This window comes from Lepeophtheirus salmonis, chromosome 5, assembly GCF_016086655.4.
Source record: "Lepeophtheirus salmonis chromosome 5, UVic_Lsal_1.4, whole genome shotgun sequence".
Classification (NCBI taxonomy): domain Eukaryota; kingdom Metazoa; phylum Arthropoda; class Copepoda; order Siphonostomatoida; family Caligidae; genus Lepeophtheirus; species Lepeophtheirus salmonis.
In genome coordinates this window covers 23,028,301-23,999,120 of record NC_052135.2, presented here as the reverse complement: position 1 = coordinate 23,999,120, position 970,820 = coordinate 23,028,301, and the positions used below count along the sequence as shown (strand labels likewise).

Below are 970,820 nucleotides of genomic sequence, written 5' to 3'. Positions count from 1 at the left end.
GTATTATATTATTTACAACTTTTTCTTTAATATTGCTCAATCTACAGAAGGAGGTTGTTTTCATTAATAACATTTGTTATACATACTTTAAAGTCTCATTATCAAAATGGGTCATATTTGCAAGATCATTAGGCTAATTGTTTTTAGTGATCTATTTCTTCTCCAGAAATACAAATAAAATATTATATATATATATAGTACATAAATTCTTCGGATCAATTTTTTACAAAAATAAATATATCTTATTTAATGATGATCTTTATAGAGATCTATGAAATGACAAAGTCAAAAATTAAATTTGAATGTACCTATATATGTTCATTAGAGTGTTTCATAGAGACATACAATCACAAACGTTTCTCATACATTTTCGATTTCTTCTTAACAAAATATCCCCCTTCTCCGAAATGAATCCTCTTTCAATCAAAGATAAAGAGTTTTGAGAAATACAGGCGTTCTATACTAAGGATTTTCTTAATTACTGGTTTATTTTCTTATTACGGAAGAGTAATTGGACGGAGAACACACGAAAAGTTCAAAAAGACAATATTTATTCTTATTTATTAGGTTGGGTGGCGGGGTGAGTGAGACGGATTAGGCTACAACCATTTCATAAATATGATGTATGACTGCTAGATACACTTTGAAAAATAAATTATCATCAAATATATTTGATGAGAATTTATGCTTAAAAACGTCCAACGGGTAACACAAAATAAGACACTAAAAAGAAAGAGGAAAGTGCACCCCTGTTGTGTCTTCCCTTTTCTATTTTTTTCAACTTCTGTCGTAAGAGGGAGAAAAAAAGTAAAGCAAAGCCACAGCAGGGATGGACCTAATCTTTTTGTAGTCCTGTTTTGTGTTCCTCGTTGGAAGTTCTTATTCATGATCAATATGACTACTATTCATGTAGCTCCAATTTTAAAACATTTAATTATTTGCCAAGAATTCCTGACATTAAGTTTTCATTAATTTGCAATTGAATCAATTCATTATGAGGATGCTTCAGCAGTTAGCTCGAACCACTATTTGGCCATTGGCAAAGTGTCCACAGAAAGTAAAGAAGGTACATATATATCTCGGGATCCCAAAATATGTTCAATTTAAGCTGAAACTTGTTTAGATTGGTTTTTTGAGAACATTGCGGTTAATCAATGAGGACAAAAATTCCCTACACCTCGTATTGGTGTCTTGTATACGAGTATATATATATAGGCCTACTAAGGGATACTATATAATAGAAAATGCAACATTATAAGTAAGGATGTGAATATTGGCTAAATTGGTATGAGTTTAAATTTAAGATTTTTTAATTTTACATGTTGGACATAGTAAAATATGAATGCTCTTCTACAATATCAATATATTCCTTCCTATTTTGAAAGTTATAAATAGGAATAAGAGGAAGTAGCGCTATAGTTTATAGTAATCGCTGTCAGCAGATATGTTGTTTCTCAAAATTACCATATTTTTTAAGGCCACTGCAATTGAGCCAATGTTCACAACCGTAGTACTATTTTATTATGTTATTATATATACAGAGAAGGAAATCATATCTCACTTTCATTTGCAAAATCCTCTTCCATTGTCCTTTTACCCATGCCCCCAGCATATCCAGAGTTCCATGCCCGTTTACCCATACCACCAGCATAGCCAGAGTTCCATGCACGCTTACCCATACCTCCAGTAAATCCATTATTCCAGCCTCGTTTTCCCATGCCACCCACAAATCCAGAATTCCATGCGCGTTTACCCATTCCACCTGCAAAGCCAGAGTTCCAGGCACGCTTATCCATGTTTTGATCTACCTCAGATGGCTCCTATAAATACATAGTATAAATTATAATAAGATACTTATGCATGTTCCCGATACAGCATATGTAGATCAGGGATAAACCAGTTATGTCAAATTTTGCTAATTTATGGGGTAAATGTACTTGATGTACTTAGAATAGTTAATCAATCAATCAATAAAACTTTAAATAATCAAGTTGTTGATTTTTTTATCTACCAGTCTTGTCACGACGCCAATTTTTTCGAAACGATACCAAAATTTGTAAAACGATATTTTCAAAACTCTACACTTTTTTTTCTTTTAAGCTTGGCAAGTATTTATAGAAGCCTATAAATACTTGTTGATAGCTTTTACCATTATAAATAAAAAAAGGACCACATATATACTTACAGAGGAATCCCCTGGTCATTTAATAAATTTGAAGACTTTTTTTAATTTTAATCAAGAGAAACATACTATTTTCATTCTTGTTTTTCTCTATAAATGACATTTTTTTAGGACAAGAGAAGGACTCAAATATGTGAACGAAATAGAGGGCTGTATATATGTATACAGCAAGTAAAAAAGTTAACTATGATTTTTGTTCAAAATTCTATACAATACAATTCTATGTTAGAAAAGAAGTAAATCTGAAATTAAAATTTAACAAAGAAACTTAAACGCCACTGATCTAAAATAATCTTTATAAGATTTCCTCGTCCATTTCAGGCTTTAATTTTCGATTTATATCAAATATATATTTGAACATAAGTAGTTTGCATGAATTAAGCATGCACACTACTTTCTTTAAAAAAATGATCAAATTAATTAGCTGTGCAAACTGAATTTTTGTTTTATAACCTATTTTTCTTTAAAAAAATCAAGTATGTAGCTATAAAAGAGTAAATTAATTAATCGTAACAAAATACAGGGGTAGTACATACTACATATTAAAATTTATTTATTTCTATTTTTCTTTTATATAAAAAAGAAATATTCTTCAATGACTGCATAATTCATTAAAAAACAATTATATGACTTATTCTCTCTATCAATTCCCTTATAGTTATATATCAATCAAATATCTTATCAATTAACAAATAGATAAAATATTAATGAATGAACAAATAAGGAAGGAACCCGCAGATTTTTTTCATGTATGTCTGTCTATAATAACAAAAATAAACCATTAAAAAAATATTTCATTTGAAAAACCATGTCAGAGTCAATATAAGTTTTTTTTAACACAAAAGATTCTATCTAAACTATTTAAAATTATTGGTTACTTTAGCTCATCCAAAAAATGGAAGTATCATACCCATAATTGACACAAATATGTCTACGAAATATTGAGTTGTATAATACTTTATATTATTTTTTTCTTTTCTTGATTTTTGTTCAAGTTTCCTTTATATTGACATACAATAAAAATCATCCAATAAAAATGAAGGGTTAAAAAATAATGGCTTCATATGTTCACTCAAATTTAATAACATCAAGCTGCATAATCAATTACATTTTCCTCTTTTGTTCAAACAACCTTATAGCAATAGGTTGACACACACATTGAGCAAACATTTCTCGAAAGAACAAACTTACTTGATAATTACTTAAATATACCTATATGACGTATATGAACAATATAGATAAATATTCATGCTTAAAATGATCATTGACGGCAATTTTATAGTATTTACCTTCTTTAGTTTACTATCTATATATGTGGCTAATTTTCAAATTAAATAAAAAATGCATATGGGTCCAAATTCATTAAGTACTAATCATGAGTTAGATGGGGAGAAGCGCAGAAATAGTAAATGAGTTATTATTTCAGTGACACAGAAAGTAATTGTCATAAAAATAGAAATGCTTTAGTCAAAGGGTTAAAAAAATAGTTTAATGAATAACATTTTTGGAACAATAAGAAAGTACTAAATTTATTACTATGATTATATTCATTTTGTTTCAAGTTAAATTTTACATGAAAGTCATATGACTTTTTAAATATTCAAAAAGAGAACAATATTGCAAGATTGAAATTTATGTGAAAGTTAGTTATAAATACATAACTAACCAGAACTCAATACCTATAAGCCATGGTGATTTTAGCTAAATTTATTTTACTAAATCTGTCTTGAATATTTCTATTCATATAGAGAGAGGGAATTATATAACTTTTCGTCTTCGCCCGAATTAAAGAACTACTCCATTCTAAATTGGTAAAATCAACTATGACGGGTTAAAGTGCTAAATTTTAACGAATGAATTATCAAAATGGCATACAATTATCAAAAGTGGTGATAATAAATTATAATAATATGGTTGATAGTATAACCAATCACCGTAATTCATATTAATACATTTAAAAAATAGATTAATCAGGAAAAAAAATCACTGAATAAATGTCATCAAATTTCTGACCCATTTTGGTACTGAATCACTACTTTGTACAAATTTGACCTCGTTATATTTTTTTACTACATGGTTAATAGCTAATTTGATTTATACACATTCCAACATTAGCTTTATTGTATCCTCCAACCTTTCCTCCAAAATGTAACGGAAAAAAGGACCAAAATCAATTGGTAGTCAGCCAATTTTTTCCAACTATGAATAATTATTCAAAAAATGGTATGAATTGTTTACAGCTTAATAAAAAATAACTATAATTCAACCAATCAACGTTCAGAACATTGATATGGGGAAAAGAAACTAAAAAATCGATAGTTGGCTACAAAATATAGTGTACACTTTTGTGTTAGTGATGAAATACCACTGCCAACTGCTATGATTCTTCAAAGATTAATTATTATATACATTGAATTGATCATTTGATCAAATATAATAATAATTAATCAATGATTGAGCATGAAATGTTTTGAAATTAATAAAAATCAAAATTTTATGTGATAGTCTTTTTGAAATAATAATACGTAGAGGCATCTGCTTTAAATCATACAAGATTAAACTCATGAAAACAGCTGAAAGGAAAATACATTGGCTCTTTGTTTGTTTCAAAAAGTTGATCGTAATATTTTAAAAAGACATTGTTTCTTAATTTATTGATATGTATGTTGGGTATGCATTTATATATATAGAGAGAGGGGATTAAATAACTTTTCGTCTACTAATATGTTAATAACATGATGTCGGATGTATTATTTAAAAAAATACATAGTCCATACATATATAAAAATCCTTTTTTTGAGTTACTTACATTATCCGAGTTAAATCTTTTTCCATAACCTCCTCCAAAGCTATTCCATGCTCTTTTCCCATAGCCTCCTTGAAAGTTGTTCCAGCTTCTTTTAACCTCTAAATCCTCACCACCTTCACCTGAAATGAAATTAAGTGACTATATGAGTAGGCATGTTCATTTTATGTATGTATAATCAAGGGCGTCTCCTCCCACCCCTGTATCAAGGAATTTTCATTTATACTATTATATTTCTTTAAAAAAAAAGAAGGTATTCGACCAAATTATTTAGCGGAGGGAAAATTAACTTTTGAAATTTTTACAAAAAACAAAATATATATATATTATCGTGTGGACTCCTCCGTTAATATGTCAAAAAGTGAAAACCAAGAGTTTCTTTGAAAATGCTCATCACTTTGTGATGGGACAATGGGTAAATTTTACTGCCTCTACGCAACATATTGACAAAAGTTGGTGCATCCCCACTTTAATTAAAAAAAAACAAAAAAACCAGTATTTTATTTAATCAAGATTGTTTATGTGTTGACATCCATATATAAAAAATCCTAAGATACATTTTTTGACTTACAATGACTCGAATTGTATAAATACTGGTCATTTTTAATTTACCCTTTTTTATTTATTCACTCCAGGGAATTTTCTACATGTACATAAATTATAGAAAAAAGAGGATAAAATAACTAAAGCAACGGATAATAGGTACTTTTTCTGCTTCACCTATCGTGTACAACGTACATATTATACATTTTGTGAAAATTATGTTTATATTTTTATACTTACTGACCTTTTTAATACATCTAATAATAAGATTAAATTTGTTACATGGAGGGATAAAGCTAATTTCTTGTTTCATTGATTCATAATTAATTTATGTATTTATATTGTTAGTTCATCTTAATATATTATATCTAAATACGTAATTAACACAATTACTTCTAGGAAGAAAATTTGACACTATTAAGAGGAATCGACACAAACTCTTTCATGTTTAAGTAATTAGATTCACGAGTTATAGGCAAATCAGTTTATTTTTATCATCATCGTTAGAGAAATGATTTGTTATTTGATATCCGCGATCTGAGGCATTGGTAATTACCAACTTAATATGAGATCATTAAAAGTGCTTACAAAGGAGAATGTCATTGAAAGTCTATGATCAAATAACCACCACGAAAGAAATGTATATTTATTTTCTACAGATTTTAAAGGGTATACAACATTTGGAAAAATCTTATGTCCTAAACTAGCTATGAGTAAATAACAAATCATCCAAAATGCACTTACGATTTAAAAAGTAGGTGCATAATAGGGGGCAGTGAACCCTTGTCTAGGGTTCACACTTGAGACATTGTTCCTACAAATATTACATTGCAAGTTTGATACTAATAGATTGAGCCATTGGTATGGATAACATTCCATAGTTTCGAGGAAAACTTTTTGAAGAGATGCTTTTACTTATAAAAAAAAATCATCCATATAAAAGATATGGAACATTCTTAGAGTTATATTTTCTTGTCAAGCTATAATAGTTGATAAAAAGTTGATCAATTTACAGGAGGGTAAATAGCAAGGAAATTTGGGACAGATGTTTGTTGTTCAAAATCAAACCAATAATACCATAAAAGTGCAGCCTGACGTTAATAAATTCATGCTTTTTTCACTCTTTCACTAATTTAGAAAGTGTTTAAAAAAATAACTGTATATTTTAAGCACAAGCATTCAACTTGGTAGGAATGCTTCTCCCAAGCTTGAAATCCCCAAGCCAATAATAATCCATAATTACTATTATTTAAATGCAAAAAGGGAAACTGTTCCTTCTTCTAGAATTTCATTTATTTCGTCTTCTAAGGATGATGAGGAAAGACAATGATTGGATGCACCACAAATAATTTCAAATCTTCCTTTTTATAGGAACTCTTATTTGAACCCCTAAAACACCACCAATAATCACACATCAGAACCAAGTGGACCTACCTATGATCAATAAACACAATTAAGATTAATTTTTTAATGCATTATGTCATTATTAACCTAAAGCTGGGATATATCCGAAGACCTATACAACCAGTGACGCACCTTCAAAATATTTCACAGGCTAAATCTTTTTTTAAAGAATTTAAAAAAAACCTTTCAATAAACTTTACTAAATTTATTATAATTGTAACAAAATAAAATGAATCCAGCTTCTAACATATTTTAAAACCTATTGTAAAAAATGTTTTAATTACTTAAATAAAGCCATAAGTTTCGATATGTACCCAAAACATCAGGTGCTTATCTAACTCAAACTAAGATTTAAAGGATTAAAATATTAAATGAAGGAAATGGCTTAAATACGTAATTGGTAAAACTTTATAAAGTTGATACAAACCCATCAACCATAAACTACGTTCATACTTTGAATACATATATTTTTTTTTATCTAAAAAAAAAATCAAATGATCTTCCTCTAGGCAAAATTAGTACCAGAAAAAATGACTTAAGGTTATTTAATGGAGATTAAAAAGGTTTTGAAATTTGTCATGTCGAATAGTTCTGAGTTTTATCATTAAGCCTTTTTATAGTAAAATGTGCCAAAACTAGAAGGCTTGTTTGAAAAGTCCATGCCAAATTTGAGAAATGGCACTACTCCCACGCATCAAGGTTATGTTAAACAAATATTTACTAAAATAAAATAATAATTTATTGTCAACTTTTATTAAATTAAAATGGTGCTTGTAGGGAAATTTTATTCCCTAAAAATTTACAGAGCAGATTTTTACGGTTAACATTCTGTAATTATCAAATAAAACCACCCGTAATTTTGACAAGTTCCTTAATACATTATTTATACTTTCTTATATTTAGATGAAATATTTTAGCTAAAAACAGTCAAGAATAAGGGGGAAAAAAAGTCTAAATAGTTTGGTAAGAATTTTATTTATGGAACCTGGCTTTCCTAATTTTCTTAATTAAAAAAAAGGAATATATACATTTTCATGTACATAGTTGAAGGAATTAAACGCGATGTAGTTCATGCAACATAGAGACATGTGTCGATACCTACACCATACTCATTCCACAGCTTAATTTACGATCATTTCTATAAAGAAAGTAAAGAAAAAACAAGAATATTTATTTTCAATACTTGATTTATAATTGTTTTTGAAATTTACACTAGTAATAAGAATTGCAATTAATTATTCTTTTAAATAGAAGAAAACAGGATTTACGAGTACTTTATATGGCAACTGACAGTTATTTTTAAAATGGATATTACGTACTACTAAATAATCCCCGATTGTATTTCTATATTTTATTAGAAAATCATGATTATTTGAAAAAAAATTATTGTGGATTACATTTGTATTCTTTCACAAATTATCCTCAATTTTTAAATACAAATTATTCATATCAACACATTGCAACTTGTACTTAAAGTAGCCCAAATAGATCGTCTCAATAAAAGGATAATTAATTCACCAATTTTATGGTTGAACGGCTATATAGGGTCATTTATCTTAGACTAAATAATGATTATAAACTAATTATTGGGTATCTTAACTCATCCCACAAATTTGAATGTAAATAATCAATAATGGCTATGAATTTTTGGGCTTTATATATATATGAGTATTTGAAATAAATAAAAAATATTACGATTTTCTCTCTTTCTTGATTTTTGCACCCTATTTTTTAGTTCAGTTATTAAAACTTGTTCAATCACAAGGATTTATGGAGTAGGATTTTTATTTAGTAGTATTTATCGGTCTATTAATGGTTATTCATTCCCTTCAGTAACAAAAACTTGATTACCACACTATAAATGACATGAAGCATCTATGAAGCTTTGAAAAATCTCGTATAACTAGGCTTGTACCCGTTCACCCTTTTTCTGTTCGTTCGTTCTATCGTTCATTTAATAAAAGAAGTCCGTTCACGGTTCATTCGTTCATATTTTTCCACATAATTCGTTTATTTTCCCGTTAGATCTTTCATCTTTGAATTATATATTTATTCATTTAATATTTATGTAGAATTACAAGTCCAACCTCCAAAATACACATTAATATATGAAGCGTTTTTTGTTTCTCAATACACAAAAATGAGCTTCAAGGTCGTAGATAATCAAATACAAAACAAGCAATCTCAGGGGTTCTGAAATGTACAGAGCTCCATTAAACTGGTAAAAATGATGATTGCAATTTTTATAGAATACTCGTAGTGTCCAATTTATTCCAATTGTTTTTTGAACAGCCTTTAAAATAGCCTCCAGGCAGCTTTTTTGGGCAGCATTGAAAAATGTTTACATGCATTTCTTTTATTCAAGGCAACCTCGGATGAACCTACATATTTTTTTGGAGTAATCTTATTTACTAACAAGTCCAATCCGTGTCATAGACAATATAGGCAAAAACTAAGGAGCCGTTGATTCAGGGTGTTCCATTATGCGTGTGAAGTAAAAAAAAAAGGTGAGCCCGAACCTAACCCGACTTTCTATTTAAGTTCAATTTTTCCAATATGATAGTTGGGCAATGTTGGACCCATAACACTTGGCCAGATGGGGCTTTAATTATTAATTGTCAGGCCCAGTTGGATTTCATTTTTTTTCTGGCGAAGTTTTTTTGGTTTTTGATGGCTTTGTTAATTTTTTCAAACCCCTGTAAGTTCTTCCTGTTAGCACATCTTTCATGTACCCACAGTTTTCTTAGTTTGTCTATAATGTTAACCTCTTCAGACAAGTACGTTCAATTTTTTTATATAGGGATATTAATGCTTGCTTTTTGAAAGGAAAAATTAGTCCCGAATCCCTTGTCTATATTTTCGGCTACAACCCCACCTGAATTCACCGCCCGACCAGTTAAGAACTGCATTTCTTTGTATAAAAATAATAAGTACATATCAACGTTACAGATATTCGTGCAGATGTAATATTTATAATTTATTTTGTAATACTTGTCTACAGTTTTCGTTTTGTAAATAATTCAACTTTATATTTTGCATCAGCTATTGATGTTACATTTTTCAATTATTTATTATATTATTAGAGCTTTTATTGTTTCTCAGAATATTAAAAATTTCTAGGGCAAATAATACATTCTGCTTTGTATGAGAGTATAATATTGATTATATATATTATTGGCCAATATGTTCCATAGTGCACCAAATTGATTCGGATTAACCCTGTTCGATTTTATAATTGATCAGAATACCACACAAATACAATTTTTAAATACAAGAATCAAGAGTAGGTAGAAGTGTCAAACGTCATCCACTTCCTTTTATTTTAACTGGGTTTCCCTGATGCCCACAAATTGAGTAACAAAAAAAAAGAAGAAGATAACGTTTTGACTAAAATTATTTCCAATTTGGACAATAACAATGATTCCACTATGATGACTGGTCAATTATTACAAATTGTGTGGCAAGACTTTTCATGGAAAGTAATCAATGTGCATACAAAGTAATTGAAAATTGTACACACAAAATTAGATCTATAATTTTTGAATATATATATAAAACTATATTTTAGCCGCCATCAAAGATAATAATTATACTCATAATCAATTCGGAAAACATAGCGAAAAAGCGGCACCTAATCGAAAATAAGAAAATGAACATAAAAATAACGCCTTGTTTATTTTTTCCCGTTCATTTTTTTTTCGTTTGTCGTTCATTTGTTCAAAAAATGAACGGAAAACGTGAACAACGCTCGTTTTTCCGTTCAATGTACAAGCTTGTGTATAACAGAGTAGAAATGATTTCATTGTATTAATTTTGATCAACTTATTTAATTTAGAGTATAATTCTTGTCATAGAAGTGCTTAAAATACTCTAAAAAAACATTGTTAAGTTGCATAAGTTTACGACAACTCCATGGTTCTCTAATAAATTCATATGATTTTGGAAGACTTGACTTTCATATAAATGCGACAAAAGAAGGAAACTAGTTGTTCATAGATAAAAAAATACTACATGTTATGTGGATAAATTGAAAAAGGACAGACACTTGATGTCCAAAGCAACAAGTTACTCCATTGTACTTACTTTCAATAGGAGTAATAAATTATTTCCAAATAATTTTCATAGTCAAACTTTAATAAAAAACAATGCTTTTTAAATAAAATGTGTAATATATTAGTATTTTCGTCTAGAAGAATATTAAATGGATTTAAAATCCTTTTCATTATGAAATTAAGTGCTCAAAAAGTGCTTTTATTTACACTAAAAAAAATCTAATAAATTTAAAAATTGATATGTGTGTCTTTTAGTATCATTTCATTTGGTTTGAATGATAAAAAGTTCTGTATAATACTTATTTTACACTTTGACAAGTTATAATTTACTTATGGATTATTTTTGAGATGTTTTAACATAATTCATGAATAATATTTATACGAATTTATGTGTTATAATTTATATAATTTTTATGGAATAAAGTCTGCTAAATAAAAATATTTATTGGTTTTAAAATTATTTTTATTGCGAAATTTTAGCTCAAAAACCAATTGATTAATTTATATATGATATATTTGGGTCTTTTCAATTAGGCTTCAATGAAAAACATAACTGTATGAAGACTTATACCAAACTTTAGAAATAATTATTTATATGCAATGAATAATAGGGTGAGCTTCCCTAATTCTGCTCTTAAATAATAAGTGTTTTTTTTTCATTCTTTCACCCTTTTAATCGGTTTTAATATTTAAAATATATTATTATGCCAAGAAATATAATAATTGAGCGACATTTAGAGGTTGACTTTTAAACTTTTATTCCTTAACATTTACTGACGCTTTTATTTTTCAACACAAATGAAACGTAGAATAAATTAAAAGTCATTCACTACCGAGAAGAGAAGAGTGCTCTAAATAATGGTTTGTTTTATAGATAAAAAACTTTTTAATACTATAAATATTAATTAGTCTAATTCATGTTAAAAAGGATTGAATATCAAAACCACAAATACTACTTAAACAGTAAAAAAGCAAACTAGGTAATGTAATTTTATATTATTTTAAAAATAGGAGACATTATTTTTTTATTGGCTAATTTTTCAATTTAATTAGTTTTCACTGGTGCATAAGTTGCATTATAATTTAAAAAGACGCCATTTAGGGTGCTCCAAGTTGATATTTTTACTACGAATGATGGACAAATTTTTAATAAATCTTAGTGAAAATTCAGATGGCTTCATGAAAATAAAACAGACTTAATATTTCCATTGAATATTTCTTGATATCTATGATAAAAAGTGATCTCTCAATTAAATCATTGTTATATTTACTGAAAATCTCTATGAAATGTCTCAATATGTACATTTTTTTTTTGTCGATTATGAAGAAAAGTAGGAAAAAAAGAAATGAAATTCATTGTAACAGTTAGTTTTTATCTACACTATGGAGATAAAATTGTATAACGATGCAACAACATATTTTTAATACATTTAAGGGTCATTTATATAATAAAATTTGGGAAAAGAGGGATCTTTTTATAGGGAGTAAAGTTTAAGTTCTTATATTTGTTGGTCCCATCTTGACATCCAAAAGTACACTATTTTCTTAAATATTAAGGAAGAAGGGGATTTTACTGGCCTATAAAACGTGGTTATTAGGCCCTGAGAAATAGCTTAAATCAACAGGCTGATATCACGTGAAAACACCCATAAATTAGAAAAAACCTTAGGAAGTGATTGAAACATTTCCATTAATATTAATTAAAGTTAAAAACACTTTGCCCATCAAGTAAAACATTGATTTTGAAGGGGTACACTAACCAATAACTACATATATGGGATAACTATTAAAAATGAATATAATAATCGCATAAAATAATGTAAAGAACATACCAGGATACAAATACTGCGCTTGAATCATGGAGAGTAAAGTTGTTGCTAATAGAAATAGCGTGTAAATCATGAGTGAGGATGAAATAGCAGTGTGCATGATAGATGAGAGGTTTTGACCTTTAAAAATACATAAATTGTAAACTTAAAAAAAATACAGAACATCTGGTTAAGGCAGTGACTCTTTGGGGGGGGATGTTTTAATAAATCTTTGAATATTTTGACATCATATTTTTTATTTTTATAAATGGCAAATTTGATAAATATAACTTTAGAAACTTTTTTGAGCAATTTTTTCGGCATCGTCAAAATTTTATTTTTTTTACAAATTATGAAATAAAAAGATTTTTTTTTTTAAATTTTGACGGTGAAAAGTGTTTAAATATGAATTTAGATTTTTTCGAGACAAAAAAAAAAAAAGAAAGTCATTTTAAAGTGATAAATTTTGGGCAATTAATTATGAAGCCAATGTTTAAAAATTAAAATTTGGTAAAATTTTAAATTGTCTTTGCACAAGATAGGAAGGAATCAGAAATTACTCACCCTAGATGGGGAAATGTGTTGAGAGAAAAATGTGAAATTGGATGAATCAAAGACTTGTAAAATATGTAAAGTGCTACTGATGATGACAAAAAAACCCGAAATGAGGCGTTCACTTACTGAAACAATTTCGAAGATTGTTTCTTCAGAAGTCTGATAGGGCCTTTATATATATTATGAATTGGATAAATCCCCCCCCTCCCCGTTCTCTTCTCTGTTCCTGTTTTCTTCTGGCGTTCAAGAAAGGGAACAACAGGGCGGGGAATACATACATATATCTTTATTTATCTATGTTCATATTTGTAAAATGTCTCCCCCTTCCCCCCTTTTTCTCTCTTTTCCTCTTACTCCTTCCTCATTTTCCTCCGCTTTCGATTTTGCGAGAATGTCTATTCACGCAATCCGGGAAAATTCGTAGTAACGTATGCACATGACATGTAGAGAAAAGCAAATAACATAGTCCACGTTGAATTAATGCCGTATTTGTATTAATAGGGCAAGAGCGCTGTTTACTTATATTAGTTTGTAATCAAGGCTTTCGAGTGTTTTTGAATGTCATTCAATAATTTACTAATAAGCCTCCATGAATTCCCCCTTTTAACTAAATTAACAACACGAGGGCATGAGCTTTGTTTACTTAATTTTTATTATTATAATATAAAATTAAATTTGAAGGAGAAAAATCCCTTATGATTTGGGAACACAAATCTCGAGATTCTTATTTGTTATACGTACTATCTACTCCGCCTTGTGAAGGAATGGATTGCATTCTGTGTTATGGTAGTATACCAATCCCTATAATTTCATCAATATTATCATCTATGGTTTAATTCTTCCCAGGATGAAGTTGGTAGTACGAATAAAGTGTGTAAGAATGCCGAGATTTGACTTCCCTGCTTATGACGGAGGTTTCTCTTTCTAATTTCTATTTTATGTTGGTGAATTTCAAATTATAACTAAATTCAATTTCTATTATAATATTGAAGAGCTCATTTTTAACCCTGCTCCTATGAAGTAAATCTTGTTAGAGTTAAATCTTTTTTACAATCAATGTTATTGACAAATATATGTCGTTTATCAATCAAACTAATTCCTAATATATAAAAGTAGACCTTATTAAAGGGTTCATAAGCTTGATCTATGTACAAATATGTCTAAACCGATAGTACTCTATGCCAAATCTATAATAAACATAGTGGCGTAGGAAATCACGTGATCAATATTTGTACAAGGTAGTGGCGATAGCTATACCTTTTTTTTTTGTCTCCTAGGAGTGTTCTTGAATATATTACTCCATAATTTACTAATAAGCCTCCATGAATTCACCCTTTTAACTAAATTAACAATTTAAATTATGTGCAGGGAAGAAAAATCAACTGTGGTATAATCAATAGTGGGAGGAAATATATCATCACGGCCATGTACCTCCTGAAGCTACTCTGCTTCACTACTTTGTTTCAAAAAATTTACTCTGTAATGGTATACCGATACTATTAGGGACCTCATAAAAGGGTGGGGGCGGGGAGGGGGCACTCCACATTTATCATATTTTTCTTTTTTTCTTTTCTTATTTATAATTTGGTTGTAAAATTTAAGTCGGATAAACATCAACTTATCTCACACAAAATTGAACATATTTATGAATTTATTGAAATTCCCGGACGCTCTGGGTAGTGGACATGTGATTTGTCTATACAAAAGCAAGTTATAATGATTTTTCTAAAAATTGAGCGTTTTATGTTCTTAGACAATTATCGTCAATTTCTATATACAAATGGTTCTTATTAACCTTTGGGGGAGATACAATAAATTACACTTAAAGTAGCCAAAAAGGATATAGAGTGACGTAGCTCAATAGCAAACGCGCTCTTATTCTCTTGAACTCAATGTTCGTAGGTTCAATACTCGCTCACTCTTAGCGAAGTACAATATGTATATGCACTTAAAAGACATTTCCTTTGTCAGGTGGAATAACTGCTATACTTATAAATTATTGTATACTTAATCAGTGCAACTCCATTTCACCAATTAAAGGAAAACTGAAAAATAAAAATATATCGTCACACTAAAAGATAAATTTTATTTGAAGGCCCATATTGGTGGAAATAGGAATAAGAACTGATAATAAATTCTAATTATTTTATAATTAGTCCATTTTCTTGGAGTTGGCAACCTGAAGTGTGTTTTTTTATTTTCCTATAAGCTTTACCGCAACCGGTACAAAATATTGGTATCGTGACAACTCTACCATGTTTTTGTTCTTTCTTAATTATCTTATGCATTAATTATAATATTCATGGTTGGCAAATTATAAAAATTTAAATATAAATTCATCATCATTGCTAGGGAGCGCTCATGATTTTCCAAGACAATCAGACATGCATGCTAATAACGTTATTTACCAAGTGGGAGTATCCGGTATTGCGAGAAGTTATTTGTTAAACCATAACACAAAGTTTTTTAATGCCTTTGTTACATTCATTCTAAGGTCAATTGGACAAATTTCACTTCTTTATATCTATGAACAATTATGCCCAAGCTTTATTTTAGCTTGTATTTTAAAACTATAATTATTCTAAGGAATATTAAAAAAAAAAAATTTAATGTACATATAATTCGTAAAAATTATTCAAAATTATAATCTCGGATACTAAAGGAATGCTTTATAAACAATATTTTTAATACTTCCGTCTGGCATTAAGATTTAAAATAAACCCTTTTTACTACTAATTGTATAGAATCCAACGTATTTTTTAATATGACTTTCTGAGTTTTAGTTACGTACGCTCGTTGCTGCGTTGTTATTTCTTAGATGAATGCAGTGCTCTTTTTTCTTTTTTTCTCATTATTTAATAAGTCGTGGGTTTGTTAACATCTCCCTCTAAAAGTAGAATTCTCGTCTACCTATGGTGTAAATTGATTTAAAAATGCATAGTAAAAAATATATAGAACATGTATTTAAATATAATTGTAATATTTTCTATACCTTAATGCTATTTTAAACGTAGAGAAGATTTTCCTCTACAAAGCACTCATTTATTTCCCCCCTCCAAAATCATGTAACAGAGAGCTGAAATTAATAATGGTCTTAATTGAGTAATGCAATATACCCCTTCCCGCTTTCTCTTCGCACTCTTACAAAAATTTATAAGATATTAATTGCATACTCAAAAATGAGTCCTTCATAGACAAACATACATAATAATTTTCCTTGATTAATATAAATAGTACAACAAAACAAAAATATTACTTTTCAAAAGTGCAATATTTGATGTTCGATACCCAATTCAATTAGTACAATGGAATGAATGAAGATAAATCATAATTCTTCACACGTAATCCCACAAACATCTATTTGGATTTGAGTACAGAAAAAATTAACATAAGAAGCTACTAAAGTCAATCCTCAGAAGTTTTAGAATTTCTAATCGGGACTCTTGATTGCTAGTGTTTATTTTGGTTTTAATCATTTTTATAGAGTAAAAATTATGGATGTGTTTTAGTAAAGGTGTTTTTTATATGTTATTATTATTGATGTGCTTCGACATTTAACTTTCCCTAACCAGAATACACTGCTTGTATGAAATAGTTTTTTTTGGGGGATTTTTATTTAGAAAATTTTGAAAGTTCTTATAAGAAGCAATAACTTTAAACCATAATGCTTATTTATGTATATTTATTTACTTAATTGCTTTGTACATATAATAGGAACGGTGAGTTAAAAAAAAGAAAAGAAAAAAAAGCTGTTTTGATTGTCATCGTGTCTTGGCAATAAAATATATATAGTGGAATGACATTATACTTATATATTACCTTTATAAAACATTTCACAAATTTCAAGTACGTCTGCCGGATTTTTGGGACGGGGGGGGGGGGAGTGAGGCTTTGTTTTTAGGAGAGAGAAAAAAAAATTTAGATTTACAATTTTTTGGAATATGTATTTAGATCCTTGTATTTATTTTGCAAAATGTATTCAAGTTTTCATTAAAATACAATATAATCAGATCATAGCCATTATATTAATTTAGTTACATTAGGAATAATTAAAAATATCCTCAATTACGTAGCAAGGACTTATTTAAGGAAAAACAAGTGGAATTGGATGAGGCAGGTTTGGACTGGACTGTGGTTCTTAGTTCTAAATAAAAACTGATACAAGGCTAATTAGTCCTCGTTTATCCACTCTCGCTCGTTCTCCTTTAGTGTTATTACTACTAATATTTTTAGTTTATATCATTTAGCGGAACAAAAAAATTCAGAACAAGTTGATCTTGTTTCTCTTTTTGTAAAAACAAAACAAATATTTATAATGTTTCTTAATTTACAACGCATATTTCGAGCTTGCTATAATCAGAAGACAAAAATTCTCAAATGTGCTTGTGATGAGCATAATTATACAGAAGAAATACATAGAGGTGACAAGATGCGCGAATTAGTTTATTCTGTGGAGAATTTAATGTTATTTCCAATATGTGTTTATACTTATATGGATCCTTCAAGCTTGAAAAAAATCAGTTGAAAGCTACAAAAGCCACCATTTTTTTTTAAGAATCTCTAGTTTTTGATTGGATTTATATGAAAAGGAACTATTTGTATTATTAAATACTTAGGGTTTCATTTACAAAAGAGTGATTTATAGTAGAAGGTAAAGCTCAGCTGCAATAATGATTTTTTTTTCAATTTTATTGAGTATTAATCAATAAAAAGTTTATCTAATAATATATAAAAATCTAATTATTTTCTTATTTTATTTGAATATGTGTATTTTCTTTTTTATACAATATATGAATTTGCAAGGAAAATGTTAAAAATTTCAGCACTTCCATCAATTTTTTCTTTAAAAAAAGGAAAGACGAAATTATTCACGCTTTAAATAAATTCTTTTGGCGTAAAACAATTAAAAACTAATGTGTTTTCAAACTAACCCCTTAAATATGGTGCTTTCTTAACCTTTAAATTGTATTAACTCAGAATTGGATAATTATAAATCAAATCTAACAAATTGGGTAAAAATTCAAATTAAAAATTCTAGAAAACCAGATTTTATACAAAAAACTAATCAAAGATTTCTGATTAGCTGGTCAAGTACCGATAGAATTTATTATGGAATTGAAAATATTTTAGAAAAAGTCAAATTTATTTGACCTGTGTAATAATTTATATATATATAAGATCAAGTTTGAAGTGGATCTCGCGTTCGTTCTCCAACTCTCAACCAGCTTGTATCTTAATAAAAATTCGTATTTAGTAGAACACTTACCTCAAGATATTAATATATATCCTTGTTTCTAATCTTGCTTCAGAATAAATTTTTTAATGTAGTGTAGCTTGATTATGCTAAACTGCTAATTGAAATCCTTTTGTAGTCTCCATGTATATATTTCTTTCTCTATAGGCACACCATCTAACTTTTTTTTTAAATAATGTTTGTTTAAAAACAAAAACAAAAACCAGTTCCTTAGTAGTTAATTTTTTATTATCCAACCTTCACGAGACAAAAAAAATAATTACTTGCTAAGGCTTTTTATTTCATTCTTTAAATATATCTTTTTATGTGTAATCAAAGTATTTCCTGATAGAATACTTGCCATATACTGAGCTTTTCGCAAAATCCTGCAGTTGACGGCATTTCTATAATTTCCCTTATTATGTATTTGTGTCAGCTGTTGATTTATCAATCTGTTCTCAGATTGTGTCTAGAATGTTACTCTTCTGAAATCAAACTTTATTCAGAATATAATTTTATACAATTTGGGTTGACCTAAATGTCTGCGATATTTTATTTATTTTTACATACAGTTTTATACAACTCTATAAACTCCTTTTATTTTATTCCTTAATATGAACTGCACGCTCGATTTCATTGGTATTTCTTAGATAAAGTAATTTTTTAGTCCTAAGATACACACACATAAACCAAAAAAGACTGAAACAATTGTATACAAACAGTCAAACTTTTATTTTATTAATGTAGATGAGTTTGAAGCGTAGTACAACTATTTGTGTTCTATTGAAACCATATTAAGAACTTGATGATAAGAAGCTAACAACTATAAGGGATGTCCTTAAATTTAATTTATTTGTCAAGAACGACTTGGAAATAAATTATAATGGAAAAAATCCTTCCAATTAAGATATATTTGTGATTGTTTATGAAAAAATTAACATTATTTGGAGCAAAGGTTTGATTCCAACTTTGATGAAGTAACAAGTTATTTAACTTCTGAAATCAAAATTTTAAAAAGTACCTCATTTTGAAATTGGTACTAGGAAAATTGCCCTGGGGAAAAATGCCAGTGGAAAATCGCCCTAGAGAAAATTGGTCATAGAGGAAAATTGCCCTTATTTTGTTCCAACTTCATGATGAATAATAAGACATTATAAATTCGTTTAATATTATTTATGAAAAATATATTATGTGGGTTTGTTAAAAATCATCTATAATTCATCCAAGGTACCCCTCTAACCTCACAAACTATTTCAAAGCCGTTAGGTTGGCTGCAGGTTCCGGGGATACTGTTAAAAAAACACCGACAAAGCATCACATAGATCAAAATTTATACAAAAATTGTCAATCTTTGCTATAAACAGCGTTATCACAGAGGACTTCAGTTTACAATTGAGGCAATTTTCTTCACTCGCATTTCTATCACCAAATAATGTGATCGATATATTTGAAGAACTAACTGAAGACGAAACAGTCCCCATTGAATTTATTGCGTATTTTGTTAGAAAATTAAGAGGAAGAAGAAACAACATACGAAGAGATGCACCCAAATACCCCATCAAATTATGAAATATGTTTGATCGAACAAAAAATGGTGAGCCCAGGACGGATAATGGGTTGGAGGGATTCCATAAAACAATTAATCAGTGTGTTACATCTTTGTATCCTATTCTTTGGCATCTAATTGAAGCATTTAAAAAAAAAAGAATTTATGTCTAGATCGAACCGTATTCAACACGATCAAGGTAATATTTTTCAACAAAATAAAAAATATAAAGAAATTAATAGCCTTATTCTCAATATTGTTAGAATCTATGACGAATATGATGATAAAATTTTATTCTTAAAAGATTTATCATATAATTTGCATCTATTTTAGGTCTTTAAAACTATTGAATTATTGTATTTAAGAATTCATAAAATATAGATATTAAATTTGAACAAAAATTTTAATTATTAAAATTTTAATTTATTTATTCACAGGATTGGTCAATTATTTCTAACAGAAATCAGTAAGATACTCTAACCTTTCCAAAAAGAAAAACAAAAAATAAATTTAATATTGAGTGCACCAATTACAAAATGAAGGAAAAAACAATGATTGATATGACTATTGAAATATAAATAATGTTATTTGCATGTAACGTAGCATCCATAAGTTAAATGGCGTCAAACCACAGAAAAAATACAGCTTTCAATTTGCAAGCCGAGGGATTTAATTATTTTTCGGTATTAAAGGGGTTCTTAGAATGTATTGGTGGGTTTTTTAGCAATCCCAAAGGCAGAGTGTATTCAACCATATTTTAAAAGGCCCTAAGCTATTTATTCCCCCTTCCTGCTCCAATATTGTAATAATATTACTCACACTTGAAGATACTCCCTTTGGGGATGGAACAAACAAATATGTTTATAATATGTTATAAATAACATTAACCGAATTTATAATTTGTTATTATTCATCTTGAAGTTTAAACAAAATTCAGGCAATTTTCTTCCCTGCAACTTTCCTAACTAGGAATTTTCTCAAGGCAATCGTCCACGGGCAATTTTCACTAGTGCAGTTTTCTGCGTACGTTTGAAAATATATCCCAAAAGCAAACGAAATGATGGTTTTCAAAACAAACCAAATATATTTTTTTGAGTCATTCGAGAAGCTTTTTGACGTTGCTGCATGTAAATGAACTTCATTTGAATCTTTTTCTGCCATCTGTCCCTATTTTCACGTGTTGACCAATATGAAACCCTTCATATGACGTCATTGTAATGTATATCAACAATTCAACCTAAAAAAGTTAATCTAGGCCGAATATTAAATGAGGTCGAGCATGACCAATTTATTTTTTGTATGAATGATCTAGACTGAATTGTTCTAAATGGCCGATATTAGTCTGCTCCAACAAAAATCTCAGATCTTTTGAGGATTTCCAACCCCAAGCCGAACCCTAGTATCCACCTTCATATATAGGAATTACCAAGTGCAAAAAGCTCCAACTTTGACACATTTTTAATACAAATAATATGAGAATTCCTTTAAGGGACTTGATTATTCATTTCTTCTTCTCAAAGTCACGCTTTGATAATATTTTTTATAGTGCAGTAAATGAAGTTTAAAATACATCCATCCATTGACGGAAAAAGTTTCTTCTTTAGAGATGTTTCTTCATAATTGCGTATAAATACAAAGGATGATCATATTAATGAAATATAAATACATCATGGAATATGCCACAGCTGCTTGCTCTAACTCTCAATGTTGTGATGCCTAACTGAGTGTAACACCATATTATGGACATAGTTGACGTCTAAAGAGCATTTATTCAAATGAATGCTTTTTCCGATTGAGTAATGTAACAATTCGTAAGTAATAAAGCAAATAGCAAACATTGGCGTGACTTATTTTTGCTCTCTTTATACAAAGGTATGAGCAATATTGACTCCAGAAGGGAACTAATTAGTAATAATCTTCATCTTAATAGTTTTAATATGTTGCAATTTATGTATGAAAATGGATATTCAACTCTAATATTTGCAGATTATATGGTTATAGGTACGTATAAAGGTTTAAAATGTAGTCTTGTTATCTTGTTATTGGTGTATATTTACTCAATACGTCACCAGTACATGACAACCCCTTCCTATATCTCCTTTTTATTCAAATATATCTTAGGGATATGCAGTTATTATTTAATGAATAATTTTGTGTGAATATGTCAAATAATAATCTAGATTACATTTATCAACCTTTCCTAAAAAAATTCGAAGAAAAAATGATCTACAGGCAGTTGTTTGTAGTATCGGGGTTTGGTCATAAAACCCTAGACCGGTCTGAGACCTTTATGATTTTTAGGGGATCAAACTAATTTGGTCCTTAAAAGAAGTTCAGTCTGGATTGGTCTCATTTAAAATTTGGTTCTGACAAATTCCATAAATGAATTGTTTTTCGTGTCAGTTGTGAACAATGACGTGATATAAAGTTAAATATGTTGCATAAATCATGTTTCTACAACTCATGAAGGAGGCGGATAGGGAAGAAAATCAGTTCATATACTGAGGGGGAAAGAAGTGGGGATATTAATAGATATGAGGACATACCTGTAGGTAGATTGAGAACACCAAGATATTTGAAGAAAAAGAGAAAAAACACCCACAAATCTCCAATTATTGTAATTATTTTTTTGCAAATATTTAGCTCAGTTAATTATATGGAAAAAATAAATATTAATTAAAAAACACAACCCTTCATTTAAAAGTTAAATTTGTAACAGGTGCATTTTTGCATTTGAACCATTCACAGATAAAACACCCTGAAAAAAATATGTACATATGATTTATGAATGCTTTAAAAAAGTGGTTGCATCTTGTTTGTTTCAAAAAGAGTCTAAAGAGAATCAATTCATATTAAGTGCAAAGGATCTCAATTTATTTACCAACATATTATATCCTTCAAAAATGATTCGTTAGGATAATATCAAAAAGACAGCTTCAATACATACAGTCATATCTCGTGATTCATCATTGTATGTCATTATTAGGATACATTAAATTGACATAGCCCACATATGGTAAGACAAAAAAAGGTATAACCGCCTCAAGTAAATGTATGCGAAGGAGTCATTCATAAGCCACGTGGATTTATTTCAGAGTCCACCTCCCCCTATCCGGTTCTTTACCCCCTCCCTCTAGATCCACGTGTTTTTTTGTATCTATTGTCATAATGGAAAACAGATATAAGTGTATGTCTTTATGACAATATTTACTCAAAAGTTATATACTCAAAACTATAATATTCAATAAGTAGTGATGACTATTGAATGTATTATGAGCTTGTTAAAAAAAGAAACTGAAAATCAACATGGTATCCCTGACAATTTGAAGAATGTCTTGGAGGAGATCAGTGACTATCAGCTGTGAAAATTGAGGATGGAGAAAAGAAAATAAGAAAGATCATAGGAAAGAATTACTCTATTGTCGATCCCCAATTCTACTGTGAGTTCAAAAAGGACATACGATTATAACTCCGCAACAAATCCTCAAGATTACTCTCCCCGTCTTCTATGAGCATCCACGAATGTTCGATAAGGTTTTGAATATAATTGAATCTATTTAGGAAAGGAAGTTCAATACTCAGGAATTAAATAATAATAACTGCTAAAAGAAAGAAAATTCCTTATTCAAATTACGGAATTCAAAAACAACAAGCCAGCCATAAATTCACGCGATTGTCATTCCTATCAATAATCGTCAGTGAGTGCGAACTCCTTGTGAAAATTTTTATTTCAGGATGACTCACTCTTTGTTTTCTGATAACACTGATGTAAACAAAGTTCAAGCAAAGACTAATGTAAATAGATCAATCGATGTATTTCTATTGATTCTAGTCCTTTCAGCATTCTTTTTAGCGTATATATTAGCATATGTGATACGTCAGCAAAAAAACAATTTGGAACAAATATTAAGGAACGGAGAAAATGCCTATGTATTTTTTCACTTTATATATACATACAGGTTAGATAGCATATATTGTATTATAGCTAGATATATTTTAGTGAATTATAGGCTTATTATTATTTAAATTTGTGCCATTAGTTAAGATATTTAAGAATTTCAGCAATAATAGTTTAGAGCCTTTATTTGATACAAGAGACTTATATTGACCCCGATGTAGCTTTTCAAATTTATATAAATATGAGCTTCTTCCTATTTATTGTAACAATCAATTATGGTTACTTTCTGTACAATTTTTGGAGTACACAAAGGGCTAATAAGAATAACTTCTTGATCAAAGTTGAATATAATTTGTCGAATAATATAAATGTAATCCACACTCAATTTTGAAAAAATCGTTATATCCGTCTTTTGTGATCACGGGCCAAATATAATAATTCATTCCTCATAAATGACTCAAGGCTGTTAGGAAGTATTGATGTACTCATGTGAGGCTATAGAGACCATTTTTGACACCGGAAAGGAAAGAAACCCTTTTTCTCCGTTAAAAGAATCTTTTGGAATATTTTTTGATACTTTCGCTCCCCTAAAGCCCTGATGCCAGCCAGCCTTCTCGAGTACATCTTTTGGGTGCATGTATAGAAGAAGGCATGCATCGTCCGTCATCCATACACCGAGGCCCTCAAAGCCCCTGTAACCAAACACTGTGACGCCATGAACAAATGACTACATTTTCAGTGGATGCCAGGCCTTCCCACCTTCTCCTGAAAGCCATAACTGTCGCTAAGGACGGCTGCATCAATGATTAAAATTTATCACCTATTTATAGTATTATTAATTTTGTTGAAATTCTATTTTTAATTAATAAATAATATCTTTTTGAAGTTTACATTCAAGGTCTTCAGATTTTAATGAACCACTCGGTATAATTATATATTGATTGAAAAACGGAGAGCAAGACAAAGAGCAAGATAAGTTGGGGAGTTATATCCTATATCATTAAAGCAAAGTGTATCTGCAATTTAATACAACTCGGCAACGTATAATAACCCTGCGCTACCCTACTAGGTACTACCATTGGTATTCAAAAAGGAACAGTTTTTTTATGTCCCCTAATTTGGTGGACACCCTTAGAATTTGCCCATACAGCCTGTACCTGAAGGCCTAGAAAGAGTAGACTAATCCATTGTTGATAAAATACAATTTGTATTTTTTTTTTAAATTCAGAAATGTTAATTTATTGCTTGTTTTTTTGTTTTTGTTCTCTTTCAAAAGTAATTTCGTTTTAAAATACATTGAAGTATAACTTTTTTTAATTATTTATTTTTATAGCTATGATTTTTTTTGTAAGTTGATTTTATTTGCAATACTACAATATAAATACATTGGTACATACACGATTGAATAGTTAATAAATATTGCAAGAATACATAAAGTTTGATGCAGTTGTAACTAAAACACAAGGCCTAAAATCTATTTTTTATCATTTAAATATTTCAATTTGAATAATAGAATTTTTTTTGTTTAGTGGAATTATGTTCCTGAGGAACAATCGACCTATACATATTTTTTTAACTATTTCTTATTTACTAAATTGAACATCATGGAACTAACACAATGATATTAAAAGACCTTTTTTTTCTTTTGAATACCACAAATTCATAGTCTAATTAAATCTCTCCTTGTATCAATATTTTATCAGATATGTTTAACATCTGTAGAAGTGAAATAAAACAATTATTATCCCAGCAATCAATATTTATTAGATTATGTATCTAATCGTATCAATATTTCATAAAATATTTTTCAAGAAAATTATTATTGAAGCAATCAATATTTATTAAATTATGTATTTAATTGTTGGATAAATATTTATTTATTCATTTATTCTAAATAAATCTTCAAGAATGAAATTAACCTTTTCCAAAAAATAATACTAGCAAGAATAACAAACAAATATCAGCATGCCATAACATTTTATCACATGACGTCATCATTGTTGATCTCGACAATATTAGGAGCTAAAGTTTCATAACAATAAAAATCCTTTTTTCATTAATATTAAGTAAAATAATGAAGTATTGGATGTCAAAATGGAACCAACATATCAATCGACTTCCACCAAAATGTTCTCATACTATTGCCTAATTATATTATCAATCTGACTCTAAAATTAATTTAGAAATATGTTAAAATATCGTTATACAATCTTATTTCCATATTGTAGATAAAAATAAACTATAATACAATGTAAATAATGAGGAATATCTCACTTTTCTTGTTCATAAATTATACAAAAAAGGTACAAGTTTAGCTAATTTTAGGGATTTTTAGACCATATTACTTTAATTTGAATCAAATATCAGTGCTTGTCATTGATATAAAATAGTATTCAATACAGAAGTTAAGTATTTTTTATTCTTAAAGCCATTTGATGTCCATTTGACGTAGTAAAAATATCAACCTTGAGTCCCAAAGATGGCGTCTCCCATCTTTATGGTGCAATATATGCTATTATGGTATATACCACTGCTTTATTTGTTGTGATTGAATACAATTATCCTCTACTGTGTAGGAATACATACCATTTTGACACATACTGTCTGAAGGTTAGTAGTACTAACCAAAAATTACGTGAGTCTGTCAACAATGTTGCCATATATGTGTCAGAACTTATTGTTTTATGTGTTACATATGTAATAATAAGAAGTTGAATTAATTAAGTAGAACATTATTTGCTATGAAATTTCAATCAACATTTGCTTTTTCCGTGATTTCCTTCCAACTAAAATAATATAAGTATTGTAGATTCTTAAAAAATACAACCTACCGTTTAAAAAAAGGACTAAAATATATAATTTATATTTATTACGAAATACATATATACTTATTCATTTTCCAATATTTTACTATTCAACATTAAAAAATAAAGAATAATTTTGATGGTCAAATGGTTGTAGCAGTATTTCAATTAAATGGAAATGTCAAATTTTTCATTTGATGAGTATCTTATGAAAAATTTATACCTTACGAGATCTAGCAATTATATCCTTATCTCTCCTGTAGAAATTCATTTTACAAACATTACTTTCGCAATTGATTTAGAAAAACAGATTGCTTCTTAAATTCATAGCATTCCTGCCTATCTACCGTCGGTACCTGGTTTGTATCTCACAACATTTCTTTCAAAGAAAAAGGCCCTAGATCTAATTAGTAAATTTCTTCACAATTCTGGAATAATTAATATCGAATAATTGCTTAAAATTGAAAAAACAGCTTCTAAATTAAAGATAATTCGAATTCAACCAATCAAGGTTAATATCGAACTAGATGTAGTTAGCCTGCTTTAAACTATTCAATGATTCAATAATAATTCCATGATTTGGAAATATTGGAATACAACTAACAACTGATTTTGGGTACTTTTTCTGTTTCTTTTGTGAGGAAAGGTTGGGGTAATACAATCTAGGTTACGGCTTGTCAATTAAAAGATTAATTAAAGTTTGAAGGGTTTTCAGATTTTTATTATTTTTCCAGTGTGTTTAAAAGATCCTTTTGCATCAGGAAAGTTTGGTTAAAATTGTATTTGATTTCAACACCATTCTAATCGTATCTATACATAGACATTGGAGGTAGTCTAATGTACCGAAAATAGGATATTATTATAATTTTTTTATTATCAAAGAAGTATAACTCTTAATAGTCAACATAAAGAAGAAGGAATACTTTGATTTAATCCTATGACAAGACTAGCTAAAAGGAATCCATTTTAAGATACAATGGCCAATTACGCATTCCTTCCAAATGACAATGGAATATGAATTTTGCTTTAACAGATTGAAAATAGTTTCCTTAGTATCAATTATGTTGTGGATCAAATTTTTAGTGAGTTTCTTTTTATTGAAAGGACTCAACGCATGTCATTCAGTTAAATATCACAATGATATTCAACAAAAAGTTAATTTGAGTCCTAATGTCCAGTTATTTTACCAAATAAAAAGACATCCTTTCCATCCTGTCTCAAATGAAAAACAGGGATGTTCTTGCAAGTTAATGAATGGCTCATCTTACCGACCATGGATTGGAATATTAAGTGGATCAAAGGATCGTAAATTTTCGGGACATTCATGCTCTGGGTCCTTGATCAATCATAAATATTTAATATCATCTGCTTCATGTATTTGTCAGCTCCTTCAAAAAAAGTGTACTAATACAAATTCCTCAAAATATATTTTCTTTGCACCACCGAACATGACGATCTACGCCCGATTCCCATTTGCTACTCATTTATCTAAAAATAAAAATATTTTCAATATTAAGGGTTGCTATATCCATGGATTATACAACAGCAGCAATGGATCTGACGATATTGCTGTACTTAGTTTAAGTACCCCAATTAATAATTTTAAACAAGGATACTTACAACCCATTTGTCTCCCAGTTCAAAAATATCAATTTAGTGACTTGGACTGTCAAATAGACCCACAACTGCTTGACTTTCATGATAAAAACATTCATAGAGTTAAGTGTGGAATAAATGTAAGTTTACTCTTTTATATTGAGGCTAGTGGCTAATAAATCAATTTTAATATTATGTAAAATAGGCCATTCAAGGGAATCACTCTATTATGACAGCCTTCAAATCTTCTCGAGACTCAGAAAATTCATATACATGTCTCACAAACTCTATAGGTCCTATAAAATATGAGCCTTGTGTTTCAAATTTTAAGAATTTCTCTGCTTGTCAGCAGTTCCGCTCTCCATTTTCTGTACCACTTAGTCCAAAATGTGAAGATGCTCTCAAATATTTAAATGAATCAAATGCTTTCAATTCATCAGCCATGTTTGTGAACATCAAAATGGGAAGTAACTATATGCTTTCTTGTCCCAATAAGGGATTTAATGAGACTCAACTCAAGTTTCCGCAATGGCCAAATCGAGAATCACTCAATCAAATCAGACATGGCTGGTGCTACACATGTAAAAAACATTTAAGCCAATGTCGAAATTGGGGGTAAATTCTTTTATAAATATAAAATCTTAGAATTCAATCATTCAAGATGGCTCTTTACAAATTAGATATTGTATCAAGGAATGCTCTCGAAAGGATAAGGGCCCAGGGCCATTTCTACTTGAGAAACTCGTCTATACCTTCACTTCAAAAAAATTGAGTCTTTGTGGAGATTATCTTAAGCAATTTTGTCTTACAGGTCAACTAATTCAAGCACCAGGTGTTCACTATGATATTCAAAATTCTTTTAAATACATGTGGGGTGATTCAAATGTAGAAATTCGTGAAAAAAATGAGGACTATACGGTGAAAGTCCTTGAGGACAATAATGCTTATGCTATTCGAAAGGAATCTCCGGTCGGAATGATGGAGGATTTGGATGAATTCATTTCATATAGTCGAAAGGATTTTTCAATGATTTGCGACGAACATTCCGGAGGATCCATTTGGAAAAAGTTGAATGTGTCCTTTCTTAATGAAAATATGGAGTTAGCTGTTCTGACGGGGATTATTTCGAGGTAAGTATGTACACCCATAAATATCATTTCGTAATTAACGTAGTAAAAGTTTTACGATCATATAATGATCCAAGAGAGCATTTGGACCTACTCCTTCAATATTAACATGCATATACCTATGCAGAAATTTGAATTTCAACATGATCTTTCTTACACATTATACTACTTGAGGGAATATTCTGCATTGATCGTAGTTATTTGTTAAACTATAACACAAAGTTGTTTTTACATCTTGGCTACCCATCTTTGTTGTATAGTTAATTCAAAAAACTTCATATTTTTTATTTCTTGAAATAATTCTGCCCAAGGTTATATTTAAATATTTATATAAAAGTTATAATTATTTTATATAAAGTTCTAAAAATTATATATATTTGGAAGCACATTTACTGAAGTACTTCTTTTTAAACAATATTTTTCGTACTTCCGTCTTGTGTTAATACATATGTATAAATCCTTTTTGTTATCAACTTTTCAGCATCCAACCTATAACAAAACAGGATTTTTATCTTTTATTTTTGATTATTACACGTTTAGCGTCACACAAGCTAGTTGCTCCATTGGTTTTTTTAAATGAAGTAGTCATGTATTTCTAAAATATAAAGCGCACATTCCAAAATTAGCACAATAAAAACAGGAGATAAACTTTCTTTTTATTCGTTAATTTCTCTTATATGAATTATATGTAACTAATTTGTATTAACACAATTTTTAATTTATACATTCTTTGTATTACGCAGAACAGGAAATCTTTGTAATACCACGATTAGAAACCTGGAAAAAGGAATTCCTATTCACACTCGACTCATGAATTATTTACCATGGATCCTTTCAATCACGGATGACGGTAAATGTGAGGCACATAAAAATGATTTATATATAAACAAATTAAATGCAGAACATTTTGAAGAGAGTCTGGGCCTGAGTAGGTAATAACATTCTTGGAAAACAGTTTTTGTAACATATCTAAATTACATTTCAGCTCCTCAATTTTACTGCAATTTGAAATTGAATAAGAGGGGATGGGATCCAGATTTCCTAAATCCCGACTCTGAAACGTACAAGGAATGGAGCAGTATCTTTCATAATATAACACAACCTTTGAAAAATATTGAAAATGTAGAAAGAATCGTATTTTTTGAGTTTTTGTAAGTGTTGCTACAGTAGTATGTGTGGGGTTTGGTTTTAAATAACTCTGAAATCACTATTTTCATTTGAATTTTCCTCAAATTGTAATTTAGACTAGGACCACCATCAACAAACATATCTGCATCTTTCGCAATCATAACAACAAATAAAACCAATGTTTTCCAACTCAAAAAAGAAATTCAATCTACTGAATTTACAGAATTGCCATTTCTTTACATTCAAAATATGATAAGTACAGTAATAAACATGTACATGTATTAATTAAATACTAATGACCTTCTCTTATTTGTAAATAGATGAAGTTTCCTTCGGAGTCACATCAGATCATTTAGACATCAATTGGAAGTGGGCTGGACCGGAATTAAACATTACTGTCAAGGAACGCTCGAAAACTCCCTTGATGAAGTTAAGCTTAGGCTTGTCACATGACTATGGTCATTTGGCGAATATGAAAAGAAGTTTTTACCAAATTTATCGAGCTCATATCAACAAAAAGATCAAAAAAGGAGTGGTTGTCAACATACGGGAAAAAGGAAGTATAAGCTCTCTCGATTCTGAAATAGTTGTTCAGGATCTTTCCCTGGTAAAGAAAAATGATCATTGGATCACAACGTTTTCTTTTCAAACAAAGAACGTTCAAAACATAGGGGTAAAATAATTTACTATGTAACAATGGTTTTGCTTTAATGAATGTTGGATCATTTATCTTTTAATAGGTTGTAAGAATGAGCTGTAATTAACGATTAGTAATATGAAATATATAGATATAACATATCTTTCATATTACTAATCATTATAGCATCGATTTTTTTTAAAATACAAAAATTTATTATATTCACACAGAAAAATTTATGCTTGAACATTTTTGAAACTATACAACAACATCAAAATATTTAAAGATCTACTAATCAAAAATAAATGATTACATACGACATATTTGATATGATTGTGTATTTAAAACACAGTTTCTCAAAGTAAATCGCAGATGTAGTTATCCATAATACACTCATTGTAATGGCGCTGATATTGTACAATAACATCTTGGGGGTAGCGACCATCATGCTCCTCCAGATAGTTTTCCAACTTGGATTTCAAGATATCCCAATGGATATGCATCATATTCAATTTCAGGGGCATTCTTTAACTTTATAGATTTGATAAGACCTTAGACCAGTTCATGATTGCTGGGTGTCTCGATTTTTTATCCATGTAATACTAAATAACACTAAGAGATCTATGTCAAACATGTTTCTCGAGTGTCAACAACTTTGCAGAGAACTCTGGGTCCTTCATTACATGTCCCTTGGCTTTCCAAAACTTCGGAAATACATCCTTTCATTGTTGGGAGGCAACTGACTTATGACTTAGCGTTTCCATAAATTTATTAAGACTCATGTTTGATATTTGATGTGGCATCAATATCTTATTCTGTTTAACCAGCGGCGGTTATTGGATATTATTTTCGCCAACAAGAATTTTTTTTCCTCATTAACAGCCCTTCATCTCTTATTGACTCGAAGGTAACGGTATTTTCAAGTGGGGGTGGGGCAAATTTAAAGAATGGTGATATATCAAAGAGTGGCCTAGTTGAGTTTTTTTTTGAGGTCGTGGGGGCCTGGGCTGTACGTCTGTTCTGGCAATTTTGACTGAAAAGTTATTGTCTTTTTTGTAAATGACATATAATTTTTTCAGCAGAGATTTAAAAAAAAGGGAATTGATTGTTTTCCTCTCAAATAATGACATTTAAATTTTTTTTAATGTGACGACTATAAAAATACTGCAAAAGTGGGTTGGGGCCAATGTCTTCTTGACCTCTATGGTTCTGGCCCAGCATTGGTCACATTATTTAATTGAGTAGTGCGTTACTTTCTAGATATTCTTTCCTGGAAAAGTGATTTATTAATATTACTTAGAATCAAAAGTCATAATATGACTTCACATCACATGTCTTATTTTTTGATATCCCCTTTGAAAAAATTATTGCTACAATCAATTTGAGGAGTTTATTACATTGAATAATAATTAGATGAATATTTGTAAATTTATATTCAGTCTTATTCTTCAAAAACTAATTTGTACTACATTTATGTTGTCTATGATGTATGTATATCTATAAACTGCTTTAACTAATTTTTGCTCGGAGTAAGAAGTTAGTATTTAAAACTTAATTAAAGACAGTTTCAATGGTAAAATTAAAATAGAATAAGTTATTACATACTACTCCATTATAAAGTAATTTCCTTATATTATTAGTAATTAGGTAAGTAATATTACAAAATACGCGCTACTACCCAAGACTGGTTGCAAGGAATATATTAATGCCATTTTTTCAAATTTTCTTATATAAATATATTATTTTTTAATGAATCAGTTTCATTTCCTTAAAATCGTTTAGATATTTCATATTACTCATTCTTATGCCTTAATAAAAGTTGAAATGACTCTGTTATTCAACCTTATAATATTTCATCTCCATTATACACAACAATTCCATCAACACTATTTTAGATCAATAAGAATGGTACTTTTTGTTTTCTAATGGAAGTGCATCAAGATATAGGATCCGTTTTGACCAATGAAAAGTTTCCAATAACATCTCAACATTGCTTTTTAGATATTGAATAGGCGTCTTGGGTCATAAATATAAAATATAATCTCATACAAATGTATAAAATATATATAAACGTACATTTTCTATGTATTCCATTATGTGCTTTGAAAAATACAAACATAAAGTAACCCAGATTGACATTTTTATTGAAAGCATACAAATAATGTTGAATCTGCTTTAAATATTGACATTACTACTTCAAAGATGAGTTCTGTTTATTTAATTCATTTTTATACAGATTTCATTAGGTACCATAGGGCAGAGGGAATTTAACCATTAGTTTATATTTTATAAGTAAATTTAAACTTTTTTTTTTTTTTTTTTTTAATATTTGATGAATCTTCAAGAACAAAAGTATTTATTGCAGAAATGGGGCCATCTACATTTAAATGTAGTCTGGTTAAGTACAGATACTTTTTTGAAATTTTAAATACAAGTATAAGGCTTATTTTTTGAGGTATTTAAGGAATTTACAAGTACCTGCAACGTATTAAAGCACAAATCCAAGAACTATGAAGAATAAATTTCTTATTGTTTTATCTCAATCCCATTTTATGAGTTAGTCTACTTTTATAGTAAGTAAATTAATTGAATTTAGCTGAAGAACTCCTGTAAAGAATAAGTCTGAAATGGAGAGGACACATGGGTGTTGCTAGCTTTCATCATTCGGCCTAGGGCATAGCTCCAAAAATTATCAACACTGTTTTATAATTACTTATATAAATAGGTTTATTTTCTATATATATACTAGCAAAGGGTTAGCCGGCATTGCTCAGGCTAGGAAAAGAGCGGGAAATCACATAGTCAATGTTCAAAATAATTGAAAAAGTTGAATTATTATTTAGAAAATACTTCTATTTACTAATAATCATAATATGGATGTTTCGTTGTTTTCAAGAAAGATCCTGAAAATTCTGATGTTTATCCTCTTACTATGATATTATTATCATATTGAGCAAGAAATTGACAATACAATATACTAAGCACACTTATGCTAATGAGGAGGGAGCGGGGAGATATTTCTTCTGTATTGTTATGAATGAAAAAAAAAAATGTGTTATAAACTTCAAATAACATATAAAAAAAAAACTTCTATATGAAAATTTCCTATTTATTTTTGTGAAAATTGCCTAATCGAAATTTGCTAAGAAAACTACAAAAAACTTTTTGCATCATTATTGCAAAAAATAGTAAATATCATTAATTGGCATTGTAAATAGAAACACAAACTTATCAATATTTTTTGGTACTAAAAAAAAGTTATGGAGAATAATGTTATCGAAAAAATAAATATCAAATGACTCGTAAATATCCCAAAAATTATCCGATAAAATGTTCGGAAAAAGTATATAATTTATGTAGAAAAAGCATCGTTTTGTGGTACTTTTCTTAAAATTGACGTTTAATGAAAGAAAAAAAAATTGAAAAATTATTCAGATATTTCATTTAAACATCAATTTTTATGTGTTAAATTTATATGTAAACAAATCTTTACAAAAATTTCTACAAACTTCATTTGATTTACAAATCCAATAGTTCAATGGAAGTTCATTTTTTTACATCTGAAAAAATCGAAATTGTAATTTTCACCGGTTTTTTTTTTTTTTGCACATAACTTTTTCAATTTTGCATTCATTTAGAAAATGTAGTTATTCGAATAGTTATATTTTGAGACGTCAGCCACTTTTTGATTTATAACAAAACCCCCTATACTCCTTGGGGTCCAAAAAACGTTTTTTATGTTTGGGGTATAGAATAAGTATCCATTTTATGAATTCTCCCACTCCCCTCTTTAAAGAAAAATAAACACCCCATGGCACCCCTATCTTAGCCTGAACAGGTTCAAAAGATGCATAAAGACCTCAATACAAAAATTCAGCATCCTTGGTACAACAGACGCAAAGTCTATTTTATATATATATATATATACAGACTAGCAGAGGCTACCTGTTATGCAGGACTGAATAGAGTGGAATATAAACAAAAAATGAAGGTAGAAGAAAAATGATAGGGATGTAGAAAGACATTAGACCGTACCGTAATGACGAAAGTTATGATTTTGGTATCGCCGGATATTTTCTATTTTCCGTTTTATTCCTTTAGCAATAAAATAACCTTTAAACGTCCTAAAAAATGGTCATTAATGGACGTGTATTGATTTTAAAATCTGTAAAATGAAATTTTGATGTTTTTCTTTAAATTTATCGATTTAAATCCTGTTACAGGATTTTTATTTTATTAATTATCATAGATTAAACATATAGTTTGAAACAATAATCTAATAGTCTTTCTTTAGCATGCCTCATACTGACAATAAATAAATATTATCTTTTGGTATCGTGTATTACACACAGTTATTTGACGTTTCTCTTAATTTTAAATAATCCAATCTGTTTTTTTATACCAAGTGTCTAGTATATTAGTATCAAGTATACTTTCGTTGTTCGTTTATGCCAAATAATACACTCTATTATACGAATTTATAATTTTAGACTACAAAAACTGTCTATTAAACTATAAAAAATACTACCTTTTATTTATTATTCCTTAATTTCTAGTGTTGATTTGTTTTTATTTGAGCATATTTTTATTATTATATCAAGTAAGTTTGATATGTTTCAATTATAGGGAAATTTAATAGCCTTTTTCTATAACCTTTAAAAAAAATAAAAAACTATGAACGAATATTTGCTTCTAATTATTTATTTTTTGAAATACTGTTACTTCGTTTTTATGTATGACATGTAGTATGAAATTGAACAATCTTATCTCTGACTTGAACACAATGTTCTTTGGTTTTGGCCATACTAAACTATACTGAGGTAGTTTATCACATCTAAAAAGCTTCTCAAGGAAGGATTGTAAGTACTCAGATTAAAGAAGCTCTTGATTCTCCTGATATTCTTATTTGATTAAAAGCATATTAAAAGTGATATTGTAGACTCGGATGAAAAAAGTACAACAAATATCAAGAACTGACCATAAAAATTGCCGAAACTTTTGAGGGTGCCAATATTTATGCACATACTAGTATCTAAATAAGCTAATAAATCTTGATATAAAAATTATTATTACTTTTTTTTTACTTTAATCTCTGCATATTAATTTCATATATCCATACATTCCAAAAGAACACATACCACTCATTTTTTATTCATAGTTCCAACAAAGAAATAAAAATTAGGAGGGGTAAAGGAATAAAGATAATAACATCTTAACGAAAATCTGCTAAACAATTAAATTAAAAAACAAAACTAAAATAAATAAATAGCATCTTTGCTATCAAGTATTAATTTTGAAGTGAAATCTAGGTTCAAGTGGTGACATTACCAGCCAATCCCCAATCTTTATTTCTGAATTGTATTATTTCCTCAAAAGCTCAGTGGTCATGTGCACAATGTTAACCACACTTGTGCAATCCCAAACACACATGTCTTAAAGTATCTAAACTGGACTTATAGAATGTGCAGTCTCTCTCTGCTTCTTTGACTCTTGATTTATTAGTAAAAAGGGTGGAAGTAGCCATCCTGTAGCGGAACCACTTTTCATTTGAGGCCAAGAAAGAGTTGCAAAATATTTTTATTGAGTTTTTCTGTACATCTTCCGACAGTTTACAACCTAATCGAAGGAAGCGTTTACGTACCAAATCACCTGGAGAACCCACAATTTCGCTTTCTTGCAAACACTTGAAATTCTAACGCCTTGTAGGAAGAGATTGGGGCTATAAAAATTTGTATACTACGGCTTATTCATTTTTCTTTATTCTTTAATATGCAAGAAGCTTGTAAAATAAATATCATTTAGTATTTTTTAATAAGTAATCATTCTTTCGACCCAATATATAACTTAGAATATTAAAATATTATAGGAAAAACAAAAATATATATGGGGTGACGCTAATACATATGGCCATGACTGTATAAAATGTTTTTTTTTTTTTTTTTTTTTTGGGGGGCTGGGCTTCAAAAACTTGTAAGAAGGGTCACCCCCTCTAAAAAAAAATCTAATAATCTTAAGCTGTGAAAAACATTTTGTTATATTGTCAGATTGAAGCCGCTGTTCATTTTTTAAGTGTCAGTCAGTAATTGTAAATTTCCTAACTAACGTAACTTGATAATACATTCAGAGTCTAAGAATCCATATCAAAAACATTTATTTCCTAGAAGTATTTAGTGCAATTGAAAAACATATTTATTGTATTTAAAACATCGAAAATTATTAGAAATACTTAATTATTTATAAGTATTACTTTTTAAATCCAGTATTAAGTAAAATTACTAAATTATAGGACTCAACTACAAGTATCAATGTACTTGGGCCCTTCCCTCCTCATTACTAACAATTTGTTTTTTGATCACTTTCATTTGATTTGATTTGAAATTTTTTAGTAAGAGTTATGCAGCATTGATTTTGATATAACAAAGTATCAAACTTTTCTACCGCAATGTACTTTGATGTTCACTGCAGGTATTCACTCATGCCCCTTAGGGTGGCTCTTATTTAATACTTAAAAATCAATGTTTTTATTTTCTTTCTCTCACTCATCATCTCAATAACTTAAAATATATTCCTGCCCCAAAAGTTGTAACATTTGATCGAAATACAGAGGTGGTGGCCTAGATTTCCTTTTCAACTTTCAACTAAAACATTGTCAGAGTGTTTTTGCTTCAAAACAAAAATGAAACGTAGAATAAATTAAAAATTTTAATATGAAGGGAACAAAATGGAAAAATAAGACAAGTAAAAGTATACCAATGATTTTTAAGGGCCACCCTAATGCTAATTAATCTTGCTCTAAAGGTACTTGTCAAATTATCCATCCTTCATTTGTGGTCTCGTTTTGAGTGTATAGGTAAATAAATTGCTGTCGTATTGTACTTAATGGTTTAATCGCTAATTATATAAAATAAAATGTGCCACAAATAATATAATTGTATTTTATTTTAAATATGTTAATGACACCCTTTTTAATATTGATATTTTAAAAATCTCTAACATAGTTTTTTTATATTATATTTATGTATTCCACCAAATAACTCCATGTGATAACCATGTGATCCAGGATTCCATGATTGTACATTTGTAGTGAATACTGAAAAAGGCTCTTCTGTGCCGTAATCACAGTTTTGTTGTTGGGGGTGTTTTGTTAAACTTGACTTGTTTGAATGAAACTATCTACAATAAATTGCACCAAAAACAGCAGTTTCTTCTCTATACAATTACAAAGTTTGTATACATCTACGACCGTAGATCTAAATATAGTAATTTCCATACCGTGGACTAATTTTTTCAGTCTGAATCGATGGACCAATTTTTTCCCTTATCCTGATTTATGAGTGGTACAGATCGGATTTATGCATTACTTTAAACTTCAAATGACTTTATTGATCACAATTTCGGAACAGATGTGACGTCACCAATAATTCATCTTAATTTTACGTTCGCAATCCGGTGATTTCTAGAGAAAGAAATATACTATATGTATATAGATTTTAATGTTGTGTCTTGACGAGGTGGAGGAGACACAAACTGTTTATAACGATGAATCCAGGATGACCGAGAAGGATGAGGTGAAGGAAAGGCGTGGAGTAATAATACAATAATTATTTAGAGGAACATGTGTATTATTTTATTATACAAAACCTACTCTAATAAATACAAGACTATTTATACTGGGTATAACACTGTACTTTAATACATATATATATATACAAGAAAATAAGAGACGAGAAGAAGAAGAACAAGGGGGAAGGAAATACGAATACATTACATTTACCAAAAGATTTGTAGGTTAGATGGAGTAATTGTAATACTATAATGTTTACTTATACTTAATCAGTGCAGCTCCATCTATCCAATTAAAGGAACTCAATGTTAAATTAAGTAATTTAGAGCTACAGAAGGTTCTATTTTAAGATTGTTCAACTAATTGTATATACATGATTTGAGTTGTGATCGATGATAGTCATATTGGTTTCTATCTCAAGAATTCAATTTAGATATTAGCCAATTTTTAATGAGACCAATCCAGAATTGATTTTTCTTAGTACCCATCTAGTCCATTTTTTTTGGGCCACCCTAGAACAAACTTATTTACTATCTTTTTTCTAAGTGTAAGGAAAATCAATAGAGATTTTCCTCCAGTGTCTAATTAAATTTATTGATAAGTTTGTCATAAAGTTTTCCCATTTTTAAATAAAGAAAATGTCGCGTTCAGATAACTCGATATAGATTTGACGTTTATATTTCTTGTTCACACTATGTATGGTAAAGTTAATTATACTAACACATAATATCAAGTATAGAGTACATATATTTTATGGGTGTAAATTTATTTATGAGTGATACTAAGGTTTTTCCTTTCAAGGAAACACACTATACTGCACTTTGTCTTTCAAAAATTAAGATGTTTAAAATGTTTTAAATGCAAACAGTTTCCCACTATGGTAGCTTATACAAGGTATACATGCAAGTTATTTGACATTTTTTACTCCCCCCTTTCCCCATGTTCACATCCTTATAAAGTACGTACATTATAGCTTATATTTGGAATTTCAAATCCTCTCATACCAGTCTTCGTCTTTGTACATTTACAAGATCAAGTAAAACAACCCATTAATTTAATGGAATTAAGTGTCAATACCAATGCTTTAAAACAAAATGTCTCCTTTTACTACCTTTAACACAGTACTCTCTGTTCCACTACTTATTTTTAAAGCTTTAGTCAATACCATTACAAAAAAGGCATCAGGGATATTAAATTTTGCAAAAATATTTTTCCAATGCATTTTAGTCGAGCATACCATAGTATTATTTAAAAAAATTATAAGACAACAACAGTATAGGAGATGATATTTTCCGCCGATTTTTTTGTACGTCTAGTTTAAAAAAATTAAAGGGGGTTGAAATGTGTTCAACGTAATCAGTTTTTTTTTTTTTTTTTTTACAGAATGGTTCTAAAGATAGTTTTTTTAGAACTTTTATGTTGAAAATTTTACAAATTAATGAACAAAATATATTTCTTACCTAACAAAACAGTAGACATAAGTCGAAATATTGTTATTTATTCTAAATAACTATATAATATTTTAAGAAACATTTTTCAAATTGTGAAAAAAATGACATAAAATATCACTGTATCGATTAAAGTGTGCACTTTGTTTTTGTTCATTATGTATAACATAAATTTTTTTTTTTGAAAAGTGTTTTTCAAAGTGAAAAGTACATATACTTGTATATGTACTTTATGACATCTGCATAGCAAAATAAATTGCTCTATCTTGGTGGTGTACTTCCGTAGAAAATCAAATAATTATATTGAAAAATCTATATTCCCCACATATATGTACTTGTATGCCATCAATAATTAATTATATTATATGATACATGCATAATGACAAATATAAGTACTACTATTAATTAGACTCAAAATATGATCTTTTTTTATGAAAATATTCACCATTTTCTTTTCACATTGACAACAATTTTTGTAAATCAAAATTTTTGGACTATGTCTCCTCAACATAAAAAAATAAACACATTTATTGGGACTTAGGTATAAAACCAAATTGCGCTAAATGACATTTTGAAAAAGTTGAGGTAGGAATGGTTTCATTCTTGTCTCTAAATATCAAATCCCATGTAGCTCTTGATTGGATGAAAGTTGCAGATTGAAATAAAAGCTAGGATGATGATCAAAGTATTTTTAGGCATATTAGGGATACTTCCATACTGATTATTTTTTGTTTTGTTTTGTTTGAGCTCTTTGCATTTAGTTAAGTATTTAAAGCAAGTCATTTTATAGCTCTGTTTTGTTAAAAAAGAAGGTGCTATATAGTCATATATGGTTCTTTAATATCATGATTTTTTTAGGGATACTTAGTATTTCTTTGTTTTACATCACAATTCGAAGGGATCACATTGTAAAAACTTATGCTCAACTCTCTTAATATTCTCAGAGTATTTCAGATATGAAACTATAACTGGGATAACTATTATATTTATATTCTGTCTACCACACTTATTGGAATAAAAATATTACTTGAGACTCCAGAATCCTCAAATTCCAAAAAGTAGTGTATTATACAAGTTGCTATCTCATTAGAACCTTTTCATGCATCATGTTGTACAAAACACTTTTGATACTATTATTCATCTTCGTGAATGTTCAGTTAGGTAAATACAATCACAGGGATATTTTACACCGAAAATTATCCAAAACAAAACAAAAAAACTTCTTATTACTTTTGAATCTACATTTTATCGCCAATAGATATGTTTCTGAAAGGATAGATCTAATTTTATAACAATCGTTTTTTATCTTTATAATGCCTTCTTGAGGGTGATTCATGTATTTAATCATTTTAAATCGAGGTTTAGTTAATTTAATTAATTGTTTTGCTTACATATCGTACCTTTGTTTTCTTTTTTTATTTTCTTCAGTTTAATGTTTTTACTATAACAATAACGAATCATAATTGTCTAAATTCATTGTGTTAAGATTAATTTAAAATAAGAATTTCTTTTTTCTCGATGTCTTTATATATGCCACAAGGCCTTTTAGCATTTTAATTGATATTTACGACGGCAAAATGGATGAAATATTAAAAAATCGACATAAAATTTTAAAAAGTTATTATTATAATTTTCAACTGCCCAAGGGCGTCCGCAAGTAGTGGACTGGAAAGATTGTAGGCCCCTTCCCAATAATGGATTTTTTTTTAGACTAAAAAATATTATATTTGATGCTTTTTTTACAAAAACCTAAAAAAAATTTTCAAAAACTTTTATATTTAAATTTTTTTTTTTAAATTTGTTTTTCAAATTTTATTTCTGAAAAATATAATTTTCTCTGAATATCAATGGATTTTTAAAATTTTTCTCAAAAAAAAGTAATTTTAAATTTAATCTATTGTGAACAGCTGTGGATTTTTTAATTTTTTTGAGAATAGTTTTAAAAAAATTTAATTTGTTGTGAATGGCTATGGATTTTTCAAATTTTTTTCAAAAAAATTTAATAATTGAAATTTAATTTTGAAATGTTTTTTTTTTTAAAAAAAACTATTTTTTTTAGCAGCTGTATATTTTTTCCTAAGAAATTAATAATTAGCGAACAGTCAATATAGCCCCCAAAAAAAAAAAAAAAAAAAAAATAGCAGACACCCTTGCTGTCTATCATGTAACTCAACACGTTTTATTTTTGGGTTTTCTTTTTTTCAAGCCCCCTAATTGCGTTACAAAAAGGGTTTTTACGAACAGAGAGATACATTTTTTGAGCGTAATATAATTTTCCAAAAGATAATTTAGGAGCTGAAATAACCTGCATACATTAGATCAAAGCACATAGCATAGCAAATACCTTTGAATCCAGTTTATCCGTAATAATATATTAAAATCTTAAATCTTATGACATATTATTAGTTTTAATAATAGAATTGTTAGATAAAACAATTTGAATTTAACTTCTTTGCAAATTTAAAATTCAAAAAGTGACTAAGACATAAAATATGAAAAAAAAGCAACAAAAAAAAAACAAATACACATTGGATATAAAGTTACTAACGAATTACAACCGCAAGGTAGTAATTCTTTCATCATTGAAAGAACCAACGATTTTAAGTTATATAACAAGTCATTTAATGTCATTCTATTAATTTTATATTATATTAGAATGTGAATCCTGCTCAATGAATGGAAGAATTGATTCAAAGACAATAAAATTTTGTTGTCATTACTTTGACTCAAGATATATGTACATTAATGTTTCTTAAATCTAAAAGAAGTATCTGTACCGGAAACAAAATGACTCCAAGGAAACAACTTTGCTAAATGACGTAATTACAGATAGCTACTCGTGACGTCAGCATCAATCAATCAATCTCGACAATTTGGAATCCAATTAAGAATAATCACAAAGTGCTATCATGCATGAAAGATACTTAAAGGTTTCAAAAACTAATTCTGTTGGTAAAATAAAATACTTTTATTATAATATTAGTAAAAATGAAGTTTTTTAGAAGGCGCTGGTACTTTTTCAAGGGCCAATTATGTTACTTATACTGGACAGGACATGAGACAAGGCCGATTTTAAGGCCTATATTAAGGTCAAACACAACACTAGGATGAAACAAATAAATAAACAATTTGAAAAAATTGATACTAAACAATTTTGTACGTACATATGTAGTGTCGAAAATCTTGAGCTTTTTGGGCATTCAAAAAACAATAACTAGAAACCAACATTTTAAGCCTGACAATTCGAAGAATGATTTGGAGGAGGGCAGCTAGGCTGTCATGACATTTCACTAAATCAGCTACAATCCGTTGTAACGAGAAAGGAGGAGAAAATAAATAAGGGCATTGGCAAGAATCACTCAGATGTCAATCCTCGATTCTACTCTGAGTCCAAGAAGGACTTGGAATTATGTATAACTCTACAGCAAATCCTCAAGGTAACAACATTCCGTCTTTTATGAATACACATGAATTTTATATCAGGTTTTGAATATAATTGAATCTATTTATGAAAGGAACTAGAAACTAAATAATAACGACAACTGCTAAGGAAAAGAAATTTCATTCTTCAGATTACCAATTACAAAAGAGCAAGCCAACTAAAAAATACCACGATTTACATCACTATACACCAATGTAAGTAGATACGGACTGTTACATATTTTCATAAAGGCTAAATATTTCATAGACATCTCAGAGTCAATTATGTTATACTTTTTATTCAAATATGTAGGATGTGTTAAAATACCCAAGAATTTGAGATATAATGGAAAACCTTCATTAGATTAAAGAGATTTTTATTGACCTCGAAATGGCTTTTCCAATAAAATCCATCAATTTCTCATTCTTATATTCTGAGAATCAATTTTGACCAAGTTAAGTCCAATTTATGAGTTCTTCAAGGGGTTAGTAAGAATAATTTATTGCTAGAAATTGAGGATTATTTGTTGAAGGATACAAATGTAATCCATACTTTATATTGAGGAAAATCATTCAAGCTTGTTTTTGTGTTGACAGAACACATTTATTTGTTTTTTACAAACAAATAAACAACATATAAAAAAGTCTTTAAATGACACACCTCATTCTAAGTAATTTTCTAATAATTATTACTTCAATTCCTAGCCAAATATTTTTTCAATTTAAGGAATCAACATATGAACAGAAGATGAATTCAAAGAAATCATTTGAATTCTTTGAAGGCTGGGAGAAAAGCAGCACCCTTATGATTTGATTTTTGAAATATACAAAATCATCAGTTTACGAAGAAGCTATCCCCTGATTTGAATTGCTGATCATACAAGTAGTTTTTTCTTTCTTTCCATCTTATTCCTTCTTACACACATTAGTTATGTTTGTTGAATCTATATATGTATTTATAATAATAATATCCTATAAAGCAATGTTTCAAGAAGATAAACAGCTGAGCACTGTTAAGTCATGGTAACTTTAACTTGATTGTTCAGCTCTTTTTTTTTATAAAAAAATAAAAGTTTTTGATGTTTTGTCATTTAGAATTATCCTTTTTAAAAAAAGAAGGCGGCAATTTGCGTATATGTGACCATTCAACACAAAAACAAGCTAGAATGATTATTCTCTAAATAAAATGGGATTACATTTGTATTCTTTTACATAATCAATGCCTATCAACAAATTATTGGTATTAGCTTTTTGAGTGTGACTTAAATTAAATAAAGTTTATAAGCTATAGTGCAAGTTTTTAGATATAACTTATCCAACACAGTTTTGAAATCAAAGCTTGTATTTGACTAAAATATGCCTATGAAATATTTGGCTGTATATAAAAAGGAAAAAAATATATATTGGGATTTTCTCCTTCTCTTGATTTTTGTTCAAGATTATTTTTATGTTGATCCACCACATATAAAATATATCCAGCGTAAATTTAATTATAGTACACTCTTTTAACTTACTTTTTTAGAATAATGAATAAAGATCCATAAGTTTCTTAAATAATGATGATTTAGCTCTAAAAGTGTTATCAAATATCTGAACGCCTTTTAGAGATAGATGCAAACGAAAAATACCATCGGATCTTTAGACAAGCTGTGTGTCAACGCCAACGTGTGCAAAATTTATAAGGAATTAACAGGAATATCTGTTAGAGCATTTCTAGGTGTTATTAAGTGTCGATAACCTTTGCCGTAATAATATAGATGTTATTACCGTTTTCTTTTCTTTCTTAATATGACGCACTGAGCTTTAGCTACACACGCTCGTTGCTACATTTTTATTTATTAAATTTGTCACACAGCTTTATTATATTAAGTACATATACAATAATGAGTCCTCCAGGGAACAATAAATAAACTATGTTTTATTAATAAGAAATTAAACATATCTAATGTACATCGAATAAAACAATGTCTTTTGTGAGGAGATAATCTGAACGATGGTCATACATAAAATCACCCATAATTCTGTTTTTAAGAAGAAATATTTAATCAGCAATGTACTATTGACCTCCATTCTTCCCTGACTACAATCCCCTTGATTAAAGAAAATGGGCATATATTGAGACCAAAGCCTATTCTAAACGTGTACAAAATTTGAGTATCCTCAAGAAACAAATAACTGAGGAATGGAAAAACCTTGAGACATGCTCGTCACTTTAAGACTGATTGATGGGTGTTATATGAGGCCAGGGGCTTCAAATTGAATTAAATATGAGTTTTATGTCTTGTGTACGATATGTCAAAATATCAAATGCTGTCTGGTAATAAATGTTTAATAGATAAGTAGAAAACCGTTAAATCATTTAAGTCTTTCGAAATACAGGAGGGTATGTTTCAGTTAGGTCCTTTTAATTATGGAACATGAAAGGGTTTTTTCTTCATTCATTCCCAATGCTCACTTGATACTATGATACAATTCACAGACAGCTGCTGCTTCGATGACCATAATGGAAATTGATTGTAAAAAAGTTTTTATCTTTGTGTTTCAAGAAACAAAAGTTTTTATTTGTGAAGTTTTATCAATACACACAAGTAAGTTGTTGTCCACTTTTAAGGACAGTTGTTTCTTTCTTCTTCTTCTTTTTGTCTGTAAAGCCTCTGAACAATTAATTATACCGATGAGAATAATATGTCTAAAGTAAGTATGCATACATTGATCTTTAGTTTTATGGACATGTAATGTAACATTGTTTTTGAATGGACGTATACCTACATAATAAAAAGGTATGGTATTGCCTCTAAAATAATAGTATGTGTGTCTTTGAAAGGGATGTTATATACATTTTTAAATATTCTGCAAAGCTTTTATTCCATTTTATCTCTTTAAGTACCTAGTACATATATACTTTTTGAAGGGGGTGTGGGTTGCGAGAGAAAAAGAATAGAACAGGGCGCCTTTCAAATGATCATGAAACAATATTATGACAAATTACATTATAGATTGGTTTGTCTGAGTCTTAATTCCCTTTTGCTTAAGTCAGCTATTTTTTCCCTTCCCTTTTTTTCACATACAAAGGAAGAAAATTGAGGAATAGGAATAAAACAAAAAAAAATCTAACCATTATTTCATTTTGGTTCTTCGTTCTGTTTAATGAAATACAATACAATTTACATAAATTTTCAAAATAATTTATTTAATATCTATAATTAAATTATTAGTTAGAATTAAGTTTTTTATTCTTTTTTGAAGAACTACACATTTTAGATAAATTATTTCTTTTTCTGTTTGAGTGAATTTTACAATTGGAATCAGAGGCAAAGTTTTTGGAAAATATATTGAAAAAAATGGTACATATGTTAATATAATTTGAACTCAAAAACGTGGCTGGGTAACATGAATCACCAAATCAAGTCAAGTAAGAAGAAAGAAATAGTTCTTTATCAGCTCTCACAAAAACTGATCTCGGATGAGACATATCAATTAAAGAACTAAATATTTCTTCATTATTAAAGCTGTAATCGTATAATTATAAATATGGGCACATAATACAAAAATAGTGTCACGTAGGTCTTTCAGGCACCTCTATAAATTTTTATTCAAAAAGTAATCTTCTTATCGGAATCAGATTCCATAAAGTCAATGTTTCCTGGCGAAGTTCGATATTTCTAAAAGCAGAGATATTTTTTCTTTAATATGGCAAAAGTTGCATATTCACTGAGGTAATAAACGATACCATTGCGGCGTGATGGTAGATTTAAAACCAAAAAACAATTTGACGGAAAGAAGTTAATATTTTTTAACATTGTAATCAATTTCCTCAATTTTTTCATTAGTTTTTCTGACGAGATTGCGATGATTGATTTCCCATGAAAAGAAGTCCAACAAACATAGACGCAATCCCAGAACCTTTTTAATATCTGTAAGACTTTTTAAGTTGCTCTGAAGCGCTGATATTCTTCTGCTTGTTTAGTATAATATTCCAGGGCATTAATAGTTGATTCGGGGGAAAATGTGTCACCCAAATTAATTTTACATTTTTCAATAGTGTGGGGATCAATAACTTTATGAAATAGTTTATGCACGTATTTTAAGCTAATGTCAGTCTCCATCTTATACATTTTCTTGAGATGGTTAAAGTCTGCATGAATGACGTCGTCATAGGTCGGACATGAAAATAGTTTCTTGTTAACAAAGTTATTGTAAAAGTTTTTGAGAATGTAAACTGGATCAAAGAGTAGAAATATTTTTGTTCAGCTGCTGAGTATGGATTCCAGATTAAGTGTCTTTTCTGAGCTCTTTATGGTAAATTTTTTCTGTTAGCTGAATGAGTGTCCACAATGACAGTGGCTGTTTTAAATCCAATTTTTGTAACACGTATTAAAACGTCAATGAAATAGTCCTTTATAATTGTGGAACTGATTTTAGTAGTTGGGATCATGACAGCCATATCACTATATCGACCAAGAACACTCTTGATCATGAGACATAATAATGTTCTTGATAATGATCCGCTATTTGGATAACCATACATTTTCCCTCCAACGAGTTCTAACCTCTGAGTAAGAATAAACTTCATCTATGGCAATGGTATTGATTTTATCAATACCGAAAAAGTTGTTATCCTTCTTTGTAGGTATTCACCTTAGTGCTACCATCAACATTGAAGGCACTAGAAAGTTTCTTTAAATATTTGATAGAAAGCAAAATTATTACTCTTAACTCACAAAGTTGATTGTAGAGCGCAGGGGTTGTGTGTTGCCATAAAGGAGCTATTTCCAGAAGTGACGGATATCTTCATCCTTTTAGTAGACTTAAGTGAAGCTGGAGTTGTTCAATACTTAAGCTTATGTATTCGTTATACTCCGATCCTTCATCTTCAGTGATAGACTCCAATAGTTCCTTTGCCATAAATATGTGTTAATGGTAAGATATGACGGATTTGTTTTTCAGGAAAGCAAAGATATTGCTGACATCAGATAATCTTTGAATAGTTTCTGAACTCCAAATATGACACATTTCACTCTGTAAAGCTCACTTGTCGTGGAAAAACACATTAAAGAACAAATCACTACGAATTTGAAGACCGTAGAGGAGTTCAGATAGAACACCGACAGTAAAAATCGCAATAAATATAGAATAATCCTCTGGTATATGGGTATTATTAAAGATTCACTCTGTTATGATACATGGGGCAGTGTAGTTGAAAAGAATATAAGTGAAGAGGAAATAAAAAAAATGGCGACCAAGATGCAAGTGAAAAAGTGAAGGATAATTTGTTAGAATAATTTGAGCAATGGCTCATATAATGGAACATGTTGTAGACAAAGAGTGGTGTAGCGAAAGTCAGTGAAACACTGCATATTCAACACTTGTTCATGACGCTCGAGCCGGACATGCTGGAAATTTCCCAAAATTAAGTGAATATCGAATTGAAAACGGGGAAGAAGATTACGGAGATATTGGATCTGGTCTGGATACATTTCTGGAAGAAGCGACATATTATCGTCGATAAATTAGATTTTATTATATGGAGACAGAAGAAGGGGTGAACCCTTTGATAGTTTCTACAATGCTTTAAGATCTTTATTTCGAAGTGCAAGGCTAGAATAGGAGACTCTGGATCAACGTCTAGCATCTAAAATTGTGCACAGATTGAGTGATTTGGAGCTACGGGAGAGACTACTATGCATATACCCTATACCTTTATTGAAGGGAGTAGTCGCAAAATGTATTCGTTCGAGTCATCAAAAAAAGGACATCGCTCTACTTGAAAACAGGAAAATCAGTAGGGCAGTTTATGGGAATCAAACCCGTATATACAAGAGGAATGATGGAAGTGGGGTGTGAAAGTGTTTCTAATGTGAATATAAACGGTATCACGGAAAAGAAAGGTCGAAATATCTAGCTTATAACTACGAGAGCAGGAAGTCCAAAGGAAGAGGATATTTTGCTATGTATATGCTGCAAATCTAAAAAGAACATTAATGCGATCGAGTTGAAGGCATCCAGAACCGGGATGGTTCCGACTATTTATACTATATTGAGGGCCGGAGATAAGAAAATAAATCGAAGAATACTTCCAGATTCTTGAGCTGATTGTACAGTTGCCATTTCTATAGTTATAAAGGAGTAAGAACTGTTCAAAGACGTAAGAAAATATAATGGACCAGATGTAGGCCAAATTGGATGCAGTACATTGAATATAATTGGGGAAGTAATGGTTATATTTGAACTTTAAGGGGAAAAGTTTCAAGGAGAGAGTTCTCTCCTCGCCAGATGTAGATGGGATGACACTTTTGTGGTTCAAATCAAAAGAGTTGGGGACCATACCCCCTGTGGTATCCAAGAATAAGAAAAGTAACAGAATGTAAGCCGGAATATAAAATTCCATTGGAACCAACGTTAGAATTAATCGAACAATTTTGGGGGAAATTGATAAATAAATATAAGGACGTTTTTTCTACAGAAGAAGAAATGAAAGAGTGAACCTAGGAAAATGTATGTAAAAGAAGGCTATGAAGAATTTGCTATATTTACTCCAAGGGCAATTTTATTTGCGATGAGAGACAAAGTGAAAAAGAACTGGAACAAATGGGGAAGAAGAAGATATTTAAAAGGGTTGATGAGCCAGCTGAATGATGCCATCCAATGGTGGTTGTTCCTAAAATTAATGGGGAGTTCGAATTTGTTTAAACTTAAGAAAAGTAAACAAAGAGTTTATCCAAATAAGACTCCAAGAGAAGCATGGAGGAATGTCAGTCCAGGAAATAAATACTCTACAAAAATGGAGGCAAGGCATAGGTATTGGCAAGTATTATTGGACGATCATAGTAAAAAATTAACAACATTTGGGCTATTTTATATACTTACGAGCTCCAATGGAATTTGAAGCGGCTGGAGAGGATTATTGTAGATGTGGAAATGATGCTCTTATTGGAGTGGGAACATGCTAAAAGTGGTCGATGACTTCACCAGTTACGACGAAAAAATTATTCGAGACAGAATAGGGGCAGAGGATGGTTTAGCAATATATGAAGACAAACTTATTATACCTATGAAAGCATGAAAGGAAATTTTAGATGCGTCTCACTATGCACATCAAGGAATTGATGCAACAAAGCGACGATGTCGACAAGCAGTTTATTGGCTCGGAATACATTCTGATATAAAATATTTAATTGAAAAATGTGAGCAATGTCAGAAAAGATTCCCTAGCCCATACAAGAAGACGTTTGACCAACGAGAATTTTTGAAGAGGTCGCATGTGATCTTTTTGAAAATGCTGGGGGAAAAAAATGTATATAACATATGTTGATAGACATAGTGGATGGAAGGAAATTAGAATGTGGAGATCAGATCCTAGAACATCAAATTTATAACTGCACTCAAAAGTATCTTTGTTAGCACTGGGATTCCTAATAAGATTGCAAGGGATGGTGGACCGCAATTTAGCTCAAGTAAGTTCTAGTCGTTTTTATTGACATGGAATATTGAACACCGAATGTCATTACCCCATTATCCACTATCGAATGGGTTAGCTGAAGCTGCAGTGAAATTGTTCAAGGTTTTAGTGGGTAAAACATCGAAGTCAGGGGATATAACATCGGATGAATTTGGTAAAGGGTTGTTGGAATTACGGAATACACCAAGCAATCATGGATTATTCCTTTAATGAGAACTTTTCTACCTACAAGACGGGAAAAGTATACAAGAGATTGGAATGATAAAACTGATTTTTTTGAGGGAGAGGGGAAGAAATGGTATATATTGACTGGAAGATTACAAGTCAATAAAAGTCAAAATATCTTCTACTTTTTGAAGTTGGAAAATAAGTTAAGAATCATGTGACAAAAGATGGGATAGACTTGGATTGATTATAGAGAAGAAACCCCACAGAAAAAATCTAATCAGAGTGGCGAATGGAAGAGTTCTAGTTCGTAATCGACGACATTTAAGACTGGTCAGAAGATATATTTACTATTATTTATTAGTTTTATTGCAGTATATATATATGTATTAAGTTATATTGAATCATAATCTTATCCCCGTAAGGGAGGTGTGTAGTATTTGTATTATATGTATGGTTATATCGTATCATCATATGTATATTTATCTAATGTAATAGTGACGTCACTATTGATGTCATTTCCTTTACAACGTGTGAGTATTGATAAAGATTCACTCGGTTATGATATAGTAACTTTGAACAGTATACCGGTGCCTCAGGAAATATTGTTGGCACTGCATCCAGTTTGACCCATGGAATTTTAAAGATGTGCTTTTTTAGCTCTTATAGAGTTGGAGTCCTTTTGCTCCTTACTGAAGGTTGACTCGTAGAAATGTCTACTACAGACACAAGAATGCTTCGAGAGAACATAATCCACTCTTGTTATAAATCAAAGCCATTTATTTTTCAATCAGAGTCGTTCAGAAATAGATGGAGGGATACTTTGGGCTGGGAAGTCAAAGGAACAGTATTCGTATCTATTTAAAAAAAAAAAGGATAATCTGAACAATTGCACGTAAGCAACACTGGACAAATTTACAAAACTTTGGGACTAAATAGACTGCGAACGATTAAAACTAAGTTGAATCTCTCATTTGCCTTTATTTATAGTTTAATGAATGTTTGTTGGACAATGGAAGAGTAATTTTTTTATTGCTCGCCTAATATTTTAGAACTGTGTGACCACTTAATCTAAGAAACAACAATGTAGTAACGAGTATGTGTAGCTAAAGCTCAGCGCTTCATATTAAAAAAAAAAAAAAGGTAGCCTTATCAAGCAAGCAGTAATTCAGGAATTTTGCGTTGTCGATATTCAATTCTACTCTAAGTCCAAGAGGGGCTTACACATATAGGTTCCCAACTAATCATATGCTAGCTTATACTTCTTATTTAAGCAAGTGGAATTTCGATCAAGTCCTTCAATTCGGCAGTATAGACTATACAAGTGGGTTATAGAACAAAAAGACTCTATAAAAAACCCTCAAACACATACTTTATGTGCTTTTTGGCCCCCTTCAACAAAAAAAAACCGGTTGATTTGTCGTCTTATAAAAAATATTAAAATTACTTCTGATCTGTTTAGTAGGACAAAAATGAGAGACTCGATACTGTTCGACAAAAGTGTTGAACAGATAATAGAGAAGGGCTCTGTATTTCATAGTTTTTTTGACAATGTGTATAGAATATCTGATATGGCAGAGGAAGAGATAGAGAGATAGTGTAAGAAAGAGAGCAAGTTCAATATTCGAAGAAGAATCCTACATTTCAAAAACGTAGATTCGAAAGCTAATGTTAAGAAAATCATTTTGGAAGATCTTAGACAAAACCAAGGATTTTTTGAAGTATTTCTACTCTCAATTTTGGAATATTCTTGGAGGACAACGTAGCGATTTTCCTAGAAAACGGAAATCATATGACATTATTCCTGTTTTCACATCAAAAAATATCTTGTGTTAAAAATGATGCAAAAGTACGGTGAAACTTACACAATTTGGACAACACTGTGCAATTTGGTAAGATAATTAAGGAAATACTGATAAGAATTGAATTGTATGTTGCTGAAATAGTTCCCCTGTTTTTATGTACGGCGCATTCTCTGCCTCTTTTAGCTGAAAGACAATTAAATGAAGAAAATTTGTTACCCGTTTTATTCAAAGTATCTCCCTTCACTCAAAAAGCCAAAAAAAAAAAAATTATAGAAAGTAAACTCTACTATATTTTATTATCCTCCAGAACCAGAAGATTTTTATTGACATAACGAAAAATCCTCTCTTGGAATGGAGAGTTTCTGTATTTGATACTCCTCTATACATGCTTCTGATGATAGTTACTATTTTGTCAAACGGTTAATTCGAGAAAATCTCATTTTCATGAGGTGGTGCTCATCGTGTTTTGTGGTATAGAACGCCAACTTATGAGCCGAACACTACCATAGATATAATTCATCAAGAAGTAGCAAATAAACATTTTCCCAACAATTCAGAGAATCTGAGCTGCATATAATATATGTAAATCTATTTTGACTATTCATGACCTTCCAAAGCACCCTGATTCGATATTTGTGCAGGGTAAATTTTGTTTTCCACTTTTTGCTTTTGAAAATATTATACTCGAGAGATTTTAAGAGTAATGTTATGATGATATGTGAAAATTTAATAAAAATTTTAGATCTCCCGAAATCTTTGGATAAAAAAAAATGAAGAGATCTTTACAAAAAATTTACTGTGTAGTTTTATTATTTATAATGCTCCATGTAAAGACTGTGGAAAAACTTTTAATTCCTCCATACAAGCTTTCGTAGATTGTCCCAGTGTTGGAAATCTAAAAGTATTTACTTCCTTAAATGTAAAGGGACTACATGACCAAGAATCAAAATTGACAAAAACACTGGTTTTGTTTGGGCTTTGAAAAGAATCCGTGGGAAAGACAAAGGCGTTGGAATTAGTGTTATTGAAATCCAAAGGTCGTAAATTACAAATTATGAACCTTTAGCTGCTGAAGAAATAAGAACTGTTATCATCTCAACTATTGCAAAGTATGTTGCCTTCTCTTTCATGGTTCCAGACACCTCTGGATCTGGATGGAAATATGGAGGTGATGTTATTGGGTATTACCTCTCGTTATCTGCAAAATATTTAGATCTTTAAAGTAGATTGTAAGATCTTGCAAAGCTTTTAAAAAGAAATAGTCTTACTATGGAGACTGTTTGTACTTTTAAAGGTAGACTTATATTATTCTTATTTGCTCCTTTGTTGGTTTTAATTATATGCCTATATGTGTGGTCTAAATTCTGTATTTTGAGGAATTTTATTTAGTTGTTTTTCATCAGTAATATGTGTATAGTGTGAACAGGACTATATGACTACACAATAATAGCCGTTGTTTTTCAATGTGCAAAATATGACAGGGCTGACTTATATATTTTAATTGTATCTGCATCAACTACTCGTCGAAACAGTATGATCTCAAGACATATAATTGATTAAAATACGTGTCATTATTCATTGGAGATCCTCCTTCACATACTGCATGATAAACCACGGGGATATTAAAATGTTGAGAGATTTACATGGATCCAACTTCTCCAAGAGCTGATAATCAAAAAATGGCAGAACTCACTATAATTTCACTTCTCATCTAGGTACTCACTGGAAAAATTTAGGAGCCATTCATCAAGCACGATGGATGGCCATGAATATGTGCTCCTAAAAGATGTTTTTATTCATTAAGGAAATGAAATAGGATAAAGTTACAATGAAAAAGTTAGATTGGATGAACAAATTCCTAGTTTTTTTTATACACCAATGTGGATGACCTCAGTATTTGCAGTAGATGCTCCTATAAATGTCATGAATTTTCCCAGACGTGTTATTGTTCAGAAGAATTGAAACTATTTTGCAGAGGTCAAGAAAAAGCTTCATAATCACATGTGGTATTCGACACAGGAGTTGGTTCTGTTCGTTCTCCTCAGCAATGTTTTAGATGATGATCAAAAGAGGAATATAGCCCTAAAATTATATTCGATTAAAACACCTGAGAGGTTTAGAAGAGGCAAACCTAAATTTTAGATTATAACTGAAAAAGCTAAATTAGATAATCTTATTGCCCCAGAATCGCATGTTTTTTATAGCCATACTTAATATAGGCTCAGATTGGCTTCAAGAGCATGTTGCATCATGCCCAGGAAATGAAAAGCAAAAAATTATATATATAATATTCGGGTATCGCAGCGAGAAGAATAAAAATGATGACTGACTATCCAAAAATAATAACTAAAAATCCCAAGCCGTAGAATATAATAGGCAATAACTTGACTGTTTGAAAAATACTGTATTTAATAAATAAAGTGATAATAAAAATAATCACTTTTTGTGATTTTTAAGTTTTTATTTATAGAACTCTAGGAACTTGTATACCATTCTGCTTTTCAAATTGGTATTAAAAAAATTAATAAAATTAAGAAATGGAGGTAAGTGATTAATCTTTCGAAAAAATTAACATTATTTTCTTAAAAAAGGGGAGTATACAATGTTAGTACTGTTTCTTTTAACCTTAATTGTACTGGGCAATTTTGATACTTATAATATATTAAAAGCACTATTCAAAAATAGCCGTATTTTAGTTTAATGTCTTTTTTGGCATTCAATTTTTTGTATTTTATCAATATTTTTTGTCCAAAAACTACGCAAGATCATCAAAAAAAGCATTTTAAAAAGCTATAAGGGGGATGAGGTAGGATATAAGACATACTTAGATGCATAAATAAATACTTTTCAAGCTTCACACATCTTAAAGCATGGGAAAAATGTGAAAATATATCAAAATTCAGAAAAGATTATTTTTGAATAGGTCTAATCTATTATATAATAAGTGGTAGTACCAGGCATTGCCTAGAGTAATTAGGTGTAGGCTAAAAGATGAATCTTGATTTCATAATATAGAAAATAACTCCCCCCAAAACCCTGATCGTTACTCTCTGTTTTTAATAAGCACATTCACGGGTAACTACTCAGTACTTATGCCAATTAATATTTGTTTTGTCTTCAAAAAATGGAAGAATAATAAGAGTTTAAGAAAAATAGTGAAATAATATGTTGGGGGGAAAAGGGCTCTATCATAAAGCCAAACTGCACATGGAGGACTTAAATAAAACAATCGCCAATCGCCTCTCCATGAGGGCCCATGCAAGAGATCTCGTGGTGGATAGAGCCTTGTGAGGGTGATGAGGCCATTTTTGATACTGGCAATGAAAGAAACCCTTCTACTCCGTTGAAAGACTCTTCTGAAATAGTTTTTGACACTGTTGCTCTTCTTCAACCCTAATGACCACCCCCTTGACTATACCTTTTGGGTGTATGGCAAGGGGAAGGCATGCAGCGTCCCCCTTCCATACAGCGAAGCCCTGAAAGCCACTGACAACCAGCACTAGGACGCCATGACAGAAAACTACATCCGCAGTAGGTGCAATGCATTCTGCCGCCACCTGGAACCCATCATTGCCGCTAAGGGCAACTAAATTAATGATTAAGAGAGCTCATCTATTTATAGTATTAATTTGATAAAATTTATAATTAATTAATAAATTATATCTTGTTGAAGTTTAAATTTCAAAGTGTTCATATTTTAATGTACCACTCGGTAAATTGGAATTTTTTTTTATCGTTTTCGTTGTGTTTTTCCTTTTCAAGAAGTAAAAATGTAAAGTACGGTGAATTTCTTCCTTTGAGATGTGCATTGTAATTTCCATGGTCCATGTATATAACATTACATATTATATAGACGTTAGTTATTTCTTGGATAAAGTAGTCACGTAGTTCACAGATATTCTTACGCATTCATTTTGACTGGATATATATTTTTTTGTTAATATTATTATTATTTCCCAAAAATGTCCTATGGAACTAAGTTTAATAATAATAACAAAAAAAAAAATGGGGAAGACTTTGCATGTGCAATAAATCTAGTGAACCAACCTTTAGATATTAAGTGCACATTCAAAAATGAATTTTGCTCGATTAATATTTATACAAGGTTGATAAATAAAAATAATCATGAAATGATCTCAGTTTCCGGAGCAAAAGTAAGATCCTATTTCTTTTTTCTTTTTCTAACACGTACAACGGTTATAAATAAAGTGGTGGAGAAAATACTATAAATAGAAACATGCCCATTTTGATAAGATTGTAAATTGAATTAATACAACCTATAATTAATTACTCAAAAGTGTCTACATTAAGCCTGTAATACTTCTGCGTCATTATTCATATTTTTACTATATATTAAAAGGCATAAAATGAGTACAAATTCAAAATCAGTTTGAAATTATGATAAATACTATTGTGCAATACAATTGGCCTTGTCTTTGCATTGATACAACAAAAAAAATAAAAAATGAATATTTCGAAAGATTCATTTAGTGTGACAAAAGAAAAATAGAAATCAGACAATTGATGGACAGTACATAATCGAGAAGTCCTTGACTTGAGTCGCTAATTTTTTTGACTCAAGTTTAATTGTGAGTCGATTTTTAATATAAAAATACTCCAAGTCAATTCGATTTTTAATCGCTCAACCTTAACAAATTATCATATTCCGGATTTTGTATAAAAAATTAATGTTGCAAAATGTATCTTCAATTTCCAATTAATATTGTATATTCTTATCCCTCATAAATCATTCATAATTACGATCCGCCTCATTTCTTTAGTTAGGTTTTATTGTGAATCTTGAATTGTTAATAATTCCCCATAATTTTTTTATTACATGTAACACATCGTTCAACTTAGGAAAAATATCTACCTTGAGCGTCGCAAAAACATGGAGACGTCCAAGGTTGACAAGGGATAGGATGATATTCAGAGTCGACTAGACGGAGAAGTGGACAGCATTATATATTTATAAGTCATTACTAGAGATAAAAGTTTTACATATAAACATATCATATCCGAATTTGAATTATAATTAAGTAAATAAAATTGATGTATTTTTACAAGCTCTTTGGACTTCGTATGCTAGGAATGTGAGAAATGATACATCAAGCTATCATATTGACTTTGGTGTTAATCAAAATCACGGAAATAAATTTGTACCTGGGTGCATTATAACTCCCCATCCGGGAGATCCCGAACAAGACATACTGATGTGATTCAAAAGAGGCAGAAATTCCCCCAATAAGAAGACTACATACCTCATTTTATGATAGTTTCGAAGTTACAACAGAATTTTTTATTTGCAATATATTTTTAAGAAAAACAAATTGCTGTCCTATAAAAAATCTGGCATTTATTTTTCTATTGTTTATTGCCTCTAAAATAATATAATATTCTAAATTTTAAGAATAAAAGTAATATTGAATGTACAATAAAAAAAGAAAGATGTATAACGTGACAAATGATAATATGCATTGTCAATACTGCAATAAATTTTTTAGAGTAATGGAGAAAGATTCCTTACTAACACAACTTATACAGTCACGCAGTGCTCAAGGCTCGCTTTTTGAAATAAACCAAATGTAGGTTTTTTTTTTTTTTTTGAGCTGTTTTGATTCATTTTTATAAATTGACTCTTGTATGATTTAGCGCAGCTGACTCTACGTATTATGAACTCAAAAAAGGTGTAATATAGTATTTGATTTTTTATCAATTCAGGGGTTTCGCTTAGAATTTGTGTCATTTCACACTCTGTCATTTATACTTATTTCGATAAAATTATTAATTCAATGGATGTATATAATAATTAATAAGTATTAGCGAAATATGAATTAACAGATTACAAAAAGAAAAATATAAAAGGCTAGGTAACCCTAGAATATAATATCAATAGATACTGCACTACTATGTGTAATTCTTTGATACCATAACCTAAGCAAGTTAAATTTAGTTGACAACACTTCCGAAACTACATATTGGACTATTATAATTTACAATCCTTTTCCAACTCCTCGAAAAATTTAAACATCCCTTACTAATAAACAATACAATACAGAGGTAACGATTTCAAAATTTTGAGACCCTGTTCGAATCGGATATAAGTTGTCCCTTTGAATAATCGTTGCTAAATAATATCATCATGTATATTTGTATTAGTCAGGTACATTGGTATGCTGAGGTACGAATACATGATTATAATACTAGCTCGGTAGTAACCCCCATTGCCCGGAGCTATTAGGGGTCGACCCAGCAGACAACCACCACTTTATTAACATGGAAGATCCTCAGTGTTACTTTACATTTTTATGAGCACATAATGTAATGTAATTATGTCAATGCCATGAAGAAATCTCCTCAACACTAAAAGAATAATTGTATCAGCTTGAAAATACAAAAACATTGTTTAGGTTACCAACAGAGGCATCATAATTTTTTATTCAGCTTTTTTTTAATGTGAGCTTTAGCTACACTCACTCATTGTTAAAAATGAGGCATTGCTCAATTCATATTTTCTACAAATCTAAACAGACATGAGCTGTATAAAATATGAGCTGATCTTAACACTTGCAAGATGTCATTGATTTTTAGTTACAGTTTTTATACCACTATAAATATTAGCTCTATTTTTTTTTCTTCTAAATATGATGGGCAAGCTAGATTGCATTATTATTATATAGATTAATTATCTACAAAGTTCTAAGATACACTCAAAAATGACTGTACGGAGTATATACTTACACACATTCAGATATACTTTACTTTAGCAATACAGACTTTTCAAAATGATGTCTTGTAGATGTAGATCCCTTGGATAAAATTAGGGATTATCTTTAAAGAGGGTACAGATTTTATGTCCCGTATTAAGGACTTTTAAAACCTACAATACCAGCATCAATTTCCTTTGGAACCAAAGTACTCCCTAAATATTTATATTGTTTTCAAATTATTAAATTGGAAGTGGGCATATATCCGTGGTTCGCTAAATATTTCCATTCTTTTTCTTCTTTTTTTTCATTTCTAATTTAAGGACTCGATTCAATCTTTAAGAACTAGACACAACACTAATTTTATGTATTTTACTAAATTGTGCTGTCAGTTAATTGATTCATTATTTCACAAAGGTACATTCTTATTTTTAAACAAATGAAGTGACGATAAAAGAAAAATCAACTCAAATAAGAAGTATGTCAATAATGAAGTATTTTTTTAGTTACAACACTCTTTATAAATAACGTACCTTTATGACCCCTAATTAAATAAACAAAAATAGAGATAACAATAGGTGTGAAAGCTACCTAATTTAAAAAAAGGTTAAGTAAGAATTGTTAAATTTGTTTCTTAGTAAATTTAAGGACATAGATGATCATATCACTATGTTTAAAAATGAAATAGTCAGACATTAAGAGTTAACTTTGATGACAAATTAATTTATTCTAAGGATCATAAAGGTTGATTTATAAATTTTTAGTTTTATGACCTGCTGATATGTTAAAGAAAAAGAAACAAAAAATCAACATCGATATCTTGACTATTTAACGAATGTTTTAGAGTAGAGCAGCTTAGTTGTCATGGCGTTTTATTAGATAAGATTAGAAAGCAAATAAACACAAATCCTACTTTGTAACTTTCAAGGACATATGTAATAATTACCTCAATTCTTCTTGACTTTGTCAAGGACTTTCTGTTATAATTCTGCAACAAATCATCAGTGTTACTCTTCATCTTTCACGGGCACTAGTAGTTACTTTGTGCTTAGATGTTCTCTCTTCAAGAATAATGATAACAGCTTGTAAAAAACACAATCCAGGTAGTACAATAAAAAAATTATTGTGCTCGTCAATCTCATATTTTCTAGAACTATATTTATTTTTATAAGCCTTCTTGAATGAAAATGAGTATAGTTGTAAAAAATATAAATATAACTGTAAAGGGTGAAGGTAGGAAATACTAAAATTTAAATGCTTATATGAATTAACATTATAACTCCGGAACGCATCTTCAGTGTTACTATTTGTCTTTCATGCAAAAGTGACTACTTTGTAATTAATAATTAGATTTTTATAAATCATGACCATAACCCTTCCGATATTTGTTTCTGGTTGGCAATCTAAAGAGTTTTTTTTATTTTCCAAAGAGGCTATAGGTAACACGCATCATAAAAAGTGCCTTGAATTCACAATCCTAATCATGTAGCTGATTTATAATTATACAATTTTAAATTTAAGTATTCGTTGCAGAAATAATAGATAATAGAATGAGATATAAATATTTCGAAGATTCTTTTAAATTTACAATTCTTTGTTTTTTCTTCTATTTTATGATCAGCAATATCGATGAGGAATTGTCCTAAGAAAATAAAAAGTATACATATATTATAATATTGCTTAAATTGTTTATGCATTTAAATTACCGATCTAATAGTTCACCATTTATATTTTACAGCACTAAAAGAACATATTTCTGCCATGTATGTAAAATAAATACTGATATTACCCTCATTCCACAAATGTAGTTCCAAATCTAAATATGAATGACTGCATCATAGAAAAAGAAATACACTCAAAAGGAATTTGAATGTTAGTTCGGCGTAGTAATGTTGTTGTTGAATCAATTTTCAGTCAGTTGCCATTATTATCAGCTATGAGCACATGGCGTGACAAAGTGCCCAATTTTAATTTAAGAAGGCCCGCTCTTCTAAGTAATTACTTAGTTCGCATGAATATATATTTATATATATATTGAATTTAACACTCAAGGCAGCAATATCTATCGATTAAGGCTAACTTGCCTGAGCATACGAGTATTTCTGTAAACCATACTGTAAGCATTTTAAGATCAATAAAAGTTCAAGTACCTGAAGATGGTTCGGATCCTGGATAATAAAAGTTTACTTGTACCGTATCCAGATACTTCGGATCTGGATATAAGCACTGCCATATCTTTAGTGGCCATCCCCCTGGCTCCCATTGAGCAGTACTTGTTATAATAAGATTTATACAATAGATCAGAGATCAATAGGTATTATACATTGATTGGAAAATTTACTCTTCAGGACAAACGAGTATTCATGAAATAACAAAGAATCAACAATATGAGTAAAACTTCAACAGTTGTAGCACTGAGCCTTACAACATCTCAAATTCCTACTCAATGAGTAAGTTTTAAACTTTGATAAAATTAAATAAACTGATAGCATAATATGTAATAATTCAAATGATGTAAGTTATGCTCAAAATATTGCCAAACTGACTGCATTATTATAAAAAAAATATTGCTCTTATAGAATATTTTGTAATAACGCCTAAAAATTAGTTTTAATCGAATATTCAGAAGAAAAGGGTACATATATCATTTTTTTTAATTTTTTAATTTTTGCAAAATTAATCTGTATTATATTAAACAATTGTTATGTTATTTGAGCTTTGAGCTAGCTTAGCTAAAATTATGTTGCAATTGTCCCTGGTCTGCCCTACTAAGTAAAATCACTTTTCAGTAAAAATAAATTTCATATTTCAAGCCACCTTCAACATTATTTCATAGAATAAATCAAATAAATATGTAGTTAATGACTCATGTTTCTATATCTGGCTAATTAAAATTAATATACAGTATGTTAGAAACATAAATTATTGGAGAAACCTTTTTAATACTACGAGACAACTCTATATTTTTCAGAAAAGAAATATATCATCTCAATTAAATACATTTGACACAATTTTGGAGGAGAAGATAGGCTGAGCAAGTGTAAGTTCACAGAATAGGAAGATGGACAAAAAAAATATACAGCTGTTCATGTATAAATTTTGATCAAATAGTTAGATATTTTTTAAAATAAGTATAACATTGTTATGCTATGGCAGCCACTCTTTCAAAAGATCTACAAACCATTCATACACGTATTTAGTTTGTTTTTGGACAAGCAAGTATGGTTTTTGTTTATTTTGTATGTATATATTGATACCACAGAGAAAGAAATACATAGATGCAACAAGATGCACGTATGATTGAGCAAAGCTTACAGCTGACAAAAGGTATATAATATGACGATAAATAAATAATTTACAAATTTGTCCAATTTATATAGTAAAAATATCAACTTTGAGCCTATCCTTGAATTAGGATACACTTATGACGTCAGTCAAAACAATCTATAGGGTCACTCTTTCTAATTTCCTTCCTCCAATGAATACATATATCTCTCTCTCCCTTATCGGATTTACATCTTCCTTCCGATTAAATACTGCATTTTTCAAAGATACAAAATAAAAAATGAGAAATTCTTCAGATTATATATATATTTTTTAAATGAACATCTACACAAAAAGGTAAACTGAAATGTAATTAACTTTTGTATCAAAGTGAAGCTAATAGTCTTTAAATAAAAATAAGCAGTGTTTTAAAATTATAAATTGTTGAAGCTGTGAAACAAAAAACGGATATACTCATTTCAAAACATATGTGACTTCGAATGGGTATATATTTTTAGACTTTTTTATTAAATCCAAATTTTTCTAGATTATTTACAATTACAAATCAATGCTGCTTACTGGAAATTGATGACTAAGATAAGTAATGCCAACATGAAAACATCAAATATTTGAAAAGTTCACCCAATTAAAAAAAAAAAAAAACCCCAAACGCAAAAATAAACCCATTAGACCCCATTCAATCCATCTAGAAAACATATAGGCAGGAATTACAACATTATCCATTTTCTATGATACTCTAAGTCTTAAAAGAATTTAAGCTCACAACTCTCCAACAAATACTCTTTATTATGGAGAGTCTTTCGTGAGCACAATTTCTAGTGATTACTTTATAGGTGAAAAAGAAGTTAACCAATTAAAAAAAAAAGTGACCAAAACATAGAAGGTGATGAAAAAATATTTCATTTTTTGCTATTGTGTATTTATTACCATAATTATATAAATTTAGAGATTTCATTAGGTTAATGAAGTATTTTTAAGAAGATCATTTTATAAAGTATATTAATATTTTATTCCAATTTTTAAATTTATACATAACTTTATTTAGCCTTCCAATATATTAATGATGGTTTTGGGGAATTATTCTGACTATAACTCAATTAAAGAATAAATAATTATTGATTCTTTAGTATTCTCCAAACTGTGTCCTTTTAAATCCTCTCCTATTCAAGTTTTCTCAAATGATAAAATTTTATGCCTGCATAAAATTTTGAAGTAGATTGAAAATATCGTTTGATTTAGGAGAGCAATCAAAGACATGAACATTAATAAATTGAAAGGCCTAATTATTTTTCAAAAAACAATTATATTTTAGACAGATAACTAATACTAAATAAATTGTTGGAGCTTAATTATAGTCGGAAATACTATGTTTTCTACTGTTTTAGTCAAAAATCATTTTTCTCTTGTCTGTTGTCGTGACGTCACAGAATTTGCTATTGTTTAGTATCATCACTCTATGTATTTGATCTATACGGGGTCAAATAAATTCATAGAGGCGACAAGGTGCGTCAAAGCTTTCAAAGGAAGGAAGTCAAAGTTGATTTTTAATAGTATACATTTATTTTAATGGACTTATATTGGATTCGACGACGTCTTAGGTTACAGGTACCATGAATTGGATTAATCTCGGAGCATCAGGAATTGGAATCAGAAGCATGGCAACTTCGACTAAGAAAAATTATTTACAATGTACATTTAAGGATCTCTACGTACGACTCGGATGAAAAAATGATGTACATGAAGAAGCCAACTTACATGTAAATATATATTTATATTAATTAAATAAGGAGATAATTATGGCCTCAAAGTTTATAACAGACATTTCACCAGTTTTTGTAATTTGAAGCGGAGAAAGGAAAGTGGACTTCCCAATCGAAAACCATAAAATTACTCTGTTCCCATAGAATAAATATTTGAAATACTGGCATCACTGAAATCACCAGAAAAAGCTGCATCAAATAAATTTAATTATCTCCTTCAAATCTAATTTTTTTGAAATCCTTTAACATACCTACATATATTAATTTACAAATTAAATTATATAAACAATTCAGGTGTCGCAAGTTAGACGTTATAAACCTGTCCAAAACTCTGAAGGCTTATTTTGACATGTGTCAACGATATTTAATTCATTGTTTGTATAGTTTCATTCAACAACGCACTTTTTTAGCTCGTAAAAATGATTAATTTTGTGCCTATAAACATCTTTGATTTTCTGTTACCAATTGAAGAAAAACCCTTCTCAAGCCCCTCAAATGCTTGTGGAAGCTTACGGTGCACATTTTCTAAGCAGATCACAGTGCTTTAGGCGCAAGAAAGTCTAACCCACGGCAAGGCAAGATCGCTTTGGAAAGAGGACAATGCTGTATGTGTTCTGGGACCAGTGTGGTGTCACATAGTATGACCTTCTACAACCCAGTCAAACCGTTAATGGTGATCGCTACCAACAACAATTGACCGATTTGAACCATGCTATACGCCAAAACGCCCAAAATATGAAGCCAGACAACACACGGTAATTTTCCTTCATGACAATACACTACCGCATCGATCTATAGCCACGCGCCAGCTTGTTGAATCGTACAACTGGAAACTTCTTGCTCACGCAGCTTAATCACCATACCTGGTACCTTCCAACTATCCCTTGTTTGCATCGATGGGACACACACTCAATTATTTACGCTTCGATTCTCACACTGAAGCCAAAAAATGGATCGATATTTGATTGGCAACCAAAGACGAACAATTTTTATGGAAAACCATCCATAAATTGCCTGAAAGATGCGGAAAGTATATGCCATGCGAAGGTTCATACTTTGAAAATTAAATTTGTAACTTTTTTTTACAATAAACGTTTAAAATTTTAAAAAAAGTCTCATTTCATAGGTGCATACCTGGTATAAGACCATATGATGTCACTCCAGTACCTGTTGAATTGGCATAAGAGTGTTCAAGGATTATACAACTTCCCAGTTCTGTGTCATTTCCAGATGAAGTATCTCCAACTTTTCCGACTTGAGAAATTTTTTTGGTGGATACCGAGTCTTTATCTGAGCTAAACAGTGATTGATCATATAACTTCATGGAGTTAAGTGGTTTTTTTGGTTTTGCTTCTTTAGAATAAGAAAATTTGCTGGGGATTACAGCAATTTTTGATTTATTGAATATAAAATATCTTTGGAGTAAGCAGAATATAAAACAGACGAGCCTTTCCGTTCATAGTTTTCCGCCTCAGAACACGTAACCTAGCCTTATTTTGGTGTAAATCTTTTGGAAAACAAAAAAAAATAATATGGTTAAATCGGTATCCAAAAGCAGCATAAACAGGGATTTTCACACGGGAAATTATTCTTATTAATAAGTAATGACTTCTATTCTTTTAAACGCGGTTTTTAGAGATATGTTTTCTGAGTCAACTGACATTTCAGCTGTACAATGTCCAGACTCTCCTATTCTCAGGCACTGGGTTAACCCATTGATATAACGATACATCTTAATTTCCTTTTTTTATTGGTAAGTATACTCTTGCCTTTTTAACAGCTTACATAGAGTAAACAACAATTTACTCTAATCGCCTATGTACGAGTACAGCTGCTAAATATATATTTATAAATTTAAATTATAGTATGAAATGTACATGCTGTTTCGCAAATGTTGTTGATTCCTACAAAAGACTCACAATATACATATGTATGAACATACATGGCTGAAATATTATTGTAGACTGTACACACTTCTATACGTATCAATAAGTTAGTAAGAAACACACTATGTAGCCGCTCCTGTAGTGTATGTATGTACATTGGAAAAGAAACAGCATTGTAATGTAGACTTGTGGAATATTTTTTTTACTCAGTTAACTTTGAAACGGACAACTGTTAATTATTCTTATGAAGTAAACTTATCACTATTGCTTTGTGAATCTGACGTTTCAATACTTCTATTTGTTGCTTGTTCTTATTTGACAGTTTTGATAAGAGTGTGTTGTGTATGAGTTAGAGTGCGCAGTCATTCTGTTCCCCCTTCAAATTTGATCACACGACTAATAAATAAAGGTAAATCATTCCCTGGAACATTATAATCATTATATATAATTATGTGAGAACAAGAAATACTTGAGCAAGTCAGGTACAGTTTGAATGTACTCGTATTGCAAGTTACTTTATCTTATCAGTTTGCTACTTGTTCATTCCCTGTCTCTGTAACGAGACAAAGAAGCTCCCGAGGTCAGTTTTTAATGACATTATAAATAAACTTAATTACCTTGTGAGACTAACACAATTTCTCCTCACTATGTAAATGTTTGATAGGTTCCCTTCTCTTATATGTACGTATAACATGTAAGGTGGGATTTTTGGAGAGCGCAAGAAGAAAGCGGAAGTGAGACTTATGTTAGTACTGTATCAAGTCCCTTATTAACTTCAGCTGCTTGTTGCATGATTTTTTGAGGTAGGGGGGCAACATGAACTAATACTATTACTACATTTAAAAAATAAATGTTGTTAGAAAAATGTTATAGTTATACTTAAATATATTTATATGTTTTATCATCAATTATGCATTTTAAAAAAAGTATACAAAAGATAAGAGGACATTCTTCCTTTAAAGATGGATGATAACACCAGGACAACACTATTGAATAAATAATGAACAAAAAGGAGAACACGCACCAACCGTTTTTTCTTTTCCAATCTCTAAAATGTGGTTTTTTTCTCTATACAAATCAAATCTCTAATAATAAGTTGAGTGGGCTTGTTACGATAGAGAGATAAGTAGGACATGGATATAAATTAATATGACAATAACAAAACATATTGAGATTTGATTCCCTGACTCTCAAAGTATAAGGAATTGAAAGATTCTGCCTAGGATATTTCTTTGTTTCATTTGCTTGTGATTTCAATATGTTGTTGATCAACACAAAATCAAGCCACAATGATATTTTCTTCAAAATAGAGTGCGGATTGCATTGGTATTCGTCAAATTCTACAAATTGTTATCAAATTTTATCAAAAATATTCTTATTAACCCCTTTGTGTGTGTCGCAAATTGCACTTGAAATAGCCAAAATTTATCCTCATGAAAAAAAATGGGAAATTGATAGATTTGATTTAAAAGTGGCTATTATGGATAAAATTTCGAAAATATAAATAAATAAAATCTTGGTTATCTGCAAATTTCTCACAAATTTGATTGCAAAGTAAGTAATTAACTCAGATATGTTTTTGAAATATTTGGCTCTATGAACATATGAATAAAAAAACAACGTATTTATTTTTGTTTGTGATTTTTTATGTTAGCGCACCAAAATAGTAAAAATAAAAACACATATTATCTAAATAAATTTTATTTAAATGCTTTTTTAAAGCCAAAATGTATTCCCAAAGTCAACTGTCGATTTTTTACTTTTCCCCTTATTAGACCTATAAAATTTGTTATATTAAAATTTAATCAAATATTGAACTCTAAGGGACAATGTACAAATTACGTACACAGATAGGAGGAGTTGATACAAGTTATAATGTGCGGAAGGCGAGGAGGTGGTTAAAGAAATATGTACCACATACGAATATTTGCGAGGGGATCATAAATACCAAAAACTTATGTTCATACTTTGTACATGGCCACTAATATTAAATGGAGAATAGTTCCACAGTTGGGGATAAGTGGGTAGCACCCAATTGATTTTAGGCCTTTTTTCCCCTTTATGAAAATAAGTTGAGAAAGTCAATAAAGATAGATGTCTTGTACAATATTTTACTTGTACAGACAACAATACTATGAGTAAGGCTGTAAATCCTAAACACTTCCACGGATGGGAGCATTGTTTTTCATTTTCTAAAACTGTTGAGGAGAGAACAAATAACAAGACGTTACCTTTATAGTATAATACAACCTTTCTTCCGAAAAGAAACTTAAAAAAAACCTTAATAGTTATTTCCAGCTATGGAATTATTTTTGTTTTAGCAAGGTAACACAATTACTTAATAAAGTATAACCACGAGAACACAAGATGTGTACTCATGAATGACGAAGACTTATAAATATAAGTCCCTCTTGGAGTCAGAGTTGAATTGAGGATCGACATCGGACTAATTCCTAGCTAAATATGGAGTGAAAAATGTGTTTTTTTTTCCTTCCCCTCGTAGTGCCTTGGAGCTAATCTAAAAATGAAACTTCATGACAACTTAGCTACTCTCTTCCAAAAATCTTCAAATTCTAAGGGTGACTTCCTTAATTTTCGATTTTTATTTTTTTTACATACTAGAAATGCTTGCGATTTACAACTCTATCTATGAATGAGTTGTTTCTCAGCGATGACACATGTATTAACATGACACATAATAATGTCAAAGGTAAATCTACTTTTCGATTATGTGTATTTTGTCCTTGAATAGCGTTCATCATCAACTATTTTATGATGACGTTTGTTTGCTTCAAAAAGTTTATTTTATTTACCTTTTTCCCACGTTTCAGTTTTTTTTTCACATTTACTTGCTTTAATATGTTTTATATATTTTAGTCTATAAAACGAACAACACTTTTTAATATTGAATATCCATTAACTACTCACAGATATGTTGCTCGTGGGATCAATCAAATTAATATAATCGTAATAATCCAAGATCCTGAGAGACAAATCAATATTTATTTGACTATCACTGCAAAGTGACCACAATCGTAGGACGAGTTGGTAGTTATCTTAATAATAAATGTGGGAAATATAATTATTAATTTAGTTTTTCCTTGTGGTTCTTGTGACATTAAGATGTTCCCTAAGAAAAGCCGTTTAAGTCATCAATTCACTAGGAATATTTTTTGATAAAAAGAGCCTTGATCTCTTTTTGAAGTTATTGAAGTATTTTAAACACATTATAAATTGTCAATAAAGACCATAATTAGTGTAGTAATTTTACAAGAAAAGCTTTTGTGTCTGTTTTTTGTATTTATGAACGACTCATTTATAAAAACGAGCGTGGTCAGTTAAAGCTTAGCACGTCATATTAAAGAATAAAGAAGAGGTTGATACATAGATATGATAAAAATGAATATAACTTTAGATTAGGTTTAGCAACGGCGTGTGTAGTCAAAGCTCGGTGCGTCATATAAAAAAGAAAAGGGCCCCTTTTGCTCACTCAGAATATTTGGGGAAAAAAGAATGGCTGAGATGTCATGCAGAAAAAATGCTACCCTAGCCAGAAAATTTGGGGGAAAAATATCCTCCCCTAGAGATAATTCCAAGCTATGGCCCTGTGTATTAGTACCTACTATTATGTTCATATCTATCTCTCTGAAAGTATAACTTTGTTTATTCAAATTGCTGAGTCTGCTCTTGACAAGGAAGTATGAGATAGAACGTTACTTTTGAATATGATTTTTTTTTCTTCTCAAATGATGTATCGGTATTATTTTGATACAGTTTTGTGAAATATACAAGTAAAATATTGTACATATTATATGGAGTTTCTAAATAAGAAGAAATTATGATAATAGCTGGAATATGCATATTTCAAGAATAAAGAAGCGATACCTGTATAAAGCTTTACAAAATCATCAAAAACACATTAACAATCTATCATAAATCAATCCTGGGTGGAAATCCTTTGAACAGAGTGTCTAGGTCCTAGGATTGTTTAGATCTTTAATATGTTACTTAGGCCCCTTCCACATTGAAACGTTTTATGAGTCAAACACAATATATTTATCCGTTTTGTACTTGCACCCAAACGAAGACGGTGTTTCATTTCACAAACGAATGATATTTTTTAAAAAACATCATCTAGAGTGGAAAAATCTGACAACGCCGTTTTCCCATAAAATAGATTGTACAAGTAAATTTTATAAACTAGGATGAGAAGTTAATTTTTACACACCGAACGCGCTCATTTTCGCTTCTCTAAATATAACATTCTCATTGTATATATCCTTCATCTACACTTTTAGCCGGCTTGATTAAGTAGATTTCGTTTGAATACAAAACTATTAAATTTGAATAAAAAATATACAGATTTGTTTTAAAAACGTTCCTGTGTGGACGAGCCTTAAAATCAGTATCGTTCTACATATGTCCTTGCTAGATACGGAGTGGGATTTGTATTTATTTCCTTCCTCTCAGTGCTGATCTAATAAAACGTCATGACAGCTGAGCAGTTCTCTTCCCAAACATTGCTCAGAGTGATCACGTTCATTTTCGGATTCGTTTATTTGTAAATACTGCCAGGTCATATTTTATACAACTTTTGCTATATCCATACATTCAATTTACGCTTTTCTGTTACTCAAATTTCCTAACCTAGGACAATGTGAGACTCACACAAATGTCAAAAAAGGAATGTTATATTTATTTTGTTGAATTAGGTCGTGATAGTGTGGACTCATGAATTATGATGAAGATCCCTAATAAAAAGCTCCATACGTCACTTTAACAATGGCTATACTCTGTGTATGTACAACATACATTTGTAGAGTCTTTTTGTTGTAATTATGAATGTTTTTTTAATGTTCTATATGCTGCCATCTACAAGTGTATTGTCAATTAAGAGTCCCTCCCACTACCTAAATGGGAGTTTCTCTCTCAAAATGAAGCAAACATTTTACATGCATTAACAGATATGTTGGTATGAACGTGCGTGCTGTCTTCGCCTTGTTAATAATGCTGAACACTTACTAGTCATTGAGTCACTGTTTCTCATATATTTTAATGGCACAATTGGCCCAATTATATTGAGTGTTTTTTATTATTTGGGCTATTGTTTTAATCATCGCTATACGAATACATATTAATACAATATCAGCTGTATTTTCATTTGTAATACTTAAACTTATATTGCAAAGGAATTAAGAATCATGAATACAAACATACAATGCATGGAATTGCTTACAAGATGACAGAAATCGTGGGTGCCTCATATTTTTATGTCTTCCTCGTAAAACACGGAACTTTCAACTCATTACTCCTCATTTGTTAACTAACTTTCCTAACTAACACAAATTCATTTTTTTTTTTCTGAACAGACAATTATAATTTTTAGGATCTCGATTCTTTTAAATCTGTTTCTGCTATATCTGTCGAGATTTTTACTTTATTTCAAGCAAGATTAATAAAATATTACTTAAATAATAAAGGAATCATATGAGGATGGTCTCAACAAAGCCATTACCATTATTTTTTCTTGGAAAGGGGGGTCGACTCTTAGACAAATCTTTGACATTTATAATTGCATAATTGATTTTACTAAATAACCCTATTTGTAAAGATAAATAAAAAAATTGGGAGTTAACGTTTTTTGAAACAATACTTTTTTTTTACTACGGTTCAATTTTTATATGGTACTAGGAAAACTGCCCTGGTGAAAATTGGCAGTGGAAGATTCACCAGGAGTAAAATTGTCAGTTATGAAAATTGTCTTTATGTCGTTCAAACTTCATAATGAATAATAATATATCACAAATATCTAAACATATTTGTTTGTTCCATCCTCAAGGGAGTACCTTTAATTGTGAGTAAAATTTTAACAATATAATTTCCTTACAATTTTTTAAATTAATTCAATCTTTTAAGATGGATAGAGCGGATTAATAAGGAATGGGTTAAATAGCTTAAGGCCTCTTAAAACATGGTTGAATACCCTCTACCTCGGATTGATCCGAGGGTTGTAAGAGGGGTTCCTTGGATGTATTTGATGCATTGGCGGTGTTTTTTAAGGATAAGGGGGTGCCCTCAAGTACCCAGCGCAATTCGAGGGCTTGGAACTACTTTTTTCATAATAGAAGGGGATCCATGGATATATGTGATGCCTTGGCGGTGGTTTTTAACTATCCCACATTATCCCCGATACCCTTGCTAACCCAAAGGCTCTGAAGTAGTTTCCGGTGTAAGAAGGGTTCCTTGGATGTATAGGAAACTAAGTCCGGGACACTGGCTAATGCGAGGGTGGAGAGTATTTAACAATATTTTAAGAGACCCTAGAGGCTTCACTTAACACAATCATATATTTTATTCTATTTAGAAATAACAAAAAAAAAAAAAAAACACTCCTAACTAGCTGAGTAACTACTGGATTACCCCTGAGTAGAAGGGGTAGAACAATATGACAAATTTACACCCTATCTATTCTTACATTGAAACATTACTCTGAAAAAGTGCACTTCATTTTCTTATTCCGAATTCAATAGAAAGATAATGTAATCTCTAAAATAGTCATTTTTTTAATAAATACTAAATTTTGAAGAATGTACAATCTCACAACAGCCTTTAAAGAATTTTTAAGATAAATTGATTTTATCTTTCCATTTTTTTTTTTTTTTTTTCAATAGTAGAAATTGCAGAGCACAAAAAAAGATATGTAATCTTTTTATCCGTCAAAAACCAACTATCAATCCAAATGTTGTGAACATGTTTACCCACATAATACAAAAATAAATTTAATCAAGAGATCAAGTTAAAAAATTTGTTTATGACCTTTTTACAAATTGCCAAAGGATATAAAAGAAGGTTATGTTTTTACCGCTCTTAATCAATTGGTCATCAGGATTACGGTAAAATTTACAGTTCAATTTTGATCTAACTCTGTACGAAGATTATATATGGTAACAGAAAGGTGCGGTAAATTTTGAGAGGTCAAAGTCAAGGGAGCACAAAACGTTCAAAATATATCATGGACCATACTTTGGAACAGATTGAGCTGCAGGACTCAAATTTGTGTACTTATCAAGTTTTAGAAAGATGTTTCGTATAGCAAAAAATCAAATGTAGGAAAACAACCATAGGGGCAAGGTTAATAGAAATACAAGTTAATACGACTGATGTTTTACTTTCATGACGCTATTTAATATTGACGTCACAGTGTGTGGGTGGTTGCATGTTTTGTCTACATCTGTCTTTCTTACCCAGAAGTCGGTACGACACATCAAATTGAAAGTTCTAGCAAACCCGATTACATGATGGTCTAACCAAGTATTTCTATTAACCTTGCATAGGAGTAGGTTTGCGCTCTACGGAGTATCCATTCTAGTTCTATTTATGTATTACTTTTCTATATATCTAATATGCAATAATTAAGTCAGTCAAAATGTGTTTATTGTATCTTTCATTAATTCTAAGTAAATTCATTAAACATGAATATTTTTAAGAATTAGCCTTTGCTAAAAAAACTTTTATGGCTATTTTTTTATATTATAAAGTGAAGTCAATATTTGTATTATCATCTTTGGAACCTTTCAAAGTACCCATATATACTTTCTACCGATTGATTTGATGATGCATTTTATATATACATATAATAGAGATATTTAATGTATATAAGGGAGGATCTCTCAACTAAAACAACAACATTTTTAAAATCAATGATCCTATCAGAGATAATTTATGAATATCACATTATCTATATTAAAAAAGCCAGAATATTGTAGGCAGTTCCATTATCCATGAACACACCTAGCATATGTCAACAATTACATACATAGTATATTAGGGTGGCCCTTAAAAATCAAAGTCAACTTATAATTGTCTCACTACCATTTTATTCTCTTTATAATAAAACTTCGCTGTACTAAACATTTTTTACTTTCATTTTTATTTAATGGTGGCCTCGCTTCTTAATGTTTTGCTCTATTTTTAAAAATTAGGGGGAAAAGTTAGATTTCTCCAATTTTTTCTAATGACATAAATACATTTGTGTCAATATTCGTGTTTTTTCTTAACTATACCTTTAGTAATTATAGTAGTTCAATATTTTATACTTTAGGTTGTTAAATATTTTATATTATGTGTTATGTAACGGAATTACAAATGTTTACCTACGCTTTTAATAAAATATGACATTAATACAGATGACTTAGTTAATGCCTACTATTTATTGTATTACAAAAGTACTTTACATTACAACACAAACCATTCTTCTCTTCTCGGTACAGATAAAATTATACGATTCACTCTATGTTTCATTTGTACTTAAAAATAAAAAGGTCAGTAATGTTGATAAATTTTAAAATATTAATCAAGGTTTACCATGAAGATTCCTATAATATAACAATTTTTGGCACAGGAATATACTTTCACTATTACGACCGATTCCAAGGGTGAGAAAATGAAAATTAAAACATTATTTTTTTGAGTGCGCAATAAGAGTCACCTTACTATATATCTATATATCCTTGGGTTAGTTCAAAAGTTACATGACTAACAAAACTATGTTTTCTTATTTTATAGCTTTATCTGGCTTTGTATGCAAAACAGAACATACACTGGCAAGAAAAAGTTTGGGGAAAAACGGAATTTAACTAATTTTTCTAACTATCAATGACTTTATCATGAGATAAGACAGTAATTAGGATATTAAAATGAAGAAAAATTAAGGTTCAATATAGCTATAAACATTTATTTTATTTTTGTTTAAATTTTAGATTCATCAAAAAATCCTCCCTTTGCCGCTATAACTGCTTTTGGTATTCTTGCTGTTAGTTTTTCAAGATAAGCGGGTTTAATATCGTTCCAGGCATTTTTCAAATGTTCCACAACTCATTCTTACTTGTGGGCACTTTTCCGTAACTTTTTCGTCTTGTTGTTCCCACAATAGCTCTATTGGGTTCAAATCAGGAGATTGTGCTTTCCATTGCATAACAGATAGGATGTAAGAGGGGTCTTTCTTTTTTAAGAAGTTTTTGCAGAGTTTGGATGTATGATTTGGGTTGTTGTCTTGTTAAAAAATAAACTTGCTTCCAATTCATCTCTGTCCAGAGGGAAGGGCTTACGTCTTCAGTATAGAATGATAACCATTCTACTTCAATTTTCCTTTGATCTGAAATAAGTTTCTAACTCCGCCATTCCCAAAACAACCCCAATTCATCACATTTCTACAAATAAAACAACTGGATTTTTACAGAAAAATAATTAAAAAACATTTTATGGATCTATTTTTTCACAATAATTTTCATCGCGTTAAATTAAAAATTCTGTTGAAGTCATAGACATTTATGAAAATGACGAAAAAGTAATTTTTCCAAACTTTTCTCAAAAATCTACACTACAAAATTGACGTAAATGACTGTTACGTTAATTTTGGACTAGCTGAATGACACTGCCCGAAAATATAAAAGTTGGTGCAAAATTAATGCAACTGAATGCACAGAATAAAATTTTCGTTGCAAAAACGTCTAAGTGACTTTTTTCCATAAATAATTAGCATTTTGACTATATGTGTGGTCAATATTATTCATTGACTATTATGACTTATGTGGAGAAAAAACGACAACTATCAAAACCAATTCAATATAGATTGAAAATCTTTTAATGAACATGTCTCAGTTTGAGAACATCGTCAGCCAGTTCTGAAATTGTCAGGGTTACTATGTTAATTTTCGGTTTCTTTTTTTTACATGCCAAAAATGCTTAAGATTTTCAACCCTATAGCTAGGGATGTAAAAATGGCCAAGTCTTCGTAAGCATGCTTTTAAAAAAAGTACATTTTGGTAACCTGCAAGAGCAATAGTGCTCTTTTTAATTCTTTTACCATATTTAAAAAAACAAACAAGGTTTTATAAGTGATCTTTGTCAGCATATATGTAGTTTATCAAACTTGGCTTTTTGATTTATACTCACGAGGCCTTCGACAATTTTCACATTTCTACCAATTGATTATACAAATTTGCAAAAACAAAAGCCCCCTATACATTTTCTTTTCAGTTTTTGATTCCCTCGTCTCCCTTTATACGTCATTTCTATTTCATAATTTATTCTTTTTGATAAATAAACGAAGAAGAAAGTTATTCTTTACTTATGCTCCGTTTCCAAAAGAACAGGAATACAATTTCTTGTTGATCCCTAGTCGTATCTAAGTGTGTGTCTAGTAATTTAGCCTCGAACCATATAGCTAGGAGAAGAAGAGAAAAGGAAATTAGGATAAAATAAATTATCATTTTTGATGATAAATTGATATTGGTCAAATCATATGAACTTTGTACAATTATAAAGTTATAATATTTGTCGTAGTTGTAATTTAATATCATCATCATGGGGTATTACAAGTACTCTCCCATTTTGGTATAATATTTGAAATCCCCGAAAATGATGGATTTTGTGAATGTATACAATTCAAAATCAAAGAAGAACAGGGCTGACTATAAAATACATTAATCAATGGTTGATTAATGTCCATCATATTGATAACTTTTTTCCTTTTTTTTCTTCTTCTATTAGCTATATAACTAATCTGATTGAGATTAAAGTTCGAACCCATGATATAAAAGCAGAAAAAGACAGCGTCATGCGGCAAAATTTGGCCATTTCATTATTTATTTGAAGAAATTTTGGCTATCATAAACAAATATTAATTTATAGGTACCCTTTTCATAAAATATTACTTAAAAAATTTGTAATATAGTATCAAATAAAATACTAAGTAGGATTTCAATATTATGAAATATGTATTCGTAATTCATGGTAAAAATTGTGAAGAAATAATAGTACAATGATATTCCAGGATTAGTTATAATATAAATATCAGTTATTATGATTTACTTATTTGACTAACTACCAGATGATTTTGGAGTTTTTTTCTATTTATTTTTGGAGGAAAGGTTGCGCAATATAGTACGTGTTAGAGGAGGTCATTTTCCCTTCTCTATCATTAAGTTACGTAGAAAAAGGGAATCTTATAGAATTAATTGTTATACGATGATTAAATACTGAGCTTTTATCCCTACGCAATCCTCTTACTTGTGTATGTGGACGATAGTCAAATAAAGTAAGGTTAGAAAATATATAACTTATATTTATACCTTTAAAAATAATACTTTTTTTTTTTTTTAAATATCTGAGATGTAGCTTTTCTAAGAAAAAAAAATCATTATTGTATTTTTGAAAATTTCATAAAAAAGGATTTTATAATAGATATATATACGACTATATATTGGTCCTAAAAACTCGGTCCTTGATTTGAAAACGATTAAATTTCGGTCAATGGTCTTTGATCGCTGTCTATTTAGTAAAAATGACTTAATTCCAAACTAGAAAAAATTCTTTCTTAGACTGAGTCTCAACACTAATGTAAGTATATATAAACTCTATCAACCAACCTAATTGAAATGTCCATGTATCTAATGAAGTCTCTTGCATCACTTCATACTTAAACATATATGATATGTATTTCAAAAGAAATAATCTTGCGTAATCCCCAATGTTTGCCAACTATTTAGTGGAACATATTTTTTGATATATTTGACTGAGCTCTTGTTGCGCTCAATTAAGTTGTGTTTTCACTTCAACTTATATACATTACATGGCACTAGGAAAAGTGCCCGTGGAAGATTGCCCTGGAGGAAAATTGTCCGTATTTTGATCAAACTTCATGATGAATAATAACATATTATAAATTCGCTTAATATTATTTATGACAAATATCTAAGCATATTTGTTTGTTCTATTCCCCAAGGGAGTACCTTCAAGTGAGAGTAATATTGTTGCAACTCAATTTACTTGTAATGTTTTAAATTCAATACAATCTTCTAAGAAATGGATCGAGATGATTTGTAAGGAGGGGGGGAGTGAATAAGTAGCTAACAGGCCTCTTAAAATATGGTTGAACACCTTTCCGCCCTCGGATTGGTTCGGGGGTAGTAGGTCAAACGTCGACCGACAAAATCTCGAATGGACAAAACGTCGACCGTAAAAAAGTCGATCGACAGAACGTCGACCGAAAAATGTTAGATTTCAAATATGAAAAACTGTTTTTACGACATTTAATTCAAGACATATCCCGCCCTAGATATTTACCCCGCCGTCTCTACATAAACTAATAATAAGGAACCCTTACAAACTCCCATTTATACTTCGAAATTTGGGGGTATTTCGGGTACCGCCAGGGCTCAAAATGAGATGAAACCGACCGCTGGTAATTAAATTACTTTTCAGGGCCCCTCTCAACAACCCAATTTATTTTCCAAAATTAATATTTATATCATTAATACATATTGAATAGGAAATGTAAAATTATAAATCTGACTATTGCAACATATTCTATAGTATCCATATTTTCATATTCATGAAAGACATTAGATAATTTTTTATTAACATTTTCATATTTTTTGGATTTTCTGTTCAAGTCCTATCCATTTTGAATTGTTGTAGATACATTTCTGTTGAAGCTTGCTCAAGGATTAATTTCTTTAACAGTTTTTCTTTGGTAGGATGATTAACTTGCAAACGCATATGAAAACATTTTGCCAGCCCTCATCTGTATTATTTGTTCTTGATAAATCATTTTTCATTTGTTCGAATAAATTCCACAGATCGATTTCAAGTGCAGGTTTTCGTCTTTTTCCCCTTTGAATGATGCCAATCCATGTGGATTCAAAATATCGTACGAAGAAACCGAGCAATTCATCAGTTTCTTCGTCGAGTGTGCTCATGTATTTCGTAAACGTGTTGTGCACTTCGCCAGAAGGAAGAAAAACTGCCCTACCTTGATAATCAAATGACTGTCTTCATTCATATACCATTCCTGTCGACAAAGGCTTTGAATTTTTTGCCATAAACAGTTACCCAGATGGAAAAAACACCCAAAAATTTTAGTTTCAGGGAAAACTCTTTTAATTTGGTAAATCACAGCTGTTTCAAAATCGACCGTTATTGAAGGAGGACTAAGGTGTTTATTTTTTTAAGAAATTCAATATGATTGAGTAAGTTTATTCCTTTCAATTCTTAGTTAGACAATATACTAAGGGAAGAGTTTTGTTACTTCCAATAATTGCGTGAATTGTGTACAGCTGATATCCATGTGGTGCTGAATCAAAAGTACCTTTGCTAAACCATCTCTTATATTATTTTGAAATTTTTATGTTGCTCTCGATTGAATAAATTTTTATATTCTCATTATCAATCAAAAAAATCCTCACCCCGGGTGGTCTTATTGTAATCTTCTTCGAATAACATGGATGTGCTAACTCTTTTAACAGTTCTTTGCAAGATTCTTGGTTAAAAAGTTTTGCAACCACATCTAAAGTTAACCTACAGGGTGCGGTTTTACAATGATGATTTTTTTTAAACCAGGTTCTTTTGGGAACCCTTAGTCGTACAGCTTTAAAAATCAGTTTATCATATTCAGCCGACAATTCTGTATAAGTTCTGTTTACAAAGTGTTGAAAATGTTCTCCAAGTTCGACCGTCGAGCAGCGATCATTGTCGCCCTCCGTGCAGGCCGTGAGCCCAAAGATATAGTCGATGTTCTCAAGTTGTCCTCTGCCAGCGTGTATTAAGGCCCAAACAAGTTTTGAAGGTTGTAACCGGAATACCCTATCTCTACCACTAAGACAGCGCACCCGCTCATACTGTTACAAAATTGGCTTTCGGACAATTTGAAGATGTTCTGGTCTAAGGAAATGTGGCACCCTAGCTCCCAAGACTGAATTCCTTTGCACTATTTTGTGTGGGTTGTCTTGGAGAGGGAGTCCAACAAACGTGCTCACAACAATTTGGCTTCCCTGAGAGCTTCCCTTATTGAGGCTGTGAACAATATGAATAAAGATCACCTGGTCAAGGCGTGCAGCAAGTTCTGCGCCAGGTTGGAGGCTGTGGTTGAGGCTGAGGGTGGTTGGATTGAATGATTAAGTTCATGGAGGGTCCCTACGTTTGTGTATAAATGGGTTTAACAATATCTCTATTAATTTAAGAAATAAAAAGGTTTATGTCCTGGTCTCAAAAATTTTTAATTGTAAAACTATAGCCTGTACATGTGCATTGATTCACGATATTTGAAGAGACGGATAATGAAGATGTCTCTATTTCTTCTTTTACTTTTTTATCATGATTTTATATGTGATCTGAAGGATGAGAGTGACTTTGTGTTATTTTGATAACTACGTTGATCTTCCTTTACACGTTTGTCGCTTCTCGCATTTCCAATACAAACTGTCGTTTTTTGATTTCTTAAGTAGATATGAATATCGTTCGTGTAGAAGTTTTTGGCTTCTTTGTGAGTTTTGATAATTTCCATCATTCTCTAAAATAATTTCACTTAGAAATCAGATAATCGAACTTAAAAAGTCAATAGCCAGATAGTTCTTTTGATCAAACTTCGAACAAATTTGTAGGCGTTTTTTATATCATTTGAATAAATAAAAATTTAAATTACCAAACAAAGGAAATTGTAATGCAGTAAACAAGTGGTCACCTTTGTTTTAGGCATATCAAAGAATGCAAAGAGGTATACAGACTGCATAAATATGGGAAAAATAAATGCGTTAATAGTGAAACAAAGAAAAAATGTCAATAAGTACATTGAATATAAGAATGTACGCAGCTTACAAAGAAAAAAAAAGGAAAACGAATACCGTATATCTGTACAATGCGAAGCAAGGGTTCGTTTTGATGTATTTGGAAGAGTCCCTTGTGCTTTTTGACGGTGTTTTCATGTATCGCCGAGCCCCAAAAAGGGGTGAACCCCATCACTATCAGATAAGTTACCTTCAAAGGCAACTCCCAACACTTCAATTTAAACCTAGGAAGTTGCTTTCGGGTACCCCTGGTTCCCAAAATGAGATGAAACACGAAAAAGTCTCAAATTTTGGGTGCCCTTTCGGCGTGTAAATGAAAGTGGGGTAAATTTAAATAGTGGCAGTGTGTTTCATCCCATTTTGTGGTCAGGTGGTACCAAACAAACACCCCAAAAATTTGGGGTTAAATACGGGTGATGAGGGACTAGTAGTAGTTCCTTAAATAGTGCCGATACTTTCATTCCATTTTGGTACACAACGGTGACTGAAAACAGTCCCAACATGTATAAGGGGGATTGGGATGGGCACTTACTGGTAGTTTATATAGGAATGTTGCTGCTGGGATATATTTCAGGTGGGAATTGTCTCAATGGGATATATAGCAACACCATTTGGAGTACCTCTTTATTTTATATTCTACGGGCGACTTTCTGTCAGTCGACATTTTGTCTATTCGACATTTAATCTATTCGGCGTTTGTCCAATCGACGTTTTGTCGGTCGACGTTTTGTCCAAGCACCAGCTCGGCATGACCTAAAAATCTTTGTCATCAGCTCTCGAATATTATAATTTATAAATGTTCTGAACTTTGATTAATTGAATTCAAATTAACTCCAGTTAAGTTCCGATTCCAACAACTAGATTTAATTAAATAATAATTTTCCATAGCTAGGAAGAAGTTTTTGGAACCTTTTCTGTTTCTTTTTGGAGGAAAAGTTGAAAGATACTGTAAAGATAACGACGTGATAGTTGAAGATAATTACAAAAAATAGCCAGTAATCTAACATACATATAATTTTTGACTGTTTTCTTTCTCTTTTTGGAAGGAAGGCTGAGAGATATTGTGAAGATTATTGTAGTAATAAAAATATTAGAATATCAGATCTTTATATAAGCACACACCCTTGCCTGATTCATTTCCAGGAAAGACAAACCAATTAGTTGTTCAAACATATGTACATACACATATTCATAAAATAAACACTGACGTCTACATATGCCTTCTTTTCTACCTCATAAGTGTCATATTAGGCTAATTAGTTGTTCCCCATATCTTTATTGATTCAGAGATTGATCCAATATTGAATAGTTGTAAAAATTGCTAATATGTGATTTCACTGAAACGTTTAATGATCTTGGACAGGAAGGATGTCACAATATGATTAATGAATATGTATTACATCAGTATGTGTAATACTTTTAAGAGGATTTTCCTTTTATAAGGAATTAACAATTTTGTCTTTTACGTCTACTTTTTATAAATCATATAGCTTAGGTTACCAGATGTACTCATTTACGACAAGAAGTCCTACTTTTCAATGCCCTATCTTACACATTAATTAGTCAGACGCTCCACTGTTTTTCTATTTGACACATTGGGCTTAAAACACATAGATTTTTTTATCAGATTTAATCATTTCTTTTTTAATAAGATTTAATACTTTCTTCTTTAAGAATCATATGAATTATTTCCTTAAAAAATATTCCAAAAAGATTCAAATAATTAAATTGGATATTTAAAGTTTTAAAATTTTCAATGTGTACTTTTTGGTGTTGTCAATGGTCAGCCTTACTATAGCTATTGATGTGTTGATTTCAATGTATTCGATCCAGTTCAGTCTTCATACTGTTCCTATTGGTTCTTGGCTACAACTATCGCTTGTGTCGGATTCGTCTAAAAATCCGTCTTTTTAGTCTGGCCTTAATAAAATTCCTCAATCCTAGAACTAGTCCTTATCGGTATTTTATGTAAACTACAACAGCTCAAATTATGTAGTTATTACTAACTATGTCATTTGTGCCGCTAAAGTTTCATCATAATTCATAACCTTTTTCATGGGACAAGATACCTGAAATTAAATGTACGAGGTGGGCTACTAGAACATATTATATATTCTAGCTATCATTCATTATTTTCTTAGTTTTTATATTCTTCAATCTTAGCTGGGAGTGAAAAATTGAAAAGATAGGTAGGAATGAAAGGCAGAGGTATCGGTCATTAGGAACGTTGAGACTTAAAAAAGATCGGATTGATATAAAAAGACTGGAAAGGGGGAAAATACTGATTAGACAATCAGTTCTAGGAGTAATCCAACACTAACTGTCGGTCCATCAATGTTTTTTGAAAATGTCGATAGATGGAGTGTATTCAGCCAAAGGAAATATATCAGATATATAGTAAAAATATCACAAAAATCTTGTAAAAATATTCCTATTTTCATTATATTCGTAATAATTTTATTATTAGATTATTATAATATTAATTCCATAAAATATTCCACGTAATAAATAAAATACCTTCGATCACGTCACAAGGGATCGAAGTTACCTTTTTTAAGGACGGTCAATTGGCAAAGGATTGGCTTGGACTACATTGCAGTCCTCGATGCTAGATAAGAAACAACACAAGACTAACTATAGCCCTTACGATTGTAAGTTAGTATTGAGCACATTTCCTTGGATTGGTATTAAAAAAAACAAGATTTTTAAACTTACAAAAGTCATACACCGATACTCTTCTATCACAAGGCAAGGACTCTTTTGTATATCTCATAAAAAAAGGCCTCCTCTAATTCTATCAGATGAATATATTTATTTATCATTTCAAGTCTCTTTATCAGGAGTATATTGAATAATTCTTAGAAAAACGTGGATATAGATGCTCCTACAGTACAAAAGATCACAAAAATATGAATCTAGGTCGGCTCTCCATATGTACAATATCCAACAGACAAAGAAAATAATAGTGGGTCGGGCTTTCTCTCTTTTACCTCCACTTCTGTTTTTTTTTTCTTCATTGATAGGAAGAAATGTACCCTGTGTAACTTTAATAATATTTATATACGTCATCACTTATTTTTTTCTTTTGCTTTATACCAGAGAGTGGAATGACAAAAAGTGACTCGAAATCCATTCAAAACGGATCCAGTAAGGAACAAGCAGCGACAGAACTATGTGATATTCCCAATAAGCAAAATGGCGGAGAGTTTTCCGTGCCTGGCATCATTTTGGACAATATAAATGGAATTAAATCCAAAATGGAGGAGAACATAAATGATTTTGACTCTGAGCGTGATTCAAGGGAATTTGATAACGGTAAGAGGATCTTTATTTTGGATAGTTGATATTTACAGTACTTGTACTCAAGAAACTTGTGTAATTGAGTATTGCACCATCATATGAATTTAATATAAACAAGGAAAGGTGATCTTGGAAAAAATATCGATAGATGGCGTTCTTTTTGGCGGGAAAAATATATTTTTCTATATTAGTGCTCAGGGGAGTAACGAAATACTTTGAAATTGAAAGTAAATATACATTTTGATCCTTTTTTTTAACGAAGATATTCTTTAAAACTTCTGACTCATTAATCAGAAAATTTATAAATAACATATTTTTTAAGAGCTGTTCATATCTCTTCCCTTATGATTATATGAGGATGATTCATTAGCGTTCTAAATGTTTATTTATTTCTAGGTCAACTGAAATATTTCTAAAAGTTTGGAGTAATGAGCTAAATATTTAATTTTTATTGAATGTTATAACTTTTTTTTCCGAAAATAAAAACCAACTAATTTTATGCCTCTTTTAGTTTAAAATTAGTTGGTTTTAAGATCTGATATCTTATAAAACTTGACGTTAGAGATATTTTGGATAGACGGTAATTGTTTAAGTTCTTTTATTTTTGATTCCGCTACGGTATATATGCTTAGTGTCAGGAAAAAATGGCAGAGAAAAAAAGGACAAGGAAAAAAATGGTAGTGGAAAAATTTGCAAGGAAAATATTATTAGTGGAAAAATGGCACGATTCTTTTAAACTTAATACACATCACCAATATATTATGTATTCAGATAAAAGTAAAATAAACAAACTCGACAGCGGTTCGAATGAAAGAAGTACTAATTACTTAATTCTCTGCTATCAATTATAATATCATTTTACATAATGAATTATTTATATTGGACAAGACTCATGGATTGACGAACAATCCTTCCTATAATATATTGAGAAACATAAGGCACTTGAAATTTTCGGGGGGGGACCTGAAATCTTCTCATAGAGTTGGGTCCAACGATAAGTACTGCAATTAACCAAATGATATAGTCACATGAGTGTCGAATATATTTTTTATGGCACGTTTCTGTCGTCATTAAATATGTATTTACATTTATTTAACAAATAAATTAATCGACGGAATTAAACATTGAAAAATGAATTTAAACTAATAATTGTTTTACATGTTAATAAAGTTGGAGCCAGATTCTTATTCGATATTGAAATGAATGGATGGGATATAGTTGTAATATTAATATTCATTGATAAATATGAATGAAAATCATTATTACAAACGTAGTTATATACTCAAATGTCATTGTATCATACTAGAAAAGTACACAGAAAAAATCGTTCAAAAACCCTTTAAGTCACTTGTTATAGTTTTCATACCTTGGTTTTATATCCATTGGAAGTATGAATAAACAAGTTTGAGTCTTTTAAGTAATACAAAATACAGCCCGTTTCGCTCTTTGGAGAATATATCAGGCTTACGAAGAGACAAAGCCCATCGTTCTATTGCAATTTCAGATTGCTCCAACTCTACTGAGCTTTACAGTTTTCCTCGCACTCTCCAACTACCTGACCTTTGACTGCCTCTCCGAACTTTCTTTGGCTTGTCTCGCCACAGCCAACCATCTCTTCTTCTGACACATCTCGGATCATAGCAAAGTGGAAATCGCTTCTCTTGTCTAATATATGCTAATGCTAGTTCGTTAATCCAAGAGGCATGTCCAATATGAATAATCCATTATGTATAATGATATTATAATTGATAACGGAGAATTAAGTGATTAGCAATTCTTCTATTCGAACCGCTATCGTGTTTGTCTATATTTCTTTTATCTTAATATATTAGTTTGGTGATAGGTATTATATCGCTTTAAAAGAATCAATTAAATCTTTTTTTCCTTGACAAAGAGAGATATTTTTTCCTCTGCAGTTTTTTTTCTAAAATTGTATACTTATTTTTATACAAAACGTATTTAAATATAGGAAATTATTCCTATTCTTGATTTTGATACTTAACTGTACTTTTTTTTTTTTTTTTTTTTAATATATTGATATTTTTTTTTAATAAAGAGAATGTTTCCTTGGGATTTCAACATGTAATGGTCAAATTAATAAGAGAAATACATTACAATACATGCAATTGACTACTCCTCAGGGACATTGATTAAAATAATTATAATTTTTATTTTGTTCCCTTTATTTAAAAAAAACCTAAATGCGGTTGAGATAAAAAGATGGAATGATGTCCTATAATCATTTTTTATGGTCATTACAATAATCTTGAATGTCCAAGACCATGCTGTTATTGACCATTACATATTGTACTATGTATCATATTTGAAGCGGACATTCATTTTTATACCAACGTCAATGTATGTTCGTATCTATTAGTGTTCAGTTTCCGCTAGACCGCTCTGAGACTGGTATAATTTCTGTTGGATCAAATTAGTTTGGCCTGAACCGGTTCTATGGAAAAATTCAATTTGATAAGCTCCAAATGAAAAATCGATATTGTTTAATCGCATTTAAAATATGATATAGACCGATTCTAACGATGAGTTGTTGATTACGTCATATGTTTTTGCAAATTGTGAACATTGCCACAATGTTGTCATTTGAATTTTAATGTGGTGTATATGTATACAACTCGTAGAACTAGATACACTACGTTACTTAACTAACACAAAATAAAACCAACCTGTATTTTTTTGTCACCTATCGATATTTCTTTTTTTCCTATTCAGTGTTCTGAAAATGGATTAGTTGTATTAGAATTAGCTCCTTTTAAGCTGTGAATAATTTATAATAATTATTCTATTGTTGGGAAGAATTAACTAACAGCTGCCAACTACTTTTTTAGTTTATTTTCGGAGGAAGTTACGTAATACAATAAAAGTAACGATGTGAATTAGGTAGAAAATTGGTCTACGATATGAAAACGACAAAAATTCGACCCATTGTCTGAGCCTGCAGTCTCGACTAAAATATCCGTCTAAATCGGCTTATAAAAATTCACTTGAGACAGAACCGGGTAAAAACGTTCTCAAACCCAAGTCTCAAGGCTTATACCTATACAAAATTTTCAGTAGTCTCATAGAAGTGATATGTTGATTACTCGGATGTAACATAATCCTTCATCATCCTAACCTATCATTTCGTTATTTGAAATTTATTTAATGAATCAAATGATACTTCAAAGTTTTGATTGTTCATTTTATGAATATGTTGCATTTTGACTATCGCGAAACATAATGTCATTATTCTGCTACCATGTTTAAAAATTTAGTAAATTTATATTCTTTCATGATATGTACTTAATATAACCATATGTTTGTAATTCGATCATCTACAAATTAAAAACATTATGAATAATTTTTTTTTACACCTTAAGTATTGAATAGCTAAATCCTTTTTCTCTAAGATAATGGGTAATTTTATGGGGCAGATTTAATCGCAAAAATGTTTTAAGTTGCCAAAAATAAGAGATGACACTAAAATGACGGTGGAATGAACTCCCTTTCACAAACAGCTGTTCTCAAAAATGATTCCATGTGTTGTTAAATTGTGCAAATTTGTTAAAAAAAACGAAAATATTGAATGAACATTTTAAATTTCTTTTTAAGAAATAATATATATGACTAGGATAGTTACCATACAACTATTAGCTCGATGACATACACACTTAGAATTAATTTCGGTATGTCTGAGTACTTGTTTGAACAAGTCAAAATCGGTGGGTACAAAGATATCACCTGTTTTAGTATAAATAAAAAGACTATGCCCCTGAAACACGACTAGATAAAGCATTTAAGACTTAATATAATAAGAAATCTAGTGTTTGAGCATTAAATAAAACTTTACAAAATTGTATTAAAAATGATAGCATCGTTGTTAGGGTGTTAAGTTCAAAATATTTGTCTAGCATAGACATTTATAGTATATTAATTAGTAAATTGATTATAATAGCTAATTGTACATTATATGAGGATATATTGAAATCATAGTAATTTTTATAACCTTATGATAAAGTAAAACACTAGAAATGGGCTTCCACCTAACAAAAAACTTATTGATCCATTCAAAAATTTCTTTTTTTAAATGGTGATTGTCAATCTAGTAATGAGACAATACCAGATTTTCAAACAAGTACCGATTCAAACACGAGTATCACGGATTTTTTTAAACTCCAAGTACCTACTTTTTTAAGTTATAATGAACAATTTTTGGTATAGGTTTACTGTATATTGTCTATATAGTTATATGTTTAAATACTTATGAAGACTTTATTAATACATGAGGAATAATATAATACTTTGTTTACTTATTTAAAAAGTTTTTGGATAAAAAAAATGGGGGAATAGTTTCTTTACGAATACCAATACCATAAAAATTATTCTATATCGATAATTCACTCTATATTTTGCGCAATTATGGATTACATAATTATAATTATATTTTACCAAAAACTCAGAATTGTGACCAAATTATAAATTATTGTACTAATCTATTTTTTAAATGGGCCACCTAACTTTGACTACAGAGGGCTAACATAATAATATGAATGTTAATACAAATGTTACTTTGGGTTTTTATAACAAAAAAGTAATTAAACAATTTCTCAAATAAATACGCTAGTCAACCCCAAATATATATCTTAGTCGTAACTTTGCCCTATCCTAGAATTAGTAGTGCCTATTCTTGATATATTAGTGTGGTTACGAGACTGGATGGTCGTTTTTATAGATCAAAAGAGCAAAAAAAAAAAAAAAAAAAAGAGCTTCAGATTACTTCTACCAATTCCTTGTTTCTTAAAAAATTGACAAAATATAAAATATTTCAAGGTTATTTAATTGATAATGAATTAATAGTTGTGTCGTTCTGTTGCTATATACATAGATTATAGACACATAAATATTCTTATCATGGAATATATATAAATTAATAAATATTATGACGCAATTTATTTAAAATAATAATAATTGGCAAATTATACAAAATATGTAGAATGGACATTCTATCTGTTGTAAAGAAATAAACCATTAATTCAGACCTTTAACTACTTATGGTATATTTATATATTAATGTTTTTACATACATTCAAAACTTTGATAAATTGAGACAAAGAATAGTTTTTTGACTCAAATTCGGTATAAAATATCATTAATAGTAATCCTACTCAGAAATGAAATATTGGATCCCCCCGAACTCTTAGTTCTAAAGTGTGAAAGATGAAGAAATTTCAATTTGATGAACTTTTGATTTGTGATAAATTAATTCATTGAAGAAACTGAACTCCTTGTTTCAGTTCACCACTAGGCATTGTCTCTTACACCGACGTTATCACCTTATGCACCATGAAGTTAGGCCACTATGGGTTAAGAGATGATGAACCACTTCTTCTGGCTTAGTTATGAATGCGAGTGCACCACAAATTAAAGTTATTTCTACATGTGACGTACTGGTTGAATTCTTTTATATGATGTTTAGCAATGGGTAAATGTTTTAATTAGTTAAGTCAAATTGACTTTTTGAAGAAAATAAAAAAAACTTTAGTAGAACTATACATAATCTCCCATCTATATTATTTTTGATATTTCTACAAAAATGGTCCTTCCTATTCAAAAAGGATAATAACTATGCATCGATCTGAAGGCTCCCTTAATATGACAGTACTTTTTTTATCAACAAGAAATGAAGAAAATAATGATTGTTCTAGTATCAAATATAAACTCATTTGTCTATAAATATTAATATTTTTAAATTCATTTTTAAAACTTTTTTTTTCTTTCCATTCTTAGGAATGGATTAATTGATTTCAAACGAGTTTTTTTTTTTTCATAATTCCGACTAAAAATATTCGTATCAGACCCCTTTTTTATGTATATGTATTGTATAAAGAATGTAAATATATATATTCGCCATGTCACAATTAATTGTCTTCCCATTTATTTTTTTCCTTTTTAGACTATTAATTATGATAAGCTCGATAAGTTTTTAACTTATAACTAAAAAAACTCATTTTACATATAAAATATAGACAAAATTCTTTAAAATGTTTAAATTTCTAAATATTTTTCGTAAAAACTTAACTATCATTTAGAAATAATGCAGTAATAAGACCGGTTTTAAGGGGGCAATTGATTATTTATAAAACATGCTCCAAAAAGAGTAGGTTTATAATAAAGTAGTAAATATTTTCTTAAAAAAAGGTCACTTGATAAAGAATCAACATAAAAATGGGTGAGTAATTAAATTAAAAAAAAAAAAAAAATAGAAGATTATAAACTACCATCTTAAAAAAGATTTGAAATCTTTTTTTCTAAAAAAATACACAATTTAAAATTAAATTCAAATTTATCATAAAGAACGAAAATGACTTTTATTTTTATTTTTGCTCTAGACCAGTTTGCAATAAATTATTTCTGCGTACATGTGTGGTAAATATACTAATGTGTTTTTTCTTTTGAGGATCCATATATTTCCTTGATTATTATCATCTCAACTATCTATTTCTTTGAGCAGGTTTCATGCCTGGAGTGCCCATCGAAGTCAAAATCACCGAAGTAGATCGACGTCTTACTCGACGCCTAAACCCATACCTCTATTCCATTCAAATAAAACACGGAATCTACGTATGGACTGTGAGACGACGCTATCATCACTTTTGGCATTTACACCGTGCACTCCTCCTTTACAGAACAGGTCTTCAAATTAACCGAAAATTTCATAGAGACCTGGTTGAACATGTGGGTTTGCATGCAATAATATTTTAAACAAGTAATGATGCACAAGTTTACGTATATAAATACACGCCCATAGGATAAGGCGAATACCAAGCAACTAGATTGTCAAAGTAGTAACGAGAGCTTATCTGAAACGAGTGATGATGGTTCCAACCCTCTCAAGCTTCCACGATTTCCTCGAAGACCAGATACCCTCTTTACTGGGGATAAGATTGGACTTAGAATGAGGCAATTAGAGAATTATCTTCGAAGTATTGTGAACAATGATAATTTCAAGAATCATCTCGAGACGGCAAGTAGTTTATTTACTTCATTTCTGAGTTAGGTTTTTATATTTATTTAGATGTCATTTTTATTTTATAGCATTTCTTTTTGGAGGTCAGTGAGTATTCCTTCCATCCCTGGTTGATCAAGGGGAAGGAGGGAGTCGTAAGTAAAAGAGTGGGGGAGGATACGACGGTCGAAGATAATATTCTTGATCCACGCTGTTGTCATTATACCAAGTGGATGTCCTTTTTCAGGTAGGGGCTTGTATCTTTCAAACAGTTGCATATATTGTATTGGTTTACCATTAACAAATTAATCAATATGAAAAGTATTTTAATGTTGGAACTGTCAGCGTTTGAGGGGAGGGGTTTTATATAAATATCAATAAGACTTGCATATTCGTATGTGAGATGCCATTGATTGATCATAAATTATATTTTATATATTTATTTTCAATAAATAGATTTTGAAATATTATTAATGAAATAAAAGAGGAACAGGGTGTAATAACGGAATATTTAGATTCATGTTATTTTTCAACAGTTTGAACAATCTGGCATGGAAAAATTACATTTTGTCCTATTTGTTGCGATTTAAAATGTTCAAGTTCACCGAATTCATCTTAATCAACCCTTTCCTTATCCCTCATAAACACTGAATAATAATCGTCAAATAATGAAATTACACAAACAATGTTTCATAGCGTATATTTGGTTAAAAATTCCGTATTAAATGATTATCTACTCCCATTTCTCTTTATAAATAAAGTAAGAGCTTCTTTATGTGTAGGTATGTAGCATTCACTACAAAATAATGTTTGATTTATAGAGATTAAGAAAAAAACTATGTAACTTGTACATGAATATTTAATTTGATGAAATATGTAGCAATACTTTTATGTAGTATTGTATCTGTCCATAATGTGGTACTTGAAATCGGTCCTGTTCCATGTCTTTTCTTTAGCACAGCACTGTCTAGTCCAGGGGTGGGCAACCTTTTCAAGAGCAGATACATTTTTCAGAATGCAAAAATTGTCGGGGGCCGCACCACAAAACCCAGATATAGTATTTTTGCCCTTATTTAAAATTTAAAATAATAGCATATACAACTTGGATATGGAACAATAAACATGCATGTATTTTATTTATGAATGACGGGAGATATTAAATGCATATTTTTATAATATTCATAGTTAGTCAGAAGCTTGATGTTTTGGTCAACTTTTGTCTTTTCTTTTCTATGTTGTACTTGAAATACTTTTCACCATGATTTGTGTCAAAATGTCTCTTAATGTTGTATTTTTTAGTTTGAGCTACTGAATTCTGACAGATTAAACATATAGTTTTTTTATTTACTGATGTAAAAAAGTATTTATCCTTCCTTTCAGTATTGAATTTCTAGTTATCTTCAGCCACAGTTCTTTTTCTTTTTGTAGGCATGATAACTAGACTGCACTTAATTATTATAGCTTTCGGGACCGACGAGACGTGAGAGTCCCAACACCTTAACATTTATATGATATTGATATCTAGTACACGATGAGTCGATAAATATGTAAATAACTCTTGTGGATTAAATCCATAAGTCTCTACTGGTTCCAAAAAGAAGGAAAAAATATCTTTCCACGTGTATTTTTGTGTGTTCTTTGCATTGCCGCTGTAATCATCATCCTTGACTCAAAATTTAGTTGTAACAGTAATTGCATTTCAAAGGGGTAAAATAGCTTTATTTTTCCCCCGAGTAAATATCCATCAATAAATGACCTGTAGAGGAGGAAGGGCTGCAAAATAAATGGCAAAGCTCCACGTGTACCCCGCGGGCCACCCCTGTTCTAGTCTCTTTAATTGGTCCTTGAATGACGTCCCAAATTTTAAGGTGCTCTCTAAAAGGCATCATTTAATTTTTCCCGAATCTGATATGGCGTGATTTAAAAATAAATATGATTGCAATTTTCTCCAAAAACCCTTGTTGATAAATAATTTGCTTCATTTTCAATCGAATAGTTTGTTTTAAAAGTAATGTTTTTTTAGAACTTTTTGGATCTCTTCTTTCTAGATTGTGTCGATATTTAGGTATATAACGTTTATTTTTCTAATTACCTACGGAAACAATCTGAAATTCTGAGTGACATCCTTTTTTTCCGACTCTCAAATATGTTTTTGGTGCCCCCCCCACCCAAAAAAAAAAAAAATCCCGTCATATCGGATTTGACCCTAACCTAAAATTTCTTAAGTAAACTTATTTTTTATTTTGACAATGAATAAATTATAGATTTCCTGAAGGATACGTATCAAGATAAATCAATTTAATACTTCTTTGTTGCCGAATAAAACATTTGGTGGTTAATACAAGCGGTAAAAGTTTCATCTCTTGGGAGATATAGAGTAAAAATATTTAGCAAATGTAGGCAGGTACATTTTAGATGATTGTTGAATGTCATGCATTATTTGGACATTGAATCCATTAGTTATTTCATGTCTAAAGTAGTTAGGTTATTAAGTTATCATTAGGTGTGAAATTAATGACCACCTTAATTATTTGATAGCATTTACTTATTTTATACTATAAATGAGCATGACTGCTTCTTAATTCCCTATCCTATTGAAACTTATCTACAAGGAAGTTATTAGATACCTATATTATTAAAACTCGATGCTTAATCATTCATTTTACGTATTCAACAGATGGAGAAAATGGAAAAAAATATGGTTAATTGTTCAAGAGTCCTTTGTAATGGGAATAAATCCCAAAAACAGTGAGGTTAGACTTGTCCTTCTCTTTGACAAAGGTTAGGAAATTGATATAATATGTAAATTAGTAAACCATAATATGTCTTCATTCAAAAATCCATTAGACTTTACAGTCACTTCCGGGCTGAAACAAACTGGCTCACGAAAAGGCGTAAGACTTACAAACCTGACAAGAGGCCTAAATCTAAAAACATGGACGAACCGCAAAAGACTGGAATGGACTCAAGCCTTAGATGCTGCTATTCGAAATGAATATGGTAATTATGAAGATTTATATTACATTTTTTTAATAATTATTCAAGGTTGACTCCAGGCATAGGAGCTTGAGACTGTGACTTGACTTGGACTTACAATCAGGGCTGTTACTAAGATTATTATTATTATTTTTTTTTTTTTTTTTTTGGGGGGGTTGACAAGAATATTTATGACTTGGTCCATGTCTCCATAGGGATTATTATTCAAAAATCATCGATATATATACGTACTTAAATGTGTATATATAGAATAATTTCATCTTGACATAATTGTCTTTATTTTTTTGACACATTTATTTACAAAGATTTAATATTGCAAACATTCATCAAAATAAATAAATTTTTTTAAATCTAAAATGATAAATGGACCACATTATTATTTCATAATATGTTATTTTTTCTCTACATACATTTGAATTTTAAAGAACAAAACGAGTTTATAATATGTATAATGAGTTTTGATCGTACTCCTTAATGTGAGACGTTCAATTTCAGTTATTATTATTCACATAAAATATAGTCATTGGGTAGAGCATACACATAATGTTTAATACAAGTAGGGATAATAAATACCCAGGGAATTTGGAGTTTTGTGGGTTGGTTAAACTATTAAGTAATGAGTACATTTTTCTTAAAATAAATCACAAACAAAAAAATTTTTCATCTTAGGACAAGCGTTTATTCGTGAAACTCGTTTTGGATCTTTTAGCCCAGTCAGAAATAATCAAGGAGTAGCTTGGTTTGTGGACGGTAAAAACTATATGACAGCTGTGGCAGATGTGATAGAGTCAGCAAAGGAAGAAATTTTCATTGCGGATTGGTGGTTAAGTCCAGAGATCTATTTAAAGCGAGGTGTTTTAGAGCAAAAGAAGTATCGCCTAGACACTCTATTAAAACGAAAAGCGGCAAGTAAAATCTTATAATAGTCATTAGATTTAAGGTACTTACTTCCTTCAATTAATCTTTAACCCAACCTTAAATATGTATAGTTTAACAAAACTATGTATAAATGAGTAATTAAGCTATCCCATCAATTAGTTTCATATTACTCGCTCTATTTTTTTTTTTTTTTTGGTCTTATTAGCATAATTGATCTTATTCATTGTTGGTAAATATCAGACTTTTATGACATCTCTACAAGTGTTGGGTTTTAGTCTGAAAATCCTAGACCGGGCTGATACCTTTATGGTTTTTAGTGAACCGAACTAATTCGGTCTGTACTGGTCTCAAAGAAAAAATCGGTGGATTGGTTCACGATTTGAAAATGCTTAAACTTTGGTGAACAGTCTTAAGAGAGCAGCTTAGACCGAAATATCGGACTAAATCAGACTAGAAAAAATAATTTAAAACTTTCCAGAAAAAATAGAAGTTTTGGACCAAGTTTCAACACTAATACATACACTACATGACTTAGTGACAAAAAGTGTATCAAATGGTTGAACTGTAGAACTTTTTGAGTTTCACGCTTAACATTAATTGTAATGATGAATCTCTTTTATTATGAAACTAATTATCATTTAGTAACATATATCATCCTCATCTCGCACTTGGGGCCATAAACAACTCGTGTGTGAAAATGAATGCGTTCTTAAGCATGCGAGGATATAACTGGACTATCTGCATATACAAGTTACAACTAAGACATAGTAACTTGTATACTCATACGCTTAAGAATTCGTGCATTTTCAAATATATATTCATGTTGTGGAACACAGCTGTAAATAACGTGTAGTGCCGGTCCCAATTTCTTCGACTCAGTTCAGTCTTAAAATAGGTCCTTAAATTTTTCTAAAAAAGTTAATATATTATTTTCAGCTAATGAAGTGATATTAGAATTGAACAAGCTGCACATAACTAGTAAAAAGTATTTATATTTTCAATATTATGCTTTATACAAACATATTATAAAATACTAAACTATATTTTATATTCAATTAAATATTAGTACAAATTAAAATTAAAATTAATAGTAAGTATTAAGTAAAAAGGGGGAACCCTTGAATGACGTCACGGGGATAATTTTACCTTTTTTAAGGATAGTCAAGTGGGATTGACTACGTGTACTCAAGTCAGCTGTCACTAGTAGTATTATATATGATAAAAGCAAAAAAAATTATATCAAACTCATTAGAAAATTTCTCAAGTTAAAAGAAACTTTTAACTCTTTTAAGTAAATATTATAAAAACCCAACAGCTATTTTAGTTCTATATGTGAAATTATACGTGCAAGAAAAACCCCTCTATCAGTCTATGTAGAAGCTATCTATAAGCGACTCCCATGAAACGTGGTTAGTTTTATTGTATCTCACAAAACATTCTGCAGAAAACAAAAAAGGCTCAAAATTATGTTTGTCGTTCGCCAATTCTTTTAACTATATATTATTATGCAATAACTGTTGATAATTGTTCACAGCTAAGCAAGAGCTAATTCAAATTCAATCAATCAACGTTCAGAACACTGATAAGTGAGAAAGAAGCAAAGAAGTCGACATCTCAAAATGAAATACATTGTAATTTTTTTTTGGTGTTAGTTAGGTAAGCCCGTGATGAAATTAAATAAATTTGCTTGCTTCAAATATTTTTTTACATAGTATACCTATTTTTTCGTTAGGTATAATTAGTCGAGGAATAGGTTATTTATATGGAGGGAACGTTATTTTTCCCCTCTTGCATGTTTCGGCCAAAATCATATGTAGTAGGTCATATTATACTTTATTGAACAATTTTCTCCAAATCATTTAAATAATTCTATAATAATAATTATCATTTTAATTGAATTTTGTTATTTTTTGTGTTGAACTATTCTTGTTTAAGGCATATGGTTTTCTTTTTTTAGTTTTAGGAATTACGCTATTATATTCATTTTTTAAATTTTTCCATAAAAATATTAAACATAGTGCCATAAATTTTGTAAATATAATAGTCTAAATTATTGTTGCAAATATTACATATAAATTTAATATTATCAAAAAACTAACAGTTTTCATGATAAATAATTTCCATCATAGATACAAAGATATCTTTTTGATTAGCAGAGTTTAAAAATATTGCTCTGGCGTCTATATTTTGTGTAATTGCTTTATATAGATTCCAGGAAACGATACAAATGAAATAAAATAGAATCTGAAGAATATACTAGGCCTCCTCGATTTATCATATTGATGAAATCATCTTTGACTGTTTGGGACTCATCCCCCATAAATCAATCTTCAAAATTAATATTGGGAAATTCTTTAAGTGAACAAAATTTGGAATAACAATAGCTGCATGACAGATATTTCTTGAGGTGTAGAGCTACATACCCATTTATAATAAATAATATATTTGAATCAAGTTCATGACAATCACATTCCATTAAACTATCAGAATCTAACATTGACAGAAGCTTTACTGAATTTTTCTTATTATGGGTTGGATCTTCTTTAACCAACACTTCCTTAATATCACTTATTTTCATTTTAGAGAATTTGGTAAGTGACTTCCCTCGAAATTTGTTTTCCTCTTCCGAGTAGCTCTTCACAGATTGTCTATATCTTCTAAATCTTGCTTCATGAAGTCACTTTAAATTGCACCTAAAATGACAAAGTGAAAACCATAGGTTTGAAGAATTTACTGCGTAAACCCTATATAAGCGGAAGTTGAGTGTTTCACAAGAATGAAAGTTTCCCTCGAAAGTCCTGGTGGTTTACTCAACTCCCACCTCTTTATATTATCTTCAAAATCTTTCAAAAATTGATTTGTTTATCGTATGGGATTTTGAAGGTTATCCCTTTTCCTACAGTCAGTGAAGGTCGATCTCACATTCAATATGTTCCAATAATTACGAGCTAGCTTTAGAAAATGGATTGTTTCAAGAAAAGGGTGATGGATTTTAGAGTACAGCTCCATGGCATCAATATTGCTGTGATGAAAGAGAGAATCAGCTAACTTGACATTAGTTTTTTCGATTGCTCTTGAATAGAGCACTTTATCAGTCAATTCATGAGCATATTTAATTGACTTTCCGACTTCAATGTTGTATAGAGACTCAAGATGTTCAAACTTTGGAGATCCAATCAGGCAAATAGGAGTCCATTTTCAATATCTGCGATTGATATATTAGCAGGACGATTATCTACAGAGAGATATTGAACCTTAATTTCTTCGATGGAAATAACGTTATACGTTTCAAGAAACTGTTGGCCCATATTTTCCGTTGGACTAGAAGATAAAGTGCATAACTATTAATCTATATATATATTAATAAATAATATATATCTAAAAATCATCTACCTCAATTGGGAATATAAATTTTGAAAAATAGAAAAAAAAGACACTTAAAATATTACCAATACTCATCTTGGAAACGTGCTTGAGTAGTTGCTCTACCACTCCTTCTATCTGGTTGATGTCTTGATAAATAAGAAGGACAGTTTTTGAACTAACAAGGAATGGCTTCATATTTTAATCTTCTATTCGTCAATTTTGAACATTTTCGCTTCTTCATTCGGAAACTATCAGAATCTATCGATTCTCTCAAGAAATCTTGTTCTTGAAAGTGTAAGGAGCAAATTTTAATTGTATTAAATGATTGGGAGAAATTTGTCTTATCTCTTGGAACAGATATTGATGGAACGTTATTTTGCCCTCTGTTTCATCCAGGACTTTGGACTCTCTTTTTTAAGGCGATACCCAGACCAACACCCAGGAACTGAGCACCTACTCGGACTTTTCGCTAGCTCCACCAAAGAATCTTCTTTAAAACTCAAAAGATAAAAACACGTTGCAATTTGCAGCTGTTGTTACCAAAATTTATATTAGTGGTCTTCTTTTATAACTATTTTTTTTTGGCACAAACATGCAAGTGAAAAGAATAAAATCTCATTTTCTCTCCCTCCATATAAATAATGTACTCCTTGAAATAGTATATGATGAGTAGGAATGGAAATATTGTCTAAATTGAGGTGAGCGTAAAAACCTCACCTGAGAGTACGTCATAAAAATTGTATAGTAACTTAGAAAGAGGACATATCTGCGTACAGAAATCACTATACGTAGAGCGTTTTCACTGACGTCATAAATTGCATCCTAATTGAAGCCGACACAATCTTGGGGGCACATAGCAGATATTTTTACTTCATAAAATGGACAAATTTCCAATAAATATTAATGAAACTTCATTAAATGTGTGTCTGAATAAAAAAGAATTTAACACGTACATATGATAATACTTAATGTTTTTTTAAACAGTGATAATCAATATAATCAAAGTAATATGTACTGAAAAACCTAAAAAACACTTTGAATGAAAAAAGTATTATAAACTTTGGTTGTTTAGCCCCCAAAATCGTATACGTACATTAAAAGATTCTGTATACAGTATTTTTTAACATGCGAGTTTATTTATTATTTGCAACCTGAACAATCCTCTTTATTTTATTAGCTGTTATATTTATTATTTCATTTGTGAGAAGAGAACACATACGGATAAAGTAACTACGAGTGTTTGTACTCATGAATGAGGGAGAGTAACTCTGAGGAGCTGTTAGGGAGGTATAAGTGTAAGTTTTTGTTGGTCTCGGAGTAGAATTGAAGAAGAATATGGAGAATTCCTTGCTAAATATGGAGTGAAATTTCCTTCTTCTCACAGCTACCCTCATTTAATCTAATGGAATGTCTTGACAACTAACCTGCTCTTCTGCAAAACATTCTTCAAATTGTCAGGGTGATCAGATCATATACTTTTTTTCAAATTTACGTTCAGATAATATCCCTATTCCTATATATGTTAAATAAGGTGTACCTATTACAAATCATGAATGATTAGCAAAACTAGACAAATATTATTTGATACTAAATTTTTACCCCGTCTACATATATAATTCGTAATCAACTTGCATTATTAAAGTAGTATTTACTCTCATGAACCTTTTATAAATAAACAAGTTGTACTTGTACTTAACTCAATTTCTCGAGTTTCATTTGCGAATAAAATTAATATATAAATATAAATATGGGCTTAGTTATACTTACTTATAGGTTGGTCTTATTATTTCCTTCCTTCTTCCACCCATTGCATTTATACATCTTCTTATATGATAAGAGATGCATTTAATCAAACAACAAAATAAATTAAGCCTTTTTCCCTTTTTATTTCATGTTTGTCTTCCATGTTTTAAACTATGAATAATAATTATTATATACATATTTAAGTTTAGTTATGCTTGTATATATGTATTAGTATTTAAATCCATGAATGTATGTATTTAATCATTTATGATCATAATTAGAGCAATTGCAGTTTAATTGTGCAAAAAAAAAAGGAAACAAAAAAAAAAAAAAAAATAAGCCCCTCCCCTACTTCTCATGAAATCTCATCAAACATAGGAAAGACAAAAATATGAAGATAAAAAAAAGTGCATCAAGTTTTCAATAAAACTACATATAAACCTTTTAATTGCTTTCTACTATTTCTAAGTTATGCAAAACTTAGGAACGTTTGATTTTTTTAGTGAGCTCATAAATGTCAAGTAGTGTTTTTATTTATCACTACATATGTACATACTTAATTTTATAATACGAGTACATGTATGTCTAATGCAGTCCTTGACTATTTTGAGCCCAAAATCTTTTGAATCATTTAACCCGCCCGATCCAATCTACAACATTTTTTCTAATTGGATCACTATTAATTTCCATCTACAAATCCTAGACTGGTTTGGGGCTGCTATGATTTTTAGTAGACCGAACTCATTTAGTCCTTTAAAGAAGTTCGGTATGGATCAGTCTCATTGAAAATTCAGTCTAAATTGATTTTATAGGGTTCTACAACACATTAACCAAAACCTTATTCCTGAAAGCCACTTTGCCGGAAAAAATAATTTATATATTGGATGATGATTCATGACGGAAGATACAGTTATTTAATAGAACCAAAAATTTCATTAAGCTAAAATTTTATTCTGTATTTTATGGCAGTTGTAGATTTTTATACTTATCTAACTCTTATTAGTGTTATCATTGATAAGTTGAACTATAATTAGCCTTTTTAAGTTGTATAAAATTTTCAACTATGAAGAATAATTCTACAAATGGAAAGAAATGGCTAATTACTATCTGAATTTGGAAATTATTCTTGCCTTTTCTTTTCAGTAAAACAATTGCAAAATATAGAAATATTTAAAAAAAAAAAAAAAAAAGGATTATTCAGGGAAACATTTTCTTAGATCTATGCTAATGTTAGATTTTTTATCATATGTTACCTTACAGACATTCTATTTTATCGTCAGCTGTTGATTTTTATGCTTATTTCCTTTTTCTCAGTGATTGATTGAATTAGTTGTAAGCAATTCTCATAATGATTAATGAATGAATTTGGGCCTTTTGTGTGTTTTTTTTGTAAGAGAGGTTGTGATATACAATACAAATAACGACGTGGGGTATTTAAATAAGGTTATTTAAATTTAAATAAAAGTTATCAAGAAACACATTCAGACAATTTTGTCATTGACCAATATATTTTTTAATTTAAATAATTTATAATTACAGGATGATGGCGTAAAAATATATATACTTTTATACAAAGAGCTTCAACTGGCGTTGTCACTGAATAGTCTCTATACTAAAAGAACTCTGAGTGGTTCCAACATTAAGGTATGAAGTAAGGTATTAATATACATATGTATATGTGTAAATTAAAATTCTTAAAATGTGTTGTTCTTATAAAGTGACTATATTATTATTGCTTAAAAGTTTAAAAATTGATGATATCCATCATTGGACCGAATATTCCTTATGTCGTGGGATTTAACATACTTTTAGTGTTTTTTACTTACTATTTTTATCCATTATTTTTAAGAAATATGCATATTTTTATTTCTCTAAAAAATATACTTATAGCTTATTTCCTTTTAGAAAAATAGATATATACATACGTAAATCTTGGTTGATTCTCCATTTTCTTTTTACATTAGCTAACCTATTTATTTTTTTTACCTTACTACTTTGATCAACTTGAAATGCTTCATATGTATGATCCACAAATTATTCCCATAGAAAGGTTTTGAATATGAATATAGAAAATATTATAAAGGATTATGCATTATGGGATTAAGATCTTCATCACAAGTCGTTATAATTTTTTGAGAAAAAATATGCCACTTTTCATTCTAATGTATATACGTAACTAAAATTTACATTATCAAATATACATAATATGTCGTGTTGGACATAAATTAAATTCATTTTCATTTTCTTGATCTCCTTTTTGAATTCTTTTTTTATTATTATTGCAATATGTTTTTAACGGTGGAAAAAACTGTGGTAAAAACTGAAGGTTGATTTGAGACCCAAAAACTTTTGAGTTACATCTTAAATTTTATGTTCCGTGCAGGGCAACTATTTTTAAGGTATAGTTTTTGGGAAACTCGGGTTTTTTTTTTTTTTTTTTGCAAACGCAAAGAAAACGTTCAAATAACTTTATAATTTTTTAAATAAAATAAATATGGTTGATATAGATCCCAACAATGTGGCTATAAAGTTTCATGAGGAAAAATTTAAAAAAAACTAGACATTACTCTTGAAAAAAAATTAAATTGTCCAAGAAGTAGATTTTTAATCAAAAATATAAAAAATAACCATCATTGAACGTAAAATATTATGTATCAGGAGTATAAAACTAGTTTCAAAAGTTTTTAGATCTCAAATCATACTTGAATGTTGATTTTACGCCCGAGATATAGTATGAAATATTTTGTGTACAAATTATAAATCTTACATTTATATTTTACGAGTAAGAATGTTTACTTCTCAATACGGTTTATTTAATTGCATTATTTTTATTACAACTATTAGTTGATAATTAACATTTCATTTTGATTAAAAGGGTCTACCATTTTACACCAAATTTACCACCATAAATATATCGACCACCCAAGAAATATTCAATTTTTGCATTATCTTCGTCACAAGTATTGTAAATTCTTCATCTTATTTTTTTTTCCAACTTAAACAATCTTCTTATTCAAATTCCAACCTGTTTCCGACATACATATATGTATAAAAACAAATAAAGCTTTTCATTTCTGAGGGTAATTAAAAAAAAAATGTAGGTAGGTATAATTTAAATTTATGAAATAAGAGATGACAAAGATGGATTTGGTATCAATGATTCCTCTCAATGGATTCATTAGCAACTATAACCAATAGTAACTTGATTATTCTATTATAGATTTTACGTCATCCTGATCATTCATCCGCGTATTTGAACGATCATCTCTGGGCTCATCATGAAAAATTGGTAATTGTAGATCAAACCTATGCTTTCATTGGAGGCATTGATCTCTGTTATGGTAGATGGGACAAAAATTCCCATCCACTTGTTGATCTTGATGAGTCGACGACGCAGAAAACTCCTAAAACAATTCCTAGTTCTATGAGTACAAGTAGTCGACTTAATAATAACGGTGTTGGAGCCTTTGGTCACATAGCATATGTCCTTAAAACAGCTCATGAGGTAACAGTTTCACCTATTAGAGCCATAAGTGAAGATTACATCGTAGTGCCTCCCAAGACGAACGTTGAAGAGAAGTCAGATGATGGCTCTATTTATTCTTCTAACTCTAATATATCCGACGAGGAGGGCACTACAGATGACTGGGATGGTGGAATTGAATCAAGGAAAAGAAGAAAAAAGTATAGGAAGCGTAAAGAGAGCTCAGCAATTCGAATGAAACGAAAAATTCGAAGTGCTGTTGTTAAAGCAAAAAAGAAATTAGGAAAAGATTCTGACTCCAACTCGGAAGACGGGCTTTCAAATACATTGCATGGGTAAGTTTCACAATTTATTTCAGTACAAAGAGCATATTGATAAATATATATCTTATATAGGAAGGAACATGATGTTTCCTTAGAGGACGAAATACCGATTGGAGTACCTTTTGTAAAGAGTCCTAGTTTACACTCTCTCAATGAAAACCCCGAAAATGAGGATTCAAAAACATTGCTTTGGACAGGTATTCTATAAGAGTAAAATCCTTGACGTCATTATGAGTCAATTTGATTTCTCATTTAGGTAAAGACTATGTCAACTTCATTGTTAAAGATGTTATTCGTCCAGATCAACCTGAAAAAAGATAATGTTGATAGAACAAAGACCCCTCGTATGCCCTGGCACGATGTGTCCGTCATGGTTCAGGGTTCTAGTGCTCGTGATGCTGCTCGACATTTCATACAACGCTGGAACGCTATCAAAGCTGAGAAGGCAAAACACAACATTAACTATCCTTTTCTCATACCAAAGTCATATGAGTCCATGGAAAGAGATATTCCTCCTCCACATCCGAGCTTAGAGCATCTATGTAATGCTAATTGTCAAGTATTAAGGAGTTCCTCTAATTGGAGTGCAGGGATTGATGAAGTAGAAAATTCAATTGAGACAGCCATGATCTCATGTATTCAAGATGCAGAGCGGTTTATTTATATTGAGAACCAATTTTTCATTACATCTTCCTCTCCTGATTATGGAGAAGTGAAGAATGGTATTGGAAATGCCATTTTTCAACGAATTCAACAGGCTTATAGGTTCGTATATACTGGTTTTTATTCATGTTAGAAGGTTTTCTTAGACCATTTCAGAAGGGCAGTGTCCAATTTGCTAGATAAAGTTGCGTTAATATTTTTAATTGGTTTGAATATAGAACCATATTGACAAACATATTGGAAATTACAAGTAAAGTGTGTTATTAACCAACAACTTATGTGTTATAATTGTATAACTTTTAGCGTATATCTCAAGCTTACTGTGGAAATAACATTAGTAAAGTTTCAGGTCTACGGGATTAATGGAACACGTTTTATTGACTCTGGATTTTTGCAAAAGATCATCTCGTTTCAAATTTTTTTGAATATATTTCTCCTCTCCTTCATTTTCAATTTTCAAAATTTTTGCATTAATGTGTCAAAGAATATTCTACTTTAAAATTTCATACTAATGTTAAGATTTCAGAATATTTTGGTTGGATTTATTCATGATCTTAACCATAGACTTTACTTTCACTAGACGATTCACATCTCCCTTTCCATCCTTGATCGCTTGAAAATACAGGAATCATGTGAATTTCTGCGATCTATCAAGTACATAAAAATATTATTTATATATATTATTATACTTAAATGTGATAATATTGAGATTGTACGCTCATTTTCTATCCATATTTTTAGTCAGTCATGCTTGGACTTTGAATAAGATACCAACGCTAAAAGTACATAAGCTAAAAATTTGGAGGATTGTTAAATTATTTATTCATTATAATTGATAAGAAAAAAAAAATAGAGTAAGACTATGCGTGAATTACTATACCATATGGGCTATGATGGGAACAGATAAACACGATCTAAAATATACCTAAATATCGTACAAATTTACTTTTAAGTATCTAAATCTTACATCATTAAATTGATTGATATTATAATTTAGACGTATTAATGAAGAATGTTTTAGAAGCCTAAAAGTAAAATGTTCGTTTATTTCACTTTTCGGTAGTTTTTATTTGTTCCCATAAAACGCATCCCGGAAATTTCATAGACTTAAAGCTTTACTGTTAATATTTTCAAAGTAATTTGTACATGTCGAATTCTTAGATATGAGTGGCAGATTCATTTTTATAGCACACTTGACATGGAATTGCTTCATTGAAAGTTATTCAAGGGAGCTAGAGAATTAAAATGTCGTAAGATTTATATTATATTAATCACGCAACTTTTTCTTTTTATTATTGAAGAAATCATGAAATGTTTCGCATTTATGTTTTGGTACCCTTACTTCCTGCATTTGAGGGACATCTTGGATCTTCCTACTCGGGCAATGCGATCCGAGCTATTCTCCACTACAACTATTCATCCATTTGTCGAGGAGAGAGATCGTTGTTCAAAAGGCTGGAAAGAGCCGGAATTAATCCAATCAATTATATTTCTTTTTGCTCTCTTCGTACGACAGAAGAACTCCTTGGAACCCCTGTAACAGAGCTTGTGTACATCCATTCTAAACTATTGATAGTAGATGACCGAGTAGTTATTTGTGGATCTGCGAATATCAATGATAGAAGTTTGTTAGGAAATCGGGATTCAGAGGTATTTTTGAAAAGATTCTAAATCATTGGGTATTATTAAATATATATATGTGTTCTTAAGGTTTGTCTCATGATTGAAGATTTGGAATTCTGTGAATTAAACACAGAGAGAGGTACAAGCTTCAAATCGGGGAAATATGCGGGTTCTTTACGAAGAGCTCTAATGGGAGAACATCTTGGACTATCTCCCTCATCTAGGGAACTTCTTCTAGATCCAGTATCGAATGAATTCTACAAGGATATTTGGCTTAAAACAGCTTCAATTAACTCGAAAATATTTGATGAAATATTTATGGTTGTCCCCAATGACCAGGTTCTTACAACGGAAGAGTGTAGAAAGTTTGAAGAAAAACTTCCAATAGCAGAATTGGATAGATTTGCTGCTAGGAAAGCCATTGCAAATCTAAGAGTAAGTCTTTCCCTGTCTAAATTAAATGTTAAGAAATATTATTGATTTGATTTGGTTCCTCTTTCAGGGTAATGTTGTGATGCTGCCTCTTCAGTTTTTGGAGCATGAGGATCTTCGTCCGCCTGCTCTTACAAAAGAAGGACTCGTTCCTTCAGTCACATGGACATAATAATCTCTAATGATATTTTACGGGTTCCTTAGATCTTTTTTTATAATTTTTGTTAATGGATTTTTGTTACAAAAATTAATATATTTTTTATAATATTCAGTTGTTGATGCTTTAAATAATTAAATAAAGAGAAAACGCAGTCTTCTAATATTATGTATTACTAATGAACATTTATTCGGTTGTTATTTAATAATGAGAAATAACACAGCCTTTGTCAATGACATAAACACAGCCTTTACACAATGAAAAAAATCTAAAAACAAAAAAAATACTAACATAAATAATAATTATAATATAATAATAAAGTGTGAAATAATATAAGAGTAATAAAAAAAAATTGATAAATAGAAGAAAATTCACAGCCATTTGTATCGAATACAATCACCAATTCATTAAATATTATACATGTGCTTAAATACCCAGAGTGAAGCCAGAGAGGGAGAATATGAAGGGTAAAGTTAAGGCTATTTGCAAAAACAAAAAAAGAAAAGCATAAAAAACTAACTTTGTATATTCATAGTGGGATCAATATATATGATTATGAAAGGCAATTGAAAAAGCACATTTGGTCAAGAGTAGACAGACATGTTATGTGGGTGGCAACACTTAGGTGGTATATGCGTTGTGTCAACATAAAAACAATCTCGAACACAACAAGAAAATAAAAAATCATTTTTTTTACTTCATAAAAACATACAATCCAATATTTCATAGACATATTTTGAGCCAATTACAGGGGGCTCTATATTCAAAGTTATGGAATGAGTTGAGATACCCAGGAATTTTAACTATAGTTTGAAATTTTTATTTGATTTAAGATTTTAGCCCCCAACTGGCCTTTCAAATACGAGAAATCCATTAATTATTTTATTATTGTGGCAATCAATTTTGGCTACTTTAAGTGTAATTTGTGGATAATCCTAGGGGTTAATAAGAATAATTAGTTGATATAAATTGATGATAATTCATTAATGAATGCACATGCAATCCACACTTAATTTTGAGAAAAAACATTCTAGCTTGCTTTTGTGTTTGACAGCCACATACGTATAAGTCCACACATGATATAATATTAGAAAAGTGATGTATAATCATAGCAAGAAAACAAAAAAAGGAACATGGGCAATATATGTATTACAACAAACCCATTCATTGAAAATGCTATTCTACAAAAAATAAGTCATGAGAGAGAGAAACAGAAATCATTATGGAAATGAAAATAACTTATGCCATTTGTTCATAATTTTAATGTATTTTTTTTTAAATATCATAATTTATTATTGATTGATATGTCACTATCAAATTCTGTTTTGGAAAGAAAAAAAAAGCCTACTTTTTTTTTAAAATTTTATAGTTCATGGGATGTATTTTTACAAAATATTTTTTCTTTCAAAAAAATGGAAAGAAAAGAAGAGGAAAAAGACTAGTTTTAATTTTTGTTTTTTGTAAAAATGAAGTTACAAGTTATATGTATAATAAATAAGAAAAATATGAATAATTCTTTGAATAATTTGTTGTTGTTTATGGCACAAATGCGTACGTCAAAAGAGGCAAATTCTAAGATACTTATTACTTAATGTATATAGTTCTTGTAAGAAACGCTGAAAGAGGAGAAACATGTAAGTTTTTTCAAACAGATTCTAATGGAAATAATAATTTGCGTTTGTGCTCTTACAAAATAGAAATTGAATTAGGGTAAAATCTAATAATATTGTTTATGATTGCTGCTAATACATGTGTAGTAATGGTAATAATGGAGGATCAATGTTTGTGTTTGTTTTTTTTTAAATAAAAAAGCTTACAAAAATTAAGGTTAGGGTGATAATTCCTACATACTTATACAAAGATTAATTGTAATGGTAATGGGGATAAGGGAGTACATGATTGGATCGGAAGGATCAACCTTCAGAGACGATAAATACCCTCTTCTTCCATTTCTTCTTCAATTTTTCATATTCTTCCCTTTTGTTTCTTGGCCATGAAGTCTGTAGACGTATGTATGTATATATATATATAAATATATATATTAGATAGGTATAAAGTGTTTTTTTTTTTTGAAAATGATCACAGATAAGATTGTTTAAACAAACAAGTCTTTTAGAAATCTCTAAAAAAAGAAGTTTTTGAAGGAAACACTACTCAATGATTTAATATTTCCTTCGCCTTGCTCTCCATATTTGGGCATCAGCCTCTTTTAAAAAAATGACATTAGAACTTTGGCCTATGAGTTGAGGGTATTTATGAACATTGAAAATATCCACGGATTGGTATCCTCGGACCTCTCCCTTAGAGACTATTTCATTTCTCTCTGCGGGACTCCACGTGGATGTGCCAGAGACGCCACCGATGAAGCCTGACTTTACTCGATTGATTTCACGTATCCATGCTCTTTGTACGGCAATTTTACGAGCAGATCTCAATACATGTCGAATGGCCTGTCTCTCATCTGCTCCGTAAATTAAACACACTAGAGAATCACTGTTCCGAGCACAAATTTGTTTCCCAACTGGGCGAACAGGTTCATTTGTCACGTTATAAGAGCCAGAAAGTCTTTGGAGCTCTTGAAGATCATCATTAAAGCTTCGGTCGTCATCTTTAAGGAAATAAAACATTTCCTTCCCGGCTATACTAATATCTAGTACAGAAGATGCATTCAAAATAGACCCAAAAACACTTTGAACGACATCACCCCTCACTCCATCTACTAGAGTCACTCGGGCTCTGCCTTCAACATCGCTAAGAAGTAGTCCCTCTCCAAATGATGAAGATTTGGTAGTAATGCGAGGACTAAAATTTGGCAAATTCAAATTCATTTGTGTGAGGAATGAGCGAGGAAGCAAATCCGGAGTTAAGAGACTATGAATAGCCTCTTCTAGTTTTCTCATCATTCCTATTGATATGGAAAATTGAGATTTAGAGTCATCAATAGTATCATGGGCGAGTGTAGGTTGGTGAATTGTGGAAATTGCGTATTTTGAACCTAAAATTTTCCCAAGATCAACATCAAATATTTTTAGCCAATCCGTAATTTCTGCAATTGAGAAAATATAAACAATCAAAATTAATTAAGTATGTTTAATAAATTAAATAATCAAAATAATAACTAACCTGTCATTAAAGGAAGATTTTGATCCCCATTAATTGGATCATTATTCCTGAAACGATATACAAAAATCTGAAAGGGTGAATGCATATTTTGTCCAATTTTTTCCCAATTAGGAGTCATCCACTGTCCTAATAAAGGATCATACACTCTCGAACCAAAGTGTACAAGTTTAGTGTATTGATCTACGAGGCCCCCAGAGAAATCGACGTGTAGATCTAAAGTGATGTCTGAATCATGTTGTATCTTTCCAAATGGAGATCGACTGATTTCTTTGACTAATTTTCCAGAGGAGTCAAAGACATAGATGGGGGAGCCTCGGCTATCTGACCCAATGTAGTAAGTGATATCAGGTGTTTCCATCGATACTAATAAATTATTTTCGTCGTAAATTAGAAGATAGGTCCTTGATGCCTTGGGGTAATGGACGTGAGTTACTAAATTAACACGATGTGGATCTGAATAAATATATTGTACAATATTGTTTCTGTGATCCCTCTTGGATATTAAACGCCCAGCATCATCATACACAAATTGAACAGAAAATCTACCAGGCTCGATAGCCATCATCATTTGTCCAAGACCATTGTATGTGAAACGTTGTTCTCCACGTCTTACAATGTAGCCTCTTTCATCATAACTTACAAATTCGAGATCACCGAATTGTACAGCACGATCTCCGGAATCATAGGCCATAGATACTTTCTTACTGTTTTCATCAAATGATACCAAATTTCCATTGATATCATGGGTGTATATCCATGAGTCGACTCCGATAGCTTTAGACAATTGACCATTAAAGTTATAAACAAAGGTTTTGACTTCCTCTTTTCGATTTTTAGGAAGGCTGACGGTTTCAGATATGATTTGAGAAGCAGTATCATACTCTGCATTATAGATGAACCTTTCGTAGCCTTTAATAATGACAGATATTCCAGTTAGACGTTTATGCTCATCGTAGCTCTTTATACGAACAAAGTTTTTATTCAAATCCGTCATTTCCACCTTACGGAACGAATCATGACGAATTCTATAATTTCCAATCCCTAACAATATACCAATTTTTAGGTCGTATTTGAAGTTTTGTAATTTCTCTTCGTCCTTGTTTCCCTCTGATGACCCGATCTCCGTAAAAATGGTTGAAACCCTTCCACTTCCATCATACTGATACTTAAGATAAATATCGTCAAACATGGCAGTATGTCCACTGTAACGAGTATGAATCTCTTTTAAAAGTCCCAAATGATATTTCAATTCTGTTTTACTCTGGTATTCGAGTGCCTCATCAAGGACCTCAACACTTTTGACAAGAGCAGAACCAGCGTAGTAGTGATAGTTGACTGAAGTTGTTCCCGCCAATATAGATCTGAGCTGTCGAGCTTCATCATAAGCATAAACAATTTTTATGCTTTCCTTAGGATACACTCTTGCAATTAATCTACCACTTTGATCATATTGCGACTCATAAGCTTCTCTACTCCAAGGTGCTTGATACAAAAACCTTCTGTATCCTAGAGAATGTTGACGACTGAAACCATGGATGTGACCTCGAGGAGTAGTGATAGACTTAAGTGCACCATGATCATCCCGATTCAAGAGAAATCCTCCTCCTGTGGGAATGGTTATTTTTGAAGGCTCATTGGTTTTATCATCAGGATAAAAGTATTCAGAGTAGCTCGTTATTCCATTCAAAGAAGAGGGATGTTTAATTTTTGAAAGTCGGTTCATATGGTCATATTCATATTCTATTGAAATATCACCCCATTTCCATAACTTGGGTAGTCCTAATCTATGAGTCTCTAAAGTCAAAGGTGCAAAACCACCACTAGGAGAGGGATCTATTTTTATAGAGCCCCAAGGACCTTTAGAAATATTTAAAATGGAAGAGGCTGTTGACTCCACGCTAATAGTTTGGCTTGAGGTTCCATCTTTAGTCATTTCAATAGAGAGTAACCGACGTCCGTTCACATCAAGACTTTTGCCCATTTTAGAGCCTTTATTGAAGTAATTCCATTCCAATTTATTAATGGTATCACGTCCAATGTCTGTTTTTTCCAAATAAGGAATAGGGAAGCTCTCTGCAAGGCCATTGTCGTCATTCAAAAGAGCATATGGTGCCGTTTTAATGGAAAATCTATGACCCCATTTAGAGTCAATGGACAAGCTATTATCAGAGTCCATTTTAATTCTTTCTTTTTCATGTCCAATGGATTTATCAAGGATAGAATTGGGTTGCATCAGAACTCTAGTGACTTCTTTTCCACGAGATATATTCACCAATGCTCCTTGAATGTTCAAATCAGCAGATAATCTGAGAACTTCTCCAGTTGGGGTTACAACAGTTGTTAATCGGCCATCTGAGTTATACTCGTATACAAAACTATTTCCATCCGTATCCCTTCTAGAATAAATCAGTTCTTTAGATCGATAATATGAAAAGCTAACTGAGTAACTATCTGGGTACTCAAGGGAAGTCATCATTTGTTTTCTATCGAGTCGAACATTTAATTTTTGTCTCATGGGATTTTCAATAGCATTAACTTTTCCCGAGTAATCTCTAAGAATCGTGATCTTCCCTCCATTTGCATCTGTAATCCCAACTAATTTGCCATTACTTGTGCTTACGGAGTAAGAAAATTTAAAAAGTGTCTCCTTAGTTGGTATGTACTTTGTGGCCGTGTGAAGACCGAATCGGTTGAATATATAAAGCTCTTGTGTTGTCGGAGAATATACTTCATATTCTTTTGCCAGAGTCATTGAAGGTATTGATGTTTGAATTTTGCGAAGTCTCTCATTACTTTGATCAGCTACATAAAGAGTATCATCCGGCCCAGCAGCAATAGAACTAATTGAACCAAATATAGTCTCAAGAGCTAAATGATTGTCTTCACTGAAACAGTCGCATGTTTTTTCTAGACAATTACATTTAGAGTCCTTTCCAGCAAATGAATTAATTCTACCATCCGTTCCAACAACAGAGATTCTATTTGTTCTTCGAGAATCGCTCTCAGCTACATACATTTCTCCTTGAGGTCCAAATGTAATGCTCTGAGGAGAAACTAGTGTTGTGTGAGATGCAAAATTATTGAGAATTTCCCCTTGTGGTCTGTGACAATGTAATGGCCTTCCGGCCACAATTTGGAGCCGACCGTCTGAAGTTATCTTCATAACCATGTTATCATCTATGAAATACAGAGTGTTATCCAATGGATTTATTGCCAAGGCAGTTGGCCATCTCAAAACTACATCTTCCATTGATATTGTTCCTTCACAGGGAAGAGGCTTCCAATGTGTACGATGTTTATGAGATCCAATTACCGTCGAAATATTGCCTTTCTCATCCACAACTCTTATATTGGAGCCATCAGCAAAGTAAATTTTTCCCTCGGCAGATATTGCTAAACCTTTTGGATAAGATAACCTTGCATTTTTAGCAGTATCATAATCTCCACAATTACTTCTATCTCCAGGTAAACACCGGTTTCCAGAACCAATCACTGAGACCCATTCTGAATTATCTTCATTAGATATATGAATAATTTGGTAAGATTCAGGGTCAGACAGATACAAGGAACCATCTCTTGGATGAACAGCCATATGATAACGATATTCAACTCGAGTATAATTTAATTTCAATAAAACAGAGGCTGTTCCATCAGGCTTAATTCTTCGAATATAATCAAAATCCCCGACAAAAATAGATCCATCATGTCCAGTAACAATGCTTACAGGGGAAAGTAAATTTTGTTTAGAGGCAGGAGTGTAATCACAACCACTGCTGCAATCTACGCCTCTCCTGTTATTACTTCCCATTACAGTAAAAATAAGTCTGGGCCGTCCCTTCAGATATACATTTGATCCATCTCCACGATATAAAATTCCTTCTTCAGGATTGTAACGATGATGAATATCTAAATCCCAGCCACCAATGTCAGATACAGTCAAATCCTGTCCAGATATTTTTGTGGTTTGTGTGTTCCAAATAACTTGATCACAATCAATATAGGAATATCCAACCTTAACTACTGCTGTTGTCGTGCCAAAAACTCTTTGGCGATATACATTTAGCCTTTGCCACGAATATGTATATTTTAAATTAGGATCTGCCTCGAATATTTTTTCAAAAAGAACTCCTTCAATTGTGATTCTCAGAAATATTTGTTTCAGACTTTTTGTAATGGAAGTTGAAGGCGTTAGTTGAAGCTGAATGGTGCTCAAATAACCACGAGCACGGGATGAACGATGTATAAGCCGCACTTGTGTATTAGTTATTAGTAGGGATTCTTGAAGAACCCGAGATTCCGCAATGAGAGAAGATTGAGTAGATGATCCGGACTGAGAAGACAATTTCCATGAAGTCATAACAATGGGCTTCATTGTTTCATAGTCATGACTGGGACAAGTTGAGCTGAATGCAGAGGATGCTGCCATCTGTGGTTTTGGATACAACAAAATACTGTTTTGAAGACTATTTTTTTCCTTTAAACCAAGACTCATAACGACATCCTCAATAACTATGACCTGTGAGAATTTTTTTTTTGTGAGAATTAAAAATAAGAAGAACAAAGATATTACCTCATTCCATGGAGCAAACAATGTACGCGTTTGGGGTGGAAATGGGGGTTTTCCGAATTTGAGTTTTACAGCTCCTCCGCCATTCACCATGAAATCGAACCATCCATCCTTTTGTGTCATCGTATATCCTTCTGTATGCAAATCATCATGCGTAACACGAACTCCTACTAATCCTCGGCCTGAGGGCGCCACGACTCTTCCTCTTAGAACAGCAGCTCGGCTATAGAATAATAAATCATTTATAAATAAGCAAATAAAATAGAAATATAATGTTTTATTTATAAATAGGAAAATACCTTTGATTGAAATATTTCCAAAATGAGCTAAAAGCAGCAGCATGAAATTAAATAATTATGGGAGAAAATGAGTAACATTTTTTGAAAGACCATAAAGTAATACACATACTTTAGAGATAACAACACCTTTAAGGAGTTTTTAGGTCTGTATTATGTATATATATATCATCCTAGTGTATTTCTTTTTTTTTTTTACAAAAAAAGAAATTCCATTAATAAAAGTGATGTTGGGAGTGTTTGTTATATAGTTATTTTAAAGGAAAAATCTTACAAAAAAACAACAACAACAACGAAACTGGGTTAAGCAATAATGCATCACCATACAATAAAAGGGGCGGGATAATGAAATATGTAGGATACTATGACACATTCAGCCCCCATTTTGTGTATTATTATCTCGATATCATCGTTCTGATATAACATACGACTTACGAGGTGTGCTCAGAAAGTAAGGTGTCTGTATTTTTTAGGAAAAAAATATTTATTTATTCATTAATATTTAGGTTCTCCCTTCAAAGTAATCCCCCTCAGATACAATGCACTTACGCCAACGCTTTTTCTAACCCTCAAAGCACTTTTTTGTATAGCCTTGAGCTCTTCTAGCGATGCAGTTTTTATCTTCTCAATCAACAAATCACCGTCCTTCCATGGGTCTCTTCAGTTTTGGGAACAAGAAAAAGTCAAATGAGGCCAAATCCGGTGAATATGGTGGCTGAGGCATGATTGTGTTTCTTTTTTTGGCCAAAAATGAAATGATTCTTTTGGTGAAATATAAGCAGTTTCGGAACAAACTTCGCCAAAACGTTCAAAAACACAATATGTCAATATCCTCAACAACTTCGTGATTCGTCATCATCATTGGCATCTTCCCACCCATCTTGGAAGAGTTTGTACCACTTGTAAATATTTTGATTTACCCAGAGTAGTTTCACCGTATACCACTGTCAGCATTATAAATGTTTCGGAGCACTAAATTTCATTTTTTATACCTAATTTGATGCAAGTTCTTTGATTCATGCTCTTCAATAGCAAAAATCGCCGAACACACAAAATAGTAACAACCGTTATGCCTCTCAAAAACCAACTAAGCATATTATATAGCTGAAACAGTAAATATATGTTCGTGGGGAGTGTACTAAAAGAAAAAAATCGAGCATACCATATTTACGTTGCCAGCGAATTTTGGAAAGTCACGTTACTTTTTGAACACACCTCGTACATTATCTAACATAGATTAAGAAAAATTTATTTCACCTTGAATTTGTTAATGAAGAAGGTACCTAATAGTTTTAAGTTTCAGTATGAAAATCTTAGACTGATCTGAGAGCACGTTATGACTTTTAGTGGGTCGAACAAATATATTCCTTTAAAAAACTTCAGTTTGGATCATTCTCAATTAAAGATTTGGTCTAGATCGGTCCAAAGAAAAAATCAGTCTGGATCGGTCTCAGTCAAAATTAAATCGATAACATTTCTATAGATGAATAATTGATGACGTCAGAAGTGTTTCAAAATAGTGAACATCGGCACGATAACTTCATACTACGTGAAATATGTTGCCTAAATCATATTTATACAACTCATAGATCGGGATAGGGGAGAAAATTGGTTTGTCTATTAAGACCTAAAAAATCAGTAGACTATTTGGAAACAATTAAATTTCGGTCAAAAGTCTAATATTACGGACTGGGCCAAAATATATAATAAGACCATCTGGAGAAAAAATTAGTCATGGACTGAGTCTCAATACTAGTTGATAGATATTTCCTTTACCTTTCATTAAAAGCCGAATTCTTGACATAGCGCTGTAAGGATCCTTCCTCAATGATGAACTTCATCTTTTGAAAGAAGGAAGCCGTTGCTGCTGGAGGCTGTCTTTGAAGCAAAATATCAATGGGTCTTGAAACAGTTGCACAAAGCGTAGACTCAAAACACTCTCGACTCTCACAACACTCTGGATCCTGACAATCCAGAAGTCCATCTTGATCATTATCCAGTCCATCATTGCATCGTCTTTCCAGTTGAATACCACAATTTTTTCCGTCCCAAGCCTCTTCACAATCACATGACCATTCCCCTTTCAAATTCGCTTTGCAGTTTCCATGACTGGAACATTCGTCAGGACAGCCCTGAAGTGTGCAATGCACGCCATTCCATCCCGTCACACAAAGGCAGGTTCCGTTTTTACATTGACCGTGGAGTGAGCAACGGGGATCACAGTCCTTATCTTGACAACGAAGCCCTTTCCATCCAGAATCACAAACACATTTTGTGTCCTCACATCTACGTATAAATGTTGTACAATTAGAATGTATGTAACTGTTAGAGAAAATGCGATCCATAAATACAAAAACAATCGAGAATATTTTTTCTCAAACAAGAGTCTGGATTACATTTACAGTAAACAACTAATTATCTTCCATTTCTATATATTGAACATTCTGATTCATCCTTCAGATACGCTGTAAATTGCACTTGAACTTGTAAAGAAAAATTCGTATACACTTTAAAAAAAATAATCATAGTTTATATTTAAAATCCCATATTTGAGTTAAAGTCTTATGAATCTAACTAAGGGTTTAAGCTATAGTTATCATTCTTGAATATCTCAACTCATCCCATGAATTTGAATATAAAGCTTATAATTGATCGAAATAATATGTCAATAAAATATGGGGTCGTTTATAATTTTGAAGTAAAAAATGAATTTGATATTTCTTATTTTCATAACTTTGTTCAAGATTGTTTTTGAGTTGACAAATGAAAGGTTTATGGATATTTACCGTCCATGTGTCCCACAGTCGAGCCCACAAACACGTAGTGAGCAATCCTCTCCTGTCCATCCAGAAGCACAAACACATTTCTGTGAATCAATATCAAATCTACCATGTGAGGAACAATCAGGGAGACATTGCCGAGCATCATCGTCCAACTCATTGCAGCCTCCTCCTCGCCATCCCTTTTTACAAATGCAGGTTCCACTCACACAAAAACCATGGCCTCCGCAATTTGGATCCGGACAATCCACTGAAAATTAATATTGGCAATAATAATAAATATTCAGATATTGAGAAAATGAATTAACATAAAAGTCTAAAGTGCCTTGTAAAATTAACATGAACAGCAAATAAAAAAAAAGTTAACTAAAAAAAGTTTTCTGTTTAAGAAAAGTGGAGGCTCCCTGCTACCTTTCCAAGACTGTGTCGATATTTAGTTTAATGTCGGTTTTTTAGAAATATTTTTATCCTTTTCTAAAAAGTATTTTTTTAAATAAAATGAATAATTTTATTTATTCAAACGGCCTTTATTCAATCTTTTTAAAGTCATTGTGTGGATAATCCAAAATTCCCAACTTTTTTCGACTTTAATACTCTTAGAGTAGAAGAAGGACTTAATTTTATGACTCTCCAACAAATCCTTCCTTGGAATGAAACTTTGTATCATCTATGAGATTATGGAAGAATGAAAGAATAATGATAACAGCTTTGGAATATAAAAGACTCTGTATAGGTTGCAACTACATAAGTTCTCGGGTTTGTCTAGATTCATATTTTTAGAAGTGATTTACATTCTTAGGGGATGGGAAAATTATCTAAATTCACGTGATTGTAAATCAAAAAGAAAAGTGTTTGTTGGAAACTTTGATAGACGACATATCTGATGAGAGAGAGAAATCACTATAAAAACTACCTTCCTCCTTACTGCTGACTATATTTGAGTTTTCAAAATAGGGATAAATAGTTAATTAGAGAACCAATATCCTGCAGGTAACCAACTAATATATTTATTCAAATGATTACTCAACAGGAGTTAGAAAATTTTCACATCACTATACTATCAACTATCCCTATGTACATTGTACATAAAAGACAAATTTGGTAAATAGTGAAACAACCCCTTATGTGTGTCAGTGTGTTTATAAATTTTTAATACATACATGCCATATCTTATGCGTGTACGGTATTAAAAAAGTTTTTATATTACAATTTTAAATACATATTTGATCTTTTATTCTTCTTTCTGCGGCTATTATTCTATTTACTCCCTTAAGAAAACTTTAAAAAGACATTTTCGATCTTCATAAATATTATGTATGTACATTGTATATGTATATTATACAAAAGATAGTGATGTAGATACATTACATATAACAACGTGATGAGTTAGGACAGTGGTTCTCAAACTGTGGTAAGTGGAGGGTTGAGTTTATTTAAAAAAATGGTCTTTAAATTTTTAAAAAAGTCAACAAATACAGGCGTCTCCTTCTGAGGCCGGGGTCTCATCAGTTTTTGGGCGTTGGCCAATATGAGATTAAGAGGCCACACTAATGAAACATTGCCTTTAAAATTAAATTTAAAGCTATTTTCGAATATCCTTCTATATACCAAAATATAAGTAATGATAACCTCCGCATTCTGGAACCTGTGTGAGACATTAAAAGAACAAAGCATGGCAGAAGAAGGAAAACTCTGCTAGAGGAGTCGCCATTCATTCATATTAAGGCCCAGCTAATGAAGTTTTAAAGAACTCAATAATTATGTCAATGGATTAAATTTTATAACACTCGCATTCTTCATAAATATAGGAGAAGCCCAGGGAACAGTAAAATTTGTCTTTTGATCAACTTAACTAGAGAATCATTTAGCGTGGATGTAATGTTGATGTTAAGGCGTGTGACGAAAAAAAGGAGGATAGGCATGTTAAAAAAATAAATTAAAAATCAATATTGTAACCCTGACAATTTAAGGAATGTTTTGGAGGAGAGAAAGAATAATGGCGATGACGCTTCATTATATCAGTTACAATCAGCTGGGTGTAATAAGGCATGAAGGATATAAACAAGGACATTTGCTATAATTACTCCGATGTTGATCCATACTCGGCAACCCCCCCCCAATGACTTACTAAACTTACTTAACTCCAAAATAAAACCTAAATGTTAAGCTCCGTCTTTTATGAGCACACACGAATGTTCAATCAGGTTTTGAATATAATTGTATCTATTTAGGATAGGATGTTCACTACTCCGGAATTAAATAATAATCACAATTGCTAGGAAAAAGAAATTTCATTCTTCAGGTAACCAAATCCAAAAAAAGCGTGCTAGTTAAAAAATACACCAGATTTTCATGAGAGGATATTACCTAGCACCAGTAGAAACAATTGGTGGCAATTGATTCAACCTCTCCCAAGATTATTGGGTAATACATGTCAGTTTTACTATAAACTCACAATTTAGGCATCAAATGCATAAATTCAAGCAAATGACGCATATTTTTGTAAATGTTTTTTTTACTTTTTTATCTTAGTTTTATAACTGCGATTAATAATTATCGCAGACCGTATAAAATGTGCTCCCATGCCACCTGTTAAGAATCCCTGGTCTAAGGCGAGACAGATTAATATTTGCTGTTTTTTTCTTTCATGTTCCTTTGATTGATGTGTATCTCAGGCAGTGCCAAAATAAGGAACTTAAAAGTCATCTGCAGAAATTTTACTACATTTTGCCCACTTTACGATAGTAGCAATATAAGCTTTGAATCCTATCCGTGTGCAATATCTTCTGATCTGAACTGTTCTAGAGTAAAAATTTATTGGACAATCATACATGGGACATTTAGGAATCCAAAAAAATTAGGGCAAAATGTTATAGGAGAAGGTGACCGGAGTCGAATATACTATAAAAGAGGATAAGGCTACTGCCAAAGGGTTAAATAGGGAGTTTTTTTAAACTGGAAAATCATTAACCGTCTCATGAAAAAAGATCCTGAAATAAATGTGTACAAAATGACTCTAAGGATAGGACATGAAGGGCATTGATTGTAGAAAGAACTGAAAGGTTCAAATTGCTAATTAACAAGCTTAGTAAAAAGCCAAAGATGCCCTATACATCCCAGAACTGTCATTTATTTCTTTGGCTTTTGAAAGGTATTATTTCTGAAGTCCAATCATCGGCGCTTGATCCAACTTGGATTATAACTTCATTAAAAGTGGCTGCAAGAAGTTCACTTACAAGGTAGAGCCCATGACAATTGCTTTATTGTTTAAAACCCTATTCCACACGGTATAAATATTTTTTCAGATAAAAGTACACTAAAAAAAAACAGAAGAATATTCCTATGTGTATAGACTTAGACAGACATGCTTGTAATTTTTTTTAAAGATGTCTACATATTATAAAAAAAGGTAATCCAAAATTTTGCATAATATCAAGTGTAAAATTGACAAATTCCATATGTTTTAAATAATGATGGTATATGATGAGCTTTTTATTTTTTTCATGTGGTACGCAATGTGAAAAGTTTAAAACCACTGAGTTAGGATATATGTATAACATGTATAGATACTGTATTACTCCCGTATAGTGATACCATTGTTACATGGATAAAAATGTTACTCCTAACATTATATATTATACAAATATGCAGTTTGTACTAGAATAATTCACGAAATTAAAGCATCATCATTTTCCAACTCGGTTAAAAACCTTGCTAAAAAGATCAATTGGCTAGTTGCCCTTTATCTCATCAAATATGCTTGAAAAGACATGAAGGATATTATAAGTATTATCCAATGCCGGAAAAATAACAATTTCTTGGATGAAAATAAGAGAGTTTTAATTATGGAGATAGGGAAGATATTAAATGGATAAAATAGTAATCATACCCGAGTTTGAGGTCACTTTAACAGGGACAACTTTTGTGATAAAAAAAAAATTGGGCATATAATTTTTAACAATATGTATATCCAAGTGTAAGAGGATTATACTAAATATCGATATGGAGATGCTTTCCTACCTTTTTCACAAAACTCTCCAGTATAGCCAATCATACAGATACAGGAACCATCTTTACATTGTCCATGTCCACTACAATCCGGCACAAGACATTCTTCATGACGGAGTGAACATTCCTTTCCTTTCCATCCCGGATGACACACACATTCACCGTTTATGTAGTCTCCTTGTCCACTACAAAGCATGGGGCAAACGCCTAGAAAATAAACAAAACAAAAATGAAAGCATTATACATTCTAATGATTTTGTTGTTATATATCAAATAGTGGAATTGAATGGAAGAGAGGGTAGGAGGAAGAAATTATAAATGAAAGAACGTATGAATATAAAATATAATTCCGTTCTAAAAATATCATTTTCTTAATTCAATTTGTATGAATAGAAAAAAAATGAAACATGCCAAAAAATTAAATTTAATTAAGAACCCTTCTTTATGTCACTTCTTTTCTGCCTTTCATTTTTTTTGTTGAATAAAAACTCCTTGAAAGCTCACCCATATATTGATTATAATATATAAAATATGCATAAATACATAAAAAGTTAATGGTTATATCTAACTAAATTATAATTGGCATACGCTGCTCCTTTTTTTATAGAACATATTGATGATTTTCCCACCATTGTCTATAAAACAATAGACTACTTACTTTGACTACAATCCATTCCATCAAATCCAGCCTCACATTGACATCGCCCAAGAACACACTCGCCATGGCCATTACAACCCAGAGGACAACCATCCGTCATTTCTTTGGAAGGAGAATTAATAAAGTCCACCGTTTGTTCGTCTCCATCATCATTGTAAATGGAAACAAACCAATGACCTTCCACTAAGTAGAAGCTTAATTTCTTCACAATAGATCTCTAGAAATGAAAGTGTGGATGTGTAATGTCATTATTTGAGACCTAAAAATGTGGGACTACCTTGACGGCACGCGTGTTTCGTCTATTATCTTCTGTAAAACCAGTTACAACCTCCATAATATCGTAATGTGTATGAGTTGGAAGAGCGTTTCTTCGAGCATAGAGTCCAAGTGAGGACCCTCGAGGGATAGAGAGCTCAAAACTAACATAACCATCATTTTTTCGATAAAATTGCAGATTCAAGTATCCATAAGGCGATATAGAATGTGAGTATCTTTCATTGACATTGATTTGCTTGAAAGTGGTTCCGTCAGGAGGCAAATTCCGAGGTCGAGACTGATCTGAGGATAAACCTATATAGAATGTGCAAGATAAAGAGTTAGACGATGGTAGACGATGGACCATGAGTAACTTACTTTCAGAGAGTATTGATGACTTTTCTGCCTTCATTGCTCCCACCATCTTGGGATTTGACACTTGAAGCTCATTCCCACGATTACTCTCATCTCCTTCAACGACAACGGCACATGCTTTGGCATTTTCATATGAAATTGGTAAAAAGCTCGAGGCTGAAAAGACAACAAGTTAAAATAAGTACACCTTATTATAGGATTAAAAGATCATAGTTACCAGTAATATAAATTAACGCCGCAGTTAAGGCAAGTGTAAGGATAATGAAGAACACTGCGGTGCATCTCCAAGAACAGTACCCCCGAATCCTTTTATGAAGTCTCCCATTCGGACTCAGAGAGCCATTTAAGGGCCTACGCATGTTGTTTCGGCAAGGAAGAACAGGAACACCCGTTCCGTAGTGTAAAGTGTCCCGATCGGAAGATGAATTTTTGAGGCTATCCTTTGTCGGACTAGGAGAGGAGGTGTATCGATAATCATTCTTTGGTTTATCTAGAAATGATGAAAAATAATGTGTGAACAAGGAATGAAAAAGGGGCCAATTGGACATAAACCAGAGACTCACTTGACGAAGGAGGAATGAAAATATTTCCAGAGGGTGTTTTCATTAGACAAGAAGTAACTTGTTGATCAGGATCCTCCTCTGAGTAGCCAGAATCTAAATAATTCACCCTCTGACCCGTCAGAGATCCTTCGCGTAACTGCGTAGAGTTTGATGCCATGAGAGAGGCATGACGTCCACTCGTGTAGGAGTTTCCGGTATCAAGGACACTGCCTGAAAAGGGATAGAAAATAAAAAAAACTTATTAAAAAATGAACTAAGGAGCTTTTTTTTTTTTTTTTTTTTTTTTTTTTTTTTTTGTTAACAGATGAATATGACGTGCTAAAGAAGAAAAAGTTTATTTTTGTCGTTTCCCCTGCCCTACATATTATCTCTTCATCTATCTGCAAGATTATTTACTTTTTCCTTACATATGAACAACAAATATGTTATTCCTATTGTTTCCAAGATGTCTCCTCTTTTTTTTTCTTACACTTATGCTAAAATAAAAGGATGACATCCCTTGTCTGTCATCACTGCATAAGAAAAGAGCAGTTGGTTCTTTTGATTAAAGAAAAACGAAAGAAAACGAAATAGGGATCCTCTGAGCCAAATGAGGGACGCCTGATGGTATCATGTGGACTATTTACTATGTAAGTAAAGTTTTTCTTTGTTTTCTATACTATATATATCTACTACTCATCATGTGTATAACTAAGTATCAGACTGTCTAATTTTCATCCTAATATTTTTTCCCCTGCACATATACCTTTTCAACCATTACGTTGCAAAATTTAAGCCTAGTTGAAGTGTTAATTGTTCAACAAAAATGAGAAAAATTATGTTTGACAAACAGGGAAACTGTATATCATTGATTAAATTATCAAAGAGATTGTACGCAACATTTTTAACCGAATGAAGAAAAAAAAGAGAAAAAAAGTACAATTTTTTACTCATAGCATAAAATTTGAGACTGTACATGAGGCATAAAAATGGCTTATTTTGCATTTAAAATACCTTTATTTTTGTTTCTTTAAAATTGTCTGTACCACGCCATAAATGACCTGAAAGCCTTCAAAGTTTAGTGTATGCATACATATAAAAGCTGCTAAGCGTAAGCGTTTAAAAAAGAAGTAGTAACCGAAAATTAAAAAGGAAACATTTGAATAATGTTTGGAGGAAAGGACTTTAGCAGTCATGATGTTTCATTTATTAGATTATCTGCATTCAGCTATTAGAGAAGAAGGGAATCAACAATAGTATCACTCTGTATCAAGTGAGGACAAAGGCAAGAATTACTAAGTCTTTGATCATCTGAGTCCAATAGGGACTTACACTTCTTACTCTCAAATAAACAAATTATGACCATTATATTCCATAATTCATGATCACACACACTCATGATTACAATTTATCCTTAAATTTTCTCACTTCTAAAATTAAATAATAATGATAACAGCTTCATAAAATTAACAATTACAGTTCATATTGCCAACAAATAAATAACTTGCGTGTTAAAAAATGCTTAAGATTTACGAGCCTATATATATAAATATTACAAGTGATGAATTCCTTCATCAGGAACTGAAGCTCTCTTTAGAAGACGGGGAGGTACTCCCCTTATTGCTCCACAGACCCCTGTCATATCTGTATACTATATATGTATATTATAACATATCTAATATCATGGTTAAATGAGCATTTATGGTGCTACTACAAAATATATAGCATATATTATATGTATTTGTAGATTCTCTCAAACGTTTGCAGAATATTTATTATAGTCAACTACTGCACTACAAGAATAAATGAAACAATTTTATTTTATTTTTTAAAAAATGTGAAGAGAGTATGTCAATTTCTACATTACACATATAGGCCCGAAAAACTACTAAATATATACATATATACATTGGACTGTCCCGTTTTTGCGTTAGTATTTTATGCCTCTGCAAAAATACTTTTCCTGCTAGGAACAATCAAAAACTGATATAGTCAAAGTTTAGGATCTCTTAATCCCCTTTTTTAACGTGATACATACCACTTTAATTTTCCTTAAATTATATTTTTTGTCGAAACCGGCCATTTCCAAGCCTTTTATGCCGGTTCCAAATATGATGATATGACTAAAAACTTATAGTTTTTATTATTTTAATTTATCAGTTGAAAATATTGTGCTGCTTGATTTGAAAAATTTAAGGGATCTAAGATGTGCTCAATGTTTTGGGGGTTACCTGCTTTATCAAACATAACACATCCACTATCAAAATTTAAGCTGAATTTGAAGTGATAGTTATCGAAGAAAACTGATAAAAAATTATGAATGATAGAACAGGGAAACCGCTTATTATTGATCACATCTTATACTATTTAAATTATCAAAAACAAGGTGCAGAATACTTTTACCTGATAAACCGAATACTACAAAATATAAAAAGTACAACTTTTTACTCACATCATCATATTTGAAACGCTATAAAAGCCCTAAAAATAGTCAATTTTGTTCTAATCAAAATGACTTGAGAGGCCTTAAGTCAGTTTTTTGATTGTCAACACCAAAAAAATTCTTTGTCCAGAGGAAGAAAATATATTAACCCGAAAACGGAACAGTCTAGTGTATACGTATATCCAAGGAGAAAAATATATACAAATACACACTACAAGCATGACTAACAAGAGCTATAAATATCAATACGAACCAATCACACACAAGGATCCATAAATAAATAAAATTAGCAATCCCGAATAAATAAATAAAGAAGAAAAAATCCTTAAAAATTATGCCAAAAACGTGCAGTGACTACAAATATTAATAAATCAAAAAAGTAAAGAGAAAAGGGAAACTGTCGAAATGTACTATTGTATTGTACAATGTATATCTTTCTTTCTTTCGTGTACCTCGTCCTCAACTCGTGGCTGAGTGACAGACGTCCTTATGAATATTATGACGAAAAGAACAAACTTTATTTAAAATAATGAATATGTGCTGCGTCAACATAAATACAATCTTGAACAAAAATCAAGAAAAGGAGCAAATCCCAATATAATTATTTAGATTTCATATAAAATACATGTAGCCCATATTATTTAGACCTGTTTGAATCAATTACAGGCTTTTTATAGAAAATACTGGAACTATAAATTAAAGATATTTTAGAACCTTTCAAAATAAGTTTATTATTTTTCATTTTTGGCTAATTTAAGAGAAAAACACAAAGAGTTGATAAGAATAATTTGTATATGGAAATTGAGGATAATTCGTCGAAGAATACAAATAATGGATCTAATCCAGACTCAATTTTGAGAATAAAACATTCTAGGTTGTTTTTTGTATTCACGGGGCACATATGTAAAAATCAGAAACACATTCATTGATCCTAATAAATATGTACAGCTTTCACAAAGCTGTAATCTAAAAATCAAACAACCAACTATTTGAATAAATAATCGACTTTAACTTTTTATAACAACTTTATGTTTAGTTTTTTCGTTCCTTCACCATTTTTATGAGGCTAGCATTCATATGCTGACATACTCGTATCACTACTCTACATATGTATGAATTGTGTAGGTATAAGAGTTATTTACAAAGTATTTTAATAAAAAAATACTTTTCTAAATTTGTAAAGTTATGCACATAATCACTCTAAGTGGAGAGTTAGTTGTTTTTTGTTCTTTTTTTATGCAGATATGTGTGTGGTTTTACATCATCGTCCTGGGATACATACTTTATACAATGACTTATTCAATATAAAAAGCACACACACACACAACTTACTCCGTATCAAGTAAGGACATAGGTATGAGTTCTCCCATTTTGAATCCTCAATTCTACTCTGAGTCCCAAGAGGACTTACACTTATAACTACCCAACTAATCCTCAGTGTTAATCACATGCACTTTATACTTGTATATCCCCTCCTGGATAATTTAACAATAAGGATGACAGGTTTAGAAAATAAAAATAAAAACAGACCCCAAACATGCAAGCCTAACAATCCTTGGGATTTACAACCCCATTTATACATCATACTGCTAGATCCATACATTAACTATCTTGATAATACATATATAATATGTATTCGCGCAACCTTTCAACTATTTATTAAATAAACTCCACCGTAAAAATGTAGACAGTAAATTTGTAGTAATAACTTTGTAAATAAGAGTTTATTAAGTTGAAATGTCCTAAGGCGAAGCGCTATGTAAGTAATTACTGGACTAAATACTATTATGTTAAAATTGATGTCTCAAAAAGATAAGGAACATTGTTTTTTTTATATATAAAATAATAAATATATTTCAATTAAAACAGAAACAATATTCTTCAAGAATATTAAACTGTGATATAGAAGCTCAAATAATATGTCTATACAAGTTGTAACTTTTAGGAGCAAATTGTACGAGTTATAAGGATAAAATAAGATGAAGAATTTCGAGTGATAAGGATAATGCAAAAACGGAATATTCCTTGGATGCTCGATATATGGTGTAATTTTTGTCTTTGAAAAAAAGAGTAAATGATAAATATTATGTTGGACATTATAAATTTCAAATGAGTTTGCTTGTGATAATCAATTTTGGCTACTCGTAGGCAAGTCTCTGGTACACCAAAACGCTTAATAAGAATAGCCTGTTGATAGAAATTGACGATAATTTTTCGAAGAATTCAAATATAATTCACACCATTAAAGAAATATGAAAAAAAAACCATTATAGCTTGTTTTTGAGTTGACGAGCTATATATATACACCACCACTTGAGGTACTTTTAACTCAACAGGTATTTAGAACAAAAACATAATTTGAGTAATAATGATGAAGAAAGAGGTAAGACCCAATATGTAACATCTGTAACATACTCAATAATGGAAAAGGCACTATACCATACTCGGAATTCTAATTAATAAATATGAAACTAAAGTGAAACAAAAAATAAACCACCCGACCACAGCTTTGTCATATGCATATTTTTAGAATAATTTCTCCATTATAGACATATTTTGCATATCCATTTTTCCCCCTCAGAAGAGATCATCACATGTAACGTTGATGATTGTACATTGTACAAACATTCTTGGATGGATACATACTTGTAGTTACAATTAATCAAAGTGTAGAACGTATTGAATATGATATATGCGCTACATCAACACAAAAACAATATTAAACAAAAATAAGAGAAAAGGAGAAATGTCCAATAATTTTTTTACATTATATCCAGTGGATGAAATAAGTATTTGATCTCTTCACGATTTTGTAAGTTTGTTGATATGGAATTGAGTTCCGAAAAAGGTCTAGGCCACTCCATGACCTTTATATGCTTGTTCTAGAGCAAATTCTTTGTTGTTTTTGATGTAAATACAGGGGCGTCTGCAGGATTATATACTTTAATATCATTATTTTTTTTTTGGGGGACCTTAGTTTTTGGAATTTTTCCGAAAAAAAAATCTAAAAAAATAAATTTCAAAAAAAAAAATTTCAAAAATCTAAAGCTAGTTTCAAAAAATTTAAAAATCCAGAGCTGCTGAAAAAAAATTGAAATTTTTTCGAAATAAATTTCTAAAATTAAATTTCAAACGTAATTTTCTTAGAAAATTACATTAAATTTTGTAAAACAAAAATTCAAAAACCTAGTGCTATTGACAGACAATTACATTTTTTGGAAAAAAATTTAAAATATAAAATGTTCTAGTAAGAATAAAAAGATCCTTAATTTTTTGGGAGACTACAGTCCCTCCTCCTGCGGACGCTCCCGATGAATTGGGTCATTGTCGTGCTAGAATAACCAATACACGACCCATTTTCAGTGCCCTCCCCTGAATGAAGGAGGTTGTCGCCCAAGATTTATCGGTTCATACTCCTTTTGATGCTGTGAAATCGTCCTTTCTCCTTAGCAGAGAAACACCTCCAAAGCATAATCTTTTCACTTCCATGTTTGAAGTTGGTAATCTTGGTGTTATATTCAGCATTCTTTTTCCTCTACAAACTTTTTTTTGTTCATATAATATATCTTACTTTTAAAATAAATCTACCATTAAAATTATAGACCTTTCTACTCTTTGTCGGTGGGCGAACAATTACAATCGGCAAGGAATCAAATACTTGCATATTTCCTTTAATGTATAGATAAATACAGCCTAACATTTCATGAACATTTTTGGTTATTTAAAGACATTGTACTCAAATTTATGGGATGAACTGAGATGCTCAAATATAATTTAGAGCCTTCATTTGAATTATGTAAATTAATTTAGCCCCATTGGATCCTTTCATTCTGTTATTGCAACAATGATTTTTGGATACTTAAAGTACAATTTGCGGCAGATTCCTATGTATAATTTGTATTAAAAATAACATATAGGTAACTTGTCTAAAAATACGTTCAATTTTGACAAAAATAATTCTAGTTTGCTTTTGTGCCGACGAGTCACATATCTAAGAAATGATAAGTGGATAATTCGATCATGGAAAGTATGTTGAAATCTTAAGAAATCTTTATTTCAATTTGATCTACTGAGTCATTCATTGAGTAGTCTTCGAACTTAAAGCTATATTTATTTGTTGATTAGGCATATATCCGAATCAAGTATTACACAAGCGTATTATTTATCTAAGTAAATACAGAAATGTAGCCTTCAGTCACACTTTGAAAATAAACAAGACATATTCAATGGGGAATCAATAAATCCCTCAATTAAAATCAACACACCACTTCCGATGAATAGAACAACATCCATATAATACATATGTATTGTATATACATTACAGAGTTAGTTAGTCACATTTAGAAAATCATTTTTTCTAAAGTGTAAATGGGGATATTAAATTCATAACTTGTCTATTAATGGATATCTTTGCAACTTTTTTTGTAACAAGAATTCATTTTGTATATTCTAAATATAAATATAATACAATATTAAATGTTGTTTATAAGCATGCCTGTGATTACGGGCGGAAATTTTTGAGAAATATATAAAACACAAAAAAATTATGTCAAAATGCCTAACACTCTTTAAAGAACAATCCTAGTTTATTACGTGTCCAATTTACATATAAGTTTATGTTAGGGTGAACATATTTTCCAAAAGAACATTTCGGATGGGGCGGGAGGGGTGACAAAAAGCTTGTTTTCAGATTTGTCGAAATGGTTAAAATATTATAGCCGTGTCTAAAAAAATTTAACTGTAATTTCTTCAATTTTTCTAAGAAAAAAAAGTTTATTCGGTCAAATTTTACATTTTCCTTTTCAATCTAAATTTTTCAAAAAGGCTTTTGGTCTTTACTGATTAAAAAAGTATTTTGATAAATTATGCCCCTTTTCTAAAATTGTACCCGTAAAATTTGGAATTTTTAGAAGAAAAAGCATTCGGTCAAAAGTATGAGAAAAAAATTTCCTCTCCCCTATGAAAAATCCAAGTCACAGCACCTTTTACAAATTTTAAATTCTACAATGTACAGATTGTATAAGTTAGGGTAACCATACTTTGATTTTTTAAAGAAAAGACTCATTGGCATTGATTTAAAGGGGTATAATATTGAGAAGTTATTAAGTTTAAGAATACAAATTGGTACATTTAAATTTATTTTCGATAAATATTCGATCTTTGGTTATTTTTGTATTTAAATTTCTTCATTTTTAATTTCATTTATATTTTTAACTTTAGTCCCCGTATGAAATTGGAAAATTTTCTGAATTTACATAAAAAAAGTATCTGGATGCTAAAATGTAAAAAATATATAAAAAATGAGGGTCAGTCGGCCATCTTAGTATATTTGTACGTCCAATTAAAGGTTTTATTTAATCATACTATCCGCCATTAATTAATTATCTACTATTAATTCATGATAACATTAAATTTTAATCTATTAATTTATGACAACTAACACTCTTAACCTTTCTAATATCAAACGTGTCACAGAGTATCACAGCTATTATCAATTATTAATTTTCATTTTGAAAAAAAAAGTCCGAAACTACACCATTAATATATTATTTCGAACAACACATTGAATTTTAATTATTATATTATCAAAAGTAGTCTGCTGTTAATTCCTCATCTCACTGTTTGCTTGTAAGTTGTAATATATGCTAGTACTGGTTACTAACAGTCCTGTAACCAGGCTTATAGCCAAGGAGGGACTAGCAGGGCCAGTTTTAGGTTTTTTTTGGGGGTTTTTTAATTTTTTTGTTTCTGACTGACATTTCATTTTTCCCGATATTAATATGAAGTGACTTAAAAAAAAAGATATGACCCCTTAATGTTTTCTAAAAATAATGATTGCTGATTATTTTTAATCGAATGACTTTTTTTTTTTTGAAAATAATGTTCCATTTTATTTTCTTAATAACTTTTTTTTAGAAAAAATTCAAGCCTTTTTTGGGTCCTTCTCTTAGAATATGAGTAATATTTTTATCTATTTCTAAAATGTAACTACATAAATAACCCAAAAAATCCGACTGACATAACATTTTTCCGGTTAACACGCCATGAGTTACTTTCCTTTCTGTATCACCGATCCTGGGGACGAGGATTTCGACTAAGACTTTTCTTCTACTTAAAACGACCTTTTTATTTAATTATTTTTGAAATCCTTGTATGAGTTTCTTCTATAAAAGCCAAAATTTGAAATATTTATATACAACTTGTATGGAACTACAATTTTTTTAACATTTAGGTTATTATTAGACCCCTCAATAGTCACAGGTCTAAAAGGCACATTTAAAAATAAACGAATATCAAGTATAATAATAATTTAGACTGTGGTCCCAATTCAGCAGTTTGTTTAGGATAAGATTTGAATTATATTTATGTTTGGGGATGGAGATGTACAAGCATCGTTTGGGAAGGGACCTGGTCCTTTATTGCCCCCTTGTAATTACGAAACTAGTTAAATACTAGTAGAAGAAACAGAGACAAACTCTTGGGATTATTTATTTTTGTTCTCTCCTTGTAATGATTTCTTGTCGCGCGTGAAATGAAGTCCATCATGTATTTAACTTTTTAATTAAAGAATGAATACTACTACTCATATATATTACATAATTAATGATGGAAAACTAATTGACTTCATCAATTATAAGGACACATTTCAATGTTTTATTTTTCTCTTTTACAGCAATTACAAGTACTACTAACATAGATTATTGCAACTTCAGCACTTGATTACTCTTACTCTTATTAGTATAAAACGAAAATAATTTGCTGAGACATCAGTTAAATAATAATAATGATAAAGGGATTTAAAAAGGTAATGGATTAAGGTAATAAAATATTTAATGACCCTATCCCCCCCCCGCCTTTTAAGATTCCTACTTGCTTCATTATCTCCCCCCCCCCTCGTAGAGTCTACTTATATATACATATCCTTTCCACGTAATAAAATCTTACCAAACAAGTGATTCCGACTCCGCGAATAATTCATAATGATTGACGAACAAGGAGACGAAAAGTATCGCTTTTTACTATTTCGTATCTTCACCATTTATAGGTAGAACATGACGAAGGTCCACACACAGATAGACACTAACACTGAATAGGATACTTTACATCATACAAAAAGTAATGATATTAATGAGTAAGGAGGCTCTAGTTGTGATGTACTTATACATAGAGGAATATTTTTCTTTTGTACAGTGAAAACAATTAATTTTTTGTCAAAGTAAGTCACTCAATCTATCACACATCAACAACTATTTTAAGTATTATATGTATATGTATGTCATATAAAGAATGGTGGATGAAAACCGTGAAGAAACAAAAATATTTAGCTTATAACCTTTTCAATGACAAATAGCAACTAGAGGGATATTTTGTAGATTTTTATGAAAACCCGGTAAGAAAAGAAGAAGAAGAAGAAACAAAAGGAGAGCAGTGAGGACGATGCGGGTACGCCATTTTTTCCTCTTTTTTTTTTTTTTGATTTTCTTTAAAAATAGTTATTTCTAACTCTACAGAAGTAGTTTCAACTTTCAGTTAATAATAAGTAGTAGAGGTAGCTATGTGTCCGTATTATATTAATATAATGTATGCAGTAGAATAAAACTTTATTTTATTTCACAAGTTTTATATAGGTTCCATGTACATATTTATTTCTAAATTATTCAACTCACGTAAAAATAAAGAGAATCTTTTAACCCTTGATTTTTACAACAAAAATAAATAAGTATTTCGTCAAATAGTTAGAAGTACTATTATTTACTCTCTGTCTAAAAAGTTCTCACTTTAAAACAAAATAAAATAAAAAGTTTTGATGATTCCTTTGCTTGGCAAATATTCATACATAGACAGAGCAAACATAGGCAATAATTGTTCATAGTACTACGATATTTAATAATAATAACTGTTCCGAGCTCGATGGAGGGTAAAATGATGTTTAAGTCAATAATACTATGTACAAATCTAAACTGTCTATGAATTTATTAAACAGAAGAGGGAGAATGGTTATTAAATATTTAAAGGCATATTTAATAATGTATATGATATACCAATTTAAAATATGATAAATTAGTAATATAATTTTTTCGTGATTTAGAGCGTAAAATCTTGAATAAATAACAATCATTAAAAAAAAATAACTCTATTACAATATATGTTGTGCGTTCACATAAAAAAATCCTTAATCCTTTTTTATATCATATATACTAGTGTTGAGACTCGGTCCAATACTTATTTTTTTGGTTCGGTCTTAAGTGATTTTTGCTTACCCAATTTAAACTAATATTTCTGTCCAGACTACAATCTCAGACAGTAGACCGAAATTTTATCATTTTCAAATCGTAGACTGATATTTTCGGTCTGAATCTATGGATCAATTTTTTTCCACTCTCCTGATTTTTTGAGTTGTACAAATATGATTTATGGAACACATTTCACATCATGGGACGTTACTGTAGGTCGATGGTCACCATTTTGTAACACACCGGACATCATCAACAGTTCATCTATAGAATTGTTCTAAAACTAATTTTAAAGGAGACCGATCCAGACGGTTTTTTTGTAAGATCAATCCAAGCCAAACTTTTTAGGGATCGATCAATAGATAATTTTTCTTTGGGATCGATATAACCCGAATTTCTTTAAAGAACCAAATTAGTTGGGTACACTAAAAATCATAACGATCTCAGACGAGTCTTGGGTTTTTAAACCGAACCCCAACACACATATATATATACGTACAGCCCAATATTTCATGGATATATTTAGGTCAATTGTTGGTTTTATTTTCAAATTTCTGGACTAATCTGACACATTATTGCAACCAAGCCTTCATATAATGCAAAAAGAAGGCTGAGGTCGTGACTTTAATTTTTTTTTTTTTTTGAATAACCTTTTTTATAAAGCCCAAAATTTAGAAATATATTTTTTCTATGGCAAAGATAATTTTTTTGACATTTATAGTAATTTAGAATGTGGTTATAATTCTGGAGTCTTAGTGGTCTTGCTGCATTTATATTTCAGTTGAGGGATACAAACATTGATTCGGAAGGCAAGGGCCCCCCACATACCCCTTCCTCTCATGGCCACGACACAGAGTTTAGATACCCAAGAATGTTAACAATAGCTTAGATCTTTCATTTGATTTTTGATACTTTATATGGTTCCCATATGGCCCAAGGTTAAAAGAAATACAAGGTTATGCTATAATACGAGTACGACTAATTTTTGACTTCCACCATGCTTTTAATATTGACGTCATATTAGATGAGTCGTGGCTTGTTTTGTTAAAATCTGTTTTTCTTCCCCAGTAGTCGGTACAATACAACAGAATGAAAATTCTAGCAAGCCCGATTACGGGATGGTTGAACCTTGTAGTTCTATTAACCTGCAAATAAAATCGATCAATTTATAATTTTTTAAAGGATTTTCTAATTTAAGTGTAATTTGGGGTGTCTCCAAAGGGTTAATCAGAACCGTTTGTCCATGGATACAAATAGAATCCAAAATCCATTCCAAGAAAAATAATTTTAGCTTGTACATTTTATGATAACGTTCTTTAAACATAAATGCTTAATTCCGTGATGAATGTTTCTCCTCCACTTCTCATTAATCCTCAACATCTGACCCAATGAAGAAAAATATAGACTCTTCCTAAGTGATAGGTAACTAACTCTGCCAAGAAGGGCATAATATGTAATAACTTATAATATATTTTATGTATTTTAGACACGTTTTATTTAATAATAGATTCACGAATTTATTGATAAAAAATTATTCTCTCTACGAGGGAGTGAGGCACTTGGATGAAGGAAAAAATATATAATTATGAGTTAAGCATTCTGGTGAAGAAACTTACTTCTTATCGTGATGAGGAGGAATAATGAAACAATAGGGGAAAGTGTGAAAGAAAGAAGATGATGATTTCATCTTGTGTGTATTGTTGTTTATGACACATCATGATAAGGCAGAGGGCCATGGAGAGGTAAGGGGGGAGGACACAAATTAAATATATAAATTATTTTATTCAATTCATATATTTTGCTTTCTTGTTATTTTTTACGCATTTATTAGTACACAATCTCTGTTAAATCCGTAGTACCTACACTGGATCTCTTCATAATTATCAAGATATGCTAAGATAATTAATGACTCTTTGTATTTTTACGTCCAAACTAAACATTCTACACAGACTAGCTCAAACAAGAAAAAGGCATTTTTTGAAATGTTTTTATTCTACAAAAGATATTTTTTGAAATTTGTTTTTATTTTTTTTAAATATTTTTTTTTTAAGTTTGCAGCCTCAAAAATATGCAACCTTTTGAATTTGTTAATCACAGGTGACCTTTGGCTTCATACCAGGTAGCCAGTATATATTTATTGTACAGTTTAAATTACGAGCCTAATCCTTGAATTACAAATTTTCATTTGTGGCATCATTTGATCAATGGTAGCCTTAGGTCGATTTCTTAGAATATTTCGGGTCTTACATTTCTTTTTTAAATTTGCTCCTCATTTTAGCATTTAAACAAAAAACTAATCTTACTTATTTTAGAATAGCAACTTTTTTGTTTAAGAAAAAACAAATATTATCGAATTGAATTATTAAGGCTGTGTACTAACTATTGAAAAATACAATTCTTGTCATTTAAATTTTAAAGGACGGGAGATGTCAGAAACAAAAAGTTTTTTTTAGAATGATATAATTATTTGATCACGATTATTTTATCAAGAAATGAAAATACGAATTAAAAACCCATTAATTTGTTTGTGAGTCTTCCAAAAAAATTAGGGTAAATATGAAGTAAAACTTGAACTTATAAAACAAAAAAATGGAAATATCACGAATTTTTGGAACTAAATAAACTTTTGAAGCAAACTTCACGAACGAGGCCAAATATTTTGGTCTTATTACTTCATAAGTATATAATATCTACAAAAATGGAATGTAGTATACAATATTATACTTTTTGTAATGTCTCAAGTTACAAAAAAAAAAAAAAAAAAATCCAAAACACTAGTAATCCGAGGTATTGCTGTATTTATCATGCACAAAGGAAAATTGAATGCAACTTTACTAAATTTATAGTAATTCATCTACCGATATATCCCATTGATCTGACCTTTTGAAGGGTCCGTTAATAGTTTTCCCATCTGCAGATGTGTGGCACTAGAATCATTCTCGTAACCTCCCAAATTACACCCACATTTTGCCAAATAACCGCAAGACCTATAAAAAGGTTAAAAACTACCACCACCACTTCAAAAAACCTTTTTAGAAACGCCTATCCTCCAGGTCAACGGGTTGCACAGTATAAACTTAGGTCATCGAGAAAGATTAAAAACAAACACTGCCGCTTTAATTAAAATCCTGATTTTTTAATATTTGTCATACAATACGACGTACGACGGCTGTTTTCTATGGCCAACACTTACTTCAAATTGGAAAACTATCTACGTATCTTTTGATGGCATAGATCAGTAAATGACAATTTTCCTGAGGGCAATTTCCTGATGACAATATTCTAGAGGGCAATCTTCTTAGATCCTCTATGGATATTTGGTATAAAAAGGGAGTCAACCCATTATTAACCTTTGAAATAATTATTATCCGTCGTGTTACCCGAAATTAAATTTAATTTACAATTCAATTTATTATAAATGTCTCACATAAAAGTATTACCCCAGATTTCCTCTTAGCTCATTGGTGGCGACTCCGAGGTAGTACAGGTACTAAAAACAATAAAAATAATGATTAAATTTATTATAATCACGGGAGCCTAGAAATCACGTACGCAAAATATAACTATAAACGCTTAATAACCTCTCTTTGATAGTCATCACCTTTATGGCAATGACACCTCAATAATTATTTTCCAATAGGCAAGTACGTTATACAACTGGTACTGAGGCACTACCCAAAAATAGAACTGAGCATGAAAGAAAGAAAAACAAAAAATAAAGGAAGGATTATAAAAAAATCACGTTCTTCTAATAAAATTCAGAGTAAAAAAAGATTATTTTTTATATGACTTTTGACGATTTTTATTCTTTTTTTTTTTACACACATTAAAAGAATCGTTCCCCTCTCCATATTCTTTGACCTTAACGCTAGCAAGAAGGCAAAAAATACTTATTAAGTACATATATAGCTAATCCCACATATTTTAACAACCTTCCTTTATGGTATTCAATTAGGATATATATTTTTAGCCGTTTTTATGCGTAGCGAAATTGGTAGAAGACTGGAAGTATAATCATTAAAAGAGTCATGCAACCCAGGGTATTTATAATTTGCTTATGGTATTTTTATTATTTTTGATTACATTTGATATTGTTCCGAATTAGCATCATTGTTCATGGGTAGTTCTTAGATCCAACCGAGGAAAAAATCCATCTCATTATGAAAACAAAGCAAACAACATGTTTGCGCAAAAAGCTCTAATGAAACTCAATTTGATCAAATATAGGTTATGCTAATTGGGTGTTATGAACCATTGAATAATAAAAATCATTTGTAAGGGAACATGGGGATTTGTATATTGAGCTTATTTTTTATAAAGAGGAGGGAGGGGGTGCGGGAAATCTTAAAATAATATAAAAAGGAGCTCTACATACTCTATATTGTATGTTTTGAAATTGAGACTGAATCCATTAAAAATATCTGACTCAGAAAAAAAGATTTTTCAAGTTTATGAACCTTGAAATTAGCTTCTTTATAAATAAAAAAAGAAGTATGAATTTCTAAGGGTATAAATAATTATATGTCTAGATATGTGGCCCGTAAACACAAAACAATATAGAATGATTTTTCTCAAATTTAAATATAGATTACATTTGAACTCTTTAACAAATTATCCTAAATTTTTATCAATAAATTCTTCTTCATACTCCTTTGGGTGCATCGCAAATTGCACTTAAAGTAGTTTAAATTGATCGTCATAATGAAAAATATGAAATGGATAGATTTTATTTGGAATGGACAATATAGGGGGTTGTTTAAGCCAAATAAAGATTTTAAACTAAATCTAAAACAATTGGGTATCTTAGCTCATTTCACCAATTTGAATACATTGCTTATTATTGACTTAAATATGTCTATGAAATATTGGCCTTTATGTATATTATATATGAAGTAAAAAAAAATATATTTGGGATTTTCTCTTTTCATTAATTTTTGTTAAAGATTGTTTTTATGTTGAAACATCAACACCTGAATGAAGGAAATTTACTTATTTTCTGTTGTTTACCTATTTAATAGTGTAATACTGCTGAATAAAGTTATGTGGGATGCTGTTGACATAATTTTGTGGGAGAATGTGATGACATTTATTGCACATTAAGTTCTATAAATTTGTCACAAGAAATATTTTGTTGCTATATTGGAAAATGTTGAATCTCTGTCATTATTTGGAGTTGTTTATTTTGAAGTTTTAGATTTTTTAAATACAGCATGATGAAAAGCCTCTAATAATGGGGCACTTAAAAAAAACCTTGTCACCTTTTTGCAAAATAAAAATGGCGCTCAAAAAAACCTTTTTTAAAAAAATATTTTACAGTATGGCGACTAAATACTTATTTAACACGCTATTAATTATACATTTGTGTCTAGATATGAGTACAAATCACATCTAATAAAAGTCTATGAATTACTTTTTACTATGAATATGAACATTTACAGAATATTTTTTGGTCAGCTCTCAGTTTGTCTCCTACTACCTAATATTTGTTTCCTTAACCCTATAACACCATTTGTATCATATTTGATGTATGAATTTTAGAATACTTAATTTGATCAGTTCGTCAATTTTCTGGCTTTTTTATTCTTTAAGGAAATTGGCATAATCTATGAATTTACAAACATTTCTAAAAATAATATTTCGTAATAAGAATTGAAAAAATCAAAAGAAAACAGATTGCAAATTTCTAATTAAATTACTGAATAGTATAATAATACTATTAGATAATTAGTTAAGAGAAAACTGGGAAGCCTCGTTCCTCGCTTTTCAGAATATTATTTTATTTATTGATTCTAATGGTAAATAATAACATTAATCTTTGTCCTTTTTTTTGTCTCTTCGTTTTTTTCAAGAAATATAAAAATGCAATCGTCAAGGCAATTAAGAACTCTTTAATTGAACAATAAATCTTTCTATAGAAAATATAGTTCTTTTAACAAAAAAAAACAAAAACCAGAGCATTAAAGCACTTTTTTAGGTCTTTAAGAGACATGATCCATCACTTTGCGAGGAAACGATCATCCTTAGATATATCTGTTAAGCTTCATTCCTTTAACAACAAAAATCTTGTTTTATATTTTTCTTATTTAAGGAATAAGATTCTAACCAGTATATTCCTATTTTATCTTAAGAACTTTGGGAGTATATTATAGATAGGTTTGTAAATTCTACAAATTTAATAGGGTTCTATTTTTGTTGTTGTTGTTGGCCGCCTGAACATTGTTTTTTATTTTCTATGGTTTTTATTTTTATTCTTTCCATCTTGAAGAGATAACGTCTCTTACGTAAAGCATAAAGTGTAATTACGAGTTTGTATACTCATGACCAATTATGTAAATCCGGTGTTTTTTTTTAGCTGTCCCGTTAATTTGTAATTTTAATTATAAAGAATGAATTATCTTTCCCTTACCAGTTGTCATTATTATTTCATTCTTGAGTAATGAAATAAACTTACTTAAATAGATTCAAAACCTGATTGAACATTCGGAACTGCTCATAAAAGATCCTGATGATTTGTTTTGGATTTGTAATTGTAAGTCCTTGTTAGATTCAGAGTAGAATAGGGGATCGACATAGACATAGAGTCATTCTTGCAAATGTCCTTGTTTATTTCCTTTTTCCTTAGTCACAGCTGATTCTAGATAATCTAATGCAATGTCATGAACATTATTCTTTCTCTCCTTCTAAACATTCTTGAATGATTTTAGGTTTCTCTTTTTAACATGCCCATTCTACACTATATTTTCATCATTGCCGATGGATGACAAGGAGTAACCCCAAGACTTGTTGGAGAGTTATAAGTGTAAGTCATTGTAGGACTCAGAGTATTATTGAAGATCGAAAAAGCCTATATGTCCTTGCTATATGTGGAGTGGTATTCATCTTTATTTTCTTCATCCCACAGCTGCGTATACCGAATTTAATCAAACGTTGGACCTTACTGGACTCAAAGTAGAGTTGAGAAAGGACATTCTTGTTATTTCTGTCTATACCCTTTCTAGATATGGAGTGGGATTTGCAGCTAGTCTAATAAAACGTCCTGACACCACAACTACTCTTCCCCATAATATTCTTAAAATCATCAGTGTGGCTGAAAAAATACAATATAAATGAGTATGTAAAAAATACTTCAAAATTTACATGTAATCTGTCTTTGAATAATTATTATGGCTGTTATGACATTTTATTAGACGTGCTACAACAAGCTATGTGAGGAAAGAAATACACACAACCCCACTCTGTATCTAGTATGGAGATTATTAGTGCTGATCCTCAACTCTTCTCAGAACCCTACTAGAATTTTCGCTATTAAATCGCAAGAAATCCTTTGTGTTACTTTCTAACTTTCTTTGGCAATCACAACCGAGATAACCTTATACTCAGGGAATCTCTTCCTTCAACAAATATACTAATCAATACATTTCACAGGAGGGGGGAGGGGAATTAGTTATATATGAAATGACATCACTTACCACAATAACCAACCTATGCTAAAATTCTACTCTTAATATGATCCTCATTCCAAAAGGGAATAAATCTACATTATTTATTTTAATAAAACAAAGTTGATAGAGGCCTAATAGCTCCGAGCAATCTCGGATACTCCCGCTCGTAATTAATAAAGTATAGACCTTGAAAATCAACCCTTGTCTTTCTCTCTCTCTCTTCAAAGAAGGATTCAATCGAAGTACAGAGAGAAGTGCAATGTGCAAATGAAAAGCTTTTCATTAAAAATAAAACAAATAATAATAAGTACAGCAGCAATAATAAAAATAATTATAAATAGGTAATTTATCAAATCAATTACATAAAAGTATTTTATATACAACACTTATAACCAAAATTAATCAAATCCTAATAAATGTAATTTTTTTTTTCTTTAATTTTTCTTTTCACCCATTCATTTATTATAGGAAAATCTAAATTTGGAATGATTACCTTCTAATGCTATTGCAAAGTACATATATTGCTAAACCTACCTACCTACATATACCTATGAGAAAGGTGAATCATTATTAATTAAATATATTGACCCTTTCTTATAGATAGATTGATTAATGAGAAGGTCATTGAGGCGTGAAATGGTGATGATGATGCATGCCTTAGAGCACAGAAGTCTGACCCTTTATGATTTTTTTCTCCCATTAAATGTACTTTCCCGCATAGAAAATTGAAAAATTAAAAAAAGAGAAAATTGATAAATTACAATAAGTCAAATTCTCATTCTTTTTTCGGGAAAAATTGTTATATGTACTCTTTTATTTTATATTTATTTTTACCTGAATGAAAAATGTATGGTTCTGTAAATATGTTGGTTTTAATCGTTTGACATTTTTATTTATTATTAATCGATCTTCTTTTATTATTCACTTCTTTATGAAGGGTTTAAAAAAAAATGTACATATGTTCTTACAAAATATGCAAATGAGAATTTAAGTGTCCTTGGGAAAAGGGTATTTTGCTTCTCATACCTCTAAAAGGGCATTTTGTCTTTATTTATTAAGGTAGAGTCTCATAATTCTACGTCACATGGGGAATACTTCATTCCAGACCATAAATAATATACGGGGGCGAAAACAGTTGGAAAAGGTCCTTTTTCTTGATCCTCCAAAAAGCCACAAAATTTACGTTACAACTGTATTAGTTTGAGAAATTTATTCTGTCAAAAAATCAATAATTTGATATTGGATAAAATTGAATTTAGGGTTTAAAGTTTTTTTTTACGTTCCCTTATTTGGTCAGATGGAGTTGTACTGATTAATTATGAGTAAACATTATAGTATTTCGTTTATTTTTGTAAATTTTGTGTCGAAGGTCTCATCGTTAATACAAATAATTGATATTATTATTAAGTAACACACTTTTAGATGTACAAATTGTAACTTGTGTACAACTACTAGACCAGTATGACTATAAATATTTTTCAACTAAAGTTGTTCTTTACGTGATCACTTGTAGTAATGACGTCATTCCCATCGATTTATCTTATAATGTATATATGTATGTATTTGCGAAAAATATATACAAAATACAGTACATAAACAAATGACGATACTACTAATTATTTTTACAGCTGAGCCTTGAAACTACAAAAAAACTTGCTTAGGTACTTCCAGAGTAGTTAGCGTAACTCAAACTCTTAAACATAACCTATTTTTCATTCGTCTTTTTTGACACATATATACATAAATTTGTATGTAACAACAAATACCCCCCTCCCCTTTACCCCCTCATGTTCGTTATGTATCTACCATGTAGTATATATGCATGTATGTCTATGTACTATATTTGAAAACCTTTTTTTTCTTAAAAGATAAATCAATTTAAAATCTGTCAAAATAAGGTATGTATATAAATAAATAAATAATGTTAACCACACACATATATGTATATAAGAAATAGGAAGATCATCTTCAAAATGGCGTTCCCTTCTTTTTTGGTTCATTTATATAATACTATATTTAATATCTGTATATGTGGCCCGTCAACACAAAAGTAACAGAATGATTTGTCTCAAAATTAAGAACGGAGTTCAACTATTTTCTTTCACGAATTATTGTTAGTTTATATGAAAAAAATATTCTTATTACTCGCTTTAGACAATTTGCAATTAAAGTAGTCAAAATGGATAGATTTCTTTTTGAAAGAGGCCATATCAGAGCCAAAATAAGTCTCTAAAGTCAAAAAAAGGTTATTAACTGTAGTTAACATTGTTGGTTATCTTAACTCATCCCACAAATTTGAATACAAAGCCGATAATTGAATCAAATATGTCTATGAAACATTGGATGCTATACATGTATGTAATAAAAAGATGAATTAAGATTTTCTCTTTTACTTGATTTTTGTTCCAGACTTTATTTATGTTGAGGCATAAATATTATACAGTCATCATGTCTCCATTATGAAAAGCATTCGTCATTCGATGACGATTATACTAAACATTAGGCGTAGGATAGGTTTACATTTTATACTTTAATAGAAAGAGATATGCTTGTACGTATATTGTACACGTTTAAGTATAAGGTCACATCCTGGGTGGTTCTGTCTCTTTAGGAGTAGATAACAGCTGAAGGATCCCTCTTCTAAGCTAGTAAATGCAAGAATAACTCAATTCAACTATAATGTAGAATCTATAAAAACAAAAATGTTCATAAGCCACTCACTTGGCATATGAACAGAATCATCCCTTCTGCATTGTTTTCAATAATCATCCCAATCTCTAAAAAGAAGTCTATAAATAAATACCTGAGAATTTTCTGTTTTTTCTTTAAAGGATCACGATTTGAATGGAAAGGAAAAAATGAAAAACTGGCAAAAAAAGTCAATTTCCATATAAATATAAAGAGTCTACATTAAGGTGGCTTTCATTGTGTACTTAAATAGTCAATGTATTATTTATATTCTTCTACTCTCTCAATCGGTTTAATTCTTATGTCGAAATTTGAACATTTGAGCGAGATTTAGGGATGATGATAGCCTAGGTTGGATCTTAAACTTTTAATTAAAATTGTAAATTTCTCAGCATTTGTGATTTTTTTAATTTAAACACAAATGAAACGTAGAAATCTTACCACTACCAAAACGAGAAGAGTGCACCAAATATTGGCCCTTTGTTGTGGATTATATAATTTCTAATACATTAGTAAAAAAAATGACTTACTTGATCACATAAAAAAGGAATGAGTATTGAAACTTCAAAAACTACTCAAACAGTAGGTATTGGCATAAAATTTATTTATGCTTACAGATAAAGTAGTTATTATGTTATTTAAAAAAATGGGAGACATCGATTTATTTCCCCTCAAATTTTTCAATATATGCATTGAGAAGCAAGGGTCACCGTTTAATATTAATTAAGACAAAAATATTTTGCACAGAAAAGTATTATACTGTAGGGAACAAAATGGATGGGTTAGATAAGTACAAGTAAAAAAATGTATTTTTAAGGGCCACTCTAGTCTAGGTGGATTTGAATATAATATTGTAAAGATCTTTTGTTTTAAAGGAGGATTCTGCATGCATTTTGGATAATTTTTGGAAAATGCTTATGTATTGTTTTGTTTAATTCTATTAGATCAAATCTTTCTGGCTCTCTCATTTAAGTAACTAGAGAGACAAAGAAAAAACCTATTGAATGCGAGAAGCAAAGCCCACTACTAATAGGACGGGTTTACAACATACATAGACTTGTATGTAATTAAAAGCATAGGGCATTACATATTATAATATGTAATTAACAGTATTAGACTTATGTATGTATGTACATATATGGATTGAAATATTTCTCTTTTAAGGAGATTGGCCGAAAATAGCAAGCAATAATGATTGTATTGGTTAGGTAGACCCACCATTGAAACATAATTAAAAACTAAAATACATTTTACATAATATATAATTAATTAAATTCCTAATATATGCTTGATATGCCCATGTACAAATTATAATGGGTTTATTTAAAGGTACAAATATTTATATATACAAAATAGTGTTGGGAATCGGACTGAGACCAATTTTCTTTCGGTTCGGCCTTAGTCATTTTTTTCTAGATTTTTTTGGCCTCACTGAATTGACCAACTTTCTTTCTATCCCTGTCATACGAGATGTACACGTATGAATAGAGCAGAGTAAAATATGACAGTCCTAATTTTAAATTAAATTAATATAAGGCGATTTGGAAACAATTTAGACTGACTTTTAGTTTGGGACCGATCTTGAACAACTTCTTCAGAGAACCAAGTTACAGTTTTAGACTGGTCTAGGATTTCCAGACCGAATCCAAACACTAGTTTATAATAGTAATAAATATGTAGAAGGCCTTGTCTTTTGCAATTTGTAGCTACTCCTTATACAAAAACAATATTTTTTAAGAAATACATTTGAATTAATTTCCATGTATATACTTCAACTTTTTAAATGAATATGATTAGCAAAAAAAAAAAAAAAAAGGGGGGAAGTTGAATATTTCATAGAGGATTTCTGAGAGTCTATGATTATAGTTTATATTATATAGATACTACTAATTCCAAATTGAAGAAATTTTATCAGCCATTAATCCAAGTAGGATATTTTAACTGATTATAGTCTATAAATATCTGCATAACTTAGTAGAATGAAAAAAAGAAGGTTTGTGCAAACTTTATTGAGTTCATTAGTCAAGTCATGTTTGAAAAGTAAGGAAGGATTGTGTTGTCTACTCCAAACTTCAACCATAATCCGATTAATGCTCGTTCCTCCCCATCATCTTAAATAATTCCTATGTTGAGTTCGATACTTACATATATACTATGCAAAATCAACTACCTGGGTAAATTATCATTTTTAAAAGAATGTAGTCTTAACATAAATAACTTTATACAATTAATATATCTTTGATTGTTAATAAGATAATTATTTATTAAGATATTATATAAACTATACCCATATACAAAGAGGTATTTAAGTAGCGTTTGCCTACGACATGAAAGTGATTGTATAATAATGATACTATGTAACAGGCTATTATTTAATATGATAGCTCATTTTATCAAAATATCTATATAATATATACATTGTACAAGTAACCGTTTTCCTTAAAAAGTCAATTCAGACATGAGTTGATTCATATTTGTACTATTAGTTTTTATATGTTCTGCACTCAATTGTTAGCATATATTATGCAGTTAATAGTTTTTACACAGCGTTTTAACACTAGCAAGTTGCAAAGATATAAACCAAGTGGCGAAATAAAGAGCACATAAACCGTATTTGGCAGAATATAGTTTGTTACACAACAACTCTTTGAACCAAAAGGGACGTTGAGTACAGTTTAATATTACTCTATAACTTACAATGAATTACATCTACATTAATTCACCTTGTTAATTAAATTAACAAGGTAAATTCTGCGAAGGGAAGAAAAAGTTGCATACGACATAAGGAAAAATAATAACAAACGTGACGTCATCTGTACTATCATAAATAGCTTGGGGAAAAGTATTTCACATAGTCAATGGATCTACACAATCTAATAGGTGTGTTTTGCTACTTGATTTATGACTTTGCCTAGTAAATATCAACAAACTATCTTTTAACAGCTTTGTAGAGTTTAACTTACTATATGTTAGACTTGATCATTCAAATTTTTGAATAGAAAATATTAAAAGTTTTAGTCAAGAAGTCAATCGGCAAATTGAAGTAGTTTATTATAAAATTATTAAACATGAAGGTTTGCTGTAGAGGGTGTTCAAATTTGCTACGTTTTATGATAACTGATGAGGGGGACGGTACCAATTTTAGATCCATATTAAGGGCAGATACAATCTTTATAAAAAAAGCTTTTAAATAACTCTTTATTTATTTTCCTGACTTTTCATTCTTTCTTAAGGGACAAATAACAATTTATATCCAGTTCACTGCATATCCCCCTGCAATCAACTATTTTTGGCATTTTCTATTAAGATGTACAAGTCCCTTACGTAGATAGGTTGTGGATATGCATATCGACTTGAAGATTAACGTAGAGAACAAACAAAGAAAAAGAAACATCTTTTTTTTCTTTCATCTAAACGTGCCTTGAGTAAATTAAAGAAGCGAAATAATAATAATAAAATAGAATTGATGAATGGGGAAAAAAAAAAAAATTGGAAGAGGAGTTTAATTGAATTATAAATATGTATGTATATATGTGGAAGAAAAATGGTCTAACAAAGTGAGTGAGCGGAAATTTATTATCTAATTAAACAATTAAAGTTGTATGTATATAAAAAAAAAAAAAAAAAAAAAAAAAAATCTCCGAAATTTGAAGAAACTATATATTATGTATATACAAAAATTGAAAGAATTTTTCCCTTCCCTCAATACTATGTATGCAGTAGATATGTAGTGGTGAGGTGTTTACTAATTGGAGTGGTATTGACCGGATATCCTTTCGTTGACCACACAGACATGCACTTATTTCCTGGGAGGGGTGGCGTATTTTTTGCAGTCTTCCCCTTTACTTCTAAATAAGAAAATATATTGTGGGTCATTTTTTTGCATATTGGATCAGCTTGTACATAGAAGGGATATTGAGTTATATTTTGCAAAATTCAAAACAATATGCACAACTTTTGTCTTTAATTTTATACCATAACTAATATTGTAGTATTAATTTTATGTGAGCAATTTTGTGTGTTAAATTGTTCCATTTGTGGGGCAAATTGAGAGAGTTCTGGGCACGCTGGACGATAGTCATTATAGATCAATAATAATATTATTTATTGGCATAATTTGCGCACAAATAAATATAATTCAAAGTATATCATTTAATTCATGATACTCTCATAGGTTCTTACAGTGTCAACATTGAATGTTCAGATGCTCTTGTTCTTTACTCACAACAAGTTGGAATATATTCTTCCTTTTTTATATGGTATATGCGGGTATGTCTCACGTTGTCCCGTCTTCATTTTGTCTTCCAATAGGATTATCTCACGAAATACAAACATTTAAATCTTGAATTAATCACAAATATTTTTTTTTTAAAGAATGTAAGCAAATAATTGAATTTCAAAAGTGAATTAATGGACATCAAACAAAATAATGTCAGATTGTAAATTCAGAAAATGAGTCACAGCTCTGGATTAGGTGTACTCACTATCCTCAAATCATGGATAGTTATTCCACTAAAGTGCTAATGCACATCTCGTGGAATATCAAATAATTTTCTGCTTAAATAAGAAATATTTAAAATGTGTTGGGTTGTTTTTATTTTTACAAAGTCTCAATTGATACAAAATTTTGAGGATTTTTTAGAGTTTTTTTAACAACTTCTTTAGACTGTATAATATATTATAATAATTATCGGTTTCCCTTATTTGGTAACCTTGTTATCAGAGCCCCTATAATATAATAAGGGCTCAGATCGTTGATGAATATAAAAAAGTGTTCGTCCAAAACGGTTTTTTTTTTTTTTCAAATATGGCATGTTTTATTATTTTATTTATTATTATTATTCCTTTCCCACCCCCAGCTATAATTTTATGCTTTGAACCAAAAATAGGTGTAAGAAATAGGGATGACACGTTTTCAAATTTGGACCTTTTTTTTTTACTTTTAAATATTAAAAGTACCATTTGATATTTTTACTTTTTCTATTTCTGATACAAATTATCAAATGCACAATAATTTTTTTATTATAAAAAGTGCCAAAAGAGTCGAGCCTCCTCATAAATATATTAGCTTCACACACACTCACAGTTCGTGATTCAAGCATTATCACGAATAAATTGTCGGAAAATAACATAGATACATCCATATGCATATCGCGTTTTTTTTCTTATTCTCTCCCTTCAAACCCTTCAATTACCCTTAAGTTTTTTTTATTTTTATTTTTTGTGTTTTTTTTCTTAACGCCTTTTGAGTGTCTATTTAAAAACTTCATAAGAATATTATAATAATCTTTGAGGTCATCAATTTCCTTTATATATCTACGTATAAGTGTACTTAAATGTATTTAGATTTTTAGAAGAAAAAAGGGAAAAGGCATAGTTTGGATATGTTGAAATCAGTGTTAAATTTGTCAGCTATGACTAGACGAAATATATTGGTGAACGAGTACTTTTGACATCATGATCTCGAGACGAAGCGAAAAAATTATTTTGAATCTTTCATCTCACTTGAGCAATTTTTTTCTTTTCTTGACGAAATAAAGACAAGACTAAAGCAATTTTTTTCTTTTCTTGACGAAATAAAGACAAAACTAAATGCAGTGAAGATTGGACGAAATGTGACGAACTAAGAAGACATTGACACTGGTTGAAATATATATTTAAACTACTCTGATAAAGGAGTAACCGTTATATTCTAATTTAAAATTCAATTTTAAAATTATTATTTTATTATATTGGTACACATGGCCACAACATATTTTGACCAAATGAGTCATTTTGCATTTTGTCTCTGGTTTCCCCTACTTTAATTTTTAGTAAAAAATCATACCCTATGACTAAAAATAAAAATTAAATCACTTTTATTATTTCTCCCTTAATGTCCATTATTTAAAGGGTATCGTAAAATCAAGTTGTACCCAATTCCATCTCTTGTGTAATATAAATAAATTTCTAACCCACGCAAAGTCATAAAACCATGTTTTGGTTCATGTTAAGTAGCAATGAGGACCAAAAATACACAAACAAAAGTGTGTTTTTTTGTTATTATTATTCCTAATACTTTCATGATAACCAAACCAAACGAAACACATGTTTCAATAAATAATGTAGTTTAACCTGTGTATGTGTAGGACCAACAAGAAGTTGTCATTGAACAATAAAATCTGACATTTTCCTGGGGATCCATATAACCAAAAATGAGTATCAACACTTACCTATAACAATTAAAATAAAAGAAATGATTAATAACATGACCAAAACATAATATATCAGACCAAGAAACCAACCCACCACCCAAAAAATACCAACCATAAAACACAATCATAAATAATCATCCTGCATATAACCCAATTTATATTGGTAAATGTTATTTAACTTTCCATTTATGAAGGCAAAAAGAAAAGACCATTAAAAATATTTTTATATAAAACATAATATAAACAAAACTTTAATATAATGAAGAAATTAAACTGCCAACATGGTTAGACAAATTTATACACATATTTAGTAGTGTTGAGATCTTTTTCTTCTGCTTGGTCTTATGTGATTATTTTTAAGCCAATATTTCGGTCCCGACTGGAATCTCAGACCGAAATTAATCGTATTCAAATCGTGAAACGATTTTTGTACGGTCTCAATGTATGAACTGATTTTATCCCCTATTCCGATCTATGAGTTGTACAAATATGGCTTATGCTACACATGACGTTATTGTAGGTCAATGTTTAGAACTTTGAAGAACAGCTGACATCCTCAACAACTCACCTTCAGTTGGTTCGTTCCACTAAAAATAATAACGGTCTATGATTTTCAAACAGATTCTTATCACTAATATGTCTAACACCCTTATTATTTTTAGTGGACCGAGCTGATTGAGTCTTTTAAAAAAGTTCGTTTTGGACCAAACTGAAAGAAAATTTTGGTCATACAAAAATCGAACTGATTTGAAACTCGGTCAATACAGATTCTATAGATTAATTGTTGGTGATGCCAACATAATACCTATAAATTTATATAAAGTTAAATGTGTAGCATATATCATATTTCTACATTTTATAAATTAGGAGGATAGACTAGAATATCAGTCCATAGATTGAAACCTGAAAAATAGGTCAACGATTTGGAAACGATTACATTTCTGCTACAGTTTGAGATCCCGGTTTGGACCCAAATATCGTTTTAAATATGTCTAAAAAATATCGTTAAAAGGACGAGATGAAAAAAAACCCCCAGATTTTGGACCTTGTCTTAACACTAATATGCCTGTTAGCAAAAAGAAAGAATACAAAATAAATAAGGAAATGTTTAGGAACTAAAGAATAAAGTATAGCACAGTTTATTTGTATTATTCCTATTATGTGTACGTATGTATGTGAAATTTTGCAAATAACATATTATAGAACAATGCTAACTTTTCTCAGAATTTGCACTAATTTTTTCGCTGTAAAATAAACAAATAAAGAAATATCATGTTTTGCACCTATATATGTAGACAAGACAAATGAAGAAAAAAACAAAACAAACAATATTCATAAGAATTGTCAACTAAGTTTCATGCTTACCCCTCAAATAATATGTACATAATAATTGAGAGAAGAAATTCAGATTTATAAAGGTAAATTATAGGTCTATATAGGCCAATAATCCCTGTTTGTCAGCATATCACAGCCAAATAATTTGACTGATGTATATCAAAATTTGCAATTACATTTACTTTTTACTTAGTTTAATAAAAAAATCTTCTTTTTGATTACTTTAACCTTTATGACTTTCTTACGACTTTTTTTTTGTTTGAACAAATACGTATAAAGGCATATTTAAAAAAAATAATTAAAAAAATTTGTGAAAAATAATAAAAAAGCCTTAAAAATTCAATTGGACCTAATTTAATACAAAATTGACATCTTAGGTCGTATGAGGCAACGACAATTTAAATACAAATATATATTTTTACTATTAATAATACTATTATAATTTAACAACATTTTTTTGGACCTAATAATAAATCGAAAGTACAAAAATCGTTTAGCTGTGATATAAGTAAAGAGTTATAAAATTGATGGAACACTTCTTATAGTAATTTTATTATATCGTATTTGTTAATTTGCCTATGAAGCTATAATAATGAAATATTAAAACCAAGTCTTTAAAAGGAAATTCATAACTTTAGGGCCATTGAACTACCTCTAAATTTAATCATAAAAATGATTAAAACTTTTTTGATCATATTATTTTATCATTAGGGAAATTTTATATCGCCGTATCTTTTCCTTATTTACAAACAATGAAATAGTTGAGAGCGTAATATGTATGTGTGTATTATGTCTATTATATATAAATAAATTGCAATATTTGGCTGTGTGTGTCTGAAGAGAGAGAGAGAGGCATTGAGCATGTCAAGTTGATTTATATATAAAATTTAAAAAAATTAAAAACAATATATATATTTATACAAATCCATGCATAAATGTCTTTCAAAGAAAATAGTACAATAAAAATCGTTGAATATATTTTTATGTAAGTAAATACATCTTTGCAAACATGGAAGATGGTTTGCTAATTTCATTGCTTTTAATGTTGCAATACTTTTTGATATGTCTTAAATTTCAGCCACTTTATTTTCGTTCATTTCTAAGTCATTTTTCAACACAAGAACTATCCAGTCCCAGATTTATTTTAGAAATCGAAACGACCTTTTTTGAGGAGGAGTTTGAGATCTCAAAAGAAAGGGAGTAGAATAGTTACTTTATTTATTAATGCCGGTTTCATATTTATGGATTCACCTTCCAAAAAGGGAGGTCAATTTTCAAATATTGTGTATCTACCTGTTTGGTTGGAGGCTAGAAAGAATTTGGATTGCCGCAGAATAAATTTAAATGATTTTTGGACATTGTTTAATTGGTATTAGCTAGTAAAAATTTTCTTAATGCTTATCTTCCTCAAAACTAGAGATTTCATAACTTGGCCTTTTATTGAACTTTTATAGTTTTAATATGGTAATTATATATTATTGCGCAATGAACTTCATTTTTATGTTGGAAGGACTATGCATTTCGATTATGTACTTTTGTTTAATTACTATAATAACATATTGATAGTATGGAGTTCTTGAATGGTTGAAAAAGATGAGTCAACCTCATCTTTCTTGATGAAAAAATAACACAAGCTAAGCTGTATGAGTGATTATTCTAAGTGCCTATAATGCCATGATTAAAGAAAAGAGCTGTGAAAAATTATAACCTTTTGACCCATCCTAAAATCTTTGAGGTCCTTCCAATTATACTTAACGGGAGAAGTGTAGTTGCTAATACATCAAAGTGGAAATTGTTCAATCTGGGTCTCTCTAAATCTAGCTTTATCTAGCTTTACTCTAATTTAGGATCTTTCTAAAATTCCAAACCCTCTGTTGAGTTAAGGTCTCACAGCTATTTTACACAAATCTCATGTGTCTGGTGTGCAATTTGGGAAGTTAGGAGATTTACTTTATTGTCGTCTATCTGCAAATGGCAAAACTATCAACGATTCCTTAAAGGAGTCAAATTCATCTGTGAGTGGGAAATATCGGTACATTAATCACAATAAATATAGTATAATTGCAGATAATTTTCTCATGGCAATATTCCAGAGTGAAATTTCACTCCAAGCAATCCTTCTCAAACAGTAAGAAAGAATATACAGGCCCCACTACGTATAGGAAACACTTTGTCTTTTAACTTCATTCTAATAATATCTTTTTTTTTTTTTTTTAATTTTCATTGATGATATTCAAAACTCTGCCACCGTTCTTTATCTTATGTACTTTAAGGATTAGGAGTATAGGATTGTTATTAAATATTAATAAAAAAGTGAAATTAAAAATAATCAAGAAAACATCAAAAATCTTCAACTAGATGTTAGATATTATTACAAAATGGTTATTAGTAAATTTTGAAAATTGTCAAAATGAAAAGAAACAATTGAAGTTTGAACAATAATGCATTTATATATTAAAAATTAATGTATGTATATTGTATAATGATGAAATGATAAAAAAATTTCTTTCTCTCTCGCTTTTCATTCTTCAAGTTTTCTGCACCATGTCTTAATATGGACACATCTTTTGTTCATGTGTATCATCACGTGAATGATAATAAATATTATTTATGATAAGATTTTTTCTTTGAAATTCTTTTTTTCCCAACTTTTTTTTAAAACGATTTCAAACGTCACCATAGACACACAAATAAGGTACACTCAAAATTAATTTATGCTTGAGGTACTGAACTACAATCCCATATATCTTGTTAGGTTATTACATCCTTTATTTTCCGTCATAGAAAGTGGGAAATAATATTTTTACAACAATTATTAAACTCATTTTTTTATTGTCATAAATGGACAGTTTCCTAGGGGGGTGTTAGTCTATGTACGTACCTACAAACATAACCTTATACGAACCATGTTGCCACGTATGTAAGTTTGTATCCTATGGTTTTTGGTATTTTTTGTTTCTTTTTTCGTTCTCTCTTTCATAAGAATTATTAGTTTTTATGGTCTTAAAATTTTTTCTTTTAATTTACTTTTTTTTGTTAAAGAGAATTCGTTTAAAATTAAAAAAGCTACATCAAGAGAGAGATAATATCAGTAATATGGGGATGGAAGAATAGAGGGGAATGTTTCATTATATTATGTAGACTTTGTTAAGGTGTTTACATTATTTGAAAAAATAAATAAAAATGTCTGTAAACCCTACTTCAAAATCGTTATTTTGTTAGTAACTAAAGAATAGCTGCCCATGAAGAGTTGCAAGTTCACAGTACTTTTGGTATGGAATAAATAAAATTTACATTGTTGGAACTCTGACAATTTGAAGATAAAGTATTTGAGCTGTAATGGAGTTTCATTAGTGAAGCTACAATCAACAGCTATGAGAGGAAGGAAATAAATAAATCCCAGTCATATTTGGCAATGTCTTGGGCCGGAAGTACTTTGATTTCGATTCTCAATTATACTCTGACTCAAAAAAGTACTTTCACCTATAACTTCCACAAGTATTCTTCAGATTTCCTCTCCATCTTTCATGATCCCATTCGGTTATGTATTTAATATTTCCTTACATGTTCTTAACTTCTTGTATATTCGTCTATGTATTAAAGTACTGTGTTTTACGTATTATAAATAGTCTTGTATTGTGTAAATAAATTAGAGTATAGTTAGAATACACATGATCTTATAAACAGTGTTACATTATTCCTCCACGTGAATTCTTCTCCTCGTGTCTCTCGGTCATCCTGGATCTCTCCACCTTATAAATGAGATTGTGTCTCTCCCTCGTCAAGACACAACACATTCACCCCTTAGTTAGTTTATACTTAGATGTTCTCTCCTCAAGAATGGAAGAATAATTCCATTGGATAGTAGGATTGGAAAAGAAAAAAACTGTTCAGATTTCAACTAAAACATCACACCTACAAGAAAATGAATGAATAGGTTGAACAATTTACGTATTGAAACATTATTTCAACAGTTCTCTGATTCCTTTTGGTGGTAGACACTACGAAATCTCCCTTAAAAAAAATTAAAGTATATTTTGTTGTCAACTTTTGATGTTTCTGCCCCCCCCCCCTCCCCCTAATCAGTGTTATAAACGCTCATTAGGTTGAATTATAATTAGCTCTTGTTATTAAACGGGGAACAATTCCCAACAATCATTGTGCAATAATTCCAAAGGAGAGGGGAAGAATGGACTAAATACCAACTCATTTTGAGCCTTTTTTCTGTTTCTTTTTGAAGGAAAGGTTGCATGATGTAATAAAGATGACGACATGACAATGTACATATTTCACCTACTCCTCTTTATAAGTAGCCTCCAATTTGACAAATATTTTGTATATATCATGAATTAATTTTGTATTTATTATACATAGTATATAGATAAAGTGACGTATTTTTTATCTTTAAAAAATCAAGTTTAGACAACTCCCATTTGACCCCAAAATGGACAGATTTACAGTGTATGGAGGCGTTATGAGTCTATGTAGGCGTTGTCTCTTTTAATTATCACGTAGTATGTAGTGTGTAAGTGATACAAATAGTGGCATAAATTGTGTCAATACAACAAATGTAGAATTTATGTTTAATTAAATTTATTTTTCTTAAAGCTACAGTGAATCATTTATCAAAAATTGGTAAATCCTTGGCTAAAATAGATTAATTATAATACCCTTACTTTTATAATCATGAATTGATTATTATTCAACCATCATATTGAACCTTATGTATATTCGTATATTCGCTTTTGGCAAACCAGAGTTTCCTTCATTTTAAGTTCATGCTTTTCCCTCAAAATCGTCATATTAATTATTCATGATACTTTATACTTATGAGACCGTCTATTTATCAATAAATTGCCTCTAAGAAGCTACCTGTCCCTAACAGAGCTGTATACGAATCCATGTCAAGTTTTGAGAAAAATAAATATTGAATACATACATAATTATTTCCTCTCAATAGTTAATTGACTTATTTTTTATGATTTACAAGTATATGACTTTAAATACAAAGGTACCAACTATATATAAAGCAGTCAACACAAGTTGACTTTCCACTTATTTCTTACAGCTCTAGCCCCTAGTACTCATGTAAATTTCAAGATTTATTTTGTTCTTGTTGACCAGGATGCAACTAGAATAAAAACAATATTAATAAGTTTTCTCTCTTACAATCCTCAAAATCTTGATTTCAACCATAACATTAGCATCTACTGCCAAAAGCGCTACTCTTCTAACTCATATATACAAACATTTAAAATTCCAATCTAATGATGTTTAGAGAATGCACATGAATGAAGAATCCTCACGGAAATGAACATCGTCATTCAGAACTCCCTTCTTATTTGTCATTACTTTGAATAATTGATAAATAATAATAGTAATTATATTAAGAGAAAAAATCAATTAATGGGTCGTAATAGATGGATGAATAGTGTTTGTGCTTTTGTCATAATAGAAAAAAAGGAAGAGAATTTTAACGAGGATCAAATGTTTCATTGGTATTCAGTTCCTTTTTGGATTTTTTTTGTTGTTGTTTCGTGGGTGTTTGTAAATTACTGATACATTTGTAAAAAAAGTTATCATTTCTTTAAATATATGTAAATATATGAGTGTAACTAAATTACGTATACGAAATAGAAATACTTCCATAAAAATATGTATGATTAAAAAATCAAATATATATTAGATATATGAGTAGGGTCAACACAAAAAAATCTTGAGCGAAAATCAAGAAAACGAAAAAATCCCAATATATTTTTTACTTTATATATATATACAGCCCAACATTTAATAGACATATTTGTGTGAATTACAGGCTTTGTATTCAAATTTGTGGAATGAGTTATGATACCCAAGAATTTCATTATAAAGGTGACAGTTGTAGCAAGTGCCACAATTTTCATTGTTTGTTATTTTATGTACTGCAGTGCAGGTCCCTCAAGAGTTTTTTTGCGAGTGAATTTTTCCTATTTAGAATACTTATCAGTAATCTATAATTAACATAAATCTTAATCTACTATAAGACATTGAAATGTAATAATTCAACATCATGAAAAGTCCGGATCTTTGTTTGAAAAAGTTAGTCTAATTTTTTAAATATCTGACTCAAATCATAATTTTAATGTATTGCAAATGCCCCTGGCTACATTCAAATGTAATTTCTGGACAAGTGGTATAATCTTAAAATATATTTAAACAATAGATCATATATGTTAGGCTGAAATTGAGCGGGTCTAAGTCAAATCAACTCCAAGTAATTGAGTCAAAAAGGGTATGTATTTACTTTGACAAAATATATTATATTTTGTCAAAAATATAATATATAACTAAAAACGAAAGAAAGGAACAAACAAATGGATTGACCACGTTATTTCCCCGAAATATGAATTAACATTTACTCTACTTTTTTGAGGTTGGAATAGGAAACTCTACATATTTTCAACTTTTAATATCATAAAAAGTGATTCCATGTTCCCTTCCAACAGCTATAATTATTGTCTATCAATAGTCAATTCCTACTACTAATTTAATAATAATAGGTATACATATTCGGGGGTTACAAGTTCTCCTCAAACTTTGTATATGTTTACGTTGTCAGCAAAATATAAATGTATGTATCTATGTACTAGGTATATGTATGTACATAGAGGTATATATTTATATAATATAATATGTACATATAAATTCAATTATCCTTTGACATATTTTTCATACATATTTTTTATTTTCAAAGAGCTTATTTATATATTTTATTTTATATAGGTACATGCAAAATAAATACATTGAAATACGTTTGATAGAATTGTAAATAAAAGAGATTTCCTTGCATTATGATTATTAAATAATGATTAGATCTTATGGAGAGGAAAAAAAAAAAGAATAAGTACACAGTATTATGGATGTAGAAGAAAATGGTTACTGCTTCTTGGAAAATACAAAAAAAAAAAAAAAAAAAAAAAATTGATGAGTGGAATATTTTTTTATTGCTGAGTTCTATTTTTTTGTATATATACTTATACATGTATTTTTTTTCATTATTCGAAGAATTAATGAGTAAGGTTGTAAATCATAAGTATTTCCGAATTGTAAAAAAAAAAGGATAAAGAAACCAAAAATGGTAACCCAGAGAATTGGAAGAATATTTGAGAGAAGAGAAGCTTAGCTATCAAGACGTTTCATTAAATTAACTGAAATTTAGGAAATAATCACAAGCCCCACTTGGTATCAATCAATGATGTAGATAGGGATTACTCCGTTTTCGATCCTCAATTCTACTCTGAGTTCAACAAGTATTTGCACTAAAACTCTCCCACAAATCCTCAGTGTTATTACTATTCGTTATTGACACTCGTAGATATATATTATTCTTAGATGTTTCCTTTGCAATAATGAAAGCAGCTTTAGAAAATAAAATAACTACGACATCGAAAAAGACTAGCAAGTTAAAAAAAGCTTTGGATTTATAACCCTGCTAATTAGTATAGCTCAAGTTGATAAAATATCAATAAAACGAGTGTGATACTTTTTATAGGGTTAACCTTAACATTTTATTATTATTTTTTAATTCTGGAGAAGGAAACATCGGAGTATAAAGTAATCACTAGTGTATGTGCTGTTGAAGAACATTGACTAATATTGAGGATTTCTTGAGGAGTGTTAAGTGTAAGTTCATAGCTGCTTTCCTGTCAAAAACCAAATCCTCATTTATACATTATTAAGTTGTGGTTATGTTTTTTTTTTGTTGACAACTTTTAATTGAAATTATAACTTTTATAGATTTGCATACCTACACAGGATATTAATGTATGTATTTAATATCTGTAGAAGGAATATTTTGAATTTTCTATAAATACATAAATACGTCCTACATTTATTAAACATTTTTCAAAAGAAATAGACAAACAAATAAAGTTATAAATAAATACACAAACTAGAAACAAAAGAATTCAAAAATAAAACTAAACAAATAAAACTTTTTGTGTCTTTCAGCACCTTCCTTGTTAAGGCATTGTACAAATATCATAACATACTATACATACACATATGTAGTATGTACATATTATGTATATGTCGTGTACAACTTGGTTACGCAGATTGTACAAGTTGCAACCAAAAAATGAATTGAGGCATTTGAAATAAAGATTTTTTAGTCTTCCTTAGGAGCTTTGTTGATATATGTATGTATGTATGTATGTATTAACCTCCATTTGTTGCATGTGATTAGTTATTATTATAGTGCTGGATCAGCATCCATGTCACAAATGAGTGAAAGTGGGGCAGTTGTCTTTGCCAAAAGCATTAACTTTTGGTAAATCTAGTCAGTATAATGGTAATTATAAATTATAATAATTTTTTAGTAAATTCTAATTTGTAAAAACAAATTGCAATAGCTGTAATTTTTTCGCCTGAAAATGCACTATTTACTTACAAAGTTAATCATTCAATTTGTCGAATATATAACACATTTTGTTGTAATATGATTACATGGTTAATATATATTTATGAATTTTTTAGCTCTAGGTATTTCATCTTTATAATGTGGCAGAGAATCTTATATTTAAGTCGTTTTTTTTTAAATATCCAAAAATTACCTCATCCATGGAATATTCCATTTTTGCATTATCCTCATCCCAAGTACTGTAAAACTTTCCTTTCAAATTAGTTATCTCATTTTCTGGTTGCAACTTGTATTATTTGATTATACAAGTTACCACCTGCACAACCTCTCATTTTCTTGGAAAAGTACCGAGATCCCAGGTAAATACCGGGGTTTTCTCCCAAATCTTCAAAATTAGAAAAATAGTCTCGAGTGACATAACTAATTATTGATATCAATCAAAACAAAGTGGTCGTTGAAATTTAATCCACGTAGCACTTTTTCCCTTTAAACTAGAGCAATGTATATGTTGTGTACAGGTTGTACCTTCTACATTTAACCAAGTTGTACTAATTTTACCAAAAAATGGAGTTGTGACGTGAGTAATGCTATGTTTGTATATAAAATAATGATTTAAATTTTGATATTTGGAAGAAAATTGTTTATTGACAAATATTAACTAAATGGCACAATATATAGTTCCAATTCCAACCGCATTATTACTCGCAAGCCTCATAATAAAGTAATTTTTAATAGATCAAAATGAAATGAAAGCATCAATTCATGAAAAATAAAATTAATAATGTTAAATTAAATATTTTTAAATCGTAACTTGTAAGAATTTTAAGTACTTGTGACAAAGATAAGACAAGAATGGGACCTTCAAGAGATGATTGATGTAATAAATAAGTGATATCATACTTTTCTAATGTGATATTAAAAATTGCTAATTGATAAGCACATAATCCGTTCAAAAGCTCACAGCTATTTTATTCTTTGTAAATACGTAATAAATAAATAAGATTTATTTATAAAACTGAAATGAAAGCAATATAAAATAGCTAGTAAATAAAATTATTGATACTGTTTCATATAATTCAAAAACATTGAAGACGAAAATTTTTGCAACTTGCACATAACAAGTTATATATGGACATATAACAAAATAAATAAATGTTTACCTAAATTTTGACGTCATAGTTTTGTACATACATAAAATTAAAGTAGATTAGCCAAACAAAAAGGAAACTTTTTTTCACCTTTACTTCATTAAATCTCTTGTTTTGAAATTGGACTCTTTCAGAGGGGTTTAATCCACTCAGAAGCCTCTCAATACATATCTACAAAAACAAATGTTAAGCCCCAACAATGAAATATTGAGTCCGTAAAAGCGTGGTTACGTTTCGAGTTTCACAGATAAAAAGAGTGAGACTCAATCATTTCATGTTATATTATGGTATAATTATATTCAAAATATGTGGTGCGTCAATAGAAAAACAATATAGAAAAAATAAAAGAGAATAAATGAGAAAATCCCAATTTTGTTTTCACTATATATTATACATACAGCAAAATATTTCATAGACATATATTACCCAATAATAGGCATTGTATTCAAATTAATATCATCAGTTCATGGGATACTTATGAATTTTAGCTATAGTTTAGAACCTTTATTTGAGTTATATGACTTATATTATAGTCACAAAGGCCTTTAAAATACAGTCTATCAATTTCTCATTCTTTTATTGTGATGAACAATTTTGGGAATCTGAAGTGCAATGTGCGACACATCCAAAGGGTAAAAAAATAATTTGTCTGTAGAAATAGACAATATATGTATCCCTGTAGTAGAAAAATAAATTGGGATTTTCTCTTTTTCATTGTTTTTGTTCGAGATTGTTTTTATGGTAACAAACATCATGTCTGATTCTTTGCCTTAATAAGCTATCGACATTTTTAGGATACATTCAAGGAAAGGTAGACGGGACTGAATCGAAGAAATAGGGATCGACACAACACAATATGCAAGTTAGTTGATTTTGATAAGGAGGGATATCTTTTCTGGTCAGGACCACCCATAAAAAATCAATGATAATGGTGTTTATTATATTTTGTGACTATATTTATATCTCCATTAGAAACAATGAATATATATGACTCCCATACGAATTGCTTCCTACGCTTCCACTGATTGCTAGAAGATACCATATATTAATCTAAGCGAAGAAAGTTCTCACTCCTTCCAGTTTTGTAATTTATGCTTAGATACCTTATCTGAGACAGATTTTGTATTGCAACTAAGGCATTATTACAAATTTGATGAAATTATGCCATTATTATATTGAATGAAGAGCCACTTGCTCTTTTGTAACTTGTCTTTTGTAGTCCCCTAAGGTAGTAAGTAGTCATATAATTATTTTTTTCAATCTCATTTTCTACCCTAAATTCTGGAACACTGTGATTCTAATTTTTTTGTTTAGAATAAACATATTGTGTTTGGTCTATGTTTTTCTCATTGAATTTACCCCTCCTCATTTTTCATTGTTAAGCTTACTTAATTATTAATGGGAAAGTAGAAAATCAGCCAGTTCACATTTTTTATAGGGCTTCCCCCCATACGTACATATAACGTCTTCACAAAGTTTCCCCTTTGTATTTATGTAGAAATCCCACCTCCGAATTTCATTAATTTCCATCATGTAACCCAACACCCTTTCAAGAACAGAAGTAGGGCCATAAGTATGTACGTACCTATGTGGCCAATTAAAAAGGACAAAAAAAATGCAGAGTTTGCAAAGTTATACAATGCTGTGAGGAATTATTTTAAGAGCCATCATAAATCATGCTCATATTACGTATATATAATAATATGGTATAAGTAGTATTGTTTATTAATAGCTCTTCATAGGAAAAAAAGAGAAAGTGCTAAAAAATCACTAACTCGAGGTTTTCCTGAATTCTTTATCTTCCCAACATGTTTCCATGAATTGAAAATTAATAAAGAGCTGTTCTCTCTCGCTTATTTTAAGCTACTCATTCTATTTTTTGGGGAAATGCAAGGAATGTGGAATATGCTCAATTGGACAAGATGTGTAATTTATTGACCCAGCCCCTTCTCCTCTCCCTATTCACATCCTCAGATATCTTATTCTCTATTAGTCTTGTTGATGTATTTATGTATTCAAATAAATTTCAGATGATCAAAAAGATTGTAGTGCATATTTGAGTGATAAATTGAACATTCCGTAAGAGATGTTGCGTGACTTCCACCCACAAAAAACAAAAATAACCATGTACAGTGCGTTTGAAGAAAATGGTGAAAATTTACCTGTTCACAAAAATTGGGCATTTATTGAATACCCTAAGGTCTACAAGTCCAATTTATACTTTACTTAAAAGAAACTAAGTACCGAGTCGTGCAAAATGGATGCACCACTAATTAACTTGAGTAAACTTTTGAGCAATTTAAAGAATTCAGATCGGGGCTCTCTTGGAGGCCAGAAGTTCTTAGGGCAAAACTCCATGTTCTCTTCCATCCAGGCTTGCACAATATTGGTTGTGTGGGCGGATGCCTCATCCTGCTGGAAGACGTAGGACGCCTTGCCCGACTTCTTGGTGATCTTGAGGAACTACTGGAGTACCTTGGTCTTCAAGATCTCCAGGTAGTCGGGAAGGTGTCCTAAGTCTTACAGCAGGATGGGGCACCCGCCCACCCGTCTTGAATAGGTGGCAGAGGTCTTTGGAAGTGTTTTCAATCAAAACAACACGATTGTTTTCAAGTGTGCTGTGGCAGGTGCAAATTAAAGTTGCAATCTGATTTTTTTTGCTTCCATTTTTGTTTACAGACATGATAAAGGCGATTGCAGTAGCACATTCGAAAGCTGAAAAAGTCAGCTGTCGCGTGAAATATACAAATTATAATCACTACAATTCAAAAATGAGTCTATAGCATTGTTACATCCATTTCGCGCGAACCGGTAGATTTTTCAAAAGATGACACATTAGTTTGTATCAGCCTTATAGTTGGTGCTTCATATCATAATGACGTTGATTTTGGATTATTATCGGTTTCAAAATTCAATTGCACGTTTTAAACATATTAGAAAAAAACACTTACGAGAGCCAAAAATGGTGTAATTACATGTATCTGACAGCTTTACCTCTCCACTAAAGTTTTGACTCGGATATATCCTTGTGTATAATTACATCATCAAATGGAGTTTTATATCTGTTAATATTAGAAAATCAACTTTATCCTTATCTCAAGAGGCAACCAGAAGCTTGATACCAACTAATCAACCAGAAGTCTGATCCTAAGTAATGTGGCATCATTTAAAAGAGTTATTTAATTTATTTTAAATACAGTATGAATTGGCCTTGTAAGTTTTAGGGTTCTTAAGGAATGACCAAATTTCTTTTGGACAAATAAATTTAAAACACATTCTACATAAAGCCATTATGAGATATTCATAGTGATTTATACTCCATAAGACTAAATGGTTCGCTTAACGGTTAAGAGATAGAGAGAGGTGGTGGGGTGTGTGTGGGGGGGGGCTGAGTGTATGCGACAAAAAGACACAAGAATCTTTACGATCTAAAAATGCTTTTTATCTGATGACTATATACATATAATTGTTCAATCCTTTAAAACATCACCTTAGAGTAAGTACTATGCAGAGAAATCACACGAAATCTCATGAAAAAAAGAGAAAATAATAAACAACAAGAATAAAAGGTTTGGAATGTCAAAAATCTTAATGTTTTTTGGTGTGTTTTTTGTTTCTGTTTTTACCTATTTTAAAAATTATTATTTATGTAAAACAAAACAAATACAAACGGAAGAACACGTACATTGAAATACGTCAATGGATATACTTAAATAGCTAAACATTAGCCTACTATCCTTGAGAGCAGAAGAGAGAGGAGGAACCATCAAGGAGATAATATTATCGATAGAAAATACCCCATTATTTTCTTAAAAATAATTATTTAGGTCAAATAAACTAAAAATTGTTGTGTGTCAACCACATCAAGAACAGGAGAAAATTATATATTTTTTTTAATACAAGTATATATTTACTGGCCAATATTTCAAAGACATATTTGAGTCAATTATAGGCTTTGTATTCATTTTACTGGAATGAGATAAGATAGCTTATAATTTTAGCTTTGGTTTAAAACCTTTTATTTATTTATTTTTATTTACATATATCACATCAGTCAAAAATCATAAAAGTTTGTTATCCAATATAGAAAACAAACAATGTCCAAATAATAATTATAAAAATAAAAACAATTTAATATAATAATTTGAAATATCATATGTTTAATTAATGAAGGAGGAAAAGACAAAAGAAAAACCGGTAGATAAGTAATCAGATCAAGAAGTGAAGTTCCCATGCGAGCTCTTTATAGACACCTCGCTCTCTCTTTTCCTTTTCTCGAATATCCCTGAGTATATTATGTATATGACGTAGTATCGATCATTCTATGTTTACGTCATTACGCAGGATTTTGTTCATTTGTTTAATTGTATAATAAGTAATAACTAATAACACAGAAGAGCATCCCGAATCCCTCTGGTCTAGATAATTCCCTGGTCCGTCGGGGAGCTTTATACGCGGTAGTAATTCATCATTTCCCTGTTATCTCTAACTAGGCAAAGACGGCTTCTAGGATCTCCATTGAGTGGAGTACATACACTTCCAGCCTTGGTGGAATTGGCAAGATTTGATTTTTAACACCATTATTATCTCTTGGACTTTAGAGATAATATATTCAATTTTCAGATTCTTTTTTGTATTTTGAAGACGTTGCCACAAGCCAAGGGCAGAGTTCTTGGCCGTACTTTTAAGGAATAATACAATCCAGTATTCTAACAACGGGCGCCACTTTTGAGCAAAAATAAAAGAAATAGAATGAGGTCTCTATGTTTTCTTTGCAAAAAGAGCACATTCTAGACTCAACCATTTGGTTTGACTTATTTGTAAATAAAGAAGAGGGGCCATTCGATATCTTAACCATTTTTAATGGGAATTTGTTAGGTAGTTTTCAATATTATTTTTGGGTATAATACCTTTACCCTTTATTTCAGGTCAAGTCTCTCCAATCTTCTCTTGACGACACTCCGTTGTTATCACAGTTTATTAAATATATTATTCTACTATTACAGAGTACTTTCACTGCAATGAAGAAGGATGTTGAAGGCTCGACGTTACTGGTTTCGGAACTGTAGCATAAGACTAATCTCTTGGTTCTACTTAATTGAAAGTAATTGCCTAGCTCTGTATCTCCACGAGATAGGTATTCACCAACAGAAGTTAGTCCTCCTTCCCTTAAAAACTTGTCCCGACTTCTCAACCTTTTATTTGATTTAAGAGTTATATTTATCACATTCTCATTTTTTTATTGTGACTATCAATTTTGGCTACTTTAAATTTTATTTGTGGGTCATAAAAAGGGATAATAATAATAATTAATAATAATTAAAAACAAGCAGGGACACTTTTTTTCAATATTGCGACTTTATGATAAACATATCCGTTGATATGAGTACTATAATTTATATTAATTTAAAAAAGTGAGTCTTTAGGAACTGCAGTTTTTAAGGTTAACTGGACCTGATAAAAATCGGTTATTTGGTGACACTGATCATAAAAGATACCAGGACGTCATGACGTGAAAATTATATTTAAAGAAGAGTGTATACAGTAAAAGTATTCACGTGGCAAGAATAACGGAAAGAAAAAAGGGATTAGATGGTTAATTACTAGCCTCACCAACTGAAATTTATTATATTGATGATATCAAAATTTGATTTAAAGTTCAAATACTATACGATCAAATTGACTGAACTTATATATAATATGTTAATGTAAAAATTGAAACAAATATCGATAACTTGTTGGGCAGCTTTTCAGTAGTTTGATATTATATTTGACTTATTAAAAAATCCTCTTAGGGGTTATTATTGAATCCCAGCTTGTTTTTGTGTTGACGGGCACATATGTAGATATTAAATATAGTATTTTATTTATGAACCGAAGAAGAAAACGCCATTTTGAAGATGATCTGCCTATACTATAAAAAAATTAAGATGAAACAAAGCAAAAAACTAGAAAAGTGGGTATACAGAAAAATAAATTTTGCGATCATTTCGAATAAAAAAAAGAAAAACTGTTAAGATGATGACTTTTTTGTTGATTTCAATACTTACATACTTATAGTAAGAAAATATGTATTCTAAATTTTAATATATATTATTAATATTATTTGGTTTTCTTATTCTAAAATTAATTTTCAGTATACTATTATAATATTTAATTTATTTATTCCTTGAACCATCAATTTTATTTACAGATTTTAGAATCTTTTTGTAGGAATGTTTTATTAAATCCAATATTAATATTACAAATTGTTGAGGGAGAGTCAGTGTCTTGTACTTAGAAGGTCTTTAAGGGAGGGTTAATTGTATAGCAACCACATTGCTTATTTATTTAGAAATAAAAAATCCCAACAAAACAAACTACAAAATGTGGTAGGAATAGAAGTTGGAGGGTAGGTAATTCAATTAAGGTTTCATCCAAATACCATACATTGTACATGATTATTCCATTTAATCCTCCTTTCTATGTTAGATTGTCCCTTTTCCCAACCAAACAACCAATGAATGTACATAATATGTAATTACGTTTTTAGATAATAATAAAAGAATAAAATACAAATACGATAAAAGCCAAGTCCTTGTGCTATTGTGTCCTGTATTAAAAGTCATTGTGTGGTTGTCTATCTTTAACCCAAACTAAGCAATTTAAGAAACTATTGTGCTCACTTCTCTTGGATTGATTAATGAATGATAAACACATATGTACATATACAAGGTAAGTACGTTCCTACTAAATGGAAGTGTTTTTCTCTCCCTTCAATCCATCTAACTATTTCCTTTTTCATTCATCTCAACGGATAAATAAATGCATGGGGGAAAATACATTGGTTACTACTACATATTATTTATTGCCTTTCGAATTGAATTGACTTATATATTTAAAGTGTACCCATCTACGTCCTATATACGTAAGAGGGTGGTCTGAAAAGTTTCCAACCTAAAAAAGATACAATACATTTTTATGTTTTTTTTAATTTTATTTACCAACATAGTTTCCATGTTACTCTACAGACTTCTCCCAGCGATGCTCCCATCTCTGAAACCCGTGGTATATCCAAGTATCAACTACAATAACTAATCCGGGCCAAAACTCGGATTAATTGCAGCTGAATTGCGCAAACAGAGTGATACTCGATTTTGTCAATTTCCATAAAAAACATTAACTCACTCAAAGGACTGATACATAACAACAGCGCGTCCAAAACGGCTGAAGCTTTGCTGAGTAACTGTCAACAGATGCTAGATAGATGTGACTATCTATTATTTATAAGTGCTGCTATCTTCACGTTTAAGTTGGAAACTTTCCTGACCACCCTTGTAAATACTAGAGTCCGGGTTGTGTCTGAAAATCCTGGACAGGCCGTAGACCCTTATGATATGTAGTTGACCGAACTTTAAAGAAGTTCAGTCTATGACATGTCTCAAAGGAAAATTTCTAACACTTCGATTTGATTTAAAATCAGCCCTAGACGGATTATATTGATGAACTGTTGATGAAGTTATAGAAATAAGCCCTCGATTTGATAACGATTAAATTTCAGTCTACAGTATAATTTTTCGGTTTGTACCGGAATATCGGTCCCAATCTTTATAGAAAAATCACTCAAGACTAAAACGAGGAAAAAATTCGATTTTGGACCGAGTCTCAACACTAGTCACAGGGATTTTATTCAAGTTTCTGGGATGAGTTAAGATACCTAAGAAGGCCAACTATACTTATGAGCCCTCCTTTGATTTGAAAAGATTAAATTTGGCCCCGATATATTTTAAACAAAATATATAAATTCCTGATTTATTTAATTGTGCTGATGATTTTGCTACTTTAAGCGCAATTTTTAGCGACTCCAAAGAATTATTCATAATAATTTGTTGATTGAAATTGTCAATAATTTGTCGAAGAATAAAAAAACTTAGAATCAATTTCGAGAAAAGTCATTCTAACTTGTATTTGTGTTGATGGGATATATATACATTAAATATTGAAATGCAGAGTTAAACTTCAAACGGACATATATGTCAGGCCTGAAAGTATATAAATACTTTGCCTATAAATTTTTTAAATGATGGAACAAAAAGTATATAGAGATTATCCAAGAGTTCTTTTGTGAGCAAAAAACAAATCTCGTAATCTTAACAATCCTCTTAAAAATTATCTGTGAAAAAAATATAAAAAATTGATTGCTAGCCATTAAGACTCATTCTTCATGTATGTAGTTACACACATAAAAGCCCTCAACCTTTTGACGGAAAATAATTAATCAATGGGCCAAAGGACAAAAAAAAAAAAGAATCAGACAAAGTTAATTTATCAATTTAATAGAATATCAAATGGTGGTGATGATGGTATGAGCGGCTTTGCCCTTTTTCGATTAAGGAATATTGAAGAAGAGAAATCCAGTATAATATACGAGTAATCCTAACTCTGAGGGAACATTATCATTATTGATAAATACCCGAAAAACGAGAAACTCTAATACCCATATGTATGTCTGTTGGTTATTTGTAAAGAGACTTGAAAAAGGTGAGAGACTGAACATGGAAAAAATATATCACCTTGAATACTAATGATAGGTAAAAAATTGTCTACTTGCGCTATGAGCATCTTTTGAGTCGCACTATTGTTAGGGATGGGATTTTTGTAGAAATAATACTCCTCGCATTCTACAAATATGTCCCACCTCTAGGCCTTTTTTGATCGAGGGTTTGTGAATGAGTAAACATAGTTGAGGTAGATATTGTTCATCCATTATTATTTTAACCAGTATCTTACTCAAGAGTCTTTTCAGTTCTAGGTATAAATATTTATATATACCATGTACAATTTAAAAATGAGGTAAAAAATTTGAAATTTAATTTCTTAGAAACATCAAATTTCACACAAAAAAATGGTCTCAATCATAATTAGGTGTAGACATATTCTGTAGATGAATTGTTTATGACGTTATATTTGTTTTAAAGTTGTAAAAATTGATCTTCAATAACATCACATGACGTGTAATGTGTTGGACAAGTATTATTTGTAGAACTCATAAATGAGGATAAGGGAGAAAATTGGTGAAAAATTATTTGTGGAAAAATTGGTCAACTATTTAATTTTGGTCCATGTTAAATGATGGCCCTCTGGAATAAAATGGGCTTTAAAAAAATCCCCAGAACCAAAAAAAAGTTCGGCCTTGATTGTGCCTAAAAAGATATCAAAATGATATGATAAAATCACATAATAGTTCCTAATAATAAGAGCTGGTGGTATCATTAAATAAAGTGTTACACTTGTAAAGCGTCTACATGTTGCACCTTGTACTACACCCTTTTCATACAAGTTACAACTTGTACACCACATGTACAATATATATGTAAGCTGAATATTTGTGTTCCTAGAATATGTAACTTCTGTTTCATTTTTCGTTTTGTGTATACAATAAATATATTACTGGATACACAATTGAAAGTATATTCATAAACAAAACATGTGCCGTAAGTATGTTTATACATGCTAAGGATACAAAACAGGTACAGAGTCCATGTCTGTTTACAAATGAGTTTGAGCTCATTATCTTGGCAGTATACAAATGGTCAACGAAGTCCAGATGAGGTTAAACACTCTCTGCTCGACTACATTGCAATCATTTCGGGATACACAAAGTTATGCCATTTTATTCTCATGTTATTTTTTTATGTGCAAAAAAGAAAACACAATTTGCCCAAAAAATACACGTACAAAAACACTTCTCACAACTTCCTTTCAAATGTCATTATAAAAACGTGCAATAATTATTATTGGAAAATTAAAACAATATACATTATAAATTTGTTTAGTCAAAGCTATTAAACTAGAAAAATACTTATATACTAGCTAATGTTGAGACTTGATCCTAGATCTTCTTTTTTTTCGGTTTGGATTTTTTTCTAGACCAATCTGGACTGATATTCATACCCTTAACCATGAGAGGATGTGTGTGGCGAGGAGGGGGGAGGGGAGGTCTATACCCACCTGACTGAAAGGTTGTTTTCAAATTATTTTTAGTTGTTGTCACAATTTTAATTGTAACATTTCCAAAATGTGGCTTTGCCAAATTGTAAAAAAGCCATTCTCCGTATCAAAAAGTTTACTTGTCAATTATTTTCAACATTTTTTCAACAAATCTGCCTTTTCTATAATAAAAAAAAAATTAGCCTTTTGCAAATTTTCTTATATTTTATAAGTCAAATTTGCCATTCATAAAAAAAACCAAAAATATTCTGTCAAATATTTCTCAAAAAGCCGAATACTCCCCAAAAAAATTGTAGCACACCCCTGCAGTTTGAATCCCAGTTTGAAACCTTGGACTGAAACATAAGTTATAGAACGACATTTTTCTTTGCTAAAAAATTGGTGTTAGACTGATTCTTTTGTTGAACAGATTTTTAGTATGAAACCCTTCCAGACCGAAATTGTACTGAATTAGTTAAAACTATAACAGCCTCAGAACGGTCTGTGATTTTCAAACCGAAACAAAACCCTAATACTTACATATATGAACACATACATAGTCATAACAAGACCTTCAAAATAATAATAATATCATAATCCACCCTTATGAGTAGTACTAAATCATTGCACCCTCGGCAATGATTATAAATTCATAATTTATGCTTCAACACGTCATTACTTGGATTAATAACGATAACAACTCGTAAAAAAGCTGTAAAAGTCATAACAGATTATGTATTTATGCTATCTTTGTAATTTTACAACAAGTATCACGTATGTACAAAATACATTTACCAATTTCAAAATCTATTTGAATTCATTTAGTTTGTAATAGTTAACTTGTTCACCAACGAATCATAATGATACTTATCTTTTTCTTTTGATAACAATTTAATATTTATTTTTAGAAATGTTCGCATATTCTTAAATTAAAATGAGAAAAAAAAAAAAAAAAACACTCTACTCCCATCATTTTTTTTTTAATTTCAACAATAAATATTGTGGAAATGAATTTGATTAAAAATTTAATTATTATCTTTCTTTAAGTAAATATTATTAGTATTAGAATAGTCCAAGGGTTTCCAAAATGAGTTTCTACGGAACCCAAGACATTTTTAATAGACCTTCCGGGTTCTGCAAAAAAAAAATCCCCATCGATGTTTATTCCATAAATTTTTATAATTATTGGGGATGTAATTTCCCATTTATTAACAGATCCCATTGGGATTGATATGGCTTCCAATTTGAATATAAATATTATCTCCTGGCCATATAACCGATTTTAAAAGCCTGATTTAAGGATAGTATTATATTTAGATATTAGTTAGTCTGAAAGATCAACTTCTCTTTGTTACGATTCCACACCTGTACACATCAAACATATTTATTTACTTTGGGTCAGAAGATAAAGGTATGAAATGATTTATCAGTATCATTCCACAGATTCGTCTCGAGATTTATTTGTATGATTACTGCGGGATCCTTTTGAAGATTGTTGGTATTGAAGGCAAGCCTCCCTTTTCTTTTCCTCACCACGTTAGTATGAATCAGGTTTTTCTTTATTGCTCTCCCAATATTTATGAATTCATAAGGATACCTCTGATAAAATAAATGAGACACATCTTTTAAACATTCCAACTTTTTTTCTCCAACATTGGACTCAAAATAAATAACTCTTTGCCTTATGGGTTCGTAAACACACCGCCTTGGGTGGTTGTTGCTACTTTCCTTGGTCACTATTTGAAATGACAAATATACAAAGGGTTCATAGAGTTAAAACACCCATCAGGTCATTAACAAGAGGAGCCATCCTCCTAAGTGAAGGACCACCTTAAAATCAACCTTTAAAAGGCTTTTGTTTCTTATCAATGCTCTTACGTAAATAAAAAAAGAAGATAAAGATTTCATTCCTAACTGTGAGCTCCTTGAGTGCCCGCATGAGTAAGAAAGATTTAAGGAATTACCCCAATATTCTATGTATGTTATTTTTATTTGTATTGTCAAGAAATGAAAGGATTGCAAAATTCAGACAAATTTATTATCGTTAATAAAGACTTTAATTTCATTTGATGTTGGAAATTAGGGAAATGACTTCTTTTATCAGGGAGTCATACAGAGGTTGGGGGGTAAGTTGTTGCATTTGAAGCATCAATGTCATCTTCCCTTTAGTATAACACTAAAGAAAACACCATTTTATTTTTATTTCAAAAACCCTTTTCAAACTGTCACAATTGCAAATGCGTTACAGTTATTCTGAAAAAAAAAAAGTAGGGAAAGAAGAAGAAGATAAAAACTCCAAAAGACCAAGTCCAATATATGCTCCAAGTCCTGCTTCTTCATCATCAAACCTCCCCTCCCCCCTTCCTTTTATATAGGTATATATGTAATTTGAACAAAACATTTTTGTCTTCTTTAATTATTTGAATGGATAAAAAGAGAATTAGCGGTACGTCAAAATCAAGACAATATTGTACTAAATCATAAAAAAGAGGAAATCCATATTTATTTTTTTCTTCATATACATCCCAATATTTTATAAACATAATTGAGTCAACAGGATTAGTATTTAAATATGTCAGATGAGATAAGATAGCCAAGAATATTAGCTATAGCTTAGAATCCTTACTTGATTTGAATACTTATATTGGCTCCGATATGGCTCTTCAAATAAAATTTCTGATTATTTCCCTGTGATGACCAATTTTGGGAACTTTAAGTGAGATTTCTAACACGCCCATTAGGTTAATAAGAATAATTTCATGATAGAAATGAACAATAATACGTCAAAGAATATAAATCCAATCCGAACTTAATTTTGTGATACATTTTGTTAGTTTGCTTTTGTGTTGATGACCAATATTTGAGAATATTTATCTCGAATGGGAGTGCGAGAGAGCTCCAAAATTCCTCTTTTCTCTATACATATCTACTTCATTTTGTAGAACATAACAAATCCATCGTGTAAAGATAAAATAACAGATAGAAAAAAAAAAAAACTAATTATAAAAATTCCGTGAGTATTTAAATGGAACCCCTTAGTGAGCCAAAAAAATCATTAATACAAGAGTCCTCTACAAATCCAAAAATAAATTTGTCAAAATTTCCTTACCGCCTATCAATACAAATATTTACATACACATAAAGAAAAAAACCCTCGCATAAATTGTATTTACTTGTATAAACAAACAAAGATAAGGTTGTGGTGTGAGATATGTGTGTGGGACCACCCCATCCTCTCCCTCCAAAGTCCAACCCTGTTTCTTTCTCTTCAACCATTTATTTTTGTTTTTTTGGGTTGACATCTGAGAAATCCTTGGCAATTCATAGGTTTCAAATCCCTACTCTGAAGATCTTATCTGATTTTGAAATATTTCAGAGAAAAATGCTCATTCTCACACTAGGAACCCAAGGTCAGTTGTTCATAGAAAGAAACAAATATGCATGTTATTGTTCGGTACGCTAATTAGAGAGGAATGCATAAAAAAGACGCTAAAAACCATTTTCATATTTTTGTCAAATGTGTTGACATAATATATACATATATGGTCCGTAGACCCAAAAGTAAGCTAGAATGATTTCTCCTCAAATTGAATGTGTATTGTAATTATGCTCAACCGTCACCATCCTCCTTTAACATCTTCTCCGGGCGACTAAGGACTTTTTTTATTAAATATTTTGTAACTTTATGTCTGGCTTTATAAAGAACAAATTCTTTTCCTGATAATTGACTTAAATATAAAATAAATTAAATTAAGACAACAGCCAAAATATTTTTAAAAATCCAAAAATATATTTTGCTAAAAAACAAACAAGAATTATCAATACTCTTTTGACACTTATTAATGAAAAAACTTTAACCACCTTCCACACCCAAAATCGATATTGATTAGAACAAATGCCCACTTTTTTTGGAAATCAAAATATGTTGGTCATCCATATATTATTTGTGGGATGTATCGTGTTTTTTGACATTCCGTCCAATATTTTAAGGAATGGCGCAAAAAGGCGTCAAATGATGTAACAGTCTTTGCTAAATAACATCATCAAAGATATGAGCCAGTGGCGTAATCTACTTTATCTATCTTGGAGTAATTAATATTCAATGCTTATATGAATGATATATATGACTTTAATTTAGCCTTAATTAGTAATCGTGGCTATGTATGACGATCAGTACCATAACCTGAGTTTTGAAATAGATGAGTTCCTCAACACCTACGCTCCGATTAGCCAGGTTTTAAGGTTGATCCATTCATGCTCATGCTAACCAAAATTTGCAAAATACGTTAAATTGTTTATTTTGATGTTTTAAGATTCTATATTTGATTCGATTGGGCATATATGACGTTATAAAACCTCGGAAAAATGACAAAAGCCATTTTCCGCAAAGTGATGATAATGACATATAGACGACACGCTCGTCACTGCTTGTAGCTGTAGCTTGTTGTCAAATTTGTTGAAAATAAAGCGTTTTCGGTCAGTTATTTCCTTGTTCATAATTGTTAAATTGAGAGAATACTGTATTCTAAACTTTGTCTTCCTTAAAAAAAATCATTTTTCCAATATTGCTGGAAATAAAATTTCTTCCAATTTGTGCTAAAAAATAATAAGTGGTAATTTTTTTAAATAAAAATATTATTTGTCAATATCTTGGCTAGTCCAAAAAATTTTACTGACATTTTTTTTACCAAATTTGGCTTTCTTAAAAAATAAGTTAATGTTCAATTTTTTCATTTCTTACTTTTTAAAATTTTGATTTGGCATCCATAAAAAAAAAATATATATATAACCCCTTGCAACAGCTCTGGTAGAGAGTATTCTAAAATATAAAAATTTATTCAAGTCTTGTTTGCAGGAAAAGTTCAAGAATATAGGATTGCATTGTAAATGAAGCGAAGGAAAGAGAGTCAGACTAAATGAGAAGAACATAAATAACGATAATATATGGACAGTAATGATTCCTTCTCAATCCCATAAATCTCCGTGATAATAAGAATATGAAAACATATGTTGGTGTTTTTTTTAAAAGAAAAAACACATATCATAAAAAAAGATAATGAAAATATTTTATGGATAGAATAAATAAAAATTTAATTCCGTCAAAATGTTTTTGTATATCTATATAAAATTCTAATTAAATTTATACATCGTTAAATAAATGTATTTTTGGGGGAGAAAAAACATCTATATATGTATAAATACATATATAAATTGGAAAAATTTAATAATAAAATTGAGTTTTTTTCCTCGTCTTGAGAACCCTTGGAAACTTTTAGATTTCCTCGTCTTGTTCTTTTTGTTATCATACTTCTTTTTGCAATTCTTTTATTATTGCAAATATACATATATTTTCATACATTTGCATTTGGGTAGTTTGGAAGAAAAACGTTTTCATTGACGTCACATATTGCATTCAAAACAGAAGCAATACTAAGTTAGGGTAAACAAAAAGTGTATTTATTGGCGTATGGGTTACTCTACGAGGAAATAGATTGGACTCAAATTTGGTATATGTCATGTGATCAATAAAGATAGTTATACTTAGAAATGAAATGTTGGATCCGTAGTTCAATCCAATTATGAGTTCCGAGGTCTTAAAGATGAAGAAATTATACTTTGGAAGATGTTTGGAGTAGTGATTTATCGTTAACCAAAGCAATGATATGCAAGTATAATACCTCATTAAAAAGCCAATAGTAAGGTAAACAAAAATTTTATGATAAATTATGAAAAAAAAATGTGAAAAAAAAAGGTTAGCCATGATCTTAAATATTTAAAAGTTGGTAGTTTTGTATTTTTTTGAAATTTTAGACATCTATAGATAAAGTGATCACTTTAAACTTTTTTTTTTTAAAGATTTATGAATAATAAATTTTAACTTTTTTTAATATTCCTTTAACTGGTTGGATAGAGTTGCACTGATTAAGTATAAGTCAACATTATAGTATTACATTTACTCTGTCTAACCTAGGAATCTTGTGCGAAGTCCAGATTTAATAAGAAAAAGCTAAGTACTAATTCTTAATTTGTGTGTGAAGTACTACTAGAATCGAATAAAGAATTCAAATGTTTTGACAAAGTAAAATCTTGTTGACTTGTCTTATTTTTATTTATGTTTCGACATGGATTTAAAAAAAAAAGATGTGATTTCACTCAAAGTAGTTCTTAGAAATAATAATACAGTGTGCTTCAATGGAACACACTGAACAAAAGGTTTTTTTTTAAATAAGCAAATGAAATATTCAGTTATACATACATTTTGGTAAAAAATAATCAACTGTCAATCAGGTGCATATATAATATGCTTGTTGGTATATTTTACTTTCAATATATATATGTATGTATATTGTATACCTACCTAAGAATATTAGTTTTTTTCATTATTTTAATTTACTCTTAGAAAAGGAAAAAATAATGTAAATAAAAGTTTTACTTTGAACTGAAAGAATTAAAAAAAAGAAAGCGTGTATTATTACTATGGGTACATACAAGTATTATATCAATAGTTGATGTACTTATTTTCAATTTCTATGTAGGCAGATATAATATTTTTCAGTACACAAAAAAACAACAACAAAGAATATTAACTTTGTAATCCTAAAAATACAAAGATTGTTTGAAAGGAGAACAGCTTCTCTGTCCTGACTTTTCATTAAATTAGCTGCAATCAAGTATGATAGGAAGGAAATAAACACAAATTCAATTTATTATTAAGCTAGGAAATAGGCAAGAATACCTCCGTTTTCGAAGCTGAGTACTACTATCAGTCCAAGAGCGACATACACTATTAACTTCCTAAGAAATACTTAAAGTTAATCTTCGTCAGTTATTAGCACACATACTCGTAATTACACTTTAAACTTTGATCATCTCTCCTCAAGAATGGAAAATAAATAAAACAGCTTTATAAAATAAAAAGTTCAGGTTGTCAAAAACAATAGAACTTGCACGGTAAAAAATGCTTAAGATGTACAACCCTAGTCATCACACTTGTCAATAAATTTATATCTAATGAATAGCTGTTTTTTCTTTCAACATTCTTCAAATTGGGAGGACCACCATGACATTTTTCAGTTACTATTGCCCAAAATGCCAACGATTTACAACTCTAGTTACAACCCTACCTTTGAAAAAAAAAATAAAAATATGTAGCACTATCAAGATAGGATGCACTGACTCAGTGAATGAAATATATCAAGTACAATATTTTTAAAGGTAACTTAAGAATGGGTTAAGAATAGGGTTGTTTAGATAATTGAAGCCAGAATAAGAAACTACCGGGATTAAAGATAACCTAGTCTTAAGTTAATAACCTAGACATAAGCCCCCTATATTATGTAGAGTAGTAAAAGATAAGAAACTCGAACAGTTTTTTATCATTTAATATCTAAATCCAATAATATTGACCTTGTACTACCTATATGGCTTTAAAAAAATTGGTTAGACAAATAAATATTTGACAATCAGTAACAAATATCTATGTATTGTAACCGAGTCTCTTTTTCGTTTATTGAGACTAAGGTGTTCATTTATTCTTTTATATCGTTTATATCAAATAGTCCTCGTACATAGATATTTGTGTTGGGTTATGGTCTAATAATCTTAGACAGGTCTGAGACCGTTATGACTTTTAGAATACCAAACTAAATAAGTCCTTTAAAGAAGTTCAGTATGAACCATTCTAACAAAAAATAGACACCAAAAATTCGGTTCACAAATTTGAAAACAATTAAATTTTGGTATTTTGTCTGAGATCCCTGTCTAGACCAACATATCAGTCAATAAAAATAATATAGGACCAAAGGAAAAAAACAACAACAGAAACGGTTTTGTACGGAGTCTCAACCCCACTTCGTATGTACCGAGTGTTTTTTAGAAATGAAAGTGTTTTTGTTTTGATTTACCCTCTATAAATGGTAAAACAGAGAGTAAGACAGGAGTGAATATCATTCAAACACGTTTAATTCCCGAGTAAAATATGGTGATTTGCTCTTTTTTATGATGTTTTTATCAGTTCATGGATTTTTTTCTTCTTCGTTAAACCTAAATCATAAAGAGAGAAACCTCATTAAGAAAAGTAGTACCAGAAGCCCTAAAGGGGAAAAAATGGGTGGACCATTTCAAATCAGAGCCATTAGGAAAATACAAAATGAAATATTTGGTGTAATAAATGGCACATTAGTAGTAAGACTCTAACAAAGGGAAAATTGATCCTCAAGTCATGAAAGGAGTTTCACCTTGTAAATTCCTATATAATAATGAATAAGTCAACAATATTATGTACAAATATATAGTTTACAAATTAAATCTGTAAAAAATCGTATTCCTCAAGTAATGACAATAATAAAGAAGAAGGGAAGACCATTTTGGTTTTTATGATGTAATAGTAGATGCTTCTTTTTTGAAGATGCACATTAGAAATTTCCGTTTTGGGCTTGATATTTTTTTCACAACGGCCTTTTCTGCTGGGGAAAATAAAACAAATGGACTTTGGCACAGTTCAAGGTCTCTCAAGCACTTTTTGTCATAGTGCAAACCATTTTAGTTGACAAAAAAAAAGTATTTTTGGGTCAAAATATGATCCTATGAATAAAAATATTCCTTTATATATTTTTTTAGTATTTTGTTTATCAATTAAAAGTATTGTGCACCTGACATCAAATTTTTATAAGTTATGAACCTTTTTCACAAAAAATATCCCTTTTTCTAAAATTAAAATAGCCTGTATTACTTCAAATGTGGCATTAGAGGCCTTACACTTTTTTGATTGTCCCCAGTAGAAAAACTGTTTGTAGAAGGTGAAAAATATTAACCTGAAAACGGGGTAGTTTAATGTACATACATAGTTTTTATGTGTTATAGAACCCTTCCATTAAATCCACTAATCCACTTTCATTAAGGAGACACTATCATAACTACATGGAGTAGACAAAAAAAAACTAATGATAAAGTGGATATATAAAAAAATTATAATATGTATTAAAAACACAGAAAAAAACCCGCCCCCTATGAATCAAATTACAAAGAATTCGAATAAAATGTTGAAACAAAGCATAGACACACAAAATTATTCCCTCTTTTTTTTTTTTTGGTGTTGAATTTTTATTGTCAAATTGGATTTAAAAACACACAGACACACACACACGAGGGAGTAACTATGAATCATCATTTCTACTAGTTCTACCCCAACTACCCCTCCTCCTCCTACCCCTCCCCATTCTCAAATGGGACGGATATTCTTTACATATATGAATATATTTTAAGCCTTCTTTTAATGGTACCTTCTAAAACAATTCTCTGTTCCTTAAGCCACCCAATTATCTAATATTAACAAGTTACCCCAAATCCCGAAACAAATGGACGGGATTTGAACAAAGGGAAGTTGTTAATCTAGTAGTGAGTGAGCAAGAGAGAAAGAGAGAGAATAGACGTAGAAACAGCAATAAAGACAATCTTTTTTTTACATACCAAAATTCTTATAATCTAACCATTTTGACGAAAATATATTCATCAAGAAAATTATGATTTTAATGGAATGTTTATGTACATACATTGTACCAATATTTGCTAAAAACTAAATACATAAATACACTGTTTGGTTCTAATTCGATTCATTTATTATGGGAGTATATATTTTTTTTTTTCATTTCAAGAGTCTTTTAATCAAATTCACATTGACATGGACAAAGAAGAAAATGTTTAAAGATATTAAAATTGCTCGAATCTCAGTTTTTGTGAAAATGACAACCACAATATCAATTTTGAGTAAGTGTAGGGGCTATCTTGCAATTTTGGGGTTGCTTGAGACGCTAATAGTACTAATAGTACTCTCCAACTAGCTAAGCAACCTACGTAAATTTCCCATTTTAATTGAATATAAGAGAATTCTACAACGAGAATACGTATACGTGACGGTCAAAAACGCAGAATAAAAACTATCGGTAGTATCTCAAAGGCAGCATATTTCACGGAGAACATTTTTCACCTAGTCAAGGACATATAATACTGGAAACATGTAAGCGAAGGCTCAAGTGCGCCCTCTACAAAGGGGATAGAAAAACAAGAAATTACTACAGTGACATAATATAAGATTAAAATACCATTTGTCATATTTTTATAAAAAAAAAGAAGTAATTATGAGCTTTAATTAGTGAAATCTACCTATAACTACATAAAAAAATCAGGTCTGTGAAATTCATGGATCACATTTTTTTATAAAATCCTTTAATTATAGTTTAAAGCTTAGAACAGACTTTTATCTTTAAGTATAGGTTACTCAAAAAAAAAAAAAAAAAAAAAAAAAAAAAAAAATCCTGTAGACCTTCCTGGTATGGTAGAACAGGGGCATGGCTTTCATCGTAAATAGGCTGTTATTGCTTGTGAAGGAAGACATACTGGATAAAAAATAAAGCTTGTTTCATTGTTCAAAGAAATAAAAACTGCCAATTATTTGAATATAATATATGGTTGTTTTTTCATAAAAATATGACAAATGACCTTTTCAACTTCTGTTATTATAGTAATTTCTCAGGTCTTCTACCCATTTTGTAGCAGATGCACTAGAGCCTTCGCTTACAGGGTTCTGGTATTATATGGTCAAGAAAACCTCCTAGAGCTAACAGGTATTTTTTGTCACCTTGTTTAATCGATTTTGGAATAATTAATAAGCGTACAAATGTTTGGTAGGTTAACAACATTTTATTTTAAATGAAATACACTTGCCGGGATTCTAACAATTCTAATTTTTTTTTGTTTCGTAGCACTGACAGTCTCAAACAGTCATGAACATAAATAAACTTATACTGTACATATTAAGTAATATTTGAAAGGTATTTAAGGAAATGCCATTTTGGCCCACGGTAGGAACCACTGGATAGTAATAATGATAACTTTTTTAACCTTCATTTGTATACATATATTAGTATATTACAAAATGCCTTAGGCATTTGGAATGACTCATTTTAAAACAAGGTTTTTCTTTTTCTATTTTTAAAAAGATTGTAGCCGTCATTTTGGTGATTATTATTGAACAATTCATTTATTTAGTGAGCAGAATAATAATGACCTTAGACTTTATGTCTAAAACTACAATAAAAACAACATTACAATAAAGCAAAAACGAATAGAAACGAGTTACACACGTAGAAATTTATAAACAATAGGCTCTAATTTCGACTCTCAATACAAGATATATGTGCAAGGTTTTTTTGTTTTGTTTTTCTTAAAGAAAGAAATGCCAATAAAGGAGCAGTAGACATCCAACAGGGCATGACAATGAAATTTTCCTCCTCCTTCTTCTTGCAGACCAAGAAACAAAATTTACATACAATACGCACATATGTATATATAAAGTATCGAATAATAATAAAAAAAGCATAGTGGATGGATGTTTGTATGTGAACAAGCATCGTTTGTTCTGTCTCTTAAAACAATAAATTATATGTATACAAACTTGGTTCCTTTCTGCATTGGAAGAAATTGATGCAAAAAAACAAAAGAGTATAACATGCACAGTAAGTACTCGGAATGCGAGACACTTGCTGGACCTTGAGTGCTCCAAACGTGGAGTCTGTGTTTTTAATTTGCTTGATAAAAATACATATGTGGGGTAAAAAAAAAGAGATGATTAAATTCTTATGTATTTTTTCACACTATATACATAGAGATAGATACAAATGTCTTTAAATGTGGACACTAACATTTGAATCACATTTATAACTATTCATATTATTATATTTTGGAGGGCTTAAAAAAAGGGATTGGCAGACCGCATATGACCAGTGGGTCGTAGTTTTTCCACTATTGTATTAACTAGGTATAAGTTTCCGTGCTGAAATTATTCTTTTAAATATCCCACGTATTACTAGTGATACGAAAATCATTTAGTTTATTGCCTCTAAATAGATATAGAAACCAACAAATAATATTGTTTAATTATTTTTCGATAAAAAAGTTCTAAAAGATTTTTGATTTACGAGGATTCTTTCTTTCTACATTGCTCGTAAACCAAAGTATTACAGAATATTTCTTTTTGCATGGATATATAGGTAATATTGATACGTCGACAGTACGTCGATATTACCTATGGCACATGCTCCAATGTTTTCAATAATACATTTATTCAATATGTGGTTCATATGTAGATATGAAACGAACCCTGTGTGACTAATCGATTGCTGATTATTTAGTAGGATACATGTATACCCTATATTTATTATAACGTGGGTTTATAGAGTACGGACATTACACATTCAGTATGTGTCCAAACAAATCTGGTCTGGGATTATTTTATACATACATAGTTGTAATATTAATAACTACCCTCCAATAGGGTGAACCTTACAAATCAATGTTTTTCCTTACTACTCTCACCCTTCCATTCTTTTTCCTTTATAATAAAAATCTGCTGTGCAAAATATTTTTGACATTAATAAATATTTATTCTTTTGCCCTATATTAAAAAATTAGGCGGGAAAAAATTGAATATCTCCAATGTTTTCCTACAACATACAATTACAATACCAACTTTGTGTGTAGCATAAATATAACCCTTTTTGCCTTTGTTGTTTTAAGATTCAATCTTTTAAACATCAATTATTACATTATTAAATATATATTGTATTACAGGTTACTTTATCTGCAAAAGGAACCATTAGCTGATTCACTCTTCTGTTCTCCGCAGAAGTCCAATTTTAATTCCATTTGTGTTTAAAAATAAACATGTACGCAAAAATTTAGAATTTTACTCAAAAGTTTCAGAGCCAATGTCCACCGCTCAAATGTTACAATTTTTGAAATGGAATATATTTTCATTATTTAAACCGAACGAGAGTGTGAGAGAATAAAATTTAAAACAGTGATTTTTTAATTTATTCAATACCTTCCATAGGCAAAAGGAGCAGGGATTCGAAAGCCCATATACATACTAATGTTTCTAATTAAATAATACACTTCTCTTATTCGGTTCCATCGTTGAATTTATCATTTTCTTGACGAGTTATTCAAAGTTGTGTTCTTCTTTGCTGGTCGATGTAACATCTGGGAATGCTAAGGGGTTCTCATTTGCTCTCTGAAGGATGATTCATAACTCCCCCTTCCTCCCTCCAATACCATGAAGAAAGGATTAGTCTTTATTTTTATTCTTTTAGTAAATTCAAATTAAATTTTATAAGCATCCCTATATATACATATTATGTAGATATTAAATCCGCAACAGAATGAATTGACATAACATCTTTTGATTTTTTTCACAAAATTTAATAAACGAATATTTTAATTAATCCATCAATCCTTGCATCATGATTTTCATAAAAGAGTCCATGTATATATTTGAGTCCTCATAGATTAATAATAGTTTATTAATAAAAATTATTTAGCTCTTTGTTATGGACATACTGGCTTATGTATTTCTTTTGATAAATAAATTTTAGATCTTTTTTCGATTTGGTAACCCCTTCAAAAAAAAAAAAAAAAAATGTTCCGAATTATTTTCTTTTTATAAATTATAATTTAATTTTGAGATTTCTTCTCAAATCACCTTTCTTTAAGGATAGAAATTTCCACTATTTTAAATCATAACCTTGTTATCGTTAATTTCTTCATTTTCCCCTAATTTTGTGACCGTCAAAATTATTTAGTCATATAAAATATTTATTGCTGGGGCATCTGCACCTGATTATATTTGCAATTGGAGAGGGAAGGGGGGTAAATTTTATAATGGTAATGCCATAATCACAAAACTTTACAATTATATTATAGATCTATTACACTTGGACCCCGTCCACAAGGCAACGCCATTAAACGCTGTTATACATATTTATTTTATTCGGGATCAGAAAATTTCACGTCCACACACCAAATAACATATAATAATAGGGTTGGGAAAAAATAATTACGTATTTTGAGCTTTATTGCAATGCTTTATAAGAAGTGTAACAGTTATCTGATTTAAGCCAAATATTCTCCGTTCTGTTCGATAACTAGTTACCAACGAGAATTCAACTTCATAATGCCCTTTTCGTTGAAGCTAAAAACTCGCACGACCCATTTTCACAGGCCTCGATTTAGGCCGAATTTCTTCCCCCGAGCATATTGTCAATATACAGAAACAGGTGGTAGTCACTTGGTGCAAGGCCCATACTGTAGGGTGGATGCATAAGGATTTTCCATCCGAGCTCCTGGAGCTTTTTTCGCGTCGTCAAATGTATGTTTTGCCTGACGTTGTTTCCTATTCACCAATGCTGGCCCCTTCTGTTTGATCGCCATCATCAAAAGTCGAGTTGTTCATAGTAAAGGACATAATTGAGCTGGGGGAAAAAATCATACTTGATGCACGATAATTAACGACTGAACTGGCAAAACGCACCACTGTCGGAAAATCGTTTGTAGTATATACTCACACCTTTACAAAACGATATCATATCCTCCGATGATATTTATAATGAACTAATTCTCCAACCTAATATAAATATAACTAGAATGAGAGCAGTTCGGATGAAAATGCAGCTTTTTTTTTGTAGTGCATTACACAGCTGAAACTTCGGTCAACATCTGAATATATGTTACTAAAATATCTTTTTTTTAAGAAATTTTTTTCTTCTTCTCTGTTGACCGATCCTTTCATTCAGCTGAGGCGTTGTTGCTCTTTTAGTTCTTTATATGTTTTCTTTGATACACACGAATTTGAAATCTTCCTAATCTGTGATGGTTAAGAGTCTTGATGTACCTAATGGGAACTAACAACTTGTAGAAATAGATTTTTCAAATTATTTTACGATTAAGCGGCGTTTTCAGATTCCTCCACTCTAGTAGCAATTTTTCAAAAAACGTTTCCTTGTGGACGGGGTGTTAGTGTAAAAAAATGACCATTTTAACCCTATAGTTCCTGCACTGGCTGGGGGCAAAGGTCGATGTCATCAGCTACTGCTTGTAACTTATCTCATGGTTGATTTAGAGAAAAACAATGTTTTAGGATAGACATCACCCAATTTTTATATAGATAATAATTACATACCTGTAAGGAAAAAATAAAGATTATTGTAAAAAAAAGCAAGCAAAGTAGGATTTGATCTACATTTAGATTTTTTAATATACTGATGTAAAAATAGGTCTCTTCTTCTAAATATATAAATACAGTATACATATATGTGAGGATGGATACTCACTGTAGAAACATAGGAACGTACGTACGGTTGTAGAAAGATAATCATAATATGAACAGTGTGAAAGAGAATGATTATGTTAATCTAAGCGGAAAATTGAATCTCATTTTTTTTTTGTGAAAAAAAAATCTTATATCGTATGTAGTCTACTTTTTTTCTCCATTATTCAACGTCTAATATACGAATAGATATAGTTGATGCATATGAAAAATAATAAAAGTAAATACAAGACTTATGTAAGTTTAAATAGCAAAATATTTTTGTCAAATCATTGTATGTGGTGCGTCAATAATACAAGATTATTAAATAAAAATTTAAGATAATGAAAAAAAATCGATTTTATTTTTTTACTTCATATTTACATACTGGTCAATTATTCACAAACATATTTTAGTCAATTAGAGGCTTATTATTCAATTTTTTTGGATGAGTTAAATACCCAAGGAATACATATATTTATAGTTTTGATCCTGTAATTGAATTAAATGTTTGTTAAAATTTGTACTCTTCCACGCATTATCGTTAATTTATATATACAAATTATTCATATTAATTATGGGAGTCCCACAAATTGCATTGAAAGTAAACAAAATTGATCGTCAGAATGGGAAATGATAAATTTTATTTATGAGGTCATATAAGTCCTAATATAAGTCTTTAAAATCAAATAAATGTTTTAAAATATAGTTCATTTTCTTGAGTATCTTAGCTCATCTCACAACTGTGAATACAAACTTACTTATACTTATACTTGACTTAAATATGTTTAAAAAATTATTTGAAGTAAAAAAATATATTGAGATTTTCTTCTTTTCTTGATTTTTGATCAAAATTGTATTCATGTTGAGCCACCACATAAATAAAATATTTATACAATATACAATTTACCTACCAAATGCTTTGCCATTCTGATTATCCAGGAAATATATTGATCATGAGTGCATCAAAGGATTGAGATGAATGACAATGATACGAAGAGTTGAATATCATGCCCCGCCCTCCCTCCCTTCCCATAAAACTCTATCAGATTATCATTTTTAATTAGAACTAATAAATGATTTTTTTTCTCTTTTTTCATTTCTAATCCTCATGAAATCTTCTTATATATACAAAACATAATCATTTTACCTACCACATAACAACCACTCATGCCATCAGAGAGGATAACTCTTTTTAAGTATATCTTTAAATACACTCTGTGGGTTTATTACTAGGATTTATATTTATTTTTCTAACGATTCATTTTCCAGTATTGTATATTTCTCATATGAATATGAATATATATATATTTTTAATTCAGTTGCTCTTGACTTGTATTCCACTTGTAGGGCAGCCAACTAAGCAACTAATTCACTTAAATCAAACTCAATCCGACATAATTAACGATCTTTCACGTTAGATATTCTTTCATATGTATGTATGGTTTTCAGTCTGAAATACTCAACCTGTCTGAGATCGTTATGATTTTTGGTAAGCCGATTAAATTTGGTAACTTATGGAAGTTCGGTCTGGAGTGGTCTCAATCAAGATCGGTCCGAAAGAAAAATTTATTCTGGATCAGACTCATTTAAAATTCGGTCTAGACTGATTCTATAGAATTTCATTACCTCTAATTTATCACACAACCTTTCCTCCGAAAGAAGAAGTTTTAAAGCTTAAAATCAGTAGGTAGTGTGGACCGAAATATTGGTACAAATCGCCCTATAAAAATCACTTAAGAAGAACCAAGACCTTGGATCGAGTACATCAGAGAAGACTGAAATTTTGCTTAGAACTGCACTCTTCACGTGTTAGGTTCATTTTTACACCTTTCAGACCCCTTCTCAAATTTGAAGATGATTTACCGTCTAAATTAGGCTTTAATGCGTTTATCACTTGCTTTCTAAAATTTAACTACCAAATTAAGAGGTTATTTTATGATTTTTGGTACAGATAGAACAAGAACGTGTGGCAAATTTTAAACTAATTGTACTGTCCCAAATATCAAAATTTAACAATTGTTAAACAAAAAGGAGGATCTTGTGTTATGTTCGATAAAACAAGGAAATGGCAAATCATTCAGCACGCCTTAGACACCTACAATTATTAAAAAACAAGGTGCTCATATTTTTAACTGATAAAACAAATGCTAAAAAAAATAAATAGTATACTTTTAAACTTACATTTGGTAGAATTGTACAAAAGGCCTAAAAATGGCAAATTTTGACCCTAAGATTACTTTTTTCACTTCAAAATAAAATTGCTTGGGAGGCTCAAACTTTGCAAGATTAAGTTTTTTTTGTCCTCTGCAGAAAAAGTATTTCTGCTGGAGGTGAAAAATATAACCCTGACAATGGGACAGTCTATATTTGTATACTAGTAGCATATATATGTTCTCCGCCTTTTCTGATGTTGTTACGCTTAGTACATATTATGCGTACAAAATCTTTCAATTTTCCCTCCTAAATAAATATAATATGTCGTAAATCAATAGCTATTGCTTCTCCATCCTATCTAAATATGCTGTACATATAGTCAGAAATCCCAAATTTTCATATTTATCTTTATATTCCTTTATATATATATATTAAATATCGTCTTGTCGTTTTTTTATATAATTTTTTTTATTTTATAAATGTATATTTTGAAACATACGACTTTCTATCTTTCTATATGGATAAACATATATGTAGTTATATATAAATTAAATCCCATGGAGATTTGAATGCCATTCTAAGATATGAACAATTTTCCAATAAATGAACAATATATATATAAAGTATACGAATTCATATTAATAATCATAAAAATGATAGACTAAAAGATATGAAGCCTCTTAAAAAATATAGTCAAAAAATCTTGAGTCATGCAGATAGTCCTTACATTTTTATATGCATAATGTAATAAAGTAGGCAGGCAGATTGGAGAAAGCGATTCTTATTAAATGAATGGTATTACCTATAGTTGTAAAAAATATGACCTCAGACAATTCTAAGAATTTTTGTAGTTGCAACCTGAACAGGGTTTTTATTTTCTAAAGTTGTTATGATTAATTTTAAATTATTAAGGATATAAATTCTAAGTATCAAGTGTGTGAACTCAAGTATTATGGAGATTAAATCTGATGATTGGATGGAGAGTTATAAGAGTTAGCCTATGTTGGACTAATTGATAGTAGAATTGAGGATCGACATCGTAGTGACTTTTGTCTATATCCTTGTTAGTTATGGAGTGGGATTTATGTTTATTTCCTTCCTCTTACGGACAATTGCAGTTAATATTATAAACATAATGATAGCCAATCTGTTTTCCTCTCAAACATGCTTCAAATTGCCTGGATAAACTATGGTAAATTTCGGTTTCTTTTAGTTTAACATACCGCCAGGTCTTCTTGGTATTGCTTTACGCCTAGTGTATTGAGAAATTCCCTTAAAAGCTTGAGCAACACTGCTCTACAAAAAGAGTTATAATAATTATATAATGTCATTCACTTTTTCTTATAAAAATCCCTGGGTTTTCATCAATAGGGGGAATTTTGTATGGTTCGTGGAGGAAATATTATGTAATAAATTAAAATAAGTAAGATAAAGTCTGGATTACATTTGTATCATTCAAATAATGAATATCTCTATTTCTGTTTATAAAATGTTCCGATTAATCCTTTTGATGCACTTTTAATTAATAAAACTATTGGTTAACATTATTGGTTACTTCAACTTATCACATAAATTTGAAAATAAAGCCAATAAATGAAAGAAATATGTAATTATTTTATTGGAAATTTCTCCTTTTTTTGATATTTATTCAAGAAGGCTTTTGTTTTGACGCATACCATTTAAAATAATAAAAAAGGACATTAAATTTATGAACGAAATATAAGAAGGAGATGGATGGATCTATTGAGATTGTAATACATGTAAAAATGTTAAGAAACACTTTTAAAATGAAAGAGCGTTCCGATTTTTTATAAGTAACGAGAGTCCCAGTTGACCCATTTGATAACTGTATGTTATGATCTACTCATTTATCCACTTTGCTATAAAAAATAAAAATATATTTTACTCATATACATATATATATATATGAATAAAGACTCAATAAAACTAATTTTTATGTAGGTACTTCAAGAAGTATAAAAAATACAACACTTCATTTGGAAAGACTCCAACGCTTATTCATATATATACTCTTTTACATTAGAGTGTACCGAAATAACAAAAATTAGGAATTTGGTTTCCATTCTGGACTCTATGAATCCAAACAAGAAAATAACTTTCAATACTACGAAAGAAGGTGCTTAATGGACGTGTTTTAATTAGAAAATCTGCAAAATAAAAAGAAAAATGATTTTTCCATGTTTTTCTTTCTAAGTCTTAAAGTTGAATTGAGAGATAGGACTTTTATATATTTAAACATTCTAGACCATCAATAGTAAAGTTATAACTTTGCTTAGATTTGCGTAACATTATGAGATTTTAGTTCTAAAGATGTCACAAGTAAATGAATATACTCATTTCGTACCGTGTATTACACACAACTATTTTGATTTTTTTCTTCACTTTTACAAATCAAATTTCATTTACTTAAATATTCAATGACATACATCTCCTGTATCTTGATTCAATTTTATAATTTTAAAGAAATAGCATCACAAAAAACATGTTTTTGGATATTTTACAAATTCTCAAATCAAAACGCGTTCATGAAGGACCTACTTTTCAGACGATTTAAAGTTTTTTTCTATTTAAAATGAAGAAAATAAAAAAATATTATGAACTTGCGTTATTATGGTACAGTCTAATATATGTATATAAAAAACTTATTTTTTCCATAAAAAAAAATAGAGAAAAAAAAGAGTTAAAATATCATAATTGAGTCATATTTTTCATATTAATGCATTTACTACTTAAAAGCTTTAACTTAAAGTAATGGAAGAAATATATAAATTTATATATTATATAGGAACGTAACATACATAGTTATTAACTCAAGTTGTTTTTTGTTTTTTGCTTCATTTCTGTTGTGTATTATTAGAAATATAATATATAGTTAGGGGGAAGATTCAAAAATCAAAATAAATCAAATGTTCAAGTGGAGTTTGTTTTATTCTTTATATAAATATTATATATATTACAAATACATAATATATTATGTATAAATGGTCAAAGGGGAGAAGAAGAAGAGTAGGGAGAGTAGAGGATAGGAGATACTTAGAGTTTATATACATACATAAGATATGGGTCAACTCTTTGTGGACATTAAACAATAACAAACTTGAACCTTTTATAAAAGGGGAGTATTTCAATTTTCCAATATTTCATTCATATTTCTTGTTTGCTGAATATACATATGTAGGGGTGAAGAAAAATAGCCTTTCACTAGTTTTTTTTTCCCCACTCCAAGCTTAGATATATGGCCCCGTCAATAGAAAAGTAAGATATAAAATATTTTTCTAAAGACAGAGTCTGGATTATATTTGTATTTTTCCGTGACTCAATTTCCTCAATTTCTATCTACAAATTATTCTTATTAACTATTCAGATAATCTGCAAATTGCACATAAAATAATGATAAATTGACAGATTTGATTTTAAAGGGCTATATTGGGCAAATATAAGTCTTAAATCAAATAGCAGTTATAAAATATAAATAAAGCTCTTCTGTATTTCAAGTCATCCTGCAAATTTCAATAATAAGGCTATAATTGACTCAAATATACGTATGAAATATTCAGCTGAATGGCTATATGATGTAAAATAATAAATTCGGATGATTTTTGTTCAAGATTGTTTTTGTGTTAACGCATACATATAAAAGAGTGGCTAGAAATAGAATACCATTAATTTTAACCAAATTAAATTAAGATTATTGGGTGAAAAATATAACACATCAATTTGTAGGTTAAAATACTTGCAATTGAGAGGCCTAGCTCAATGAACAATGCCAGTGGGAGAAATTATATAAAGGTATATTTGATATATATATATTGAGGTCAGTTTCCTAAGTGAAATGGATTAACTATAGTATACAATAGACTCCTCAATGACGGCTCCCAAAACGGAGTGGGCAACAATTCCGAAAGATATTGTCCGTACCACAGCAAATCAACATTGGAAAGTACAGTATATATTGCTCAATTAATGGAGTGATGTATGTTTGTCAAAAACTGGCTCAGGCGAAGTAATTCTCTTAAACTCAATATGCGTAGGCTCGATACTCGGTCGTGCCTTGAGAAAGAAATATAGATGACTTCAAAGACAATCCCTGTGTCGGATGGAGTAATTTTAATACTATAATATTTACTTATACTTAATCAATGCCATTGTATCTGACTAATTTATGGAACAATAAAAGTATAAGTAAAAGATATGGGTCAATTGTAAGATAATACAAAACTTGTGAAAATTTATTAATACTTATTATTTTTCAAACGATAAACCGGAATTAAAAAAATATGATTTTTTTTATTAGACTCTAATTGAGGACCACCCTATATGTAAAAATATCTTTTACATCCGTCAAAGGAGTTTGGTCACTCAAATCCTCTCAGTGAAACATATTGAAGTGGAGTTTTATCCCTCTTAAGAAGGATTAAAATGGCGCAATCTCAGCAAATCATTAGCTTCAATACATACATAGATGATGGGCTAAGATGAGGGGGGGACAGACGTTTCTATCATCTATGTTATAAGATGTTTATGTATTCTCACTCCCCCCTTTAAAATATTCATTTTTCCTTCTTCCACTTCAAGGTACTCCTGTACCCACTTTATATGCATATTAAAAAAAAGAAGATATATATATATACTTATATGTGTATAAAATCCATATACCTCTGGCCGAATTTACGCATTCAAGCGTAAAATTAATAACGTAAATTTCATATATGTATATTTTACCATTGAAGTGAATATAAGAATTTTTTTTCTTTCTTCTTATTTTTTTTTTTTTTTTTTGCTGTATATAGTGAAAAATATTATACATGATAAAAATATATTCAATTCAAAGTTCCCTTTATATATGTATGTATGTATAAAAAGGAAATAAAAATAATTTATAGCCAACTAGCTATGTAGCTAAAATAAGAAAACTTTTTTTATTCCTAAGTGTCAAGATAAGAAAAAGTATTATTGAAATATTAAATATCATAATAATAATATATTGCTATATTGGAAGGGAAAGAGACGATATTGGATTGAAAATAATTTCACTATAGGTCGTAAAAGCCAGAGGAATAAAAATAATTATTTGTCATTAGGAAGCATTGGGTTTAGTCCACAACATGGTTGGTAAGGCCATTGACCATATGTCACTCAAAAGATCCTCCCTTCTCCCTCCCTTGTCTGAATCTCAAGAGCACTTTTGTGGGCTGTCACATTGTTGGAGAGAATGACTCATTAGATCATTCCTTGATTGTTTCCCCCCTCCTTCTCAAGTGATTCTTCAAATAAAATCTACTGACAATTTAATATTTCTTTCAATATCCTCCTTCAACTCACTCAACCCTTCATTCATTGTTCTTTAAGCACGGTTAGCTTTTTGTAGTACTTCTCCGTTATCAATTAAATATCATTTCATATGAAGTATAAATCAGTGGTATTCGATAGTACTACCGTAGTTTGTGAATCCATGAGTCTTTTTCAATCCAATATTGTCCATTTTGTCAATGATAATTAATTGATAACGAAGAATCACTTCTTCCCTTCGAATGGCTATCGTGTTTGTTTAGAATTTAATTTATTTAGAGTGCTACAACAGTAAATATTTGAACTACATTCGAACCACATACCACTATGTTGAGTTTTTGTAATAATCATTAACGAAAATAATTAATCAAAACACATTTTTCTTAAAAAAAACTAATTAATTTACATATATAGTATATGAACAATAACTATTTATAATACTCCTTTTAATGTATATTATAATATGCAATTGTAGGTATGAAATATGATTTTTCGTCCTTATAACTTTTGGCGAAATGTCATTCGGCAAATTTGTTTTTGGCCAATAGTTATAGAGCCTTTTTATGATTAACCATGATAATCTGAATAATTTTTGAGAGCAGAGGAACTTAACTGTTATGACGTATTATTAGATTAGCTGCAAGCTCTATTCATTCGCTGGTAAAGACATCAACATAAATTACTCCGATGTTAATCTTCACTTATAATCCAAGTCCACCAAGGGCATACTCTTATTCCTCCCCAAACAAATAATCCATTTTTCATAAGCACACGTTTTTTATAGCTCAATCATGAAGTACTAGCCTTTTATTTATACCTCACCATGCCCGTAATGTCCCAGGATTACCCCCCAGTATTAAATTCATCAGACAAGAACTAAACTTAATATATCAATTAGTATACTGAGTTTCCTTCCCCAGAAGTTAGGAATGGTATTAACAACTTTGGAAAAAAACAACATTGTTCAGGTTGTAACCACAATAAGTTCATGGTCATTCATATTTTTTTAATTTCATGTATTAAATACGACTTTTGATTTATTTATTAATTTATGTAAATCAAGGACCTTCGTTTAGAATTTGTGTCATTTCATACTCAGTCATAAAATGATCAATTCACTGGATATCATATCTAAATATTAACTAACAGTTGGCAACATGAAAAATACATAGGACTATATTTTTTTAAACTTTAAAGTTTTTCAAATTTTTACTTTCCCTTTAGATGGTCGATGTTTCGAGTAGAAAAAAAAATGGATCTGAAATTATATAAACAGTCATATTGTGAGGATACATATTTCATATTAGTAACTGGAGTGGTCAAATGATGGGTGGAGAAATACTTCAAATAGAGGGATTGCCCTTAATTTTCTCTTTTTTATAGATATATACTTAATAAATCTCCCTTATTAAATAAATACAAGTCGTCATCAATCGAGTGATATTCTTGTTATAGGATCATGCCCATTGAATCCAATATTTGTATTAATAATTAAGTAACAATTCAAATCACTCCACCCATTGAGGTTTGGATCCCAAACTAGGTACACGACACACGATACATTTTATTTATTTCATTCAGGGATCATTTATTTTTAAAACATAATATGCATTGCGTATTGTTATATGGATTCCTCCTTCTGATAAGTTTTTAATATAATCTTCAACAACTTTTTGACAAATAATAATTAAGCTAATGATACTTTTATTTTTTCCAACTTTAAGTATAAGAAAGAAAGAACGATTTATCTAATCAATTAGCTCTAACTAATAAGATTTGATGCTAATCTTCTTCCAACATAATAATATCTTAGTCTATTCAAATGTTACTTTCTGGATTCTTCGACATTTCTTTTTCTAAGAATGTATAATGAAAAATGGTTAGTAGGATTTCTTTCTGCCTATTCCAGCTCTTTTGAAAAATGGGAAAAAATGAACATAAAATAAATAATTATACATACCCAGTAGCAAAAGAAACATCAGCCTCCCAACCAAAAATATACTCCCATAAACAAATGTCGACTCAGTATTTTCCTATATATTTATGTATGTACATATAGTCATATATAACCAGAATATTGTATTGAAACCATAATTAAGGCTTATAACCATCATATATATAAATGAAAAGTGCTGTATCTAACCAGAGTATCATATTATTAATTAATATATGTTTGTATATTAATGCTAATTTATAATATAATCAAGGGTCGATATTATTAAGAACCATGATAAGACTTTGAAGGGATTTTAAATATAATTATTAATTAAAAACCAAAGCAAAACCAAAACAAAACTCTTTAAATATTAATACTAGGATCTATATAAATTTGCAGAACACATTTTTGCCTCTGGTAATTTTGCAGTGTGACATTCTCGTTTTCTTTTTATATTCTTTTATTATATATTCGAAGTTTACCTATAGTTTTAATGTAGTATCTCACCAAAAAAGAAGAAAATGCAAAATAGGGTGGAAATAAAAGATAATATTGATGGTCATGACGAAAGAGTCACTGACCCTGGATCATGAGTCAACTTCGAAAGTACTAATTGACTAGTGTCATCTTACTTTTAGTCATGATCTTAGTTGAAGCTAGAAGAAACGTAAAAAACTCCATCTAAAGATAGAAAGGAATGTTTCAACTTTAAAAAATAAAGGTAAAGTTGGAACCGATCATATAAAAAGGAGGCAATTATGTTATGCGGCAAAATCTCCAAAATTCCTTTTTTTCCGCAAATTACCAACTGCGAATTTTTTCGCGCTAAAATTACCAGTAGCGTTGATTTTCTTTGTCTACAAAATAATTAACTGCATATGTTTATATGTAATTGGGAGTGTCGTATTTTTAAGAAAAAAATTAATTTGTATCGATTTTTGTATTTTCTGCTAGAATACATAAGAAAACGTATTTGAAAAAAGATATGTACCTCAAAAAATTCACTTTTTTAATGAATAGGTAGTAGTTTTAATATTAAGGTGATACCAGGGGCTTGAGTATGGCCAATTTTGATCCCAAAATTCCCATTTTATCGTTAAAGTGCCGGTTTCACGCCAAAAAGGACATGCACGACCTGAAATGTAAAATTTTATTTCTTCCGTCTCTAGTAAAAAGTAGTATAGTGCAGTCGAAACAAAATTTTACTACGAAAACGGGACACGTAAAAAATAATATATATATCGATTACAAGATGTAACTTGTAAAATCATTTTGTACAAGTTATGACCACATATGAAGTGAATGATTTTTACATAGAATACCAATTATGAAGATAATTCAATATTTGATGGATGATTGATATAATATTAATGGTTTTATTTTTGACTTTTTTAATGAAAATTACGGATTGATAAGGCATAATAAACATTATAAAGTTCAAATGCAACATATTACTCGTAAATATATGATAAATAAGTAATTTTAATAGATCAAAATAAGATGAGAATATCAATTAATAGTGATTAGTTAAATTGAGTAATGCTGTAAAAAATAGACACTATGAGACGTATAAATGACGTATAAATGATAACATGTACAGAAATCATAAATCGTATATAACGTATGTAGTATAAATACAATTATTTTATTTATATGTCTTGCAATTTTGTCGTGTGTAGCTAGGTATGTAGGTAGATACCTTTAGTCTTTCAGAATCTTTCCATTTCACTTTGTACGTGCTACCCTCTTTGTGATCCGAATAACAATGTGGTTATTTGAGAGCCGTTCCGTTCCATTTCATAAATCCATCATCTCTTATATAAAGGGATAATTCATTATTATTCAGACACCGTACTATTGACAGCTCATTTAATAACTATGTATCTACATTGATATCCAGTGCTCTAGGAATGGACTGCGTCTCAGGTATCACTGAGCAAATGATAATTAATTACACTTCTGCATTAGAAGCGATGACGCATGCATGTAAACATATTTAGTAGTGTTTTAGTTCGGTCTGAGACTCTTATGATTTTTAGTGGATGCAAGTGATTATCTAATTTAAAGAAGTTTGGTCTAGACCAGTCTCTAAAAAAATTGTATTTTGATCGGTTCCAAAGAAGAACTTGGTATGGACTGGAGTGGTCAAATTTAAAATTTGCTCTAGACCGATTTTATGGATGTATTATTGATGACGTCATTTGTAATTGCGAACATCAACATACATTGACGTCATATCAAGGTTAATTTTTTGAACAAATTGCATTCGTACAGGGCAGAGCCCTATAAGGATATAGTTCTTACAGGGCTCTGGCATAGGGGAGAAAATTGGAAAATAGATTGAGTCCGTAAAAAATAGGCCCATACACCGCAACCAAAAAAAAAAAAAAAAAAATGGTATACGATTTGAAGAAGATTAAATGTCAGTCTACGATTTGAATACGTTTAAATTTTGTTCTACGGTATAAGAATCGGTCTACAAAAATATTTTATGACCAAACCGTTGAAGAAAAATCTATCTTGGACCGAGTCTGAAGACTAATACTCTATGTGCGTGACAAATTCATGAATCAAACAATTAAAAAGGTAATTTTTATACCTATACCTATTTGTAAATAGATTTATACCTAATATATGTACTAAGAATCTTGAAATGAGGAGACTTTATATATTATAAGATATATAGATAGATACAAGGACTCCTTCACAGTCGTCATAAGAAATAAATAAATAGATTGTTGTATAGCACGGAATGTCTTAATATGGATTTAAATCAATAATTACATATATACTCGTGTTTATGATATGAAAAATTAATATAAATCGATAAAATTATTTGCTTATGTATTCATCAGCATGGAAACAAACCATTACTAAGACACATGATGCTTCAAATATCTTCATGTAAAACCATTATTCCAAAACATTTTGTACAGGCAGATAATTAATTCATTATTAAATATATGTATGTACTTATTATATATATATATACATATATGCCTGACAACATAAAATAAAGGTAGAAAAGTCGTAATGAAATCTTATTATTACCAAATAAATACCAATTTAAATAAATAAAAAAATATTTTGATTAATCGTTTGGAAGCTCTGTAAATTGAACATAAAGTAGTCAAAATTGATTGTCATTATAAAGGAATGAAAAATGGGTAAATTTTATTTGTAAGGACATATTGGGCAAAATTAGGTGGCATGAATCAAATGAAGGATTTAAAATATAGTTAATAATCTGGAGTATCTTAACTCATCCCAGAAATGAGAATACATATCGACATTTTACTTAAATTAGAATGTATGAATATATTTTTTTGTTTTCTCTTTGTGTTTAAGATTGATTTTTTGTTGACCGGACATTGTTACGTACTTCAATCACTTAATGATTTAAAAAAAATACTAATTGGTAAACGGTCTCAAAAAGTTGTTTTTGAAATAAAATATTTGTCAAAGATTACTTCTCTATTTTAAAACTTTTAGAGTCTCCAACTGTGTAGATCTAAAATTTGTAATACTACTTTGTCAACATCAGGTTAACTATCTATGTATTTGATGAAGTATTTCCAAGGAGAAACAAACATTTTAGAGTTTGTAAAAATTCCTAACAATCTTCTCATATGCTTCCCTAGGAATAGAGTAATTCCACTGATCTTATTCCATTGTTTTTTTTTTTCATAGTTATGAATGATATATAAATACTATTTATATTAATACTTGATACGTATTCAGTTCAATAATAATGACATATTTTTTCTCATAGCGTGACATTTACTCCGTGATTACATTCATACTAAACGGACTATCAGTGAGTGAATAGGACATGAAGTGAACAAAAATAGACGTCAATTAACAACATGATACTATGTATGATGATGTCCTTAAATATAAAAGGACCCAGAATGAAAGATGTGAGATGAAAACATAATATGTTCATATAAATGTAGTTATTCATAAATGTGTGTCCAGTTGACGATTTAAGTAGCGTGAATTCAAGGGTGTGTGCGTGCGTAGGCAGGAGGAGGACTATTCATGTCAAGACAATGTTTACCCAACATGTTAAATATATATTTAATAACTTTATTTAACGAGTCTAAAATAAATATCTTAGATATCCATCCTTTTAGTCATATTTATGTACATATTTTATCAATAACTCATAATTGAAAGTCATTGGAAGTAGATTTGAGGTATAATTATCGTGTTTAAGTTTGATTCTGAATGTCTTTCCATTCATGAAGCATTTTTATACATATTTAATTTAATATTTATTCAATATAAACAGAACATATATTGTACAAAGAACATAAACCTCATATTTTATTATTAAGAAGCTCTTTTACTTCAATAACGCGCTTCAACCGACCTGAAAGTGATAAACATACCTTAATGATAAGATCTAGCTCAAGTTTTGTCCATTCCTTAGTTATTCGTTCCTGAAGAGCACTTAAATTTGATGGACGTTTAGCACAAATCCTGGACTCAATACACATCCATATTCCGTAAATAAGGGATTAAGGAGAAGCTTCTTGAATAAAAAACATTTTTATCCACAAATAATAATGAAGCGACGTAGCTGGGTTAATAAAACGCTCAGAATAAATGATTCAATTGAACTCAATGGTCTTTGGTTCGATCACGGTCGCTCTTAGAGAAGGAAATATATATTATATGGATATGGACTTCAAAAAAAATTCTTAGCTTAAATGGATTTATTGAAATACTATAATATTTACTTATATAGATCATGGCAAAATGAAGAGAAAAATAATATATTTATTAAGGTTGTCTCCTCCCATAAGATATCCATGTACGGAATTCGTTTAATTCCTTACGAATTTAAAACACTTTTGCATTGGCGCGCAACATGTCTAAAATCTGATTTCGTTGGGCATCTATCTCAAAAATCCGTGGATATATTTTTTTTGTTAACATGCAACAATAACGACTTAATAGGTTTTATTGAAAGAAAATTATTACGACTCATCATACCTTCTTAAAAAATCATTCACAAAAGAGTGTCATAGTTAAATGTACACCCAATATATGTATGTAGATTACTGTGTTTGTCATAAAGTATTAATCACAGTCCATTGGATAGAAGTGGATCTCCAAAAAATCAAATATGTATCAACTTTATCATTTGCACACTTTTTATTTTTCTTCATTTTTATTTGTTTTTCAATATATGAGTTCTAATTAAAAATATATCAAATATTATATTTGCTTTAAAATATTGTAGCGTTCTAAGGAAATAAAAAATAGATTTTTCTGTCCATAGTAAATTTTATTAATGTGAAGCATTTGGCTTGTTTTAGGCATCATATAACCCTCATTAATCATAGTTTTTCTTAGTAAAAATGCTATATAAAAACCTTCAATTTAACTTATAGGTAGTTTAGTAATAGCTTCCTCAAAACAAAACTTTCATATTTGAATGCTATATTTTGATAGATATGCACATTTGTGGTCATTCAACACAAAAGCAAGCTAGAATGAACTTCCTCAAAATTGAGTGTTGATTTGTATTCTTCAACGAATGATCTTCAACAAACCAGACAATTGATAGATTTTATTTAAAAGGCCGTATCAGGCCAACACAAATCTCTTAAATCAAATAAAGATTCAAAAGGTAGCTTAAAGTCATCATCACATCCCAAAAAATTGAATTCAATGCATACATTTTGGGATTTTCTTGATTTCTGTTCAAAACTGTTCTTATATTGACGCACTAAATAAGTATTATTTTATGAACTCAAAAAGGACTGAGTGAGTCTAGACTTGGTGATTTATTTCATTTTATGTTTTATATAAGAGATGATGATGGTTGTTGCCAAAAAAGGAATACAGAAAATGCTAGAAGAACAACATATGAATCTGTTGTTGTCCACCATTTAGGAATGAGCTCTTTTTTGAAACGTAAACAGACTGTGATATTAGTTTATATATATTATATATGGATACATACATCCCATTTATAGTAAAATGTGTATTTTTATGGGATTGTAAAAAGAGGAATGGGGCTCGCTCTGGGAGGGGTGAAGAGGGGAAGGGATAGGAAAAGGCAGGGAATAGAGATGTATTATAAATTATATTCTGATGAACATGATTAGTGAAGAAGTAAATAGGTATGTTTTGTCATTTGTCCGTTACGTGAAACAAATGATTTTTTTAGTACATGTAAATACGTAAATGATAGCTGATCAGAGTTGTATACAGAGTTAATATATTTACTAGACATACTTCATACTTTTATGTGCTTGATTTGATAGACCAATTGACTCATCTAAACTATTGAGTTGTTCGATCAAGTTGATTAAAATAAAATAAGGTCAAGTTTAGTTTTAGCCCATATTTTTGACAGCTAGAGCATCTTATAATTTAGAAAAGTCGGGCTAAAACTGATATTCCTAATTTTCGTAAATTAACACCCCTTAATTATAAAGACAAAAATTGTAAAATATTTGTATATTATCCTTAAGGTTTAGAAAGGAATCATCCAGGACGTCAAGATTCAGGAGCAACTACAACCCTAATAGCTTTATTCTAACACAAACATAATTGATAAGGGGATCTATATACATATAATTTAGATGTAAATCTTTATCAGAAGTTACAAAATGCATAAATTAATGGATCAACATGTGCATACCATGTGGAAAGAGATCCTTTCAAAGCTTTTAGAAAGGATAGAAAAAAAGAAGAAGAAGAGTTTCTAACTTCTTCTTTTTCTTAACGAACTCATTTTTCTCTGTATATGGCTGTTACTATTTATATTTATTTATAAATATACAAATACTATATAGTATAAGCAGAAGAACAGATCTAAAATAAACAATCACGTTATTTGTTGGGTCATTTGGAAAAATATATTAATCTTTATTTTTTGGCAATGAGAGCATTTTCTATTTAAAGACAAGGCTAAACAAAACCGTTTGACATTAATTTTAAAATGTATTTTATCAATATACACATGTATACAACTTTTGAAGTTTTAATTGCCTCACGAATACTGGTTGATAATTATTATTCCCATTTATTTATAAATATTCATAATCCATTTGAACTAGGGCAGACAGAACTAATCTCATTTGCATAATTTTTGACAAAAATAAATGGACAAATATCTACCTATGTAAATTTATTAGACTGTTCCATTTTTGAATTACTATTTTTCGTACTTTGGCAAAGTTTGATGCCTCTAAAGCCATTTGTGGTAATACTGATGATTTAAGTAATTGGTTTATCAAATAAAATATTTAGTGATGTTGTTTTTAATCATTTAAGAGATATAAGATATGCTCAATGATTTACCGTTTCCCTGTTTTATCAAACATGACACAAGTTAGCGTTTCTCCTTTTTGTTTAACAACTATTAATTCAACTAGGTGTACATTTTGATGTGTTATGTTCAATAAAACAGGGAAACCACAAATCATTCAGAACATAGTTATCCCCTTAAATTATTATAGAAAAAGGTGCACAATAATTTTAACTAATAAACGGAATTCTAAAAGTATAACAAATATGAAATTCAGCTCTCACATATACAATATTGTTCGAAAAAGCAAACACAGCGCTTGGGCTTGTTAAAAGGAGTTTTAAAACCAGAAATATGAAGCTGATGAAGAAGCCTTATGAAGCATATGTTATGCTTATTTTAAACTACGCTACTCAGTTATGGAATCCAAGGTATAGGAAGGAAATCAGAGCTCTTGATCAAAATGTACAGAAACTCTTTATTAAGATGGGATGCGGCGATATACCCTATGGGGTTGGCTTACATCGAGCCGGGCTGTTGTCGCTTGAAAAGAGGAGGAAAATTCAGGATGTGGTTATGATGTTTAAAGTTATTAATGAACTGACTCATTGTAATATCAAGCCAAAGTATGTAGTAAGGTGTACAACACTAGGTTGTGTTCCAACTTTTACTTAGTTCAGCCATCGGTAAATACTAATTACTTCTATCATAGCTTTTTTAATCGTCTTCACATTGCGGGTTTAAGAGACTTTTAAAAAATAATCCACATCTACTTTAATTTCACACCACATTATATCATTTCATTTTCCCATATTATTTCATTAGATTTTATCGTATTGTTTTATTATATTTTATCATAAGTTTATCATATTGGGCTTTTTTTTAGCCACAAGTCGAAACCAACCAAATAAGTAAATACAATTTTTTACTCAGTCTATAATATTTGGAACAGTAAAAGTTGCATTAATATGGCCAATTTTTACCCAAAAACAATTTAAAAAAAATAAAATGAACTGTACCACTCTGAAATACCTCATAATTTGCCAAAGTCAGTTTATCAGCAAACGGAAGTTGTATTGGTATTCAAAAATACCGGAAGGGGTCATTCACATCTTCTAAGCTCACTAGTCAGTGGTCAGAATATTCTTTTTTTTTTTTTTAATAATTTTTCTCCAATTTTCGAAGAAACTTTTTTAGTTTCTTGAAAATTGGTCAAAATCGACGATTTTTGATATTTTTAAGTGTTTGGTTAAAAATAGGGATTTTTTTTGTTATTAAAGTTTACTGAATGACTGTTGTTACTGATATTTAATTATCAATATGAATAATTTTCTTTTCAAAACATTTTTAAAATTATATTATAAAATACGGACTTTTATGAAATGTTTGCATCAGTTGAAGGTCATTTTTCTCGAAAAAAATTAATTTTTTATTAATAGCTGCGGATTTTTGAATTTTTTTTAAATTATGAAATTTAATTTTTGAATTTTTTTTATACAGTTTTTTTTAAATTCCAAAAACCAAGCCCCCTAAAAAATATAAATAATCTTACAACGATCTATGTTTCTTTTTCTTTCCCTTAATCAGTGTTTTTGAATATTAATTTGTTGAACTAGGGTTATCCCTTGTTAAGCTGAGATATATTACGAAAAATTATTGAATAATAATTTTCCCGTATAATTTGGTGAAGACGTATCAAGTAAACATGGGTTCATATTAAAATATTTTCCGATTCGATGTTTTACAAATGATTTCACTCAAAATATATATATCCTTTTTTTTTTTTTTTGTCACGATTGGTTCGTTTCATTTGCCAACAGATTCAATGATACATATTTAAAAAAAATTACAATTGAATATTTTTTTAAAGGTTTGTATTAGGCTCTGGAATCTGACTGGTCATTTTGGAGTTGTAATCATTTCAGAATATGTTGCTCATTTATCTTGTTTTAGCCTTTGTTGTTAAATGTTTTAGTTGATCAAAAAGGCTGACTTATAAAATACCGATTTCGTAATGTTAGCAAGATAACAAATTAAAAGAAGTATGCAGGTGCGTCGACAGGATTATATTTTATTTATAGTTTTTGGATTTTTTAGGAACAAAAAATCCAAAAATTAAATTTTTTTGAATAAAAATTTAACATGTAAATTTGTAAAATACAATTTTAAAAATATTTGAAAAAGTCTATTTTTGTAAAAAAATATTTTAAATATAAAATTTTGAAAAAAAAATCTAAAAATCCAGAAAAAAAAAGTATTTCATTTTTTGGAAATAATTTCAAAAATCTATAGCTATTCTCAAAAAATTGATTTTTGTATTTTCTATTAAAAATAAAAAGATCCTTTATTATTATTATTATTTTTTTTTTTTTGGGGGGGGTTGCAGCACCTCCAGCCCTCCCCTTGACCAGGCACGCCAACTTTGTATCGTATACTCAGTTCAGATGAATGATGATTCATTCATTTAAGTGTGTATTCAGCATTCCCCGGTTACACAAACGGAACCATATTTGTTTTTTTCTGTTCCTTTCTTTTTTATCTGATTGCACAGGGGCGTCAGCAGGGGAGGGCTGTTGCTCCCCCCAGGTATTTTTGATTATTACTAGAAAATTTAACATTTGAAATTTAATTACATTTTTCAAATTTTTATCCTTAAAAATTAAATTGTTCGTCAATAGCTAAGGATTCTTGAAATGTTTCTCAGAATTTTTTTATTTAAAATTTAATTTAAGAAATGTTTTAAAATTTTTTTTCAAAAAATTTCAGTTTTGTCTGAGCATCTCTAGATTTTTTAAATTTTTTTCCACAAAATTTAATTGTCTGTGAATAAATATGGATTATTAAATTTTTTTTTCTAAAAATTTAATAATTTAAATTTTTTCCAAAAATTTATTTTTCAATTTTTTGGGGAAAAATTTATTTTTCATTTTTTTTTCAAAAAAAAAAATACATATATATATATATAATCCTGCGGACGCCCCTGTTGCATCATATAAAATATCGTAACAAATAAAGAAACTTCCAAGAATTTTCTCGGATATTATGTAAATATTGGATATTTTGACCGATACATCGGTTTTCCGATTTGGATCCGATACATGAGGGACGCCTAGGCCTAATTATCAGTTTTTATAGGTATGGCGTAATAAAGGAAAAAATAAATATTTTAAACCAGGAATTTAACTCAAAAAAAGAAGAAAAAAAAGAATTAAATCATTCAAAGTACATACTATCCTTGATGACTGTCCCTTATCAACTTAAAAAAAACCTTTTCAAAACACAACATTTATAAAGTTAAAGTTCAGAGTTCCGCAAGTTGTGTGTATGTGTGTCTGAGTATTTGTTGTTGTTGTTCTTCTTCTTATTATTGTTTTTATTTCCCCTGAGTCTTGAGGGGAAAACAAGTCTTTACTTTCAACTTATTTATTTTTACAAGTTTAAAATTTATGTATGTGTGTATACTTCTATATGTATATGCTCACCCCACTAAGGCTACCCAAAAATAACTTAACTTTTTTCATATTGGCTTTTTAAATATTAAAAAGTTTTTTTTAATGTTTTCGTTGTTGACTCTTTATTTCATTTCATTTATTTTTGCAAGAAAGTTATAAAAACTTTTGTTTAACAGAGCTACTACTACCATTTATTTGCTCCCTTTAACAAATTATAATGCTTATTTTTTCAAAGTGGAGTATTTGTTTTACATTTATAGTATTTTTATAAGTTAATACATACTTACAAACATAAAATAGTTTAACATCTGATCAAGAGAATCTTAAGAGTGTAGTTGACTATTTCAAAAATCTACTTACAAAATCCATATGTAACACAATACATGTAATGTAATGTAATGAATGATTTTGTTTTCACTCCTACAAACAAGACATATTTTACATAATAAAATTGTTTATTTTGTCAGGGAAATTTGTTGAGGTTTAAAGATAATCTTATGCAAAGTTTTTAGAAATAAGTTGACTATAAATATTTATGTGTACTCACGTAATAGATGTGGCAACCCACTTTTACTGATCTTCAATTAAAAACCAATATCATATTTGTCAAAACTCATTAATTCAAAATATAAAAGACCTTAAACAGATTGGTGTTAATCTCAGTTTAAGCTATAAGCTTCTAAGCTCTGAAATTTCATTTCTGCCTATTATAGGGTCCAATTCAATGTTGTATCTTTTTATAAAATATGAAGTTTTATTTTTATTTATAGCAATATGTTTTTAATTTCAAAATAACTGACACAAACACTTATATTAGCAACTTGAGTAGCCACTTTAGTATTTTCTTGCTACTACCACGCAGTTGAGAGGGGTCAAAATCAACAATAGAGTTCTTTGACCTTCAAAATCCCTTGTTTATATACTGTACAACCATATTCAAGAGAATTTTCCTGTTTTTTTAAACCCTTTTGAGACACTCTCCTACGTTTATATATATTTTAAAGATTTGTCAAAAGAATGTTCCTTTATGTTATGTACGTAACTAAAGGCTCCATTTATGATGTAGGCAATGATCTTCAACTCATTTTTTAAAGTGTTATAGGGAAATACTTTAAATAATAATTAAAAATATATATAATTATTTTAATAATATACAAGTTTACAATATAGAGATTTATGCAAAAAAAAAAAAAAAAACCTTGCAAAAATGAAGAAGGGAATGTGTTGTTTGCAACTTATGAGGACATAACTATTTTCTAATTATATATTGCTATTTTTGTTGTTGCTTAGTAAAAAAAAGAAATTTAATTTAAATTTATGTAGGAGGTAATAGTGTTCTGACTCGATCTGAAAATCCTAGAACAACTCACACCATAATGATTTATAGTTGACTCAACAAATTCCCTCCTTTAAAGAAGTTAACTTTCAAAGAAAAATTGTAGTTGATTGGTCTAACTTAAAATTATGTCTTGAACTATTCTATAGATTAATGGTTGATGACATCAGTTACTTGTTTCAAAATTCTGAACAACGACCTACAATGATGTCAAATTTGTTGATTATATAATATATTTGTACTGCTCAATAATAAGGATGGATGAGAAAATCGGTGCATATACTGAGACCCAAAAATCGATTATAATAGGTTGGGAAAAATGTAATTTCGTATATTTCACTTTATTTCAATGCCTTATAAGAAGTGTTACAATCATCCGATTTAAGACAAGTATACCCTGTTCTGTTCGATAACTTCTCCTAGAAGACCCTATCTCTAATGACAAAATACTCGACAAACAAATTTTCAAAGGGATCTAATGAAGCCAAATTTTTACCCCATGCGCTTGGGCCATAGGCAGGAACAGGTAGTAACTCCTTGGTGTCAGGTTCGGACTGTAGGGTGGATGCTTCCCATCTGAGCTCCAAAGCTTCTGGCGCGTCATCAAAGATGTGTGCGGCCTGGTTTTGTCTCTTTTCACCAATGCTTCTGTTCGATCACAACTTCAAATGGTCAAATAGTTCACAGTAAAAGGTAGAATTGAGCAGGAAAAAATCAGTTGAAACTCTGTTTTGCATCACGAACCAAAAGAGTATCAGCCCGTAGTCGTTCAAAATTTTCTTGGTCGCTTTCGACGCGTTTTTTTTCTTTCATTTAGAAAAATGTACAATATGGCAAATTTCTTCCTTTGAGACATCAATACTCAACGCACTATAATTCGCGACTGAGCTTGCCATGCACAATACTGCCCGAAAAGAATTTGTAGTATACACTCACACCTTTACAACACATTACTGTATGATCCGATGTGACCAATAATGAACTAGATTTACTTAGTTAAAGTATGACAGCAAATACAAAATTACTTTTCACCAACATAATATTTCGTTTTACGGTTTGAGATTAGGGTCCGGACGGAAATATCAGTTCAAATCCGTTTGGGGAAAATCCCTCAAGACCGATCTGAAAAAAAATTAACCTGGGTTTAAGTCTCAACACTAGTAGGTACGTGCATACCTTATAAACAAATCAAGATTTTTGAAGTTTTTTTCTTTTTATTAGGAAAAGGAATGTGTCACAAAAAAAAAATTACTTGGATTCGACCTAAATTTGTAGTTGTTTTTTTCTCTCTACCTTTTTGAAGGACCAAGAAAAAGGGGGGGGGGGGCATATAAAAAGAGAAAGAAAGAAAATGAGGTCATGAGTAAGTTTAAAAAAAAATAAAGTTTTACTATTTTGTATAAATTTAAATTGGATATCCCCGAATTTTATTTTATTATTATTTTTTTCAGAGAGGATTTAAATCTAATAAAGTTTATCTATATGCATTATTTAAAAAGGTATTTCAAAGTCCAACTTCTTTTTACATTATGTACCACATTTACTATCTATTTTTTGATGATGTTTCATATGGCTTTTGTGCCTACCAAAAGCTTTTTTTATATTTAGGAGGAGAGGGGAGATGATATACAAAGTGTCCTCATATATTTTCCAGAGGCTGTCCATGTTACTTATAGCATAAAATAAGTATGAAAAAATATGAAAAAGAAGATGACTACATCTGGAGTCTCAATTTGAGAATGAAAAAAATGAAAAAAAAAAAAAAAACTTTTGGAAACACATGTTTAGTCAATTTATACACGTACATACATAGTCCTAGTTGTTACAGTATGAGTGCTATACCTACATAGAGGAGCGCACTAACATTTTAATGCCAAACATTCAGAACAAAAAAATATGTATTTCTATTTTTACCTTTCCTGGGTCATTTAACAAAATATAGGATTTCTTTTTTTATGCTTACAGACAAAAAATAAATAAATATATATATATCCATACTTATGTACTATAGAGTGAGTGTATCATATTGTATACTTCAAAAATTAATGTGTTTATTATCGTTCTCTCACTCACCCTATCAATCAGCTCTAATATTCAAAGTCTTTTTCCTTGCAAAAAATTGTAAAATTTGACTGGGATTCTGAGGTGTCCCTAGTTTGGCTTTTAAACTTTATATAAAATTGTAAATGTAACAACATTTGAGTATGTTTTTATTTTAAGCACAAATGAAACGTAGAATAAATTAAAAATTTGCCACTACTGAGAATAGAAAAATGCACCAAAAAATGGTTCGTTACGTAAATAAAGTACTTTGTAATATAATAAATATTAAATAATCTAATTCATGTTAAAAAAGATGGAATGTTCAAACTACAAAACCAGTAAAGGTATTAATATTTGAATACAATGAATGCTGATAGACAAACTTGGTATTGTAGTTTTATGTTATTAGAAAAAAAATGGAGATATTCTACTTATTTTGGCTTAATTTTCATTATACATCAAAATATTAAAAAGCAAGTTCCACCATTATATATTAATCAAGGGCAAAAATATTTTCCAGAGTGAAGGTATAATATTTAGATAGAAAAATGGAAGGAGGAGACAAGTAATAGTAAAACACGTAATTTTAAGGGCCACCTTAGTATATGTATAGGTATCTATGAAATAGAAGAATCCTTGCAGTCAACTGCAACACATATGTCTTGATAAAAGTTCAAGTTTTTAGTCAGGTTAAAGGATGTACCGGTACTCGTGTGGTATAGCGATGCATTAAAAATGGAACTATAATAAATTGGTGTTAACATCGAGAATTGCAGTGCCATTACGTCATAAAAATATTAGACTGCCGCTCACAAAAACCTCAATTTTTTAGAGTAGACCTTTTCTAAAATACAGATATTGCATATGAAGATCCTTTCCACTCCTCAAAACAAAATTCTGTGGATGCCACTGTAGCTGCACGGGAACTGCCATTTTTTTAATGTATTATTTATAAGTATCCAAATATCTATACTAATTTGGTACAGGAACCGGTACGAAAATATTAGTATCTTAACAAAGTTAGTAAGGTAAAATAATTCCTAGACAAATAAGATAAAGTACGTACATAGTTCCGTTACTTATTATACATGTAATATGTTATATTTATTTACTTATCCCCGATAAAGACCTGAAAAATACTTTGTTTAAAAATAAAAAATACATATAAAAAAACATCACATATTTTTCAATTTCTGTTTTCCATGAATAATGAGACTCCTACCTATGTATTTTGATAAATGTTGGCTCTCTTCTAATAAAATATTATCTAGCAGCAACCTAAAACCACAATGGTCCTGTTGACAATGTCATATATCACGAACAACCAAAAATAAAAAGAATAATAAAATGAATACCAAACATACCTGTAACATCACCTCCCCGCTATTTCAAAAGTGATGACATGTTTATCAAGTCATATCTATCTCGAATGTGGAGAGAAAGAGAGATTAGATGATATAATCAGGATACGAAACACAAACCACGTGTTTCAATCCTTATCACAGTCTAAAATGATAATAATTTAAATAAAGATTTTATAGATTTTTTTGACTAATCATAATTATTTTAAAACAAAGATACGAATGAAATGTGTCAAAAGTATAATCCAGGCCATATGATTTTGAAGTAACTTGACCCTAAACTGATTATCCTTTCTTCTGATCGTCCATTCCCTGATGATTGAAGTTATTTCGATTCAATCACCCTTCATTGGAATTAAACTCTCCGTAAAAACTAGTAAGCTTATTTTTCACTGTCATCTCCAGACATCCAAAGGAAACACGATCTAAAATGCAAGACAACATGCAATTGTCACTCAAGTACATAAAAATATGCTTATACCACTTTGTTGAAGGTGTACAATCCAAGTGGAACTCTTGCGAGAGCCCTTTACTCATATTTGATCATATCACTTCACAAGGGAAGCAATAAGCAGTTCTCAAATATTACACACAAAAAATACATTAAAGGACAAAAGCAACAACACTTTGAATCAAAATCCTAGTTTCATTCCATTCATTAGTTAATATCAACAATGGTCAAATTGGAATATTTTTGATTTTTTTTTTTAAATCAAGTTTTGTTTTCGAAATTGACCATTGTTTTATTCAAATGAATTAACTGAAAGTCTTGAAAAATTCTTTTCAGACACTGTATCGATGAGCCAAACATCCATGAGTTTTCTTGCAATAAATATCCACCGCTATTATTCCATTTGATAATTATCAAAAACCCTTTGAAAATTTGTTAAAATTGCTCCATGTTCTGTATAAACAAAAATAACGTAAAGAGCTATAATTTACCTATTATCATAAATATATAAGTACCTATGTAGTATGTAATATATATAACATACAATTGAAAATAACTCTTATTATATGTATTTACGTAAAAGGTTACGAAAGGAGTTCATGACTGACTATGTTCATGTATGTACATATATATGTGCCTATGTCAGGAAGTACATGGGGGAGTGAGTGAGTGACTTTGAATCGGTATGCCACACAAGAAGAAGCTCAAGGTATAGCGAACATAGCATATAAATACGTAAACTATGAAATCTTTCTTTAAAAAGATCAAATAAAAATTTGTCAAAAAAGAAGGTCGTAAAGTTAATGAATCCTGGGTGTTCACTGTACGTAGATAGATGTTGTTATTAAGGAACAAAAACAAATGGTAAACAAACTTATAAAACTTTTATGATCTTCAAGAACAAAGTGGTTTGCTCCCTTGCTCACTCACAAGAGAGCATGGCCACCACCACCACCATAAATAGTCCATTTCTCTCTTGAAACAAACAAACAATCTTTTTGGACTGGGAGTGATGATAAATCGATTAAATCTCTCTCGCTCTGTTTGTATTTTGTTATAACAGCAGCAGCAGTACCAAATGAAAAACAGATTATTATGATTATGAGACTTATTTGTTTTTGTTAAAGACTGTTCGTGAGAAATAAACATAAAAGTTAATAGAATGTATAATTTTTCATGTGTCAAAATGTTTATATATTGTTGTTTCATTAAGATGTTCACCTTTAAGGCAATCCTCCTGCCAAACCTATAAATCACTTCATTTAATATATTTTTTTATTTCAAGAGCAAGAGCAGATCTATACATGAACAAAAGTACCTATTATGTTAAGGGCATCAAAGTAAATCAATAGGTTTAATTGAAACATTATACCATGATTACCCCCGAAGAAGAAAAAACAAACACAAAACGTCGACTTAAGCTCCTATTTCCTGGATATGACGTAATCCTTGTAACAGGCTTATATTATATGTTTTTTATTTCTGCAAAGAGGATTAAAGTTTGACTTTGAAGAAGGACAGACAGCAGGATACAGGGATCTAATTGACTTTTCTTTTATATATTTTGCCCGTCAACACAAAAAAAACAATCTAGGGTGATTTTTCCAAAAAAATAATAATTCCGAATTATTGATAAATTAATCTCTATAATAAATTTTAAGCTCCATTAATTGTATATTTAAGCAGGGCCTGTGCTAGGTTAAATTTTTGGCCGACATTTCATTTCTTATAGCTAAAATATGAGTTGACATTAAAAAAATAATAATAATTTTTACTAAAATATATAAAGCCTTTTTAGTAGTTTGGGTATAATTTTTTTGCGCATTTTTGGACCTCGACTTCATATTTAGTTTCATTACTTTTTTCGTAGAAAAAATATTTCTATCTATTTGTAAAAAGTCCTTTTCTGAAAAAAGGTAAATTGTATTTTTTCATGTGTTCTTCATTTTTTAAAAGTTACGACAAAGATAATCAAAAAGATTTGACGGATATTGCAAAATTAATGGTGTCAATTAAATATATCTATATATATTATGATTATTATCGAATCTATATAAATTCTCACAATTTGAATGAAAATTCTAAATTATACCTATTATTCCTTGAAATATAATTTTATCACATAAATTTGAATATAAATTAAGTAACTAGGAAAACTATGTCAAAGAAATATGTTGCGTAAAAATTATTTATTAAGTAAATAAATAAATTGTAAATTTTTCATTTCCTTAACTTTTTGTTAAATATTGTTCTTGTGAAGACACACCATATATGTATATATATAATATGGTTTTATATGCAGTACCATGACTCTTTTGTAGTACGTTACGCGTCTCCTTGATTTATTTTGGATTTGAGTGTGACTCATTTTATGGACTCAAAAACAGGGTCGTAAAAAGATATGTAGGACCTATTTATCTACATACATAGATAACGTTATTCACTTTTTAAAATAGGGAAGAGAAGTATTTTCCAAAAAGAAAAAAAATGATTCATTTGTACAAAATGTAAATATTTTTTGTCAAATGTTTTGTGTCATTGAAATAAAAGATATCTTGACAAGTATGAAATAAGGAGTCATATTTCCCCTTATTAATAATATTCTTATTTTCTATTTTTTTAAACTGCCATCATTGAATGTGGGTGGCAGGAGATAGCTATGTATTTATACATTATTCGTATTCATATGTTTGTAGAAATTCCATCGTTAATATGGTGTGCATAAATTCTTCATCAATACAAATCAAATACTACAATCAAAACATATCTTTCAAAAATAGAAAAACTAAATTATTAATTTTGCACTTAAATTGACTAGAATGTCATGGTACACATACATTAACATAAGGAAATATTATATGAACATGGTATACATATTTATATTAGGATTGCGCCATATAAGGCCCATAAACTGCATACTTCTTTGTTACCCACTAAAAATCATATGTGAAGCGTTACAACAAAGTAAATAAAATAAAGATTCTACATTAAAATATATAGAATATAATTTAACAAAAACAGAACAACTTTTAATTACTCACACTACCTCTCATTTTTAGTAAATAGCAAAAAGACCAGAAAATAACTGGTAGTTAGTAGACAATTGTTCACATCTTATTAGCAACAGTTTATTCGAGTTCAACTCATCAGTAGCGTTCATAACACTAATAAAGGGTAAGAAACATAGAAAGTTAATAGCTGACAAAAAAAAATATATTTGAATTATTGATTATTTGTGGATAGGACAATTATGAAATATTTATTGTTTTTCAGTTAAGTATTCCATTTTGGCTTTTTTTTACCTGAATATTTTGATTCTTATAACTTACGAAAATTAGTTTTTCATATTTTGGCCCCTAAATCAAATAAATTTCGATTTGCAGATTAATCATATTTTAAAATTTTTTGATCAGTTTTTATAGAATTAGCTCCTATTAAATTTTCATTTTACTAAAATTTTTGTTTCACATAAAAAGATATATGCTTTATAAAACTTGACTATATAGGTATTCTGTATCAAAAAAGATCATCCAAGTTAATTAAATCAAGATGATCACTTTCTTGTTTATTTAAGTAAATAATAAACGTACTTACAAATTTTGAAATATATATGTCAAATCATTTGGCTCTAATATACTAACGAACAAGCAGATGGCTAAATTTAGTTTAAATACTATTATGGGTCTATACACAGATAAATACTAGGTACTAACAAACATTTTTATGTCATTCAGATTAATTTGTTGATTTTACTTCTGTAATGCGTAATATAAAGATGCTATTAAAAACAAATCAGGGTATTTCCTTTAAAAAATGTAAAATTTCAAAACTTTAGGGTCATAAAGCTACTTCCAAATATTCATAAAAATGATTCAAACTTTGTGAATTGGATTTTTATTTTATTTAAAGACGTATTTTTATATCTCCATATCTTTACTTTTTCACCAACAATGAAATAATTGACAGCCTAATGCCCATGTTTTAAAAGTATTGGGTGTCGCTGTTTTTTTTTGTGTATATCACGTCACATTTAATACTGAATCTCTGTATTTATTTATTTAAATAATCGGTCTTTAAGGAAGAATGAAGGAATTAGATTAAAAACAGACTGCATTATAATAATCTGATAATAATATATAATGATATAACATCTGGCTTATTTAAAAAAGAAGTATGCTTAATGATATACGAAGCAATCTTATCTCTCTCTTTACTACCACTTCCCCCAGAGTCTTTACGTAGTATGTAATACTCATTTATCTCCTTCTTGAAGAGTCATATCCTTCAAGCAATCACTTTATATGATAATCATAAACAATATATATTCGTATTCCCCCAAATTCCCTCCCTCCCTCCCCCTCCTCCTAAGGGATACATAACTACTTATAATTTCTGATTATCAACCTTCTCAAAGAGCAAAAAAGGTAAACAAACAAACTTGTTTACAATTTTTTACCTTTTTTTTTTTTTTATAAAAAAGAATGTTTTAATGCACCTAGTTAAGGAATAACACATATTGTTATTATAACTACTTTTTAATTAAATTTTTGATTAAAAAAAATTATAATGATGAGAACCTGGTTGCTGGGCTGATGGGTTGTCTTAGATGAGTGAGTCAAATACCTAACATAGTCCTCTCCTTTCTTAATATAAAAGAAAAGAAAGAAATCAATTCCCTTATACTTACTTAAATAAAAATAAAAGTCAAATAATTGAATAATTGTAGGTGCTACCTATAAAATAAAATGAAGGAAAATTATATTTTAAATGTCAAACGAAATGAGACTCATAAAGTACATAAGTAGTTATATGATTTTTTAAATGTCGTATTATTTAACAATTTGAGTCATACATATCGTTTGACTGTCTTAGGAATATATCCCTACCACAAATTTGACGTCCTATCCTAAATCTGGAGAAAGTGATTCCTTCATGGTTCGTCTTTTGCAACTGATTCACTCTTTGTAACATGTTTTTTCCTAGATATCAACGTCATCATTGGTGTATTTGGGAGTTATTTGTTACATTCAATGCTTATTGGAATGGTAAACACTACTTTAATTAGGTATTAAAATTAAAAATAATACTAACTGTTATTGTGTGTGAAGGATGCTTGAAGTTCAATTGGAAAACGGATATTCTTAAGTATAATTTTAGTGAAAAAAGATGCATGCAGAGGCTGTTTTAAAGTATAAAACGTTTTTCTAGGACTAACAACAGTGACAGGTCCGATTTTAAGTCCAATACTAATACTAGACTGACCACAGTTGTCGATGTGATATCATTTTGATATCACTCCTACAAAATCCATAAGGTATGTAATGTCAAAATAACATCACCGGCCATTTTAAATATTAAAGTGTATTGTTTTGCTATTTATAAAGCTATACATTTCATATTTGGTAAAATTAAAGTAATTGGTGAAATAAAAATTACAAAGCCAAAGAAAAAATGGTTTATTTATTTGGTCCTTTAAACATTCCCAACCGTTCTAGTTTTGAAACAAAAAACAAGCTTTATTTTCCGACGAATTATTGTCAGTTTCTATCAACAAATTATTCTTATTAATCCTTTGAAGGCATTGCAAATTGCATTTAATGTAATTAAAATTGATCCTTTCAATAAAAGAATGAGAAATTGACAGATTTTATTCGAATGGGGTCATATCAGCCTAATATACGCCTCTGAAATCAATTCAAGGTTTAAAACTGTACTTAAAATTATTAAGTATTTTATCTCATACCAGAAATTTAAGTACAAAGCCTATAATTGACTTAACTTTTTTATTATTGGGACTATCTCTTTTTCTTGATTTTTGTTCAATATTGTTTTTGTGTTGACGCACTCTATATATAAATTGTGTTTAAAGGTAGCATCATTGAAATTGTATTTGAACAACTTATCCAAGGAGATACTCCTTTTTTTTGGCACCCCTGAATTTTATAATTATACACATATATTATACAGTGTACTGCTATTTCTAAAAGTATGTAAGTAGAAATGTATCTAGAGAAATAATTATAACGATAAACACAACTCCAGCTGAGATCAACTAATGAAAAAAATAACAATATAAAAACTAATCATTTTTTGCTATAGTTAATTATGTGATATTCAGTTCCTTAGTCCCAGTCTGATGCTTAAAATACAAACAGGACAGAGGAAGGAACAAAAGGTAGTAAGTAGTAGGATTGTCAGATGTGTTCAGATATTAAAAATATATAGAGAGGAGGTGTTTAATCCAGTAATCCGATCAATTGAATGTATGTATATATGAAGTAAGGGCCATAATAAATCCACGTCATGATTTGATAAAGAACCAATCTCATTCATAAGGGATCAAAGATAAATTTATAAATACGTACATATAAACGACAATAGAATTATATCTTAATAATATAACTTACCCCGGTCAGCTTGGATTGATCTTTTTTTATTTGATTCAATTCTACAAATTTTATAAGCATATACTTCCATATGGGGATTTCTAAAGTTGTGTCGTTAAATCCAAATAACTTTGCTTGTATTGGTCCGATTTAGATTTTCGGAAATCTCAAAACTTCTTCATTGTGATGTCTTGTAATTTTTATTGGAATATTTGTTATATATCTTGATTCAAGAGCTTCAAGTTTGCAATTTGCTACACTTTTACCTTCTAAATATTGACTATCTGGAGATCATCAAGGACAAACTCATCCTTAAGCTATGGAGATCTCTCGACATTCAGAGCTCGTGTTCCATTAGGATGACAGATCAGGACATACGGCTAAAATTATCTCAGCTTATTAATAATAATCTTTTCTGCGACAAAAATTCGTTGCAATCGCAATCTCTACCATCTAGACTTTAGTGTTTTGAGAGTAAGATCTATAGAAAGTATCACTCTAATGTGGAACTCCTGAAGTCTAAAGTTGAAGAATATGACATTCATCAAGAGGTCATATGCTACTTTCAACCCTCGCATAGAAGCTGTTATGCTTGCCAAATGAGGTAATATTCAAGATAAAGCCATATTATTATAACGAAATTATTCACTGCAATTCAAATTTTATAAAAAGTTATCAGATTTTTCTAATCGGTTTTTGCTTCGACGACAAAACTTTTGCGACTCCCAGTAAATAAAATATTATATACTACTTTTTATTATAACAGTGACTCCCGAGATTTCAAAGCTGATTTCTTCAGCCAATTAACCTTTCACATGAGAATACTCATTTTTGGCTCCGTTTTTTTTTTTTTTACATGAAGGAAAGTAATTGGAATTGGATTAAGTTGACGTGCTCAATCCTTCCCGAATCCCCACTGTGCTAATAATATGTACATGTATATAATTCAATCATAATCATCAGTATTCGTATTATCATTACCATCGACAACAGGGGAAGAAGGGCTGATTGAGGGACTGCAGGTGGTGAGTTTCAGGATACCCTGCGTTCTATTTATCTGTGTACTTTTATTCTTTATTATCATTATATATTTTCTACCTTTTTATTCCATAACCCCTTCCTTCCCTCTCCCTCCCTACTCCTTGTTAGTATTGTTATTTCAATGGCCATAGAGTTTAATAGCCATTGTTATTCCCTTTTATTGGGTGTTTTTTGAATGTTTATTTTTGAATTTTTCACCCCTTTATTTGTACAAAAATTTGTACAACATTCCACACGCCCTTCCTCCTCCGTTCATTTTTTAGTAGAATTTTGTATAAGAAATAAGGGTTAACATATTAGAGGTAGGTATACTCATTTATTAAGCCAACACAAAAACAATATTGAACAAAAATCAAGAAAAGGAGAAATACACAATTTATTTCTTATCATTATAATATTCAATGTATTCACGAATTGAGATACCCAAGGGTGTTGAATATAGTTTAGAAATTGAAATTTGAGAATTAATTAGGGCCCGACATTGACGATTATAATTCGTCGAAGAATTTATGTAATTCAGACTCAATTATGAGAAAAATCATTTCAGTTAGCTTTTGTGTTGACGAGCCACATATGTCTCATATATATATGTATATTATACATCATTGTTATTAAGGATCATAAAATAATTACCGATGAGGACGCCGTCATGGGAAACTTTTACAGCTTTTTATGACGATGTTTCTCACTTGAACTCATTATAATTTAAAAAAAAAAACTTTTAATGGACTCTTGTTCAAAGACGTTTTTCCAACGTTTGTTGATGTTGCTTCTGTGGAGGAACATTACCAATTACACAAATGTTTTATACCTAGATAGTATATGTATGCTCTTATCATTATATGTATTTTGAGTCTATGTATGTATAACTCCAAGACACTTGTTTATTGTCTTCTTTTTTGTACTTTTCTGACAGTTGAAATCCTTGACAGGTAAGTACAGAATGACATCTTGTTTTTATTTTTCAAGTGAGTACATACATGGGTATATATATTCATACCTATGTATACGGTGTTTATGTCTTTGTTACGACATCATTCATAAGATGAGCTACCGAAAAGAAACGAATATAAAAGAAGAAATTTGAATAAAGAAGGGTTAATTAAGTTGTCACTCCAATGACAAAGCCACCCTGTAAACTACTCAACAGACCCACATACATATGGCTGTAAATCTTAGGCAATTTTAACGTGTTATTTTTGTTTTTGTGGTTGACTAAAGAGTGTTTTTTTTGTATTTTTTGAAGCTGTTATCATTATTCTTTCAATCTTGAGGAGATAAAATCTTAGTATAGAGTATAACCAGGAGTGTATGTGCTCATGAATGAAATAGCGTAACGCGGAGGAGTTACAAGAATTGTAGGTTCTTGTTAGATTCAGAGTGGAATTGAGGAATGAAAATGGAGAAATTCCTGCTTACCAGCTATCCCTCTAACGTTCTACAAATTGTCAGGTTACCATGCAAATTTTTGGTACCTTAAATTATTTATATAGCGAAAATTCTTACGATTTACAAACTTTCACATACATAATATCAACATTAAATAGAATAGAGTTGTGTCGACACGAACAATTATCGAATGAACATAAAGCAACTTAAATGGTGAGTCTATTTCCAAATTAGAAAAAAAACCTGAGTTGATTTCATTTTTTGATATTTAATCGGCTTAGGGATTTTTATCACTAAATTTTATGAAATGTCCCTGAGTAACTTTCTAATCAATCACAATTTCTAGTGAGATTCTTCTAATCTCTGAAGAGAGAAACACGTCATATATCAGAGTTTTTTGACAGATTGCACAATCAACCAGTTACTAAAAAAATATTAGTTTGAAAAAATCACCGTAATAGCTCATGAAAAGTTGGTTATTTATATACAAAGTTAATAAAAGGGTAGTGGGCATGTGACGCTGCTTAATGTTTTACTTTTTTCCCTTTGTAATTGGAAATTTTTTTGTTGATTCTTAAAGACTCGACTAGACTAGACTGTACTCAAGTCCACAAAACACAATATGATACTTTTTTAAACAGGTGAGATATGTTAGTACTGGCATAATTTTTTTGTACCATTATCTGGTGTTTTTGTTGAAATACACCTGAATGGTGCCCATCTTTGAGTTATTTTATAGCTAGTATATTTGTTAAAAAAATCTTTTTTTCCTACCTAGTTTGTATAAGCAGTTGATGAATATATTATATTGGTACAAACTGCGTTCATGTAACGTCAATAATGTTTTTGATAATGTCCATCTTAGAGGAGACATAAATATTCCATTTTTAACATATTCAAAAAATCATTTTTCAGGAACTATGGAAAATGGTGAGTTCTGCCATGTATTTGGATATAAGAATGGGAGTGACAAATTAAAAGACTAAAACCTTTTCTGACTATCAAAAATCTACTATGTGTCTACCGTCCAGCTTTATTATTAATATGTTATACTTCATAATAAATTATAATTTACATAATTTAGGCAATAAAGTAAATATTCGTCCAGGATAAGATATTTCTCTTTAATAATCCTACTTATCGATCCAATACAAAATAAATTTAAAAAAATGGAACCTTTTCATAGGTATTTTCAAACCTGTTAATTACATTTATATCAAATACTTATGTTTATCATTGGGATGAAGTTGTATTCAATAGAAGCATAAAGTCTTTATTAAACTTTTTCAAGCATTTGGTAAAGTTTTTTTTTAATGTCACTGTTTGGACCATTTGTTTTCTTTTTGGGAATCAAAATATGATCACTCTAAATACGTCATCTCTAGGCCTTATGATGTAACTTGTTTTGTCAGTGAAAGCACTCTATATCCATTTATAGAGTTGTATATACCGGCCTGTATGTAAAAAATAAAAGCAAAGAATGACTTAGTGATACTGGCAATTTGAAGACTATTTTTGAGGCGATCATTATAGCTGCAAGCAGCAATGGGAAGGAGGAAATTAAGACAAGTCTCACTCTTTATTAAGCCTTGGCAGAAACGATTCTGTTTTCCATCCTCAATTCCACTTTGCGTCCAATAACGTCTTACACCTACAAATCCTCAACAAATTATTGTTATTCATCTATGTCCTTCATGAACACACACACTCCATGATATTTTATATTTAAATAAATATATTGCTTACTATTAAAAAATATTGCACATATAAACGTCATATTTCGTACAACTCTATCTATTTGTACCTCCATTCATGGACATCTACTGAAGCACAAGGTATAAGCGATATTTATACATCTAATTAATGTGTGAAAGAGAAAAGTGATATATGAGCTTTTAAGTTATTGCATTTGTGTATCAAGGACATGATACACAAAACATGTATAATGTAAAATAAAATGTATTAACTCACAACTTAAATGAATTGCTGAAAAATTGCAGACACACGCAAAAAAACAAAAAACAGTTATGAAATGTCCGTCTACATCTATTGAAAATATCAAATTATAAGTATATATTATGTTACATACAATATATAGTATTGAAAACCCTCAAAAACAACAGCAACAACATTAAATAAAATTTATCGCTTTTTGTTCAATGTAAAATATATTAAAATTATCTTTTCCCTTTTTTTCACCTTCTTTGCTAAGGTGTTTATGATGTGGGTGTTGTTTGCAAAACACTAAATTTGTAATAAATATTTGTTAAAAAAATGGCCTTTTACAATGCCATAAAAGCCCTTATTTTCAAGACATATATACTAGTGTTGGGACCAAGTTCAAGATTGATTTTTTTTCAATTAAGTCGTAATTGATTTTTTTCTAGACCGATATTTCTGCAGTCTCAGAACATGGAACGAAATTTAATTAAAAGAAATCGAACACCAATTTTTTTTTTCTCAATCTATGAACCCATTTACTCACAACCCTATGCAATTTTGTACAAATATGAATTATAACACACATGTAACTTCATATGACATTTTTGTGATGAAGTTCACTATTTTGTAACACACAAAACTTAATCAACGCAATTGGTATATAATTTTAAAAAAATGACTCTAAATTTCTTTAACACGTCGTTAGAGTTATTGCATATAGCTACCTTTCCTTCCAAAAAGTAACAGATTCCCTACTATGTACTTATTATTCAAGAGCTCTTGGCAATTGTTCACAGCTTTAAAAGAGCTAATTCTTATTCAATCAATCAACGTTCAGAACGCTGATTAGGAGAAAGGAAGCACACAACAAAACACATATTAAATTAATTTAGTCCACTAAAAAAACCATAACGGTCTAGGATTTCCACACCTGAACCCAACACTAATATCTACAAACAGATGCACACACACACAAAGGATCATTAATTCTTAAATTACACTCATCAAAGTTGAAATCAAATTCCATCCACTCGGTTAGATCTGATAATATATGTTGATAAAAAACACCTAAAGAAAGATTTAACAAATTTTAAATTAAATTGAGGGTAAAATAAAGTGTTTTTTTTTTTTTCGTTTAATTTTTATTTATACATTTTACTTATTATGTACGGAGATTGGGAGTTTTATTGCATGTACTCGGAGCATAAAGCGACACACACTTCGTTTCACACATACCACAGGATTTTATGGTGCTTTTTTTATTATTATTGTTTTGCTTTACTTAACTTTAGAGGAGGAGTACATACAGAACTACATACACATTAGGTAGGTACTCGTAATAGTCATATTGTGGTGATCATAAAATTCTCGACATAATAATATCATCATGTTCCTTATACCTTTTGAGGAAGGGAGAAAGTGTCTTTTGTATTTCAAATATTGCCGTTCAAAGTCGAAATTAATTTTTGACCTTGAAAACTTTTTAAAATTATTAATTTCAATTTGGATAGTGAATCAATTTTCCTATAGTTTACTCCTTGGCGCCTACACATAAATATATTTCTAATTAATTATTGAATGTTTTTATGTGACGTCAGCCTGTTGGGCAGCTTGGAGGCTTATACAATCAAGTTTTCTAAGAATAAAGGATTTCTTTTCATTACGATACACTAAAATGGTAAACTAGTGCCGTGAATTTGGAGGTCAAAATGGGATTAACAAATATAGGACTTACACTTTTACTGTTAATCAGAAATCTATTTTTTTAACGTTTAACATTCTTATATATAAATCAAAGCCTAATTTGTATTAAAAATATATTATTATAGCATAATTCATATTTTATAATGTAGACAATAAACAAACAATTACATTTGTGAGTATAGGAGGATATTTATAAACAAATGTATTATTTTCTTCTGCCTAAGTGATCAAAAAAAAAAAAAAAAAATATTTCAGAGGTATTTTCAGTATCTAATTATTTGATAGAATTACTTGTTTCTTTTGGAATTAAGTTGTATTTAATAGAAGTACTTAGTCTTTTTTTTCATTTCAAAACCATATGATGAAGTTTCGTCAAATAGAATAGAGCCTCAAAATTAATATTTTTACTACATAAAATAGACAAACTTCCAATAAATCTTGATTATACTCTATCTATGAGCTTTATTAGTAACAAGACTTAACACTTGTGTTGAACAATACTTGATGCCAAAGATAAACAGTGAGATATCAATTAAATCAGAGTAACATGTTTTGACATTCACTCCTAAATGTCCATAATTGTATCAATTTTCTATATATTAGCGATGAGTAAATTAGAATAATTAGGGAAATATATTTTATTCCTTTCATTGTAATTGTTAATTTTTACCTACAATATGAAAATAAGATGGATAAAGATGTAATAACATATTTTGATTGACAGTAAGGTATCATGTTGACATTCAATCGTTCAATATTTTTAGCAATATTAATATAAGCTGGAGTTTTCATGTTATAAAACCTGGTTGAACAACTGACATCAACAATGCTCACGGCACATGAAAAAGCTTTATAAGGCATGGAAGTATCATTTTAATAATTAATACTGGAATATAGAGTGCAAATTGTGGTTAAGCTCAAAACTTTGTTACTTTTGTGTATGACTCATTGAACAAATCATGGGTGAAGTCCACCATTGATAATGAGGAATGACAATGCAGATTTATAGGTTGGTATAATATGTACTTCTGAGATGACTTCACCTGATATTTCTCAGTTCAACTAGTCAGGATAATAAAATTCTCATAAAGAGGAAAAAGAACGAAAAAAACTGGTTACTGTCATATCTTTAAAAAATAATTTTCTCATCAAGTACACAACAACAAAAGAGTCTCAGGCGATGATGAGAATTGAATGGCGAGCGGGATATTGTGTGTGTGAGAGAGAAAAGAATAAGATAAAATAATCCCTCTCTGCTTCAATTTAAAGCATCAATGAATTTGAACAATTGACCGCTTTTGATTCTTTAATATTACGTTTGTCATTTTTACAAGTAGCTCATGACTCGTCAAAAATTCATTCCTCCTTAAGTCGACGTCTATATTTTGTAGCCGTGGGTCTAAGATTTTAGAAATAATTGTATGTACAAAACTTATCTTCAACATACCAAATAACAGTTTTCTTGGCATCTCAAAACATTTTTATCAAAAAATAGAGAGAAAAAAGTCTGTAAAGCTAGCCAATTGCGTCACTCACTCAGGTCTGTGATTACAAGGAGGGGTGTTATATATCACAATATCGGATAAATGTTGAGAAAATTTTGCCCATTGTCCGTAACAAATATATATTGTACAAAATATATTTAAATAAAAAATGATTCATTCATCCTGATAATGGAATAGAAAAATAAATGATTTTCAAGTAACCCATCTTCAATATTTAATTATTAAGTAAAATTCAAAAATGAAAGTTCAACTTGGATATCCATTATATATACATTAGTAGTGTATTGGATATCTAAAAAAAATATTACTTAGGTGCAGGTATCAGAATTAGAAATTCACAAATCCAGATGCAAATATCAAAGTTTAGAAATATTTTAATGCGGATTACTCACAAATTCTAATGTTCTTTAGTTCATCCTTTTTTTTTAAAGAGATTATCCCATTTATTAATATATCAAATATTTAATAGTGTTAATATTGCTTAAATACAGATTATTGGCAGATGAAAATGCATAGATGATTTTTTTTTTCACTTTTGTACCGTCTTTACTTTTTATACACGCCTCTTACCTTACAGGTTAAAATGATCTATTCTTAAATATTTATTATAAAACACTGTATTTATTTTAAATTCAAGATAAATTATATTTTATAAAATGAATGAACAGTGTAATAACTAATTTTAAACTCAGATACTAATTAATTCTAAACGTGGACTAAATGACGGATTTTAGAAAAATGTCAATAATGTTATTTCTTGATAAATAATTTTGAAATTTTTCTTACAAAACTTTGAGACACGACATGTTCACTCAATATGGGCGCCCTCAGTAGCAATCACAGCCTCCTCACGGTGGCGGAAATCCCTGTAGGAGTTGATGAGGAACTTCTCGGACAAGTTGTTCCACTCCTTCACAATGACGGCCTTCAGGGAGTTCACGTTCGGGTGAAATGTAAGGTTATTCGCCCTCTCTAAAGTGCCCTACACAGCAAATTCCAACAGTTTCAAATCCGGCGAAGATGATGGTCACATGTCCTTGGCCCAACAATCAGCTATGTTGTCGAATGCATAACATCTGGCATTTGGCCAATGTGTGTGAGGGTACACAATCTTGGGTACACACATAGTTTTCCTCTGGGTAGGTTGCCTTGAGCCATGGCAGTATGGTGAACCTCAGCACCTTGTAGTAGGCTTCCTAGCCGATTTTCTAACTAGCCTTAAAAAAGAAGGGAGGTATGTTCTTACCGTCGGACACTAGGAACATTTTTTGAGCCAGATATTTTGTATGGAACACCCCCTTAACCTCCTCTGGTGATCCCTCAAGCCATCGGTCGTTCAGACAGTTGTAAAACCTTCTCGTAAGAGTTTTTACTGTGGATACATTTGTCTTGATTCATGCACGAACTTTCTTGCACCTCTGCAGTCTCCTTTCTTTCAGAGTGTCGGTCAACAGTTGGTGTGGGGTCCTTGTGTAAGAGGACAATCCCAATTCCTCCTGATTGTCATGCAGGAAAAAATCACAAAACCTATATATTTTAATTACATATTTTCATAATTTTCTTCCGAACCCTTTACATATTGTGCTTCAAATATATTTTCTTATTTTTATAGACAATGATGAAAATCCAGTGTAGAATGGGCATGTGTAAATTAAGGAAACTGAAAATCAACATAATAATACTGACAATTTGGAAAATGTCTTAGAGGAGAGAAAGTATAATGACGTTTTATTAGATCAGCTACAATCAGCTGTGACAAGAGAGAAAGGAGAAAAGGATATAAAAAAGGACACTTGCTAGAAATTCTCCGATGTCGATTTCAAATTCTACTCTGAGTCCAACAAGGATTTACAATTATAACTCAGGGTTACGCTCCGTCGTTTATGAGCACATACAAACATTCAAACAGGTTTTGAATATAATTTAATCTATTTAGGAAAGGATGTTCACTACTCACGAATTAAATAATAATGATAATGACTACGGAAAATGCCAATTATAAATTAACGGGCTTGCTAAAAACACACCGGATTTATATCATTACGAAGATAACTTGCCGAAAAATCAACCATGATACTTTACGTTTTTCATCAGCACGAACACTATTGATTAATTTTTACATAGTTGTTCTCTCCCCAAGAATAATAGTAACAGCTTGAAAAAAATAAAAAAAAACATGTTCAGGCTGCTAACAAAAAAATCTTGCACACACAAAAACGCCTAGGAATTATGACCCTAAATATCTGTACTCCATTTTTTTTGAAAATATGTTGTATCAGCTGTAGATACCCACACTCGTTGTTATACCTCATCAAAGTATCATTCATTATTTTATGTATATGGCACGCTAAGCTGTAGCTACACAGGATTGTTATTAAAAATGAGTAATTTTTAAGCAAACAGACAGACAAACTTGACTTTTTTTCGATAGAGAAAACTCAATTCATTTATAATTCTTCGTAGAATGAAATATTTGCATTTGTAAATTCGGCTTACATGCGTGTAATTTATTAACTACTGTAATTAAAATCCACATTGTTGGTTATGTCTTCTTTTCTTCGACAATAAGAGCCATTTTTGCCCCAAGATGATGCTTTGCTTCTTGATCCAAGTATTTATAGAAGTATATAAAAACCACTGACGTACATATACATAAATGCTTAAAGTTTATGAGATTCCAGCTTTTGCGTGATAAAATATGGTTACACACACACATGAGAATGCATGGCTCATGATTATCATATATGAAAGCAGCATTTCTTTCTTCTTTATTATTTTAAAGTCTAAAAGAGTAATTAAAATATGAAGCAAAACCTCTTATATAAACGAATTGATTAGTTCTCTTTTCTGCAATTTTCATTATGTGTTATTTTAAATATATTATGTACATTGTACACCCATATGTATGTGTGTAGATATTCTTAAGAGGCATGCAATGCATCTAATACTGAGAAGGAGAGCTGGCTTAAGTGGGGTCACAACTAGCAATTATAGGATTTTGCTTTAACCATATTTTATTTTTTACATGCGTATAACTCAAAAAGAGATCATGGGATAATTTTACATTGATGTACATATTTGACAGACATTTGAAGTGGACATGGTAATAGATAAGGACTATTGGCTATTAAACTAAAGTTGTAGTAGTAAAACCGTTAGTTTAAAGCATAGTTAAAGTCTCATAAGATCACTTTTTTTATCTATAGTGTTTGTTTACAAAAATTAATAAGTCCTTGTTCACTTAATAAGGACGTCATACCTGCTATATTCTGTAAATACTCAGCCAATAACTATTGCTTTAATTACGTACAACATTAAGGAAGTTGTCTCACTTTATTATTATTGAACGAAATTTTTAGGGATCAAAATTATTTATTCATTAGTTCATAAGTTATAAATGTTATTTAATATGTTTCTGGTAACACCAAAGCAGCCTGTAAGGATTTTTCTCAAAATTAAAAGTGAATAAACATTTGTATTTTTTGACAAGTTATCGTCAATTTCAATAAAAGTTATATTTTTATGAACCCTTTGGGTGTATCGTAAATTGCATTTCAAGAAACCAAATTGAAATTAATAGATTAGATATAAAAGTCCATATCCAAGCCAATTTAAGTATTTTTAATCAAACAAAAGTTATAAACTGTAGTTAAAACTGTTGGATAGCTTAAATAATTCTACTAATTTGAATACATAGCCTGTATTGACTCAAATGTGTGTATTCAAAATGAACTAAAATAATATATTGGGATTTTCTCCTTCCTTAATTTTTGATCAAGTTTGCTTTTATGTTGACGCACCACATATGTATTGATTATGCAATAAATCAAGTTATTTATTATATTAAATACAACTAGGACGTACCTGTATTATATATATTTTATTTCGAATTATTTTATTAATACATACTAAGACAAACTCACAAATCCTTAATTCCTTTTTAAAGCCCTCTCTTTCTTTGACATGTCAAACTATTCATTTTTCAAATGAAAATATTATCAAAATGCCTCTCTTTAAGTAAAGAGAAGAAAAAATCTCTTTCATATCTATATTATTATCATCATATACGACCTAACTTTTGTATCAGGGAAGCAAGAGTGATGATTTATGAATAGAGATGGAAAGAAAATAGAAGAAGCAGTGGATTTGACAAAAACCTTTTCTTTGGAGGGGCCCTTGATAAGGAGATTCAAAATAATAATAATAATATGTCTAGAGTACCCACAAACTAAATAAATATTATGTACATACGTAGGAATACATGAAATAATCTTCTTATAAAAAACAACAACTCAAAGATTATTTAAGTAAGAAGTGAAATGTAGACATGACACATTCCAGCGCATCTCCTACCCATTAATTCAGAGATATATATACAATGTACAATATTATAGAGAATGCGGGTAACTTCTCATTTGCTCTCTCTTTTGGGCAACATGAAGCTATATAACCAAGTAGAAAAACAAACTGCACATGATCTATTTAGGTTTCAAATTAGGGGGCAACTAGAATGTTTTTTTCTGCGCAAGGGGTGCTGAGTTGTATTTGGTTTGGTTGGGACCCCCCCCTTCACCGCTCTGAGACCGTTATGATTTTTGTTGGACTAATTTCATATCCCTAAGAATCCCTCTTTTCCTCAGACATGTCCTCTTTTCCTCTTTTTAGATATTGTCCCATTACTTTTTTATCAATTCATTAAATGACGTTTTTATGAGAGACAAATGGCGTATTTTAAAAATCGACTTCAATCGAAAATATAATTTATATTAAAGAAGGACAAATATCCAAAAAAAATTCTGTAAAAAACAAAAATATAAAATCCAAAATATTTTATGTAAAAATGAAAGATCCATAAATAAAAGTGACATCTTGTGGAAAAAAGTTTCCTCGTAGTGAAGTTTAACAGGTTTGTTTTCTCGCTTTATTTTTTACATTAGGACACCAAAGTTTTGTATATTTTATTGAAGAATAAATGGATTAATACATAGGGAAAGGTGTCAAAATCGAAATGATTTATTAAAAAAACATATATTGTTTAGGCTAATTAATTATGTAAATGCATCCTTCAAAATGTTCACTTCTTTTTGTGAAGGATTCATCAATGTCCTTCTTTAATTGTGTTTAAACGACATTATCTTTGCATGTTAGCTGAGAAAGAGTGAGAGGGAGACGCACATAATTATTCAAAATGAATAGATACATACACTGTACTTACATTAGACTCACTTCCCCCCCTAAGACAAATGATCATGAAGAAAGGCGTTGAAGGGACTTTATTGATATGTTGAGTTGTTAATCATGATCCTCGTTCTTTTCAGTGATACATACATATGTATGTTTGTACATTTTAAGTAAGTAAATTATATCGACCTTGTAATTTCCATGTTAGCTCTAAATACATACATTTTTATAAATTATGATAAGATAATTTGACAACTGTTTTTTCCTTTTAATTTTTATAACATGAAAATTACTCCTTATACATGTTTGAGGAACATTAAGTCATATGTACAGGGGTTTGTCGGTACCATCATTTATGAACCATTTGGAAATGTAGGTATATAAATATGTGGTGTGTCAACATAAAATAATCCTGAACAAAAATCAAGATACCGAGAAAATTCCAATTTATTTTTTTACTGAATATATATTATGTATATAGTAGTGGGCTCTGTCTCTCTCTATACATATTTTATATATATATATAGAGAGAGAGAGCCCACTACGTCATAATCATATTTGCTTCAATTATAGGCTATAGTTTTATCTATAGCTGAGAACCTTTATTTGATTTATGAGAATTTTATTCACCTCAATATGACCTTTCAAATAAAATCTATGAATTTCTCATTCTTTAATTGTGACGCTCCATATTGGCTAATTTAAGTGCAATATGTGGGGTTTTCAGAATAATTTGTTGATAGAAGTTGATCATGTCTCGTTGAAGAACACAAATGTACTCCACACTCAATCTTAAGAAAAATGAGTATAATTTGTTTTTGTGTTGACGAGCTACATCATGATAATTCGTTTGTGTAGTGGAGAGCAGATCGAGTAGGTTGGTACACTTCCATTTTCTTGCAAGTTTCTAAGAGCTTTTTTTCAGCAATTATGTTTAACAATCTCATAGTATTACTGCATGAGTTGCAGCTCTTTCGGGGTGGTAAGTACATTCATTTCTGAGCTATGCCCTATTTTCTAAATTTATAATCTCAGATTTTTTTTTCATGTTTCTTAAATGTCGTTTGAATTTCAAGTATTAACTTAAATTCTGAAACCCTTTCCATTTTATGAAAATATAATTATTTGTAGTTAACGAAAGAGTTCAGCGGAGTTAATTTTTTGATATATTAGTGTTTGAAGTCGTGGTATAGTTGAGAAAAAAGTGGGGCAACTTGAGACATATATAAAATGTAAGAATATTTTCTTTTTCTAATTTACTGTGAGAAGAGTACAACACCTAAACCTTAAATGTTTCAATGATTCGAAATTATAAGAGGATCACGAATGAAATAGATTATTAGCTATTGACAATTATTACTAAATTGACATAAAAGAAAATCCAACATTAAAATTGATATTAGAGTTAAAGTACCTAGAACTAAGGTATGAAATTTTTGCCAAATGTTGCCTATTCCTTTGAACTTTTCATAAAATAATTTTTTTTTCAATATCACTTCTACAATCTGAGTAATGTACAAAAAGTTTATTTCGTGCCAACTAGCCTTGTTCTCCTCTTCTTACTATGTATGTATATTGTATACTCCAAAGGCAAATAGTCAAATGTTAAAAACAGAGATCCAAATAGTTATATATGCGAGTAAAACAACTGTTTATAGCACATATAAAACTTTTCTTCATCTAATTTCACTTCATTTATTTACCTGACTAATTTCCTAGAGAGTTGTGAAATGTTTTTTTTTTCTCTTCTGTTTTTTCATTAAGAGTTGCTATTTAATAATTCAAGAATCAAAGCGATTCCATGTGTTTGTGTGTGTCTTTGAAGCAAGAAACAAAATCTAATCAAAAAAGTTATTTATTTCTAAACTTTTATTAGTAAATACATATATATAAGAACAACAGTAGCAAGGGATCAAAAGAATGAGTCTACTCCTACTCGCCGGGGCCTTCTTCTTCCTGCAAAGTTTTCCATGAAATATATATTTATATTAACTTTTACATGTAGGTATTAAAAAACCAAAAAAGTTACGATACAAAGAAATAATGATACAAAGTTCCATAAAAAGTAGAAAATGTATAATACGTATTTCCCAAAAAAATGAACTCACCAAGGATTCTGATTGAAAAAATAAGTATGGGATACAGTGTCCAGAGGACTTTTATTCCATCGTATAAATCACATTCTACGTCCTAGGCAAATTCAATGCTACACCAATTTTTTTTGGGGAGGGGGTGAATATTTTTTTCTAATTTTCGATTTTTCCAATTCTAATATTAGATGACTTTTTTCAAAAATAAAATATGATCCTTTTCATTTTTACGGAAACTTATTTTGTCTATTTGTACAAAGTTATTTTCATATAAAAGGGTATATTTCCTTTTTCAAAAGCCCCTCATCTCAATTTTTAAAGTCACTGCGTAAATTATCTCTGAAATTTCTTACTTACATCCAATTTTCTCGAATCTAACACTCCATGGGAAAGAAATGGGCCCCTGTGATACTGACCCTGGTTATAGGAAGTTACGTTTGGCAAGAGGAAGGAGAGAGATTGAAGTTTTTTTTTCTTCGAAAATCAAATGCTAATGTGTCGTTTCTTGATGCAAAATACATTTCCACTACCAAAATCACAAAGGATAGTTAACGTTTCTACTACACAAAAATATATAATCATTTGCAAATTTTATAAGTTAACCCTATATTGGGCCATACTACCTTATATATGATAAATATTACATAAAATCTTATTTGTTGATTCTAAATGACAGTTTTGTCAAATTATTTTTGTGGTTTCTTATAAGCATTTTATACTCAAATTGCGAACAGATAATAAAAAGAAAATATTAAAAGTATTTAGAAAAGGAGATGTTTGTTTATTTATTTGAATAAGTGCATAGAGACTAATTTATAAATTTTAAAGGTGATATTTATGACGAAATGTTGAATTTATTTATTTTTACCTATGTTTAGCAAATTTGATATATTTGAACTCTCCATTTTTTATTCATACATACGTGTTTATATTTTTCCACATATGAAAATTTCTTTCTAAAATATAATGTCTTGGACTAAATAACTATAACATGTAGACCAATTATGAGCTAAACATCACAATTACTTTGCTTCTTAAAATGTGTCGTGTTAATGTAAGTACAGCTAACAAGAAGCACCCTGGCACGAGTATATGTAATCATAACTTTTCAGAATTGAAGTAATATTAAGTAATGATGCGGATACTCGTGGCTATCAATTCATTAATCACCTCTAAAAAACCTGTTTTTATTCACTTTTTCTATTTATCATAGATACTAAATATTTTATTTCACTATTAAAAGATATGCTGCTGTTGAAGAAAGGGAGGAGGCCAAACATGATAACGAAAAATTAAATCCACGAAATTGCAAACAGGAGACCCTTGATGAATGCTGGAGTCAATGCTTAAACTTGCTCAATCATGGAATTCTAGATATATGTATACTAGATGGCTCAATAAAGTAACATGCCATTTGTATAAAATATTAATGAAAAGTTGCATTAAATGAACATATAAAAGTCAGTTAGGTAGGTATACATAAAATTATTGTTTCAAAATATTTTCAGGCAGTAACTCTGGATTGCTTTTTGACTAAATAGGTATTAGTCATTATTTTATGGTTCATATAAGTAAAAAAAAAAAAAGATTTATTTTCCTCCGATATCTATCCAATAGCTTAAAAGCTACTACGGTAATCTCAATAATAAAACCATATAATCAAAAGATATTAAATGATTAAAAAACCAAAATTAACAACCGTACTTGTTGACGTCATTCATCAATATATCTAAGAAGGATTTTATTATTATTAAAACAAAAATAACTCTGTTTATATTTTTTGGCATGACCTATCAAATATGGTGATGACGGTGATAAGTTTGTACAAAAACAGGGGATCCCCAATTATCGCAGTTTTTGGGAAGAAGAAAAATCTTCGTGATATGAAATCCGGGCTGTACGGGGGAGGGGGTTCTTTTTAGTAGTAAAACCCATAAATCAGGAGACATTACTTTCCAAGTCAACTTTCTGCTATTTTTGCTTTTTTTTTTTAAATATGGTTAGGACAATAAATTATTTAAAATAATGTATTCCAGAAAAAAATAATTGTAAAACGCAATCTTAATAGGATATTTACTTGATTTTTAATCTGGTCATTTCAATACTTTAATATTTAAGGAACCGGAACTTAACCAATATTTATTTCGAAACCTTATTTCATTCCAAGTTTGTATAAGGTGTAATAACAAAAACATTTAAGTCTAGGTATCAAATCAAATATTAAGAGGACACTCCCCCTCTCCTATGCAAAATTATACGCTACTATTACATAGGCATAATATGAACGAACTCATAAACAACTACAAAAATTCTTGTTTGCCTCAATATATAGTTTTTTATGATTTATTATTAAATATAAAAAAACGCAATATAAGGAGAATATACCGGACTATACGGGGAGTCAAACACCGCGTTATGCAAAATCTGCAGTGTTTCAAAACTGGATTATGCGGGGACCTCCTGTACATACATAAATGTTACAACCTGCTATGGTTTCATTGGCTGTATCTTAACTAAATTATATGTTTAAAAGGTTGCGTGAGAATGTCAAAATGGATATAGGAATTCGTGGAAGTACAATGATTGGAAATACATACATAAATGTATAACTAAACACGTAGCTAGTACCTACAAACATAGGTAACACCACCTTTTCTTTCCAAAAAAATAACGAATGAATAACTACTAACAGTATGTATTTACATGCTATCAAACGCCTCATTGACTTCAAAACAAATCCCCCCGCCCCCCACCCTTCTTCTTCTTGTAAATCTCACTCTCCTCCTATTTGATGAAAAATTCAATTAAATGAACATCAATAATACATATCACTGAAGCCATGAACCCATGGAACTTGAAAGTGGGGAGTATTGAAGTTGATGGAGCAGCTTTTTTCGTGTTTTCTCTCTTCTTTTTCAACGGAAACATTTTTGAACTAACAAACAAACAGACAAACAAGGCAACATACATACAGTATTATTGGAAACCCTCTTCAATCTTAACTTTAAATACATTTGTTATGTATTTATTGACCCTCTCAAATATAATTGAAACATTTTTTCGTTCTTTGGAGAATGATGATGGATGGAACCATACCCCTTTTGTAAATCCATTTCATTTCATTCCAATCCATAATCATATAAAGCCATTCAAGAAAAACAAAATCGTGATTTTTTTATTTCCATTGATGTGAGTATCTTTTGAAATACTTTTGTTTGGTAGAATAATAATATTGTAGCTCATGAGATTCATATGGTTTTAATATCCCCTTCAAAAAACTGCTCTTATCAGGGATCAATTAATTTATTGAAAGATATCTTTACTTAAGGTCAGAGGAAAAGGTTATCAAAAATCCATTTCAAAAATAAACTAAAAAATATATATACAAAACACTTGCTCTTATCTGATTTTGGGACTTTTATTTAAAAATATCAAATGTGTTCATTACATTTACAAAAGACGTGCAATAGGTGACAATGGAGAATATAAGACCAGGTCTTGAGTCACGTTTTATGTACATTGATGTTCATAATATACAAATAAGTTTCTATGTAAATGAACTTCTGAAAGAGTTCTTTGGGAAACGTAGCAGAAAATAACAAGAATAAATTGTTTGTTATTTATGGCCGGAATACAGTTAGGAGTTGTGATCCAACATCTTCCCACAATACATTTATAGGGATGTAGTGTACTTATAAACACTTTTTCAAGTCTGCATTTGTTGATGTTATTTCTTATTCAAATGGATTCTGACTCTATATTTAATGATATTTCACGTTGAAACTAAAGTTTGGCCCATAAAAAACTTTTATATTGCTCAAGTTGTGTGAACGTGAGTTTAAAAATGCCCTTATAATTAAGCTTTTGCTGATGGTATTACATATGACAAAAACACAAAAATTATATCAGGATTTGCTAGCAAATAGTTGAATCTATATACAATGTTCATTATCAATTTCTCAAATCAAAACAAATTCCTAATTTTTTTAAATTAAATATTCACCTAGTTGTTATTTTTATTTAAGGGTATCAAAACTTGCTCAAATTTTAAAGTATATTTGAAGTTTACAACAAAATAAACCCTTAAATAAAAACTTTTTGCCATATTTTGAGGGAATAAAATACCTTCAGTTCAAAATTGGAAGAAAGAAATGTTGCTTGAAAACTTTACAACTGGTTTTTATGAACTTTTCAATATAAAGTATTTTGGCCTTAAACAACATCTCTTAGGATATTTGAATCTATAAAGGGTGTTCAATAAATGCATAATTATTCACTCTTTCATTCTTAACTTCAAAATTTTTTTGCTTCATTTGTAATAAAAAATTGTATAAAAAAGAAATTTGTTTTTGTATTTTGTGAGGTAGCAATAATAAGATAATTAAAAAAAGATTTTGACATACTCTTTAGGAAAAGCTCTATGTATCGTGATAACTAAATTTTTGAAATTTGACAAGATACAATATTTTATATTAAAAAAGAGACATGTGTAAAAACTTATGACAAAACCCGTTTATCCTAGCCATCGAATTATAAGAAATATATTTATATTGAAACAGGAATTTGTTTATCTGTATTAAATGATGGCTACTTTTCTTTAACTGATACTTATTTCTCTCGTGGTTCAATGAAGTACTGTATTTTATCACTCCTCTCAAAACGAAAAGACGAGACAAAATAAAACTTATTTATCAAGCGGACAATAACACAAAATATATGTACATATAACACCAAGTACCTTGAAATCTAGAACTATGTTTTAAGATTCAAATCAAGATTTTATAATGAGGGCTTTTAATAGTCAATAAATAAATCTAAAAACGAGAGAGAGAGAGTAAAAAAGCTCATAAAAGTAGTTCCAGAAATTCATTTAAAAAAAAATAAAAAAACAAGAATTTGCAAAAATATATATTATATATTTTCGAAACATCATTTTACTAAGAATTCCTTGAGGAAAAAATAATGATGTTAAAGAAGGAATCAGAAAAAGGAATACATAATATTATTATGAGTAACAACCTTAGTTCAGCATGACTAATCAATGGTTAAACGCTATTATAAAATAATAAACAAGGTATTATTATTTATTTAATGTTTTTTTTTAAGTGGAGGAAAGAGAGAGAGAGGGGGGATATCCCCCATTGCAAATGAACCAAGCTCATAAAATAAACCACTCATATTGAATTGAATTTTCGTCATGGATAGTTGTTTGGCTGATGACTTTTTGTTCTTTGAGGAAGAGTCAAAGAAAAGGCACCACAGAATGTTAGAGTCGTCATGGTTAAATAACACATGAAGTAACTACAAAAGGTAGTAAACAATTACAAAGGATCCGATCCGTGCAACATATTAGTGGTTTCCCCCCCTGTATGTACATATCTGATCTGGACCAATATTGCATTTTGCGACAGTGAACCGGAAATTCACCACTTTTAAACAGTGAAACGATTTTTTCTCTCATTCTACAGATCAATTGTCTGTGAAATACATTCAACTTTATATGGCGCCATTGTACCGATGTTCAAAATTTGAAAAACAAATGAAATCATCAATAATTGGTGTAGTAACTCGTGGACTCCTCGTATGAAAAATGATCCCATCGAAGGTTAAAAACTATTCTGGCCAACAAAAAGTGATGTTTGAGTCTGTTTTAATATATATACCTAGTTAAAATACAACTATTAATTTGCTGCAGAACACCAAAAGAATGAATACTGATATGTCTGAGTATATGTTTCAACAAGTCAAAATCGGTGATTGCAAAAATGATTCTGAGGTAGAATAAGATATTCTAGGATAATTTAAAATATACATTTTTTTGCAAGACTAAGGATAGAACATTAGATGATATTTTATTGGAAATTCAAAATGGTATCAAAAATGATAGCATCGTCGTTCTAGTGTTAAGAGATAACCTGCACTAAGCGGTTGTTTTTTCCGTTTTTCATGTCTGATCGCTTAATACAGGTTTGACTGTATTTCAAAATGTATTATTAATTATTTGATGGATGTAAATGAATTAGCAATTGAATTGCATTTAGATTAAAGTATTCCATGTATATTTAATATGAAAGAAAAGAACAAAACAGCACGAGAAAAAGATGGATTCACCCTTTCACTTCTCCATTTTGCTATTATGTGTTGTATCTTTTCTTCTTCTTATTTCACACACCCATAATAACAGCAAATGCTCATAAATATGCCTCATTAATCACAATAACTCTTTCCTTTTATAACTCTCTCCTTCTAATCGATGCAGCCAAATTTGGTTATTTTTCGTACTTATCATTATCATGCAGTTTTTTCTTCTGTTTTCATTCTTACCATCTCTTATGTATGTAGACTCAATCCCTCCTCCTGGTGTGAAGATGATATTTGTTGTCTACAGCAATTACCCATTTCCCGAAATTTGATTGTTTATATTTATACTAGGTGGTCCAGAATTATAGTCCCATTAAATTTAGCTTCATAAAATTAAGAGCAATGGGTCTAGAGATTTCATTGTCCATATGGTAAATATCAGCAAGACTGGCCCCAGCTCACACTGTAAATCAAGTGCAAAAATAGTGTAAAGATCATGTTGAGCCTTTTTGTCTCCCTCCTCATCTGATCTTATAATGATCTTTACAATGAAAGGTATCGTCAAGGAGAAGGTAAATACAGTTTTCAGGTTCAACGAAGACTCCCAAATAAAATCCGTGTCGAGGAAATATTCCGTGTTTCGTCGTATATACTAGCTGTAGAGAGTAGGCGTGTACAAAAAGTTTTTTGAAGAACAAGGGCGAAGTAAATCATATTTAATAAGGCAGGGCAGAACTTAGGGAAAATTAACAGTTTTTAGAATAGAAAAGGAAAAACGCTTGGTGCGTGTGCTCTTTTTTCTTCAGTCCACCAGAAATTGATCATTGAGGTGTTATCATTTTTCTTTGAATATATGAATTCTTGCTTACTTTTGGTGGGATTTTTTTAAATGCAAAATAAAATAAAAATGTGTTTAAATATAAATTTACTATATTAATCTTGCACTAATAATACAAAAAAATAGTGAAAGTTATCTTTGCTATACATTTTATCTCCCCAAAATCATATAATATGTAGCAAATGTAAAAAAGGCTTTTTAAGTCAGTAGTACCATATTCCTCGTTCCTTCCTTCTTCTCACACTCTTATATGGACAATATTAAACCTATAAAAAGTATTAATACATATCTAATACAAAGATATATATAACTTTGTGGATATAACTTTAACCCTGGACCACCTTGTAAAACTACTAGGTGCGAGTATGATGAAGAAACATGAAAAATGTTTCTATTGTTTTAAGAGGTCTTGCTGAAAAAAATAAACAATGAAGATAAATTGGTTATCTACCTATTTTAAGGCTACCTCATAAATAAGTAGGTATATAAATTCAAGCGTCATCTTTAAATAGTAATTAGGCTACTAAATGAGTTTTCACTAAAAATATATTTTTTACTTTTGTGAAAGCGAAAGAACATATATTATTATATTATGTATATTGTAATAATTTAAAAAATAATAATTTTTTGTCAAATAAGCAAACTTTATTTATTTCACCGTAATAGCACATCTTGTTTTGTGCTGAGAAGAGATGATCGGAGATCATCGAACCGTATAATGATATCATCTATATGTAATATGTGATATTATCTATGTATGTAGAAAAGAAGAAATAAATGATTTTATTTTTCATTTTTTGACTCGTGACAGCCCACACACGAATTGGCAATTTCTCAAACAGAAAAAGAAAAAAAATGTATAGTTTATTAAACGACGACCTCCTTCTTTAAGGGGCTATACACTACAGAGTACATATCTACATAACAGATGGATCACGGATTCTTTCATAAGTATTGTACCAAATAATATATAATTATGTCTTTAAAATAGTCTCACGAAACTTCCTTTTAAGTGGTTGTATGCTTAATATGTAGGTAAGAAGGGCATGTGAAAAGTTCACGATTCTGCCTATAAACTACGTACACCTTAGTTCAAGTTATCATTTGGGCTAGAATTGCATGTAATGATTTATGATAATCCTATGTTAACAGCCTTCACCTTTTTAAAAATGCCTTATACAACTTAAAATGAACCAATATATATATATTTGGCCAAATTAATTTCCATGTATGTATATAAATTCTAAATATACTATGATAGACAGTTTTAATTTTCCTAAAATATCAAATAATATATATTCTTTCAAATTTGCTTTCATATTGTATTAAAGTTTCATTTTGAATAGAAAAGAAAGGAGTAACTTGTATGATATTTAAACAATAAAATAATTTAGTAATGCTCATTTATATCTGCCACTTATGATTCTGGGTGTGTGCATAGAAAATTGCCATCAATTGATAATTAACCTCTGGAAAATTTCATTCAGTAGAAAATGGCACGCAATTATACTACATTTATAATATTTTTTCTGCCGATCTGTCTCATCTAAAAATCCGTTGATATTAAAAGGATTGTAAAGTATAAGCTTGAGGCCTCGAGGCAGATTCAAAACCACTACCGTCACAACAGTTTGAAGAATACTAAAGGACCCTCCTAATTTATGTTATATTTTTTACAATGGCTACTACCATAGTTACTATCTATGTTCAACGGTTTGTCTGAAGATGAAAAAAAAATCTACGGATCCGTTGATGGGACTGATTGGTAGTTGAATACTACATATTTAGTATAATTGTGTGTAATTTTTATTTCTGACAATTTTTTATTAATTGTAACTTTGTTAAAGCCAATTTTACGGAGGCCCCATGCAATAGATCCTTCTATGTTTCATTTGAAAAGAAAACTATTTTTTTTGTGTGTGTTTGTACGTAGTCGAGTTTTTTTATGGTAATTGTAGTCCATTCATGTTTTTATGCGTACAAAATAATGGGATGCGTCATATCTACATATATTTAGATATAGGGTGTATAAATTAAATGGGAAGGAAATGAGTGTTATTAGGGGTGATGGGTCTTTTGGGCACCAATGGAGCCACCATAATTTCTTCAGAATCATTAATTCAACAAATAGTATAAGTTTTTTGAACTTTATATATGGTGTATCAACATACAAAAAACCTTGAACCAGAGAAGGAGAAAAATTTCGAATTATATGTGTATTAATACCCGATATTTCGTAGACATGTTTAAGATAAAATACACAATTTTTTTAGCTTCAATTTAAAACTTTTTTTTGGTTTAATATACTTATATTGCTCTTTTTTTTTAAAACAAAACCTATCAATTTCTCGTTAGTTTTTCATCAATTTTGTCAAATGTAAGTGCAGTTTACACCGTACCCAAACGATTAAAAATAATTTTTTTATAGAAATTGACGAGAATTAGTCAAAAATACGAATGTAATTCACACTGAATGTGGGGAAACCCCCTTTTATGTTGCCTTTGCGTTGATATACAAACATATACATGGGTTTTATTGAGATATTATAATGTGATTTAAGCAAAAACTCAACTGTTGGAATAGGAACACCTCTCAAAATATAAGACTTATTAAGCATCTGTTCTTTATGAAGAAATATCTTCCCATACTCAATTGTGCAATAAAAGAGACTGCAACACTTTAATTTGAATTATTTTTTTAGATTTCAAGGATTTGAATATTAATATACATACAGGGGTCGGAAGCAAAACGTGGACTGAATGACTGATTTTAGAGAAATGTCAATAATTTTATTTTTTGATAAATAATTTTGAAATTTTTATGGACAAAACTTTTGTGAACAAGTTCACTCAATATGGCCGCCCTCAGCAGCAATCACAGCTTCCACACGGTGGTGGAAATCCTTGCAGGAGTTGATGAGGAACTTCTCCGACAAGTTGTTCCACTCCTTCATAATGTCAGCCTTAAGGGAGTCCACGTTCGGGCGAGATGTCCGGCTAGTGTCCCTCTCCAAAGTGCCTCACACAGCGAAGTCCAACAGATTCAAATCCGGCAAAGATGATGGTTACATTTCCTTGCGCCAAAAAACAGCCATGTTTTCGGCGCAGAACTTCTGGCATTAGGCCGATGTATGTGAGGCTGCACCATCTTGGGTCCACACATAGTTATCCTCTGGATAGGTGGTCTTGAGCCGTGGTAGTATGGCGAACTTCAGTACCTTGTAGTAGGTATCCTGGCCGGTTTTCTCCCTAGCCTTGAAAAAGAGGTGAGGCATCTTCTTGCCGTCGGACGCCACGACCCCCACGACAATTGTTTGGATCGGATGTTTTGTACAGAACACCCCCTTGACCTCCTCTGGTGATCCTCCGAGCCAACGGTCGTTCCAACGGTTATAGACCTGGTCCACGGTGAAAATTTTCTCGTCAGAGTAAATTTTTACTGTGGATACATTTATCTTGATCCATGCACGAACTTTCTTGCATCTCTGCAGTCTCCTTTCCTTCAGAGTGTCCGTAAACAGGTGGTGTGGGGTCCTTGTGTAAGAGGACAACCCCAAGTCCTCCTTCACATCCCTCCTGATTGTCCCCTCGTCCACGTCAAACTCGTTAGAGAGGTGATTCATGGATTTTATGGGGTCTTCCTAGATTCCTAGCCCCACAGACACTCAGAGTCCTTTTTCAATTTGTGTCCCCCACTTCCTTCTTTCCTTGAGTAGTCTTTTTCATCCTTTTTCATCTTGGCCACCTTGGAAATGAGGCCCCTGGAATACTTCACCTTTTTGCCTTTTTGCTTCTTACTCACTCATGATGAAAGATTTGAGAAATATTTATTATTGTTTACTTAGGCAGAAAGGATGGGAGATTCAGAAAATGTAGACAAAATACAGAAAACCTCTTTATTTTAATTGTATAATTAGCATTTATCAATAGTCCACGTTTTGCTTCCGAGCCTATGTATACATAATCGACCATTGTACATAAATGTTAATTTATTGAAAAAAAAAAACAAATATAATAACTCAAACGCGAGCTATTATTATAGAACTTACAATTGGCCTCATTATTTGTGTCTCATACGTCATTTTTACACCAATAATAGGTCTACAAACATAGAGACTATAATTTTTTAGAGGGATAACTTTTGTCCAAACATTATTTACTATTTGAATATAAATTTGGAATTTATTTATTGAAGACATCTTTTGATGATTTAAAAAAATAAATCAAAGGCATTGGATTACTGTTTTTTTTCAAAAACTTTCCCTATCTTGTAAACCTATGTTGATAAGCAATAAGCAACACATTATTAAATAATTAATGAAATATTAAACTTATTTGTCTTATATTTACACAAATAAATTTTGACGATCCGTAATGCTTTAAGAGGTTAACATACCTGAAATATAAAAATAAAATCTAAAGTATGCATATATATATATTTATAAATATCTAAAAAAATACATAATAAAAAAGTTTGAAATCAGGGGGGGGGAATCTAATCTTATGGAATGATACTAAATTCATGGCCCGAGAACACACAGTAAACTAGAATAATATTCCACAAAATTGAGTGTGGATAATATTTGTATTCTTCGACGTATTATTGTCAATTTCTATTTCCAAACTATTCTTATTAACCCATTGTGTGTGTGTGTGTGTTGTAAATCGCACTTAAAGTAGTCAAAATTGATCGTCCTGATAAAAGAAGGAAACATTGACCGATTTTATTTGAATGGGGTCATAACGGATTAATATTAGTCTATCAAATTCATTAAAGCTTCTAAACTATAAATAAAATTCATGGGGATGTTAACTCAACCCAAAAATCTTTTTATCCTTTTCTTGATTTTTGTGAAATATTGTTTTTATGTTGATGTACCACATTTAATAACATTAACAAAACCATTCAATATTTTAATCTCATTAAATAAACACAACGTCTTTTAACATAATAAAACCATTAGGTTATTAAGGCATCATACTTCTAATTAAAATACCAGGAAATTTTTCATTTAAGAGAATATATAATTCATCATAAGATGTGTCTATATAGTACATACACTCTTCGAAAAAAAAGGACTAATGGTTAGGAGGCCTTTAGATATAAAAACAGTTTGACCTTGAGTTAAGAGAGAGAGAGAAATACTTTGTATATGGGATATTTTTGTTGATTAGTATACATAAATAAGGGTTTTTTACTTTGTGAATGTTTTCTTGTTCTGAGATTGTTTTTTCTTCTTCTTCTCTTTTTTTCTTCAATTTCATTTTCAACAACTTTTTATCAAAGCTTCTCTTATTTCATTATTATTGAATCATGAGAGTAGATATTATATTTATATATGATAGCTATTAATCCAGCTACATATATCCATCACAAAAATTCGTTTATAAATCTACATTTAGATAGATATATCAAATAATAAATAATGAAGAAAAATAATAATTCTCACTAACAGGATGATTGAAGATCTTTCGGACGTACCCCTTGTACAATGTACATACTATATGAGTGATGAATATTAGATTTGTTGGATTAATTGAATGAATTTTCATTTAAGGATTGGGAGTTGTTGTATATATACAAGGCCCTGAAATTAGGGGCGCAAATATAATTTTTTAAAACATTAAGGGGGGATTGTGTCTGTTTTTTTTTTAAATATATAAAATATTTTGGGTACTCTTACTGGTCTTTTTAAATTATTTTTACCTTGCTTTTAATTTTTTACTCCACAAAAATGAAAGAAAAATTATTATTACAGCTTGAGAAAATATTCAAAAATTGTTCAGGTTGCCAACAACAACAAAACTCTCAGACAAACAAATGTTTAGGATTTGTAACCCTAAATATATGTACTACCCTGTTATTTTCTTTTTCAATACTACACGCTAAGCTCGTTACTAAACTCCAGCTAAAGACACATTCATTATTATATATATTTAGTGTTCTTTGCTTTGCTTTTTTAATATCCCGAGCTGATTTAACACTAGATGGAGAAGAGGTAATTTTGACCCATTTTCATTTTAGATTTTTGAATAAAGTCTATAAATTTGGTTAAAATTCATTGAAACTTCTTGACGTTTGTTTTAAAGTGCTTAAAGTTATAGGACAATATTTTGAAAGTACTAACCTCATTAATTAATTAAACATTCACTGTTCTACCTCGAAAGACTGAAAGGTCAAATTGACACATAATAAAGGAAACGTATTGCATGCTTTAATATACCTCACAAACAAGTAAAAGAAGATTAGCTATTGTTCTTAACAAGTTAATACTGAGTAAAGTACTTTTATGTTAATTTAAAAAAAAAAGAAGTATGTAAGATGTTTCAGTAGTATTCAAAATAATCTGTTGACAAGATATCATGACGGAAAATTAAAACTTTTTTCACTCCCGAACAAATTGAAAATTTCCTTGCTTCTACACTAGATGATGATTCTGATGGGGATCTTTTCGACATGGAGGATGGAAAATATTCAAGGTCCAGCCTTGAAGATGAAGATTTATATAAAAACGATTATAAAGAGCGTAAGCCATCACTTTTTTATTTGTATACTTGAATGTACTGGTATTTACTTGATGTCTATTGAAGTATTTTATTTATTATTTTGAACGTTTGATTTACATGGATTTCACACATTATATTTGTCTTATAGAAAATGACGAAATGCCAGAACTAATCTCTACTAATGTTGAAGAAGATGATATTACTAACTCAAATGAAGAAAATTTGAAAGCTCCAGATAGGACTCAATGATTTGAAATTTCCTTAAAAGTATCTGATACTGTAGGACGATTTCGAACGCAAAATGTTCTTGCTGAATCCCAAAGGTCCTACTTCCTATGCCGAAAGAAATGTCGATTATGGAACAATGATGAGGACATTTTCATTATTTATAGATAACTTAATCATTCAAGAGATAATAAAATGTACGGAGGCTGAAGCAAGGATCAAATTGAATAATCCAACTTGAACTGTAAAGAAGGAGGAAATATACCATATGTTTGCAATAATGTATGCTCGAGGCATTATAGGAAAAGGACAACCACTTTACAGTCTTTGGTCAAAATTTGGGATCCCCCTTTTTTAAAAAAAAAAAGACAATGTCAAGAGATAGATACAAAGAATCTCTTCTGTTTTTACTTTTCGATTTAAAATCGTATCGAAGTCAACGAATTCAAACAGATAAGTTTGCCCTTTTTTCTAAAATATTGTATAGATAATTGTCAAGCCTGTTATGGTCCCGGAGAGGGTATCACTGTCGATGAACAACTATATCCCACTAAAAGTAGATCTCCCTTTACCTAATACATGGCAAACAAGCCAAATAAGTTTGGTATTAAATTTTGCCTTGCTGTTGACTCAAAATCCTTAAATATTTTTATATTATTATATATGTATTTTGTTATGAAATTAGTTGATCCGCTCTTGAATAAGGGACGAAATATCATATGTGATAACTTTGTCACATCAGTAAAACTCACTGAGTCATTATTGTCAAAGAAGACAAGTATAGTTGGTACCATGAATCGAATTCACCAAGAAGTACCTAAAAGTATAAAAACGAAAAAAGTACCACTGTATTCTACAATTTTATTAAAAAAGACAACATGACCCTTACAGTGTATCAAAGAAAACCCTCTAAAAATATAATAATGTTGATCAAATATCAAGACTATACACAAAAAAAACTTAGTTCCAGACGTTGGCTTTTACAAATATTTTATAACTTGCTTGATTTTGCAGTTATAAATAGTCTGATTTTGTACTCTGAAGTAATTGGGTCAAACATAAGCAGAAGGGAATTTTTACTGGCTTTAATAGAGGAATTGAGCTCCTATAATAGAAGTCAAGAAGAACATTTAGAACAGCCTATTGAGGAAAATCTTTTGCCAGATCCAAAGAGTTGTCTGGAAATCGGAAAAGAAAAGTGTGCCAAATCAGACAATGTAATTTAAATAAAACAAATAATATATGTAAAAAGTATGTATGTGGTAAATGTATTAATAATGTACAAAAGCTCGGTGTATGTAAAAATTGTTAAATTGGGGACAATATAAAATTGAAATGAATAAATAAATATACTAGTTATCATTAAAAAATTATCATAAAACACAAAAACAAATTTATAGGTTAAAATGACCTCTCCGTAGTTGAAGGGAGTATAAATTCGCCAGTCTACGTAGTGATGTAGGTACACATAATTGTTGTTGAAAATAAGTCTCATGTTTGCCTTTATTAATGACTTAATTCATACTTACAAAAGTAACTCTAAACTTCCTCAATTTTCAATAGCATTCATTATTATTTAAATTGTTCTGAGCCATAAAATTGTCTTTTATCATTTCATTAGTTATTTTCATTATTTGTCGAAAAAAAATGGTCATTGTCACATGAAACGCCAGTAAATATCTTTCACGGATGCGAACCTGATCACGGATCATATATAGATCTTGACTTAAAAGGCAAATATGGTAAGGGTCGCGAACCCGAACCTTCTTAGGACTTTTAGAGTAAAAGTATTATTAGATATACTATACCAGATGTGACAGGAAACCCATTCCAATAAACTTTAAATATATCATCGATAAATAACTCTCCATGATAGTACATTTGTCTGACAACGTTTGTTAGCTCTGTATCTAAAACAAAAAGGTTCATAATTGACAATATAAATCATCAATTTGATGAAATATTCTATTACAACTCAAATGGAGATTTCAACGCATTTGAATATGGAACAGTGTAGCCAATTTTTTGTTAGAATGTTGAGAGCAGCTTTAATTATCGTCTTATTAGGTAGGTAAAAATACCTTTAAGTCATTTTATTTAGACTCTTGTGCGTAAACAGTACTACTTCATTACTAAATTTTTCAAAGCCGTGACTCATCCTCCCGCGTGTGATCTATTCCTCATGGATTAAACAGAGTCCTTTAACTAATTAATTATTAGTAAATAAAGAGCTGAGCAGCATAATAAATTATCTTGTTATATGTACAATGTACATGGAGAGATAGGAAGTTGTGTGTTTGCATGTTGTGGAGGCTATCAATGTACACTTCAAAAGTATTTAGAATAGAAAAAAACAAAAACAAAAAAAACCACTATGTACACTATTAACATAAGTAAAATATAGAGAGCTCCTCCTGATGAAATATATAAATAAAAGGTATTTGAATAATAATTCTAGTACAAATCGCGTGTCAAAGTATCATATAGGTGGATACAGAGTCAAAATACATATAAAACATACATTGTACATATATACCAATGCAGACAATGTATAAAGACGTGTACATGATTCAAACACAGTCCTCATCATTTGTATCTTAATCACATGTTTTGAAGCAAGAACATTTGTATGTACAATATATCGATATGTATGTATGCAAATCTCTAAATATTTAAAAAGGGTTTTGTATGGATTATCAAGAGGAAATTTAATGGGAGTAAATTGGAGCTGAACACGTAGAATAATACCCTCCTTATATTATACTCGTAATCGACATTAGATTTTATTGTGTATGTAGCATTTTCATGTGACATCAGCATTGTTGCTGATGTCGGACATCTTAGAGGGGGCATACACAACCAAATTCTATGTGAATGTAAAGCTATTTATATTAAGATGATGGAAAATAATGAACTATTGTCGTATATTTGGATGTTAAAATGAAACTGACGATTAAAATAGGAGATTTTTTTCAAAATTTTAAAAGTTGATATTATGTAAGGTTTTTAGATGACCTTTTTCTTTAACAAAACACATTTATTTTTTTCTGTTATTAAATATTATACATTTTGACAACAATCCCCGAATATGACAAATTTGGTTACTATAAATCTAATTTTCCAACTGAATTTAAGAAAATTTATGCGGGGCACGTTCATAAAATCAGAGTTAGATAAGCTAATCTCATCTCTAATCCGTGGTAGTTAAGATATCAAAATTTTTAATTAAAAAATCCACAAACAATATTTCATATGTATAATAGAGTTTACTCCATCTTAATCAAATTCCAAATCCTAGTCTAACCCCACTCTATTACATCAATTTTGACAACCATGGAAGGATGGATGGATCTCTTCTGCCCTCTACTTCACTCCTTCCATTATTGTTATGAATATTAATCCAACCACAAAAGGAGTGAGTGAAGAAACAGAATATGAAGTAGAATAGAAAGAAAAACCGATATAGAAGCGTGGAGAATGAATGAGGAGATATTGGTTATTGATAGCAAGTACGAAATAAAGAAAAAATAACGCTTTCCTAATCTTCACAACGGATGCATGTACATGTTTCTCGAGTACGTACTTCAAAGGGGGGAGAAGGACTTCTTGGAGGGGAATAAGACTAAAAATACTTCCTTTGCTGACAAATTTATTTAAATATTCGTTCTCTACGGTGACGAAGTTATAAAATATCAGACTTGGACCCCTTCATACCTCTTCTATTGAGTAGTATTTTTTTTCCATCCGGGAAATCATTCTTTTAATTTCTTTCCGTTAATTTGCTCAAAAAAAAAAAAAAAATCGGATTAATTCTTTATAGTTTTGCGATTTGCAATTAAATTAGGAAAAATTCATCGTCACAATCCAATAATTATAAATTAATATAGATTTGATTTGAATGGACATCTTGGGACCAAATAAGAGATCATAAATCAAATGAAGGTTTTAAATTATAGTAAAAGTATCATAATGCATATATTTTTACTTGTAAAACATTTTTGAGTATATTAACAAAGCCTAAAATTTTCAAAACAAAACCTAAAATGGACTGAAATATGTCAATGAAATTACCGCATTACTTAAAGGAACTAAATAAATAAATAGAATCATTCTCCTTTTCTTGATTTCTCTTCAACATTGTTTTTGTATTTACAAACAGGATATTTGTATAATCTTTCTATTATATAATGCCACTCCTGGTAAGAAAAAAGGAACTTTATACTTAAAATAATGTAAAATTATTTTATATAAAATACATGTTCAATGCAAAACCAATCCATTATTAGCCAAAAAATAATCAATACAAGTAGTAATGGAATGGATATATTATATGTAAATCAACTCAAAGGCTGTCCTTGAAGTCTGTTCGTCCGTCCATACCCCTTGTATATACATTTTCAAAGTCATGCTCGAACAGACAAAGAGATTGAAAAGTAAAGAGATTTGAAATTGAAATATTAAATTTATTTAGAAAGCAATTGAGTTTAAAAAATATATATAAGACAAGAATAAGTTATATTACCCGTACAGAGTGTTTATTTGTAATTGAAATATTCAAATAAGGTATTCATAGAAAAACATATTTAATGCTTGAGTGTTAAAAAAAAGAAAATAGGTAATTAATTAGCAAATGTAGAGATTAATTAATAATTCATTACAAATAAGGGAACTTTGCAGATTTCCTTTGCCTTATGTTGGATATAAATTGGATGTAGTAAGTGAAGCAAGAAATAGGATAAAAAATAGACAGAAAAACAAAAACAAAAGCCAGTGAATTATTTATATTCTATGAGAAAGGGACACAGAAGAATGAGTGACTAAGTTGGAGAAGAGTAGTGTTGAGACTCGATTCAAGATCGATTTTTTTCCAGTTTGCTCTTAATTGTTTTTATGACCGATTTGACCTATATTTTGATTCACATCAAGATCTGAGACTGTAAACCGATATACGATCGTATTCAAACAGTGAACCGTTTTTTATGGTCTCAATCTATGATCATTTTTTTTTTTTTTGCGTAGCCCTATTTATGAGTTGTACAAATAAGATTTATATAACACATTTAACTTTATATGACGTTATTGGGCCGGCATTCACTGTTTTGAAACGCACATGACATCATCTTTAGAATCACTATACACCGAATTTTAAATGAGAGCAATATAGATCGATTTTTTCTTTGGGGTCGTCCTAACTTCTTTAATAGACCGAATTAACTCAGTCCACTCAAAACAATAACGATCTTAAACCGGTCTAGGATTTCAGATCGAAACCCAACACAAGTAAAAAGAAGGATACCCTACGAGTTTGAACATGTTGGATTAATTTGAAGAAGAAGAAAATACGGAAGGGAGATAAATGGAAGTCTACATAAATAAATATCTTGTACTAATGAAGTTTCTCATTATTATAGTCTACGTCACTTAGAAAAGAAGTAATGAGATACATTACATTTCTATGACAATAAAATTTTATTAATATATAATTGTACATTATTACTATTATTACATATAGGACTTTTTGATAAATTTTTATGAGATATTATTTTTCAGGAGTACTTTAAGTAAATATATTTATGAAATATTATATAAAACTATACATATATTTCATTAGTAACTCTTTGATATCAAATTACGCGTGTTTTTACAGTACTATGTAATATATAAATGTAGAAAGGTATTATTAATACGATCCAAAGTAGGTAATGTAAGGGTTAAAAAGGTGTATTTTACTATAATATACATTTCATTTGAATTATAGATACACACTCATTGATGTAATGGAATTCTTTGATTACGTAAATATTTCATTGATTGAGCTTTCAAAGGCTTTTTATTTCAGATAAAGAGTCTGTATAATGCAAATAATAGGAGGATGTATTTTGAAAAATGATGATTGAAAATATATGTATGTGATGAATAAGAGGGTAGAAAGATGGAGGGGAAAGCTTGGTGAGGGATGGCTCACAAAAAAAGAAAAGTAGGAATCATGTCATAAATTACACGTGTCGAAATTTTTTAAGATACATATATATAATATAGTTGTTTAAAATATGAACTTAATGTGTGTGATATTTTTTCTACTTTGTAAATCTGAAGATAGTTTTTTATTTTCCAAAGCTATTATAATTATTCTGTCATTTAATATTTAAGAACATTGAAGTATGGTGTAATCAATATTGCATCTGTTCATAAATTATAACTCTATGTCCTTGTTGAATTGAGGATTATCATCGCTGCAATTCATGCATATATTCTAGCTAGATATGGAGAGGGATTTCTGTTTATTTCATCCATATCACAGTTGCTTCCAGCTAATTTTATGAAACGTCATGACACCTAAGCTGTTCTCCTTTTAAATGTTTTTTAAATGATTAGGAAGGCCACATTCATTTTTGGTTTCTTACTTTATTACATACCAGTAGCTCATATGTATTACAACTATAGGAATCATGTCATAAATTACACGAGTCTAAATTTTGATGTGAATTTTTAAAGATACAATATATATGTACTCACTAAGAACAAATTCGCTTAACAATGCCCTGACTATTTGGGGTGGACAGTGTTGATAGTACAGGAAGCATTTACCCCAGCCCCTATACTTTAATGTGAAAAACGCACATTTTACATACTTTTAATAAAACAAACGCCCCAAAATGGAATAAAATATAATAACATGTACAGACGTCATAAATAAAAATATTTTCAAACAGAAATAATATCGTATTAAATACCCTGGCTCGCGAGTTGTCTTAAAATATAGAGTGTTTTTAATTGTTTATAATAAGTATTATAAAATCATAAGTGTGACCACTCATTCATTCAAGGTCTGAATATTTTCACTTTTAAGCCTCTTTATATTTATATATTTTTTGTTTTGCTAGGTCACTTGCCTTAATCTACATCTATGTACGTACAAAAGAAAATACCTTCCAAGATGAATAAATACTCTTGGCTTGAGATCTAAAGCCTCTTGTGTGGTCTCCTCTAAATATATCTACATATTATATTTATATAAATACAATATACACTCGGCTCAATCTTGTATAAAAAATATCTTTTTAATCAAAAGTTAAATTCATTTGACAAAAAAAATTAGTAGAAAAATATGATTATCAAAATAAGTTTTATTTATATATTTGGATTTTGAAGTTCTTACCTTGGTAGACTTAGGTAAGAGATTGATTGCATGACTATTATTATTATTTGACTTGATGCATATAGGCTATTTTTATAATTATAGATGATTGAAATGATAGTGATGGGGTTATTTGTGTTTATAAGAGTAATGCTCGTATCATACAATTCAATTTAGCAAACTCTACACATTCCTAGTTGTTAGTCATTTGATTAAATAGATCTTTCTTCTTCTGTACATGCTGGGTACGTAATCTTTTAAATATCTTAATTAAGAAGGGGCTAGGGGGGGGGAGGAAGAGAGAATCCACATTATGTATATAGGTATTTGATTTTGTGCATAAATTTAACGATAAATTTAGCTCTACATTATGTTCTAATAAACAAAACGCAAAAAAAAACAAATACACGATCATATCTTTTGTTATTTATTTTGATCCCATCAAGAAAAAGTAGGCAGGAGAATTAATTATCAAATATAACCATGGCAGCTTCTGAAATCTTTTTTCCCCTTTGACCACAAGAAAAAGTTGATTATTATACAACGTAGGGGAGACTGTGAGAGTTGTATGTAATCCTACAAAATACCTATTTAAATTTGACTGTTTACGTCAAACTTATGCCAATTGATAGAATTCTTAATCCCTAAAGTCTAAATTAGCTAAGTATACCAGTTTTTTTTTAAATTTTATGACATTAACTATACTTACCTCAAAAGCCATCTTGCTTTATTTTTGATGTATTTCACTTAAGTCAATAGAAGAAACTGGTAAATTTAATTGGAAAATCGCAATAATATCAAATTTTAAAAATGTTTGATGAAAAGTGTCCATTTTGAAGAGGTCTACACTACATATTTACTTTTGATTTGTCCAATGTTGCTACTGTCCCAGTAACCAAAGATAGTTGTAACAGTTTACAAAAATTGATTTGGAAATTAAGAAAATTTGAATGGAGAACCACTTTTGAGGAATAAATAACTAGACTTTTGAATCCATTGAACTATTAATTTTAACCTAACACATTAAGATGCAAAGTCTCAGATATAATAATGATTATATTATATAAATAGATTAGTATTTTAATATAATTTCAGTTCAGTACTCATTTACTATCACAATAGCCAGGACAATTTTCTTGCATTTATACATTCTAAAGAAAAGGGAAGTAACTGTAGCATTTGTTGCAAACAACTTTTTTGTACTGAGTGTCACAATATTTGAAATTTCTTTTCACTCAGAGAGTTTTGAACTTTGATAAAGTTATATCAACTGACAGCAAAAGAATCAGTAGCTATTTAAAGAATATAAATAAATAAAACTATCAAAAATAGAGTATTATATTTGAAAAAAAAAAAATATTCCATCCTCAAAAAATTACTTTTACACTTTATAATCAGTTTTTATCCATTATTTCAAAGTGAAAATTAATATTGATTCTTTTCCACAATAAATTGCATTATATTATAGGATTGTAGTGTAATTTTTGGTGTTAGGGTAAATTATCAATTTACATTTAACCATTAAAGAACCGTTAACATAAAGATAATGCATTTGTAATGTTTCTATATTCACTCCGAACAGATCATCTGTTGTCATAGTAAGAATCCCTGAGCGTTGCTTAAGACTCGTGTGTATCTTAATTCCACAAAAGTTTATTTTATTCATGCACATTATGTTTTAGTTGAGACAACTATGTTGGATAACGGTAATCGAGTATTTGCCTTTTAGCTTTTTTGATGTTATTTAAAAGGGCTTTTACAGCTGTCCCCGTCTCCCCTACATAATACAATTGGAGTACCTATATACTTATGAATATGCAGTACTCACAAAATGTAAATATTTATAGTATATAGCTACACCCCTTATAAAGCAGAATAAGAATACAGATTACCATGGAAAGTGCTTCATTTTAATTTAAATGTATAGATCTAAGTAATCTAATTATGAATGTATTCTGTTGAGGGGAAGAGATTAGGGAAAAAAAAAAGAAGGAACAAATACCTTTATATGTACATTGTACATAATATATATAAATGTAAGTATATAAAATACTAATTTGACAAGGTGGAGTGTATCAAAACATACATATATAAGCTATGCAAATTAAGTTTGTGTAATTAGGTCATATATCAAGGCTCTCTCTCTCTCTTCATCTTGATGTACAAGCTAGAATATGAGTATGTAGGAGGAAATCCACACCCTTGGAAATGTCTTAAGGAAGGGTGCTAATGAGGAAGTGTTGAAATCAATTAATATTTTTGTAGGAGGGGTGTGCAAGATGAATAATGAGTTGTTGTTTTTTTTTGTTAAACATTTCAAAATTAATCATTAAATAAAGAAGTAACAAAAACACGTTTATTTTTCTGTTAAAAACAACGTTTGAAAGAATTAAATAGTTAATGTGTTTAGAAAAATTCCTTCTTCGTCTCTCATTTTCCCTCTTTCTATTTTTTTAAGCCAATCGATCTATGTATGTACGAGTATGTTCATTAGATTGTCCCGTTTTATGAAAGATCTCTTATTTCTTTAGCACCAAAGAATTTTCTGATGCATATGTTATTTTATAAAAAAAGGGAATCAGATAAGTACTTATTAGCCTAAAAGGGCCATAAAACTCAAAAATGATATGAGAAAAAAACAAAAAAACTGTTTGAACTTTATAATGCATTTTGATTATCCAAGCCAGAGAAAGGTATAATAAATATCTAAAAGAATAAGTTTTGTTAATTACTTACTAATAATTGGCAAATTTACTGTATATTTTGTTTCTATCATGAACCATGTCACTTTATGGGTTTGTTTTTATAGTTAATATCATGACTTGACTAAGAAGTTTTGTTATTTTGATGCACTCTAATCTACGTTAAACTGCTTCTAAAATAACATTACAATAAAGTCATGAAATAAAACCATTTTCTTGTTCATTATGCTTAAAATAAGAGCTTTTAATTGTAAATCTTTTTAATCAACTGTATTTCTTCAATTACGATTCATGTTATTCTATTTAACATTTAATATATTTAAATGCTCCAAAAATTCAGTTGTCCCACGGATATATTAATGTGTGAAAATACTTTTCTTGTGAAAGTTTATTTATAAAATAACGATTCTAACTATAACTCCATTTTAATCTTTGACAATCTATCAATAAATTAAGGAAATATGATTTGTATCTCGCACCAGATAACCCTTGTATTTACAGTATTTAAAATGTATGAAAATATTTTCTTTTCCTGATGTTATTTCAAACATGCATTTTGGGAAAAAGTCAAATGCATAGAGTTGTGAATCTTAATCACCTTCGGTATTAAAAGACAACAACTAAATATTAACATGAGCAGCTTAGTTTTCATGACGTTTCATTAAGTTACCTGTCAGATGATGGAAATAAACAAATATCCCACCCCATTAGGAATAATACATTTTTCAACTCTGAGTCCAACAAGTTCTAACACTTGACTCTCAAAATATGCATCGTTTATGAGCACATGCAACCGTGATTATACTTCATACATAGAGTTTTTCTTCTCAAGAATGAAATAATAATGATAACGGCTTAAGAAGATAAAAAAAAAAACACTCTTCATGTTGCCAATCAGAATAAAAAATTATCACCCTAACAGCGTACATACTATATACATAAAAACTATAAAAGAAAATGGATCTATAGATCATGGTAATCAGTGATCACAAACACTGCAATTCAAACATTTATGTATGTATATTTACATATTATGTACATCCATACATCCCATCAGACAGAAGAGATGATGTAATTTAACACAGTCTATGAAATTCAAGTCTTCTTGCAGATGTTCTACCCTTCACAAAAATATATATGTATATAAATACGTCAAACAAAACCTTCAGAGTGACAGGAGCTCACCTCAGCTGAGATTTTTTTACTTCCCTTCTTCGTGTTCACTTGTGCTCTTGATTGGGCAATAAATGGGTAAAATATAGCTTTTTGATAAAAATAAAATGCTTCAATTCGATCAATTAAAGTTTTATATATATATATAAAAAGTGATTGTCCGCACGTTGCAGCATGCAACTGTCTAATCCATGCATCAAAAGAGGCATTAAAGGGTTATTTTAAACAAAAGCAGGAAAACAAAAGAAATGAATCTTTCTTTTTAATATGCATATAGAGCAATTCTAATTTTTGAAATCATTCCAATTCATCAATATAGTATCTATTAGGGCTCCTTTCCCGGGATTTCCCGGTGTTTTATACATACACCAAAATTCCCGGGAAATATGTATTTTCATGTGTAATTATTTGGAAATAAAAGTTTCATAAAGACTCTAGTTATGCTCAAGTATGCTCATTTAGAATGCGACCGAATTGTATATTTCATAATTTTGTCATTCACAGCTCCCTGAACAATTACCTTGTTCATCAATTAGTATTTAGTTATTATTTGGATCGGGTTACAGAGTACAAAAAAGCTGGACCCACGGGTTCTAAAAAGCCAACCTGCAGATTGATAATAATAGGTCATGAAGAACATAAGATTTGAGAATATATAGTAGCTGTAAACTGACCGTTTATTCTTAAAATAATAAATAAATACTTAAATTTCACAGTATTTTGAAGGGGGAGGGAAGTAATATGTAGGATATTTTGAAAGTCTTCAAATCTTTTTCTCTTTTATAATTTTGATAAAAAAATTCCTTGCTAAAGAAATAAGCCATTTTGAATACATAATTTTTTAATTTCACAATTGGGACAGTGACAAAAAATAATGTAGAAATCACTTTTTCATTCCGACAAGGTGATTTCTCAACAAGGTTTTAGTTATGGATTTCCGCCTGTCCCATAATTTAAATTTTTTCCCCCTTGTATCCCGCTCTAAGATAATTTCCCGGGAAATGAGAAACACTGGTATATATGTGTGTACACATCTAGGGGCTGCAAAAATAAAAGACCTAGTTATGAAGGGACAAAATCCTCTCGACCTATTTCTCCCTTTTTTATATATTCACTCATGGAATGAGCAAATAGAGAAAGAGAGAAAGAACCAGTTATTTATATACATAGAGAAAGAAATCCTATAAATTACAATTTGACTCACTTAATGGATATTACCCATGTCTTAGACTTTTTTTTACTCCTTCAATTGACCTTATTTTATAGCTTCTATATGTACATACATATATATGTATAGTTGCTGCTATCTTGACTCCTTAACTTGATTTCCCCTACATCCAACCTACAATTCCTCATTATTAAATAAATTAATTCAAGATATATAAACCTCATTTCTAATCGTTTTTTCCCCCCATTTATTTATTTTTTGCAAAAAGTACCAAGAATATGACTTTTAAATAAAGAAAAGGAAATATTAATACATTTGTGCCTCTAGGTGAAAAAGTTACAAATGAAGATGGGCCCTTATAAAACGTGGGAATCCGCACAATGATACTTTTATTATTGGGATTAAAAAAGTAAGTGATTTTAAGGTGGTTTTATATTAATATCATATGAAGATATTGACGGACAATTCAATACTTGATGGTTTCTCAAATTTTGTATAAAAAATAGTTTCCAACAATAGACTTTTGTTTTTTGAAACTATATTTGACTATAAATATTGGTTTTTATAAACGTGCAAGGATATATCAGTTATCCCCTAAAATGCTCCTTGGATTCTCCGTTTTTCCAAGTGTTGTGCCTTGACGATGTTGAGGAGACACAAACTATTTAAAGGTAGAGAGATCCAGGACGACCGAGAGAAGTGAGGAGAAGGAAAGGCGTGGAGGAATAATACAACACTTATTTAAAGGAACATTTGTATTCTTTAATAAAAAAACCTACTCTGCTACATACATAAAATACACGACTATTTATACTTAAAACGAGGTAAAAAACTGTACTTTACACACACATATATATATATATACAAGAAAATAAGAGAAGAGAACAAGGGGGAAGAAAACACTTATATATTACACCAAGTCAGTCAGAGGGTTATGTTCATACTAAAGTTATACTTCCATATATTCAATTAAATTGGCTGATTAACTGTTAGAGCCGAAAATCGTCATGGAAAAAGTAGAACTCTTGGTGGTTAAAGTTAGGCGCCTTAGAAACGATTAAATCAAAAAAATATTCTAAATATTTATAGTAATAATTTTGGTTAATAATGAAAAAAATAATAATTTTTTGACTCATAACATATTTCACAAATAAGAATATATATATATGATTATGACAAAAAAGTAATTCATAAAATCAGTCATCAAATTATGTATAATGATCGTCCTTTTTTAGAGCACGAAGAGAAGGCAGGAGTTCGACTAGACTTTAATAAATGAATAATAATTATTATAGATTACCTTTGTTAAAATATGCTTACTGTAGCATTTTTTTTTTTTTCAGGGAGGGGAGAAAATAATCAAATATATAAGCCTATGCATAGACTACAATTTTTATAAATGACTTTAAGGTGACTTTATTTAAGAATGGAAACTGTTGGGCCCTCAGTAGTATTAATTATGGACCATCTGATAATTAATCAGTATTTGCATAAATTTGCCAATCCTAACAGATATTTTAATATATCTGTAGAATCATCAAAATTGCTATTAAAAAATCAAAAAAATTAGGATAATTATATATTTTTTTAAATTGTAGCATATTTTAAACATGAAAAGCAAACATCCAAAAATTGTAAATTCATTTTTTAAAATAAAATGTACTATAGATTATGCATTTTTTTAACAGCTATATGAGTTACCCCTAGTTTATATATGTCCTTACACAGCCGCAGGCTTTGTGTCTGAATGAGTGGATAAATAAATTACTAATGGGATGCAGATGATGCGACAAGAGAGGAGGGGGAGGTAATGGTCTCTGACATGAAGTAATTACAACAACGATTCCCGTCATTACAATCATTAAGTAAATGAATGGTTGAATAGAAAATAATTTCAAGAAAAGAGAACAAAAATCTTTATTATTATTATTTTTTTCAAAGAATACCTCATTAAATAAAGATGAACTTGGAGTAAAAGAAAATCTTGAACACAAAAAAAAAAAAAAAAAAAAACTAATACAAAAAGAAAATAACGAAGATAATTACTATCATTATTACATTTATTTTTTCCCCACACTTCCTCAGACATTCCCCCCCCTCCACTCTGAGAATATGTATGGGACTCCAATTATCCGTAATGGGGCATTTATCACTCATAACTTGTTTTTTATAAGTACCATTAATGATTCAAACTTCTTTTTAAGACACAGATCCTTTCTTAATCCATATCACCTCATAAAATAAGTATATAAACCTTGAATAGTTTGTTGGTGTCATTTTTATTTTCCTATAAATATGTTTATCAGTGTTTCTCAATGGCAAACTCTCAAGAAAAACGTGAAGGGCATAAGCGTTGTTTATTTATAATAATTTGCTTGCAAAATAATAAGGAGTGTGGTACCCTCTTGCAGCAAATTTCATTTAACCTGAATGATAGTTTATTTTAATATATTTATAATTTTTATTTCAAATTTTTATTTGGGGACAAGAAAAATAAAGTTAAATTATTTTACTCTTTTTAATTTATTGATCTTGTGTCCCCAAACAACATACTGTCACACCTCCTTCCGAACAATAACAATTTGTTTTTAAATTTCTCATGCCCATTAGATTAATTTCTATTTTTTTAAATAAGTCAAATTATTTATCATAGTTTTCATTTTTTATTGCCAACTTTTCAAGCAAAAGTTGGGGGTTCAACAATTTTCTGCATTTTTTATTCAATATTTTCCCCTCCATTCTGAATGATGACTTCCATAGGGGGACGATCAGAAGCAAAGCTGGCCTTGATGAAGTCCAAGAACAAATTTTTCCGCTCTTCCGTGATCACGGCCTTCTGGGCATCTACATTTGGGTGAGGAATCTTGTTTGTCTTGCCCATCAAGACACACTAAGCAGGATAGTCCAGGGGTTCGCGTTGGGTGAGTACGAAGGCCAGAATCAAATAGTTGTCCCTGGGGAACGTACTCTTCAACCATGCCAAGACATGATAACTGAGGACCTAGTAGTAGACGTCCATGGTCACTTTCTCGTTAGCCTTGAAGAAGTAGGGAGGCATCTTTCTGCCGTCGGACGCCACGACACCGAGGAACATGGACTGAGCCGGATGTTTGATTGTGAAGGTTACCTGGACCTGAGCTCCTGATTCAGTCAAGAAACGATAATTTATCCTGTTCAGAACAGCGTACACTTGTGTACGGAGGGCATCGCACCTGCTCTGCCGTTTTGATTGTTACTCGGACATTTTTGATTGTACAAAAATTAAACAAACATCAAATTGTATCTGTTTGATAGTTCTTTCGAATGATCCCAAGTAAAAAATTGTCAGACTTTTAGAACTGAGGCTAAACGGCCTGGAAGATGATTCTAATTTTTGAATCCTTATCCTGCATAATCTTAAATTAGTCAACCCTAAACCTCTCTAAAGAAAAATCCTAGTCACAAACCTCTTCATATTTTGAAAAGTACTGTGGTATATTATTAAATATTTTGTCAATAATGTACCTTAGACTTATTCTAATTTGACTTTTACGTTAAGGTTATACAAACTCATAGTATTCTCTTTTTCTAAAGCCTAAATTAAGTGAATATACCAGTTACTTTTATATCGAACATTGGATGTGCCTCCGTCAAAAAAAAATGTAGCTTTATAACTGACGTTTTTCAAAAACCTCAAAAATTCAGGATATAAGGTAGAATATATTGATAATACTTGTGAAAATTTTACCTTTTTTGCACTGTTTTTGAAAAATGCACACAATAAAGCTACATGGCTTTAAAGGCAGAATTAACCAAAGTAAAAATCAAAATAACTACTATACAAGTTAGTTTAAGCTTTGTAAAATGTGAATGATTAACATATGTTTGATAAAAAATGTTTTTTTGAAAAATTTTATGTACTCATATTAGAGATACATAGTTCATATGCAAATAAGTTAGATTGTATTATAATCAATATATTTCACCCATTATCAAAGGGCTATGAAAGAAGGTCTTTTTAAGATCATGGACTCATTTTTGCTTCCTTGATCTCTCTTTTACTTTCTTTGAAACCAAATACTAATTTATATGCTATAACAAGATGAAAGTATATGTATTAAAAAGTCAGGAAAGAAAGAATTACAATGAATAATATATCATATGATTGTATAATATGCCAAAAATAGCTGTTTTTCCAAAAACATATATATGCATTTCTATGAATAACTATAAATAAATTCATTTATTTATTTGCATTCGAGGTAATATAAGAAATACATATTACACAAAGAATATAGTTAACCTCTTCTATATGCAGGTACATTTATTGTAAACAGTACCTGCTTTAATATTAATAATATCAAAATAGATTAGAAAACCAAGGGAATTTGACACTTTTCAAAGACATATCGCATAGTTCATTTTACATTGTACCACAAGTCTCGCAACAATTCCTGTATGGATTACAATTACAACACATCAAATTTTCTCTTTTTATCTCGAAATTGGAGGCATTGTATAAACTCGCTTTAAGAATGAATCTCAATATAATTCAATTATATTTTTTACGCCTATAACAATGTCTCTTGCTCAAACTTATTACCATTTTTTGGATAAGTTTTTAGATAGGAATTGATAATAATTGTCAGCTTGTTCTTCTTAAAGTAAGTATAGTGTCATCAAAGATGCAAGAAAGAGACTTGATACATTACAAGATGAGTAGAAGTGATCCATTTCATCTCTGGACTCATCCCTCAGTCAAAGATTTGATTCTAAGACCCCCTCCTAATGCTTCAAAAGTTTTCCTCAACATAATGAGACACTTCATCTATTTTCAAGATCCTTCCAAATGCTAATCTAGATTCCTTTTGACATACTCTAATAAACTATTCTTCGCTTTGCTTCAATCCTTATTATTAAAAGGTTGTAATCATTGAATTTTAGCTTACACTGTTTTCAATTTTGAGATAGAATGAGAAGATTTGATGTCCGTGCAAAGTTGGCTACCCCCTTTCCTATTGAAAAAAAATGTAAGAATAAGCACACAATTTACTGATAGTTAACAAATTCTTCTTCCAAACTATGGAGATAATTTTTAAATATTAGGAAATTGTTTACAACTTAACAACAACCAATTAGAGTTGAGCTAATCAATGTAATAAACACAAATTTGGAAAATAATAATTAAAAAGTAAACAACAGATTAAAAAAAAATTACTACAAAGGTACATTTTTATTTTAATGGTATAATTGCGTGATAGATTACATTTTAACTTGAAGGGGCTTTAGTATAAAAAACCTTAGTGGAAATACCCTCTAGATAAAATACGTGTAAGTTTAGCAAACTCCACTTATATATCGTCATTCTTTTGAGATAATGAGTCAATCATTTTAAAACTTTTGTAGAGTATACTAGTTGAACTTTGTGTTTTTCTCCCTACGACAAGTGTACTGAAAAAATGATTCATAGAGGATAAAAACGCCTGACAACGTTGCAAAGCTTGAATTTTTATGTGAATATTTAATGAAGAATGACCAAATCGTAGTATTATGGTTATCTCTATATCAAAAAAGTTAAAGTTTGTTTGTATGTGAAACAACAACCGTGTATAGCCATAGCTTAGCTTATCATACTAAAAAGAAAAGGAAAGAACAGGGGAGTACATATTTAAGACAAGAATGCATGTAACTTTAGAGGAGGTTTAACAACGAACTTGTGCAGCTAAAGCTCAATGTGTCATATTAAATTAGAATAGAAAAGACGAATACATATTATTAAAGCAAAGTTTGTCTGTCCACATACAGGGGGCCACATCTTCTGGATTTCTGGCTATGTATTTGGTACTCCTGGAATTGCCCACACAGCCGACATAAAAAATTATATACATGAAATAAACAGTGAATAATCTGTGCGTACACTTTCTTCTCTAACTCAGGCATTTTAAAATAACTTTGACGTTTACTGACATAGAATAACAATTAAATCTAATGTGTCAAAGAAACACCTTCAAATGTTTTATTGTAAATAAAAGAAAGAGTAAAGGAGCTATTGCTTCAAAAAGAGTCCGAATGATATTGAAACATTCTGTGATCTGAAGCCATTTTAGTGGAAGGATAATAATTAATGATACAAAGGCCTTTTCTCCTCATTAATACAAATCATTATCCAAATTGTTTATGTGATAAATAAGATGTGGAAATGTAGTTTTTTGAAGTATGTGTAAGTTTCATTATTATTATTATTTTACCTGTTTCATCTCCTCTAAAAACCTACAATTAAATTTAATTATCTTTCATTACTTTAGTAATTGTATTCACTCTTAAGTAAATGTGGTGGGCTCTTGCAAGGGCCTCTCTCAGAGTACGTTACATGCATATTCATATAATTATTATAAAGCTCCATAATTTATCTTTAGAATTGAGGTTTTTTTTCTTTTCTTTCTTCGTTCCTTGTTGTGTTTTTTTGTTTTGTTTCAATGTCTACTCACAACATTTTTATTTGTCATGGGTCTAATGGAGCAAAATAATAGTAATAACAATAAATGATTGATGGATCCAAGCCTTTCAAGTCACTACATGTTTCATTTGTATAATTGAATTGTATTTCTTTATATCTAATGTCTGCCAATTTTAATTCATATATATTCAATAAAATAGAGTGACGTCATCAATAATATAAGGCAGCCTTGTAAATTCTAAGTATAAAAAGAAAAACCCAAAATTAACATCGTCACCCTCACCATTTAATGAATGTTTGGGAGAAGAGTTCCTTCGCTGTTATACGTTTTATTAGGTTGGATACAAGCCTCTATCTAGTTACGAACAATGCAAATAGTAGTGCTCTATGGTGTATGACATCAACATATTTTGATCTAAAAAATAACAAGGTAGTCATATTGATGAAATATTACGGGCGTGTGTATATAGGATTGATGTAAATAATATAAATGTTTATAATATAAGAAATAATAATGTAATAGTATTAATGAAATATTTCAGGCGTGTGCATTAATTCTGCTTGTTTGGTCATAGCTCTCTAATGTATATCATAATTCATTTACATTTACAGTATATATTAAAATTTGAATAAAATATAAATGCTGGTATGTTGAAATTAATTTTGGTTGTTTCAGGCACTATACAGATTTAGGTACTCATTCGTCATCCCAAATACATTTCTTTCTTAATTTATATTTATTACTAAATCATTTTCGATGATAGAAAACATATGAATTGATTGAAGTATTATGTAGTTTTGTGTAAGTCTGCTCAATCAAAACAGAGAGTAAAGTAGATGATTTAAGGGATTTATCTTTTATACTATTAAAGTAAAGTTTGTCTCTTAGCCGACGCCTAATTACTCTAAACAATGCCGGTTACAACCGCTACTAATACATAAGAGTAAGTGAGGGCTAAATATACTGGGGTTAACATTTCTGAAATGTCAATACACAAATATAAGCAAAATGGATTTTCCTCACATTTGGCTATTTCACATTTGAATATCAATAATTATTTCTTACAATAAGTTTAATTTTTTAAACAAAACTAAAAACTAATTACTTACCACTGATATCGTTCAATGTATTTAATTCCAAAAAATTACGAGCAAAAAAAAATGTAAATGTAAATTATGCACTAAGCACTGCCAGTGTATAAAGTTTATAAAAGATTTATGGTGTAAAAAATGACATCTAAAGACCTCAATGTATCTATAATTCTATGCATGAGTACATGCACTTTATAGATGAATGTCCTCTTCTCAAGAGTTAAATAATACTGATAGATCTTATAGAAAATGAGAATACTGCTCCAAATGCCAACTACAAAAATCTTGCTTGGTAAAAAATGCTTCGAATTTCTAATCTTAAGTATACATAATAGAGAATATAGACATGCCTTAAAGATATTTTAGATCTATTAATAAGTGATTCATCTTTTAATCTCGATATGTAAAGTTAGGACGTTTCTATGACAATAGTTTGGTTCTTCTGATGACTTTTTTCTTATTTCCCTCCCCCCTTTTTTTACCTTGTCCTCAATTTCTTCTTAAAAAAAACAGACTTATTTTACAAACAAAACAATCACAAGTTAAATTAATGACAGTAATTAAAAGATTTACTCCTTTTTTTAAACATGAGATTGTTCGTGTCACTCGATTTTCGTGGTACACAATTTTATATTTGTAGTTACCAATAAAGTAAAAAAAAACAAAAACAACCTGGTAAAAATTAGTGTTGATACTCGCTCCAAGAACGATTCTTCCTTGGTTTGGTCTTAAGTACTTTGTTTTTTACTTGACCGATTCTCACTAATATTTCGTAACAGAAAACAATCTTAGACGAAAATTTAATCGTTCTTAAATCGTGAACTAACTTTTTCATTTTCAATATTTAGCCCAATTATTTGGTCACGATCTATGGACCGATAATCTTCCCTAGTCTGATTTGTGCGCTCTATACATTTGATTTATGCCACAATCATTTAAATTCATATGAGGTTACTGTGCTATAGTTCACAATTTTGAAACACAACTGACGTCAAAATCAAGTCATCTATAGAATCTGTCTGGACAGAATTTTATATGAGACTGATTGAGACCAAATTTTTCATTGGTATTGGTCCTAAACTAACTTCTTTAGTGGACCAAATTAGTTTGGTCCATTACAAACCATATTGGTTTCAGATCAATAGATAATTTTCATACCGGAGCCCAACACTAGTAAAAATTATGACAGAACTTTGGTGTTTCCTTCCCTCACTCCCAGCTCCTCCCACCTTTCTAATCTATTCTTTCAAATAACAATTATAAATCGTTTTTATACATACATATGTCATAAATATTTTTTTTTTTGCTAAATTTATGTTCGACTATAAAATGATTTTTTTAGAACCCACTGCACCCATATTTAACTCAAAAAAAAAAAAAAAAGTGCTCGTACATTGTACATACGTATATATTAAGAACATAATATGTACAAATTGCATATATCTGACATGAGTAGAAGAACCATTATCATAAGAATCTTTTATTTTTCGAAGAATATGCAATGCCTCTATGTACAGCTGATGATCTCGTATATACCTATATAACGTATGTAGAAAATATTACTTATCAGCAAAGTTGTTTCTCCTCCATGACAAACGAATTATTTTAAAACACATAACTCATGCACCAAATTATAGAGTAAACGTATTTTGTTTTAATATACATTAAAATGCCATTAACAGGGTGTTTCATACTGCCAATTTGAAGAAAAAAAAATCATCTTATGTGGGGAAAAAATGCACAGATTGTCTTTCAATCCATTATATATACACAGTTATCAAAACTATACTCCATTTCTTTGCAAAATATAGAACCTGAATAAAGATCGATTTGCGTGTCTAAAGGTTCTTTTTTTCAAGAACACCAAATGTTTTTCTTAAATCAGAAGAAAAAAAAATCTATCTCGACACAATAAAGAATGAAAATTTATTGACAGGATCTATTTTAATATATTTTTCATGTCAAATTTATTGCAAATTTGGTATAGGCCTACAATACACACACATAAATATCGATAATGAGGAGCCAAATATCTATATTGAAGAATAAAACTCTTTTAATTGGTGGCACAATTACCATTTTTACTATTTGTCATTTAAATTGACAGTCGTAAACAATGACAAACCCCAATACCAGGATATTTATATTTAAAAAAATTGAAACTCTTATACAAGAACATTTTCTAACAAAAAGGAATTCATCATTAAAAAATGTAGAACAGTTTTATAAAAGTCTGTTTTAAAAAGTGTTTTTTGATCAAGACTGTCTTACACAAATTCAAGGAAAGAGCAAGACATTTTTTTCTTCCATCTAGTTGATTTGGTCTTTATTTTTGAGATAAAAATATTCAAGAATCCAGAACAAGACTTTGAGAATATTATATTAATATTAATCTCGAGATTTCAAAAACCATATTAATATACTAGTATTGAGATTCTGTCCCACATTTAATTTTTCTTTTGGGTTCTGTTTTTTTTTATACACAGATATGGAACGGTAGTGAACACATAAATTTTTACTATATAATGATTTTAGGCTGTACTTGAACAGAGTTAATTATATCTCACAGAAATGATAACGGTCTCTGGCCAGTCTTGTATTTTCAGACCAAACCCTACGACTAATTACATTTATCTGAAACACATCTAAAACCCCATGTCTAAAAAAATTATATGAGTATGTAGTATACTAATAATGTAATTATTTTTATGCATATGAAATTTAAATATTAAGTTAGTTTGATGTATTTTTAGTCTGTAAAATCTTTGGTTTTTTTTCTAACCAATTTTGATTTTTTTTAAATCTATGAACTGTTGGTATCTTTAACAGTATCTATTTGATATGTAGATATCTCTTGAATATATGTGTTTTAATTTGATAAGTTGCTCTTATACAGACAATTTAGTAATAAAGTTTGCACTTATACAAAGTCATTCGAAAAATAAAAAAAGTTATTCTGAAAATTACTTTATTTCTATATGGATTTGATTATTATTGGACGCCACATTCCGAATCTGAAAATGGTTTTTTACAAAAAATATTGAGATTAAATTGATATTTAAGCAACCCAAATATTTGCTAGAGTATAGTGGGTTATAATATAATTCCGAATTCGCTAAAGTTTATCGAGTATTGCAGATACTTAGTTTTCAGAAAAAAATCAACAGTTTTACTATAAACTAAAACATATGCTAAAACATTGCTGTACTTCAAAAAAAAAAAAAAAAAAAGATTCCATTTGTCGAATATTTATTTTTCTCTCCAAATAATTTATGAGTTCCAAAAAATTCAAATGGTTCATGTTTTTTTTTCTTCAAAGATATACATTTGGCCCGTCAACACAAAAGTAAGCCATAATAATTTTTCTCAAAATTAAGTGTAGATTAAATTTGTGTTTTTTCAACGAATTATCTCCATTTCTATCAATAAATTATTCTAATTTATCGTTTGGAAAACCTGTAAATGGCACCCAAAATAGAAAAAATATTTGACAGAAGATAATAATGAGAAATTGACAGATTTTATTTGAAGGCCTCTTAAATCAAATAAAAGTTCTAAGCTATAGCTAATATTTTTGCATATTTTGACTCATCTTGCGAATTTAAATACAAATCCTATAATAGACTCAAATAATTTGTCAATGGAATGTTGGATAGTATATATATGATGAACAAAAAATTGAATTTTTACTTTATTTGATTTTTGTACAAAATTGTTTTTATCTTGACGCACCATACATAAATTGATGACTTGAAATCAGTATTTATTCATGGTGTATTTAGAGTTTTTTCATGGTTCAAAAACAACAACCTAAACTAAAATTCAAATATTTCTTATGCCAGATATGTTATAAAAGTAGTTTTAGACTCAAACACAAAACTTAACAGATAACCAAATTAAATATGAGACAGTGTAATTAAATACTTGATGTATGTATTGTATATACATATTAAGTAGTTTAGAGGCAGAGTCCCAAAATGATTTAACTTTTAGTTTGGTCTTAAGTAATTTTTTCTACACCGATTTGGACAGACATTTTGGTAGACATAACGCTCAGAGAAATTTAATCGAAATTTGTTCGTTTTCAAATCGTAGAATCGTTATGTCATTTTTATTCAATGTACCGATTATCACCCAAATCCTAAATATACAAGTTTTAAATCTATGAAGCACTTTAAACTTCATGTGACGTCATAGTACAGATGTTAACAATATGGAAAGACACATGTTGTCATCAAAAAATCTAAAAGATGCAAAGTGACTTTTTTAAAAAGGCCAATTGAGATCAAACTTCTTAAGAGGAAAAAATTTGTTCGTTTCATAAAAAATCATGGATCAAAATTTAATCATTTCAATTCGTGAATCTATTTTTAAAATTAATCTATCGAATTGTCATAGACATAATTTTTTGTTGGATCGATAAGGATTGAGTATTTTTATGTGACCGACCCTCACGATCTTTACTTATTTTGTTACGACAAAAATTATAACTGTCTTAGACCAGTCTAGAACTTTCAAACAGAACCCCAACATTAGTATTAATGTATACTCAGCATAATAAAAAAGCTTTATGCTATAGATATCTACAAAAATATTTATTTTAATGAAATTGTTAAATAACAATTGTAATAGTAAAAAAATGTAATTTCTTCGAACACACCTACTCAAGACTTTTTAATTATAACACAACGACTTTAACAAAAAAGAAACTGCAACTTTTTTAATACAACTCAATAGAAAAATTAATTAAATCAGTTATATTTTTACCTACATATATTAAATAAGATTGCAAATAATTTTTTTTTATCAAAGTCTTATAAATTTAATCAATTATAATTGATTTTTTCAATAAATATTAAATGATGAAGGATAGAAACGAAGAGAATCCTATCAAATAAGTTATTTAAGAAAAAAAAACTAATTTATAAATGGTTTTAAAGAAAGTAATAATAATATAATCATTATTATCGTTTCATAGTAAAAAGTTTTTACCAATAAAATAATAATAATTAATTAATTAATTTTTTTTTCTATTCAAGGTATATTTATTGCTGTTAATGCGATTGTTTTAAGTAAGAGAAAAAAAACCAAATATTTCATCAATAATAACATACATATGTATATATTAGAGTGTCCCTTCTTAGAATAATATTTTTTTCCCCCTGCAAGAATATCTTTTCTGATGGGACACTCAAAAAACTACCTTGGACAGAGTTTAACACCTATCAAGCCATTTTTGAATTGGAACAGGAGACTTTAGTGATTTTATGGGTATTTGTATTTTTAAGTCTCTGGTATCTTTCTCAATATGTTTTCATGAAAAATTGTATCTCTATATTTTCTTAGTATTCAGCTTATCAGTTAAAAATATTTTGCACCTTGTTTTTATAATTTCAAAACTCTAATATAACATAGCAAAATTTAACCCTAGTTAAAGTGATAGATGTTTAGAAAAAAGAAAGGAACGTTATTTTGTGTTATGTTTTATAAAACAGGGAAATTACAAGCATGAAAAACGTCATAGACCCCTTAACTTATTGAAAACAAGGTGTATAAACAATATTTTTTAGTTAACAAACTTTTTAACATTTTTCCCCCAAGCTAAAATGATTTGTATTCTGCTAAACTTTGTTAAAGTCTGCTGTATCATTGTCACAACAAAAAAACTCTTATTGATGGAGGAGAATAATATGAACGTGAAAACGGACAATCTAATATTATATCAATCGGCATGTATGTATACCTATTCATCGTTCAATATGTACCTATTTATATAGTGTGTATGTAGATGGTCAAAGTGGATTAATAGATGAAGAAAAGTTACAAAAACTTATTCTGTTTTTTCCCCTGACTCGAACAAAGTAATTTAATATTGGTAGGTATGATATAAAATGTAATATCTATAAAAATGTAACGGGTTTTAATGAATTTCTACTTAAGATCCCTGGTTATCAAACGCTCAAGGCAAACAAATAATCAGGCAGTGATATACATATACCAACTAAAGTCTCTAAGATATGACCCTACTGAATAAAAAAGAATCTATTACTCAAATATAACAATAAAGTAGAAGGTTTCAAAATAATATTATAATATTTCCGGAGCTGTAGAAATATTACAAAACAATTTGACGAAACATGCCTGTTAACTTCAAAAGATTTCCTTGGCTACAAACAAGCCTTTTTGATGTAAGATTCCAAGATGCAAAAATAAAGTGTAGAAAATTTATCTATTAAACTTTTTATAATTTTCGCTATATTTTTTTAAATAGTCTATAATTATTGTCTATTTTTATTAAAATAAAAACTATTACTTTAGTCTAAATAGTTAGTTATTATACAACAAAGTATTTCGAAGCTCTATTCTATATTATTCTATAAAACTATATTAAACACAAGATTTAACTAGATATTTTTGATTATTTAAATTCAGTTGTTGAATTGGATTTTAAATGGTTAACACAATACATAGGAAGGCTGTCAATTTATCTGGACTGCCTGCATTTCTTTTCAGCATGGTAAGCTACATTTTCTTTGGTTGGTAGTCTGCTTATTCTAAAAATATTATTGTATACTTTTTCTGATTTTCTGTGTCTGTCATATCATTGCTCAACTAACAAACATTAAGAAAACGACAATATTTCATAGACAAATCACAGAGGTCTAAGTTACTCCTTTTTATGGTTGATAAAAAATGCGTTGCCGTTATGTAAAATAAAACAAATAAAATCGATGGAAAATGACGTCATAAATACAAATATTATATCACATAGTCATTACGTTTGTCCACTTTTTTATTTTTATAGCTATCGAGACAGTAAATGTCTAATAGTTTAAAATTCTTGTATGAAGGAGTAATGCAGATTGCACATCTTGGTGTTTTAGGGAAATATTATATCCTTAATTGTTGAAACTTTGACGAATCACATAAAGTCTTACTGATAAATGCGTCTAGTCCTAGTCCACACTTTAACAGTGTCAAAATATTGTTATCAATAAATGATTTTTCTAGCAACTATAAATTTCAATAGATTTGTGGTAAAAAACATACTTAAAGACAAAAAATGCAATTTAGATAAAAATTACATTTGTAGTATGAATATATCATTTAGCTGAATAAGTACTTGAATAGTTCTTCTATTCAAAACACTAAAAACTTAATTTGCTAATTTGCAAAATAATTACTTAATAACCTTCTTCTAATTATAATTCAATTCAAGTACTAACTAATTAAAAGAAGGGAGAAAGGGAAAAAATAGTTTTCAAAAGGCATATATGACCTTTTTCACCTTATAGGTCAAACACTATCCATATACTTATAAGGCCATATATAATATAAATATTGATTATGCTTCATACATGGACTCTGACTAGGGGTTATGGCGTTTATTATTATAGCTTCATTAACCCCCTACTGTAAGATCAATTATGATCATAATTGAATAGTCTCGCTCTACATACATATGTATACATAACCCTTGCTCCAACTTGAAAGAAAAAAAAGACTAAAATTGTTGAGTTCTAGATTGACCTCAGAGTTCAAACCTCGAAAACCATAAATAATTTTTTGAGGGATAAACGTAAAATAAATGAATTTATGGATTATGTCTGCACATTAGGGTGGCTCATATTGTGTAACTTAAAAATCAATTTTTTTACCATCATTCTTTCACCCATCCTCTCAATTGGTTAACATAGTCAAAATATATTCATGTGTCAAAAAATCTAAGAACGGAACGCCATTCAGAGGTGGCTCTTACATTTTTGACCCAGAATAAATGGTTTGTATTATGGATGAAGTAATTTGTAATACAATAATGTAATAAATAGTCCAATTGAACAATGTTCAAAAGGATTGATTATAGACACTTTTAACATTACGTAACTAGAAGGTAGTTGCATACAATTTTTTAATGCTTAAGATAAAGTTGAGACATTGATTTTTTTTCAGGCTAATTGTTCAATAAAGGGTCAAATATTAAAAAGTAAGGGCTATTTTTAACATTAATTGAAGTAAAAAATATTTTGCAAGGGAAGTTTTATAATGAGGGGAGCAAAATGGAAGGGTGAGACAAGTGAAAGTAAAATATTTATTTTTTAGGCCCATCATAATGTAGACTCAATATGTAATTTAAAATTAAATAAATTTATTCCATTACTCATTTCCCGTGCGTAGTTTGTATCCTTCAAAACCTTTGTTGAATTCGAATTATATTTGTTAATAAATGAGCAATACTTTAAGGGAAGATTGTATTATTTACATATTGAGAGGGGTAACTCAAAAAATATGCAGTCAAAACTTTATATATATTAGTTAATGTCTTAAGTAGAACAAATTACGACTTAAAGAGCCTAATTTAAGGAAGAGAACAAAAATAAAATCTATTGTAACTTTCTTTCTACAGCAACCTTGAGGCAAATCTAGATAAAAATAAGACGAATGTTTATAACAGAGTAAAGTATGTGTATTTATCTTTAGTTGAGTAATTAATAGTCGGGTTAGTTCTTTCCTCTTTGAAATAAAGGAATATTGAATCAAAAAGAATAGAAAAAGGCTGATGGAAACAAAAATCAAAAAATTAATAGCTTACAGAAATATTAGCCTTCAAAATCGATATCATAAAGTAGAACTGTCAAGATTTGTATTTTGATATACCTAATTTGCATTTTAGAAAAAAAAAATACAAAACACTCAAAAATCCGAAATTAAATGTTATGAAATTTGCACTCAAATGCTGCTCAATATACAAACTATGTATTATTTGTATATATATTATATATGGTGCGTCAACATAGAAAATATATTGCAGGAAAATTAAGAAAAATAAAAAAATCCAATTTTTTTTCTTACTTCATACAGGCTAATGTTTCAATCACATATTTGAGTCAATTATAGACTCTGTATTTAAATTTGTAGAAAAATAATCAGGGAGGTTAAGTTTAGTTGGGAGTATTTATTTGATTAATTCAAGAGACTTATATTGGGCCTAAAATGGTATTTCAAGTAAAATCTATACATTTTTAATTCTTTTGAATGAGCAAACAATTTTTTTTCTTTAAATACAATTTAAGAGTCATTTTTAATGGGTTAAATAGAGCATTTTTATGTAAAAAATTGATGATTGTTGAAGAATTCAAATGAAATTCACACCCAATTTTGAGAAAAAAACATATTGCTTTTGTCTTGATGGACCACATTTATAAAAGTATCTACGATCTCTTAAACATGTAAGTATGAGGGAAGCAAAAAATCAAAACTGGTTCTTATGATAGACATTCATAACTGAAGGGACTTTTGTCAAATAATGATTGTAAAAAATAAAAACACCCACAGTTTTTGACTTATAAAAAAACAACAACGTAAAGGTACTTGAAAATATGCTTAGCATTTGGCATAAATCCATGGATGTGTTTAATTTTGGAGGAGTAAACAAAAGAAAATCTGTAGGCGATAGAGAGAGATCAGTGAAATATACATACATAGTTAAACAAAAAAAGAAATGCTAATATATTCAAAATAAGATATCTGCATCTCATCATGGAAGATAGTCCAAGTACCAACTATATGGGTTGGTTGATCCCAAAGAAGACAACAAAAGAAAGGTTGGCAAGATAACAAAAAAGATAATTACTATGGACTTGTACCTATGAGTTAAAATCTGAAACTCTTTTTAGTTTACATTTTTACATATACCCCTCTGATCAATAAGGAGCCTTATTCCGAATTTAATTCTCAAATTATTTTTCCATTATGTTGCTATAAATTCCTACAACGTATTTCAACAATATCAGCCATTTCGCATTGTTATTTTGGTTAGACAAATAAAAAGGTTAGACATCCTTTGGTGTGCTCTGTGACCTTCAACTATAAAAAAAAATATGAAAATAATGGATGGAAAGAAAAATAGTAATTTTTTTACAAAATGCTAAATTGATTTTATTAAAACTTATTTTCAATAGTAGAAGATTGCGAAGAACACGAAAAAACGTCTAATCATAATGTCTGTCAAAAGAAATAATAACAATAGAAATGCTGTGGACCATACATGGTCGTATGAAAAAAGTGAGAAATTCATAGATTATACTTTATACTTGAAAGTCCATATCTGGTCCAATGTAATTTTCATAAATCAAATAAATGTTCTAAGCTCAAGCTAAACTCCCTGAGTATCTTAAATCATCCCACAAATTTGAATAAAGAGTTTATAGTTTATTAAAATATTAGTGTCTATGAATTAAGAAATTAAATTTTTGTACCAGTATAATTAAAAAATAACTTTGAGGATCGAATGATAATTGAACTCGTAATTAGAAAATAGAAAATAACAATTACTTTTAGATCAGACACCGTATATAAAATATTTTTGACTTCAACTTGTACAATCTATTAATAAAAATAAAACTTGTACAAGACATATACATAAGCATATATTTACTTGTTTTGGTGGAAAACATGGTTTTACATATTATATAGAGTAGGAAATATAGTTTTATGTGGTTCAAATCCTATACTATATATTGTGTGTACATATAATGTATATATTAGGTATTTATTTGTGTTGGGGTTAGGTCTGAAAGTCCTAGACCGGTCTGAGACCTGTATGGTAGTTTGTGAAACAAACTAATTTGCTTCTAAAAATAAGTTCAGTCTTGATCGGCCTCAAAAAAAAAAAAAAAATAGAATGAAATAAAATAAAATGAATTTTAAATTACGTCACTTGTGTTTCAAAATTGTGAACGTCGACTTACAATAACGTCATATGAAGTTAAATGGGTTTTTATAAATCAAAGTTGTACAGCTCATAAGTCAGAATAGGTGAGAAAATTGGCCCGTAAATTAAGACCGAAGGAAATTGTTCTTTATATTGGGACCGAAAAAATAGATCCACAATTTGAAAACAATCACATTATGGTTTACGATCTGGTCTAAATTGACCTATTTAGAAGAAATCCCATAATACCAAATCGAAAAAATAATTCGGTCATGGACCAAGTCTCAACCCTAGTATTTATATTTCCAAAGTAGAGTTGATATTTTATAACCATTCATGTATAAATGTATGTTCATACTCTTCTTCTAAATACTAAGAGAAAACCATTTTTCTTTTCAGACTATCGTGTTACTCTTGTAAAAATGGTATGTATGTGTTACACATGTATTTTTGTTTTGTTTTGAAGTTAATAGATTGAAAATGTTTGGTATACACATTATTTTTGCCCCTTATATATTGCTACAAATATATATAAATATTAGGGTGGCCTTTATTGTGTAATTAAAAAATCAATCTCATTATTTTCATTCCCTCACTCTCTAAATCGATTTAATAGCGAAAATATATTCATGTGCCAAAAATTGTAACATTTGAGTTCTGGCTTTTAAGCTTTTGACCAAAATTGTGAATTTCTCAACATTTGCTGAACTTGTTTATTTTTAAATACAAATGAAACGTTAAATAAATTAAGATTTAATCACGTTTGAGAAGAGAGGAGTGCACCAGCTAATGGTGGGTTCTATAGACAAATTTCTTTGTAGTACAGTCAATTTTAAATAATCTAATTTGTCAAGTTAATAAGGATTTAATATTTTTTAAACCGGGATACATAAATTTTTCAGATTCTTTTGCCCTAAATTGAAAAATTTAGGGCAAAACATTAAGAACGAGGGCAACTATTAAATATTAATTAAATTAAAAAAGGTTTTGTACAGTGAAGTTTTACTATGAACGAAACAAAATAGAAGGATGGGACAAATCGAAGTTACATATTATTTTTTAAGGGTCATTCTAACTTCCATATTGCGATTTGTTACAACTACTATCCTTTACTTGTAGCGCATGGCTACTTTTGAAAAATAAAGTCATAGAAAGAAGGATAAACAACAAGTAAATATGAATTTATATAAGTCGTATGTTAAAAATCTAAGGAATAATTGAAGCTTTAAATAAAAAGGTTACTAAGCTATACCTACCCTTCATGAATTTGTAGAGGATTTATAAGAAGAAGTCACTTCTTTTGATATGGCCCAAAAACCTTTTTGGACAGTTTTTCAAAATATCTGGATAACTAACTTCCCGATGATGTATTTTTTTTTTTAAATAGAAGAGTTTTTGACCGTAACAATACCTTTTTTTTCATACCCAAGGGTACATTTATAAACCACGTGGTTACTTTCAAGGGAGTTGTACGGCCCAAAATTAAATATATTCTAGTTCGGAGGAAGTATTATACTTAAAACTACCACATGGACCGGAGTAATATCCAAGGATGGCATAAATGATGTCATAGGAAACAGGGGATAAAAATGTGAAAAAAATATATTTGGATTGAATTTTTTTAAATAAGAAAAGGATGGAAGAAATTATGTAAACAAAAAAATCACTTGGTTTATGAATTACACCTAACAGCGAACTTTGAAGGAAATAAATAGATTTTTAACTAAAGTTATACTGAATTTGAGTTAAAAACTACAATAATCTTGCAATTTTTTTCTTTTAATGTATTATTGTACAATAATACATATTAATATTTATACAACTTATTGAAATAAGATAAGTCATCAGTATCATAGATAGGCAATATTCAATTACTCAGCAATCTTCAAGTTTCAGCAAAAAAAAAAAAAAAAAAAAAAAATCATTCAAATGATATTATTGTAACAAAAAACAATGAATACTGATTACATTATTTCAAAAGTCATTCAAAAAATTAATTTTATGGCTTAAAATCCAGTTTTTATTCAATATCTTGAGAAAGCGTAAATATAAAACCATTTTTGTGTGCAATAACTAACAGCACATTATACAATTCTAATTGTAATTTTGAAGCTATTTCTTATTCGATAATCGACAAAAGTTAAATTTTGTAACCGTCCTGTTTTTCAACTTTCCACGATATCCTTATAGGAAATAAAAACATTTTAAATATTGTTTTATTAATCAAAAGTTATTTCAAGCTTACTGAAAGTGTAACAACAGCGAGCAAATTCAAATCCCAGAGCCTTATCTTAACCCAAAAATATTCATTTGTCGATTCGTGATCAAGGAATCAAATATAACTAAGACTCAAATAATTAAATATTGAAACATTTTCGAAGAGGTAAACATTTATTATTGACATATGTACATGAAGATAGTTATTCATTATCTAATCAATTATCTTATTATTTGGTCTGTAGCAGTAGTCCCTTTTTGTATGTAGGCAAGACAGACACGTACCTTTGTAGGTGTTGCTATCATTATATTTATGACTTTTATTATTAGGTGCTGGCTGTTTTACTGAAAGCAAGGGCTCATTAATCAACTCCTTTACTTGCCTACATATAAGGAAAGGTCGTCATTCTTTATTTTATTTTTATGGATAGATATCCCTAATATAAACGATTATGACGTATTGTTCTAGTTTCTTGCTTGGTTAGGAGTAGGATTAATGCAAGTCAGATCGCGTTTAAAGAATGGTTCAATCTTACCTTTATTTTGTAATGATGGGCGTTGACTCATTTATTTATATATATATATATGTATGTATCTAGGGCTGTATATTTATATTGAAAGGGGAAAATAGAAACAATTAAACACCCTCTTAATTTGATATTGAATGACGATGATGATAGCCCAGATATTGTTATTAATAATAATAATTAGTAGATTTCTACGTCATCCAATCCAAAATATTATTTTATAGGCAGGGTTTAAAGTATAGCAACCATCCTATTATTCTTTCTTGTAAAACTTTAGTCCTAGTCTAGACAAGAAAAAAAATATGATATTATCTGAATTGATATCTCAGTTTGTTTTAGTTTATATCATCAATACTATAATAAATTACAGGGTCTTAATTTTGAGAATTTTTTATAGATTCACATGGGAAATATGTTATTTTTAAGTATGCTTACAATTAATTTTACAAGAATTTTAAAAACACTTATTCACTGGCATTTAAAAAAAAATTCAAGTAAGCTCCATAAGGAAATTAAAGGTCAATGATGTCAATAATTTTAGATTGACACAATAATAACCAATGAAATTTGGTATGAAATGAACTCAAGTTAACTAATATTTTTTGGTTTTTATGTTCGCCTTTACTTATCAGAAGATAAGTAAGTTTTTTGTTTGCATTTTCTCGTTTAGGTTTGAGGCATAAGTTCATTAAAAGTAGTAGAGGTTTCAATACTTTAGGGAACGACTGACTTTTAAATTAAGTCAAAAATAAATACTGAGAGCTTGATAACAATGTTTCAGTCCTTTTCAGTTCAACTCTAACAAAATTAATTACATAATGCTACATCAACAAGAAAAAACAATATAGCATTAAAAATTATCAAGATAAAGTATAATTAAAAATTTACAAATGAAAATTTGTTTTTAGAGCAGAAGAAATAAAACTATTAAAATGGGCGAATGATGGAAACACCAGAAAAATCCTTATTTAATCCGTATCTTAGATGTAAAAAATAAAAAATAAATTATTGTAAATATTACTTGATTAGACACATCATTGTTAGAGATAATTATACATCTATATTCTTAGATTCGAATTTCTTCCTGTTAGTTGTGGTTGGTACTACTAACGGCTGCTAGATAGTATCAAGATAATAATAGGCATTACACATTGAGCTTTTAATAAATGATCACTAGGTATTACACACCTTCATAATTTGATATTATTTACACATAACATGAAGTTAATTTTTTTTAATATTCATATATTTATATTACAATTATTTACACAGGCTGCAAAAATATGATATTTTCAACGTACTTTATCTTTAGTAAAGACTGAGATAATGCTTGAAATTATATTTCTAGCCAAATATCATAAAGATTATTAATTATTGATTCATATTGAGTGAGGTCGTCTCATTCAAACAAAAGCTTATGGTCAAATTCAATAATAATTAGTTGGTCAGCAGGGCTAACCAATTCTACTGAAAAGGTTAAACTGTCTTAAGCCAATGAAATTCAATATAATACTTACTTCACTATTCTTATTCTGACTATGTTTTTACAAGTATTATGACGCGATCATGCCAAAATCACTTAAAAAATTAATATAAATGTTATTACCACATTTGAAAATATACATACGTATAACTAAATTTAAATAACATTATGTTGATGACTTAATTCTAATTTTTTAACTGCCTAAAGAATGTTAAGCAAAGGATTGAATAAGTATATGTAGATGACTACATATAAGATTATTATATAGATGTCTCTGCTGCTGTAGTAGTAATAAGACGACGACTACTAACGTACTTATACCTATATAATCATTACCTATTAAAAATCTAATGAATAAATTTCTCATAAATTTTTTTATGTGTAAAAAGACTCATAAAAAAGTATAGAGTGTAAAAAAGGGCTATTTTTTGGTTATTGTCAGAATAGGTATTTTTGAGCTTATGCTTTAAAACATTATGTATACAAGTCTTAGAAAATAAGATTTTGATTCATTTTTCCCGCCATTAACCTTTTGTTATTCGTATTCTGTATGAAAAAAAATATAAAAAAGAAGAAGAAAAACGAAGAAGTTAAAAAAGCTATATTTTAAAGGGTTTTTGTATTTTTACTTCTTATAAAAATTTATTGTGTAAAGTCATGAATTATACGATGGAAAGAGTTATTTTTATAGTTGGCTTATAATAGGTAAAGGATTATGTGGCTAATATTCGATAGTGTTGAGACTTGGTCCGAGACCAATTTTTTTTATCTGTTCGGTCTTAAGTCATTTGATTCAAGACCCTTTTGGACTGATATTTTGGCCTAGATCAAGATCTTAGACCGTAGACCGAAATTGAATCGTTTTCGAATTGTAGGTCTATTTTCTCCGGTCTCAATATATATAGACCAATTTATTTCCGTCTCAATCTATGGACTGATTTTCTTCTCTATCCCGATGTATGAATTGTAGGAATACGACCAATAAAAATCAGTTCCATAATTCCGTAACAGTGCAACTGATTTTTATTTTCACTTCGATTAAAGTGGTTTCACGCTATCGAATACTTAATTTAAACCAAGAGTCCTTCCTATGTGGAGTCAATGTATAATCATACTAGATATTTGTGGCTGCTTTATCTCAAGTTTTTATGTCAAGTCGACACAATACTATTTTATAAATCTATATTGCACTCTGATTTTACTCCGTGGACCACGAAAATAATATAGTAATAGGTAGTCTAAGCCTAAAGCTTTAAAACAAAGTGGTGAAATGAGAACCACATGATGAATCTTTATACAAAGTTGTGGTCGTAGATAACCTTTTTTGGCCCGCAAGGGGTGTCTAGTAAACATGAATATTACTTTATAACTAACTATGCTACCTCCAACAATGCACCATTTTAACTGAATTAAAAAAATGAATTCTTTGAAGGAAAAAAAAACTTGGATACAGTATAAGGGAAAACGATAAAGTGAAGTCATCAATGATATTATAAAAAGCAACATCTTGAGTGAGCGAAAAAATAACACCCCAACCATATATCTCCTCAAGCTAACATGTGCGTTGGGCTACTTTGTTTTAAAGCGTTACCCTTGCCTAACGACTGTTAACTCTCGTGTGTAAGTAACAATGGAACCTTTGTACAATTGGAGCATTTCTCTCCATATTCAGAAGTCCAATCTTAGACTTCATAGTGTAAGTTTATTGAAGATTGGGATTAATTTATGTTACATAAATGAAAATGCCGGACTGGACAATACGAATATATTTAATAAAAAAAGAAAAAGTGTAAAAGGATTGAACCTTTACTATGAAGTTCAGTCTATATATATATAAATTAGTTAACTTTGTAGTTACTTATGCATGTAGATATGTACGCATGTACACACAAGGAGGAGCAGCAGCCTATACACATGTATATGAAATCTGAATAAGAAGAAGTCACGTTTTCGCATAATTTAATCCTAATTATGCAGTTTCATGGCCTGCATATTGATTGTATCTTAATAAGAGAGGAAACATAATTATAAGTATACATGTTATATAGTTTATGTATATACATATTCGACAACAAGCGCAGTCGAAAGAAAGACACTCAAGCAAAGTGCTCATTGTATAATGTATGATGATAATTGCTGAGCTTGTTAGTGCGCCTTGGAATAGACCACAAAACTTTCTCTATTTCAATTTACCAGTGTCTATGAAGTGACCAGGTGATTACTCCCTAGGTCACTGAATATATAATTCTGCAAATAAAGACGTCATGAAAGAGGGTAGATAGATGGAGAGAAATCAATTATCTTTAACATATATTCACACATACGAGTACATATATGAAACACCATAAAAATAACCATAATTTTTTATTTGGTTTTGAGGTAATATCTACATAGCTATGACGGCTAAGGGGTCAAGTCAACATTTTATGCTATGGTTATTGTTGAAACTGTATTTCATTTAGACCTGAGATAGTGAATTCCATGGAATGTACGTGGTACATATATGATTATCTACAAACCTACATAGTTAAGAATATCCATGGAAATTTAAATTCATTTCCACGCTAGTCGTAGGAACATGACTAGTTTCATCTTTATATAAATGATAATTATGGTTTTTGAAGTTGTTGAAATGGAATTTATTTAAACTTTTCACTACATAAAGGATTGTTTTAAAATATTCCAGTGTATGGCGCGTATTTGTCTTTTAATATTCAATTATAATTAATTAAGTTTTTTTAAACACATATTAAATTAAATATATTTTTATGTAAAAAAAAAACAACAATCAAATATATTAAAGATTAGATTTAGGAGGGTTGGATCGATTATAGTAATTAAAATTACCCCTGTCCTTGTTATAAGTCCTATAAATATATCATTGACTTCTACAGGGCATAATTTTTAATTGAATTACTCTTAAGCACTTAGCATATCAATTTAATTGGTTCTGTAAAGTTTTAAGTGTATTTAATTGATATAGTTGTTAAAACTAGTTTTGTTGAAATACCAATATTTTTGTTATTGGTATCCGTATTTCAATACTTTTGCGACTAAAAAAATAAACAATACTGTTGGCAAGGGGAATTTGAATGCCAAGATAGCAGGATTTTTGTTTTATGTAGGAGGCTAAATGAGGATGACTTTCAAAAAAAATTATCTTCCCTTTTTTAAAAGAATGTGCAATTTTGGTGGTTACTTAATCAATGGGCCAATATTTTGTAACGTAATTTCGTAAGAAGCTCTAGTTTCAATAGCAATTTAGTATAGTACTTTTTTAAATATGTCAGTACCTGGTACTGCTACATAAAGGATCGGAATACCAAAATATACTAATTGGAACAGTCCACAACCACAAAAATAGTTTTGCATTAATCTTTCTTTAGGCTTGATTAAAGTATTTATTTTTATAAATATTATAATATAGAATTATGATGACGTCCCTTTCTCATAGTAGTATAACGTCATCAAGCAAAATGTATTTCATGAGATGGTATTTGCACCCCTGGGATTTATGACCAGACAATACAATTTTGAAACGAATACATCTCTAATATTGAGTATAAATGGATCAATTAAAACCTACTAAAGAAGAAAATAGCGTTATTCAAAAATATATAATGAGCATGTTTTTTCCCTCCAATCATGTTTAAACTTATGATTAAATCGAGTAACCTAACAAACTACTACATATGTATGTCAAAAAAAAAGAGTACCCAATTTATGGCACGGCATAGGGCATTTAATATAATAACGATTATGCCCATACTACAATTGAATCATATGTACACTATATATATAATTTAGTGCTGAAACTTGGTCCAAGATGTAACAATTTTTTTTATTCGGTCTCAATTAACTTTTTCTAGACCGATTTGGACCGATATTTTGGTTCAGACCGTGATCTAGACCAAATTTGATCCAGACAAAACTTTTTTAATGAATCCAATTAGTTCAGTCCACTGAAAGTTCGAACAGTCTCAGACCCAATACTAGTACCTGAATACTTATATTCAAATGTATTATAGGTATTATATACACCTCCGCAGTTCAATATCTACATATATATAAATATTTATGTACATACAATGAAGTCGTTCTATAATTATAGATGGCCTCTAAATTACATTTTGCTAATTTTATACATTTTTAGCAAATAATTATCATATTAGTACAACATTCATTTATTTTTTATTAGTTTACTAGTAAATTACAGTTTTTAATGCTTACTGCATTGGAAAATTGCGTTTGAGAGTTTGGTAAACGAGCTACAAAAACGATAATAAGTATCCTTTTTTTTTTTTTTTTTGACTTTGCAGAAAATGGCTCTGAATGTAATCTATTTTAAGTTTATCCACGATTTCAAATTAATCAAGTTCGTTTCTTTTGACAAATAAGAATATCTTCATAATACTATGTAGTTTGAGTCATATATTAAAAATTTATAAACATTTCAAGTAATTGGTAATAATCAAGAAATAGTGTTACAAAATAGGCAAAGCTATAAACTCTAATTACGTGGGAGTATGTAAAACCATTATTTTAACCATAAGTAACCAAATGTTTGTGCCTTATTAACAACACCTTCAGATTTCTTTGAAAGTAATATGTATGTTTAAAAAATATAAAAAAATACTTTCAAGGCTGTTAGAGTAAAATAAAAAAACCATTAATGTAATAAATTGAAGCCATAAAGAATTAACAGATTTATTTTTTACTTTTTATTGCATGAAACAATTTTTATTCCTGTTAAATAAGTAACAAACTACTTTTATTCATCATTAGATACATCTAAGTAACTCCTCAAAAGAGTTTCACATATATTCCATTCGTATGTTGTCAAATTTCTTAATTGTACATTTAGTTAAATTATCCTTTTATTACATATAGCAGGGTCAGAAACAAAACGTAGACAATGGCAAGCTTATTAATAATAGAAAATTGCTTATGAAGTTTTGATTAGACTTAATGGATATATATTTTTCTCTTCAAGTCTAGTTTCAGATCAACTGAAACTTTCTAAATCAACATTTGAAGAAAATTCTATGTTGCTGTGTAAACTACTATAGGAGGTATTTTGAGTGCTACAAAATATTGGTATAATAATTCATATTTAAAGGTACTTCTTAAATTTAAAAGAATAAGTAATAGTACTAGCAAGCATGCAGTTGAAATAATCCAATGATTGTCAAAGACGGAAAAATCCATCTAAAAGTTAATAGAATTAATGTTTAGATAATACTATACATGTAAAGAAACATAAAGTCCTGCATAAATTTCAGAGGTGAATTGTCGTAAGTCACTCCTATTACAATGTTTTGTTGAGAAAAAGAATGGATTGAGAGGATAGTTTTCCACTTTATGCATTTCCACATCTATTTTAAATTTCGTCTTTTTACAATAAGTTATATTGGCTGTATGTTTTATATTTATTCAATAAAATCTATTATTTGGTTTTTGCCACTTACGCCATTTTGGTTCTGACCCCATCATTGTATTCTAAATGTACAATGAATAGTTTCTTCCAGCGTCGCACACCACTTGTTTTCATAACATTATAAATGAATGTCTATAAATAAGTGGTACTAGGAGTGGACTTCTCTTAAAAAGACGTACATACAAGCCCCTAGTGCCAAGAAATTCTTGGCAATCTGTTAGACTATTTATTATGAGGTTTCATTATATGGTATTACATCTTATAATTTCAATAAAAGGTATTGGGAAAATTGCTATGTATAGCTTGCTAGGAATGAAAATCGAATAGATTCAAGTCAAAAGGTCATAGTATCGATATACATACATACATATTTATGTGCAAATATATACATAATATATAAAACTTCTATATTAATTAAATCTATCGCGCATTGTAACTTAATGGTCTTTTAAATGAAAATTCTTTTGGTAATTTATATTCACCAAAAATGGAAAAAGAAATATAACACTGCTCTTAATGGGTCTTTTTATGGAAGAAGTTTCTAATAGCAATAAGTTATTAAGAAAGAATAAGAGAGAAACCCTTATTCGTATAATAATATGATTTTAATTGAAAAAATAAAACGGAAAAGGAAATGATGGAACTTCCCTTCAGTTATATAATATCATATAAAAAATACATATATAATCAGCCAAAAAAAGCTCTACAAAAAAAAAAAAAAGAAGATATACAACAATTTAATAATTAATTCCTCAGATTCTTTTCACTACAAATTACCAAAACAGATTTTTTTTTTAAATCTAATACGTTTATAAAGAGAAACAAACGAGTTCTTAGTAGGTATCTTTTGGAGGTTGTTACGCCTCCACAAAAAGGCTGTTTGTTAATGGTCTTCCGCCTCTTTCTTCCCACATATACTTTAAGATCCTTGTCACTTGTGGATGAATCTTAATTACTCAATGTTGTTTAACATAAATGAGTTATTTAAGCACTACTTTATATACTAAAGAAGTACATATTATGTAGGAAAGTGCTGTTTTGATAGTGATCATCAAAGGTAGTGTCTGTGACAAAATTTATGTACATATATTAATAAACTAAGGCTTTGATTGCTTCACAAAAAAATATATATTAGCTTGGGTGACAATGTACATTAAACTGTCCTATTTTCGAGTTGATATTTACTTGTCTCTGCACATACACCATTTCTGCTGAGCAAAGTAAAAAAATGGACTGTTTTTAAAGTTTGTAGACTGTTAGGCCAGTTTTGGTGTTGTACAAACTATTTTTTAGATGGGATCTTTTGGTCGAAATAGGCAATTTAAGGTCTCTGTTAACACTCTAAATATGATACTGTGATTCAAAAATTATATTCTTTGTATTAATTAGAATCTGGTATATCAATTAAAAATAATGCACATCCTACCTAAGATGTGCTTGACGACTTACAGCTTCGCTGAATTATCAAAGATAATTTCCTCCCTTTGTCTTCAACAACTATTACTTCAAATAGGGTTAAATTTTGCAATCTTATATTTAATATAACAGGAAAACCAAAAAACCTTTAAGCACATTGTACCACACCTACAATGGCTTGAGAGGACTAAAACTATGAAACAGTCTGTTTTTTGAATGCCCACTCCAGAGAAGGTGTATGTGCTGAAAAAAAAATATTAACATGTAAACAGAGACAGTCTAATACACATCGTATAAGTCTATTTATTATTTAAATAAACTCATTCTACAAAGCGTTTAATAATGATATGTGGGATATTATTACGAGCACATTCATATTTTTCTTGATTTTCCATTTCTGATAAGAAAGTTCTTGTTTTCTTCTTTGAATAATAATAAGAAGATCTCATTTTATATAAATCATACATATATTTATTCATATGTACATATATGTAAATACATACAATTTGATAAAGTCCCATTACAAAAAGAACTGAAGAAGAAAAAGTTGTGTCTCTTATACATATCAATTGTTAAAGAACCTTGATCAAATTTAATATTAAAATATTTTTCCTTTATTTTTGTTAAGAAGTGCATGATTTTTAACAATATAGCATATACAATATTTTGTATTTATTTGCCAGTTATAAGGAACAAAGTTGATCGAAGACGTGATAAGAGAACGAGTGTCTTTTTTAATTTTTTTGCAGAAGGCACTTACTTGAACAAAGAAAGACATTAAGTATACAGAAAATATCATGTGCTAAGTATTCGCCGCCAGAAAATTGCTTGCAATTACATTTATAATGATTCACCTACTGATCCGTTGCATCTATAGAAAGGCTTGCCCATTTACGAATCCGCGGATAGTTTGCCTATTTGCAGATGGGTAACAATATAAAAACCTCTTAATTTCCCAGATTGTACGCCAGACACACGGGATTTGTGTAGGATAACTCTGGGACCTCGAAACACGGGAAATATCAACTACACAATTTAAATAGCCCAATAGAATCGCCTATGCTCTAAGTCAAGGAGTTCTATAGTATAAGCTTGTGTCCTCGAGGCATATTAAAAATCAACACCCACATTTCAAGAACCACAAATGACTCTTCCTAATTTTGAAATACTTTTTTACGTTGCCTGCTTCTACAGTCCCATAAATGAGTGTATTTTCCGCAGATGGTAATTTTCCGATAACAATATTCCTAGAAGCACAAAATATTTATCAAAAAAATGAATCCAATGGGAAACAAAAGGTTATTATTGTAATTTAATAGTACTACTACTGTGTGGTAAAACAGTCATTATGATTTGCAACTCTTACAAGGGCAACTATGGATCTATATTGTTTCCCACATTTCACCTTTGAAATGTCAGAGATTAAGTTTATTTGTGACATCTTTCTTGAGATAGGTACATATAATTTTTTTCCCCTTGTTATATTATTATTTTATCTTATTTTGGTCTCTGATGATCACAAAATAAAAACAAGCAAATATTTTCAAAATAAGGCCATATATGGCTACATCTCCTTTCATGAAGGTAAAAACAAAGCAAAAAAACAAAAAAAATAGATGCAAAAATATGTATGTACATAATTTTGACAGAGAGATTATTTTACCAGTGTCATAACTCATGTTTTACAAAGCTATCTTCAAACTAAATCATCAACATCATGAATTGTATGAATGTAGGTATATTGTTCAACAAAGGTCACAAAAAAATTATTTTCTTTTTTAGGAGGGCTCCTACTTCTTAGCCTTAACGTAAAAGAGAGTGTCATATTAAATATGAAAATTACTGTATATAATTATATCTAGTGGAGGAAATAAGTATTTGATCCCTTGCCGATTTTGCAAGTTTACTCATGGATGAGGATGTATACGGAATTGAGGGACAAAAAATGTGTAAACCACTCCATGACCTTAATGAGCTTCTTCTTGAGTTACTCTTTTGTTGCCTTGGTTGCATCTTTTGGGTCATTATCATCCCAGACGACCAATTCACTACAAATTTTCACTACCCTGCCCTGAGGGAAGGAGGTTTTTCTGGCAATATATCCAGACTAATAGATAATCGTCCCTTGGATTCAGGGTATAAGCATTTTCCCCGTAGTATATAAACACCAACAAACCAAAATGTTTCCACCCAATTATTGACTGTGGTGTTGTATTCTTTTATTGCTGAAATAAACCTAACATTAAAATGATAGACAATTCTTTAATTTGTCAAAGGGTAAACTTACAAAATTGTCAATTTTCTCCACTTTATAAAGGTGTAAAAAAATGTGATCTTGCAATACTTTTTGTAGTTGTAAGCAATTATGAAACAAAATAAAGAGGTGATATGGTTTGATAAATCCTCTTCCATTACTTTCAGGTGCTAACTTTAGTATGCTTATGAGATAGGTTTTTGCCGAAAACTCCATTCATTGAATAGGCTGATTTTTTTCTTCTTCTGGATTTTCACTTAATATTTACTAGTAGACCAAACACAACAGCTGCATTAATCGTCCAAAAATCTGTCAAACTTAGCCAAGTGGCCATGTAAAATCCGTATCACCTTTTTATATTTCTCTCAATATGTGTGCAACCTGAATAGGACTAGTATTATTAAAGATTTAATAACGAATTATTATTTAATTTATGAGGAGAAAAAATCTAATTATAATATAAAATATAATATACTTATGGATAATGGAGAGTGACACTGAGGATTTGTTTGGTAATTTCTTGTTTGACTAACTAATAGTAAAGTTGTGTATCGATATTGGAATAATTTCTGCCTATATACTTGCTAGATATAGAATGCAATTTGTGTTTTTTTCCTTCCTTCCATAGATACTAATCTAATGAAACGTTATGACAACTAATGTACTCTTCTCCAAAACATTCTTCAAATAGTCAGGGTTACCACATTCATGTTATGTTTCTTTTTTTTTAGCATATCGAAAGTCATATCTTTTAGAATCGTATTAATATATCACCTATTACCTAGGTATGTATTGAAAAAATTATTGAGAGGAACGTTAAAAAATGAACCTATCAGGTTTCAAGGAGTTTCACATCATCATAAAAGTATCATGATTATATTTTAATAGCCCGAACATTATTGTTTTTTAAATATGCATGTATTATGTATAGAACTTTACTCAAATTTCCAACACATACTATATATATATATATAAAACAGTATAAATTGAAGTTTATGACTTACAGGAATATTCGCGTCTCTGGTTACATTATTCTCATTTTATATACATTATGCATATGTGCTATTATGCAAAATGCTAATTGAGTGTTTGTAAACTCGTTTTATTTATTCAAAAAGTCTTAAAAGTTTTTCACATTAACTGATGTTGACGAAAAAAGGGGAATAATTAAGGATTAGCTATGCTTATAACTTCATGTTATGCCTAAACATATTATTACAGAACTTCCTATGCCCAGTGGTCTATATCGTGTTTTTAATAAACATTGATCCTTATTCTTTCAAGATCATATATTTACCAATAACGTTAGATGTGGAGAAAAACCAAAATATTTAGGTGAAAGATGGAAAATTTCACACTATTTAATTTTAATTTAAGTTTATACTAGTTGTGCTTCAGAATTTTTGTTAAAAACTAACTATTAGGGGCTTATAACCTATAACAAATGAAGGGTGATAGATATACATCCCCCCCCCCCTCCTCTGAGCAGTGCTACATTTTCTGAATTTAAACTTTTCAATAATTTTTGAAATGTTGATTAATTTCCATTGAGATTCAAGTATTAGCTTACACTCTTCAACCCTTCTTACTTTATGAAAATATGTATTTATTCAAATATAAGTGTTTGAATTCAACGTATTGACAGACGATAAAAAGTGAAAAATGTTCTGTGAAAATGTATATAATGATAGTTTTTACCAGATAACAATTTATTACTATTAACTTTTGCTCTGTTTTATAACTAGATAACTTTAATTTTGAAATGGGTGGATATTATAAGAGGATCAAGAATCAAATAGTATATATTTTTATGAAGTTAAAGAGAATTTTGTTTCAATAATACTTACATCAACAATTATTAGTTATTGATGACCGCTAGTATCAACATGTCCCCATTATTTAAATTTAAGATAGAACTGGAACTTAAATTCAAAATAGATAATTGTTATTTTACAAAATACTTTATATTTATATTGTACGGACAACTGAATTTTATGGACATTTTAAGAAAATATTATAGCAAATAAAAAAATATAAAATACATATTGTTCTTATTTCAATCAAAATTCTGATAAAAATCGCCCAAGATTGTACATACATAAAAAGCTTTCAAAGAAGTTACTCATAACTAAACCTACATATCTGTTAGATCTGTAAATTGCCTGAAATCAAAGAAGTTTTGTCTTAAAGACAATTAAGCTTCTAATTTCAATATTTTTTTCCTCTTTTGAGTATCATTTGACTGAAAATAAAGGAGAATGTTTTAAGTTAATATTAATCGTTGAGCTTAGACAAAAACAATCTCGTCTTTATATTCATTCATAAATTCCAAGAGGAGATAAGTTTCAACATTGCATTTTGGATTCTTACAAAGATTGAATAATAAGAATAAAATCATCTGAATATACTAGTGTCTCAATTGTTCTTTTGTTCCAAAGATAAATTAATTAAAAATTTTCTGCATTCCAAATAGTTTGTGAAATTATTTATATTTTTCTTCAAAAATATAGTATATATAATTAATAAAAAATATATAAAAAAAAGTCATTTTTGAATGATTTGGAGATTATATAAAACTTTAAAATACCTTATTATATTTAAAAGCTTTTTATTTCATTTAAAAAAGAGGCTTTGTATATAAGTAATACATAAAAATTACGTAACATTTCAAATCGATTCCCATGTTGAAGTAAAATTCAAAGGGGCAAAAAAGTTAATGCAATTAAAAGCTCAATATTTTAGATTAAGGTGGTTAAATAATGAAAATAAATGAAGCAAACACATTTTCTGCAAAATTAATTATCTTTAAACCCACATTTCGTTAAATTAAGTTAATTTGAAGGGTCTAGTTATAAGTAATTTTAAATGTTTAAAACTAATTATAAATAATTCTTCTTTTAGCAATTATCCTAATACAAATTTTATGACAATAAGGTATTTTGTAAAAAAGTCTAATATAGTAGTTTCAAATGTATGACGTTAGAATAATTTCACAAATGTACAACACATGTCTGAAAATGGTACGAACGAATTTTATGTACATATATACAATTACAGGGAAGACTACTAAGGATTAATTGGTAGGCTAAATTTTCACACGACGTTTTTTGGGACCGAAAGTTTTTAATTACGCTATTTTTAATTAATTGAATGCAATATGCTTAGAAAATAACTTTGAATTAAAATTTTTACTTTTTCGAAGAGATTAAAATAAAAGTTTTTTCCAAAAAATAATGATACAAGTGAAGTTAAAGCACACTTCAATTGGTTAAAAATGAAAAATAAATAAATATATAAATTATGGATATGCACAATATAGGTAAATATAAATTAGTGTTCAGACTCGGTCCAAGACCGATTTTTGTTTCAGTTTGGTGTTACAAGATTTTTTAGAGCGATTTGGACCGATCAACTCAGACAATATCCGAAATTTAATCGTTTTCGAATCACATACCGATTTTTCTTCCTTATCATGATTTATGTGTTGTACAGATATGATTTATGCCACACATTTAGCTTCATTTCACGTCATTGTAAGACGATGTTCACCATTTTGAAACCTATCTCATCTGCAATTTATCTATAAAATTGGTCTATACCTTATTTTACATTTGGCTGATTTGGACTGATTGTTTGTAAGGCCAATTTAGACTGTAATTTTTTTATTTTTTTTGGGGGAGTTTAGGCCGAATTTTTCATTAAACCCGTTCCAGCCCGAAGTTCTTTAAAGGACCAATTTAGTTCGGTTGATTAAATATAAGAGCTGTCACAGAGCAGTCCAGGATTTTAGACTGAAGCCTAACACTAATAGGTCTATAAATTTAAAAAATTCAAACATGATAATAATATTTATATAGGTTTGAAAATGGTGTACCTTTATTTTTAATAATACTTAAATATATAAATACAATATGTATATCAAGGGGCCATATTATAGATATATATATTTAAAGTTGAGAAGGTATGAATACCTATATATAATATATTTGTATTTGTGCAAAGCAACAAAAATAAATGCAACTATTTAAAAAAAAACATACAAAATGTATATTAATAAACAAATGTTCGTTTATATAAATGTATTTTCACATACAATATTTTTTTAATACAAAGGAGGTATGCGTTGTATTACACAACTCTCCCCCCTTTTCCCCATTAACTATGTATTCTTATTAACTTTTGAAGCTACATTTCTATACCTACTTACCTAGATATGAATAACTAAAAAATTAAGCCCATATTGCACCTATGTTGGCTTGATTTTCTCTTATTCAACGAAGTTGAATAGATAATTTTTTTGGTTTTGTTTGTTTGTTAGTAAGTCGCCAGAATTACACTAAAGGTTACAAATTGGTTTTTTCAAACTTGATACAAAGATTACATGTACAAGAAGTCAAGGTAACACAAAACGTCACAAAATCGAACATAACTTTGGGGAAAATTGATATTAATAACTCCATTTGACTTAAGGAGGAGATTTTGGGCTCTACCGAGTGCTCATGTTAGTTTAATATATTAATAGCGAGAGAATACAGTATTGTTTGTACTTATGAGTAGTCTACAAACAGACTTACAAACTTCGGTTTAATAATATTATATAGATATTAGTATTGATGCTCGGTTCAAAAAACAAATTTTATTACCTTTTGGTCTTAAGTGATTTTTCCAGACCGATTTGGACCGATACTTCTGTCCAGACATTAGACTAAAATTTAATCGTTTTCCAATAGTGTACCAATTTTTTTTGGTCTCAATCTATGATCAATTTTTGAGCCTATTATGATTTACGTAGTACATTTCACATCATATGACATTATTGTAGGTCGACGGCCACAATTTTGAAACATACATGACGTCATCAACAATTCAACTATGAAATCGGTCAAGAATTTTAAATGAGACCGAATTTTTCTTTGAGACCAATCCAGAATGAATTTAAATCCTTTTTTCACCCAGGGGCACTAAAGTATCATTAGTTTAATTTTGGCTACTGTACTTGTTTATAATCCAAATTTTTATTTTTGTTATTTTGTTTGATAGCTAAGATTTCAAGCTACAAATAATATTTTATAGTAATTTATCAAAAATAGTTTGAATATTTTTCATTTTTTCCACATTTGAAAATGAAACCAATTTTAAACTTTCTTAACTTTTTTTTTTCTTCAACGAAATGATCTTTTAATCAAATATATGTATTATTTATAGTGAGACATTTATATTTGAGATATTGTTTAGTTCTAATGTGTATATCAAAAGTTATTCATGTTTGAAATTTTTATAACATTGGTATTTAAAATATAAAGCACACATTAAAAAATGAGGCGTTGAAAAATTATCTTTCAATGTATTGTAGCACATTAATACACATATTATAAGATTGACATTATTAATCACTGATCATTATTATAGATTGGATAAATTCACTCTAATAATCCCCTATGGAATAAACCTGCTTGTTGTGAAGCCAAAATAAAAAGTATGAGAATAATTAATAATTTATATTGAGCATTAAAATATCTCAAATTTCTATTGAAAGAATGAATAGAAATTGAATTATATTAACTAATGAAAAAGTAATTCAAAAGTATAAGTTGCAGCAAAAACAATGAAAAACAGACTGTATTATTAGTTTCATTCTTCACAATCAGTTTTATTGAATATTTTGAAGAAAAGCACAAAAAATTAATCATTTGTTGCAACCATAATCTGTATTGTATTAATATAAATTTTTTGAATGTAGCATTTTTATGCCTTTTGTAACGTTCTCCGGTCTCCCTTATATAAAAAAAAAATCTTTAAGATCCTTTTCATAATAATTTGAATCGCCAAAGGGGGAGATCAACTCTTTATCTGTGTGTGTGTATAACGATGTATAGCCTATAGGATACAGTGTAAAGATCAGAGATTGAAACATAAATATACATTTATAAATTAATTTCGTCAAAAAGTTTTTTTTTCTTATCCAAAATATATTAAGCAAATACGTATAAACATAACAAGAAAATCATCAGGTATCTAAGAGAAAGAAAATAATTGTATTATTATTTTCATTTGCCTCCAGGAGATATTTTTCATCTTTTTATGCTCTTTTCTTTAAATTTATATACTCCACAAAGGTATGTACATATAATATCTTAACAAGTCTATTTACTTTATATTAAGTATGTTTTTTTATCGCATTCGTTAACAGAAATGGACTCTGCTAACAACAAATAACTCTTAAAAGATCAATAAATGCAATGGTTTTAAGAAAGTTATTGAAATGATAATTTGTTATAGCAGCTATAAGTAGGCTTGTTAATCCTAAGTATTTATTAGCGTGCAGTTTTTGTTGTTGTTGTTGGCAACTTCAAAGTTGTTTTTCTTTTTAAAGCTGTTATCATTATTTCTTCATTCTTGAAAAAAGAAAATCTAAGTATAATGTGCAAACCCTAGTGGATGTCCTCATGAATGAGGGAGACTAACAGTCAGTAAGTCCATGTTGAGCTCCAATTAGAATTGAGAACCGACAATGGAGTAATTCCTGCCTATGTCCTTGCTTTGTAGGAGAATATTATTGGCTTTGTTACGTACTGAAAATGCTTACGATTTACAATCCTAGGTATGTGTATATAGGTCTGAAAAAGGAAGAGTCAGCAATAAAATACCGTATTTTCAGTATCATATGCCGCACTTTTTATTAATGTTATATGAAGCTATAATTGCAAACTAAAGATAAAACCATTCTCAGAAGGTTTATTATCAATTTATAATTCAATGCTTTTAAATAATTTTAATTAGTTGAATGTTTTTACCAGAACTTAAAGAAAAAAGTAACTAGTACCACTTGTGTCTATCCGATTAATCATTTGAATTTGAAAAATTTCCATATGGAGTAGCTTTTTTTAAAAAGGCAACCTATTACTAACTATAAATATATTTGCTGTAAAAAAGTTTGCTAAGTCACTTGATATAATAAAAAATATTTTTTGATTAAAAAATTTACTTTATTTACATTTTTGCAAATAAGGATGTAAAGAGCAGTATGGAAGCTAAAAGATGGTTAAACTAAACCAGTATATTTCTAAAATATAGCAACACCTAAAATTTAAATGAATTGTACATTTTTTATACAGAGATAACTAAGTCTGAGATTGAAATCATGTAATGAAAAATCCTCTTGAATATTTTCCTTCTCAAATCATTTCCTCTTGGAGGTAAGACTATCTCAAAACCAAACAAATGCAAGGTTGTTTTTACCTGGAGCAAATGCTTGGAATAAATACAGACTTCTTTCAAAGCCGTAACTACTACAGAATTATTTTTATAGAAAAGAAATACACATTTTTTTACTAAATGATTCCTAAAAAAATTGGATAAAGATTTTTTTCTTTGACCATGATGGTGTTTCTTAATTAATTAAAACATTTTTTTATGCTTATTTCTCTATGTACGACTCATTTTTTACCATTGAGCGTGTAACTAAAGCATAGTGTGAAAAAAAGGGGATTAGATATCTATATTATTGAAATAAAGTTTGTCGTCTTTGTTTCTGTTCATTGACGCCTAATAACTCTAAAGTAATGCAAGGTACTCCTGCTAGTAGAAGTATACAGAAATAGACTATGTCAAAAGGGAAAGAAGAAGAAGAAATAGAAAATAAAAAGATGACTTTTTACTCTATTTTGACTTTTCTATAAATAATAAAAAATAAATAAATCTTTGCAACTTTCCTTTGCTTTGCTTGATATTTTCTATACAATATATGATTGTTTGTTTATTTATTTATTTTGAATGACGCTTTCACAACTCCATAAACGAGGCAACTACATATTTTATGCTTTACAACTTATATATGTATGTATATTCTATAGGTATACTTCTCCTCTCCCATATAAATGGGTAAAAGAGAATATTATATTACAAATATATATATGTATACGGGTATACCTTGGGGGCTCTTCTTTTGATGATGGTTTCTTCGGTTGAGTATATATATATAACAGTTCTACGAGGAATGACGACAAATTCTTTTCTTTTAAAAAGTCTGTATTATGCCTACAAAAATACTGTAGGTAACGTTTCTACAGAGAAACAATTTCAATAACTTAAGTTAGTTTGCATTGTATAAAAATATTTGATTCGTCATTTTCCTTATTTTTTTGATAAAATATGTACGAGAGTCCGGGGACAGCTCCAACAGGTTATTTTTCTCGAACATCTTAAAGCTACGGCCACAACATTTATATTATAACATACAAATTATTGTGACAAAATATAATATTGTAATCAATTATTCATCGAGATATAGGGAAAAAACGATTTAGAGAGGTAAAGTACATTTTATGATGATGTTCTCATTGTTTTTTGCTTTAACTTATATCACTCAAATTATGAATTATTTTACTATCAGTTTATATAAAGTCATCAAAATTGAAAACTCATGCATTTAGGAGAAATTTCAGATATTGTAATACTCACTTTTATGAGGTAGTTGCAAATTTCCTTGCATTGTTTATTTCATATAATAATACGTATTTATGCTTCTCAACGGGACTGCATGTTAGACATATTTAGAAGGATATGAAGAGGGTAGTGAGAGTTAATTTTTCATATGTATAATGCTGATCATTAATCTACAATACAAGCAAAGTTGATAATTTAACATTTTGAAAGGTATAGTTATTTATTTCTCAAAAAATATTATATATTCTATTTTTCTTAATTTACGAGTTAATTTCATATTTTTTTAAACTGGTGCAACCTTCTACAGGTTCACTTCAAATACAATTAGTGCGGAAAACTGACTGGGAGAATCTCTAAGTATATTCAAATAAGAGTAAGCATATGTAGGCATGTTTTCTTAAATTTTAGCATGGTTTAATGATAATTATATATATTGTACCTATAATGTATTCCATTTTTTTAAGTTAACAAAAATGGACAGGGTTCCAATTTTACGTTCTACTAATAGTTAGTCTATGGACTTGCACTCACTTGAATGTTGGGGCTTTGTAAAGAAGATGGATGACTACGAATTAATATAATTGATGTTTGCACTATTTTCTGCCCTACTCTACTCTACAGATAAGCAATTACTCAAATATATTTCTCTATAAATGTTGTATTTTAATACATACATACGAGTACAAAGAGGGAAAGAGCGCGAATAATGATGATGATAATGTAACGATCAGAGCCTCAATTCTGTCATAAGATCCATCATTTATTGACTTTATGTTATTGCTATATTTGTATCTATATATACGATATATTATATCTGGATAATTCATATAGGGTGATTCAACATACAAACAATTTTGAACAAAAATAAAGAAAATGAGTAAATCTGAACTTATTTTTTAACTTTATACATTTAACCTATGGGCCAATATTTCATAGAGATCTTTGAGTCCCAGGAAGGCATTGTATTCAAATTTGTGGGATCAGATAAGATACCCAAGGATGTTAGCTATTTTATAAAACTTTATATATTCAATAGACTTATTTCGGCTCCGAGATATAGCCCCTTTCAAATAAAATCTATCAATTTCTCATTCTTTTACAGCGACAATCAATTTTGGCTAGTTAAAGTGTAATTTGATGTGCCTGCAAATGGTTAAAAATAATTAGTTGTTAATCGAAAATGACGATAATTCGTAGAAAAGTGCAAAATTACACTCAATCTTAAAAAAAAAACACCTTGTTTTTGTGTTTAGAGGCCGCAAATGTATTTTATATGTAAGTATTAAGAAAGTCGGCAAAAACTAATAATATATGTATGTATATGTCCGTATGTTTCATCATAAATGAAATGCTCTCTAGTACAAAAATATTAAATATACCTTTATTTAATAAATTAATATATATGGGCCGTCAAAAAAAATCAAGGTAGAATGTTTTTTTCTCAAAATTTAGTATAGGTTACATTTGCATGAAACGAACCACTGTTACAAAAGTTTAACGAATTGTTTTTTTAAATATTTTACTCTTCAAAAATGCTATGTTTTTGAAATTGAATAACAGGTTGCGAAAATTGCAAACACTATAATATCTCAGGAACCAATCATTTGATTTAAAAAAAGAATAAATTTTATGCTTAAATTCTAAATGTGGTCTAAATTTAATCAAGTTTTGAGCTATTGAACTTTGATCCATTTTTTTTACAAACTGAAATCTATTAAAACTTACCTAAAAATGAATAGAAAAAGAAAAACATATTAATGATGGAAATATACAATACAAATAGGAACATTAAAAAATACTTTTTGTACATGGATGGTCATTATTCTACTTATTCAATTTATGCCAAATTGTAGTAAAACAAACGAAAATTTCATTATGAGAAGGACTAATAAGAAAAAAGTCCAATGACTTGTCAAGCTACAATGAATATAAAATTGTTTTTTAAATGGTATTGTAAGGCTTGAAATGAATTTCTTTTCGGGGAAGTTGTACGTTTTTTGATCTTCTTTTTTTTCTTTTCTTTTTTAAATGTTAGGGTGAGGCAGTTGCCCAACAAAATCTTAAATTCTGAAGAATGCTGTTTAAACTTCTTTGGCAATATTAACAGATTTAATTGAACGAAGCATATATTTTTCCCCTTATGAACCAATTTTATTGCACATGTATAATAATAAAATGGGAGAATTGATATTCATTAAAATTTCTAAATATCATTAATAAAATTTGGCCCAAAAATTGGTCTTGTTCACATTTTTTTTATGAAAGATTTTAATCCTGTACTATCTAGGATATAGTAGAATGTGTTTATTTCAAAATAGTTAGGAACAAAAAAACACTGTAAATGTTAAGGAATGAAGAAGGATCTATGACCAGTGATGATAATCTTTAATATTTGTTAATAACTTATTGAATAAATTATATTTCCTAAGCTGTTATAATTATTAGTTAATTTTCGAGGAGTGAATTCCATTTTCTACTACATACTAAATACAAGCTATAGTACAAACATACAAAACCGGATTTAACATTTGGGTGTGCTAATAAAAGAGGGAGAGTAATTTTTGGAAAAAATATTTAAAAGTTAAATTTTTTGTAAATAAATTTTCAAAAATTTTATTTGAAGTATTTAATTTTTTCAAAACAAATTTAAAAAATCCATAGCTATTCCCAAAAAATTAATTTTTTTCGGAGAAAAATTAAAAAAATCTACAGCTGTTCACAAAAAAATTAATTTTTGGGAAAAAATTTGAAAAAATAAATTAAATTTCGAATATAAAATTTTCTAGTAAAAAGCAAAAGTTCATTAATTTGAGGGGTGGGGTTATATCGCCTCTAATCCACCCCCTGCTGACGCCATTGTGATAGCTCAACTTATCTCCTCTCACACATTATTCAAAATATCAGTTAATAAAACGTTAATTTTTTTTTTTTTTTTTCCTTTTTTTTCGGTATGCCACTGATTAACATCACTATTTATGACTCAAGTGAATAAAAAAGGACGTCAATAAACTTTTATGTATGAAGTAAAGTAAATATTGACATTTTCGAAACTCTCTTCCATTTTTTTGTAATAAATGGTAATCTTCGAAAAAATAGTATTTATATTTTCTGACCATTGTTTATTAATAAAAAATAAATCGAATGATTAATTAAATTTAGAAATTGTTGGACACTGGACCTCACCCTAATGTAGATTTGCATTTTACTCATCCTAAGTACCATTAAGTATAACCAATAAAAGAGACGTTGGATTACGTATTCAGTTTCTACACATTATATATATATATTTTAGCTTCATGTGTTGGACACGTCATCCTCTCAGAGTAAAATATGGCCTTTAAATACTTAATACTCATGTAAACGACTTGGAAAAGTCTATGTATGCAGTACTAAATATGAATGTTCCTTTGAGAATAAGGTAGGTAGTAACTAGTAGTGCCTACATATGTGCAGATCCAGTGATATAGAAGGGTTAATTTATAACCCTCTTCAGAGTTATTTTTTCCACACAATAATCTTCAAATCATAATAAACAATTTTTCTATATTCATAACTCTTACAGGAAGGGAGGGGGGAGAATAAATATTGTAGCTTTAATAAACGGCTCCATACACATACCTACCTACTTTTATAATTTTGTGAAGTTAATGTATAGTGTTTTTGATTTTAGTTTATGTGTAATGAAATTCCCCCTCCCATCTCCTTCTCTTTAGCTATAAAAGCTATTTTTGCTCATGCAAAAATATCTCTTAAAATCCGTGTGATTTAACATATATATAATATTTATGTATGTATTTTCATAGTATAAAAAAATACAAAATTGACATCTCTATGTTGACTCACAACATCTGTAATTGCGTGAGAGAAAATCCTACGGTTATGCAATTAAAATTAACCAAGTGTTCCTGAAAACATAACATTATTTTATGCATTCAATCATTGAAATATTTACTTTTCATTTGAATTGATCACTTTATATGGGATTCTTTGTAAATTGTACACGTTATTGAACACCTCTACAAAGATAAAATAAATACTTGAGATGATATTTTTCATTGTAAGACTGATAATATTCTAAATTAGGACTAAAACTGAATTTCATAACTCCCTCTGTGTATTGCAAGAATACTGTTTCATGCCATTATTTGAATTGCTAACAAATATATTGGAATTTGGATCCAGTGGCATTTGAATCATGTCTTTTCACTAGAACTAATTGTTATACTTTTTATCAGTTATAACTATCATGATTTTTTGACAATTAATAATCATTTATTGTCAAGAACATGAATACAATTCTATTGGGCGGCACACCCGCTAATATCAAATTAAAACTGAATTCACAATTAAATTATTTTGTATTTTCGAAATGCAAAAACATGATATGCTCGAAAGCTTAGTGGTACTCTTCTTTAATATTCCAAGAAGCAAACTCCTCCACATCAAATAATAAAACAATGATGTGGGCCTTGTCTTTAAATATCAATTACAAAGTTATTAAAAGAAAAATTATAATTTTTAATTTCTCCAAACCTGGGTAGAGAATCCGTATTGCTATGATAATAAGAAAATTATGTAGTTCCCAACATAGCATATATATAACTTTTGCTCTATTATTTCTCATAGATTAATTTCAAGAAGATGATCATCAATTTTAGAAATCCCAAATCTTTAATCTCAGCCTCACATATTGTTCGGCCCTAATTAATATATCAAGATGAAATGACAGCATCAATTAATAGTTGGTAAGGGCTGATTTTATTTGACATGTTTTTGGATTTCAAATTGCAACTTGCAGAATTTGTTAGTATAAAGTACAACTCTTAAATGATCAGTACCTAGTGAGTATGTATAGTGACTTAAAATAGCAGTAATATCAAAGAACTCCCTGTTGAAAAATTAAAGTTTTTAAATATTTAGATCGGCAGACTTCTTACAAAAGTCACCCCCTCCGGCCCATAACCTATGTACCTAGATATGAACCAAATACATAGTTAGAGAGATATTTATAGCAAAGTTCTTATGTATCGACATCCATTAAAAAAACCTTTAATAATTAAAATATTTATAACCTAATAATAAAAAGGAAATTCCATAGCTTTTAAAAAGATTCCAAGACATTTTTGGATAAATAAATAAATATTCCTTTTCACTTCCCCTTTTAATTTAATATCACTGTATCTAGGTACACATACATATAAACAAGAACATTTAGTAGGAATGTTTTGAATGCAGCAATGAACTCTTTCTTTTTATTCTTCTTTAAATGGGCGGTAATTTTCTACGCACGTGGATGAATTTCTGAAAAATGGTTGTTGGCATTTAAATATACATATGTATGTTGTATGTACATTTAAACTATATTAATGTTTGAATGTAGTCAGGAAGGGTGGAAGAAGTATTGTATGTATGTTAAATGAATGTACTTTTGCTGCTCCTACTAGTAAAATATATTCGTACTTATGTAAGTACATCGAACCATGTATATATTAAGGAATGGTGACTGACAGTCTCAAGAAGAAAGGACAGCAGTAGTTGAAATGAATGCTAATTTCTGTTTAGCATTTATTTTAGCCATTTTGAAATATTTACATATATAAATTTATTTGTCGCTATAAGACATTAAATCCTCTCCAATCCTTAATGAATTAATTTTTGACTTGTGTTTGTGTTTTGTAGAAGTTGTAACTTGTACACAGCACTTTGTACATGTTAAATATTTTACGTCTTAAAATGTTTTTTTTAAATTTTAACACCATATCATCAAAAAATATAGAAAGAGAGACGACAAATTATTTGGCATGGTAGTTTTCCATTATGAGGGGGACTTTTTTTTAAATCTAGGTCCATTAGAAATAATTCAGCATTATAAAGGAGATGGGGTAGATATTTTTTATGTTGGAATGACAAGTTTGGGCTATTCAACTTCAATTGGTTTTTTTATTAATAAAATGCTTGGCCAAAACAGTATCAAAAAAAGAAGAAGAAAATGTACTCCCTATTAAAATGACTAACTTATTCATCTTCTCTTTCTCTGTATTTTTTAAATACGGAGAAAACACTAAGAAGAATTTTATTTTTTTTAAATTTCAAAATGCTCCGAGATATCATTTTCTTGTAATATAAACAATATTTTGAGCTTACATTTTTCACATTTCATAATGTTTTCAGTCATACTTAACCAATTAAAATCCTATCGAGTTTTGTTGCGATACCAGTCCCATGTATCTGTACACAAGTCGTGCCGTACGTTAAATAGTCCCTATTTTCCAACTTGTCATCTCTTTGAATTTATTTCACTTAACCTACATTATCCCATTAATTTCTATATATTTACTAATGTAATCATTTCATTTTTGTACGTTAAATTTACTTATTTAGTATATATTTAATAGTTTTGAGACCAATTTCTCCCATTTTGGTCTAAAGTGATTCTTCTAAGCATATATTTAGGTAAAAAGCATAAAATAAGAAAACTATGGACCTGAATTAAAATTATAAACTGCAAAATTTTACAACATATTGCACTTGAAACGAATTAATTTGGTTCTATAAATATAATAACATTCTCAAACTGGTTTAATATTTTGAGTTCAAAATCCAATCATTTAAGAGTAATCTGCTGAATCTCTAGGCGTTTAATTATTTTCATTACAAAGTATAATATAACATTTTTAATATATCGACCATTGCTTAAAAATATATACTCAATTATTTTTGTCACAAATAATACCAAAAAATATTTGTTTAAAATTTTTTGATCTCATATTTTTGTTGCAATTTGTACAATCAGCTTATCCAAATTACAACTTGTACAAAATTACAGATAGTAAATCTTATTTGAACAAAATAAGTCTATTTTTTGGGATGATTAAAGTGACAATACTGACCAAATATATTAGTGCAATTCCAATTTGTTATTTAGTAAAATAATAATTAATACACCACATTATTATTAATAAGGGTGAAACTTTCAAAAGCATTTCTGTACAGTGTACGTACATACATGTATATTGTATGTGCTTGTCTTGGTCTCATCACGTAATCCTCCAACCCCTCCCTTCTCTTTGCATTTATGTCTATCAAACTACTACGCATATAACTGTAATTAGAAACTTTGCCCTGCATTGTCAATACTATTTAAAAGTTCCGACTCGAAAAGAATCTCTTTATCACGATCCAAAGAGCTTTGTAATTTGATTTATGAGAGATCTAACATTGACTAATGTGCATAATCTTTGTACAATGTACCTTTCATGAATGGTAGTTGGTTATTATTATAGGTACAAATCTCATTATCTTTAACATTTATCGCACATTCTCGCACTTTTCTATGTTATATTTCCTGATATGATTGTTGTAAGCTTATGGTTCAAAGAAGTCAATAAAGAACAAAAGAGACTTTCCTTCCATATACTATTTTTTATTTTTACAACGTCTAATTTATGACTCTGATAATATTTTTTCTATGTTCTTAATCCATAATAAAGATTTATAAAACAGAATTAGAAAGTAGTAAAGTGTTGTCAAACTAAACATTGGATGTATGGACATATAATGAAGTAGCTCCCTTTAATGCTACTTTAAAAAATACGAAGGCAATTTGTTATTTGCAAAATATATACATCCATAAATGACCAATATAAATATAATTTGGCTTTGAGAAATAGACAGCATCGATATACATATACTTTAAAAAATAAAAACCAATTAATATGGTAATTAGAAAAAAATTCTCAATTAACCAGATTTTTAATTATGCTCCTTATAAATTCGTAATTTAAAAATTGTTTCAAGTCCATAGGTAGGTAGATAGTGTCTATTCGTTTATATTTCATTTTTGGTCTAGCCCAATCCTCTTTTTCTTTAGCAAAGAAACTTTTACTGGGAGTATTAGCAATATTTTTTGTTGCATCTCTTACCTTTTCAGGTTACATATAACCCATACGTTTTATTATATTTGGCTGAGTACAAAAAACGTAATTAAAATATTATGATTCGAAAGAATTTTAATTCTTTATTATTCCATTCCAAGGTGTGTTTTTTTTTTCTTGAGGAACATTAAGCAAAAACAAAAGCAAGGAATAAATGAATAAAAGGTTCATTCATTGTATGTACATATGATTATTCAAATGAAACATTCAAGAAGTAATGGGCATTTTGATGGTAAGTGCATTGAAGAATCAAAGAAATAAATGGGTAGGTAAATATCAATTTAAACACTAAAGAAATAATAACACAAGACAATTTCAAGCAATTATTTTAGACTCCTATATAACCTTTAGAAAAGAGGAAGTGCACGGAAAGTTAGTGTCCAATCAACTTTTGTAATTTTTGTACAAGAAAATTGTTCAATCGTATCCTTGTACACTGAAAAATGCGCGGATTTTCACTTCCCTAATAATTAGGAGCGTTGGGTAAATTACCAAACAAAATATTTTGTTAAGAGCAAATTATGAATACTCTTTTTAATTTGTATATCCTATTTTAAAAACTCTTATGTATGAGCAAGTCGGGAGTACTTTAGTTTATAGCGATCTCTTTCATCAGATATGTCGTTTCTCAAAGATTCCATATATTTATGTCAATTTCGCAGACGTTGATTTAATGCTCACCACAATTTAGTCCATTATCATATCCTTACTAATAATTTCTTGTCACATAGGTCACAATGCATCTTCAAAATCATCTTTTAAAAAACATTTGTTTAAAGAGGGTATAATAACGTTTGAATTCCCTTTTTGACACAAAGTTACTTAAATTTGAATTATCTTAAGGGTACATATTTTTTTGTATGTGAGACATTTTTTAATTAAGAAAATTGAAAAAAAAAAAAAAAAAAGCCACATAATGATTAACTTATTCTCTACAAAATTATTTGTTATTTGGATTTTTGTATTTATTGTGAAATCATTCAATCCTGACAAAATAAAATATTAATGCCAAAAATTACCATTTCAAGGTTCTTATTTGCCACTTTTTATTTATTTCTTTTTAAACAAAGGGAGTTTATTTTACACGGCAAAATAATTTGAATTTCATTTACGAAATAATTTCCCCCCCTGAAAGATTATAAATATTGATTTGATTTCAATATTATTAATTAAGAAATTATTTTTGTTAAGTGTTGAATTTTTTAAAACTTCGGGATAATAAAGATATAGTAATTATAAATGAAAATAAATAAATTCAAAAAATAAATACGATCAAGTAAACAATTGATTTTACAATTAATATTAGATTCATCAACCTTTAGTAATTTTGGGTCTCCAAAGAAAACCTAAAATATTTTATTAATTTTATATTGATTAAAAAAAACATTCTTTGACATTTCTCAGGGGTTCATTATTCCAATTGAATAACTATATATCCATAAAAAGTTTGTAAGGACAAGCTATATTTTTTTTGTAGATTACTGCTTTTTCTTACTGTAAAGTTGATTAAACTTATAGTCCTAAAAAAAACAATGTTTTAACGAATTTTGATATATTTTTAAGCAAACAAATATAAATAAAGGAATATATATGTATACCACACCTAATATAAGAATTTTGACCGACAAAGCCTTGACATACAAAAACCCTTCGACCATAAAAAAGAATCAAATTTCATTTTCAATTTTGTTCTATAATTTTTTATAGTTCTATTTATGCAAAAAAAAAAAAAAAAACCCCCATTTATAGATAAGAAAAAGGTTATCGATCTCAGATCATCACGAAGCAACTAACACTTTCACTCCTTGTTTTTTTTCTGTGTTTTTTATAACTCCTATCTGTATTGTATAATAGAGTTGAGACTCGGCCTAACACTGAATTGTTTTTCGGTCTTAAGAAATATCTTCTTGGCCGATTTGGACCAATTGTTAATTGTTTTAAATTGTTGATGATTTTTTGGAATCAAAATATAGAACAATTTTTTTTGGATCTTAATATATCGACAAATTTTCTCATCTTTCCTTATTTATGAGTTGTACAAATATGATTTATGCAACACATTATACTTCATATCACATCATTGTAGATTAATACTCACAATTTTAAAAACACAACTGATGTAATCAACAATTCATCTATAGAATAGGTCTACACCAAATTTTAAATGAGACCTATTCAGAGATAAAAATTTAGACGGTATACATAAATTCAAATCATAGACCGATATTTTACGTAGACCAAAACTTCATTTTCTACAATTAAAGTCATTTTTTTATCAAATGAGGAAGGTCTGAAATAAAGCTTATATATATGTATTTTACAAGAAGTCCAGTACAGACCAAATTTGACTGAGAAAGTCAAAGTTACAAAGTTATTTGACCGGTCTACGATTTTCAAACCGAAACCTAACACTAATATAGAAGGAGAAATGAGCACTATCGATGGATCAAATAGAGAAACCCGTAGAAAATTGCACATTTCTCCCTGTATCTATTTTGATATTAAAAAAACACACTCATACGTGTGATGTATATCATAGAAAGTACCAAGTTTAATTATGATGATTTCAACCTCTTTCCGTCTCATACATCAGCAAAGGACAACCATGGAATAATGAGTGATTGAGAACACTCTACAGATGTGTATTTACATATGAATTCATCCATCACATTGGAAGAGAGTGAGAGAGAGGGGTTGAATAAAAGAGCAAGTAAGGGAAGGATGACTCATACGTCTGGAACGTATCTAAGAATTGACATTTCTAAATCCAGTAACGTTTTCATTGATTATACAATGTACTTGATATGTATATAAAATTAATGAAAAAATTACTTTTTGCTGTCAATCATGACAATGGTCGATGCAAAAGCTTTGGTGTGATTGGCAAAATGATTTTATTTGCAAGTGACCAATTCTTTATTATTATTTCTATTTTTTTCCTTCACCATAAAGTGTTGTGTATAAGGGGAAAAAATATAATTAAACTGTCCTCGCTTCCAATTTGAGTGACGCTTTATAAAGTCAATTTATTTTTTATAAGAAGAATATTTTAGAAAATAAAAAAATCCAAGATAATTCATTATTTGGTAAATTGCTTGTCGTGGGTTGAGAGGCAATGACGTAAAATTATTGTTATCAGCTCGTTTCCAATCACATTGTCCTAAAAATGTACGTATATTAGTATTGTTGATTTTAACCCCACTTAAACTCTCTGTTACTTTCTATTCAAATCATAGCATAAATATTTTCCTTAGCTATCTCCACAAAAACCATATTATGATAAAAAAAAAAATTAAATCATACCAAGATGTTTCACATCAATTTATCACAATTGATGAAAAATTTTAGTATTGAATCTCATCTATTTGTCATTTAAATGCACGTATTTTAAAATTGTAATACCGAGCAAAAATCAACACAATATTTGTATTAGTCTTGAATTTAATATTTTAGTGTATCAATGGTGTTATATATATATAAATATTGTTTGAACTAGAGTTTAATAAGGAACTTAAGAGATTATTTGTTGTTGATTTGTGTAATTGATAGTATTTAAATTTGAGAATATTCGAGAAGAAGTTGAGAAAAACTAAATTATTAATAATGAAGATCAATATATATCAAAAAAGTGTAAAAATAGATCAGTTTAAAAGAAGTAAAAAAAGAACTGTGGATTTCAAAGACCAAAAGTAACAAACCAAGTAACAAAGTGTTAAAATACATGAAGTTGCTTCCTAATTTATTGATTTTTTTTCCTGCATCTTTATTCCAATTGTATTTATGTACTTGTATTATTTAGTATTCTATTTTGAAGCATCCTTGTAAAGAGTTGAAACAATAAATGACCTCATAAATTGAACAATATAATATCAGTCCGGTTATACATCTATGTACTCGTCATCATCATTTGAAAACAAATGAGACACAGAAAATAGTTAAACATCTCCATAAACTCCATGTAAGGCTTCTGACAAAAAAAAATTATGTGAAGTATAAAAATAAATAAAAAAGTATGGACATAAATGAGCAAGACCTTTATTATTTTGATATCTCTTTGAATTTATACGTTTATTAGTATGTTAACTTTTTGAAGGATTTTTTTGTAGTTACATTTTACATATGTACATTTTAAAGCCTACGTGACCAGGGAACCAACTCTTGATTCTGGGGATTCTCTCATTTAATACCTACAAACATTAATATGTATTTTCGTTGTACATCTTTTCAACAGGAATTTATGTCAGAAATCCTTTAATTAAGAAATATTTCTGATTCCATTTTGACGTATATTTTATAAACATGTATGCACATAGAAAATAGACATGAAAGAAGGGGTTCGATTTTTCTCTGTCTTCAAAAACGTGGTGGTGATCTGGATTAATACATATGCTTCAAACTGAAGATAAAGGGACCTGTCTTTCTCTCCTATGGAGAAGTGGACTTCATGATTAATTAATGCGTTGGGATAAACTTGAATGGTTAATCAAACTTTCCTCCTGAAAATAAATCATAGGTAGGGGAGACTGGGAACAGTTTCAACAGCCCTTTTTATTCCAACATAGAAATTTACAAATGATATTTCTTTATTATTTTTTATTTTTACTCTTCACAGCATGTATGTTTATTAGTCAGAATGGGTCCTAAAGAGGTTTGTGAGAGTAAATTAATATAATCTATGATACTGATTACTTATCTGTACCTTATATAAATCTAATTAATCTTAACCTACTCTAATTAATTGAAAGTTAATAATTCAACAGTATAAAATTTGTAATTTTATTATTCTTCAAAAAATATTATTAAATCTAATTTTATTGATTTATAACTCCAATTTGATATTTTTAAGCCTTTACAACTGTCCTTAGCTACAAGGACAGTTCAACATTTGATGGGTTACAGTCAAATTCAATTTGTGGAAAAATAACTCACTTGTATTATTTCTAAATGAATATAAAAATAAATAAACTGGGATTTCGCATTAAATTTTGACATACGTGAAAATTAACAATCTTGAACAAAAATCAAGAAAATGAGAAAATCTTAATAATTTGAGTAAAATCATTCTAGCTAGCTTTTGTTTTGACGGCCAACATATCCAAATCTGAATAATTGAGACCATAGTAAAAAGTGTGGCAACTGTCACCCGTCTTCTCTACATATATAGATACATTGTAATCAATTAATCCTTCTGCTACTCCTTTTCTTCTTCTTCATTATTATGTGAAACCTTTAGTTTTTATTTCATTTCTCTTTCTTATCTTGGATCACGTATTAACATTCAATAATAGACAGTAATGGAGCATTAGTTTTATGTCCAATCTTAAAAGGTTGAAAAACGTGATTTTAACTTCTATCAAAAGGACGTAGAACCATATGTATATATGTGTACAATTGTATCTCATTTATATTTTTTACAATGTGGTTGGTTTTCTATTCAATGTATTTGAAAGTGTTATTACTTTTTGTACCCACATACATGTGTATATGTGTCTCCTTGAAGGAAGGGATAATGACTCTTAATTAGAAACACCTTTATCACGAGTATACTTATAAATTTAAAAATACATGAATGTTCTCTGCATTTTATGACTTAAATAAATGTATTTATGTAATCTACGATCTGTTTTTGTTTGGTGTACGAGAAGAAAGGCTCTCCTTTCAAAAGTCTTTTCAAAGCCTTCAAAAAGGAGATAGGTATATGACAAGGCACTTTTTATCGTTATATAAGCGATAATCAATTATCAACTCACTATATTTGAATTGATATGTACGATCAGTATCTTCTTGTGAACAAGTGAAAACTCTTAGATAGAGCAAAGTAAATCTTTAAAACAATGTATATTTTCCCCTGCAATATGTTATTCTTTTTATAATATCACTGAAGACGTCACTTTATCATTTTTGTGATTTTTCTTTATCTCATGTGCAACATTTTTTCCCCCTTGTAGAATTTACCTTGCTAATTCAATAAGAGGGTGAATTCATGGACACTGTATAAATAGTTATTTATGGAATAATATTCAACACTCCTAGGAGACTAAAAAAGTGTCACTACTACAAATATTGATCATCTGATACTTGTTTTGCCACTTAATTTATAGTTTCGAAAGGAATCAGCTCTACCTTCCTGATATTCCCTGGGGGGTTTATTCATCCAAGATAGCGAAATATCCTTTGAATATCTTGAGTGATAATTCTTTTTTTATCATATTCTTCCTGTATCCCATTTTTGAGGATGATACTTCTATTAGTTTCATAGTTATTAAATCTTTTTTGAAATCAATTATCAATGTTTCAATGAATGCTTTTTATATTTTCTTATTATTTATCTATCCTAACAAGAAATAAAGGAAAATGTCATATTTTGTATATCACATATCTTTTTTAATTATTAATTAAAAATACATTCGATTTGTTCATTAATGCTAATTCAGTATTATGTGTAACAACTATTAAGTGTAAATAAATATGTATATAGCTAAAATACCCATTTTAACATTGGGGTGGAATGATACACCGGAAAATATTCGTGTTAGAATTCTAATAAAGTAATGTAGAGTTAAATGTATTAAATAGAAATAAATAAAGCAAATAAAATAGACAGTGCAAAAAAGCCTTGTGTTTCAAATAGAGTCCCATTATTTAAATAACTAATTAGTAGCGAAGAAGGAACAAATGAATACTCCTTTGCAGCACAAATTCCGCACACACATACCACGCATCATTCCAATTAACCTTTGTGATGACCCCTCTTTTGAATTTTCTACGCATTCCTGGTACTCTATGTAAATACATACATATGTGTATATATAATTTAATTGAATTTTCAGATCACTGTTTCAGAAATCAACACCAAGAACATCTTTGATGATGAGTGTGTACCTTTACATATACCTATGTATATACGTTCGTACGTTTAATTTAATTTAACCCTTATCAAAATGTGAGCAGCTCAAAGAATATTTAATATTGTCTACCTATATTTTTAATTGAATTTATATTCTCTCAGATGAGAAGATATTAAGTTCCAAAATAAAGACCCCTTGTTATATATATTAAGAATATAAAGATCTATAAATAAATAAAAAAGACTCAAGCACCTTCCTACTTTCGAAAAGGTGATAAGTCAAAAAAAATAATTTCCTTCAAATCGGTCCGGTGGTGTGTGAAGAAGAATCTAAAAAGTATAATTCCTCATCTTTGGAACCGTATCCATCATTATGCAAATGGGTCTTTTGTATTTATATATATTTGTTTCTATTAAGCTAAAATTAATCATTCCATTAGGATGATATGAAAGGAAGTTATTCCTCAATCCAGTGATTATTGTGTACCACTTGAGAAAATGTCAATATCTCCAAGTACTCCATTATTTAAAAATTGAACGATAGTTTGCTGATCACTATTATTTGTAATAGTGAGCTACATACCAGAAGAGAACCAAACAATATCCACCTTATTTGAACAGTGTTTTTACAACTACATGCCAGCGTTATTTAGCTATTGATGAATATTACTTGTACTAATATTCTTTATATGGTCGTCATTTATTTTTTAGTATATAATGGGGGATGAGCGTTGTTTACAATGTGCCGCCGCTCTTTATCGTCTTGTAGCAAAATAACACAACTCCCAGAATGATAATATTATTAAATATATATTTATTTTTTGTCAATTCAAAATTTTATGTTGGCTCAAGAAAAAGAATGACTTTTAAACATATTTGTGATGTACCGCCAAACTACATACTGTCATGCCACCTTGTAGATAATACTTTTTTTTTAGTTTGCTTATGCCATATTAACTGGTTTTCTTTTTTCTTGTTTTTTTGCTGAGAAGGTAATAGTTAGTATATATTTAATAGTTTTTAACTCGGCGTTTTAAAATAAGGGAGTTTACGTATTGCCATTGTTAAACTTAGCACAGTTTGAGAGCCACTGCCTTAGACAAATAAATAATTTCTGCTTCATTCCTCAAATAAAGCTTGAACAAACACTTACATTAAAAATCAAAACAACAATAACAATTAACCTCCTGATCAAACAGTAAACAAAAAATTCTTCGAAACCAGCAAATCTAATTTAAATCTCATTAAAAACCACAAAACATTTATCCGAAACAATTTCTCCTTACTTACTCTGATAAACAATTAGAACTCACATTTTCAAATAGAGAGAAAAAGGTCATGGCTCTTGAAATATAATTATTTTGTTTGCTACATATAACAAATCCTAGTAAATACAAATATTTGACTTTAAATCGACGTAGTATGTACAATACATACAAAGAACTTAACATATCGACTATTCTATAGCTCTACTTATTAGCATGATTAACAATCAAATAAGTGAGAAATGGTTGTTTTTTTCTTATCCATTGTTTACAACTGTAAAATTGTTTTTTTTTGTGTTACTTCGTTTTATTATTCCAATGGTTTGTAATAAACAATTATTCTTAGATATATTTTGTTATAGAACCATAATTTGTTGTGTTTAATATTTTTTTAATTGATTTATTCTCTCTCCTTCCTTCTCTCTTCAGGTAAAACTGCAAACAAAATAAGCTATAAATAACATATTTTATAAGTACTCTGTAGAAGCAAGCAAAGTCTCTTTTGAGAGAGAGAAAGAAAAGAGGCTTAACCATGTATCATTGCAAACATTGTTTATATTTTTTTTTTTTTTCAAAAATAAAGGGTATAAAATGTATACATAAAGTTTTTAATGGCCAAAATTGCCAGTTATTTATTTATTTTACATAACAACTAAAAAGTTTTTTTTGTTAAGCTTAAAAACTTTTCACATAAGCTTATTACAGAAAAAAAAAATTTAAAAGACACATGGACTAATACAACCAACATACCAAAAGAAGAAACAAAACATACGACTTACCATTTATATAGAAGCACTATGTACAAAGACTTTATTTCACTTAAAAAAACAATTAAAACAGGATGATAGGTTGATTTTGCATCATATTCAACAATGATGTAAAAATAGGTCATGGAGCAAAACTTTCGACCTTTTTCCATGGTAAAGTTTTTTTTTTCTTATTTTTGGTTCATTAAAGACTATTGATCAATTAGAAAATTGGTAATTTGTGATTGTAACGTCATGGAAGTGATGAAATAAGTCTAATTTTGTATGTAGACATTATATTTGAAGTCAATTACTCATGTACTTATAGAGTATAAATACAGGGTGCACGAGTTAATTTTTCAGATCTGGCTTATTTTGACTTGGGTTTTATCTGGTGGGCAAAATTTTAAGAAATCACCAACAATGGATACTTTATCTTTTCCTTTTACCCTTGAAATTGTATTTTTTGGAATAAAAGAACAAATGAGTGCGCAGCATGTAAAAAGACAACCAATGTTTGATCTTGAGAACACTGAAATAAATTCGGAGTCGAATATATTCAAAGTCAACAATTTATAAGCCACCGAGCTAGTCATTACATAGTTGAACTTTTTTTTCACAGCAAAGTACTATTATATTTATATATTTTACTATCTTAATAAAATTATTAAATTTTGTCACCCCCAAACACTCTGTACTCTTTGTACTAAATAAAAACAGCATTTTTTTTAATGAAAATACTTATATCGATCATACAATAATTATTTTGGATCATTTAAACATATAATTAAGAATAACTTGAATATTAAACTGACACTATTCTACGTTTATTAAAAATATACATTACATCTTATTTTTCTTAAATGAACTAATACAGAAATAAAAATCAGATTCTCCATATTTTGTAAGGAAATGTATGATAAATTGAGAGTCTAATTAGATAGAAACATTAAATATTCCAGTTATTTATTAAAAAGAACAATCAATAAAAATTGCTCAAAATTAAATGCATCAAATATCAAAATCTGATGGACTGATGTTGCTCAGTGGACAATGAGTTCGACATAAATTATTCGCTTAAACTTAATGTACGTAACTTTGATTCAAGGTCGGAAATATATAATATCACATCGAGACATTATAATACTATAGGTAGATATGTGAATATTGGTTAAATTGAGGTGAGCGCATTTTTTTAAATTTTTGCATTTAAATATGCGTTGTTTTCATATTGATATAACAATTTGATAAAATATATCAAACAAAAAAAAAAATCCTGCTTGGATGTAAACGATTGTTCTAGAAAAGTTTAAACTAGTTAAGATATTTTTGAGCGTTCTACGACTGCACAACGATTTTTTTCGTTTTCAATAGAAAATTTATAATTATACCTTTTTTTTTTTTTTTTTTTTGAATATATAACAAATTTAGGTGATAAGTCAGGCTCAGTCATGAAAATCCAGTGTATTATGGGCATATTAAAAAAAAACGAAAAATCAAGATGGACAATTTGAAGAATGTTTTGAAGGAGAGAAATAATAATGCTCCCAACGTTTCATTAGATATTCTACTCTGAGTCCAACAAGGACTTACAATTATAAGTCTGTAACAAAGTTTCAAGGTTACACTCCATCTTTTAAGAGCACACACAAACGTTCAAACAGGTTTTGCATAAATTGAATCTATTTAGGAAAGGATGTTCACTACTCAGAAGCTGTCATTGTTATTTAATTCCTATGGAAAAAAAATCATTCTTTAGATTAATAATCCCCAAAAACGGGCCAGCTAAAAAATTGACCGGATTTTCATCACTGCTAAGGCTTAATTAAAAATAAATATATGTTGGTATGTGCAAAATATGAATGCTATTTATCTCTCTATTTTGAAAATTACAACGGTTCAGCGAGCATGAAGCAGGTTAGTTATTATTGTAAACAGACCGGGGTTTTAAGCTCATCGCAATCTAGCCAATTTTCACATCTCTTATTATATTATTTACATATACTTAATCATTTTTTGTGTTTTGTACCAAACAATACCATAAATAAAACTCCCCAAGGTTTTTTTTTTTTTATTTAAAAAAAACATCATAATTACTCCCCCATTTTTATGTTTGTTTGTATTTTTTGGTCATGTAGAGAAAAACTGCCTTTGTTAGTGTGTTAAAAAGCAAGTAAGCAAATAACAAAACAGAAGCTATAAAATAAATTAACTACAATTTATGTATTCAATTGTATGGGATGACTTTGGACTAATAAGGACTAAATTGGTTCTTTTGTAGTCTGGTAAACATTGTTTTGTTTTTTGACATAAATATATAGTATTACATACAGGGTTTACCAGATTTAGTGAAACATTGAGTTGAACTTAAAATTACTACCTGATTTGAAATTGGAAGTTTTTTGTATGAGCTTGAAATGACTTTTAGATATACTTTCACATCTTTTACCTCATTATCACTCTCTGAAACTGCAACAAACAAAAAAATGGATCGTGCAAACAAGTAAGGATATCCTTAAAGAGTAGGTGGACTCCTACCGTACTTTGATTTCCGGCATATTTGGATCTTATATTGATTGATTTTTTAGTATGTAATTGGTTAACCATATTTGCCGTATGTCAACATAAAAACAATTTTGAACAAAGATGAAGAAAAGGAGCTAATTCCAAATTTTATTTTTGCTTTATATATACATAAAAACACTATTTCAATGCCATATTTGAGTCAACTATGAGCATTGTGTTCAAATTTGTTGGATAAGTCAGAAAAATTAGGTATAGTTTAGAACCTTTATTAGATTTTTGAGTCTTATATTGGACTAAGTTTGGGCTTTCAAATAAAATTTATCAATTTATTATTCTTTTATTGTGACGATAAATTTTGGTTACTGCAAGTGCTATTTGCGACGTAAACAAAGGGTTAATAAGAATAATTTGTTGATATAAATAGACGATAATTCGTCAAAGAATACAAATGTAATTCACACTAAATTTTGAGAAAAATCATTCTAGCTTGTTTTTGTCTTGACAGGCCACATAAATATTTCTTATGAACAAGTTACAACTTGTGCAAAACAACGCTTAATACTAATATTCGTTTATTGTGGATGAAAGATCCATATTAGTCATAATTATTATAATAATTAATTCGTTACAATGATCTTTTTTAGAGTCAACAGATTATGCCAGTACCTTGAGATCCCCTGTATAACTATTATTAATTACCACTTTAACAGATAACATATTATTTCTATTCTGCAAATGGATAGGAATAGATATATATTCATGACTCTAATAACAATATTGCACTCAAACATCATTTATAAAAACAACATGCGAAATATATACATATAGTGAAAAAACACAGCAAGACATTTTATGATAATTTTTGCACACAATATTTTGATGATTTCAAGTTTTTTTTCCTTCTTTTCTTTTCTTTTTGAGTCATCATCATCATTGTAGCACCATCGTTTGAGTGATTTAATCCCCTGACTAATATTACCTATTAAAAATAAAAATATTAAGAAGAAATCCGAAATAAATTTTCTCTCTTCCCTACCTCAATAGGTACTTATATATGTTTCGTTTACCGTATGACACCAAATTGCAAATTCTATGGATGTATTCCCACTTCTTAAAAGCATTGTTATTTTATTATGTTTATTTTCCTTATTACCTATTGAAAGCTTTTAAAATATCTTATTTCCAAAATTGTATTTATAGGAAACAAATATATTTATATTACGTTGGTACATTTATGTATCAATATCTTTAAATTGAGTCAAATAGAATATGGGAGCTCGAATATCATTTATGTACAATGCTTGGAACGTTGTACGTATTAATAAAAACATGAGACTTTATTTTTCCTTTTTCTACATAACATGGGTGTATTAATATTAGGGTTGTACTAGAGCTTCAAAACAAGTTGGCGAAACTATACAACCACCATTAATTCACCCTTATATCGGTATTAACAAGCTAAATTCGTGAAAATGAAGAAAAAGTTGAACTCTTATTAGTCATTGAAAAACGTACCCAATTCTAGAGTGCCCTCCAGCAGAGCAATACCTCACCAACATAAACATATCCGCTGTATTTTGTCGATTTTTTTTGCTTCTTTATACGTAATCAATATTTTGAACCATGATTGGTTCAATTGGAATTGACTCATATTTTATAAGCTGTAAACAATTCCATAGTTTGAAAGTATTGGTTTACAACTAAGAAATGATTTTATAACTATTCTTATTTCCTTTCAGAAGAAAGGTTGCCAGGTACAATAAACATAAAAATGAGCTAGCAGGCATATTTTTATAAGTATTACAATTAATTACTTTCATCTAATTACTGAATTAATTGAGTAAAACTTTAAGAATTTCCTAAGTACGAAAATTTTCTATTGTTATTTTTAATTTAGACCTAATTAGAATATTTATAATTTTCATAAAAGTTACTTCAAGAGGGTTGAAATGGATTGATGTTGACGTGATTGGATAATATTTATTATGACATCATTTAGAAAATTTTATTCCATCAACCTCTTTTCATTTTTACGCTCAATTCTGGATGGGACAGAATGAAACATCAAAATTTTGGGACTCCTACATCTCTAATATTCATGATTCATTGTTGACATCCCAGTATTAAAAGCCACCTAATTGTATTTATCTTTAATAGTTCGAAGAAGACCATCAATCTTTACTTTGCATATCAATGTATTTTTGCATGTTTGTACATACATTAATAAATCTTATGCATACAAGAGTTGAAAAGTTATTTGGTCTTTTTTTAGAATATGTAGGGTTAGAGCATGCAACTATTTATATGAATAACTAGTATCAAGATTCCTTTCAAAATCTATTTTATTTACAAAAAATTTTGTAATCAAAGGTTTACAATCATGACACTCATTTATAATCGTCCCCACTTGTATTTACATGGCTATATATATGTAACATAATGTAACATTGACACGTCTCAGATTAAACAGCATCATATTTTGTTTCATACTCATTTTATAAGAGAGATAATCAAAAGATTTTAACCTTATACACATTCAAACATACGCAGAGGTCAAATGGTTATCAAAATACTCATAGTTCCGAAATACTCTAATTAATGCCGATTCAAATACATAACCCTTTATGTCTATGTATGTAGATACCTAGATTATAATATATGTTAGAATCATTTGGTTTATGAGAAGTTTTTTACTTTGAATATTTAATTTTATGAAATTACTGAATTTGATAATTAATACAGTTTTACGATATGGGAATTAATTTAGTAAAAGCATGTTTATATTTTTAGTACTTGGTGAAGTACAAAGAAATATCAGTAATTGTAACCATTCATTTATATTGATTTAGTTTCAATTTTATGGAGGGAAAACTCACACGAGGTTGATAGAATAATATATGAAAACTCCATTGTTTACAAATAGAAATGTATATATATCTATACATTAATTTCATTTTCTAATACAATATTTAATACATTATTAAGGATTTTTTTTTAAATTACGTTGCAAAAAAATCAATTCAATATTTCTGCTATTACCTATGAAACCCAAATACTCATTTGTAAAAAAAGAAAAAAACAATTATTTACACTTCAAATGCATTCCTTTAGCTTAAAGAAATATGAAAATCAAAACGGAATTGTTTTAAAAGCATATCATTAAGAACATAGTTTTTATTTATTTTTAAATTGCATTTGGATGCTCCTCCCCCCATATTAAATATAAACCCACATTTAGAATTAGCATAAAAGTAGGCAATGAATGGGTATATGATGCGAAGTATTGATTTTTTTCTTTCTCAAACCTATAAAAAAGAGAAAAAAACTCTAAAAACTAAATCCAAAATGATCTAAAACCAGACTTGATGTGGACAAACTAAATAATGCGTATCAAATGCTACTACAATCGGATATGGAACATAAAATATTTTTTCCAGAGTAAAATTTTATTGACTTATGTTATTCAAAATAGAAAGTAAGTGATCATTTCACACTAGGTGCATACATCAGTAGATTTGTAGATCTTAAGCATTTTTTGGTGTACAAGTATTTTTGTTGTTTCCAACTTGCAGAGGTCTTTTATTTTATTCTCTCTTTTGTATTATTCACTAATTCTTGAGAGGAGAACATCTAAATATTAAGTATAACCAAGGATGTGTGGAGAGATAGACTGAGGATTTATTGTGTAGTAGCAAGTGTGAGTCCTTGTAGCCTAAAAGGGGAATAGAGGATTGACAACAAAGTAACTCCTGTCTATGTGCTTGCTTTACACAGAATAAGATTTGTGCTTTTTTATTTCTTCTGATGCCTGCTTGCAGCTAATCTAATGAAATGTCATGACAGCTAAACTGCTAAACTCTCATACATTCTTCAATAGTCCGAGTTACCATATTAATTTCTCGATTTCTATTTTCTTTAAACACCGAAAATGCTTACAAATTTATAATACATGGGCTGAAAAGTCCCGGGCTTCACACATAAATGGCCTTGTTTAAAAAAAAATCAAGTTCACTCTCAGTAATTACTAACTTTCAAAAGACAGTTTTCAAAATTTTATGACAATAGTTTTTGAGTTCTTGTGGTAATTCTGACCGTACTTTTTTTATTTCTAAAACAATGGATCAAAAACAATTTTTAGTATTAATTTTACATCGTTTTTTTATTAGAAAAAATAACGTTGAAGCCAAGAAATGGCGTGATTACTTTTATTGGAACTCAATTCCATAAAGCAAATAAATAATAATAACTTAAAAAAATAAACAACAAAGTTTAACGAAAACAAAGAAAAGACGTGTTTTCTTTGTTAAGCCAGGGATTTTTCAGCCCATGTGTAGAATATTTAGTTATGCATGGTAAAGGGTGCAAAATGAATCTCAAATAAAAAGTTCATAATATGAAGTATTCATCTATGTTTTTATGTAGCTTCTAGAAGTTAGGAAGATGAGTATTGTTCATACTTTTATTATTTTGTATATTTTTTAAATGTTTTATGAGAATACATATTTTATTATCTGGCATTTCAACTAATAAATATAAAAAGTAGTACAAAGATAGTTGTCGATTTGAGCAGTACCCTTACAGGAGGACTCCACGTGATTGCTTTCATTAGTAGATGAAGCTCCAAAAAAGGAAAAAAAGTGTCCTAGCTTAACACATCGTCCTAGTTTTATAGAATTGTATGTTCATACATATAAATGTATAGATATTCAAACAAAGTTCTGAGATTTCGTATTCTTTGAGAATAAGAAACGAGAGAAATGAATAAAGGGAAGGGGGGAAAGGAGAGCTAATGAAATCCCTTTAAGTGAAGAAATAGGGGAATGCGACAATACAATGGTTTTTGGTTTATTATTATTATAAAACTCTTTTTTCATATTCTTCTTATTATATTATTAATAAAGCCCTACTCTATCGCAAATATTCAGGCATGGAAAGAAAGGGACACATACATACAAAAAAAAGTTGTTTTAAACATACATACATACATATGTTTAGATTATATTCAAGAGACCACAAAGAATCACTGAAATGAAACGTGGACCCTTTTGATACATACTTTCAAAAAGAAGAAAATATATATTCTAGCTTTGTGTGTGTAATTCAAATATTTATAAATGAAGATATCAGATGGAGGGAGGGTTGGACTTTGTGTTCTAGGAGAAGTTATTTTTCCCAAAATTTATTAAAAAATTCCACCAATTTTAGAATATATACATCTATATACAATAGATCATTGATACTCAAACTGTACGCTATAGATGATTGAGAAGGTGGATTGGTTTCTTAAAGGTCTTGCAATTTATAAAAGAAGATAATTAAAAATATGTAGACCCTTTTGTATAACATTATGTTTAAGATTGTTAAATTATGGTGGTATTTGGAGATCATGGTATTTTCTTTCTCAGATTGTACTACACACTGTAACAAGTTTGAGAACCACTAATTTAAGTATTATGTACAAAAACCCGACACAAGGAGAAGGGGTTGAAATGGCTATTTTATTAGTTAAGAGAGTTAAGAAAATATGAATCATATGCAAACATTGGTGTGGAGAGGAGCAAAAAATACCAAAAATTTATGTCTTTTGAATGTATCATTTTTACAGATTGTTGTCTTCATTGTAACATGAAACTTTTCAAACAAAATGAAACAAAAAAAAAACTTTAAATCTTTTAGTATTTAGTCAAATTTTCTGAACTATGGAATTATTATTAACAATTGTGGAGAATTGTTCACTGATTAAAAAGAGCTAATTCTATTTCAACCAATCAATGTCTAGATTTGTAGATATTTGCGTTAGTGAGATAACGGTAAGTTAACAAAAAATATAACGAAACAGATAGTCAAGTATGGAGGTGAAAAGGGAGGCAACTTATTCTTTTACCTGGAACGATAGGATCGAAAAGACTATTCCCTCCAAAGGGTCTAGGTGGTCTTGGTATAATCTATATTGGGACACAATGGAGCATCTTACTGCTATCATGGCAAAACTATCTGCTATCTGGCTTATATTTCCACGGTAAAGAATAATGCACTTGAGGGAAAAAGGAATTTTAAATTAACCATGGAGGGAGATTTAATGCATACCCAAAGAGAAAAGGAAGACGTATTGGCTCGAGGTAGGAAGGTCGGCTCTGCTCTATGAGAGTGAGCTTCTCCAAATACGAATACTTGCATATGTGAGGATATCTCTTGGATTGAAAACGGTGGACAATACCTTAAAAACTCAGACTACTTACCACCTGATAATTATGGTCTTAAATCAGCTTGAAGTATTCACACTCAAACCAATTACGAGGCAAGGGAGTCCATTAACATCTCCAATCGATAGATGAGGATCTACTTGGCAAAGGATGATTTCAGAGATAGGCTTGCTAGGGTAACATTGAAGATAGATCAATATCTCAAGACAATTTGGAATCCAGTCGTCAATCCAAAGTAAAGACAACCTCTCACACTTTCGAGGACTGTTAGTGGCATCATAGAGAACGTTGGGAAGGGTGTAAGAGAGAAAATAGGGAGAAACCCTGATCCAAATTTGCTTCTGTATGGCTTCGAAGGAGCCAACAAGGGAATATGTTTGGCATCGAAGGTGATATGCAGGCTCAGACTCTTATCTCTGCACCGTGCTTCAGTAGTGTCCTCCCTTCACCAAGAATAGTGGAGTTGGCTCTCGAAGCATTTAAATTAACGGGAATAAGCCGAACTTTTTATTCATTAAATGTGACGAGAATGTGCTGATCGGGATTGTTTAATGTTTTTATTGTTGATTTCTTTTGATTGCTTTTTACCATTATATAGTGTTTTTAGCTATTGGAGCAACTCGCTAACCTGTCTCACTAGATTCACAAATGCTATCAAAGAAAGAGACGAAAAAAAATAATAAAAAAAAGACCTTGTGCTCTTTTTTGTTTGTTTTTTGTCTCTTCTTTTATATATTTTGTAATAATGTGGGAATGAGTACTTTTAAAAAATATATGTCAATGGCCAATGAGGTAAATCCGGTGTGTTGTAGTTGGCAAAATAAATTCGTAATTGGTAGGATAAAGAAGGAATTTTATTTCCGTTGGCAATTGTCATTATTATTTAATTCCTTAGTAGTGAACATACTTTCTTATTTAGATTCAAGTGTATTCAAAACTTTTTTGAACGTTTGTGTGGGCTCATAGCAGACGGAGATTTGTTGAAGATTTATAATTGTAAGTTCTTGTTGAGTATAATTGGGGATCGACATCGGAGTAATTCTAGCAAATGTCCTTATTTTAATCATTTTTTCCTTTCTCTCTTGTCACAGCTGATTGTAGCTGATCTAATTAAATGTCATGAGCATAATTATTTCTCTCCTTCAAAACATTCTTCAAATTGTAAGGGTAGCATTTGGATTTTCGGTTTTTTCCTCTGAACATGTCCATCCGACACTGGAGTTTCACCTTTGTTAATGCCCACAATTGAAGAAAAAAAATAAGAATATCTGACTAATCTTATGTTATTTATGTTACACACGCGTGTTAGATTTGTGGTGCTTTACTTGTTGTTTCTTTATTGTTTATTTTCTTTTAATATTTCAGAAAGGAGTCTTTCAAGTTTAAAATGTAATGATACAATAAATTAATAAAGTGTTTTTCCACTTTTAACTTAATTGTTTATTTTAATAAAATTATTCTGTATCAAGTTAAAATTGTGTCTAAATAATGAAAAAAAAGGACATTTCTTCACAAAAAAATTAATTTTGCAAACATAAATTATTAACAAATTTAAAAAAAAACCTTTGTTAGGGCACATAAAAAACTCAATCTGCTAAATTTGAGATCAGATATGTCATTTTTATAACATACTGACACTTCCATCATAAAAAAGATAACAATGTTTGGATCAAAATTGGCCATTTTCAGATGCTTTGTAGCATAATAAAGTAATGTGTCAAATATTCTGATTTTATTATTTTATGGTTCTTAAACTAATCTGCACGTATATTTTTAACTTAAGATGCCCTAAAATGCATCAAAAATACTTACTCCTACAAATGATAGCAAATTTGATATTTTCACTACAGTTTTTTACTTAAAGACATATATGAAACAATATGAAACCCTATGAAACAATAATATATTTTAATTTTTGAATCATACAAGACGTCTAATAACTGCCATCATCGACTAAAAAAGGGTTAATTTTATATTTTAAAGTATCAATTATATGTATTCCAAAAATAGCATAAAAGATTTGAAGTTGTGCTAATAGTATTTATTAGAAGCTCTAGCAGAAAAAGACAAAAAAATTATCCACAAAGTTGTAATATTCTCTAATACACATTTACAAATTCAAAAACAGGTATGGATATCGAGAAGTAGTAATATTGAGTATAATTCACTTGCTGTCCAAATAAAGTTACTAAGCACAAAATGTTTAACACTTTTTAGACTTCTTTTACCAAGCACCAGAACATAGATGTTATACGTGCTTTGTACTTATTTAAATGGATATATATTACGTATTTACATATTGTATATACCAAATACATATAATTTACCTGTCAATAAGATTAGAAACCTTATTATTAATCTTTTCTATAGGGAATGCACATGAAGGGGGTAGGAACAATAATAAAAACTATTGGTCATTGACAGATTAAGAATGATATGGACATCAGTCTAATCAATGTTTTGTACTCTCATTGTAATTATCATGTCAACTCGTACCTTAACAATGAAACAATTACTCTTTGTATATGCTTGATGTAACCTCATCTACCAAATTTTTATGTCTAATTAACCATATTCATATATTAACTTAAGAATAATTAAACTAGACTTCATTTTTGATCCTGTCATTGTATTAATATATGTCATGTACTTATAACCTGACATATCAAAAGGGTAAAGTCATCATAGGCACAGGTACACAAAAAGCATGGGTTTGAAAAAAAAAGAACAGGGAATGAGAGGCCTATACCTAAATACATATGTTATGTATGTACAATTTAAAGTATTGAAAAGATGACTTTCTAAATAAGTGAATTTTAATTATCCATCGTGACTCATCATGTAATTAATTGTCCTACTCTCACAAAATGAACCAGATTGGATGTTGAAAATAATTTATTAATACTGGAGCCACCTTCAAAAAAAACTCATGCATATGGATATAATTAATGACGCTATATGTATGTTTATAGAAGAAAAAGTCTCATGAAAAAAAAATGTAGCAGTGGGAGGTCGTGTAACATAATAATTCATACTGAGCAAAAATAAATTTGCAAAAATCATAATAATCATGTTTTAGATTTTATAATTAAGATTTATTTGGTCACAAACGTGTTGTATGAAGTTTTAGCAAGATTATTAACGACTAATCCTTTGATTTATATATACGCTACATTAAAGGATTCAATTTAAAACCCTTGACTGAATTTGATGATAACCCTAACTTTTAAAAATAGGCTTTCTTTTTTATTGTGTGTTCAAAATTCAAGACAATTTTCACAACTAATAAATGAAATTTAAGTTAATCCCTTCTTAAACTTTGAAAAAAATGTTCAAAGGCTTTTAATTTTAATCCTACTTTTGAAAATGTCTGTATTTAAATTACAAATATGTATTTTCTTACCAAAGACACCTGCCAATTAATGAAGAGTTTATTTAAAATTCAAAAGGTATTCATCGAGTTTATTTTAATATGCTTATAAATATATATATATACTTAATTGATTTAAAATGAACTTGACGTCTTTAGAAAAAAATAAGCAACTTCATAGATATGAAACAGAGCAAAGAAACGGGTTTTCTGTTTGTATTTTCATCTATTTTTTCTTCTTCTTTTAATAATAAATATATAGCTTGTCTGCTTGTAAGTATACACTTGAAGATAATGGAAATCTTTCAGCACTCTGCCTGCTTTATATATTTTCATAGCTTCCTAATTGAATTTTATAATATAAACTCACACATACATATATAAATGCAATGATATTTGTTATAAATTGCGCTGACATAACAAATTTAATGATTTGATTCTATTTTAACACCCCCCTCTCGCTCATAATTACATACGTGCCTGTTTTTTTTTTTTTTGCTCTCTCACGTAAAAGTAATCTTGTTAAAAAATAAGTTATGTATAAGTATGAAAAATATTCATTAAAGCGTCCTTGAACATCAAAAACAGACCGCAAAAATTAAAAGTAAAGACCCCTATTGAGAAAAGACGGAATTACTTGCTATATTGATATTAGTTTAAATGTAGGAGATGTCGCTCTTTCTGATACTACAAATGACGTCACTTTACCATTTTTTCTTATGCCGTATGAAACTGTTTCTTGCCATCGCAGAATTTACTTTGTTAATTTAGTCAAAAGGGTGACTTCATGGAGGCTGCGTAGTTAGTTATGGATTGATATTCAAAGCTTATAACAGACCAAAAAAAGGGTCACTACTATAAATATAACATAGATCACGTGGTTTTCGTTTTGCGACTTGGTTTTTACCCATGGTATAGACCAACTAATGCCTTTCATAAGTACAAACTGAATTATAGATCTAGTAGTGATGTGTGGCTTGACTATTAGCTCGTAGGCCGGGCAATGCAGATATTTCACTGTTAGTCAACCCCCACTTCCAACAAATATCTGTTTGGCAAACTAATTAAGTTATATTATAATATTTATTAATTTACTAAAACATTTTAATAATGAGTTATTATTATTTATTCAATTGGGAGGTTTATAATCTGGTCTGAAGAATAGGGGCAACAGTGGGTACCATATCTATCATATGTGTACACACAATTACTTTCCAAAGACTTTGTATAATATAATCTTCCAATCTCAACAATTTTCCATTCCAAAATATAGATGTTTTGTGATATAAACTGATTGTTGTTTGTGGGAGAGAAAATGACACCCTAGTAATTTTCGTACTTCTAAAATTTAATTTAAGTTTGTACTTTCCCTTCCATAAAGTCACATTTTAAATCAAAAAATATCTTCAATTTGGAATGGAGATTGTTGAAGTTTAAAGATTGGCTAAATCGTGGTGAGTGTAGATAAAAAAAGGTATATAATGGGAAGATATATTAATGATAATAGTTATTCATCCTTATTTTGGAAATTATAACATATAAGAGAGCCGGAAACACTATAGTTTATGGTTATTTCCATCTATAAATATCCCGTCTTTCAAGGTGACTTTATTTTCAGAGCATTTACTTAGACGTGGCTTTTACGTATTATGTGTACACTCATCATAAATGTAGTTAACTTATCTTTATTGATTAATATTGTTCAAAACTCCAGTTTATCTAATTATTTTTAAGTGGATATAATATGAATTGTAAAAAAATCTAAATTTATGTTTCATATACTCGTCTGAATTAGTAAAGGGTTGGATTTGTTTAGAGTGTTCAAAAGAAATGAGACCCTAGAATCTAAAAAATTAAAAAACTCATAAAAATAACATGTAGGAACATTCAACGTATTTTGAGTAAAAATTGGAATTGGTTACAAATTGTAACTTATACCAAAAACAAAATTACATATACAAGTTGCAATCAAAAAATGAGATGAATCATTTTCAGTATTACTTATTGCATAATCTACGTATACAATATGTTATCATTGGAATTTCATAAGATATTCAGTAGCTAATGGACAAATATATGAATTTTCATCATGAAAATTTCTAAGAGATATTATAAATTTAAGTAATTATTATTATCACTCGTATTTACATATATAAAATATACATAATTGTAATTGATCAAAATGAAATGATGGCATCAATGTATAGTTGGTAATTAAAATGACAGGTGTTATAATGAAATACAATGTGTTAGGATACACAAAGTGAAGCATGTACACCGTAAAACTTATAAAATATTCCAACATACACAGAACACACCGGTTGTAAACTTGAAATTTGCACATTAAAATTATTCAAAATTCTTGAAATTTTATTTATTTACTTTAAAAGTTCCAATATTTATTGTTTTTATGATATATCAGCTTTATAAAGATATACATTTTTTACATTAATGTAAAAAAATATTAATTAGTGCGGGCCACTCCTCAATTGAAATTTAAAAGCTTATTTTAGCCTCTAGGAAGACTTTATACAACGTGAAAAAGATGTTGACATTTGATAGAAACTTTGAAAGAAGGGATGGCTCTGGTAAGACACCTATTATTATTAAGACAAAATCCTAAATAACCGTGTTAAGGAAAACCCAACCAACTCAATCCTAGGTAGTATTGACCCCCAAAAGTAATCAGTTAACACAGTGTCAGCATGTGCAAAACATTCTGGGGTCGTGTGGAGCGAAGGTCCTCAAATTCATAAATAATGTTCTCTAATGAGCAATCAACAAGTTCGAATTTTAAAAAAATCTTAAGAATTTGAATTCAAACCGCTAGTTCTAATTAATTAGTCAAGTTCATTATATTCCAAGACTTTTTGACGTCCCATTTCATAACTCATCAATAGTAAACATGGAACAAAGAGTGTTCATAACAGAGCTCGAACGATAATTAATCGGATTTTCCCCTAAATAATTGGTATTAGCATCCATTTCGTTTGAGGGTTAGTTCATACTTTAAGTAAGTAAATAGAATATATAACTATGTACCTAAATATATATCAAGGTTTCCACTAAACAAAAATTAGTATTTTATAATGTGACTAATACATTTTCCATTTAATGCACGAATGTTTAAAGTTCCGGTGACTTTACTATTTGCTTTGTACATTGACAAAATTATTATTAAAACTGTTTATAAAAAGGGAAAAGTCAACAATGGAAACCCTGTTAAGAAAGCTTTTAAAATTCAATATCTTGAAATTCTCTTTTTCATAGATTTTTAAAAGACTTCTTCCATCATCGCTTGAATGTTTTAAAAGCATTTAAATCAACATGGATTAGAGTATGGGAGGATTCACACTGAGGAGCAAATGTAAATATAATATGCAAAGGCAAATTGTATAGTTTGTTTTTCAGCTTTAGAAGGAGTGAATCTTGTGAATAAGATAAAACCTATAAATAATAACATAAAGTGTAAAAAAATATAATAACCAAATTTTACGCATTCCCCCTCCCTCCCTTTACTTTCTAGTTGTTCATTTTCACTCTAATATGAATATATGTATAAAAAACTAATGTATATATTAGGGTGGCTCATATTGTGTACTCAATAATCCAATGTTTTTATTTTCACTTACCCTCTCAATTGGTTCACATTGTGAAAATATATTCTAGCTTCCAAAATTGTAACATCTTAGCAGATTTTCAAGATGGTCCTTGACTCATGACTAAAATTACATACTTCTCAACAACGGAAGAGTGCACCAACTAAATGGTTCGCTTTGTAAGTAAAGTACTTGAATACAATAAATATTAAAGTATCTGAGTAATTGATACAGGAAGGCTTAAAATATGAAACTACAAAAACTATTAAACAAGGAAAAGTATTGTCATTCAATTTATGCACGGACAATGTTGTTATTGTAACTAGATTTTACTAGAAAAATTTGGAGATTTGAATTTATTTCCCTCTCTAATTTTTCCATATTAGTCAAAAAATTTAGAAGGGAGGGTCACCATTAAATATTTAATCAAGTAAGAAATATTTTACTCAGAAATGGGCCACCTTAATGTATGTATGACAGCAGCAAACTAAGAAAACAACTTAAAGTCCTGTGTCCTGCTTTTTTGTTTTGCTTTTGTTTTAAAGGCTTCATACATATACATATAATATGTATTATTTCAAAAATATGTTAATACTGACTTATCTAAAAAACATGATGTATACTCTTGTATTTCTCTTTATGTGTAATGTGTAGAATTCTACGGCTTTAAAAAGATAGAAGATAAGGCCATTCGAAACAAAAAAGGCAAAAAACTTAATACATAAACATTTATGTATATCTGTATATCATTATTTTATGTTACAATCATTTCTATGTAGAGCCATCTATGAATACATATGTCTTTTTCAGAGACATTGGGAGGACAGACTCAGATTCGTAAATGAGAAATATATTTTGACATTAAATGGAAACGCATGTCTTATTTGTGCGCATCAAAGGAAAGTTGATAGGTCTTATTTTATTCATGATTTGATTGTAATTTACAATAATTTTTATCATAGTCTAGGCACAAGGCTATGATAAAAATAGTTGTATCAAATATGACCACCCGGTATGTAAAAATAAAAGAAACACAAAAATACCAATGTTAATCTTTGAAGAATGTTTTGGAGGTCAAATGCTTAGCTGTAATGATGTCAAATTAGATTAACTGCAAGAGAAGAATGAAATAAACACAAATCCCACTCTGTATATATATAGCAATGACGTAGAAAAGAATTATCCCGATGTATATCCTAAATTATACTCTTGAGTCCAGCAAGGACTCACAATTATAACTCCCAAACCAATCTTCCGCCTTTTATGACCACATATACTAGTAATTACTTTATATTTATGTAAATGTTCTCACTTCAAAAATTAATTAATAATTATATTAGCTTTGGAAAATAAAAACACCTCAGATTGCGAATATCATATTTTTTACAACTCTACGCCTAGAATATTATACAAAATAAATAACATCTAGTTAATTATTCTTTTTATTTCAATGCCTCTGTATGTCAAGACTTTGCGAAACTCAAGTATTACATTGTGCTTGATAGAAATGGTTATTTCGATCCTTCTTTTGATATGCTATGTCATTAAAGTTTTGTCAATGCAGGTATTTAAATACTGTGTTTCCTTAAACTTCACTTGAAATTAAATTAAAGGTGTGATAATGCTGGCGGATTCATTTTTTTCTTTAAGTAAATGCGCGCTTTAAAGTATTGACTGCTAATTTTTGATCCTCCGTTTTTTAGATTCATTGGTTGTTAATTAATATTAGATTTTAGCAGCAAAAGCAGGCTTTCTCCTACTAAAGGATCTTGTAAAAGATTAACCAAAAAAAGATTTGTATTGTTTTCCCCTGCTCTTTTTTCATCAACTAAGGGCTATTTTTAAAGATTAGAATTGTCATAAAATCAGAAAGAGAATTGAATAACAACTTACGTATTCTGAATGTCTTTAGGAATTAAAAGAATATAACTTTTTATATCATAACTTTTTTAGTCATAGTCAGATAGATAAAATAGTCTTTAGTTGGTCAAAAGAAAGAGGGAGAAAACAGAGAGTGTATTCCATTCATAAAGTATTCCTTGGATACATAAACGAACTTTGTGGATAAAGGCCATTGTACAAAGAGATTAAATACTAGCTTATTTAAAATTTGGTCAAAAAGAGGGCTATGTTTCCGTTTCTTTTTCAAATTCAAGTACATTGTTACATATCCTTAAATAATTCAAGATTATTTACATATGAAATGGATGATTATTTTACAAAAGTGTATTTCTTTTCCATTTAAAAAAAAGGATTATAGTATTTTAATACGTAAGTGGTGTTTAAATCAGTTATTCAAATTACACCTCTTTTTTATGAATAATATACATAGATTCAAAATAAAACAATCAAACAGCTCTCTATAGCAGAAACCACATAGACATGACAATTAATACCTCCAAGTCATTGAAAGAGAACATGGTATTATGTATGTTACATAAGTCGTATTCACAAAACCACTCATGAATCCTTGCCAAAAGCATTGTTCCACAAGACTCTCCTGTTCTTCATTCTCCTTCTCCCGCATTTTTTTTTTTTTTTGTTCTTTCTTTCTTCAAGAAAAAAAATAATGATATATATCATATAGTTAGAGCTATATACATATATCCATTAAAAACGGCAATTTACAATGTTATATATTTAGGGAAAAAATTGAAATTTTATTATTATTATTTTATATCCGTATACCTTGAAGGTATAAGTGTATACATTACTGATATAAGTATATAAATACATACCTCTTCAACTGTATAATGATCGATAAGCACATCATATGTATGAATTTATAAATATGCATGATACAAGGTAAACCTTGCACAACGTCCAGATTATCTCTTGCATATCGATAGTTTTTTTAAGTAGGTACATAGAAAAAGATTCAATGTGAGGTATTTGGATATAAATACATAGATATTCATCAAAGGGATGTAATATAAACAAGAGGCTTTTTTTGGTTATTTTACTACCAAAATATTTTTGAGTAAATTTAGTTCCATGGTAAAATGTATCTTAAAAAAAGGGGATATCAATTTAGTTTAACAATATTTATGTACACATAACATTATTTTATTAACTATATTCCAATTAAGTTTGTATTGGTTCTAAATGAGAGACTTAAAATCGGTCACATATCTTATAACGCTCTCTACATTGCATCATCATCATCACAAATATAAAATTAAAGCACCCAGATACATCATTTTACCAATTCAATTCCTTTTGTAAAATCCAAGTATCTTTTATGCACAATAATAGTTGACCACTAATTCTATTTAAAGTTGTATAAATTATTCTTATAAGCATTGGATATTATTAGCTACTAAATAATCAAAGTATGTTGGTGATGATGTCATTGGTTAATATCTAAGTCAACAACATTTAATAAATAGATATTTATCGGAAAATCATGAATTGACCTACAAATAGTTATTTTCCACATCTGTAAGACCCATGAAACAGGTCTACCAAACACTTTAATACTATTCACATCCAAAAACATGAGAAAAATATCGTAAGCAAAACAATATCAACAAGTATAATATTTTTTTTGAACATGTCTAAATGCTGTATAGCTGATAGGGAATGGATAGCATATACATATTTTAATAGCATCATCAAATGATGGATTGGAAATATGGTTTTTAGATTGTTCATACCTTTACAATATAATGTAAGTTTAAAAATACATTGATAGACCAACCCTGACGATGGTTTAATACAAAAACCATATGGTCTAGTCCTATATATAATATATATGGATGTATTTATACACTATTATACTACCAAATAAATAATAATTGTGGGAAATCCTATTAGTTAAGTTCTCATAAGTGTTGATACATATCTATGTATACTCATCAAGAAGTGCCCAGAAAGTCAGTTGTACGGATATAAATACATATTTTTCATTAAGATACCATCATTCACTAATTAACTTGTAACTATAATATATGGTATTCCTCCTGGCAAGATCATCCTTAATGGTACTTGTGGGATATTCCCCACTCTTGAGTTCTATTATGTTTCTTTTTCATGGGCCTATGACACGTGAATACACATTTGTAAAAAGATTAGAGAAGACCAGGGACATTTGAAGAACATTTTTGTTTTTGGTTCATTCTTTCTACTATTGTAAGAATTTATTTAGAGATTATATCAGTCCGTAGTTTACCTGTAAATTGTACATGAATGAGGTACGTTAAATGTTCGTCCTTGTAGTTGGCCAAGTTTATAACAGCTAGAAAAATCGAATATAAGTTATAAATTTAAAAAATTAGACTATATAAGTTTGCAAAGTGTTTTTAAAATTAAAAGTGTGGTAATGTATAGATACTAAATAATCTTCAACTTTTATGATAACATATCTAAATATGTTATATTTACTACAATTCTAGCTATAAAAGTGATTAATAAAGTAAGGAGATCAATATTTAACCATTACTGAGAAGGGAGAAAATATTTAAAAAATGTCCATAGTTTATATTTTAGGTCCAATTTTAATAATGAACAAATTCAAATTTATTAAATATTGACGAATTATTTTTTTTTAAACTAGAGTACCTTGATTTTCAAGTCTTTTTTTCTCAATGTTATACAAAATGGACAAAACTTCACCGTTTTAACGTCTTAAGAGTATGCTTTACATGATTAAACAGAAAAGAAAACAGGTTCTGAATAAGTATTCACATATATAACATACAAATTCATAACGATGTTAAAATTTTTGCATAACATACATAATACATAAATTAATGATGGGAAAATACCTATAAATCAAGTTTTAATGTGTTTTTTCTACTCTAAAATTGAAATAAGGGGCCGGTCAACGAAGAAGTCATACTTAAAGTTACTTAGACTAAAAGCTATATTATGCAATACATATTATGTACCCATTCTAATGTGAATATTTAACTATAATAGTATATCCTAAGTATGTAGTAGGTTTTATATACGTTTATGCATCTACTTTAATTGAATAAACGAGGAGATAAAATTAAATACTCATGACTTCGCAGGATTTCAATTGAGTTTTTCACTTTCTATTAGCCTTATTTTTATGTATTATTGGGGTTGCAATAGAAGAGCGTTGCGATCCCAAATGTTGGAGTTGAAAAAAATATGACCTGCCGTTACGCTAAATAAATAAACAGAAAATCAACATGGCAATCTTGACAACTTATATATTTTTATTTTTTGGAGAAGAGCAGTTTTGCTGTCATGAAATTTCATTAGATTAACTGCAACCAGCTACAATAGGAAGGTAATAAAAACAAAGCCAACTTCATATCTTATTATGACATAGTCAGGAATTATCCCGATATCAATTATAAATAAAGTTGAAGAAGGACTTAAACTCCAAAGCAAATACAAAGTGTTACTCTTTGTCTTTCACTCAGTAGTGATTACTTTATACCCAGATATTATTTCTTCAAGAATAATGATAAAAGCTTTAGGAAAAAAAAAAAAAAACAATGTTCAGGTTGCATGAAAAAAAAAAAAAAATCCCTCGTACCAATCATATTTCTTACAACTATACCTATAATTATATAAAATATCACCTTAACGATATTTTGTATATTTTCCCAAGCTGTTAGCATTATTCTTTTATTCTTGAAGGGTAAATTAAAAGTATAAAGAAATAACTAGTTCTTGTGCTCATGAAAGACGGAGAATGATGAGGATGATTAGTTGTGGAGTTATAATTAAGAGTCCTTGAGAACTCATAGTAGAATTGAGGATTGACAACGGAGTAACTCCTTCCTTGCTAGATACAGAGTGGGGCTTGTGTTTATTTCCTTGCTCTCATAGCTGCTTGCCGCTGATAATATAAAAAGTGATGGTACCAAAATTGCTCATCCTCAAAATATTCTTCCAATTGTCAGGGTTACCATGTCATTTTTCGGTTTCCTTTATTTTTACATATCTGCAGGTCATATTTTGTACTACTCTAACCATATCTTTGGCTGTAAACAAACAAATAGAGTATTTTATAGAGGGGGACTATAGGGGGGAATGATGAATAGGCGTACTTAAATGAATGACCCTATCGATTCTTCAATATCCCATAGTTCATATAAATGTAATTTACCATTTCAAATCAATAGGAGGAGAAAGGAAAAGAGAGGGGAAAGAAAGGTCACGTAGGATTAAATAAATGAATAAAGTCTGTAACTGGCCTTTATTTTGATATTGGAAACCCATATTAATATTATTATTATTTTATATAACTTTTTATACCAATTTATATATGTTTTTGTTCTATTTCTTGCTACTTTTGAACTTACAATTTTTAAAAAGAATAAAATAATAGTTTTTCCAATTTTCCAATTTTATTTTAACTTACCTTTTCCTATATGTATATAAATAGGTAATGAGTAAAACTTTAAACAAGTATTTTCGACTTTTCTTTGCCGTGTTTCACATTTAATTAGGTTTTTATTAGCATGCATATTAGATGCATCAATTAAAAACCAAGAAAGTCTTCGTTTCATTCAGTGAACTCAATTCCCCTATTAATGAAACAACATATTTGATGCATCTTAATGCATATGTGGCCCAGCACCAATAAGCTAAATAGAATGATTTTTCTGGAAATTGAGTTTGAGTTATATTTGTGATCTTGTACGAATTACCTTCAATTTATATTAACAAATTATTATTTCCCCTTAAAGTAGCCAACATTGATAGTCACAATATAAAAATAGGAAATTAATTGATTTTATTAAAAAGGCCATATTGGGGCCAATATAAGTATCAATAATGGTTATAAATTATAGCTAAAAAAATTGTATATCTTACTTATCCCCCAAATTGAATAATAAACCTATTATAGACTCAAATATGGTTCGAAATGTTGGGCTGTATGGTTATATAAAGTAAAAAAATAAATGGTGATTTTCACCTTGTCTTGATTTTTGTTTAAGATTATTTTATGTTGATGCACAACATATATCGTCAAGTATACTTCTTCTTTTAAAAAAAAGTATAATTAACTTATAATTATTCAAATCTTTCTTTTTTATGAATCCTTTCAACCTATTTTTTCATATAGTCCAAACTATTTATATCATTGTATTTAGTTACTTTTTTTTTATTTGCATCATATTTGAATTCCTTCCCATTCTGGATGTCCTGAAGGATACAAGTATTTATTATTAATTAATTGGATTAAAATTTATTTTGTGTGAGAGGCAAACAGGTTTGACCCACTTTGGGTAGTTACACATTTACATCGTATCTAATATAGGTTTCACTTATAGATAACCATAATTAACTCGCCTAATTTGTCAATATATTTTTAAAGTCTCGATCCTGATCAATGTAATAATCATGATAACTCTAAATGAAAATAAGGTATGGGCTAATGATGAAATGGGACTGAGATCACTTATCCACTCAAAATAAAAATCAACTCCAAAAATGGTTACTCCTCTAAAAATAATGGTATTTCAATTCTTAGATACCTACCTATCTATGTTAACTATATAACAAATAGGCGTTTACGTCTTCAATAAAACAAACACATATAGAGAAAGCTGTTATTATTGGACAAGTTGTAGATATCAGGAAGGATGCCATAAAATGATATCTAAAAAAATAATACAACTACTCAATATTTAGTTAATTTTACGTCAAGTTATCGTTCAAGAGTTTTACAGTAATAAAATTTCAATACAGCGTTTCACATTTAGCATAAAAATTTACATAATCTTTTGATGTTTACTATTGATTTTTTTACTCATTTCACCCGATTCAGTGTAATGAATAATGATTGGTTGAATTTGAATTAGCTTATATTAACTGTTTAAATAACCTTAATGTAAACACTGAAGAAATTTAATGTTGTTATTTTAGTAAATATTGCTATATACATCTATGTTAAATAGAGTTTGACAACCTATGTTGTTTGATTTAGATTATTTCTTAATAGTGGACTATACTGCTAACTGTTGCTTCTTTTGGTATAATAGGCTTGAGATTTTAATAAATTATCCATAAAATAAACATAAATAAATCACTCGAATTTGAATTTTTTTTGAGCAAACCATTTCAATTATAAACCCAAGATGTAACAAATATGAAATCTTCAACGTATGCTATCTCTCTAATTTAAATAACATTTAATTTATTCCTAACTTATTAATCAAATGAATATTAAGTGAGATCTTCTCATTCAAGCACTAACTTTTGGTAAAATTCAATATGAACTATGTGGTCAGCTCTGTTTATCATCAATACGGAAAGGGTAATCTGAGAGCAATTCCCAACTGATTTCAATTATTTTCTACCCTGTTAGTTTTTGGAAGAAAGATTCCAATTAATATATACTAAAAGTATTTAAGGAGAGGAATATAACGTAAAGGAATATTAAGAGAAAATTATTGAAATTTAAAAAAAGTAGAGTATTTCTCCATATTAAAGCATCACCAATTTTTACATATTCACATTATATTATTATTTAAATAATCCTTTTGTATTTAAAAAAAATCATTTGTAATTTATGCAAATACTATTTTGGATAAAAATAAAATAGAAATGTAGCTCTGATATGTTTATACATACATACAATTATTCCAATATATGTAAAATGTCTATGTTGCCATATATATCTATAAGCGTCTCAAATCCTAAAAAAATTAACATTCAATAATAATTTATTTAGAAATATGTCTGTATCTTTAAATATAACACAAAAATAAACTATTTTTCTGTTTTTGGCAGCCTCTTCATTCAATGCCAATGAATATTTTGATTTGGAGATATGAGAACTGTAAGTAACAGAAATAAAAATACTTAGGTGGAAAGGTCGAGTATTTTTGTGGTGCATTATACATTGAAGGTACATATCTAATAGTTTGGTGCCCTTATTGGTTATTTAAAAAAAGTATTGTCTTGATTTTAATTCTTTCACTCACCATTTCTATCAGTTGACAAGTGAAACTTATTCCTGTGCCAAAGATTATAACATTTGAACAACATTCAAAGATAGTGGCCCAAGTTGGCTCTTGAATTAAAATTGTAAATTTATCAATATTTGCTGACGTTTTATGTTTAAAAACAAATGAAATGTAGAATAAATTAAAATTTAACTACTACCGATAAGAGCCGAGTGCGCTAAATAATAGTTCGTTTTGTAAATAAAGTACTTTGTAATACCTACAATAAGTAGTAAAATTATCTAATAGATTTTAAAGAGGATTAAATATAAAACTAAAAAACGACAAAACCAGTAAATGTATTGGAATACAATTTACTTATATTTACAGACAAACTTGGTATTGTAAATATTAGCCATTTTTTTCTAGCTAATTTTTTAATAGAGGGCAAAAGAGTAAAAAGCAAGGGCTACGAATAAAATTAATTAAAGTTAAAAAAATTTGGAGAGGAAGATTTCATGATGAAGGGAACAAAATTAAAGGGTGAGTTTAGTAAAAATAAAACATTGATTTTTAAGGGCCACAGTAATCTAATGGCTATGTAACAGATTAAACAGATATAAATGGTGAAAGTGTTTTTTTTTTTTTGGTTTTTTTTTTAAATACTGGCATATGAATATGTTAATGAACGATTTGATAGACAAAACACTATTTTGAACGATTTTTTTTTAAAGTTATAAAATTTGAATAAATATCTTTTTTTTATAAAAGAAAAGCTAAATGTCTGTTTTTTTTGTTTTTTTTTTTGATATTTTTCATTTTTTATTGATGACCACCATGATTCTGGCGACACTGAGTAACATATAAATAAGAGTTTTGAGTTTTGTTATGAAAATCCTACAAGATGATCGGTCTAGAAGACCAGTTTTAATTTTTGTTTGACCAAAATTTATAATTTTATGATATAACAAAGTTAGATCTTGATTGGAAATATTTAAATATAAATTCGGTATAGCTTGGTCTTATTTAATTATGTTATCTACCCAATTTGTATATAAATCAATTGTTGATGACCTGATATTTGTTTTCAACTTGTGTACAAAATAAATATTATATAAAGTTTAAACTGTTTCATATGTATGTGTATTTGGTGCTTACAATAAAACCATACTAATACGAAAATTTACAATGTATTTCTTTAAGCTGTCGACTTTTCTTCTTTTTTTCCAGTTATCATTGTTTTGAAAAATGATTGGTTAAATTTGAATTAGCTTTTGTTATATATGCTGAGAACAATTCCTAACAGTTATACAAGAAGACAGGTGCGGTCTGAAAAGTTTCTGATCTAAATGTGAAGATGGCAGCACTCGTTAATAAAAGATAATCCCATCTATCTAGCATCTATGGACAGTTTCTCACCAAATATCCAGGCATTTTGGAGGGACATTTGTTATGCAATAGTCCTTTGATTGAATTGATGTGAGTGTTTTTGTGAAAATGACAAAATAGAGTATCGCTCTATTGGCATAGTTTAGGTGCAATAAATTGGAGCTTTGCCCCCCACTACTTAAGATGAAATTTTTATACACCATTATACTTCTAAGAAAAAAACATTCCAAACAGTGTACTTCAAAGATTTTCGTCAAATCATCGTCGTGAACAATTATTTTGCAGAGAAAAAAGCCAAGTACTATTTCGACGGGTTACAGAGATGGGAGCATCACCGGGAGAAGTGTGTAGAGTTATTCAAAAAAAAATGCCCTGTATCTTTGTAACTTATAGCTCCGTAGGAGTTGGAAATAATTGGCTAACTGCTACCAATTAATTTTGGGCCTTCCCTTCTGTTTCTTTTCAAATGAAAGGTTGCAAGATACATCCAAGGTAATGGGGAGGTAAACCTTGAATAACTGGTTTGGTAAAGAATCGATCCACAATTTGAAAACGATTTACTTTCAGTCCACAGTTTCGACCAAAATATTGGTTCCAATCTGTCAATACTAATAATTGTATTCACTCATTGAACAAGAATACGTATGTATGTATTATGAAGATAATAAGTAATGCATTATGAGGATATCAGTTAGCCTCCTCTTCAGTTCAGAGTTGGCAAAAGCAGCAGTATGAACTGTTTGTTGTAGCATTAATATAACTATTAAGGGGTCTACAAAATTGACTCATGAAGCAATTCCTTATTTGAAACATTCACTGATGGCTATCAACGAATTTTGATTATTTATTTCCTTCCTTTAAAAAGTGAATAACCATGTTTACTCCATAAATAAAATCTAAACTTTCCACAAAATCTATATATTCCAGGGCTTGGAAACACTTTCATCCCATAAGTATAATGAATAAATCAATCATCTAGCTAAACATGAAGCAAACGAGCCCTTATCAACCTTCATCATCATTAGGTCATCATACATTTAGAAAAAAAAATGTCAAAGTCACGTTTTATTTAAAGTCTTTTTATTTTTTGTTAAAAGTTTGTTATCAGCTCACATTTCTACAAAAAAAGGCAATGGTTTTTTTTGTTTTTTTTATATTTTAATATAAACAAAAACATATTAAATATTTTCTTTGAATGGATTTCTCTTACATACATATATTTATAGGAGAAGAAATACGGATGAATCTTATCTCATAAAAAACAGAAAGGAGAGAAAAAGTATAGGGAAAAAAAGTAGCAACTGATGTTGGTAACATTTTTAGTGCTACTGATTATGTGAGCTATTTTTTATTTGTTTGTATATGTTGTTACATATTATACAATGTGTAGATGCCTTGTCTCTCCAGCATTAAAAAAATTCTCTACTTTTGTGCAAGTTTGTGAATGTGGAGAGAATAATAAGGATAAGTCAAATTTAGCATAAAAAAAGGCAAGGAAAAACACATAATCTAAAAAGAATATTAAAATGGGCTCAAAATAAATTTAAATACAAGAACAACCGTCAAACTAAGGTCTAATAATCTTTATATCTGTGCACATGGAAATATAAAACATTTTACAAATACTCTACATCTTTGCATCACATGTTTAAATTGTAACTACGATAATTGGCTTAAAATAAATTTCTTGTAGGGATTTTATTTTTTTGGTACAACTATTTTTAGAGGTGTAAATCAAACAATTAAATTTTCTATCTTCAATACTACTCTGAGTTTATGAGAGATTTACACTTCAAACATCCCAAGAAATCCTCAGCTTTACTTTCCAAAATTTATGAGAAAACACTCGTGGTTACACTTTATAATGTACTTAGATGTTCTCTCCTCAAGAAACTCTATAATAATGATAACAGGTTTATATTTAAAAAAAAATACTGTTCAGGTTGCCAACTACAAATAACCTTGTACTTTTAAAAATGATGTGGATTTACAACCTTAACTATTTCTTTATATATTATTAAATATTTTATTCAGTCATGCTGAAAAAAATTATTCTTTCTCTCTATATATACAGAACAAACCCCTACACTACTATTTACATAAAGAGGGAGTTGAAAAAATATTATGAATGTTGAGTTAAAAGTCACTAAATTATTATATATTTTCTTGATTTTAGATCCAATTCTATATTCCCATTAAAATTGACTTGAGGAAAATGACCAACTACATATACTGAGTGTTTATCAAATCATTTTCGGATACATGAAATAATCCTTGGCAACTTTTCGAGGCAACGACATGATCGATTCCCTTAACTTTTTCATTTATAAGGCAATAAATGTAATTGGAAAGATCACATCCCATTTTGACAATGCATTGAATTACATGCTAAATCAATCTTAAAGAGCTTTATACATTCATATTTATATAATATATACCTATAAAGAACGTGCATGTTCAACCTTCAACTTTGATCTCTGATTGAATGAGTTGAAAGGGTGAGGGGGTGCATAGAAATGAAAAGAAATAACACAATAATAAATATTCATTATGGATTCGGAAACAGCTCGAGTATGAGCTCTGCTCAGTAGATTAAAGAGGAAAGAAACAATAAGAATCCGGAAAAGGAAATATATAATTGCTTTTTTAGTCGTATGGCAAGGACTCCGGTAAATAAGGGAACATGATTACTATTATTATTATTATCATTGTTGTTGTTTAACTGAATCTTTTTTATCTCTCTCAATGACATTCCATGACTAATTTTATTCCCAGAGAGTGTGTTATTCTTAGATAGAGGGAAGATTGGGCGATTATAACTTTCATCTAGGGTGAACGCATGGTCCAATACATATTTTCAAATGAGTTATACAATAACCATAAAGGAATATACATACATATTCATATTTATACAGGAAAAAGTACTTTACTAATTCCCATCATCCCTCCCTCTTAATGGGCACTTCGCCCCCCCCCCCTTCTTCAACTTTAAGAGAGATAGAAAAAATGGAAAGAAACCATTTTTCGTTGTTTCATTTTATGAATGATAATCTTAACTATAATTTCATATATTTATATTTATGTATACATACTTTTTTTTTTTGAATAATGGGGGAAGGATCTTAATACTTCCAATGAAAGATATCCTTGTTGAAATGCAAGTCTGTAAGGATATTATAGAGTACATCTCATGATGATGGGGGATAAGCACCATTAGGACTATCAAAATACTGGGTGTAGTATCATTGAATGTTTGTTTTTATATGATAAAATTCTTCAAAATAGGTAAAGTGCTTAATATACAAATATATGACGTCATTAATCGATCAAGATTATTCAAAAAAAATTATATTCTATTTAGAGTGGGGGGGGGGGGCTATGCACTTTTTTATAAATCGAATATTGTTTGAAAAATCGAATTGAAGTCAAATTAATATAAAAATCAATTTTTTTGGGAATATAGCTAAACAATATATATATAAAAATATCTTAAACTAATTAATTTCAAAATATTAGGTGGTATATTACACCATAAAACCAATAAGCGATAAGGCCAGGAGTTGTGGTGTGCCAACATAAAAGCAATTTTGAACAAAAATAAGGAAAATCCCAATTTATTTTTTGCTTCATACCGGCCAATAATTTGTAAACGTATTTTAGTAAATTAGGCCTTGTATTCAAATTTGTAAAATGAGTTAGGGTACCTAATAATTTTAGCTATAGTTAAAAAAGTTAATTTAATTTTTAAAAATAAGGTCCCGATATGGCTTTCAAATTAAAATCTGCCAATTTCTCATTATTTTATTTTTAACGATCGATTTTGACTGTTTTAAGTGTAATTAGCAGCAACTTCAAAGGTTTGATAAAACGATTATGTTGATTTAAATTGCTCATTGTTCGTCGAAAACTACATATGAAATCTACATTCAATTTTGAGAAAAATTATTCATGCCTGCTTTAGAATTGACAGGTCATAGCTCTTTTTTGAAAATAAATATATAGTCACTTTGTGTACACGGTCTAATTGTAGCTAGCCAAGCAAAAAAATTGTATGATTTTTTAATATATACTTTGTATTATTAGAAAAATACTTAAATTCTTGTTCACAAATTTTTTTTAGAATAAAATATTTTTTTTAATAATGCAGATTTATCCTTTGATTGAATTTCATAATAAGTTCTTGAACCCGAAGACCTCTATGTTTCCGGTGCCACTGATAATACATGTAAAGCTATTGTTTATGCACTAATCAATTATTTTAACAAATTTATATTAAAATTTTCTTATTTTTTTCACAAAAAATAATTTGACAAAACAAAAAAGAATCTATTAGCCAAGAAAGCAATCATTACTTTTCTTTTATATGAGTATATATAAAATATATTAAAATAAAATGCAGATCACATATCATTTCCTCAAACAAAACAAAAACGTTAATTATGCGTCGTTTGTTCCAATGGATTTTTCGTGATCAATAAATCAATTTTCAAGTTCTAAATTACGTGTATATATTTATATATTACATATAATGTTTACGTATCTACATAATAGTTTACAGCTTCAACGTACCTAATTGATCAAGAATTAGTGAACATACAAACAAAAAGGCTGTTTAACATACAATGGTTGTTCCTTATTTTCAATATTCATTCAGTTGAGGGAATAATAAAACATTTTAGTTCCTGTATCCGTTTTCTTGTGACTTTATATCGATGAAGAAATCAAGAAACAAAAATAGCTCGTTAATTAGCTTGCCTAACACAAAAAAAAAAAAAAACACGAATAAAATAGAGGAAAATGTTTGTAGGGGAGACCAGAGATATTTGTGACAATATTTACTTTCTGTTCAATTATACAGAGATGGATTGACTTTAATACGTCATTATATAACACAATGTTGACTGAATCTACCTATTTTGTGATGATTTTTCCACAAATTGCATTTGATGTCATAAATCTCATCATAATTGAAGGAGGCACCATCTTGTGCTGTATAAAATGGACAAATTACAATAAATATTGATGAACCTTCATCAAATTACTTTAAGAAAAAAAAAAAGAACTAACACCAGCATTGAGTACTACTTTATGGTAATGATAAACAGTCATAAATTAAAGTAATACGTACTGAAAATCCCTATGAAATGCCTATTTGTGTACATTTCATTTTTTGGGGAATCAATTGAATAGTTAATTAAATAATTTTGTTTTATTATTTCCATTATAATTATTAACTTTTTGTCTACAATATGGAAATAAAACTGTGTAACAATGTAATACCATAATTTTTATACATTTTAGGGTCTTATTTATAATAAAATTAAGTATTAGATGAATATTTTTTTCATATTTTTTTTAATTTGTTGGTCCCATTTTAACATCCAGTTGTTCAATATTATCCTTAATATTAATAAAAAAACGTTTTCATTTTTGTAAAACTTAGTAGTTGAAACCCCAAATGGTCCACTAACAATGCTGATATGACATATAAACACTCTATTGATCCAACAAATGATACAACTTTTTATCTTTTGCTAAGATAAGAGGATCTGATTTGACATTGCCACACATATGTACATAAGTCTGCAATTGTTTCAATAAGTTTAAAATGATATCAATTGGTATTTTCCAGATATAACATTTGTGTACGATGTGTCGACATATGCTGCAAGTTAACTCTCAATGTGTTGAATAATTAACTTTCAATATATTATAGCAGATCAAGATGTTACTAGATTTATATTATAGTTCACTGATCCGTAATATAGATTGAAAAACCTCATTATCACACCCCTCTTCAGGGCCCTATCACGGTTTACAAATATTCTTGCTGTGAAACATAAATATTGTGTAATGATACAATACGAGGATAATTGCAACACCTACTGCAACTGAATACTAACACTGAGCGTTACAGCATATCAAAATTCTTCTAAAGGAGTGAGTTTATATCATGTGATGGCAAAAGGAACACTTCATTATATAAGTTATAGCGAAAACAATAAAAAACTGACAGCATTATTACAAAAATATTGCTTCTCTCAAAAATGAGTTTTACCCTATAAATCCATTTATAGAAATGTGAAATAAATTTTGTAGTGATCGCTTTTTCGATATTCGATGAAAAAGTCCTGCGATGCAACTGTCTCCCATCTACCCTACATAGGTATACTATAGATAGTTAAAGAATCATTGTAATTATTTGAATAATTCTTCGTTACCTGTCAATTAACTCTTCATTCACTGTTGTTTTTTTTAGTAATGTTCTATGCATGAATGCCTTACTAAATGATCTGTATATTTTTCTGTGGTTGGTTATCAATGTAACATTTGGATGTATAAATTATCTTTATAAATGTATACTGTATATAGGTAATATCTATAAATCATTCACCTTGTCTTACATACCTAAGTACATAGTAATATAAGAATGTTGAATCATGACGTAACACAGTTCATTCAAGTGTGTGTCAATAGTTGATTAATATTATCTGTTATTAATACATGCTAAGAAAACCTTCATTTGAATTCAAAAATAAACGGCTTGCTAAAAAAAATCTTCCCCTTAATTATGTAACATCAATGATTAATTTGTGTATTATCAATCTATATATGTATATGGAATCCTCAAGGTAAAGATAGAAATCTCCTCTTCTGTTTAAAGATAAGGTCTTGTACCTCCCTACAAAGTACGTATTGATAATATAATATCAAATTTATTTGATATTACTATATCATTATGTATCGGGATCCGTGGATTATTATAGATAATCATCCACTTCAAATAAGATGAATTTGTGGAAAAAATATCAGTCTCTCAATAAATAAAATATTGGACGTTAAAAAGAGTAAAATCTTCTGACCAGAGTTATATACATAATATATAGACGGTTTATAAATTATGGGTCTTCTATAAATGAATGAAAATAAATGGGTGCACCCACTGGAAATTGTTGAAAGGTTTTAGCTGTATTTGTGTATCTCTCTCGAACAGGTAAAATATTTTTATAATTAAAGTTATGACTTGTAGATACGGAATATTTTTTATAGTTTTTAATTACTTTGAGCCAACCCTTCTTAAAAAATATCTGGGTCTGAAGAAGAAAAACAAAGTATTGAACCAAAGGAACCTGATAATATATTTTGTGGATAAATACTATTGTATACAAGTGTTGGGTTAGGTCAAGAAATTCTAGATTGGTCTATAACTGTTTTAACTTTTGCTGGGCAAAAAAATATGAGTACTTTAAAGGAGTTCGCCTGGACCGATATTAGCAAAAATTCTCCTGATTGGTTTCATATAAAATTAATTCTAGATCAAAAAAAAAAAAAAATAGTCTGCATCAGACTCATAAAAATAAAATCTAATCCGATACGGTAGATGATTGATCGATGACGCCGTGAGTTTTCAAAATTTTGCACACCAGTACAATAATGTCATATGAAAAATAAAGTATTCTTTAAATGTACCAACTTATATAATTGAGAGAAAAACAGTTCACGGAGGGAGATCAAATAAATCTACTGGGCCGTGCAAAATTATTTATTGATGATGTAAATATACTTTTTAAGAAGTTTTGTGGCAAACAATCTGATTGTTTCGTATTTTTACTGTTAAAATAAACAAAAATCCTTCCTGTGAGAGCGTAACAACTTCCACACGTGAGACTATGTCCAATCAGGAAACAAAGAGGATCGAAATTGCAGCCCTCCTCCGAGCGGGAGTGCCTCATAACAACATTAAGGAACAGGTTGGGGCCTCGTTGAAGACAATTTACGACGTTTCCAAGCGCTTGGAGGCTGGGGGTTATCTCAAGCATTCCCCTGGGGCTGGCAGGAAGCCCACTGTCTCAACAAGGCAAGTAAAGGCAGTGTTCAAGAGGACTCCCAACAGGTCCATTGCCAACATAGCCAGAAAGATGGGAACTTCGACATCAACTGTTTCAAGGGCATTGAAAAGGGCTGGAGGAAAATCCCTGAGGCGTACTGAACTCCCTCTGCTAACTGAACGTCAGCGAGAAGTCAGACTTGAGCATGCCAAGAAAATCTTGTATGATATCAAGAGCTCATCTGGACGCATCATCATTTTTTCAGATGAGAAAACTTTTGCGGTCGATCCTGTTTTCAACAGGCAAAATGAGCGTGTTGTGAGCTTTGGAGATGTTTGGAGATCCAACCGGAAGGCCATGAAGCCGGTATGGTTCCCCACTGGCTCAGATTAACAGCGGAGGATTATGTGAAGATTCTGGCGTCCAAGGTCCTTCCGTGGATCAAATCCATAGTCGGCAACTCTCCTTGGATTTTTCAACAAGATGGAGCACCCGCCCACGCTTTCAAAAAGCTCAGGAGTGGCTCAAGGACCAAATGAACTTTTAGCCAAGGACTACTGGCCCCCTAAGAGCCCAGATCTGAACCCACTAGACTTCCCTATCTAGGCGCACGTGGAGACCAAGGCATGCAAAAAACAACACAAGAACATAAATGCCTTAAAGGCTGCTGTCAAAAAGGCATGGGCCTCCATGGACGCCGATTACATCCAGCAAGTCTGTGACAGCTTCAGATGTCGCCTGACCAGTGTCATTGAGTCAAATGGTGGATACATTGATTAAATTTGATCACAAACTATTTTATTATTCTAAAAATGTATGAATAAATTGTTTCTCAAGTCATTCAAATGTCATTACTGTCCACGATATGTTCTGAACAAAAATCGGTAAATAATTCTGCACGGCCCGGTATATACGATTTTAAAACAATTAAATTTGGGTCCACGATCAGAATTGATCAGGGGTCGGTAACCAATGGCACGCGTGCCATTGCTGCTATGTTGAGTTATATCCACTGGAACGCGCAAATTAAGCATATTCCCGTTATTTGTGTGTGTTTTTTTCCAATATTGTTGATACTCACACTCATTGATTAAAAATGTTGAAGTTGGCACTCCATGTCTCGAAGGTTGCCCACCCTTATTCTATATATTCGTCATTTTTAGTCTAAGAAAAAACCATTTAAGACGAAATTAGTTTACCAAGTCTCAGCACTAACTAACTATGTTTATCAAGTCATGTTGAAAACACTCATTACCAAATAAATATTAATCTCATTAAATGACCTTATTCAGCAACTACATATTTTGTCAAGGACATCTTTACAACCATTTTCATAATCTAGATTTTGACTCTTTTCTAATTATCCTAATTATATGATACTCATTATAAAAGATGATTATATGTACATTTGTAAATATATAGTAATATATAATTTAAATTAAAATACCATCAAAGTTAACGCGTCCTTGAAGTAATTAATCATGTCTAATCATCAAATACGTGTATATGTATATGAGGAATAGATAAGTACATACTTTTATGCAACATATTTACTTTCTAAATATTTTATTATACATATAAATCATGTAAAAAAAAATCATTTTTATGTAAGTTAATTGCATTGTGAGATATACTACACATCTATGTTGATTTCAATACAAATGTATTTTACCTAATACCTTCAGTTTTAATGCTTTTTTGCACTAAAAAAATAAATTTTAAAAACATTTTGATTTTTTTAATTATCGATTTCGACAATTAAAATGGAATCTTAGCTTTTTGCTACAGTTGTATCAGTAATTCATATGGGCCTTAAAATCGGTCTCATCCTGTCCCTGTTATCAGTACTGGAAAAAGTCCAGAATTAAAAAACACACTCTATAAGCCAATATTTGTTCTAATATTACAGTAAAAAGTCGCATTATCTCTCTGGCACGAGAAAAGTTTAATTTATACTTGTTTAAAGTATTCCTTATTTTCATAAAAATTAGTGATGATTGTTTAATGTTGATGGATCTGGCTGAAAGCCATGATGGTATATTTCAGCAAATATCATTATATAAGGTTTTAGTGTCTAAATCGCCCCATAGTTAACAGGAAGGTGTGTGGGTCCCAATATTTTTTTTACCAGTTTTAATTATCGACTTGGTAGTGGTAAGTTATCCATAGCCATTCTTGCCTCTTATACCAAACTGCGATTGAAAGTCCAAATTTTGGAGCAAATCATTACTTTTCATCTTAGAAATAAATTATAAAATCAATTACCGTTACATTTCTTTACTCTAAAAAAATCAAAGACTATAGATTTTATATTTTAGTATAGACAAAATCTGTATTTTTACATAAAAAATTTGTCATCGGGCTTCCACTTGATTAATGAACCTTAAAAGTGTAATCTCTCTCTACTCAATAAACCATGGGGCCTGATACGCATCAAAACTATGTCGTCTCAACTTATCTGATGAATAACACTGACAAATTTTTTATTTTTTTCTCCTTCTTTCTGGACAAATTAAGGATTTCAGTTAATTAAGTATGTCTGTATGAAGGATCAGAAGAAATTTCTGTACATAATCTTGATAGGAAGATGTAAAGGAAAAAAATAAAATAATACATAATAATATCAAGAGAAAAAATCGTTTTTAATCAATATAGTATTTGATTTTTTCCCTCGGTATTTATACTCTATGTATGTCCGTTAAAAAAGTTTAAGAATCATCAATCAGGGGAAGAAAAAAGGAAAAAAGAAAAAAAAACAGCGATTAACTTTGAAGATATGTGAGTTAAATTTTTTTTTTTAAACATGAATCCTAAGCTATGCCTTCAAAAATATAGATACATAAAGTAAAGGAAATCTTTGGACAAAAAATAAATACATCATATAAATTAAAAAACAATCCTGAAAAAAAATCAATAAAAGGTAAAAATCCATTTTTTTGGGTTACTTCATATGGACCCAATAATTAGCATATTTGAGTCAATGATTGGCTTTGCATTCAAATTGGTGGGATGATTAAATATTCAAGAATTTTAGCCGTACTTTAAAAGCTTTATTTGGCTTAAGAGACTTATTTTGGGCCGGATTTGACCTTAGAAAATAAAATCTGTTTTTTCTCATTTTTCGTTCTAACCCCCGTTGGAGTTGGTGTTGACGGACTACTTAATTGTTCTTAAGAAGTTAAAAAAGAAAAAAAAACGGAATGAAATTGAAAAAAATGCAAAGAGACACAATTGTAAAATTAGTCTACACCGATTAACGTCTTAGTGCAATCAAGAACTTGCTTAGTTACTCTAAGTGTCCCAATTCATGATGACTACAATCGTTTGAAGAAGGATGACAATAAAAGTAGTCCCATTATCGTTGATCACCTAAAATGGTCAATCCGGTCAAATCCTCCTGGAGTCCTTTTAGAACATAGAAAAAAAAAACCCACGCAAATAGAGTAATTTAAAGTATCTCCAAAGCTATCAATACAGATTTAAAGATGAAGTGAAGCAAATCCCACATCCTAACAAGAAAGTATAAAAGCCTGAAATGGTTAAAAATAGAGATTGAACGTTGTTTACTTACATTTGTTTGTTTACAAAACGATTGATAATGATACTGTCCGGTAGCTAAATAATACAACTTCCTGAATAAATATATTTTTTAATATACCATTTATTATTTGTAAATTCAAATTTGTATTTGAGGAGCAAGAAATATAATTACAAAATAATTATTCATGCTGCGTTCCCAAACTACATACTGTCACACTGCCTATCATATTTATTATCTATATATTTTTAGGTCTATATATATTTATTGTTAGTTATTGCACTTTTTTTTTTGACCTATATGTTTTTCGAAATGCGTACTTAAAATTGTCTGAATATGTCTAATTGACAATAAAGTAAAAGATTTCGTACCTAAAAAGGTGATTTATCATAAGTTAAAGTACATACATATGTATACACATTAAAATATGCATACATGTAAAAATAATAAAAAATGAAGTCATTAGCATCTTTGAAATAATGAAGAAGAGTTAAATCTGTGAGAAAAGTGAGAAAAAATAAAATATTATAAAAATAGACACTCATTTATTTCTGTTTTCTTCTTCTAAAGTGCAAGAAAATAGGTATTAATGATCATATACTTTAGTAATGTAAGTAATATTTTTTTACTTTTTTCAGGAACAACAAAAAAATTAACGATGAAAAATGATTGTGAAATATCCAAGTGTGAGAAAAAAGGCAGACTTTCCTCTGCCTAAGCATTAAACTTAAAAATAGCCTCAAATATCTTAAGTCATTGTTTTTTTGCTCATTTTTAACAAGGTTAATATTAGGATATTAATGGTTACTTTAAGTGGGGTACGTATTATCCCTCAAAAGAATACAACTATAATTGACACTGCGTTATTTGCCTGAAAACCATTTAATTTACTGATTAAAATGGATTTAAATTAATGAAGTACCATCCCTCAAAAATTAAATACAGGAAGTATATGATATATTAGAAAATTTATATAGTAATGGAGCAAGGGCATGATTATAAAAAAGATATTATAAGGATATGTCAGTCTCTGGGGTACATAAATCCCTCAGGGAAGTAACTAAAGTTTATCACAACTAATTTAAACTCTTTTATCTTAAAGTTGTAAGGAATCAATAAACCGACTTTATGATTAGTTATATTTATTGGTAATTGTGCTCGGCCCAGAAATCTTAGACCCAATTAATACTATTATAATTTTTGTTGAGTCAAATTAATTCAGTATTTTAAAAAAAAGGTTACATGTTGAAATATTATGAAAAAAGATCTCATTTAAAACTCGGTCTAGACCAATTATATATATATATGACATTATATGAATTTGCAAAAGGTGAGCATAGCAACAATGACGTCACTTGAATTTTTAGGTGCTTCATATGTGTACAACTCGTGTAGTTTGGCTAGGGAATAAAATACATCGAAAAAATGTGTCAAAAATTTGAAAATATGTCTATCACTTAAGACCGAACGGTAAAAAAATCAATCTTGGACCGTGTCTCAACACTTATATTTATGTATATTATATTTTTAACTTATCGTCATGCTACAAAATACATTCATGCATTGCGTATGTAAAAGTGCATTAGAGTAATAAGAAGAAAAAAAATTAAAAATTCCAGGTTTGTGGCTTACTATTAATTAAATATGCTAATCACTAATACCTTAACCATCACCTCTCATAAACACCTTGATGGAAAAAATACATACAGGCCCTCAAGATCAAACACAATAAATTTAGTAATTATTTTGTATTAAAGTTTGGCACTGAATAAATCCCCATAAATTGCCTTCAAAAAACAAGTATGTAAATCAAGAAGATGACCATTAATATTTGATAAACAGAAAAGGTTTTCTTCCCCTCCTTGTTACTATGAAAAACGGTCATATCTAATCATCAAAATCCGATCGAATGAATTATATTCAAATTTACTTATTTTTCATTTTATTTTGAAAAGAAGCGTTGTTTCTCATATTATTTATTTTATTACTTCTCATTTTTTCACTTGTTATTTTACAATGGTCAATAATTAATTACCTCATTTTCCAAATTATTTGGTTCTTTTTAGATGGATATAAAGGGATCTTAGATATTGATTGCTCAATTACATACAGAAACCATTTACATAATATGTACTTTTCATTATTATCAAAGTTCTTTTCAATACTTTTATTTTCTTCATTCGTTCATTCATTACAAATTGTTGGAGTGGATATAATACAAAATTAAAAAAAAGAAGATAGTTTTTCTACCTCAAAAAAAAAAAATAATAATAATTGTAAAAGCTAATTGAACAAATTGTAAGAATATTTTTTGAACTATCAGGCATGAATAAGTTGATATTGAGTACTTATTGTATGTAGACATATTAGGAGGATTTTCCTTGTGCTCCTTGTAACAGAAGTTTATTTTTCAACTTACCTATAAAAGAAAAAAAAAACAAATTATGAATAATTTTTATACACATATGTAGTGAGTGAAAATACCAACATTTTGAAAGATAATTTCAACCAATTCTGACTTTTTAAAAAAAAAAAAAGGATTTCAAATTTTTATAAATCATGATACCTTAAATCATTTTTAAAATATTTTATGTTTCAAAACTAGCAGATTTTGTATGTAAATTTTACTCAACACTTATATAAAATGATAACTTAAAACCTATTTTTATTTAATCGACTCTCAGGCACCTTACTGTATAGCAGTAGTAGTTACCTATTTAGTTAGTGTGAAATACATACATTAAAGCAAATGTTACAAAGTCACAAGGCAAAAAAAAAATAAAACAATATAGTCTGGATGTCAAATTTAATCATAGCGAAAATGTAATAATTTTTTTTGTCTGTCATTTTATGAATATAGTTTAATAAATTTAAATATCTATGTATGTATTTATATATCATATAGCAGACATCACTTTTTACAGCACCATTATTTATCTTGTGACTTGGGAATGATATGTACAATAATATCTAATAATATATTTATGTAGATATAAATAAAAATTATATGAGGACATAACATAAAATAAAGGTAATTTACCAAAAGAATAGAAAAATAATGAGTCTACTTCTTTGAATACAATTGTGTTATTAATTATCAACAATTTTTAATTCTTTGTATTAGCATCTTAATATCAATGTTTTTTGTTTTTTTTCAAGATGCAAAGTATTCCATTTGAGTATCTGATCATTACACTAATATGTTGCATGAAATTTTGGTGTGTCCAAGTCAAACCGGCTCTGGGTAATTGAATCAAAATCAAAAAACTGTTGTAACTGTCCCCAATCTCCTTTACTGATGGATTAAATCTATGACTCAAAATTGTAAAGTAAATAAATCTAAAAATAATTTCATATATTCTTATACCTACTCACTCATATAGGATATTTTCATAAAACTCACTTCATCAATAAAATTATACATACATATGTACATAGCTCCATTGCCGTGTTTTCTTGCCAAAAATAATTACGCTTTACCTACGTATGTTTTAGGGTGGCTCTTATAAACCAATGCTTCACTTTTACTTGTCTCACCCTTTCATCTTGTTCTCCTCATAATTAAACTTCACTGAGTAAAATATTTTTAAACTTTAATTCATATTTAATGGTGGGCCTCGCTTCTTAATGTTTCAATTGAGAAATTAGCCTTGAAAAAATTGAGCATCACCAATATTATCTAATAACATTAAGTTATTATGTATACCATCTTTGTATGTGAGCAAAGTAAGTTTGATGCAAATACCAAATCTTTACTGGTTAAGTAGCTTTGTACTTTCAATCTTCCTTTCTTTTTTGAACTTATTGATGAATTCGATAATTTAATACATATTTATTGTGCTTACAAAGTACTTTGTCCATAAAAGAAACCATTATTTGTTGCACTCTTCTTTTCTTGATAGTAGAGACATTTAGAATTAACCTACGTTTTATAAGCTAATAATAGTTGGTATTAGCAAACTTGGGCCACCTCTGAGTAACGCTCAAAGGTTACAACTTTTGGCTCAGGCATATATTCTTACTATACAAACCTATTGAAAGGGTAAATGAGAGATTGAAGAAAAAAATCTTGATTTTTTATAAATTGACTTTATGAACCCCCCTACTAAATACATTTTTGTGTTCAAATATAATTTACATATTGGCAGAATATTCTTATGAATATTTTAATTTTTTTCCTTCTTTTTTACTTAGGTATGTATTATGTAGAAGACTTCTTTTATAAGGAATAGAAAACCCATTCCGCTAGGACTTTTATTAAAGCTATTATTGTGACTATTCCCCTCATGGTTATAAATCACATTCCCTAACGAGATGAGTTGTATACCAACCTCTCTCACGATGATTGTTGGTAAATTATAGTAATTTTCCAGAGAGTTATTTATTAACAAGTCAATGATAAATGAGGAGAACATGCGAATATTTGACGGACACGATTTTCTATGTACCTATCTACGTGTGTACCTAAGTAATTATCTCCTATTAAGTCTATTTTACATATGTATCATTGAACATATAAATATTTAGCTAAAGAAATGGAAACTTTTTTTTTAGAAAAAATATTATATATATTTGAATATTCCTTTAATATATTTGAGTTCATTAGTAGTGGAAGTGCAGTTTGCCTTTTTTTTCTCCCTTTACTTCATACATCTACCTAAGCAAATAGGCTTATTATACTAGCAACATACCCTCATATATAAAAAATATCTGGACAAAATAGCAGAATACCTCAATATTTAAGGTTATTTTTAACCTTTGCTTATAGCCTTTCTTACATTTCTCTTATTTATATTAGAGAGTAATAGGAAATAAATTCCTTGATTGAAGATTAAAATAATTAATAAAATAAGAAAAAACAACTACTAATCATTTCTTAACGTAATTAAGTATTTATTTCTGATCTATTGGACTGAAGCTTAAGTGAAGATTTAAAGCTGTGAAATGTTACTAATTGCACCATTATTGGCTCCTCGGATGTAACCTCGATGGCACTATAACCCAAAAAGTATTTCTTACTTAATATGTTTATTACACAATAGGGTTTTCAAGAAACGGCCAAAATTCCTGGATTGACAAATTTTATATGTTTTAACCAACACACAGTATAACAATAAGTGATTATCAAAAAAGCATGTTGTACACCGAATAAAAAGGTTTTTTTTTAAATAACAAGACAGCATAAAAAATTCATTTAAACCTTGATAATTAATTATAGAATTGGTTAATAAATAAGAAATGAATGAATTACTACCCCAAAAAAATTGGATACATAAAGCATATGATAAACTAAGAATTGACATATAATAGTTTACACAAAAATATGATAATAGAAACAAAATATTAGTACATTATTTCAGTTTGTAGTGTCAATAGCACACTAGGATAAGTAATAGAGGGTATGCACAAAACTAATAAATCAGTATTTTTATGTTATTTCAAATTGTCAGATGACTATTGCACTGATTAAGTCAACAACAATGAATAAATATGACAATTTCCATCTAACCTAGGAATTATCTTTCAAGTCCATATACATAACGTACATTCTTTCCCTTGGAGGGACCAAGTATATAACCTAAATACATTGAGTTCAAGAGTATAAATCCCTCGAGCACGTTGTACATTGAGCTACTTCGCCATATGAGTTTTATTGCCTAATGTAAGAATATAAGAGAAAGGGGCCACAAGGAATGGAAAGGTTAATTATGTGTGAAAAAAATTGACCTTTTTTTGCAACCATTTTACCAATACTTGCATTAATTTTAATGGACAATCAATAATATAATAAATTCAATAAAAATACTCTGCCATAACAAATAAAAATAAACCTGTCATGGAAGTAATACCAACTCATTTTAAAGAAATGACAGGAGTTGATATGTGTCATTGTGTGAAAAAAGAAAAAGCTAAGAACAAGCATGTAGCTTTGAATGTATGTAGTCATAATTAATCCCTTTTTAAATCATCAAAGTTTTCTTTTGAAAAAGTTGAAGACAAAAAATATTCTTGACAAGTTTCTTCCTAACAAATAAGACGTTGTTTTATTCTAGTGCCATGCATTTATGGGAGATTAATTAAATGGAGAGAAGAGCTGAAAGAGAAAATATTAACTAAAAGTAAACAAAATCCTGTTCGTAAAATAACCATTGAAACTCAAATCTTATTTACCTCTGGAGAACGACAGTTGAAACTCGGTCCGATATAGATTTTATTTCCAGTTCGGTCTTACGTAATTTTTCTAAACAAATTTGGGCCGATATTTTGGACTCAGACCAAAATTTAATCGTTTCCAAATCGTGAATCGACTTTTTTTGGTTTACATAGTTAGACATTTTTTTTTCTGCCTGAATCTTTGGACCGATTTCTACCCTAGGTATACTGCCGATGTTAGCAATTTAGAAACAAAAATGACGTCAAACAATTCACTTATAGAATAAGCATGGACCAAATTTCAAATAATACGGTCTCAGACTGTTCTATAATTTTGAGACCCAAACCTAAAACTAGTAGATACTTTCTGATCAAACATATACTATAAAAACTCATATTTATGACTTCATTATAACTCAAGCATTCATACAAAAAAGTCCTTTTTTAATATAGGCACATATGTCGTGTGTATGTATGAAACAAGGGGGAAACTATATCAGCTCGACATGAGGTCCATATTGGTATTGTTTTTGCTTAGGTTATTGAAAAGTTTGCACAATTTTTAACACTGATTCTACATATATATATATATATGGCTCACCTCAAATCTTTAGTCATAAATTATTCAAAACCCAGATTTTTATATTTTGCATTCTTAATTTATACTTGTATTGATGTTATTTGTGCTTTGAATTTGTTTTCTTTTCTTTCATTTTTTAAGAAGCTGAGTATTACTTTGCCATAATAAATTAAAGGTATACATATTTTGTGTTCTTCTTTCCTATTTTTCTTATCGATGAGAAATATTATAGTCATACCTATGTACAAGCATACAAATACATATTACTAATCTTCATTGCTATCCAGTAAATAAGAGGGTTTCCGTGAGAAAAAAACAGTAAAGGAAAAAATCATCTACATTATCAAAGTGCTCCTGAATTAATTTTTTGATTAGATATGCTGATATATATTGTACTCAGTGCAAAATAAGAAGGTCTATGCTTGCAAAGTGACGCAGGGAGTCCAAACAACATGATCAACCATACAAAAAAAAAAAAAAATTGAGAGTGCGTTTAAAAAAAAAATTGAGGAAAATTTACCTGTAAACTAACATTGGCATCTTTTTGAAAATCCAAAGACCTACAAGGGCAACTACACTTTATTTAAAAGAACATAAATATATCTTTCAAATAATGCCGCATTAATTGGGATCATAATATAGGTTAACCTTTGAGATCAGGATGAAGTTGATTTTGTATAATTAACGAATTTAAAATTCAAATGCATGCATTGACCGTATACTATGATCCGCAAGCCTAAAACTTCAGTTGAGAATGAAAACTGCGTCTAATTGTACTATTCTTGGCCTCTGTGTCTGATCTCGATTATAATAGAATCCAAAATGTATTTTTCACTTATACATATAAAACGTAGAGGAGGTGTTAGATATAACTCTTGAAATCCTGGTTGATAAAATTGAATAACAACAAGGCTTTCAAACTAAAATCGATTTTCTTTAGCTAAGTTATGAGCAAAGTGAGCAGCTCCCCTGACCAATGGTCACAAAGTCAAGGACATTCGCAAGGGAAAGACGTGAGTAGGTCCCTTGAGTACAAGGTGAAGGAACTTGTCAATCTATTAGAATGACTCAGTACCAAGCTTTGGTCTAGCTGAAAAACATCATCATAACAATGTAATAATTAGAAATTGATCAAGATTATATTTGAAGGTCATATCTGGGTCATAAATCAAATGAAGTATATAGCTTACATTTTAGGTAACTTAATCCAACCCCGAAATTGGGACATAAAGCTCATAATTTACCGAAATGTGTCTATGAAATATTTAGCAGTAGGAACATTGTACATACAACTCCGATCAAAGATAAATCGTTATTTTATGATTCCAACTTGATTTGCTAAATTATTTATTTGTTATGTTGGTACACGTATTCACAAGGAACGTTGAGCAAGCTTTGCATTGTTAGAATGCAAATTTTTGAAGATAAAAAGCTTAGTGGTGTACTCTGTGATTTTTTACAATAAAAAAAGAAAAGAAAAATAATTTGGAGGAAAATTCTTCAAAAACTTTTGAAAGATTATTGTATGTTTATTCATCTAAAATAATAATTTTACACCAATATCATCCAGGAGCCTGGATGATTCCTATCAATTGTACAAACTTTTATGTAGTAATAGACTTTATTAAACCTGCCTAGATACATAACTACTCTCCCCATCACTACAAAAAAAACGAAAAAACAATACAACGAACAATTAATATTCAAGCAATTTATTTTATCAGAAAGATTTTTACATTACATTACAAGAATGATTAATGATGAATTTTCGTAAAAATAAATAAAATAATAGAGGGGAAAACTCTAATGATACGAGAGCCCCTTTGATGCCGAATGACAAATTACCTTTATAAATATTTTACTTTGATAGAGATGATGAAGATGAATATAACGGAAAATAAAAGAAGAAATATCAATACATAGGTACCTTTACATTAGCATATTATTTGAAATGATTGGAAAATGATAATAAAATCCGTAAAAACATGATTTCAAAAAGAAATCAAGAGATAGAAGGAAAGAAGTAGCAAATAGAGACCCATGAACGAGTATTTACTAGTGTTGGGTTTCGACTTGAAGATCCCAGACCGATTTGATAAGTTATAGTAGTCCGAAATAATTCGATCCTTGAAAAAAGTTTGGTCTACATGGAAAAAAGAAAAAAAGAAGACCCAAAGAAAAATTTGTTCTGGTTCAATCTTAAAAAATCTTTAAAAAAAAAAAAATCAGTTTGTATTGGTATCATTTAAAATTTGGTCCAGAGCGATTCTATAGATAAATTGTTGATGACGTCATGCGTATTTCACATCTTGAACATTGGTTCAATAACTTGATATGAAGTCAAATGTGGTGGATAAATTGTATGTATACCACCATTCATCAGAACGGATGGAAGGAAAACGATCTATGATTTAAAAACGATTACATTTTGGTCTACAGTCTGGAGCGAAATATCCGCCTAAATCAGTCCGGAAAAAAAATTACCTAAGACCGAACCTAAAAAAAAAAAGTCAGACTTGGACCGTATCTCAACACTAGAATAAATCTACTTTTCAATGTATATATTATTATATTTATGAGGTGTTTAATACCACTAATGAATTATTAATGAGACAAAGGAAGAATAAATGTTCATATAAACATAAAGATCTACTACATAGGTAGAGTTAATAATTATTCATTGATGGTCATAAATTATGGTCTTCTAAGCTAGAAGTTATATGATTTAATTGCATAGATTTCATTGATTGTAATGGGATCTGATTACATATTTTGTAAGTTTAAAAATACCTGTATTTATTAAGGGCATGCAGTATTTGATGAATGAGTTTAATTAACACCGATTTCATTAACAATCAAATAACCGTATATGTATATATCAAGTAAGAAAGATTTACAAAGTCGAAATCTTCGAGTCCATTTTATATAGTCCAGTTCAGACAACACACACTAATCAGTTACGGTTGGGTTAATTTAAAGTTTGTTGTATCTTCTGTCCTGCTCAAACAAACAGAATAATCCAACAATGTACACAATCATGATTAGTGATGGATGTGATGCTTTTTCCTGAAGCGACATTTGTAAAACAATGTTTAATTTGCGATTCCGATTTTTATGTATTCTTATTTGATTAATGGTATTTAACTCATTATTATTTTTCTAAGTTATGAAATATATCCGGCAAGATACAATGAACAACCATGGGAATTTATGACTTGAGTATTAAAATTTTATAAAATAATATTATGTTAAAAAATGCTTCAAAATTGAAAAGAAAGAAATTGAACAAAAACTGAACATGAACGAAAGTGTTCTAAAAAACATGCAGTCTCACTGGATTTTGTTATTTTAGGGAATTAAGTATATGTAATTGTAATGAATGTTGTCTCATTGGTAGAGAGTTTTTTTTGTAAGAATTCAAGGAGAAGGCGGGAGCGAGACATATACTACACCTGAATTAATACCTTTGTAAATATTAGCTGTCTGTTTTACAATTTTGGAGGGAGGTATCTAGAAAAGCTCGAATTTGTAAAAAGAAAAAGTTTGACATGGGATTACTAGCCCTGGAAAAATTTGCTTTGAAAAAAGCTCGCTGCTTTGAGGAACCGTTTTCCTTTATTTAATATTGATATTGTTTACATTAAATAAAGGAAGGCAATTTCTTTTATCAATTGTCATTTTAAGAAATTTACAGCAAAATTGTATTTTAAAAAAATAATGAAAGTATTAAAAAATCGGAATCGACATCAGGAATTTTTTCTAGAATTGCATTGGAATCCACAAACAGAAATTTCATTTATTCTTATAGGACGTTTGAGCAAGGCAAACAGGGTGTATTATGACGTCACATTTGTTTATTTCATACATTAATAATCGTAGGTATAGTTGTAAAAAAATGAACATTCGGTATGCTAGAAAAAATAAATCGACAATTAACGTGATCATACTGACAATTTTAAGAATGATTGGAGAGCTTAGCTGTCATGATATTTTGTTAGACTAGAGAATAATGAAGTAAGCACAAATCTAATTATCCTATCGAATCAAGACAATGATCAGGAACCTACTCTAATGCCGATCCTCCATTATACACTTTGTTAGTCCAACAAAAGACTTGCCCTTATAACTCCCCAACAAATTAAAACTCCATTGGCCCGACAAGAGCAGTATAGTATTATACTAATAAATAAGCGCGCAGAGTGACGCAACTATCAGAGGTTACGCAAGCCAACTACTATTTAATCAATATCGTTTATGCCCCATTTACCTATAATGATGAGCTATAAATTCAACATTAATGTACTAATGTTGCATTAATTGGTTTTACCATCATAAAACCTTGCATAATACGATGGTAATGTATCGGCAAATTTTATATTTGTATTGTGTCAACATAAAATCAGTCTTAAACAAAAGTTATGAAAAGTAGAAATTCTCTCATCAATATTCTACTTCCTAAATATATATGTATCATTACTTAATTGACTTTCTTTCTGTCAATTTTGGATTTCATATTATCATTTTGGAATGGGTCGAAATATCAAAGAATATTGTTCATATTCTGGAGCATGTATTTGATTAGTTCTGATATGGCCTTTCAAATATACATAATATTTTTACTCTTTTTTAGTAGCTGATCCAGAATTTTATCAATATTTAGGTACAATTTGAAGCGTCTCAGAATGGTTTATCAAAATATTTTATAAATAGAAATTGTAGATAATTAGAATCAAGTACAAATGTAATCTAGTCTCACTTTCAATAAAAATCATTCTAGCTTGTTTTGTTTTGACTGGCCACATTTGTATGTATCTAGTTTTGCAAATAGGTAAAAATGTATACCAAGGCAAAAGATTATGTGATAATATATTGTAATTTTCATAGCAACATGAGTTGTAAGAGTTTTCTTGTTAAATTTAAAGTGATTTGCACTAACTGAATTGTGTATATACAGTGCAAATATTACATATATTCCCTTACTCAAATATGTACTTGTATTAATGTCCGTAGACATCATCCATTCATTGAAATGGATACTGACATAAACTAAATAAAGTCTTTTAATGATACTGATGATGATAGTAGTGATAAGAAGAGCTGGGTTATCAATAAGGAATTTATTTCGTTTATCGTGACATCATCAACAATAATATTAAATCGAGGAAGAAGAGATCCATTAAAGAGATTAATCGTGATCTAATAAACTTTTTTTCTTATTAAAAGGGTTTAAACTTGCTGAGTATGCATCTTATGCTCGATATTTTCTTTCTTTTTCTTTATTACTCTTGTTATTATTATTATAAACTTTTTTGTCTTGATTGAAGAGTTAACAACTTTTCAATCATATTGTATATATATATATAATTTTATTTTATCTATCGTCAATCATTTGTTGTAAAAGTATTATAGATCGATCTTGTACATAATAGTAGAAGAACCAATGGAAGGAACTAATGAAATGATGAGAAGAAGAATGTTAGTAGTACAAAAAAAAACTTATGTAATTTAGTCAGATAACTTTGGTTAAGTGTTTTTGATCCATCATCATAACATATGATTGGAACTAAAATGTACTTTTGACAAATAATAATAACCATTCCAAAAATAAAGACTTATTTCGTTATATGTTGGTAATAGATTGTTTTCAGTTGACGTCTGCTTTGTTGTTGATATCGGTCATCTTTTAAGGAGCTTCAACAATATAATTTTATAAAGGGAAAAAAGCATTATTTCGTTATGATTAAAATAACTTGATGAACTATAATTGCTGTGTATGCATTTGGATGTCAAAATGGGACTGACAAATAAAATTAAATAAACCTTTACTGTCTATCAAAAATATATCTCTCTAACACCATGATTTCCAACCAGTGATGAAAATTCTATGTATTTTGGGCATGTTGAAAAAATAAACCGAAAATCAACTTGGTAACAATTACAATTTGAAGAATGTTTTGGAGGAAAGAAGCTTAGTTGCCATAAGGAGTGGTGGTGGGGGAGAAATAAACAAGGAGATGACAATAGTTTAGCTTAAGAAAATTTACTCTTCTGTTTACTAATTCAAAAAGAAAAAAAAACAAAAACGGGTGAGGTGAAAAATTTCATTATTGTTATACTCTTAAGCGTATTTCTTTTTTTTTTCCAGAAAATATCTAACTTTTGCCAAATATTTGAATCTTGAATTATGATTTTGTTTTGATTACTTTATTTAGTCTATATTTTTTTCTGATTAACTAAATGACCTCATGGGCCCGTTGGATATCACTACCCTAACGCCTTGCTTTATTATTTATATATCAAACATAAATATGTATTTAAAATGTGTTATTACATAATTAGACACTCAAATTTACGTAGTGCACTATGTTAATAACGATTCCCTTGTTGTCCTACATCCCTTGTCCCTCATCTAAAATAACCTGCAATTTATTAAAATGATATAGTTGTTTAATTGAGATTTTTAGCATCTATTATTTATATTTAATTCAAATATCACATTTATTCTGTGACATAAAGTTGTATTAAATACAAGTATTTAATGTTTTGATGAAGTATATTTGATATTTTTTGGGATTTTGTGAATTTTTATTTGTAACTCTAGGCCCCTCAAAATACCGTTCTTTTAGCTTATGATGTAATATATAACAATAAAGAAAATGTGTATTGCTACAAAAAATATATGTGAAATCATTAAAAATGTTCTTGTCCTGTTGGTAACGAAAAAGGTAAACACAACAATCAGCTTCAATGCAATTACTGTTCTTCCTACCAATAAAACCTCTTTTTATCCTACATATACATTTATATTGGTAAAGTAAAGAGATTGGGTTAAATTCAATTTGTAAAGTTTTTCCCTTTCTCTCTCTTTCTTCATATCAAAATTTATATCTAAAAGCAAATAACTTGAATTGATTGAATAAATTATTTGATTATCGGATTTTTTCACAAAATGGAGAAAGTTTATTTATTTATATTTGTTATAAAAACTTTATCGATCTTATATCATTGTTATTTCCATTGGAATAGCTTCATGTAATTATTTTTATTGAATAATTATCTCTTATGTGCTTTCATAACAATGAATACTTACTAAAAGTTAGTATAACTTTTTTATCAATCAAAGAATAAGAGATTGCGTGATTATATCTTCCTCATTCATTTGTGCAATTTATTCCTTTCCATGGTTCTTTGCTGCATTTGGACTTACAACATGGAGTTCTAAACATCGAAGGTTATTATAGGTTTAAATCTTCATATATTATTAAAGAAGAATATATGGACTGAAGTTTACTATAGGTAGGAAACGGAAATCACTAATTTGACAAACAAATGAATAAATGGATTTAAATGCTCATTAGCATACGACACATACATATTTTCAACGTGTTTTGAGGAGTTGATGGAATGAAGGGGCTTACGTATGTATATTTCCAATCCATCCGGCCCCCCCCCCTCCCTCCTCTCTTCTCATTCAAAAAGAACAAATTTGGGTCAAGATGTTTATGGGACCACCCAGCCAGGACTTTTCTTTTGATAAAACACAGACTGCGTGTTTTAGGGGGAAGGGGGAGGTATTTATGAGCAAGTGGACTGAAAACATTAAAAGATTCAATTCTATTTACATGAAGTTTCTATAACTATAAATATCTATCTAGTAGACATAAAATTATGAAGATGATCGTTACAAATCATTGAGTGTCTTACTTGGATAGCAAAATAGGTACATTATATATACGTTTAAAAGTGACCGTCAACATAAAAGCAATCAAACATTCAAAATTGAGTTTGGATTACATTTGTATTTTTCAACTTATTATCGTTAATTTTTATTAATAAATTCTTATTAAACCTTTCGGTTTGTTTCAAATTACACTTAAAGTAGTCAAAATTGATTTTTACAATAAAATAATGACAAATTGATGGATTACATTGAAAAGGTCATATTGGGAGCAATATACTTTTTTTAGAACAAATAAAAGTTTTCAACTATAGCTGAAAATCTTGAATATCTTAACTTTTGCCAAAAGTTTGAAAACAGAGCCTTTAATTGACTTAAATATGTCTACGAAATACTGGTCTGTATGTATAAGGGAAATAAAAAATTAATTTGGATTTACTACTTTTTTGGTTGTTCTAGATTTTTTTATGTTGACGCACCACATACTTGTATATAATACAATATACAAATTGGGAACAGTGGTAGTGGCAAAGTAAGTAAATACTTCAGTGTGAAATTAAACCTCCTAACAACCATGACATTATGATTATATTCGCTTTTATTATAATATTATTTTTAATTAATCTAAAGAAGACATCATTAATGTCAAAAAAAAAAAAAAAGTAAAATATAGTGATGGATTAAATAAGGTAAATTACATCTTAGAAATATGTATAAAAAAAGTTTAATAATTACAAGACAGGTATGAATTACTAGCAGATGCCATTCCCGGAGAGAAGTGCACGTAAAACAAAAAAAAACCTTTGTGATTAGAACTGTGATGTGTCAATTTCAAAACAGTACTGAACAAAAATCGAGGAAATGAAAAAATCTCAATTTATTTTTTTAGTTTATATATACATACAGCCCAATATTTCACAGACATATTTGAACCGATTATAGATTCTGTATATTAATAATTGTGAGATGAAATAAGATACTATAGTTCATAATCTTTTTTTCGATTTAAGATACTCATATTGACCGTATAATATAAATATAATCGATCAATTTATCACTCTTTTATAGTGACGATGAATTTGTGTTACTTTAAGTACAATTTGCAGTGCATTCAAAGGGTTTATAAGAATATTTTGATGAACTTAATTGAAGGTAATTCGCCTAAGACCACAAATGCAATCCATACTCAATTTTCAGAAAAATAATTCTAACAAGCTTTTGTTTCGACAGCCAACAATTGTAAGTTGTAGCAATTTATTTGTAATTTTTCAATTGGTTGGCAATCTAAACGATATTTTTGATCGTTATCCTTACTGATTAATTTTTGAAGAACCAACAACTAAGTATGGGTCAGGGAAGATGACAAAGATGATTTATTGGGGAAGTTATATGTGTTAATCCTTAATGGAAACAGAGTAGAATTGAGAATCGACATCCGTGTCATTCTTGCCTATGTTTTTGCTGGATACAAAATGGGATGGGTGTTTATTTTCCTCTCCTTCTAAGCTGCTTGCAGCTAATAAATCTGATAAAATGTAATGTCTCCTCTACTCCCAATCATTGTTTAAGTAATCAAGGTGAACATGTGATTTGTATTCTTTTACATACTAAATGACAAGGACAGTTACTAGTTTCAAGCAATTACTAATGAAATGTCTTGCAATTCGATGACTTACTGCACATACCTATATAACCAAAAAAAGATAAAAGTATATGACGTAATTAAGTCACTCAAAAAATATTGTTCAGTTTTTGTGAAGAAAGGTTCCATTCCTTAGAAAAACATTTAAAACAATAGTACAAAAACAATTTTTCTTATGCTTTAAAATCCCTTAAAAACAGTGAATATTTTCCTTGATAAGGAAACATATGTGTTATAAAAATTGGCTTCAAAATGATATGGTTTTTTTGAATGCCCAAATATAAATAATATCATGTTTTTTTCATTTCTTCAAATTGTTGATAGAATATTGAGGACTGAAAACAATTGCAGAATGGCTCTTTTCTCTAATATCAAAAAAGTACCAGTCTCAATATTTATATTACAATTGTATAATACAATGCAGGAAATAATCAATAATTTTTTTTTGACTTTTCTAAGAGATAAATGGATAAAAACTGTTTTTAGAGGGTAAAAGTATTATTTTTAGGAACAATATTTTTGTAATAATGGAGTCAGTTTTTCATTGCTTTGGCCATAACGTATATTATTTGCACCCTTGATTCTTTTGCCATCAGCTGATTGAATTTTATCAAAATTAAAAACTCACTCATTGAGGATAAATTAAAATTTTTGTAATGCCCGGTAGAAATGGGTCAGTTGCATAAAGCAACATCTTATTCATCATTGTTTTATATACGCTTAACAACAAGCCTGTTTGTTAGGGAGAAAAAGATCCTGTAGAGGTTTGTGATATAATGAGTTTATCCGATCTAAATATTGATACTCATCGATGGTTATAATACAAAATCTTATAAAACCTTACTAGTAATCTGTTATGATAGCTTGAAAGTTAAAAATTCTACCCATTCAAAGTTCTAGTTAGTTATTCCTTAAAAATATTTTGTTTATCTAATTTTCTTCAATTCGAACTAAAATTCGACTTTTACCTACGGTAACCATCCCCTGCTACTAAAACAGTTTCCTCATTTGGCGCCAATAAATAACTGACAGATTTAGGTATATTTTGTTAAATTTTGACGTATCCAAGTTAAAGCGTGTAATTGACTTAAAAAATGTAATAAAAATATTTTGATCTTCCTACGCAAAAACTAAGAGATATATAACATATATGTAGTGCGTCATTATAAAATAATTTAGAACAAAAATCAAGAAAATAAGAAAATCCAAATTAATTTTTTACTTCATTTATACATACATATATAACCCCATATTTCATGGACATATTTGTGTCCATTTGAGGTCTTCTAATCAAACATAGGAAATGAATTTGGATATCCCAGAATTGGAAGTACAGTTAAGACCCTTTTTATCATTTAATATACTATGACTGATCCCAATAAGAATATATCCATTTATTATTGTTTTATTGTGACAATCAATTTAGGCCTATTTAATTGCAATTTGCACCGCACCCAAAGGGTTAATAAAAATGATTTGTTGATAGAAATTATAAATATAATCCACTCTTAATTCCAAGAAAATTAGTTTTATCTTGAATTTGTGTTGACGGTGAACATATTTGCATTTCAATAAATGAAAAAGAATCTTGATAAAAGACTCCTTCTTCACGGACCATAAATATTCTCATATCTCTTCCTTTCATATCTATGTAAGTAAAATCTACCTACTTCATCTGAATGAGTAAATCCTAAATATCTATTTTACATACACAAACATATCTCAATGGAAAATCAAGGATTTCTCACCTTACAATGCAATAAATCAATGGGGATTATTACCCTCATTGAAGGGATCAATATTCACACATTCCAACAATTTGGGTGGACTTCTTAAAAAAAGGATTTGAACAAAATATTGTATTAATTTCTATGAGATTCATTTTACTATTTTATTCAATCGTTTGCATACACCCTCTTGCTCTTATAGAGAGAGAGAAAGAAAATGATAAGCTGAAGAATTTTCAAAGGAATTTTTACGAGGATTTTTGTTTTTAGTGTGTAAAAAGGTGGAGTTTTTAAGAAGAAAAAATATAATAATAATAATTTTGTCATTTTGTACATTTTATAAATTAAAGTTTCAAATATCAAAGAAAGTATATTTATGTATAGTCAGATCTACTTGTTACTATATAAAGTACAAAGAAAAATTTAAGCGTCGTATTTTTTGAATATTGTTATCTCGTATTTGTTATTGATTATATATTTTGAGCCTGATATATTTTAATAATAAAATAAAAAATACCCTTTAAAATGAGTTATATTTTGATATTTTCTTTCATCACTTCTCTTAGATCACTCCTCCTATAGATGTATGTTCATATAACACGCGACGTTGATGCAAAGGGTAGATAATAATGTACATGTAAAAGGTATTCTTGCATCTGTCGTCTACTTGAAGACTGACAATGAGTGGATTTTGTTCAGAGTAATATTTGTTAAAATGAATATTATGAGCAATATCTTTATAGAATACACCAAAAAATGGGAAAGAGCAAAATATACTTAGAGATGGGTATTTTGTAGAGCTTAAGCAGAAGGCAGGAGCGATACTTATAGTATTACTAAAGTAAAACCCTTGTGTGCCAGATGCTTATTACATGATTTTTGGAAAAAAATATTACTAACGTATAGAGGAGAACTTTTAACATTAAAAATAGTATTAGGGAGAGGGGGGGGGGGTGTCCATAATACAGAGATGTTAAAATTAGTGTTGTGACATTCCTTATTTAGATTTAGGACTGAAGATTTCAGTTCCGCCAATTTCAGTCTCGGTACAGTTCAGTTCAGTCCTTCATATAAGTCCTAAAACTTATAAAGTCTGGTCCTTGATTACGTCACTCAACTTTATTACTTCTTGTTTTAATCAGTTCTAGTTCTGACAGTCAGCAGGATGGAGTGCCTTTTGAACTGGTCCTAAGGACTGATAGGACCTGTCCTCCGACTGGAGTGGACTGAATAAGTAAGGAATGATACGCCACTAGGTAAAACGGAAAAGTGGATGGTGCTACCGTTCAATAAAAAAGAACGATTCACCAAAACGTTTTCTCTATATTACCGTCAACCTGTTATTTTTATCTACGTTATATTAATTCCTAGCTATCCTACAAAGTAATGGTACAAGCCTGTTAGCTCAATGAGCTTTTCTTTGTTTCCTTAGGGTATAAAAAGTATTCTTGTATACAATTAAATTTGGCAAAGATTGTTGACTTGATTATCATTTCACCACTTGATTAAAGGTTTGCCCAGAGCTTTTATAACTTAAACTACTTTTGATTGACGGTGTATCATTTATGCTTATTCAAGTGATTATTAAATGACGTCATGGTTGATAGGGGGTTCTTTCATATGTATGTACTTAGGGATACGTCACGTAGGAGTCTATTCTTTTCCAGAATCATCAATAGTCCTGTGTACCAAATATTCCTTTTTGGCTAAGGAACAATGAAAATGGGGGAAAATAGTGAATGAAGAAGAGTTAGTTTGGTGTAAAGACATAAAAGATTTTTTTTTTTGTGACAAGTTCATTAATCATCATCCTCTACCTTCACCAAACCTCATTCAATGACTTTGATATTTCCATTCTTTTTCATCATCATTAACAAAAAATATTATTCTAATACAAATTGCCTTTTGTAGTGTTTATAATGAGTCCTGTTTCAGTTAGTAAAGTGTCCAAGAATGACTCACCTCTTTGTATTTATTATACAACCTGCAAAATAAATCGCTTATCTGATGGTTCATGTTACTGGAAGTACGTACTGTGTTTTTATATGTATGTTTTCAAAGAAATACCGTATGAATTGAAGATGATATCTTGATCAGAAATTTTTTAAACTCTTTTATATATAGACAGTCATAAGTTCATCATACAAAAAGGGATAAATTGCAAAAAAGGTTGATTTTCTTTTCTTTACATATTTTAAAAGTATTTATTTGAAAGATAAGAGTTCAGTGGAGACTTTTATGTGCTCCTTATTTGTATGGGAATTTTCTATAGAATGCTATGAGTATATAATATTAGGTTGTATCACAAAATATTCTTATGAAATAAAATCATGAGAGGACACCGTTTTATGATTATTCATGGTCCATATAAAAACGTTTACCTCTGTAACTTTTTGTCTAGTTGCATTTTCTTAAAGTGATTTACTAAAACATTTTAGAATATGGAATGAGCAAATTAAAAAAACAAACATTAATATCTGGAAGATGGCAGGGATGTACTAAGTTTTTGTTGTTAAAAGAAGTACACAAACTACTAATGAGCAAATAATTCACGTAAGGTGGCGCCACTAACCTTGGAAATGTAAACAAGTTACTAATACGTGAACAACAGGTATACTCCATTATGTAGTAAACGTATGACAGTTGTCCAGAAATACAAAATTATTTATATTTTTCTTATATGTTGACCAAATATAAAAAAATAAAATTCAATTGAAAGGGGTTAATTGGTGTTTTCTAAAATAAATTAATTATACAAGTATTTTCATAACCAAAGGCCCATAAAATTAAGCTTTTTGTACATTATTTGAATATGTGGATTTACTTTTCTGATTAAATTAATGATAAATTATTGATTATCAGGTTAGAACATTACTTTTAACTCGATTTTGGATTTTAATTATCGGTCAACAAATAAATTGTTGTAGTCAATTACTTAATTCCTTTTTTAATTTGTATTCAATATCCGTTCTCCCTATTTCTGTTTCTACAATAATTTGGATTTGTACTTTTTGTGTGTATTTTCGAATCGGCAACTTAAACCTTAAAAAACTTTGGGACGTGGGAAATTCATCTTGATATATGAAAAAAAATCAATTATAAGGAAAAAAAAAAAAAAACTTAACCTCCTTAGCCCAGGAATCTAATCTAACCAAAATTAAACATAGTTTAAGGTAAAGTAATCCGAATTTTGAACAACTTTTATTTTATGTCTATATATTTCTTTGTTTTTGAAGTTAAAGACTTTCAAATTTAATGCAAGAATTTTCCTTATAGAGGAGATTTCTTATACAAAAATGACATATAAAGTGTCATTGTACTGTATATGGCTTGCACTTTTTCCCCTTGATATTTGACATAAGATCTAAAAAAATTAAAACATTTTTCAAACTGGAACGTCCGTATTATGATTGAATATTTCTTTAAGGCATCCACCTAGCATAGTGCATTAATCTGGAATGGCTAAATTGTATTCGTTGTTGCAGAGTACCTCCAAGAAAATCGGGGATTATACTAAAAAAAAACGATAGTAACTTCATATCTTCCATGTCTTAAGGTTAATCATATTATTTGGTATTCGTATAATGATGAGAAATAATACAAATATTACTAAAAATATGTATATTTTTTTTTTTTGAAAAATATTCATTTTTTCCATTGTCATATACAATGAACAAAAATTGAGTTTCATAAGCCATACAACTATATTTTATTTCTCATTTTTTTATTTTAAGTTATCATTTTAGAGACAAACTATATAAAAACTTGAGTAAGATTGTTTATTCATCTAAAGAAATCATTATTTTATATCAGCTTATGTTAACTATTTTGAGGTAGGATTTTTACTTTTTACATAAAATTGTGCATAAGTTCTAAACGTTGATCAATAGGGCTTTATTTTTTTAACAAAAGGAACATTTTCGGATTATTAATCCCCCATTTTTGGGATTTTTTTGTAGAGCTATTCTCGTATTTATGTGTATAAGAAGTGGGTACATTTGAATGATAATCATTAACCATCAACAAAGAAGACATCCCAGTAGGACATTGGAGACTCCCTCGAACACTGGTTTCGAATCCTAATTTATCTTATAAGTACTTCAATACATCAATCCATAATAACAAATGAGCTTTTTGTAATATAAAAACCACATGGTATTGGATTTTTGGAGACTTTTTTCCACTTCTCTCTCTCTCTCTCAATAAAAAGGATTTTTGTGTTTTTGTATGTTCCTGAGAGATGTAAAAAACATTTGAAAAGGGGGAGAAAAAAGAATCAAAGAACCCTTTTTTTTTTACATGTGCTTAATTGATTGTAAAAAAAGCACCCTCTTTTTATGCCTTTCTAATTTTTGTTCGTTTTTCTTTTTCTTTTTTGAACTATGTACATTGTACATACATACACGTCCTCCTCCCTTTTTGGAGCCTCTCTTTTAAATGTTCAAGGGACTCAATTTATTGAGGGATTACTTCAAGATCATATTCTTTTTCATATCTTAATAAATATAAAATGCTTTTTGAATGTTTGTATAGATCCATACATATGTATGTACACATCAAACACGTCTCATCCATCAATGGAAACAACCCCTCGGTTTACGGGTTGATGTTTTCACTCCCTCCTTTACTTTTCCACAACAACATTTCCGCCTATTTTCCATTCCATTAATGGATTAAACCAAATATTATGTATCTACATAGTATGTACAAAACAAACTGATCCGATTGTTGGACCACTCTGAGGCACACATAGCTCACGTTTTCTCTTCCTTCTCGTTTAACTCTTTAAATATTGTAACTATAAACATATCTGGGCTCCATTGAACTCCACGGTTCATTAAATATCTATAAGTATATTTCAAAGATTCCCCCTTTTGCTCCATCTCTCTCTCACTCACACAGTAAGGTAATTTTATCATGTCGTGAAAGATCTTTAAAACGACCACACACACCCAGATGGTTTTTCCTCTTTCTCAGCATTGATTTCCAAATAATATGTTCATGTGAGGATATAAAGACTAGAATCCTTTGATGTTAATGGGCTATTATAGGTACCTATAGGCATGGTGGTGCCATTCCTAGATATAGTACTTACTAGTGTTGGGGCTCCGTATAAAAACATATATCAATGTGAGAATGTTGTTATTTTTAGTAGACCGAACTAATTCGTTTTTCTTAAAGAAGTTTGCTCTAGATTGATCTTACAAATAAGAAATGTTCCACGATTTGAAAACAATTACATTTCGGTTTACGGTCTAAGATCACTGTCTTGACCGGAAAAAATCAATTAATACCGAACCGGAAAAATTGGGTATTGGACCTATTCTCAATGGTGGTACCTACCTATAAAAGTACCTTGAGACCATGGATATAATATTCCCTTCAACGAAACATAAGAGGTTTGAGACAACTCTGTAGTAAAAATCGAGAGTCAACATTATATTAAAAATTATAGTTAGATTCCAGTTTAGTTGCGTCCGAGATTTTGAGCTCTTTGTCGAGCCGATTTCGTGTAAGAGCATTTTACCAATTTTTGAATTCCTTCGAGTTAGAGTTTTTTGATAGTTTCCATATATTATGTCATTTGGAGTTTCCTTTTTAGTACAAAATCAACTCTTCTTTTAATAAGAAAGGAGCATCCGAAGATTTTAGTGCCTTTTTGAGTGATGCTAAGAATTCGACTAATTTTTACTCGAATGAGTTTTGATTATTTGAGTTGATGTAGGGTCCAAGCAATATTTTAGACGAGTTCAAATAAGAAATTGTCAACTTTTGTGAAGTATATAGAGTTTTTTTCGAGTTTGAGTAAAGATGGGTTAACATAACTACGATGTTTGGTAAATTTCTAAGTTGTGACTCCCTGCCACTTTAACAACCCCCCTCCCCTAAAAATACTTGAATCAATACAGGAAGATACAAAGAAAGAGAAGAGTTGGAAAAGAGAAGACGGTCACACAGTATTAACGAGTGATCATCTCAATAAAATCTTAATTTTAATCTTCCTATTGTGATATTGATTTGGGCAATCATTTCATCAATTCAATTGACTCAGCTGATGTAAAAAATAGAGTGGGATTAACGTCGAAAAGTCTGAACTTGTTTTTCAAACCAAGAACATTCTTACTCAATCTGTTTTTATAGCAGCTGAATTTTTCTACTCGAGGTTTGTATTCAAGAATACGTTTGCCTCACAATGCCCTCAAAAATTACTAGATGCCTCTATATATTTATTTCTCCATGCTCAAATTCAACTATATCAACAACATCAAAAACAGTGACTCACTTTTAAGACAACCCAAAACTTATTTGACTAAAAACAATTCCGTCGTCTCTGGGGAGAGTGTTTTCAAAAAATAAAATAATGTAATAAATAGACGTAAATTCATTTTATAATCCTTTATTTTGTAGTCTCTGTCAAATGGAAATAAAAAACTCCCTCTGAAATCTCTGTTTCTTATACGTTTGACAAAAAAGAAAATAAATTAACATAATCACTGGACCATAGCACTTCAAAATTTACTAGGACTGCTATGTATGTACACAATGCTTTGTTTTGGAACTCTAAATTTATGCAAATTTGGATTAATTTGTTTCATGGGGAACCTTTTACACAGAATAGTTATATTTTGAATAAATAAAATAAAAAAACTGCCATCTGCAATGTTTTGATGTCAATTGATTTAGTTGTTGGGGCTTTGTTTTCTGTTCTTTACTCATGGCACACTCTTTATCGATAAATAGATTGTGAGTCATATGATGTGTAGGTTACTTTTAGTATGTACAGATTATGTAGAATAAATCAGAAAATCCATCAAATCACTCTTTGATGAAGTTGAAATCAATCAACTACGTAGATGTATGTATTTATTATACATAAGCAGTGACGTCTCAATAAACTGGATTAACATCCAACATAAATAGAGATTTAGATATCCATCAGTAAAGAATATATTGTACATAAACATTCAGCAGATTCCCCATTTCACGAGTTAATTTATTCATTAAAACTCTATATATATAAACTAAACATAATACATATGATCATGAAGGAACGATCAGAAGTCTTGCATAATGGAAAAAATAATTACACATTTATTCGATCTTGTCAAATCCTTGATAACTTAAGAAAATCTACGTACCTGGTTCTATATTCATAGTCACATTTCTGAATACTTTTGGGATTAAAGACGGATTTCTTTTTGCCTTTGTTACAAAAAAGAAAAAAAGAATCTTTAAATCTTGATAAAAACTCTTCTTTTTCAAAAATAAAAAGAAAGAATGCTTACAACAACCGCCGCCCACTTCAACACACATTGATTTGTTTGTTTTGTGTTATCTTGAAGGCTTACTTTTAATGTATGTAGTATTTATTCATACCTTTAAATATTACATTTTCTTTTCTGCTCATATAAAGTAGCTACAAGTTCAGAAATTTGTACAGCACGTCAACATTATACTAAGCAGATTTTTTTTTTTGTGGAAATCGATCAGTAAGCTAAAATCATCGATTAATTTTTTTTTTTTAATTTATATTTAACTAAAAAAAAGTTCCATAGGTTGTAAAATGGCTAGAAAAAGTAATATTTATTTTTTCTCTTTTGTATCTTAGTAAGTTTTATGTTGACAGGTCACATATATAATATATTAAAAAAGAAAACTTTGTACATTATAAAACAACAAACGGTTGCATATTTTCTTAAGTTTATTTTAGGCGACGACTCAATTATAATTTATTTATTATCACTTCAGAGTATAATTGATGTAGCTAAGTACATATTATCTACATCTGTTTATAGATAAAATCCTCATTAAAAAAAAGAGTAGAATCAACCATGATTATTTCAACCCACAGACTGTTCGTTCAGGTATGCACTGTACTATAAGTATGTGATACTTCCACCAAAACACGTGTTGAAAAGGATTTAATAAAAGTACACCCTCTCCACAGCATACAATGAACGTAATTAATACATAACCTTTGATTTAAAAAAAATCAGTGGGCAATCTGCATAAATCATCACTCACTCACTCTGAGGATGTCTTAGTTTTTACAGCTCTTTGTATAACACTTCATTTATCAAAAAATCTTAATTTTTTTATTGGTTATAAGTAGAGCAATGACAATTATCCAACAAAAACATCGAATAAGAAATATAAAATAATAACTAAAGCTCTAAATTGTATGCTCTGCTTCCCTGCTCTAAGTATATGGTAACCCTGAAAATCTGAATAATTTTTTGGGAGAAGAGCAGCTTAGCTACCATGAAGTTTGATTAGATTATCTAGTAATAAGAAAGGTAGAAAATATACACAAATTTCACTCCGTATCTAGAATGATATTGGCAGGAATGACTCCGATGGTGATCCTCAATTCCACTCCAACAAGTACTTACATATACTTATAACTCTCCAACAAATCCTCAAAATTACTCTCTGCTTCTACATGCACATTATAATTACATGTTCTCTACTCAAGAATCGAAAAATAATGATAACAACATGGATTTTACAAATCTAATATTCATATTCCTCTGGATTAAGCAGTTTGCTAAACAATAGTTTTTTATTATTATCCAGGAGAAATTATTATGTATCTTTTTTAAACAGCTCTATCAAAAATAGAAGCTTCGATACGAAATCCAAAAGATGATATTTCATAAAAGTATAAACAAGTCTCAATGTCTTTTACCGTAAAACATTTTCATTATTACAGATTTTGAATAGGTTTAATAACTTAATTCTACCATTTTCTCAACACATAAATCAGAATTCATCAAATATGGAAACACAAATAGATCAAGAGGTAAAAGATCAAAGAGTAACAGACTCCTGTTGTCTTTACTTCTCTAATCATCTCTTTTTCTCTTAAAATCGAGACCTTTTTTTCCTTATTGTGCAAATAAGAGGGGGATTTTCTAGAGTTAGGAAGACGAAGAGAAACGAAAAAAAAAAGTCACTTGAGGGTAAGTAAATATTTAGTATAAGAAAATAAGTAAAATATATTTTTTTTATAGTCAAATGAGCATTTTACCTATATATAACTACATATATCAAGAAAAATAAATCTTTGTTTACTTAAATATATTCCTTCTGCTTTTCTTTAACCTTTTTATTACTTTCAAAATCTGGAAAATATAAAGAATATTATTATTATTATTTTTTTTTTTTCATAAAAAAGAAAACATTTCCCCCCATTTCGACTAATATATATATATATAATGTAAATAACATAGATATTACCTTTTAAGACTTTAGTAAGTTACATACATATTTTTGAAGAAAAAAAAAGATAAAAGTTTTTCTGCCAAAGGTTGATGGTGATTACAGTTAAATATAAAAGCATCAATATATCAAATATCCCCCAAGACGGCTCCTACACACATATGTTTTTTTTTAAAGTTTCTAGTTGGAGGAATGTGGTTATTTCTATATTAGGGCCTACATTACATACCTAAATGTCATAGTTCATTCAGAACGCTCTAGATGGCGGTTTTCTAAGGTTTTATTATATTATGTAACATATAGTTCATGTGTTAGTAGACATACAAATTTGATTCGTTTCAGGACAAAGTCGATACAATTCATCCGATAAGAAATGACTCAAAAAGTGTATAATTTTTTAAATTGAGACGTAAAAAATTAAAAAAAATAAGGCGTGAATTGGACTATTCCTTGAGGTCTAATTTTAAACTAAAATGTTTAGCAATATTGTTTTGTTGCTTTTCCTGTAGGTATTTTATTTAATTATTAATTGTATTAAAAATGTAATAGTTAAAAAAAAAGAAATATGTAGTGGCTCTTGTGTCCTGTCTTATACTCGCTACAGGCTCGTATCTTAAAAAAGCTTGTTGGTAAATGCAAACTTTTTCACAGAATCCATCTGAAAAATAAAAATGTTGGAATACTTGTATCTCAAGATATTACTGTATTGATATTCTTTTTGGTCAATAATTGAATTGATGTCCAGATAGGTGTATATTTTTGTGTAGGAGGCCTCATTGGAAATGGAGATCACACTTTTACTGTTTCAGATTTCAAACTCTCAAATAAATACGCCTTTAATTATTTTTGGAGGTGTGTAAGTGAGTGAGGAAACCGTTAAACAAATCGTTTTTTTTTTTTTTTTTTTTTTGAGGATATGCACATTTATTAATTTATTAAAGTAATCCAACGGAAAACGAAAAAACATTTTTATAGTTCTCAGATTATTCAGAAAACACTTGTGTTCCTACAAAGATCGTCAGTAGAAATTCACTACTTAATAATACATATATGAGGTGTGAATATGTACATATGTAATCACCAGTATACTACATGTCCAGGTAACAACAAATATAATCTTGTTTTCTAAATGGTCTTAAATCTAATCTATCATCGAGCCTTTTATTGTGAGATCTAGTCAAGTTGGAAGTCATCAATAGGTATATGAACTCCAGTCCAAGTGAAGTCACAAGTCTCGAGTCCAACTCCCCACCTTTGGTACAATGCACGACATTGTTTGCTTTTAAATCAACTTGTAATTCATTCACTTAGATATACATATCATCTAGTTATCTAAAGAACGGGTTTCAATAACATTGAAGTAGTAATAAATAAAAAGTGAAAATATCTCCTTGATTAAATTAAGAGATTACCTACTAACCAAGCAACCAGGAAAGGAATATTATATTATTTATGATAATAATAGGAGTCCTAATGGTGAACCTGCCTTCCAACCTACGTGATCTCATTCATAGTTTATTTTTGAGGGCGTATTTTATCATTAACATTACATAATTTAAGTGGAATTCTACTATGCATAGATTGAAGAAATTATATACACATTTTTGACCGGATTATATATATATATATATGTATGTACAGTATGCAACCTCTAGCCCTAATCCAAATTCAAATATGAAGTGTCATCAAAATAATTCCAAAAGATAGATAAATACAATAAAATCATCGAGTAAAAATAGACAAATGCCCTTTACTTATAACTCACCTACAAGACATTTTCCCGTCATTCATGAGCACATACACTCGTCATTATACTGAGTAGTTACATGTCCTCTCCTCAAGAAAAAAAAGTAATGATATCAGCTTTAGAAGAAAAAAAACATCGTTCAAGTTGCCAACAACAAAAAAACTCACATCTTAAAAAAATGCATGATATTTACATCTCTATAAATATATATCTATGTACCTAGGAGGTTGTGGTGCTAGTTGGCACGCATGCAAGTTGTAATATTTCTATTTTTTATGAAGTTTCATCGAATTGTGCTTCGACATTTTCGGGGAATAATTACTATTAATATAGCTTTAGGAAAATACGGAGTACAGGCGATTCTAAGTTGTATTAAACACTCTAAAATTATAATCTTAGAGTAATTTCTTTCTATGCACGTTAATTGTCTTCTGAAATTCAATTATTTTTTTTTACATATTTAAACCCTATTTATTTTTAAAAAAATGATCATTTGTTTTTAATATAATAGTTAAATCTTATTAATCACATAATTACTGAGTGAGGTATTAGTCTTTGAAGTCAAAAAGTAGCTTGAAATGGTAGGTGAGACAACTAATAAGGTCTACTTGAAATATATTTTTTTAAAGAGGAATGCCTTGTTATTCTAATTTATTGGTAGTATAGAGTTGCAGCTGAACCTTAAATGTTGTAATGATTCTAAGTTACTAGAGGATCACAAATCAAATAATTTACGTATTAATTTGTGTTTTAATTATACCAATGATTAATATTTATTGATAAAATCGATAGAATTAGTTGAGATAAAAATATTTTTAGCACTAAAATAGATATTATAGGTAAATTCTCCTTGGCTATGGCATAATAAATCGATGAAAAAGGTGCATGTAGCTTTGCCTAAACTAAAGATGTATCAATATCACTTTTACAGGAGTAATAAGTGAATTCCGTCTCAATTATCTCCTCTCTACCCTATTTGTGCTTTTATGAGCTTACCACAGGAATGGTTACTACAGGATTTTCATCCAAAAAGACAATAAAACAAAATTATTTTAATACTATATAATATATGAGCATAAGTTGTGTTTTGGTTAGTATACATATAAGTGCATATATGTATCCTACATAATATATTAAATGTACTTTTGAAACAAACGACTAAATCATCTTTGGTTAATCATTTGAAAATCTACAGAAATTATGCAAATCCACTTGTGTTTATGCATATAATAATGCATATATGTATAACGGTTCTAGCAAATTTTTTTGCAGGAATATTACTCTCCGTAAAATATCACTATATAGTATATATATATATATATATAGTGATTCATGTACCTATCCGTCTCATCTAAAGATTGGACTGTCCAATCAAAGGATCCGTAGATAGGTTTCACATCTGCAGAAAACCCGTCTAAGTCGAGACACCAAGTTAATACTGAACAACCCGTTGACTTGGAGCATAAACAATTATACATGTGGTTTTTGTAGTAGCAGCGGCAGGTTTTAAACTGTTTCGAGATTGCTGGATTATATTACACAAACTTCTGACCCTGAAGTGTAATATGAAAATTAGGAGGGGTATTTTAGTATTTCCTATTAGCAAATGGGAAAACTACCAACATATCGGACTCAGGACCATCTGTAGATGGGATGGATCTGTAGATAAGGTACAACAAATGTAATATAATTGCAGGTAATTTTCTGCAACTGGCCTTATTTCGGAGGGCAATTTTTCCGCAAGTAACCCTCTGCGCATGCTATAGGTTAAAAATTACTTATTTTGGAAAACGATTTTGTCAAATGCGACACAATTAGCTTTAACGTAAAATGTTTATATTTTGCAGGTATATGTAATGCATACATAAGAGGATTTTTTACCCAGTGCCAGTATATTTAAAAAAAGAAGAAGATAGATAAAGCACTTAATAAATAGGTAGAAGATCAAAAATTTGCAAATCCTTCCACACAATTCACATTTTACCCTAGGGTTAAATCCCTTACACAAAAAAGAAAGATCAGTATATAAGTGTCTTGAATTTTGAAGTAGTTGAAACCGTATTCGAGAAGAAAATGGACGTAGTACATAGTACTCGTATAATAAACACAGAATTCAATTTATAAATAAATGAAACGTGACGAATACTTTTTTATTTATTATTATTTTATTGGATGTAATTCAATTTCTTGGGCAATCTGGAAAATTAAGGAAGAAACAACAAGAATAATAATTTATATGTTTTTCATGAGTAATAAGAACGACACCCTACCTCTGAAATACAAGGGGGAAAAAAATGAAAATATTTGGTGTGAAATGAAGCATTAAAACTAATAATTCTTTTCCTTATATTCTACCCTATTTTTTTTTTTTTTTTTTTTTGTTCATTTTTTACTTTCTTTACTTATTTCATTATCTCACCCCTGGGTAAAGGAGATGATCAAAAAGAGACCTCCGCCCGGATACAGTAGGTTTAATAACTGAAATATATATGTTCATGTGATTATGTATATACTATGAACTAAATATTTAATAAGAAATGGAATTATGCATGCAAGAAGTTGATTAAAAGCACTTCTGTAATTTTTATTTTATTTTTGTGGGAGAGAGTAAAATATTAATTGTCTACATTTTTTTTGAATTTGCATATATTTAGTAAGGTGAATTGAGTAATTGAAGTGTTTGATTTCTACTTTAGTGTGTATTTTTTCTTCAATTTTTTATAAAATTTGATTTTAAGGTTCATTGGCATTATTATGATCCACCATTTTTCTTTTTTGCTTTACGATCAAAAAAACTTCCTTAAATGGATGTTTTTGTCCTCTTATCTTTTCGTGCATTTTGATGATCAAATGTCTTTGAGTCTCATGGGTCATTAAGTGGTCTTTTTGTTTTAAAATAATGTATTAAATTGGATCTTTTGCATTCCATTCCTAATCTGTGGTGCATCAACATTAGAACAATCTTGAACAAAAATCACAAATGGAGAAAATCCCATTATATTTTTTATTTCACTTATACATAAAACCCAATATTTCATATAGGCTTTATCTTCGAATGTGTAGGGTAAGTTAAGATAGCCATAACTGTTTACTATAGTTTAAGATCTTATTTTGGTTAGTTGGATATTTATATAGACCCCAATATGGGCTTTCAAATAAAATCTATCAGTCTATTTTTTTCCCTGCTTAAATTGAAATTAGCGACGTACCAAAAGGGTAAAAAAAACATTTCCGAAGAAATTGACGATAATTCTTGTAATGTAATCCACACTCAATTTTGAGAAAAAAAAATATTATTTTACTTTTGTGTTGACAGACCACATCTGTTTGTTTTTTAAATATATTAGATACAACCATGGGAATGAAGTGTTGTTCTATCAAAACATGTTATATTTTTATGTTAATTTTTATATTTTATCTCTCTCTCAAAAAAGTGATCATCCTTATCCAAGTTTTTATGCATAAATACCTAGTTACTATATAACATAGATTAACAAGTTTATTCTTCCCTACTGCTTAATGGTACTTTATCCAACAATATGTTTCTGAATATGTTACATTTCCCCCCTTATCTCCTATCATTCTTCTTTCTTTTTTCATTTTCAAGTCAATATGATGGAAATAATATTTAAAGAAGTATTTCTTTTAGCAGATTGACAACATATTTTTAGATATTTTTGTAAACCCTCTGATGTGTTGTTTCTTTTAAAACTTTCAATGTGTAGGTTTTACAACAGAGTTACTTAAACTTTATTCGCCGTGAAACCTCTTCTTTAGAACAAAAATGTTATTATGGAACCCCAAATTTTTATAAAATGAATATTACACGAAAATATTTTTTGTGGAACCCCCAAGAAGAATTTTAAGGAACTTTTGAGTTCTTCAGAGCATGCTTATAGATCCACTAGATTATAGATTAAATTCACAATCTGAGCCAAGTCTTATCAGGTCAGGTCTTACTTGACCCCTAAAATTTTGCTGAGTCGGGCTTATCATCTTTATGTTATGTAAAGCTTTTAGACTTTTCTTAGAAAGATTACAATACTTGATTTGAAATAAACTTTTTACACCGATCAAGCTTATTTGTTCAATAAGTCGGATTCAATCAGGCTCATGGGTCGAATCATGTCTGATGGTATTAGAAAAAAAGTATGCATTGAGTGGAGTTTGACATAAATATTTTTAGATTGGTGTTGGTCTTAATATTTTAGGACCTATTTAAACTCTAGGCCACTAAAAGTTCACATTATTCATGAAAGAAAGGATCTAACTTATTATCAAATATTTTTTATACTCAAATACTACATATATTGATAGATTTATGTTTTTAACACCTAATGATTTAATTCAAATCTACTAAATAGATAAATATATAAATTTTTCCATGCAAGTCCTTTAGAGACTGATTTGGCATAAATTAATTAATTTTCAGCCCCAAACCTCAGGAACACCGTTAACCTAACTTTTTTTTCATTTTGTTAGATAAAATATAATTTAATTATCGAACATATGACAGTCTGTGATATCAATCTACGTTTAGGTAATTAATAATGAACAAAACCATTAAAGGAAAAACTCAGTAACTTAAAAAAAATCCCTTAACATAACCTCAACACTGTACCTTATCGGACGTTTATTCTATTTTATGTGTAGAGTAAACTCAATTCCCCTTACAACCTTTCGACACAATAAAAAGGAATATAAATTTCACTAAAACACGTCCAAGAAAAAAATATCAATTAAGTTATGTTGGAAAATAACGAATGTACTCGTACAAATATTGTACATAGTAGGTAATAAAACGAAACTGCCATTATGAGTACCATTGTTTTAATAATTATTATACATCAGAGACGTGGCTGAAGCGAGAGAGAGACTAAAGTCATTTATACGGAAGGCATTGCAAATGAAGAAAGGGGAAAAAAAGCTTACTTAAATTAAGTTTCATATGAGTTTAAAAACTTGTATAGTTGTATGTACGTTCTATATAATTGCATCACGCGTTTGGTTCATTCAATTATAGTTATATTAAAATTCCAGAGCTTTCTTAAAAATACAAATAATATATTTTGTATACATATGTATATATTTAGGGTTGTAAATCCTAAGCATTTTTAGCACATGCGTTTTATTGTTGTTGGGAACCTGAAGAGTGATTTTTATTTTATATTCTTGAAGAGATAACATCTGTGTATAAAGTTTATCCATGAGTGATTGTGCTCATGAAAACAGACAGTAACGCTCAAGATTTGTTTGGAGTTACATGTAGCGGTGTAAAATGTTAGCATTTTCAGTAAGTAAAAGAAAGATACCTTAACATGGTAATCATACCGGTTTGAAAAATGAGCTTTGCTGTCAGGATATTTCATTGAATTGGTTGAAAACAGTTGTGAAATAAAGGAAATAAAGACAAATCCCACTCCGTATCAAATTTGGAAATAGACAGGAATGACTCCTTTTTCGATTCACAATACTTAGTTATACTTATATATTAACTCCTCAAGAATAATAGAATCATAATAACAGCTTTAGAAGAAAAATACACTCTTCAGGTTGCCCACAAAAAAAATAGTTTCATGCTAAAGAATGCTTCATATTTACGACCGTAGTTATAAGTTTCAATCCTGTTGATTTTATGTAGAATTGAGAATCGACAATGGAGTAATTCAAGCCTTTGTTCTTGGTCGATACGGATTAAGTTTTGCATTTGTTTTCCATCTCAGAACTGATTAAAACGAATCTAATGTAACGTCATGACAGCTAAGCTGCTCTCTTTTAGAACATTATTCAAATTTTCCAAACTACCATGCTTATTTTCGTTTTTTTTTTTAAACCGAAAATGCTTAGGATTCACACCCCTATAGATGTATACATATGTTTGTGTTTTTATATTTAAAAAAAATAACAATAAGAGTAGTCTATTAGGAAAAAAAAAAAAAAAAAAAACGAGGAGGAGTTTCCTTCTAATCCTTAATAAACATAAAATTCACATTAGGTGATTTAATTTAGAAAGAAAATATCATCATTATTTATAATTTTGTCATTTAACGACTCTCCTTGATTCTTCAACAAACGAATCCAACATTCATGTTGTTGTTATTTGCTCTGTTGTTCTCCCTCACCCTTCTTTGTATTGTTATTATTACTACTGTTATGTATGTATACATAGACACATACATCGTGTTATGTGTCTATGCATCTATGACAGCTGTTTAGAATTATTGAGTCTTTTTTGAAATAAAAATGAAGAGGAAGGGGTGAGAGAGGAAAAAAAAGAAGAGAATTCCCTCTACATTCATTTTTTATTTTAAAAACTCAATTATATCTTTATTTAATAGTCTCAAAATTTGGGGTGTGAGTTTGGGGATGCTTGATTCTTTTATATATAAGAGATATGAGTCAAAATGTTGCTAACACAAAGCTTTAAATGTAGTCTTACATACTTTTAAAGAATGTTTCCTTCAAAGAATGTACATTGCCAAAGGAAAAAAAGGATCATTATTTCGGTACCTGTATTGCTTTTTGCAACCTTTCAATAAAAAAGGGCAAGGAAAAAATAGCTAAACTTAGTTTGTTCATAGTCAGCCAATTCTTCCTATATAATTAGTTTTTGCTTATAATTATTAGGAGTAGTTCACATTTTATTAACAAGAGTTAATTCAACCAACCAACGTTGATAAAAATGTATGGAGGAGAGAAGTAGAAAAAACAACAGCGGACAGCAAAATAATTTGTAAATTTTTATTCTAATGAGGTGAAGCTGTACATGAGGTAGGTATATTACAAAAGGGATTATTTTTCAAAAATATATAATTGTTTTATCACGACGTTACCTGTACTGTATCTTGCAGCCTTTCATCCAAAAAGGAACTAAAAATTTCACAAAGTTTTACTGGTACGTACTACAATACAGCGTGATTAGCAAACGCTTCCCAACAATATAATAATTATTTTAAAAATGTCCGGAATTGCTCACTGCTGCTGAAGATCAGCTAATTCAAATTCAACCAATCATCCCTCCAATCACTAATAAGGCGAATAGAAGAAGAAAAATTGACAGCTCACTAAAAAGTACATTTTTTATGCAAGTGCCACGTTATATGGAAATTATTATTAATTAAAACAACAAAAATCACGCAACCTTTTCTTTATCGAGATTCTCCCTTAACACCAAACAAAAAAATAGAGAAAGGGATTTTAATTTTTATGATGAATCTCTATTATTAAGTAGAACATATTATGTATATTATACGAACATATTTTATTTTAAATCAATTATGCTTGACTGCAAGACTATAACTTAAGTCATTAGTACATTATGCAACTTAGAGTTTTTTATATGATTTTAAAATTGCAAAAAAATTAATAGTTTACTTAAAGCATCGAGCTTATTCAATTTTGATAGTAACTTTTGACAAGGGGATCTGTGATGATCAAAGGAAATCCTTTCTTTTTGTATTTGTATGATGAGTCTTTTGGATAAATATATAATAGTTAATAATTACTATTATGCTAATTTAGAAATAATTTCCCATGAGAGTTAACTAAAGGCTCTATATCTCCCTTCATATCAGCCTTTTTTTATATAGAAAGAAGAACATTTTATCAATAATAATCCGTATCACACCTAAATGGCTCCCATTTGAGCAGTCAAAACTTTTTTGCTTTTATATGAAAAGGTGTGTGTACATACGTTCTACAATTCTATGTATCTGAATAGGGTGATAAGAAAATGTATTCATCCAGGATTGTCAACAGGGAAAAGGGTTTGCGAGTGATCGACGAAGCGTATAATTAAAAACCCTTATATATAGTCTGACTCATTCAATAGCTTAATAATGAAGGTTTGTTATAGGAACAGTTGGATCTCAAAATCCAAATAACTAAATTAATCACTCTCCATGAAATTATTGCAATTTGATAACTTATATATATCAACACAAAAGGACGCTAGAATTTTTTTTCTTAAAATGGAGTGTGAATCATATTTGTATTCTTATACAAATTTTCACCAATTTTTATGAAAGCAATATTTTACCAGACCTTTGGAATTGGACGCACCGCTAATTGCACTTAAAGTAGCCAAAAATAAAGGAATGAGAAATTGCCAGATTTTATTTGAAAGGGGCCAAATTATGTTCTTCAATCAAATAAAGATTCTAAATTAAAGTTGAAATTCTTCTATATCTTACATCCCAAAAATTTGAAAAAAATGCCTAAATTTATATTAACTATTACTATAAATCGTTGGGCTTTGTGTACTATTTATGTATGAAGTAAAAAATAAATTGGGGTTTTCTTCCTTTTCTAGATTTTTGTTGAACACTATTTTATGTTGACTAACACACATATATATATTACTTGTAATTTATTTATGAATCTAGAGGGTGTAAGGGAGTTTAGTTTTATTTGTAATATAATTACTCATTAAATAAGAAAAACACAATTTGTAGAGCATCAAATGAGAAGTATCATTATTGCACCTGATCAGATGTCTGATTTTTCCTTCTGAAAATAATTATCAATTATTATTTTTCCTGTAATAAATTCTCTTTCGTCTAACAGCAGCAGATACTGAAGGGTTGCTCCCTTCTTTCTTTCTTCCTTATTTCTAACAAGTCCCATCCATCCCTCTTGCTATCTAATAATCATCATGTTCTCTCCTGAGGCTACTTTATCATCACAAATCCTTATCAAAATACATATGTATACGTACGCAGAGGACAGCATCAAATGTGTCAGCAAAAAAAAAAAAATAAGATATCAAAGATCCAACTCTTTTCTCCCCCGACTGACAGTGAGTGATTTCCTGAGTCATTAGCATACTACTGAGAGAATGAAGCATAATGTGAATTTGATCTATGGGTGTCTATGGTTGCTGTAATTAAAAAATGATTAGAGGCAGATGACAGAATTTGTTATTGTGTGTGTGTACCTTATTTTATGTAATAAAATGATATTTGAACCCATTGATTGAATGTTTTTCTTCAATGAACAGATCGTTAAGTAGATATTAATGAGGGCTTTTACTTATTTAAATGTTCCTTTAATTCGTTAGATGGAGTTACTTTCAATAAGTGTAAGTAAACATTATAGTATTACAATGACTCCATCTGACCCAGGAATGGTTTTTGAAGCCATATACGAGTACGTTATACATATTTCCTTCTCTCGGAGTGGCCAAAAGCCTTTTCAACTGAGCTACGTCATTCCAGCCAAACATTTCATACTAGGGTTGTTTCATTCCTTAAAAAGTTAGAGCCAAAGGTCGTAATACCTAAAAATTCGATTCAACGTTTATATATATTTCCCTTAATTAACCATATTTATTTAAATCATTTTTTTGAATGACACGTTATATCTGAGATAACTAAAGCGTATTTTAATATGTGTTTGACGTTATGGAAAAAACAAAGTCATATTTTGAAAAAAAGGACAAGACGAAAGAATAGTTTTTCTTTTAGAAATAGTTATATTTTACTTTGTATATCTAATATTTTGAAAAATCTTTCAAATCATTTAAAATTCAGTTTAAACTATGCCATTATTTTGAAAGCATTTTGGATGTAAGCCTATATCACATTAAGGACAAAAAAACTTAGTTTTAATCTTACAAGCTACACTCCTTGTTCCACTATTTTTACCATAATGTATGAGATAATCTTTCCCGTCCAATCTTTTAAAAGTCGAGGGATTGTCAATTTATACGACTTAAATCAACTATATACAAGCATTCATTTTACTTTATTATGAGAATATCTACAGTTGATTTACTTTACATTTTAATTATAGTTTGTATTTTCAGTATAACATCATCAGATTTACGTATGGAAGTACTTTGCACTAAATGAAAATAAAACAAGGCTATATTGAAAAGACTCTCGATTTTTCCAATTTATTATCTATATTGTTTGGAAATGTATCATTTTTTAATCATGGATATTTAAACACTCTTGCCGATCTAACGTGTTCAGTAACTAAAAATCTATCTCGTATCTATTATTGGTCCTTGAGAACTGTTTCAAATTTTAAATCATCATCTAACAGGCAGTATTTTCACTAATATCATAGTAAAATATCTCCATTTACTATTTTAATTAGATTTGTAAAACTTTAAGTATCATAAAAACAAACGAATATTTTGCCATTATTCTTAATTTAGTTTTAAGTAAAGTATAAATTAGGGGTATTAAAATTTTAGAAGATTGATTTATCATGACAAAGATAATATATGGGATCGCTTTAGCTTTCAATTCGGCCGCGTCTTTAAAATTTAAGACGGGATCATACGTCAAAACTACTGTCTAAATTTACCTTAAACTCTTTTGTGAATCAGATTGGATCCAACAAAAAAAACTTTCTTGGAATTTAAAAATATATAAAATAGGAGTCAAGGAAATTATTTTACTTTTTTTTCAGTTAATGTCTTTACTCAAAAAATGAAAAGAGAAACAAGAATGGTTCTATATTTTCAATGAATCAAAATAAGTCATTTAAAATAACTACCAATATATATATATATATGTACGTTGTACATTATTTCTCTTACTTAGTTATATTTCCTTTTCTTTACTCAAGCTTTAACAATTGAAATGTATAATTGAAAAAATAAGGAAGAGGAACACTGGAAAGATTGGACTTTTGTAAAAATAAAATCTATTATAATACGAACAAACTTTTCATATTGGGGGAATGATTAGTCGTAGTAATAATAAAATAAAGTAGTATAGAAACTCTTTCTGCTTTCCTCTCTCCCCTCTTCTGTCTCTTGATTCTTAAAGTTTATTAAAATGATTTTTCCATTTTTTGATCTAAAAATATCTCCCTCACATGTAGCAACAAGAAAATTTGTGTGAACTTGCTTATAATATATTATATGTAATTCCAAGATATATTTATGGTCTTTCTCAGTCGGTTTTTCTTTGTTTTTGTTATAACAGATATCATTGAAATCATAGATTACTTTACTATCAACTAATAAAATGTTATCAAAATTCAAAACTAACTCGTGTGAAGAAAATTTAGATATTGTAATGCTCAGTACAAAATATGAAATTTCCTATAAGTTTTATAATTTTCCTCGTATTTCTTTATTCTTCCTTATTATTTTATATAATTACATTTCACATTTAAAACATTTTATAGCAAGGGTAGGTTTCTGAATAGTATTTTGAGAGTGAATTTATCTAATCTACAATTCTAATGAGATGTGGATATAAAATATCTACATCTCATTATCTACTGAAATACATTTAAATTTAATTACTCGTCTACATAAAAAATATATATATTTATTTATCAAAATATATTATTTAATCGATTTATTCTATTTGTAACTCAAATTCGTTCATTTTTAACTGTTGCAAGCGTCTATGGATATAAGGACAGTTGTAGTATTTGACGAGTTGAATTTAAATGCAATTAAAAAAAAATATTGAAAGATATCATCTTTGAATATATTAGATACTATAGCAGACATACATAGCTAAGTTTTGTTAAAATTTGGCAGGATTAAGTCCAACCAGCTACAATTTATTTAGCCAAAAACCGAAAAAAATGCAATTGCTCCTGATTTCCCCCATAATTATGAACAAAATCTTATCTATTACACAACACGTATTATATATATATTATTAACAACACACAAATAATACTCTGAAAAATCAAATGAAATAAAAACATGTCATGACAAGTAGTCAAGTAATTTGATATTTCAATACACACTTCATTAAATATATATTTTTTAACAGTTTTTGAAAAAAAATAAAAGCAAACAAATATTTTCCCATGGATATATATTTGGATTACAAATAATAACTACGACAGTGAGAATCCTTCCTATTTAGAGTTAATTATGACTATTCTATATGAATGTAATACATGCAATTGGAATGTATATAATTGACAATATAAGAAATTCAAATAGTAATTAAATTAAATTGAAATTCAGAGCATTTATTTAATCCAATGGCATTTTAATAGATTATATACGTGTTCAACGTTCATGTCAACACGTGTATTTACTTCAATATATATTCACTATTATTCGAAAGGCTCACCCTTTTTTCAAGAGTAGTGAATAATATACATAATGTAAAATGATGGTTATCAGTTTAAAAAAAAATCATTTTCATGTGTACTATCTAAAAAAAAGAGGTGAATAAAAAAGTTCCATTCCTTGATAGAGCTTATCAGAGAAAGAGAGAGGGATTGAGACAGCTACATACAGAGTCACTCATCGTCATTTTTTAGGAAGGAACTAACTAATGATAACTACAGGAGTTGGTTATACAATATAAATAGTAGAAGTAACTTTTAGCTAAAGGGCATTTATGGGGAGAGGAGACAAAAAAGTTTCCCAGATTGTGAATCTCTGACAAAATCACACAGTGAACAGAAATATAGAAGAGGAACAATAGATGTAGACAAAGTATCTTCTCTCCCCCTTTTCTGTCCATAGATTAAAAAAACAGTATTCTTTTTTATTGAAGCAATTTGAGTAAAAATATAACCCCAAAAAATTTTGGAGAAACTTTTTTGTAGAAATAACAAATTGAATATTATGTGAGTACATACATTAGGCTGTCCCATTTACGGCTCCATATTTATTTTCACTCCACAAAAAAAAATTCTGTTAGATCCAAACAAAAAACTAACTTAGCAAAGTTTGAGGCCTCTCGGACCACTTTTGGCGTATCACTGTGTCAGTCCCTTTTTTTAAGTCAAACTGTTCGGTCCTTAAAGAAGGTAAAATAGATCCTTCGTGATGTCATTGAGGATATTTTCCCTTATATGTATATCATCCCGTTATATTATAGACTATATTATTTAGCTAAATAAAGTATAATATGACAATATTATGAAAAAGGGTAATTTTTTGCAAGACATGTGTAATGCTCTTAACCCATACCCAATATATCTTATTTAGACTAATAAACAATAAATAAATTTTTAAAAATAATTCCTGGACCCATAGTCCTACAGACTGAAAGAACTAGTCTTACGACTAGACTGAATAAATAAAGACAAGTACGACACTTTACAGACCAATTTGGTTCTGAAAAAAATACATTTTTGGGATCTAAAATTTCCTTTTTTAGTCGTCTTTGTACTGTGCACAATATGATGCAATGAGTCAAAAACTGTATTTTTGTCTGTGTTTCGTAAAGTATTTGATTTATTATGCATTATTTTTAAATAATTTAAGTAATCTAAAATGTGCTCAATGGCTACCAGTCTCCCTATTTATAAAACAGATATTTTGACCCGTGCACGGGATAGTTTACTGTACATTGTATTTATTCCTTGATAAAAACACAACAAAATTCAGATCCTTTTGGAATCCCTGTAGGGAATAAAAGGGATCTTATTTTGTAATACATACATACTACATGGGGATCGAAGTAAAAAAGTACAATGAAGAGGAATAAAATCAAAAGTTTTATCTGATGGAATGTAAATATCATAAAGAAATTTGAAAGTTGTGTTATAGCAAATGTTTTTATATACAGACATATATTTTGAAAATGACATATCCCTTATAAAATATACGAATGTACATATCCTACATAAATGTGATCAATCGATTTCAACTTTTTTTAATATACATTAAGGAAGGCTAACATGCATAGATAGACGACAACTACGTATCGTTTAACCTATAAATGTTAAAAAATACATAAAAATATTATATATATAATAAATCAAAAAAGTCATATTTAAACCATTTCATAAAATTTAATATCCTTTTTTATATAAAAGATATCAATTCACATTATGTATAATATATATTTTACATATATTTATGTTTATGTAATGTAAATAGACTGTTCTTCAATGGGATACATGTCCAATTACTAATCAATTGACTGATCGTGAGTGGATAGCAAAAAAAAAAAAAAACTTAAAATTAAACGTGGATTACAGTTGTGTTCTTCGACGAACTATCCTCGACCTCTATCAACTAATTATTTTTATTAACTCTGTAAAATTGATCGTTTTAATAATAAAATGGGCCAATATAAATTTCTTAAATAATCATTTAAGCTTGAATACAAAGCTAATAATTGATTTAAGTATCTCTATAAAATATTTACTTTAAGTATATATAATGCCAATAAATATATTGGGATTTTCTCCTTATCTTTATTTTTGATCCAGATTATTTTTATCTACACGTCCCACATATGTATTATGTGATAAGGATACAGTAGGTACATGTCGAATTACTTAATTAAAAGATTTATCATGAGTGGTTATGATGTATTCCTCAAAAAATCTATTTTTACAAAAGAGAAAGCATCCAATTTTCTTTAAAATTACCAATAAAATCGATTTTTCTAAATGAAAGTGTCCCTAATAAAGTCTCTATAGATACAATAAGGGGTTAATTGATACGCAGGTAAGTTGATACACATCCATTTTCTTACAGTTTTTACGAGTTGTGTTTGAGTAATACAAATTGGAAACCTTCTTCAGTGCTATCAAAAGAATAGAAACCCTACTCCAAAACATGAACTTTTTTAGGGTTGCTACCAAATTACTTTTATATCCCTTATTTTTTTAAATCATACAAGAAGTTACAATAATTGAATTTCAATAACAAAATTGAGCATGGATGACATTTGTATTTTTTGACAAATTATCGTCAATAAGAAATTCTTTTTAATAGTCAAATTGTACTTAAAAGAGCCAAAATTGATTCTTATAATAACTAAATTAAAAATTGACAGAGTTTATGGTTAAAAAGTCATATCTCATATATTATATATACATCATATATTGTATTCTCAAATTCTGAACTCATCCAACAAATTTGAACGTACGGCCAATAATTTACTCAAATAAGTCCATAAAGTATTAGGTTATATGTTAACTATGAAGTTAGCAAATAATTTGGTTTTTCTCCCTTTCTAGATTTTTCCTTAAAATTGTTGTTATGTTGTCAGGTCTCATATGAAGTTTTATTTACATATATAACTTCATAATATTTTATATTATCTAATTAATTTTCAAATAAATAAGGTGGAAAATTTTTGTAAAAAGTTATATACAAAAATGTTTTAGAGCATTTGCAGTTATACTTACAATTGGATTTAATTGTTAATGATTTTATATTTCCGTTAGGCATAAAAATATATGAATAAAAAGCTATATGCCTATTTACAACCGGTATGCTATTATGTCACTGGTGCATATTTATGAATGTGTTTGATAGTGATGTCTTTACTTTGAAAAAGAATTAGAAATCTTTATGAATGAGTGTGTCAATATTATGCACTATTGTTTTTTAAGTGTTATATGGATCAGCAACTGATTCTGTTGTTTGTTTTTGTTCGCCCTATTTATATAAATACATGTTATACAAATGTATGCACGTTTGTATAATGACTAAAGCTAAAACTACAATTATTACGAGTACGTACACTACAACAATCATATTAAGAAAACTTCCCATTTTACATAGTTATGTAACTACAAGAAAAATCAAAAGTATTTTATCTTGAACTGAAAGGGTGTACCTCTGATCACTTTTGCACAATAAAGATGGAAGGACTTTATTTGCATGAATTTCTTTTTTTGTGTGTAATCTATAGAGTGCAAAGTTTCATCTAGCTATCAATAAACCTTGATAGTTAATAAATCTACAAAAATATTTTTAATGCAACAAATCTTCGATAACTTTTAACGTATCTATTTTTTTTTATGTGTTCTTACTTTTTCTTGTGAAGTTGTATGTCACCCAACTATGATTTTTATCATTGTGATCCAAGATTCAAAAATACTTTAAAGATTTAAAAAAAAAACTCTATTTATGAATATTTTTTGTACTTACAGGGGCATTTTCTCCAATTCAAAAAAAGATAAATAAATCATTTTTTAAAAATGAGTAGTTGTTGTAAGAAAATAATTTTTTCAAAAAGACTTTGTACTTACATGTCATTGCTATGGTTACAAAATCATGAACACACCATCTTAATCCAAGAGGGAAAACAAAGTTTTGTCGAGTAGTGTAAATATTAGCTAAATTTTATAATTTTGGGTTTCAGTCTAAAATTTCTAGTCTAATCTAAAACTGCTGCAAATTTTACTGAACCAAACTAATTTGGTCTCTGAAAGAAAAATATCGATTTTAGACCTATAATTTTACAGTAAGAATTGGTTTCATTTAAAATTTGGTCTTGAACGATTCTATAGATAAACTGTTTGCGTCTTATGTGGTTAAAAATTGTAAAATTCGTGAAAAAGACGTTATGTAAAGCTAAAATTGTTGCATAAATCATATTTGTATTATAACTCATAAGTAAGGATAAGGAAATTGCTCTATATATTGAACAGGAAAAATATCGGTTAGAAAACTAAAAAAAAATAGAAACTGAAATAAAACCGGTCGATATATTGAGACAGAAAATATATGTTTACGATTTGAAAATGATATAAATTTGGTTACTGTCTAAAATCGAGGTATGTACCAAAATATGGATCCAAATTGGTTAAAAAAAAGTAAATTACGACCAAACGAAAAAAAATCGATTTGAGACTAACCCCCAACACTAATAATTTACTTTATTGCAGAAAAACATGATTTAGAAATAGCGCGCTAAATTGACATGGAAAAGCTCGCTTATCGCAATAAATTTCATCATTTTAATTACTTAATGGATATAGTTTTATGTATTGTATAGTATATGGATATTATACATTTGTTAGTTCTATAAATATATTGCTCTATTAATGACGATTATTTTTTTGATGAACTATTCTCTATGTTAACAGAATGAATAAATTTTGTATGATAATTTGATTCATTTATGGATTATTGGGTACAAAATATTTTAATATGTGCATAAGTAATTTAACTAATTATGTTAAGTATATTTTTACTAACCAATCAGGCAGTTTAATTGCTTTTTTATAGGTAATTTCCAAATGTATGTAAATAGATAGATAGATAACTCAATTTTTATTTTTCATTTTATTCATTCCTTTATGGATGACTAACTTGCAAAGACATATAAAAAACCATTAAAATATGAAAAGAAAGCCTCGAACCTCTTATGTTATGTAGGTTTTTGAAATGAATAAAAAAAGTATTAGCTTATAATTTTTGAATTGAAATTAATCCTTAAAAGGTTTTTAATGGAAGGGAAGGTCGTTTTACTAAAAATGATAACGGTTTCACACCGGTCTAAGAGTTTCAGACCAAAACTCTAGTGTTGAGTTTTGATCTAAAAATCCTAGACCGATCAGAGACCGTTATGATTTTTAGTGTAACGAATTAATTATGTCATAAAAATTTGACTTGGATCTGTCATACAAAGAACTCGGCATTGACGTGTTCTGTAGATACATTGTTGATGACGTCGGTTGTGTTCCAAAATTGTGAACATCGACGTCTAAAGAAGTTAAATTTGTTGGATAAATCATATTTGTACAACTCAGAATCAGGTTATGAAAGAAAATTAGTCCATAGATTTATACGAAAAATCGGGCTATGAATATAAACCGAAAAATCTTTCTACTATTTCAAAACGATTAAAATTGAACCGAGAGTCTGACATAGTGCATTGAACGGAAGTGTCGGTCCAAATTGTTCTAGAAAAAATTCCTTAAGACCAAATCGAAAAAGTTCTTCGGTCTTGTCCTTACATTAGCACAACTAACGTCCCATGTACTTATTCAAATGTGTAATAAAAAAAGAATCCACAAAATGTCTCAAAAGATCCCGCCATGAATGTCCTACGTAGTTTATGCATGTCTCTAATCATTTGATTTTGAAAAGGGAAGCACACGTGACATTTAATGGGAACCCATCACGAACTGACAGGTTTCTGCACGAGTAAGTTCCCTTTATTTTTCCACTCTCTTGAATGTATTTCCTACCATTTGAAACTTGGGAAATGAGAAAGAAACAATGAAGAATTATAAAAGAAGGATCAATAGAGCTGATTAATTATTGCTAAAAGACAACAACAAAAGTTTTCCCAATTATTGTACTATATAATTATAGAAATGTCTTTATTTAATATTACCCAAAAAGAATCCTGCTTTCTAAAAAGAATATGAAAAGAAATTTCATATGTATCTGCAAAAAAAGACATATTTTATTCGTTATCATGGACTTTAAAAAAAGTTATACGGTCACTTGATAAGGTATAATAAAATCATTTTATCCCCCTCCCATTCTGTTTTTCTCTCTTAAATTGGATATTTTGAAGAAAAGAAGAAGAAGTGATATATAAAAGTCAGTAATCCTCCTTCAAATAAAAATCTCTCTCTCTCTCTATTTCACTTTCTGTATATACGTATTTTATCCATAAAAGTATGGATATAGACATAGAATCATATTTGTACCATTTTAATGAGGATATTAATTTTTTGCAGAAACGATTATCATTAAAACGTCTCTTTTTTATGTATGTACATATTATATATATCCCTTGCCTTCAAAAAGTAAAATCAACGGTCAATAAAGTGTACATATATATACATAAGTTTGCTGCAGTTCCACATTAGCTAGATCTTATACACAAAAGCCCCTAAGCCACCCCCGTCACCTTCTGCATCAAATTGTTTTATAAGTTTTTATTGTTATTTATTGCTCTGATATTGGTGTATTAATATTGCAAATGAATTATTTTTTTATGTGAAAGCAGTTTTTAATAGGTTTGTTTATGTCCATAATTAATGTTAGAAAATAACAGTCTCATAATAAATATGTATATATGGTCATATCCATATTTAAACGAGGGGATAATAAATAAATATGAATTTATTTACTAGTAACGTTCCTTTGGTCCAAAATCAAGTATATATATATGTGGTGCATTAACTTAAAAACAATTCTGAACAAAAATTGAGAAAATGAATTTTTGGGATTTATTAAGATTATAAGACAGACACAGCCCCATACTTCATGAATTCTCGAGCTTTTATTCAAATTCTGGGATAAGGACATATAGATAGTCAAAAATGTTAAATAAGATGTACAATACTGATTCCCCACCGGGGCTCTGCAATGTTGTCAAGGTCATTGCGATATTTATTTTATAAAAAAAGTCATCAAAAATTTAAATGAAATTGTCGCTTAAATAAAATAAAAACGTAACCCAAATGTTCAGCCAAAATTACACACTCCATAAAAAAGATATTGAAAAAGTTAGCAATCTTTGGTTGAGACCCTATGGTTAATTTATGGAGCTTTACTTAGATCCAATATATAGCTTTTTATAGAGAATTTATACATTTTAATTATTTTATTAAATGAGTATAAGTGCAATTTAAGACGCCTCCAAAGGATTAATCCAAAGAGTTTGTTCATTGAAATGAACAAAAATTATTCGTCAAAGAATAAAAATGTAATTCAAACTCAACTTTGAGACAAAAAAAACAACAACACATTCTAGCTTTTTTTTGTGTTGACTGGCAACATATCTAATCGATAAATATCTTGTAAATATATACCCCTCTTAGTTTTGAACAAAAGTTATTACCTGCTTTTATCTCACCCATATATTTATTATAAAACATAAGAGTAAAACTTTCAACCCCCTTTCCTTTTTCACTTTTTCATACATTTTCATCAATGATCTATCGATTCCCTAATACCCATGACTAACCTTTTATTCTCTTCGATTGACTCCGATAAGAATGATTCTCTTTTTCTCATTCTCCTTATCAAGAGCTATCTTAATCCGTGAAACCAAATATACGTACGCACTTATTTATATCAGCCAATTATTTGAAAGGAAGGAATCAATCGAGCAGAAAGGAGTTAAAAGGAATGAGGGAACTGAAAATGTACTTGGCTCATTTGTAAATAAAAAAATCATTTTGGGATTTATTCATTTGATACATACATCAACATTTTTTTAATCAATCCTTGCCAATTCCACATTCTTTCTTTCATTTTCAAAGAATCACCAAATATATTATAATTAGAAATTTGAAATATTTCCTTTGTTGGCATATTATATGTTTGAATATCATTAAATATCTTTCATCAAAAACCAAAGTTGGATACATCCAGGATATGTAATGGGTCATGTGCATTGTTCACTTATTTGTAGTTTGTTAAATACCCAAAGATAGTGACGCAACCTTGTGTTTATTATTGTCTATTAGTAATTAGTATACTTACTTAAATGTTTATTACGACAGCTTAGTATACTTACACCGTCTTGAAAGTTTTGATGGTGGTTTTTTTTAGTTTGATACTGCTCTTTTGACTAAGCAATGTATTTTCTTCAATACTATAAGGTGAAACCATTGTTTGGGTACACATATGTATGTTGTGAGTTAAAATAAAAACAATCTTGAACAGATATAAAAAAGGGATAGGTTTCCAAATTTTTCTTTTACATCATACCACCATTCAGACAAATATTTTATGGATGTACATATAGAGGTCAATTGTATCGTGTATTTTTTTTCCAATTTATTGAATGAGCAGAGAATATTAACTAAAATTAAGAAACTTCCTTAATTTATTAGAACTAACTTGTTCCGGATATGGCTTTTCAACTAAAATTCATAAATTTATAATTATTTGAATGTATAATTAAAGTTTTGCTACTTTCAATGCCATGTGCAAAAGACAAATGAGAAATATTTATTTGTTTTTTTAAACTTAGTTTTGGGTTGAACGGTCATATATTATGCACATAATATAAAAAACTAAATAATAATATATACAAACTTATCCGTAGATAACTGGGGTTGTAAATCCTTAAAATTTTTACGAATACTAGTTATTTGTTGTTGTTGTTGGTAACCGGTACTGTATTTTTTTATTTATAAAGCTGTTATCATTATTTTCTCATTCTGAGGATATAACACATATGTATGAAACGCAATAATACTTGATTATGCTCATGAATGACACAAACACTGAGGATGAATTGGGGAGTTGTTATAAGGGTAAGACAATATTGGAATCGGTGAAGAATTGGAGAAGAATAAGGAGTAACTACTCCGTATGTCCTTGCCTGATACGGCGTGGGACATGTATTTGTTCCATCTTTTCATAACTGCTCGAAGCTGATGTAATGAAACGTCATGACATTTAAGCTGCTCTCCTCCAAAAATTCTTTAAATTGTCATTGTTACCATTTAAATTTATGTTTTTTATTTTACTATATTTACAGCACGATAGATAATCTAAACATCTGGTGAGGTTTTTAAACTTTTGAAAACTTTACTTTTCTCTTAGTTCATAAACGCTTTTAGACAGTCATAAATAATGAAAAAAGAAAAGAAAGAGACACGAGAGGGAAAGAAAACTATCCTTTATCCATCTGCTCGTACTTGTCAAATACATATGTACAAATATATACATATCTACAGAATCGAAACAAAATATTTATTTAAGAAGTGATAATCTTGTTAAATGGAAAATAAATTGAATAAATTCAAAAAATGATTATATTAATTCTGTGTAAAATTGGAATAATCCTTAACCAAAACACATCGAAACAATAACAAAATATTAAGTGTAGAGTCTAAATATGTGTGTCTGTAATACGCACACACGTAAATGTAGGTTGTTGGTACACGTATTTCGAGGATTTATTCTATCGAATTGTGTACATTATAAATGCAAAAAGGGGGGGGGGGAGAGAAATGCTTTTAAAGGATTTTGATTTACCTATGAGAAAAAAATATAAAAAACATTTTCGTAGAGTTTTCATCATTTCAATGCTTTATAATAGTAATTTTATAGTAGATAGATTATGGATAAGAGCTTCATTGATAATAATTTCATAAAATAAATCTTTATATAGACACAACACAATGTAAAATAATAAATATCATCTTTGAGTTTCGGAATCCTTAGTTTAAGTCATTAATCAAGCCTTTTAGCTCAATTATTTTTTCAATTTAATTAATCATATATATTAATTGAAAAAAAAATCAAATTCTTTACTTGTGACTTTCCAACGTTTACCTAAGGTTCTTAAATAATAGGTTTTTTGAAATATAATTTTTTGTAATTTTTTTTATAAACATCAGCAATAATTGTAAGTCTGTTATCTTGTACTTAAAAAAATCTTCGATTAAAAACTAAAAAGTAATTCAAAAAAACTCTGAAAAAAGCTAATAAAATATAAAATTATTTCAAAATACAATTGAATACGTTTTCTGGTTTTCATTCCAATAATTTTATTACAACAAACCAAATCTTTGTAATGAGACCAATGAGAACAGCAGAAACTATTTGGGTCTACATACCCCTTTGCTATATCGCACTAAAGGCTCTCAAGGTGAAATTGATTAGGAGAAAAAATGTTCATTCTGTAAGGAGCACATCAAACTCTCCCTTGATTGGATTAGTTTTATGAATTTGGTAGAATTAAAGATATGAAGAAGAATATGTTGCATAAATTCAGGAGAAAGATGGGTTTGTGACCATGCTCCCTACATCTTTGACCCGCCTAAGACGGACTTTGCAATAACAAAAATTTGTTCAGCAACAGGTTCATTCATAAAAAACGTCTGGCATTGATTACTTTATAAATATAATATTTATAATTTTACAGTCGTTTTAAATCTTATATTCTTAATTGTACTTAATGCGTAGGAACAAGGATCTGCATTTTGTTGATTAATTATTATTATTATTTCTTTAATATTACTGATTACCTTGGGACCAGAGAGTTTTTTGTATTTGAATTTTACGTTCCTCCAAAAATTTGTCAGAATTGATTATTAATATATATATATTAATTTATTTTGGTGTATATTTGTATAATTACGCATATATTACTGTATTTTTAGAAAATTTAGCTTTAATTCCACCATATAAAATATTATGTAATTAAAATTATGTTGAAATAAACAAAAACTCAAAAAACTTTTGTTCTTAGTTATTGTCAAGGATTTCTATAAATTTAAAACAGAAAATTCGGACCAGCCATTAATATAATAGTCTTAAAATGGTTCATGATCACAATATTAGACTCTTGCTTAGAAAGAAAGAATTTATAACTCAATCATAAATATTAAAAAAACATATTTTAAGGTTTGAATTTTTTTCTTTTAATGCTAATAAAAAGAAAGGTTTTCCTTTTTCTTTCATCTTTAAAAAAATGAAAAGTATATTATACATGGGTAAGAAGGCATACATACATATAATATTTTAAGATGCAGGGTTATGAAGAAATAAAAAACATACTTAGATATTAAACTTTGATATGAGATTATATAATTTCAATCAAAATCCACAAAAGATTATTTAAGTCATTCCCAGAAGCTATATAGGTATATTTTATGCAATAAGTCAACAAAAGGCAGTAAACCAAGAGTAATTACTTTATTGTAGTGTTGGATTCGAGTATAGCTCGAACTAAAAAAATAAAGGCTTTCTTAGAGCTGACCATTTTCTCAAAATAATCAAACTTGCATAAAATATTATTTGGAAAATTCCACTTAATATGAAACTGGAATAATAAAACTCCAAACACACGTATAATTGTTAGGCAAATTTAATACACCACTCAAAAGAAGAGTATAAAGACTACAAACATCCTTTTCTTACTAAAAAAAAAACTTCAATGGTTTAAAGCCAAACTGTGCTAAATGGTAGTAGGAAAAGATTTTCAGAGAATAAGCTACTGGAAACAAAAGCACACATCAAGGCTTAGCAGATATATTAGACAAACTTCCAAGAAAAAATGTTGAATATCACCAAAAAAATATTTAATTTGATATTTAGATTTAAGAATACAACTGCTCATATTTTCATTTTTTCAAAATGTCATTTATGATAATTCAACTTTAAGCTTCTATTTCTATAAACTAATTATTCAGATTAACCCTTTTCAGGCACAAAAAATTATTGTATGATCAATATAAGTCTCTAAAATCAAATTAAGGTTTTAAACTATACATCCAATTCTTTAGTATCTTAACTTATCCCTCAAATTTCAATACAAAACCTATAAAATATATCAATAAATTATGGACATATATTTTATATATTAAGTAAACAAATAAGTTGGGATACTCTGTTTCTTGAATTAGATTGATGATTTTGTCCATGGTGAATATATGTACATATTCAAACTGTGGAGATACTGAAGAAACTATCAAAAGAGTTTTAATAATATTTGTTTTCTTAGGAAAAACAAAGGGAAGAGTTAGGATAAATTGAGTGATGAATGGTTCATGTAATCATCTCCTTTCTTCATACATCTTTCCATTAAATCCTAATTATATGAAAATCCTGCAGTTTTTTCTAATAAGCATTATCAAACTATAATTATATGTGTACATTACTTATTTTACCCAAACTTTTTTCCATTTTTCCTTATAAAAAGAAAGGAAAAATGAAGCAACTTAAATATTTGTTTTAACTTAATTTTTTTACTAATAAATTATACGTATATACATACCTATATCTTCCCTAAACTTTAAAAAAAACTTTATACGAAAAACTTTACTTTCACAAAAATTATAAAGCTATTATATGAAGTACAGTACTTATAAGTAGTAAATTGAAGGGTTAGCAGAATAAAATGAAAAAAAGAGGAGAGAAACCTACATAAGTAGTATTTAGGTTGTCATCACACTAAAAAAATTCCAACTGTCATCCAACATGTATAAAAAAAAGTAAACAAAGCAAAATTATTTTTATTAGATTATTTGAAGTATAATAAAGTAGTAGTATTATGCTTGAGGGAATGAAAACTGCAATGCAAAAGGTTTACAAATTAAAGCAGTCTCTAAAAAAATAAAGCAAATGAAATCACCCTTCTTTAATTGTTATAATAATTATATTGTAGTTAGAGGTTGCGTAATTTGAAGGGAAGGAATTTTTTTAAATCTGAAGTCTACAATGTATGCAGAATAATTTTTTAAGTCGCGTTACAATTTTTCGATCAACATCTGAATTTCATTTTTATAATTACCAGTCTGTTAGCTGATTCCGCAAGACTGTACCACACACTAATATTATTCTCTTTCACATGTAAATGGAGAATTTAAAAATCAATAGAATTTTAAAATGGAAAAATGTACTACAACAAACCCAATATTTATATGTAAAAAAACTTCGAAACGGAGTATTCCTACAACTAATTAGTCATTTTACATTAATGATAGCTTTTATACGGCTCACCCGCCTTAGTTGTATAGTCATAATACTTGATTAAGTGTTATTCTCTTTAAAAAAATGGCATAACCTCTTCATAATTTTTATTTTTGTTATTTAATGTCAATTTTTTACAATGGGTCTACCGATACTTCAGAATTGATAAACATCCGATTCCACGGATACCTATTCAAAATTATTTATATGGACAATATGATTTATTTGAGCTCATTTTTGTCGACAAAATAACGATTAAAAATAAAAAAAGTAGCTGGACTAGACGATGTCATGCAGACAAATTTAAAAAAGGATAGGAAGGGAGTGTTCCAAGTTTAATATCAGTGAAACAGTCGAAATTAGATCAGAGGCTGAGGGGCGATGAGGCTGATTTTAAATATCTTACACAGTCAAATTCCTTAATATGGGCCTACCAGAAATTAATTGACTCCTGAGAGTAATTAACTTTTTAAAATTAAAATTTATTAACAACTAATTATGATGGATAATAAATATATGTATTTTTTTCCTATCAGTTATTAGTAAAAAATTAAACATTAAAAAAAGTGAATATTTTGTTTTTTTTAATGATATTCCTTTATACATAGTAAGGAATCGAATCTGCAAAAAATTTGGTATTGGTACATCCCAATAATTTCCTTTATTGTATCTTGCAAACTTTCCACATACAAAAAAACAGAAAAAAAGGCCCAAAAATAGTTGGTTATTGGACTATAGCAGCTTAACCGGGGAACAAATTCAGTGACAATTTTCTTCACATACAAGAAGAGGGGAGGATAGATCCAAATTGGCCACATTTATATTTATTAGTATAGAGCAATAATACCTTTATTTCTTTTAGATTGTAGGACATGTAAGAAATTATTATCTCTCATGGATATATGTAGATGAAATAATCAGTGAAAAAAATGTTTAATGGAGGCTTCTTTATATCTACCTTCAAGAAAAAATAAATAATTCAAATGATATAAGTTACAGTAAAAATTAAATGAAAAACTGCCAGTATTATAACAAAAATATTCCTCCTCCAAAATTTTATTCATAATTACCGAGATTTCCAATAAAAATTGAGAAAAAGATTGATTTTTTGCCAAAATATTTCGTACAATTGTAATATAAGTTTTGTGACTATTCCTTTTGTCATAATTGAGAAAAAAGACTCCTCTGTACATATTTAAAAGCTTAATAAGGAAATGGGCTCAAAATGATGTTGAATAGTTTTCAGGAATTCGATTTGTTAAGCAAATAATGCATTTATTTGCTGCAATCTATAATATATACAATGTTATAGATGAATTAGCAGAATCCATAGTACATTCGAAAAGGTAAATACGAGCCAAGTCTATACCGACTTATACCAATATTTTATAACATATCTTTATCTTAGAGAGCAGACCAAAATTTAATCGTTTTGAAAACGTATACCAATTTTTTGGCTCTTAATAACTCCAGGGAGTTCAAAGTCAGCAGAAGGACCATGGACCGGTTAGTTAAGAAAGATCTTGGCCTGAAGTTCTACAAGAGAACCCCTCGTCAAGCCCTCAAGCCTGAAGACAAGGAAAAACGCCTAAAATTTAAAGGAGTGTTCGGTTTTAGACGCGCACATCTGTATATGGAGTTGCCAATACCAAGTAGATAGATAATATAAGGAGGTGCACATTATTTGAAATTGTAAGAGTTCCATGGAGTCAAAACAAGACATGAAAAAAAAAGGAATTCAAAACTGCATATGAATTTATGACTTATGTACATTTTTTGTTTCCTTTTGGGTGAGGAATCCTTGGAGAAATGGGACGACAACTAATTTATATTTTGACTTCATTTACCATTTCTAATCCTCTCAAGGCGATTTCGCTAATCTGTTGTTGTTGTTGTTGGAAAAGTGTCAAATATCCTTAAATTTTTATTTTTTTATGGCTCTGAAGTCGAGGATTATTACAATGAATGGAAAAATAACTTATTAGACTTTTTTTTTGTTCATAGGATGAAACATATGGGGTAGGTATATATGTGCTTCATACATCCATTCTGATCCAGCGATTTCCTTCTCATCAAGAAATATAATAAGGTAATTGTATTACACACTAATGTTGTTTATTGATAGTTCGTTAAGGTAACCTTGTATTTTGACGTGTATACGAGTATATCCACGTAGTTAAACTTAAAGCGTACATATATGTACATAGTATAAGTATTATTGAAGCATATTAATACTTAATCATACTGGGTGAGTCAAATTTTATGATAATAATGGATGCAATAGGTATTGTGTTAGATGAAAATAAAACAACTCATCCTCAATTATATATACAACATCATTACTTTATGAATTATCTCGATTTAATATTAAAATAATAAAGAGACTACAGAGATTACCCATTTATATCTCTTTGCAAATATAAACTGCTATTAAATATTAATATTTGTTAGAACTTTAGTCAGTTGATGATTATTTCAATGCTAGGAGTCTTAGTAGCTCCGAGTCACACATTCACGACAACTTTTGAAGAAAGTATGACATTATAAAAACAGGTAAGGAATTTAGAGATCATTATGAGAAATGATGCAGCATATTTAAACTAAATCAACTCTTTATTACATTATTATAAATATTTATATAATGTTTTTTGAATAAAGAGCTTTTTCCAAGTGAAACATTTATAAAAAATTATTCTATAAAAAAATCTTTACTTTTGCTTCACCTGGTATATGTACTCGTATGTACATATATATATAAAAGGTTCCACACCACCCTGCCTCTTTTATACCCACCCCCTGGAATATGATATTCATTTTTTAGGACTAAGAAGATGAAGCTTTGCTCCATCGCATAATAATTTAGGAATTACACAACAAGCTATACAAATGAAGAATACCGGGCTTACAATAATAATAATAAAAATAATCTATCAGTGTCTCTTTTCAGTTTTCACCCTCACTCATGTTGTATTATTCTAAATATTCTCGTTGAGTGACATATTCTAAATTACCGGAAGAAGTAAGAGTGCTGTAATTTGATATTTATTATTATCAGCGCCTAGCTTTTCTCCCCGATTATTTTCACATTGCACGAAAATTACGCTTTCCTAAGGGGGATACAAGGGTGTGTGTTTTTTAAACGAAGCTCACAAAGCATTTACATCAAGTCATGCAACCATTGTTTTTATGTTACTTTTTATAGCAAATAATACGTATTTAGGTACGTCGCTATCTTTATTTTATCTCGCAACCTTTATGCAAATTTTTTTTTTTTAAATAGACAAAATCAGTTGTTTGTTTGCCAATTCTTCCCGACTATTGAAGCAATGCTAGAATGGTTCAAAACGTTCAGAACATTGATAAGGGGGAAATAAACAGAAAAATTGGCATTTGTCATTTGTATGACAGTATGTTATGCTGTGGTATTCTCATTTTGCCTGTTTTAGTCGAAATACTCTTACTGAATAATGGACATGGACTCTAGCCGTTTTAAGAATTCAAAAAGCTAGAATTACAACTTGACTTGCATGAAGTACCTGAGCATGTCGAAACTTAACATTTATAACATAATTCTTTTTGAAAGTCGGTTTTGAATCTATAAAAAAGGGTCGGTTTTTATTTTAATTCGCTACCTATATTTCTAAAATAAACCAAAATGACCCAAAATCAGTTTGTAGTACTTAACCAATTCTTCCGAACTGCGTAACTATGATTTAATCCTTGTTAGGAATTTTTCCACGAATACTATTTGCTAATTCAAATGAAACAAGGGGAGTAGTAATGAAAATTCGACAGCTGATAACAAACTACATTGTAAATGTTTATATAAATGGAGCTAACAACCTGAATAGTAATCTTCATTTTGTAAAATAAATTATAATCTAGCTAATTCTACTACAGAAATAGATAAACAAGTCGTAAAACGAAACGAAGTTATAAATACATAGTTGCTTTAGTAGGAAAGCTCATAATGCATAATAATAGTAATAAGTATTCATGTTTTACTAGCAAAGGCAGTACATAGAGGCAATATGCTATAAAAAATAAACAAACAAAGTAAAAACGTTAATAAATAGCTTGAATGGTAGGTGCGTCTTTGAAAAATGAGCTGTCTATTAAATTTATATTTTTCAGTACATACTGACGAACAAAACATTTTTTGGGTACTTCTTAAAATAATATTTGTGTTTGAAAAGATTTCAACACCCTTTAAAATATTATTCCAATGATCAATATCCAATAGATCTAAACTCTGAATTATGAAGGAAAAAGGTTTTAAAATTTTCTGAGTAAATACATTTCAGTGGAATTGAAATAAAGCTATACACCAAGTGGTGAAACGATGTAACGTAATCAATTTTTGTCAAAATTAAGTTGCCTCTGATAATACCTCCTTCCCTTATGACTGTCAAGAATACAATGAATTAATTAAAAAGAACTAATTATGTAACCTCTCTGAGCATCATTTTAATTTAAATAACATTATAAAATTCTGGGAAGGGATGAAAAAATTCCACACATTACAAGGAAAATCATTCTATTCCAAGCAATATACGTTCACAACACAGATTAGGAGAAAAGAAGCAGAAAAATTGACAATCAATTTTAAAATATCGAAATAAATTATTTACATATTTAAAATTATTTTATCATTCAAGATAGACCATTCACAGTCAAAAAAAACTTCCATTCAGAGCTGTTGGTTTCTTTTCACTCGATAATAGCAATAAAATTTTAGACACAAATTTCTTTCTCCTTACATAGCCTACAAATACTCGTGCCGTTCTTTTTCATCCGTTTATTTGTAAGCAGCGAATTTTGAATGACCCTATAATTTACCTACCATGTATAATAGGAAATCAGAGAGCATTGAATGATTTTTAAAATTACCTTGATAAGTCTCAAATCAGATGGTTTCTTGATCCCCTCCTTCAAAATATATTTTATGAATGGAAAAATGCATTCACAAGTCTTTCAGGACAAACTAACGGAGCATTTTTTTTTTAAATGCGTATATATTTATCAAAATGAGATCATCAACTTGTAGCAAATTTCTTCACTTTTTTTCAAGCTTTTATGGGACCTAGCTAAGAAAACCTATTCAGGAACCGATAGTAAAAAATTGGGGGGAGGGGAGATGCAATTCCTTTCACACCCCAACAATGTAAAGCAAATACTAATGCTAGTATAAATAGGAGGTATACATTTGAAATCGAATCATTGAACATCAATGCATAAACATTTTCAAGTTTGACTTTTTTAATTCTATACTATCTTTTTTTCTTGTAGATAAATTATATAATCCTAATATGTGTGTTCTTAATATCATTTCATATCCACTTAAATAAGTGGTAGGTTGCTCCCAGTCACGATGGGAAATACTATTTATAATTATAATTTTTGAAAAATATTTTGAGCACGTTTATTAAATATTCATTCGTAAAATAATATGTATAATATTGTTTAACAATATACATTTGTGTAGAATTTATCTATTAAAATATTTTGAAAATCTAAAATAATAGTTCAAATACAGAATATTGAACACTGGGTGTGAGAGAGCCCCAAAAGTGTTTTGCATCTTAAATCTACACAAAATTGAGTTTTTGTAACATGTTGAGAATAATAACAATTAAATAAAAGTAATCTTGTAATATAAAAAAAAAGATTTACAACTCTCCTTTTAATAAATAATAATACAATTATAATAAATGACTTGATCAATTAATCAATTGATATAAACGTGTACGAATTCATAATTTAACCAATTTTTCTTATTCCCAACAATTTTGCAAATATAACAAATAAAGAAACTTTTTTTCAACACAAAAGCAATGTTGATGATAAATAAGGACAATGACCATTTTGTATCTACTTCATAAGTATAGATGATTTCATGAACTTAAATCACGCAATTATGGGTCTATTATTTTAATTTTTGGAATAAATTGAAATACCTATGAATATTAATTATAGTTTCAAGCCTTCAAGAGATATATAAAACTTTGTTATGTACCCATATGGGGAATTCCACAACATAACATAATTTTTTTTTTTTGGGCTAATATATTTGATTTATATAACTTTATTTCCTTATATCAATGAAACTAATGGACACATTTATTTTAAATTTGTAGGTTTTTTATAGTTAATTAATTAATACATCTTGTAGTAACATCAGCTCATTCTGAGATATATGGTTAACTGTTTTGGCGTGTCATAACCCATATGGCATTCAAATATATATAATTATATATATATATATTTTTTTTTTTCATAAATAATTGGTACTTTAAAAATTTTTTAAATACAATTTGCAGCTTCTCCAAATGATTTATAAAAATCATTTATTCAAATATAAAATGCTGTTAAGTCGTTAAAGAATCCCAATATAATCAAGAATCAATTTTGAGAAAAATCATTTCAGCTTGTTTTTGAGTTGACAGGGCACAGATATAAAATCAATATATGTTGTTCATCAACATAAAAACAATATTTGAGTCAACTATACGCGAAGTATTCAAATTTGTGGGATGATTTAAGATACCCAAGATGTTTAGCTATAGTTAAAAACCTTTACTTAATTTAGAGACTTACATATAACTGCTTTCATATGCTTTTCAAATAAAATCCATCAATTTGTCTTTTTTTTTACTTTGGTTAGTGTAAGTGTAGTTTGCGACGCCTCTAAAGGCTTAATAATAATAATTTGTTGCTAGAAATCGACTATAATTAATTCGTCTAAGAATAAAAATGTAATCCACCCTCAATTTTGAGAAAAATTATCCTAGCTTGCTTTTTTGTTGACGGGCCTCTTTTTTTTTTTTTTTTTTTTTTACTTATCCATTATAAATTGATATTTGCTTACTCCTTGAGCCATACTCGTGCTACTTTTTTAGTATTTGAAAGGAGAAAATGTATATTTATTTATTTATTTTTAGGAGGAATGAGTTATTTCTAAAGACTGGGGTGGGATATTTAGACAACCATTTATCAACTATAAATAAACCCCTAATAAGAAGAAATTACGTTAAAAGACATAAATTTTGCAGACCCTATTTTCATTACTAGGCTATAGTCAAGAAGAAAAAATACACACACACAAAAAGAAGAAGAAGATTCATTACCTCTAATAATTGTTGTTCTGATCAAAGGGTAACTTTAGTGCTATACATAAATATAAAACAGATTCTCACTTAGAAACATTAATAAAGGTTAATTAAAGATTAATTTAGTTTGAACGAAAATCTTTTTTTTCGCTCATCCTTTTCCTCCTTAACACATTTTATAATATTATAATTTATAAAATTAGATAATAAATCTCTTATTTTTGCTAATTCGAAAACATGGATATAAAAATATATCTCATTAAATATAAATTTAATAATGATTTTTTTTTGTATTTACCAAGAAAATAAAGATAATATTTTCCATCAAACAAAAATCATACGGAACTTTATTTCATAACAACGCAACCTTGATTTAACTTTTTTAATCTGGCCCTTCAACACAAAACAGGCTAAAAGATTGTTTGTTTTTTTTCAAATTGAATGTGGAATTTGCTTGTATTCTTTGACAAATTATTGTCAATTTCTATCAACAAACTATTCTGATTAACCCATTTGATGTACCACAAACTGTCCTTCCAGTAGCCAAAATTGTCACAAAAATATAATGATAAATTGATAGATTTTGTTTGAAATGGCATATCAGGTGGTATTTTAAAATTCATAAATCAATTGAGTTTTTAATTTGATGCAAAAATTCGTATGTATCCTAAATTATCTCTCAAAATTAAATGAAGTCACATCATTGACTCAAATATGTCCTTCAAATATATTCTATATAAATATATTAAACATTCTTTCTCCTTTTCTTCATTTTTGTTAAATATTGTTGTTATGTTGATGTACCACAAATATATGGAGAAAAGAAGACAATTGTTAATTCTATTAATTATCATAACATATTATGAATTTATGAACAATGTAATCTAAATTGCATCTTGCAACCTTTCCTCCAATCAGAGAAAGAAAGATGAGTACAGCATTAACTGGTAGATATCCAAATATGTCCTTATCGAAACCTGTTTGAACATTTTCTTTTTAAAAATAGCGAATATATTCAAAGATTAATTAAAATTTCTAAATTTTAGCAAAAAATCAACGTTCCAATATTAATAAGTATGTAGGGGGATTAGTTTATAAATCAACAGGTCACAAAAAATATATAGACATTTAAAATTAGAAATATAGGTCAGTATTATTGAGATATGTAGAAAATCTATCCATAGTCAGACCGAAAAGTCAATCAACGATTTGAAAATGTTAAAATTTCGGTCCATGTTCTTTGACCCCCGATGTCAAGCAAAATATCTATCTAATCGGTTTAGAAAAATTCTTTAAGATCGAACTGCAAAAGAAAATTGTTCTTGTATAGAGTCACAATACTAATACTCTATATATATTTTATAAACTTTATAGCCAGGTTTGGGTCAAGGAGGGAGCAGGAAATCACATTGATAATGGTCAAAATAATTGAACAAAATTGGAAAATTATTCGGAAAATACTTCTATTTACTACATATACTAATAAATGTAATATGAATGTTTCGTTGTGTAGAGAAAGAACCTGAAAATTCTAATTCTAATTATCTTACTATGATAATAACGACGGAGCAGGAAATTGTATATAGTTTATACTAAATATACTAATCACACAATATCAATCTGGTTAAGTAATGTAATACACCAAGCAGGGCTCACACTAAAAATCCCTACATTTCCCTTTGCATACACTACGTGTCATAAATGTGTCTGTTTATTGATGACGTAGATAACAAATTGCCCGCAAATATATAAACAGAAACTGTAATATTCTAATGTCCGAATATATAAATTATATTGTTAAAAACTACAGAATTCTAAGTGAATGGAAGACGGAAGACTTAATTCCCAGAAAAAATAAAAAAAGTCCTTAAAGAGGGTTAGTGCTAAATTTTTGTTAGGAAACTGATTCCACAAATATCTCCAGATCACTTCATTCTTTCCTCCAGGACGAATATTCACAAAGTTCCTGGCTAAGAGTTATTCTTAGACGACGAAGTACCTTCTGATTATTCAAGGGTTTGCCCACTATTTTTTCAGCATGGTGATTTGTCTGTGAGAGTATTAACAAATGAAGGGATATTGAAAAAACAAGAACCAGACACAGGAATTAGGGAACAAACTTAAGATAGATACGCTTCTAAAGCCACTAAATCTGCTGGGATATCAAGTGAAAATGAAGCCATCATTCAAATAGAGTAGACTTTTGTCCTATCGAACTTTTTCATTGATTTCAATACTGTTGTTCAAAATTGTCAATTAAACACTTCCAAGTAACATCCATTCAATAATAAAACTGAAAACTTACATTAATTTTACTATCTGTTAGAATTATCTCTAGAATTCATTCTAATCTTCTTCTTTTTTTGTCATTGTTAAAAAGGATCTGTTTTTTGTATCAATAGAACTTCAAAGTAAGCTTAATGCTTTATCCATGAAATTATATCAGAAAACAAAAGCCGAAAATGTACCGAGAAGATATTTTCACTGCTAATAAAATTATATATATCATCGAAGAGGAAGAGTAGCATTTGAAGAAGTTACTTTTACTGAAATTTCCATTGTGTTCGTCGTTGCTGGCTATGTTACAAATCACTGTTCTCGATACCAAAATGTAAATTCCGATGAATAAAGCTCATGGCTTCACAAATTTTCACCTCAACTAGTAAAAAAAAAAAAAAACATTCCAAAAACAAACTACATAACAAAAATTAATGGTAGCGTTAGTTGGAGTTACTTACTCTACTTTTTATAGAGTTGTGAAAATATACCTTGTGTATAACTTCACAATGAGGTTATAAAATTATTAATTTATAACTTGTGGTCTACTTCCACAAGTCATCAAGTAGTAATGTTTAAAACACTAAGGTAAATTTGAAATTAAATTAATTAATATATTGATTTAAAGGATTTAGATGTAATTTTATTAATTATTTCGCTAATTTGATTTAAACAATACAATATACAAATACATTTTGTTTATATAAACATTTAAATATGATTAAGAAATTTCAAAAACAAAATAAAGATATTTGAAACACAAAATAAAGAAATTTAAAATATATTTTAAATAATATCTATAATTTAGACTTGAAAAGATAGAAAATTTAAAGGAATCAAGAGTATTTACCATAGTAATATACCTAGGATGAATATTATAAGTACGCTGTGTGAGTTAATTAAATTTCAAGATTAAGAATTATAGATCCTTTTATTATAAACAGATACGCTAATTAATTAGAAAGAACGAATCAAAAGGGATAGAGAGGGGGGTATTATGGTGATCTTTGAGAATTAATGTCTCAGGAGTCAATAGGACGACGGAGGATGGACGTCCTGGGAGTGGAATGTTGGAGAAGCTTTTCCAAACTAAGATATAGTTGTCATATAATAACTTTAATTATTATTATCAAAAATAGCATAGGTAGAAGATAGTTCCGATATTGGAAATACAAATAGCTCTGGAATGGGGGATGTATTCATTCTTGAGACAGGTTAGAAGTTACGATCACGATCCTTGATGTTAATTTGTATCTTGATAAAAAATGAATGATGATTCAATTAAAGAAGATGATATTCATAGTTTGAGCCATGATACCTTCTACCAAAATTTGTACATCAAATTTAAGGTAGGAAGCGAGTGTCTAGAATATACAATTGAAAGGTAATGAATTCATTAGAACAATAAGTGGCTGCAGATACCTATATTCTAATTTACCCAAGAAAAATCCATCTACATCAGGGATAAACTATAAATACCGAGTAACTCAATACGAACTCTTTCCTGTAATATGACTTATATATACATTAATCGTTCCGCCATCTAAATGAAATTGATACCACTTATCATTGTGTTAGGGAAGAGTAATTTGTTTGTTATGTTTATTAAGGATAAATTATGGCTCCTTTAAAAGAGTAAAATACAAAATAGGGTTAAATTTAGGATTAATATATTCAGGATTTTCAATGAAGTAGCTTTAAATAGAGGAAGATCACTCCCTGGGTTCCTCATCGGGTCTATTATGTATAGATGTATTTTTGAAGTGATGATCTACGAGATTGGAAGTCACTATATCTATAAGTAGATAAATGTTAAAATGTATCTCCCAATGAATTATCCGACCATTAAAGGAGATGAGAGCCAATGAATAAGACAAAGATCTTGCTTCGAAGGTTCGAGATCCTTTAATATCACAGCGTATTCTTAGGATACTAAAATGAGAAGATATGGATTCAATGTAACAATGGGTTGATAAAGATCCATTATAGGAATGTTCTGTAGAACATATCCATTTAAATCACTGATAAACCAAAACGACCGAGCCACTTAGTTCAAGCTCTTCCGTCTCATAGTTATCTTATGATTTATAAAGTATGTTTACCCTTCCAGGTTGCGTGGGGATTCACATTCGTAGTTACTAAAGAAAAAGTAGGTATAAAATATATCTACGTAGGATTAAGCGTAGTGAAATATTTTTTTTCAATAAAATAACTTATCGCTACGACAGATTAAATTCCCTACGAGTGGCAGCACTGCCACCAAGTCTCATCACAGCAACCCCCCCCCACCCCAATAATCTTAGTTATAACCTTTTATAACCTTACTATTATTAAAATAAAAAGAAAAAATCCAATATAAACTTCAAATAACTTACTAGATGATAAGTTCATTTTTTATTTTTGTCAAAAAATTGCAAAATCGAAATTTGCAAAGAAAATAAAAAAAACCTTTTTAAATTAGAGATTGAAGAGCAAAACCAGTTGGTATTTAAGTAGCAACTTAAATATGAGGGTTGGTGTGGCTATTGGTTGTTATGGGCTATCTTTTGGAACCAACTAAAGGAGGAGACCGAAAATTTTCATTGTTAAGATATCACAGAGTAATATAAATATATATGATATATCCAACATAAAGTAATCCTAGTTATCAAACAGAATCCCTATTTCAATTTCCGTTCTTCTGCCTCCCTTTTCAGTGCAAAAATGGACAAAGATAAATAGTAATACCATTATTATTAACTAAAATAAATTACCAACCCCAAAAAAAAAACCTAAAGACGACAAAAAAACCAATAAATAATATTCATACATACACAAGATTCAGGCCCTAAATATTACATACATCTTATTATTATTTGTAAGTAAAATTATTTCTTTATTTATTTCTCTTTTTTATCATTATCATCTTCTCAAACACGAAATGGTTTTCTAGAGGTGTGTTTGTCCCCAATATTATTTAATAATAAATTGATATATTTTAGGAATATAAATAAATTATAAATATTATTATTAATAACGGAAAATGTAATAATAGCATTATTGCATTTGAAATATTATGTTCTATTATTATTTATTATAATAAATTATTAGTTTTTGCTTTGATTTATTTCTACATCCTAAAAGACGCTTTTCAAGTTACATGGTTAGAAGAGATTTTTCTCTGGTTGGTGTATCAATAGGAATAAAAACCCAACGGAACATTTGACATATATCAACTCAACCTCACTCCTATTGTGGAAGGGGATTTTGTCGATAGAGCGTTTTCATGTGTTGTTGAAGTTGGCCATTTTGGAGGCCTAAACAACCAAGTTTTACAAGAATGATAAAATGTTTCCATGAACATAAAGGAAAAAAGTGAACTACTAGATGTCAAAATATGACCAACAAATAAAAGGAGTTAAACATTACAATCTATCAAAAATATACATCTAATACCTAGTTTTATTATATACATCCGGAACTAATATGCATTTAAAATATGTTATTACCTCATTATGCATTCTTATTTCTATAGTATAGACAATAAATGAATTGTTAAAATGAAAGTGATATTAAATTTTTTTAAATTATTTCAACTTTTTCTAGGGTTTCGAATAAAACATTAAACCAAGTAACACATCGAAGGATAACGTCATTATTTGCTGGAAAAAATATCTCGGTCGAAATTTACTTTTTTTGCCCGCAAGAGGTATTATTATTTCACGTATTTTGGAGAATCATTTCTTGTTCTCTCGTGAATAAGTACTGTTCTATTTCTACTTTTATTTACTTAATTAATTCATTACTCATATACTTTTTGCTGGAACAATTATGGAGAAGGAATTATGATTCAAAATGATTTTCCCATACAAAATGCTCAGAAGGTTTCCAATTAGGAAGAGATTTAAGATTTGATATCCATATTTTTCTTCTTACGACTTCTTTTGAATTTTTGAACCCTACTATTTTGTCAATATAACGGTACTCGATGTACTACATGGTTTAATGCTTTAGTTTTGACGCCACTGATGCTGTGATATAGCAAAGAGAAATATATCACGAAAGGAGTGTGATTTTTTTCTGGATAGAAAGAAATATACAAAAGATATACATCAGCAACTTTTGGCCGTACAGATTATATTTATTGGCAGAAAAGGATTGAAATAACCACTAAATATTATTTTGTTGGAAAAATTATTTTTAGTTATAAACAACAGCAAAAATATATTTAAACAATCCAATATAAAAAAAAATCCCATATAAATCGAAAATCCTAGATTTTTTTTTGCATTGATCTATCCTGCAAACTGTTGACTCAGCACGAAAATGAGGATTCTCAACAAGAATGTCATTTTGCGTATTCATTATTATAAAAGATTTGTTATGTATCAATACAAAGCTCAATGTTTAAGTAATAAGCTGTATAATTGATACAAGGCATAAAATGCTTACTGAAAGTATTACATCAAGTTATGTCTCTTAAATAATGATGTTAAACTCTATGTTAGGATTGCATTTAAAATAAGTGTTATAAAAATTGAATGATTATAATTTGAGTTTATAGATTCTTGCCTTGTTTTTTCATGTTTATTACGTAATTCGCACTTTTTATTGTTCAATATTTTATTTAGTTAGTTAATTATTTTTAGAACAGAATGTATTTTTCAAAGAAGGTATTCATTAATACTAACAGAGGATATAAACATCTATCCTCTTATTTAAACAAAATATTGAAAATTTTAATTAATTTTTAGGTAATTTAAGTTAAAAGTTTACTACATACATAGTTTTAATAAAGTAAAATTATTCTTTCTAGTGGGTAAAAAAAACTTACGGGTGCACCTGTATATTGTTTATCCTTCTTTACTATAATTTATATCTTAGGACTATGAAAATCATGTGTATAATGAACATGTTAAAAAATAAAGTGAAAATCAACGTGGTAACCCTGACAATTTTAATATAGTTTCGGAGGGTATCAGCTACAAACAGCTGTGGCAAGGGAGGAGAGGGTTAAAGAAATAAAAAAGGATATTGGCAACTCAGATGTCGATCCTCAATTCTCCTCTGAGTCCAACCAATTATCAGGGGGGCTTATTAGCAAACACAAGTGTTAAATCAGGGTTTGAATATATTTAGGAAAGGAAGTTCACTTCTCAGGAATTAAATAATCTTGACAACTACTAGGGAAAAGATAACTTTACATCACTAACCAAGAATGTAGATAGATATTATTCACTCAATCAGCGTATAATGAATACTTCTATATACTTTTCTAACAATAAAAAGAATAACTAAACTAGTTACATATGAAAGTATATATAAATTAGATTAAATAAATGAGTAATAGTTGAATAATATAATATATATAAATGTATGTAGAATAACACTCTATTACAATAATGGAAGGTTTTCAATCAAGTGCTTGACATCTGTAAAACTCACATATTATTGTTATAGTATGTATATTGTACACACTACAACACATACTAACATAACATAGTAGAGAAAGAGTGTAAGAAAACCTCATTTAATAAATAGAATATAAAAAAGACTCTTACAATATTTCTATGAATACTTACATACATACAATGGGATGATGAAAGAAGAAGGAGAGAGAAAAATGTAATCAAAGAAAATAGTTTACTTCTTTTTTTCAAACAAAGTTCTTCAATCAGTCTTTTATCCTTCATCCATCTAAAATACATTTATACTCTACAATAACTATGGTAACTATGTAGATATACCTAATATGTATATATAGTATAATCATTTCTCAATGGATGATTGAGGACAAATAGATACGTATTTGGCATATGCTGAGCAACGCAGAATAATTACAAGTATTATAATCATTTTCTAAAATAATCATAATTACCAACATTTGTTTTATTGGAGTTCAGTGTCATTCATGAACGATGTGGTTCTTTTTCACATTTTTATATTAGTGATGTTTTTGTAAAAGTTAGTATATTCGAGAGCGTTTTCGTGTGACGTTATCATTGTTGTTGATGTCTAACATCTTAGAGCCTAAAGAACTCACATTTAGTATAATATATATCTTTTTTTTTATTAAAATTAAGAAAAAAGGAGAATCGTTTCTTTGGATGTTAATATGGGAGTGACAAATAAAAGCACTTAAACCTATATATCTTTTTCCAATTTTCCTATTATTCTCGTCCTTAATCGATCAAAAACAAATTTATTGCTTGGGATTTAGATATTTCATTTGGAAATTTAGTATCTTTTAACTTTGGTTTAATTTAAGTGTCACTGTTTTTCCTTGGGATCAAGTACCTGGTAGTGAATAAGTCTTGCATTACTTAGCTTGCTATACTTCATTTAAATCTCAATGAAGTCAAATGGACTCGGACATGGTATACATTAAATATATATAATTTGTGAATTTGGGCATAATTAACGGCAATGACAGTTCCATGCAGGGCTAGAAGGACGTGCACATATGATAGATGTAGTTGTGGCTCATCTTCTTCCACTCCTTATTCACTGAGGACTTGAAGTCGGCAATGTACATCTGGTGGATTGGGGAGGTTTTGGACTTCCTTTGCAACCTTGTGCTGTGGTGTAACGGCTTGAGGTCTTGACTCTGTGGTAGGCAAAAGTTAATTAATAAGTAGGGGTGTCCTGTTACATTGGAATTTGTATTAGAATCGGCAAGAATGGGCCTTTTTGAAGTATCGGAATTGGCTAAATAATGCCGATTCCACCGATACCTATGCATAATTATTTTTATAAATAACATGACTTATTTAAGCCCTTTTTTGGAGACAAAATTGCGATTACAAATCAATAAAATAGCTAAACCCAGACGACGTTGTTCAGACAAATAAATTCAAAAAAAAAAAGAAGGGGGGAAGTAAATCGAAAGGTTATAAAAATTTGAAGATTTGTACAGGAAATTTACTTGAAATATCAACATTTTTAGTGCCTCATAAATTTAAATTGTATCATGAGTTGTTTGAAAAATCTGTAATAGTAGGAGTTGGGTTGAGCGGGTTATTCCGAAGCCATTAAGTAACTTTTTTATTAAATATTTCTTTTTTTGTATCTTTGTTGAATAATAATATTGTTTATAACAGAACTGAAGTTGAGTCCATATTTTTTGAGTCCAGTTCGAGTCATCATTATCCATTCCGTGTCGATAAAAAAAGATAAGAGTCCGTACTCGAGCACTAGTTTATACATATTTCAATTCCTAGAGATAGCATGTAAAACTCAGTTAGGAACTGGAGGCAGTTCAAGACCATTTAATTTCATGTGGGGGAACTAGTAAAATAATGAAAAATAGTATTTTGTTAGTATCGCACAGTATTTTTATTTAGCAATGAGGTAGTCAAAATTAGATGAGAGGCCGAGGGGCAAGGAGGCTGATTTTAAATTTGAGCCAAACAAAAGTTAATTGACTCCTGAGGATGGAGAGTAATTAACTTTTTTTTTTACTAAAATTGATGAACAACTAGTTATGATTAATAAACTTATGCTTTTTTTTTCATCCGTAATTACTAAAAAGTTAAACATTAAAAAAAGTAAACAAATTTCTTATTTGTTTATGAAATTCATTTCTACATAATAAGAAATCAGAATCGGAATCGTTCATAAAGATGGTATCAAAATCGGAACCGGCCAAAAATTTGGTACCGGTACATCCCGAATAGTAAGTAGACCACTTTAGGGACTTCTTTTTTTTGCAATTTCAGCCTGAGACATGGCCAGCTTTTGGGGTTAGCTTCTAACAAGTACCACTTAAAGGATTTTTTTAAAGTACAAGCCCATTTTCTAGATGTTTGAAAACTTGGGAGAGGATGTTGCGGTTGACTGGCGCGGATTAAAGTTCTAATCACCAACTTTTTTGCTTCCACCTTTGTCCCAAATTTCTTTAATATTTTCGTAAATGTGCCCAGCTTTAGGATTAAAGCATTCTACACCTCTTAAAAATACAGTTAAGTAGATGGTACAATACTTATTCACTACCTGGTAAAATTCAATGCAAGTATTAAGCTTTTTTCTTAAAAGTAATTTGATGAAGATCCATAAAAATTTATTAGAAAGTTGTCGATTTTATACCTTATAAGTATCATCTATGAGGCTCCAAGATGCTTGAGTTATGATACAATTTGTTATGTCAGTAAAAACTTATTTAAACCTAACTATAATATATACCTGAAAGATTATATTGTTATCAGATATAAAATATTGTATATAAATAGTGTAATATGCATGCATACATGTATATGCACTATACAAAAATAATTAACATAATAAAGAAATAAGAGTTAATATAGTATGCTAATTAGTATTGAGATCATTTCATTAAATTCCTAATTTCAATGCCATCTTTTGAATACATTATGAACTAAAATTATAATAAGATAAACTTTATTTTGAAAATATTTTTTCTCCTCTTTTTAAATTTTATTTATTTATGCATACATATAACTAACTATATTCGTATAATTTCAAAAGTTGAGGTTCTAAACTAAAAAGACACTGAAGAAAAACTTCATTTGTTTATGTATGTAGGATAACCTTAGAAAAACTAAGTAAAAGCAAAATAGTAATTATGTTTTTTCAAACATGAAAAAAAGCTTATTTTATAAATTTTAATGAGGTTTCATCCTGAACCATATGAGGACAAATCCTTGCCATGTACTAAGCACAATGAGAGTTACAAACATTTTTTATGTAAAATAAATCTATGGATTGTTGCTTGACGTCATTGGATATATTTTGCAATGAATTAATTTGATTTCATACATATCTTTGCGATGAGTCAACATAAAACAATCTGGAAGACAAATGAAGCAAAGAAATAATCCCAATTTTTTTTTCTATTGTCAAATATTTCGCAGACATTTTTGAGTCACTTAAAGGCTTAATACTCAAATTTGTGGGATGTGTTAAGATATTTAATAATTTTTACAATAAATTATAACCTCTATTTGATTATAGAGAAGTATACTGCCCTTAATAAATCCTTTCATTTATTTTCTATCAATTTCTCTCTCTTTTATTGTGACGATCAATTTTGACTACTTCGGAGTGAAAATTCTCAAGGATTAATTAAAATAATTTTTGATAGAAATTGACAATAATTAGTTGAAGAATGCAAATGCAATATAAACTCCCCTATGAGTAAAATTATTCCAGCTTATTTTGTGTTGTTCAAAAACCCATCCCCTTTTAGATTCGATTTTTAGCTGAGAAATTTATTGACTTTCGTATATAAAATAGAGTTTTACATTCGTTTATTTATATGTTGTGTACAAGTTTTTACTGGAATGTTAAAAAGTAGCAACTAAAAATGAGGTGAACAATTGTAAGCACTTATGATTACTTAAGTCCTTTATTCCTACGGTCCTAGCTATATTTATATCTATTCTTTAATCATAGCTACGATTGAGCAATATTAAAACGAAGATTATTATCGATAATAGTAAGAACAAATAATAATAAGTTCTAGCCAAACAACATTCCTTTATTAAAATTCAGCTATTTTGTTTCTTGAAAGACGTGATGTTGAACAGTTGAAAGAACATAATTCAGTCATTTCAGCTGTTGTAGTTACCATAAAAGACCAATAAGGACCGGTCCTAGGACTGACGAATTTTATTAGGAACGGACGGATAGGACAGCAGTGTTTTTTTTAAGTTTTATTAGACCAATCCAACACTAACTGGTAGTAATTAAAATGACGCTTTATTTAATAACTAAATAAAGCGTCATGTGAGCGACGAAAATAGTCGCTTGAATCTGTGAGAAACCTTGCAGTAATTTTATTTTGCAGCCAAGAAAAAAACTCAAGAAGTGGATAACAACCAAAAAGTGTTAAATATTTAACATTTTAAAAACAACACACGATAAAATTAAAAAAGAAAGAAAGCATATAATTATTTTACAATTTTACATATTGGATTAGTTATGTGTCTCACTAACACAAAAGTATGCTAGAATGAGTAATATTGAATGGTGATTACACTTGAATTCTCCGACAAATAGCCGCCATTTTATATCCCGAGTTATTCTTTTTAACCCTTTAGAAGTGTCACAAATTGCATTTCAAGTAGTCAAAATTTGTCATCCCATTAAAAGTAGGGTAAATTAACATATTTTATTTAAAAGACCATATTCGGGATAATATAAGTCTTTTAAATCAATTAAAGGTTCTAAACTTTAGCTAAACTTCTTGAGTAACTTAACACATCTCACAATCTTGAATAATAAACCTATATTTGACACATAAATCTCAATGAAATATTGAGATGTATTTTATATCAAATAAAAAAATTAATGGAAATGCTCTCCTTTTCTTAACTTGTCTTCAAGATTCTTCTATGTTGACGCACCAAATCTACATACATATAGAGAATACACAATAGATAAAAAGGAGATAAACATAAAAAGAAGATGATTTGTAGTCACTATTTACTTTTCATTCGTATGTATTTGCAAATAATAATAATATTACAAAGACACATTTGTCGCAAAATAAATACTATTATAAAGTATTGTGTTTTAAATAAATTTTGTAGACTTTTTTTTAGTTTGTATCCACTGTGTGTGAATAAATGTACATTTTATATAATATACAAATTTTGCTTATAGTTTTATTCGACATAGATATACATTGATGATAATCATTACTACAACAAAAAATAAAGCCTACCCCTCTCCCTCCCTCCTTCTAACCCAAAGGAAAACAACCCGAAAAGTACAAAAGTGGTTTTTTTAATACTGAAAGCATTTTACTTCTTGTCCATACTCATTATTATAAAAAATTTCTTATCAAATGAAACATAAAAGTGTTTTTATGAAGCTATAAAAAATAGATTCTCCACAGTAAAAAGGAGAGACAGTAAATTAGGCTTATAATGAAGTCTTTATATGCTTAATCCAAAAATAAATAATGCAAATACATAGATATATACATATAAAATAGACACATTAATAATGAGTCATATTAAATCTCTAAATGTTGTTATTACTTCATGCACTTTCGAAATAGCTCGTAATTATCAACAGTGTGCCAAATACCCAAAGAGCTTCAAACATTTCCTTTTGAAAAAGGATTTAACAAAATATCTACAAAATATATCCTAAAAAAAGGTGGGACTTGAACCTTAACTTAATCTCACAATCAAAAACTTGAAACTTATATTAGACTCGAAAGCTTTCATAGAAATTACGTTTTGGATTTCAGACCAATTTTTACAAATTTTCTGACAGTCGTTTTATATCTTTTGAAAGATTGTATACAAATTAATTTTCAATTTTCAATGTAATTTATAAATTGGAATTGTAAATACTTAAAATATACTTTCCACAGGAAAATGTCTCTTCACAGTCTTATCATTTTTTTTACTAGATAGAACTTGCCGGCTCAAATAGGACACTATAAAAATATTTAATTAATTATACTTGACTTGAACTTGTGTGCAAAGAATTGCGAAATCCACTTGGACTTGCGTTATAAAGACTTTTTCCCGCCTTTTATATCTTATATATAGTAGAAGAGGCTATTAACTAGATTTAATAAAGATCCTTAAAAAAGAGAGTTAAAGGTCTCTTTCACTTCAAAATAACAGTGTAATAATCATAAAAGTTTTAGCAAACAATGTCTTCAACATATCTTTTTCCCTTTATGACCCGGCATTGATTAAGTTTTTTTAAAGGAAGTGGTAGCCCAAAGATTTAACTCTCCTAATTTGCTTTTCATCGTCTTTGGATGGTTTCTTATGTGCAAAAAATCAAGTCTATGGACAAAAGGAAGGTGTATATGTATAAATCTATAAATACCAGGAGTGACACAGGATACAATGTCAACTTAAAGTGCAAATGATAATTATATAGTAAAATACAGAGTTCATCTGATTTAATATATCTTTTAAAAAAAATTTCAGGAGTAAAATTTAAATGGGAGGTATAGGGAGAAACTTTTATTCAATATGTGAGTCATCAGCTTTTTCTTTTTTTTTTGTGTACATTTCTTTAGCAGGTCTCCTTTAGGTGATTTTTTTAGACGCAGTATCATCTCATTTCTAATGTTGGCAATTCTGGTCATTTTAAAATATCAAAAGTAACAGAGCTATAGTTTAGGCATAAGACTTTACTCACTCCAACTTTGTCTATTTATTTTTCTATTAAAGTAAAAATACAACGAAAATTTTATTAAATTCAAGCGGAACATATTAACTAACTCTAAAATCAATTCAAAATAAAAAATATTTTGACTAGATTTTGGAAATTATGAATCCTGAAATAGTAAAAACTATAGTGTAGGTTTGTCAATATAGTATTCATTTATCCATGAAAATAAAAAATTGATTGCCCTAAAATGAGTCACATGGAAAAGAAGCTGTCCTGAAAAAACTGCGCCGAAAAGAATTTCGGTGGCAATGAACGACCGCCAAGTTAAAAAACTCAAACCTTTCGCCCAATAAAATATTTTACAGAAATGCATATTACATGAATGAGCTATGTACTTTTATTGACTAAGTGCATATATGTAGGATACATGCGTAATGTGCAGTGTATGTTACATACATAAATAAATACAGCTATTAATCATAAAAAAACACAATATAATATTTTGTGTATTAAACCAATCTAATAACAACATCATATATATAGCTAAAGATAGATAAAAGATATAAAATTAAAGTAATAAACGAAATAAACTATACTATGTATGTATGTACATTATTGCATTATATGTAGGATACTGCAGATGTAGGCGTATGCTTGTACAAAAACAAACTAGCACACACACGACGAGAACCATTTATCTCCTATTAGATGGTTGTTTGTTTATGTATCAGATATATATAATGCATGAATAGAGTTGTAAATCATATGACTTTAAACTGCTATATTAAAAAAAAGAACTAAAAAGTTGTCATGAAACTCTGATAATTTATAATATTTAAGAAGAAAGCAGCATAGCTGAAATGACGTTGTATTAGATTCGCTGCAAGAAGTTATACGTGGGAGTGGAACGAAATGAATATTAAACACAAATCCCACTGATGTCGCTAATTTTATTCTGTCACGCAATCTCTCATCGGACAGAATCAGTCATTGGCCCAAAATTAATTAGTAATTGGCTTAGTATTCCTAACTATGTTAGGAATTTTTCCCTGCTTAAAATTTAAAAAATAAAATTCAACCAATCAAAGGTAAGAAAACTGATAAGAAGAAAAGAAGCAGAAACATTGATAGCTGACCACACAATACACTGTAAAAAAAATATATATTTGTGAGGTATCTAGAAAGAACGTAGATAAGAATTACTCTGTTGTCTATCTTCAATTTTATTTTCAGTCCAATGATTCAGTGATCAATGATCAGTAATTACTTTATACTTATATATTTTTTATTCCAGAACTGTACCTTTGCAAAGAAAATCCCACCCACTGAGTGATAACTACAAAAAATTTAGGACTCGAGTTTTGTAATATTTTTTACAGCTCTATATATGAACATAGTTTTTTAACCAAATCCAAATATCTTACTCATGGATTTTAAGTAAGACTATTATGGTTTGCATCTAGGCCACAGGCACCTTTTTGTGATCACTGGAAATTAACACCCATTAAATATCATGGGAAAATGTTTATTTGAAATTTTTTGCACATCTACGACTTTTTCAATGGAGAAACCCCTGATATAAATGATTTTTATTAACACACATTTTTGTGGAACATTAAATTATTCACACAAAATTCTTATATGAACTGAATAAGTTTTCTTGTTACAAGTGTAAAATAAAATAATAAACTAATTTAATCAATCAGTCGCAAGAACTTATATTTTCCCATCTCCCAAAACTTCCCTAGCACTACCCATATATTGATCTATAATTAAGATTTGTACGAATGGCAGGACAATGTTGATCCTATTTCAAAATAATGTCAAAAAACACTTCAACTCTAAGAGGCTTTTAAATTAGGTACTTAAACGACGTATACTTTTCCAAATATGTGATGCGTCTACATGAAAATAACCATAAATAAAAATCAAGAATAGGATAAAATCCCACTATATGTCTTTACTTCATATGTACATTAGACTGGTCCAATTTGCACTTTTTTTTTTTTTTTGGAAATGTTGAGACGTCATAGGCTGAAAATATGCATTTGTAGATTAATGGAAAAAATTTGAACAATTAAAAAAAAGTTTTAGAGGTCACAAAACGAACTTAAATTTTGAAAATTGACGTTTATTTGCAAATTTTTTCTTCTTCTATTATTATCTTCCAACCATTAGCCGATATGATTAAACGTTTTTTATAATTTGTTTTACATAATATAATAACCTTTATAAAATATTTGTACTACTTTGTTTTTAAATTAGTTTTTTTCTCTCTTATTAAACGAAATAGTAGTAAAGGACTTTTGTTAATCTATTACTCACAGTGCACATTATCGATATTTATTTTTTTTATTAAACAGCAATATTGTCGAGTTTTTACTGTTCAAAATGAACAATATTATTAGAGGTACTTTGAACCTTCAATAAAGTTTGCATAAGATTATTAATAAATAACTATATTATTGGTTGTAAGAGTACTTTTGCATATTATCCTGTAATTCACACAACTTTTTCTTTTTTTATGTGTCATATTACAACTTAAAATATTAATAGCAGTTGAATTTAAACAAAGAATACAAAAATAATGGCAGAATCTACAGGAAGTCAGACCAAAAATGTCTGGTTAATTGGGCACAAAGAGGCCAGAATAACTGGCACAAAGTTACCTTCAAGAAGGCAGGCTTTGCTCGTTTTTTTGTATCACCATATAACATAACATTGGATGATATATTTTTTTTGGGCAAAAACTGTACTTCCTGTTCGTCCTAAGCCTCATGCTATTATACAACGTAAAAAGCTTCATTGTCAGTGGCAGAAGCTTAAAAAGGATAAAGATCGTACATCAGTTGCTATAGGATTGGAATGTTACACATTTGGTGAGAACGCTTGATTTGATACAACAGCAAGCAACACTGGGAAAATCAATGGTGTATGTGTATTACTTGAATCAAAATTGAAAAGAAATCTTATATACTTAAGTGACGACATCAGGAATTTGACTTGGTTTTAGCACCTATTGTTTCTCCATTTGTATGGGCCCCCCCATCTGGGTCTGATATTCAAGTTTTAAAAAGGTTTCAGAACGAGTGCAAAAAAATGAACAAAACAGACCTTAAGTCGATCATGACTAATATGAATAATAGTATAATTGACTTTGCTAAGTTGCATAGTTTTCAAGTAAGAAATGACTATAAAGAGTTGTTAGAACTTGCTATCATTTTTCTTGGAGGTATTCCTCCTCGAGGTATACACTTTATTGCTCCAGGAGCTAGGCCTCATATTCGTTGGGTGAACAGCACATTGTGCACTCTAAAGATTTATTTGTTTCAAGATCAAATCAAGCTCACTGCTAAGGAAATTAGAGGAATTCGCAATATTTCTATTTTTATAGTGAAGAAATATATCAGAGCTCAGTTCACAATTCCTGATATTATATCTGCTCCACGGCAAGATCTTGAATTTCTGTTAAGCTTGAAATTTTTGAAAATACAAATCCAGAAATTTAAAAAGCTGCAGCAAAAAAAAAAAAAAAAAAATTGAAGCCATCTCTGGTATTGAAACAATTATAACATAAGCTCGGCATTTTTTGACACTAAAGTATCATATAAAGAAAAAAGTAATAATGCCAAAGCAGTTAACAATTTGGAAAGGCCCATTAATCCATCAAATACACCAAAGCGAGGAACAATAAACATCAAAAATATTGGGCAACTATCCTTATCAAATTTTATTTCAAAAAACATACACTTTTTAACAAATAGTTTCCTTCAAGCTGATTCTGAAACTTTGAATTAAAGAGAAGAGTATAAGGCTGCGTGTTCAATCATTAACAACTTAATAGGTGCTAATGATTTGGCTAAAAGAAGGGTTACTCTTATGAAAGAATTCAACTCTTTAATAACTACTGATGAAGAGCAGAAGCAATATGTATTACAAGTTTTCCTTGACCATCGAACAAGATTCGACAATATTGATCGATAATGTGGGCTTTGAGTAAAAGGTTAATAAAAGTCCTTTACTACTATTCCGTTTAATAAGAAAAAAAAACTAATTTAAGAACAAAATAGTACAAATATTTTATAAAGGTTATTTCATTATGTGAAAAAAATTATGAAAAAAGATTTAATCATATATGGTAATGGTTGAAAGATAATAATAGAAGACGACAAAATTTCCCAAAAAAAAAAAGCTGGAAATTGGACCTGTCTAATGTACATACAACCCAATATTTCATAGAAATATTCAATTCAATTATAAACTTTATATTCAAGTTTGTAGGATAAGATAAGATACACAAGAATTTTGGCAATAGCTTAGATACTTTATCAATTTTGAGATTCTTATATTGTCTGAATATGGCCTTATTAATAAAATATGACAATTTATCATTCTTTTATTGTGACGATCAATTTAGAGTACTTTAAGTGCAATTTATTACCCTCAGAATTAATCAAGATAATTTGTTGATAGAAATAAACGATAATTTGTGTAAGAATACATATATAATCCACATTCTATTTTCGGAAAAAATATTTTAACTTATTTTTGTGTTAACGGGCCTCATATGTTTTCAAAATAATTCCTAATTTCTTGAAAATAAAATATATATTTCTAATTTTCACTTACTCACAGAGTCAGTTAGTCCTTTTGTTTCATTCTTTTATTTTTCTTTCTTCTACTTATAATTACCTGGTACTTAATTTATTTATTTGCTTCACTCATTAGGCAGTTGCTTCAATAAACTATTGTTTTGCTTCATGACTTTTTCAACCTTATGTGTACTATGTATTCATCTAGATTGTACAAATAGGAATGTACATACTCTAATAAAAAAAATAATGTGGAGAATGGCGTAAATTGTCTATCAGTGGATAATTGAATTTTAGGAAAAGGGAGTTGTATTAGAATCAATCTGATGAGGAAGAAGAGGGGGATAATTCAATTGAATCCTCTATGACAATGGTTGAATTAAGATATTTAGTCACCTTACTAAAAATAAGGGATACAGGTTCCTTATACTAGTCTCTTTAACTTTTTAAGCTGTTAAAAAATGGTTATTTGATCATTTTTGTACTTCTGACCCCTGCTTTAGTCATATTTAGGGATGTAAATCATATTACCAATAGGTATTTAAAAAAAAACCCCGGAAAAACGACATAGTAAAGTGGTCCTAGAATTGAAAATCATATGAACAACTGATAAATGAATCGGAAAACGTTATGGATACCCTAACAGTTTAAATAATGTTTTGGAGGAGAGTAGTTTATCTGTCATGACGTTTCATCAGATTAGCTGTAAGCTGCTATGAGAGGAAGGAAAACAACGCAATTTCCACTCCCTATCAAAGAAGAACATAGGCATGAATTACTCCGATGTCGACTCTCAATTTTACTTTGACTCCAACAAGGACTAGATAAGTACAATATTGCGTGTTTACTCTATATTTAGATAGTTTCTTCTCAAATATTAACTAATAATGATAACATCCTTATAAAATATTAAAAATAAACATTACTTAGATTACCAACTACAAAAAATATTGTTCACGGTTAAACTAATATTTTTTACCACTCATGATAGTTAAATCATCGTTTATATGAGGAACAAAAAAAAGAAAAAAAAAAGAAGACAAACAGATAAACTGTCAAATGTTTCTTCCTCTATATATTGATTCAACCAAAAAATAGAGTAGTCATCCTGGAGCTAAGGAAGTAAAACTTTAAGAAACTATATAACTGTATTAAACTTTTATAAACACATAGAAAACTACTTATGTAAATCAACAACGCGGTCTCTTCTAATCAATTCTTTATAAAATGTACACTCTACGAATGACAATATATACATTTACAAACTTTATTTTACTCATATCTGTACATTTTATATGTCTATGTATATATTTGTGTTGAGACTTGATCTGAGGCCGAATTGTTTTTCGATTTGGTCATAATTGAATTTCTGAGAATAATTTAGACCGATATTTCGGCCCATACCTTACACTGAAATTTAATCTAAGCAAAACGTGGACAATTTGTACAGTCTCAATCTATGTACCCATTTTCTACCTTATCATGATTCATAATTAGTTGTACAAATATGATTTCATATGACGATATTGTATATCAATGTTCACAATTTTGAAGCATAACTAGCCTCATCAACAATTCATCTATAGAATCGGCCTGGAACCAACTTTGAATGAGACAAGTTTTTTTGTGAGACCGATCCCGACCGATTTTTTCTTTGAAACTGGTCTAGACCGAATTATTTATGTCCAATAAGAATTATAACCGTGTCAGACCGGTCTAGGATTTTCAAACCGAATCCCAACTCTAATTTATGTAGATATATATATTATTCTCCTCCTATATAAATCTTGTAACTATAATTGTAATAATAATAAAGAAGAAGAAAAGAAAACGAATCTTATTTAATCAAAGCACCATAATTTAATAATAAAATTTGGGAAAGCAGGATAAAAAGAAAGTAATATATACACATATTCTAGAGCGGGGGAAAATACACTATGTTCAAACAAATTTCAAGATTTACACGTTATTCATATTGCAAATGGATACATAGGTTCTCTATTTGTTGATCAGTTCAATATAATACATATGTATTATATAAAAACAGTTTTTCCGTACTATACCATACAGTCAAATCCCCTTATTACAACTCCCTCAATCCGATTCTCAAGGTTTTTTATTTAATACGGTATCCTTCATTAATTATTGTGTTTGGATTTCTATAACATAAAGGATATAAATTGGATTCTGGATTCCATCAATTACCAATGTGAATATTTTGTCTATCTCAGTTTAGAAGTTAGAATGATCAGAGAAAATAAGTCACTCTTTTAATCTTAATGAGCCAGTTTTGATGAAAAAAATTTACTGAAAATCACCGATATATGTAGAAGAAACGATATATTTTGCTTTTTTTATATTATAAATTTATTGATCTTATCCAGAGAACAACTAGTGAGGATCTAAAGAGTCGCAAGTTGCAAATCCCTTGTCCATACCTACTCAACTTGAAGCTCACTGTCCAAAAAAAAATTATAATCTGTGCCCTGGTTGTACGTAATGTTATGTCGTTCATTAACTAGGACCAATGAACACTATCGAGTCTAGTCAAATTCAGTATCACTATACGTTCATTAACAAAAAAGGTAAAATCGATCCCTTGTGACATTATAGAGGGTGTTTTTTCTTATTAAGTATTCATTTATATTTAATAGAATAAATAATATAACGTATTAGTAGAATTCATTTCACAAAGAACATATTTTTTGCAAAATATATTCTTAATACATATAGAATATCTCTTCATTTACTGAATGTCCACCCATCAATTGCCATTTTAGTAACAATTCTAGGATCTGCAACTGTAAGGGCCGGTCTTGAGACTCTACTGAATAAATTGAGAGCGACACAGCTCTAGTTAAATCCGAGAGTTGAGTGAAGATAGAAATGTCATCAAATTTCTAAGCAGAGAGTTGCCTTTAAAAAAAACTCTTCCAAATTTCAATTGGAAATTGTATTTTTAAAAAAAAAATCCAGTTCCATGAATGGATACATAAGAAACTTTCTTTTCTTTTAATACTTTAGAAGTCCTGCCCTAGACTAACAAATTATATATTGCATGTATCATTGATAGCAAGAATCACCCAGTGTCAAGGAAATGTATTATATACCTTAGATTTTCCTTTCATTAAATATACCCTTAATTTTTAATATGATATAAGAAAAATATTTTATTTTAATTTATCAGCTTTGAATATGAAAAATATAAAGTATATTTTGTTAATTTTCTGCTTTATCTCTGCATAAAGGACTTTCCATAAAACACGCACACACATTCAATTTAATGCACCTTTTTAACTTAGAATTAAAAAAAAAAAGGGGAGTACACAATATATATATACAGTAATACGTCAAAGTTAGTTAAGAAGCTAAGAGAGGAAATGTATGTTACGTCAATATAAAAACAATCTTAAACAAGCATCAACAAAAGGAGGAAATCATAATTTATTTGTTTACTTCATATACTGTGTGTAGAAAAAGCAATGCTACCTACCTCTAAGTACTCATTAAAATAGTAACAATTAATCAAAATGATATTGTACATGAACAAAATGGTTTTATAATATTTTTGCATTGTAATTATGAGTATGGCCAACATCGGTCCCAATGAAAGCCTCCAACCGCCTCTGGAACCCCTTGCACACATTGATAACGTAGTCATGATCCTCCACTGTTAGTTAACGAAGGTCTTCAGGGCATCAATATTCGGGTGGCGAACTTTGCAAGTCTTCTTTCTTGGGCCGGAGCACATACTGCTGAATTACGTACGTGGCCTTGTTAGCCTTCTTGATGGTCTTGGTGATCTATGGGACCACTTTTTTGTTCAACACCATCAAGTAGGTAAGCGGTATCCATCAGTAGATTAAACTATAGGCCTTTTTCTCCAGTTGAATAAATCAACTCAACTTCATCACAAAGGAGGGATGTTTGGTCTTGGTTACTGTCCTGATACTGTTGTCAGCCTTGCCAATGCATACAACCTGATCATTTTGCTTGTTGTAGAAAGGGGTCAATTGTAAGGGCCTTTTCATTAGAGAAAAAAATTACCCGCTTGTTATTGTTCTTCAAATCATTCAAGGGTTTTTGACATCGCTGAGACGAAGTTCTTTTTGAAGTTGAGACAGGAGTAGGATTTCAATTTTCAGTTCAAAAAAATAATTGTAGCATTAAGATTTAATCAACACCATCTTTTCAAAACTGTATTTTAGAAAGTATCATTACTTTTTTACACCCGGCAGGTATACATACAGCTCAACAATTCATGTATATATGTGACTCAATAAGAGGCATTGTATTTAAATTTGTGGGATGAGTTAAGATAACCCACAATTTGAGATATACTTTAGAGTCTTTATTTGAATTAAGAAGCTTATATTGGCCACGATATGGCCCTTAAATAAAATCAATCAATTTCATATTATTTTATTGTAATGATATTTGTAGATACTTTTATTCATGAAACGCCCAGAAGATTAATCATGATATTTTTATAGAAGTCAACGATAATTCATCGGAGAAAGTATCTGTAATCTAGAACTATTTATGAGATAAATCACTCTAGCTAATTTTTGTGATGACGGGTAACATGTATAAATAAAATAAGCATATGATAATGTTTATAAATTAAACTACATATTCTATTACAACTTTAGCAAAGTAAAAGAAAAAGTGCATTTTTCCTACTCTATTCAAAAGCTATATTATTTATGAATAACTAAAAATAACAAGGATGAGAAGTGAACAATAAATCTAAGACATAGAATACAATATTGTGTATAAATGTATGGCACTATGCTGTTGCTTGTCATTCTTAATACTATATAGGTCCCTTTCATAAAAGGAGGGTAAATAACAAACAAAAAAAAGATTAAAAGATATTCAAACTATGTACAAAAAATAAAGACCTAACAAATACTCATTCAATCACCTATTGTTACATATAATATATATATATATTAGTCTTGGTTTTTGCCTTGAATATAATAGACTGGTCTTAGAAGTTATGATTTATTCTAATGTTCTGTTTAATTGGTAAGATGGAGTTGCAGTTATTAAGTATTAGTCAAACATTATAGCATCACAATTACTACAATAACTGAAATTGTCTTTGAAATCCACATACATAATAAATTTTTTCTTCTTTAATAGTGAGCAAATATCAAAACCTACGAACAGAGTTCAAAAAAATAATTTTTCCCGAGCGTGATGTCAACGTCACTCCATGGACCGAACTAATTAGTTTGGTCTAGGTTGGTCTCGAATAAAATTTGAGACGACATCGGTTGCAAACAAAAAATCAATCTTGATCGACCCCGTTTAAAATTCAGTCTAGACCCCTTATAAAGATGAATCGTTGATGAAATGTTGTGTGTTTTAAAATGCTGAACATTAACATCATATGAAGTTAAATGTGTTACATAAATAATATTTTTGCAACTAAAATCAGTGGAATGGGTCCATATATTGAGACCTACACAATTTGTTCTTGATATTGAGGCCAAAGAAACAGGTTTACCTATTGAAGAAGATTCAGCTTTGGGGTAACGATTTTGGACCGTGTTTCATCACTAGTACGTATGTAGTCGATAAATTAATGAATCAAATACAAGGAGGAGGATAAATAAATACAGTATAAAAATGGGTCTTATAAATAAGTTAATTCTTAATACATACATCCTCACTATTGGTAGGTACATGTATAAGATTAATTTCGGCTAATTAATTAATCATTCAAAAAGAGCTTCTCCAATAATCAAGTAATTTAGACATAACAAAAGTATAGGGTTTCTGTCTGGAAATACTAAGACTGTTATAATTTTCGTAAAAGGGAAATAATTTGGGCCAAGTTCATTCTGTACCGACCTATAAATAAAACACGGTCGTGATAGATGTCAGAAATAATGACATTTTTTTGTTGAAATCTAAAATTATCTCTGTTTTTTGTTTATTTTAGAAAAAGGGTGAGCTTGTTATGAATGAACTTTTTTTATAAATAACAGAAATCGTTCTACCTTTAGAGATCACGCTCTAAAAAAATCCAAAAGACCGAAATCAAAAGTTCTTTTTTCTTTATACTAGTTATTTTTAGTAATATAGTTAACATTTTTGGGTATCTCAGCATATCTCAAAAATAAAAAAAATAAACAAATGTAAAATTTACATGAAGTATAGGCATGTATGTATATTGTAACATATATATCACGTTAAAAAAATTATTCTAAATAAATTCATTTTGAATTAAAAAAGAGTATCTGGAAATAATCAAATATTATTGTTAAAAAATACCAAGTTTTTCGGTATGAGCATGCATCGGAAATACCTCTTCTTCCGATGTTATACTCTTTAAAATGTTCCAAAAAGGAAGCAAACGATAGTTTCAACTATTTTGGATTTTAATTCACTTTACTCATAAAATATTCATATTTTTCTTAGAATAATATGAATATTTTTGCATGTTAATACTTGATATAAGAAATAAGAATGCAGCAAAAAAGTGTGTAGCTAAAAGTTAGTGCCTTATATTTGAAAGAAAAAAAGGATGGTTATTAGATTGTATGCTAAAGTTTATTAAAAAAGAAAAAGTTCCATAGTTATATCATTTAAGCAAAGTTTGTCTGTTTTCGACGCCTAATAACTTCAAGCAATGTCGGGTACTCTCGCTGGTTATAAAATAAAAAACAGAAAATAAAAGTAAAAATATAAATAATTCAATCTTTTAGGAAAAAAATTCGACTCATTGTTGACAAAAGATAAATAAATAACGACGAGCTTTTCAACATTATTTGGAACAAAGTTCCAATTCTTTATAAATACCATTCAACCAACGAAGATTAGTTTCAAATAAAACTTTAATTAGCTGATAAATACATCGCTCCAATATGTAACTTACTTACCTATAAAAAATACAATAAGATAAATATTAGAATTAAAATTGGGTTTGAAAAAAATTGAAGTAAACATACTTCAATTTAATATTTCCGACTGCAAAAAAAAATAAAAAAATATATATATATTTGTAATGAGATTAAAAGTTTAATTTTAAAATATTAATATTAAAAAATATTTTAAATATCACTATAAAATGTTATCTTTGAGAATTAATTAATTAATTCTCAAAAGATGTGATTGAAATCTTAAGCATTTTCTAAAATGTAAAAAAAAAAAAAAAAACCCATTAACTTAGTCACTTTGACAATCTGAAGAATGTTTGAAAGGAGAGCCGTAAGATGAAAGATAGAAATATAAATTACCTTCCGTATTAAACAAGAATTAATTCCTTTTCGATCATCAATACTACTCTGAGTCCAATAGAGATTTACTATTATAACTCCCCCTAACAAATCCTCAGTGTTACTCTCAGTTGTTAATATGTTCACATACTCGTTGTTAAAATTTATACTTCGATGCTTTTTCCTCAAAAATAATAGAATAACGTTAACAGATTTAGAAAATTAATAAAACTGTTTAGATTATCATCAAAAAAAAAAAAGTGATACCCTAAAAAATCCTTGGAAATTTAACTCTTATCAACAGAGTTGTAAAAAACAGAATCAAGGCAAGAGTAATTTTTTTGCAGTTGTATCTTGAACACTGAAAAACACTGTTTAGGGAATATTTTTTTAATTTTATTTTCTAAAGCTCTTATCATTATTATTTAATTCTTGAAGAGAAAACATATTTTAAGTATTAGGTAATCAATAGTGAGTGGAAGACAAAAAATAACACTCAAGATTTGTGGCAAAGTTGAAGTCCTTGTTTTCTCAGAGTAAAATTGAGCATCTGAAAGTAAGTAATTCCTCCCCATGTCCTTGCTAGATTCAAGGTGACAATTCTGCTTATTTTCTTCTTCTTGTAGCTGTACACAAATATTTTAATGAATCATCATGACAGCTTAACTTTTCTTCCCTCTAACGTAGTCCAAATTTTTAGTGTTACCTTGCCAATTTTTGGAGTTTTTTTTAAATACTGACCATTCTTATTTTTTACAACCCTAATCATTAACGCAAGAACTAGAAAATTGTCATTTTTGACCCTTTTTTATTTTGAAAGTTGATTTCGTCACCGTACATTCAAATTTAGCTTCCTATTATTTATATACCAGTAGCTCACCAAACTTTCATATTTTCAGCTTTAATGATTTATGAGATAAAATTGCATCACATATAACTACTTGAATCATTCATTTTTTGATTGTGTAACAAATATTTTATTAAATAAAAATGCAGAAACAACATATAATAAATAAAAAAATGGATCTTCACTCACAATTACTATAACAACTGTTCCTGAAAGCCTCCCACATTTCCTTTGGTACAACTTGTAGATGTTTTAAGCGTCGAAGAGGATTTATTTACATATGAAAAAATTTCCTGAGCAGGTTTCAATATGTCTTGGACTTTCTACAGCTCTTGATGATGCTTTTGGTCACTTAAAGGATCTGTAAGGTGTGACCTACACCATGCTTGCTTTTTTCTGCGCGCCAGAGATCGATAATTGTCTGAAGTTTTTCTTTTTCATTAATTTGATGCTAATTTTTTTACAAAATATACTGATTTTTACTATAAAAGTCGGAAATCACACCTTATGTAGTTAAAGAAGGGAAAAGAGGAAGGGGATGTTCTACAACAAAGGAAAACAGATAATTAATTCTATAAAGAGTTCAACTTTCAAAAAAATTGGATTTCATACTTTGCTCATCCTTCATAAATTAATTTAAAGAAGGAAATCAGATTTGGTATTTCATTTTGAAATTGAAGTAAATAGTATAGAAAAACCAAAGCAAGAGAGGGAGGTTAAAGAAACATAATTACATAAGTTTCCAAGCAATGGATTTAGAGTAGGAGCAAAAGGCAACAAAGATGATATATAAAGTCAGATTTTATTCCTAGAACGTTGTGTTATTAAAAACGTTTGTACAATGTACTTGTATATGAAACTTCGTAGTCTTAAGCATACACTTCATCCAAGAAAAAGAATTGTTTTGGTTACAAAAAACTATATAATAAATTGTAGCCATCTGACGAAAAAGAATATGAAACATTCTAAAAATGAAACAATGGACCGTATTATTTAGTAAGTATGCATATCCAAGTATCCATTGAACATCAACATAAAAATAATCTTGAACAAAAATCATGAAAAAAACAAAATTCCAATTTATTTACTTGATATATACATACTGTTTAATATTTCATATACTAAAGGGTCAGATTATGAAATTTTGAAACACAGTGAAGGTCCTTAAACTATTCCTGGCTTAGACGCTTAAGGCTGAGTCCGGATTTCTGCGCTAAAAGAATGATAAATTATATTAAGACCAACACGTGCTATTATTTTGAGGAATAAAACCCTATCATTTCCGTGCCACATAAAAAAAAGACGCCAAAAAAAGGAAGTATGGGTCCACACACATCATTTTACATTGCGTTGGAGGCTCTCAATATACAATATGTTCTAAAGGAGCTCTTGAAAATGAAAGTCCCCCCCCCCCATTCTTTTAGTTTCCAAACGACTCCAAAAGCTAGATCCATAAAGTGGGATGGAGATCAGTCATGAGAAATCCATTCAGCAATTCAAGAGAGAGATAATATCGTCTCGCTATGTCAACATACATTACCAACAAGTCGAAAAAAGATGAAACGGAGTGATACCTGTAAGGCAAATTGCGGAACAGAAAATTAGGGACGCACTAGGAATATAACTAAAAAAAAGAAGATTGACAGCTAGCTATGCGACCGACGATTCAGGCTCAGATAAAGACTGACGCAGTCATCACGAAAATTACCTGCATTTTATACATCACCCAGACTATGGGCTCTAGAATAAAGACCACAGGACTCGATGATTTGATTGACGGACAATTGAGGGTGCTACAACCGTTTTAAACAATGGTGTTGATAAAAAATGATTTATGTGAACTGGGTCTTGATCGTTTCTTCTCTTTAGCTGCATGGTAACTTGCCTATCAGATCTACCGGTTTTAATATGTTATATGCCTGTATATTGGAGAGGGGAAGGGAGGGATAAATAGTTATTTCATATAATATTGAATGTTAATTATTGTTTATATTTATGTTATATTTTCTTCTTAAGTGTTTTTAACCGTATTACAAAAAGTTTGTCAATTCTTATGTTTCAATATTATGTTTAGAATAATAAATGGCTAGTAAATTAAAAAAATAATAATGATAATATTTCATAGACATGTTTGAGTCAAAGACCGGCTTTGTATTTAAATTTGTGGGGTGAATTAAGATAGCCCAGAATTTTAACCTAGAACCTTTATTTATTTAAAAACTTATATTTGCCCCGATATGAACCTTGAAACAAATCTGTCAATTTCTCATTATTTTATTGTAACAATCAGTTTTGTCTACTTTAAGTTCAATTAACAAATGAAATTATATCAAAGTCTTCGAAAGTGATACAAAGATTGTTAAATCAAATTGTGGGTTTGTGGCTTTAGAGGGAGGTGGCTATCCTGTTGACATAGTCATAAGGGATGTAGTAATACTCAAGTATTAAAAATTTCAGAATTGGAAAATACAAAGTATTGTTTTTATCAATAAACAAGCTCCTTTCTGTCGTTAAAAAAATACTCATATTATACTAAAGAAACAAGAAAATACAATTTAGAAAAAAGTAGAAAACGACAAAAAAGTTTGTTTGTTTTTTCAAGGAAAAGTCCTCTTCGTTTTTTTCCCAACAGGACAACAAATATAGAAATGTATTAAGACACTTTTTAAATCCAGCAAAGTTTTTTTCAAAGGTAATTTTTGCTGTGGAATATTATAAGGTAAATAATAAGAAATCCAGGGACTATTACATTAATGGTATGGGTATCAAAGTTTTATTAGAGTTCATCAAGTTGTTAATTTTTTCCGCAAAGAAAACGTCTAATCTTTTTATGAAGGAAAAAAAGGATGTAGAACCTAGGAACTTCAAAAACGGAAGAGTTGAAAATAAATTAAATTATTATTTAACAAATATAAGTATAACTTTAAGGCCACATGACCTTCCAAATTTATATATGATATTTATTTATCTATGAAGGAAAAATTTATTTTTCTAAACAGCTTGCTGTTAATTTTCAATTCTAGAAATGAATATAGATATTTTTATTCATGTTAAGGTCAATAAAATCACTTGATATTTGTAGTAGGTACTACATATATGGCCCGTTAACAAAAAAGAAAGCTATAATTATCTAAAAATTGAGTGTGATTCTTATTAAATCTCTGGAGGCACTGCAAATGGAGCTTAAATTATTCATAATTGATAGATTTTATTTGAAAGACAATATCAGGGGCTATGTAAGTCTCTTAAATCAAATAACGGCTCAAAACTGAAAATAAAATTATTGGTTGTCTTAACTCATTCCAGTCCTTTAAATACAAAACTATTAAAATAGTTGACTTAAATATGGGGCTGTCCTCAAAATTCTTCAAAGCCTTGCTGGTTTTTGTGATGAAACTAACGCATCTTTGTCAAGTTGTTAACAAATGAAAAAATGTTAATTTCAGAATGTCTTTATTCCCTAGATATTTTATTGAAGGATAATCAAAATATGATATTCAACATTATTCATACCCCTGACAATAACTCAACAAAAATGTGCCACCCGTTTTCATCTTTGTCAAGAAGAAAGAGCTCATTGGGAACCTGAGTCAGTGTTTTTTTTCTGTGCCTATAGTGAATGAAAGGACTACAAGGCCAATTAAAGTAATATGACATCATGTTTCAACTATTTTCACCGTAATAAACTAGCACACGGAGTTCAGTACTGTGCAAAAATCGGAAGGCACGGCAGGAAGGGTAAAGTCCCTCAAATTTGCAGGAAAACTATTCTGAGAGCTCAACAACAGCTCCTCAACCACAACTAAGGCCCTTATGTAAAGATATGGCCAAACAAAGACAAAAGTTTGAAAGTACACCATCGATTGAGTCTTGCACAGAAGAGGTCTTTATTGTCATACGCCTGAGAAAACACTGCTACTCAGGGGAAAAATTTACACACTTGCCTCGACTTTACTGAAAAGTTATCTAAAGCCAGATTACAACTTTTGGTCAGCCATCCATATGTACTGGTTAGATAATAAAAATAAAATAATCAACACAATCAACAAGAACTTGAAGGGTACATGACTTTCCAGATTGATTTATATATATATATCATAGTGTATCAAGAAATAAATTTCTTTATATAAAAATTTGGCTGTTAATTTGTATTGTAAGTAATGAAAACGGATGATTTTATTGTTTTTAAAGTCAATAAAACCTCTTGAAATTAGTTGTAAGTACAACATATACAAAGTTTTCATCAATATAATTGGAAAATCGAAAATGATAAAAGTATTCTTTTTATATAATTCAACTTTTCTCCTCTTCAAAAAATTATGTACATTTTACGATCCAATTACACTTTAATTGCCACTTAAAAGATAATTTTTATGTGCGATACCATAAAAAAATAAAGATGATAGAAAACATTTTTGGAAAAATTCTTATTATAAAATGTTGGAGATTAAATAAAATAAATCAAAAAAGTATCTATTAAAAGCATTTGCATTACTGGCGTATTATTGATCAATTTCAATCTTCTATCTACATACTTTTAAGTGCAAACATATCTTTTTTAACAAGTTTTATATGCCTACATTTGTCCAGACAAAGACTCAAAAACGGTCAATCACGAATATTCTCATTAATTTGTTCACTTATTTGTTATAAAAATCTTTAGTCTTTCTAAAAAGTTATATTTCAATATACAAAATGTAAAGCTTGCACTTAAAACTTCGAAATATCAACTTGTTATGGATATTTTTTTTATGAGAGTATTTAACAGCAGGGTAACCAGACATCTCCCGTTTTGATGGCATGTTCCTGTCTGTAGATGACCCTATAAATTTCCCCACTTTCCATGACAAAGCCAGTCGTCCTGATGAGTCATATAGGTTAACAATGATATCATTTATTTACCAACAATTATTCTTAATAGTGCTTATTGATCCTAGCTAGTTCTGTTCTAAGTATCGTTGTTTCCAAAAGGGAGGAACATATTAGTGTCTTAGTGGTTCAAATAAGATTTCACATAACAAGGAAGATTTAACATTATTTGAGGGACATTTAATAATTGTGATTAATTCTTATTACACATACTCATAGGAAGATGGAAAACGTGACTTGGAGAAGCATGCGGGTCTTCGAACGTTCAAAATTTGTCCAGTATTTCGGAGCAAGAATACTTAACCGCATTCATATACAATTTTATATCAAATTTTCTTGTTTGTTCCTGAATTATTTTAGAATCCATTTTTAATTATTCATCACATTGGATATTTGTAATCGTGGTTCCGTTATAAAAATAACTATATGAAATAGCAGTGTGAGAGGATAGAAGAAGTATGTATAAAGAATTGTAGGAAACCTGTGCTTAAACAAAATCATGGTAATACTAACAATTTGAAAAAGATTTTGAAAGATAGCAGCTTAGCTGTCATGAAGTTTCATGAGACCGTTTCTGAGAGCAGCTAGAAGATTAAAGAAATAACTACTAATTACTGTGTGATCAATATAACTATAAAAATATGACAAGGACGAGACTGTTTGTTGTTGCACATTCAATAGGGATTTTTATTTTCCTAAGCTTTTATTATTATTATTTAAATATTAAGAAGGGATCATTTATTCAGTCAGAAAGTGAGTCCAGGATAATGGAGAGCAATACTGAGGACTTGGTTTACTTTCAACATTTCAGGGAATGGGCTTTGTATTTATTTTCTTCCTCTCATAGAAAGTTGCAGCTTAGCTAATAAAAAGTTATCATAGACAAGTTTCTCTACTTCAGAACATTCTTCAAATTGTGACTACACTATTTTTCAGTTTATTTTCTTTTTAAAATACTAGTAGCTCATATTTTTACAACCATAATAATCCACATATAATTTCTTTATTTAGATTTATTTTAAAAAATAGAACATTAATTACAAGTTCTTTTTTTTGGGGGGGAGGATTTTTTTTGGATTTTTTTTAATAAAAGCATTCGTTTTTTCTTTTTTTGTGGCAAAAATATCAAAACGACATTGTTATAGATAATTTATATACTTGCTGTTCTTTGAACCTCTTTTCTTTCCAGTATTAGAAAGTATATATGTTATATACAATTTTATATGTATATATGTATTATTTGATATTTGTGTCACGAAAAATAAACATTATTCTTATTGTCATAAGCTGACTTTTTCTCTCATTCCCACGACTCTTTCTCTTTATTTTCTAATTTATTTAAAGCAACACAACATATATATTTTTCTGATTAAATATAAACATAAAAGAATAATCATATACCACATAAGTATGAATTCAGAGTTTTGAATAACAATATAGAACAACGGTCCATCAACTGTTTAGGTTCCTTTCCCTATTTTAGAAAATCAATGGATAATAGACAACTGTAATAAGCAAGTGTGGGAAAAAATTTGTCAAGGTTTTTTAGCAAAATATGCTGCGAATATTTTATGTAAATTACTGAAATATGTAATAGTGTGTATATACTTTATGTCACATACTTTATTTTGAGTGTATTAGCTTCGACAACGAGGAATTTTTCCTTTTTTTTTAGAACAAAACTTGTGAATTCAATTAAAAAAGTAAAATTGTGAAGTTACATCGTTTTTTTATAGAGTTATTCATTGTACCCACAGCACTTCTAGATGACATGAGCCATTCCTAACACATAATTCAATAAAAATTCATTATACGTTGTAAATAGTTGGCTAACAACATTAAACTGATTGTTAGACCTTGTTTCTGTTTCTTTTTGAAGAAAAAAATGCGATTTACAAAAAAGCAAAATTGTTCAATAAACAAAGATACCCTTTTTAGGGTTGGGTCTTAAATAAATATTTATTAGTGACAACCTAATTGAATAATGATCCCTTACTTTTGCTGATTAAGTAGTGTCATTATTGCAACCATTACGTCAAGTGATAATGTTTGTATTCTTCAACAACTCACTCTCAATTTCTATCAACAAATTATTCTAACTAAGCATTTAAGTATGCTGCAAATTGCACTTGAAGTAGCCAAAATTAATTGTCATAAGAAAGCAATTGGTAAATTGATGGATTTGATTTCAAAGGCCAAGTCGGTGTCCATATAAGTTCAAATAAATGTTATAAGCTATAGTTGAAGTTTTTGGATATCTTTAGCCAGCCACCAAATTTGAATAAAAATTTTATAATTGACTCAAATATATGTATAAAGTATAATTAAAAATTGGGATTTCCTCCTGTCCTTGTTTTATGTTCAAGATTATTTTATGTTGACGCACCACAAATTAAAGATACAAAACATGGGACATATATGGAGTATAACATAGTATCTAAGTATGCATCAGCACCCCTCACAAATAGATATACGTCATTGTCAAATGATATACTCAATTATTCAATGAAAGAAATGGATGCAGTCCATAAATAATAAATATATGTATGTACATAGATAAAGGAATATAAATCAATTTTTCCTTATATTTAAAATGATCTAAGTTATATCTACATCCATATTTGCCAAGAGAATTGGGATGTAATAAATAAGTCAATCATGATTTTTATTATCATTAAGTTAAAATATATTAAAATGCTATATATCATGTACATAATACTTATTCGTGTCCAACTCATTTGTATTTTCCTTTGTGATAATTAGGTGGTCCAATATTCAATTAATAATTAAACAAATGGATAATCTAGAACGTTGCACAAATATAGCTTGCTAATTATACACCTTTCTATTGATGTGCTTATCTACAATACAATATAATTACAAAATATTTTGCAGTTGTTGCTTCAATTCGAGACATATTATTAATTTTTTTAAGTTACAAAATTAATTTTTTTTAAATAAAAATCTGAAACGTCAACATAAAAGAAAGTTATTATAATTTTTTTTCAAAATTGAGTGTGAATTTGTTGCATTCAAACTACCTAAAATTGATCATCACAATAAAAGAATAAGAAATGTATATATTTTATGCTTGAAAGAGCCATATTGGGACCAAGTAAAAGTTATAAATTATCGTTAAATTTCTGGTATATTTTAACTCATCCCACAAATTTGAATACAAAGCCTAGTATTGAATTAAATATGTCCATGACATATTGGGCTATATGTAAATATGAAGTAAAAAGGGATATGAATATCAATTAGCTCATTTAATACATTTTGGTTTAACATTATTTTTGGGCTCAAGCATCATGTATCACAAATATTTAATATTTACATACATAGATAAAAATGTTTGTTAGCTATTAGAGAAATAGTATTTGTTGATTTTCCAGTAAATTTAATCAACTCCAAGTAAATTGTTAATTATATTCACCTTTGTTTCCTGTTAAGGATCAAATTGATCCATTTTGAACTTAATTCTACCAAAAATTCATTTTATTGAAACTTGAAATTTCTTAACTTTTCCTTAATAGACTTCAATATTAGAACAAATTTAAAAAAATCATCTTCAATAATTTTTTTTTTGCTAAAAATTATTTGTGTTCAAATATTGTCTTATAGGTTATTTTGACGGGACTAAAATAAATGATATTTTATATTATAAATAATTTTAGAAAATCAAATAAGTATGTAGGAAAAGCCATAAGAATTATTGATAAATACATATTCTTGTAGAGACCTAATATGATCATTTTGGACAGAGAGGATGAGAACTCCAATGGTCGGATCAGTATATTTATTGCGACAAGGATATTTGAAGCGCAGTATGTATGTGGATTAACTTCAAAGTACTTCATGATCAAAACAACAAAGAAATGCATACGTATTAGTTTAGGAGCTACATAATTATAAAATAATAAAAATTATGCACAATGAAATAAGGATAATAATTTCGATGATGAAATATTACATGAATAAGTAGTTATTGAGAATGCAGATTGAATCTATAAATTGTTTCTCCAAAAAAAATGAGATCTCAAGTAATCTGTCACAAGATAATTGAGGAAGAAATGCAAGATCTAGAGTTTAAAGAGGTTGTCGAGGAATACTTGAGTCATCCTCCTATGAAGACAGTTATTTTTTCCTTGAATGTCATAATTTCTTGTCAGAAAAGGGTATCATTGAATGGTTCTCATTGGGAAAAAAAAAAAAAAAAATCAGGCTAGGAATTATATTCATAATTACTAATTAATAACATTTCGCCGATTACTAATTATTATCATCCTGCGTATTTTCGGCTGGTTTAATCTGTTTGCCAAAAAATTCAATGTGTATTCACCAATTATTATTTTTGTTTAGTTGCTTATTACTGTTATATTTACAAGAGAATAAAAGAACGTATATTAGCAATAGTGCATTTACCTTTTGAAATGTTCATAATATACTTTTTCATTCCCTAAGGCATTAAAAAATAGAGAACTTTAAACACATATTTATAAACCAAAGAGAAAAACAAAAACAATTAAAGATCTAAAAATAACTCATTTTGCCAAATTTTTGAAACATTTGATTTAGTAAACAGCTTATTAAACCTTGTGTGTTCTTTCGTTTTATACAAATCCTACCCTACAGGTGAAAATGACCCACTCTTAAATTATACTATAAAATACCGTTTTATTCTTACCCTTATCTTAAATTCAAGATGACTTATATTTTATAAGATGAATAAAAGTATAGTAACTAATTTTAATTAGTTATATTTATTAGTTTAAAATGAAAAATTACCTTAAAAAACATGTATGTATGATTCTAAGTCGCATTAAATATTTTTATATTTCTTTAATATATAAATAAATAGTATGAAAAAAAATTGAAAATATAGAACAATTCATAAAGACTTGGAATATGTTAAACAAAAATTATTAATCTTAGTTTTAGCTTTACAGATGTATTTTGTACATTTTGATATTATCCAATGTTAGCCAAATTTTCTAAAACCTTCATTTCAATAAGATTCGTTCCATATTTGTAGTGATGAATAGGCAAAATGTTGAAAGGATGTCCTTTAAATAGCCTATGACATATTTTGTAAGCCCAGTAATTATTACTTATATTATTGCAATTGGGATTTATGTTTATTTATAAGTCCCATAGATCATTGAAACTTATGTAAAAAAAAAATCATAACAACTTAGCTACTCTAAATACTTTTCAAATTGTCTATATTACGATGCCAATTTTTGGTTTTTATTTTTTTTACGAGCAGGAAGTGCTTAGAATTTACAAGCCTACTCATGGGTAGAGTTATAAATCGTAAGAATATTCTACATTCTAACTAACCCCAAAAATTAACAGGATAACCTTGATAATTTGAATAATGTTTTGGTGGATAGCAACTTAGTTAATATTACGTTTTATTAGATTAGGTGTAAGCAGCTGTAAAATGAATCAAACAAACACAAGTTCCCATGTACATAAGCAGAAATGACTCTGTCTTTGTTTCACTATTCTTTTCATAATCCAACAAGGACTCAGACTTATAACTCCCCAACAAATACTTTGCGTTACTTTTTGTGATAATTAGCACACTCACTCGTAACTATACTTTATAATTAGATGTTATCTCATAAGAGAATAAACCAATAATGGCAACAGCTTTAGAAAAAAAAACACTATTCTGAATACTGATAACAAAAACAGAGCTGGCACGAAGAAACTGCTCAAGATTTACAACTCTAACCATAGATATGAGTTGGTTGAATCTCGACTTACTTACCAGGTTATGAAAAAAAATCTTTAATTCTAATAACATAGAATTGAACAAAAATATTTCAATTTAAGTTTTTCTTCTCCCTCCAAAAAAAATATAAATAAACTTTAATTAAAGTCGTTGATTAAATCATTTATAGTTAATTACTAATTAAGAGAGAATGATTAATTATTTATTTTATTCACCTTTAATCAATTAAGCAGTATGTATGTGGAAAAGGATATTAAATAAATTAACTACAAAATTAACGAGCCCATTGTTTTTGTTAATTCCCATAAAGTCAGCATAATAGGATATTCAATATTCATTACTACTATATATCCATGATTGAAAAATAAATTTGAGTAATGGCTATCTATTCATACATAAAACTAAGGATACAGTGATTAGTCTCTTTTTTACAATTGAAAATAAACTAATAAATTTTAAAAAAAACGTGGAGCTATTTATATGTATTATAGCCAAATAGCCAAAGCCTAGATAAAGTTTTGATGACAAATTATGATTATATCTCATTTTACTTTACGAAGTTAGCTATATCCACATTTAAGATAACTTGAAATCCCTGAACACTCTGTAGAATGGCAATTGGTATCATTTTTGCATCAATGAATGTTTATTAAAATATGCTTCTATTCTTATTGTTTTTTTTTTTGATAATTAAATATAATAGCAATAATGAGTTTAGGTTCCCTCCCACATATCTATGTATGTACCACATATATGTATATAATTATCAGCGAACCATTAGAAACAGGAAACTCAAACTATTAAATTGATTTATCTCATGCAAAAACAATTTATTTGCCCATTTGCAATAAAAATTGATTTGAAGACACATTTTGGTTTGGCTATAGGCATTAGGGTGACCCATAGAAATTAAAAATCTGTAAAAATATTTTTGACTAAAGTATTATTATTTTTTTTTTTTTTTTGGGGGGGATAAGCCGAATTTGTTACATTAACATAGATCTATGTTCAAAGCCAACTTTGTCTGTAAGAGTAAACATGTTTAAATCCAATAGCAATATGTGACCCTTGGTAGACATAATTGCATTTGTAGTTTCAATATTTTAATCTTTTTAAGCTGAATTCGATTATTTCATATTTTTGTATTATAAAGTACTTTACCTACACAACAAACCATTATTTGGGTCAAATACAAGTGGTGAAATTTTAATTTATTCCCCGTTTTATTTATGGTTCGAATTAAAAATGTAGAGAAATTTACAATATGAGTCAAAAGTTTAGGAGCTATTAAACTTGGCCACCATCTGAATGTTGCTTAAATGTTACATTTTTTGCAAAATAATATATTTTCAATACGTGAACCGATTGAGAGGGTTAGGGAACGCATCTCTTATATTTTTAGTCAAGGAGTTCAAGATCTGTTACGGAGTTAGTCAATTTTTTTCTTCTAAAGTGTTAAAATTATAATTGCACCATTTTGGCATTTTATTTTGAGTATTGTCTGACTTACTTGGGAAACAAGATCCCTACACACAACACTTATAAATTTAATGACTTTAATGTTAAATGGACTCTAATTCTAGACCATTGTGTAGACTAAACGTTCATAAAAATATGTAGACTTTTTTTTTAAGTATGACTGAAATTATAATTTTCTTTATGTATGTATTTTTTGTGTTCCCATTGATAAGGTCTATTTTCTCAAAAACTTGATAATATACTCTTATATTTATATAAGGAGATATTTTTGTCTTATTATTATTTTTTTTTTTCAAGACGAATAAATATGACTCAAATAATAAAAATACATAATAATATTCATATACAACAAAACATAAAATATTTTATGTCAAAAGAAGATAGCAAAATATGTGAGATTATGAAAAATTATTTTTCTTTAAAAAAATGAATAAAGAAATGTATAGTTAGTCGGTCAATGATCTTATCTATGTTTTATATTTGTATCCTAAGAATAATGCCTCTCAAACTTCTGAAACCAGAAATATATTAGCCATGAGGACGACAAAGACATTTCTTTTGGCAGTTAGGTATGCTCAAGCTATAGCAGTTTAAAATCTTCAGTCTGGAGCAATGAACCTCAACTATGACAAAGTGTAGAAACAAACATAAAGTAATACATTGAAATACGACTGGATTCTACATGCAAATTTTTATAAAGATACGAGGTAGTCAGGAGTTGGTGACAGAATGCGATTAAATTGCTTCAAACTATTTTTATTTATTTATAGATTTCCCTTTTGGAATAAATTACTCTGACTTACACACTCCGCCAAAAAAAAGAATTTAATTCTTATATCAATGTATTATTTTATCTTCGGCTATAAAAGTGTATTATAATTTCAATGTCAGCTAGAGGAAAGTAGTTGATTGGTTAACTTTGGATTACAGCATGAGAGTAGGTCAGGGTTGAGTATCATTTTCTAGTTGAAAATTTCTATTATTATCAATGTAAGAAAAGAAAAAAAAATACAACGTCACAGAAAACCCATTTTGTCAGCTGATAACTTTGCAATCATCTGTATATCCTGTCCCCACTATGTATTTCTGTATGTATGGTATGAACCTTCTGTTAATTCTCGGGGCTGTTTGAAAAAGGATGTATTATCGTATTCCAACAAGTTATTTCATCTTGTTGACTGAAATTACTGATTTATTTTCATGAATTCATATTAAATTTTTTTAATTATTCTCAAATATTCTAGGTGTTATTCATCATTATTCAATGTTGTAGTTGTTTTTGATCGTAGTCTTGCGAGAGTATTGCAATAAATTTAATTTTCGATTGTGACTTTTTTTTTTTTTTAATGTAAAATTGGAAAATTTTACGCAAATAATGTATTGAATACAAGAGCTCTTAAAAAATCCAATTTATTTGTAAACAAAATAGACTATTCGGGGATTCATTAAATTTTGCTTCTCTAACACCAAAAAAATTTACAATTTCAGATTCAAGCTTAAATAATATTTATTAATACAAAAATATTAAATTTATGGACATGATAGTTATAACATTCATATTTGGTTAGTAATGCAATCTGAAAAAAACCAACTATGCAAAAAATAGATGATATACAAATTTGATAATGCTCAAATTGTTTATCAATACACTCACATACACATACATAAATAGGGAATATCTTGTAAGGATTTTCTTATTTTTAAATTGTTGGTATATTATTGTTTTTATGTTTTGGGGGTGTTTAAAATGCCCAAAAAAAATTTGGCTTTAGGATTTGAAAGGTACATAAGATCCGGTTAACGATAGAGACGTGCGATATCAAAGTATTTTCCGACCTGATATGATTAAAAAATGATTTCCACTTCATTACTTTACAAATTGTTATATTGACATGAAAATGTAATATTTTATCACAATTGGATTGTTTCGTTTACCAACAGATTCATATTCTAAGAATACAATATTAAAAAAAAAAAAAACTAGATATTTATTATCTCAAGGTGAGAAAATGAATATTTAGACTCATGCGAATATATAATTGATCTGGTGTAAACCATCTGATAGAATTTTTTATAAAAATGAATATGCTCGTAAAATATCGTAAAAAATATCAAAATTTCTCAGTTTTTTCTCTGATATTGATGCAATGCAGGTATTGAATATTTTGCCCGATATATCACCGCATATCTAGTTGCTGAAATAACCAAATAGAAAAAAAAATACTTAAACATAATTACTACAACTATTTACATATATTGTGGCAAGCAAAAAGTTTGAGAAACACTGCCTTAGAGAGCCTTATGACTATTTAAAAAAAGTTAATGCTCAGAATCATCTTAAAAAGGAAAAAGTAGTCTATTACTGAAATAGAATCTTCTTCATTTATTGAGTGCGCTTATAAATGACCCGACAAAAAAATACAAGCACAAATACTCATAGGGAAATAATGGTACATATTGTATAGTTTTTTTCCTTTTATTTTTAATTAAAAATAATAAGAAAAAGCATTCAAGAAAGGGGGGGGGGAGGGGGGAAACTTTTTCCACTTAAAAAAAAAATACTAATGTAACTCCAAATTGCTCATTTTGAGTTTTATTTTTATTTTGCAAAGAATACATGATGCTTTCTCCAAGAAGCAAAAATTGCAATTCCTTTTTATTATAAATATTTATGTAGATAGTAAACCCATATCTGCATCAATGAATATCAATTAAAATACCTTCCAATTCTTGTTTTGTTAGTTTTTTTTGTTTTTAATTAAATGTAATAGCAATAATGAGTTTAAATTCCCTTTCACTTATCTATGTACGTATACGTATGTAATTATTATCAGCGAACCATTAGAAACAGGAAATTCAAACATATTAAATTGATTTATCTCTTGTAAAAACAATTAATTTGCCATTTGCAATAAAAAATGATTTGAATACACATTTTAGTTAGGCAATAAGTATCACCCTTTGTTTCCCTTTATAAGAGATCTTATTTTAAAAAAATGTTTACTTACATTAACATTTAATGGTGACCCTCGCTTTGTATTGTTTCATAGAAATATTAGGCAAATTTTTACTAAAAACATAAAATTATGTAGAACTAAACCACTTGGTCTGTAAAAATACTAGTAAATACTTTTAATTTGCATAGCCCTACTCGTTGTGTAGTTTCAATATTTGAGTTATTTTTAAACTTTTGTTAGTGAATTGGGATTTTACACACCCCAAAATTGATCAAAATAATTTTATGCCTTTGAATACATATTTTATCCCTAATACTTTTCAGTATGCTCCTGAAACATTAAATTTGGTTATATCCATATGTTTATGTATCTTAATTATGTCTGACAGTGGATTTATTCTTAGAGTAATGCATTTTAAATCGAGATTTAGTAAAGCTAATAAACTGCTTATCTTATATGTCGTTCCTTTGATTTCTTAGATTTATTTTTTCTCGATTTATTCTAGTGCTTTTATCCTTTTAATAGATATTTTCGAGTGCAAAATGAATGGAATAGCTAAAAACATGATAGAAATTTTAAGTAGTATAATTATTCAAATTGATCAGCTGTGTTTATTATGTAATTAAATACATTTTAGTTTTGAAGTTTCTTTTTACCTTGTTCACTAACCAGGATAATGAATGATGTTCACTAACGGAGGGTGAACATATATTAAATTATTTTTTGTATTAAAAAGTACTTTATATACATAACGATTCATTATTTTGTTCACTCTTTTCTTTTTAGTTCTAGTAAAATTATAATCTACATTTCATGTGTCTTTAAAAATTAAATGTCAGTATATGTTGAGAAATTTACAATTTTAGCTCAAATTAGTCTAAATGTCACTCAAATATTAGAACTTTTGGTACAGGAATATATTTTAACTATGTAAACCGATTGAAAAGGTGAGATAATGGAAATAAAACCTTAATATCACGCCCATATGTGCCTCTCTACTTCAGCATAATGAGACATGCATATGTTTAATTCGACAAACTTTGTTCAAACTGGAAACGGGATTCCTTTTCATTCCCATTATATTTCAGGAATTTGGCATATATATATATGTGCCCTCATTAAATCAATTAAATTGTTTTAATTATATGTTTTTATTACTAATTTCTTCCTTTTAGTTCTTATAAACTTTATTGGAATATACTCACTTTGTATGGTTTTATACACATATGTATATCGTTTACTTTTGGAACTTGTCATAAGAGACCCGTTATTAGATTGTGAGTATGAAGAGTAATTTCTTTTTTAATATGTCCACTAAATTAAGGTTTAAATCCAAGGGGAAAATGAGTATGTCTATAAAATTATAACAGATTGGTCATTTCATATCAAATATTCTTAAAATTTTCATTTTAAATGTTCACAATGTCGTGATTTCATGTTGCATCATCATTTCGAAATTCAACTTTGTTTCAGATATATATAACTAAATAACAAACAATTTAATTCAGTTAAAATAAATAAAACATGACACCCATTCAGGCCTTGTCAGGAAGAGCGCATTTTTACATAATTTTTACTCATAATTAGGGAAGGATGTCATGAAAAGTTGCGTCATTCATAAAAGTCTATTTATTTTCTGTCGATGTTACACTATAAATGTGGTTATCATATCATATCTTTGCTGCTAGAAAGAATCAAAGTTATCTGTTAGCTTAAGTATATTCCTTGGTTTATAAGGATATTTTAAGGTTTATTTTATGATAATACAAATGATGTTACTTTATGGTTTCTCTTTCTTGACGTATGCAATTTTTTCAAATAAACTCAACATCTAGTGGATAAAAAAGTATCTAGCAGACAACTTCTTAAGAAAAATAATGATCACGTGGCCCTCATTTTGCACTTACTTAGTTTAGCATTGCGAAAACTAACAACAGCTAAATAAATACATATTTTATATCAACTCTACAGCACATGGTATCAATTGACTTGTGCTTTGATATCTCCTTGCAGGCTTCAAAATGACTCAAATACCATCCTTTACTTCTTGTAATTAGGGATGTTAAAATTTTCTCATCCGTTGTGATTGGAAATTAAAAAAAGTATATGTTGACTAGTTTGTTTGACGACAATATCTGTTGGCAAAACCCCAAAAAGCTTGGAAAGAAAATGGTAAAACAAACTCGTTAGCTTAACTTCATGGTTTTATTTCATTTCCAGATGTCGATTTTTATCTTTCTTTACCAATTTCCTTATGTGGTATTTCAATTTTCTTCCTTTCACGGAATTTACGTAGTTTATTCATATATAAGGGCAAATTTATCGAGGCTTTGAAGTTAGTTATATATAAAAAGTAATATTCAACATTCCTAGCGGACTAAAAAAAAGTGTTGCTACGATCAATACCTTGTAATCACGTGGTCTTTCTTTCACTACTTACTTTTAGAAATTTCTATAAAAATAATACGAATATATTCAATAACAGCATTAATATGTTGCAGGTTAACAACTTATATATTTTTTAAATGTATGCCCATGAGGATTTTGATACTTTTCACATTCCTAATCATAATATACGAATATTTTTATTTCAATAAATATCGATACTCTTTTTTATTTATATACAAAATATTATGTGAAAAAACTTTCACTCGTTTCTCTAAATTGCTTTTATAACTTTTCCCTGCCCAAATAATGCATACCCAGTATAATAGAATCTTTCTTCTCCCATCCTTTAATGAAGAACAAACATTCACAAACTAATTATAAATTTATACGATCCACATTCTTGTCATAAGTATCACTTTCTCATCTACTAAATTAGATTATTAAAGAAGGTATCATTTCCTTAAAGAAGTAGAAGAAGAGGATAGGTAGATAGTGGATATAAGAGAAGTTTGTAATTCCATCTCTTTATATATGTATTTACACTATTACTTTCTTGGTTGGTAATCAAATATATCAAATGAGTAAGTTTCCATTACAGTTAAAATGAATTGTACGTTCATATTATATATGTGATGTGTCAACCTAAAAACAATCTAGAAGGAAAACCAAGAATAGGAGAAAATTCCAATTATTTTTTTAGATTATAAAACCATGAACATCAGACATATATGAGTCAATTAAATGCTAATTTTCAAATTTGTGTGATAAGTTCAGATAGCCAAAAACCTAGTTTGGCGTACGAAGTTATCTTAACCCCTGATATAACCTTTCACATTAAATCTAGCAATTCATCATTCTTTCATTGTTAGGATCATTTTCGGCTACATTAAGTAGAATTTGTGACGTACTCAAAGGGTAAATAAAAATAATTTGTTTATAGAAATGGATGATAATTGTGAGTGTGGAAGGGCCACTTTTGACATCAGCAATGAAAGAAACCTATCTCCTAAACTCTTTTGAATGAGTCTTTTGATTTTTTTTCCTCCCCTTTTGGTCGTTTACAGCCCAGATACCAACCTCCTTGACTTCTGATTTTTGCTCTGCGATGGGAAGGGCTGCAGTGTACGTAATTCAAATGCCTAGGCCCTCAAAACTATTGTCAGCCAAAACTAGGACGTCATGAAATAGTGATACATCTGCTGCAGGAACCAGTGTTTCTAACGCCACCTGGAAGCTATATTAATGATTAAAAAAGCTCAGACATACATCTTTTGAAGTATTCATTTTGTTGAAATTATATTATTAATGAATAAATTACATCTTGTTGAAGATGTAAAATTATAAATCATCAGATTTTAATGGACCACTCGGTATATAGTTATGTTCATATTCATTTGCATATATCATCTATCTTATTCTTTTAAGATTCTCTTGGTCACTTCACTCAATGTACATATATACAAACATAGATAAAATTAGCAATAAAATAAATTATTCTTGGTTGACAATAAAACATAACAAATCAAATGAGAAAGACAGAAAAGGAGAACACAGTAGTATCAAACAAAAAATAAAAACATTAGCAATAAAGATGACAAATCTGAGGATATTTTGTTTTTTCTTATTTTGTTTACGAGACTCCATTTATTTCTTATTTTTGGGGAGGGGGGGGGCAAATTTTTTCCTTTATATCTATTTATTCAAGTTTATTCCTGCTTATAATATAATGCCTTAAAATATGCTAAACAATAGTTGTAAAAAATATGAACTCAGACGGGTGCAACACTTTTCATAGTTGAAACCAGAAAAGTCTTCTTATTTTTTAAATTTCTTGAAAACAGATTATCCTAGTATAAAGAAATAACAAGTGCGTGAAAGAAACCAGTGACACTTTGATTTGTAGCAGAGTTATAAATACAAATCTTTGTTGGACTCGGAGTCATTTCTGTAAAAGTCTTTACGAAGTCGGACCTGTGTTTATTTCCTTTCTTTCATATCTGCTTGCAGCCAATGTAATGAAACGTCATGCTAAATTTATCAAATTGTCGGGACTACTATGTTGATTTCCACTTTCTTTTCTTTAGTATACCGTTAAGTCATATCTTTTCTTTCTAACAATAGTCATTACTAAAGGAGTAAAAAGTGTTGAAATACTCGCGACCATACATATATTTAAATATAAGTTAGCAACCTAGAAGATAAAAGTACTGCTATTAAGCAGTACTTATGATATTACTGAATTAAGACCCTTGTTATATGATTTTAGGGGGGAGAAAAGAGTTACTGTAATCAAGACATTTGAAATAGCATTAGTGATTTATTAGTATTGTTTAAATTTTATTTTGTATTTAAAATAATTTCTCCAAAGATATGCATAAACTCATGTATCCGAGAGATATATCAGTACTCCCACGATCTATTCGAGAATGAACAATAAAGAAAGAAAAAAGCAAACGCACTCACTGTTTTTCCTTGAAAATGCTTAATTGTTTGTTTTTTTAATACAAAAATCCCATTCCTAATAATATATAGAATATACTATCAGTTATCACATTATTCTCCTTTTGAGAATTGTGAATAAATTTATTGTACATAATCATGCTTTATGATTCTATCCACGATTGTACATATGTATGCATGCATGTACATATGTAGTTTAGGGAAAGATGGAGAGAGGGAGAGATAGAAGAAAGAAAAAAAGAAAGAGGAGAATATCGACAGATAAGATGTTAAACTTGACACATTTGAGAACAATGAAGAAGAGAGGATGGAAATTCCTGAAATGATGTATCATAATTTCTTCTTTTTTTAAATAAGGGGGGGAAATCATTGCCTGTCATCCAATTTTGATATACATACATAGTTTATTCTTAATATTTCCATTATGTGACGTTGTTAATAAGAGAAGATACTAGGGTGGTCTAAAAAGTTACTCACCTCGACGTTAAGATCACTCGTAAATAAAAGCTAGTCACATCTATCTAGCATCTTTTAATAGTTACTCGCCAAAGTTTCAACCACTTTGTAAGCACAGTTGTTATGTAATAGTCGTTAGAGTGAGTTAATATGAATGCTTTTGTGAAAATTGACAAAAATGAGTATCGAGCTGTCATTAAATATTTCTTTTTGAAAGTGTAACCTTATAAATTGATTCAAAAAGTATCAGACATAAAAGTCTGGTTGTGATAAAATTTGACGCATCTTAGTCAATCAAACTCGATGTAATTGAGCCAGAACAAAAAAAACATGTCTCGTAAACAATTATTTTGCAGTGAAAAAGGCCCAGTCTTTAGGAGAAGAGTCTAGAGTTAAAAGGAGACTATGTTGAAATATAAAAACAAAAATGTTTTTTATCCTTGATAAGTCTGAAACTTTTTTTGAACACCCACGTAGCATTGAAAAAAAGGTAATATAAAATCTATCCATATCAAATTTGGACTCTTTTAACATACCAGGAGAGTCAAAAGTTCTGAGATATTTTTAGAATAATTTTTATAAAGCTTCTTAGAAACAGTTTATTTTAATTTTATAAGTAATATATATTATTGTATATTTAGTTCAAATATGATCGATCATTTTTCGAAATTCCCACTAAAACTTGACAAGTTTTGATAATGTAATGACAAATGAAAACTCTGATACTAGTCAGTAACCTTGATCATTTATTAAGAAATTATAAGGGAAAGTAATTGTTGGACCCAGAGTATAATTTAGGGTGAACATAGGAGTAATTCAATACAAAACAAGCTTTAATGGAGTTGTTTCAAAATTGATTGTGGAGTACACTTATATTCTACGACAAATATTGTCAATTTTTATAAAAAAATTATTCTTATTAAATCTTTAGGTAGGTAAAAAATTGAACTTAAAGTAGCCAAAGTTATTCGTCACATCAAAAGTATGACAAATTGCTAGATTTTTTGAAAAACATATCGGAGACAATCTACATGAGTCTGTTAAATCAAATATAAGTTATAACCTATAGTTGAAGTTCTTGGTTATTATAAACCATTCTACAAATTTGAGTATATATATTTGTATATATTTGATTGAAGAAAATGTAATTTCGTATATTTCACTTTATTTGAATGCTTTATAAAAAGTGTTACAATCATTTAATTTAAGCCAAGTCTGCCCCGTTCTGTTTGATAACTTGTTGCCAACTTGTTGGCCACAGATAGGAACAGGTGATAGTCACTTGGTTATATGTTCAGACTGTAGGGTAAATGTATAAAAATTTCCCATCTGAGCTCTCGGAACTTCTTGTGCGTCATCAACGATGTAAGCAGCCTGGCGAAACACGATTCCTCTCCTATTCACCAATTATTTTTGTATCCGGCCTTCTGCAAATGGTTCAAAACGGTTTTATGATCAATGTTCAGCTCCAGGACTTGTAACATCAACGTCTATCTCGATATTTTCTATGATCTTAGCGACTTTTTCAGTGACAGCACTACCAGTGACTGATACATCGTTCTGATTGATACACAGGTGAATGATTCATTCACCTCCACTATACCAGAACGAAATTGCTTTACCCACTGTTGTACAACACGAACCCATAGAGCATCGGCCCTGTATACATTGCAAATTTCCTTGGTTCTTTTCGACGTGTTTTTCCCTTTCAAGTAGTAAAAAAGTAAAATATGTGGAATGTCTTCCTTTGAGAGATCCATACTCGACATATGATAATAATGATTTTGTTCAGGACTGTTTTTATGCTACCGCACCTCATATGTCCATGGTAGGTATGGAGTGAGATCTGTGTTTATTTTCTTCCACTCATAGCTCCTGATAGATAATATAATAAAACGTCATGACAGCTAAGCTGTCTTTCTCAGAAATAATCTTCAAATGATCAGCGTGGCTCATGTCATTTTTCAGTTTCTTTTTTTGTCACATACCGCCAGGGTAAACTTTTTACAACTCCACATATATCTTCAAAAACTTCAACCGAATGAGTAATATTAATCGATTAAGGCTAACCTTGTAGGACAGTTTGGGATTCTCTTTGGGGATAATGTACGATGGTATATATCCAGGTAGTAAACGTCTTTGACTGAGGTTTTACTATTCATAATGATTGAATAAGAAAAAAATAAGCATCGCTTTTACGAATAAGTATGTGAATAGAAATCCATTGGCCCAAAAATAAATATATAAAATTTTATATATCAATGTACATGGATGTAAAATCTGAACAAAAAAAATTGTAAAAGCTTTATTTTATATACATTTATCTGTATCTATACAAATACTTTATGTATTTATAAAACTTATAGATATAAGAGGGGGGCAGAGGCAAAACAAAGAAAGGGAAATCATTTTTTTTTCATTTAACCAATTTATTAAGTATTAATATAATTGCTAAAAAAGGCTGAGAAATAAATAATTTTTGTGTAAAATGTTGTAAATTAGGGTGGCCCTTAAAAACCCTTATTTTAATTGTAATTATATCATACTTCCATTTCATGCCTTCATGATACAACTTTGTTGTACTGTATACATCTTTTGTAAACACAATAGCATCGTGACAATAATATTCCACATTTATCAAGAAAATTAAAGTCCAACGACCGATTGTACAATTCAGATTTAGGTTAGTAACGATTTCAGTATCATTATTAAAAAAATGTAATCTATCCCCTACAATGAACCCTTTTATGGAATATCTGAAACGAAGAAAATAAAAAATAAAGCATAAATAAAGTTATCGGAGGTATGAGTAGTAAACCTCTACATTCGGTACAAAAATCGTTTACTTTTCGTAAATTAGATGGTAGCCTGGAAGTTGGAAATAAATCTAATAAACACAAACATCCAACACTTTTCGTTGTATAATAAAGACTATTAATCATATCTTGGGGGAATGTCCTCTTTTAAAAATAATATATTATGACGTTCTTACGGTTTTAGATCACTTTTTCGGATGCAAGTTCCAAAATTAAGATTTCTTAAACTTTTTAAGCAAGACAGACAGTCAAAAAGTTAATTATATCCTTGCCAAAGGCATAGTCATTTTTTTACAGCCAAAGTTCAATAAAAAGGAAGGCACGGGAAGAGTTTTAAACATTGCAAAGTTCTACAAGTAAATTTCAAAATATTTATATTACCTTTTTAATATGATTTCCATCATTGCATTGGGAAGAATGTATCGTCTATTATTGCATATGCCATTTTTTTTTTGGTTAAAATTTGTAGATATATGAATGCCAAATAAAAGCCAAGAAAAAAAAACGAGTTTTGGAATTTACTCGATAATACTTAAGTTAAAAAGCCTAAAATATAACATATTAATTTTTTATGTTTTACTTGTTTTCAGTTTTTTATTGATTAAACTGTATGTTAATATGAATTTGGGATAAAGGATACATAAATAGTAATAAAAAACCTCTTTTTAAATCGTGAAATTGATATATTTAATACTTTTAAAGCAACATACCATTATTTAATAGGCTTAAGCTATGTCTCTCAACTTTTCTTCTATTGTATCTACTAATAACTTACAAAGTAATACATACATTTTAAAACAATACCTTAAAGTCTATGAAGGTATAACAAATATAAATGGAATTCCCTTTTTCTTCTTCTTCTGAAATAAACACAAAATAATCATTTTCCCATATATCATTGCTTTTGATACAAGAGCAGATGTAGATATAACATAGAATATTAGGGAGGCAAATAACACGATATCCTGCAATATCTATGCCATTGCTTGCAATGCTGCAAAAAAACCATTTCACTTTATGCAAAATTACAAAAAACCGTTTGAAAGGAGGTGTATGTATTTCCCACGTGTGGTCATCAATCTTAGTGCTCATTGATTTTTTTATAGTGGTTTAAGTGCCTTTATAACGTTTTGTGTCAGTGCGTTCATAAGGACTCATTTCATCGGAGTCGGATCCTTTCGTTTAGAAAGATTAAAACTCATTGATATTTATGATATGGCGTCTCTTTGGATTCAAAGAGCACGAAATTGCCGGAGCAAATCCGAAATTTGGTGTAAATCAAGCCGAATTTTATACAAATTTTCCTATTGATATATGAGGAAGGCTTGAATACCTTAAGAATGTAAACTATTTTAGAATTAGAAACATGGAGGAGACATTTTTATGTGTAAATATCAAATTAAAAGGAATTGACAAAATTAATGTTATTACAAAAAGAAGGGTCATCATCACAATGGGCACCACCTTTAAAAAGATTGATAAAGTTAAAGGAGTTGAATAGTTCGAAAAACTTGGAGAAGTAGTTCGACATTACCCAAAGAAGAATCCAGCCCATGAAGAGGCTGAGCGTAAATTGAAAGAATATAAAGACGTATGGAGAGACAGTTATTACGTTGTAGAAATTATTACTGACCTTGCATCCATACCATAGATAGTTCCATTGCAAGAATGGCTCTTTAAGTTGACATTTAAAAGAGGTAAATTGCTGTATCTTAATTGTTTTGGCCTTGGACATACAAAACATAGCTGTAATAACGCCAGTTTAAATGTTCAAGAGTAGGCTAATGTGCTAAAACAAGCTATTGCAGGAAGCAAAGGCAAATGACTCCCTGTCAAGTTTACCACCTATTCCGGATTAAGAAGTTCCTCAAGAGAAGATTATGTCTGTGACAACAGTTGTATTATAATCAATAGTTGACTCATTATGTCTCAAAAAACTAAAAAGGCTATTGAAAACTCTGATAAGGTCCCAGAAATAACATGCACAAAATATATTAGGGGAGAAACCAAGGATCAACTTATGAAGAAAATCGCCCTTTACTTTGAAAATCAACTATAAAAAAAGCCATTGTTCTTCCTATTGGTAAACGATATTGGTAAGGATATTCAAATTGCCAGTTGTTCAATTAATGGTACAGTAGAAATATTGGGAATTATATGGGATACAAAATGTGCCCCTTATTCAAATGGGCATTCCTAAAAAGTATGTGTGTTCTTTTATTTACAAATAGAGAATTTTCAATCTTCATAAGAGGGTTGCCCTCTATAATTTCCTAATTATTCCTAATATACTATATAGGGAAAAAACTATTCCTTGGCTCGCTTAGAAGGCAATTGGTTTCATGGAGAAGAATCATGGTTAATAAGTTATTTCATAAGATCTATTTACCCTCGATCAAACGACTTAGATATCTTGTGGGAGAAGGATTATCTTTGCTCTCGGGAATACTGCCCAATGTCTATCAAAAAGTGCCAATTGACCTTTCAAGTTATCCAGAGACTAAGTGGTGAGCTACTTTTTTCTCACAACTGTTGTAAACATTGGTTTTACTTGGAACATCGTCATTCTCATCCACACCCACTATTGATGTGGTGTAACAGAGCTATAAAAAGAAGTTTTATTTTAAAAACCTCTTGGAACCAAAACAATTAGAATGGTTAGCCTTCTCAAGGGGTATTAATTATCTCTTTCACAATTTGAGAAACGACTCAATTTTCAACTGTCGGGAAAAATTTTATTCGCTAAAAAAAGCCGCAGACAATCACATGATGCACATTCCATGGCGTTTGAGAATGTCGTTAGTATTAAATTATAAGGAAGAAGCTGACAAAATCTGCGAGAAGTTCTTAAATATATTGGACCTGCACATATCGTGGAAGAAGATAATCATGGGTTCAATTCCTAAAGTAAAAATTGCAAGCGATTTACTTTGCAATTTCAAATATCATAAGGATGTATATTCTTCAATGCTCCTTGCAAGGACAGTGGAAAATTGTTAGATACAGTTATTCATGCTTTTGAGGGCTGCCCTTCACTACATATACTTAAAAAATAATATTGTTTAACATAGCTGGAATAAGTGAAAATTTGTGACTGCTATTCTTTTATTGGAGCTCATTTCAAATCTTGCTAGTGCTCCTATAAAAACTCGTTATACATAGTTAGCTCTCTAGAGCTCTCGAATTAGGGTAGAAGAGAAGATGATATAATGCGACCCAATCTGAAATGAAGAATTTAGAGCTATTCTTATTTTGACAGCTGTGAGATACTCTGTTTTTGGCATACAAATTTTAGATTCTTTTAATCTAACGTGGAAGTACACGGGGGATTTGATATGCAACTACCCATATGATTGGAAAGATATTATGACGTTTATTCGCCATTTAATATGAATCGACAGACAGCTTAAAAAGATTGGATCATCCAATGCTTAAATGTAGATAATTTGGTCTCCATCTGTCATTTGTTAGTCATATAATTTTGACATTTTTGTTTTTACCAGATCATATTTACTAATTTCATTGAAAATTTATATGAAATGTGATAAACTGCTACAGCGTATTTTTTTCTTCCTTTGACTCGCCGTGATAATTAACTGTAAAATTGACTTTTTTTTAGGGATTTGATTGTAAACTAAAATGTTTATTTATATATGAAACTTCTGCAAACGAATAAAGTCTTTATGTAAAAATAAATAAATAGGTAATATTTGTTTCTTTTCGGCCTTCAAGAGTATTTATTCATAATTAAGGCCCGTCAATACAAAAGCAAACGAGAAAAATTTTCCTCAAAATTGGGTATAGTTTGTATTTTTATTCTTCAAAAATTTGCGGTCAATTTTTATTAACAAATTATTATTTTACCCTAATTTTTGTGCTGCGATTGTTCTTAAGTTAGCCGAATCCGATTGTCAAAAAAAAAGAGGAAAAAGTCCATATATTTTATTTGAAATTTCTTATTGGACTAATAAAAGTCTCTTAATTCAATAAAAGTTTTATATTTAAGTTAAAATTCTTGTGCATTTTTACTCATTCAATAAAAATTTGAATTCAAGGCCTAACGGCTTAGCCCCCCCCCCCTATATATACATACCTATGAAGTAAAGAAATAGACTGGGATTTTCTTCTTTTCTTGATTTTTGCTCAAGATTGGTGTTATGTTGATGCAATACATTTTCAACATTGTTTGTGCTTTTTTTGCCCTTTTAATCACAGAAATTTGATCATTCTTTCTTATCTACCTGATTGTGAAAATTTTTCTTTTAAAACTTTTTTTAATATATAGTTTTACCATGGCAAAGAGGGGAAAAATGTATATAGGAAATATTTTTTTTACCTATTTTTTGCACACATGTATTAAAATAGAAATAATAAAAAAATTGAACTTTATTTGCCTCTAGGTATTTACGTGCTGTTTATACATTTTGCATAATTTAAAAGTGTTTAATTTAATAAAATATTTTCAACTTTTTATTATAGTAAGTATATTGAGTTATTTTCACACACCCCAATATATTTTTCCTCTCTATTTTAATGTTTTGAGTAGGTGTACAATTTAGTCTCAATGGAGAAAAAAAGAACGAAAACAATAAATATAATTCGAAGAAAACTTTGCATTAAGGTGAAAAATAACAACTGTTAAATATTTCATATGTGTTTCTTATTTATGTGTGTGCTTTTAAAAATTTATATTCAAGTGTAGGTTATTAACCGTAGTACAACTTGTGTTTACAATAGTTAAAATAAGTTTTTCATTAATCTTGATTTCCAAAGTCAGATATTTTGCATAATTATTCATACATAATATTAGGGATAGGTTCTAACACTAGGTAACACACAAACTCACTCATTATATCATTTAAGAAGTTCGATCTAGATCTCTCTTATTTCAAATTCAGTGTAGACTGATTCTATAGATGAATTGTTGATGACGTCAGTTGTGTTTCAAAATAATGATCATTGACCTACAACAGCATTACAGGAACTTCAATATGTCGCATAAATCATATTTTTCAACTTATAAATCAGAAATAAGTAGAAAATCGGTCCATAGATTGATACCGAAAAAATTGGTTGACAATTGGAATCGATTAAATCTTGACTATGGTCTCAGTTCGCAATCTGGACCGAAATATTCGTCTAAATTGGTCTTGAAAAATAACATAGGACCTAACCAAGAAGAAAAAAATCCAATCTTGGACTCAAAACCAGTTGACACGTACAAATAAATTACGTACTTAGTGAGAATCGAACAATTTGTTAAATTTATAGATAAATGATATAGCCTTAATTAATATGAATGTTCAGAAGTACAAAATCATCCACTATAGCAACTAATTATTACACGAGATGTGAAAAAGGTCAATATTCGGTAAAAATTAAGCCAGAGTAAAAATATGGTAACATTGATAGAGGACAAATCTACAGACAGATTACTACATTAACTAATATCTTGCAAGTTCTAAAGATATAATTTTTTTTTTAGATTTACACTTGATAGATTTTGAACTCTGTCTCCATGTCTACAGTAATGAACCTGTGCTACAGATGAGGGTTGAATGAAAGCTAAAGAAAAAAAAAAGATATATAATGTAATAATAAGTATTTCATGTTGAGTTTACGTGATAAATGATGACATTGCAAAATAATTTAAAACATTTTGTTTTATTAATAATCACTTAATCACTTGTAAGTAGATAAATACTCATACCATCAGAAAAAGACTAGAAATTACACATTATTAGTGATAGAAATATGACAAATACCCGGGTAAAAATGGGTAGATCTGACAATGAAAAAAAAATCAATTATAATTACAATTTTCATCTGGACCCATTCCTAAATAATTTTTAATCTTTAAAAACTATGTTGCTATATGAGAATATCATAAAAAGGTTTTTTATGATATTAGATATCAAGCTTCCCGTGTGTATCAAAATCATAATGTTATTTCTCTTAACTATGAAGACATAATAATAGGTATTAGCTAGGAGTAAGCTGTTTTTTATGAAGTAAGTTTTTGTTCCGCCAATTAATTTTATATTTATATAAAATAGTTTGTTTGCCATGCCAATAATATAAATGTGAATCATTTTAATTGCCCACAGAAACAACGATGCTGTATAATTTAAGTTCAGTTCTAAAAAGGATAAAAAAACATCTTGATTTCGAAATAACTTTAAATCCAACGACATGTTAATATTTTAAACATTTTTTTATGTACAAAAAAATAAGAAAAAGTTTGCTAATCCAGCCATGCTTACGTGAATAAAATTAATATAACCATAAAAGCCATCTAATCCTCCCTCTACCCAAAGTGTAGCTCAAAAGCTAAGGAGTACTTTTTTTTATTTTTTTGTATATATTTTTATAATTTACAAATATGATAAAAGGTATCTAAATTTACACATATTAAAAAGAACATTCAATTAATTTATTAATTGAATATATTTTTATATATGTAGCATACGTAGATATTTCGTGCTTTCTTTGACAAATTTGAGAATTAATTAACTTTTTATGTCACCGCAATAATTGGTTCTTCTTAATAAGTTAAATGTAGAAATTACATTTGGTTTTCACTTTATTTTCTTCTAGTAAAAACGTACAAATTAGATTGATCTTTTTTATTATGTCCTATTCTCTTTCATTTAATACGTGTATCCATCCACTTAGGATTGCCTCAAATGGAAATGTATGTATGTATGAACTACAAGATGTATCTTTTATCTGTCTTTTTTCAATATAAATCAAAGTGAGAATGTAATATATACCTATATATCATCCAAAGAAAGAAATATATTAGATAATATGGTTGCTTTATACTATACATTGTGTCAGTAATCAAAAATGATTATCAATAAAATACATAAAAATCATATCCTTTCATTTATGTATTATGAAGGTAAAATAATATAGCAATATATACTGAGAAGTCCTTTTTTAATGAAAAAAGTCATATTAGAGCTTTTATATGAATTTTCATATGTAGTGTATATTGGTACAAATAGGTAATACATTTAATTAAGGTTTTTAACCAAGTAACAAAATATAACATATAGTTGAAAATATTAAAATATCGAGAAAAAAAAATTGAAAAAATGGTGGTTGTTATTGTATGATGGTGTGAAAAGTATTTCATTAAAAATAAAGGTAACAATATTTGAAAAAAAATTGTCATATTTATTTGATATTTAGACCTTGAGATAAAAAAAAGCCAGACATTGGTAAAAATTTGAATTAATCTATTTTTAATATACCGAATGGAAACTAAAAATTTACACAGTTTGAAAATTATAATTGAATGTCTCAAATATTTCTCATAATTTAAATAATAAAGATATTTTTTTATACTAAAAGTATATTACTGTCAGCTTTTTCTATATTCGATTCTGTTAGCAACTGATAACTCTTTCACAAAAAGGGATGCAATACTTACTTATGTAGTCTGGATTAATTTTATAAAGTACTGGTCAACAGATCCTTTATTCACTCTAGACTTATATGATGATCTCACAAGAGGCCAGAAACGGGATCAATATTTTTTTTTTTTTTAATCAGAAAATATGATTACTCTTTTCACTAGAGTTTCTAACGAAAAGCGTTTGTTTCATGCTTTATATGAGAATATAACTTTTTAATACAGCCAAAGAATAATTACCAACCTTTCTGAATGTTATGTTGACTGTTGTGTAAAAGATTTCAAACTATTTTGCATGAAAGGTTCAAATGCATCTAGTTATATTACTCCTAAGTAGCTAATTTTATAGATCAAGGTAGCATCAATTAATAATTTTCAATAAAAATGGCTGCTGTTGCAATTAAATATTATTTATGTGTTATGAGACGTAGAAAATGTACATTGTACAATCTGTTTATTCAAGTTACAACTTGTACAGAATCTGCAAGTTGTACATAAATAAATGCTTACTGTGCATACATAAACATGTAATTGCATAACTAACTTTTGATGCAATATATGGGTCCCAACCTTTAAGAACGTAAAAAAAATCGAAAAATTCATACTTTAATGGTAATGGCAAAAACAATATATGGGTTATTTTCATTTAAACGATTATGTTATGTATTCATACAAAAAAAATAAAAAATATGCTAATCTTTTAAAAGCAATTTGTTGTTTACATTCATACATACATGGAAACTTCATAAAAGAAGTTAAGTTAATGTGAAAAGAAAGAAAGAGATAATAATAAGAATAATTAAGTCTTAAAAATCTAATACCTGCAATGTTTTTCCCCACTATTCATTTGTGATGGATTTATGTTATTTGAGTATATATACATTCATTCTATCTAAATAAAAAAGAAAGATCACAATTGCATGAACTAATAATAACACTGCGCTTATAAAAGATTCTGCAGAAGTACAATTGTTTCATGCCTTGGAAATAAAAATAAAAGAAACCTGGCGATTAATATGTATGTACTCTTACTTACATACATGTAGATAAACAAGGTGATGCTTTGAAGTTTTCCACAAGGATGAATAATAGTATGATTTGATATACTGGTAACGTAGATGTTCTTTTGAAGGATTAATAATAAAACTATACTAAATTGGTACTCCAACCGCTACCCGTACTTCAAGAAATATCATCCTTTTATAAAATGACAATTTTAAGAGTTAAATTCTCACTAAATTTTTTTACAAATTTATAGGATTTTTTACTGATATCTGATGTACTACTCACGGAAAATAATAAATCGTTATTCTCTCATTCAAACATTTAATTCCCATTTTTTTATGCTATTACACATATCAACAATGTATGTTGACACTTTTAGACATTTTACGTGATTCGTTTTTTTGTTTTGTTTTTTTGGAAGATTAGACGTCTTTTGGTGTGTTCTTTGATTTTCTACTATTGAAAAAAATAAGAAAATAAATATAAAAAAGTTATTTTTTAACTTTTGAAGGTATGTAGATTTTTCTGAAATTTTTATTTTTTTGCTAAATTTTAAAAAATATGCAAACTTTTCAGCAAAATACAAAAAATAATTTAATCAAACAGATGCAAAAGGAACCAATTCAAATAAATTTGGAACATGTCATCACTAAAAAGCTCCACATTTTGGCAAATTTTCACAAAATGATCGTTAACGCGGACTTTTAAACAATAGAAATGTAATGTTAATTGTTAGTTAACAGATAAATGTTGTAAAATTAACATGGCTTCATTTCAATCCAACCTTAAATTAAAAAAAAGCAGGGAGCGGGAAAGTTTCAAAAGTTTTTTTGAAACGTTTTGTCTGGTTTTTCTATTTTGTTCTTTACCTATGTCAGATGTGTTTAGTGATTTTATTTTAATAAGCTAATTTTTGGTTTTTTATTGATAATTTTTGGTTCGCTATTGATATTTTTTGTTTCTTTTTTGTGATCAAAGATATGTCTATTAGGCTTTTAAAAAAAAGAGAATAAGCATTCTTTCAAAAGTTTAAAAGAATGTTGCACTAAATTGGTTTATTTCTCCAATTTTTTCAATAGTAAAAAATTGAATGGAATGAGAAAATAACGGTATATATATATATTAATTTGACCTTTCACATACTTTTGAAAGTTGTTTTATGTACATATGAATATGTCACAGGAAATGTGGAAAGTACCATTTAGTAAGAGCAATGAGAAGATTGTCCTGTAATCTATAAATTTTTCAATAGAGTTGTCATTTTACGTTCATTTTTATGTAAAATGATTATGAGTAATTTGATTATCAATGAAATTCAAGCAATTTGATAATTAAGGATTTGATTAAGATCCAATTTCATTACAAGAAATTTGAGAATCAAGTGCAGGTATGCCCAACCTGTGGATTGCGGGCCGCCTAATGTTTAGTTGACGGCCACTATTCATTTTCACTTCATGTAGCACTTTTAGAAAAATTGTAGCAATATCATCAAAACGGGTAGAACACTCACAATACGAACAAATATTAAAAAATAATTGACGTCATTTTGTATTTTCTGAGACTCTAACAGGGTTCCCAGATTATCTATTTTAAGCAGTTTGGTATTAAAAAATTAGATTCGAACGGTTTTTATATTTGGCCTCAAATTGGAAAGAATTTGTATTTACCATTTTTGTTTCATTTAGTAATTTTTCATGACGCTCAACTTGATAGTATCTACGGCCCATTAAAATATTTCAGGCAATGCGACCCAATATAGGAATAGGTTGGACATTCCTAATCTGGTGCATTTTCATTTAAATATATATCGCCATCATTATCCTGTGTATCAATGCCCCCTTTGAATGTTCTATAATACAGGTTGTGCAAAATAACCACAGTTTCAAGAGGGGGATTATTACCCACCGCCGCCGCTTCCGTGAGCATCAATGACCCGTTTTAGTATTCTATAATACACTTGTGGGCATTGGTTGTGCAAGTGAACCACTAGTCGAAAAGGTTTTTCATTAGCCATCGCCACCATTTCATAGAGCATAAAGGACCCCTTCTAATTACTTCGGCTCACGGCTTGTGCAAATGAGCCTATGCTTGGAAAACCCCATCACCCATAATCTCAAGAATCATATGAGAGAGCTAATGGAGACATTTAGAAGATACTTATGATTTGGTAGTGTTAGAACAAGATCCGTAAGTTGGCCGATGGACAGTGTTTTTTCAGTATGCCAATAATCACCGCTTTCACTCTCGTATTAGGGGGAACTACATAGCAAGCAATATATGACCATCCGATAAAGGTCGGACTTGAGGTCTTACAATTATCCAAAGAGTGTTATATAACCACGGAGTAGCAGCTATTAGAGATGTGTAAAATATAGACAAGGAACGGCCCAAAGCAGAGGGCATAGAGGGTATTTATCGTAAAATGACCACTAAATTGAAAACTGTATAGATTGCTTGGGCATTTTGTACATTGCCATTAACAAATATATGAAGGAATAATTTATTAAAGAATAATCAAATACATGCAAAAGCTTCATTTAACTACATGCATGTACATATTACAATATATATCCTTACTGCGGATGGACAAAAAAATTAATAGTTATTCGAGTAATTACAAAGTACATATATTTGTAAATATATTTTTACGTGACTATACATAATTGCTATAATCAATGAATTCAGTATAATTAAATAAGTGTATTTTTGTCATTTTGTGACAGGAATAAAATCCTTTGCTAGTTCAAAGAGGGAAAAATAATGGTAGATTTTCTGCGACGTGACCTTTATTTTAATTTTAAATTATCTTGCAGTTTTTTATATCACTTATATATACAGGGCTCTTGAAAGGCTTATATTTATGTATAGTTAAGTTGTTGTTTTTTCATTTCCATTATATTCAAGACTTTATAAATATATACAAGTGGCCAAAACGAATTTGTCCTCTTATTTTTATTTTTTATTTTTTTTTCATTATCCCTTCTCTCAAAACGAGATTTTCTTCATTCCCCCTTAATTTGGTTCATTAATAATATTTTATGGATCTGCAATATTTTTCTGAGATTTCCACATCTATTTTTCTTGCAGGTAAACTCACCCAATAGAGTTTGATTACATGAGATCAAAAGAGAAGAAAATTGCAAAGAAAAACGTTCCTTCTTTCAAAGCAGAAAAGCTTTTTTCTAAATATGTATGTACATAACATATGTATATTTTTTTAGAGAATCAAGTCTTAAAAATGATGACAGGGGAGCAAGACCATCCACAGGACTGTAAATTCCTCTAGGGATGCCAAAAACATGTCGACAAACAAATACTTTCATATACATATGTATCTATGTAAGATTATATATCTTTATGTAAGAGTTATTTGATGTTACAGCATTTCCTTTCTTTTATACATAAGAATTGACAATATGACTCTTTTATTATTTCTCTTCAACCATTACATTAATCCGGGAAGTAAATGGCTGGAGAGTTCATAGTACACTATGTTCTTTTTCAAAAATATAAAATATTGTATAACCTTTTTATATTGAATTCATTTATGTGTATTTCAGGTTAATAGCTCAACCCCCCTGTACAAATGTCTATTCTGTGATGGACAATCAAAAAGTTTAAGGCTTTCTTCCGCTATGCAGACCATTTTCATTTATTTAAATGGGATTTTTGGGTCGAAATTGACCATTTTTAGGACGAGTATGCTTAACAATTTTACCACAAGTCATATTTTCTCTTTCTATCTTGAAGTTATCAACATCATAGGTGGAAAGTTGAAAATAAAACGTCACAAACTTTTAATAATAACCGAAGCGACGTGAATTAAATATTACTGGGTTAGGAAGAGAGGGATCTCGACTCTTTAGAGTTATTCGGACAATTAGCACTTTGGGGATAATTTAAAAAAAGATGGTAGGTTTCATTATGCGGATGAAGTTGTGAGTTCGTCTATTATAGAGTATCAGAAGAGGCAAGGAGCTCAAAGTCGAGCTCTTTCTTGTATCCATTATGAATCATGATAATAGATTAATTTGAGGAATACATTGTACTAGATACGTTGGGTACTCATCCGTCTCTCTTAGTCCCCAATAATATATAATTTGCTTCGCATCGCATAGTTAAAAGGTTGCTATGATTGAAATTTAACTTTCCGCTTACACTATCTCCAAAATCGAAGAATAATGAGAAAATATGAAGCATGGAACAACTCTTAACCATAACCTATAATTATAGTCTCAAATGTGATGCTATGAGTTCAGAAATTTTGACTATAATTTGTATTCAACTTAAAACTTAAATTCAAACAGCCAATACATTATTTTAATTTGTTTAAATACATGTCTGAATTATTTATCTTATTAAATAATAGTTATTAAATGTAAATTTAAATTTTATTTTGAAATTTAATAGAGAGCCACTAAATAAATGAAATGTGAAAACAAATAATTTTTGTACTATTACAAATGAAATATAATTATAAAAGTATAATCCCTTATTTAAGTATAATGAATCAAAAAATGAAATCAGTACAGTAATGTATTTTGGTTAACAGTTTAATACGTATATGATAAGGTTTTTGTTTTTAAATGAGAGATTTTTATACTGTTGGCAGACTATTTGGAAAAATATTTGTATCAAAAAATACAATATGCATATTTTAATACAATGTCAAATAAAAAATATTATTTTTACTATTTTAGCTAAACTTATTTACTAAAGAGTAATAATATAGCATTTTTTCTGTCATATAGGTGTCCATATTAATGATTATTCTTTTGTAAAGGAATATTTTTAATTATATTAATTTTTATAATACATTATATAATATGACATTAAAAAATGCTTAGTATTTCTTTACAAAATAGCTTTCTAGATTTTTTTTAGATATGTATGTATAAAATTTTTTATGGAAAACGTAGAAAATATCGGATGCTATGATTAACAAATTTTAATGGGTTTGATTTATAAATTGTTATTTTTATTTTTAAATCTGGTCTAACATGTAATTTTGAAGAAAATCATTTTGCAGCCCCTAGATGTTTAAAACATACTTCAAAATTTTAATGCATACTGAATATAATAGTTTACAAAATAATAAGTACTTTTTATGGCCTTTATGAAAGCTTATATTTTTAAATGTGACCATTGATGGACTAATAGTATAGTGAACCTGCAGTTAGTAACGTAAAAAGCAAAAGAAGAAACAAAAATTATTAAATAAAAGTTCATATGCTAAAAAAAATTATTATTTATTTAGAAATATGACATTGTATTTATATTCAAATGTATCTCGTGACTTAAAAGTATGGAAAGGACTGGAATCAATGGAAAACTTGCATGCGTATAAGTGAAAAATATTATACATATTATCTATAAGATCATTAAAGATAACTTGAAATGCAGTAGTATAAAATGACTGCGAATGAAATTTTGACGTGTTGAGCTCAGTTCAAGCGACACCAAATGTCTAATGATCCTACCAAAAAAATGAGATCTGAAGCGCAAAAATCTTTCATTTAATTAATCAGAAAATTTTCACCATGAGGTAGTAATTTAATCATCAAAGTTTTAAAAAATCATTTGAATGCCTTTTTTTAAAACTCCTTCGATAAAAACGAAATTTAGGATACAAAATTATAAAAATCTTTTATCAGCTAAGTATATGAAAACATGAAAAAGAAACATACGAGATGGTTAATTTTATTTGGATTTTGTTGTAAAAATAATAGTATATAATCGTCATAAGGGACTACAATCAGATTTGAATTTAAATTTTAACTCATTTTTAAATTTTAATAAGTAAATAAATAAAGTAGGAAAATTATCCTAGAAAATGGTGCTATCTTAAGAATAATGAACCAAAAAAAGATGTCCTCCTCTTTTAATTTTAAACTTCCTTAGAGTTGTATAAAATATGACTTTAACGAGAGCGATACTTTTTTCAAGTTTGCAATCTAAGGAGTACCGCAGAGTCTATTGAAATCTGAATACTTACTAATTCAATAATTAATGAAAGATGAGTGATTGAAATTAATTCATAATTTGGTGTATTAAAGCATAAAAAGTTAGTTACAAAACAAACTTGAACTTTCTAGCTTACGTGCAAGTCGATAAATAACACTTGAACGGGATTGATGAATTTCATTTGTGCACAACAAGATGTTGGGCGTCTCCAGTGCCACGGTCTATGCTGTCAGCAAGTCTGAAACGTTAGAGAGGAAGAAGGGCTCTGTCGAAAAGCCCAAACTGCATCTGGTAGAGCTAAAGAAAACAGCTCCGGCCAGTTCCCTCAAGTCCATGAGGGCCCATGCAAGACGTCTCGAGGTTTCACACCATACTGTCCAGAAAACTTTAAAAAAGTGGGCGGAAAGAGCCTTGTGAGGGTGGAGAGGCCATTTTTGACACAAGCAATTAAATAAACTCGTCTCCTCTTTTGCAAGACTCTAGAGTTCTTTTGAGCTCTTTTTGACACTTTTTGGTCCCCTATAGCCTTGATGCCAAAACCCTTGACTATACATTTTGAGTGTATGTCGAGGAGAAGGCTTGAAGTGTCTGTCATCCAAACACCCAGGCCATCAAACCCACTAACAGCCAGCACTGTAACGTGATGATAGAGGACTACATTTGCAGGGGGTGCAATGTTTCGCTGGAAGTCATCATTGCCACTTAAGGCGGCTACATTGATGATCAGGATAGCTTAGTCACACATCCTAATTTATTTATTTTTACGTCTGTCCCGCTTAGAAAAATAATGATTAAAATGCCTTCATTTCAAAAACGAAAAGAGATACAGACTTTAAACATAATATAAAAGTTGTTTAGAATTTCGAGTTACGCTACGTTTAATTCTTATCATACCAAATTCCTTGGCTCTGGAGGGCAAGTTTGATTTTTCGCAAATAACTTAATTTTTTTTATTAAATAAGATCGATTCCCCGTGTCTCCAATTTTTTCTAAGGTATGGGTTGTAGATTCGAAAATGCACCAAAAAAATTAAAAATCCAAAAAACGAATTATTGAACAAAAAGTGACAATGTATATTACATAAGAATAAAGAAAAGGGAATTATGTCTTTGAATACAGAACAGGAAGGAGTGGATGAGCGAGTTAGTATTACTATGTATCTTCAATCTTCATTACAGTTGAAGAAGGAACATGGCAAGTTAGCAATGGTTATGACATACATCAAACATTTGAAAGAAATTGCTTCAGGTTTACCAAAATCAGTATTTTAACATGCTCAGATATGTTGGATTTTCAAAAGTATCATACGGGAGTACAGGTTGGACTATATTTACATCAAATGGACTGAAAGAAACAAAAAATGTTGTATACAAGGTGGTTTTACAATAGACATTTACCTGTAATATAATTATAGTTTAAAGAAGATCGTTTTAGTTTAGAACTTTCACATAAACAAACTAAATATAAATAAATTCTTTTTAATGGCTATCTTTAAGATTGCGTGTTCGTACTTGTCGGTTTATAGTATTATTTTTGTCAAAATTCTATTGGTAATTAATAAAATTATATCTTGTTGAAATTTAATATTCAAAGTGTTCAGATTTTAATGGTGCAAGTTTTACGAAGTCCAATCGTTGAACCCAATTTTCGACTACTTTTCCGCATAAATTGGCTGAAACTGCAGCAATTTCGCGTTGAATATTTGTTCTGAGCTCTTCTAACGTCGACGGATTATTGGTGTTGACAAGGGTTTTTACGTGACCCAAAAGAAAATAGTCTAGAGGCGTTAAATCGAACGAGCGAAGCTGCCAATTGACAGGTCCATTTCTGGAGATAAGACGCTCACCAAACTTACTCTTCAATAAATCGATTGTAAAATTTGCTGTGTGTGAAGTGGCATCGTCTTGTTGAAGCCACATATCATCCAAGTCCATATCTTCCAATTCAGGCCAAAAAAAGTTGCTTATCATGGCGTTGTAACGATTTCCATTCACAGTAACGTGGCGATTGTCATCGTCGACGAAAAAGTACGGCCCAATGACACTGCCAGCATGCAATTCACACCAAACAGTAATGTTTTGGGGATGTAATGGCGCCTCATGAATCACGTGTGGGTTTTTTCCGGTGCAATAGCGCATATTTTGCTTGATAACAAAGCCATTGAGCCAAAAATGTGCCTCATCGCTGAAGATGATTTTACGTTGAAAATCAGGATCATTTTCGAATTTGTTTTTACAATTATTATGTGCTTACGTCATACATTAATAAGTAGCCCAATTTACGAATTCCCGACGTTTGAAGTGGTCAAGCGGCTTCAGTTCTTCTGTTAACTTGATTTTATACGGGTGTAGGTCAAGATCTTTTCGCAAAATTCGCCACAACGATGTCACAGAGATGCCCAACGATTGAGAACGTCGCGTAAGATACAAATTTGGGTCATCTTGAATTGATGCGCTTGCAGCAGCAATATTTTTTACACTTCGTCCATTTCTTTGTCTCACTGGCACAGGAACATTATGATGCGTGTATGTGGATTCAAATTTTTTCAACAAACGTTGAATTGTTGATTTTGCAGGTCGATTACGTTGACCATGAATTGACGTTAACGCTCCTAAAGTTTGGATCAAAGACTCACCACTTTTTTAATAAATTTTAATAATTTGCAAGCGTTGCTCGAGTGTGTACTGCTCCATGATGAAACTATAATTATTTCTGAGCACAGCTGTCAAAGAAACAATAACAAATATGACGTCGTTTTCGAAACCTATCAGCGTAAAATGGAAGTGTCCCTATTGAAAACCCTTTATAAGCAGGAATTACTACGATGTTGACCCTCAATTCTACTCTGTGTCCAAAAACGGCTTACACTCATAATTCCACTGCACATAATTAGTGTTATTTTCGTATTTTACGAATAACAGCAAATAAAAAACACCGATCAAGTTGCAACTACAAAAAGTATCACGCTTGAACAATGTCATATTTTTTTCAACAATAGTCATTAATGTAAGTCAATTTAAGACCCAGAAGTTAATTGATGATCGACATATGGGTAATTCCTGCCTGTTAGGTACAGAGTAAGATTCTTTTTTTTCCCTCTCATAACAGCTTGTAGTTAGTCTAAGGAAACGTCATGCCAGCTTAGCTTCTCTCCTAATAAACATTCTTTAAGTTGTGAGGTTTACCATGTCATTGTCTGGGTTCTATTATCTTTACATACGGGCAGGTCATATTTCATACAACTCTACCAATGATGTATTTGTGAAACAGTATAATATACTAGGCATACATATCAAATACATATGTGAGAAATCTACAAACAAAGTAGTAAGGATTGAAGACTAAAAGTTCACTTTTCACAAGTTAAATCTATTATAAATCTAGTTGAAAGGTTTATCCCCTTATGTACAATATCTTCCTATGTGCGTATATTTTTTTTAACTCTGCCTTTTGGTTTAAATACTGAAAGGATCAATAAAGATAATTTTGGAATTATGTATGTATGTACTACATAGAAGAATAGGAATAATCCCTACCTAACTCTTATGAACTTATCGTGAGAAATATAAAAAATAAATACTACATACATCGTATTAAGAAGAGTAAAATAATATTATATATTGTTCTCCAATAAATAAATAATATATTTCTATTAAAGTTTAATTAGAAAGGATTATAACTTTTTGTTCAAGAAAAAAGAAAGATAGAAAAAAAAGGAAAATAAATTCATTCTGCTCAACGATAAAAAACAAACAAGTACTTTATAATAATACACCTTCTTATATACATATCAATGTGTGAGATAAAAGTAAAGTTAGTGACACATTCATTTGTCCAAAATTATTTTGTTCAGGGATCTATAACATCAAATGTAACAAAAATAGAAGATGCTCATTCAAATCTTTAATTTGAACGATTCAATCATAAATTTCTATGTCAAAAACCAAATGAACTCAATTTGGATCTCGTGGTTAATACGTTAATAAGTATAAAAAAACAATTGACTATGGGTTGACTGGGGTAATAAATTATTCCATTTTCACTACTTTTTTTTGTATTTTTCCTTTTCTAGGAATCGAAAATGAAGAATGGTAGAAAATTAACATTGGATTGTGAAAACGATGTATAGAAAAAATGAAAGAGGAAAAAAGAATGACAGTCAAATCTGGAAATAAAAAAATACGCTTATAGTCAACGGTCTCTCAGATACTAATTTTTGAATAAAGTCTACTTTTTCTTAACTTTATTGGTATTAACTTCATAGGAATTCACGAGAATGAGGGTTTTACTTTTTTATAGGAACAAATCTTTTGCTGCCACTAACAATTATTTACTCTATGCTTACTTTTTAAGGTCACATCACATTTCTTTTCAATCAATACGGATATATTTATATCATGAGTACCCCTTGAAAAATAAATTCGCTGAAATATGAGCTAAGAGTCCCAAATGATCTGCCAAATGATTAATGATTTAATCAAACAATGATTGTCTAAAAAGACAGAATTTAAAAATTTCTTATTCACATAAGCATCCAAGGAATGTGTTTTTCTTATATTCTTCGTAAATCAGAAAAAATTTAATATAATCAACTAATCATCCGAAGAAAAAAGCAGTTTTCTTTATCCAGATTTGACTTTACATATTTATTTATGACCTCCCGGTTTGATAAAAAAAAGAAACCGAAAATAAACAATGTAATCCTGATAATTTGAAAAATGTTTTAGAAGAGAGCAGTTAAGCTATCATGACTTTTTATTAGATTAACTACGAGCACCTGTTAAAGGAAAAAAATAAACACAAGTCCCGTTTCTTATCTTACAGCGACATAGTCAGGAATTACCCCGATGTCGATACTCAATCCCACAAGGAATTACTCTTATGAACTCGCACTCTAAAATATGTTCAGGATTTACAAACTTACATTTAAACTTTTCAGCTATGAGGGTTAGCTATTTCTTTTTGAACTCATTCTAAAGGGGGGGGGGGAAATGAAGAAAAAGTCAAAGACATGACGGAAAATCAAATTAAATTCTCAATCACGCCTCAAGTCTTTTTTTTATTATTATTTTGTTGCTTTATCCTCTGATTTGCTACATCATTATCTACAACTCTTACATTTTCTTAGTTTTTCTTCTTATCAACATCCTCATTCATCCCTTTAAATAAACAAACACACTAATCTATCCATCTATGAAGAGAAAATCCAATGTACATACATACTTGTATATAAATATAAGCTGCTAATATGTAGTCAATAAGAGAGAAAAAAATTATTTTTCTACATTTTGGACGTGAAACGATTATATTGGAAAGAATAATATTGACATTTGGCAGAGAGAAAAAAGGGATCCAAGATGTTGATGATTGGAATTGTATAAATAATAAGTTTTACTCTTTTATGTACTTTTTGATTATTATTTTTCAACGGACATTCAAATAGAGATACATATAAGTATATGGTTCGTCAACATAAAAGTTATCTTGAACTTGAAAAGAGGAAATTCCAATTTGTTTTTTTACAGGCCTAATATATATAGGTAGGGGAGATTCGGCACATATTTTTTGGAAATAAAAGCACAACAGATGCCAAGTTTCAATTCAATTATTTAAGAAAAAATTTAGAGTAATTTTTGTCAATTTTTCTTGGACATATTCTTCAAAAATTGATTTTGAGGAGAAGTGCAACTTTTTTGGAGGTGTAATATTTTTTTTTATGATTTAGTAAGTTTTTTTTTTTTACCTCATTAAATTTATTATTCATTTTTCTATGAGTTTGTATAATTTTATCAAAATTTGAAACTTTCATTTGAGATAAATTTGAAATATTGCAACACAAGTATTACAATTTTTTCGTATTGTTTATCATTTTGTATATTATTGCCTAACAGAAGCATGCTTGATATGGTTTTGAAGAGGAGTGTGAGAGTAAATTTATCTTACAATAATACCGACCTTTTATAAAAAAATAAACTTTATTATATCTTTAACGGATTTAAAATTTAATTATATGCTGTAACCATATATTACAATCTATACGACTGAAACTTTAGACGAGAGATTAAGCTTCCAGACGCAACTATTCTTGCCTCATAGGTTCTAACCCCGATGACAAAAGGACCCAAAAGGTATTTTCCCCCTAATACGTTTAATACGTCCGAAGTATTGTGATATAATTTAAAATATCTTTTAAATACAGTATGAATTGGCTGTGTAGGTCTAAATGATTTTATGAAATAGCCAATTTTCGTGGGTACGTATATTTTGTGCGTTTTTTTTAAAACACACTCTTGTATACAACAAATTATTTATCATTCATTAGAGAAAATCCCTCTAATCGTATGAACAATTATTTTTAACAAGATGGCCATTTGTTCATTAAGAAATATACAAATTGATCATAAATAAACCCCCATAAGTCCTCCTTGTAAGTCTATATAATATATAACACTCGTACGTATATATATATATATTATAGAATTCTTAACAAGTTGATTATTTTGTCTCCTGGTTGAAAGAAAAAGGGAAATAGAATACAAAGGGCAAAATCTGACATTTATTATTATTAATAGCAATAAAACAGATCTCTATATTATATGTACATATATTGCAATATCTATGAATTGCATTTAAATGCATTAAATTAATCAAATTAATTTGAATTATTGATATCCATACATACATATGTATAAAAGGTTAGGATAACGACGGGTTACCACTTCTGTCATGCGTGTACAAGCATACTATTTAAAGGTGTTTTGCATCTTAGAGTATTCAAACCTCAACAACTTTCCCTATTCAAATAATGAGGATCTCTTATTTAAAATATTTATCGTTAGTGATTTTCGTGCTTCCGAAATTTAATTTATCATGATATTTTCACTTTTAAAAACAAAGCATATTTTAAATCACCAAACTTTTCATTTTGAAAGGGGCAGTTGTTGAGATTTGGGCATTATATTATGTAAAGTTCTTGGAAATAAACATATATACACATATACACTAGACCTCTTCAAAATTTAACTTTTCATTAAACATATGCAAATTGATATTGTCAACAACCCCCAAGGTCTAAACTAACTAATTATAAGAATAAATGCACATTGGATATGCCTGCCGCAACAGTCATTATGTTTTATTATTGACATTTTTTAAATAAAAACAGAATCATCATATACCATATCATCAAAGAAAATCATGGAATTCATATCTATAAAAGGAATTCCAGGCTGACTTTGAGGGAAATTAATTGTAAAAAAAAGCCTTCAAAGTCCTTGTTAATGCTTATTTAGATAAATAAAGAATCAAAAAGATCTCTACACAGCATAGATCTGTCACTCTATCATTCTGTTTTTTGGCTTTTGAAGGTGGTTTTTTCAGGAGTCAAATATACTTCCAACATTCCCAAACAAGTCAATCATTACGGATGCTTCAGATAAACTTTTTTTTATGAAAATGGATACATATGTATATAATAGATTCATAATGTATTATCATGTAAATAATTACAAGAAATATAAGCAGGAATTCATATTTTAGAGAGAGAGAGATGATGACAACACGACAATCCTTTAAAAATGAACAAGAAAAAAAGTAACGAAAGCATCAAACATTTTTCTATATCGAATTTTCATTATAAATTTACTCTACAAAAATCCCATCCCTAATTATAAGTCTTGAAAAGAGTCCATTTTCTGTAAAAGTGGCAATCTTTATCAAAATATTTTTAATTGAGCATATATATTAATTAATTATAATTAGTAATCTTCATTTATTTCTTCTACTTATTTATGATTGTTTTCTTCTTCTGATATAAGTAGGATGGTATATAAATATAATATATATCTATATATATTATGCATACATAGAGTGATATACAATATTACCCTATAAATTATTGTAGAGCTTTCTGATCCTTCTGGAAAAAGACATTTCATATTTCTTCCGAGAATCTAACTTTCAAAGATACATAGTTAGTATTTTGGAAATACATCCTTCATCTATTTAAGTATCCCTAAATTGCTTCATGCGTCAATTCAAAAAGACAAATGCAATTAATTAACACTAAAGAAAGGTAAGATGAATACAATAACAAATTGAGAGAATGAATTGTGCAAATAAAGGAACTCAAAACGAAACTCCAGCCTTAGTTCTAATTGGCCTTTTTTCCATAGAGTAAACTAGAGATTGGTAGGCCACTATTTTGAATCTTTGAAAAAGATCAAGAGTACTTGGAAGAAAGGCATAAAATATTTAGAACAAACGACCTTTAATCAAGACATTATCAAATGAAAAAGTCGTTCTAATTAGGTTGCCGAAAGAGAAAGGTAAACATATTTAAAAAGTAATATGTTCACTTTAGAAAATAGCTATATAAAGATTGCTTTCGAAACTCAAAAAGGGCCCTTAACACATATGTATTTTATAAATATTGAAATAAGAATTTTCCATAATTTAAAGGTAAAAAATAAAATGAAAAGTTTTTCCATTAAACAGCAATTTAACAATAAAAAAAAAAATTTTTTTATAAATCTTTTATACGACCAACGAAACAGAAGGTTTTAAAGTTGAAATTCTGTTTAAATTAGTTTAATTATTTGAATCTCTAATGGTCATTGATATATTAGCATAATATCATTCAACTGATATTCAAATGTAGATTTATGTAGCTGTTAAAAATGTTTATAAGCCATTAAATTAATAAGCGATTTGGTTGAACAAAAGTAAATTCTATACATAATATATGTGTATTTCATGTATGAGGCTTTCAAAAAACTTATAGTTGGGTTCGTATTCATATAATTATTGTATAATTTATTATATAAAAAATACATTAGCTTTAATGAATAACCAGTCTTCTTTTTCTTCAATTTTTATAAATAAGTTGTCAGAAAATGTATTTACAGAGAGTAACTTTGTCTTTGTTGTTCTTTAAAAATGTCTATATATGGTATATATACAAATAGTATACAAAAGTAAAAATACTTTCATCATTTCTAAGGTCATAAAACGACATTAATTTTTATAGAAATGATACTGAGATATATATCGATTTATTAATAGGGGAGATAAAGAGCAGTAGAAAACATTTATTTTTAAAGCTCAATAACTGGAAGCTGGTTTGACTTAAACACGCCAAAACGTCTCAACATATATGGCCCGTCACAACTATTTTTCTCAAAATGGAGTGTGAATTACGTTATTAATTAACGTCAATTTAAATCAACAAGTTATTGATACAGACCCTTCCGATGTGTCACACGTTACAATTAAAGTAGCCAAAATTGATCGTCACATTAAAATAATGAGAAATTGATATAATTTATTTGAAAGACCATATCTTGTGATAAAACGATTGAGCATAACAGTGAGGTGAACATTGGAGAAAAAGGTGGACAGGGTTTTGATCAGAGTTTAAACAATTGTACACCAATTTATTCACATTGAACCTGTGAACTGTCTGATTTGTCAAGACAAATTCAACTTACTCAAACAGTTATTTGATTAATTTCATATAATAGGGAAATGTACATAAAAGGTTGCAGGGACATCCTCAGGGAGTGAGCTGAAGGTGTATATATATATTTATAAAATCCTGTTGGAACCCTAGGTTGAGAGTGATAAATATATCCAAAAGAAAGTATAAACCCATAAATCAACTTTAATTGAGAGAGGATTTGGTATAGACAAAACTTTGTAGGTTATGTCCAGGAGAATCAATGTTGATAGACTAAAAAAATACATTTTTGAATCGATATAACTTTAGTACATATTTTAAGGGATAAATAAATGTATTTAAGAAAAATAAATATAGCTTTGGGTGATAAAAAAAATGATTTTTTTTAAAATCAATATTTGTCTAATGTTTGAAAATATGTATACATATATATATATACATAAACCAAAAAGTATGTGCAATCTTTTAATCAGAGGCAATTAGTCAAAGTGAGAATATCGTATATTAAATGAATTAGGTTATTTCTATAATTGAATTAAAAATACCATGTACGTAATATAATTCATTTTTAATTATGGACTATGGATAATACATTCAGGTTTTTCTTGGGTTTTGATCGATGAAACATAAGCAGTATATAGGTATAGAGATGTGAACATTGTCAAAATCCTTGTAAGGGTAAAAAAAAACGAATATTTGTTGGGTGTCAACCCAAAAGCAATCTTGAAAAAAAATAAAGAAAAGGATTAATTTCTCAATTGACTGTTTCACTTTATATTTAATTCAATTTATTCGGTCAATTATGGGATTAATATTATAATTATAATATGTGTAATGGGATTTGAGATACATAAGAATATATCATTTGTCTTCATTTGATATATAAGACTTTGTTTTCAGTTAAGAGATCTTTTTTTTTATAACAAATTGATAATTTTGTCAGTTTTTAACTGTCATTCATAAGATGATTTCGACAATTTTCTTATTTCTACGGTATGATTGAAATGTGCCATTACTTACTCATGACTTACCCCCCTCCTTTTTATTAATATTATTTAGAAGGTACAGTTATTAAACAATAGAAGGCCAAACTTATGAATGGAGGTTTTGGTTGTTGGGAGTAGTTATTTGAAATTTTAGCCCTCCTTTACAAGGATTATAACCTAGAACATGGATAAAAAATCAAGTCAAAATCTTAGATATAATACTTTAAAAAAGCTTTTTTTGTAAAATGAAAAAATTCTCAGCATGGTTGTAAAATAAATAATAAGAAAATATCATTGGTAAGATATTTATAGAAATCATTCATCATAAGTTACTATTAATTCCTTTATACATATTTTTACTTTTTGCTGGTGTGTGTTTGCAAAAAGCAATAAAACATTTTATCAATATGGTATATTCAAAGATATATTTATATTTAAAAAATATATTATTTGCATCTTATATATATTTTCCCTTGGAATATTCATTTCATCAATCATTCTATATATATTAGGTCGCCTGAAAAAGTACTTGGACTAACACATAGATGGTGCCACTAGAATTAAATCCTACCTTTTTGGTTTCTATGAACCTTATGATAATTTGTGTAAGAGTTTGTGCAGTCAGATAATAATTGGTTTGTAAGATATAGCATTTTGAGAGAAGCAACTTCTGTTTTTGTTTAAAAAAATGTATAAATATAATTTTTGAGTTAATGAGGAATTTCTTTTTGTTAAAAAAAAAATACTATTGCAACCAAAAATTGGTATGACTAACATTATTTTGACTCTTTACCAACAAAACCAATCGTTCAAAATGTTTTTCTAAATTTAAACGAGGCAAAAAGAACTTCAAAGCGTAGACGTGGGAAAAAGGTAATTACCGACGAAAACTAAAAAAGGGCACGCATTATATTTGAATGATCGTAAAAATTCTAAAAGTGTATGCGTGTGCCGTGCAAGCTCACAATCAATCAAAAGCAACTATGTGTTGATAATTCGGACCAATTTAAAGCAAATGCAACTTTAATAAATACAACTTTTTAGACGATATGTGACTATGGATGAAACATGGCTCGATCACTTCACTCCAGTGTGCAATCGAAAGTCAATCGAGAGGACATTAAACAATGCACAGAATCCAAAACACAAAAAATTCAACAGTCAACGGACATAGTTATGGCATCAGTATTCTGGGATACATAAGATATAATTTTCATTGATTAACTCAAAAAGAACCAAACTATCATTACTTTACGTTTAAAGGATGAAATCATAAGAAATCGGCCCCCTTAAAAAATTAAAAGTGTTTTATAATTACGACAATCCACCGTGTCACAAATCATAGAAAAGAAAAAATCATCATTTTCTCCAGATCTGGCCGCCAATGGTTTTTCTATTTCAGACCTCAAAAGAATTCAAATTGAAACATAATCAGAGGTAATGAAGATGTATTCGCCAAAGCTGAGACGTTTCTTAGACTAAAGATAAATCTTTTTGTTTTGTTTTGATGCAATAAAAAAGGTCCATATTTCATTTTGAATTTATTCCGTGAATACTAAGCACTCACGCACTCAAAAGATTACTTTAAGACCTTAAGTAGGTAGATAAAACTCAAAAAGCAGTCTTTATTGCTCATAATTTCTAATTTTGGAATTTTCTAAAGCAGTGGTTTTTAACTGGAGGGGGGGGGGTATACACCCAAAATGACATTTTTTATATTTTGGGGAAAGATAAATTTGGATAATTAATTCAAAAGTTTATTGGAAGTCATAATAAAATATAGTATAAACAATTAAAAAGGGTCATCATTCCACGCCAAAAACAATTTCTTGTTAACCATATATAAAACAATTTTAGTAACATTTTTAATAGTAAAAGAAGAATATAAGGTTTTTTCCAAAATACCCTTGCATATTAGATAGAATAAATGTACAAAAAAAATCATTAAACATTCTTTTTTTTTTAATTATAAAAGAGGTTTTGTTTAGCTAACTGATCATTTAGACTGAGTTACAGATCCAATATTTCAATACTAAGTTGGAATAATATTGATGATACCACATATAAGATTTGAGTAAAATCTGGTTCCTTATTAAAATTTCTCACGGATGAGCAATAAATTCCATAAGGGGAATTTTTTTTAAATAACAAACATTGCCATTTTTGAAATAAAAAAGTAGGAAGTAATCTTCGCTGATAGGATTTTACGTGCTTGTTATCTTCACGGAGAAGATCACGTCCGTAGCATACTACTCATTTAGGATCGTTTCCAACAAATAAACATATATTCAACTTTATTACATTGGTGAATGACTATAATATGCATATAAAACAACTATATTGCTTAAACATATTTTTGTTGTTATTACTCCTAACACATTGTCTTGATTCTTTCTAATCAAGGTTTTGTTGGACAAAAATGTAAGAACGGTATACATAACCCTTTCAGGGCGTTGAAATTACAATAAAAAAAGTGAAAGAGGAAGGAAGAATAAAATACAAGAGGTTCAGTAATGAAAACAAAACTTTCCCACAAATTCGGAATTTATCTTTTATTATTGACAGAATCCGACAATTTTCAGGGATATTAGACGTCGACAAACAAACCCAATATGATTCAATAGTATTGAAGATAATTCCCCAACCCAACCACATGCTTACTCTCCATTTTTCATTTGAATACTCAATTTTTTTGCTAAATCTCAATAAAAGTCACATTTATCATTTATTTATATGCACTCTCCTTTTATTTTATGATATTTTTTAATAAAAGGGACTTAGTTTTATCTGCCCAGGGTTGCTGTTAAAAATGATGCGTCCACAGACAAATAAACGACAGACATACTTTACTTTATTAATTTATATTATTCATTGGTTTGGCTCTTTCTGATCGAAGTTGTGTTAAAAATTGTAAGTATTAGATCTTAAATGACCTAGGAAAATGAAATTAAAATATAAAGGAGCAAAAGACGAAAGAAGACAAATGTACACAAAAGAGTTTATCACAGCGAAATCTCCAAACCAATTCAGAATTTATTTTTTATTTTACAAATTATTTGTGGGTTATTTTTTGCTTGTTTTCCTGTACAAAATTTAAATCTAAAGAAACTAGCTTAAATAATTTCAATTTTTTCAACACAAAGATACAAAAATATTAAATTCAAGGTCATTGTTAGTTGGATGCTCATATTTGCGAGGTATGTCAATCTGAGAAGAACTCAATTTCTCAGGAAAATGATTAAAACCAGAGAGGAAAAATGCTTGAAATGTTCATGGTTATAAAGTAATTTATTTAAAACCTTTACAAAATGACTTTTGGGTTCAGCGTTGAAGAAGTATAAAAAAATTGCGAATGAGATTTATAAAGTAATGCTAAAATCTTTTATTTATTTTAACTTAAACTTATGGTTGTATATAAGGACAAAGCTTTTGATTCTCAAGTGAAGAGAAGTGCAGCAAACTTTTTTCTCCCGTTCTAATACTTGAAAAAGAAAAAAAATTGAGCTAGATTGTGGGAATAACTTTAATTACAATATATATATCTATATTATGTATGAAAAAAAAAAAAAAAAATTGCAATAAAGTTATGCAAATGGTTGAAAGGGTTATATTAACCATTGTCTTATATAACCATATTTAACTTGCACATTTCACAAAATGAAATAAGAATAAATTTAATGTTGTGTCGACTCGATGGCAATTCAAAAATAAATTAATGTATACGAATGGTGTTACGTCATTTCTAATTTATGAAGAAGAACAGAAAACTCTAATTAAGTTTCAAATGTATATGATCCAATATAAATGTAAGATTCACCCTTAAAAACCTCATTAGTAATACTTTTTCTCCATCTTTATCAAATAAAACAAATTTTAATAATAATGTATAGTTATAATAAGATTAAATAAAAAAAGTTTGTTTGTCTGTAGATGACTCCTTTTTAACAACCATTGTGTGTATTTAATGCTTATGAGCCATATTTCAAAAAGAAAAAAAAGGGAGTACATTTAAACAATACTAAATGTGACTTCAGATGAGGTTAAACATAAAGTTTGTATAGTAAGATTCAGCGTTTCATATTAAAAAAGAAAAGAAAAAACAGTGCATATACTCTAAACCAGGGTTTCCCAAACTTTTTCATCCAGGCGCCCCCTTGGCTTCCAAATAAATCTTGTAGCGCCCCCTCCCATAGACTTTTTTTTTTTTTTTGGGGGGCTTAATTATTTTTTTTTACTATAAAAATTTCTCTTAATTACATATTATTCTTTTTTTTTAAATCTATTGAATTTTCATTTCTTATTACTGATTTTTTTTTAAATTCCCCGATTTTCAGCTTAAGCTACCCCCCTGCGGACGCCCCTGCACATATAACCTTTTCTTCAAAAATTAAAACAACAATTTATGAATTAAACAGCAAATATATTTAAAAAAAAAATTAACTTTAGTTTTTCACAATTCCTTCTAATGGGATGGGTGTACTTGGTGTAAGGATATTAGTTTATCCACATCAGGTTGAAACTCATTAAGAAGAAGACGTAGATCTCCACGTTCGGTAATTCTAAGTTTGTTCCTTTGTTTGGAAAGAAGCATAGTAACTACACTGAAGACCCGTTCTACCAGATATGACGTTGGAAAAGCAATCAAATATATCTTGACCTTGCCATAATACTGGATAGAGTTCAGATATATTTTTTTTGTAACCAAAAATCTTGATAGGATATCTTGAACTTTGGACTTAGCTAATTGTCGTTTTTGATTGAAACTAATTCTTTTTCTACCTCTCTTGTTTCCTCACTACTGACTTCTAGTAATGGATTGATAACCCAGTCTCGTATTTTTAGCCCTAATATATCCTGATATCTTTCAGTCATGTCTCTTTGCAACTCTTCTGCACAATACACTTGAAGGTCATCATCAGATATTTTCTTTTCTTTATCCAATTCACAAAGGCTTGGAAATTGGTAAAGTTCATGACGTGCTAAATTTCGTTTGAATAATTTACACTTAGACAGGAAAGTGGAGATAACAGATTTGACTTTTATAAGATTGGCATCATTTCCTTGCAATTGCAAATTAATTTCATTGAATTTTAGGAATATATCTGACAAATAGGCAATATCATTCTTGATTTTTTTTAAATCATGACATAGCCCAATATTAGAAAATTTATATATAATATATTTATATATATTTAATGTAAAAAAATTTTTTAATACAGTTTTATAATTACTTGACGTCCTTGAAGTTTTAGAATGTAGAATTTGTGTTGTAGTTTTTGGATCTTACTTTTCCGTAGTTTCACGTTTTTAACAAAATTATAAGTATTTATTCTAAGTAGTCTGTTTGCATTTGAGAGTAAGGGTAAACTGAGTATAGAGCAAAATATATAGGCGTCAATAATGAAGTACATTTGTACAATCTCGATATAACGTATTTTCATCGTATTAACCGGATAATATTCAAGATATTCATTCCTGCTATTTTGTAGTCATATTTCTTAATTTTTGTAGATCAATTTGTTTGTTTTATGTAATAATATGTAATCACCGGGTTTTTTTGCTCTACCGCCCCCCAATCACCCCTTTTCCCATTACCGCCCCCTAGATCAAAGCACCACCCCCAAGGGGGTGGTATCGCCCATTTTGGGAAACGTTGCTCTAAACTAATAAATAAACAAATGAAATTGTCTTTTGTCTATTCATCGATACCTACTAACTCCAAGCAATGCTGGCTACTCCAAAGTAAAGTGACTTTAAATTAAAAATATAAGTTAGGAACATAATTTATCTAGAGCAAAGAAACACAACGCATCTGCTAGCTTAAGGATATTTTCTTTGCAAGAAGTCACTTTTCATACATCACAGAGAAAGTAATTTTATCATTTTTATCTATGCAATTTTTCTTCCCTTTGCAAAATTCGCCTTGTGAATACTGAATTAGAAGAGTAAAATCATGGAATTTATTTAACAAGAACTACTGGCGTATTCAACACCTATTTAGCTATCCATAAATATATTATTTAGTGAATTTGGACAAAAAATGACTCCATGCAATGCATGTTCATGTGTGGTTATAGCTGTGTGGTACAAGTATATTATTATTTTCTTTTTTATGTTTGATGTTATATCATATCAATGCCATAGCTTAACTAACGACTAATCAGAAAACGAAATGGTCTTCAGAGTTGTAAGTCATAAGTATTGTTGGTATGTTAGATAAAGAAAACGAAAAAAAGTCACAATTATGACACGTGGGGTTTGTTTTAAATACCAGCAGCCCATATTTTTTACAACTATAAAGATCTTTGTAGAGAAAACGCTATGCAGATTCCAAAATAAAATAAATATAATTATTTTACTCGCACCCGTATTCATCATTATTTTATATCTTTGAAAATAAGTTAAATTTCTGTTTCTACTTCGCCATCGTATTTTGACTTTCGGTTTTTCTACATGACGAGGTTTTTGTAGTATTAATTACCAATTATATGATAGCTATTTACTGAAACATATAATATTGATTACACTTCAAAGGAGTTTGATAATAAGTACATTAAACTTAGAGTAAAGGCGGGACTATTCAAGTTTTCTTTTTAAATTATTTATTTTAATGGTTTACTAAGCTACTAAAAATGTATTTTTGCTGAACTTTTATAATACAAAAATATTACCTAAGTACTTAAGGGTATATAAAAGTTAGAACATCAAGGAAAACGTTAAATGTACATTTAGAGACATGGATCATTAAATAGGTTTAAAGTTTACTTATTTTGTAAAACCCACAAAATGATACCAAACATAAGATTTATGGTAAAATTATGTCTTGCTCTGATAAATTTAGTTTAAAGAATTTGAAGTTTACTAAATAGGAAATCTGGCTAAAAATAAATTAGAATCAAGACCTTAACTTAAATTATACTTACTAAATATTGATTAGATAATAAAATACAACCTCACTGATAGAAATACCTTTAATATATGACCAACTAACTTACAAATGGTCATTGCATTATTCTTGAACAAATACCTAAATATTTTGACTTTAAGGCATATTTTTATGCATGATTTTTTTTTGTAATATAATACAACATTTAGATCAAGAATAATAATATTTTTTGTGGAGGTATATGTAATTTGATCTCTATGCTGTTGATTATATTGTTTAAATTGTAATTGTTTTGATACACGAGTATATATGTTTTTAAAACTTTCCATCAGTTGATTGATGGCTTTTTTGACTCTATCAAAGTAATCAAAAGTCAACTAAATGACTCTTAAGAATTTTTTATATACACTGTATGAGTAAATAAACATGTTAGTCCATCAAATACTTTGAGAATGCATTTAAATAATTAAATCATTACAAACTTGGTCACTATTGCTTCATATTAAAGCTTTACCCAACACCCTCACAAAAAAGAAAAGGGAATCCAATTAAAAATATATTGCATAAGTAAATTCATCTTAGACTTTTGAATACCAACAATTCTTTATAGCTGTAGAGGTACATACAATGCACGAACATTGGACGAAAAAAAATCAACAGTCACGATATAATCTAACAATTTAAACTATGTGTTCCTCTATACAAAACTTTTACTTCATCTAACTTTTTTTTCTTCCTCAAATCCAAAAAAAATTGATTATAAAGTTTCGTTACATTAAACTTTTAAAAAGCTGTAGATAAAATAAAATAAAAAAATAAGAAAAAATTAAAAAGTTAGAAATCAAAGAAATACCTGCGTAAAAAAGTTAGAGAATTGATAAGAAAATGAAATATTTAGAATTAGATACAAAATTGTATTTAAAAAAATAAATCTATGTAAAAAACCAAATTATGTTTGAATCCATATAAATATTTTGAGGAATTTAAAAAAATAAGTCAAAATCTATATTTGAAATTACATTACATATTATCTATAAAGAAATAGTTTTCAAATTGGAAATATGATGGTTCTGTAGGAAATATAGCCCCATTAGATGTTCATGTAATGATGTTCTTCACTCTACTTTATAATTCTTTTAGAAAGTTTTTTTTTCTAGAAAAAAAAAAAATCCTGTAATCGTTGAAAAAATCATCTCAGTTTTAATTAAGTCCCTTATAAAATATAACTACATAGAGCAAGGAAAAAATATTTTTGTTTAACTTTATCAAGATATGAACTTGATAGTCTAATTCATTAATAATGTAAAAGCTTTCTTCTTCTTGAATAATTTAAAACTATTCAAATAAGCTGTAGTAAGCTATTTTATAATTATATTATTAACGTTTCACAGTATAATTGAAAGAAAATAAGCATGTATTTTATTTGGGCAGTACCTACTAACGATAACAAGTCATTTCGAATCCTTTTGTTGGGTCATTAATGCCTTTTATTTTAGCCGAATTATATTTGTATATATGTAAGTATGTTTTTGCAACAAATTGCTATGTATCTATTGTCTTAAATGCGATATTGGAAAACATATTATAAAACATTTTTGGCTGTTAAATTAGCTATTTAGTATTAAATGTAAAAATAAAAGAAAGACGTGTATATTTATACATTTTGCCTTTCTCCTACACCTTTCACTTCATCTCACTTCACAGATGGTGCTTTCTATATAATATGTAATAATTGTAATTAAAGGTCTTGAAAATGTAATCCAAGCAATGAAAGAATGACAGCAGACGTGTCCCATTATGTCTTTGGTTTTGTAAAAAAAAAAAAAAAGTAAGAAAGGGGGGTTACTTTAATAGGAAAGAATGGAGCTAGTTTGCATGAATTTCCCTTTTTGCCATAGTAGTATTACTCATCTTTTAATTTTTTTGTCAAAGTTCAAGGAATATCCAACTTTTGGTACCAAATTCGTAAACCATAGTAAATGATACTTTAAGTGTAGTGATCAATTTTAATGTCGGCAGTTTTTTGACCCAACTTGTCTCATTTAGGGGAACGTTGAGTGATAAGCAATAATAATGCGGAAAGTAGAACTGTGCCTCATTGCCATACGTACCCTTTTATATTGTTTGTATCGGTTTTGTGGAGTATGATTTCGTATTCTAATTTTACTGTTGCTTAATATTCCAACAAAGATCGGCATAAGACTCAACGACAAACAATATTGGTAATGGGAAAGAATATATAAGGCATTAAGGCATAGTTCTACTTTGCCCCTAGCTCCACAAAAAATAGTTATAATAAAGGAAAATAATATTGTTTATGTTTATTAATTGAAACAAAATATAATTTCTCCAAAAATATTTTTTACTAAGTATTAGTGTAGAGATTCTGTCTGAGACCTATTTTTTTCTGTTCGGTATTACGTGATTCTTTTTAGACAATATGATATTTTGGTCCAAGCCGTAATTTCAGACTTTAGATCGAAATTTAATTGCTTATAAATCATGGCTCGATTATTCTCGATCTCAATCTATAGACTGATTTTCTACCCTATTGTGATTAATGAGCTGTACAAATATAATTTATGCAACTTATTTTACTTCTTATAACGTTACTGTACCAATGTACATAATTTTGAAAATCACATGACGTCATCAACAATTCATCTATAGAATCGGAATTGACTTAATCTTAAATGATACAATTATAGGATAATTTTGCTTTAACACAGATCTAGATCGATTTATTTTAGACTGGTCCAGACTATTTCTTTTAAATTATTTCAGTCCACTAAAAATAATAACAGTTTAGGATTTTCAGACAGAAACCCAACACTACTTAATATGTAATCCTCTTGTAATTTCCAACCTTTTCAGCATTAAGTTTCAGCTTCTTTTTTCTATTCACAACAAATTAAACAAAGAAAATATTATTTATTTCCCTCCTTTTTTATATATATGGCTCAAGTTGACCCAATTAGCATGTTTCAACTATCCCCTCAGCTACTTTTTTTACTTCAATACTTAACTGATGAACTTTATTTCAATCTTAAACTAACTACAAATATTGTACTTTATAAATTAAAAAGGTTCAATACTTGAATTTCAAAAGACTATTAATGAAATGATAAACAAATTACTCCGAGGTTTTAAACAAAGAAAATGTGTCGCAACTCAGAATTGTATGTACATTCTCAGTATCCTAAAACAATTGTAGTTAATGCACCATCACAAATAGCCAGGTGGTTATACTACAAATATATAGAAGCACAAGTCGTAAAATTGAAGGTGCCCAACAAACCTTTCATCTCCTCTACTTATGATTCATGGATTTATCTCTTGGATATGTATTGAAAGCAGCCACACACACATCTCTGTGAATATTGCATCAATACCATCTTTTTGTTTAAAAAATGCAACTGATTTGACTGATGATTACTGCTTCTTTCCATCTACCCATGCACTCACATATCGAATGATGAGGCATATTCTTTTTGAAATAGAACATTGTGTGAGAATGAGTGAGATTGATGATACTCATGATTGAGGGAGGGGGATGACATAAGCAATACATTATTTATTATTCATTACCATGCTTAAGAATCGGGTCAAATAATTCTTATAAATATTTTAATAATTGTATTATTTCATAAAACAAATCATACCTTGTAAAGTGATATGAAAATATTTTTTGGCATAAAAAAATATCTCTTGGTGGATATGTAAATGAGGAATTTATTCCATTATAATATTTGCTTGTATGTTCTCATAAACAGACAGAAATTTATAATTTTTGATAGATGAAAAAAAAAAAAAAAAGATGTAAAATGCCTATAGGCAAGTTTATGATGTTCGACACATATTCATTAATGATCTGTTTTTACCCATTCTTGGTATTATGTAAATGATTTTCTACGACAACAAACACAAGAACAGAATCGTTCAAAATTGCTTCCAAGTAGCCAACATTTTCATTTTTTCCCCCATTATCCTGATATTAAATATATTTATTTATACGTACATATTTGAAATGTTAGGGATTACTTCTTTTATGTTGCAATATTTTATACTTTCTTTATTACTTACCATTGAGAGGATTATGGTTTACAACTTTAAAAAAAACTAATTTTTATTATTATTGACTACACATTATATACATACATATCCCCTAAATGTTTTTACCATGTATGTAATATTTATCTTATAAATGAGGAAACTATTTAATGTTGAGTATAACTTACTTAATGTTGGTACAGATGTGTAGCTCCAAGCTGTTTCACGATCTCCAGACATGTCTTCTACAATATTCATATGTTATTTTGATGTTGGAGCTTTTAATCTCCGAAATTTAATGGATAATTTTAGTTCACTTAAGATTTTGATTATTCACATGAAGACAGAGAGGAATAAAGAGACGAACACTTCTTATTCCTGGGAGAGAAATAAAGTCATAAGGCATTGTTTTACGAGCATTATTTATTATCCAAAGGAATCCAAGGAAGTTTTTACAATAGGATTTGTGATTATTATTACATTTATTAATTAGGAATTGCTCTTGAAAAGTGTTTTGAATCATCTCTCTACAGGTCGATAGATGAAATCTTTCCAAGGTAATTTATTTTAATGAATTTTATAACTTCATTTGGTAATTGAACATTTCTCAGAATCTTCTGGATATTGTGTCCGAAGAGCAAGTACCTTTTGGGAAAACTATTATCTGGAAAAGTTTCATCATGTATGAAAGTATGATCATTTGTTAGTATAAGGAGAGATCAATGCTATAAGCCAAGTGGCAAAACCAATTAAGTGATTTTTAGTCAAATTTAGTTGGCTACAAGAATATATTTTTCTCTTATTTGGCACCGAAGGTCCAAACAATTAATTTACATATAACTAACTACACAACTACATGAGTTAACTCTTTTGATAGAAAGTAAATTTTAACAGAGGAAAAAAATGAATATGTCACGATTTATATGATAAAGAAAAGTCATCTTTGGTATTCTAAAATATTTTTCAGGGAAAAAGGTTTGATGTAGCTATGAATATCTTATCAAGCTAACAAACGGGGTTTCTCAATTTTTTTGACAGACTTTGCTAAGACTTAAATTGAATATTCTCCCATGAATGGCTTAGTAAACAGTGAGGGTTGAAATAGTGGCTAAAGAAATATGCAAACAATAACTTAGAATTCAAATGGTTTTCTTTACAGTTTGAAAACTGAGAGTTTATAAATAATTTTCTATATGTTTATTATGAAAACGTAAAACTCTATTAGTTAAAAAGCAAAATGCAATGAGCCAGTTTAAAAAAATAAAATACAGCGACTCAAAAACAGAGATCACTACGTACATTAATTCTTTCAAATAAAACAAACTTCTTCCAAATTTGACAGATATTTGATATGAACAAATAATAATAATATTATATTTTGTCAAAGCCATAACATTAATATTTATGTATATCTATACAGATTCACACGTCAAGCACATGCAATCGTATTGTTATTTTAACAATAAAATATTTATATTTTCTCCCTTTCTCTCTCTCTCTTTCAATTTAATGTATAAAAACACATAACAAAAAAGTTTGGAATTAATTAAAACATTCAAGTATAAAGTTTTGAATGAAATAAATTCAATTATGCAAAAACTACAAAATAAATAAATAAGTTTACTATGTACATATTTATAACATATATTTATATTAGGAGAGAAAACTAAACAAAATTTTTTTTGTCATAATTTACTTTTGGTGAAGTTTAATTGATGCTTAGTGTATGAGAAAGCTTTTTGCGATAAAATGGAAATTACATATATGGCATGTATTTTTTAACAATTCAGTAGTATTATATTTGAGTATAATTCGAACAGGAAAACAAATTGACTTTGCTTAAGCTGTCAATATACATAAAATTACTCCCCCTCAAAATAGGAATTTGCAGAAAGTTTATTTTAACTCGAAGAATAAAACTCTGAACAGTGTCTTTCTACGCCAAAACAATCACAGAAGTTAACCCCAAATCTCAAAATTTACTTATTTGTACAGTATGTAGATTTTATTTCCGTATGAAAATATTAAAAATTTGAGATCAATGGATCGATTAATTCAATAGAATTCCGAATTCGTAACAAATTCCAATTTAGCAAGATCAAATATATTGTTATCAAAAAGAAAAAAAAGCGCCGAAATGGACTCGACTCTCACATCAACATCAATAACTCACTTAATTTTAGCATAATTATTTTCAAATTTCGTATGTAGGTTAACTATATTATTTTAAACTTATAAATTTAAACTTTTTGTAGACAAATGTAGATATATATCAATTCAAAAATAGCTTGCAGTAATTTACAAATCAAATTCGAAGTATGTGGCTGAGCAAGACGGGAAATAAAAATTACATTTCTTAAAGTAAGAAAATACTCAGCTACACAATTGTAAAAATCAAGCTTAAATAAGCGCCATATTTTTATAACAAGAAAAATATTGTTTGTATTTTATTAATAACATTTGACAGAATATTTTTATCTTTGATATATAAATAAATTATACTTTTTAGTAGACCTGGAATATTTTTAATTCAACTTTACCAACTTTAGATATTCATATTTTCTAGATTTAATTAACTTGGAAATTTAAAAAAATTTTACATTGCACATACATATAATTTTAAAAAATTGGCTAATTTTGAGGTATTTTTCAGATCAAATTTTTCCTTTTTTAATACTGAAACATGCAATGAATAATGGCAAATTTTTGTTTGGTTCTGTAAAAGTAATCAACAGTTTAATTCCGAAACTGATTTTATACCTTAGTGTAGCTAAGTATATGTAGTATACGTTTAAAGAATTAGTTTTTTCATAAATTAATTTTTGGTGATCATGAAAATTCGAGTCATGATCAATTAATTATAGTATCACTCATCAAAAAGGCAGTAAAAAACTACATAATTAATTAAAAGAAGATATATTAAAAAAGAAAAACACCATAAAATCTTAAAAACTCGAACTTGACCGAATTCGAAAATTTTGACTCGTACCCAAAACATTCTATGAAAATGTCTAGTCTGTTCTGTAAATATGTTATTAAGCAATGTGTAGTCATAATTAATGTACTCTGTAGAACTGGTATTTTATATGTTTTGTAAGATCAAACAAATGTATTGTTAGGCAAAGCAGAAAAAGGTCTTTCTAAAAAACAAACAGCAATAATAATAACAAAAAAAACTTAACATATATTCTTTATTTCTCAAAAGACTTAAAAGATAAGTCAAGATAAAGATGAAATTTATGTACATATATACCTTTAAGAAAGTAGTCTTTCTGTGATTTATATTTACCTTAGAGGCTTTTAAAAAACAGGAACGGAAATAAGAAAAAAAAACCAGTATTTTAGTTCCTTATGATGAATAGTATTAGTTATTCTCGTATAGGGGACATTAATTTGGACTACTATAAAATATTTAGGAGGTAGGTATAGATGGAATATACATTGAAAACAGCTAGATACATAATAATAAATAAGCTATTTGTAAATGGTTAAATCATCAAGTAAATCTGAAACATGCAATGAATAATAGCTTAGAAAAGTTTTGCTTTTATTGGATGTCCAATATATTTCATATATTAGTGTATAAAGGCTCTATTTCCTTAATAAACTAGGAGAGTTAATAATAATAACAAACTTTGCTAAATGACGTCATCATATATATCTGCCAGTGACGTTATCTTGAATATTATCACGACTAGCTTGTAGTTATTGTTATTAAATGCATGTATATATGGATGATAAATACGAATTTAATGAAGAAACCTTATTTAAAAATACTTTTTATGAAACAAATTCAATCGGCAACCTGATAGTTTTTTGTTTTTTTTGAGAATTATGCCATTAAGTACAGCTTTTATGTAAATATAAGCTTAAAAAGAAGCAAAGTACATTTTTACCTAATAAATATAAATAGGCAAAATTACGAAATATATATATATATATATATGTTTAAGCTTCCATTGATTGAGTATTTATAAATTTACGTGCATTTAACAAAAAAAAATTATATTTTACAACATTATTTAGTTTCATTCACAAGCAAACATGAAACTATAAAGCAAATAAGATTACATATATTTATTTGCAAAAATAAACACATGAAAATGTTTGCAAAAAATTAAATAAATAAAGATTGTAAAAATAGTTGAGTAATTTTAGGCTTTATTTGTCAATTAAATAATTTTTATTTTTTTTTAAAAATATGTTTCTTTTTAGGACAATGTTTTGTGCTTAAAAATAATGGAAAAAATTTATAATTATTGAGATAAATCAAATTATGATTCAATGCCTTCTATTTTTCACAATACCTAAATTTCATTTATATAAAATAAAATAAATTATTTTTTAATTTAATGGAATTAGATATAGAAAAATTCATTTTTCGCTAATTGAATTTTTCAAAATAATTTGTTTGCATTTCAAGTGCTCATTGAAAACGCTGTTTATCAAAAAGGTATATTCTTCTCTACAAAAATTAATCTATTTTTTATATTTATGAAAAAGAGATGATTAAGTTTTTTTTATTAAAAATGAAATGTTGAATAAGTAAGAATTGTATTTCTTGTTTTCCTTTTGTTACAAAATTATCATTTTTTTTTTAAATTAGGGTAAAATGATGTAAAAAAGGAGTGAGTTGATTTAAGCACTGTTTGAGCTTTCGCATTCATACTGTAACATGGATGTTATTTGGTTTTAAAAAATGGAAGGAAAAAATATACTAGATAATATTTGGCTTAGTAATTATGAAATGGCGGCCCATGATGATACAAACAACTATTATTTACTTATCTTTTGATACATATTTCGGTGTAAATTTATGAAATACAATAAATAAGCGATCTACTTCTTTTGAATACTCAGATATTTTTTATACGTTGTACATATATATTTATTTAGTTTCAAAATAAAGCTCCAAAATAAAATTATACTCAAAAAGTGAAAGTAAAAAAATATTTTAAGGCCAAACCTACTGCAATTGAAAATTTGAATGGTTATTTTCGTGGTCTATGGCTTAAATAACAATAACGAATGTGTACTTTAGGGCTTAGTGGGCAAAAATGAAGTTGCATGGTGTAATAACTCCCCAACAAATCATTAATGTTACTTTTTGTCTTTCATGTGCACTTAATACTTTACGCCTGAAGAATTAATGAACCATTATGACATCTTCGGAAAGTAAAATATAACAAAGGGGGAAGCCAAATTCCTTTTATTCAAATACGCCCCCCACCCTTTATACCGTCTTATGAAGAACAGCTTTGTAAAATAAAGTAAAAACAGTGTTCGGATTGTCAATTACAAAGTGAGAAAATATTTAGAATTTACTACTCTAATTTTTACACTAAAAAACTGAAATAAAAGAGTGAGCTTTGAAATATATCCTATACATAGAGGTGTATAAAATATGATCTTAACGTGTGCCATATTTTATTCTATTAACTATTCTTTAATTAGTTAAGAGAAACATCTAAGTATAAAATAATCTTTAGTGTGGATGCCGATGAAAGACAGAGAGTAATACTAAGGATTTGTTGAAGAGTTATGAGTATAAGTCCTTGTTGGACTCCGAGTCGAATTAATGATCGAGATCGGAGTCATTCCTGTATATGTTCTTGCTTTAAACGGAGTAGAGTGTGTGTTTATTTCATTCCTCCTACAGGTTCTCGCAGCTAATATAATCAAACGCTATGACAGCTCAGCTGTTCTTCTTCCAAGTAGTATTTTAATCATCAGAGCTACCAAGGGATTTTTCGGGGTTTTATATTTTCATATACCGGCAATGTCACATTTTATACAACAACGGACATACTTATCAATGATAAGTCATCACTAATACTTATTTTTTAATTGATTTATTAAATACATCAAAAAATATCTCATTTAATTACATGAGAGCGAAGTTAATGAGTTGAGGGAATACATAAAACAGATTAAAACTATGTAATCTATGTATATATGGAAGTACACAATATGTACTTTCTACATACGTGTATATATATATATTCATGTACCATCAGACGTGAATTTATGGGATTTCTTGTCAAGTGTATCTATATGTATGTATGTATAATCGTTCTTTTTCCACCTCCTACTCTCGATCTCCTTTCCTATGCAGTTTTTAAATTTATATTAAAAAAAAAAAAAAAAAAAACCTCATAAATCAGCTTTTTCTACAATGTTTTTTTGTATATTATGTATTTCTATCGAATTTGTTATAAGAATTACTTTTTTCTATTATTATTTTGTAGATAGATTGTTGTTGCATTTCCTTATTGTCACTCCTTCTCTTTATTTATTTCTTTCATACTGAAACTCTCTGGATTATGTTGCAAAAAAACCAAAAACAAAAAAAAACTGAATTCCCAAAAGACTTTCTAAAAAATCATGATGCTTCTATTGCATGAACTCAACAGGTTCTATTTTCTTAAGGAGCGGTGTGTACTGTATGTTCAGTCTTTGAGTTCGTGGTGGAATACAGCTATGCATGTTCTTTGAATGAGAGGGGTTTTTCCCCCTTCCAACTCATGATTTATTGTGTATAATATAGTTTATTGTTATAAATTTTGAAGTGACTAATAAAAATAGCTCATAAAACAATGAAAGGCGATGAAACGTAGATCCTTAGTACATACAACCAAAACATTTAAAAAAAATCTCCTTCTTCTTCAATGAGCCTTTCTATTTTTTTCAAAATAAATTATATACTAATTTCAGTTACTCACGACCACAGAGAGATACACATAAGTAACAAAGTTCACAATTATTCAGTCATCAATATATATTACATTGATCGGCGACACACTTATGCTTCAAAGCATCTCATTCACGACACTGGTTTTTAATTTTCCCTTCTTTTAAAGAGGAAGAAATCTATTGAAGAAGAAAAAAGAGTAAAAAAGACCAGTTATATATATATATACATAATGGGACAGGCCTGAGAGGCGCGTTAATTCATTTTCCCGCTTTTTTATTTTTTCTTTTCTCTTCTCTAAACATGATCTCAAAGACAGTAGTAAAAGGAGAAATAGTAGTAATCACGACGAGCTTTTTTGTGCCCTAGCAACCTCGACTTTCAAAAAAGAAAAGGAAACGTTTGAAAGAAAACTTATAATAGGCATATGCCAAGATATAATGACTTTTCTCAAAACTAAGTGTGGACTACATTTGTATTCATTGACAAATGATCGTCACATGCTATCAACAAATTAGTATTATTAATCCTTTGGGTGCGTCGTAAATTACACTTTGAGTGATGAAATTGATTCTATCGATAAAAATGAGAAATTGACAGATTTTATTTGAAGTACCATATCTATTATGTAAATAAGGATGTATATTAAGGAGGTAAACTATGTTGTGTAAGCTCCAATTATCAACAATACGTACTTCACATGAAAATGCTATATATATATCTTGTATTTTTCTGTATCTTAATAACTAAGTCGTGATGAGTAGGTAGCTATGTATTTATGTATATGGCATCAAATTCTACTTTTGCATGAAAAATACATAGTTTGACTAATTTGAAAATTAATGAGTTAAAATATTATTTTTTTTGCTTTTCTCTTTAAGTCTATGAAATGCATTTAGCTTTTGTCTTTTAAATAAGTAAATGGTTTCATTTTTTATAAGCTCATTTTGTTATGATCACTTAAAATAAACTCACCTTATGAATAAATGTAAGTAGTCTCTTAATTGAATTGTATTTATCCACTCACAAAGATAAAGAAGAATTAAAACACATTTTATCTATTTTGTATCTCGTTTTTTCTAAGAGGTAGATTTGAAGACTCTACAATAATATATGTATATATAAAATATATATCATCCTTTTAACAGGGATAATTGTGAAATCAAGGATTAAAAAAAAATAAAAAATGATTGATTAAAACATGCTTTTAAATCGCAAATTTATCCTGTTGTCAGTCGGATTTAACAGATTGATGTTATGGATTCTACATAAAGCTCACAATCGTTTCTAAAATTACAAAAAATAAATAATTAAACATACCTGAAAATAAAATAATGTGATATAATTAGAAATTGTTTTTTTTTGTTTCTTCTAGTTTTTCAAATAGATTCAATAGGAACGTATTTTCCTAGCACAAAAAAAATAAAATATTGTGACACTTCCGCGCCATTAATTTGAATGTTACAACTCTAATAGATAAATAATTGATAGGGGTTCAGAGGTTTCAATAAATACAAATTATTGGATTTTTTAAGATATAATTGCCTCTAAAATTGTTTTTGGTAAAAAATAATGTAATGAAATTAAAAAAATAATACATTTTAAATTGTGGAACGCCTTTTATAGAAACTTTGATATATTGTGTAGAAAATAAATAAACGTGGGGATTAGTAATTGTTATTAAAAGTATCCAACTCTCATTCAAATTCTAAGACTTCAAGGTAACCTTTTTATTATTTATTTTGTATATTGTGTTATCAAAGTCATAAAACAAAGTGGTGAGAGGCTCCTGATAGCTTGATGAGATTTCTTTGGCTAGGTTAAAACTTTTGCCCATACAAGATGTCACAAATTTTGAACTATTTTGGTGGTAGAGGTATCTCATTTGCCCTAAAGTTTTGAAATTTAACTTTTTCCAAGAAAAAAAAGTCAATAGGTTTAAATATCATCCTTAGACTACACAATCCAGATTTTTAGTTCAATTAACAAATTTAGTGAAATAAAATTGCTTTCAAAAGATTTTCATAAGCTTTGGTAAAGACTTTGTATGGACGTGTCGAAAAGAACAATCATAGATTTAAACACAATTTAGTCTTCTTCCTATCTGTTTGTTTATTATAATATCACAGCCAAAAAAAAAAAAAAATATACATTCCAAAATTTGCAAGTACGTTAATTTCTTACTTAATTAAACAAAAAAAGAGATCATTTTTATGTCTTTAATCTGAAGGACCTTTTTAATTACCTTTTTCAGAAAACCAAAAATTATTTAAAATAAAGTTACTACTAAATATTTTATTAAAAAAAATGATTCAAACTTACTTAAAACGTATTTCATATCATAAGGAGCACTTTTCAAAATGCAAATTTGTATTCTTTCAAAAAAAAAAATAATAATAATAGGCCGAATATAAAAAGCCAAATGTAAATTAAAGTCTGTACTTAAATGAATGAATATGTTATGCAATGTATGTATGTATTTTTAAGCCTACTATGTAGTGCCACAATCATGCTTTGTTAATAGGGGACCTGATTTGAGAGACTGTGAAGGATTGGTAATAGTATCAATAATCATTACTTCTGGAGATAAAATTTTTTTAGGACAGGCCCACTTTTCCCCCCGGGATTACGGCTCTGTATTTATGTATTTCATTTGTTTGTGCATTTACCTCATAAGCAAATGAATTTCCTGATCAACATTCACTTGACACGTAAGAGGAAAGAAAAAAAAAACAGAAACATGGGAAATAAGTCAGACCTTACAATATATATAGAATTTTTTTTTTAGTTGATAAAAGAAATAATACATAGTATTAGTATTATTAAAATATAATATATATATTATATATTCCATATCTTTATTGTCTGTATTTCCCTTTGTGTATCTGTACAATAAAATAAAAAATGTTCCAAGTCTCTTAGATTAATATAATATATAAATATAAAAAATATATATCTGAGTACCCTGTATGTGCGATATAAGAACATTGGAATTTTTATTAGAAAATATAATCATCTTATATAATGTATAGGAAGAAATTCTGCTATTCTATATAATGGCTTAGAAAAAGGATGACACACTACAGATGTACATCTTAGTACTGTGTTACATTCTAAAAATATGTATTTATGCACATAACCACTTTTTAAATGGGCAAAATTATATATTAGTTAATCCAAGGCGGGTACGCTCACTTGAGCAAGGTTATTTGCGGCGAGTGTCATCTTAGCAATATTCATATGAGTATAGTTGAAAATAATATGATCTGTTAGTATGATTTAAAAATAAATATACATTTTTTGAGGCCACCCTGACTATTTAAAAAATGTTTGCAGGTATTGTAGCTTAGCTGTCACGAAGTTTCTTTTAATTGTCTGTGAGCAGCCATGACATGAAGGAAATAAAGAAAAACACAACTCCGTTTCTATCAATGATATGGGCAGGAATGAGTCCAATGGCGATCCTCAAGTCTACTCCGAGTTCAACGAAGTCTTCCATTTATAACTCTGCAACAAAATATTGTCTTATTTTTTGTCTTTCATGTACTATTGATTACTTTATAATTATATGTTCTCTATCCAAGCATAAAATAATTATGATTGCTGCTATGGAAAATATGATACATACATTCATATATATCATATTATTTTAATATATGCATATGGCATTTAAACTCTTCAATTGATAGGTCTCCGTAGAGTATAATATTAAAAAAAATAGGCAAAAAGTAGACGATAATTCATGATTCAAAAATAGATATCAACACAACGACGATCCATTGAGCAAAAAAGAACGATAGCAACTAACGTTTTTCTTTTTTTTTATTACTCAAAACTGTTATTTTTATTTACGTTTAGCATATATTTATTCAATCAGATACTTTTAATAAAATTAAATAATACCTAAATTGCCATTTGTCAACGGCTAAAATTTCAGTATACAATTCACATAAACCCTTCAAATTTCCCTTACACACTTCGAATTACACTTATTAATTACATTTCAACAGTGAGACTATTTGACCAGAAAAAAAGTGTCAAAAGAAATCTATGAGGATAAGAGTTACTTGAAGAATGATCAAATTGTCATCTTTTGTTAAATGACAATACCTTTTCTCCAATGTTCCTTCAATGCGATTTCTCAAGAATCATATTTAATACCTCCAAATAAATTTTTCTAATTCAAGCTGCACATTTTGAAATTAGTTGTGTTTTTTTTAAACGTCAAAACAGAAATGAATCTTACTTATGGATAATTAATATGTAGGTTGATTTTAAGCTTTGAACAAATAAACAAAACGCACCTGTTAGTTAAATGGTAGGCATGGTCATAAATTAGGTATTTTCCAATGCAATATGTTACTTTTGATGATACATCAGATGACGTCAATTTATCATATTTTTTTTTTTTTTTTTTTTTTTGTCATTTGTCTTATACCTAAGCAAATATTTCTCCCTTAACAGAATTTACCTTTTTAATTCAGTTAAAAGGGTGAGTGAAGTCATAGAGGCATGTTAGTTATGGAGTAATATTTAACACTTCTAGCAGACCAAAAAAAGTGTTGCTGCAACCACTAACTTGTACAAATATTGATCCCGTGGTCTTCATTTTGCTCCTTTGTTTACAGCTTTTGGGTTTTTCATATGCTTATATTTTATATGTTGTTTTTTCAGGTGAAAACATATTTTATACAACGTCAGATCGTTGATTTCAAAATTGGTTCTATAGAACCTAGGAAATTCAAAAAAATATATTTTTTGAAGAATATATATTAACATCATTTAAAGTAATGTAACTAACAATTAGGAACACTGATTGAAAGCCTTATATTTTTTTTCTTTATATATTAATGTTGGATATAGCTCAATTATAAAAATAAAGCCTTGGATTTGTATTACTTAGAATACTTTTGTCCCTAGAAAAAAAACATGATTTATGTATAAAGAAGGACTAATATATTTTACAAAAGGGAACTATTAAATGGAATTATCTTTGAAAAACAATCTGTTCATAATCTACTAGAAAAAATTAATACCAATATGCAATTTTTTTTTAAACTATATTTCACACAATATTTAGGTTAACAGTGCTCACATTACGATACTGCGGAATTTTCATAGATTTTGCTATAACATTTTTCCAAATTGTTCCTTAATTATAAAATATTATAAATTTATACTCGTATGTATGAATCCTGAGTTATCAAAGTTATCAAATTATCTCTCTCTTCCTTTTTTTTTTGAGACGCCAATCACATTTTGGTTTATAAATTAACTCTATCAAGTCTTAGTGCTTCTTGTAGCCACCTAAATTTGGGAGGAAAACTAATCCTTGAGTTATCCTCTCGCCACTTAGTTTATATCCAGAGTTGTAAAAAATAAAATTTGCCAGGAGGAAATTTGTGATGACTTTTTATTCGATTAGATGCAAGAAGCTATGAAATGAAAGAAATAAACACGAATCCTACTCTGTACCAAACAAGGAAATTAAGAAAAGGAAATTACTCCCTTGTTGATCTTCAATTTTTCTATGAATCCATCAAGGGTTTACACTTATAACTCCTCAAAAAATAATTATCAGTGCTCTTCTCCGTCTTTTATAATCACACGCTCTATTGAAATTAAAAACATTACATTGATTCGCCAACTATCAAATGACACACAAGAAAATTCTTAAATTTTTTGTATATATAGCTTAGAACTGTAGAAAATATGATCTAAAACGCATGAGTTGTTTTTTTAGTTGGCAATCAAAATAATGTTTATTTCCAAAGCTGTTATGACAATTTGATTAACACTATGCTCCAGCTTTTTCCCCACCAGCTAAAATCCACATTTATTATCGGTTTGAATAGGTTTCCTTTAAAATTCGATCTTGACTGATTATATAGATTAATTATTGATCACGCCAGTTTTGAAATTGTGAACAACATTGTCATATGTAGTGAAATGTCATTCATACATTATGTTTGTACAATTCATAAATGAAGACAGGGGAGAGTTCTGGCATTTTCATAACAAAAGAAATCGATTTATTTATGGAGACCGAAAAAATCAGTTCACGATTTGAAATCTACGACCTGATATCGTGGTGCTAACCGAAATATCGGTCCAAATTTGTCTAATTTAAGATCAAACCGAGAAATAATTTGGTCTTGGATCGAGTCTCAACATAGTTACCATGTTATTTGTTTTGTTTTTTTAGTATAGCAACAGATCCTTTTTTCTGCAACTCTGGATAGAGTAAGAAAAAAGAATGTGAGTATTTATGAATAAGTACCTAGATAATGAACCAATATAAATCATAAGAAGAAGTCCCATATCCTAAGTACAACATCCGTTAAGCCAAATGGAATTATATAAGAATGAACGTAAATTTATGAGATACATTTATATCTTATATTGAAACAAATACTGAGTAAGCATAATAACACATAGACAACCAAAAGTATGTATAAAATTCATTATCTACCATTGGCTTTTGAAATAGAAAATATCAAATGAAGATCAAAGGTATTATTGTAAAAGTAGAGCTTGTAAACTTAGGTAACTTATATGCACATTATTTGAAATTATGTCTTTTGACTTTGAGCCACATAGAAACAACAACAGTAAATAAGCCAAAATGTACTATAAGCACCTATTAGAAAAAAATATAAAATTTAAAAACATAAAGTTATTATAATGTGGATTATTGATTTTTTTCATTTAAAAAAATTACCTGAAAAAGATTTAATAAACTTTTTTTAAATTCTAAAATTCTCGAAACCAGAAATGATACAAAAAACTAAATTCAAATTCTTGAGCAGTTTGTTAAGTAATACTAGAATTGAGTTTATTATTTAAAAAAATCTTGTTATTATATTTTTTTAATTTTTTTTTGTTGACTTGTATTATCAATTAATAGTTTTCTACAAAAAAAATAGCAGTATTTATAAATCGACAATCCAAGAAATATTCTATGATTACATTATCATAACATATATATTTATATTAAAAAATGGAAAGTGTATATTTTACAACACAGTCAAAAAGTTTCTGTGCTATAAATAATCTGAGGGAAGGGGAATTGCTGTATTGATAATCTGAAATCGAAGAATGAAAAGGTTAAAAAGAACTGGTGTACTGAGAATCATGTAGACTTTTGTCCAGTGCTATAACGATAATAACATTTAAGGGCGCTATTTTTTTTATTGTAGAAGTAATTATCCTAAGATAAGTGGTAAATTACTGTCATGTTTTTGTTGTATGTGAAAATATGACATACAAAATAATAAAAGTCTATGAACAACCTATAGTCTAGCTTTATTGTATATCAGACCCTAACATGTATAAAAATATTTTATTACTTCATTATATATTATTATTTACACAATAATATCATTTAAAATATTTACAGTATAATAATTAAAAGTCTTTTTTTGGCCCTGATCGATCTAAAACAAAATTAAATTCAACAACTTTGCCATGTCATTAGGATATTCAAAATCTTCGAATTTTATATAATTCAATTATCACTGAGTTTCTTTTTCATCAAGTACGTCTCAATACAAGTGTTAAGTCATTTTTTTCGTTTTGAAAGCAATTTGATAAAGTTGTCATTATTTATGTTTTTAATTTGCCCATTAAATTTAATAAATATCATCGAACCGTTCCTTCGGTTTATTATACCATCAATGACGTTAGTGAAAACTTTCTTTAATAGGGCTACTCAATTATTATGAACAAAGGTCCAGTTAGACAGTATTGTATAGATCCTGTAATCTGTCACTAGGGGATTTTCATCTTACTTAACTCTAAAATATCCTCTTCTATATTATCAAACATAAACCGTTTTCCTTATATAATCTGTTAACTATTTTTTCTTTATAAATACCCCATCGCTTTAAGAATGTGTTCTTAATTGTTGTGATCATAAAACCACGACTGAGAAAATGTCCAAGAATATATGGTGACTGACACAAATACCTATAAACAATTAAGCTCCTTGCTCACTAATACGCTATAGAGAAGAATAATTTATAAAAATAATAATATTTTGCTCATACCTTTACATTCTTGGTTTTTAATCCACTTCTCAATTTAGCCAATATTCACATCCCTCCTCATAAAATACCTTTTTTTTTTCAAATACCCAAAAATACTTGCTTTTACTTGGAAGTTTGTGTTTTAATAATTAAATATACCACTTTGAGAACATTTCGTTATTTAAGCTTTGTTGCGTTTCCATTTATGACTCCTCAATTCAAAGGTCGAGTTTGACTTTGAGCTACCAGTGGAATAGCCTTTGTCTTTATCAACATCTATTCATCAATTTGATTGAATATTTGTGTTTTCTAGTTTGAATGAGCTGATATACATATATTCGGAAAAGTATCTTTTTATCTCTATGCATATATATCAATAAGACTCCATCATTTTCAATATATTCCTCATCTATTGCACATATATTTTTGATAATGGAAACATAAATTATTCTAAAAGGGAATATAAAGCTTTTTTTTATATATAAAAAGTTATTGCAGTACTCTAAAGTTGAAAAAAAAACTTTAATTTTTTTTGTTTTTTCAAGATTTGACTTCTATTGGATACATGTAAATAACATTGCCAAAAGTATATACTTATACATACATACTAGATATCTAAGTATACGTATATTTATGTATGTATATATATATTATATGAGCTGAACAAAGACTTTAAAAAAAAACTCCAATGGTTATTACCAAGGCATTAGTTTTTAAATATATGGTTCTTGAGGATAGGATATATATATATATACATATAAAGCTTGTCTGTCTACTTCAAACACACATAAAGACAATTAAGAAGAAAAAGAACAGGGTATAAAAATCATTCTTTCGTATGGGATAAATGAACATTACGTATTAGTCATTTAATGCCAAAAATGAACGATCAAACTATTTTTGTTACTATTAACAAGTTTATTTAAGGCGGAAGAAATGCTCAAATCCCTATCACATTTCAATATATGAATGTAGAATGAATATTATAAATATTTGCGGGGAAAAACTTTCATTTAGTTTAACTTATGAGATATAGAGGGCGGTAGAATATGAAAATTATTTTGTTCTAACTTAGTAGCTCAGACTAAAGACACTCAAAAGAAAGTGTACTCTAATATATTTATCATTTGCTCACCCTAGATTAAAATATGACTTGGGTAGAAGATATCCGTAGAATGCATGCATAGAATACAAATCCCATACCTTACAATTATGTGAGTTAAAAGAGACTCACACCGCAAGTAGATAATTTTATACTTATTAGTAGGTATGTGTAGGTATTGTCGAAATCCTCGTGATCATACTTCTTTTTTTTTTAAGTATAGGTTATTCATCTGAAAAATATAAGTGCTCTTCTTAATTATTTCTCTCTATTTTGAAAATTTAAACGTATTAGCGAGCAAAGAGAACTATAGTATTTATAGTTATCTGAGTGAAATCTCTGTCAGCAAATATGCAGTCTATCAAACTTACAAATATACTATTATTTTTTATTAACACTCACGAGGATTTAGACAATTTTCGTATCTAGATATATATATATATATCAGTATACAAGGTGATATTTTTTCCCCAATGGATATTAGAGTGATGCAGTTGCCTCCAAAATTAGAATTCCTTGTAAGAATCAGCGGAAACTAATTTTCGTATTGCCAGTAGCTAAGTAGAACTAGGATACAAAATTTAGCAAATTTTGTTCATGTTTACCTCTAGCACAATTTCAATTTCTAAACAAGCATGAGGCAAAAAGAAAATTGTCCATTAGTTTAAAACCCTTTTATTTAATAAAATATTTCTATGAACAAAAGATGATCATAATGTTTTAATATATATATATTTTTTTTTTTTGTGACTCTAATTTCCTTGATTGTAAAGAACAAAAATTGATCGCGCCTGGACCGTTTATAATATATATAATAGACATTATTAAACTTTAGTACAGAAAATAAAAAAGGAAAACCTTTGTTCCTTTTATACTTATTAATTATTCTTTTAATATAATGTAAATATAAATTTAGAATGTAAATATTGTATTTATATTCTAATAAGAAAAATAATATAAATCATCGTCAGAATCAGATGGTCCTTCTATAGTACTGCAATGAGGTTAGTTGAACTGATATAAGGACCTCAATTATCCATCTCAGGAGGATAGAATAGAAGAGAAGAAGAAAATATACTTCAGCTTTGCAAAGCGATGTTCACTAATTCTTTTATTAGAGGGAATTGTAAGGAATTGGTAATGCTGTTAATTATGTGCATAAGTGAGGAAAAGGATAAAGGTATTGACCATTCATCTGACTTGGTACCTGACACAAAGCAAGGTGGATGTCTAAGCTTCTTTATGTTATAGATATCTATTTGATCAGCAAAAATATAGTTCCAGAATGACCTAAGGGGACTTTATTTGTGACTGGACAGCAGCAGAAACTTAATCACTTTGAACACTTTTTCTTTTTTGGTCACTTATCTTGCTGGTTTAAAGCTCCACTTCCTTCAGCATGCACCTTTGAATGATATCATAACAGTCCATAACTTGATCAGTTATATAAAGATCTATAAAACTTCTGTAGATGCAGCAATCAAGGCATTTTCGGCACATTTGTGGTACCTAACTGAAGAAGTCGTACCACTAGCATTATTTTTTTATCGAGTTAGAAGCGACATCAAAACATACATGATATCGAAATTATAATTCTAACATAAGATAATCTTTATTTGATTATAGAAATATGTTACTCAATATAATGTCTTTATTTAATCCATAATAAAAAAGTTTTGCTTCATAAACGTTTAGAAATTGCGATTGTGCTAGAGGTAAACCTTAACCAAATTCGCTTCAATTTTGTATTTGGATTCTACTTACCTAGTTGCAGTAAATAGCAAAACTAGGTTCTGCTGATTCTGACAATGTTAGAGCAACTGCATCACCATAATGGATATGTTTGTTGGGCTTTTTCTAAGAGTCTCCCTCTCCAGAATATAGAAAAATTAATATATATTGACAACAGGTCGGCAAACAAGCTTTATCTAAATTCCAGCTCTTAACAAAGAGTGTTGATATAAAGAAAGACAAGTGTTACCGAGTTAATTTTCCCAATCGGCTGTTAATTTTTATCTTACTTTTGGGATATTGTTATGGTAAATAATTTACTAAATTCAATTAACTCAGCTGATGGAAAAAAAAACAATATATTAAAAGTTGAAAACTTGATCTTCAAACCAATTGCTCTAAGAGACTGCAAGGAAAGAGTTAAAGAGTTGACATACCGGTTAAAATAATAATTAATCCAAAAAATGTACCTCTAATATATTCATTAATTCACAAATCTCAATCAAAAAATGATAAGGGATGTGGCATATTTTAAGAATGCAATGAGAGTAATCTGTAATATTTATCAAAAAAAAAATCATATTTCTCACAATAAAGCGAGTCAAAACATGCTCATAGCTAATTTTTGTATAAAATATTACTTTAAAAATTTAAGAGATACTTTTTGTAGTTGCTATATGAACATTATTTTTTTATTTTCTGAAAGCATTATTTATAATATTTAATTCTTGAGAGTGGAACATCTAAGTATAGAGTGGCCAACCGTCTCTTGAAAATGAATCGTCCTGTATTTTAAAAAAATAATACCTCCCTGTATTAAGTTGAAACGGGACGTATTTTGCCCCGTAATACTGAAATGTATATGTAAATGTCAAAATGTACTTGAAAACATCTATAAAGCGCACTGCACGGTGTGTCGTCCAACTATTTTTATAGCCATGGTGGGTTGACAAATTTCAAGCAACATGTTTCCAGTCGTTGGCACATACAAAGAATAAGGGATAACAAAACTATACCTATACCAATTTGTTGTTCCTCAGGCAACACCAGAGTCAGATATGTTAGGCAATGAACGATTATTTTTTAAATATAGTAAAGTAGCCAACCCTTCCAATAAGATGTCCCTTATTTATTTTTTAAAGAGTTGGCAACCCTATCTATGTAGGAAGTAATAATTAGTGGGTATGCTCATGAAAAAATGTAAGTTAAGTTCTGGATTTTCTCTGGAGTAATAAGTGTAAGTCCTTTTTTGTGTTTATTTCCTTTTTTCCATGGCTGTTTTCAGCTTATCATATACAACGTCATGACAGCCAAACTACTCTCCTCTCAAACATTCCTTAAATTGTTAGTATTCCCGTGTTTATATTCGGGGTTGGTTTTTTTTACATCACAGCAGTTCATATTTTATGCAATTCTGCTCATAGTGTAAGTGGACAATATTATTCCTATCAGTATTCAGATGTAATGGTTTTTTTCCTATTCCCAAAAGTATGTCACCTTTTTCCTAAGTATCTTTATATGTATATACAATAATCCATCAATCATAATTATGATATAAAAAATAGTTTAATATTAGATAGGTTGTGTGAATTTGAAATAGGTAAATGTTTCCGTATATTTAAGAATTATTGCTTAACTGAGAAATCATTTTATTTTAGGGCATACCTTATATAACTATGTAAAATAAAATGTAATTAAAAGGAGTATAAAGCTGATCATCCATATGTATTTATCCAAAAATACAACTTAATGTAAAAAACAATTAAATTAGAAGAACTTATTTTCAAAAAATTTGTTCATTTTTACATCAATAAGTTAAAAATGAAAATAAATTTAATACAAAATTTCAAGTTTTCATATTTTTAATAATAAAGGGATATAAACACTGAATAGTTAAACATTGAAAAATTCTAGGACGAATAAAATACACGCATAGAAACAAACTCTAAATTCAAAATATTATTAAGTTTGTGCTATGTTTTTTAAAATAAAAAACTGTAAAATCGGGAGTATTATATTATTCTAACTAAGAATTTGAAATAAAAAATAATAATTTTCTAATGTTTTGTTATTATTATAAATATAATTTCTAGTATAAGTCTATTCAAAGATAAGTTACGTCAATTTTTTTAAATTAAAAAGTTCAATGTCTAAAAGAAGTACTAAGTCATTCTTTAAGTAAATGTTTAATAATTATGTCTAGTTCCACATAGTTTGATTGCAGAAAATATTGTCATAGAAAAATTGCCCTCATTAGAAATTTTGCCTGACGGGAAATGGTCATCTAAGGACAATTGATTCTAATAATACATAGTGATTCATCTACCAATATGCCCTATCTATAAATAGGACTGACGCATTTAAACATCCGTAGATTGTTTTCCCATCTGTAGAAAAACTATTCAACAATGAGAGTGGCCAGTGAAGTTGGTATTGTAAAAAGTATTTTGAAGTTAGGAGGAGTCCTTAATTGTTGTTGAAGCAGCAGTATTGGTTTTTAATCTGCCTTGAGGCTCAAAGTTTATAGTTCTCAACCTGTTGATCTGGAACATAGGCTGTTCTTTGAACTGATGTTGATAGTGTTTAACCTGTCTGGAGGTCCCATGGTCATCCTTTACAAATCCTGCGTGCCTAAGGTCCAATTTGAGAAATTAGGAGGATCATTTTACTGTCACTCATCTGCAGAGGGGAAAATTATATAGACGGGTCCTCAAATGAGCATAAACCATTTGTAGTTTGAACATATTTTATATAAATCACTATAAATTGAGTATAACCGAAAGAAATTTTCTGCAGCAGGCATAAACTACAGATGGAAATTTTCCGGAGGGTAATCCTCACCTTACGAATATGTCCATAGCTAGTTAAACAAAAAAATAATGATATGTGTCATATTACGGGAATTATCAAGGAAATTTTGAATGAATTAGTAAAGATGGGTTACAAATGGGGTACTACAATATTTGCATGTTATATCGTGCATTTAAGTAATTGAGAGATATACCTAAGAACTTGACAAAAGTCGTCATTGTGACATGAAATGATGATAACAAAAAAAAAAAAAGTTTAAAAAATCATTCGTTTATCATATATAAAGATAATAATATATTATTTCGTTATCAACATAATTTATATCCCCAAAATTTGGACCTCTCCTCCAAATTGAAGACAAAAGCTGTATTATATTCTGAGCTAATAGCTCCTTCTTCAACTATTTCTTGCTATCAAAATGTAGAAATTACCAATTCTGCCTTCAAAATTGTATCTTTATACGAAAAAAAATTAACTTGCAAAATTTTCTAAAAATGTTTTTTTTTTTTTTTCAATTAGTCTTTTTCATTTATGTTTGTCTCTCCTAACAAAATTATGGGTCAAATTTGTCATTTAAATATTTTGTCAAAATTGTGAGATAAAATCATAGTCACGGCCCTACCCCTCCGCCCCCCTCCCAAAAAAACGTCCTTGCATAGAACACTCTTAATTAAATGAAGTTCCCATAAAGATAAGCCGTTAACGCCATTATCAATAAAATAGTGGCTATACAAAAGGTGTACAAAAATTGGGCTAATTAATCTGCAATTTTCGGTTAATTTATTGTTTGCTTTTATATTAAAAAGGCCTAATTGAATATTTTATGAAGAAGGTTATAATGGCTTGTATGAATATAAAAATTGCTCAACAATTACTTATATAAATCCTAGTCCCAAATTTGTCATTGAATTTCTTATTTTTATTATATTAGCATTTCTTAAAAAATAGTACTGGAGGTATTATTAATTATCATATAATAAAATCTGTAACTTTAAGACTAAGTTGAAAGTAATGGTAAATGTTTTTGTTAACATATTTCATACTTAATATTTTACTCAACGAATAAATTGGTAAACTAAAGTACATTTTTTCAGTATTAGTAAAAATGATCTATTGTACAGAGCACTTTCAAATTTGTTGTTTTTATAAAGGAACAATGACAAAGTGAAAACTCATTTGAAACAAATGAATTTTATATAACCATGGAAAAATGTTTGTTTAAAGTAAGGAAACATTAGAAGTTTAGATAAATATTGTATGATTGATTCGATATATAATATCATTTTTATTATATTTTAAGAAGATATTTAGAGCCAGAAAATTGTACGGTTCCTGATCTTGAATTATATATGTACGTATTACCATAAAATAGTTAATTACTTATTGACTCACATTAGTCACGCACAATGCTTAAAGTATTGAGAGTATGAGGCCAAATTACAATCCATTAATAACAAAAAGCATAAATGAAAAAATAAACCCAAAGTCAATGTGCGATTCAGCTTTCTAAAAAGAATAATAGAGGGAGTTGTATAACATGAGAAGAAAGGTCCTATATCATATACTTGAACCGACATCTATATGTATACTTTATGACTATCATCATAACTCCGTACTTTGTTTTATTTGGGACCTAAGGAATCAATTTCAATGTCTTCTTAATTCGAAAACATTAGATTTATGGATTTCAACCTTTTTTAGATTTTCAAAATTAAAGTTAATTCAAATATTTTTACTAAAGTATGCCTTTCATTAAGTGCTTGCACATACTTTGTGAATTTAATCATTTTATTTTTTGTCGTTGTTGTTTTGTTTTTTTGAAATTAAAACCTGCATTGAATTTTGAAGAGAAAAAATTCACATTCCAACACAGAACATATATTTATTTATTTTGTCAAGGAAAGGTATCAAGTACGTTCACGAATTTGGGAGATATATTGTGCTAGTGCATTAGTTTTTTAATTTTTATTTTTGCGATTATTTGGACTTTGAGAAGAATTTAATTAAAGAAAAATGAATATTTAATAGAGGTAGTAGTAGCATTTTCTACACATATATATACATACTTTTTTTTTAAATTATAAAAAAATTGTTTGAATAAATATATATTGAAAGAAGCTTTCATGAATGTTGTATATTAATTGTTTAACTTTTAAAAAGACTAAATTACCATCAATAAATATATAAATTAATTTCTTGCATATAATGATGCATTGGGCAAAGGTCATATTACAGCTATAATTTTGGATTTTTCTGAACTTTATTTATTTTACAGGTATATTAAAAGCTAAAAAAACCCAATAGATAAACCTATAGTTCACGATGATAAAAATAAATCAATTAAAAAATTGGTAAATACACATTTGGAACAAACAAAAGTAAGCTAAAATTGAGTGTGAATAATATTTGCACTTTTCAACGAATTATCATCAATAACTAAAAACAAATTATTATTATTAATTTTTTTGTTTATTGCATTTAAAATTTAAAATTGGACATAAAGTCACCAAAATTGGTCCTCCCCATAAAGTATAACTCTAATAAATATTTTATTTGAAAGTTTCTTATATCAAATAAAGATTATAAACTATAGCTCAGATTCTTGGGTATCTCAACTCATCTCCCTTATTTAATGACAATGTCTATAACGGGCCCACATATTTCTATGAAATATTGGGCTGTATGTATACATAATTCCTTCAGAGAAAAATTAGTTAAAAAAGTTGAAGCATGACTTACTCAACGCTTGTTTCAAGGATTTAATTATTCGTATAATTTGTATTCATGTATATTAAGTAAAATAATACAATGTGATTTTATCGTTTTCTTGATTTGTGCTCAAGATTGCTTTTATGTTGATAAGTCACAGTTACAATTTCAAGAAATTTTCCCCAACTTAAGTTTTTTTATAAAATACCATAAAAAGATATTTTACCTATATATTAGCTTAAAATCTCCCACAAAAGTCCCATCACATCAAAATAAAGTAAATTTAATATACAAAAGAAAAGTTATTCATACAAAGATAGAGAGAGGGAGCGGAGAGAGCGCTTGAAAGTTTAAATCCATTCTTCACGCTTGGCTATAGTATATATACACTTACAAAAAACTATGATGTTTATAAAGTTTTTCTAAGTTAAAACCCAATTTATTATCAAATGAAATTTCGAGTAAGAGATAATCTTGAATAATGAGAGGGTACTACATACGTGGATAAGTTTAAGTATACGGATATAAATGTAAGCTCCTAGCATCTTTTCTTTTAAAAAGTGCAAATAAAAAATGAGCGGGATAAGGTCTTTTTTTTTATATTTTTCTTGTTCAAAGCATGTGAAGCAAAAAAAAAAATTACATTCCAGGGGATCTATTTTAGATGTTTTTTCTTTTCTTTTTCTAACTAAGACAAAATATGTACGTCTCTAACTTTTGCTACTTTTCATTAACTAAAAAATGGTATGTATGCAAGAAATATATTTACAAATACATATATCTATATATGTATTTGTAATAATTTATGCACAAAGGGTTGTGCATAAATTGATTTCCTCATTAGAATAATGATAAGACTACACAAATCTATCAACATCCATTAGTTAACATATTTTTTGTACATAGCAAAGCAATAGTTCTTGCAATGAGCCCTTTCTTGGCAATATTTTTTATATAAAATATAATCAAATAGTTAAAACAAGTGTTTAGTAAGTCATGTTTCAACTTTTTAACTAATTTTTCTCTGAAGAAATTTGCCTATGAAAAATAAAGTATACTTGCAGAAATATCTTGTTTGCAATCCTTGAAATGTTTTTGTAAACCAAAAAATTAGTTATATCTGGCATTTATACATAATTATTATGAACTAGTAGGTGTAATAGGAATTGTTTGGAGCTATTTGTTACACAAAACCACAAATATGTTTAGCCACTTTGTTACCCTCATTCATTAGAATGTCAATTTAAAAAAAATATATATATATGAACTGGCAAATGTTTACTGGCGTTGCTCGGGACAAGGGAGGAGTGTGAAATCACATTGACAGTAGTCAATGTGATTTTGTTTTAATTTTTAGACCCCTTTTGTGGGCGAGCATTAATTTATCAATAATATAACAGCCGTATAATATTTATTTGTATTATTATAATTTTTTTTTTAAATGTGTGAAAAACCTCAAATAACATATCAAAATATATTTATGAAAAAATATGTCTAGAAGAGAAGTCCATCTTTTTTTTTCTTTTTGTGTGTGTCGAAAATTGCAAAAACTGTTTTGCACCAATTTTTCTCAAAAAGTAGTTTAGAGCATTTATTAGTATTTTAAAGAGGAACACAAACATACCAAGCTTTTTTTAAATCTTAATATGGCTATTAGAATGGTTTTGTAATTTTTTACTGGAGAAATATACCCTGCCACAACTTATTTAGTTAGAGATTCTTAACATTTTTATTTCCATTATCTGATTTTAGAATCTCAAAATATCTGGGGGTTTTACAGCCAGTTTTTAATTGACCTTTTAACCCTTAAAACACCACTGGATTTATTAGACATCTTTTTTTTTTAATTTGATCGTTTGTCTTACTTCCCCTATTGTTACTAACAAATCATAATTATGTGACTTTGTTTGTATTTTTAGGTATTAATAAGACCTAGCTTTTTTATTTCTGAGTCTAATATTATTTTCCACGTAAAGTTAAACTTATATTAAGGGGCCAGACAAAGGAAACTGAAAAACTGAGTCCCTAGGACATGTAACCTATAAATTGAGTTTTGTTTTGTTTGACATTTCTATATTAGAAAACTAGATATGGCAGCTTAGTGCAGTGACACACTTAATACAGATGGGAATTTGATCAAGTTTGATTGTATATATTAATATAATAAACAATAATAATGGATCCAATTTACCTAGTATATGCAGATATATCTTTCTGTTCAAATTAAAATATTTTGAAGAATATGTAAAGTAATAGAAGAAGAAGCTCCAAAACTTAATTTCAATGTTTAACTAATAAGTAATTAAACTATCAATCGGAAACAAAGGAATGTTATATTATAAAGCATTTTTTTATTACTTCGGATATGAATCGAATAATAAATACTTATGTGGCACGTCAGTACAAAAACAAGCTAGATTTTTTTACAAAATTGAGTGTCCATTACATTTTTATTATCCAAGAAATAATCGTCCATTTATGTAAACAAGTTTTTTTATTAACCTTTTGGGTGTGACACAAATTGCACTTAAAATAGCTAAAATTGTTCGTGCCAATAAAAAATGGAAAATTGATTGATATTATTGTTCATGGTGCCTATATATGACCCAGTTTAATTCACATAAATCAAACAAAGATTTTAAACTATAGTTAAAGTGGTTCTAGAGTAATTGAGCGAAGAACATTTCAACGAAGTACAATTTGAAGGACTGAAATTTTGCCAAAGCACCATTTGGAACATTTGGCCGAAAAGTAATATTGAAAATATTGATATATACGATTGTATATTTTAATTCAATTTAAAATTGTAGTATGATAAATACAGTAAGGTATTGGAGTTTTCTTTAACAAAAAAATATTTATTTTATTAATTATATTCATTAATGATCATTATTTATTAATTATATTCATTAATGATCATTATATATTAATTATATTCATTAATAATCATTATATATTTATGAAATCATTTTTGTTCGTCAATCCATTAGTATTTTCCAATATGAATAATCCATCATGTCGATTGATAGTTAATAGATAACAAAGAAGTGATTAACACTTAATCCATTCGAATGGCTGTCAAGTTTTTTTATTATTTAATTTATTGAAATTAATACAACGGTAAAGATTTGAACTATATTCGGATCAAATATTACTGTGTTGTGTTTAAATATTATCAAAATAAATATAATTAATTACAAAAATACTTTTTTGCTAAAATAACCGTTATTAATTTACCTATATTATATAAGTATACAGCAAATAAGCCTCTGGCGAAATGTCAGTTGAAAAATTGTCCTTTGGCAAAAAAGTTTTCTGTCAATTGTACGCTCACGAGATCAAATTACTGGTTACGTAAGCTCATTCAAGTAATTTGAACACAAAGCCTATAATTGACTCAAATATGTTTATGAAATATTGGGCTTTATATATATTGTGCATATATAAGAAGTAAACCAATACATTGGGATTTTCTCCTTTTCTTGATTTTTGTTCAAGATTGTTTTGATGTTTACCATTTATTTAATCAACTTTATTATGAATAATGCTTTCCTAAAGTAGACACCTTCATCAAAAAATCTATATTTCGCAATAAAGCCATAAAAAAGGCGGAATTGTAAGTATGCGTCAAATGCTTAATATTTTGATGTTTAAACAAGATCTATGTAAGTTCTTCCAGGTATAGAATTTGATAATAGCATTAAGTTAAATAAGAAGTAAATTAATAAGCTAGGATTTAGTTGATGGAGGGGAGAGGTCAGTAAAAATAAAATGAGTGCAAGTATGACTCATACTTCTATCAACAAATTATGTAGTATCGTAGTTTACTTTCATTTCCGCATTGTTTGCCAAGTTTATCATCGCATGTTAGGCATTTTTAACCATAAAGAAGAAGAAGATAAATGAATAAGGAACCATTTCCTTCCGAGCTGGTTTATTGTAGTTGTTTTTGAGTTTGTACTTTTAATTTTTTGGGGGGTTAAGATTTCTCATTAGTAACAAATAAAGAAATAAAAATAGTTGAGTAGATTCATTTTTATCTTGTAGTTTATACATCAACATAGGGGATAACGTAGACGGTTCCCCCTAAAAAACCCTACATTTCCCTAATCAGATTATATTACTTCATAAATATATTTGTTTATCTATAACGTATATAAGCTAACTGCTTAAAATATTCAAATCTATCTATCCGTCGAAAAAATTCATCTAAATCGTCGATTAACCAAAAATACCGAGCCACTTAAATAAAAATCATATTTACCGGCATAACGTATTGTTACTCTACGAGGTTTTGTGGTAATTCATATTCCTAATTGGTAAGGTATGTTTGGTTCGATATAAAATCCTTACTTAGGAATACGTATAATTAATTATATTATTCCTCCCTACAATAGATAAAATATTTTACGAGTGAAAACACTGAGACTGGTACAGATACAACACTTTTTTTACTTTTGGGTTAATTATTCGGAAATATGTTGACTCAAACAAGGCTGTTCCATGAATGATTTGAGTCGGGAAAAATGGGATGTCATTATTTCAAAAAATTTAGTTATTACGTAATGACGTGAAAAAATGAAATTGTATTTACAATAAAAAGTTTCTTCCAGAATTCAATCTAAAAATTGGGTTCTAAATATATTTACTAATAAACCATAATGTGTTCATCTCTTCCACACTCATATAAAATGGCAAGTGGATTAGATGGGCTTCTAAGAGAAGGCTGATTTTCACTTGATTTGTTTTTGCAGATTGTAGACGTTAAAAATTTAGAATTGGTGAATAGGTTTCTCATGACCGATTTCCATCCTGATTTATCAAGAATTTAAAAAATCATTGCATATAGCAGAATCGAAAATTGACAAAATATTGCCTGTGATAAAGTTTGTCAGTATTTGTCCAATATCTCAAAAAAATAATGACAAAATCATGGGTTTCTATAAACGATAATCTGCATTATAGTACACAGCATTAATGTAAATTATATAACTGTATTTTTTTATGTTAGACACAAAACGATATATAGTAACAGATTCCTGTCTTCCTTACTACATAGCTTACAAAGTAAAGCTTGGTTTCAAGTAGTTTGAAAAGTTAAAATTGCTCTTTATTCGTTAAAGTAGTATATAATTAATCAAAGCCCTTCTCTCTCTTTGTTTCTTTTTCATCCAGTCTAGGTACATATTGAAGAGAGGAGATAAAAAATTATCTTCTGATAATTAACTCTATTAATTAAAATCTCATTAATCACTCTTGTTTTCATGCATTATGATGTCTCTAGACAATGACAGTGTTTTACTCAGTTACCATCACATACACATTTATAAGTGCAATGCAGTATTATAAATCTTCGTTAAGAATATGATTCAGGATTCATACAGATTTAATATATGTACGTATAAAAGGAGGGCTTTAATTGTGAACTGAAACAATTTGTGGTTTTCATTTTCATTCTATCCCACAAACTCTCATTCCGTTCCAATAATACAAATATATTTCTATACCAAAAATTATTAAAACGTAAAATAAATTTAAATATATCCACAATCGAGAAAAGAAGAGAAAAGTGCACCAAACAATAGTTCATTTTGTAGATTAAGTGCATCGTAATACAATAAATATTAAAAAAGGATTGAATATTGAAACAACAAAAATTAGAGTGCCAGTGAAGGTATATTTGTATAACATAGGTATATGCTTACGGACAAAGTTGGTATTGTTTATAACTCAATGCTATTAGGAAAAATGAAGATATCCATTTTCTTCATCTAATTTTTCAATTTAAAAAAAACATTAGGAAGCAAGGGCCACCATTAATATTAATTAAAATCAAAAATATTTTGGACAGCAAAGTTTCAATTTTAAAAGAACAAAATAGAAAGTTAAGTTAAAAATCAATTTAAACATTGATTTTTAAAGGACACTTTAATATACATAGTTATAATATTACATTGTAACGTTTCAAAAATATATAATTTTATAAAACCATAAGAAAACATCATTTTATGATTAGTTACCAAAACATTATATAGGTTAAAGTATGTACGATGTTTGGCTTGAAGAAAATGCAAAAGCATTCATATTTCATATTCTTGATCGATTATATAAATTTGTAATCGAGCTCAAACCTTGTTTAAACTCAATATTTCTTATTTAATAACATAACATAACTTAAAAAAATAATTTTATAACAAAAAGTAAATAAAATATAGGTATCCGTGTGCTATTTTGATATGTGAAAATGCTGGTCTGATTATTTAAAAAAAAAATTCTTATTTTGTTGGAATTTACTTTCTTACTTCTTACTAAATTTTCAATTTGTATCTTCGCTCAACATATAAATGAATTAGATTGGGTACTCGGTAAAGCTCCAACCTTTCCATAAAATATTTTTCCCTCAGATTAGCAACCAATGACATAAATTTTTATTAATGTAACCTAATTTGTTTTGCGTGACCTTTAACCTCTCAAAATTTAATTTCAGTGATGTATCTCAATTTGTTCAAAAGTTAAAGTCAATTTGCCCTTTTAACATTTGATCTTTACCTTTGATCTTTCAAAATTGAATTTTCCTCTTAAGAAATATAACCTTCATATAAATTTTCACCAAAAACGATTATAACTTTATCCGTAATCTTGCTACTAAAAATAATATTTTGTGTAACTTTAACATTTGACTTTGACCTCTTAAAATTTTATAGAGGTGCACTTTGAAAGTATATAACCTTTCCACAAAATTTTACCAAAATCAATCGTTTACTTAGTTTTAGGAGGTAAATATTAGTAGAGAACTTTTGCCTTTTTTCCAGAAAACCTCCGTACTTTTACGATATTAGTCAATTTCTCTCTCAAAATACAGCTAGATAAAAACCTATGAATGTAAAGTGAAAGTGTGTATTTAATTATAATTTACTATAAAAGGGTGTTGTCCTCTCATGATTGTTATACAATGATGTATTTTGTGAAACAATCTAATATATTTTTACGTGAAATTAATCTTAACTATTATAAAAAGAAAGACTTGATTTATTGACCTTTGGATAAAATAAATAAATAAAAGCATATTTATAAAAGAATTCTTGTTTTAGAGAGTTATTTGAGTATTTTTTAATACAAGAAATAATTAATTCTGTAGGTATTTATTTAATCTAAGACATTCTGTGTATAAATGATGTTGACAGTCAGAAGAGCTCTTAAAGAAATTAACCCAATGATTTTGTATGTAACAACAAGTTTTTTAAAACAGAGATAGCGATTATAAAGGCTAAATTGAATTTTTTCTAAATAATATAAGTTATGTATCAACATAAAAGCAGACTGGAATGGAATTCAATTAGCTATAATAATCAATTAAGTTATGTTCTTTAAAATATATTATTTTATTTTAATCAATGGGAAATACCAAGGTAGTGGATAATATAGGTGTGTCGTTTAGCGTCTGTATTTTGATTGGCTGAGCTGAGTGACGTCACATATGTTGTATTCATTCAAAAATTAAAACAATAATATTAGTATAACAACGTGAATTAAGAATTTATAAAGGTGATGAGGATATCAGTCTCTTCAATGTAATGGTCTGGTCAAGGGATCTCGACTCTTAAGGCGAGATTAAATGAACAGTGTTTCACTCGGTGGATCTCATCTCCTTTAATGGAAATATTGTTGATTGTACAGGTACCTTTTTATATCAAGGTGACTTGGGACGAGTGACTTCTGATCTGGTTAATAATTGTCCCTTTACATAAATTCCTTCAGATCTTCCACGGAATCATCATATACTTCAACATATAATAACAAAGGAGTTCTATAAAACGACAGAATAATGGACTGAGATACCCAGTGAGGAGCAGGGAGATCCTCCACTCACAACTCCTTCATTGAAATTTTTGAAAGTCGACTCTGCTTCGTCTCCTACTCTAAGAAAACTATTCCATTAATAAGAGTCTTTCAGTTTCCTGGATGTAAATAACGCAGAAATCATTCATCCCTATTAGATTTATATTATTCCATTTATAAGTTGGACTTCGTGAGCTACGGTCTATACAGATAGTTATATAAGCTGGACACTTCGAGCTCACGCCTGATTGCTTTATTACTACTGAGTCACTTGGTATTGCAAAATATGTGGAACATGATTCTAGACTGGTTAAGATAATGTGCTTCTCTTTTCTCGATACTTTGGTCTGCAAAGAATATTCTACTCTGTTATTACATATAAATAATTATTCGGAGCTGTTAAGTAATTATTTGTTTTACAAAATATATAACAAACCTCTTAACTTCTGTAGACTTATATTGAAATATCTCAATGTCATTGAAATTCCCTAACTTATTGAGTCGGAAATCCTTCTCTAAAAGCCAAATTGCTTGACACCATATTGGAATATTACTCTTGCAAAGATCTAGGATCTCAACACGAATAAATAAATTATTAAATGTTTTCTATACTAGATAATTATTAGTCATTTTACTTAAAACAATAGTTAAAATGTGATAATATAATAATACGATTGTCTTAGTATTGATTGAAAAAATAATAAAGTGTCTATGATATTCTTCAAAATTTACATTCCCTATTTATAAGTTCTCTCTTATTTTATTTTTTTATCTTATTGATTATTTCGGTTTTATATTGGACATGCAAATGCTATTTAATGCAATTGTTGTCAGCGAGTATAAATTTTAAAACCCTTCCTATTTTAAAATTATAGAACTGCTATTGGTCTGTATTACAAACTATTGCAAGCAATATAAAAGTTGGAAATCTTTAGAAAATTTGATTTTCCGAGTATTATTGAAATTTTTATAATAATATATATATATCTTTTTCTGGGGCAAATAAGTAAAAATCACACGGCAACAGAGGTTTATTCAATGTATCAACTTCAGTTCTCTTAGCAAGATAAACTCTATACTAACATAAATAACAAATTAAGATCTAGTTGTACGTTTATTTTTTCACATGAGCGTTTTATGTTATGAGAAAATAATTTGTACTCATTTTTAATATACTTCTTCGCTATAATGAAGGTTTTTTAATTATAAAGCTATACCTAATATAAAGATAAGGGTGTATATTCCCTATCCAAAGAAAATTGAAAAATATTCAAAAATGATAACATGCAGTTGTTCAAACTTACAACTACAAGGTAACTAATAGTAATAGTTGCTTAACCTATTATATTCATAAACGTTCATCAATGTTCCCCTATTTTTTTTTTTTTTCCAAACCTTCAAGATTAGTATATGAAAATACAATCTAATTCACCCTCTATAAGGTACCAGGCCCAGTTTACAAGTAGAAAATCTTACATCTTGAATTAGATTCCTTATAATCTTAGAGCAAAATACAAGTACGGGCTAGTGTTTTCCCCACATATGTGATGCCATTAAAATGGGATGCTTACTTCTGTCAAATTATAAAAGTCGTGAACAATGCACCTATATGATACAGTAGCTTGGGAATAACCTGCTATTTTAACTTCTCTATAACATGTAACCAAAATTCAGTATATAATAACTTTACATACAAAATAGATTGGCTATGATTAACGAAAAGCTCAATTTATAAGGTCTTAAATTTTAGATGAAGATCATCATAAAAAAGCTCAATTTTGCTGATAAAAGGTCGCAAAATGGCCTGTAAAAGCCCTTAGGACCTTTCTTATTAAGCAAAATAGGTATGCATTTTTTTCTTAATTTCTTAACTTTTCACCAATCTGCTTTTATGCAGACACGTTACATATTACAATATTCAGCATAAGAGTTCCATAAAAAAGTGTATTAGAATATGTATAAATACCTTTGTACCAGTTTCATAAATTATCTTTTTATGTAAACAAGTTTACAAGAAGGTTGAGTTAAAGGTATTTTAATTAAATTAAAAAATATATAGAAATATTATTATAGTAAACAAGTTTCTCATTGAGTAAAATTGTAATTGAAAACAATAATTAATAATTACATTTTAAATAATTTACAATAATATTTTCTTTTGATCTAAATTTCATCAGGTTAATATGTAAATAATATATGAATTAATTACTTTGAATAAATGAAATATTAATCAAACATAACACATAACAATCATCTGGGGAGCAAGAAAGGAAAAAGAAAAGGCTAAGAGAAGCAAGTTGGTCGAACTGGAGACTCTGTTAATTGGAAATAGATTAGTGATGGAGAACCATATAAGAAAGGATTATCGATTGGAAGGTGAAATAACTAATATATATCTTACAAAGTTATTACATATTATCGAAACTTGGGTTAAGTTTCGTACCTAAAGAATATTTCAATTTTGATTCAGACCTACCCAATCTCATAAGGAGAATGTTTTAGGCTCTATATTAAAGAAGCAGAAAGTGTATGGGAATACTGTCTGTTATGTTCTATAACATTATGCTGAGAAAATATTGTATTTAAGGTTATTGCAATATTTACCTAAAGTATGAACTTTATTAGAGAAAGAATATTCAAAATCGTATCAATGGAAATACTCTTTGTTTCGGTATTAAAAAGACATTCCTTTTGGGAGGCAGAGTAATGAATAAACGTCTACATATCTTCACGGGGTGTGTAAATTTGTTGATGGAAGAAAATTTGAGAAATTCTTATATCATTTGTTAAGCTTAAACAACTATGAGGAGGGATTGTTTTTGTTCGGTCCAGCTGGAGTTATTTTCCAAAAAAATATATTTGAAATTGTAAAATTTCAAAAAAAGCAAAACTACTTTTAAATCTTTTAAATATTTAACTGGTTGAATGTAGTCACTCTATCTCACAAGTAGTTAGATTTAAAAGGACTTATTTATTAGAGATATTGTTAACATCTTTTTTTTAATTGATTTTTTCCACATATTTATCTTTAAATTATTTAACAATATGGATATTGAATTAATAAAAACTAAGTTCTTGTAAAAAACATATGTTATATAAAAATGTATTATTTGTTATTTCTTTTCAACACATCTGGTTCTGTATTTAAAACTCTATTATTAATAAATACAACATGAGTAAAAAAAATCATCTGAGCTTTCAGGTCATTGAATGAAGGGTTTTTATTTACATATTCTTAAAAGAAAAGGTGAAAAAAAATATTCTCAGTAGATTCTTAAAGAAAATTTAATTTAAGAAATCTGAGCATAAAAAGTTAAATATTATTAAGTTGTATTATTAATTTCGTCATTTACATAAAGAAAAATCTTTCCCTCTTTTTATTTTATTTTTTTTTTTTTTTTTTTTTGAGCCTAAGGATAAAAAAACTATCTTTGAGTGTTTCCTGGATTAGAATCTATGAAATGACAAATATAAATTTGTATTTGTATTGTAATATAAATCTTCTCGTTTGAATATGTGGCCTCCTTTATCCCCTGATCTCAACGTGCTCGACTATTTTTTGTGTAACATCGTCGAGAGGGTGTAAAATTTTAATTATCACCCAAATTAGGGTATTCATAAAATAAGTAACTAGTGTTTACGTACCCTATATAATTTTATTAGGAAATTTTGGTTCAGATTTAGAGGAAATCGTACAGAAAAACCAGTAAATCTTCAAAGATACCATTTATAAGACACCAGGATGTCTTAGATATATAAGCATCGAATTAAGTAACATACTTTTATTCTTTCAGACTTGGAAAAATAAGCTGTAATCGGCTCTTTATATATTAGGAAAGTCATTTCGAGCCCAAACAAAATGGAAATATTTTAGAAGAGGAGATAACTTTGTACAACATGTCACAACAATATTTCAACTAAATAATATCTCTATCAAAGCCAGAAAGTTAGAAATATATTTCTGCGCAAGAACGTTAGCTTCAAAGACATGAACCACCAACTGTTTTTATCTTGCACAAGTTCAAAATATTTGAAATACTGTAACCTGGAATAACTTCTCGTCAGAAAAAAATAATAATTGTCGGGCTTGCTTTCATGATGTTAATGAGACATTTTGATCTGGCAAGCTTTTCTCCTTTCCATTATCATTGATCAAATGTATTTTTCTACTATCCTTGATTTAGATCCAAGGTCCACTTTTATAACCCAATTCATGATTGATGCTGACATAACTATATTTCTGAAGATACGGTGGGGATTTCTTACAATCTGATCTCCGATTACCTTCACGACAGACTTTGTAAGAATATTTATTTTTCTTTCTTGACCAGGCATTCTATCAATATTTATACAATTTTATAGCAGTTTATAATCCTGTAAACTGAAATTCTGTGGATGGAAAAATCCCTGCTGATATTTGGAAGGATATTTCAACTATAATTTTCATTTGTGCTTCCATTTGGTCATGCAGTCGAAAGAAAAACTACTTTGAAATAAAAACAAACTTCAAGGTACGTCATTTTCACGCAACCCCTTGATTAACAAAAATCTGCTTCCACTTTTTTTACTATTTTACTTAAATATTTGTTGTGTTAAAAATTGAACATGAATACTTCCTTGATTATAATAGTAACATTTGACATAACAAGAACTTAATCATCTTTTCATTATATTATTGCATATCTACATACATTTAAATTGATAATTTTTATACCTTTAAAAGTCTTACACATAATAAAGATAAATAAAATTTGAAAATGTTTCTCATATACTTATTCAATTTTTATAACAATGAATCTTGAAAGAAAAAGCGTAGTAATACATTGTAAACAATAAAAAGAAGAACTTGAAGAGAGAAGAAAATGGTTCACATGGGATGAATTAACCCTATTAAGTGCTTTGTTGAGATGCTGCTTGCTCCAATTGAAATGAAAGGGAGAAAGTTCTGGAGTGAATTTGTAATAACAAGATGGAAAATATTTGATACTCCCTTGTTCTTTTTCTTTCTTTTTTTCATACATATAGGGATGAACCACTAGATAAGTTTTTTTCTTCTTCAATTAATAGCAAGTTTCTACGAAATGTACCCCAACAATATTGTGGAATAACCAACTATTAGTGTTCTATTATCTACGCCCCTCTTTCAAAGTGCTAAATATAACCAATCATGAATCATGAAGTGTGTCTCATTTTATCTGAGTCCAGTGCTTCGAAGTAATTTGTTTCTTTTCCTTCTGAAACTCAATTATTTGCTTAAATTATTAAATCTTTCATATTTTATAAAATATGAAAGATTTGTGGTTAATTTAAGAAAATAATGAAATTAATCCATTAAATATGCATCGATATATTAGGCTTTGAAGCCAAAGAAAGACTCGTGGACAATTTGGTAAATACTATTTGGTTCACCAAAAAAGTCAGAAAAATACAAAGTCAAAAAGACTTCTAAGGAAAATTTATAATTTCTGCAATCTTAAGCACAAATTTATGATACTACTTTAGTTATATAAGTTCCAGAAGTTAATGGTATTTTTATATCTAATAATTTATGTTTATAAGTATAAATAGTATGATTATTTTCTACAAATGATAATCAATGATCACTATTGAGACAATATTTACATATATATTATAGCTAAAGTAACATTTACGGATTATAGCCAAAACAGAAAAATTATCTATACATTACAACATTTCCTTCGATTAAAAATTGATCCATATGTTCAAAAATTTGTGCACATAATCTTTTACTATTTTTATAGTAGTAGGGAACGTAAAAATATAGTGTTTGTGTAAAAAAATTAAACAAGTTATTTAAAATTCTTAATATTGAAAAGAAAAAAAATTCTTAAATTCTTAAATTTTGTACATTCCCTGACTACTTTTATATAAAATTTAATTAAATGAAAAAAAAATGTATAAAAAAATATAATATATTTAAAAAGTATCCTTACGCGTTGAAGGTCATCATATTTTTACTTAAATCCCATGAATAAAGCTACAAATATCAATTTTTAAAGTACTTCATATCTAAAGAAGAATAAGAAGGAAATTATCTAGGTATATCATCAGGAGTGTCGTTAAAAAAGTAAATGTTTCAACTAGTTTGAATAATGGGGTGTTTAAACAAACAATCGGCACTAATTGATTAACAATGGTATAACATTGATTCCAAAAGTAAGATATTTTTTAACTTTGTACCAAAAATTCAAGCTTCAATATCACTTTTACAAGCTAAATAATACCCCTAAAAGTGACAAATGGGCCAACTTGTCCCGTTTTCTCTATCTTTGTACTTTGTTTAGTTTGCTATTTTAATATCAAACTCTATATGTGATAGAAAAAGCTGTCTTAAACATGAGTTATATCTAGAACAGTCGTAGGTTGTTCATGCTGAAAAAGTATGTAATCATTTAGAAAGACAGCGAGGAAAAAAATCAATTCCAAATGTAATGATAATGTATAAAATAATAGGATAAGAAATAATTACTTTCTTTCATTTTATGTTAACCTTTTCATTTAATAATAATTGTAATTATAATAATCTATGGTAAAAAATCCTAAGGAGAAAAAAAAAGAAAAATCGTAGGGAATTACAATAAAAGTTTTACCTCGACTTTTAGAGATACATAAGAAATAGGGTTGGGTTTTCAATCTAAAAATTCTACACCAGCCTGACAATATTATGATTTTTAGTAGACTGAATTCATTTGGACCTTTGGAGAAGTTCGGTCTGGATCGGTCTCAAAAATTTTTTACCGATGAATTATTGATCACGTCAGTTGTGTTTCAAAATTGTGAGCATAGACCTACAATGATGGCATATGAAGTTAATTGACTTGCATAAGGGAAATTGCTGCGTTATCGACGTTACATTCAGATATAAATTTGGAAACTAAGCTTAACATTAATAAGCTATTGATTTGAATTAGAAAATGGAATATACATTTTTTAGTTACAGATATTGGTATAAAGATAAGCCTGCATTATGAAATAGTTTCAACATTTGGATTTTGAGAGAAGAGACAAAATATCCAGCGTTACGGATGTTACGGAAATGGAAAAGATTTTGGAATCACTGAAAAAACGATAAAAACTCTGTGAATGTATCTTTCAAAGACTAACAATATTAAATATCATTTTGTAGGGAGGGATTTGAGGTACCCAAAAAATCATATTTAGAAAACTTGTTTTTTCCTGTTAAAGAAATAATCACAAGACATTGCACGTCTGAAATAGAGAAAAAAAACACTATCATAAATAGGGCTTTATCCATGTATGTTTAACTTATGTTACCCATTTAAAGGGTCAAACCAGTCTTGATGGCCGACTCTTGTTTAGTTATATTGCTTATTTTAAGAATATTGTTAGTCAGCCAAATAGAGAGAATGCAGCCCTCTCCTAGGAACTGTGGACTGTTCTGTTGGTGTATAAAGTTATGGAAAGAGCTTCTGGTAAGTGACTGTGTAGATAACTAATGTATGCCTATCGTTTCGTTATTACTTGCAGAATCACGCAGATATCACAGATACAACTATCAACCAAATACATATATCCACGCACATTATCACACTCTCACTCAGGCATTTATTATTTCGTGTTATTTGTTGATTTTTATTCCTTTATTTTGCAAGCTAAAAAACTAGGCCTTAAAACATATTAAAATCATAAAGTTATATTTCAAATGTGACAATGTGCATGCCTTAGCAGTAGAGTACATCCTATGTAATTTCCTGTCGGCTGAACACAGCCATGATGACAGCCCACTTCATTGTGCCTCCCACACCTGTCGTCAACTCTTACACCCCTCCCCCCAAAAAAAAAAGAAGATTAAATAATAATTATTTGCTCTTTACTCCATTCATAAGATACATTCCATAAAGTAATATTTTTACCTATTACTATATTTCTTTATAAATATAGTAATTTTAGCATGCTTGATTTTATGTATTTATACCTGTATCGAAAATTAACGTCTCTAATGTTTGGAAAAAATAAGGCCAGGATGATAATTGTTGCAAATATGTCATCTTTATAAAAGTTAGCTTTGCTTAGAAATTTTGTTTGACATTGCTTTCAAAATGGATGTTTTATGACAAGTTTTCCTAAAAAACGTTATGTACCTTAAATTAGTTCTCATGAGTTGACATTCGCATGGAATTGCCCATGGTCATATTTGTAAAAGATCATAAATTGGAATAGAACGTAAAATGCTTCCATAGATTGAGATCCAAAAAAATTGGTTCACGGTTTGAAAACGATTAAATTTTGCTTTGAAAAACCATTTAAGACCAAACCGAGAAAATAATTTGGTCTTGGACCGAGACTTAACACTAATAAATATATTCTTCCTTTATTTCAAGTATTGGGAGAAGATGATAAAGACAATTGAAAAATGACTTTCCCATTAAGAGATAAAATGAAAAAATCTTCTGCATTAAATACTAAATATTTGATAAAGAGCTCTCTTATAAAAAAAAAGAAGAAAGAATAAAATTGAAGGCTACAAATGAGCTTTAATGATCCAAATAAACTTTTATTTGAAGTTTGCATTTAAGGTATGCAAGTCTATTTGTAATAAGGTATATATGATAAATAAAACAAATTAAGGTGGTAGCAGACATGATATTTATTTTTTGTCAAATAATTAAAATTAAAGAATTGATATTGATCTTACTATTTTTCTTTTCAAAGTTAAAAAAAATATACTAATGTATGCACAAAATTTTATAAAACAGTTTTTTGTAATTTAGTAGTAATATCAATTACAGACGCCATTTTTTATACCAAATTTTTGAGTGTATCTATTATTATTGATAGGCAAGAGTATAAATCAGTATAATTGAACAAAAATTATTTCATTAAAGATTTTAAACAATTCGATTTGCAATTCTCTTATAATTTCAAATATTTTCAACATTCAGTTTTTTTCTCACGGTTTGCGATAAATTAAAATTAGAAAATTATTTTATTTTTATATAAACGAGTTTTGATAAAAAATAAAGCGTTAAATTTTCGTTTTTAATACAATTCTGATTTTATTTTCAAAATTATTTTTGTATTATGTTGATACACATGTCATCAACGTTTGCCTTTTTAGTTTGTTTTAATTCTTTATTCTTCCAGATTTAGCATTTTGTACAAAATAAGGACGATTGAAACGACTTTACAACTGACAAAGTATGTATGAAGACTAACAAATGGGGTTATTCGAAAAATTTAACTACAGCTTAGAATCTGTATTTGATCTATGATGCTAGTAATATTTACCCCGATATGACCATTCAAAAAAAATCTGTCAATTTTTTATTTTTTTGTTGTGAATATCAGATATCAGTATATTTGTGACACATCCAACTGGATAATAAGAATAATTTGTTAATATAAATCGAAAATAATTCGTGGAAGAATACAAATGTAATTAATCTACCATCAGTTTTGACAGAAATAATTCTGGCAAATGACTGGCTTATGGGAGATACTTCTCTCAGTACTTACTACAAGACTAAAATGATATAGTTATTGATAATCTTCTATTTTTTTAAATAATAGTCTACCTATAATTAGAGATAATAGGAAATAATGTAAAACGAAGATTGTACAGTAAATTTCATAGACAGAAAAAATATAAAGGAATGGGAAATAAGTAGAGAAGAATAACAGATTTTTAATAACAGTTGAATAAATCGTATGGCTGTTAATATATTCTCTGATTGAGAAATTCTCACCTACTATTAGATCAATTTTTAAAAAACAAATAATAAAATAATATTATTATATATGTTTCAATATAATTTTACAATATTTTCTCATCCCTAATGCTAATATAACTATTAAATGTTCTTTTATATATATTACTAAAGTATTTCCTCCCTCCAAAATCATATAGAAGTCAGATGATACTAACAAGGATTTTAATTCAGTAGTATCATAAGTATTACTACTACCGTCTCCTCAGCTATACAAAATGTCAATCCCTACTAATGTGTTGCAAGTTGCACTTGTATATTGATACAACTAAGATTAAATGTTGAACGAAAAAAAGTGATGTCAGGAGTCCGAACTTTTTAAATATATCTAAACTTCATCAGCTATTCAATAAGCCAGAAAGCTACTGCATTAAATTGGCAGAAAGCTTTGAATCCAAAATATTAAAAAAATAGTACAAACTTGAGACAAATGATGACGCTTCCGATTTGTTTCCCTCACATAAAAAACCGACAAAGGTACAACAAGGAACCTCAAAAACAGTTTCACTTTAAAAATAATAAAAAGTTTTTATTTGCTAAAAGGAATTTTTATGGAATCAAGTTAAGTTAAAACAAAAGCAAAGATAATCCCTACAGCATGGCATTTTCTTAGTTATAGCCCAAGGGCACACTGCATTTTTTAGCATCAAGGTGAAGAAACTGAAAGTTATATGATGGAATTATATCTTATCTTATTGAATTGTTACGTACAATTTACATTTATTGTTTTAATAACAAGAATAGATACGTAAAATATTTCTAAGCTTTATCAATTGTTCAATGGGCCGGAAACTATTGTATTATATTGAAAAAAGGCTCTAAAACCCTTTTTTCTTTTTTTCATAAGCAGTGTAAACTATATTGAAAGGATGAAATTTCGTGAAGTGGAGGCCAGAATCTAAATCCAATATTTGCTAAAGAAAATGTTATCATTATAGCTCTATCAAAGCATGTTGAACTTATTAAATACAATTATTTTTAACAAAAACACAATGAAATGGAGTATGGCAGCATACTCAGAAACGTTGAAAAATTAATCGACCTAAAGAAAATTAATGGTCAAAAATTAGTATTTCATGAAACATATCCATGTCTTCGGATAAGACTAATTTCAATCATTTTCCCCCTGCTTTTATAAAGTTTCAACAATCAATGTAGAATTAAAATTTATTCTCATTACATAAAATAAAATAAAAAACATTTGGCAATCTTTTTTTCTATAATACTGTAATAGATTCCGGCAATAGTTGACAAAGATGATACAGATTAGACCTATGAAAATTTTACTCAAAAAATTTACATTTTTTTACTAAAAGTGAAACTAATTATTAGTATGCAAGTTTTCAGTAATTTACATTGGAGTATGACACGTCCTTGTCCCGTTTACGCTCAAACCATACTTGTTTTTGTATTAATTATTATTAGTATTGAAGAATACATTATAGTCTACTCGTAAGGTTTAGTAGCAGTGAATGAAGAGTAGGGACCAAATAGCTATTTAGTTTCATGGCAGAGGGCCAAACAGCTATTTCTTCAGAGTCATGCCTATGTTATTGAATATATAATTGAATTTCTGGGTATTTAGAGAAAACAAGGATTAAATATAGTTTTATTTATACAATACCCTTATTTTTACTACATGAATAATAATAACGAAATAAAATATAAATATAAATTAAAAGAAAAATCAATATTTTACTTTAAAAAAAAAGGAACTTAGGAAAATTACTAATTATTTAAAGAGACAATTGTTTTTGCTTATTTTATGATATTTTTTCTATATCAAGTGAAATATTTGTCGATGACTGGAGCAAAACATTGTCCATGTGGCTGTCACACAATCTTGTTCCCCAAATTACTTTTAGTGTACTTCATTTTGGAAAAAAGGTCATAACAAGCATTTGTGCTTCCAAACAATGGCATAATCATTTTTGCGTTATTCATAATATTTGTATGGTAATATCTATTTCTTGAAGAAGTCAGAAGTGGATACGAAATGAAATTTCGATTTCAAAGATTCATTCCATAACAAGTTAATTAATTCCAACTGATGTTCTTCGGGCACTTGCTCCACAACCTATTTCTTTAGGAGTACCAAATAATCGAATGTATTTTTTGGATTAGTATGCCTATATTTACATGTTTTCCCGTGATAAGATGGCGGGCCAGTCAAAATTCACTCCCAGGCATATATGGCACGCTGTATTAGAAGAATGGAATTATTGTATGTCATATTATTACTCAACATACAACGTATATGTAAACGAAAATCTCTTGATTGAAAAAGTGTTCTGTAGTATGCTGAGACTTTTCAATATTGATATGCGCCGCCGGTAGCGAAAACAAAAAAAAGTAAAATAACTTTTTTTTTTTTAATTGTACACCGGTAGTAGCTATTGATTTACAACTCTGCACTGAATTCTAGCTTTAAACAAACTAGTGGAAAATATACCACGTGATCAATATTAGTGACACTTTTGAGCGTTGACAATTACTCCATAATTAACAAAGCAGCCTCCATGAATATACCCTTTTAAATGGATGATTAAAGATAGTTTTGCATATGGCAGAAGGGAAAATAACAATTTGACGTCATCAGTGGTATGATAAACATCAACATCTTGCATGTGCAAAAGATATCAGCACGACCATTTATCTCTTCGAGCTAACAGGTGCGTTCCACTAATTTATTTTAATGCTTTACAGTGAATGAGTTATGCAGATTGCCAACTGAAATAATATATTGCACATAACTTTATTCGCCATTTTTACAACACTATAATATCCCTTCTCCCCCACAAAAAAAAAGGAAAATGGACTATTGCCCAAAAATAAAAATTAAATTTGTAATTTCTCTCATTAAAAATAGCCTCTTCAATGAAAAGCTAGAGAGCCTTTGTTTCTTTAAAACAGCAACGCTAATTAGAAGTTTATTAAACTTAAAAGTAATTAAGATATTATGAGCAACTTATTCTCAAAAAAAAAAAAAATTTATAACCCTACTAACAAATGTTTGAATTTTAAAGAAATATGTTTCAACTCATAAAGAATAAAAATAAATGATGCACTACTCGGAATGCAATTTAAGATGCAAATGTATTCCAAACTGCATTGTTGTTTTTGGTAGTTAAACATTTATTTAAATAAAAATGTAGTAGAAAGGAAGCGGCTATTTATTAATGATTAAAGGCTTGGAAAATATATATCAATAGGAATTAATGTAAATCAAATGAAGAGTACAAAATATAACAATTGTATAAAGGGACAAATTTTCTTTGTGATAGATTAATGTAAGACTCAAAACAACTAAAGAAATACTCGTAGAGCCCCATTTGGACAAGGGGGATATCATTTACTGCTGCATACAGTAGTATGCCCCAAACTTTAGATAATTACAGTGAATTTACTGTATTAATAGTAGCTGTATGTTATATATAATTTTAGAGGGAGAATCCTCAGATACACAAAACCCATATAACCTATAGATTTCTATCAAATATCACAAACGCCAAGGCTCCTACGATTTTTATAATAACTTATCAGGTGTTGTTATGCGAGGATGGCGACTGGACACCTTTCATCTCCATAATATTTGCATATTATGGGGATGAAATACTTGCAGTTATTATAACTAGACGTTGTAGGAGCAATACAAAATTTCTACAATTAAATATAGTATAAATGGAATCAAACACAGTTTAATTAACTTTGGGGTCCACTAAAAATCCCAATTAAATAACAAAGAGAAGGTAGAAATATTTAAATAGTCTTCGTGAGAAGATATATACATGTTACAACAAATACTACGAGAATATTAAAATTTTATTAAACTTTATGTAAAAATACATGGATTATAGTTATTATACGTATAATGTATATGAATAGGAGTATCACATGACAAAAAAAGTATGAAAAAGTAATTTCTTCTTCTTCTATTTATTCGCGTGCATGCCAAGCTGCTTCATATTTATTACCCTCAAAGTTTTCACAACATGAATTAATATGGTACATTTAAGAGGTAGAAGAAGAAAAAACTAACTTGAATGCTTTCACGATTAAAAACCAGATTTCAAAGGAAGTCAAAATATTTAGTTACAATAGGTAACGTTGACAATCCTAAAAAATTGTAGGCTTTGAGTTTTTTTTTTTTTTCAAAGCTGTTATCATTATTATCTCAATCTTCAGGAAAGAACGCTGAAGTATAATGTGTAATCACGAGTGTGTGTTCTTATGAATGAAGTAAAGTTATGCTAAAAAAAATTTGGGGATTTATAAATTATAATAATAAGTCCTCGTTGGGCTCTAAGTTGAATTGAGTATCGAAAAAGAAGTAATTATTGTCTATGTCTTTGTTTGATTCGGAGGTAGACTTGTGTTTCTTTCCTACCACTTGTAGCTCCTTACAACTAATTTTGTAAAACTTTATTCCTTCAACTTGTGATAATTTTCGATCACTTTTTTTTAACATACAGAAAATGATTACTATTAACAAACCTAACTATGACTATAAATTGCCTTAGTTGTTTGTCTATGAAAATAACATAGTTTGAGGAGTAAGGAACCTCTTTTCCTTAAAAAAAATAATATCAGATTCATATTGCAAAATTACATACTTAATTCATTTATCAATATGAATGTATATATACGTATATGGTCTAATTTATGAGACACAAATAGAGCAAGAAATATAAAACAGAAACTTTGAGTGCCACAGATAAGATAAACAGTAGCAATGCACATGAATTATGGTTATTAATTATAACATGTAGTCCTTGACTAAAGAGGGCAAAATGCATACATAGACAAGGAAATATACGTTTCTAAGAAAATTTGTTTAGTATTTTGTTTTATTTCAAATAAGGATATTTCAAATGTTTTGTCTTTAATTGTTCTATGTTAATTTGTGCAATGAGATCATTCTATCCATGTTATAAATCTCTTGGCAATTAAAAGAGTAGATAAATTAAAATGATATAACAATGAATGTTTGTAATAAGTAGGGAAGACAAGGGACAGTTGCATAAAACTTCTCTTTTCTCGAACATAAAAAAAACTACAACCACAAAATTTGCTTTACAATTGTTAAGTAAAAAAGAAAAGTTATTTTGTCGAAATATTTAATAAAAACTGATTTTGAGGTTTATCAAACTTTTTAAGAGATTTTTTTAAAGATAATAATGAACATCATTCTTTATGTTTGCTTTAACTTTCATTGATGTGATATCGTTTATGAGCAACAACATGTAAATAAAAAGTATGTGTAATATCTGTTAATATGTGAAAAAATTAAAAATGGAAAATCAGTCACTTACAGAGAGGATTAAAAAGCTGGGGGAACAAACGTAGAAGTAAGAAATCAAGAATCTACAATGACAATAATGGAAATGATGATGAAAGAACATAAACAAGCTCGAGATGAAAACTGTCAATTCATGGAGAAAATGTTTCAAAACTTCCTTTATCATAACGGGAAGTAAAGATGATGAGAAGGTCACTGAAGGAAGGTCGTCAATAAGAGCCCTAGAAGTAAACTTTCAGATAAAACCACCACCTCAGATCGAAGAAGACGTGGAATTTGAAGAATTCGTCAACGGGAGAGCACTCTGGAACAATTACGTAATGGTGATGGGGATGAACGCCAACAGAAAATAAGAAAAAAATAATTATGTAGTCTGGAAATGTTGAATGAAATCAATCACACCATGGAAATCAACATTGAAAATGAAAATTTTATAATAGAAATTATAATATTTATAGAAAATTACCTAAGATAGTAAACCAATTTGGCAATAGAACGAATAAAATTAGTATAACAAAAACAAAAAGGAGTTGAAAAATTTGATTCACTCTACACTTCATTATGTTGTCAAGCTAAAAACGCTGGATTACGTGAGATGACGTTTGATGCTTCAAGTCAAATTTGATTATACTGGGAATCAGAAATGAAAATATAAAGGAATTGTTATTATCTAAATGACTTGAGTTATCACTTGCAGAAGTAACTTTGATCTGCCGCGTTGACAAGAAAGGAAAGTCAGGAAGAGGAATTGCTAGAAAATCATTAGGATTAATAATTTGTATAAACAAGAAATTAAAGAGATAAGAAGTCAAAAATATATAGGAGCTAAAAATCATGGACCACAACGTTTCCTCGCTAACACAAAAAATACTCTATATATTTTGTAGTCAGCTGTCTTTTCCTTTGATACGTCATGGCTATTTCATAATTGATTCTTTTTGATAAGTACACAATATATCATATAGAAATACAAGTTAATGGCTACGCTTTTAATAGAATATTACTAAGCAATATTATAATACAGTATCGAATAAAATACTAATTAGATTTTAATAATATGTAATTGATTTTAAAAATGAGGAAGAAATAAAATGACAGTCCTAATCTGGGAATATATAAGAAATAAAAAGCAGTTGACTTATTTGGATAACTATCAGATAGTTTCGGGCTTTTTTTTTTTTTTTTTTTTTCGTTTCTTTATGAATGTAAAGTTGCTTGATATAAAAATAATGGCATGGAAAGAGAGGGAAATGTCCGGCATATGTAATGGATGGAGAAAAAAAACATGACATTTTTAAAGATTTTGCAAGTCCAAAATAGATGATAAACAATTCGCTGCAATTCGAATAAATGGGATTAAGGAAGATAATAAACATCAAATTGTTTTACTGGATGTAATTAGTGAAAGAAAAGTTATTGGTAAAATTAAAGGAGTTCCCGATACTGGAGCAGAAGTTAAGGTGGCAGGAATAGTGTTTGCAAAGAAGATAGGATTAAATAAGAAAAGGGTGGAAAAGTACGAAGAAAAGAAGATTTCAGGCTTTGATGGATCGCAATTACAAATTATTGGAAATTTAAAAATTATTTTAGTGTTAAATTAAGAAAAAAGTGAAGAAAATGTAATTATGTGTCAAAATATTACTAAAATATTTTTGTCTAAACAAGTCTATAGAGAATCAAAGAATTTTCCAAAACAAATGGGTGTAATCTGTGAAGAAAGAAGAGATGAATATTTAAAAAAAAGAATTGATAGAAAAGCTTATATATTTCTTTTGTGATTAGTAATAATTGTGATCAAGCCGCTCAGTTAAGTTCTAGGGAATTTTAAACATTATTGAAGATGCGGGGAGGGAAATGGAAACCTCATATAACCCATTTACCGCAAAGTAATGGACATGTTGAAAGTTTTGCAAAATGTATGAGGAATATATAAGTGAGAAAAGGAGGAAAATGTAGATCTGATGAATTCATACATGGAACCCTGGAATTTCGAAACACTCCGACGTGTGATGGAAAATCACTAAATAAGATTTTATTTGAGCATCAAGTAAGATCTTATTTACTTATTCATTGGAAGAGTTATGGTCAAAGATCCTAAAAAGAACTAAAAGACTGTTTGAGGAGAATGGACGAGCAAAGTTAGAAGGAATAATAAGATTTTATAGGAGTTAAAAATAGGGAGGGAGGTGACCGTGCAAAATTATAAGAATAATCGATAGTTGGATGACGGACAGATTAATTGGAAAGTAAAAATGTATAAATTTCAATTTTGATTAAATACAGGTAGAATTGAGATTGAAGAAGGGGGGAGAAATGTAATGTGTAAGCAATAGGGATAAACATGAACTCAGAATGTCTGAAAGAACTCGAATAAGATAGAACTAAGGAGGGCGATGATGTGATTTTATGCATCAACATATAAACAAGAAGTATATGTAAATATGTGTTAGTACGTAAAATAAAGAGTTAGGTTTCTCTAAGTGCTTAAAGTGTATTTATTGAGGATGATTGAAAAATAAAATACATCATTTCAATTCTTATTTGTTTTTTATAGGCTCCGTTAAGAGCAGCTTATCTCAATAGAGAATGAAAATCAAAAGCATATCAGAACAATAAAAATTAAAATTTTAACAACGACAATAAAAAAATTCATAAGAATAATATAATAAAAAGTAAACTCATATTGTACATAATGGTTAATTCAAATTCTATAAAATTTGGTCAGAAGGAACTTAGCTTCTAATTTATTCATGGAATTATATACACTAGTGCTTTGTATTTCAAGATCAGAATATTTTGTGTATAACCCAACTATTCATTGAAAAAGAATTAGTGATCAATTGATAGCTAAGTATGTGTGGTGACGTGTAGTGAGATATTACAGGGCCTTGAATATCTCTAGACAAGTAATTTTCATTTCTTGTTATCTTCCATGTTTTTATTTTTTTAGACTTTTGATGAGTCTGAAGCCTCCTCAAAGGTTTTCTTCCTTGATTACTCAGAGACGCATTATTCCTAAATCTCAACCACCCCTATCTATGCTTCCGGCAATTGTATAAGCTTGTCCTCTCCATTTTCGCCGAACATCGGCAATAACTTGCTATTTTTTGAATTATTGATTATTTGCTATCAGTTTGGATAATATATAACAAATCAAACTCACTTGTTGAGCGATAATTTGATATTTCGCAACAATCAGTACAAAGTGCAGCAATTTTTTAGGTATTTTTTATTAATATTTACTATTTTACATATATATTTACATTTCACTATAAGTATATTTTTTAGCCTGGGCAAGATTATTAACAAGCATATGAGAAATAATTACCCAAAAATAATACAAGTTGCTACTGTCATGGTTTCTCTTAGTTTCAAAATTAATAGTTTTTGATTTGAAAAATGGATCTATAAGTCACAAAATTGAAATATTTACTCTGTAACTATTAATCAAAATTGAAGTATTATAATTAAATATTCATGGAATTATTTAAACTGATTTAAACAGAGACGTAAAAAGATCTACACTTCGGTCTTAATGGATTACCTCATCTTTATTGAAAAAAAATCAACCCGTATGATTTTTTTAAACTATTTTTATTTCTTAAGGCATACACATCCTCCTTTACAGGTATGTACATGCATTTATGTAAAATGTAGATAGTGACTGGTATCATGGATATATGAGAAAGGATAGATAAACGAATAACTACTATGGATTCAACTTTTTAGAGGAAAACTTTTAAATGCCCTGGATTTCTCCTCCCGTATTTTATATAAATACATATATATATATATGTATAATATATTGCTTTATCAACCTACCCAAGAGATAAAAAATGAATAAAAACTTTTATACAAATTTAATCGAACGTAATGGAGTCAGAAAGAAAGAGACACACACCAATGGAAAACCATAATCCAATTATTCAAATTGGATGAAAAACATACCTATGTTATATACATATTTGTGAAAGGTATGTTGGAAAAGTTGCCCGCATTTAAAGAAGTAAAAATGGTATAACTTAATGAAATTAAATCTTTGAATAGATTTATGCACTGCAAAGGTTTTTTTTGTTTTTTTTGCATGTGATATTCTCCTTATCAGTTGATAATAAAAGAGAATGCTTTCTATTTTGTTATTCGAACGTTTATTTTTGCTTTATACACTTGGAATGAAAATAGGAGTTAAGCGTCATTTTTTGGGGAATGTATGTTTTGTCATGAAATACCAAAAGTTCGACAGCAAATTAATTATAAATGAATTTTCTATAGAGATAAAATCGTTGTAACAATGTAATTGAGTTTTTCATCGTTTTTTAAAATATGTTTCTAAGTATTTTTTTCATACCATACCTTATATGCAAATATGCAGGGGCTCTTTATTTTTTATATAAATTTTTAATATATACTTGGTGAGTCATACAATCAAACCCCCCAAAAAAAAAAAAAAAAAAACGTCATTAAAACCCTTCTAGGTAAATACAACAAGTATTTTCAAGAACGCGTTATTTTCCTGGAGTGTTTAGAAACGTCATTTTAAAAACCATTAAATCTCTTATTCATACGTTGTTATTGTTTTTTTCTCCTTTTTCAACAGGAATGCATGACTTATTTACTGTGTTAGCTTTTCTTGGCTTTTTCTCGAAAACTGTAAATGTTAGTATTAATAGTTCAGCATTGTATCTCTTTTTGATCGATTTATTGTGTTAGTTCATGCGCCATATCGTTTTTTATTTATTATTTTTTCCCCCAGGAGGATATACGTGGTTTTAAACCGAATCTTACTCCCCTCTTTCTTAATGCCCCAATGGAAAGGAAAATAATCGACGACGTACACAGTACTGACCAGAAAATCTTTCTAAAAATTTGGAATTTATTATTAGGTTCACAAAATATTCATGGATTGACTAAATTTGCCTTTTCCCAATAAAATTGTAGACTTAAGTGATATTTTCCTTTTTCCCGCAGAAAAAAAAAGGCAAAATATTAAATTCAAATCCGTTTATAAATTAGTATTTTTCAAAAAATATATGAGATACAGAGTTTAAAAGTGCTAGAGTTTTTCATCAATATATTGATCTAAAATATCTCATTAAGATAAATTTTTTTTCTTAAATGGCCACCAAAAATAATTTTTGTGTTCCTAAGATGTAGAAAAGTATTAATATTAGCATTTGAAGATAAATTAAAAAGTGGTCAATTAATGGACAAAGTATTAAATTTACTGATTTAATCATTAGGTAAGAAATATGTAATTTCTTCTCTCATTATAGCTACAAGGTAGAAAGCAATTCTCCTACTGCTAAAATATCACCTCATTTTTTATTTTATTTGTCTAATTTTCCCTTCCCCCATTTTTTGTTTTTCTTTTTTCAATTCACGTCAAATCCATTCCCTTTCTAATTAATTAATATAAATTAATTAGAGGCCATTGATATTAATGGAAAGAAGTTAAATTAAGTATAATGTGTGATATGTTTTTCAAACTAAACAATAGTTCATGTATGTATGTACGTATGTGAAACTAACTACCAAAATTGTCTGCTCACCATAAAATTGACATAATGTCAGCTCCATCGGTACGATTAATACTTTGATTATTATTTTATAAATAAATATATATATAATTTAGTTTGATTAGTATAGTTCCAATTGTTTAATTACGATTATTAATATTATTCGAATCATCGATACAGATAACTATTTTGAATATATTGACAAGAAAAAGTTATTATTTATTCTTTTTTGCTCCAAGAACAAAAAATAAACGAATCAACTTAATATTGTAGACAAAAACTTTTCCAATTAAAGATTTAGTTTTTATTTAAAAAAAATAAAAAACTTTATTAAGAGAGTTTTTTTTTTTTTTTTTTTTTTTTTTGTCATTGTTATTATTATCGTTGTTGCATTTATATATTTTAGATAATAGGTCAAAACATCAAAGACTATAACCCTAAAAAACCAGTATGGAGAGAAAAATAAAAACTTTTGTCCGAAGATGAATAAAAAATTTGATTAGACATATATATTTTTTTTAATTACGGGTTATTAGTGTTTTTTCTGACGTCATAATTTGCATTATAGTTAAAAGTTATGCCATTTTGGCGTCTCAGAGTTGATATTTTTGTTTTATAAATTTGGTAATGTTTATAATAAATCTAATTTAAATTCATCAAATGGCTTTTAAAAAATAAACACCTTCATCAAACAATAATTAACCCCAATAATAAATAGTGATATTTCAAATGAATCAAATTATTATACATTGAAAATCCGTAGAAATAGCTAGATTTGTGCTTTTTTAAATCTATTAGGGACTAGAAAAGTTGTATAATTCGGGAAAATCATCTTATTCTTTCAACTGTAACAATGAATGAATTGTCCATTCTGTGTCAATACAAATATATAGTTAATTAATGCCATATTTTTAATACATATTATGGTAATAAACAAATCATTGGAGGCGTAAATTTTTGATAGACGTGAAAGTTTAAGTCTTTTTATTTGTTGGTCCAATTTTGACAAACTTGGTGCTTTAGGACCTCAAAATGGCCTACATCAACTATTTCACATTAAAAGCTCTATGTATCAAGGATAATAACGTTTAAAAAAGAACTAACATGAGAAAAAAAATATTTTTTTCCCTGCATGCATGAAAAATTTTATGAACCATTTTGTTCTATAATGTAAATTGGAAAAACATACATGTTCTACAATATGATTATACTTATTATTTTACAATGCCTGGGCTATATAAACACAGTAGGCTATTTATTTCATATAATTTTTTATAATACTTTTTCTAAAAAAAATAAAAAAACAAAAGGAGCAAAAATTCTTTCACACAGACGATGGAGTAAAAAAAAAAAGGAAAAAAAGAGGGATTATAAATTGGAAAATTTCATATGCATATTTACGTGTATGTTTTTATATTTTGAGTACAGTGGGGGAATTAGCCTATAAATCCCATGCAGAATAACATGTATTGGCACAATAAAAACAATATTTTTTATATATTCATAAAAATGTACGTTTCTGTGAAGAAAAATGATTCAAAATGCTAGTATACATATTGATATTTATACTTTGTTTCATATATACATCAGTGAACATATACTTTAATAGCATGTAAATAAAGTATGACCAGGGATGGGCCCAAATCCAAAATCAAGAAGATCCCAATCTATTTTTACTTCATATACATGCAGCCCAATGTTTCTTCAACATATTTGAGTCAATTATAAGCAATTATCATAGGATGAGTTAAGATACCTAAGAAATTTAACTAAAGTTTAGAGCTTTTATTTGATTATGAGACTTATACATGGCCCAATATAGCCACTTTAAAATAATATCTATCAATGTTTCATTATTATATTGTGATTATGAATTTTGACTAAATAAAGTGAAATTTGCGGGTCCTTAGAGGGCCAATAAGAATAATTTGTCAATAAATGGAAAGAAAAATGTAAGCAATAATCTCTTTTTGAGAAAAATCTTACTAGCACCCTTTTATGCTAACGGACCACAAATATTTATTATAGTTTGTTTCAAAATTACATGAATGAACAGATACCTAAATGGCTTTTAAATGAGGTATACCCATATTTTTTTTTCAGCCAAAATCCATATACTCGTATTTATTCTAAATAATACATTTAATAAGTCAACGTAAATTGTAACATAATAACACAGAATTATGAGTATATTTTGGGGGAAAATATAAAAAAAACACTTGCAAGTCTATTTAAAATATGAAGCGAATTAATTTAGGTCCAAAATTATTATTTTTATTTAAAACTCTGTTTATAACCATTTTACTGATGAACTGTGGATGATGTAATCCATAATAATGAACGTAATTACAATGACGCTATACAAAGTTGAAAAAGTGTAATATGTGTACAACTCATTTAATTGCGATATGGAGGAAATTGGTCCAGTGAGTGAGACCAAAAAATAATTTAACAAAATTTGAAAAGAAATAAATTTTTGTCCACGGTATGAGACTGCATTTCTGACCGAAATATCAGTACAGAAAAAAATACTTTAGACTGAACCGAAAAACTTGGGCTTAGACTGAAATATTATTTGCACGCAAGATGTCGCTTAATATGATATCATGGACGACGTTAATTTTATTTTATTTTTGTCATTTTCTCTTATGCAATATACAACTTTTTTCTTCCCTTCGCAGAATTTACCTTGCTAATTTAGGTTATTTTTTCAAATTTTGTCTCATCACAGCGTTACTTTGCTATCAAAAAAAAAAAAAACATAGTCTACTTTGTTGTCAATTACTTCTTTTCTCTAAATCATTGGTCTGAACGTTGTTTGGTTAAATTATAATGCACTCTTTGTAAATTGTAAACAATTCATAACAATTATTGACTAAAAGTTCTATATTTGGGGAAGAATTTGCTAATTAACAATTGATTTTGCAAAAAAAAAATATATCTCTTTTTATATGAGAGGTTGTCTGGTGCAATAAAGGTAACAACGTGAACAACGTGTAGTATGTACACTATTGGGAATAGTTTATTTTTATGGGTAAAACATATTTTGAATAAAGTTGTCAATGGTTTTCTGCGTAAATTAAAGTTCGACACTGTAATAGTGTACACAATAAGCACATATTTGTGTATGTGTGTTTCTTTATAGGATTTTATTTAAAGAAATAAGGAATACACACAGGAAACAGAAAACTACAATATTCCAATACTGTCAATCATTGATGTTTTACCAATAATAATTTCAGGGGAGTGAGAACCCACCATACGCTCTTGATAAACACAAATAAAAATCGATATGAATGTAACATATCAAGGGAAATGAGATTTTGATCAAGCCCTTCCTATCTTTTATGTAACATTTTATTAAGGATATATGCCTATAAAATACATACAGAAGCTAAATAAATACTAAAAGGGAGGTACGTGTTTGGAGTTTAAGACAAACAAAGTTATTGGGCTTGGAGAAGTTGATTCCAGAATTGTTATATATGTTAGAAAGCTCTTGGTTTTCACTAATACTCTGATAAAACTACTTTTGTTTGACTAAAAAGAGTTGTCAAAACAAAACATTTTTAAGCAATGGAAATTTTCTGCTAAATATTTTTCAATTTAAAGTTGATCTTTCTAGAATATATTTTTCCACAATATCAAGAATTTATAGTGATTTTTTTGTAAGCTATTGATATATGAAAAACAAAAGCAAGCTAGAATTTGTATTTTTCAAAATATAAAAGAAATTGATACATCTGATTTGAAAACTATATTGGGGCAATATAAGTCTTATAAATCAAATAAAAATTATAAACTTTAGTTTATATTCTTGAGAATCTTAACTTTATGTAACAAATTTGAACATATATCCATGAATTATATATGATGTAAAAAAATTTGGGATTTTCTCTTATTCTTAATCTTTGTTCAAGGTTGTATTAATGTGATTTAGTCTATTGAACTCTTTTTATTGTTCAAATCAAAAAATTCCATGTGAAGATCTGATCATACCCTTACCACTATTGTTTGTATTTATAATGTTTAGATTTAATGTAATCCAATCCGGTTCAGTCCAACCTAACTTGGTTGTCCTTAAAAATAAGTAAAAATTATTCTTTATGAGGTCAATCTCCTTTTATTTTCCTTTTTAATTATTAAGTATTCTAATGTTTAATATAAATGTCTGTATAATGCATAAGAATGAAGGCATGAATATTTTGTACCAGATATGTAGATTGTGTCTGTATTGTCTGATATATTTTTCTTCTCCAAATATGCTACATATATTAACATTATTATGAATAATTCTAGGACAAATAGTTGTAATCATTTGTCCTAAGACAGGACGGAACAAAGAAAATTGGGACCAACACTACTAACTAATAAAAAGTTTGTTATTAGTAAATTTTTTCTTTCTCTTTTTGGAAGGAAGGTTAAGAGACTCAATTAAACCTGCTGTGTCACAGAAATCATGTTTTTACCTTTATTGTATCACGCTACCTTTTCTTTGAAATGAAACAGAAAAAAGCCTGAAATAGATAGTAGATAGATTGGCAATTTTACCCTACTATGGAATCATTATTCAATAATTGTAAGGAATTGTTCACAAGTAAAAGAGCAAATTATTATTACATCAATAAACGATGAGATTCCTGATTTACAGAAGAAAGCAGAAACATCAACAGTTCACAACAAAATACAATGTATACTTGTTTGTTTGTCAGATAACACCGTTAAATACTTAAATACTAATTACTTTCTAAATTAATTGATGACTTCTCATAATGAAGATCCATGAAAAGTATTAATCTAATTATTAAATTGAAAAGTATATTTAAATGCCAGTTACGTCATGAAGTATAATATATTTTAGTTATTACTAATTAATTTGGAGACTTTCTAATTATTTTATTTTTTCCCTTTATTTTTGAAAGCTGAAAGGGTAAAAATTAGTACAATTTTTTTTTAATTAGAAGAAAAACATACGTATTTTGTTCATTTTTTTGTTCCTTCTCTAATATTCAATTTATTTATTTTGAAATTTGCTTCTTATTTAAATAATTTTTTTATTATTTTGAAAAAAAAAAAAAAAAATCAATTTGGGGAAATAATCTATTATTATTTTTAGTTTATTTAGTTCTTTTTATTCTTTTTGCTGACGCGATTGGTTTTTATTTTCTCTTTAAGGAATCCCATCTTTGAGATCACTGAGGTGTGAATATTTTGTACCTGTTTAGGCAAATAAAAAATTCTTAATAGTGTGAAATATCATATTGATTATTTCTTTTGTAAATATAAAATTGGTAAAGGAAAATTACATCATTAGGCGAAGAAAGGCGAATCAAACACCTGCAAAATTACGATCCATGATTTCGTAATTGGTTTTTTATTTCAATAAGGAAATGTTCCTCAAATCAAGGCCGGTGCTATGAGAAGGGGATGCCCCTATGGTATATTACAGTAAAAAAAAATAGATTTTGGTCGGAAAAATTGATTATTTACGTAGTGATATGAAGAAAAAAAAAGTAGATAATGAAATTTTTTATTAAATAATACGACTTTTTAAAACTTAATACAAATAGTATTTTCAATATAAACTAAGTTTAGGAAAAGGGTTAAAAATTACCTTTTCCCAAAAAGTCATTAAATAAAACTTTGAAACGTTATGTAATTTGAAAAAAAAACCAATTCATAATTTTGGAAAAAATGAAAAGAATCAATTCTTATTTTCAAAAAAGTAACTTCATAATAGAAAAATAAAAAATCTGATATTAGATGGAAAATGTAAAAAAAAAAATGAAATCCCCCCTTCCTTCATTCAATTTATAATTTTTTGATGGTGGCGATTAATATTGGCTACTTTATGCACAATTTGCGGGACATTCAAAGAATTAATAATTATTTGGTTATAAAAGTTGACGATAATTCATAAAAGAATACAAATGTACTTCATACTCAGTATTCCTTCTAGCCTTCTTTTGTGTAGCCGAGTAAGATATGAAAAAGTGTTAAGTATAAAAACCAAATTTAACTTTTTATATAACAACTAAATAAATATTTTAGAAGCACTGAAAATGAATATAAATTATCCAAATAATCCGTACACATTCAAGAATAAGTACAAAGTTTACTTTGTTTAAGTAATTTTCATTTATTGATACTGTAATAATTTGGGGTTATGAACAATATTTTATCAGCAAATTGCTGTTAACTTCTAATTTACTTAAATTAAAATGACAAAGAGCTTTCCTTATGAAACAAATTGATTCACTTATGATATAACGTGTGTATATGTATATAGATAAACGTTCATAACATTTAAAACGAGAATGATGGAAGAATGTGCATCCTTTTTTAAAGGTTGCACTCTCTGGAGATACATCGATCAAAGTGTTTAAACGCCATCATACTCAATGAGTTTTTGAATTCTTTCCTATTCACAAATGGAGTCAATATGAAATCTGACAAAAACCTAAGTTGCTACTGTTAGACTTTTACAACTTGATTTTAAACACCACTCTGGTGACGTAATGACGTTTTCATCTTGTAATGTCTATTATTTTAAAATTTTGTTGAAAATAACATTGCTAAAATAAGTGGACATGTAATTAATAATTTTTTACCGATATCTATGGGTATAGTTGTGAAAAATATTACTTTCCAGTATGTTAAAAAAACAGAAAACGACATGGTTACTCTGCTTATTTGAAGATTTTTTGGTACGTGTGCAGCTTAGGTGTCATGACGTTTTTTAGACTTGCTGCAGTAAGATATGAGATAAAGGAAATAAACACAAATTCAACTCTGTATCTAGCAAAATATATGTAGGAATTACAGATATGTCGATCCTTAATTCTACTCCAAGTCCAACACGGAATCACTAACACATCCTCAGTGTCGCATTCTATAATCCATGAGTTCAAGCACTTCATACATAGATGTGAATTCCTCAAGAATTAAAGAATATTGATAACAGGGTTGGATAAAAAATAACCCTATTCGGATAGCAAGTACAAAAAGTTTCGCGCTCTTCCAAGTTCATATTTTTACAACTGTACCTATGGATATTTATAATATAGGAACATGTATTGAATAAAAAAACCTCTCTATTTTAGCAATGTGTTTGGGAGTGTAATTAAAATACTTGTGTGTGCTTTTTTTCCACTCTTTTCTTCTTCACAGACAAAAACCATTGAAAAAAAATGATTATAATAAAAGCCTTTAATCTATAGAAAATGACTGTTTGGAGCATATATTAGATTAAAATAATAAAAATAATAGAAGGACGTTAAAAAAAATTAATTAAGATTCCTGTTGACCAAGGGCATTAAGATTATTTATATTATTTTACTTCATTACATTTTAAAGGGTTTTTATGGTCCAAAAAAGTTAATATATCGTTAAAAAGACAATAAAACACGCAACCTTCTCATTCTCTTTAAATGTTGATAAAAAAAGTAAAATATTATTATATGCTTAAATACATGAAAACTCCTTTTTTTACATTAATGGATTTTCAATTTTCATTTATTAATAAATGATACATTGCTGATACAAGAAAATATTTATATATATATATATTTAATAGATGGTTAAGAGGGAAAAAGAGAGAAATGTAAGTCATTTTTGGCTTTTCTCCAAATTGGTTTGCTTGTCGTTTCTTGGTGATACTTTCCCACTTAAAAAAACTGACACACACATGAAACGAAACAAAAAAAAAACACGTGTGGGATTCGTCCTTAAATTAATTAAGGTTAATTGATTAGGAGCAAGGGGTGGGACAATAATGGAGCTCTTGTAAAGGACAGTTTTTTCTTTTAGTTACTAATGATTTTGTACAAATAAAGGAAAAAAAATAAACATTTTTAATGAGTTTAGAAACGAAAAGTTAGCCTTATAATCCAAAAAGACTTAATACTCTCTCATAGAAATGAAGTCAGTCAAATAATCTACAACTATTTTTTTATATACTTGTATAAATTTCAACGAACACAAACACAATGATAATGATTAAAGTTTTAGCTGTTTTATTTTCTTCTTTTTTGGAAGTAAAAAAAGTTTTAATCGAAATGAAAAAGTTTTTTTTTTTTTTTTTTTTGAAGAATAATAATAAATTAACTTTAAAGGAAAAAAAACACAAGAGTTCCTCTACACTTGAAATAAGAGAAATAAATACAATTATACAATTATTAGAATTACTTATGCAATTCAAAACATTTTCTATTTTTATTTTTTATTTCATTTATTGAAACAAAAGTTTCAAGGGTTTTTATCCCTGTATTTTTTTTTTTTTTTCATTTTTTTGCTAAATTTTTTTGGCATATAAGTAAATATATATTTGAAAGCAAAGATTTATTTTAATTTTATCATTTAATTGAAAAAAAACATATATCTTATGTATATCTAAAAAGTTAAATTATTAGACATGATGAATCTATGAACTTTTATTTTCCTTTTTGTTAGTCACATACGATTAGTATTTGAAAATAATATAAGTTTATTTTTAAATATACATTTATATATAAACCAAAATCATACCAAGATGAAAAATGATTTAACTTTAAATTGGGTTAAGTTTATAAAAAAGTTGATAACTACACGACATTTATATAACAATTTAAAAAAAGTAATGTTTTAGTACATATGTAAAATATATAAGGACATTTTGATTCCTGGCATTTATAAACTTGTGGCATAATTTCTGTTTTTAAAACCCAAGGAAAGAGACTGTTAACAAAAATACATAATGTGGTTCATATGCAAATACAATTAAGAAAAAAGGAAAGAAAACTAAAGATTTAATCTTTCCAATATAAATTCGTTTATAAAAAAAGGAAAGTTTAATCAAAGAAAAATTTTGTTTTCCCAAAATTAACAAAGATAACGAGTAATTTTACATCCATATTTGCAATTTATTTTATTTTTATTGCCCAAGTCAATTAAAAGGGATAAAGCAAACAAACAAAAATGAAAAGGTAAAAATTATTAAATTGATATTAAAAAAAATAACAATTGAAGATTTTAAGAATCAATATTATAAAAAGTTGGGTAAAACATACATAATACCATAAAATTTAAATTAAGTGGAAAAAACAAGTGTACAAACTTAATAAAACATTTATAAAAAAACTTTTCATATAATAAGAGAAATAAGTTTTTGGCTGACGCAAATACAATTTTACCGTAAGTAATGAGAAAAAATATTTATATAATACAATAAGAAACTGAATTATTTAGGTAAATGGTGAATGAAAAGAAAAAAAGGATAATATCTTCCTTTTCTCTACAAAAAAAAAAGTATTAACATTACAAAGTAATTACATAATTTTAAGATTAGAATGAAAGAAACTTTTTTTTATCAAAGTAAATTTAACAAATTTAATTTTTGTTTAAATAATATGATTATAATTATAGTTAATTTCTGCAGTTTATTTAATTGGAGTCTACATACAAAAAAATTATAAAGTTAATTTGACAAGAAAAATTAAGATTTTATATATCTTAAATTCAAATATTACAGCCAATTTTTTTTTTTTTTTTGAAAATGATAATAAATCTATAGAGATTTCTTTCTTGCACATATCTAAGCTGTATATAAAACAGAATATGTACTAATTAATATTTTCTAATTTATATAACCTGCTATGTGTATGTAAAGAAATACTTTTATGAAGATTGAAAGTCTACAAAAAAAGACAAACTAAAACTATTTTGGTGCATGAATGTTTTTTGTTTTTTTTCCTGTGTTTTTTATTTCAATGATTTTTTTACTCATCATAAAGTTTTGAGTTTTGTATTATTCAACTAAAAAAATGTAAAGTTGAAGTAAAACTTTGGCAACAAATATATTAGGGCCTTTTTCTGTTCTTACATTAGGTCATTCTACTCTACATGTTTGAGCATAAAAAATAATTCTGGGAGAGGAGGTTGTTTGCTGTAGTAAACAAAATGTGAGTATGTAGAGTATAAAACACTAATTCCAATATGGAGATCAAATGGCTTGAATAAAAGATTAATACTGTGTGACTACTAATTTGGAAATGTAATAAATACAGATTTTTATTTTTTACTCGACAAATTCTCTTTAAAATTAAGAATTTAGGCTTTAATAAAAATATAATAATAATAAAACGTTTTAAAGATATTTAGAAATAAATTAAAACAATTTATGTTTTATAATATTTTATCATGAGTCGCCTTTTTTTTAGCTACTAGTCGAAACTCACCAAATAAATAAAATTAATAATGATATAAATTTAAAATTTTAATATTCGAGCATTTAGTTAAAACAAATTTACATATACAAAAACTAACACATGTGTTGGGTCGTAAATTCTAAGCATTTTTTAGGATGTGAGTATTATTAGGTATCAACCAGAGCAGTGTTTTATTAAGCTGTTATCCATATTATTTTATGATTGATAAGAGAACCTCTATGTGTAAAGTGTAACCACGAGTGTATGTGCTCATGAAGGACAGAGACTGACCCTGAGGAGCTATAATTGTATGTCCTTTTTGGATTCAATGTAGGATTGAAAACGGAGTAATTTCTGCCTATGTCCTTGCTTGATAAATAATGGAACTTGTGTGTATTTCCTTCCTCTTAATGAAACGTCAAGATAGTTAAGAAACATTTTTCAAATTACCATGAATAATATTTTCTTTCTTTTTTTTTTTTTAAATATCAACTTTTTTTAATTTACAACCTTACATATAGCTGTTCAAAGACCAAATTCCTCGTAGGACAGCTTCTCCACTTACATAAATCCCTTCAAGCAAAACTCCCACTTCCCGTTGTCCCTCTGAGATATAAGACGCTGATGGACAAAAAAAAGATTAGGCATCTCCAATTAAATATTTTGCCACTTTTTTATTATAATGACAAAACCAATTTTAAGGGACCTCCGTATGTCAGACAAGTTGGCTTAAATTGATATATAAATATCAATCAATTATAAGATACGTTGCTTTCTTGAGTGAGAATATGTATCATCTAATACTAGCCCATTTGTTAGAAAATACAGCATTTTAAAATTAAATTCGGATACTTTGTGACATTGGGTTTTCACTTAGATTATTTTCAATTTAAAATGACGTCAGGTACTCATTTTAAAAAGAGTATCCATTTGTTTTAATTAAATAAACAAATACCGTGTTCTTATTTTTAAAATAAGAACTTAAGTTATTTTTAAATTTTGAATAATCAAAGTGGAAATATGACATCAAAAGGTATGAAAATTTAAGTTTAAAGAAGATATTTTCTCAGCAGTTCCTTAATTTTGCATTATACCTTTTCATACTCAAAAGAGAAATATATATCGATTAAAGCCAACATGACTTTGGATGTGGGAATCCCTTTAAGCATATGAAGAATATAAATAAAAGAAGCGGAATGCTGTATCTTAACATGAATAACTTATCATCTCTCTCTTTCACTTGAGGGTTTTTATCCTCAGGGGGTTTCTCTTGGGACTTTTTGCATTGAAACTGTATATTGTATATATCTACATAGGTAGTAATGACATGCAGGTTGACTTTTAGCTAGTGGGGCCATCTGTTTGGATAAAGTGTTTTACAATTATTTAACCCAAATCTGTTTAACATAATTTTTTACAAATTGTTGATGCAGAGGTAAAAAAATATATTTAATACATTTAGTGTTTAAACATTTATGTTTTAATTATTATTAATTATAATTATTGTTAAAATGGGAGTTACCTAATATTAACTAAATTGAGAAATTAAAGTTAAATATTAATACTGTTCAAAACTCAAGTTAATAGTAAGTAAAAAATATAACTGTAAATGAAATTTGATATTGAAAAATTTAAAATCATGTTTTGACCCCTGGACCTAATTTTACATAAAATAACTCGTTTTCAATTTCATTTTTTCTTTTTTTTTTTGGCAGACGAGATATATCGCCTTCAATAAGGTAAATAGTCGATATACTTTTTTCAAAGCTGTCGCCATAATTTCTTAAATAGCGTGAATGAAACATCAAACTATTGGTATTATATTCAACACCTTTTTAAATAGCTATTTATAAATAATAACTATGGTAATGGCATAATTGTATCGAACAAGTATCAGTATTTCGTCAATATTTTTCTCTCGCAGTAGCTTGAGAATGATTGACGACTCAGCTGCCTCTCTAAAAATTTAAATATCATCAGCTGATATGTTATTTCTTGGAAATAATGGCTACGTTATTTTTTTTTAATTATCTCAGGTGCGGTTATTTAAAAAAAAATGTTACTTTTCAGAATTTGATTCCCAAAAAATTGACATGTAAAAGCAAAATAGATTAATTCATTAAAGGAATCATACCCAACTTTACTAGATTATTATTTATATCGTGAAGTATTCAAATTAAATTAAATGTTATGGGTAACAGAATTCAAAAGAAGAATGATCCGCTGTCTGTAAAAAAGTCAACATGACCATAGGGTTGCTCATTATACCGGTGATCTATTATAACCAGAGTATTAGTCCACTTAAAACAATATTATACTTCCAGTAACATTGAGTTATTAATTTATATGGTTTAATCTTCCGAGGTCTGACCTAGCCAAAAATTGAAAAATGTATTTTATAAGAAACATTTCATCAAATTTATGACCTAGCTACACGCCTCCCAACCAAAATCCTGAGGGCATCCATGCAAGAGTTTGTCTTTTAAGATAGTTTTGTTTATTATTTAGTTGAAAATATCAAAATACCAATTCCAATTTTGGTACTTGTATTGGCACTACCTCAGCATCTCTAATTGGTAAGTATATGAAATTTAAGTATAATACTTTGCAAAATGAGTAAGAGAGTTCGTTCATTGCTTCGGTATATAGTTATTTCTAATAAGTAGGTATATACATACATGTATATATCACTTAAAATAGAATTAGTAGATTTTAAATTCAATTATATTTCATTAGTACATTTTTCTTTCGTTTAATATTGAGTTAATGTGTGCGTACAAAAAGTATTACTGTTACATTTTTATCCAAATATATATGTACATACATCAGGGTGGCTCTTAAAAATCAAAATTTTAGCTATACTTTTCTAATCCTTCAATTTTGTTACCTTCATAACAAAACTTCACTGTGTAAAAGATTTACTACTTTAATTATTATTTAATAATAACCCTAGATTCTTAATGTTTTGCCCTTTATTGAAAAATTACCCATGAGAAAAATAAATTTTTACTGGTATAGTATTTTTTGTAGTTTCAAAATAAAACCTTTTATAAAATCAATTAGATTATTTAATATTTATTGTGCTACAAAGTACTTCATTTACAAAACGAACCAATTTTGGTGCACTCTTCTTTTTACTAAGTGGTGGTACAAGATTAATTTGTTCAACGTTCATTAGTGTATAATAATATAAAATTCAAGCAATTGCAGAGAAATTTACAATATTAGTCAAAAGTGAGTGAGACAACTTAGACCATCATCTCTGAATGTCCCTTAAATGTTATAATTTTTGACATCGAAATATAGCTTAACTATTATAACCGATTTAGATGGCGTGATTATGAAAATAAACCATTGATTTTTAAGAGCCGCTCTAACGTATAGTTATTTCAATAAATTATTATTTCATATGCTAATTATTATGAGATAACCTGATAGTAAAACTGAACTCTATGTGAGTTTTTAAAATAAAAAATCATTTGAGATAATAACAAATCGTTGTATCCTCTTGATAATTAAAATTCCATTTTTTTAGAGAGAGAGAGAGATAGGGAAGGGATGAGGAGTGTGTGATACTGTCTATTGGTGATGTTATGAAGTGATAGCCTCTTTTCAAATATGACATTTGCAATATACATACGTTTCACTGTATTTTTCTCTCTCCAACAACAAACAAATAATTAGCTATGACTGTAAACGAATCAAAACTATGTAATATACACATTACACATGATATGATGTAGTACTATGTATATATATATATGATACTTTTGTATGGTTGCGTCCATGATTGCATTACAAAGAATGGTTCTTTGAAGTTTTTTTTTCTTTTTACTCCCCCCTCCCTCTTCCTTCTTAAAAAGATTTGATAATATAATTTTTGTATAATGCTTTAAATTCAGGTTGGTTTTTCTCTTTCTTTTTTGTTCTTTTATTTTTCTATTTCTCTCTGAGTGTCCTTTGTGTTTCACTTCTCTTTTTTTATAAAAAGAATATATATATATACCCCACTTATAATTGTTAAAAAAGTACAACGAAATTTTTGGAGAAAAAAAAACTTATACTTCAAAGTGGTTGCTCTTTCAACAACAATTTTGAAGTCTATTTTTCCTCATTAATTCATTTCATGACTCCTCAGATCCACACATGAATTATAGATTTTTCATAAAAATATCCAATTGTTTTAAATTTAGATGGGAGAGGGGGGTGAGATAATATTTTATCTAGCTAAATAGTGAGACATAATTGGGGCCAGCCAACACAAAAGAATGCTATAGTTATTTTGATAAGAATTAGAGCCGATATTACATTTTCATTACTAAACGATTGATCTTCAATTTCCTTAAAATGACTGTGAAAAATTAGTGTGATAAAATTTTGACACTTACTGTTTGATGGCCTGTATAAATACGCAATTACGGTGGTCTGTTAAAAATATTGCCAAATATGTGTCAGACTGTGAACTTATTGAGTGATGTGATAAATAATATAAAAACTGAATAGGAAATTACTCATTTTCTTGATATACTTTCTATTTTAACTTTATCATGACACACCACATATATCACATTCCGAACTGAATGCCATTTTTATGTAGACAGATCCTTTATATATATTTTTTTATAAAAAGATTTAAAAATAACCTAAAATATTTTAAATATTTCGATAATCACGTTTAACATAAGAGTACTTATTCAAGTATGTACATAAAAACTTGTCTTTTACTTAAACAAGGTACACCTCTATATATCATAGATTTAACGTAACATACAGAATAGATACATGGTAGGTTATTGTTATATGTAATTTATAGGTAATTTGACGTGAATAGGTCTACCTATATGCATATATTTTTAAACCTAATAAACTTTTGATTATCAATGAGCACGAACAGGCATTATTATTCCCTTCCGTTTTTTTCCACCTTCATGAAAATCAGAAATGATGAGATTTATTCAATATTGGTAAAAACTTCATACATGTCTATGAAATATAATGTAGTTTGACCTCATTTATATATAAAAAACGTCAATAAAGATTCTTTATCATATTCAACCATCAGAGAGAACAAATGTATTATAATAAACTACGTCCCTCTTGGTAACTTTTTATCCGAATAATAGTAGAGAAAGTAATGAAATTAAGGTCATTATAATAAAACAGCAATAAAAGTGGCTAAAATGTAGAAATAATCTCAATTTACGTATTTATATACATAAATGATTGTATAGTTGACGTACAATGTAAGTTCATATGTATTTATGGATATGAACTTACTTTTCTAACGTACAATGTAGAATTTGCAGTAAAATCAAGGATAAAAAATCCTAATTTCATTTCTTTCATCATTTATACATACAAACTAATATTTCATGAACATATTTGAGTCAATTATAGGATTATCATTCAAATGAGCGGGTTATGCTTAAAACTTTATTTGATTAAAAAGACTTATATTGGCCCTGACATGGGCTTTCAAATGCATAAAATCTATTAATTTTTCATTCTTTGATTGTGACAATCAATTTGGGCTACTTCAAATGCAATTTGCGACACATCCAAAGGATTAATAAGAATAGTTTGTTTATAAGTAGAAGTTAAAAAATACAAATGTAAATGCACTCTACATTTTGAGAACAAGGCATTATAGCTTTTTTAAGTGTGTTAAAGAACCAATGAAAGATTTATAATAATAAAAATACAGAATACAACGAATCTCAATGTAATGTTTTTCTTGTTTTTTTTTTTTAAAGAGTTGCATTTGGCTTAAATATTGGACTTGAAATCCCGTTTGATTCTTGTTAAAGATTCTTGAAACATGTAACCTATTTTTGAAAAAAAACCGAAATGTTTTACACTAGGGGTCAGCAACCTTTAAGAGAGTAGGGGCCAAACAGCTATGTAGTGTCATGACAGAGAGCCAAACAGTTATCGCTGCAGAGTCATGTTAAAAAGCCATGTTATTTTATTTGTTGGTGTTTAGAGAAAAAAAGTTTGAATATAATTTTATTTAAACAATACCCTTATTTATTACTAGAGGAATTAAAGTAAAGAAATGAAATATAAAACTTTGTCAATTATATATTTACGAAAAGGGACACATTTAAATCTAAATATTTCTACTTTTACATAGAAGTCTTCATATACTAGAATAGGGCTCGGCATCCTTTTGAAGAGTAGGGACCACCTATCTATTTTGCGTCATGGCAGAGGGTCAAACAGCTATTTCTGCAAATTCATGGTGGAAAACCATGTTATTGAATATATAATTAATTGAAATTTTTGGTTATTTAGAGAAAACAAGGATTGAATATAGTTTTATTTAGACAATACCCTTATTTTTACTACATGAATAATAATAAAGAAATAAAATATAAATTAAAAGAAAAATCAATATTTTACTTTAAAAAAAAAAGGAAATTAGGAATAATACTAATTATTTAATGAGACAATTGTTTTTGCATATTTTATGATATTTTTTCTATATCAAGTCAAATATTTGTCAATGACAGGAGCAAAAAATAAATCATGTGGTCATCATGCAATCTTGTTCTTAAACTAGTTTTAGTGTACTTCATTTTGGACAAAAGCATATGTGCTTCCAGAAAATGACATCATCAGTTTAGCATTATTCATAATATGTTTATATTTTTGGGTTTGTAAGATATATTTCTCGTAGAAGTCACAGTTTGATTCGAAATTAAATTTCGATATTAATTATTGCAATTCAATTAATTCTTTTGGCGCTTGCTTCACATCTGTTTCGTAAAGAGTACCAAATATTTGAAATATAATTTTATATTTCATGTTCAAAGAAGGAAATTTCTGAAGGCTCTCAACTGTCCGTTTGGATTAGAATGCCTATAGTTAAATGATTGTCCATATAAGATGGCGGGCCCGTCAAAATTCACTAAAGGGCCTATATGGCCCATGGGGAGGGTGTTGCCGACCTCCGTTTTAGACGGACACGTTGTTACCTTTATTTTATTTGGTAACCTGTGCTCCAAACAGAAAACAAGTATAAAATAAGTAGGTAATAAAACAATAGAATAAGCTATAGAATTAATATCATTTGACTTAATCATTGGGAATTGCATGCAACTAAGCTATAACTAAGATTCCGAACATTGACAAAGAGAAAAAAGTACAATATTGACAATAAAATACAGCGAAAAGGTTCATATTAGTGAGTACTTTTGGGACAATACATCCCGAAAAATTACAATATGTTGCTATTTGTAAATATATGTAGGTAAATTGTTTAAAGAATTTTTTCACTCAATAAAATAACAAGCTCATAGAAATAAAATATTTATAAATATATATTTTTTTTTTTGCAAAAAGTTTATAATATAAGGTGATGCAAAAAAAGCTTCCTAATTTATAGCAGTAAGTTGATTTACATACAAAGGTTTGGAGTTTGGTCATAAAATCCTAGACCGGTGTGAGACAGTTATGATTTTTAGTGGGGAGAACTTTGGGCTAGATCGGTCTCAAAGAAAAATGGGTCTATTTAAAATTCGGTCAAGACCGATTATGTATATAAATTGTTGATGATGTCAGTTATTTTTTAATTGTGAACATTGACCTACAATAACGCTATTTGAAGTTAAATGTGTTTTATAAATCATAATTCTACATCTCATAGATCATGTTTGGGTAGATAAACAATTCACAGATTGAGACTGAAAAAATCAGTTCATTATTTGAATTGATTAAATTTTGGTCTGCAGTTTGATATCGCAGTCTGGACCGAATTATCGTGCGTATTAGTTATAGAAATAATATCTTAATTTAAAATTTAAAAAAATATTAGTTCTGGACCGAATCTCAATACTAACACTTAAATATAATTTGTAGGTATTGAGAGGAGTGAAAAAATAAGTCAATAAACATTACGTATCTCCTGTTCTTTGATAAAAGTAAGTTTATAAACCTCTAGTAAAAAATATATATTTATGTTACACATCATTATGTTCGATATTGTTATCTATTATTGCAATAGATTTTGTGAAGAGGGGACTCAAAATAATGTTTGTTTGATGAAAATTTGTGTATTCTTATAAATATTATTGAACTGTTTATTCCAGTTATTTGTTTTCTGTAAAAATCAAAAATGAATTTATTTGTAGAATTGTTATTTGCTGTTTCTTAAAGATATGCCGAACATCAATTTGGATTTTTTGTGCAATGTTTCTTAGAACAAAAAAAGATGGAATTGGTTTTTTATAGTGCATTCATAAATAAATAAATATTCATTTCAAGGGAATTTTTTTTTTAAAATGCAATAAAAATAAGAACTTTAAGCAAACTCTAAAAGTTGAATCAATACCTTCTTCTATAACTTATTCTGAAGTGTAGATAGATAATTACAATTACATATGTATGATGTATTTATGCTATCATCTTACCTAGAAAAAAAAATATTTATTCCGTGATAAGAAGAATTTTTATATGTTGCTCGTCAATACAAAAAGCAAGCAAGAATGTGTTGTTGTTTTATTAAATTGAGGTATTTTCTATTTATGTATTCATTGATTAATTATTTTCAATTTCTTTGAACAAAATATTCTTATCCATACTTTGGAAGTGCTGCATATTGCACTTAAAGTAGCCAAAATTATCATCTTAGAAAAAAAAAAAAACGCTACAAAATGGTTTTTGAAGCTAAGCTTATAGATTGGTGTCTCAGGAATATCACAAAAGCAAACCAGAATGATTTTTCTCAAAATTGAGTGTGGATTACATTTATACTCTTCAACGCATTATCCTCTATAAACAAATTATTCTTATCAACCATTTGTGTGTACCGCAAATTGCACTTCTTCTACAATTCTTGGGTACATTAACTTATCTTACAAATTTGAATAATAAGCCTATAACTGAATCAAATATTCTTATGAAATATTTGGCTGTATGCGTGTATGAAGTGTTCGTATGATTATATTAATTGATAAAACTAAGTAACTGGCAAAAAAAATAAAAATAGGCATGTTTAAATTCAAATTTGATGCACATTACGTAATTGACATCAAAATTCGGTATGCTGGAAACAAGAAAGAGTGAGCATTAGAGATTCAACGTCATATCATGTTTTGAGGGAGGCCTCAAAAGTCCGGAAAGTTGTATCTCAGGAAGACCTGGGTCTTAGCGATGCAATGACACAGAGCTCCGTCTTAGTGAAAACAAAATTGTCCCCGAACTTTTCTCTACTCCAAGGAAGCACTTTCTTATCCAGAAGTTATATGGAAGCATTTACATTGAGGTGCTCCTTCCTCTCCACAAAAATAGGAGGGCAGACTTTGCTTATGCTGACCAATAGGTTTTGTGGTCTGAAGGCATGGCTAGCTGAAGCTGAGACATTAACTGGATGTTTGGTTGTGGTTTAGCGGCTGTTCTGCCTATTCACAGTACTGTGAAAATTTATTAATCAGAAAAGAGCACAACTTTGCCTGAATTTTTGTTAGGCTTGAGCAAATTTATAATCTTCTTTGCTCTTTCCAACCGTATCCCTATTCAGAGATTATATGGCTTGCTGTCCTCCTCGGCGATTTTGAACCAATGATATTCCGATTGAGAATAATAAAATCTGCACCACTAGATAAGACCAACACTCTATATTTAGTTTTAGTTATTCATATTTTGTACAATAGAATATTTAGCTAAGCATATGGTTTTTGAAGCATGAAATACAACACATAGACTGGCGTCCCATGGGTACATGTAATGTAGCTATATTTTTTAAACAACAAACGTACAGCTTTCACTTTTTCAAATAATGTATTACGTTATTATTTGCAAGATGTTAAATATATACTTGATATGTATGTACATCAGTATACACATGGGTACGAAATAACTGTTTGCTTATTGTGCTGTATAGCTTATTTGATTTCAATACAGGTATGTAATATATGTAACTGGGGAATGAGATTTTCGGTTATTTATAAGGTATACATAATTTCTAATCTCTTTCATGATTTTTCCAAAATAACATGAAAGAATATAATATTTATTTTACATTATTATAATAATATTTAAATGTATATCCGCTTTAAACGCGTGTTTCCCTTTCAGACAGTGAAAGGGTAAAATATGGCCAATTTCTTCCTTTGTGATCTCCATATTCGACGCAGGATAATTTACGACTGAACCAGCCAAGCACAATACTACCCAAAAGCTGGTTTAGCATACACTAACACTTTTACAACACTTCATCAAATGATCTTATGCCACCCATAATGAACAAGATATACTTAATTTAAAAAAGTACTGGAAATACGAAATTACTATTTCCCCAAGCTAATATATTCATATTTTTCAAAGTTATTTAAGATTTGTTGCTGAAAAAGTATTTTCAGTATATATATATTTATTAAGGGATCAAGGTTTATTTATTGTATGATGAATCTTTGTAGTCTGTAAACAAATAAAGAAATGTTGGTCTTATTTGAGGAAGAAACAATCAAGAGCACACCATTCTAACCCAAAGGCAAAAGTTTGTGATTTGTGTTATCAATAAGACTTCACTATGAATTTATTTTTGTTTTATTTGGGGTTTTTATAGTATTTATCTGTACATAAAATCTGGTTAGGTTTTTAAACCAAATGAAAACATAATCCAGTCGGAGTATGTAGAAATAGTAATAACTGAATAAAAACTGTCTATTATACTGAATTTATAGTAATCACTGGAAAATTGTAAGCCTAGTAGTAGCTTTTTTTAAAAGTTAAGAAAACTTTGGTCTTCATTATCATAATAAAAAGTAGTTTAATCATAGTCATATATAAGTAGGTAGGTGGATAGATATATCTACAGAATTAATGATAAAAGCGATCAATAATAATATGCAAATATAAAAAATATTTTAAAAGTTTGATGAGTTTTTAAGGGAGAAAATGATATGGGTATCATTATGTATTCAAAAAAAGAAAGAAAATAAACTTCATTTGCGAGGTTATAAATCTATATTTATCTAAATTGCATTTTAATTAATTGAGTAGTTATTGATAACAAATAAATGTTTCATTTCAACTAAAAGTCTACAAATCCATAATAAAACATTAGTAAAACTTTTCTAAGTATCTATTCCTAGAGTTAGAGGAAATACGACCTGATAGTATCCAAAAAACCCGCAAAATGACATGATAAGTTTATCAATTTGAATAGGATTCAAGAAAAGAGCAACTATGAGGAAATATACACCAATCCCTAGGAAGGATATAGGCTGGAATTACTCCGTCATCAATCCTTAATTCTACTCATAGTCCAACAAGGTGATACATTTATAAGTCCCTAACCAATCTTCATTATTACTCCACGACTTGTAAGACCACACTCACTTAAATTTCGCTATTTATATATATTAAAGAAGTTTTGAAAAATAAAAATCTGAATAACAGGGTACTACCAGTGTATTTATTATCTACTCATATGTACGTATATGTAACTACGTGCTGGAGACCTGAAACAGTTACATTATTTGTTGTTTCTAGCTCAATTAGTTTGATATGCGTCTATGATCGTTTTTATCAACTTAGTTTTTTTTAAATGGTTGCAATAGTGAAAATCAAGTTTGACTTTGCGTTAGAAATTATGAAAAATTGGCAGAAAAATATTTTTGAAGAGCTCATAAGTAGATCCTTTAATTTATTGTAGAATCCGGCATTGCTTTGAGTCATGAAGCGTCGATGAACAGACGAAACGGCAGACAAACTCTGTATTGATAATGCATATAATTTTCCTTTTTAATAAAGCGCTGAGCCATAGTTTCACGCACTCTATGTTCGAAAATGAGTTATCCACAGACAGACAATCAAACTTTAATATATCATTATAGATTGAAATTAGTGTATTATACATAGATTAGAGAAATTTAAAGACAAAAATCTCCTCAGGGTTCTGATTTGGCCGACAAAAAAGCTTTCTATGAAGCGTAAAAAATAGTACAGAATAATTTACAATACAATATCAATTGCAACTGACCCCATTGGTTAAATATCTCAAATTTTTTCTCAATGAGGGAGTTTTGAATATGTAATATAATTACATGAACTGATAGTAAAATAATAAATCAAACAAAGGATATCTATAAGTTAAAGCAAAACTAATAAAAACTGACTGTATTTTAAGACCAATATTGATTACTTTTAGTTTTACCACTTAAAAATCAGTTTCTATCGAATATCTCGAAGATAAGTAGCTGCAAAAAATCTTTTTTTTCACAATTATATTCATAATATTGTACATACAATGTAATTTCATGACTGTAGCTTTTTTGTTCCTTTTTGAAACTATATATCTTATGTTGTTGGTTTATGTCTATTAATGAATATTTACATAACATGATACAAAACAGTTTCTTTAAGATTTAAAAATTAGAAATTCTTTTGGAAAATAAAACTTGTCACATAGTTGTTGAGAGTTAAGGTACACCAATTTATGTACGTATATTTTTGTACAATACATACATGCATGAATAAGACTCAAACAGAAATGGGAGTTCATAAGTTATACAGTGTTTTAAGATATTCAATATGTACAACAGCTGAAGTGTTTGTAATTTTTTCCAAAAAGTTATTTTAAAGGGGATACAAGATACATCCCAAGAATCATTATTAGTTGATGCATACTTCTTTGTAGGTGCTAGTGTTCTTGTTCACTCATAAATACTATGAAACTTCAGTATTTTTTTTATTTTAAGAAGAAATAATAAATTTTAAGCTAGTCTTACCTCTACATAATATTTCTACATTTATTTATAAGAACTACGCATTCTATAATCTTTAAATCTCAACGATTTTCCTTTCAAAATAAAAGAAGTTCAGTGATTTAAAATATTTCTTGTTTGGGGGAAAAGAAAATGCCATGTTAGTCATTCCCATACTTCTAAAAATCAATTTATCATTATGGTTCAATGTATATTATTTCTCATTTAAGTATTTATTCAATTTTCTATATGATTGATCTGGACCCTATATATTCAAAAGACCGAAATAGTTCGGTCCAACAAAATATACAACAGACTCATCTACGACAAAATCCAACCCTACTATTCATTTATGTACCTTTGATATTTTAGTAAAAAATAGATAAAAAGACAATGAAACAGGATCTTTAATACATCAAATGATGATGTGAACTCAACGCAATAGAGACCTCCATTAGATAATTGATACAATGGAGATACATATATTTTGCCCTTTTATTTATATATATATGTATTTTTGTAAGTTTAGAACAATCATTAATCTATTGAACGAACAACTAAAGGAGCCATTTGCTAAGTTGATCCCAAATAAAATCCCAAGAGAAACTACAAGTAACAAATAATAATGATTCCATAATAAAAACAAATGAGGGCAGGGTGTTTTCAATTATTTCTACTTGAATTTGTAAGGGGATCTTAGAACGTATTTTCTTTTTTTAAAAGCTGTTGTAGAAGGTGCAGTAAGCAAAAAGTTAATTATGTGAAAAGTTCTAATCTTGTTGTTTCTTAAGTTTTATTTTTTTATGCTTTTAAATGTACATAAATAAATAACTTTATGTATTTGAAATAATGAAATAGTGCTGTTGATAAGAGTAATTGATTTAAAAACCTTGTATTATGTATGTATGTAGTAGAACAGATAAACTGAATGTTAATTTCATTATTTAATTGCAAATGGACTTTTGTTATTGTTATTAATTAAAGTAACAAAATAAGTTAGTAAAAAAATTATCCTACTTAATATGATGAAATTTGGCAAACTAGGAAGCTATATTATAGATTTTATCCAAGGCAAAATACCGTCGGTTTCCATTATGTCATCACTATCCATCACACTATAGAATGCCACATTTTTAGATTTACATACTCTGAATTAATCTTTGAAAGCAGTAAAACTATAAACCATGTAGCAAAACAATGAACATGCGATCAAATTGTGTGTTAATTTAGTTTGCTATGATGATCATTTTTTCTCAGTTATGGGAGCTGAGAGCGCCATGAATTACTCTATAATATACTACGGAACCTCAAAAAAATCCTTCTTTAAATTGCATAATAACAAAGTTCATTCTAAGAATTTAAAAAAAATTGAATACGTCTAGAGGAAAAATAAAATAGTGACGTATATATGATACTAAATATATAATTATATAATGAATATGAAACTTTTTTATTTTATAAAATATATGATATTCATCATTGTTATGAAGGACATAGTTATATCAATAAGGGTAGAGACAATTCTCTTCCATTTTATATGATCTCTAATTAAAATTGATTTTCTATGTTACAAAATGCAAGTTTAGATTTATATATTGTAGCAAATATAAATACATCGTCGGACGTTCCAAATTTCGTATAAAAGTCACTATAATATTCATCAATTGTTAGAAGGAACTATAGAAAATTCATAGTTATACAATATTGGTGTAGAGACAATTCTCTTCCATTTTATATGATCTCTAATTAAAATTGATTTTCTATGTTACAAAATGCAAGTTTAGATTTATATATTGTAGCAAATAGGGTAAGTTATACATCGTCGGACGTTCCAAATTATCGTAGGGGGAGGTAAGGCAAGTCACTACCCCCGGGTAACTTTATACACCACTGAATATGAGAGAACTATAGAAAATTCAGAGTTGTTTACTGTTAACATATTGATGGGGAAACTTTTTTAACTTCTCATTAAATTTTATAAGAATATTCAGTAAAATGAACAAGATTTAAGGGTTAAAATTTGCATATTTGATGTCACTACAGTTTTTAGTTCATAACTATGTGTTAAATGGTTATCTTATTAATTGTCACCTGCTGGAATTGTTCATTAGACATTAGTGAATTATTTGAATAATTAAATTCGAGCATATTTTTTTCGTTTACTTCTTGATTACTTTTGAACTTAATGACATAGGGTTGTGCAGGTTAAGACACTTTGTAAGGGGCAAGTTGATACATGTATCAGCATTTAACATGTTCTTCTTTTGCATGCATGAACAGTAGAGAAAGGTGAGGTAACATAATATTTGAACATATGCAAGTTGGTTGATGGGAAAATTTTGAAAAGCAGTCCCACATTCAAATATACCAAATGTAGTACTTTGAGTACAAAAAAGTGTATTAATTACAATGTCAACAGATAAGTTAGAGAGTCAATGTATTTGTGCGTTTGGAGATAATAGTGTGTGGGTTGGAAATTTCCAAGTGGTATAGTAATCCTTAAAAAACTTTATAATATCTAATTTGTATATAGATTTCATGAAGATGGTGAGGAATTACCATAGAAAAGACGCAGAGGCGTTGACGCTATTAGGTTAAGCTGTTACGGCCATCCAGAATGGATCCTCACTTAGGACCACGGCAAAATCATTTAACGTTCACAAAATGACATTGAGTAGATATATGGGATCTGAATCCAAGGAATACAAAAATTATCAAGGTACTAGAATGGCTCAGAGAATATTCAACGACCAGCAAGAGGATGCACTATCCAAAAATAACAAAGATTTGGATAATAGATGACATGGTTCTCTTCCCTAAAGGCTCGGAAGTTAGCATTTGATTTTGTTAAAGCAAACAACATTAAAAATCCTTGGAAAAATAATGAAATTGCTCGGAATGAATGGCTCAATAATTTTATGAAACGAAACCATCTCACTTTGAAGAAAGTAATATTTTCGATGAATCGGATTACGTAGCTTCTGAAATTACTGAATGTGAAATGCCAACCAAGAGTAAAGTATCTTTGCCGTCTATCTCTTCAGAAAATTCTTGTAGTTCAATACCAAATTGGCAAATCGTCAACAATAAGTGAAGTCTCTACTAAAGTATTATACCCACTACCTATAGCCCAACAAAGACCATCCAAAAATAGAGTTTGCAGATTACCATGTTCTATTCTCACAAAAACACTACCAAAATGTGAATAAAAACGATTATTTATTACTTAAATTATGATTATTAGCTATGAGTTAAGTGAAATATTTTTGTATTTGGAAAGTTATATGAATAAAATTATTATGGTCTTCAAAAAACCATGACAGTGTATTTATTGCCCAGGGTGTGATGTATACCTAATTATGGAATAAATTTGAATAGACTTGATAATTTTCATGTCATCAATATATCAATTTTTCTTAATTGTTTCTTATCTTAATCAATCATTCAATTACATGTATCAACTTACCCCTACCTTTAGGTAAGTTGATACATTTGCCAATTTTTATATTATTGAAAAAATAAGAAAGAACATCGTATATATGCATAGTTACATTTTGTTAGGTAACCCTCTTGGCTACTTAGTTGCAAAATATTAGACAAAATAGAAAGTTCTGAACTTTTTGAGGACGTAAAAACCAAAACGTGTATCAATTTACCTCACCTTTCCCTACTTGTAACAGTTGTGTTGTAACAATTCTTTCATACTTCAACCTAAGATATTAAAAGAGATTGTTATGTAATTTCCACACATTTCTAAATAGTCCTATTAAATTTCAAATCAAATGCCGTTGTACTTTTTGAATAACAAAACTGATAAGTTTGAGGATCTAATAATATGCAGTTAAAATTCCAGACTTTTATATTTAATACTTTGCTGAAATTAGAATCCGGAAACATAATCTTGCCGAACTGAATACGTTATGTTCCTTCGCGAAACAGAGTTGTAATCACGGACAATATATTCCCTTTTATTAATATGATTGAGGGGGAGGAGTGAAGGAGGGAGGTTTCCATGCACTTTAAGAAATACACATATACTCAGGGTACATGTAGTACCTACAGGAGCAACATTAATTTCATCCATCTCCATTTGGTTATCTTTCCTGTTCTTTCATTTTCAAATTCGAGTGACACGTTTTCAATAAAGAATGAGAAGTAAAGTATTTCTTTTTGGAAACAAAGGACCAGAATGTTTCCCTCTTTTTTTTATCAAACGTCTATTTTCAATTTTTAAACAGAAATGCCACAAAACCATGCATTTTGAATATAAAACTATAAATTACAACAGTACAACATAGTAGTAGTGTCAATTACCGTCACATTGTGTTCCACAATTTTTTGTTTTACAAGTACGAAAAAAATATTGGTAAGTTGTATTTCTCTTTACAATGCCAATAAATGCTATTAACTTTTTTATTAATTTTTTTGCAAAATTAGTCAAAATCAGTTTTTTGCAAATATCTTCGCGAATTTGAATTTGGTAGTTTTTTTGACAATAATAAAAGATGGGCTTCTGATATAGAGAAATTTTTTCATGCATATATATTAGCATGTTATTTGAAGTTTATAACAAAGGTAGTTGTTTTTTTAAATTAATAAAAATACATTTCATATAATACTATGTTATAATCCATTATAGAATACCCTAACGCTCGCCCGAGTAACGCCGGGTAACTCTATGCTAGTCAGTTTATTTGATATCTTATTAGTTACATGTTACTATAAATTAATATTGTTATTTTCCCCTTTGCTTACAAACCAATATAAAATTACCTATTATTTATTGAAAATTCTTAAATTCGGCTTACAAGGAACTGAATGGAGTAAGAAGAAGGAGAGGATAAAAGAAAGTAGAACCGATATCTACTACTGTTGGGTAACGTAGTCTGAAAATACGTTATGATTTTTAGTGTACCTACCTAATTTTGTTCTTTAAAGAAGTTTGCTTTGACTTGTCTCCGTCTAGATTGGTTCCAAGAAAAAATATGACATACAACAAATCGCTCTGGATAAAGATGAATAGTTAATAACCTTATCTGTGTTTCAAAATTGTGAACACCGATCTAAAATAACGTCGTATGATATTTAATGTCTTGCAAAAATCATATTTGTACGACTTATAAATTAGGAGTGGGGAGTCAATGGTTCCATCCATTAAACCCAAAAATATCGGTCTAAATCAATTTTGAAAAAATGACTGAAGGGCAAACTGAAAAAAAAAAAAAATCGGTCATGGACCAAGTCTCAGCACTAATACCTACATATTTAATAGCCAGGTTCGTATATAAACAAATATTTCTTTTTATCTTGCTTTGGACTATAAATCATTTGATTATATGCTGTACAAAGAACAAAAAATATACATTAATAAATTAGGTTTTGAAAGGTAAATTAACCAATTGCTTCATCAACTACCAATAAAAACAAAAGGCATGTATCAAGTTATTTATTTTTTGTAAGATTTTATAGCACCTTATGCATGCGAATAAGTTATGTTTTTTGAGACACAGTGTCGACAATTAGAAGATATATCGTTAAGCAATTATAATAATAAACAAATTGGATGGAGTCTGTTGTGTGGAATTTTAGAATATTTTATTGGATTTATTAAGTATCTGCAATAAATAGGGTTGCAAATCGTAGGTTTTTTCGCTATGTTAACAAATAAAACGAAAAATTTTATGGTAACCTTGACAGCTAAAACAATGTTTTTGAATAGAGCAGCAAATCCCACTCTGTATCTTGCAAGGGCATAAGCAGGACTTACCGGTGGCAATCCTCAATTCTACTCTTAGTTATCCTCAGTGTTACTCTTTTTCCATCATACGCTAGTTATTACTTTATATTTGGATGTATTCTCTTCAAAAATAAAAGAGTAATTATAACAGCTTTGGAAAATAAAATTAAAACATTGTTCAGATTGCGACTGCAAAAAGTACCGAGCTTGTCGAAGGTCACATTTTTTACCACTAAAGTACACTCAATTCAATGCAAATAGACTTGCGCTCTGTCAATTTTCTTCAAGATCCTACCTTAGATATTGTCTAATGGTACAAACATGATGTGTTCTAATGAAGCATAAATACATAAAATAGGATATTCGGAAGAATGTTCACAGTAGAAACATTTTACGTTTTTTTTGTGGTAAATATTTCAGATACAACATATCAAGTTATTACACAACAAAATGTACATATTTTTACTAAAAGTAAAAGTAATTCAAGTACATTTATGATAATTAACTTTTTCTGTAATTTACTTCATATATAGAAATATTTTATTATATTATAGGCTTGGTTCTCAATTTTGTGGGATAAGTTAAGATACCCAAAAATTGTATTGATAGTTTAGGACCTTTATTAAATATAAGAGACTTATATTGGCCCCAATATAGCTTTTCAAACAAAATTTTTGAATGTATCATTGTTTAATTGTGACTATCAATTTTGGCTATTTCAAGTGTAATTTGTACTGCTTTCAAATGCTATATAAAAACAATTTGTGTAAATAAATTGACGATATTTCGTCGAAGATAACAAATGTATCTATACATACTCCATTTTTAGAAAAGATATTCTTGCTTGATTTTGTGTTGAAGAGCAACATTTGTCCAGTAACTATTTTCAACTTAGAGATATTTTTTTCAATTCCTGTTTTAACATTCATAGCTTTAGGTAATATTTGTATACGTTATTAAATACAAAGATTTCTTGATTTTTCTTCATAAAAAAGAAGGGAGAAAAGAAGCCGGATGTCCGGTCTTTAAGAGATTCATCATCCTATTATAATACAACTTTCTTTTTATCTCTTTCTCTTCAAACAACAAAGTAATAAACAAACTCACATTCGTCAATATATTTATCAATAAACGCACAATACCATTTTCAAAAGAATATTGAATCAAAAAGAAGGGGTAAAATCTGATTATTTTTTACTCCTCCTTATTGTAATTTTTGGAGGATGTTAATTTATTCCATCACTTTTGTATATATATGTATGTACTACATTGGTTGATTGCTTTTAGAGAGCTCTCAAAAATTTGAAAGAAAAATAGTCCACAAATTGGATTTATTCATCTAAATCATTCAACCCTCTTATGACGTAACGTCAACATCCCAAACAATAATTTTCTGACATGTTTACAACTTTTAAAAGACACGTAGAATTGATCAACTCATTCTGTGATGGAAAAAACATTGAAGAAAAGCTGTCATAATATTATAAATACTCGTATGTCTCGGGCGAAACAAAAAAATGACACTTCCTGTATGTCAGGAATTGGGTACAAATTACGTTGTTTTAAATTCAATAAACTAGATAAACGAGTTAAAATAGACAAAGTCATGGAAAAAAAATCATTCTAAGAAAGAAATACGGCATTTGGACTTGATAAACAGATTCAAATCTGTGTGCTTTTGGAGGTATACCAACGGAAATTTATAAGCAATTGAGGATCTCCAAGTCTACTGTTAACAATATTATGAAGAAGGATGACAAGAATAGGAATCATAAAAGTTGTAGAATTGATGATAATCTGGTTGATCAGGTTTATGGATCTGAAAACTCATTGCTTATCTTCGAAATAGAACAAACTTCCTTAATGTCAACTTGGTTCTACAGCAAAATGATACACCTATTCAAACAATTAGCAAGATCCTAGCCTTCTTCATGGTAAATCTCCATAAAGCCCTGATGGTTGCCCATTTACGACACCTTTACTATCAAAGATCTCAAAAACTTTTTGAACAAATCCTGGAATCACATCTTTTCTCTCTAAGTAATTAAAAAGTGTTCCGCCTTCAAGTAGTACCTGTCTAATAATGACTGCTAAATAGTTGGGGCGGGGGAGCACAATGAATAAATAATATCCACAGGTATATCTTATTCGAATGATATATTTTTGTATAATTTAAAGAAAAATTGTTTTAGTCGAAATATATGTTATTGAAGTATCATATGACAAGTGTAAACTTTTATTTTATTTTTTGGTGTACATTGTACCTACATATGATATCTGAGATTATTTTTTAACTTTCAAATTATTATGTATTCAAAGGACTTTCTTTTATGCTACATATGAAACTAATGATGAATTTGGAGGTAATATCCATGAAATGAATTCATTTCTGATGGAAGGAAATAAAGTTCACAACGTTTTAATGATGGATATAAAGGAATATATACATACATGTGTATATTAGAATAATGTTGAAATCATTAAGAACTAAGAGGGAAGAATAATCTCTTGACAGTTCATATTATATCTGCCTCTTCCTTTCCTTCGCCTCCCTTTCTAATCATCATTAATTATTCGATGAACATCAGGAAGGGTGTTGGATCGTTCCCTCCTTCGTTTGTTCCTTCGTTGGTTAGTTCAAGAAGAATAGACTTTTCTTCTTATTATGCAGATTATTCTATTGTATTAGAAGATAATAGTTATGTTGTTTGTAAACTGGTCGAAGGAACCATAATGATTAAAACCACGCAAAGTGAAGATGAATTACTCTGTTGTTGTTTTGTTTGTTCCTCTTTTGGGAGATTGTGTGCTTTGTTTCTACTTGTGTATGTATTATTAAAAGCAATATAAGAAGGAAGGAAGGAAGAAAAAAACAAGTGGTCTATCTGTATTTAGGTACTTATAACATTTATAAACATACATCTATTATGCAATATGTAATTGCTTGACAGTAAAACTTCTCATCGGATAAATCTTTCTTATAGAACGTTACTTCCGACGTCGCAAATTGTACCCTAATTGAAGGCGACGCCGTCTTCGGGGATCATCTTTAATAATGACGGAAAAGTTTGTATCTCGATTTCTTTAATAACGAACCTGTCATATTAAGAATGAAGAAGGTGAAAACATTCACTTAGAGTTATGAGTTTTAAGCATTTTTTAGTGTGCGAGTTTTTTGCTATCGGCAACTTTAACCATTTTTAAATTTCTAAAGTTGTTATCATTATTCTTTCATTCTTGAGAAGAGAACGTCTAATGAATAAAGTTCTAAGTGTATCTGTGCTGATGAAAAACGGAGAGTAACTTTGATGATTTTTTTGGAGATTTATCTTCATTATTAGTTAATCAAATCTATATTTGTAACCAAAGTTGTATCTGTTTCACAAGTAAACACCTACCTATATATTAGGGCGGGCCGTTTCAGGGGGATAGAACCCATTTTTTTAGAAATTGATAAATGACTAGTTATACAATTTGATACGTACTGTTTAAAAACAATATGCAAAATTTTAGCTCTGAAAAGTAATTTTTTTATGTATCGACACTCGATTGAAAGTTTCTACATTATAATTGCACTAAAATGTTGAGTTGTATTATATACAGAAATATTTAACTAAAAAGGATTAGTTTTTATGGGTTATTTCTAATCATTATGATAAGTAGTTTCATATAAAATATTTTTTATTTGAATAACAAATAGAAATGAGAACGTTAAAGTTTTTGAGCCCAAATAAATCCGAAAACATATATTTTTCTGACTTTATATATTAATACCTGTATTTGTTTTGACGAGCAGACTTTTGGTTCTTTTTAACAACAATTATTTCAGCGAGTGCTGGTATTAAGGCACCCTTGCCCTATGCCTCGTGTTTTTACGTTAAAATATAGGAGTTCCGCAATTTATCTTTATTTAACTCAATGTAAAAACAGGCTAGACGACAGGTTTTTTGATGAGAATCAATCAAAGTAAACTTATTATGCGTATATTTTTCCCAAAATGAAGAATAACAATAGCATATCAGTAACACTAATATTTTGAATTTTTTTTTCATTCCAATAACACATAAATATATCCTATTCTTATATAGTAACTATAACAATATTTAAATAAACGATTAAATATTTAAAAAATTAAATTACGAGAACTATAACTTACTAAAGTCTTCTTTAGACTCAAACTAAGATGTATGCTCCCTTCATACAAGTTTTGAAAATATATAGCCATCTCTGGTCATTTCGTTGCTATATTTTCTTGATGTTTCTGTCATATTTTTAACTGCTGTTTCGACACCTTGAGTATGCAATTGATATTTTTATCGCATGAACAGCTCTTCATTTTTGATATTGCTATCAATTTGCACATCAGATAAATATTTTGTATTTGGAGGTTCAATCAACTCTCCTTTGATTCAGTCAATAATTTCATAATATGCACTGTAATAAAATTTACCTCAGCTAGGTTAAACACTATAGCGCATGATTTTGAAGAACTAGCTCGTGAGAATCGAATTATTTTCCATGCAGTTTTTCGAATCATCAAAAATCATACTAAGAAGAACATATTTGGACGAGAATAATAAGCATTTCCTTGTATAACTGGTAGAATTATTTTTTGAACTCTTTCTTCTTGATTTTTAATCAATTTTATTCCTTTAAATTAATGCCTTGCCCCATACTTCACAAATGGATTCTTCTTTATGGAGAAGAACCATGTGGAGTATAGATAAGCATCACAAAATTTAGCAGACCGACAATGTTATCAGAAGGATTTTTTCAGAAGCATCCAGACGTAGAATCCTATTGGCAGTAGTAAGCCAACTTTTTTTTGGACTATATATCATCTGAAATATGCCCTTCTGATATATATGATGAATTGGATATTTTTGATCTCCACTCAAATCCTTAAAATTTGTTAATACAAGAGAACCTGAAATTGGATAAAAGGTTTCGATTGGCAGAGTTTAACATGTTGCAAGTCTTTTTCTTATGGGTCCAGAAAATCCACAAGGGCAAGTAGTTTTTCCATCTATCTCTGTAATTAAATGAGGCAGAGGAAATTCGTTCCCATATAGCATACAAAGAAACCAGAAAAAGTTTTTTGAAAATATTAACCTTATAATTCCACCTTTATAACTGGAAACATATTTCGAAGTGCGAAAGCAAATGAAAAAAGTTTCAAAACTGCTGGTCTATACTTTAGAAACTCTTCTAAGCAAACGCCGATTTAAAATATGATAAATATTAAACTTTATATATACATATAATAATAATAATATTACACTATTAAACTTGAATTTTTTAGATTACCATGCACTATAGGCTAAAAAAAGAAATTTAATAAAGTAATGTGTCACATTGATATTTCAATCTGGTTTCAGCAGGATTTTTTTTCCCGTGTACTTGAAATTTGGCATGTATGCTTATTTTTATGTATAACATTGAAATTTAACTAGATATTTTCGATTTTCTCACTTTTTGGTTTTTTGGCCCACCCTACTATATATTGTATCTTAGGTCTATAGTAATATATATATATACCCATGTGCAATTTCCTTTTCATCCTCAAAAAATAATTTATAGGCGAAGTAGACTTATATTTATAATGTAAGTTTAAGAGGAATCAATCCCAAGAGATCACTTGGATTCAATACATTTATTGTATTCATTTTATTTCTAATGTAATGAGTTTTGCTAACAAAGTCGGAGTAAAGAATTATGAGGTATGAAGCAGAGTTTAACCTTCTTCAGGTTTTTTTTTTTTTGACATAAATGTCAAACATATTGCAAAAACAAAACAAAACTTAAATGAGCACTCAGTAGAACGCAAAACTCAGTCTAAAATAATATTTTTTCTATAATTTACTATTAATTTCTGCTGTAGGTTATTTGTCAAAAGTTTGCAATGTTGTAGATTTTTTACCTTTTGTGTGAACTTATACTGTATAAGAAGAGGCGGTGAAAATTTAAGGTATCGTAGTTTGCTTTACTAAACATAAAAGCTCTTTTAGACAAAAAAATAAAATGATAATGGGAGGATGCCTTTAATGAAAAAAAAATTGTTAACAATTATGATAAATACTCTCTCAGGATATTCATCAAACATAGCTCAAAATTCCATTGTTATCTTGTATATAACTTTCCTGGGCTAGTGATGTCTCTCAATTTGGTCCTTCAAGACCAATTCAATATCCTTCACTTAAAATATCAATGATTAAAAGACATTGCCGTTGTTTAAAATTAACATCTACACAATAATCCTGATTGATTATATATTTATATAGTCTACGTTTAACATGTAAATATGCATCTATAATTTAAATTGTTGTGTTGGTATAGTACATATATATAAAATTAATTAAAACAAAATAAATATTTGAATTCAAAAATTGCCAACTATTGACCCGAAAACCAAAGAAAGGTTAAGAAAATAAGTTATAGGTTTTTTTGTATGAGGGTATGTATTAAGGTACATAGAAAGTTTTTTGACTACATTATTGCATTTTCGAATTTTCTATAAGTGAAATTATAATCATGTATGTACAATTTCAGTTTCTTGATATTTCCTTTCTTTCGGTATCTGTCAGATTTCTTATTATTGTAGATTGAAGAGTTGATTCATGGGAATTTCAATAAATTTTATTTAAAATACATTATTTCTTAATTTCAAAAATGAAATCTAACTCAAGACATTCTATGACCCTTTAATTTAAGAAAAAAAAAATCCTACATTTCTATTCTCATAAATAGAAGGTCAAAAAGGGTATAGCATACATACTACATACATGAATTGTAGATGAGATTATTTAAGGTTTTATTACATTTTTTATTTTTATTTTTCATTCTTGACATTAACATTTTTTTAAAAGTGTACAAAAATATATACATAATATATATAGGTATTTGAAATTTTTGGTCGGATAAAGAATAAGGAATTTTTTAATGCGAATATATGAAGAAAAAAAATGGGAAAAAAGTTTCAATCAATGATCATAAAGCAAAGGGAGAAGATAAAAGATAAGGGTATATATTTTCTAAATAAATTTTTTCAAGAAAAAAAAATACTGTAACTCACATGGCTATAAAAATATGATGATGAGAGTTGAAATATGGTTTTCAAGGCTGTTCTCAAAAATATTAAGGTACTAATACTATTGTTCCTTATTCATTGATCAAAACTATTCATCCATGTTTCAACTTTGTCTACTAAAATCTGTTCAACTAATGTTACTCATTTTATGAGTAAAATTTGTATATTAGAATGCATAAAAAAAAATTGTATTTAAAAAAATGACATATCCCTTAGGGGGAGGGGGTGCTACACTTGACTTGTAAAATTTTATTTGTCAAATTTAGTTTTTATATAAAAAACATATTGCCAAAGATTTTTCAAAAAAAAAAAATCCGAGTCCCTATATTCTCATTTTGTGATTATAAAATTGCTCTGTTTGGGTCATAATTGACCATTTTTAAACGTCTTGTACCATTCCTCATTCTTCAATTATGTCCCAATTATTGTTAATATATAGCTGTATACGTCTTAATCTATCAAATAAAAAAATTAAATTGTACCTTAAATTCAAAAATCTGAGGTTTCTCTAACGCGTTCAATGAATATTTTGCTTCAAATTTAAATCAAAGATGATATATTTAATTTTTTTTTTCGGTTTTGATTTTACATAAAGTTACCGGGTTTTTTACTTTTTCAATGAAAGAGGGAAACTGTTTATGTTGAACAATTCAAACACCTAGGATTTATGTAGTAGTCTATTTTTTGCCTTTAATTTAGGGACTGAAAAATCAGTCCCATCACATCCTGCCTGTCCCGTCTCATTTTTATTGACAGTTCTTTGTGTAATGACCCAAATTTTAAAGCACCAACTCCAAGACATAATTTTCACTAATATTATAGTAAAGTATCTTAGTTTACCATTTAAATTAGTTAAGTAAAACTTTAATTATCTTTAAAACACGTACATATTAGGATATTATTCTGTATATAGGCCTAACTTAAGTTTAAATTAGGCTTATTCAAATTAAAGAAGGTTTATTTAAAATGACGTCAGTGGCTGATATCAATAATGACGTCATTTACCAAAGATTGTTGCATGGGGCAGCCTTTACATCCCGTTTGGACTCGTCCTTAAAATTTAGGATTCGAAATAAAAATTGTAGGAATGATAAATATCCAATTGTGTGTTAAGTTTGATTTTCACCTACCAAAGTCAAATCAGCTCTGAGGAATTGAGCCGAAAACAAAGATTGAAAATGTCTTCCTCAGTCTCCCTTAATTGAACATTTTTTCTTGGGGAAAAAAAAAGAGATTCTGGCTTAGGAATAAATGAACTTTATAAACATGATTGAACCACAATTATAAAATAAATTCAGAAAAGAGACTTGAAGAACTTGATTCAAGTCAGCAATGAATTTCATCAGTTTTTACAATTAACACTGGAAGTTGGTATCACCTTTGACACCATTTTGACTTTGATGGAAAAATACTATCTAATGTGCACACACTATACTTATAAAAAAATTGTATTTTATAAAGCATGGGGACACTTGGGATAGACAAAATTTCGGGTCCATGGACTGTTTTATGATACCTTGATACCAGTAGTCTGCAATGGGCGATTTTATAGAACGTCGTTCTAGTGTGTATTAAATGCTATTTGTTTATAAGAAACTTGGAATACTGTTTATTAACCCTTCTTTTTTGTAGATTTCGAATAAATTTTGAAGACAAAAGGACTAATTTGGATTGCTTAAAAACAGGTTGGTTCACTCACTTTTGATACTAGCAGTCAACAGAGGGAAGTGCTACACCACCATTGTTCTAGTGTAAAATTACTAATTGTCAGAGGATAAAATAACTCTATCGTCATAAATACATTTTGTTGTTCATTTTTCAACGGCACTTGTATGAGAGAAGAATGATAAGGTTCTTTGCACTAATTTCCAATCCTACCTTTACAAAAATTGCTTATTATACTAAAGGAAACTCCAATATTCCCCTTCTTCACAATTACCAAATATTTTGATTTTTTCCCTACACACATACCTACTCCATCCATTGGAAATTATCATACAAACTTTATACTACATACGTTGTATATAGATAAACCGTACGCAAATATAAATTATCTTTATAATGAAAAGAAAACTTTTGATTCCCCCCGTGCTATTATTATTTTATTAAAAAGTAGATAATAACTTATCCAAGAGGAAATAAAGAGAGAGAGAAAGAAAAAAGATTTATATGGCCTCAAAAGTATTTTGAAAGGTAGAAGAAAATAACATAATGATGGGATTTTCTTTTTCTCTCTAAACTGGGTATATATGTTACATGCCAACATAAAATCAGTGTGAAATTGTTTTCGTGAAAATCAATCAGTATGTTAAAATAATCGAAGAAGCTCTTCTCTAAAAATTAGATTAACAAATTTGTTTGATTTGTGATGTAATTGTAGCCACAGTTTTTAACTGTTTTATTACGTGTAAACAAAATGCAATATTCAATACTAATCATTGTAATAGATTGCCTTTAACAATAAATACTGCAACTTCTAAGACCTTAAATGTTTTCTATGAGGAGCATCATGTGACACATAAAATATAACTTCACAATTACTATTTTGCTATGGATTGTAATAAATCATATGATTATGAAGTACGATAGAAAAATAAAAATTATAGTTTTCTCAATTTCTTCTTTTTTATCCCAGTCTGCTTTTATACTTACAAGTCATATATATCCATTGATAATGTGTTTACTAATATATAGATATTTAGTTTTTCTAATTTTTATTTCACGTGTAAATTTATATGTGAGAAAAAAGTAATGATTAGATTTTTTTTATTCTTCCTTTAAATCATGTCTCTACATTCTACAAAGGTAGAAAGAGGCCCTGAGTTCTCATTGTATATAATTTACCTTACTTATCTTAAAGAGTTTTGGTCACTCTTTTCTTTTTTTGTCATGAACAGAAAGAAAAATAAATAAAAATAGAGATGAAAGTGATTTTTATTAGATAGCTTGGCTTAGTTAGGCAGATAGAGAATAAATATTCGGATTTTGAGAAGATTAATGCAGCTGCTGTGTATGTTTTACTTTTAAATATCATATATGTAAACAAGAAGGGGGATATAATGTATGGCTTTTTCAACAGAATGCTTTCAGCTAAGCATACCAAAGTTAACTAATGAAGGGAATGGAACAGTCTTTTGTATGCTTTGTCCCCATATACTTTCTTTCTCAATATTCATGAAGAGAAAAATAATGTTTAAACTAAAAATGAATGCATGAAGAAGAAGAAATTTGTTTTTAATAAATATTAGTGTTGGACTCGAGTATTACTCAATATCAAAAAACTTCCATTATCTAAAGTCGACAATATACTGAAAATTACTCCAACTCGCCCAAAATGTTATGCTAAAAACTAGACTCAACTCGAAGGATTAAAAATGAAACATTAATATTTAATAGGACTTATACAACATCGGTTACCTTTTTTTAGAGAAATAAGAAATACTTTCAAATTCGTTTTATTTCTTAATTTACCCATCTTATATTGTAATTTTTGTATCATAAATCTTTGATTCCATCTTTTCATACAAGTGGCCCGGTAACACACAAAAATAGCTGGAATATTTTTTCTCAAAATTGAGTATGAATTCAATTAATTTATATTCTTCGACACATTATTGTATAAAGAATTATTATGTTCTTTAAGTAGTCATAATTCATTGTTACAATAAAAGAATGAAAAATAGATAGATTTTATTTGATACGCCATATCGAAGCAAATATCAGCAATTTTCTTTAATCAGATAAAGGTTATAAACTATGGCTAATGTTCTAGGATATTTTAGCTCATCACATAAGTTTGTATACATAGCATATACGTGACTCATATATTTCTTCGAAATATTTGTCAGTATATCTATATGAAGTAAAGAAATAAATTGAGCATTTTTAATTTTTTTTAAAGATAATTTTATGTTGACGCACCACAAATACATAGTTTTGTTTCAGCAAAAAATTGCTTCTCAAACTTGTCTGATTGACTGAGTTTTCAGACTGAAATCTATCACTAATAAATGTATATTTTTTTATATATACATAAATAAAAGAAACGCTTTATTATTTGGAAAGAAGAAGAGAATTTTTTTTTTTTTTTTTCTTTTGCTGTCTTTAGAAATCTCCGGGCACCTCTAATTATACATTTAGCATATATATATTATTATACAACAAGAGCTTATTCCCTCTTTTTCCATTCGTTCTTCTTTCATTTTGTCACTGATAAATTGATTATAAATAATGATGATAATGTTAATAAAGCATATTGAAGAAACCCTCTTCTTTAAAGAATAGAAAATAAAAAGCACCCCTCTCTCCCTCTCTCTTCCCCTTTTCCCTCTTACCACCACAACCCCCCTACTATATTGAATTATTTTTCAACCCTTGATCCCACTCCATTATATTTTTTTCCAAGAGCACTCAGGGGTGCTCTGCTACATTGACTATTTCATGGGTCATGCACTTCTTGGAGATGACGTTATATATTATACTTATCAAAAATTATGACTTTAATATAGAAGTTGAACTTTACAAGTTGAAATTACCATGAAATCACAAAAAATCTCAAATAAAGGATCAGCTTCTTATGTTGTGTATCCATATCTTTTTTGTATCTTTCAACTAGCTCGGAAGTTAATTGATGTATGGGTAATTACTTTATTTGTTTCATTGTTTTTATGTAACTTGAGCTTGGTTGTTTGACCATCGTCTTCTTTTATTAGAATAAAAACTGTCCATTCTACTGTCCTTCAAAAATATATCTCATAAACATCTAACTTTAAAAGATATGCTCAAATCATAAAAATAGGCATGTTATGAAATTATTATAGATTCTTATTTACGTAGAGTAAACAATAAATTATATATTATTCAAGGATAATATATTTTCTCTAATTATTCTACTTTTATCATCCCAAATCGATCCAAAACCAAATTAGTCGTAAATATCGAACTATTTCATATGTAGGCATTTTCAATTTTGTGACACCTCCAAAATATTGCTAAAATTAATTAATTAATATATAATTTGATTGAGAATACTGGCTACACATGTATTTAAATATTTATATTAGGGTGGTACGTAAAAATCAATGGTTTATTTTTTCTTAGGCTCACCCTTCCATTTCTTCCCCTTCATATGAAAACTTTTCTGTACAAAATATATTTGATTTTATTGAATATTTAATAATGGCACTCGAATCTTAATATTTTACCCTATAGCCAAATTTGTTTTTTGATATCTACATTTTTTCTAATTGCATAAAGTTATGTTAATAGCAACTTTTTCCATAAGCATCAATATTTTTATAACAATACTGGTTTGGTTGCTTTGCTAATTTCAATATTCTATCCTTTTTAACATGATGAGTTAGATTATTTAATATTTATTATACTAGAAAGAGCTTTATGTGCAAAACAAAACATTAATTGGTACACATATCTCTTATTCATAGTAGTAAACTTTTAACGGTATTGCTTGTTTCATTTGTATTTAATAATTAACCGTCATGAAAGGTTAATATATTAACAAATTTAGTCTAAATTTTGAGAACCAAGGGTGGCAATCTCTAAATATCACTCAAATGTTAACATTGATGGCGCAGGATTATATATTTACTATTAGAACCAATTCAAAATGTGAGGGAAATATTTATATTTATTTAAAAATAATAATAATAAAAGCTACCCTACTGCAGATTCATTCATAAGGTGTTAAGTATTTGTAGAAGGTACATAAGGGAAGGGGGGGGGGGGATATAATTTGTTAAAGCACTTGCATTATTTATATATTTTAAAACTGTATTTCATTGTAGTTTTATACAAACATAAAGGACTACATTTATATACAAAAAATCCGTTTGTCCCTTATTGATAACTAATTAACAATTAATATTTTGTACATAGTTAGTATAGCTGTCTCAGACTTTTATCTTTTTTAGTGGACCAAAATAATTTGGTTTTGATCGTTTTTATTTAAAGTTACGTCTTGACCGATTCTATAGATGAATTGTTGATGACGTCATTTGTATTTCAAAATTGTTAACATCCACCTAAAATAACTTCATATCAATTTTAAAGTGATGCATATATCAATATTTGTACAATTTGTAAGTCAAAATAGCGAAGATATACGGTCCATAGATTGATACCCTAAAAATTGGTCTATGGTTTGAAAACAATTAAGCTTCAGTTTAGCATCTGAGATTACTATCTAGACCTAATATTAGTCCATATCTGTCTTGCAAATAACCTAGGACTTAAAAGTTCGGTTTTGGACCGATTCCCAACACTTATAGTTAGGTCTTGACATTCACGATGTAAATCAATTGTGGATATTTTAGCTTGTAATATGTAAATCTAATGACAATCATAGATATTTCAAAATAGCAATAATTATAAGAACCATATAGAAATAAGAGTACTGGTTTTATACCTTGTCCCATCAACCTAACCGTAGATCCCCAGGATAGTCCTGTACCTCTGATGCATAACTCATTCAGACTCTCATGACCTCGCGACCCCCAGTAACGTTAATTTTCTAAAAATCCTGCATTTTCGAAAAACCTCATTACCGTTACCCTGCCACACAAATGTGTATTTATTATCTATTTAAATAACTTAAATTTATATATTTTATTTTATAAATCTACTTTATATATATATATATAATATAAGAAGTGCCTTTTTCTTCGTTTATTTCTTTGAATGACAGTCGTTTCCTTCCTTCCTCTCTCTCGTCTTTCACTTCATCCTTTCCATTTAAATTAACATCTAATTTTGTTGAAAAAAAAAATATTATTCTATTTTTTTAATAAGTTTATTTTGATATTGCATTATTACTAATACAGATAGTTTTTTGTGAATACTTCATATGTACATTACGTAAAATGAAGGTTGCTTTCTAAAACGTTTGGAAACCCCAGATTTCTTTTTTAAATTAATTCATTTTCTTATTCAAATACATTCATTGCTCCTCATTCAACAGGAATTCCGGATCTATCTAAATTATTCTATGTTTTATTATTTTGGTTGTTTATCCAATATTCTAAGACTTTTTTTATTATCATTCTTGGTTTTGGTTCTTACTGATCGAGGATTTTGTTCATATCTGGTCAGAATTTTATGATTTAAAAAAGATGTTCCCCTATTTGGTTGGATAGAGTTGCTCTGAGTAAATATAAGTTAGCATTATACTATTACAAATAACTCCATCTTACCTATATATATTTTTTTTCTTTTTGAAGTCCATATACATTATGTATATATATTTCCATCACTAGAAACAACTGTGAATCAAACCTACGTACATTGAGTTTATGAGAAAGTACTCCCAAGCACATAACCCCCATCACTTTTTGGAAATAATAATCCTTGTCCATATCGAGGAACATTTTTTTCTCTTCAAAAATCAGTCAAAATAGATAATTTAATTGTTGTTTTTAAGTCTGATATTTTTTAGTTTTGGTTCAAAATTGAATTTTATTTTGTAATTGACTGATTGTTCTTACAGATTTTTCTTTCAAAAAGAGTTATTTTCTTCTCATACACCTCTAAAACTAGATTTATAATTTTCGAAAAAAACGTGTTTCTAATACTTTTTTGATGATGCAATAGGCTTGTATTACTAAAAAGTCATATGTACAATATTAGCAATTTTTCCTCTTAAACAGCCATCGATTACATATTTGAAATTGCATTCATTACTTTTTTTAGAAAAAATAAACAAATTCAAAATCTAATGATAATAAATTAATTTGAAGAAAAGTAAAGGACTGCTTAATAGTATACTTCTAGTAAGCATTTATGTTTGTACACATTCCAAGAAAAAGAAAAAATAATATTCCCACTTATTTGTCTTATTTTACCAATTTGAATAATTTTACAAGTCATTTAACAATTCTCATGGTACTTTTTATTTTATTCTATTGATTGGTACTTTATCAATTGTTCTTCACCCTCTTTTCCTCTTATATTCACACACAGAGATCCTTAAATGTAATAAATTATCATATATATGTATAATATGAATTCCACATATATTCATAAGAAGAAAGCCCTTGAATGTATGAAGGCAATTGATCCTTACACATACATACGTAGACATTGTTTAAATATCATCAACATACATTATGTAAATTTAACGTAATAACAGCCTTGTGTATATTTTTTGTTTCTTTTTTTTAAGTAGCCTTATGTGTTTTTATCCTCTAATGTAATGAGACCACTATGGACAAGCAAAAAATAATAATAAACTTTTTAATGGGTAGAAGAGGAATAAAAATTTACAAATTTGTCTCAGTTTTTAATTCGTGACTAAAAATCGGTCCTGCCTCTCTTATCGATCTTCAAAAAACGTTCCACATTATGAGGGCACATTAAAGGCATCATTTTCACCAATATAATGTTCAGTCGAGTACTTCAGGTTACAAATTCAATTCTTTTGGTGAAACTTTAAAAATATTGGAATGTTATAACAATAGGGCATGGGCAAATTAAATTTTTTTTTTAAATATCCAAAAGATGTACTTAGTTGTTTTAAGTACACATCAGTATACAAACTACAAATAAAGAATAAAAACCCAAAAGGTGCAACTATCCTTGGGAGATTGGGTCCCGATTTCCTTTACACAGTTTTGTCTCAGGGCCGCTCCATAAGAATGTCTGGCCTTTAATTTTTCCTAAAAATTAGTTAATTATGGTATGTATTAAAAAGGAAAAAGGCATCGATTTTCTTTTTAAAGAATGGGCAAATGGAACTAGACTGGACCATATCCAATATAAAAACATCCAACCAACTGCACAAAGAATTGTTGGTCCTAATTATTAATTCAGGCTTAATTGAAGTATTTTATGATATAAAAAACATTGAATGTTTGTAGTTCTAAGACATATTGGTGATGACGTCAATGGAGGACGTCTGCTTATGTTTAATAATATCATTGACAAAAGTTTGTTTCAGTAGACTGATTTTTCAAATTTGATGAAGAAATTTAATTTTGAAAATTAGGAACAATCTACCGCTGACAACTTTAGACCAAACTGAGGAAAGAAACATATTATGACTTCCCTCGTAAAATATTCAGCCCCACTATTTCCTTATAGTCATTTAGCTTGTTTCATCGAACTTTGGGGTAGGTTCATGCCTCATACAAGCCATTGAGGAATAATGCAAAAAAACTATTGATACTTACATATGTGGTGTGTTAACATAAAAAAAATCTTGAAATAAAATAAAGAATCCAATTAAATATCACGCTTGGGTCTTTGTTACACGCACATAGAAGGTATGTTGAAGGTGGTGAATCTCGCGTGCTTAAAACGACTCAGAAGCTTTAATGGTTTTTAGGTAATTCAGATAGAAAAAGAATTCATACAAAGAATTGGTTGTCAGTTTGCTGAACGTATCTGTATGGGCCAGCTGAAATGTTTCGAGTGGTGAAAAGATCGAGTAATCATTGATGGAAGATGTGCTCAGTATGGAGTTCTACTATAGAGAATGTCCTCCCTTTACTACGTTCAAACAACCATTGAAATATTCTCCTCGGCTGATTACTAAGGAATTAGTTCCTTAGTAATACAGGGCTTACCCTACAGGTCAATATATATCAGACGGGAGCCCCCTGTTGATAACTTATATATATGTTCTCTGGACGAGACTTCAAAATTTATTATCACGGTCCACTAATCCATGCTTTCATTACCTTATAAGTCATTCCAAACAAAATGATTAAGCAAGCTTTGAGTGTTAGTATTGGTTGTGAAGAGAACGACCTTTCATTTATCGCAAGGTCCGAACCGTATGGCAATAGGGATGAAATGGAACATTGAGATCCAAACATCATTTTGAAGAATCCATTCACAGATACAAGTCAAAAATGGTTGAGGCATAGATAAGGAATGTCCTATACTTTGAAGAAACAAATCACGGGAAGATACTATAGAGAGACATTGCCATTTTCGTTATAAGGAGTTGGAGACGAATGTGAAAAATTAAACTAATCCTTAAGTTGCTGGAGGAAGAGATCTAGATAAACTTTAAGGCAAAACTGAGATTAGTAAAAATCAGATACAAGTGTTTCCGTTGTTTTATAAATGTACTGTTAGGAATTAATAAATATATATTTTTTTAAAGTTTTTTTCATTGAACTTTCGGACAAATACATTCCTCATACAAGCCATTATGGGATAATGATAAAAAAATTAGTAATACTTACATATGCGGTGCGTTACTATATAAACAATTTAAAACAATAATAAAGTATAGGAGAAAATCCTATTACATTTTTTTACTTGATACCAATTCAAATTCAGGGTAATAATTCATAACCATTCTTGAGTAAATAATAGACTTTGATAGACCAATTACTGAAATGAGTTACCATAATCAAAAATTTGTAGCTATAGTTTAAAACCTTCATTGGAATTAAAAAACATATATTGGCCCCATATAGCCTCACTTAAACCTAATTTGTCAATTTCTCATTCTGTTATTGTGATTATCACATTTAATTATTTAAAGTGTAATTTGCTATGCACCCAAAGGCGTAGTAATAATAATTTATTTATAGAAATTGACGACAATTCATCGAAAAATACAAATGTCATCAATCCACACTCAATCTTGAAAAAAAAAATATTTTAGCTTGTTTTTGTGTTGACATCTCCATGTACTCTACTACAATCAGACATTGAGATAGGAGAGTAAGCTTCTTACCTGAAAAATTAATAATAGAAACAAAATTAAATATAAGCAACATTAAAGCCACGAAATGAATATAAATTGGTTTTTTGATTATTTTGTCATGATTGCTTGCTTCTTGACATTATGGGACTTCCTAAACCTTTCACTTTATGTAATAAACTGCTGCTTTCCAGAGGTTTCTTCCACTTTATTATTGATGTTGTCATAATAATAGAAATAAAGTGTAAAATTATTATTGCAGCATGTACATTGTATGTAGACATAATACAAATACATACATGAGTATTAGTCTTAAGTTTGAGTCTGAATACACTAGACCAGTGTGAGTCCGTTCTGATTTTTAGTGAACCAAACTAATTTGGCCCTATAAAGAAGTAGTTTGGTCTGACCGGTCTTACCATAAAATCAATCTCATTTAAAATTCAGTCAACACTGATTCAACAGATGAATTTTTGATGATGTCATTTTTGTTTCCAAATTGGGATCATTGACCTACATATGAAGATCAATATACTGCATATATCATATTTTTACAAAAAACAAAATTATGCAAAAAAAATTTATGAACTTAAAAGAAATTGTCAACGATTTGAAGATGATCAAATTTCAGACTATGATCTGAAATCGTACTTGATACAAATATACGTCCAAATTGATCTAGAAAAGTCACTTATGCCTGAACCAGAAAAAATATTAATTCTTGGACGGAGTGTGCAACACTAATAATTATGCATACTGTCAAAATAAACAATTGATTTTATTATTATTATTTTTTTTTTGATTTCTTAGCAATTTATCGTTTAAGGACTTCAATTTCTATTTTTCCCTCATTTCTCCCTATTTATTTTTTTCTCAAGTGAAAGCATTCCTTTTAATCTATACATATACATACATATAAAAACATAAATATATATATATGTACAGAGTGCAGTTTTACAATTAAGAATTTTCGAGACCAGGACATAAACCTTTTTATTTCTTAAATTATTGGAGATATTTACAAATCCATTTATATACAAACGTAGGGCCCACATTTCCTTAGACCAGAACATCTCTAAATTGTCCAAAAGCCAATTTTGTACCAGATGGCTGGTATGAGCAGATGAGCCATCTTTCTGGTAGAGATATGGTCTTCCGCCTGCAACCTGCAAAACTTCTTTGCGACTTTGTACACGGTGGCAGAGAACATTTTGAGAAAGTCGAAGATCTCTTTGGGTGAACGGCTTGCACAGAGGGCAACATTGATCACTGCACGACGATCGTACTCGAAGGACAAATTCAATGCTTTATAAACAGAACTTATACAAAATTGTATGCTGAATCTGATAAACTGGTTTTTAAAGCTGTACAACTAAGGGTTCCCAGGAAAACCCTGTTTAAAAAAATTCTTAATTCTAAAACAGCACCCTGTATATATATATATATATATGCGTATGTATGTAATTTTAATATGTATACTCCTAAAAAAATAAATGCATTAAATTTATTTACATTTGCTTTTAATTGTAAGGAAGTGAGTGGGAAAACCATATGGTAGTAGAGTAATGCAAATGTCTGCTTTTTTTAAAACTTTATGTTTTTTATATTTCATTCAATTAAAAAGATCGACACATTGCACACTTGATTTTTTATTATTGTTTCCTATTATTTAAATCTTCCTTATTTTTAATGTATTTTGACCCACGTCGAGCATTTCTAACCTTTTTAAATTTGTAATCTTCAACCTCAACAGAAAAACGGGAAATAGCAGTTTGGAAAAATGTATGATCACTAGTTGTGCTGAGGTTCGGTCCATGACTTATTATTATTTTTGTCTTCAGAGATTCCTTCCAGACCGTTGTTGACTGATATTTCGGTCAAGACTGTAGACCAAAATGTAACCTTTTTATATTGTTCCTCCCATTCATTGAAAGACAAATCTACAGTCCCAGACCAGTCAAGGATTTTCGGACCGAACCCCAAAATTAATAGCTACCCTACTGAATTTTTCTTATTGTCTGCTGTTATTTATTATAGGCGGATTTATTATTTAGATATTATCAAAGAGAAAGAAATATTACTAAATAAATGGGTATTATTAACTATGTTAATCTGATATGTAATAACTAGTGTAAAGAAGGAATTTTCTTTTCCTGAGCAGTTCTCGTTATTATTTAATTCCTGAGTACTTAAACCCATTTTCTAGATAGTTTATATTATATTCAAAACCTGATTGAATATTTGTGTGAGTTCATAATAGAGGGAGCGTAACCCTGAAGATTTGTTGCGGAGTTATAATTGCAAGTCCTTATTAGACTCAGAGTAGAATTTGGGGATCGACATAGGACTAATTCTAACAAATTTCCTTTTTGCCTTCCTACCTAGTACCAACTGATTGTAGCTGATCTAATAAAACGTAATGATCATTATTCTTTCTTTCCTCCTAAACATTCTTTAAATTTTGAGGGTTACGGTGTTGGTTTTCGGCTTCTTTTTTCTTTTTTAACATCCTCATTCTACTCCGGATTTTCATCATTGGCCAATATACAATTTACATTTAACTGAAGTCCTTGATTGATATGAATTAATATAACTATCGAACCCCATTTAATATCCTTTTTGAGTTCGTAATACGTAGAGTCAGCTGCTTAAAATCATACAAGAGCCAAACTATAAAAATTAAATAATACAACTGAAAGGAAAATACAAATTAGCTTTACTTATTTCAAATAGCTCAACGTGACTAGCGGCAATTTTTAAAGGAATTTGTGCAACGCACGCTCTTTTTTTCCCTTTTATTTATATTTTTTTTTAATTTTTTGACTAACTAAAAGTAATTTTTCGGAATGTAATAGTTTTAAAATGAAATAGACATAAGAATTGAAACAATTGTGTAATGAATGTTTGAAAAATTAAAAAAAAAAAAAACTATTTATCTGTATATTTTATGTTTATGCACACACGGGAAATGAGACTCGACTCTAAAGATAACATCGTTCGAAAGTATTTGTAAAGAATATATCATAAATAGATCCAGCAACTATTATCGAAAGAACTGGTCCGTTTCCTTTAAATCTGGAATGAGACTGGAGATATTCTTCATGGTCTTCAATATTATATCATACCGAATAGAAAGGTACAAGGTTATTCTTCGAAAGATTCAAATAATTCAAATCAACTTGTAGAACAAAGTCACCGACGTTCGACAAGAATATCACAAGCCCTAGAATTTTTACAATATTTATTTAATTGGTTTTTTGTTTTTACTATGTTATGTTGGTCTTGTACTTTTGGAAGGTGTCTTTATGTTAATTAAATGTGGTGGATGTACATAATATAATGATGAATGTAGCTATACATTGTATAATTGTAACCATGCTAAGCAGTTGTTTATAGGATGAATTTCTTTCTTATTTTAATAAACGTGTCAGTTGCGTATATGAATAAAGATCTCTTAAATGGGATGTTCTACTGACACATCTTTGGTATAGCGTCGTGCGACCAAGTTTTTTGAGAATGAGAATGCAAAGATAGTCTCTATTTCTCAGTGTAGAAGCAATTGACACAATCCTGATTTGAAGATACATTTTACTTCTCATCATTTGAGTCTACTAAACCCCTTATCAACCAGAAAAACATCCAAAAAACTACATATTTTCTGATATCCATTATGAGGATTTAAAAAAAAAAAACATTAAAAAAGGGGATTTAAAAGGAATTAATGCACTTGTTTTAAATCTGAAGCTTATTTAAGAATAAATAGTTAAATCAATAATTTAGAATAATTAATTAGTGATGTATGATTATATTTATTTACGACGTTGTATGGCTCATTTGATGAAAAAAATATTTAACAATAGGTAGTGTAGAGCAAACGGTAAAAAAATAATGTTTGCATTAAGATGCCTCCTCTATGCATCGATTCTTTCTGAAGGTTCTTAAAGTGTTGTACATATAACGTAAAAAAACTATACCTTTACAAAAAACTTGTAATACAAAACAAAAAATTGAGAAAATAAAAAGTTTTAATATAATTGTTAATAATTTATTCCAGTTCTTCATTTTTGTGTAAAGTTTCTTCGAATTAAAAAAAACTGCATTTAGTTTATCAACAATAATTTTCCATTAAAATATAAGTTTTCTATATATTTAATAGATTTCAAATAATAATAATAAAAAAACATCAGATAATAAAGAAGTTACCTATATAACAATGCATGTGTTTGTGTACCAATATTAAATTATAAGAAGCTAAGGTATTTAATCCTAAAATGTCTAGCATTTATTGTATTATTGGGTTGAATCGCATCATCATTTGATATCGATGGTGTTATAGTGTGACATATGGTCAGACTTATCCTAAGCTTCACTACTGGTTATGTCATATACAATAAGAGTAGGGGAAAAAAAGTTGGATGAATAATTTATGATACAAAAATTTAACCCGTATTATTATAAGATATAATTTGGATGCAGTTGTAAGAGAAATGAAATAAACACAATTACGCATCTGTATCAGCAAGAACATGAACAGTAATTACTCCTATGCGAATTATCAATTCTACTCTTAGTTCAACGAGTCCTTACAATTATAAATCTTTAGCTTAGCAAGAAACAACTACCTATAAGAGTATGAAAATGAACACATGCCCCACTTTGTATCCAACAAAAACGTAGGCAGAAATTACTTTTTTATCGATCCTCAAATATAATCTTAGTTAAACAGGGACTTACTTTTACTACTCTACAACAGCTTTTCCGTGTTAATCTCCCTCATTCATCAGCACATGCACTATTGATGATTTAATATTCAGATTTTTATACTTCAAGAATGACCCTTTTCCTCCAAATTTCCGGGAAATAAAATAAAAACCTTGTTCAGGTTGCAACTACAAAAAGTCTTGCATGTGTTCGAAGTCATGTTTTAAACAACTTATTAGATTGTTTCATAATTGAGGTCACAATTTCATTTTAGATGAATAGGGTAGATATAATATACAAAATTATGGGATGTTGATATTAACTAGGTTTGCAAAATCCAGGAATTTTCAAACAGGGAAACTTTCCATTGGAATATTGGGGAATGAATGGCAAATTTTGTCTAAAAACAGTGTAACAGGAAATTTTCAAGGTTCAAGACCGGAGACATAAATATTTTGTGTGAAAAAAAAAAATTTCAACATATTAGTATACAAAAAAAAACAAATTCATCAACAAAATATAAAAATGGGACTAAAAAGTTGCATCGTTGAATATGTGTATATGTTTGTCCGGCTGATACGATTGAAAGTTTCTTAAATCGAAATTAAATGAACTTTTTTATTGGCTTCTTTATATTCTACTGTGTACTGTCTGTTATTACTTTGTTACTCTCACTCTCAAATACGAACAGATGAAAATATTTAGAATTTAGTTAAAAACTTTGAACTACAAAAGAGAAAAATAAATAGCTTTGTGCTTTTATTACGGAAGGTCGTTAGAAAATTATTTAAAACTGGCTATATCACCAGAAATTGTGTGATACACAAAATCTATGTATAAAAAAACATAAAACATTTTTTGCTTTGAGATCAATTTGACCCTAAAAATATAAAAATTATTTTGGTGCAGCCATGTAATCCGAAGCTTATACATGAGCCATAAAATAGAATTATACATAGAAATAAATCCAAACATTTATTTTTAAAAAGTTCTCTAAAGTTGATGGCCTAGAATATTTACTTCGCCGTTGCCTGATGACCCGCTACTATTTATGTTACTAACTAAAGAAATTTAAGACTTTATCTCCCCTCTTACACGGCCTTTAACGTGTTTGATCAGAGGCAACGCAAAAGAACAAACAAAGATTTATTGGGCTGAAATTATAATATAATATTATTGAAATAAGAAAATTAATCTCTTTCTATAATTATGAATATTAAGATACATTTGTGATGGAGGAAAAGGGTCGACGAGGAAGGAATCTTCAGTCTACTTAGAAGCTCAGTATCTAATGATTAGAGTATGAACTAAAAATATTTGGAGTATTGTCCTTTAAATGTGTACGGAGCATTTCAAAATCACATAGTCTAATTTTTGAAAATTAAACTATGGATAAAACAATCAAATTAAAGTTATGCAATGCCTGGAAATATCCACAATACCCATTAATTTAAAAAAAAGAAAAGAATGCTTACTTACTACTTATAAGTATTAAATATTTTATGGTGACTCAAGAATGTTTATATTGGACGACAAAATAAATAATATGAAAATTACCCTTACTTACAGGCTATAAGTTTATTTAGAAAATAAAGCATGCATAGCCTCTTAAATACCTATTTTACATAATACATACAATAATTTAAAAAATTAAATTATGTTAAAAAAATTATATCTTAATAACTTATAAATATTTTATTGAGTAGAATATGAATTTGTAGATAAAAACTAAAACTTTAATAGTACATAATAAATGAATTTATAAAAACTCAAAAAAAAAAAAAATTTATAGCCTACCCCAATTTTATGGATATCTATGTCTCAATTTAAGTTGAATTAAGTTTGCTCTTTTTTTTATTAAAGTTTAAATGTACAAATTTAGATTATTTATTGAGGTCGAAAACAACTCTGGAAGGCTACAACCCATTATGTACTGATATATTAGTACACGTATCCCTGTTGAACAATTTGGTACTTGACCATCCAAATTTTCCCCGATTTTATCTTAAATTTCAGAAGTTGAAGCCTTTATCCATATAGGTTTACCTTTAAATTGATTTTAACCTTAAATCAATGATAGATATATCAAAAATGAGTTATAATGTATATGATTTTACGACTCTCAGATTAATAGCTACTCGATCATAATTGTAGAACAAATAATGATCGCCCACTAAGTTAATTATTTTTATAGCAAAAGTTTGTTACAAAAATTAGTATTTTTCTACATATGTACATATGCATACCCTTGATACATTAAAATGCTGTTGATCCTGAACATTATAGCCCCTATTAATAGTACGGATGATCTTTTAAATGACTTCAATTTATAGGCATCGTCGCCGTAGACTGTATCCAAGGTTTCCTTACCCTCTTTGACTGTCTTGCCGAGTTTTGGCGAAATCATGCACTCTAATCATTTTTAACTTTTCTTTGAGTAGTTACAGCAACATTTCTTTGAAAAATTGTAACTCTGCACCGTTTCAAGTTATCCATCAGTCAATGTTTTTTATTGAAGTGCAAATGTCTACCAGAAGTCTGTTTTATATCACAAAATCATACATTTTAATTCAATGAAAAAAAAATGGCTTTTACATAATTATTGTTCCACCTTTTACTGCATTAGTTAAAAAATGTCATTTCAATGAAATATTATACAATTCATTGTATTCCAAGAGTTATCAAATCCACTTTGACCAAACATATGTATGTATATAAAAGGAGAAAAAAAGTTTAGATGATCCATTAAAGAAAAAAAAAGAGGAAAGTGTGTGAATCGAGAAAAAAATAAGAATTTTCTTATAAGAATGGATGAGGTGTCAGATTTTTCTTTCTACTCCATCACTGTTCATTACAATAGATATCATCAATATTTCGTTTCTATTTTTTTCTACTTTCATATATTTTGTGTAAATACACATACAAAAAATTGGTCTAGATAAAATAGATAAATATGCGTTAATTAACTCCTTGATACACAAAGGTCCATTAACTTATGATTTATAACAACGTTGGATTTAGACTCTGAAATATTTTATTAAACATATACCTAAAGGGTAAAGGGAGGGTAATGCCAATGCGTTTCAAAGAAACAAATGAGTCCATAGAAGAGGTTACTCGAATAAAGGATAACTTTAAATCAGGATAAGCAATCTACATAGGCCGCATGTGACCGGAAAATACCTTTTTTGGCCCAACAAAAAACCTTATATGAAGCGATATAAAATGTAATTCTCTACAATCAAATAGTGTTAAATATATATTAATAAAATAAATAGTAATCTTTATTGTATCTTTCATTCCCCAAAAAAGATGGAAAAAAGTCCTGATATTGTTTGATAATTAGTCAATTCTACCTAACTGTGCTACCTCACACTCCTAGTACATATACGAGCTGAGCCAATATACGGGTAAGAAATGTGAATTATAACTAGCAACTGTAGTTCATGATTTGGAGGTACCATTGTTGAAAATCAAGGGGCCATGAACGTTGTTTACTTACATTTTATTTTATTTTTTTCAAAACGATTGAGAGTGATGCCATATTGCAGCAAAATAATACAAATCCCTATCATTAATGTATTTATTATAATATTATGTTATAAAGAATACACTTTTTATTTTATTTATGATGCACGCCTAACAACTTACTGCCACATCACCATGTGGAGAATATCTCATTTTTAGTTTGTCCATGTCCATTGTTTATTTTTTATCCATAATCTATTTTGGCTTTTTTACAGTTTAAATATTTTATCTACAACTTTGAAAAAAAAAAAAATTCTGAATGCAGCTCCTTAAAATTTTTAATTTCCTTTATGTGGTTGGTTTCATTTTACAATTTGCTCACCCCTGCTTAAAACCATTGGCGACTTTGATCAAATGAGAGAATATAGATTTATGCAAATATATTAGAGATAACTAAACAAACTTATTATGTTGAGATATCTAGTCTAAAAAGTATCTTTTCAATCAATTAGCTTTCACAAAAATTCATGTTTTAGATAAGATGAAAGATTCTTCAATTGAAGTTATGTAGTAAAAAAACTAATAAAAGCATATAATGAATTATACGTATATATATATATATTTTTTTTAATCAAATTTATCATAAAAAAGTGATCTGAACTAAGAGCTGGATTGAGTTACGAATCTGAAATTTTGTACAAATTGGACGGAAAAAAGTGTACATTTTTCTTGGAATGACACATATATATATTTAATGTATAAAATTCCAAAGAAAGTAGCTAAACCCCATTGTGATTTGTTATTTTGTATCTGGTAAAAAGTCATTGTAAACTCTCTTTAAATAAATGAACCCTCATTTTGGTTTATTATTCCCCAACTGGGCACTTAAAGGCACTAACATATTATGTTCATTGTACATTTATTAAAAATAGCTATATTAAGTTGGTCTTTCAATAAAATATATACAATAGTGTTTATCCTCATTTGCAGATGAAAAAATGAATTATTCAATAAATGAGTGAGTTTTTTTGTTAAGAAAGACTTAGAATGCAAAAAGGCATGCTCACTTGCAAGGGATGAAACAAATAGAGAAGCAATTTGAATATATAAAAACATACATAATGGAAAGAAAATGCAATGCCCTATTATTAGATTCGCCATCTGTTCCCGTCATCATCATAAGTGTAGTAAAATGCCTAATAACACACATAATGCAACAACAAATACAAACAATATAATATGTACATATATACCGCAATGTGAGTAAACGAATGGCAAAAAGAATGAAAGAGCCGCTACATTTCTGGCCTTTTTTTTTTTCAAAGAACATAAAAAATTACATAAATTTTAAAGGAACTATAAAAAAATTAAAAATATGTGTGGATTTAAACAGAACAAAGCCCTTACTGAAGGCAAAATAAGGGTAGACATTTTTTTTATTGGGTTTTGAGCTAAAATAACGTAGAATTGACATGAATGGGGATGAGAGGAAATGTATAGGGCTGTAAGTTGTAAGCATTTTTGATATGTAAAAAATATCGCATTTTTGAAAAATATTTGAGCTCTCTCATGGATATTGCATTAAATTAGCTGAGAGATGAAATAAATAAATAAAAATCTTACTCGATGTTTAATCAAGCATTACCCCGATATTGATCCTCAATTCTAGGCTGATTCTAACAAGGATATAACTCCCCAACAGCTCTTCAGTATTACTTTCCGGTATTCATAATCACAAGTTCTAGTGATTCCTTTATATTTAGATGTTTTGTCTTCAGAAAATGAAGGATAATGATAACAGCTTTAGAAAATAAAAAGGACTGTTACCAACAATAACAAAAAACACATGCTAAAAATACTTAGGATTTACATCCCTAGCTATGTAGGTAGATAATAATACCCTCTCTATCTCGATTGTAAATGAAACGCTCATTACTCTTCAAATTTGTCTATTCATAATCATATATATTTTACCTCCTTTTGTTTGAGGTTTTTTATGTTCTTTTTTTCTTTTTGGAGTAGTAGTAGGGTAATGAGGAGTATCAGGGGGGGTAAAGACATGAAAAGGGCATTAGAAAGGATTTCTTTAAGCCGAAGAAAAAAAAATAGGTCTACAAAAATAAAAAAATAAGGGAATTAGTTGCTATGGACTGATAATAATTTGAGTCAATGGTCGTGTGAGAACAAAAAAGACTGTGTAAGAGGTTGAATAATGGGGCAAAAAGTCATTCATATAGAGATATGCACATGTTAGTGATATAATGAGACCTTTTGTTAAGGAGAAGAAATCAGTGGGTGCGCACATTATAAGGCATTTCTTGAGCCCCTTATTTCTTTTATGTTGATTCTTTATTAGGGAAAAACCTTTAGAAAAAGAAAAGATAAGAATAAAAATAATTTGATATGCATTCAAGAAATGTCTTTGAGGATTAGTTACTTTTATTTTTCGTCTACATCGGTATTTTTTTTTTTTTTTTCAAAATCCATTGTTTCCCATTCAAAAGAGTTCAAAGTTTGTTTGTTTAATTTAAGTGCCGGAAAGTTAAGAAGAAAAAAAAATGGTATGTGTATTTATTTATATCCCCTACACTAGAAAGAAGAAAGACCCAAATTCATTATTCTTAGGTACTTATTATCATAAAGGTATAATATACTTTTTATGATTCAAACATCATAAAATTTCATAGTATTCTTCTTCTAAAAAAAGTACCGCCGAAAAAGACACACACATAGTTATAAAAAACTAATAATCTTTAAACCCTAATTCCAACATGAGGTAGGGATCGTAAATGATATAAAAACAAGTAAAAAGAAAGAAGGATTCTTAATGAGTTTGAGTCATGTTGTGAAAATGAATAATACAAGAGCTTCTTATTTTGAACTCTGATATTCCTTTTTCTACTCCTTGAGCTCTCGTTCTCCCATTTCCATCTCCCATTGAGATCATCAAGAGAAAAAACTTTTCCTTGCATTTATGAGTCAAGAAGATAATGTTAGCTAAGAGGAGGAAGAATTAATGTGTAATCCTTTTAATGATATTGACCCATAAAAAGAGGGAGGAGGGTTGGTTGGGGGTGGGACTGAGATCTCATATCATTTCTTGAATGTGAAGATTTTCATTTGAATTTGAACTACTAAATGATTTTTTAAAGTTACAAAAGATGACATTAGCCATGGGCTCATATACTCGTGTATATATTAGTTTCAAAATCTAAAAACCAGAAAAAGTCTGAGATTTAAATTTTCATTACAACGACTTGTTCAGTTTACCTTTCCTAAAAGTATCTCTCTTTTTTTTTAAATGTTCATCTTGTATACATTACTAAACCGGGATCCAATCGATGAATTCGTACTTTTTAACTTAAATATTTTTTATTCAAATAAGTTTGTATCTCACAAGTGATCATTTTACATCAAGAAAAGCATTAATTAACAGTGGCTATGAAAAAATAATTAGAAATTCATCTTTTATTCATCAAATATAGCACTTTGAGGACGTAAAAAGGCGTTTGAGCAAAGAAATATCGCAATTTGAAGCATTTTTCATGAAATTAAAGTCAAAAATGGCAAGCAAAACAAACAAATTATAATATTAAAAAAATATTTTTTGGATACGGGATATCGAATCTTTTGAAAAAAAATTAGATTTTTTAATTGTATTGGATCGTAAATTTTGATATCAGCCAATGTTTAACGGAGTATTCCTTAGGTGTTGACATATACCCAGAAATCATTAAGGAAATTGAATTTCATTTAAAGAAATTTATGAGTGATTTATTATTTATTATTTTTGAATTGTAAAAATTCACTATCTACTCACGTATGTGAATTTATGCATATTGAGTTCAAGAGAATGTTTCTTTCAACCATGTTGCCATTGAGCTACGTCCTTTCATAAAAATCAATATATGTAAATTTACAAGAAATGATGTATTCGTTAATAACTTGTTCTTACATAAATAAATAATTTTTGAACCTTTTTTTTTTTAAATACCTCAATTGCAAGTTATGAACGATTAAAATATATCAGCCTGAATAATTTAGTTTTTCAAACTATTTAAATATTTAAATTATTATTACAACAAAGCTTTGAAAATATTTGATTTTTACTGATACAAAAAGTTTAAAAATGGTATGCCTTAAAATTTATAAATTTAAAACAATCGATGTTTCTGGACTGGATATATATAAAGCCTTGACTCTCTAGACAACAAAAGCAAACTATTACAACTCAAAGGCAAAATTTGTTGTTTATTGTTACAAGTGTTAAAGATTATTTCTCTGCAATTAAAATTTAAATAATTGAATTAAAATGTCGTTAATAATCAATATTTTTAATGTATTTTCTGATAATCATTTGAATTTTAGTAGAAATGGATTATGTAGGAATAATTGCTTTTAACTTGTGAAATATGGATACCCTAAACTTTGCCAGTTTTATCAAACACTTCGTTATTGAATAATTAAATATGATTTTTATATTTACATACCAAGAATATATTTGTTTTGACAAATTTTAGGAGCTTGTTCTGACCTCCCACCAAACTCTTAGGGCTTCTATTGACCAAAATTAATTGTCTTTTTATGTTCCTTTAAATAGATGGAGTTCTATTGATTAAGTATAAGTAAACATTATATTATTACTATTACTCGTTTGAGCTAGGAATTGTCTTTAAAGTCCATATATACGCGTACATTAAGTATATTTCCTTCTCTAGGAGCGACTGAGACGTGAATTTATGCATATTGAGTTCAAGAAAATGTTTCTTTCAAGCATGTTGCCATTGAGCTACGTCCTTTCATAAAAATCACTTTATGTGAATTTATATTTCCTATAATCAATATTCAAGTGTCATCTATCGAAGAATTTTCCAAAATTAACTTTTGATTCTGATTCAAAAAAAAATTACAATTCTAAATGTAAGAAAATTGTCTTTTTAAATCCATTGAATTCAAATTGACTTTATACATGTCTAAAGTCAATTTTATTCAAGTTCCTATTGTAGATAAAGAAAAATCAAAATAAATGCCAATTTTGTGGAATTTATACAATTTTTAACGTTTTCAAAAATATTTTTTCTTTTAGAAGTTTATTTTATGGATAATTCATTTGTATCCAATAGTCGTGATTTAGACCTGTAGTTCTAAGGTCATTTTTATGAAGTATAAAATATTTATCTCATTTATTTAAAAAAAAAAAAGCCAAAGCTTTTGGTAAATGTTTATTAGATAATTTTAGTCGTACATGCAATAGTTTTTTTATTTTATATTTTACTACATTGCACCAATTCGATTTAAATCTAAAATAGGAAATGACGTCACTACATTTAATTTGTTTTAAATCTAAGGTAGGTTTACATTTATAATGGAATTTAGATTGGTATTGGGTTTTGGTCAGAGAAACTCTGGGCCAACTTGAGACGTTTATAATTTTGTTTGACCAAATAAATTTGGTCCATTAAAGAAATACTGTCTAGATTGGTCGCATAAAAATATTCGTTTAAATAATTTACACAATCAACAGGATTCTCTAATTTCTATACATTATTACTTTGTTTTTTTGTTTGTTTTTTTCAATTGCCTAGAAACTTGGTATACTTTTTTTTTAAATATAGAAAGAAAAGTTTATTTAAAATACATTTATATATAATAATATTAAAAACAAGAACAAAAACTTCCTGGAAGACAAAGCTGTAAATCAGAGTCTTCATGAATTATGGATTGAAATTTATAGCAATTTATTGCACAGTAATGATGTTTTGCTAGCTTTAATTCCATAAAACGTAATTTTTTCCTATAGAAGATTGATTTTTTACGCCACAATTTTTGCGGGATAAAATCTTAATACAAATAAAGCAAAGTTTGTCTGTTCGATGACTCATTTTAAACAATGAACGTGTGTGGCTAAGCTCAGCGTGACCTCTTAAAAAAGAAAAGTAAGGGGAATTACATACCAGATATAGTATGGGTAGGTAGTTAAGATTGTAAATCGTAAGCATTTTTAATATGTAGAAAAAAAAATTAACATGGTAACCATGGCAATTAGAAGAATGTTTGAGAGAGGAGCAGGATGGCAGTCATCGTGTTTCATTTGATTAGATGAAAGTACTTATAAGAAAAAGAAAATAAACGCAAGTCTTACTTCGTAAGTAGATTACATATTTATAAAGCAAGGTTTGCATATCTGTTGTCATCGCCTGATAATTCCAAGCTATGCCAGGTACTCCCACTTGTATAAAAATATTGCATAAAAATGTTTCAGTTAATTAAAAGGCTTATTATTCAAATTTGTGAGATGGATTAAGATACAAAAAAAAAAAAAATACCAATACTTGAAAATCTGTATTTGATTCAAAAAACTTATTTTGGTTCCAATAGGTATCTTTTCCAATCCAATATAATAATGTCTCATTTTTGTATTGCGATGATCAATTTTATCCACTTCAAGTCCAATTTACGATACACCCAAAAGATAAATAAGAATAATTTGTTGATAGAAATTGTGGATAACTTGTTGAAGAACTCAAAAATTATCTACCATCAATTGAGAAAAAATCTTTCTACTTTGTCTTTGTGTTTACGAGCGTCCTCTCACCTCTATGGACCCGAGCATAAATAATATCCAAACATCGCATACGACAAGGTGTTTTCCTTTATATTTATTAAATATATTTTCCAGCCTATTAAGTCCAACATATATCCTGGTATATTTATATTTCATTGCATGTATGTTAGTATATATATGGTTATTATTAACAAGGCATATAAACTTGTAGCAAAGTACATGAAGGAATATTTGCACCTCTTCCCAAGATGAGAAGTTGATAATCCCTAAGTTGTATGTTAGTACATATTATTTATTTATTTTGTATAATTTATGTTAATTAACACTAGAAAGAAATTTATAAGCAAAATAAGACTAAAAAGCAACTTATCTATACTTTTAGAAGGATGTACATTAGAGTGACTCTTGTATTGTATTTAAAAAGTTAAGGATTTTTATTTTCATTCTCGCACCCTTTTAATCCGTTCTAATAATCCTAAGTTTTTGATGAAATTGTAAATTTTCCAACATTTGCTGACGTTTTTATCTTTAAACAAGTAAATAAATAAATACAAACTTTACCACTATGGAGGAGAGTGGAGTTCACCAAATAATGGTTTGTTTTGTGGATACAAAATTAGGTAATCTAATTACAAACTATCAAATTAGTAAAATTATTATCATAAATTAATTTATTACTCAGAGACAAAGCTGTTATTTTACATAACTTTTGAATATATGACAATACATTAAGAAGCAAGGGTCACTATTAAATATGAATTAAAATCAAAGACTTTATCCGATTTGATGTTTTACAATGAAGGGAGCAGAATGAATGGGTCAGACAAGTATAAGTAAAAAATTGATTATCAAGGACCACCTGAAATATACGCATGTATTGTATCATTTCAATATACACTTTCTTGTAAGTCCTCTTCAAACTAATACAAAATGACCAAATAATGGGTAAAATGCTTAAAATGCTTATGAAATGAAAGACTTTGTGTTACATAAAAGCATTGTAAAAAAACATGTCACATTTATGTACATTGTACACATGTATTTTTTCTTACTTAAAAAAAAGTGAAAGCAGAGGGGTTTTTTTTTTTTTTTTGCCTTAGGCCATCGAATCCAAATATGAAAAAAGGGGAAATTGCTCCATGCTTCAATGATTTATTTTAATGAATTTTTTTATTTATCATCATATTTTTATGTTAACAGATGTTTGATATAAAGTCCATTGTGGTTATGTCAATAAAAAAATAATATATATATTATATGGATACGTTTATTGAAGAAGTTATTAAATTTGAAACTGTTTTTTTTTATTTGATATGTGAAGTTTATTTTACGAGAGGAGCCAGTACATCTTAAATACAGCTACTAAGTCAACATATGTAGCCGTCAACAATAAAGTAAGCTAAAATAATTTTCTCTCAAATTGAATCCGAACCAATAATCTACTATATCTATTATTAAAATATTCTCACTAATCTTTTGGAGGCGGCGCAAAGTACGCTTAAGAGCCGCCAAAAATTCCCTTTTATAATTACAGAAAAAAAACATTATTTGACAAGCCATATTGGTGTCAAATGAACTATCATTAATCAAATAAATATTTTAAACTATAACATTATTGGATAATGAAATTTTGAATATAAAGTAGTAGACCTCTGAAAAATATGTGTATGAAATACTAACACTTAATTTGTGAAAAAAAAAAAAAATATTTTGAATTATCTTTATCTTTAAATTATATCCAGATTGCTTTTGAGTTGATGCATTATATATGTTAATATATTAAACATATTCATGGAATATTTCGATTGTCACGTAAGAATGATTTTTTTTTCAAATATAATAAATGAAAAATGATATTAAAATTGTCAAAAGATCCTTATTACTTGAGCAAAATTATTTTACTCTATTTTATGTGAAAAAGTATGTCAATTGGTACATATGTAAAAAAAATTCAATTTAATACGTCATACAAATCATATTTGATATTTGAGGATTCGTTTGAGAGTTTTAAGTCTAAGTCTTTGTTGAACTCGATGTAGAATTAGGGATTATCATCGTAGTACTTCGTGCCTATATCCTAGCTAGATATGGTGTGTAGGGTTTTTTGTTTTATTTTTCCTCTATCTCATTGTTAATTGCAGTTAATCTAATGAAACGTCATGACAGCTAAGCGGCTCTCTTCCTAAAATTTACCACACTAATTTTCAGTTTCTTTTCTAAGAAATACAAGCAGGACATATTTTATGAAACTATAATTATATTCTTACAGTTTTCCAACATATTGCATCTTCAAAAAAAATAAAACTACATGTTTTATTCAAAAAAAAAATTTGAATTCTAAAAAACAAACTAGAAATCTATATTTTCATTAATAAATTTCGTTTAGGGAAATAGACCATTCCAATTAAAATTACTAAAAGGTGTTTACCTCAAGATTTCATAATTGTATGTAACTTATTATAAATACTATAATCTAATACTACTTTTATCTAAAAAAAAAATGAAAAAAAACACGCGATAAATAGATTTATGGATAAATTAATTTTTGCAATTCTAGGCAAAACTTTTGTGTGCACTAAATTTCAAATTGTAAATGCTGGTAATCTCAACAAAAATGGTGTGAAATTTCACAGAAGAATTCTAATTTTAAATGGGAGTGTTATTGGGTTAAAGATCTTATGAGGACTAATATCACACGATTTTATGGAACCATATTTTTACATTCTACATAGAATAAATATCAATAGCGGTAGACACTCTAATAATAACTAACTTTTAATAAGTAATAAAAGTAATAACTCTTTTAACATTAATTTCATATATTTATTTATTATAAGTTAAACTATGTATATCGAGATATTAAATTATTTTTCAAAATTATTCTTTCTGCAACAATACATCTCTCTAATCCTGTTCTGAACAGCTGGCACACTAACTTCGTGACCGATGCTGACATTTGGCCCAGAGCTCCTCCATATAGATTTACAGAGTGAGAATATTTCGGTGATAGATTACACGTGTCCTTTTCTATAAACATAGTAGTCTAGAGGATTCAGGTTTTGTGATGATGGAAGCCATAGTTCCTCTGACCAAAGTCCCCCTTATCTTAATGTTCATTTTAAGTAGGATTGCATGATCTTTGATGTGTGTCATGGAGCCCATTCCCAACACTATATGAGCTCTTGAAACAGAAAAAAACATTGTAGCCCAAACTATTTTTGTACAGAATGCTATATATTTTGCCATTTACTCATGTACCTGGTGGTCCTAGAATTATCTCCACAGTCCACAGTAAATGTTAAAAAAAAGTAAACATTAAACAATCTGTGCATGCACTTATTTCTATAGCTCAAATATTTTATAATAAATTTGATGTTTATTTACGTAGAATAATATGTAAAGTTAATAATTAATGCTCAACAATACATCTCCATTTGTTAACTGTAAATAAATGAAAGATTTGACCTTAACTTCAATAGTGTCCAGTGATATTGAGACATACTGTACTTAATATTATACGTAGTTGTCAATTTAAAGAATTTAAAGGAAGTGGGTGATGTGAATGGAAGAGCCTTCAGGCCCATACTTATACACGAAAATAATAAGAAAAACATTTCAAAAGCTGATATTGAAGTCCCGTTGGTATGTAATATGTAGTAGTTACAAGAAACTTTTTATGTTTTATATTTATTCTTAATGAAGTTTTTTTCCCTCTCTCACAGACTATAATACATATAAGAAATTGTTTATAGATTATTATTTTATTTATTTGGGCTATAATGGTTATCATCCCCTTTCTCTGTCTCTCTTAATGTTGGTGCATTGAATAGAAATGCTTATAATAATGTATAAATATATTTTATTTTATTGTTTGTTTTTAATGCTCATTTTGAACATCAGAGCTTAACAGCTTTTCTGTTGTGTTTATTTTCTTTACAAATACATTAGAGAGGCCCTTGAAATACATGTTTTACTTTTACTTCTCTCACCTCTCCATTTTCTTCCCTTCATAATAAAACTACGCCGCGCTAAATATTTTTGTCTTTAATGAACCTTAAATATTAACCCTGGCTCCTTAATATTTTGCCCATTATTCAAAAAATAGCCGGGAAAAATAAAGTACACATAAAGAGACACCCTAGTATATATACATATATATTTATTCATATATAAAAAGAAATAGATGTTGTTTGATTTAAGACCCTTCTTTTTTTACATCCACATAAAAATGTTATAATTATCCTACTACTCTCAAAATTACCTCATCAGGAAAAGCCGAACCATATATGTATTATCATACAATAAAAAATAATTTTGTTTAAGATGATTTAAGGACAGTTAATCCTCATAATTAACTAAAAAAACATCACTATTGGGCAATACATATTTTCATAAACTCTACATTATAATACTATGAAAAATAAACAAAGGTATTAATAATGTATTTGTTGTAAGCTAATTTGTGGTGAGCTCACACAAATAGAAGAAAAATTAATCCAACGAAGAGACGAAGCTCAATGGACAACGCACTAGGGAGAAATTATTTTCTTCAACTTAATGTGTGTAGGTTCGATACTCACTTGCTGCTAGAAAAGGGAATATTAATTGTGTAATTGGACTTCCATGACAATTTTGTTGTCAGATGACGTAATTTTAATACTATAATGTTTACTTATATTAGATCAGTTCAACTCCATCTGACCAATTAAAGGAATATACAATAATACTAATTATTTTTAAGATGCTTTAAAAACAGTTAATTATCATAATTTGGTACGAGAATTACCATTGATAAATATATATTTTCATAAACACTAGATAACATTGCCTTGCAGAAAGAAATAAGAAATATTTGTATTTATTACCTGTATATTTGTACAAAAATATTACCTTAGACGAGCGCAAAGACTTTTTGTAGTTGCAAACTGAACAAGATGTATTTATATTTTCTGTAGCTGTTATCTTTATTCTTGAGGATATACTATTTAAGTATAAATTGGATGAGCTCATGCATAATGGAGATGAGGATTTGTTGGGGAGTTATAGGGATAAGTCCTTGTTTTACTTAAGGACATCGGAGTCATTCCGGTTTTTACCCTTGAGGGGGAATGGGAGTGAGATTTGTATTTATTTCCTGGCTCTCAAGGCTGATTGCAGCTAAGCCAATAAAACCTCATGGCAGATTGTTCTCCAAACTATGAGGGTTAACTCGTTTGTTTAATGTTTCTTTTTTAACAAACGGCCAGGTTATATTTTGTAGGACTATAAAAAAAAGTCAAAAGGATTCTTCTTAAATAAAAAAAATATAAAGTGAAAGCAATATCTGGTTCTTTTTCTCTCTCTCTCTCTTTTCTTTCCACGTGAATATCCATAGAAAAATAGTGTATATTTTTACTTTAGAAATAAATAAATATTTGTGTGTGCTTCATTAGAGTATTAAAAAAACATGGTTTTTTTTATTTTTGTCTCTCATTTACCCTCTCATATATTTGTATGTAAGTAATTTGAGTTATGCTAAAAATGTATTTTTTCAAAAAAAAAAACAATTTAAAAAGTAAATGACGATGGTTTATTTAACTACATTATAGGAAAGGGTAGTCTGATGAGTTAAAAGTTGTGTTTTTATTTTTATTGTTTTTAAACGCAAACAAACAAATAGCTTTCTATTTTTTTTTTTTTTTTTTTTTTTTTTTTTGAGAGAGTATTGTGAAAAGAGTAATACCAACCAACCAACCAAAGTGTTTTTTTTTATTTTTAATTTAAAAAGAAAACTTGTAATTTGTCTTTAGAAAAAATGGAAAAAGATTTATGGGTTTTTGTGGAAGGGCATTATTTTTTTGTTTAATTCCTTCTCTTCCTTTTTGTTCCTCTTCTTCTTATTGTTATTTTTGAAGCCATCCCTAATTATTTTTTAAATATTTATTTATATATGTATATATATGATATTAAGGTTGTAAATCCTAAGCATTTTTGCGTACTAGTTTTTTGTTGTTGTTGACAGTCTAAACAGTGTTTTATAGCTGTTATCATTATAATTTTATTCTAAAAGAGATAACATCTAAGTATAAAGTGTAATTACAAGATTGTGTTCTTGAATGACTCATCAATATGTCTTTTGAAAAAAAAAAGTAAACTGCCTGAAAGAAGAACATCCTTTCAGACATTCCCAGGACGAAAATTGTACTTTTTTTGAAGATAGAGGATTAGAGCATTAAATAAATAAACATTGGAAACTTTGTATATCTGAGTTTGACATCGCCGTAACTTGGGGATTTTTGTTTACAAAAAAAAGAGGGCTATAATTTTTGTCATCATACCCGGGCGTCAATAAAAAATTATTTCATTCACTTCCTTGTAGGCCCAAGGCCGTCATTAGGATGTTTTTGACAAATCTTTGACAATTTTGACAGAATATTATTTTCATAAATACCATATACATAAAAAGTTGTATTATTCAAATCTAGTTATATTGAAAGAAAATAAAATAGTACCTTTAGTTATCTCAACTTTTTTTTAATTATTCGAATAGAGTACAGTTTTTCTTACGTCAAAGTTTGTAAAATAAGAACGTATATTTGAAACAAACATAAAATTTTGCATAGAATAAACTATTTTTCATGTGGATCACTGATTTTTTACTAACAGCAGTCTCAAAACTATAAAAAGAATAAAATATTTAAAAAAATATTATTTAAAATTCTCAAAAACTCAATTTGATACAAAAGAAATCATTCGTAATTCGTGATTTTACATTTATGATTCGTCATTTACTATTAAAATAGAATATAGAAATGAAAATATTTTTGAAAAGTAAAATTTTGTTGACTTGTGTTATTGTAAGTAGTTGCTTTATTCCGTTGGCTTAGTTATAAAACAATCTAAAATGATATTACAAACTGAATATATGTTACGTTATATTGCATGTTAACAATGATAATTTTGTCTGTATAAATCTCTCAATTTATAAAATCCATTATTATTAAAAGTACTTGGACGCATAAAAAATACAAAAATTAAAGAGTTTTTGTTTCCATATATTTTACTAACAATAAGTTAAAGTATATGTTGGCATGCACACATCTTCCATTTTGAAATCCCTATTAATTAAATAGCGAAAAAAAATAGAAACAATTACTCATTCATAGTTTTGTTTTGAAAAATTATACAATGAAATTATGAGTAAAGTTAAACAAGTAAGCCCTTACAAATGAACGGAGGATAAATAAAATGCCGTACTTTTAAGAATTTAAAGACATGTTTTATTATTCCAAAATGATGAATAAGTGTAATAGAGTTTTTTTTTAGTATAAATAAATCCTTGAAGTGTATTTGATAATCAGATATCCGACACTTGGTATTCAAAAAAGGAGAATTAATTTGTTAATATGAAGAATAACTTAAAAATTTGTACGCGTAATACGCATTGCCAAAAAAAAAGTTTATTTATTTAATTGCAACATGTTTAGAATAAAAAGAAGCATAGTTTGAAGCAAAATAGAGCAACATAACTAAAATATTATTGATAGATATAATTGAACCTACCATACATAAATTTATAAAAATCTTCTATCTCGATTCAATTAAAAAGTTTTAAAGGAAGATCATAAAAAAATCATTTCTTTCAGACATTTGAAGGATATTTTCTTTGTAGATTGAATAAAATGCAAACAAAAAAATATCATGTGATACCAAATTTCGATTTGTTGTCATTATGGTACACTCTATTGTACATTTAAAAAAACATTGAGTTAATTTGCGTTGGATTGTGTTTTACAATAATAAATATAATTATATAATTTTGGCCTTAAGGGTTTTTTCTCTTCCTTTCTTATTCATTTTTATATTATTATTTTTAATGGGTATGGTAGTTAAAGAACATTAAAAGTAATGAAGAAAGCTTGAAAAGTTAGAAAATAACAGAATTTTTAAAAAATAGTTTAACTTTATAAATTAAAGAAATAATATGTTGTCTCATTTAAAAATGTGTAAAATATAAATGGAGCACAAAAAACCATATGCAAATACATATTTTGCAATTAATATATTCAATGGCTCTCCCGTTCATGACACAAAATTTTACAATATATGTACATATCTTTACATGTGCATGTATGTACTTTCAGAATGATAACTATTTGTCTCAAAGATCAAAGATACTATTTTTTCCTAAGGGTAAATAAAATCCATGTAACAACAAAAAGAAATAGAATAAAATTCAAAGAATATAAATGACATTAACTTGTACATATATATATAAAAATAGGCTCATACATTGCTTTATTTCGGCTTATTCCTTCGTTCTAATCAAAGTTATGCAAGTAAAGTGATGAATACGACGATCATGTCATTAGCTTCTGTCCAAACTTAGTTAGTAAGGAAATATCTTATCAGTTTGCTATGTGCGCTTTGGATAGCATGAATTACTATAAAACTAACAATACAATCTCCCTTAATTCGCCTCTGTAATTTAATTGAAAAAGTGAATTCAGCGAAGGTAATAAATTGGATATACTACAAGGGAAAAAATACAATGACATATTCTATCCTACTTAAAAAAAAAAAAGATTTGTAGTCCATGAAAATCTCATAAAGATTCTCTCAATGGAGTTTTGTCACATAGATTTAAAATCTTGTTTCAAGCCAAGTTCTGTAATTTGTAGCCCAACAAGTTATTTCCTATATTTTATTTTCCAACTATTCCTTCAAAAAGAAATAAAAAATTGCATAAAATCAGTAGTTAGTTAGGAATTTTTCCCAACTGTGAAATTATTGTATTACTATTTAATGCATTACCTGGCATTATTTGTTGAGTTATAGCACAATGTTTTTATCTTTATTGGATAGATCAAGTAGTCAAAAAGTTCTTAGATATTTAGCACACACTCTAAAATGAGATGTGGACAGACGTACACACCTTGCTTTATTAATATACATAGATAATAAGAGCTGTTCACAGCTTAACACAACCTAATTCAAATTCTACGAATCAACTTTCATAACAGCGAGAAGAGGAAAAAATCAGAGAAATCTAGAGTTGACCCCAAAATACAATCTAAATGTTTATTCTTCAGATATAAACTTTTGTCTTTCCTAAAAGTGTTATGGATTATTCACTAACTAACTACACAACCTCCATGAGTTAAATGATGAATAAAAATGCAGGTAAAACAAATTTGCATGCATCATGAGACGCCATCGCCGTAAGTTACGTATCTAAACGAATGTGCCGGTGAAAATTTATTGGGAGGAAAAAAGTTTCTCGTGATGCTTTCATCCCTTTCTTTTATTACTTTGATTTTAACTACTTATATTATTGTAAGAATGACGTAAATGTATTATGGGAATCAATCATTCACATACATAAATGTACGATATATAATTTATTCTACATGTAAAAATTAATAATAGTAGGTAAAAACACTTAGTGAACGAATTATTACAACAATTCATTGAAAGGAATCGTATTAAAGTGAGTAATGAAAAACAACAGCAAACATATAATTTGTTTATTAAAGATAGTGATAGTTGTTCATACTTACCCTATATTAAATACATAACATTCATTAAAAAAAATTACTTATTCTATTAATGCTAGAGGCGTTGTTGCATTTGCTTCTCTTTCTTTCTTTCTTTCTATCTAAAAAGATGAATAATATTGATAAAAACTCTGATTTCCAAACAACTTTTGTTTTATGTCTAAAGTCTGTATCTCTTTCCTTTTTTAAATTAAATACCCTACTCTATGCGATTTTAAGAGAAGACATACAATCATACTTCCATAATATGATTGTAATTATCTATCAATAACTAATTCTTATTAACTCTTTGGGTGCGTCGCAAATTTAAAATAAGTAGCCAGACTTAATTTTCAATTAAAAGAATAAAAACTTGACAAATTTTAATTGTGAGGAACCAAATCAGTCTCTATAATCAAACAAAAGTTTTGATTTATAGTAAAAATGTTTATGTATCTTAACTCATCTCACAAATTTGAATACAAAGTCTATAATTGACTCAAATATGTCTATGAAATATTGAGTTGTATATGTATATGAAGTTTAAAAATACATTCGGATTTTCTTATGGTGTATAGCTTTGCAAACAAAATGATTGCCGTGGTATTAGTAAATTTTGGTAAGTAGGTACCTATGACAATGATATTGAAAGACACGTAATAGTTCATAATAAATTACTTTACATACCTTCTTTCTAAGGTAAGTGAAAATATTATCTTTATACTACTATTTATAAATGGGTATAAATATTTATAAGATACATACATAATATCAGATTCGGTAGTGTGTAGACTCCCAGCCACTTTGCACATTATCAGATTTATTTGGTCTAATCCCATTTATATTATATTTCTCATCGTCTCTATCATTCATCATCAAAAAATATAATCTTCCTCCCCCCTCCTCCTCTATCTCATTTTATTCTCTCCCCCCCCATATTTAATAATCGGGCTTAAAAGACCTGGTAACATTGACATTAGGTCTTTTATTAAACTCTTCCCTACCCAGTTTAATCATATGGTATGTATAGGTATGACATGTCTGGTGAACAAGTTATATGCATCAACATATAAACAATTTTCAAGAATTTTTTTTTTACTTTAAATATATAACGAAATACGGCGCTTCAGATTTCCTGATTTTTTCGGCATATATGATGAAAAAATTTTGCAATGCCTTTTTGTCGTGAAATATACATATAAACGTTACACATACTAGATACAACACCGCCATGGAGTAAACAATAGAAGAGTTCACCCCTATTACATTTTCAGAGGCAGAACGTAAGTGCGCTGTTGTGATGATTTTGAAGAACAATGATTAAGATCTTATCAATGCTGAGGTCTCAAGGATTGATAGGGGAAGTAGAGATCAGTTGAGGAAGGTCCTGGTGGAAACCACAGAGCACAGGAGAATGATCAAAATGAAGGAAGTGCCAGGCGCCCAAGGATATGTGACCTAAATTTGATAGATCGTTTTGTCTGGAACTATCTTGAGTCAAAAGTCAACAGAGGCACCAACAAGAATTCCCCAATCAAATTTATCGTCCTGGAATGCAATAATTTAGATCAGGCTCAAGTTTCGAGGCCAAAGTGTGATTCAAGGCTGAACCATAACCGTAACGGAAGATTCATCCAGTAAGATAAATGCTCAATTTTTGTTATTGTAATACATCTTAATAAATTCCCGTTGTATGTAAGTTTAATGTAGATAGATCAAAAGTGCCAGATTTTGTTGTTATACCTTGTAACATGTACATTCAAATACATGTTTGAGTCAATTATAGGGATTGTATTCAAATTTTTCAAATGAGTTAAAATATCCAAAAATTGGTTTACAGTGAAGAACCATTATTTGATATTAGCTCAAATACGGCCCCTTTGAAGTAAAATATGTCATTTTATCATTCTATTTTTTTATTGCTACATAAATTCTGCATATTTCAATAGTTTGATAAGAAGACAAGGGGAAAAAAAGGAAAAAAAAATTGTCTTGTTTGTGTTTCTACTTAAGATTTAAGTCGTAAAGGTAGGTAAATTAGTTGCATTTCAGATCCTAAAGATTTATTGTTATTATGTTTTTAGTCGTAGGTAAATTGACTATTTTGTTTGAACTTCATTTCTAAAATGGAATTTATATTTTGAAACTTCCCAGTAATTTTTACAGGCCCACATATCCCAAAACATAAATATAAATTCAAGAATATAATAAACATATTTCGTTATAGGAACGAATTTAAATAATAATCCAATTAATTATCTTGGAAAAGATATAATATGATTAATAACATAATGCAACAGCATTTTTGCCTGAAGGCTTACCCCACGTGTATTAATGTTATTTAAGTTGTAAAGCACGAATATGGCCATTAAAACTTTCAATCCATGAAGGTTTGGCCTTTAAAGCCTTATTTTAAAAATCAAGTTTTTAGGTTATAACTAAGATTCAGTGCCATATTTCGACATGAAAAAATAATATATATGAAAATCAAAGTAAAATTGATAAAAACATTTCAGCATTTAAAAAATGATAACTAAGATTCAGTGCCATATTTTGACATGGAAAAATAATATATATGAAAATCAAATTAAAATTGATAAAAACATTTCAGCATTTAAAAAATGAATTATTTATTACGGGATCTTGATTAAATTTAATAAAAATGTGTATAACCACATAAAATCGAGTAAAATGAAGGATCTTACTTAGATTCTAATATCTTTTTTATTTTTTCTTTAAATGCTTTATTTCATAGCTGAAATTATAGAATAGACCTTACATTTCAATTTTAAAAAAATTGTCTATAAAAAAGGTCGATTTTGATTGATTTATGGTCAATAAAGTTTATAATATTTATTAAAAAAATTAAATAAAATAAGCTTGTTAGGTTGCGTAAATATTTATTGCAATAATAATCCGACGAAAAAATTTAACTACTTAAAATTCTATAGAATTACATAATTTATATGTAAGGGAATTAAAACAAGTTAAAAGATGCTTCATATTCATCAATTAATACCGAAATATAATTTTTAAACCCTTTATATTTTAAGAAAATAAAATTACTTATAGTTAGTTTAAACGTTAAATATTATTAATGGGTTAAGTTTTCAGTGAGATATTATTGTTTATACTCAAAAAATGGCTGTAGAGAAAATTGGCTCACGCTAGTTGAAACATCAAAAAATGAAAAGATCTACAAAGGAAAATTAATCATTCCCGTTCTCTTAAATGATAATTTGTGATATTGACATAATTATGTTCAGCTTAATGGGTTTATGTTTAATTTATTATTCATTTTCTATATGTATAAATGCTTATGAATTATATACTTTTCATCAAGTTAAATTAGTTTGAATTATATAGAAAAAAATATATTGTTCTATTATTCTTACATGTTAACCTTTCCATCACCCTCAAGAAAAAGGGAGAAGTAGCTTCTTAAATTTTCCACATTAAAATTGATGTGACAGCTAAATTACCAATAATTACATTAAGAAATTGTTTCCAAAAAGTTGCATATTATTTTAAACGTTGCAATGACCAAAAACTTTGATTTCAATTTCCCCTTCAGAAGCTAAGTAATAGGACATGAAAGTAATTTTTGTGCAATTGAAGCCACGTTTTTCTCTTTACAAAATTTTATGTACTCAAATTAGGTGGAAAAAATCAAAAAATAATAATATTTTTTTGATTACATCCTGGATCAACAAAAAGTAAAAATAAAGCTCCTTTCATTAAATTTATTTTTCAAAAAATAAAATTACTAGGGTAGTAGAGATTTGAGAGTCCAGTAAATATATAATTTGAAGTCAAAGTGGTTGAAGCTCTCGTTAGTCGGGACAAAATTAAAAGAAGAAGCATACAACGAAAAATTTAAAATCCTCGTAGTCTTAAATAATAATCTGTATCTCATTATGTTAAATTTATCTTTCAATAATTTTACTATATCTGTACGTATAAATATTTATTAGACTATTTGAAAAAAAAATATTTGTGAGGAACTTAAATTTTGTTTCAATATTGTATCGATAAATACTATTATTAGCTATAGATAATAACTACTATCTCAATTTGCTTAAGTTACTTCAAGAAGTCGTCAGCATTAAAATTGATATTAAAGTCAAAGTCCCATTCACTAACATATGAAATTAAATCAATTGAAAATTGTTTTGAGCTTTGCAAAAAACCCAAAGATAGCTGAGTAATATGCCAAAAGTATAAGTGCGTCAATTAGCCCCGTTTTCTTTTACACAAAATTTGATGACTACATGGAATTTAATATGAGTATGAAAAGACAAAGTAATTTATATATGTACATTGTGTACAAATTTATTTAATAAAGTTGCTAATTTTTAGATGAATACATGTACATTATACATATGTAAGTATTTGTACGTACAATTTATAAAGCCTTTGTTAATGGTTCTCCTTACTAACTACACAGGCTGCATTAACCATTTTGTTTTATTCTTTTATATATATAAATATTAAGGTATATATATATAAATACGTTTATGCATAAATTCCTAGGGATCTGAATATAAGAATTTCATGGAACAAGTAGGCACATATATTTGTAAATAAAAAAATAGTTTGTAAGTTATTTTCTGACTAGGAAGTTAATTTTTTTAAATAAAATCCTTTCACAACTGAGATTTATATATATTTGTAAATGAATACATATGTAAATTAGGATGATTCTTATTGATTGGTTACCAAATCAAAGTTGTTAATTTGATTTTATTTACCGCCGTGCCGTGTACATCGGTTCTAATGGGAAAAATATATTTTTGTGAAAAAACTGTAACATTTCCGGCCCAGATTGATAAACTTGTGAATAAAATAATAAATTTATCCACTTTTGCTTACCTTGCTATTTTCCAACACATATGGAAAGTAGACTAAATTAAAATTTACCATAACTTAGAAGAAAAGAGTGCACCAAGTAATGGTTTATTTTGTAAATTGTGCACTTTGTAATGCAATCAATATTAAATAAAGTAATTGAGGTTAAAAAAGATTGAAAATTAAAACTACATAAGCTACTAAAACTGTAAATATATTTCTATTTGCATTAAATTTATTATTTCCTTACAGAAAAAGTTGTTATAACTTTATGTTATTAGAAAAAATGGAGACATCCAATACGAAATCCTCTAATTATTATATATAAGGCAAAACATTAAGAAGTGAGGGCTACCATAAAATATTAATTAAAGTCAAAAATATTTTGCAGAGAGAAATTTTATGATGAAGGGAACAAACACGAAGGGTGAGAGTAGTAAAAGAAAAACATTTTTTTATATAAATCAGTAATATCGATTTGTATTAGTCATAAATTTACTCTCAGGATCCTTTTCAATGCCCAACCTTGGCTAACAAACATACTTGTTGTAAAATGTCAATATTTACAAAATATAGAGGAATATGAAGAAAAAAAATTGCAACACTTGTTGCAACAGCCCCCTTTCTACCGACTATTACAATATCCCAAATTTCTCTTGAGTGAGTGAATATGAATTATGATATTAGTCTGTCAACTGATATCTAAAAATGATATAAGTTGCAATATAAAAATAAAAATTGACTGCATTGTAATAAAAGCTTTGTTATACTTATCAAAATCAGTTTTTATCTAATATCTCGAAAAAAAATTGACAAGGATCATTGATTTTAACACAATAATCTGCACTATATCCTACAGTTGTAATGTAAAAGCTATTTTAATGTACACACTTATAAATATCCCAGAATCCCCTTACATGATTTAATAGAATATATAAGAATACATACATACTACATATAGTTAGTATGACTTAAATGTATTTTTAACACATAGTATGGTATGGTTTTCAAATTATACTTATTATAATTGTGTACATATTTGAGATAATTTCATAATAAGTATGTGCTTTGAAAAATAAGTCATTGAGTATTTTTATTATATGTACAATACATATACCCCCATATGACCACTACAAACTATCTAAATGAAGTAAACTGTTCTATAAGTATAAAGAAGGATTCCACCACTTAACCACAACTGCGTCAGCCATAAACGTAATAAATTAAGGACACATTTTATTCATAATACTTTTAGTCATAAAAATAGAGATTTATATATGAGACATATATGTTTGTGCGTATGTATGTATACGTAGAATACAATATATGTAGTACCAATCAAGGAAGCTATATCATTCATTCTTAGCATGTTATATGGGTACATACATTGATAGATATTGAGACTATCATATAATATGAAGGAAATATATGTATATATATTTATAGCAAAAGATATCATAAAACCATCAAAATAGAATATGAAAAGAGAAAAAAAATCATCTTTTTCTATTGCCTTACATGAACTTTTACATTAGGGCGGTTCATTACTACGCTCTTTTTTTAAATTTTGATAACGAATACTGGGGAAAAGTTGTCATGTGCTAAAAAAACGTGACCAATTACTTTACTGCAACATATTCACTTCCAGTAGAAATTGCCCCCTTTTTAAGTTTTTATATTATAAGTGTAACATTTACCTTTAGCCTTTACTATTGTATATCAGCTATGGATCTGAAGAAAAAGAAAAAATGGAAAATAGCCCGCAAATGTAGAAGTAATTGTGTTGATAAGGACAAAGGGATAAGGAATCCCAGATCCAGTATCCTGAGCCTTTTTCGAAAAGACTTCTTGACAAGTAGCACCTTATTCGCTGTCATGATCTTAGTTGAGCCTTAAAGAAATAGAAGAGACTCCTATTATAGAAACAAAGGAATTTTTCAAAAGTAAAGACTAATACTTAAGTTCAATTCTTAAATATAACAAATAAAAATTCGGCAAATATGTCATGAGGCAAAATCACTGGTGGGAGAAATATTTGCTTTCAAATTATCTGTAACCACTAAGAAAATAATCAACGCAAAGTTTCATTGTTCCAGGAAGTCATCTTCAGGTTGCACATCTTATTCAAAGTTTAAAGAAAGATAAAAATTATATACTCCAATAATAAAAATTAATACAAAGTATTATTTTTTGTTTTGTATTAAACTATTTTGATTTATTGTTCCAACCTATTACAAATATTTATACAATTATTTTTCTAAACTCATTCTATGGAGTAAAAAAAAAATATTAAGGAAATTTAGAAAACAAACTTTGATTTTTCCTTTTTGAAAAGGTAAAAAAAGGTGAGCGCTAACACGGATAATCAAAATTTCGTCACGTTATTCATTCTTGTTTTTCCATATAGGGTAAAAAAATGTCTATCAAAATGATTTAATCCTAAGTACAGATTCATGCTTTATTTTGATATTTAACATTAAATAAATAATGTTTGCCTTTTTTTCAAAGTTTGAAGAAGATTTGCGACCTTTGGATGGCATTTTAGAGCAATGAAATTTTGAAATGATTATTGTCTTACCACTTATTGTTTCGCACTTGCTATTATCGAAATTGGAAGAAAGTTGTGAAACAAGCCACCCTATTGTACATATGTAACTACATACATACATAAAACATACATATTTATAGTATAAAAGTGTATGTATCATTTCTTCTTCCCATATTATGTAGATAGATCGTGTATGCTTAAGAAATTGAAAGACAATTTTCACGTACATATACCTAAATGTATTCCGTTTCTTCTTTTGGTTTATTTGCTTTTGTAGGTACGGTTTTGAGTGAAGGGTTATACTTTACCTATTCATATAACTATTTCTATGATGAATAGGTTGTTTAATAAAAGTGATTCCACGCCTTTAAAAAAAAATCCCTCCTGATATTGTCAAAAATGGCATGCAGATCAAAATTTGTTTTCTAAATTTCCTGACTATATTCTGTATACTCCACAGGATGACTTTTGAAGAAAATTTTTATTAATATTTTTTTATTGTTTAGAACAATATACACAAGTATGAATAACTTTAGGGAAGATGAGGTTTTGTGACTACAAAAGTAACTTACATTCTATTGTTTACTTAATGTCATTCTATAAGTTAGAACATTTGGAAGACATGCAGTGGAAAGACAAAGTTTCGAAAAAAAAATGGAATTTCACTTATTTTTCTGACTACTTATGAATTTATCATCAGGTATCACAGTAATTAGATTCCAATCCTTCTTCAACAGGTTCCACAACTTGTTTTTCAACAAGATCACGACAACACCAGCTCAATCTCCTGATTTGAACCAAATAGAGCTATTGTGGGAACATGTAGACAGAAAAGTTAGGGAAAAGTGAAGTAAGAATGAGTTGTGCTACTCTTTAAAGAATGCTTGGAATGATATCACACCTGCTTATCTTGAAAAGCAAACAACAAGAATGCCAAAAGTCTGTATACTAGCAAAGGGAGGATTTTTTGATTAAGACAAAATTTAAAAAATAATAATTTTGATTTATCAGAAATAAATGTTTATTCCAATGTTTAACCTTAATTTTTCTTCATTTTAATAGCCTAACTACTTTGTTGATTGATGACAACTCACAGGTAGTTAGAAAAATAAGTGAAATTCCATTTTCTTCCAAAAAAATTCTTGCAAACATTTCTTGTAAAACATACATAATTTAATTCTGGGAAAATTGGCATTAATGGAAAATTGCCCACAATTATAAAATATATTAGTGATTCATCTTCCGATCTGTCACAACTACAGATAAGACTTACCCATTTAAGAATCCGTAGATATTTTCCACATATTCAGAAAAGCCTTTGAACATAGATAACGGCTGTAGAAGCTGCATTGCATGAAAAATATCGGGAAAATAGGAGGTGCGTTTTATGATTTAAAGCCGGGAGTGTTGGTTTTCAACATGTGTTCAAATAGACTATTGCTCTATTTTATTAAAAAATCAGGCATAATGTTACGAATATAATTTAATATTGATGATAATGTTAATGCCTTTGCTCCAACCTTAGGGAAGATGATCAATTATGGCATACAATTTCATTATTTTTTGAATGATTAATTTAAGATATTTCAGTCGTTGATCATCACAACAATTCAATAAATTATGAAATGTAATTTTTCAGTCCTTTACTATAAAATATAAATAGAATTTATCAACAAGGACTAGTTTTAAGGAAATGGGATGAGTTTTGATCTTTTTAATTATTAGCCAAAGAGAGAAGCGTAAGCTATCAGAAATATTATATATATATAAACCACTAAAAATATTTACAAGTGGTACTTTAACATAAAGATAATCTTGATTGAAAATAAAGTAAACGAGATAATGTGGTGATTTATTCCTTTCCTCCATATATACATTTCATTGACATATGGGAGTCCTTATAAGCTTTATAGTCAAATTTGTGGGATTAATTAAGATATCTATGAAATTCAGATAAATATAAAATCTTTATTTGATTATAGATAATTATATTGGCCCCGATGTGGTCAATTTTAAATAAAATCTGTCAAATTGTCATTATTATTTTTTTTAATGTAATTATCATTTTTTGCAACTTTATGTACAATTTATAGCACACCCAAATAATTAATAAGTATTACTTGTTGATTTAAATTGAAGGTCATTCTTCAAAGAGTACAAATGTAATTAACAAAAAATTTTGAGAAAAAAACACAGTAACGTTTGCTTTTGTGGGTTATAAAAAATCACTTTCATATCTATTGAATAATTTAAGATTTCCTTCTCAGAGCAAAAATATTTGATATTTCCTTATATATTGACTCAAATGTTCTCCCATGGTAACATCTTAATTTTTTATATATAAAAACATGATATTTTAATATCAATTATCTTTGTTCTTTATTTGTAAAAAAAATAAAAATATCTTTATTTTTTCAAATTAAAGATAAAAATCCAAAATAAGTAGAGGGAAATTTAATTCATTTTACTCTTCTGCCGTTCCATTGTTGTTATTTTTAGTTTTTAAATGAATGATTATAAGGAGAAGGAAAGAAAGCAAATGCGAAAAAGAGTACATTATAATGTATAAAGCCTAATTGACCTTAAAATACTGTAATTTAGTATTTCGTAGTAATAAAATTTTAAATTATTGAAAATTATAAATAATCCACTATACATCATGAGAAAATGAAAAATAAAAAAAGTTGTCCAATCTGAATCGTGCTCCGTATAACTATTTTCTATGTATTTTCTAAAGAGAAAGAAAGGCTTTCTAAATTGAAATCCCTAAGAAGAATACAAATGAATTTTCCTTTATGAGGAATATACTTGGATGCTACTTGAGATATATTAAGACATACATTAATAAGCTTTTATCCTTTATATCTTTTGTTCATAATATTTTCTTATATATCTTGTTCAAATTAAGTGTAATTAGTCATTACAATAACCATGGCACTAACTTAAAAGAATAGAAAACGGGATTGCGAAAATAAGATAAAACATTATAAATGTAACATTGTATGAGGTTTAACAACCGGTGGGTGTAGCTAAAGTTAAGGTTGTTATATTAAAAAAATGGGTGTAGATGTATATGATAAAAATAATGAATGTGACTGCAGATGAGGTTCATCAACGAGTGATATTGCTAAATCTCAGTGCGTCAATTAAATGAAAATAAAAGGGGATTACAATCTACATCATTAAAGCAAAGTGTGTATGTCTTATTGCCTTATAATTCCTAGCTATGCCGGTTGTTCTAGCAAGCTGGCTAATATGAGCAGTTATAAAAGTACAGAATCAAAAGTACATTTTAAATTTATTGGATGTAATTTTATGTTGCATCCGGTACGTTAAGAGCCTTAGAGAGATTTAGATTTGTGACAATTATCCAATTGGATTTTGATGAAAATTACAGTATTTACTTTCTATATATATTTTATTTGCATAGTCAAAATCATGTTGTTACGCAATATTTATGTATAATGTGTTTAATAGTGATATTGTACTAATGTTTGTCTAGACTGCATTATTTTAATAGACACCCTGCTTCAACACATCATAAACAGGCAATTTCTTTAAATGAAATCTATAAAAGGGTTTAGAGGTTTTTTTCATGCATAATTGGTATGAAGTGAAGAGGGTTGTATTATGTGTGTGTGTGTTGAGGACATAAACAAATCAGAGGGCTTATGTATACCTATTACATGAATAACAATGGGAAGGGGAACAAAATGGACGCTTGAATTCATTCATTTAATTAGCATACAGATTGCAATGGATATAATATGTACAGTTAACACAAACGAAATCGAGAAAGATTTTAACACTCAAAATTGAGTGTGAATTACACTTATATTCAATGATAAATAATCGTCCATTTTCATCAACAATTATTTTTATCAACCCTTTGGATGTGCCGCAAATTGCTTTTTAAGTTGTCAAAATTGATCGTCACAAAAAAATAATGAGAAATTGATTGATTTTATTTGAAAGGATCATTTCATTGTCTTAAATCAAATCAAAGTTTTAAAATATTGATCAAAAAATTGAGTACCGTTGCTTATGCGACAAATTTGAATAATGTGACTATCATTTATTGAAATATAACTACAGAATATTGGGCTTTGCCCGTATATATATGAAATAAATAATAAAAATTGCAATTTTCTCTTTTTTTTTGATTTTTGTTCAATATTGTTTTTATGTTGATGCACACCATATATAATATGAACACTATACAGGAGAGTCCCCTAGATTTTTACGTCATTAAAGTAAGAGTATTGTGTGTAGAGACTTTCGTTAACCAGGTCAGTATCATAACGAAAGTGATTTCTTAGATAAAATTTTACATTGTAGCCTCTTAACCCAAAAGCAAATAAAGTGTACGAAAATTGTATAATCATAGATAATACCATAAAAAATATACAATAATATACAATTTTGTCCTCCTTCATTATCCGACATTAAACACCTTTGACTTTACAATTTCTAGTTTTGGCAAGGTCCCTGCAATGGCAGCAGCTGGGCAGAACATTTGGGTAAAATATTTTTGATAACATGATACCTAGAGAGACACTGTTTCCATGAAAAAAGGTTGAAAAGCAAGTACAGTTTTATGAAGTATTTTGTATAAATCTTAGAAATATAAGAGAAGAATTATATCGATCGCCCACGATTAGATCCGCAGAGCAGGGATGACGATAAATCAAACACATCTTACTTACATAAAGCCTGCCTGGTGTTTTAGAAAAAAATGATGACGGATATACCTTCTCTCCAATTATCATGTTGAGTATTAGCTGCAAGTCTGCCAAAAGGTGATCTCGACAAATAGTTCAGAACAAGGGTAATTATTATATGAAGCATATGCCCATCAATTATAAGTGTTAATACATTTTCAAATACAAATCATCATAATATATATGTAATTTAGTTTTTTGATGTCACTCTAAGAATATTTTCAACAAGTACCTACCTACATGAAGAAATAAAACAAATGATCTTTCTATTTAAAGAAAAAATAAATCCGGAAAAATGGGAATACAGCTTTCATATTACATACATAGATTTAGATTAAATTCGTTAAGGGATTTTTAGAATTTTTAAAAGTCTCACGTATAATTATTATTAATATATTTTTTTTTGAAAAATGATTGTTTTTATATATTTATTTAGGTATACAGATGTATGTAATTTATTTCCTAATTTTTCTAAAAGAAATAATGGTTATCTTAATATTTTCATCTTGTTCCACTTCCCTGATATCTAGAAGAAAGTCGGAAAAGAAATGAAAGATAAAGTAATAAATTATATTTTCACCATTTTATATAAGACTTTATTTATTTTAGACTTTTTTTTCGAAATTACATCACTTTTAAGAAGTAAGGAGCAATTGCGAAATATTTTTACACAAAAATCAGGTCTTATTTAAAGAGGTTTATCTCTTTATTTATCTATTTTGTCACTACTCTAACCTATGTAGATGAATTCTATTTGTCTTTGTTATTTAATGGAAAAACTATATTCAAATGTTGCCCATCAAACTCAAAATAAACCTATAACTATTTTTCCTAAAATTTAGTATGGAGTACATTTGAATTTTTCACAAATTATCCTTCATTTCTATTTATAAATCCTTCTTATTAACCATTTGGACGTGGAGCAAATTGCACTTGAAGTAACCCACATTGATAGTCAAAATAAAATAATGAGAAATTAATACATTCTATTTGAGGCCATAACAAACCAATATAAATATCTTAAATCATATAAAGGTTCTTAATTACAGCTAAAACGCCTGGGTATTCTAATTCATCTAACAAATTAGAATAATATACCTATAATATACTCAAATATGTTTATGAAATATTGACCTGTATATATGAAAGAGAGAATTAAGTTAGGATTTTATCCTTTTCTTGATTTATTAAAGATTGTTTTTATGTTGACATACGACAAAAAAACATTAGAAATAAGGGTGTCCAATTAACAATTTTCACTAAATAAAATCATCATAGAAATCAACTGGGGACATCAATCAATGTTCCCCGATTTTTAGAAGAAAAATAAAAACATTAATTAGACCTAAATTAAAAAGAGAGGCAAACTATTACAGTGCATGAAATATAACTGAACAGTTATATATGTAGTTGTAAATTATAGGAGGATTAAAAATAAAATAATATATTTTCGCTTAAATATAATTTTCTTTCAACTGTACCAATAAACGCTATTATTCTAAATTAATGGTTATCGTTTTACTTAACTAATTTATTTGATAAACTGTGGTATTTAAACATAAAAACTATTTGAAATTTGGTACTTTGTCAAGGGCCAATAAACAGGAAAAAAGGGATTTATAATCCCATATTAAAAACTGATACAACTTTAATGAGATGTATGTGTTACAAAATCACAAATTTGTGAAGTCTAAACAACTAATAAGGCAGAATAAAATCAAGTTGCGAATAGTATTAGATATAACAAAATCCAAAAGATACAGAGTCTATATTTAAATATGAGCATAATTTTTTTATGTATCTCAAATACCATAATTAGAGTTGTAAAAAAAATGATCTGTCAATATGTTAAAATAAAATAAACCGAAAATTAACTCGGCTACTCTAACCATTTGAAGAATAATTTATAGGAGAAGAGATTAGCTACTCTCACGTTTCATAAAATTTCAAAATTTCTAATCACAAATCAAATTTTTTTTTTTCAATAAACATAAATTTCGATGCTTAAATCAGTAATCATAAAATAAACGACTCAATTCATATTTCTCAATAAATTTTCATTCAGCGAGCCACATAAAAGTTTTTGGTGAGGCGATTCATCGACTTAGTTAGATCTTTCTTGAGATTTTTCTCTGCAATTAACAAGAACTTTGTATCCCTCTTGAAATTACACCCTCCTGTTCCTGACATACTAAAAAGTATTTTTTTTTTTTTTTTTCATCTTAGCCAACTTAAAAACAAGGCTCCTAGACCACTTAACAATATCCATAATATTCATCAGATCAACTGTAGGGTCTAGGAGATTTGAGATGTGCAACCATTTTGCTTGTTGCTGACTCAGGATGATGAAATGACTAAATTATTAGTATATTTTGTTTATGTAAAAAAGACGGCGGAAACATAATATTAAAAACTAATCGCTAAGCCTTTTGATATTAATGAGAAAATAAACATTAAGTAATTGTTCACGTTTTGATGTCCTACCCTGTAAATATTTTCAATGTGTATTTAACTTTTCATAGAGTCAATTACTTAAACGAAGCTTATATTATGAAATTTTTTAATACAAGATTTCAAATTGCAGGGACATCATTTGTTTGACACAAATTTCTTGTACCTGTGAAGCTCTGATAAATTTTGGGAGGGAAATAAACCTTTATGATACACATATGGTTACATTAATTCTATAATTAATCTGCCTACATAATTCTTTCATACTTTAAATAAATAAGAAATCGTAATTCACTATAATGACGACTTAACCAAACCTCTTTCAGAAGTATTAATGGTCCATGAAGCCTGCAAAATATTGCTTATATATATGATATTGTATACAAAATACACATTTTGCTCATTCAATATCCGAAACACCCACCCACTTTAAGAGTCCAGCAATGAAAATGAAAGTCTAGTCACGTTTAGTCATAACTTTTTTTTTTTTGCCTTTTTTCTTCGTCTTCTTATAGCACCATTATTATTGTTCTTGCTATTGAAATACAAAAAATCCTTACAGAAGATGAAAAAGAAAGGAATAAGGTGAATCGTGGGTGAGAGGAAAAAGGGAGTTATTTCTAAGGAATTACTAACTTGTAACAATACATAAGAGTATTGTCTGTTGTTATATCCCAGTCTTTATCTCAGTCGGCGATATAATAAGAAAAGATAGAAAACCAAAAAAATTGTGAATTTTGCTTGATAGAAAGAAATATTAAAAATAATTAAATAAGTCTTAGAATTTGCTATGCATTATTTCAAAAGTTCAATATTGCTTTTGTTTAAAATTGTATATATGATATTACAACGCAAAAAATGTTTACTAAAAGTATCACATCAAGTTTTGTCAATTAAAGATTGAAATGAATCTATAGCTTGGAATTACATTTAAAATAAGCTACGGAAAATTAAAGGAGTATCCTCTTACTCTTAGTTTGATAGTTTTTTGTCTTGTTCTTTAATGCTTATTAGTTAATACACACTTGTATTATTCAATATATTATTAAGTTTGTGTATTTTGTTTGCAACATAATGAGTGTTTTAGACAAAAGTATTTGATAATACTAATAGAGGGTATTGATGCCCATAGTTGAAAATAATATGATCTGCCGGTATGTTAAAAGAAAAGTACCAAAAATTAACGTGATAACCCTGAACATTTGAAAAATATTTAAGAGGAGAGTAGCTTAGCTGTCAGGAAGTTTTAATTGGATTATCTATAGCTATGAGAAGAAGTAAATAAACTTAAATCCCACTCCGTATCTAGCAATGGTATAGTCAGGAATTATACTCGAAGTCCAACAAGCACTTACACTTATAACTCCAAAACAAATGCTCCTCGGTATTACCCTTCACCATTCTTCATAAAATGTACTATTGATTACTTAATACATAGATGTTCCTTCCTCATGAATAAAATATTATAATGGTAGCAGCTTTGAAAAATAAAAAAAAACCTCCTGATGTTGCAGCTACAAACAGTCGCTCTATTTTCCATTATCATATTTTTCAATCCATATTGATGTATATCCTCTTACCTAAAATAAAAATTGGAAAAGTTAATTATTAAAACTATTTAAACTGCAAGTTTAGTACATACGTATATGCCTAGTATTAAAGAAGTAAAATTATTATATACTGTAAAGAAACATACTATATTGGCTATACCTCCTTATTATTTCCCAGCCTCGGTACTCCTATACATATTAGGAATATACATTACATGAAAATAAGAGTTAGATGAAACGTGAGATTCACTTCTAAGTTGTATGCAATGTAATGTTAGTTGTAGGCGTCCACCTCCTCATTATGACTATAAATTATAATGAGTAGAACTTTTATTGTTGTTGCTATTATTAGAACAACAACAATATACTCATTTCTAGGAAGTTTTTCTTATCTCACTCAATATACAAGTATGTTATTATGTACGAGGGGGGTTCAATTGGAAATTATGATGTTACATTAACAATGACCCCACTCTTCTCTTCTCCTAATGTCATACATTGTCTATATTCATTAGCTCATATGCATTCATGTCCTGTAAATAATTATATAATAAATTGAATGGGACAGTTGTCCTCAAACTCCTCATTTTGAGTTAAGCGGAAGCTTGAAATGGGGTGGGTGTAAAAATTTTCAAAAAAGAAGACCATGCCTTTTTTATATAGAAACATCTTAGATGTCTGCTATAGAAATATAGGAATTTTCATAACGTTATCTCTAAAAGTTAAGAATAATGATGTTACTTGGAGACACTAATATTTTGTCCCGTTGTACGCAATGTACAAAGTTTGAAAACTACTAAACACACGGTGTAGTATGTATGCGTAGAGATGTGAAAAAGTTCGAAATCTCGGCGTGCGTATTTATTTTTTAAGTATCATATAGTATTAAAATGCATAATATCAATGTTTTTATGAATCAGTTCCTCCCGATACATTGATTATGTTCATTCACTGATATAAATTCATGCCTTGAAAATTATTATATAGTAGGTTGAATAGGACAATGGTTCTTAAACTAAGGTATACAAACTCCATTTATTGATACACGGAGGCTTAAGTAGGATTGGGTAAAAAAATTGCCAAAGGAAAAGCCAAAATATATACTTTACAAAAAAAAAAAGTCAAACATTGTCGGTGTTACTAAGTGATCTTGATATTTCTTAGGTGCTACGCATGGCCTATAATTTTTAGAATCACTGGTATACGATCTATCTATGTATGTATAGAGATGAAGACAAGGTGGAAATCTCAGCAGAGTGAAAGTTTTAAAATAGATATATATACTGGTAAGATAAAAGATATTAATTTTATTATCTTAATAACTACTTGATGCAAATGATAAACACTGATATTATCATTAAATCAAAGTATGCTCTAAAAATGTATATGAAATGACTAGATTTGTAGAGTTACTATTTTTTAAATCGATTAAGGACGAGAAATGTAGATTCATTAGAAAAAAAAGATCTTATTTTTTCCATGGTAATAGTATATTTAGTGTCTATACTATGTAAGTAACATTCTATAACGATGTTATTACCTACTTTTAAAAAATGAGGGGCATCCATATGATAAAACTAGGCATTAATAGAGTATATTTTTGATAGTCAGTAAATTTTTTAACTTTAACATTGATGATGGTATTTTTGGGGCCTAAAAAAATCAAGTTTTATCAATAGATACACTTTTTTTCATTGATATTAAGGGAAACATTGGAGAACTATTGGATATTAAATGTGACCAACCAATGAAAAGTTTTTGTATTGGTATTATTTTACTACTGAGGGTTTCAATATTTTTATGCCGTTTTATTGCACTTAGTTTTGTACTTATTCGAATTATGAACATCTCTATTTAAATGCCGCACAAGTGTATTAGAGATTTGATTATAGCTTTGATTTTTTTTAAACGAAATTTTTTTGAGAAAACTAATATTAAAAAATAAATTAATTTGGAAAAACACATTCAAAGATATAACTTTTTTTTGACTCCACATCTGCTTCTTCAATATTTCCTTCTTTCTTAAATATAAATTTCTACTTTTTATTTATTTCCTTATAGTTTTGAATATAAATTTCAACAATACGGAACTTCCAAGGCTGATACAGTTTATTTTTAAAACAAATACATCAATAGATATTTTAAGCCCTTAAATTATAAATTGACCATTGACAGGTTGATGTAGCTACTTTTTTTGAGATATTAAGTTTAGCTCTTGTTTAATATTGCAGATCTGACATTTTACTGCAAAGTATTTAATCAATGTTTCAATGTAACCTTTGCAACAGTAATATTATTCTATTTCATATCAATAAAACAACGTTTGTCTATATGTATGTTCACTCTTGGAAATTTATAATAACATAAAGTGTTACTGCCTTCACTCTAGGTTTCTTTCATTAAGGAAATAAGGGCATTTCATTATGTGAGTCTGATATTTAATTTGACTGAATTGAGTGAAACATCAAAAAATCTTGCTATTTGTAATGAAAATGTAATATTTACTCAACTTAATTCCCATCTTTATATCAATATTGAGTAACTATATGTGAGTGTGCTCATGAAAAACGTAACGTAACACAGAGGATTTCTCAGGGAGATATCTTCTATATCTTTAAAGCAAAGTGGGTCTGTTTGTCGACACCTAATAACTCTGGGCAAAGCAGGATACTACTGTTTGTCATAAATCATATTAAAAAATTATATGAAACATAAATACTAATGTTGAGGCTCGGTCCAAGACCGATTTTTTTTGGTTTGGTCTTAAGTGATTTCTTTAAAACCGATTCAAATCAATATATATATTTTTTTTTTTTTGTCTCCATATTAGACTAATTTTTTCCAATTTCAATCTGTAGACCGATTTCCTTTCCCAGCTCTCTGATTTATGAGTTATACAAATTTCATTTATATATCACATTTAAATTTACCTATAAGACAGTATTATAAGGATGTTCAAAATTTTGACATTTTTGTATATAATTTTCAGACGAAAAACCAGGAATAATAAATACATCTGGTGATATTCAATGAAAAGTCCCAAATTCCATTTATTTTTGAATTATTAATTTTTTCAAGTTTTAATTACACAAATATCTATATATTTTATTTTAATGGGTTTTTCTCGTATTTTGTGAGTTATATATATTTTAACATGTTACATAATATAATGTTACTATAATTAGATCAAAGGATACTTTTATATTTTAATATGGACAGAAACGATGAGGAGATCCTAGAATGATTAAAAGCCCTTCAAAGAATTGAGAAAAATAATGTATAGTTGTTAGTGTTGAGTTGGTCCAAGACTAAACTTTTTTTGGTTCGGTCTGAAATGATTTTTCTAACCCGATATGAAGTGATATTTCGTTCTAGACTGCAAACTCAGACTGTAGACCAAAATTTAATATTTTTCAAATCTTGGACCAATTTTTCGGTATCAATATATACGTCGCTCTGTTGTTTGTATCAAAGAACCTTCCCTCCAAAAAGAAACAGAAAAAAAATAAAAATCAGTGGGTAGCTAGCCAATTCCTCCCAATTATCAAAGTACAATTCAATAATTGTAGGAAATCGTTTAAGGATTTAAAAGAAAGAATACATATGCAAAGTTCAATAAACGTTCGGAACACTGATTAGGGGAAAAGAAGCAAAAAACACCAAGAGCGGACAACAAAATAAACTGTATATTTTTGTCACCGTATTTAACTTCATATGACGTTATTATGCCAATGTTCACAATATTAAAACATACATGACGTTATTATGCCAATGTTCACAATATTAAAACATACATGACGTCATCAAGAATTCATCTACAGAATGGGTCTAGACCGAATTTCTAAAGAAACCAATTTTTTTTTTTTGAGACCGGTCCAGACCGAACTTCTTTAATAGACCAAATTAGTACGGTCCCCTAAAAATTATAGCTTTCTTAGAGTGGTCAAGGATTTTCAGAATGAAACCCAAAAATATGTGCTATATTTATACTTAATATCCAATATCAAATTTACCTCAAAATATCCTCTTATCTTCTTCAACTTTTTTTAAACATTGTAAAAGGTTTCAAATCATGTACAGATATCTGAGTTATGAGTATTTAATTCATATTTTTTTTATTCAAAAAATGTATAATACATCTTCAAATAATGTGTAAGAGCGGCTATAAAATATAAAAGCAAGCATTGTTTATGTGCCTACTAAAATACAGCAACTCTGAGGCTTTTATCATCTAGCAGGCTTTTTATGTTTCTTAATACCTTTACAGCATCGCCAATTTATTTGTACAAGCAGGTAAATGCTTTATGTTTATTTAAAGAAGAGAAAAGCAATTACTAAAATGGTCATTTAAATTCTTAATTCAAATGTTAGATTCTATATCTGTGCATTCCTGTACGAGTTGTAGCAGAAAATTAACACATTATCTTAAGACCAGCATTGAATAAAAAAACAAATTCTAAATCGCTTAAAACGTAATAAATATTAAAGAAAACTGTCAAAACCATAATGTACACATTGAATCCAAGTCCTTTCTTGCACATTTATTGAGGATGAAGCAATCATTTTGGTAACTACTTTATCTTATTATTTAAAAGAACTATATCAGCAAAAAAAAAAAATCTTACTTGACTAACATCATTACTGTGAGATATTTTAAGCATAAATTATTATCTTTCTTTTTTATTTTGCAGAAATAATTTAATAATTTTTAAATCTTATACACATATTTTATAGTATATTATTCAATTTATGATTACATTGATTCAATTCATTTAGGAAATTATTGAGATCCATATAAAGTAAGGGTTTTTATGTATATTTTTTTCAATATACACATCTTCCCAAAAAAAATTAGTAAAAATCTCAACATGATTATACAAAAAATAATAAACTGGGCTATAAATAAATGTTGTGCGACTGTCAATATAATTACCAAATGTTTTTTTTTCTATAAACTACACAAGCAACAACCATGTAGCTTGCTTTCAAAGAGAGACTGGGTTGTTAATCTTGTTGGGTTTGAAGCGCGTTTCTTTAGGAAATATTATTTTGACTTCTCGGAACATCCTTCGTGCTCTGTGCTTAAGAGTCTCTGGAGCTTTTATGGGGTTAGCAACTCATTTGACAAGATTTCAGAATCGTTCAACACATTAGTGTCTTAGACTCCGCATCAATACCTGCCATTACGAATCCAAATTACAATAAAATGATGTAGTACCACTGCATCCGTAGTAAACCAGTTGAGAACCCTTGCTATGGATGGTATATTGCAGACACTATAATAGGTAATTAATTTCTCCTTAAATACCGCCATAGATTAGGGCGATTACTCAGTGTCAAAAATACTAAACTACAGGTCTGTACTTATATTTCCCTTATAGTTTTGCAATGATACGACAAAAAAACTGATCTGTAAGATACTAAAAATTGTAGCTTTTAAGAAAACAATCTTCGACTTTTTTCTCCTCTCTATAAATGTTCAATTTAGATGGCACTATTATGGTCTTACTCAATATATATATATTTTTTAATTCGGCCTTCATTTGATAGAAAACAAACGAAATTAAAGAGATATTACCTAGGTGTATTATTTATTACTTCACTGATCAATTATGGTTTCTATAATGTGTATCTTTTTATAATCATAGAAATTCGTTATATAAATATATATTCCTTATTACAATGGAATTAAACTTTAGAAAACTAAAGAAAAATAATCTAACCATTTAAAAATTACATCTGTTTTATTGTATGAATCGGCATTAGTGAGAGATTAATAAACCTCAAAAGTTTTCAATAGTTAAGTAAACGGATTAAATCAAATTAAATTTGAAAGATCTTTATTCTACAAACTATCTTAAAATATATTATATCTTTTTTTATAAAAAAATGAATCTAATCCAAATATGTCCTTTTAAAAAATATTGCAAGCAAATGATTTTTTTTTCTTACTAGATTCTGTACTAAAATTATAAAAGAATATTTCAGATCCAAAATGGTCCTCTGCATGTTCTGTAGGGTTAAAAAAGGATTGAAAAAAAGGAAGAATTCTTATTTATAGTTTCCTTTCTGTAAATTAGCAGCTCTTAACATAATAAATTCATTATCCATTTTAGAAAATAAATTGAACCATTGCTCAGAAATTTATTTAACTTTTTAAGTTATTTTTATACAAGTTTTAATTTCTACTTCTGATTACGCTTTATTTGAACTAATAATCAGTCATTCAAGATAAACCAACTACAAACTGATGCTCTCATTTCATTGAAATGTATTAAGATTACTCATTGTTTATTTATTTAGGAGTAATATGAACTTTATTATGCACCACAAAATGTTTATCAATCCTTGACTTTCCTTTAAAGGAGTTAATAATTACACCAATAATATTTTATCCATAAAATATTCAATTATTGCATCATTCTCATCACATGTAGTCTCTAAACTATTTGCAAAATGTACAATTTGCAAATAAAAGTTTTGACTTTGTACACAACATATTATGTTTATAATCAACAAAAGCAAAAATCTAAGAACTACTGCTGTAGATGAAGAATAAGGAAAAATTTATTAGTGATATGCTTACTGAATTCATTTGATATTCTGGAGAATATCGTTATACTTACATATTACATATTCCTACAATGAAACGGTTAAAAAAGAAATTCAATATAGAATAGCAATATAAACGCATAAAATGTCCTACGTTAAGAGGTGATTTGTATTTAGTGTTTGGACGTGGACCCTTCCATACAAATGATTCAATCACATACCTCCTCCCTCTTCCAACCAACTTTTATCTTTTTGTCTTATAAAAATGAAAGCAACTGTCTCTCAAAATCTATATCCATCCACGATTTTTTAAAGGATCATTATCATAAAAATAGATAAGATACTAAAATAGATAATATAAAACTTAATTAAAATATGAATAAAAAGAAACGATGTATATTGTCATATGCCAAGATTAGATGATGACTTTTTATATATATCCACAATATGTTAGTGCACATAAACGTCCTTTTAACATGGACTCCTGGATCCTTCTTCTTTCATATTCGTACATATGTTCACTCATTACATATATGAATATTTAAGAGAAGTTATAAATTATATGAGATAGCTCGTCAGCAGTTTTCCCCTTTTTTATATAGCGTGTCCAATAAAGATTCTATTATCTCGGGAAATCTTTTAATTTTAAATCGTTGAGCGTCTTTACTCATGACTTAAATGCCCTTTTTACCTTATCATAAGGATTTCAAACCGTGATTCCTAATATTTTTATCTCCATTACCCAATTTTAATAAAGCCATTCCCTGGCAGATTTTTAATCGGAAATTTAAGGCCTTATTTTAATATAAGTAAATTAATTGTTGTTTTATACAATGATGCAGAGGAATATGACAATTCACCACCATTTTTGACATTTAAGAACAAACTACTACAAACGGCGTGAGCTTTGTTTACTTATACATTGTAGGTATATTAAATTTTGGTGACATACAATAAAGCAGTTAAAAATTTATCTTTCATCCAAAGAATAAAAAAATGTGAATATAATTTAAAAAACAGAACTATGCTATGGAAATTTTTTTTTAATCACATTAAATCTAGACAACAAATTAAGTCATAGTCAATTGACTGATGAATGAGACTTAAAACTTTTTTTTAAATATCATTAATTTTGTTTTCTTGATGTGTACATAAATGGGGGAAAAGGGGGGGGGGAACTTTGTAAAAAAATAAAAAAGATTAAGATTTTTTTATTTATTTAACCAACTTTTGGATTTAGTTATTTTTATACTACTTCGTAACAGGGAAAATCCTAACAACACATTTTCTTTTCTTTTTTTTTCTTTCCTAGTTTTATTTTCTCTACAAATTAGACTCTCAGGACTTGTAAAAATAAAAAGAAGAAACAAAGAGTTATGGAACATTACTAAAGAAACATAAAAAAAGTTCATTTCGTAAAAGTTTTCATTGTGAGATTTCATTGGGAAGAGATTGAGAGGGGGAAAGAGTTGAGGTGTGTAACAGTTGGGGAATTATTCCAACATATTATGCAAATATGAGAGATTTGATGAACTTTATAGAATTGTCTACTTTTTATTCGGACAAAAAGATTAATTACTTCAATGCATTGATCTAGATAAGTGCCTTACACATCAGGGAAAGAAAAATGAAAAATCCGCCAAAACCTTTTTCTCCTAGTGAAATGCAAAGAAGTAAGAATATATTTTATTTAAGAGAATTTAGTTATGTCTCTATCTAACACTAAAAAAAGCTTAATTAATTTTTCTCAAAATTGAGTGTGGATTAAATTTGTATTCCTCGACGAATTATTGATAATTTTTATCAAAAAGTTATTCTTAATACTCCATTGGGTATGCTGCAAATTGAATTTTAAGTAGTCAAAATGGATCGTCACAATAAAATAATTAGAAATTAATAGATTTTATTTGAAAGGCCATATTGGAGCTCATATAAGTCACATAAAATAAATATAGATTCTCAACTATATCAAAAACTCCTGGTTCCCATCCCATAAATTTGAATAAAACGCTTATAAATGCCTCAAATATGTCTATGAATAGGGGATTGTATGTATAAATAAATTGGACATTTCTCTTTTTCTTAATTGAGTCCAAGATTATTTTGTGTTAACGCACCACACATTTTTTTTCATTAATAGTAATCGTCCATTTCTATCAATAAATTAAAATATATCTTTAATTCTTTGAAAGGACCCTAAATTACATTTTAAGTAACAAAACAAAAGCTCCAAGCTATATTTAACACTTTCATATGGATCTTAACTCATTCCAAATTTTTTGACAATGAATGTCCAGTATGCAATCTTATACCATAAATCCATATTAAATTGTTTTCAAATTTTTGGTTTCAATCTATGGATTAATGTTATCCTTCCCCCCTTTTCTGATTTATAAGTGGTACAAATATGATATATAGAACACATTCAACTTTATATAACGCTTTATGCGACAATGTTTACCATTTTAAACTACAAATGACATTATTAATAATTCATATATAGAATCTGTATGAATTTCCGAATTTCATATTAGCTGATATAGATCATATTTTTCTTTGAGATCAGTCCTGACTTAACTTCCTTCAAAAACCAAATTAGTTTGGTCCACCAAAAATCATAACAGTCTGAAACTGGACTATGATTTCCAGACCGGAACGTAACACTATTTGTATGTACATATTTATGGTGTTTATAAAATTTGACATTTCTTTCCAATATATTGGTTTTGGTCTCGTTTATTTTTGTGTTAGCTCACCAAATATACTGTATAAGGAGGCATTGATCTATTTTTGCTTTAAAAAATCATCAACATCGATGCAAGAAAAAAAACTGCCCTAGATCCATATATCCAATAAACTTTTAATGAAGACAAAAAACTTTTTGTTTTAATTATAAGTTAAATAATCAAAAATATACGTGTTTAAAAGTCTGTTGTTATCTCATGTTATGTTGCGGTAATAAGTAAAGGTTTCTTGTGATATAATTTCATATGGAGCTACACCATTGCAAATTTGGAATTAATGATTACTTAATTGATATACATAGTTTATCTACTTTGTTCATTTTAATCTTTACTTAAAGATAGTTTTAGAATTGGGGGCTTTAAATGTTAATAATGTTTGGAGATGTATAAAAGAGCATTTCCCGGTGAGCCTGGATCACTCAATAATCATGTTAATATGTAAATTGTAACATTTGTATTACTGTTTTTATTTTTTCTTAATTTTTGTAGGGGAAAATTAATATACAGAGATTTTTACTTATTCATTTGTTTGATGTTTTGCTGCAAGTCAATACTTTTATTGTAACTAAATTAATCAGATCCGACAGGATATCAGTAGATATGATGTCTTTTAAGATTACCATAACCTGATTAAATCCTTTTAGAAGTGTCTTTTAGTCTTACTCGAAATATGACTTTTTTTTAAATATTTAGCAATGTCACTTCAAAGACTTTTACTTGTTTTGTTTTTTTGTAAGTCGCATCCCTACATTGTTTTAAAACTGTACACTTATTCACATGACATTTTTAGTAGGTTATCCTTATCTACACGGTTAAAATTCTTAATTTACCTTTATAATTTTTTTTAACAAAAAAAATGCATATGTATTTTTGATTCCTTATTGATCAATGTATCATTAATGCATCATTTTTTAAAACAATTGCTTATAATTTACGCATAAAAAATCAAATATGTTATGATTACAGTGTCGTTCTTTCAAATCCAGACTACCTTTAACTGCATCTTGATCAATAAGGGAAGCAAGTAGAGATTTGAGATTTAATTTACAAGTTCTAATAGTACAAAAAAAAAAATAATAATAATCGAATGCGTTTTCCATTTTCGCCAATCATTCGCTCGATACGAGGCTCTTAGAATTTGAAGGCATTGGCCTGGGGTCTGGGGATACTTGTTGATGGAGGTCTTCAAAGAGTCGATGATGTTGTATGAATTGGCAAAGACTTTCCTCTCTAACTCCCCCTAAAAGAAGTAATCCATATGATTCATACCGGGGTATCAAAATGACCCCTTCTCTTCTTCAAAACAAGTTTTGGGTCTTATGGGCCTAGTGATAGAGTGTCGAGTCTTGTTGAAACAGGAACTCAACACCATTGGCTTCAGCTTTCATCCAAGGTATCAATTGCTCAAGACAGGATTTCACAATACCTGTCGTGCTGACAATCTCCTTTGTCTCAAATAGGAGTTCAAGATATTGTGTGATCTGTCGACAGTCCATTGTTTCTCATCAGAATAAAAGATGATTTGGTTACCCAGGGGCTTCAAACTGTTCAGCAATTTTCTTATGTGGGAAGCCTGGGTGGCTTTCACTTTGTCTGTAAGGGTATGTCTTTGGTAAAAGTGGTATGATTCCATCCAAGGTCAGTATTTATGGCCCTGGAGATTTTTGGACGGCTTAATTGGGGATTTTTGGGCAAGAGCGTTTATCGGAGTACCAGGAGATGCCTTCAATGAACTTTTCAGGCCTACGAAGAACCTGGGAGTACATTTTGATCATTCAAGGACTTGTGGGCTTTTCTCTTATATGCCCTTCCCCTTTCCTGTGGGGGTAGACGTCGTAGATGTCTGAGTATCTTCTTTGATGTACGTTGGGATGTGTTCTGCGCAAGCTAATTCGATGATGATGTTCCTTAGGGTCTCCTATAACGTAAATACTTGTTTTGAATTAAAAGTTGTGCAAGAAACTGTAAGCTAAGGCTCAACCTATCACTTTAAAATTAAAATAACCGAGTTAAACACTTTTCTTATTGATCGGGATGCAGTTACAGATGGTCCAAATTTACCTGGATAACCCTGTACTCTACTACCTTGGAAGATTTAGTGTTCGAAAACACACTCTCAATATATATTTCTCAAAGAACGATTAAAAAAAAATATTTTTGTTATAATAATAAATTTTTAATTGCAATCAAAATTATTTTCATATCTATATACATATGTATACCAGTTTGAGACTCAGTCGGATTCCGATTTTTTTTTTCCGGTACGCCCTTATTTGGTTTTTTCTTGAACAAGTTGCACCGATTTTTCGGTGGATATAACGTACTCATAGCGTGAACCAAAATTTAGTTGTTTGAAATCATCAACCGACTTTTGGGTCTCATTTTATGGACTTTTTTTTTTAACTTTATATTTTCCATTATTACTAATATCTATTTTTCATCATCAAATTTATATTTTACTTAATTTCTATAAAGATAAAGAGATATAAAAAAACCAATTTCCTATGTATAGCAATTCGACGTACAAGAATGTACAAATTCTATTTTATCCTAAACGTCCTAACACAACCTCCTTTCCTCAATAGGAGTTTTGTGGTAACCAACACATTTGACAACCTGATCCGGTCAAAACTGAATTTTAAATATAACCGATTGATACAGAACTTTTTTAAAGGACCAAATTAGTTTGATGCAACAAAAATTATAAGGTTTGTAGACCGGTCTTAGATTCAAAGACCGAACCCCATCACTAATATATGCAAATATGTGGGAATATACATATATATTAATTACAATATTTTCGATAGTAAGCCAATACTTGCCATTCATAATGCAACAAAAATTAGGAATACATATTGTTTTTTTCAATTTATTAGAAAATATGTGTATAAACGTGCCAAATTAGCTCACAGACTGTTCTAATTAAATGATATTTTCTTTCTTTTTTTATCTACTTTAAAACCTATTGACTATGAAGTAGAAATTAATTAATTAATAAAAATAATACTATGAATATACTTACATAATTTATTTGGCGTAGGTTATACACTCTGCTAAATAAAAAAAAGTCATTCTAAGGAAGAAAAGCTAATAAATATATATATGTAAGGATATCCAGTATATAATCTGTCTTAATATCGCTCGGAAACTTTTTAAAGCAACAATGACTTCCTTTTTCTTTAATATATTTACGATGCTTTGTGTGAAGTGCAATTGAGAAGAATACATGTGGTATGTGCTACTTACTACTAGAGTATCAGCAACCTGAATATCTCTGAGGAGGAGCACTGGGCAAAACGTCAGCGTCGTTCGTAAAGTTAGTGTTTCAAAGCTTTAGGAAAAGATAGGGTAGATGTATTGCTTCAGATCAAGCTAAGATGATTTTTTCTTTCAAAATTGAGTGTGGATTACATCTGTGTTTTTCGACGACTTATTATCAATTTCTATTAACAAATTATTTTTTATAACTCTTTGGGTGTATTGCAAATTCCACTTAAAGTAGACAAAATTGATCCCTTAGTAAAAGAATAAGAAATAGACATATTTTATTCGAATACGGTCATATCGGAACAAAATTAAATAAAGATTCTTAACTACAGCTAAATTTATTATGCATCCTTAGTCATCCACAAATTTGAATATGAACCTACAATTGATTCAAATATGTCCATGAAATATTGGAATATATGTACATATAAATAAAAATAATAATTTGGAATTTTCGCTTTTTCTGATTTTTTTTATGTTGACGTACCACATATGTATTTAAAAACATGAAAGGAGAATTGGCTAATGTAAAATTTATTTCCTCTTTTTGTTCGTGTATCCCTCCTTCCCACCCTTTTAAGGAATGAAGAACAATAAAAAGGCTAGACAAATTATTAAAGTAGGGAAAATAAAATAAAATATAGGGAGTGGATTCACTTTAATCTCTTTGATGGAAGTAGCAATTTCTAGGTAGAGTTTTATTATACTAATTTTACCTTATCTAATCAAGTGTTGACATATTAGCAGTCAAAATCAAGGAGGATTTATTACCATATATGATTACTTTCAATTTTATTAAATGAATTTTTTTTTTTGGGGGGGGGATCACGTCACCTATCCAAAACAATATACTCAAAGGCAATATTTACCTTCATTTAGTAGATCTTACCCAAAAAACTTACTAGTTATACCAACATAATTGATCTTATTATAAAATAAGATCAAAATGCTACGTCAAATTTAGGAGGAATTCAAATAGAAACCATACCAACGTGTATTTATCTATGTATATCTGTAGTGCGTCAAAGTAATAACCATCTTGAACAAACAAAATGGGTAAAAGTAGAAAATCCCAATTTATTTATTTTCTACATAAATACATACGAACCAAAATTTTATAAACATATTATAGACAATCATAGGCTTTGTATTCAAATTTGTTAAATAAGATAAAATAACCAAAATTTGTACCAATAGTTTAAAATCTGTATTAGATTTAAGAGATTTATATTCCCACGATAATGTCTTTTAGATATAAAATATCGATTTTTCACTTTATTTAAATATGATGATTAATTTTGACCACTATAAGTGCAATTTGTAGGTAGTTCAAAGGGTTAATAAGAATAGTCGGTTAATAGAAATTAATGATAATTTTTCGAAGAATACAAATGTAATCCACACTCAATTTTGAGAATATCAAAAGCATGTAGCCCGTTAACAAAAAAGCAAGCTGAGATAGCTTGCTTTTTTGTTAACGGGCTACATGCTATGCTTTAAGAAGTAACAACTTTGTACAAATTATTACTTCCACTAATTTACAGTCGAAATTTGTATGTTTTAATTACGAGATTTTTTATCTTCTTGCAACCTATACTTTTAAAAAGATAAGAGAAATATTTGGAGGCATCTTCTAAAAGTGAATATTCATTATTATCCATTTGGACTCATACTTAGAGTTGGCTTTTCTAAATCAGAATCAACTGCCGGAAACAGCTTTATAGGGAATACATTGTATTTCACGGTTATCAAAAAATGAAAGTTGTCCTCTTAAAGTCTTATTTACTTATTTAATATGCACATAATTCCAGCCATTTTAATAAACAACTACCCACTTTATTTATTGATATTATAACTCCATTATGTTTTTTTAATATTATTAATCAATTAACTAATAAAAACTTATAGAAGAAAGGATCATTTGGTTAATTATTTAATGTTTCATAAAATATTTATCAATTTTAATTTTTGTCATTTAATTTTAAATCTGATAAGTCCCAAACATTTCATTTTTTTTTTATATGTATTTTTTTTAAATTTTTGGCTATAGATTGATAACTATTAAAAATTCCAAGTAACTGAATGCTTGTTTTTGCTCATATTTAGAAACATAATTGAAGGTTTTTCTCCCTATAACCTCTCTATAATATGATAAGGCAATACATTTACAACTATGGAAAATCATAAGTATATTTTCGGTTAATTGATCAATTTACTATTATATGTTTGCATTTGTATCCATGGATTTTTTCAGCTAAAAAATCATCAAATTGATCAAACATATGATTCAAATACGACTACCAATTTAAGACTTACCAGCTGTTTTTTATATGTTTTTGTGAGGATAAAAATTATTAATCCTATAGAGTGAGAACTTTCAATATTTATATTTGCATTTGTACATGGAAAATATTGTAAAATAACACCAAAAGTAGGCGAGAATATTAACACCAAAAAAAGAACAACGTAACAACTGTTTTTCAATTTTGTTGTTTTTCTCTAGTCATTCATTAGCTCTTGTATTTGTGATTACTTTATACTCAGATGTTCGTTCCTCAAGAATAAACACAAACTGTGCGGTGCTCGTCTAAGGCCCTACTTTCTACAACTCTACTTTGATACATATATACAAGTCTAATTTCTTACTATGCATGTGTGTATACAAACATATAAGTATGTTACTGCTTTTTTATTACAATGAGCAGGGGGGAATATATTGTTTTTTACAAGTATTGGAGAAAAAAAACCTCACTCCCCCCCCCCCCTCTATTCCCATTCAAATTAATCATTCAATCCAATATCCAATGGATGATTTCATAATATATTATTATTATTTTCTTGCATCTATGTACATACATATATATGTATGTAGTAGAACGACCGTAATTATATTTTAATCCCTATTCTTCCTACTAATATTTATTAATTATAGCAATAGATATTGAGCACACAGACACACGCACACAGAATCAGAAAAGAGAGAGAAAGAAAAGTAGTTAAATAAATAACTTATATGGATGATTATGAAGAAAATGTATATATAATTAATTCACTCTTCTTGACGTAAAACATTTGGACTTATAAATTAATTTTACTACTTTTTATATATTTTTTAGGATTTTAGGATTTCGTTATGATCCAGGATTTGGAAGAAGAAGAGGCGGTTTGTTGTGGTGCGACAAACCCCTGAGATGATTCGGGCAGATAGTCAAAGGTCAAATCGTTAGAGAGTGCGAGAAAAACTGTACCGCTTAGTACTGTTGGAACAATTTAAAATTGCAATAGAAAGATGGTCTTTGTCTCTTTATAAACCTTATTTCTTGTCGAAAGAGAACGAAGCAAGCTGCATTACATAGTTATCTAAAGGAGTCGAATCCTCGAAGTTGTATATCTAAGACTCTGAATTTATACCTCCAATGATCAAGCAAAGTCATGTGAACCATAACAAGTATAGGCTTTTTTGATAATTATCAAAGAATGGGAATTTTACAACTGTATATATTCATTCATTTCAACTTAGAATGAAAATCTGGCTCCAATTTTATTAACTTATAAAACAGATATTAATGCAAATTCCTTTGCCCTTTGTCCAGACAGATCGATCAATAGATTCTACGGTTATACTTGTGGTCAAATGGTTAGTTATTATGTTCCCATAGTCAGTCATCATTCTTATTCCTCTCTCTGAAATGTCATTAATTACTCTAATATTACGAATATAATTTTTTTGTTTTCATATACTGGCCATGACGTAAAAAGCTATTGAAGCCGACCTTATCCTATATTCAGTATGGCTAAAAACATTATACTAATCATATAGTTAGGACACTACGCTGAACTCACGGTTCGGTACGAACCGCAGTGCGCCATTCATAGAACGCAGTTCGGTAAGTATATTAGTAAACTTATTTTAAATAGAATTATTGTAGTTTCTTTTAATTTTTTTATTCTTTCATAATTTATTTTATGTACAAATAAATTATTCCTAAATATACTTTACTTCTTTAAAAAACAAAGGTTGATATAAAAAGACACGGTTTTTAAAATACTATTATTTATTCATTATTATTTTTTTGGTTTAAAAAATAATATTATTCATGAATTTTTCATAATTTTTTGATAAAATGATACCCTGCCTACATTATATAGCAATAAACAAGACCGATTAGCAGTCACAATATCACCAAATGTGGATAAAATTATTTTGCTTGATACATATGTACCTATGGGTAGTTGCTAGATATCGTGAGCCATAATCTTTAATATTGAGACCTTAGGGATGCTCTTTATTCAATTTACTCCATTTGCCCTTGAAGTGTTTGAACCAGGAATTTTCGGGACACTGAACTTTACAAAACAACATTTTTTAAGCTGTGCCTACAACTATCTTCAGTAAATGGTATCTACATGTTATAAATAAAATACATTATCTTCTGATTTATATTTCATAAATGTACAGGCTTCAAAGTGAATTCCACGCCGGAGTAGTAATCCTATACATAAATTTCCAGGACTGTAATATATCTATTGATGCACTGGGTTGACACTATCTTGTTGAGCTGCTTATCACTGGCACTTCCAACAGCTTCCCTTCACTATACCCGGGGGTGGAGGGGCAGAAAAGATAAATGCTAAAATTTTAGTGATGGATTCATCGCAATCACTCAACATTTTGCTACCACAGTGTAATGCAGGTTATGGAGGAGGATCTCCAATAAATGATGACATGTAGGAGATCAAGATAGATTTTTACTATTTTATGGTGGAAAACAATTGGTTCAGTCATAAGAAACCGAAAGGTTTTCATATTAGTTATTTTTAGAATAGGGAATAAAGAATGAAATAGGCTATGGGATGGGTCCGGGTAATACTTGTACTCGAAGGCATGTATTTCAATCCTTAATTTAAAAACTGGCATTTTACTTACAAAACAGATGTCCTTTGGCCAATTACTCGTAGTCGGGTAAGTTTCTCAAAAATTATTAGGATTTTCTTTTTTTTACAATTAAATGTATTTACCCAGTAAATACGTTTAATTTATTTACCACTCTTGACAAGTAATTTTAAGTTTTTTCTCTTTATATATAAATACTTTTGTTGTATATGTGACGACTGAGAAATAAAGTATTTTCTGACGCCATCATCTTTTCTTAACACACAGAAAGAAATATTTTCGATTACGTCACGTAAAATTATTAATTGTTGTTTTTTTCTTGTTTTTTTTCCTTCTTTTTGCACTCTCCTTAATGTCCAGGGGCGTCGGAACCAATTTAAAAGTGGAATGCAGCTATTTTATGAAAATGACGTCATATGTTGATTTTAGCATAGTCATTTTTCATCCTCATGGTCCCTTACCCTCACTTTGTTCCAGATCATATGTTCATTACTCATACACTACTTAGGTATATTACTTAGTTGCGTTAATAAATTATTATGTACTTCTGAAAGTTCTTCGAAATTAAGGTTATATAGCAACAAATTTTTCGCAGGTATTAAAATATCATATTCTATACGTATCTACTTAGTTTGAAAAAATACCCGAAATCCATACATTAAAGGTATAGTTATCATCCAAAATGCAAACAGTCTAAAACACTCACTTATCCCATTGAGCTTTTTTATCCACTAGCAATCTAGACTGCCAAAGGCGAAAGAAAAAATTAGAAAAAAACCTAAGGTATCTTATATGTGTATATATTTTGTGGTTAACTCTTAATTATTATGGGCGGATTTATTATTGAGATAGTATCTTTTATAAATAATTATTTATTTCTTCATAGATATTATATACCAACACATTGAATGTAAGTTCTTCATTCATATAAATTACAGTAGAAATAAAAATCCAGTGTAATGGTCTGATTGAATTCATACAAAAGTCAACACATAAAAACAACGGACGGTTTATCTTTGCTTATTTTAAAAAATTAGTCGGGAATCAAGTATTTCCTAATCTAAAGACGCACTATTGCAAAAAACAAAGTCTAATAAGTTTTTTAATCAATCAATCTACAAGACACAATTTCAAGGAAAATTGACATGAAAGGCAAGGAGCGATTTTTATAGAATATAATTTAAGTCCCTAATAAGAATAATTTTTATTTTCATCCGACTCTTGGTAAATATATATTTTTTTTTGTCAATAGCTCAGAAATTAATAAGTACAAAATCTGTCATATACAAAAAGTTCTCATGTCACGATTTTTCGTTCTATTTCCTTTCCTCTTTTTTTATGTACTATGTACTTCTTAAGAAAAACTTTTTTAAAAAGAGGAAAGTTCAACGTCTTAATGTGTGCAATAAGCATGTAAATATATATTTAAAAAGTTAATTGAATCTTTTTTTTTTTTTTATGTTTGTTTATTAGTTAAGAGGTTGCGTTGTTTAAAAACAATCAAATATTTTTCTTTGTGCTATACATTATTCGTCATAACCTTTTTCTTCTTTTTTTAAACTTAATATACTCACTCCATAGAAATTACATACTTTGAATTAATAAGTTAATATGTACTTTTTAGAGAGTTTTCATTCTACTTTTTTTAGTGTAAGTTGACTTCATACTTGAATACATAAATCCAAATTAAAAGATAAATTTTCATTGTAATATAAATACCTTGCTACAAACATAGAACATTGAACAATGAATCAATATTGTCAGAATTAATACAGTTTGATACAGTTGTACCCACATAATTAAGACACAAAAACACAACACTCAAAATGTATTAATTGTCCTTCAAATATTTCAATTTGATCAATTGACAAGATTGTACACAAAGTACCAAGGATTTTTGTTAAATGAAATGGCCAGTCTTAGTTATGAAGATAAAGATCTAAAATGATAAAGGTTCTGCATGATTTCTTCAACAATAGTGCATATTGTACATGCTCTATATTTGTACAAAGAAGTAAATGAAGGCTTTTGCAATATGTGTATGACCATTTGGACATGACTTCAATCTAAAAAAAAGGCTTAAGATTAGAAATGTTGTTTTTTATTCACGATAACCGTTCCATTCACATTAAACCTCTACAGCACTTCGTGGGATCTTAACAGGAGGGTGTGCAGACCAATAGGTATGCAAGAGTTGTTACTGCTTACTGCGTAAAGAATAAATAACACTTTAATAAGTAGTCTATTTTATAGTGAAATCTTTGTGTAGCCAGTGACAGTCGTTATTATTGATTTGTCATATTCCCTCAAAACTCGGTTAACATTTTGAGTAGCAACATGCACATTATTCAATATCGGAACTTCAGTTGAAGCTTGTGGGTCTGCTTAATTCTCTTGGACAATTATTCAAAATATATCGCTCGTATTTTGGGAAAGCCAATGTTTTTAGTGAATCATTGGTTGGTGCATTATTTGAAAGCAGAGTATTTTTTGGAGGTGTTATTTTCTCCCCGTGGGGGGACAAGGAACCGATGAGTCGAGACGCACTATCCAAAAAATCATAATGAGTAGTAATTATTGAAAATATGTACTATAATTTCAATTGGTAAGTACCATAGGTTCTTCAAGATAACTTTTTTGTCATTCGATATTTGAATCTAACTAAAAAATTAAAATCATCTTTAGGGATTCAAACTAGGATTTACTGTTTCTAATATTTCTTCGTCTATCAAAGCCCTAAACAATTGATTTATATACTGAGAGAAATAAATATTGAATTTGTGAGCTATAAAAAGACGAAGAGGTCTAAGACTACACTCTCACAGAAAGAAAACTAAAAAGTGGCCGCGAGCATGAGCTGAACAAAAAAAAAGAATGTCCTTTAAGAAAAATAGAATCAAGGGTTCTAACTTTTCAAAAGGACAAAAACGCATCCCTAGATGGTCTTTGAGTGGATCTGAAGATTCAATTCAACCCCTTAGGGTCTTATGTGTCTGTTGATTTTCCTCACTTAGCAGTTTAAGTCGTCCAAACAAAGATAAACACTCTGGAGCAAATTTAAACACCTTCACTCTCAAAAAATATACATAAAACCAAGAGCTGTTTCACACTTAAAATTTATTAAATTTTCATTTGTAATTTTTGTGGAAATGGTTGTATTGCCCTGGGAAGTAAAACGATCTGTTTTTTTCCTAGTTGATAAAAAAAGTCAAAAGTCAAGTAGAGAGAAATGGATAAAGTCATCAAAAAAAAAAGTCAGAGATGATTCGACCTATCGTTCAAATATGAAGAAACCTCTCGTGTTTAATTCCTTGAAATATGTACTAGAGGTGATTGGTTTCTTTGTATCATCATAAATATTATATAAGTAGTTTTATTCTTCAAGGAAGATATTTGTATAAAACTATATCCTCGTGAAATTAATTATATCAGAATTAGCTGCTTGTTGTTTTCCCAGGTTTTTCTTGTTTGTTTTTTTACATTCATATTTGTATATCTGTTAAAAATTATTTATTATTGATCTCATATGTTGAAAATCATTCAAAATATCTAAATTTTGCAAAAACTTATATGATTTTTTTAGTGCAATTTTTATTTTATTTTTCTCTATGTTTGTTGTGATGTCTAATGTATAAGTTTTAGTGTTTTTTTTTTTTCCTTTTCCATGCCTTTTTAGTGTATCCCATGTTCCAATACCACCCTTCCCTATATACATATTTATAATATTTTCCACATGACTACGGTTATAAGTAGATATATTCATATATATATATACATATGTACCTCCTTTGAGTAGTATAAAATTATAAACTGTCATGCATCGTTGGCCATCAACTTCATTACTTTATTTTTATTCCTTATAAATAGATAATGACAACTTTTTTTGTCAATTTAAATTTACTTTTAATATAAAATTAGATTTGAATCATCACGCTCAATGGTTTTCATAATTTAGTTGACGATCACTTTAAGAAAATGGGAAAAAGGTATTTTTCATGGAGAACACTTTGTATAAAATGGTTCTATAAGGCTTCTTTGGAAAGGAAGGGATTTAAGGATATTGCTTTGCTTTTTATGGAGAGGGGCGGGTAATCTAAAAAATGAGTTTTTTATTTTGATATCAAATTGAAACTCTAGTCACACAGAAATGGGAAAAATGTTTTGTAAGATTTTCAAGATCTCCTTCTCAAAATAAATGTGCCTATATTGTATGCACACAAATACATATAAACCTATTGGTAGTATTTCTATCATATTAGAAACATTTTACTGCACAGACTTAATACATTTATTCGACTTGGATTAGTTCTACCTGAAGGGAGTCGGGTATATATTATTTTAACAACCTAACAAAATGTTTTTTTTCGACTTTATGAATAATTAATTAAACTTTAATTACTGCATGAATAACTTTGAAGGGAAAAAAAAGCTTACATGGATTTCTAAAAGAACTTTTACTTACATAGCTTATACCTTTTTCTTTAATTCATGAATTAGAGCAGAGAACGTTAAACAAATATGGCATTTAAGAAAAAGTCCAGAGAGTTTAAAAATAAGCAAGAATTAAAGTGTCTTATTTTGATGTGATGTCATTTCCTTTTTATAGTGTATTTAAATTAGTTCTCAGTAGACAAACTTACAAATCAGATACTTATTTTCTCTACTGTGTGTATGCAGATAGACTGTATGAGATCCATTTTATTGGTGTCTGGTAGATCATGCCTGCACTGTTATTCCAATTTTTAGTACCTTGACAATAAATGATCAAACATTGTTTAAAAAATTAGAAAAATTATAACAGCTAAAGGTGATGCCACATGTTTTAATATACGTTGATTATAAGGGAAATTAAGGGTGAGAGAGGAAATATAACTTTTGAAAATGGTTACTTCCATCATCTCTGCGATTTCAAGGCTTAATTCTATAGATAAATAAGTATATAGAGGCAACAAGTTATTTATGATGGCAGTAAGCATTGTTAGGGAGATGTTATATATGTATATATAAAGCTCAAGTCGAAAAATTCAGCTACTATAAAAATAAGTTGAGGAAGGACTTCTTGGTTTAAGGAACAAATTTAAATTATTAAACGTTAATTATACAAATTGTTTGTATGTTTTTGCATCAACAGAGGTAATTTTATTGATTAAATGATTAGCCAAAATAATATTCCAAAAAGATGAAAAAACGTTACTCCCTATTGACACTCGAATTTGACTGTCTTCTCTTTTCCAACTCTTCTCTTTCACTGTATCTTCTCTAGTACATCCATGTTTATTAACAGCTGAAATTTAGAGCAAACTTATTCCAAACTTGTGGTCTTTATATATTTCCTTCACTGTAGATATGTTACATGAAGATTTTTGATCTCTTTTTTTCATAAAATTGTTGATTTTGTTTTATATTTACTTAATCTGGACTTATGGGGGGAAATATTAGATTTTTGCATTCAAAAAGTAGTTTCATCCTTAACATATTGTAATAGCCTGTTTTTGTCAAAAGTATTTAATTCAAATTAAATTTTACACTTCAAATAATATATATTTTAACACTTTCTTGATTCATTTTCAATGAAACTACCATTTTCTTATTAAAAAAAGAAAACTTGAATTTTAAACATAATAAAGATGTTATATGTAGTAATAGTTTCATAATTTATAAATTTGAAGTATTTTACTAGAATTTATTTCCATCTTGCACGCCAAGCCCTAAAAAGGTTTTGAGTCTTAAAAGTAGTGAAGAATACCGAAAACATCATAGCCTTTGTTATGATCTTAATTCTAAACTAATCCTTATAGAGATAAGCTGTAAAATTATTCAGTATTTCATTATAATTGACATTGGATGACACAAAAATATACAGTTGATATTTTGTCAACTGTCGATTGTTTTGCTTTTTTTCGCCTAATCAGTGCTCTAAACTTTGATTAGTAGACTTAAAATTAGTTCAAATTAATTTGTGAACAACTACCAACAATTATTGAATAATAATCCCATGGTTGGGAAGCATTGCCTAACTACTACCAACTGTTGCCTTTTTCTGTTTCATTAAGGAGGAAGATTTGGGTGGTATAAAAAAAGTAACGCTGTGTGGATGTTAATTTTTTTTTAAATGGTGCAAATAAAGAAATAGAATAATATGGACAAGGATGGTAATGACTACAAAACCTTTCAACAAATTCAGGATATATTTTTCAGAAATTTCTTCTTGATAGCCTCAAATTTTGTTTTCTTTTTCTATAAAGACTCTAATACACATTAATGATATCTATTTTTTCATCAGTAAGAAACAAAAATACTCCATTTAAGTGCAGTATAAATATGATATTTATATTTGCTCCGAAATACAATATGAAATAATATACATTTCATGGAGTCGCCATAGCTAAGTTACAGCGCGATTGGGAGATATTATTCTCTTGAACTCAATGTGCGTTCGATCTCCGGTGATTCATAGAGAAAGAAATATTTAATACTTTATGTATATACATGGATTTCACAAAAAGTTTCCTAGGTTAGATAGAATAGTTGTAATACTATAATGTTTACTTATACTTAATCAGTGCAACTCCATCTAACAAATTTAAAAAAAAATAATATACATTTCTAAGAATAAAAAAGATGAAATATAAAGTTTAAAAATGATTTAAAGTATTAATTGATACATATTGATATCAAATATCTTATTTTCAAGATGATAATTATAATATATATTTATTTTTTTGGTGTTGGAAAGCCCGAATAAAGTATTCACGTTAGAGTTTTAAGGAAAAGTTAAAGCAATAGTGCTAACAATAATAAAACAATTATTCATGATTACAAAGGTATATATAATTCATTTACGACGATTTGCTTTTTACATTGCATAAATGTATGTAAATCTAATAAACTTTTTTAATAAAATAAAATCACCTATAGTAAACCTTGTTCACAAGAGAGAGAGAGAGAGATGGAGAAAAAAAATCTGAACACATCAAACATTCATGAGCTTTTAGATCATTAATAAATTACTTTTTATTCGAATTTTTCTCTCCTTCTACTGGAACAACTTAAAGAGTTGAGACTGGGTCCAATACATATTTTTTTTACAATACGGTCTGAAGTGATTTTTCTATATCAATTTAGACGAATATTTCGGTCCAGTTCCGGATCTCTGACCATAGACCCGAATATAATTGTATTCAAATCGTGTTGTGTGTTTCAACGTTCACAATTTTGAAAACACACATGAAATCTTCAACAATATAGCTATCTATAAGACAGGTCCAGGCCAATAATTTGTAAGAACAAACCAGACCTAATCTTTTAAAATGACCAAATTAGTTCGGTCTACTAAAATCTATAAGGATCTCACTAAAGTATTTTCAGACCAAATCCTAACAATAATGAATATTTACTATCTGTGTCTGTGCGTGTGTGTACAAAAAAATGATTTGAAACCGAAATATTCATAACATTAGTAAACAGCATTTTGTTTTTGATGAAATCTTATTAAGTCGCAAATATACAGACACACGTACGATCTATGTATTAGTGTTGGGGTTCCATAAGAAAATCCTATACCGGTCTGACACAGTTAGGATTTTTAATGGGTGGAACGAATTGATTCAGCCTGGATCCGCTCACTAGAAAAAAAAATGATCTGGTTTGGTCTTACAAAAAAAATCGGTTTCATTTAAAATTCAGTGTTAATGATGTTATTTGTGTTTTAAAATTGTAAACATCGACCTACAGTAATATCATATGAAGTTCAATGTGCATAGTTCGTATTTGAACAACACATAAGTCAGGCGAAATGGGAGAAAGTTGGTCCATAGATTGAGTTCGAAAAATCTGTCTACAATTTGACAACAGTCTGTACCACCGAAATATTTGTTCAACCCATTCTAGAAAAAATTACTTAGAGCGAACAGGGGGGTCCATCATGGAACGAGTCTCAACGCTAGTATCTAAATATTTATTTGTACATTGTACATTTTACATTCATAAATTAAATATGTGAAATTGTAGTCAATTTTCTATATTTATGTCTTTATAGATATATACAAGGAACATGTTTATGTTTTGTTTGTTTGGTTTTTTTGGGGGGGAGGGGGGGGCGCAAAAGGTAGCGATAGAAGTGAGGTTTATTGTTACATATTTTTTGTTCTTATTATTATTATCGTAAAACCATATATTTTACACAACTTTTGTGTATATATATTTTATAGTTGTATATAGGTACATAGTTACAAGTATGTATATTGTATAAATTTATGTACTTATTTTGCAAGAAACGAATTTGAAAACTACCAACCTACCAAGTAAATTTAAATCCAAATTTAAGTTGCCTATATAAATAATATTAGGTATTTGTTGTATAGTGTAAACTTACAAACATACCGAGTATTGTAAAAAAAAATATGCATGAAAAAGAAAATGAAACGGAAAAATGACAATGTCCACCCCGGCAATTTGAAGAATGCTTGAGAGTAGAGAAACTTATTGAAAGAGATGTAAATAGAAAAGCTAAAAAGGTGCGTGTATCATAATAATACAAATTTCTGTATGTGAAAATTATCTAAATTCTCGTGAGTGTAAATCAAAAAGATATGTATATGCTGACAACTTTGATAGACAATATATCTGTTAACAGAGATTACTAGATGTGTGTAACATATGTCCTAGAAAGTGGAAGCGATTGTTTGTAGTTGCAAGCTGAACAGAGTTTTTATTTACCAAACTGTTATCATTATTCTTTAATTCTGATAAAAGTATAAATTACAGGGAGTCCACAATAAATTGGAACTATCTTAAAATTCAAACTGTTTGGTAAAAATGGAATTTGGAGTGTATTTGTTAATATGAAAAAGTTAGACAAGATATTAAACAATAAATTGATTCAACATGTCCTCCCTCAGCAGCCACCATCTTTTCCTTCCTGCCCCTAAAGGATTTGTATGCCCTGATGACTTCCACGGAATCGACAGCATTCCACTCCCTCGTAATGGAGCCCGGAAACTTTGTGGTGAAGACCGCAGGGACCTCTTCTCTCTCCTTGGCAAGCCACCTGTCATTCTGAACGTTGTAGCTTCTGTCGACAGACCAGTTCTTCTCGTCGGAGCAGAAGATGATTCTTCCTCCATGGCTCTTCAGGTCATTGAGGAGACGCTTACACTTTGGTGATCCTGGTGGTCTTCATGAATGCCGTGAGGATGTGTTGTTTGGCCATTCGGTATGACCTGTACCCAAGGTCCTCATTCATAGCCTTGGAGACCTGCTGCTTGGTCACTCCATGGTTCTTGGCCAACCTGGACAAGGAAGTCCCCGGTGAAGCCTTGATGGACTTCCGGATACCTTCAAGGAAGCAGGGAGTGCGGATTTGGTCACTTCTCATGTTGTGGGCCTTGCAGCAGACCTTCCCCTCAACCTCCCAGGCATTGAAGATCTGGGACACCGTAGTCTTGGGGTAGTTAAGAAGCATGTAGATAGCAGAGGGCTTGTGTCCGCGCGAGCCAATTCGAGGATGGCGTCTCTCCTTACTTGTTCCATGATGACTATTGTTTGTTGTCAAAACAATTGTGATGGAAGTTATAGTGTATTGTTCACGCAACCTTTTATATTAGTATGATTTAACCCCGAATATCCACATTATGGATCTGGATTAAGTTTAAAGTAGTTCCAATTTATCGTGGACACCCTGTGATCAATTGTGAGTGAAAATTTCTTTAAATAATTGTTATAATCTGTATCAAAAATTCTTGAGTATCTTAATTTATCCGAAGTCAAAGACTATAATTGACTCACTTAGGTCCATTAAATATTGGGCTGTATGTATATATGGAGTAAAAAAAACTAATTAGATTTTCTCTTCTTCTTGATCTATGTTTGAGATTGTTTTTATATTGAATCACCATATATGTATATATATGTATGTATAGCAATGCAGACCAACACATCTGTTCATTTATATAACAAACAAAATAATAAGTATGTATATTGTATATCTATGTTTGATATTAAAGGAGAAGAACCCAAATATGTACACACTAAAAACATGGCAATTATCCGCAGAAAAACTAAATTAATCATGTATATTATAAAATGCTTATGTTTAGTTCGTTTTATACTTATGAATAATTACTTCGATACATTTATGCAAATAAATTGACCATATTTTTGCATTACTGTGTACCACCACCCCCTTATTCTAAAATTTATGCATATAATCGTCAATACAAAATGATTAATTACTTATTCAAATTTATTGACAAATATAAAGATACTTATATTGTTATTTTTCTTTGATGCAAAGTTATACTGCATTCACAAAATTTGCAGTTTTAAGAAAGGTATTTTTAAATCAATGTGTTTTTATATAGATATAAATATATTTTATAGGTAAATATATCTGGTTTATATTCAACTTCCTGAGATTGGTAATACAACCAGAATTGTTAAATATTGTTTATATAGTATAGGGGCTTATAATAGGAAACACTTGAATAGATTTTGTATGCTACAATTTGTCTATCCTAAATAAAAAAAAGTGCATTTTGTTTATTTGAATGTTTGTTCATTTGTTGGACTGATTTGACAAGGAGAGCGTTTAATTAAACCTCAGCATGCTATATTAAAAAATAAAATAAAAAGTGAGTCTAATCTACATATATTATTAAAGCAAAGTTCATCCACGCATAATAGCTCCCAGTGAACCATAAACAAACTGAGTTAAATCTATTATGGATGCCTTTGGTCACTGCTCCTTAGTCTTAGCAGGCTAAGTATACTATACATATACTTAGCATTACCTTAAATTAGTAATTACATAATATGCCAGGATAAAAAAAAATTCTCAAAGAATTTTTAAAGAAATACAATTTGAATTTTGATTTTATATGAATTTAGCGATAAAATAGGATTAAACGTTTACTGTGTGCATTTAAAAATTATTTCATTTTAAATAAAGACTTGTTTAATAAAAAGTATCATATATGAGCCCCCATAATCCAATATGCCATCACCGTCAATTATTCCAAATCAAAAATTAGAAAAATCCATAAATAAAATATAAGCTCAAGTTATGAATTACTCAACCATATTGGTACACTTTTCTATATTTATATATATATATTGTGTTCTTGTGCCCTTTTTGAAATAATTTTAACTAATGACAGTTTTTTTTATTAAAAAATGTTTCGTTCTTTTTCTAAAATGACCTTTTTTTAGAAAATGTCAGTCATTTTTCATATTTTTTCAAATGTTTGTCCATATATCCATTTGACATCATTTACGTCATCTTGGCATATTATTCAGGTCTACGTAGTTTGAGTTTTAAGTCGACCCGGTTTCCCTCTTGAACGATGATAGATCTGGTTATAGCCACTTAGTATGTGAATCCAATTAATTGATATAGATTTATTTCCAAATTATGATAATAATCATGATAAAAATGTAAATATTTAGTTGTGTGCCAGTCTTTTCATTTAAAAATTATTTCAAGCATAAAAGATTTATTCAGGCCAATATTTAACTTTACCTATATTGTACAATATTTACTTGTATTTTTTTCTTATTTATGTACATTGTACATTGCACAAATGGATCTAAGACAAATAAAAAAAAAGATTATATTCTACAATTAAGTGCATATTGGTTTTTTAAAAACCTTTTTCTAACCCCCCCCCCCCTACTCCATTTCTTTACCTTCTCTTTCTTATGTGTTTGTGTTGTTGTTTTTTTTTTTTTTTTTTTTTTTAACAGAAATCTCCATGATTAAAGGCATCTTACTCATAACCAGTCATAAATAAAAGGAAAAAAATACATTAAGAAATTATACATTTAATTAATTAATCCAATAGTAAGGGGTTAGAAGGGGTAACGATATTCGATAATAAAACACAGATTCTCATTATTAGTAGAGACATTCTCACTAGTGTTGAGACTCGGCCCGAGACCGAATAATTTTTCCTCAGTTTTTTTTTTTTTTTTTTTTAATGACATGGCGATTTTGGTGTTGGCCGAATTTTAATATGAGACTGTTCCAGACCGTCACCCAACACAAATAGTTACTTATGTGGAGACTCGGTTGAAGAGCTATAATTTTATTTATTTTCGTTTCGGTTTTCAGTTATTTCTTCTAGACCAATATTTGGGTTCAGTTTGAAATTTTGACCGTGGACCAGAATTCATAGCATTAAATGATGTTGGACCAAGTTAGTTAAAATTATAAAGGACCTGGACAGATCTAGGCTTTCCACAACAAAACATAACACTAATAGTTACATACATATATACATTTATCAAAGTCTTATTATTAGCAATATCTTACTATTACGTGGTGGCGGGGAAGAAATATATTTATATTTGAGTCTCAGACTCAGGGTTTATTTGAAAAGGGGGAAAAATACATTACAATTTGTTTAAATGTTTTTATTGTTTGTTTTTTTCCCCTTGACTTTTTGAAAGGACCTTTCACTCAACTCTATCGATCTCATTAGGAGATGGAACTCTCAAAACTTTATATATTATTTTTCTAGGTTACAAAATGTTCTCTTTCATTGTTGGGGTTGAAACCTTCAACTGAGCTTCATTGTAGAATACATGGATGAACCAATAAATCTATGTTCATATCAATAAGTATACTTGTTTATTTAGAGCAGGAGGAGGTGGCTTACCAGTCTCATTTGAGTATGTTCATAGAAGCTCTTTTCAACGAATAACCTGTTTCCAAAGTACCGAGAGCAAAAAAACACAACAATAATATGTAGAGTGTGTGTGAGAAAAAAATTCTGCACTTTTTTATTTTGATCGAAGCGTTATTTGATGGGTGAAGGAAGGAAATCTTAATTAGCTGAGAATTTAGCTATTTCTTTTTTTCGCCCTCAAATTTAGATTTTTTGAAATCAAAACAAAAATGAGTAGCCTATAAGCAATGAGGCAACAGGTATTTGATCTCTATGGCATGAAATAGATTAGAAAACCATCACTAATATTCTTGATGTATCAAGCGGGACCATCAGGAACATTTGGACCGGATGAAAGAGGTATAAATCGTGTGCGAAAAAAGATTATTGGCGTGGTTGGCTACTATAATTGTGATTAATATCAAATTGCAAATGATAAAATTTTACCTAAAACTCACAGAAAGGAATTTGTTTTAACCAATGCTTTAAAAAAAACTCCCACGCCTAAAACAGTCTCAATTTCACAATGAGCAACTTTCAGTTTAATTCTTTATAAAATGAATATAAATAATCATGAAATTTATCTTCAAGTATCACTTCCATGAGACGTTTTTGGACTTCAACAGTATACAACATAGACTTAACAAGTTTAACGCATCCGGTATATTCTTACAGGAACATGAAGTCAAGAAAAAGAGTAAAGATTCAACAAATGGGTTAGTTTTAAGTTTATGAAATGATGCTAGTCATTACATTTCTGCCCATTTTATTTCATATTAGATACTATTTATGTAACGTATTCCGTTTTATAAGTTTATTAATTTTGGAAAAAGTTTCCTTCTACACCCATTACAGTTTGGAGGTTCTATTCTATGTCACACTTTCAAAATATAGGGTTAACATGATGGTGTGCATATTTATGTGTTCGGAATTGGGTGTTTATTATTGATAATATCTCAATAAATTGGGGGTTTTTTTCCATAAAATGTTGCGTGATTTTTATTATTAACGTTACGATAGTTGTTGTATTTGCATGTATTATATTATATATAGTTTTTCCTTTTGGTACCGGAAGTATGAGTTATTTAGAGCAAAAAAGGGGTTTATAGAAATCCAAAAACATGTAAGGATTGTTTAATTTGGTATTCCCTGCCTCAAATATATCGATCCTAAACATTATGTAGGAATATCATGTACACAACGTCAAACTCTCGTCAATGCTTTTTGTAAAACCGTAGAAGCGTTCAAGAAGAAAATAATATTATAAAAAGTCTACATAACTAGCCTGTCATTAAAAAAAGCATACAAGAATTATTTTCTCAGGTTGGACTCTTTCAACTAATTAAATATTGTTCATTTCTAGAATCAAATTATTCTGATAAAGTACTTAAATGTCGTAAAAATTAATTATCATTGTTAAAGAAAAACAATATGGTGGATTATATTAGAAAACCTCGTATATCGTTAGCTTATATTATTGAGTATCTCAAGATATCCCAAATTTGATTATAATTAATTGCCAAAATATGTACATGAAATATTGGGTTGTATGTTTATATGATGTAAAAAACTAAATGGAGAATTCATCCTTTTCAAGATTATTTTAGGGTTGATGCACTACATATGTAGCCTGTCAACACAAAAGCAAACTGGTAGGAATAAAATATATATTTAATTAGAAAAGCTATATTGGAACTAAAATAAGTCTCATAAATCAAATGAAGACTATAGTTAAGTTGGAATTTTTTTCTTTTCTTATTTTTTGCTCAAAATAGCTTTTGTGTTGATGCGCCACATAGGTAAGTAAATATATGTGTATGTACATAGTGCTTCCTTTTAATTTTCATTAAAGCATATTTTAAATAGTTTTTTCTGATTAAATAGTGAATGAAAATATAAATTGAGCTAAATTTATGAATAAATAATATTTTTCATTTCTTTTTAGTTTTTAAAATATATTTCTATATGATGAAAGTTGAGAAGAAAGTTTTTTTTCTTTCCCATATTTTTGTATTTTTATGATTTCCTTTTCAAAATAAATTCTAATATTAATATAATACATTTGTAAAAATAAATATAATATATGTATACAAGAATAATAAATGTATGCCCAAGGTCTTATCATACAGCAGCATTCAGGGACTTTTAGATAATTGAAATTGCAAAGAAGCAAAAATCATCATTTCTTTAGAATTTTCATGATGCAAAGAGTTATGTGAAATTGTAGAGAAAAGGGAAAGCTTTTGTGTTATACCAATACACAAATGAATTTTTTTTTCCAAGTGATTCAACCCCTGATGGTTTATAAGAGTACCTCAAAATTCGTGCATCATTCTTTTATGAGTTTCCTTCCTTTTGAGCTTTCTCTCCCTACTCACTTTCTGCCTATTTTATTTCTTACCGTCATGGTTAGAGTTGTAGGAAATATGACCTAATTTTTCTAGTTGGTAATCTAAAGAGTGTTTTTCTTTTCGAAAAATGTCCTCACTATTACTTCATTCTAAAAGAGAACAAATCTATGTATAAAGTAATCATTAGTGATTGTGCTATGAATGACAGGACGAGTAAAGTAAACATTTTATAAGTGGAAATCCTCGTTTGAGGATCGACATTCTAGCCAATGGCATTGCATGATACGGAGTAGGATTTCTCCCACAGCTGTGCTCATATAACCTAATAAATAGATATGTAAATCGTAAGGATTTTTGGTATGTAAAAAAAGAAACCGAAAATTGTCATTATTATTACCAAAAGAGAGGGGACAGGAGTGAACAACCCCTTATTATTTTACTCTTCTTCTTTTTTCCCCCTCATTCAAATTCATTCATTCATAACTAATACGATAATCACATCAACAACAATAGTTCTCATTATGCTTTTATAGATATATAGTATATCTAGACTTCTTGTTATTTTTTCTTTTGATTGTCAAGAAGAGCACAGACAGATAAAAAAAATAATCATTCAGTGTCCTTTATTATTATGGTATATAAATCAAAAATTGATGTAGAGCGTACCTTTATTTTCTCAATTGAGTCAATTGAATGGGATAAAATCTATTGTAGGGAGAAATTACATAGGGAAAGGGGGACCTTTTTGTGTGTATAATGTACATACGTTTATATATAGTTAAATAGATTTTCATTTTTTATAATTGTCAAATTTGGTTGAGGATGAAAACGAAACGAAAACAATTTACGTTTTTGTTTATTCATGAGTAAAGTAGAAATTGCATTCTCAGTTTAAAAATAGGTGCGACGTGTTACTTTGATGAATTATGAATTGGACGGAACTTCAGTCTTCCGTTCTAAATAAAGACGGACACAACACTAATCGATAGTACGAAGAAATTACTTTGATATCCTTACTATATATGTATATGTACCTAATAGCCATATAGGCCTTTTTCAATAACCTTTAACTTCAAAATGGATATAATCAACTACTCAAGGATTCTATTTTTTTCTTTCCCTAAAATGAATTTTAGCAGTGAAGGCGGCAAGATGTGTGAACGATTGACAAAGATTTTAGCTGAGAATAAGCATAAAATATGACGTTACATATATTTATTAATTGGTAGTTCCAATTAGCATGCATTTAATAGGTTCAAAAACCAGAATATTTTAAGGGTTTTGTTTGAAACAGGAACTTATTTGAAGCGTACATAATTAGGGTCTCATTTATTATTTGGTCCTAAAAGGTCTAGTTCAACTGCAATATTTTTTTTTTTTGACTTGTGTAATAAATTCATTAGATGTATTTTTGATAAATACTTTTCTCATTTTTACTATACTATTTCATTGGGCCATGATGAATTATTAAATTATAATTTGAAATTAATCAACCCTCGTATTTATGATATGAAAGGGAGTTTTAAAATAGTTGCATGTTTAGTTTTTTATAAAGAAACTATTATTTGAAATTTAATTTATTTGTAGTTCTCCATATTAAAAAATTATTATGAAACACAAAAGTTTCTTGTTTAAAAAAACGGCAACTAAAAAAAATGATTAAATGGAATGTTTTTTATTAAATTATCAAGATCTATAGTATATTATATTTTTGTACTGAAACCTTAATTTTTTCTCTTTGTTAGAAAAAACGGATTTTCATTTTTTTAAAGAATCGCTTTGTTCCACTTTTTACTATTTTTTAGATAACTATAAAGAAGAGAATGTTTGTTTTTTTTTCTTGTTTTTTTTTTAAGGATACGGAGCATACACCTCTGAGTACCAATGGTTATACATTGAATATATGTTGTTAAAAAACTTTTGTAATTAATGACTTTCACGGATTCAAATAGACAAAAATAAACACCCTTTTTGAGTAAGAAAAGTGCATTTTGTCATTAAGATTTGATTTCTTTTTTTTATTACACATTAGAACAGTTCTTATTGTTTCTTAAAGAATGTTTCTATTTCCATTCTCTGACTTACGCTCTTAATCGGTCCACATAATGAAAATATATTCCTGTGTCAAAAATTATAACATTTGAGCGACACTCAAAAATGACCACGTATAAAAATTTGGCTAAATTGTAAATTTCTCAATATTTGTGTACAAACGTATGCAAATTTTTATTTCAAACACACATTAAATTTTACCTCTACCGAAAAGAGTATAATTTTTTTTTTTCGATTTGTAGATAAAGTACATTCTAATACAATATATAATAAAATGAAATAAATGATGTTAAATAGGATTAAATATTAAAATCAATCAATCAGTAAAAGCTGTATACAGTATTGGCATAAAATTTATTTATGCCTACAGACAAAATTGGCATGATAAATTTATGGTATTAGAAAAGAATGTAAAAATAAGAAAAAGATTACCTAATTTTTCATTATAGGGTAAAATATTAAAAAGCGAGGGTCACCATTAAATGTTGACTAAAGTCAAAAATAGCTTGAATAGCTAAGGTTTATTATGAAGGGAACAAAATGAAAGGATTGGACATGTGTAATTTTTAAGGGTCCCCTAATCTATATATATATATATATGTTATTATAACGAATTAAAATACTAAAGCCCTATTAAGCCAGAAAGATATACGTAGATAAGTAGTTTGTTATTTGATATACTGGTACTCTAGCAAAACCAGGGTACTGACATCAAATTTCTGAACTAGCTTCCTAATCAATTACTCAAAGGAAAAACCTTGTAGGTACAAGTGGATTACCCTTAACAACATATTCGTTTTATATCTTTAGGCGAAAATGTATCCAAATACCTATACCAATTTGCGTAGCGGAACTAATGCAAAAATATTGATATCGTGACAACATTGTTTTATAGGCAGTGATAGTTGCAACATATTTCCTTGGAGCTGAATTAATCGGGATGGTTTCACTCAGGTACGTCAAACATCAATAAAAGATACCAACAGGGTAAAATTTATATAAACAACATTCATATATCTTTTATTATTGAACTCATCTAAAGATTATATTAGTCAGTATTTTTTATACAAATTGCATAAGACTGAGAGTCTTCAATTGTCTTCATAGCTATGGATAATTGCAATAGTTATAATAAAAAATAAATAAATTTAATTTGAGTTAGAAATTCAGAAAATTGACCTGAAGAATACTTTTTGAGGAATAAATACCTTGCCCTTTCAAGGTCATATTAAATTTCAATGTTTAATCAGGTTTTGAATATAATTAATTATATTTAGGAAAGGAAGTTCACTACACAGGAATTAAATAATAATTGCAACTGCTAAGGAAAATATAATTCATTCTTTAGATTTGTAATTACAAAAAAATGTGCCAGATAAAAAATTCGATGGATGTACATAACTAATTATGAAGGGAGAATAAAATTGTGGTTACGTTTATAAAGTGGTGGGATTTATTCAATGTTTACCAAACGCCAAAAAATTGCGTACATTGCCTATAATTTCTTGATTCATAATAAAGTCAGGAAATCTTATGAGATCACAATTTACCTTGGTATAAGTTTCATGCGAATAATTATTTTAATTACTCAGTATGAAAATATTGTGCTTTGCTTAATTATGTATCAAAGTCCATATATAGATTTTAAATTAATTATAATTTTTTTAAATTTTAAAATTGTTTTGAGTATCGCTAACCTAATCCAAATAAAGGCCTTGTATATAGTAGATACCTATCGAATTATGTAGACTTTTGAATTATTGTAATATAAATAGGTATGTAATTAACCCTAGTTAAAACTGTCAATTCATATCAACAAACACATTTAATTGTAACACAATTAATTAATCGAATGCATAAATTATAAATTACAAACGGGAGTACCCAATATTGCTCCTAGTTATTAGGAATTGACAACTGACAGACAAACCTAGCTTTAATAATATTTATATAGATACGAGTATATACTCCCCTTCTATTTTCTCTTTTAATATGACACACTGAGTTTTAAATAATGAGCTCATTGTTACATTGTTTTATTAGATAAAGTAGCCACATAGTTCAAAAGATGTTAATTGTCATTCAAAAACAAGTCCTCTATAGGCCAAAAGACAGACAAACTTTGCTTTATTAATATAAGAGATATACAAAGAACTATAAAAAGTTTGTAAATTGTATAACTAAACGTCTTATATTTTAATAATGCTCTAAATGTTGATTTAGCTCTTGTTAAGTTGGAATTAATAAAGGAGTTATTTCCCCCCATAATGAATCAAATTGAATGCTTCGGTATAAGTAGAACTTTTGAATTACATCTAAACCATCTAAAATGAATAGAGTTTTTCAATACTGGATTTTAACTTGGTGTTATACAAATAAGTTTAATCAAACGTGGCAATTAACTCAAGATATGACTAAAGCGTATTTTATCTACTTATGTGGCCCGTCAAAACAAAAGAAAGCCAAGATTATTTTACTCAAGATTAAATATGGATTACATTTTTATTCTAATACGAATTATCTTTAATTTCTGTGTAAAAATTATTATTTTAAGCCCTTTGTCGACGCCATAAATTGCAATTAAACTTTTCAAAATTGATTGCCTCCATAAAAAAATGAGAAATTGGCAAATTTTATTTGAAAGGCCATATCTGGGCCAAATGAAGTATCATAAATCAAATATAGGTTAAAAACTATAATTATCTTAATTAATGCCACAAATTTGAATAAAAGGCCTATAATGGAATCAAATCTGTTTATGAAACATTGGTCTGTATGTATATATCAAGTAAAAAATTAATTGAGATTCTCTATTTTTCTTGAATTTTGCTTAAAACTATTTTATGCTGACATACCACATATATAGTAAAATTTAATTTTATTAGTTTTGGTAACGGGTTTGGACCATATAGTAAGTGGATTTTACTATTCCTTTAGAAAATGTAGTGGGGTAACCTCTTTTTTGCAATTTCATTAAAACCATAACTTTTAGAAATTATAAATCAAATTTTAAGTTAATTTCGGTCTGTTTAAATATTGTAAAGCCTATTATATTTTCTCAAAATCAAGATTTATTAGTCCAAATAAAGGGTTTATTCCAATTTTCAGCATGTATCAAAGAGTATTTACCAGCTAAAATTAATGAATAATGTTTGAGTTCCTTTTTGGTTTTTCGAAATATACCATTAAAAGCTAAAATATATGTAACTGTTATATAGTAAATGAATTTTGATAGGATTATTCCAGGTATAGTTCCATCTAACAGCCCAATTTGAACACTATCGGACTCAGATACTTATATTTTTTTGAAAATTGTTACACAATATTTATTTTGATTGCCTGTAGTGAAGGCATTGTCATGGGAATTTAAACGATCAGAACTGTATTTTTTACAGAAAGCATTTCAAAAATCTACATTTCTAATTTTAAAAAAAATAATGTTAGGGCTTTGGTGAAATAAAATTCATTTTTTCAAAGAAAAGTTTCACATCTGAATAGAATGGAAATTTCAATTCATCTCCAAAAAAAATACGTAATATACTTATAGAAACAAGATGTGTATCTCCATTAATTCAAATCATTCATAATAAAGATTTATAATTTTTATAATTAAATAAAAGAGGCAATTTGCCCAAAGGACCTATAAAAGTACCTATATTGGTATTTTTTTTTACTACTTTAAGAAAGGACTGGTTTTCCGCGGCTTACTTGTATTATTTAATTAATACTCGAACCTAGCTCAATAAAATAAAAGTTATCTTCATTTTATTACCAATTTAACGATTACACTAGTCAACGAATATTTGCTCTTGGTTTGAAATTCTGCCCATAATAGTTTTAACCTCAAAAAAAAAAATGATATTTTTTTCCGGCCTTTATTAGGATACAATCTTTACGTAATTAAAAAATATTATAGAATATTAAAAACAAAAATAACGAACTCACATCCAATTATATTATAATAAAACATCTCAGCTTAAAAAGTTAAAAGCGATATTAAATTAAATGCAATTTAAGGTACAAAGTTAAAATAGGAATTATTCCATTTAAATCACTGTCTTTTATAGTCTTTAGTTTATTTACAATTTTTGGAAAAAAAAAAAAGTTTTGGAACATTTCCTAAGGAAGACCCTAAAAAATTGATGAAATTTTCAATCTGAAAGGCACAATTGGTGTTTGGAGAATCACATAAGAGACCAAGATCCAAGAGCTGTGTTTAGAGGCAAATGGATTGAGGATATGACATCCCCTGTGATATCGTTGTTATGTTCATTTTTTTTTTTTTTTAACTTTCCCTCATTGGCATCTTCCATTTCAATGAGAGTTCATTTTTCTCCCAAAATGCTTGTAGTTCCATCACAAATCGTTATATTCGAGTTGAAAATCTTGATAATATTTTTGAGAGACCCTACTATGGGTTATCTTAAAAAACCAATACTTTCCCGGTTCAAAATATGATTAAGATACTCCTGCCATAAATGTTCCCTGCACTATAGTTTACGAATCCAGATGCTATTTAGAGACTTCCAAAAATCAAACAAATTGAGAATGCTGTAGCTCCATAATCTAAATGCTTATATATTTTATGTTTGGAGATTATTTTTTTTTGTTTGTGAAATTCGAAAAATGTGCGTTCCATATTTGATATTTTCAAGAATGTTGATATTTCAAAAGGGCATACACAAAGTAGATGCCCCGCACTTGGTATTACATATATATTCCAGGCCCTGATTTTATCCCACATGTTCAACCTTAGAAAAGAGAAAAAAGTTATTTTTTTTTCTCCAGTCTTGTATAAATATCCTGTAGATTCATTTCCATGCTGCTGGCTCTAATCCAAGAGCCCAAAATTCTGACTTCCTGAGTCATTTTGAAGTTTGGTCACTGCTTTTCAATTAAACCATGACTGGGAGTTATCAACTTTGTTTTTTTCAGAATTTATTGCTAGTCCTGTTTTTGCGGAAATTAAACTTAAAACATCCAAGGTCTTCTTAATCGATTTCAGAGTTTGAAAAACTGTTCCGAAGGAGACCATTGTTAAATTGTCGGCGTAGGAAAAGCTCTTCAGTTGGTACTGATTCCAGTGGAAACCTTTGATTAGAGATTCATTATGCAAATTATGATATAGCTCAAAAATAGTAAAAAGCAATGATGAAACAGGATCAGCTTGAATAACTCCCATCTAGGTTTCAAAATATTCGAGGCTATTTCTATACTGAATTAAAGTTCATGATTTTTATAAGATAACACCAACATTGTGAATCATGTAATCCTCAAATCCTTTTCTGTAGAGAGTACGTATTATATGTTGATTCGATACAATATCAAAAGCCAGTGAAATCGAGGGTCATAACTGAAGTGTTGGGGACCGATTCTAAGAGAGTCTGAAGTGTAAAAGGAACGTAATTCATTTTTTTTTTCTCTAAAAAAACCATATTGAGAAGAATTTAAAAACTTAAAACTTTTTTTTTTGAGATTTGCAAAAAAATAGGAACAATTTTATAAATTAAATATTGCATCATAAGAGGACGTAAATACTTAAGATAACTTGGATCTTTCTCCTATTTAGGAATCAAAACAATTCTGCTTTCTGAAACGAAGTGGGGGAAAATGCTACAGCCATTACCATTTCATAAAACAGTAGTAAAATCAAAGCCAAATAACAAACTTTTTATAAAATTCAAATATAAACCGAGATTGACAGGTGCCTTGTTCATTTTAGCATCCTCGATAGAAGACTTGATTTCGTCAATGGATATATGAGTATCGATTTGGTTGTTGTCCTCATAACCAGTCACACGCTCATTGTCCAATACATATCTCAATTTCTTGCAAAAAATCATTATTGGACATTTTACATCTTATGCACAGAGTAGAATTTTTATAGTGATTATATATCTGTAGAGTTTCGAATGATAGGATAAAATTTCATTACATACAATGCAGGATTACTGGATGTCACACCAGATTCCGCCGTTAAGGACAAATCATTGATAGAGTTAATTTTAATTTTGTGTTTTAAACAATGCAACCTGGAGTTGGATAAATCATCTATATGCTCTACTTTGAGCTTGGCACAATTAAGAAGATCAGCTTCGCGATACATTTGATCCATTTTATAATATTTAAAATAAAATGAAAATGATCTTGATAACCCAAAGTCTCTACTTTTGTGGCCCACAGAGTGTATTTTTCACAATATCTACATGATTTACAAAGTTTTATTCTTCGAAAAAGCTTATTACAGACTCGTGATTAAATCATAAAGTACTACCAGAATTGAATACGGAATTTAAAATATTTTTGAAAAGTTAAATTTTGTTGACTTTTTTTTAATTAATCAAAAGCTGAACCACAGTTTAGAAAAAAATAATTATAGGATTAGTCATAAATCATTAACTGGTATAACCTTGAATAGATTTAAACGAAAGCAAACATATGTTGGTATGTTATGATAAACTTTCGTAATTGAGTCACGAACAAAAAGTGTTATCACAGTTCACAAAATTAATCAAAAAGTAACAAGATTTTGGGTTTTAAGGCATAATTTAGTATCATTAGAATTTTTTCAAAAGTAAACAAAAAAAAATAACCTCCGTATTTATTCATATATTCTCAAGAGATAAATACTTTTTGGAAAATGAAAGATAAACAACTCACACTTAAAATAAGTCCCTTTTACTCTTAAATAAATTGAAAGCGGAGGCGTTGCTTATCTCCCAAAATAAACTTAAAAAGAGAAGTTTTTGACATTTAGAATTGATATTCTCTAAATTGGATCGTTTCACATAAACCATTAACACATTTTGAAATCAAAGTTAAACTTTGTCGGAGATAATTTTATTTTCAAATGAATTTAGCATTAATTGGATCTTACCTTTAAGAATTGTAATAAAACTCAGAAAAACAGATTTGATAAAAAAAAAGAAGGACAAAATTGTGCTGTGTATGCTAAGCACCTACTACTGGAATGAGAAATGGAGATAAATTTGAAGACTTTCAGAGCAATACCATTATCAACTTTTCTAATCACTGGGACTTGAATGGTTATTACTTTTGAGATGAGTGGGGTTGGTCTTCTTGGAAGAATTTCTAAAGAAACCAATTCAAGTCATTACTTGAAATCCAGCAATCAGTGTCGCTAACAGAGTGACTCGGATATGAAGTAATAGTATTGATATAAATGTGATAAAGAGCCCGTCCTGCCCAGCGACAATCACTCCCACATCCGTGACCAGTAAACTTAACCTATTACTTTTCATCCGAGCCATCGTCACCTCCCCCCTTCCATGTATTTATATCTCCATTAATTTCGTTCGCATAAAATTTCGAAATCATTAAGTGGGCACTAGGCACACTAAGTTCTATTTAGCAAATTATGTGCTATTTACGTTGATTCAATTTCCAGCTCGGATTTCAAAAAAATTTCGGAAAATTTCAGCTCGGGGAAAAAAATATCATTCCCCGTGAATATTAATTTCACTATGACATTAATATTCAATTATTTCTATTAATTATTTCACATCTTAACAAGAGGTAATTCGAATTTAATCAATTTACGTTCAGAAGACCGATATGGGAAAAAGAAGCAAAAAATCAACACCTACCAAAAAAATACTGTATAAGTATTTGTGTTAATGAGATAACGCTGTCCATGACACATATATAACTCATGGGTACCATTTTCTTAATATGGTATCACAGGTTATGCCTTTACCCTCACTAGAATTGGCTGTTTTTCCATATCTCTAGGAATTATTACTTTATTTCTTTTTAAGAGGGGAAGGAAGAGGAGAGAGACCCCTCCCCCCCCCCCTACTCCCCTTCTCCTTTATTTTATTTCAATTCCTTACACTTATTTGAAGATTAAAAAATATATTTAAAGATCTCCACTCAAAGCTAGGTATGTATTAGTGTTGGATTGCAGTTTGAAAATCCTAGACCGGTCTGGGAAAGTTTTAATTTTTAGTGGAGAGAAATCATTCAGTCCCTTAAATAGGTAATGTAATACCCGTCTCAAATAAAAATACGCTCTGAAATTAAAGATTTTGCCTAAATTTTTACAACTCATGAATCAAGAGGGAGAATGTTGGTTCATAAATTCAGACAGAAAAAAAATTGGTTTATATATTGAGACCAAAAGAATCGGTTTGTAATTTGAAAACTATTAAATTCAAATTTACGATGTAAGATCGTGGTTAGGACCGAAAAATTGGTCCGAATAGGTCTAGAAAAAATCTCTTCAGACCCAACCCAAAAATAATTTAGTCTTGCACGGGGTATCATCACTAGTATATATACGATATATGTATGTATGTACATTAAGTGTAGATAAAATAGTGTCTATCATGAGTGTTATTTGCATAGGAGTGCAGGGGGGGCAGATACTTAATCCTGTATTAATTATTCGAAATAATCTTAATGTACGTGAATAAGTATGTATGTATTTGTAATTGGATATATTTTCGATAAATGGTTACGGAATTTACATAATCTGAGAGTCATAAATATGTAAATTTCCTTTCTCCTCTTCAAACCCGTTGGATAAATGAGTTGTTTTTTTTTGTGCTTTTTTTTGTAGATAATTCCTAATGAGGAAAAGAGGGTCAAGATTCAAAATGAATTCTTCCGTGAACGGTGGATTGACGACAGGATAATTGACATCTGTAACTTTACAACATTTATAGTGATTCATCTATTGATATATCCCATCTATAGATGGATATGGCCCATCGAAGGATCTGTTGATACTCTTCCCAACTACAGATGGGCGAAATTGCACCCCAACACACAAAATTGATTGTTTGATAACCCTGGAACTTCCAGACAGTTTAGAAATCACCACGCCACTTCAAAGAATACTTATATAGTCGCCTATGATCTAGATCAACGTTTCCGAATGTGACTATACCGCCCCCCTGAAGGTGGTAATGCAAAAAGTGGCGATTGGGGGGGGCGGTAGAGTGAAAAACAGGTGATTACATAGTATTATATAAAACAAACAAATTGATATATAATTTTTTTTTTTTTAAATATGATTACAAGCTAGCGGAATTGAATATGTTGAATATTATGCGGTTGATAGGATAGAACATGCTGTATTAAGATCGTATTATTGTACTTGATATCATTGATAATTTTTTCATAGAGAAAAATAACCAATTTGCTAATATTCCTCCGGTGCACCATCCATGATAGGTCGTCATCGTTCCTTCATCAGTTTCTTGAAAAGCCGTACCTTGTGTACTTGTAGTGATTTGTACAATCCACAGCCAGGATAAAAATCTCAGTGGGCATAAAGTTTATACCTTCAACTAGTAACTCAGTTCAAGGAAGAATAGATTAAATGGCTGAAAGGATAGTAGATAAATTGTGCAGTATCCTTACACACAAACACAATTTAGTCGACTTCACAAATCAATTCATTTATTTATCACATCAGTAAGGAAGATCCTGGCATATTCCTTCAATTCAAGACTGTTTCGACAGCTTTGCATTGATAATGATGAACAGTTTCAACGCTTATTCATAAACACAGAAGTTAAATAGCTATCAAAGGGTAACTGCCTGAAACTTTTTTATCCTTTTTTTTTTTACTCAAAAACTAAGCTTTGCGATGACCTAAAAACATCGAGGAGGACATTGCTTATTGTCAGATATATTTACAAAATTCAATGAAATTAATTTACAATTGCAAGGAAATTATACCAATCATTTTTAAGTTAGATCTGTTATATCAAACTTCCTATCTAAATGTAAGTTATTGAAACAAAATTTAGCCCACTATGAATTTTAACAATTTCCAAGCAGCTCTGAATTGTATAAAGAAAATAAAATCTTAGATTGTCACCTTTAAGTGTATTGTGCTCTCCTGGAAGAGTTGGAAAAATAGATGTCTGAACGATGTCAGGATTTTTATAGCTAATTGTACCAGACTGGGTTGTTAATTTTTTTTTTTATATTCATAGAAGTCAGCAGTGTGGAAAAAAGAGAGGTAAAGCAAGAAGGATTTTTAATCAAGAACTGATGGTACATTCTATACATTCGGCCGCATGTCATATTTTCTCGAGAAATTCGAACAGTTAGCATTTTGGGGATCATGAAAGTAAATGGAAGATCACATTATATGGAGGTACGTTCTTCTTTTCCGCGTGGATATTTTCGGTGTGAATTTTCATAGATAAATGAATACATTTATACAATATCAATAACCTAAGCATTAATTTTATCTATTTAACGATACATTATTTCCAACATCTGTTCCAAATATTACATATTTTATTCTAATTATAGATAAATGTCAATATAATCTATCCGAATTTATTATAATTTTTGTTGTATTTCTAGCTTCAAAAGAAAAATTAACAAACGAATTTGGAGTCAAAGAATGTATGGCTAAAATATAACTCTGTTGAAATATTTAGATCTACTGAAATTACCATAATTTAAGATGCAAATATATTTATACTGCGCCTAAAAAAAGTAAGTTGAAATAATCTACTTATAAAAGAACCCTGCTGGACACGGCCTTACCTCGCTTACAAAAACATATACTTTTTATTTTGATTTTTTTTTAGTTGTTGATATATTTCTACTTATTTTCGTCCCGACCAATTTTTGCAAAATTGATTGGTTGAATTAGAATTAACTCGTATTAAGATTGTGAAAAGTTCCTAACAATGCATGAATAATCATTATATTGTGGAGCATAATTTGTTTACTCTTACCACCTAATTTTGTTCCATTTTTTTCTCTTTCAGGAGAAAAGGTTGCATGATAGAATCAAAGTAACGACGTGTAAAAAGATTCCCTGCTAAAAAGTGCACCCAAATGAATGGACACGATAAAAAAACTAAACACTTGACATTCCTCCTTGGAATGAATGTTTAATGGCACGTATGTAATTCGATTTTTTTGTTCTTCATGCTTAAATTTAACTAAACAATGACTTCTCATTTTGAATATTAATGTCTCCATGTAGATGAAATAAATATATATGTACATTGTACAAACACATATATAATTTTGCTTTCTTTTTCTAATTTTCTCTCTTTCTTTATTTTACCCCCTATCTTATAAGTGTGTCAATTTTACTATTATTGCACTCAACAATAGAATATTATGACAATTTAACTTTGTCTAAGACGTGTTTAATCTGTATGCAGCTCTCTTAGAGCTTCTAATATATTAATATAAATTTTTGCACGAATGCTTTTATTATAATTTTTTATTTCACTTTCGTGACAAAGTACAAGATTTTTTTAAAAGAACATTTCTCATATATTTATATACGAGTATAACATAACAGATTCACAAGGGAATAAAAAATACTTGTATTTAGTTTTTGGTTGTTTTTGCGTGTTTTTACTAGTGTAAAAACTTATTTTTCTATATTCATTGTAAATGTCAGGCCTTACCTTTACGAACTATTTGAAGAGTCGAGTCCTTCGGTGTTGTAGTCGTGATGTCCGTCTCTGTTAAAGAAGATGGCCCAGAAATATTTTCTTCAGAGCCCTTAAAAGAGGGATCATTCAGTGCAGAGCTTTTGCTAAAAGGCTCCTGATATACTTCTTCTCCACGATAGGGTCGGCTTAGAGTCCCAGGATTTCTTAATGGAGTACGTGGGGACTTGGATGAGGAAGAGAGGCTTGGAGATCGACTAGACTCTGTTAATAAGGGTGATGAAGAACCTCCTGGGCCAAAACGGTGATGCCGATCGGATCGAGCCATGTCAGAGCTTCTTTGGCGTCGATTAGAATTATTTGAAGAGGGGTTGGCAATATTGTTCTTCATGAGGGACTTGGAATTAATACACACTCAATCTTTAATAACTATACAACTTTACTTTTAAGTTGTTATCTTTTTTTAGTAAATTGTTCGATGAATCCCCATAACTCTGTATGGCAACAATAAATCTTAATGAAATGATCTTCCTCAAAGGATAAAATCAAATTGTACCTTAGAAGGTAGAATTTTAAGAAAATATTTTGCTTCTCGCGGAAGGTTTAAGATTTCTTATTCATTTCAAGTGGACCTTAATGTATTATTTTATTTGAATACAAGTTTGTAGTTGATAGATATCAAATCTGTAAAATAACTATTCTTGACAAACGGAATAAAGAAAATGATGAAATCCAAAATTTAATTGTTTTTTATCTTTCGTCTTCTTGATCTTCAAATGTTTTCTTTTCAAAGTCCTTCTCTGAAAAATAAGACAAATACATATTTTACAACAAAAATAACTTAAAACTTAAAGCTAATTTATTTTACGTCTCTTTTTGACATTATTCATTTATATATGTACATATCAGCTAGGTTTAACAACACATTAGGAGCCTCTTGGTTCTACCTATGTATCTAATAGTGTTGTCACGATACCAATATTTTGGTACCAATTCCGGTATCACAATTAGTATCAGTATTTCAATACTTTTTCAGTTTAAAAATTAAAACTAAAATTAATAGATGTACCCTTACAGTGGTGGCCGCAAGATTTTTGTTTCAGATGCTGGGAGTCTAGTTCCTTTTGTTTTAATATTGTTTGGGTTTTTTTAAGAAAAGGATTTTGGAATCTTGTTTTTATAGAAAATAAGCTTTATTACCATAGGGGCCACTTGGACAATGTATCTACGTACTAATTTAATCAAATAAAGTTGGAAGCGTGTCTCATAATTGATCCATGGAATGTTAGACCCAGTCCAATAACTTTTATAGTTTTTCAAGTATTTAATAACTTTTTTGTTTTGGCAGTTATAAATTATGTACGAATAATACACAATGACAAATAAAATATGCTGTTGATATGTAAAATAAAAGAAACTGAAAAATAATGTAGTAATCCGGACAATTTGAATAATTTTTGGGGAAAGAGCAGCTTAGCAGTCAGGAAGTTTTATGATATCAGCTGAAAGCAGTAGTGAGAGAAGAAGGAAATCAAATCCCACTCTGTATGAAGCAAGGACATATAGGCAGGAATTACAGCAATGTAGATTCTCAATTCTATTGTTTGGGTATGAGCAGGATCCGGGATGATCATTCTCAGTACCACCATTTGGGACTAAGTTATGGACCTATGCTAAGCGGTTAAACTTAAGTCATCGAAAAACGACTTATTTTAGGGGTGAAACTTGAGAGAATACTCATCACGAAATTCCCAACCGCGAATCATTTATTCATAAAATATTATACGTCAGAGTCCAACAATGACTTACACTTATAACTCCCAAGGAGCTACCCCTCATTAATACTCTCATTCTTCCATGAACACACACAAGTGTTAGGTATTACTTTATGTATATTTTTTTTGTTTTCAAGAATAAAATATATTGATAACAACTTTTTAAAATAAAACCCCCATTAAGATTGTCATCTAGAAAAGAGGCTCACGCTCTCTTGGACATATTTTATACATCTCTGGGTATACACAGGGTTTTCAATCGTAAGCATTATCGGTATGTATAAAAAATGAGAACAAAAATCAAGATGGTGTTCCGGACAATTTGAAAAAATGTTTGAGGGGAGATAATCTTAGTGGTCATGACGTTTCATTAAATTTGCGGGGAGTAGCTGTGAGATAAAGGAAATAAACACAAGTCATGAGCGCACAAACCTTTGGTTACATTCTATACTAATATTCTTCATATCAAAAATGATAGAATAATGATGGCAACTTAAGAAAATAAACAAACTTAGTTCCTGTTTACCAGCAATAACAAAACTCGCATGCTAAATGACTTTTGGATATAAAACCCTAAATATGTACTTAGCCGTCAATCTAGTGATAAGGTATTTAAGGAAACAATTACTATTATTGCTTAAGATGATTTAAGATGCATTCCTAAGTCCAAATTTTATTTCTTACTTGATGTGGGAAATTGTCTTTGAATGGGAAACAAATTTTGAAAAAACGAGATCACGTTAGAATATAGGAATTACTTTGAAATATAGGCATTTTTCATTTTATTTTAAGTAAAATAATACATTTTTACTCATTCCTAATACAAATATTGCGTGGGTTGTTTTGAATTCCGTAACTCTATCCAATGAATTTTATATAAAAAGAAGTCTATCAACGTCATTGTTTCTTCCTTTATAAATTTTATGAACTTACAGAGTTTTTATTGTATAATTCAATATTTAGATACATTTGTTTGTTGGTATTTCCTTAGTTGTGAGGAAGACCAATCATTGCTGAAATATGTATATTGTCATTTTAGAAAAGTTAAACATATATTTATTATTGGTCAAATTAACATAAAAATTGACTCATTTGGAAAAAGGAAAAAACCCATTTTATTCCACATATCTAGAGTTTCATGTTAGATCCTTTCCTAGTGGTATTGCATACCTATGCAGCATATATCCAAACATTTATGCAAAAAGCTATAGACTTATACTATTGTAAAAGCAATAAAAATCCTTTCAAAGCAATTTTTCTTGGCCCACCCACGCTGTGCAAGTATCTATGTAACTAATATCATGCATTTTCCATGGTGCATTAATTAATTATAGATATAATAAAAGTAATTATAATAATAATAATGCATATTGTCAATTAATTATAAAGGAAATTTGGGTCAGGATTTGGTGTGACAAACTCATACTTATGCAATATGCATACTTATAGATACTTATTTTCTTTTTGAGAAAGAGACAAATGGTGGATCTTACAAGAGCATTATTGTAATTAAAGTAGCAGGTGACACATTTATATGTATATTAGGGTGGAGCTTATTTTTATTTTTTTTTAAATCGTAGGTCTTTTAATTCTCAAAATGTTCCTTCGGTTCTATAGATATTACTTGAAAATTTCGAGTTGTTTTGAAAACACTTAGAAGGAAATCAGTGGCCCTAAATTTTTCAAAACTTAAATTTGTGTTTTAATTATAATATCAATTACGTAGTCCCCCTAACAGCTTTTTTGATTAAAATAACAAATTTAGTTGAATAACATTGCTATAAAATATATCTTATAAGTTTTTCTAAGAATCTAGTATTTATTTGCTCAAAAAAATGATAATTAGAGTTAAATAAATCGTAGCTTCCCGCTTAACTATTTTTTCATTAGCATATATGAGTCAAACGATTAGACTGATATAAATCAAAATTTGTAAAGTACATATAATTTTTTTATTTCAGTAAATCAAAAAGTTTGATTTTTTATGGTCTTGGTACTAATGAACTTTTTTTACCCTATTTGAGGAAAAAATAACTACCTAACCAAGTATTAAAAAGAAAGTCAAAAATTTATGTAAAATTAAAAATTTTGGAAAGAAAGTTTATTAAATATATATTTAATACTAATTTTATTAAACTAAATTCGTTATTCGAATCAAAAAAGCTGAAATGTGTAGTATTTAATTGATGTTAAAACAAAAGAAAACTTTTTTGCAAAAAAGTTAAATTTTCCCAGCTTTAAGACCATTGAACTACATTTAAATATTTTCAAAAACTGCTAAAATTCACTAATGATATCTTTACAGAAAAAGTAATATATTTAGACCTCCTTAAAATCTACGACTTCAAAAATTTAGAAATAAGGGACACCCTAATATTATTGTACAAAATATTCTTATAGCCTACATGTAAACTGTCTTCATGTTTCTAATAAGTAGGATTAACATTGCAAAACAATTAATTTAATTTTTGATCGTGAAATAATAAAAAAGTGTTTCTATGGGATACTTTGAAAAATAATAAGATGTCGTACAGAATTGTCAATGTTATATTATGACCTGTGCGATTATTTTTAGTAGATAATCTGAATAATTTGTGTGTATTTTTTTTGTTATTTCAAAGTTTTTATCATCATTATTCAATTCTTGAAGAGAGAATATCTACGTATGAACCACGAGGGTGTGTACTCATGAATGGCAGTGTAATAACGATGGTTTATTCGGAAGTTGTAGGTGTAATTCGTCGTTGGAGTTATAGTACAATAGGAGATCGACATTGGAGTATTTACTGGCTATTTCCTTGCTAGGTTTTTGTAGAAGAACTTGTTTTATATTTCCTTCCTCTTGTAGTTGCTTTCATCTAATGTAATGAAACGTCAAAACAGCTAAGCTTCTCTCCTCCAAAACATTATTCAAATCCTCGGGTTTACTATGTTTATTTTTCGGTTACTTTTATTTTTACATACCGGCAGGTCATATTTTATACAACTCTAACAATATACATAATACTATGTACCTAAATCTATGATGGGCATAAAATATGGCCTGTTACAGGCTACCCCAAAATTTGAACCTATATTTTGAATGGTTAAGAATGCGCAGCCATGCACACACTCGTTCACTATTTTGTCCTGATAAAGCAATTTATTTCTGGATATTGAGCACAAAGGATATAAATTTAAAGAGGTCTACTTACATAAGTTATGTCTTCGATTTCAATTTCATATATGTGTACACATACGAATGTATGTAGAGTTAAAAATAAATTTACTTGCATGCATACATAGTACGTAATGTGTAATGAAACTTTGAGGTTTCATAAAAAAAAGAAACAAATTTAATTTAAAATCTAGAAAATACATTCATATATGTAAAAATCTATGGAAATAAATTTATTTGTCAAATCTTCAATTCATTTTTATATACATACTCGAACATATGTTATATATCTATGTTGTATATAATGTTCATATGACACCCCCAAATGTATGTATGTAGATTTAAGGTTGTGTCTATAATGTATTAGCATAATCGGAAATATCATACAAATCCTTACAAATATAGTTGTAGTCTTTTTCACAAAGAGAAGGTGAGATTCCATTTACCAATGTGTGAGGTATGTAATAATATGTTTCTTATTTATATATTCTATTATAATAATTTATGGATATATAAACCTATTATGTACCAGAGGTGTATAATATCTTATTTATAGTTATTTACGATTGAAATTATATATGGGGCCGTCAAAACAAAAATTAACTCCTAGGATTTTTCTAAAAATTGAATCTGGATTATATTTGTATTCTTCGACAAATTATCCTCAATTTCTATTAGCAAATTATTCTCATTAACACTTTGGGTACGTCACAAATGGCACTTAAAGATCAAAAATTGATCGTCAAAATAAATAAATAAAAAGTTAATGGATTTTATGGTTGAAAGGTGTCATATCGGGGTCAATATAAATTTCTGTAAACAAATAAATAATTTAAATAAGCTATAATTCTTGAATATCTCAACTCCTCTTGCAAATTTGAATACAAAGCCTATAATTGACTTAAATATGTCTATTAAATATCGGGCTGTAAGTAATAAAAAAAATTGGATTATCTCTTTTTCTTTATTTTTGTTCAAGATTGTTTTTATCTTGAGACACCAAATATTAAGTCATTATTTCAACGACAAAAAAATGTAGTCCAAAACAAGGTCAGTTACAACGCTTTTTGTTTACGTATCAATTACCAAAAGGTCGTTTGATTTTGAGACAACAAAATTTAACCAATCATACTAACTTCTATCTGCTATTGACGTGTTTGAATTTATTTAGAGATTACTCCAATTACTAGATTTTTTAGAAATTGTATTTGAAAATTTTGCGTGAAATGTTGCAAATGTCTCTATAGCTAGGAATGGTTGCAACAAATTAAACTAAATGGTATTTTTGAAAAATAAATAATTAGATCATTTATGGTGTTAAAGTATTAAATTTCAATGTATAAAAATACATATCATAACATTTTCGTTTGTATATTTATATTATAAATCCCTGATCAGTATTATAGAATGGAGAAATTTCCTCCCAAAACAATGTTTTGACTATCAAATACACTTGCCATGAACTGTAAATATATAAAATAATCAATACTAATATACTATACAAGGAAAATCGCAAACACTCGTTCCAATTATCTTGAAGTATAGTTGACTAAAATTAACAATTTTTTCACAATAATCTTTATTTTTTTATTCAATTATAATGTTAATTTTGTTGTCGTAGTTTTTATATCCTCGAAAAAAAAGGTTATTTTACAACTGCCTCCGGTGTCCCTTAAACGAATCAAAACCAAGTGTAGCAAACTACAATTTGAGAGATAAAAGGTGTTTTTTTTTTTTTTGATCATGAGCTCAATTAAACTCTAACTTTATGATGGGATTCATAAACTTTATACTTCAATAATGATAAAGACATTTACTAAATATACAGAGGTTTTTTTGTCGTTGGTTTTGTAGGCTTTTAAAAAATCCTATAAATTTTGCAAATAAATCTTGTACAAAATACATAAATGTTTATAAAATAAAAAAATCATCATTTATTTGAGGAGGTGAACGTGGAAAAGTATATTTACTTTTAAAGAGGGAGAGTACAAAGTTTCTCCTAAATTTTATTGGTCATTGAAACTCAAACTTATTATGTGTTTGTTTATATGGTTGTTAGTGACGATGGAGAGCATCGTTGAATTATAGGTAATTCTTATTTAGATTGTAAATATTATGAATTTTACACTCATATAAATATTTAATATCTACCTACACAAGATTTGAAATTAGCCATAAACCTCCTTTTATTATGCATGAATATTACTTTAAATTAACAACCATTGGTTTTATAAAGAAGTAACTACCTACGTATGTATATGGGGTTATTTGTACACCGTAGATACATTTATTTAAACACTATAGTGTTTTTTCCCTCTCTCTCTCTCTCTTTTTATCCTTATTTATAACTCTCAAAGTGTATTCGGTTGTTAATCTATTTTTTTAGTCTGTATTATAGCATTTTATGGTGAACCATTTCAAGATAAGAAAAGGTATATTATGAATATGTAGATAAAACTAGGTATGTACATAGGGTTATGTGTATCCATGTATATAGTATACATACATTGTAAAAAAATATAATATCCATACAAATAGGTATGTATAGTCCAGTAGAAGTAGGAAGGAGACACACAAAGTTACCTTTTTGGTTTATGTATTACCGGAGTATGTAGAAGTGATATTGACAATTGATATTTTACACAGTTTACAACAAGCAGGGATGGAGACAAGTGTTAGTGAACATTATTTTTATAACTCAACTAGTTTATTTGTAAAAACCAACAACAATACAGAAAAGTTAAACGTATTTTACTACATGATCAACAGTTGAATTAATATAATAATAATTAAATTATTTAATATATGTTTTATTACTGTAACTATTATAATCATATTGCATTTGAAAATACGGATTAAAATTCTAAAACAACTCGTAAAAATATAAGACGTCGAGAAAAAATGTGTGTATTATATAAAATAATACACATTATTATAATTTTGTAACTACCACTGTAGGCCTAAGTATTTATAGCATTGAATAAAATAAGAATCCAAGAAATCCAAAAAAAAAAACTTTTTACAAAAATAGTTCATCAAATTCACAACCCCTCGATTAAAAATGGCTAAATATCCCAATAAATTATAAACAAGGGATTATTGGGATATCTAAAGAATTGGATATCATCAAATTTATTGTTTCAGAAGCATACTGAAATGTATTAACGATAAAATGTAGGTAGAAGGAAAAATAATCTTGAGGTAAATAGTTCAAATCCCTGTTCAATAACAGAAGATTAAGTGTCCTTAAGTCTTATAATTTAGTACTTATACTTAAGCTTTCTTAAAACCCGAGTACTGATACTTGGGTTTTAAAAAATCAAGCATATGAATACCTAAGTACTTTTAAGTAATTTCGACAAAATAATTAAAAAAAAGATTTCAATTATTTCGTTTTTTAATTGTTTATTTCGACTAGTGGCAATAAATGTCAGTGAGTGTCATCTAAGACTAGTTAAACTTACAGTAGAGTTTCAAGGTATAAAAATAAATTTGAAAAAGTACAGCTTGAGTGAACTAAATCGACTTGTTAAATTTAAAAAATGAATACAATATGTAAGCAATATACGACAAGTATAAAAAGCTATAAAACGAGAGATTGGGAGCGAGAAGTAATAATAATGATTTAAAAAAATATATAAATATAGATATAAAATTTTAATTTTTTTAAATAATTATTTAATAAAGTTCTTTAAACACTTTTCCTGTCATTATTTCTAATATCCTGGGAGAGAGTATTCCGACGTTTGATTACTCTAAATAAAGATATCTTCTGAGTTGAGCATTCATTTATTTACAATTACTAATAATTTGTTGAAAGACAAAAAGTGGGCAAGATGACATGCAAAATCTCGACTTGAATATTTCAATGACCCAAAAAAGAAAGCAAATATTTACAATCTACATATGGGGTGTGTCAGCATAAAATAAATTTTTAACAAAAATCAAAAAAAGATATTAGGTCAAAATTGGTGGAGCAACAGGTAATGTAAACTCTTCTCTATTGCCAAATTGTTTTTGTGGATTTTTAGAGTATGATTTGATGGTTCTAATTTGACTTTTTGCCCAATATTCCTCCAAAAATCCACCTAAAGGCTCATTGACTAACGAAACGTGGAATTAGGAAGAGGGCATAGGGCATAGTTCTACTTTACCCATAGCTCTACTTCTAATTAACCTAATATCCAAAAAATATTGTTCACTTCATATATATTTACATACAGCTCAATATTTCATTGTCAACTGTATTCGAAATTGCAGAATAATTTAGAAGGTACGACATATCAAATTTTGCAACTTAAGTGGGATTTACTAGAGATCCAAATTTTTGATAAGAATATTTTTTTGATAGACATTCATGAATATCTATCATAATCCACACTCAATTTTGAGAAATATCATTTTAGTTTGGTGTTTCAGTTGACGGGCCACATATATCAAAGTGTAAACGGACTTTTAGTGTGTATTTTATACTTATTTGCTTGCTACTTACAATTTATTTTTATTTTTTGTGTGTGGGGGGGAGGCGGGGTTAAGACGAGGAGAAGGAAAATCAAAATTGATGCATTCCTTATAAATTTTTTATAGGAAGTTTATCCTTAGGGATAATTTCTGCAGATAAAAAGAGTCCGGGAGTAGAAAAAGTAAAATAAGGAAAGAAAGAAAGAAAAAACATTGCAGTATGAGATGCAAAGTTTTGACTTAAATGAGGTAAAAACTATACAAGTTATTTTACATATTTACAGTTAGCAGCATTCAATAAAAATACTAAAGAAACTTACTAAATTAAAAACTATCATCAACTCCCATTTTTCTTCTTTGGAAAAAGTAGGTACATTTTAAGAAATATGAATCATGGACCTCGCAAAAGAAAGAAAAAAGAGGAGGAAACGCGTCTCTTATATTAACAAAATATAAAGTTTACTCACAGATAAAATAGGATAAATAAATATGCCTGTACATATATTTCCTATACAGGGTTTTATAAATTACTACTTCATTTAAATTGGCTCATATATGCTCCAGAATAGGAACTACAAAAAATTTATTCATTTTAAAGAGTTTGTGATTAAAATTTATTGAATTTTGCGTCAAATATGTGGTTCAAATTTTATTCGAAGTAGTGTTATTTTCTTCTAAATTAATTTGAATTTTAAATAATAATTGAAAATTATAAGGAAAAAATCATATATATATATATATACAACGAAAATAATGTGTATAAAACCAAAATATCCTAAACGTGTACGGAGAAACGTGTGTGAGTGTTAAAAAATTATAAACGATTGGTAAGAGAATATTTATCGATTGCCAATTTTTTCAAATTTAGAATGGTATATATGTTTTGTTAATTCTGAAAAAAAAAATGCGGCTGTTAGAACATTTTTATTTTTTATATTTGAATGCAAAGCAGACAGTCATAGATTTAAAGATATACTTTTCCTTCCCTTTGGTCATTACAAAAAGAATGCATGCAAACTATTACACGGAATCGTAGTCATTCAAATTCAAATGACCAACATTCAACTCGAAGAAGTATTGAAGAACTAATAATGCTCTCAGCAAAGGGGAATAAAACTTTTCAGATTTAACATTTGATTCCATTTTCAGTTTTGTTGGCCATTTTTGTATTTTTAACATCTAGCATGATAAACAGCAGAAAGTTCCTAGCGGCAAACTTTTCAATGAGAGGATTTTGACTGCCTCTAAAGACGTTGTGAGGCTGAGATTCCGAGAAAAAGTAAGGGGAAACTTTTTCAAGAATGTTTTCAAAAGTGAAAAATAAGGGGGCGGGGTCGATCATTTTTGGAAATATGTATTGATAAAAAATGAGTCTTTGTTTATCGTTCAATAAGAAACTATTGACAATGCAGAGAACAAGAAAATTTTTGTAATGTGGGCCGGTGCTCTATTCTGTTGAAAAAAGATTGTAGTTTCAGTATCTTAACTTCATCAAAAATACGGTAAAGTGATGCTTTTTTTTCCATTCTGGAATGTAGGAAATATGTTTTGTTCTTTTCCTTAAAAATGAGAAAATATGTTCTTTCTCACCAGAATCCAAAAAGATGACCCTAATAATGACCCTGTATATTTTTAATTTACTTGAATAATTAAGGAGTATTACCTTCAAATAGAAAAACAGAACATCTCCATCTCAAACAACATATAAAAATTATAAGAAAAATTAGCTAAAATGCAATTCATTTGAGATAATCTCTTCAAGTCATATATCTTTATATACTCGTATTTACATAACATACGTATATATATATATATATACAAGAACAACATCTTGGAGGTTACAACATCCATGTTTTGAAGAAAGAAACATGAAAAAAAGATACTATAAAGGAAATAGGAATCGAAGAAATAGATAAAAAGGTATTTTGATATTTTATGTACCTACCAACGTGTCTTATTTATATGTAACTTAATTAATGGATTATTAATATATATGGCCCGTCAACATAAAGGCAAACTAGAATGTTTTTTTCTCAAAATTGTCAAAATTTGTATTCTTCGACAACTAATCGTCCATTTCTTTCAACAAATCATTTTTATCAACTATTTGTAGATGCCTCAAATTCTAATTAAAGTAACAAAAATACATCGTCGTAATGAAAGAATTATAATTAAATGGATTTTACTTGAAAGGTCATATTCGGATCTAATTAAGTCTCAATAATGAAATGAAGGCTTTAAACTAAAGTAAAAAATTTTGGGTATCTCAACTACTTCCAGCCACTCAACTAAGATAAATTGGACATTGCTCTTTACTTGATTTTTGAGGTGAATTGTTATTGCTGTAAATATTAAGTGTTTATAAACGTGATTGTCTTGTAGTTGTTGTTGTGGGTAAACTGAATAGTGTTTGTTTTTTTAAAGCTACTATTATTGTTCATTCATTCTTGAGGAGAGATCATCTGAGCATTAAGTGTAAACATGAGTGTCTGTGATATCTATTAATATTCAGGTAAAAATTTAGTTTATTATAGTATTTAGAGTCCATTTGATATAGAAAATGTTTTTATGAATGACTCTATGTAAACACGAATAAATGAAACTGTATAGAAGCAAAAGGGCCTATTTTATCCAAAATGTGGAAATAGTGTCCTTTCATGATTGTTCTACAATGATGTAATTTAGAAACAGTCTTAAATTTGAATAAAAACCAAATTTCTACATGTCAACTTTTTTTTCTTCTCTCCATGTCCATGTATTTCTAGCATAATATTACTAGTACTAGCCTCTATTTTATTCTCTTGGAGCCATTTGTTGTTTTGTTTTTTTAATATAAAAAAGGACTGTATAGACAACTATGAAAAGAGGAGGAGAAGGGAATTCAAAAGAATTTGGTTTACTGCATAACAGACTCATAATAATAATGACCCTATAAAGATTAAGGAGGAGAAATACTTGAATTTAATTGTAGTGAAGGTATACTCATATAAGTATATGCATCAAATGAGCTCTTCTATAAACAGCCTATTATCTGCATCTGTTTTTATTCTTTCTAAATATTTCCTTAGATTTTTCACTGCAGAAAAAATGTCATTTTTTTATAATCTCATTTTGGATTCATACTTTCATTAATATATTTACCAATTAGTTGTCTCATATTCATTAAAGATTCCGTGACATCATACTACCCATCAATTAACCCATAGGTATGCCAACTGCCAAGTGAAAGCCTTTGGCGTATAAGAATTTTTGAATAAGGATAAAAAAAAATTTGCTACATATTGTGTTTTATACACAATAAATAGATAGAAAATGTAGCCTTTAGTAGGTCAAAAAAAGCTGCGAATAAGAGAACACACGCTAATCACATAATTTTTTGGAACTAGTGTCCGAACAATATTGATTTCTTTGGCATGCTACCCATTACTGATTACAAAAAAAAAGAGAATTCATATTTTCTTCTTTATTTTTAAGCATCAAACCTGTTTTTCCAGAATTTTTAACTTGAATTTTTAAGCTATTTACATAATTAATTTTTAGGTCATCTAAATTAACTTTTGGAATGAGAAAAATAATAATAATGGGTTGAAAGTTCTTCAAACCCGGAGGTGATGCTAAAGCAACTAATTACAGATTCGTAATCAGTGGTGCTAAGTATTATTATGATTTTGAAGATCTATAACTTAAAGAGATTCCTGTATGCTCAGACAAATTGCCCATAATCCATGATGGAGTCTCCTGAGTCTGAATATATATTATATAAAACTTAGAAAATAAAGTATTTTCAAATTAAATTTTGATACTTAGTGATGTTATGTTTCTACCTTGAATATTCTTTATTTAAAATGACGTCATTTGCTCATTTCAAAACAAAGTGCGCCACTGCGCTATATTTGATTACTTAATACCAGCTTGATTCAATAAAACTGTATAGGAGTAGAAAAATTCAGTCATAGTCTACAGATATACTTTTTGGGTCAAAATTTGACAAGTAACATAGATAGGGTGAAAAGGCTATCAAAAAAATAATTAAAGGGGAACGCAAATATTAAAAACACTACATTAAGGGAAAATGTTTTCCTTAAAAATCTCCTGTTTTTTTGAGGATATACATAATCTGAAGTAACAAATCATCTAGAAAAACATGTTTATGTGAGTTTGGTTTGAATTTTGCGGGTTTTTTTTTATTTTTTTCTGTTTCTTTTTTCTATTTTGATTGTATGTTTGTAGTAAAACAAGAAGTTGAAAAAAGTATTTTAAAAAAGACGCAGCAATGAATTCAGTTTACTTAAGTATAAGTTTGAGTATAATTATATATCTTTAAATGCATTTAATATCATTTGTTATTGTTTTTCCATTCTCTATTCAAGGTGTGTTTCCATTTTTCTTTCTGTAAAAGTTTTTAAAAAACCATTTGTGAAATTAGGGACTTTTAATTGAAATTTGAATAATCATATGTCTTCTAATTTTTATCCACAAATGTAAAAAAATAAACCCCGATGTTTGTATTTATTTTATTTAATAAAGATATCATTCATCAACCATGTAATAAACCTATATACAAGTATTCAATTGGAAAAAATATGACCTGCCAGTATGTAAAAAAAACGTGGTCCACTAGACAACTTAAAGAATGTTTGGGAGGAAAGTAGCTTAGCTTTTGAGCGTTTATTAGATTACCTGAAATCAATTATGAGAGAAAGAAAAAATATATGTGTGTATATATAATATAATTCAGTATCTAGCAAGGGTATAATCTGGAATTACTACAATGTTGATCCTCAATTATACTCCGAGTCGAACAAGGACTTACAATTATATCCTGATCAGGTAGCAACTGTAAAAAGTCTGACTCTCACTTAAGATCATATTTTTACAACTTCATCTATGTACATTTGTATTACTATTTTGAATAAAAAGTATACTTTGTAAAATTTGTCTAATACATTATTACCGTGGTGCGTCAAACACAAAAGAAATCTTGAACAAAAATCAAGAAAATAAAAAATTCAAAATATATTTTTTTACATCATAAATATATTATGTTAAATGATATTTTGGTCAAAGTTGGGGATTATACTCAAATATCTGGGATGGGCTGAGATAACAAGTAATGTCAGCTATAGTTTAAGTCAGTGGTTCTCAATTTTTCTCTATTGATACGAGCAGGAATGTGATTATATATTCAATTTGGATATATTTGTGGTACTACAAGATTTTGATATTTTCTCAGGTGAGACACACTGTAAAAAGTTTGAGAACCACTAATTTTGAATCTTTATCGATACATTACGAGACAATATTTCATACGTAAATCAAATATAGGCAAGTCGAAAAAGGTATTTCGAAATTTATTATATTCAATCCACGGATACATAATTTTATATACAGTCGAAACAAGTTTAACTGTCGCCTGGTTTATGTGTTTATTTTCTAAAAAAGAAGATTCGAAATTATTTCATTATTGCTCGACAAAACTTATAATTTTTCGATTTCAATTTTTTTTTCTCGAAAAATTTGACAACTGGGGATACCTTTCAAAAGTAATCTTTCTTTTCATAATATACTCAGTCGCAGGGATTTTTCTAGCCTTTGAACGTAATTTGCAACCCCTCAATGAATCCCTCAAAATAATTCAAAAATAGAAATTGGATATAATTAATTAGTTGAAGAATATAATTATAATCCAGACACATTTTAAAGAAAATTCATCATTGCTTTTTTTTGTGTTGACAGGGCACAATTATTTCAATATATATATTTTAAAAGGGGTTGAAATTTATTTTGTCGGCCCTATATTTACATTCTTGTATTGGCTTACGGGTACGTAGTAGGTATATATTTATCCTACAAAGTAATAAAAGTCATAGAAATAAATAACTTTTTCATTGAGTATATCAGAATTAGTTTAAATTCAACTAAACATGCTAGATAAAGTGTACATAACGCCTGAAAATACTAAAAATAAAGGGACCAATCGTCTCTAAGGGGTAGTCGATTGTTTGCTTCTTTTCTTTGGTTGAATTCATGAATATTTTAAATGTTAATTTGCTGATCATGAAGGTAAACAAGGTTCTATCGTTATTTTAAAATAACTGTTCATATCGAAGTAGTTACAAACCTATCTATATATATTTGTGTTTGTGATGGTTCTCAGGTATATATCATAACCGAAAACTTGGTTCCGGTTCTATATAATTCTATAAAAATAAAAAATAGAAAAAAACAGGAGTTTGCACCCTAAATACATTTGCATGTTTTGTTTTTTGTATTTTTAAGTGAGCTACGTATGTTCATCTTCATTAGAAGAATCATTACCAATTTTATCGATGGTTTGATCCTCAGAATTATCAAAGTTTTTGTAATTTTGGAGTATTTTACATTTCTTTTTCCAAAACTATGTATGTATATGTCCATTTATATGTTAAATATTAGAAAAGTTAATTGAATAAAATTTGTTGTTATCAGAAAAAAAAAAATTAGTTATTTTCTCAAAAAATATAATTATATAAATTACTGAATAAATATAAAATATATAGTTATTCATTTATACTCGTATACTGTAAATAATTACTTCATTATTTTTAACTAAAAATCGACTATATACTAAATCCAAAAAAAATTCTAATAAATTGAATAAAAATATTATTTATTTTTTCTTTCCATATGCCATTATTTAAAAAGATTTTTTTTTTTTTTCTGATTTTTCCTCATTCTGAATTACTTCTGGTACACTGAAACTTAGACCTATAGAAGTTAACGGGTTTTGATGGCACATAAAAAAAAATGGAGGTCTTTACCAACACCTACACACATCTTGTGATCCGTAATAATTTTGAATTTGGTCAACTTTATAAAATAGCGGACACTAAATATTAGTAATTGTACGTAGAGTTCTCATGGTCAAAAATTAATCAAAAATTTAGCAATTTGCTAAAAAGATATGTACATATAATAGCGTACACCTCGAACGTGCCATTTAACGCCTTTATGTATGTTATTTTCTTTGGGGTCAGGTGAAGTCATTTGTCTACACCAATAAGCCAGCGAAGTTAGAAGAGTTCAGATAAAATATCAAATGCAAAATTGCTGCAATATCGGTCAATATATATTTAAAAAAGTAGTGGAAAATGGGGTTCAGCAATAGGACTTCTTTATGCGTGCTCTTGGTGGTCACACTAGAGAAAACGATTTTCATACTTTAGTCGTTTGTGTTTCATTTATAAAAAAAGTTGAAGCATTCTTAATAAAAACCCCTATATGTAAATTGTACTATACATTTTGATCACTCGTCTCGCAATTTGTTATTTTGCAGATTTTATTATTATTATTATAACTATATTTGTGAGAGTGGGAATGGCTTGAGTAGGGATAAATAATGTTATTAGGACTTGATTTACATATTTTGTAAGTCACTTATAAAATTATGCATTTATGTTTGTTTTACGTTTTTTTTATGGTTATATAACATAAAATATATGTAGTTACAATTTAGGATAAACATGTATGCATGTATATCAAACGTGTAGAGTTGTTAAAAATATGACTTACCGCTATGTTTAAAAAATTTAACCAAAAATTAACGTAATCACCCTGACAATGTGAAGAAAGTTTTGCAGCTTAGGAGTCATCATGATGTTTCATTAGATAAGCTACAATCAGCTATGAGATTAAAGAAATAAACACAAATCACACCTTATATCTATCAAGGATATTGGTAGAAATTAATAAGATGTCGATCTTCAATTCTACTCTGAGACCAATAAGGGTTTACACTTATAACTCCCCAAATTAATCCTCAGTCTTACTCTCCATTATCAATGAGCTCACGCATTTTATAATTAATTAGATGTTTTCTCCTCAAATATTAATGAATGATAGCAGTAGATTTGGAAAATTAAAATTATGTTCATGCTGTAACTACAAAAAGCATCGCGCTTGTCTTAGATCATATTTTTTACAGCAATATCAATATAAATACTTTTAAATTCAATACGTCAGGGCTGGTTTAAAGTCAACCTGGGAATATGGAAATATATACACGAAAAATAGATTTAAAAAGGAACGTAAAATTAAAGAAATGTTGATTTTTTTCTTTCAGAGTCGTTTTAAAAATAGAAAGAAATATTATTAACCAAATGTCTATACTTATAGACACTAATTACACAAGGTAAAAAAAATTTGCTTTCTAAAAATATTTAAATTTTAGTAATACTTGACGAATCTGTAACACTTTTCTTTTCTTTTTTGTATCAAGTCTAGTTTTTCGGGAATTCTCGATTTCGATTTTTTGAATATTTTTACACTATTTAGATGCTTGATCTAACATATTATTAAGAAAAAATCAGTCACATCTCATTAATATTAGTTTACTCTTTTCAAAATCTTATGATACCTAACTAGTCAATTAGAAATTTCGCAATCGTTAAGATCATATTTTACACAACTCTAGTATACTTATCTGATATTCTGAATTATTTTTTTCCTCCTTTATAGAATTTAATTCATAATCACGAAATATTATTAATTCAAGTATTAAACCCGGTGAAATTTCTCCTTTAAAAAAATTAAAATCAAATTCAATCATAGAATTTAATAGATTTTTTTATTGGATTGTAGGTTATATAAAGAGGCTGAGTCTTTCTAAAAAGAAGTCATTTTAAATATAATAGAATATTCTTTATTTCTTCTACCAATACAAAAACAATTGGAAAAAAAAGAACGCCCCACACATTTATCTTTGTCCTATACCTTGCTCACACTAAAACCGCCCCAGATCATGTGCAAGTACGAAGTGTGTTGAATTTTATATACTCTACATTTATGGTTCACATAATATTATCATTAGAATTGTATAAAATATGATCGGACAGAATGCTAATAAATCCGAAAAATGACATAGTAACCCTCACATTTTGAATAAAATTTTAGTGAAGATTAGATTATCTGTCATGTCGTTTGACTTTTTTTAAATGTTCCTTTAATTGGTCAGATGAAGTTGCACTGATTAAGTATAAGTAAACATTATAGTATTACAATTATTCTTTCTGAACTAGGAATCTTCTTTTAAGACAAAAAGTATATGTCCTTCTCATTCCACTTTAACTTGAACAGCTATAAGCAAGGAAATAAACACGAGTCCCACTCCGTGTCAAGTAAGAGCAAGTAATTACTCCGTTTTTTATCCTCAATTCTACTCCAAGTCCAACAGGAACGTACACACAGAACTACCTAACAAACCCTCCTTTAGTGTTACTCTCTGTCAATCATATACACTCATAACAAGATATTATCTCTTCAAAAACTGTAATGAATAATGATAACAGCTTTAAAAAATAAAATAAAACACTCATCAGATAGCCAACTAGTTCGCACGCGTTAAAATCATATTTCATACATCTCTAAGTATCATTATCTGATATTGGTATTTCCTTTCTTTCATTTTTATCACGTAGTTCGTTCGTTTGAAGTATTTGTTGTTTTTTCAAAAGTCTTCTTGTTTATATATTATGTATTTATATGTGTAACTGTATTTATATAAGTAGTTATTTATTTCGAATTACAAAGGAAAATTATTATGGGCTGGAGGGGAAAACCTTTTAATATTTGAGATTATGTGTATCTAAAAAATATTTTTTAAATTCTTCTTCCCATGTTCTCTGAAGCTTAAAAGCTGCATAATTATATAACCCAATAAATAATGAGGACTATCATTTAATTACGGAAGTAAAATATAGTTTGATATAAGTTGTAATTAGAGAAAGGCAAAGGGAAATCAGGAAACAGGGATAAATGAAGTTTATTTAAAAATGCAATCAAAATTCCTACTTATTTAGTTATTATAAACTCCGATTCAAAGAATTCTGAAGAGTATACAATAAGATGGATTCAATTAATACCTATGAAATCGTGGGATGCAATTCAAATTTTGATATTAGTGCTAATTAGAAAAAAGCATTCTAAGAAAGTTTGTTTTTTTACAAAATAGAAAATCCTATCTGAATATTACATAATTGTTCAGTAGAGGGATTATTCTTGTAAAATTGTAGACATTTATAGTTTGTTTTGCTGTAAATTGAACTATTGACTGCTTCACTATCAATTGATGCAATTATGTTAAAATTCAAAACTTTTCTGTGAAGAAGTTGAAGTTATTGAAATTATTTGTACGAAAGGGTCAGTTACAAGTTTTTTATATTATTTTATGTATTTACTATTCACAGCAAGCATATTTGATAACTAAAGCAGGGCCCAGAAAAAGTTTTTTAATGTGAATTTCTTTAATCTATAATATAATTATATCTAAATTCATTATAATACATTAACACCATATTGGATATGCTTATCAATTCCTCAAAAATACTATTTGGTCTAATTTTTTGCAACTATGGAGACAGACGCAACATATGACAGAACATTTTTAAATGCAATTTCTAAAAAATCTACTTATTCCAATTACCTATGAATAAATTCAAACAATAGTAGATAAAAGTTAGAATGAATACTTAAATTTTGGTGTCTCCAAATCAAACAAGCTCCAAGTAGTTGAGATATATACGGAAGTTGTTGCAGCTACCCCTGGTTTTTTTAGTCAAAATAGATTATAGTTATTTGAATAAGCAAATACTTATTTACCTAAAATGTCAGCCTCCTTCCCCGTAAATGAGAAACTTTTTCGTACATACATGCATACCTAGGTAGAAAAATAAAACCACGTTGAACAAATGACTGCAATAAATCATCTAGTCAAATGAGAAACATGGATAGATTTAAAAACTAGATATACTCCTCTTTCAATGTGAACTTTATGCATAAATTGTTTCCTTAAATGCAATGAAGTAATTTCACAATTGCATGCTAAAGTACAATTGTCAAAAGTTCATTGTACAATACTATAAATAGACTTTGAGATATCTACTCCCTTTATACTTATAGTTGTGGCGTGTCAAAACCAAAGCGATCTTGAACACAAATTTAAAAAGACCAAGTAGTCAAGGGAATATCCTTGTCCCCTCTATATTTTTCATTCTCTATGGTGATAGCCCAGCTTAAATATTAATGAGTAGCATTGCTACTTACTATTTCGTATTCAAAACAATCATTTAACATGAATTTGTGTATACAAAGCACTGTTATAGATTAACTTCGCATCAAAGTTGGTTCCTACCTGCTCTAGAACAAGAGTTATGAAAAAGTGTATCAAATAAATGGATTGTCCATAAAATTATTATTTCCCACTTTAAGAATTTATTGAATATGTCCTCTATTGGCATGGTCTAAAGTCTCTTAAAATCACTAGTACAGCTTGCACAAACAGTTTCTTGTGAAATTTAATACCAAGGAGCCTCTCCAGCTACCATAAGCAGATTCTTTCTCACTCTTAGAACAGTGTTAGACTCTTTTCGACCATACCATACAAGGAAAAGCTAGGGGTTTTCAAATAAGAGAATGAGGTCTAAAAATTCTCAAAACTGAACACACGACAGACAATTTTGGCTGTGTTTAAAGGAGATATATCCTGTTGAAACCAAATCAGAGGTCCTAAAAACAGCTTGTGAATCCATGACATGTTGATCTTAACCCAATCAGGAATAAGGACAAGATGTGATTATTTTTCAAATTGAGACCGCTGCACCACATTCTATGATGGAATAGATTAGACGAAGGAACAAAATTAAAATTAGGGATTAAATCTGAAAATCCCTAGTAATCGAGGGCAAATTTAAAAAAATGGATGAAGTGGTAATCAACCCTTTACATAACATATTATATTTGTAAATACAAATAAATACATACATATATGTACAGATGTCATTTTATAAAGTTCATAAATAAACCTATATTTTAACCCATAATTTTATATCAACTAATTAACTAACTTTTTTAATAAGCATCAGATATTGTACAGTAAATTTTATAGGTTATAAAGTTTGATTCACACTACATAAAGTGAAAATATGGGATATGGATCTCATATAGATCGATTTTATTGTTTCACCATCAATATATTGGTACATAGATACATCATACACAGATTATGACTGATGTAATAGATCAACACACTTGACAGTAGACTACTACATATCAGGCAATTCATTGTATGTTTACTATTATAGTTGTAAAACACGTGTAGTGTTGAGTAATATTACTTAGTTGAATAATAAGTTGCTTATGACATATTAATCCTTGGAAAATATAATGTACTTGTTGGAATCTCAGTAGAATTTAGGATCATCAACAAGTAATTCCTGTCTGAGTTTTTGATAGAGACTGAGTAAAATTTGTGTTTATCTCCTACCTCATTTTTTACGTTTCTATTTTCTGCGTGACCATGTCACTTTCTTGTTTCTTTGTTTTTAACATCCTCAAGGACATTTTCTTTTATCACTATAATTATGAAGTATTGGTGCCAAAACATTGGTTGCTAGATTTTCTTTTGAATAAGAAATAAAGTAAATCTTTGTTGTATACATCTAAATTATTCAAGGGAAAGGTGTAAATATGGTAGAGGAGAAAAAAAAATTACTTCTCGTTTCTGATTGGCTTAAATTTATTGGCCATATACATGGTTCGGAAGCAAAACGTGGACTGTTAATAAATGCTAAATATGTAATTAAAGTAGAAAGGTTTTGTGATTTTTTTTTTGGATATTCCAAATATTATTTCTACATAAGTAATCAATAATAAACATCTCTCAAATCTTTCAACATGAGTAAGCAAGAAGCAAAAAGGCAGAGGATCTCAGACCTTCTAGATGCCAAAATTGAGGTGGCAGAGATTATGGACATTGTGAAGTGCTCTATATATGAAAAAGGATAGAAAATACCTCTCAAGGAAACAAGGAAGTGGGAGACACAACTTGAAAAGGGATTCTGAGTTTCTGGGAGATCTGAAGAAAAAGATCAAGAAGAACCCCACAAAATCCATAAATCGCCTCTCTAACGAGTTTGACGTGGACGAGGAGGAATCAGGAGGGCTGTGAAGGAGTACTTGTGGTTATCATCTTACACAAGTATCCCACGCCACCTATTGACAGACACTCTGAAGGAAAGGAGACTGTAGAGGTGCAAGAAAGTTCGTGCGTGGATCAGGTAAGATGGATCCACAGCAAAAATTTCTCTGACGAGAAGATTTTTACTCTGGACCAGGCCTACAACCGCTGGCTTAGGGGATCACCAGAGGAGGTCAGAGGGGGGTTCTATACAAAAAAATCCACCCCAAACAATGGTCCTAGGGGCCGTGGCGTCCGACGGTAAGAAGATGCCTCCCTTCTTTTTAAGGGTGGGGAGAAAATCGGCAATGAGGCCTACTACAATTTGCTGAAGTTCACCATACTGCCATGGCTTAAGGCCACCTACACAGAGGACAAATATATGAGGACCCAAGATGGCGCACACAGGGGCCAGGGCCAAATGCCAGAATTTCTGCGCCAACAACATGGCTAATTTTTAGCAAAAGGACATGTGGCCATCATCTTTGCCGGATTTGAGTCCGTTGGACTTTGCTGGGGGCCGGGGGGTACTTTGGAGAGGGAGACTAACCGGACATCTCATCCAAACGTGGACTCCCTGAAGACCGCCATTGTGAAGGAGTGGAACAGTTTGTCCGAGAAGTTCAGCATCAACTCCTGCAAGGTTTTACTCCGCTGTATGGAGGCTGTTATTGTTGCTGAAGGAACCATATTGAGTGAACATGTTCACAAAGGTCGTGTCTCACAGTTTTGTTTAAAAAAAATTTCAAAATTATTGACATTTTCGACAGTCAGTCATTAAGTCCACGTTTTGCTTCCGAACCCTGTATTTCTATTTCAAAGATCAAGATGTTTTCTATTTAGTGGACATAACACTAAATTTAATTATTTAATATAATTAGTCAATAGTTACAATCTATTTTTCGTTATGATCATGTTTTGCGTAGTGTATTGTAAAAATCAATCAAATATTCATAAAAAGTAGCTACTCTTCCATGAAGATGTTTAACTTCCCAAAAGACGTCAATAGAAGCAAACTGTGGATAAATGCTATTGAACTTGCGAATTAGACTCTAACTAAATTGTTTATTAATTTCATTTAATTATAAATTATAATTTATTGATTATTTATAATAATAATATTTAAGTTTAGTCTATAAAATTGTAATTTTAATGAGTACTTTCAAGTATTAACTATTTAAAGAATAAATTATGTTCCTTTTGAACTTTGAATTTATTTTTAAATGTTACTTTTTTAGAAGAATTATTAAATAAACATAATAAAACTAAATATTAGAAAATACTTTTTTGATTTTTGGCTTATTATTCAGCCTGTAGAAGTGGTATTAAAAAATAACCAAAATGCAACTTTGGCACCCTTTTCATAACAACTTAATATTCCTTTACCTGAAATATCAAAACTTGCTTCATCAATTTGGTAATTTGGCGCAGTAGTGATTATCGATAAGTTATTGTAGAAAATAATATTATTTATTGGTAAAGTTGAAAAAAAATTATATTTTTTTTACTAGCACGAACAAACTTTCTTAAAGATAGCCAATGAAAAATTAAACAGATTTCATGTATATTTAGCTTATTTATGATAAAATTTTAAACTAAAAGGATTTACTATAAACTATTATTATATAGTAGGTAAATTTATATAATAAAATCTCCTTGTATACAACATTTGTTGTAAATATAATCAAACTTACACCACCTTTTCACTCTTGGAAATGCAACCTATAATTGATTATGTGAAAATACTTTTGAAAATAAAAAGCAATTATTTCAAATTTTTAACCTTGTGATTTATTTATTGTCATTACTTTTGCAAATTGTCATGTTCCTTCTTCAATAAGTTCAACCATTGAAAATTTACACAATTATTGCTAAGATATTATCGGTTAAACATATACTTATTAAATATATTACACTCAAAATAATTGAAGTGATATGTAAGATTCTACGGGAATTTTTCAACTTTTTCTTTAGAGACTTTATAGTGCTCCATTTTTTTTTTCTTCTTCTTCCTTTCATTTGTCCCCACTAGGGTGAGCCACCATGTTCCAGCTACTCTTTTACTTCAAATACTAAAATATCATGGAATACTTAACTGATTAACTTCATTTAACTCTTAACCTAACCACAAATAATTGTATTTTCATATAATGTAAGCTAATACAGTATTACCTCGGGGTACGAGTGCATCAACATTCAACATACAAATGGTGTCTTTTTAGATAAGAACCAGTAAAGAGTTGGTGACGGGACGCAGAAGCTGTTTCAAGGATGGTTTTTCTTTTTGTTATCTTTAATTTGATTATTTTTTCATGATCTAGGAGCTAAATCCAAGAACGAATTACTATCCTTGAGTTTCAGAAGAAAATTAAAAGACAAGAATCAAAATATTACAAGGTTTAAAAACAGAAAATAGATCACAGCCTACTCTCAAAAACTTGGATTAATAATTGGAAATTCCAACCAGAGAAATCAATTTTAACTTTGATTTACTCTAAAGTGAAATAAAAAGTTAATTTATCAACTTATTTCCTTTAGCTGTCATTGAAACTATAGAGAACTAATAAGAAAACGTATGCTGTGGCCCACACAATCTTTGGTATCTACTCTTTGGTATAGCTGACCTTCATTGCTGCAGACACAAGATTTTAACCTTCTACAGCTATGCACCCAACTGTCGATCGAAATCCCTTTCTCGTTTCCATGTGCAGCACAAATATGTGGTTATTTCACAAAATTTATGGAACACAGCACGACGAAGCCTGCAGGAAATTGAGGAAGGCCAACTTGCTACGTGTGTCAATTAGCCCCACTCTCTCCTCTGTAGCATTATTTAATCCTCATTGCGATGATGAGAAAAAAGAAGACAAAGGGATGCTGAAACAAGGAAAAGCTAAGCATAATATAAATATTATGTATGTAATATGCATGAATGTATCTCAACAAGCTATTCAACAAGTCAAGTATTTCCTAAATACCTTTTATGTTTTAATTTTTGAATTATTAAAAATAGTAGTATTATTAAGTTAACAACTAAACATATATAAAATATTCAATGCAAACAAAAACAGCAGCAACAATGAAAAAAAGTTGAATTGAAATCTCGTTTTTTCCAAGAGTAGTAAGAGCTTTGTATTCATATTCAGCAAAAAAAAAATAGATAAGAGCGTGAAAAAGATCAACTTTTTAAAACATTTTTCTTTATATGTAAGTATATTTTTTGTTTGTTCGTTCTTTTATGTGATTATCAAAAAAGATATGTCTATAAATAAAAGTTTTAAAGAAAATGAGAAGTCAAAGGCTTTACTATGCTATGTTTGTTTTAGTATTTGTGTGTCTTATCAAAGTACAATAACAATAAAAAAGCAAAATGTAACAAAAAAAAATATCAGATATAAAATCATTTCTTAGTTACGAATATCCCATGGAAAAAATATTGATTAATTAATTCGTTTTTTAACCCTTTTAGCACCAGCGAGACTTGAGAGTCCCATCAAGTTCGATTTATATTTAGGGTTGTAAATCCTAAGCATTTTTAGCCAGATAATTTTTTTCTTGTTGGCAACCTGAAAAGTGGGTTGTTTAAGATTTATAAAGCTGTTATCATTATTGTTTCCTTCCCGAGGAGAGAACTTCTAAGAATAAAGTCTAACGACAAGTGTGTGTTCATGAATGATGGAGAATAAGTCCTTGTTGAACTCAGAGTAGAATATATTATCGAAAACGGAGTCCTTCCTGCATAAATCCTTGCTTGATGTGGAGTGGGATTATTTCTTTCATCTCACAGCTAATCTTATAAAATGTTATGAAGGCTAAGCTACTATCATCACCAACATTCTTCAAATTGTGCGGGCGACCACATTAATTTTGGGTTTCTTTTTTTACATGCTCAAAATGCTTACGATGCCATACTCATATTATTCCTTAGCATACCAACTATTACTTATGAAATTGAGTTAAAACATATCTTTGACTCTTTCATGTTCAATATTTTTTTCTAATGGTCATGTAGTAGTGTACCAAAGACTACTAAAGAGAAGGACCTGAGAAATAACTGAGTCAGCTGTTGACTGTAGTTCCTTATCTTGATTGCTCATTATTATTTTTGACTCTGTAAAAATGAAACAATAACAAACAAATCAATTAAAGAAAAATAATAAATAAATCAAATTTGAGGACTGCAGTCGATAGTTGTCTCAATTCTGTCTCGAGTCATTCTCTCTAGTAGTCAATGATTATACAAATAAGAAAAATATTCATTATCTTTCTAAGGTATTTCAGGTAAATATTTCATATTTAATTTTATTTTTGATTTAAAGCGTGATTTATCTTAGCGTTCCCAACCCGAGAAATAAATGTTAAACACTACTCTTTATTTCTTAACCGATTGTAGTAAAATTTTCACAAAAATCATCATTATAACATAAATTTTATCACTAGGTAAAGTCCGGAATGTCTTCCTTATCCCAGCTATGAGGGATCTTGTGGTGATGTGGGGCTTTTTGGAAATCCGTTTAACATTGTTTAAGACAAAATAGTCTAAAGGGTTCAATTCGGGCAAGTTAAGAGCCCGAGAACACGGTCATAATCAAGAAAATTGAGTGTTCTTTTGCTGAATGTGATAGGGTGCCCCGTCTTTCTGCCGGATACAAGGTCAGTATTTCATAATATTTCCGAGTCAGGGAAATATTCTAGTACATAGAACACTGATTTAGACCTTAGCCTTAATCTTCAGGCCCTACTTAAAGATGAAGGGCAGCATAACGTGACCCTCGCTGCCAATTAAGCAAAGAACAATAACTTGATGTGAGTATTTAGCCTTCATGGTCCTAGGGACGTTATAAGGACTTTTTACCAGGCATCTATTGCTGCTCGAGTTATGCTTCTAGGTTTTACAAAAAAAAATTATACTCCGAGAAAAACAAAACAAAAATCAGAAGAAATTGCAACCCAACACTGAAAATAATTTAAAAGCTCATTTTTTGTCGTGTCTACAGATCTTAATGGGTTAAAACCACAGTTTATGTATTAATTATGATTAAAATTGTAATAATCTATCCAAGAGAGAGAGAGAGTTTGCCGCCTAATTCTCTTTTAGTCTGCAATAAATCTCGTGTCACTATGTATGTGCAAATATTTATATACACATTTAAATCTGCATAATTTATTACTTTAAATCTGACTCCTACTCGTGTAGTATACATACTATATATTGTATACCTGAGTAAGTAAGTGTGTATGTGAATATATGAGAGGCAAAATACTAAGATATTTTAATATACCAGCGTCAACAAAAATACAATCATGAACAAAAATCAAGAAAATCAGAATATAAATATAAACGCTGAAATATATTTCATTGACGTATTTGGGTCAAGCATGGACTATATTTCAAAATTCTGGAAAAGGTTGGTAATTAGGAATGTAAGCTATAGCTTCGATCAGTGTTTTCCAAAGTGTGATTGAATCATGATAAGGAGGAGATATGATGTATTTCTCTTGCAGTTTTCAATTAAAAATTCAAAAAACTTTTAATATCAAAGTGATGATGCCCACTAGAAAAAAAATGGTAACATCCTTTGTATCATTTACGAAGGATTATTCAGAATAACTAATTAATAGATATGTAAGATGGTTAATTAATTAGACTAATTATATAAATGTACACAAAACGTATTTTGGAGGGAAATCATTCTTACTTGGCATTTTGTCAACGGGCTACATATGTCAGAAAGAATACATTACTATATATTTTAAAATAGGCTAAAAAGAAAGTACAAAATCGAAATAAAAAGTACCAATACTTCTAATTCCTTTGCAGATGAATTTCGATCACTATCTTAAGTGAAACTTTGCAAGAACCTAAATAGTTTTTAACGCAAGGGGACACATATTATAACTTTGGGAAGAGATTGAATTTTCTGCATGAAACACTGAACTTCTTTCACAAAGAGAGTTTTTTGTTTTTTTTTCTTATTGAAGCATTGCCAGACACTTCATTATTGAAGCCTCAAACAAGCAGTTACAAGGTACCTTAAACATACTTTACTATATACACGGAACATAAAAATGTATCAAAACTGGATTTGACTGAAGCTTTAAAAAAAGTAACGAAACGTGCCTGTTAGCCTGAGGAGATAAATGGAGATGTTGATATCTGTTTTCCCTCCCAAAATATTACTTTTTATTAGATAACAGATGGCGTCACTTCATCGTTTTTTGTCATTCTCCCTTATACTATATTTGGACTTTTTCTTCCTTTTGCAGAATTTGCATTGATAGTTCGGATAAAAGGGAGAAGTCATTGTGGCTTTGTAGTTAGTTATAGAGTAATATTCCACATTCATCCTTCCATGCAGACAAAAAAAATGTTTCACTACAACCACAAGCTTGTAAAAATATTGATCATGTGATCTTGGTTTTGTTTTAAAACTTAAGCTTTAGTTTTTTTTTTCTCTCTCAATAGCAGGGTCTTTATTTATAGAAACGTTGTTTGGATTGAAAACATTTCTCTTTCTTTTTTAGTATTGGCTAATGTACATTGTATTTACATAATATCACCCTCTATTGGATCATGTAAGCTATATATGTTATTTCTCAATCAATAAAACACACACATACTCATCTTGAACACAATTAAGCAAATAAATGAAAGCAGGGGATGGGAAAAAGAGGAAAAGGGAGTTTCCACTTCATTAGCACCTCTAATCGTTTGTGACTACTTATTATGTATTTAAAAAAACAACTAATGTAATCATTTATTTGAAGACCACACATTAACTTAGTAAGATAAATATGTATATGTACTCGTATGGATCAATTCTTCAAAAGTAGGTCTTTATCATTCTCATTCAGATGTTTATTAATAAATTGTCTGAGTTATGACGTATTACTCAACTGATATGTATTGAGAGTATTTTTATGAGTTTTAAATTAACAATTCATTTAAGAAATATGGTCTCTTGTATAAAGGCCGTAAAAAATCGAGATAGAAAAAATTGTTTCATTATTTAGAAACGATTAAATTTCAGTCTACGGCATTAAACCAAGGTTTCGACCAAAATGTCGTTAAAATGTGTCTTTAAAACCATCTAAGACCAAATGAGGAGGGAAATTGATCTCTAACCCAGTCCCAACACAAATATATGTTTATACGAACTCAACTATGTATTTTGTTTTTCCATGAATAACTCAAGTAATATAAAAGTGTGCACTCTAAATTACTCTCTGTATTGTTATGCATCCTCAAGGGGCTGAATTGTACCTATCTATACATCTATCAAAATTAGAGAACATGAAGTTGACATACTTTATTGAAAGGTACATTGTCAGACCTATATAAGACTCTTAAATCAAATTAAGGCTCTAAACTATAACTAAAATGTTAGGGTATCTTTAACCATCTCAAAAATTTGAATATAAAATTTATAATTGACTCAAATATTTATGTCTATAAAATATTGATTGGGATTTTATCTTATTCTTAATCTTTGTTCAAAATTGTTTGTATGTTCAAGCACTGCATATTTATAACTAAATATTGACTCATGTTTCTATTTTACGCGAATAAAAGAAATATAGATCATTATGAATCAATACATCAAATACGTTTAAGGACCATAATATAATAGTGTATGTATTTTCAGATTTTCTTCTTTTTGTTGTTATATCCAATAAGGAATTGATTGTCTCATTCTTGTCAAGAAATAAAATAAAAAATCCTCCTCCTCATAACGCTAGATAAAAAGTAAAGGAAGCAGATAAAAAATATCCCTTTTATTATAAATAATATGAACGCTATTAGCATTTATAGTGTGAAAAAAATGTATTATCGTATACGTATATATATTAATAAAACTAAATAATCGTATGTTATTTAGATAAAGTCAAATCCACGTTGCCTTACTCTCATTCAATCCCTCGAGTATCATCAGGAGAAAATATATAATGGCTCAGAATAAGATAATCCAAGCATAGAAGGACTACTTTTATTTTATAAAATAGTTGCAGATACTAATTTACCTTTGTAAAGAATAATTTACTAAAATTATATTAAGGTAAGATACTCATCGTCAAACGTTCTAAATTGTAGTACATGTGTTAGTACTTCAAGCAAGGACATGTAAATGTCACTGCTTTTTAAATAATCCTGTAAAATTTCAAATCGATCGACGATGTTCCCAGATATTGGAAGTATCCATGGAATTGATGAAATTATCTTGCTAAAGAGGGATTCAATTGCATGCAAGGGTAGATACGTTGAATTTTAATTTTATCAAACCAATAGAAAAAGATTCAAAACAGCTGTTGCACTCTATGTTTGTTTTTTTGTTTTTCTATGGGATCCAAAATTAAGAACATGATTCGAACCACTTCCAAAAAAAATATTAATAATTTGACACTTCTCCGAATTTAAGAAATATTGTGCATACTCAGATTGAATTTTTAAATTCTTAATAAAATTTTCTTTTGATGATCCAATGAAAATATTATGATACACATTTCTTAATAACTTATTTATTTTTTAATAATTTTTTTTTATTTAAATCTCAAATATAAAACTGGATGTCTACATAAATTGTAAGGACGTAAACATCTCTGTGATGTGTAAGACAGTGCAGAACGTATTACCCTAATAGAGTCATTTTTTTAATTGGGTATTAATATAAATCAATATAATTATATATGACAATTTGAAGAATGTTTAGGAGAAGAGCAGCTTAGCTATCATGAAGTTTTATTAGATAAGCTGAGAGCAGTTATGAGATTAAGGAAAATAAACACAAACACCCACTCTGTAAGCAAGAGCATTGACAGAAATTACTCCAATGTCAATGGTCAATTCTACTCTGAGTCGAAAAGGATCTTACACTTATAACTCCCTAACCAATCTTCCGTCTTACTTAATATTTACATAGATGTTTCCTCTTAAAGAATAATGATAACTGCATAGAAAATATAAAAACACGTTGTAGATTCCAAAATAAAAAAAATATATCACATTTGATGTACTCTCATGAAATCTCTTTTTTAATAATTAAATCAAGGAAAGCCATGAATAATCTTTTAATAGATTATTGTATTGTATGTGCATTTATATTGAGATACCTACTAGAGAGATCGTAAAAATTATTCTACTAAAAGAGATGAGTTATAATAATTGTGGGAGTCTGAATATGTATACAAAAAGATTGGCAAGAAAAAAACCATTAGAAAATATAAATATGACATGCAGACTTCTTTATCATTCATAGTTTATACACATGAATGAATAGCAGAGGGGGGAAATCCCCCTCTCACTGTGTGCAACTGATGTCATACGATTTATCAAAATAAAAACAGAATCATAAAAAACAGAAGTGAATTGATTGAAAATATTAAAAAAAATCACAATGAAAAATAATTAAATGATGTATAATTCTTTTTTTATTTTTTCTTCTTTTTTAAAAGCAATTCGGCTTTCCACACCCCACATCACTTTCTTAATCTGATGATTTGATTAGAGTACACTAACCCTTTTCCATGGGGATTTTAAGAAACAACAACAAAGTTTTATTTTTCTTCTTTATTAAGAAAATAAACATAGCGGGGCAGAGGAGGGGTGCTGTATTCACAGATTCAAAAAAAAAAATCTCTATTTAACTTTTATTTAAATCTAATTATCTTTTGCAATTTCTTTGTACGTGGGTTTGCATCCTTCTTTTTAAGTTCACTTCAAAGTACACTCAAATGTATATTGAATATTACTATAATACGTCATAAAGAAACATGCATATAATACATTTGCGGATGGGTCATTCCATGGAAAAATTTCAATTTTTTAATCCGATTTAAATAATGTTTGTTATGTTAAAATATTTACAAATATTTGGAAAATATTTAATAAAATTTCTAAAAATATGTAACTCAATCTAACTCTTAGTTCTGAGCTCCTGAATGTTTTTCTAAAATCGTCTTGAAACCCCTTTTGTTTTGGATATTAGTTCCTAACCCACTCATCTCCTGGATTCATGAATTACATCATCAAACAGCTATTGAGTTATGCAACAAAATACATGACACACCTATTTTGTATTCTGTTATAAAACAGTATGGTTGACCTTGACCATATTTTTTTACCTTAAATATGTCAAACAAATCTTATATATTTTTAATAAAACTTATATCAGAAAAAGATCAAATCTATTTATCGCTTAGAAAAAAAAGGTGTAGGCTTATGAACTTGAGAGACATCAGAGGTTCAATTATTATTTGCATCCTATTTATGCTTATATATTAAAGGTTCGAACTTTACATTTAGTTTATGGTGTTCAAATATTCTTTCTTTCTTTTGATGAAGTGTCTTACTTTTATTAACGCCTTAACCAATATCATGACTATGAATAAGATGGCACTAGTCAATGAGTCCTTTCGAAACAGACTCATGATCCCAGATCTGTGACTCCTTATAAATACTATTCCCTCTTTATTTCCTCGAAATTTTGTTAAATGGTCTCAAATATGTAATGCAGCAAAATCGTCTAAAGGCAAAAATAACAGAGGCGAAAATGTTCGCTGTAAAATTAGTGGTCATGCATTGTAACAGATCAAAATATCATGAATTGTTAATTTAAATTACTGTTTTGTAATTACATAGGGTGTTAAGAGACGTACAAATTGTAACAGTCAGACGTAACAAGTTGTAAGCAGTGCACAACAAATATATTGGAAAGGAATATTTGTGGCCAAGTGGCATGCACATGGATATCCTCATTTGGTGGTACAAACATGTAACTTTTATTGTTTCTTTTATAAATGTGTATTTATAATAATAACAATAACAATAAAAATGAACTACATGACCTAATTTAGAGGGGCTTACATCCTAACAAAAAATACTTTGAAAAAAGGAACTTTGTTGTCAATTCCTGGATCAAAACAAGTAAGCAAGTAAATAAAATACATGTATATTGTACATATCCAATGAGAGAGTTCCACAAGAAATGAATTTGACGTCAGAATAACAAAGCCATATATAGAACAACCTCCTTTATTTACTGCTCCTCAACTATTATTTCTTTGTAAATGGATTAAGAAAGGATTTAATATGTCATGTTAAGAGCCCAGATTGGAGTAAGAAGGAAGACTAAGCTTTCTCTCATTTTAGTTTTATGGGTGTATTGAACAAAACATAAATAAATACATTAGGGTGGCACTTATTGTGTACATACTTAAGAATCAATGTATATACTTATTTTCAATGTCTTACTCACCCACTCAATCGGTTCAATTAGTGAAAATATATTCTTGTATCAAAAATTGTAACATTTGAGCGACATTCAGAGTCATTGGCTCAGGTAAGTGTTTTCTAAATTTTTGACTAATATTGGAAATTTATCAATATTTAGTCACGTTTTTATTTATAAACACAAATGAAACGTAGAATAAATCTAAGTTTATTCACGACTGAGAAGTGCACCAAATAAAGAACCATTTATTCGACAAAGTACATTGTAATACAGTCAATATTTTATAATCTTATTGATTTTAAGAGAGACTGAATATTAAAATTATAAAGGCAATAAAGGTATTGTTCAAAAATTTATGGATGCATAGAGACAATGTTGGTATTTTAAGTTTATGTTATTAGAAAAATAGAAGATATCCAATTTTTTGCTAGTTTTCAATATAAATATTTTGTACAAAGAAGTTTTATTATGAAAGAAACGAAATGGAATGGTGAGACAAGTATAAATCAAGCATTGATTTATACTTGTCTCACCCTAACTTTGGTATGTGCTTGTACAAATATATGTATGTAAAATCCCAGCATTTTTAGGAAGAAATTGGAATAATTTTAAAATAATATGCACAACAAATTTCCTTACATTTGTAGTGGTCCACAAAAAAAGTAAGTAGCAAACTTTTATCTCTTCTTTTTAACAAATCACATAAAATCATTATTGCTTAATGGTTTTATAGGAGTAGAAACCCCATTACTAAAATGACTGTGAGAGAAAAAAAGAAATACATAATATATTTATATGTAGATAATACTTACACATTTCATTGCATTATAAATGGGATACTGGAATAGTAAGTGATATGACTAAAAAAGAACGAACCAAAGATGTTTCCGCAATTCACTGTATATTTGTTAAAAAGATGATCACCTGGTATGTAGAAGCCATTAACGTGGTCAATGTTTGGAAGGAATGCAGCTTAGCTCTCATGAAGTGTTAGCTACATCTAAACATTATCAACTGGGAGTGGAAGGAAGTAAACATATTTCCAGAATAGTCTCTTCCCTTGTTTAAAAATCTTATTAGACCCCCTGGTTCACTTACATAAATTGATATATAACAACTAGGGATGTAAAAAGGGTCGACATAGCGTTAGCGTAAAAACCAGAACAGAAAGAATGTTGTAAAGATATGGTGAGAGACGACATATCTGTTGACAGATATTTTATTATAAGCTTACGTGCAATATTACGTTTCATCATTTCCCTCTCTATACACTCGTATATATCTAATTTGAAATTACATTTGGCTTTGAAAAGGAGAATAAATATTTATACAAGATAAAAACTCAAATTATATTTATACCTACATATAATTTAATATAGAGTAAATATAAGCCATCTCCTTTCCTACGTTTCTTTTTCTCATATTTGTACTTATTTATATACATATGTATATATTTCAATCATTTTCTTGAATTGATCATCATTAGGTAAAGAAATGAAATATATGGAGTCTCTATAAAACCTGTGGAAATAAACACTTTGATGTGGTTAACTAATAAATACTTTAAGTAATACTTCCGTAAATGGATATATATTTTTTGTTCATACAGGGCTGCCTATGTAAAAGCTCCTTGGCTTTAGAGGAAGAAGAAGATAAATAAGAAGAGATTGAAGAAAACTTATTCAAATTGGATGAAGAAAGATTCAAAAGTTGGCAAAATAACTTTTCAAGACTTTTTTTTTTTTTAATGATAGGAATTGTAAAAATATACCAATATTTTGAATTTCAGCGAATGAAAAAAATCTTTTTTTTTTAAATTTATTAGATTCCTATAAAAATGTATTCATATAAATACAAAAACATTTTATCATCAATGGAAAGGAATTATAGCTCTTATAAGAGTCTTCAAGTTAATGTATTTATTTATATTAGACTGCTACACTATGAGTTTAATATTTTTTTTTCTACACTTAACATTTTCTGATGAAGACAATCATAAACGGACTTTGGTAAAGTTTGAGGCCGCTTTAGGTATTTTTGGTATGGTACAGTCATATTAATAGAATTTTTGTATTGAAAATTGCCGATTTTTAAGCTGCTCATATCGTGCCAAATATGATGTTTAAATTGATAAATTATATTTGTAGTAATTGGTTTATCAGTAAAAAGTAATGCAGGCCTTATGTTTAATTATTTAGTAAGAACTAAGATGTCTTCAATGATTTGCAATTTTCCTGTTATATCAAACTTAAGATACGAGGAGTAAAACCTTGTTGAAATCATATGTTGTTGATAAATAAAAAAAGGAAAAATATCTTTAATTAGACAGTTTTATTATTGTTCCCAACAGAAAAGGTCTTTGTGCAAAGGGAAAAAATATTACAACAAAAATGGGATAAAAAATCTATGGAATCGAAGCTCTTTGGATGTAAGACTTGAAAGAATACACAGGAAGGCCAGTTAATAGTCTGATGGGAATTTAGATAAAATCCCCAATAATGAATAAAAATTATCATATAACCTAAATAATTTTGGCATTTCTTATATACTCAACTTTTTATCCAATTATCGAATTGATGTAGCAGGGGTTTTTTTTCTTCCTTTATAATAATATTTTTTTCTTTTTTTTTTTTGTGAAAAGGAAACCATGGGTCAACGACATTTTCATTAAACTTATACATCAAAGAATTAGAGTATATACTTTTTTTGTCTCATATACTATTTGTTTGTCAAAAAAACCTTTTTTGTGCTTCATTTTTTTTTTTTTTTTTATAAGAGCCAAAAATGTTGTCAATGATACGCGACAATTGAGTGGACCATAAAAAACTGTTCAACCATATAAGTAAAAAAAACTTATAAAAGTACAAACATAGTGATAAATAGAATAAATAAATAAAAAGCTTATTAATATCTTTATAAATTCATAGCTACATACATATATGAAGGAGTGTTGATGATTAAGAGGAAGAATGTCTCACTCCTTGTGAAAAAATTATAAAGGAACTAATTCCCATGCGACAGTTAGGTAAAACATATTGGTGTAAGTACAAAGTTAATTATATGAGGACAATGTGTGTATGGGTGAGTCTAAGTGCTTCAATTTGAAATGAGCTTGCAAGTGATTATGCTATTTATAAAATTGACCAACATTGTAGAGTAGGTATAAGTAGAGCTGTAAAAAAATAATAAAAAGTGGTGCACATAAAATAGTAATAACAATAATATCAGACGGTAACATTCTCATTCTTATTTGCTGTTTCTGGCACAGAATTACTCAACTTAAAACCAAGAAAGAAAAATAAAATATTTTCATAGGCCAAGAGCTGTAAAATAAATAAAAAATAAGCAAAATGGTCATAAATACAAATCTTATCTTGCATAACTATGATGTTTTTTCACTTTCTGACAGTGCAATATCATTAGAGATGTTACATGTCAAAATCTTTGTAGGTAAATCTTTTTATAACAAGTATATGCTGATAATCAACAAGACATTAGTGCTCTTTTTAATCCTTCCTGCCCATTTTGAAAATTCAAATGAATTAGAGAAAAAGATGCACTATAAAATGATATCTCAAAGTTATCAATATATACTCATTTTTTATATACGCCCTCGAGTATTTCGAAAATTATCACATCTCTACTTATGATAATTTAGTAAGTAAGTTATGCAGATTACCATCTGGAATTTTAAACATTATTTTATGTTCCCTTTTATTCAGTAGTTTTTTGCAGCTCCAGGCATGAGATTAAAGTCATTATACAAGAAAACATACACTATTTTCAGAAAACAGGATCACATATCTCAAAATTCGTTGATACTTATTAGGTGATAAAAAAAACTCAAAATTTGAGATATACTTGTTCATTAGTTTCAAAGATACTCATACGGGTGTCTAAAGTTAACCATACTTTTTCTCAAAAAAGGAGCTGCAAGTATGCGGTTGATCAAGGCAGAAAATAAAAATTGTACTTTAGTAAAGTCCTTATACACAGCTTCATTATGGTAAAAAAAATCAGCTTTAGACGACCATATCTCATAAATTAATGAAAGAAATGATCTCATATATACATTATTTAATATGGTCACAACCGAAATAGTTCGGAAATATCGATTTTAGATGGAATTTTAATACTAGACTCTTCCAAGATGTAGTTTGTTTCGATTTAGTATACATAGGACCATAATCTGTAAGTTTTTTGTTTTCTTCATTAGGTATTATACTATATACTCATCAGAGTTTTATTTTTATATTGTTGATTAAATCAGTAGATTCTTGTGGTGTAAGAGGGGTAAAGTGTTGGATATTATGTATGTACATAATATGTAAAGTGCCTTTTCTTTCTTGATGAGTTCTAATAATGAATATAATAAAGAAAGCTAGGGGATAAAACATGTTTATTTGTTATTCCAAGTCTATGAGATTAGTCCGTGTATACACGAGTAGATAAATACTATTCTTGTAACTCGGTCAAAGAACTATTCTTTATTTTTTTTGCGTTCTAATGTGACTTTTTCTAGACCGATTTGGACCAATATTTCAGTTCAGACCACGATCTCAAACCGTAGAACTAAATTTAAGCAGTTTGAAATCTTGGACTGATTTTTGGTCTCAGTCTATGAACCGATTTTTTCCCTATTCTGATTTATGTGTTGAACGAATATGATCCATGCAAGACATTTAACTTCATATAAAATTATTGTAAGTCCATGTCTATAATAATTTTGAAACACAAATGACCTCATCAACTATTCATCTCTAAAATCAGTCTAGATCGAATTTTAAGAAGGATACAGGCCGAATTTTTCTTTGAGACCGATCTTATTGAACTTCTTTAAAGGACATAATTTGTTTGTCCACTAAAAATCAGATTGGTCAAGGAACCCATCACTAATAAATACATCTATAGAAACTTGATTTCTACACACATTCAAATCCCGATTCAGTCTTTTACATTTTAATCTTTAATTAACATTTTAAATAAATGTTTTTAAAAAATAGTGTAAAGATGAGCTCATTAGGTTATCATTCATAGCCACAATTATGGGAAATTAATCTTCTTTTCCCTACTTTAAAATTTCTCACGATGATTTGGCAAACCAGAGAAAATAGAAAGCCAATTAAATCCTTTTATATATATATATAAATAAAAGGAGTGGATAAGCTAATGTCATCAATTAATTGAAGAACAAATATATTTATGAAAAAAAAAATTCAATTGCAGTGGCATATACAGAAAAATTAAACATTTTAAGTACATATGTACTAGTATTGAGACTCGGTCCGAGACCTTTTTTTTTTTTTTTTTTTAGTTCTAAGTGATTTTTCTAGAAAGATTTGGACCAATATATTGATTTAAATCATTTTTAAATCATGGATTGATTTTTTCCTCTATCCTGATTCATGAGTATTGCAAATATAATTTATGTCACGCAAATTTCACTTCATATAACGTTATTTATAATATTGAAATACGAATGGCGTCATCAACAAATAATCTATAGAAAAGACCGAATTTGTTTGCCCATTAAAAATTATATCAGTCACAGTCTGGTCTAGGATTTTCAGATCGAAACAGAGTAATAATAAAATTCATACCTAACGATTGAAAAACTGAGTTAATCCTTCATAAACCATTTTTTACTATTTTTTCAATATATCAACTTGATTTGGACCTGCCTTTTGCAACTGTCCCCTTTCTGACCTGTAATATATGATATCATACATTTTATATTTCACAACTGCATTATGGTTCAAACATAAAATTTAGTAAAAGCTAATGGTCTGGAAAAAGGTATATCGGTTCCTCGCCGGCTATTATTTGCTTTTACCACTGTGTTTTTATTTGTTTATGTTTAAACAAATACACAATGACAATTTTCTCTTTAAACTCCTTTGTTAATTATTTGTATACCCAAAAAAAAACCACAGAAATAAATAAACTACCTTTAAATAAACAAAAGCAGTCAGGGACTCTGCTTATTGGAAAATTGAAATGGTAAAAAGATTAAAGAAATTAGTTATTTTATTAATTTGTTGAAGGATTGGTTGACATTGTTTTTTGGGGGGAAGGTTGGGGAATAAAAGATTGCTAATCGATAGGGCTGTAAATTCCTAGCATTTTTCGTAGGTAAAGAATAAAGCAGCCAAAAATTAACATGAGAACCCTCACAATTTGAAGAATGCTTGAGTGGAAAGCAGCTTAGTTGTCATGAAGTTTCATTAAATTAGCTGCAAGCTATTAAGTACCTAAATAAACACAAATCTCACTCCATATATAGCAAGATCATATAGGCAGAAATTACACCAATTTCCAAACTCAATTTTACTCATAGTCCAATAGGACTTACACATATAACTCTCCAAAAAATCTTCAGTGTTACTCTTTGGCATTCATGAGCATAAACATTATAGAGTCGTAGTTATACTTTATACTCCGATGTTCTCTCGTCAATGATTACATAATAATAATAACAGCTTTAGAAAATAGAAAACACTGTTGAGGTTGCCAAAAACAAAAACCCTCTTTCTATAAATTTTTTTTAGGATTTATAGACCTATTATTTCATATGTTAAGGGATAGACAGTTGATTGATTTTCCGGTCTCCCTCAATTTTCCTACTGAATGTAAACCTATTAGTATGGATAGAAAAAACGCTGAGAAAAATAAGGGCTATCGTTCTTTCTATTTTTTTATTCATTCTTTAATAGATCGACGTAGTTTTAAAAAAATGCATAATAAAATATTTGTATATATGTTTAAATGTAATTTTATAATATTTTCCGTGTACTAATGCTATTTTAAATGTTGAAGTTTCTTCTCTCTATAGCAGTAATACATTTTATCCCTCTATAATCATACAAGAGACAACTGATATCAACTAGGATCTTAATTCAATAGTACCAAATGTATATCATCGCTCTACGAAAGCACTAATATAAAGACACATAAAATATCTCATCATCTGACTTAACTCCATGGTATGATGATGTATTAATTCTTAAAAAGAGTCTTTGAAAGGTTGTAATTTTTAATTAATTTTAAACGTGTTTACCCTTTCATAGAGCTAAAAAATAAATAAAATAAAAACTTGAGTAAATACTAACAATACAAATATAAGGAATGAAAAAATCAACTCAAATCAAAAGTTTTGCTTTATATATATTTTTCCCTTTCGTCTTCTTCTAATTTTGGTAAAAGGAATGAGAGAAGAGAATACATAGAGATACCTACCTACCTATGTAACTAACTATAGACTCAATATAAACAAATACAGATATATGTACGTACAATATACCTATGTAGAGCGAGTAAGAAAGAAACCTGATGATGAGGATATTATATACATATTAAGGTATAACATATTTAATGACGTTACATTTACTTGATTAAAAATATACAAACACACACACAAAAAATTAACATCAAGATCTCAAATACACTCAAAGAACAACAAAAACTAAAAAAACATACATTGAGAGTGAAAGAGGTTGAAAATTATTAAAATGATATTTAACTTTGTTACTAAAAAAATCCTTATTCCTCTTCTTTTTTGGAATAAATCAACAAGGTTAAATGAATAATACACAACCACGCACAACCAATTTTATTTTTTGTAAAGCCAAAGAGTTTTTTAGTTCATTTCTATTTTTTCCGGAAATAGAAACCAAGTTTTACATTTGTGGCCCGTTAACACAAAAGCAAGCTGGAATGTTTTTTCTCGAAATTGAGTGGGTATTACATTTGTATTCTCATATGAATTATCGTCAATTTCTATTCACTGATTTCGTGGACACAAAACATTGATACATGAAGCTTTTTAATCTCAAAGTATTTATAAATATATAATTTTTCTACGTATTTATTTTGATATTATAGATAAAAAAATATATTTTTTTTAAATTTAAAAGAATTTCTTTTTCAGAATTTCAAAATTTTACAGTTTGTATAAAAAACACAAGGAAACTTTGATTCTAAATAATTTTGTTATTTTTTCAGGGTTTTGTCAAATTTCTTAATTTGATTAACATTTTTACCATAAATAATATTGAATTAATAATTCTTTATCGTATTTTAAGTTTAAGTTAGTCATTCATTTACCATAAAATGTGCATTTATAGGTAATATTTAAATTGATGTTTCTCCACTTATTATTTTATTATCAAATTATTCATGATATTTGTTTATTTGAATATGTATTTAAAGAATCATATGTATTTCATATTAATAATTGTTCATGAGTATTAAGAAAAATCAATATAAAATAAGAATTTAATGAAATTTAAAAAAAAAATACGACGGTAGTAATATATATGTACTTGATTCGCTATAAAAAGTCTTACTTTTAAACAATATTTCAATTACCCATAACTCAAAAACAGTTGGTGTGCACCTCTTTTAAACTATATGGAATTTCATAGATAATCAAGATAGTTGTACACTGTACAGGGCCGAATGATCGGATTTAGGGTTATTATTACAAGAACGCAAAATGTATTCTCGAAAAAAGGTTTGTTTAAAAAGAAAATCTAATGTTGTTTAAAATAATTTATTAAATTAAAAAGAGGAAATGTATCCTTTGATCACTATTTCTTATTTATTTAATTGAAGAAAAAATAAATTGATATTTAAAAGAAATAAAGACATTTGAAAGAATAATTTTCTAGCGAGTTAAAATTTTTTTTTTTTAATACACAATTTTAAAACACCATATATTTATTTCTAAAAAATATATATCTAATTAAAAGGTCAGATAGTTTAATTTATATGGGAAAAAATCAAAATATATAGATATAATAAAGCATAAATAGCTTTTTATATTCACATAGGAAGTATCAAGGGACAAAATGTATTAATAGTATTTTGTTTTCTGTTTGTGTTAAAACTTTACACCAATACTTTCGAACAACACTGCATGTAGTTATATATATTAAACTGTTTCAGAATAGGAGTCACAATTGAATTTTAAATGGAGAACAGGTTTTTATCATTAGGTTGTGTCTATTTATGCTAAATTAGAGAATAATAAAATTTATGTAATGTTAATATTGACAAAATGCTTTTGAGGGTTAAAAATTTAGGGATTGTGGGATTTAAAGACCCATTGCAGTGTTTTTGAACCATTCATATTCCCTTTGTTTGTTGACCGATTATTGAAATTAAAAGTTGAGTTAATGCTATAACTGGAAATGAAAACTTTTTTTAACTCAACAGAGCAAGTTCGCTCACAGCTAAAATGCCCTTAAAACTCAATTTTTGGTATACAAGTATATACAGTATTTATTTTTAACGGGAGTCATAAAGAGGAAAATGCAAATATCCGTTACATGTGAACCAGTGTTTCAAAATTTCAGATATATCAGTTATATACATTGGTTTAAACTGAAACAAATACTGAGAAAATGATGTCTTTTATATACAATTATATTGTGACTGCAATTCTAAAGCAATTTAATATGCATCTCCTATTTGAGATATTATAATTTTGAAGTAAATTATTGGATTTTACATTTTTTAGAAACCAGGGAATGAAAAATATATTCGGTTAATTTTTATCCCTTATATAATGTTTTAAGGAAAAAAAGGGTTTCGTGGATTTTTTTAGAATAAAATAAAAACTCAATATACACCGTACATATATGTATTAGTGTTGGGTTTTAGTCTGAAAACCTTAGACCGGTCCTGTACCCTTAGGATTTTTAGTGGGCCAAACTAATTATGTCCTTGAATAAAGGTCTGTTTCGATTGGTCGAAAAGAAAAAATTGATCTGGATTGGTATTACAACAAAATCTGTCTTTGGTCAAGACATATTTTATAGATGAATTCTATACATTCATCCATAAAATATGTCTTGTACCAATACAATGACGTGATATGAATTTAAACGTGTTGCATAAATCAAGTTTGTACAAAGTTATAAATCAGGATAGGGGAAAAATTGGGTCCATAAATGGTTACCGAAAAATAACTCAATATATTTAGTCACAAAAATTGGTCCACGATTTGAGATCGCAGTCAAGACCGAAATATTGGTACAAATATGTTAGAAAAATCACCTAAGACCCAACCGGAAAAAATTCGATCTTGTACGGAGTCTCAACACTACTGTTCCTTGCTTGCTGTTTAGTCTCATGTTGTTCTTTAAATATGATGTGTAAATATACATAAATATAAACGCACACATATCCGATATTGGTTTTATACACACAGACACATCTGCAGATAATTGCACAGGTAAGTATGTCATAGGAAATAGGAGAAATATGGAGAGAAGAAAAAAGTAAGCCTGTCTTATACCAGGCACAATTGAACAGTTTCCTAATTATAGATGTATCAGCCCTTATCTAGTAGTCGTAAGACTTGGTTCCATATCAAATTTATTTTTCTGTTAGGTCTTAAGGGATTTTTATGGACTAATTTAGACCCATATTTAGGCACAGACTTAAAATTGTAGACCTACTTTTTTAGTCTCAATAAAAAGACCTATTTTTTACAGTCTCAAACTACGGACCGATTTTCTTCTCTTTCCTTATATTTGAGTTGTACAAATATGATTAATACAATACATTTAACTTCATATGACGTTATTGTAGGCCGATGTTCAAGGCTTTATAAAACACATCACGTCATCATCAAATCATCTATAGATTTTTAAATCAGATCGCTTTTTTTTTTTTGTAATACCGATCAGATCCAATTTTTTTTTCGGAGAGAGTCTAGACCAAACTTCTATAAAGGACATTTTTCTAGTTCGCTCCAAATAAATCACGTCGGTCTCAGTCCAGTTTAAGATTATCAGACCGAAACCCATCACTATTTTCTAGAACGAATAAATGTGTTCTAGTCTAGTCCAATACTACTTGTCGGTCCTTAAAAAGGGGAAATGTATCCTGTATGACGTCATAGATACCCCTTTTTCTGATTTAAATATTCTAAAATTAAAAAAATAATAATGAAAGGATAAATATTTTTTGCAAGATAGGGGGAACGGTTCTAAAACTGGACTGGACTGACAAATGGGACGAGCACAACACTACTACTCCTAATTCATTTCTGACCAATTTCAATTACTAAATAAACGAGAAAAAATATATGAAAAAATTAAGGTAAATGAAGAAAAGAAAATTAGGTTCTACACAGTCTCAAACCTAATTATCCTCAAATATACTTCAAAATACTTTAATCATGATTAGCTCATTACAAATTGTTATAATAAAGAGAAAGATAATAATAAAATAAGTTGTGACATTAATTGAATTGAATGGACACGTTTGACAAAATTATGAAAGAAAGAGTTTAATTCTAATTAACCTTTATTACTCTACATATTTTCTATTTATAAGTTTTTATTCTATTATTTCCACCATTTTTTATTTTTACACTCTCTTTCTCAAACAATAAGGTTGATTGATACATGTGTGGTGCGTCAACATAAAATAATACTGAACAAAAATCAAAAAATGGAGAAAATCACAATTTATGTCTTTACATCATATAACCATAAAGCCCAATATTTCATAGACATATTCGAGTCAACTATAGGCTTTGTATTCAAATTTGTGACATAATTTAAGCCACTTACAAAATTTAACTATAGCTTAGAACCTTAATTTGAATTAAGAGACTTAATTTGGCACCGAACAAGCCTTTCAAATGAGAAATCTATCGACATATCATTATGTTATTATGTGACAATTAATTTTGACTAGTTGAATAATTTGTTGATAGAAATTGACAATAGTTTGTCGAAGAATACAAATGTATTCCACACTCAATTTTGAGAAAAATACATCTAGCTTACTTTTGCATTGACGGGCTACATGTTCCCATGAATATTGACACTCTTTAAAGAAAGACCGTATATTCTGTTTCTTAATGCATTTCAACTCTTTTCAATTTCTCTTCAAGGTGTGTATGTTTTTTGTTTTTTTTATATATTTAGAAAAACTATATTGTATCTAACTTGCTTTCAAATGGGTTTATTTGTAATTAATAAATGATTTTTGTATATAAATTATTACTGAAAATGATTAACTTCTTACCAGATTCTATACTTTAATTATATACATATAATTGGTTATTATTTTATTTTACAATATTGCTTTCGATTTCCTTTCTTTTCTTTTTATAGGAAAAAAAGAGTTGCTAACTAAAACAGTTATGTCATTAATTTTTTTTCTTTACAAGAAACCAAATAAGGTTATTTGATGATAATCACGTATGGAAATGACACAAGACGTAGCATAGATGATAGTAGAAGGTTTGCATTCAAACTGCAGTAATATTGTAAAGAAAAAATGATGATATTTTTTTCGCACGCCTTACTAAAGAGAAAGGCGTCTTATTTGGGCGGAGCGCCTTTTTCTTTTGGTCCAAGAAGAATGATGTATAAAATATATACACACAAGTTATTTTGGAGTGAAAAAGGAACCTTTGCGTCTTGTGGATAAACCTTTTAAATAATTTATTTCACGTTGAATTAAACATTTTTGAGTTCATGATGACAAACAATTAAATATGCATAATAAAATTATGTTTTATTTAGATACAAATATTTTTGGATTGAAATCAGTTATAAGAGACGGCCGCTCAAGTATCATTATTTTGAAATCTCTTTATATGACTATATTTTGAAATATTTATGGTGTTATTCTTTTAACATATGCAATGGGTGAACATAAAAACAATCTTGAACAAAAATCATGAAAAAGAGAAAACCCGAATACATTTTATTACTTCATATATAGATAGATACAGCCAAATATTTCGTTGACATATTTTGTCAAATTTATTTGATTTAAGATATTTATATTAGTCCCGATATGACCTATTTCAACCATAGAATATATCAATTTCTCACTTTTTTTTATTTTGCAAAAATTAATTTTAACCAATTTAAGTGCAATCAATTTGTTAGTCTTTCAAAGGGTTAATAAGAATAATTTGTTGATAAAAATTGACGATAATACGTCGGAGATTACAATGTAATCTACAAAATCTTTTGCATTGACGGGCCACATATGTACTTGAGTACAGAGAAATCATACAATCTACATATAAAAGTATTAGTTAGGGTAGGAGTTCAAATGTGGGTCTATCAATTTTAGGTGAATTACTGCTCCCTTTCGAAAAATAAAAAAAAAAATTCCTTAAATACTTTAATGTAGCCAACACTATGAGTAAGCAGATTTCATTAGTTTCACTAAATGTATTGAAGTGATTGTATGTATTTTGGGGCCATCTATACTTTAAAAATATAAACAGAAAAAATCACCCAAATTAATATCAAATCAATAAATGAGGTAAAACTTTCTATTTGCAGTTTCTTTATTCTATAATTCATTTTGGAATTTCTTTTAAAATTACAGATCTTGTACGTTATAACTAATTTGAAAGATCTCAAACAGTTAATTAATTTTTTGGCTTCAATCAGCTCCTTGACCTAAAAGCTCCATCTTTATCAATTATTCTGCCTATTAGATATTTAGTTGAGTATAAAACTTTGCCAAAAAATACCAACTTATGAAATAGCCTTCTACTAAAAGGTTAATTACAATGACAAAGCAAGAAATTTGCGAATGCATTAGTTAATGATCTATGAATTACACTTTAAAAATGCATACAAATAGTAAATATATCTGTAATGTGTTTATCACTTGAATACATTCACTCAAATCACTGAGCAACAAATAATCAAATTTTGCTTCTCCAGGTTATTTCAACTACCTTTTATATGATTTAGGGGGGTGGGGCAAAATGAATTATTGCTTTAAAAAGGATAACCTTTTAAATAACATTAGCACAAGGAAAATGCTATTACTATATTCAAATATATATACTATAATTAAGTTATCATACATTTTAATCAATTTACACTAAAGATAGGCAAGAACTCTTCAATCAGAAAGAAATGTTCACACCACAACGATCTTTTAAAGAATGAATAAGAAAAAGAGCACATCCACCAACATTTTTTTTTAATTTTTGAATCTGTAAACTGTGTTTTTGATCCACAAAATTTTATCCCTAAAAATTACTGATTAAATGTAGTAGTTCATAGTTTTTGTAACGTCATCATATGTTATAAAAACTCAGAAAGAAATGCTTATGATTTATAAATTGTTTGTTTCCTGCACCACACTCATCAGCGGAGGTGTATAAAATATGTATTAAAATTTTGAAACGACTTTTTGTAGTTGCAACCTGAACAGTTTTTTATTTCTAACGCTGTTATCATTAATACTTAATTCTTGAGAAAGGAACATCTAAGTACACAGATATAACCAGTACGTGTGCTCATGAAAGACAGATAATATCAATGAGGTATTGCTCCTGAGGAGTTATACTTATATTTTAAATGTAAATCTTTGTTGGAATCAAAGTAGAATTAGGAATCCCCCCCTTTATGCTCTTGCTAAATAAGGAAATTGTGTTTATTTACTTCTTCTCACGGCTGCTTACAGCTGATGTAAAAAAACGTCATGACAGCTAAGCTGTTCTCCTCCTAAATATTCTCTAAATTGTCAGGATAACTAACTTCATTTTCGGTTTCTTTTATTTTTACATACCGGCAGGACATATTTTATACACCACTGTTCATCAGTAGCTTAAATGTATTCCTCAGGTAAAAGTGAATTTTCTACCTTTGTGCACTTTTGTAGTCGTTCATTTGAGAAATCGAGTGTTGTTGAAAAAGTTTCTGTTTACCATACCGTGATGGAATGGTAAACAGTGAACCCTGTACATTACATAAAATAAACAAAATCACAATATTTTAAAAGTGGAGGACTTCTCAAATAAGAATTATATCATAAAAAATGAATTAAGATAGATTTTAAGTTATCTCTGATGAATAAATATATGCTCAGATGTGTATGCTTTCGTCTAAAGTCCTATTTTTTACTACTATACTTAGAGAAAAAAATATGATTTTTGAGGGGTGAGAGATTTTTTGCCGTTGTAATCTGAACAATTTTATTTATGTTACAAAGTTATTATCGTACTTGAGAAGGAAACATCTCATTCTAAGTATAAAGTGTAACCACGAGTGTGTGTGCTCATGAACGACATAGAGTAACACTGAAGTGCTATTAAGGAGTTATAAGTAAAGACGGGATTAGTATAAGAGTGCAAGGAGACGGCAGGAGCGATAAATATAGTATTAATGAATTAATAACATTGTTAATACGAGCTGCCTGTTTTATGATTTGGGGGGAGAAAATGGAATTAATACATTATAAAGAGAAAAACCTTCTACATTTATAATAGTACAGGGAAAATATTATAACTATATTCAAGGTAACTTGAAATATAGTGTATGTCAAGAACATACAACGGGTCAGAGCTCATTTTCAAATTGTTGAGCTAAAGAATTGTTGTGGTGACGTTGGAGTCGGTTTGAAAAGTTAAAATCTTAAACCCGAAGCATTCAGATCTATATACTCATCCTTTCCCTTCCTATGAGCTCATATTTTTGCAATTTGGAGGATACCCAATATCATTTCAACCATTGTGTTAAAGAATAGATGACATTGCTCAAAGTATTCTACAGTATTTTCCTATACTTCTTAAATAAGAAATAAGGACTTCCATAAAAAGACAGAATAATTGACTGAAATAGAGAGAGTTACCATCCTCCATCCACAACTCATTCATTGAAATTTTTAGTTCATTCCCCTATATCTTATTTTTTTTTCCTTGTTTTTTTTCGTTAGTAATTTCCCAAACCTAATCTTCTGATATCCAAGTGGAAAAATATATTCTTATATTCTGGTGTCAAGAAAAAAAAATTCACGGATTATTGCAAAATTGTGTTATTTACAGCACCAATTACTATTCGTCAGGGAATTTGGTTAAAAACTTCTTAATTTTTCTTATGGAAGTATACGACGATTCTGTAGAAGATCTGTAGAAATGGATGTATTTTTGAGCATATATACAAATGATGGACGAGATTCCAGACCTTGATGTGACGGGGAATATACACAATGAAGGATCCTTTCATTAAAGGAGATGAGATTTACTAAGTGAGGCACAAAAAAGTGAGATTCCTGAAAATTAAAGTTGAAGGCAGGGTCCAAAGTCTTGTGGATTGGATAACCTCCAAATGGCAAAAATATGAACTACAAGGAAAGAGAAGGATCGGTGGATGTAGATTCAAATGTCAGAATACTTCGTGGTTAAGATGCATCCAAATCACCATGATACTTTACACGAAGCTCAACAGTATTAATTAATAAGTAGTTTTATAATAATATTAATAGCTATTATAAAAAGTCAGCAGTAACATGACTCATTTTGTCTATTAACTTAAAATAATTTAATTTCAATTTTTATTTAAGTTTTGTATATATTTATGTATTTTTTATTGCTTTAGAAATACAGAAAAAAAAATCCACAGTCCATTATTTATAAGGTATATTTAGTTTTAAAAACTGAAATCATTTTAGTCTTAATTATTAAAACCGGTCACTTTATAACCGTATTTATTAATTAATCGATGAATTTAGGACTATACCGGCTGTGACGTTGACATTCCATAAACAGTGGGGGGGGTAAGGAAAATGTGTGTTGGAAGACACAAATGTAAATGTTATATTAAAATTCATATATATTTATTTATGATGCATTTTTAAATCAATTTACACCAAAGACAGGAGATAATTCTTCTTTTAGAGCGAGATGTTAACTCACCCAGGACTTATTTGATAATAATAAACAAAAAAGAATAAAGAGTACATACAACAACCGTTTTTCTTTTTTAACCGGTAAATTTAGTTTTTTCAATACAGATAACCCTTCTTTCCTTATAAATATTGATGTAAATCCTTTGTATTTTTTTAGCTGGTCCGTTTTTGTTGGAATTGGTAATCTGAAGAATGAATTTTCTTGTTCTCAGCTGTTGTAATTATTTAATTTCAAGAGTAGTGAACTCCCTTTTCTACTAGATTCAGTTATATTCAAAAACTCATTGAGCATTCTTTTGTGCACATAAAAGAGGGAGAGTAACCTTGAGGATTTTTTGATAAATGATAAAAAAAATTGCATAATTATGTAGATTTACAGATCTTACCTTCTTCCTGCCTAAATAACTACATGCATGATATGTATATAATTAAATATCGTTTTCAGTTTATGTAATTTTTTTAGGAAGAATTCTAAACGCACAACAGAAGGAATGTTTCTTTTTCAAAAATTATTTGCACAAACTAAAGTAATTGCAATATAAAAATAAAATAAACTTATTTTTCTCTCTTTTAGGGATACACATATTGCGAGCTTATATATTTTGAAGAAAAAAAAGCATTAAAAATTTGCATAATTATTCTTGCACCTTAAATAACAATAATATGGTTATGCATGTAAACGTCAAAGCATCGGTTGACCAAGATTGGGTGGGTTTTAATAAAGCAACCTTTTTTTTTTTTTTTCATTCAAGATTTGTATATAAAAATGTACTTTAATCTATAGTCTTATTTTAAAAAGTACAAAGACACTGTTTCAATTGTACGTTAAATCGAAAAGCATTTTCTGTATCAAAAAAAAAAAAAAATGAAAATTAATAAGGTAACACTGTCAATTAAAAGAACTAACTGCGAGTAAAGCAACTTAGCTGTCTGTACGTTTCAATAGATTAGCTATGAGATGTAGGGAATAAAATCAAGTACTACTACGTATCAAACAAAGATATAGGCAGGAATTGATCCGTTTTCGATCCTGGATGCTACTCCAAAGTACAACAAAGCTTACACTTATAACTCTGCAAAAAATCCTCAGAATTACTCGTCGCCTTTCCCCTAATAATGAAACAAACCCTTCAGTAGGTTTCAATCTTGAATAGAGAACATCCTAGAATAAAGTTTTCCACGAGTGTGTGTGAAAAAGACGAATGACGGAGTGACTCTGAGGAGTAATAAGTGTAAGTTCTTATTGTCTTCAAAGTGGAACTGAGGATTGAAAACGAAGTAATTCCTGCTTAATACATAGTGGGACTTGGGTGTATTTCCTTCCTCTCACAGCTCATTTAATGAAATCTCATGGCAACTATGTTGCTCTCTTCTCAAACATTCTTCAAATTGTCAGGGTTACCATGTTAATTTTTGGTTTTTGTTGTTACTCACCGAAAATGCTCATAATTTATAACCAATAACCCTAGTTAACAAACACAATAATATGTTCAAAAGAAATCATTTCGACATTAATCATATTTTGCCCTTCCTTCTTCATATTTCCTTATTTATAACAAACGGATTTCCTAAGGAGGCAATCCTAAATTTTTATTGTCAAATCTTTAGTGTATTTTTTAATATAAATTGTTAATTTATTTTTTTTTTTATTTATTTTTTTTTTTTTTTTTTGTGGCTGAGAAGGGCCATCTTAAAATTATTTGCATAAAATTAAATAACAAACACGGTCGTAAAAATGAGATTTAAGTTTAATTTATGTCCCAAAATTTTTGTAATTAGCAGAATCCTACTCTTCAAAGTTTAGATTTTACTTTCTGTCATGAGCAACTTTTTTTAATGTAAGTTTTTGAGAAAATCAGGATTTTATTCTGATTTTTCGGGGTTTTTTGTTGGGGGAAGGGGGGGGGTTAAATGCAAAGGAATAGTACAGTAGAGAATTATTAAGATATCAAACATTATATTTTCCTTGCATTCTACAAATATGTCCCAATCCTAGTCAATTTTTGATTGAAAGTGTGTGAATGAGTAAACATTTTTGAGCTACTTTTTTTGATTAATTAAAATTTTAACCAACATGTCCCCTCTATTCTTGGAGTCCCTTTATTTTCCTCTATTAATTAGTTATCCGCTCCTCTAATTTTGTCCAACAAAATTAAATTGATATTTTCTTCAAGTAAATAATTCAAGTAGGAAAAAATATTTGTAATGATTGTACAAATATACATTTTGTTTAGGTATTTCCTTGAATTTATCTAGCAATACGTGCAACGAAGAGTTTGAAAATTCTAGAGATATTTTTAGAACTAATTATTTCAATATATACATAGTTATATGATATCCCTTTTAATTACATATAATGAGTGGCCCACGAAACTTTTTTTTTTATATCGCTATAAAAAAAAAGACGGATGGATATTTTCAATAACTTTTTTTTTATTTGAAAGCCTCAACATTCCGGTTAATAATGGAACACCACTTTATTCATATGGCCGCCGTCGCTGGCCTTACAGTAGCCCATTCTGTCGACCCATTTTTTCAATACATTTTCGATTGTGTGAGCTTCAATAGCTGCAATGGTGACTCCAATTTCGTGTTTCAAATCGTCAATCGTCTCTGGATGGTTGGCGTAACATTTATCCTTGACGGTTCCCCACAAAAAATAATCCAACGGAGTCAAATCGCAGCTACGAGGTGGTTAGTTGACGTTGCCGTTTCGGCTTATGATGCGATTGTCGAAGATAGTGCGCAAAAGATCCACTGTAACGTTAGCTGTGTGGCACGTAGCGCCATCCTGTTGGAAACAAATGTCGTCGATGTCTTCCTTTTCCATTTGGGGAAACAAAAAATCTTCCAACATGGCCCGATAGCGCTCACCATTGACTGTAACGGCAGCTTCTTGCTTGTTTTTTCGCTTTCGGCAACAGCAGCAATGTTTTCGATTGAGCGCACTGGACGAACACGGGAACGCGTTGTTTTATCCATTAACGAACCAGTTTCACGCACAAGCTTCACAAATGTATCCACAAACTGCCTGGAAGGCCCTTTATTTCGACCGACGTCATTTTCTTGCAGTTTCGTTAGAAGACTCTCCATTTTGGAAGTAAGTCTTCAGTATTTCCCAATTTTTTTCGAGCGTAAACTTAACTATTTCGTAAACCGAAGACCTTTTACAAAATATTAGAGACAATGAGAATGTTACTACAGCTGTCAGACGTCAAAAAAGTGGTAGTTTAAAATGCAACCGCTAGATGGGCCACCTGTTTCCAAATATGTCTATATGTATTGTCTCCTAGGGGTCGATATAGAGCTGCCAGGGCTTATGTTAGAATATAAGAGTCAATGATATGTAAATAGGGTTCTTTATATTTAGGTAGGTCTCAAAATAAAACATAACGCAAACATTGCGTTCATAATTTAAATAACAAATGAATATTCGTGCATAAATATTAATCAAGTTCAATAAAGTTATTTGATTATATTTTTTATGAGCTAGATCCTTTTTGGTTTGATTAGATGAATCAGAAAATGGGAAGGCGTAAATGTTACTCAGTTTTCGGACATTTCATTGACAAACGTCCTGGAAGATGATGTTTTGATCCAAGTTCAACATTTAAATGTCATGCCTATTTCAAAGATATGTTTGGTGACTATATACACACACGATGGATGATCAACCCATAGGTTGAAATTGAAGAAAGAGATGTCATGTAACAAGAAGAACTGATCGGGATTGGTTGTAATTAAGAACTTAACGTGCAGCTGAGAAAGGGATTTCAGTAGTTTTGGCTTCAAAAAGGAATCATCTGTCGATCATGCTATAATACGGGCTTCTGGAAGAAAGTTTTTGATGGATTTTTCATCTTCATACCGTGTGAGCACGGTTGCTAATCTTCTTATGAAAAAACAGCATATAACTTATAAGCAAAGATTTGAACTAGTTGCTATGGTACAAAATTGAGGTGTTTTTTTTTGGGCTAGTGCATAACATTTCCAAGCACTCTAATAATATCATATGTCAAAGGAAATAAATCTATTTCTGAATAGATCCAGAAGATAACATTTATGATCCATCATTACAGAAGCAAGCTGGGATGATTTTAAATTCCATGAACAAATTATTCTTATTAACCATTTGGAAACGTCTCAAATTACACTTAAATTAACCAAATTAATTATTACAATAAAATAATCGGAAATGGATAGATTGAATGGTTGAAAGGGATCATATCGAGGCCAACGTAAGTCACTTAAATCAAATAAAAATTCTAAACTAAATTATTGGTATCATCAAATATTACTTTAAGTACTAACGATTAATTGTGACTATATAGATAAAATTCCCATCTGAAAAGCCAGTTTGGGGCCTAATTAAGTCTCTGAAATCAAATTAAGGTTTTAGAGAGATGTTTATGTATTCGACTAGTGCAGAAGTGTTTTTATTTGTTTCTTCGTGATTATCATTTTGTGTGGTTTTAAGACTCTTTTTTGGCGAAAAAAAATATATGAGTGTGCTTACAAGACACCTTTACAGTCTTCTTGATTCTTTTTATTCGTATAGACCTCACTTATCGCGTCGAAGCCCGTCTTGGATTTGTTACGGAGCATGTAAAGGGATTTTCTTCCTTTTTTTACCTAGTCTATTTTAATACCTGTTTATAACTCCGGGAGCTCTCCATCGGTGGTGTAATTTACTCAGGGTGAGTAAACTCACCTTGAATTTCTTCTTCTCCTTCTTTTGTTGTTGTTATATTCAGATATTATTTTTGACGTCCGGCGAAAGACAGAATAATAAAATAAAAAAGGAGAAATTCCAACTGGGATCTCCTTTGGACAACCTTATCCATTGTAAATGGATCACCATTTGGGCTCCTTTGCTTCTGAGAACATGGTTACTCTTGGGGCAAATAATAGTACCAATCCTAATGATAAGAATAAGGGACACTGTTTTCCTTGAATCTTCATCAATAATTCCCCGCTGTAATATGTGAACGTCCAATACAGCAAAATCAATGGCATATAGTGGAGTTGTGAACTCAAATTTAAGCAAAGATTATATCCCTTCATTTAATTATGTGTCTGATGGGACTGTTAATGACTCGAAAGGTTGGAAAAAATTATGTTTATTTGCACAAAGAATTGACAAACGTAGGCCTTTGCTTAAAAGTGAAATGCATCCTGGGAATCTTGCTTTGATTGCTACGGATATTTTAAAATTAAATCCCAACGAGGTTCACAGTATTAATTGGGATAGACCTCATCAGCCTCTTATAATAGCTCGTAATAAAATTCCTATGGAGAGAATCACGAATGACATTGTTCTTCCAGTTGAAGTTTACTTGAAGGATGAAGATAATAATTCTTTCAAAGTTTTGATAGATTATCGTAAACTCATACTAGCTAGAGATGGCGATCATGTGTTTGATTTGACTTCAAAATATGGCTATGGAAAAATTTGTGAGAAAGCATTAAAGTCGCTGCTCGAACCTTTCTGCACAGTCAACTCCTTTCGTATAGGGAAAGTTTCCTTATCTCAAAAATCTCTTTCGAAAAAATTCGCTATTTTTAATTATCCAAGATATCAACATTGGAACACAAAGGGTTCAGACATGTTAATAAATTTTACAGGAAATCCTAGAAATAACCTTCACTGATTCCATTAGGAGATGAAATTGACACAATTGAGTATATTGGCCAATCTCGACAGTGCGGAAACTGTTTTATGTTTGGTCATTTTAGGTCTTCTTGTGGTGAAAAAAACTAAATCGGTTAGTTACTATAAGTCCTGGATGATCTCTAGGCTTAAGAGAAAAAATGGGACAGAAAAAGTACTTTTCTCCCAAGAAGAGGACCTAGTTCTAAGGGGAAAAACATGTGTGAGACGTGGGGAAGATTGTAAAGCTCAAGAACCAAACAGTACTGAGCTAATAGATTCAAATCAAGCATCAACTGTTTATTCAAAGAACAATCCAATTTCATCCACACCGGCTTCGCAGTCATCTAGATATACTAATGTAAGAATCTCAGATACTACAGTGGAAAAAGTTAGTTTAGTTTCAAACTCCTTGGAACCAAATTCAATATCGAACACTCTATGTAATGATAAGCCTAATAAACCTTTCCTGAGCGACAAAGTTGTCCAACTCAGTCGTACTAGGTCCCAATCACTTACCAAACGCAACGGATATGAATTGCACTCTAATTGCCAAACGTCGAACGAGATGAAGAACCCCAAAAATGTCTCTCACTAATAAACTCCAGCACAAAATAACCGACTTTTTTCCTCCAAAAATCTCTAATGATCTAAAGGCCAACAGGCTACTATTTTGTAGTTGAATATAAGGAGAGGTGGAGATAGACGAATTAGACATGGTCTTATGAAACATCTATTGAATTTCCCGATATCCTATGTCTGCAAGATGTTGGGACTCAGGTGTCCTCATCCTGCTCGAGAAATTGTGCCCTGTGTCTGCCATCTTTTTTTCAGTCATTTTTAACCTGCTTATTAAAAATAGACAATATTAAGGCTAAATCGATTCTTGAAGATCTATCTCCACTACTCCAGGAAATATTATCCTCTGGACTGAACGTTTTCGTCAAATCCACTAAATTAAACTTTATAAGTTCCCACAATATTCCAGCATTTGGAACAGAGCTCGCTGGCTTATCCAGATCTACATTGAAATGTCCGATCAAAAGCATTGGAAAATTGTGGGTAATTTGAGATCTTCAAGAATCGATTTAGCCTTAATATCGTCTATTTTGATAAGCAGGTTAAAAATGCTTCATATAGACCAGATCTGTTGACCAATCACAAAATTATTGAAACAACTCTTCGTTTTATTCCCTGCAGTCATCACTTTAAAGTGCCAAAATGGATATTAAGGTAATGTAATTTCGAAAAGTTTTAAAATCCAATCTTTTAAAAGGTCTTAGTTTTTTGCCTTCTCGATGTGCTTATAAATTATTGTCTCATATTGCTGTTACAACATTGCAAAAATTTATTAAATCTCAAAAAAAGAAAGCAAATAAGTTCCAAATGAGTCTTCAAAAAGTTTTAAACAGCTCTTCTATTTTATTTTTTTTAAACTACACTACAGATTTGGTGAATTCAAACAGAATCTTTGTCATTGAAATGAGAAGAAAAGTAGATCGCGAAACCGATCCCATTCCTAGAACCAAATATTTGCCTCGCAAACATAATCATACAGCCACTACAATACAAAAAATTGTTGTTAACAATAGAACAATCGGTGAGCCTTCTGAAGTGTTGCAATATTTCCATAAAAGGTTCTCGGAGATTTTAGGTGGAGAGAGACTCAATTTCACAAAGAAAAGGAGACCCTCAAAGGTTGAAGTATTTACCAAGGCTAACATCGTAAATTATATAAAGAATGATTTCAAGGATTCCAAGGCATCGGGACCGGATGGCCTTTGTGGGCGAATTTTCTCTCTCGCGCCTGAAGAAATTGCGCCATACCTTTTAAAAGTAAGAAAATCCATGGAGAAGTCTGGAAAAATGTCCCGTTCTCTTACAAAAGGAAGGATAGCTCTTATACCTAAAATGGGTGATGGCACTGATTTCAATCACTGTAGGCCCATCACAGTTTTATATGAAGCTTACAGAATATTGTCTAGTGTTTCAGCTAAGCAAATTGAACCCATTTTAAACCAAAACATTACAGTTGAACAAAAAGGTTTCCTAAGAAATAGAAAAATTACGGATATTTCACGAAATATAGCTGCGGCAATTGAATCTCTTAATAGGAGTGGCAAGTTTGGTGCATTGATTACAATTGATTTTTGTAAAGCATTTGACTCTGTACGTCACTGTCACATTATGAGATGTGTTAAAAGGTTACTCCCAAAAGGTTTTTTTAATCCTAACAGAGCTTTACTCACTAACGGCTCTTCGATAATTTCGTTGAATGGTAAAATGAGTGAACCCATTCAATTAAGAAAGAGCTGTAGACAAGGTTCTCCAGTCGCCCCCTTGCTATTTATATGTCATCGATGAACTAACCAAGACCATTTCGAAAAAGTATTTGGGATTTGGAGTCTCTTTTTGTGGGACTCCTCATCTCATTCCCCTATATGCTGATGAAGTAACATTTAATGATTGAAGGTAATTCAGAAATTCAACTTCCGTATAGGATCAAAGTTCTTTTGAATTTTTTTAACAAATTTAAGGTCAACTCTGGATTAGAAATGAATCTAACAAAAACCGCCATCCTTCCCCTTGGATCCTGGAACCCAGATAGTTTCTACAATAATCGGAGGTTGTAGAATTATACCTAAGGTGAACATTTTAGGTATCGAATGGACAACCAATGGGGTATCAAGTGGTAATTGGGTACAATTAAATATGATGGTCAACAAACAGATCCAAAAATGGCGTCATTTATCTCTACAAAAACGCATTGATGTGTACAATTTGAGAATTGTTCCTCTTGTATTACACAGATCATTCCTTCTCCAGCAGAATCTACAATGATTCAAGAAGATGCATGGTTTAAGGGACTCTTCCATAAAAAATATATTCCTACTTTAAAGCATCCAAAGAATAAATTAGGCGGTTGGCTCTGAATTTTATCGTGTATAATTCCAAAATGTTACAAAAAGGTTGTGGAGGAAATAGGTGTTTACCCCTTGAGAGACTGGAGGGTGAATTTCACGTCCTCCAAATATTATGAATGTATCCAAATTGGAACTCCCTTAACTAATCGGGATTTTCAAGTTTTTTCACCACTTCTAGGTTCTATTCAGAGAATTTTATGGAAAGGAAGAAGGCCTACTCATAATTCAGAGTCAACAATTGATATAATTCACGGAAATAGGACTAAAATTCATTTTGTTACTAAGTTTGGGAATCCCTTTTTATTAGAGAAGACTAGTCTCCATCGTAAAATTTTAAGTTATCATGGCTTAAGCCCGAAATCTGTCTTTTGGGGAGGGAGATTTCGTCTTCCCCTCGAGAGCACTCTTAAATATTTTACCCCTTCGAAACCATAGTTCTTAAAAATGAGTTTTTACCAAAATTTGTCGGTGAAAGTGAAGTCTATGTCAGATAAATTTATGGTACTACTCGATCTTCCTCCTTCATGGGAACGAAGAATTCACCAATCAATTTCTGGAATTTAAGACAACACCAAATTTACGACACAATTTTAAACTTCCAATGACAATATCAAATGTTATTATCCTTGCAAAGACTGTGATTTTATATTGAACTCTACCCTGCACATTTTTACTGATTGCCCAGTTTTGAGATTAGTCAAATATTTTATCCAATACAACGTTTTTGTAACGGAAGATATTTCTTCTAACTTAATAAAGGAAAATATATAATTTGGAGCTTATAAGAGAAATAAAAATACTTCTCTTGTTCACAAAGCCGTGGAGTTTGCTTTATTAAATAGCAAATCATTGATTGCTAAAAAGTTAACTATTGACTCTCCATTTCATGTGGAAGAATTAAGAGCTATAATGACAAGCGCAGCTGCTCGATATTCAGCACTTTCTATCAAAAACCCTCTGTCATTATCTTCGTCATGGCCATGGGCCGGAAATATCATCAAATTTGTTCCTTCGAGGTCCGTGCAATATTTTAATCCCATCAAGTCAATAATAAGAAGACATTGTCATTTTTTATTCACCTTAGCTCATGTTTAGAATTTTTTATTATATCAGGTTATTTTATTTCAGGACATTAAATATGAACTATAATGTTCATTTATGTTTTTTTAAACGTAATTGTCCAGTTACTTTTTATTTATATGATCTACTTTTATCTTTATGTGTATTCATTATTTACACTGTTTGTATTGTAGAATATAAATAAATTATTTTAACCAAAAAAAGAAAAAGGTTCTAAAACTATAGTTAAATTTCTTGAGTAGCTTAAGTCATTTCACAAATTCGAATACAAAGCCTATAGTTGACTCGAATATGTCGATGAAATAATGGTGTATGTATAATTATATGAAGTAAAGACATAAATTGTGATTGTCTCCATTTTTTTATTCTGGTCCAAGATTGTTTTTATGTTGTCGCATCACGTCGTTATATGATGATGAGAAGGAAAAGCCTTATTCAAATGGTTTGTTTTTGAACTTTAATTGGAAGGATTAAATGTATCGTAGTAAAAAAATACAATACGCCTCCTTTTTGATGCGGACATACATTCAAAAACATATTCAAAATAATATAAAAAGATAAAAAGGATTCTGATGAATGTACGAGTATAAATAAATATTTACCTACATATTAAAAGCCAAATATTCCTTTGTGCATCCTTATTTATCTCACAATGATGATAAGAATGTATTAATTAGTGTTGAGAATCAGTCCGAGACCGCAATTTTGTTTGGTTCGGTCTTAACCCGTAAATGAAGATTTTTTTCATAAATAAATATTTACTGTAAAATAAGTTACCTTGAGTGATTGAGTCATTAACTAGATAACATCTTCAAATTAGAGAGGCAATGGGGGAAGACCCCGCTTATTTTCTGTCTCCTTTGAATCATTCTTCTGATGCTGCCTACACTGGATGTCAGGCTCCAATGAATGTTTTGTAAATTATTTTAAATGTCAAGCATAACTCCTCTCGGAGGGGCCGTTGGGTTTTTCGAAGCATTCTGCAATTGGTCCACCACCTCCATTGCTATTACCTCTCTTATCCCAGCAAAATGATTATGGGAAGACTAGCAAATAATCCTAGAGATTTTGTCTCTAACGTAATTTTATTATAAAAATATGCAGTTTGAGAAAATATAATTAATAAAAAATGTGGATACAAAAGTCGCACGTATTTACTGTGTGTACAAATGTAATGGATACAATTGCCTCACTTATTTAATGTGGATACATATGTCTGGATATAAAGTGGCAGAATCGTGGGTTACCACGTGTATACTCAATTTATTTATATGAAATTTGCATTTAATATTCTTCAAACCTCAATAACTTCCCCTATCAAAATGAAGAGATTATGTGACATATAAAATGTTTTTTTGTTTGGGAAGAGAAAATGCGACTTTAATAATTTTTGTTCTTCCAAAATTTAATTTATAAATAAAGCTTGGAGCTTTGTTTGAGTAAGAAGATAATTCCACATACCTTCAAAGTAAACAGTACCCCTACTCAAAAGTTGGGTCAAACAGCCTGCAGATCTTGAGAATTTGTATACATTCAAACATCTTTTTCTTATCTTAAAATATCATTTGCTGAAATCGAATCTAGAGTCAATGGGATGAGATTGACTTACCTTTATCAAAAACTTAAACTTGTTCTTATGGCTTTTAATAATGAAAACCATGACAACATCAACCTCACAAACTTCGTTTACAAGATGGGCCTCTCAATGGAAAGATCTTTAAAGCAGAAGACAAATATTTTATGGCTAAAGTTAAAAGGAGACTCTGTTCCAGCCAGAATTATTTTCCAGTAGCTTGATTAAAATCCAAAATCTTCAAACACAAAGGAAAGAAAGTTTATTAAGCGAGGAAGATATAAAAGGCAATAGGATATGAAAAAGAAGGAATTGATCAACCTGATACACAACTTTTTCAAGGTAGAACTCACTTCCCCAATAATATCACTTTTGAAGATAAGATTCAATTATTGTGTAACCTCATTACGGTTGAACCTCTTAGAAGTCATGGGGGAATTCAGAAGATTTGAAAAAAAGATTCAAATGGAAAGGGTTTTTTCACTTCAAAAAAATAATCCAGATGAAGAAAAACCTCCACATTCCATCTTGAAGAAAGAGAAGACCAGCATACAAGTACAAAACTCACCATGTTTTGTAATGCTGTGAAAAGTGAACTTATTGGATAACACAAACAATAAAGCCAATCCCAACCTGAACAAATATGAGAAGCAAGTATTGACACAACTTATCAAGCTCCAAAAAAGACAGAGTGATAGTCATTAAGCCTATCGATAAGGGATTGTGGATTGTTATAATAGACTTTGAGGACTACATTGAGTCAGCAAAGGAGCATCTAGACAGACTAATCGACTACAAAAAGATTAATTTGAAATAACTGAGAAACACTAAGTCAAGAATATTTCAAGGCTTGAAGGAAATTGGAGGCACTCATAGCATTTCCCAAGAAGATATGAAGGCTTTAGATCCAAAAGAAAAGAACCAAGGCAGGTTTTACCTTGTCCACAAGGTTCACTAAGCGGTAAAGACAAAAGTTCCGCCTTCAAGACCAATCTTTAGTAGAAGCAAATCGATCACTTAGAACATGAGTATCCTTGTAGATCACTCTGCAAGAGATCTAGTAAAAGATGCCCTGAGCTATGTCAAAGACACTCCTCATTAAGGGACTTGGAAGAAATCAACAAAGGTGAACTACTTCTTAACAATGCCTGCCCAGTGTCAGTGGATGTTACTGGCCTTTACTCCAACATACCTCATGAAAAGGAAATTAAATTCTTCGAAGAAACCTTGTATACAAGGAAAGACAAAATAATTGCTACAGCTGTTCTGATGATGCTCTTGTCCCTGGTTCTCACCTACAACACATTTGAGTTCAACAAAGAGTTCTTCATTCAATTACTATGGACTGCTATGGTGACCATGGTGGCACCCACATATGAAAATAACTTCACGGTATTCCTATACAAACTCATTAAAGGTGTGACCATCCTTATTATTGGAATGTCCATTATAATATACAAGATATTCATTGATGACATCTTCTTGATATGGATTGGTACAGAGGAAGAATTCAAGGTCTTCATGCAGAAGATCAATGAACCTCACCCCCACCATAAAATTTCCTTGCTCATTTGACTTCACGAACAAATCCACAACTTTCCTTGAAACTACTGTCTTCATCAAAAAATGTAGGTTGGTGACTGAGTTCTCTACCTCCCTCCTTCTTTCTTACATCCCGCTCATGTCTCTAAAAACATCCGGGCTTACAATCTGGCCTTCAGAACTGTTAGGATATGCAGTGACCCTGAACAAAGAAAACAAAGGATGGTAGAACTGAGGGAGATGTTGATGAGTAGAAGTTACTCAGGAAGAATTATTGAAAACTGTCTGAACAGAGACATGGGCATAGCAAAAGAAGAAGTACTCAAACCCAGTGTCAAAGTGAAGTGTAATCGAGTTGTATTTCCCATCAACCAATAACAACAGTTACCAAGTGTTTCCGAGATTATTAAGAAACACGGGAACACATTATTGAGAGATCTGACAATGAAATAAATCTTCCCATTTCCACCAATGCTTGCATTTAAACAACTAGTAAATCTCAAAGCTATGATTTGTAATGCCAAAGTTCGTGAACCTTTAAATAATAGACCTACCAGTTCAAATGTGGGGTTCAAAAAGGAAAAATGCAATTACTGCACATTTCTGGATATTAATAAAGAAGTATGTGTTGCTCAATCAAAAGCTGTTGTACGATGTAGATATTAGTCATTTGGTTGACTGTGATACAACTGGAGTAATATATTGCATTACTTGCTTAAACCCCAACTTTGCAGCCCAATATGTAGGCCAAACAGGAAGAAGATTAAAAGACAGAGTGAGATAATATGTAGATTACATCAAGAGAGGAGAAGAAGCTACTGGACACATTTCATCCGTGCCCAGAAGATGCATTATATGAAAGTACAAATAAGACTAAGGACTAAATAGAAATTGTGAGGAAACTACTCCCACTACTGTATCCCAGTTTCCTTTTTTAAAAAGTATTAAATAATTAATTGTGAGATTGTGTGTTTTTTAGGCGTAATTATTATAATCTGTTACGATTGAAAAGGCTCCCAAGAAGGAGTGAAATATATTTTTCTGTACTGAAAAAATTGTGTTTTTTTCTCCTAAGTCTAACTAGGGGAATTGTTGGTTGTCTGTCTCCAAAATTAATCTATCATGGTATTTTCATTGCAACGAACAAGACACGTTTTCAATCTCAAAACTTTTTCATTTTTATGGGGAAAGTTGTTGAGGTTTGAAGATAATGATATACAAAGTTATTAGATATAAATGGTGATAGATATCGTAACTCACCTTCAGTTTAAAAAAATAATGAAATTTCCTCCGAATTTGTTGAAATCCAGGGGAAATTTTATCGAAAGTCAAATATGGTTGAATAGATAGAATGAGAAAAGATTACTACAACTGTCCGATGGATTGAATAAAATATATTTAAGATAACAAGATATATCTTTTTCAATAACAATGTATAAGATTATATCTGAAATAATATATTTATGTAGTGTGTAGTTATTTTTTCCCAATTTATTTATTGGAAAAATCTGTCTACATATTCATTTTTCAATGTTTTCAATAATAAAATGGAAACTTGGATATTTAGAAGTAAATTTATTTAAAAATTTTGAAAATTAAAGCTGAAAATTATTTTTTAATTTAAGATTTGTACTGATTTCCTTAAAATTGAATGATGTAATGCATAGATTTGTATAGAAAAGACAAAAAAAGGAAGTGATATTTTAAATGGATCACCATCGGTAAATTCATTTAAAGTTTATAAATATTTTTGTCCAGAGAACCGGAAAGAGTTAAAACATCCATGAAGGATGACTTATTCAATTTCTTTCGAATGCTCGAATATTTTTTTATTGATTGTAACTACTTTTATTTTCTATCAAAATAGTCATTACATGTCGAAATATGGCTCTAAATCGCAACTACAGGGTCCAACTTCTATTTAAAAAACCAACACGATTTTTTTAATTGGACTTTCTCCTAAACTAATCGTCCGATTTAAAAAATAAAAAAAGCAATGAAAGCTGAATAAAAATATTATTATTCAATTGAATCGCCTCTGGTGTCAATAACGGCATCGACTGGACCTTGGCAAGGGTAGCATATCTTGATGGCAGTCCCCTTTGTAAGATTCCGGAATTCCTTCCGGATCCTGGATATCAGCTTGGAGTTTGTTTCTTAGGAGGATCTGTTAGTGTGTCGCTCAACTGCACTACACAAAAAGAGGTCACTGAGGTTGAGATCCGGTGAGCTTGTAGCTCAAATACTGGGTCCAACAAATTCAAAAAAATTCTGACAACTAGTTCAACATTTTCTTTGTAGAGTCTTGCTGTCACCTCCAGACTCTTTCAGTTTTTTCTTGACTCTCCACACAAAAGGAACTATTTTGCAATCTCAACATTGTCTAACTCGGTACAGATGTCAACCAGACTACTCTTCCATTTTCACAATTGTTGCAATAAATAATTCGTTGATCGATGCTATTTTTTTAAACTCACTCCAAACACTTCTTACCCACCGCCAAAAGAACAAATAATGTACTACCTTCCCATGTACAGCTATTGCAAGCACTTAATTTTCGTTTCTGAAAAACGGCTGCACGCTGTAAACGAGGGTGGTCTGAAAAGTTTCCCAGTTCACTGTGGAAATGGAAGCACTCGTGAATAAAAGATAATTACATCTATTGACAGTCACTCGCCAAAGTTTAAGGCCTCAGACTCTAAAAACGTGTCTAAAAAAAGGGCTCGAAAGGCCAAACCCAAAGCAGTTGAAGGTTTTATTGGCCATTTTTTGTGTATTCTGTCTTAAATAAGTATAATAAATGTGGGTTTTAGATGATAGGCTTTCCAATATGTGATTTTTTTTATTGCATAGTGTTATATCCTCATCGTTAGGATTTGGGGGACATTAAAAAAAAGCTCCACAGTATATCCTCAGTTTTACCTTCCGTCTTTTATGAGGGCACTCAAATGTTCAATCATGTTTTGTGTATAATTTTATCTAGTAGAAAAGGAAGTTTATCCCTCAGGAATGAAATAATAAGGATAAAAACTTAGGAAAAGAAAATACCTTCTTCAGTTTTCCAACTCCACAAAAATAGGCAATCTAAAAAGTGCATCATAAATTAGCATTACTGGTTATAGCCATCCCCCAGATAAAACTTTAAAAGTACTGATATTTTATTTTATTTTTGTTTTTTAAATGTTCGAAATATGAGGTTCAACAGTGACTCTTACTCCATTAATCCAAATTTGTTTATTTCAGTAAACAATATGCGTACTTGCAATTTTTGGTATGGTTCAGTTGAATTTTTGGCTGTGATATGCAAAAGAACAGACAAATAGGCAGGAAGCTACAATTCCTGTCACTATACTTATTGTTCTTTTGGAAATGTAGGTACAGAATTCTCATAAAAATGTATTAAATATTATTGATAGAAATTTGTTTTTCTAATTTCGTTATTTTACACAAGAAGCTATAATGTCTACTATATAGATGATATCAAAACAAAAATAAAGTTCTAACTGAAGGTGTAAAATTTCAAAACTTTAGGTCGTTGAGCTACCATAAAATATTTTTCAAAATGGTCCAAAGTTAGCCAACTATATGTATAGACTAAAAGTCTGAAAAGAACATTTAGAGACCCTTACAACCTCATATTTTGAACATTTAAAAAAATAAGCTCCACCCTAGTAGTCATTCTTATTAATTATATTATTTATTTAATCTTTATAGACGATTAGTTTGCATCAAATTTATTTTTCACTCATATACAGGATAATTAATAAATTAGTCAATAAATACAAGCCATAAAAACATTTGGGTGTGCAGTAGTTCCACCCACGAGCTACAATACGGGGTGATAAGCAATTTGTAAAGGTCCTCAATTCAATGTGAAGACAAAAATCAAAATAACTAGATGAAAAAAAATTGGTTCATAAAAAAACATAAACAAGATCACTTATTGTTTCATAAAACAACAGTATTTTCAATACTATTGCTACCCTTTTAACGTCATGTAGAAGGAACTACTTGGAATGGTTTAAATGTAATATAATATGTTGATTGAAGTCCTATGAAAACTCTTGATAAAATTGATTGACAACTTTTTTAAATCAAATGGATCATGATTATGAATTTTCTTATCATTGACGTTGAAGCATCATCAAGGGATGCACTAGAAATGTAAAATATATATGAATTATATTTGCATGTATAAAATAAATATGTAGTAGGGCTTTTTTGTCTGTTTTTTTCTTGTCAAAATTATGAATAACTGGCAGGAGTTTCATGGTCAAAAATACAGACAATTTTCCTTTATCATAGTTATAGTTGTATGAAATATGACCTAAATGCGTCCAAGATTATTTTCTCGTTGGTAATTTGAAATGTATTTTTTTTTCTTAAGCTGTTATCATAATTTCATTCTTGAGGAGAGAACATCTAAGAATAAAGTATAACTACGAATATATATGCTCATGAATGACAGAGAGTAACATTGAGAATTTGATGGGGAGTTATGAGTGTAAGCCTTTATTGGACTCGGAGCAGAATTTCGGATCGGCATGGGTGTAATTCCTGCCTATATGTCCTTGCTATATATGGAGAGATTTGTGTTTATATAGCTTTTCCCTGTTCATCTAAAGAAACGTCATGACAGCTAAACCGTTACCACAACATTTCTCAAATTGTCAGGTTTACCATAACACTTGTCGGTTTCTTTTTATTTTTGTATACCAAAAATTCTTACAATTTACAATCTCAGTCATAGAGATATAATCCTATTTTCTTTTCTTTTTTAGTATGGTGTGTTGAGTATCACGCACGCTTGTTGTTATATTGTTAAGTTCACATTCAAAAATGATGCATGGATAGACAAACAAACAAACTTTGTTTTATTAATATAGGGGGTACTACCTTACTCCGCTTTAAAAAAAACTATAATACATGCCTTTTGTTGTCACCTGTCGATTTTTTACTCATTTTCCCCACTTCAGTGTCCAGAACATTATTTAATGTAATGCAAATCTACTCTTATTAAGGATTAAGGATTAAGGAACAATTCCAAACAATAATTGACTAATGTCACAGCAAGGAAGAGTTATTGGCTTACTCTAACAACTGATTTGTGCCCTTTTTTTGTTTCTTTTTGGCGGAAAGGTTGTTAGATAGAATAGTGTAATGATTAAGGAATTATAATTTTATGTTATGTAAATCCCTACAATTCAATCACTACTTTCATTAACACCCTAAATCCTATATCCAATAACCATATGCTCACATAAATAGATACAGTGTAAGCAATTAAGGCTTACAATAAACACATATTATACCAAAGTATCTCTTAAAATAAATAAATAAATATAATGCGTCGTAAAAAAACAATCCGTACTTACCTTCAGTGCGTGCATTCAAACCGTTTATTTAAGGTTGTAAAGGGATTTGAATCTTTTTCCTTTTTCAAGTTGTCATTTAGGTTTTTCACGCCAAATACATAAATAACAACACGGTTCCACAAAATCCTACTTTTTTGAAAATATATTTTATTTTAGAAAACTCATTTATTTTAGTACTTTTGTTCAAATAACATTATCTTAACTAAGAATATGTCAGATAATATTTTAATATTAGTTCTGTACTGTCGTTTAATTACTAAATATTTAAATTATAATTTATTGCTTGACAATTTCATTTATTTATTGCTTATTTATAGTTATTAATTGTTCAGTAAGAGACAATACTTTTGATTTGAAACTATTATCTATAACTGTCATAATTGACACTAAAAGACATAAAAATATCATACTATTGTTGATGAGAACAATATAAGGTTGAAATGTGTATAATTATTCTATGAAGGGTCCGGTTTTTTTAAATTCAACTAGATTTTGGAGGATACGTTCTCTAATATTTAAAAAAAATTGTTTGCTTTATTTCAAGTCGATATTTAATATTCAGGATAATACATCTTGGATTTAAAAATTTTACCGTATAAATAACTATTAATTAATATATTAGTTAATTGTACTTGCATATTTAGTGAATAAAGTACATTACATTTTTGTATAGGGATTTTGTACACTATGATTTCAATAGGGTATAGTTCACGATGAATTCCTACTTTTTTGTGTGTAAAATACTTTTTTCTACATCCACTCATTTTTGAGTAGAAATTTAATGAACACATCTCCTATTTGATACTACTTGTATTAAAATCATTAATTAGAAATACTAAGTCCTAATTAAAATTTGCAAAATGGTTTTATGGCAAGGTCGCATATATTTTAATTGACAAAGGTTTTTTCTTCCCAAAGTTGACTAATAGGTACAATCTTCTTCGAAACCTTCTTAAGGTAATTAATAATAACTAATTAAAACCGAAATGAAAGACAAATCTCATTAAAAAATGACTTATCTATAACCAAATAAAAAAGGATTTTATTTGGTTATAGGTAAAATGTAGGTATGATTTATTGGTTCTATTTAAATCTCTTTTAAATGGGATTCCTTCGATATGTTTCCAAATATATGTATGAATGTAAAAACTAATATGCATCTTAAATTAGTATTCATTTAATTTTTCTAGGTAGAAAAAGGATTGGAATTTATATTTGTAGAAGTGTACTGATATAATTAAAACGGTAGGTACTATACTAAATTAGTATTGGAACTACTACTTGCAATGTTATTAACTCATAAAAACATATGGATGATGTAATGCCCAGATTTCTAAGGCAGCCCCCCTATAAGTATCCTTTCATTAAAGCAAGAATAAAAATTGTCTCTTAGGATCATGTACAAGGTATGTTAAGTTTACTAAAAATCATTCACCTCTCAGATTGGTCTAGGATTTTCAGACAGATCCCCAACACTAGTACATACATTATAAATTGTGTTCACAATTTCAAAAATTATCCTCTCTCTCTCCCCTCCAACCTGTATACGTACTTTGTAGATATCCCCTTATAAAAATATCCAATTTCTGAAATAGCCCAACTTCTCCAAACAAAAACTCTGCAGACACCCTTGAATATGTTAATTGCATTTAACGACATTTTTGTAATATAGCTTAGAATATACAATAAAGTATCGATATAACTTTTGTATCAAAACGGTTTGAAAGCATTGGTATCTTGACAACACCATAGGTTTCTTACTCTAAACCCTGTTCCTCATCTTTGTATAAAATGTCTTGCCATTTTTTAAACACAGACATTGTTATAGACATGGCTAAAAAGTTTACGAATAATTGAATGGCTGAGATATATTAAAATTAAGTCCTCTCTTTTTTCAATTATTAGTTTTTTTAAAAATGAGTCTGTTACTCAATTTTAAATTACAACTCACTTTTTACAAAAAAAAAAATGATTTCACGAAATATAATATGTATCAATAAATAATTAGATTGGAGATATTTTACAAAATAAATTAAATTATAACGAAATATAATTTTAATAAATAAATATAAGTAATTGTTCGATTTGTTTCGTGTTGTGTGAGATCTCCAAAAAAAGATCTATTGGTAAGATCTTAAAATAACTTTTAGTGAGGATGAAAAAACAGAAAAAGAATGAAGTAGCTATACACTAACCTTGAGAACAGTTTACAACAAATTTCATGAATACATTTATTTACCACAATAACCTCAAGGAGATTAGATATGTGGTTGATTTATAAATCTAAGAAGTGACTGCCGTCTCAAAAAACAACTATACGAATAACAACATTTTCTAAATTTATTTAAAATCAAAAAAGCTATGGGCAAAAAAAACAATTGGTTAAAATTGCAGTTTCGTTTTTTTTAGGTGGAAAAAAAATAACTTCAAATGGAACATTGGATTCGTAGATAAAATAAATTTGTAAAAATTTGTTTGCATATAAATTTGAGACAAAAAAAATTATCTTTAACTGAAATATTTGTCATTTTCGGAATAATTTTTCATTTTTTTCTCTTTTTTTCATCAAACGTCAATTTTCAATTTTTAAGAAGAAATGCCAAGATACATTTTGAACATAAAATATTACACTCAAACATAGCAATGGAATTTTTAAGTTCCGGAACATTTTGTATCATAATTTTGCAAAATAAAACATAAAACAACCCATTAATTTAATTTTCACATCCCTCACATAGTAAAAAATAGTTTACAATGTTAGTTGGCAAACTTTTGAGTCTTTGGCGGGATTCCAACACGCACGTTTGATGACATTGATCAACAACTTCCTTCCATCGATGTCTGTTGGAAAAATAAATATTTCATGAGTGATAAGCCTGGATAATTTCTAATCAAAGTTGATCTATTATTACTATACACTGCACTACTGTTACCATTATGAAAAATATATTGCAATTAATAAGTAGTTCCTAATTATCATAAATAATTAAATTAAGCCAACAAAGTAGTTCAAAATTGCCTTCAAGACCTTCTATATAGGTCTGTTGGTAGCTGACAATTTTAAGCTAATCAGCAAAATCGTTTATTATTGTCAAATCAAAATTCGAAAAGAAAATAGGGAAAACTTTTTTTTTGAATTAATTTTGCAAGAATTTAGTTAATAGCGTTTATTAGCCTTATAAAGAGAAACAAAAAAGTTCTAATATTTTCTTCGTACTTGCAAAGACAAAAAAGTTATGGAAAATAATATTCTCGAAAAAATAACTCGAGATAACTGGTTCATTTTAGTTAATACTATAAACATATACTTAATCAATTGTTTCAGAAATAGAAAATACTTTGTTATACTTATAGAATCAAACATTTTATGTACAAAATGCATCTTTTTGTGGTATTTCTTCGTTTGATGAGAAAAACAAAGAGACTAAAAAGAAAAAACAATTTAAAAATAATTCAGAAAATAACAGTCATTTTAGTTCAACATCAATTTTTACGAGTCAAATTTATATGCAAACGAATTTCCAGACAAATTTCTACAAAATGTATTTTTTAGCAAATCCAATATTTCATTGAGAGTTAATTTATATGCACCTCAAAAAACGAAATTGTAGTTTTCACAGATTTAATTTGTTGAATCCCACTTTTATCATTTTTTTTTATTCACTTTTGCAAGCCTTCCAGTACCTTTGAAAGAAAATCAGCTCCAACGCATGATTGATCCACCACCATGTTTAATGTTTGTTGTGATATGAGGAAAGAAGACCTCTCGAGATTTTCTCCAAACGAACTGGGTAGAGCTATGACCAAAAAGCTCAATTTTTGTTTCATCTAACCACAATACTGTTCACCAAAAGGTCATATCCTTCTCCAAATGTTCTTTGGCAAACTTTAATCTTGACTTAAGGTTTCGAGGTTTGAGTAATAGTGTCTTTTTTGAAAGTCTCTTATGATAGCCTTCTTTTTGACTCATTCTAAATACCGTTCTTCGTGAAACAACAATCCCATCACGATCTCTTCTCTAAATCATCTAAAATCACCAAAGTATATGTTATGGAGTTAATTTTGACTTTGCTGACCACTTTTCTTTGCAAGTGAGGAGATAGTTTTGATGGTCGTCCATTTCTTTTACAATTATAAACTTCTTCATATTCTCCGTATTTTTTGATTATAATGCGAACATTTGATTTAGGAACATCCAACTTTATATCCACTTCATTATTTAAAAAAATTTAAGTACTCTTCTCTCTGACTTGAGCACAATGTTCTTTGATCTTGGCCATACTAGACAATACTGAGATGGTATATCACATCTAAAAAGATTCTCAAGGTTTAAGTACTCAGATTAAAGAAGCTCTCGACTTTCCTACTCGAGTACTTGAGTAAAAGCACCTTAAAAGTGATATTCTTGACTCGGATATAAAAAATACAACAAATATCAAGAACTGAACATGAAAATAGCAGAAACTCTTGAGTATACAATTACTTTTGCACATACTAGGATTTAAATAAGGAAATAAATCTTGAGGAAAAGCTATCTAAAAATATAATTTTCATACGCATTAATTATTTCAGCCCAATATATCAGTTAGAATATTAAAATATCATAGGAAAAACAAAAAATATAAAGGGGTTCCAATACATATGTGCTTGGCTGTATATATAAATTAACTCTTATTAGCGGATTAAAGGAAGTTTTCCTGTATACAACTCTTCTCTTAATATCATATATGTATACAAATTGACGTATAAACGCACAATGGATATGGTAACCCAACTTAAAAGTTTCACTTAAAGTAGTAAGAATCTATGTTCCAAATCAGACTAACTACTTATTCTTATAATCATTCGTATAAAATAAACAATACAAATAATCTATAAAGTAAAATCATACATGGAAAGTGTACAAAATTATTAACAAAAAAATAATTCGATAACTCATACTTGCTTGTAGAGGTGGGAATTGGACTCAAGTCTATATTTTTAGATTCACGACTTGACTAGTTCACTCTTGCGACTCAAAAATAATTTCAACTTTTTCACTATATCAATATATTAAGAATTCTCTAGAGTAAATTTTATTTTTTTGAGAACTTGAAATGGACTCGATAAAAATATTCAAGGACTAGTACTGTAATCCCAGTTTTGTTATTGGGAACTTGAATAGAGTGACTATGGATGACTCACCATTAATAATACCTTTCAAATACTACTATGAAAAAATATTGAGGGCCAAGGCCTACTTGGTTATTATAGACCTGCGAACCAGGGAATGAGAAAAATATCAAAGAAACCTTCTACCATGTTTAAAATATAGTGCATATCTACTTACCTTGTAAACCTAAAAGCAAATATTGCCATATTTTAAATTGTGAATAATTCCCAAATTTCAAAAATGGTGCTTGTCTTATATGGGGATGAAGGAGCAAAATATATTATTTTTGTGAAATACATATTCAAAATGCAAAAAAAAACTCCTTAACCATCCGTACATTTATTGTTCTCTCTTTATTGGTCTAGGAAAGTTACATACGCAATAAATATACAAATAAACATTATAGTTTATAATTAAATCCCTAAACTAAAAAGACATGATTAATAAACCATACGTATAAAGCAAACATTAAAATAATCCTAAGAATTCATATTAAAATATTAACAATAAAAAATAAGCGCTAAACTAGCAATGCCAATAAAACAAAGGCAAATATTGAACTTTTGAGGGGCAGAACTTCTGAAACTGTCTATAGGTGCGTATGGGACGACGAAGAAACTTCCAATTATTATTCGAACTTGAATGTTAGTAGCGAATATCCCCCTCCCCTATATTTCCACGATAGACGATCCAGATCAGGGATTTTGATTGTCAATGCTGAATACCTTGCAGCGGTCCCAATAAAAATAGCTCTCAGTTCTTCTTTTCTGACTGATTCGCCCTCAATCAACATCCCAGTTATTCTACTTTTACAGCTTGAGGAGAAAACTCCAGGCACACATATTTTTTGGAGCATTAGTGACATTTGATGTGACCCCGAATAACACCAGAGGAGTTACGAACTTATCCCGTAGTACAGATATGTTCAGGGAAATAAATTCCTTGATAATGCAAAGAGCAGGGAAGTATTGCTGATTTAAATAATTTCCCACAATTTTTGTGAGAAGCATTAAAAAATAGACATCCTGTGGAGATTTGAAATTGCAAAGTAAAACTTTTTCCATCATTAATTTTCACAAGTGAGCTCTTAATTTTCTTTTTCCATGATATTGGTAGGTTTAAAACTATTAGAAAAAATTGTGTTTATGCATTTGCCGTGTGCATTCATCTACACTTCATAGCTGTGTTAAATATTTAAAATTAAACTGGTTTTAAGTGATTTTTACATTAACTGTTCGGTGTCAGTGTATCTCTAAGGATTCATTATGTTTTTGGGGGATCATGAAGACATCTTCCAGTTATCATTTCTGTTTAAATAGACAGTTTTGATATATTACATCTCATCATTCGTCATCTAAAAGGTGAGAGAAGAAGTTCATTAGATATTGATCTTCTTTTAATGAAATATCAACCAAAGACATATTTTACTCCATGACTTGAACGCTAAACGAGCGTGTGTATTCCACAAGGACTACGTGCTATTAATTTCCTTATTAGTTGTTATAGTATATTTTTGAATGCTAAGTCACTAATTTATCATCGTTTCATCATTTGCATCTATCCGGAATTAAAAATAATACATTTATTAGTATAATATTGTAGTTCGATTTGTTATTTTCTCCAATGATTAATATATTCAGCTAGGACGAAGTGTCTATTATCCTTTTTAGAGTTTAGGTGTTAATAAATCCTTCCCTTATTTTGTGATGAATGCCTATATTGTTACATTTGGGTATCGTTTAAACTTTAATCTCTGATAATAATGTAGTATTGACTTTTAAAAAACAGCGTTGCAGTAGGAACTTCAAACAAGATATAATTATTGTCCCCACTTTGTATTTCTTTAAGATGGCAAATCAATAAATATAAAAAATGCGGTAGTTTGTTCCCTTCACTTAACGGATAATGATTATAGACACCAAAGTTTAACTAACAACCAACCTTTCAAACATCGATTATTGAAGAAGTATGCTATTCCTTCCCATTCCGTGGTACCGGTTATTTCTCTAAAAAAAACCATTAAATGTAGAAAAACAGAAAAAACAACAGCAACTAACAGAAGAAAATCAGGAAATCAAAAAATTAAACATATGAACCAGGAATTAATAAATACGGATAATGTTTATACCTTGGATGACATAAAAGAAAAAATTAAAAAGTACAATATACCATTAAGTGTACTTTTTTTCCGAAGATACTTTATTAGCGTACTTCCTTATTGAGAAACCAAGTTTAGGTAATTCAATTATTTTTTTATATCTAATAGAAGCATAAATAGAAACATTTTTTAGGACCACCAACTATTGTCTTTAGTTTGGTCATAGACTCTAACCTAACATTTTAAATGTATCAAGAAAAGAAACTACTACCTTTACTTGTAGTGAGCTATATAGTGCCTTAAAAAAATCCATACCCCTTCCGAAGTATTAAAAATTTTAGCAATTCTGATGGGTCTTGAAACAAATTCCAATCAGGATGCAATTAAATACATTAAAAACAAGTTGAAGCTATTTTGAATATTCCTTCAGAGGTTGAAGATCACATTGCTTAATCAATCAGTTTTCTTATGGAACAGTCTTTTTGTTGTATTAAAACCTAACAGAGGAAAACACTATTCTCTTACTCTTTCACTGTTGCTTCGGTATGGGAAAATATTTCACTCCGCTGTATATAAATACATTTTTAAAGAAGGCCTTCTTAAATTATCAAGGGTACGTTATTTGAAGGATTTATTAAACCAGAATTAGAATCATATAAATATTTATTAACCAGATTCAAGTCAATATAAGAAAAAGATTATAAAGTATATATCCTCATTGATGAAGTGTATGTCATGCAAAAAAATTAATATTCAAAGTGGAAAAATACAGAGCTAGAAAACATGGAGCCTACAAAACATAGTTGTGTTTTTTAATTAATAATATTTCTGCCACATACAAGGATACCCCTGTAATTATACGTGCTTCAATCCTAACTTCTGATTTAATACATTTGTCATCTCTTTTTGTTCTGAAAATAGCATGTTCCATTGGATTCAACTTCGTAGCAGACATAACGGATGGGTACTTTTGCAATAAAAAATTCTTCAAAACAATATTGAAATGGTGACCGTTATATTGATAATCAATACTCCCTTAGAAATATAATTTATTTTCTATTTGATATGGTTCATATTTTTAAGAATATATATAATAATCTACTCAATCGCAAAATATTTGATTGTCCAACACTTAATGGAGCTTCAATCATATTCATAATTTATAGGAAAAAGAAAGGTTCTTCCCAGTGAAAAATGCACAAAAATTAACTGATAAAGTAATTAATCCACAGACCATTTAGTGAACTAATGTTAAATTATTAGGACGTATAAAAATATGAATTTAAAATGAGGAGAAACGGCAAACTTTTTGTCCTTGATGAGAGTTCTGGTGTTGCATAAATGTAAAAGATAAATTGGAAGCCTATCGTTTGAGAGATAATACAGTTGTTGATTTTAAGGATCGTGAAAACCTCATTTTCTTAGAACAATTTATCAACTAGATTTTTGAATGAGAGGACTTAAATAAATTAGGTTTAAGCAAGGAAATTTTTTACACTCTGAAACATTCGTTGGGTAGTGTGATTGAACTTTCAATATATTTATTAAAACTCAAAGGCATGGATTATGTTATCCTAGGAAATATTAATTATGATCCTATCGAAGCTTGCTCCTCAAAATATCGTCAGCTTAGAGAAGCAATTTATTATACTTCAATAAAGCAATTATTAGAAGCTAAAAAAAAAATTAGACTTTGGGTCCTTTTTTTGCTTTCTAAAATTTCCATAAAAGAACTAAAATGTTCCTCGATTAAAACTAAAGATCCGTGATCAATTTGAGCAAATTGTGAATCAAGCCCCTCCGAATATTGACATCAACAACACTATTTTCCACGATGTTAAAGGAATCGTCTTTTATATATCCAGATATATAGCAAGATTTATTATTAAAGTCACAAAATACGAAGAATGTTATAAGTTACTAAAGTCCAGTGATTTGCCACCTATTTCTGATCTACCCAATGAAGAGAGTGATTTAGTAGAGCTCAACCATTTAATAGAAATAGAATTTGTCAAACATGAATAATAGAGGTGGATTGGTTTCACCTTCTGATAAAGTATATCCATCTTGTGTTTTCGCTGTTAAACTATATATGGAAATTATGAATGCTGATGAAACAAGGGCATTATTTTTTTCTTTCAGTGAATCAAATGACTTATTTTCAAATATATATCTTATTCGAATCCAAGAACAAGTAGAGTTTAGTTCCATACTCACAATTCTCTGTGATGAGGGTCATTCCTTTGTCGATTTTTTTCGTCATATATCAAAAAAAGTTAATTAATGGAATGATGAAAAATTTTATATTTTATAATTCTAGACGAGTTGAGAGTCTTTCACATTGAGTCCTAATCGAATCCGAAATTTCTTTTTTCTAATCCAAATCGAGTCCTCCTGAAGTTTGAAGTCCTAATTTAATAAGAGTTAACTACAACCCCTGTTCGAGGTTCCAATTCTGATAAGTGAGTAGTTATAATTATAATTAATTGATGACCAAATAAACTGACTAATATTTTCTTTACTTCACTTCTATGTATTGAATGTAACTAAAGAAAACAGCACGCACTTTTAATAAGTTGTGTGAGCCATTCAAGTCCTGTAGTAAAAAATGTATTTGGTATGAATACTTTACTCGGAGCAGCTAAAAAAGAAGAACTGAAAGATGAATGAAAGGAAAACTATTGACTGGAACAAGAGGTTTAGATTTTCATGATTGAAGATAAGTATTTTTGCGTAGAAAGACAAGTTGATGTATACGATATGGCTATTCTTTTTGGTTTTAAAAAACATGAAATTGCGGGAGCAAATCCAAAGTTTGGAATGAATAAAGTTGGATACTATTCAAAGTTTCCTATTGATATAAGGGCAAGAATTGAAGACCTCAAGAAAATACATACACATAGAGTTAAAAATATTGAAGGAAACTTTGTCAATGTAAAACTAAGATGAAAAGGAATTGACAAACTTAGCATTAATAAGAAAAAATAAGTCACACTCATAATGGTCAACACCTTTAAAAGGGTAAATGAAGTTAGAGCGGTGGAATGGTTCAAGCAATTTGGAGATGTGGATGAGCATTATCCAAAAAGTGATCCATTATATGAAGAGGCTGAACTTAAGTACAAGAATTATAAGGATGTATGGAGAGATGGGGACTCCGTTGCAGAAGTTGTTACAGATACTGTTAATATACCACAGATAGATCCTTTGGATGGTTAGTTTATGAGATTTAAATTTAAAGGCGCCAAGCTGCAGTGTCAAAACTGTTTTGGTCTTGGACACACAAAACATGCTATTAATAATGCGAGATTGAATATTGAGGAATATGCCAACATATTAAAGCAAACTATTACTCGATTATTTTCAAGTGATAGTAAAGAAACTAACTCTCTGTCAAATCCATCTGGCTTGAAGTAATCTTGATCAGTATCTCCTTTGTTACGTTCTGAAGGAACGTTGCTATTTTTCTCAATTTCCATCACTTCACAATTTGATTGTCCATTAAGGTACACATCAATATATTCAATAATAATGTTTACCTCAGTCTTGTCAAGGATTTCATCAGAAGTTTCAACAGCCGATCTAACTACATCGACAATATCTGATGAGATCTCACTTGATTCTGTCGTATTAAAAGCGCCGGAGATACTTGATTCTTGAAGAGCTTCTCTGTTTAAACAAGAGATGGATTTGACCAGAGAATACTATATTACATGGAATCCACTGCTTTTTTTTTTTTCTCTTTTTTTTTTTTTTTTTTTTGACATACTAAAGGAAGAACATTGAGAAAAAGGGAATTAAACAAAAGAAGGACCTCAACATTATTTCTTTTGGTTCTTTGTTCTGTTTAATGAAATACAATACAACTTATATTAATTTTCAAAATAATTTATTTAATATCAATAATTAAATTATTAGTTAGAACTAAGTTTTTTACTCATTTTTAAAGAGCTACACATTTTAGATAAATTATTTATTTTTCTGTTTGAGTGAATTTTACTATTGGAATCAGAGGCAAAGTTTTTGGAAAATATATTGAAAAAAATGGTACATATGTTAATAAAATTTGAACTTAAAGAATGGCCTTGGTCACATGAATCACAGAACCAAGTCAAGTCAGAAGAAAGAAATAGTTCTTTATCAGCCCTCACAAAAACTGATCTGGGATGAGACATATCAATTAAAGAACTAAATATTTCTTCATTGTTAAAGCTGTAATCGAGTATTTGTGTCACATGGCTTTTTAAGGCCCCCTCTATCAATTTTATTTAAAAAATCATCTTCTGCATCGGAATCAGATTATTCAAACTCGATGCTTCCCGGCGAAGATAAAAATTTCTGACTTTAAAGAGATTTTTTCTTCAATATGGCACGAATTGCATATCCACTGAGGTAATAAACGATACAATTGCGGCTTGATCGTAGATTTAAGTCAAAAAACAATCTGAAAGAATTGAAGTTAAAAATTTTAACATCGTGATCAATTTCCTCAATTTTTTCATTAGTTTCTGACGAGAAAATTTCCTTCATCTGGGATATAGCTGTAATTAACACCCGAAGAAGCAGAAACAGATTAATCTTTTTTTTTCCGCTTCAGGAACTGTCGGCAGCTAAGATGGTAATTGCCACCTCCAAGTTGCGGATACCACCCTAATCGACGCTCTATAGGATCATAATTGATTTTTCGAAGTAGAAGAAATTCAGCTTTTCCTGCATTCAAAGGGTATTCAGCCAGGCCCAATGATGTTTTATGTGCTGCATAAAAGGTTTCCAGCCTGAATCCCTTTAAATCAGTAGCCTTGCAATTGATTTCCTATTTCTTAAGCCATTCCACAAATGAAATTAAAAAGCCTATTTACTCTCTTTCATTTACTGAAATGGGCTTTAAAGAAGAATCCTTTTGGGATAAATGGAAAGAAGTCGAACAAACATTGACACAATCCCAGAAATTTTTTAATATCTTCAAGACTTTTGCAGTATCTCTAAAGGCTAATATTCTTCTTCCTGTTTTGTGTAATATTGCACTGCATTAATTGTTGATTCGAGGAAAAATCTTACACACAAATTGACGTTACATTTTTCAATGGGTTGTGGAGCAATAACTTTATTCCATAATTTATTTGCATATTTCAAGCCAATGCAAGTCTCCTTCTCATACATTTTCTTGCAACTGTTCCTTACTACTCTCTCACATGTATCATCAGGGCGAAGAAAACGTGCCTTTTTTCATGGGTTTCTAATAACGAAGGTACTGTTGTGTGGAATTATGATTTGGAAAATAAATGTATATCTTACCGTTTTTGCGGTTTCTCGTGCCCCTCTCGTTATTTATGGCAAGTAATCCACCACTCCAAAACCTCCCATCACATCAGCAACTTAAAAGTCTTCATGAAACACAAGATTCAAGGAGATGAAGGAGAATTAAACGGTTCATCATTCAATTTGAACGTAGAAAAGTTATTTGTGTCGTGTAACATCCCTTCAAATGTTCTGGATCATCCCAATTTCTCCAAGTTTACTGAAAAGTATACTGGAAAAACTTCTCCAGGTCGATGGGTCGTTTACAACTTAGTTGGGGAAGTATGTCAAGGAGTTTTGAATAGAATAAAGGAAGAAGTGGAAGAGAAGGATATTTTTATTGCACTAAATGGGACAAGAGATCATCAAGGGAGGTATATGATGGCAATTTTGATTGGCCCTTTGGACGGACATTTCTGTAGGAGACCTTACCGTATTGACTTGATTGAGATTGAGATTGCAAACGCAAACAATGTAAAGAAAATCGTCATCAGTTCAGTTTATAAGTTATTGGGAGAACTGATACCGCCTCCTATTGTCTCAAAGCAGGAGAAAATCTTCGAAAAAATAATCCAGAAATTGATTCACATTACATGTATTGCTCATAAATACATAGAGTTGCAGATATGGTTCAACAAAGGTTTACTCTAACGAACGAACTTATTCCCAATGTGAAGAAGATGTTTTTGAATTCTGGAAGAAGAATGAGAGTATGTACTGCTTCTTACAAAATTCCCCTTCCTCCATCACCAATTATAGCGAGATAATGAACTTGGTTAAAAGCAGTGGAGTACTACTACCATCACTTTGACGTCTTCAGAGAATATTTAAACAGCCTTGATGAAGATTTGGCACCAACCAGTAGAGCACAAGAAGTAAATAATAATGATTCCTTAAGAGAAGAAGTCGTATTTATACAGGAAAATTTTCGTCAAATACCTTTGACAATAACTGCACATGAGGAAAAATTGCCTCTTCTTACCAGCCTAACCATAGTAGAAAATCAGACTCAAGATTTGAAGGAAGTGTCATTCAAGACCAAGTTAAAAGAAGTGCTTCAAAAGAGTCCTGGTTATACAAAACTAAAGTACTCTCAACAAGTGATAACCTTGTAGACAAAAATAATCCCAATTGTCAATTGGGAAGCTGAGAGAGTCTTTACTAAGATGAATATCATCAATACAAAAGGAGGTCAAAACTAAGTACTAAGAAATTGAGAGAATTGTTGATCACGAAATGGAATGAATGTTTTGTTATCATTTAATTTGTCAACACGTAAATATTAACAATATTTTTTAAATAATTTGTTACTTTATTGCCTCATTTCTATTCTTTAGATTTCGTGCCAAAGTTATCTATTCATCCTCAGCTTCTTCCTCGCGAAGTATAAGTATTTCGACCAAATTTAAGGCTATTTCTAACTTAGAATTAGATTTTCGTGAAAGATTTTTCTTTATCTAAATGGTTTTACAACCCCATGTATGATATGAACATCTACAGCCTCATGTAAAAATTACTATAGTTTGCATTTAATTTACACACATGCTATTTACGATTTGTTATATCCACCTTGTACATATATTGATATTCGTAACCAAAGTTTTTGTATATTATGACAATTAATATTTAATACTATTTGTATCATACAATAAATTATAACTAACATTACGACATTTTCATAATAATATTACTTTGATTAAATAGTACCAAGTAAAGCTATATTTTGGTGAAGGAAAGCTTCTATATGTAGTAAATTTTCAGATAAGTTGTAATGTTACAAAAATCCTAATTGAAATATCTTATATGTATGTTCGAAATTACCTATCGGCCATCAAGTATGGTTTATGAATAAAGGTTTGTTTATGTCCGAAAGAAAACAGAGGAACCAGATAGTTAAAGTTGTATTTACGGGCGCACTTGCGCAAAACACGATTCCCACAACTCTAGTCATGATTCCATGCCCATGGATACCAAATCAATAAAAAAGGGAATTTTTCATAACATTCACGATTTGGCTCACCCCCATTTGGCTGATCTACATTCAAATTAGTAAAAGATAGATTTATATAAACTTTCATTTCAAAAGATATTAAATAATGGTCTAGAACGTCTACCGAATGTCAAATGTCAAAGATAAACTGCCACATTAACACGGGATATGGATCATTTAAAACTCATCAATCACGATTCGCTCATATTTTTGAAGATGTAGTTGGTCCTCCACCAAATTCAGAGAGACACAAAAATTTGTTCTCCATGAATTATCGATAATCTCGTTTTTTCGAAGACATCCCCATTGTAGATGCTAATGCAAATGCTTGCACGTTCCCTTTACAAAGGGGACGGATCTCAAGGTTTGGCATTCCTTAGCACATTACATGAGACAGAGGGTCACATCAGGTCTTTCGGAATATCTAGGAAAGCTCCTTGACATATCAAATCACCACACAACAGTCTAACATCCAGAAGCGAACTGAGCCGTTGAACAATATCTTAGGACTTTCAAGCCCACATTATTGTGTATATGTGCCAATGTCAATTGGTACATTGAATTACCTTGTGTACTATTATGTTTGAAACCAAAAGAAGCCATTGATGTATCCCACCTTGGAAATACTCCATGGACCTCTTGTTGTTCTGCGTGAATTTTTCCCAAGTAACAATACTGCAGACGACTTGACTACTAATAGAAAAGCTGACACCTTGTCGCCAGAAATACAAGTCATCTCACAAAGAAATTATTCCCAAAACCTTGTCTAAGTCTGAGTAAGTATTCATCCGTAGAGATTCACACAAACCCCTTCCCTTTTCGTCCTCCTTATACAGGTTCTTATAATGTAATGAAAAAGCCTTCCTCGTCCAAAAAATATATCAACAACACCGGATTTCAGACAATCGTTTGAAGCCTGCGTAGTTACAAAGGAATGACAAGCTAACAAGCCATAAACCGATATGAAAAAACATCCTTCCCACACGACACAGTTTCCTGGGGGAGAAAGTTTGGGGGAGCGATTCCCTCGGTGAACTCCCTCTTCCAATGCGTACGCTTTACCCACGTTAAGTGCCCCATTTTTATCTTTAAGTCTATGTATTCCTCTTTTGTTTAAGTAAGTAATATCTAGACTGCCGAGGTCCACTTACTACACTCGTGTAGCTCCAGTGAAGAAAAATCATATACGCACTTATTCTGACGTAGTGTTATTCGTGTAACTAACTGTTACAGCCGAATAGCATCGTCTCAACGAAAAATGCCCCCCTTCATTCCAGGGACCTTATTTAAGACAATTAAAAAAGGTATATTCGACCTGAAAGAGAAAAACTATTTAGCAGTTGATTACTATCTTTCTGGCTGTTTGAAAGTATCAAGAGGGAAGACAGGATGCGAGATGCGTGGAACAACGGTTCTAGTAGCTTCCTCAGGAGATCGTTTGTCACATTTGAAGTACCTACAGAACAAAGATGTCCGACCTGTTTGACAACAACGCTTTTGCGGCTACAGAAGATATCCTGATAACAAGAAGTATGAAATGACAAGGGCGACAACAAAAAGCATAGATATTGAGTCTTTATCCCAAACCAAGAAGTAACACACCAAAAAATAATGGGACAAAAGTAGATTAGGTATCAAATGTCAAGATCACGTGAAGCTCGATAGATCTGGCAGGCTGACATTGCCCAAAAGAGAGTTGTTAAGAAAATTTACAAAACCATCACTTATGCACGTCCCTAAGGTATAGGAATACCTTCCCCAAACAAAATTCTTAGACAAAATGATCACAATACTCAGGATAATCAACCTACGAGCGACATGTTAACGGATCTATAGATCAGAAAAACATCGTGGAATCCGACAAATATATCAAACTTGTCTATAAATGTATCGGAGCCGTCAGAGGCCAGCCTTTGTAAACCAATAACAAATCCAACCTCACCAAGCAGGTTAATGACTTCAACCTTACCGAGAAGGTCATCCAGAACAAAAAAAGAAAAGAGAATTTTATGATTTATCTTTAAATGAATACGTCACTCTATTACATTAATAGTCATCGCGCTATAGATTGAAAAGCAATGTGTAATTAATTTAAAAAGAAACATACAGTAAAAAAATTTTGGTGCCAGCTTACGATTTTTATCTTGAAAGAAGGAAAAATTGCTTAAAAATACACACGATTTACTTTACTACCTTTAACTAAAGACGGATCTGTATGAAGAAAAAACAATGTATAGCGATTAAAAAAGGAAAAACAGTTGATGTATGTGCTCTTTCTTCTTCTTTTGTTCATTATTTAATAAGTAAGGGTGATAATTTTGGTAAGAATAGAAAAGCGTGCGAGGAGGAAGGAATAAATACACATGCCATCATTGTTTAAATAGTATACATCTTCTTGTATCAAGAACGTTATCATTCCCGCCTATATTATTCAATATTAATTGATGATAGTCGATAAGAACTGAATAAAATGCCTAAAATAACATCGCCTTTTGCCTGAATTTCTGAAAATGGAGGCCCAGGAATTTGGAAATACTTACCGGCCGAGAAACAGATGGCTTGTCGGATTTGTCGATATAAATGTGTTTTTAGTCCCCGTTTAGAATTAAACTATTCATAATAATCTCAATCAAATTTCTGGGGCCATCACAGATTTAGAAGGACGATTACCCTTACTTGACAGCATTACCATCGTTGAACTGCTACGAAATGATATTAAGCTAGAGCCATTCCGATCTAAATTGACCAATTTCCTATCAGAAAATCCAGCTTACAATGAATTGCAATACCTAGCCTGTGTTGAAGATTCAATTTACAGAAATACCTCCATTGTAAATTGTGAAGTAGAGAGAATGTTTAGCATGTTTAGAGTCATCCACACCAAATTACGATCAAAGTTATCAGTAAAAAGTATAAAATATTTACTGATTTCGAAATGGAACTCTGAATTTTGTACTATTTAACAGTAAGTATTCATTTTTTTAAATATAATCATAAAATGTGATTCTATTTTATCTAAAAAAAATAAAAAATTGTGATACACAACTCATAAAAGGTAAAAACAACAGCTTAAATGGTCACAACAACGGGGGTAGTAGCTTTGGATGGTTCGTAACTAGTTTGTCTGACACTAATTTTTTTTCACTTAAAGGCTTGGGTATGATCATTTGGTTTTCCAATATTACATAGTCAATAAATATTACTTTTTTTTCACTTAAGGATTAGCTATGGTTGATTAGCTCCAAGAAATGGTGTTCAGAAAACTCATAAAAAGGCAAAAACAACAGCTTAAATGGTCACAACAACGGGGGTAGTTGCATTGGGTATAGCATTATAATTAGCAATTGTGTGTATCCTTCATGATAATAGAATGTTGTTATACAAGCATAGATAACCGGGGGGAAATCTTTTTTTTTAATGCTCTTAATCAGGAGTAATATCGTCGGACATTACTACATAATTAGCTTTTGCTCTAAATCTTTACGTTGTCATGTTAGAAAACTGCATTAAGTCAAGAATGGTTGCCTGAATTGTCTTATCAGTTATAAAGGAGTCTTATTTTTATATCTAAGATAAGTAATTAAGGTTTAAAATTTGACAAAATTCTCTTACTTTGTCGTTTTATTAGTTATTTTGCTGAGAATATGGTCCATAATGAATTACAATTTACGACGTTTTTAAATCTAGTGTAACGGATAAAAACCGTCAAAGTCAATTATACGTAGTATATCTTTATTAAACATTTTGCTAATAATATTTTCGTTATACCCTCAAAAATAATAATAAAGCAGGCAACTAATAAATACTGATGTGATTCTCACTGATAATCACATCAGTATTTTAACATTTTTATACATAACTTGATTGTGAGTGATGCTTCTAAATAAATAAGACAGTTTTTTAGGCAAGAGTTCCATCGCCAACATGACCCGTCTAAGAGATATAATGTCATATGAGCTGTGAGAAGAAGAAAGGAATAGAAAAAGAGATTATAAATTTGATCATAGAGCATTTACATATTGAGTTCTAGTAAGACGATATTGTAACTAATGTTGATAGTGGCTCCCTCGTGCATCCAGTTTGTATAACTAATCTTATGAACAATAACAATGCTGATATATAGTATGACTTAAAAGGATATATATTGCAAATTTCTATGACATAATTTTAATATGTGACAACAGTTACGAATGCTTTATAATTTTTAGTTTCTTTTGGCTCTTTTTGATAGCTCGTTATTTAGCTCGTTATTTATCTATTTGACGTTATAGTGCAGCAAAGTACAGACAATATGTAGAGCTAACTTTTTACGAACGTAGTATTGGCAAAATGTTGGAGGCCATATATACTCAAGAATAGGGATTTTTAGGAACTTTACAATCCTAATGCATGATAAGTGACGGGAGAAGCAGAAGTTTCTCAAAAGTAAAATATTCTTAACATCTCAGGTCCTGCACGAAAAAGGGTTGATAAGTCTGTATCTTATCTTTTCAGCCACAATATCATTTCACTGGTTTTAATCTCGGTTGTAAACACAGTTAGCTTTGTGTTTAGGTAACTGGATGTCTCACAAGCAGCAATATACAATTTGATAAGTTCTTGAACAATATCAAACAAAATAGATAGATATATTGTCTGAGTTTTAGTATTCGAGAAAGTTCTTCAGATTTACCGGATGTAGAGACAATCCCTATATCTTCTTATAGGTATATATTATAATCATACCTTTCAAGTTACTTTTGGGGGAAGGATTTGGTACATCGAACATAATGGGAATTGCATTACATATCATTCTTTTTTTTCTGAGCAATATTCATGAACATGTAGTCCTCAAAATGCTTTTCACAAAGTCTAATACTAACGCAGTATGACACAATCGACCTTACCTTAAATCGTCTCAACAAGAATCCCGAATCCATCTTTTGTAGATATCCTGGTTAAGGAGAAATCTAAAGAAATGCAGACTGTTGGATTTCCAATTGTTGGAACAATTCATTGCAGCACAATAAGTCCAATGAATCAAATATTTAATAGTTAAAACAATGGATTGATCATGTATGGATTTTTTTTTTTTTAATATAATTTTAGATCTTTAAGTTTTATTTATTCTTGTAGCATATTTACTTCAATTCTTTTCTCAAGTATTGGCTCAGAATTACTCTATTGTTAAAGTGACATTGTCAGCGTAGTTATATATCACGCGACTTGATCATGCTAGCTTTATACAAATCCACCAAATTTTCTTAAAACACCCCTGATCAGGTCATCGACTACAGTGGGGCTGAAGGACAGCCCTGCTTACAACTTCTCCTCAGCGTAATTGGTTCACTTTCTCCTCCTTTAATTGTTATATTTGATGTTCCATTATACCTATAATAATGGCCGTACTGGATTAAAAAACTTCTTGGGAAGGAGCTTTTTAACAGCTCTTAATATTTGTTCGAGTGTCATAGAATTGTCACTTTAGGGAAGTCGATCGCAAATTAAAGCTCCAAATTTTGGCCTTTCTGCAACCGAATACAAGCACGAATATTTCGAGAGACATAAAATATTTTCCTCTTCTTTAAAAATCCCTTCTGTTGAACCCCAACCCTTTTAATGAGAATTTCCTCCACTTGTTCATGTATAAGCCAGTAAAGAAATTAATAATTTTATATTTTCAATATTAGGGAAAAAAAGTCCGGTGGGTTTAAATCTGGTGAGGAAGGGGCCATAACTCTTTGAATCAGAATCAAGCCATGTTATCTGTCATGTTATGTTAACTTTTTGGCACTTGGTGGACGTGTGAGAGGGGGTGTCGTCCTGAATCCACACGTAGTTACCCTCCGGATAGTTGGTCTTCAGCGATGACAAGATGGTGTACCTAAGTACCTTATAGTAGGTGTCTTCGCCGACTTTCTCTCTAGCCTTGAAAAAGAACGAAGGCATCTTCTTTCCATCACAGGCCACAACGCCTAGCACCATTGTTTGGGCCAGATATTTGGTGTGGTATACCCATTGTTCTTCTTTTTATGTTTCTGCAAGACAGTGGTCGTTCCGGTGGTTGTGGAATAGATCAAGTGTGAAAATAATCTTGTCCGAGAAAATTGTCATATCGACCTATTTGCCTTGATCCATGTGAGGATTTTCTTACTCCTTTCGATCCTCCTGGCTTTCATGCTCTCTGTCTGAAGGTCACATGGGGTCTTTGTGAAAGAAACGAATCCCAAGTTGTGATATTTAGCCTTCCTCATGGTCCTAGGAGCCACAGAGAAGTCATCGGCGAGGCAATTCATCTACTTTATATTCTTCCCCAAACATAGCAAGTACTTCGTATCCCTCTTTAAATTATGCCCTCCACTTCCTGGATAGGACTTCTCCATTTTTTTCATCTTGGCCAAGTTAAAAACCAGACTCCCAGAACATTTTACTATTTCTGTAATCTATCTCATATCTACTCTCAAAGATCTGAGATTTGCTACCTTCTTGCTTGTTGTTCGCTCATAATGATGAAACGATTAAATGATTAGTATATTTAGTTTTTGTAAAAAGTACGAATCAAGAAATAATCACTAAACCTTTTGATAGTAATGAGAAAATAACCATTAATTAATAGTCCATGTTTTGTTACCCTATCCTGTAAATTTCAGGAACTTAATTGCTATCATAAAAGTTATCAAAATTCAAATACTCCTATACGAACGAAAAAATGACCGCCGCTCATTTTTAAGAGAGCTGGAGCGAGCTCATTGCTTTAAAAAACGAGCAAGAGCGAAAGCGTGATCACAAAACTAGTAACTGAGTAGGAGCTGGAGTGTGCTCAAGATTTCTTGAGCGGACTAATGCTCTGGAATTTGGTATCGCAGTCTATTTTTTATTTTGCACTATTTTTCTTTAAACAAGAAAATAACCATCAAACGTCCGAAAAAAGTCCTTTATGGACGCGTTTTGATTTGAAAATCTGTAAAATGTCGACAAAATGAAATTTTAATGTTGTTTCTTTAAAATTATAGCTTTGAATCAAGTTAAAAGATTTGCATATTATTAAGTATTGTATATGAAATTTATATTTTTCAACAATGTTTCTTTTAATTTTTATTATTTAACTCTTGTTTTTTGATACAAAGTGTCTACTATATTATTATCAAATATACTTTCGTAGTTCATTTATGTCAAATAAGACACCTCATAATACGTATTTATAATTTTGGACTAGGAAAACTGTCTTATGTAACTCTTAATACGACTTTTAAATGTAGTATCAATATCTTTATTTTTAGCACTATTATTGAAAGTTTATTTACATAAATAATAACATTTCAATTAACTTTAAACCCTTCGTAATAGACATAAACAAGTCTGTACTTTTATCAAACTAACGGCTCCGGTTCCTGAATTACTGGAACCGAAACTGAAAAAGTTGAAATGAGACTGAAACTGCTTATCGGTCTTGGTTCTTATGCTTATTTACATTTGTTCTATTTTTTGGTATATTCATTACCATCCATATAATTGTATGTTAATGAAACACGTTGTTACCTTTATTGTAACACGCAACCTTTCGTCCAAAACGATAAAGAAAATAGGCCCAAAATCATCTGGTGGTTAACCAAATAAGCTAACCATACCAATTGCTATTTTTCTCTTAAGTACTATGAGACTATTATTTTTTCACAATTTTTAAAATGAATTCAGAACTACACATATATATATATTAAAATTGACCGGAGCAAGACCGATAAAGCTGAATCGAGACCGAAACCGTTGAAGTGAAAGAACCAGAACCAATATAACCACTGAACTTGAACCGGGCACAGTCTTGGAAATAAAGGATTAACTGGTAAAGATTTAAAAAAGTAATCATACAAGATGGAATAAGAAAAACAATGGTCATTTCAGATTGTCGAATAATTGCAAAATGACGTCTAAAAATGTTTCACATCTTCTATTGGTAAATTCATTGTTCCTTAGTTACTATGTCACATATTAATAACTGAGCTTGATGGTCCCTGTTGTGTCTTGACGAGGGAGAGGAGACACAAACTATTTATAGGTGGAGAGATCCAGGACGACCGAGAGAAGTGAGGAGAAGGAAAGGCGTGGAGTAATAAGACAACGGTTATTTAAAGGAACTTCTGTATTCTTTATAATACAAAAACCTACTCTAATAAATACATGACTATTTATACTAGGTAAGACACTGTACTTTAATACATATACAAGAAAATACGAGACTAGAAGACGAAGAACAAGGGGGAAGGAAAACACGAATACATTACAGTCCCAAAAATGGAGCTAATTCATTTTCAGGTGTGCTAGATTAGATTAATAATATATGGGAACTTTATTTGTTTATTTATTATAAATGGGGAAAGATGGGAAAATAATTTGTGGTAAAGTTCGCAACATGGATTCTATTTATAAATTCATACAAATATCACAATTTTCCTCCTGTGTTAAACGTCTGAAACTGATGTTGATGATTTGTCTAATGGTCAATCTTATGCTTATCACATAAAGAAAATGGTTATCTCAGGAATTGGAGATGAAGATCTTCTTAAAATGAAAATCGGCATTGTTAAACATTCAAGATTGCTTACAACGGCAAGTCATTTCGTACAACTTACATCTCTAGGCATGGGTTGGCTAGAGATGAGCAACAAAGTTGTGTGCTATCGTAGAGTTCAATGTGAATGTTTACCTCAATATGTAGTTCGAAATTGAAGTAGATTCATATATTTTAACCGGTCCATCACATAAGTTGCATCAAATACAGCTCATGAAAAAACGATGCACTTTCAAAAAAAGTATTGCCATAAAATTTGTGAAAAAAGGTATATGGCATGCTCACTCTGAGCATGTTCTACTATCAAGCACTAAGCAAGAAGATAGCTTCTGTTTCTCCTATAACATTAATATATTCTTCCAAGGTTTTTAAGACCTTTCAATAAAGCATTGCCATAAGAGTTGCAGCTCTCCATGGAAAAACAATATCTTTTAAAAAATATAAAATGCTGAATTAATAGAAAATTCATTTTTATTAATCTACATTTGTATGGTGTCAATAATTAATTCATGAGCTTTAACTTACATAACCGACACATACTAGAGTCAAAAAAATTACTGGCTATACAAATAAATTACAAAATATTTTTTCTTTTCATTAGCCATAATTGTAATAAGATTTTTTTTAATTTTACCTCTTTTTGAAGTACTTTCAGTACACAAGAACTTTAAACGGATGGAGGGCAGCGTCTTTTGAAGGTACAGAAAATATAGTTTAGTTTTGGTCAACTTAACAAAATAGCGAAAACTAATGGGGCATACATACCGCCCAATATTTCAAAGATTTTTGAGTCAATTATAGGAATACCCAATATTAAAGCTGTAGTTTGTAACCTTAATTTAATATATGATACTAAATTGGCCACAGTTTAACCTTATAAATAAAATAAATCAATTTCTCATTATATTATTTAGATAAAGTTTTGTCATTTTGCTCTCAAAGTTGACAAAAATTATCATAATAATATAATGGAAAATTGATTGATTTTATTTATAAGGTCATATCCAGTTATGTTACATGTGACCCGTCCTAGCCAGGCATGAATATGGCCTGTTATACAAATAGTCCCACAATCAGTGATACGAAAAGAAAAAGTTTGTTTCCAACTTCCATTAAAAAAAAGAAAATTTAAACAAGCAAAACCTGTATTAAATACCTAGAAGTATATCTAAATTCGTATCGTCGACATAGTATTGTTTACTTTGCTCATGAAATGGAAATGAATACAACTTAACTAATCCATTAATGAACTAAGTGTAGTTATTAAATTAAGTGTCTACACATAAACAAGTACAGTTTAGGTTAATTGAGCTTCCCATTTACATTGGATTACTACCATAGATTTGCAGCACTTTTCCAGATTTGGCTATATCAAAAACGGAGAAAAATTCGCCTAATGCACCAATTATAGAACATACCTCGATATTATTTTTACTTTTTCAGAACTGCAAGTTATTAAACAGGTTAATAACACAACAGCTTAGCGCATTTACAAATCATGATTCAATGTTGTTTATTATCGAATTGAAGGAAACAGCCATCAGAAAAAACATATCAAGGACGAAACATATGGACATAGTTGGGAACATGAATGGAAAAAAATCAAAGAATTATTTGTTAATCCTCTGCATAGCATAGAGAGGAGAAAGGACAACTTAACTTAAAAAGAAAAAGGTGAGTACAAGTTCTAGAAGTAAAGAATTTTTTTTTCTTAGTAATACAAAACAATAAAAAGCACAAAATCTACAAAAAGTACAAATTAATTTGACTAAAACAATTTTTATACTAGTTTTATTTTACAATATATCATTTATTGTAATGGTTTTAATTATATTACCCCTAAATTAGGTTATTTTTAAGAAAAAAATCATGTCGTAAGATTTTAATTGAAGAACAATATTTGCAAAAGTATTTAAAAAGTAAGTATATTAGAATGATAGTTAAAGGTTTTCATTCATATAAATTTAAGCTGTTTTAGGAGGTACCTATATGACGCACTATCCACCTTGTCTTTTAATGATTTGCATTTATTTTTAGTTATAAATTAAAGTTTAAAATTCAATCATCCTCTTCCTCATCCTCTTCTTCTGTTTCAGTTTCTTCTAACCAAGTAAACCAGGAGTTGACCTACAAATCCAAATTAAGAAAAGTTAGGTAAAAAATTGAAATAAAATTAATAATTAAGTACTACCTGAAACAAAGCTTTTTCTTTCCCAGGATAAATACTTCTGTATTTCATATCTTCTTTCCAGCTAAAAAAAGCTTTTTCATCCATAATGTCCATTTCATAGAAATTGACGAAACATCTCAGTAACATTCCTTTAGGATAGTTACGAGAGTTGCAGAAAACTTGGATTGCATACACAGCAACAAGCTGCAGTTCGGAGTTATCACGCACAAACGGCTGTAGAACAATTCCGTAACTAGATAGCAATTCTTTTTCTTTATCAGTTAGATATTTATCTACTGATTGGGTAGGGTCAATATCGGGGGATAGAGTTGTCCGTGTCACTATGTTCTCAATAACCAATCCATAAAGAGCTAGAATGAATTCCGGCTGTTTATAGTACTCTTCTGGTACACTGTCAATGATCCATTGATAGAATTTTGCGGGATCTGTTGAACCACTAGATAGTAGTTTACTCATTTCACGCCGTACACTTAGAAGAGGCGCCAAAAAGGTTAGGCCATGGTCATCCAAAATGAGAACCATTTTGTCTTCACTCCTGTCATCAACTCTAACATGATCCATTAAAGAAACATCGGATACATTAAATATATCTCCTAACCGATCTTTACCAAGAGACTCTAACAGCTTATTTAATGTTAAAAGGAAAAGTGGATAATGCCCTTTAACCATACAGGAATATTCATTTAAAGACATAAACTCTTCCGTAATTATCCAAGCAGCTAGCTCAGATATTTCATTCTCTTTCTTAGATTTATCTGACGAATCTTGATTAGAGGGTTTACTCGAAATAAGCTGACCCAAAGCCTCAATACAATGTGTTTCATTAATGGAACACGACGTATCCTTTACAAGGCAGCATATAAAGTCAAACGCTAATTTACGTTTCTCGCCTTTTGCAACAATAGACTTAAATATGCTAGTCATAGCAGTTTGATTCATTTTACTAGGAAGCCAATCGTCCAACTCTTTCCAAGCCTCAAGAGAAGTCTCGGGATTTTGATGAGTGTTTAACAAATCATTAAGAAGAGTGTCCATTTTAGAAAATACTTCTTCACGAGTTGGACCTTTGTTTCCTTTATTTTTATCTTTCCTGCCCTTATCTAGAGAGCCTTGCTTTATTATCATAGGTTCTTTTTGTTGCATAGCAATCCGACTAGGAGTCGGTCCAACAAGAGAATTTTCGCCCAAGGGAGAATTTCCATCGGTTTTACTGATAGCACTCTTGGGAAGCATACTTGGAGTTTTGGGCTTTAATATCATGCTAGATGAGACTGACTGTGGACGCAGACGCATTTCACTATCTTTTGACATTCCCGGCTGAAGATTTTTTTTAAACCTAGGAGGAAGCCTTTCTCCTCCATTAATATCTCCATTTCCAATATCCCCATTGTCATTCCTATAAGAATTTGATAAATTATTGTAACCACGGCTTGATTGAGAGTGGTCGTTTCTATATCTTCTATCATCTCCATGACCGTTGTTTTGAGGAGACCTATTTCCATATCTATGGTATCTAGAATCTGATGAATTGGAGTAACGATTATCACCGTAACGTCCATCACCATTCATACTGTTGTTATAACGCATATTTCCATAATCCTTATTTTTATTATTCATGTATTTATGTTCACCATAATCAGATCTGTTATCTGATAACCTGTTTCGACGTTGATCATGATCAAAGTAATTGTTACCAGGAGAACGACGACCCCCAAGAGAAAAACCATTGTCTCTTCGATTGTCATAATCATTTCTATTCATTTTATTTGAAAATGAAGAACCATCCTTATCACGATCTAGGGAATAGTCACTTCTCCCATATCTATCATCATATGAAATTAGACTGGATGGACCATCCAAAAAAGAACTCATGCTTGAAGATCCTCCAAAAAAATCTTTACCTAAAGAATAAGTTATGGATATAGGAATAACAAAAATTACACAAAATATTGTCTTCGTACCATTACTTAAATGCGATTTTCCTTCAAAAAACATTCCATCCACTGGATTTAACATCCCCAAAAGTTGTTCATTTGGCAAAGTATGAGCACTTGCATAATTATCTTGGGGCAAATATACACATCCATCCCGATATGCATCTTCTCTGATTTGTTGAATGGTCCTAGGAACATCAGGTGTTTGTCCTATTTTTCTAGGAACCCAGTTGTTATTCCGCATCTCAATAACATCTTGTATCAAGAAGCGTATTCGCGTAGGCATTCGCCCACTTTCTAAAATTGTAGCCAGACGAACAAAGCATTGGTCCATTATCCCCTGGTGAAAAATGAAATATGAAAATTCAAATCTGTACAAATATTAAAAGCTTAACTAGAAACGTTTAATTTGAGCATAATAGGCAAGGTAAAATCCAAATGAAAAACTAAATAAAAAGGATTTTAAATAAATTTAATACAAAAGTTAGTTATCAAAAGAAAATAGTATATTTAAGATCAATACTATTATAATAGTATTAACAAACCTTTGCCTTGTTGGTATCCAAAATCTTGCCACAAGTTTTCAGGAGGTGACATAAACATTCCAGATCTTCCGCTTGGTCGGAAATAGATTGCTTCTTCTTGCCGACCACGAGTCTTTCAATACATTTGAGGAGTGTAGAATCATGGAGCATCTCGACTTTTCCAAGTTCACCGATAAATTTGACATTGCCCAACATTTTGCGCTTTGCCATGAACTTGGAATCTGAATCAGTCTCATTTCCATTAGAATTTTCATTTTGCTGTGATGTTGAACCCCTAATAGACCAAAATAATTATTGCAATAATGTGTGTCCAGTCAGCATAATAAACTAAGTATTTAAAATATATTAGTTAAAAAATGGAAAATAATAATTAATGATAGTTAAGATAATGATTAAGTGCACATATGCAAATCATCACTTATTTTCAAGGATATACCTGATTACATAAGGCAGAAACACATCTCACGTAAAATATATATTTAAAGAATTAAGTTGTTTGACCTTGTATTAAAACTTCGTGTTCCTTTTTGTCGTATTTAAAAATATTGTGGTTTATATATATATATATATATATCTGATTGACATAATAATTACACATAGATACACATACGACCTAATAAAAAATGTATTCTTGTCAAAAAAAAAAGATAAATGAAACAAAGGGGCTTACCGATTTTCGAATTCTTCCCTACAACTATTTAACAAGAGACGTTTAAAAGTACGAGTTCCGTCTGGTTCAGATACAAGTATGCAGTCATTTAGCCGTTTACACAGCTGTGCATACATTGACGAATATTTCGGCTCATCTAGACTCTTTTCAAAAATCTAGAATAAAAATTGAATATAACACGAATATAGGGAGAGCTATTCAAAACTTACCAATAAAATTACACCTTTAATAATATCTGTTGAATCTATATTTAAATTGACAATCTCTTCAATTAGCTTTTCGAACTTTTCCGGAGTAAGCTTATTAAGGATCCCACGGACCTATTTCAAAAGTCAGTATTAAATAATGAGTTATAACAGAGTGGCGTATGTACAAACTAACCCGCCGAAAGATGTAGTCATAACGATCACTCTGGGACTGCGCTGTATCTCGTCTCTGGGCTGAAGGAGGAACCCATCTTCTAGGTGCATTGCTAGGAGGAGCTGACGTCGACAATGTCGTCGTTGTAGAACTTCCTGCTTCGGCTGCGGAATAAGACCCGGGGGGAGGTATCGCCGATCCGCTAGAGCCGTTACCTTGACGAGAATTCGCACCCCCCTGATAAACCAGACTGGCCGTGATGCTGGCTTCGGGGTCTACGAAGGAAGAAAGTTTTGGAACGGCGACTTTCCGCCCGGCGTTATTGGGATACAAAGAAGGAATTTTTCGTTGAATAAAATAAGTTGGATGTAGAATAGTTGTAACTGTGGAGCAAGCGTAATCCGTCTCAATAGAGCGAGGATACAAACAAAGTGTCTTTGTCACTAGGACTGACAGAGAATAACTCTTGGATCAGTCTTACTTCCTCTCCTCACTAACTTTCGAGTCAAGCCTCAACAATAGTATTGTTTGAACTAAAAAGAAAAGAAAAAGTTAGAATAAGAATAAAGAAGTGAATCCATCAAGAGGGGCTAAGGATTCGAGTTAACAACTCAATAGAGGGGCAATAGAAAAACAAACAAATAAAAAGGAGCTCTTTTCCATTTAGTTCCAGTCCCTTTCAGCCTGGGAAAGGAGTACTTGAGCACAAGAGGGAAAGCCCACTTCAGAGGAAAGTCGCAAGGAGCAACCAACCTCATTCCACTAAGGAAAGCGAAAACTAGGTCACTCAATAAAATCATCCCAACCAAGGTCAGGAATGATACAACTAGGCTAGGGATATCAAAGTACAATATTTCTTATTGTTCCTCATTTTGAAAATTCCCAAGTATTAAAGAGGGAGGAGCACTTTCATTTTTCCCTGGATAGTAATTCGCCTCATACTTTTCTTTTCCAATTACACTCATCCTTACTCCTAGCATAGGAACTGAAGACGCTACAAAAAGGAGTCTCCCTCAGACTCTTTGACTCACTTTACATCTCCCCACTACAAAATCAGTTCTCACACCCACCACCGCAACTCAGAAAATACCCCACGTTTGGAAAGAAAAAAATCCCTACCAGAGGCAGACATTCATCCCAACATTAATATACACAAATAGCATAAAAACAATGCTCGTCCCAATTATGGGAATCTCCCCCGTGGGGGCTCAGTTTGTACAACAGTCAAAGGAGGAGGAATCTACCCCAGTTACAGCTCCTACAACTCCCTCAATTTAGCAAAATTAAGTTCCAGAGTAAGAAATCACGTCAAATATACCATTGCTAAATTCAATGAGTCAAAACAGATATTGAAGACACTTGAGTGACGCACTTAATTAGATCTTTCGTCAATTCAATGACTAATAATGTTGAAGAGCAGAATAGTTAAGGAAAGACAGGAAGAGAAAGAGAGGAACAGAAAAAGAGAGAGAGGTGGGGAAGGGAGAGTAAGGGACAAAGACACACAGACAGACTTAACGAGAAAAAAATTGTTAGGGAACAAGGAGAGGTACTTACGGCTACACTTCCAAGAGGACTGAACCACATACAGAAAAAAACGGGAAAAGCTAAGCGAAGGAAGGGAGAAAGAGAGAGAGAAAAGGAGAAGAAGGAGGAGAAAGAGAGAGAAGGAGAGCGAGTAAATCCCTTTACTTCTTTTAATCTTAGGAATACAACGGTCAAAGTACAATTTCTAAATTTGTAAATACTACAATAGTTTTTTACAAATTTAAAATAATAAAGAGGCTGGAAACATCATTTATTCCAGTCTTTTTTCATATATACAATGCTATAAATTTTTGCATGAAGCACGTTGTATCACTAAAAAAATATTCATGACGAGGGTGGCATTTCCTTCCGTTGTGAGGCAGGTATAATGAAGGCTGGAAGGCTGAAATTGGCAAAGCATGTAGTAAGATTGATTAAGAAAATTATTGATTGATTCCGAACTCGGAAATTTGTTGGATATTTTGTTCATAGGATTCTTTAAGGATGCTAATATATGTTGTTTCATAGTTGTTGAAAAATATTCCTTTGTACTATTTTTTATCTGCATAAGTTGCTTTTGTTGCCTTGGTTGATTATAATAATTTGTCTAGCGTTAAAACATGCAGAAGCAGCCATGATGTTTTATGAATGACAGTTACCTCAATCTTATAAGAATGTCTAGCTACGTTTTCATGAAAATACATAAATCCCGATGCTGTATTATGTACTTCATACATTATATATAAGAAAAAAAAGGAAGTGAAACTGAGGGTTTTTATCTCCTTAAACAAGCATTTCGGCATGAAGGGAATATTTCTCTCATATAACCATGTGAAAAGTTGAAGAACCAATCATTCATACAATTATTTTCTTTTCTTTTACAGAAAATCGTCAATTACTTGTCATTCATTGATTTCAAATGTTTTACTTTTTATATAGCATTTCAAAGGTCTAGGAACCAACATAAGAATAATAATATAGTATATATTCCAGAGAATGTGTATTCAGAATTGAGATAATAAGGGGGAACATCACTTATTATATATCAAAAAGTCAACCCTCAATCGATTGTTAGGCATAGTTTGGAAGGGAAATTATTCATAATTAATAGAAGCAATACACCATGTTTTTGGAGAAAAACAAATCAAGTCAATCATTTAAGTAAACAAATGACCTTCAATCATCTTGAATAATATGTACATACTTGCATATGTTTTGTAATGAGTTAATAGATGTATATAAGATTTTTGATGCAAAAATGAAGATTCCTTTATTTGAAAATATATTAAATATTAATATAGCCAATATTTTCTTGATATTGAAGCATTTATTGTTTGTTATTAAGACTTTTATAATCCTCTTGGTTAGTAGTACATAAAATTAAAAAAATATGTATATCAGCTTATTCTATATAGTATGTAATATTATTAAAGCCTTAAAAATAGAACAGATGGTCCAGATGATTACGGGGATTTAATTATAAGCGATATGAAAGAAAGGTAAAGGGAGTTCCTTCGTAGTTTCTCCCTCAAAGTTGATTTAATAAGGATTTCTTAGTAAATTGCACACCTAATTCGACTTTTTGAATTTTTAATCAAAATCTATTGGGAGGAGGGGTGATGTAAGCCAATAATATCTCAAAGTAATAATAATTATGAATTATGAGGATTCATTTTCCCCTTTGGGTGAATTTTATTTATATTAAATTCGTTTGAAGAGAAATAATAATTATTTTTATATCAAACCCTTACTTCATCAATAACTATAAGAGATGCAAAATCACTAATCAGTAAACATTATGGCATTATCTTTGTTGTTGTTTTTGTAGCAAGCATGAGTATCAAGGCACATCTGCAACTCATATTGATGAAGGATAACTTATAAAACATCATTCTTGCAAAAGTATCAAAAGGCATATTGTGAATTAAATATATGTAACTAAAAGATACATAGTTGTTTTATGTATCTTTTTGTACATACAAGTTACATATATATTAGGGTGGTGCAATTGCCTTTAACATGTTCAGAATCAGCAGACCTAAATTTTGGCACTGCATTCAGGTAAGTTGAACACAAATACAAAAAAAAATCTTAATTTGACTTGCGTTTACCTCTTGTATAATTGTAATTTTTAAACCCGCAAGAAGCAAAACTTTTCTGCTATGCGTTGTTTGAAAAACAATTATAAAGTAAAATATTTCTATGATAAAATATAGATGATCTTGTTTTATAATTTTTTGGACACTCTACTTTCCTTGGTTGTATCAAGGAATATGTGATCATTGATCACGCCTTGCCCGTTTATTAAATAAAGAAGACATTATTTAACTTCAGTTAAGAAGAAAAGAAAAAACATAATAGTTTTTCCTTCTTAATTATTTTCTTTTTTAATAATAATTTTCATCCTCATATAATAATATAAATTTATAATTAAATTAGTAACTACTTAACACATATAAATAGATCATTCGTCATTTTTTTAATACCAACTACTTTTTTCTTGATTTCTGTTTTTTTTTATTTTGGGAGGAAAGATCTATCGTTCTATCAAAAGATTGTTCTGTAAGTTTCCCTCTTTTCTAGCTTGACCCAAAAAGTATTGCACTATCTTTACCCCTTTTTCTGCTCCACCGTTAACTACAGACAAGTTATAGATGATCTCTTTGCTTATACAAAAGCCAGGATTTGATTCCCATTTTTCAACTGGTTTCTCCAAGAAGGTTTTTCTAGCCTCATGATGTCAAAAAAAGACCAGGAATCTTTGCAAAAGATACTTGTTTTAAAAATAATAGACAACAAAACGTTTTGCTTTATACGCGTTTAGAAATTGCAATTGTGCAAGGGATAAAAATTAACCAAATTTCCTAGAATTTTGTATTTATGTTCTACTTACCTAGCTGCACTACCAAAATTAGGATCTGCAACTTCTGAAAAGGATTTCTAATTTCAGAAGCAATTGCATCACCCTAATATATATATACATCAATATCATCTCCAATATTTGTCATCGACGACATCATGGAGTGTAGTCTTCTAAAAAGAAGGAGGAGAACACAATCGGAGAGCTGCTAAACATAGAGTTTTTTATAATTTCTTTGTTTTTAAAGCTAGGCATTTAGTATTGTACATATACAATGTTATGTATTGTACAATGTACATGTGTGTCGCTCATATAATATATAACATGTGGTGTACAAGTTGCGATTTTGCACATGTTACAATTAGACCGTCAATAGAAGAAATTATGAAAAGGGGGCGTACAAATCTGTCACCCGTCTCTTGCTCCCACCAGCTACCAATGCAGGCTATAGGAATATATTTGACAGTTCATAGTCATTAATACAACATATAAAAACACTATATGATTGAATTTTTGTGGGGAGGAGGCACCCTCCACTTCCCTTTTCTTAGGCCTCTGCATTGAACATATTATTTGATTGCAACATTGATGATTTTAATAACAGAATATACAATTATATTTTAATTCAATTTTAGATTATCTTCCTCACAAGTAATCTAATTGCTTCATTTTTTTAATTTTATTTTTTTGGTAGCAACTTGTACGTACAATTTGCTTCTACAGGATATAACTTTTACATAACTATCATATAATACATTTTATATTATTTGAAAAAGAAGATGATGATACGGACACAAAGAAAAAACAAAGTTACGTCGTAGTACGAACTTTTGTGCTGCCTTTTAAGTGTGTATTACTCAAGGAACATCAACTAGATTCAAAGAATAATCACACTCAAGTTAAACATAAATTCGAATGATAAAGAATACTACGAAAGATGTATTTAGTTATTATATAACCCCCCGCTAAATTATATAATTTTCATCATTTAAACAAAAATGTATATAGCTAGACAAAGCAAGTATCAAAAGATAATGACGTCATTTAAATAATATAAGAACAGTGGATATGCTAGTTAAGGCTGTATAGTGTATGTATATCTATACAATAGTCAATATGTCAAAGCCGGCTAGCAGACAATATGCTAAACGAAGGAAAATAAGCGTTTTGTGCTAGTCATGCATGCTGAATGACGTTTCATGTTATGCATTAATATTACGATTTTGGGGACAAATTTCTTACACTACTTCATAATTGCATACTCTTCATATATTGATACAATATGTGAAATGATAATATAAAATAATAATTATGTAATACTGTTTGGGACTTTTGCCAATTTTTAATCATTAGTACATCATTTGGAATCATTTGATTGGTTATAATTTTGTTTAGAAACACAATGATTATTGAAATGTGTTTCTTGGATCAACTCAAATGACCTTGATGCATCCTTCAAGTTATGGGTTTAAAAAGTAAAATATTTAATGACCCATACATATTAAGGAATGGAATTACCTAAATACATTCTTACAAAATACTTTCTGCAAAAGGTTTATGTAAACAATATTTGGCATAATTTAATTGAAATAATGTAAAAAATGTTATCTAAGCATTAGGTTGCCCAATTTGTATCACATGAGCCTATAGATAATATATTTTATGTTCGATGTTCATGTATGACAAAAACATCAAAAGCTATCAAATAAGCAATATTTAACGCCCAAAACAAGAATCTGTATTGTATTTGAATGAGGGATGTGAAAATTGGCTTAATTATGTCCAGTCTAAATTATGAAAAAGAGTATATTTTGTTATGAGCAAAATATGAATGTTCATATTATTAATTAATAACTTCCCCCTTTTTTGAAGATTCTAACGAATCAGCGTGCAAGGGCACTATAGTTTATAGTGATCACTAGGGATGTACAAATTGTCGAAATACTTCTGAGCATACATTTAAAAAAGTCTGCATGATATGTGCTCTTATTAATTATTTATCCCTATTTTGAACATTCAAAATTATTTACGACTAAGGTTCACTATTGTTTTTATAGTGATCACTGTCAGAAGATATGTACATGTCGGTTATCAAAGAACCCAAAACATATACTTTTCTTTTTGATTTACATTCATGAGAATTTAGATAATTTCACATCTGAAGGGATAACTGATCTTTGTTGGCATATATGACGTCTCTCAAAATTACCTTTTCATAACATTTTCTCAGGCAAGGTTTTTATGCTTTCTGCAATTTAGCCAATATTTACATCCCTAAATGACCAAGCGTCTTCTTTCTCCTAGACATGTTCTTTTACTCCCTGTTCGAAGCCGGCGGGGACTTTATATAATTTTTCTAGATTAAATCGATTTTCATTCGACTCAATTATAAGTCATATTAAAATAAGGAAAGTGTTAAACAAGATCTGAAATCAACAGAAATCAAAATTTATTAATATTTTAGATACTAACTAAAATACAAAAAATATTTAAGCCTAAAACCGTGACTGATTGGGACAAGTGTCCTTTATTTATAAAATATGATCAACCTATATTAAAGAGAATATTTTATTCGAATATTATTTTGTATAACGGTGGTCGGCAGACCCTGGCCCGTGAGAGGTTTTCATCTGGCCCTTAAGCCTAATAATGTATTATATTCTTGAACAATCTAATTAATTTAGAATAGAAAGGAAGAATAATTTATGTACTTCAAGTTACATGCAGTACCTTGATAAGTTTTTTTAAATTTGTTGAAAATATTGACAAATGTTTTTCTTTTTTAATGAAAAATATATATAATTGTCTAAGTTTTATAATATTTTGCGAATTAATCGTTATAAAAAAATTAAGTCATCCCGGAGAGAATATGACAATTTAATTAATAGAAAATTATTATAGAAATCATTTGTTCCTTATCTAAAGTTTTCAAAACAAAAAAAGACAAAAACAAATTGAGATTTCTATTTTGAGTTCGATAATAAATAGAGATGTGAATATTGGCTAAATTGAGGTGAACATTAATTTAATAAAATGCATATGTTGGTAAAAGCAAAAAAATGAATGCTCTTATTAGTAGAGATGGGTTTTTGTAAGAGCGCGAGGAGAAGGCAGGAGCAAGATATATGGTATTACTCAGTATTGCTGAATTAACACCCCTGTTAAAATTAACTTCCTTTTTTATCATTTTTAAGAGATAAAATGAATTAAAAGATGAGAACCTTCTACATATAAAATAGCATCAGTGTTGGGAAAATATTATAATAATGAATTCATATACATTCATTTTATTATACATTTTTAAATCAATTTATACCAAAGCTAGGCGACAATTCTTCTTTTAGAGCAGTGGTTCTTAGCCGGTGGGGGAATGACAAAGTTGCCAAGTGGGAAATGACTGGTCGGACAGAAGAAACCATACTTCGAAATTTCACCAATTTCAACCAATTTCTCCAAATTTTCAACCAAATTTCAAAACATAACCATTTTCAGACTATTTTAATAACAAAAACAACCAATGCATAAGGTATTGTAATGTTCGGGTAAAAATAACAATATTGTTGAGTTAGAAATGTCAACAGCGGCTCCCTGCAAATCCACTCCTGTCAAATCTTTCCTTGGTGTAACAGAGCTCCCGTTATTAATATATTACTCTTACAGGTATATATTCTTATGGTTATTTTATTTAGTGTGTGTAGATTGTGATGATGTTGCGATTGAAAAAGCGAGGTAGGTTCAAGACTGGCAGCACCCCAACGGTTTACCAATGTATGGCGCGAATAAGTGAGATTGCAATGACGTTCTCTATAACGTAGCCAAATAAACCTGGTAGAGATGTGAAACCGCCTGATTTACCTTGAATTTGAGTTGTACCACGCTATTTCAAAAGTGAAACTGAACATAGAGGCACTCTGTAAGGATAAACAACTGCAAAAGTTTCATTAACCTGTACGTGTCTATTGTTGCATTTTTGTATGTTTTATGGGCCAAATAAATTGAGAAAGAAACATAATGAAGCTATGGACCGTTGAACATTCATCAGAAAAAATTTACAAAATGTGCTAGTTCAGCCTAATATTTAAGGGGAATAATATCTTAATTGGAGGAAAGAGAAGAAAAAATTACTTTTGTAAATAAGTAGGCTTCAAAAAAGAGTTATTTCTCTTCAAAAGAAAAATCTGTACCAGAAGGTATCAAAGAGACAGGAAGAGATCCTCAACAAGAGGAAGGAAACAATAAATAATGTCTGGGGAATTGGTAAAGAAAAATCCATTTTTCCTTTCCGTCATGGATTTTTTGATTTCCATATCCCTTTTGGAAAAATTAATCGAAGATTTGAGGGAATCATCTGGAATAAAATACATCCTTACTTCGCAGTTGAATCAGGATTACTCGGAAAACTTTTTTCTCGCGTTTGAGGGCCCTTGGAGTCTCCAATGATCATCCAACTAGTGTTGATTGTATAAATTGATTCCGATTAGTTATCCTTGGATCATCAGTAGTTCAAATTGAAGATAAAAAACGATAACTTCTTGGGTTATTTAATTAAGGACTTGAACAAGAAGTGAATGAGCCAAAAATAGATTAGGAAGAATATGATGATGCTTTAATATTAGCAGCTAAATTAGTCTTACATCCTAATTTGGAAGACGAAGTATCAACATAATCTTCCTTTTCTGCCTTGAACCGTGGTATTCAAGGACTTGGCTACATAGTAGGATAACTGGCTAAAAAGTTTGAACCATGGAAGTTTATTTGATAATAGTATATTTTACAATTTGTATAAAAATCGAGATTTTAGTTGTAAAAATGAAGAAATACATCAAATTATCTGCGAGTAATACGCGGTATTAAAAGAGTATATTTATTTACTTGCAACATCTTTAGAACTTAAATACTCATAACATGAGGCAATTTAGGGAAATCTTGTTAAAATTGTTGACAGATATAGTTCTAATTTTTATACTTAATTTATTAAAAATTATCAATCCCAATTCAACTTAATAATTTTAAAGGAAGAATATGAAAAAAATCATTTTTTTCAAAATTTTACAGATTTTCAAATCAAAACGCATTCATGATGTATCTTTTTTTAGAGGATTGAAAGTTATTTTCTTGTTTAGATGAATAAAAAAAACATATCCTGCGATACCTAATTCCGAACTTTTGGCATTACGTTACAATCTAAATTTTCGTCTCTAAAGTTGACAATATTTTTATGACATTCTCTTAGGGACCTTTTACGCTCACTTTATTTTAGCCATTATTCACATCCCTAAGAATGGATTACTATGTCAGAGGAATCGGTTCCATATCAATTTTTTTATGGAACAATAAAATCGAAAAAGAAAAAATTGGGGCACCTTTTGACTAAAGGATAATGATTTACCAACAAATTTACAATAGATACTATTGAAATTGAAATATGTAGTTGGATATTTTGAAATAAGAATCTGGACCAATCAGAAAACCCAGTTTAATCGTGGTAAACAACAGGTAAGGCTATATATAACTACTTACAAGACTACTTAACTGGTGATTTACGGTCCGAAATTTGGACCTTCTGAGTATTGTATGGCTCAAAGTCCAAAGATGATAAAATATAGTTAAATAAAATGGAGTTCCTGGTTGCCGATTTCCAGACTTATGTATGCATTGGAGGGACTTGTCGATTTTAACCTTTGCTCATTAGAGTTGAGTGGCCTTGCTCTAAAAAAATTGTATAATATTCCTAGTCATTCCATCGGAACGTATTATTATTGATTTGTGATTAGTAATGAAGTCAGCCTTACTGATCAGTAGAGATGGGTGAAACGTAGAGAAAATTAACAGGTTTATGTTTAGAAAAAATAAAACTGTTAGTGTCTTTTTTGTTATTTGTAGAGACTAAAAAATAATCATGTTATGAATTTAAGGAACTAGCCTCCTCCCCAATTCCCAAAATAACAAAACACCTTGCGGACGACTCTGTATCAGAAATCCTATAACAGACAGCTGATCCTAACAAGAGTCTTAATTCAGTAAACCATAAGTCTTGGTCTGTCTTTCTCCTCACTGTCTACGAAATGCCTATTCATACTGATCATTGAGAGAAATAAACACCTTCATATTTTAGTATAGAGGTGGATTGCCCTTCGTCTTCGAATAATCACGAATCCCCATTTTTTATAATTGTCTCAGTCTTATACAGACCCTAATCTATACATTGGCCTACAATATTAGATATCATTCAAGTTAAATTGTCATTTGGTGTGTATCGATATAAAAACAATCTTGAACAAAAAGTAGGAAAAATATATATATTATTTTTTTAACTTTATAAATAGATACAACCTAATATTTATAGACATATTTGAGTCAATTATAGGCTTATTATTCAAATTTGTGGAAAGAGACAAGATACCCAAGAGTTTTAGTTATAGATTAGAACTAGTTTAGAAATAGTTTTTATTTGATTTAAAAGGCTCCGAACAGATTTTTCAAATAAAATCTGTTGATTTATCATTCTTTAATTATAAAAATCAATTTTCACTACTTCGAATGCCATTTGCAGTGCACTCAAATGGTTACCAAGAATAATTTGTTGATAGAAATGGACGATAATTTCTCGATGGAAACAAAACTAATCCATACTCAATTTTGAAAAAAGAATCATTCTAGCTTGCTTTTGTTTTTAGGTAGAAAAGCTTAGAAATATGCATATAATTATTATCCCAATAATTTTATTCGATGTATAGCTGCTCTTGCTAACATCGTCTTGGAACTATTGTTACTAAAGCAGTGTAATTCTATCCAAAAGGAAGCTAATAAATATATATATATAAGAGAAAGGGACTTGAGTAACGCTTAGCATAATTTGGTTTAGCAACAAATCATTTTGCCATGTCAATAGAGTTTATAATTACTACACTTATCGTTAAGAATATTTACAATATGTTATGTACATTGTGTATAAGTGAGAGTGTTATGTTGTCAAAAGTATTCTATTTCCTAAGGCATGGCTAAATTTAGAACTAAATGATAAGGAATAAGTTAACAGAAATTTGACTATGAACTTGAACTGTGAAGTGATACATTTGTATGCAATTATTTATATTAGACTGTACTGAAATGGCAGAAGTTGGGAATTTGGTATCGCCGGATATTTTTTATTTTGCATTTTATTCCTCTAAATAAGAGGAATCTACTTCAAGTATATGGATATCACCAAAAGATTCCTAGGTTAGATGGAGTAATTGTAATACTATAATGTTTACTAATACTTAATCAGTGCAACTTCATCTAACCAATTAAAGTAATATTAAAAAATAAAAGGTCGGGTTTTTAAAAGTTTAATTGACAGTTTTTGTAATCATCAAAAAAAAAAATCACTCTAGCTTGCTTTTGTTTTGAAAAAAATTATAAATTGATAAAATAGGCTGTCTTATTTGGCATAAATGAACAAAAAAAGTATATTTAGTAATTATATTATCTTATAGTATATTAGACACTTTGTATCAAAAACGAGATTTGAGTAGTAAAAATCAAGAGAAAGTCTGAAGTTATAAGCAGTACCAAAAATAATATTTATTTATTAGCAACATGCTGGGAACTAAAATACTCAACCTTTGAAGTAAGTTAGAGAAAAATTGTAAAAAATATTGTTGCAAACTATGTTTTTTATCTATAATACTTAATATAATCAAAATCCTGTAACTGGATTCAAATCGATAATTTTAAAGAAAAAACATCAAAATTTCCATTTTTCCGACATTTAATAGATTTTCAAATCAAAATGCGTGCATGAAGGACCATTTTTGTATGGGCTGTATGTATTCCTATATTAGGTAAACAAATAAATTTGGACTTCGCCCTTTTGTTGATTTTTGTTCAAGATTGTTTTTATGTTGACGCACCTTACATTGTATATATTATTATCTTAGTTTTTTTTATGTTTCTTTAAAATGTGTATTTCCCCCTTAAGCTTATAGATATGCGCGAACAAAAATTTATTTTGTTTATTCCACGTCATTTGGTTCACAAATGTCGTTCTAGAGTAGATTGTTTGTCAAGGGTTAAGTGTAGGGTAATCAGTTGTCCCCTTCTCCCAGGGCTTGTCTTTTTTTTAGTTGATGTCTAAATACTTTTTTAGAAATTCAAAAAATACATAGTATTATGAAAGAAAAATGTACATTTCAATAATAGAAAAAATATTTTAAATTAAGGACAGACAAAAATCCAAAATATGTTTTGTAAATAAATAAAAAAAACAATATTCAAAAACTTAACAAAATAACCGTTTCTAAAAAAAGAAAATTCAATAATAGTTGCAATTCTTTAAACATCCTCTTTTTTGGAAATCAAAGTATAATAACCCTAGAAGTAGTCATGTGTAGCTTACAAAAGTATCATGGCCGCGTCTACAGGAGTGAGAGAGGCTTTGACAAAAATTTTGTTAGCAAATTTAAAAATATTTTATGTAAAGACAGAGTTCTTTTCAAATCTTTAATAAATTTTTCATTTTTTTCTTTTTCTTTTATAGGAAGAAACGTTCCAATTTTGTTGGTTCAAAGTTTGAAATACATTTGCATAATAAATGTCAAAAATTTAAGTTAATATTGTCAATTTTTTTAATACAATATGAAATTGTGTAAAATAAATATTATAAGCATTACATATAAAAAAATAAACTTTTTTTTTTTGAAAAAGAATTTGTAAAATTGTAAAAAGATTATCAAAAAGAGTCAAATTTTCTAATAAAAAGAAAAAAAAAGTCATTCAAAATTTATCTTGAAAAAATAACAAAACAAATTACCTCGATAAAAAAAATATCTGCTAGTCAGAAGCCCTGCTTAATTCCGATCCCTACATCAACATTAATGTATTAGAAAATGATAACATGAATACTTATCACTGTTGAATTTCGTTCAAAAAATCATAGATCATTATGATTTTTAGTAGACCGAACTAGTTAGGTCATTTAAAGAAGTTTGGTCTGAATCGATCTGAAAGAAAAATTCGTACTAGATTCGGTCTGTCTGGATCGATCTGATTTAAAATTTTGTTTTGATCGGTTCGCATTCAAAATTCTGTCTAGAACGATTCTACAGATGATTTGTTGATGACGTCATGTGTGTTACAAAATTGTGAACATTGTTACAAATATCATATCATTTTTGACAAATCTTTGACAATTTTGACAGAATGTTTATCTATAAATGCCAAATTTGACAAATAAAAAAATTAAACAAAGTGAAAAATAACTTTTTTTTAGAAAAAAAAATTGGGTTGTTATAATTCTTGCAAGTAATTTGACAAAAATATTTTTTAGGGGTGACAAAATTTAGAATACAGAAACTTCGAAATTTCAAATTTCACAATTGTAATAACAACAAAAAAAGACAAAAAACAATTTATTTTCAGCAAATTTGACAAAAAAATTCCAACTACTGGGTTAAGCCCTCTCCCCTATAGTTACAAAACTGTAGTTTGAAACAATTTCAATTTCTTATTAACAATGATATTACCAAATTGAATGGAAAATATGAGATATATAACACTTTGTACACAATATTATGTTATAGACAGTGTAGAATACATATATTTCAATTAACAAAGCGGATTCACTTTACAATTTAATTGAAGGAAATGTTTATATTATTCATATATTATTATGAGTATATTGTATGTATGCAACATCTATATATTTACAGTAAGAAAACAGTTTTCAACAGATGGGACTAACTTAAAAAAATGTGGGTCAAGAGTGCTTTCGTGGATGGTAGGAGGGAACTTTTAACACAAAAAAATGAGGTCAAGGCTATATTATATAAGAAGAGCCCCTTTCTTTATGCTTTAGTTCGGAAGGAATTGAATATTTATAATTATGTTGGTCCTTTTATCCTTTATACATATATTTGTTGTGAGCATACACGTTGGGATATTTTGTATCCGTTTTTACTTACACAAGGCGATTGTAAAAATACGTATTAATTACCAACGATTAATTAATGCTACCATTCCATTTCGATCAATCATAAATATAAATTTATTATGTGTTTAGGAGTGATGAATCTCTACGCACTTTCTAATGTGTCATAGAATCTTTATCAATTAGTAATTGCCAATAAAAAAAACCATTCATAAACCACTTGGTAACTTAGGGGGGGGGCTAAAACTATATCTATCCTCGTTAGGGGGGAGGGGTCAACTTAAAACTAGGTAGACCTGTATAATATGCCAAGATGGTGAAATATACATAAATAATAAAAAAGGGCCCTGCATTTTATTTTTTAATTTTAATTGGGGGGATAAAAAATACGTGGTTCAACACGTGGTTTTAAGGGGAAGGTTAAGAAAAGAAGGAAGTTCATATGGGAGTAAAAATTATGTAAAAAAATAACCACGTGGTTTATGATGACTCCTATGATTGTACAAAACAATTGATGCATGTGCACTAATAAGGCTGGGATCTAATAAATCCTATCTTCATTATACCTATAGTTGATAATATTGTAGAGAAAAACGCGTGTAAGGAGGAGGGGGGGAAAAAAAGACATATGGTATCATTGTTTAAAATACTGATGTGATTATCATCTGCCTGCTTTATTATGATTTTTGAGGGTATAACTAATGTATTTATTAGCAAAATGTTTAATGAAGATATACTACGTATAATTGACTTCGACGTTTTTTATCTGTTACAGTAGATTTGAAAACGTCACACTCCATGAAATTGTAATTCATTATGAACCTTATTCTCAGAATAATAGCTAATGAAACGACAAAGTAGAGTATTTGAAATATATTTGAAGCTCAAAGTTTAAAAAAGAAGGCTTTAATTAAATATAATCTACATACTAAAAAATAAACCATTAAACATTAAAGTTAAATATACAAAATTAAACAATTAAAATCAAATAAATATTAATAATAATAAATTATAAATACAGAATATTGAAATAATAGATTGATCCAGATAATTTTTTCTTGTTTTAACATCGGAATTCAGTTAAATATGTCATAACTTTAGGTTGCAATACACAAGCGAGACGTGGAGTTTAATCAAAAAGATAATCACCCCTCTTCTTCATGTGGAAGTTGCTATATACAATTGTGCACAGGATAGATATATCTCTACCGATGAGATCTAACTAATTATTAATAATAAAGTAAATGTCAAAATCATAAAATTAGACAATAAATATATTAATAAAAAAATGTTATAAATAAATTAATCGTAAAGATTTAGAGCAAAAGCTAATTATGTAGTAATGTCCGGCGATATTACTCCCTATTAAGAGCATCAAAAAGATTTTCCCCCGTTATTTAGGTATGCTTATATAACAACATACTATTATCATGATGGATATACACAATTGTTAATTATAATGCAACACCCAATGTAACTACCCTCGTTGTTGTGACCATTTAAACAGTTGTTTTTGCCTTTTATGAGTTTTCTGAACACCATTTCTTGGAGCCCATCAACCATAGCTAAGCCTTTAGTGATAAAAAGTAATATTTATTGACTATGTAATATTGGAAAACCTAATTATCATACCCAAGTCTTAAAGCGAAGTAAGTAGTCTCAGACAAACTAGTTGCAAACCATCCAAAGCTACTACCCCCGTTGTTGTGACCATTTAAGCAGTTGTTTTTGCCCTTTACTGAGTTGTGTATCATAATTCTTGATATGTTTAGCTAAAATAGAATCATATTTTATGGTTAGATTTAAAAAAAAATTGAATACTTACTGTGAGATAGTACAAAATTCAGAGTTCCATTTCGATATTCGTAAATACTTTTTACTGATAACTTGATCATCATTTGGTGTGGATGACTCAAAACATTTTTATATGTATTTCTATATATGACATCAGTACCAACATCCTCCATTAATTTAATGATGGTTCCTCGGGAAGGGATATGTTTACCCTTGTATTTCTCCATAAATTTTTTGAACGTAGATGATTAGCAATGGATAAGGTTATATTACATGCAATAAGCATCGTTGTGAGATCAAAGTTAAAGTCTGACTTGATGTATTCATCGTCAAATTGATTTTATAGATGAATATCCATACTCTTGTTATGAGATGAGGATAATGAGTGGCGTGTAATTCTGGACAGGGGACTAAAGGCACATTTATATCGACAAATCCGACAAACCATCTGTTTCTCATCTGGTAAGTATTTTCCAAATTCCTGGGCCTCCATTTTCATTTTGGGGATTTTATTCAGTTCTCTATCGACTATCACCATCTCATATTATATTAATATTGAATAATAAAACGTTCATGATTGATAGAAGAAGATGTATATTATTTAATCAATGATGCCATAAGTAATTCTTCTTTTCTCCTCGCACGCTTTTCTATTCTTACCAAAATTATCACCCTTATCTTAAAATCTTAAACAACGATAAAAAAATCAATTCCGATCAATTCGATGACTTGATGGGAGGCTGGACAGATAAATTAACCTTCAAATAAAGATTACACAAAAAGTAGTTATCATAGATGTATTTTAACTCATTTGAATATTAGTAAATAGGTGTATTTCTGTTGTGTAAAACTTTGGTTTGTCTAATTTTAAGTATCTGCAAGTAATTTAGTAAAAGGTGTTTCAACTTTCACCGATCCATCCTATTTATATCAAGTAATGATATTGAGTAACTAATAACTTCTTCTTCATTGCCATATGTAATAACAATGGGCAAACGTTATTATTTCATCTTTCAGTTATTCAAAGCAAGTAGTAATTTCCCATCCCAATGTAAAGCTACATCTATTATTTATCAATTCTGAAAGATGAACTCAATATCATTACTTTATATTGAGTAGGGTAGACTGGTGAAAGTTGAAAGTAAATTTTGAGCACTTTTAGGACAAAACATTTTGGCCTCCCTCTTCACCTAAACTTAACCTCCTTGACTTTGCAATGGAGGGTATATTCAAAGAGGAATTTAGTTTTCAAGATCGATAAGGATTCCCTGATGATAGCCTATGAGACCCCATGGGAAAAATATTCTGAAAGTCAAATTAATTTTTTTAATAAGAAATGTCAAAAAACACAAAAATAATTGAAAAAAAAAATCACTTGCAATAAATTATATTTATTACTTTTTTTGCAAAATTATTGACATGAAGTTTTTTGCAATTTTATCTACAAATTTTGATTTAGCAATTTTTTGACAAAATAAAAAAATGGATTACACATTTAGACAAATTTTTTGATGGATATTATGTTGGTATGTTATTTAAATTTTATAACACGATTTTTTTTAAAGTTCATAATAATGCATATATTATAAATTATAATGCTCCCTCGCACCGAAGGGTCTAAATATTAAGAAAAAATAATATTGTCCATTGTTAATGTATTTCCTCCTCACAAATCATAATAGTATAGTTATCAAAGATAGGATATCTCAAGGTTAACAGAAATATTTCTATTAACATGCTAACATCCCAGACTCAATTTTAGTCAACTATAGCATCTATTAATTTGTAATGACATTATTTTTAACAGTGGGGAGTGGTGATCTTAAATGTTCGTAAACTAAAACTAAAATACAAAGAAAACCTTACTAAAAATATATATTTACTAGAAAAATATTTTCACTTTTTATGTCCTAAAGGGAAAATTATGTTTTTCTAAAAAATTATATCGAAAAAACTATTCTCAAGATTCTATCTTTATCTCAACATTACAATCAATATAAATATTATTTATTCAACGTTGCTATTAGGAGGTTTTCTCCCATTTTTACACCTACTAAAAATTTTGGAGAAAAAAATCTTTCTTGGGAATTCTTGCAATTAATTTCCCAGAAAAGTAGTTTGCTATGAAAAGATGATTACATATTGAAGATTCACTTAAGATATGAGGCTCTATACAAAGTATTTATAAGTAAGTTTTTGGTGTTGTTTCTTCATACCCCAGACCAGCTTGACAATCAAACAATGCATGAATTTATAAAGTCAAACTATTCAGTAACCAACAATATATCAGGAAAATTCTAACAAAGATAGGTTTCAATTCTCAAAAAACAATCAAGTTAACCTAAGAGCGCAACCCTAAGAAAATAAAAACATGGCCAACAGAGGCATATCCTAAAATCAAGACACATGGAAAAAAAAAAATTGTTTTATACACATTTTTTTAACGTTTTCTCACTATAAAGAATTATAAATGTTATAACTTTTGTTTTCAATTTCAAAACCCTTCATATATACGTAACTACTTGATTAAGTACAAAGTCCTTCAGGTTAAGCAAAAAACTAACTATTGAATATTTAGATATAACTTCACATTATAACGTAGGAAACCTGAACACACTTTGGATCTTTCACGAATGTATGGAGAGGGACTAGTCTAAAATTTATGTTTTCTTTTTAAGATGTAATATAAATCACTTAAATTTCACATTATTTGTTATTTTGTGTTAGGCCTTCAGCAAACACATGGAAATCAACGAATTGGTAAGAAAAGCTAGAATAAATTATATTTAAAATTTATTTCCTAGCTTTTTTTTACCAATTTGGAGATTTCCATGTTTCGTTGCAGTCTTAATAAAATATATTTTTGAAATCAAACCTACGTTTCTTATTAAAAGTTCTCGATGTTTACTATCTCATCCCATAATTTAAATATTGGTTTCCCAGGATCTCGCGGAATGATAATTTCCTGAAAAAAGAGAAAATCTAGTAGTTTTTCTTACCAATACGGAGATTTACATGTGTTTGCTAAAGGCCTGACATAAAATATATATTTTATCATGGTATCTTGAAACATGACTCAAATGACTGTATGTATAAATAATAAAATGATACTGTAGTCCCATGCAAATATGTGTATGAACAAAACTACAAAATTATATTAATAATTATTTGAGTTAAACTTAGGTCGTTTCTAATTAATTGGTGATGTCTACACAATGTTCCCACAATAAAATGAAGCCTCATACACGATTTATAATTTTTATTACCGCATGAAATATGACTATATTTACTTTGTTAGAGACAACTGACTAATTCAGCTCCCAAAATGTAATAATAAATATCGAATATGGAACAATATGTAGGTAAATTAACAAGTATGTGACGTATATCTATGTATTATATGCAATCTTATATAATTCAAACTAAGTAAATAAGTAAAAACGCATCGTTTATTCTATATATAAATGCACGATTTCAGTTGAATAATAATTAATTTAAGTTAATGTAGTAAATTTTACTTTTATCATCGAGTGTGAGAAAGGAAAGAAAGGACTTCCTAATAAATAATGAAAAAAAAAAAAAATAGTGGAAAGAGGGAGAAGGAAAGAAAGTTTGTAATATAATAATTAATTTAATGTATATTATGTTTGTATGTTCTTCAATAATCAAGTTATGTTGTTCTTTAAAAAGCGATATGAAAATGTCTAAATATGTAATAAAATAATAATTAACAACGTTGATATCAGAATAATAAACCTATTCTGATGACAAAATGAATAAAAGAGTGAGTGAAATGATGTTTCTTCTTATCCAAGAAATTTTTCCCTAAAAGGTGAGATTCGATGACCATCAAATTAGGTATCTTATGCTCAAGTATTCAATATATGAAAAATTAACTCAAATTTTGTTCGTCTTGGAATAGACTGACTATGTATGATGGGTATTAATTCATTATCCAAACTGTTCATAAATTCCGACGAAAGGGGTTGTCCCTTTCCACCAGCGTCATATCCAACCTAATCAATATTTAAAGCAAATAATTAGAAATAACACTACAAAAAAAAATTAAGATTTAAAAAAAAATACATTCTCAGGATCAAGTGTTATTCTGACACCAAGTACTCCTATGTCATTCTTGTTTCGTAAGCTTTTTAAATGTGGAGTTAATGCTTGACATACAGACTTGGCAATAAACTCTGCTACTTTAGACGAATCTGCAGAATCAACATTATCTTCACCACACTCTGATGGAAAGAAAAATATTTCTGTACAACGAATTAAGTGACCATCTCCATGAAAGTCAGGACCAGAATGAATACGAACAGATATGATTCCATCCATGGGAGAGTTGTCGATTGGACTTTTAATACTAATAACAATAATAAAAATAATAATTTATAGCTTATTAATCCTTTTTAATAAATACCCTGTATTGATGGTTCTGTCATCCTCGACCCACCGAATAGAAACAATTTCATCAGGTTGGGACGACCCAATAGCTCCACAACCGACCTCAGTGTCTTCCATGGCATATAACTTTTTACGAATTTCCATCATTTTATCTTGACCAACCTGAACCATTATGCCATCTTCAACAATACTAGATTTAGCTGTTAAGCCTGATGAACTTTTCAATGCTCCATTAAAAACAATGAAACTGGCGCCAGTTACTAAATTAATTGAAAGATGGTTTATCTTAAATGCTGTTGACCAAAAGAAATGAGTCGTGTACCTTTACGAGGTCTGTTGGAAATATTTATGGTTTGAGTCTCATAATCACTGCTGCTAGTAGGATTTTTAGGAGTTTCAGATCCCATTCGTTGGACAGCGACATAATGAGAGTCAGCTACAGTACTGAAATTGGCACCCAAGGCCAGAACAGGATCATTACTATTCTGAAGTGCTTTTTGAACCAATTTGTACCTATAATTATGATGTTACATATATGAGGTACAAATTATATATGGGGTAGGCAGTACTAAGTCATATTTTCAAAACCAGCTTGCCTGTTTTTTTTGGGTCTATTTTAGTCCAATTTAGCCAAATGTGATTTTTTTTTTTTTTTTTTTTTTTGGCGGTTTGCATTCCAAAAAACAAACAAACCATAATTTCCCCTAAATTTTCATCGCGCCACATTATTTTCAATGATGCTGTTCAAGTACTAAATGATATAAAAAACAAATGGTACAATGAACAGAAGCAGCTTCTTAATATCAGGATTGCTGAAAAGAATGAGATGGGCAAGAAAAAGAGTCAGTACACAGTAAATGACTCCAGCTTTGCAATGGATGGAGTGGCCTGCAACTAGTGTTGAGGAGCTTCACTAAATTGAAAGAGAAGATTGTACGAAATGAATTGACATACTATTGCGATACGCACAAGTCTGATGTTTTGGACAATCCAACTATGTTCAAGGTAAATAAGAACTAACATGAAGAGAGATTAGTCAACCTTTGTACACTTTTAGCTGGACAAGAATCTTCTTATTCTAGTGCCCTATTACCAACAAACAGTGATGTAGAGGTAGCTCTTGAATGTAATGTGGCAGAAGTTGGAGATGAAGATGATATGGAAATTAAAATTGGAAAGTACTATGTTACTCTTATCACTGAGGGTGAATGCAACACTTGGTATATTGCTTCTTGTGAGAACATGATGGCACATTCCAAAAAGATAATCTTGTAAGAGTGAAAAAGGGTAACAATTTGACATGGAAACATCCTAGAAAACCAGACACTCTAGATTTGCACTCAGCTTCTATTCTGGACTGTGATGTAGATGGTGAATGGGATGTTTCAAACAACAGATTTATGACATTTTCCCTAAGAAATCATAATGCCATCAATACTATGGTTGAGAAGGCATCACTTCAAATAGTTGAATAAAAGTTCTTGATCAACTCAATTTTCTACAAGTATTATGAACATTATTTTGTATTATTAGATATTATATACAACATAGTAACGCTGATTCACATGTTATTTTCACAAGAGCTAAGCCTAATGACCAGTAATACTTCCAATTTGTGCTTAGATAACTGCAAAAAAACATATTTAGAGGTAGAACTAGCTCACATCAGTCATACAAGTAATCCATTTTTAAGCTGGGGGATGATTATTTCGCAAAAAGATCAAAAACTAACCGTTAATTAGTGAAAAAATGGGTTGTGGTTGAACATTTTCTCAAAAATTTCTAAATCTACAAGAGATAGGACAAAACTAATGCTATATTTGGAATCCTTGGTTTGTAATTAGTAGGAATAGTCATCAAACAGCTTTTAAGAGATTTACAGCCGTTCTTATTGAGGAACAAAGTGACTCGGTGAATTTTTAGGGGGAATTATGGCTCGTTTGTTTTTTAGGGTGCAAACCGGCAAAAAAAAAATCAGTTTTTTTTTCCTTCACAATTGGCTTAATTGGACTAAAATACAACCAAAAAAAGACAAGCAAGCTGGTTTTGAAAATATGACCCAATATTCACAGTACTGCCTAACCCTAATTATATCTCAATTCGTTACCTATTTTTCGGAAGCAAAACAGCAGTAACTTTATCTTCTACGTGGACAACCATACCTTTGATTATAGGTAAAGAATATGTAAAATTTCTAAAATCCTGTGAAGAAAAAAGTGGAATTTCATAGCTGATGCAAAGTATGTGCTGTGAATATTTTACTCACACTCAAAATCTTCATAATGGTATTGCCAGATTCCTTATAAACAGAATTTCTATTTCGATAAGACCATAATGGACTAGGATAGTATCGGGATTCAGCCCCTAATCTAAGCATTAAACGTAGTGGAAATACTCTCGCCCAGGGAACTTCAGTTTTTGTAATTAAAAGAGCAAATAAAAATGGAGGATCTGGCAAATCAAGGCCTTGCAAACATTGAAAAGTACGACGAATGAATAAGAACCCTCCGTAATCAGATCCATCTAAAAAATCAGTTCCAGAAAGAACAACACTATGGCTCATTTCATGAACGGAAGATCCTGAAAATATTGTAAAACACAGATACTTAGAACTTACTTAAACTAAAAAAAATACCTTTACGAGCTTGTTCAAAGAGTTTTTGAATATGATCAAAAATATCACGAGGAGGTAAAGATTCAGTGGAGTCTTTCTGAATGAGTAAAAATACAATTTCATCATTTGCAACCGAATTTAATCCTTCAGTGCGATAGCTCCATACATGGTTATTAGCAGGAGTATCTGAAAAGTAAGAAATGAATTTATAATCACATAAGTATAATTACCAAGCATGTATTAAAACAAGTCTGGAAATGTACTTACAAAATCTTAGACTGACATGAACCCTGAGATTCCTATTAATTGAAAAAGCGATCGATTGTCCTTTATGGAATGAGTCTACTAATTCAACAGGGTTAGCTAACCCAACTCCTGAAACATAAGGCATTCCCTCTAAAGGTAACATACTTCGAGCAACATCTGACTGCCCAGCACGACGAGAACTACTTTTGTGACTCGGCCTAGGTATTCGATTGAGAGATCTATGTTCAGGAGATCCATCAAGTTCTGTTAAATCCCCTCCTGGTCGAATTCCATCGGAAAACATTACCTGCTTTGACTCAGTTGATACTCTCCTATCAGGAGATGAGACATTGTCCCACCTCTTTAAGACGCCTACTGGTACCATGACAGATGGTCGATTAGCTGTAGCACCTCCTGATGCCGCCACTTGTTGTAATGGTGGAACAGTAGAACAATATTCCATTGGATTGGATGGATTAGGTCTAAGAAAGGATGAATTAACCGCTGATACATTAATTGGAGCTATGTGACCTCGTTCATTTTGTTCGTCTGATTCATTATTGTTCATTTCTTCAGTTCGTTTTAATCGTTCAAGTATTCCTTTGCATGGTTTGCAAACACGAGCTTCCTTATTATCCATGTATGCAAGATTGAATCTGTCCAAGCAGCAATGATTGCACAAAACTTTACCACAAGCACGACAATGATGCCGTCGTTTCGTCAACGTAAACTTTATATCACATATCATGCAAGTGAGTGCATCTGAATCTGGAACCCACCACGGAGAAACTTTACCTAAAACTAGCTGCTCCTCACTGAGTCCTTGTAATAAATCTGGTACAAGTGAAACGTTCGGAATAGCAGGAGTACTTCCTGGAGGTCCCATGACAGGATTTTCAAGTGCTGCTGGAGAAACGCTTGAATCTTCTGTGACTGCTGAAGGAGAAGGATTTACGGATGAGGTCTCTCTTGAATCCACTTCATCGGTTCGATTACTACTACTCAGAGGAGGAGGAGGAAGAGCCAAGGAAGTAGGGCGATTTAATTTTCGAATTTCTTCTCCTTCATCCTCCTGTTTCATAGGATCTATTTCACTATAGGGAGGAGGACTATCCAAGGGAACCTCTTCAGCATCTTCTTTCGTCATTTTTGGTCTTGCTCCTCCACTATCATCAGGAACACGAACATCTTCCTGCGGAGGAGAACACTCAGTCCATTGCTGGCTTCCATCTAAGGAACTTGATGACGAAGGACATGCTGGTCCATTATCTTCATCCCTCTCATGTCCTTCCTCCTCATCTTCCTCCGAAGATGAGGAGGAAGGAGACGAGTCAGACTCTTTTCTATCATTTCCGTTCTCATCTGATGGATAGGCTGCATCATACTTGGGTGGAGAAGAGGCACACTCCACGGGCGACTGGCTCTCGCATAACTAAATCAACAAATGGAAATCTTACTTCAATTTAAAAAAATCCAAACTATTAAGAGTTCTAATGAGAGGCCCATGGGCAGCTCCCAATCCTAATGTCATAACCCCTTACATTATGAGCATTTGATTCCCAGAAAGTTCCTCCAACGACTCCAACATCAATTTGATCCTCGTTCTCCTCGTCCGCAGTTGGGGAAAAGATCCCTGAAGATGACTCCTTGAGAGAAATATTTCCGTTGCCCTTCTTCTTAGAGGTCTCACATTGTCTTTCAGCTTCTCCTTCATGGAATTCAAATTCATCGAGTACTGCATCCAAATCCACAGCAGTAAAGGCATGATTCGCCTCCATTGTCGATATGGACATCCGTCAATAAAAGTCAAATTTAAACAAGTCCCTCAATATCCTGCTATTGAATATATGTCTATATAATATATATTCTAGTAACTAATATCTCAAATGTCTTTCTTTTTTTCTATTTTCTTCCTTCTTTTAACTTTACTCCTCTTGCAGCTGGCTAACTGTTGTGCTGCTGTCCTACTTGCTAGCTGCTGCTTTGTAATTCACTTATGTTGCTTACTAAATACTAGCTGCTTAGTTGAGCTCCGAGCTTCACTTCCATAATTATCTATTATTTATATTATAAATACATTCTATTCTATTCTATTATTTAATGTTTACCTCGTCAACAAAAATTATAAAAATAATTTATGAATAAGAGTCATTCACAGAAGACTTGTTCTTCTTTCATTAACTCTTCCACTATAATCTTCATTCAAAAAATACCATTTTCACATTAGTTTTAACAACAACACCTTGTTCTTAAAAAATTATTACTCAGTATTGAAAAAATATATATATATATATTTATGTACATAGTTAAAAATCAAAATTTAATTTAGCAAGGAAAAAATTATGTATTACCAGGATTTGTCACTTATTTTATATAAGGGACAATTATAGATTAAAGTAGAGGAGGGGGTGGCGCACTTCGGCACAGGTCAGTTTATGGCAAAAAAAAATCAGATACATTAGTATTTTTAAGAAAAAAATACTCATAGACAGAGAAGTTGTCCTAGTCAATGGACTCGAAAATGGTTGTTCCAATGACCAAATAAAAAAACTAGAAACTGGGCATATACTGGCGATTCTGACAGCCATTCATAAGACCTTCATGTGGGTCTCGATGGCCCTTATTGGAGCCTATGAGAAGACCTGTGTCATATGTAGACAAATGTTCTACGCTTTTAATAAAATATGACATAAATACTTAGTTGATGTCTGTTATTTAAATTGATATAATATATTATATGAAGGTGACAATATATATATAGAGAGTCACTTTGTATTATACTGACAAATAATAGACCGGTACTTGATAACAATAAAAATTTGATTTGTGTCAAAATTGAAAAAATAATATATTATTGACCAGAAGTGTGTAGGTTATGGTTTATAAATTTACCTAAACATCATATTTTATATTTCTATCTCGAAGTTGAAGACAACGAAACCAAAAATTTGAAATTCAATGATCGCAACCTTTTCATAGTAAGGAAATAATTTTGCTAAGCGAAGCGAATTATATACTAACTATTCCCTATTGGAGACTGAGGACACGTATTTGCGCACTGCGACTCCTGTGCAAGGTATCCCTAAAAGTAATCATGGTTCATTACAAAAACAAGAAATTGTTGTCGGTCCTTCTGTTCATTGATTGACTCCAAGTCCTCCCCCCCTAATACTCCATAAGAGACGAATTCACAACGTCCTCCATATAATCAGATCTTTTATCGATTTTGAAGATCTTCCAAGTGTTGTTGGAACAACTTGGAAGAGTCGAGTAATAATATATAACTCGCGTTGCATCCCTAATTATTCAAAGGTTGCAATGGTTGAATTTCAACTTTCCGATTACTTGGTCGGAAATTACGAGATAAAAAGAGAAAATTTGACGTGCAGGCAAAATTGTACGCCATTCCCCCGTTTAAAATGGTATTTGAAGAGTACTAATAAGTTATAACTAAGTTTTAACTAATAAGTAATAACTTATTACTAATAAGTAATAACTCTAGCTAATAGTATGATGGTAGAGGTTGTGTGGGTTTTTCCATGATGAAATGTAATATATATTTAATTGGCCGGGGATAAAAAGTTGGCGAGAAAACTCGCGGACGTAATAAGTAAGAGCTAGAAAGAAAAAGAAATTGGGGGAGAGAGAGAAAGAGTGAGGTTGTTATATTTATTAATGTATAATATTATTTATATTTGTTTTGACGAGTTTTATGCTTGTTAAAAAAAATTGTGGTTGTCAATGTTATAGTCAGAAAAAGGCTCAAGTCATCTCATAAGAGTTACGACAGAATGTCCCACTTTAGGAGTCACTTTGATGGAGAGTATCGACGTAAGCCGATTGTTTCCATTCGGGGCTCATCTAAAACAGAGTCTCGAGAAGATTTAATTAACCGAACTCAAATTGAGCGTCAGAATCGTGAGGTAACTTTACTAAGGCCTCTTTTGACCTTTATCACTAGTTCTCAACTTAAAACTACTTATCTTTCTTTTCTTAGATCTTCCGATTGAAAAATCATAATGCAGTTATAATTCAGAGTATATTTAGAGGATACTTTGAAAGGAATACACAGAAGCAAATGCTTCGAAAAGAGTTTGAACATTCCATCAAAAATAACAGTTACTCGAAGTCCATTTCTGATATTGGGAACTATCTTCGAAAGTTCAATTTCTTTTTCAATCCAGAAATGGATGCTCAGAATCTAGTAATAAACAATAATTATAGTGATTCTTTTATAATTGAGTCCCGTTCATTTATATTCAAATATTAAATATAGGAATGGATTTGTAACGAATGTCTCAAAAGAGAAAACGAAATCATTGGACTGTTTGATGAAGAAGGAGACTCCAAATGGTTTTATAGAATGGCTCATCTTCTGCGTCATTTATTATTATATCTCAAAACACCTCGCGTTAATGAGGGTTTACCTATTAAGACTCTAGTTGCTTTTACTGCCACTGGAAATACTCTTTTATCTCATCTCTTACCCAAAACTAATTATTTTTCATGTCTTAGATGTATATTTGAAAGATACCCTGATATTCACCCAGATGTACTCCTTCTTTTAAAGCGACCTCTTACTTATATTAGTCCTGAAACGGAAGACTATAACAAACTTTCATTGCATTCTTTGACCAAGTCACTTCTTCATCCACCTTTTTCAGAGTCTATTTTTTACCGTCTACTCCCCTCTTTACACCCCTTTCCGTTCAAGGAATGGGTTCATGTTCTAAAGGAATCAGAGCTCTCCTCCATTTCTTTATTCTACGCTTTTCTCCAGTTGGAAAAAATTTCTCTTGGTATGTCATTGTTTGTTTATTTATTTCAGTTTTCATTATTTTATCATTCCATCAATACATTTAGCTGAGTGGTCAACCTCAGAATATTTAGAGTACATTCAAGTCTTGAGTCAATTATCATTATCTTTGACAAAAATATTTGTGACAAAAGAGGTGGATGATGAATCGGATTCAGAAGATGAGATGAGTGATTCGAATGATGAAAACATGAAAAGTGTACTTTCTAGTCAAGTACAATATTCAAATCCTTCTCTGACGGATCTAATTGATGGTATCAAGGAGAAGTTAAATGATAAAAAATGGACATCATATTTGATTGACTCTGTTGTTGAAAAAATGGACAGTGAGCCTGTGATTCTTAAATTCCTATGTAGATTTTTGCATAATTTTATGCTCACGGATAATTTTTTACTCACCAATTACCGAATAATGTACACTTTAGCATTCAAGCCGAACATTCTTCATAAGATTTGGAGTGTTATTTTGAATTGCAAACAAGCATCCTTGTTCGGTGATCCACCACTTCTACTAAATGTAAGAATGTTTACAAAACCTTAATAAACCCAAAACATAAGTGTATATTCTTTGATAGGTAATTGCCAAAGGTTTACGTATGCATAACGATGAACGCTATGAAATTGTTCCACTTTTAGCCGTCTTTACGTCTTTATTTAGTTTTCTCCTAGTTACTATAAATGATACAGAATTTTACGGTAATGATCGCTCGTGGATGCCTTTTACTTTGAAAGAACTAACTCCCATGTCCCTCAATCTGAGAGACGTTGCCCTTGGACTTATTCAGCTAGCTTTCCCTGAGTCCCGTCTTACAATAAGAGAGGATTACCAATTGGCGGTGCAGTCAGCGCGTTCCCCAAGCAACAAAATGAACGAAGAAGATCCAAAAGATGTGACAATGTGGTCGCATCTTTTCAAGATAATAGTTAAATTACTTCGACAATTGCACATTCGAGATACAAGGAAGCAATTTTGTCAGGATGGACATTGGATAAATGAATGTGTAACTTTACCCTCTGATCGTCCATCAGACATTTCTCTTCGACGATCTAGACATTATCAACCCTTTAGAGGGCTTAGAGTGTTTTCGAGGGAAGAAATGGAGACATATGGTCCACCATTATCTGCAAAAGAAATGAGACTTGCTACAATTCTCCGAGAAATGCCTTATGTCATATCATTTAATCAGCGTATTGTACTTTTTTCACAATTAATATCGAGAGATAAGGCTGACTATCAAGGAGATCGAGTCAACTTTCTTATGGGACCTTCCATTGATGTTACAATTCGAAGAAAATTTATTTATGAGGATGCCTTAGAGAAACTATCTCCTGAAGCAGGTTATTTATTTATTTTATGACGCTGAATTCACATTAATTTTATATTCAAATTTCAGAACCTAACATGAAGCTTAAAATGCGTGTTGAGTTCAAGAACATTGCTGGACTACGAGAAGCAGGAATAGATGGTGGTGGACTATTCAGAGAGTTTTTGGGGGAACTTGTTAAAACATCTTTTGATCCTAATAGAGGATTTTTCAGACTTACAAAAGATCAAAGGTTATACCCTAATCCATCTGTACATAAGATTTACGAAGATTTCTTGCCTCATTATTTTTTTATTGGGAGGATGTTAGGAAAAGCTCTCTACGAAAATATGCTTGTGGAATTTCCACTTGCGAGTTTTTTTCTTCATAAGTTACTTGAAAAAAGTTCAGTTAAAGTTGATATAGATCATCTTCAATCTCTGGATCCAGAGCTTTATAGAAATCTCTTATATCTAAAAGTAAGTCAAATCTTATAATATATTCGAATTTTTTGTATGATTGATATTGTTAATTTTTAGAATTATGATGGATGTGTTCAAGACCTAGGATTAGACTTTACAATTGTTAATGAGGAAGTCGGAACAACTTCTGTCGAGGAGTTAAAGAGAAATGGTTCTTCGATTCCAGTTACCAATGTCAATAGGACGGAATATATTCATCTTATTGCTAATTACAAGTTAAATAAGCAAATTCGATTACAATCGAATGCATTTCGGTATGTCTGATTTGGAGCATGATTTGGCCATTTTTGCTTTATTTTATTCATTAGACAGGGACTTTCTGATGTTATAAACCTTGACTGGTTAAAAATGTTTAATTACAAGGAACTTCAGTTGGTTATTTCCGGAGCAGAAACAGAAATTGATGTCTCTGATCTCCGTAATCATACAAATTATACGGGTGGATATGCAGTTGATCATCCCACTGTTGTTATATTCTGGAATGTTGTTGAGTCCATGACTGAGACTCAGAAGCGCCATTTGCTCAAATTTGTTACTAGTTGTTCACGACCTCCTTTATTAGGATTTAAGGTATTTCATGAATTTATGCTTGTTTGGGTCTTCCTAATTTTTGTTTTATTTTTAACAGGAGCTTGATCCTCCATTTTGCGTTCACAACGCAGGTGCAGAACCTCACCGTTTACCTACTGCTAGTACATGCATGAATCTGTTGAAGCTACCTAATTTTGAGGAAGAGAAGATACTAAAAGATAAGTTGTTGTACGCTATAGAATCAGGCTCAGGGTTCGATCTTAGTTAGTCTCTTACTCAGAATAATCGAATGGTTATTCATCTAAGAGGATTTATTAAATAACTGAATAATTCGATTAAAAAATGTTAAAAAAGTATCGAATAAAGATGTACTATAATGATTTTTCCTGTAAAAATATTTTACATTATTATCAGTTTACTTCATTAGTTGATAAAGAAATTGATATATAGTTGAGTTTAAAAAAATTAAAATGCACCTTTATTGCACTTTAATTTACATTATTTTTAACTGTTGATCCGGTGTCAGATTCAAAGTCGGACTCATAATTATTTTCAATATTGTCCACAGAAGCAATTAAGGTTGAGGATGAACCTTCGTGATAGCTTTCAGAAGTCAGCTCCCTTTTACTTTCACAAGAAGGTAAATAATCTTCAAATTGATCACTTTGTTGGATTTTTGAGGACGGATGTTTAATAGATGATCTAGAATTAAAAGCCTTAACCATGTCTTCAAGGGATTGACAATAGTTTAAATATAAATGTTTTTGTGAATCCAAAAAGTTTTTTGTTAGATCCAATTGATTTTTCAGCATATCATTTATAACATGATTTGCCGAGTTTAAATATGTTTCGGACAAATAAGTTCCATCTTGGGAGTAATAGTTCATATCAAGAGTTGGATTGAAAAGATAATGACCATAAATATATTCCTTTCGTGGTAATTCTACTTGTGTGTATTGATCAACTTTACTTGATGTCTTCGTTCTCTTTGGAGGCTTTTTATGTTTCTTTCGACCATCTTGCGTTTTGACCAGGAATCTACATAATATATATACATTATTGATTGTATGATTTAAGCAAGTAATAAACGTGGAAAAAAACTTACGAAGTCTTTTTTTTCTCCGATACTTTTGAGTTAGAGGATGATTTTGTAGTTTTGCTAACACTTTTAGTTGATGTAGAGCTTGATTCTTTTAGTACCTTTAATGATTTTCCATTTTTAGTCGAGCTAATATCACTTTTGTTATCAGATGCAATTCTCAGCTCAATGTATGAACTTTCATTGATTGAAATAACCTCAACAATTTCATCAGTTTTTAAGCCCTTACTTTTGTCTGATAATATGGATTCAACTTCCTCTTCATTTATTTGATCTTCATCAAACTCTTCAATGACATGAATAGGAGAAATCGTGTTTGTTATGTGAGATAACGTATCAAGTGCGTGGCTCTCAATATCTGCCTCTGTACATTTACTAATATTTAAGCGCAAGTCCTGTTTTCCAGCTGTGTAAAGAAACTGCATTATAATTTATTTATATGTTGTGTACAGGATGTAACTTGTATAAGCAAATTGTACAAATTGCAATGAGAATAATAATTTAAAATGAGGGATTTACAGTACTTGAGATGAGAATAATGTAATAATTGAATATTCCCTGGATGTTTGACATGTTAGAGGTTTTATTTTTGACTATTTTAATAAAAATTACTTAAATATATGTATTTTTTGGGCATATTATAAAGTTCAAATGCCCAGAGTTATATAACTCATAAATACATAATAACTTACTCTTGTTAGTATTTATGGCCATGCAATTTAATAGATTGAAATAAAATTATAATATCAATTAATAGTTACTAATTAGAAGGACCAACTTGTACAATTTGCTTATACAAATTTTAACTTGTATATACATCACAATTTGTACACAATATATATACCAGTTCAAAAACATAAATATACCTCGTTTCTTCAATAAACTTATAAATCTTGATGATGTGGAAGATAGTGATTTATCATCATTCTCAAGAACATGAAAATATTTCTGAGATTTAACTTCCGGAGACGGAATAATATCCTCTTTTTTTAATATCTGTTGACGTTTTTGGATTTCTTCAGAGGATGTGGGCTCAGTGAATTCCGATAATTGTTCATCATTTTTTAGATTTTTGAATGATTCAGCATATTTCAAGTCAAATTTCATAAAATTGTCTAGGGCATTAGAGTTTTGAGGAGCTTTGAATGTTTGTCTATGGGATAAGATTGAAAATACGAATGATGTAAGTTACTTATTAGAATCTCCTTTCATGATCTGCATTAGGAGGTTAAATTTAATCCCGAAATACAAACATATAATGAAACGTACTTTGAGCTTAGTTTTGTAGAAATAAATGGTATTTTATCCTCAAGTAAAGAGCAGGCAGAGGAAGGCGTGGAAGGTGCCTTTTTCTTTAAAAATCTTGATTCTGCTAGTAAATCTTCTCCAAACTCTCTTGCTAATGAAGCCAGGTCTGAATCTTCCTCCTCTTTTTCACTGTTTGCTTCTTTGTCCACATTACCATATTTCGCCTTGATTTCAGATTGCTTCTTATGCAGTGTTTTGAGATAATTCTAAATGAAACAAGGCAAGGAACATATAATGATATATTTAATTGATATTAAATAGGCCCTTACACTTAGGTCTGAGCACTTATTTTCATTAATATTTCCATATATAAGTGTAGGATTATACATCCTTTAAGTAAAGTTAAAACAAATAAATGCGAAAAAAATTGAAAACAGGTATGGATATGGGACTGCTTTCTAAAGCGACATAAGGTTGATGATCAAAAGAAAAAACACACTATAAGCAGATGTTCATTTCACTAATGGATAATAATAACAATATGAAACACTTTTTAACCATAATTATATAATTATTTAAAAATAAAAAGCTATATTTCTTAAAAATGTATGTATATTAAGGATAAAGTATCCCCCGCATTTTGTATATATAGGAAGGCGGTTGTGCAGTTTTCAAATTATAAAAAAAATCAACTTTTATAGGTATTTTGTAATAATTTAATTTCTGATATGGAAATATGTAACACTCCTATACATACTTCTGAATAAAAGAGTAAAAAGAACCGTTAGTAGTACTGTTTTTAATCAGAGATTAAAATAGAAAAAAGTTAGTCAATAACCATGTTATCCATCATTCACCTTCAACATATTAATAGAACGTTTTCACTGATGTCATAAATTACATCATGACTGAAGGAGACACTATCTTTGGGGGCTCAATATTGATACTTTTACACACACACAAAAAAAAAAGGACTAATTTCTTATAAATATTGATGAAACACTTAATATTTGTATTTAATACTCTTTGATGTAATTGATAAACAATTATATTTGAATTAAATCGAAGTAATAAAAATGCCTGGATTTTTTTTTTTTTGATTGATGATAGGAATAAGAAAAATAGAAGTAGATAATTAGAGAAAAATACATATTTTTAGTACATTTTAGGATAAGATCTGTAATAAAACTAGGCAATAGAGGGATACATTTATGGTAGACATTAAAGTTTATCCAATAAATCTAAACTTAAAAAAGATCCTTATTTCACCTATTTAAAAAAAGAAAAAAATGGAATATACACATTAAACAATTATCATTTCAATGATACAAAATATGTATCAGTAATACATATTTAAATACAGTATTACACTATGCAACAGCAGTTTCAACCACCGGCTAAAACCGAGATTTATTATTGTTTTTTAAGACGTTGAACATGGAAGTATTAAACTACTATTAAAACCTTCAACTGGCATAGATTTGGCCTTTAGAGCCATTTTTTAAATCTCATTTTTAGAATAGAATTTCATTTTAAAGCCATATTCTAGCGTGAAAGAGCCTAGATAGATGATTATAAAAGTTAAAATCAATTGATAAAAGCATTCTAGCATATAAAATATTAATGATTTATTAAGTTATCTTGATTACAATTCAAAAAAAAAAATCGAGTATAAGGAACAGGGGCGTCCTCAACGGGAGAGAGGCTGTAGCCCCCCCCAATGAATGATTTCTTCTTTTTTTTCCAAAAAAAGGAGGGAAATTTTTTAAGGATTTCTTTTCTATAAAAATTGAAGTAAGAACATATTTTGGAAATTGATATTTGTTCCCTATGGTTATATATTATAGTTAAAACTAAACCTTTAATTATAACTAAAAAATATTCTTTTAGTGTAACTTTTGATTTTCTAATATAAAATTTAATAAATAAGAAATATAAGGTTGCGTGAAGAATGTTCCGAAATTAAAAATAATTAAGTCGATTATATGACTAATTGTAATGAGTAATTAATATTCTAGAGCCAATGAAATTAACCCCAATAGAGGAATATTTCATATCCAATGTATTTGATTAGTATTTATTATAGATTTAGTTACCTAATCGACTTATTTATATTTAATTTTGGTGCTTTTTTCATGTATTGCTTATTTTTTATTATTTTTCTATACGTTAAATGCAAATGTCTGTATGTTTCTCCTGGAATCACAGCCAAGCCAAAGAATAATTTTTTTTGAAATTTTTCATGTAGGTTTTTAAGGCTCAAGAGATGGTTCTGGTGACAATTATTTTTGGTCTTTAATCTTTTTATTATATACATAGAGAATATACGAAGTTTTAGTTGATGGCACTGCAGTAGTGGATTATAAGTCAGCTGTTGTTGGGGAAAAAAGTTATTTTATGAATTAAATCTTGTTGGCTATTAATATTTATCGTTTATTAGTTATCCGTAATAACTAAAATGTTTGAATATCGCATGGATGGTTAATGCTATGCTTATGCATTTTTGTCAGATGATAGATGAACCATTTTGGTTGAATAATTTACGTTTCAAACAAGTGCTAAAAGTATCGTTTTGAGAATAAGTATGGTTACTTGAGAATTGAACCAAACATACTTTATGTTATTTGTTTTTGTATTTCAAAAAAGACTTAGAAACTAAGAAAAAAATAAAAATTAAGAGAAGTTCATTTTTTATTTGTAAGGGCCTATTTAGTATGAATTAAATATATCATTATATATTCCTTGCCTTGTTTCATTTAGAATTATCTCAAAACACTGCATAAGAAGCAATCTGAAATCAAGGCGAAATATGGTAATGTGGACAAAGAAGCAAACAGTGAAAAAGAGAGGGAAGATTCAGACCTGGGTTCATTAGCAAGAGAGTTTGGAGAAGATTTACTAGCAGAATCAAGATTTTTAAAGAAAAGGGCATCTTCTACGCCTTCCTCTGCCTGCTCTTTACTTGAGGATAAAATACCATTTATATCTACAAAACTAAGCTCTAAGCAATGTTCTTTAAATCCAAGGTTTGGCAGCAACAATTTTTATTTCCCTCGGAAAAATAGTATAGTTGTCTCTGACGTCATTAGGTGGAAAAATACAAATATAATTATCAAAATGATCTCATATGATATGTCATATAATTTATTTTTAACAAACCAATAAAATTTGTAAGCATTATAATTTATAATGTGGAACGTAACATTTTTTTTTCTTTTCAAGCATATTAGTAGAAAAACCACTGAAACATGATTTAGGATATTTTATAATTTATTTAAATACTAAAAAATATCTACGAATATATTAGAAAATTAATTAAAAAAAAATGTTATTTACTAAATTGCCGAATTTGTTTCATCTTTCTAAGTTTGGATTTAGCTTCTTTACCCATAAATTATAATTTAAGGCTTTGACTCTGATAAATGTCCGTACTTTAGAAAAAACCCTAAGAACATCCTCGGGGAATATACGTCCATATTTTTCAATTAAAAAATCCCTGACTCGACGGATGACATTTGGGTTGCGATCTAGATCTGTATGAAACTGACAAAAGTCATTATTAAATAGGGCACAATATTCTTTTGGGACTATTAGGCCACCTTTAGATAAATGCCTTATCCAGGGAGAAAGTGATGATTCATGAGGAACCTGGGACGAAATAGTACCGACAGTTGGGTATTTTTCATACATTTTTCTTGCAATGTATCCAGGCTCATAACTAAGCCCTTAAAAATGGCAGTTCCACTTGACATTCTTGGAAATTTCAAGTAATGTTAACTCTTGACAATTTCTTACAAGTTCAAAATCCTTCGAAATTTCCTATGAGTCGATGGGAGGGTTCAATTCATTTATATCTTCATTATCGGGCTCCGGAATAATTTTAACATTTTGAGATATTTGAGCTGTGAAACACGATTTACTTTCATAATCTTCTTCCATCTGTACAGATCGATCTTGGACGTAGAATTAAGCATTTTCCCCCACTAGTATTATTTTTATCCTGGATTTGACTTCTACTGGCCCTAGATGAGAATTATCACCAGATATACCACGATTTCTAAAAGAAAATATTGGGATAATAATATCGAGATTAATAGTCTAATTCAAAAACAAAAATCAGTCTATACCTACTGAAGAAATTTACGACACAATCTTGGTTAAGTCTGGTTGTCAAGATGTAAGCCAATGGACCATTTTCAACCAAGTCATTGTATAAAGATTTAATATACATTAAAATCCCTTTTTGCCATGGAAAATAAGCCGTTAAATAACCATTTATCGATTTCTTCGTAATTTTCATGGAGGTGATCAAAACTTCCATCCTCTCTAATGCATCAACCTGCTCTTTCCAATGTACACCCAAACCACATGACATTTTCTTCTTGTCAAATATACGACGAGAATTCATAACATCAAACCATATGTCAAATGTAAGAATCAAATCTTCCTTAAGCTTTGCACCTTCTTCTTCTCTTTGGTTTGATGTAAAAGAAATCGCTTTCGCAGTTGTTCTTGACAGTAGCTGGGCTGCATAGGAAACCCATTGCCTTGCATTGCCCATGCAATTTAAATGAGTATCTGTGAGTTTGTGAGCTATTTTAAACTCGCCACCATCTTGAACAAGAAGTCTTGGAAAGTCTGATTTCTGGAGCTCTGCTGATTATTTTCTATCTTTGAAAATATCAAAAATCCTTTGTCTAGCAAATGATCACGAGCTCTTTTTAATAAATGGCATGAATCTGGAAAAACATAAAACATTATGAGAGGGATCTGTTGGATTAGAAAATAAATAGTTTTGGTCGTTCAAAGAGACTTGAGATATGAGGGAAAAATTTCCCATGTCCATTGTGACACCACAAACTTGAAAGCCGTGTTCCTCTATTTAACTTATTATAGAAAAAAAGTAGATTTTTGGTCATTATAGTATCGAGATCAAAGTAGATTGGCTGCTTCTAGCCCTGGACTAATCCTCGCATTATTACCATTTGTCATTTTTTACACGGGCCAACTATTTTCTGCTTCTTCAGATCCATCTGATCTCTTCTTTTCAAATCCATTTCATCAAAGGCCAAGATTGCAAATTTTTCGTGAAATTCAGAAATCCGTAAACTCTTTTTCAAGGACTTAACACCGTCATATTGAAACCCAAAATAGCAGTCAAACTTTTGAAGCCACTTTTCCTGTGTTTGACGACTTGGAAGGGCAAGAACATATTTTTTTCTAAGATATTCAAAAGTTTTGAAACTCATATATCTTAAGACAAGTTCAGTTACAATTTCATCTTTTGTATAGCTACGATTGAACTTAGTAGTCTTAGATGATATGATACGTTTTTTAAGGATGGAATAAGGTTCTTGCGAATATATTTATTCTGGATAATAAACTCATGATTCATGGTTGGTAGATACCTGTTCTTCTTTCGAAGATTTTAAATTTCCTTCTCTGCCACCAGAAGTTTGTTTCTAAGGTATTGAATTTCCGATACAAATTTTGATTTGGGGTTTAGGATATCACATTGAGTGATTGCATCTGTAAGAGATTTTTCTTTTGTCTGGTCAAGTTCGTCTTTTTGGAGCATAGGATGGTGATCAGTCTCAGGGAGTGCGTTTGGAAGAATTGTAGAATCGAACAGCGACTAAATTTCATTCTTCCTCCTTCGTATGATGGCTCTGTTTTCTCTATCTTTAGGGGGGCTGGTATATTCTTTTCGTAAGAAACGAGATGGAATTGAACAGGGTTTTAATAAATTTTGAGTGGGAAATGCCAAGAGTTCATTTTGAAGGTCTCCCTTAAAACAAGAAGGCTCGAAAGGATTTCCACAAATTCTAGCTTCCTGAACATTAAAACATCTTCACTTCTACAAGGCTCAATCCATGTCTTCCTTATAGAAGAATCTTTAGAGAATCAGTGGTATGACTTGTTTATCGGACTTGGGCAGATAGCTACGACACACACACTTTTCTTCGCCTAATTAAATATGATATGGATGGAATGATCATTTAGGTACATATATATAAACATATTGTTCAACTTAAACTTCCTTAGACATTATAAATTGATAAAATTAGCTCAAATGCTAAAAAATTATGCAAGTAAGCACCTTATCTTTTGAAAATATGAGATCAATTGGATTTATCTCGAAGTCTGTATTCTATCTCCACCCAATGACATCATCAAAAAAAGAGAAAGAAAGTTACTTAATAGATCTGCTGTGTTTGCCCTTCAAACCTCTTATTGACTAACCTTGTATTTAAAGAACATGGGCTCAAAGTACGTTTCATTATATGTTTGTATTTCGGGATTAAATTTAACCTCCTAATGCAGATCATGAAAGGAGATTCTAATAAGTAACTTACATCATTCGTATTTTCAATCTTATCCCATAGACAAACATTCAAAGCTCCTCAAAACTCTAATGCCCTAGACAATTTTATGAAATTTGACTTGAAATATGCTGAATCATTCAAAAATCTAAAAATGATGAACAATTATCGGAATTCACTGAGCCCACATCCTCTGAAGAAATCCAAAAACGTACTGAGAAAGTCTATGCTTCTGAAATGTTCAGCGTCCGTCACGTAGTCGCCCCAAGTGCACCGTATAATCAAAACAGCTATTCGAGCTTGTCAAGCAAACTGGTTCTATCTCTTTCCTTAATTTTGCAAGGCATTATAATGAAACTATGCAAATTCTGCCTTCAAAGTCGTAACTGGCACAGAAATTATGATTCTTAGAACTATAATTGATAATCAGTCAAACAACCAATGTATTTCAAATGTCAGAAGCATAAACTTTATCTCTCTCTTTCAGCAGGAACCGACAACTCTTCTAAACCTGTGTATATTTCCGTACTTTATTGCTTGGATTGGGTAAAACATTCTCCTGAAGCAACTTATATACGTCCAGCGAAAGTATTATCTCGGAATTTAAATATACTTTATGTGGAATTACCATCGGGTAAAAAGGACACTATTTCTATTGAGCGTCTTAACCCCATGATTATTAAAGAAACTTGTAGTCTGAAACGATCACCCGCAAATATTGAAAGAATTTCAAAAGTATTTCCAGTCCGAACAGACGACTCTTTCTGAAAACCGGATTAAAACAACCTCTCGAAGCGAAAGACGAATCCGATTTTATAAAAACGCAGATTATCATTATTTTTGATTTTCTAATGCTCCACTTATCTTAGGGCTAGCTATTGTTGCCCGGAGAATAATTACATCATTTAAAAAAACGTAAAAACAAAGTCAAGTATATAATATTAATTAATAAATTTGAAAATAAAATTTAAGACAAAAATAATATATTTTTATGTGGTGTTAAAGAAAAATTGATTATTATGGTGTCCATAAACATGCAACGTAGTTTTCTATAATAATGTACAACTTATGAATTGGTTTCATTGGCCTACCCAAGGCCAGATCATTGTAATCACTTTTTTAGAAATAAATTATATTAGGCAAGGTGTGTATACAATACTATGAACCTCAAACCTACATAATTCAGTTCTATCTTCCTTTGCCACTCTTCAAAGGGTATGCTGAAATGACTTAAAAATACATATTTGTCTCCATTTGAAGAGCTTGATTTAGGATTTTTTTTGCAATCTATAGCAAAATAAGCAAAACAAATCCAATATGGTCATTGCGTTGTTTTTCTCATCCTACTAATATTAAGTCATTTTTATGCTCTTTGAACAATTGTGAATCTCTTCTAGTATATTACCTTTTATTTTTTTTTAAACTGAAAGTAAATTTGAGCATGACGAGTTAAAATATTAATACAACATACATATCAATTTGACACATGAAATAAGTGCCATTAGTGTAAGTAAAGCTCTTTTTCATAGGATTTAAAACTCTTCAGAGTTGTCTTCCGTGAATTATGTTATGTGTATCTAAGAAAGAAGGGCAACATTTATCCTAAAAAGGATAGTTTGAAATACTACTTATGTCAGAAGTGGGAAAAAAAATTCCCTGACATTAAGGAAACTGTAATTCAGAAGAACACATTTTGGGAAAGTTATATTGTTAAAATATATTGAATCTGTCGTTAAAAAGCCAAAATATAATATGTATAAGAAGAAAACAATTTATTTTTCAGAATGGTATCCCCAAATATGTAATTAGAAACTCCAACGGTTTGTTGGTCGGCTGTCGATTGTCTACTTTTCTTACCTCTTATTACTTTTCTGACCGTTCATAATTGTTTAAACAAAAATTAGCTGTTGTTAAACTGTGAACAATTCCCTCAGTTGTTAGATCTCTCAGCCGGAGATAATTGGCAAAATATCATATCGGTTCTTTTTCTTTAAACTTTTAAAAAGAAAGGTTGAGAGAGTCAACGCAGATTTTCAAATTTTTATTATTTTATGTTTTTGACTATTTAAATATAAAAAAACTTTATTTCAATCCCATTTATAATACCCCATAAAAGCCTTCAGGCGGTCTAAATGCGAGCCGTAGCATACCCAAATCTGCTGTAGGAACTAATAACCATAAATGAGAAAAATGCCTTATACTGCAAGTTCAAATTGAGTCTCAAGTCTTTGCTCAAACAAGTTCAAGTCCTTGAATATTATAATCTATACCAATTCGAGTCCTTGAGGATTTTCCTCAAATTCCTTTCAACTCCATAATTGTTATATTATCCGTCCATAGTGTTAAAACTTTCCTTGAGTTCGGTATTAACTAGTTATAAATTATTATAAATCACAAGTATGTGCGTAAATCCAATTTCCAGGGAAGGAGATGCAAGTTTTTGGATTTTCATTTTAATAATATATGACTTGCTGAGCTATACGCTAGTTTTTAAATCTCATCTAAAGTGACATTCATTACTTTTTATATGATGTACTGCTTCTTTCTTTTTTAACATGATGCACTGAGCTTAAGCTATACACGCTCCTTGTTAAAAATTAGTCATCCCAGGCAATCAAGCAAACAAACAATCTTTTAGTCAGTCAACCTCTCTTATAGTCATACTTCTTGTATATTGATAGGATTTCATTAGTTACAAGTTTAGTTTTGGTTTCAAAATGGACAATTTCAATCTGTTACACATCTTTTTGGGAAAATAATAATAACTATTTCTCTTACATTAATATCAAATGATCATAAACGTTTAAAAAATGGCAATATTTTAATATTTCCTTGAAATGAGCTGTAAATGTATGTACCAACATTTATTTACAAACTCAATATTCTTATATAATCTCAGTTATGTAATTGATGTAGTTGCAAATTCTCGTAATGAATAGTTGAAATGACTCTTTATTTATCTTTATATCCCTATGAAATAGTAAAATATGAAGGAATAATCACATAACAAAGTGTTTCTTTTTAATATCAGACACTTCTCCATCTCAAAGGCTCTTAAAATCCTCAAAAACCTTTTTAGCGCAACACTATTTAAATTGCTGTGTTACCACTCAAACTTTTCTCTAGCAAAGCATTACTCTACATGCATAAATATATATTTTGTATATTGTCCTCCGGTCTAAATTCTACAAGGGTGGTCTGAAAATTTTCCAACCTCAATTTCAAGATGGTAGTATTTTTAAATAAAATCTAGTAACATCCATCGGTTGACAGTTACTCACTAAAATTTCCACCATTTCGGACTCGCAGTTGCTATGTAAGAGTCGTTTGAATGAGTTGATGTGTGTGTTTTTGTGAAAATGGACAGAATCGAGTATCGTGCTAACATCGATACTCGAAAACACACACATCAACTCACTCAAACGACTCTTACATAACAACTGCGAGTCCAATGAGTTTGAATGAGTATGAAACAATGAAGTAGCTAAGATTGAATGATAATAATTTATATGTTTTCAATATAAACCCAAGATATTTTGAACGACCACTTCCACCACCCCGATTTTATTTATATAAAATAACAATTTTTGATATATAATTGAAAAAAAAAATTAAAATATAATGAGGAAATTCAATTAACACCTCATTTATCATAAAAAGAATGATAGTACCCCTTATTATAACAAATTATTAATGAACTATATTATTTATTAAGCTTCTTTACCCATTTGAAAATATAGCTTTAAAAAAATTTAACCTGTTTACACTAGTAAATTTAATATTATAGATAATGTACACTAAATCAATTTTACATATATGTTTTTTATAGAAAATAAATAACTTGAGCTTTTGCAAAATGTTTAACAAAAACCTTGTAGAACGGTGTTATATATATCTGCCTAATGAAATTTTTTATATCATGTTAATAATTATCATGGTGATATATTTATGTATTGTATGATGCATTTTAATATATTTGGTTGTGTAAGATTAATCTCTAGTTGATCTAGGGAAAAAAAGTTCATGGTATAGAAAGAGAGAGATATATAAAATAAAAGGAAGAATAGTGAACGAAATGGTTTTATACGAAATATCCTTATACGAAAATATTTTATACGAATATATTTTATACAAAGTTGCCGTACACCCCTATATACCTGTACATATATAAAAGGCAACAGTAGATACAGGAAGCTAATATGGAACTTTATAGACTAATTAAATGGGGGGGGTCAGTTGCTGAATGTAACTAAAAAAGTTACTTAGATTATAACCTAGTTACTTTGAAAATAAAGTAGTAAGTAAAGTAACTAAATTACTTTTTGAAGGAGTAGCAGACTACTTTTTCCAAGTAACTGTGACTATGGAATTCTTTTCGCATTTAAATGATGTATTTTATTTTGTGGGCCATGAAATGAAAAATTGCACCATAGCAAAATCCTGATGACGGATCAAATGGTTGTTTCTATGGCAGCATTGAGAGAATACTTTTTTAATTAAATATATGTACATGATATTCCTAGTTAATTTGCATTAAACAATGATTTCGACGAAAGATATTTAATTAATTATGTCCATTAGATATTCATTTATTGTTCTACGTAATCATAAGATTCATGTTGTTAACCTTGGTGTTATCGCAAATTCAATAGTTACTGTGATTAAATATCAAAACAAGTTTCCGTATTAATTCATTGCTTTGCAACAATCTATTTATGTACAATCAAAGGATATCATTGATAGTTATGAAACTTTTTAGCTGATTAATCCATGGTCATGATATAAGGAGATGAAAAAATTTCATATGTATAGATCTAAAACATATATTTATTTTGGCTTCATTCATCAAAGTCAATTGAAGGATATTGATAAATTATGCGTATACGTCTTGTTTTACAGCTTTGTATCATTACTTTGATTCCTCAGTATTTATATACAATATCTTGGGAGACAAATATTTAGAGACGAAAAAGCGCTTCACTTCCTCTTCATCATTACATAATAATTACACATCCTTTAATAAATCCGATGAAAACATTTTTATGATTCCTACAATAAAATAAAATATTTAGCCTATATTGAACTTATTCCTGAGTTAGTTAAGATGGCTTAATGAGGAAAACCGGCGGAGCTTTTGGGAAATATATTTATAACACTCCTCTAATTTAACAAATAAACATTCATTGAATCTTTTAAAAGCCCTTTTCTTCGTAAAAACCTGAAGAACATTTTGGCCTAATGCACTCCTGGTTACATATTGTATGTAAATGAGGGTTCATATATTAAAAACCTAAAAGAAGGAATGGAGGGGTCAAATTTTATGCTAACACAGAACACCCGAGGGGTGCAAATTATACAATGGTGGCGGCATAGTCACCATTATTACCATTTTGTAATGGTGAATATTAACACTTAATCTAATATCTTATGGTGTCATATCTTTGGCAATATTTTGTTACCCAACTTTATTGTACCTTTCATATAAAAATAAATAAAAAAAAGGCCCAAAATACTAGTTAGCCAAATCTGGGCTTGGAATTACTATTCAATAATTATTGAAAAGTGTTCACAATTTAATAAGAGCTAATTATAATTAAAACCAATCAACGCTCAGAACACAGATTAGAAGGGAAAAACAGAAATATCGAAAGCGGACAACCCATTATGTTGTTGAATTAAAGGTGTAACACCTCACCAAACGAAGTCCATGAATAAAATATGAGATGAACTTCAAATTCGACCCATATTTACGGATGAAATTAAAAAGCAAATCAGAAAACAAGATATGTGGTGCGTCAATATAATAAGAATTTTATAAAAATCAAAAAAGGAGAAAATCCCAATTTATCTTTTTACTTCATATACATTTACATACAACTCAATATTTCATAGGCATATTTGAGTCAGTTATAGGCATTACACTCAAATTTGTAGGATACGTTAAGATGGTCAAAAATTTCAGCTTTTATATTTGAATTTAAGAGACTGATATTGAGCCCGATATTAAGATCTTTAGAGGATAAAGTTTATCGTCCTTTTCTTGTATCAATCGATTTTGACTTCTTGTAGTGCAATTTGCAGAGCCCCAAAAGTTAAATAAGTATAATTTTTTGATATAATTTGGGGATAATTCGCCCAAGAAAACAAATTTAATCAATTTAAAAAAAATATATTCTAGTTTGCTTTTGTGTTAACAGACCACATATACTATATTTAAAAGCCACAGAGTTGTATGTTTTGATAATGTAATTTCTAAGAGAAGTAGGGAATTCCGTCTTGTAATCACCTATATATGTAGAAGGTTTATCAAAAAAATAAGGAGTTATTTGTCCTCAAAATTTGAGGATGTTTTACTTATATTTCACTCAAATTATGAGGTCATTATCGGATATTGATCCACAAAATACACATTGCGTAAATAAAAAAAACCCATTATTTCATACGTCATCTATCATTTTAAAACGTAGTTACATTTTACTTGGATGTATTATGTTTAATGTTAAAACTAATACTTGAAAAAGTTTTTATGACAATTTCAATAATGAAATGTTTTTTCTTTCTTTTAATAGTTGTCGATTTTCCACTCTTGCCCCTGATATCATAACTAGTGTTCTGAACATTAATTTACTGAACTCAAATTAAATCTAATTAAAGAGTAATCATCCCTATTGTTCAATAGATAATAAGGCAAAAGTTGAGGAGTGTGACGTAATTGGTCAACTACTAGTTAATTTTGGGTATTTTTTTATTATCTTTTTACAGGAAATGTCGAGAGATGCAATAAATATGGTATGTAGGTGGAGGTAGAGACCTCACATATTTACCGTTTTTATATTTCACTACCTTTTCGTTCCAAAAAGAAACAGGAAAAATGGACCAAAATCGGTAAGCAGCAGTCCCGTTATCACAGTCTTGTGATTAGGGCTCCAATCGGAGTGACTTAGGATATATCACCATTAATATAGTCGATAAATACTACTACTGAAAAATAGATTTGGGTTCCAGACCCTTTTTAACCCCGCCCGGTGATTAAATCCCGGAATTATTATTTAATGGCTGTTGGGAATTGATTTCAGTTTAACAAGAGCTAATTTGAATTCAACCAATCAATGTTGATAACTCTGATAGGGAGAAAAGGAAGTAGAAAAACGATAGTTGACAAATAGTACAATTTTACAAACTAAATTTTTATGTTCATTTTGTAACACTCTGGTAACACATTTGGTAATATCTCTCAAAAAAGATGTAGCATTGAAGATTTCTAAGCTAAGATAGAACCCCTCATTAGTATGTTTTAGTCAATCAGTCAATATTCCATCGCATCTCATCCCAATCCTATTTATTTACTTGTTAATATTAATCAGTATAAATAACTTTACAATTTGGAGATGAAGAAATACATATATTTGTTTGTATTATAAATAACTATAGTTGGATAAATAACAAGGAATCAAAATACGCCTTAATTAATAATCCCACACGAGAAACTCAATTTTGATACAAATATAGATCCATATGTAATTAATTAATCCACTCGTAAAAACGTTGTTGTTTTTACTCTTGCACGTAGCTATTGATGAATAAGTACTATCTATTAAAATAAATACATTGTCAAAGCCTAATTAGCTTTGAGGCAAAATGACGTTATCATTATACATTCTTTGTTTGTTTATTTTTGTTTTTGTTTGAGGGCCCCTTTAAGGATCGCTAATTTACTTAACAACACAAATATTTGTATTTTTTTCCAGCCAAATATATAAAAAACATTATTGAATAATATGCCTTTGTTCATTCTAAAGTTCTTAATTTTATAGCTAGAATTTATTTTTTGTATCAGAAAATCAGACTTGACCCATGCGGACTCGACTCGCAATGACTTTCACTAAATTACTTTTACATGAATTTAGGACAGATGACTTGAATTAAATGGATTTTTTTTAAAGGCTTGACTTAGAACAGCGTTTTTAATAATAACACTTGTTTGACTTGAGAAACTGAAAAATCCTCAACGTGTTAAAAATAGTTTCCGATGAACCGACTCGACTCACTTATCCAAAAGTAATAATAATTGTGACTTGAAGGCCATTCCCGTATCCAGGCAACTATCCCAGCAGGGGGATTCAAAATTATAGCCGGGAGGGCAGGACCTTGACTAAGATTTTTCTTTCTTTGCAGGTTGACTAGCTTGAGAGGATATTTTTATTATTGTTGGGTTTCGGTCTGAAAATCATAGACCGTTATTATTTTAGAAGACCGAACTAATTTAGTGCTTTAAAGAAGCTTAGTTTGGACTCGTCTTAAAGAAAAATTCGGGTTCAATCGGTTGCAAAGAAAAATTCGATCTGGATCTGTCATATAAGAAAATCGGTCGTGATCAGTCTTACTTAAAATTCTGTCTACACCGATCTGTAGATCAATTTTTGATGACGTCATATGTGTTTCAAAATGATGAAAGTCGGCCTAACGTTATATCATGTGAAGCTAAATGTGCTGCATTAATCATATTGCTCCATTCAATTCATAAATCAGGATAAAATTAGTCCATAGATTAAGTCCGAAAAAAAATCGGCCCATGATTTCAAAAGAATTAAATTTTGATCTACAGTCTGAACCGAAATATCAGTCCAAATTGGTCTAAACAAAATTAACATAAAACTGAAGGGGGAAAAAATTCAGTCTTGAGCCAAGTATAAAACACTAGTTTTTATTAATGTATTTATTCCTAAAATTTTGTATTTACCTTTTTTTATACAAGGGCAAAATTTGAAATACTTTTTTTTTTTGATAGAAAATATAATATATATAAACTTAATGTTATTATTACAGCTCTCAACAGTAGTCACAGGTCTGGGAGATAGGTGCATTTAAAAATAGACGGTTGCTTAGCACAATAGGTTAGAATTTAGTCAAAATAAAGTTTACATTATATATTTATTTGAGTTGGGGGTACAAAAATCGTTTTGGGAGAGTGCGGTTCTCTAATGTACACCCCCGTAGTCATGCTACTCTCGAAAATTATGACATGAGGCTTGTTCCTGACTTTGACATAGGTTACGAATGGGTTAAAAAGTATTACATTATTTTATAAAAAAAGTTGTCAGTTAGTTAAGCATGATTTTATGGAACTACCATTTTACAATAAACACTTTGAAAGAACCATGCCTAAACGAAAAAAAAAGAATGTTTACGGACGATGAATGAAATTTTGACATCTTGCAAAACTCCAAGAGCAGATTTCAATCATCGAGCGTAAACATTCTTTTTTTTTTTTTTCGTTTAGCCATGGTTCTTTCAATGTATTTATTGTAAAATGGTAGTTCTATAAAAAAAAATGTAGGTTAGTGAGATCCTTGTGCCTCATGTCTACGACAGATAGATTTTATATCAGGCTCCAATTTAGTCAATTAAATTCTCAAGTCTCCTCATTTAGTGATATCTAGTTGATTTCTTTTTTTCAATAGCAAATCATTGACAGCACTAAAGTAAAATTCAGCTAAATATGAAGATGGAAAGGATAACAACTATTTTCTTGCAAACTTAGTTTAATGTGGGTATTTGGTTTCTGTCTCATGACAAAGCCATGTCATCTCTCCTTTTATATTAAATAAAGTTTTAACTGACTCGTCATTCTGCATTTCCGAGAGTTCTTCTTGGTACTGCATCGAAACATCAGATATATTCACTATCATTGGCTGCATCACCCATGTTGGAAATTCAATTTGTTTTAAATCAGAAAATCGCTCTTTAAAATCAGAGACAATTATTTTCAAATGATCCATAATGACAAGTACAGTGTTATCAGTCACCTCACATTTTTTAGCGAATGAAACTGGTCAAAAAGCTTATGAGAAATGTTTTCTTGACATACCTCAATAAATGTAACAAAAACTTTTTTTTTTCATCTACAAGAGTTATATTTGATCCTTGAAGTTGTTTATTCAACATATTCAATTTCTCAAAAATAACAGTCAAATAACTCACAAATGCTTTACCCTCAACGGTTAGCAGGTGGTTCATTTCAGGCTTGTCATTAAAAAGACACTAAGAATATCATATAAAACCATGAATCTTTTCAAGCAATTTGAAAGCCACCTTACATCAGTGTGAAGTAAAAGTCTCACATAGTCTCCATTTTCATTTTCTCAAAATTGCTTGAATAGACGCTCACATTTTTCATTAGCTTTAATAGCATTAATACATTTTATAACTGAGCGTAGTACCTCATTAAGAGGAGAAGTAATATTTTTTGGCCACTAAGTTCTCTCTATGAATAACAAAGTGCACAAGAATCATTTCTGTATTCTCATCTTTCATCAATTTAAGGCAGCCTTTTTTCTTGCCCATCATAACAGGAACACCATACCATCTGCCGCCCAAGATATTATATTTTCCGTAGGTATATTATTGACGTGTAAGTAATTAGTTAGGTTACCATTTAGTTTTAGAAATTTCTAGATTTTAACTTTTCGACAAGTTGTGTTCCAATATCTTTGCCCATTTCTTCTATTCTTCTAGTAACAGTACTGTTACTGAGTGGCATGGCTTTAACAACGTTGTCATCTTTTTCCATGACTGTTTTGAGAAATACTGATATTGATGGTTTTATGAAATCCTCTCCTACAGTATCATTTTTTCCACATTTAGCACTGAGTAAAGATATCTCATAACTAACCTCAAGAGTACGACCGACACTAACAGTTTGTTTAGTAAACAGATACTTTATTGTCGGTCTATTTATAAACTTCTCCTTTAAAGACTTAAAGTAATTATAATACCTCCTATGTTTCGCCTTCAAATGCAACTCAAGACGACTTGGTTTCATTGATTCGTTGGTCAAACATTCTTGGCATAAGAGGCAGAAAAGGTGACTGTTCATCATGTATGGCAGGGATTAATCCAAATTTTTAATATTCTTCTGAATATTGACGAACTTTTTTTATAATTTGCACTACTCATTTTATGCATAGGGTTTGTTACTAAAATAAATAAAATTATTAATTAATTAACAAAGTAGGCTATTCATAGTTATAATCGAATTTACATAATTGCCGAGTTCGATTGCTATATCCATAATAATACAAAAACTCTGATAACGATGTTTCCCGGAATGTTTTACACTTTGTACTACTTTGTATGTATTATGTTATCGTAGTGATTACGTCACTGTAGAGTAAAATTATGTAGCAATTAAATAAATATTTCATTTAGAGATCTATTAGTCCGATAACTGCACCGAAATTTATTGAAGCTTTTGGAACTTTTCTCTGATACACATGATAATCAAAACTAAAATTCACAATATCATTTATGTCTGTTTATTTATTTGTGTGGTTTAGTAAAGGAATCTCAAAAAACAAGTCCTGCGCATGCCCCACTTTGGGAACCAGTGGTCTAGGGTGTATTCAGAACCCCCAAAAAATGATTTTCTTTCTTCTCACATGTCAAAGCATGGGGAAAAATACGGAAACCTAACAAAACTAAAAAAAAGTGTTTTTTTGAATATGTCTAATGTAGATATATGTATTGTCCTGTTCTCGTTTGTGATTATAATTGATCCATCAATTAATGGTGGTTGGTGCTTTAATACTTTATATATATATATTAACAATTGTAGAGAGACGGAGTCCGTTTTGAAATGTATGAACCTGTTTGCACTAATGATTGCTAATTTTTTCTACTGATTAAAGTGTTTCTTCAAGGCATAAAACATGTTGTTCGACAAAAATTTAAATAATAATAGAATACAATAGGTCTTTAGGATATTACCCTTCCAAGGTAAATATTAGTCTTGTCCTTGGCAAATTCTTCTTCGGGGGAAATAATCATAAAGGTACATTTAGAATTTGAATATTTCTATTCTCATTTAAATATAATTAACAGAGAATACTACAATATGATGATTTCTTGGCTTATAGGTAGAATCTTTTACTTATTCCTTCATATTTTTTCAATACAGGGATCTATGGTAAGCCCAGCAAAGATATATAATTTATATATATATATATATAAATTACATGTACTGCATCGAAATGCAATCAAATTGGAATTTTAAATAGAGGACAGGATTTTCTCTATATTTTGGTAAGTTTAAGATAATTTAGATAACTAAAATTTCTGAGACTTTGATATTAACGGAGCTCATTGAGGTAAAATATTTAGGATTTGTCTATTTGAAGACAAAATTTTATCCTTCTTGAATCATACATACATTCGGTCAAATGGGGAAGGTTAATTTAAATTGCTCGCACTGAAGGAATTTAAAAACATTTTTTTTTCTGGGTTGGCAGCACTGTGCTCATTATAATGCCCAGTTTGAGTGCGCTCTGTAGACCAGTTTGTTGGCAAAAGCTTGATAAGGCAGTCTACTTTACTAGTGCTCCACAATTTTTACAATGAACGAAATGATTGAACTAAGAGTTTACCTTAAATTTTGTGTTGCGGACAAAATCATGTCATGTGCTGACGCGTTGAAAATGTTAGAAAAAGCTTTTTGTGAATCAGTTTTATCAAAAAGCCTATGAATAAGAGTGGAACAAAGCGTTCAAGGAGGCCTGTGAGATTGTGAAAGACATGCCACGTTCTGGACGACCTTCATCCACTACCACCGAACTGAACATCGATGTAGAGAAGAAATTTGTGCTGAAAAATTGTCATACCAGCTTAAGTGAGTTATCACATTACCTTAACATCTCTCACCAGTCAGTTTCTACGATTCTGACTGAAAATTTGATAGGACGATAACGCACCATGTGACAGAGCCAGGATTGTGAGCGAATTCAAAGGCAAACACCCAATAAATACCATCCATCAACCACCATATTCACCTCCGTGTGACTTTTTTTTGTTCCCTAAACTTAAATTATGACTCTGTGGAACCCATTTTGAGTCTATTGAAACCATTAAACCAAATTCATCGAAGGAGCTAAAGGCCATACCAAAAAGGTCCAATAAAAATGTTTTGAGGACTGGAAAAGACGTTGGGATATGTGTATTGCATCCAATGCATTTTACATAAAATGCTGGTGGTGTATAGTCCATGTTTTTGTCTGTCAAATAATTTAAAAATTTCTTATAAATTATGTTATTTATAATTTAGGTTTGTCTATTTAAATCGAATATAAATGTACTTAATTTATTATCTATTTATAATTGACCGAAAACCTCAATATTTTTCAATATTAGTTTAAGTTCGTCAGAATTCCACCAGAACAACTATTGTGTATGGCGATAATCCGACAGTTATGCATGCTTTGAAGACAACCCAACAATTTGTAAAGATAATAATTGCTAAAGATTGATAAATCAAATAATCAATAACAGTAAACAGTCAACAGATTTCTACGGAACAATCCTCTGAGTACGTAGCTAAACCAAAATTATGATTAATAAATTTTGTTGATGTTTTTTTAAAATCACAAATAAAAAGTTTATTATCATAACCTTTGTAAATTAAACCATTTTCAACCTCATGTCAATAAACTAACCTACTCCTAACTTGCTTAAAGTGAAGATCGCTTGATACATGCACCAATTACAAAACAACTTTAAAATTACTTTACCTCCAATAAATTAGTATCCTGTGTTAATATCCACAGCTTCAATAGAATTCTTATAGGTCATAAGTACTTCAAAATATTACCAAAGTAATATGTCAAATTAGTTATACAATGTCACTATTTGGCTTTATTGAAAATTCTAAATTCTCATAAGTGTTCATTTGAATTGCAGCAATCTAAGACAATTTAACTGGTTAATGCAATCTTCCCTTCCCTTCTAATTTTTAATAGTAAAGTGTTGAACAAAAATGTTACGACCTCAAAAAGTGGCATAACAGCAGGCGGAGGAAGAGGAGGATGATTCAAAAGTTTATTTTTGTTTATTGCACTCTGTTAATATCAAAGTATCAGAAATTTTATGTATCTAGTGGATACATTATCTTAGACTAACCCAAATACAGAGAAATTCCCGTCTTCCATTTAAAATTCCAATGTGGGTGCATTTTGAAACAGTCTAATATACATAATATGTAAGAAGAAACATGCATGAAGCAAATAATGGTAGTGGAATCCTTGAAGTATTGTTTTTTATGTTCCAATGGATTTACAAGGTCATGCCTTCCGCACAATTGGAAGGCAACGGAAATAGTCCAAGGAGACTCAAATGACCTACCATCTCTACCTATAATGTATGTAGATTGTAGATATTATATTATGAACACTCATAAAGAGATAAAACAATATTTGTTGTGTCAGCATAAAGACAATCTCGACCCAAAATCACGAAAAGTACAAAATTCCAAATCATTTTTTTTACTTCATATAACTATACACCCCAATAATTTATAGACATATTTATGTCAATTTTTAGCATTGTATTCAAATTTATGGGATAAGTCAAGATATCCTAGAATTTTGACTATTGTATATAAGCTTTGTTTGATACAATAGACTTATACTGTCTCCTGTACGGCCTTTTAAATAAAATCTGTCAATTTCTGATTCTGTTATTGTAATGATTAATTTTGGGGACTTTAAATGCAACTTATAACGCACCAGAAGGGTTAATAAGAATAATTTATTATGAAAAATTGATGATAAATCGTCGAAGAATACAAATCTTTCGAACAGAATCAATTTTGAGAAAAACTATTCCTGTTCTCTTTTTAGTTGACATGAGTTGATAATTCACTATTATTATGTTCCATTTTTTAACGTGTCGTAAATCAATGACTTCCTAATGCATGTGCAGTGTACATGGTAGTATGTTTTTTAAGCTTAAAGGACAAAACAATTCAATTATTGTTTTATTGTTTGATTTGAAAGTCATTGCTCTGTAATGAAAAAAAATAACAAGACGTATTCCTGGTGAATTTCATGGAAACCTAAGTCATAGTTAATGGGCAATTTTTTTAGTAATTTGATTATATTATGTTTATTGAATCAACTCAATCAATCAGAAAATAAACAAATTTGTATCATCATCATCCTTGGACCTTGATAATTGTATGTCTTTGAAGTGCATCACTCATATTCATTCATCATACCTGTTATAATATATTTATAATGAAGAATGAACTAATTTCAAGAAACCCGGTTTTTTATATTTTAAAGGCTTTTAGACCTCAAATTCTCACTCCTCCCTCCAAATTTGACAAAGCCCTTGGTGTACAAGGTTTCTTCAAAAAATAAACTGACTTTGTTTTATTTTTTGAGAAATTTTTTATCTATTCATCAATATTGATGTTGTCCCCTTCAAAGTAATCCCCTTCGGATACAATATACTCTTGCCAACGCTCTTTCCAATCTCGAAGCACTTCTCATAAGCACTTTTCGGCATAGACTTGAGCTCTTCTAACGACAAAGTCGTTATCTCCTTAATCGTTGCAAACCTCCGTCCCTTTTTTTTGGGGGGATATTTCACTTGTTCCGACTCTAATATGAGGTTACCTTTTTGGAAATCAAAGTATGGGCTATTTCATTTTCTCCCCAAAATTATACAAGTTCTTTCTTATTCAAATTTCGTTTATTTTTAATCAAATGACGTTTTTTCGAAAAGGATAAGTCCTGTTTCGGGGCCCTTTTCCAGATTGCCTCAATAACCAATTCAGGATATTTGTTTAGAGATAATATTTATATACATTTTTAAAGTGTCCTTTTTATAAGAAAATTATATATTATGTTATTATTTCCAACGGGCCTACCAAATTGTCATACAGCTCCATAGCACCGTCCCTGTGTGCACATATATATCTTTAACTTTTGAGTAAGTCTACTTAACTGACTTGTACCTTCTAAATGCTATAGTTAGGTCCTTTAAGAGCTCGTTTTGTTATTTTAATTTATAGAGAATCTAAACCTTAAGGAAAGAGACGAAAGTATTTCAATGCGAAAAAAAACTACCCTAGGGAATTTAAACGCTTTCATTCTCTCCTCTGATAATTTTGGCTCTTTTAGATTTTGTCGTGGGAGATATTCACCACCTTATGTTTTTATATAAGTGGTTCGAACTTCACCTTTTTTATATACATACTGTCCTTATTAATCAATTTTTTTTAATAGAAGTTGTGTGAATCTGTGATTGTCCCATTGTCTTTTTTAGCAAGAATATCGTTTTAGTATTCATTGCTGATAGTAATTAGTCTGTTTTTACAAGTTACAACTTGTACATAGCATAAAAAATACGGCAGATATATATATATACATGTGATTGATTATTAATTAATTAATTAACTTAGAGTTAGTATTCCCAGTGTTAAGTGTTTGCTCTACCTTAAAAAGTTACAACATTAATTATAATCATTCCTAGAGATTTAATTCATTTTGTGAGCAAAATCATAAATCATAAACGTGTAATAAGAGACTAATATTCAAGTAATGGACAGCAGAAAACAGGTATTGTAGTCGCTGTTATGACATATGAAACCAGTATTACTGTAGTCACTCTTGACTTCCTATTCCTGCACTGTCTTTAGAATTTGCGTGTACCTACCTATATAATATCATATGTATATTCATATTTCCCGTTGATGTAATTTAGACTGTCCTGATTTCGGCTTGATATTTTTTTTCCCCTGCACAAAAACCTATTCTTTTGTTTACAATAAAAAAACTGACTTTGTAAAAGTAACGAACCTCTCTGGCCATTTTTGGCACAGTGCAGACCATTTTAGCTTGACAAATTGTATTTTTAGGTCTTCTCCACCGTACCAAATATAATATTATGAGCAAAACATTATGGCTTTTATATTTTTTATTACTCAGATGATCATTTAAAAATATTGTAAATCTTGTTTTTAACAATTGAAATTTAACTAAAATGTGCTCAATGATCTTTGGTTTTCCGGTTTTATCAAACATAAGACAATATAATGTTATTTCTTTTTGTTTAACGACTATTAACTCACCTAGGGTTAAATATTGATACAAACTGAATATTAAGAAATATAAAAACTACATTTTTTCCCCCTCATATTTGGAACGGGGACTCGCCGAGGCATATAAATTATAAATGGCCCCTTTGACACAGAATGCTTTTAAAAAAAAACTAAAACAGCATTTAACCCCCCAAAAAATGGTTTGAGAACTTTGCCAATGTCAGTTTTTTGATTCTCCCTAGTAGAAAAGGTCTTGGTGCAGATGTAGCAAAATCTAAGCCAAACATGGATCAGTCTAATGTGTTTAGGTACAATCAACATTCACAGCAGAAATGAGTATGTGTCTAGGTACATAGGTAAGTATCTACAATATTGTACATAAGCACCATAGAAGGCGATTTTTAAATGAAGAAGCTAGGTTTTAATTACATATTCAACTTTATTTATGTGTGTTATATGTATGTATAAATACATTCCCTTTTGTGGGAACCATTCTTTGAAATAGGGATTGGATTTTGACATTGAAGTATTTACAAGTCGTTTCGTTATTGTATCTTGCAGCCTTTTCTTCAATAAGAAAAAGGGAAAAAATTAAAATAAGTTGATATTTAGTCAATCCTGTGGAACTATTATTACTTAATAATTATTGGGAATTGTACACAGCTTCTTAGCAACCCTCAAAACACTGATAAAGGGACATATACAAAGTGTGGACTCAAGTTTTTGGCATTTTTTGCACCATTTCTCATCGGGGACGTCTGCAGGATGTTTTTTAAGGAGAAGGGGGGCATATTTTAATTTTTATAGAAGTGACAAGATTTTAACAAATTACCTTTTTTTAGAAAGAAAAGAAAAAAAAATCAATAAAATTTGTACAATACAATTTAAAAAAAATAAAACCCTAATTTTATGGGGGTAATGATACAAATTTCTCAAGTTGGGAGAAAGATAAGCCTAATACGTCCCTGCACATGTTCGCATTTGATACATATGAATGGGATGTGAATATTGACTAAATTGTGGTGAGCATAAATTAAAGAAAAAAAAAATTGTAGGTTTATAAGAGCAAAATATGAATGCTCTTATTAATTATTCCTTCCTATTTTGAAAATTCTAAATTATCAGCAAGGAGCCCTATAGGTTATAGAGTTATCGATCAGTACATATGTCGTCTCTCAATGTTATCTAATTTTTATGACATTCTCTCATGCAGGGTTGCTACACTCTCCTCAATTTAGACAATGTTTTCATCCCTACACATAAAGTGAGTATTTTATTATAGGTTGTGTTCGCAATTTCAATACCTCTTCTACCTCCTACCTGGGTACGTACATTTAGATAGCCCCCCGAAACAAATTTCAGCTTAAAACTTAATTCGAATTAAACCAATTAACCTTTAGAACACTGAATAGAGGAAAAGAAGAAGAAAAATCAATAACTGATCACAAAATATGTATATAGTAAATTTTTATATTAGTATGGTAATGCCGTATTTATCACTCATTATGGTAATAAGGAATTAAAATAAATTAAATTTATTCATTATTAGAGTTGTATAAAACATTACGTTAATGTGTGCGAGATTTCTTTTTAGTGATTTTTATTTATTTTCCGAAGCTGTTGACATAATTTTCTTTTATTTTTGAAGAAAGAACAATAAGTATAAAATAATCACTAGTGTCTTAAAGAAGAAAGGTATCTCTCATCCAGAACAAATCCTCATGAGAGTTAAGCTGTTTTCCTCAAAAAAATTCTTCAAATTATGATGATTAGCATGTCATTTCTCAGTATTTTTTATTTTTACATACCGGCAGGTCATATTCTATACATCTCTACTCATACGGAAAATTTTCATACAAAGTACCTGAGAAAATCTTATATATTAATACCTTGATATTATGCGTGTATTTAGGTACGATCAAAATAAGTAATATCATATGAATGATTGTATATGCATAAAACATGTACCTACGTATAGAGAGGAAATTCCTTTTTTTGAGGTCACGAGCCTTGAATCATTACGAGAGACACAGTAGAACTGACCTTCATTATTTACTCATTTTTGCAAAAAATAAAAGATATACATACACATTCTCTGCGTTTGTATGTGATAATGTATTAATAAATATTTCTTAGTGAGAAAATGAATCTGCTGTGTGATAGTGGCAAAAACCTAGGTAAACCTGATAAAGATTAGCAGGCCTTAAAAAGTAATAGTTAAGGCTCAATTATTTTATCCTATAGTAACCTTATTTACTAGGATTTTTCTTTGGGACATTGTGATTTTTTACAATTCTTTAACCATTTTGACAAAATGTAATTTTTTATAAATGCAAATTCGAGAAATAAAATTTAAAAAAGTCATAAATGATAAAATGGACGAATAACTTCCAAAATTTCCCAAAAAACTTTTAGCCGATTAATCTTTTTTTAGGAATGAAAAATTTAAATATATATCTATATATATTTTAGTTTTTTGAGAAAGGGGTGTTCAGTTCTTCTGGATTGCAAATCATTTCTTTCATAAAATTAAGAATTTTCTTCCAAGTACGTCTAAGGACTCCCTCCTTTAAATGCATGAATCCAAAGAATGTAGATTGTACTACTAGTATTAGGGTGAACATATTTTGATTTTCAAAAAGAGAACACGTTTAAGGGGGAGGGCATATTTTTAAAGTAATAATATTGATTTTTTTGTTAAATATATAAATGAGGCATGAGGTGTTAATCTATGAGAATGCACTGTATGATTGAGCTAAATATTAAATTGAAATGCTGAGTAATACAACTTTTATTTTAATGAAGTAAAATTTGTCTGAATGGATGGATGTTTGGATGACGTAAAGTAATTTTTGATTTTAAGAAATAACAATCTAGCCACGATGTGTGTAGCTAATGCTTAGCGTGTCATATTCAATTAAAAAAAATATATAATTTTTTAATGGAATAAAAAACTATTAAAAGAAGAGGAATGCAAAATCTATACTATTAAAACAAAGTTCATCGACACCTAATAACTCCAAGACGAGCCGGGTACTCTCGTTAGTATATAATAAAAATAATATATTTATCAAATATAAAGTAAAGGCTATTCAATTTATAATTGCTGCACATTAGAGTTGTGTAGAATTATGTATATTTTTTAATTTGTGAATGTCTGCTACTTATCAAAAGTTGTTCTTAGGTAAAAAAAATATGATGTGCAACTGAAATCATGAACTTTTGTATTGGTATTTGCTTTAATAATAAAGCGTGTCAACTCAAATAATAAAATCGATTTATCAGAAAACTCATGGTAAATAAGGGTAATTTAGCTCTGTTGTTTCAAATTACATAAAATACAGAATTGGAATATCCTGTTTGTTAAGAGAAAGAAACATGTATATGTTTCGAAATGTGGAATCTCTAAAAATAAATTTTTACCTATGAAAAATGGTTAGAATAATTTTTTGATATATTAGGTTAAGTAAAAAATTCTGAGCCTTTTTCGCTGGATGTCTTTAGCCAGTTATCTCACGATTAATACATTGCATCGAAAAAGCTTAAAATAAGCTGAAAGGTTAAGTGTACATTTAAATATTTCATTTACAATTTTGTGTTTGGTGAAGCCAGTTGTATGTTACAACGTTCCAAAATGGAAGTAAAAAAAAAGAGAAAATTCGATACATTATTCCGTATCACTACAACTAAAAAATTATGCTGTTTATGGACTCAATACACTATCGAATGCAACGGCAAAGCAGTGGTTCCCACTATTCCTTTCTGGTAATATGGACATCGAAAAGGTCAATAAAATAATGGAAATCATCGAATTGGACCGGCATGTGAGCACTTATTCAATTGCTCATGATCTGAAGAAATAAAATCAAGTGGATTATTCTTTATTTCGATATAAATGATAATCCTTTCAAAAAAAAAAAAAAATTCCAATTCTATTTTAATTTGATTCTCGACATTTTCTTCCATGAAACCGGATATTTCATGAATTTATAAAAAAGTATCTCTGTTTTGATGCAAATAGAGAATATGTCCGGGAAAAAGAGGACAATTGATCACCCTAATTTATATACATATGTACATATACAATTGTGAATAATTCCTAAGCTTTTCTTAGATATATCTACGTACATCTTTGGTTATGAAACATGGTATTTTATATGAAGTTCTGACTCATTGAATCAAAGGATGATCAAATATATTTGAATAGATCTCAATAATAAGTAAGAATTTATATCTATATGCATTGTACTGTTTAATGATGTGATTCCATGCATCATTATTATTTTTCTTACTTATTTCTAGAGGGCGTCACTTTTATATTTATTGTATGTATATGGAATGAATTAAGTTCATCGATAATCCCCGGTCAATAAATATTCGTGAATCGTGACTATGTGGAGATGGATTATTTGCACTTGTTAAAAGAAGGGTCTATAAATTATAATACTTGTACATACAAGTTGAAAGTGCACATTTGTGAATTGAAAGAAAATTAATTAGTCAAACGGATGGATTAAAGTATAAATACTAGTATTGGGTTATGACGAATACGATTTGTGTTTGACTGAACTAATTTCTACAAGTTGAGTGTGGATTGGTTTCTACTAGCGATGGGTTTAGTTCTAAACATTCTAGACCGGTGCGATACTATTATAATTTTTAGTGGACAAAACTAATTCGGTCTGTTAAAGAAGTTCGGACTAGAATAGGCACAAAGAAAAATTCGGTCTGGATCGTCCTCATTTAAAATTAAGTCAAGTTTTGTACAACTCATAAATGAGGAATGGGGAGAAAATCAGTCAATACTTTGCAACCAAAAAATCGGTCCACTATTTAAAAATGATTAGATTTTGGTCTAGATTCTAAAATCGCTGTCTGACCGAAATATTGGTCCAAATCGACCGAGAAAAATCACTTATGATCGAATTGGGAAATAATTGGTATTGGACCAAGTCCTATACTAGTATCAACACTAATACATGCTCCATATATTTATTAATAAATATTTGTACCTACGTGGTGGACTTATATGTATACATATCATTGAATTAGTTGTGGATGCGTGCAGTTAATCCAGAATGCCATGTGTGGTTGTACTCACGGTATTAAAAATGAGGATAAACGGGTTACATCAATTGTGGTATCAAAAGATGGAATAATGTAACGGGTGGGTACAAGTTGCTGGTGCACGACTTTGGGGTGCTATAACTTTGTTATTAATCGTCGAAGAAAGTTCCATATTGGTAGAGGTTGCATTAAACCTCAATTAATGTTGCGTAGAAAATAAGTTTGTCTTGATTCTTTGATTTTGTCAATGAATGTGGCAAAAAATGAAGCTCTAGGATTTGGGGTGCCAAGCAAACTGTCTTTCTCTTCAGGAGTAGCTGTGATGTAAGAAACATGGAGTGAGCATAAAGACAGGAAAGGTAGAGAAGATCGGATGGAGTCGACAATCCCCCTCTGCTCATTATGTTGATGAACTCTTTCAGGTCTACGTACTGATTTGTTGGACTATCGAAGGTTATTGAGTCCGGAGGTGTGTCTCTGATTACCATTAACTCACGGCATTATGTACAACTGATCTTCTTCTTCAAAGAAAAACCAATATATCCAGCAAAAATGTAGACAGCATTACTCTCTCCCTTGGAAGCTAGTTCCTGGAGGTCATTTGGGTGCCAGTTAGTCAAAATGAGCTCAGCTTTGACCAGGTCTCCATCCTGCAGAGCTTTAATTTCTGAAGTTTTCTGAAATTTAAAAAAGTAAATTATTGTAATGATATTATTATATTGTAAAAATAAGTAATACCTAAATAAAGAAGCTTACTATTAAAAAATATCTTATTTACCTAAGAATTTGACAAGACTCAGAATACGAATCTTTTTCTCTGCTTCCAGGATCTGTCTCACGTTGATGTAGTAGATACCTCCAATTAGTTTTCTGTACTAGCTGAACCTTCTTTCGATGGGATCAGACTGGAACATGCCGAGGAGTACATAGGAGAAGTCTTCATCTAGGAGAAGATACTCTGCTAGATCTGCTGCGGCTAGGCATGTCTGCTTTGTTGCTATGAAGGCTTCTTCTGAGAGGTCAGGTGCTTTACTGTTTTGCCACTCAATGAGAAAGTTGACAAAATCTCTCAAGAAAGAGAGGCCAAGTTTGTTTTTTGAATATTTACTAGCTGTTGGTTTGGTGAAAAGGAGAGCCATTTGCTCACGAATGAAAGAGAGCTTAGAAGCTTGAGTAAGTTCAATCTCTGAGGAGTTGAGAAACTTCACTAACTTGTTGAGAATGTCTTCCCAGGTTTCTTTTTGATTCAATTCTTCTTTTGCTCCCAGAAAGGAAGCCGAATTGTTGGCTTGAATCACAGTGTTGACCTTCCTTGTGAGGTGATGTGTGACACTGACTTTTTGTCAATCAACACACCAGAGTGGTACATTTTGAATGGCATATCTGTCTCAAACTGGATGCTGATACTAGTTGGGAGCCCAATTTCTCATCATGGGATAGCTTAAAAAGGGCAACACTTGGTATTGTGATGAGGATGAAGTCTGATGGGAGTATTTCCTTGGCCAATTTGTCACCAAGTTCTTCCACGGAGAAGACTGACTCCTCAATCAAGAGTTCAAATTCCAGATCCTGTTATAGGTCATTGAACTGTTGAGCCCAACGTAACGTGGTCATAGCTTGAGTTGGCTTTGATGATGCTTAAGGAGCTGAGAGGTAGCTGGGGCAGTTTGGCCATAGGGATGGTACTACATTTGGTTTGAGGTACCTATAAAATAAGGACAGTTATAAGCATACTATCTTCCCAACATTTTTTACAAATTATCAATCGCGAAAACGGCAACCCATACAGAACGCATCAAAAGTGAGCAGCTGTCTTACCTCTTCTTTAGAGCCTTGCCAAGGGTTTGACTTCTTTTTGACTAACAGATGAAATCAGAGTCGTTCAAATGCAAGAACACAGCTTTGTACTTTTGGATGGTGCCTAATCTGCTATCTTCAGATCTGTTTTTTTTGGAATGGCTCTCAGCCAGGCGGTATCAAATCCGGGGTTTCTCTCTTTGTTTGTCCACAGATGGATCGCAACACCAGACTGTTATGGCTCGTTGTCATAGCCCGTTCTACACTCTGAAGCACAATACTTAGTGGACATGATTGGAATTACAAAACACATTAGAGATGGCGTCCCCAATGTAACAAATATAAGTTAGTTATTATCTTACCAAACACGTTGGATTGTTTTTTTTTTCAATATGTTGCACGCGTATTTGAATTCATGTTTGCTCGTGCCCAGCCCTGCTTACAGGAGTCCTTGGAATAACGCAAAAAGACGATAGAAGGGCATATGAAGATGTGGAACAAATTCAAGAAGAAATCAGAGGGCCGTGTTCTTGTCTTTTCCGACGAAAAAATCTATTCGGTTTATAAATACCGTAATCGAAGGAACGACAGGTACGTATGTACATCTTAGCTAGCTCTGCCAATCTTTTTGATAGATTTGTAAGTAAATAAAAGCATCTTACCAGCCAAATGATGGATCTATTTTGTTAGGAGTGATGGGAAAGCTTTTTCTCCCATAAAATGTCGATGCTAATGACTACAAGCAAGTACTTCAGAGTCAAGTTCCTCCAAGAACCTCCTTGATTTCAGCATTTGAGGGGAAATTGAGAAGGTTGCCTGTGCTAAATCTTACCCAAATTTGGAGTCTGTAAAGGCTGCAGTTAATGCAACCTGGACCAATATGTCTACAAACTTTGTCTAGAAGACCTTTGCGGCTTTCAGAACAAGAATTTACATGTACATTGAAGCTAAAGGCTCAGTTTTGAGAAATGAATCATCCTTAAGGTGTCCTTAATAACTAACAAGAAGCTTTTTTTTACGAATTCATTTGTGACCTTGGCATCACTTTTAATGTTGTGCATCTGGCGTGCACCAGCTACTAGTTCCCATCCGATACATAGGTACTACTAGCAGAAGTGAAAAAAAATTATTATACTACAAGTCCAGGTCAAGTCACATGTCTTTTCTTAAAAGTACAAGCCCAGTTTGAATTCATATCTTGTCCTTAATTATTACATAGTAAAAATAGTATACATGGTTGTAGATAATATAGAGTAAAAAAATTAAAACATTTGATTTGGAAATTCAATAAATTCTCAAGTCTTCAAAATATGGATTCGAGTCCAAGTTGAGGCACAAAGGTTGATCTAATTTCTATGTCTCTGAGTATTAGTCTCGTGTCAACTAGATAATGTATCTACTCCATTTAAATTGTGACTCAATTTCCAAATTAAAAAATCAATAATATTTTGGTAGGTTTGGTTTTGAATAACTAAAGCCAAGGAATACCGAATTGTACATGAAAATCTGAACACTTTGTATTTTAAAATTCAACAAGATATAATCTATTAATTAACAATAAATTCAAACAAAAATAATACTATAAATAGACGTGTGTCTGAGCTCTCTTAATCATTTACATAGCGGCAATGATGGCTTCCAGGCAATGGGGGAAGGTCATCACTGCAGATGTGTTCCTCATTTAAATTGTCCCGGTGAGGGCTGTCAGTAGCTTTAAGGGTATCAGTGATTGGATGACAGATACTGCAGGTCTTTTCCTCGACACGCACCCAAAAGTTGGGTCGATGGGGTTTTCATCAGGGGGTCTAAAAGTGTAAAAAAAGAGTCCAAAATACTCATTCAAATGAGTTTTGCAATAGAGGAGATGAGTTTCTCTCATTAGCGGTGTCAAAAGTGGCCTCTCCATCCTCACAAGACCCCCTCATGCCGGGGGATTGCCCTCCGGTACCAGCGTGGCCTTTTTGACAGAGCCCTCTCCAACATTTTGGACTTTCTAATGGTGTAGACGTGGATTCTGGAGACGCCCAACTGCTTGGAATGCACGAATTGAAATCAACTTAAAGTGTCATTTTCTCAACTTATACGTAGGCCTGTCACCTCAAGTTTGTTTTGTATTGTAGCTAATTGTTTATGCATAAAAATATCGAAATACTGGTCCATGTGAAATGGACCCGCTACTAATCAATGTGAGCAAACTTTCGCTCCTCCTGTGTCTCAATCAAGGCATATGGGATAGATGACTTATAGACATTTAATAAGCACACAATGACAGATATTATTGATGGATTTGACGTAAATTGCTCTCAATGATAGCCTTCAAGCGGCCACAGAGGGAGGAGTACTCTCTGGCAATCCTTCTCAAGAGCTTCCACTCCTTCTCCACGGAGGACTTCAGGTCAATGACATTGCTGTGGTGGGATCTGCGGGACTCGACTTACCACCAGATAGAATAATCCAAAGTATTCAGATGGGGGCGCTGGGGAGGCCAGAAGTGCATGGGCCAAAACTACATGTTCTCTTCCATCTAGGCTTGTACAACATTAGCTTTGTGGTTAGGTACCCCCATCCTGCTGGAAGACGTAGGACGCCTTACCTGATCTTGAGGACCTACAGGAGTACCTTGGTTCTCAAGATCTGTAAGTAGTCAGCCGCCGTCAGCCTGTACTCAGGCTTGAACAAAATCGGCAGCATTTTGTCTCTAGTCAAAACCACAATCCCAGGCATCATCACAGAGACCGTATGTTTTGTCTTGGACACGTTGCAAAGTTATTCGGAAGTGTGTTCAAAGTGAACAATCCGATTTGTCTATTTGTTGAAGACGTGGTAGATAGTGAATGTTTTTTCATCCGAGAAAAAGATCACACGGTTGCCATGATGCTTCAGGTTGTTTAGGAGGCGTTTGGCCCACTCCATACGGATATCTTGTTGGTGTTGCGTTGTTAATGGTTTTTCCACGTACCTCTGGGACTTTCCCCTGACGGCCTTGATCGCCTTGGACACAGTGGAGGAAGCCGCTGACTTCTTTTGTTTTTGTTGCAAATTTGGCTATGGACACGGTGGGCTTGGCCTCAAACGCCCTCTTGTCCACTTCTGGAGTCAGTTTGGCTCAATTTTAAGGCTTTCCCCCTCTTTCATGAGCTTTCAGACCCTTTAGATGGTGTGCCTCTTTAGATGTGATCCCAACAAGCTTGACAATTTCAGGTGTGCTGTGACCAGTGCAAATCAAAGCAGCAATCAGACTTCTTTTTGCTTTCATTTTTGTTTACAGAAATGATGGAGGCGATTGCAATAGCTCATTCAAAAGCTTAAAAAGTCAGCTGTCGCGTGAAATATCGGAAATTTACGAATTACAATCACAATACATCGAAAAATTAATTTATAGTAGTGGTACATCCATTTCGCACGACCCGGTATGAATTAATTTCAAATACTCAACCTTCATTAGTTGTTCAGATATGAATGGACCACCCAGTACACTAAAACTTTTAATGAGTCTTCAAGAATCATAATTAGTATGATTTAAATACTCTGTATAAATAGTAAATTCACTTTCTTTTTTTCTTTGATTGTTTTTACCAACTAAAGGGATTTCGTTTTTTTTTCGATGTATTCGTAGAAAAGTTATTAAATGAAAGAGTGAATTGAATTAAAACAATTGTGTACTGAATGTTTTAAGTAGTTGAAATCACTTTTATTGTTTTGATGATATCAAATAAATAGAACAACATTTTATTTTTTTAAATTCCTTAATAGACTCATTATGTATGATTGTTTTAATTCGATTCCCTTAGTCATTTCATTACAGTATTAAAATTTCCCCTGCTTTGAACTACTAAATATGGAAAAGGAAAAGAAAAATAGAGAACATGTTTCATGTATAAAGATCATTTATTGCTCAACTTCAACAAAGAATACCATTGATGACTCTTTAAAAGTTTAAGTCCCGAGATTCTTGCTTCATAATCCTATCCTTATTTAACAAACTGATCCTTTAATATTAAGATAAGTCCTAATTTAATGTGTTAAAATTGTAAGTATTTAATTTTTGACCCATTGTTTGGGCTAACTTCCTGGATTATTAAGTGGTCCGGCAACAAGACAGCGCTCCTTCCCACACTGCCAAGATGGTTGAGCAAAAACATACATTTCTGCCCCAAAAGAATTATAGTCCCCGTTTTTACCCAACAAAAACCATTTGGACTACGCATTCTAGTCGCATGTAGAGACGAAACCTGTGCACTTAGGTACCATTAATGCGACCATAAAGAAACAGTGGGCCGTATGTGCAACGAATACATAAGAAGGACGTGCCATCCTTTAGGAGGCGTCTTGAGGCCATCGTGGACGCCAGAGGAGAAAATATCACGTTACAGCGTGTCTGCAAATATTTTTGTGGTGACCGGTATTTTTTCCGCTAACATGTTCACCCCCTACATTTTTTCCGCTGGTAATTTTCCCTCGAGGAGATTTTATCGCATGACATCTTCGTCGCTTTACTTTTTTCGAAATGGAACTCTGAATTTTGTACAATCTAACAGTAAGTATTCATTTTTTTTTAAATCTAATCATAAAATATGATTCTATTTTAGCTAAACATATCAAGAATTATGATACACAACTCATTAAATAGCAAAAACAACTGCTTAAATTGTCACAACAACGGGGGGTAGTAGCTTTGGATGGTTCGCAACTAGTTTGTCTGAGACTAGTTTCTTCACTTAAAGACTTGGTTATGATCATTAGGTTTTTCAATATTACATAGTTAATAAATATTACTTTTTGTTAACACTTAAGGCTTAGCTATGGTTGATAGGCTCCAAGAAATGGTGTTCAGAAAACTCATAAAAGGCAAAAACAACTGCTTAAATGGTCACAACAACGGGGGTAGTTACATTGGGCGTAACATTATAATTAGCAATTGTGTGTATCCTTCATGATAATAGTATGTTGTTAACAAGCATAAATAACGGAGAAAAAATATTTTTTGATGCTCTTAATAAGGAGTAATATCGCCGGTCATTACTACATAATTAGCTTTTACTCTAAATCTTTAAGATGTCATGTTAGAAAACTACATTTAGTCAAGAATGGTTGTCTGAATTGTCTTATCAGTTATAAAGGAGTCTTATTTTTATATCTAAGATAAGTAATTAAGGTTTAAAATTTGACTGCATGGATTAACTTTTCTTTTTTGAAATAAACCTGAAATAAATGAAAGTAGGATTCTAAAAGCTATTCCTACTAAGATTGGAAGAAGAGATGGATTTAATTCAAGCATTTTTTTTATCAGTATATTTATTGTCTAATTTTATGATTTTGACATTTACTTTATTATTAATAATTATTTAGATCTCATCTATAGAGTTATATCTATCCTGTGCAGAATTGTATATAGCAACTTACACATGAGGAAAAGGGGTCATAATCTTTTTAATTAAACTCTACGTCTGGCTTGTGTTTTGCAACCTAAAGTTATGACATATTGAACTGAATTCCGATGCCACAACAAGAAAATATTATTTGGATCAATCTATTATTTTAATATTTTGTATTTATCATTTATTGTTATTATTAGTTATATAATTCTAATTGCTTAATTTTGTATATTTAACATAAATGTATGATGGTTTATTTTTTAGTATCTACAAAGATTATATTTAATTTAAGCCTTCTTTTTTAAACTTGGAACTTCAAATATATTTCAAAATACTCTACTTTGTCGTTTCATTAGTTATTATTCCGAGAATATGGTTCATAATTAATTACAATTTCATGGAGTGTGACGTTTTAAATCTACTGTAACGAATAAAAAAATGTCTAAGTAAATTATACGTAGCATGTCTTTATTAAACATTTTGCTAATAAATACTTTCGTTATACCCTCAAAAATCATAATAAAGCAGGCAGCTGATAATCCCATCAGTATTTTAAACAATGATACCATAAGTATTTCCCCCTTCTCCTTACACGTGTTTTTCTTTACAGGATTATCAACTTTAAATTTATATATATTATAAGGAAAAGGAGTAAGTAATCACGGATCTGGGATGTTGAGTCTATTTCGAAAGGACTCATGGATTTTTAGCTCGTTAATGAATCATATTCGTGGCCTAAGTTAAGGATTGAAGAATTGGAAAAAACTCCATCGATAGAAAGAAAGGAATATTTATTGATGAATCATTATTCATAGCTCCTTCCTAAGATGGTGGGTCGCCTCATATTTCTCTATCGTATCTACTGTTACTATCAATGGAGATTAAATAGCTCACCAAGGTGCATCTCTTTTCTTGAATTCATCTCACTTGGCTTTAGTATTATACCATTGTGTAATATATATTTTATTAACATTAGTTAATACGATATTGCTACTGATTCTTTCATTCTTTGTAGACTCCGCCTCGACTTCCTTCTCAAGCTGGAAATCCCCAAAGAATCTTATAAGGGCAAACTACTTTAAAATATCTCTATCCCAGATGGTCGGTAAAGTCCTCATGCTGGACTATCTCTTAATCAACGATCTCTTTTGTATATTTCTTGAATTTACTCTATCATTCTTCAGAAGCCTATTTTTCCCTCTTGGAACTCTGTCTCTCTCGATCATGCTCAATCAAGAGGTTATCTTATGTATCTTGTATGGATGATTGTTCATTGGAAAAAAAAACATCTGCCCTGGAGGATACCATGTTTTCATTAATCTTACGTGTTATGGAGTACGACTTTTTATACTTAACTTATTATTTTTATTTTACGAAATTTTGCATTTTTATTTATATATCATCTACATATTTATAGATCAGCTCAGGAGAAGCCGATAGTTCGTCTTATGTTTATTATTATTATATATATATACTTATGTCATTAGTTATAATTCATATATCTCTAATTTTCTATAATTACGATTATATACATTGTTTTAATTATTAAAATAAGAAGTCACATAAAGTACAAAATACATAAGTGATGGTAAAATTCTAAAATGTATGGAGATTCCAGGGAATGCTTCTCATATATTTTAATTTTTCGATTGGATTGTAATTTAATACTTGTCGTTGGAGTCTTTCAGTTATGTCTTTGTAATTTTTTTTTCTAAAGGTGCTGTCCCCTCTTTCAATATCCACTTTTTTTTTTGGGGGGGGGGGGAATTACCTCTTTAAAAAAAAAAAAAAATTATAATTTTTCATAAATTTGTGCGCATGCTTGTGATTGAGCTTTGAAATGCATTTTGAAACCCTTCAATGCTATTGTTTGTTCTGTTCTTTCCACTTCTCGTTCGTTCGTTCATAAACGTTCCATGATCTAATGGGAAAAGTGGGTTGTATTCTTCTTAACTTTACTAGAAATACACATAATCTCTCATAAATATTATTTATGTTATCCCTCAAAAATGGGGCATTACAAAGCTCAATCACAAGCATTAACATGCCAAAAGTCAATGAGTTCTTTCGAAATAGACTCATCATTCCAGATCCGTGATTCCTTACTCCTTCTCCGGATAAATAATAAAGTATAAACAGGACAAGATTACAGATTACTTTTTATTATTTATGAATTATTTCATCACTATTTTCCTTTTCTTCTCTTCTCCCTTAGTTATAGAATGAATCTGATTGAAGTGCAATTGTAAAGTTCGAACCGATAATATAAAAATATAAAAAGGCGACAAAGTTGTCATGCGACAAAATGTCCTCGAGGAAAAATTAACAACGGGAAAAATGTAGGGGGCCAAAATATTAGGGACAAATGACCTAGAACCATTTTTTGAAAATTTCAAGTGGCTACGGAAATATATTTAGTTAAATATATTAAATAAGTATTGACTTTTTATATTTCAACATTGAACCTGGTATACCTAATCGGGTTAACTCCATTAGACTAATATTGAAGGATTTAATTTAAAAAAACTACAATAGTTCGTAAAAACTGTTTGGTCAGAAAATTCTTTTAGGTGTGTTAATGTATTTATGAGACGCATCTCATAAATACATTAAAAAACAAAATGACTTGTAGGAATTAACAACTATAGAAAGATAAAATAATCTTATCTTGGAATTCCATTAATAAAATAAACATGAATTGGTAAAGACTAAATAAAGCAAAATGGCCTTCAATTACATAACGACAAAATATTTTTTCTCTACAGTCTATGAGTATTGTTCCATTAAAAAAAACATGTTGCCATTAATGCTAAAGTACATTTGAGAATAACTATTGAATTATTGAAAAGAATTGACTTACGATGAACCAATTTTGAGTCTTTTTTCTGTTTCTTTTTGTTGGAAAGGTTGCAGAACAAAGTGATTAAAAATTAGTGAAGCCATTATTGTTTACATATTGGCAGTGGGCATGTGTGGCAGCTATATCTTTTTATTTTCAAATTTCAAACTCAAGTCAATACAACACTTAAGTGCATGCATCAAGAAGTCATCTATTCTCTTTTCGAGAGTGGTATCATTCAAGGAAGAAAATCAAAGAATAATAAAAATCTTAGGTTGGTGGCAACAAATGATTTTCCGATAAGGTAAAAATTAGGTATATTATTACATAGATAGTCGTATATTATAAATTGAAGTATGAGATCTAACAAAATGAGGTGGGGGGAGTTGAAGTGAATGAAAATAAATGACCCTGGATTTACAAAATAATATCCTCTTCATCATTGTCCATATGCACACATACACAAAAGCCCCCAAATCTCATATAAGGACATAATTTAAAGATTGAAATAAGTCAACTCTCATCTATTACCTAATAAATATTCATTTTAACATTATATTTTCAATCTTTCCCCCTCCCTTCGCACTGCGTTTTTGTACGTAGTACATGCGTGGCAAATGAATTAGTGTTGGGGTTCAGGCTGAAAATCCTAGAACGGTCTGAAACTGTTATGGTTTTTAATAGACCGAACTAATTTGCCCCTTTAAAGTAGTTCGATCTGGACCAATCTCAAAGAAAGATTCGGGCTAGACCGTTCCCAAAGAAAAATCGGGTTAGATCGGTCTCTCACTTAGGATAGGATGCCTTAAATTTAAATTTTAGAGAAAATAAAATGAAGTTTGGCCTTTAAGAGGGTGAATATGTTATAAATATCCTACCAGCAGTTGTTTTTGTAGATATAAAGGACATCAGTCTATGGTATTTACCGGTTAAATAAATGAATTGCTGATGAGGTCAAGTGTGTTTCAAAATTGTGAACATTAAACCTTTATTAACATCATATGAATTTAAATGTGTTGCATAATTCATATTAGCACTGCTCATAAATCAGGGGAAACGGGGATAAATATGTCGGCAGATTGAGACCGAAAAAAATCGGTCAAAGTATTGAGACCGAGAAAATCGTTCCACTATTTGAAAACGATTAAATTTCGTTCTACGATCTAAGCATGCAGTTTGGACCGAAATATCGATCCAAATTGATGTAAAAAAATCACCTACGACAAAATCGGGGGAAAATTCGGTCTCAGACCTAGTCTCAACACTAAAATGAACCTAAAGTCTCATTCCCCCTTTTTGATTTGTATCTTATTTTTATTCTTCTTTAAAACTTTACCTTTATTATTAAAATTAAGAATGAAAAAACTGAACACTATACATAGATACAATGTACGTTCCTTCTATATATATATATATATCTTTGCATATTCCAACATAAAATGCGGCTAAAAAAGATATTCCTAAGACGGAAAAAGTCACCATCTGTCACATCGCCTTTCTACTACATGTATATTAAACCATTATTTTATAATATACTGGGTGTCTTCATTGGGAAATGGGAAACAATAGTATATATGTATAATATCTAGGAACTAGTGTTGAAACTCGGTTCCAAACCTATTTTTTTAACGTTCGTCTTAACCCTTTCATTACGAAGGTGGAAATACTAAAGATAAAGATGACACAAGTATCAACCCATTTGTGAAATAAAAATAAAACAAAGCCTTGAACATTCCGACAAAATAATAAACATTGCAGCAAGGATGATTTTATGATGGTTATAAATAATAATTCCTATTAAAATATTTGACAAACCTTACAGAAGGATCCATCATTAATTAGAGTACTCATTAGACAATAAATACAACTTAATGATAAAAAGCTTGAGAGGCCTATTTATTCAATTTTTGATATGAATATGCATTTGTAATGAGGAGGTATATTAAGTAGACAGAATGGCCCTTTTGTCGAGCCCAGATATTGGAATGTGGATAGACATCTAGGTAGGGAAGATCAGGAAGAGTTGCAAGTAGCAATGATTCTTTTTTGACTTAGTTACAGGATAATTGCAAAAGTTGACTCAGAAAAAAAAAAAAATATATATATATATATTTTTGAGGAAGAATAATTAGTCCTTTCAAGGTCTTGAATTATGAACCCTGGGTGTATTATAGATTTAAATTATGGATCACTGATGAGTATAATAGTTGGAAGAAACTCAACCTCACAGCCCTCCACAAGACCCTGCCCTATCTAAAAAAACATGCCTGCCCTGAATCATAAATATATAAAATTAATTAAGAAGAATAAATAACAAGAGAAAAGGTGCCGCACTTGTTACAACAAACCCATTGTACTTAGCCTTATTATATATCAATAGTTTTGAATATTGATAAAAAATGTAAGAAAATTACTTTTACTCATCAATATCAGTTTATATTTATATAATATCTGAAAGAAAAGTTGACAAAAATTGTTGATGTTTTCCTACACTAATCTTCAGTATATTATACAATGTAATGTGTAGATTTTTTGTTTTGTAGCTTTTTAATACTAGAACGAGAGCACCTTCCTTGACGGACTGCTGGTACCTAAAATGGTTCCAGCTGTTTTTAAGCGATACAATTTAGTTAATTTGCCAGAAACATTATTTCAAAAACGTTTAATGAATATTCTAAATATACTTTTAAAAAATAACAGTAAATCCTCACTAGAACGACGACGTGGGTACAGTTTCTCCCTTCACAAACAGTTGCTATTAAAAATGATACCACTCAAGTTTCAAAACTATGCTATCCAACAAAATAATGATGTGTGGGTTTATTTTGACTAATATAGTTACAATTCAACTATTAACTTACAGCAACACATTAAAAGAATGGATTCGGATATGTCTGAGTACATGCTTGATCAAGTAAAAATTGGCGTTTACGAAAATGATTAGACAATCCACCGAGGTAGCATAAAATGTTGAGGATAATTAATAAGGATATGGATCCGAAGCTTCGTCTAGACGTAGTACTCATATACTTAGAAAAATAAAGTACATTTTGGTAGGCTACGGCTTAAAAATTTCATAATATCTAATTCGACAAAGTAAAAATGCTATCAAAATGATAACATCGTCGTTCTAGTGTTAATGTTCGAAAAATGTGTCTTTCGCAACTATCTCCGGTCTTCCCTACATACATATCTAAAATAAGACAAGTGATGGAACCTCTCCAAGGCCTATCCCAGTTATTCAATTTGCATATTGCTTCTACATATGGATACGTATATTATTTGAGTTTAATTGTTTACGTTTAGAGGATTTCAGACTTCATAATAAGGTATAAAAACAGACTCTGTTAAAGAAAGGAAGATGAATGCCCAAAAAATGCTCCTTAAATACAATACTTTATTGTTTTCAAACCATTATAATAATAATATTTGACTAGTATCATTATAATAGGGGCTTTAAGGCGTTGCACCCAGATTCACAGGGGTTGTTCTTTTATTGCAAATAAAAACAAAGTGCTTAACTCACTAAACATGCCTATAACATCAAGGACATCCGGAGAGAATAAAACTGCATTTTTCAGTCATTTAGATTAAAATTAAATACCTTATTACTGAGGAATCAAAAATGTTTTTATTTATTCAATCTTAAATTGATGTAGGCTAATTTCATCTTGTGTTTTTTTATGTTATTGTTTTTAGTTTTTGGCACAAATAAAACAATTATCTGCAATTATGTAGGAACTTATATTACCAACAGGTAACTATCCACACTTTGGCTCTCATTTTTTTTATCTCATGATGACTAATTGGTGTCATCTATTCGGCAATCCCTTGTTCTCTGTCACAAATGTATAAGTCTAAGATATGTATATATATAGGGGTAACAGGGTTAATATGAGACGCTTTTTGAAAATTACCAATATTTTTGTATCTATTATAGTCATGTTGTGCATTAAAAATTCGTAATGTACTTATCTTTAACACAAAAAAAATATTTGAAGTTAGAGCCTTTTTTGAAAACCTGCAATTGACCTATATTATCCCATGCTCAGGGTAATATGTGCCACCAAAGTATCATTGGCTATGAAGGACGACTTGGGGTTGTCCTCTTACACAAGGACACCATGCAACCTGTTGACGGAAATGAGACTGCACAGGTGCAAGAAAGTTCGTGCATGGATCAAGGCAAATGGATCCACTGAGAAAAAATTTCTCTCACTAGAAAATTTTCACCATGGAATAGGTCTAAAACCGTCAAAACGACCGTTGACTTGGGAGATCACCAGAGGAGGTCAAGGGGGTGTTCCGTACAAAACATCCGGCCCAAACAATGGTCCTGGGGGGCATGGCGTCCGACGGCAAGAAAATGCCTCCCTTCTTTTTAAGGGCAGGAGGCCTACTACAAGGTGCTGAGGTTCACAATACTACCATGGCTCAAGGCCAACTACCCAGAAGACAACTATGTGTGGACCCAAGAGGGTGCACCCTCACACACATCGGCCAAATGCCAGAAGTTCTGCGCCGACAACATGGCTGATTTTTGGTACAAAGACATGTGGCCATCATCTTCGCCGGATTTGAACTCGTTGGACTTTGCTGTGTAAGGTGCTTTGGAGAGGGAGACTAAAATCTCAACCGAAAGTGGACTCCCTCAAGGCCGCCATTGTGAAGGAGTGGAACAACTTGTCTGAGAAGTTCATCATCTACTCCTGTAAGGATTTCAGCCTCCGTGTGGAGGCTGTGATTGCTACTGAGGGCGCCGATATTGAGTAAACATGTTCACAAAGGTCGTGTCTCAAATTTTTGTAAGAAAAATTTCAAAATTATTTATCAAAAATTAAATTATTGAAATTTTTCTCAAACCAGTCATTCAGTCCACGTTTTGCTTCCGAACCCTGTAATATAACTGCGATCAGATTGCTAGATGAATTTTTATTTTGTTGTGATTCATCTAGCAATCTGTTCCCTTTCAGGATCTTTCCCATCTGCAGGAAAACTGTTGATCATGGATAGTGGCCATAGAAACTGCCATTGTAAAAAAGTATTTATAAATTAGAAGGATCCTGTAGGGTTATTGAAGTAGTGTTAATGTTTTTTATTCTGCCTTGATGACCCAATCTTATACTGTACAAGCTGATGACATGGAGTATAGGCGATTTTATACAGTGTTCTTTGAAGTGACGGCGGTATTTTTTAACCTGTTTTGAGGTTCAATGGGGTTTCCTTCACATATCCCATGTACTTGAGGTGCAATTGTGGAAACTAGGAGGGTTATTTAATTGTCACTCATCTGCAGATGGGAAAATTATTAACAAATTCTTATATAGGTCAGACCTATCTGTATAAGAAACAGATCTGTAGATGAACAACTCTAAATGCAGAATACATTTCTTGCATTTTCTTCAAATGACAATTTTCCTGCTGGCAATCTAACATCCCTCAATATTTCTCTTAAAAAAAGAATAAAATAGACCTGAGATTAACTGGTAGTTAGCCAATCTTATCAACTGTTGGGTTATTAACTGATAGAATTAGAAAAATAATTTTGTTTCAACATTCACAATGATTAAGACATAAGAAGCAGAAACATCCACAGCTGACAGCAAGTTCAAAGTATATTTTTGTCCTCGACCAATTTTTTTTTTTTTTTTTGGGGAATTAGTTCATCCCACTTGGAATTTGGACAAGGATTTTCAGACCAAATCCAAGACAATTCCAATGTATGTATTAAAAGTTCGAAGACATTTGTGTTTTATGATGAGAGACGAGTAAATGAATAAAACATATTATAGAGATGTGTGTACTTCATATAATCAAAGCATGTCATTTCCGTGGTATGTAAAATTAAAAAAGATCGCGGTGTCAGCAATATGTTACAATCTAAAGCGTGACATCTTGCTCTAATACTAATAATAATATCTGCTTCTTACACTCCCCTCTCCACACCAAACCACTCCCTCTTTCTTTCTTTCTTTCTCTCTCTCTCTCTCTCTCTTTCTTTCCTTTAAACCATTTTATTCTTTTATACATTACATTTAATTTTCTCCATGAATAAAGAAAATTGTAGCCATAATAAACAGTCCTACTTATTATATCTACAATACAAATGAATTTTATATTTATATCTACGAATAAAACCCGTCAAATTCAGAATTTACACATCTAAATATATTTATTAGGGTGAGGCTCATGCCCCAAGTTTGTCCGAAAAAAATTCAAAAATCCAAAACTTTTCACTAAAAATTAAATTTCTTGCTCTGCTCCATAATTTGCCCGAATGACGTAAAAAAGTTCTAGTAATAAGCAAAAATCCTTAATTTGGAGAGGGGCTACCCACCCCTGTGGATGTCCCAGCATTTCTTCTAAAAGATGTTGATTCCGTAAAAATTTAAGAACTTGTTGAGCACCAGGCTCACCCTAATATTTATATATATTGTATATTCTGCTTCGAGCCCTTTTGCATAAAGAGTGTAAAATGGGTTGTGACACATAATACATTCTCACATATTATGATATAATAAAAAAAAAATATTTAAATAAACTTTAAGGGTGGAAAGTAAATCAATACATTGTCAAATAAATATTGTTTGAAATATCTTAAATGTACGTTTATCTGTGTCAATTTACAATACAATACAATATGTACATATATCTAGATATTATTCTATCAAAATTATTAGGACATCTCATCATGGAGTGTTGCTTGTTGAATAGGTACTATAACTGTTATTTCAAATAAATAGGTTCCCCGTCAACACACAAGCAAGCATGAGTTATTTTTCTCAAAATTAAGTGTGAATTACATTTGTATTTCTATTCGAATTATCCTCTATTTTTTAAGAACAATTTATTCCTATCAACTCTTTGTTAATAGTACTTAAAGTAGCCAAAACTGATTGTCATAATACAAAAGTAAGAAATTGATTGAATTTATTTGAAAAGAGCCATATCGGTAAGTATCATAAATCAAAGAAGCAGTTTTCAAACTGAGGGTCGCAACCCCAACCGGGGTCGCCTAAGGACATCAAATAGCTGTTGTATGATACCGAATGTCCTTGTGTAGTATTATTGTATTAATATCAATATTTTCTAATTATAATAGTCAACTAAAGTAAAATTTAGTATGTAAAATTTCAAATTTCCTATGATTAATCGAGAGACAAGTATTAGGAGAATAAAATATAGTGAGAAATTTTTAAAGTATAGATTTCTTTCTTAGTTGAAGTAAGAATTGAAAAATTTCCAATGTGTCATTTGCCACGCTATTATGTTAGCCGAATCGATGAAGCCCAACAAAATGCAACGCCATTTTGACTCTAGCCGGATAACCAGTATTTTAAGAACAAAGCTAATGGTGTAAAAAAATCAAAATTGATTTGGTGGCACACAGAACCACCACAGCCAAGAAACCTCACACAATTGCCGGGAAATTGCTGGTACCAGTAGCCAAATATATTGTTCGAGTTAATCCAGGAAATTAAATCAACTCCACTTTGCATATTTAGTTTTAAGTTTAATGAACCAACAGATCTGGAAAGCTGTTCTCAGTTACTGGTTTAAGTGAAGTATATTTATGAAGGGGGTTTCAAATATTAGTTTATTTTGTGCAAACCACTTAAAATGACAATTATTACACATATTGTCTTTAACAAAGTTGGTTTATTTCTGCAAAATCATGACGTTCCTTAGGAAAATATTTGCACGGATGGTGTTCCAGCATTATGAGGGTCTAGGTTTTGTATTTAAATGTCAATGCATCATCGAAAGCAACAATAATAATATAATGAAAAGTGTTGTAAATCCTGTGAATTTTGTAAAAACTAGTTCTTCAAACAGCCTCCTATTTTCAAAAATTGTTATTCCACACTAATATGAAAATGGTTGTCTAGATTGTCAAAAACCAACTTAACACAATTGCTTACTTGGTTGAGATCTTTGCAACTTTAAATGAGTTAAATTTGTCTTTCCAATCACCAAATACAATATGCCTAGATTTGTCAGATGAGATCAGAGATTTCCAGTTGAAACTTCAACTTTGGCAAAAAAGAAAAAAAAAAGGGATGAAAGTAGAATTTACATGTTGTCAAATTTATCTGTTTTCTTTGAGGAAAATTATATTGAATAGGAAAAAATGAATAGAACAATACTTTCTGTCCAAGAATACTTAAAATTTTTTGAAGATGTAATTTCAAGATATTTGCCTAATTTACCTGAGACACCATTTACCTTTGCTAGAAACCCATTCATCATCAGAGTTGAAGATGATCTTGAGTCTGCGCAAGAGGTTGTCATTAATTCATTACCAGCAGAGAAGCAACAACTGATTTTTATTCATATCTTGTTCTATCTGAGATGGCATGGCACCTGATTCTTCCTTTTCCAACAACATACCTTTGTGAAAAAGACTTTTCAAACTTTTTGGTTATCACGTCTAAATGCAGAAGCAGAGAAAAAAGGATCTGCTTTGGGCTTTTGAAAAGACTGCTTCAAGGATTTCAGATCTTGCGATAAAAAAGCAAGTACAACTTTCTCACTGTCGGTTTTTGGTTTTCGGAATTCGAACTTTTTTTACTTAAAATATAACAAATTGTTTTGTTGATAAAAATGTTATGATTCAATTATCGAAAATTTCCATTAAAAAAGAGTAAATCGGGATTTTCTCATTTTCTTGATTTTTATTCAAGCACAACATACGAAGCACGCCGGCAAATTTTTTAAAATTTTACCCGTAAACGAGTAATTTCTTACAGGGTAACCATTTTAGCTGATAATATAAAATTATTTTTTACATTGATGTTTTGTTTACGGTTATTACCTGGACCCATCTTATTTGAAATATTGAAATTTAGGTTAATATTTCTCTAATATTATGTGATTTGCATAATATATGTATCATTTTTGTACATTGCTGATATATGTATATCATATATTTATTTATTTAGATGGAGAATAAAAAGATTTATTATACATTTTTCCCCCTTGAAGGATTGTTCCTGGAATTCATAATTTTTAAATTTAGTAGTTTTAAATATACTATGTACATATGTATGTTGTAATTATATGTATGCGCTTTAATCAACTAAACCAATTAAAATGATTACATACTCGTAGAAAGATCTAATGATGAGAACACTATATTTGTACATCCCTTGACCATTCTTTGTTCAAAAAATGCTAATTTAACGGTACAAAAAATGGCTTTATTATGTCTTAGTTTTAATTAACCATACTATCTCTAAAATGTAACGGGTTATATGAACACTCTATGAAGTTATTTGTAATAATCGACGTTGAACCTTTCAATTCCTTAATCTTACCAATGTTCAAGGGTATTTAGGGGACAGCGAACAATTGTAAGATTTTTTATTTTTGTTTGAATTACCCGAACCTGGTTTCAGACAGACACACGAAAACTTGACAAAACATTGATTATTGTTTGAATCTATCTAAATGATATGAATTATCATATAAGTTAATGATTTTTTGACTGTAGTTTGGCATGATATTAAAAATGACATATAAGTGCTGTAGCTTTTTAGATTGTCGAGAAAAAGATTGCAACTGTTTCTAGTCACGTCTATTTAATTCAGAGAGATGGGGAAAACGTAGAAAAAAATTAACGTTGGGCTATTGTTCCTTTTTCTTATTTTTCTATTCTTTAATAGACCTTCGTGGTGTAACATTTATCTCTGAATGATTAATGTCCGCCTACTTTGGCGTGTTTTTTTTTTTTTTGTTAATATGTTATCTAATAACTATATATATGTTAAAATATAATTTTATCATATTTCCATGCAATTAGTGTTTTATAAATATTGTAGGTTCTGCTCTCAATAGCACTAATACATTTTCTCACTCCAAAATCAGATTTCAGGTAGCTTATGTAACATATTTCTTAATTCAGTTGTAATACAAGTATTGTTGAACTCCTGTGTAAAATGGGCATTTTGACGAGGGGGAAAATGAACTGAACAAGGGCATTGGCAAGAATTACTCCGATGTCGACGCCCAATTCTACTCAAAGTCCAACAAGGACTTACAATTATAACTCCGCAACAAATCCTCTAGGTGACTCTCTCCGTCTTTATGAGCAAACACGAATGTTCAATCAGATTATGAATATAATTAGATCTATTAAGGGAAAGAAGTTCACTACTCAGGAATTCAATAATAATAAAAGCTGCTAAGGAAAAGGAAATTCATTTTTGAGATCAGCAATATCAAAAAATAGGTGAGTTAAAAAAATCACAGGATTTACATCACTAACTCTAAGTCTCGTCCTATCTTCTAATCGCTCTCTACGAAATTAAACTCTTTTCTTTTCTTACTTAGGATGCATTCCATGTATGATAATTAGAGTTGTTGGAATTGTTGAAAAAGAACGAATTTGATTGGTTGAAAGAGATTATATAAAAAAAGGAATAATATACGTTAGTACCCTTGCATCTTCTAAACAAATTATCCCTTGTATTGCACTAATCATCAGCACAGAAACTTCCCCTTACTGCTCTCTCACGTTCATCATCATCATGCCGGAGAAAACGTGCCTTTTTTCATGGGTTTCTAATAACGAAGGTACTGTTGTGTGGAGTTATGATTTTGAAAATAAAAGTATATTTTACCGTTTTTGCAGTTTGTCGTGCCCATCTCGTTATTTATGGCAAGTAATCCGCCAATCCAAAACCTCCCATCACATCAACAACTTAAAAGTCTTCAAGAAACACAAGACTTAAGGAGACGAAGGAGAATTAAACGGTTCATCATTCAATTTGGACGTAGCAAAGTTATTTGTGTCGTGTAACATCCCTTTAAATGTTCTGGATCATCCCAATTGCTCCAAGTTTACTGAAAAATATACTGGAAAAACTTCTCCAGGTCGATGGATCGTTAACAACTTGGTTGGGGAAGTATGTCAAGGAGTTTTGAATAGAATAAAAGAAGAAGTGGAAGAGAAGGATATTTTTGTTGCACTAAATGATACAAGAGATCATCAAGTGAGGTCAATGATGGCAATTTTGATTGACCCTATGGACGGACATTTCTGTGGGAGACCTTACCATATTGAGTTGATTGATATTGAGATTGCAAACGCAAACAATGTAAAGAGCATCGTCATAAGCTCAGTTTATAAGTTATGGGTAGAAGATTTTGTCCCGTGTAGACTTCAAGATTTCGTCACTGATTCTGCCTCGTATTGTCTTAAAGAAGGCAAAGATCTTCGAGAGAAAAAAATCGCGGTATTGATTCACATTACATGTATTACTCATAGATTACATAGAGTTGCAGATATGGTTCAACAAAAGTTTCCTCTAACGAACGAATTTATTTCAGGTGTGAAGAAGAAGTTTTTGAATTCTGGAAGAAGAATGAGAGTATTTACTGCTTCTTACAAAATTCCCCTCCCTCCATCACCAATTATAGCAAGATCAGGAACTTGGTGAAAAGCAGTGGAGTACTACTACCATCACTTTGACGTCTTTAGAGAATATTTAAACAGCCTTGATGAAGATTTGGCACCAACCAGAAGAGGACAAGAAGTAAATAATAATGATTCCTTAAGAGAAAAAGTCGTATTTATAGAGGAAAATTTTCGTCAAATACATTTGACAATAACTGCACTTGAGGAAAAATTACCTCTTCTTACCAGCCTAACCATAGTAGAAAATCAGACTCAAGATTTGAAGGAAGAGCCATTCAAGACCAAGTTAAAAGAAGTGCTTCAAAAGAGTCCTGGTTATACAAAACTAAAGTACTCTCAACAAGTGAAAACCTTGTAGACAAAAATAATCCCAATTGTCAATTGGGAAGCTGAGAGAGTCTTTACTAAGATGAATATCATCAATACGAAAAGGAGGTCAAAACTAAGTACTAAGAAATTGAGGGCATTGTTGATCACGAAATGGAAGGAATGTTTTGTTATCATTTAATTTGTCAACACGTAAATATTAACAATATTTTTTAAATAACTTTATTGCTTCATTTCTATTCTTTAGATTTTGTGGCAAAATTATCTATTCATCCTCAACTTCTTCCTCGCGAAGTATAAGTATTTCGACCAAAATTTAAGGCTATTTCTAACTTAGAATTAGATTGTCGTGACAGATTTTTCTTTATCTAAATGGTTTTACAACCCCATGTATGGAATGAACATCTACAGCCTCATGCAAAAATTACTATAGTTTGCATTTAATTTACACGCATGCTATTTATGATTTGTTATATCCACCTTGTACATATATTGATATTCGTAACTAAAGTTTTTGTATATTATGACAATTAATATTTAATACTATTTGTATCATACAATAAATTATAACAAACATTAACACGTTTTCTAGATAATATTATTTTGATTAAATAGTACCAAGTAAAGCTATATTTTGGTGAAGAAAAGCTTCTATATGTAGTAAATTTTCAGATAAGTTGTAATGTTAAAAAAATCATAATTGAGATATCTTATAAGTATGTTTGAAATTACCCATCTGCCATCATATATGATTTATAAATATAGGTTTGTTTATGTCCGAAAGAAAACAGAGGAACCAGATAGTTGAAGTTGTATTTGCGGGCGCACTTGCGCAAAACACGATTCCCACAACCCTAATGATAATAGAATATTATTTGCTCTGTCATAGTCCACTAGTTTTGTGTCGGTTCTTATTTAGGACCGAGGACATGGGTGTGTGTAGTCCAGTCCGGACCCATCCATTCCAGTTCCGTCGCACTTGTTGGTCCTTAAAGAAAATCTGTTCCTTGTGACGCCATAGAGGATATTTTTCCTTTTGTTCAGTTATAAGTGTAATAGAATAAATTGTATGACTAAATAACAATATAATATGTTCATATTATAATGAAAAAAATATAACACTTTTTGCAAGATATGTGCAATAATCTTAATATTATATCTCATTCGCCTTAATAAAACATTAATATGCTTATGAAAAATTAGAAGGACCGACGGTCTTAAGGATTTTTTCAATGAACGACTGTACTAAGGATTGATAAGACCGTTCCTAACACTGTACTGGACCGAATAAATAAGGGCCTACACAAAACTACATTCTATGCTATTATAGCACCGACATAAAAATTACTATGTCCTTTATTTTTTTGTTAGCTATCGATTATTCTACTACTCTTGGTATTACATATTACAAAAACGAACATTTTATAATATTATTTGTGGGTAGAGAAAATGAATTTATTATATTAATTCTCAAATAAAAAGAAATTCCTAATTCTTTTTTAATGAAATATAATTAAAACCCGCTTTTTTGATACACACAGTAGCTGTTTTTATTTAATTTGTGAAATACATGCGAATACAGTGCCCTCAATCCGCCAAAATAGAAGTTTCCTATTATTATGATTTTATACAGATTATATGTATAGTTTATACTTGAACGATGGTATTAGGGTAACAGCCCAGGGGAAGATTGCCTGGACAATGTTCCCAGGGAGGAAAATTACCCGTATTTTGTTCAAACTTCATGATGCATACTAATTCAATATAAATTTTTTAAATATTATTTATGAAAAATATCTAAAAATATTTGTTTGTTCCATCCCCCAAGGGAGTACCTTCAAGTTTGAGTAATATTATTGTAATACAATTTCTTTGCAATTTTTAAAATTAAATCAGAGGATTGGAAAGGAGGGGGATAAATAGCTTAGGGCCCCTTAAAATATGGTTGAATACCTTTCCGCCCTCGGATTGGCTCGAGGGTAGTGTGGGATTGCTAAAAACCACCGTCAATCCATTCAATATATTTTTTTGAAGGAGAGTTAGACAAAATTGTCAACAATATGTGAGTGCTGAAGAAATATTAAAAAAGTATAGGTTGAACTAACATAGCCTATAAGATTTTTTAATTTTATTTGCTATTGTGAGGCATACACCTTGTTAATTCGACCAATTACATTTTTTTTAACCCTACTAAGACTTCCAAGCCCTAACTTGAGGGATTGAAACTATTTTTTTGATATTAGAGGGGTTCCGTGGATATTTATGGTGCTTTGGTGGGGTTTTTTAAGAGATCCAAGGGTACTCTTAAGTATCCTGCACAACCCGAGGAATTGGAACTATTTTTTTATATTAGAGTGGTTCCTTGCGATACTTTTGCGGTGGTTTTTAACTATCCCACCCAACCCTGGGACCCCTTCCAACCTGAGGGCTTTGAACTAGTTTGTGGTGTTAGAGGGTTTCTTTGGATGTATAGGCAGTGGTTTTTAACAATCCCACTATACCCCCAAAACAATTGTCAATCCGATTCAACCATATTTTAAGGGGCCCTAAGTTATTTAATTACCCCTCTCCTCCTCCTATATTGCAATACTACTACTCATACTTGAAGGCACTCCCTTGTGGGATGGAATAAACAAATATGTTTATATATTTCTCATAAATAACATTATACGAATTTATAATTTGTTATTATTCATCATGAATCTTGAACAAAATAAGGGAAATTTTCCTCCAGTGCAATCTTCCACGGGCCATTTTCTCGAAGGCAGTTTTCCGTACACTTTGAACAATGTATGAAGCGTCCCTACTAAAACACATAGGGTCTTTCTTTCAAAAACAGAGACAGATACAGACTTTAGATATAAAATAAACTTGTTTAAAATTCTGAGTTATGTACCTAGGGCTAAGTTTCATTCTGATCATACCAGATTCCTGGGATCTGGAAGGCAAGTTTGTAAGTGTCTCAAAGTTTTTTTGAAGGTATGAGTTGTGGATTAGAAAATTCAGCCAAAAAATTAAAACTCCAAAAATCGAATTATTGTACAAACTGAAAAAGGCAGAGCCCATATTGAATACTAATACAAAAAGAGGATTAGCAAGTTAGTCTTAGAATGTATCTTCATTGTGGTTGAAGGAGGAACATATTTCTAATTATCCTAAATATAATGGCCAAAGGGATAAACAAACTTACTATTTTGTCTATCGATAAGTTTTACTAAATTCTGGAATAATGTAAGACATTAACGGAATAATTCGAAATAGAACATATAATACGGGTACGTCCTGTTATAATTATATTATTAATCATTGAATAGCAGGTATATTCACTCCTTACAATTCAAGTTCAACAAATCAATGTTCAGAAAATTATAAGAGACAAGAATAGACTAATCAAGTGCAACCGCATGCAATTTTTGCTTTTTCCTAGAAATTTTAAAAAACTGCACTAAAATATTGGGGGGTTTGTTCGTTTCATTTACAGCTGACAAAAATCCGTACAAGTTTCTGATGTTGTACGGGAATTCCATAAGGCTCTAAATTTTGTTATTAAAATGTGAATACTCCAATGGTGATGTAATCTATTTGATAATAATTGAAAGAGTATTTCCTTTTCATTCATCATTCTAAAGGTAAAATAGGATTGTTATATACATATATGTAATGTATTTAGGTACATATACCTATATTCTTAAAAGTGTATCAAATCAAGGTTTGCTTCAAAAATATTACGTCATTCATTTGATGCCTCAAAGACATTGAAGAAGAAACCATGGCATCAACTTGGCATGTCTATTATTAGAATATCAAACTTTATGTGATAATCTCATTTATTATTAGGATATTACATTGTAAATAGGTAGAAATGAAATATTTATATTGTACACTTCTGACAAAAAGATCCCTCTAGGATGAAAGAAGGAGAGAGAGAGGGACTGTTGAAAGGGGATAAATAATCATAGAAACGCTATAATAACATATTGTACATACTTTTGATACTCTTTGTTTCAAAAGATAATATTATTATATAATAATGTTTATTTTATCAATTGTAAAATACATATTAAAGAACCCCGCAAAAGAGCTCTTACATTAAATTTTTGTATTTATCTTTGATTTGGATTATAATGAGCTAAATATTTCATTGAACAAAGCGTCACCATTGATTGGTGGACTATGATATATAATAGGGAGTTATCGGTCCCAAAATTTTGATGTTCCTGCCATCTTAAATCGTAAGAAGACGTTTGAATCAGAGAATCAAATCAGTTAGTCAGAGAACAAACTTTGATAAATGACGTCATCATAGAAAGCATTCAGAGACGTCATCACCAATCCATCTTAACAATCAACATGTTGTTGTTACCTCGCTAACACAAAAATATACAGTATATTTGATTCTAACCTGTCAATATTTCTGCTTCTTTTCTCCTAATCAGTGTTCTGAACGTTGATTGGTTGAATTAAAAGTAGCTCCTTTTAGACTTTGAACAATTAATAACAATTATTTAATAATAGTTCCATAGTTTGAGAGAATTGGTAATTGAGTTTAGGTATTTTTTCACAGGAATGGTATTTGCATGATACCATAAAGGTAACAACAGATCACGGGTTAAATATGAATAAGAGTAATAAATGCTTTAATTATCCCTAAATTAAGAATAATTAAAAATGATTCTTGTTTCTCTTTCTCTTGGTCTCTTTAAAATAATGAACTTTTCTAAGGACCAATAACAGGGACGGCATTTGACAGGATAAGGCGTGGAAGGACCACCAATTTTAATTCCCATATTAAGAACTGATATAACCTTTAATATGTGTTTTTTCTCCAATGAGTTTGCAAATCTATTTAAATAATTTAAAAATAAAACAAATAAGAAAATGAAAAAGTTGATAAGATTTACATTGTATCTACAAATACAAATACAATTTAGTATAAAGTACCCTTCCCTTTGAGTGCGAATTATAAGGCTTTTTCTTTTACAAAAATATTTTACAGACAACTATAATAATTTATTTATTTCCCGCAAAACTATTTTATTTTTTAGGCGTTAAAGTCTCGCGAATTCTATCAACTTTTCCCCCCATTTCTGCGGAAAGCACTCCTTAACTACGTTGCGCCTACTTTTTTATTTTTGGTTGTACACCATACTACTTAAGAGAAAAACGGACGATAAAAAATGGGAAAAGCGGAGGGGAAAATAAAGCTCCCCGGTGAAGGAGTGGGGGGGTAAAGAGAATGAATTGGTTCTTTGATTTTTTTTTTAAAGTCTTGTATTGTGAATAAAAGCATCTTCTAATGTGAACATTCCTTTTTTTTGAATAGAAATAAATTAAATCTAACGAAAATGAGGAGTGAAGATTTGACAAAGTCGAAATCCATTGTTGCTTACCCATGTCTGACATTCTTCCTCACTCTTAGTTCCCTTATAGGTAAGATATATTGTCCTTATTAACCACTTCTTCATTATTTGCGATCCTTGATCGAAATCAGGATTGTATAGAATAAAATATGCCCCTTTTCCCCAAATATCAGAAAAGCTAGAGCCAAAAAAAACAAAAAATGGTTGTATAATACTCAACTTTTCTTTGAGATATAGGATAAAAATTAATTTTGAAGAGTAGAAGTAGCTTTGTGGAGAAGGGATATTTTCGTTAAAATAAAGTCAGTTTTTTTTTCTTAGCTATAAATTAGGGATACTATTTTAATTATTGAGTATTTTCCTTTCAATTTAAAACTTACTAATAAAAGAAAATTTGAGATATTGACACGATCAGAAAAAAGTCAGTTTTCAAATATAATTTGATTTATTGTTCCTTTTTCTATCAATTGATACATACGAGTATATACAGTTTTATCACAAATCAAAACTCAATTATTGAAGATAAGTTTTAAATATTATAACATAATACGACGCAATTGTGATGATAAGTTCAAGCAAGTGTTGTAATTTTCCTTGTATTGCTTATTTTTCTTTAATATTTGATATATTGAATTTATACCACAATAATAATAGATTTATTATAAAAATCTTAATATATTTTTTATTTGCTATGATAAATTAAAAGTTAATCATTAATAGTGTATTGACTTGGTAAAAGTCCGATTTGATTAAATTTGTTCTTAAATGATTTTTTGAAACATTTTTGACCAATATTTTGGTATGGATCTCAGTATGAGACCGTCGATCACGAACGTGGATGGATTTTTTGGATCCAATTATAAATGAGTCCGAGTCAGAGCGAATTTTTCTTTGAAACACATGCTAATAATTAATTCAACACCTTAAAAGGTCAATTGATTTATTTTTCAAAAAATGATTACTTAGTCTAATTCTCTTAATTTATAAGTCCCCCTATGAGTAATAAAGCCCAAAACAAAATATGTTGCAACTATTTTGAGTATTCCTTACTTCTTCTTCTAAAACAGTTAAATATTTCGCATAATATATAAATTCATCAAATGATTATAAAGTCATCATTCCTATGAACTAGGCATGTAAAAAACAGTAATTATTTTGTTTTGTTTCTACTCCTTCAAATTCCCTATTTGATGGACAAGGTATAAAGTAGTTGTGTCTGATTTTCAAATTATTCCTCCTCATGTGACAGGTTTATCAACGTGTTAGTGTGTACCGTTGTTACTCGTACATTGCCAAATATGGTTTCAGAATGGTACTTTATACTTTGACAAAATGGTGGATCATAGTTGTTGTATTTAATATATGTATATAATGTAGTATTCTAGTCACAATTATCTCTGCTATCAAGGGTTGTATCGGTTCTTAATTTAGGACTTAATTGTCGGTCTAGTCCTATCTTGTTCCTGTCTCCAATTCTTGAAAAGGCCCCAAATTTTAAAGCACCCTCTAGAATGCATCATTTTCACTAATGTTATAGTAAAGTATATCGATTTACCATTTGAATTATTTCCCTACAACTTTAAATATCTTTGAAACACGTGAATATTTTCTCATTATTCTGTACTTAGGCCTAATTCAAGTCTAAATTAGCCATACTAAAATTATACAAATTTGATTTATTTTGACTTAATTTTCTCAAAGATTGTTTTTGGGACGGCGTTAGCATCATTAAAATTTAAGAATCGATATGGTCCTACTGTTTTCCGTTCATCATCTTAAACTATTATAATTTAAATGAAAAAATAAGTGCACAATGCATTTCTTTGTGATCCAGAATAGTATTTTGTAGATTTATCAATAAGAGACATTTCAACTTCAAGTAACCAAAAAATTTACCATAATTAAAATTTAAAGAATTATTGAGTTGTATTTTCTTTTTAAATATTTGTTTGTTCACTTATTTTAAATGTATGTTGGCGTTTTTATACAAGATTTTTATATTTCTTATTGTTAAAAAAAATTATGTTGGCGTTTTTTTATACAAGATTTTTTCTATAAAAAAACACTATGATTATTTTTATCGTCGGTTCTAGTATTTTGTTGTCACGAAATATTATCGACGTGGGTCGATTCGAATGAAATTGTATTGAGGCCAAATGTGTTCTCCCAAGCCTGCTGGCCACAGACAGGAATAGGCAATAATCGCTTAGTTCTAAGTTCAAACTGCAGGGTGGATGCATAAGAACTTCCCATCCGAGCTCCTAGCACCTCCTTTACGTCATAAAAGATGTGCACGGCCTGGTGTTGTCTTGATGAAATACGATTCTTCTCCTATTCACCAATTTTTCTTGTATCCAGCCTTCTGTAAATGGTTCAAAACAGTTTTATGATCAGTGTTCAGCTACTGGACTTCTAACATGGCGGTATATCTCGATATTTTTCATGATCTTAATGATATTTTCAACGTGTGGACGGTGAACGTGTGAGAGGGGACGCCGTCCTGAGTCCAGACATAGTTCTTTCCTGATATTTGGTCTTCAGCTATGAAAAGAGGGTGTACCTAACCATATTATAGGAGGTCTCTTGTCTGTTTTTTGGTCTTGATTTGAAAAAGAACGGAGGGATCTTCTTTCTATCAGAGACCACAACGCTGAGGACCATTTTATATGCCAGATATTTGGTGTAGTAAATCCCTTGGACCTCTTCTTTTGTTTCCGCAAGCCAACAGTCGTTTTTAGCGGTTGCGGAATTGGTTAACTGTGAATATCTTCTTGCCCCTGAAAATTTTCAGAATTGACCAATTTACATTTATCAATGTTAGGATTTTCTTGCACCTCTCGAGCATCCTGATTTTCATGTCCTCTTTCAAAAGGTGGCGTGGGGTAATTGTAAAAGAAACTAATCACAAGTGGTGCAACATAGCCCTTTTGATAGTCCTAGGAGCCAGAGTAAGTCATTGGCGAGACCGTGTATCGACTTAGTGGGATCCTCCTTTATACTCTTCTCCAAACTTAACAAGAACTTTGTATCCCTCTTTAAATTTTGTCCTCCACTTCCTGACATCCTTTAGAGGTCTTTTACATTTTTTTTCATCTTGGCCAACTTAAAATATGTGCTAAATATGTGAAACAATGAAGCATCCAATAGTCTATTCGTAATGAGAATAAATAAACTAATGTTTCTTTGTTGTTTTTTTTTTTAGTACAAGTCTTACTCGTTATTTTCTCCACACCTATCAAAAAATATGATGAAAAAATGCAATTCAGCTCATGGCAAAAGGATTAAATATAGTTAAGGTTATGCCTATAAATACATATGGGTACCTACATAACTATAATAAATGTTATATTCTTGAGTATTTCATCCACTTTTTCTGCGCATGTAGCTTGAGAGGCACAATAAGATTTAATTTCTACATAGGTTTTTTTAGAAATTAATATAATATGTATGTAAATGCCTCACAGACAATTGGTGATGCAATCATGTTCACTCCAAAAACTCTGTTCCTAGTTTGATGATGAAATATAAAATGGTGTGGCATTTTAACAGTATGAAATCAGCCTCTACGTATATTATGTATGTATAATATATGTTGATATCTGCAAAATGGGCCTTTAAATTTTATTTGCAAATTATTTTTGTATTTTTAAATATAAAATATTTGGGATATTATCCCACACAATTGAAGGTGACTTTATGGATGTACAATTTAGTTCTTTCTCATATCCCTCAAAATGAAATCCTCCACAAAGTAAAAAGTTAACATAATCTAAATTCCCTTAAATAATATGACCTTAACTTAACAAATTACAATTGATTGAAATGATCATTCACTGTCTATTGTGTTGGATTTATGTCTGCCTTTACTTGGGCAATATGGATTTCATCATCATCATCATGGAGGATGTCATAAGCCATGACATTTTAAAAGAAAATGTATATGCTTACTAGTGTTGTGTTTCAGTCTGAAAATCCTAGACCGATCTGAGACCACGTTATGCTTTTTAGTTGACCCAACTAATTTGATCCTTTAAAGAAGTTTGGTCTGAACCGATATCAAAGAAAAATTCGCTCTGGATTGGCCTTACAAAAAATGGGTCTCTTATAAAATTCGCTCTGGATCGACTCTATAAATGAATTATTGATGACGGTATATTTGTTTCAAAATTGTATACATCGGCACATTAAAAAAAATAATATATGCACAACACATAAAGCATAAATAGGGGGGGGGGGAATACAATGAGACCAAAAATAATCGATCTGTAGATTGAGATCGAAAAAGTCGGTCCACGATTTGAAAATGATTAAATTTCAGTCAACGGTCTGATTTTGAGGTATGAACCGAAATATCCGTCAAAGTCGATCTAGAAAATAATACATAAGACTGAACCAAAAAAATCGGTTTCGGATAGAGTCTCAACACTATTACTTACCTTCAACGACCCTTCTTGATATGTACAAGATGACATTTAGGCGTTGATTCCCTTCGCCATAATGAATTATTAAATTAATTTTATGATGTGTTGAATATAATATTTGACAAATTGTTAAGTGAATAACACTCTTTTATGTTGCTTAGAGACATCCATCTTTATACTCAGGATAAATATTGGGTGGTCTAACCCTTACCCTACCTCATGTTGACAGGCCTCTACTGAAGAATTATTATCTTATGGTCTTAGGTACGGTTAATAACTCAGTCACGGTTAATATGAATGTAAAGGATTAGTAATTAAATATATTATGTAGACATTTTATGTATACTTTTTCCCATTAAATAAATTAAAAAATTATTCACAAAAAACAAATTAAATTAAATTTCTTTAAAGTCATCATTAATATCTCATGTAAGCCTTGTTTCACTTGAATAAATCGGTCCCTCTAGATCACGTTGTCTTAATAAGTAATATGCAAAGATGTAAAACATTTAAATAAATATCACATACCTTAAACTTCTTCGTTGGAATCTATACAATGACCTTTTTATCCCTCCTCGAAGGTTCTAGTCAGTTTTTAAATATTTTTTTTCTTTCAGCTCAAAGCAGGTTGAAAGTTCACAATATTATCTAGTGCCGTAGCTATGGAAGGGCACTAAGGGGTGTTGTCCCCTTCCAAACGATGTTTATGGGTAGATTTGTAAATTCTAAACATATACAAGAGCGCGAGTTTTTTTAAAGTTGGCAATCTGAACAGTGTTTTATCGTTATTCTTCCACTTTTGAGGAGAAAACATCTAAGTATAAAGTGTAATTACAAGTATTTGTGCTCTTTTTTTAAAGTTTTAAGTCCTTCTTGGACTTGAAGTAGAGTTGATAATCGACAAAGGAGTAGTTCTTGTGCATTTGTCCTTGCTAGATACGGAGTGAGATTTGTGTTTATTTCATTCCTCTGTAAGTTTCTTGCAGCGAATGTAATAAAACACCATCCGGCTAACCTCCTCTCCCCTAAACCCTGAAAACAAAGTAGCGAAACCAAACCCACGCGATCAATATTTATATAAGGTAGAAGTCGTATCGACACATTATTTATTGTCCACTACGGTTGTTGAATATCTAAATCACCAAAACTAGGAATACAGCCTCCATGAATTCACCCCTTAACTAAATTAACAAGGTAAATACTGCGAAAGGAAGAAAAAGCTACATGTCCCATAAGGCAAAAAGACAAAAAGTGATATGATAACATCATCCGTGTTATCATAAAAAACGACATCTTGACTAATAAGAAAAAATAACACCACAACCAGCTCCAGCTAATATGTGCGTTTGGCTACTATGTCTTAAAGCTTTAATCTCCCCAAAACATTCTTTAATTGGTCTGGGTTTCCATATCATTTTCGTTTGTTTTTTTACATACCGAAAGGGCTTATAATTTTAAACTCTATTTCTGTCAAAATATAAATTGTATTCTACTAAAACTGCATTCTAAATTATTGTGCTTATTAATCGTTTATTTTTAAATCCCCTCAGACCTACGTCGAGGGGGTCTAATATGTAAAAAGAATATCAAATTTTATAAAAAAAAAGTTGTTAAAAAATACCTCTACTTTGATATAAGTCTGGTTACAGGACTGATATTATCACAAATATACATTTAGCCATGTGTATGCATATATTCATGTTGATATTATATTATTTATTCTTATGACAAAGGCTTCATATAAAGTAAATAAATAAAAATTATAATTTGTCTATTCAAAATTTTGAATTGTTTATTTTAGCTTTGAGTATTGTTCTAACATATACACATAGTCTATATTGTACATAGGTAGATCTATTATATGAATGCTGAAAAGGGATTGTCTTATCTAAGGAGCTTAAAATAGATTTTCTTTAAATAAAAATAACAGACAAACACTCTGGGATTCCTTGAACACCTCTTAATCATACAGGTTCTAAAAATTTCTTATAAATTAACTCAGAAAGTAAATAATACCTAGGCTTGTAAATTGAAAGCATTTTTGTATCTAAAAAAACCACCAAAAATGAACATGGTAACCCTGACGAAGTGAAGAATGTTGGAGAGGAGAGCAGCATATCTGTCATGGCGTTTGATTCAATTAGCTGTTACACAAGGGATCAAACAAAAACAGGGACATAGACAGGAATGACTCTGTTTTTGATCCTGAATTTTACTCTGAGTTCAAAAATACATAGACTTATAACTCATCTGCGCTATTTTCCATCATTGATGAGTACACAACTCCTGGTTTCACTTTATCCTTATATCTTCTCTACTCAAGAATGAAATAATGATTATAACTAGTAAGTTGTCAATATCCTCGTGTGCATACATTTAAAAAAGTTTAAAAGTTATTTGTCTGCATCAAGTATGAAAATAATATTATCGGCTACTATGCTAAAATAGAAACCAAAAATTAACACAGTCACCCTGATAATTTGAATAATATTTGGAGAAAACAGCTTAGCTGCTATGACGTTTCATTAAATTATCTACAAGCAGTTGTGAGATGAAGAAAATAAGCAGAAACCCCACTTTGTTTCCAGCAATGATAGGGTCCAGGAATTACAGTAATATCGATCCTCAATCCTACACTGAATCCAACAAGGACAAAAACTTTTAAGTCCACAACAAATTCTCAATCTTACCTTTTGTCTTTCACTCACTTGTGATTACTTTATACTTATTATGCTCCCCTTCAAAAATGAAAGAATAATTAGAACAGCTTTACAGACACCTATTCACATATAGCAAATAGAAAAAGTAGCCCGCCCTCTCTCTTCCATTATTTTATTATTTCATCTATAGTGGTCTCTGTCAGCAGATAATAAGTTGTCTATCAAAGTTGATTTTCTTTTTGACTTACACTCACTAGAATTTATACAGTCTTTTCTCATCATACAAAAAAACTCGAACGCTAAAAAATATTTAAGATATACAAACCTCATAACGTCTAATATATAGCTAAATACAACCCTTGAGAAAACAAGTTTCCACATGAAAAAATAATATAACAATTTTAGTGTAGACCTTCAGTTATTATTGTTAGTTTTTTTTTTTTTTTTTGGACTTAAATCCTTTATTTAATAGTACTTGAACGTTTCATTAAGGCGAAAAAAATGTTGTCTTACTTACAAATAATATATATGAATGGACTACATAATTAACACATTCACATAAATTATATATGTATTAACATTATATTTTTAATAATGAGGAATTGTAAGGAAGTTTATTTTTCCCAGGATTTTTAAACTAAATATATATTTTTAATGTTGTTGGTATCCTATTGAAATTTTTGATTACTATGCAGGTAAGGTTTGGATTTTAAATACAAAGATATATATTTTGGTAATAGTGTTGTGTTCTCAAGGTCAAGGGCACTTTGAGGAATTGAAACTAAGTCAAGATCACAATTACAAGAAAAATGTAATCTAGTTACTTTGGTTTTGGTCTTGATAACAGAGACGACGCAAAGAAATACAAATTTTTTTGTTAAATTTCTATATTCTTTGCAAAAGAAGGTGTAATAATAAAATTGTTAAAAAATAAAAGTATGTTGTCAAAATATTTAATAGTTTACAGTTGATTTTTTTTTTTTTTTTTTTTTTGTGAATATTCTATATGTATCGCATAATAGATGTAAAAAAGTGAAATTCATGTTCTCAATTTTTGTTTTGTTTTTGGCAAATAAAGCAGAAATTCCAAATATTATTTTCTTCTTTTAAATATTGTCATAAAGTGATATTTTTTAAATTTTGTACCCAAACAAAAAAAAATCTCAATTTATCCTGAACAATAAAAAAAAACATTAAATGTCACCTGAATAACATAAAGAGCTGAGCCGGTCAACCCCTCCTGCGACACCAAGACTTTCAAAAAAATGACTTGGAGACCAAAACCAATTTTGAGAACCACATTACTAATATGTAGATACACTACAGAGATATGTATGAGATAATGATAGCCAGAGGATTTCAACAACAACAAAAGTAGATGGGCATATTTTGTAATAGATTAAATCCTTTCTGTGGTCATACATATGTACAGTGTGCATAGTTATCCAGTAGTCATATATAAATATATTATTTGCCCCATTTCGCAAAACTTATTCAGGATTAGTTTTAATGTGTTGCATAAATCATATTTGTTCAATTCATAAATCAGGATTGGGGAGAAAATTGGGGACTTGATGGAGACAGAAAAATACCAATCCATACATTGAGACCAAACAAATTCGTCCATAATTTAAAAACCATTAAAATTTGATTCGAGGACTGAGATTGTGGTATGGATTGAAATATCAGTACAAATCTGTGTAGAAGAAATCACTAAAGACAGAAACTAAAAAAACTCGATCTTGAATCAAGTCTCAACACAAATACGTATGTCAGATTTTGAAGAAGAAAAATTACTTTATATACATAGAGAGACACATTGAGGCTCTCATTTTAAAAATATTTGAATGAAAACTTTGCAATCAAAATAGGTATATAGATTTATAAAATAAATTGTTTAACATTACAAAATTCGTATCTAAAATACATACTGGAAAAAAATGAACTACATACGTGAAAGGGATTTTTTAAAGAAGTCCAAATCTTTATTCTTCAAATTCTATTGAATTTCCAAGACCTCTAAAAATTTAGAATGTATTATGTAGATAATAGTAATGAGATAGAAATGATGATGATTTAATCTCATGGCTAACGGATTGTTAATAGGACAATCAGCCCTGCCAGACCTGTTGAAACATTTCCTGGAATGACTATTGTGTTGTTGCACACATCTCATTACCTGACGTCATAATAAAACACTTTTTGCACTCCCATTGGTACATTCATTAAAGTGGCATTATCATCTAATGATTTAACAGAAAAGGAGATGTGATTATAATTCATCAAGAGTATGTAGCAATAAATGTTAATTTCCGACAACTCCATGAACAAAACGGTTAGTTTAGAAAAAAGTGACTAAGAGTGGAGGATATATATCACTCTCTTTGTATCTTTCCTATAAATTCAGTTGGTATGTAGTTAGCCAAAATATATTAGGCAAAACTAGCAATATTCCGTCTTTTCTATATAAAAAAGTTAATCAAGATTTTTTTTAAATCCTAGTACCCAAAGTTGGGCCAATTTTTTTGTCCCCTAAAAAAATTCATCTCCTACGTAGTTTAAGACGAGTTTAATTTTAGTCTAATCCATCAACAATCAGAATATTGATAAGAGGAAATGAAGAAGAAAAATGGACAATTGAGAACATAATGCAATGTCAATGTTTATTTAAGTTGAGTAACTCCGTCATTTACGTCCATTTTCCCTTGATACGATACGGGGATCATATCTAAGTGAGACTAAAAGATTATAATCCCTTTTGCTCAACATTACCCTGCTTGTCAAATCCAAGTTATTCCTATCATGGATAGAGTAGCCTTATCTTCTAACAACGAAGAAGAAGTAATTTGCAAGATAATTAATTCTTTGTAGAGTTTATAAAAGACTCGCATTGTGCCAAAGATCGCACGAACCTTCAAAATATAATAGATATAGTCTATACAATGTACATATCTATTAATACATCCTTTAACTTAATTACTTTAGACTTATGTCAAAACTATTTTAATGACTCAAAAAACATATAAATATACCGTTCTAAAAACTTACAACAACATTGTACAATTTGTTTTTATTCAATAAAATTATTTTTGACCTTCGATCATTTACAAATAATACAATCATTTTATGGTATTTGTTGTATGTAATCCTCAAAATTGTTTTTAAGTAGTACATTACACATTTACACATATTATTGCAATAATGGATCTTAATACTAGACTTGACAAGGTAAGGCATATTATTTTGCCAAAAAGTATATTATAATCAGTATTTTATTAAATATCACTAATATTTATTTGAATGAGAAAAAACACATAATATGTACAGACATTAATAAACCTAATTTTATTTTTTCTTCTAAAAGTGCATTCAGTTGGAGTGAGCTGGGAGCAGTGGTGGACCTATGAGGGGATATCAGGTAAGATACCCGTTAATATATACTATTCTGTATTTCTTATTCATTTTTTCGGAGGGTTCAATGAATGGTTTCTAGGCTCTAAATACATACGTGGATTCATTTCAAGGTCAATCTACATTTTAAAGCAAAAACTGATTACGAAATAATATGTACCCAATATTTTTAACATAAATATCTACTTATTAATATGCAAATATATTTATACATATTTTTAGGAGCCTCATTTTGGGGACTCATTAATCCGGATTGGAGTCTTTGTCATCAAGGAAAAATGCAGTCACCTATTAACATTGACACACAAAAAATCATCTATGATCCTTATCTGAGGGATGTTAGCATCAACGAAGAAAAGGTATCCTCATTTTAAAATATGTATATATATTAGTGTTAGGTTTTGGTCTACAAATTCTAGACCGGTCTGACACTGTTATGATCTATAGTGGAACAACTTAATTCAGTTCATTATAGAAATTCGATCAGGAGCGGTCTAGATAGGTCCCAAAAAAAATCAGTCTGGATCGGACTTACAAAAAAATCGAACTTTGTTGTATCTCATTTAAAATTCGGTGTAAGTCGATTCAGACCATGGAAGACTTATTGATGACGTCATTTTAACGTGTTTCAAAATTGTGACCTTCGTTTAAATTACGTCTAATATGATAATTAATGTATTGCATAAATCATATTTCTATAAATTATAAATCAGGATAGGGAAGAAAAACGGTATATAGATTGAGACCAGGAAAAATCAATCCGACTAAATTTTCTTCTAAGGTCGAAGCTCACTGTTTGGAATGAAATACCGGTAAAGAAAAAAATAATTCAAGCCCGAACCAAAAAAATTGTCGTAGGAGTATGTTTCAAGACTAAAACATATATTTAATGACATTCATTTATAGTTTCTTTTGTAATGTATGTTCAAGCATTGTTGAATCCCAAAATAATAGTGTTGCGATTCAGTCCAGAAATTTTGGACCGAATTAATATCATAATAATTATTTTTAGTGGGATTTAAATGGTCTTGATTTGCTTCATATAGATACTCCGGTCTAAAGTATTATTTTACGGAACTTTTGATGAAGTTTAGTACGATCAGTGACGTTTTTGGGGGGAGCTATTGGCGGCACTTTCCAAAAGCCCACGTGTGTGTGTTTTTTTTATTTCTAAAGAATATAAGATTCTAAATCAAGTATCTAAAAAATATTTTTATGTTAATGTGCATTAATGTGCACATCTATCATTGTCATAGAGTAAAACCTTAGAGAAAGAAACACATAGATGCAAGAAATGGATTTCGATTGACAGTTCTGTAGAAGCTTAAAATCTTCAATCTGCTACAATGAACAGTAACTATGACTAAGGATGTTAAGGGTATTATAATTTCAATGTAAGCTTAAGGTAAGTAGTTGATTAGTCAACTTTTTATTACACCATCAGAACAAAGATAATATATAATAAATATTTTTTTCTTTGCATCAAAGTCAGTAAAAGTTGAATAAATTATTAATTTCCGTAGTTGAGATGGTTTATTATTATTATATTTGTCGACTGAAGTCTACAGCTCAAACATCCACAATATTTATCTAAGGATAAAATCCACATATTATCTTTGCTCATGATAATAATGGCTCTGAGGATGATTTCAATGAAGCAAACATCGCTTCCATGAAATCATTTTCTATCCATAGTCGGGAACCAAGTGAATATCACCAATATTTATGTCGAATTCTTAAAAGTAAGACCGGAATATTAAGAAAATCGATCTTGAACCGAGTCTCAACACTAGTAAATAACTGTATCCACAATGTATATGTGTATCTAATTATAGGGCAGTCTGTCCAGTGATTATTGTGTTTTTAATATATGAAAATTGATTTAAAATTTAAACCATAATTATAATAATGTTTTGGGCTTTTTATTATTTTATGATCTCATTTCGTCTCTGAAAATATCTTTCATGGATTTAAAAAAATTCATCAAAGATGAACTTTTCGTCTATTCGAGTGGGAAAAAACATATCAAATAATCATGACTCATGAGTAAGTCACCTTGTTTATTTTAACGAGTTACAACCAGGGCTTGGCCTTACATAGGAGTTTTTTTGTTTTTTCTTGTAAAATTTGACAATTTTTAACAGAATGTTGGGGGCATGTAAAATTTTTTGGATGGCGTTATTTTTTATTGACATTATATAGGACATAGTTTGTTTATTTTTTTTATTGTTCAAAATTAATTTAAAAATGTTGATATCTTTTCTGAAATATGAAAAATAATTTTTTTGAGGTAATTTGGATGTATAGTTTCATTTTTTGAAAGTAATTTTGTCATCCCATATTGGTCTCGGATCCGGTTACGCGTAAGAATCAAGGGATATGTATATCGCAGAGTAAAGAACTCCATGTTTAATCAATTGATAGTCAGAGTAATCCTGATACTTTCGATCACAATTGACCCTCATATAAATACATAATGGATATTGTATGTAATCAATGTTGGGTAGTATCGCGTTGTTTAGTAATATATTACTTTTCTAGGAACTAATAGTGTAACAACATTACTTTCCTAAAGAAGTAAGGAGTTATGTAACGAAATTACTTTTCAATTTAGTAATATGTAATAACTTATTATATAATACTGAATTGAATCAGTCATTACTTAAGTTATTAGTAAAATGTCTTAATGCCGTGAGAAGACAAAAAATCAAAGAGTCAAATATTGTTACAATGTTATTTTAATGGACTATAAGTTCATATCTAATATAATGTAAAATTCTTGAGTTATTTTTTAAACTAAAAAAATTTAAATTTGAAAAATTAAAAAGACTACTGCTATGTTGTACTATTTGTACAAATACAAAATTATAAACTGTACGTAATTCAGGAAATATTTTTTTGAGTTATTAGTGAATAATAATTTAAAATTATCAATTCAACGGAGCAAAGTTAGAAAGAAACTACTACTTTATTATTATAAATGTCTAAAAAAAACTATAATTTCTATTTTTATTCAGAGGATCCAGTACCACAAATATTCAAAGATTTAAAAGAATACTAATATAGAAAATGTAGTAAAAAGAAGTTTTTAAAGACTATGACTGTATATAAATTTACAAATACTCACCTGATTCAATGCAGAAGCTCGTCGAATTGATTGTAGCAGTTGGTAATCACTTAAGGGGATATCGAAGATTAAGTAATATAAAGTAAAGTGGTATAATTAAGATACTTTTAGAGGGAGGAATATATAATAAGTAACGTGTGTATAACTCAACCAAGTACTATTACCCTACGCTGAGTATAATATGTACATTGGCGAACTATTATTAAATATATTTACATTTGTTTGGATTACCAAGAGTAGATAAAACTAAGTATTTAAAATATGGTTAACTGTTATTCAGCAATTTAATCTCATTAAATCTGTACTTTGGCTTCAGAAAAGTACACACATAAATTGAATGAATAGTGCCTCTGGCAACAAGCTACATACATATACTCGTCTATGTGAAGCTAGGGATAATTACTACCATGCTTGAAAATAAATTGAAATCCCTCTAAAGAAAATCACAGATCATATAATTCAGAGTGCAAAACAATTTACTTTGAATGGTGCACCAGTCCCATATCCACATTTTGCTACTTCTTAGCTAGATGATGCATAAAAAGATCTTAATAGACTTCATACAGATTATGTATACTTCATGTTTAGTCTTTTTATTTTAAAGATTAAAATTAGAATCTTATGAAAATGGGTAAAAAGGATCCGTTATAAATCATTATTGATCAATGATTTCATGAATTGGCAAATGAGATAGAATTTTACTTTCTAATTCTGCAAATACGATTTCAGAAACAGAAAATTGTACTTGCCTTTTTGTATTAAATTAATTCACTCGAGAGTTAAAGAAATTTTAATAGGTTTAATGTTGTACATAGGTTATAGGAAAAATTGCTTTATCAAGGATGATATAACGAAAATATAATTTTAAATTATATAAAGTGTATTTTTTGGCTTGATTGTTCATGAATCCTTTTCTTTTGAGTCATATTTACTTAAGTTGGATAAGCCACATCATTATATTTAATTGAAACTGCCTATGGAAATGAAATCAATTAGTAAACTGCAAAAAGGATGCCACAAATATGTAACTCATACTTTAAAGTTCAGTACCGTAATCATGGTATTTGTATTGGAGGAAAGGGACTGATTTGAGTGACTATGGATGAAGTCATCATTAATAGTTCCAATAAATACTATTACTTGAAAAAATATTAGATTTTCGGGTCCCTTGACCAGTGACAACGTAACCTTAGGGGCCATTGGTCCCCCACTTTGTAGGCTAAGCATAATAGTTCAATAATAAAATTGTAAGGTTGCGAGACTATGACGTCCCTATTATATAATTAGCCCCAAATGCATTCCTTCGCCACTATCCTGTAGTGGTAATTATAGCACTTAAATTACTGTAATAATATTTACACTTTAAATAGATTGAGGGTGAATTGGTTAACACTGGACATGGAGTCAACTTTAAATTGGACCAAAAGCCTATGGTCAACATCAGTGAAGGTCCTGTTTTCTACAATTATCCCATATATTCAATTTCCCTTCATTTTGGTAATAACGATGAATCGGGTTCGGAGCATTTACTTAATGGGGAAACATATGTTGGAGAGGTAAAAAAGATTTTAAGATATATTGCGAGTTAACACAAAAATAATCTTGAAAAAAAATCCAGAAAGAGAAAAATGTCTCAATTAATTTTTTGAAAATAATATATGCATACACTTCAATACTTTGATCAATTATAGGTTTTGCATTCAAATTTATTGGGTGAGTTGAGATATTTAAGAATGTTAAGAATTTGTTAATATAAATTGACTTTAGATCAAATATAATAAAGATTCAATTTAAAAAATATTAATTCTAACTTTGTTTTTGTGTTGACAGATCTCATATTATGTTTTTAATAACCATGACGTCTCCCTTTCATTCAGATTCAAATCCATGGCTACAATGCAGACTTGTATGATAATTATACGAGAGCCTCCTATCAATCAAATGGTCTCGTGTCATTGGCCATTTTCCTACAAATAGGAGAAGTATCTAATCCAGAACTACGAAAAATTACATCAAATATTCATAAAATCAAATATGCAGGTATGTGCATACAAAATCCAATAGATATTTTAATTAGGTATTTCCTGGCAAAAAATTAATTAAATTATTAATTTCTTCCCCCCTTCCTTTTTTGGTATGCTCAATGTTGTAAACACATGATGTTGAATTTTATTGAATTTCAATATTGCAAGGCTTTGAGAGGGGTATTCTGTTACTTGATTTACAAAATATAATGACAACAGAATATTATTTACTTGGTATAAATAAAAAGGGTTTTGCTTCTCTACAACAAACAGCCCATACTTCAATGCCTTAAACAGGAAATGATTTATGTTGTGTTTTATAGCAAAATATTTATATTTAACAAATTTACTTTGTATTTATAAAAGCAAAGTTAAATACTACATAATTCCAGCTATGTATGTATTAGTGTTGTGTTTCGGTTTGAAAATCCTAGACTGGTCTGAGAATTTTATAATATTTATAGGACGGAACAAATTGGTGCATTAAAAAAGTTCGGTCTGAACCGGTTCCAAAGAAAAAATCGGTATAGATTCTTCAATAATAAAAATTCGGTCTCACGATTCTAAAAATGAATCGTTGATGACATCGTGCGTGCTTCAAAATGGTGAACGTCGACTTACAATTTCGTAATATGAATTTAAATTTGTTACATAAATCATATTTGTATAGAATAGGGGATATATTGGGACAGAAAAAATCTACTACTTTCTGAAAATGATTAAATTTCGTTCTACGGTCGGAAATTGCAGTTAAGACTGAACGGGTAAAAAAAAAAATTCTTGGACAGATTTTCAATATTAGTATGTAGGTATGAATATACTAAGTACTTACAAGTAGTGTTGTGTCAGTCCCAAATGATTCGGTTCAGACGAGTCTTTGTACCGGCCCTTACAAATCCTTAGTCGTACAGCTTTCAAACCCAATTTATCAGATTTAGGAGACAATTTTGTATAAGTTCTATTTAAAAAGCATTGAAATTGTCCTCCGAGTACGACCGTCGTACAGTGATCATTGCCCCCTCTGTGCAGGCCGTGTGTCCAAAGAGATCATCGACTTTCTCAAGTTGTCCTCTGCCACCGTGTACAAAGTTGCAAAGGAGTTTTGCAGGTTGCAGTCGGAATACCATATATGTACCAGCAATACGGCGAACCCACTCATACCAGCCATCTGTTACAAAATTGGCTTTTGGACAACTTGGAGATGTTCTGGTCTAAGGAAATGTGGCCCCTAGCTCCCTGGACTGCAATCCTTTAGACTTTTTTGTGTAGGGTGTCATGGAGAGGGAGTCCAACAAGCGTGCTCACAACAATTGGGCTTCTCTGAAAGCCTCCATTATTGAAGCTGTGAACAATATGAATAAATATCCCCAGGCGTGCAGCAGGCTCTGTGCCAGGATGGAGGCCATAGTTGAGACTGAGGGTGGTTGGATTGATTAGGTTCCTGGAGGATTCCTACATTTGTATATAAATGGATTTGTAAATATATTTACTAACTTAAGAAATAAAAAAGTTTATGTCCTGGTCTCAAAAGTTCTTAATTGTAAAACCGCACCCTGTAATTAGTGTTTGATTCGACTATTACTCAAACTCGAAAGAAACTCAACTTTACATACTTAAGTTGTCAATTTTTGGAAAATTACTCGAACTCGGCAGATTATTTTATTAAAAATTTGTCTTTTACTTGAATTTTAATTATTAAAACTCTATTTGAGTAATAATGCTCAGTAAAATTTGTAATATCACTCGAAAAGTTAGTAAAAACTTCATACAGATGCCCTTTTCTGATTAAAAGAATACTAAATGTATCAAATAAGAGAAAAAACGGAATATTTTTTAATCGAATCTACAAGTAACACTAATTATAATGTATTATACGTAAACATTAATTATCACTTTATTATATTATTTATTTCATTAAACATTATAATCTTGAACAATGAAAGGAGGAAAACATCCTTAACGACATAACAAGGGATCAATTTTACTTTTTTAAGGATCAACAAGTGGGACTGGACTGCGATTTTAGATAAGAGCCAACACAACTCTAACTACTAAGAACTTCTAATTATTTCTATAAGAAATTAAAATCAAGCTTTTTATAATATGAAATTCACAGACTCTAAAAAGGGTCTCGCAACTTCATCAACTGCGTGAGTTATTTCTTATTATATAAATGATGATATATTATAATGAGTAGTTGTAGATATGTATGGTTTGTATGTATTTGAATGATAATTCCCTCCTACAGGTGATACGGAGTGAGTCAGCGTTACTTAATTTGGCACTTTTGAAATTGAAATAGAATAGGGACATGATTTGTTTGTTTAAATAAACAAAAAATACAATCTTGACTCAAATGTTGGTGCTTTTAAAGGGTCCTTGGACGGTCTGCAAAATATATATGTATGAATACACGGTTAATAAAAATTTAATATTGAGAAGTCCTTGAATAGGTGGTTCATCTGGCCACTTCCCTCCTCCCCTCTTCTCACACATACACACACACTCAATCCCCTCAGCATTTTCAAAAATGGACTCTCTACTATTAATTCATTACATTAGGTAAATATCTAGGAAGGAATTCACGTAAAAGGTGGTGGATGGAGGAATTTTTAGATTCTACGGAGTTTTTATTAAAAGGTGGAACAAACACATTAGAGTGGTCCTTAAAAAACTTTTTTCCCAAAAGTAGTGCTCCCAAGGTCTCAATCCGTTTCTCTTTATTAAAAAAGGGTAATACAAAATTTGAGCACGATCAAGAAATACTTCTGTAGATGAGACAGAAATAACCTAAAGTTTTCGTATATATTGATTTTTAGATACAACTGGCATATTTCCATTAAAATCTCTAAAATACGGAACGATACAGCACTTACAACGAAATAAATAGAAAAGTATAAAAGGTTATAGTACAACCCTTTTTTTTTTTTTACGTTTACTGTCAATGAAGACCATTATTTTTACTTAATTTTGAAAAGTGCTGGAAATAAAAAATGTATCTTTACGGAAATCTGGGGAAGAATCTCGGTTTTCCGGGATATTTTGAAAAATGAATTGTTTGGTCAAAAATTTATTGACTACACCGCATTTGGAGAACTTCTTCTCCAAATCAAAGTTTCTTATGAACCACTCTAATATGTACTCATATTTTAAATGGGCATACTATGTAGAAGTACGTAAATATCAAATTTCATTTGTGGAATAGTTACTTAGAGTACATCTTTGAACTTTGATCCATCATTTATTGAATAATAACAAATAGTTATTTTTTGATTATGTAACATACTCGTACATATCAAATACTATATACTTTCTGAGAGTGACTCTATTTATATGTATGTATGTCTTAAGACTCATAAATCATCGTTTATGAGCCATCAAGGGAACGATAATGACAGCAAAAACAGGCCTTATACTCAAGTTTTTCCCACATTCCTTCAGTACCTTAAACTACACCATAAATACTCTGTAGATAATGAAAGAGTTTTTCAAAAAACAACAATGAATATGATGTGCCTATTCCTATGTATAGACAAGTCACATTTGAATGCCTATAACATGGATCTATCAATAGACCCATTTCAATTCCTTAATTTATTTGATAATTATGACTCGTATTCTAAAAAATGAAAGAAGAGAAGTGCATTTGAGACCTAATCCTTCGAATACCTTTCATGTAGTAGGCCCATAATTAATTAATTGAACAATGTTCCGGCATTTTTTTGTAAATTAAATCCTCGCCAGCAACATTTAACGTATGTATATACACCGATAAGTCTCTCTGTATAAAGTTAGGGTTGTAAATACTGTCAAGCTGGGATGGCCCGCTATACCCACGGTTCGCTTCAAGGTGAGGCAAACCCTTTACGGTACGTGGTTCGGTACAGTATAATAGTCAAATATATTTTAAATAGAAATAGAGTAGTTTTTTTAATTTTTTAGATATTTTGTTTGATACATATGTACCTATAGTTGCGAGGCATCGTGAGCCTAACTTGGAAACATTGATAAATATATTTAAGTTATTCCTCAACCATACCATTGGATTTTGGTCAATTGTGAAATATTTTATCAGTCTGTAAGTCATTATTACTATCTAAATCTGTTGATTTAAAAAAAAAAATAACAGAAGTGTCGAAAATTTTATAATATCAAAATATTTACTATGTTATTATATATGGTATATCCCGAACAGTAGGAGAAGTATGGAACCGAATTGCGGTATAACCCTGTACCGTACCAGCCCTAATAAATAGTGTTGTATCGGTCCTGATTTATTCAATCTAGTCCAGTCTTAGAAGTAATCCTATCGGTTCTTGGAATTTTTCCCAAAAAATGACAATGGTTTATTAAACCAAATAAGATATATGAGATATGTATTAAGATCATTGTTGCTATCTTACAAAAAATATTCATATTTTCATAATACGACGTCCCAAGGAATCGATTTTACCTTCTTTAACAAGTCTGATTGGACTGGATGGGACCGAACTGGACTGGACAGTGGTCGGTTCTAAATCAGGACGGACACAATACTAATTGTAAATCATAAACAAAATTAATATGCTACCCCAACAGTTTGAAGAATGTATTGAGAGAAGAGCAGGTTAGCTGTCATGATATACATATATGAAGGAAATAAATAGAAGATTGATTTTTTTAAATATGATTTAATAACTTGTTAACTCAGCTATAATCATATAATATCAAGCATTCTAGAATGACTATAATATAAAGAAACAAGAAGAAATATATCATAAGGTAAAAGACCAGAAAATACTAAATCAAATCAAAGATAATATGTATAAATTATTGCTTATTAAATCGTGGATATAAAATATATCTCATTTATGGAGTAAAGAGCTATATAGTATAGATTTATTAAAAAATATAGAAGATAATGATCCAAGAAATCACCAGTCTTACTCAACGGTTTTCATGAGCATACTCATACGTAGTTACTCAATACATAGATATTCTCTCCTCCATAATGAAAGAATAATCCTCTCAGTTTGAGATCAAAAATGACGTTATGACTGATGAGCCAGGGAGTACTTTAGTAGTGATGAAAATCCAGTCTATTTTGGACATGTTATAATAAACATAACCGAAAATCAATTGGGTAAACCTGACAATTCAAAGAATAAAGTCCAACAAGGACTTACAATTATAAATCTGCAATAAATCATCAGGGTTACTCTCCGTCTTTTATGAGCACACAAGAATATTCAATCATTTTTGCATATAATTGAATGTGGTAGTAAAGGAAGTTCACTCATCAGAAATTAAATAATAATGAGAAAAGTTTAGGAAAAGAAGATACACTGACTTATATAATACTATGATTATAAACACGTTTTCAATTTTCGATTATACTCAATGTCCTAAAAGGACTTATATTTATAACTTTCTTTAGTTTTACTATCCGTCATTCATGGGTACACACAGTCGTGGTTACACTTTATATTTGTATATAGAGTTGTAAAACCGAGGACTTTTTCAGTGTTCGAGTTATGTTGTTGTTTGCAACCTGAAGAGTGTTTTATGTATTTTTTAAAGGAGTTATTTTTATTCATTCATTCTTAAGGAAATAACAATCAAGTATAAAGTGTAACCACGATTGTGTGTCCTCATGATTGACGGAGAGTAAGTCTGATGATTTTATTTAGCGAGTAATACTAATAAAGTAATTCTAGTATTACTGTCGGTGTAGAATTGGGGAATGATATAGTTGCCTATATCATTCCTAGATACGGAGTGAGGTTTGTGTGTATTTCCTTTATATCATTGCTACTTGCAGCTAATTTAGTGAAACGTCAAGACAGCTAAACTGTTCACTCCCTTAATATTCTTCTAATTGTTAGGGTAACCACCCTAAATTTTGGGGTTTTTTTAATTTTTAAATATTGGCATTTCATATTTTATACAACTCTAAACATATACTTATTCATTAACGCAGCCCTTTCTATCTTCATTAGGACAATACACTGGAATATTCAACTTCTCTCTAAGCAAGCTCATTCCAGATACCAAAACTTACATAACATATCAAGGCTCCATAACACAACCTGGATGCATGGAAACAGTCACTTGGATGCTAATTAATAAACCAATTTACATCACCCCGTCCCAAGTAAGAAATAATTTTCTTATATCCAACCATATGTATATTCGTATGTAATATTAATCATGTACTTCTTTCACAGTTGCAGTCCTTAAGAAAGTTGATGCAGGGAGAGGTTTCGGATCCTCGGGCTCCACTTGGAGGTAATGTTAGACCTACGCAGCCATTAAACGGAAGATTAATGAGAACCAATCTGAATATTGCTCCAGAGGAGGTAAGTCTTTTAAAAAAAGAGGCTATAGGGATTACGTATTTTATTTTTGTCCAACACAATCAAAATAAACCTCGACGATGTTAAATGAGATTATATTTCATTCATTTTGTGAGTGTGAGAAGATATGGTAAAAGAGATGTTACAAGCAGTCGTGTGTAATAATATATCATTTTCATTTACTTACTTTACCTATAGTGATGCAAGAGTTGGTTTTTTTTAGCCTCTGTGTCCCACATCGTTTAAATACTTTTACCTGACCCGCAAAATTCTATAAATTTGACTACCATATTGCCACTTTTTGTAAAATAATATTATTTATGTTATGCCTTTTCCTGGAGTTAAAATGTTTTTACAGAAAGGGGCAGTACGGAAAATTTGACTAAACCCATAAAACAAATTTGCTTATTGTCCTACATAGACCAACAGACAAACTTTGGTTGCCTAATTTTTTGCCAAAAGAGTAATATGTAATTTAACTAGATATATTACTTTTAAAAAATAACACACCTAATTATTTATACAGCAAGACAATTAATTTGAGAGTTTGATAGATGTCATAGTTTGTAAATAATATATAAAATCAGTATCAGCAGACAATAAATAGGTATGTGTAGATCAGACTACATTTTATACTGTTTATAATTATAATCATATAATATTACTACCAAAGGATTACCCGGTGTTGCTCGGGCCAAGGAGGGAGAGGGAAATCACATTGAAAATGGTCAAATTAATTGAAATAATCAAAAAAATATTCAGAAAATACTTCTATATACTAATAATTATAATATGAATGTTTCGTGTTGTCAAAAAAGATCCTGATTACTCTAATTCTATTTCTCTTGGATTCTTCAGACTATACCAATCCGGTTAAGTAAGGTACTTTATAACGTCTCATCATACTATGATGATGATAGCAACTACCCCCCCAAAAAAAAAAAAAAAAAAAAAACTCTTATTTTTGCCTCTTGTAACCTTAGTATTATTAATATAAAAAAAAATCTGTTATAAACTTCAAATGACATACCGACATATATGCATCTAAAAAAAATTCTAGAGGAGAAGTCCATTTTTTATTTAGTTTAAAAAATTCACAAATCGAAATTCGCGAAGTAAATTGCAAAAAAAAAAATTGCACTTATTTTACAAAAAAAATAGGCAATAGCATTTATTGTAATTGTAGAAGAAACACAAACCTACCAATATTTTTTTGTACTAGAAAAAACAAAAAAGTTATTGTCGAAAAAATAACCCTCGATAACTGGTTCATTTTTGCATCTATTGCAAAAATTATGTAACGAAATGTTCTTGAAATTCAAAATATTTCACTGAACAGTTAGAATCCCAAATTTTAAGTCCAAAATGTATCATTTTGTGGTATTTCTTTTAAAAATATTGAAAATTGACTTTGATGAAAAAATGGGGGAAAAAAGAGAGAAAAAATGAAAAATTATTCAAAGAACGACAGTTAAACATCAAGTTTTATTTGGCAAATTTATATGCAAACCAATCTCCAGACAAATTTCTACAAATTTATTCTATTTACTAATCCCATTTTCCATTGGAAGTTCTTTTTTTTCACCTGAAATAAATGAAATTGAAATTTTTACCTATTTCTTTTTTTGCCCGTAACTTTTTTGATTTTGAATAAATTTAGGAAACGTAGTTATTCGTACAGTGGTTGTTTGGTATAACTCAAACCCCTATCCAGTCTCCATGAGCTGCAAAAAATGTGTTTTGTGTTTTGGGCATAGCATAAGCCCCCCTTATATGACCCCCCCCAAAAAAAAAAACCCGTTTTAGCACGTCTGAGCTCAAAAGAGGGGCCATGCAATAATTTCAGCCCCATATGTTCAACAGTGTGGGAACGTATAAAGGACATCTACACACAGACAATCTCTCTTTTATATATATATATAGATTTATAATTATATTTTATAATCAAAATATATTGGCTCAAAATTGAAGATGCTATGAGACAGACACAAATTAAAAAGATGACACTGAATATTTTGTTTTTGGAATTGTTCAATTTGAAAACATTAACTACAGTACCAGAAATTGCTCAGAGTTATCATGGATCGACAACACACAAACAGACAAAATTTGCTTTATATATATACTTTTACTTTATTTTATTCCTTTTTTTAATATACATTAGCATTCAACGTATCACTGATCATAATTTTTTTAATATCAAAATCGTTAAACCTGTTCAAATCAAGGATTCCAAAATTCATGTATCAAATAAAATACTTATAATGTTTAATAGAGAAATACGCTACTTATTACATATTATCCAGTCGATCAATAATTTCGTTATATTGCATATTACTTAGAAGCAAAAGTTATATCATTACTTCATTTTTATTAAATTATTTGATTAATCATATATTTATAAATAAAGCATGGATGTTCAAAAAGGATCATTTTTAAGAAGGCGCATAATATCTTAAAATCTGCGTGACTAAGTAATCTAAGAAATAATAATGTGACAACTAGCGTGTGTAGCTAAAGCTCAGTGCATCATATTTAAATCACATAAGACTTATGAGTTAAAAAATTTAGTTCTTGCTCAGATTCTCAACACTAGTATGTACATATATACTAAATCCCGATTTTTTTTTGGCTCAAAAACTATATGGATACTGTTTGGAATATATATTCAATGAATTATTAAACATAGAAAAATGCAAATTTCTTACTTATGACCATCCAGTGTTGCTGACATATTGTCTCATCAAAAATGTGCTAAAACAAGTGTATTTCAAAAAAATATAAATTTAATTTTAGAGGTGGTGATGGATAAAATCTTTCATTTTTATAAATGTCAGCAACAACAATCTGTCAGTTACTTAGAGTGAAAAAACGTCTATATTTCTTTCCAAACACTCAAATATATCCATTTAAATAAATAAAAAAACTTCTATTTTGATCGATTAAAAGAAAAACTGTTTATTACCAATGAAATCTTATAAATTAACAAATATTCTAAATTCATAAAATAAGAAAAATCTGACTATGTATTTACTTAGGAGGCGATAAAAGGTTAAGTAACACAATGGTTAGAAGGGGTTGAGAGGGATTCACATTGAAAATGACCATTTCCCCATGCATCTCATTTCAAGAGTTGATTCATTTATAAATGTAAATGTACATACTTTATTACAGTGTTTTATTTTATTTAAGGTTTTCTATCGATCCAGTCGTCTTTTCTTATATAAGTTTAAGATATAGTACTAATAGCCTACCTATGGTTGAGACTTAAATACATCGAAGGAATGTCTCACAAAAGTAAAAAAATTGTTGTAAATGACAATACACTCTGTAAGGATGATAGTTTTGTATACGTTTGAGAAGAATTGACCTTGGATTTCCCCGATAAAACTTTGATGAAACTTGTGGATACCCTTTTACATGCCAACATATGTATGACAAAACTTAGTTAGATCCCTATATAGAGATAAGTAGGGTAACATATTTTGATTTCCAAAAAAGAGTACATCAGCCTCGCTCTAATCTATTGACATTAATACATTTTATCTTTATTTTAAATAGTTTCTATTAGTTTTTTTAGTTTTTTGATCAAGGTATTTCTTTAATTATAATTTTACTTAATATGAAGACGATTCTCAACTTTTTCGCAAACATTTCATAAATTGATAAAAAACCTGTCTGTATAAAAGATAACAATTGGTCATCCTAGAGATAATGTCAAATCTGTTAAGGCTGTATTCATCCTTTATTTAGGACTTCAATTGCCTCATCCCCTCCTATCCCTGTTATTGGTCCTTGACAAACGTCTCAAATTTTTAAGTACACTGTAGTAAAGTACAACCAATTGAATTGACTATGTTAAACTGTAAGTATCTTTCATACACAGTGGTACTTTGTCATTAGTCTCAATTTAGGGCTGATTGAAGAATCTATTATTCGTTTAAAAATTGATCCAGGTTGATTGATGATGAGAGACGTCACTTGCTGATATATATGATGATGTCATCGAGAAAAAAAAAAGGGACCGCTACATCCCAACAATATGTACAATTTATATTATACTTACACACACTAATAGTTATCATTTTGGGCATATAAAAAAAAGAAACCGAAAATCAAGACGGTAACCTTGACAATTTGATGAATGTTTTGAAGGAGAGCTCCTTAATTGGCATGACGTTTTATTAGTTACAAGGAGATGTGACAAAGGGGACAGATAAAAAGAAATACACAAGATCAAAGGCAAGCATTACTCCAATGTCGATCCTCCATTCTAATCTCATAAAGGAATTACAATTATAACTCTCCCACCGATCCTCAGGGTTAACCTTCCTCTTTTATGATCCAGTTTCCTATATATCAATGATAACTCATATGTTTAAAGAAGGAAATAATTCACTTCACAGCAATTAAATGATAATGATAAAAGCTTAGTAAAAGAAAAGACACTCTTCAGTTTACCGACTCAAAAAAAAAAAAGGACGAGCTAAAAAATGCTTATGGTTAGCATTGACCTGAACTGTCCTATAAATGTAGACTAGCAGCTTCTGCAAGGATAGCTATAATTATAGTTGTAAAAAGTATGATCTGCCAGTATGCTCAAGAAATCGAACATCAACATGGGAATACTAACAATTTGAAAAATATTTCGGAGAAGAGCAGCTTAGCTGTCATGACGTTTCATTATATTAGCTATAAGTAGCTAGAAGATTAAATAAATATGCACCAATCTTAAAAGAGCATATATAGGAATTACCCCGATATTCTAATCGGAGTCCAACAAGGAATAACGCCTATAACTACCCAACAAATCATCTGTGTTACTCTTCATCTTTCATGGACTAGTGATTAATTTATATTTTGATGTTTTCTCTTCAAGATCAAAGAATATCGAGGAAAGTATTGTAAAATATAAAATACTCTTTAGCACTCTATGAACTCGTCCAATTTCATATTTTTACAATTATTTCTATATTAATAAAGTAAAGTGTGTCTGTTTAAATGTCAACAACATGCATCTGGAATTAAACATTATATATCAAATTAAAATAATGAATATGGCTTTAGATGTGGTTTACCAACGAGCGTTTGTAGCAAAAGGTCAGTGTGTCATATTAAAATCGAAAACATATACATATTACATTAATAATTATTCATTTTTAAAGCAAAGTTTATCAGCATCTCATAACTCTGAGTAATGCCACGTACTCCCGCTATTAAATAATATATTCAACCTGTTACAGCCCTATTTTATTTTTATTTTATCTATAATGTAGGCACGGCGTTACCTCACTAATACCCTATGTATTAGCGAGGTAACGCCGTGCCTCACTTGATACGTCATGGCTATTTCATAATTATTTTTTTTTGATGAATAAACGAATTAATAAATTATATTATACTTACGCTCCGTTTCCAGAAGGACAGGAATACAATTTAAAATTAGGCGATGTATATATATTGGCCATTTTATTACTTATATGAAGAAATTTTGGCATCATATACAAAAAGAAATGTATAGCATTGCTTATAATAAAATATGTATTACTAAACAAAATTATAATATGGTATTGAATACAATAAGATGTAGAATTTTAATATTACGAATATATACGTACGTAATTCATTTTAAAATAGTGGATAAATAATATCAAATTTATAATTTTGTATTTATTAGGGTATAATTAGCAGTTAGTATGATTGACTTATTTGGATAACTACCAGATGATTTCGGGCCTTTTTATGTTTATGTTTAAGGTTGCGTGATACAATCAAGGTAACGACGTGTAGGGTATCCTACTTGGAACAACTGACTGAAAAACACATTTTACTGTTCCCTTTCTATTCAGATAGTCATTCTATCCAAGGTTAATAGAAATACAAGGTTATACCATTGCGCGTGTATGACTGATGTTTGACTTCCACCACGCTTTTAATATTGACGTCATAGTAGATGAGTGGTTGTGTGTTTTATTACAATTTTTTTTTCTTCCCTAGCAGTCGGTACGATGCATTATTTTGAGAATTATAGCAATAGTTACGTCATAGACTATGAGTGGTTGCGTGTTTTGTGAAAATCTACCTATCTTACCCAGCAGTTGCTAAAATACATCAGACTGAAAATTCTTGCAAGCCCAATTACATGATGGTCTATCCTTGTATTTCTATTAACCTAGATTCTATCTTTCTCTATGGTCATGAGCAAACTAACAAAATATTAATAGCCGCAAGGTGGTACAAACATCTCGAGTTTATTAAATAAATAATCTAGTAAACATGGATGATACCTATCTTGTAGATTAACTCTTTTATCTCATGATGAAATAAAACTTTGACGTGATAAACGCATGGAAATGAGTCATCTTTATTATATTTCGTTACCTTTCATACGAAAAGAGACAGGAGGGAAAGGCCCAAAATCGAATGATAGATAGCTAATTCGGGGCCAATTCTTCCCATGTCTGGAACTATTATTCTATAATTGTTCAAACCCGTTCACAGTTTAACAAGAGCGTATTCTAATTTCTAACGTTCAAAACTCTGATTAGGAAAAAAGAAGAATAAACATTGATAGCCGATAACAAAATATAGCATTTATTTTTGTGTTAGTGGGGTAATAGTCTGTAGTAGGTAGATTTTAATAGATATTAGCCTGGAATTCAAAATAAAACATTTCATCCTTTTTAATATGTCTTTGTAAAATATTACTGGATTGTTTCTATTATGCAAAAAGTGTTTTGATGGATGTACTTTGTACAATGTACATATATTTTACTGTGTATAATTTATATACCTAATAAATGAGACATATAATATATCTAGGTATGTTTCTGTAATTTTTAACTTTCTTATCTGTTGTCAATAACTATCTGTACATTGGAGTGTCCGAACCTGTTGTAAAAATATGAAAATAAATTTAATGAATAAGGCAAATTTTGTCTAAATATTTGTAGAGGCATTATTTTGTAGTGTTTCTAATTGATCTCAGAAAAAATATAGGAACAAGCATGTGTAGTTAAAGCTCATTCCTTCATTTTTTTTAATAATATTCTAAAAAAATAATAAAACAAAGCATGTTTGTGGAGGCCTCACTTTTAGTGTTCACTTAATATATTAGAACTGCGTCACGACTTGATTTAAGAAATAACAACGTAGTAACAATCATATATAGGTAGGTCCGCTTGGCGCTTCATATTAAAAAAAGTATATTCAAATGTTACACTTCGATATTTTAATTCTTGATCAAAGTAATAGTTATTAAAGTGACCCACATAATAGCTGTAGGAGATTAGGACATGGAACATATTTTAAAAATAAAGATTATCGCTAAAATGTTCCTCAATCAATGTATTTTATTATTAAAAAGAAGGTCATCAAATTAAACAAATATTCTAGTCCTAAATTTATACTTAATCAATTATAGATATTCGAACAAAATCGAGATTATCTCTCTAAAAAAATTTTCATCTCCTATGCTTAAATCCCTCACGACAATCAGTATATTTCACGTGATGCTTAATTAACTTTCACATTGACATGTCAAACTAGAATGATTCGTCTCCAAATTGAATGTATATCATTTGTATTCTTCGAAGAATTATCATCAATTTCCATCCACAAATTCTTCTTATTGATCCTTTGTGTGTGCTGCTCATTGCACTTAGAGTAGCCAAAATTAAACGTCACAATAAAAGAATGAGAAATTGATAGATTTTTATTTGATAGGTCATCATAGGGCCAATATTAGTACCTTAAATTAAATAAATGTTCTAAACTATATTTGAGTATCTTAATGCATCCTGTAAATTTGAATACAGAGCCCTAATTGACTCAAATATGCCAATGAAATATTGGGTTGTATGTATATATAAAGTGAAAAAATATATTGAGATTTTCTCATTTTCTTGAATTTTGTTAAAGATTGTTTTTATGCTAACGTACCTCATATTAACATAGCTAGAGTATGATTTATATCAAATCTTTATTTTTCTTAACTCATCATAGAAAAAACAAACATCTTACACTGCAAATACGTTAATCATAGCAACATATTATTTGCTCTTACCATTGCCGATAAGGGGCTAAAATACTTAGGTATCTTTATTAAGTCATTTCCATGTACATAAAACAGTATTAGCATAATATATAATTATGATTCATATAACATGTACATAGATATAAATTGGTTCATCACAAATGGAGAAGGGTTTCTGGAAGCTTGAGCCAAAAAAGACTCTATTAATAATATGTTATATCCTTTGTGTATCTTCTCGAGTCGTGACTCTCTAACTCAAACAAGGTTTTAAATAATTGGAAATGGAATTGAAAGTACTTTATTGAGATATATGTATTGTTTTAATCACCCTTGTACATTAGACTGTCTTGTTTTTGGGCAACTGTTATTTTCTTAACTGCGCAAATACCTCTTCTTCTGGGTGACCATCATAGAACTAACTTCGGCAAAGTTTAAAGCATTTCTGGCTTAAATAGGCAGAAATGCCTTATTTAAATGGAAAAATGAGATTTTAAGCTCGAAATTGGTCATTTCTAAGCCTCTTGTACCGTTCCAAATACGATACTACGAGTCAAAAGTTATTCTTTTTATATTATTATAGTATTTAGTTTATCAGTCATAAATAATACTATGCACTTTATTTTTAAGTATTTAAGGTGCCTAAGAATATGTGCTCATTGATTTGCAGTTTCTCTGTTTTATCAAACATAACCCATCAAAATTTAACCCACGTTGAAGTAAAAGTCGTTGAACATAAAGGAGGTTCAATCTTTCCTTTTGCAATGTCTGATAAAACAGAGAAACCAAAAATCATATTTGGATGTTACAAAAGGCTTAAAAATGGCCAATTTCGACTTCAAAATCTAATTTTTACTTTATTAAATTAAAATTGCCTAAACTGACTTGAAAGGCCTCAAACTTTGCCAAAGTCATTTTTTTATGGTTAGCAGAAAGATTTTTGCTCAGGAGAAGAAAAGTATTAGCCCAAAAACGGGACAGTTTAATTTACATACTGTTAGTTACGTTGTACATATTTAGATGTATCATAATAATCTGTAAGTGTCTATTCGTTGCCATTTGTAATACCTACCTTGCGTGTCTTACAGTCAACAACATCTTGGGATGGTATAATTAAATGGTATTAGTGTCAAAGGAAGACTTGGTTGGTTCAAAAAAGGAAGGGGACACTTTCTAAATAATAATAAGGATAAAACATTTTTTTTTGAATACATTAAAAAAACTTCATAATATAAAATGTACTACATAGAAATGTTGTATAAGTATGTACAATATACAAACATGAGGAAGAAACAGATGTTACAACCTTCTATGTATGTGTTTGTTGTACCCTTACTGACCTTGCGGTTGAGTTTTCGGACTGTGGTATATACATATATGATTGTTAGGAAAACAGTGCAGTTCATGTGAATTCAATCTGGGTTGAAATAGGATTTAATTGGAGGCGTGTCTTTTATATTATAAACCAACACATCATTTTTGACAAATGATGTGCTGGTACAATGTGGTATGTGTGATCATGATGATTTCAAATGAATTAAGAAGGAGAGCAAGTATTGAACGTCTTTTATCATAGTAGGTATAGGGTTCCTTTCTTGCATTGCACAATGTGTTTCTTCACTCTAAAAACTCTCAATTGGAATAGGTAGGGATGTAAATAATGGCTAAATTGAGGTGTGCGTAAATAAAAAAAAGTATTTCTTGGGAAGAGCAAAATAGGAATGCTCTTACAAATAATTCTTCCCTGTTTTAATAATTATAACTTCTCAGTAGATTTGTACAACATATGACATAAAATGAGTGAGAGACCTTCTGTAGTTGTAACCTGAACTTGATTTTATATTTCCCAAACCTTTATCTTCATTATTTCATTCTTGAATAGATACATCTAAGTGTATAGTAATAAATAGTGCTTGTGCTCATGAAAGACGGAAAGTAAGAATGAGGGTTCGGAGTAGAATTAAGGATCAAAATGGTAGTAATTTTTGCCTATTTCATGGAATTTGTGTTTATTTTATTCCTCTCATGTTTTATTGCAGCTGGTCTAATATAAACGTATTAACAGTTAAGTTGCTCTCCTCAGAATTAAAATGTATTTATTTTTACATACCGAAGAGTCATATTTTATGCAAATCTACGTATCAGCGAGCAAGGAACATTATAATTTATAGTGACCTCTGTCAGTAGATATGTCGTCTCTTAAAGTTATCATACTTTTTATGAAATTCTCTCAGGGTTTTTTTTACGCATACCGTAATTAAGACAATATTCACATCCGTAGTAATAATAAATAAAAAATAGGAGGGAAAATTCAATTTTACCCGTATGTTAATTACTAATTCAATACAAGTTTACGCCTAGGATTTTATATTTGAAACTTTTTAATTTGATGACCTTTTTTATATAATAGACTTTTTTAAATAAATTTTTTTCATAAAATACATTTAGTATGATGACCTTTATGTAACAATAACTTTTATTTAAAGAAAAAAATAGATTTATATTTAATTAAATAAAAAATTAATATTAATCCCTCAATCTCCTAGGCCTATGGATAAAATACATACTATGTTTGTACTTCTCATTTTTGTATTATTGGTCAGATGGAGCTGCATTGAATAAATATAAAAACACATTATAATATCTCAATAACTCCCTCTAACCTAGAACTTGTCTTGAAAGTCCCTATACACAATTAAGGATTTCAAAATTGTCGAAATCCTTGAGAGAATATATATTTTTTTATTTTTTAAGTAAATGCTGGAAACCTCCAAGATATTATTGCTCTTATAAATTACCTTTGAAAATTCAAATGTATTAGAGGGCAGGGAGCATAATAATTTTTATAGTTATACCTGTCATCAGATATGTCGCCAATTAAAGTTGCCAATGTAAATATTCCTTTTTGATTTACACTCACGAGGATTTAGACAATTTTCACAACTTCATAAATACATAATGTATATGTCCTTCTCTAGGTGCAACTGTAGATCGAATCTTCTCACATTAAGTTCATAAGGGCAATTTCTCCCGAGTGAGTTGTCCAATAAGCTACTTCTCTCCATGAATTATTAATTGATTCAAAATATAAAGTGTGTAAGATAAGGAGATCCCAGATGAGAAACAGTGAAGATATTTCGAAATAAGTACATCCATACATAGTAATATATGTACCTACATAATTTCTCAAGTTTTCCCTTTGATTCCTTTTATCTTTGCCTTATGATTATTTTATTTTCGACTTGTGGTATTTAGAGTGGAAAACTTTGTCATAAAAATGAGAAGCACGCATAGACACAAAGTGCATGTAACTATCAATGTGTCCTCTTTCATAGACTTGTTCTTATAGTCCTATAAGAATATAAAGAATAAAATGTTAATAATATGTTGAATTTACATAGAAATACGGAATTTCTTAAAAGATACATTCCAGTAACCTACTCGAATAAAAGGTCAAGGAAGAGTTAGGAGAAAATAAAAATTAATTTTGGGGTCTTGAAGTCTATGTGGTTACAGGCCCGTCACATTAGAGGTGCAGTGCCGTATTCACGATTTTGATATAGTGGGCCTGATTGGAGTGACTATGAATGACTCACCATCATTGTCAAATCGTTTAAAAAAGTATTTCTTCAAATTTGTCTTCTAAAAAAAATTGTCTTTTGAACAAAAATATTTTTGATATTTCTAAGAAAAATTTCCTCAACCTCAAATATTGTCTATTTCAAAAAAAATGTAATTGTCATTTTTTTGTCAAATTTGGCATTTATAGACATACCATTCTGTAAAAATTATGTGTCTGTTTATCAAAAATCCCCTCCCACAAAAAAAACCTGGTAACGACCCTGTGTGATCAAGCTCAAAATGAGCATCTTAAGGTACATACAGAGATATTTCCTATCTACAAAGTCTAAAGAATGTTAAAAGGTTCCGTTACTCGTGTTCTATATATACATTAAATGTACATATTGTATCTAAGTATGTAAAATGTAGATGTGTGTTGTATGTAGACATTTTACATAAACCTAACTAAATATGTGTACCTAATCATCATTCACTGAGTCGCTTCGTTCAATGATGAATAACAGAACAAAAGAATAAGATTGTTCATTAGGGTGGCTCTTGTTATGTACTTAGAAAATCAATGTACTTATTTTCATTCTCTCCCTCCCAATCGGTTCTAAGAATGAAAATATATTCCTGTGAAAAAAAAATTGTAACTTTTGAGCAACATTCAGAGGCGGTGACCCAGGTTGGTGATTCTTAAAGTTTTGAATAAAATTATAAACTTCTTGTACGTTTTTATTTTTTAATACACATGAAACTATAATTGAAATGAATAAGTTGAAATTTGACCACCACCGAGAAGAGAAGAGTGAGCCAAAAAATGGTTGGTTTTGTAGGTAAAGTCATATGTAATACTAAATACACTAATTGATATTAGAAAGGATTTAATCTCGAAAGTACAAAAATAATATTTATTGCTATTGACACTAAATGCATTTATGCTTACAGACAAATTTGTTAAAATAGATAACTTTATGTTATTAGAAAAAACTGGAAATATTGAGAAAAAAATTAAGTTAATTTTTCAAAGAAGCAAGGGACACCATCAAATCAAAATTAAAGTTAAAAATAACTTGCACATCGAACTTTGATTATAAATGGAACAAAATGGAAGGATGAGACAAGTATAAGAAAAACATTGATTTTACAGGGCCACCCTTTTGCACACACATATATTTTTATTTGAATAAGATTAATCAAGCCATTTGACTTACTTTATATACATATATAGAGCCACAATACAACAACATATGTACGTACGTACATACATATTATGCCATGCTCTAGAAACAATCTTTTCTTTTTATTTATAGGAAAAAAACTGCCCAAGCGTCTTCAATAATGTCAAATTTAAATGTGAGTATTCATTTCTTATCTAATCACGTAGCCACTTACAGGGAAGGGGGGTCCAGCCTTAAACCACACCTATCCTCTTATGCCATCTATACGTGCATAGATGACATACATGACGTCATATGGAATATGGAACAATAATGTTAAAATAATGTTTTTGTTTTTTTAAACCGTAATTAAATTAAATAAAGAATAACTTTTAAAAAATCATAAAAAGACTTAGCTTTATCTAAAACAGATCAGTTTAAAAACAAAATTAAGATTATTTTCTTTAAAAAGCGTCATTAAATGTAATAAAAAAACATGTGATTCTTGGGGGAGGGATTTTAGAATTATGTGAAAAAAGAAGCACGTGTTTTATGAATGACCCCTAGATTATTTATTAAAAACAGGGAATTACCTATTAACTCCTTATTGAGCAAGATCAAGTGTCAAGGACTTGAGTTAAACCCATGGAAAAAAGAGTGAAAAAATCTATAAAAGGTGCCGTTCCATATCATCATCCCCCTTGTTGTAATAGCCAAATGAAAAAACCTTATCATATTATTATCTTCAAAGATATCTTGCCATTCAAATTTGAAAAAGCAAAGCAGAGGAGAAAATTTATTGGTTAAATATATGGAAAACGTCAGACTTCCCTATTTGACGTAGTTTGATTATAATTTATATCATAATTATGTACGTAAAAGGATATCTATGTGTCCTTTTCCATAAAATCCAAGGGAATGCCTAACTGCCTATAAATAGAAAAGGATTGAATTTCATTGTGATGTTAGTGATTGGCTACAGGAATGTTAAAAAAATTGCAACGGATCAATTGCATTTCTCGAAAGATAAAAAATATTGGAGATGGCGGGGGGGAATAGTCATAATTTACGTACATTAAGGTACATGCATAATACATACTACTGTGAACATGAAGCGTGATATTTAAGGATGGGCGGTTGTGTCCTTAAAAGGGTAATTGGGTTGGAGTTTTACAAGGTTTATGGCATTCCTAAGGATGGTACTTTATCAAGGTGGTCTCCTCTTGTCCCATTAATTCGATATTGCATCTGCAATGCGTTGTTTGGGGTAAAATGGTTCCAGGAAGTTGGCCCTCCAGAATATTATTATCGGAAAATTGCACTCAGAAAAATTACCCTCAGTAGAAAATAGACTACAGGAAAATTGCGAATCTGCAGAGAATTCACCGCAATTATACTATTTAACTATTTGATTCATCTACCGCTGTGTCCCGTATAAGGGTATGTGGCACAAAAAGCTGAAAATTCCCCTCTATAATGACTGCATTTATGCTCAAATCAGAAAAATCGTTGAACGTAGAAAGCGGGTCTCGAAGATGCCATTGTAGTAAGTATTGAGAAATTAGAAGATATCCTTTATGGTTCTTGAAGTGGTGGCGGTGGTTTATAACCTACCTTGAGTTCCCCTCGACATATGCAAAATGGGAAATAAGGAGGGTTATTTTATTGTCGCCAAACTGCAGATGGAAAAATTATCAACGGATCCTTAGATAGATTTGTCCCATCTGTGATGGGACGGAACGATAGATAAATTCCTGTAAATGTAGTATACCTAAGGGAAATTTTCCGGAGGGCAACCGTCCGTGCACGGTTTAAAACATACAAATGGTTTTTTTAAAGCCATAATTATTCAAGGATCAATATATGTCATTCATTTCAGTTCAACACTCTGTATTTAACATACTTAAATATAATTATAATTAATCTATGAAACACACAATAGACCTCACCGCTCATTAATAGATTTGGTACTTTTTATACCATCTATAAGGAAATGATTAAATACTATTCATATCAGTAATTATTAAATAATTAATCTTAGTATTTATATTATACTTTATTGTCTCCATCTATTGAAAATGTATTACTTAACACGGTGTCATCGCGTTATAGGTGAGTTTCTTAAAATAATTTTAAATAGTCTCGACACGACGTGTTTGAGAATATATATCTATTTCTAAAAACAGGGCCGACACAAATCCCAAACTGGGAAGGGAAAAGATAATAATTTATGACTGAGCCTAGGGACCATTTTAGTAAATGTGGGAGCCTCTTTTCGTTCTTTCCTTTTTTTTAAAAATATTTTTACTTTTTTATAACATAAAATCTGAGACCTTTTTTCGAGAGTTTATTTTTTTATAAAAAAAAATATTTTCTAGCCAACTTTTCTTAATATTTATCAATCACATTTTTTTATGAGAAATGAATGTTTTATTTTATTTTTATAAAGATTTTTTAGGACCTTCCCATGGCCTTTTTTAATAAAAAATCTCTACATTCGAATCCTCAAACCTCAACTAATTATCCTTTTCAAAATGAAAATAAGGTTGAGCTGTGATTTTTTTCGTATTTATACATTATAAAGAAAATGCCACAAAAACCGAATTTGTAAACACTTTACTTGTAAGTAACTGCCGTAATTCCAAAATTGTGCCAATTTCTCTCCTACTACAAACTTGAAACGTTTTAAATTACAGAACCTCTTCAATTTAAGAAGGAGAATGCTTAAAGTTTCTAAATTATAATATCCTGAGTTCTCATAAATATATTGGCCATTGTTCTATTTCAAAATTATAGATGTTGTAACGTACTGCTCACGTTATCTAAACGTTGAAAATCACCTTAGCAATAAAAATATATGCTTTCAATTTTTCTACTTATTTACCTTACCCTGATTAATTACCTGAATATTCATGGGTTAAATTTAAATTAGCTCCTGTTAAACAGTGAAAATTTTTGATCTATTAAACAGTCTGAATTTCCTTTGCTTTGACAAGACGAAATATATTCGTCAAATAATGTTTTTTACATCACAATTATGAGACAAAAATAAAACGAAATTATTGTTTTGAATGTTTATTCCAACCAAAAACAAATCTTTTTCTTTTCTTGATGGCATAAAAAAGACGAAATTAACACCATTATTAAATGACCAATAAATCAACCGTTGCAGAGAGTAACTATTCCCTAGATAGATACATGTCGTCACCTTTATTATACCACCCAACCCTTTATCTGAAAAGAAACCTAAAAAAGGCTCAAAATCAGTTGGTAGTTAGCAAATTTTTCCAAACTATTATTTAATAATCTTTGGGCATTGATCATAGATTAAAAAAACTAATTTTAATTCGACCAATTAACGTTCAGAACACGGATTAGGAGAAAAGAAGCGGAACGGCTGACGAGAAAATACAAAATATAATGTATTAAATAACGGCCTTTGAAGACTGAAACTGTACAAACATTACTTATTCATCAAAATACAACAGAAGATCGAATTAACATCTCACCCTAAAAATTGGACAGTAAACACCTTGTTACACACCCCAAAATAAAAATTTAGAAGAAGTTAAGCTTTTTACTTACCTTTGACCTTTTATACTACCCTACTGTATAAACTTCTTAATATGTTATATAACTTTTGCTTTAAGCATAAAAAATCTTTAATCATCACAACATTCCCAAGTTTCTTCATATTACTTTGAAATTAGATTAAAAAATACGCATTCATATTGGGGGGGGTAGGATTTTTTTTCCCATGAGTGCTTAAAAGATCCTTCTGCATCCGAAAAATTGGGCTAAAATTTAATTTGCTCATTTTCATTAATTAAACCCTCCACCCCCCCCCTAATTTTATAGTCATACAATTCAAATAAATATTAATTCTTAACTATGTTTATCTTTCAGCTAAACCCAATGGAAGAAAACAGCCTTTGGGAGGAAAAAGAAGAGAATTTCGGGATTAATATGATATTATGTATGGACCTAAGAAGTAGCATACATACAATAATGAAGATCTACTTAGCACAAAGTTTTATATATCTATATATTTCTTAATTGTTTTCTTGTATCTTGAAGAGTAAAAAAATCTAATAATATATAGTATAAAATACCTCTTTTTAAAAAGGAATGTGTTTGAAGTTCCTCTTTCTTCTTTGTTATTTTATCTTAATGAAAAAATTAATTATAAATTATTTTTTATCCAATATTTATATATATAATTACATTATTTACATTGAAGCAATTATTTGTTATTAATTTATTATTTAGTTATAAAATGATAATTTTAGATTAATAAATTTTAAAAAAAAACTTCCTTTAGTGGAGAGATGTATCTTTTCATCGATCAGGTACATAATTTGTACGAGAAGGGGAGACCGGTAACAGTTACAGCATTTTTATTTTTTGATCAATTTCTCTGAGTTGATTTAACATAGACTCTCCTCATTTTAACACAACATATCTTCAATATTTGGCTATAAATTGAATTTATTTAAAACTTATATTAGTCAACTTTTTTTCTGCAAATTTGAATTCGAGTCATAAAATGCTGCAACAGCCCCCATAGCCAGGGACTCAGTTAAAAAATATCGAATTTGAAAAAGAAAATTAAAAAAAATAGCCTAAATAATATTTTTTTAATAAATAAATAATTACACTTTTCATGATGTTGAAATATCAAATTTCAATGTTTTTATATGTAGTAGATTAAAATAAAATAAGAAACATGAGTTTAATGTATCACTGATGAGCATTTTAGGTTAATAACTTCTTCAGGGTCCTGTCCTGTCTATAAACATACTTGATGTGAAGTTTACTTATGTAAAATAATTTATAAAGAGTGCTAAACAATGTGAGGAAAATTGTTCCACTTGTTGCAACTGCACCCTTTGCAGTGAGTAATTCAATATTTATTATTTGTTTAAGAATCAATAATGAGTGATTCTTGAATTGAATTATACTCAGAGTAATCTCCCAAATTCATCATCAATATTTTGAAAGGCTAAAAAAATGATATTATAATTCTAAAAATGGAGTCAAATATTAATATACTTAATAAAATAATAGGTTTAAAAATTATTTATTAACCTTTTAACATTTCCAAATTCATAAAGTTATTGTAATAAATTATAGCAAAAAGCATTTAAAAAAATATTTGAATCACCTTCAATGTTTTAACAGAGCGAACTATTACAATTTGAATGTTTTGGTCCACTATTTTTGTATCTATGTATTTTATCTCTATGGTTTAAAGGTGTATATAATTTCAACTTTAGTTAAAGTAAAGAAGAAGTTGATTGGTTAACCTTTAATTACAGTCAATCAAAGTTGAATATCAGTGTTCTAGTTGGAATTGTATATGATGATGTGAAAAAGTAGTTGACGTCTTCAAAAAAGCAGAAATAGTTGAGTAAAACATTCGAGTTATAATAGTGCCGTATGTTATAAGCATAGATTGTACTGCAAATATCTTTTTAAATGTTAATTATAATAATAATAATTTTTTACCATAATTTTATGAATTCAATGATTTTAATAGGTAAATATTTTTTATGAGCATATTATTTTATGAAGTATATTAAATTGTATTCCAAATTTAAATATATGATTATTTAGCCTTTTAAAATATTAATGATGGATTGGGAGATTATTCTGACTATAATTCAATTCAAGAATCAATCATTATTTATTTAAGATTTGTGTGTATGCTCCGGAATTTGTTTCTCTGACTCCTTTCACATCCACGTTTTCCCATAAGATATAATTTTATGCCTTTGTCAAATGCATTAATATTGATAGATTCAATGCCCTAATTATTTTTCTTGAAACCGATATTTTTTCAAAGGCTATACTTATACTACGAAAATTGGTGGAGCTTAATTATAGCGGGAAATACTATATTTTAGATTGTTTTTGACAATTACCTATTTTTTCTCGTCTGTTGTCGCGACGTCAAAGAATTTGCCTTGCTATTGCTCAGTACCATTACTCTATGTACTTTATCTCTATGGAATTGCCAATTATAAGTGTAAGAAAAACAAACAAATATATTATACACCTTTTGACATCTGATATTTTTGCTCAATCATTCACGAATCTTGAATATCCTTCTGTATGGTATTACATATACGCTATACAGCTGGGATGTAACTTTTGTGGCTGTAGGTTTTTTTATGTATGAAATCTGAGGGGCTTTAGCAACTGAGCATGTTGCAACTGTCCCTGCACTCCCCTAACATGTTAAAAAGAAAGAATATATGTACATAGGGTCTATTAGTACTTATATATATATATATATGTACATATAGGAAATATGAATTCTAATCAATTAATGATATGTAATTATTTGATTTATTATTTACTATTGAACTACATGCATGAACCTTTTTGAATAATACGTTGAAAAATAGATTTTTTAAGCGATCCATATTATTCAAATCTATTGAATACTTGTTGCTTGTCATAGCTTTATACTGTATCCATCAAAAAGTGACGTAATTTAAATTTCTGGCAACAAAATGACCCTGGATGATCAATGGATATTTAAAATTATTACTTACGTATGAACTATGGTGGAAGGGCATTAAGGGGTATTGCCAAAAACGCTCTTTGTGTCCCCTAACGGAAATATATCTACAAAATCATGAAAAATGAATTAAATTAAATTTAAAGTAGAGGGAGGTTGAGAATTGGTCATCTAAAAAAAGTCACGATATTTTAGAACTAGCCAACCTCCAACTCATCTAGAATTTTGAATGCCCTTTCTTGGATTTAGGCCTGGCTACAGGACTGTGTGTAATGTAGATATTATGTAGGAAAATTGTGCTGATTCAACTATCTTACCTCCGCTTGAAAATCCTTCCACTGAGCTTTGCAATTCAAAACAGGAGAATAGCTTAGCTTAAAAAAAAATATGAAAATCCAATATAATCATAGACACTATACTAATCTTTTGGACCTCTTAAAGTTTGGTTTGGTTGGAGCCACAAGTTTACCTTGTGGAAGTGTTACCCAAAAAGCTTTCTGCTATATCTACAGATATAAATCATGAAAGCTTAATTTCTTTAGACATGAACTTCTAGATCATGCCTTGTACGTACATATATGGATTCCTGCTACAACATAGAAAGAGATTCAATCAGGAGTTTGGAAAATAGTTTATCCAATATATTTATATTTTTTTCTCTATATTTAACTCACTTGTAATATTTTTCATTTTGAGTTATATGTGCAAAACAGTCTTGTTCAAGTGTTTAGTCAAAAAAGTATCCAAATATTGATATCAGTTTTGATATCGGAAACGTACAAAAAAATTTATATCGTGAAAACACTAGTTCAAAAAAAGCAGGAGGTTATATTTAGTTACTAGATAAATTATACAAATCATGTCTATGATTATCCATTCTTAGCCATTAATTTCTATAATATAATCTTTATAATAAAAAAATAGTAATACACTAAAACGTATTTTTGTCTTAAATGAATTTGTTTCAAAAGTTTAAAAATATCTTTAAGAACTAATTATAAATAAATAAAATGTAAAAAATAAATTATAAGCATCTTTTATTCCCCATAAAATTCTTCAAAATGGATTACAATTACTGAACATTTTTTCTCTATCGCCACAACCAAATATTTAGAATACTAGACAATATATAAATATCAATGAATTTAATTTCAGGCTGCAATCAGCAGCTGACTCAATTTTGTTTCTCAAGCATGGGATATGGACTCAGTTAAAGGGCGAAGGAGATTTGTGCCCCTCAGATTTTCTGTTATTCCAAAATTCAAATTTTACAAAAGTTATATACATAGAGAGACTCTCTAACGGTAGACCTCAGTTTGAAAAATCTAATTATGCCTCTCGTATGTGATAACCACTTAATAATTACTCAGAATTTGTTTAACTCTCCTCAATACCAATTGTCAGGAGTGCTTATATTTATCTTTTTAGTAGCATGTGTGAATAGATATGGAAACATTGACGACAAGGGTCAAGTCTGAAATACTTGGATGCCGTATGAAAATATCCTTAAATTTGAAAAAATATGACATAAGACGAGTGCAAAACTTTTAGTAGTTGCAACCTTGTAATTTCCAAAGCTGTTATGATTATTTTTAATCCTTGAAAAGAGTACATCTTAGTATAAAGTGTTTGAGTTCATGAATAATGAAGAGTAACACTAAGGATTAGTTGGGGGAGTGATATGAGTAAGTCTCTGTTGGGCTTAGAGTAGAATTGAGGATCGACAACGGGGTAACTCCTTCCTAAGCTTCATACGGAGTTGGATTTGTTTTTATTTCCTTCCTCTCATAGCTGATTGCAGCTAATCTAATAAAAAGACGTGATAGTTAGTCTGTTCTTTTCCCAAACATTCTTCAAATTGTCATGGGGACCAAGTTATTTTCGGTTTCTTTTTTAACATACCGAGAGGTTAAATTTTTACAACTCTAAAGATCATATTAATACATGGGAAATGTAGCACGGCTAACAAATATCGTCTGATTGACGTTAAAGTCTTTAAAAAAAAAAGAAGGTTATTTGGATCGCTTTTCCCAAACAGTATCTAATAAAATCTTTTATCCTTTGAAAATGATCCCTCAATCATGACAAAAATACTTTAAATGTCCATTAAAAACTAGGAATAGTTGTAGAGAATGTACTACAAATAATTATTGCATATTATGTAAGACTTATCAAAAATCTTCCTAAAAGAGTCGTCATGCTTGCATGTAATCAGATGCATCAGAAGCTGGAAATCACATTTTATTTAATCATTTCCTAATGTGACATTGTTGCAATAGAGTATGTGCTTAAAACCGGTGAAGTCCATCATCGTCAGTCTTTTCATTAGCCATGATTCAATCCCTTCTGGCATATACTGTTTCTTCCTTTGCGTTAGCAATATAGAAAGTTATACATATATATATAAATATATAATACAAAGATATTTTTTTGTGAAATTCTGGGGTACTCATGTATATCCGTGTCAAATATGTAAAAATAATCTTGCGACATAATTTCGAAGAATCTTATAAAAAATGTAGAGAAAAATTATAGTTAAAAATCCTGGAAATAAAGGAAAAATGTATCGCTCCCTTCGACTGACAAACTCAAAAACCGTTTTAAAAGTAACTTAGGTATGAATCGATATAAAAAAATGTAGATCTTTCTCAGATGAACATAAAGGATGATACACATAATTAAAGATCCTAATTCATCAAGGATGGAATAGATTGTTCAATATTCAATTACCCAACCCAGAGCCCTATAAGAAGAGTTACAGCACCAAGCAAACTGTCTGACGTCAGCTGACAATCAGCTGAAATAAATTTTTGCCCTTATTCAAATCTTATTAACTGTGAAGAGAAAGTAATTTTTCAAATAAATCGACCTGAAATCCCAAAATTAGGATAGAAATACCTTCGCGCTGTTAAATGCTCGAGCAAATCTGGAGACAAAGATGCCACGCTTTTTTCCTTTCCAAAGGATAAAAGTATATGAAATTGATACTACGAATAAAGTGGACCAATTGAAAGCCTTCCACTCATTCTCGGTTGTGCTCAAAGCACTTCAAAAGAAGCCAATTCCAAAGATTAGACCTTTTTCAAAGGGATAAGAAAGCTTTGTTTTAGGACTATCCCATCCCTATTCAGCCACGTGAAGTCTATTATACAAAGAGAAACACGGAATTCTAGAAAATCAGATGATGAAGGAGAAGGTAAATTAACATAAGAAAAATTGTATTTGTCATACTTTTTTGGGTTATTAGAGCTAGGAACATGAAATTAGGTTCCCATGATCATACATATGATGATCATCCTCATTTGGAAGAATCTGCAGCAGATAATAACAAGGCTATCTTATCTCTAGAAAATTTATCAGCTATAGAGGAGGAAAATTTTGATCTTGAACAACATCAAAGTAGGATTTCTTAGTACTTAAAAAAATGTCAATATCATCGTTTTTCTGTACTTAGGACCAAATAATATGGTATCATATTGCCAAGAGCATCTATATCATCCCTTAAAAAACTCTCCATTGGAGGATATAATGAAATTTTCTTTGGATACAAAATCTGATAAAATTTTTCGAGCACATCCTGAGGAATATATTCATATCAAAAAATATCAAGGTAGGATTATATATTTCTTGACTACATTATCTATTATACTATTGGTAACGATTATTTTATTACATCTATTATAGAGCTTTTGCAAAAATTGAAAAAGGTAAAAGACATGAATTACTCTCTTCAAATTCAACTAGAAGTTCGAAAGGAGAAGATTGTTGAGCTGAAGAAAAAAAATTCATCAAAGAGGTAGTAGGGTCCGTAAATGCGAAGAGAAATATGTTTATCTGAAAAATTCACTCATAAATATTTTCAACTCAGACCAGATAAATCCATTGAGTCAGACCTCAAAAGTGAGGGCATGGTCACATAAGACGATTAAGAAATATCTCCAATTGAGGTTAGCCTGTAGGACAAGCTGCTATCAAATGTCAATTAGTCATGAGTATCCACTTCCAAGCAAACGGTCTCTACAGTGAAACCTGAAGTACATCGATTTTCAACCAGGAATCATCCATACTGTTATGAGTATGCTCCAACTGAAGATCCAAACCATGGAAGATAGCAACAAGTATTGTGATGGACGAAATGTTGATCAAATCAACTCTCGAATATGATGTCGCTGACCAATTAGTAAGAGGTTACGATACCCTTAAGCCGTCAAGTGATGAGTTGGCCACACATGCTCTAGTATTTGCATTAGTTGAAGTCAAAACTCGTTGGAAGCATGTCATTGCCTACCATTTTACTGGATCGAGTTTCAATAAAAAAGATGCCGCCTTGGCTTTAAAGGAAATTGCAATTGCTGCTCATAAGTCCGGGTTGATAGTCACCCACATAACATCAGATATGGGTCCTTGTAATCAAGTCTATTGTCGTAACTCTTATTAGGGGGCTCTGACTCTTCCGATCCGTTACAAGAGTTTTTCTCAAGATAACTATGTGGTCCAATTCTGTATATTATTTAATTGCTACATTCAACAAATTTACAAACATGAATAAATGTATAATTTTAATAACATATGCCTTAAGCTATTGAGACATTACTGGTTGAAATCACAAGGCTTATTCTCTCTTTTATCAACTTGGTTGTTGTGAGAAAAATAAATAATTTATACCTACATATATACCTATATAAATATATGGTTGAGAAGAAATAGGTGGACGAGAGTTCACTCAAAAAGGTACTTTCTGTGCCCGCCCAATGATTGTAAAAATACTATGTAGCATGTATGTTTCTTCAACATACAATAAATAGTACTGTATGTATGTAACCCAGTACAATGTGTCTCCTTTTGCGCCTCTTTTTCTCTTCAGTAGGTGCAAGCCGGGATCAAATATACACATACCCGGGCTATTTTGTAGTTGTACTATTACCAGTGGTAACTCTTCTGCAGTCGAAAAAGTGAGTCCGTTAAACTCAGTAGTTATTATTAATGGCAGTGTAGATTACACTGAGATCATGAGATCTTCTCTAAATCGAAGTGGTAGTGTATCCACTCCTGCACTTAATCCTCATCTAAATAACTCAGATGGAGAAGACAATCAATCATCATCTTCTTCATCCTCCCCTTATGTGGACTCGGAAGATCAAGGAGGCATTCATACAAGGAAAGTATATCCATATGATTTCATTCACGTGTGATGAACATTTAGTTAGTCTATTAGTCTGATAGATAAAAATCCATATAAAAATGTTAATATGTACTCTGTTTTGATTATATAATTAATTTCTTAATTGGAAATTTACAGTTTGATCACTTCATCGAGTTCCTTTGATGAAAAACGTTTACTTGGGATTGCTGAGGAAAATAAGGGGGACTTCATTGGTGAATACGATCATTTGGCCGTCACAGAGAGGGATATTTTGGCCATTAAGTCTAGTCTTAATGGCTATAAGTGCCACGTGTATACTAGCTCAACTCTGGCTAACCTATATTTCTCTCCAAATACAAAAACTGGGACCATTCGGCCTAACCGGTGGAAACTAATGTACACTGGTATTCCAGTACTCGTTCTTGACGCTGGAGAAACTAAATCTCGACATAAACGTCGTATAAACATTTATATTGTCGAAAAAGGGACTTGTTTTACTCTTTGGAGTGATGTAATTGACAATCTAAGTAGATATTCTCGTCAAGAAAATTTCCACACTCTTTATTACTCTAAGGACCATTCCCTCAGAGTTGGCTTAAGTTTTGATAATGAAAGGGATGCGAACGATTTCTATACGAGAGTTTGTTCCTTAACAGAAAATCCGAGAAATATAGCTCTCTCGAGTCCAGCGTCAAAAAAGTCTCTTTCAGCAATAGATACAGCGCATTATTTCAACAGATATAACCAGAAAAGAAAACCTAATAAAGCTTTAATTTCTTCTCCTTGTGGATTCAATCATGTCGTTTCGGTTCATCGAGAGGATGTTGACCGATACTTTTCCCTTCAGTCCCTTGTTAATAATTTATCTATTGGAAGTAATGTGGAAAAAAGTAATAATCATGAGAGCAAAATCCAGTTTCAACATTCCTCCGCTTCTTCTTTATCTCTATGTTATAGTGACTCTACCCTGTCCAAGAATCAGTACGACCGAACTTCTAGAAAAAAGAGGCCAGCTCCTAAATGTCCAGACTCTATCTTATCTGTACCTGTTCCTCAAAATACTAAACTCTAAATTAGGGTTGATTAGATTTATTTATTATGTATCGTAGAATTGATAATATGATTAATTAATTATAATTATGATATTTTCATATGAAGTTCCATGTATCAAAAAGTCATTGATGAAAAGGAAATTATACATTATAGGTATGTAGTTTCTTTTATTAATTGATTTAGTTTATTATGGTAATATTAAGACTTTACTTCATTTCAAATAGATGTGTGTATATATCCATTTAAGTTAGGAGTGTCTTAAAGAGCTTTTGTAATATGGTCAAGACTCGAGTTTTCTGACACAAAAATATTATTATTCCTTCTAAGTCTCTATTTACAATTTTATGGAGCAGATGCATCGACCACTCACAACAAAATACAGTGTTAGTTTTGTAAATAAGTTTGCTGATGACCGTCTGAAGTCCCACGTATCAGTGGTTGAATCTGAAATTAAAATCATTAGATTCGAGCTATGAATGGAGTAATTCTTTCATTCCAAAGGGATGCTGGGGTCACCTCATTTTCTTTGATGATATGCTGTGACGTAATTCACATTTTCATATGCACATACATAGAAAATAATATTGTAATTCACTCTTGATTCCCCTCGTACGCCTTTTTCTACCTTAGTCACATATTCCAGCACAATCCTTGAATATAGGTACATATGTAGTATGCTGTATGCACATATTTTAGTTTTTTAAATGACCATAGTGGGACGATTTCTCTCCCTGTCTGACGGTCAAGTTATTTGCTATATCATACATATATTTAGGTTTACATAGAAAGTCAATTCTACATATTATGAGTATAGAATTTCAATCTTTTGAGCATTAAATATCAGAGAGAGAGAAAAAAATTACGTGTCACATAAGTACGATATGCAGAACGTATGCTCAGAACTTATTTGACTTTGTCCTTCAAAATATTTATATAAATGAGGAATATTTATGTCAACGTTTGTTTACTTAAGTATATTAAATAAGTCAAAAAGATTTGACATGTCGTTAAATTAATTGTATCGCCCAACCTTTTCTTCAAGAAGTAACAGTAAATAATGCTTAAAATATTTGGTAGACAACCAATTCTTATAAAATTATATTATTTAATAATTGTTGGAGATTGTTCACAGTTTAACGAGAGCCAGTGATGTAAGTATCTAATGCCCCTCGCATAAGAGAGTCGTGTCTGCCCAAAACTATGATTGTGCCCATACTGTAATGGAAATATATACATAATATAAATTTTTTTCTACAAAAACTGCAGAATTATGACATAGCTATTAAATTCAAATTTTGGAGTTCTATAAAAGAAAGTCCTAAAAAAATTTCAGGAAATAAATTTTTTGTCTCAAGTTAGTCAACCAGTTAAGAAAATTCCTTTTGACCAACCTGGCTCCTCCTAAAATTTGGAGTGTCTGTCGTTGGATAAAATATAGTAAGTACAGATGGGAATATTGTCTAAATTGTGGTGAGCGTTTAAAAAAGAGTATATCACGTTTTTTTGGGTTCTTTTTTCAATGCTGCAATCATTATTCTTGAAGAAAGAACATTCAAGTATAAATTAATCAATACATAGCTAAGTGGGTTTGTGTTCATGACTGACGGAGAGTAACGCTGAGGTTTGTTATTTATAACTAAGTCTCTGTAGGACTCAGAGTAGACTTGAGGATCGACAAAGTGGTAATTCGTGCTTATGTCTTAGCAAGATATGGAGGTATATTTGTGTTTATTTCTTCAAGTAATAGCTTCTAACAGCTAATTTAATGAAATGTCATGACAACTAAATGAATCTCTTCCAAAACATTCTTCAAATTATCAAGAAGACCATGTTAATTATAGGTTTATTTAATTTAACATACCGGCAGGTCATATTTTTCACAACTCTCATTAATTATTCCTCCCAAAGCTATACACTAAATGACGAAACGTAGTAGACAAAAAGTATCGGTCGTAACGACAGTTTTTTTGTCTGCTATTGAATATCACTCTATGACCTAATTACGTAGCCTCCATCATTTCCCCCTTTTAACTAAATGAACAAGGAAAATTCTGTGAAGGGAAGAAAAATTTGCATAGGTGATAAGGGGAAATGATAAATTTACGTCTCTGTAGTATTATCAAAAAACGACATATTACATGGGGAAAAAAGATATATGTACGACCAGGAGTTTTAATGCCTTCTTTAAAAGCTTGTTCATTTCTTAGTTTGCACATTCTAACGTATCAGCGAGCAAGGAACACAAGCACTATAGTCTATGGTAATCCTAGTTAGCAGATATGGCGTCTCTCTAAGTTACCATTTTTTTAAATAATATTTTCCCATGCGTGGTTTTTATCTATTATTAATAAATCTGCTTACAGGACTGATTACTAATATTTTGAATTTAACGAATCAACGTTGAGTAGGAAAATCGACAGCTGACATGAAAATATATAGTAAATTTTTATGTTAGTGCAGTGACATCGTGAATTATAATCAGTTCATACTCAATTTTGATTAATACAATTGAAATTTTTCATAGATGTTCTATCATAGATTCGTAACAGGTCAATTTACGTTGATTTATACATAAAATATTTAATAAATTAATGTGTTGTAAATTGTAATGTCAAAAAAAGGATAAAGCGAAGTCATTTTGAAATCTTTATAATTATTACATATATGTATATGTAATTAGCTGATATAATTATAGCACTTTAGAAACTATATAATATCTAGGGATATGATTTTTGTTGAGTGAGAAGAGAAGACTGGAGGGAATATCAGGTATATGTTATATGATTTTTTTTTTTTTTGGGGGGAGGAGGGGGACAAAGGAATTATTGCTATAAATTCCATCTATATAAATATCAGAATCAGTAGAGATGGGATTTTTGTATCTAAAACACAATTTAGTTATTAGAAAAAGAAAATAAGTTGGTGCATGTGCTCTTTTACTTTTTTGTTCATTCATAAAAATATCGTTGGGGATGTTACCAGAACTTTTTCTCTGATAGAAGAATATTTCAATAAAATGCAATATAAAAATATAATGTATATTTAATTCAATAATACTAATTTAAGTGTACAAGGTTCTCCCGTGCAGCAGAAATTCATTTTCTTCCGTCCCCTCGAAAAATCATATAAACGGCAGCTACTGTTAACAATGGCCTTCATTCAGTATTATAAAAAGAAAGAAAAAAAACCCGAAAAATTCTGTAGTAGTTGCCCAATTTGGCCCCTTTCCCAACTCTTAGACTATTTTCATTAAGAAATTAAGCTAGAAAAATGTTCAATGCATAAGGATAAATCATTGGAGCCACTCAATTTAAATTTAAATTACCCTTAAGACAAATCAATAGATCATATGAAAATATTCTTCGTAGATTTTAGGAGTGAAATCTAATTTTTTCATAACCTGATATGAGGTGACTTTAAAAAAGATAAGTTTGGGACTTTTTCCATTTTCCCAAAAAATAATTAACTCTTGGATAAATAATTTGGTTTATTTTTAATCGAATGCCTTTTTGTTTTAGAAATTAATGTTTATTTTATTTCTTTAATGACTTTTTGGGTTCTTTTTTTAGCCTGTGTCAATTTATAAAGTAATATTTATATCTAAAGAATTATTTTTCTGGAAATAGATATATTTATTTTTTCTAAAGGCCCTCTTTTCTATTTTCAAAGGCATTATCTAAATGGTCAAGAATTCTTAGAGACATCCTAGTTTTTCGACTCTAGTACATCGCACCGACTATGGCTGGAGCAATGTAAGTTCCTTATATAGTCGTAGGTTAGGGATAGAGTAAAGTGTAACCCAAAGAGGATACGAGATCCTTTCGATTATAAATTTAAAGCTCTACTGATAATTTTTGGTTTGTGAATGAAGCATTTTAAGTATTTACGGTTTTGTTATGGGGGGGGATAATTGGAATGACCATAGATGACTCATCATTAATAGACTAATAAATACTACTACTGAAAAAATTATTGAGGGCCCTGGACACTCCTGTGATTACGGCCCTGAACATAGATACATAAATATATATTATGGTATTTTGATACAAAACATTAAGATGTATAACAGGTAACTGATAAGATAGTGAGTTATATAGAGGTGGGGTCGATGATAAGGAAATAGAAACATTTAATCTTAAGATGTTGACATATGAATTCAAAATTCACTATCCTTTTTAAATTGTTTTACATACATTAATTAAATCATATGATAAGGGTTGTAAATCACAAGCATTTTCGGTATAAATAAAAAAAAACCAAAAATAAACATGGTAAATCTCACAATTTGAAGAATATTTTGAGAAGAGGGAACCATAGCTCTCATGACCGGGGGGGGGGCTTGGTTTTTGAGTTTTTTGGACAAAATTTCAGAATTATAATTTTTGCTCTGCTGCATAATTTGCCGAATAATTATTTTTCAGAAAAGAAATCCTTAATTTTTTTTTTTTTTTAATTCCTTGATACCCCTGCAAATCTCATTATGTATCTATCAAGAAATAAGGAGGAATGACTAAGTTTTTGATCCTCTATTCTAATCCAAGTCTAACGGGAACTTACACTTATAACTCCCTAACAAATCATCAGTGTTACTCTGCGTCATTTATAAGCGTATACACTTCTAGGTACACTCTATACTTATATATTCTCTCCTCAAGAATGAAAGAACAAAATTCCTTAAAGAGTAGAATGTAGGATCGACATTGGAGCAATTCCTGCATACGTCCTTGCTACATACAGAATGGGATTTGTGTTTATTTCCTTCCTTTTAAAGCTGCTGCGTATAGCAAATCTAATTAAACTTAATTTCAGGTAAGCTGGTCTCCTCCCAAGCATTCTTTAATTATTATTATTTTTTCTGCAAAATGTCATTTTAATTTTAAAAATGTGCTTATATTTGATAGGCTATAATCCCATCTTGAGAAAATGCAATTTAAAGATTAAAAAAAAAAAATCCAATTGTTTTTACGTCAAATGAACTTATTCAAAGCATAAATACCACTATACAACAAATCACACTTTTTTTATGCACACAGAATATGCTCAACTTAGTACAGTTTGATCCCCTGATTCCAAATATGGCCTTATTTTTCTCTCATAGCCTCGCAACTTTCAGAAAAGGGGTATACATTATTTGATGTTTTTTGGCTATTTTTAAGGTTCAAAACTGTTTTAAGCCCTCAGTGTTGAAGATAAGAATAAATTAACATAATATATTTTAAAGGCGAATGTGAAAAAATTCTAAAACCATTTTTGAAATGTCTGCATCATACTTTTAACTCAAATTATCTTTGTTTAAAATGGAAAAAAGGTGCTTTTTTGTTCAGAGGCTCATAGCTTCAAAACGAATAGATTTAAAAATCTTAAAAGTATTGCATTTGATAGCTGAAAATATTAACTTTAATTTAAAAAACGACCTTCTCCAAAAACGCTCTATATCCCTGCCAATTTAAGATAAGGCCATGACAACATTTCAAGGAAAAAACTCATTTTTGAATTGATCTCATAATAAAAGTCCATAAGTATTCGTATGCCCAGCTAGAAGAGATAGAAACAAAGAGAGATAAAAAGAAAATATATATTATACAATTTGTTATAACATTTACCCTCATGTCCCAAACTATATTAATAAATTATTTCAAGCTTTATGGACACAAAAGAATTCGCTGTATAACCGTAGTGTGTGAGGGATTCCAAAAAACGGACATTCAAGGGGTTCCTCGGAGGAAATCCTTTTTCTTTTTCTCTCTCTTTGTTTCTATCTCTTTTCTTCCTCTCTGTAAAATACTGTAAAAATATTTTTGATTATATTTTCTTCTCTAGAAGCAACCTTGAACGAACCTACGCACATTGAGTGGAAGAGAATAATTGAACCCCAAAATTTTTAAAATTCGGTGATATCATAATTAAAGAAATATGTTGTAAAATAAAAAGAAAACGTATTGTGTTATAAATATTTATAGTTAAACAATGGAATAATATATTTTTCAATTAACCTCGTATTGATTATTTCCTCAACATTTAAAACCAAATACTCTTTTGTATATGCAAACCTAATTATTAACGCAAAACAATAATATCACTTTATCTATGGACGTAGCCATTGACAATTGATCAATACATAAAATTTTAATCATTCGATTATACATGACTATATTTAATATTGCATCCAATGGTGCTTTTATTATTTTATCCTCCATTATAAGTTTCCAAATTGATTAAGGGGCAATGGGCCGACAGAGTTGAAATTCTGTTAAAAAAAAATGCACAACCAATGATCAAATATTATAACAATTGGATTTTTCATCTGGGTGAAATCTACACTAGTGTGACCATTAATATTTGACTTTACAAAAAGTGAACATTTGGCTTATGGTAGTACAAAGATAATATTTTAAAGTCAATAAAATGCAAAAATAAAGTAGGGAGTACTTTAGTACTGGAGTGTACATTATATTTTACACGTCCTAATATTCAAGAAGTTTTGTTACAATTGTTTATATTGACTTTGAATATGTCAAGTACAATTAATAGGATTTGACTTGCAACGATAATCATCAGAATCCCTTTGACTTATTACTGGTAAGAAATTTTACATTCCTAATATTTTGAGGCTAAATCAATTGATTAATTTTAAACTTTTAATTAGGGACAACTGTAGTTCTATGTTCTCAAATGTAAGGGGATATATTGCCATTGGATAACATAACAGATACTTTTTGAGTATGCCAATAGGGAATTTATATATATATATACTCGTATGTTACGGGCAAGTGGAAAATTGGCCATTTTTCAAAATACAATTCACTTGCATAACCTGTGGGCACGTGTTTATTATAGTACATTAGAAGGGGTCCTTGATACTCAAGATAGTGGCGGCGATATGTTATGATCCCCCTTAGGGACCAGTTGTCCACCTGCACAACCTGTTAGCGATATTTATTTTGCAAAATGAAATGTGATTTCTTGTGACAATTTCTAATCATACAATCGTTTGATTCTCCTAATAGATTATAAATTTCAATGAGAGTGAACACGATTGTCAAATTGTCTGCAATAAAATTGTATAAAAATCAAATCCTTCATGATCAAATTGCTTGCAATTAATTGTTTAAAAATCAAATTACTCTCAATCCTTTTATTTGACAATGTAAATCAGGCATGGGCAACTGACGGCCCAGGGCCACACACGGCCCTCGTCATCACTCAGTTCAGCTTGCAATTAGATAAATAACCATTTATAAGAATCAAAAACAAAAAGCTTTTAATTATGCTGTTGACCGATAGAGAGCGCCATACATAAACAGCCGGATTACCTTTAGCATTAGAGAAGAAAAAATTCAAGAGCCATGGCCACTAGCACCGGCAAAAAGAGAAAACTTGACTAAAAAATCGTACTTTTCAGCTAAAATGGGACACATCAAATTCAAGCTCTTCACCCCGAAAAACATATAATTTGATACCAAAATCATATTTCTATCATAAATATCACCTCTAATATCAGTGATCAAAGTTTTTTAATATGTGATTGCCACCTAGGGGTTAAGATTTATAAAGGGCCACATCTCACTAACCGGTTGGTCTATTTAAAATTATTATTTTGGAAGTGTAGGTTTAACTGCATACATACGATTTGCAAATATTTTTTCAAAAAATTAAAGCAAGGGTATATTGTATATGTTGAAATATACCCAATAATAGCATTAAATTTGCATGGTTGAATTAAAGTTGAAGGAAAAAACTAACATGAATACATTTGTTTTCAGTGGAATATGGAACTCTTGAAGAAATCAAAAAAATATTTTTTCAAAATATCGTGCAATCCATGTTAAATCAAATTGAGGCCCAAAGATATCCTCTTGAAACATAAGAACATTGAAAATCATTGCTTTCCTTTTGTTTTACACTCATTTAACCATTTTTTCAATATGCGAAATCCACCTAGGGCTTAAGATTTGTAAATTTTAAAATATCTTGCTAACCGGTTGGCCGATTTTAAAAGTATTTTTTTAGGTGATCATATTTATTTATATTCTATGCAACAGCATAGTTAAAATAAATTTTCATCGTTGTGGGTATAAAATTATTCGATTTTTTTTTAAATAGAATGAAACTACCCTACTATAAAAAATAATGAGTGTAATTATAGATGAGGTTTAGCAACGAGTGTGTGCACCTAAAGCTCAACACGTCATATTAAAAAGAGAAATAAAAACTTATAATATACATATATATATAACCCGCATACTTTTTCTCAAATGCGCTCCCTGAATAAAGTCGTCAATACTTATTTATCGACTATCGTCTCTTGGTTTTATTTTTTAAGACATTTTTTTAGTTTAGATAATCTGGATTTTTTGTCGTTTGATAATTTTTTTTTTTTTACATTCTAGTTAAGTCGATTTTTAACATGGATCACTGGTCCTTTATAAAACGGTGCATTTCACAAATATACGAAAAAAGTCTGAGACATGATGTAAAAATTGGAAATGTTCGGGAAAAGAAGACGGTTGGTCATTTTAATCAACACACTATTCAAAAAGCCTAAAGAATTACTTAAGAAAAGTTTGAATCTAAAATAAAAGCTTGCTGGACTTTCAAACTCAGTATATAAGCTATGCCCAAGATATCATAATACCTCCAAGTATCGTTACTATGGCAAATATAGTGCCACAAAAATAAATGTATGAAGCATAAACCTATAAGTACGACTTGGTCTCTAATTACTTCTGCACTTCCGTTGTCATCGGAACTTCACAGTTAACAGTTAATATCAATTGGTATTCTCTATTTTTATAAAATCACTCTCACCAGAACTATATATTTTCTTTAAAAAGAATAATTGGTGAATCAACAATTATGACAACTAAGTTTAGATTTTTGTAAGGAAAAAATTGAGTTTATAAATAATTAAAGGAAATGGGGTTGTGAGGTGTCCTCTTTTTTCTTATTTGTTCATTATTTAATATCTTAATTCTCTCTCTAAAGCAAACATTCTCTCCTATCTTTAGTGTGAATTGTTTTAAAAATGCATAATAATATATATATAAATGAATTTAAATATAATTTTACAATATTTTTTCCTGCACTAATGCTAATTTAAATGTAGAAGGTTACCATCTTTATAATAATAATTCATTTTATCCAACCAAAATAAAATATAATACAGCTGATATTAAAGAAGTTCAAAATTTAGAAGCATCTTATGTCTCGCTACTACCTTCTCCTCGCGCTCTCCTTTTCCTGACAAAAATTTCAACTCAAGATATTATATCTGTTAACACATTGTGTTAATTAACAACTAAGGCTAGAAAAGTAAAGAAAAATTAGAAAAGATTATTGATTTTGGCATTGTTTGTTTTTACATTGATTTCGTAGAACTTGAATAAATTCGACGATTAGTTATTATCAAATCTTCAAAATATAAAGAATATTTTGTGAGACAAAATATTATATCTCAGCACCCCCAAAATGTATTTTATGACCTTATGTTAGTATTATATACCATGTAAACTATATGCTTGGCTTTTTATTTAATAGGAAAATCTTTCAAAGAAATTAAAACTTATCTAAAAGATGATTTTAACAATACATTTATAAGGCTAAATGTTGAGCCAGAATATTTATATAATTTTTCATCTCTTCATATCGCATCACATCTTCATTACATCATCTCAAAACCTTTCCTTCGAAAAAAGAGAAAGAATAATGGCCAGAAAGTATGATATAAATGGTATTAAGCCCATGACTCTCCCCAACTGTTGGACTATTATCAAATAAATAGTTGGGATATTCACACAGAGATTAGGGATATTTAATAAAAGTTTATCAGATCAAACTTGAAACACTAAGTATATAACAAAAGAAGACAAAAGTGGAGAACAGGCGACATAAAAACACGGATGAATAGTTGATGTAATGGGAATACCATTGTGTCATATCATATGATCATAAGTTATACGTCAAAAGACAAAAAGAAAGAAATAATAATAAATTTATGTGGTTAATAACTCAAAGTAAAAAAATATCCTTCACATAACTCGAGGCTTTTTCCGTCTTCTTTCCGCTAATGTACACTCATCTTCAGATGTTACATCATTACTGCTTGAGGACGATGTATGTTCCGTGAGTTTTTTTTGTGAGGCTGCTGCTCTTCGTAGAGGTCGTCGATTTTCTTGCTCTGATGAATTTGAAGATAAACGACGTTTCTTCCGTTGATGTGTTGCAGTGCGTTTTTTAATGCTATTGGTTATATTAGACTTGGGTTTATGATTTCGAAATCCATTCCTTTGATTTAAACGATTTGAATTTTCCTCCAAATAATCCTCATCGTCTTCGTCATCGACATTATATTCCTCGTCATCATCGTCGTCTTCATCGTCATCCTCTGCAACGTCTTCATCTTCTTCCAATTCGCCTTCATTCAATTTAGCGGGCTTGACTGATTTTCGCTTTCTTTTAGTAACTTCATCGTCAACCAACATTCTTTCATTAACATCAGAAAAATCTTTGCTATTTTGATATTGCGACTTTGGTTTGTTTTTTTTTCGCTCAAGATCTCGTTGATGTTGACGAGAGAGAGGAGGAGCATGCTGATTTATATTTTCATCACTTAAATAGTCTTCAGAATTGGATTCAACAAAGTTTGTCTGTTGATTATTATCAGATTCTTCTTCATCTTCCTCAGATTCACTAAACTCAGATTCAGACTCTTCCGATTGTTTCTTTCTCTTAACTGATGAAGCGGCGAAGGACCTAACAGCGTTTGGTGTCTTTTTACACTGCGAGACAGGGACAAAATTTTCATCTCCGTCCTCCGCCGCTTCGTCACTGTGAACGTTAGGAACTTTGGTAACTTTACGAAGAGGACGTGTTTTACTTGAAAGATTACTGCTGCTACTATTATTGGGATTATTACGAGGCTTTTTCTCCGGTGAAGAAGAGTTGTTGACCTTAACCCGCTTAGATCTAACCAGGGGAGCATCGTCGTCGTCATCAGATTCAACTTGCTCCTCGTCATCATCGTCGTCATTGTCAGAGTAGGTGTAATCCTTCCATGCATACTTACGCACTAGTCTTCCAGAACGAGATACTTGAGTTACAATACTTGATTTACTTTCATCTTCAATTTTTGAAGGTTCACCGAGAAGAGCGGAACTCGAACTTGATCCTGCAGAAGTTTTAATACTACTAGAGGAAGAGGTACTAGGTTTAGGAATATTATCATTTTCACTCGATGAGGATGATGAAGGTAATTTTGTTATGGGTTTGGCAGTACGTTGAGGCTTTGGTTTGGATTCTTTTCCAACAACAGATCCAGTTGAGGAACTATCAGATTCGCAGGATTCAACAGTTGTATTTAATCTTTTTTTACGCAATTGCCAAGTAGACAATGGTGCATAATCTTCATCCTCACTTTTTTTCAAGGTATGTTTACGTCTAAATGATGATGATTTCTTGGGAGAAAATGATTCATCATCATTTGATGAAGAGGAGAAACTCTCATCATTTACTTCATAATTTGGTTTAATATTATTCTTTTTCAGTAGATTGTTCGATTTCCCTTTTCCAACTCCCTTGCCTTTACCTCGAGGAGAGGGTGTATGATCATGACTACTCGATTGTTGTTCTGACTGACCTCGTAATCCCTCTTTCTTAATCTTATGCTTACGTCGAGCAAGAGTTAACCGTCGATTTGTTTTCTTCCAGTTTGATATTAGATCAGCAATTTTAGGTTCAATCCATTTTTCGAGTTGATTTGTCATTATTAAAATTTTGGACTTTGGGTTAGTATTAAACACCCGAGAATTGCTAATCATTAAATGAATGTCTTTTTGAAAATCAACAGGGGAATTAAAATTTCCAATCATAAGTGATTCTCTTACGGAGGATAAGTCCATGGGGGTAACAATAAAACGATGATAATCTGGAAATTCGATTTCAGATACAGGACCGCGAAATGGACCAGAAAAAGGCTGGTCTAAAGTCTTGGTTAACAAATCATCACAGTCTTGTTTCCACTTCTTGGGGTTTAAACTTTCTGAACTGTTCTTAGTTAAGAGTTTCTTTACTCTAGGATTTTCCTCAACTGCATCTTCATCAGAAGAAGACCATAGAAAATTTTGGACAAGATTATGGTATATTTCACTTACATTGTCTTTATTTTTGCCTGGATCATTAATTATTTCACCAGCTAGTCTCACCAATATTTTTGCGTTTTTTACAATATCTGACTTTGGTACATTAAAGGCCTCTGCATTTTCAAAAATATATTTGAGGTCGTATTCAATTGATGCTATTCTTCTATAGAAATTATTATCAACTCTCGCCTTTATCAAGTTTAAATCCATGGGATATTCAACGCTATAGAAATATTCCGGATAAATTGACTGATCAACCGGATAATTGAAAGGTTCTGCAATTGATAACCCCATGATAGTCTCTAGAGCTGCAGAAATCCGCTTAGTCTCGATATCCCTTCCAATATCGTTCCATTCTTCCACAGTTGGTTTGTATAAACAAGATTTTAATTGCTCCGGAGTTACTAATGTTCCATCTGGAATATCCTGAGTATCTTCAGTGAGTTTTTCAAGATCCCATGGACTCAGAAATTCTTTTTCGGCGTTATCCCAATGACACAGAATACTAAGGAACTTACACTCATCACAAGATGACGTTATTGATGTTGATGTCTCGGGGCCAATTGATTTAACTGTTCCTTTCCACCAACAATCATCAATTTGACATCGAATCCTATCACTACATTTCCATTCATTCGTAGAAGCTGAATAAGTTTGATAGAGAACTAGAAAATCAACAACATCGTTCATATCGTGATATTTTAATGTAAAAGTTTCTCCCGTAGGATTTCCTGAATTCAGATTGAGGATTTGGAATTTTAATACGGCCAATCTTGGGGGTTTAATTTCAAATTTGATTCCTATTACTTTTGTCATAACAGACTCGCCTAGTTTCTTTTTTATCCATGTTTGTTCTTTCATGTTAATGATATAAGTCTTTCTATCTCTAACTAAATCCAGGTATTTTTCATGACCCCGCTTAAAATACATAAGAACATCTCCGATCTGAGGGAAATATGGAGTTTTTCTGGGAATTGATTCACTAAGCCACTGTGAAGGGATGTATTCTTCTGCTAATTCACCTCTTGGAGTTGATAAAAAAATTTGCTCACGACATTTTTGAGCAGCATTTCGACCTCCATTTTTTTTAGGGCTTCTTTTTTTATCCGTAGATGATGATTGAGCTATATTAGTAGTGTTATCATTGTCAGATCCCCAATCAGAATGGTCGTTGCAAGAGGAAGCTTCATCATATGTAGTCTCTTCTATGCTTGAAAAATCACTTTCATCTAAAGAACAGTCTGAGGTTTGATCATTCACTTCATCATTTTCTTCATCTGAATCCTCTTCAAGTTTCTCAACACTAGCCCCTCGAGACCTTGCTTGGGAACTAGTTTTGGTCTTTCTGGTCAACCCATGGTTAGTCTTTTTAGAATTGATACACGCAGGAGATAAATAATCATGATCTTTCAAATATTTTTCTCTATCTTTTAGAAACAACTCTGACTCCAGTTTCGAATATTCTTTGATTGTCTCCAAAGAATTATCGATGAACCCCTTATATTTTGTGTCATTTTTATTAAGTATATATCGATTGAATGACTTGTTCTCTTGAACATTACCAGGAAGTTCATAATCTGTTACTAAATTATTTTCATGGATAGCTGCTCTTGCACCAGCTTGAGCTTCTTCTAATAAATTAACTTCTCCGTTCACATTGGGAGCTTCTGGAGAAACGGCATCAGGAATAGGAACTTGTAGACTGTTGTTGATATTAAAAGATGGTTCGGGACCTCTTGGTATCAAAGCTTCACCATCACTCAAGAACTCCCGTCCTCTAACAAATCTCTGGATCTGCGGCTGATAGGGAAATCCCTCAGAGTCTACAAGGAAAGGACTGGATAAAAGATGAGGAGGAACTTGAGTCTGTTCATCCACAACATTGTTAAATGAATCCCTCAGTAAGGGTCGGTAATCTGTATGAAAAAATAACTCCTTTGGCAGCTTGCTATAATGTTCAGATGAACCAAAACCAAAAATAAGAAGATGACCTAAGGAGTCAGTACAAGCAACTGAGGTACCGTCAGGAGTCCATTTTGCGTCATATAAAGCTGCATTTTCTTCGGAAGGAATTACATTGTTATACTTCATGAGACATTTTTGAAACTTTAAACTCCACATCATGATACAACCATCATGTGCAGCTGAAAGTAAAATATTTGAACACAAAGGATGAGGCTCCATGACGTAAATTTCGTCTGAATGTCCCAAGAGGGAACCTAAATAATCCCCACTCTTAGAATTCCAAAGTCTGATAGAATTATCTGAAATAGCTGTAATAGCTATGGAATCATCGATTGACCAGGCTACCATTGTAACTTTTTTTGTCGAAGCAGCACCTGATGCAAACCCTGGATCCTGTGATGACTCTGTAGATGCATTAGTGTTACTTGTATTTCTTTCAACATTTTCATCAGTCATATTTAACGTGATAGAAGTCCATTTAAGTTGCCCATAGCTCCATATCCTTGCAGTACCATCTTTTGAACCTGAAAGAAATTTAAGACCAGGCCCATGACACCATTGTATAGAATCGACTCGATCGCTGTGTGCATTATCTTCTAAAATGCGCTGAGGACCATCCAGATGATCCATTTTATACACTCGTACATGGTGGTCGACTGAGCCAACACAATAAAAGATACCTCCGGGAGAAAAAGATGCACAGATCATACGAGCTCCACCAGGTCGAATCTTTTCCAAGTATCTTGTGGGGGATTCTTCAAACTCAGCTTTTCCGAACTCATTATAGGAAAACTTCCAAAAAGTAACAGCCCCTTCCCCAGAAGTACATGCCAAGTAACGTTTCTTTTCATTTTGTAAAGGACAAAAATGTACAGCAGTGATAAGTCCTTGCTGCTTTGATAATATAGCAATAGGAGCAGCGGAAAATAAACACCATACTCGCACCATTTTATCACAGGAACCTGCGGCAAGAAGACGATTGTCATGACTTACAGCAAGATCACTGATTTCAGAGCTAGCTCCTCTAAAAGTGTATATTAAACGACCGCTACTATGGTTCCAGCATTTAACGAGCAGGTCATCAGCACCTGTAAAGATTAGAGATCCTGTTCTGTCGAACAATAGACAATACACACTACTTAAATGTCCTAGAGTTCTTCTTAGGCATTTTAAACTCGGAGTGATTTCTGAAAAGATGGATTCTTTGGACGGAGAGAAGCCAAGTTCTTTTTGGAAAATGTGATGCGTAAGAGACCTGGAAGGCCTGGATCTACCTTCAACTGTCCTTAATTTGGCATTGAGAAGTAAGGAAGGGACTTTCAGACCCTTTCCATGAAGGGGCTCCTCGCTAAGGCTCTTAAAAAGCCGAAGAAGAGGATTGGGTGCCAGAATGGAATACTCCTTGGAAAAGTCTTCAAAGGACCGTGGGTGAGGACTTCCTCTCCAGTCATAGCGAGGAGGAACAAGGCCATTCTGAGCAAGCTCTTTCTTTAGTTGCAGTGCACTCTCTGAGCAAGGACTCCGCTCCAAAAAGTCCAGTATCAGTAAGTATATCTCTCCCGTGAAATTCGAAGGAAATCCTTCTAACTCCATTCTAACAACATTGTATTCATTTCATCCCTTAGTTCTCATAAGTCCTTCTATAATCATTAATTATCACACGTACGTAGAATAATTAATAATAATATTCATAAATACCACTTTCGTAGTTCTTAACTTATAACTTCAGCACTAACAAGATACTTTTTTCTCTTAATGTTTGTCTTTCTCTCTCTCTCTCTCTCTAACTTCATCACACAGTCATCATCAAAGTATATTCACTATATTCAGTCTTAACGACTATGCAGGGACGAAGAAACACTTAAATCAGTAATTCATATCTTCTTTTGGCGTGCGCTTTTTTTTTACTCCAGTGCAAAATAATTTCCTCAGATTCATTCAATAAATGTAGTCAATTGAAACTTTAACACCTCATACCTTACCCATTTACAAAGATAATTGAATTAATTTAAATAGAAGTGAAACCATTAAACAATTATCCTTTCAATGACATTAAATATTTACTATATATTTTTAATTCAACTAATTCTTATAATGAAGCAAGTATATTAAGTACAATATACCACTTATCACTGAATTGTGAATTAACTCCATTCTATCTTCAATCCAACTTTTGGAAGAAAATAAATAGTAGTTCAACAATTTTTTGAATAACTTTTCTATTTTCATGAAGTTGGCTTTTGGCTTCATATTTAAGATTTCTGGCTTAGATATTGGAGAATTTTGATACAATTTGATTGATAAAAGTGCTGAGTAGGCAATCATTACTGGATGACGATTTTTAAAACAATGATACTTTGATAGGAAATTGATTTGATGTCGTTCATTTAGAAAAATTGATTTGCTTTTGCCATTTGCAGAAATAGGCTTGCGTACTTGTTGTTAGTAGTATATATTGAACATAATAGAACTATTTCAATATAAAATTAAGTTAAATACTAATATATATTGTATGATTCAAAGTTTAACGGTTAATCTTTCTATTAAAAGAAATATTTTTTTTTCAAAAAGTCATGAGGTGAAGTTTCAATTTACAGCATTTACTTTATTAAAATGAGAAAATGATTTTGCACTTCCGTCAAACACAAAAAAAGCGCGTTCCATATTCATTTCATTATTCCCTGGATCATACTCTCTCTCTCTCTCTCTCTCTTTCCCTTCCTCTATCTATTTTTTTCTTCCATTATTCTATAGCTCTCTCTCTCTTTCTTTCTCTCTTCTTCCTTCCCACTACTCTCCATCTCCAATCCAGCTACTAACTTGCTCTTTCTTTCTTTACGGCCCAATATGTAATATCTACTTATGACGTCACCTGTCAAAACCCTTAATTATTTCCATCATTACAGACTTCGTTTTTCCATGTTTCCAATGCAAGAGTTACTACCGTTTCATTCTTAATTCAGTATCCACTATTATGCTCATTTGTATAAATTATTTCGCAAACCTTTCTGGTTCAATCATTGCATAGTTTATTATTCTTATTTCCGAACCATGACGTCACATGTCTGGCTACTCCATGATCTCAGCTTTATCTCTAATTTTTGACCTGGCACTTCATTTGCATAAATTAATATGCTTATTATTGAGATCCATGATATTTACCAAGAAATTATATGCAAAAATAATCATTCCATGAGTATTATCTTCGTTTTAATTTGCATGGTTAATAGTGACCTCAATCATCTAATAGACGACAATCTTATTACTCAATAATTGAAAATATTGCAATTTTGTCTGACTGTCAAATTGGTAACTGAGATCCTTACCTCTTTCAAGAAGAATTGCTTCACCATTTTCCATCCTTGTGTTCGAATGAATATACTCAAAAAAAAGTATACAATATGTATTCCATATTTAAAATGAATTTTAAAGTTTGCATGAGTCAAATCTCTCACAAGCAATAATTTTTTGGAGTGGCGTAATTCATGGGACAGACTATGTCGACATACTAAAGTATTATCGTGTGTTTCATGTTATCAGCTCATTCTTCTTAAGATGTATGTAGTAGCATTCTATATTTGAAGGTGGTTGGCTCAGTAAGAATTTAACAAAATGTATTGAGAGTTGAGACAAACAAAAAGGTCCCGAAAAAATAATGAGCTTTAGTTATGACGAACCTCTTTGTCGTCCCTCATTATTAATTTTAAAGTAGCTCATTATTTTGTATCCACTCATTTTGAAACAAAACCTTCCTTGCTAGAAATATAAGAAAGGATTAAGTTTATGGGCTGTTCCAAAAAATTGGCTAAAAGAAAGAATAAACTGGACAGCCTGTCTTGAAGACACATGCTTTTGTTGATATTATTTTATTCTCTAAAAGAGCGTGGAGGTGAGTCAAGTCAATTAGATTTCTCGAGTCTTAGTTGGTAAGTCGATTTGGACCATGTATTTGATGTACTATTTGGACAGCGACAAGAAGAGAGTATATACTTTGTCGAAGTGTGCACCAGACGGAAATCCAACCTTCTCTGCTCATCCAGCACGTTTCTCTCCAGAAGACAAATTTTCCCGTGAAAGGATATTGATCAAGCAACGGTTTGGTCTCCTTCTTACTCAAGGCCCTGCTCTTAAATACTAAAAAAAATATCATTCATCATGTCAATTATTGCAAAGACAGTGAGTGAGCGGATCCCTGAATTCCCGAGGGATCTTATTTCAAACACTTCACAGGGTTTGAGCATTTTAGAACTAAGAAATCATTTGTTGTTTGACTATAATATTCATCTTGCACTCATTGCACTACGTAAGTCCTATGGGGAGTCTCTTCAAGACTCACTCTCTGTATCCTCTCTTGTTGAACTTCGCGTATACCTTGAAAAATCACGTCCAATCATTGATAAAATCAAGTATCAAATTGAGAAGTCCCTCAAAGTTTCCTCTCAAGGCGGTCTTGCATCCTCAGATCCCTTAGGTAAGTAATATCATATTCATTTTTTAACTTCATTGCAGACAAAATTGACGTTCTTTCACTTTTGTAGGTTTTAAACCCAATCCATCCAATCTTATCTGTAAAATGGATGGTGAATCCTCCGATAACGAAGAAGATGAGGATGAAGAAGAAAACGAAACAAAAGAGCAAGGTGGTAATAAAGTTTACAAAATCCCAAAGAACATTCCCACTTTCTATGATGGCGATAAAAATGAACTTGAGCGTGATACTGAGGACAAAGCGCGGAAAATGCGTATGAGCAAGTCTTTGGTTGAAGACCTCAAAATACAACATTCTGAGACACCTCTAGAAGAATCATATGCATCTGGAGACTTGAAGGCTAAAATTATTTCGGATCGTAAAGAAAGGATTCGATTTGAAGAAGATAATTTTATTAGACTGCCTGTCACCAAAAAAGACCGGGTTAAGAATAAAAAGCGGTTCAGTACCATCAATACCATTGGCAATGAAATTACCTCATTCTCTTCAAGCATGTTTGATTCTGAAACTAGGAAGAGAAAGCATAAGACTGCTTCGAAGGGTGCAGGCAAGAAGAAGAAATTCAAAAGACGAATGTAAACTAAAATGTTCATATTTGAATAAAGTGCAGTATACAATTTATATCTACAATACAATACTCTGTTTTTTATATTTTTTCTCCTGTGTTTGTCATCCATTCTGGACTAGCTATTTGTAACTCTATTCTCAATAGCCAGACTAATTTATGAATACATAAAATTAGCTTCTTGATACTCTCAGTTCAGATATGGTCGTCTCTTAGTGTCAATGAAAGATAATATCTTGCTAACTTAAAAAAAGAACATGACATGAAGTTTTAAAATGATAAATATTAAACAGGTTCTTTTGAACTGAAATCCAACTTACACCCTCCCAGTATTGAGTGATACTAAGGAAGTATTAGATGTATTATATTAGTGATTTTGAGGCATTATGAGCTCTGGTATTAGTAATTTTGAAAGAGAGATGACCTTAATCTTAGAGAAGATTGAGAGTAGTATATGAATTAGGATGGGTTATGAAAAGCATGGAATTCGGAATGTTTACTCAAAAAGAGTAAGTCATATGGAAAAGGCCAAAAGAGAGATTGAAGGGCAGGTGGTGTGTGTCGTGTATAACTAAATTTTGAAGGAAGTTGTGAGCGCCATGAAAAAAGAAGGAAAACGGAGATAGCTGCTGAGTCAATGGAGAGCTAGCAGAGACAGAAGAGTAGTAGTAGCAGCAGCAGCTAAGATTGAAGAGAATTGAGAAGAAGAATATTGGAGCGGTGGAGCTGGAGAGAAGAGAAAGAGAGCAGCTAACACTAGAAGAAGAAGAAGGAGGAGTGAGAGAGTGGAAGCTGTGAATGAAGTGAAGTGAGTAGAGGAGCTGTGGTGTGCAAGTTCTTTCTTTTTCTTTCCTGGATTTCTTGTTCTTTAGCTATCTCGTCGTTCCTGAGTGTGTCTGGTGTAGTACTAGCAACTTCTTTACTTAGTAACTCATCTTTTGGATCCGTTCTCGTTGTATGTTGAGGAGAAGAAGTTGAAGGAGGGCAAAGGATCGGGCACTTCTGCAACATACATCTTAGAGACTTGTTTTATTTTTAGAGACTTGAATGTCTGAGATGGACACAAGCAATTCCGTCGTGAAGGCTAAAGGTGGACGTGGGCCCCAAATGGTTCCGGGAGTGGGGCACTGCCCCCCGGGAACAGGAGGTCCTCAGCCGCACCACCAGCAGCAGCAGCAACAACAAGACATGGACTTCATGTCTTTCCAACAACAAGAGTTCAACTCTTGGAGGAATCCTCCTCCCCCGCCGCATCATGCCAACGCCGGAGATTACAATAACTTTAATTATTACGGTGCGGCGGCAGGGGGCTATAGTCCCTTTAGTCCAGGAGATATTCGTGATTCTATTGCAGCCATTTGGTCTCGTACTTCCCCTTCGGGAGAAGGAGTTCCACTTGGAGGAGCTTATGGACAGTTTCCTCCTCCGCCGCCGCCACCTCCTCATCCTGATGGACAATTTAACCATTTGGGACACTTTCCGCATGGAGATTTGAGTGGTCTTTTTGCGGATCAGTACGGGGGGTTCCCTTATGGCTATGGCTACACACAGTGGCCTGATAATTCCAACGGAAATAGGAGTAATGGAGGAGGAGGTTCCTCCGCCAATCCAGGCTATTCTTACCTTGGGAGTAGTGGCGGTGGTGCTGAGGATCCCCGCTCATCCTCAATGTCAAGAAACAATGTTAATGCTGCTAATATAAACAATAATAATAAGGAACTTCGTATGTCTCAGCTCATAGAGAACATCAAAATATCTTCTCCAAATCAACAACCCCCAGTCTCTGTCAAGGGGAAAATGATAGACACAAATGGCTATAATGGATCTTCTAATATGAGTGGGTCCTCCTCTTCCTTAGGATCTGGAGCACCAACAAAAAAAATGTCTTGGGCTAAAGTTGCATCACAGCCTGCGAAGCCTACAACGACTTCAAGTAAAACAAAGAAACCTGGGGTTCTCTCTCCCCCAGCTATAATTCCTATGTCCTCGAGTAAGGGAGTGGCACCCACTGCTGTGGATCCAGTTCCTTCGCCGTCTTTTTCAACTTCGCAGGGTGCTTCCCCTGTGAATAACAATCATAGTGAAACCTCAGTGAGTAATGGCAATACCAGTAATAATAACAATAATGGTAACATAAAGTCTGTTATGCAGCAGCAGCAGACCTCGAATCATCGTCCACAAGTACCAAATTATGGTCCACGTGGACATCGAAGTGGAGTAGCAAAGGATAATTCGACCAGCAATGCTTCTTCTTCGTCGTCTAACGGTCCTAGAGCTGGTGGCAATAACACCGGTAGTACGTCAGAAAGCCATCCTGTACTTGAAAATCTTCGTAGTACCAATGAATACAATCCGAAAAACTTTGATTTGAATCCCATGAACGCCCGATATTTTGTTCTTAAGAGCTTTTGCGAAGATGATATTCATAGAAGTATCAAGTTTGAAATTTGGTGCTCTACGCAGCATGGAAATAAAAGATTAGACACTGCTTGGAATGAACAACTTGGAGTAGGGCCTATTTATCTCTTTTTCTCTGTCAACGGATCAGGACATTTTTGTGGCATGGCTCAAATGTTGACAGGTGTGGACTATTCTTCTACAGCAAATAGCGTTTGGGTGCAGGATAAATTCAAAGGACAGTTTAAAGTAAAGTGGATATATGTGAAAGATGTGCCTAACAATCAACTCCGTCATATTCTTTTGGAAAATAATGAAAATAAGCCCGTGACTAAATCTAGAGATACGCAGGAAGTTCCTAGCGAAAAAGGTCAAATGCTTTTGAAGGTAATGCATGGCTTCAAACATACAACATGCATTTTTGATGATTTCGCGCATTATGAAAGAAGACAAGAGGCCGAAGAATCTAAAAAGAATGAAAGACAACAGCAACAACAACACCATCATCATCACGATAAAAGTCATGACAAAAATCGTGATAATAGTGCAAGGGAGTCCTCATCTAGAAATAATAAAAACCCATGGGATTGGGAAATGAATAACGCATCGAACTGGGAATAAAAAGAAAAAAATGTGTACATGAACTTCAGCTAATAATAGAAAAGAAGCGCGAAATCAAATAATATATAATTTTCTGAGTCAAATACGCAGATAAAGAGCATTTCTCTATTGTAAAAGACATTCTATGTATTGAATACTGATAAAAGTTTTATATTACGGAGGAAGAACCAAATTAGAATAAAAAAAACACAAACAAACAAATCATGAGACAATGCTTCACAATAACAACTACAAATGTACTCTACTCTTTCCGTAATCCTTTGTTATTCATGACCAGAGTTTTTTCACCTTATCATATGATTTTTCTCAAAAAAACATTAGTTCACAAGAGACAAAATTTATCGTATTTGCCGAACATTTGTGTTACTTTCCAATTAGTTTTCCAATTGACATTTTCATTATACTCTTCGCATATGAAGAAGAAGGTCCTGTTCTGTTATTGATGAACCTCTGAGATGATTTTTATTAACATATATAAGCATACGAATATATTTTCAGTTATCTTCTTTTTTTTTTCATTATTATAAGTCTGAAGGATTTATGTATTCGTTCTCATTTTTTTCTTTATAAAATGTTTTCAAAATGATAAAAGCATATTAGTTATTTTTGTATACTTCGTATTATGTCTTACACACCAATATCTATCTGAGTCAAAGGGTTGTAATCATTAATTATTGTTGTTACTATTAGTATTATTTAAAAATCCATTCATTCCACAACTTGGGTTTGTTATATCTATATCGGTTCTAAGAAGTGTGATAAATCTCACTTCTATGTTATTATTATTCTTTAATCTATTGTCTTACAAAGTAATTATTACTAGGCTATAAGTAAGAGTCACTCATTAATATTTTTAGTTATGGATATAACCTCACGGACAACCCTTATTAATTGTATTGTCTCTCCCCTCTAAGGGTGAAAGCGTAATATATTTTGGATTATATAGTTTCAATATGGATTGTAACTGGGTGCACTTGTATCAGGCTTTATTCAACAAAAATATAAAAAAAGTCTCAGATGGAGTTCTCCTTCCATTATGTACGAATATAGATAATTATTTTTATATGCTGTGCTGCGCAAGTTTTTAATAGTCGAACTGACTGCCTAAATCGGTACTCGTCGAAGTCAAATGTGAATTTAGTATAATTAATTCACGAACAAATTACTATAACCAGTCCCAAAAGTGTTCAAATTACATTTATTAAGGTGAGAATTTGTGTTTAGTCCTATACATCGAAACTTATTCAAATCATCCATGAGGTGTTTATATTATAAGATAGTAATAATAAAATATCAACATATTTTTTTTATACTCAATTAGCTAAATTTTGAGCTATATTACATATTGGAGAGAACCTTTTTAGTGAAAAGTAATTTCACCCTTATCCAACCATCACTTCCTCCTCCAAAACTTGGAATATTAGAATTAGTATTGATTAAATAATATGTGGAAACACTGATTCTCAACTGGTTGATTGTGACTGTTGAGACGGCCAGAATTTCTATCATTGTGATCTATGAAGCAATGACTAGAATAGTGTACTAAGGATAGAGAGTGGGTATTGAGGGATCATGGATATGAATGGAGGAATTTTGTTGCATGGGAATGCTACAATTGTAGTAATTGTGTGAGTGAGGAGGAGAGAGTGTTGACTGTTGGCTATCCCATCCCCAGTTGGTACCACTTGTTTCACTTACGACTGGCATCTCTGCCTTTGAAATCAGAATCAAGAAGAGGAAAAAAGAAAAGAAGAAGCTTCAATTTATCCGTTGAAGCCGTCTTCAAACCTTGAGGTTGGTTCTTTTCTTTCTCCTACAAAGTTCTTCGGGATTAAAATCCAATACAGAGGAGTTCCATTCATAGTATTTTGGAGTTTTTGGTAAGGAGTTTTAGTTTGCTCTGACTGTGCACTCTAGGAATATTTTTCGAAATTGTCTTTGTTCCTTCCTTCAGAATTGAATTTGTAAGAATGGCTCAAAATGTGAACCCTACGGCTTCATCATCCATAGGATCATCAAGTACAAAAGACTCCATGAGTTCAGGTGTTGTGGGATCCAATTCTCAAGTCTCAAAGCGGCTACAGCAGGAGCTGTTGTCATTGATGATGTCCAATGACAAAGGAATTTCAGCCTTCCCTGATGGTGATATGCTTCTGAGTTGGGTTGGAACTGTGGAAGGACCTCTGGAAACGGTTTACGAAGGTATCATTCTCAATTTACATTCTTTTTAATCGCTCCTTTTAACTGTTCGCGCTCTCTCGCACACACCTAGGCTTAAAGTACAAATTACGCTTGGACTTCCCTCCAGGATATCCCTACAACGCTCCCAAAGTCAGGTTTACTTCCTCTTGTTTCCATCCAAATGTGGACCAATACGGAAACATTTGCTTAGACATTTTGAAGGAAAAATGGAGTGCACTCTATGAAGTTAGAACCATCCTCTTATCAATTCAGTCCCTACTTGGAGAACCAAATAATAGTAGTCCTCTTAATATTCACGCTGCTGGACTTTGGCCTAATCAAGCTGCATATAAAAAGGTCCTCTTAGAAAAATATGATCAAGACTCGAAAAAATCCTAAATTAATATATTGGATGTCTTTCATAAAGTTTTTAAAGTAATTCTCACTTTGAATGAATACATTTAGAGTATTGCGTTGTATATTTTTATGATTTTTTTTGTATTTGTAACACTTGAAAATCTATTGCTTGCAATATTTTTCTTATAATTAGATTTTTTGAGTTATGTTTTTCTTTTCTTTTTGCATTTACGTGTTGATGAAAACAAATTCTCTTTTGTAGATGACATCATATGACTTGATCAAAATGGATCCGTCATTAAGCCTTTTAGCTCTAAAGACAACTTGTAAAAATAAGTAATTTTATAGACAATAATTAAGATGGTATCTTATATAAATTCATTAAAGTAAAGACTAAACATACATGTTATGCGTTATAATTTTATTGATCATGGGATAAAGTTTTCTCGGTTTCTACTTGTTAAATTAAGTTGCTCCGTCGCAATTTCCTCACTTACACGACATTTTGTCATCGGTGGGTCATAAAATTGACTCCTTTAAGAGTTCTCCTGTCGAGTGGTATAATATCATTAAAATCTGAGAACATTTAAGTTAATACTTTTGTTGAGTGGGGGATTGGTGCAAAATATGGCATGGGGATATTTTAAATATGTGAAACACAGAACATTGTATTTTTTTTATGATATATTTAATTTCCAACTGTAAGATTCTAAAATGGTTGATGTGTAGCGATTCATCTATTTATATTTCGAATCTTAGTAGCTATTTCTTTGATCATGTCCGTCTTTAATAGATATCTACCTAATTAAAGGTGATAAAAAAATAGTGTGAAGCATTTTATAATCTTAGTAGAATTGATAGGATGTTCAAACGGAAATGAATACAATTTTCCCTGTTTTTTTTTTACTAGAAAAATTAACCGTTGTTTTCCCCCTCTTTTTTTTTTTTGAGGTTAATACCATATAAAATAACTTCTGTTTATTCTATATTTATTGTATATAATATTATGTGAATTATAATTGAAGGTATACAATAACTTCTATGAATGATTCCTTCGGAAAAAAAATATTTGTAGATATTTAAAGTGGATAAATGATAATATAAAATGTGCGTACGTCAAAAAGAATACAAAATGACAAGCTCAACTGGATATATTTGATTCATATACTGCAACCTTTACTCATTTATTTTTATTTTTTATAAACATTCTTTTTAATTTAAACCAAATATAGACTATGGTATATTGAAATATACGTTATTTATATATATGCCAAAACATTATTTTTATTTCAAAACGTCATCTCTTCATATGTTGATATACAGCAATAACATTTGTGCAAAGGCTAGTTTTCGTACTCATGGTATACAGTAGAACGGTTAAGACGTACGCTTAATACGGATATTTGTTTATAATGGAAATTTATGCTAGTCTCGAAGTAGCTATTAAATAGTTGAGTATATAATTAATGTACTTAAACTAACTTCTAGAGTGGACTGAGTTTGTGGGTCTCTTAAAATCCGGCTTACGTGGGCTACAGTAATATATTAACCCTGAAGGTCAATTTAGCTCTGACGTCAAATTCAAAGCTAAGTGATAGATATTGTAGGGACTTTTTTAGTTCTAAGTTGTACATAAACATTATATTATTATACCAAGAAATATTCTTGCATGAAATACACACTCTTCTTTTTCCTTTTTTTAAAAACCTAATAAGGGTTAGTAGAATGAAAGAGTATATTGAATTAAAACAATCAAATTAAAAGAACTTTTTATAAATTATTATTATGATTCTATAAACTTAGAAAAATATCTTAATTCCTTTGGAAATTCATTACAACCTGGGCCCCAAAGAGGGAGTTTAGGGGTGGGAGTATTTGATTGTTACGAATTATTTGATTCCGAAAATTTGAAAAAAAGTCAATACAATCTCATACCCGAAGAAAAATCCTAGCGATGGCCCTGATTACAAGATAGTTTTTATTAAATTATCTATTTCACTTTATCTTATCCTTAAAATATAAAAATAAGACCAGGTTTGAAAGTACCATGTGTGCCCAAATGATCTTCAGTATCATTATAGTAATTTAAATTATCATAAAAAATCAAATTTTGATCTTTTTTTTTTTTGTAACTTTTAACTTTTATAGAAGCAAAACATTATTTTCAACGTTTTCACTTTAAAGGTCGAATAGGATCAAAATTACAATTTTATTTAAAAGGAGCTTGTATTGGGGGGCATTGTAACTGTGCCTCCCATGTATAGAGTATTCCATGATTTAAGTATATAATATTCCGGGATGTTCTTTAAATACTGCAAGAAATCATAATCATGTCATGGAAATAAATCATATTAAAGTACCTAACTGCATAAGACATTTTCTATTATGTATTTTTTTTTTTTCAAATGGCCTTCCAATTTTTTTATAAACACAATTCGTAAATAATCAAAAATTTCCTACTGACATTCCATTTTTCCAAATCCATGATCTCTAACACTTTTTAAATAAATACCTTATGCTTTATTATCAGGGGATATCTACTTATATAATATAAATTATAATATTATAGTTGTACTAAGACAGAGGTCGGTGACCTCTGGCCCGCGAGTGAATTTTGGCCGGCCCACTATCTTATTATGGACAATCATCTAAATATAGGCATACTAATCTAAAATCACAGTTGAGAGCCTTCAAAAATTTCCTTATTTGCACCTGGCGAGTGCAAATAAGAAAAGTCAAATGTAGATTTAGTGGTAGGATTCCATTTATCTTAAACTTTGGGAATCACAGCTCCAAAAAGGAAACTATTCTCATTTCCCAAGTCTAAAAAATCAGATGAGTGCTATAATAACTGACATTCTAGTGAGCTCTATTAATGAGATAATTATTATTGAGAAAAGAGTTTTCCTCTCGTTTTGCTGACTTCCAGAAATACAAAAATATATTTCAATTATTTGGTACTCCTTACGAAACATATGTGGAGCAATTGTCCGAAGAATATCAGTTGGAATTAATTGCTTGGCACTGTAATGAATCATTGAAATCAAAATTTCATTTCGAATCCACTTGTGACTTCTACAAAATATATATTAGCAACTGGAAAATATAAAAATATTATTAATAACGCAAAACTGATGATGTCGTTGTTTGGAAGCACATATGCTTGTCAACAACTTTTTTCTTAAAATGTAGTACACTAAAAATAATTTGAGAACAAGATTGCGTGACAATCACCTGGATGATGTTTTGCTTCTGTCATCGACAAATATTTCACTTGATATAGGAAAAATATCACGAATAAGCAGAAACAAGTGTCTCATTAAATAATTAGCATTTTTCCTAATTTCCTTTTTTTAGTAAAAAATTGATTTTTCTTTTAAATTTTGTTTATATTTAATTTTTTTATTATAATTCCTTTAGTAAAAAAAAGTAAGGGTATTGTTTAAATAAAATTATATTGAATCCTTGTTTTCTCTTAACACCCAGAAAATCAATTATATATTTATTGACATTGTTTTGCACCATCACTCCTATTTTCCAAAAGTTTGCCGACCCCTCTACTAGGATGTACCCGTATTGTAGATTTTATTTCGAATTATTTTATTAATACCTACTAAGACAAACTCACTAATCCTCTACATAATTCCATTTTTTAATTCGTATTTTATATATGTACGTTCTCTTTTTTCCGGTTTTTTTAATTTTTAATTTTTTTGGTGCATTCTTGAATCTACAACCCATACATTAAATAAAACTTTGAGATACGGGGAATCGATCTTGTTTTATGAAATAATTATGGAAAAAACAAACTTGCCCTCCTGAGCCCAGGAATCTGTTCTGATCAGAATTAAACATGGCCTTAGGTAAGTAACTCAGAATTCTGAACAACTTTTATGTCTATAGTCTGTATTTGTCTCCGTATCGGTCTTGTTTTATAAAAAAATAAATACTTTTGACCTTTACAGGTTCACAAAATTTAATTTAAAAAAAAAACAACACACAAACATCCATAACTCATTTTGTACAAATTAACTCAAGCCAAAAAAGGGAATTTATCTTTGAGTGCAGAATCCAAAACTGATCTCAGTTTTTCTTTTGGTCATTTAAATTCTGAAATATCTGGAATTATGGTAATAAGGCACTATTGTCGTTCAGTGTCATTTTTTTACCCTTAAAACTATCCCCAAATTAAAAATAGGATTAATAAAACTAATTTAGAAGTGTTTCTTAATTATTTAAAAGTGATTTTATTGATTCTGTATCTTGTTTGAAACTCTATATATTTCCAATTTTAGGATGAAAAGGGGTAAAAAACGACATTCTTCTTTAGCCCCTTATAACTTATTCATAATAAATAGTGATAAGGAATAAGTGACAAAACATCCAAACATCAACATCCTATAGACGGATGACTCTTGATGAATCTCCTCCATTCCAACGGAAGTTTGGACGTGGGGTTCGTAAAAATTTTTATATACATTTTAACTAAAATATTTGTGAGTAATACTGGTCCTCATCCTAGTTGAAACCGAGGTTTCTTCTGGGCAGGGACGTATCTTTTATCAAACAATGTATTCAACCACCTTTCCTCTTCCTTATTGCTTCTTTTTTGGAAAAAGAAGCAATTAATTTTGCTCCAACGATTTGGTCTAGTCATTTAAAAAAAAAAAAAAATCTGGAATGACCTTTTTTGTATAGAAAGACATTGAAAATCCTGTTGCCTTGTCCAACATCCTATATATTTGAAGCGGGGTTTTCTGCAGTAACAACCACCAAAACAAGGCAAAAGAGTAGACTGGGCATAATCAACACCCTTCAGGCCTCTTTGTCTGCCATTACCCCAGATGGGACTATCTCTTTGAAAAGAAAGAAGCTCAGGACTCTTATTGATTTAGCGTTACTCACGGTTTTTGATGTAAAAATAGCGTGATATTCTTGGTGCACTGTGTTAATAAAGTTATTATTTCCTGATATTATTATAAAAAATTTTATTTAGTTCCTTAATTAAATTAAACCAATCGAGTAAATTCATTACAAGACTGTTTCAATTTAATTAGCTTTTTCATTTTGAGTGGAACATATACATAGTTAGGGCTGTAAATCCTAAGAATCTTTTTAACGAGCAAGTTTTGTTATTTCTTAAGTTGTTTCTCGCACTCTGTGTGCACGCCCCTGATAGCAAGATAATACTTTTTAACTATTATTTAAAATATTACAGAATCGGAATCAGCTTCAAAATTGGGAATTTTTACTAGAATTGCATCAAAATCGGCTTTTGGAATCGTCCCATCACTACTTATAAGTCTAACAAGGATTGAAAACGGAGTAATTCCTGTCTATGCACTTGCTTGATACAAAGTGGCACTAGTGCTTATTTCATTCATCTGCAAGCTACTAGCAGCTAATTTAATGAAACATCTTGACAACTAAGCTGCTCTCTTCCTAAAGATTCTTCAAATTGTCATGGTTATCATATTAATTTCCGTGTTTTTTTGTGTATACCAAAAGTGCTTATGATTTACTTACCTATAGTTCTGAAATAAAAGTGGGAGTTGAATTAAAACTAATAAAAAGATGGAAAAAAGCAAAAAAGAAAGGGGAAATAGAGTGCCCGTTATTTTTTTATTATTCCATATAATACTAGAAATTAGAAACCTAGGTATTAGCTTTCTAGTATTATATGATTAGTGTAAGTAGAAACTGTCTATGAACTATGATTGATTCAACCCGTCTCTATATGTTTTCATCTATAATAATTCCCAAGATGTATTAAATTATAAACAATTGACGATATATAAAATTACTTCCATACTTTACAACAATTTAGTCTAAGTTTGTTAATAGTTGGATGAATGTAAATACTGCCTTTGCATAAATTGTATTTATTATATACTTCATTTTAATAAAGAGAGTATCTTCAATTGTATGCACAGTGTACAGTTTTGTAAATTTATTGATAACTAGCAGGAGTACCCAGTATTACACGGGGTTTTTAGGCGTCGATGAATTTTGCTTTAATGATACACATATTTGCTTCTCTTTTCTTTTCTAGACAAACATGGTTTTATTAATGTTAAAGTATATAAAAGCATTTTTTTGCATAATGCTACTTGAAGAAGATTTATATTCTAACTTCTATCATTATATATTCAATAATTTAATGGCCTTTAATAATATGAATAGACTTATAAAAAATATGACTTGTCGCTGCGTGAAAATAAGATAAACCGAAAATGAACGTTTTATTAAATACGCTGCAAGTAACCATGAGAGGAAGGAAATAAACTCCTATCCCACTCTGTATCTAGCAAGGACATAGGCAGGAATTTCTACTCCGATGTCGATCTTCAATTCTTCAATCCTGAATCCAACAAGGACTTACACATAAAACTCCCGATCAAACCTTCCATGCTACTCTCCGTCTATCATGAGGACACGTACTAGTGATTACTTCATATATAGAATATGTTTTCTCTTCAAGATTAAAATAATCATGATAAGAGCTTTAGAAAGTTCAAATACTTTTAGATTAACTACTAGAAAAAATATCGCACTCGTCTGAAATCATATTATCTACCACTTTAAATATGAAGGTATCATATCTATTTTATACTATTGTAAGCAGTGCTATAATTGCAAGTACCTATATGTAAAGTTGGGAATTTGCGGATTTATTTGATGTAAATGAGTGCTAAAACACACTGATATATACTAAACATTTATTTTCAATCAATGGCAGCAGTGAATGAAGTACATTTGAATTAATACTTTAGAGTCATATCCTTTAAAAAAGCGAGTCATTTTTTTACGTATCCCTCGCAATGGTTCCTTTCCACGACAAATCCTCCAACAAATATTCGAAGTTCTCAATATTGAAGGACTGGGATTCTGTTTACGAGAGAACAGATCCAAATTAGAATTTCTTGCTCTATCATAACCCAAATATTCACGCAGTCCCCTCGTGCCACCATATGATAAACTCTCTGAAAAAGATTACGGATCTCTTATTAGTTACTACATAAAATTTTCATTCTTGTATTTAAATGTTATGAAAAAATGTTGTTCAAAATTATTTTCTATAAAAAAGAGTTACATTGTAAGAATATTTCATATTATCTGAGATGAGAACAAGAAATTAATCCCAAATATAATTTATTAATTATATTTTCTTTGGAGCAAGGAGATAAACACAAATTCACCTTTGTACGAGGGTTGTCTGAAAATTTTCTGTCCTCAATGTGAATATGGCAGTACTCGAAAATAAAGGCTAGTCCTATCTATTTAGCATTTCTCGACAGTTACTCACCAAAGTTTCAGCCATTTTAGACTCACAGTTTTTATGTAAAACTCGTTTGAGTGAGTTGCTGCATTTGGGTAAAAACGTACATTTTGGTAAAAAAGACGTAAAATTGGACAAAAAGACGCACAATCGGGTAAAAAGGAAATCATCTTTGTGAACAATTATTTTGTAGTGAAAAACACCGAGTAGACGGCCACAGAGATGGGAGCCTCACTGGAAGAAGTGTATAGAGTTATAAGTAAACTGTGTTGAAAAATAAGATAAAAAATGTCTTTTATCTTTGTTAGGTAGTTAAATTTTCAGAACACCCTTGTATCTGGCAAGGGCATATAGCCAGAAATTACTCTGATGCTCATCTTCTATTTTACTCTATTATAATTTCCCAACCAATCTTTAGGATGGGTCTCCACTCTTCAATAGCACACGCACTATTGTACTTTATACTTAGATGTTTCCTTCTCAAGTAATAAATTATAATGATAATAGTTTTGGGAAAATAAAAATCCACCATCTTTATTACCAACTAGAAACAAATATTTCATGTGTTAAGGTCATATTTTATACAATGCTAATAATAAACCTATAATTATTGATACTGCTTAATGTAATGAGAAGCACTTCAACTTTAAATGTGAAGAAAATACGTACTATCCAATGTGCCATAAATGTAAAAATTCAGCTTTAGAGAGAGTTATTTAAGAGAAAAATCTTAAGATAGTCATTACTTAGTAGGACTAGTATATATTCCATATTTTATTTAAATTTTATGTGGACAAAATACCAAAAAATCCAACTGGACTGGATTAAAAGAAAAAAATAATTTTACCTTATTTATTACATTTTTATTGAGATATTTGAAATCCTTTGTTAAATATTTTATGTCTTAGAAAATTATATAATATTTTTTGCATTAATACCCATAGGCCATAACGCTCAATAAAATTATTAAATGAAATATGTTTTTTGATTTAGTCCACTCTAAGATACTTTTTTTTTAGAAAATACAATGAAAGCCGTACGAAATCTTCAGATATTATGAAATAGTGAAAATTATATAAATATAAATTGAGTAATATTATTTAATTGTGATTTAGTATGGTAATTAAGACATATTTATCTATTTAATTTCATAAACCAACAATAATTTAATAATGTTGTATCAATACCCAAAAACTTGTTAATCTAAGACATTTAATACGTGAAAATGCCATAATCAGTGCAAGGGAGTGAGAAAAGTAAAGAAGTAAGGGAATATAATATGTAATAATATTCTAATTATAGTTTAAAAAAATCATTAGTTTATTTAAAAAAAAAAACTGCATTGGGGTTTCAAAATAACATTTGAAATTTATTTATTTTTAAATCTAAATAATGGGCGATTTAATTTACACATGTCCTCTCCTGTGCCACTCTACCACTAGCCATAGTTATTTATTTAAATATAGATATGCATACATTTTTAAAAAAGAGTGTGATGTTACAAAATGAACATAGGTTTATTTATTTTCCAGAGCGCTTATCGATATTCTTTCATTCTTGAGGAGATAACATATACGTATAAAGTGCGTGAGCTTGTGAATGACAGAGAGCAGCACTGAGGATTGGTTATGAGTTATTAAGGGTAATTGTTGGACTGAGAGTAGAATTTAGGATCAACATCGTAGTAATTTCTACTCATATCCTTGATAGATATGGAGTGGGATTTGTGTCTATTTCCTTCCTCTCACGGTCGCTTGCAGCTGATCTAATAAAACCTCATGAAAGCTAAGCTGCTCTCCTCACAAATCTTCTTCATTTATACTAGTAAAAATCGGACTTTTGCAGATTTTATTGGCCAAAGTAAAAATAGCTAAACTATAATTAATTAATATTTATCATCATAAAATTTTCCGAACTGTATATTTCTGATCTCTAAAGTATAAAAAACTTTGTTCATAGAGTGATCCTCTCTCCTTAAAAAAATAATTGATGAAAGTTTTATGTTTATAAATATAAATTTGTGTTATACATATATAAATACGTATTTGAATTTTAAACTTAGTAAGACAAATTTACCTTTCGAATTTAAGGCCTGTACCTTTGAAGCATTATAGATGAGGATGATGATAGTGTAGCATGTCATAAGGGATAAGAGAGTCGATGTAACTTGTGACTTATTCATGGTATTTCTTGGGAAATGAAAAGGATTTCTGAGAATCGTTTTCCCTCTGCATAGAAAGTCTGACTCACTCAGAGAGCTAATTTTAAATCCACTTTCTTTGTGTGTAGAAATATATCACCCCGAAATGATTCAACACTTTTATATTAACCTCAATCATAAGTTAATATATATTATGAGAAAGTAGAAACTTCATGGAAAATTGAACTCTTAATTGCTTCATATACGAACACTATATGCCAAGTTATCATTATAATGATTGATTTTCTATGGGCTGTATATAAGAATACTAATAATAATTAATGACAAATGATTAGACATGTTTTTCCATATTATCTGGTACATTGGACAAAATAGACTCATAGACCATATACATAGTTTAATAACATTTATATAATACGTGTTATATTCGTAACTATAATTATATAAATGACATTATTACTTTGTAAAGAAGGAATTCTCAATGAGTTCATATAAGGTGCGTCAACATAAAATTAATCTGGAACAAAAATGAAGAAAAAGAGAAAATCCCAAATATTTTTTTTAACTTTATAAATAGGTACAGTACAATATTTTATAATTAGACATATTTGAATAAATTATAGGCTTATTATTCAAATTTGTAATATGATTTAAGATATCCAAGAGTCTTACCTATGGTTTAGTACATATATTTGATCTAAAAGAATACAAATATAATCCCAACCAATCTATATGAAAATAATTCTTGCTTGATTTTGTGTTGATGGGTCATATATTAAAGGACAGGAGCAACAATCCCTTTTTTTCTAACATTAAAAAGCTACAGGTAGAAAAAAAAATTACATTATAATAATATAAAGCAGATTATTTAAAAAAAAAAAAAAAAATCAATAGTTTTAATAAACATTTGAGATAAAAACTGATTTTGAGGGGTAAAATTTTTTTTTAGAGGATCAATATTTTGTCATAATGATGCTTTTTCCCTAGCTTATATCGTTTGAATGATGGATTATTTTTCTATCAGTTTACATGATTGTATCAAAATTTTAAACTCACTCATTGAGGATCAATTTGAAATATTTTAACGGGCTGTAAAAAGGCAAGTATATTTGTTAGTCAGGACGGGGGTATAAAGAGGTATGTCAGAGTGATACGGATCAGTAATCTAGCGTGTAAATTTCGCTTAATCTACTATAATGCATTGAAATTTAATAATTTAACATTATGAAAAGTCTAGTTGTTTATTCATCAAAAAATATTATTTTGTCCTTTTTAAAAAAATATTACAACTCAAACTCGATGTTTTTTTAAATTATTGTAACCTTCTTAAGATACTACTATTATAATTTATAAATAGATTATAACAATATCAAGTAGAAGTAGGTTTGGGTTTTTGGATGTTTTGAATCAAACAAATAAATGAGTTTAAATGAGCCAAAAACAGTGAACAAAAATGAAAACAATATTGAAAAGCACGCCAATTTTGTGACATAATAAATATAAATTGTAGATACATCGCACACCATCAAACACTTAACATAGGAGTCAAGATATATTAAATGTATCTTTCTTAGGCCAAGTCTGTCAGTGATGACTTACATTGTTTGAGAGGGTTGGGCAGCCAAATGTGGACTCGAGAGGTGGATTTAGAAATACATCAATAATTTTGAATTTTCGATAATATAGACCAAAAAATAATGTTAACAATGCATGTAGACAAGGTTTTTGCAAAACTTTTTTCACTCAATATGGCCACCTTCATTATCAATCACAGCCTTTGCTGAAGGTCACGCCGGAGTTGATGACAAACTCCTCTGACAAAGTGATGAGTACATTTAATTTAATTTTAATATATTTTAAAATAAAACATGGGGAACATCAATGTTGCCCCTTTTTATAAAGAGTTGGAACCGACTTCTTTAAAAACCTTTATACTTCTGATGAGAGAAAAGAAGAAGAAACTCTATAAACAGATAAATAATCATGAGAGGGAGTCTTAATTTATCATATCTTGTAGAAGCTTGCTGATAGGAGGATTTTCAGGAAGGACTTCTACCAATAAGGAGCATAACAGATCTGGTACCAGGAATTGTATCATGACCTTCTTAGTGAACCAACCGATCGCCTTTAGTGATCAGATCAATGACTCGGACTGGTCCACAGGACCTCTACAACATATCTGGTTGTACAATTTCTACGTGTTAAAGCTGAAGTAGGGCTTCTTGAGAATATTAACAAGAACTAGTCCAGTAAGTCCTTGGGCATCTTTTTGTTGCTCAAACAGGCAGTGCCTCTTTTAGGACGAGAAGATCTCCGTGGAAGCCAAGGTATCACATGAACGACACGTGGCTTGCATAGGATCCCGAGGACGTAATTAATAAGTTAGAATAAGTAAGAATACGTATATAATATATTTCTAGTCCTAAATATTTTATATTTACATATTATTATAAAGGAAATTTGAAACAAATTACTCCAAAATAAGTGTTCATTGTAGTGTCCGAGGATGCAAAAATAGAAATGAGTCAAATTTCCAAAAGAAGTCGTAAGAAGAAAAAAAATGGAGATCAAATCTTAAATATGTATCTTCCTAATTGGAAACCTGCTGACCATTCTGTATGTGAAAATCATTTTGAATCATAATTCCTTCTCCATAATTGTTCATGCAAAAGGATTATGAATAATGAAGTGAATAAAAGTAGAAACAGAACAGTACTTATTCACGAGAGAAAAAGAAATGATTCTCCAAAATACGTGAAAGAATAATACATTTTGCGGACAAAAAAAGTTAATTTCGACCGAGATATTTTTTTTTCGCTAATAATGAAGTTAGCCTTGGATGCGCTACTTGGTTTAATGCTTTACTTATTCCCATAGATAACCATAAATTGCTTAAGGGCTATTGTCAGGGTTAGTAAATCAACCAAATTTATTGTTATAAGGACAGAAAACATAAAGTGATCATAAAATACTTTATACTTTTATAATAATACAATAAATGTATGTATGACGTACATATGAGTCATGACGTATTATTATTTTGAATGAAGAGGTCATGGAGGCCATTATCATTTATGTTTTACTATTATTATCTATTCACTTATTTAATTTTGTATTGCCCAGGCATTATAAAAGAAGCCCTTTATCTATCCGTGATTGAATTAAATAATTCAAATGAGTGCCCAAAGTAGCTCATAGTTGAGCTGCTTTTGGCTTTTTTCCAAAATTTGAGCTATATTTTTCTAGGTTAAATAACTAATAAGTATAAAATTCACTTTTATTTATATATATATATATATTTTCTTTATAAACATAAATTACTAAACTGAAATATTGCATCTATCCTTTGACGAAATTTTATAAAGCTAGCATTAACCATCCATGCGATATTTAATCCTTTATTTCTATGGATAATAGCATCTTTTTTCATTCAAACAAATCCTAAATTTTTGTCTAGGACTGGATAAAAATATTTTTCTTTATTTTAAATTGTAGTCTTATGTATGTGCACAACTTCTATTAATTATTTTTTAAACTTTTTTTTTATATTCTATGTTTTTTTTTAAATAGAAAAATAAATAATATTAAGTATATATTAATCAATTCTCGAATAAACGTATTCATTATCGAAACGGTACTTTTAGCAAGCTGGATATTTTGTGTGGTAAACCCCTTGGACTCCTCTTTTGTTTTTGCAAGCCAGTGGTTATTCCGGCAGTTTTGGAAACGATCAACTATGAAATTCTTCTTGCACGAGAAAATTTTCACACTTAACCCATTTGCATTGCTCAATGGGAGGATCTTCTTGCACCTCTTGAGACTCCTTCTAGATTTTATGTCCTCTTTCAGAAGATGGCGTGGGGTCCTTGTGGAAGAAATAATCCCAAGTTGTGCTTTATAGCCCCCTGATGGTCCTAGGAACTACAGAAAAGTCGATGGTAAGGTGATTCATCAACTGAGTGGGATCTTCCTTTATATTCTTCTTCAAAATGAACAAGAACTTCGTATCCCTCTTTAAATTATACCCACCACTTCCTGACATCCTGGAGAGGTCTTCTCCATTTTTTTTTTTTTTTCACCCTGACCAACATAAAAACCAGGCTCCTAGAACACTTAACAATGCCCAAAATCTTTATCACATCAATTCCAGCATCTAGGAAATCTGAGATGCGCTGCTTGTTTGCCTGTTTCTCATTCATGATGATGAAATGACTAAATGATTATTATATTTTGTTTATGTAAAAAGGATGTCGGAAACAGAATATCAAATAATAATAACGAGAAGATTAACATTAATTAAAAGTCCCCATTTTGCTGCCCTCCCTGTATATGAACTTCAAAGAAAATTACCAAGTCAGATGGAGTAATTGTCATAACTTCATCTAACTAATTATTGGAACATAAAAAAATGTTTTTCAACTTTCCTCGATCTTACCAAACGTTATGAATACTGAAAATATATGTTAAGATTATGACAGATATTTGAACATACAATATTAATAATTGAATAAATATACCATTTAACATAAATTTAGTAAATATCTAACTGCCAAAAAAAAAGTTTATTTTTTCTTTTGTCTTGAAAAAGCCTTCAAAAATAATATAGTTGGATCATCAAATTGATTAAAAAGACAATATTTGAGCCTTTTAAAAAATCAGATGTGATATTCTTTATGTGGTCAGATATTTTCATATTTTTTATAAAAATATCCCTACTATAAATAAAGTTTTCCCAGATATCAAAAGAATGTGAATTAATTTGTGACAACTTGCCATTCTTAGTTATTTTTCTCCAAAATCCATCTCTCATGTTCCCAACAATGACCTGAATAATGAATGAGACCCTAATTTACAACAGAGCAACATCGAGACATTTTGACTTAGAAAGACATTACAAATCATCAGTCAGCATATGAGAGATGATTTACTTTTATATTTTGGCGTAGTGGCCTGCTGACTCTTTAAATAAATAGTTAAGGATAGGACTACTTATTAAAAAGAAAAAGAAACACACTCTTAGGACCAAAATGTCAACCATCCATTTTTTTAAAAGGATTTTTTAACAGTATTTTGTCTAAATTTTGTTTATCAATGTACATTAAGGTGAGGCTCGTGATGACTTATGTAGGGCTTGAAACTTTGAAAAAGATTTGAACAGATTTAATGAATGCCAGTTTACAATCCTCTCCTAAAATAGTAGTTGGTTGAAGTAAAAAATAACATATTGCCCAACGCCAATGACGTAAATATTTACATTTTTTTAAGCTCGCTTCCATTTTTTGTAAATAAATATTAATTGTCAGGAAAATGATATATAAATATTATCAATTTATTGTAATCTCAATTACAATAAATTGATAAAATATTAGTCACATTCAAAAAACCCCAAAAAATTGTCACTTTTTCCAAAATTTGTTCAAGGTAAATATTATACAAATACAAATAATTGCATTCAATATTGGATTTATTCTAAAAAGCATAAAGATATGCGGAAGATATCCATATGTATGTATGATGCATCATACATCATACATATATATGTAGGATGTATGATCAACATCAAAAAAGTCTTGAACAAAAATCAAAAAAAGTAGAAAATCCCAATTTTTTATTTGACATATGTATATATTAATAGACACATTTGAGTCAATTATATATTTTCAATTCAAATTTGTGGGATGAATTAAGATACACAAGAAATTTAACTATAGTTCAGAATCTTTATTTTACTTAATAGACATATATGCCTGATTAAATAAAATCTGTCAATTTCTCATTCTTTTCTAGTAACGATTAAGTGCAATTTGTAACACATCCAAAGAATTAATGAGAATAATTTGTTGATGAAAATGAAAGATAATTCGTATAAGAATACAAAGTAATCTACACTTAATTTAAAAAAAAAATCATTCTAGCTTGTTTTTTGTTTACGTCCTAAATATATATTCACATTGATAACGGGTGGCCCATCTAGCGGTTGCATTTTAAACTACCACTTTTTTGACGTCTGACAGCTGTAGTAACATTCTCATTGTCTCTAATATTTTGTAAAAGGTCTTCAGTTTACGAAATAGTTAAGTTTACGCTCGAAGATAGTTGGGAAATACTGAAGACTTACTTCCAAAATGGAGAGTCTTCAAACGAAACTGCAAGAAAATTACGTCGGTCGAAATAAAGCGCCTTCCAGGTATTTTGTGGATAAATTTTTGAAGCGTGTGCGCAAAACTGCTTTGTTAATGGATAAAACAACGCGTTCCCGTGTTCGTGTTCAATCGAAAACATTGCTGCTGTTGCCGAAAGCGAAAAAACGAGCAAGGAGCTGCCATTACAGTCAATGGTGAGTTGGAAGATTTTTTGTTTCCCCAAATGGAAAAGGAAGACATCAACGACATTTGGTTCCAACAGGATGGTGTTACGTGCCACACAGCCAACGTTACAGTGGACCTTTTGCGCACTGTCTTCGACAATCGCATCATAAGCCGAAACTGCAACGTCAACTGGCCACCTCGTAGCTGCGATTGGACTCCATTGTACTATTTTTTGTGGGGAACCGTCAAGGATAAATGTTACGCGAACCATTCAGAGACAATTGACGATTTGAAACACGAAATTGGAGTCACCATTGCAGCTATTGAAGCTCACACAATCGGAAATGTATTCAAAAATTGGGGCGACAGAATGGGCTACTGTAAGGCCAGCGAAGGCGGTCATATGAATAAAATGGTATTCCATCATTAACCGGGATGTTGAGGCTTTTAAATAAATAAAAAATTATTGAAAAATATCCATCCGTCTTTTTTTATAGCGATATCAAAAAAAAAAAAAAAAAAAAAAAAAAAAGTTTCGTGGGCCACTCTTTATAACGTAATTAATGTCAGTGTTACGACTATTTTTTAAATATAATTAGAAATTACTTTTTTATTGTTGCTCTACTAGTATATAAATAATCTAATGAATTAAGTAAGCAAAAGGATATTAAAAAATTAATAATCATAATTTGCAGACATGAAATGAAGAGGAAGGAGGTGAAAGCCTTCAAATAAATGATTGAAATTTAGCTAAAACAAAAAAAAGTTATTATCTTTGAATGAAGATATACATATTTCTTGAAAAACAAGAGTCGAATTTCTTTTCTGAAAAAAAAAAGGAAAAAAAAAGAACATGAATTAAAGTATTAAAAAAAAATAATATCGTAGTTCAGGCCTAATTGAATAAACCTCGGAAGTAGCAATGAAGGAATTTTTGTCTTTTGTGGGGAATATTTCAAATGAGAAACTAGAGGAAAAAAGATTTACTTTCTAAGAAAGGGAATCTGGTCAAATTTAGGCCCGCTCTAAAAATTTAAACTAAACAGTAAAATCCTGCAGACGGTCTTACATATGACCTACAGTAAAGTCGTGCTACTCCGTCACTGAACATATGTATGTAATATAATCCTCAATACTGGCTGGTAGTTACTTTTGAGAATGGGATAATGCCGTGGGTAAATGAACGCCATCTTTAAAGTCATTTTTCCTCGATATATATGTTATAATAACATTTATGAATTTGAAAGACATTATTTTCTCTCAAAAGACCAAATGAGGGTTATGACTTGCGCTAAATTGTATAATATATCTATGTATATTATAAATTGAGAGAGGGGGAAGGGGGGAAATAACCAAGAGATGGGCTCTCTTCTTCATTTGAGGCAGATTTGTATTGCAGAAATTACACAGCTAGGGCGAAGGAGGAGGACGGATGAAGAGAGTAAAAATAAAAAAAAAAAAAAAAAGGAGAGAAAGAAAGATGATGTGTGACTATAATAAAAAAAGTTGCTACCGTTTAGACTTTAGTCTAACTTTAAATGTGCACTGATCTCTTTATATGCTCTCCACTCACTCACTATGGACATTAGAGTAATGAAGGATGGTTAAAGAAGAATGGATTCACTCGTTCTCATTTATATACTGAGTGCATTTGCAATCAAAATTCAAGGAGGCTTTTCCTTCGGAAAAATCATTTCTCCCTTGCAGCATCCTCATCATACAAACAAATCAATTACATCCTCTTTCCAAAATGGAAATAGCGAAAATTCGTCGTCGTCAGCATCGACCCCTTCAGACTCAGTATTATTCCCTAGAAATGGAGGAGAAATAGAGAAGAGTTCCTCGCAAATTGAGCTTCTCGCTGCTGGACTACTTGCCTCTATTTTTACACTCTTTTTTCTTATATATGCACTGTGCCTCAAAGTTGTATGGCCTCTAAATAGAGGGAAAGAAATGAGACATTTAGACATCCCAGACGTCATTTGTGAAGAGGGTAAATGCCTATGTGATGATGAGGGATTCAGTTGACGGATCCCAAATGCAAAAGGGTACGACGATCCGTCCATTATCGTCGTGAATATGAATGTCAAGGTTGTGGTGTTGTCGTGTTCATGTGGAAATAAGTTTAATGTCCAAGCTACTAGAGAAAACCATTCCTCCTCTTCTGCTGAAGAGTTTTGGGAGGAGGATGGTATCCGAGATCTCCTACCTCAGAATAATAAATCTGAGACTAAATAATGTATTTACTTCGTTTTTCTTCAACAAACATATTTTATTTACATTCCTACTCCCTCTTTCATAATAATATATAGATAATATAGTGAATAATAATGCACAACTCACTTATCCTCTAATCTGACTCTAGTTTAGCATTAGTATCTTTTGTTTTAGCCAAACATTTAGTGATATATTTTTCTAGGAAATCGATTTTGATAGATTTACTATGTTTGTTCACTTTTCTAAAAAATGTATTTGTCAAATTTGCCTCTATAAAAAAACATTCTATCAAAAATGTTAAAAATTTGTCAAAAACCCGAACCTCCTTCTCACGTTGAAAGAAGTCTTTCTAGGGAATTACACCTTGTTTAAAAAGCTCTGTTCTTTAAATGGCTGGAGATTCCTATTCATTATTAACTCTTGGCTTAGTACGAAATTCAACATTTATTTTTGGGATGTGTTCCTAAAATTAGCTTTAATATGCGATTTCATTTCTTTTTTAAATTCGAGGATGTTAGAAAAAGTCACAACAATATCCCATAAGGACAGGTAGAAAAAAAGCAGGAGTTCTCCTTAATATAATTTATTATGTACATAATATTAAAATGGCATACCAATCAATGCAATTTCCTTACTTCTTCCTTTTATTAAAAAATAATGATGAACCAAGTTATTGATTGTTTGTTTGTTTAGAAATATAATATCCCTCTGTCCTACTTAATTCAACCAATATTGTTTATATCAGTTTACTTATTAACTACACAAGTCAACAAAATATCTTTAAAATTCTATATTCAATTCTAGTAGTACTTAAAGGGCTAATTACGAATTACTTTTCTCGAACCAATTACTCCTTTGTAAATAAAGTCTTAATGAATTTCGCTCCCAATATAGCCTTTTGGCGTAAAAACAATTGAAACTCCGAAGCATTATTCATTTTCGAACTAAACCCTCAAAATATTCTGCTTTTCAACATTTAAATTGCATTGTCTCAAGATTGAATGATTGTATGCAATCAAATATTAGCACATATTTAAAATTATTACGCTATCTTAAAAAGAGTAAGGCAGTATTAAAGTTTGTTATTCATTTTTTTAATATTCAAAAGTTGTCTCAAACCTATAAAAAAGGTAAAATTACACCAAAAAATAAAATTGATAGGTCTAAAAGAAAAGACATGATACAGAAAAACTAATTACAGACTCGTGATTAAAGCGTCGAGTGCGATTATAATTAAATATAGATTTTTTTAATTTCTTTTTTGCTTGTGTTATCAATGAATTTTTATTTATGCATATTGCATATTTTGTATGCCTACATAAAGTCTTAGGATCATCTCTTTGTCACATATTATAATAATATTTCATTAAATTATTTATTTATTAAAAAAATATTATACCTTCAATTGTATATAATGATTTTTTTCTCAAGTTCTTTTGTCCTCAAAAGGATTAAATAAATTGTGAAATAAAACCCTAATTATATATTGATATAGAAAAGTCAAAATAATTATTTTTTACCGTATTTATTTAAAGTTCATGACTATCCATCAATGTATCTCAGCAGAAGTTGAGGTAGTTCCCAACAGTGATAACTACAGTGGCACTCGGTAGAGCAAAAACATCATACTAAAATCATTTCTCCTAAAAAAATACCAACAAATGAGTTATGTATCTAAATTTGTTTTGTGAGCCATTCACAAAAATTAATTTGACTTATCTATCTCAATTTCTCCAAAGTCTATGGTCAATTCTGCGTTTTTAACATTTTTTTTATTTCCTTTGACATTGGCATCTCAAATATGAATGGGCTCTTACTACTTACAATTATAAACTTCCTACAAAGTTTTACTAAAATCGATTAGCAACTTTTTCAGTAATCCTCATTACAAAAAACAAAACACTCAAACAAACCGAGGCAAAAACATAATCTCCTTTCAACTTCGTTGGCGTAGGTAATCTGTATTGGGTAATAATAAATAAATAAAGAATTATATTTTTACTCAATTAATAATAATTGAGTACTTGTACAAAGGATCAAAAATAGCAGCATATTCTTTAATTTTTCAACTTTAAGTTTTTTTTTTTAATAATAAAAATAACTCAAGACCCTCAAATTATGTCAGACATAAACTTATAGCCCCTAAAAATAATAGAGTGACAGTATTTAACATGTTTGTTACTCGTCTTTCTGATAGGATTAAGACATTTTATTAATAAGTTAAATAATGAACGACTCAATTAAGGAATACATATATAATAATTCATTACTAAATTAAAAAATAATTTCGTTATATTATTTACTACTAAAAAGGTAGTATTTTTACATTAGTATTTTACTAACTAATGCGTTAATACCCAACACTCGTAACAACAAACAAATCATCAGTGTGATTGCTCGTTAAACACAATTGACTGTAGTAATCTTGCTTCTCAAAAATGATGAAAATTATATTTATCAAGGTTTTAAGTCACAATTAGCTGAATTTTTGTGCATCAGTGAATTTGTGGAAGGGCAATTTACACATAATTCAAGTTATTGCTCTTTATGCTAAACTAAACGGACATTCCATGTTCAAAACAATATCTTTGTATTTTTTGATATTTTGTACATACTCGTCCTCTGGTCAATCCTGCCTAACCCGAAAGATACAGATATATGAAAAAATGATCTTATTTCATTTTTTAAAGTAGTATGACCAACAAACGCTGAGTGAGCGGTGCTCAATTGAGCACCACTTAGAATTATTGAGGGAGAGCAGCACGCTCGTCATTTTACGAGAGTGATCAAATCGCACGAATTTTCGATCATTTATATAAATTTTTATTACTTTTTTCGTTTCTATCTCAAATAACACAACATCAAAAAATTTGATATTTATAAAAATAATTTTAAAGGTTGCAAGACTGTTGAAGTTATGTCCCAAGATAAGCTAAAATATTTTTTCCTATAATATATATGTGGCTCTCTGCTGTCTTCAGAGTTTGTCTCTCATGTAGCTGGCCACTCTAAGAAGCCTCAGAGATCTATTCTCTCAGAGACACTGCCATCTCCTTCGTGTGTGGAGATTACGTTGGAAGATAAATCTTTCAACTTTTTTTGTAAACGAATTTTCCAAACTAAAATACAATTTTCTTATATTTTGATGTAGTAAATTAATATCAGCACTTAATACTATCTGATGTGGCAATGTGAATTATATCAATTTAATAATTTTTATTACAAGTAATTTGAACATTTGGCAGAATTGCCATTAGATCTAATCGACACAAATGTTACCTTCCGATTTTACATTGCTGTCCTCAGCGTCCGTTTTGTCAATGAATCAAATATTTAATAGTTAAAACATTGGATTAATCATTTTACGGATTTTTTTTTATGTTAAATATAACTTTAGATCTTTAAGTTCTATTTATACTTGTACCTTATTTATCTTCATTTTTTGGTATAAATAATATATATAAAGTTTAGGAATTTAATTACAATCATGATCAAATTCGTTGTCAAATTCAAATGCTCCAATACGTCACTCATTGCTTTAAAAAAACGAGCGGGAGCGTGTATATTGCTTACCCGCTACAAATGGGGTCATCTGAACTAATTTATTAGTTCAGATGACCATTTTTCTACCATTTGTCATATTTTTATGGGAAAAAAGGATTTATTAGATTTAAATAGTCAAATATATATACTTATGTCAGAAATCAGGCCTGTAGAGATACTCTCATTTAGTGAGTGAGGAGAGCAACTAGCAAAATAACCCATGAGCGTCTCTTCTAACCTGAGCAAGATTTTTTTATGAAAGCAATAAGATAAAATTTGATAACTACTCCACATATGTCCCTGTAAAAACAAATTTCCCTTCAATTTCGAATTAACATCTCCTCATAGCCCTCTCTTTTCGTTATTCAAATGCGTCCTTTATATACAGAGCTGGGGTCAGGCCCAAAGTAACTACTTGTGAGTGTGCTCATGAAAAACGATGAGTACAACTGAGTATTAGTTGAGGAGTTACCGGGTGGTCCATTGAAATCTAAAAACTTACTAATTCAATAATTAATTAAGGTTGAGTAATTGAAATTAATTCATATTTTGATATATTAAAGCATCAACAATTAATTACAAAAAAAAAAAAAAAAAAAAAAACCTGAACTCTCTAGATTAAGTAAAAATCGAGAAAATGATAATTGAATGTGATCGACGAATTTCCATTCTCGCACTTTACACCGTCAGAAAGTCAGAAACGTTGGAGAGGAATCAGGGCTCTGTCAAAAAGGCCAAACTGGATACGGGGAGTTAAAGAAAACAGTCCATGCTAATCCCCCCCAAGTCCATGAGGGCCTATGTAAGAGATCTCGTGTTACTTCTATGGTACCTCACTATTTGACCATGGGATAGTAAAAGATCTTCTACTGCACTCAATATGACTATTGTCTTTGAAGAAACTCGATCAAAAAGACCCAAAATCACGTCGTCTAATGCATTAAACCAAATTAACTTATACATATCCTTGGAGTTCTTAAAAATGCGAGATTTACCTTTCTGAAAGTGCCGTTTACCCCTAGGCTGTATCGGTTGTTTTGGTTCTTCTTGGGCATATTTTTGTGCATAGTCCAACAATGATTGTTGCCGAACTTAATCAAAAAACGTATCCCTACGCATGCTCTGCAGTTGTGCAAGGTCTACTTGGGTAAGTTTAACTGCTTGTCCTGTTAATACATCTTGTGACTGAAGTAATTCGCTTAGGCCGTTGCTTACTTCTAAAACGGTGATACTTATGAAAAGACAAATGGTAAAACTTCTAAGAATCAACTTGCTCTCGATTGTGTGTCTCTGTCTATGACGATGTCCTTTATTGTGATTAAGAGTTCCTTCACAGCTGCTTTGTTACCTAAATCAAAAACAATGGCTTTAATTAAAATTCTAGCTTGTTCAAGCCTTTCAATGATGGAAACCAACAATTTATTTTTCATATGTGTGTCGAATTTCACATTTATAAGTTGCTTCCACGCATGAAAAAGCCTTCTCACCATTACAACCTGCATTTTTCCCAAGGTCCAAATATATGCTTAAGTTTAGAGGAAATTTCAAACATCCTTCTAACTTCCATCTCATCGAAACAAAAAACCACCATACGCTCTTAATATTCTTCTAAAATAATAATTTTTTCAGAGAGAATCTTGATGCTATCTTCGAGGAAGCCCGGTTCACACTTAAAATCTTGTAGAAAGATTTCTTGAGTCTGGTGACTGGGCAATGAAAGAAGTTTCATAGAACATAAATATTCAAAGGCTTGAGAACTAATACTTCGTAAGATGAGGGTAATGGTTACATTCTCTTTAGAGTATCCTCGATTGAAATTTTTTAAGGGATCTATAATTCTTCTTACTTGGATTTTGGAGTGGCTCTTTTCAAGGGCGGTCTTTTTTTATATTAAACTTCTTTTAGTTTAGTAACTTGCACTTGGTTTTGTACCGACACAATTCCCTTTTCAAGAAGCTCAGCCTGGAGATTCCGCTCAAACTCATTGGATGTAAAATGCCTCTCAGACCTCTTAGTATTCTTAATATTAATTGGATCTTTTTTCCTGCAGAATGAGATCCAAAGACGCTGGAGCATCAAATTTTTCTAAGGAAATCCAAAATACTGGGCATCCCATGGATTGGGACAGTAGGCCATGGCACAAACACGCTTTGAACCTCAAGATGATGCCATTTTTGCATAACATATCCAAATTAGCGCACTTCAATGAAATTATCTGAACTGCCGCAACAGTGACGTCATTACGTCAGTTGAGTGAGCTAGCGCCAACCAGACTGCCAAAGAAGATCCTTGTCACCTCACCTTTTTATATAGTCCCATCTAAATTGAATAATTTTAGTAGGTATGTGTGTTTGTATGTGAGAGAAAGTATATGTCTGTATGTTAGTATGTGTTTATGAGCTTGTGTGTGTTCTAATTTCTGTATACAACTTTAATGTTCATTTTTCCTATTTGGAAATGATCCACAGCTCAACAAGTTATACTTTTTTTTTTTTTTGTAAATCTCTCCTTTTCCTAATATTATGTTCATTTATTCAATATGAAAATATACGAATACATAATTTTTTTTTTGAAATTTGCTTTACAAGATTGGGGATTTATATCTTTTATGCTTATAACTAATTATATTAATTCCTTTGCTATGTATATTTATGGTTAAATCGACACCTTTAATTATGTATGTTTTGTATTATTTAATATTTTGTTTGAATGAAATAAAATTAATTGAATTGTCATTGAACATAATTATGTGGCCAAAACAAAACATTTTGGCTGATCATGCTCTGTACTGATTAGAAGTAAGTAGAGTTACGTCACCAGTCTTTGACGAAACCTGACTTCCTCATATGTTTCACTCACGGCCCAAAACATTCAAAATGGAATACTACTTTTTAGGTGAAGAACTCTACAAAGGTGATATATTTTTTTTTAAAACCCCTCGTATATCCTCTTGTCGTGCCATGGATTGCAGGAATCGTTCTGGAGGTAAGAGGATTACACCTTTTTTTCATTTCCAAGGGACAAATTCCTCAGAAAGGAAGGGTTCCTAAAAATGAAAAGAAATGTTTGGAAACCATCAAATAATTCTTGATTGTGCTCTAAACATTTTGAAGAAAATAAATTCATACCGAATTCCAACTCTCAAGCCATTCCAACATTGCTTTTACATATCAAACCTAAATTTCAAAGGCTCACCAAAACCTCTAATAAACCCATTTTCATTTGGGAGAACAATGGTAAAACCTAAGCAAATTTAACAATTTAGGAAATCTCAAATATTTTTTCTCATATCAAATTTCAAATAAAAAAAAGATCTCCACAATTTCAGAATCATACATACTTTATTCGTAATTTGGGACCTCCTACTTCCGAAAATGGAGAAATAGACTTAGTGAGCATAAATCTAATTTCATCAACAATAGAAGATGAAACTTCGTATAAAGATAATTTTGTTTTTATATTAGTTAATTTATCTTTAAAAAATAATAATTGCTATATGTGCATTACATATCCAGAGGTAAAACATCTAAAGGATATTAATACCGACTTCCAAATCCAAAAAGAAATATATGAAGCAGAACTAAAAGAATTAAAGAATAAGTTGAAGTAGAAAGATGTCAAATTTGGGACGTAGAATCAAAGTTTAAGTATTTAGAAATACGCCTCTCTTCAGTATTTAATTCAGACCAGATCAAATTTTTAAGTTGCAAGTCTTCACATTACGAAATCCGCCTTTTGTCTAATAAAACCATTAAGAATTCACTTTAGTTAAGATTCGTTGAGGAACTATATGTCCTCCAATTAATCTATTGTGCCAAGAACTGTTTGGATGAATTTACAATAATAGAGGTTTTATTCAAATCTTATGTCAAATCAATTCTAAAAAATGAAAAAAAAATTGTACACTCAATAATTAAGTCGTCTATAAATGTTCCCAAATATCATAAAATTTTATATTTCACTGTGTCAAAGTATATTTGGATAAGAATGCACATACATTTAAGAATGCAAACTGCAATTATCAAAGAAAATAGAATAGCTTCTTCTACTTTCAGAAGCCGAAGAATGTGAAATAAAGTATAATAAAGAAATTATCATTATAGTAATTATTCAACTTGTTTATAATAATTAATCATGTATGTAAGCTCAATATTTTTTTTTTGTAATCATTTATTGTATTCAAGTTGTTTTTGGACCATTTGATATCTTTCACAAAACGGCGCTATAATCTCGTGACGTAACTATTCTTATAGGGCTCTGATACTGATAAGTGATAGGCTATAAAATCTAAGAAAAAACATTATAACATTTCAATATTGATCCTATTTTCTTTTAACCTTAACGCTCTGCAAGCTATATATCCGTCGTATTTAAACTAGGTCATTTGCGCGCAAAGCACGCAGAAAAGTATTTAAGTTAATGTATAAATTAGATTTAAAAAATCTTAGCTTATAATTTTTTTTTTTGTTGTTGAAAGGTGCCTTTTTGGGTTACAAAAATTCATTTTGCCCTCCTTATTCCGGCGCCTATACTGCTCTTGACTTGGGCCCGCGCTGGGTAGGCATACCATTGATTAAAAAATAGATATTTCCACCCTAAAAATAAGGTTATTAAAAAAAAAAATGCTTTGCATTTTATTTTCTAAAAAGTTAAATTTCTTTTAAAGAAAGAAAAGAGCTTGAAAATATATATTTGCCCCAGAAACTTTTTAATCTAAAATCGACCCAGGCTACGAGTTGGAGAGAGAAAAAATATCAAAAATATATCACCAAAATTATATATAACGTACGTAGAGTTGAAAAAGTAAGAGACTAACTAATTAAAATTGGATTGAACACAATATTTTACAATGCTGTGTAACACTTTTTAACGTCTTATTATCACTTTCAGAGACTTTTTTGAGTATGCAACTGGAGGCCATACTATAAATGGTCGTACATGGGACTATGTTCGGAGGATCTATCCATGATGATGTCATTGAATAGGACGTAGTATTACATTCTTCTATTATAAAACTTTTATTTTCAATTTTAGAAATCAAGGGATTGATTATTGATATAAGCGTTATTAAATTGGACTCAATATAGCCACATTCATTATCATTTATCAATCACAGCCTGTAAACATCACCTGAAGAATATGCAGTTGTCCCATGCAGCCACTATGGAAGGCTTCAGTGAGTCCACATTTGGGTGTGAGATCCTGTTGGATTTCTTCTCCAAAGTGCCCGTATAATAAAGTCCAGTGGATTCAATCTGGTGAGAAAGGGGCTTGGACCTCTTTGGACCAGAATCAAGCCATTTTATCTGCGCAGAGCTTTTGGCACATGACGAACGTGTGAGAGGAGGATCCATCCTGAGTCTACACGTACTTACCTTCCGAGTAGTTGGTCTTCAGCCATGGCAAGATGGTGTATCTAAGCACCTTATAGTGGGCCTCCTTCACAGTTTTTTGTCCAGCGTTGAAAAAGAACAGAGGCATCTATTTGCCATCAGACGCCAGAACGCCGAGGACCATTGTTTGGGTCGGTTATTCGCTGTGGTAAACCTCTTGATCTCTTCTTTTGTTTCTGTTAGCTAGCGGTCGTTCCAGGAGTTGTTGAATTGATCAAATGTTAAAATCTTTTTGTCCGACAATTGACCAATTTACCTTGATCCATGCGAGGATTTTCTTGCACCTGTCGGGACTCCTAGCTGTCATGCCGTCTGTCAGAAGGTGGTGTAATGTCCTTGTGAAAGAAACTAATCTCTAATTGTGCCTCATAGCCCTCCTGATGGTCCTAGGAGCCACAGAGAAGTCGTTGGGGAGGCGATTCATCGACTTAGTGGCATCCTACATTATATTCTTCTCCAAACTTAATAAAAACTTCATATCCCTCTTTAAATTATACCCTCCACTTCCTGACATCCTGGAGAGGTATTTTCCACTATTTTTTTCTATTTTTCATCTTGGCCAACTAAAAAACCCGACTCCGTAATCTTCATCCCATCAATTCCAGCATCTAGGAGATCTGAGAGGCGCTGTCTTTTCACTTGTTACTCGCTCATGGTGAAAAGGTAAAATGAATATTTCAGTTTGTTTTTGTAAAAAGGACAGCGGAAACAGAATATTAAAATATAATCACTAAACCTTTTCGTAGTAATGAGAAAATAAATATTAATTAAAAGTCCAGGTTGTGCTGCCCTACCCTGTATATAACTATAAATCAAAGTAATTTTTATTTAAATTGATCGGAAATTGCTATAAATAACTGTTAATCCATATTGTTCCATTTCATATAAAGCTCTACATGGCCTACATATTAACATAAATCATAATATAAATGTATATTTTTCCTAAAATTGTTACTTTGGTAGGTAAAAATATACAATACTAGTTCCATGATTAATCCAATTATATGAGATTTTTATTGAAATTCTTTGAACAAATAAAGTAAATAAATAAATAATAACAACACTTTAAAACTTTGACTTGTATACTTTCAATATGTACATATAGGAACTCAATCATTATTCAAGAATTTGGTAGTTAAAGCGTATTGATTTGTTTTTTTTAACTCACCTTTTTACAAAACAAATTTGTTTTAATAAATATTATATTATGTCTAAAAAGTTGTTAAATTTTACTTTTTTTTTTTTTACTTAGCTGCCATAATCCAAGATAAATATTCTTATTTTTTAATTGAAGCCTTTACAGAAGCAGCAGATATTTCTTGGATTCTTAAATATAAATAGTGTAATCTTTATAACATCTACTAGAAATGCTTTCTATAATGAGGAAATAGCGTTATTCCCGTTAGTATGTTTACAAAACGTTCCAGAGTTGCGCCCTCGTGCGGTAAAATAATACAACTCCTGGAGCAATAATATAATTTAATAAGTTTATAAACTTATTATTTGTAAATTCAAATATGCATTAGGGGGCGTAAGAAAAATTAATCCCCTTTTTAACTTATTTATGTTACACCCCAGGCTAGCTAACTATCGCACCCACTTGCGAATAATATTTATTTTTTAGTTTGCTCATCATTACTTTCTTATGGCCAATTTTATTCCATTATTTATATTATCATGATGTAAAATTTCAATTATAGATT

At 29.5% G+C, this 970,820-nt stretch overlaps 14 protein-coding genes and 7 long non-coding RNA genes across 41 annotated transcripts in view; 12 read left to right on the top strand and 9 right to left on the bottom strand.

Annotated features, from left to right (window-relative positions):
* LOC121118648 (uncharacterized) overlaps positions 1–13,588 on the bottom strand; it is a 23,712-nt gene extending 10,124 nt beyond the window's left edge. The window contains exons 1-4 of one of the 2 annotated variants that reach the window (XM_040713236.2): positions 13,360–13,588; positions 12,820–12,936; positions 4,992–5,110; positions 1,562–1,820 (exon numbers count right to left, since the gene is read on the bottom strand). In XM_040713236.2, the coding sequence (XP_040569170.1) occupies positions 1,562–1,820; positions 4,992–5,110; positions 12,820–12,916 (475 nt within the window). In that variant the 5' untranslated portion in view covers positions 12,917–12,936; positions 13,360–13,588. The remainder of the gene's footprint in view (positions 1–1,561; positions 1,821–4,991; positions 5,111–12,819; positions 12,937–13,359) is intronic. The other variant, XM_040713238.2, reaches the window with a different exon arrangement.
* Positions 13,589–27,893: 14,305 nt separating this feature from the next.
* Positions 27,894–33,451, top strand: LOC121118245 (uncharacterized). Of its 2 annotated transcripts, XM_071888437.1 has the most exons (9): positions 27,894–28,415; positions 28,470–28,567; positions 28,633–29,042; positions 29,108–29,557; positions 30,298–30,482; positions 30,540–30,705; positions 30,799–30,938; positions 31,003–31,355; positions 33,215–33,451. In XM_071888437.1, exons 1-9 carry the CDS (start codon positions 28,082–28,084, stop codon positions 33,329–33,331), a joined length of 2,253 nt encoding a protein of 750 aa, XP_071744538.1. In that variant the 5' UTR covers positions 27,894–28,081; the 3' UTR covers positions 33,332–33,451. The 2 variants fall into 2 exon arrangements, with proteins under 2 accessions (XP_071744538.1, XP_040568739.1); XM_040712805.2 differs by having other exon boundaries at positions 27,894–28,567.
* A 50,767-nt stretch (positions 33,452–84,218) lies between these two features.
* On the top strand, positions 84,219–107,575 carry LOC121118819 (phospholipase D1-like). The gene is given in 16 exon segments (XM_071888424.1): positions 84,219–84,411; positions 84,542–84,757; positions 91,251–91,474; positions 91,548–91,763; positions 91,835–91,992; positions 94,423–94,526; positions 94,593–94,745; positions 95,412–95,647; positions 102,270–102,374; positions 103,951–104,549; positions 104,610–104,734; positions 104,794–104,846; positions 104,848–105,302; positions 106,502–106,850; positions 106,911–107,258; positions 107,326–107,575. Coding segments are annotated over 16 exon segments (3,534 nt in total). The 5' UTR covers positions 84,219–84,320; the 3' UTR covers positions 107,428–107,575.
* A 1,815-nt stretch (positions 107,576–109,390) lies between these two features.
* Ten-m (teneurin transmembrane protein Ten-m) lies at positions 109,391–507,274 on the bottom strand. 4 transcript variants are annotated; one of them, XM_071888423.1, is made up of 14 exons: positions 507,070–507,274; positions 500,630–500,819; positions 124,038–124,247; positions 123,692–123,964; positions 123,478–123,630; positions 123,122–123,414; positions 122,845–123,061; positions 122,199–122,393; positions 118,185–118,428; positions 117,175–117,684; positions 115,402–115,428; positions 115,106–115,325; positions 110,536–115,051; positions 109,391–110,458 (listed from the first exon to the last, which is right to left on the bottom strand). In XM_071888423.1, exons 2-14 carry the CDS (start codon positions 500,697–500,699, stop codon positions 109,575–109,577), a joined length of 7,812 nt encoding a protein of 2,603 aa, XP_071744524.1. In that variant the 5' UTR covers positions 500,700–500,819; positions 507,070–507,274; the 3' UTR covers positions 109,391–109,574. The 4 variants fall into 4 exon arrangements, with proteins under 4 accessions (XP_071744524.1, XP_071744523.1, XP_040569346.1 ...); XM_071888422.1 differs by having other exon boundaries at positions 507,074–507,274; XM_040713412.2 differs by lacking the exons at positions 500,630–500,819; positions 507,070–507,274 and adding an exon at positions 133,405–133,816.
* On the top strand, positions 166,033–168,003 carry LOC139905385 (uncharacterized). Of its 2 annotated transcripts, XR_011780072.1 has the most exons (4): positions 166,033–166,331; positions 166,392–166,776; positions 166,827–167,051; positions 167,314–168,003. It is a non-coding gene; the product is annotated as an uncharacterized lncRNA (long non-coding RNA). The 2 variants fall into 2 exon arrangements; XR_011780071.1 differs by having other exon boundaries at positions 166,033–166,776.
* On the bottom strand, positions 291,207–291,684 carry LOC139905387 (uncharacterized). Of its 2 annotated transcripts, none has more exons than XR_011780073.1 (3): positions 291,546–291,684; positions 291,440–291,496; positions 291,207–291,345 (listed from the first exon to the last, which is right to left on the bottom strand). It is a non-coding gene; the product is annotated as an uncharacterized lncRNA (long non-coding RNA). The 2 variants fall into 2 exon arrangements; XR_011780074.1 differs by having other exon boundaries at positions 291,216–291,355.
* LOC139905386 (uncharacterized) lies at positions 507,074–772,531 on the bottom strand. 6 transcript variants are annotated; one of them, XM_071888435.1, is made up of 4 exons: positions 772,469–772,531; positions 753,045–753,170; positions 684,615–685,399; positions 570,387–570,510 (listed from the first exon to the last, which is right to left on the bottom strand). In XM_071888435.1, exons 3-4 carry the CDS (start codon positions 684,988–684,990, stop codon positions 570,494–570,496), a joined length of 393 nt encoding a protein of 130 aa, XP_071744536.1. In that variant the 5' UTR covers positions 684,991–685,399; positions 753,045–753,170; positions 772,469–772,531; the 3' UTR covers positions 570,387–570,493. The 6 variants fall into 6 exon arrangements, with proteins under 6 accessions (XP_071744534.1, XP_071744537.1, XP_071744536.1 ...); XM_071888431.1 differs by lacking the exon at positions 570,387–570,510 and adding an exon at positions 598,091–598,338; XM_071888434.1 differs by lacking the exon at positions 570,387–570,510 and adding an exon at positions 637,314–638,702.
* Positions 772,532–777,815: 5,284 nt separating this feature from the next.
* Positions 777,816–785,294, bottom strand: NAT1 (N-acetyltransferase 1). 7 transcript variants are annotated; one of them, XM_071888430.1, is made up of 8 exons: positions 785,106–785,294; positions 781,849–782,360; positions 781,677–781,787; positions 781,468–781,622; positions 780,798–781,071; positions 780,280–780,592; positions 778,319–780,219; positions 777,816–778,254 (listed from the first exon to the last, which is right to left on the bottom strand). In XM_071888430.1, the coding sequence occupies exons 4-8, from the start codon at positions 781,581–781,583 to the stop codon at positions 778,186–778,188; spliced, it is 2,673 nt and encodes an 890-aa protein (XP_071744531.1). In that variant the 5' UTR covers positions 781,584–781,622; positions 781,677–781,787; positions 781,849–782,360; positions 785,106–785,294; the 3' UTR covers positions 777,816–778,185. The 7 variants fall into 7 exon arrangements, with proteins under 7 accessions (XP_071744531.1, XP_040569175.1, XP_071744526.1 ...); XM_040713241.2 differs by lacking the exon at positions 785,106–785,294 and adding an exon at positions 783,385–783,449; XM_071888425.1 differs by lacking the exon at positions 785,106–785,294 and adding an exon at positions 783,146–783,390.
* An 11,702-nt stretch (positions 785,295–796,996) lies between these two features.
* On the bottom strand, positions 796,997–798,411 carry LOC139905384 (uncharacterized). The gene is made up of 3 exons (XR_011780070.1): positions 797,950–798,411; positions 797,757–797,896; positions 796,997–797,695 (listed from the first exon to the last, which is right to left on the bottom strand). It is a non-coding gene; the product is annotated as an uncharacterized lncRNA (long non-coding RNA).
* Positions 798,412–801,162: 2,751 nt separating this feature from the next.
* Sara (Smad anchor for receptor activation) lies at positions 801,163–815,177 on the bottom strand. Its single transcript, XM_071888090.1, has 14 exons — positions 814,998–815,177; positions 814,690–814,934; positions 814,287–814,573; positions 813,427–813,826; positions 812,813–813,359; positions 806,730–806,981; positions 805,210–806,620; positions 804,964–805,128; positions 804,595–804,908; positions 804,436–804,530; positions 802,651–802,841; positions 802,345–802,588; positions 802,005–802,287; positions 801,163–801,934 (listed from the first exon to the last, which is right to left on the bottom strand). The coding sequence occupies exons 1-14, from the start codon at positions 815,055–815,057 to the stop codon at positions 801,788–801,790; spliced, it is 4,641 nt and encodes a 1,546-aa protein (XP_071744191.1). The 5' UTR covers positions 815,058–815,177; the 3' UTR covers positions 801,163–801,787.
* LOC121118505 (ubiquitin-protein ligase E3C) lies at positions 808,802–812,716 on the top strand. Its single transcript, XM_040713087.2, has 9 exons — positions 808,802–809,111; positions 809,186–809,392; positions 809,465–809,987; positions 810,052–810,521; positions 810,580–811,342; positions 811,399–811,787; positions 811,848–812,044; positions 812,099–812,360; positions 812,419–812,716. Exons 1-9 carry the CDS (start codon positions 808,980–808,982, stop codon positions 812,587–812,589), a joined length of 3,114 nt encoding a protein of 1,037 aa, XP_040569021.1. The 5' UTR covers positions 808,802–808,979; the 3' UTR covers positions 812,590–812,716.
* A 1,937-nt stretch (positions 815,178–817,114) lies between the features above and the next one.
* Positions 817,115–817,559, top strand: LOC139905383 (uncharacterized). Its single transcript, XR_011780069.1, has 3 exons — positions 817,115–817,250; positions 817,315–817,365; positions 817,429–817,559. It is a non-coding gene; the product is annotated as an uncharacterized lncRNA (long non-coding RNA).
* A 779-nt stretch (positions 817,560–818,338) lies between these two features.
* On the bottom strand, positions 818,339–820,867 carry LOC139905382 (uncharacterized). Of its 2 annotated transcripts, none has more exons than XR_011780067.1 (3): positions 820,769–820,867; positions 818,800–820,635; positions 818,339–818,725 (listed from the first exon to the last, which is right to left on the bottom strand). It is a non-coding gene; the product is annotated as an uncharacterized lncRNA (long non-coding RNA). The 2 variants fall into 2 exon arrangements; XR_011780068.1 differs by having other exon boundaries at positions 818,504–818,725; positions 818,796–820,635.
* A 20,684-nt stretch (positions 820,868–841,551) lies between these two features.
* On the top strand, positions 841,552–842,403 carry LOC121118328 (uncharacterized). Its single transcript, XR_005864401.1, has 3 exons — positions 841,552–841,688; positions 841,979–842,084; positions 842,167–842,403. It is a non-coding gene; the product is annotated as an uncharacterized lncRNA (long non-coding RNA).
* Positions 842,404–869,939: 27,536 nt separating this feature from the next.
* LOC121118795 (carbonic anhydrase-related protein 10) lies at positions 869,940–909,017 on the top strand. The gene is made up of 9 exons (XM_040713379.2): positions 869,940–870,118; positions 880,494–880,547; positions 880,763–880,899; positions 885,038–885,223; positions 885,545–885,707; positions 891,670–891,824; positions 891,898–892,029; positions 904,936–904,978; positions 908,689–909,017. Exons 1-9 carry the CDS (start codon positions 870,034–870,036, stop codon positions 908,745–908,747), a joined length of 1,014 nt encoding a protein of 337 aa, XP_040569313.1. The 5' UTR covers positions 869,940–870,033; the 3' UTR covers positions 908,748–909,017.
* Positions 909,018–916,317: 7,300 nt separating this feature from the next.
* On the top strand, positions 916,318–917,664 carry MESR3 (misexpression suppressor of ras 3). The gene is made up of 2 exons (XM_071888089.1): positions 916,318–916,494; positions 916,594–917,664. Exons 1-2 carry the CDS (start codon positions 916,318–916,320, stop codon positions 917,521–917,523), a joined length of 1,107 nt encoding a protein of 368 aa, XP_071744190.1. The 3' UTR covers positions 917,524–917,664.
* Positions 917,665–927,015: 9,351 nt separating this feature from the next.
* Positions 927,016–934,560, bottom strand: BRWD3 (bromodomain and WD repeat-containing protein). The gene is made up of 2 exons (XM_040713434.2): positions 933,305–934,560; positions 927,016–933,246 (listed from the first exon to the last, which is right to left on the bottom strand). The coding sequence occupies exon 2, from the start codon at positions 933,197–933,199 to the stop codon at positions 927,533–927,535; it is 5,667 nt and encodes a 1,888-aa protein (XP_040569368.1). The 5' UTR covers positions 933,200–933,246; positions 933,305–934,560; the 3' UTR covers positions 927,016–927,532.
* A 1,201-nt stretch (positions 934,561–935,761) lies between these two features.
* Positions 935,762–936,730, top strand: LOC121118840 (neuroguidin). The gene is made up of 2 exons (XM_040713437.2): positions 935,762–936,077; positions 936,145–936,730. Exons 1-2 carry the CDS (start codon positions 935,762–935,764, stop codon positions 936,672–936,674), a joined length of 846 nt encoding a protein of 281 aa, XP_040569371.1. The 3' UTR covers positions 936,675–936,730.
* Positions 936,731–936,993: 263 nt separating this feature from the next.
* Positions 936,994–940,269, top strand: Ythdf (YTH domain-containing family protein). Of its 2 annotated transcripts, none has more exons than XM_040713435.2 (2): positions 936,994–938,751; positions 938,812–940,269. In XM_040713435.2, exons 1-2 carry the CDS (start codon positions 937,708–937,710, stop codon positions 939,676–939,678), a joined length of 1,911 nt encoding a protein of 636 aa, XP_040569369.1. In that variant the 5' UTR covers positions 936,994–937,707; the 3' UTR covers positions 939,679–940,269. The 2 variants fall into 2 exon arrangements, with proteins under 2 accessions (XP_040569369.1, XP_071744522.1); XM_071888421.1 differs by having other exon boundaries at positions 937,297–937,468; positions 937,533–940,269.
* A 744-nt stretch (positions 940,270–941,013) lies between these two features.
* On the top strand, positions 941,014–942,618 carry vih (ubiquitin conjugating enzyme vih). The gene is made up of 3 exons (XM_040713438.2): positions 941,014–941,558; positions 941,633–941,880; positions 941,951–942,618. Exons 2-3 carry the CDS (start codon positions 941,649–941,651, stop codon positions 942,256–942,258), a joined length of 540 nt encoding a protein of 179 aa, XP_040569372.1. The 5' UTR covers positions 941,014–941,558; positions 941,633–941,648; the 3' UTR covers positions 942,259–942,618.
* Positions 942,619–945,923: 3,305 nt separating this feature from the next.
* Positions 945,924–948,308, top strand: LOC139905381 (uncharacterized). Its single transcript, XR_011780066.1, has 3 exons — positions 945,924–946,079; positions 946,512–946,672; positions 947,435–948,308. It is a non-coding gene; the product is annotated as an uncharacterized lncRNA (long non-coding RNA).
* Positions 948,309–970,820: the final 22,512 nt, after the last annotated feature.

Coding starts and splice junctions, on each gene's coding strand:
- MESR3 (XM_071888089.1), top strand. CDS start 916,318: ATGAGATCTTCTCTAAATCGAAGTGGTAGTGTATCCACTCCTGCACTT. Junction 916,495..916,593: donor ATCCATATGATTTCATTCAC/GTGTGATGAACA, acceptor TTAATTTCTTAA/TTGGAAATTTACAGTTTGAT.
- LOC121118840 (XM_040713437.2), top strand. CDS start 935,762: ATGTCAATTATTGCAAAGACAGTGAGTGAGCGGATCCCTGAATTCCCG. Junction 936,078..936,144: donor TGCATCCTCAGATCCCTTAG/GTAAGTAATATC, acceptor TCACTTTTGTAG/GTTTTAAACCCAATCCATCC.
- Sara (XM_071888090.1), bottom strand. CDS start 815,057: ATGTATAATCCTACACTTATATATGGAAATATTAATGAAAATAAGTGC. Junction 814,574..814,689: donor TCTACAAAACTAAGCTCAAA/GTACGTTTCATT, acceptor CTTATCCCATAG/ACAAACATTCAAAGCTCCTC. Junction 801,935..802,004: donor TAACACTTGATCCTGAGAAT/GTATTTTTTTTT, acceptor AATATTGATTAG/GTTGGATATGACGCTGGTGG.
- vih (XM_040713438.2), top strand. CDS start 941,649: ATGGCTCAAAATGTGAACCCTACGGCTTCATCATCCATAGGATCATCA. Junction 941,881..941,950: donor TCTGGAAACGGTTTACGAAG/GTATCATTCTCA, acceptor GCACACACCTAG/GCTTAAAGTACAAATTACGC.
- LOC121118795 (XM_040713379.2), top strand. CDS start 870,034: ATGAGGAGTGAAGATTTGACAAAGTCGAAATCCATTGTTGCTTACCCA. Junction 880,900..885,037: donor TTAGCATCAACGAAGAAAAG/GTATCCTCATTT, acceptor CACTTTAAATAG/ATTGAGGGTGAATTGGTTAA. Junction 891,825..891,897: donor TTTACATCACCCCGTCCCAA/GTAAGAAATAAT, acceptor CTTCTTTCACAG/TTGCAGTCCTTAAGAAAGTT.
- NAT1 (XM_071888430.1), bottom strand. CDS start 781,583: ATGTATGCACAGCTGTGTAAACGGCTAAATGACTGCATACTTGTATCT. Junction 781,072..781,467: donor AGGGAAGAATTCGAAAATCG/GTAAGCCCCTTT, acceptor TTGGTCTATTAG/GGGTTCAACATCACAGCAAA. Junction 780,220..780,279: donor AAAATCGCATTTAAGTAATG/GTACGAAGACAA, acceptor CTTATTCTTTAG/GTAAAGATTTTTTTGGAGGA.
- LOC121118505 (XM_040713087.2), top strand. CDS start 808,980: ATGTCCCACTTTAGGAGTCACTTTGATGGAGAGTATCGACGTAAGCCG. Junction 809,393..809,464: donor AAATGGATGCTCAGAATCTA/GTAATAAACAAT, acceptor TATTAAATATAG/GAATGGATTTGTAACGAATG. Junction 811,343..811,398: donor GAAACTATCTCCTGAAGCAG/GTTATTTATTTA, acceptor TTCAAATTTCAG/AACCTAACATGAAGCTTAAA.
- Ten-m (XM_040713412.2), bottom strand. CDS start 133,498: ATGGTGAAGATACGAAATAGTAAAAAGCGATACTTTTCGTCTCCTTGT. Junction 123,631..123,691: donor GGCGTTAATTTATATTACTG/GTAACTATGATC, acceptor TTGTCTTTTCAG/CCTCGAGCTTTTTACCAATT. Junction 110,459..110,535: donor AAATCTTCCTTTAATGACAG/GTTAGTTATTAT, acceptor TCTCAATTGCAG/AAATTACGGATTGGCTAAAA.
- BRWD3 (XM_040713434.2), bottom strand. CDS start 933,199: ATGGAGTTAGAAGGATTTCCTTCGAATTTCACGGGAGAGATATACTTA.
- Ythdf (XM_071888421.1), top strand. CDS start 937,708: ATGTCTGAGATGGACACAAGCAATTCCGTCGTGAAGGCTAAAGGTGGA.
- LOC121118245 (XM_040712805.2), top strand. CDS start 28,082: ATGAATGGCTCATCTTACCGACCATGGATTGGAATATTAAGTGGATCA. Junction 30,483..30,539: donor TGAAGAGAGTCTGGGCCTGA/GTAGGTAATAAC, acceptor ATTACATTTCAG/CTCCTCAATTTTACTGCAAT. Junction 31,356..33,214: donor AGAACGTTCAAAACATAGGG/GTAAAATAATTT, acceptor ACACTATTTTAG/ATCAATAAGAATGGTACTTT.
- LOC139905386 (XM_071888431.1), bottom strand. CDS start 684,990: ATGAAGAACAATATTGCCAACCCCTCTTCAAATAATTCTAATCGACGC. Junction 598,339..684,614: donor TCTTCAAATAGTTCGTAAAG/GTAAGGCCTGAC, acceptor TTAATTTTTCAG/GTAAGAAGCTTACTCTCCTA.